General features: G+C 41.1%; 1 protein-coding gene across 8 annotated transcripts; it reads right to left on the bottom strand.

Annotated features, from left to right (window-relative positions):
- Positions 1–224,996: 224,996 nt before the first annotated feature.
- On the bottom strand, positions 224,997–732,959 carry disp3 (dispatched RND transporter family member 3). 8 transcript variants are annotated; one of them, XM_072586711.1, is made up of 23 exons: positions 731,586–732,143; positions 696,604–696,710; positions 537,502–537,639; positions 451,969–453,046; positions 416,575–416,794; positions 377,750–377,886; positions 364,726–364,860; positions 361,856–362,016; positions 359,411–359,550; positions 320,617–320,798; positions 318,703–318,864; positions 308,665–308,826; positions 284,928–285,047; positions 282,365–282,501; positions 273,726–273,907; positions 267,776–267,906; positions 264,629–264,801; positions 263,171–263,297; positions 249,409–249,554; positions 246,231–246,390; positions 242,046–242,159; positions 236,982–237,148; positions 224,997–229,350 (listed from the first exon to the last, which is right to left on the bottom strand). In XM_072586711.1, exons 4-23 carry the CDS (start codon positions 452,921–452,923, stop codon positions 228,988–228,990), a joined length of 4,074 nt encoding a protein of 1,357 aa, XP_072442812.1. In that variant the 5' UTR covers positions 452,924–453,046; positions 537,502–537,639; positions 696,604–696,710; positions 731,586–732,143; the 3' UTR covers positions 224,997–228,987. The 8 variants fall into 8 exon arrangements, with proteins under 8 accessions (XP_072442812.1, XP_072442811.1, XP_072442810.1 ...); XM_072586710.1 differs by having other exon boundaries at positions 537,502–537,584; XM_072586709.1 differs by lacking the exon at positions 537,502–537,639 and adding an exon at positions 490,375–490,482.
- Positions 732,960–814,683: the final 81,724 nt, after the last annotated feature.

Raw genomic sequence — 814,683 nt, 5'->3', positions numbered from 1 at the left:
TTCAAGATAATTGAAGTAAAAAACATATATACATTTTTAATCTGAAATATTGCCAATTTTCCTTTTGAAGTGAGCCACCTGCTGTCCTCTAATCTGGGTTATAAAAACAATTCTCCTACACCAATTTGTACATAACGCCATTTGATGCCTACAGCAGCAACACAGATTTGTTCATCTATTTATCATGCATAAGCAAAGTGCAATTAATCTATTGGTCACCACAGTTATTTAAAGAATATTCAGAGCAGCTTGAGTGCAGATGTTGTATGCTGTAATGGTAAAATAAATCCAGTGGAAGAATAATATTCCTTGAACAAAATCCGTCCCTGTGGTTTAAAATGTAATTGCTTTATGAGGGATAGTTACATCTTATAAAAAATTTATGGAAGCAATCATAAAAGGCTATAACAAAAGTGGATATTGTATCCATTGTACTTGTATTGCTAGAGTAATCCAAATCTAATCTCATTCATCTGCTCCTCATAACTTTGCCCAATTTTGACTTGTAGGAAGTAGTTTGGGCCTGTCCCATTTTTTTGTAAAGCAGTACATGTTCCAAACCTTTCTGTCCTTGTACTTTAATAGAACCTTACGTTGAGGACCACTCATCACTATTCACAAGAGGAAGTAGGTTTTCCTTATTCAATCTCAAAACCCTTCATCATTTTAAACACTTATAATAAATACCCTTGCATTTTCTGTTCTGTTGGAAATAGAACCAGAATCTCAAGTTTTTCCTCATAGATATATTTTCAATCTCTGTTACTAGTCTGGTGAATTAGAATAGATTACTTAGTGTGGAAACAGGCCCTTCAGCCCAACAAGTCCAGACCAACCCTCCAAAGAGCAACCCCCCCCCCCTTACATTTACTGCTTCACCTTACACTATGGGTAATTTAGCATAGCCAATTCACCTAACCTGCACATTTTTGGACTGTGGGAGGAAACCCACACACACACACACACACACACACAGAGGATGTGCAAACTCCACACAGACAGTTGCCTGAGGTGGGAGTTGAACCCAGGTCTCTGGCACTGTGAGGCAGCAGTGCTAACCACTGTGCCATCATGCCACCCACGTTAAGCCCTGATCTGTTCCATTCCAATTCCAACGCACGATTGACAGTTAAGTCAGTGGAGCTGTTATGCCCCACAGCCTTGACAAACAATATTTCTCAGACTTTGAAGAGTTGGTAGCATAAAATAGGCACTTGGGTGATATAGTAAAAACCAGCGGCTGTTCAAGTGAAAAACAAATATTATTTAATACTTGAGGAAAATCTGTGAAAACTAATGACTGGGAAATTATACTGATAGCCTGTAAGAATATATTGAACAGCTGAGTATGTCCATGGTTATGATAGAAGGCAGCCTCTATGGTAAGAATGATTATTGGATGTAAGTGTTATTAACTAAAACAACATTTATTCCCATCCTTAATTGCTCTTGAGAAAGTAGTGGTGAGCTACCTGCTTAAACCACTATTGTTCAACATTGCTGTGTAAACCTAGCAGCAGTGGAATCTCCAGCATCTGCAGTACTCACTTTTGCCTTGCAGTGCAGAAATGATGATCTAGCTCCAAGTCAGGATGGTCTGTGACTTCCCAATGGCAGTGCCACCACTCATCTGCTGCCTTTGTCCTTGTGGGTGGGAGAGGTTACAGGTTTTTAAAGATGCTGCCAAAGAAAGGATGAAGTATTTATCGTTGAGGCAATAATTCCTTTCAATGTCACAGCAAAAAATGCCTTTCTTTAGGCAGTTCACTGGGATTTCATTTACAACAACTCCAATCCAATGAGAGCTGTTGCCAATGATAACATTACATGATGGGCTGCAAGTTTTCCACCAATGTTCTTTGAACCACCTCAGCCATGTAAGTCACATCACAAAAGTGACAGAGATCTTTCCCCCGAACTATCTTTCTTTGCCCCATACTGCCATTAAGAAGTTCATAACATCAACTATCAGTTTTCTATCTCTCCTTGCCCTACTTGTTACTCTGGGTTCTGTCAAAATTTGGGCTTAATCAATACAAATGCTTCTCCTACAACCCATGATTTAACTTGTAAATAATTTATGATTGATTCTAATGTGAACAGGTGAAGAAGTATTGTACCTCAGAAGCATTTAATCTTTCTTTAAAATGATTGGAGCCTGTGTTTTGCTGAAACCTGTCTGCTAAGGTTAATGGGGAAATCAAGCTCTAATCAAGTTTACTGTGCTGGTGGCTTCTACAATTTTGTATCTTACATTTCAGATTTTCATTCAATTTACAAAATCTTTATGTAAGCACAGGGATCCTCCTATGTAGCTAGTGCCACCATCAGTAGCCTGTCTACATTGATGCTTATGTGAGGAAGGTCTAATGTTGTCCATTAACTCCTATCAACTCTGCTTTTGTGCAAGATTGATTACTTCAAAGCTGAGTAATTTGCAAGACAACGCAGTGAACGCTCATGAAGAATTCTCATTTCCAAGAACACAGTTCAGAATCAACCTAATTGAATTTTGGTGCAACATCTGCTTTCAAAATCCGTTCAGTACTAGTCAGTACTTTGACATAAAAAGTGCGAACAAAAATAGATAAAAGAAAGCAATTGCACTTCAATAGAACATATTCAGTCATTGTAATAGTTAGAGGTTTAATCAGCGTTCTGGGATCATAAATATTTAGCTCAAGTCAAAGACATTTGTTAACAAACAAACATTTGTTTTCAGATGAATGAAATACTGACTAAAGCTGATAGCAACATCTGTGCACCTACAGACTATTTGGCAAACAGGAGATCAAAGCAAATATTGAATTGAGACAAAAACAAACTGGAATGTTGTATAGAAAGCTGATTCTTGCTTGTAAATGATTTAGGTTGAACTGAAATTACTGGATCAACCATATTCTGTATATATATTTGTTGATAATAAATTTTAGACTTGCTCCCACAACCATGTTTTTAAATGCCACAGCCTTCGTAATGGGAAATATTCTGCTTCTGGCATTGACGAAATATGTCACTGAATTGCTAAATGCTACTCAACCTTTCTGTTCTGTCTTGTTCTTGCATTCCTATAATCTTAGTGTGGTGTCTTTATTTTTTGCTTGGCATCCATAAATCACTCAACCTTGACTGGAATTGCTCTTGACATAAGAAATGAGATTACATAAAACTTGCTGCAATAAATGTTCTCTATGCTGAAATGTGTCAATCAATCACATTGCATATAATCATAGTGCAATGTACATCAATCTGTTTCTCCAGTCATACTTCATCCAGGTGGTAACTCTTCGTGCATGAACCTGGATTATTAATGTTGATTGGCTATTTCACCATGAGCTAAATTACACCCAAACCAAATTCTATCCTGTCCTGAAGGATAGTAACATGAAATCAAATGCACAATATGTTTGTTCTCGTGGGATCTAAAGGAGAAGAAATACTTAAACCTGCCACACCTGGAGTACTGTAGCCAGATTTTAGGGAGATAACCATGGTATGATGCAAAGCATGGCCAACAGACTGAACATTAAGACAGGAGGGTTGTTCGGAAAATCATGGGGCAATTTTAAGCCTTAAAAGATTAACAGATAAGTGTTTTTAAAAAATGAAAGTCGATAAATGTAAGAGAATAGGTAAATTTGAAACATGAAACATATTGTGACTGCAGAAGAAGTGGGCACAGATTCAAATCCAGTTGCAATTTTTAAATTAAGATTAAGAAGTTCTTTAAATGACAAGTAAGGTACAATAATAGAGATTTAAAGCCTTGTATTCATTTAAGAATTAGATAGATGTTGTGCTCTGGACAGCAGGAGCCTCTTGGTTCTAAATGAATCATCAAATCTACCATTGCAACAACAGTATTTATGTAGAATCATAATTTAGCACAAATGGCGAGACACTGCATAAGAGTGCTATCAAGCATCAACTGATTTCTATATAAGTTTTTATGGTAACTTACCTAAAACTTTGAGCACAAGTCAATCAATACTTTCTAGGTGGAATTATCTAGTTACTTGAAAAGGGGAAATTGTGCAGTGTTACGTGGAGAAGACTGAAGATTAGCACTAACGAAATGCTCATTTTGAGAGCTGATACAGACACTATGGGCTATATGACTTCCTCCTGCGCTGTAACAGTTGTGTAATTGTGAAGTCCATTTTAAGCAATTTCCCAAAGGTGGGAAAGGTAGGAGAAAAGATTTAGAACACTAGTTCCAGAATTTAGGATCTTGGCAGTTTATGTTAAGACCATTGTAGATTTATAGATTCATACAATGCAGGAGAGGTCTGCACTGACATAAACCCCCTCCACCACTGAAAGTGTGCTATTCCAATTTCCTGATTGTTATGATATCTCGAGTGCTCATCCAAATATATTTTTAAAAAATATTTCCTATGCAGTGCATTCCAGATTCCAGACTCCACCCCCCCTCCCCCCACCCCTCAGTGGCTGAGTGAAAATGTTTTTCCCAAATCGCCTCTGAATCTCCTGATCCTTATCCTAAAGCTATGTGCTGTCATAATTGACCCAACAACCAAGGGGAACATCTCCTCTCTATCCCCCTGTCCATATCCCTCATAACCTTATACACCCCATTGACTGAAAATACTATCGTTTGAGTACTTTAGATGGGTCAGTTTTTGTCTAATGTGTGTGCAGGAGGGTTTCCTGACACAGTATGTAGACAAGCCAACAAGGGGCGAGGCTGCAATGGATTTGGTACTGGGTAATGAACCTGGTCAAGTGTTAGATTTGGACGTAGGTGAGCACTTCAGCGATAGTGACCACAATTCGGTTATGTTTATTTTAGTGATGGAAAGGGACAGGTATATAATGCAGGGCAAGAGTCATTGCTGGGGGGGAGGCAATTATGATGCAATTAGGCAAGATTTAGGATGCATACGATGGGGAAGGAAACTGTAGGGAATGGGCACAATTAGAATGTGGAGCTTATTCAAAGGACAGCTACTGTGTGTCCTCAATAGGTATGCACCTGTCAGGGAGGGAGGAAGTGGTTGAGCGAGGGAGCTCTGGTTTACTAAAGAAGTTGAATCTCTTGTCAGGAGGAAGAAGGAGTCTTGCATAAGGATGAGACGTGAAGGCTCAGTTAGGGTGCTTGAGAGTTACAAGTTAGCCAAGAATGACTTAAAGAGAGGGTTAAGAAGAGCCAGGAGAGGACATGATAAGTCATTGGCAGATAGGATCAAGAAAAACCCTAAAGCTTTCTATAGGTATATCAGGAATAAAAGACTGACTGGAGTAAGATTAGGGCCAATCAAGGATAGTAGTGGGAAGTCGTGCGTGGAGTCCGAGGAGTTTGGGGAAGTGCTAAATGAATATTTTTTGTCAGTATTCACACTGGAAAAAGACAATGTTGTCAAGGAGAATACTGAGATACAGGCTAGTAGACTAGACAGTATTGATGTTTGCAAGGAGGTGGTGTTAGCAATTCTGGAAAGAAATAGATAAATCCCCTGGGCTGGATGGGATTTATCTGAGGATTCTCTGGGAAGCTAGGGAGGAGATTGCAGAGCCTTTGGCTTTGATCTTTATGTCATCATTGTCTACAGGAATAGTGCCAAAGACTGGAGGATAGCAAATGTTGTCCCCTTGTTCAAGAAGGGGAGTAGAGACAACCCTGGTAATTATAGACCAGTGAGCCTTACTTCGGTTGTGGGTAAAGTGCTGGAAAAGGTTATAAGAGATAGGATTTATAATCATCTAGAGAGGAATAAGTTGATTAGGGATACTTGTGGGCAGTACAGTGGCTCAATGGTTAGCAAAGCTTTCTCACAGCGCCAGAGACCCGGGCTTGATTCCCGCCTCGGGTGACTGTGTGGAATTTGCACATTCTCCCCATGTCTGTGTGGGTTTGCTCCGAGTGCTCAGGTTTCCTCCTACAATCCAAAGATGTGCAGGTCAGATGAATTGGCCATGCTAAATTGCCCATAGTGTGAGGTGAATTAGTCAGGGGTAAATACAGGGTATGGGAATAGGTCTGGGTGAGTTACCCTTCAGAGGGTCAGTGTGGACTTGTTGGGCCAAAGGTCCTGTTTCCATACAGTAGGGATCTAATCTAATCTAATGAGTTCTTTGAGATGGTGACCAAACAGGTCGATGAGGGTAAAGCGGTTGATGTGGTGCATATGGATTTCTGTAAGGCATTTGATAATGTTCCCCATGGTAGGCTGCTGCACAAAATATGAAGGCATGGGATTGAGGGTAATTTAGCACTTTGGATCAGAAATTGGCTAGTTGAAAGAACACAGAGCATGGTGTTTGATGGGAATTGCTTCGTCCTAGAGTTCAGTTGCTAGTGGTGTACTGCAAGTGTCTGTTTTGGAGCCACTGCTGTTTGTCATTTTTATAAATGACTTAGATGAGAGCATAGAAGGATGGGTTAGTAAATTTGCAGATGACACTAAGGTCGGTGGAGTTGTGGATAGTGCTGAAGGATGTTGTAGGTATAAGCTGCAGAGCTGGGCTGAGAGGTGGCAAATGGAATTTAATGCGGAAAGGTGTGAGGTGATTCGCTTTGGAAGGATCACCAGGAATAAAGAGTATTGCACTCATGTAATATTCTTAGTAGTGTAGATGAGCAGAGAGATCTCAGTATCAATGTACATGGATCCTTGAAAGTTGCCACTCAGGTTGATAGGGTTGTTAAGACGCATAAGGTGTACTAGCTTTTATTCGTAGAGCGATTGAGTTTTAGGACCATGAGGTCATGCTGCAGCTCTACAAAACTCTGGTAGTATCATGTACAATTCTGGTCACCACATTATTGGAAGAATATGGAAAAGGTTCAAAGGAAATTTACTCGGATGTTGCCTGGTATGGAGGGAGGGTCTAATGAGGAAAGGCTGAGAGACTTGAAGCTGTTTTCATTAGAGAGAAGAAGTTTGAGAGGTGACTTAATTAAGACATACAGGATAATCAGAGGGTTGGATAAGGTGGACAGTGAGAGCTTTTTTCCTCTGATGGTGATGGCTAGCATGAAGGGGCATAGCTTTAAATTGAGGAATGATAGATATAGGACAGATGTCAGAGGTAGTTTCTTTACTCAGAGATTAGTAGGGGCATGGAACACGCTGCCTGCAACAATAGTAGACTCACCAATTTTAAGGGCATTTTAATGGTCATTGGATAAACATATGGATGGTCTTGCACTTTGGAAAAAAGAATACAAACAGGGACTACTTTCTAAACAGTGATAAAATTCATAAAGCCAAGTACAAAGGGATCTGGGAGTGCTAGTCAAGGATTCTCTAAAGGTAAACATGCAGGTTGAATCCGTGATTAAGAAAGTGAATGTAATGTTGTCATTTATCTCAAGAGGGTTGGAATATAAAAGCAGTGATGTGCTACTGAGACTTGTAAAGCTCTGGTTAGGCCCCATTTGGAGTACTGTGTCCAGTTTTGGGCCCCACACCTCAGGAGGGACATACTGGCACTGGAGCGTGTCCAGCGGAGATTCACAAGGATGATCCCTGGAATGGCAGGTCTAACATACGAGGAACGGCTGAGGATCCTGGGATTGTATTCATTGGAGTTTAGAAGGTTAAGGGGAGAATTAATAGAAATTTACAAGATAATACATGGCTTGGAAAGGGTGGACGCTAAGAAATTGTTTCCGTTAGGTGAGGAGACTAGGATCCGTGGGCACAGCCTTAGAATTAGAGGGGGTCAATTCAGAACAGAAATGCGGAGACATTTCTTCAGCCAGCGAGTGGTGGGCCTGTGGAATTCATTGCCACGGAGTGCAGTGGAGGCCGGGACGCTAAATGGCTTCAAGGCCGAGATTGATAAATTCTTGATGTCACAAGGAATTAAGGGCTACGGGGAGAATGCTGGTAAGTGGAGTTGAAATGCCCAGCAGCCATGATTAAATGGTGGAGTGGACTCGATGGGCCAAATAGCCTTACTTCCACTCCTATGTCTTATGGTCTTATGGATGAAAATGAAATAATGTAGGATGGATGGACTCCAAATTGGTTCCACAGGGAGGCGCAACATCAAGAGCCAAAGTGCCTGTACTGCGCTGTAATGTTTTATTTCCTATGCACACCTCAATCATGTCCCCCTTCAGTCTTCTCTGTTCTAAATAAAACAATCCAAGCCTATCTAGTCTTTCCTTACAGCTCAATTGCTCCATCCCAGGCAACATCTTGGTGAACCTCCTTTGTAATCCTTCCAGTGCTGTCACATACCTTTGGAATGAAGTGACCAGACCCGTACATAGTATTTCAGCTGTGGCCTGACCAACACTCTGTACAACTCCAACATTACCTCCTTAGGCTCCTATACTCCATGCCACTATGCCATCAATAGTGAAACAATTAAAACCGGGGAAACTGAAGAGGCCAGAATTAAATAAGTGCTGATATCCTGATGAGTTGTGGGACTGAAAGATTTTACAGTAATTGAGAGGGGCCAGGCCATGAAAGAATTTGAAAGCAAGAATTAAATGATCTCGGCATTGCTTAACTGGGAGTCAATTAAGTCAAGAAGCAAAAGAATGATAATGGGATTTGGTGTATATAGTTTAATATACAGGACAGAGACATTTCAATCACCTCAATTTTCAGAGCATAGGATATGTGGAGTTGTGTGAGCATTGGAATAGTTATGCCTAGAAAGTGCATAATCTTGAATGAGAAATTACAACAAATGATCTGAAGCAAAAAGAGAGTTAGGTGATGTTACACAGGTGGAAACAGATGATTTAGTGGTGGCAGGAATAAGTGATTAGCAGCTGGTCTTGAGGTCGAAAAAGATTGCAAGACAATTGTTCAGCTTTTAGAGAGGGATAAAGTCAGGAGCTAAAATTCAGTGTTGAGGCAAGGACCAAAGACATCAGAGGAAAGTTTGCTGTGAAATGCCACCATGCAGACTTGCTTTGATATCATAAGGAACATTGTGTAATCGCAGCACTGTCAGCCTTGGAAAAAATGATGCTATTTAAATGATCTTATTCCATCAATTGATTACTTCCAGTATACAGTTGGAAGAAATGTCTGCTTCACAAATATTGGATGAGAGACAGTGGAGGGTCAAGGGAAATTACAGTGAAGGACAGCATGTGGTCACATACACATTGAAACTGGCTATATATTTGTTCATGATGTCACCAATGGACCGCATGTAATGGAAAATTAGGAGGGGTTCAAGAATTTTACTTTTCTAGTATGTGCCAATAAAGTAATAATATGCCAAATTCACAGTGAAAGCCTTAAAGTTGAAGTATAGTGGTTTAGGCAGTGATGTTACAGAGGGAAAATTGAGTTCTTTGCCAGTTGAGTTTAAAAGCAGGGAGGTTATGTTGCAGCTGTACAGGGTGATAGTGAGGCCACACCTGGAGTACTGTGTGCAGTTTTGTTTAGATTAGATTACCTTACAGTGTGGAAACAGACCCTTCGGCCCAACAAGTCCACACCGACCCGCCGAAGCGCAACCCACTCATACCCCTACATTTATCCCTTACCTAACACTAAGGAAAATTTAGCATGGCCAATTCACCTGACCTGCACATCTTTGGACTGTGGGAGGAAACCGGAGCAAACCCACACAGACACGGGGAGAACATGCAAACTCCACACAGTCAGTCGCCTGAGGCAGGAGTTGAACCCAGGTCTCTGGCACTGTGAGGCAGCAGTGCTAACCACCGTGCCATCCACTTTTGGTTGCCTTACTTGAGAAAGGATGTGGGGGTGCAGAGGAGGTTCACTAGGTTGATTCCGGAATTGAGGGGATTGACTTATAAGGAGAGACAGAGTAGACTGGACTTACATTAATGGGAATTTGAAGAATGAGTGGGGATATTATAGTGACATATAAAATTATGAAGGAAAGGGATAAGATAGAATTAGAGAGGATGTTTCCACTGGCAGGTGAAACCAGGGCAAGAAAGCATAGCCTCAAAATTAGGGACAGCAGATTTAGGACAGAATTAAGAAGGAACTTCTTCACCCAGAGAGTTGAGAATCTCTGGAATTCCATGCCCAGTGAAGTAGTTGAGGCTTCCTCAATGAATGTTTTTAAAACTAAGATAGATTTTTTTTAACGTAAAGGAATTAAGGGTTATGGTGAGAGGGCTGGTAAGTGGAGCTGAAGCCACAAAAAGATCAGCCATGATCTTATTGAATGGCAGAGCAGGCTCGAAGGGCCAGATGGCCTACTCCTGCTCCTAGTTCTTATGTACCTATGTTCTTATGAATGATAAGTCTAGAGTGAAGCTGAAGAAATATTATTTTTGCTTGTCTAAATTTCCTCACTTTGTTTTCTGAAAACACTGACCAATATTGTGGTATAGTTCCAGTGAAAATTGTCCAGAAGGGAAGTCAAACATTCCAGTTCATGCAGTCATTCCTGCAGTTGAATGTACAGACCATGAACTTGTCATGTGACCTGGAATAGGAACCATGGCTAACATTTCTTTCTTCCTAGCCCAAAGTGCTGAATCAATTGTAATATCTCATTGTCATTTTAACTGAATTAATTCACTTGACTCAAAGGGAAAATTGGAACCTGGGACTCTTCTATTTAGTATGGCTCAGGATTACGGAAAGCTATAGATTATTAGTGGACCCATGGGACCGGCTCAGAGACTTAGAGCAGAATTAAATGCCTTGTCCTTTGACATTTTTGATTGTGAGAAAGGGCGGTGTATAGGTTCCAAAATCCAGTGAATTGTAAACCCAGGAAAGGAGGATAAACTACCAGAATGTGAACAAACATTGAGGCAGTCTGTGACACTGTGGTGTTTTAGGGAATTCCAAAGCTTTCTAATTGAACCAGAAACATGGGAATCCCTTGTAAAACTTTAATGAGATTTGATGACACACAATCTCACTAACGACTGATGGGAATGAGGAGAAATCCATGGGATTTGACTTGACAATGTTTGGACTTTGGTACACTCTGTGGGGTGTTCCATCACAGTTTGTCTGTTTCTTCTGGATGTTAAAATATAACCTATATATAATTATAGATTGTATTACTTTTCCAACTTTACGTAACAACATTTATTGCCATTTGTCCAAAACCACAGAATCTTGTGACTTTAATCTTTTAATAAGTACCTGGGATCTCAACTATTTTTAACACGTAGTCAAAATGTAATGGTGGTGATGAGCTGATTGCGTGAACTGTTGAAGTCCATGGGGTCGGCTACTTGCGTATTGCTGTTAGGAAGAGAGTTTTCGTTGTATTAAAAAGGGATCTGGATGTCCTTGTACATTTATCACAAAATGTTAGCATGTAATCTAAGTAATTGGTACGACGAATAAAATGTTGACCTGTATCCTGAGAGGGATCGAGCACAGAAATAAAGAAACCTTGCTACAACTGGACAGGGCACTGGTGAGACTGCACCTAGAGAATTACATACAGGTTTTGACTCCTTGTTTAAATAGGGATGTACTTGTACTGGAAGCAGTTCAGAATATGTACACTAGTTTGATTTTTGGGATGAAGGAATTTTTGTTTTGAAAAGTGATTGAGCAGGTTGGGCCACTCTAGAGTTTAGAAGAATGTCAGGCAATTTTATTGAAACATATAAAATTCTGAGGGGAATTAATAGGATACATTTTCTATTAATGGGAAACCCACACCTGAGGAGCACAATTTCAAAATAAGTGATCTTCCAATAAGATAGCAATGAGTGATAATTTCTTCTCTCAGAGAGTTGTTCTTCGTTGGAATTCTCTTCCTCAGACAGGGAAGCAGGGTCTAAACATACTCAAGGCTGAGTTAGATGGATTTGTAATTAACAAAGATGTCAAAGTTATTGGGGAAGCTAGGAAATTGAATGCAAGGATCAAATCAGTCATGATCAGATTGAATGATGGAGAAGGTTTAACAGTCTGAATGGCCTCACTCCTGCTCCTACTTCTTATGACCTTGTGATCAATCAGTGATTTGGTTTGAAATATTGGATTGAAGTGCAATGGAATTCTTACACCTGTGGGTGCCCCCCTGCCTTATGTTGTTCTACACCCCCTCCCAACCCATCCCCCCCCCCCCTCCATTATAAAGGGCAGGTTAGACTCCTAAATCTTAATGATGTGGAGGTGCCAATGTTGGACTGGGGTGAACAAGGTTAAAAACCACACAGCACCAGGTTATAGTCCAACAGGTTTATTTGGAAGCATTAGCTTTCAGGTGCTGCTCCTTCATCAGGTAGCTTCATCCCAGCTACGTAATGAAGGAGCAGCACTCCGAAAGCTAGTGCTTCCAAATAAACCTGTTAGATTATGACCTGGTGCTGTGTGATTTCTATCTTTAATCTTATTTGAACCTATCTAACACACTGTACACTGAAGATAAGAATTGTGAGAAAAGGAATTATCCCAGCTACTCTTTCTGAGGAAGTTGCTGAAGTATCTCATGTCTGAGACTTGAGTTCGGATATGACCTTAAATGGAACACAACTGATGCATGGTAACTTATGCTATTATCAGTACACTATAAACCGGCATAAAAATACAAAAATACAACATTGTCAATTTGAAATTCTAAGTTAGTAGGAATCATTAGGAACTGAAAGAGGTTCCTTATTATTACATGTAGTGCCTCACTGCTGTGTTTTTGCAGGATACTAAGCATACTTCAGAATACAGACTGTATTTAATTTTTCCAGTCAGAGTCTTCCAGCCAGATGTGTTAAATGTTTGATTTTTATTGTGATTCGAATGTGCTGTTTAACAATGCCCCAGATACAAAAATGCCTCAATGATACTTTTGTATTTAATCTCCAGCAGATGTAACGGGTACCAGATCATCAAAGCTTTGAGATCACAGGGCGTCTAAAATGTAGGCTGGTTGCCCAAACATTCTGGCCCATGTGGCCTGCCATCTCAGTTCTTTTTCCATTATACTGGTTCATTTTGTTCAAATTGCATGAGCTGGCAGATTTGGAAAGGGCTTTGTGCTTGAAATCTAAATCATAACATAAAAATCTGCTAGCTACAGGAAGTTGAGATCTGAGCAAATTAACATAACTTGTTATATGGGGTCGAGACTGTGGTGCTGGAAAAGAACAGCTGGTCAGCTAGCATCTGAGGAGCAGGACAATCGATGTTTCGGGCATAAGCCCTTCATCAGGAATCATCTCTTGCTAATCAGATGCTGCCTGACCTGCCGTGCTTTTCCATCACCACACTCTCAACTCTGATCTCCAGCATCTGCAGTTCTCACTTTCTCAGTAACTTATTATATGTGATGCAATTGTGCAAAGCTAAGTGACTCACAGAAGCAAATAGCTTAGGAAGAGCCTGCCCAGCATCAGAGGTCTAGAATCAGAATTCCAGTTGTAGTGAATCTCAACAAGGGAATTTGGTCCCTTTGCTTTTAACTAACATTAACAAGCAAGATTTACTCAGCTATAACTTGCAAAAATATATCAGTGAGACACTGCGTGCAATAATAAGGAGCCCCTTTCAGTTCCAAATGCTTCCTATTAACTTAGAATTTCAAACTGGCAATGTTGTACCTTTATGCCTGTTCATTTTATTGTGCTTCTATTGTGATACATAGCACTACGTGATAGAGGAAAGAAACTCATTCACACCTACTAACTTGCAATGTGTAAATTAAGAATGTTAGCATTGTCCCAATCAACAATTGGGAAACCAATACTAAGGGCAGGAACTCTGGCAAACCACCATCCGAGAAGGAACAGCAATTTTTAAAGCCAACAGATGTTCAGAATTAGAAGGAAAGAGAAGAAAACAGAAAGCGAAGCAGCAATAACCAAAGCCTGATCTGCCATCTGGAACTACTTATCCTGAATGCGGAAGAACTTTCAAAGCCAACATTGGACTCATAAACCACCTGAGAGCCCATATATATTTGCTGAGATATTTGTATTATCGATAGTCGCAGGTGAGATGCCGGAAGACTGCAGGTTGGCTAATGTGGTGCCACTGTTTAAGAAGGGTGGTAAGGACAAACCAGGGAACTATAGACCAGTGAGCCTGATGTTGTGGTGAGCAAGTTGTTGAAGAGAATCCTGTTGTTCATAAAGAAACAAGCTACCTCTGCCCTAACAAATATCTAATGACTCAGCCTCCACTGCTGTATGGGGAAGTGAGTTCCAATTAAATACTTCATCTAACTCATGAGAAGCTACTAAACAGAACTCATACTTACATCACACAACCCCCTATCAACACATCCTGCAGAGCATTTACATCACTCAAATGTGATCCACCTCTTCCCAACATGTACTTGGAAAGGCAAGGACGGATTAGGGATAGTTAACATGGCTTTGTGCATGGGAAATCATGTCTCACAAAATTGATTGAAGAAGTAACGAAGAGGATTGTTGAGGGCAGAGTGGTAGATATGATCTATATGGACTTCAGTAAGGTGTTCGACAAGGTTCCCCACGGGAGACTGGTTGGCAAGGTTAGATCTCTCGGAATACAGGGAGAACTGGCCATTTGGATACAGAACTGGCTCAAAGGTAGAAGACAGAGGGTGATGGTAGAGAGTTGTTTTTCAGACTGGAGGCCTGTGACCAGCGGAGTGCCATAAGGATCCATGCTGGGTCCACTACTTTTTGTAATTTATATAAATGATTTGGATGTGACCATAAGAAGTATAGGTAGTAAGTTTGCAGATGATACCAAAATTGGAGGTGTAGTGGACAGCAAAGAAGGTTACCTCAGATTACGATGGGATCTTGATCAGATGGGCCAATGAGCTGAGAAATGGCAGATGGAGTTTAATTTAGATAAATGCAAAGTGCTGCATTTTAGGAAAACAAATCTTAGCACCTCACCTGTGACTATCGATGATACAAATATCTCAGCAAGAGGCCCAGCAATCACTTCTCGAGCTTCCCACAGAGTTTGAGGGTACACCTGATCAGGTCATGGGGATTTATCCATCTTTATGCGTTCCAAGACATCTAGCACTTCCTCCTCTGTAATATGGACATTTTGCAAAGGTAAGGTTCTAGGGAGTGTTGCTAAACAAAGAGACCTTGGAGTACAGGCTCATATTTTCTTGAAAGTAAAGTCGCAGGTAGATACAATAGTGAAGAAGGCGTTTGATATGCTCTCCTTTATTGGTCAGAGTATTGAGTACAGGAGTTGGGGGGTCATGTTGCGGCTGTTGAGGACATTGGTTAGGCCACTGTTGGAATATTGCATGCAATTCTGGTCTCCTTCCTATCGGAAGGATGTTGTGAAACCTGATTAGGTTCAGAAAAGATTTACAAGGATGTTGCCATGGTTGGAGGATTTGAGCGCTTGAGAGAATTTGAATAGTCTGGGGCTGTTTTCCCTGGAGCGTCAGAGACTGAGGGGTACCTTGTAGAGGTTTATAAGATCATGAGGGGCATGGATAGGATAAATAGACAAAGTCTTTTCCCTGGGGTTGGAGAGTCCAGAACTAGAGGGCATAGGTTTAGGGTGAGAGGGGAAAGATATAAAAGAGACCTAATGGGCAACTTTTTCACGCAGAGGGTGGTACGTGTGTGGAATGAGCTGCCAGAGGAAGTGGTGGAGGCTGGTACAATTGTAACATTTAAGAGGCATTTGGATGGGTATATGAATAGGAAGCGTTTGGAGGGATATGAGACGGGTGCTGGCAGGTTGGACTAGATTGGGTTGGGATATCTGGTTGGCATGGATAGGTTGGATCAAGCTGCTGTTTCCATGCTGTACATCTCTATGACTGTACAAATAGATCAATAGAATGAAGACCATCATCCTCGGCCTTGAGGGATAGCCACAACGACAACAACCATATTGTACCAGGCTGGGATGATGATGTGAATCTGGTCGTACAGGAAAGAACTTAAGACAGTGGAGATGAGTTAAAAAATACTTCTGTGATCATCAAACATTTTCCTTCAGCTTAGCTGGAATGTATTTGAACCTTCCAGTTCATACTTACATTCAACTTCACATTAAAACAATTCCAACAAGAATACACCATTACAATATTGTAATTCAGAGTCATTCAAGCCTCCAATATTATAAATTGTAGTCATTCAAATATTATTAAGATGTAAAATTAGACAGACCATTCATTTTTGCCTCCACAAAATAATAGTACATGCGAAACAGGACCAACATAATTTTTGAGTGTTATCCAAGTCCTTGCTGCAATTTGAATTCACATCAGATCTTGCGTTAATGGAGAAAACTGCCTGGTAAATTGTTAGGAGCTGCTCCACCGTTACTGTTATCATTTCATCAGTGTGTGGCAAAGTAAGATAGAGTCTAAGGAATTTTACAGTTCATAAAGCCAGAGTGATCCAAGATGTTTTTTTTTAAAAAGTATTTAAAAAGCCTTTTTTTCATTTTTCTTAATCTCTCAATGCATCTTGTATCCATGGAATTAGTTTTAAATGGAATTATTACATTTATGTAAATTAAAGCAGCAGACATTTTGCACATCGCATGGTCCTGAAAGAGAAATTAGATGTTTGGTGGTTATAGTTAGATCGAGTCATAGAGATGTACAGCATGGGAACAGACCCTTCGGGCTGTTAGAAATGGGGAAATGTGTTGTTTTTGTAGCTATAGAAAAAGCATACAGAAAAGGGGTACAGCAAGAGAACTATTAACTCTGCAGGTATTTAGGGAAGAGTATCTCTACTTTTCAGTGTATAATTGTGGTTAATTAAATACTAACTTTGGTCTGTAATTATTATAGCAAATAAGTTCTTTTTAAAAATTATGTTTTCAGCAACAAGCTGAGATAACCGAAATGTTTGGGCTATACAAAATGATACAAGCTAATGAAATGTCCAAGGATGGAATGTACCAGCAGAAATGATACCAGATCTTGATGTACTGTCGACAAAATAATGTGTGTGTCAGCACTAACAGAGAGGAGGTGCCAACCTGGAGAAGGAGGAAGTAATAAGGGTGGAGCGCAGCTGGGCAGTGGTATGACACAGTAAGAGAGATTGGGTAATTAGGAGTCTGGAGAGATGACCTCACTCAGCTCAAAGAGTATAACTTTACACTAACCTGAGTTCTAATTTGCTCATTTGCTTATGCAATTGAAGGCCTTACTTGCAAGTTCGTAATAAATTGTCTTGTTTCTAGATTTGTTGGTCTCGTCTAAATTTTATTAAGTTTGTTTCTTACAGATCTGGGGGCTCGTTCTGGGATCCCAGGCTCCGCTCGCTCGGCATTCTTGAAGAAAAGGAGAAGGTGCACCTCACTGATTTTGGCAATCTCTAGTTTCCCCTTGTTACCGCGGCGGCTTTGGGTGAGCGTGATCCAGACTGAGAGACCATGGAAACAAGACGGGCAGACGCGGCAGGTTCGGTTGGGTGACTCTTGTGTGCACAAGACCCAGGTAAGAAAGGTCTTCAAAGATTTATCCGGGTGAACGGGGTAGGCAGCGGTAGTTGCTGCCAGTCAGATATATCCGGGGATCCGGGGAACCAGGGTGCTGGGCGACTGGATTAGGCGAATCCAATCAGCCAGGGTAGGTAGCCGTTGATACTGTTGCCAGGTGGATATATCCGGGTGGCTGGCAGCGGTAGTTGCTGCCAGTCAGATATATCCAGGTATCCGGGGAACCGGGGTTCTGGGTGACCGGGTTAGGTGAACCTGATCAACCAGGATAGATAGTGGTTGTTACTGTTGCCAGGTGGATATATCTGGGGAATTGCTGCGGGACAGGGCGCACAAACACGCAGCAGGAAGTTCGGTCGGGTAAGCGACCGGGATAGGCAACGGTAGTAGTTGCCAGGTATTGCCGCGGGATAAAGGCGCGCAGATTCGACCAGGTAACTCTTGTGCACAGACCAAGGTAAGAAAAGGGACCTTTAAGTATTGCCTTGGTGGTCAGGGATGTACGAGAATTACGGGACATACGAGAAGTACGGGAAATTGGCAACTTTTAAAATAAAGTGTTTAATTGGCTAAGATTAATCTGATGAGTAAGGTGTCTACCTGATTCGATCACCCAGCCTTAGACTGGTTGTTAAGAGTGGAAATCCCCCCCGCGAAGGTCAGGACCTGAAGTGGGTGTGGAAGAAGGTTACACCGGACCTCAGTAAGGTTAACTAAATTACATAAAGAAACGGCCGAGTATTGAAATAGGGAATAAAAATAGTGATTTAAGTTTAGAAGGAGACATTGGAGGGACGTCCAAGGACCACATCCCAATGGACACTCCTTTAGGAAAAATGTTAACTAATTGGAAGTACAATCCTCAATGAAAAACAACCTTACAGTCAGGAGGAATCAGATTATGCTTCATGTCAGAAGGGCTAGTAGCTGAAGGGCTACTGAGGGTACACTTCATAACTAACTTATAGCCAGATATCGAGAAAAATATTCAATAGCTCAAGGAGTCGTAGCGGGAAGCTCAAAGTGTCTGTGAGATGCAGTGTCTGTGTGTGAGTGTGTGTGAGAGAGAGAGAAAAAAAGCTGTACAGCTAACAGAAAGTTTAACCCTTTGTGATTCGGTTTGAATGCACATTTGTTTGTTGGAGATTGAATGTTTGTGCTTTGTTCCCTGGAGCTTGAGATCCGGGATTGTTTTGAATCTGATTTCTATTATGGAAATTTTAACATGATTTCTTTTAAGGTTAAGGATTTTACAGATTATGAAATAAAATGTTAACTCCTGCTCTTTTTACAGGTCATGACTGCCTTACTATCAGTTTCTAACTAATCTCTTTTTTCCTTACATAAAAGCGATTTATGGAGGACAGTTGAAGTTTTAACTTGAATAGACAAATCCTTTTAAGGCAGCTCTGGTTATTTCACGACCTATAGCATTGTAATTGAGCAATGACTGGTCAGGCCTACTTGGGGGGACTAGTTTTGGATTTGAATGGGGGGACTGGAACCGGGTGATTGTGGTGGATTTCAGAGTTGGGAACTGTGTGCATTTTGCATTTTGAATATTAAGCACTGAGTAAATGAACTTATAATATATAAATTTATTTACAAGTAAGATTCCAAAATGTATAGTTAGAAACGGACTTTAAAGAAAAGCAAGCATAAATTGATAAATTGTATTTGAGATTACAGGGAGCAAGAAATATTGCAATATTTCTTTAAAAAAAAAATCAAGGTCTAAACAAAACATTGGGTGATGAGGAATGGCCATGAGGTGGCCCTAAAGCTGTTCAGTTGGTTAAATGGGCTCAGCAATTGATCTGGCAACGTAACATGAGAAGCAGAAACAGAAGGCAAAAATAATGATAACCACGGTTGATGAGGTAATAAAGAAAAGGACAAAACTAAAAGGAGAAGGAAACCGGAATGGTGGCGGGCAGCATGTTGAAAATAAAGGGAAGAGAAGGGATCGGGGAGGAGATGTGAAGGGGTCTGGTAGACAGGAACAAGGATCAAAATGGAAATCCCCACAGGCGGGATGTTATTATTGTGGAAAGACAGGTCACTTTAAGAGAGAGTGTCCAGATCTGAAAAAGGAAGTAAAGGCAGTGCCATTTATGAACCTTGATGAAAAATAGGGGTGTCAGGAGTTCCTGCCACCAGGGGCCCACCAGGAACCCTTGATAAACTTAAAGGTGGGACCTTACAAAAAGGACGTCGTTTTCCTAGTCGATACAGGGGCAGCAAGGTCATCCTTAAATTTTAAGCCCAAGGGAATGAGAACGAGAAAAAAGGTTAATTGGATTATGGCAACAGTTTTGTGATGAGAGGCACATGTTTTGTAATGAGAAGAATCAGTTTTGCATTCATGACGAGATATTGCCACCAAATTGGGGATTGAATTAACTGCAAAAGGTGCTATGGAATCTGTTGAGGTTTTAAAAATGAATGTGCTCAAGCAAAACAATTACAGAAACAGAATGAGAAGTCACAAGTGACTGGTAAACAAACAGAACTGCGCGATTACAGTTTTTAAAATGTTTCCATCCTGAATTATATAATATATAATTAATAATTAATATTTATAATAATTCAATTGTGTTAGCCTGAATCAATATTAATTGGCAGGAATCCTTCATACATTTTCAGTGACATGTCATATTGATTCATGGTTAATTTAAAACATGACTGCATTAATTCATTGTTAATTAAAGAATGGAAAGCTACGTTACTGACCAGAGTATATGCAGGCAGTGGTAGCAATAGCCCTATTGGTAGAGGAGAATCGGAAACTTACTTTTAGGGGGGCCGTAGTCGTCAGCAGCCCACATCAGGTACGGTCAGGAGACGAAAGGGGCTTGATTAGAAGAGCTGCTCTGAGGGAACGGAAAAGAGACATCCAGTGGGTGAGGGAGTGATACCAGCCAAAAACAAATTCCCCAATGTGGACCCACGTTGGAAGGGTATGGATGAACACGATAGAGGAAAAATGAGGGACTTTCGAGAAATGGTCATTTTGGGTATTAAAGAGGCGGCACCTAGATCTCAGAATTTTGTGAAAGCCTTTGAAATGAGACAGACAGTTTCGTAGATGACTCTTGATGAAGAATAGGGGAGTCAGGGGTTCTTTCTTCCTGAGACCTACCGGGAACCCTTGATAAATCAAAAGGTGGGACCTGAAGGAGAGGAAACAGTGTTTTTAGTGGACACGGGAGCAGCACGATCATCCCTAAGCTTTAGACCTAGCGGTGTTAAATTAACTAACAAAGGTCTCAAGGTTTCTGGAGTAAAAGGCAAAGAATTCTTAAATCAGAATGCGGGACAATGGCTTACAGATTCTAGGATCTTGAAACATGAGACAATCTTAATAGAACAAGATGACTTTGTGTTAGTCACAGACAGTTGCTTGAATCCAGCTGCATTTCTGTGGCGGAGAGAGGGGGTTGGGCCCTAGCAATCCAGAACATATTACTGAATATCAGACTAAAGTGCGAATGAACTTAAGAGATGTACCGTTGCATGTGAGAGCTCGGTTGTTTATCGATGGGTCCTCCTGGATGATTGAGGGTAGAAAGCACAATGAATATACTGTAGTAGACGGGATAGAGGGAAGCATTATCGAGGCTGAAAGACTGCTTAACGACTGGTCAGAGTTCAATGTTAAGTTTTTAAAGAACTATATTGTGGCACTCGGCTCTTCTTTGTCTATTCTTAGGAATAAAGGCGTGTTGGTACAGACACCACCACTCGAGTTTGTAGTACATCGAATACAACCGGGTGATTGGGTCCTGATCAAGACCTGGAAAGTTACCAAACTGCACCCGAGCTGGGAGGGACCATTCCTAACCCTCCTAACTAGTAAAACAGCTATTAGGACTGCTGAGAAAGGGTGGAGTCATCACACTCGCGTTAAAGGTCCTGTGAATGCACCATTGGCAGAGTGGCATGCTCATCCTACAGACAACCCTCTGAAAGTTAAGCTGAGAAAGAAAGAATGAACTGAGACAAAAGACTCTTTTAACATTTGCTGATATATATATTGTTATTAATTGTAAGGGCTGTGTGGACTCAACTTTCCCTGGCGCCTAAAAGATTAAGACAGATAGGCAGGACGGTAGACAGGGGTTAGAGATGGGCGGGTACTAGTATAGTATTGTAACGTTAGTAGTACTAACTAGTCAAGGAGACAGGAAAAATCATTTTACTACACTATGCCAAAATTATGCTGAACAAGAGGGACTTCCCAACTGTTGGGTCTGTGCAGAGGTCCCACACCATGGCGAACCTGGGATCCCCACCTCGGTAATACCGCTCACCAAAAAGGAAGTGTACAATGTACAACAATTTGACTCGGGCTCAAATGATACAAAGTGGAAATCTGACAGGGGTAAATATAACTTTGTGGGATGGTTCCCTAGACGAGCCCCGAAAAACCCAGGGAATTATCGGTGGCCTTATAATTTCCCCACCGAAAGGAGCAGTGAATACCACCTGTTTTTGTAATCAGAATGATGCCGAACCCTTCCAATTAGGAAAATCATCTTGTGTCTAAACCAGCCAAGCCACTGCCACGACCGTTCCCTGAATATTGAACGGAACATATTGGGTATGCGGCCGGAAGGCCTACCCATTTATTCCTGGGGAAAAATACGTTCGAGTGACCGACTGTATAGGAAGAAATGCATGTTTTGATGTTGATGAATCAATGCCTCAAAGCCAGAAAGGCTGGAATGGCTGCTGTTACCTCGCTGATATAGTCCCTCACCTCCAATTAGAAAAACATGAACACAACCTGAGGAAGGAAGGGGGAATAAGACATAAGGCCCGAGAGGTCTCTGACAGTCTGTTGTGGACACTATTCCCAAAGTATGGCACAGCAAGGGCAGGGGTAGAGATACATAAACTGCCGGCTGCCCTTGAGAAATTAATTAATAATACCGCCGACGTAATGGGAGAAACTCAGTCCCAAATATCGGCCATAGCCATCAAAATGATTGCTGCAAGACTAACAGCCTTACAGAATCGAATGGCTCTAGACTATCTCTTGGCCGGAAAAGGGGGAACCTGTGCACTGATTGGTAAGGAATGCTGCGTCTTCATCCCAGACGCCTCTTTCCTAGTGGAAGATAAGGCAGAAATAGTAAAGAAAAAGATAAAGAATATAAAAGAAATTGGGGATAAACTTTGAAAAGATGAGAGATGGGGACTGACCGGATGGGGAAAATAGTTAGCTAAATGGTTAGCTAATTTAGGCATTTATGTATTACTGATAATAGTAGGTTTAATAATAGGATTTTTTTTTGTTTATTTTTTTGGGTAGGGAATATCCCTTGTTTATTTTTTTATTTTTTTCCTGTTCTACTTTTTTTTATTAACCCCCACACTACCGCCTAACTGTGGTAGTGCTTATTTTTTCCCCAGCACCCATGGTGTGTGTGTGTGTGTGTGTGCGCGCGCGGAGACACAGTGAAAGACACAAGGTGCACGAATCTTTATTCAATTTCCACCACTAGGAAGATAGGAATCACCCGAGTGGCCAGTGACAAGCACTGCCCTGATAATAGGATTTAATGTGTTAAAGTGGATAATGAGTAAGTTGATAATGTCCTTAGGAGGACAACAATCAATGATAGTCATGACAAAAGTAAGCGCACAAGAAAGAGAGAGTAATAGATTACTCCTAGAGTTTGAAAAAAAAACAGACCCAGGAAAGCAGAAATGGCAAGATTGTGAACTTCTACACTTTAGGGTGAAAAGAGGGCAGAAAATAAAAATTACAAAAAACAACAAATGGTAAAAGAAAAGAAATGGGGGAGTTGTTAGAAATGGGGAAAAGTGTTGTTTTTGCAGATATAGAAAAAGCATACAGAAAAGGGGTACAGCAAGAGAACTATTAATTCTGCAGATATTTAGGGAAGAGTATCTCTACTTTTCAGTGTATAATTGTGGTTAATTAAATACTTACTTTGGTGTGTAATTATTACAGCAAATAAGTTCTTTTTAAAAATTATGTTTTCAGCAACAAGCTGAGATAACCGAAATGTTTGGGCTATACAAAATGATACAAGTTAATGAAATGTCCGAGGATGGAATGTACCAGCAGAATTGATACCAGATCTTGATGTACTGTCGACAAAATAATGTGTGTGTCAGCACTAACAGAGAGGAGGTGCCAACCTGGGGAAGGGGGAAGTAATAAGGGTGGAGCGCAGCTGGGCAGTGGTATGACACCCTTCCATGCTGACCAGATATCCCAACCCAATCTAGTCCCACCTACCAGCCCTTGCCCATTTCCCTCCAAACCCTTCCTATTCATATACCCATCAAAATGCCTTTTAAATGTTGCAATTGTACCAGCCTCCACCACTTCCTCTGGCAGCTCATTCCATACACGTACCACACTCTTTGTGAAAAGGTTGCCCCGTAGGTCTCTTTTATATCTTTCCACTCTCACCCTAAACCTATGTCCCCGACCCCAGGGAAAAGACTTTGCCTATTTACCCTTTCCATGCCCCTCATTATTTTGTTAACCTCTATAAGATCACCCCTCAGCCTTCAATGCTCCAGGGAAAACAGCCCCAACCTGTTCAGCCTCTCCCTATAGCTCAAATCCTCCAATCATGGCAACATCCTTGGAAATCGTTTCTGAACCCTTTCAAGTTTCACAACATCTTTCCAATGGGAAGGAGACCAGAATTGCACACAATATTCCAACAGTGGCCTAACCAATGTCCTGTACAGCCGCAACATGACCTCCCAACTCCTGAACTCAATACTCTGACCAATAAAGGAAAGCATACCAAACGCCTTCTTCACTGTGCTATCTACCTGCGACTCCACTTTCAAGGAGCTATGAACCTGCAGTCCAAGGTCTCTTTGTTCAGCAATACTCCCTAGGACCTTACCATTAAGTGTATAAGTCCTGCTAAGATTTGCTTTCCCAAATGTACCACCTCGCATTTATCTGAATTAAACTCCATCTGCTACTTCCCAGCCCATTGGCCCATCTGGTCCAGATCCTGTTGTAATCTGAGGTAACCCTCTTCACTGTCCACTACACCTCCAATTTTGGTGTCATCTGCAAACTTACTAACTGTACCTCTTTTGCTCACATCCAAATCATTTATGTAAATGACAAAAAGTAGAGGACCCAGCACTGATCCTTGTGGCACTCCACTGGTCACATGCCTCCAGTCTGAAAAACAACCCTCCACCACCACCCTCTGTCTTCTACCTTTGAGCTAGTTCTGTATCCAAATAGCTAGTTCTCCCTGTGTTCCATGAGATCTAACCTTCCTAATCAGTCTCCCATGGGGAACCTTGTCGAACGCCTTACTGAAGTCCATATAGATCACATCTACTGCTCTGCCCTCATCAATCCTCTTTGTTACTTCCTCAAAAAACTCAATCAAGTTTGTGAGACATGATTTCCCACGCACAAAGCCATGTTGACTATCCCTAATCAGTCCTTGCCTTTCCAAATACATGTCCCTCCTGTCCCTCAGGATTCCCTCCAACAACTTGCCCACCACTGACATCCGGCTCACTGGTCTATAGTTCCCTGGCTTGTCCTTACCACCCTTCTTAAACAGTGGCACCACTTTTGCCAACCTCCAGTCTGTGATAAAGGTTGACATTTGAATGGTCACCAGAAAAATTCCATCCTCTTCTTCAAATCATACCCATGTTGGGGGGTGGGGCAGTGGCTGTAACATCGTAAAAACATACAGGAAAGACTTTAGTTTTCATGAATGAGTCTAGACAGTGGGTGTTACCGTAGAATCTATTGCAACCAAGCCAGATTCCATTCTCAGTCAATTTTCACTTTCAGTGTGAGATTGTTGATAGTCTCTCAGGCCTGGGAATTTTCTAGATCTATGGACATTAAGGACAATTGTGATGCACCAATACTAACAACTAAGTAATTAACTAACTAACTAACTAGCAAATTAACTACCTAATCAGAGACTGCCTCATTTAACAACGAACCTTCAAAACCTCCCTACTCCATATCACAACTACTTATCAGGAATTTACAATGAGTGAAGAAATGTGATCGAATTTGGAATTGGTAATTTAATACAATAATAGGTAATGCAAAAGACTAGCTATGCGTTTTAGACTCCAAGGAGAAAGTGAGGACTGCAGATGCTGGAGATCAGAGTCAAGAGTATGGTGCTGGAAAAGCACAGCAGGTCAGGCAACATCCGATGAGCAGGAGAATAAACGTTTTGGGCATAAGACATTCCTAATGAAGGGCTTATGCCCTGAAACTTCGATTCTCCTGCCTCTTGGATGCTGCCTGACCTGCTCTGCTTTTCCAGCACCACACTCTCGATTTTAAAATCCAAGTCAACAAATAGCATTCAGCATTATTGGAAAGGCACCATGGAAATACTGTGGGGAGGTGGGCTATAAACTGTCACTATGTTGCAATTCATTTCAGGCATGTAAAAAGAATAGATGCAATAGTAATATTTTCATTTTAGAATTATTATTCATTTAAAGAAGTACTGACGCCATCAAAAGTTGCTTGGTAAACATTTCCTTACTCATGAAGGCTGATGAGCCAGAATAGACATTTATCATTATGTAACACTACAAGGGAGTGGCACAAGGCATTTCACACGATTTACACCATAATCCTGTGTTTTTATTACCAAATAAGAAATGGTGGTAAACATATTTTCTTAGTAACTTACTAGATCACAAGAAACAAGTTGTATTTAAACAATACCTTATAAGAATTTCCCAAATGCTTCATATTTATTGTATTATTTTTAAATGTCCTGTGGAAAAATGCAGCATTCATCTTGAACATAGAAAAAAATCCACTGTAAGTTGAATGGAAGATCTGAAATAACTTCACAGAAGCCAGTATCCCCTCACCAAGTCACCGTGGTTCAATGAAGCATGCAGGAACAGGATTAGACATACCGAAAAATGAGGTGTCAAACTGGTGAAGCTACAGCACAGGACCTTTGGCATGTCAACTGGCATAAGTAGCATGAAATCACAGCCAATAAATCAAACCTAAGCTCTGCTTATATGCCACATCCAATCATGAATGGTGGTGGAAAATTAAATAATTAGGGATGTTTCATGGATATCACTATCCTTCATGATGGGGAGACCAGCACATCAGTGCAAAAGGCAAGGCTGAAGAATTTGGAGCTTCCTTGAGCAAGAAGTGCTGAGTGGATGATCCATTTTGGTTTCCTCCTGAGGTCTCCACCATCACTGGTTCCATTCTTCAACAATTCAACTTACATCAGGTGAGATCAAGAAAAGGCTGAAGGCATTGGATCCTGCAAACACTATGGGCTCCAACAACATTTCAATGATGGTACTGAAGAACTGTGCTCCTGTATAGTCACAAAACTGGCACCTACACTAACAAGGTGAACAGTTATCCAGGTATGTCCTGTCCCTAAAAGATAAGACAAATTCAAGCCAACAAGTTACACCCGTCCCCACCCCACACACTCTCGATCATCAGCATTATGATGGAAGGAGTTTGTTTATCAGTAATATGCTCAGGTTGGGTATAATTAGGTCTACTCAGCTCCTGACTTCATTGCAACATTCCTCCAAACATGGCCTAAAGTTCTGAATTCCAGGGGTGAGGTGATATTGACTACTGGACATTAAAGAATCATTTGATTCAGTATGATATCATGGAACTCTAGCAAAACTGGACTCAATGGGAATTGGGGAAAACATTCCATTCATTGGAGCAATGCCCAGCAAAAAGAAAAATAATTGTAGTTGTTGGAGATCAATCATTTCACTCCCTGGACTGAATTCCTTAGGGTAATGCCTTAGATACAACCATCATCAGCTACTTCATCAATGACCTTTTCTTGATCATGAGGTCAAAAGTGGAAGTTTTACTGATAATTGCACAATGTTCAGCGCTGTCCGTGACCCATCAGGTACTGAGCAGTATTATGGCCGAATGCAGCAAGACCTGAACAATATTCAAACTTGGGCTAATAAATAACAAGTAATATTCATGCCACAGAAACACCAACTCCAACAGGACAAAATCCATCCATTGCCCTTCGATTGTAAATGGAATCAGCATTGCTGAGTCTCTCTTTATCAATTACAATTGACCAGAATCTGAATTGGTCCAGCCATATAAATATTGTAGATACAAAAGCAAGCCAGAGATGAGGAACAATGTGGTGAGTAACTTAACCCCTGACTTCCCAAAGCCTGCCCACCATCTACTGTACAACGAATGAGTCAGGAGTATGATGTGCTGCACCCACTTGTCTGGAAGGACACAATTCCAATAAAATGCAAGAAACTCTCAACACAACTGGATAAAGTGGTTGTTTGCCTGGCTCCACATCCAACACCTTTCACATTCACTTCATTCACCATCAGCAGACAGTGGTATCACTGTGTAATCACCTACAAGATGCACTGTAGTAACACACCTAGGCTTCTTCGACAACACCTTCCAAACCTATGACCTCTACCACATGGAAAGACAATGGAGCACTACTACATGTCCGGTTCCCCTCCAAACCAAATATCATCTGACTTGGAACTATATTAGCGTTCCTTCACTTTTGCTGTCATTCCTAACAACATTGTGGATGTACATATGCCTCAAGAAATGTAATGATTTAAGAAGTCAGCTCACTACCAACCTCTCCAGGGCAATTAGTGATGGACAATAAATGCTGCTGTGGCGAGCAAAGTTCCTATCTCATTCTTAAATAAGTAATGATTGATATGGGTAAGAAAGCCCTTGGTCGTCCATTCTAATTCATCCATACAATAATACCTTTCAGATAATTCCCAATACATCAGCGATATTTTTAAAGAGTTTTCACTTTTACTACCACACCACGTGATATCAATTCTAAGTTTGTGTTTTGCTAATTTTAATATGTGACTCCTGCCTTTATGTTATCAGTTAGTTTGAATTGTTGCCCAAATTTACTTTTTCTACACGCTTTGTTTTCTTATATGATTATACTTCATTTATTACAAAACAAAACATACTCTAAGTTCATGAAAGGCTCCACTGAATATAAGATAAAGTCCTTTCCTCTCCTCCCAAATCACTTGTAAGCCTGAAATATTAACATTGCTGGTGCTGTTTGACTAGGTTACCTGAAGATGGCAATATTACACTGAAAGGATGAGAGAACTCTTCGAATATTGTACTGTAAGCAAATGTTTTCAGTCATACCACTGACATTTGTGAGCTATTTTTCAGTGTTTTACTTAATTACTAAATTATGAAAACTTTTCTTGATTTAGGCAGAAAATAATCATTTATTTTGAAGTTTAATTTCACTAAAGATAGGAAGCAGAACTTTCTGGTTTCCCTCATTTTTTAACTATTCTCTCGGCAACATGAATTGAATGTATACAAAAGGAACATGAACACATGGCCAGCACGAGTAGGAAAAGCACTTTTTGGGATCACAGTTTAGGAGTTGATTACATTCCCAATACTATTTCCATCCTATTGTCACTACTTCCACCTATTCCCTGTTAGACCTCCTGTGCCTGATCTGAACCCTTGATGTCCAAGTTCCATAAACGCTGAACTAAGGCTCTCATTCTTCATCCAAGTGATGGCTTTTGAGTTCTTTTCTAAAGAAGTAGGGCAGATGCAAAGGCTTTTCATTGACACTCTGCTGTCAATAATAAGAACAGAAAGTACTATAGAAACTGAACGGATCTGACAAAATGTGTGGAGAAAGAAGCAAAATTAATATTTTGAATCCATTATGACTCTTCAGAACTGATTGCCAAAAGAAAAGTCATTTTGGAATAGAAACATTAACTTTGCTTTTCTCTCTCTACAGACGCTGAATTTAATTTTTATTTCTGATCTTCAGCGTCCACGGTATTTTGCTTCTCTCTGCTTACAATACTGGGTCATAGGTTGCCAGTGGAAATTACAGAGGTAGGATTTGCGATGCTTTGGTGAAATTTGAAGACCACAATAAGTATTTTAAATTTAGTTCATGGGGATCGGCAAAACTGCAGACTCACATTAACGAGTGTACGCAGTAACATTGGAATCATGAGGGTTTTTAAGCGATTTTTGTAAAATCTTACCCAAACCATTATAGGCTAAGAATATAAACAAGGAATAGTACAAATGCAGTAAAAACACTAATTATTTCTTGAAGTGTTATTGGTATATCTGTCAAGCCTCTGTTCACCCTTGTAAATTGAAATTTGCTGGGTGAACTTCAGAAGTGCACAACTCCACATAAATAGTTGGAAGTAATTTTGATGAGTCATTCTGAACTTCTGTTTTGTACTACTTTATGGAAGCTTAGAACCATATGGTAGTGAGACCTATTTTAATCTGCACCTATATCAAATATCTAAAACTCCAAAATACATGTAAACTGTAGCATCATATTATTGCTATGTAATGTTTATTCAGTCATAATTTCTGGACATATAGATGTCTGTTGGTACAATCCAGTTTTCTCAACTGGATTGTTGTAGCTTGTAACAAAAACTGAAATTAATGGAAAAGATCAGCAGACCTGGCAACATCTGTGAAGAGACATCAGACTTAATATTTCAGGTCCAGTGATACTTGTTCAGAACTGATGGTAACAAGGAAAAGGATGCTTTGACAAAGGGTCAGTCAGACTCAAAACGTCAGCTCTTTCCTCTCCTTACAGATGCTGCCAGACCTGCTAAGATTTTCCAGCATTTTCTCTTTTGTTTCAGATTCCAGCATCCACAGTAATTTGCTTTTATAAAGGAAAAGGATGCTCTGTATTTGGAAAATGAAGTGGAAGCAGGGAGGAGTAAATGATAGGTAGAGATAGAGTCTAAAGAAGAAGTCAGTCTAGGGGAATGAATAGCTGCAAAAGAGGACAATTAATGACTGACAATAGGTAGTGTATGGTAGTAGCCCATGTGATACCAAGGCCTGGTGTGTGGGAGTTTGAGAAAGCATGGGGAGAGATCCTCAAGCCCTAAAATTGTTGAACTCGATATTGAGTCCAGAAGGCTGCAGGTTCCCAAGCAGAAAATGAGGTGCTGTTCTTCCAGCTTGTGCTGAGCTTCATTGTAGCAAGCCAGAGAGAGTGAGGTTGGACAGGCTACAGGGTGATGTGTTGAAGTGGCAGGCAGCTGGAAGCTCAGGGTCTTATTTGCAGACAGAACGTAGGTGCTATGCAAAGCGGTTGCCCAGTTTACACTTTGTTTCCCCAGTGTAGAGGAGACCACATTGTGAGCAGTGAATGCAGTAGACTAGATTGTGAGAAGTGCAGCTAAAACATTGCTTCACTTGGAAGGTGCGTTTAGGCCCTTGGATATTAAGATGGGAGGAGGTAAATGGGCAGATGTTGTAGGGGAAGGTGCATTGGGGCGATGGGGGGCATTGGGAGTGAAGGAGGAGTTGACCAGGGTGTCCTGGGGGGAACTGTCCTTGTGGAAGACAGACAAGGGAAGGAGGGGAATATGTGTCTGGTGGTGACAGAAATAGCGTCAAATGATCCTCTGGATGTGGATGCTAGTGGGATGGTAAGTGAGGACAAGGACTATCACTGTTGTGGGAGGGAAGGGAGGGTGTGGGATCCAAAATGTGGGAGATGGATTTGACCCAGCTGAGGGCCCTGTTAATTATGGGGGAATCTTTGGTTGAGAGAGAATGTGGACATTTTGGAGGCATTATTGTCTAAATTGACATAATCAGAACAGATGTGACGGAGATGCGTCAAAATCTTAGAACTCTCCCATCACCCCCAATTCCCAATGTCACTGTGGAGTGTATCTATACCACGTGAAGATTTTTTTATTTTTTCAATCACAGGATGTGGGTATCACTGGCTGGGCTGGCATTTACTGTCCATCCTTATTTGTTCTTGAGAAGGCAGTGGCAAGCTGCTTTTGGAACCATTATAGGGATTTCAGGATATTGACCGAGCAAAACTGTAGGAACACTGATATATTTCCAAATCTGGATGATGACTGGCTTGAAGGGGAACTTGCAGGTGATGATGTTCCCATGTGTTTGCCCCCTTTGTCTTCCTAAATAGTAATGAATGAATGTTTAGAAGCTGTTGCATAAGGAACCTTTGTGAATTTCTGCAGTGCATATTGCAGGTAGGACACATAACTGCCATTGATCGATGGTGATGGAGTTCTGAGTGTTTGTGGATGTGATGTTATTCAGGTGGGCTGCTTTATTCTGGATGGTGTTAAGCTTCTTGAGCTTTGTTGGAGATACACTCATCCATGCAAGTGGGGAGTAATCCATCACACTCCTGACTTGTGTCTTGTACACTTTGGGAGTCAGGAAGTGAGTTACTTTCTGCAGAATTCCTAACCTCTGACCAAATCTCATGGCCACAGTACTTATATGGTTAGTCCAGTTCAATTTCCGGTCAATGATGACACTCAGGATCTACATTGTTGGGGATCCAGTGATGGTGGTGCCAATCAATGTCAAGGAGTGATGGTCAAATTCTCTCTTGTTGGAGATAGTCATTGCCTGGCACTTGTGTGGCACGAATGTTACTTGCCACTTGTCAGCCCAAACCTGGATACTGTCCAGGTCTTACTGAATTTGAGCATAGAGTGCTTCAGTATCTGAGGACTTGCGAATGGTGCTGAACGTTGTGCGATCATTGGTGAAAATCCCACTTCTGATCTCATGATGGAGATAAGATTCAAGACGATTCAGGAAGGTAACATCTTCTCCTGGGCAAGAGGGCTGGACAATGAATGCTGGTCTAGCTAGCAATGCCCACATCCTATGAATAAATGAAAAAAAAAAGGTTTATCTCCATGGTATATCATCAGATAACACTCAGTAACTGGACATATGCCTAAGAAACATCCTCTTGTAGGTCATTGTCGGCTTCTTTTCCCTGCGGAACTGCATCTCAGCATGAGTGAGCTTTGAAGAGAAAACTGGCAAAGAGCCATTACTCAACCCAGTGCAGAGAGTACTTCTTTCACTTCATTTAACATGCAACATATTTTCAGAATGTACATTTCAGTTCCAGAAGAGATGCTGTCATTAATGCTAATAAAAAAAAACCTCAGATGCTGGAAATCTAAAATAAGGACAGATATTATTATAAGCACCAAAGCTGATATGTGATTTCCAGCATTATCTGTCATTATTTACACAGGCAGTTACATCAACATTGTGCAAGTTGGCCAGCCTTATGGACATTGATATGGATTGGAGGTTTGTAAGCAAAAGGCTCTTGTAATCTCATCTTAATTCTGCAGGTAATTCAGTTTCTGTGCAAAGCTGAACACAGATATTTTATGACAGTGCATTGTGATAAATGCACAGTGCAATTCTGGTGAAGCACATTCCCCATTAGATTTAATACAAATTTCAAGTCAAAGCATATCAAGAATCAATATAAGTTGCATCAAATATAATTTTTCAAAAGGCAAACATTTCAGGCTAGTAATCTGTCCAACTCAGCACACAGCTGACAGGTCATTATGCAGAGACAGATAACATGCTGAAACCTATTTATTACATGGTAGGTTAGGATCTCCTGGCAGGAATATTTACAAGAGGGTTCAGACCAGCTGGTGCACAAGGGTTGACAAACTGATCACTGTTGTCTCAGACTTGGTAGAGGATTTTTCACCAACAGAAACAAGCTGGTTCCATTTGATGGTGATCCCAGAAACTCAAAACCAAGAGACATGCCACTTTTTTTTAAAGACTGACAGTGTGGTAGAAACCTCTCAGAGATGCTATGGTATGATAGCAGCTGCTAGGTTTCTGCAAAGAACATATGGAGTTAAAGTCAGTTCTACCTTCCTAACAGCATACTTAAAGTTGTGAAAACAAAAAATGCTGGAGATCACAGTAGATCGGGTAGCATCAATGGATGCTGTGATTTCCAGCATTCTTTTATTTACAGTCCAGATTTTTCACCATCTGCAGTAATTTACACATACTTAAAGTGGTCTACTACAAATATTTCTGAATGGGAAAACATTGGTGCAACTATAAGAGCTCCACATTCTTAAAAAAAAATTCAGCTGGCTAAAGTGGGATAGAGGTCCCATTTTGCAATAGTAGAAATAAGATGCTAATGAGTTAACAAATACAGAAAATTTAGAATACAAATTTCACAACACTGCAATATGCATTATGCCTAGCTGAGATGAATGACATTTATGCCCATTCTATTGTACACAGATCCAGGTTCCAAAAGTCTGATTTACAGAAACCATGCTTGTACAAAACAATTATCACAAAAGCATAATGACGCAAGCAGTATGGGACAACATAGTACCAAGGATACTGAAGTAGGCTGTTCAGTTCAACTGTTTCATGTTGATTTTATGCTCACCTCAAGACTCTGACATCTTACTTCATCCCACCCTTTCTGAAAGGCTCCAGCTATGTCCCTGTTTGTATCTATGACCGTACCTATCGTTTCTCAGTTTTTTTTCCAAATTTCCTTTTCTGAAATGTGGGGTTCATTTCCACAACTTGCTCTATAGGGCTTAGATACTTCACCTTGTTATGCAAGCTCAGACAGAATAATAGCAGATCTAATCCTGCCTAACGCCTTGTTTTCATGCACTTGCTTTACAGAAATAACACTGCATTGCAACTGGGAGCAAGAATCCCAGCTGGTTCCTACCCCTAAAGACCTTCTAATCTGCGTAGCAAAATACCACAAATGCACATTTAACCACAAAACAGTGCTTTATTTTTAATGTATTCATTGCTCATCAAGTATTTTGGGACATTCTAATGGCATCTTCATTCTTAAATCATCAACAAAATTCTGTATATATTAATTCCAAAAAAAAATCTAATTGTTTCTCTTGCTCAAATCCGTGCATTTAAATAGTATTTGTTCACTTAATTCTCACTCATTATTCCGGGCTGGTTCCTCTCCCTTCATCAATGATTGAGAAATGATCTTTAGGTTAACTTTTAATATCCCAGACTCGACGTCAGACTGTTCCAGATTGGGGAGAACAGCTCTGAATTAAGCATTTACACCTAGCAGAATGATGTCATTGACATTTATCAGTGATGTCACTGTCTCATAATATGTTATGGGTATAACACGCTCCTAACATCAGGCTAGCCTTCCTACTAGCTGCAGAGATATTAGCAACACAACCTTTCAGATCCTTATTCAATCTTTGAATCCTTTCCTCATTCTCGGGGGGAAGGGTCTGAAAATTTGAAAACCACACTCTTTGACAAGAATGATCTTCCATCTGACTCTATGCCTCTTGTGCCAGCATTCGCTTTATGGATTATTGCCATGGATGAGATTCAGTCCATTCCCTTCAAATATTGGTGTGAAAGTTACTGTTGTAGTTCACCTGTCCAACAGGAACCTCATGTTATAGGCAACTTAAATGGAAATCTTCTAATTTTAGCATATTAGATTTCAACAATCTAACTGACATCATGTCAGTGATTGACTACTTTCCAAATGCTATCTTCCTTTTTGTATTAACTCGATATCATTTTATTGATTTTCTAAATTTTCTTCAAGATTAAAACAGACTTTGTGTAGTGGTAGGTCGCAGCTATCCTGTTGAATAAAGGAAGAAAAAAAACAGAGAGCTATAAACCAGTCAGTCAAACATCAATAGTAAAGAAAGTGCTTAATTCAAGATTTAGTAACTTGTTAAGGACACTTGGAAAACTGAATTAACCAGCCATTTATAGAATGGCAGGCTATAACTCATACAGTGATACAAAGATCTGTGCATGGGCCTCAGCTATTTACAATCAATATCAATGACTCAGATGAGTAGACCAAGTTTAACATTTAACAAAGTGTGCTGACAATACCAAATTAGGTGAGAACGTTCAAGGTTACAAAAAGATATAGGCCCGACAAGTGATTAGACTAAAATTTGCAAATAGAGTGTAATAGAAGGAAATGAGACTTGCACATCCATAGAAAGAATGGAAAAGCATAATTTTTTTATAAAGTGAGAGAATAATGAATGCTAGTGTTTAGAGAGATTGGGGAATGCTTTGTACATGAATCACAGAAAGGTGACAAACAGATGGAGCAAATAATGAAGAAGGCACATTAAGTGCAGCATTTAGGAGGGCAGTGGAAGTATTGATGCCTTGCTGCGATAATATCAAGGTGTTTATTAGGAGTACTATGGAGTACTATGTACAGTTTTTTTTTCTCTGAACCTAAGGAAGCATCATCATAGTCTGTCCATCAATCCTCAAAAGGGGATGATGTCTGCTCAGAGTTTGGGGGTGGCAGCTGCGTCAAAGTTCCTCCAGTGATTGGAAGCTGCGGACTCTTCAAGATAGCAGCATTGGCAAGGTGGCATCTCAGAGGTGGGTGGCCAGAGCAGGACTTTTGGTGTGGCAGTAGCCTGGCCTGGTAGTGAAGCCAGGGACTCTAGTTGCTGTAGGCCCAGAGCTGACTCTCCTGGTGTTGGCGAGGAGGCAGCTACAACAGTGGCAGTGTGGCATACCTGGAGCAGGGACCAATGGCATCATCAAGGCGGCAGCAGAGCCAAAGACTCCTGGTTGTGGGGCAAGTGTGGCTCAGCACAGGACTCTGCGTCAGTAAGGTGGGCCCAGTGGTGAAGAGATGGCACCTAAAGATTGGTGTCTCCAACATTGGTGGGTCTGGCACAGGCAGCAGCAAGGCGTTTTGGGTGAAGTGGGGTGCAGGTGGCAGCACAGGTCTCACTAGTGAGCCGGCTCAGGTGACTGTGTGGAGTTTGCACATTCTCCCTGTGTCTGTGTGGGTTTACTCCGAGTGTTCCGGTTTCCTCTCACAATCCAAAAGATGTGCAGGTTAGGTGAATTGGTTATGCTAAATTGCTTATAGTATCCAGGAATGTGTAGTTTAGGTGCATTAATCAGGGATAAATGTAGAGTATTAGGGTAGGGGAATGGGTCTGGGTGGGATACTCCTTCGGAGGGTCAGTATGGACTTGTTGGGCCAAATGGCCTGTTTCCACACTGTAGGGATTCTATTCTATTTTGTTTTATTCTATTTTTTTCATCATGAAGATACTGGAAATAAGATATACTGTCTTTCAGTTATATCTTTTTATTTTAAACTAATCAAAGTAGCATTGGATTGTGGCGACAACTGGAAGCCTTTCATTGTATCATTCACTGTAAAATACAAGAGACAATAAATCATTTATTCATTCATTCAAGATCCTTGCATGCATATTCATGTAACTGAACAGGTCAATTCTTGATCTACTGATCTTAAGGCACATGGGGCAGAATATTCTGTAAAGTAATGGGATTCCTGTTTTTCTTTCTCTGTCATTTTATTAAGATGTTGTGATTCAAAGCATCATGCAGTCTGATGTACAGTTGTTACTCCTCTTAGTTGTTACTGCCAATGCTCCCTCACTTCAGGGAAAGCTGAAGAATGCCTTTGAAGTGTTTTCTTTGTCTTCCCCTGGAACCTTGGCCATTTGAGAGTTGAATAAATAGGACCTGACAAGTGAAATGTTTTTCAGTAATCCAGACACTGTTGATTTTTCAACAGTTTTGTCTGACAGCTTCAAATTAGCTTCAAGAAGCATTTGTTTGACAATTCTCCCATGCAGAAGATGCAATGGATGCATGTCTGATAGAATTTGCTCAAAACTCTTAATTGTCAATAATACAGTCCAGAGCCCACTGCAGTGCAGGGGTATGGTGAGAATAATTGCTTTAGCAGATGAAACAATGAATTTTCACTAGACTGACTCCTGGAATATGACAATGGTTGAATGGGTATTATAAGAACTGGTATTTTAAAAGTGTAAGAGATGAGAAAGTAGAGTTATTGGAGAACGGGCTTGTCCAACAGATGGCCTGTGGGCTAGAACATGGCTAGCCAAGGTGTCCTATATGATCCATGACCCGTATTACAAATACAGTTTAGTAAATTTGGAAGATGATGCAAGGAGCTGCTCTTTCAATTAGAGACATTGTCTACTCATACTGAGTCAATCACCAGCAAATGTTGAAGAGAAGCGAACTCCGATTGAGGGAGCAGTGAGATGTGTGAATAGCCCTTATTTTCTTCACCCTGAGCCCTGGACAGAAGGAGAAATACTGAGCCTGCTGGGCTGGACTGGCCTGGGCTAATGAAACACTTGCTTGGTTGGTGAATGTACCCAGGAAGGAAGCAGCAGGTGGACACTGGGTGGCAAGCAAGGCTGAAACATCAAGTGGGTTTCAGGTTGTGGCAGAGAGCAAATCGTTGGAAAACCAGACTCCTTCATAAGAAAGTGCCTCCCCAACTTGTAGGAATGCAATTCAAGATGGCAGACTGGTTCTCCCAAGCCCACACAGCATCCTATATGTATGAGGCAGTGTTTGTAGACTCTGTTGCAGAAAGAGAGAGAGAGAGTAGGAGGTAGTCAGGGTTGAAGGAAGAGTGAATGTCTGAATGGCAGGTAGTGAGGGAATGTGTGTCGGATGGAGAGACCCCCAAGACCTATCAATAAAACAGGCTTGAGAAGAATTCAGGCTGAAAAGCAACCCTCTTCCTAGTTACACTTTCACATGAATTCTGCTTTGCCCAGCTCAGATTGCACACCAGTGGAATGTTAATTAAACTTGACTCCTTAAGTCAGAATTGGTTCACAAAGCCTTCTTTTTCTGGTGACCAAGGACTTGTAGCCTAGTCTGTCTCTCTAGTTTTGCTTCTTTTTCTCTCTTCTGTTTTTTTATATCTGGATGTATTATCAGACATAACCGAACAGTATTTCTCCTACAACCAATCCACTGTGGCTGGTTTTGCTTCTGACTGAGGTGATAAAAAAAGGTTTAATTAGTTCAATCTGCTGTTTGGATATTCTCAATTGCCACTTTTATTCATTACCTACTTATTTAAGTCATCAATTTATTGCTTTGGATTTTAAAAACACATGATTATTGCTGTGTCAAATGTTATTTTTCCAAACTTTACTCACTGGCACCTTGATTAAGGAAAAATTGATATGTTCTATCCTATTTGAATGTTTTTTATAAAATTCATTCATTCACAGAATGAGGGTGTCACAGGCTAGGCCTGCATTTATTGCCCATCCCTAAGAGTCAACCACATCGTTGTGTGTCTGGAATCACATGTAGGCCAGACCAGGTAAGGAAGGCAGTTTCCTTGCCAGATGGGTTTTTTTCCACTAATCAACAATGGATTCATGATCATCGTTAAACTCTTAATTCTAGATATTTTTGAATTAAAATTCCACCATCTGCTGTTTTGGAATTCAAAGCCAGGTACCCAGCACATTACCTGGGTCTCTAGATTAACAGTCCAGCGATAAGACCACGAGGCCATTCCCTCACCACAGTGATGGAGTAGTTCAAGGGGTTTTATGAGCTCCTCCTGCTCCTATTTTTTCATTCTTATCAAAGAATTAGCCTATCCCTGCATTCACAAAAACAATTTGAGAGGGTTCTATTTTGACAACACTGTTTATTGATAGATTATTTTCCTTTTTTGCGGGTAAAGTCCAGATTACTTCCTAAGCAAATACAATTGGAATGCCATTCTGAATTTCCTAAGGTGGCTCTTGTATTAGAACACAAAACCAACTGATGCAAAAACCAGCCTCTATTATCTCCAAGTCTGAGCTGCAAGTTGTTTCTGGAGAAATGCTTCAGGATTTGGAATCAACATGACATTAAATCTTAACTCAAATAACTGGGGCATTGCAGCTACTGTCCCCCACTCACTGAGGCAGAGTGTTAAATGGGCTCATTTGCATTTTTGTAACTGCTAATGTGTTAATTCTTCAAAGTCTGATAGGATTAGTTTATTGCCTCATTATTCAGTGTCTCAGCAGTGTGCCTGTTATACTGGAAGAACTTTGAACAGCTTAAATCATCCAATTATAAATCTGAGATGGGAGAACCCCTGCTTATATTGAGCGAGACAATCTCAGCCATGGCAGCAGTAGGTCAGGACAATCAGCGTCACTACATTTGATCTGGGATGGAAATTCAGATGGTGATCTCACTTCTGATTGCTGTTTCAATATCTTTGACTGCCTTATTTTAGGTGACAGTGAATCTTGCCAGTGGGGTTTTATTTGCTTGTGAATGATGAGTTTCCAGTTTCACAGATTTGTGTTAACAAATGTTTAACAATGGCATGTGTTCCAGAGGAATTCAATTGAGGATTCATTCAACGTACTTCATTTTACGAACTGCAGAGTTAAAAGTTGCATTATCATTGTTAGGACAGAATTGTAGATCATTTAGCCCAAACGTTGACAACATGGGCTGTGGAGCCATTTACAACAGCTTTCTGTCATCTGACCTGTAGCTCCCAAGTGACAGCAGCTTTCAAATATTGACTGAATAAGATTTCAGACAACTCTTCCTCAATATGCTCGCGATGCAGAAAGACATGGTAAAAAATTAGCAATTTTAAAAATTCTTGTCCGTTAAATTGTCCACTATCTCACCAATGTCCCGTACAGCCACAGCATGAACTCCCAACTCCTATACTCAATGTTCTGACCAATGAAGGCAAATTTGCCAAACACCATTTTTCCCACCCTGTCTACTTCACAAAAAGCAAATCGAGAAGTTACTTGAATGAGGGAAGTTTACACTCCTGCCTGAAAATTAAAACAACTGCACACAATTCAGAAAGACATAGAATGACTCAGAGGGTAATCCAGGATAGGAATCACATTAAATATTTTAATTTAATTTAAGGAAGGAATTGATGTTAATGATTTGACTTCTTTCATTGTTTCAAAATTTTATGAACATGGTACTTGTGAGGAAGCAACATTCAGTTAGCAAAGTTAAAAATCACACAACACCAGGTTATAGTCCAACAGATTTAATTGGAAGCACACTAGCTTTCAGAGTGATGCTCCTTCATCAGACTATCACCTGATGAAGGAGCTTTGCTCCGAAAGCTAGTGTGCTTCCAATTAAACCTGTTGGACTATAACCTGGTGTTGTGTGATTTTTAACTTTGTACACCCCAGTCCAACACCGGCATCTTCAATTAGCAACTTCTCCTAGTTAAAATCTTTATAAAGTATTTATGGTGGTGCAGTGGTTAGCACTCATGTCTCACGGTGCTAGGAACTCTGGTTTGATTCCAGCCTTGGGTGACTGTGCATGTTCTCCATGTGTCGATGTGGGTTTCTGCTGAATACTCTGGTTTCCTCCCACATTCCAATGATGTGCAGGTTTAGTGGATTGGCCATGCTAAATTATCCTGTGTTGCACAGGCTGGGTGGGTTAGCAATGATAAGTGGAGGGTAGGATGCTCTTTGGAGAGTTGGTGCAGACTTGAGGGGGTGGACGGTAGAGATTCTGTTGTCAGCTATCTCTTTTCATTTATGTTAATACATGTAACTTCATGAAATTTAATTAAAGCGTGTTGCATAAAAATCAATGCCCCTGGCCTGTTTTTGTTATTGTTGATAGCACTTTGGCTCTTAAAATACATCGTTTTGACTAAATTTTAAAATAAAATTGCTCTACTTAACATTATGGTTGCAGAGCCTTGATTTAACCTCTCAGCTCTTCTCCTCCATTAAGTTAGATCATGTTGAATCTGAATCTCAAAAATATTTTCCCCACCCCACTGCTTTTCTCCATATCCTTAACCACCAACATCTATTGATCTTAGTCTTGAGAGAGTGTTACCAAGTTGAAAGAGTGTGTGCGTACTTTAAGATAGTAAGTGTTTTCTGGAATTTAAAGTCAACTTAAAATACAGCCACAGATGCCAGAACAGAACAGCTAAGAGATGGGCCGTTCCAAAACAGATACATGTAGCAAATGGCTGTTAAATGGTTGCCTGAGTTTTGGTTGCTGTTTTGACAACAAGTCAGGTGAATTGGCCATGCTAAATTGCCCATAGTGTTCTGTGCATTAGTCAGAGGGAAATGGGTTTGGGTGGGTTACTGGTCAGTGTGGACTAGTTGGGCCAAAGGGCCTGTTTCCACACTGTTGGGAATCTAATCTAATTCAAATGTAACCAATTAACTTAAATTACGCCCAGGATACTAAAACCCAATTGAGCTTGAATTTATTGTATTGACAACATCGGACCAATGAGAGGGAACAATGTTGGGAGTAAAAAAAAGGGGGCATCTTGAAAATTGATCAGAGAAACTGCAGTAGAACTGGAGATTGTAGGCCAGCCAAAGAAATAAACTAAACATCTTGTTCTTAAAAAAAGCTTAGAAGGCACTCTCCACCAAAAGGTACTTTTTCCTGTAAAAACAGTGAGAAGATGACCCAGGGAGAAGACAACAGAATTGGAAGGACAGAAGGAAGTAACAGTTTCAGAAGACTGGAAGGAAGAAAGCATAAGAGACTGTGTGGTCTTGAGATTAAGTAATGTAATGTTTAATAATTGTATTATTGGAGCAACATTTTTATAGAGTTGGGTTCAGAAAGATGTTAGTTAAGAAAAAGTAAGCTTAGATTCTGTTTAGTGTTCACAGTTAAAGTTAGGAAAATAAATTGTTATTTTTCTTTAAGTAGTGGAAATTAAGAGTTGCATCCCACACCTCAGGAAGGACATACTGACACTGGAGCATGTCCAGTTGAGATTCACATGAATGATGCCTGGAATGGTAGGCCTAACATATAATGAACGGCTGAGGATCCTGGGATTGTATTCATTAGAGTTTAAAAGGTTGAGAGGAGATCTAATAGAAACTTACAGGATAATGCATGGCTTAGAAAGGATGGATGCTGGGAAATTATTTCTGTCAGGCGGGGATACTAGGACCTGTGGGCACAGCCTTAGAATTAGAGGGGGTTGATTTAGAATGGAAATGAGGAGACATTTCTTCAGCCAGAGAGAGGTGGGGCCAGTGGAATTCATTGCCACGGAGTGCAGTGGAGGCCGGGACGTTATCTGTTTTTAAGGCAGAGATTGATAAATTCTTAATCTTGCAAGGAATTGGGGGTAAGGGGAGAGTGCGGGTAAGTGGTGTTGAAATGCCCATCAGCCATGATTGAATGGTGGAGTGGACTAGATGGACCGAATGGCCTTAATTCCCTCCTATTTCTTATGGTCTTAAGGTCTTCTCTTTCACTCACACACTTTTCGCAGATTACAAAGCGAGGTGAGCTTTTCTGGGTGGTTTGGTTTTAATTAGCAGAGAGGTTCGATAAGAGCATCAAAGTCCCCAGCATTTATAGTTTTGTGTGAGACACTGTTCCAAGCTTCAACTTCTTCTGTATTGAAAAAGTGCTTCCTGAATGGCCAGCTGTCATTTTGTTTAGAATGCTCTCTTTTTTGTTCTTTCCCGACCAGAGGAAATAATTTCTCTGAGGCTATCCTATCAAATCTTCTTAACGTTTTAAACAAACTGTGACTACCAAGTGAAAACTCAGTGTATACCTGTGAGCTAATAACTGAATGCTTCACTGATTAGAATTGGAACTGGGAGTGTTTGATAATTTTATTTCATGATTGAAACAGAATTTGTTTACATATTCCAATACTGTCATCCATCATGTACACAAGCACAAAAACGTGGAACAAAAGTAAAATTGTCTCACTGGCTTGATTTTCTCTCATTGATTTCATTTTTAGTCCTTCCAATCACTAACCCCAGTAATAGATGGGCATCATGACTGTAGTCATATTGTACTTGTTCAGTACAGGTTGTTCCTGAACTGGAGTTTCCCATAATGATGTTTCAGGACCTAACATTCCTGCTGACAGGTGTTCACGGAATCTATGCATTCTTCAATTCAGAAACATTATTCAGAAACACCACAGAATATCCAGTTATTACAGTTTTAATATCATTGGAGGTTATTCTCTAGGGTTTGTAAATTAACAGATTGATTCATGTTTTGTTTTCATTTAAGACCTTTAAAACATTACAAGTTTTTCTCAAAATGACCTACCAGTAGGGCTTGATCTTCCTCTTTGTAAATGTTGAATCTTATAGAAATGTACCTTGGAACTTAGTAACCTGGGTCACTCTTTGTCATGACAGAAACTTCAGTGTTCTTGATATCAAACACTAGCATCAATGTCAATTGACTGTCAGTCTAATAATTTTCTTATTTGCATTATTTATATTCATTGACATAACTGTAGCTTACAAGTGATGCATTGAAGTGCTGATGAATATCTGGCACTTATAAATTGATGCATTCCTTATCAGCTTTCTGATGGGAAAATTGAGTGAGAAAGACTTCTGTGTTTCACCGTACCAACTTTGACCCTTAATTCCATAGCCATTCCCTAATTGGGGATTTTTCAACCCCTTTCAAACTAGAGAAAGACTAGGGCAGTACAGTTCAAATAGATGGAACCTTTGTTATGGTTACACATAACCTTGCAAATAAATATAAAACCACATCCTGCATTAATGAACTACACCCACTAAGTAAACTATCGGTGACTCAACCTACCTTATATTAATCAGCCTTATTAGACATGTTATGACACACCTTCAGAGCAGGCGGGACTTGAACCTGGAGCTTCCACTACATCACCACAATACCACTGCACCACTGGACTCTTCTATGTAGGTTATTTCCTGGCCATGATGGTGCTTTGAAGTTATTGCTGAGTTTGCATTCAACAAAATAACGAACCCTAAGCAATCAAGGAGTTCTTTTAGTGCGCTCATTTTCCTCCTGCCATAACTTTGGTTCGAAAACTGTATTGTCTTTTGTGAGTTAGACACATGCTTCGTGCTAATGTTTTTAGTGAATCATTCTTAATTAGGGCAAAGAATACAGATGTTGTGTTTATATAACATCTTTCACGAACTTTGAATGCACTTTACAGCCAACTAAATACTACTACAGAGAAACCTCCATTATCCAAAGGACACAGGCACGGAGTATTTCGTTCGGTTAATTGAATTCCAATAAACGAATAAGAGGTAATATAGTTTAGCTGAGCATTGTGACATTGTGATCTTGCCGGATAATCCAATATTCGGGTAATTGAATGCTGGATAATTGAGGTTCCTCTGTACTTTAGTGTGTAATCACTGTTATAATATGAGGAATATGGCAGCCATTTGGTGTGCAGACTGTGTGAAACATTGGCCAACTGCAGCAACATAGTGGCTCAGTGGTTAGCACCACTGCCTCATGGTGCTAGGGACCTGGATTCAATCCTACCTCAGGCGTCTGTCTGTGAGGAGTTTGCATGTTTTCCCTATTTGTGCTGGTTGCTCTGGTTTCGTCCCAAAGTTCAAGGATGTGCAGGCTAGGTGGATTAGCTATGCCAGAAATAGCCCTTTAGTGTCCAGGGATCTGCAGTTCAATTGGGTTAGTCACAGTAAATGGGAGATTATGGGGATGGTGAGTCTGGGTGGGATTCTTTTTGCAGACTTGAAGAGCCAAATGGCCTCTATCTATCCTGTAGGGATTCAATTCAAATAGTTGTTTTGGAGTGATTGGTTGAGACAAAATTGGCCAGATTTCCCCTCATCTTCTTTGTGTGGTGCCACAGAATGTTTTATGTCCAACTGAGTCAGAAGAAGGTTGAGAGTGTGGTGCTGGAAAAGCACAGCAGGTCAGGCAGCATCTGGGGAGCAGGAGAATTGATATTTCGGGCATAAGCCCATCATCAGGAATTCATTATTGTTCCTGAAGAAGGGCTTATGCCCAAAACGTCAATTCTCCTGCTCCTCGGACGCTGCCTGACCTGCTGTGCTTTTCCAGCACCACGCTCTTGACTCTGATCTCCAGCATCTGCAGTCCTCACTTCCTCCTGAGTTAGAAGAGGGGCCAGAGTTTATTTTTATCCAAGTAGCACCCGTTCTGACAGTGCAGCACTCCCTCAGTAATATAGAGAAATTGTCAGCCTATAACTAGCACACACATTGGTAATGGAATAAAGAAAGAAGTTATGGACAAAAGGGGCAGATGAATCGACAGTTTAGCAACAGATTGAGGAGGTTACAGAAATTGGGAGGGTGAGGTCACAGAAAAATTTCAAAACCGTAATGTGAATTTAAACCTTGAGACATTGCGTATAGGTATAAGGATCAGGATGATGTCAGACTGGGTGCAGCTTAGAATAATGGTTGTGGAATTTGGATGAATTTCAGTTTACAGAGATTGAAACGTGAGTTCAAGGTCAAGAGAACATTGGGTTGATCAAAAACAAAACACAAATCTCAAATAAAACCGAAAACACTGGAACCACTCCATAAGTTGGGCAGCACCTATCGAGAAAGGTACAGAATTATTGTTGCAGGTTATTGATAAGAAAAATCCATCGCCTTGAAATGTAAACTCTGCTTCCCTCCCAGAAAATGTTGTCAAACTTGCTGTGTATTTCCAGCATTTTCTAATATACTATTGGAGTAGGAATGTAGCGATAATAAAATAAGGTTAGGGTTTTAATTATAAAGGTACAGGAACAGGTGATCAATGTACCGTAAGTAGGAGCTGGTTGTTTTAATTATGAAGAGGACGTTGTGGCAGACACTCAGACTGGGAATAAAAAAGTTCACAAATAGTTTAGTCTGAGGCAGTGGCAAGGGCATGGAATGGAATTGGTGTTGAAGAGAAACAGCTTGTGCCAATCAGTAAAAACAATGACTTTGATCTTCCTAATACCAGTTGGAAAATATTATAGCTCATCTAAAACCAGATAAGCAATCTTAAAAAGTAAATTTTCAGAAATATTAAGTTCTGGAAATCTCTCACAGGCCCATGATTCAAATATAACTGGCATCACTTTTATGTGTCAGAACTGCTCAAATGGGTTTCTGCATCCTTCTACCTGTTCTCAGAAGAAAACTGCTCCAATACCTATGGCTAAGACATTCCCAGCAATAACAGTTGGGAATGGTGGATTGCAAATGGGCCAGGACACCTGCGGAAGTCTGCCTGTTACTCATTTTCTGAAAAAGCATCCCAACATCATCCTTAAAACTTTTCAAGTTAGTGTCTCAGGGGTTCTTTGTTGGTTGCCGAGTAGGGTAAAATTTTGTTAAGTAAATCATGTACTGACCATAGCGTACTGTTTTACTGCCCTAGTTTTTTTAGGATCTGGCTTTATGCCATCCTTGTCAGTGACATGTCCCACAATTTCTCCTAAGCCGTGCTGCTCACAGTCTTTTAAAGATCATGATCATGAACTTCTGTCATTTCTGCTTTATGCACTATATTATCCATAGGACATAGAATCAGAAAACAAGGAAATAGACCCATTGGTCCAATTTGTCTGTATTGGCCAGACATTCTGATCTGATCTAGGCCCAGTTGTCAGCATTAGACCCATATCGCTCTAAACCCTTCCTATTTATACTCCCATTCAGATGCTTTTTAAATGTTGTAATTGTACTTGCCTCCTGCACTTCCTCTGACAACTCATTACAGACACATACTACCCTCTGAAAATGTTTTCCATTCAGGTCCTTTTTAAATCTTTCACCTCTCATTTTAAACAAATGCTGTCTGGTTTTAGACTCCCCACCTTGCGAATAAAGACCTTGGCTATTCACCCTATCCATTCTCCTCATGATTTTATAAACCTCTATAAGGTCACCCCTCAGCCTCTGACACTCCAGGGAAAAAAATGTCTGAGCTTATTCATCTTCTCCCTATAGTTCAAGCCCTCCAGTCCTGGCAACATCATTGTACATCTTTTGCGAAGCCTCTCAAGTTTAACAACATCCTTCTTATAGAAGGGCAACCCGAATTGTATGCAGTATTCCAAAAGTGGTCTAACTAATGTCCTGTACAGCTGCAACATGATGCTTCATCTCATATACTCAATGTGCTGACTAATGAAGATAAGTGTGCCAAATGCCTCCTTCACTACCCTATCTATCTATGATTCTACTTGCAAAGAATTATGTACCTGCTCCCACAGGTCTCTTTGTTTGGCAACTCTCTGCAGGGCCCTACCATTAACTGCATAAGTTCTGCCCTGGTTCACTTTACCACATTTCCAAATGCATGTAACTCCTATCTCTCAAAATCCCCTCCAACAACTTGCGCATCACTGATGTCACTGGTCTATAATTCCCGGGTTTTTCCTTACAGTCTTTTTTAAATAATGGCACCACATTAGCCAACCTCCAGTGTTCTGCCACCTCACCTGTAACATCCTTCAACTTTTGAAGATCTTTGGAGCTGAAGACAATCTGTTGGAACAAGACCTTGCAAACAGGAAGATGAACGTGATAAAAAGCCTGGACATTTCATTTAATGGAATTTGCCAGAAGCTCTTGTTAGAAAAGACTTTGCTTTGGGAAAAGTTTGGATAAGCTTTTACTTGCATAGGCATGGGAAGATTTCTGTAGCCGTTGCCTTTTTGAATTGTGTGAGATCAAACACATTCTAATCGAACTTGTTGGGTTTCAGTATGGTGACCATGCCTGAATGTCAGACTGATAATCTCCTGTGCGATAATCAATGTCATCACCAGTATTTGATTCTTTACTTGCACCATTAATGGATGAGGAATCTTCCGAGACATGTGCAAGATGCTGTATTCCAGATATAACTTGATTGGTTGCAGTACCTGACTTTAAGCAAAACATACTCTATTCCTACCTGACTGTTAAAATATAAATAAAAGAAAGAAGAATTGGTATAAGTTTAACTCTATTGGGAAACTTGACAGAATAATAGATTATTTAACTACTAAACAGCAACTGTTCCAATATGGTAATATTTCAATCCATGACAGCACAGTGGTTAGCACTGCTGCCTCACGGCGCCAGGCTCCCAGGTTCGATTCCAGCCTCAGGAGACTGTCTGTGTGGAGTCTGCACATTCTCCCCGTGTCTGTGTGGGTTTTCTCCGGTTTCCTCCCACAGTCCAAAGATGTGCAGGTCAGGTGAATTGGCCATGCTAATTTGCCCATAGTGTTGGGTATGTTAGAGGGAAATGGATCTGGGTGGGTTACTCTTTGGCGGGTCAGTGTGGACTGGTTGGGCCGAAGGGCCTGTTTCCACACTGTAGGGAATCAATAAAATAGACTGTCTGACATTCGATTCTGGCAACAGAGATAACTCCAGCTTTTTTGTGGCTGAGAGAGAGAGATGAAACAGTTTCCAGAGCCAACTTCAAACCCCCAACAGTTACTGAAAGCTAAACAAAAACCCTGGTTCTGTGGGAGCCTAACTCTATCCATTCAGGCTGCTTCTATTGTTCCAACTTTTAAAAAAAACCCAAGTCTCACATGCTATTGACTTGATTGGCTTTGAATTGACCGCTCTGTATCTGTCTTAAAACTTCTCTTAAAAAAAACCAAGACAAAGTACATTTCTTAAAGCCACAGTATCTTTACAGTTGTGGTACTATATTCTGTTTTAGGTTTTCCTAATCCTATGAGTAGTTTTTGGCAAAGAAGGTTCAAAGTGGAACATACCTTCTTGATGAACAATGAACCTTAACTCATTGACAAAGATTCGATGATTTTGTTGAGTTAGGCTCATGTTCCCTTGTCGAAGAGTATGGAGTTGGAAAAGCACAGCCGGTCAGGCAGCATCTGAGGTGCAGGAGTATTGATGTTTTGAGTATAAGCCCTTCATCAGAAATGAGGGTTGTGGCCCAAGGGGGCTGGGCGATAAATGGGAAGGGGGTGGGGCTGGGGGGGGGGGGGGGGGTAGGTAGCTGGAAATGCGATAGTTATTTGAAGATAGAGGTGAAGGTGTTAGGTTGGAGTGGATGGTGGAATGTATAGATGGGAAGTAAGATGGACAGGTAGGACAGTTCAGGAGGGTGGTGCAAGTTGGAAGATTAGATCTGGCAGCCCCCACCTTATCCTAGATCCAACCCTCCACAGCACCGTCTTGAACTGTCCTACCTGTCCATCTTCCTTTCCACCTATCTACTCTACACTACTCTCTGATCTATCACCTTCACCCCCACCTTCATCTACCTATCGCGTTTCCAGCATCACCTCACTCCCGATTATCTCTCAGCCCCCTTGGGCCACAAGCTCATTCCTGATGAAGGGTTTATGCTCGAAACGTCAATTCTCCTCCACCTTGGATGCTGCCTCACAGGCTGTGTTTTTCCATCTCAACAATCTTCAACCCTGATCTCCAGCATCTGCAGTCGTCACTTTCTTCTAGTTGATGTTCGCTTGTATTGATTTTGAATTTCAGTTTCTAACACCATCTGGACAGGTCTTTCCAATGTAAGACCTTCTTCTGGTTGTTCAATATCTGAGATGCCTCAAAGATTCCGATGGCAATTTTGACTCAAATTAGTTTTAGTTGTAAATCACCATAATCACAAACTTCTGAAAATGTACCAAAATCATTAATAGGTTCTTCTAGCAGCTGTATTTTTTCATGCAATATTGCTTTCTGCATAAAATAAATATATTTAATATGAAGTAATTGTCAATTGCTGTTCTAATATTGTGAAAAATATCTATTATATTCTGTTGCCTTAAGATATGATTTGCTAATGGACCGATACAGTAAATTAATGTGTTTACTTGTTCTTTTCTGGGCTTCTTTTGTACTCTTGAAATGATTCTGTTAGCAGAGTGTATATTGTTCTACAGAAACCTGAGATGCCTTGGGGAGATTTATTCTTTCTTATTGTGATTAGTCTAAGTTGTTGAAACCAAATGGGAAAGGATGCCCATATTAAGTCTTTGGTAGAAAAGAGATTCAATCTTGATTATAAGTATGATTTATTCCACTTAATGTCTACGTTATACCTGAGTATATGATGGTCTCTTGTGAGACACCAGGGCCAACTCATTATTGTTACTTACTTGGGCTTTGCACCAAAACAATAATTTAGAGACTGGAACAGAAACTGGTTAGCTCCAAGTGGGAACAGACATTGATGTTCTTTCAATCTTTCAGGTACCAACTGCCTTATAACAGGTTGAGCCAATGTAACATGAACAGTAACGCTTTCATAATCATTGCCTTATTCAGTAACCCATGTAAATATAACTTTCTCTCTGCTCTTGCTGAAGGGTTTTGAAGCTACCTCATGAACAATTTCCATTAAAAGTTCAAAATGATGATGCATCAATGTGATACAGAGAAATATTCATATCGCACCATGCTCAGACTGCTGTCTCTGACTGGTGAACACTGGAACAAATTTGAAGGAAAAGATCCTGGAAATTCATTTTGCAGCTGTTTATGGCTTACAACAATTCACCATTTAGAAGTGTAGAGAAGAGTAAGAATACCAACGGTGATAGCACCTGAGTGAAACTGCAACAACCTTTTTATTAATATGAGATCTAAACAATAATGTCTGCAAAGACCAATTAAACATGATTGATTACATGGCCTTTTATTGCTCAGCTATTGACTCATTCTCAGTTCCATTTCCTGCTGAGAGGTTGCGGTGGTTTGGGGGGGGTGGGGGCGGGGGAGGGGATTTTGGTGGGGTGGGGGGGGGGAGGGGGTTGGGGGGGAGGGGTGGAAGCTGTGGGGGTAGGGAGGTAGTGGTGAGAGTGGTCCAGGAAATGGCTGATGGAATTTAACGTGAGCAAATGCGAGGTCTTGCACTTTGGCAAAAAGAATATAGGAATGGACTACTTTCTAAATGGTGAGAAACTTAATAAAGCCAAAGCACAAAGGGATCTGGGAGTGCTAGTCGAGGATTCTCTAAAGGTAAACATGCAGGTTGAGTCTGTGATTAAGAAAGCGAATGCAATGTTGTCTCTTATCTCAAGAGGGTTGGAATATAAAAGCAGAGATGTACTATAAAGCTCTGGTTAGGCCCCATTTGGAGTACTGTGTCCAGTTTTGGTCCCCACACCTCAGGAAGGACATACTGGCACTGGAACGTGTCCAGCGGAGATTCACACGGATGATCCCTGGAATGACAGGTCTAGCATATGAGGAACGGCTGAGGATACTGGGATTGTATTCGTTGGAGTTTAGAAGATTAAGGGGAGATCTAATAGAAACGTACAAAATAATACATGGCTTTGAAAAGGTGGATGCTAGAAAATTGTTTCTGTTAGGCGAGGAGACTAGGACCCGTGGACACAGCCTTAGAATTAGAGGGGGTCATTTCAGAACGGAAATGCGGAGACATTTCTTCAGCCAGAGAGTGGTGGGCCTGTGGAATTCATTGCCACGGAGTGCAGTGGAAGCCGGGACGCTAAATGTCTTCAAGGCCGAGATTGATAGGTTCTTGTTGTCTAGAGGAATTAAGGGCTACGGGGAGAACGCTGGCAAGTGGAGCTGAAATGCGCATCAGCCATGATTGAATGGCGGAGTGGACTCGATGGGCCGAATGGCCTTACTTCCACTCCTATGTCTTATGGTCTTATGGTCTTATGGTGGCTTTTATTTTCTAAATATCAGCAGGAAGCACACTTAATCGAATAGCGAGCTCTTGGAAAATACTTATAGATAACAAAGCGAACAGATTAGATGAAGATAACCACAAAATTTTGTATCTTGGCTACAGAAGAATTTAATGATCTTTATATATCAGCTTGAAACAGGTCTATAACTGTGTGCAAGCAATGTTTGAGTATGTGGGTGTGAGTAAATCTGCGTGGCTGCAATGTCGATAAGGGAAACACATATGATTGCAATATCAATTCAACACCAAGCTGTTGTGTTATGATTCACAATAATGGTCAGTATACTTTTTAAAAATATATTTTCATTGATTTTTAAAAATATTACAACAAATACAAAACAACACAATTGCAAACAGTACAAAAAAAACAACACAAGTAGAAAAAACCCAACTCACCCTCATGTACAAATGTATAAACATATATAGAAAGTTATAGAATAAAAAAAAGGTAGCGATTTAACTAAGTAAATAAATAATAACCAACAGCAAGCAAATAAATAGTAATTACTCAGCTCAGCCAAACAAGACACTTATACGTTTACAGTTCCTCCTCCCCGGATATTGGACTCCTAAAACACAAACATTATGGCTGTATAAAAGCCCTTGTTAGTGTGACAGATAAATCATTGTCCCAGTATTCCAAGAAGGGCTGCCATGTCTTATAAAATTTCTCAGTTTTCTGGTGTACCATATTTGTGAGAAAATCCAGGGGAATATGTTCCATAACAACCTTCCGCCAACCCGACAGGCCCGGGGGGGGGTTTTGGATATCCAACCTAGCAAGATATTCTTTCTTGCGCAGAAAGTGAGGATATTGAAAAGTTTTTTCTTATGCGCATCTGCAGGGAACACACTGGGCAGGCCCAGAAGCAGAGAGGTGTGATCCTTCTCCATTCTCTGGATTAGTGGTGCTGGAAGAGCACAGCAGTGCAGGCAGCATCCAAATAGCTTCGAAATCGACGTTTCGGGCAAAAGCCCTTCCTGATGAAGGGCTTTTGCCCGAAACGTCGATTTCGAAGCTATTTGGATGCTGCCTGAACTGCTGTGCTCTTCCAGCACCACTAATCCAGAATCTGGTTTCCAGCATCTGCAGTCATTGTTTTTACCTCGGTGATCCTTCTCCACCCTTACACCCAAAATCCTCTCCATTGCACCCACCACAGTCTTCCAATATGTACCACAGGACCAGAGACAACATTAAAAATGCCCGTACAGACCTTGCACTTGGGACATGTTGAAGATACCGCTGGTTTAAATTTTGACAAACAGTCCGGAGACAAGTAGACCCTGTGAGAATCTTATGGGTCCTATTACAATTTGATATATTTCTTGCACTTTCCCAAATATCTTCCCATGCCTCTGAGGAACTCATCTAAGGGGGCACCCCCCAACTGGTGATATAATGTCCTGACAGAAAGTGTGTTCTCAGCACTGAGTCTCCCCCTCTCTATGTCGGATTTGTAGGGATCAGTCAAAAGTGTAGTCTTTTTTTGAATAAAGTCCCTAAAACGAAAGAGGTCCCAATTAGATAGCTCATATTTCCGTACTAACTGATTGAAAGACTTCATATGTCTCCCTCAAATAAATCGCCCATGCAAGACACACCCCGAGCTACCCAATGTTTAAATCCTGAATCTATTATCCCCGGTTGAAAACGCCGCATACAACTAAAGTGTAAAAGAAGATGTTTTGCCAATGTTGCCTTCCCTCTGCTGAAGTGCTCTCCGTGCTTTAACAGTAATTGATGACTATTGAGTTACAGCAATATTCCCTAACTGTCTTCATTTTTACCAAAAACAGCAAACTGGTAAGGGGGCACCTTGCCTGGGAGGCTTCAATATCTAACCATATTGAAAGAGGATCCCCACAAGCTCAATCACTCACTCAGGATAAAAGTGAGCTTAGTTGGTCGTTTTTAATGTCTGGGAGGTCCACTTCCCCCCAACTCTGTGAGGCAGTTGCAGTTTAGCTAATTTAATGAGGGGCCGCTTACGATGCCAAATAAAGGAGCTGAACCAGCCATAAGCTTCCTGAACACTTGCTTATTAAAAATCAGGGGGACCATCTGTATAGGTTAGAGCAAATGGGGGAGAATATTCATCTTAATAAGTGCTATCTGACCCAACCACGAGACTGGAAGTGCCTCCCATCTTTGAAGGTCTTGTTTAATTTTGTCAAATAAAGGATTGATGCTCGGTTCTCTACTTTTTGTCATTTACATAAATGATTTGGATGTGAGCATCAGAGGTACAGTTAGTAAGTTTGCAGATGACACCAAAATTGGAGGTGTAGTGGACATCAAAGAAGGTTACCTCAAATTACAACAGGATCTGGACCAGATGGGCCAATAGGCTGACAAGTGGCAGGTGGAGTTTAATTCAGATAAATGCGAGGTGTTGCATTTTGTGAAAGCAAATCTTAGCAAGACTTATACACTTAATGGTAAGATCCGAGGGAGTGTTGCTGAACAAAGAGACCTTGGAGTGCAGGTTCATAGCTCCTTGAAAGTGGTATCGCAGGTAGATAGGACAGTGAAGAAGGCGTTTGGTATGCTTTCCTTTATTGGTCAGAGTATTGAGTACAGGAGTTGGGAGGTCATGTTGCGGCTGTACAGGACATTGGTGAAGCCACTGTTGGAATATTGTGTACAATTCTGGTCTCCTTCCTATCGGACGGATGTTGTGAAACTTGAAACGATTCAGAAAAGATTTATGAGGATGTTGCCATGGTTGGAGGAGTTGAGCTATAGGGAGAGGCTGAACAGGCTGGGGCTGCTTTCCCTGGAGCGTCGGAGGCTGAGGGGTGACCTTATAGAGGCTTACAAAATTATGAGGGGCATGGATAGGATAAATAGACAAAGTCTTTTCCCTGGCATGGGGGAGTCCAGAATGAGAGGGCATAGGTTTAGGGTGAGAGGAGAAAGATATAAAAAGGACCCAAGGGGCAACTTTTTCATGCAGAGGGTGGTACGTGTATGGAATGAGCTGCCAGAGGAAGTGGTGGAGGCTGGTACAATTGCAACATTTAAAAGGCATTTAGATGGGTATATGAATAGGAAGGGTTTGGAGGGATACGGGCCGGGTACTGGCAAGTGGGACTAGATTGGGTTGGGATATCTGGTCAGCACGGACGGGTTGGACTGAAGGGTCTGCTTGATTGCTGTACATCTCTATGACTCTATGACTCTAATTGAACAAATTGGCTTTGAACAGCCGATCCAGAACTGGAGTAATGAATATGTCCAAATATACAAGACTCCCCTATGACCACCTAAATGGGAATCGATATTCGCCCTCAAGAGCTAACTCCTTTGTAAGACCATTCAAAGGCATAGCCTCTGCTTTCACAAAATTAATCTTGTACCCTGAAAAAGCATCAAATGCGTAGATGCATTGTATCAGGTGAGGAGGCATTGAAACTGCTGGATTTGACAAAAAAATTAGGACATCGCCTGCATACAACAAAATCTTATGTATTTTTGACCCCACTTCTGAAGCTAATAGCTTGGGATCCCCATGAATGGCCTCTGCCAATGGTTCAATCACCAACGTAAAAAGCAGTGGTAAAAGGGGATAGCCCTGCCGGCTGCCCCTAAAAATGATTAAATTGCTTGATCGTGCCCTATTGGTGATGACCACACAAAGGGCCACTATAGAGAACTTTTACCTATCTTATAAAGACTTTGCCCAAACCAAACCACTCCAGAGTATAGAAAAGGTATTGCCACTCAACTCAGTCAGATGCTTTCTTTGTATCTCGACAAATCACCAGTCCTTGTGTCAACAGTCCCTGACTGTTGTTGGCATGCTCGAATTACATTAAGCAGCCTCCTAACATTATTGGAGGAAATTGCTGCCATTTTTGAAGCCCATCTGATCCTCTTTAACAATAGAAGGTAACACAGTCTCCAGCCTTAACATGAGAGTCTTAGAAAGGATTTTAAAGTCCACATTTAAGAGTGAAATGGGCCTGTACAAAGCACAGTCCTCCGGGACCTTCCCTTTTTTAAGAATAAGTGAAATATTGGCCTCTCTCAGAGATGGCCGGAGACAATCATGGCTGTATGGGTCATTAAACATATTGAGCATTGGGCCTGACAGTATGTTTATAAATTCTTTATAGAATTCACTGGGAAGTCCACCAGGACTGGGCACCTTTCCACTCTGAAACTGCCTTATAGTTCTCTGCAATTCTTGCTCAGATAATGGAGCATTGAGAAAGGACTCTTGTTCGGGGGGGTCACACCTGGGAGCTTCAGATCCTTAAAAAAAGATTATATTTTGGCCCACCCCTCCTCACAACCCTCAGACTGGGATAATTCAGAGTAAAATCTCTCGAACGACACATTCATCTTTTTAGAGTCTCATGTTAGGTTCCCAGATCTTTCCTTAATCATTGTAATGGCTTGTGGCTCCTTTTCCTACAGAGATTTGCTAAGTACTTGCCTAGCCTGTCACCAACCTTTCCTTTGCAAAAGCAAGCTCCTTCTTTGTCATCTGTGTGAGCATGGAATTCAATGCAGACTGCAGCGCCATAATCCTCTGTAGTTTGACCAACGGGGGTCTGTCAAAGTAAGCCTTCTTGGCTGCCTTCAACCATGCTTCGAGGAAACATTGCTGCTCACCCTTCTGCCGCTTCCTACTGATGGAGTAGGAAATAACTAACCCCTAACATAGACTTTGGCAGTTTCCCAAAGGACGGATGAACTACCAACTGAGCCTAAGTTAATGTCTAGGAATGCCCAAAGTTCCCTAGAGAAATACTCTACAAACTCATTATCCTTGAGGATAAAGGGATCCATTCACCAGTGCCTCGAACTCACTGTAATGTCCTTAATCTTAACCAACAGGTACACTGGAGCATGATCAGAGATGGTAATATTACCAATTGTACAAGATGCCACCAAGTCTAAGGTTGCCATGGGGTCAGAAAAAAATCACTCCTGGTGTGACACCTATGCAGAAAAGTCCCTGCCTGTAGGGTGGAGACACCTCCAAAGGTCCACCAACCCTGACTTCACACACAGAACCACTAATTGTTTAGTTTGTACAGAGAACATTGAGGGACCTTTGGACAATCTCCCCCGATAATGATATGCCAGGGCACGAGACTGATCAGTTTAGAAAATGCATCTACCAAAAAATTTAGGGAATGAGCTGAAGGTCAATAAACATTTAAAACACCATATTCTTCCCCATTTATCAAAGCTTTAAGAATTACAAACCTCCCATGTGTGTCTTTAACACACTCCAGTAACTTAAGTAGGAGATTCTTCCGAACCAATATAGCCACTCCCCTACTTCTGGTATTAAATGATGAAAAATAAACTCAGTCAAAGCCATTCTGCTGTAATTTTAAATGATCCCTGTCATCCAAGTGTGTCTCCTGTAACAAAAGATTATCCACTTTCTCCCCTCTAAGACTCAAGAGTACCTTCTTTCTCTTAATTGGTGAGTGACTTCCCTTGATATTCCATGTACACTATTTAATCAAGTCATTAGCCATAACCCTCTGCAGTAACATTTAAATTCCAGAGAGGAGGAACTTGAACCACAAATTGCTGAGCCTTAGTGTCACATGATCCACCGAACATAAAAACTACATAAACTAAGACCACTACATTTAACAAACCTACAAAACTATTAAAAATTAAAAACAATAAAAACTAAAAAAAAACATCATATAAAGTGCCAATGGTGCTGAATAGAGGAACTCACCCATGCCCGAAGGGAGCAACTATCATCCCATAACTAGGCATCTGACCACTCCCCCAACCCACCTTCACTTCTCCTAGCTACAGCTGTACTACAAACACAAAGAAAGTAAACGCACCATAGAATACCACTATGAAATTTTTAAAAAGTTTTTAAAGAAATAAAAGGGTAAATTCCCCACCTATCCTTTGGTATTACTTAACTTAGAAATTGAAAATACACATCTCAACCACTGCCAAACATAGTTTAAACCAAATTATTATCAATAGAAAAATAATTGAAAAAGAAAGCTCCAACTGGACTTCCTCTGTTTCTTTTACAAAATGACAAAGATGTACCCAAACAACACTAATACTTATATATACTAAATTGTTCAGATTGAGTTATTTTGTCCACAAAGTCTCTTGTCTTCTCCGACGTGTCAAAGAGATGTATGGATCCATCTAAGGTGGTCTGAAGCACTGCTGGATATCTCAGAGAGGACTGAATCTCAAGTTCCCTCAGTCTTCTTTTGACACCATGATAAGATTTTCTTTTCTGGATCACCACCACTGAGAAATCCTGGAAGAATATGATCTTAGAGTCCTCGTAAATTAGGGCCTTCAGATCCTTCCCCGGGATGCTGGAAGCTTCCATGGTTCTCTCCTTATCCCTATAGTGATGGAACCATACCAGGAGAGGATGAGGATGTTGACTCATACCAGATATCTGCGCTGTGACCCAGTGAGCCCTCTCGATCTTCAATCCTCCCATGCCAGCCTCCAAGTCAAGGAATTTCAGAAGCCAGTTCTCAAAAAATCCCACAGGCCACTCTCCTTCCTTACCCTCAGGCAGACCGATGATCCAAATGTTTTTTCTCCTGCCCCTGTTCTCAAGATCATCCTCTTGTTTGCGTAAATTAGAACCTGCATCTCCAGGGCTTGGATCCTTTCCTTGGATGAACTGGCATTAGCTTCCACCACTGTGACCTTGTGCTCAACCTCATTCCTCCTCTCTTCCAGGTCTCCCAGCTGCTGCTCATGCTTCTGCAGCATGAAAGAGATTGGAGTCAGCTTCTCTTCTATTTGTTTCCCCAACATCTCACGAAGGTTTGTGAGCTCATTCACCAGGGCCTGGAAAGTAATTGAGTCCAAGGATCCTGCAGGCTGGGCTGCAGACTTGGTCTCAGATGCTCCTCCTCCCTTTTTTGGCAACTCTGGATGGCAGGAAATGCAGGTAAGTTAACTTTTTAAAGTTTCTTGGGACACCCTGATCTTCCTGGAGTCCCAGGATATCACGATGCTCCAGGTTGGATGGGTTGAAAGTTCATCCCACTTATGCTGTGATGCGGACCTCTGCAATGCGATCTTTCTAGATCGCCGCCATCTTGAAACCCCGCCAGGATAGTTTTACGAGACATGCTCATGATGTTGTCACTCTTGCATAGCATGTCTCAGACTTTATCTTATTTAGTATCAACTAATAGATGTTACACTAATGAAAGCACACTGCTCCTTTTAACCAAATAGTTTAAAATTTGTCCAGACACTGATGTGTCTGTGAATGTAATATTTAGAGTCATTGAGATGTACAGTACGGAAGCAGATCCTTCGGCTCAACTCGACCATGCCTATCAGATATCCCAACCCAATCTAGTCCCACCTGCCAGCACCTTACCCATATCCCTCCAAACCCTTCCTGTTGTTGACCAGATATCCTAAATTAATCGAGTACCATTTGCCAGCATTTAGTCCATATCCCTTTGTATCTTATACACACACCTAGATGCCTTTCAAATGTTGTAATTGTACCAGCCTCCTCCACTTCCCCTGACAGCTCCTTCCATACACACACAACCCTCTGCGTGAAAAAGTTGCCACTTAGGTCCCTTTTAAATCTTTCCCCTCTCACCTTAAAACTATGCCCTCTAGTCTTGGACTCCCCTACCCTGGGGAAAAGATCTTGGCTGTTCACCCAATGCATGCCCCTCATAATTTTATAAACCTCTATAAGATCACCACTCAGCCTCTGAGGCTTCTCAGAAAATAGCCCAGCCTATTCAGCCTCTCCTTAAATCTCAAATCCTCCAACCCTGGCAACATCCTTGCAAATCTGTTCTGAACCCTTTCAAGTTCCACAATGTCTTTTCTATGGCTGGGAATCCAGAATTGAACACAGTACTCCAAAAGTGGCCTAACCAATGTCATGTACAGCTGCAATATGACCTCCCAACTCCTATACTCAATGCACTGATCAATAAAGGCAAAAGCATACCAAGTATCTTCTTCACTATCCTGTCTACCTGGGACTCCACTTTCAAGGAACTATAAACCTGTACTCCAAAGTCTCTTTGTTCGCCAACACTCCTCAGGATCTTACCGTTAAGTTTGTGTATATTAGTTGTCTGTCATGAATGTCTGTGGTACTGTTCAATAACGCAGTCTCCATGCCTGTATTTTTATGTTCCAAGTGATAATATAATCATTGCTGCATCAGGCAAAGATACCCTGCTGGAGGTAAAATCCGCAGCATGAGTAGCTTAGTCGGGCAGAATCAAGATAACAGACCTGGTATAGCAGCAGCTTATCTTGGTTGGCAATTAACCTACTGTGGGGAAGACACACAGGAAAACTACATCTCGAAAGGTGGACTTTATTGCTTTTGACAGAACATACAGGGAGTTGCTTTCACTGTGAGATCATTATCACAGCACTTTTACTGTTAGCTCTGTACTTGTATGGTCAAGGGAACATAAGATCTCTGGAAGAAGAGAACCAGAAAATTGATGGATTGCCACTTTGCAATATCTACTTTTTGCTATTGAGAAAAGTAGGAAACGAGATAATTGTGTTATGGACTAGGCCAGAACACTCAGAACATTCTTAAGCAGGCAACCCAGACCACAACTTTGCAATTTGTTTCGGTAAGTGTACAGTGAAGATTACCCAGAGTGAGATGGCTGGGTTGACTACAAGGTTTTAAAACAGACAAAAAATTATTCACAAGATTACACAATGAAACACAACGAACAGAATAACGAACGCCTACAGTATGCAGTATATCCAAACTAGATTTAATTATGCTCTTCCGAATATATACAACAGTCCCGATAAACAAACCACCTTCAACCCAGTACAAATGCTTACAGGTTGGAGTTAGAAGGGCAGAAAGAGAGAGAGAGTTTCCACACGCTCACCGTTGAACTCCCAACTAGTTTGGACTGAACTAAACTGCTCATCTAGAGAGTTGACCACTCCCCTTTCATTAGACAGGTCACTTCTAAAATATGACTACTTTGACCTGATCTCATCTGTTTACATATAAACAAAAAGGTCTCTCAATACCCTTTAATCTCTGTACCAAACCAGTCTGATCGGCACCGAGAGTGGTTTATTACCCCTCTGAAAAACATCAAGGATGTAGTATCCTCAAGAAAAGTAACAGCTTTTAGAAAAAAGGGACCAGTTTTGTGACAATTGGATCAACTTAGTTTCAGCATAGACTGAACATTTGCACACAGCTTCGAACACTCAACATAATGCTTGCTTTGTCTCCATTATTTGAGTCTTCCTGATTTTCAAAGAGGTAATCAATCCTGCATTAAATATACAATGGTGTCCATTCTCTGTGGCAAGATGTTGCCTGCTCCAACAAACCTCTGTCATACATAAATATGTCAAAATCTCTCTCCCCATTTAGTACTCCTTTTAAAATGATGACTGTTTGTGACTAAATCCCCATGAGAAGAAATGGTCTTTTCCAAAGTCTTCTATTATAATTTGACACATTTGTAAAATCCTTAATTAATTTTATTTGCTGCAGTGAAAATAACCATAATATCCTATTTCTACTCAAATCTATAATTTTTCTTCTCAAGTGAATCAATACCACATACTCCGTATTTCCTTCCCTTAATGGATAGGATGCCATAACAAAAACTTAATTAATATTTTATACAAACTAATCATTACTTCTTTATGTTTGGATTCAATACTCTCATTTATAATGTCCATGTTTTATTGACACATTTAATGGTTTATTCATCAGTGCTGGCATCTTTCAAGGGCTTATGTGTTAGAACAATTAGGTTGCTGTTTATTCATCAGCTTCACAGTCTTTCCATTAAGTGTAGTTTCTTGTCTCTTTTTCCCAAAATGTATTATCCTCACACTCAGCCGCATTAAATTTTATCATACATTTGTCTGCCAATTCCACTATCTTGTATCTTACCAAAGTCTTTTATTGTTTTCCTCACTGTTCAATTGAAGCTATTGCTGGAATAGTGGTATAGAAACAGTAAAATTCTGTCTAATCACTAAGCCAGGGAAAGAAATACATTTATATGTCATTATATTGTTTATGTATTTTCACTTTAGTGGCATGCAGCTCTACCTTATTTAAGGACCAATAAAAAAGCATATTGCACACTAAGTGTAAGTTTCGTACCTCCTCCCATATGCTAATTACGTGTTGACATGGGTTCTTGGGTTAAACATCACTGCCTGTATGAAATAATTTGAGTGTTGCCCTATGTGTTAACTTACACATTATGTGCCACAAAGATTAGATTTTTGTTGAGACAGATGTCCTGAAGTTTAATAACACCATTAACTGTTTAAATTGCTGTAATATCACAGACTCGCACATAATCTAGGTTATGTGCTCCTTGATTATAGTGGCTCGGTGGTTAGCACTGCTGCCTCACAGCACTAGGGACCTTGGTTCCATTCCAATCTTGGGCATTCCACCCTGTCTGAAGTTTGCATATTTTCCCTGTTTCTACGTGGGCTTCCTGTGGATGCCCTGGTTTCCTTTCCCTGTCCAAAAATGTGCAGGTTGGGTGGATAGGCCATGCTAAATTGCCCACAGTGTCCAGGGATGTGCAGGCTAGGTAGATTGACCATGGGAAATGCAGAGTTACTGGGATTTGGTATGGGGTAGGTCCAGATGGCATGCTCTTCAGAGGGTCAGTGTAGACTTGATGAGCTGAATGGCCTGCTTCCACACTGTAGAGATTCTATGATTCTATAAATAAAAAGCTGACTGAACATACTACATGACTCCACTTCACAGAAAGTGACTGAAGATAAGGTGTGTGACTTTACACCAAATGTGACACATTTTAACGTTCTTAATGTTACACTGCCAGGGTGTTCTGGAATCCATGCATGTTATTGTTGATAGTAGGATTGTGTGACAGCTGCTGGGCTGTACACTGCCTTTTTTCAATAAATCAGTTTCAATTGATGTGGGAAGAAGCTCAGAGCCATGCATTTATCTACTTTCTCAGCATGGCATAGGTGAAGTTAAAAAAAGCCATTCTTCAGGTCAAAATCACGCAATCAAATGCTGAATCCAAATAAAGCCTTTAGTGAAACTGAACATTAATTAGAACAAAAACATCATGTAGAGTTATTTATGTTATTCGTACTAGATTTCTTAAGAGCGTTATAAATACAAAGAAATGGTTGTTTTCTCTTGACCTATTGATAAAGGAGCAAGATTGCAGCTGAAAAACAATTAGCAGCTTCACCAGCAGTGTAATTTATTACACTAATTGGTTATGAACCAATGAAAAATCAATTGCAAAGCCAGTGAAATAGCACCAGTTGGTCACAGGTGTGTAATATCATCTCTAAACAGGTTGATGAGAAAAATAGATTTGATAAAAAAATCTAAAAATTATTAAAATAAGAATTTAAATGATTCCAAAGATGAACTAATTTTGGTTTTCAGAGACATTACATGAAAGGTATGAATTAGGAAAGAAGAATGATCTCTCATAGGGCATTTCACATTTAATTAAGTATTTTTTAAGTACAATCACTGTTCTGATATCGGAACCATGACAATCAATTTGCACACGTACAGCAAGGTCCCACAAACAGTGGTCAATCAAATGAGTCACTTAAGGTTTTGCATGAAGATAGATGTTGCCAAAACATTTCTGGTATTTGTATGAATAGTGATGGAGGAATTGGTATGACCACTTGAATGGTTAAAATAATGAAAGCATGTGGGAATACTAAATTTAAACCATTGGCAGAAAACACTGATCGATGAGTACACAATACTCTTGGCAAAGATCAGTAAAGCCTCTGATGACGTGAAGCCACCTACATGAACCTTGTAATCAAGTGGTACTTGAATTATTTGTAAACATTGATTGCATTCCTGCTATTGGAGACACCATATAATAATGCGAAAGGAGATTGGACTGCTGGACAAGATGCCACTATCTGGCTTTCAATAGTGACCTTTGAAAGTGTTGAATATTCATTGATGCTTCTTCTGCTGGCCATCACGACAACAATGTGTTTAAATTGCACAATGCAGATTCAGACAACAAATTTATTCTTGTCACCTTATAATGAGCTGGTGTTGAGCTGCAAGATGGCTCCTGCACTGACAAATTGAATAGGACAGACACCTAACTTTCCAGTTAAGGTAATTTTGAAGAATTTCTGCAATTGCAAAGGGCCATTCATGAGTTTTGGAAGGTTTTGGTCAATTCCTGGATTTGCCCGAGACTGCTGCTGTTTTCTCTAGGGAATGTTATTATGGGGGAAGCAGACAAGAAGGGGACCTAATTATATAAAAGCTTCAGCAAATATGGAGGACTGCATTAGTAGTGTCTCTGGGCCTGGAGCAGGACATGCAGATTGAAGAGAGGCTGTAGAGGGGGCAAGCTCTGTGCGATACACTGTGTTATTCTGGAATCACATTTCTCCATTCTCATTCAATATAAGAGTCTGTCTGGCAGACCAGCCAATGGGTCTCACAACCTGGTGTGCATGATTATCAGCTGTGTCCTCTGCTGCAGAACTCGTCTGTCACCTCATGCTCCAGTGAGCTGAATTATACTGTAATCTTGAGCTGGCCACGGCCCACTTATTCCCCACACCTCATCACAACTCTGTAGTTGGAGATATGTGGAGAAGGTGGGTGTGAGGCTTGCATGATGGGTAGATGAGTAAGAGTGAGGTTGTGAATCTAAATGATAGGCGTGAGTCCTTATTGGCAGTGAGTGCTGCTAAATAAGTGTTTGGGGTACAGTGCATTGACCACTGTGTGAGATTGGTGGAATGGAGGGTAGGAGGTATCATGAAGATTCTTTCATTGACATTCCCTACACAGATGTGGTCATGTCATTTCTTGTCACACTGCTCTGAGGTGCTCAGGACTGGAATCCTTGCACTCTATCTTGGTGCATCACGGCTCAGTACAGCCCAGGATGCAAGAAACTACAGACAGTTGTGAACACTCCCAGCTATTGACACCACCTACACCTTGTTGCCACAGAAAAGCAGCCAACATCATCAAAGACCCTTTGCACCTCCGTTATAATCTCTTCTAACTCTTCCGTCAATAAGAAGATGCAAAAGCTTTAATCAACAGGTTCAAGAACAACTTCTTTCCCACTATTATTAGACACTGAATGGACTTCTCAAATTTCAAATCTAATGTTGATCTTGCTTTTATTCACGTCCTGTGCAGCTGTAACTCCATATGCCTCACTCTGTTCAATCACCGTACAATCTGTATGTCCTTTTATGTTATGATTTTCCTGTACTGCATGCAAAACAAAACTTTTTATTGTACTTAAGGTACATGCAACAGCAATAAATCAAATCCAGGAGTTCACCTCTCTAGTAATTACATTCAATTTCTTCTAAAGGTTGTCCTTGAGAGATTCCTGACCCCCAGCATAGATAAATGGTGTTTATCCTCCTGTCCACCTCCACGTTATAAGCTTCCACTGCTGCAATTTTCACCCTGGAACCCTCTGTCAGGCCTGATTTTCACTTTACCATAATTTAAATTTTGGTGATATCACTTAGTGCAACTTACCTTTAAGAGATTCATGTTTCCTTTCATAAGAGCAGGCTGGTTTAATCACATTCTCTCAGTGCATGCTGTTAAGTCCCTTGCTGAGTGTAACAACCGCCAACAGCTTGAAAAGGCAGCCAGCATTGTGGAACCTGCTCTGACCTACCTTACAGTCATGGAACTGAGATGACAGCACTAAATGTACATGTTTCCCACTTCAACAGAATTAACAAATGCATGTCATGAATTATAACGGAGAAACAGCGAAAAGCAAGTTTCAGCCCAAAAGTTCGATATCAGAAACATTAACCCTTTTCAAATGCGGATGAACCTACTGTGTATTTTAAGCTTTTTCTCTTTTCAATTTATAATGGATCCAAAACACCAAATGTAAGAATATAGAATGCATTCAGTAGCACTGTGCCTCTTCTCAAGAACTCAAACACATATACTAACCTAACATTTCAATGTAATACCAAACAATGCTATACAGTATAAGTGCCCTCTTTGAGATAAATTGAGGCTCTGTCTATCCATTGCTGTAGTTCAGATTGAGCTGAATGATCTCATAGCTGTATTTGGTAAAGAGCAAGAGGTCCGCCCCTGTGTTTGGCTCCTCTTTTTTCTTAAAAACAATAACTAGGGGCTCAGTAGTTAACACTGCTGCCTCACAATGCCAGGGACCCGGGTTCCATTCCACCCTTGGGCAACTGTGTACATGGGTTTCCTCTGGGTGCTCCAGTTTCCTTCCATAGTCCAAAGAGATGCAGGTGAGGTTGATTGGTCATGCTAAATTGTCCATAATATCCAGGGATGAGCAGGCTAGGTGAATTAGCCATGGTAAATACAGAGTTACAGGAATAAGTTAAGGGATGGGTCTGGGTGGAAACCTCTTCAAAATGTCGGTGTGGACTCAATGGGCTGAATGGCCTACTCCACACTGTAGGGATTCTATGAACTAGACGTGTACATCAGGAATTTGACCGAGGTGGTGAGTATGTGAAAATCACAAGATCATACAAATCTCTGTCCATTTACATAGCTGTAAAATCATCTACTAATCTTGAGAAAGACATGAACAGAGCATTATGAAGGGCTCTGATTCAGAAACAGGGATCTCTTACTTACTATTTATTCCTGCTATGTAAAGCTTTTGGCGAGAAATCTTAATGCATACAGTGATAATAGCCAACAGAATCTACTGGCCTTAATAAATCCAATTATAGTTTCTCTATCAGGACAACTATCCCTATAACCATGTAATCTTTCATCAGTCATGTTTCTTATTATATGTTTTAACTATGAAATACATAGAATGAGATTACAATATTGAATAAAATTGATTTAGGAAGGTTTTTAGCTGTATTTACATACTAATAGCTTTAATTGCTTTATTAATACGGTTGGAGATTGGAAGTTAATTCATTTAGCATAGGAGTTGGATGAGAACTGACATTTGAGATCATTAAATTTTCACTAAACAGTTGGTTAATTAGTTGATATTAGCAAAAAGTTACAGTTTTGATCAGCCATTAAGAAGCATTTAGCTCTGTGGCTGTAGTGGTGCTTTGGTTCAGCTAACACAATAAGCAGATTACCTCAACATGTCAAAGGTAACACGATAAGGAGTGAAGAAAAGCCACTGTAAGTAAACCAAAGAAGGAAACAAAAAAATGAATGTAAGTTGTATTTGATAAATTTGAACCAATAAAATATCTGTAACTATGTATTTACATTTTCCCAAATTTTCTTTCGGATTCTCCAGTGGTTGCTTTGTTGAGTTTGGCTTCGCAGCTGTGTCCTGCTACATTTTCCAAGTGTCTGTTCTTCAATCATGATCCTGGATGCTAAATGTCATCACTTATTTGATTTCAGAATATTACAGCTGAGCTCAAGCTCGTCTTTAATCAACATCCACATGACCGTATTTTCCAGCAGGTGTTACTGGATGGCAATTGGGATTAGGGACCCTGGCAAATATTTGCACATCGAGTCCTCTGGGGAATTGAGGTCTGTGGAAGCACTGCACAGACTTTTCCTGAGATCAGCTGGCAACACAACTTAAGGATTTTGTGAATACAGCAGCCTTTAACATAGCAACACCCCAAAACATTTCATGGGAGCACTGATAAACAAATTTGACACTGAGCCACATAATTGATAGGTTAGGATGGGTAATCAAAAGCTTGACTAGAGAACTTCTGAGGAGTGTCTTAAAAGAGGACTGAGAGGCAGACATTAGAGAGGGAGTTCTAGAGTTTAAGGTCTCGCCTGTTGAAGGCCACGCTTTCAACATTGAAGCAATTAAAATTGAGGATGGGCAAAAGGTCAGAATTGGAGGAGCTCAGAGATTTTAAAGAGTTGAACTATTGGAGGAGGCTGTTCAGATAGAAAGAGATGAGACCATAAAAGGTTTTGAAAACAAGCTGAGGAATTATAGAATTGAGATTGCATTGATAAAAAACACATTAACCATTAAGTGTCTGTGGTTGATACACAAACAAAAATTGTGAAGGAATTCCATGTGTACTGCCAAGAAAATTTGCATTTCACTGAAATTTTTCATCTTGCATTCATCAGGACAATTTGAAAGAAATACGAATTTAAAGGAAAAACAAATTCAAACTGCATGTGAGGGGAAGTGCTAACTGGTTGGCAAAAGGAATCGATGTGGTTGAGGCATTGTCTTAGAGACTACACGATTACTGCTACTTTTGTTTAAATTTTGAACCAGGCAAATTGTCAAGAAAATAATTAAGCTGACTCTAAATAATTCTGAGTGTGCATAGAATTATGCTGACAACAATTTAGAATTGTCAGTTGGGCTCACAGTGTGGCACTTGAGCATAATGGAAGGTACATAAAGGTTCTTTGTAGACAGAAATAACACATTGCACCTATTCCAAATCAACAAAATAGATAACAACTATTCTCTGATTCATTTCTTAAGGCAATGCCCTGACCAATCAGAGTCAACTTTTATTGTTTAAAATATAAGCAAACATTGGCAGTTAATTTTCAGTCATTAAAAACTGACATTGTAATTGCAATGCCTCTATCAAACAGATTCTGCCTCGAGTCATAGAGATATACTGGCCCATTGGTCTGACTCATCCATGCTGACCAAATATCCGAAATTTATCCAGCTCCATTTGCGAGCCCTTGACCCATATCCCTCTCAACCCTTCCCATTCATATACCCATCCAGATGCCTTTTAAATGTTGTGCCAGCCTCCGCCACTTCCTCTGGTAGCTCATTCATGCATGCAGCACACTCTGCATGAAAACGTTGCTCCTTAGGTCCTGTTTAAATAGAGTCATAGAGATGTACAGCATGGAAACAGACCCTTCGGTCAAACCCGTCCATGCCGGCCAGGTATCCCAACCCAATCTAGTCCCACTTGCCAGCACCCGGCCCATATCCCTCCAAACCCTTCCTATTCATATACCTATCCAAATGCCTCTTAAATGTTGTAATTGTACCAGCCTCCACCACATCCTCTGGCAGCTTATTCCATACACGTACCACACTCTGCGTGAAAAGGTTGCCCCTTAGGGCTCTTTTATATCTTTCCCCTCTCACCCTAAACCTATGTCCTCTAGTTCTGGACTCCCTGACCCCAGGGAAAAGACTTTGCCTATTTATCCTATCTATGCCCCTCATAGTTTTGTAAACCTCTATAAGGTCACCCCTCAGCCTCCGACACTCCAGGGAAAACAGCCCCAGCCCGTTCAGCCTCTCCCTGTAGCTCAGATCCTACAACCCTGGCAACATCCTTGTAAATCTTTTCTGAACCCTTTTAAGTTTCACAACATCTTTCCGATAGGAAGGAGACCAGAATTGCACGCAATATTCCAACAGTGGCATAACCAATGTCCTGCACAGCAGCAACATGACCTCCCAACTCCTGTACTCAATACTCTGACCAATAAAGGAAAGCATACCAAACACCTTCTTCACTATCCTATCTACCTGCGACTCCACTTTCAAGGAGATATGAACCTGCACTCCAAGGTCTCTTTGTTCAGCAACACTCCCTAGGACCTTACCATTAAGTGTATAAGTCCTGCTAAGATTTGCTTTCCCAAAATGCAGCACCTCGCATTTATCTGAATTAAACTCCATCTGCCACTTCTCAGCCCATTGGCCCATCTGGTCCAGATCCTGTTGTAATCTGAGGTAACCCTCTTCGCTGTCCACTACACCTCCAATTTTGGTGTCATCTGCAAACTTACTAACTGTACCTCTGATGCTCACATCCAAATCATTTATGTAAATGATAAAAGGTAGAGGACCCAGCACTGATCCTTGTGGCACTCCACTGGTCACAGGCCTCCAGTCTGAAAAACAACCCTCCACCACCACTCTCTGTCTTCTACCTTTGAGCCAGTTCTGTATCCAAATGGCTAGTTCTCCCTGTATCCCATGAGATCTAACCTTGCTAATCAGTCTCCCATGGGGAACCTTGTCGAACACCTTACTGGAGTCCATATAGATCACATCTACTGCTCTGCCCTCATCAATCCTCTTTATTACTTCTTCAAAAAACTCAATCAAGTTTGTGAGACATGATTTCCCACGCACAAAGCCATGTTGTCTATCCCGAATCAATCCTTGCCTTTCCAAATACTTGTACATCCTGTCCCTCAGGATTCCCTCCAACAACTTGCCCACCACCGAGGTCAGGCTCACTGGTCTATAGTTCCCTGGCTTGTCCTTACCACCCTTCTTAAACAGTGGCACCATGTTTGCCAACCTCCAGTCTTCCAGCACCTCACCTGTGACTATCGATGATACAAATATCTCAGCAAGAGGCCCAGCAATCACTTCTCTAGCTTTCCACAGAGTTCTCGGGTACACCTGATCAGGTCCTGGGGATTTGTCCACCTTTAACCATTTCAAGACATCCAGCACTTCCTCCTCTGTAATCTGGACATTTTGCAAGATGTCACCATTTATTTCCCTACAGTCTATATCTTCCATATCCTTTTCCACAGTAAATACTGATGCAAAATATTGATTTAGTATCTCCCCCATTTTCTGTGGCTCCACACAAAGGCCGCCTTGCTGATCTTTGAGGGGCCCTATTCTCTCCCTAGTTACCCTTTTGTCCTTAATATATTTGTAAAACCCCTGTAGATTCTCATTAATTCTATTTGCCAAAGCTATCTCATGTCCCTTTTTTGCCCTCCTGATTTCCCTCTTAAGTATACTCCTACTTTCTTTATACTCTTCTAAGGATTCACTCGATCTATCCTGTCTACACCTGACATATGCTTCCTTCTTTTTCTTAACCAAACCCTCAATTTCTTTAGTCACCCAGCATTCCCCATACCTACCAGCCTTCCCTTTCACCCTGACAGGAATATACTTTCTCTGGATTCTTGTTATCTCATTTCTGAAGGCTTCCCATTTTCCAGCCGTCCCTTTACCTGCGAACATCTGCCTCCAATCAGCTTTTGAAAGTTCTTGCCTAATACCGTCAAAATTGGCCTTTCTCCAATTTAGAACTTTAACTTTTAGATCTGGTCTATCCTTTTCCATCACTATTTTAAAATGAATAGAATTACGGTCACTGGCCCCAAAGTGCTCCCCCACTGACACCTCAGTCACCTGCCCTGCCTTATTTCCCAAGAGTAGGTCAAGTTTTGCACCTTCTCTAGTAGGTACATCCACATACTGAATCAGAAAATTGTCTTGTACACACTTAAACCTTTAACACTATGGTAGTCCCAGTTGATGTTTGGAAAGTTAAAATCCCCTACCATAGCTACCCTATTATTCTTACAGATAGCTGAGATCTTCTTACAAGTTTGTTTCTCAATTTCCCTCTGACTATTGGAGGGTCTATAATACAATCCCAATAAGGTGATCATCCCTTTCTTATTTCTCAGTTCCACCCAAATAACTTCCCTGGATGTATTTCCGGGAATATCCTCCCTTAGCACAGCTGTAATGCTATCCCTTATCAAAAATGGCACTCTCCCTCCGCTTTTGCCTCCCTTTCTATCCTTCCTGTAGCATTTGTATCCTGGATCATTAAGCTGCCAGTCCTGCCCATCCCTGAGCCATGTTTCCGTAATTGCTATGATATCCCAGTCCCATGTTGCTAACCATGCCCTGAGTTCATCTGCCTTCCCTTGCATTGAAATAAATGCAGTTTAATTTATTAGTCCTACCTTGTCCCTGCCTGCCCTGACTGTTTGACTCACTTCTGGTCTCAACTGTACCAGTCTCAGATTGATCTCTTTCCTCACTATCTCCCTGGGTCCCACCCCCCAACCTTACTAGTTTAAATCCTCCCAAGCAGTTCTAGCAAATTTCCCTGCCAGTATATTAGTCCCCTTCCAATTTAGGTGCAATCTGTTCTTCTTGTTCAGGTCACTTCTACCCCAAAAGAGATTCCAATGATCCAAAAATGTGAATCCTTCTCCCGTACACCAGCTCCTCAGCCATGCATTCATCTGCTCTATCCTCCTATACCTGCCCTCACTAGCTCGTAGCACTGGGAGTAATCCAAATATTACTACCCTTGAGGACCTCCTTTTTAAAATTCTACCTAACTCTCTGTAATCTCCCTTCAGAGTCTCAACCTTTTCCTTTCCAAAGTCGTTGGTTCCAATGTGGACAATGACCTCCTGCTCTTTCCCCTCTCAGCTTAAACCTATGCCCTCTCGTCCTGGATTCCCCCAACCCAGGGAAAAGACCTTGTCTATTTATCCTATTCATGCCCCTCATAATTTTATAGACCTCTATAAGGTCACCCCTCAGCCTCTGACACTCCAGGAAAAATAGCCCCAATTTATTCAGTCTTTTCCTATAGCCCAAACCCTTCAACCCTCACAGCATCTTTGTAAATCTTTTCTGAACCCTTTTAAGATCCATGTCAATCAATCAGCCCTCTCCTATCATACAATACAAATGTTGTTTCCCTTTACATTTGTATTTCTTGTGAATTGTCCTGATGAGTATTTGATGAAAAGCTTTGACATCACGTGTCTTTTTGCAGCAATACTTAAGCTCTACATACCAAAATGACTATGTCTACATGTCTAACTAAATGGGAGGCAATTTTGTTATGGATAGTTGGCTAGCTCAGCAGGTTTCAGCTTGTAAAACAAATTGAAAGGGACATCATCTTCTCCTCAGAGAATTTTCAGCAAGGCTCAATTCCAAGAACAGCTTACTTGAATAACTCAGTTGCCACGCCACAATGTCACACGCTATGATAATTTTTAAATACATTGAAGGCCAAACAAAATCAATTCCATATTTCATGGCTGATTAGCTTCTGGTTATTCTATTTATTGATTGTAATGAAGCAAAGCAGAAGTGGTAATATCCAACAAATGAAAGTGTGAACCAAATGTGGCATTGATTTAACAGAGTATTATTATGAGCAATTACAGACAGCAACTTCTACTCCCCTGAGGCTTCACAGACAGGATTATTAACTGTTAGAAAGAAAGTGATATTTCAGAGATGAATAACTGCATTTTTACCAAGTATGCAAGCAAAATTGCAAAGGCACAGGGAATGAACGTTGCAGAAACATATTCCCTGTGCTTTTGCAATTGATCTTAACAATAAAAAAAAGTCGTTGTGTGAAATTCAGTTTTATTACATCTCAAAGTGAAACTTTCCAAAAAGAATTTAAAACTAATAGTAAAGAATATGGCATAATGTTTCAGAAATTGCTACTCACAGCACGGTCAAAAGAATAAAATTAAAAATTTACATTTTTGTTGCAACTGAAACACCTCAAAGTGATTCATTCACAATGGGTCACCTTCTACCACTGTTACCACATAGACAAAAGAGATAGAAAAGTTGCATGCAACAGGATTCTATAAACAGCAAAAGGTTGAATGCTTTGATGATCAGGCCTTGACTAAAGTTCATGTTGCTTTTCAGGAATCGTTGTCATCTATTGGAAGTGCCTTAGTTTATTATCTTTGACATTGTGCTGGATTGTTAATCTAGAGTATGAATTCAAATCCTTCAGACAGGGCTTGAACACACAACTATTTCAGAAATGCTTGTCATCACAAAAAGTTTAGATATTAAATGAGTCTTGATGGAGTTAAGAAAAATAAGCAATGGTACGAGCAATGGTTTTGTACATTCAAAGGGGAGGTGATGGTCTAGTGGTATGATCTCTATTCTATTAATCCATTTACCCAGGCAATGTTCTGGGGTCTGGTATGCGAATACCACCATGGTAGATGGTTGAATTTGAATTCACTTAAAATATGGAGTTAAGAATCTAAGGATGACCATGATTTTATTGTTGGGGGGAAATCTCATCTGGTTCACTAATGTCCTTTAGGGAAGGAAGTTACCATTCTAATCTGGTCTGGCCTATATATGCCTTCAGACCCACAGCAACATGGTTGGCTTTTGAACTGTTCTCTGGGCAGTAAATGTTGGCCTAGTCAGTAATGCCCTTGACTTATGAATGAAAAACAGACATTTCCAATTTTTAGATCAGATAGCTCCACTTTTAATCTTGTTTTATCTATGGATATGTTTAGGTTCACAATCTCTTCTTGTCTCAACTGGAGCCCCTACACTTCCTCCAAAACATTTCTCAGCAACTTTAAACCCTCAATGTTAGGTCAGATGATTGTGGATTAAAGTTTTATATTGAGATTGGAGCTCCAAATTTAAGCTGACACTGTAGGGCATTCTGCATGGAACCTGCCAGCCCCAGACGAGGTGAGGTAGGAGCTGGGTATTATATGAGGGTGTAAGAGCCTAAATGGCTTAATGCTGAGGTGTGCATTGAGCACTGTTCAATACCTAATGTCACATGGACTTGGGCCAGAGGAAAAAAGCTTTTGACCTCAAAGGAGCAAGGCCCAACATCGGAATTTCCGTCATAGTCTCAGTAACAATGTCAATCATTCTAATTACTAGGGCGGCACGGTGGCTCAGTGGCAAGCTCTGCTGCCTCACAGTACCAGGGAACCGGGTTTGATTCCAGCCTCGGGCGACTGTCTGTCTGGCGTTTGCACATTCTCCCAGTACCTGCGTGGGCTTCCTCCAGGTGCTCCAGTTTACTCCCATAATCCTAAGGTGTGCAGGTTAGGTGAATTGGCCATGCTAAATTGCCCATAATGTTCAGGGATGTGTAAGTTAGGTGCATTAATCAGGGGTAAATCATGTATAGGAAAATAGAACAGGGGAATGGGTCTGGATGGTCACTCTTTGGACTTGTTGGGCTGAAGGGCCTGTTTCCACACTGTGGGGATTCTATAATACTATCATGCAGTGAACTACACAGAAAACAAAGAACTACGGACGTTGGAAAGCTGAAACAAAAACAGATATTGCAGGAGAAACTCAACAGGTCTGGCAGGATCTGTGCAGAAAGAAACAGAGTTAACTGAAGAAGGGAAGAAGAGTCACTGGACCTGAAATATTAACTTTGCATTCCCTCCATTGATGCTGCCTAACCTACCGAATTTCTCCAGCAATTTCGGTTTTTGCATGCAATGAGTTACATTTTGTTTAAGACAAGACTTATCCTCATTAGCCTACTGGATGGTTTTCTCAACCACATTAGAGCAAGTAGACCTTGTAGATCCCTACCAGGAGAGAGAATGGTGGCAGCAAATGTACGAGATGGATCACCTCATCACGATGAGCTGTGGTGAGGAATCAGCTTACAACAGCAGAAAGGGAGGAGGTGTCCCTGCTCCCTGACACTTTCCCACCCCCTTGTACTTGTGTGACCCAATCCTGTCAGTGGGAAACCTAACATCAATATTGCCAGATGCAGGAAAGTACTGACATGGGGAACACAGCTAATAGTTAATTAGATAAGTCAAAAGAACTGTAGACTCTGAACATTTGAAACCAAAACAGAAATTGCTTGAGAAACTCTGCAGGTCTGGCAGCATCTGTGGAGAGAAAGCAGAGTTAATGTTTCAAGCCGTTTTTGTTTTATTTGTGGGACTTGGGTGTCACTGGCTGGCCAGCAATGGATATCCTATCTCTATTGCCCTTGAGAAGGTGGTGATGAGCTGCCTTCTTGAATCGCTGCAGTTCACTTGCTCTGGGTTCACCTACAATGCCGGTCGGGAGGGAATTCCAGGTTTTTGCCCCACTGACTGTGAAGGAATGGCGGTATATTTCCAAGTCAGGGTGGTGAGTGGCTTGGAGGGGAACTTGCAGGTGGTGGTGTTCCCACATACCTGCTGCCCTTGTCCTTCTAGGTGGAAGTGGTTGTGGATTTGGAAGGTGCTGTTTAAGGATCTTTAGTGAATTTCTGCAGCGTATCTTATAGATAGTACACACTGTTGCTACTGAGCGCAAGTGGTGGAGAGATTGAACATTGTAGATGTGGTGCCAATCAAGCGGGTTGCTTTATCCTAGATGGTGTCAAGCTTTTTGAATGTTGTTGGAGCTGCACCCATCCAGGCAGGTGGGGAGTATTCCATCACACTCCTGACTTGTGCCTTATAGACGGTGGATAAACTTTCGGGTGTCAGGAGGTGAGTTATTTGACGCAGTATCCTTAGTCTCTGACCTGCTCTTATGTGTTTATGTGGTGAGTGATGGTAATACCGTTGAATGTCAAGAAGTAGTGGTTAGAGTGTCTCTTATTGGTGATGGTCATTGTCTAACATTTGTGTGGCACGAATGTTACTTGCCACTTATTGGCCCAAGTCTGGATATTGTCCAGATCTTGTTGCATTTGAGCACGGACTACTTCAGTATCTGAGGAGTTGCGAATGGTGCTGAACACTGTCAATCATCGGCGAACATCCCCACTTCTGACCTTATGACAGAGGGAAGGTCATTGATGAAGCAGCTGAAGATTGTTGGGCCTAGAACACTACTCAGAGGGACTCCTACAGAGATGTCCTGGAGCTGAGATGACTGATCCTCCACAACCACAACCATCTCCCTTTGTTCCAGGGATGACCCATGTTAATGGGTTTTCACTGTTAGCTCACCTCTGGAATTCAGCTCTTTTGTCCATGTTTGAGTCGAATGACTGTTCTTCAGAACTGGGGTTCTGAGGGTGTAAGGGTCTGAATGTATTAATGCTGTGGAGTTCCTTTAACCCTGCTCAATATCGGATGTCACATGGACTTGGGTGGGGGGGTAGAACAGTTTTTGATCTCAGAGGAGTAAGACCTAACCTAATCTAATAGTTCTGAAAAAACATCGCTGGCCTCAAAATGTTAACTCTGTTTTCTCTCACAAATGCAGCCAGATATGTTGAGTTTCTCCAGCAATTTCTGTTCTCATTTGTGATGGCCAGTTAGGCTCATTATTGAGCCACTTAAAGGAATTATCCCCGATTAAGCTAGGATTTAGAGATATTCAAATAGAAAGTGCTGGAGGAACTGAGCAGAACTGGCAATGTCTATTGAGACAGAAACAAAGTTAATGTTCTGAGTCCAATGTAACTCCCCTTCAGAAGTGAACTTTATTTCTGATTACTGGTATCCCTAGTATTTATTTTCTATTTTAAAATATAATGGTGACTCAGGGTTCCTCCTGAGTTCACATGGGATCTCTCGTGCCTCTGAATGTTACCCAGTAATGCTGTCATATTTCCAGTGTCTTGCTGGGCAAGGCCAGGGGAGCGGAATGGGAGAGGTGAGGTCAGTGTTGTCGGTGCCGCTTTCAAAGGCATTTAGTGCCCCATGGCAGGAGCAAGCAGTGGAGGATCTGTGCCTGCTGACTAACTGCTGCCTGTTCTTATATTCCATGCCTCCTTCTTGCAACCTCCAAATTGCCTGGATGATCCCTGCTCATGGCCTGTATGGAAAACTGGCATCAGCAACTGCTCCTGATGGTGCTGCCTGTAATAGAGAGCTTCTGTTTGGCCTCTGTTTGACTAGCCGTGCTTCGGTACAGGATCCCCACCTTCCTCCGTATTTAATTCTGTCAAAGCTTTGATGCAGACCAATCGCATTTAAACAATGCAGGCTCCTCTTGGAATGAGGACCCAGGATTCCTATTGCTCCTCCTATCATTGGGCTGAACGCACTTACCAACACTAAATTTCAGCTCTAGGACTTGAGCTCCAAAATACAGGCTGAGACTCCTGTGCAATGCTGAAGGGTTGCTGCTCCTTGGAAGCATCATTTTTAGATCAGAGAATCAGAATCCTGCACTGAATAACTCAGCTCCTGAGTCCCCAAAGCTTGTCCATTATCTTTCAGGCACAATGAGGAATGTGATGGTATATTCCCCTCTTGTCTGGATGGCTGCAGCTTCCGGAACACTCAAGAAGCTTGACATCAGTCAGGTCAAAACAGCCTGCTTGTTTGTAACCACACCCATAAGCATTCATTCCCTCCATCCATGATGCTTAGTAGTAGCAGCGTGTACCAAACTACAGGATTCACTGGAGAAATTCGCCAAGGTTTCTTCAAGGTTGCTTCACTACCTTCCAAACCCATGATTTGGAGATGCCAGTGTTAGACTGGGGTGTACAAAATTAAAAATCACACAACACCAGGTTATAGTCCAACAGGTTTAATTGGAAGCACACTAGCTTTCGGAGTGCCGCTCCTTCATCAGGTGATAGTGGAGGGCTCGATTGTAACACAGAATTTATAGCAAAAATTTGCAGTGTGATGTAACTGAAATTATACATTGAAAAATTGATTATACATTGAAAAATCTCATTTTTTAGATTAGAATCAATCTAAACATCAGGTCATAGACAGAGAACACAGGGGGCTAACACCTTCAACATATTGTCTAGCTATCACCATTTTTAACAGCTAACCCGAGAATGCAACTTTAAAATAAAGGGTTTTGTGATTTACACATGAAAGAAGTGAAACTCTCACTGTATTCTAACAGATGAAAGGCTTAACAGACAATCAATTTTTCAATGTATAATTTCAGTTACGTCACACTGCAAATTTTTGCTATAAATTCTGTGTTACGATTGAGCCCTCCACAATCACCTGATGAAGGAGTGTCGCTCCGAAAGCTAGTGTGCTTCCAATTAAACCTGTTGGACTATAACCTGGAGTTGTGTGTGATTTTTAACTTTCCAAACCCATGGCCACTTTCATCTAGAAGTACAAGGACAACAGATACACCAATTGCAAGTTCCTGTCTGAGCCCCTCACAATCCTGACTTGGAAATATATTACCATTCCTTCAGTGTTGCTAGCTCAAAGTCCTGGGACTCCGCCCGTAATAGTAGAGTGGGGTTACCTACACGAAATAGGCTGCAGCAGTTCTAGCTGTAAGTAATCAGTCTGTGATGCAAAACACCACCAAGATTGAAAAGAGGAGGAGAGTAAATGGCTTAAATCAAACAAAAGTGATTCGGTAACTCAAGTACATGTTTTTAAGAGTGTGTTCAATAAGGAAAATAAGTAAAGTGTTAGACAGTTCTAATGCTCTGTAGAAGAATGAATTTGAGTAAGAAATAAGTTTCCATTTTGACTCAGCTACAATATAGGAATGAGGAAAAGTGTGAAGGATGGCAAGCTTTTACAATCGGGGTGATAGTGGAGAAAAATTCAGAGTAATTGATAAGACAAAGATGGGTCAGTTAATGTAGTCTGAGGGACGTGAACGTAAAGGTTTGAGAACCCAGTTATAGGCCATTGTTCTATGGGTGCTACCCAACCACTCTCTGCTATGAAGTCTCACTGTTGATATCTATGCAATTATAGTGGGCTCCCAGGCTTCACTAAAATAGTTGACACTAGAATCTGGATTCATAGAGATTATCCAATGCAAGGTGGCTCAAGTAGCACAGTCCCTTAAATAAAACATTGATGTCTATCATAAATCTCCAAAACTGCAGTATAATTAAAAGACTATAGCTCTCTTCAGTCTTTAAAAATTCAATGTGACTTACACTCTCCACTTTTTGTCTTCATCCATTGACTGGAAGCAGCTTGGCATGCTATTTTACCACCTGGCAATGGAGAGTCCCCAGTGGGGAGCTCTCTGTAAGGGGTCTTCCCTCTTTCCATTGGGTATCCGGGGTGGAATATGTTACAGTACTCACATGAGTAGAGTGAAAACTTTACAAGTTGCCATTGATGGTGCCATCTTACATCCCAAAGTGTCTAGCTATAGATGTTAAGTAGAATTGCAAAAGGAAAAAACACATTGAAAAATGAATAAATAAAAGGTCCAGCAATAAATTAGGAAAATAGAGAAATGAGAGTTCAGAATAACAGTCCTTCCACTCCAGATTGTGCCGGGCCTCACCTCGAGGCCATGAATTCAAGTCCACGCTGATGCCGGAAATGCAAGTTCATACTGAGGCCGGGAGTCAGAGTTCACTGTGACACCGGGTGTTCAAGTCCAGACTGAGGCCAGGAATTTGAGTCCAGGCTGAGGCCGGGTGTTCTTGCTGATGCTGGGAGTTCATATCCACACTGACACAGGACGTTCGAATCCAGGCTGAGGCCAGGAGTTTGAATCCACGCTGATACCGGGCATTCGAGGCCACGCTGAGGCCGGGAGCTCGAGTCCATGCTGAGACTGGGAGTTTGAGTCCACGCTGAGGCCAGGAGTTTGAGTCCATGCTGAGGCCGGGAGTTCTCGCTGATGCTGGGAGTTCAAATCCACACTGAGGCCAGGAGTTCAAGTCCATGCTGAGGCTGGGAGTTTGAGTCCACGCTGACGCCTGGAGTTCAAATCCACACTGAGGCCGGGAGTTCAAGTCCACACTGAGGCCAGGAATTCGAGTCCACATTGAGGTCGGGAGTTCAAGTCCATGCTGAGGCTGGGTGTTTGAGTCCACGCTGAGGCTGGGAATTCGAGTCCACGCTGAGGCCGGGAGTTTGAGTTCACACTGAGGCCGGGAGTTCGAGTCCAAATTGAGGCCAGGAGTTTGAGTCCAGGCTGAGACCGGGAGTTCGAGTCCACTCTGAGGCCGGGAATTCGAGTCCATTCTGAGGCCGGGAGTTTGAGTCCACGCTGAGGCTGGGAATTCAAGTCCACACTGAGGCCGGGAATTCGAGTTCACACTGAGGCCGGGAGTTTGAGTCCAAGTTGAGGCCAGGGGTTTGAGTCCAGGCTGAGACCGGGAATTCGAGTCCACGCTGAGGCCGGGAGTTTGAGTCCAAGTTGAGGCCAGGGGTTTGAGTCCAGGCTGAGACCGGGAATTCGAGTCCACGCTGAGGCCGGGAGTTTGAGTCCAAGTTGAGGCCAGGGGTTTGAGTCCAGGCTGAGACCGGGAATTCGAGTCCACGCTGAGGCCGGGAGTTCGAGTCCAAGTTGAGGCCAAGGGTTTGAGTCCAGGCTGAGACCGGGAATTAGAGTCCACGCTGAGGCTGGGAGTTTGAGTCTGGGCTGAGGCTAGGCATTTGAGTCCACGCTGAGGCCTGGAGTTCAAGTCCATGCTGAGGCCGGGAGTTTGAGTCCATGCTGAGACTGGTAGTTCAAATCCACACTGAGGCCGGGAATTCGAGTTCACGCTGAGGCCAGGAGTTCACGTCCAAGTTGAGGCCAGGGGTTTGAGTCCAGGCTGAGACCGGGAATTCGAGTCCACGCTGAGGCCAGGAGTTCGAGTCCAAGTTGAGGCCAAGGGTTTGAGTCCAGGCTGAGACCGGGAATTCGAGTCCACGCTGAGGCCGGGAGTTCGAGTCTGGGCTGAGGCTAGGTGTTTGAGTCTACGCTGAGGCCTGGAGTCCAAGTCCATGCTGAGGCCGGGAGTTTGAGTCCATGCTGAGACTGGTAGTTCAAATCCACACTGAGGCTGGGAATTCGAATCCACGCTGAGGCCGGGAGTTCAAGTCCATGCTGAGGCCGGGTGTTTGAGTCCATGCTGAGGCTGGGAATTCGAGTCCACGCTGAGGCCGGGTGTTTGAGTTCACACTGAGGCTGGGAGTTCGAGTCCAAATTGAGGCCAGGGGTTTGAGTCCAGGCTGAGACCGGGAATTCGAGTCCATGCTGAGACTGGTCGTTCAAATCCACACTGAGGCCGGGAATTCGAGTTCACGCTGAGGCCGGGAGTTCACGTCCAAGTTGAGGCCAGGGGTTTGAGTCCAGGCTGAGACCGGGAATTCGAGTCCACGCTGAGACCGGGAATTCGAGTCCACGCTGAGGCCGGGAGTTTGAGTCCAAGTTGAGGCCAGGGGTTTGAGTCCAGGCTGAGACCGGGAATTCGAGTCCACGCTGAGGCCGGGAGTTCGAGTCCAAGTTGAGGCCAAGGGTTTGAGTCCAGGCTGAGACCGGGAATTCGAGTCCACGCTGAGGCCGGGAGTTCGAGTCTGGGCTGAGGCTAGGTGTTTGAGTCCACGCTGAGGCCTGGAGTTCAAGTCCATGCTGAGGCCGGGAGTTTGAGTCCATGCTGAGACTGGTAGTTCAAATCCACACTGAGGCCGGGAATTCGAGTCCACGCTGAGGCCGGGAGTTCAAGTCCATGCTGAGGCTGGGTGTTTGAGTCCATGCTGAGGCTGGGAATTCGAGTCCACGCTGAGGCCGGGTGTTTGAGTTCACACTGAGGCTGGGTGTTCGAGTCCAAATTGAGGCCAGGAGTTTGAGTCCAGGCTGAGACTGGGAGTTCGAGTCCACGCTGAGGCCGGGAGTTTGAGTCCACGCTGAGGCCGGGAATTCGAGTCCACGCTGAGGCCGGGAGTTCAAGTCCAAGTTGAGGCCAGGGGTTTGAGTCCAGGCTGAGACCGGGAATTCGAGTCCACGCTGAGGCCGGGAGTTCGAGTCCAAGTTGAGGCCAAGGGTTTGAGTCCAGGCTGAGACCGGGAATTCGAGTCCACGCTGAGGCCGGGAGTTCGAGTCTGGGCTGAGGCTAGGTGTTTGAGTCCATGCTGAGGCCTGGAGTTCAAGTCCATGCTGAGGCCGGGAGTTTGAGTCCATGCTGAGACTGGTAGTTCAAATCCACACTGAGGCTGGGAATTCGAGTCCACGCTGAGGCCAGGAGTTCAAGTCCACGCTGAGGCCGGGTGTTTGAGTTCACACTGAGGCTGGGAGTTCGAGTCCAAATTGAGGCCAGGAGTTTGAGTCCAGGCTGAGACTGGGAGATCGAGTCCACGCTGAGGCCGGGAGTTTGAGTCTACGCTGAGGCCGGGAATTCGAGTCCACGCTGAGGCCAGATATTTGAATCCACACTGAGGCCTGGAGTTCAAGTCCATGCTGAGGCCGGGAGTTTGAGTCCATGCTGAGACTGGTAGTTCAAATCCACACTAAGGCCTGGAATTCGAGTCCACACTGAGGCCAAGAGTTCAAGTCCATGCTGAGGCCGGGTGTTTGAGTCCATGCTGAGACTGGGAATTCAAGTCCACGCTGAGGCCGGGAGTTTGAGTCCAAGTTGAGGCCAGGGGTTTGAGTCCAGGCTGAGACTGGGAATTCGAGTCCATGCTGAGGCCGGGAGTTCGAGTCCAAGTTGAGGCCAGGGGTTTGAGTCCAGGCTGAGACCGGGAATTCGAGTCCACGCTGAGGCCGGGAGTTCGAGTCCGGGCTGAGGCTAGGTGTTTGAGTCCACGCTGAGGCCGGGAGTTCAAGTCCATGCTGAGGCCGGGTGTTTGAGTCCACGCTGAGGCTGGGAATTCGAGTCCCTGCTGAGGCCAGGAGTTTGAGTCCATGCTGAGACTGGTAGTTCAAATCCACACTGAGGCCGGGAATTCGAGTCTACGCTCAGGCCGGGAGTTCAAGTCCATGCCGAGGCCGGGAGTTCGAGTCCACGCTGAGACTGGGAATTCGAGTCCAGGCTAAGGCCGGGTGTTTGAGTCCACACTGAGGCCAGGAGTTTGAGTCTGGGCTGAGGCCAAGAGTTTGAGTGCGGGCTGAAGCTGTGTATTTCAGTCCACACTGAGGTTGGGAGTTTGAGTCCATGCTGAAGCAGGTAATTGCATCCACACGAGGCATGTTTGAGTTCACACTGAGGCCAGGAGTTTGAGTCCATGCTGAGTCTGGGAGTCGAGTTATGTTGGGGCCAGGAGTTCATATTAGATAGACTCAACGCATGCCAGGCCATATGTAATTTTTGCAGCTCAGAGGAAACAATTTTTCATATTTATTTGGATAATTTTCTAATCCTTTTAAATTTTTTGTTCAGCCTCAGGCTTTTAATCTTTGAAGAGCCTGTGTAGAAGCAGCAGGCAGAATCAAGGGCCTCTTTGGGCCTGCTCCTGGGCCTGGCCAGAGTGGTCATCAACAGGTCCAGGCAGTGGGCTGTGGAGGAGGTTGCAGCACTTGGCTGTATACCGCTCTCCTGAGGTTGCATCTGTGCTTGGATCTGTACATGGAGAAGGAACGTGAGGAGTCCACTGGCATTGTGTAGATTTTCAGGAATGAGTGATCGCTGCAGGAGCTGGGGTGTGCCATCATTCCTGGTGGTGACATTTTAATTTGATTTTGATAAGTTCTCATTACAGTTCTGTAAGTTTCCTTCAATCGCTTCATTTTTGCTTTGTTACAGTGCAGTTCGTGCAGTTCTGAGGAAGAGTCATACCCGACCCGAAAGGTTCACTCTATTTCTCTTTCCAACGATGCTGCTATTGAGTTTCGCTAGCATTTTCTGTGTGTGTTCTAGTTTTCAAACATTCAGAGTGCAGGTATATTTTGTTTTCATTTGAGGTAGGAAAGAGGACGAGTGACAGCAAACAATCACAAGCAACCACGTGTTGGAAACCAGAAAAATGATCCTGACAGCGCTGGCACTGCAGAAATTAGTGTAAAGAGCCCAGAATCTGCAGCTGGCTAACAGTATATTGAAAGATGATATAGGAGACTGCTGGCTTTTGATATTCTGTATGTATATTACAAAATAATTTAGATATGTGCCTGGTTGGCCCGCACCTATCATTTTGAAACGATTCAATCAAGTGTGATCTTCATACTGCACCAATAAGAACTTCAGGGGCACAGTAATGAACTTGAACTAGGGAGATGAAAAATCACCTAGCATTTCTTGAGGAACACATCCCTGTGCATTCAGAGCCTGTTCTCCTGATTTTCTCTCCAACATTTTGTTCATCTATTACAAAGCAAAAGCTTATCACTCTGAAAGCTGCACTGTTCTTTTTCTAATAATCTAATTAATTTCAGGTCACTTTCATCACTCGAAGGTCAAGTAATCATGAATCATGGTTTACATGGCTTGAGGACATATAGCATGGAGTGAATTAGATAACAGATAAAAATCAACAATAAATGATTTACAAGAAATATCCTGTGAATTTGTCCAGCTGAAGAACATGAACATTAAGTGAAGCATGTGAAATGGGAAAGGAAACAGTTATTTTTTGCACACTGCTGTCCATTGAGGTGTTTCATTTATTTAAAACTAAATGTGTAAAGCAGTTTAAGATTTTTTTTAATCACAATGACCACACCAAATTGTCCATCTATACCATCCCCAGTTCCCTGCACTTGGCCCATGTCCTTCTAAACCTTTCCTATCCACCTGATGAAGGAGCAGTGTTCTGAAAGCTAGTGCTTCTGATTAAACCTGTTGGACTATCACCTGGTGTTGTGTGATTTTTAGCTTTTTCCTATCCATGTATTTATCTTTTAAATGTTATTAATGTATCCAACTCAACCACTGGCAGATCATTCCATATGTGTACCACCCTCTGTGTAAAAAAGTTGCCCCTCAAGTTCCCTTTTGTTCTTTCCCCTCTAACATTAAACTGATGCCCTCTAGTCCTTGATTCCCAAACCTTGAGAAAAAGACTGAACGTATTCACCCTATCCATGTCTCTCATGGTCTTATACACTTCTATAAAAGCCCCCTCAGTCTCCTACGCTCTAAAGAAAAGTCCTAGCTTGCCCAAGTTCTCCCTATAACTCAGACCACTGAGTCCTGGTGACATTCTTCTGCACTCTTTTCTATACTAAGGTGACCAAAACTGAACACAATATTCAAAGTGCACCTCACCAATGTCCTGTACAACTGCAACATAACTTCCCAATGTGTATCCTCAACGCCCTGACTGGTGAAGGCCAGTGTGCCAAAAGCCTTCTTCACAAGGTGAAAGTGAGGACTGCAGATGTTGGAGATTAGAGTCAGTAATAGAGTGATGCTGGAAAATCACAGCAGATCAGGCAGCATATACGGAGCAGGAAAGTCGATGTTTCGGGCAAAAGCCTTTCATCAGGAATGAGGCTGGGACCCTCCGGGGCGGAGAGATAAATGGGAGGGAGTGGGGCTGGGGAGAAGGTAGCTGAGAGTGCAGTAGGTGGATGGAGGTGGGGGTGAAGGTGAGGAGAGGAAGGTGGAGTGGATGGGTGGGAAGGGAGATTAACAGGTGGGACAGGTCATGAGGATGGTGCTGAGCTGGAAGTTTGGAACTAACCCCACCTTACCCCAGTTCCAACCTATCAGTCTTCCTTCCCACCTATTCACTCCACCCTCCTCTCTGACCTATCACCTTCACCCCCAGCTCCATCCACCTACTTCACTCTCAGCTACCTGCTCCCCAGCCCCACACCCCTCCAATTATCTCTCCACCCCCGAGGCTCCCAACCTCATTCCTGATGAAGGACTTTTGCCAGAAACGTTGATTTTTCTGCTCCTCAGATGCTGCCTGACCTGCTGTGATTTTCCAGCACCACTCTAATCTTGACAGCCTTCTTCACTGCCCTGTCTACCAGTGACTCCACTTTCAGAGAACTGTGCACCTGAACTCCAAGGTCCCTATGTTCCATTACACTCCCTAAGACCCTACCATTCACCATGAAACTCCTACCTTGATTTGACATTTGTTACGAAATGGGGTAAACCCTCCTGCTTAATTTAAAGCCAGCAACACAGAAAAGATTTATTCTGTGCAGTAGTCTATAAAGATTCGAGTGACCAAGAACTATTTAAAGTAAAAATTAATAACTTTATTTCTTAATATATAATAGAGCATAATTAACTAGCAACTATTTACATTTCCTTCCAGTAACCTATCATTTACCTTCCCTTCTATAATACTGGTCCAAAAAAACTCCCAATTAAGATTTATAGAAAAATTCACTTTTTACAACAAGCCAGCGGTCGAATCTTTATCTTTATCTTCGTTGGTAGATTGGCTCTCTAGGTCAGCGTTGAGGTTTTCCTCTGTGCAAACTCCTTCTCTGGACAGGTACCTTTCAGAGAGTTCTGACTAGCAGTCTACAGTTTTGGTCTGGTGGCAGTTCACCTCTCAATTGTTCAATTTTCCCCGGTTTTATCACCACTGTTGTGACCATCTCCCTCCTCCTCAAAAGTCTGAACCTCAAGTCTAGATGATCTGGAACTCTAACTCAATATCCAATCTAATTTTGTTACTAAGATAATGATGTTATAATATGTCTGGAATCGTTGTACCAAACTGTAAGAAGTTGTGTCATTGGCTTTTAAGATTGTCAAGGAGGAAGTGAGGACTGCAGATGCTGGAGATCAGAGCTGAAAATGTGTTGCTGGAAAAGCGCAGCAGGTCAGGCAGCATCCAAGGAGCAGGAGAATTGACGTTTCAGGCATAAACCCTTCTTCAGGAATGAGGAAAGTGTGTCCAGCAGGCTAAGATAAAAGGTAGGGAGGAGGGACTTGGGGGAGGGGGTTGGAAATGTGATAGGTGGAAGGAGGTCAAGGTGAGGGTGATAGGCCAGAGTGGGGTGGGGCGGAGAGGTGAGGAAGAAGATTGCAGGTTAGGAAGGCGGTGCTGAGTTCGGGGACCAACCAGCCCAACCACCCTGTAGCTCAACACTTCAACTCCCCCTCCCAATCCACCAAGAACATGCAGGTCCTTGGACTCCTCCATTGCCAGACCATAGCAACACGACGGTTGGAGGAAGAGCGCCTCATCTTCCGCCTAGGAACCCTCCAACCACAAGGTATGAACTCAGATTTCTCCAGTTTCCTCATTTCCCCTCCCCCCACCTTGTCTCAGTCAAATCCCTCGAACTCAGCACCGCCTTTCTAACCTGCAATCTTCTTCCTGACCTCTCCGCCCCCACCCCACTCCGGCCTATCACCCTCACCTTGACCTCCTTTCACCTATTGCATTTCTAACGCCACTCCCCCAAGTCCCTCCTCCCTACCTTTTATCTTAGCCTGCTGGATACACTTTCCTCATTCCTGAAGAAGGGCTTATGCCCGAAACGTCGATTCTCCTGTTCCTTGGATGCTGCCTGACCTGCTGCGCTTTTCCAGCAACACATTTTCAGTTTTAAGATTGTCAGTATACTCAATTCAAACTTGATTGGAATTTGGTATTTTTGGGGTACAATTTAAACTGATTGGCCTAATTCAAATCTGATTTTTCACTTCCAGGCAGCCAGCTATCCCAGTAGCTGGAGCATATGTTACATTGTGTCTTACTGAGAACACTTTGTGCTGTCACTGTTAGCTTTTACTCTCTTGTGGGTATATTACACCCACATCTTCATAACACTTTCAAAATGCAACACCTCACACTTATCTGTATTAAACTCCATTTACCATTTCTCAGCCCACTTCCCCAGCTGATCAAGGTCCTGCTGCAATTTCTGATAACCTTCCTCACTGTCCACAATACCACCTATTTCAGTGTCATCTGCAAATGTACTAATCATGCCTTGGACATTGTTATCTATAATCAATGATTTGGATAAGAAATAGCAGTGGGGCCAGCACCACCTCAGAGGCATTCCACGAGTCACGGGCCTCCAGTCCAACAAACATCCTTCCATTATTATCGTCTGCTTCCTACCATCAAGTCAATTTATATCCAATTTGCCAGCTCCCCCTGGATTCCATGCAATCTAACCTTCCAGAGCAGCCTACAATGTGGAATCTTATCAAAGGCTTCACTGAAATCCATATAGACTATGTCTACCGCCCTGCCTCATCAACTTTTCTGGTCACTTCATCAAAGAACTCTAACAAATTTGTGAGTGATGATCTCCCATGCACAAAGCCATGCTGACTCTTCCTAATCAAACCGAATATGACATAGTTCAGTGTGTCAGCCTTGATTGTGATATTCTTTATCTCTTTCTCTGGTTTAAACTTAAACACAATTCACTAAATGTGGGTTCAACTTGACAACACTTGAACTGTTTTGAATTTGCTGATTCTTGTCATTGACTTGTATGTGATAGGCTTTATGTGTAACAGCCTTTTAATGCAGTCTGCCCATTGTGAAAAAGAAAAGGCCTGGTTGTATTAGTTCACAACCTCAGAATCTCCCAAAGTCCGTTATAGTCAATTCATTACTTTTGAAGTGTAATCACACAGGAAAAGCAGTAACCAATTGGAACACATTATTTCAGTAATTTCTTTTTACTTGCTTACATTGTCTTTGCAATCGTTACCATCATTATCACCACTGTTGTGACCATTTCCCTCCTCCTCAAAAGTCTGAACCTCAAGTCTAGATGATCTGGAACTCTAACTCAATATCCAATCTGGTTTGTCTGATTTCATCACTAAGATAATGATGTTATAATATGTCTGGAATCGTTGTACTAAACTGTATGACGTTGTGTGGATATGTCTGCCCCACATCCCATGATATCCTGCTCAGTCTCACTTCTTGACTGGAGTACGATCAATGTCCTTCTATTCCTCCTGAATGTCCCTTCAGGCATTTTCACAATGTAAGATCTCATTTAATCTGTTTTTCCGATAACTGTGATTTTGGACTTCCCATCTCTTAAGTAAACTTCTTGCCCTACTTTTAGGATTTGTATGGTTTTCCCCACATCTACAATTGGACCATTACTGCTGTTTGGAGCTTTGATATTTTTCAGTTTGTTTTAGCTGTAGTCCTGAGTAGTTATACTTAGAGTCATAGAGATGTACAGCATGGAAACAGACCCTTCGGTCCAACTTATCCATGCCAACCAGATATCCCAACCCAAATCTAGTCCCATCTGCCAGCGCCCGGCCCATATCCCTCCAAACCCTTCCTATTCATATACCCATCCAGATGCCACGGTGGCTGTGGTTAGCACTGCTGCATTACAGCACCAGGGTCCCAGGTTTGATTCCAGCCTTGGGTGACTATCTGTGTGGAGTTTGCACATGCTCCCCATGTCTGTGTGGGTTTCCTCCGGGTGCTCCAGTTTCCTCCCACAGTCCAAAGATGTGCAGGTCAGGTGAATTGGCCAGGCTAAATTGCCCATACTGTTAGCTGCATCATTCAGAGGGAAATGGGTCTGGGTGGGTTACTCTTCGGAAGATTGATGTGGACTTGTTGGGCTGAAGGGCTTGTTTCCACACTGTTGGTAATCTAATCTAGATGTTGTGATCATACCAGCCTCCACCACTTCCTCTGGCAGCTCATTCCATACATGCACCATCTTCTGTGTGAAAAAGTTGCCCCTTAGGTCTTTTTTATATCGTACCCCTCTCACCCTGAACCTATGCTCTCTAGTTCTGGACTCCACCACCCCAGGGAAGAGACTGTGTCTATTTATCCTATCCATTCAGTTTGAGGTTGCATTTTAAAATTAGCACATTACTTTTGTAACCTTCTTCCCACTAACAAATCAGCCAGCAAATATACATTATTCAGTTGTGTTGCTCTGTGTTTGAATGGCAATAATTCCCCACCTGGATCATTGGCTTTATGCTTACGACCATTCGACTTGCCTCTCCATTTTACTGAGACTGGATTGGAGAACTTGTCACCTGATTGATGCCTTTTTTGAGTGTGAACTTCCTGAAGCCTTTGTTCATAAATCGAGTTCTTCTCTCTATTACTAATTCTTCAGGTGTAACATGAAGAATTTTTCTGTGTCTGACCACTGACTGTGCTGTGGATAAATGAGGTCTTGTCACTTGAATCTATCCAGAATAATGGTTGACTAGGAATAGATACATCTTCCCTTTGATGCCGAATACAATTAATGCTTCTCATTGTCTTTCTAGAAATCTTGAGGGAATCAATGGCTCTGTATGCTCTTGGCTGTGTGAAATATGGGGCTGAATCTTACCAGATATTTGCGAAGTGGTGTTTTCAGTGAGTTTCTTTGAGGGTTACTCTCTGTCAAACATATTGAGCTTTCTCACACTATCTTCCCAAACTTGCCTTGTTGCCAATGCATCATGCCTCAAGGTGCCCGCTCAACCAATTTTCCTGCTCACTGTGTGCAGAATTGCTCATAGCTGCCAGGATATACTGGGACCCTTTGCGCAATGCCATCTTTGAAGCCAAGAGTTTGACCTGGTGAAGCATTAGTGCTCTTGAGTTGCCATTCACCAATGTGGGGCAGCAACCACAAACAAATGTTCCTCAGGGCATATAGTTTACATAGCAGAAACTTCATTGCACATACAAGTCCTCCAATGCACTACATCTCCTTCCCATTCTATTTGAATTTCTCCCCTTTCACATTGTTAATTCCCTCTATCCCCAGCAATTATAACACGTTAATCCAATGACTGTGTGCAAATAAACTCTTGTTGCTCATGAGCATGAATTTCATCTTGCTGTTCAACACTCGACTGGAAATGAAGCTGTTTTGTTCTAGATGCTGAGAAGCTCCTTGCTGGCCACCACACAGTTTTCCCAAATTTAACCCACATTATTTAAGAGCTGGGATAGTTCCACCCATGATCCTGTACTTCTTTCGAACATAGAGCATTACAGCGTAGTACAGGCCCTTTGGCCCTCGATATTGCGCTGACCTGTGTAACCAATCTGAAGCCCATCTAACCTATAGTATTCCATTCTCTTCCATATACCCATTCACCTTTTAATTACCATTTAAATGCCCTTGAAGTTGGCGAGTCTACGACTGTTGCAGGCAATGCATTCCATGCCCGTACTACTCTTTGAGTAAAGAAACTACCTCTGACATTTGTCCTGTATATATCACCCTTCAATTTAAAGCCATGTCCCCTTGTGCTAGGCATTACCATCGAGGAAAAAAGCTCTCACTGTCCACCCGCTCAAACTCTCTGATTATCTTACATGTTTCAATTAAGTCACCTCTCAACCTTCTTCTTTCTAAGAAAACAGCCTCAAATCCCTCAGTCTTTCCTCAGACATTCCCTCATACCAGGCAACATCCTAGTAAATCTCCTCTGAACCCTTTCTGAAGCTTTCACATCCTTCCTATAATGCAGTTACCAGAACTGTATGCACTCCTCCAAACGTGGCCACTCCAGAGTTTTGTACAGCTGCAGCATGATCTCACGGTTCCGAAACTCAGTCCCTCTACCAATAAAAGCTAACACACTGTACGTCTTCTTAACAGCCCTATCAACCTCAGTGGCAACTTTTAAGGATCTATGTGCCTGGATACCAAGATCTCTCTGCTCGACTCTACTGCCAAGAATCTTATCATTAGCCTAGTACTCTGCATTCTTGTTGCCCCTTCCAAAGTAAATCATTTTAGACTTTTCTGCATTAAATTCCATTTGCCATCCCTCTCAGCCCAGCTCTGCAGCTTCTCTATGTCTCTCTGTAACCTACAACATCCTTCATCACTATCCACAACTCCATCAACTTAATGTCATCCACAAATTTACTAACACATCCTTCTATGCCCTCATCCAGGTCATTTATAAAAATGACAAACAGCAGTGGACTCAAAACAGATCCTTGTGGTACCCCACTAGTAACTGAACTCCAGGATGAATATATCCCATCAACCATCACCCTCTGCCTTCTTTCAGCTAGCCAATTTCTGATCCAAACCACTAAATCACCCTTAATCCCATGCCTCCATATTTTGTGCAATAGCTTACCATAGGGAACCTTATCCAATGCCTTACTGAAATCCATATACACCACATCGATGGTTTTACCCTCATCTACCTGTTTGGTCACCCTCTCAAAGAACTCAATAAGGTTTGTGAGGCAAGGCCTACCCATCACAAACTATGTTGACTATCCTTAATCAACTTATGCCTTTCTAGATAATTATAAATCATATCTCTTTAAGCCTTTCCAACACTTCACCCACAACCAAAGTAAGGCTCACAGTTCTCTCATTACCAGAGCTTTCTCATCTCCCCTTCTTAAACAAGGGAACATTTGCTATCCTGCTGTCTTCTGGCACTATTCTGTAGGCAATGACAACATAAAGATCAAAGCCAAAGGCTCAGTAATCTCCTCCTTGGCTTTCCAGAGAAGCCTAGGATAAATCCCATCTGGCCCAGGGTACTTATCTATTTTTATCCTTTCCAGAATTGCTAACACCTCCTCCTTTTGTACCTCAGTCCCATTTAGTCTAATAGCCTGTATCTCGTTAAAAAACACACAACACCAGGTTATAGTCCAGCAGGTTTAATTGGAAGCACGCTAGCTTTTGGAGCACCGCTCCTTCATCAGGGGGTTGTAACCAGCTGATGAAGGAATTCTGCTCCAAAGCTAGTGTGCTTCCAATTCAATCTGTTGGACTATAACTTGGTGTTGTGTGATTTTTAACTTTGTATACCCCAGTCCAACACCGACATTTCCAAATCAAGCCTGTATCTCATTATTCTCTTCGACCATATTGTCTTTTTATAGTGTGAATACTGACGACAAATGTTCATTTAGTGCTTCCCTTATCTCCCCTGACTCCATGCACAACTTTCCACTAATATTCTTGATTGGTCCTAATCTTACTCTCATAATTTTTTTTCCCTATAGAATAAAATATATCTATAGAAAGCCTTAGGGTTTCCTTGATCCTATCAGCCAACGACTTCTCATGTCCCCTCATTGCTCTTCTTAGCTCTCTCTTTAAGTCATTCCTGGCTAACTTGTAACTCTCAAGTGCCCAAACTGAGCCATCACATCTCATCCTAACATAAGCCTTCTTCTTCCTCTTGATAAGAGATTCAACTTCCTTAGTGAACCACACTCCCGTGCTCGACAAATTCCTCCCTCCCTGACCGGTACAGACTTATCAAGAATCTGCAGTAGCTGTTCCTTGAATAAGGTCCACATTTCAACTGTGCCCAGCCCCTGCAGTTTCCTTCCCCATCCTATGCATCCTAAATCCTGTCTAATCGCATTGTAATTGCCTTTCCCCCAGCAATGACTCTTACCCTGCATTATATACCTGTCCCTTTCCATCACTAAAGTAAATATAACCGAATTGTGGTCACTATCACCAAAGTGCTCATCTATCTCCAAATCTAACACATGGCTGGGTTCATTACCCAGTACCAAATCTAATATCGCCTTGCTCCTTGTAGGCCTGTCTACATACTGTGTCAGGAAACCCTCCTGCACACATTGGACAAACACTAATCCATCTAAAGTATTTGAACTATAGTATTCTCAGTCAATATATAGAAAGTTAGATTCCCCCATAATAACTACCCTGTCACTCTCGCTCCTATTGAGGATCGTCTTTACTATCCTTTTCTCTACATCTCTGGAACTATTCAGAGGCCTAAAGAAAACCCCCAACAGGGTAACCTCACCCTTCCTGTTTCTAATCTCAGCCCATACTGCGTCAGTAAACGAGACCTCAAAAGTCCTTTCTGCAACCGTAATACGGTCCTTGACTAATAGTGCCACACCACCCCCTCTTTTAACATTTTCTCTGTTCTTACTGAAACATCTAAATCCCAGAACCTGCAATAGCTATTCCTGTCCCCGCTCTACTTATGTCTCTGAAATGGCCACAATATCGAAATCCCAGGTACCAACCCATGCTGCAAGTTTACCCACCTTATTCCGGGTGCTCCTGGCCTTGAAGCAGACACACTTCAAACCAACTTCTTGTTTGCCGATGCCTCCTTGCAATCTTGAAACCTTAGTTCTGCCTTCACTATTCTCAACTTCCCGTATACTCGAACTACAATTTCTGTTCCTATACCCCTGCTGGATTAGTGTAAACCTACCCGAAGAGCATTAACAAACATCCCCCGGATATTGGTACCCCTCTGGTTCAGGCGAAGACCATCCTGTTTATAGAGGTCCCATCTACCCCAGAAAGAGCTCCAATTATCCATGAATCCAAAACCTTCCCTCCTGCACCATCCCTGTAGCCATGTGTTCAACTCCTCTCTCTCCCTATTCTTTGCCTCGCTAGCACGTGGCACAGGCAACAAACCTGAGACAACAACTGTCTGTTCTAGCTCTAAGCTTCCACCTTAGCTCCCTGAATTTCTGCATTAAATCCTCATTTCTCTTCCTACCTATGTCTTTGGTGCCTATGTGGATCACGACTTGGGGCTGCTCCCCTTCCCCCTCAAGGATACCAAAAACATGATCAGAGACATCACGAACCCTGGCACCTGGGAGGCAACATACCAACTGTCAGTCTATCTCGTTCCCATAGAACCTCCTGTCCCCCCCAACTATGGAGTCCCCAATGATGAATGCTCTGCTCCTCTTCCCCCTTCCCTTCTGAGCAACAGGGACAGACTCTGTGCCAGAGATCCATGCCCCTCTGCTTACCACTGGTAAGTTGATCCCCCCAACAGCATCCAAAACAGTATACTTGTTATTGAGGAGATCAGCCACAGGGGATCCCCACACCACCTGACGGTTCCCTTTCTGTCCCCTGATGGTAACCCATCTCCCTCCTTCTTTTACCTGAGGTGTGACTACCTCTCTATAACTCCTCTCAATAACCTCCTCTGCCTCTCGAATGATCCAAAATTCATCCAGCTCCAACTCCAGTTCCTTAATGTGGTTTTTGAGGAGCTGGAGTTGGGTGCACTTCCCACAGATGCAGTCAGCAGGGACACTACTGGTGACCCTTACCTCCCACATTCTGTGGAAGGAACATTCAACTGCCCTAACCTCTATTCCCATTATTCTGAATTCCCAACGAGACTACTTAAAAACTACAAAAAAAAAGAAACTAGTCACTTTACCAAACTGCTGTACAGAGAATGGTGGCTCAGTGGTTAGCACTGCTGCCTTACAGCACTAGGGCCCCAGGTTCGATCCCAGCCTTGGGTGACTGTCTGTGTGGAGTTTGCACACTCTCCCTGTGTCTGTGTGGGTTTCCTCCCACAGTCCAAAGATGGGCAGGTGAATTGGCCATGCTAAATTCCCATAGTGTTAGGTGCATCATTCAGAGGGGAAATGGATCTGGATGGGTTGCTCTTTGGGTGGACTGGTTGGCATGAAGGGCCTGTTTTCACACTGTAGGGAATCTAATCAAAAACCTTTCATTTTGGTGGGAGACACTACACGAGTCGTATTTCGGTTAAAACAACTACCGAAATATAAAGCCTAACTTACCCAGCAATCCCATGTCTGCTCTTTCTCAGTGTGCACTCCACAGTTATATCTTTTACATCTTTTAAAATTTACCTTCCCATCGGGCCTCTGGTCCTCGCTGTCACTCCTCCTACTTCAGCTACCGCTGAAAAAATGAACGCACGAGGAAAACTTTCATGTCTTTTAAAGTTTTTTTGGAATACTTTGGAAATGCTTGGCCATCTGCTGATTAATGTGCTCACGCTCTACACTTTGTGATGCCTGAACGGCGTCGTCCTTGTCGGATTTCTCTTCTCATTGATTTTGGTGAAACTAACCAATGGTCATAAAACGAATCTTCAAATATTGGCAAGTGTTATTTTTGCTCTGGTGTCTTTTGGATTATATTTCAATCATCCTTCCAACAGATTTGTCTGGCATGCTTCTGCCTCTAATCCATGCACTTGTGTGGCCATTGAGTACTCCTTGTCAGATTTTTAAGCTGCTCAAATTTCTCTGCATAGTTTTCCTCAATAGCTGAGAATGGGTTGGTTGTTGCCAAAGAATAAAACTCTACTCCTTCTGCAAGAACATCCTTTTTTCCCAATTGATCCAATGTTGCCTTTGGGAATGTATCTGCCCCTAGTTGAGCCTTACCTGGAACATAAACTAATGAGATTCAGTTATGTCATAGTGTAAGTCTGAATGTATGCATGCTTCAAGGCATTTTTGATAATACTTTCAATCCCAGTGATACTACTAAAGGCTTATGGTTTGTCTTGACACAGAGCTTCGGTCTCATGTAGTAGTCCATGGACCTCTTCCAAACCCATGTAACTGCTAATGCATCCTTCTCTGTGGTTGCTCACCTCTGTTTATTCTCCATCAAAGTTCTTGATACAGAATGTTGAAGCTTTCATGGTGTTATTACCATTGTAATTCCTCAGTTATGAACATTTTTATCAGGAGTAGGTCTCAACTAATTTCCCTCAACTTAAGCCAGATAACAGCTACACTTGAGGATGTTTTATTCAAGTCCATGGAGCTCAACGATCCCTCCCTAAAAAGGAGAAAGGCCATGGGTGTCATCTTCTTCCAAGAGTCAAAACTACAGTTTCTTTTGAAGTGAAGCGGTAATTTTCCTAGATATTGTAAATGTCTGGATGGAATTCCTCAGAAAATATTCCCCCACCAAGGGAATAAGAGTTGGGTTTGCTGAGCTTTTATACAGAAGACTGCATGAGACACTGTAAATTTTCAGTAAATGTATAAATTTAATAAGAGAAAGCACATTATTTTGAAGATTGTGCATAGAAGTCACAAAGTCACAAAACTAAATAATATCCTGAAAAGTAAACTAGTTCTTATTTCTACAGGAACGTCCAAACTTCATCCTCTAATAATACATGTACAAGACTTGATAATAAAGCAATGATACCAACTGAACATCAAAGCAATGTCACTCTGAACCTTAAGAATGAGAGCTATTAGTTTTCAGAATGCATCTGAAGAGGAGGTGATCAATACTAATGACTTGCCCTAATGAATTTGAGTGTTTACATTATGTGGAACTATTTATAACAATTGGTACTGCTTAATAAAATGGTAAATGACAGATAGTTGTTAGCTCAATAATAGACCATCCCCAATCATTATCCCATACTAGGTGAGATGCACCCCACCTGCCCAAAATCCTGCCCCATCCCATTACAATTATTTACCCATTTGGTTTCCTATAATTTTTTTTTAATGTGTCCTTGAAAACCTACAACTGAATAACAGTCATGTTGGCCAATTCTGTTTGGTTAAAGTACTGCATTTCAGCACCATAATAAAAGTTGGTGCTTAGTGTTCCTTCATCAGATTGTGGTTTTACTCATCTGGAATGTCATAGCATTTTAATGCTAGCTTTCATCCCCAAGATCCCCCAATTTAGTAGCTTGTAGGTTTGTATAATCTACATCACCAATTTCACTTTGTTGTGAATAGTGATCTCTGTCTTTAAAACAATGCAGTACACTGTAGGTTTTATTGAAAAGTAACTTTAAAGTTCTTTTTTTGTACCCTTTTGGAAGAATGTACAGTTCCATCAGCTTCACTTGGATAAGGATTGTTTCTGGTCCTGTGGGCTATGTATCTGGAGAGATCAGACTGTATAAGCCTGGATTGAAATGCACCCGAATGGCAATATCAAGTAACTTCTCTTCCATATTTTCAAAAGCCGCAGTCTGTTCCTGTCTCCCATACTATTGCAGGCTGTTCTTCAAATGGCTTTGTATGGACCCTGGCTAAGTTAGTGATAAAGGTTCCCATTTGATTCACTCTGCCTGAGGAGCACTGTACATCATTTATGCATTTTGGTGCTAGAAGTTCATGCTGGTCTTCTTTGCATCTATCATGGTGTATTATTCTTGGATTATATGTTCCCGAAATGTATATCATCATTCCAGAGAATTTACGTTTCTCATTTAGGGTAAGGCCTGCATTCTGTAGTGCCCTGAACACATCTCTGTCCCTATGGCTATGTTCCTTCTTAATTTTGCCATGCACTATGCTATCATCCATGTGGCAAGCAGTTCCCTGCTTCTCATTTGGGATTCTAGACATTGTTATTTGGAAAATCTCTCATGTAGAAGAGATCCCAAATGGAATTTTGTTGAAGTGAAACTGATTGAATAGTGTCATAAGTGTGGTGGGCAATCTTAACTTGTAGTCTCACGGTATCTGTCAGAACACATTGTTTCTATCCAGATTTGTGAAAAGCTTTTTTTTTGCCAAGCTATCATTAACAGACAAAATCAGACAGATTTCTCTTTTATCTCCTTTGTCTAACTGAGTGAGAGTCACACACAATCTCAGCGTTCCATTTGTCTTGGCAACGACTATTAGCCCTGAGCAACATTGTGTTGGTTCTGTCACTGCCGATATGACCCCTGCTTTCAATTGTGCTGACTATTGGGATTATATATTTCCCATCAAAGGTTGAGGAATTTCCTGGGAGTGTAGAAGCAGATTGCTTGTATCTTGATGCAGAATACATGCATTTCTGATCAGTAATGATATATTCTAATTCTTCAGTATAAAGAGTGTCTCACAGACTGCCTTTCATTCCAGCCGTTTGGAGTCATCCAATTCTATCGTCCTGCATTTGAATTCTTACGGGTTTTTTTTCTCTGGTCTTTGGAGTTCTTTACTTCACCATTTTCTTATACTAAGCCTTCTAGGATCCTTCCCTGCCTTTGGGAGCTTCTTTTTTTAGATCTGACCGATGGATATATATCATTGTATGCATATAGCATGCATAGAGCACTGTTTGAACAGACGTGGACATATACTCATCAGTCTTTCATTGGTGGCCCCTCATAGGTGAGGATGACTCTCTTCCACTCACAGAGTGAATCTGTACAATCCAATGAGGCTACCCCAGGCTCTGTTACACTTGGGAAGAAGATGGTTGTGGGAAAGGGGTGGATGGGGTGTGGCAGCGTGCTCTTTGCGCTGTTTCCCCTGGTTTCTGCCTTTTCCTGATGATAAGTCTCAAGGTGCTTGACACCTTCCGGGATGCTCCTTCTCCACTTTTGACAGTCTTGGGCCAGTGATTCCTCAGTGTCTGTGGGAATGACGCACTTCACCAGTGAGGCCTTGAGGGTGTCCCCGAGGCACTTCCTCTGTCCCACCTGGGGCTCACCTGCTATTTCAGAGCTGGGAGTAGAGCACCTTCTTTCGGAACATTGTGTCAGTCATGGGGATAACATGCCCAGCTGATCGCAACTGACTGGGGGGGGAATGGAGGGAGGTGGTTTGGTGGTCAATATCTCAATGCTGGGAACGTTGGCCTGTTCAGGGACACTGATGTTGGTGCCTCTGTCTTCCCAGAGGATTCATAGGCTGTTGTATAGGCAGTGTTGGTAGTACCGCTCCAATGCCTTGAGGTATCAGCTTCACATCTCAGAGCCATATAGGGGAGTGGGAACCACCACACCTCTGTAAGCCATGAGTTAGGTGTTGGACATATACTATCCCTCCAATCAGTGGCACAAATTCAAAATCCTAGAATCTCTTATCCAACACCATGTAGGTGCTCCATTACCATATGGATGTTAGTGGGTTACTTTCATCGTCTCACATGAACTAGTTTGGATAACATACATGGATATCACTAACCTCTTGAGGTTTCACTAACCATCCAGTGCTTGGTGTAGGTCTTGAGGCAGCACATAAAAGGAAGGAGAGAAAGAGCAGGATTTTCTTACATACTCAGGAGCCCAATTCTCGGATTCCAAGCCTATGTCTGTCAGGAGACAGGCCAGGGAGCTATATTCAAGGAGGTGGCCTTGATGACAGCACTCTGATGTTATCGGCCCAAACACAAAACTGGCAATTCCAGAACCTTTAGCAGCGCCACTGAGAGGTGAGGTGTTGCTGAGGCATGAAGATAACTACGAGGGATGCCTCAATATGGAAGCACTAATAGGGGGGCAAAAATAATGAAGTGTTTTCGAGGAGGGAAGCTGGCAGGCTCCTTGGAACAGATAGAAAAGTCCTCAGGGATCATTGGTGTTATGCGTGGCCTTTCCTTCCTGTGTTCCCATGAATGGGACTCATGGTACCTGGTTCAGCTGACACACCAGCCTGCTGCAGGTGGCAGCTTTCTCATGTGGTGGAGGAAGGGAGCCACCAGAAAAGTGATGGACTGACCAGAAAACCACCCTCAGTTGTTCTCTGAAGTAATAGTTACTTAAATTGGTGTCTTGAGTTCATGGGGAGCCAATCAGCAACCTGGGTGTTTCCCCAGAGGTGCAAATGCATCATGGAGCCTTTTGACATGGCTCCTAAGTTATTTCCTGGCCCAACTCCCACAAACATTTTTTGGTAATCCAGGACCAGTAAAATCCTGTCCAAATTGTCATGGGTCTCCATCTCTTGCAAAGTTTGGGTCTGAGGAATGAATGTTCCTTGGGTGTAAGGAAGGGATTTTGCAATAGTTGTCCCTATATACCAATACAAGATGAATTGCAATGGGCTGTTGTAGTGGGTAAATATCTGATGAAACCAGACAGCCACTTTTGATTTTCTAATGTGTATATGACAGACAATATTCTTCATAGCCTTGTAACCGGGATAATACCCCTTATGTTTGGATGTTGTTCATGGTCTGTGGGTTGGTTTGCTACATCAGAAGTGGTTGGCCATCTTCACATTCATAATATCATTGAGAGTTGTATCATTTGTTCTAATGGATTTAATACATCCATCACATTGTGTGAAGCTAATGGGCTGGAAGAAGGTTTATGTTTTCCACAGTGGAACTTACTACTAATAAATCATAGTTTAGAGATTTTCTATTCACCAAATTCCTGCAATGTTGAGGCAATAAGCATAAAACAGATGCATATTTAAAATCAGTAATGGAAAAATTAAACAGTTTGCCTGCTGTGCAGGTAATTGAAGTTGAAACCATAAACGCCATTAAACAGTTGGATGGACAAAATCTAGGTATGTGTTGGGATGCACACTAGTTAAACAATGGGCCATAATGTGCTGTAGCTGGGCGCCTAAGGAGTCTGCTGTTTGTTAACTTTGCCCTTGAAAATACTTGCATGACAACTTGCTGCAAACATGAGCTGATAATATTGCAGTGAGGGGAACTAAACATCTGGGACTCCAGTGAACAGAACAAGCGAGTGTATGTGCTTAATCAGTCAGATTGATTGATTGTAAAATTAATAGAGAATGACTGAGGGGAAATTGTTAATTGAGTCAGTGAATTCAATGTCAAATCAAATATGGAAAGTGAAGTAAAGAGCAGGAAGGAAAGACAGGAGTAAGAAAACAAAGTCAGAAATGAAAAGTTACCAAAACTACATTTACATTTATCTTTTATAAAATATCCAACAGAAAGCCTCAAGAATGAAGCTCCATACTTGGAATAATTAATTTTCACTGCAAAAGAAGTTGATGGCAAAAATCGACACATCATTAGGATACTTAGTCTTCAAATAATGAGAAGTTAGCTTTCTGTCATGACTTTAATTTGGAACTGCCATGCTATTGCAGGAATATTATGCCATTCGTACATTTTATGGGGAACCAGATGGCAAAAAGCTAACAACAAGCAGTGTTCTGGGACAGCAACGTTTGGACTCTGTGTTGAACTGCGTATTTGCCCTCACCTTAACATTTTACAGCATTGTGTATCCGGTATCTGCCATTAACCAGAATGATGGTTTTACAGCAAATTATGGTTTGTCATAAATAAATATTATAAATGGATCCTGCGGAAAGATCAGAAGCATTTAGGAGCAGACAAAATTTGTAGATTTGTTTATGGGTCACAGGCCACCTCAATATAACAATTCCGTGTCTCATGTCAGACCAGTTTTCTGCGGGAAACCTGGATGAGGAGCTAACTAGCAGGACACAAAAGGAAGGAAAAACACTTGCTTTATTCTGGTGCCTTTAATAAATATTAGCCAGGTTACAAGAAATAACTCACTTGCTATTCTTTGAATAGTGACATGGAATCTTTAGTATCCATTTAAGAGAACAGAGGTCCCCAGCATCACATATATTAGTGTTCAGGCAATTTGACTCACTCCATGTGAAATCAAGAAACAGCTGAAGAGACTAGAAACTTCAAAGGTTAGAGGTCGTGACAGTATTCTGGCATTAGTATTGAACAGTTCTTCTTCACAACTGGCTGTGTCTCTAGTCAAGCTGTTCCAGCATGGCCACAAAGCTAGCATCTGTCTGGGACTATCGAAAATTGCCTAGGTCTGTCCTGTACACAAGAACTAGGACAGATTCAACCTCGGTAATTACTACTCCCTCAGTCTACTTTTAATTATCAATTAAATGACAGAAGGTGTCATGAACAATGTTATCAAGTCGCATATCCTCAGCAATAACCTGTTCATTGATTCTCAGCTTCAGTTCCACCAGAGCCACTCAACTCTTGACCTCAATAGAGCTCAATTCCAGAGGTAAGGTAAGAGTGACTGCCCTTGACATCATTTGACTGAGGGAGGCATCAAGGAGCACTACCAAAACTGGAATCAATGAGAATCATGGGAAAACTCTAGGCTGATTGGAGTTATACCCAGCACAAAGGATGATGATTGAGATTATTGGAAGTCTGTCACCTCAGTTCCACTGTATCTCTGCAGAGGTTCCTTAGGATAAGGTCCTCTGCCCAACTGTCTTCAGATACATCATCAATGTTCTTTGCTTCATCATTATAGGATCATGGAATATAGGGTCCAGGGTGTGGTGCTGGCAAAGCACAGCAGGTCAGGCAGCATCTGAGGAGCAGGAAAATCACTGTTTTGGGTAAAAGACCTTCATCAGGAATCCTGATGAAGGTCTTTTGCCTGAAACGTTGATTTTCCTGCTCCTCGGATGCTGCCTGACTTGCTGTGCTTTGCCAGCACCACACTCTGGACTCTAATCTCCAGTATCTACAGTCCTCACTTTCCCCTTATGGAATATAGGTGCAACATTAGCGTCTTACCCGACAATACAGAAAATTGTCCAGGTCTGTCCTTTGCACAAGAGCCTGGACAAATCCAATCTGTACAATTACTGTCCTGTAAATCTACACCATGATCACAAAGAGACGGAAGGATCATCAGCAGTGCTATCAAGCAGCACTTCTAAAAATTCATTGATGGGACATGGGCATCGCTGGCTGGTCAACATTTATTGTTCAGCATCGACAGTTTCCCTTGAACAGTAGTAGTGAGCTACATTTTTGAACCATTGCAGAGCAGGTGTAAAGGAATAACCTGCTGGTGGTGATCACTTTGGATTCCCTCAGTTTTGTGACCTCTTTACAGCCTTTGCTCAAATATGGATGAAAGAGATAAATTCCAGAGGCGAGCTGAGAGTAACTACCCTTGACATCAAAGTTGCATTCGACCAAGTGTGGCATCAAAGAGCCTGAGCAAAACTGGAGTCAATGGGAATCAGGAGTTAGAACTATCCGTTGGTTGGAGTCATACCTAGCAGGAAGAAAGATAATTGTCGTTTCGGGGATCAATCATCACAGCTCCGGGACATTTCTGCAAGAGTTCCTCAGGATAGTGTTCTTGGTCCAACCATCTTCAACTGCTTTTTCAATGACCATCCTTCATGCCTAAAGTTATAAGTGGGTATGTTCGCTGATGATTACATAATGTTCAGCACCATTCACAATGCTTCAGATACTGAAGCAGTCCACGTTCAAATGAAGCACAACCTATACAACATTTAGACTTGGACTGTTAACAGTCAGTAACATTCATGCCACATACGCCAACCATTAATAATCTCCCATATGAGAGAATCTAATCATCATCCTTGATATTCAATGGCATTACCATCACTGAATCCTCCACAGGCAACATTCTTGGCCCCAAACTGATCACAATGGTCCCAACTCCAAAGTGATCACAGCGATCCCAATTCAACTGATCACAGTGATCTCAATTATAAACTGATCACAGTTATCCCAACTCCAAACTAATCACTGTGACCCCAACTCCAAACTGATCACAGTTATCCTAACTCCAAACTGATCACTGTGACCCCCACTCCAAACTGATCACAGTTGTCCCAATCCCAAACTGATCACTGTGACCATGCCCCCTAACCTGAGCACTCTGGGCCCCCTATACCTGGCCCTGCCTCAGGTAATCTTTCCTGATAATGATTTAGACGGACATTTGTCATTCACATTCAGCAGAGATGAGTCGCTAATTTCTATTTCTACTCTCTCCTCCTCCTACTTGTAGCTGAAGGTGATATTATCTTTCCTCATGGATATGGGCACGCTGCTGGCCAGAAGTTTCTTGTACAGCTCCAGCATATCCTGGTCAATCAGGTTCCACAAAGGTGACTACAACTTGAACTGTATGTCATCTCTTCTGAGAGTTTTACTGTTCTGAAAAGATTTGACGATGTTGGTCAGCTCATTCAAAGTTAACTATTTGTCCAGACTCTCCGGCACGCCATGGTCTAAGACCTTTCTGATAGATGAGAGGAATACCTGAGAGATCATGCTGTTTGTGGACTTCTCGTAATACAGTTTTGCATAAAAGGATTTGCTGATCCTCAAAATGTTTGACAGTAGTGGCTTTTCTGGGCCTCCTCTTTCTATCACAGCTAACTTTCCCTTAGCTTCACTTACCTTTGTATTGTCATTAAATTGGATAAAGTACTTTTGGTCCACTCATTTAAGTCATTGAAGTCAAAACATTGATTCTCATAATACTCCATTTGTTGACCCTACTATCCCAAAAATAACTTGCTGATTAACTTGGCTTAAAAAGGCTGAATACCTTGCTCTTTGTTTTTTTCAATCCATGCTCACATATTTACTACAATTTCACAAGCCCTAATCTTGCATTACAATTTCTTAGGAGGCACTTTTTCTTCTGCCTCTTGGGATCCAAATATACTATGTCAGTTGGTTCCCTGTAACTATCCTGTTAAACTACCATCAGAAAACTCCAATAGATTTGTCAAGTATGATTTTATTTTATAAACGTATGCTGATTGTGCCTAACATTGTGATATCGCAAGTGCCCAGTTACTACATCCCCAAGAATATATTTGAGCAGTTTTCTGTACTGCTGATGCCTGGTTCACAGTTCTTTAGTTTCTCTCACCCTCCCCATATTCACTATCTTGTCCTGGATGTCCCACCTGTCCTGGATGTATGTCATTATATGACTGAACAGGTTGGTGAAAAATATTTTTTTAATTCATGCAACCTGTTCTACATCACATGTATTATGGACCAGGCCAGACCCTCTCAAAACATTTCAAGAAGGTATCCCAGACCCTAACTTTTCTAATTTTTGAATAGGTGTAAAGTGGATATTCCAAGAGGAATGCAGCTGGTCAAAACCCCTCAGTTTTAAACAAAATGAAATTTATTTACAAGATTACCAAATGAAACACAAACAAAAGAGAACAGAATACAGAATAACCTAACCTATCCAAAAACCCAGTAGACTATCCCAACTTAATGTGTCTGGTCCAAATTCCTGCAACAATCTCCATAAACACTCCTTGGCAAAAAAGGTGTAATCAAACACAGGATCTTAGAGGAGAGAGAGATAGCAGAGAGGTTCAGCATGGAACGTCTTCTTCCAGGTAGTTGTTTCTTTGATCAGGAGTCTCAAAAACAAAACTGACTAATGGCTTTAAACAACCAGACGGCTAAAATCCAAACCAAACCAGGAGTTGCTAAGTTGGGAGAACTGGCCACTCCCCTTTCATTGAGCAAGGGCTTTTTGTTAAACTTAAAAGCTTTTTCAAATAGATAAATACAGACAAAACGGAACCTCTATCTTTACAACCCCTCTGAAAAAAAAACACTAGGACAACCTAACCTTGTTAGAGGAGCAGTATCATTACACAAGCAATATACAACATTGTGCTAAGTATTACATATTCTTCAGTTAAGTCTGAGTTGCTTTGAGAGATTTCTGCTATGATGCTTAACATGTTTTCTCATCATATGTCACCAAACTTGCCTCATTGAACTAATTACCTCACCCCAAAGGCAACACTTCTATTTGATTCTGGCCCCATCTTTCAATGGCACTTGCATCTATATTATCAGTGACAGAGATGTGTTGGTTGAAGTGTGTGGGGGGGGGGGGGGGGGGGGGGGGGGGAGGGGGAGGGGGGTGTTGGTGGTTGGTGATGGTGCGGAGAGGGCTGAACTCTTCATGGATGACAGACTGAGGATGGCACTCCACCAGACCCTGGCCCCCTGTTCCAAGGTGATCACCTGGGTCGCCAAGGTGTGGAGGAATGGCCAGCACTGTTGGAAGAGGGTCATGACCTTTTCTGCTGTTCCAGAGCAAGTGTCACCATCATCTCTCCGATACCTTGCACTCACTCTCTCTGCTACTGCACCCACCTCCCACCAAGGCTCATGTTCTGACAGTCTCACTATCAGTGGCAACCTTCTTCCTCACTCAGTCTCACACCATCCTGACCTTCCACAACATTGACACTGCATGCCCTCCACACTGCCTCCTTCCTGTTTAGGAACACTACACCATCTTTAGCCCCTTTTAAGGAAGGGTCTCTCAACCTTCAATGTTAACTCTGATTTTTCTCCACAGATCTTGCCAGGCCTGCTGCGCTTTTCCAGCAATTTCTGGTTTAGTTGCGCATTTTACTCACCTGCATCAGAATGAACAACCACTTTCAATACATTCATTGCTTCTTTTTCTCGCATTACAGAAGAAGACAGTCTATGGTAAAGCTAAGACAGAGCTTGTAAGGGGTGATGGAGATACCAAACATTAGGCTCTCCCCCCCCCATGAAAGAAGAGAATCCTGGACAAGACCGGATCCATTCCTGTGATGATGCTGAATCATCAGTGTCCTGCCAACTCTTCATTCCACTGCTACAGTCATATTAACCCTTCTGTGAGTCTCTTCCATTACACACCACTTCCAGGATGCTTTCTCTCTCATGTAGCCTCAGCCAGCATCTTAACCACTTCCACAGAGAAACTCCTGGGTTCCCACGGAGTCACTCCTCAATCTCTGAGAATGAAAGTATGGAAGCCTCAGAGGGAGCACTGACAAGACTGCCTCCAGTACCCCCTCTCCCTGCACCAATACTGACTCCTCATTGGGAGCGTAGGGCTTAGAACTTGTGGGAACTCAATCTGATGAGCATCTCACTGCAATAGCTCCTCAGCTACACCCCAGGCTGCTGGCACTCGGAGGACTGCTGGAAACCAGGTACCTGGTTAGTCCCAGACAGGAAAGGACTTGTGGGTGTCAGCGATCAGGGCCCTGAGGGTGCACAGGGAAGAAGAGGAACAGCATGCAGGGATGTGGGAAGCAATGGTTGGAGGCTGCAGCAGTGCAGCAAGTCATGTGATCATCTGCCCGGCTCCATGGACAGGCTGGCACTGCCTGCCAGGTCCAGCACCCTCAGGAGTCTGCTAGAGAGACACGCACCTACACTCCATCACTCCAGACAGTGGTCCTCAGGACTGGAGGCATGTTACAGCGGACTGGAGGCATGTTACAGGGGACAGGGAACCTGGTGCATACTGCAGACACCTCTTCTCCACATGGACAGTGCCAGGAGTAACATAGCCTGCTCAGAGGTCTCTATTCAGGACACTCCGGAGGTGACTGTGTCCTCCAATTTCACTCTACCTTCTCCCCTCCAAGTCTTGGAAGTGCATATTGAGGTGCATCTGACAAGGAGACTTGCAGTATGTCTGACTCGTGCAGACATGAGCCACTCTTGGCATCACCCAAATGTCCAGATCCAATAGGATCCACTGCTGAGCAGGGTTTCAGATCAAAGGGTCATTAACCTGAAACATTAACTTTGCTTTCTCTCTCTATTGCTTCCAACTGACCTGCTGAATGTTTCGAACAGTGACAGCATGCATGGGTATTTTGCATATGAATACTGGTAAAACCCAAGACATGAGAACACAGTGGCTCAGTGGTTAGCACTGTTGCCTCACAGCGCCAGAAACCTAGGTTCAATTCCCACCTCGGGCAACTGTCTGTGTTGAGTTTGCACATTCTCCCCCTGTCTGCGTAGGTCTCCTTCGGGTGCACTGGTTTCCTTCCACAGTCCAAAGAAGTGCAGGTTAGGTGAATTGGCCATGCTAAATTGCCTGTAGTGTTAGATGGATTAGTCAGGGATAAATACAGTGGGGTGGGTTTCTCTTGGGCGGGTCGGTGTGGACTTTTTGGGCCAAAGGGCCTGTTTCCACGCTGTAGATAATCTAATCTAAAAAAAAGCAAGCACTGAAGGAGCACAAGAATTCAGTAAGCATCCTATAGAACAGAAAATACAGGTGGGATCTTTCATCAGAAATGGCATGGTCAGATTGCTGATGCATCTCTATAGAATGGATCAAAACACAGCGGGGGCCGGGGGGGGGGGGGGTTGACAAGAGGTTAATGGCTTTTAAATAGATGCCCTCATGAGTTAATGAGTTTAATGAACTGTAAATAAATTTAAAGATGTTGTTAAAAAAGGTAATCTGCATTGTGCCAAGGTCATGTCAAATATTTTTAAAGACAAAAAGTTACAATCACATATGGATCCAGTTTCCAAAACTGGAGGAAAAGGAACAGAATTTAAATAGACGTGTCTACCAGAAAAATTAAGTAGACAATGAAGATCTGCAGATGCTTATGTAATTTCACTAACTGTAGCAAAGAGAACATTGTTGGAAAAACTTTGGAAATTCTTGGATGTCTAAATAGAAACAAAATTCAGAAAAAAAAGTTATAATAAAGGAGGCAACATAGACATGATCTTTAAAGTGAAGTAAATGAAAGAAAAATATAAGGGACAGCAACAACTGCTGACCATGGTCTTTTGCAACCTCATGAAATTCTTTGACTCAGTAAATTGTGGAGACTTATGGGGAATATCCTTTTCCAATTTGGTGTACTCGAAAATTTCCAATCATCCTTATGCTCTGGAACGTACTGACTGCAAGGCTGATGGAAGGCAGCTTTTCGAATATCTTTAAAGCTAGCATTAGGTTCAGAAACAACCTCCAGTTTCTTTGCTGCTCGCTGTCGCCCTTTACTGTCCCACAATTATGTCATCATTTCACTCGACTTCCTTTTGTCCAATGTGGAGTACAGTATGTGGTCAGCTCAATGAACAAGTCAGTGTGATCCAGATTGATGGGGCCTCTCTTGGCAGTTTTCATGGCAGCTTGCACAGCAGCCAAAATGGGCAGACCAGTAATTACCATGGGTGGAGGGAATGATCCTTTTATAAACACTGATGACATGTCCCTTAGGGCTATTGGCCTCATTAATGGCTAAGTGAGTTCATTCCATAGTATCTGGATTAGTGGTGCTGGAAGAGCACAGCAGTTCAGGCAGCATCCAAGGAGCTTCGAAATCGATGTTTCGGGCAAAAGCCCTTCATCAGGCTTTTGCCCGAAACGTCGATTTCGAAGCTCCTCGGATGCTGCCTGAACTGCTGTGCTCTTCCAGCACCACTAATCCAGAATCTGATTTCCAGCATCTGCAGCCATTGTTTTTACCTCATTCCATAGTATCTCAAGCACATTGAACAAACAAAGAGATGGTATTATAGCAAGAGTAAGGCCCTTATAAAAATGCTTTAATAATTGGTTTTAATGCTTCTCCTGTGTGCACTGCATGTCTGTGGATGAGGCCAATTAAGTCCAAGGCATAACAACATGATTGAATAGAATGTGTGAGCACACACCATATTGGATACTTGGGTTCCTGTTTTTTGCCTGCACACTGAATTTGCCACTGAGTTTTATTGATGTTCATGAGTAATGTCAGCTGCACCAAAAGGTTATTCTGTCTCGACCAGTACCTACACAATCATAAATTCGAACCATGTCACTGGACAGTGAGTGAAATGAACACATTTAGATCAGATCAGGGGATGAATCTTCTATTGTGTCAAGCTGCACAGTTTATGTCCCTAACCATGCTCATTAATCCATCAGGCCATAAGAAATGAACAAAAACATTTCACATTTTAACCTGTATGATTAAAGACTTTTTGCGGAGTTAGGAAGACTAAGCAGACATTTTAAAATGGTGAGCAGACGCTTGATTCAGCCTCTCTTTCTGGGCAATTACATTTTTGCTATCGGAGTGGGGCATGAATTGTACAAGAGGGAAAACTGAGTGCTGCAGTCATTTGAACTTAATGCTGAATTTAAAACAGCCCATTTTGGGAATTCTAAGGGCTTTGACCCACAATGCGGATGCCACACATTTATGGAGTAGATGTATATACTTTAAGGGCAGATTTATCTGATTAACTGTCATGATATACTGCCTTTTAAATCTGCATTCTTTAAATATGACTTTAAAAAAAAGCTGTTCAGTGATTGTTAGTAAAAAACTTTCTACTTGTCCAAAGATGTGCAGGGCAGGTGAATTGGCCATATTAAATTGCCCATAGTGTTAGGTGCATTAGTCAGAGGGAAATGAGACTGGGTGGGTTACTCTTCAGAGGGTTGGTGCAGACTTGTTGGGCCAAAGGGCCTGTTTCTACACTGTAGGGAATCTAATCTAATCTAATATAATCTGATGTAATCTATTGCTTTGACTGACAAACATCTGGTGCAAGTTAGAAAGAAATTGCTGTCTGTTCAATACAGGATCAATAGATTTCTTTTTTGACATTTTCCAAGTACTATTGTTAAGTTGTTATGAATATTTCAAAATCTAACTCATCTCTACAAGCGACTCTGAATTTGAAGTTTGACTGACAGTTTAAAGGACTAGTAAGAAGATAAAGAGTCTTTGATCCACAGTCTGAACAGAAGTTTGTTTTTTAAGAGGTTAACCATTTGATGATATTGAGCGTGAGTATGAGACTGTTAGGAATTTAATACTTCCATCTTCATGTAGGTCCTGAAGTTTATCCATTCTGGATATTGGGTGAATGGCTCTAGAATAGTATGGGCTAATGAAAGAATATGGAGGTGGCTGGGGTAAGTAGGTATTAGTTGTCCTGGGCCTTGCATGGGGTTTTGTGGGCACAAAGTAATGAGAGCTTATCAAGGTATATATGGGATACCGGTGTGCTTAGAGGGGTCATTTGGTTATTACAGGCAGCAAAATAAAAAAATTGCTGGACAAACTCAGCAGGTCTCACATCATCTGTGGAGAGAAAGCAGAGTTAACATTTTGGGCCCAGTGACCTTTCTTTAGAACAGACTGTAGCTCAGAAAAGACTGGTATATATGCTGCAGGAGGATGGAGGGAGTAAAGAAAGAGTAAAGAATAGGTGGAGACGAAATTGAGATTTAGAGAAAACAGTTGGACAGACAAAGGAATGAATAAAAGGTCAGCCTGGGAGAGTGAATAGCTGCTCGTGGGACCGCTAATGGCTGAGAATGGGGTGTTGGTGGTTATCGCAGGTTATTATGGGGCTTGGAGGATGTGACACAGGAAAAGCCATGAGCAGCATGGGGCTGGGGGAGTGAGGTTACAGGGTGAGGGCCCCAATTGCTTCTAAAACAGCAAGGATGAAATCCCAAATGGTCATGATGGACCATCTAACCAGCCTTACTTGACATTCACTCGTTGTTTAGGTTAAAGTCAGAAGTCACACCGCACCAGGTGTGAGGACTGCTTTCAGAGTGCTGCTCCTTCGTCAGCTGAAGTGATGAAGTGACTTCAATCTGATGAAGCAACAGTGCTGCGAAAGCTTGTGATTTCAAATAAACCTGTTGGACTGTAACTTGGTGTTGTATGGCTTCTGACTTTGTCCACCCCTGTCCAACACCAGCACCTCATCATGGTCATCCAGGTTTATCACCCAGGATCTTCTTCAGGATGGGTGGATCTGAATAGATCCCGCTTCCATATTCTTGGAGTGAAAATTGGATCCAATGGGGTCCTTTAAACCAAGACTGTTCTGTCATGTTGGACAAGTTCAGCCTCAAGCTAGCTACCTCATTAGCGAAAATTTGGCCCTTAAATTTAAGTGATTGGTCACATCTCACATAATTATCTCAAAGTCCTTTGAAGGTATGAATTTATGGCAAATAGGAGCCATTTCATTCAATCTTGCAAACATTTTGAGAAGAAATTAAATCATATGTGTTACATTTAAGGCAATCACATTAGTGATTATCTCCCATGGATCTCATTAATTGAAATTCTAATTTACGGATAAATTGCTTATGTAATTCGATGCAAACCACATTAGCAAGCAATGGATGACCTTAACAAACATTGTTTTCATTTGGCATGGATATTATTTGCTTCATGTTCCTTGACAGGTTGTCTGGGAGTTTATGTACCCTGTCCATCAGTTGAGCAGAGCTCCTGGCCAAATGTGTTGCAGTGGTTTCATGTCTTTTGGATTTGGATTAACTGCTTCCACATGATGCCTCAAAATAAATTTTGAGATCTATAAATACTCTCTGTTTTCAATTATTTTGTCATAATTTAACACTGAGGTTACTTGTGCGAACATTTGGAATGAACTAAAAAAATTACTTGCAATTGCTCAGTTTCTGGCTTTGTAAGGTATGTGAACACTTTTTGTTCTTTAAGGTCCTGCTCGTTGCCAACACAGTTGCAGGTGATGCATTCATTAAACATGTAGCTGCAGAGCCTGCAACATCACAGCAGTCCTCTGGAAACCTTATAACTTGCACTCTCAAAAAACCGCATTTCTGAAGAAATTGAGACAACCAAACCACGTCCATCTCATCTACTCGGTAAAATGAAAAGATATATAAGTATTGGTAAAATTGCTGGAGCTGGGATGCACTTTGTACACGAGCCCAGTAAACTAAACAATGAAGGGATTGGAGAACAATAGGGTATGTGGGCCAGTGACAGAAATGCAGAATGGGCTGATGAGCGGAACAGAGATGGGATGGTGAGGGGAGCAGCAAATGGGGCACTGAGGGGAGAGGGAAATAAAGCTATACACAGAACAGAGGATGGAAGTGGAGTACAGTGTGATGATGCAAGGGGAGAGTGGGTGTCTGAGAGAAATGGAATGGTGAATGGGGTGATGAGGGGAACGGATAAAAGTCATGGGGGAATGGAAAGCAGGCTATGAGGGGAGAGAACATGATGGTGACCTGAGAAGACAATGGGATTATGAGGGAGACGGGAGTGCATTGACAAGGGGAGAGGAGAATGGAGCAATGAGAGGAAAGAATGAGATGGTGAGGGGAGAGGGGAGTAATTGCAACAATTATCAATGGATGTCAATCAAAGACAATTTTCCCTAAAGATATTATCAGCAGTCCATTTTAGATAAAAGTATGGGATGGGGGGAAATTGCTAAACAGTAATTTCACACCCCAGGGAAGTGTCAGCTCAGCAGCAGCTCACATTTCCTTTGTTTCACATGTAACTTTAAATATATTTGACATAAAAATTCTTATTCTTATTAACACCATCGGAAGAAAGTGGCTCATTGCAGATATGATGGACTTCAACACATGATGTTCTGACCACTATTTCTAAACAGGGTTTATCACCCTTGTCGTCCCTTTCATCTACTGCAGCATTCCATGGAAGATGAGTGACTGTGGCTTTCCTGCATCTTTATCACATCATGAGGACATCTATGGCTGGAAACTGTACCTTAGGAGCTTGCACCACATCTAATGAAAGCAGCTGCTGGTCCTGGGCTATGTACGGATGCAATCAGTGCAGTGGACACAGAAATGACCCCAACTTCTGTGTTTGGATCCACTGGGGATTCTTGCACACGGTGCTGGTGACGGCTTAGAAAAGATTTTCCAGGCTCTTCCCAAGATTGGAAGGTTTGGGTTTTAAAGAGAGGCTGGGACATTCATTGGGGTGCAGAAGGTTGAGGGGTGACTTATAGAGGTTTATAAAATCATGTGAATAAAGATAAGGAGAATGTCTTTTCCCTAATTTTAAGATAATTTTAAGACTGGGGGCATATTTTTTAAAGTGAGAAGAGTAAGAGTTAAAAAAGACGAGAGGGGCAATTAATTTTACACAAACAGTGGTTTATGTGTGGAAGGAACTTCCAGAGAAAGTAGATGTAGGTACAGTTACAATGTTTTAAAAAACATTTGGATAAGTACATGAATAAGAAATGTTTGGAATGATATGGGCCAAACACAGGCAATTTGGACTAGTTTAATTTGGGATTATGATCAACATGGACTGGTTGGATTGAAGGATCTGTTTTTGTGCTGTATGACTCTATGACTTTGTGGGCAATATCAGAAACAAAACAAGTTTTTAGCTATGTGTTCATTCTACATTTGCAGATCACACAAGTAACATTTGAACATTGCCTAGAAATCATTTGTGTGCCTCCGAGGCCTCTGACAAGTGGAGGGCAGTGGGATGCCCCCACATGGGCCTTGCTCAATGTTGACCTGATTCAGATATACACATGTAACAATAATGAGAACCTCTTCTCATATTCTCAACCCCCACACTATCCAGAAAAGGCAGCTTTGCATTTGGATATTGCTAGGAGAAAGTGAGGACTGCAGATGCTGGAGATCTGAGTCGAAGAGTGTGGTGCTGGAAAAGCACAGCAGGTCAGGCAGCATCCGAGGAACAGGGGAATCGACATTTCAGACATAAGCTTTTCATCAAGAATTTTCCAGCACCACACTCTTCGATTTGGATATTGCTGTGGACATTTTATAGTCCAAGGTGAGAGGTAAGCATTTCCTGCAAGCTTAGAAAGTGATTGTATTTTTTACAACTAAAGCAAATCTTCACAGCTCACCTAACATTATCCATGTTTCACCATAGGATTCACTTGTAATGTTGAATAAAATGATCAGGATTGCTTGTGGCAGGATTTTTAGTTGACACAGTAGCTCAATGCATGAGGTTCACAACTAGAACTATGTGATCACAAATGTCTTTAACTTCCACTATGTGATCATCTGTTTAATGCTAATCACCCTTAATGGGCTTCACGTTACACCGAGGTAGAGCCCTCTCCTTTAGAAAAGAAACACTTACTCTGCCCGTTCTAGCCATTCATCATTCCAATTGTGTCCTTGTGATTTTGTTGAAGATGGAAGGCCACAGCAGGAAGCACTTCATGGAGTGAGTTACAAGCTCAGACTCTCAATCCAATAAACAACTCCAAACCCTTTATGTTCTTTGTTGCCTTGCCCTCCTTGTGATTCCACTGGCTTTGATTTTCCCCAGTTGCCCACCAATTGTTTATCTAACTGCTCACCTGCTCACTTTACTCCCTCCATCCCAGGTATACAGTGATGCTTCTCACTTCTGCAACACCCTTTCGCTTCAGTGCTGTGTCTTCCCTCACCATTATATGTTGAGTTTCCCCAATTCACAATTATTATGCCCACTGCATCTCAGCATGCAAATTCTAATCCCTACAATATCCTTCCCCAGTACAGCACTGGCCCCTGATAACCCCACTTTCCCCAAGTTGACTTTCAGTGAATAGACTTCCTGGACTGATCTTGGCTTCATCCACTGACTGATTTGGAAAGCCAGCCCTGATGTATGAGTGACCAGATCCCTGACTAACCCCTGTGCAGTTCCCTGTCTGACTTTCCATTAATTCCTGGTCTGATTACACTGGACTTGCAGGACTAGCCCACTCCCTGGATTGTAGTGATGTGGACCTCCTGACTGATCAACCAAAATACTCAACTGACCATGTCCAAGCTCCTGGACTGGCATCAGATGATGCCCTGGGTTTACTGTGTCAGTATGCCTCTGGCTGAAGGTTGGCTCCTCTGACCTGACTCTGTTCTGCTTAGACGTTGAGATTGGTTGCAGTGTGTTTTCTGTGTAAGCTGTTGACATATGCTGCCGGTATGATAATGACGTACAGCAACATGTTCACCTCCTTGACTGGTCAGTGCTGATAACTGTGACAGACTGCCCTGCTTTGTGTTTCTGCTGTAGACCATGGCAAAACCAAATCACTATAAACTCCCCGGTATCTGGTATGCAGGTGGAATTGTCAGTTACTTGAATGTGCCGCTTATAGCCAGGACCATTCATAAAGACTGCTGACCAAGATGGAGGTCCAGAGGGGCAGGAGAATCAACATTTTGGCAAAAGCCCTTTCTCAGGAATGAGGCTGATGAAGAGCTTATGCTCAAAATGTCAATTCTCCTGCTTCTCGGATGCTGCCTGACCTGTTGTGCTTTTCCAGCACCACATTCTTCGACTCTGATCTCCAGCATCTGCAGTCTTCACTTTCTCTCGCAGGTCTGGAGGAGCAAGCAGTGAGCTGGAGTGAACTGGTACCCACTTTGACTTCCAGGTCGGAAATTGTTTGTGACTAGTTTCTCTCCACTACATGAAAGAAGAGGAACTTGCTTATAAAAGAGATGAGATTAAATAATAATGAGATGTTAATGGAAGCAAATAAACCCCTCATGCTCATTATCACTATCATGTTAAACATTGAGAATCAGATATTTTCCCTTGACGTTAAGAATCTCAATCTTCATTCTCATCCATCTCATTCTCAACAATGTCGTTTTTATCTTGTTATATTTTCTCAACCATTCCCCATTGCCCACGTTGTCCTGTGGTTGGAAAAATGCGGCCAAATATATCTATTACCTTTGAAATCGACTGACCTGTTACACATCCCAAACAACCTAAACATGCAGTAGATGTTTTTATTTCGGCTGGGCTGGCATTCGTTCTGTGATCACATGATCCAATGTGAACATGTATTCCCCTAACATCAGGCCTCTCACAATAATGCAGTTATGACAGCTCACCAAGATGTGGCTGAAATATCATGAATTTTTTCACCTGATTGTTGATTAAATGAGAAAGAGAATCTAATAAATCATCATTCCTGCTTTCATGGCTTGCTGTGGAGGACATTAACTTGACAAACTCCACGAAAAAAACATAAAGTGCCATTTATCACAATCAAACTGAAGCTGTTAAAATCCAAGACCACATCAATTTTATTCATGAATTTTACCAGCATTTTGAGTAAGCTCCATGCAAGAATTACAGTACAATTTGCACAGCACAGCAGATGTATAAATATTCATAACTATTGAAGGACGATCAGAAGAACAGAGTTATTTTCCAGAGTACTGCGTCAGATTCCTTCCTATAATTTTGACATGGTGCTGCTATAAATGAACTTGTTGTTGATGAATTAGTTTCCACAACAGTATGTTGCATTTTCAAAACCAATGAAAAATTATTGGCTTTGATATTCTTTTGCTCAGTTTGTAAATACTGCATTCTACCCTCAGTGGGTTGTGGCAAATGGCCTTTATTTATCTCAAGCCTGGATTAGACAGTGGATGCTGGCACACATATTTGGTAGCATCAGATCTGGCCAGGTGACATCCTCAGCTAATACCCACACTTGTGCAAATATCCACAGGTATCTCAAGACGGTAATCAGGATTCTTATGTGAGAAAATCCAAGTATAAAACAGTGTAAAAAAGTAGGGAAAGCATTCGGTCCGAAAGTCTGAATACATTATCATTTTAGATGTAACCTTTTGTCAGAATTGGAAGACACAACAGCTCAACAGTTCATAAGGAGTTGAATAAGATTGGAGAAGCCACTTACACAAGGAAAGAGATTGCGACTCCTACAGTTTAGATGGAAATGAGATATGAGTTAAATAACAGGGTGTTAATATGAATATAAACGGAAGCATAATGAAAGAAATAGAAAAAATTTACAAAACGCAGTGAATATTAGAATAGTTAAAGCAGATTAGCTTAGATCCCATGGAAAGCACACAAACGACTGGAAAATCAGACTCCAAATTCCTAGGAATGTGCTGTAATAATGTGCATTAATTTCAACCAAAATGGCAATTCAGCTTCCTCCTGTTGTTAATTTTAAAGGTGTCAGCTAGGGCTCAGCATTTTCTTTGAGTTAGAGAGTTGTGACACCTAGCCCCTTTCAGAGTCTTGATAAGTAAAATCTAGGCCACGCACCAGTGCAGTACTGAGGGAATTCTACACTGTCAGAGACCTCCTTTGGATGAAATTGATGCCCCATCCTCTCGGACGGTTGTAAATGTGCTTATGGCGTTATTTCAAATTAGGAATTTTTGCTGGTGTCCTGGCCAATATTATTCCCTCAATCTGTATAATCAGAACAAATTATTGGGTCAGTATCATCTTGCTGTTTGAGGGAGTATTGGGCCCAAGTTAGCTGCTGTATCTCTACATTGTAACAAATGGATCATTTTAAAGCTCTTCATAAGCTATAACGTGCTTTGTGATGTACTAAGGGCCAGGGAAAAAAAAGTTTTAGAGGAGTAGAAAATCAAAATTAAAAAAAAGTCACATTAAATGCTAGCTCTGAAATCAAGATCAAGGTTAGGGACACAAAGGAATTGTGAAATCAATGGTTTGAGATGGTTAAATGACCAATTGTGGTGAAGTCCCCGTACAAATAGGTATTCACGATACAATCATGCAAGTTAATGGGTCTAGCTGGCCTTTCAGACGGTTATCCATCTCTTAAGCCAAAATCCCAACTAATCTCACATAAGCATTCAACAAAGACCTAAGGTATTAGCCTCCCCTTATTTAAGTGGAAGGATTCAACTTTGACTCCTATTCACAGGCATCAACAATTATAGTGACAGATAGTATCAACATTGCATGGACATACCACATATATAAGATCAGAAAATATTCTACAGCAGTCTTGTTGCTCTTTTGAAGTCATTGTTAGCCTTCAACTTGTGTAATGTACTATGGACAGGATAGTGATGAAAATGTAGCTTTTAGTTGGAGGGGACTGAATGTACCTTTGCAAGCAGCAGTCGATCATTTGAGTGAGAAACTGGTTTTACAGGTATTCAAAGAGTATTTTCAGCAAGTCAAAATATATTTAATGTACAAAGACAGAAATCGTCCCAACTGCACTTATGATTCAATTAATATGAAAATGAGTTACTTTAATAAGTTATAGGAGCAGGTGTCACAGTATCTCTGTAGCTGTCAAACTGTCTTTTTAATTGTTTCTTTATTTCTTATTCAATTGTGTATGCCACATCCTTCTCTTTCTCTAGTCCACCGAGATAAACTTTCCCAAGGTTCATCCTCATACTAGCCCTGAATCCACATACTTTTGTAGTTGCCCTCTTAACTTCCCTCATTCCACCTCTGAGTTTTTCTTGTCCAGCAGATCCAATTCCTACTGTCTTCACTCACAGGCCTGTCACAGGTTGAACCAGATGGTTTAGGTACCTCAGCATTACATTTGACCTTCAGCTGAGTTTCCAACCCCATAATCATTCCACTACCAAGCTTGTTCATATCTGTTCTATAATATGATATATCTTTGTGCTCATCGCAGCTCATCTGCTGCTGAAATCATTATCCATGTAATTGTCACCTCCAAATCTAGCCATTTCAATCTTTTCTGGCCAGCCAAACATTTCACCTTTCATAAGCATTGCTGCCTATTTTGTTCACCAATCATCCCTCTACATTGGCTTCAATTCCTTGATTCATCTATTGCTTTGTTGCTTTGTTCTCCCTCTGTCATATCCTCCATCTCTAGTATATTATGGATCTCGATGTGAAGCCCAGCGCAGTCTGGACTCAAGGCCCAGTGCGGTCTGGAGTCAAGGCCCAGCGCGGTCTGGAGTCAAGGCCCAGTGCGGTCTGGAGTCAAGGCCCAGTGCGGTCTGGAGTCAAGGCCCAGTGCGGTCTGGAGTCAAGGCCCAGCGTGGTCTGGAGTCAAGGCCCAGCGTGGTCTGGAGTCAAGGCCCAGTGCGGTCTGGAGTCAAGGCCCAGTGCGGTCTGGAGTCAAGGCCTATCACAGACTGGAGGCTAGGTGCCAGCACGGACTGGGTTGGAAGGACTGTTGTACTAAACTTTTTACTTCTGTACTTCCTAATTTATTCCTACAATCTGCAATGCTGGACTTGTATTCTTTCATTTTCTAATATTTCTTCCGAAGAATTTGTATTGAAAAATCTGTGCCTTTGTATCTAATATAGCATTGTAAGTAGTGGCTTGTAAACTTTTCACTGTACTCATCTTGAAAACATGTGACAATAAAGTAAATTCAATTCAATCTCTGGATTCCTCAAACTTGTATGTTTCCTACTTTCTTTATTCCATCTGCCTTCTGCTCTCTGAATCCAAAGATTTGGAATTCACTTCGTAAACCACTCTGTTTATCCTTCTTGCTCTTCACATATAAGATCCTCCTGAAACAAATCATTGATGTTTAAACCCTTTATTATTCCTTTTAATATCTCCCACTTTTGTACATTTTTGTCTGATCATGTCTCTGCAAAGCACATTGGGACATTTTTCAGCATTAAAGGTGTTATATAAATGCAAGCTGTTGAAGTTAGATGCTGGAAGTATCAAAGGTTCATTAGAATTCCAGTTTGAGCTACACGCAGATGAATCAGACAATATGCTGTCACACCAAGTTTCTGGCTCTAATGTATCTTCAGTTTGAGTTTGCATTTATAAGGCACTCGGTGAATGATATACATCAACTGAGAAAATGCCAGAGATTTGGACTGGAAAATATAATACATTCGTTTTTTAACCTTCATCACTCAAAGCTGTCCCCAAAAACTCAATTCAACACAATGATCACAGAATATGATTTTGAAAGTGTTCCTGAGGAAAACATGATGATATTTTTGCATTAACAATCACATTTAAAAACACAATCAAATGTACAAGTGATCTTTCCACATGAAAAATCCTGCTGAAGTATGAATTTGTAAAATTTATTTGTAACTTGTATTATCATCTTTGTGATGTTAAACCAAAGCCCTCTGCTTTTCTTGTGATTCATGTGGATACCAAAGATTCTATGATGGGTAGTAAATTGTCCAGCATTTTAGACAGTTATTTTCTTAACTAATCAATGTTAAATATTAACCGAGTGTACTTTCATTGCTGTTTGTGGATGTTACTGACGTAGAATAATTCCAAAATAGCAGTCACAGTGCCTCAAAAGTAATTTAATGTGTGAAATGCTTTGGACATTTTCACGTGATAAGTTGTGAAATATGCAAACTGAGAAAGCAATAGTTTCTTCTTGGAAGCACTCCCATGGCAGTAAGGCAGAATTAATCATGTTTGAATCCAAATTACAACAAATTAGTCGGAGAGAAAATCACTCTAGTTAGTCGAAGGTGGCAGTATTCACAGCTGTTTGAAGCCAATTCTTTAATCGGTTGTCAAAACGTACTGTCTCTGGGATTATCAGCTTCAAGACACCAAGTGACCATATCTTGCTTTCAACCTGCTTTCTACTGCTTTCAAGATATCTGTATGCTTGAGGAGAGTCCATCTGCCAGACGGACTTCTTGATTATGAATTAAGATGAAAATTTACAACATCATGCAGCCATAGAGTCATATCGTATGACCCATCCGTCCAACCAGTCCATACTGATCTTAATCTCAAACTATACAAGTCCCACATATCCCTCCAAACATTTACTGTTCATGTACTTATCTAAATGTTTTTTAAACATTGTGACTGTAGCCACAGTCACCACTTCCTCTCGAAGTTCATTCCATGCATGAACCATTCTCTATATAAAACAAAATTGCCTCTCATGTCTTTTTAAAATCTTTCTTCTCTCACCCAGCTGTCTCCTCTCATGTTTGCGAAGTGCAATTAGGGATGGGCAACAAATGCCTGTCTGGCCAGTGACACTCACATTCCATGAAAGAATATTAAGAAACCTTTGGTCTCATTTCTCATCTGGCACAAAATAGCGGCAGAGCAGCAAGGAGGTTCTTGTCTGGGGCCCATCTGCTCTAATCTGCTTCCTTCCCTTGTGTAATGTTTGCTTCTGCTCTTTTCTTTTGTTTATTTTCTTTTATTTTTGGTCTTTTCTTCTTTTTCTCTCGGGAAGGTAGGTTGGCAGCATCGGCAGAGCAGTGAGAATGGGCACTGGCAGAGTGACAGATGTGGCTGCTCCTGGTGTTAGGAGACTGGCAGCAGACAAGTGCATTCTCCTGCTATTCGGGGCCAGTGCCAGGAATAGTGAGGTCATTCTTCTGGTGCTCGGGGCCAGTGGCGGTAGCATCAAAGCTCCTCCAGCAATCAGGGAAGGTGGCACTGGCAGCAGCGGACTCTCCAAGATGGTGGCACTGGCAAGGTGATATTTGCAGCAGGACCCATGGCCCAACTGCGGCCTGGCCTGGCAGCGGAGCCAGGGACTCTTGGTTGTGGGGCGAGTGTGGATTCAGCAACGTCAGTGAAGTGGGCCCAACGGTGAAGAGATGGAACCTAAGGTGGAGTGACTCCTATATTGGTGGGTTCAAAGCAACGAGATTGTGGAGGTCTCCCTTCAGGCTAGGTGCTGGCATGGACTGGGTCAGAAAGACTAACATTCTGAACATTTTTCTTCTTTATTTTTCCAATTTATTTCCTGCTGGACTGTTTATTTCTTTACTATCTAATTTTTTTTTGTTTCCTAAGAATTTAATTTTAAGTATCTGAGCCTAGGTACTCTTGTACCTAAGATGGCGCTGCAATGCTGCAACTATAGACTTTCCACTGTACTTATTTGAGAATGTGACAATAAAGCCAATTCAATTTAATTCAATTCATTTAGGGAGCAATCAGTTAATGGAAAACTTTCATTGAGAGAATGCAAGTCAGCCTGTCTGATTATGCACTGGATTAACTACCTTCCCCTTTCTCACCCTCTTCAGTGGCAGTCAGGGTCTGATATGAAACAACTTTTGATAAATTAACTCCATTTTCTATCCTTCCGAGCAGATTGATGCTCCCTGTTTCAGATAAGGCATATTTTGAGGTTTTGTCTGCCATTTCAGGCAGAGCCTATCCTTTAGAATCATGGCATTATTTTGAAGTTGAGTGAGGGGTATTTCCACTGCTTTCTAGCCTACACTTGCACATAATTTTTAAGCAATGTTATTATAAAATGGGTTTGCTTGTCATTATTCTATTGTGATTTGTGGCTGTTTGCTTTATGCTAATGAAGGTGCTGCATTTTTAAAAAAATTCATGGTATGCGGCCTTTGCTTTTAAAATCAGCGTATATATGCCATTTCTAAATGCTTTTAAGAGGTGATGAGAGCTGTCTTATTGACTGCAACTGTATGGCTTTCTAAGGCACATCGGAGCTATGATTGAGGAGTCACAGGCCTAGACTCAATAGGAATGGAAAACGTTCCTGTTCAGAATTACTCATAGTGTTTCTGCTGTGGTCTATTCAGACTTTCTATTGTTAGCGTTGGACGGTATAGGCTGTGAATCTCTAGGAGATGAAGGACGAGGGGAGCAAATCAAAATGTGAGAAAATAAAGTCAAATAATAAAGAACAGAATCTAAAGATTCATCATTGACTCTATATTCAATAGAAAGGGTTAAAGGAAAAGAAATGAAGGAAGAGTAGCTGCAGGTGATATATCTACTGGCACTGTGTAGAAAATGCTAATGTTTCATAATAACTGGGTTATTTTCATTCTGATGGAAGGGATAGGTTCTGACACTTTTGTTTGCATAAACCTTGTGACTACATAGAAGGAATATCAATGCCCTCTATTTATACACAGCTGCCTGTGCTGTTGGCTACTCCTCATTTATGACAAGTCACAATCTGTCGTGTCTTACTTACCCTCCTACGGATCTGTCAAAATGAGATTGTTGGGATTTAAAGCTTCCTGTGTGATCTGTTCAGCCACTGAAAAATAAGGTGACTGCTAGCAGTACGCTCTCAAATTCAAACATCTCTCTGCTCTGCATCTGCTCGCGGGTTGCAAAGTGGAAATTTTCTCTATCCCCGCACTGGCTCTCGGTGGGCTGCAGTAATGTGTATTACAGAAGCTGTCCGATCTGCAGAATGAGCTCAATCACGATACCCTTTCAACAGTGGAAGGTATTGTGATCAAGCCTGATGCTGTCATTGTCTGTCACCACAAAAACTACCTCTTGAAGATGACTGCTGGGTAATAAACAGGGTTGAAACATGTAACTGATTATGCTTTAGCTGTCCTGGGAACATTGCGCACATGGGCTGGATTTTTGAGTTTTGCTGAGATGAGAATAGAGGTGGTGGGTGGTGCAGAATGCTAGCAGTGGTTGCAGTGATAGTTTCCGGGTGTAGTTCCCATTGTTGTCAAGCACAGGTAGACAGTAACATTGTGATTGCAAACAATTCTTGATTAAAGTCAGTCAAGGGGGCTGAGGAGAGTCATAGAGGATACAGTACAGAAACAGGCCTTTCAACCCAATTCATTAATGCTGACTAGGTATCCTGAACTGAACTAGTCTCAGTTGCCTGTATTTGACCCCTATCTCTCTAAACGTTTCTATCCACGTGCCTGTCTAAATGTCCTTTTAATGTTGTAATTGTTGTTCATTAAGAGTTTAGTAATTAGGAGGTGTTGTGATTTTCGTGAAGGTACAGGGGTTGTGTGTGCTGTCTGGAGCAGAGAGACTGAAGGAACTAAACTCATGGCCGCTGCAGTGAATTAGCCTGGCTCCATAAATGGGTGAGCGCGGCAAGAGGATTCAACTATTGACAAACAGGTGCCATTGTCACTGTGCTGGTGGCACGGGGAATGGTCAGTAAGTGCTCGGCCAGTGCCGTGGTGTCAAGGAGTCCTAGCTAAACTGGAACCAATGGGAATCAAGGGACAAACTCACTGCTGGTTGAAGTCATACCTGACACATAGGAAGATGGTTGAGGTTTCCAGAAGTCAGTCATCTCAACTCCGGGACATTTCTGCAGAAGTTCCTCAGGGTAGTACCCTAGGCCTAACCATCTTTAGTTGCTTTATCAATGACTTTCCCTCAGAAGGTCAGAAGCAGGGATGTTTGCTGTACAAATTTCAGTACCATTCACGACTATTCAGATACTGAAACATTCCATTATAAATGCAATATTCAGGCTTGGGCTGACAAGTGTCAAGTAACATTCTTGCCATACAAATTCCAGGCAATGACCAACTTCAATAAGAGGCAGTCTTACCACCACCCCTTGACATTCAATGGTATTACTCCCCCACTATAAACATCCTTGGTGTTACCCTTGATCAGAAAGACAATTAGAATTACCACATAAATACAGTGTCTACAAGAACAAGTCTTTAGGAATACCATGGTGAGTAACTCACCCATCTCCCTCCCGACTCACCAGAACTTGTCCATCATCTACGAGGTACAAGTCAGGCGTATGATGGAATACTCCCCACTTGCCTGAATGAATGCAACCCCAACAACACTCAAGAAGCTTGACATCATCCAGGACAAAGCAGCTGGCTTGAAAGGCATCACATTCTCAAGCATCCACTCCCTCCACCACTGACACTCAGTAGTAGCAGTGTGTACTATCTATATGATGCACTGCAGATACTCACCAAAGGTCCTTAGACAACACCTTCCAAACCACTTCCATCTGGAAGGACAGGGCAGCAGATACCTGGGAACACCATCACCTGCAAGTTCTCCTCCAAGCCACTCACCATCCTGAATTGAAAATATATTGTCGTTCCTTCACTGTCATTGGGTCAAAATCCTGAAACTTCCTCCCCGGGGTCATTGTGGGTCAACCCACAGCACTTGTACTGCAATGGTTCATGAAGGCAGCTCCCATCGCCTTTCAGAGACAATTATGGATAGGCAATAATTAGTGATCTAGACAGTGATACCTGTGTCCTACTAATGGATAAAAAAAACTCTCCCCTATCCTGGCATTACATGGACATAAGAGCATGATGTAAGCATGTTAGGCACAATGACAACAAGGAAGGCAGAAACTGGCAATGAGGCAATAAGGAGCAACACACTCTCTAGGAAGGCCAGAGCCCAGGTATCACACAAAGGGACTTAAGGCTTGATGGACATAGAGACCATACCCTCAGCACCAAATTTACTGACAAAGATTAAGCTACCTCAGTGTTAAGCTGGGCTGTGGTTACAACAACACTTTCCCCCGTGTGTGTGGTTACATTTCGAGAAGTTCTCATGACCTTTTCATCCTCTGGCAGGCTAGGCTATACAACTTTTCTCTTGAACTTCCAAAGTCTGTGGATAGCCTTGAGGAAACAAAAGGTGTCTTCTGAAGAGTTGGCTATGCACTCCTCTTTGGGACACCTAGACAGAGGCACATGAGACTCAAACAAAAGCCACCATTAAGAAGGCATTGGGCTTCTGGAGGTATGCTATTTAAACCCAGTGCTTATGCTAGTGGCTAGTGTCTCACCATACATTCCTAGCTGGGCTCACATGTTATGGTGGTTCGCTATGCTCTCCATAACATGGCCCTTGAGGATGAAACTGTGGTGGGAGACCAGTCACCAGACGAAGACTGTATGGTGGGCAGGATACAGAGATTCTCTAGTTGCCGAGCCAGCATGGAGTAGAGGTTGCCATTAACATCAGGGGAACATCTGCTTTAAGAACTTCTCAACTGAGACCTTCTGACCCAGGATGAACTGTATAACATGTACCATCTCCTAAGTCTTAGACTAACACTTCCATTGAAGATGCAGCCTGAAGAATATGAAGTTTTCCTCTCAATGAAGGACGAACATCTGCCTGGACCTTTATATGTTTCTTTCATTCCCTGCTCAACCCCACACTAGTTCAGGAAATTCTGATATGTAGGGACACAAATGCTTTTGCTGTTCTACACCCAAACCCATTTCCATGGACTCCTAAAGTACTGGATCTACAGCCAGCTGAGCTAGGGCTGTATCTGTCTTATCAATCTCAAGGGAACAGACTACAACTGCCTCAGGCTTTGGCATCTCCACTTGTTCACTTGGCTGGGCTCTTCATCCAGTGCCACCAGTGCTGGTGCAATTAAAATGAGAGGTTCTCAAAATGCAGAAACTTACAAGGGCACAGTGAACATACAGAGTTGTTGGTCTGGTGGACATTATAATGAAAGGAAAGAGAAAAGCCATGGTGGGACTTGAAAACAATCATGAGAATATTAAATTTGAGGCCTTGTTTAACTGGAAGCCAATGTAGGGCAGAGAGTAGAGGTGTGATGGTTAAATAGACCATAGGTTTTGGATGACCTCTATAGAGGATAAGATATGGGAGGTTGGCTAGTGTGTTAAAATAGGCAGATTGAGGACAACAGACATGAATGTGGGCTTAAATAGCAGAACAACTGTTATGGAGGCAGAGATAAGCAATGTTACACAGGTGGAAATAGGCAGTCTAAGTGGAATGTGGTTGAAAACTCATTTCAGGGTATAATTTGACATTGAGGTTGGTTTATTCTTAGACAATTGTCAGGGAGAAGAATGGAATCAATGAAATTGGCCTAACATAATGAGTGTGTACTTTTGCAGGGCATATTGTTGAATTCAGAAGCTGGTGCACACTTGATAAATTGGAACAACACCTATTTCTTTCCTTGACTGAAATTGGAGCAACCAACTGAGAGAACCTTTAAGGAGTTATCCTCTGATTGTTTCACATATGAATCAAATGAAAGGAAACCCATATTGGAAGTTGTGATGCTCACAAGATAGCTATTAAGAAGTTTGGGAGGCCTTGTTTAATATGTTATCATCTCAGTACAAATTGGGCACAGTGGTCTTCGTGCTGTTACATATATCCTAAAGCTAGGCTGAGGGTCACTATTGAATACATACTGGAGGTCAAATCATAGCAACAGGATTTTAATTCTCTGCTGAGGTTTGGACAATATACAGAAACATCACTTGTCAATGTCGCAGCTGCACTGCGTTTAATAAATCTCTGTCTCGTTCTAAAGCTCTGGAAAAATGAAAGGAAATAGCAAAAGCAAAAGAACCTACATGTTTAGCTGAGTTTCTGTGCCTAGAAACATTCAAGGACATAGAAGTCAATGTAGGAATGTAATATAGAAACAGGACTCAATGATGAGTTTGTTCTCTCGAAGGACATAATATGGAAGCTGGTGATGAAAAACTCATATTATGACTTTTCAAATTATAGATGAAATAAAGGGCCAGACCTGGCAGTGGAGGGTAACAGAATGAGATTCCCTGGAGGTGGCAGTCTCACCCTGTTTCATCTTGTAAACGGGTCATGTTTTCACATCCAATTTATACTATTCAATTTCATTGCTAATGAACAGATAAAAATCACTTTGCAGGCTCAGCTTAATTTGTAGCTATAGATTGGAGACTATTATCACTGATATTAATTATACTACCTGAGGTGTATCGAGGGCAGATGAACAATTTTTCAGCCTGGCACTTATTTGAAGACAATGACCCAGGTTGTGCTGCAGCGGTGAGATTGGCGAATGTACACCATACATTTTCTATCTGGTGTTCTGCATTTGCTGATGGTAAGTTACTCTGTGGGTTGAGGTGCATAGGTCATGGCACATGCACAAGGAACAGTGGCTGTACCATGCCATTAAGGGTCAATTGCCTTGAGGCAATTGGAAAATTCAGCCTCAGAGTTGTTGTTGAGGAAGAACTAGGTGCTCGGAGTGGGCATGTCCCATTGGGTGTAAACCCCAGTGATGGAACGATGGGGCCCTCTGTCAGAATGAATCATCCACTTAAGTGCTGCCACTTGAGGGCAGGCCATCTGATGTTGCCCCTGCAACTGTAAAATTGTGACTGGGGCAGCGATGGATGGATAGGTGGGGGTATTGATTTTACATGAACCACTGCCTTTAACCCACTGGCAGGTGTCAGTACAATCCAGCCCCATATTTTCCTGCATTTCTGCTTAGAATACATCTCAACATGAATCAGAGACCTGAGCAAGGTAAGGGAAGATAATGGTTATTCGTGTACCCTCAATTGTGATGAACCCTCAAAGAATAAAGAAAAATCTCCCTCATTAGCTCCTGACAAGAATAGGGTCTAGGTTTGGCCTTAAGGAATTTTATTTCAAAACTAAATAAATGTAAGTATTAAATGACTATGGGTAATGTACTGAAAAGTGATTTTTTTTCTCTAGTTTTTCAGCATTCCTGAAATGTTGCTCTGCTGTCTGTTAGGAAGACAGTTTTCTGAAGCAGATGCTAACTCTGATACCTTGACAGGAGGGAGTCTCAGTTGGATTTGCAAGCTGTGAAAGTTTCTCAGATTTTGTGCTGCCAATTGTTTAATCTTTCCAACACTTCAACAGCTATCACCTACACCATACCAAAGTCTTTAACACTGACATATTTGCTCTATAAATCAAACCTGAAATAAATTATCATCTGCCCATCTGGATTGACAAAAATATCTCTATCATAGTCATTTAGCAAGAAAGAGAAATAATAATGAGAAGAAAAGTAAAATGAATTGAAACTTTCTTTGACGTATTTAATTCCCATAAATAACTTGAGCATTCATCACTGGTCTGGACATAAGCAGAAAGGAAGGATTCCAGCTACTTATTAATTTCCTCAAACATTTCTCACATATCACTGTAGGGAATCTAATCTAACTTAATCATGCACTTCAATGTCCACCACCAAGATGGCTCAGCAGCAGTACTACTGATTGAGCTGGTTGTGTCCAAAAGAACATTATGGCTAGACTGGGTCTACGGCAGATGGTGAGGGAACCAACAAAAGAGAAAAACATACTTGACTTCATCCTTATCAATCTGCTGGCTGCAGATGCATGTGTCCATGACAGTATCAGTAAGAGTGAACACCACGCAGTCCCTTTGGAGATGAAATCCTGCCTTCACATTGACAATACCCTCCGTTGTGTTGTGCGCACTAGCACCATGCCTAATGGTACAGAATTTGAACAGATCTAGCAACTCCTGAGGCACTGCTAGCCATCAATAGCACTCCAGAATAGTACTCCAGCACAATCTGTAACCTCATAGACCAGTATATCGCTCCACTCAACCTCATTACAGTTAAGCCAAGGGATCAATCCTGGTTCAGTGGAAAGTGCAGGAGGGCATGCCGTAATAGCACCAGGCAAACCTAAAAATGAGGTGTCAATCTGGTGAAGCTACCAAACAGGACTACTTGCATGCCAAACAACATAAGCAGCAAGTGATAGACAGAGTTAAGATCAGATCTAAGCTCTGCAGTCCTGCCACATCCAGTTGTGAATAATGGTGGACAATTTTACAACTCTCTGGTGGAGGAAGCTACAGAAAATATTCCCATCCTCAATCTTAGAAGAGCTTGCCCTATCAGTGCAAAAGATAAGACTGAAGCATTCACAGCAATCTCCGGCTAGAAGTGTCAAGTGGTTGATCCACCTTGACCTCCTCCAGTGGTCTCCAGCATTACAGATACAGTTGGTTCTGCTATAACAGACGTTTCTTCAATGCAGATTGGCTATAATGCGATTGAAGAATTTAGACCACTATTTGCAGAACATAAACTTTCCTTATCTGTATTGGCTATAATGCGATTCCATTCCCAATAGTTTAAATGATGTGGCTATTACACAATTTTCTTATAATGCGGGATTGCATGGGTATGGTGCTATTGTATTATATCAGAACTGACTGCACAAGTCTTCAGCCATTTTGATTCTCTGCATTCTCAACCTTTCATCTGGAAATGGTTGGAGGCACTGGATATTACAAAGGCAATTGGCCCTGATAACATTCCATCAGAAGACTTGTACTCCAGAAATTGTCACTGCCTTAGCCAAGCTCTTCCAGTGCAGTTACAACATTGGCATCTATCCAGCACTGTGGAAAATTGTACAGATATGTCCTGTACAGAAAAGGCAGGAAAACTCCAACCCAGCCAAAAACTGCCTCATCAGTCCACTCTCAATCATCAGTAAAGTGATGGAAGGTGTCATCACCAGTGCTATCATACAGCATCTGCTCAGCAATAAATTGCTCAATGACACCCAGTTTGTGTTTCGCATGGCCACTCAGCTCCTGATCTCATTACAGCCTTAGATCAAGTATAGGCAAAGGAGATGAATTCGGAGGGACTTGAGTGTGACAGCCCATGACATCAAGGATGCATTCAATGAGTGTGGCATCAAGGAATCCAAGCAAAGCTGGAATCAATAGATATCAGGGGACAAACACTCTGCTGGTTGGAATCATATCTGACATATAGGAATATGGTCATGGAAGGTTGGAGGTCAGCCATCTCAGCTTCAGCACATCTTTGCAGGAGTTCCTCAGCTAGTGTCCTACATTCAACCATTTTCAGTTGCTTCATCAATGATCTTCCCTCCATCATAAGGTTAGAAGTGGAGATCTTTATTGATGATTACACAATGCTCAGCACCATTTGCGACTCCTCAGGTATTGAAGCAGTCCATATTCAAATGCAACAAGATCTGGGCAATAGTTAGTCTTGGGCTGACAAGTGGCAAGTAACATTTGCACCACATAAATGCCACATAATGACCATGTCCAATAAGAGACAATCTAAGCACCACCCATTGACATTCAATTGGGGTTACCATCACTGAATCCCCCACTAACAACATCTTTGGAGTTTCTATTGACCAGAAACTCAACTGGACTCACTGCCAATAGGATCACAAAGCAAACGTTATTCAAAATTCAACTGCAGTTCTGCTAAAGGAGTCTAGACAAACTTCAAAATATGTAACCACTGAATGAATAAGGAACCAGACACCTCCTCCCACAACTTGCTGATCTGTTCAGTCCACATATACAATCTAGAACTAACTATTTAACCACTGAAGCCATCACAGCTGCTGAACCTGACTTCGAGTTTCACTCCAGAAAGAAAGACTTCAAGAATTAACAGGAATGCAACAATCTTAGAGATGGATCTTACTTTCATCTTTATAAACATCTTTTATCTTTACCTACTTTTATTCTTTGTATATATAGCCAATGGCCTTCTCAATTTTACTTGAATAACTACAACAATAATTTTGCAACAAACAAACTGTGATCTTGTTCGAAGCATAAAATTGTGCTGCCGTATTATTTTTGGGCCGATGCTCTTCAAAAATAAAACAGAACGATGTATGAGCTTAAAGAATTTCTTGGTTCAAGGAAGACACTGAAGACATGCCTGGTGTAGTTGTGAATTGCTCATTACAATATAGCTGTTTGTGGACCCTTTTGCACAACTTGATAACCACATTTCATTACAGTGAAACAGTGACTGAACATCAAAAGTAGTTAATTGAACATAGAACACATTTGGACGTCCTGAGCTTATGAAAGACTCTTCACCTCAGTTTTTCTTTATTCTTTTTAACGGTTACTATTCCACAAAGCAATAATTGTATATAACACTTTGACGTGTTTTAAAGATATACAATAATGTTCTCTGTAACTGTAAGTCCATCTTTTATTTCATCAATCTATTTTCAGGCAAATAACATTCACAGTATAAAAGCATCAGGCAATGACTTTTCGCAAGAAGAGAGAATCTAACTCAACATCCATTGACATTCAATAACATTAACATCACTGAATCTCCCACTGTGAACAATTTGGAGACCCCCATTGACCAGAAACTGAACTGGACCTATGGTATAAATACGGTGGTTATGAGAGCAGGTCAGAGGTTAGGAATTTTGCAGTGAGTAACTTGCCTCCTGTGTCCTCACTGCCTGTCAACTACCTAAAGGACACAAGCCAGCAATATGATGAAATATTCTCCACTTCTCTGGATAGCTACAGCTCCTACAACATTCAGGAATGGCAATGCCATCGAGAATAAAGCATTCCACTTGATTTGTACTTCACCTTCAACAGTCATTGCTTTCAGAATTGCTATACATTAGCTCCAGAGTGTACAATCTATTAGATGCACTGCAGTGACTCAACAAGATTCCTCCAACAACGCCTTCATAATCTGTGACCTCAACATTCTAGAAGGCCAAGTGCAACAAATTCATGGGAACATCATGAGTGCATGTTCCCCTTCAAGCCACGCAACATCTTGATTTGGAAATATGTCAATGTCCTTTCAGTGCTACTGGCTCAATACCCTGAAATTCCATTTCTAACAATATTATGAGTGTCCCTATGTCCCAAGAGCTACAGCAAATCAAGAAGGCAGTTCACCACCACCATCTCCCAAGGCAATTAGGGATGGGCAATTAATGCCAGCCATACCCACATCCCATGAACAAATATTTTTTTAAAAACCCATTGATGACCATTGTAAATATTCTTGTGGTTTAATTAGGTATCAATGTAACCAGAAGTTTATTTGGTTTTTGCATGTCTCTTCATCGTTTGAACTCAGCTTTTAACTCTGATAAACATCATCCCAATTTAAGTGATCAATTAAATTTAATTAACTGTCCTCTGAAGCACACACTTGCAATTTAGTTAAGATTGTGAAAATTTTATCTGACTAATTAAATGGTCAGCAATGAATGATATAGGGCATCACATTAAACATTTATATTCACTGTATTTTAAAAGTAATTACTACAGGTGGCCAAGAAATTTCATATTTATAGAATCGTAAAATCAGGCAGTTCAGAATGAGACCATTCATCCCACTGTGCCAGTGCTAACTCTTTGTGTCATGCTCTAGCATATTATGAACTGTCAGTCAATACTTTTTAGATTTTGTATTCTAAATATATTAAAGAATGAAACCTTTGGCATTTTGACCTCTAGTCAGTCTGAAGAATCCAGGAAATACCTAAGTGAATATGATGTTCACAAACATTCAGGGCATTCACATATCCCTTTGTTTAAGGATGGATCTTCACCTAAAGAAACACAGCATTCCAAGTGGACCATTTCTCTTTCTCACATTGGAATAAAGGAAATAATGAAACTCAATGTGTATAAGTTGACCGTGAATGGATCCAATTGATTTCAACAAGGTTCCACATAGTAGACTAATCAGTAATTTAGATCACATAGGATTCAGGGTAAACTGACAATTGGATACATAATTGGCTTAATGGCAGGAGACAAAGAGTGATGATGGAGGGTTGTTTTTAACTGGAGGCCTGTCTCCAGCACTGTGTCCTCTTTTGTTTCTCATTTCTGGAAATGATTTGGATGAGAATATGGAAGGCAAGACTAGTAAGTTTGTGGATGACGTCAAAAGTGGTGGCATAATAAACAGTAAAGAAGGTTTTCTAAGATTACAAAAGGATCTTGATCAAATAGTCAGTGGGGCTGAGAAATGGCAGAGTTCAAATTGGATAACTGTGAGCCATTGCATTTTGGTATAACAAATAAGTGTAGGCTTATACAATTAATGGTAGGGCCTTGGGTAGTGTTCTAGAACAGAGGGACCTAGGGGTTCAGGTACAAAATTCTTTGAAGTTTTCATCACATGTAGACAAGGTGGCTAAAATGGTGGTTAGCATGCTTGCCATTATTGCTCAGTCCTTTGAGTATGGGAGTATAGGACATTGGTGAGGCCTCTTCTGCAATACTGTGTCCAGTACTGGTCACTCAGTTCCAGGAAGGATATTATTCAGCTGGTGAGAGTTCAGAAGAGATTCACTTGGATTTTGCAGGTTTTGGAAGTTTTGAGTTACAAAGGAAGGCAGGATATGCTGGGACTTTTTTCACTGGAGTATAGTAGGTTGACAAGTGACCTTGTAGAAGATTATAAAATAATGAGGGGTATAGATAGGGTTAATGGTAGTTGTTGTTTCCCTAGAATGGGGATTTCAATATTAGGGTGCATATTTTTAAGGTGAGAGGAGAGAGATTTTTAAAGAAAATGAGAGGCTAAGTTTTTACAGAGGTTGTGGTTCAATGAAATTCCTGAGGAGCTGGTGGATGTGGTTACAGTTACAACATTTTTAAGAGAGATTTTGATAAGTACATGAATAGGAAACATTTAGAGGGATATGGGCCAGGAGCAGGCAGGTGGGACTAGTTTAGTTTTATGTTTGGTATGGACAGGTTGGACTGAAGACTGTTTCTGTGCTGTATGACTCTATGATTCTGTGATGGTTACCCTCATCCAAACTAAACTGGATAAATCTCAACATCAGATGAGGATGGGAATCAACAGACACATCACTCTTTGTCTGGTAAAAATAGTTTTTGTGAAAGTCACATGACGAGGAAACCATTTTGGTTGTTTGTTTCAAATCAGCAGAGGCTGTTTACAGAGAAAGAGTTGTATAGAAAACCTTCAAACAAGCTGTAAATAATCAAATAAGGAAATACTTGAAACTTGTGTCAATCTGTGATACTGTTCATTATGTTTTTATGCATCCTTTTGCACAATTTGATAACTAAATTTCATTGCAGTAAAACAGTGACTGTATATCAAAAGTAATTAATTGACCTAAAGTATATTGAAAGGCACTTTATCTCACTTTTTTGACCTGGTAACCAAAGATATTTGACTCCAAGAAACTTTGTAACTTACTGAAACTCGTCACTTTCATTCCAACAGTGAAGCATCAACTGGTAAAGAATCTCCAAGGTTGCCTTAATTGCACTCTGGTAATTAAAGTTTGCAACCGTGTTGTTTCACTGTCATCTGAATCTATCCTCAAATGTGAGAGAGCATGTGTGAGATGAGGGAGTGAGACATTGCAAAATCTGCATCAAGAGTGTGATATAAAATAAACTTTATTTTTAAAACTCACTAAAAAACTTGCTGGTAGAATTATTTGGTTAGAACACTCTCTTTCTGAGAGTAAGAAAACATTTTATATCACAGCATCCTGATCATACAAATTCTGTCCACGACACTTTGGGAAAGTTATCCAATTATTCCCACTTCCCTGCTCCTAACATCACAATTCTGGAAAATTTTCCTTTTCAGTGATGTACCTAATTCCCTAATCACAATTGCTATTCAATCTGCTTTAATCATCTTTTCAGCTAGGCCTTCCAGATCAAAACAACTTTCTGCATAAACCTTAAATCCAACTGATGGAATATAGCATGTGAACTTGCCCATTTTTAAGAGCGTAAGAATTAGGAGCTGAGAAGACAACTGAGCCTCTCGAGCCTGCTTTGCCATTTGATATGATCATGGCAGATCTCATCGTGGCCTCAATTCCACTTTCCTGCACACTGTCCATAACCCTTCACCCATTACCAAGTAAATATCTCTTAATCACCTCCTTAAATTTACTCAGTGTCCCAGCACCCACCATATCTTGGCGCAATGAATTCCACAGATTCATGACCCTTTGAGAGAAGTAATTTTTCCTTATCTTTGTTTTAAATCTGCTCCCTCTTATCCTATAACTATGATCATGTGTTCTAGATCGCCTCACTTGAGTAAACATCCTCTCTCGGGGAAACATTGTCAATCCCTTTTAGCATCTTATATACCTCAATTAAATCTCTCATTTCATGCCAACTCTAAAGAGTATAGCCTAATCTTCTCAATCCTGCTTCATAAAACACTTCCTCATATCTAATCAATCTGGTAAACTTCCTCTGAACTTCCTGCAATGCAGCTACATCCCTCCTCAAATAAAGGGACCAAAGTTGTATGCAGTGCTTCAGGTATGTTTCACAAATGGTTTGTACAGTTGCAGCAACACTTCCCTAATTTTATACTCTTTCCCTTTAATAATAAAAGCTAAAATTCCATTTTCCATCCTTATTACCTGCTGTATCTGTATGCTAGTTTATTGTGATTCATGCAGAAGGACACCCAGAAGTACTCAAGCTCTGTGAAATATACTTCCATTTTACATATTATATTTTCTTTTTATTCGTCTGACCAAAACTGATAACCTCACACTTATCCATGTTTAACTCTATCAGCCAAAATTTGTCTCATTCATCTAACTTACTCATATCCATTTGAAAATTTCTTACATCTTTATTGCAAGTTACTTTCCTGCCTATTTTACTGACATCAAAAAATTTGGCCAAAACGCCTTCTACTCCTGTTACCGAATTGATAATATTGTTTGTAAATAGTTGGGGCCTAAGGGACAAACCTTGTGGCACCCCAATAGTTACATCTTGCCAACAGGAAAGAAAAACACATTTATCCTAGCTTCCTGTTGCTTAGCCAATCCTCTACCCAAGGTGATAAATTAACCTAGCCCCATGTGATCTTACTTTGTGTATTAAGCTTTTGTGTAACAACTTAACAAATGCCTTCTGGAATTCCCGATATACTATATGTAGAGGATACCCATTGTCTATTTTGCTTGTTACATCTTCAAAGAACTGTAGTAAATTAGTTAAAGACAATTTACCCTTCAATAAAACATGCTGACTCTGAAGGATTATACTTAGATTTTCCAAATATATTGTTATTCCTTAATAATGATTTTTAACAAATTCCCAATGACAGATGTTAAATTAACTGGTTTATAGTTTCTGCCTCCCTGTTTGAATAAGCGTGATACATTATCATTTTCTTAATCCACTGGAAATTTTTCTGCATCCAAGGAATTTAGAAATATTATAACTAATGAGTTCAGTAGCTCTGCTGACATTTCTTTTAAGATGCTAAAATGGAGCTTGTCATGTGTTGGGGTCAAGTCTGCCTTTAATCCCAATAGTTTGCTCAGTGCTTTTTCCCTAGTAATGATGCTTGTTCTAAGTTCTCCCTTTTTGTAACCTTTGCATTGCCTGTAACTATAAGGATGACACTAGATTACTTCCAGTATGGAAACAGGCCCTTCGGCCCAACAAATCCACACCAACCCTCCGAAGCGCAACCCACCTAGACATATTCCCCTACATTTACCCTGAACACTATGGACAATTTAGCACGGCCAATTCACCTGACCTGCACATCTTTGAATTGTGGGAGGAAACCGGAGCACCTGGAGGAAACCCACACAGACACGGGGAGAATGTGCAAACTCCACACAGAAAGTCGCCTGAGGCAACTCTACATATAGTATATCTAGACTTCCAGAAAGTATTGTTAAGATGTTATACAAAAGATTAATACACAATGTAAGATCACATGGTGCTAGGGTAATTTATCAGCTTAGGTAGAGGATTGACTTACCAACAGAAAGCAGGGAGTTAGGATAAATTCACCGAGTCTTCTTAGACATCACCTTTCACTAGTGTCCTCCACCATGAAAAGAGAGAAGATGGTGAGCTGTCTTCTTGAACTGCTGTTATCCATTTGAGTTGGGTGGATCCACAGTGCTACTGGGGAGGGAGTTCCAAGATTTCGACCCTGCAGCCATGAAGGAACTGTGATATATTACCAAGTCTGTATAGTGAGTGACTTGGAAGAAAATTTGTAGGTGGTGGTCTATCCAAGTATCTGATGCCCTTATCTTTCTAGATGATAGTGGTTGTGGGTTTGAAAGGTGATGTCCAAGAAGCCTCAGTGAATTTCATGGAATGTTATCATCAATTGCAAGAAGGTGAAATATACAAGTGAGAATTTTTCTACCATTGTGTCGGGTGTTGGTGAAACCACATCTGGACTGCTGTGTAGACGTTATCTTATGAGGAAAGATTGTACAGATTGAGACTGGATACATTAGAATTTAGAAGAATGACAGGTGATCTTATTGAAACAGGTAGGTTTCTGAGGGGAATTAGCATGTGGATGGTGAAAAACTGTTTTCTTGTTGGATAGACAATAAAGAGGGAACAATAATAGGAAAAACAATATGGAGATGAAGAGATTTTATTTCTCTCGGAATATAGTTCTATTGATTTCTCTTCCCCAGAGATCCACAGAGTCATTAAATATTTTTAAGGCTGATGTAGATAAATTCTTGAGTGATAAATGTCTAGAAGGTGACAGGGATTTGATAGAAAACTGGAGTTGAGGCCACAGCCAGATTAGTTATGATTTTATCAATTGATGGAACCAGTTAGAGGGGTTAAATGGTCTATTCCTGCATCTAATTGATATGTTTACATGAATATTCCTGCTAGGGCGCAGCTTAAATGCAGTTAATTACTTGCCTCAAACAAACGTTGGCCAAGATCCATAATGAGCAAATTGTACATGATTTGTTGATGGCTTGAGCATGTTCCATCGAAATGCATGTCCTATATAGCAATGCAGAGATAGTTAAAATAACAACAAAACAGAAAAGAAGATACAAAGTGCAAGATTGGAAACTTTTATGACAATTTATAAAAATTGGAATAGTATCTGACGTGATAATTCACATCAGGGGGCCTGTCCCTTTCATAAAATTCAAGAGCCAAAAGCTTACCTGTACAGCTCTATTCACAGAACCCCTACAGAGTGGAAGCAGACCATTCAGCCCACACCAACCCTCCGAAGAGCATCCCACCCAGATCCACACCCGTACCTATATAACTTTGCATTTTCCATGGCTAACCCACCTAGCCTGCATATCCCTAGACACAATGGACAATTTAACATTGCCAATCCACCTGACCTGCTCATCTTTGGACTGTGGGAGGAAATCCACGCAGATGTGAGGAGAATGTGCAAACTCCACACAGTTGCCCAAGGCTGGATTCAAACCCAGGTCCTTGGCACAGTATGGCAGCAGTGCAAACCATTGAGCCACTGTGCCACACAACAAACCCTGAATAAACTCAGAAAACTTAACGTTCAAGAGAAGTCCATGTTGAACTTCAATACCCACAATGCCCTCCCCATCTACATGGCAGTGCAAAAGGTTACCATGAGTCCATTTTGTTTTGCTCTAAATACCTTCTTGTCTGACATTGTCCTTCTGGGTTGCTGTGCACCAAAAATAAATGGAAATTTTTTAAAAAGGCTCATTAAAGCCAGCAGGACCACTGAAATATGATCCCTCAGATCAGGAAATATCTCCGCAGGCCAAAGCTTATTTACTTGCTGCACAGATCACAGTAGCAGGTGTCAGAGTCCTGATTTTTAGCATGCTAATTAATCTATCGTCATTTGAAGAACAGTGAAAACCATGATGACTTCAGAGAGGCATATTAGATTAACGTGCAGCCTCATTTCCTTTCTAATTAGTGAGTTCCCTGGTGGTGCAGTTTGATGCCAAAATGTATCGGCTGTAATCCATAAATTCTTACAGCTAAAACATATTAAAGGGGAAAATGGCAAACGAAACAGTTGTGTAATTCGACTATGCCTCATCATTGTGTTTCTTCATTGTAGTGCTAGCTTCGAGTTTTAATGAGAGGACCCTGGGGTACATTAAAAGAAAGTTATTTATAATGTATAAAGTTACAAAGCATCTTCAGAATGTCCTTGAATAATATACAGCCAATAGTTTTCTCAGCATCCAATGTGCGCACACTGAGGTTACACAGCTAACAAACAAGTGAATGAGCATATAAATATACAATACATTTGAATACTATTTGGATCCTTATGATCCTCTGCCCATTCTTTCTACTTCATCACAGCTTTTCAGTATATCCTTCCATTTCTTTCCCTTTCAACTTTATTTTTGGGGTCATCTAACCTACTTTTAAATCATTTAAATATTGGTCAGAATCCTTCAGTTACCTGCTCTTCTTCAAATAAGAGTGGGATGTTTAACCTCCACATAAGTACGCAGAAAGGGATGTGGTTTAATGTTTCATCTGAAAGAAAGAGCTTCTCAAAATGTAAACTATTCATGGTATTGCAACAAGCTACTTAGAGTATCCATTAAAATTCTGTGTGAAATGACACTTGATGATAGTCCCAAGTTGGAAACATATGGGACCTATTCTGTGCAAGTACGCTTTGCGACTTTTGAAGACCAGTGGTCCCATTCACATGACAATCACAACTGTGGACTCATGTATATACTCAATACATGCAACACAAAAAACGTTAAGTTAATTATATTTAAAGCCCATGTTGGAAACAATTGAGAGAAGGTTTACTAATCTGATAACTGGAATGTGCAGGTACACTTCTGCAAGAAGGTTGGACAAACTAGGCTGGTCTCTGCTGCAGTTTAGCTGTATGGAAAGACAATTTGTTTGAAGGATATAAGACCCACAGGGCTTTTGTCAAGGTTGATGTGTAAAGGATGTGTAAGACATTGGTATGGCCACATTTGGAATCTGCATATAATTCTGGAAGATAGGAAGGATGTTGTTAAGTTGGAAAGGGTGGAAAAAAAGACTTACAAGGTTACCGAGACTGGAGGGTTTGAGTTAAAGGAAGAGGTTGGATAGGCTGGGATTTTTTTACCTGGAGCGTAGGAGGCTGAGGGGTAACCTTTTCGAGGTTTATACAATCATTCAGTACTTAGAAAAGGTGAAGAGCCAAGGTCTTTTTCCCAGGGTAAGGGAGTCCAAATCTAGAGGGCATAGGCTTAGGGTGAGAGGGCAGAGATTTAAAAGGGGCCCCAAAGGGCAACTTTTTAACACAGAGGGTGTTGTATATATCAAGTGAGTTGCCAGAGGAAGTGGCAGAATTGGGTAAATTACAACATTGAAAATACATTTGCACTTGTACATGGATAGGAAAGGTTTAGAGGGATATGGGCCAAATGCAGGCAAATGGGATTTGTTCAGTTTAGGAAACCAGGGGGTCAGCATGGGCAAGTAGTGACTGTAATGAGGTCAGCCAGATTCACCTTATGGAATATAAATTTCCTGATTGCGGCTATTAATCTGGTCTAATCAGGGAGCCCTGGCTGACATAAAAATACAAGTGTCAGACATGCTGACACTCAGAGCTAGCTTTGAGGGAGCTGGATCACTGTCAAGGACTTTCCACATGTAAATAAAGGGTGACTTAGTGGTAGGATATCGGCCTCTGTGCAGTTATTTCAGGACAACTTGGGCCAAAGGGCCTGTTATGGTGCTGCATACCTCTATGATTGTTGTGGGAGAACCTAGAAGAATAATGGGTTGCCCACTTAAGAGATAGATTTGTGCATAAGGTAATGGTTCTGAAGGAGTTAATATGTTTGATACATTGAGTTCTGTCCCTTCTGCTGATGTCATTTAATCATTTTTAGGTGGTGACAACAAGTTTGAGACTAGCTTTGACAGGAAGTAGATGTATTCAATGCAGTAGTGCCCAAGAGTCCTAGTAATTAGTTTGACTTGCAATGCATATGTACTGATAGTTAACAAGGAGGTGTATTGCATGATAGCCAAGGACAATAACTCTTCTGTAAAGACTCTATAGTTGTGTATCCTCTACAACTCATCACTATTAAGTATAGATATAAGACGACTGGTGTTAGCAAACTATCTCCAAAACCCTTTAGTCTAAACCACATACAGGCAGAGGCAGTAGATATCAGGAGATGTCAGAAGCATCATTCTGGGTAATGTCACATGATGTGTAGCAGCGAGAATTAGAATTCCATGCAGAGATCATCAACATGAGGAGAAGATTCAGAAGAAATGGGAAATATAGAAACGAGGAGCAGGAATAGGCCATTCAGCCCTTCGAGCCTGCACCGCCATTCAATATGCTATTCCTGCTCTCTGTCTCCATATCCTTTGATCCTTTTAGCCACATGCGATGCCCAGCTCCCTCTTGAATCTATCTAACAAACTGACCCCAACAGCTTTCTGTGGCAAAGGATTCCATAAGTTCACAACTCTGAGTGAAGAAATTCTTCCTAATTTCAGTCCTGAATGGTTTACCTGTTATTCTTAGATTGTGCAACATCATTTTGACTGCAGAAGGTGGAAATACATGCAAAGGTTGAGCAACCACAGTTCTGATAGACAGAAAGGGCAGGAACTCTCAAAAAAAAGCTGGAAAAGTATAATATACAGTGCAGAAATACAATAACACAAAGAAACAGATTTGCATTGGTTGAAAGCTGTAAAATGCTACAGAGCAGCTAGTTAATAGAATTTAAAATTTATTGAATAATTTAATGCAATATTACTGTAATGCAGTGCATAAGAAAATTGACAAATACAGAAAATAATTTACAATAATTTACAAATTGCAGAAATGTAATGTAAGCTAAGGAACTGAAATCATAAGCAGCATTAAATTGATACAAATTCAAAACAACTTTATGATAATAAGATTAAGAAAAAAATTGAGAAGAGTTGGAAAATATTATAATACACAAAGACTCAAGGTCACAGAAAGACCATAAAAGATATCAAGATTGTGCAATGTGGAGGTGACAATTCTTAAGATACAGCATTGTCTCAAAATAAAACACTAAGCTTAGAGATGAGCAAGTTAATGCACCATGATATTCAGTGTGTCTGATTGTAGATAATCACATTAATCAATAGACAGTAAAGAGAGAAAACTTTTTATTTACTGCCATCTACATGGGACCAGGAGTGTGCAGGTTGATTAAATATTCTGAATAATTGAGAGGTACACATAACCATGGTAAACACTGACCAAACAAAGCTTCAAGACATCAACATCCCTCAATAAATTTATGTACAAACATCACCACACCTCCTAAAATCTATGTAAAAGCACACAGTAAGTAATAGAAACATAAAACAGGGGTACGCACATCACTGTTATACTCTATTTACAGCATAAATTTTTAATATCATGGTAGATCGTGGTAGTTGAGGTACCTAATTTTTGCCAGTTTAACAAGATTCGGGGTTGATAAGGTACCAGTTAAATCAAAGTTTGTTGGACACTACTTTTGCAGGCGTCTGAAAGGCTTTTGATAACTATTTCAATTTAAAAACAAATAAAATTCTTGAGTGATAACAACCTAACAGAAGAGTTCAACTTCCAGGTGAATTCATAAACAATTTCCTTAATGATCTCTCCAGATTAGAGGAAATCTGTTAACATGGAGCTTTGAAATCAGAAATCATAGGAGGCAGAAATGTTTTTGGAAATTTGACAGAACTTTATTATATTTCTTATAGTTCGAGGAATTTAAACTTTAGAGAAAGCTATTCAAACCATTCTAGTGACAGAAACCAGAAAGACTCAAGAGAGGTCCTGAAAGGAGTAAAACAACACTACCTCAAGAGGGCAACAGAGCCCATTAACTTTATAACTCTTCAGTCGATCCAATATAGAAAGACAGTTAAACAATAGCTGCTAAGAACTAGTCTCGGTATTGAGGAACAATTAAGCCTCACTGGTACAGAAAACATCCAGCTATCACAAAGGGATGCTACATTTGCAAACAGGAGGTCACTGCCAGAAGATGTGTCAAAGTAGAACATAGTTTCAGAATTAACTGGTGGTCAAATATTCAAAAGAGGTCTATAAGTACAGCAATCACTATCATTGGAAAAGATACACATTTTGGACATGATATCTACATTGGAGAAAGCACCAGAGATTTCTAGAGGATTTGCTGGATGAACCAGAAGAGACAGAACTTATTTGAGTCAGTGGATGTCCTGTTAACTCTTTGTTTGAAACAGGAATAGGTGTTACGGTACTATCAGACTGTGGAATAGAAGTATAAATTGCAGCCTACAGAGTTGAGACTACATGCACGGATGGAATGATTGTGAGAAGCTTAGGGATGTGACAAGATACACTGCAACACAATGTGCACAGGAGAATTGACATTTGCACATTGTTCACACTACAAAAATGCCATCTTTGAGTCTGCGTTGACCTCAACTTCATCAGAGGAGCTGGAAGAGATCCCAGAGAAGAACTGACTCAGAAGAAAGAAACTGTTCAAACACTGGTCAAGTCCAGAGTGCAAAAGTGCTCCTGTCTCGATTAGCTGTAGATCATAAATGGGCAACTTAATTCATGGCAGCTTTCTTGCACTTCCAATTAGTGCAAGCATTGGAAAATGCGACACTTACATTTTTAAACAAACTGTGTTGTAACAAAACACTGGATCAGGCTAGACTTCAACCAAGACCTCCTAGCTCAGGGGTGCATGTTACATATCAGTTTGTTAGATATACTCAAGAGGGAGCTGGATGTGGTCCTTGTAGCTAAAAGATTAAGGAGCATGGGGAGAAAGTGGGAATGGGATACTGAGATCGCATGATCAGCCATGACCATATTGAATGGCGGTGCAAGCTCAAAGAACCGATTAGCCTACTCCTGCTCAGATTTTCTATGTTTTTATGTTTTTCTTACCATTGCACCACTAGAACCCCTCAATGTAATACCTGCACTCTCGCACTCATTTGAGGTTGGTCTGAGACAGACTGAAGGAAATTTTACATTACGCTTACGTAAAACCAAGAATCTGGTACACAATCTAGATTAGTACTTCAAGACAATGTGAAAAGAATGCTGAACTTTCAGAAGTGTTTTATTTTGGGTGGGATGCCTATCATCTCAGGTGGGTGTAAATGATCCTGTGACAATGTGAAGAATAAAGCAAAATTCCTTTACACAGACAGATTAAAATTATGAATTCAATATCATAAGGAATGTTGAAACAAATAACATAGATGCCTAAAGGAAAGCTAGATAAGAGTCTGAGGGAAATGATATTGAAAGATCCTGCTGATAGGTTAGATATGGAGGTAAGAGGAGGCTAATGTGACTAGTCTGAACCAGTTAGGGTGGCATCGTGGCAGAAACTGCTGCTTCACAGTGCCAGGGACTGAGGTCTGGTTCCACTCTTGAGTAACTGTCTGTGTGGAGGTTGTGCATTCCCCCTGTGTCTGCGTGGGTTTCTGCTGGGTGCTCTAGTTTCTTCCCATGGTCCATAGATGTGCAGGTTAGCTGAATTGGCCATGGTAAAATGCAGAGTTACAGTGATAGGATAGGGGGTATAGGTCTGGGTGGGATGCTGTTCAAAGGGTTGGTCCGGACTCAATGGGCTGAATGGCCTGCTTCCACACTATAAGGACTCAATGATTCTAATTATGCTGAGTAGCCTGCTCTGAGCTGTAAATTCTGTACACTATAAATAGCAATGAGATTCCTAAGGTCCTGATGAATATTCATCCCTCAACCATTGAAACAGACAATATGGTAATTTGTCTCCGTGCAGGTTGTGGGAACTTTGCTGAGCTGTGATTGGCTACATTACTAAAACGACTGTTCCAAAGTAAATACTTCATTGGTTGTGAAGCACTTAGGATTTCCCAAATGGCAATGAAAGGCACTGTGGAAATACAGGAATCTACTTTTCCTTCATATAAATACTGATGGAAAGTATTGAACCAGAAGGTGCTGCCTCCTTCAACACGTGATGTATCTCTCAGTACTGAGATTAGTGTTTGGAAATTTAGTAATCAACAGTGATTAGAGCTCACTGCACAGTGTTAGTTTTAGCAAACGATTCAACACAAAGCTCAAGGCTTTGACAGGTAAAACCTGCCTATCTGTATATGGAAGCCAATTTCCGTTAGTGAGTGTCAAACCCAATAATTGAGTCATCACTTAAAGTGTAATGCAAATAATTAAATTGTCACTGAAAACATAATCAGCATAATTAACTTGTCTCTTAAGATTTAGTGACTACCTGAACCAGTCCTTATTGTAGTCAAGTTTCATTTCAACTGCAATTTTTTTTCAAGGCTTCATCTTGACCAAATTTCCACTGATAAAGAAATCTTTATTACTTTGAACAAGGGTCAGCATTACAAAGACACTTTTGAAAGAAGCAATAGCGGATTATGGTAATATTATCTGAACGTGGCTTCCGTCTGCGTTGTGGGATTGTGTTGGGGAAATGTGGAAGTCATAGAGATGTACAGCATGGAAACAGACCCTTCAGTCCAACTCATTCATGCTGACTAGATATCCTAACCTGATTTAGTCCCATTTTCCAGCACTTGGCCCATATCCCTCTAAACCATTCCTATTTATATACCCATCCAGATGCCTTTTAAATGTTGTAATTGTATCAGCTTCCACCACTTCCTCTGGCAGCTTGTTCCATACACGCACCACCCTTTGTGTGAAAAGATTGCCCCTTAGGTCCCTTTTAAGTCTTTCCCTTCGCACCCTAAACTTATGCCTTCTAGTTCTGGACTCCCCCACCCCAAGGAAAAGACCTGGTCTATTTATGCTATCCATGCTCCTCAGGACTAATAAATCTCTATAAGGTCACCCCTCAGTCTCCAGCACTCCAGGGAAAAAAAAACAGCCTATTCAACCTCTCCCTATAGCTCAAATCCTCCAACATTGGCAACATCCTTGTCAAATGAGTGCATTAGAATTTGTGACCTTGCCTCCATTTTAATAATTTGTTTTTATTTGCAATTTTGTCTCCAAGCTGTGTGAAAGTGAGAGTCCTAATACATAAAGTTGATGAGCTTATAATAGACTTTTTCTTTCTTGTTCTGTCATAGGATGTGAATGGGAGCAGCATTTCCTGCCCAACTCTAATTGGGCATGCTTGGACATTTCAGAGAGAAGTTAAGCCACAATTCTATTGACCTGGAACCATACGTAGGCCAGACAGTGTAAGGATGGCAGATTTCCTTCCTTTTAGTGAACTGGTTAGGTTTTTCACAACAATGAGTGGTAGTTTCATGGTCAGGCTTTCAATTCCAGATTTTATTAAGTGACATTCACATTAGGCCACCTTCTCCCAGATTCCTGGTGGGAACAGAACAAGGGCAACAATGAGAATCCATGCTTCCACACCGAAATCTTTGTTGGGTTTCAGTCAAGAATGGGTAGGACGCAGCTCTCCCTATCAGGTGGACTTCAAATCTCCTTTCACTCACAGATCTGTTTTTATTCTTCCTTGTAGAAAAGGACAGTACAAAATGCAAGGGATAAGAACTGCACAAGAGCTATCGCAAACAGTACAGCTCACAGAGAAAGATACTGTGAAGATAAATGAGTTATCTGTGTGCCCTTCAGTGAAGAGATGGGGACCTTGCACAGAGTTGTTGAAAGAACTACAAAACTCTAGTGCACACAATGACTTCATTCCACCTGAACTGTTATTCTATTAAATTGCACCATTATTTTTCTATTCACTGCTCAGTAAATTAACCAGGGGCTAACTATTGACTAAAATGTAACAAAATCAATAAGATCACTAAGCAGAGCTGAAATTAGATACCTAAACACTGCCTTTCCCATGATTGTCTTAAAATTTATAACACTATCTTTAAAAATCAACACAAATGCTGCAGCCATCTTAAGAACGTACGTATGACTTTGGACAGCATTACCTTAAGACAGTTTGAAAATCAGGAAGTAGCCTAATTAAATCACGGCCAAGTGAAATTCACACAACACTTTATTTAAGGATGGACAAGAGAGACATTGAAACTCAATGAGTTATAGATAAATATGTATTACGGTGACCCTTCATCCCAAACATCAGAGCATGCAAAACCACAATACAGGTGTTTAACAGCCTAACACATCACCTTATTTGGAAAAGGATTTTAGACTTGAAAATATTAATTAAACAAAATATATTTGTTATTGGCTTTAAAAAACAAGAGAAGCTGTTCTGAAACTATCTGAAGGTCATTGAACTATGTGAAGAGAATTTCATGTCCAAACAACAAGCATCCATATGTTGAAAGTGTGAGAAGGATTTAATCTCTCCTAACTTAAAGTGCATGTGAAAGTTGTTCTCCTGGCAATTTAACCATAAGAATCCTCACACCTTACTGAGAATCCTTCACTCCAGCTAAAACATCAATTAACGAAGGCTTGTTACAAAGGAGACCAAAATCATTCTTTATTTAATTTTTAAATTCATTTTCTGTATCCAATCTTTGTGTATGAAACATAATGTACCTTTAGAGAGTGTGCAATAATAAATCATTTGTATTAGTTATAGTGGAACAAATGGCTGAGGGTAAGAAAACACATTAACTTCACACACAAAACTGCTTGATCACAGACAACAAACTTTATTAATTCTGTCCGTGTCAGTGCTTCACCTTGATAGTTAGGATCCTCAATTTTGCAGTTCCATCCCTTTTGGTTTAACAGAAAGTATGCAGAACTCTGATCCCAATTACAGAAGGGTCAGTAACTAATAGAGACAGACTTAAGGTAATTGACAAAGCAAGCAGAGGCAGTGTGAAGAATCCTTTTTATATGGCCACAAAAGAAATGAAAGATAATTATGTATATTCAGCAAGCGTTTAAAAAAAACCCAGTAAACAGCTAACAAAGCACTAACTGTTGTCAGTTATAATCATGTGATTGGATTTGGTAATACCTTCTGGAACCTTCTCTGATGTCAACAATAGCCAATACCTCCTGATGGGTCTGGAATGCTCCCTATTGTGTTAGAATCTGCTGCAAAAGCATTCATCTCCAAGAGAAATACTTACACAATTGCAAATTACATCCATTTTACAAGAAGATGTGTTATTCACTTAGTCACTTAGCCCTAAAGTGGACCATAGACAAAGGGCTATTTGCAAAGGCTTGAAGATAAATGCTTTTCTTCCCTAAGGGGTCTTGGTCACATGATTCTCACAGTTGCTTTTTACATAAATGATATTAAAACAGCAGGCAGTTTACGGCTGCTCCATAAAACATCTATTGATGAAATTCAACATTGGGCTGTAAAGATACAAAAGTCTCTGGTAACAGCATCCAACAATTTGTTTTTGTGCGTTGCAAATAAAAGTTTTATTTCTTCAAAGTGGTGAAGTAGCAGCAAAGCTTCTCAGCAGAATTCTGAAGCGACTTTAAAGGAGAAGAAACTGTTCATAACACCTCAACTTTTTCCTGGCCAACCAACTATCTCTACAAAGGAATTCTAGACTGCCAAAGCCATCTTTGGACTTTCGGGCTCTTTAAAATCAAAGACACAATTACTGTGGTGTCTTAGTGTCATAGAACCATACAGCATGCAAACAGACCCTTAGGTCGAACTCATCAATGCCGACCAGACCTCTTAAACTGATCTACTGCCATTTGCCAGCATTTGGCCCCTATTTCTCAAAACTCTTCCTATTCATCCTTCAGGTGAAAGTGGGTACTGCAGATGCTGGAGATTAAAATCAAGATTAGAGTGGTGCTGGGAAGGCATAGCAGGTCAGGCAGCATCTGAGGAGCAGGAAAATCAATGTTTCGGGCGAAAACCCTTCATCAAGAATCTTTCAGTTATTTTATTGCAATTTATTACATAAATTGTAACCATTGAGTAATAGGCACATCTTTCCCATTCTATCTTTCTGTGGATGTTTGAATAATCCACAATGTCTGTGTCTGAGAGTATGCAAAATAAAACCTTGTTCTGGTTTATAACTTTCTTTTGGCAGTTTACTTTTGGCACCTACAAAGTCAGAACCTCCAAACAGAATCAATAGAGGAAATGCACCTCTGCTGCTAAATTGAGGGCAAAAAGTAAAATCACATACAGACAGGTGTTGAGTACAGTAAATATTTGTTGTAAAACTCACAACTTGTCCATTACAATACACAGCAAGTCATTGTGATCACTGCCTAAAGGATCAATGAATCCGATCCAATAGTAACATTACAAAAATGAAGGGCAAATGTTAGAGGTTTTTGGGAAAAAGCGGAGGAATGGAATTTATTGAACAGGTCTTTCAAAAGTGTAGGCATAATGTAGCCAATGTCTTCCTTCTGTATTATTCTATGAATTGTAACATTCTTTCTCCAACTGTTGATTACAAATCGGAAAGTCTCAACAAGTTCTAATGCAATGGCAAAATTTGGATGGTCAACTGTGCTGCTGTTTTATCACTTTCCTCTATACCTTGCCATTTTCTCCACTTTCTTTAGTTCCAGATTTTTGTGTAGCATCCTCCCTTGCTTTCGATGAACATCATTTTCAGTGTCTAGATAAGCAGGCCATCAAGGCAAGCTCTATTTTATCTTCATTAAATATACACACCAACATAACAAGGACTCACCGGATAGCAAGCAAGAATGGAAATCCTGATTGATTTACTTCATCATTAACCAATCCTCTGAGATTTCTGTTCTCTGTTTCTCTCCCTGTCTTGACATCATTTTATATGGCTCTGCGTCAGATGTTGTTTGCTTGTGTGGTAGAATGTTTTATTACATTAAAGTAACAAATGTAAGTTTTTGTTCTGCTCTTGCGCCATGAAGGTGCAGTTCCACAGGTCATGCCATCCTTTGGTCTTGCATGTTGAAGCCTGGACAGAAGCACTCACTTCTTTTTAAACCCACATTTTTTATTCTCTGCTTCCCCTGTTTGAGATTCATGAGACTGAAAGTTTGAAGAGGGTTATTTTTAGTGCTATGTGGATATATTCAAAGTCAACACCAAAATCTATTTGTACCAATGACAACTTGAATAATGCTAACACGTTGAATCATAGGTACCGGCACCACTCCCCACCTCTTCCTCCGCTACATTGATGACTGCATTGGTGCCACCTCGTGATCCTGTGAGGAGGTTGAGCAATTCATCAACTTCACCAACACATTCCACCCTGACCTTAAATTTACCTGGACCATCTCTGACATCTCCCTCCCCTTCCTGGACCTCCCCATCTCCATTAATGACAACTGACTCGACACTGACATTTTTTACAAACCCACCGACTCCCACAGCTACATGGATTACACCTCTTCCCACTCTACCTCTTGCAAAAATGCCATCCTCTATTCCCAATTCCTCTGCCGTATCTGCTCCCAGGAGGACCAGTTCCACCATAGGACACACCAGATGGCCTCCTTCTTTAGAGATGGCAGTTTCCCTTCCCAAGTGGTTAAAGATGCCCTCCAACGCATCTTGTCCACATCCCGCACCTCCGCCCTCAGACCCCACCCCTCCAACCATAACAAGGACAGAACACCCCTGGTGCTCACCTTCCACCCTACCAACCTTCGCATAAACCAAATCATCCGCCGACATTTCTGCCACCTCCAAACAGACCCCACCACCAGGGATATATTTCCCTCCACCCCTTTCCGCCTTCTGCAAAGACCGTTCCCTCTGTGACTACCTGGTCAGGTCCACGCCCCCCTACAACCCACCCTCCCATCCTGGCACCTTCCCCTGCCACCACAGGAATTGCAAAACCTGCGCCCACATCTCCTCCCTCACCTATCTAAGGCCCTAAAGGAGCCTTCCACACCCATTAAAGTTTTACCTGCACATCCACCAATATTACTTATTGTATCCGTTGCTCCCGATGCGGTCTCCTCTACATTGGGGAGACTGGACGCCTCCTAGCAGAGCGCTTTAGGGAACATCTCCAGGACACCCGCACCAATCAACCACACCGTCCTGTGGCCCAACATTTCAACTCCCCCTTCAACTCTGCAGAGGACATGGAGGTCCTGGGCCTCCTTCACCGCCGCTCCCTCACCACCAGACGTCTGGAGGAAGAATGCCTCATCTTCCGCCTCGGAACACTTCAACCCCAGGGCATCAATGTGGACTTCAACCGTTTCCTCATTTCCCCTTCCCCCACCTCACCCTAGTTCCAAACTTCTAGCTCAGCACTGTCCTCATGACTTGTCCTACCTGCCTATCTTCTTTTCTACCTATCCACTCCACCCTTCTCCCTGACCTATCACCTTCATCCCCTCCCCCACTCACCTATTGTACTCTACGCTACTTTCTCCCCACCCCCACCCTCCTCTAGCTTATCTCTCCACGCTTCAGGCTCTCTGCCTGTATTCCTAATGAAGGGCTTTTGCCTGAAACGTCGATTTTACTGCTCCTCAGATGCTGCCTGAACTGCTGTGCTCTTCCAGCACCACGAATCCAGAATCTGGTTTCCAGCATCTGCAGTCATTGTTTTTACCTAGTTGATTTTAACCTTTCTGCGAATCCTCTTGCAAGGATGCCTGCCTTGAAGAAGTTTTCCTCCTCTCGCTACAAGAATCTCAGGGAGTCCCTCTCCCACTGCAACTCCAAGGTCATTTCCTCTGCTCTGAAGCTCTTCAACCATGTCATGAAACAAACTCGCTACCACAGCCCCATTTGCTTCCTCAGTGCCTGCCTCCGTAACCAACTCATCCCACACGGACTCCAGACCACCTTTAAACCAGCAGAGTTCAGACCTGAACAGGACAAACAGTACAGAGTACAGATTCATAAAACACCAGCAACAGTTCTCCTTCAAGATCCTCCACTCCACGCTTGCAGCAATGCGCCGGCACCTAACCTCTCTCCAGTCAGCCCTGCCTCAGCTGAGGGCCACACTCTCAGAATTGCAAAGGACCCACTCTGTACTACATCCTCAGGAGAATTCATACTCTCAACAAACAGTATTTCAAGTCCATCTCAAACATCAAAAACTGTAAGTACAACAAACTTTTATCTACCCACCTCCATAACCAGCGCTCCTCAAACATTCCAGAAGATTCTCCCAGCCTCTGGAATTGCTCGGACGCCATTAGCCATGCAGCAGGTGCAGCTGCCGCCCCCACGCTGATTGATGACGTCACTTCCACCCCCATCAAGACAACTCCCACAGCCACTTCTGCCCCTTACAATTCCTCATGTGACATCACTTCCCCCTTACATCATTGCTAATGTCACATGCTCAGTGACGTCCGCCACCCCTACTGCCATGTCTGCCACCACTCCAGCCCCCGCCAACGTCACCCACCTGCATTCTGCTGACATGCCCCCCACAGATACCACTGTCACCATTCCCAGCCCCACAAGAACCCTGAGGGGAACACCACTTCTGCTCATGACTCCACCCCCATTCCCCCCACCATCACACCCACTCCAGTTACAGGCTCTGCCCCACTCCCAGCTCCACACCACACCGGGTCCCAGCTCCCAGCCCTGCCGAGTTTTCACCATCCCTCCAGACCTCCCCCTCACTGAGGACGAATGATCAGTCCTCAGCAAAGGACTCACCTTCATCCCCCTCCGTCCATGCATCAATGAATTTAATACATGCCGTGACATTGAACACTTTTTCCGCCGCCTCCGCCTCCGAGCTTACTTTCACAATGAGTACTCCCGCCCACCTTCCGAGGACCCCTTCGCCCACCTCCAACACACTGCATCCACCTGGACACCCCACGCTGGCCTATTACCTGCCCTCAACCTCTTCATTTCCAACAGCCGCTAGGACATTAACTGCCTCAACCTATCTACCCCACTCCAACCTCTCACCCTCACAACATGCAGCCCTCCAATCCCGACCTCACCATCAAGCCAGCAGATAAAGGGGGTGCAGTGGTAGTCTGGTGCACTGACCTCTACACCACTGAAGCCAAACGCCAACTCGAGGACACCTCTTCCTACTGCCCCATCGACCATGATTCCACCCCCCCATCCCAAACCATCATCTCCCAGACCATACAGAACCTCATCACCTCAGGAGATCTCCCACCCACAGCTTCCAACCTCACAGTCTGGGAACCCCGCACTGCCCGGTTCTACCTCCTTCCCAAGATCCACAAGCCTGACCATCCTGGCCAACTCATTGTCTCAGCATGCTCCTGCCCCACTGAACTCATTTCTACCTACCTCGACACTGTCCTATCCCCCCTAGTCCAGGAACTCCCCACATACGTTTGAGACACCACCCATGCCCTCCACCTCCTCCAAGACTTCAGTTTCCCCGGCCCCCAATGCCTCATCTTCACCATGGATATCCAATCCCTCTACACCTCCATCTGCCATGACCAGGGCCTCCAAGCCCTCTGTTTTTTCCTCTCCCGACATCCCCAACAGTACCCTTCCACCGATATTCTCATTCGTTTGGCCGAACTGGTCCTTACCCTTAACAATTTCTCCTTCAAATCCTCCCACTTCCTCCAGACCAAAGGGGTAGCCATGGGCACCCGTATGGGCCCCAGCTATGCCTGTCTCTTTGTTGGCTATGTAGAATAGTCCATCTTCCATAAATACACCGGCACCACTCCCCACCTCTTCCTCCACTACATTGATGACTGCATTGGTGCCACCTCGTGCTCCTGCGAGGAGGTTGAGCAATTCATCAACTTCATCAACACATTCCACCCTGACCTTGAATTTACCTGGACCATCTCTGACACCTCCCTCCCCTTCCTGGACCTCCCCATCTCCATTAATGACGCCTGACTTGACACTGACATTTTTTACAAACCCACCGACTTCCACAGCTACCTGGATTACACCTCTTCCCACCCTATCTCTTGCAAAAATGCCATCCCCTATTCCCAATTCCTCCGCCTCCACCGTATCTGCTCCCAGGAGGACCAGTTCTATCACAGAACACACCAGTTGGCCTCCTTCTTTTGAGACTACAATTTCCCTTCCCAAGTGGTTAAAGATGCCCTCCAATGCATCTCGTCCACATCCCGCACCTCCGCCCTCAGACCCCATCCCTCCAACCATAACAAGGACAGAACGCCCCTGGTGCTCACCTTCCACCCTACCAACCTTCGCATAAACCAAATCATCCGCCGACATTTCCGCCACCTCCAAAAAGACCCCACCACCAGGGATATATTTCCCTCCCCACCCCTTTCCATCTTCCGCAAAGACCATCTACCTGGTCAGGTCCACGCCCCCCTACAACCCACCGTCCCATCCTGGCACCTTCCCCTGCCACTGCAGGAATTGCAAAACCTGTGCCCACACCTTCTTCCTCACCTCCATCCAAAGCCCTAAAGGAGCCTTCCACATCCATCAATATCACTTATTGTATCCGTTCCTCCCGATGCATTCTCCTCTACACTGGGGAGACTGGACACCTCCTAGCAGAGCGCTTTAGGGAACATCTCAGGGACACTCGCACCAATCAATCACACCGCCCTGTGCTCCAACATTTCAACTCTTCCTCCCACTCTGACGAGGACATGGAGGTCCTGGGCCTCCTTCACCGCTGCTCCCTCACCACCAGACACCTGGAAGAAGAACGCCTCATCTTCTGCCTCGGAACACTTCAACCCCAGGGCATCAATGTGGACTTCAACCGTTTCCTCATTTCCCCTTCCCCCACCTCACCCTAGTTCCAAACTTCCAGCTCAGCACTGTCCTCATGACTTGTCCTACCTGCCTATCTTCTTTTCCACCTATCCACTCCACCCTCTTCCCTGACCTATCACCTTCATCCCCTCCCCCACTCACCTATTGTACTCTATGCTACTTTCTCCCCACCCCCACCCTCCTCTAGCTTATCTCTCCACCCTTCAGGCTCTCTGCCTTTATTCCTGATGAAGGGCTTTTGCCCGAAGCGTCGATTTTACTGCTGCTCGGATGCTGGCTGAACTGCTGTGCTTTTCCAGCACCACTAATCCAGACGTTGAGACATAGATTAATTCAATCAATTTATGGATCCTCAGTTGCCGATGGAAAAGTGTGCTTAAAGTGAGTTAAGTTGCTAAAGCCCTATGTTCAAGGCATTAAACTTCTCAGTACAGATCCTCATGGTCAATGAAAGCAAAGTCCTTGCCAACCGTACCCTAGAGAGAAGTTACGTCTTAAGGATAAAGGTCACCATTTGGATGCTCCAGGAGAGAAGTACGTTTCACATAGTGAGAGCTGAATCGGGAATTGTGGCCTGCAGACCTTATGTTGCTTTCCAGTAATTTAGATTTAAATTGGAATGAGCTCTACAATCTCAAGTTTCAACACTAATTATGAGGCAATGTGCCATTTCAGTTCCCTCCTGAGCTCATATTCTTTACAGTCCAAAATAAAACTCATGCTAAATGCTGCCAATTTAATTTTATAAGCAGAACATTCTTGTAAATATTTATCTTCATAGTTTGGGATTGTCAATTACACTGCTTACAAGATTGACATTTTAATTTAACACGTGAAAATCAGTAATGATTATACATTTCTATATAACACTTAAGAGTCAGAGCAGTTATCTGGAATTCATTAGTCTTGCATTTCATATTACAAAATAATGTAGGATGTGCATGCTAATGTGTTGAATCATCTTTTGCAGCAAGGAAACTATGGAGGATAATTGTGCAATTTAGCATTCCTTATACATGATTTCAAGTGACAATACTGTGTACAGGAATTTAGGGACATAGAGATAACTGAAAGATTTTCTCTTCATTCAAATGAATGGGTGGAAAATTGTGCAGGTCACAAAATAATATTCATATTGAAACCTCTGCTATAGTGTCCTGTTTTTGAAGGCATGTAGTGATAGTGCTACATTGTAAGAGTTGGCAAGTCACCAATTTGAGAGTCTGTCATGCATCATCTAAAGAGCAGCAAGTTCATCAGTGGGTGTTTCTAATGGGACATTGGACAGAAGCAAAGATTAGATTATGCATGTTCACCAATGACCATTTCAATCCATGCAAATAGGCTGCAAAATTCATAAACAGAATATACAGATGATTTTCAATGTCCATCTGCAACTTACAGTTTCGCTGCCAAAGAGAATTTGCAAGTAAATAACATCCTTTGTTTCATCATTTCTTTGTGGCGAGCGGGTCCTCCTTGTCTTTGAAGTTACTCTGTTGCACTCTGCATTAATTTATTTTAATATTTTACATTGCAGAAGTATGCTTTACTCATAAATTATCCAAACAAAATTATACATACAAAAGGCCAAAAACTCTTTGTACAGACTTTGCAGAATATGTACATTAGTGCTTGACATTCCTCAGAGTTACCACCCAGTTGCAACAAAGGCCTTTTCTAATCATGCAGAGAAACTATTTACGTCCTCTTAAGGCAAAGAGGGGGGTCTCTGATCTTAACAGAGTCCCATTATACTTTGGCAGAAAGACCTTAGAAAGTCGTCCTTCCAGCAGCTATCCTAAGCTTTAGTGTGCCCCTCGGCATGTAGTCCTGTACCTTGGAATGTGCCAATCTGCAACACTTGGTCAAGGTCAACACTTTACGCTAGAAAACAGACAAGTTACAGGCAGACCAAAGAGCATCTTTCACTGATGGTGCTCCAGAGAAAGTTGTGCATCTCAGGGTATATCCAGTGGAACACAGAGTCCTGCATCACTGAGCTGCTTGGGCTGAACCTCTACAATAACCATTGCATTGCTCTCCAGACCTTTTTAAAGGCACATCACAGCAGGAGATGTATGAAAATCTCCTCCCCAGCTCAATCACTTTAAGGCCAGTGTGCAGTGATGCATAGAGAATAGGCATGAATTAAGAAATTGATGGATAGATTCCCCCCTCACCAGCAGCTAAGCTACATCTTGATGCTAGTTGGAAAGTTCTGGTCATGAGGCATTTGGCCAAATGATTTTGACAGCCTGCTCAGAAAACCACCCTACAGGATCCACCCTCTCCTTTTCACATAGGCTCTTGAGGACCCATCCTTCATGGTAAAATAGGGCTGAGTCAGCATGGCTTCACCAAGAGGAGGTCATGACTGCAAAATCTGTGTGAACTCTTCGAGGAAATAGCAGGCAATTTAGACAAAGGAGAACCAGTGTGTTTGATCTATTTGGATTTCAAGAAGGTCTTTGACAAGGTTCCACACAGGATGCTGCTAAATAAGATAAGAGTCTGTAGTGTTAGAAGTAATTTACTGGCATGGATATAGAATTGACTGACTGTCAGAATCAGAGTAGGGATAAAAGGATGTTTTTTTGGGTGGCAGTCTAGTTCCACAAGGAGCTGTGTTGGGACCACAACTATTCACATTGTACATTAATGAATTGCATGAAGGAACTGAGGGCGAAGTTTGGCGATGACACAGAGATAGATTGAAGGATGGGCAATGTTCAGGAGGTGGAAAGCTGCAGAAAGACTTGGACAGATGTCCAAGTCTTGGACAGGCTAGGAAGTGGCAGATGGAATGCAGTGTGGGAAAGGCACTTTGGAAGGAAGGATAGAACCATAGACTATTTTCTAAGTGGGGAAAGGCTTTGGAAATCTACAGCACGAAAGGACTTCGGCATCTTAGTTCAAGATTCTTTTAAGGTTAATATGCCAGTTCAGTTGGCAGTTAGGAAGGCAAATGTAATATTAGCATTCATTTCAAGAAGATCGGAATACAAAAGCAGGAATATACTGCTGAGGGTGTATAAAGCTCTGGTCAGACCAAGGTTGGAAAATTGTAAGTAGTTTTGGAACCTGTATCTAAGGAAGCATGTATTTAACTTGGTCAATAGGAGGTTTACAAGAATAATCCCAGGACTGAAGGGTTTATCATACGAGTAGTAGTTGAGGACACTGGGTCTGTATTCGATGGAGTTCAGAAGGATGAGAGGGGTTCTTATTGAAACTTAGTGTACTGAAAGTCCTGGATAAGGTAGATGTGAAAGACGATGTTTCCACTAGTAGGAGAGATTAGGACCAGAGGGCACAGCCTCAGAGTGAAGGGATGACCCTTTAGAACTGAGATGGGGAAGAATTTCTTCAGCCAGAAAGTGGTGACTCTGTGGAACTCATTGCCACAGAGGGCTCTGGATGCCAAGTCATTGAGTATTTAAGATAGAATGGATGGGTTCTTGATTGATTAGGTGGTCAATGGTGACAGGGGAAAAGCAGGAGAATGGGATTGAGAAACAGATCAGCCATGATCGCAGTCCAATGTTCACTCTTGCCTCCCTCTCTTAACTTTTGAATATCTAAAAACAGCTCTTGCAGTCTTCATTTACGTTGTTAGTTCACCCTCCAGTTCATCACTGCCCTCCTTTTTTGCTTTTCCAGTTATCCTCTGCCATTTTATAAAGACTACTCAATCCTTTATCTTCCCACAGATCTTCACCAGATTAGGTGTTTTTCCTTTTGCTCTTATGCTGTGCTGACTTCCCTTGTCAGCCATGGTTGCCTTGCCTTCCTCTTAATAAATTTATTCTTCCTTGTGTTGAACTTCTGCTGTACCTCCACAGAACTGAATACAACTCAGCTGGTAAGCTGTCACTTCTGAGAGTTTTACTCTTTTCTAAGGACTTGAAGGCCTTGGTCAGCTCATCCAGTGATAACAACTGGTCTACCTTCTCCATCGTGCTGTCATCCGAGACCTCCGTGATAGAGGACAGGAACAACTGGGAGGCTGTGCTGTCTGGGGCTTCATGTCACACAGTCTGGCATAAAAGGATTTGCTGATCCTCAGGATGTTAGACTGAGATAATGTTAACGAGCCATCTTCCTCCTTCAGGCTGCTGAACACAGAGCTCTCCCTATGCACTTTCTGGAAGAAGAAATACGAGCACATCTCATCATGTTCCACACTGCAGACCCTGGACCGCACGATTATCTTGGAGGCCTCCGAGGCAAAGAGCATAGTTTGCTGGGTCTTCACCTCCTGGAATCCTCTTTGACATCAGGCTCCATTGTCTGCAGCAGAAGTAGGTTCTGTATGCTTTTCTGGAGTTTGAAAAAATTTACCAGTCTCTCTCTCTTTCTCTCGCACCTTCTGAACACATTTGAGGATGAATAATCTCTTGATGTTGCCCTTGACTGTTTCCCAGCAGCCCGCTGGAGACTCAGACCTGGGTTTCATGGTGCTTGAAACTTGGTAATCCTTTTTGAGTTCCTTACTGTGTTCTGGGCCAACAGTTTCATATTCAACTTCCACATTCTCTTGCTGGCCTGCTGGTCATCCTGTAGATGACAGCTGGCCAGCAGGAGGCAGTGGTCAGGGAAGAACATCGGCTTGACGTCAGTGGATCTGAGCAAGAACATTCAGGACACAAACAGGAAATCTATCCTGGAGTGGATAGAAACATCAGGTCACAGCCAGGTATATCTATGCTGTGCTTCGTCTGCAGGGGGTCATGCAGCTTGGTGTCTTTAGCTGTTTCCATCAGGAATCTGAACATGAAGTTAGCAACACATCAGTGATGCAGTTGAAGTGTCTGGCTACTGGGAGCTGCTGCAGGATGGCCAGCCGCTCTCTCTTTACCAACAAAGTGTACATTCCTGAAGAAGGGCTTATGCCCGAAACGTCAATTCTCCTGCTCCTCGGATGCCGCCTGGCCTGCTGTGTTTATCCAGCACCACATTTTTCAACACTGGTCTCCAGCATCTGCAGTCCTCACTTTCTCCAACAAGGCGTACATGTTAATTAGTCTTGGGGAGAATTCCTAAATATAACCATAATATAACAAGGGACCCCCTCTCACCCCCCACAACCTCCCCAACTACCTCCTTAACCTCAGCGATGGTAAAGTTGCCTCCTTGTAGCAGAATATCCAGGTCAGAGGCATTACACCAACAAATTTCTCTTCAAAAATAGCAATTCTTGATTCCTGCCCAATTTGCCTTTTAGAAAGTGAATGTGTTAGGATGTGTGAGCGCAAAATTGCCCTTTATTTGGTATTGCACAGAATACGCAATACAGGAACAGGCCATTTGGTACAATTCACTTCATGTCAGTATTTATCCCCCATTTGAGTCAGCTCGCAGCTTTCAGTATAATAATTTGATGACATGAACGAGCCACATCGTGGTGTGCAGGTGGCCTTTGCTGAGTTAACTGCTTTTTGCCAGACAGTAAATTGGTGCCACAATTCAATTCAACTCCCTTGAGTGAAGAAAGAATCACCAACCTCACCACATCGTAAGTACTTCCTCCTTAAAATATTCATATGAGGATTGCAATGATAAAAATATCTGCCTGGTATTGCCTGCCAAGTTCACACACCAAATGGTCTGCCTGTATCTATGCAACATAAAATTACAAAGGATTATGCAGCACAAAAAACATTAATAGCATAATATTCTATTTCCTTCCCCCTCATATCCTTATCTGCCTTTTTGTGACAGTGAGCTTTACATATTCACCTCTCTGGATAAATACCTTTCTTCTGAATTCCCTGTTTGATTACTTGGCTATCTTATACTGAAGATCTCTGTGTTTGTTCTATCCGATAAATGGGATTTACTGTAAGACAAGTAATCCCACTTCCTTGATCTTCCCAGAGCCATACCTTTCCCCACCAGGGGTCTAGAGTCTCCAGGAAAGGGAAGAGAAGAAGTGGAAGGTAAAGATTATTCAGGGTAGGAAAAATGGAAGTGTCTTATTGGAAGAGAATTGTTTACAAGCAACTCCAATATGCAAGGATTAAAGGGTGAGGACACTGATTTGAAGAGTACATTAACCACCATAGTGAGTGAGGGCATATTTGTTAAAACAATTCAAATAAATTGAACATCTTTCTATTTCTCTAGCATGCAGTCCAACATCTGCCTGAACTGTATTACAAATCATGGAATGGATAGATTGTACAACTGTTACTTCAACAGCAGACTTATGGATAAAGCTTTGAATACTAAATGACTCATTCATTTTTCATCAGCTATTTGCTAAGTCATAAATTAGCACAGATGCTAAATGCAAGGTTTCTCACGTAGTCTCTAAGATTTGGAGATGCTGCTGTTGTACTGTGTTGTACAAAGTTAAAAAAGTCACATGACGTCAGGTTATAGTCCAACAGGTTTAATTGGAAGCACTAGCTTTCAGAGCACTGCTTCTTCATCAGGTGGTTGTGGAGTATAAGACTGTAAGACACGGAATTTATAGCAAAAGTTTACAGTATGATGTAACTGAAATTATATATTGAAAAAGACCTGGATTGTTTGTTAAGTCTTTCATCTGTTAGAATAACCAGTTTGGTTTCAGTTCTTTCATACGTAAATTGCAAAACTTTTTTAAAAGTTACATTTTCAAGTGAACTTTAACACTTAGTGTCATGTTGGCCCAGATAATGTATTGAAGGTGTGAGCATCCCTGTGTGAGACTGTCTGTGCCACAATGATCAGACTGATTCAAATCTAAAAAATGGATTTACAGAATCTTACATGGATTCATGCAGTTTTTGAGCAAAATAAAATGTAATTCTGCAAGTACAGATTCACCCCATAAACTTATATGTGTATGTGTGCATATGGATGTGTGCGTGTGTGAATGTGTGTGTGTGTATTTGTGTTGCGGGGGGAGGGGGGATGGAATGGGGTTATGGATGTCTGTGAGAGGGTGTGTGTACGTGTGTGAGTGTAAATGGGTACAAGTCTGTGAGAGGGTGCGTGTGGGAGTCTATGCGTGAGCGTATGAGAAAGGGTCTGCATGACTGTCTGTGTAGGAGTGTGTGTGTGTGGGAGTGTGTGTCTGTGTGTGTGTGCATAGGAGTGTGTGTGTGTCTGTTTGTGCAGGAGTCTCTGTGTTTGTGTGAGTAGGACTGTCTGTGTGTGTGTAGGAGTGTCTGTGTGTGTGTGTAGGATTGTCTGTGTGTGTGCGTCTGTCTGCAATGGGGTCACCTGTAGTGTGACGTGAACCCATGGTCCCGGTTGAGGTCCTCCCTATGGGTACCGAACTTAGCTATCAGCCTCTGCTCGGCCACTTTTTGTTGTTGCCTGTCCCGAAGTCCACCTTTGAGGACGGTCACCCGAAGGTTCTAGGTTGAATGTCTCAGACTGCTGAAATGTTCTCCAACTGGGAGGGAACACTCCTGTCTGTCGATTGTTGTGCGGTGTCCATTTATCCGTTGCCGTAGCTTCTGCTTGGTCTCGACCATGTACCATGCCTCAGGGCATCCTTGCCTGCAGCGTATGAGATAGACAACATTGGCTGAGTTGCATGAGTACCTGCCACGTACATGGTGGGAGGTGTCCCCACGTGTAATGGTGGTATCCATGTCGGCATTCTGACACGTCTTAAAGCGTCTACCATGACAAGGTTGTATGGCATTGTCCTGAAAGCCAGCAGTTTACTATGAACAGTGATCTGTTTGAGGTTTGGTGGTTGTTTAAAGGTGAGAAGTGGAGGTGTGGGGAAGGTCTTGACGAGGTGCTCATCCTCATTGATAATATGTTGCAGGCCGCAAAGAACATGGCATAGTGTTTCGGCTCCTGGGAAGTACTGGACCACGAAGGGTACCCTGTCGTTTACTGCACTTGTCTGTCTCCTGAGGAGGTCATTATGGTTCCTCACTGTGGCAAGTCGGAACTGGCGGTCAATGAGTTGAGCATCGTACTCCATTCTTAAGAGGGCATCCTTGAGTACTTCCAGGTGCCAGTCCCATTCCTCCTCATCTGAACAGATCCTATATATGCGTAGGGGTTGTCCATAGGGGATGGCTGTTTTAATATGTTTTGGGTGGAAGTTGAAGAAGTGTAACATCGTGAGGTTATCCGTGGGTTTATGGTAGAGTGAGGTGCTGAGGTGCCCATCCTTGATGGAGATGCATGTGTCCAAGAATGAGACAGATAGTAGAGAGTAGTCCATGGTGAGGTTGATGGTGGGATGAAACTCATTGATATTACTATGTAGTTGTTTCAGTGACTCCTCACCATGGGTCCAGAAGAAGAAAATGTCGTCAACGTACCTAATGTATAATGTTGGTTGGAGGTCCTGCATAGGGAAGAAGTCTTGTTGATCTCAGACCTTCAGGTGACCGTCCTCCAAAGCGGACTTTGGGACAGGCAACAACAAAAAGTGGCCGAGCAGAGGCTGATAGCCAAGTTCAATACCCATGAGGATGGCCTCAACCGGGGCCTTGGGTTCATGTCACACTACAGGTGACCCCATTGCACTATATATACGCATGCACACACCCGCGCGCGCGCACATTCCTACACATACACACTCTCCTACAGACACACACACTCATGCAGACCCTCTCTCATACGCTCACGCATACACTCCCACACACGCACCCTCTCACAGACTTGTACCCCTTTACACTCACACTCACGCACATCCATAACCCCACAGCTCCCCCACCCCCAACACATGCACACACCCACACCCATATACCCACATACACATATAAGTTTATGGGGTGAATCTGTACTTGCAGAATTACATTTTATGTTGCTCAAAAACTGCATGAATCAATGTAAGATTCTGTAAATCCATTTTTTAGATTTGAATCAGTCTAACCATTGTGGCACAGGCAGTCTCACACAGAGACACTCACACCTTCAATACATTATCTGGGCCAACATGACACCAAGTGTTAAAGTTCACATGAGAATGTAACATTTAAAAAGGTTTTGCGGTTTACATATGAAAGAACTGAAACCAAACTGGTCATTCTAACAGATGAAAGACTTAACAAACAATCCAGGTCTTTTTCAATATATAATTTCAGTTACATCATACTGTAAACTTTTGCTATAAATTCTGTGTCTTACAGTCTTATATTCCACAACCACCTGATGTAGGAGCAGTGCTCCAAAAGCTAGCGCCTCCAATTAAACCTGTTGGACTATAACCTGGCGTTGTGTGATTTTCAATTTAGTCTATAAGCCATTTCATGTTGCTCTGTAAGTGGATACTAATAAGAGGTGAAGTAATGGGTTAACAACATGAGGCAGATCAAAATGTTAGGTCACAGATTACAGAGAGCACCTTAAACCTGAACAAGAAGGATTCTGCAGAGTTAATTTGACTTCGGTATCATTATCTTTCTCATCTTTTTGTCTCTTCATGGTGAGACCACAGGTCAGCCATGTTAAATGACAATGGGCTGCATAGGAACAGAAGTAGACTATGCAGCCTATTAAGTCTGCTCTGCTATTCAATGAGATTATGACTCACCTGCTGATCCTCAACTGCACTTTCTTACCTTTTCCTTATAGGCCTTGATTCTCTTCCTGATTTAAAATCTGTCTATCTCTGCTTTGAATATACTTAATGACCCAATCTCTACAGCTCTCTGTGGTAAAGAATTCCACAGATTCACCCACCCATTGAGAGAACAAATTCCTCCTCATCTTTGTTTTAACTGGATGGTCCCATACTCTGAGATTATGCAGTTTGCTCTGATACACTCCCATTAGGGAAACCAGCCTCTCAGCATCCACCCTGAGAAATGTCAATCCCCTCAAGAATCTATGTATTTCAGTAAGGTCACCTCTGATTTGTCAAATCTTCAATGCAGAGGAAGGAGACGACCAGAAACAAACCAATGGCTTATTTAGAAAGGCCAGTGAATTCACATCCAAAAGTGTGCATTTTGATTCAGCTCCTTATTCTTTAGTATTTAATCTTCCTGTGCTGTGATGGGGTCCTGATTATCTTTCAAATGACTCTACTGCACTCAGTGTTCATTTCAAGAAGAACATTTATTTACAGACTTTTTACTTTCACAGTTAGAATTAGACATGATTTATAGTGCGTCTCGATGAGATCTTGCTCAGATATTAGCTTACACTCTCATATCTGATCTACTGCCTTGAGTGCTTTATTTAAGCCCTAAATCATTCCTTCTCACAGTTTTTTTTTCTCATCTCTATTGCTGAAATGCAAAATCTGATGTTGTGTAATGATCTGTGACAGTTTCATGATGATCATCACAGAACCTTATGCTATTTTGCCTCCAGGGCATTTTACCTGATACGACAACATTTATATTCATTTTTTAAAAGTAAAAACTGGGTGTGGATATTGAAGAATTTGACAGACATTTACTACAGTTAACTAATATGTACAAACATTACATTTCGAGGCAGTTAACTATCTGGGCTAACATTAACTTATTGGATTACAACAGAACAATAGCATTTCATACTTCAGTTGATCCAAGGTAAGATGGAGTATGAGACCTTTATACCCCCAGGTCATAAGGTATGATGCAGCAATGATGTCATAAGCATGAATCTTAAAGGTATACTGCCATACCATTTGTGAAACTTAACATGCCTCTTTTTCCAACAATAAAAATTATTCTAAACAGATTTGCATTGTTCCACAAAGGCACATTCTGTTAATTTAGTAGTTATACAAACAGGTAAAATGGAGTTTACTAGTGTAACATTTTTAACTTTGATATAACACTTTGAAGATTTGACAACACATCCTGATCTGGTAACCATAATCACATCTGGAGATGCACATGTTGTTCTCTGTGTTTAACCATAGTCCTCTGGTGATTGCTGTTACTCAACATCACTATGCAACGTTACTGTTGGGAATGTTCTTACTCTGTTCATGCATGATTCACATGCCCTACATTAATCTGAATTAGCTTCTGCTCCTTTGCAATATAGAATCAAGATCAGAAATAATTTGCATGATCTGGGCTGGCTGCATATTCTAGGAATCTTTGATGGAATCCAAGTATTTGCATTTCTAACTCACTCCCAGTTCAGTGGACAGGTTTGGTAAATCTTTGCTCATTGTGTATCTCTTTAATTCTCTTCTATCTTTGAAGAGCAATATGCTGTGTTTCAGAATGGTTAGATAATCTGTTGCTTCAGCTACGTCATGTATGGTGTGTTCCACCCCAGGAGGTGTTGCTTCAATTTCAGGAATTGTAACTGTAGTGAGATGTTTGTATACTGGGAGTTCTGCAAAAGCTGGATTATTGGTATGTGCCAACGATTTTGAAGTTCAAGTTGAACTTGTGTATTGGCACACTGCAGTGTCATTCTGCCAATGCATGGAATTGATGATATGTTATACACTGCAAGATTTTCTCTTGTTGATACATAAAAATGCAACAGTATAATGCAAAATTCTGGCTGTGTTGCTTACCTTTTAATAATCATTGATTTGACAGTACATACTATGGATTCTGCTGGATCATTTTAACATGGATAATTGGCTGATGATGCATCTTGGGTCATTTGCCATTTAGTCCATGTTTTAAATAGTTTGCCAGTTGTTGGAGGTCCATTGTTAGACACTATCTGATTATGAGTACTGCATAAAATAAAAGTAGTACTCGTCATGGCAGTGATGTTGTGCTATGTTGACAAACAATGGAAAATTTAGCGAAGCAATCTGTCACAAAGTTGTAATTTTCTCTATGCACTGTGAATAGATCTGTTATTATTTCTGTTCAAGGACTGGATGGAACATTGTGTTGATATGTAGGCTCTCTCCGATATGGTCTAATGCATTTGGCAAGTTTCACATATATTCATGAGATGTTAACCATCATGTTTCTTCCCTGACCAGTACGCAGACTCCTTGTTACCCTGCTTGTGTGTTCAATACCTAAGTCTCCACGGTATAATATAGACATGATAACTAGGAGTAATGCTTTAGGTGTTAGAACCAGTTTGTCCTTGAAAATAACTTGACATGATATACCAAGTTTGTCTCCACATTACTAAAATGACCAAATCTTCTCAGGTATTTTGTTAATATGGAAGGCTGTCCTCGATAATGATCTTTTACAACTGTTTTAATTGCTCATCTGTAGTGACTGTGGGTAACAACAATTCATACTTGGTTTGGTGCAAGTATAACAGATCAACTTGGAGAATATCTTCAACTTTGTAATCAAGAGCATCAACATGTGAATCAAAAGAAATATCTTGGCTTTGTGTGGTTAGGATAATTTGATTAGTGTTTTGGATGTCATCATCTATGTTCTATCATCCACCATCATTTATATCTCACTTCAGCTACATCATGTATGGTGTGTTCCACCACAGGAGGTGCGGCTTGAATTTCGGGGATTGTGACTGTAGTGAGATGGTTGTATGCTGGGAGTTCTGCAAAAGCTGGATTATTGGTATGTGCCAATGATTTTGAAGTTCAAGTTGAATTTGTGTATTGGCACACTGCAGTGTCATTCTGTTAAAGCATGGAATTGATGATGTGTTATATACTGCAAGATTTTCTCTTGTTGATACATGGAGTGCACTTGCTGAGGTGCATATCCTTCAGGATGCATAATGGTAATTTATTGGCACTAGTTCCTGTGTTGACTTTACCGTTTAGTGTGCATTGTTCGACTTTATCAGGATGTATGCTATTAATGTTAAAGCTTCTTATTTACAAAGTTTGGGAGAAGATTTGTAGCTCGGGTGCTCGTTGTTGTTGTGGTTCTGTTCGTCGAGCTGGGAATTTGTGTTTTTGTCAACTCACCAGAACGAAGGACCCGATACCCAGCATGAACAAAACCAATGTAATGTACAAAATCCCATGCAAGGACTGCACAAAACACTACATAGGACAAACAGGAAGACAGCTAACGATCTGCATCCATGAACACCAACTAGCCACGAAACGACATGACCAGCTATCCTTAGAAGCCACACATGCAGATGACAAGCAACATGAGTTCAACTGGAACAACACTACTATTATAGGACAAGATAAACAGAGCACAGCCAGGGAATTCCTAGAGGCATGGCACTCATCCACAGATTCAATCAATAAGCACATCGACCTAGACCCAACATACCGGCCACTGCAGCGGACAGCTGGAACTGACAACCGGAAGCGGCAGATTCAAATCACTATAAATGCCAGAGGAAACAGCACAAAGCGCTTCACAGGAGGCTCCCAAGCACTGAGGATGTCACCTAGACAGGGGACGAAACGTCTGCAACACAAATTCCCAGCTCGGCAAACAGAACCACAACCACTTCTTATTTATCTTATACCATGGATATGATCTATGAGGTTAACATGTTGGTAAACCTGGTATTTTCTGAAATTTCCCTTTTCCTTGGTTGACCCAGAACCTCATTGGTATATTTGCATTTGTACATTTTCTGAACTCTTCCCTTGCAGACAGTGTTGTGGTATTGTACCATTTTACAGGTCACCTGTGTTTTGCCCTAGGTCTGGCTTAACCTATTACAGATTTTGTTGGGCTGGTGGACTTTGATGGATATAACAATAACAATTGTTGCATCTAAAGCATGCAATTGTTGTTGATCTGCTATGATGGCTTCACACTTATGTCTATTCTCTAGTAAAACATCAATGCTGTGGCCCTTTATATTGCCGTCTGAATGTTTTAAATGGTGTACCTGCAATGATCAACTCAGTGTGCTTCTCTGAAAGTTTCTCTTCAGAAGAGTCAAACTCATATCTTTGCTGCAACATCTTCAGGCAGCCTGGTCAATATATTAATGAAGCCGATGTCTGTATGACATGTGTTGGAGTCTACTAATCCTGACAATAATTCTTACCCTGATCTGATCTTTGAGAATTTTTTTAACATCTTTCTGATCATCCATTACTCCTGCTTCTAGTTCTTATGTTCCAATGTTCTAATGGTCATTCATAGAAAAAAAACAGATGTGCTAACTCTGCAAAGTCCCTCATTGCCAATGGCAAGCAACATTTTAGAGCTCTTACTCAGGATCATTGATCGCTTCAGCTCTCTACAATCCACTGCACTTTATCTCAGTTCAAAAGTGGACTGCAGACTTTAAATTTTTAAGTGAGGCAATCTTAATTGGAAAATCTCACCTTCCAATAACAAAGATCTGTTTGCTCGGTGCTTAACGTCCTATCTACAGATCTGTACATCTTTCCACACCCACAGAAATGGATGCTATTTAAGGATAAGAAGCTTTCTGTTTGTTCTAGTTACCAACTGTTCTCTGAATTAGATTTCCAAAGATATGCCACAAAGTTGTTGAAATCTGATGTAGATAGCAGCCATTGCTGGCTATGATGTGATTTTGCCCCTGACAAGGTATTAGATCTTGTGCAACAATGCTTATCTCCTGTAACATAAGAAACTGGTTACGAATGTGGCGATATTAGAGAATCCAAAAGACATTTATTACAGCCAGCTATTACGCACAGCAATACATCCACAGCCTGATAAGTGTTTGTGCTAATGTCAATCCACAGGTTAAACTAATCTCAGTGATCCCTAGTAAAATGGCGCATGACATCTTTTATAACTTCAGGGCATATGCTACGATGCAGTGATGATATATTGAGCATATCTCTTAAAAGTATATTCATATACCGACTATGAGATATAACACAACAGATACCAACTTTTGATCACAGATAATTAAATGTAAATTTGAGAAACTTGGTCTTTTTTCTAAATTTCATTTGGTTGAATTTGAACCCATACCCTCAAGAACCTTGACCTAGGACTTTGGTTTCATAATCAGTGACATTATTAACATACCACCATCACCCTTTAAATGAAATCTAAAATTTAATCTAAAATAGAGCTTCTTGTTAATTACTCTGGGTGCAGTATCAGAGTTATTGGTACTCATCAAAGATGTAAGAGTCAAAGACCAGCTGCAGAGAGAATCTTGTGACCGATTAATATTGCAGTCATAAAGATGATAAAAACCTAAAAGGAACTCACACATAAAAAAACCAGATCATGCCTTCAGACAAATGATCCAGATTGACACAAATGCAACAATATAGTTACATCTTTAAACAAGACAAAAATAATGTTTTTTTTATAGGGACATTACTGAAGTGTTTCCTTTATGTATGTTTGTTTTCTGATGGACAGGAGAACTGGGTTATTGTCAGTACAATTGATGAACTTTCATCTTCATGCTTAGTCTATTCGAAGTTATGAACTAAATACATAATTCAGTTTTGCCTTTCTTGTATTTGGCTCTTGAGTAGAAAGGTTCCCTTTGTTTTTTTTTGACAGTTGAGTAAAGTAATAATTCAGTCAGGTGGTTCTTCCAGATAGAAACAAAATATCTTTTGTCTTGGCAGCACAGTGTATTTTCTCTCTTTGCCTTGGCATTTTTAACTTCTATCAAAGAATAGACATAAAACAAAATAAATTCCATGCTGCTAAGTGTGTGAGTGAATCTGAGCTGGACACACATTCACCCTTTCTCCCCTCTCTACATCCACAATGCAGGTTTGGTGAGGAGGAAAACTCAAGATGAGTGGTGACACATTTTCAGGTAACCCCCACTGAGGCCAGCTCAGAGTGTGGCCAACCCGAGGCAGACCAAGAGCAGTGTTAGTTAAAGCCGATTCCTTAGCTTGTCCATGGTCCCAATCCCCTTCCATAGAGAATAGACTTGGGGCCAAGTCTTTATCTCTGCTTTTTTAAATGAAAATGCAAACATTATTTTATTGGTGAGCCCTCACATTTGGCACTTATTACTCTGTTTTTTTTAACTGAAATTGATGTTTAGACTTGTGGCAAAGTTTCTGAATTTACTCACTAATCCCCAAAATGAGAGAAAATTGAAACGCGGCCCTGCTCTTAATCCCTTATGTGCAAAGGTCAGGATCTAAAGAATATGAAAGGAACTACAAACAAGAGATACCTGCTTCAAAACTCAACTTGATAACAATTCATCTCAATCCAAAATGACAGGTCCACATTACTTTAGTCCATATCTCCAGTGGGGTAGCCGAACTTAAGATACAATCTGATCATTATCGAATTTAGCTCTTGCACCAATCTGCCTGATTGCTAACCCAAAAACAGGTTGGCAATCAATCCTAAAAATAAAACAAGAGATTATATATTAGGAAGCATTTTTTTTGTCTATGGTTGAAACATCAGTACTGTAATTAGGACTCATAATGATGATTGAAGACAAGTGCCTAGCTGCACTCAATTAACAAAAATTGATCCATCATCCAGTCTGACAAGAGATAAATACAAGATCAGTCGACAAATCACATAAGATACTTGACGTGTATTGGATACAGACAGACTTGTCTATGAGCTGGACTGTAACTGAAGAGAAAACTGTAGGGAAAAGCACATTCCTTTTATCTTACTTTCTGTTTGTGGTGAATTTCATCGATTAACATCTGTTGGTTGTCAGCAACATCCCAATTGCATAAGATGATGGACATCAGGAATCAAATCCACTGGGGATGGGAGGACCAAGTACAGTGCCTTTTTGCTGGTAGCTGACAGAAACAATCAGCGAGAGGGAGGGTCTGTTACAAGTACTGCATATGAAATGGCTTTCAATATTATGGGGTGTTGTTTTTCGTGCTGGTGCCTGTTGTTGAGCAGCTGTAGCATTGAAAAAGTGATATATTTGCTTAAGTCTTTAGCTGGAAGGATTCTTTTTATTTCTCGTCTTGACATTTGTTATTTGTAGGTAATGTGATGTAATGGAAGGTTTTAAAAGCTACAAAGTTATCACTTCCTCCATACCTAGATGTAGAACCAACATCATAGCAACCAATAAGGTGGTTCGGCCTAACTGGCAGGATGGTTTTATGGGGTTCTACAATCCATATGACAGGGGTGTCACCATCGCAGACTTGAGCAGCTCTCTGGAGGTCAAGGAAGTCTGGAGAGGAACGCAGTGGAGTTTGTTGAGGTTTTTCCTGAAAAGCTCCGTGACGTGGAACGCCATGCTCTATGGTCTGTTCCCCAGGACGCACACCGAGACGAGCATCAAATATGCTGGGAGGACCATCAACTCGGTAAAAGATGCTCTTTGATCTGCCTGTACTTGCTGGTCTTCCACTTGAAGGAGTTAACCCCGACTGGGTGTTGCAGACTGGCACATTCCAAGGTCCAGGACTACGTGCTGAGGGATGTGCTGAAGCTTGGGGCAGTAGCTGCCAAGGCGCGGTGGGGAAAGACCACCGTGTAAGGTCCTTCTACTGAATAATAATGGGGGGCCGGGCCCATTCAGGAATTATGTCTGTAAATATAGAATATAGAATATGGTGGACATCAGTAAGTAAAAATTTGAGTGGGTTCATTAACTGTCCATGTACCAAAGATTTATTTTCTGTGAATAAAGTATATTTTTGAAATTAAAAAAAACTCTCTGGAGGTCAAGTGAAAAATATAATTCCAGTCTTGACTCCCTGGGATCTGGCTCAAGGGATGGAAATGCTACCACTAAGCTAAATGTTTGTTCCACTATTATTCTATCTAGTAGAGAATGCAAATGTCATATCTTTGCTTCCCCTTTTTCTTGCTGCTCCCAAAGAAAAGTGTCATTCCATGAATATAAGAACATAAGGAGCAGGAACAGGAATAGGCCATTCAGCCCCTCAAGCCTGCCATTCTATCAGATTGTGGCTGATTGCCCCAGGCCTCAATTCCTCTTTCATGCCAGCTCCATGTAGCTCACAATGCCTCAATACTTCAAACATCTATCTGCTTCTTCTTTAAATACTTTCAGTGATGCAGCCTCCAAACTCTCTGGGGTCGAGAATTCCAAACATTCACTACTGTCTGAGGGAAGGAATTCCTTCACATTTCAGTTTTAACTGAGTGTCCTATTATCCTGTATCAATGTTCCTTATTTTGAGATACCAGCATTATTAGAATTAACTTCTCAACACTCCCCATGTCAAGCCTCCTTATATGTTTCAATAAACTAATACCTCATTCTTCTAATCTTTAATAAATTAAGGCCTGACTGCTTTAGCTGCTATTGACAAATCAACATCTTCTCCAGTAATCAGCCCAGTGAATATCTTTTAAACTGCCTCCAAAACCAATATATCCTTCTTAATTTTCAGACTCAAAACTGTACCAATTAGTTTAGAGCTCTACCTATAACCCTAAGTGTACAATTTTCGAAATCACAGTTCCCAGCATGCTTCAAATGAAGCCCATCTCAACAGAATAGCACTCTCAGACCGTGTACTTGTGTCAATGCCTGAGAATCGGAACCTGTTACTCTCACACCAATTTTTGAACCAAACATTTACCTCTCTCTCGTGTATCTTTTATTTATCCTGCACTAATGTAGCTTGACTTGGATAGTAATCCTGACTTTGTTTCCTTGGTGGTTCTGCTTTTTAGCTTAACCCTGAGCTGACTCTCAGCAGAATCTCTCTTCCTAGTCATCCCTACCTTGTTGGTACCTTTGTGGATCATGCCAATTGGATGCTTCTTTTCCTACTTCAAATGCTTCTCTGGCCCAGAGGAGATGTTCTTAATCTTGAAACCACATGAGCACCACAGTCTTTGGGGCTCTCTGTCTTTGCCACAGAGAGCAGTAGATATTTCCCTAATTGTGCTATCTTTCTCCTCCAAATTGAAAGCCGTTCCATATCATGATCTTTGAGTCAGTTCATAACCTCCCTGCAGTCTGTGCCTTGTCAACACTGGCAGCAAGAACCTCATATCTGTTGGTCAAGAGCATTTGTTGAGCCTCGTCCTAAGATAAATTCTGGATCCCAATATCTGCCTCACTCACATTCAAACCCCTCCCTCCCCAACCACAGACCAAATTTGATGTAATCAATCTAAGAGGTGTGACTGTCTCCTGAAGCACAATCTCCAGGTAACTGTGCCCCCTCTTTGGTGTGTCACAATGTCTACACCTCAGACTTCAGGTTATCAAATCTGAGCCAAAGTTCCTTAACCAACCAAGACTTGCTGCAGGATCATGGATCGTCCACTAGCTCCCACATGCTACAGCTGCCACACATTGCCTTCCCAGCTATCACTATTCTACATAATCAATTGATTTGAATGTTAAATATTTTAAAAATGGATTTCCTCACCATACCCTTCAGTTGTATTAACGCGTCCTGGTTTAACCCACTTTCCCAATCAGGACAGACCCGGAAGAAAAATTCACTAAAGTGTGGTTAATGCAGCAAATTTGTAGAAGGAGTTTACTTTTCAAAATGATCCTGCCTGGCATACATAATAAGAAAGAGCTGGAAGAGTTTTATCTCTCTCTTTTCTTTTTCTCTGTGTTTTTGCAATGGGACAAAGACCTTGAGTACTGGTATAATTGAAAAAATATGAGAATCCTTTTATGCATTTGTTGAAAATTATTTTCTCTATTACACGAGCTGAGGCAATAATCTACACTTTTTGAATGGTTAATATTTTCATTAAATAGTTCATTTTCCATCTTCCTTTCATTAGCGTTCTATAGGAAGGTTTTACCTCTACATGGACTGCCCAGGTTGGGATTACGTCATCAAGAGATTCACAAGTATATAACAAAATAAGTTATTGTCATTCTAAAATACCATTCTGTGTAAATGTTAATTTTATTCTGTATCTTCTGTTTATTTGGAATTTATTATCGGCCTTGTATTTCAGAGACATGTGGAAATTATCTAACGATTTGGTGGCACTCAGTGTCATGACATTTCACTGTGAACAGGATTTGAATCCAAACACATTTTGTTATATCAATATTGGCAGCACTATTCATGCTGAGTCACAACACATTTCGTTCACTTTTCCAAGATAGGTGAAATCCTGGAAGTCAGCAGCAAACAGAGTGGGTGGCTGGATTGTAATAGCAAATGATCGCAGAAAATTGTCTCCAAAATTATTGTTGAACACTGGTGACTGTTAAAATTTAGAGTACATATTTCACTCTAAGGAAGCATTTTATATATGAAACTTCTTTGAGCAGCCTCAGTCAATTCCAATGGACATAAGACCATGGTATGAATCTACTTTATCCCACCTAATTCCAAAGAAGAGACATATTGAACTCAACACATTAATTTTGTCTTTCTATCTACATAGATGCTTGCCAGACCTGTTGTGTTCTGCATGGTTTTTTTTGTCATAAGGACTGTGTCTTTTTATTTTGTGTTTTTTAAAACTGGGGACTGAAATAAGGAAGAGCTGCTTTAAAAACCAGTGCTTTGAAACTTGGCTGCAGTTCTGAAAGCAAGAAACCTGAAATCCATGCCTGCTTCTTTCTGGAGCTGGTATAGACACGATGGGCCAAGTGGCCTCTTTGCATACTGTAAAATTCTATGAGTCCATGCTCATGTAAAGAATTATTTCGACAAGCAATAATTGCAAAGTAGCAGACAATTTGGAGCTGAGGGTGTTTACTGATGCAGCTTTTGTTGGCAACAAGAAGTTGATTGGTCTAGGTAAAAACAATGACTGCAGATGCTGGAAAGGAAATACTGGATTAGTGGTGCTGGAAGAGCACAGCAGTTCAGGCAACATCCAACGAGCAGCGAAATGATTTCGCTGCTCGTTGGATGCTGCCTGAACTGCTGTGCTCTTCCAGCACCACTAATCCAGTTGATTGGTCTAGGGCTAGTGACCACTTATCAATGACAACAATACGTTTGCTTGCCAAAAAATTCGCAATAAACTCGAATGGAAGCTTTCCTACAACAATGCTGTAACTTTTAATTGCTAAGTCAGATAACAAGTGAATTGACCATATTGTGCCAATCAGTGGAAGCAATTGCAGAAAAGTGACTGAACTAATGTGCTGGCCAGCAGAAGTTTTGTAAAGATCCTCTCCACAATGGAACCTGAGAACGAAGACTACTAAACTGTTTGTCCAACTTTTCTCTTCTGTCCTTAACCAATTTGCCCTGTCTGTTTCAAAAACAGGAATTTGTGGAGAAGTTCAGCAGGTCTGGAAGCATCTGGGGTAAGAAAACAAAGTCAACCCTTCAGGTCTAGTCATCCATCATCAGATCACTGTCTGTTTGTCTGTGTGTGTAAGAGAGATTTTATAAAAGGATTCCAGTTTTAATAAGTAGTATCATATGCTAATAGTTTAGAACCATTTACTTGTAGCCAAAGTCTGATTTACGATTTTTAAAAAATCTTTAAATATTATGAGAACTTCAGGGACTTGATTTCCAATGCAAAAACCTAGTGAATTGTAACACTTCTTTATTATATTACCAACATCGTCAGTGCTTAGCTCCTATATGGTATCAACATACTTTATTTTGGGAAGTCTTATTCAACCAGATTTCTGTACCCTCCCATTTTTGTGAACTTGGTGTCAACATCAAACACATCTTCAGCTAATCCTCAACAATTCACTGAGCAAATTTAGTTCCACTGGGTTGCAATACAAGGTGTGAAGGTTCTCTGACAGTTGTATCAAGCTCTGGCTAGATTGCATTTGGATGGAATACGTCATTCAATTCTGGGCAGTGCACTCTGAGAAGGATATTTCAACATCAGAGGAGATGAAGTTCAGATCCATCGAATGAAAGAGTTAAAGTGTGAATAGATTACACAAATTACATAAATCTCTTTTGTAGAACAGAGAGACCTAGGGGTTTAGGTATATAATTTTTTGAAGTTTGCATCACATGTAAAATGTAAATTGAGTGGTTAAGAAGGCATTAGCATACTTGCCTTCAATGCTCAGATCTTTGAGTATAGGGTTTGGGATGTCATATTGAGGTTGTACAGGACATTTGTGAGGCTTCTTCTGGAGTACTGTGTCCAGTTATGGTTGCCCTGTTGTAGGAAGGAGATTATTAAGCTGGAGTAGTTTCAGAAAAGATTTTCTAGGATGTTGCCAGGAATGGAGAGTTTGAGTTAAAAAGAGAAGCTGGATAGGCTGGGACTTGTTTCACTGGAGTGTTGGAAGATGAAGATGACCTTACTGAGGTTTATAAAATCACGAGGAGTATAGATAAGGTGAATGGCAGATGTCTTTCCCAAGGAGGACTGCATATTTCAAAACAGAGAACATGTTTTTAAGTTGAGAGGAGAAAGATTTAAAAAATACACGGGGGCAATATTTTTACATAGAGATTGGCTTGTGTGTATAATGAACTTCCAGGGGAAATGGTGGATGTGGGTTCAGTTAGTACATTTAAAAAAACATTTGGATAAGTTTATGAATAGGGAAGGTTTGAAGGGATATGGGCCAAGCACAGGCAGATGGGACTAGTTTAGTTTGGTTTTATGGTCTGCACAGACTGGTTAGACTGAAGGGTCTGGATCCATGCTGTTTGATTTTATGACTCTAAATAAATTTGTTTTCTCTAGAATTCGGAAGATTAAGGGATGATCTAATAAAAGTGCTTAAGGTGAGTGAAGGATTTTGCAGGGCAGCTACCTCCTTTGGTGGTGGCATTCTGAACAACAAGCTATAACCTTAAAGTTAGAGCTGAACCTTTCAGGGATGTCAGAGAAAGCATTTCTTCATGCAAAGAGTAGTGGAAATCTGGAACTTGAGCCCTCGAATATCTCTTCCGTCTTGAGGTAAGCAGAAAATGTTCACACTGACATTGATAGACCTTTGTTACCAATCTAGTAACTGGACGTACAATTGGATGCTTGTGGGTGGCACGGTGGCACAGTGGTTAGCACTGCTGCCTTACAACACCAGAGACCTGGGTTCAATTCCCGCCTCAGGCGACTGACTGTGTGGAGTTTGCACATTCTCCCCGTGTCTGTGTGGGTCCAAAAATGGGAAAGTTAGGTGAATTGGCCATGCTAAATTGCCCGTAGTGTTAGGTGAAGAGGCGAATGGATCTGGGTGGGTGCGGACTTGTTGGGCCGAAAGGCCTGTTTCCACACTAAGTAGTCTAATCAATACAGAGCAACCATTATTTGAGTTTTAGAACATGCTTTTGTTGGGCTGAAGGGACTGCTGCATTTTTAAAAGTCTTTCTAAGTACATCAATGGATCACAGGCAGTGCTATTGGATTGAGGCTGTCAAAACATTTCACTTATAGTTCCTCACTCAAGCGCCAAGGGGATTTCTGTAGAAGGAGGATCAGTATGCAATGTAAATTAATCGTAAGTATGAAGTCCCCAAATAAAAACAAAACACTAGTTGCCTTCAGCAAATTATATTCTGATAATGGAAAAGTACAAATGTATTACCAGAGCTAAATATGTTTACTTCTGGGCAAGGATAGCATATCATTACAAAAAAAAAGTTTTGAACGCTCAAAAGCTACATGCCAAAGTAATTAAGGAGACTGACAGTTCACAGCTTATTCAGAGATAAGCATTAGTTGATTATCCCTGCAATACATATTAATGTAAAAATCTGTTCAAAACCATTCATCTCCAGTTTGCTTGTGAACCTCAGTTCCTCTGAGGAGGCGATTAATGCTTTCCATTGAAACATTGCCTTGAGTCAGATAACAGAAGAAATCACAACTGAATATTGCTTGTGATTTGCATAGTCTCCATTGCTCATGGGAGAAATGTAATCAATTATGTCACTTGCTGTGTTCCATATGGCTGAATACATTTATGTGTGCAAACATTTTGAGCTTATCTGTGTTAGACTTACATGGATTGTACTTTACTGCCTCTGTTATGACACACATGTAGAGACAATCACGTGCTTCTATCATTTATCGTAGTGTCTGATCAGAAGAGTGGGGGAGAGATAGAATTAACTGGACAGTTTGTTCCAGCAGACGATCACTGTAAGAGATGTGGGTTTAATATTAGAATCATGGAAACACCCTAGTGCAGAAAGAGGCCATTCAGCTCATCAAGTCTGTACTGACCCTCCAAACAGCATCCTAAACCACTCCCCACCCCCCCCCCCCCCCCCCCCCACCCCCAATCCCCCGCCTTATCCCCATAACTCTGTATTTTCCATGGTTAAACCGCCTAGCCTATACATCCCTGGTTACTAGGGACAATTTAGCATGGCCAATCCACCTCGCCTGCACATCTTTGGATATCTTTGATCAATGGTCAGGGGCAGGGGGAAGTGACTATAAGTTTGGGAAAATAAGGATCCAGCATGTAATGATGTAGTGAGTGGGAAGACAGAGGGCAGGTAAGGAGGGCAGAATACAAAAAGGAACAGGCACTAAATTGAGAATTTGATAAAGGTGGGATATCCTTGGTCAGCTTTTCTCAAGCTATAATTCACACCAAGGCTGAGACTCACTTAGAATTTGAAAATTGCATTTTTGTTGAAAGCCTGATTGACATTACTGTTACATGGGGGTAGGTTAGCTTGGCTGGCTGATACACAGTGATATCAATAGTGGTGGGTTCAATTCCCACACCAGCTGAGGTGACTAGAAGGCCCCTCCTTCTCAAAACTCCCCTTGCTTGAGATGTGGCAGCCGTCAGGTGAAGCCAGTACCAATTGCCTCTCTCTAATGAGCGAGCAACCCCATGATCCAGTAGGGCTGTGGTGACTTTATTGTTCACTTCCCACATCAAACATTAGCACCATACATAACATTGACAAATCCAAAGCTATTTTAAAGACTGCATAATCAATAAAATGTGTTCTTTATCAAATATTTCTTTATTTCAGATTTTCCGCAGTGAAGGGTATGGGACCCTCGGTGGGTCGTGATCTGGTTCTATTTGGGATTGCAAGCTCTGAAGCAATAATGGCCACTGTGACATTCTGAGGTAGACACTCTGTATTGCTGCTCTGACAGGCTCTTGCTCTCAATTTTCATTCAGTTTTCAGGGGTCGCAGTAACTTTCAATTTTTAAAATGGGTTGACGGTGGGAAAAGGTTTTGGAAACACTGCCATAGTTTTAAATGTTTCTCCTTCAAGAGGGGCAGTGAACCGGAGAACGGATTTTGGGGCAGCAAAGTGGCATAACCATCTCACAGTAGGACTCCTGAACTGGGCCATGAACTAGCTCCCAGAGGATGTTGGGGCAGTGAGACAAATATTGGCAGAGCAGTGCACTGATGTGACTTACTGATGTCCAGACTCATATTGATAAGGTCAGTGCCAACAATCACCTGTACCAGTGTGGTGGCAGGAGGCACTACTATCGTTCCCGGTCCTAAAGTCTCTTTATTCAAGTTCAGCAACTATCCAGCATCTTGGGGTGCTTCCTAGATTAAGATTGCTCTATAAATATTAATTGCTGTTGTTATTGTTGATATCTTTAGTAAGAGTAGAGAAGCTGTAATAGATTAGAAAGCACTATCCTTTTTGAGGCACATTCTGGGTCTGACCTGAGAGAAAATCACAAATGTGGCAATCCTTTCAAAGGCAGCACTCCCTAATCTGTGAGCACTCATCAAAAAGGTCTTTCTAAGGCTTGGCCACTTCTGCAGAACGTATGATGCTCATGTACCCAAGGGCTTCCTGTACTGTGAGCGAGTTAGAGCAAGATAATCAGTAGAGCACTCAAATCTCTTCTGGACGGATGTCAAAAAGGATGACACAATGCCCCTAATTATTATTGAGAGTGGTCAGTTAATGACATAGGAAAATGTTGACTCCTTCTGTAAGCTGGTTTACACCTGATGATTAAAGGTTACAGAGGGCTGACTACAGACACCAAGACCAAAGACAGCAGCCTGCAATAACCTTGATATCTCAGTATGCAGCACTTTTGGCACCATGTCTGTCACCTCTGGCCTCTGCTGTCATTGCAAAGGAGTGCCATATGAACAAACTCTGTTTGAAATAGGTTGCTTGTTGCATGTCCACCATCTTTTTTAGATGAAAGAATGCTGAAGACAAGATAGTTTTCTCATTGTGCGTTGCTGGGCCTGGCTTGGTCTGCTTGTGGAAGGTTGAGATAAGCAGAAGGTTCATTTGTAAGGTCCTCTGCAGCACAGAGATAATGCCCCTACCCTTGGACCAGGAAGCCCAGGTTCAAGTCCCATCAGCTTCTGAGGTGTGTAATGACGTCTGTGAACAGTTTGATTAGAAAAATAGGTTAATTACCAAAAAGAAAACCTCATTTGTACAAGGTGGCCCGCATCTTTAGGTGTTCCTCCAGTTCTATGCATGATTTCTGAATGACTGGCTCTGATTCAAAGATGTTTCTTGCAACATTTGATCACCCATTTGATATGGGAATTATAGGATTGCAGCATCAATTAGGAAATGTGGGGGAACTGGGGACAGCATGAGGAGCATCTGCTTGTCAGCAGGGTGGAACTCTGTGTGAGTTTGTAAATGATACTGCTGCCGGTTGATTGGGTATGCACAGGTTGGGGCTGAAGTGAATGCTCACTCATTACCATCTTTAAGAAATAAGAGAAAAACTTCCATTTGTATAGCATCTTATCAAAACCTTAGGGCATTGTTCAGTGTTTCAGGAATGGATTATTTTAAACTGCTGTTTTTCAGACAAAATTGGAAAGCAATTGTATAAATAAAAGTGCCCAATAGACAATGAATGGTCATTATCCTATTTTGGGTTGTTCTAGGTGGTGTGGAATGAGTTAACACTGCACAGGGAGAACACCCGCATTTTCTTTGATTAGCACCGCAGGAACCCTTATAGATCTCCTCAGAAGCTAGTTTAGATTAACGTGTCCAGAAAATATATGTCTGGGAAGTCTTTCGTAAATAGTATTGAAACATCAAGAGCTAAACTTTCAACTAATATTTACTCATTATCTGTGAGTATAAGCTGTATTGGAAGGGTTGTTGAACCATCAGAGTAACATACACAAGCTCCATTTTACAGCAGGAGTCAATGAACATTCCAAAAATGGGAATCCTCGCTGACATTTTCAATTCCTAATCTGTTTCAGAACCAAATCCTTTGGTAACTATATTTCCAACGTATATTTCCCTCACATTCTCCTTTAGCCCATCAAATCATTACAATATTGTAATTTCTAAACATTAATGTAAAATACTGATCTAATATCTCCACCATGTCTCTACAATGCATTTTTATGATTTGTCTCTAAACAGTCTTTTACCTCTTTGACTCTACTTTTCACATGCTTGTCAAAATGCTTACTATTTCCCTTCTTTAAGTCTGTAAAGTTTTTTGTGTTCGAAGATGGTCCCAAATTATACGGAGCACTGTGTAGCAAATCACTTTGCAGCAAGTGCCTTTCTAAATTCCTAATAACCAAAACGAGGGGAGTGACCTCAGTTGGCCGGACAAATGATTTGCAATGCAGAATGATGCCAACAGCGTGGGTTCAATTCTCACATTGACTGAGGTTACGAGGATGGACTCTCCATCTCAACGTCACTCCTTCTCTGAGTCATGGTGACCCTCAGATTAAACCACCACCAGCTGTCTCTCCCTAATGAGAGAGTGGGACTGTGGTGACTTTTATATGGACTAAGCTGTTGATTAGAGGGTACAATTTCTGCTGTGTGCTAACATTTGGCACAGACAATACATTTCATTTTAATAGGGAAGAATTTATTAATGGACTAAGTCAAATAACATAGACTGTGAAGTAATTTTTTTTAACAGGAGCACTGAAAAAAGGTACAGAGAGAAAATTAAATTCATTGTGGTGGCACGGTGGCACAGTGGTTAGCACTGCTGCCTCACAGCGCCAGAGACCTGGGTTCAATTCCCGCCTCAGGCGACTGACTGTGTGGAGTTTGCACGTTCTCTCCGTGTCTGCGTGGGTTTCCTCCGGGCGCTCCGGTTTCCGCCCACAGTCCAAAGATGTGCAGGTCAGGTGAATTGGCCATGCTAAATTGCCTGTAGTGTTAGGTAAGGGGGAGATGTAGGGGTATGGGTGGGTTACGCTTTGGCGGGGCGGTGTGGACTTGTTGGGCCGAAGGGCCTGTTTCCACACTGTAAGTAATCTAATCTAATCTAATCTAATTACAAACTAATTTGAAAAATTCCAGCCAGAGATTGAGCAATAATATCAGAAATTTAGTGCTTGAGAAATCACCAGAAAAGCAGGCTTGCAATGCAAAATATCTTAAACTGTAGCAAATGGAAATTTCCTGGCTCTTATTCCAGTCATGCTGAAGCATTGCCAAATACAACAGTTTGCAACTATGATGATAGTAATTACAGGCAGATTGCATTTATGATTAAAATTACTTTATGTTTCAAAACAGCGATCTTCAATGAAAAGATTCTAGCTGTGTTTTGAAGTTCACACACCTGCATGTTGAGAGTTGAGATGTTGTTGGCTGAACAAATATAATAGGGAACATTTGTATCTGGGCCTTCTGATTGTCGCCTTGATTGATGTCCCTTATTCACTGCAAGCGCTCAGTGAAAAGTACCATCTATCGTTTCCATCCAGCAAGGAGAAAATCAGGCAGATCATTTCTTAGATTTGTATTCCAGCAGCTTCAAGGCCCATTTTCAAACAGCATGGGGGCAGTTACCTGCACGGTACAATCTGTACTCCTTCACTTTTGCAATTTTCCACTCAACACTTGTACAGAAACTTTGAATAACAAAGTATCCTTCTCAGTTGGTTGTTTAATGGTCCCTGTACATATTTCACAAACCTTTTATCTTTCAATTCTCCATGCTGTTATTCAATGCTATGAAATCCTCCAGCACCTGTGACTGCTTTGATATAAGTTTGAATGGCTTCATTACAGGACTAACATTATATTTATACGCTAAGATGATTGTAGGTTCTATTATGGACCATACCAAATTACCTTGAAGCATACTAAGAAGATGACCTAGACCCTAATTTTACTTACTTCAAAGGCAAGAGCCAGGCATTATGTTCTGGTTGCAATTTGATTGGTCAAACTAAAGTGCACTTTATGTATACTCGATAGTTAAAATAGAACAAAAGAAAGAAGAAATTGGAATAACTTAACGGAATGATGGATTACTTCATTACTAAGCAGTAACTGTATTAACTATAGTGATGTCTCATAAACACACCTCTGGCAAAGGCAAATTCAATAAAATAGATTGTCTCACAGGCAACTCTGTAATCCTGGAGGAATAGCTGAAGAGGGAGAGAGTAGCAGGGAGAGATATACAGCAGCTCCCTAACCCAGCTTCAAAACCCCAGCAACTGCTACTGCAAAATGAAAACTAAAAATCTGTGGAAGCAGAAAGTTTAAATAGGAAGTGTCAGAGAGTGATAGAGATGTACAGCACGGAAAAAGACCCTTTGGTCCAACTCGTCCAAGCCGACCAGATATCCAAATTAAATCTAATCCCATTTGCCAGCACTTGGCTCATATCCCACTAAACCTACTCATGTACCCATCCAGATGCCTTTTAAATGTTGTAATTGTACCAGCCTCCACCACTTCCTCTACTGCTCATTCCATACACTCACCACCCTCTGCAGGAAAAAGTTGCTCCTTAGGTCCCTTTTATATCTTTCCCCTCTCACCCTAAACCTATGCCCTCTAGTTCTGGACTCCCCCACCCCAGGATCTATTTTTACGCTATCCATGCCCATCATAGTCACCCCTCAGCTTCTGAAGCTCTAGGGAAAACAGCCACATCCTGTTCAGCCTCTCTCTACAGCTCAAACCCTCCAAGCCTGGCAACATCCTTGTAAATCTTTTCCGAACCCTTTCAAGTTTAACAACATCCTTCCTTTAATGTAATCAGAAGAAACATGCAAACAGGAGGACAGGTGGCTCCTTCTGTGTCCTCCTGTAATTTTAGTTTACATTTGAGGTAGCCAATAATATATCCCTTCAGGAAAACCAACTTTTGGCACATGGAATGCAAAAGAGATAACTGCTCACCTCAATCTCTTCCATTCCTAACTGGGGAATCTCCAACACTACTCCTGACTTCATCCTATAGGCCCCTTCTGTTCACACTCCAACGCTCCCCAACAGCATTTCAAACACCTGCAAGCCTACCTCCCATTTACTTTGAAACCCAGTCATTTCTCCACAAACCGCCGATGACCTCACTCACTTACCTCAGGATTGACACCAGAACATATGTGGATTGAAGCTCTGAGACCCAATCAAAAGAAAGGGGATTGGTGGCAGCATCCTTTCACCACATGATCTTCTACTTCACCCAAAACCCTGCACTGCTCAATGAGTCTGCAGAATTCCCTCTCCATTCAAATGGCTCGGCATTGAGCAGCCATCTTTCGTGGAAAGGGATATGGATGGTGCAGGTTTAGAATTTTCTCTGCCGTCTATTCAAATCCTGGCATTGGACCCAAGCAGAAGTCTGGTACTGGAGATCTCAGAGAAACTTCCCAGGATGTAAGGGTAGCAATCTGATACATTCCCTAGTGCAATAAAGACAGAAACCCAAACCAATGTCTATCACTAAAAAAAACTGATTGATTAGCAGTGCGACATTCAAATTGAAGATCAAGTGGTCTTTGGGATTTAATTTCCTAAACTTGGTTTATTCAAAGCAAAACAACACAACAATTATGATACAAACTGCTCTGATGTTCCCTTTACAAGGTCTAGAATGTTTAGATGTTATTTTGTGTTGAGATGAGAAATATGTTTTGCCCATAGAGTATTAAATATGTGGAATTGGCTGCTAATTAAAGCAATTGATATTATAACAATAACCTGTAAATCTAAAGGGAACACTTCCACTTTCTTAACATTCCTAATTGCAATTCTATTACAGATAAATTACAGGAACCATTTTTCAACTCAGATCAATATTTCAGGAAGATGATGACCCTCAGTCTGAGGACCAAACAAATGTAATGCCAACAAAGACTGTGTCAGGAATGTTTTGTGTTATTATTCACTCATTGGATGGTTACTGGCTGGTGCAACATTAATTGCCGATCTCTAATTGCCATTGAGGAGGTGGTGAGCTGCCTTCTTGAACCACTCCAAAGTAGGTTCACCCACAATGCAGTTAGAATTAGAATTAGCTTTATTGAGACATTTACTCAAATGAGTACAGTGAGAGGTTTATAAGTCACCACTTACATCGCCATCATAGGTACAAAGCTACCTAAGTACAGATTCTTCAATTACAAAATTAGTTATAGTGTAAAAATATCATCAATACGTGTCCATCTTAAGTACAATGTTACCTAGGTACAATCCTTAGTTACAGAATAGGGAAATGAAGATTAAAAAATAGCTGCAGCTATACACAGTATAACAATAGGTTAGAAAAACATTTAAAAAAGCATCACACTTAATCTTCAAGGGCTCTCTGTAGCAGACGAGCACTGGGGGCTTCTACATGGTCTGGCTGCTTGCTGCTGTCATGTTCTGCACTGGGACACTGCTCCCACTCTGTACTGGGACACTGCTCCCTCTCCGCACTGGGTCACTGCTCCCACTCTGTACTGGGACACTGCTCCCACTCTGTACTGGGACACTGCTCCCACTCTGTACTGGGACACTGCTCCCTCTCTGCACTGGGACACTGATCCCACTCTGCACTGGGACACTGCTCCCACTCTGTACTGGGACACTGCTCCCACTCCGCACTGGGTCACTGCTCCCACTCTGTACTGGGACACTGCTCCCACTCTGTACTGGGACACTGCTCCCACTCTTTACTGGGTCACTGCTCCCACTCTGTACTGGGACACTGCTCCCTCTCTGCACTGGGACACTGCTCCCTCTCTGCACTGGGACACTGCTCCCTCTCCGCACTGGGTCACTGCTCCCACTCTGTACTGGGACACTGCTCCCACTCTGTACTGGGACACTGCTCCCACTCTGCACTGGGTCACTGCTCCCACTCTGCACTGGGTCACTGCTCCCACTCTGTACTGGGACACTGCTCCCACTCTGTACTGGGATACTGCTCCCTCTCTGCACTGGGACACTGCTCCCTCTCTGTACTGGGACACTGCTCCCACTCTGTACTGGGACACTGCTCCCACTCTGTACTGGGACACTGCTCCCTCTCTGCACTGGGACACTGCTCCCTCTCTGCACTGGGACACTGCTCCCTCTCTGCACTGGGACACTGCTCCCACTCTGCACTGGGACACTGCTCCCACTCTGTACTGGGCCACTGCTCCCACTCTGTACTGGGACACTGCTCCCACTCTGCACTGGGTCACTGCTCCCACTCTGTACTGGGACACTGCTCCCTCTCTGCACTGGGTCACTGCTCCCACTCTGTACTGGGACACTGCTCTCACTCCACACTGGGACACTGCTCCCACTCCGTACTGGGACACTGCTCTCACTCCACACTGGGACACTGCTCCCACTCCGTACTGGGTCACTGCTCCCACTCTGTACTGGGTCACTGCTCCCATTCTTTCCTGGGACACTGCTCCCGCTCCGCACTGGGCCAGTGCTCCCACTCCACACAGGGACACTGCTCTCGCTCTGCACTGGGCCACTGACCCTATTCCACACTGGGTTACTGACCCCGCTCTACACTAGGTCACTAACCCCACTGGTTTCTGACGTCCCTGGTTCAGAGGTTGGGAATTGGAGGCTGGAGCTGGTTGTCTGAGGCCAAAAGTCTGAGAAGATTAAAGAAGAGAAGGAAAACATGGAAGGGAGGAAAAGAGGGAGAAAAAGAGGAAAGAGAACAGGCAGAGCTGATGAGATCCAGCTAGAGCATTCTACTCTGCTGCCATCTTTACCCAGATTTTCAGGATTTTGATGCAGTAACATTGAAGAAACGGTGATATATTTCCAAGTCAGGACGGCGAGTGGCTTGGAGGGGGGACCCTGCAAGTTCCCATGTATCTCCTGTCCTCATCCTTTTCGATAGTAGTGGCCACTGGTTTAGAAAGGGCTATCTAAGGTGCTTGGATGTTTGCAGTGCATCTAGCAGATGGCGCTCGCTCCTGTTACCGAGAGTAGGTGACGGAGGGACTGGTTGTTTTTTGTACATTTACTTCCAATCAAGGGGGTTACATTATCCTAAATGGTGTCAAACTTCTTGAGTATTGTTGGAACTTCACTCATTCAGGTAATTGGGGAGTATTTGATCACATTCCTCACTTTTGCCTTGTAGATGATGGATGGACTTTGGGAAGTCAGGAGTCAAGTTACCTGCAGCAAGATTCCTAGCCTCTGAACTGCTCTTGTATGCACTGTATTTATATGACTAGTCCAGTTTAGATTATAGTTAATAATGATGAATGTTAAATAATAATTATAATATGAAATGTTAATGATGTCTAAAGTTTGTTTTGGTACACTTTTTAGAGTTTTCCATGGTTTACCTGTGGAGAATTATTGAAATACCTTCCCCAAAAAAATTTGTGGCTGAACTGCGGTTCCCAATAGATTATCTGGTTATGATCACTTTACGTGTGTAATCTTCACAGTATCCCTACTGTGTGTAAAGAGGCTATTCAGCCCACTGAGTCTGCACCGACCCTCTGCAGAACATCCCTATCTCTCAAACCCACAGCCGTAACCCTACATTTACCTTGGCTAATCTACCTAGCCTTGGAGAAAGTGAGAACTGCAGATGCTGGAGATCAGTGTCGAGAGAGTGGTGCTGGAAAAGCACAGCAGGTCAAGCAGCATCCGAGGAGCAGGAAAATCGATGTTCCGGGCATAAGGCCTTCATCAAGATAAACGTCGATTCTCCTGCTCCTCGGATGTTGCCTGACCTAATCTACCTAGCCAGCACATTATGGATGGTATAGTACACCAATCTACCAAACCTGCACATCATTGTAGATGGAGGGGGGGGAAATGGCTTACCGGGGAAGACAGCAGTAGCCAGGTTCATGGCACCGTGGCTGGCTCTGTTATACAGGAGGGCAGGAAAAAGAGTGGAAAGGCTACAGTTATAGGGGATTCAATTGTAAAGGGAGTAGTTAGGTAGTTCTGTGGTTGAAAATGAGACTTCCGAATGGTATGTTACTTCCCAGGTGCACAGGTCAGGGATGTCTTTGATCGGCTGCAGAACATTCTCAATGGGGGAAGGTGAACAGCCAGTTGTCATGGTGTATATAAGTGTAAACGACATAGATAAGAAATGGGATGAGGCCTCACAAGCAGAATTTAGAGAGTTAGGAGCCAAGTTAAAAAGTAGGACCTCAGAGGTAGTAATCTCAGGATTGCTACCAGTGCCACATGCTAGTTAGAGTAGGAATGATAGAGTAAGCAGGGTGATTGTGTGGCTTGAGAGATGATGCAGGAGGAAAAGGGTGTGTACATAAGGTCTATGCGACTGAAGACAGACAAAGCTTTGGAAGAATATCAGGAATGTAGGGCCAATCTGAAATGAGTAATTAAGAGGACGAAAAGGGGTCATGAGATATCTTTAATAAACAGGGTTAAGGAAAATTCCAAAGCCTTTTTCTTATATACAAGTGGAAGCTTGATTATCTGAACGTGATGGGTGGGCACTATTTCGTTCGGATTATCGATTATTCGGAAAATCGATTAAATGCCTTTCCTCTGGGGCTCGGAGTTTCAAAGTCTGCTCCCCGTTCAGGAGACTGTAGCAGCACACGGCGCGTGAGACCCAGCCCCCAACACCTCCTCCCCATCTGCCCCGGTCCCCAGCCCTGTCCAATACCTCCCTCCTCCTCCAAACCCGTCCAACACCTCCCTCTGCCCCTTAACACATCCCCCCCATCTGCCTCGGTCCTCAGCCCTGTCCAACATCTCCCTCCCTCCAAACCCGTCCAACACCTCCCTCCGTCCCTGGCCCCCAACACCGCCCCCACCTTGCCCCCCCCCCCCCCCCCGTCTAACACCACCATCCAATGCGGTCCAATACCGCCCCCGCCTCTCAGCACAAAGCGTGCGAACCACTGACCACCCCCCCCACCTCAATACAGCCCCCTCACTCCCCACCCATCCCCGCCCCTCTCCGGAGCAGCCGGACTGTGCACCAACATGACTGCTGCTGCTGCTGCCGCCTTTGTGGGGTATGCCTCCAAATAGCAGGTTCCATGTTTGCCCTGTACAGGACAATTTTGGAGAGATTATTCCTGGGAAGCGGGGAGGGGGGGTTGGGGGGAGTGGTGGTGGTGTGGTTTATGGTGGGGAGACAGAGAGGGCAGGAGGTAGGTCATTTGGAAATATGTGCCTGTTTAATCACTGTAAACAAAAGACGCAATCACTGTTGGAAACACGTCTGATGTAACATTTCTATCGGGACCTCGAGATCTCCTTCGGATAATCGAGGAGCAAGAGGGTAACTATAGAAAGGGTTGGCCCACTCAAGGACAAGGAGGAAAGTTATGCGTGGAGTGAGTTTCTTAACAAGTACTTTGCTTCAGTATTCACCGAGGAGAGGGACATGACCGATGCTGAGGTTAGGGATAGGTCTTTGATTATTTTAGGTCAAGTCAGCATAAGGAAGGAAGAAGTTTTGAGTAGTCTAAAAGGCATTAAGTTAGATAAGTCCCCAGGTCTGGATGGGATCTACCCCCCAGGTTACTGAGGGAAGTCAGAGAGGAAATAGTTGAGCTTTAACAAATATCTTTGCAGCATCCTTGAACATGAGTGAGGTTCTGGAGGATTGGAGAATTGCTGATGTTGCCCCCTGTTTAAGAGGGGTAGCAGGGATACACCAGGTAATTATAGACCGGTGAGCCTGACATCAGTCTTAGACAAGCTGCTGGAGACGAGACTGAGGGATAGGATCTCTTCCCATTTGGAATAAAATGGGCTTATCAGTAATGGGCAGCATTGTTTTGTGCAGGGAAGCCATGTGTTATAAACCTAATAGAATTCTTTGAGGAAGTGACAAAGTTGATTATGGGGGAAGGGCTGGGATGCCATATACATGGACTTTAGTAAGGCATTTGAGAAGGTTCCCCATGGTAGGCTGATGAAAAAAGTGAAGTCGCATGGTGTCCAGGGTGTATTAACTAGATGGACAGAGAACTGGCTGGGCAGTAGGACACAGAGAGTAGTAGTGGAAGGGAATTTCTCAAAATGGAAACCTGTGACCAGTGGTGTCCCACAGGGACCTGTGCTGGGACCACTATTGTTTATTATATGCACAAATAGTCTGGAGGAAGGTGTAGATTGCCTGATTGGCAAATTTGCAGATGACACTAAGATTGGTGGAGTAGCAGATTGTGAAGGGGACTTTCAGAGAATACAGCAGAATATAGTTAAATTGGTGAGATGGGCAGAGAAATGGCAGATGTAGTTCAATCCGAGCAAATGTGAGGTGATGCATTTTGGAAGATCCAATTCAAGGGCGAAATGTCCTGGGGAAACTTGATGTACAGAGAGATCTGGGTGTTCAGGTTCATTGTTCCCTGAAGATGGCAATGCAAGTCAGTAAAGTGGTTAAGAAGGCATACGGCATGCTTTCTTTCATCGGACGGGATATTGAGTACAAGAGTTGGCAGGTCATGTTACAGTTGAATAGGACTTTGATTCGGCTGCATTTGGAATACTGCATACAGTTCTGGTTGCCACATTACCAAAAGGATGTGAATGCTTTGGAGAGGGTGCAGAGGAGGTTCACCAGGATGTTGCCCGATATAGAGGGCGCTAGTTATGAAGAGAGGTTGAATAGACTAGGATTATTTTCATTAGAAAGACAGAGGTTGAGTGGGGACTTGATTGAGGTCTACAAAATCATGAGGTATAGACAGGGTGGATAGCAAGAAGTTTGTTCCCAGAGTGCGGAACTCAATTACTAGGAGTCATGAGTTCAAAGTGAGAGTGGAAGGGTTTAGGGGAGATATACATGGAAAGTTCTTTACACAGAGGGTGGTGGGGGCCTGAAGCGCTTTGACAGCAGAGGTGGTAGAGGCAGGAATGATAGCATCATTTAAGATGCATGAAAGGGATACAGATCTTTAGAAAATAGGGGGCAGGTTTAGATCGAAGATCTGGATTGGACGGCTGGAGGTCCTGTTCCTGTGATGTAATTTTCTTTGTTCTTTGTCCACACCGACAGTTGGCTGGAAGGCTGGAATCAAACCCTGTTCTCTTGTGCTGTAAGGCAGCAGTGCTAACCACTGGGCCACCATGTTATCCAAATATGGCAAGTTAGGTTGAATAAGAGGTAAGTAAATAGTAAATGCCAGGCTTAGGGTAGAAGGGGCTGGATCTGAATGAAGTGCTCTTCTGAGGGTCGGTGCAGACTCAATGGTCCAATAGCCTCGATCCATACTGTAGGGATTCTATGATTCTGTATAACAGAGACTATATTGAGTGTGTGGGAGGTCTATGCTAAATATTTCATGACTGCTTATGTTTTCAAAGTGTTATCTAATTGATTTGGTTGCCAATTGTCTATTGAGACAATTGTGCCTTAATAGCCACAACTGCCCTATTTTGATACCTTAGGACATACCTATACTATTTTAAAAGTACTTAGTAGCGTGAAATACTGCTCTATTTCCTTCATCAGAACATTCTTAGCCTCACATGTAACTAGGTGTTTGTGAATTCGACATTTTAAATTTATTCATTCACAAGCTCAAGTGAAAAGCTGACAAGCAAATGATTGAAAAAGATAGGAAGAAAATACTTGGGATTATAAAGCACCTTTCATGACATCATAAACAGTTTCAAGAAATTACTTTTTGGAGCACAGCTACTAATATTTTGTAGATAAATGTGGCATTTAGTTTGTACAAAGCAATACCTCACAAACAGCAATGAATTAAATGACTTGTTTATCCTGCTGATGGCATTGATTGAGATGTTACACACCATGGCAGGACAGCTCGTTGGCTCTTGGCAAATAGTACCACAGCATATTTCATGTCACCTTGAACAGGCAGGAATGTACTCCTTGGTTTAATAGTACAACTGAAAGTTATCACCTCTATTAAAGCTACTTCCTCAGTTCTGCACCGAAATGTCAGCAGAGATAATGTGCGCAAACTCTACAGAGGACATGAAATAAGATGAGGCAATACATTGAGCGATTCAATGCTTGCAAGCTGGAGTGTCAAACCCCTGTTGGGGGAAATGATGGTATATCAGCAGCAGATTGCATTTCTGCAGGTGCTTGTTGTTTTTACTGAACACTCCATAGCAAAGTAATAGCAATAAAAGCAAAATACTGCGGATGCTGTAAATCTGAAACAAACACTAAAAGTACTGGAGAAACTCAGCAGGTCTGGCAGCATCAGTTGCTTGATTAGTAAGTTTGCAGATGGTACTAAGATTGGTGGAGTAGCAGATAGTGAAGCAGATAGTGTTAGAGAATATGGCAGAATATAGATAGATTGGAGAGATGGGCAGAGAAGTGGCAGATGGAGTTCAATCCAGGCAAATGTGAGGAGATGCATTTTGAAAGATCCAATTCAAGAGCGAATCATACAGCAAATGGACAAATCCTGGGGAAAAATGACATAGAGAGATCTGGTTGTTCAGATCTGTGGAGAGAGAAACAGAATTAATTGATTGAATCTGGTATGACTCCATTTCAGAAAAGAGTCTCTGAAGAAGGGTCAAATCAGACCTGAAATGCTAACTCTGTTTTGCTGTCTCCAGATGCTACCAGACCTGCTGAGTTTCGTCAGTAATTTTTGTGTTTGTAGCAAAGTAGGAGTGTCTGATTAGCTATAGGATGGCCATAGACGAAAGGACCGTTCCCCTCACTTCCTTGTTTAGTGGTGGAAGTGAGGAACTACTTCATAACAGTGTGCATTGGCACAATGCCAGAGTCCTGAGGTTGTGGGTCTACTCCCAGAATGACATTTCTTCAAATGGGAATGCAGCTGACTCAGCCTTAAATGTGAAGTCTGCAGCTGCTTCTCCCCTTTAGGCCTGCTGGTATTATCATGGATCTATAAGAACCTCAGCTAATGTTCTGTTCAGTTAATGGGTTCAAATCCAGACATGATGGATGGTGGAACTGAAATTTAATAAATAATTCAATTCGGTGCAGAACTGATGACCATGCTGATTGCTGGAAAAAAATCTTATCCTTCAGGGAAGGAAATCTGCAAACCACCTGATCTGGCCTACAAGTGACTCCAGACCTGTCACAATGTGGTTGACTCTCATTTGCCCTCCAAAATGGCCTAGAAAGCAATTCCGCTGTTTCAGGTGTTCCAAAGTCTCAACAAAGGAATAAAACCACTTGGCATCAACCTAGGTGCTGGAAATGACAATGGCAGAAACAGCCCTGTCGATTTTGTGAAGTCCTCTTCACTATCATGTGGGGGCTGGTGCCAAAATTGGGAAAGCCGTCTCACAGACTAGTCAAGCAACTGTCTGACATAGTCATACTTTTGGAATCATAAAATGTCCCAGACACCATCATCATCATCCCTGGGCAGGTCCTCTCCTCTGGCAGGACAGACCCAGCAGAGGTGATAGCAGGGAAGTATATGGTGAGGCAGAATCCTCATTGTTGACTCTGGATCCCATGAAGTCTCATGGCATCAGGTTGAATATGGGTGAGGAAACCTCCTGATGATTATCATATACCATCCTCCCTCAACTGATGGCCAGTACTCCTCCATGTTGAACAACACTTGGAGGAAGCACTGAGGGTGGTAAGGGCTAGGCATATACTCCAGATGTGGGATTTTGATGTCCATCACCAAGAGTGGCTTGGTAGCAGCACTACTGATTGAGCTGGTCAGGTCCTAAAGGACATAGCTGATAGACTGGGTTTGCAGCGGTTAATGAGGGAGCCAACAAGAGGGAAAAACATAAATGACCTCAAACTGCCAACTGCCAGCGGTACTCAACATCACGGATACCAGTCTTCAGCCAATTCAATTCACTCTATGTGATATCAAGAAACTGTTGGAGGCACTGGATACTGGAAAGACTATAAGCTCTGATAACATTCCAGCAATAATACTGAAAACCTGTGTTCCAGAACCTGCCACAGCCCGAGCCAAGCTCTTCCAGTAAAGTTACAACACTGGCATCGCCCAACAATATGGAAAATTGCCCAGGTGTGCCTTGTACACAAACAAAAATGACAAATCCAATTCAGCCAATTACCGCCCCATCAGTCTTCCCTTGATCATTAGTAAAGTGATAGAAGGCCATCAACAGCACTTGCTCAGCAATAACCTGCTTCAGTGATGCGCAGTTTGGGTTTTGCCAGGACCACTGAGCTCCTGACCTTTTTTACAGCCTTGGTTTAAACATGGAAAAAAGATGCTGAATTTTAATGATGAGGTGATAGTAACAGCCCTATGCTGAATTTGAGTTAGTGTGGCATCAAGGAACCTGAGCAAAACTGGAATCAGTGGGAATTGGGAAATCTCAAATTGGGATTCCTGAAGAAGGGCTTATGCCCGGAACGTCGATTCTCCTGCTCCTTGGATTCTGCCTGACCTGCTGCGCTTTTCCAGCAACACATTCTTCAGCTCTGATCTCCAGCATCTGCAGTCCTCACTTTCTCCTGGATAATATCCAGGCTTGGGCTGACAAGTAGCAAATTGCACCACCCAAAAACTAGACCATCTCCAATAGGAAAGAAGTGAGGACTGCAGACGCTGGAGAAGTGTGGTGTTGTAAACGCACAGCAGGTCTGGTAGCATCTGAGGAGCAGGTTGAACAGCTTAAGCTTGAAACATTGTCTCTCCTGCTTCTCAGATGCTGTCTGACCAACTGTGCTTTTCCAGCACCACACTTTCTGACTCTCATCTCTAATAAGAGATAATCTAACCACCTTCCCATGGCATTCAATGGTGTTACCATCACTGACTCCCCTACTATCAACATTCTAAGAGTTATTATTACCCAGAATCTCTACTGGAATTGCCATGGAACCACAATGGTTACAACAGAGGGTCAAATGTTTGGAACACTGCAGTGAATAACTCATCTCCTGACTCATCTAAGCCTATACATCATTTACATGGCACATGTGGAGGAATATTCCTCACATGCTTGAATGAAAGTAGCTTCAACAATGCTCAGAGAATGTGACATCTCTGAAACAAAGCAGCCCACTTGATTGACACCACATCCACAAGTCTCCACTCCCTCTATGGTGTCACTCAGTAGCAGCAGTATGTACTATCTACAAGATTCACTGCAGAAATATGCCAAAGATCCTGAGTCATCACCTTCCAAACCCATGACTAATTCTAGCTAGAAGGACAAGGGTAGCAGATAGAAGAGAACACCACCACCTGCAGGTTCCCATTCACATCCTGGCTTGGATTAGTTTTTGATGTTCCTTCACAGTTGGTAGGTTAAACTCCTAGAATTCTCTCTCTAGTGATATTGTGGGTCAACCTACAGCACTTAGACTGCAGTGGTTCAAGAAGGCAGCTCACCACCACTTTCTCAGGGGCAACTAGGAATGGGCAATGAATGATGACCCAGTCAGTGACGCCTGCACCACACGTATGAATAAAACAAAATCAGTTGAAACACCACCTCAGGAATGGAGACTCTTCACTTCAGCATGTTCAAATTCGATAACAGATTGGTGTCTGGCAGTAATGTGCATGGGCTGCAAAGAGTTATTTTGCACATACTGTTCCACTCCAGTTTCTTCAGAATTGTAATGAGCTTCTTCCTAGAATGGGCAACCTTTTAAACTATTTTTAATCTTCATTTACAGCTGAGTAGTCGGTAGCAAAATAGTAGGGAGTGATTAACTGTAGAATGATCAGAGATTAATGAACCATTGTCCTCACTCCTCTTGTTGTTATCAAAGGTGTGATACATTTTTCACAGTTTCTGGTCACAAAGCTAATAGATGTCATGCTTTTCTGCACAGCTGCTTTATTTGGCTACAATTGCTTTGGATACATTTAGTGAAGAGCAAACGGGAAAGTAAGGGGAGAGAAAAAGTGAAAACTTGCTGTTTTTGCATAAACTTAGAAGGAATCACATGATCAGATATAGCAAAATATTCAAAATTGATCCTTACAAACTGGCATAGATAGGGTGGGTAGTCAGAGGCTTTTCCCCAGTTTGGAAAGGTCAACTATAAGAGGGCACAGGTTCAAGGTGAGAGGGGGAAAGTTTGAGGAGAAGTGCAGGGAAAGTTTTTCACACAGAGGGTGGTGGGTGCCTGGAACACACTGCCAGTGGCAGAAGCAGGCACGCTAGCAGTATTTGGGGCATTTCTTGATCGACACGTGAACGTGAGGCAGACAGAGGGATTGATATAAGTCATGGGTCTAAGTAAGGACTGGGAATCTGTGCAGGCTTGGTGGGTCAAAGGGCCTTGTTCCTGTGCTGTACTGTACAATTTCCTTTTCTCCTCTCAGTACTCAGTTTCACAACTATCCCATTTCCCTTACACTATCCATGTAAAAGTACTTGAAGTAGGGGGTCAATGGATAGTGATCAGAAGCATAGACTGATCATAGCATCAACATTTAATAAATGTCCCAGCAATAAAAGTATCTAACATAACATCCATTTTTTGAAAAATACATCTCATGCTGCCAGTGCACACAAACTGGAAATTGCGTGGCTTCAAAGAAATGCAAATGAAGTTAAAATCTTTTAGTTTTATTTAAACTTGAATGAGAAGTGAAGAAGTGTGAGGCTGATTAAAACATGGGTAAGGGGAACATGGGAGTCTAGTTCCAATAAAGCAGTGCTGCAGAGATCTAGATAACTAAATATATCTACAGGTTTACAGTTATAACATCCTGGATATTTTCATATAAATAAAGGATTGGATGGAAATCTGGAGACAGTGTAGATGTTGCAAAACTAACAACTGCAATTTATAACTAGGCTAACAACTTTAATGTCGTAAAGCATCTGATGACACTTCTCACAAGAGAGACCTTACATACTTTTGGCCCAAAATGATTTCAGCTGTGATCTCACGAGTATCTTCTATAGTTTTAGCAAGACCTCATTATTATTATACTCAATTTTCCTGTGAAATAAAAGCCAGCTCTTCATTTGCTTTCATAAAGTCATAGAGTACAGAAGCAGACCCTTTGGTCCAACCCATCTGTATCTACCTGTTATCCCTATCTGACCTCATCAGCATTTGGCCCATCTCCCCCAAACCCTTCGTATTCATGTACCCATCCAAATGCATTTTAATTATTGTAATTGTACGAACCTCCACCACTTCCTCTGGCATCTCATTCCAGACCTTCTGCATGGAAAAATTACCCTTCTGGTCTTTTTTAAACATTTCCCCTCTCACCTTAAACCCACCTTCTCTTACTTTGGACTTACGCCACCCTAGGATAAAGACCTTGGCTATTCACTCTATCCATGCCCCTCACCATTTCATAGACTTCTATAAAGTGACCCATCAGACTCTTTCAAGTTTCACAACAGGGAGACCAGAAATGAACATTGTATCCTAAAAGAGCCTCACCTGTACAGCCAAAACGTGACATCCCAACTTCTATATTCAATGCTGAACTGGCACCAGTGCCCTATGAAATGGAACCCATTCGACCTACACAAATGTTTGAGCCACACATTTAACTTTTTTACCCTATGCCAGTTTGCCCTTGGTTCAGGTAGTCAGGCAAAGATTATTACCTTAAAGGTTTTGCTTTTCTATTTGGCTCTCAATTGTTTAAGTTCGTTCAGCAGAATCTCCTCTCTAGTCCTATCAATGTCATTGGTACCAACATGGATGATTACTAGATCCCTCTGCTCTCATTCCAAGTTCCATTCCAGCCCTGAAGAGATCACCTTAACCCGGATGATTCAACGCAGAGGTTTGGAAAATAGCGAAGTCAAGCTTCCAGGTTGTAAGGGCTGCTCAGATTTCAAAGCACAGTTAGGCATGGGGAGCTCCTGCATGGAAATGTCTGAACAAAAACTGAAAAAAGTGCAAGAGAAGGCACGTGACATTTATTAACAGGAAGAAAGGTCATCACCCATGTTCAGTAAAGTGTTCCAGAGACTATGGTACTTACGAAGAAGTGAAAGCAACACGTTCTCTGAAAATACATGGAGGATAAATTCCTCTCCCAACAGGAAACCAATCCTCCCCCAAGAGAAAGCCAATTTTCTCCTGACAGGAAATCAATCTTCTCCCAACAGGAAATGAATCCTCCCTCGACAGGAAACCAATCTTCCCCTGACAGGAAACCAACTCTCCCCCAACAGGAAACCAATCCTCCCTCGTCAAGAAGCCAATCCTCCCCTGACAGGGAACCAACCCTCCCTTGACAGAAAACAATCCTCCCTTGACAAGAAACCAACCGTCCCCTGACAGGAAACCAACCGTCCCCTGACAGGAAACCAATCCCACATTAATAGGAGAACAATTCTGTCCTGACAGGAAGCTAGTCTAGCCAGTTTTATAGACAGCCATAAGAGCAAAGAGAGTTCCTGGCTGTTCTAATATGACGCGATAGTTCTGTTCTCGTGCGATCCTATTTTATAAGCAAATCGCACAAAAGCAGCACCATTTAAATCAGTTGTCAGTTCGAGCTGTCCGCTGTAGTGGCCGGTATATTGGGTCCAGGTCGATGTGTTCAGGCCGGAAGCGGCAGAGACAGGCCACTATAAATACCGGAGAAAACAGCACAGAAGCGCTTCACAGGAGGCTCCCAAGCACTGAGGATGTCACCTAGACAGGGGACGAAACGTTTGCAAGACAAATTCCCAGCTCGGCGAACAGAACCACAACAACGAGCACCCGAGCTACAAATCTTCTACCAAACTTTGAAGTTTATGTGAGTCCCAGCAGTAGGGATATACAGTGGTAGGATGAGCTCTTCCTGAGGGATGACCACAGCAAGAATTCAATGACCTTTGATGATATACTCCCAGGAGAATGAATTGATAAGTGTTATGGGTTATATATAGATGATAAAAAGGGGTGTGGTAAAAGAACTTCTGGCAAGATTTACAGGGATTACTGGAGTTGCAGCTCCTGTTGCATTGACTCCACTATTTCCATGGATGTCACATGCAGTCTGTGTGGGGACAATGAATTCTGGTCTAGGTTTCAGAAGGGGCTGATGTATCAGCATCAGTTCTGAACATCCTAGGAATTATGTCTGAGCAAATGTAGTTGTACTTATTGCTATCATGCCACAAAACTTCTCATTATCTAAGAATATCAGTCTATGGTAGTGTGTCTTCTATCACTAATTATGTATGGGTCCAAGATAAACTGACAGCAAAATACCTCAAGGAACAATGGGAGAGATGGCAAATATCCCAAAGTCGCACGAGTGATTATCTGGGAAAATACCACGTGGTTGATGTCACTCTCACCACAAGTTGAAGAAATATAGGCAGTTCAGACAAAAAGGTATCTCAAGCAAACTTTTTTTAATCATTACCATATGAAGAAGACAGACGTCTGTCCACTACTGAAATGCCGTACAGGTAGAAACAGATAGTGGAAGCAATAAAAAGGCAAGTTCAACGCTTGAAGTGCAAACCTTCATTTAGAAGCTGGCAATAGGACAAGAATATGAGCTAGAAAAAGAGAGCAAAGGCAGCCATACTTAGAAAATAGAAGGCCTCAATCAAAGAGACTCTGTAATGAGCAACTGAAAGCTTCAGGAGTTAAAGTTAGACATCTCCAAAAGGAAAAAGAATAAGCTGAGTACACCAGGGCCACAGAAGTGGAAAGGCCTCAGAATTTAATCTGAAGGCAAGCAAATATTGTTAAAGAGCTAACACCTATCACCTTCAGAACACTTGCTCCATTTAATAAGATGTCTCCATTGGAGAAGATACCTGAAGCATTCTTGAGGGAACCAACTAGTTGAGTTGGACAAAAGGAATTGAACTCATCCATATCAAATAACGTTCTATTGATTGTGTGTCTGTTACAGGAGTGAGTATTAATATTGTGTCAGGCAAATAGCCATGGATGAAGGAACAGAAGCTGCAAGGTAAGATTCATCACACAGATGGAATGGCTGTCAGAAGATTGGGAATACTAAAAGATACACCACGATGTAACACACAAAAAATGAATTGAAAATGTGCAAGCTGTTCACAATCAACCAACTTCACCCTTGAGCATGTGTGCATGTCTCAACCTCAATGTCTCAGAGGAACTGAAAGGATTCATGACCTAGAAACCCAGAAGCAAACATCTGTCCATGCTGGTTCATGGACAAACTATTCTTGATTAACTTCTCAGGAGACAACCTTGTAGTTTCATTGAGTCTCCCAGATGCATAGTGAAGCCCAAGCAGAAAGAGGACTCAAGTGGGATTACTTATAGTACCATAAGTAAATTGTTAATACTGTCAAAATACAGGATGTCATAGACATCACAGGACTAGTGGAAGGGTTCAATCCTCTGTCTTTAAAACAGAACGATCAACGCCAGTAGCTGAGATGCTGCTGAGCTAGTCTCTATCTTTCAGTAACATAAAACAGATTTCTTCACCAGTCAAACAACTACAATGGGTGACTGAAGACATCAGCCTGATCAATAAGTCAAGAGGGAAAAGAATGTAACTATGTAGCAGCCAGACACATGCCAATGAATCCAGCACATGGTCAAGAAGAGGAAACTGCATGGTCTAAACAGCCAGGGTGCTGCAAAAAAGGTACGACTTCTTCCTATTAGAACATGACCACCTATACCCAAAATCTAGTATACTAAAAGGAAGGAAGTATTTATTTCAACAGAGCAGCTGCGTTTAAGGAGGTCAAATGCCTTTCAGAAAAGTAATGGAAGATTAATGATGCGAATGACATCATCCTCAATGGATATCTGAGGGATAAAAGATCTTCCAGTGGAGGAAAGATTCACAAATCAGAACCTTGGTCAATAATCCTCAAGCAAAAGACCTTCCATTATTCCAGTCCAAAGGGACTTTCTGAGGAAAGTGTAAAACATCAGACCACCTGCATCAGAGATTTAGGGGAAGGTGTGGCAGTAGTAAAACTGACATGGCTCTATACGTAATTGTATAATGGGTTAGTCAGGGGATAAATGCTTGAGGATGGGAATGTATAAGATAATAGTCTGAAGGGGTTCATGTACATGTTACGTGATGCTCAAGGCTTTATGCTGATGTTAAATGCAATCTGAGAGTGGAGACAAGGAGTTCTATTTGAGTTTGTAGACGGCACGGATGAATCTGCACCAGTTCTTAAATGCTCTCGTAGTTATACAAAACTCAATGAAATTGCACCTGTTGCGATCATGCTTCCTGTTTAGATAATTTATTGTGGTGTAACTTCTGCTGCTAACCTCCAGGGACTGAGTCCTGCATTAGCAGCTGGGACAGGGAGCGGATCCCAGAGCAGCAGCGGGGAATGGGGTGCATGAGTCCCAAAGCAGAGGCAGGGGGTGGGGGTGGGGGAGGGGAGCGATCCCAGAACAGCAGCAGGGGGTTGGGGGAAGTGAGTCCCAGAGCAGCTGCAGGGGTGGGGGGAATGAGTCCCAAAGCAGCAGCAGGGGGTGGGTGAGTTGCAGAGCAGCTGCAGGGGGTGGGGGTTGCAAGTCGCAGAGCAGCTGCAGGGGGTGGGGAGTGAGTCCCAGAGCAGCAGTGGGGTGGGGGTGGGGGGGAGGGGGGGGGGGGGTGAGTTGCCGAGCAGCAGCGGGTGGGGGAGGGGGGGGCGGGTGGAGTGAGTGAATCCCAGTGCAACAGCTGCAGGGGGTGGGGGGAACAAGTCCCAGAGCAGCAGCGGGTGGGGAGTGAGTCCCAGAGCAGCTGCAGGGGGTGGGGAGTGAGTCCCAGAGCAGCTGCAGGGGGTGGGGAGTGAGTCCCAGAGCAGCTGCAGGGGGTGGGGAGTGAGTCCCAGAGCAGCTGCGGGTGGGGAGTGAGTCCCAGAGCAGCAGCGGGTGGGGAGTGAGTCCCAGAGCAGCTGCAGGGGGTGGGGAGTGAGTCCCAGAGCAGCAGCGGGTGGGGAGTGAGTCCCAGAGCAGCAGCGGGTGGGGAGTGAGTCCTAGAGCAGCTGCAGGGGGTGGGGAGTGAGTCCCAGAGCAGCAGCGGGTGGGGAGTGAGTCCCAGAGCAGCAGCGGGTGGGGAGTGAGTCCTAGAGCAGCAGTGGGGGTGGGGAGTGAGTCCTCGTCCCTGTGCTGAGGTGCTGCAATGTAATGTTTATTTGAAATTTTTAAACATCTGACTGTAATTTCAACCCTTTAACTTGATCTTATTTCTAATTTATCCCTTAAACATTGTAAAGTAATGCAACTCCATTTTTATTTATTCCTGTTTTGTATCCAAGATTTGTACCAACATACTCGTACCTGAGATGGCACCATAAAAGGTGACATTACAAAGCTTTTCACAGTACTCCTGTATTTGAGTGCATGTGACAATAAAGGATATTCTAATATTCCAATCACCAGATAGACCCAAGACAAAGCAAAGACAAAGGAGGATTGGAGGCAGGGAACAACCTCAAATGTCCCTTACCCAGTGCCACATACTGTAGTGGTAGAGGTAGCAAATACCACAGGATGTCGGGGCTCAAAATAAAGTGATCTCCCTTACCGTCCTTGGCAGCTCAATATGTTCAGTGAGGAATGCCGCTGTTTAGATATAAGTTCATCTTACCATAACCTACCTCTACCCATGACATATTTTCTTTCTCTTTCATGATTTACCTGAGGGCTGCTCCACAGTCTGTAATGTAAACACCTTTTTCATTATGTGGAGATGCCGGTGTTGGACTGGGGTGGACAAAGTTAAAAATCACACAACACCAGGTTATAGTCCAACAGGTTTATTTGGAAGCACTAGCTTTTGTAGCTACCTGATGAAGGAGCAGCACTCCGAAAGCTAGTGCTTCTAAATAAAACTATTGGACTATTACCCGGTGTTGCAAGATTTTTAACCTTTTTCATTGCAATTCTACTTGGATACACTCAAACGATATGTGCAGTTTTGCCAGTGTCAATTAAATAAACATCGAAACTTGTCTTTCGCTTCCACCTGCTCAACCAAGGAATTTATTTCATATTTTCTAGACCCGTGTCACTATTACATTAAGAGGAGGCAATTTTTATCTACTTTGGAAAATGTCCGCTGCTATCAGATTTAAACTGACTTTTCATATGTTTAAATTTATGATCTCCACTCCCACTTTCCTGAATCATTTTATTATGATGCGACTCAAACTTGATTTTTGCAAGCCATTTAATGTTTTATGCGATTCACTGAGTTTACCCTTGGTGGTCTCATCTCTCCAGGATATCGAGTTTGGGCGTATATTCTGTTAGCCAATACTTCCCAATTGACATGGGATGTGAAATAAAGCTATTGCAGGCTGCTGTAGTCAGTGTCAATATACCTGGGTGAATGTGGCTGCTGTTTGTGAGAGAAGCTCAGGGTAAGAATGAAAATCTGGGATTATGACAGTGTTAATAAGTGTTGATACTTTATGCTGGAGTTGGCTGGAATAACAAACGAAAGAGACAAACATAAATATCTCAATTATCTCACAATAAATTGTACCTCTTCAATCCCACGTCAAAGATTTTATATTTTCTTAAGCTTTTGCCCACTCAACTTCCAGCTGGAGAAGTGAGGAAACCAAGGCAAGACAGATGATAGCCAATCGATAGATATTTTACATCCTACCCCGGGGATAGATTAGCCAGTAGGAGCGTATTGAGGGAGGGGGTCTGGGTATGGGAGATGTGGCTGGGGAATCATTGGCTTTCAGCTCCTCTGAGGAGAGGATCCTGATCCAGACCTCCCTGAGTAGCCGAGTGATTGTGTCCAAGTCCCTGGGACTGATATTGGAGGCCTCACCCAACTTAGTGTGCCAGAACGTTCTGGCTATTTCTCTTGATTTAACTCAGGACTACTCCATTTGACTTTGAGGCATGGTCATTTGGTAGATTCACATGCAGTGGGTTTGCTGTGTCCACATGGTGCCACACAGCAGTAGGTATGCTCTTTTGGCAGATGATAATGACAACCACGACAAGCTTTCTGGCTTTGAGTCAGAGGCAGAAGACAAGCCAAGGTGGGAACATTCTGAGTCTGTTAGCTTTAGCTGAATGAGGCAAAGTGTTGAAATTTAAGGCAAGCAAGCCATGAGCATCCAGGTCAGGGCTAAATGAGGGAGTGCTAAGGAAGTGACTGAGCAGCCCTGAGATGGCGGCCACAGTAGTCCATGAGTTGGTTGCCTGGCACTTGCATACAATATGTCCTCGCAATAGTGTTGTATTGATACTAAATAAATACCAAAAGAACTGAGGATGCTGTGAATCAGAAACAAAAACAGAAGTTGCCGGAAGAGCTCAGCAGGCTTGGCAGTAGCTGTGAAGAGAAATGAGAGTTAACATTTTGGGTCGGGTGCCCCTTCCTTTTAGGTGTTGGGTGCTCCAGAAATACGGCATTAAAATGCAAAAGTGTACTATAAGTGGGTCGGAGATGCCCCTTGATGAAGCGAAAATGCTGGCATGTGCCAGGCGCCAACAGCTGTGGATGTGAGCTGTGTGTGGCTGCAGCTCATGGAGCATGCCAAATGTGACTAGGCTTCAAGATAACCACTTAGAGTCCAGCAAGTGGCAAGCTGGAGTCGCCAGGTAACCACTCAGACTTTCACATTGGGAGTGGTCGGTGTCTACTTTCCATCCAGCAGGTGGACTGCATATTACTGAAGCAAAATGTGGTGATAATGAGCGATAATCCCCATTAATAGGCTCTAGCTCCTTACAAGGGTGTTACTGGGGTTGAGCTTTAGGCTGGGGCTTTCTTCCCAGGGTCGGAGGCTGAGGGGTGACCTTATAGAGGTTTATAAAATCATGAGGGGCATGGATAGGAAAAATAGACAAAGTATTTTCCCTGGGTTGGGAGAGTCCAGAACCAAAGGGCATACATTTGGGCTGAGAAGGGAAAAGTTTAAAAGGGACCTAAGGGACAACGTTTTCACACAGAGGGTGGTGTGTATGTGGAATGAGCTGCCAGAGGAAGTGGTGAAGGCTGGTACAACTACAACATTTAAAAGGTATCCAGATGAATATATGAATATTGTTTACAGGGATATGGATCAAGTGCTGACAAATGGGACTATTAGATTAGGATATCTGATCAGCATGGACGAGTTGGACTGAAAGGTCTGTTTCCATGCTGTACATCCCCATGACTCTAAGTGAAAAACTTGCCTTGATATCCAAAGGTTAGTTTGAAAAATTCATCTCCTGCTGTTGAGAAAGGCCTTACTTGACTACTCCAACATATTTAGCCATAGACTATGTCATTCAGGCCCTTAAGAAGATTCTGTCCATTATTTTTTTTTCTCACAACTACTGATCTTGTCTCATCTTTTCATATTAGAGGTCAATGCATTTCAAAATATTAATTTATTCAAGTTGGTACTGTTGATTGAGGCCTTCAGAGGAAATCAGCAACAATAAAGTAAAATCGATGCAAGCTAACTTTCAGTTTATCAGCCCTTAAGTTTTATTGTACAATAAACATGTTCAGAAGTACAGTGGCTGTCCTGTGATTCATCAAGCATAGGTGTGGTTTTTGTTAAACTTTGTCACTGTAACTATGGCAGTGCAATGTTAATACCTTCCAGATGGTTTCTCCATCAAAGTGACAGCAGCTGATCTGGAGAGGCTCCTGAAGAAATGTACCTTATGACATGGGCTGCAGATAGGTTGGGGGCTTCTGTGTAACCAGCAGGAGAAGTGTCATCCTACCAACTGAAATGTAATTCTGGATATCAGTGATAATCATGCAGGAATGCTCAATGTGTTGAGACTGATACATTTAAATTTGGTAAGGGATTTAGCTTTAGGATTTAGGAAGTCAGCGAGGTTGTAGGAGGGGACATAAGGACCAGCATCATCTAATTGAATAGGCAGCAGAAATTTGAGGGCTGAATGGTTTTCTCCTTTTCCTGTTTTTAATGAAGAACACAGTTTTAAAATTTGATTTGCTTTGTCTTCTAATATGTCTCATTTGTGTTTTTAACCTTACCCCAACGTAAGCTGACTGTTTGTTCTGTTGTTTTTAATCCTTTGCTCAATGATCCAATCAACTTTTCTTTTTCTAAACTGAAATTCACCAGTCTTTCTACTCCCTACATCTGCAAAGTGAAGTCTAATTTGCTCACTGTGTCTGACTTGACACGTTCTTCTCCTTCTGAGTCTCAAAACCATGGAACTCCCACCTTCCTCACTGCCACCATCTGCAGCAGATGAATCTTTAAAACCCAAGTCTGTGTCTGCCCTCACCTCCATTGCCTAAACTATCTAACTTCCGACAGTACTTCACCATGAGACTAGCTTTTCTTAAGCAAAGAGGAATGATTATTACACTTCTAAATCATTTTCTGTGTACAGTGAGACAGACTATAAAATCTGCTGACTCACCGTATTTACCAATAGTCACGGGCAGATATTAAAATGCAACCTATGTATACGGTGAAATGTAAATGATTAAGAGTTTTGCCTGCAGCCCCATGTGGCATTCAAGAATGGATTTTTGAATAGGTTTGGTGACTGTGACTTCAATTTCTCATTTCTTTCAGTACACACCACAATTCCACTAAATCACCTGCCTTAATAGATGATCTCGAAATCATTTACAAAGTAAGAGGGGAGCAGCTGTAGCTGTAGGGTGATCAGAGATTAATGGGCTGCTTCCCTCACTTCTTTTCTTTCCATTTGGCAGTGCAATAAATTTTCCACACTCTGCACGCAGAGCAGACGCATATCCCACTCTCCCTTCATGCTGCATTTATTTTAACCAGTTCCTTGAGGGATTTATTTAGCTGTGAAGTTGCAGCTGGTTTCCACACATTCTAACTTATGCCAAGAGGGAGAGAACCTCAGCTCAAGAGTGTTTTGAATTAAGAAATAAGTATTTACGTTAACCTGAGTGAAATGTAATTCTCTGATAAATGGGGAATTGATCAGTGGTGTTTTAAATACTTCTGCAAATTGGTCAGTGACAGAGAGTGTCCCTGCCAAACCACTTGCATTTCTGTGTGTTAAAGGGCTCAGTGCCCTTTAACAACTGAGCACCGAACAGGAGGATGATGAGATGCACTCTGTCTGTGAACAATACGGGGGGGGGGGGGGGGGGGGGGGGGTGGAAGTCACCTCCCCCAGATGGGTGAAGCAGCAGAACCATATCTTCAGAAACCTCTGCTTCAACACAGGTATTAATCACAGTTTGTGCACCAACTTGGCAAAGATGCTGCACTAACTAAATAACCAACACATTACATCCAAAAGGTAGTGCCTACTGCATTATGGTCCCCTCCCAATCCCAGACCCACACTGAAATAACTACACAGAGACTGGCATCCTGTCACCAAGTCACCATTTGTTTACATGTGGAAATCCTTGACACCGATTCAGTTCCCTCAAAGCCAGCTCTGAGAGTGACCAGAACCTCTGTCATAGCTGTTTGTATCTGTCAGCCATGGCTCCCTAATTGATTGAGGCTAACAGCCCCAATCAGGAAACTCATATGTCTATTTGACTTATCTTGTTACAATGCTGGAAAAGCGCAGCAGGCCAGGCAGCACCCGAGGTGCTTCAGGATTCCTGAAGAAGGGCTTATGCCCGAAACATCGATTCTCCTGCTCCTCGGATGCTGCCTGGCCTGCTGTGCTTTTCCAGCACCACACTTTTCAACTCTGGTCTCCAGCATCTGCAGTCCTCACTTTCTCCTTATCTTGTGACAATCACTACTTTCCTCACCCGCTGAGGATATAGGCCAGTTCTTGTTTCTTGTAGATCCTCTGTGCGTTTTAGCATCAGGTCAGATTCCTGCAAGGGCGATGAGTAACATTCGGTAGCTTGCCTCTTGCAGACGAAGGGTCTCAGAAGAAATTCAATCTCCTTTTCAGGCGGCAAAGAATTAGAATCCCAGTGTGGAAACAGGCTCTTCAGCCTAACAAGTCCACACCTGCCCTCCAAAGAGTAACCCACCCAGACCCATTCCCCTACCCTATTCTTTTTACCCCTGACTAATGCACCTAACCTACACATCCCTGAACACTATGGGCAACTTTCTGTAGTCACTTCACCTGACCTGCACATCTTTGGAATGTGGGAGGAAACCCACGCAGACACGGGGAGTATATGCAAACACCACACAGACAGTCACCCAAGGCTGGAATCGAACCACTGCGCCACCATGCTGCCCATAAGGCATTGAGGTGGTGCCATCCAGGGTGTCCATCTCAGATTCTGAGGTATCTTCAATGCTTGACCAAGAGGGAGAACCCTCAGGTTCCAGAAAGGCAGTTAAGGAGCTGGGCACATTTTGCTCCCGCACCTTTTGCAAGTTTGCAGCTTTTATATGGTCCACGTGCTTGTTCAGGACTATCACACTTACCTGAACTTTATACTGGGTTTGACTTCACTTTGACCATGCCTCTTACCCATCAGGCCATTTCCATGGTTCCGACACCAAACTTCACCATCTGAAATAAACAGTCTCTCTCCCTTAGCGGAGTCTTGTGTTGGGCATTGCTGGTCCTGTTGCAGTTTCACTCTCATTTCCACCAAGGTTTGGGAAGATCAGATTTAACCTGGTGCTGAGTCTTCTCCTCATGAGTGACTCTGCTGGAACTATCCTTATAATTCCATGAGGGGGTGGTCCTATAATTAAATAGGACCGGGACAGTTTGGTATCTAGTGAAGCTGTAGGCCCTTTCTTTAAGCCTGCCTTCAATGTTTGAACTGCTCCTTCTGCCAGCCCATTGCATGATGGGTGGTATGGAGTTGTCCTTATATGATGAATGCCATTTGACTTTAGGAAATATTCAAACTCTTTGCTGATAAACAATGGCCAACACTTCTGGGAGTCCGTGTGTTGCAAAGTATGCACATAGTTTTTCTATCATTGACTAAGAACATTGAGCTCATGAAAGGAGCCCACGACATAGTTGACGTGTAACCAAGTCCAGGGTTTATGGATGTGGGGGAGATGCTGACAGTCAGTTTTGTCATTGTTGCACTCTGGGTACTTCCCCAGCAGCACAGCTCTATCTGTATCCAATCCTGGCCACCAGCCTTAATGTCTCGCTAACATCTTCATTTTGGAAACCCCTGGATGACCCTGGTGGAGTTCAGCCAGTACCTGATGGCGACCTTTGCTCGGGACAATCACTCTCCGCATGATGATATCCCATCCAATGCTGTAACCTGGTCTGTCCGGGTCCAAAAAGGTTTCAGTTCTGGTTGTGATGACCCTTTAGTTTCCCCCATTACCACCAGCTGTTTCAGTTTTGCCAGAACCAAATATTTCTGCGTCCAAAACCTGTAACTGTGGTGTGTCCAGAAAATTGAAAACCATATGGCCTCTTCCAGTGGCAGAACCGTGGATGGTATGTCTGCCAGCAGGAGGCAGCACAGTGCATCCCCATTTGCTACTTGGTCTCCCAGACAGTGTTCCATTATACATGCTTAATATTCAAGCCCACCGCTGAATTCAGCCTGAAGCTACAGACAGCATTGCCTTGTCCTTTTTGAGTAGACCTAACAGGGGTTTATCGTCCCTTATTATTACAAATTTATATCTGTAAGGGTAGTAGTGCAATGTCCTGACTCCAAATTTGACCTACAAACCTTACTTTTCTATCTGGGTGTGTTTACATTTTGCATTAGCTGAAGACCGATATGCATTTGCCATTGGACATTCCTCTCCACTGGGCTACCTATGAATGAATACTACCCCAATGCCGTACAGGATGGTATCGCATGTCAAATGCTGCTTGGGATCATGTCATGCCAACACCTTAGGGAATGATAGCTATTTTTTCACTTCCCTGAAAACTGTGGCTTGGCCATGTGACCATTTCCAAGGCTGACCCGATTTTAGAAGTTGAGAGGGGGGGTGGGGAGAAAGTAGCATAGAGTACAATAGGTGAATGGGGGTGGGGATGGAGATGATAGGTCAGAGAGGAGGGTGGGGGAAGGTAGCAAAGAGTACAACCCGATGGCATCAATGTAGATTTCACCAGTTTCCTCATTTCTCCTACCCCCACCTCACTCCAGTTCCAGCTCAGCACTGTCCCCATGACCTGTCCTACCTGCCTATCTTCCTTTCCACCTATCCCTCCTCTCTGACCTATCACCTTTATCCCCACCCCCATTCACCTATTGTACTCAATGCTACTTTCTCCCCACCCCTAACCCCCTCTCAGTTATCTCTCCACCCTGAAGGCATCCCGCCTCTATTCCTGATGAAGGGCTTTTGTCGATTTTCCTGCTCCTCGGATGCTGCCTGACCTGCTGTGCTTTTTCAGCACCACTCTAATCTTCCCTGTTATTAGCACGCCATCTAGATAAATGGTGACCTTGGGTAGATCTTGCAAAATGTTTTCCACCATCCGCTGAAAACTAGCACAGGCCGACATTACCCTGAATGACACTGTTGTACATTGGTACAAACTCTTCTGGGTATTAATTGGAGCATACTTCAGGGGATCCTCATCTAATCGCAATTGCAAGTACACATGGCTCATGTCCAGCTTGAGAGAGCACATACCTGCCAGCTTCATGTATAAATTCTCTTTTTGAGGAATTGGGAATTAATCCAGCTGCAAAAGATGATTTAGTGTTTGTTTAAAATCCCCACAAAGGGAAACTGACCTGTCAGGCTTCACAGTTGGTACAACTGGTGCTGTCCATACAGCAAACTGGACTGGCTTGATGATTCCTTCACTCTCTAGCCTTCAGATATTTGCCTCTAGTTTTGCCCTTAAGGCAAATGGCACTGGGCAGATTTTGCAGAATTGTGAAATTGCTTCCTGGTCAACATGCAAGGTGGCCCTAGCTCCTTTGATAGGGTCAAGACCTTCCTGAAAAACGTCCAAATATTTAATTAGAACTTCACTCGGGCACGATGTGGAGGTGCTGGTATTGAACTAATGTGGACAAAGTTAATAATCACACAACACCAGGTTATAATCCAACAGGTTTATTTGGAAGTATAAGCTTTTGGAACGTTGCTCCTTCATCAGGTAGCTAATGGGGCAGGATCATAGGACAGAGTTTATAGTAAAAGATCAAAGTGTCATACTTTGTATGAAGGATTCGATGTATTGAACAAATCTAGATTGCTGTTAAGTCTTTAATCATTTAGAATGGGGTTGCAGGTTTTGGTTCATTACATGTAAATCCCAGAACTTTTTTCAAGTTACATTCTCGAGATAACTTAAGATTTCAAGAAAAAGGTGACATCTCAGCTCAGACAATGAATCAAAGGAATAAAATTAGCATCTTTCTGTATTTCAACCTTGAGTCAGACTGGTTCCATTTCCAAAGTAGGAATTTATACAATGTCATATGAACTGACTGCCTACAGATTGTGCACTCTTTGAACAAAATAGAATGTATCTGCAAATGCGCATTCACCTCATAGACTTTTATGTGTGTGCATGTGTGTGAGGGAGTGAGTGAGTGAGTATGTGCGCGTAGTGTAGTGGGATCATCTGCAGTGTGACATGAACCCAAGATCCCAGTTGACGCCATCCCCATGCGTACCGAACTTGGCTATCAGCCTCTGCTCAGCGACTGTGTTGTTGCGCATCCTGAAGTCCACCTTAGAGGATGGTCACCCGAAGATCGAGGCTGAATGTCCTTGACCGCTGAGAATTGTTCCCTAACTGATTTGTACTTCCAAATAAACCTGTTAGACTATAACCTGGTTTTGTGTGATTTTTAACTTCATAGTGAGAGGATTTGAATAAAGGAGCAAGGATGTCTTGTGGCAATTGTACAGGGCCTTAGTTAGATCACACTTGGATTATAGAGGAAGTGCAATAAAAGTTTATCAGACTGACTCCTGGCATGGCAGGACTCACTTATGAAGAGAGACTGGATGAGTTAGGACAATATTCACTGGAGTTTAGAAGAATGAGGGAGGTCTCTCATAGAAACCTCTAAATTTCCAACAGGACTATAGAGGATATATACAAGAAGGATGTTCCCAATGAGCAGGGAGTTTAGAACCAGGGTAAAAGGTTAATGATTCAAGGTAGGTCATTTAGCACTGAGATGAGAAGAAGTTTCTTCTCCCTGAGTGGTGAGCCTGTGGAACCCTTTGCTACGGAAAGTGGTTGAGGCAAAATATTGAATGTTTTCAAAAAGGAGATAGATACAGTTCTTGGGGCTAAAGGGTTAAAAGGGTATGGAGTGAAAATGTGTTCGGGGATTGAGTTAGATGATCATCGGTGTTCATATTGAATGGTGGAGCAGCTCAAGTGGCTGAATGACCTATTCCTGCTCCTATTTTTGATGTTTCTATGGATGCCGAGTCTTGAGTTGCCAGTCTAAGTTTTAAGCCTATCTCATTTATCACAGTGATAGCATCATACTAGACAACTTAGAGTATTCTTAACATAAAGAGAGGACTTTAATAACAACCATGCAGTTATTCTTACCAATTCTATCATGGGCAGACGCATTATGGATGGGTTGTCCTACCAGTTTCATTAATTTTTTAGCTGTTGATACAACTAAGTCACTTCATAAGCCAATTCAGAGGACAGTTACAAATCAGCCACGCTGCTATGGGTCTGAAGCCACATGTAGGCCAGACCAGCTGTGCAAACTACATAACGTACGTGGTCACAAAGAAAATAATCATTTGTAACAAAATTGAATTGAATGATTTATTGTCACTTGTACTTTACAGTGAATAATATAGTAAAATACAGCAAAAATCTTCAATTGTCGCTACAACCAGAAGCATTTTGAATAGTTTAAGAATAAAAAGATATAACTGAAAGAGAATCTATCTTCACTCCATTGCCTCTGCCGTGAGTCCTGAGCCAGCTCACCAGCAATACCTTGCTCTCCCAACCCTCCTCCACCACCTGCACCACCAGACCTAAGCCATGTAGGGATCACCAGTCTTCAAATGCCATCCCTTTGCTATTGGGCCCACTTCACCACTGCTGATGCCAGGTCCTATGCTGATCCCACACTTGCGTTGCAACCAATGTCCCCACTTGACTGTTGTCACTGCCTCATTGAGAACCTGGAGTCCCTGGTGAAATAACTCCACAGAGACTGATGGACCACCACCACTAAGTCACCCTTTATTTACACATGGGGGTAAGTCCTGGACACTGACCCGGATTCCTCAGAGGCAGCTCTCAGAGTGAACAGGATGTCTGACACTGTTGTTCTTTTTTTAACCCCCACACTACCACCTAACTGCGGTAGTGCTTATTTTTTCCCCAGCACCCATGGTGTGTGTGTGCAGGTGTGAGACACAGTAAGAGACACAAAGTGTACGAATCTTTATTCAATTTCCACCACCAGTAAGATATGAGAAACACCCGAGTGGCCAGTGACTAGCACTGCCCTTCGCATCAAAGGGCAATGCTGTGTGATCAAAGTGTGAAGGGGAGGGCAGGGACTAAATAAAAATAGAGTTGGAGGGAGAAATAATACACTCCACTCCCTGTGACGCCCACCTCTCCCTGAACGACTCCAGGGTGTTGGTGGACACCGCGTGCTCCTTCTCCAAGGACACCCGGGCTCTAACGTAACCGCGGAAGAGGGACAGGCAGTCGGCCCTAACAACACCCTCCACGGCCCGCTGCCTGGACCTGTTGATGGCCAGTTTGGCCAGGCCCAGGAGCAGACCCACGAGGAGGTCCTCGGACCTGCCCTCCCTCCTCCGTACCGGGTGCCCGAAGATCAGGAGCGTGGGACTGAAGTGCAGCCAGAAACAGAGGAGAAGGTTTTTAAGAAAATCAAAAAGGGAGTGCAAACGCCCACACCCAATATATACATGGTCCACGGACTCCACAGCGCCACAGAACAAGCAGTTGGGCTGGGAGTCCGTGAACCACCGCAATCTGCGGTTGCAGGGGACTGCTGCGTGCAGCACCCTCCACCCCAGATCCCTGAGAGAAAGGGGGAGGACTCCCGCGTAGAGAGCCCTCCACTGGGGATCTCCACCGCCCGGTGGCAAATGGGCACGCCAAGGCGTGTCCGGGCGGTGGATGAGGGAGAAGAGGTGGACGGTGTGCAGCAGCAGTCGATACAGGGCCCTCCTTTTTATGTCCCTGAAAGCAACAAAATGAAAATTCCGGAGGTGGCTCAGGTTGTGGGGCACAGGCTCCCGCGGGAAGTACGGGACCTTGGGGCCAATGTGAAATTCCGTCCGGGCTGGGGTGAGCGCGGACGGGATCCCACCGCACACCTGAGCGTCCTCCAACTGGTGCACTACGTCGGGTCCGAGCACCGCCGTTTTAAGGCGTTGGATGGCGGTGGCCACGTACCGGACGTCTACCGCTGCCCTGCTGACACTGTTGTTCATATCAGCCAGCCAGGGCTCCCTGATTGGACCAGATGAACAGCCCCAATCAGGAAACCCATACGCTATGTGGCCTACATGGCTGACCTCATTCCAATCACTACATCCAGCCCCAGGCCTACACAATCGGGAGCTACTGCTGCTGCCTAATCGATAACCAGGAAGCCTCAGCTCTGGGCCTACCACAACCACAAACAGGTGTTCCTGGTTCTGCTGCTACTTCAGTGATACCAGGAGTCCCCGCTTTGGGCATACCACACTGCCACCACTGCAGCTGCCACCTGCCAACACCAGAGTGGCTCGACTGCAACCAGGAGTCCCTGGCTCCACTACCAGCTCAGGCCACTGCCATCACCATGCCTCGAACCCTACTCTGGACTCCCTCCTCCAAGATGTTGCCATATCTGACAGGAAGAAGATGAAGAAAAGAAATGAAGATGGAAAGAGTAAGGAAGAAAGAAGGAAGCAGCTGGTCTGGAGTGGACAGGCTTAGGAGCCCGAACGCTGCCTAATTTGCTGGAGCTGCCATCTCGGAACATGGAGTTGGAAGAATTGATAATGCATTAATTCTAATTAGTTCCACTTTTGACAATGTCTGCAGGTTCATTGGATATAATGGATTTCCTGCTGGTCAAAGAATTGTTTTAGCAGTGCAGTTGTGCATGAAGACCCTACCGAATCTCCATTGTAGGACACTGGAGAAATAGTCCTAGAAATTAAATCTTCAACTGAGCAATTTTCCTAATGTGGAAGCCTCTGAAATTATCCACTTAAATCAGAGAATTTAGAGGAATCTGATAAAATTAAGTAAAATAGTTACTTGGTAAACATTAGACTGTTAAATACAGAGTCTAACTCCTGAGTAGCTACTAAGCTCATCTCATACTTACCTCATACATTCCCAATAGAGTCTCCCTCAGACCCTAACCTGACAACCCCTGCCTTGAACCCATCCCCTGGTATCAGACCCCACTGAAACTTCACAGAACAAACATCAGCCTGGGATCAAGCAGATACCTGAGGAACAGGCAGTGACAATGCTAATGTGTGCCTTTGGGAGACCTCTTGTTTAAAAGAATATGGATGGATTTTCAGGGAGTTGTAATATCACACAACTTACCACACTGGCCCTTCCTTTTTAAGAAAAGATGGGAGCACTGCATTTCTGAGAGGAGATTCCATCAGGATTCCCTCAATATTCCACAGTCATATTTCCACTGTGACAGCAGTTTTATTCAAGGTCTTCTGGAATGTCACGTGTCATTAGCAGCTTTTAGCTTGTTAACTTAGTATTCATTCATTATAGACACTGCACTGAGTGATGTGGTGCTTAATCACATTGTTCATACTTGATCAGTAAGGCACTGCTCTTACTTTCCTCAATGTGCTTCAATATCTCTTTGAAATTTGATTCAAACTTTATCATCACATATGCGATGATGCTGTCACTTTAAAAAGATTATTTTGTCCTGGTTTTTTTTGAAGAGACGTAAAGGCAGAGGTACAAAATGGGAATGAGAGACTGCCTCAGTCAACAATCACAGTTTGAATCAAATTCCAAAGAGATATTGAAGCACATTGATGTAAACCATCAAGGAATTGAGTTGACTCTGAGGAAAGTAAGAGCAGTGGAAATATGACTGTAGAATATTGAGGGAGTCCTGAATGGAATCTCCTCTCAGAAATGCAGTGCTCCCATCTTTTCTTAAAAAGGAAGGGCCAGTGTGGTAAGTTGTACAATGGAAAGGGAGTAGTCTGTTCCTCCAGTTCAGGCTTTTTTGTTTTCTTAGCTGCAGCAGTCACAAGATGTTTTGCATCCAGTAGGGTTGCAAGATTCAGTAAGTGATTCCTAGCTGACTTTTTCTGAAATCTCTCTGGGTGTTGTTCCCTCCTGTCTATAAGAATCTGTGTTTGAATTTACCTTTTTTGCCAAGAGGTGAGTTTATGGGATGTTACTACATTGGAACAGTTAATTAGTTAAATTACTGTATTGAGTATTTAGTTAAGTTTTCCAATGGTTAAATTATTCTAAATTCTGTTTTCTGTTGTTCGAGATTAAACTATAGCGTTTAAATAAACTCTGTTATGCTTAAAGCTGAATGGTTTGACCAGTGCATCACACCTGGAACACCCATTGCACATCTACCTTTAAAATAAGAAAAAGTTGGTGTCCAGGCTACCTTCTTCAATTATATTGAGGGGATCTGGCCAGGTCTATAACACATACTCAAATGAGTAGAGAGAACATTTTAGAAGTCACCACTTATGGTGCCATCTTACGTACAGATTCTTCAGTTCAGATTTTCTCATTGTCCTAATGATTGAATTGCTTTTGTACAATTTACCATTCTGGACTATCACTTCATTTGTATGCGCACAATAATCTCTGCTAGCAACAGGTGTGTCCTTGATGATTTCACGCCATCCTTTCATCATAGAGTTATAGAGATGTACAGCACAGAAACAGACCCTTCAGTCCAACTTATCCACACGGACCAGATATCCTAAGCTAATATAGTCCCATTTGCCAGCACTTGGCCCATATCCCTCTAAACCCTTCCTATTCATAAACTGATCCAGATGCCTTTTAAATACTGTAATTGTACTAGCCTCCACCACTTCTTCTGGCAGCTCATTCTATACACACACCATTCTCTGTATGAAAAGGTTGCCCTGAAGGTCCCTTCTATATCTTTCCCCTTTCACCCTAAGCTTATGCCCTCTAGTTCTGGACTTCCCCTCCCCAGGGAAAAGACCTTCTCTGTTTACCCTATCAATGCCCCTCATGATTTTATAAACCTCTATAAGGTCACCCTCACCCTCCAACGCTCCAGGGAAAACAACCCCACCCTATTCAGCCTCCTGCAGCATTTGGACAATGGAATGGTATTTTACGTAGTTTACCTGATTTGAGCAGGACACTGTATTTCAGGTTCAGCGTCTCTGTTGGGATGATTACTTCCACAACATGCTGAATTGTTGCTCTTTGTTGAATCTGGAAGATTTAACTATCTCTTGGTAAACTCAACCACGTTCATAGGAAGTGCTTCTCTCAACAGCATGTTATCAGCTTGCTTGCATTATCATATAGACAAGATATGCAGAGAAGATATCTCTGCAAACTAAGTAATATTCCATGTAGGTCCTGTGGAGTAGGTAAAGGTGGATTGAAGATGATGATTTGAAGTGGCTTTTAGTTGGGCTCCATTGTTACGATGTGTTTCCCAAACAGGTTTTGATTAACCAGGCAATCTTTCTCTACCCTAGAGCAACATTGTTCAGTTTGTATAAATGCCCTGCATACCACTGGCTGTTCTGATGTATAATGTTGCCTGCAAGTCCTGCCTTATTGGCATCATATTGCAATGTGACTTCACCAGGAATTAGCACTAGTTCTGTCACCTCTAGTTGTTTGATTTTAATGAAAAATGCTTCATGGTTTGTACCACATTGTTACAGCACATTCTTAGCACTGAGGCTCATATAAAGGTTTGCACTCTAATGATAAATTGGGTAAGAACTTTACTAAATAGTTTATAGATGCAACAAAGTGTTGCACTGCTTTTATATCTGCTGGTCACTGCATCTCCGTTACAATTCTCACATTGTCAGGATCCAAGTGAAGGCCTTTCACTGTCAGCACATAATTAATGCATTTGCCTTGAGGCATCTTTAATTGCATATTTTTTCTAGTTCAGCTTCAGGCTCAAGTGGTGAACTATCTAGCAGTGTGATTGTGATCTCCAGTGGCTTTTCCCACTGTGTCTCCTCGTCCATAGAGTATCAGATCATCCATGATAACTTCATCTCCTGGCTGAGCACTGAATATTTCATGCTGTTTGCATTGATACTCTTCTAAAGCAGTGGAAATGCGGGATGGCATGTGCAACCAACTGTACTGCCCAAATGGCATCTGGAATGCAGTCAGAAAACTGCTGCTTACACCCACCCTAACCCTTCTTCAAACCAACTCTTATTTCTCTCCAACTCAAAGTATACCTCACAAGAGGTGAACCAAGGGCAACATTGATCAAAGAGGAGAAAGGGCTGAAGAAGGGCTGATGCCCGAAACGTCGATTCTCCTGTTCCTTGGATCCTGCCTGACCTGCTGCGCTTTTCCAGCAACACATTTTCAGCAATATTGATCAAACTCAACTTCTTAGGTCAGCCCCCACCTTCATTCTCTACCCAAGTGACTAGATGTGGGGCCTAGACATTATCTTTCTCTAGATTAGAGTGGTGCTGGAAAAGCACAGCAGGTCAGGCAGCATTCGAGGAGCAGGAAAATCGACATTTCAGGCAAAAGCCCTTTATCAGGAATGAGGCAGGGAGCCTCTGGGGTGAAGAGATAAAGAGGAGGTGGATGGAGCTGGGGAGAAGGTAGCCAAGAGTACAACAGGTGGATGGCTCCACTTCCTAACTGAAAAGGGAGAAAAAGGTTTAATAGTCAGCTCTGCTGCATGGTCATTTTTATTAACTACTGGTTTTAATGATTAATTTGCTGTTTTGGAATATTCTCAACCCTGAAATACATGCTCACTGTTGTGGTACACCTTATCTTTCTAATATAGCAAGCAGGCCTAATGAATGATGGGTGTTTTAAAACTGACATAAGTTGATTTACAGAAATACAGAACCAATCTAATTCACCATAACTATGATTCTGCTTGCAAATGAGATGATATTAAAATAAATCATAATTCATGAAAAAGCCTCCACTAATGTTTTTGTTACTTTTCAGCAACATAATAATGAGGTTTACACCACATGGTTTTCTAAATATATTTTGTAAACATTTTAGCTGCTTGTATTTTCTTCATGCTCACTCTGTGCCATTGACTGATGAATCTCTTCTATGGTACCTGCAGCTTTCTGATGCCTCCCTCAATGCTTATTTTTCATATGTCTAAAATGTGCAGGTTGGGTGGATTTCCCAGGCTAAATTGTCCATAGTGTCCACTGATGTGCTAGCTAGATGGATTAGTCATGGAAAATGCAGGGTTACAGGGATAGGCTAGGGGTTGGGTCTGGGTGGGATGCTATTCAGAGGGTTGATGTGAACTAGATGGGCTGAATGGCCTGCTTCCACACTGTACGAATTCTATGATTTTTTAAGTGAGTCCAAACAGTGAGGATCAGGAGGTCATACAGCCGTGGAGGTAGGGAATGTGGTGACTTATCCTAATCCTCTATCACTCAATAACTGGCATTTATATTACATTTTTGATGTCCCAGCATATGTCACAACAGTATAATCCAAAAAACAAAGGATGATGATCCAAAGAAGGGATTTATCAGGAAGTGTAACTTTTAAGAAGGACCTTATAGCAGAAGAGGTAGCAGGAATTTAGGGACAGAATTTCAGATATTTGAGCCAAGATAACCAAAAGCATGGCCGGCCTTAGTGAATAAAGTAGAATAGACATGAGATCTGTTTATGCAGAATTGTGAAAATCATATTACGCATGACCAGAATATAAACTGATGATGTTAGGTTTGCTGTGCAGATCATTTGCTGCAGGCAATAAGCATCTACATTACTTACAGTGTGGAAACAGGCCCTTTGGCCCAACAAGTCCACATCGACCCGCCGTAGCGCAACCCACCTAGACATATTCCCCTACATTTACCCCTGTCCCTAACACTACAGGCAATTTAGCATGGCCAATTCACCTGACCTGCACATTTTTGGACTGTGGGAGGAAACCGGAGCACCCGGAGGAAACCCACGCAGACATGGGGAGAATGTGCAAACTCCACACAGTCAGTCGCCTGAGGCGGGAATTGAACCCGGGTCTCTGGCGCTGTGAGGCAGTAGTGCTAACCACTGTGCCACTGTGCCACCCACAAACCTCTCTTGGACATATGGACCGATCATTACTGTCTCCAGATGCAGCTCTCTTCATTCTTCTCTGTTGGATTCAGTTTGATTCCAATGATTATTGTTTGAAGAATAGTGGAGCACGAGCTGCTGAAGAACATCAAACCAACAGTTAATTAAAACAAATCATAGCATCAGCAGTGATATAATAATATTGCCAATCAATATGGGGGCAAGCCTTTGACTTAGCGGTCAGTTCTGAAAATTTCAGCTCACAAACTGAAACTCAGGCTCTGAGTTTAAAGATTGTTAATATCCATCAAGGTACTCTGTTACAGAGATGCATAAAGCCTTCTGACTGTTGGGACAATTTTGACTGTTATAATGATGGTGATATTGATGAGAAGAAGTCACAGTACAATTTGTAAAACAGCTAATGAATCTGTAATGTTTTTCCACTCTTTCACATTGTTCTCCAGTGGAGGGTACAGATAAAACAATTCTACTAACATTACTACACAATCCTGAAACTATGTAAAATAGGATAAAATATTGCATGTTTAGCAAGCTTTCCAATTGGTATAAAGTTGGGTTTATGGTACGAAACAGAGGGTGGTGGTGGAGGCTGTTTTTTTGAACTGGGGTCCTATGAACAGCGGTGTTCCACAGGGATCAGTTCTGGATCCACTTTTGTTTGCTATATATATAAATGATTTGGATGAGAATATATGGAGCATGGTTAGTTAGTTGGCAGATGACATCAAAATTGGTCATAGCGTGGACAGTGATGATTATCTAAGATTACAAAGAGATCTTAATCAAATGGGTCAATGGGCTGAGGAGTGGCAGATGGACTTTACTTTGCACAACTGTATGGTATTGCATTTTGGCAATAGAAAAAAGGACAGGACTTATATAATTAACAGACAGGCCTTAGGTCGTGTTGTAGAACAGAGAGACCTAGGGATTCACATTCATAATTCTTTGAATTTGCATCACAGGTAGACAGGATGGTTAAGAAGGTGTTGATCATGCTGGTCTTCATTGCTTAGACCTTTGAGTATAGGCGTTGGGCTGTCATATTTAGGTTGTACAGGATATCGGTAAGGTCTCTTCTGGGATTATCATGTCCAGTTCTTGTCGCCCTGTTAGAGGAAGAATATTGTAAAACTGTAGAGGGTTCAGAAAAGGTTTACCAAGATGTTACCGGGAATGGAGGGTTTGAGATATGAAAATAGACTGGAAAGGCTTGGACTTTCTTAACAGGAGTGTAGAAGGTTGAGGGGTGACTTTATAGAGGTTTATAAAATCATGAGGGGTATAGATAAGACAAATGACAAGGGTCTTTTTCCTAAGGTTAGGAGAACTCAAAACTAAAGAGCATATTTTTAAGGCGAGAGGGGCAAGATTTAAAAGGGACATGAGGGACCACGTTTTTACACAGAGAGTGGTTTGTGTGCGGAATGAATTGCCAGCTAAAGTGGTGGATGCAGTTATAACATTTAAAAGATATTTGAATAAGTTCATGAATAGAGTCAAAGAGTGTGGTGCTGGAAAAGCATAGCTGGTCAGGCAGCATCTGAGGAGCAGGAGAATCAATGTTTCAAGCATAAGCCCTTCATCAGCCCTTCATTCTTGATGAACAGCTTATGCTCGAAACATTGATTCTCCTGCTCCTCGGATGCTGCCTGACCTGCTGGGTTTTTCCAGCACCACACTCTTCGACTCTGATATCCAGCATTTGCAGACCTCACTTTCTTCTCGTTGATTAAATTCATGGATAGGAAAGGTTTGGAGGGATATGGGCCATGCACAGGACTAGGTTAGTTTGGGAACATGGTCATCATGGTTTGATTGGACCGAAGGGTCTATTAATATGCTATATGACCGCATGGCTTTAAGTTGACATCGGATTCCCTTCATTACAAATTCTGTTCATTATGTTGGAGCAATATTTGTTGTGTATATCTGAATTAATTTGAGTGTCTAGATGAAGCATGATTTCTAACAAAGCCTTCCAGTGCTGAAGCAGAGGCTGTTATCTCTCACAGTGCAATCACACATGAAATTAAATGTTATCATTGCTGCAGAATGGACTGTGACCAAATTGTTTGCTCTATTGTTAAAGTGGTTCAGGAACCTGCTTGATGCCACTGTACCATACGATATCCCAGATGTACGAGGACAGAGTGAATTGGCAGAAATGCTTTGGGCAGACAGGATTCAAATTTTAAGTTAGAGCACCCTGAGGGAATCTTTTGGACTCGCAACAGTGAACACAAAATAGACCATGACTTTTGTTTGCTAATCTAGCCTTCTCTGGGTGATTCAGATCAATTCCCAGCAACAGGAGGTGCAGTAATGCTCCCCTCACAGGAAATCCAAGAGTTAGCTGATTGTTGTGGAGGTCTGACCAGTGGACATCTACTGATACTCACACCTCCTCAGCAAATCAGTGGAATCAGGACAATCTTCACACCCAGTCGAAAATATTCTATATGTCTGGATATCAATGACTGGTCATGGGTATTCCTGATACCTGACTCTTCCAAAACCGAAAGAGGCTTAGGGACTTATCTTCAAAGATTTGTAAATGTTATTCAGACAGTCTGGAGTGTCATATAGATGCTATGTTCAAATGACAAACCCACATAATTTTTTTTATCAACCTAAGCTGCTTTGTTCCAATTATTTTGAGAGAAGAAATAATGTTATTAAGTTTCTATTATAATTAAAATAAATGAGGGTTGCCTGTCCTCAGTTGAAGCTCATTCATCAGCAATGCAACCAGAGTCAGTACATTGATCAGGCAATGCTAAAATAGCTTGCAATGTGGATAAAGTAAGTAATTTTGTGAATTTGTTTATCCAGCATGGTGTAATAATGATGAATAGCAACCACTCACAAGGAAGTAATTCAATCAAGTCCAAATGTTTGATAAAAACAGACTAGGGTACAAGCATTCCTTCGAAAACAGCTATCAGGAATGTGAACTGGAACTCATTCTAGTCGTTTGTTTTGTTTCTGACAAGTAGAAATTTCTATTAAACAACTTGCACACCACTAAGGTTAGCAGTATTTTGAATCTTTTTAGCAATTTTGATGCAGTAAATCAGTTACAGTAATTTTTATTTCATCGTCTAATGGTACTTTCCAGTCCAGGACTGAAAAACAAAAGATTATTGAACTATCCAATTGTGAAAAAAGAGGAGTTAAATATTCTTTCCTGCCCTTTCATCAATCTGGCCTATTGTGAGTGTTATGTGCATTCTTCCTCTGCTTTGGGTAACATAGCTCAGATTGTGGATTTTTCCAGGATTCTTTTTTGTGCTACACTCTGACATCATTAGCTTCACAAGTTCAGTTTTTCTGCAGCTTCCAAGATGAGATGCTGTATTAGTGACAGTGTTTTTAATCAAGCTAATCAATTCCAGGCAGCAGGATGCCCAACTCCTTATTTGCTCCATTCTGTCTTCAATATTTGAATGTTATGCAGGTTTCAAATAATGTATACCAATATTTAGTGCTAATGTGAAGGTCCAAATTGTGCCAAGTTGCTGACAGAGAAAAACTTCTCATTTTTCCCTAAATTCTACTGGACCACATGTACTGCATTTTACAATCAGAACATTTGGAATGGATTATTAATTGCTCCTTTTCATCCCATTTTCTCCTTCTTCATCCTTCTCTTATAATTGCGTGGCATTGCCTCATACAAAAAAATCATTTATAAATAAAATGTGAGTAGTGAGAAATATAACAGCTAAATCCTTACCATCTATTCCCAAATATGCCAGTTTTCGTTGGAACCTCTTCCTGATCCAGAAGTTAAAACAAATTGGAGTTTCTTTACTGCTGCACCAGAAGAGATATTAAACCTGAGCCTTTCCTAGTCTGTATAGCTCATCGGGAGAGCTTCTCATCTCTGAACCAAACATCAATATTTCAAATGTTAAAAAAAAATCTACAGCTGTTGCGCCAAGAAGTAGTTAATTGCAGACGAAAGTTAAAACCTATTGAGAGGACTCCAATATGCAATTGGAGGCTTTATTATAGGATTGCAGCCCACTGACTGAGAAGAGAAAGGGCAGGAAGCAACAGAGACAAAAAAAAAACCAAGGACAGAGAACTCCTAAAAAGGTTCTCATTGACAATGAATAGAAATTTATTTTGGATTGAATTAAAGCAGCAGTAATACAACAATTTGAATGTCAAATAATTCGACAACAGTTCCTAAAACAGGGAACATTGTTCAAAGATTCCTTTTCTACAAAATTACTTAAGAAATTTACACAATATGGAAAAAGAAATTACTAACAATATACAGTAATTAGAATCATTCAGACTATTTTCAAAACTTTGTTAGATTTTGATACTAATGTAGATGTACTGGACAGTTCAGTACTTCAGAATTAATTGCTTTTCATTCCTGGTTAACCAGTTCTCTCATGATAATATGTTGCGTTTTAGTTCAGTCTCTTTAATTATAAAACGGGGCAAGCTATTTTATATTTCCACTTCACTTAACTGACACCAGCCATGGAAAAACATACTCGATAAACTTTCAACGGCTCTTGCAAATTTTGTTATGCAATTTTGCCAACAAAAGAACAATGAAGCAGGTTTAATGGCTGAAGCATTGGATGTCAACATCACGTATGGTCTGATACCTCTATTCTTTTAAAGCAAGGATGTATAGACAATAAATCAACTTCAAAAATTAGTGATCCTGCTGCAGAGCTCCCACGTTGAGTATCTGTATTGTGGGTAAAAGGCAACAACCACTGCATCACATTGTATCTATTTCTCCATTTTGTTTCACGGTCTGTCTCAAGTAATTTGTATTATTTACCTTTTCCCACCACATAACTGGTATGATGCAATTTTATTATTTTATTTTTATATATCTATGTATTAAAATATAAGCTACAATGCCAATAGGTTATTTCATTTTATACTGACAGTAACTGTCCAATTTTCATTAAACTATAGTGTTGGAGATTGCATTTGTGCATTTTTATCAACAATCTCTAAATGTGTTTTAGTGTGTAATCTACTTGTTTATGCTTGACCATGAAAATGAAATAGCTAAAAACAGATAAACAAAATACAATAGCAAATCAAATGTACCTCACTTCAAAATTGTGGGCCAGGGTTATTGAAGAAAGGAAAGCTGTGCCACCAGTAGTGATTGAAGCAGAGGACACTGCATTCTTTTGGGAATCTGAATGAATATGAAATGCAGATAAAAAGCCATAGGGAGAGAAAGGGATTGGATTTGGGTTGTTCTCAAAAAAATCCAGGACAGATTGTGCAGGTTAAATGGTCTCTTTTTGTGTTCTGGATATATAAAACCCAATGGATTTATACATGTATGTGTGTATATATATAATATATATAAATAGGCAGCTGTTGTTTGGCTATTCCTTGTGTTGAAGCACGTACCGAAGAATTGTCAGGGCATGTTGATGAATACTGAATGCTCTGGAACTATTTCTACAAACACTGAGCTAAAATTTGGATATATGTGAATGGCTGATTTACAACAATCCCCTGCAAACACAATCCTTAATGTCTGTCTTGAGTTCATTGACTTACCTTGTCTTGACATTTTAAGTCAACCTCCATAACAGCTTAGTATTTTCCCCAAACATGCTCACTTTCTGCTGACACTGTTCACCCACTCCTTCATTCCCCACTTTGTCTCAAACCCTGTGTTCATCTCCCTTCTCATCCAATGAGTTTTCAACTCTTTCTCTCACCCTGACAATGCTCATTCTGCCTCACCTCACCTCACAAAACATTCAACACTCCACTTCCCCAATAATTCTGATTGTTCCAATGCCAGCTAGATGGAGCCAGGCATTGTGGAGAGTGTGCCAGGAGAGGAGGCGAGCACGACCTGATAGGGGTGTGAAGGAGTGAATGTTGTCTGTTTGTATGCTGTGCAGCGGGCTGGATGTTGAGCACTATCTGGGAATGGAGAGGAAAACATTATTGATACAGAAGCTGAACATTACTGTGACTATTGGAGGGCTTATTTACTTCTGTTGCATTCCTGAACAGGCTTTACACCAGCTATGAAAGTATCTAAGTATTTTCGTTAAAAAATCAAGGTAGGGAAAGGGCAAACAGCCTAAGTCTGCACGTTTCTGGTGGTCTGACTGCACTATTGGTTGAGAAATGGAAGTGCTTGAATTCCCAAGCCAGATGTTGACGGTCAATTCAAATTAACCCAAATTTCACTAATGTATTTTTCTACCTGAAGTTACTGGATGATAGGTAGGAATGGGAATGAAGGTCACTACTTTACTGCTCTCCAGCCCAAGTGTGTAAAAGCCATTGTATCAACCTTATTACAACTTCAGACCAGCAATCTCACCACACATTGTCTGGTCTATAAGGTTCACTGTCATATATCTTTATCAAATGAGCCATTGCCTATCTCATTAATGATAGCTACCTGGCATTGTAACAGTGGATTAGCTATTCTATTTGCAACTGGGTTAAGCACATATTTATAAATGCATTCATGATTAACAGACTGAGTTTGTAACATTTGTCTTTATTATTTCAAATCTACAATTGCTCAGATTGGGGAGCTGGTTTAGTTTAATGTCTTAAAGCTTTCCTTTTTGCTTCGTGTGGGACCAGTTTAGTTTGAAAGGAAATTTTACTATGAAGAAGCAACCTGTGGAAAGATTACTTAGGTAGTTTTTGTATGAGTGTACAAATTTGATATATTTCACTAGTGAAAGTGATGACTGTTTGGCTAATATTGAGCAGGGTATTGAGGAAGATGCAGTGTTAGAAGTAAGGGTAAGATATTAAACCAAACATCCATCCGTCCGTGTGGATTTGTTTCACTATTAGAACAAAATCATTGATTTCTCTGGATGTCCTAAACAAAATTTCTCCCTCAATCTACTTCACCAAAGCTCACTGTTTAGTTATTGAACTTTTCTGTTGTTGTGGGATCTTTACATATGCAAATTAGCTATCATGGTTATCACTGACATAACAGCAGCTGTACTTCAAGAATTACTAACAAACTAAACAGCTCTTAGATGTCCCAAATTTCTAAAAGACGTAAACCAACAGGAATTTTGACTTCCCTTACAACATGGATATAGGAACAGTTGGCATAACACAGCATCATGTAGGTCAGGCCATTCGCATCATTCGAGATGGTAGTGGAAGGGGCTGACTCTATCTGACTTTATGGCCAATGGACTATAAAGGCATATTGTACATTGGTCTAGGTGATCATTCCAGCAATTTCTGTTGGCAGTGTCTGCTTGATGGTCACATAGAATACATGGGTGAAGAATGGCATTTGGGTGATATTGTGCATGCCTATGTTCCTTGTGATTACAGGGGACAAGGAGCGAATGAGAGAAACTGGAGACTAAAAAAAACGAGTAAGAAGTAAAAAAAGAAAAATAACTCATGGAAAAGTTATTCAAAAACTGAATTTCACTTTAACCCAGAGCTTGGAGGGTTGAGTTTCAATGACCCATATCACTGAATTTCAGTTGGGAACCATCTTTTCTTAGTTGGTCTTTCACATGATATTTCTTCACGGTGTTGGGAAAAGACTGGTGGTGAAGTGGTCATGCCCTCCATGATTATACCTGCACTGGTTGATCATGAACACATACAATGTTTGAGATGAATCTGTACAAACTAACAGAATCTTAGTTAAAGAGTTGAAGCCTGTAACAGTTGAAACATGATAGTAGGAAGGAAATTAAGGAGAGTACCTCAGTATTAACTAGATAGCTGCCAGCTTTCAAATGCAATGAACAGATTTCCTTACAACTATGCGCACAGGGTATGTCTACCACATATCTAGAACCTGTTGCTCTCAGAATGCATTTTCATTTGTTTCAATGCTTTCCTTACAAATAGCGGAAAATCATAAAGAGTTTGACCATAGTTGTACATCTAAACAGCAGGAAAAGCTGCACTCACATCATTGCTTGCAGTTAGGTCATTACTTATAGCTTCACCAAGTCAGCAATCATCTGCCATATAAAGGAAAGAAACAACTGATACAAAAAAAGTGGCAATAGTCCCAGTTTTTGCATTGTGATGAAGTTCTCTTGTTTAAAACATTATTTCTGTTGTCTCTTGTATTAAAGTAGTATAAATAAATTACAGTGTTGATCCATTGGGGAGAGGGATTTTGAATCCCAATTTAATCAATACAAGGCAGACACAGAATCCTCCACCTCCTATGGCCACTACTCCCAGGACTGCTTTAATTAAAGATCTCCTTGAGCGATAGAAGTCATTTGGAGCCAGGATGCTGAGCAGAGCAGTGTTGACCGTCAAGGTGTAGAACATAGAGATGCCGGTGTTCAGGGCAACAATCTTCCCAAACTTGGCAAATGGTGTGATGATGCAAAAGAAGAGGGGGATAGTTGCTATGACTGTAGTGATGGCACTGGACACAATGGCAACACCAACATGGCTCACAGCAGCTAGAGTTCTCCATTTCCCCATTTTGGATTTATCCTATTAATCAAATAAGGCAGAGTGTTAGCTAATATGTTCATCTATCCAATGAAAATAAGACAAAAACTGCAACTACAGGTGTCTTTTAGAATTGAAATGCACGTATACATTTACTGGGAAAATACGCCCCCTTTTAAGGTTACAATCTTGGTCATTTTCAAGCACTTTCTAATTTCTTTTCTCCAAAACCACCACTTCTTTAATCCCCCCTTCTTTGCATCCTCCCATCTCACTTTCAATTGTATGGAGTTCACAAGACCATCAGATGAGGGAGCACAAGTCGGTTATTCTGCCCAGTGGGCCCGTTCCACCATTCAATGAGATCATGGCTGATTCCATAATCCTCCATTCCACTTTCCTGTCTTGGCTCCATAACCTCTACTGATTAAAAATCTGTCTACCCCAGTCATGAATACATTTAACAATCCAGCCTCTACTGCCCTCTGTGGTAATGAATTCTACAGATTTCCTACTCTCCGAGAGAAGAAATTCTTCTTCATCTCTGTCCTAACTGGGTGACCCATTACTCAGCGATAATGACATCTGGTCCTAGACTGTCCTATAAGAAGAAACAACCTCACCACATCTACCCTGTCAAGACTCCTAAGAATCTCATATGTTAAGAACACCTCTCATTCTTGTAAATACCAATGAGTACAGACCCAACCTACTCAAACTAAGATAATCCCTCGATACCTTGGATCAATATAACAAACCAAAACTGGACTGCTTCCAGCCATTCTATCTTTCCTTAGAAAAGGAGACCAAAACTGTTCAGTGTCCTAGGTGTGGTCTGACTAATGCCTTGTGTAATTTTAGCAAGACTTCCTTATTTTTATACGACATTATCTTTGAAACAGACATTCCATTCACCTTCCTGCTGAACTTGTATGCTCACTTTTCATGAAGGCGTTAATTGAGACTACATTTTTCAGCTGCTTCTTTTTCATATCTCCCTTTCTCTACGGTGCCAAAGCTGAAGACCCTGAAAGCCTGAAGCAAAATATCATAAGCCCTTAATTAAATTTATACATGACATCATCTGTGACTCGAATGAACTTCTCGCTCCCTCTGCAGCATTTGACACATTGATCCACATTATTTAGCCTGTTTAGCGTCACACAGACCCTTCAGTTCAACTCATTTGTATCAACCAGGTATCCGAATCTGACCGGCATTTGACCTCTCTAATCTTCCTATTCATGTATCCATCCAGGTGCCTCCACCATTTCACTGGAAGCTCATTTCATACATGCGCCTCCCTCTGCTTGAAAAAACACTATCCCTCAGGTCCTTTTTAAATCTTTCCCCTCTCACCTTAAACCTATACCCTCTAGTTTTGGGCTCCCCCACCATAGGATAAAGAGCTTGGCTATTAACCCTACTCATGCTGCTCATGACTTATAAACCTCTATAAGGTTACTCCTCAGTCTCTGACAGCGAAAAACAGCCCCAGTCTATTCAGCCCCTCCCTATAGCAACATGACACCCCAATGTTCTGACCAATGAAGGGAAGGGTGCCAAATGCCTTCTTCACCACCTATATACCCATGACTCCACTTTCAAGGAACTAAGACCCTGCACCCCCCAGATCTCATTGTTTGGAACACTCCCCAGGGCCCTAGCATTAACTGTTTAATTCTTGAATATGCAACACCTCATATTCATCTAAATTAAACTCCATCTGCCACTCCTCTGCCTGTTGGCCCACCTGTACACTGAGATAATCTTCTTCACTGTCCACTATATCAATTATTTTGGTGTTATCTGCTAACTTACTAACCATACCTCCAATATCAACATCTAAGTCATTTATATAGATGACAAAAGGCAGTGGACCCAGCACTGATCCTTGTGGCACACCACAGGTCACAAGCTTCTAGTCCTAAAACAACCTCCTCCACCTCTGTCTCCCAACTTCAAGCTAATTTTGAATCCAATTGGCTAGCTCCCCCCGGAGCCATGTGACCTAAACTTATTAATCAGTCTACCAGGCAGAAGCTTGACAAATGCTTTTCTGAAATCCATATAGAGAATGTCTACTGCTCTGCCTTCATCAATCTTCTTTGTTACCTCTTCAAAAAACTCAATCAAGTTAGTGAAACATGATTTATCACACATAATTTCATGCTATCCACAATCAGTCCTTGCCTTTCCAAATGTATGTAAGTCCTGCCCCCAGATTACTACTGATGTAAGGCTCACTGGTCTATTGTTCCCTGGTTTTTTTCTTACAGCCTTTCTTAAATAATGACACCACAATTGCCAACCTCTAGTTTTCTGGTACCTCATCTGTGGCTATCGATGGTAGAAATATCTCAGCAAGGGGGCAAGTAATCTCTTTCTTAGTTTCCCACAAAGTTCTGGGAAACAGCTGATCAGGTCCCAGGATTTAACTACCTTTATGTGAACAGCACCTCCTCTTCAGTAATATGAATTCTTCATCATCAATATTTATTTCCACAAGTTTTGTTTTCTTCATTGTCTAGCTTAGTGGGATCATCATTGACTGGTTCCCATTTGTTTATTGATTCCCAGGCTACGTACCTCTGGCCTCAGGACCATTCTAGCACTCGGTGTTCTCTCGTGCATCCCTCAATCACTTCTCCCACCACTAATGGGTGTGTTAATAAGAGAGTAAAATGCTGAATTCTCTCCCTTAAGTATCTTTACCTTTGTCCCTTCTTTTCTGTTAAGACCTTTCAGAAAACCTACCTTCTTGGCCAATCTTTTAACCACCCATTCTAATTATCTCCTTCTTTGACTCAGCACCAATTTTTGTCTGACTATGTTTGTGAGAGGTGTTTTAGATGTTTTTGCTGCATTAAAGGCACTGTCTAGGATGCAATGCTGTTTTGACATTGTGTAAAAATTATGCAAAAAATCTGAATCAAATCAAAAATGATTGTTTTTTCTTAGATTTATGTAATATAGCCATGATGTGGAGGTGTAGGTATTGGACTGTGGTGGACAAAACCAGAAGTCATATGACATTAAGTTATAGTCCAACAGTTTATTTGAAGTCACACGTTTTTGGAGTGCTGCTCCTTCAGCAAATGAAGTGGAAGGATGCACACAAGCACAGAATTTTTAGGTGGAGAGATCATTGCAAAATAATTCCAGGTAATTCCAGCCCTCCTAAAGCTTGTGATTTCAAATAAATCAGTTGGAATGCAACCTGGTGTTGTGTGACTTCTGACATTATGTAATATAGAGGTGAATAATGTAATGGTGAACATCAATAAGCTTTGCATGTTCAGGAATGATGCTGAAAATCTGTAACAAAAACAGATATTGCTGGAGAAACTCAGCACGTCTGGCACATCTGTGGAGAGAAAAGCAGTGTTAATAGTTCAGGTCCAGTAACCTTTCTTTAGAACTCTTCTTCAGAAATGTAGTTATAATCAGGGATAATATAGTCAGGGGGATAGACACTCTTTGGCTAGGATCGAGAATCCTGAAGGTGATGTTGCCTGGGTTCAGGATATCTCAGCTGGGTTACAAAGGAACTTGAAGTTGGAGGGGAATAGCCAGCTGATGTGGTCCAATGCACGTACCAATGATATAGGAAGAAAGGTGAAAGAGGTTCTGTTAGGGGAGCTGCACGAGGATAAATTATAAAGCAGAATCAAAAAGGTATGGTGGCTCAGTCGTTAACACTGCTGCCTCACAGCGCCAGGGGCCTGGGTTCAATTCCCGCCTCGGGCAACTGTCTGTGTGGAGTTTGCACATTCTTCCCGTGTCTGCGTGGGTTTCCTCCGGGTGCTCCGGTTTCCTCCCACAGTCCAAAGATCTGCAGATTAGGTGAATGGGCCATGCTAAATTGTCCATAGTGTTAGTTGTAGGGGAATGGGTCTGGGTGGGTTGCTCTTTGGAGGGTCGGTGTGGACTTGTTGGGCCGAAGGGCCTGTTTCCACACTGTAGGGAATCTAATCTGATCTAATCTAATCTAATCTGTGGATCACTACCTGAATCAGGACCTAATTTGCACAGGATAAATAAGATTACAGAGGTACTGTAAACTGTGGGAGAAATAGGTTTGAATTCATGGGACATTGGCATCAGTTCTGGGGAAGAAGGGAGCTGTTCCAATGCAACGGGCTCAGAGTCCTGGTGACTCACAAAACTAGTAGATAGGGCTTTAAATTAAATAGTGGGGAATAGGGTGGGTTCAGATGTATGAAAAATTAGAAAATCAAGCATCTGATTGCAGGTTAATAATGGGCTGATTGTTACCAGAAAATAAAAGGAAGGGACAGAATGTAAGTGTCATATTGCACCAAGGAAACATAGAAGTGTAGGGGAAATTTGACAATAAAACAAACTTTGCGCAAAGCATTTGGAAGAAGGTAGATGAATGATGGTGTAAACTGAGGTAAAATGAACATGATCTTATCGCCATCACGGAAACATGCTTCCAAGGAGATCAAAACTGGGAATTTAACATTCATGCCTATTTCACTTTTTGGAAAAATAGGGTGGATGGAAAAATAGAAGGGATAGAAAAGAGCGTAATAGATAAAAGATAAAATGAGGACAGTTGTGAGAGACGATCGAGGCTTGGATGATATAGGGTCCAATTGGGTGGAATTAAGTACCATCATCACCACTAAGAGAAATTGTACTAAGTAAACTAATAGGTTGAAGGCACTTAAGTCCCCTGGCCCTGATGGGTCCAAAAGAGGTAGCTAAAGAGATAGTGGATAAGACCATAAGAAAGACCATAGAAATAGGAACAGGAGTAGGCTGTTTGGCTCCTTGAGCATGCTCTGCCATTAAAAGGTTCATAGATGATCTGACATTCCATACATCCATTTTCCTGTATTTATAATAATGCACTGGTTGTAATTTTCCAAACAATCCTTGGAGTCTGGAAAAGTACCAGAGGATTGGAAACTGCCAATGTGGCACCAATATTCAAAAAAAGGAGGGGGGCAAAATTAGCCTAACATATGGTGTTGGAAATGTATTGGAATCATTTATACTGATAGGTTAAGTATTAACATGGATAACAAGTTGGCAGTGGAGTATAACGTGGGCAAATGTGAAGCTGTTCATCTTAGAAAGGCGAACAAAAAACAGCGTATTATTTAAATGGCGAAAAACTGCAGAAAGCTGCAACAAAAAGGGACGTGGACGTACTTGCGCACGAAAAACAGAAAGCTAGCACACAGGTGCAGCAGATAATCAGGAAGGTGAATGGAATGTTGGCCCTTGTTTCAAAGGACTTGGTGTATAAGGGTAGAGAAATCTGACTGTAAATGTACAAGGTACAGGTGAGACTACAGCAGCAGCACCATGAGTAGCTTTCATTCCTTTATTTAAGGAAAGATTTCATTGGAGACTGTTCAGAGAAAATTCATTGGAAAGATCCCTAGTATGGAGAGATTGCCTTAAGAGTGAAGGCTAAAAAGATTGGGACTCTACTTACTGGTGTTTCAAAGAGTGAGAGGCAATCTCATTGAAACATATAGGATTCTTAAGGGGCTTTACAGGGAAAATGTTTTCTGTCATTGGAGAGTCTAGGACCAGAAGGTATAGTCTTAGAATAGAGGTGCATCAATTTAAGACTGAGATGAGGAAGAATTTCTTCTCCCAAAAAAAGATTCTTTTCTGAGTCTTTGGAACTCCTTGCCACTGCAAGGCGTCCTTGTGTATATTTAAGATTGAGATTAAGGTAGAGATAGAATCATGATAGAGATAGATAGATTCATGTTTAATAGGGGAATCAAGGGCTATGAGGAAAACTTAAGAAAGTGAACATGGGAAATGTTGGATCAGCCAGGTGCCTATTGGAGTAGAGTCAAGGTACCAAACAGCCTATCCTCTACCCATTTCCAGTGGTCTTCTGGTCTTAACAGATTGCAGGCAGGGCAGGAGAAGTTCCTGGAGGCCAGTGACATTTCAGTGCAGCTGACAATTAGGTTTAAGAAAGCCCGTAAGCAATATATCTGAGAAATATCAGAGCTTGGAGAAATCACAGGCAGAGTGTCAGCACAATGAATCTAACTATCTGTGAAAGAGCTGGAATTATGTAGGTGCTGGAGTGCAACGTCGGGAATCCAATGGAATGCAATTTCAGGAAAGATACTGGCAGTCATTGAGGTAGTTTGTGATGGATTGGCTATGGAATGAATTTTAAGGCTAGACATTTGGAAGTGTAGATGTGGGATGTAATGAGATTTGTAAACCATAGTGTCATTAACATCTGGATTGGAACACTGTTGACCCCACTGGCCATTTAAAGTGCAGCCTGAAGAGTGTTTTACCACAGATTGTATAAGAATTAATATTACCTCATGGTAATTCTGTTTTTTAGAGTATAGGTTATGCATAATTTATGGATTGTTTTACTCTTCCAGTCTTTATAAGGTAGCTTGGTTGGTTGGTTCATTCAAAACAGTGAAAACTTAAGGCTTTACTTTCTTAACCGATACCTGGGATTTCAAAATGTGTTCATTTTAAACAAAAAAAAAGACACTCATCCCTACAGGAGTATAACCTAAATGTGATGGACTCCCATCTAGTCACAACAAGAGCAGCAGGTAGATGGACTCCATTTGACCTTAGTTTGTATGCGATCCTTTACTGAATGTAGGAGTCATTTCAAATGCTAGATACTGCAGCTTGCATTCTTGGTGCAGCTGGTCATCTCAACAGGTATTTGTATTATTGAGTGATAGAAAACAAATGGTGAGCGACTCTGGCTTTCCAATGATTTTCAACAGCTGTGCATGGTTGGTTACTATGATATTAAGTGATAATTCAACCAGGTGTATGATTGTGTTTAAATTTCTCAAGTGTAAAGCCATTGATCAGGGGAATGAAATATTTTCTATACTTCTCCAAAATGTATTTTACACGTATATTCCCACTTACTTAGTTTCACAGCAATTTAGAAAGAAATAACATGTCGCCTCTCGTTCTCTTGCTTAGTTGCCTTAAGTAGACCCTACTCATTAGTTATCTCACTCAGCTGAATTGTGTTTGCACTGAATACAAAATGCTCTGTTTCCATTACTGAAACACTTCTCCACTCAGAGTTTTAAAACCCTAGCTCGTGGCCCTTAACATCTCCTTCTTAGTTTGAAGTCCTTCAGCGAAATTCACTGGAAAACAATTATGCCATTTCACAGTTGCCCTTGTAAACTCCTGTTTGCTCCTTACAAAGGCAGTGAAAGTTTTGGGGACTCCCTGTGCATAGTCAGATGGGCCAGTGTGGGCTATTTAATTTTCAATTATCTTTTAGCCTTGAGAATATTACTGGATGGGATCATTATTGTTCAATACTGCCTCGACAGATAACATCTGTTTGATAACCACTTGTCATCTTGAAGAATGGCACTTCAATTGGATCCACCTATGAGTTTCAGTAAGTTCAATTGTAACTCCCGCAACTAAATAAGATTTGTCATGATAAAAATAATGATATTACAACTTAACTCATAATTCTGAAAAAAAACAGTCACCCTTTTTTCTCAGAACTAAAAGAATTATTACTTTTTCCTATAATTTATAGTTTGCAAATGGAATTGGCAACAAGTTGAAAAAGTTGTAGTCTGTCGTGCTTGATGTTGGGAAGGTGCACTCCATCACTGAAAGAAATTGAACTAGCTGTAGGTTCTACTTACGTCATTCTCAGTTATTGGAAGGTTTTCTCCTGCTAGCAGGTAACCCTCGACAAGATGGACACAATAATCCACAGAAGAGCCCACTAGGATGGACAGAGAGATGGCTTCCACAGCTCCCATCTCCCAGCTAAACCAATACATGATGGCAACCATCAAGCAGATAACACCTGGCAAAATATAGTGGACACGCACATATTAATACTAAAATACTCAAATCCAAAGACAATAACAAGAAACAAGAAGGATGTAAGTAAAACAATGCCCAGAGAAAGGAAAAATAGGGTATAAACTTAAGCTAAGAGAAAGGAGGATCTGGAGTGTGAGACAGAACACTAATAATATTTAAAAAGTTAAAAGCCATATCTTTAAGGCCATGGACCAAGAGCTAAAAATTAGGAATAGAATATATGATTACTTGTTATTTTTAACACAAACATAATGGGCTAAATGTCCCCCTTCTGTGCATTAAATTTCTATGATTTGATAAAAGAATGATTCTGCTTAAGAACCTTTTTGCAGCCAGTGAACCATTATTGCAGTTAGACACAGCTGTTTTTCAGGCAAACAGGAATCTAATTTTAGCAGAGCAAAGCCCCTTTAAATAACAAAGAAAATAAATGTCAATGTATTATTCTTTGGTCAGGACACAAAAGGTATTATCTGACTCTTCTTTAAAAATAATATCATAGAATCTTTTAAGAATATCTGAGATAGCTGATGGAGCCTTGATTTAACATTTCATTAAAATGATGCCACTTCTGATAATACAGTATATCTTTAGTACTGGTATTGTGTCAGTTTGTGCTCAAGTCTGTGGATTGAGATTTCATTCCCTAAACCTTTTACTCAGAGGTAATTCTTACCTAATGAGCTACGGCTCAACAATGATTGATGATTTTGGCCAGGAAGTTCCTTTCTTAATTTTCAATTAGTGTCATGTGATCTTTTATACCTATCCAAGTAGGCAATAAGGCCTTTGTTAATGTCTCATCTGGAATATGGTACTTCTAGGAGTTGTCCACCCCTAACTGCCTTCTGTAGAGACCATTTCCTCTGCCACATCCTCGTAAGGTCCATACACCCCACCAACCACTCCTCCACACCTGGCACCTTTCCCTAAAGCCAAGGGAGGTGCAATACCTGCTGCCACATCTGCTCCCTCTTACCTCCATCCAAGGCACCAAAGAATCATTCCAAGAACAGCAGAGGTTCACCTGCATTTTCCCTAACCTGATTTAATATATGTTGCTCCCGATGTGGTCTCCTCTACATTGCAGAGACTGAGTGCAAACCCGGGGACTGGTTCAGGGGACATCTATAGTCTGCATGCTCCAATCAACCTAACTTCCCGATTGCCAGTCATTTCGACTCTGTCCCCCCACATCCCCAACAACATGTCCATTCTGGGCCTCCTCCGCCACCAAAACAAGGCCACACATAAATTTGAGGAAGAACACCTCATCTTTTGCCTTGGGAGCTTACAACCTGATGGCCTCAACATAGAATTCAGCAGCTTCCAAATCTCACCACCCATAAGCTCATCCCAGGACCAGTCCTCCCTCTCCATTGTGGCCCCTTGACCTCACCTAATCTGTCTACCTTTCTTTCCACCAATCCCGTCCAAACGTCCCACTGACCAATCCCATTCACCCTCTACTTGTATTCACCTATCTTCCCCCCAGCCCTACACCCCTCCCTCTATTTATTGTTCAGCCCCCTTGCCCCTCCCAACTTCCATGAGTTCAACACTCTCTAAGTATCATATTAAAGTGTCATCTTAGATGATATAATCAAACCACTGGAATGGAACTGAAATCCATGATTGTCTTGTTCAAAGCCAAGAAGGCTCCTAAAAAGATAAACATTTGTAAATTTTGGTCTGATAATCCTTACTGCAAAATATTAAAACTAATGGACACAGGGAATTTAATCTGGGTTAAAGTTTTATCTCCAAAAAATAATTGACACCTTAGTTCAAGTAAGGCAAATTCGGTTTGAGTCTGTTACTGATTTTATTTGTTACAATTTCACTCTGTTATTGCTTTTCAGTATAACAGTTAAAATATATACATAACAATAATCACAAAAATAAGTTCCTAAATCCAATATTTCATTTGGTGATATCACTGTGGTGATGTCCATTGTGGGGATATGTATGGACTCTTGAGATAAAGTCGCAGTAGACTGATAGTGTTCTCTGCTGATTCACTTCAGCATTTAATTTCAGCAAATTTTGTATTTTCTATAGTGATAAACTTGTCAAATAATTTATCAGTTAGTCTACTCTATCTTCAACCATCAATTGTTTTCATTTCAGAATTCCATGAATGGAAGAGTATTTCACAACTTGTACTGAGGAAGCCCCTTTACACAAAAAGATCCTGTGGTGCTTCACTGAAGTTCAGCAGACAAAAGAAAAATAGATGCGGAGCCAAAAAATAACTATTAGGAGCCTCAGTTTACTTTTAAGGAGGGTCTTAAAGGAACAAGAGAACTATCTGGTGATAGAAGGTAAAGCTACCAATTTTGGGTGAAGAAATGGGGAGGGTGATGTGTAATTATAGGACTGGAGGAGATGGAAGAGATATGGAGAAGTAAAGATAAAATTTTGAGAGATTGGGGGCTACTGTGAATCAGCAAGGATAAGGGCTTGCTGCTGTTGATAGGCAGTTAAGTATAGATTAGCTGAAGTCAGTCCCAAATACTATATAAATTAAATGTTATAAACTGCTGCCTCTGTGGTAACATAAAGTTTACATTCCTTTGAGTAACCATTAACAGGCTTATTAAATATAACATTTTACAAAGCATGATATGAACTGATGTCCTGCTGGAACTTTACAGATATATTCCACATAATCTGAAAGCACAATGACATTCACTATTTTTGCACGTTTATTAATTCTTTATAAAGTATAGGTATAATCAACCCTTTAATCTACATCACCTTAAGGTCTTTTATGATACCCATTAACATTTACATCTTTATTCCCACTCCTCTCCCCCACTTAACGCATTAATCTCTGACAGCATTCTGAGTTGCTTTGGAGAATGCATAGGATACATGAGCTCTCTCGTCATTGTATTGAAGAGTGGGCTTGGGCTGGAGTGGGATGGCACCTACTCTGCAGACATGAACATTTCTGAAACTCCATCAGAAGATAGAAGTACATCATTGTCAGTGAGGAACTAAATTTCTGGATCAGTATATATAAAATGCTTCTGTGTAGCATTGAAGTCTTTAGGCTGGATGACACTTTGGGTGACGACCACAAGCATTTTCTTTTCAAAAATTCATGCTTATCCTACATGTAATCTCAAGTCTTAACAAGGGCTTGCATTTCCATTCTAGCTTTCTGCAATGTTCAAGAGATTTGTTCTTGTTTTCAAGACTTTTTTTTCAACTGTAAGGCTACCATTTGTTTATTGTCGCTCAATACTTTCCTCAGATGGTAGTGTCCAATGATTTTCAAGGCTCTGAGTATTTTCATAATAATTGAGTAAGAACAGGGGGCTGACTCTGTACTAGTTTCTTTAGGAAATTTGCTGTCGCTTTTGTTTCTCAGTCTTCAAGTCTTCATTGTGTCATATGATTACTAATATCCAGGTCTTCAGTTTGGCAGTCTCTTTAAGAATATTGGACAACTACGACTTCTGGCTACCTCAAATATCATAGAATCATAGAAGCCCGACAGTGTGGAAACAGGCCTGTAGATCCAACAAGTCCACACTGACCATTCGACGAGTATCCCACCTAAACCCATTCCCCATTACTCTGCCCTGACTAATGCATCTAATGTACACATCCCTGAAAACTATGGGCAATTTAGTATGGTGAATTCATCTAACCTGCACATCTTTGGATTGTGAAAGGAAACCAGTGCACCCAGAGGAAACCCATGCAGACTCAGGGAAAATGTGCAAACTCCACACAGACAGTCGCCTGAGGCTGGAATCAAACCTAGGTCCTTGGTGCTGTGAGGCGGCTGTGCTGACCACTGAGCCAGTGCATTGCCCATATCTTGGAAACTTGTTTTTAGTCCAGGCTTTAGAGATGTAAAGAGGGGAAAATGTATAGGAATTGAAGGAAAACAGGAAAAACAGTTTCAGGAGTCCTACTTCACAAGATCTGTTGAGTTGGTTCTTCCTGATTAGAAGGTTCTTCTTGGCCTGTTTTTTCCAAATTCATTCACTGGTTTGCAAGTAGCTTGTTCACTTCAATAATAAAGGTCTCTGATTTATCATTTAAAATCACAGCTTACAGCAACTGCTGAAGGAAGAAATCAACTGGCTTTCTTTCAGGTTAAAGTGTCTTACTGCAGAAAAGAGAGAGGAAGCTCCTGATTGGAGGACACTTGGTAGTTTTTTTCCACATGTTGTTCCTCACCCGAAGTTATTCAGTTACCAGACAACCAATTACATAGTTGTTGGGAAGCAACAGGTTTTTGTAATTGATAACTGGTGTCTAGACCATAGAGCAATCAATCTCTTGTTGCCAACCAGAGCTCCATCTGAATACAGAACCCCTCGACTCTAGTTGCTTGTTCACAATCTAAACTTCAATTAATTCTTAATATATATGATGCTTGCCTTGTCTTACTCCACATTCAGTGCACTTAGCCGTTAACAAGTTTAGTTTGGTAGAGAATGGGGGTGGATGTTATTTGGATTTTCTATTGCCAGTCTTCTAGATTAGTGGATATGTTATTGACTCAGTTAATGACAAAACATAGATTAGAATTTTTGGAAAATAATTAACAAGCATTGTGTGAATATTGAAGAAATGGAAAATAACTTGCATTGATGCAATGTATTCTGTATCCTCGAGTTGATTCATTACATTATTTTTGAAATGTAGTCAATTCCATTAAATAAACCTAAGTAAACATTCCTGCAAATTTTCAACAGTATATCTTTATTTAGCTGCAATCTTAAGGTGTTACTGGAAAGCAAAATGCAAGTCATTAAAAGTTAATCTGCTTATTTGTTCACCAGTTTCAAATCCTGTTGCATTTCAAAACTGTGTACTGACAGGTAGGATGACACAATCAGTGGTTTTCTTACCTAGAATGGTCAGCAAGACTGGTAAGAGGAGTAGAACATGGGTGGTAAAAATAGCGACTGCAGCAACACAAATTATCAGGGAGAGAATCAAGCTATATAATGCACTCTGAACACCTGCAGGGACGGAAAAGACAATATAATGTTTCCCAAGTCATTTCAAAGGATAATGGAATATAAAACCATAGCTAAATAACAGTGTTTTGTTATTCTATCAGACAACCTTGTGACAATATTCATTGTGAGACTGAAGCATCAGTATGTTAATCAACAGATGCAAAACCCCTTAACCTACTATCAGATATTGTCCTTTGCTAACAACCACCAGCAATCTTCTGGTAGCCTTCACAGTAAGACATTTAATTGCAGCAACAACATCATATCATTTAGTACTTAGTAGTTTTCAGTAAAAGTGCAATGGTATTTACGTTGTCTTGTTTAATCTTTAATAATATGTAACCTAACTGGAAAATACATAGGACTGAGTTCAATAAAAATGTTGTTTGCTGAGCTGGCTAAGTCTTAAATGATATAGCTACTGGACTGAGTCTACAGAAGATGTGAAAGAACCAAAAAGAGGGAAAAATTTACCTGCCTTGTCCTTTCCAAACTACCTGTCACAGATGCATCCATCCATGACAGTATCATTAATAGTGACCACCACATGGTCCTTGCAGAGATTAAGTCCCATCTTCGCATTGAGGACACCCTGCATCGTGTTGTGTGACTTTACGCTGCGTTAAATGAGGTGCTGTGGGCCATCAGCAGCAGCATTTTATTCATCACAACCTGTGACCTCATGGCCCTGTTCAATGAAGATGCTGGAAGGCATGCTAGGAGCAGCCACCAAGCAGAACTAAACATGAGATCTCAGCTTGCTGGCTACTTGCATGCCAAACACTGGACACTGCATGCATACACTAGACATAGTTATGTCAACCCACAATCAATGGATCAAATCTAAGCTCTGCTGTCCTGCCAAATCCAGTTGTGAATGGTGGCGGACAATTAAGTTACTAACAGGAGGTGTAGGCTCCATAAATATATCCATCCCAAAAATGGGGGAGTCCAGCACATCAGTGCAAAAGAGAAGACTTAAGTATTTTTATCCATCTTTAGTCAGAAGTGCCAAGTAGATGATCCATCTTGGCCTCCTCCTGAGGTCCCCGGTATCACAGATGCCAATCTTCAACCAAGTTGATTCCTTTCACATGATATGAAGCCTCTGGATCCTCCCATGGCTAAGGGCCATGACAACATTCTAACAACAGCACCAAAGACTTATGCTCCAGGATAAGCCAAGCTGCCAAGTGAAGCTGTTCTAATCCAGCTCTAAAACTGACTTACATTTTATAATTGACTCTTAACTGTCTTTTATGGGATTAGAGATGGGCAATAGATGCTAGCCAGTGACAACATGTCTCAGAAATGGAAAAAAATAACTGGACCAACAATATAAATGTTGTGGCTACAAGAATAGGGCAGAGGCAAGACATTTTGTAATGAGTAACTCATCTCCTGTCTCCCAATTGCTTGACCACCATTCACAAGGTACAAGTCAAGAGTATAGTGGGATACTCTCCACTTGCCTGGTGAACACTGTATCGATGAATGCACTCCAACATCATTCAAGAAGCTTGACATCATTCAGAAAAAAGCAGCCTACTTGACTGTTGTCCTATCCACCCCTCCAACATTTACTCCCTTGACTACCGATACACAGTGGCAGCAGTGAGTACCATCTAGAAGATATCCTTCAGTAAGTCACTAAAGCTCCTCCAGCAGTGCCTTCCAAATCCAAGAAATCTACCTCCTAGAAGGAAAAGGGGTGCAGGTGCATAGGAGCATGAGCATGAGAAAGCTCCCCTCCAAACCACCCACCATCTTATTTGGAATTATATTGCCATTCATGGACTGTCTTTAGGTAAAAATCTTGGAACTTCTTTCCTGTCAGGACTGTGGATGTCCCTGCATTCCAAGAACTGCAGTGATTCAAGAAGGTAGTTCAACACTGCCTTCTCCAGGGCAATTAGGGATGGACTATAAATAGTGACCCAGCCAATGACATCCACATTCCATAAACACATTTCAAAGTATCTATTTCCAATTGCTCAAGAGAAGATGTTGATGAGCATTTTTTTTGGGTGGAGTTGGTAACTCAGTTAGCTGGACAGCTGATGTGTGATGCAGGATGATATGATCAGTGCTGGTTCAATTTCCACACTAGATTAAATCAGTATGACCGATCTCGCCTCTGATTAGGGATAGTCAATATGGCTTTGTGCATGGGAAATCATGTCTCACAAACTTCATTGAATTTTTTGAAGAAATAACAAAGAGGATTGATGAGGGCAGAGCAGTGGACGTGATTTATATGGACTTCAGCAAGGTGCTTGAAAAGGTTCCTCATGGTAGACTGGTTAGCAAGGTTAGATCTCATGGAATACAGGAAGAACTAGACATTTGAATACCGAACTGGCTTGAAGGTAGAAGACAGAGGGTGGGGGTGGAGGGTTGCTTTTCAGACTGGAGGCCAGTGGTGCATCACAAGGATCGGTGCTTGGTCCACTGCTTTTCGTCATTCACATAAATGATTTGGATGTAAATTTAGGAGGTAAAGGTAGTAAGTTTGCAGGTGACACTAAAATGGGAGGTGTAGTGGACAGCGAAGAAGGTTACTTCAGTGTATAACAGGATCTTGATCAGATGGGCCAATGGACTGAGGAGTGGTAGATGGAGTTTAATTTAGATAAACGTGAGGTGTTGCATTAATGGTAAGATCCTGGGAAGTGTTGCTGAACAAAGAGACCTTGGAGTGTGTAGGTTCATTTTTCCTTGAAAGTACAGCCATAGATAGATAGGATAGTGAAGAGCGCATTTGGTATGTTTTCCTTTATTGGACAGAGCATTAAGTATAGGAATTGGGAGGTCATGTTGCAACTGTACAGGACATTGGTTAGGCCACTTTTGGAATATTGTGTGCAATTCTGGTCTCTCTCCTATAGGAAGGAAGTTGTGAAACTTGAAAGAGTTCAGAAAAGATTTACAAGGATGTTGCCAGGGTTAGAGGATTTGAGCTACAGGGAGAGGCTGAATAGACTGGGGCTGTTTTCTCTGAAGTGTCAGAGGCTGATGGGTGACGTTATAGAGGTTTATACAATCATAAAGGGTATTGATAGAGTAAATAGACAAGGTCTTTTCCCTGCGGTGGGGAAGTCCAGAACTAGAGGCCAGACACTTAGGCTGAGAGGGGAAAAGTTTAAAAGGGACCGAAGGAGCAACATTTTCACACAGAGGGTGGTACGTGTATGGAATGAGCTGCCAGAGGAAGTGGTGGAGGCTGGTACAATTACAACATTTAAAAGGCATCTGGGTGGATACATGAATAGGAAAGGTTTAGAGGGATATGAGCCAAGTTCTGGCGAATAGGACTAGATTAGGTTAGGATAGCTGGCCAGCATGGATAAGTTAGACTGAAGGGTCAGTTTCCATGCTTTACATCTCTATGACTCTAGCCTGAGGTATGGTGACCCTCATCTCCCTCTAATGAAACAGCAGCCCTCTGGTCTTCTGGGACTTTGGTGATTACTATTGATATAATCAGTATATTGAGGATACGCGCACAATGCTCTGAGTTAGGGAGCACCAGGATTTTGACCTAATGATGATGAAAGCCTGGAAACAGGGAACTGCTGCATGTCAAACAAAAAGCAAGAGCTAGTTTCCTTTAAAAAGGGGCCAAAAACTAAATGCAGGCAAAATCAAATATATATTCTGTGCCAATCAGAGGACAATGATATTTTATCTGTGCTGACCAATTGCCACATCTTCTGGATCTGAAGCGGATTATGAAGGATCTAGTTTTCTGGAGGCCATTGTAAAACACCAGCGAGTATAAAGTGCATGGATTATTATGGAGTGCAAAGCAATGCTATTTATGTTCTCATTTGAAAAAAAAAGGGGCTGATTGCCCTACTCCTGCTCCTGTATTCACCTTTTGTATAGCAACACCTGAAATGAATCACCTACAAATAGCTCTTTATGTGGTATTTATTGTGTAATCTGGGTCTTCTGATCAGTTCTATTTTAATTCCAGTGGCAATACATTTATTTCAAACTTCCAATTGAAAATCTCGGGCACTTGTATTTTATCTCATGAACTCTTACACTGATCTTCCTGTGACTTGCCTATTATTTCCATGAATATCTGTTTCCAGTGCTCACAAGTCTGGAATCCATGACGTAGTGATGATTGTTCCGAAAACTGATGTAACTGCTCTTGAAGGTAGTTCTCCCATTTCAAATAATCTGCATATGTCTGAAATGATGACTTTCCTTTATAAGTTGTCTGTGAAGAATCAAAGAGATAACAAAAGGAATCAAGATATCTTCAATATATATTGTATCAGTTTAGTCGTATTTCTGTTTAAAATACAATGCCAAACATTTTTGTGGGGTGTACCATCAACAGCTTTTGTTTCTAATTTAAATTATTTGATCCGTTGATTCTGGAATCTTCCCAAAATTGTTTAGTTTTTCTTACTCTCCTCTTAAAAGTTTGTTGGTTGGATCTCATTCATTCCATTTACACGTACATTGTATTTGGCACATTGGTTTGAACTACTAATATATTAAGTACCACAGTTTCCTGGTTTCTTGGCAAATATTTCTTTCTGAACCATGACCACAATGTGGTCCCATATGTCACTTTTGTCTGTGGAATCATGCCTTGGATAAACTGACTGCTGAGGTTGCCTATACAGAAAGTAGATTCTCCACTTCAAAGTGCTCCACTATGTGAAAAAATCAGGACTTTTTCAGCATCTTTCTATGTGGGGCAAATCACTCCTTTTTTGGTTCACTAAACAAAATTCTTCCTACATAGTTCAGCTTTTACATAATGACACACTTTGAAATTACAAATTGACCCAACTGGAATAAATTCCATCAGTGTTAGCATGATTCCTCGTAGGGTGATGTTCATTTGGTTTTCACCCATATCCTTGGTTTGTTGAAGAAAACTGTCCTGTGCAGCAGATGGCATCAGAGACTTAAAGAAAACATCATTTTCTCCTCCAATATTACGTTACTCTTTTGGGCAAAATCTTGGGTTTTTTTTCAAGCACATTTGTGGTTAAGATAACGTCCTCTGGAAAATTAATCCCCTGATCTGCTTTAGGCAGGAAATGACATTCCATAACAATCCACTGACCAGCTATCATGCGCTGTACTTTTTGCACATGCAATCCCTTTATCAGTAAAATGATTGGGTCCTGAATGAATGTGGCACTAACAGTTGCCTTCAGTAGATTTAATTCTCATTGGTTTCCACATGTGGTGGAAAACTACTGGAGGTGATTTCCTGAGTGAGAGAAAGTGAGAAATAAAGTCTGAAGGACATATACTCAGTGATCCCACATATACACACTTCAACAAGAGAACTGACTGGCTATTGGAAACAGGCGCTTTGTTGATTTTTCCTTTACCAGCACAGGGATGCTGAGACCGATCATAGCTGATCATTTCAGTGGCTAAGTATCAATTAACATTGATAGAGACCTATGCTTTGTGATGAATATAACTTCTGCAATAGGAGAAAATAAAAACTTTATTTTCAAAAGTAGTACAACTGACCAAGATTTATTAAGATAAAGAAGCTCATGGACGTTGTGTTAGATGGGCAGATATCTTTAGGGCATTAAGAGGCTGTGTTGAAACCTAATGTGCCCTGCAAAACAAAAATAAGATGTTTAGAGTGGAACGGCAAATTGGAGCAGAGAAATCAAAGGAAAAACATCATTTTGGGGTTTCACCCATTTGGAACAATTTCACATTATAACTGTTTTAAATAGATGTTGATATTCTCTTGCAGGTTGAACAGTATGTTACAACCACATGGATTTCCATTCTCCTGGGATTCATGATTCAGGTTCTGCCTTGGGTCAAGAATGAACAGTAGTCCTACTCTTAGAAACATGAAAAATATAGAGTTTGGAGCTGGAGTAGGCCATTAGGCTCTACCTGCTTGCACTGCTTTTCACTCTGATAATGGTTGTTCATCCAACTTAGTACCCTGTTCCTACTTTCAGCCCATATCCTTTGATTCCTTAGTCCTGAGAACTACATCTACATCATTCTTGAAAGCCTTCAGTGTGTTGGCCTCAACAGTTTCCTGTGGAAAAGAATTCTGCAGGCTCACAACTCTCTTTCAAGTGAACAAATTTCTCTTCATCTCTGTCTTAAAAAGCCTGCCCTGAACCTTTAGACTCCTATCCCTGGACTCCCCGGTCATTGAGAACATCCTTTCTGTATCTACTCTGTTTAATCCTGTTACAATTTTACAGGTTTCTATGAGATCTCTCTCAACTGATTCAGTGTCTCCCCGTACATCAGTTCTGCAATCCCAGGAATCAGTCTGCTAAATCTTTTTATCGCTCCCTCAACAGCCAGAATATCCTTACTTAGATATGATTTGGAGGTGCTGGTGTTGGACTGGGGTGGACAAAGTTAAAAATCAGACAACACCAGGTTAAAGTCCAACAGGTTTATTCCAAATAAACCTGTTGGACTATAACCTGGCGTTGTGTGATTTTTAACTTCCTTATATAAGGAGACCAAAATTGCACACAATAAGACCACACATCTGTCCATCCAATATGCTTGAACTTTTTTTATCTTAATAAATTTTGGCTTGTTTTAACTCTTTTGCAAAGTAAAGTTTTATTTTTCTCCTGTTCCTGAAGGTACATTCACCACACGGTTGCAGAAAGACATCCCTGCTCTTATATTTGAATCCTCTCACTGTGAAGGTCAATATACCATTTGCCTTCTTCAATGCCTGCTGTACCTGCACAATTACTTTCAGTGACTGGAGTACAAGGACACCTAGGTCTCATTGTATGCTCCCCTTTCCCAGTCTATTACCATTCAGATAATAATTTGGCTTCCTGTTTTTGCTACCAAAATGGATAACCTCACATATACCCACATTATATGTATCTACAGCACATTTGTCACTTCACCTGTCCAGATCACACTAAAGCTTCTCTGCATCCTACTCACAACAGACACTCCCACACAGCTTTTTGTCATCTGCAAACTTGGAGCTACTTAATTTCCTCATCTAAATCATGAATATAGGTGATTGACTCGTGATCTGACAGATCCCATACAGGAACGCTGAAAGTATGGCAACTAATTATTTCTTGCAGAGATGTTAGTGCAATCTTGATGGGAGCTGGCTTTCTGCAAAAATGCTATTGGAAGACATAAAGGCAACTTGTTTCATGTAAAGAGCTTTGAGACATTTAAAAAATGCAATCATGATGCTAATAAATTTCTTGATATTCTTATTTTGAAAGCTTACAGATTCAAAGGCCATTGAAATCCACTGGACTTTGCCATCTTTTACTCCAACAGCACCATGAGACAGTTGTCCAGGAAGCAAGTTAGGCTCTGGAATGCTCTTACATTCTGGATGTAACATTTGCACGAAGGTTGAAATACTGTAACCTGGGAAATAAGAAGAACTTAATATTACTTACAAATCTTTCAAGTTGATATATGATAGAAAGGCCAAAGTCAAATCTGTATATGGACTTCAGCAAAGTATTCAATAAGGTTCTACATGGTAGATTGGGCAGTAAGGTTAGATTACATGGGATCCAATATGATCTGGCCAAGTGGATAGAAAATTGGCTTGAAAGTGGGAGACAGAGGGTGGTAGTAGAGGGTTGCTTCTGACAAGTGGTGTACCATAAGGCTCGGTGCTAGGTTTGCTGCTTTTTGACACTTATACAAATGAGTTAGATGTGAATATAGGAGAAATGGTTAGCAAGTTTGCAGATGACACCAAAATAAGTGGTGCAGTGGACAGTGATTAAGATTATCTCAGATTACAATGGGACCTTGATCAGATGGGTCAATGGGCTGAAGAGTGGCAGATAGAGTTTAATTTAGATAAATGTGACATATTGCATTTTGATGAGGCAAACCAGGGCAGGATCTAAGAGACTGAGGGGTGCAAATGCATGGTTCCTTGGAAGTAGAGTCACAGGTAGATAGGATGATGATGAGGCATTTGGCATGCTTGCCTTCATTGTTCAGAACTTTGAATATAGGAGTTGGAATGTCATGTTGCAGTTTTTCAGGACATTGGTGAGATCACCTTTAGAATACTGTGTACAATTCTGGTTGTCCTTCCATAGGAAAATGTTGTTAAACTTGAGATGATGCATAAAAGATTTACAAGGATGTTGCTGGAACTGGAGGGCTTGAATTATAGGGAGAGGCTAAATAGACTGACGCTACTATCTCTGGAGTGTTAGAGACTGAGGGATGAGGTTACCGAGGTTTATAAAATCATGGGGAAATGGATACGATGAATAGCTAAGGTCTTTTTCTGAGGATGGGGAGTCCAAAACTTATGGGTATAGGTTTAAGATGAGAGATGAAAGACTTTAAAAGGACCTGAAGGGTAACTGTTTAACACGGAGGGTTGTGTGAGTATGAAACGAGCTGCCATAGCAAGTGGTAGGTTGGTACAATTACAACTTTTGAAAGGCGTTTGGATGGGTATATAAATCAGAAGTGTTTAGAGAGAGATGGGTGAAATGTTGGCAAATCCAACTACATCAGATTGGTATGTCTGGTTGGCGCATATGAGTTGGACTGAAGGGTCTGCTTCTATGCTGTATGACTCTATAACTTTAAATGACAGGAGCTGAGTACAGACTAGATGTTTGATTAATTAGGTATTATCATGCCAACAAAAGTGTATGTTCCAGCTTTAAATCCTTGTCTGTGAAGAGTTTACTGATGTTAGTCATTGAGCCACAATAGGGGGCACTGGAAGGGAATGGGTAGTGCTGGCAGCTTCAATTGGTGTCAAGGCCCTCTACGCTACAACTGCACAAAATTCAGGCAGAAAATTATCTTTTGGTCTATCTAAATATTTTAAACTTTAGGATTCACAACATACACACTCTAAATCATCTGTAATCTTAAAACCATAAGATTTTGGCTCATTGAGTCTGCTCTGTCATTCTCCTGCTTCTTCCCATACTAATCAAGAACCTATCTCTGTTGTGATGATGCTGCTGCTTTAACAAGGTTATGGTGTCCTTGGTTTTTTTTTCAGAGAGGTGGTGTCCTTGGTTTTTTTTTCAGAGAGGTCATAAAAGACACAGACTCCGAAAAGTCTAAGTGTGAATGGTTTTAGGGCCAATTTTATTATAACTGCAGATATTGCCTCAGACTTTCAAGTTTAAGAAAAGCACTTGTACAATGTCAGGGAAGTGGCCAGTTCTCCCAGCTCAGCTTTTCTCTGGTTTGGTTTGACTATTCACTGAAAGCAGTCAGGCAGTTGAGAAGCTGCAAGACCCAAAGAAGTAGGTCCATGCTGAACCTCTCTCTCTGACTTCTCTCCTGTAAGATCCTGTGTTTGATTTTACCTTCTATGTCAAGGGGTGTTTATGGGGATTGTTGCAAGTATTTGGAACAGCATCATTAAGTGGGGATAGCCTGTTAGGTTTTTGGATAGGTTAAGTTATTCGGAATACTGTTCTCTTTTGTTTGTGTTTCATCTGGCAATCTTGTAAATAAATTCTGATTTGTTTGAAGCTAAGTGGATTGACCAGCTGTATTACTCCTGGAATATACGCGTTATGTTTGCTTAAAACAACTAGAAAAGTTAGAGTCTGGGCTGCTTTCATGAAATGTTTTGAGGGGTCTGGCCTGGTCCACGACACTGTCTTAAATACATTCAATGACTTGGCTTCCACAGCCTTCTGCAGTATTGTGTTCCACAGATTAACCACCCTCTGGCTGAAGAAACCTTTTCCCCTCATCTCAGTTCTAAAGGGTCATCCCTTCACTCTGAGGCTGTGGCATCTTCTCCACAGCCATTCTATTCAGACCTCTATGTATTCTGTAAGCTTCATTAAGATCCCCCCAACTTTCTAAACTCCAAGTACAGAACTAGAATTTGCAAACCACTCCTTGAGTGACACCTTCATGCCTGGAATCATTCTTGTAACCTTCTACGGACCTGAACTAGAACTCCTAGCACCCTTGTGCTTCAGATTTCTGAAGCCTTTCCCCATTTAGAAAATAGTGTATGACTCTATTCTTCCTACCACAGTGCACAGCCTCATATATTTCCTATACTGCATTCCATTTGTCACTTCTTTGCCCACTTTTCTAGTCTGTCCAAGACCTTCTGCAGTATCCCTGCCTCCTCAACACAACCTGTCTGACCACCTATCTTGATCTCCTGTGAAAAGCAAGAAAATAGATAAAGAAAGCTTTGATTAATTTGTGGGAAATATCTGGAAAATTCTTGATAGGTGTCCAAGCCACACCCAATCCTTCACTTCCTAATAAAGCTCAGGCCAGGTCATTGGAGTTAATTGAGGAGTTCCTCTGATCTTGGCAATTCTATGCAGTATCGATCTTTTGTATAAAGGAAGAGAAAGCATAGTTAGCATTTTTCCATCTCCAACGTTTCTGTAATCGAACAAATACAGTTTTCAAAGGAAAAATTTTTAAAAATGTTCAACTTTCCTGAAGATTAATTTTTGGAGAATGCAGAGCAATCCTGTTGAGTTGACAACTCTATTTAGGGAGATTATTAGAGTGCAAAAAAAGCTAATTGAATGGGCATATTAATGATATTTAAAGCTTTCAGAAGATGATCAAGAAGGAATTAGGCTAGAAAAGAATGGACAACTATCAGTTTTGCAGTCAGAAAATATGGGCTCAGCCTTTCTAATTCTGCTTCGTGATTATTTTGGCTTTACTGCAAGCCATTGAATATGACACTCATATCAACCTTCATCATCCCACCCAAAAAATTAGCTAAAAGGGTGCAGAGGCCTCATTAAAATGTGATACTGAAAGGAAAACTGTTTACAACAACCTCAGAAATTAGTTGCAGAAAAATCGCGTTCGTTGCACTGAAGCTCGTTTAAGAGCCACACGTAAGGCTCAATAATTTTTATTATCAAGTTACAGACCATAAATTATATTTTTATGTTCATATGTCATATTATACGAAACAATCCCATGGCAAAACTTTAAATCTCAGCAGGGGCGTGCTCTCCTTATGTCTTATTCAATATTTATACCTCTATTGATATAACTAAAATAACTCATTTGGTTATCATTGCATTATTGATTGTGGAACCTTGGCTGTGTGCAAATTGGCTGCTTTGTTTCCTAGATGATATATTAAGACCATACAAAATAGGAACATGAGTAAGCAGTTTGACCCGTCGAGCCTGCTCTTTCACCCAAAAGGATGATAGCTGATCCAACATTCCTCACATTCACATTCCCGCATTTTACCCAGAACACTTGCTTCTCCTAATGATCAAGAATCTATCTACAATATACCTTCAATATATACAAGGACTCTATCTCAAAAGCTTGCAGTTGCAAAATGTTCAAAAGACTCACAACCCTCTGGGAGAAGAAATTCTTTCTCATCTCAGTCTTTAATTAGCACCCCTTCATTCTGAGACTATGCACTCTCATCCTAGACTCTCCCATGAAGGGAACTATCCTCTCAGCATTTATCCTGTTAAGCCCTTTAAGGATCCTACATTTTCCAATGAGATTATCTCTCATTCTACTCTAGTGAGTAGAGTTCTAAAATGTTTAGCCTTTGCTCATAAGACAATTTTTCATTCCAGATATCATTCTAGTGAACCTTCACTGAAGTGCCATTAAAATGATATCTTTCCTTAAATAAGAGACCAAACTGCCCTTAGTACTGTAGATGTGGCCTCACTTGCAATATGCAGAGTTGCAGTAAGATTTTTCTAATCTTATATTCCCACTCTCTTGAAATAAGGGCCAATATTCCATTAGACTTCCTGATTACCTGCTGTATGCATAGGCTAAATTTCTGTGTTTCGTGCAAAAGGACCACCAAGCCTCTTTGTATTGCAACTTTTTTCTAATTATATTCAAAAATAATAATTTAGCTGATGTTGTGAAAAATGCATTTATTATTCTACATTGCAAGCATTTTTTCACACTATTGAGATTAAATTCATACCACACATTTATGACCAATTGACACAATGCTGCTGGAACATGAAATTGTTCCACATCTTTTGAATTCTGTCTTTACACATGTCCAAAGCCTGAGCAGCACTGACTGCCAGGAATAACTGCAATGTCAGTGTTGATTGATTTCACATCGTAAACTATACTGTCGACAGGATGGGTTTTGTACATGTCCAAGATTTTCTTTGGATTGTCTTGCTGGTATCACATTCTACATTTTTTGTTTGATTCTTTCAACTACTTACAGCCATCCAGCCTTTCTCATGAATGTGGATGACAATGCCTCTCTGAGATTGCTTTTGGGAAGAGATTTGTGCTTGAATATCACCATTGGCTTTAATTTTTGTCATTGCACCATATAAGACAGAACCATTATGGATCACATTTTTTTGTGGTCAGTCATCTTTAAAAGGATGTGTTTACCGCAAGCTTTGGTCTTATTTACTGGCATGTGAAAGTCCGTCAGTGTTTCACCCATATTTCCAATGCATAAACAATTTGCATCGAAAACAGATGACAAAATGGTGGAATTTAATCACTGATAATTATTGAGATCAGGTGACATATGCTGTGAAATAATATTTTTTTGAATGAGTTCCAGATCACACATTTTCATGAATCTTATGCACCATTTGGTACAGACCTTGAAATTTGGAATACCGTTTTTCTTCTCTTATGAGAGCATAGAATTGGATAATTCCAAGGATGGTATTTTGATTATTTTGCTGATGTTAGTTCACCAATTCTGCTACTTTTAAATTACAATGTGTATATGTGATTCTATCTGAAAGGTATTGTGATAAATCATGTGATACACTTTGCCTTGTTGATTGGTTCACGGGGATGTTCAGGAATGCCGGACCCATGTGCAGCTCTTGACTTGGGCCCTGGACCTACTGCATGCCACTGACATGAGCTTAGTGGGTTCTCTAAAGCCTTGAGCCCTGATTGCTGGGCCCTGATGTACCCCTGTGTCCTAGGCCCTGGGGTGGCTAGGTACTTGTGCCAGAATTGGTGGAGGAAAAACCTAAAGTTTACCAACACTGCCTTTAAATTTGTGAACTGTAGCAATTGCTGGTAAGTAAGAATTAATCACAAAAAATCAACACTTACATGAGATATGTGGAAAATTATGTATTTTTAGGCCAAAGTTAATGAGGATGATTTTTACAATGATAACTTTAACATGAATATTCAAATCTAAGTTTTATACTGAAATAGATAGATGCATAAACAGACAATAATATATGGAATTTGCTTTGTTCCTAAATATGATGATTATATAGCATTATGCATAGAACAATTAGTTGGATATGGGTCAATAAATTACCACTTTTCAGAGTATTTCTGACTTAGTATCATCACAAATATTGTCTGTAACTGCAGCATTTATCTTTGACATTACTTCAAAGTAGCTGTTGAATGATTTTAAAAGTTACTGTGGGCCATTGTTTGTAAACATTTCCTGTAATCAACTTGTTTAAAGATTCCTCTGTTTTAAACAAAGACTACCCCATCCTGGCTACTGAACTTCCATATCAGTTCCTGACTGTGACTGAAGTGGATTCAGAGAAGCAATCTAACTGTCTTTGTTGATACATCTCAGGATTTACATTCACTTTAGTGCTGAATGTGCACTTGATAACTCTTGATCAACACGTGTGTGCATCAATTAACTGCCTGGATTTTGAGTACTTTTTTCCAGTTGTGAAGAGCATAACAAATATACTTTTTCCTGTAATATATAGGGCTCATGTAAAAGCTGTTTAGCTTTTTAAAAACGTTTTAAAATACATAGACAGTCACTTCTTTTTTCAAATTTTCAAATTTCAAAAACATTTCAAATGTGTTTTTAAATTTGAAAAAAGCAAATCCATTCAGATCAGGCAGAATATGTCACAGTCTCAAATCTTGACCTCAGTAATCACTTGAATTACAGACAAACTGTCATTTTGGAAATTATAGCAAAACCTCTCATTGAAATTTTTAAAGGACAGAAAATTCTAGAACACGTGGACGACTAATTGCATCACAAAGAGACTTGGTGTTCAGGTACGCAGATCTTTAAAATGTCACAAACTGGTGCAGAAAATATAAAACAAAACAAATGAGATTCTGTCTATTTTATCTAGAAGATTGGAGTATAAGGACGCAGAGATTATGCTGCAGTTAAACAAAACCCTGGTTAGAATTCACTTGGACCACTGTGTGCAGATCTGGGCACCGCACTTTAGAAAGGCTATATTGGCTTTGTAGGAGTACAATACAGGTTTACAAGAATGATACCTGGACTTTGGAGGTTAAGTTATAAAGAGTGAATAAATAAATTAGGCCTGTTTTCTCTCGAAGTTAGAATGTTAAGGTGTGACCTGATCAAAGTCTTCAAGATTTTAAAAGACAGGGTAGGTAAAATTAAATTATTTCCACTGGTTGGAAATTCTAGAACTAAATAGTTTGAGAATTAGGGCTAGACTGTTCAGCAAAGATGAACTATCCTATAAGGGATGTTGGATTTCTTTTTGTTAAGCAAAGGTATTATAGATATGGGCCAAAGGCAGACATATGGAATTCATGAGGCCACAGATCAGCCATGATCTCATTAAACAGTGGAACAGGCTTGAAGAGCTGAATGGCATACTGTTGTTCCTACATTCTTTGGGTACCTTCTCTATTTTTCACTTACAGTATTTTACATTCTAATCAAATTGAATATGGTATTCACTGAAGCAAGGAATGTTAGTAGTTGGGGCACAAAGGAGACTTATTTCGAAAAGCTTGTATTAGAATCAAGCAGTCTCAAATATTTATCCTCTTCAGATATGCTATGATACAGCTCTGCAGCAGGTGGGTCTTGAACCCAGATGTCTTGGTCCAGAGGTAGGGGGACACAATCACTGTGCCGCATGAGCCCTATTAAGAGAAATTAGATGCAGGGTGAAACTCAGCTTACTCTGCACCAATAGTCGCATCTCAGCACAAACTCCTGAACAGCTCAATGCGCAAATGGGACATTTCTTTTCACCAATTCTCCTGTGTTCCCTCACAGCAATTAATGTAAGGTTACAGTTGTTTCTTTGCTAGGGGACCATGCCCATTAGGAACAAGGCTCCATTAGTCAAATTCATAAAAGTACTGGCAAATTTCTGTTGGTATTTCTGATATTATTAGATTTTGCACAAAAGAAAATAAATAATTGCATTTATGTAGTGCCTCTTATAACCTCAGGACTTGCAAAAGTACATTTGTTATTGTTGTTATTGTTGCAGTTTTGAAATATAATTACTGCAGTGATTTAAAAAGATGACAGCTAATTTCCATACATGAAGATTCCAGAAATAGCAATGTAAGAATGAAAAGACAGTTGTTTTTTGAAATGTTGATTGAAAGATGAATATTGTTCTTAGAATAGTGCCATGAGATCTTTCACATACAACTGAGATGGCGGATGGAGCTTCAATTTAAGTTATCATGTGATATCTATTATTTGATTGTACTATAAATTGTCAGTACTACATTAGAGAGATAACCTAAAATTTCTGTGCTCCCTTTGGATTGGGATTAGATCCTAGAGCTGTCTGACTCGGAAGGAAGTATGCTCCTAACCGATCCAACATTGACACACTGAGAAGGATGTCATATCATTTTAAAAAATCCATTTATGAGACATGTGCTTCACTACTTATTGCTGAACGCAAAGTGACCTCGAGCAAACTGTGGTGAACTGACTTCCTAAACTCTTACATCTGTTTGGTAAGATAGACACATTAGAAAGGGAGTTCAGAATTTTGATCCAGTGACAATGAAGTAGCAGTGACATATTTCTGAGACAGGATGATGAATGACTTGGAAGTGATTTTGCAGGTTGTGATGTATCCATTTATCTGTTGCCCTTGTCCTTCTAGATGGTAGCGGTCATGAGGTTGGAAGGTGCTGTCTAAAGAACCTTGGTGAATTTCTGCAGTGCATCTTGTATATAGTACTGAGCTTTGGTGATGGAGAAAGTGAATTCTTGTGGCTATGATGCCAATCAAATACGTTGTTTTGTCTTGAGTGGTGTCAGACTTCTTGAGTGTTGTTGAGGCTGCATTCATTCAAGTAAGTGGGGAATATTCCATCAAATCCCTGACATGAGCCTGATTGATGGTCGATAGGCTTTGCACATGAATTACTTGCAGCAGGATTCCTATCGTCTGACCTGCTCTTGAAGTCAGAGTGTATATATGGCAAGTCCAGATTGCTTTCTGATCAGTGGTAACCCTACAGGATGTTGATAGTTGATTATAGTAATGATAATGCTATTGATTATCAAGGGATGATGGTCTCATTCATACAGTGAGTTTTACAGCATAAAAAGAGGTCCTCCAGCCCATTGTGTGGCCAATGGTCATCAAGCACCTGCCCACTGTATTTCCATTTGCCAGCACTTGTCATATATGTGTGCTATGCCATTTCAAGTAATCTTCCAAATATTTTTCAAGTGTTGTGATGATTCTCACTTCTAGCACCTTGCAAGCAATGAGTTCCAGATGACCTCTGGATGAAAGAAATCCTTCATTGAATCCCTCTAAACCTCTGACTCTTTACCTTATATCTATGCTTCAGGTTATTGATTCCTCTATGAAAGGAAAAGGTTTCTATCTATCCTAGCCATGCCCTTCATAATTTTGCTCACAACATCCTTCCCACAGTGTATGACCGGAACTGCATACAGGCTGTGGCCTAACTAACATTTTGCACAGCTCCATCATAACCTTCCTGTTCTTGCAATCAAAAGCATTTAGTAATATAAGCAAGTATACCCTTATGCCTTCTGAACCATCTTATCACTTGTTCGGTTGCCTTCAATTATGTGTGGAGATGTACACAATGGTCCTTGTGATCCTCTGTATTTCCTAGGGTCTTATAATTTATCTTGTACTCCCTTGATTTGTTAATCCTTCCAAAATGCATCACACTTATCAGGATTAAGTTCCATTTGTCATTGTTCTGCCCATTCAACTAACCCATTTTGTAGTCGAAGGCTTTTCTCGTCACTATTTACCTCACCATTCATTTTCTATCATCACTAATTGTGTAAAATTACAAATCAAACTTCTTACATTCATGTACAGATCACTAACATACACTACAAACAGACATAGACTTCATATCTCAAAAACAAACTTTAATTATCAACTTGCCCAAAGTTTGGGAGAAGATTTGTAGCTCGGGTGCTTGTTGTTGTGGTTCTGTTCGCCGAGCTGGGAATTTGTGTTGCAGATGTTTCGTCCCCTGTCTAAGTGACATCCTCAGTGCTTGGGAGCCTCCTGTGAAGCGCTTCTGTGATGTTTCCTCTGGCACTTATAGTGATTTGTATCTGCCGCTTCCGGTTGTCAGTTCCAGCTGTCCGCTGCAGTGGTGCTTATTGATTGAATCTGTGGATGAATGCCATGCCTCTAGGAATTCCCTGGCTGTTCTCTGTTTGGCTTGTCCTATAATAGTAGCGTTGTCCCAGTCAAATTCATGTTGCTTGTCATCTGAGTGTGTGGCTACTAAGGATAGCTAGCCGTGTTGTTTCGTGGCTAGTTGGTATTCGTGGATGTGGATCGAAAGCTGTCTTCCTGTTTGTCCTATGTAGTGTTTTGTGCAGTCCTTGCATGGGATTTTGTACACTACATTGGTTTTGCTCATGCTGGGTATCGGATCCTTCGTCCTGGTAAGTTGTTGTCTGAGAGTGGCTGTTGGTTTGTGTGCTGTTATGAGTCCTAGTGGTCGCAGTAGTCTGGCTGTCAGTTCAGAAATGCTCTTGATGTATGGTAGTGTGGCTAGTCCTTTGGGTTGTGGCATGTCCTCGTTCCGTTGTCTATCTCTTAGGCATCTGTTGATGAAATTGTGCGGGTATCCGTTTTTGGCAAATACATTGTATAGGTGTTCTTCTTCCTCTTTTTGCAGTTCTGGTGTACTGCAGTGTGTTGTGGCCCTTTTGAACAGTGTCTTGATGCAACTTCTTTTGTGTGTGTTGGGGTGGATGCTTTCGTAGTTCAGGACTTGGTCTGTGTGTGTGGCTTTCCTGCATACCTTTGTGGTGAATTCTCCGTTCGGTGTTCTCTGTACCATCATGTCTAGGAATGGGAGTTGGTTGTCCTTTTCTTCCTCTCTAGTGAATCGGATTCCTGTGAGTGTGGCATTGATGATCCGGTGTGTGTTCTCTATTTCTGTGTTTTTAATGATTACAAAGGTGTCATCCACATATCTGACCCAGAGTTTGGGTTGAATTTGCGGTAAGACTGTTTGTTCTAATCTTTGCATTACCGCTTCTGCTATGAGTCCACAGATGGGTGAGCCCATGGGTTTGCCGTTGATTTGTTCATATATTTGGTTGTTGAATGTGAAGTGTATTGTGAGGAACAGGTCCAGTAGTTTGAGTATGCCGTCTTTGTTGATAGGTTCAACATCCTGTTGTCTGTTCTGTATGTCCAGCAGGTTGGCTATTGTTTCTCTGGCTAGGGTTTTGTCGATAGAGGTGAACAGTGCCGTTACATCAAATGAGACCATGGTTTCTTCCTTGTCTATGTGTATGTTTCTGATGATGTCCAAGAATTCCTGTGTTGATTGTACAGAGTGTCTGGATCCGCTGATCAGGTGTTTCAGTTTCTGCTGCAGTTCTTTAGCCAGTTTGTGTGATGGTGTCCCTGGTAGTGATACTATGGGTCTGAGTGGGATGACTGGTTTGTGCACTTTAGGTAGTCCATAGAATCTGGGGGTATTGTTACTTTCAGGTTTCATTCTTTGTAGGTTGAACCTGGTTATCTGTACGTTTTTTTTGAAGGTTCGTCGGTGTGTTGTTTATCCTATTGGTGAGCTCGGTGAATAGAACCACAACAATATCAACTTGCCATTAAGCAAATTTGAATTCAACTTGCCAAATTGCCCTGGAACACTCCTTGACCAATTTCCTACATAAAAGCATGCAAAAAGCTTTATTAAAGTCCAGATGAACTATATCCATTGCACCACCTTCATCCACAAATCTAATCACCTCTTCAAAAAACTTAATTAAGCCAGTTAGTCATGAGATTCCTTGGAAAAAGCTGACTATTTCTGACAGGTAAAAACAAAGGCTGCAGATGCTGGAAACCAGAGTCTAGATTGCTGGAAAAGCACAGCAGATCAGGCAGCATCCGTGGAGCAGAAAAAGCCCTTCATCAGGAATAGAGGCAGGGTTCCTGCAGGGTAGAGAGATAAATGAGAAGGGGGTGGGGGTGGGGAGAAAGTAGCATAGAGTACAATGGGTGAATGGGGGTGGGGATGGAGGTGATAGGTCAGAGATGAAGGTGGAGTGGATAGGTGGAAAGGAAGATAGGCAGGTAGGACAGGTCATGGGGATGGTGCTGAGCTGGAAGGTTGGAACTGGGGTGAGGTGGGGGAAGGGGAAATTAGGAAACTGGTGAAGTCCACATTGATGCCCTGGGGTTGAAGTGTTCTGAGGTGGAAGATGAGGTGTTCATCTTCCTCCTCTTCCGCCTCTGATATCCTTGCCTCTCCAATGGAGATTCATTTTTTCCCAATAGTTTCCTTACCACTGGTGTTAGACTCCTTAGCTATAGTTGCTTGAGTTATCCCTACCGTGTAGCCGTACTTCATTTTTAATTAATCCAGTCCTTCCATAATGTTTTCTGTCTCCAGATAGGATTTGTAAAGTAATGTGAGGGCTTTTGCAATCTCCTCTCTTGCCCACCACATCACCCTGGGATACATCTCATCTGGAGCTGGGGACTCATTCAATTCTAAACTCACTAAAACCTCCTCCCTCTCAATTGTAATTTGTTCAAATAAATCACAGTCCTCTTCCCTGACTTCTATACCTATGACTCCATCATGAATAGAAAAGTAAAGCAATCATTTGAGACCTTACCTATATTTCCCAACTCAATCCACAGTTTGTAACTTAGGTCCCAATTAGGCTCCATACTTTCCCTGGTTATTATCTTATTCCTAATATTTGGATTTTCCTTTATTTTACGTGCCACTGTTTTTTCATGCCCCCTCTTTGCTGTTTATATCTTCTCACACCCTCATATTCAGAGCCCTCAATATCTACCATAAGCTTTCCTTCTTCTCCTTATGCAATCCTGTATATCCCCTCGATACCCAAGGTTCTCTGGATTTTACATCTCACTCTTTAGCTTTACAAAAATGTATTAGCTCTGCACTTTCACTATTTCTTTTGTGAAAGATTCCAACTGCTCTGGTTTTCAATTTCTCTGGATTCTGCTTTATCATATTATAATAAATGAGTTCTGGTCTCTATCACTAAAATATTCTCCCAGTGACACTTTTACCACTTATTGGCTTTGTTCATTAATATTCGGTCCAAAATTGCTCTGTCTCTTGTAGGAAGTTTGACCTACTGGCTTATATGCTCTTTTGGATACATTTTAAGAATTCCAACCCCTCTAGGCCTTTTACACTTAATCTATCAATCTTGAGGAAATTGAAATGCCCTACTATTATTACCATATTATTTTTACACTTCTCTGAAATTTGTCTATATATGTGCAGCCTTCTGAAAGTCCAAGTAAACCACATCCACTGGCTCCCTTTATCAACTCATTATTGTCCATGTCATACACATGGAAGGGAAAAATCTACCTCAGGAGCAAATTAACTCCTGTATTCCAAATTTGTATGAATCCAGGCAGAAAATAACCTTGCAAACATTGCTAAAAATAATTAGGTTACAGCTTGTCTTGGCAGATAGCAAATCAAAAAGTGGGCAGAAAGGCAGAAACAGGTGACACAGAAGAAGGTTGCAAACATACAAATCATCATGTAGGAAAAGGTTATTTGGCCCATCAAATGTGTTCCACATTATGATGGCTGAAGACTTCATGGATATAAGTTTTCTTGCTCCCTCCCAAAACCCAGCTCCCCCTTGCCTTCACCGAATCACTACACCAATATGTCATTTTCTGCAGTACTTTGTAGATTGACCCTGTGGTCCTCTAATGATTCAGTATCTGAACTGACTCTTCCAGATAGTTGAGTTTGGCTTTATACATATGTTCTTATCTCACCTGAAGGTAAACACTGAGCACCTCCTGGCTTCACCAATTCCGAATTACTGCTGATAGCTTTGCAAATCTTACACAGATTTCCAATTTCTTGGAACAGGTCAAAACTCTCATCGTAGATGACACTGCCCTTTCAGGAGAGAAAAAGAGTGGGAAAGAAAAATAGATAATAAAGAAATTAGTCACATTTCTACATCATAATTTAGCTTATCTCATCCAAACATCATATATTCTATGACCTTGGTGGACCCAGGAGACCACCATCCACGGCAAAGCAGCTGGCCTGATTGGTACTCCATCCACCAACTTAAGAACACATTGCCTCCAATATTGAGGCTGCAGAACATACTACCAACAAGCTACACTTCAAAAACTTCTAAGCCTCTTTTGACAGTGCATTCAAAATGTGTCACCTTGACAACCTAAAAGGGTAGCAGATGAATGGGAGTATCACCACCTGAATATTCCTCTCCGACCCACAGGCAAGTCTTGGCTTGGAACCATGTTGCCATTTCTTCGCTGTCACTGCACCACATGGGTTGCAGAGGTTGAAGAAGACAGCTCACTACCACTTTCCTGAATGAGATTAGGATGGCCATCAAATGTTTATGTTGTCAAAGATACTCAGATCCCTTGAATGAATAAAAGTACAAAAGCTTTTTATTGACCAATTAACTCTCCTGTGATTATTCAGGAATTTGTTGTGACAATCCCCAGTGGTTTATTGGCAATTTTTAAAAAACTAGTAATTGCAGGGCATTGCTACAATTAAAAACAAAATGGTTTCAGGGATATGGTCATGTTTATTAAGACCAACACTTGTTACTTGTTCCAAGTTGCCCTTGAGAAATTGGCAGTGAACCTCCTTTTTTGTCCACTTTAGTATGATAAAGGCATTTCATTAGTGGGTTCCAGAAATTTGACCTGGTGACAAGCGACATCCCTGAGTCAGAATGATGCATGATTTTGGAGTTCAAAAGTGACTGTGTCCCCACCTACTGCTGTCCTTGTCCTTGCAAATGATAGAGCTTGTGGGTTTAGTCAATAGGTTGCTCATGGAAGGTCAGGTACTTTCTACAGAAGCATAGTCATGCTTTGGAATTGAAAATATCATAAATGGATCATTAAAGAAACACATCAGAAGAAATCATGCAAATAAAACAGCATTAGAGAAATGAAAGGACTGACAGTCAAGCCTATCTTGCTCTATAATTCCCATCTATCAGCAAGTATAAGAAATAGAGGGTGAGCTATTCATTGAATTACTTTCATAGACTCCATAGTGACATTTTAAGGAAATATGAAAGGAGTCTTATCCTTTAAAAACAATTATTGTGTAAGGTTTTGAAGTCCATATCATGGCTTTTATGACATGTAGACAGGGTAACTTTGGAACAGATCTTTGGCAAAGGAAGAATACACACAACTTGTAAATAAAATGATTCAAAGGCAGTCACATACCAAATCTCCTATCACATGATTATCTTGCTTTCTTGTGCGATTCACTCCCAAAATCCCAAACACAACGAAGACCATAGCACCTGTGTCCACTAGAGGTCGCACTGCTGGCTTCCCACAACCATCGTTCATGCAGGGATTGAAATCAAATGTTGGAGTTTCCTCAACATTCGAAACTAAGAAAGTAGAACAAAAGGACATAATTAAACAAGACATCAGCACCTTTTATAAATTATACACTAGTTTTATAGGCACTGTTTCTCATGATAGTCAAATTCCTTCTTTTTGATCCCTACTTTTTATAAAACATAATTCTCCTCTTCCTGTTCCTTTTCCTGTCGATCATCCAAGGGTTCTTGAGGATGTTAGCAATGTCAGTCTGAAACTAGCCATTGTATTCTATAGCAATATTTGCCAGCCACACCTTCCATCCACCAGTCAGTGGATAGTTTGGAATTCACCAGCACTGCTTGCACTATGCCATTTTAAAAGCCAGTAGTGTGCATTTGGACAAGGACTGATGATCCAGAGTTATCCTGCACGGTTCCTGACATTCGCACCTGACATGACTCGCAGGGGGGAGTTGGCATCCTGTTTTGTTGGCAGGGTACCAAAAGTCCCACTGATGCAGTGGTGCTGATATGGGACCTCCTCCTCCTACAGGAACACAAAACCATGTCAGCTTGGCTCAAGTTTGTGACCCAGGTCAGTACAGTCTAAGCCATCTGGAGAAATGCCCAGCACTGTAGGAAGAAAGTCAATGAAGAAGGTCAGTGTAGGAAGAAGGTCCACCTTTCCATTTAAGTGCTACCATATTCTCTCTGATATCTCACAATACTCTAACTTTGCTGTACTGGCCACCTAAGACTATATTGTATTGCTCTTACTATAGCACGCAATATCTTCCTTGACTCCCTGTCACCGAACCCCCGACACCAACTATCTGCTGCCAACTCACTCACTCACTCAGGGCACCTCCCTACCTGCACCCATTATAATAGCTTCATCTCCTGTGGTACCTGCCTTTCCTTCATTCCATTTGGAAAACAGAAAGAATCAAGACGGGATGGTGTGTTGCCTATCATTTGGCTCTTCACCAATTATGAGGACAGGCTCTGGACTCTGACGGTGCCAAGCGGCTGACTAACCATGCTTAAACCCCTGTACTAGTATTAGTAGCTACCAGTTTATTGTTACAGGAATCCTCAGTTGAAGGCTAACCCCCTTGATTTGTCTGAGGCATTCTCACAACAATGACAAGCTTCCTGGCTTTGGTCTGTGTTAAGCAATAGGCATGTCTGTAGTAAAATGAGCTTGTTATCTCTGACTGAGGGACAAAGCACAAAAAGAGAAGCAAGGCAGGAATGCTATGAACAATCAGGGAGGCTTATAGTGAGTGAGTCCTGTGACAGCAAACAATTAGCCAAGAATTCAGCCTGGTTCTCTGGATTTCAATTTTGCTTGCAGAATTAGCACTTTATAAAATGTATCTTCGAAGTCCATATACACAACATCAATCACATTATTTCATTAATTCTCTCTCTTACCTCATCAAACATCAGTCGTGTCAGTTAAAATTTTATTTCCCTTTAGGTGATAGTAGAATCCTTGTCTAATAAAGGGCAGCACTAGTTCGTGAATATTTTTGGATATAAGTTGCTTAGGAAACTGGGGAAGGCAAGAAAGGATGTAGGAAGGCAATGTTACTTAAGGTGAATATTGCAGTATTGGAACATGAGCTAGAGCTGTCAAAGACTAGTAGGTTTGAGTTAAGAAATAATAGTAGTGCTATTACACATTGGGTTTTATTCTTTCAGGTACAGACCAATGGAAAAGAAGGGAAGCAAACATGCAGGGAAATTCAAAGTGATGCAAGGAGTATAGAACAATGGAAACGAGGGACCTCTAATATTCTACTCTTACATGAATAAGGTTAGCACTGGTATATAGGGCAGAGAGGTGGAAGAGTATTGGAACTGTGTTCAGGAAGATTTTCTTAAACAATACATTTCCAGTCCAAACAAAGGAGGAGACATTGCTGATTGGTTCCGTGGAATGAGGTAGACCAAGAGGATCAAGTGTCAGGAGGGAAGACTAAGGAAACGATAACCTTTGTATCATGAGGGTTAAACTATTTATGAAAAAGGACAATGAACCTAGCTGTCTTTCAAAAATCTAACCTTGCACTCTCTGATATTTCTTATATGTTGCCTCTTGGTGAATCATTTAAACTAACAATATTAGTTTTCAGATGTGCACACCAGTTTAATCTCACCACTACATCTCTTGATCTGTCACTGATTTCTAAATTGTTAAATTACTTGGGTAACATTCAACACTGATAAGCAGAAATTTACGCCAACTAAATATTACCAAGTTCAAAGTTATTATTTTTAGTCCTAACACTAATTGGATCTGGCCATTTCCCTTCCTTCCATCAATCAGAATGGGCCAGTCTGTATGCTAGTATGATGTCATATTTGACCCCAAGTCGTGCTCCTGACCACATATGCATTGTCTTTAAGAATGCAATATTTCCATGTTGATAACATCACTTGATATTTGCTTCACCTAAATAGTTTGTGAAACCTTCACCCATGCTTTTGTTACCTCTAGATTTCACTATTTAGTCAAGGCTGGCATGCATCCCATGTTCTACTCTCCATAAACATGACATAATCAAAATCTTGTTGCCTGTGTCCTAACTCACACTAAATTCAATTCATCCAACATTGCAGATCTTGCTGATCTGCATTAATATTTAAGCATTGCTTTGATTTCAAAATTTGCATCCTTGTTTCAAATCACAAATTTTCTTGCTCCTCCCTATCTCCATAACCTCTTTCAATCCCACAATTTTCTAACATAATTCCATTCTTCTAATTCTGGTCTCCTCTGCATCTTTTAACCTCTCCATCACTGCTATATCTTTCGCTGCTGAGGTTTTAAGCTCAGGAATTCCCTTCCTAAACCTCTTGGTATTTCTACAAAGCTCCTTAAAACTACACCTTACTTTTGGTTATATTCCCTAATATTTCCTTATGTGCTGTAGTGTTGAATTATTTTGGTAACATTCTTATGAAATGCTTATGAATTTATCACTATGCCACAGGTTTATACAAATACAATTGATTATTGTTGTTAACATACCTTTCTCATCAGGAACATAGAAAAATCCTTTATTCGGACCATTGGGTCCTGCACTAAGGATGCAGCCAGGTGGTGCTAAGCAGATCCGACTGTGATAGGGAGTCTTCCGCAGCTGAGCAAAGTACAGCTTCCTAAAACAAAATCCAGAATTTAAACTGTGAGATGAACTTGACATGAATAAATGTGTCTAAGTTGGAGTAGGAACTAATACTTCGAATGTGCAAATCTTAATTATTGGCAAAATATGGGACTAACAGACCTTCTCAAATTGGAAGGTCTTCTAATAGCACAAGGAGACAGCCCTGTTCATAACTACTGTTTAAAATTACTACTTTCAAGAAAAGCTTTCAGCTAAGATAAAAGTATGCTTTACCCCTTCACTCATGGTCAGCGAATATATTTGGCAACACAATTGCAGAGTTGCTGGCCAGAATTTAATTGGTCTTTGGAGTTACAGCTAACTAGAAGGATAGGTACAGTGACATGGGGAGACTTCCGTTGGCAGACCTGACAACATCACCCCACCATGCTATTTGCCACTGGCAGGAAAGATGCGGAATGGCCTATCCATCTGGACCCCAACCATTTAAGTGGTCAATTAAACATCTCTTCCCACCTCTACTGGACAACCCTCCACTGTATGGGGGAACTGTCAGGTACACTCTGCGGTCCATCTCGTAGGTGCATGAGATGAGTGTGCATTGTTTGGCTTATGAGAAGACCCTTGGAATAATGGCCACTCCCTCAGCACAATGAGGGCAATTCCTGCCCTGAGTGACCCAGTAGCCTCAGACCCACTTACCTTGCTTTAACATGTACCCTGTCCTCCAAAGCAAGGCTCAACAGTGAACATCATTCCCAGTAGCTACTAAGGTTACCAAGCTGCTGAATTTCTGAATGAACAGGCGTCTTATCCAACAGTCACTGTCCTTAATATGACGTCAGCCTTGGTGACTGCCATTTAATTGGCAGTAGCTGGTAACACACGGCTCATGTCCTATGGCCCACAAACAGGAGCCGCTCCCTGCTTTCAGGCATAGCAGTGGATCCCAGATATTTCAAAAACTTCCAGCCACTTAGTCTTAAAGGAGTTAGGTTATGGAAGTGTAATGCAACATTCCAACGGTTCTATGCAAAATCAAGCAACTAAGATGCTTATTTCCTTATCTATGGTTGCTTAATCAATCTCAGTTGAAGTGTAGCAACTTGTTACAAATGTGTCAGAGTTGCTGAGTTGAGCTGTGGGTTTTGAATGAATAGCCAGGATTTCTGCCTCTAATAGGATTCAGGTAACCCTTGTGTGAACGTTTACTTACATGGATGTTGGGCAAAGATAGATATGGGCTCAGTTATGAGGTGTCTGATAGCTGAATATACTCAACATTCATTATCTGGCTTCATAAATTAAGAATGGCTACTTCATTGACTGACTGAACAATCTGTAGTTCCTGTGGGACCATCCGTATCAGAGAAAATAGGACAAATTATAAATGATCTTGACATAGGGAACTATGTATTTTACTGTATTTTATCTTACAAACTTCAGAATCAATTTTCAAATTAATCTTGGATACATGGGTTGATTTTTTTTTTCTCTTGCAGTAAATTACAATGCTACAGGAACCTTGATCTTTGTTCTTTGTGTACTGGTGTGCAGTGCAAAGCTATCTCTATTTGTTTCTCATTCATAGAAATGCGGGCCTCACTGGCTAGGCCAGTATTTATTATCAATTTCTAATTACCCTGGAATATTGGTAATAAGTTACTTTTTTGATCCATAGCAGTCCATGAGATGTAGGCACACCCACAGCTCTATTAGCGAGTGAATTCCAGGATTTTAACAGTGAAGGAACAGTGATATAGTTTGAAGTCTTCATGATCGAAAACACCAATAATTTTCCAATAATAACAGATAAGCAAGCTACTCATGGGAGGAAGGATCTTGCAATAATCTCTATCACGAGGGACAAAATATTTGACAAACTGAAGAGATTAAATACAGACACGTCACTAGACCCTGATGATCTGCATCCAAGAATTTTAAAGGAGGTGGTTGCAGAAGTAATGGAGACATTGGCTGAAATATTCCAGAACTCACTGAATTCTGGTTCTAGCAAATTTGAAAACTGCTTATGTAACAAGGGAGGTATACAGAAAGCAGGAAACTGTGAGCCTCACATCTGTCATCGCTAAAAATGCTGGAATCCATTATTAAGGAAGAAATTGAGCATTTAATAAAATGTAATACAATTAAATAGCGTCATACGTGGTTTTCCAAAAAGCAAGTAATGTTTAAAAAATTTTCTAGACATCTTTGAGCATATAAGAAGCAGTGCTGATCAAGGGGAACTGGTAAATATAAAATAAAACTGGTTTGTTTGGATTTTAATAGGCATTAGATAAGATTCCATATAAAAGTTTATTACACAAGAAGGAACCCATAGTAGTGGCAACATATTAGCATGAATTGAGATCATTGAAAGTATTTAAAGAGGAGGCAGATGGATTTTTGAAATATCAGGGAGGTATGAAAGAGGAGGTTTGGCCTGGTGCAGATCAATTATGATTACTGAATGACATGGCAGGCTTCAGGGGCTGAATTGCCTACTCCTGTTCCTATTTCTTACGTTTGGAGTCAGAATGATGTACAGCTTGGAAGAAAACTTGCAGGTGATATTGTTCCTATGTAACTGCTGACCTTCTAATTGATATAGGTCAATAGACAATAGACAATAGATAATAGGTGCAGGAGTAGGCTATTCTGCCCTTCGAGCCTGCACCACCATTCAATATGAAGGTCATGGAATTCAAGATCTGATGGAAGAGCCTTGGTGAGCTATTGTAGTGTGTCTTGAATATGACAGTCACTGCTGAGACAGTGTGCCAGGTGTGGTCAAACTGAAGGTAGAAGGTGGGAATTTGCCAATTAAGTGCAATGCTTTCTCCTGGATGTGTCAAGCTTCTTGAATATTGTTAGATCTGCATCCATCCAGGCAAGTGGTGAGTATTCCATCATATTCCTGATGTGTAGACGATGGACAAGCACTGGGGAGAGGAGCTACTCCCTAAAGAAAACCTAGCCTCTGACTTGCTCCTGTAGCCATAGTATTTTTGTGGTTAGTCCAATTCAATTCCTCGTCAATAGTAATTTCAGATGTTAATAGTGGGGAATTCAGCAATAGTAATGCCTGTTGAACCTCAAGGGGAGATGGTGAAGTTTTTGCTTGCTGGAGATGTTATATTGCTTAGTATTTAGTATATTTGGCACAAATCTTGGAGGTTCCCTGGTCTGGCTGCATATGGATGTTAATAGTGTCAAATATTGTGCAAACTTCTATGAACATCCCAGCTCCTCAACTTTTGGTGGAGGAATGGTTATTGATGAAATAGCTGAAAATGGTTGATCCTAGAACAGCATGTGAAGAAAGTTCTGCATGATATCATGGGACTGAGATAAGTGACTTGCAACAACCACAACCATCTTTCTTTGTGTGAAGTATGACTCTAAACAGTGAAGAGTTTTCCACCTGTTTCCAATTAGCTCCAGTTTTACTAGCTCTTTGATTCAATTGGGATAATTTTGTATAATGTAGCAGTCAAATGGTCATCTCATACTTAAGGGGCATTAACATGGTGTGGTGAGAATAGAGATGATTGACTGGTGAGAAGGACTTGACTGAGATTGGGTTAAGCCAAGCTCTTGGTCCAAATTGACTGAACACTCCTCAAGCATGTTGGAACTTAGCTTGATGCTCATCCTGAGTATAGAACATTAACAATCTGTTCTGACACCACTGACATTCCTTACCTCAAACACAAAACATTTTCACAATTTTTTTTCTCCAGGTGCTATGTGGGCAAGGGGAAGACACAGAAACAAAGCAGGCCATTTAGCATCTTGAGCATGTTCTGACATTAAATTAAATTATGTTTTATCTGTATCTTAACTCCACCTACCTTCCTTGGTTCCTTAATATTTTAACATTGCAAAATATACAATCTGAGTTCTGAAATTTGTAATTCACCTCGGTTGAGCAGAATTTTGAGTGGGCTGGGTGGTTGGGGGTGGGGATGGGGTGGGTGGTTGGAGGAGTTAGTGAGGAGGTGAATAGGAGCTCCAGCTTTCCATTACCCTTTTCTGAAGAAGTAGCCTTGGTGTCACCTTTGGATAACCTAGCTCTTCTTTAAGTTTCTGTTCCATTGTTTTGGTAACGCCCACCAGAGAAACAAACAACAGTTTTTCTGGACTGATTTTTCTGGTAAAATAATTTCCCCAGTGGGATTTGAGATGCCCAATTTGCCACGCCACAATTTTTACACAATTTTCTCATTAATCATGCAATTAGCTTTTATGGTGCCAGTCTTGTGGAATCAAACAGAAGGAGAAGCAGCAGTACTCTCTGTTGCTGAAATATGATGTTCATACTGCTGGCGTCATATTTGAACTCAAGATTCACAGTAATTTAGGTGCTTCAAACTAGGAACTACCTCTCACATTGTAATTTTAGACTGTCACCTCTGAGGATATGGCACTGTAAGGTAAGTTAGCTAGACAGTTTACTGAAAGAAACCTGAAGGTGGTCATGGAGGGGATGCTGGAGAGAAGGAGTGCTGTATCCTGCTGACCAGGCAACAGGGCCAGCCAGCTTGGTCTGAGATAGTGGCTGAGTCAATGCAATGCTTGGTATGAAATACAAAAGACAGCAGTGCAGAAACAAGATTAATGATCTCCTGTGCATTGCGAGGTGCCATTATCTTTTCTCTGCTAATTCACACTCGCAGGGTCACCATTCACTCTGTATCAGCCACTGCACCTCCTTCTCACCAAGGCTTATGGAACACGGATCGCAAGAATGGAAGCAAAGTGTCCACTCAATGGCTCTCACCTACCTCATTCTCTTAAATTACCAACTTTCCTTGCCCTATGAGATTCCTATTGATTCACCGTGGCCCAATCCATGGACTGGAAAGGCTCTGGCAGGATCGAGCACCTAACTGACCATGGCCAATCCCTTGGGTAACACCCTTGACTGATTGTGATGGTACCTATTGACTGCTGGACTTTCACACAAGGCTATTCAGTCCAACATATGCAAAGTGTTTGTTGTGTAAACTGCTGGCACATGCTATTGGTGTGACATCGATGTAGCGCAGTATGATACAGCAACATGTCAACCTCCTGTAAAAGAGTGGTTCAAGAGAATAGCTCACCATGACCCTCCAGGACAAAGTAGACCACTTGCTTGGCACTGCATTGAACACCTTCAATATTTATTTCCTTTCACACAAGTGAACAGTGGCACCAGTGTATACCACCTAGAAGATTCAGTACATTAACTCACTAAGGCTCGTATAACAGCATGTTCTGAATCTGCAACCTCTACCACCTACAAGGTCAAGGGCAGAAAATGCTTATGAATATCATCACTTGCAAATTCCTCTCCAAGGTACACACCATTCTGACTTAGTACTATTTCAACATTCCTTCAGTTTCTCTAGATTAAAGTCCTGGATCCTTTCCTAACTGCACTCTGGATGTACTCATTGCATCAGGACTGCAGTGGTTCAGGAAGGTAGCTTCACATTCTCAAACGTAAATAGGGATGGACAATAAATTATGGCATAACCAGTGAGACACACAGTCCATGAATGAATGAAACAGAATCATTTTAAATAGTTCAAATGTATAACCCATAAGAACAGGATTAGGCCACCTAGCCCTTCAAGCCTATTCTGTCATTCAAATAGATCAAGGCTGATTTGCAGTTAAATTAATTTACCAACCTTAGTTCTATGACTTTGATGCCTAAGTAAAATCAGTGTGGATAAATGGATCGAAGGTGCAATTCTTAATCTTTGATTCTCCAGGGAATGCATTTTGGCAGGTGGGGTGGGCAATGGGGTAAGGCAAGAAATGCAAAAGAGACATTTGACAAATCTTATAACTTACTGAGTGTGACGTTGTTTAGTGGCTGCTGCATAGAAATGGAAATCAAGATTCCAGCCTTTCTTTTTATTGCATGATAATGATGTGATCATCCATTTCTTTGGACACTTGGGACTTGGCAACCCAACAATGGAAGAGCAAACAGTCAGCTTCTTTGTAAAATTACCGTAGGGTGCTGTGTAAACCTTGGAAGCAGAAAGAGATAATCAAAGTGATTATTATAATTCAGATATACATTATCCAAGGTCCCTTAATGCAGAAAAATGTACCTTGGTGAATTTCAGTGGTGTGTAATTAATCAAAAATGGACACTGAGGAAGATATTAAAATGAGGTGTGGTTGGCTTTAAGGAGAAGTGAGAGGTAGTGTTATGAATTTGAAGATGTGGACTGTACCTTTAAGGGAGAGTAAATGCTGTTTGGACCTGAGAGCTTTAAAACACCTGTGTTGTGACTAGATAACAGTCTCCGGGTGTAATGGAAAATTGAAAATATGCGTTTTGCTGTGAAATGGATACTTGAGTTGGTTGCTGTTTTGACAACAATTCGAATTTATCAATTTAAATTATGCCCCAGGATACTAAAACCCAATTGAGTTTGAATTTATTGTTTTGCCAACAACGAACCAATGAGATGAACCAATGTTGGGGATATAAAAAAAGGCAGGCATTTTGAATATTGGAGACAGAGCAGCTGCCATTGAGAGAGAGCCAAGAAATTAGGAAATACTCTCTATCAAAGGTACCTTTTCATATGAAACATACTTGCAGTAAAAGGAAATAAGACAACCCAGGGAGATCTTTAGCTGGAAGAAGACAGACACTGAAGTTGACAGCTGCTGTGTGGTTTTGAAATTAATATAATTTTCGTAAATGTCTTATTGGAACAGCATACTCGTGTAGAATTTGAGACAAGTAATAAGTAGTTAAGAGAAAGGGGGGCATAGAGTTGAGAATAGTTGTTAATGTTCACTTTTAGAGTTAAAGAATAAATTGATATTATTTTCTTTAAATAGTGGAATTTGGGATTTCCCTGTCACTTATAGTTTAACAGATTATGGGGCAAGGTGAGCTTTCCTGGTGTTTGGTTTAATTGACAGAGGGGTTCACTGCCATGTCGTAACAGTTTGGAAGCTCAAGTCTGAGATTTGGACAGATTTAGACAGATCCAGTCTCAGATTTGGACAGATATTTGGGGTAGGAAAGATCCCAGCAGATTTGAACACTTGCCGATTAGTGTCCTAGATCTTTAAATAAAACGTAGGTGAGACAATTTGTTTAATTTCAGTTACTTGTCGTTGGTTAAATTGAAAATAAGAGAAATGGCTCTTCAGATTGCTAAAGAGGTTCTGGGGCTTGAAGTTGCTGCCCAAATTTCCTAATAAAGTTTAGAAAGACAGAGGGAGGACGTAATTTTACAATTAGCAAATAGGTTAGAGTTGCTTTTAATCAGGGATAAAAGCAAAGCTGAAATTGTGATGGAGTTGGTCAAGCACTTAGGTACATCAGAGAAACAGACAAATGAGTAGAGTTAGTAAAACTTAAATTGCAACTAAGACAAATGGAGTTAGAAAATAAAGAAAGAGAAAGAGAGAGAGGAGAAAAAGAGAGAGAAGGACGAGAGAGAGAGGAAAAAGAAAGGGAGAGAAGGTTCTTAGCTGAGTAAAGAGAGAGAAGAAAGAGAAAGAGAGAAAGGGAGAGTGAATTTGAACTTCATAAGTTGCAAATTAGTCAGGAAAGTCAAGTTAACAGGGTGGAGATGAAGGCAGAAGTTAGTGATGTATACAAATATGTTAAAACAATGCCACATTTTACTGAAAAAGATGTGAAAGCCTTCTTTATTTCATTTAAAAAATTGGTTAGGCAGATGGAGTGGTCAGAGAACTTGTGGGTAATGCTAGTTCAGATTAAGCTGGTAGGCTGAGCTAGTGAGGTATTTGCAGTGCCTCAAATACTTGAGGGGTCAAGAGATTATGCAGATGTCAAACAGACTACTTTGATTGCTTATGAATTGGTATCAGAAGCGTACTGACAGCCGTTCAGAAACATAAAGAAGGAACCTGGTCAGACTTATGTTGAGTTTGAATGAATTAAACATAGTCATTTTGAAAGATGGTGCGGGCCTTAAAAATGGGTAAAATCTATGAGGTTCTAAGAGAGATTACTCTGATGGAGGAGTTTAAAAACTCACTTACAGAGATGATAAGAATTCATGTGGATGAACAGAAAGCTGTGAACAGAAGTGAGAAGAGGGGTAGAGATGGCAGATGAATATGCATTGATGCATAAGGCAAACTCCAGCTTCTGGCAAGAATTTCATCTTGTGAGCAATAGAAACTGGGAGAAAGGTATATCCTACACTACAAAACAAAGAGTGGAGCACACTGGTCATAGTTTACCACAGGTGAAAAAAGAAGCCCAAGTGGGTAAATAGGGGGTGAAAGTCCTCAGGTGTTTCCACTATGGTAAGGTGGGACATGGAAAGTCACGGTGCCTGTTGTTAAAGAAAGACACTGTGGGAAAAGATGTGGTAAAAGAGGCTAAGCCAGTGGAATTATTGAAGGTAGTAAAGGAGACCCCAGGAAAAGTCGAGGAGCTGCAGGAGAGTGCACAGCCTAGGCAGGGAATTGGTATTGAGTTAGTGTCTGCTCTTTATAAAGACATTGCCTCTGTGTGTAAGGTTTACTCAGGAAGAACATGGGGTGAAGGGAAAGAAGTTATAGTTTTTAGAGATACGGGCTCTTATCGGTCTCTAGTAGTAAGGGATGAACGTATTTGCACTCTTTCTTACATGTTACCTGAGAGAGTGGTAACTTGTGGAATAGATGGATAGAAATTTAGCGTTCCCTTATTTAAGGTCAGGTTGAAGAGCCAAATCAAGACTGGGGAAGTAACAGTGGGAGTGATTGACAGAGTGTCAGCTCCAAGAATACAGTTTGTTCTTGGGAATGATTTAGCAGCATCCAAGGTGGGAGTGACACCCCTTGTGCCAAAAGAAGACCAGGGAACTGAGGAGTTAAAAGAAAAACACCCTGGAACTTTTCCAGACTGTGTAGTAACAAGGTCCCAATATAGCATAATTCACAGCAAGAAGCAAAAACTAAAGAGAAAGATAAAGGAGTTGAGGTTTAGTTAGCTGATATCCTGTTTGATGTAATAATGGTGCAGGAAAAACCTGAACCGGAAGAAGCTCAGGCAGAAGTGTTTAGTCTTGAAATACTAATGGGCTTACAACAGAAAAATGAGACAATAAAACATATATATTGATGCATACTCAGAGAAGGAATCAGAATGTATTCCTGAGGGTTATTATCTTATAGATAGAATCCTAAGATGAAAATGGAGACCACGGCAGGTTAGTGCAGAGGGGAAATGGGTGGAAGTGCACCAGATTGTGTTGCTGGTAGCACACAGACAGGAGGTGTGTTAAGGGTAGCACATGAGTTACCAGTAGGAGGTCAGCTAGATGTGAGGAAGACTCAGGCTAAGGTACAAAAGCATTTGGGTATTGGCCTGGTCTGCACAAAAATGTGGTTAAAGTTTGAAGTAATATGTCATACGTGTTAAATGGTAGGTAAGCCACAGGCAGTAATGAAACCAGCATCTTTGTTGCCAATTCCCGCATTCAAAGAACCTTTCATGTAGGCTATGATTGATTATGTAGGGCCCCTCCCTAAAACTAAAAGTGGGAACCAGTACTTGCTAACCACAATGGATGTGCCTACTAAATTTCTGGAGGCAATTCCATTATGGAGTATGAAGATAAAAATGGTGGTCAAGGAGTTATCAGTTTTCTTCACATTGTATGGGCAACCAAGAAAGATTCAGTCAGACCAAGGGTCTAATTTTACTCAAAGTTTGGGAGAAGATTTGTAGCTCGGGTGCTTGTTGTTGTGGTTCTGTTCGCCGAGCTGGGAATTTGTGTTGCAAACGTTTCGTCCCCTGTCTAGGTGACATCCTCAGTGCTTGGGAGCCTCCTGTGAAGCGCTTTGTGCTGTTTCCTCTGGCATTTATAGTGGCCTGTCTCTGCCGCTTTCGGTTGTCAGTTCCAGCTGTCCACTGTAGTGGCCGGTATATTGGGTCCAGGTCAATGTGTTTGTTGATAGAGGCATGGCACTCATCCACAGACTCTAGGAATTCCCTGGCTGTTCTCTGTTTGGCTCGCCCTATAATGGTAGTGTTGCCCCAGTCGAATTCATGTTGCTTCATCTGTGTGTGTGGCTACTAAGGATAGCTGGTCGTGTCGTTTCGTGGCTAGTTGGTATTCATGTATATGGATCGTTAGCTGTCTTCCTGTTTGTCCGATGTGGTGTTTTGTGCAGTCCTTGCATGGGATTTTGTACACTACATTAGTTTTGCTCATGTAGGGTATCGGGTCCTTCGTTCTGGTGAGTTGTTGTCTGAGCGTGGCTGTTGGTTTGTGTGCTGTTATGAGTCCTAGTGGTCGCAGTAGTCTGGCTGTCAGTTCAGAAATGTTCCTGACGTATGGTAGTGTGGCTAGTCCTTTGGGATGTGGCATGTCCTCATTCCGTTGTCTCTCCCTTAGGCATCTGTTGATGAAATTGCTGGGGTATCCGTTTTTGGCGAATACCTTGTATAGGTGTTCCTCTTCCTCTTTTTGTAGTTCTGGTGTGCTGCAGTGTGTTGTGGCCCTTTTGAATAGTGTCCTGATGCAACTTCGTTTGTGTGTGTTGGGGTGAATTCTCTCTTGTGAATTCTAGAGAGGAAGAAAAGGACAACCAACTCCCATTCCTAGACGTGATGGTACAGAGAACACCGAACGGAGAATTCACCACAAAGGTTACAGGAAAGCCACACACACAGACCAAGTCCTAAACTATGAAAGCAACCACCTCAACACACAAACGAAGTTGCATCAGGACACTATTCAAAAGGGCCACAACACACTGCAGCACACCAGAATTACAAAAAGAGGAAGAGGAACACCTATACAAGGTATTCGCCAAAAACGGATACCCGTGCAATTTCATCAACAGATGCCTAAGGGAGAGACAACGGAATGAGGACATGCCGCATCCCAAAGGACTAGCCACACTACCATACGTCAGGAACATTTCTGAACTGACAGCCAGACTACTGCGACCACTAGGACTCATAACAGCACACAAACCAACAGCCACGCTCAGACAACAACTCACCAGAACGAAGGACCCGATACCCAACATGAGCAAAACTAATGTAGTGTACAAAATCCCATGCAAGGACTGCACAAAACAATACATCGGACAAACATGAAGACAGTTAATGATCCGTATACACGAACACCAACTAGCCACGAAACGACACGACCAGCTATCCTTAGTAGCCACACACACAGATGACAAGCAACATGAATTCGACTGGGGCAACACTACCATTATAGGGCGAGCCAAACAGAGAACATCCAGGGAATTCCTAGAGGCATGGAACTCATCCACAGACTCTATCAATAAACACATCGGCCTGGACCCAATTTACCGGCCACTACAGCGGACAGCTCGAACTGACAATCAGAAGCGGCAGAGACAGGTCACTATAAATGCCAGAGGAAACAGCACAGAAGCACTTCACAGGAGGCTCCCAAGCACTGAGGATGTCACCTAGACAGGGGACGAAACGTTTGCAAGACAAATTCCCAGCTCGGCGAACATTCTAATTTTACTGCTGAGCTGTTTAAGGAAGTCATGGATAGCTTAGGCATATATTCCTTTAAATCAAGTGCATACCATCCTGAATGCCAGGGAGCTTTGGAAAGGTGGCATCAGACCCAGAAGACCATGTTAAGAGCATACTGTCAGGATTATCTGAATGATTGGGACAAAGTTATCCTATTTGCATTATTTACCATTAGAGATGCCCCAAATGAATCTACTCAGTTTACTCCCTTTAAATTAATATTCAGACATGAAGTGAGAGGGCCTTTGAAATTAATTAAAGAAAATTTGACAGGATCGAAGTCAGAGATCTCACACTTGGATTATGTATCTGAGGTGAGGGAGAGGTTAAATTGGGTAGGTAAGTTAGTTAAACAGCAACTGAAGAGGGCACAGGATAGAAATGAAGCAGGTGGCAAATAGAAACTCCAAAATTCAGACGTTTTCCCATGGGGATGATGTATTACTATTGTTACCTGTGGTAGGAGACCCCTTCAATGCCAGTTTAGTGGTCCCTATCAAATTTGAGAAACACTTGAGTCAGAGAAAAAGTTGGTAAAGATTCTGGATAGAAAGAAAACTGTATTGGGTATGTGTCACAATGTTGGTCTTTTTACAAGTTTACTATGCCCTTGACTTTTTTTCCCAGAGAGGGGGTAGTTGGCCAGGCTCCAACTAAGCTGGGTTTGAAAGGTGTATTGGGGACTTTTTTGTTTACCCCTATCAGATAATGCCTCCAGCCTGGGGCTTTCATGTCTTAAAGAAAAGATATAATCAAAGGGGAGTGGCCAGCTGTGTAGCTAGCCTTCACTTAGATTAGAGGTTTTGATTCAGTTCAGCAGCAGTGTAGGTAAAGAAAGGCTGCTGATTCTCTCCCTTCTTCTGCCCTTCTGACTTTGTAACCTATAAGCTTTTTGTGTCATTCTTACTCTTTGTGCTGAGAGGTTTATTTAAGGGGACTGTTGCAAGTATTTTCTGAACAGCATCATTCAGTTGGGATAGTCTGTTGAGGTTTTGAATAGAATAAGTTATCTTGTATTCAATTTTCTATTCCTTGTGTTTTATTCTGTTCTTTTGCAAATAAATTCTGTTTGTTTAAAACTTGGCAGTAGAATCAGCTAATTCACTCCGGGAATATCCACTATACACTTATTTAAAAGAAAGAGCAAATTTACAGTCTGGACTACCTGCTTAAAACTGTTTTTAGGGGTCAGGTCTGGTCCATGACATATGTCAAGTGAATATGTTGAAACCCTACGATAATAGAGACAGGGAACTAGAGAAACAGGTGTTAATTTCTGCTCTGCAGAGTGAGGAATCAAATCTAGATGTCATGGAGTTTGATGTGCCTCAAAATATGTTAAACAATGAGGAAGTTCGACGAGTGGGATAGGTTAGTGAACTATCTGTCTCAGGAACAAAGAACCCAGTTGAAAGGTTTGTTGCAGCAGTATAAGGACATACGCAAGAATAAGATGGGGAGGATGAATACGATTGTGCATGAGGTGAAGTCGGGAATGCTGTCCAATAAAACAACACCCCTACAGACTGATCCTCTCAAAGCCACACAAGTCCAGAAGGAAGTGGATGTGATGCTCAACAAAGATATCATCGAACCGAGTCAGAGTGAATGGAGTTCACCAATTGTGTTAATTCCCAAACGTGACAGGACTCAACGATTTAGCGTGGACTATCAGAAAAGGTCAATGCAGTAACAAAATCAGACTCTCATACCCAATATCAAGATTGGAGGACTGTGTAGAGTAAGTTGGACAGGCAATACATCACAATATCAATACAAAGTGATATCTTTTGGAATGAAGAACACACCAGTCACATTCCAATGACTCATGAACAGAGTTGTGGCTGGATTAACAAACTGTGCAGTTTATCTGGATGATGTAGTGATCTATAGCGGGTCATGGAAAGGTCACACGGTACAGTTGGCAGAGCTCGTTGAACGGTTCTGAGAAGGGTTCACTGTCGTGTTTAACAGTAGAGAGGCATAAGGATGGAATTCTAGTGCGTGGGTCTAACTCATTAGTGGGGTAGCTGTAAAGGATTAAGAGGATAATCCCATTGGAAACCAATCTGAAATGGGAATCAATGAGGGTGACCAAAATTCAACAACTTAATTCTACTTAATTTTACCAGCTGGGGGTGATGATTTATGTTCAACCATTTCTGCATTGTTATTAACTACCTTTACTCAAGTGACTTTATTTTTATCACTATTACATGCAGTGGTTAGATATATTAGTATGAGAGAATAGTTTAGCAATTTTAATTGATGTTTGTATCGAAGCATTTTCTGGCAGAAATCATTGGAATACTGCCTAGGGATACCGAAGCCAAATTTAGCACTCTGTTGTGGGATCAGCTCCTAGTATGGATTAGGGGTCAATTTCGTAACAGTTATTATTCAAATCTGTATGAGGAGTCATCAGTGTATTCTGCCACAATACAGCTTGTGCCACAGAAAAATTAATGCAATTCATTCGGCAGGTGATGTCATTAAAATATGGTGATGATATTACATAGAACTTACAGCGGAACAACAGAACATTCAGTTCTAGTAGATTGTATGAGTACATGTACCATTCAATGTTTTCCTACCTACTTCATCTAATCCTTTCTCAATATCTCCCTTTGTACTTAACTTGTTTGTTTCTGAATGCATTCATGTTATTTGCTTCAAATACTTGTGTGTAGCAATATTCACATTCTAACCACTGTGTGGATAGAGGTATCTCTTCCATATTCCCTCTCAATCAAAGTTTATTTACAGCTTCTAACATTTTTTGGCTCCTGTAAGTGCTCCATGACTATCATAAAAATGTTTTGTTCATTTTATTCTATTACGTCAGCCCAAGATTTCCCTCTTCTAAAAAAATCCTAGTTGATGCATTTTTTAAATTATAAACTTCTTGATGCAGTTGTTACAGTTCAATAATTCTAGTCTATTCAAAAGACATTTTGCAGGAACTCACTTTAAATGATGGGATCTCCCCATTCTTTGTTGATGGCAAATGCCATGGCCACGGAACAGAGGAATCCAAAGAAAATCTGTAGATGGCAGGTTGGACATCATCTTCATACTTGGTGACATAAACAGTCCGTAAGGCACCTGAGAAAATGTATTTAAATTGCAAAGATTCTAGTGATAAACAGAAATTGCATGTTCCAAGGGAAATATTAGAACTCAGCATTTCTCTTTTTTATGTTTTCTTTCTTCTCATCTTGATTTTTTCCTAAGTTTTGAAATTTTGTATACACTTGGTGAATTAGTGAAAGACAGAATTGAGCTACCTGCATTGCCATTGGAATGAGAAACGTAATGCAGCAACATTAGCCAAAGAAAGAAGACCTGTAATGATAATGATGAGTTGCCCCTTTAAGGAGGCTAAAACCCATTGGATCTAGATCTGACAAGATTTTTAGCTCTTTGATGCCAGCACTGCAGGAAGAAATGAGCTAAATTGACATTAGATTTCCCCATTTCCATGATGTTAAAATACGGTGATGATATTACATCGAACTTACAGCGGAACAACAGAACATTCAGTTCTCGTAGATTGTATGAGTACATGTACCATTCAATGTTCTCCTACCTACTTCATCTAATCCTTTCTTAATATCTCCCTTTGTACTTAACTTGTTTGTTTCTGAATGCATTCATGTTATTTGCTTCGAATAATTCCTGAAAATTCAGGAATATTTTCAATTTTTAAAATAGTTTATGTCATACTTGTTCACCAATGAATTGCTGAATATTTGGAATCAGTCACCTGAGGTCAAGTTACCACTATTCACACATGGGAGTCCAAATGTTGGCATCAAAGAGGGGATTCATCGTGTCTTCAGAACATGTTAAAGTGTGTGCAGATTCTAGCAGGTGTAACTAGGAATAGGAACCTTAGGTAATTTTTCCTATTCAGGTGATGGGTCTTTTTAGTTTTGCACCTCACACGTGTGATCGAATTCTACACCATATTAAGAGTAAGATGTCCACAATTCCCCCAGAGAGTTGAAGATCCATTAATCGGCCCAAGCTGCGTCTTCCACCCCATTTTGGGAAGTGGTCTCACTCTCTAATCTCTGCAACTGGGATTACATTCAGTCCCCAGAAGAAATTGTTTCTGAGACTAAACACTGAGTTAAGTGAAAGTGATTGGTATTGCCTGGGTTGGGGTATGGTGGGGGAGGGGGGCATAGATGGCAGGATTAGACCTTTGGAAGGAAGGGGGTGCATTTTCAAGATCTTGAAAATGGGGACCCTACAAACAAAGTAGCCTTCTATTGCCCACAACCACCCAAGGAGTGAAACCTATTGGGTTTCCCAACTGTCGCTGATGGCTAACAGGGAAAATGTTGTAGTGACTTGTCAAGAAATCCTTATTTAAATGCTGCAATTAGCATGTGGGAAAAGGCAGCTAAATCCTCCATCTACCTGTGTAAAATTGTAGCATTGAGTGGGTAAGCACCATAAGCAAGACCTATCGCATTGGATCTAATTTTATGGATCTCTGGACCTGGCTGCCAACAACATGTTAAATTGGGATTGTATTCATTGGAGTTTAGAAGATTAAGGGGAGACTTAATAGAGACGTACAAGATAATACATGGCTTGGAAAGGGTGGACGCTAGGAAATTGTTTCCGTTAGGTGAGGAGACTAGGACCCGTGGACACAGCCTTAAAATTAGAGGGGGTCAATTCAGAACAGAAATGCGGAGACATTTCTTCTGCCAGAGAGTGGTGGGCCTGTGGAATTCATTGCCGCAGAGTGCAGTGGAGGCCGGGACACTAAATGTCTTCAAGGCAGAGATTGATAGATTCTTGTTGTCTTGAGGAATTAAGGGCTATGGGGAGAATGCGGGTAAGTGGAGTTGAAATGCCCATCAGCCATGATTGAATGACGGAGTGGACTCGATGGGCCGAATGGCCTTACTTCCACTCCTATGTCTTATGGTCTTAACACAGCCCCACTTTCCCATCCCGCCCCTGGGGAAGTATAACATTCAGGTCAAGGTATGACTTCCTCCAAAAGAAAAATCTGAGTTGTTTTAGGAAAGAAAGAAAACTCAGCAGGAACGAAGTAACCTGAAGTGGCACAAAAGCAGTGGCAGGTGAGTCTTAGTACTATTTACAATATAGGGAATAATAAAGCAGATAAATAGTCAGTGGAAAGGAGGTTTGTACTGAAGGGGATGCTAAAGGCCAAATTTATCCATTATTTTTAGGGCAAATGATTTCCTTCATTTAGATCAGGTCAGAAACAACCATTTCCAGCACCTTAAAGAGATTTTATTGTAAAATTATAACATAACACCAACAATGCACAAAACCTATCAGGTTTACTGTTTCATATTATGCCATTTCAAACTACTAGCCCCAAGTGTAATTAAAGTAACATCCCTTTCAAGCTAAAAAACAAATGCTTTGACACACTTTTTTGGTTCAGACACCAATTTCCTACTATCTTGGCAGAAACAGGCAACAATTTTGGAGGAGAATTAGTAAGAACAAGCCAAAAACATAAGGGCACATCTGACCTGTGCCTGTATTCTGTGTCGTACCTCCTTTATTCCATGGGAGATTCTCTCCTCGTTTCTTCTTGTCTGAAGATGTTCGCATGTTATTTAGCAGAGGTTGCGGCTTTTCCTGAAACACACCTATTGTATAGAAGCATTCCAATTAGGAAACCAACATATCAGCCAACACTGATAACTGTAAACTTTAAATATTTACAGATTTTCATATTGGTTTACTCACACAGTAAAACAAACACATCCAGCAAGTATTAGTAAAAGTATCATGATTAGTTTTATCTAAATTCAATATCTAGGGTGGATATTAGGCTAATTTTTGTGAAGTGAAAATGGCCACATACCCACAGGCTCCTTGAACAGGAATGCTGTAGGATTGGAATCTAGTTCCTCTATGGTGCCTCAGGTTTAGTTATTACAAACAAAAAAGAAGCTGCCACTAGTATCTCAGCATTAACTGATCCATGATATAGAAGACATTGATATGCCCCATTGTTCTTGCGTCATTTTTTGAAAATACCTATTTACCTAATAATTTCCTTTCACTATTTCCTTTTCAAATATTTATCAATTTTTCTTTTTTATTGTTATTGGTCCAATTCCACTACTTTTTCTATTAGGGCATTCAATGCCCTAACAACCATTTGCATGGAAGAATTTCTTGTATCCTCACCTTTTATGCTCTGTTGATGGTTTTAAACTAATGTCCATAAATGCCCTCTAGTTTAGTGACAGACTGAGCAAAAGCAATAGGTACTTCAGACTATTATTTGAATTCCATCATCAATTAGAGGATGCAGCTGCAAAGTGATGCACAGAAACATGCATGAATACTGTAGCTTTAAACCTAATAAACCATCTATCTGCACAAAATAAAACTCAAGATGCATTAACAAATTAATGCAAACTTGATAAGTGGTTTAAAAATGAAACTTTTATGTTGTAATATCTAGAAGTATAACATTTGATTTATACAGAATATATTAGGCGTGGTTTATAAGAGGAAAAAAGTTAAATTATTCTAACTGTGTACTTCTTTTTGGAGCAAATATGTATCTGGAGGACGGGAATGTTTCCTCTACTGTATTTGTGTTGGTCTTGACAAAAAGAGTACAGTATACACCATCAGAATATCTTTGTTATTCAGCTGCAGAAAGCATTATGTGTAATATTGCTAAGGCTTTATACGCAGAAGCAATCTTTCTTCACACAATCTGAGGGGTGGCACAGTGGCTCTGTGGTCAGCACTGCTGCCTCACAGCACCAAGGACCTGGGTTCAATTCCAACCTTGGGCAACTGTCTGTGTGGAGTTTGCACATTCTCCCTGTAGGTTTCCTCCCATAATCCAAAATTGTGCAGGTTAGGTGAATTGGACATACTAAATTGCTCTTGGTTTTCAGGGATGTGTTGGTTAAGTGCATTAGTAAGGGGTAAATATACAGTAGGGGAATAGGTCTGGGTGGGTTACTCTTTGGAGGGTTTGGTGTGGACTTGTTGGGCTGAAGGGATTCTATGAATCCCAATAAGTAATTACAATACTGATTTTAAATGGTAAGAGACAGCACACCACATATTAGTTTGTACACTGTTATAAGTATGCAGAAAACTGCTAACTTTTCTTGCAGTTGTCAACACTATAGATCAGAGTTGTCAAACTTTTCACATGGGGCCAGATTTCAATATTTCTCTCACGTGGTAAATGGGGGCAAATTGCAGAAAGACAAGTCTTGGCCAACAATGAACAAGTATTAAACAGATAATTTTAAAAATGAGTCATTAATAAAAGTGGGCACTTAAAATGCCAAGCAGCAAGGCTAAAGAATTAAATGTTTTTTGCTATCTTGCTTAAGAAACAGCACTAGAGAGGGAAAGTCTAGGGAAGGGAGAGTTGGGATTCAGTGTCAAGGTAGGTCTAACTAACATTAACTGTGAGTTTACCCCTGGTGGTATACACACCTTTCTTTTTCTAACCCTGTCACTCAAGGAGAGCAACAGCTTAAAAAAAAGGGACAGAGAGCCAGTAGGAGTTCAGCACTGTACACGAACAGCTCGGGAAGAAGCTGGGTGGTGTATAACTGGTGAATTATTCTACTTATTGTAATTATAACAAAGAGGTTTTTTTTAAGTGACAGTAGGGCAGATCAGTTGAGAGAAATGGAATGTATATTCTCCTTTATGTGGCTAGTCATGGATGTTCCATGTATCCCAGATGAGATATTGGCAGGAAAAATCATTACCCTCACAAGTTTGAGCTCTAGGCTTTGGAACTTAGTGGTGACTGGAATCATGGATTTATATCCTGCTGGGGAAAGGTGAACAGCCAGAATCTTGGTACACATTGGTATCAATAACTTGAAGAGAAATGAAGAGCTGAAAGCAGAGCTTAAGAAGTTATGAAGGAAATTTAAAACAAAACAGGATCTCAAGAGCAGTAATCTCAAAATTACTCCCAGTGCCACATGCTCGTGAGGAAAGGAATAGGAAGATTGATCGATTGAATATGTGGCTATAGAATTGGTATAGGAGGAAGGCATCAGGTTTTAAAGGCATTAAGGTGAGCTCTGAGGCAGTTGAGACTTGACAAGCTGGAAAGGTTACACCTTAACAGGATTGCAACTGATTTCCTGGGCAGGGATACTTATTAGTGCTGTTTAGGAGGGTTAAAACCTGCTTGAAAGAAGGATGTGGACCTGAGAGTAGCTCAAATCGGAAAGAAGTTAAAATTTCAAAAGGGCACTGACACATATGGTAATTGGGAATTTAGCCCTTATTTGTGTTCATTATCAATACATGCAAATCCAAATACAGTACAACCTTGATTATCTGAACAAGACGGGCCGGGAATATTGTGTTCGGATAACTGATCATTTGGATAACTGATCTGATCGTAAACAAGTGGTAACTTATGAGTGCCAGTTATCTGAACATGCCTCAGTTATCCGGCAGTACATGTCATAATGCCGTTTAACTGATAACTGATCTGACCGTAAACAAGTGGTAATTTATGAGTGCCAGTTATCGAACATGCCTCGGTTATCCGGCACACCATAATGCCATTTAATTGATAACTGATTGCCAAGTTTCCTAATGCCATTTTTATAGGACCTTGAGATCTTGTTCAGATAATCCAAAATTGAGATAATACAGTACAATCAAAGTTGTACTGTACATCTAGTTTCCCAAGTAATTCAATGTGGGTGCTATCTTTAGTAAGAAAGTTCTATTCAGAATACCAGAGTAGTTCTTCAATGACTTCAAAACATATAAGGATAAACTGCTGAGGGCCTCGGAAAGCCAGTATCATTTCATCTGAGCACTTTCATTATGGAAGATATTTGTTAAAAATTACAGTTAAAAATTACAACAATGCGACGTTATTGCAACGATGTAAACTATGCAACATAACTGCCAAATCAGCTATTCTGAGGAAGCATAATCCTTTCAAAAAGATTGCTGTGAATGCTTTATATGGTGAGACATAAAGTAACACAATTTCACAACACTTGCACATGCAGTTGTGATAAATGCTGCAAATTGTTCACCTTTCATCACTAGATGAAATAAAATATTATTTTAAATTAAAACATAAAAATACAAAGTATTTTCAATTTAAGCATTCACCTTGGGTGTTACCATCCCATCTGGCACCATAGCTATTTGGCCTGATAATAAGGTAGAGAACAATCTTCTAGTAGCTTGGTGTAACTGAATAGCTTGGCAGACCATCTTACAGCAATAATTAAGAATCAACTTGATTGGAACTAGAGACACAGAGAAGGCCAGATTAGGTAGGGATACCAAATTTCCTACTCAAAATGACATTGGTGAGCCGATTAGGATTTTACAATCATCTGACAGCTTCACTGTTATATTAGCAGCTTTTCACTTGCATAAAAAAACTGAACTCAAATGTTAAAAACTAACCTTTTACAAGTATTATATCAGAATCTGTCATTTACACATTTTTAAACTAAGGAAATAAAATACAATAATTTGAATGCTATCTTTTTGACATTTTGCACTTGAATTTTTCCGACTGTATATTGAAGAAATTTAAATATTTCTATATTAGTTGCATGCTGAAAGATCTGAGTTTGACCAAATGCACCAATTGATAAAGGAATTGTTTACTGGTTGGATAATGCAATGCTGGGAAGGTTGGCTACATGTTAAAAACCTTTTTCAGCTCATTATCTATTAAGTTACAGAAAAGGCAACTACAGGTTGTTGTTGCATTACCACGTCGCATTGTTGTAATTTTTAACTGTAATTTTTAACAAATATCTTCCATAATGAAAGTGCTCAGATGAGATGATACTGGCTTTCTGAGGCCCTCAGCAGTTTATCATTATATGTTTTGAAGTCATTGAAGAACTACTCTGGTATTCTGAATAGAACTTTCTTACTAAAGATAGCACCCACATTGAATTACTTGGGAAACTAGATGTACAACAGATGTTGTATTACCACTAATTGTGAGTATAGTACTTAAAGTATGAACAGTGTACATGATAGAAAGTTATAAAACAAGTCATTTTTGCAAACTAAAAATACAATGCTCATTACAGTTCATGCGACAGACCACAATGGAAATTCAGGCTGACCATGGTCTATGAAGATGTCATAGACAATCTGTGAAATAACTCTTTGGATGCTGGTATCCTGACACCAATTCACCCTTTATTTGCATGTGTACAGTACATGGACTCTGACCAGCTAGCTTAGAACCAGTACCTAACATGAGGACCCTCCCTGTGACTCCTGATTATATCTGTCAACCAGGATTCGATAGTTAACTCTCCCTGATTAGCCCAGGTTAACAGTTCTAATCAGGGAACTCATACTCAATGAGATCCACTGGCTAACCTCATTCCTATCAGTACAGTCTGCAATGGGGTTCAGAGATACATCAGTATAGAACTGACTGATCTGAGTTTCGAGTTACACTTCTAATGAAGTTTATATGAACCTCTTTCTGTAGGACAGCTTGTATTTCAATGTTTGTAAGACCATTGTTAGAAAAGTTGAAAATTTTGCTTAATTTTACTTCTGTTATCAATAGTAGTAAAGAGTACAGATGTTATAATGATGAATTCAAATGTGGAAATTTGTGATCAGTTATCATGACCATTGCCTTATAGTTTAACGATCTCACTTGGAGGGTCTCAGGTGTCAGTCAAAAATACACTTCTGAGACTGGGCAGAAAGAGAATGAATAGAAATTGATGATGTTACCAGCAGCAGTGGAAATAGAAAAGGATTTGTTTCCCATTGAAAACAACCTCCACCTCAATGAATAAACATAATAAAAAATTCTAAGAAAGCAACAAAACTCTTCTTAAGTTAACAACTTCCATCTTGCTAGCAATACTATACTCGAAGTTTATATGGCCGATGTCACAGGTTGATTGCATTTCTGGGTTCTTCTTTTAACTTCAGGAATACAATTTCAATTGAAAGGTGAAATGGTTCTAGAGACATTTCCATCTTCTTTGTTTCCAGTCATGAATATTTGAAGTCTAAATTAGGAATCATGAATGGCCTGGATTGCACTGGAGATGGTTTTCAACCATGAACAGCTGTAATGTGAAACTGTCAGAAACAATTCACTTCTGACTCTCAGTGATCATCAGTCGAGTGCATCTTCATCCCGTGTCTCTAAAATATGCTTGTTTCTACATTTCTCTCTACCTCTTACTCCACTTGACTGGATTTAGTTTCCAGGAAGAATAAGAAATTTCTGAAAAGATTCCAACAATAAAATCCTATACTTTTAGAGTTTGGGATCTATCTTTTCAAAACAATCTACGCAACCTGAAATGCAGAATTTGTTACAATGTTAGTAAGGTTGTAACCCTCTATTGGGTGAAATGATATTTCTCTCTCTAGGTATGACCATAATATCATTAGGGAGGGATTTCTGAGACTTTGACCCAGTGACATTGAAAGAATGAGAATACATTTCTAAGTCAGGATGGTGAGTGGCTTAGAGGATAACTTGCAGCTGGTGGTGTTCTTATATGCCTATGCATTTCTCCTTCTAGGTGGAAGTCTTCATCAGTTGGGAAGGTGCAGTCTAAAGAGACCAGGTGAATGTCTGCAGTGTATCTTGTAGATACATAACACTGCTACTGAGCATCAATGATGGAGTGAGTGAATTTTTGGGTATGTAGTGCCAATCAAGTGGCTTGCTCAGTCTTTGGAAGGTGTCAAGCCTCTTGAATGTTGTTGGATCTGCACTTATCGAGGTAAGTGGTGTGTATTCATCACTTTCCTTGCTTGTGCCTTGTTCAGGTAATATGTTTTTCAACCTCATTCTTTTGCCTTCTCCCTGTAACTCTTGATCCCCTTACCAATCAATAAACTTTCTATCTATCTCTGTCTTAAATACACTCAATGACTTGGCTTCCACAGCCTGCTGCAGCAATGATTTCCACAGATTAACCACCCTCTTGCTGAAGAAATTCCTCCTCATCTCAGTTCTAAAGGCAAGGCACTCTGAGGTTGTGCCAGCAGGTACGAGTCTGTCCAACTGTTGGAAAGCCTTCTCCATGTCGACTTGATTCAGGCCTCTCAGTATTCTGTAAATTTCAATCAGATCTCCCCTCACCCTTCTAAACTCTGAGTATAGACCCAGAGTCCTCAACTGCTCCTCATATGACAAGCCATTCACCCTGTGATCATTCATGTAAGCCTGCTCTGGACTCGTTTCAACGCCAGCACATCCCTCCTTTTACAGGGGCACCGTCTTCTGGGTGATAAAGGTTTTCCTCACATTTCCTCCAAACCTTCTGCCCTTACCTTAAATCTATACCACCTGGTCATTGATCCCTCCATCAAGGCGAAAAAAGTTTCTTCCTGTCTCCCCTTTATTTGCCCCTCATTATTTTATACATCTTAATCCAGTCCCCTCTTACTCTTATCTGCTTTAAGGATATAATCCCAATATGTCCAATTTTTCTTTATAACTGAAACTCTCCAGCCTAGGCGACAACCTGGTTAACCTCCTCAGCACCTTCTCTTATTCTATCACATCCCTCCTATAATGTGGATTCCAGAACTGACACTGTAATCTAGCTGCAGTCTAAACAATGTTTCATATCTGGATTACAGAACCATTTGTAAATCAAGCTCAAAGGTCTTACCCATGTCTTAATCTATCCCAACTCGTATCATCTTATGCTCACCCACTCCGACGGCCTACTATAGACCCATATGAACACATGTACTCAGATGGCCCCATATCCTACAGGCAAAACCCTTTCAAACTTCTTTGTCCTCAAATACTAGATACCTATTTACCATGATTGTAATTTTAGGCTCAAAAACAATATCTTCAAACCAAACAATTAAGAGTTCATTGTTAAGCGTTAACAGGACATGACAATGAATATAGAGTCATAGAGATGTACAGCATGGAAATAGATCCTTCAGTCCAACTTGTCATGCATGCCGACCAGATAATCTAACTTCATCTAGTCCATTTGTCAGCACTTGGCCTATGTCCCTCTAAACCCTTCCTATTCATATGCTCATCCAGATGCCTTTTAAATGCTGCAGTTGTACCAGCCTCCAATACTTCCTCTGGCAGTCCATTCCAAGCATGCACCACCCTCTGTGTGAAAAAGTTGCCCCTTAGGTCTCTTTTATATCTTTCTCATCTCACCCTAAACCCAAGCCCTCTAGTTCTGTACTCCCTCACCCCAGGGAAAAAGACCTTATCTATTTATCCTATCCATCCCCTCATGATTTTATAAACCTCTATAAGGTCACCTCTCAGCCTCCAATGTTCCAGGGAAAGCAGCCTCAGCTTATTAAGTCTCTCCCTATAGCTCAAATCCTTCAACCCGGCAAAATCCTTGTAAATTTTTTCTGAACCCTTTCAAGTTTCACAACATCCTTCCAATAGGAGGGAGACCAGAATTGCGCACAATATTCCAAAAGTGGCCTAACCAACACCCTGTACAGATGCAACATGACCTCCCAAGTCCTATTTCAATACTCTGACCAATAAAGGCAAGCGTACCAAATGCCTTCTTCACTATCCTATCTTCCTGCAACTCTACTTTCAAGGAACTATGAACCTGCACTCCAAGGTCTCTTTGTTCAGCAACACTTCCTAGGACCTTACCATTAAGTGTATAAGTTGTTGTGGTTCTGTTCGCCGAGCTGGGAATTTGTGTTGCAAACGTTCGTCCCCTGTCTAGGTGACATCCTCAGTGCTTGGGAGCCTCATGTGAAGTGCTTCTGTGATGTTTCCTCCGGCATTTATAGTGGCTTGTCTCTGCCGCTTCCGGTTGTCAGTTCCAGCTGTCCACTGCAGTGGTCGGTATATTGGGTCCAGGTCGATGTGTTTGTTGATAGAATCTGTGGATGAGTGCCATGCCTCTAGGAATTCCCTGGCTGTTCTCTGTTTGGCTTGCCCTATAATAGTACTACTATTATGTTTGCTTATATTAGATTTGCTTTATATTAAAGCACATGGGTCTTATATTCATTTTAATCAGACCTTAAAGAACGAGTTAGGTACTTCCAGCCAAACAATGCAAGGGCCTGATGTGCAGTGAGAATTTTATAGGAAGACATGGCAGCCAAGCTGTAATAGGATTGCCCCACAATGAAATGAATGACAGGTGGTTAACTTTTAGACAATGTTTGGAGAATACTATGAGATCTTCAATATCTACTCGGATCTACATGGAGATGACATTAAAAACAGCTATTGGGTTAATCCTTCATCTGACAATGCAGAGTTAAGTGTATTACACCAAGGTAACAAGCTACACAGTTCTGAAATTTAACCTACAAACATTTTGATGCAAAGGCAAGAATGAAAGCATGTTATAACAATCACATATTAGAAGGATCCATTAATAAAATAACAATTGCTACACTAATTTACATACCAGTAGTTTGCAGTCACATTAGAAATCCCCTCCATACTGAGAATTCCTAATCTTGATCCAGTTGTAAAAAACCCAACATAACAGGATACTTTTTACAAGGGGCTGGGAGAATGAATCTACCCTGTACAGTCATGCTAGTAATGATAAAGACCTGTGATTACATTGTTTTTCTAGGCTTTGGGCTGGACAGCAACTTGTAGCAGAGAGAGATTGAATAATTCAATGACGAATATCAGTTCTTGAGATTTGGCATATTGGGTTTTTATTCCAGATGAAGTACTGGTCTATCAAGAAGAATATTTAAATTGAGCTAGGAAATAACAAGGAATAGTGAAAGATACAAAATGAACAGTTATAAGTTATATCTTACAGGGCATTTTAACAAGCAGTTAAATTGTGAACATTCTATTCAGCTGCTTATATAACATTATACAATACTTTACAAAATTATGATGAGAGAAGTCACATAAATATAAATAAAATAATTAAGACCATAAAACTCTGTTATCTCGGTCTCTAGTCTCTCCTCTTAGCTGAAAACTCTTCCCCATGTCCACTTTATCCAGACCTCTCAATATTCTGTAAGTCTTAATGAGTTATCCCTCCTTCTATACTCCATTGAGTACAGATCCAGAGTCCTCAACAGCCCGTCGTATGATAAAGTCTTCATTCCATAGATCACTCTTGTAAATCCATGCTGAACCCTTTGCAAGGCCAACACATCCTTCCTCAGATACAGGGACCAAAACTGATCACAGTATTCTAATCTACAGCTTGTATTTGCATAACACCTTTTCATATTGTTGTGCCTGCCGCAGTGTGTTTAACTCATACCTGACAAAGAAGCTGCAAGTTGACTCTTAACAATAGTAAACCATAATATTTATTTATTTAACATTATTGATATTATAATAACAAAATACTCTACAAACTAACAATTTACACTATAAATGTAACTAAATATCTTATGCCTTAACTTAGCTCTGGATCATTATATACCACCACACAAATCTTGATCTTGATCCACATGGTGATGGTCATCTGGCTTTCTCCCAGTGGTCCCTGGGATGTCTTCTCTTCTTGGTAGTTGGTCTTGAATTACTGCTCCTGAGGGTGGTGTTGTAGCATTATTATACTTAGAAGTCTTTGCTCTCTTTTGGTACAGTCTTCGATGTTCACCAATAGATAAATCAGAGCTTGATTACTCTGATCGATCGGATCCAATCATGTGTTGACATGTCAATGGCAGGGTAGTCCTTGGGCATCCATTCCTGGAGGTGTTGGGAGCACATAGGTCAGGTAGCTAAGGGTGTGAGGTGCCCCTGTGTCTGGTAAACAACTCGACGTTTCCGATTGTCCTGGGAATGGCACTCAGGATTGTTGTTTGCAGCTGCTGTGTCAGTTGTATACTATCTGTCTGTAAGTGCAGCCTGTCTGGATTCTGCAGCTTGTTTATTTTAGAGTCTCTGATCACAGTTACTTTTGGCCAAGGCTTGTCTGAATTTCCCAGCATCTTCATTTATTGTCCTTTTTTTCCTTAAGTCAATCGCTTTGAGTGGCCCGTCTGGTCACAATTAGATTATATTAGATTAGATTAGATTAGATTACAGTGTGGAAACAGGCCCTTCGGCCCAACAAGTCCACACCGACCCGCCAAAGCGCAACCCACCCATACCCCTACATTTACCCCTTACCTAACACAACGGGAAATTTAGCATAGCCAATTCACCTGACCTGCACATCTTTGGACTGTGGGAGGAAACCGGAGCACCCGGAGGAAACCCACGCAGACACGGGGAGAACGTGCAAACTCCACACAGTCAGTCGCCTGAAGCGGGAATTGAACCCGGGTCTCTGGCGCTGTGAGGCAGCAGTGTTAACCACAATATGAACATCCTGAGGGTCTTTAAGAGTTGGAAAGATTAAGAAGCAAAAATCCATGTGGGCAAAGTCTTAGATTGCTCCAATGGCTGAATTTTCCTGGTCCTGTCGAGGCAGCATTACATGTAGAGAGGTGTGGTATTTTTCATCAACCTGTTCAGTGGTGCAATTGCACAATTCTGGTACAGATGGACTTGAGTCTTGGTCTCCTGGCTCAGAGAGTGGGGTACTCCCACTGCACCATGATAGCCATCATGTCAAGAGGTAATAAATGGGAAGCAAGGGTGTTACCATGGATTCTCCCATTTTCCTCCTCCTGGCGATATTTCCCACTGAGCTGTGGATTGGCTGCCAACTCCGTGGAGTCAATTTATATGTGAAGGCCCCAACAGAGTTTACTTTTCGATATTTTCCATTCAACACTTGGATTTGCAACAGCATGTGGGATTTAAACCCAGACCTCCTGGCCTAGACGTAGGCTTCTGATTGAGCTGACACTATTGAGAATCTGACTACCTGTTTAACAGAACAGTACTAGTGGAAGTGGTCAATTAGAATGTCACTTTTGGCACTATTTCAATACCTATCTCAGTGCTGGCAAGTTTGGCCTGGGCTCTGACATTAGGGCCCTAAACCACACAAAAAGTTTTTGAAGGTTTGAAGATGAACAGCAAACAAAAACAGATTTGAGAAGGGATTGACATGGTTGCAGGTTCTGCCATTAATGATGGAAGTAAAGGAAGGACAATACACCAGGAGTTGGAAATTGTGTATAGCTCCTTTACTGAAGGATAAAACAGCAGTATAATGGTATCATATGCTCCATGAAATGCACAGGTCATCCAAAATTAGATCACCAACCTCATTTCAAAAAGGTTCATGAATTGACTCCTGCCATACTTCTGCAGGCTGCTCATTCAATTAAGTTAATTCTGGCTTGAACCCAAGTTAAATTGAGGAAGGGGAATGGATATGGCTGACGGAAGTGGTTGAGAGTTTCATGAAAATATAGATTCATTTCTGAGGACCTCTGTAAATACTGACATGCTCCCAAGATCTATACAAATACTGCCAGACTTAGAGTCATAGAGATGTACAGCATGAAAACAGACCCTTCGGTCCAACTCGTCCAACCCGACCAGATTTCCCAACCCAATCTAGCCCCACATGCTAGCAAGCAGCCTGTGTCCCTCCAAAACCTTTCATATAACCATCCAGATGCCTTTTAAACATTGCAATTGTACTGGCCCCCACCACTTCCTCTGGAAGCTCATTCGATACACGGACCACCCTCTGCATGAAAAAGTTGACCCTTAGGTCTCTTTTATATCTTTCTCCTCTCACCCTAAACCAAAGCCCTCTAGTTCTGGACTCCCCGACCCCAAGGAAAAGACCTTGTCTATTTACCCTATCCATGCCCCTCATGATTTTATAAACCTCTACAAGGTCACCTCTCAGCCTTTGACGCTCCAGGGAAAACAGCTCTAGCCTATTCAACCTCTTCCTAAAGCTCAAATCCTCCAACCCTGGCAACATCCTTGTAAATGTTTTCTGAACCCTTTCAAGTCTCACAACATTCTTCAGATTGGAAGGAGACCAGAATTGCACACAATATTCCAAATGTGGCCTAACCGATGTTCTGCATAGCCGCAATTTGACCTTCCAACTCCTGTACTCAATACTCTGACCAATAAAGGAAAGCATACCAAATGCCTTCTTCACTATCCTACCTACCTGTGACTCTACTTTCAAGGAGCTATGAACCTGCACTTCTTTGAATGCATTATACTAGCCAATGAAAGGTCTTATGAGTGACTGAAAGAAAAAACAGCATTTATTACAGAAAAAGATAGTTTTTTTTTAAAAAAAGCTTACTTTGTTTGGCTAAGTATGAGTTGTGTCAAGTTTTTGGAGGATTTTTCACCATGACACCCAGTGTGTTTTCTTGCTGCATCTTATCAAACTCGATTCATTGACTACCTGCCCAACCCTATGATGTTCCTGCTATTGGTTCCAGCTTCATCTTACCAGGTTCTGTTTCCAGAACAGCCACTGCCCAGAAAACAAATTAATCAGCATTCTTTGCAGCTGTGCCATCTTTAAAACCCTGTTGTACTGCCAGCCAAGAAATGTAAATCCAGAGCTATCCTGCATGGCTCCTGACATTTGCCTTGGATATAGCAGATAGGAAAAAATTGTGTTATGCTTTGTGGGAACTGGAGGTCCTGCTGTACAGGGTGGTGTACTGGTAGCACTTCCTCTTCTCACAGACCAGATGAGGCCACAACATCAGACCATGCCAGCCTGGTCAGAGGTCGTCACACAGGTTAGACCTATCTCAGCTGGAGGAATATCCAGTAGGTAGAATCCAATATCCTTCTTAACTTTGCTAGCTTCAGTGCCATCACCTTCTTTCTTATATCTCAAAGTTACTCCATGTTTGGTCCTGTATCACACTCCCACCAAAGATCATGCTCTAGTCCTCATGATTGTATGCAATACCTCCCCTCATACACTGTCTTCTCAGACCCTGACAGAACTAACCTTGCATTCCCTCAGCTCTGCCTACTCACTTACACAGGAAACCTCTGTCAGTCTCTTGTAATTCCTGTCTCTCTCTATTTCTAGGATAAACCCAGTTTCCAATAAGGAAATTAAAGCGGGCTGCCTGACATTTGGCTCCCACCTCTTATTCAGAGAGCATCTTGGCTCTGACCTGTCTTGAGCAGCTGAGCGACCATGTCCAAATCTCTGGACTGGTATAAGAGTGCTGCCCTTGACTCATCGTCCCTGGGGTTGCTAAGTGAAAGCCATACTCCTCATCTTTCAAGGCCTGTTGACAGTTCATGACAAACTTCCTACCTTCGTGCCTGTGCTAAATGGCACATACAGAAATAATATAAACCTGGTATCTCTGGCTGAAGTGAAAAGTGCACAAAGGCATGGTAAGAAATGCAAGGCAGGAATGCTATGAATTTTCAAATTTATGGGCTTAATGCAGGAAAGTTCAACTAGTGTAGATAGTAGCATACGTTTGACAGTACAGACTTGATGTGTCAAGGAGCCTCTACTATGTAGTATGATTCTATGACCATCCAGGCCCAGAATGAATAAGCTCTACGAAAGAAAGTGAAGAGACCGAAGATGCAGCCTGGCACATTCCATTATCTTGTTGTGTATCTCTGAGCTCATGGTGTTTTTGCTGTAGCATTACAATGATTATTGATTGTATAGCACAAGGTACTGCACAGAATTGCAGGAGCATCCTGTAAGTTGATCAGAGATATGCCTTGAGGGTTCTTAGAGATTGTGGATATGGGATGCATTTGGCCAGCATCCATGGAGGGTGCCCTGAGATGTTGATGCCCCGTGTCAACGGAGCAAACATTGAGCTAAAGTCACCAGTATCTGCTCCAATTTCCATGTTGAGATTTCTCAACATCTAGTTTCTTTGGTGTATTTGATAAGATAGGAAACCAAATATTAATGGGGGTGAGTTGGCCATAAACAATGCATTCAATGATCAATAATCCTCTCCAACTGACAACTCACTACTGCTTTGTGAGAAACTCAGCATGCTGCCTATCAAACGTATACAAGGTGCTCTATATGTCTTGGCAGGCCTCGCCAGACCTATCGCATGATTCTACCACTGATCTCCCCAGAGCCCATGTCGCTTGTAACCCTCTAACCTTCAGTTAAAGAAATTTCCAGTCAACATATTAACTAAAAATTTACTCATAAGATGTTTCAAGGCACAGTGATTTTGCACATGTGTATGACAAGAAATCTGATTACTTCTGAGATCGAAAGACTCCTCGTAAAAACTATCAGCTGCAATGCTGCCTGATTCACTCAATCTATTTTCTGTTGTTGCAACTCTCCACATGCAACTTTTACTTCACTGGAGCATTCCCAGCAGAGTAAGGAATATTACAACTGGAGGACAGGCTGCGGAAGTTGGGAAATTCTCAGGTCGTGCTCTGGAGAGTAAAAAATTCACATGTCTGAACTGGAACATCAGTATCACGTAATGAGTTCCTTCAAAGTTCTCTTTCAACAACAGCAAGACTTCTTTGTTTTGCAGCTGTTTAACTTGATTATGTTATTTCATTTTAAAGCTTAGTAAAAAGAAAATAATAAAATGCCCAATATTGTTAGCTGTGTTTAGGAAAATCATGTTTTTGCATGATTCACCGATTACAAAATTTGGGCCGGTTTCACCAATTCCCACAAGAGTATAGTCCTCGAAAGAACAGCTCCAATAATAGAGATGTGCTCTGATTTGTTTTATTTACACACTTCATACCTCATTTCAATTCTCTCTCAGAATCTTTCTAGTGCTATTGTATATACTGCACAGGGCAAGTAATTTACATAAAATAAAGATTGAGGTGACATATTCTGTTCATCGCTCACTCTCAGGCTGTTTGCCATGGTTTTATTATGTATAAATTCTGGGTTGCAATGCATTAGGAAAACAGCTTCACTTTCAGAGGCTGAATTTAATCAGAAGTCTGGAAGCATCAGAGTCGATAGCTACACTAAAATCACATTTGCACAATCTCAACAACACATTCATAAGAGACAAACATACAAATACAAAATAAAGAGTACTGGAGAAATGATCAAACGTGTCATGCATTTTAGACAAAGTTGAGGCTGGTGCTCACCGAAAGTGTACAGTGAGACAAACTACTAACAAACACGTTAAAACATTTATGAAATTCCACAACATCTATTGTAATAAAGTATAAGTGTCAGCTCAGCTGACTGATAGCACTCCACCTCTGGACCAGCAGATTGTGCATTCAATCTGCAGTTAGGCTTGAGCACATTATCAAGTCTGGCACTGCAGTGCAGCACTGAGGCAGTACTGGCTGACGAGACGCCAAATGAACACTCTGTCTGACAGCAGTTTGAAGTAAGATTTTCTGCAACATCCCTTCAAGGATCAAGGAGCTCCCCAGCTGCAGATATGAGAAAAATTTAATTCTTCCATCAGTCATCCCAGTTTTATTGTTTCTGGGATCCTGTTTGCAAACTTCCTGAAACATTTGTCTAAAAATACTGACGTTATCTCATGAACAATACTTTGTCAGAGAAACATTGCGCTTATTTATTTGGAACATGATAAGGTGATGGTTTTGAAAGGGTTAAAGTTGCAGATTGCATTACTTTCCACCCAATCTGAAACTTTCATCCAATTTTGAATGGGAGTATCAGAGAATGGCTCCGAAGCACAAATACGACAGATGTATAATTTATGTTTCTCAAGAGACTTCACAACTATACTGAAGTAGCTAATGTGACATGTAACTAATTCATGCTAAGAGAAAAGCCTCTTCTTATTAAGACTCCCAAGCAATTGTTCCACTGCCACTGTAACCAATTATGCATTCAATCCAGTCAAGCAAGGAGAAGTAGTTGCAGAATCCTTCTCCCTACAAATATCACAGTTATTTTATTTTTAAACAGGTTAAATCCTTCTAAATATTGCTATCAGAAATTTATGTAAACAGTATGGTATGATGATTACTCACATTACACAGTCTAGTTTCAAGGGTTGCATTTAATAATACTCCTTCTGACCTTCAACTTCACATCCAATGGTCTCTCCAATTATAACTTTTCACATTCCTTTGCCATATAACACATCACCCATAAATTTGCTTTGTTTTCTCTTTTCAAATGCTCCTTGGTATTAGGGAGTTTAAAATTAAAATGAAATGAGAAATTATAACTTTTATATTGATAGGATTTTATCATAAGTTCCTTCGATGAGTTGAACTGAAACTTGCAAACATCAGTACTTAAGTTTTGCAAAGCCGAATGTGGCTCAGATATTAGTTTTTATCTAGAAACAATGAAAAGGTTAACTTGCTTGGATCACTTCTTCTTCCGAAAGTATCTCCTTTTTCCAATCTTTCCTGTTCTACAAATGCTGTCTTTTCCCCAGATTTAGTTCCACAGTATCAACTGCATGCACTAGTCCAAAAACTCAATTAATGATGTGTATGTCCATGGGAAGAATGCAACAGAAATTACTCCCTCCTTATCCAACAGCACTGTCATGCCTCACTGGAGTGTGCACTAGAATCAAGCCCCGCTATTCTCAGAGTCATCATAAAAATTAAAGATTTTATAAAATTATGCACAAATCCCCAATTTACCTGTCTTTATTGAAGCAGGATGACAAAACATGAACCAAGTTTTCATAGCTAACAAGAATGACAATTAATACAAATTAATAGATTTTAGTTACAGATAAACAGTTATGACCCTTTGATACATAACACTACTCATTTAAACTCTAACGCCCTTATAAAATTCCCCTTACAGACATATATAGACAAACATTGGTGTTGTGCGTGGAGGGAAAACTGGGAAGGCAAAACTGGGAAGGCACTCCGGTAAACACTTGGACTTGTTGAAATTATCCTTTTCACTTGCCAGAACTTCTTGTTCCTCATCTCTCTTCTCCAAGGTATTTTAACTTACTTGCAGAAGACACAGAGTGAATGATTCAAAACTTATAAAGTCTCTGACATTTTTGTTGAAAGGAGCAGCTTAGACCAACTGGCGAGGGAAAATACACTGGCTTTCTTCAGGCTTTAGGTCACCAACAATGGGTCTCAACTTCAAAGATCAATCAGCTATTTGTTGCCAGCTGAATCGTACTTTTGTTATGACACAGGGTAAACCCTCCTGCTTAATTTAAAACCAGCAACACAGAAAAGATTCATCCCTTTCAGTGATCTGTAAAATATCGAGTGGCCAAGAACTACTTAAAGTAAAAATTAACAACTTTATTTCTTAAAGTATAACAGAGAATAATTAACTAACAACTATTCACAAGTTCTTACTCTAACCTATCTTTTATCTACCCTTCTATAATACCAATCCAATCAAACTTCCAATTAAGATTTACAAAACAACACTTTTTATCTCAAAACCAGACAGTTTTCATTCTTCTATTTAGATCTTCCTGTATCATCTTTTCTTCTTTTTAGGAATTTCTGCATCACATATTACTGATCGAAAACGTACCTTTTAAGAAAGCTATTTTTCACGCAGTCTGTTACCTGCTAGGGCTTGGCAGTTCTCCTCTCACCTGTTCAATTTTCCGTGGTCTTATACTCCCAAAGCATCAGATTGTGTCTTTGGCTTTTAAGATTGTCAATATACTCAATTCAAACTGGATTGGAGGTTGGTATTTTTCGGGGTAAAATTTAACTGATTGGCTGCATTTGAATTTGTTTTTGTCTCTAGGTAATGAGCTAATCGAATTGTTCAACCAAGTGTTACATCGCTACCTTATTGAAAACACTTGGTGCTATGTCTGGTAGTTCTGCTGCTTTTAATGCTCTTAAAAGGTATGGTTCACCCACATCTTTATAAACGCCTCCATTAAGAAAAAAAATGAACTATCGTAATGAAAAGATGGCTTCATATTTTTTCTCTACTTTTAAAACGCATTCCCCTAACATACAGATAACCTTAAGATAAGTTTACCTTAACTTCTTCCCATAAACCTGTACATATATATAACATTAAATAAAGACAAATCTCATCTAAACAGTCAGTTAAATCCATGATAATGCATTTGCAATTACATTCTTCCAACCCACAACAAGTATGATTTTTAAATTAAGAGTCTGAAACATAAGACTCCAACAAAATAGTCTCATATTCTTGTCTTCAAAGCTTTCTAAGAATATAAACAGGTTGTGGTCAGTGGACACAACTATCTCCAACACATTGTTCGTGACATACACATTAAAATATTGTAAGGCCAGTACCAAACTCAATAGTTATTTTTCGATTGTGAAGTATTTCCTCTGGTGGATGTTGATCTTCTTCAAAAAGTAACCAACTGGCAGTACAATCCCATCCTCATCTTCCTGTAGGAGTACAGCTCCAACTTCAATGTCACTAGCATCGATGGCGACTTTTAAAAGGTTTTGAAAAGATTGGTGTAACTAAAACTGGTTTGGTGGTTAGTATCAATTTCAAATGGTCGAATGCTTCCTGGCATGGTTCTGTCCACGGAAATTTTGTGTTCTTCTTCAGTAAATCAGTTAACGATGCCACAACACTGCTGAAGTTTAGAACAAAGTTTCGATAGAATCTGCTGAGTCCTAAGAATCGAAGCACCTCTTTCTTCGAGGTTGGTCATAGAAATTCCTCGATGGCCTTTGTCTTTACATTCCATGGGGTCAACCTTCCATGACCGATGTTATGTCCCAAGAACGTCACCTCTGCTTTCGAAAATTCTGTTTTATTTAAATTTATCACCAGTTTTGCTTTTCATAGTCGTTCAAAGAATTCTGCCAACTGTACCATGTGATCTTTCCAGGACGTATTAAAGATCACTGCATCGTTCAAATAGACGCACAGTTTGTTAACCCAGCCACAAGTCTGTTCATGAGTCTTTGGAATGTGGCGGGTCCATTCTTCATTCCAAAGGCATTACTTTAAACTGATGTAGCCCATTTGGGGTTACAAATGCAGAAATTTCTTTGCCATTTCTGATAAAGGTACCTGCCAGTAACCACGCATTAAGTCCAACTTAGTGATATAACTGGCTTGTCCGACTTTCTTGATACAGTCCTCCAATCTAGAAATTGGATATGAGTTTGATTTTGTAATGGTGTTGACCTTCTGATAATCCACGCAGAATCACTGAGTCCCATCCGGTTTGGGAACTAAGACGATTGGCGAACTCCATTCTCTCTGGCTTGGTTTGATGATGTTCTCGTCGAGCATGGCCTCCACCTCTTTCTGGCCCTGTCTGGTTTTGAAAGGATTAAGCCGACAGGAGTGTTGTTTTATTGGAATGGTATTCCCTATATCTACTTCATGTATAATAGCATTAGTCCTCCCCGTGTGATTCTAGCATATGTCCTTGCACTGCAGTAACAAATCTTTCAACTACGTTCTATGCTCCTGAGATAGATAGCTTGCTAATCTATCCCACTTTTAAAGGACTTCTTCATTTTGTTAATCTATTTTGATTTGATTAGATTAGATCTGGATTTGATTCCTCACTCTGTGGGGCAATAGCTAACACCTGTTTCTCCAGTTCTTTCTCTCTAATATAATACAGATTCAACACGAGAACATGACACACTCGATACCTTTTTTTTCCTATCTGGCATCTTTACTAAATAGTTCACCTGCCTCAATGTTTTCTCAATTTGATAAGTACCACTAATCCTGACTTTGAAGGGATCTCCTACCACTGGTAACAGTTCTAACATGCTATCCCCTCGGGAAAATATCTGAGTCTGCCAACTGCTTCATTCTATACTGAGCTCTCTTTAGGTGGCGTTTAGCTAACTCACCTACTCAGTTTAATTGCTCCCTCACCTCCAATACATAATCTAAGTGTGAGATTTCCAACTTTAGTCCTGTCAATTTTTCTTTAATCAATTTCAAAGGGTCTCTCACTTCATGACCAAATATTAACTCAAAGGGAGTAAACTGAGTAGATTTGTTTGGGGCATCTCTAATGGCAAGCAATATGAATGGGATGCCTTTATCCCAATCATTCGGGTAATCCTGACAGTATGCTCTCAACATGATCTTCAAGATCTGGTGCCACTTTTCTAAAGCTCCCTGGGATTCAGGATGATATGCACTGGACTTAAAGGGCTGTATATGTAAGCTATCCATAATCTCCTTAAGCAGCCTCGCAGTAAAATTTGACCCTTGGTCTGACTGAATCTTTCTGGGTAGCCCATACCATGTGAAGAAAACTATTAACTCCTCTACTACTCATTTTGCCTTGATACTCCGTAACGTAGTTGCCTCTGAAAATCTGGTTGACACATCCATTGTAGTTACAAATACCGGTTCCCTCCCGCTTAATTTAAAACCAGCAACACAGAAAAGATTTATCCTATTTGTTACCTATTTGAACTATTTAAAATAAAATATGAACAACTTTATTTCTTAAAGTATAACAGAGAACAATTAACTAACAACTATTAACAAGTCACTACTCTAACCTATCTTTTACCTTCCCTTCTATAATACCAGTCCGATAAAACTCCCAATTAAGATTTACAAAATAACACTTCTTATCTCAAAAACCAGGCAGCTTTCAGTTCTTCTATTTGGATCTTCCTATGTCTTCTTTTCTTCTTTTTAGGAATTTCTGTGTCACAGGTTACTGATCAAAAAGATATCTTTTAAGAGAGCTATTTTTCACACAGTCTGTTAGCTGCTGGGGCTTGGCAGTTCTCCTCTCAAATGTTCAATTTTCCCTGCTCTTATACCTCCCTAAAGCATTGTATTGTGTTATTGGCTTTTAAGATTGTCAATATACTAAATTCAAACTTGATTGGAAATTGGTATTTTTCAGGGTAGAATTTAAACTGAATGGCCGAATTTGAATTTGTTCTTGTCTTCAGGCGACGAGCTAATTGAGTTGTTTGACCAAGTGTAATATTGTTACCTTATTGAGAACACTTGGTGCTATGTCTGGTAGTTCTGCTGCTTTTAACTCTCTGAAATGGTATAGTTCACCCACATCTTCATAACACCTTAACACAGCATTGCCTTTTCATCTGAAACTGAACCTTCCCATTGACTAAATAAAGAAATATAAACAGCAATTACAATAAGCTTCAAAAAAATGCAGCAATCCTTCCCACAATCTTTAGTGGTTAAGATAGTTCTTTTCCCATTTCAGTCCATAATCAAACATACAGAAAAAAGGTTTAGACTTTAAACCTACACACTCATGCTGCATACTTGCACACACACACAATTTCCAAAAGGGTCACAGTAAGTAGCAGTAGTAGCCTCAACTTACATTTACCTCACCTTCCAAATCAATTACACTCAAGTTGCCATCCTAGCTAGGATCATTTATTAAGTACTGAGTATTGTTGGTGTGGCTCTGTTCCAGACTGGACTTTGCATTTACTACATGATCCATGGGGAGAAATTTCTGATAGGTTCAACCTTCAGCAAATTACTTATTATAAATATGGTGCCACTTTCAACCCTATTTTCTGTTGACATTTTCAAGTGGAAACATTTTGTCATTACTGCAGACTTCTGTTCTTAATTAATCAGAAATATTTCAGACAAGATAAAACACTTGTTTAATTTAGTAAATAGAAATCAAATTTTCTGTACTCAGGTAGCAATCATGTCAGTCACTATTAACAGCAGTTTTGAAAAATAATGGTGGCACCACTCTAAAAAGATGAAATCATGCATTAGAATTTAGAAAAACTAACAGATATATGATGTAACACAATCAGTATATTCAATACATATTAACAGTGTGTTGCGATTTGTTCAACTTCAATGATGGTATGCTGAAGCTTGTGTGGTCATCAGCAATATGTGTGTATCTAACCTAAACCAGATCTGATGAGTCCCAACCAACTAATGATAAATTTGATCTCTGCTCACTTGCAGCTTGAATGGGGTAATACATTTAGTGTTTTTCAGATATGAATTAATAATACTGTATAAGACATATTCTGTTACATGCTGTCATGTATCATCTCCTTTGTGCAAGTTAAAGCAGCAGTTTCTGAATTTCAGGTTGAGATCCAATTTCACGGCAGGTTGGCTTTGACTTGTGCCACTTTGGTATATTGACTGCAATTGTATTCTGGGATTATAAACTCAAATTGGGGTTAACTGCAAAGGCTTTGAAAGAACATAAAATTGGCTCATTCACAGAAAGCAATCACATGCAGACAAATCAGGGATAAATTATTCTTTTCCCCTTATATTTTTAGTTTGCCTTTTGTTTCAGCATTGCAGAACTGTACACTAGTAACTGCAATTTGGCATATTTCTTTCTGGAGATTACAGATGCAAAGTGTGCTGAAGATAAACAAATGTGGCAACCTTTTTCTGCCTTTATTTCAGGTCTGGCTTTTCTTCTTGCAGCTGCTTCAAGTTAAATGGAAGGCTCCAAAGTTTTCCAGAAAAGGTTCCACCCATTTTCAAAATGCTTTTTGTTACCATTGGAAACAGCTGCTTGCCAGCTTGCTGAGCGATAGACCATTATCACAGTTACAGACCCAACCCCATGCTATGCTAAAATGGAAAAATTTAGAGCTTAGTTTGTGGCACTACAGAACCAGAGAACCAGGTGAGTTTGCTATTTTTGAGATTCTCTGGATTTCTGCAGCAATGCTCCTGGCATTCGTCAAGATGGCTGTATGTTACTTGCAAGATATGTCATGGACATATTGCTTTGACATGTGGCTATCAAAAGTTACCAACAAGCTGGTTGACCTCTCAGTTTCTTGCAGCTCCCTCGGGGATTGATGGTTGCAACTTTCTTTCACTTTGAAGATGCACATGTGAGAACATTTATTCTCAGCATCTGTTTACAAAATGATCATATCTCTAACTTATTTTCCATCAAAATCCTTGAGATTACAACTTTTATATGGACTCAACACATAAATACTGTGGAATAAGCTGGTTAATTTGGCTGTCACTATCGCGTACAGACCTCAGGAGGTCTGCATGGAAGAAAACAAAACTAGTGGGAACAAATTACTGCAGATGGTGAAATCTCTACTGAAAAAAAAAACAAATGCTGGAGATGACAGTGGCTCAGACAGCATCCATAGAGAGAGAGCAAACTAACGTTCTGAGTCTAGATTACTCTACTGATGAAGATGTCACCTAGACTTGAAACGTTTGCTTGCTCTCTCCATAAAATTTGCAGGAACACTGGTTCCAAGTCACCTATCATTCTGATTTGGAAATACATCAGCGTTCTTTGATTGTTGCTGTGTCAAATTTCCTCCACCACAGGGAAGGATGCAGTTCAAGATACCTTTCCACCATGACCTTTTTAAGAGCAATTAATGATGGGGAATAAATGCATGAACTATCAGTGACATGCACATGTATGACTGAATTTTTAAAAAAGTGGTACTAGTTAATGATGGATGCATGACTTTACCTGAGCATGTGATGCAGGAAATGCCCTCTGCACTGAGATTATACTTAAGATCGAGGAGGACCTGAATGTTGGTATCAGGACTGAACAGCAAAGGTGCTCTGCTGGCAGCTCGCAGTTGGGTTGCAAATCCTATGGACATCACCAGGGTAATGATATAAAGGCCTGAAAGAATGAAAAATAGAACAAAGAAATGTGCTTTTTTGATTAGAAAATAATAGGTTTCATTTCTAAAAAGTCCTCTGTGTAAGAGGGTAAATTCACTGATGTCCCAAATCTAGTGTGCAGCTGTGTTTGAGCACAGCTTGGGGAAAATTGATGTGGTGTCATCACTTCATCTCCAAAATGAACTGGCGTGATAGCATTGGTGAATTTAGCATATGGTATATTAATTTTTAAAAGAAATGTGAAATTACACATTTTAATATATCGTTAGTGCCTCCAAAATTACAATCTTAAAATTTGAGCCAGGATATTCAGGAGTCAAATCAAGAAGCACTTCTAAACCCCAAATAATTGTCTCCCCCAATAGGCTGTTGAAGCCACCCAATAGAAATTTTCTGACCGATATCAATAGATTTTCATCAGGTAAGAGTATCAAGGAATATGGACAAAGGCAAGTAAGGGAAAGCACAGATCAGACATGATCCAATTGAATAGCAGAATAATTTCAAAGAACTGAATAACCTACTTCTGTTCCTATATTTCTATTAATATTAAACCATTAAATAATATATTTCACAAGAATCAGACATGACATGGGATTTAGCAAAGTATGTTTTAATGTGTACATGATAATCATAAAAGTATCGAATTAATGTTCAACTCTAATTTAACCCCCCATAAGCTTAAATTGAGAAATAACCCAACAATCTTTGGTGTCTGACAGGCAAAGAATATTGGTTTACAGTAAGCTTCCATTAGTCCATATGCAACATTCACACATGAAGGAAAAAGCAACATTATCTCAGTAAGGAGTTTAATAAGTTGCTCATAGAGGAAGTGGGGTCCAGGATGTACTAGCTAGTTGGATAGAGATCTGACTGGGCAGCAGGGGACAGAGAGTAGTAGTGGAAGAGAGTTTCTCATAATGAAGAACTGTGACCAGTGGTGTTCCACAGGGATCCGTGTTGTGATCACTGTTGTTTAATGATCTGGAGAAAAATATGGGCGGTCTGATTAGCAAAGTTTGCAGATGACCCTAAGATTGGTGGAGAAGCAGATAGTGAAGGGGACTGTCAGCGAATGCAGCAGAATGTAGTTAGGTTGGAGAGTGGGGCGGAGGAATAGCAGATGAAGTTCAATCTGGGCAAATGCGAGGTGATGCATTTTGGAAGATCCAATTCCAGAGCGAACTATACCACAAATGGAAAAGCCCTGGGTGTACAGAGAGATCTGGGTGTTCAGGTTCATTGTTGCCTGAAGGTGGCAACACAAGTCAGTAAAGTGGTCAAGAAGGCATACGGCATGCTTTCCTTCATCGGATGGGGTATTGAGTACAAGAGTTGGCAGGTCATGTTACAGTTGTATAGGACTTTGGTTCAGCCACATTTGGAACACTGCGTACAGTTCTGGGTCACCTCATTACCAAAAGGATGTGGATGCTTTGGAGAGGGTGCAGAGGAGGCTCACTAGGATGTTGCCTGTTATGGAGGGCGCTAGCTATGAAGAGAGATTGAGTAGATTACGATTACTTCCATTAGAAAGATGGAGGTTGAGGGAGGACCTGATTGAGGTTTACAAAATCATGAGAGGTACAGACAGGGGGGATAGCAAGAGGCTTTTTCCTAAAGTGGGGGACTCAATTACAAGGGGTCACAAGTTCAAGGTGAGAGGGGAACAGTTTAAAGGAGTTATGTGTGGAAAGTTCTTTATGCAGAGGGTGATGGGTGTGCAGAACGCATTGCCAGCAGAGGTGGTAGAGGCGGGCACGATAGCGTCATAGAAGATATATCTAGACAGAGACATGAATGGGCGGGGAGCAGGGGAATACAGATCCTTAGAAAATAGCCGACAAGTTTAGATAGAGGATCTGGATCAGCACAGGCCTGGAGGGTGAAGGGTCTGTTCTCTTGTGTTGTAATTTTCTTTGTTCTTTGTATCTCATTGTCTCCTCAGAATGATCTCTTTCATATTTCTTTCTAGAGACAATATCATCGTTATGAATTTGGAAGAGAGATGGTAACCATATAAAATATAAGACTATCAGAAATTAGGCCATTCAGCTCGAGTCTGCTCCACCATTCAATTATGGCTGACAAGTTTCTCATCGCCATTCTCCTGTTTTCTCCCCGTAACCCTTGATCCCCTTGACACTCAACAACCTATCTATCTCAGTTTTAAATTCATTCAATAACCTAGCCTCCACAGCCTTCTGCAGCAATGAATTCCATAGATTCACCACTCTCTGACTGAAGAACTTTCTCCTTATCTCCATTCTAAAAGGTCTTCCCTTTACTCTAAGGCTGTGCATTAGTCTCTCTTATCAATGGAAACATCTTCCCAACATCCGGTTGGTCCACGCCATTCAATATTCTGTAAGTTTCAATTAGCTCTCCCGATATCCTTCTAAACTCCATCCAGTATAGACCAAAAGTCCTCAAACGTTCATCATATGTTAAGCTTTTCATTCCTAGGATCATTCTCATGAACTTCCTCTGAACATGCTTCAGGGCTTGTACATCTTTCTTGAGGTATGAGACTCAAAACTGTGCACAATACCCCAAATGTGGTCTGACCAGAGGTTTATAGAGTCTCAGAAGTGTGTCCCTGCTTTTATATTCAAGTCCTCTCAAAACAAATGCCATCATTGCATTTGCCTTCCTAACTACTGACTCAACCTGCATGTTTATCTTGAGAGAATCCTGGACCAAAACTCCCAAGTCTCTTTGCTCTTCAGATTTCTGAATTTTCTTCCCATTTAGAAAATAGACCATGCCTCTATTCGTCCTACCAAAGTGCATGACCTCACACTTTCCCACGTTGTACTCCATCTACCACTTTTTTGCCCACTCTTCTAACCTGTGCAAATTCTTCTACTGCTTCCCTGCCTCCTCAATGCTATCTGTCCCGCTAGCTACCTTTGTATCATCTGCAAACTTAGCCAAAATGCCCTTAGTCCTTTCAGCTAGATGGTTAGTGTATAACGTGAAAAGTTGTGGTCACAACACTGAGCCGTTTGTAACACCATTTGTCACCGGCTGCCATCCTGAGAAGGACCCTTTTATCCCCACTCTCTGCTTGCTGCCAGACAGCCAACTTCTATCCACATTAGCACCTTGCCTCTAACCCCATGGGCCCTTATCTTAATCAGTAGCCTCCTGTGCAGCACCTTGTCAAAGACCTTCTTGAAGTCCAGGTAGATAACATCCATTGGCTCTCCTTGGTCTAAGCTGCTCATTACTTTCTCAAAGAATTCTAGCAGATTTGTCAGGCATGACCTCCTCTTGATGAAACCATGCTGACTTTGCTCTATTTTACCATACATTTCCAAGTGTTCTGAAATCTCGTCTTTCACAATGGATTCCAGGATCTGACCCATAACTGAGGTTAGGCTAATTGGTCTGTAAATTTCTGTCTTTTGCGTTACTCTCTTTTTAAACAAGGGTGTCAATGTTAGCGATTTTCCAATCCTCTGGGATCCTTCCTGATTCTAGTGATTCCTGAAAGATCACCACTAACACCTCCACTATCTTTTCAGCTATCTGTTGTGGTTCTGTTTGCCGAGCTGGGAATTTGTGTTGCAGACGTTTCGTCCCCTGTCTAGGTGACATCCTCAGTGCTTGGGAGCCTCCTGTGAAGCGCTTCTGTGATGTTTCCTCTGGCATTTATAGTGATTTGTATCTGCCGCTTCCAGTTGTCAGTTCCAGCTGTCCGCTGTAGTGGCCGGTATATTAGGTCCAGGTCGATGTGTTTGTTGATAGAGTCTGTGGATGAGTGCCATGCCTCTAGGAATTCCCTGGCTGTTCTCTGTTTGGCTTGCCCTATAATGGTAGTGGTGTCCCAGTCGAACTCATGTTGCTTGTCATCTGAGTGTGTGGCTACTAAGGATAGCTGGTCATGTCGTTTCGTGGCTAGTTGGTGTTCATGGATACGGATCGTTAGCTGTCTTCCTGTTTGTCCTATGTAGTGTTTTGTGCAGTCCTTGCATAGGATTTTGTACACTACATTGGTTTTGCTCATGCTGGGTATCGGGTCCTTCATCCTGGTGAGTTGTTGTCTGAGAGTGGTTGTTGGTTTGTGTGCTGTTATGAGTCCTAGTGGTCGCAGTAGTCTGGCTGTCAGTTCAGAAATGTTTTTGATATATGGTAGTGTGGCTAGTCTTTTGGGTTGTGACATGTGCTCATTCCGTTGTCTTTCCCTTAGGCATCTGTTGGTGAAATTGCGTGGGTATCCGTTTTTGGCAAATACATTGTATAGGTGTTCTTCTTCCTCTTTTTGCAGTTCTGGTGTACTGCAGTGTGTTGTGGCCCTTTTGAACAGTGTCTTGATGCAACTTCTTTTGTGTGTGTTGGGGTGGTTGCTTTCGTAGTTTAGGACTTGGTCTGTGTGTGTGGCTTTCCTGTATACCTTTGTGGTGAATTCTCCGTTCGGTGTTCTGTAACACAAATTCCCAGCTTGGCGAACAGAACCACAACAACGAGCACTCGAGCTACAAATCTTCTCTTCAGCTATCTCCCTTGGAGATGATTAGTTGCCAAAGGAATGCAATCTTCTTGGAAATGGGCCAAGTCTCTCCGTAAAATCTTAACAATCCTTCAGATCTCTCTGCTGACACTCAAATCCAGTTACAAATCAACCCTGCAATTTATCTTGCACACGTAGTGGGCATCACACCTGTCCACTCACACCCAAGACCAGCAGTAGGTTTACAACCACCCCAGTCTATTCTTCACAGCAGAAGAGTGGAATGGCAAAGTTTTATTTTCAACCAGTTGTGAAGCATCCAGCAGTTTTGCACATAGGCCTGGTTAGTCAGCAGTAAGTTAATCCATTAGAAAAATTAACATGCAGTTGAAACCTTGACATCCATAATGTCAAAAATATTAAACACTGGTACTTAACTTGGCATTGTAAATTTTATTATTGAAAGCTTCCTGCAATATTTTTAATAGTTTTAGGTTTTGTTCTGTTTGTATGCACTGGAAGATCATTAATCCTTGATATATTTTTGCACTTAAGAAAAATGGGAAGAAAAGGCTAATAGATTCTTAAATGTATTTTAAACAAGAAGCCTTATGTAAGCATCAAGGAAAAGCTTTGGCTTCTGAAAAAGTTTTCAATTGAGAGATTTTTGGTCAGTTGAGAACACAATGGAAATAAGCAGTACAAGTTTAGATCGTATCAATTTCTGAGTAAGTCAGCTGTATTTGAAACAAAGTTTCTTCCCTCATTTTTGTGCACTTATCATTTAATTGCTTCAATTTATAATTAAAATCCACCTCAGGTTAAAAAAAGAGAGATAAATTATATCCTTCTCACCCACAGAAACAGAAGGGAAAGTTACTGATCCCACACCCCAGTTTCATGAGGGCTGCTAACCTTGTGCTAGTCATACAGCTCTTTCTTAGATTTGCACTGACTTCCAGCTGGGAAGGTAGGATTAGTAAATTTACCCAAAATTCACATCTCAGAAATGGAATGAAATTCAAAAGAAAAACATAAATCAACTAGCTGTGGAGATGTTGATTCAACTGAAGAATACAGAAATAATAATAGAAGCAATTTCTGTTCCCACTGTGCACAGCTGACATGAGTTAAGCTTCAGTGCATTTATTCTCAGATGATCAAACAGAAATAATAGAAGAAAATTCTCCAAACAAAATCCCATGAACTGAAGGTTATGAAGTAGAAATGGGCAAGGTGCTGTGGAACATACATCAGCAAATTATCTTTGTATCATATCTTAGATTTCTCTATCTTCATTCCCCATTCTGTTCAGAAATTAAAACATAGATTGAGAAATCAAAGCTTTGATGAACAGTAAGTCATTAATTGTATTAAATGATGAAGCATTTAGCAATTTTCAAAAATGAAAAGTGATTGAGGTAAGTGATATTAGTGACCTGATCATTTTTGAAAAATCTTTTACAGAGTTTACAGCATTTAGCGATTAGTGTTTCTGGCTGTTGCCCCAGTACAGTCCTCATTTCCCCTCCCTTAAGTCCAAAGGCTGAAAAATTGAACTCTGGCAGACAAATGGATTAGCTATTTACTTCCGGATCTGCCTGGATAACATGTTGCTCTCTTCTGCAAAAAAATAGCTTACTATTTCACGATTATTCTGGATAATTCAGGATTATTCTGGAATGCAAAGCAAAAATCCAGTTTATTTTCTTTACTGCAAGATGTCTCCTTAAACATCTTTCCCAATTTCTTCCAGTCTCTACAGATGATAAGAATGGCTCATGGATAGTTACCAAGATTGAAATCATCTAATTAGTTATGTCTGTCACTTCCCTCTCTTCCCCAACACACTGGACCATACCTACAATAAAAATCTCTCTACACTTGACCTGAACATCTTTTTTTTCTTACTTCCTGCCTTCTCTAAGCTCATCTCATTCATGAGATCCATTTTCTGTTGTACGAAATAGCTGATCACCTAGACTCCCTTACTGGTTTGCATGTAAACAGGCATAATTAATTGATTGTTTCTCCTCAGTAGCTGTCCAACTTTGCTGCATATCTCCACCTTCATCGCTCGCCTAAAAACAAACAACTTTTGACCCCGCTGGCTTTGCAAGTGACCACCCCATCTCCAATCTCCCTTCCCTTTCCAAAATCATTGAATGAGTAGTCACCTCCCAAATTTGTACCTAGCCTTCCTGGAACTCCATGTCTGAATTCTCCAATCAGGTGCCTGCCCCTACAACTGTAACAAAACAGCTCTTATCAACATCAGAAATGACTTCATGTATTACTGTAACAAAAGCCAACCAACCCATCTTGTTTTTCTCAATCTGGCTGCAGCTTGTGACACAGTTGATCACATTACTCTCCTCCCCATTGTCATCTAGCTATTTGATATATTGAATTGCCTGGCTCCATTGTTATTTGTTTAATGGTAGTTATAAAATCATTATCAATGACGAAGGGCTTATGCCCGAATCGTCGATCGGCACCTTCCCCTGCAACCGCAAGAAATGCAAAACTTGCGCCCACACCTCCCCCCTTACTTCCCTCCAAGGCCCCAAGGGATCCTTCCATATCCGCCACAAATTCACCTGCACCTCCACACACATCATCTATTGCATCCGCTGCACCCGATGTGGCCTCCTCTATATTGGGGAGACAGGCTGCCTACTTGTGGAACGTTTCAGAGAACACCTCTGGGACACCTGGACCAACCAACCCAACCACCCCGTAGCTCAACACTTCAACTCCCCCTCCCACTCCACCAAGGACATGCAGGTCCTTGGACTCCTCCATCGCCAGACCATAGCAACACGACGGTTGGAGGAAGAGCACCTCATCTTCCGCCTAGGAACCCTCCAACCACAAGGGATGAACTCAGATTTCTCCAGTTTCCTCATTTCCCCTCCCCCCACCTTGTCTCAGTCATATCCCTCTAACTCAGCACCGCCTTCCTAACCTGCAATCTTCTTCCTGATCTCCCCGCCCCCACCCCACTTCGGCCTATCACCCTCACCTTGACCTTCTTCCACCTATCGCATTTCCAGTGCCCCTCCCCCAAGTCCCTCCTCCCTACATTTTATCTTAGCCTGCTGGACACACTTTCCTCATTCCTGAAGAAGGGCTTATGCCCGAAATGTCGATTCTCCTGTTCCTTGGATGCTGCCTGACCTGCTGCGCTTTTCCAGCAACACATTTTCAGCCCTGCACTTAATATCTCTGGTATTACCCAAACACTTATCCTTGGACTCTTCATATTTGTCATGTAAATATTGCCCCTCAGCAACATCATCCAAAAGCTGTTATAACTTCCACAAGAATACCGATGCAATTCAGATCTACCTCATGCCTACCTAGCTCAACGTCTGTTAGCTATTGAGTTGCATATCCAACATCCTGTAACAAAAGAGCAGAGATTTCTTCTAATTCAACAATGGGAAAACTGAAGCCATTTTCTTCAATCTGTGCTCCAAACTCTACTTTGTCACCATAGATTTCATATTTTTCCAGGGCAACTATCGGAGGCTAGCTTGTCACAATCCCAGTGTTATAAATGACTTCAAGATGAGTTTTCAACTATACCCATTAAGCCAGCCTATTTACATTTCCATAAAATTGACCATCTCTATCTCTACTCACATTCACTGCTGCAGAAACCTTCATTCATGCTTTTGTTACCTGCAGACCTGGTTCTTCCAGCACACTGTTAGTGGCTTTCCATCCTGCAACCTCTGTGAACATGAGTTCATTCAAAACACTGTTAACATGCACCTTGATGTCACTCATCTATCAGTCTTGAGTTGATCTATACCAACTCACTATTATTTAATGGTTGAATTTAAATTCTTATCCTTGATTTTAAAATGCCTCCATAGTGATTTCTGTGCTTTGCATGCTTCAATCAGTTTACGTATTAAAAATATTTTACCGAAGTGGTCTTGATAGTGAGCTGGACAAAGAGACACAGAAATCTGTTTGTGAGCTCAACTTGATTTTACCAATAAATTATTCCTTATTAAAAACATCCTGCGAGCATTTCCCAGATTCCCACAATATTTACTCTCTATTTGGCACATTCGCCTGAGAGAACATTACCCGCACTGATTCATGTGTTTGAGCTGAATTGTTGGAATCTCTATCGTCTCTGATGTAGGGTTGGCTCTCTTTCACAAAAATGGGTCTTGTAGGTCAGGCTGGATCTTTTCCTCGGTCTTCTTGGGTTGCCACACGATCTTCTGCCATGAGACTTCCTTGGGAGTCTTCGCCGAGTCTTCAGTGATTGAGGGGATGGCACCCAGGAATGTGTTCTTCTCCTCATTTGCACCAGATATTGCAAAGTATTGTGTGGCCTTTGGCCAAAGGGGTCATGAGCTGGGTTCAAATCGTCTGACGGTGTCAAGCTAATACCACTCACTTTTGCCATGTCGGGAGTTGTAAAGTGCATGCCCTCAAGCAATCAAGATGCCAGGACGTCTAATTGACAATTATCTAATACACAACAATTGGATTGATTTCAACTGGTTCTCCTTGAACATTTGTAAACTCTTTGATCTGGGTTTCCACTGTTCTCTGTAGCTGATTACTGCTGGCTGCTATTTAATTTAGTTTGGCCAATTTTCTGTCAGGCATGATTTCTCCAGCTGTGGGTCAATATAGAATGTTTAATTTGACCACAATAGCCTCAGCCTTTCCTCTTCTAGCTCTGCAATACTTGGGGATAGCTACACTCCTTTAATTCTGATCTCTTGTGTGGCTGTGCCTTCAGTTACCTTGGTACTATGTTCTGGAATTCCCTTCCTAATCTGGTGATTAGGACAGCTACCTGATGAAGGACCAGCACTTCGAAAGCTAGTGCTTCCAAATAAACCTGTTGGACTATAACCTGGCGTTGTGTGATTTTTAACTTTGTATACCCCAGGCCAACACTGGCACCTCCAAATCATGACTTCCTAATCTTTAAATCTTTATTTCACTTTCCTCTCTTAACACATTGCTTAAAACCTATCTTTATGGTTAAGTTGTTGGTTTTCTGTCCTAGTATTTCCTTATGGGGTTGTTATATTTATTTTGTAATGTTCCTGTGAAACAATTTGGGATGTGTTATTATGTTACAGGTTCATTTATAAACACACAGGTTTGGACTTGGAGCAATTTCCACAACAGTGATTACAATTCAATAAAAATATGTAATTGCCTGGAAAGTGCTTTGGGGCATCCTGACGTCATGAAAGACACTATATAAATGCAAACCTTTTCTTCTTTCCATAACTGAAAAAGTGAATATATTTGCACTAATTCTTCACGTGCATAAGATCAACATTTTACTTAACACTTGTTAAAGGTCTGCTCTCTAATTTTGGATTGAAATAATATTAACGATTAAATCATAATCAACTTAATTCTTACCTAAAATGATCCATTTACTCTTTACTGCAGGAAGCGCAACAAAGTGGTAAAGCACATCTTGCAGTCTTGTTATCAGTTGACCAGGATTATGTCTTCCATCTTCAAGTGGAGGTGCCTCAGGCACCAGTGAAACCAAAGGCACATCCCCATTGTCTAATGAAGCTTTAGAAAAAAAAGTAATGAACTATTTTAAAATAGTTATATCAAAATATAGCCGGTAATTGATTTTAAATCGTGGAAATGGTCCACAATTTTCTACCTCAAGATCAACAAATCTACTCAATATTGTTTCAAATAAGTACTGAATATTCAAACATATTTAGTTGAACATCAAATGAACATTGGTGAAAATTCAAATTGGTGTTCTGAGCTGTTCCTTTAAGAGTAGGCAAAAGTGAGGACTGCGGATGCTGGAAACCAGAGTTTAGATCAGAGTGGTGCTGGAAAAGCACAGCAGGTCAGGCAGCATCCGAGGGGCAGGAAAATCGATATTTTGGGCAAAAGGGCTTTCGCCTGAAACATCGATTTTCCTGGTCCTCAGATGCTGCCTGACCTGCTGTGCTTTTCCAGCATCACTCTGATCTAAAAACTGTACCTTTAAAAGTGCTCAGGCTTAAGACTTGGTTCTACTGCTGTAGCCAGTGAACCCATCCTAATAACCTAACAAAGGATACTTGTAAAATGACAATTATCTGCCAGGTTTTATTTTGCTGACATGTCTCCAAGAACTTATTAATTAATTAAGATGCTGCAATGGAAGAAAAGCGGCAAACTTGCCCATTTCTCTGGCTTTGAAGTCTCCCTCAAACAACAGCACCAAAAACAGCTAGGTTAACTGACCTGACTATTTGGGGGACATGTATGCTACAGAATGGTTGCTGCATTTGCTAAAAGAACAGTCACTGCATGCCAAATTCTTCAGTGATTGTAACACTTTAGAGGTTTATGTGCTAAGGTGCTATAATAAAGTATTACTTACATAGAAACATAAAAACAGGAGTAGGTCATTCAATTCTGAGAGCCTGCTTGGCCATTCTAGATCATGGCTGATCTTTTATTTCAGTTCCACTGTCTTGTGCTATTCCCATACATGTGATGTCATTAGCATTCAGAAATCTGTTGATCTCTGTCTTGAAAACACTCAATGACTAAGCCTCCACAGCCTTTGAGGTAGAAAATTATGAAGATTCACTACTCTCTCAGTGAAGATGTTCCTTCTCATCTCAATCCTAAATACTTGTCTCTTTTTCTGAAACTGTGCACCTCGATTCTGGACCTTCATGGTCAGGGCAAACATCCTTTCTGTAACTACTGTCTTGACGTTTAAAAATTTTGTATGCTTTGATAAGGTAACTTTGCATTTTTCTAAACTTAACAGAATTCGAGCACAGTTTCCTCAATCTCTCTTCTTTAGTCCTGTGGCAAATATATCCCTTGTCAGGTAAGGGGACCAAACCTGCACATAACTCTCCGGGTGCAGACTCAAAAAGGCTCTATAAAACTGAAACAAAACACACTTATGTACTCAAAGTCTCTCATGATAAAGACACAAACTATTTGCTTGTGGCACCTGCATTTAACTTTCAGTATATACAAGGATAACCAGATAATTTTGGCATCAACACTTTCCAATTTCTCACCATTTAAAAGAATTTCTGCAACTCTGTTCCTCCTATCCAAGTGAGTAACTTCACATTTACCTACATTGTATTTCATTTGCCAAGTCTTTGCTCACTCAATCAGCCTTTGCCTTCTTATAGTTCAAATTGCCACCTTGTTTTGTGTTGTCCACAAAGTTGGAATTTTAAGTTTTAATTTTAACTTAATTTGGTCCCCATATCTATCATTTCACAGTGCTTTGTATAATTTAATCACATGCATGTGATGGAAATTAGAGTGTTTTTATACATTAACCTCCAGGAAGAAAGGAAACACCTGCTTCTTCATCAATGGATAGAAGAGGAATATCATCATCCAAGTACTGAAGTATCCCACCAATCACCAATAAATCCTGGTCTGTGACTAGAAGTGATTGATCACACTCTCCTGAATTCTGGGTTGTGTTGCTATCTTTCTTCTTACACATACTTTGGAAGCTGAAACAGAAGGTTAAACATGAAATGTACCATCAAAACATAGGGTTTTTGATTCTAACACTTGTACTACCATTCCAAATGGTAGGTAATTCAGCATAGACCAAGGACTGAATTCAGAAACTTCCTGTTCAACTCTTTAAATATTAAACTGTGCTGCATTGTTTATGCGCTAAAAATAAAAATTTGAAATGTCAACAGTTACTTGTCTATCTGGGAGAAATGCTTTCACACTTGTGTATTCTCTGATGATCAGAAATGCAACCAATCAGACCTTTGTTTAATAATTTAACAGAAACAGAATAACATGTTTATAAATAAGGGAAAAAAGTCAGCATTTTTCTGATACTGCACTTATTGTGTATCTGTTGGACAGTTGGAACTTGGTCATAGCAAAATATTTCCAAGAAGACAGTAGAAAATGATTGAGGGATTTCCTCACAGCCTCCCTTAAGGGTCAAATCACGGTGCTGATTCATGCGAGTTCCTGGTCTATGACTGACCAAGATGGAAATAATTCATTTGATAAGGCATCGAATACAGTGAGTGGAATCCCCTGGGCCTGTCTGGAGCTTTGAGAAGGTGGTCCGTGAATTTAAGTGGATTGGAGGCTAAATTTAAGTGCCCTGATGGCAGATTAATATTTTAGTATGAAATTATCGGAGCCTTTCAGGTGGGCTGGCCTGATGGTCAGGAACTTCAATTGCATTAATTGGCATCCATGAATATTTATGACTGCCCCAGACTACTGGGAATATATTTCATGAGCACAGTGTGAGTGATTTGGGGATTAGATGTATAGTTATCCAGGAGCTGGACTAGGATTTTTTGGCCTAATAGTTCCTGGATACATATCCATGTTAGCAAGATGTAACAGTTGAAGTCCCAGCTCTAGCTCAGAATAGGAGGCATTTTTGAAGGAGTTCTGGTGAGCAGGAGAATTGCTCATCACAAGTTCAAATGTTCTAGGCAATTTCCAAAGAATCAATGTTTTGGGACATCTGAGGGATAGTAAATAGTTTGTCTGAGTGAGAATAATTGGGCTACAGTGATATTCATTGCATAAGGTTTTGATCAAGTTGGTAACTGGGTTTTGATAATTGGGAAGAATGTTGTGTAGAATGAAAATTAACATACATATATACGAATTATAAGCAGAAATAGGACATTCAAGAAGGTCATGGTTGATTTGTTTGTGTTCTGAATTCCACATTGCCATGTTTCCAGATAACCTATGATTTCCTTGCTTAACAAGATTCTGTCTACCTCCACATAAATATTCAATGACTCCAAGTCCATTAGGTTTCTGAGGCAGAGTTTTGAAATTGCAATAGCCTTAGAGAAAAATAATTTATTGATCCCTGTTCTAAAAGGGTGACTTCTAATGTTAAAAAAAAGCCTTTAAACATCCATTTTGTCAAGAATATTCAGGATCTTATAAACTTCAATCAAATCAATACTTACGCTTCTAAACTCTAGTGAAAACAGACCCAGAGTGAAAAATCTTTCCTCATTAGATATACTGTTCATGCTAGGAATCAACATAATAAAAGCAGAAAAAGCTGAAGAAACTAAGCAGGTGTGAATTCGTAGTTTATTGTTTTCTACTCTTCTTTCTTGAATAGCAGGGTTATATTTGTTGCTTTTCAGTTTGGTGGAACTTTTCCAGAAACTAAGAAATGTTGAAAATAAGAAATATTGGAAAATTAACACCAACACACCTGCTCTAATGAGAATGAGAGAGCGGGAGTCTTACATTGGATTCAAGGGATTAGATTAGATTCCCTACAGTGTGGAACAGGCCCTTCGGCCCAACAAGTCCAAACCGACCCTCCGAAGAGCAACCACCCAGATCCATTCCTCTACATTCACTCCTGACTAATGCACCTAACACTATGGGCAATTTAGCATGGCCTAACCTGCACATCTTTGGACTGTGGAAGGAAACTGGAGCACCCAGAGGAAACCCACGCAGACACGGGGAGAATGTGCAAGCTCCACACATTACAGTTGCCCGAGGCAGGAATTGAACCCGGGTCCTTGGCACTGTGAGGCAGCAGTGCTAACCACTGAGTCACTGTGCCATCCCAATCTCAAACAGTCCTTCAAAATGGGCAAAGGTAAGTCAAAACAGACTGTGATCTCTTGTAACTACAAAGATCAGAAGAGGCTGACAGACACTCAGCAGCAATCCACCCTTCTGTGGATTACTTCCCAATCTGCATATAAAAAGTCAGTTTCAACTTTACTGAAGTGTGCTCGTGTGACCGAACATTCTCTTGTTTGGCAGCCTGGCATTTGCCTACTGTTAAAATGATAGTTGAAGAACTAATCCATAGTCATATCTGTGCTGAAGGTAAAGGGGATCCTGGCCTCACTGAGCGCTGTAAACCATACAAACAGGAAGGACAACAAAAGTAATCTCTCTTATTCTGAATACCGGAAATCAATCAGAGTGGAAAGGAATCAGAAATAGAGAATCTGAACAAAATGTAAAACTGAAGACATAAAACATGCAATACCCATGCACATAAATTAGAAATTTAGGTGAGTTCAAAAATACAAATGTTTAAAAAAAACTGATCAATCTCCAACTCTTTACATCTCCCATTTCTTCACTATTTAATAATAAATCCAAAGTTTTGCCCTCCTGAGAATCAACACCTTTTCTCACTTTGTTCCATTTTAGAAATCTGTGAAAATTCTTGCTGTTTTACATTTCTAGCTTACTTACTTTCATGCTTTAACTTATTTATCCTGATGGTTGTTTTAGCCATTCTCTGTTCATCTTTGGATTTCAGTCATTTGGTTTGCCAAACACCTTTGTACAATTGTATGCCTTATCCATAATTCTGATGCTTTCCGTAACTTTTTCAGTTAACCATAGAATGCCTCTGGTGTAGAAGCAGGCCATCTGGCCCATTGTGTCTTCACTGACCCTCTGAAGAGCTTCCCACCCAGATCCAGCTCCCTACCCTGCACATCTTTGGACTGTGGGAAGTAACCGAAGCACCTGCAGGAAACCCATCCAGACACAGGGAGAACATGCAAACTCCACACAGATTGTTACCCGAAGGTGGAATCGGACACAAGTCTCTGGTATTGTGAGGCAGCAGTGCTAACCACTCAGCCACTGTGCCGCCCCATACCATGGATGGTATGTCTTCTTCTTAGAACATTAAACAGTACAGCACAGGAACAGGCGCTTCAGCCCACCATGTTTGTTTTAATCATGATGCCATTCCAAACTTACCCCATCTGCGTACACTTGGTCTGTATCCCTCTATTCCTTGCCTGATTCATGAGTCTAAATGCGTCTTAAACTTTACTACCATATCTGCAAATGTACTTACTATGAATATTCTGAAATATTCCTTTGAATTCTTGCCATTGTATCTCCACTAATCTATCTCCTAGCCTAATATCTTAGCTCACTTCAGCTATTTCTACTTTCATGTCCAATGGTTGCTCTTACTCAAATTTAAAATTCAAGTCTCACACCCATTTTTCTCTCTTTTAAACTGGATGTAAAACTCAGGCATATTATGACTATTGTTACCTAGCCCACCGATTCGAGTGCAAACTCATTGACTTCCAGGTTTGGATGAGTACAGAATTGTAAAAGGCAGAAAATACTTGAATAAGAGAATTGCGTTTTTTGAAGAAGTAACAAAGAAGGTTGATGAAAGAAATTAATTGAATTTCCAAATTAATTTTCATAAAAGACTACATTACACAACACTGAAGATCACAGAATAGGATGGAGAGTGTCAACTTGGTAGAAACAATATTGAACGATGAAAAACAACAAGGTATGGTAAATGGCTATTTTTCAGAATGGAGAATGATGAACAGTTGGGTTCCACACGGCCACTGCTGATTTTTCCATTTTTTATTTTTCATTTCAAATATTCATCCAATTCCATTTCAAATAACATTTTGCTCTTTGTATGAATAGCTATTTGTAATTAAACATTTGTAGTAATACCTATATCCAGAGGGAACCAGCAGTTTATAAATATTGGGCAGGATTTTCCATGTTGGATGGGCTCTCATAACCCAATTGGGTACCATAAGATTTCTTCTATTATCTAATATCAAACCATAGTGTGTGCCCTCCTCAGTGACAATGTTCTAAATCAGGGATAATAAATATTTCACTACTAATCTTTCAAAACTTCTAATAGAACATTGCTCAACTTTCTGTTTGAATTTTTAAAAAATTCAAAATTCTTTTCCCATATCAACAGTTTTTTTTATTGCTGGTATCATTGAGTAGATGCTTGTACTTTTCGTGGCTCTAATACCTGTTTTGTAATGAATGCTCAAAGCAGTATGTAACACTCCAACTTGGCATCAACAATGACTTGCATAAATTTGACGTGAATTTCTTGCTTATGGGCTTTTGACCTGTACTCCAGGTAGATTAAGCTATCTACATTTCTACATCTCTCAGCTCCCTCATTATCCGAAGATCTTTGAGTGCAATTTTATTATGAACAATAGTTTAAGGCAGACAATTTTGAATAGGCAGTTTATTTTTAATATCACAATTTGAATTTCAATTGAGTTCATTTGAAATGAAAATTCAGTGAGTTGTATAATAGGGGGTTGATTTGATATTTTCTGCTTTACACTGATGTTCAAAATCAAAATTACTCCTTTGATGTTTAAGATACGCTTCTTTTAACTGCTTTTCTCAAAACTTACAGCTTCACATTTGTCTGCATTGAACTTCATCTGGCACTTAATTGCTCAATTTGCTAAACAGGTCTTTCTTCTGTAAAATCTTGAACTCTCCCCTTAATTTTATCCTCCTCTTGAATTTCATGCGATCAGGAAGCTCAACATAACTCCTTTTTACCTATGTTCATCTATGAATGGAATAAGTAGATCCTTGGCATTGCATCTTAAAGCTCTTGAGAAGATGCAAAGAAAGCTTACTACAAATTATACCAGGATGAAGAATGTCAGTTATGTTAAGAAACCAGAGATTCTGAGATCTATACCTACAACAGAAAATGATGAGTGGCAATTTAATAGAGATGATTAAAATTGTTGAAAATTTTAATTGTGTAGGCTAGCAAGAGAGGTAATCAGAGGACACAGATTGAAGACAATTGGTAGTAGTATCAGATTTTTTTTTACACTGAGTTCTGATGATATGGAATGCACTAGTAAAAGGTTGGTGGAAGCAGATTGAATTGTAACTTGCAACTAGAATTTAAATATACTTGAAAAGGAAAGAAAAACTGAGTTCTTATTGAAGAAATATGGGAATGGAATCAGTTAGATAGCACCTGTAAAACTGTCAGCAAAAGCATGGTGGATTAAATTGCCAACGTGTGTGTTGCTTCATTTTATACTTCTACAATCTGTCATATCCAAATCTCAACATAAAGAATGGATACTAATACAAGTTTTGGAAAGGCTGTACACATATAGTTCAATATCAAAGAAAGTCTTGTTTTCAGAATTGAATAAAATTGGCAAAAAAATTTGTTTGACCTCCCCTTCCACTCTACAGATGAAGTTGATGTCAAACCTGCCTCTGCTCCAACAATCTGTCCAATAGCCACTTAACGCTTGGAGAATTGTGGCTCACAGCAAGACCCCATATCCATATGGGAAGCAAATGCCTCCAAGAGCTCTTAATTGGTCAAACCAAGAACAGTGGCCACTGCCAGGAGTAGACCCAATGTCATATGGTCAGATAGGTAGGTAGGTGAGAGGCTTGGTGGGGAGAAATTGAAGCAGTGGGGGCTGAAAGGGTAGGGATCAGGGAGCACAGGTAAGAAATAGGAGGAGAAATCTGGGACCAATTCTCTAACATGCCCAGCAGACTCTGGTCCAATCCTGACAGGCTTAAAACCCACTTCTCCTGCCAGCTGTGAGAGAAATTACTGAGATGAGGGAATGAGCCACCTTCCACCCTGCCTCCCAACTGGCTGCTTATAACATTGCAGTGGGTTCATATTGGGAGGAGGGGTGTAGGTGCTGGGAATGCTTCCCATGGCATGATACTTAATTTACACATCCCAATCTGCTCCTGGTGAGAGAGTAAAATGTTGTCCATAAATTTGTTTTTCTCTTCAGATTTATCTATACTTAAGGGCCAAATGAAGGCCACCTAATTGCCCAAACTAATGATAATGGTCACTGATGAACTAGAGGTTGTTATTTTTGTACCTTTACTGACAAAATAAGCTGAAAAATTATTATAGGATTAAGGCAACTTTCACATTTAATGTCCTATGCATGGAAAAGTTATAGGTACACAAATTAGCTCATCATCAATACTGAGATCAAGCAACAATTTGACTCTTGTGAATTGGGATACTGTGGATGGCTCCAATTTTACTGAATTGGGAAATATTCAAAGGCAAATTTTACATTCCTAACATGGTATTGAGACTAATAAGCTGTTGCATACAGTGTTGTAACAATGATTATTTTCTTGCTTTCTTTTCATAACTTTGGTGGTTGTTTTGCACTTAAGGCAAAGGGCCTAAGCCCAAAGTTTCTCAATTTAAAAAAAGTTAGATCAGGAAGATGACCCCTTGAAGAGGCAATTAACTCAAGTGGTTGGATAGAAGATCTAACATGATCTCAAGAAATGGGAGAATAGGCTGAAATAGCTAAGGCTTTCCTTTATATTTTATATTTTTCTGGGTTACAAATTAATGCCTGTAAAGCAAAATACATTTTTAATGTATTATGAAAGACATGTTTGGTCAAATGACTGATACTGTAATCAAAAGCTTGAGAAAACCTTTATGGATGTTGCTGTATACAGTTTTATCCTATTTATCTCTAACTTCAAGTAACTGTACATGAATGACGAATCTGTTAAAGGAATAAACATTTATACAAGAATCATATAAATGGGGAACAAAAAACAATTCTTTCGTCACAAACGGAGAAAGCTTCTGCAGCTTCAAATTAAAAATAACATATTGTCCAATTAATAGCACATCAAGTGGATGATCCCAACCAGCATTCTTACATGTGGCAAGTCCCTTTATTTACTAATTAACTCTTTGTGCAAATTGTCATGCTGTTCATGAAATAAGTTATACAGTCGGGCACTGGTGGTTTTTACATCACTGCTACTCCACAAGCACTTCCTTTGAAAGGCTTCAAATGGTTTGACAAATTTAATGGAGAGGGTTAAAAAAAACTACAAAAATAAAGAAACAAACTTGATGCTTCATGTCAGAAATCTACAGAATTAAAGTGTAAGTCATTTACATTAACAGATGTCCAAAGGAGAAGTGAGACACAATTACCTATATAATTTTTATTTTAGAAAACAAGATAATGCAGGAATACAGCAAATTGAAATAGTAGGAAAGTAGATGAGAAGACTAAACAGTGAAAAATCAGGAAAGACAATGGTAATCAAAAAGCAGTGATCAAGCAACACCAAATCTGTAGTTTAAATTGAAATGCTATAGATTGCAGCAAATAAATTGACCATTGAAGCTTCACAAAATCCTTCCAAAAGTGGGGTACCTTGGTAGCAGAGTACAAAATAATGTTAAGATACGCATAATGATTGTAAATGCTCACACTTGTTTCCCTTGAGAGGCATGACAAATCTGTATCGTTTAAGAAGGGAAGTGGCAAAGCCAAACACTACACCTTTGCTGCAGTGGGTATATTTTACATATGTTATTTGAAAAATCCAGGGTGGTGTTCACAAGCTTTTGAAAAGATATTTGTACAGAAAGAAAATAAATTACTTGCTGCTGTGTTATGAATTCACCTAAGCGTAAAACTGGACAATTCCAGAGCTTAAAATAGCAGGAAAGTAGTTGGGAAAATGAAGCTGAAAAATTTCCAGAGCTTCCAAACTTGGCTTGATAAACCAAGGCTGAAAATGTGTTGCTGGAAAAGCGCAGCAGGTCAGGCAGCATCCAAGGAACAGGAGAATGGACGTTTCGGGCATAAGCCCTTCTTCAGGAATTTTCGATTCTCCTGTTCCTTGGATGCTGCCTGACCTGCTGCGCTTTTCCAGCAACACATTTTCAGCTCTGATCTCCAGCATCTGCAGTCCTCACTTTCTCTTGATAGACCAAGGACTGAGTGTTCCTATATTTTGGCAACGTGTTATTTTAATTTAGCTTTCTGCAAGTCCTAGCAAGTTTCTTGTGTTACCGTTCCAAATTTACCTTACCACTCTCTCATGGTGCCCCTCTTGTACAGTGCTAGCCCAATCCTCCTGCTCATTGTAGTCAAAAGCACTCACCATAGAGTCATAGAGTTGTACAGCATGGAAACAGACCCTTTGGTCCAACCTGTCCATGTCGACCAGATATCCCAACCCATTCTATTCCCACCTGCCAGCACTGGCCCATATCCCTCCAAACCCTTTCTATTCATATACCCATCCAAATGCCTCTTAAATGTTGCGATTGTACCAGCCTCCACCACTTCCTCTGGCAGCTCATTCCATACCTGTATCACCCTCTGTGTGAAAAAGTTGCCCCTTAGGTCTCTTTTATATTTTTCCCCTCTCATCCCAAACCTATGCCTTCTAGTTCTGGACTCCCCGATCCCAGGGAAAAGACTTTGCCTATTTACCCTATCCGTGCCCCTCATAATTTTATAAATTTCTATAAGGTCACCCCTCAGCCTCCGACGCTCCAGGGAAAACAGCCCCAGCCTGTTCAGCCACTCCCTATAGCTCAAATCCTCCAACTCTGGCAACAATCTTCTAAATCTTTTCTGAACCCTTTCAAGTTTCACAATATCTTTTTGATAAGAAGGAGACCAGAATTGCACACAATATTCCAACGGTGGCCTAACCAATGTCCTGTACAGCCGCAACATGACCTCCCAACTCCTGTACTCAATACTCTGATCAATAAAAGAAAGCATACCAAACACCTTCTTCATGATCCTATCTATCTGCAACTCCACTTTCAAGGAGTTATGAACCTGCATTCCAAGGTCTCTTTGTTCAGCAACACTCCCTAGGACCTTACCATTAAGTGTATAAGTCCTGCTAAGATTTGCTTTCCCAAAATGCAGCACCTCGCATTTATCTGAATTAAACTCTATCTGCAACTTTGCAGCCTATTGACCCATCTGGTCAAGATCCTGTTGTGATCTGAGGTAACCCTCTTCGCTGTCCATGATACCTCCAATCTTGGTGTCATATGCAAACTTACAATTTTACCTCTTATCCTTGCACCCAAATCATTTATGTAAATGACAAAAAGTCGAGGACCCAGCACCAATCCTTGTGGCATTCCATTGGTCACAAGCCTCCAGTCTGAAAAACAACCCTCCACCATCACCCTCTGTCTTCTACCTTTGAATCAGTTCTGTATCCAAATAGCTAGTTCTCCCTGTATTCCATGAGATCTAACCTTGCTAATCAGTCTCCCATGGGGAAACCTTGTCGAACGCTTTACTGAAGTCCATACAGATCACATCTCCCACTCTGCCCTCATCAATGCTCTTTGTTACTTCTTCAAAAAACTCAGTCAAGTTTGTGGGACATGATTTCCCTCGCACAAAGCCATGTTTACTATCCCTAACCAGTCCTTGCCTTTCCAAATACATGTACATCTTGTCCCTCAGGATTCCCTCCAACAACTTCCCCACCACCGAGGTCAGGCTCACTGGTCTATAATCTCTGGCTTGTCCTTAACACCCTCCTTAAACAGTGACACCACGTTTGCCAACCTCCAGTCTTCTGGCACCTCACCTGTGACTATCAATGATACAAATATCTCAGCAAGAGGCCCAGCAATCACTTCTCTAGCTTCGCACAGAGAATATTGTGGGATCCAGTCATAGAGTCAAGCAGACCCTTCGGTCCAACTCGTCCATGCTGACCATATATTCCAATCTAATCTAGTCCCAGGTGCCAGCACCCGGCCCCGATCCCTCCAAACTCTTGCTATTCCTATACCCATCCAGAAGCCTTTCAAATGTTTCAATTGCACTAACCTCCACCAATTCCTCTGGCAGCCCATTCCACACACGCACCACACTCTGTGTGAAAACATTGCCCCTTAGGTCTCTTTTATATCTTTCCCCTCTCACCCTAAACCTATGCACTTGAGTTTTGGACTCCCCCACCTGAGGGAAGAGACCTTGTCTATTTACCCTATCCATGCCCCTCCTGATTTTATATACCTCTTTAAGGTTACCCCTCAGCCTCCGATGCTCCAGGGAAAGTAGCCCTAGCCTATTCAATCTCTCCTGATAGCTTAAATCCTCCAACCCTGGCAACATCCTTGTAAATCTTTTCTGAACCCTTTCAAGTCTCGCACCATTCTTCTGATAGGAAGGAGACCAGTCAAGCTCTGTCAGTTAGGTAAAAACAATGACTGCAGATGCTGGAAAACAGATTCTGGATTAGAGTGATGCTAGAAAAACAAAACAGTTCAGGGAGCATCCGAGGAGCAGGAAAATCGACGTTTCGGGCAAAAGCCCTTCATCAGGAATACAGGCAGAGTGCCTGAAGAGTGGAGAGATAAATGAGAGGAGGGTGAGGGTGGGGAGAAAGTAGCATAGAGTATAATAGGTGATGGCTTCTTTAGAGACCACAATTTCCCTTCCCACGTGGTTAAAGATGCCCTCCAACGCATCTCGTCCACATTCCGCACCTCCACCCTCAGACCTCACTCCTCCAACCGTAACAAGGACAGAACCCCCCTGGTGCTCACCTTCCACCTACCAACCTTTGCATAAACCAAAGCTCTGTCAATCCACAACTGCTCTGCAGTTCATGGCATTTGCATTGCACATGGCAGATAAAGGGGAATTGGCACCTCATTATGAGGACAGTGACCTGGGGTTTCTGCTGGATGGGATTATGTAGAACAGGTGAGCACAACCAATGTGCAGAACTCCATGATGAGGCTTTGACGATCACCCACAGAAAGTGGATTTGACTGATGGATGACAAAGGGAAAAGGCATAGAAAAGCTGAACATTGTTCTGGTGAAGGTAAGTCAGACAGTCTGAATGTATTGAAAATACAGAACTAATGGATAACAAGTTCCTCCCATTATCTGCTGTAATGCTGGTGCATCTGTATAAGAAACTAACTGTACATCAACTAACAACTACAGAAGTCATTACAGGAGCTGCATCTGACTTCCAGTGTTAACCTCTCCACCAGAGAAATAAGGAAATCAAACAATTTGACCCAACAGTTTTACACACAGACATCTTAGGACTCTATTTTTCTATGTATTCATTTATCTTTTCATACCTATTTTAATCTCTATCCATAATTTCTTGTTAATAATTTTGATTTTCTCTTTCGAGAACCTTCAGTAATAACTTACAAAAACCAATCTCTTATCCATTTAAACAAAAGCTTGACCTGGTGGTCCTCTTCAATTTGAATCATTATGAATTAAAAGGGGGCTACACATAGTTCACTGACCATGTGTCTATCACACCCAATGATCATAATGACCAACAAAATCAACCTTTTATGTAACACCTTTCACAATTTCAGGTTGTGCAAAAATGCTTTACAGCAATGAATTGTTCGAAATATATTCATTGGTGTAATACAGGAAATGGGTGGCCAATTTGTGCACAAGTTCCCACAAATAAAATGGATTATCTACTCATTTGTTTAATGATATTGTTTGAGGCATAAATGCTGATGAGGATGCCAGGATAAACTGTCTTACTTGTCTTCAAAACCATTTTATTAAAAGGTATTTCAGATAATTTACATAATGAAAGGAATCTAAATGATCTTGTCCAGTGTTCACCTTAAGGAAGCATTGTAGTTGTTTAGAATATAGAACGGTACAGCACAGTCTAGTCCCTTCAGCCCACAGTGTTGTGCCGAGCATTTGTCTTAATCTAAGGTCAACCTAACCTACACACCCCTCAATTTACTGCTATCCATGTGCTTGTCCAGCATTCACTTTAATGTCCCTAATGTCTCTGACTCTACTACCACCACTGGCATTGCATTCCACGCACCCACCAGTCTCTGTGTAAAGAACGTACCTCTTACATCTCCCCCATATCTTCCTCCGATCACCTCAAAATTATGACCCTTTGTGACAGCCATTTCTGCCCTGGGGAAAAGTCTCTGCCTATATAGTCTACCTATACCTCTCATTACCTTCTACACCTTTATCAAGTCACCTCTCTTTCTTCTTCTCTTCAGTGTGAAAAGTCCTAGGTCACTCAACCCCTCTTCATAAGACAAGCCCTCAAATCCAGTAGCATCCTGGTAAATCTCCTCTGCACCTTCCCTAAAGCATCTACATCCTTCCTATAATGAGGTGACCAGACTGGACACAATATTCCAAGCGTGGTCTAACCAGGGGTTTTATATCGCTGCAGCAAAACCTCTTGGCCCTTAAATTCAATACGCCTGTAAATGAAAGTCAAAACACCATATGCCTTCTTAACAACCTTATCAACTTAGGTGGCAACTTTGAGGGATCTACGTAAATTGGCCCCAAGATCCGCTGTTCCTCCACACTGTCAAGAATCCTGTCTTTAACCCTGTATTCAGCCTTCAAATTCAACCTTCAAAAATGAATCACTTCACACTTATCTAGGTTGAAGTCCATCTGCCACTTTTCAGCCCAGTTCTGCACCATGTCTGTCTTGTTGTAGCCTGCAACAGCCCTCGACACTATCTACAACACCACCGACCTTTGTGTCATCGGCTAACTTACTAACTCACCCTTCCACTTCGTCATCCAATTTGTAAAAAACTACAAAGAGGTGAGGCCCAAGAACAGATTCCTGCGGGACACCATTGGTCACTGACCTCTAGGCAGAGTACTTTCCATCCATTACCACTCGCTGTCTTCTTTAGGCCAGCCAATTCTGTATCCACACAGCCACATTTTTCTGTATCCTATACCTCTTAACTTTTTGAATGAGCTTACCATGGGGAGCCTTATCATGACCTGCCCCTCACAAAGCCGTGCTATCTTTAATCAAACTATGTTTTTCCAAATAGTCATAAATCCTTTCTCTCAGAATCTTTTCCAGTACCTTGCTTACCACAGACATAAGACTGACTGGTCTGTAATTCCCAAGGATTTCCCTATTCTCTTTCATGAACTTAGGAACAATATTCGCCTCCCTCCAGTCAGCTGGTACTACTCCCGTGGAGAGTGAGGATGCAAAATCATCACCAGAGGCCCAGAAATGTCACTCCTCTCTTCCTGTTGTAACCTTGGATATACCTAGTCCGGGTCTGGAGACTTATCTATCATGATGCTTCCCAGAATTTCCAGCACATCCACTTCCTTAATATCAGTCTGTTCAAGCCTATTAACCTGGTCCACTGTGTTCTCACTATCAACAAGGTCTCTCTCTCTCTAGTGAATACTCAAGCAAAAAACTCATTTAGTCCTTCACTACTTCTTCAGATTTCAGGCACAAGTTCCCTCCACTATCCCTGATCAGCCCTACCCTCTCTCTGATCGTTCTCTTATTCCTTATGTACGTGTAGAATACATTTAGGTTTTTCCAATCCTTCCCGCCAAGGGTTTTTCGTGCCTTCTCCTAGCTTTCCTCAGTCTATTTTTAAGTTCTTGCCTAGCTACCTTGTAATCCTCAAAAGCTGAGCTTGCTTCCTCAACATGAAGTAGCCTTCCTTCTTCCTTTTGACAAAAAGCTCTTCGGCTCTTATCATCCAAGGCTCCTTCACCTTACCATTCCTTGCCTGTCTCAGTGGAACAAATTTATCCAACACTCGCAAAAGTGCTCCATAAACAGTCTTCACATTTCTGTTGTGCATTTCTCATAGAACAATTGTTCCTAAATTATACTCCACTGTCTAATAGCAGTTTGCTTTCCCCTACCCCAATTAAATACATTCCCATACTGTCTGTTCCTATCCCTCTCCATGGATATGTCAAAGGTGAGGCAGTTCTGGTCACTGTCACCAAAATGCTTTCCTACCAAGAGATCTGACACCTGGCCTGACTCGTTGCCGAGCACCAAATCCAATTTGGCCTCCCCCCCAATCGGCTTATCTACACATTCAGTCAGGAATCCCTCCTGGACACACCTGACAATATCAGCTCCATCCAGACCATCTGCACTAAAGGACATTCCAATCAATATTGGGGAAGTTGAAGTCACCAATAACAACATTAAAAATCACACAACACCAGGTTAAAGTCCAACAGGTTTAATTGGAAGCACACTAGCTTTTGGAGCATCGCTCCTTCATCAGGTGATAGTGGAGGGCTCAATCCTAACATACAGAATTTATAGTAAATAATTACTGTGTGATGTAACTGAAATTATAAAGTGAAAAATTGATTGTCTGTTAAGTCTTTCATCTGTTAGAATGCCATGATAGTTTCACTTCATTTATGTGTAAATCACAAAACCTTTTTTTAAAAAGTTGCATTCTCAAGTTAGCTGTTAACAATAGTGATAGCTAGACAATATGTTGAAGGTGTTAGCCCCCTGTGTTCTCTGTCACCTGATGAAGGAGCGATGCTCCAAAAGCTAGTGTGCTTCCAATTAAACCTGTTGGACTATAACCTGGTGTTGTATGATTTTTAACTTTGTACACCCCAGTCCAACACCGGCATCTCCAAATCATGACTAATAACAACAACTCTGTTACACCTGCACCATTCCAACATCTGCTGTCCAATCTGTTCTTCCATCTCTCTGCTGCCTGCTGCTACTTGGAGGGGGGGGGTCTATGGAAAACACCCAAAAATGTGACTGCTCCTTTCCTGTTACTGACTTCCACCCATACTGACTCAACAGACAAACCCTCCTCAACAACCTTCTTTTCTGCAGCTGTGATGCACTCTCTAATTAACAATGCCACGCTCCCTCCTGTTTTAACCCTCTCCCTGTTCTTTTTAAAAGATCTAAACCCTCGAACATCCAGCAACCATTCCTGCCCCTGTGAAATCCAAGTCTCCGTTGTGGCCACAACATCATAGTTCCAAGTACTGATCCATGCTCTAAGTTCATCACTCTTATTCGTGACACTCCTTGCATTGAAACAGACACACTTTAACCCCTCCCTTTGCCCTATCAACTATGCATCTTTCCTGACAGACTCTCTGCATTCTATTTCTGCCCCTTCAACAATTACCCTGTCCGCTGATCTGTAGCTCTGGTTCCTAACCCCCTGCCAAACTAGTTTAAACCTTCCCGAAGTGCTCTAGCAAATCTCCCACCCAGGACATTGGTGCCCCTCTAGTTTCAGTGCAAACCATCCTTCATGTACAGGTCCCACCTTCCCCAGAAGGTACCCCAATGATCTACATATCTGAAGCCCTCCCTCCTGCACCAGCCCTGTAGCCACTGGTTTAGCTGCACTCCCAGTTCCTCGCCTCACTAGTATGTGGCACCTGTAGTAATCCTGAGATTACTACTCTGCATATCCTGCTTTTTAGCTTCCATGGTGGAAAACACTTTTGCAATACATTTTCAAACAGAAATCTGTAGGATATATCTGAAAGAGCATTTGAAATAATAGGTTGAGGCACTGCAATATGCTCCTATAATTCCCATTAGAGATTCATTACAACGCCACACACTGGTTTTGTAATGAATCTCTAATAGGGATTATAGGAGCATACGCCACACACTGGTCTTCTGCTTTATTGGAATTTGATCCATGTACATCACCACTTGCATATATACTATCTGATAATAATTCTTCTAGGAAAGAAGTCAATTCTTCCTTCTAAGAAGGTGATCTAACCATGACCCCCATCCAAAATGCCTGACCGTTCCTGGACAGGAATCTCACATTTTGGCCTCATTTCATCAATTCAGGCCAAAGAGTGAAAACCTAGCTGAGCCTGGAGGTGTGGTACTATATTCTGTAAGATGAGGGTAACCTGAACTGCGGCCATGGCCATGTTTCCCAGACAGTGAAGCATATTTTATCAACCTTTCTGCTAATATTTGTTATCAGAGGCAACTCATTCCTCCATTTAATTTCTCAGGGTTCACTGAGTGGATAGCCAAACTTAACACTCCATGGTCAGCTTATTTCGTCATATGAAAGTAATAGTAAATGAACATGGTGAAATACAGTGCACATACTGGATGCTTTGATCTCTTCTGAAGTTTATATTTTCAGTTTGCAACATTAGAAATAAATATCAATAAGCAGTCATCAATATAAATCAGTAAAACTGGATTGTTCAACTTGTGCATTCCATCTTCAGGAAAGTTGTTAAGGTAACAGGTCTGTGAAACAAATTTCATTGTTACATTCTGTTTTTGATAGTTAAGTGCTTTCATACCTAATAATTAACAAAAGTGAATCCCTGGCATTAGATCTAACATTTCTAGATTCAAATTTAGGTATTTTTCTGAAGCCAAATGTCATTCTGAGCTTTTAAGTGAATGCTTAATGGACTGGCTCCTCTTCTTCCAACCAACAAGAATCAATCAACTGCTTTTTAACTCAGTTGTTAGACTATTTACATGGCACAGTAAGAACTTGAAGGCTGTAATTCCCAAGAGTACCAGGTAGGAAATTTGGACAATTCTGTTCATAGCTGTCAGTGTGCAATTGGACGGATTTGGTCATTTGGGTTAACCGATTTCATTTGGTAATTGGTGCAGTCATTTGAAATAGTTTATTCTTTTGTTGTGTGGTTTTATGCTCACATCCACATTAAGGGAGACTGGTCAAGAAGGTAGCAAGGTCAAAAGCTGTCTTTAGCTTTAAGCCTTGCTGCTTTCACTAAAAAGCCAGCATGACTGCTTTCAATGCTGAAGTGATTTTCGGAAGAGAAGACTTGTATTAGTGCCTTGCAGCATTTAAGAAAGATCAATCTGAAATTTGTGGCAGAGTTTAGGTGCCAACTTGAAAGCAAGAACGAAAAAGAATTACCTCACCACCTAAGCCGAAAGCGGAAGGGTGAGCTTCAACATGATTTAACTAGAATTCAAATCCAAATGAAACAACTTGAATTAGAGTCAGGCAATAAAACAATTTGAATTCTAGAGAGAATGAGGGGATGAAAAAGGGGGAATGAATGTGAATGTGGTGCCTAACAAATGGGCTGCTTTGTCCTGGATAGAATCAAGCTTTGATTGCTATTGGAGCTGTACTCATTTAGGCAAGTGGGGAGTATTTTCACTCACTCCTGCCTTATGCCTTGTAAATGGCAGACAGGCTTTGGGGATTCAAGAGTGAGTTACTCACTGCAGTATTCCTCTGACCTGCTCTTATAACTACTATATTTATATGGTAAGTCTAGTCAGTTTTTGGTCATGATAAAACCCAGGAAGTTGATAGTGGGTTATTCAGTGATGGTAACACTATTGAATGTCAAGGGATGGTGGTTAGGTTATCTCTTATGGGAGATGGTCATTGTCTGAATATTAGGTAAAAACAATGACTGCAGATGCTGGAAACCAGATTCTGGATTAGTGGTGCTGGAAGAGCACAGCTGTTCAGGCAGCATCCGAGGAGCAGTAAAATCGACGTTTCGGGCAAAAGCCCTTCATCAGGAATAAAGGCAGAGAGCCTAAAGGGTGGAGAGATAAGCTAGAGGAGGGTGGGGGTGGGGAGAAACTAGCATAGAGTACAATAGGTGAGTGGGGGAGGGGATGAAGGTGATAGGTCAGGGAGGAGGGTGGAGTGGATAGGTGGAAAAGAAGATAGGCAGGTAGGACAAGTCATGGGGACAGTGCTGAGCTGGAAATTTGGAACTAAGGTGAGGTGGGGGAAGGGGAAATGAGGAAACTGTTGAAGTCCACATTGATGCCCTGGGGTTGAAGTGTTCCAAGGCATAAGATGAGGCGTTCTTCCTCCAGGCGTCTGGTGGTGAGGGAGCAGCGGTGAAGGAGGCCCAGGATCTCCATGTCCTCAGCAGAGTGGGAGGGGGAGTTGAAATGTTGGGCCACAGGGCGGTGTGGTTGATTGGTGCGGGTGTCCCGGAGATGTTCCCTAAAGAGCTCTGCTAGGAGGTGTCCAGTCTCCCCAGTGTAGAGGAGACCGCATCGGGAGCAATGGATACAATAAATGATATTGGTGAATGTGCAGGTAAAACTTTGATGATGTGGAAGGCTCCTTTAGGGCCTTGGATGGAGGTGAAGGAGGAGGTGTGGGCGCAGGTTTTGCAATTCCTGCGGTGGCAGGGGAAGGTGCCAGGACAGGAGGGTGGGTTGTAGGGGGGCGTGGACCTGACCAGGTAGTCATGGAGGGAACGGTCTTTGCGGAAGGCAAAAAGGGGTGGGAAGGGAAATATATCCCTGGTGGTGGGGTGAAGGTGAGCATCAGGAACGTTCTGTCCTTGTTACGGTTGGAGGGGCGGGGTCTGAGGGCGGAGGTACGGGATGTGGACGAGATGCGTTGGAGGGCATCTTTAACCATGTGGGAAGGGAAATTGCGGTCTCTGAAGAAGGAGGCCATCTGGTGTGTTCTGTATTGGAACTGGTCCTCCTGAGAGCAGATATGGCGGAGGCGGAGGAATTGGGAATACGGGATGGCATATTTGCAAGAGGTAGGGTGGGAAGAGGTGTAATCCAGGTAGCTGTGGGAGTTGGTGGGTTTGTAAAAAATGTCAGTGTCAAGTCGGTCGTCATTAATGGAGATGGAGAGGTCCAGGAAGGGGAGGGAGATGTCAGAGATGGTCCAGGTAAATTTAAGGTCAGGGTGGAATGTGTTGGTGAAGTTGATGAATTGCTCAACCTCCTCGCGGGAGCACGAGGTGGCGCCAATGCAGTCATCAATGTAGCGGAGGAAGAGGTGGGGAGTGGTACCGGTGTAATTACGGAAGATCAACTGTTCTACGTAGCCAACAAAGAGACAGGCATAGCTGGGGCCCATACGTGTGCCCATGGCTACCCCTTTGGTCTGGAGGAAGTGGGAGGATTCAAAGGAGAAATTGTTAAGGGTGAGGACCAGTTCGGCCAAACGAATGAGAGTGTCGGTGTAAGTGTACTGTTGGGGATGTCGGGAGAGGAAAAAACAGAGGGCTTGGAGGCCCTGGTCATGGCGGATGGAGGTGTAGAGGGATTGGATATCCATAGTGAAGATGAGGCATTGGGGGCCGGGGAAACAGAAGTCTTGGAGGAGGTGGAGGGCATGGGTGGTGTCTCGAACATATGTGGGGAGTTCCTGGACTGGGGGGATAGGACAGGGTCGAGGTAGGTAGAATTGAGTTCAGTGGGGCAGGAGCATGCTGAGACAATGGGTCAGCCAGGGTGGTCAGGCTTGTGGATCTTGGGAAGGAGGTAGAACCGGGCAGTGCAGGGTTCCCGGACTATGAGGTTGGAAGCTGTGGGTGGGAGATCTTCTGAGGTGATGAGGTTCTGTATGGTCTGGGAGATGATGGTTTGGTGATGGGGGTGGGGTCATGGTCGAGGGGGCGGTAGGAAGAGGTGTCCTCGAATTGGCGTTTGGCTTCAGCGGTGTAGAGGTCAGTGCGCCAGACTACCACTGCGCCCCCTTTATCTGCTGGCTTGATGGTGAGGTCGGGATTGGAGCAGAGGGATTGGAGGGCTGCGGGTTGTGAGGGTGAGAGGTTGGAGTGGGGTGGGGGGGGGGGGTAGACAGGTTGAGGCGATTAATGTCCCGGCGGCAGTTGGAAATAAAGAGGTCGAGGGCAGGTAATAGGGCAGCGCGGGGTGTCCAGGTGGATGCAGTGTGCTGAAGGTGGGCGAAGGGGTCGTCGGAAGGTGGGCGGGAGTCCTGATTGTGAAAGTAAGCTCGGATGCGGAGGCGGGGGAAGAAGTGTTCGACGTCACGGCGTGTATTAAATTCATTGATGTGTGGATGGAGGGGGATGAAGGTGAGTGATACCGCATCAGGCGCAACGGATACAATAAATGATATTGGTGGATGTGCAGGTAAAACTTTGATGGATGTGGAAGGCTCCTTTAGGGCCTTGGATGGAGGTGAGGGAGGAGGTGTGGGCGCAGGTTTTGCAATTCCTGTGGTGGCAGGGGAAGGTGCCAGGATGGATATTTGTCCAGGCCTTGTGCATTTGAACATAGACTGCTTCCGTATCTGAGGAGTTGCAAATGATTGCACAATGTCAAGTACTGTTGGTGAATATCACCACTTCTGACCTTATGAAGCCCATTGATGAAGCAGCTGAAGATGATTAGGCCTAGGATACTGCCCTGAGGAACTCCTGCATGTCCTGGAGCTGATGACTGACCTCCAATAATGACAACCATCTTCCTAATTAACCAGTATGACTCCAACCAGTGCATATTTCTCCACTTGATTCCCATTGATTCTACTTTTTCTAGGGCTCCTTGATGTCACATTTGGTTAAAAGGGTACTTGATGTCAAGGGTTGTTACTTTCACTTCACCTCTGGAGTACAGCTCTTCTTTATGGTTGAACCAAGGCTCTAATGATGTCAGAAGCAGAGTGGCCCTGGTGGAATTCAAACTGGGTGTAAGTGAGCAGGTTGTTGCTAAGTAGATGGTGTTTGATAGCACGGTTGATGACACCTTCCATCATTTTATTCCTGATTGAGATTAAACTGATGAGTCAGTAATTGGTTAGGTAGGATTTGCCCTGCTTTTTGTGACAGCACACACTCGGACAGTTTTCCACATTAATGTGTGGATACCAGAATTACAGATATACTGGAACAGCTTGGCTAGGGGTATGGCAGTCCAGGAGCACAAACCTTCAGTACTACTGCTGGAATATTGTCAAAGCCCATAGCCTTTCAAGTGTCCAAATGCCTCAAACTATTTCTTGATATCATTTGGAGTGAATTGAACTGGTTGAAGGCTGGCATCTGTGATGCTGAGGATTATTTGAGGAGGCTGAGATGGAGTTACTTTATTTCCTTTGTACCACCCTGTCCAGTAGGATTTCTGGGTCCCTATTTCTCATCAATTTCCCTTTGTACAGGACCGAGGAGAAAAATCCTCACATATTAGTAGAGTTCACAGGTTACATCATCACAATGTTCATTCCAGTAGTTTCCTCAATAGGAACAGGAAACTGAGCGCAACTCTTCTCATACCATTACAAAAAAACAGAACTTTGTAACATTCCATGTAGAGTAATTGGGTATAAAATGCCCACTCCAAGAGTACTTCTAGTAACAAAACACGAGAGAAACTTTATGAATGACAGCATCTCCTTTCAGTATTTCTGGGCTCAACACAAACAACTTGATTTACACAACATCTTACAAAGGTAGAGTCACTCTAGCCCCAGAGGACCGTATGACTGCTCTCTCACAGTGAGATGACTGGTGATGGCTTAATCTGAGGGTCACCACTTTTTATAACAAATATGAATTCTCTGCAAAAATATACAAGCCTAATCTAAAAATAATGTATTTTACCAGTATTAGTCAAATGTAACCTGTTATCTCATTAGGATGTAAAATACTTCTTGCTTTTCAAATACATCCATCTTCTACAGAAAGATTATTAGTGGTTAATCCTTCATCACTTAATATCAATAAGATACATTGACTAAGATTACAACAAGGAGGGAGTGAGGACTGCAGATGTTGGAGATCAGAGTTGAAAAGTGTGGTGCTGGAAAAGCACAGCCAGTCATGACTGCTGATGACAGAAATGACTGATGAAGAGCTTATGCTTGAAACGTCAACTATCCTTTTCCTCAGATGCTGCCTGACCGGCTGTGCTTTTCCAGTGCCACACATTTAAACTAATATTACAAGAAAGGTTGGTGGCATTATACCTACCCAAAGAAGTTTCTAGTAAAACCAAGTGTCAACTGGGGCACCTCTAACAAGGGGTGTGGGTGTGTGATAGGCCATGCAGGGATTTGAAAATAAGAGTAAAAATTTTAAAATGAAGGTGTCACTGGATTTGGGAACCAATGTTGATGCGAGAGCACAAGGATGATCGGTGAATGTGACTTGGTTCAAATCAAGACGTGGGCAGCAGAGAATTGGATAAACTCATGTTTATAGAGACTGCATGGCAACAGGCTAGCCAGCAGCATGTTAGAATAGTTAGGATCTCCTAATCAAGGTTTAAACTTATCCTTTAGGACTAATATATAAGTTACAGCATAAATTTTCTTCTGAGTTTTTATTGCTGAAAGTTGAACAGAGATTTGTAAGTTATCTTGAGAGCTCATAATCATTGTTCTAGCACTGCTGCCTCACAGAGACCCGGGTTCAATTCCTGCCTCAAGCAACTGTTTGTGTGGAGTTTACACATTTTCCCCGTGTCTGCGTGGGTTTCCTCCGGGTGCTCCGGTTTCCTCCCACAGTCCAAAGATGTGCAGGTTAGGTGAATTGGCCATGCTAAATTGCCCGTAGTGTTAGGTGAAGGGGTAAATGTAAGGGAATGGCTCTGGGTGGATTACTCTTTGGAGGGTCAGTGTGGACTTTTTGGGCCGAAGGGCCTGTTTCCACACTGTAAGTAATCTAATCTAATCTAATCTGAAAAGACACAGGCACTCATTACTAACACTCATATTTAACTTAAAATGAATATTCTCACCTCATTCAAATATACTTAACTCTAAGGAATCAAAGGACCCAAGTTAAAATGCAAACTTTCAGAACAAGTCAGATTTAACTCTTTCCGGCAAAGGTATCGTAGGGTGATGAAATGCATTGCACTGAGAATATTGTAGTACAGGTAGGTTTGCAAGAAATTATTTTTCAAGCTTTCTGCTGACTACTGTGCCATGTTAGTAAGTCATAGAGACTATCTTTAATCAGTTAAAACCTGATCAAATTGCAGATTATTACATACCACGGCTGGCAACTTCCCCTCAGCAACTGGAAAGACTGAAGTAGGAGGGAAAATGGATGCCAAGAAAAGTGGCTTGCTACCATGCCATTTTCCATCCAAAGGTAGGAGAGTGAACAGGTCCCAAACTGTCCAGCTCTTATTAACAAGGTAATTTACATCGTGTAGTGCTTATTAAAGATCATATCTCTGGTAAGTTTTAAAACTTTCAGTAAGTTTAGTAACATTCAGCAGCTTTAGATTTTAGGCCAGCTAGCTGGAGGTGAGAAAAATGAGATCCAAGTAGGAAGAGTTTTAAAAGGGGAATGTTAGTAAGTCATAGAGACTATCTTTAATCAGTTAAAACTTGATCAAATTGCAGATTATTACATACCACGGCTGGCAACTTCCCCTCAGCAACTGGAAAGACTGAAGTAGGAGGGAAAATGGATGCCAAGATTTTGCCCTTTACAGTTGATTAGAAAATTATCAATACAGTAGCATGATTTTGGTCCCTTTTTCTATATTTCAGGTGGACATCGCTGTTAAGGCCTGCATTGTTCTTCAACTGAGTAACCTATTTCAGAGAGCAGCTAAGAGCTAATCACATTGCTATTGTCTGAGTCACATATAGGCCAGAATAAGTTAGAACAACAGATTTCCTTCCCTCTAAGTCATTAGCTAACCAGGATGATCTGTACAACAATGACGACTTCATGTTCATTGATACAGAGAAGAGTTTTAGATCCAGATTTTATTTATTGAACTTAAGTTCCACTAGCTGACATGGTGGGATTTGAATATGTGTCTCCAGAGCATGGCATTAAAGTCAATTTTGACTTTGTTATGAATGCATGATTTAACCACTACAAAACAATGTATGTTTCCAAATTTTCACTTGGCATTTTCAGACATCTTGTCATAGAATTTCCTACAGTGTAGAAACAGACCCTTCAGCCCAACAAGCCCACACTGACCTTCTAAAGAGTAATCCACCCAGACCCATTTACCTACCATTATTCTACATTTCTCCCTGACTAATGCACCTAATCTACACATCCCTGAACACAATGGGCAATGTACCATGGCCAATTCACCTAACCTGCACATCTTTGGATTGTGGGAGGAAATCCAGACACGGGGAGAATGTGCAAACTTCACACAGACAGTCACCCGAGACTGGAATTTACCTGGGTCCCTAGTGCTGTGAGGCAGCAGTGCTTGCCACTGTGCCACCCCAATTGTCAGAATTACTAACTTGATGCCTGATGATAGGAATGAGAAGCTAGCATGAACATCAGCCTGGTTGTTGTTTGAAGCATTGCAGGGCAATAACTAGACAATTGTTTCTGAGAAACAGGTTTGGGAGTAGCCAGGACCCTGCACTGTCACCTTCAGGCTGGGGCCTCACCACAAATAGTGGAGAGATACAAACAATGCTGCACACTACCAAGGAGTAATCCCCTACAGACTGAGCATTTGATTAATCACCTAAACTTTGCCATTAAGGAGGCTATTAATTGCATTCATGGTTTTGATTTTTCTATATACACAATAACCTTGACATTGTTTACTCATCCCGCAGGAAAATGTGAATAGCCACAGCATCTTTCTCAAAATGAGAATTGTTCTTTTTCTCATTAAAGAAGTTTTATTAACAAGCTGCAATATAAAAATCTAAACTAATATCCCTGTATTAGATTAGATTCTTATATAGCAGCTTGTTAATAAAACTTTTAAACTTTGGAGCCAAACACTCTTCAATCTCTCTGTGTAAGGGACTAGACCTTGTGTAGATTGTCTCTAGAACCACGAGTAATCTGATGGGTTTCTCGTTTCTCAAAATTAAAGGGACTGATAATTGGCACAATAGTGAGTAAATGGGTTTAACCTAATCTATGAAAACCTGTTTGGTAATAGGAACATAGGAAATTGGAATATGAGCAGACCAGGGTAGCATGGTGGCTCGGTGGCTCAGTGCTTAGCACTGCAGCTTCATAACACCAGGGTCTCAGGTTCGCTTCCAGCCTTGGGCAACTGTCTGTGTGGAGTTTGTACGTTCTCCCTGTATCTGTGTGGGTTTCCTTCCAAAGTTGTGCAGGTCAGGTGAATTGACCATGCTAAATTGCCCATTAGTCAGAAGGAAATGAGACTGGGTGGGTTACTCTTCAGGCGGTCGGTGTGAACTTGTTGGGCCAAAGGGTCTGTTTCCACACTGTAGAGAATCTAATTTGGTTCATCAGGCCTGATTATGATTCAACTAGAGCATGACTCATCTTATACATCAACACCATTTTCCCTGCATTATCTCCAGATTCTTTGATACATTGAATGTCTAAAAATCTATCTACCTATCTTGAATAGACTCAGTAACTTATCCTCCACAGTCTTCTGGGATAGAAAATTCCAAAGATTTACCATCCTCTGAGTGAACAAATTCCTCATCTTCATCTTATTTTGAGACTGTGTCTATAGCAATGGAAAACACCCTTCCAGAACCCAAACTGTGGAGTCCTAAAAGAATTGTGAATGTTTCAAAAAGACCATTTTTCATTATTCTAAACTTTAGAGAACACAAACCAGCCTCCTTAATCTACCTCAAAGGATAATTCAACCATCCCAGAATAAGAACAAATTGAAATCAGATGAATGGCTTACTAAAATCAGTGAAGGTATTACTGTTTTTGCCCATAGCATGACCTCAAACACAAAGAATTTATCCCAAAGAGAATAACTTACTCCCCCCACTTTTCACAGGATATCAGCCATCTTGTGTAGTTATTGCATATTTGACATGACAAAATTCCACCTTTGTTTTGTCACTGAGTTGCAGGTTTCAGTTGTGAGACAAACTATTCCCACCAGTAGTCATGTTCTCTTTTATCTAACTGTTCCTGTGGACCCGATGATCTTTCAGTTTTCCTTCATTTCAGTCAAGCCCTTCCATATTAAAATTAACATGCCCACTTTATTCACATTCTAAAATGCATATATGATCTCTTCTTCACCAGAATTATTCCTCCTTTTGAGCTGCAAATATAATTATTTTATACTGCCCTGATTTCAAATCTGTTCTTTAATTTTCTGCTCATACTTTGGGTCATTAGAATATGATAACATTCTTTCAGCTGTTAAGTGATTTAATTGCCATTAATGAGTGGATCCTGCATTCAGTTAATTGGTCTTCAAAGGTCAATTGGAGCCCCACAACGAGTGCACGCCTGAACACAGCCTTCAAAGGCTTATCTGATTACTATTTCCACCTGAAATTTGACAATTTATTCACTGTATAAACTCTCGTCTTTCTTCAAATTGATCCCCTTTGGGTCAGGCATCACAGCTCCTCGCCTTCTAATAATTAATATATTACCAAACTAGCCACTGAACATCTCATGTGGCACTTGGTCTAAAAGTTGTTCCTGGACAATGAATCTCTGACTGTTAGTAACAGTGAAATGCTTATCAGTGATATATCTTTGCACTAGATTGAGCTTGTCATCTCATTGCCTTCAAGCAGTATCTCAATGTTGCACTGCATCACACTTAAACTCAACAATATTTAAGGCACTGGGTTTTTCTGACATAAAAAATGCATTTAGCAACTCTACGATTATACAGCCATCTGTCTTTTGTGCCTGTGCGAATTCTTTGCATAATTTGCTTTCTGCTTGTTTGCCATACACCTGACTTTCTTCCACTTCTAATCAAGTTTGCTTTTGACGTTACTAATGAATCTACTTCCAGGATTCTATAAGACAATTAATTTCAGATAAAAATACCTTGCTGTACATTAAAAAAAATCCACCCATCTATTCTTTTGCTGGATAATTATTTTAAAAAGATATATATCATTAGCCTTTGGTGATGCCCAATATATTATTGTGTGCAGTCCATTCCCAATCCTTTGGAGTGGGCAAGACAAAATTATGGCTCTGGGTTTGAGATTCTTACAGACATAGCTCACGGAAGACCTGATATTTGATTTTACAATGGAAAATCAGAATAGCTATTTTGAGGTTGAAGTTGTAGCATGTTTGTCCAGAGGAGGAGAACAGAAATTGCATTGTTACATGTTCATAACCCTGATAAAACATCCAATAACATTTCACTCAAGTGATTACTTGGAAATGCAATTATTATTGTTATTCCGGTAAGAAGAGCAGATACTTTGTGTAGTCTAAGTTCCAATAAAACAGTAAGATGCACGAACAGTAATTTATTTTTGGTGGTGTTTGATCAGGGAAGAATTTTGTAAATAACATTGAAAGATCTCCCAAATCCTCTCAAATAGATTAGTATAAGAACATCATAAATAGCACAAGTAAACCATAAAGATCCTTTAAGTCTGTTCTGTTGCTCACTATAATCATGGCTAATCCGCAGCCTCAAATGAATAATTGGCTATCTAGCTGTGCAATAGCCTTTGGGGAAGAGTAACTATAATATGACAGAATGCTTTATAAAGGTGGAGAGTGATGCAGTTGATTCTGAAACTAAGGTTCTGAATCTAAATAAAGGAAGCTATGTTACTACGAGATATGGGCTGGTTATGATAAATTGGGGAACATTATTGAAAGGGATGTTGGTGGTTAGGCAATGGCATACATTTAAAGCATACATGCAACAAGGTTCCAATTCTGACCTGAGGGGAACTTCAACACAAATCATCCTCCAGCCTGAAAAATGTCCATTGATCATTGGGTGGCATGGTAGCTTAGTGGTTAGCACTGCTGCCTTACAGCTCCAGGGACCCACGTTCGATTCCAGCCTTGGGCAACTGTCTGGATACTGCATGCACATTCTCCATGTTCATGCGTAGATTTCTGTTTCCTCCCACAGTCCAAAGATGTGAAGGTTAGATAGATTGACCATAGCATCCAGGGATGTGCAGGCTGGGTGGGTTCTGATGGGGAATGCAGTGTTACAGAGGTAGGTATGGCTGGGGTGCTCTTCAGAGGTGCCTTGTCAAGACGTTTCCTGATCAATCATGGACCTTTCTCATGTCAAAGTTCCCTTCTCTGTTACCATGACCTGAGCAGAATCCTCCTCTTTTGTAAAAAAAAAATGCAAGGTATTGATTTATCACCTCAGTTATTCCCTTTGCCTCCACACTGAATCCCCTTTTCGGTGTGGACTAAATGGGTTGAATGGCCAGCACGGTGGGTGGCACGGTGGCACAGTGGTTAGCACTGCTGCCTCACAGCGCCGGAGACCCGGGTTCAATTCCCGCCTCAGGCGACTGACTGTGTGGAGTTTGCACGTTCTCCCCGTGTCTGCGTGGGTTTCCTCCGGGTGCTCCGGTTTCCTCCCACAGTCCAAAGATGTGCAGGTTAGGTGAATTGGCCAAGCTAAATTGCCTGTAGTGTTAGGTAAGGGGTAGATGTAGGGGTATGGGTGGGTACGCTTCGGCAGGGCGGTGTGGACTTGTTGGGCCGAAGGGCCTGTTTCCACACTGTAAGTAATCTAATCTAATCTAATCTAATCTAATCTTCCACACTGTGAGATTCTATTCTTTGGATTCTCTGCTTTCCATCACTCAACTAATTTTGCATCTATGCTGACACTATCACTTTTATATTACAACCTATAACTTTCCTACTAGGTCTGTTGTGTAGTACTGTATCAAATGCCTTCTGGAAATCCATCTGTACCATATCAGCAGCATTACCATGTTGCCTCTTCAAAAAACCTCCAGCAAGTTAGTCAGACAAAAATTTTCCCTTTGTATATCTGTGGGGATTCTTCCTCACCATCCCACCTTTTTCCATGTAACCACTAATTCCATCCCAAATAATTGTTTTGGGAAACGTCCCCACCATTGAGATTAAACTAACCAATATGTAATAGCTTGTATTATCCTTACAGCTTTTTTTTTAACAAGACTGTAATGTTTGCAACCCCCCAGGACCTTCCCTGAGTCCAGGAAAGATTGAAAAAAAATGGCTAATTCTCCAACAATTTAAGCCTTCACTTCCTTCAAAATCCTTGGATACATTTCACTTGGTCCTGGTGCCTTGTCAAGATTTTTTCCTGATCAATCATGGACCTTTCTCATGTCAAAGTTCCCTTCTCTGTTACCATGACCTGAGCAGAATCCTCCTCTTTTGTAAAAACAATGCAAGGTATTGATTTACCACCTCAGTTTGCCTCCACACTGAATCCCCTTTTTAGTCTCTGATTGGCCCTACTCCTCATTTAACCGCTCGCTTACTGTTTAATGCTTATAGATAACCTTGGATTTCCCTTTATATTATTATATCTCCTAGTTTACAGATAACACAGAGTTAGGTAGAAGCATGAACTGGGAGGATGCAGAAATGATTTCAAAACAGCCAAATACATTATTGTCTGAATGATGATCAATTAAAAAAGGGGGAGATGTAACAAGACCTGGGTGTCCTTGTTCACCACTCACAAAGTAAGCATACAAGTGCTGCAGGTAGTGAAGAAGTCAAATGGTATGTTGACCTTCATAGTGAGAAGATTCGAGTACAGGAGCAGGGATCTTTAGCTGCAATTATCCAAGGCCTTGGTGAGATCACATCTGGAGTACTGTGTGCAGCTTTGATCTCTTTATCTGAGGAAGAATGTCTGGCTATGGGGGGAGTGCAATGAAGATTTGCCAGAGTGATGCCTAGAAGGGCAGAACACTCATATGAAGAGAAGTTGGATTGATTAGGATGAAATTCATTAGAGTTTAGAAGAAAATTCTAACTGGACTACACAAGGTAAATGCAGGAAGGATGTTCCTGGTATCTGGGGAGTTCAGAATCAGGGGCCAGAATCTAAGGATATAGGCTAAGACATCTTGGACTGAGATGAGAAATGTCTTCATCCAGACAGTGGTGAGCCTGCAGAATTCTGTGTCACTGGAAGCAGTTGAGACTCAAATATTTAATATTTTCAAGAAGGAGCTAGATATAATGACCTTGGAGTGCAGGTTCATAGTTCTTTGCAAGTAGAGTCGCAAGTAGGTAGGATAGTAAAGAAGGCGTTTGGTATGCTTTCCTTTATTATTGAGAGCATTGAGTATGGGAGTTGGGAGGTCATGTTGTGGCTGTACAGGACATTAGTTCAGGCACTTTTGGAATATGCACAATTCTGGTCTCCCTCCTATAGGTAGGATGATGCAAAACTTGAAAGGGTTCAGAAAAGATTTACAAGGATGCTGCTGGGATTGGAGGGTTTGAGCTATACAGGGAGAGTCTAAATAGGATGGGGCTGTTTTCACTGGAGCGTCAGAAGCTGAGGGGTGACCTTAGAGAGATTTATAAAATCATGAGGGACACGGATAGGTAAATAGACAAGGTCTTTTCCCTGGAATGCGGAAGTCCAGAACTAGAGGGCACAGGTTTGTGGTGAGAGGGGGAAGATTTAAAAGGAACTTAAGGGGCAACATTTTCACATGAAGGATGGTGCGTGTATGGAATGAGCTGCCAGAGGTAGTGATAGAGAGACTGGGACAATTACAACATTTAAAAGGCATCTGGATGGGTATATGAATAGGAAGGGTTAAGAGAGATATGGGCCAAGTGCTGGCAAATGGAACTAGGTTAATTTAGGATATCTGGTCAGCATGGATGAGTTGGTCTGTTTCCATGCTGTACATCTCTATGACTCTACATAATTCTCAGGGTTAAATGTATGAAAGGGTGTACGGGGAAAGCAGGAACAGGATTCTGAGTTGGATGATCAACCATGATCATATTGAAAGGCAAAACAGGTCTGAAGGGCTGAGTGGCATACTCCTACTCTCTATGTTTCTAAAACTCCAAAGATTAATAAACCTTTGACAGAAATAAATTCTTCTCATCGGAATCTAAAATGGTCAACCTCTTATTCTGGCTATGTGCTCCTGTACTGGGGAAACAGTTTCTCAGTACTTAGCTGGACAGATGAAAAATTGTGTATGTTTCAATGAGATCATGGGGTTATCTGCTCAGTTTATTCAACCTCTCATCACAGAAAACAATTTATAAGTCCTTTGCTGCACTATCTCTCCAATGCAAATCAATCCATAAATCCTTCAATATAGAGAGCAAAGCTGCACATATGTGCAATTCTGTGTTGTTGCATTAAAGCCCTTTATAATTATAGATAAATTGTCATATTGTTGTGTTCCTTGTAAAAGCATACCCTCTCAACATTAACATTTACAAGCTTTGCAAATGTTTTTCTACTTATGTAGCTAAAGTGTACAACACCCATTATATTCCATCAGATTCTTTGTTGCCCACTTACTTAAGATAGGAGAAAGTGAGGACTGCAGGTGCTGGAGATCAGAGTCAAGAGTGTGGTACTGGAAAAGCACAGCTGGTCAGGCAGTATCCAAGGAGCAGGAGAATCAACGTATCAGGCAGAAGTCCTTCATCAGGAATGAGGATTGTGGGCTGGGTGGCTGAGAGATAAATGGGGGGGGGGGGGGGGGGTTGGGGCTGGATGGAAGATAGCTGAGAATGCAATAGGTCAATGAAGGTGAGGGAGAAGGTGATAGGTTGGAGAGGAGGATAGAGTGGATAGATGGGAAAGACGATGGACAGGTCAAGAGGGTGGTGCCGAGTGGGAGACTTGGGACTGGGGTAAGGTGGGTGGGAGGGGAAATGAAGAAACTGGTGAAATCCAAAATAATCCTGTGTGGTTGCAGAGGCCCAAGGCGGAAGATGAGGCATTCTTCCTCCAGGTGTTGGGTGGTTAGGGTTTGGTGATGGAGGAGGCCCAGAACTTGCATGTCCTTGATGGAGTGGGAGGGGGAATTGAAGTGTTCAGCCAAGGGGTGGTGGGATTAGTTGGTTGGTGGGGTGTTCCAGACCCTACATCACCCTCTTGACCTGTCCATCATCTTTCCCATCTATCTAGCCCCACCCCTCTCCCTTTTATCTCTCACCCTCCCAACCCCAACCCACCTTCCTTTGTCTTGCAGCATGTCAGAGTGTGGACATAGATACCACCATTACGCGTGGGGACACCTCCCACCTTGTACATGGCACACACACTCCCACACTCACACATGCATCCCCTCACAGACTTAAGACACTCTGCACTCGCTACACACACAGATACACTTTCTCACACTCACAACCCCCAATCCAGACAGACAGACACACACAGACAGACAAAGACCCATATGCACACATATATTTTGTGGGGTGAATTTGTACTTGCAGGGTTACATTGTACTTTGCTCAAAAATTGCATGCATTCATGTCGAACTCTGAGCTCAAAAACTGCATGAATTTATGTAAAACTCTGTTATCTCACTTTTTAGATTAGAATCAATCTAAACATCATGGCATAGACAGAGAACACAGGGGTCTAACACCTTCAACATATTGTCTAGCTAACACCATTGTGGTGGAATGCTCTGCCCCAGAGTGGAGGCTCAGTCTCTGGATTCATTTAAGAAAGAGTTGGATAGAGCTCGCAAGGATAGTGGAATCAAGGGTGATGGAGATAAGGCAGGAAAAGGATACTGATTAAGGATGATCAGCCATGATCATATTGAATGGTGGTGCAGGCTCGAAGGGCAGAATGGCCCACTCCTGCACCTATTGTCTATTGTCATTGTTAACAGCTAACCTGAGAATGCAACTTTTTAAAAACAGGTTTTGTGATTTACATATGAAAGAAGTGAAACTATCATGGTATTCTAACAGATGAAAGGCTTAACAGACAATCAATTTTTCAATGTATAATTTCAGTTACATCACACTGTAAATTTTTGCTATAAATTCTGTGTGTTAAGATTGAGCCCTCCACTACCACCTGATGAAGGAACGACACTCCGAAAGCTAATGTGCTTCCAATTAAACCTGTTGGACTATAACCTGGTGTTGTGTGATTTTTAACCTTATCAACTCAGTTTACAATAATTCTGGTTTAATCTTAACCAGGGAATGAAGACTATCAAACAGAATTGTGCTGGGTGGAAGATGATAATAATTTGATTTTCCTAGTATTTGACTGGAGGAAATTGCAGGTGAAAAGACTTAATGTCAGATCATGAGTCTGGAAACAAAGATAGTGGCAAGACTGATTATAGTGAAGTGAAGCTAGATTTTGCTAGCGTAGAATTAAACAAATCACCTCATTTCAATATATCATGGGAGGCATCAACAGCAAGCCTGCCTTCATTTTATCCAACAATTCAACAAGAATAGTTCAAGAAGTCAGCTTGAGAAGAATATCAATTCGTGGAAAAGGAAACATTTCTAGAGATGCAATATAAATTACTATTCCAAAGGCAAGCAACATTCCCATTATTGGATGTAAAGCATTGCTATAGTCTCGGCCACTGTTACTGCCCATGGCTAAGCGCTAAAGGAAATGCATTCAGTATACTTTATTAGCATATGGTCTTATCGATAGTACAGAAAAAAGCTAACTTGTGTGTCATCTTTGTTCAAGTGATAAAATTCTCAATTTTGTTTTAGGTGTGTTCAAGGCCAGTCCTTGAGTATAATATCCAGCTGACACTCAGGTCATGCCATATTGCCAGAGTGATTGTTCCTTTGTTATTATACTGAGGATTCATTCTTATTAGCTTGAGAAAGACTTTATTGCATTATTTGAAGAACAGCGATGTGTTTTCTCAGTTTCCTGTCTAAAATTCTTCCTTCCAACAAAACCGCTATGGAAACAAAAATGCTCAAATCATCCCTTTGCAAACTATAATCCAGCTCTGTGCAAAATGTATGTCTATTTAATTCAAGGAGCTAGGGTGGAAGCTGAGAGCGAGAACAAACAGAGTTGTTATCTCTGGTTTGTGACCTGTGCCATGTGCTAGTGAGGTGAGGAATGGGGAGAGAGAGCAGTATGGATGGAGCAGAAGGGAGGGATTCAGAAAGCTGGATAATTGGGGCTCATTGTAGAGTGGGAGGGACTTCTACAAATGGGATAGTCTAGAACTGAACCAGAGGGCTACTAATATCCTTTTTGGGAGGGTGGGGGGAATGGTGGTGGAGGTTTGCTAATGCTCTTCAGGAGGACTGAAACTAATTCAGCAGGGGGATGAGAACCTGAATTGTAGCTCCAGCGTACAGAAGGTTGAGAGTCGTGAGGCCATGAATAAAGTTTCAAGATCGCAGGACTGTACTGCAGGCACGAAAGTGGTTTGAAGCATGTTTACTTCAACACCAGGAGCATCCAGAATAAGATGGGTGAACTTGGGTTGGTACCTGGGACTTTGCTGTTGTGGCCATTTTGGAGACAGGGACAGGAGTGGTGTTGCAGGTTCTGGGGTTTAGATGTTTCAGTAAGAACAGGAAAGGTGTTAAAAAGAGAGGTGTAGTATTGTTAGTCAAGGACAGTATTACGGTGGTAGAAAGGACATTTCATGAAGACTTGTCTACTGAGGTTGTATGGGCTGAGGTTAGAAACAGAAAAGAAGTGTTAGGAGTTTTCTATAGGCCTCCGAAAAGTTCCAGTGATGTAGAGGAAAGGATTGCAAAGATGATTCTGGATATGAGTGAAAGTGACTGGGTAGTTGTTATGGGGACTTTAACTTTCCAAATATTGACTGGAAGTGCTATAGTTTGAGTACCTTAGATGGGTCGGCTTTTGTCTAATGTGTGCAGGATGATTTCCTGATACAGAATGCAGATAGGCCAACAAGTGGCGAGGCCACATTGGATTTGGTTCTGGGGAATTGAACTGGGCCAGGTGTTAGATTTCGATGTGGATAAGCACTTGGGTGACAGTGATCACCATTTGGTTATGTTTACTTTAGCAATGGAAAGCGATAGGTGCATACCACAGGGCAAAATTTACAGCTGGGGGAAAGGCAATTATGATGTGGTTGAGCAAGATTTAGGATGCGTAGGATGGGGAAGGATACTGCAAAAGATGTGCACAATTGAATTGTGGAACTTGTTCAAGGAACAGCTCCTCAAGGAACAGCTCCTGCATGTCCTTGAAAAGTATGCACCTGTCAGGCAGGAAGGAAGTGGTCAAGCGAGAGAACTGTGGTTTACTAAAGAAGTTGAATCGCTTGTCAAGAGGAAGAAGGAGGCTTATGTTAGGACGAGACATGAAGACTCAGTTAGGGGGCTTGAGTGTTACAAGTTAGCCAAGAAGGACCTAAAGAGAGAGCTAAGAAGAGTCAGGAGGGGACATAAGAAGTCTTTGGCAGGTAGGATCAAGAAAAACCTTAAAGCTTTCCATAGGTATGTCAGGAATAAAAGAATGACGAGAGTAAGAGTAGAGCCAAGGACAGTAGTGGGAAGTTGTGTGTGGAGTCTGAAGAGATAGGAGAGTTGCTAAATGAATATTTTTTGTCAGTATTTGCACAGGAAAAAGACACGCTGTCAAGGAGAATACTGAGATACAGGCTATTAGACTAGACGGGATTGAGGTTCATAAGGAGAAGGTGTTCGCAATTCTGGAAAATGTGAAAATAGATAAGTCCCCTGGGCTGGATGGGATTTATCCTAAAATTCTCTGGGAAGGTAGTGAGGAGATTGCAGAGCCTTTGGCTTTGATCTTTATGTCACGTTGTCTACAAGAATATTGCCAGAAGACTGGAGGATAGCAAATGTTGTCCTCTTGCTCAAGAAGGGGGGTAGAGACAATCCTGATATTTACAGACCAGTGAGCCTTACATCAGTTCTGGGTAAAGTGTTGGAAAGGATTATAAGAGATAGGATTTATAATCATCTAGAAAGGAATAATTTGATTAGGGATAGTCAATATGGTTTGTGAAAAGTAGGTCGTGCCTCACAAACCTTACTGAGTTCTTTGAGAAGGTGACCAAACAGGTGGATGTGGGCAAAGCGGCTGATATGGTGTACATGGATTGCAGTAAAGGCTTTTGATAAGGTTCCCCATGGTAGGGTATTGCAGAAAATACAGAGGCTTGGGATTGAGTGTTATTTAGTGATTTGGACCAGATATTAGCTAGCTGAAAGAAGACAGAGGGTGGTGTTTGATGAGAAATGTTTATCCTGGAGTTCAGTTACTAGTGGTGTACCGGAAGGGTCTGTTTTGGGGCCACTATTCTTTGTCATTTTTATAAATGACCTGGATGAGGGTGTAGAAGGATGGGTTAGTAAATTTTCAGATGACGCTTAAGTCAGTGGAGCTGTGGACAATGTGAAAGGATGTTGCAGGTTACAGAGGAACATAGATAAGCTGCAGAGCTGGGCTGAGAGGTGACAAATGGAGTTTAATGCAGAAAAGTGTGAGGTAATTCACTTTGGAATGGAGTAACAGGAATATAGAGTACTGGGCCAATGGTAAGATTGTCGGTAGTGTAGATGAGCAGAGAGATCTCGGTTTCCATGTTCACAGATCCCTGAAAGTTGCCACATAGGTTGATCGCACTGTTACGAAGGTGCATAGTGTGTTAGCTTTTATTCGTAGAGGGACTGATTTTTGGAACCATGAGGTCATGTTGCAGCTGTACAAAACTCTGGTGCAGCTACGCTTGGAGTATTGCGTTCTGGTGGTCGCACTATAGGAAGGACATGGAAACATTAGAAAGGGTGCAGAGGAGATTTACCAGGTTGTTGCCTGGTATGAAGGGAAGATCTTATAAAGAAAGGCAGAGCGACTTGAGGCTGTTTTAGTTAGAGAGAAGGATAAGAGGTGAATTAATAGAGGCATACAAGATGATCAGACGATTGGACAGTTAAACAGTGACAGCCTTTTTCCTCAGATGGTGATGGCTAGCATGAGGGCACATAGGTTTAAACTGAGGGGAGACAGACATAGACAGATGTCAGAGGTAGGCTCTTTACTTGGAGAGTAGCAAGGGCGTGGAATGCCCTACCTGCAGCAGTTATGTAATGCCAACATTAAGAGCATTTAAATGGTCATTGGATAAACATATGGATGAAAATGGAATAGTGTAGATTAGATTGGCTTCAGATTGGTTTCACAGGTCAGTGCAACATTGAGGGCCAAAGTGCTTTACAGCGCTGTAATGTTCTATGTTCTATCTCACAGCTGCTAAATTCAACACTTCTTGAATTACATAGAAATATTGCATGCTAAAGTATTTCGTTTGAACATACTATTTAAGAAATGCCTTTTTATTAGCTTTTGATGGCCAAAAATGTGATTTTGTTCCCTAATATTATTTATCTCCATGCCATTTGGAGCTGCCACCTTGGAAGTGCCCCTTAGTCTTTTTGTTCATTTGTAGGTTGGAGGGTAGCCTTCTCTCAGTACTCCTCTATAGAAGAATGCACACTTGAAACAGAAGTTACTATACAATGATCAAGAATGAGAAGTTTTGTAATTTTCATCAGAGTCAGAGTCATAAAGTATGGAAACAGATCCTTCGGTCCAACCAGTGCATACTAACCATAATCCCAAACTAAACTAGTCTTACCAACCTGCATTTGGCTCATATCCCTCCAACTATTTCTAATTCATGTACTTATCTAAATGACTTTTAAACATTGTAAATATACCTGCATTCACCACTTCCTCTGGAAATTCATTCCACACACAAACCACTGTGTAAAAACATTGCCCCTAATGTCTTTTTAAATCTCTCTCTTCTCACTTTAAAAGTATGCCCCTTAGTCTGGAAACCATAGGGAAAATACACCTGCCATTCACCTTATCTATATCCCTCGAGAAGGTTACCCTCAATATCCTACGTTCCAGTGAACAAAGTCCAAGCCTATCCAACCTCTCATTATAACTCAAACTCACCATTACTGCCAATATCCTGTTATATCTCTTCTGAACCCTCACCAGCTCCGTTATATCTTTTCTATAACAGAGTGACCACAACTGGGCACGTAACTACAGAAGAGGCCTCACTAGCCCCTCACATCTCAGCATAATGTCCCTATTCAGACTCTACTCGAAGGTCTGAGCAATGAAGGCAAGCATGCTAATCACCCTCTTAACCACACTATCTATATCTGATACAAACATCAAAGCATTATCTACCTGAATGCCTAAGTCTTTGTTTTTCTTCTTATTGAACCCTGGGGCCAAGTGCATTTCATGATTGAGAATTCTTTAGGGGTGAAACAGACCATGGACAGGGATATAAAAATGATGGAATCAATTTCAATCTGTTACAATCATATCTGATATTCAGTTCTTTCAAAGTCAATGAAACTGATTCTGGAACAGTAGGTGGTTCTAATAGATGATTAATACAACTCAACCCCCACCTTACTAGTTTAAATCATCCCAAGCAACTTTGGTGGCACGGTGGCTCAGTGGTGAGCACTGCTGCCTCACAGCACCAGGGTCCTGGGTTCAATTCCCGCCTGTCTATGTTGAGTTTGCACATTCTCCCTTTGTCTGTGTGAGTTTGCTCTGGTTTCCTCCCACAATCCAAAGATGTGCAGGTCAGGTGAATTGGCCATGCTCAATTGCCCATAGTGTTAGGTGTGTTAGTCAGGGGTAAATGTAGGGTAGGGAAACGGGTTTAGGTGGGTTTCTCTTTGGAGGGGCAGTGTGGACTTGTTGGGCTGAAGGGCCTGTTTCCAGACTATAGAGAATCTAATCTAACTCTGCACAAGTTGCATATTTGCTAATTTCACCTCCAGTATTACGCTATAAATTTGACAATGGAATTTGGGCCCTTCATGGCTTGAGCAGGATAATTGTTCTTTATGTTAAGTTCAGATGGAAGTTAGAACTTAACAGATCAACCATAGCAACATGACAACATATTGTGAAGGTGTGTTACAAATCACATTCAATCTAAGTTGTTACGGCAACATGCATTTCTGCATGTTAGCTTTCACTGTCTACCATTGGTATTTTTGGAAGGATCTTCAGGTTATTATTCAACTTGACTGGCAATGTTATACAAGTATTTTCTTCAGGCATTGAGTTTTAGACTGCTACTCAACCTCAAACCTCTCGATCAGAGGCAGAGACGTCACCATTGCTCCACAACCTCTTCCTCATTACAAATTCTAAAAGCACAACTACAATATTATAGTCCAGTTCATATAAACACAGAAGAGATTTTTTTTAAAAGCTGCCTCTACCTGGAGCAGCAGGATGCTTCCAGAGGTGAGATGTACAGACTCCAGATACAGAGTGCTGCTGGCATAAGGAACAGAACAGCCATCCAGCAGCATGCAACTATCAAAGACATGAATAGTCCAAAGTCATGGACAGCTGGGATCTGCCAGGAATAGAATAGAAATATTATTATTATTAAACATCAAAAACAATAACGTAGGTCAATGGGCCATGAATTAGTACTGAAAGTGGAATAATCTGAATTTTAGCTGATCATGCCATCTTTGGTTCAAATCTAGTTGGACTGGTTTCCTGTTTTGCTGGCAAAAAGGTGTATATATGAGATGTGTCTTTGGGTGTGCATTACATTTCCTGACGGGTGTGAATGTAAGGGTAAACTGGCAGATGGTTCAGTAAGGTCAGGTTTGTGGCTGTTTCTGGAAAATAAATACATCCTATTGAAGAAGATGAAGTGCCACCCCAAGTTGTGAAATAAGATATTAAATTGGGGTAACAAAGAAGAAGTTTTACCTTGAATGAAACCATTTTTATTCCTGATCAAAGAGGATATGTTGTTAATGCAGATAATCAAATTAAAAGCAATCATCCAAAATTAACATCCTTCACATTAATAATCTCAGAAAAAGTTACTTTCAAACAACATATTTCAAACATTAATAAAATGTAAAAGACAAAGTGACAGTAGTGGAATAAACATTCCTATGTTATATTCCAGTGGTCAAGAAAGAAACCAGGGCTAGGTCTTTACTTAGAATTAACTTGTCCAAAGTGAAACACTGCAAATATATACCTCACGAGTTTACTGTGCCACTGACTGTCTCTTTATAATTATCATTTATTGACCTATTATGTCACAACTTCTTCGAAATTATATCCTCAGGTTAACTGGTATTTTCTGGCACAAAAATATAGACACTATCACAGTGCCACAAGACCCCACCAAGTCTATTCATACAAGATTGAGAGAGACAACACTAAGATTTAAACTAAAAATCTCCTACTTACTACGGAAGTAGTTAATTATGTGTTCAATTAATACCCTCAATCTTTATGCATTCAATTTCAATTGATACAATTCTTATTCTGCTATCTAACTATTAATTGGACAGATGCTGAGTTTCTGAACACAAACTGAGCAACTTACATTGTTTTTGAACAAACTGAAACTAAATTGATATAGCAGATTTTTAAATTCCCGTCTTGGAAAATAAATGTCACATGCAAAATTGGTATTTATTATTCATCGCAAACTGTTTTGAGAAGGTGGTAGTATCCTGCTTAGATAGCAGTTTGGTACTAAGTGATGTGTCACAGCACCTCAGAGGATAATTAAGTCAGTCCCATTGTATAGGATTGCAGTCTTATGTAACAACAACTTGTATTTAAATAAACCTATTAACATGGTCAAAAGTTGTATTATGTTATTCAGAAATTATTATTAAATAAAGTATGAGTCAGTATTACCTAAGGAGATATTAAGGAAGGTAAAGTCAAAAAGTTGGAAAGAATGGGAGAGAAGGGGAAAGATTTATGAAGGGAATTTGGATGCTTAAGGTCCTCAGAGGCTAGCTGAAAGTGGCACAGCAATCAAAAGGCAGAAGTGAGGAGTTCAGATAACACAGATTTTTCGAGTTAAATGGGCAAGGCAATGCAGGAATTTGAAAGTTGTTGCTTAATTGCCAGCCAGTGTAGATTGATGAGTACATTGGTGATAGGTGAACAGGCAGTAGCACGAGTTAGAACGTGGATTACAGAGTTTGTGATGACCTAATGGAGAGTGTTCAATAGGAGACCAGTCAGGAGTCCAATGGAACAGTCAGAGGTAGAGATAACTGAGACATGATCTAGATTAGAAAGGCAGGTTTCCCTTTCAAAAGGATATTAGAACAGCGAAAGTGAATTTGAAGACAAAATGAGACATTTAGCTTTCCAAACTGATATGAGGATTCAGTCATGGTCAGAAATGAACTAACAATTCTTTAAATTTTGAAAATCATACTGATGTTAAAACTAATGCATGTTGTTGCAAATTAGACAGGTGGAACAAGTCAGTTTCAATTGAATATATGGGGCGATAATCAAATAAAGGGGTCTCGTGGTGCACTGGTAATGTCTCGACTGCTGGCCAGAAACAAATCTCACCTGCTGTAGAGGTGCATCATAATATGTCTGAACAGGTTGATGAAAAATAACTATAACCAAGTAAGTTAACAACAATATCAAGGGATTCTGAAATAGCCATTGTGAAGACTTTGCTTCACCTAATTAACAGATTTTAGCCAATCCCTCAACCTCTGGAATGAAAGACAGCCCTTGAGATTGACATTATAAACAAACATACTCATGCAAAAATTGTAAACAGAAACAAACAGGGAAGTATCTCAATCAGGCAAATAAAAGAAATCAGTAGACTGCACACAGCATGAAGTTTGTTATAATTAACTGACCTGAGAAAATATATTTGCTGCATAGGCAGCTGCTGTGGTGAATGAGGTGAAGAAGGTGGCTTTCCCAGCTGTTTTAATGGTATGAATCATCCTTTCCTGAGGGTTACGAAGGTGGCTTGCTTGCCGGAAAGTGTTGATGAACACAAATACATCATCCACCCCTGAAAATACAACACTTAACTGAAAAAGCAAACAGATTTAAAACAAAACTGAAACACACACAGGAAATGCTGGAAAAACTCATCAGGTCTGGCAGCATCTGTGGAGAGAGAAACTGAGTTAACATTTCAACTCAGATATAACTGAAGTTCTGTTCTGAAGAAGAGTCATGCTAGACTTAAGATATGAATTCTGTTTCTCTCTCCACAGATGCTGCCAGACCTGTTGAGATTCTCCAGTAATTTCTGTGTTTGTTTCAGATTTGCAGTGACTGCAGAATTTTGCTTTATTAAAAAAAAACTGGCCTTTTGATCATTTCAAAAGATTGATAATCCTCATTTTATGTTAATGTACTTGGATGAAATTCTTATGTAAAGCTGGTAAAACAGAAATATATTTTCAATGGATTAACTCTTTTAAATGTTTGTAAGAGGCGTTTCATACAGATGCACCATTCAAAAGAACAGCAACATTTCAAATAATGATAGGGTATTGAATGAAGGGATTTACAGGTGAACAGAGCTCTGCAAGATAGGGACTGAAAGCTTCAAAATATTAAATTAATACCAGGTGCTGTGGAGCAGGATCATAAGACACAGAATCCTGCTCCACAGCTACCTTATGAAGGACCAGTGCTCTGAAAGCTAGTGCTTCTAAAGAAACCTGTTGAACTATAACCTGATGCTGTGCGATTTTTAACTTTGTCCACACCAGTCCAATACCGGCCCCTCCACTTCAAAATATTAAGTTAGATACCAAGGTATGATAATGATATCATGGGCATATCCCTTAAAGGTATGTCACACATCTGCTGCAAGACCTAACACAACCATTCCTACTGCATACACCATGCAAATATGAATTACTGCATGTGTGCAGCAAATGATAAATCTATTTGATTCCCTTACACCTAAGATTTTGAAGAGGTAAGGTCCCATGAATCATAATATTATTTAATAATGGTAGGGAACTGCATTATATGATACATAATGCAGTTTGGATGATGATTTACTTAAATAGCATTCACAGATCATTTGTATTTGGTGAACAGCTGCTTGATGTTCGATTGTTAATGCTACTCACCAGAGGAATGGAAACTTTGAGCTTCCTCAGGTGGACAGTGCAGTAAGGTACTCAGTTATGTTGGTACACAATTAATTGAAGAAAAGATCCCTTGTGTTAATATACTCAGTTCATTGTACACCTCAGCGCAAAACTTAAAACCTGACTGACAACCCTAAATTGGCAGAGTCAACAAAATATATGACAGCAATTTGCTGATTCATTTCTCAGGGTAACGTCTTGACGAATCAGAATGAAGTCATCTGAACAATGCTTAGAAGTTAGCTGCCAATCATCATCAATTGGTACATTCTTCCTAGCAACACAGTAACCAATCAGCATTTTCCTCTCCTACGGTATAATCGTTCTCCCTTTGCTTTTCAATGATGAAAGGTTTAAATGAAGTGTGTCACTTTTCAACAATATTTTAAAATTAAACGATCAACTATTTTTTACACTTATAATAGAAACAGAACAGCTTTAGCTATGAAAGAGTAAATGAGTCATTTTGGGCAGTAACTTCCCATGAACTCAGGCTCACAGCCCAAAGCAAAATCTCAAATTGAAATTAAGTGGGTAGTCACTTACAAAGACCACAGCATAGCCAACATAGAATAAGGCTTTTTGAGTATGAGAAAAATTTTCACTAGAGTTGGTACTGAGGTATATTGAAGGATCTTTAATAGTGTTGTGTCTCGTATTTGATTTGATGCTGATAATGGGTGCCTATAATAGCACGTATTCTATTCCACAGCATGAAGTTCATTCATTTGAATGAGCATGAAGAAAGAAACAAGACTAGATAATTAAGGCCTTATTCATTTGCATAATAAACTTAGAATCCATTCTTTACTTTTTAGATGTATAGGTTTACCTTTACTGATTTAAAAAATTGAAATGAACATATTCACAATAAAAACTGAAGAACTGCAGATGCTGGAAAACAGAAATAGCTGGAAAAGCTCAGCAGGTCTGACAGCAGCTGTGGAGAGAAATCAGGGTTAAGATTTCAGGTCCATTTACCCTTCCTCAGAACTGATGGTAGCTCGGAAAAAGTTGGTTTTTATGCAGAAGATAGCACCCAAAGAAAAGAACAGAATGCACAACTACTAATGGCTAACAATGGGTTGTATGTAATAGCAGACAATGTGATAACAAGACCTGGTGTGTGGGAGGTTGTGCTAAGGACATGGGAGAAGGTGCTTCAAGCTCTAAAATTGTTGATCTGGATATTGAGTCCAGAAGCTTGTAGAGTTCTGAAGTGAAAAATGAGGTGCTATTCTTCTAACTTGTGCTGAGCTTCACTAGAACACTGCAGCAAGCTTTAGACAGGTGTTGGCCAGGGAACAAGGTAGTGAGCTGAAACAATCATTCTCCAAGGCTGATTGTTATCCACTCCTTTGCCTGTTCATCTCTTCTTCTTTCTCTTCGGGCTCTATCTCCACCTATCTTTACTCCTTATCCCCCTACCATATCTTCTGCATAAAACCAACTTTTTCCTAGCTACCATCAGTTCTGAGGAAGGATCATTGGACCTGAAATGTTAACCCTAATTTCTCTCCACAAACCTGCTGAGCTTTTCCAATGAATATATTCCCCTCCTGATAGTTAAAATGCACAGCAAATGAAATCATTGTCAGATCACTTACCAATACCCACAATGACAAACGCTGCTACTCCATTTAAGATGCCCAGGTACTGGATGCCAAATACTACATGGTATAGAAACAGGGCAACCAGGCAGCTCAAACCAATACTGGCAATTCCAAAGAACGTCAGAAAGGCTGGAGAAACACAAAACAGGTATAAGATTCTGCATAGATTAAAACGGTTTCTTAAAACAGGGAAAAATGAAAAATGCATTCTAAAAAGCTAGTTAAAGAAAAAGAAAATATTGCAGTTTAAAGCAAGTAACGTTACAGAAACAAATATGCAATTGTGGAACTTGTTTGTTTTAATATTCATTTCAACTCCCATTTAATAGACACACAATAAGATGCTACTATTTATGGACGTGCACCATTAACCAACAGTCTGAAGTAAGTAAAGAAGAAAATTTGATGCAGGGCTTTTGATTTTAACTATTCATTTAATGTAGCCATGTACAATGGACTTCCAGCAGAGTTACAAAATTTTGCTATTGATTTCAAGGTAGGAGGGAGTGATGGAAAGCCCTCCAGTCAGGTGAGTAAAGGAAGAGCGACAACAAAATACATTCACAAGTGTGGGGACAAATGTATATTATGTAAGTCGGTAATGTATTCACAATGTATTATTTATTCTTTTGCGGAATACAAGCATCACTGGCCAGATCAGCATTTATTTCTCATCTCTAACTACACTTGAAAAAGTGATGGTGAGGCAGTCTATTGGACTATTGCAGTTCATGTGGTGCAGGCACAGCCACACTTTGTAAGCAATTTTAGACTTCTAACTGTGAAGGAATGCTGAAACAGTTCTAAGTCAAGACGGAGTGCAGGTTGGAGGGAAGCATATAGGTAGTGTCTTCTGCATGCATCTCATGGTCTTGTCCTTCTTGATAGTAGAGGCTGCAGTTTGGAAAATGCTGTTGACAGAGCCTTGTTACAGTGCATCTTGTTGATGGTACATACTGCTGCCACAATACATGTGTGATGGAGGGTGTGAATGTACTAAGGTATAAAGAACAGTACAAGTACTGGTAGTAGATAGAATTTTAATCAACCAGGTTGTTTTGTCCTGGATGGTGTAGAGCTTCGTGAGTGTTGTTGAGGCTGCATTTACCTAGACAAGTGGAGAATATTGCATCATATTACTGACTTGTGCCTTGTAGATGTTGGACAAACTTTGGGAGTCAGGAGGTGAGTTACTCACCACTGAGGTCTCAGCCTTTGACCTGCTGTTGCAGTCACTTACTAGCCTGTGGGAAAGTTCAGGTGTTGATGGGGATAGTTTTCAGTCACAACTCTGCACATAGGTAGCCACAGACTGACTGATACACCCCAAAGATCAGGACAGATGTGGAATTTGTATCCTTCTGTGGCAAGAAAGTATTCCCAACTTATGGGTATAGTGTTGGGGAAAATGAAGAAACTGCAACCCTAAACATATCCTGTTTGCTTGCACCTGCCAGGTTACCAATTCTGAATGGTCACACATTCATTGAAGTTGAGACATAAACAGTAAGACTGCTAGTTACAGTATGAAAATTGGTTTAGGAAATATTAGAACACTTCTAGACAACAATACAAGACCAGAGAGCAGAACAGCCCTTAGTACCAGAATGTTGGATGGATATGACATCCACACAACTGGCTCAAGTGAAACATAGCTCACTGATGAGTTTCAATATGAGGCAGTTGATATGGGCTACACATTTCACCACATGAAAATTCCAAGGACCAGCCTCAACAATTAGGCATGGGCTTTGATATTTAATTTGAATTGACATGCAAGTTTGATTCAGCCATCCAAGGATCAGTGATCGACTCACCATTCTTAATTTTACATCTTGTAATAATCTTGCAAAATACAACATTCAATAGAGCCTACACTTCAACGAAGACACATAGAAATGAAGTCAAAGAAAACAGTATGATGATCTCAGCAAGATAATTAGAGAACTCTAACCTTACCCAAGCAGGACAAACTCATTAGTCTTGGTGAATTTCTTGCTTTGCTGCAGATTGTAACATATGGACAGGAGGAGTCCTAGGACACCATCATATTGGCAAAGCAAACTCCAATAGCCAACTCATCTCTAAATGCAATGAATTTGATCTAACTTTGTTATGTTGAGGTTCTACAGGATGTTAGTGAGGCCTCTTTCACAGAACTGTGTCCAGTTCTGGTCACCCTGTTATATTATTAAACTGGAAAGGATTCAGAAGAGATTTACCAAGATATTGCTGGGAATGGAGGGCTTTAGTTGTAAGGATAGGCTTAAGGGAAATATTTCATTTCTTAAGGGATTGTAAGGGAAATATTTCATTGGAGCTTAGGAGGTTGAGGGGTAACCTTATAAAGGTTTATCAAATCATGAGAGGTGTCTTTTCCTTAGGGTGGGGACTTTCAAGATTCAGGGGCATATTTTTAAAGTGAGAGGAGAAAGATTTAAAAAGACATGAGGGGCAATGTTTTTAGACGCAGTGATTTGTGTGTAGAATGAACTTTCAGAGGAAGTGGTGGATGTGGGTACAGTTACAATGTTTAAACAATGTTTAGGTAAGTACATAGAATAAGAAATATTTGTAGGACTACGGTCAAATGCAGGCAGGTGAGACTAGTTTAGTTTGGGATTATGGTTGGAATGGACTAGTTGGATTGAAGGCTCTGTTCCAGGCTGTATGACTCTACAACTCCAAACTGGAAACAATTTGGATGCACCTTAGATTCAAAAACTTGCAACACATTGGACTTTGTTACTGTCTGTCGTAGAAATCTCAGGATGTTGCTTGACCCGCTTGCTTAGAGGTATAGATGTTGGCTTCCAAACAGCTCCTTGGCAGTATTCTGTCTTTGAAGTTAAAGTTTACAGTGTTGTAGCACAGAGGCAAGCCACAAAGTAAGCCTGATGTAACTTTTCTTAAAGGCATAGCCAAGAGACAAGAATAACAACAGAAATTAGCCACAAACTAGGAATTGCAGATATCCTGTAGGACAACATTGCCATTGATGATTTTTGAAAAAAGGTAAAGGACACTACCGACAGTTAAATAGAAGCTCCAAAACTGATTTGATAACAGTGAAAATATATCACCAATTTCTAGATGAATTCACAAAACACTCATAGATCTTGTTTCTCTGGCAAAATATCACCTACAAGGAATGGCAGATGCCATTGCGCAAAACACATGCTATGGGCTAAACTGAGAAAAATTAAAAACTATTGGTGGGAAAACATGGCCAATGAGCTTCAAGCAGTTGCTAATAAAAATGTCTGAAGGCTCCATCTGAAGGTTTGTGTTCAGTCTGTGGTCCCAAAACCAATGGTGCGATATCCATCCTCTGAGCGAAGGCAATCTGCAACTGACAAATAGATACAAGATCTCTCTCTTTGAACAGAACACTGATCACATCCTTAATCAAAAATCCAATATGTGCAATGATGCCACTGAGGTGCATAATGGCATTACACTCTGGAACAGCTTGCTCTTGATCCTTCTCAAGTGGAAGTCATGAAAGCCACAAAGCAGCTTGTTGTGGGAAAATCACAGGGAGCTGGTGACATTCTAGAGTATTTGATGTTCAGTAAGAATGAAGCATTCAAGTACAGAGGGGCTAACATGGTTAGGAAACTCATTCATCTCTTCAACCTTATCTAAAACCAGCATGCTGTGTTGCAAGACTGCAAGGATGCATTAATAATTCACCTTTACAAACAGAAAGGGATCAAATCTATCCGAGTTTCAACATGGAAGATCATTACTTTTAACTGCAAGAGTTAAAAATCTTACAACATCAGGTTATAGTCGAACAGGTTTATTTGGAAGCACTAACCTTTGAAGCGTTACTCCTTCGGCAGGTAGCTAGTGGGGTAGGGTCATAAGACACAGAATTTATAGCACAAGATTATAGTGTTGTACAATTGATATATATTAAATGAACCTATAAATTCTGTGTCTTATGATCCTGTCCCACTAGCTACCTGACGAAGGAGCAACACTCTAAAAGCTAGTACTTCCAAATAAACCTGTTGGACAATAACCTGGTATCGTGTGATTTGTAACTTTGTCCACCTCAGTCCAATGCCAGTGCCTCCTCGTCATTAACTGCAAGAACAACTCTTGTAAAGGTTAATCTCAATTGAACTGTCATTCATCTCATTAACTTGGTGTAGCTTTCATGCAGTTTGGGGGAGACATAATTTTTGCAGCATGTCAAATTTAAGAAAATAAGCGAATAAAATAAGGAACTGTATATGATATTTATTGATCTGAACAAAGCTTTTGACACTGCAAACAGTGTGGAGGATCTGTGGAGTTAGAAAGCATGCTCATCAGAGTTCTGTTTCATTGGGTTTGTTATGTGGTTCACATGGAGTACTCCAGAAAACACAAAGCCAGTTGAGCATAGAAACAATGGACTGTATCAAACTTAGATATAAAGATATCTTGAAAACAAACCTCAAAGCTTGCAAAGTCCTAATACATGGAAAGCAAAATAATCTTAGACATACTTAAATTGAGGAATCTCTGCATTGAGTGATTTCAGTGTTTCAGAAGAGCAGAGTCAAGTGCCTTCAGGGCATAAGTGAGCGCAGCAAAATACCAATGCCTCCAGTGAACCTACAACACCAACTTCACAGGCATTTGCTAATATAAATTAAATCTTGAGCCAATGGCACATGTAAGATGATAGCAAGCTAGACTGTAACACTACCTTTTATTTTGTTTTTGAAAGAACACATCCATTTAAGTGATGGGAGAATCCATCAGAGATATCAAAGACGTGAAGGAAAGTTTCAGCAGCAGATGAGTTGATAAGGATGAAGTCAGGTAGAATTACAGAAGTGGAAATAAGTGGTTTTATGATAATGCTAAAGTGGTTGTAAGGTCACCTTAGGGCCAAATGTGACACCAAAGTTTTGAACATTCTGGTTTAGTCTGAAGTGAAAGGGAGTGAGATGGAGTCAGTATTAGGGATCTGATTTAGGAGGTTTTGAGGAAAATTACAACTCATCTAGCATTGGTTGAGGGATTGTTGTGAGATAGAATTTGGTGTTATAAACATGCATTCAAAGACTAATCCAATGCTTTTGAATTATGTCACCAAGAGGCGTTACGCAGATGAGAAACAGAAGCAAGCCAATAATAAATCTTTGGGGTCAACCGATAAAAAGGTGACATGATGAGCAGTTGTGGACAGAAATGAATTACCTGAAAGAATAAGGAAAGTACATCCAAAAGTAAGATGTAAAAAATAATTAAATACTTAAAGGAAAAAATAATTTATAAAGCAATGAATTAAAAGGACAGGTCTATCAAAGAGCTAGTACAGATATAATGAACCAAATGGATTTGCTTGTGTACAATTAAGATTCTATGATTATTCACATAGGCAACTAGATTGCATCAGGGACTTTTAAAAAAATAACAGAAACTGAACAGAATCAAATGTTAGAACTTGAGAGTTTTTAAAAAATAATTTTTCATAAGGATTGTTTGTGACAGGTTTACTCAAAAATGTGATAACAGGAAATTCAAAGCTCAGATCCCCAGAGAGGATTTAGTGTTATGAGTGAGAAGTTAAATTTTGCAGGCATTCTGTCCATTTTCTTTATAGGAACGTTGTATATGTGGTCTTTGTGCACAACTTGGCTGCAGAAATTGAAAAGTGAAAACGATGTTTAATTTTTTTTGACTAGTGCACAGAACTTTGATGTAGACACACAAGAGTAATTAAAAATAATGCACATATACATTTATGTTCAAACTAAAAAAGAAACAGGTAGTGATAGCTCAACACATTTGAGATACAAGAGTTTTCAGTATGGATTATAATAATCTCAGACTTCACATACAACAAAAATACTTTCAAAACTTAATTACAAAATGCTAATTTTCCAATGGTAATGATATTTGTTCTTGCACAAGTATAAACACTCACACAATTCATGCTTTCCAGCCGTTAATTTCTAAAAGGAATGAAACATCTATTTGCAATTAACCTCTCCAGTTATTTTGCTGCCCTATTTTCTGAATTGAGAACATCTGGCTTGTGTTGGATAGCAGAAGTACAAATGTATAATATTGCCTGTGAAGCTTTATTGTGCCCATAAAGCACAGCAATACAGAGCTCAAAGGCAATTTAACAAATCACTTTCCATGAAATTGATTGCAGAACCTGACATCCATTGATAGTGTAAACAATCATTTGAACCAATTTGTTAATTCATAGATTTGATTTTTTGATGCATTGCTCTGTCATGCAGATCAAGCTTTCAGAAAAATCTATCCCTTCCATCATCATCGCCAGCTGTATAGATAACAGATGTGTGGTATGATTTTCCAAAATTTCCTGGATTTTAGAACATTTGTTCCTCAAACAAAATTGTGGTCAGTTAACTTATTTAATTGCTATTTGTGGGACTTTGCCATTGCAAATTACAAAATATTCTTGCAAATTGACTGCCTCATTTTCCTACAACAGTGATTATACTTGAAAGTTTCATTACTGGCTGCTATGGAATGTCCTGGGAAAAAGCATAAATGCAACTCTTTTTTTCCTCAATAGAAACAAATACAGCTGTAGTTGGAAATCTGAAAAGAATACAGAGAATGTTAGAGAAACTCAACAGATCGAGCAGCATCAGTGGAGAGAGTTTCAGAAAGGTCATATTGAACTTGAAATGTTAAATCTATTTCTCTCTCCACAGATGCTGTTCGACATGCCGGGTTTCTACAGCACTTTCTGTGCTTGCTTCATTGCTTTTTCCTTCCTGATAAGTTGTTTCCATGTATTGCATCTGTTTGGCCTTTGCAGTTTGAGTCAAATAGTCACTAATTCTCTTAAGATCTTGAAAAGCATTAGGCCCACCCACAAACCAATTCCACTGATTTAACTTTACTTCTTTAAGGAAGATGCAGTGCCATCCTCCCAACTTTCGATTAGATTAGATTACTTACAGTGTGGAAACAGGCCCTTCGGCCCAACAAGTCCACACTGACCCTGCGAACAGCAACCCACCCAGACCCATTCCTCTATATTTACCCCTTCACCTAACATTACGGGCAATTTAGCATGCCCAATTCACCTAACCTGCATATCTTTGGACTGTGGGAGGAAACCGGAGCACCTGGAGGAAACCCATGCAGACACGGGGAGAATGTGCAAACTCCACACAGACAGTTGCCCAAGGCGGGAATTGAACCCAGGTCCCTGGCGCTGTGAGGCAGCAGCACTAACCACTGTGCTGCCCACTCTTTAAGGCGGTTCAATTCAGGACTTTAGTGGAGCTGCTGTTAAATTTACACTCATCCCTTTATAACATGCAGTTAATGCCCGTCTTCACTATCACCTCAGTACTCAACTAATTTTTTTCAGAAATGTGGAGAGTACAATAAATTTTAAAAGTCTTTTAGGAACTTTCACAACTAGTAGTTCGAGGAATGGCAATGACTGATGCTCAGTTTGATAAATACATCAAGCCATTCAATATTGTTCTCAGCAAAGATTTTGAGTTATATGTTTAGTGGGTGTTTATGATAAATCTATTGCAACTCTATTTGAGTTTCATTAACAATTTCCCATAAAAACTGCTTTAACATAACTATTGCACTGTGTATATACAATAAAAATGACACGGATGAATTATAGAGCTATTATACAATTGAGGCCCTACATAATCTTATAAACCACAGGAGCAAAGAATTGTTGCATATTAAACAATGGCAAGTATGTTTAAACTGTATTGAAGCATACATTTATCTTTATCTCTCAACTTTATTTTTGTAATTTCAGTCTGTGACTGGAATTCCAGTCTTCGAGGACAAATCACACATTCCACTTAACAGCTGATTTTCTAATGCAACATGCTTGGCTTATTGAGTTTGTAGCATGCTCTGTGGCACTGAGTTACACAAGCCAGAAGGTCATTGATCAGTGCTGAGTTAACTGATCTCAATTAAAGCAACAGCTGGCGCATGAATAACAAATGGGTTAGAGAGTTGGATGAAGGAGAAAAGGAGAATATGAAAAGTGTCAACTTGAAAATACAAGGACATTCAGGCTAAATATAAAAAGAGAAAGGAAAAAGAAAATTAAAGGAATAAAGGGACCAGAATAAATTGGCAGCAAACACAGAGGCAAATCAAATAAAATCATAAGATGTAGGAGTAGATGTCAACTGTTTGACTCAATGAGTCTGCTTTGTCAGTCAAAGGCTGATCTGATATCCTCAATTCAACTTTCCTGTTTTAACCCTATAACATTTGGTTTCCTTATTGATTAAAAAATTGTTGATCTCAACTTTGAATAAACTTCATGACTCAGCTTCGTCAACCATCAGCGGGAAAGAATTCCACAGACTGACTATCCTCAGAGAAATATTGTTCCCCATTTGTCTTAAATGGTAGACCTTTACTCTGAGAGTATATCCTTTGTTTCTAGACTCCCCCAAAATGGGAAGCATTGTCTTTGCATTTATCCTATCATGCACCTTAAAAATCTTAGGTGTTTCATTAACATCTCCTGTCAATCTTCTAAATAGCAAGGAATATAAGCTCAACTTACTTGACCTCATCATAAGAAAATAGCCAGAATCAACTTAATGAATATTCTCTTTATTGCTACCAATGCTAGTTTACCTTGGAGAAAGGAACCAAAACTATTCACAGTATACCATGCATTACAAACTTGAAAGAGTGTATGGTCTCTTTCCGAATTTAAAGTACAGCCAACTGCTGCCAATATACAGAATAGCTAAGACATGGGCTGTTCCAGAATAGCTAGATGTGACAATTGGCTGTTAAATGGAAACCTGAGTTTTGGTTGCTGTTTTGACAGCCAATTCAAATTTAACCAGTTAATTTAAATTATGCCCAGGATACCAAAACCCAATTGAGTTTCAATTTATTGTACTGACAATATTGGACCACTGAGTGGGTATGATGTTGGGGGTTAAAAAAAGGGCTTTTTGAAAATTGGTCAGAACAACTGCCATCCAAGGAAATAAACGTCTTGTTCTCCCAGAAATCTCAGAAGGCACTATCTATCAAACATACCTTTTCCAATAAAAGCAGTAAAACGTTAGAAGACAACCCAGGGAGAAGACAGCAGAATCTGGAAGACTAGAAGGAAGACAGCATAAGAGACTGTATGGACTTTGAGAGATTAAGTTAATGAAATGTTTAATGATTGTTATGGGAGTACCTTTTTTTGAAGAGATGGGGTCAGATAGTAATTAGTTCACAGATTTATTAATAGTGTTCACTGTTAGAGTTAGGAAAATAAGTTGTTTTTTTTCTTTAAACAGTGGAAATCAGGGTTTTCTTTCACTCACTCACTTATCCTTTTTGGAAATTAGGTGAAATGAGCTATTCTGCATGTTTTAGTTATACTTAACACAGGGGCTCGACCTCCGTGTCATAACATTTGTGTGACTTTGACTTGTGCCTTGCCTAGCAAGACCTCCCTTGTTCTTCATGCACAAGAACGCCAAATCTGTGTGTTGCAGCTCTCTCCAGTCTTAGATCATTTAAATAATATTCAACTCTTCTAATCTTTGTCAGGTGGATAGCCTCATATTTCCCCACAATATATTCCATCTGGAAAGTTTTTACCCACTCATGTAACCTATCTATGTTGATCCTCAGACTTTGTGTCATTCTCAGAACTTGTGCTCCCACCTATTTTTGTGTCATCTGCAAATTTAGTGATAGTACATTCATTTCTGTCATTCAAGTAATTTTTTTAATATATATATATATATATATTACTTGTAATAATGTGCCCAGTACTGATCCATGCGCACTTGACTAGTTACATGTTGCTGAAAATGGCCTCTTTATCCTAACTTTCAGTTTTCTATTAGTTAGCCAATCCTCCATCCATGCTAATATATTATCCCAACACCATTGGCTTTTTTCTTCTTCGGTAGCCTTATGGGTGGTATCTTATAGAAAATACTTTAGAAACCTAAATATGGTTCTCCTTTATCTATGCTGCTTATTATCTCCTCAAATAACACTATTAGATTTTTCAGGCATGCTATCCCCTTCATAAAGCCATGTTGATTCTATATATAAAAATGCCACCTCTATAAATATATTAATGGTGTTGAAGGTGGGGCTATGGTTGATGAGGAGAAGTCTTATGTAGGTGTCCTGGCCAGATGTTCCAGGGATGAGTGTCGGGCTAGGGAAATGGCATTCGCTGTGGACCTGTTACTTCGACAGGCAAATTGTAGAGGATTGAAGTAGGCTGGGATGCTAGAGCTGAGGTAGGCTAATCAGCCTTTCAAAGCACTTCATAATTATGGGTACTGAGTACTTGAATATGATCTAGTCCACTAGTTCCAAGCAGTCCTGGTGACGTTCAGTCTGCTTATTATCCCTGCAGTCTGTACACTCATCCACAACAGCAGCGAGAACCTCATATCTATCGGATAACAGCACTGGCTGAAACTCCTCCAACGCTAAATGCGGCTCCCCAAAGCTGCCTTACTCACGATCACACTTTCTTGTCCATAGTCAGGGACAAATTTGATGTAATTCATCTAAGGGTGTGGGTACCTCCTGAAACACAGTGACAAAATGCCTCTCCTCTCTCTGATGTGTCACAGTATAACCAGGTTGGATTCCAGCTCATCTTTGAGCTGAAGTTTCTCAGGCAGCAAATATTCATTGCAGGCATCCACTAGTTCCCACAGACTACAGGTATAACACATCACCTCTTCAGCCATCTTCACCCAATCAATTAATATAGATATTAAATATTTTAAATATTTTAGAAGTCACATTTATTAACTGTACTCTTCTGATATAATAATATTTCCTGATTCAAATCATTTGGCCAACCAAAAGAGATTTCCAGCAACACATTTTTCAGCTCTGATCTCCAGCATCTGCAGTCCTCACTTTCTCCCAATCAAAAGAGAGACAACATAAGTATTCACAAATCACTTAGTTGCTTTGTGTGATGTCACATTTCACCCTGAGAGGTAGAAACAGTTTAGGGGCTCTCTGCTATCAGTTTTATCACCACAATCGCTGACCTTCTCATGCATGGCTGCCCCTAATTGAGCACTTATCGGATGGTGACTGGGCATTCTAGTTCCCATGAATGAAATCAGTCCCCATAAATCCGGAAGTGGGTGAAAATCCCATTCCCAAGATGTGCCAGCCCATGAGAGGACAGCAGCTGTCCAGTACTGTCAACGCCATGGTGGCCACCACTAGTTCTTCAGTATGGCATTTATTAGGAATTGACATAAGAGCTCCAGGAAATGGCTTGTGGATTGGGGTTGCTGGGTTGGATGGGTAGGGAGGGAGTGAAGGAGTCAGCTTATATAGGGCAGATAAATTCTTATTTTGGAATCTTTTCTTGCAGCGAGTGGATGTCAAAATCTTGCAAGGAGTCTCTGTTAAAGAGCGGTTTTGGAATGAGGCTCTTAAGGGTTCACTTAACTGGCATTTCAGAGGAAAGAGTGAATCCATCTTGGAAGGGAAGGTAGTCATGGTCTTAGGGTGTTAAATTCTGTCTGAGTTTCAATGTGAGAGCCCAAAATGAAGAGCAACAAATATACGATAGTCACTCATAAATTCAACAGGGAATTCAGGAGAAACAGGAGAAGGGGAGAATGGATGCAATTTACTATCACATGGAGATAACTGGCAAAATGCACTTATGGAGAAGTTACGTAAACGTGAGAGGGAAAAGAATAGAAAGATTTACTGATGGTGCTATTTGGATATGACAAGTTAAATGGTCTTCAATGGTATAATTAATCTATGATTCTATGAAGAAGGATTGGAAGAAACATATATATAGCATAAATACCAGTATTCATTTGTTGGACTGAATGACCAATGAGGTCATAGATGATCTGCAACTAATTCCATATATCAAAGATTAGCAAAAACAATCCATTTCAGAGACTATATTTACAAAACATCTAGCATTAATTGTCATTTGTATAACTCAGTGCCAAAAATATCCTGCCCTTTTTAGGAGAAATGTTTCCTAATTTTACTCCTGAAAGGAACAGCTGTCATTTTTACTTCATAGCTCCTAGTCCTTGACAACTCAACCAGTGGAAATAATTTTCTCCTCTCGACCCTATCTGTTTCCTTTACCATCTTTACAACTTTGATCAAATACCTTATCTTTTAATTTTCAGGGAATATAAACTTAGTTTGTGTAACTTCTCATTGTAATTTAGACCCTCATGCTCAGGTAGTATTCTGTTTAATCTACTCACACAAAGGCCAACATATCCTTCCTCAAATCTGGTGCTCAGAACTGCTCACACTAAGTTTGAATTCAGTCACCTGCTGCCCTACTTAGTCAATGAGTAATTTATGAAACTGGGATATAAACAAATGGAAATTTTTTTTTCATAGGAAGGGGAGATAAGCAAACTCATTAAATGTGATTGTTGAAATGGTCGAAGTGGCCAAATATGAACAAGCTGCAAAATGAATAGCTAAATCTTGCCAAATGCCTACAATTCTGCAAATGAAATATTTGCTATTCCATACAAGGTTACCAATATATATTCGCATTAAGTAAAACATGTGTAAAATTATGAAAACATTCCAATGCCTTCCACTGGAACATAATCAAACCAAATATCTTATGAAGCTATGTGAAGAGATGTTAGGACAGGTCACCTAAATCTTGTCAAAGAATTGAATTTTAAGAAGCAACTCCACGAAAGTGAGGTGCAATGGGTGGAATGAACCACACAAAGAGAGAATTCCAGAACTTAGGGCCTAAGTTGCTGAATGCATGAATGCGTAAGAGGATAAATATGGAGGACCATTTGAGAGCTTGGTGATTAGTAAGGCTGGTGCATCCTGATACTTCTTGTTTTAGAAGAGTGAAAAATTAGAACTGAAAGTATTCTGTGCTCCAGCATCTCCCAGTGACCCTTTGCAAAGCAATGCTGGTAAAGGTAAGGGAAAGGGAATAAAATTAATTTACTTCACAAGAAAAGCAATTAATGGTTAACTTGGGCAAGGGCTTGCTGACCTGAAAATGAGGTGAGAATATACACCAGAACTGCTATACATCCACTGCTGATAAAAGCCAGCAACATATCGTTCTTAAATGTTCGTCGTACTTCATAGTCAAACAGGTCTGTTCCACCATATAGGACTTGCACTTTCCTGGAAAATTAATGAAAAAAATTAATGAAAAAAATCAATACAAATAAACCATTGTATATTCCCACAATGTTGGTCTCTATAAATATATTTATATATTTTCACCAGTGTTAAATCATAGATGCAACAGAAGACAACTAAAAGTATCTAATTTAGTGTTACACCTATCTATTCATAAATAGTTAATCATAATAATTGCTAATTTGATGAACTTTTGAAGAAGAAAAATATAAGGTTACGTAGAAACAAAAACTGGCTGTCAGGCCCACCCAGTTCAAGACAATGTTTATACTCTGGTAAAGCTTCTTCTCACCTAACATGTATTTACACAACCCTCTAGTTTTTTCTTTCTGATGTTTATCCAGCTTCCTTTTCGAGGCTACTGTAGCAAGTGCTTAAAATGTTTTAAACATTTACATTCTCACTACTCACAGAGTTCACAGCTTCATTTCTAGGTGACTACTTTATATTGACATTATATTCATTATTGATCTTATATTCTTAGTTTGCTCTTCCACACAAGTGGAAAAACTTTGTGTCTGTTCTAGCAAACATTTTTATAATTTTGAAGACTTCCATCAGGTCATACTTCAGCTTTTTAGTTTCAATAGAAAAGAAACCTGCCTGTTTATGCTAATTGTGTAGTTGTGCTATTATTCTTGTAAACTTTTTGCAACTTCTCTAATGCCCCTATATCAATTTTATGATATGGTGACTGAAACACACGCTTCCAAGTGTTGTCCAAACAAGGTTCAACACAGATTTACCATAAACTTTTCTTCTTTCCAACTCTTTCGTTCCAGTCACAACAAGAATATTTTGGTTTGCATTTGTTATAACATAATTTCTCTTCACAATTTTTTGTAATTTTTGTATTTGTACTCCCTGGTCGCTTTGCTCCTTAATTCCACTTAAATTTTTATTCTTATGTAATATGCAACCTTATTTCTTACAAAATGCAATGCCCCACACTTGTAGAGTCATAGAGATGTATAGCATGGAAACAACCCGTCCATGCTGACTAGCTATCCCAACCTAACCTAGTCCCACTTGCCAGCACCTGGTTCATATCCCTCTAAACTTTTCTTATTCATATACCCATTCAGGTGCCTTTTAAATGCTCCACCACTTCCTCTGGCAACTCACTCTATACACGTACCACTCTCTGTGCGAAAAAGTTGTTCCTTAGGTCTCTTTTATATCTTTCCCCACTCACCATAAACCTATGTCCTCTAGTTCTGAACTCTCTTACCCCAGGGAAAAGACTTCATCTATTTATCCTATCCATGCCCCTCATGATTTTATAAACCTTGAAAAGGTCATACCTCATCTCTGACGCTCCAGGGAAAACAGTCCCAGCCTATTCAACCTCTCCCTATAGTTCAAATCCTCCAACCATGACAACATCCTTGTAAGTCTTTTCTGAACTCTTTCAAGTTTCACAACATCCTTCCGATAGGAAGGAGACCAGAATTTGAAATTCATTAGCCAATTCCATTCCCATTCTGTAACTGTACTAATGTTTTAGTGTAAGTTGTTATAGTGCTTTTCAGTCTTGACAAGCCCTCTCAGTTTTCTATCATAGACACATTTAGAAGCTATGAATTTAAAAAAAAAGTGCTGGAGAATCTCAACAGGTCTGGCCTCATCTCTGGAGAGAAACAGTTAACATTTTCAGTTTGATATAACTTCTTCAGAAGTTTTTTCATTAAATTCTAAAGTCTAAATTATTAATGTAGATTATGAATGAGAGTGGTCCCCGAACTAATCCTCATGGGGCTCCACATTCACTGTTTGCCACTCTAGTAATTCTGTTTTGCAGATAGCCTGCTATCCACTCTAACACTAGTCATCGAGCTCCATGTGCTCTGCCTTATTCATTAGTTCATATGAAAGTTTACTAAACCTATCTATCTCTGTCTTAAATACACTCAATGATTTAATCTCCACAGCCTTCTGTCTCAATGAGTCCCACAGATTCATTACCCTCTGGCTGAAGAAATTCCTCCTCATCTCTATTCTAAAGAGTTGTTCCTCACTCTGAGGCTGTAACCTTGAGTCCTAATCTCTTCAACTACTCCTCATATGACAAACCCTTCATCACTGAGATCATGTTTGTAAACTTCTTCTGGACTCCTTCCAATGCCAGTACATCCTTCCTGAGATATGGTGCCCAAAATTGCTCATATTATTCCAAACAAAAAGTTTTATTTATAGAGAATTATGTATTAAGTAGATATCTTCACATCCATTCTATGCAAGCCCCTCTGTATTCTGTAAGTTTCAATGAGATGCCCCCCCCCCCACATCTTCTTAAGTCCATCAATTACAGAACCAGTGTCTTCAACCACTCCTCATATGACAAACCTTTCATCACTGAGATCATGTTTGTAAACTTCTTCTGGACTCCTTTCAATGCCAGTACATCCTTCCTGAGATATTGTGCCCAAAACTGCTCATATTATTCCAAACAAAAAGTTTTATTTATAGAGAATTATGTATTAAGTAGAATATAGAATATTTTTATTTATGTCCTTTGACAATCTCATTTCATTTGCCTTCCTAATTGATCTTTTTTGACTTCATTACTCATCCATTTGTATACTCCCTTGCAATATCCATGGAGCTACACATTTTCTTACTTTTATATTTTCCCTCATTTCTTTTTTCATAATATCTCCTTTATTACAGTGTTACTGGTGAAAAGGAATAAATCAGTTTCCTTCTTTTTAATTATGCACGTTAGACTCAGATATGGCAGTGAATGTAGTTCTGGGCACCACATTATAGAAAAGATGTGAATGCATTGAAGAAAACGGTTTCTGTACTTACAGGAATGGTTGAGGGGATGAGAAACTTCAGTTATAAGATAGAATAAAAAAGTTAGGACTACACTCCTTGAAGAGAACAAGGGTAAGAAAAGATCATATTTAGGTTTACAAAATCTTGAATCATGATACAATCGTTGGGAGGAACATTTCCCGCTTGTAAAAATAACAAGAACAAGAGGACACAACTTTAATTTGCAAAAGAGGAAAATGTGAGATGAGAAAAAACAACAAGTAGTGAGGGTTTGGAATGCACTGAAAGTGTGGTGGAAGCAGGTTCAGTCTGAGGAAGCTGAGAGTATTGGATGATTATTTGGATTGAAATAATGTGTAAGGAAAAGGAATGAGGAAAAGGAGCTTGGCACTGAATAAAGTTAGTAATTTGAAGGGCGGTACACATATGACAGGCCAAATACCCTCATTCTATATCATTACACCATCGGTGACCCTATGATTTTTTTGTCAGTTTCTTTAGTTGGTCACAACAAAGATTTAACTTATGTTTATTACAAGGCTATAATTTTCGCCAGTTAAAATGTGTTAATGTCTGCTGACACCAAAAATGGTGTCAGTATCTGTGTCCAAAATGTGAATGTGCACTACCCCTGCCAGTACTATTAGTATATCGTTTGCTTCAAGCAGATCAATTGCAACCATTTACTTTCCTTAAAAGCACTCAAAAATATTCAACTGCAATCAGTGGAAATCAAATGGAAAGATAATAAACCTAGGACAAATCAAGGAGATTCTTCAGAATCTTTTGAAGGCCCAGCTGCAAGCTGTGATTGTATACCAAGAAAAAGAACACAGACAAATCTCAAACAGGCGCAACAACTACCCAAGTTAGCTGTACTGCTCAGAAGGCAGCTGAACTACATAGACCCTGTTTAAGGGACTCAGAGAGGAATCAAGAGCAGATGAACAGCTCTATTCCAGAAGAACTTGAATAGTGAGGATTGTTCTTGGTGCTGTGGTCCTTCTCCTGGAGGTACTTGCAGGGGATCCTTCCCTGTTCTGTTTCAATCCCTTCTGACTTCTTTTTGATCTGGAAGTGCAGGCCTCTTATCTCCCTGCTAAATCTGGTTTCCTATAATAGTCTCTTTGCTGTTGCTTTCAAGATGAATTGGTCATCCTGATTATTAGAGGAGGTGCAAATGTCTTTTCCATCAGGGTGAATAGGCTTCCTGATTGTATGGAATACCTGTGTTTATGTGATTGAATATCAATTGAAGTTGGAGGGTTTGGAATTTGCGCAGAGTCCATGTTGTCTGCATTCAGTTGTCACAAAGGTTAGTTCATTGTTCTTGTAGGGCTGAGGTGTGAATAGGTTTCCCCAGCTTCTAGACAAACTGCCCCTGTGACTGTACATTACAGCATATTTTAACTGCTGGGGTTTTCTTTAAGTTTAATTTCAAAAATAACTCCAAGATTCTGGTAGAATTTCAGTAATTTTAGATGGTAGGGAATCTTCTCAAAATGATTGAGATTTTTGCTTAACCCTACAGAACACACAGATTGGGTATCCTTTTAGTGTAAGGCTTTGACCTGAGATGAGTTGACTTCTTCCATGCAGTGAGCAGTTATGAATTTTGCAGTTTTTAAAAAAGTTTTCAGTTCTCTGATTCTTCTTTTCCAGTCAGTGCTGTCAACTAGGCTCTTCTCTTCTTGAGAAAGAGAAAGGTGTGTCCAGTTCTGCAATCTTAATTCCATATCTCTTGGTCTACTTAAAAAACTCTTGGAAATAGAAGCTGTTTCTATATTCCGTGTCCCCAAAGGTTGTCATTTCCTGACTGGTAACTCAATTAAGTGTTTTGTCTCCACCATTTGAAAATTTTCATAATAGTGTAAATCAGATAAGAGCTTTTCACTCCTCCCACACAGGGTCTAACTGATTTATTTCATTTTGGATTAGTGGTGCTGGAAGAGCACAGCAGTTCAGGCAGCATCCGAGGAGCAGCAAAATCAACGTTTTGGGCAAAAGCCCTTCATCTATTCCTGATGAAGGGCTTTTGCCCGAAATGTCGATTTTGCTGCTCCTCGGATGCTGCCTGAATTGCTGTGCTCTTCCAGCACCACTAATCCAAAATCTGGTTTCCAGCATCTGCAGTCATTGTTTTTACCTGATTGATTTCATTGCCCTTGTTCTCTTCAGCTCAGGCTGTCTTTTGTCTGATCCACACTGGCTTCATGAAACATGGCCATCCTGTCTGGACAAGTCATGATGTGGAGGTGCTGGTGTTGGACTGGGTTGGACAAAGTTAAAAATCACACAACACCAGGTTATAGTCCAACAGGTTTATTTGGAAGAACAAGCTTTCGGATACCTGATGAAGGAGTAGTGCTCTGAAGGTGCTATAACTTGATGTTGTATGATTTTTAACTACATGGATAAGACAATTACTGTGACCATTTAAAATCAGTATTTTGGTCCTTTCTTTGAAAACTATTTATGTCCATGAAAGTTGTATGCATTAAATTAGCCAAAGAATTCAATCAGTAGTTCATATTTTACATCATCATGACAATATTTAGATGTTCCATTTTTTGATGCAAAGTATATTTTTCCTGGGCTTTGTTCAACACTGTTTACATGCTTCTCAATTCTGTTCTATCTGATTCTTTGGCAATATTGCTGTCCAGCTTGCATATATTTGATATATTGTCAAATCCTGAAAACTAACATCTTTCCAATCTATTATCTTAATCTTTGTCATGTTTGTATTGTTGTGAATTACTTTCTAAATCTTAATACAGTCATGCTTGCCTGGACATTAACCTACTTTCATTTCTTTGAACTGCTTTAATACATTTCCCATTTCTAGAACCATGAGCAAATCCTCCTTAATGGGGAAAGAGCAGTGAGAGGATGGGGAAGGAGCAGTGAAGGGAGACTAAAGGGAATAGTTCTAACAAAGAGCTAAATAGTCACAATAATCACCTTCTGACAGAATTGATTATTTGTTATGGCACAGAAGGAGGCTATTACCCACTGTGCTTGCACCTTTTCAATTAGCATCTACTGCCAATTTCCTGTCTTTTCCTCATTTCCATGCACATAATTTTTATTCAAATAATCATCCAATGCCCCTTTGAATGCCTCAGCTGAACTTGCCTCCACCTCATTCACACCCTAACTACTTGCTGTGTGAAAAGCTTCTTTCTCACATCACTCTTGTTTCTTTCACATACCACTTCAAATTGTTCCATTTTTCTTATTTTCCAATAACTTCTCCCTTCGACTTTTCAGCCACTTATGATTTTGAAAACTTGCATCAAATCTTCTCTCAGGCATCTTATCTCGAAGGAGAAAGTCTGAACTCCATCAATCACTCATCATAACTGAAGTTTCTCAATCCTGGTTCTATTCTTTAAATTGTTTCTGCAATGTCTCCAATGTATTCACATCTTTTTTATTGTGTGGCACCCACCACTGTGCACAATACTCCAGCTGAGGTCTAACAAGTGTCTTGGAGAAAGTGAGGACTGCAGATGCTGGAGATCAGAGCCGAAAAATGTGTTGCTGGAAAAGCGCAGCAGGTCAGGCAGCATCATAGGAGCAGGAGAATCGACGTTTCGGGCACAACAAGTGTCTTGTACAAGTTCAGCATCTGAGAAAGAGTCTACACTCAAAACAATAGCTTGCTCTCTGTCTGACCCTCTGATTTCCAACAGTTTTTGTTTTCAGTCCAATATCTCCTCCCTATTCCTTATTAATAAATCCAAGAACACTGTATGCTTTATTGATTGTTCTCCTCACCAGTCCTGCCACCTTCAATGATCTGTGGACATATACACCTAGGTCCCTCTGTTCCTGTACCCTTTTAGAATTGTATCCTATATTTTATATTGGCTTTCAAAGTTCTTACAAAGTGACTCACCTCACACTTCTCATTTGCTACCTATCTGTCCACCCCATCAACTTGTCTATGTCCTTTTGGATTTCCACATTGTCCTCCTCACAGTTTACAATTCTTCCAAGTTTAATGTCATCTACACATTTTGAAATTGTTCCTGTAAATCAAGAGCCAGAACATAAATATATATCAGGAAAATCAAGAGTCCCAATAGTGACCCTTGGGGAACTCCACTGCAAGCTGCTTCCAACCCAAAAAATATCCATTGATGAGTATTCTCTATTTCCTATACTCATCCAATTTTATATTCATGTATCTGTATATACATTTCTACAAAAACAACAAAAAGCAAAAGTGATCTCAACTATGTGGTTCCTATTCAGTCCCATAGTTCATTTCACAAGAAATAGTGGAGGGTTTTCTCTACAGGCATGGACTTTCAGCCAATAAACTCATAAATTTAAATATCATTATAAATATATTGCTTCCAGTTTTGAATGAGAAAAGTGAGCTAGTCCTCATTCTAGTCAAGGGGATCCAATATTGGTCAAAGGCCCAGGTAGCCTCAGTCACTGGCACAGTCTACATACAGTACAGGGGCTTGGCCACGGTCAGTCATTTTCTCAGGTAATCAAGGTTAGGGGATATATCCTACTATAGCCTTGGCAGTAGGCACTGCTCAATTTGTAGGGCTATCTCAAGCAATCATGGGAATCGCAAAGAGAGCAATTAGAGGTCTGGTCAGTCACATCTAGGCATTGTCTGTTGAATTCAATCAGAGGTCTAGAGTGAATAAAGTCCTGGTGTCTTTGTGTTGATGTGGAGGATTGAAGGGCTTTGGGACAAAGGATCATACTTAGCATCAGTAATATGTAGTGTTCAGGCTCAAGAGGCAAGGGGGTAGGCTGAAAGCAAAGTTCGACATGGTGGGTTTCTAAATGGGTGAATGGATGGAAATGGGCAGTCCAGGCAGTGCAAGGTAAAACAGGATATGGAGACTTTGGGCATGGGGGAGTACTTGGCAACCAGATAGAATATACTGATGGTGCCCACTATGAATTGCTTTTCCTGCCATCACTTGCTGTTTACTGAATCCAAACTGCATTGCAGAATGGTAAAAACAATGACTGCAGATGCTGAAAACCAAATACTGGATTAGTGGTGCTGGAAGAGCACAGCAGTTCAGGCAGCATCCAACGAGCAGCGAAATCAACGTTTCGGGCAAAAGCCCTTAATCAGGAATAAAGGCAGTGAGCCTGAAGCATGGAGAGATATCTCTCCATGCTTCAGGCTCACTGCCTTTATTCCTGATGAAGGGCTTTTGCCCGAAACGTTGATTTCGCTGCTCGTTGGATGCTGCCTGAACTGCTGTGCTCTTCCAGCACCACTAATCCTGCATTGCAGAATGGCTGAGGCAATGCTTAGGGAGGTCGGAGTCAGTGTCAGTTGAGTCAAAATGCAAGCTTCACATCTGCTGGATGCTCAAGCATTGAAGGGTCAAATACATGAGGGATGCACATTGTGTTTAATAGCCAATCATTTTGACAGCCATGTGCAATATCTGCATAATTAACATGCTTAGGGTTGAAATGCTGGTCAAAGGCAATTTGCACCATGCCCCTGGTGCTTGCAAATTGAACAATGGCATCTCAGTGATACAGGAGTTAGTGGCAATGTCTTATTAAGAGACAAATACTGGCCAAAAACAATCTGGTACACATGTTGAGGCTGAGGTTTGATGAATGATAGGAGACATGACCTTTGTTAGTAAATACTGCATGTTTCACTGTTTGGAAGAGTGTACTCAGCCGTCATTTGCAGGGCATGCCACTTCTAACACTTCTTGGCTCTAAGAAACTCTTTTGTTACTTAAGTTACCAACGTACATCAATGCTGCCCAGAGTGATGTACTCAGCCACTGTTGGGATGTTGATCGATGTTGCTGCCTTGCTAAGAAGGCAAAGGTGAATGCAGGAAAATAAGGAAAACATCAAACTGCTATGGAGGCTGACAAGTACCCAACTCAGGTAGAGATTGCAGCTGCAGGATCCCTTAGAATGAGTCAGGGTTCTGGAAGGGTTTTTCAGTTCAGTCTCCATTTTCTGGTAATCAGCAGGGTATGCTGTCAATGCAGGCTCTGTATATCCGGCGAAACACTGATGTAACTATGCTAGATGCTAGAGTGGGACCTGAGGCCTGTAGGAGTGGGAGTTAATCCTCTCCTCTAGCTGTAAACATGACCATAGTTCTTTGAATATCTATTTGATGGAGCAATTTTTGACCTATGTATAATCTTTCAGTCATTTGTGTGCAATGAGCACAAAATGCTTTCATGCATTTGTGTTGAAAAAGGGCACCCTGCTGGCCGTCAGCTGCAACCGCAGCAGGGAGACAGTTGGCTCGTTGCAGAGGGGGAAGGGCGTGTGCCAATGTGTTCTGAAAGCAGTGTTGCATAATGTGGGCGGCACAGTGGCACAGTGGTTAGCACTGCTGCCTCACAGCGCCTGAGACCCGGATTCAATTCCTGCCTCAGGCGACTGACTGTGTGGAGTTTGCACATTCTCCCCGTGTCTGCATGGGTTTCCTCCGGGTGCTCCAGTTTCCTCCCATAGTCCAAAGATGTGCAGGCCAGGTGAATTGGCCACGCTAAATTGCCCGTAGTGTTAGGTAAGGGGTAAATGTATGAGTGGGTTGCGCTTTGCTGGGTCGGTGTAGACTTGTTGGGCCGAAGGGCCTGTTTCCACACTGTAATGTAATCTAAAACGTGCATCAGGACAGTGACTGATGCAATTTGCACACACCACTTTATTTTGTTTCCTCATGGTGAGATCAGTGCTGAAATCCTGGCAGGAGGATTGGAAAATGGGGCTGGCTCCCTCAGATACAAGGTGTCATCAATTGTACATACATTGCATTGACAGGGCCAGATCACAACACTGTAGAACGCATAGGAAGGGGTTGCATTAATTTCCAGGTGATCTATGATCACCATTACCACTTCCTGGAGGTGTGTTCATTGCTATATTGACAGCTATCACATCCCCTACTTCCTGAAACATACCCTTTGAGGGGTCCAGGAGTCTTAGAAGATGGATTACTGTGGGACAAGGCTGTCCTTTGCAACCACTGATGATACCAATGCATAATCCCCTGATTGATGTGGAGCACAGACATAATATTGCTCATGCTTTGACTACGGCTCTGGTGAAGCAGTTGTGACTGTAAAATAGTCATTGGTCATCATGCCAATTTGGTTTGCATTGTGGAGGTGAACTGCAGCATCTATTCATTTTGTTTGTGATTGTTTTTTTTGACTGGATATAAAAGCTCATATTTGTAACTGTCAGATTGCTTACCTGTATGTTATGTTCCCCTATTGGACAATGATAAAATGTGGGTCAAAAATAGGCATTGGGGACAGCAGTGACTTAGATAGGATGTAACTAAGGACAGATAAATTGTACAGCCTTGTAGTTAAACAGTGACTAAGATGAAAGAATGGTGTTCTATGTCTGAGGAAGTATAAGCTATGCCGGCTATGTGCTGTGAACAGTTTGACTTTGTGACTGTTGTATCATTACTTTGCTGGTGAAGGCAATGCTTCTCTGGGTGTAGAGCAAACTTTTAAATATGACGTGATCACTAGTGATGCTAGTCGTTCTGTAGACACCTGGTGAGTTCTTCTGGGAATGGTATTTGGTAGGAAGGGACGAGAATCATGTGAGAGGTGTGCAATCAATACGGGAGAGTAGTTAATGAGGTGAGTTTGTTGAGGTGATGGAGGCGGTGAGAAGGCTTGCTCAGCCTAGCTGCGAGAAACCCTCCATCAAACCCAACAATACTGACACTTAGCCAAAAGTAAGATTTGGCCTATATTAATTTGTCTTTTTGCTTTTTCTATACAATGATGGATCCTCCTATCGAATTTATGTTTTTTTTCTTGAGTACGTGAGATGTGGGGATCACTGGCTAGGTCAACATTTATTATCCATCCCTAATTGCACTGCAAAGGTGAATAGAATAGAATAGAATAGAATAGAAACCCTACAGTTTGGAAACAGGTCCTTTGGCCCAACAAGTCCACACCGACCCTCTGAAAAGTATCCCACCGAAACCCGTTATTCTACATTTACTCTGACTAATGCACCTAATGTACACATCTCTGAACATTATGGGCAATTTAGCATGACCAATTCACTTAACCTGCCCATCTTTGGATTGTGGGAGGAAACCGGAGCAACCGGAGGAATCCCAGGCAGACACAGGGAAAATATGCAAACTCACACAGTCGCCCAAGGCTGGAATCAAACCTGGGTCCCTGGCACTGTGAGGCAGCAGTGATAATAAGTAATCCCCTTGAACCACCCCAGATAATGCAGTACTTACGTAGTGATGTGAAGACATTGTTAGTTGGTCAAAAGTCTGGAACTATGAAGGAATGGCAAGGTAGTTAGTTCCAAATTCGAATGAAAAGGAATTTGCCTGTGGTGGTATTCCCATGCATTCATTTTCCTTGTCCTTATGGGTGGTGCAGGGTCATTAGTTTGGAAAGTGATGCGAAAGGAACATTTTTGAATTACTGCAGTGCATCTTGTAGATGGCAAATCTGCTAGAATTCTTTGAGAAGTAATAAGCAGGTTAGACCAAGGAGAGCCAATGGATATTATTGATCTGAACTTCAAGAAGGCCTTTAACAAGGTGGCTACTGAGTAAGATAAGGGCCCATGGTGTCAGAGACAACTTATTAGCATGGATAGAAGATTGGCTGTCTGGCAGAAAGCAGAGAATGGGAATAAAAGGGTCCTTCTCAGGATGGCAGCTGGTGACAAGTGGTGTTCTACAAGGCTCAGTGTTGTGACCACAACATTTCACTTTATACATTAACGATCTAGATGAAGCAACTGAGGGCATTCTGGCTAAGTTAGCAGACAATCCAAAGATACATAGAGGGACAGGTCACATTGAGGAGGCAGGGAAGCTGCAGAAGGATTTGGACAGGTTAGGAAAGTGGGCAAAGAAGTGGCGGATGGAGTACAATGTGGGAAAGTGTGAGGTCATGTACTTTGGTAGGACGAATAGAGGCATGGACTATTTTCTAAATGGGGAGAAAATTCAGAAGTCTGACTGCAAAGAGACTTAGGAGTTCTAGTTCAGGATTCTGTCAAAGTAAAGTTGCAGGTTGAGTCAGTAGTTAGGAAGGCAAATGAAATTATGGCATTTATTTTGAGAGGACTTGAATATAAAAGCAGACATATACTTCAGAGAAAATGCTGGAAAATCTCAGCAGGTCTGGCAGCATCTGTAAGGAGAGAAAAGCGCTGATGTTTTGAGTCTAACTGACTCTTTGTCAAAGCTGCTTCAGAGTTTCTTTAAGGCTCTTTAGAGTTTCGTTAAGGTTCTAGTCAGACCGCATTTGGAATACTGTGCACAGTTTTGGGCCCCATGTCTCAGGAAGGACATACTGGTCCTGGAGTATGTTCAGAGGAGGTTCATGAGAATGGTCTCAGGAATGAAAGCTTAACATATGAGGAATTTTTGAGCACTCTGGGTTTATACTTGATGGAGTTTAGATGGATGAGGGGCAATCTAATTGAAACAATGGCCTGGACAGAGTAGATGTTGGGAAGATGATTCCATTGGTAGGAAAGATTAGGACCCAAGGGCACAGCCTTAGAGTAAAGGAAAGACATTTTAGAATGGAGATAATGAGAAGCTTTTTCAGCCAGAGAGTGGTGAATCTATGGAATTCATTGCCATAGAAGGCTGTGGAGGCCAGGTCATTGAATATATTTAAGACTGAGATAGATAGGTTGTTGAATATCAAGGGGATCAATGGTTATGGGGAGAAAGCAGGAGAATGGGGCTGAGAAAGTTATCAGCCATGAATGAATGGCGGAGCAGATTTGATGGGCTGAATGGCCTAATTTCTGCTCATATGTCTTATGGTGTTATGATATACACTGGCATCGCTGTGTAGTGGTGTTGAAGGGTGTGAATGCTGAAGGTGATGTTTGGAGTGCCAATCAAACAGACTGCTTTGTCCAAGTTGGCATTGAGTTTATTGAGTGTTTTGGAGGTGAATGGAGAGTATTCCAGCACATTCCTGACTTGTACCTTGTATATGGTGGACAGGCAGTAGGGATACAGGAGGTGAGTTATTCCCCACAGAATGCCTAACCTCTGACCTGGTCTTGTAGTCACAGCATTTTAATGGCGAGTCCAGTTCACGTTCTAGTCTATAATAACCCTCAGGTGGATTCAGCCATTGAACAACAAGGGCAATAGCTAGACTCCCTCTCTTGTTGAATATTGTCATAGTCTGGCACTTGTGTGATCCTAATGTTACTTATCACTTGTCAGCTGAAACATGGATGTTGTCCAAGTCTTGCAGCACATGGAGCTGAGCTGCTTTACTATCTGAGTAGTCATGAATGGTGCTAAACAATTTGAAATCATCAGTAAACACCCCCACACCGGATCCTTATGTTGAAGGTAAGGTCATCAATGACACACTGAAGATGAATGAGCTTAGGACATCCTAAGGAACTTCGAGAGTAATGTCCTGTGGCTGAGATGATTGACCTCTGACAACCACAACCACCTTCCTTTGTGCAAGTACTATTCCAATCAACAAACATCTTCCTCACTGACTCCAGTTTTTCCTTGGTCAAATGTCCCTTGATGTCGAGGCACACTCACAATACCGATGGAGTTCAGCTTTTATGCCCATGTTTGGACCAAAGCTGCATTGAAGTCAGGAGCTGAGTGGCCCTGGCAGAACCAAAACTGAGTGTCTGTTAACAGGTGACTCCTTTGCCAGTACTGTTTGATAGCACTATTGATGAGCCCTTCCATCACTTTGATGACGATTGAGAATAGACTGATAGGTAGCAATGGACCAGATTGGTTTTGTCTTTACTTTGTGCAAAGAAAGAACAGTGTAATTTTCCACATTATCATGTATATGTCGCTGTTGTAACTGTACTGGAACAATTTGGCTGGGGATGCCGCTAGTTTTAGAATGAGAATTTATTGTCACATGTACTCAAGTACAGAAATACATGAGTATTGTGAAAAGTGTACAATGTCACCATTCCCAGCACCATGTTAGGTACAAAATCTTAGGTACAATAAACAAAAGTGGAGGATGTGGGCAAGTATTGAATCCAGTTTTTCTGTACAATTGCCAGAATGATGTCAGAGTGCATAGGCTTTGCAGTATTCAGTGTCTACAGTCATTTTGATGTCTTGTTAGATCAATCAAATTGAAGACTTGCATCTGTAATACTGGGGACCTCAGGAGGAAGCCAAAATCATCCATTCAGTTCTTCTGAAGACGGATGTAAATACTTCCACTTTGTTTTTGCACTGATGTCCTGCAGTCCACTGTAACTGAGGATGGGGATATTTGTGGAGCCTCAACTTCATATTAATTGCTTAAATGTCCACCACCATTCATGACTGAATGTGGCAGGACTGCAAAACTTAACACAATGGCAGCAATGTGTGCCAAATACAAGAGGTAGATCTCACCATGGCTCCTTTGACTGAAATTCCTAAACATGGAACCCTTACTGTTAAATAAAAAATATTTTTCAGCTAATTAATTACTGTTGAGGCACTGTGTGAGAACCCTCGCTGGCTTTCATTTTTTGTTTTATTCTTTTTATCATTTTTGTTTTGTAGCTGTGAATTGTGAGCTGAGAGAGGAAAGCTGAAAATGACCTTTAGACTGTGAGCAGGAACTTGTTTTTTTAAAAAAAGAGAATAAACAAACTGATATTCACTTATGAGGGCAGGCCTGAAAGTTAATTGCAGGCTGTTCCTTATTAAAAAGTGCTTAATATTTGCTTTGACGCTGGAGAGGCCTTATGCTCAAGCAGATGGCAGATGTTGAATGTTAGTCTGGACCTCTGGGGACATGGTCAATCTGGCAGGGAGAGGCCACAGTTTGAACTGGTTTTTAGACTTGGACTGTGTGTAGGTCAGAAAGAGTGTACTTGCTAAAGCTACAGGACAGAGTGTTGGTTCTTCCCTAGTTGCCCCCTCATTATCAATTTATTGAAGATTCAGAGAACAGAATCTTAGTTATAAGAATAAAATGAATATTCCTCAGAATCTGCCAGAAGAAATTTGTACACATTGGTGTAATCAGAAGTGAAACAAAACATACTCCTATGTACCAGTGATGCTACAGATTATGGAGCCTGCTTAAGTGAACTGGCCAGTTGTATCTCATTTGTTTTTCACTTTTGATTTATCCCTTAAGTGCATCTGTTTGTCTGTCTGCCTTGTTTGTGTGAGAGTGGGGGGCTAGAAGGAAGGAAGACATACTTAGTATGGAGAGTTTGTTCAAATATGGCAAGTAATCCTGTTTGGTAATATGGTGAAAAACACTCAAACTCGGCACAACTGGTATGTAGCCCAAAAAAAGTGTAAAATTTGGCCCATTGTTTATTTCATGTAAGCAACTAGCTACCAGTCACATTGATTTGATAGACATTATGACAGGAGGCTTTGAGAAGGACCAGATGTTAGCTCTGACTTCCTTGCGATCCTAAGCTGTTATTCCAACAGGTCAATATGGCATCATCATCATGGGTGATGTTTAAGGTACTTTTTAATTATTAATTTCTTTCAATGACTGAAACTACTACTGAACACAGCTTGGGGTTACAGTGTCCTTTTTTATAGCAGACTTGAAACAGCCATTCTGGTATTATGTAGTTTGAACAATATTTCAGTAAGACATTGAACTTTCCAATGGAAGAACTCAGCAAAAAGTCCAAATCATTTTTTGAATTACTGAAAGAAATGTTTCCAATCTGTCGTCACAGCTTGCTAATTCCCTAATGATTCTTTTTGTTTTTAGTGTCTGGAGTTGAATTAGTCTGTGAAATAATTCCACGAAGACTGGTATCCCGCCAGCAAGTCACCCTTTACTCACACATGCAAATACATGACACTGACCCAGCTAGCACAGAGCTGACTCCTAGAAGGGCAGAAATTTTGACACTTCTGTTTATAACTGTCAGTCAAGATTCCTTGATTGGGGCTGCTAACCTGGTGCAATCAGGGAACTCCTATTCTATGAGATCCACCTGGCTGATCTCAGTCCAATCACTTCAGTCTGGAATTCATAAAGAGAAACATTAACAACAATATCTTGTGATGTAAATTGGAGCTGACATCTGCAATGCTTTAACTTGTTTGCAAGTACCTTCAAACCTTTGATCCAATATCCTTCAGGGTTTCCAATCTAACTTTTGATCTGTGAGTTCTCTATTGATAATAATATTAATGTTTCACTTTCATTTTGTGATAAGTGTGCTATTCCACAGCATGTCCAATTCCATCTGCAGCACTATTTCTAATGGTTCACAAAGTAGGACAATTATCTTTGCTATACTAGTGTCTTAGTTGGCTATTGTCTCTCTCCATACTTCTGCTAATTTACAAATTTTAGATGTGGCATATCTCATTTATTCATATTGCAACTGCAACTATTATATTTCCAAATGCCCATTCAGATTGGGTTGCATGACAACTTTTTTCTTATTCAAAGAATATGCCTCTAGGAACCGGCTCTGTGATGGCTGGGACAGTGTTATGTACTATGTATGTGTGAGTAAAAGATGACTTGGTGACGAGTTGCCAGTCTTTGCGGAATTACTTCTCAGATTAATATAACTCCAGACACTGAAAACAAAATGAATCATGAGGGAATTAGTAAGTTGTGACAACAGGTTAGTGACATTGTACGTGAAAGCCTCAAAGAATCGGGTACCAAACCAAAATTTCCAAGGCCCCTGAGACCATAAGACACACACAGGGAATTGAATGAAACATAGAAAAGCTGGAGAATCTCAGTAAGCTTTGCAGCATCTGTGGTGAGACAAAAGAAAGTTAGTATTTTGAGTCCAAAATGACACTTTTTAAGAAGCATCTGCAGTATTTTACTATTTTTAACACGTCAAATCAAGCACTCCTATATAAAACTACATCATACTCATAGGCTGTTCTGCCAAATCAGAGGGAATCTAATGGTTTCCCCCTGAGTGCATTTGGAAAGTGGGAGGCATGTTATCAGGCAGAAAGGCGGTAGGTGGGAGCTGTAACTTCTTGTTTCTGTCCCAGTGAAGTCCACAGCAAAAAGGCCTATGGAGAACATTTCTTACCTCCCAATGGAACTTGTAAGTGGCTAATTAATGATCATGTAAGAACCTCATCCTACCAGCACTACCCAGCAATGCTGGGTACTTGCTATACAAGGTGCATAACAAGCCAACCCTGGTATGATTATTCTTATAGAGGTTGATGGGGTAGGGGGTGGATGCTCATTTAAAGGCACCTCGTGTCTGACTGAGAGGCCTAGCTTTGGAAAGGAACCAAGCTCACAGAGAGCTAACCCCTTGTAATTGATATAGATCTCATTACTTCCTGTCTGGTGAGTTCCATCCTATGACTCCCATCTATGACCTGGGATCCAATAAAGATCCGACGCCTTGGATGAGTGTTGTACTGACAACAACACTATCTCTCTGGGGCACTGTTGTTCTATAAAACTGGTTAACTGGCAGCTTTCAGTGGGTAGGAATTATGATCCTGGAACCCTTATTGCCAGGGAATGACATGCTAGTCATCTTCAAGTGCCTGTTTAACACAAGAAGTAGCAGGCTCTCCTGAAAAGGAGATGCTGTATTCTTACAGGTTCCCTAGCTGGTTGGTCCACAAGATTCCATCCGCAGTGTTTATCCTTTGCATAATCATTCCCATTCTTGCCAGCTGCATATTCCTTTATTCCCATTTCTTTCAATTATTACTGAACAAAGATTACATTTTTGCAAATGGTGGTATGGTCTCTGCTTTGACCATCACCTCCACTAGTACATTCCATTGGTCTCCACCCTTCACATGAAATTTGCTTCAGCTTTCTGACCTAATTATTATGTTAAACTTTACATCAATGTTATTTTGTTCTAGACCCCCCAGTCACTGCAAGTAAGTCTGTTTATGTCCCTTTGTTTCACTATTTTAAACACCAATATCATAACACCAGGGACACAAGATCAGAGATAAGATATGCTACACTTTGAACTTGATCTGTCATTCAATAAGTTCATAGCTGATTGTATTTTAATTTCACCTGCCTGCACTGATTCTAAAACCTTTAATGTCCTTGCCTAACAAAAATCTATTATTCAGAGTTCTGAAATTTTCCTACTTTCAGCAGCTTTTTGGGGAAGAGGTTGTTACAGACATCTACTACTAATTATGTAAATACTGAAATAAAGCTGTGATCTCCTCTGTTATAATTAAAATACCTTTATTGATAAATTAGATTTATTATTTGGTATGTGCATTTTTGCACATATATACTATTTCCCTGAGTCTGAGCAGCCACTACATAATATGTAGCCAAAATAATCTGGCTAAACTGACTGATGGAATATTAGTCAATGAACCCGAGTACCAGGTTAACATACATTAGAACCACTCACCCCTCCATTTACTTTTGGTTATTTATGAGCTGCTGGTGAGCTTGCGCCTTTATATCAGAATTTCTAAAGTTATTTGAGAAACATTTAAATTGTTGAGCCACACATTAAATGGATATCATTATAAAGTTTATATTGTGTGTTATTTAAATCAAGGGAAAATTTGTTGATAAATATTCAACTTTCCACCCCAAATACTTGCAAACATTTTGAGTGTTTGAGTTCAACCATAGCAGTTGTGTTATGCCGATCAATGGGAATACCCAGTTATTCTATTGCTGTGGACAATTCATCATGATTTGTGTCTCATTGACTGGTCACAGATGAGGCTATAGATCTGAGCCACAAGTGAATTATAGATTGGTTCCGCTAGCTCTTTGTCAACTTGCTTTATTAAATACCGTGAGTTATTTACAATTGGTGACCAGCTTTACAATTTCTTTTGTAATGTAAATGTATACGTATTGCCAAATTGGCTACAAAGATGACACTGTTCAAGTAATTCTAGCGTCTAATAGATTGCAGGGTAGTCAAAGACTCAGGCTAATGATAATTTACATATGATGCAAATCTTATTCTATTTCTTAGGATATTTATTTTCTGGCATTTGAGACAGTTTGGTATTCTGAATCACACTGTTCTGGTTTCAAGTCCTACTTCAGGACTTGAGCACTAACACAAGACTTCCACTTTATTACAGTATTATGTGAAATGAAGTCTCTACTTCAGGTGGACATAAAAGATATCATGTCTTAACTTTGAAGAAGAGCAGGGAAAATCTCTGAAGTTCTGGTCAATCTTTATTCCTTAATCAACATTAACAAAATGCCCAGCAGTGTTCAGATTGCTATTGAGGGAGTGTATTGTGCAGAACTTGGCTGTCTTATTTCCGACAAATCACAACAAAGTGCATTTGTACTCAATTAGCTGTAAGTCGCTTTGAAGTGTCTGTTAGTCATAAAAAGTGCAAAATAAATGCAAGTCTATCTTTCTTTTCAAGTTATAACTTTGGTTTTTTTTGTTCATGACTGTAGAAAAGAAAATAATGTCTTGCATTTGCATCTCATCTTCTGCTTCACAATAGCCTCATGATATCATCAGACTAATAATCTAGATTCTGCTTATGTTCGGGGGATCGGAGTTCGAATCCCATCATAGGAGAAGTTGGAATTTGAATTTACTGAATATCTGGCTTTAAAAATCTAATGATGGTCATGAAACCACTGCCGACTGGCAGAAAAACCCACTAAGGTCTGGCCTACATGTGACTCTAGACTCACAGCAATGTGGTTTACTCTCAACTGTCCTCTGAAATGGCCAGCAGGCCACTCAGTTGTTTCAATCACTGCAAAATCTCAACAAAGAGACCAGATTATGTTCTGTTGAAAGGCCACTGGAATCATAGAAACATAGAAGATAGGAGTGGGCCATTTGAACCCTTGAGGCTGCTCCATCATTCAATTTGATCATGGCTGATCATTGAGCAGAATACCCTAATCTTGTGCTCCCCCCATATCCCTAAAGCCCTTCAGCCACAAGAGCTATATCTAACCCCTTCTTGGAGACATATAATATTATGGAGTCAGTCACTTTCTGTGACAGTGAATTCCACAGGCTCACCATTCCCGTGGTGAAAACATTTCTTCTCATCCCATCCTACAATTTTTATCTCTTATCTCTAAACTATGATTCCAGTTTGGGACTCTCACATCATTGGGGATATCCTTCTTGCATCTAACCTGTATATTCACATGTGAATTTTATAGGTTTCTGTGAGATCTCCCCTCATTCTTCTAAGTTCCAGTGAATACAATCCTATCCAACTCAGTCTCTCCTCATATGCCAGTCTTGCCATCTCAGGAATTTGGTGAACGTTTGAAATGTTAACTCTGCTTCCTCTCCACGGATGCTGTCAGACCAACTGAGTTCCTCCAACAATGTCTGTTTTTGCTTTAGATTTGTGGTATCTGCAGTTCTTTGTTTCATTTTAGCTGCTAGACTGGGCCTGCAGCAAGTGGAGCTAGAACTGACAAGGGGCAAAAACATACTTGACCTCATCCTCACCAATCTGCCTCCTGCAGGTGCCTCTGTCCATGACAATATTGACACAACACAGTCTTTATGGAGATGATGTCCTGCCTCACATTGATAATTTCTCACATTGTGTTGTGTAGCACTATCCGATAAATACATACAAAATGGACTTCTATAGGTTCAAATATAGGAAACATTTCATTTAAACAAATGTGGGTCTATTACATGCAGAGTGAGGAGAATTTATAATGGGGAACAAAGAAAAGCTAAAATATTACTTTTGTATCTGTTTTCATTGAAGAAGATATTGTAAATCTCCCAGAACCGGAATCATGGTGGCAAGGGAGAATAAGGAGGAAATTAGCCTCAGTAAGAAGATTGTACTAAAGAAATTTATTGTGCTAAAAGTTGATGAATCCATTGGACTTGATGGTTAATATCCTCGAGTGTTAAAAGAGGTGGCTCCAGAGACATTGGTATTTATCTTCCAAAATTCTAAACAATCTGTAATGATTTCTGTGGATTGGCAGGTTGAAAATGTCATCCCAGCATCTATGAAGGAACTGAGAGAGAAAGCATGGAAGTGCAGACCTGTTAGCCTTTCATTAGTATGGAAAGTGTAATATTATGAAAGATGAGATAAATAGACACTGATTTGAGAATGATCTGATTGGACATAATCAGCATGAATTTACAAATGGAAAATTGTGTTTGATGAAGTTGTTGGAGGTTTTTGAAGCTATTACAAACAAAATTGATGAAGGAGAGCCTATGGATATTGTACACTTAGATTTTCAGAAGGCTTTTGAAAATCTCCTCCCCCACAGGAGGCTGGTTACAAAAATTAAAGTACATGGAATAGGAAATATTGTACTGTCATAGGTTAATGATTGGCTAATAGCCAGAAAACACAATGTTGGAATAAATGGGTCATTCTCATGATGGCAGGTTGTGACTAGTGGGTGCTGCAATGACCAATACTTGAGGCCCAACTCTTCACAATGTATATCAATGATTTAGAGTTGGGGATCAAATGTAACATTTCAAGTTTGAGGATAATACAAAGCCAAGTGGGAATTTGTGTTGTGAGGAAGTTGCAACATGGCTTCAGGAGGATTTGAACAAACTTAGTGAATGGGCAAGAACATGAAAACATGTGAAGTTATCCACTTTAGTAGAAAAAACTGGTGTGTTGAGTTTTTCTTAAATGATAAGAGGTTAAAAAGTGTAGAGGTTCGAACGGATCTAGGTATCATTGTTGATAATTCACAGAAGGATAACATGCAGGTGCAGCAGCTATTAGAAAGGCTAATGGAATATTTTTCTTTATTGCAAGAGGATTTGAAGACTGGAGAAGTGAAGTCTTGCTTTAATTGCATAGGAACATGATTAGACTGCACCTGAAATACTGTGTGCAGCTTTGGTTTTGTGTCTCTGAAACTCTGCTTCAGAAGGCATTGGAGGAAAGATCATTGAATATTTTGACGGCAGAGATAGATTGTTTCTATTATGAAAACAAAGGTTATCAGCGATAGGTGGGAATTTGGAATTTGAAATACAAACAGATCAGCCATGAACTTATTCAATATGGAGCATTGAGGGGCCAAATTGCTTACCTTTGCTCCTGGTTCATATGTTCATAACTAAAACCTTCAAAAATTCAAATCTTCTGCATCCTTTGCTATTTACTTAAATAACTGCACATCAGTTTATTTAATAAATCTCTTCTGGATGTAGGTTCGCTGAGCTGGAAGGTTCATTTTCAGTCATTTTGTCACTATACTTCTTCAGTGAGCCTCTGGACAAAGCACTGCTGATGATTCCGGCTTTCTATTTATACGTTTTGGTTTCTTTGGGTTGGTGATATCATTTCCTGTGGTGATGTCATTTCTTGTTCTTTTTCTTGGGTGGGGGGAGTAGGGTCCAAGTCAATGTATTTGTTGGTAGAATTCCAGTTGGAATGCCATGCGTCTGGGAATTTTCGTGCATGTCTCTGCTTGGCTTGTCCTAGGATGGATGCGTTGTCCCAGTCGAAGTGGTGTCCTTCCTCATCTGTATGTAAAGGTAGTATTGAGAGGGGGTCATGTTGATTTGTGGCTAGTTGATGTTCATGTATCCTGATGGCTAGTTTTATGCCTGTTTGTTCAATGTAGTCTTTGTTACAGTCTTTGCACAGTATTTTGTAAATGATATTAGTTTTTCTTGTTGTCTGTATAGGGTCTTTCAAGTTCATTAGCTGCTGTTTTAGTGTGTTGGTGGGTTTGTGGGCTACCATGATGCCAAGGTGTCTGAGTAGGCTGGCAGTCATTTCCAAGATGTCTTTGATGTAGGGGAGAGTGCTTAGGGTTTCTGGACATACTTTGTCTGCATGTTTGGGTTTGTTGCTGAGAAATTGGCGGACTGTGTTCATTGGGTACCCATTCTTTTTTAATACACTGTACAGGTGATTTTCCTCTGCTCGGGTATAGTTCCTCTGTGCTGCAGTGTGTGGTAGCTCATTGGAATAATGTTCTGATGCAGCTTCGTTTGTGCATGTTGGGGCAATTGCTTCTGTAGTTCAATATTTGGCCCGTACGTTTGTTTTCCTGTAGAAACTGGTGTGATGTTCCCCATTGGCTGTTTGCTCAACTGTGAGATCTAGGAATAGCAGTTTGTTGTTGCTTTCCTCCGCTTTAGTGAATTTTATGCCAGTAAGGGTATTATTGATGGTCTTGAAGTTTCCTCTAATTTGTTTTGTTTAGTGATGACAAAGGTGTCATCCACGTAGTGCACCCAAAATTTAAGTTGGATGGTTGGCAGAGCTATTTGTTTGAGTCTCTGCATTACTGTCACAGTAGAGTGAACAGCCAATGGGGAACTGCACACCAGCGTCTACAGGAAAACAACAGATACGGACCAAATATTGAAATACAGAAGCAATCACCCTAACATCCACAAATGAAGCTGCATCAGAACATTATTCCAATGAGCCATCACACACTGTAGCACAGAGGAACTACGCAGAGCAAAGGAAGATCACCTATACAGTGTATTCAAAAAGAACGGTCCGCTAATTTCTCAGCAACAAATCTAAACAAGCAGACAAAACATATCCAGAAACCCTAGCTGCTCTCCCCTACATTAAAGACATCTCAGAAATGACTGCCAGACCCCTTGGCATCATGGTAGCCCACAAACCCACCAACGCACTAAAACAGCAGCTAATGAACTTGAAAGACCCTAGACAGACAACAAAAAAACTAATGTCATTTACAAAATACAGTGCAAGGACTGTAACAAACATGACAGCAGATAAACAGGCAGAAAACTAGCCACCAGGATACATGAACATCAACTAGCCACAAAACAATATGACTCTCTCTCAATAGTATCCTTACGTATAGATAAGGAAGGACACCACTTCGATTGGGACAACACATCCATCCTAGGACAAGCCAAACAAAGACATGCACGAGAATTCTTAGAAGCATGGCATTCCAACCGGAACACTATCAACAAATACATTGACTTGGACCCGATTCTCCCCCACCGCCCGAGAAAATGAACAGAAAATAACATCACCACCGGAAATGACATCCAAACCCAAAGAAACTGAACATGTAAATAGAAAGTAGGAATCATTAGCACTGCTTCGTCCAGAGGTTCACTGAAGATGTTACCTAGTATGGTGACGAAACGTTTGAAAATGAACCTTCCAGCTCAGTGAACAAACCTACATCCAGAACCTCAATCTGAGCTACAAACCTTTTCAAAACTTATCAAATCTCTTGATGTTACAATTTCGACTTGAAGTGAATTTAGCCTTTTCTTGTCTAACATTAAGTAAATACTTTCTGTCATCATCAGCAATATTCCTTTTTTGAAACACTCAATCATTTAGGGATTGCATAACATGATTTTTCTTCAGTGTTGAAGAATTGACTAAATGAGAATTTGACTGGGTTCCACATATCAATTGACATCAGCAATGTTTATCATAGATTCTTCTTTGTCCCAAATCAATATGTTAAATACTGTGCAGATTGTTTAACAGGGAATCCGCAGATTGTGTAACGGCTCTGCAAACACATACACCTCCCTTTTGTTTTTCTGCTTCCTGTATATGGGTGGCCACATGTACATGTATATTATGAAACCTCATTCTGTTAATGGTTCTACTATCCTTAGAATCATGCCTTGGTCTTTGGTAATGTTATCCACTCAAACGTTACTGTTTGCTTCTTGAAGAAGAAAACAGTTTGGACCAGTAATTATGTGTGTTCTCCTAATGAAAAACCATTTGAAGCACACATTTGTTGCCTTATTTCTGTTTTTTTTCTCCATCAAATTGCAAGAATTACATGCGTGATCTTTCCAGTGCAGATTTGCAAGTTCCAAAGTATACAATGCCTCCTGAGAACAAAATAGTCTTCAATATTGTGTATCACAAAACAATATAAAGATTTATTTAATTATCCCAATCACAAACTTTGGCATTTTATTTATTATTCATTTGGATTGGATTGACACAAGATATTTTGCAAATTGATCTGAACAGACTGAACAACTTGATGTAGGGTGAGTAAATTGTTTTAATGGCAACTCTGACATTTACTATTGTTCGGGGAGGGGAGACAATGGTGGTACTGGTGAAACCAGATGGGAGTGATGTTCCACCCTGAAGACAGAGATCCACTGTATTCCGTCCCCTGGATTAATCACACCCTCACATATCTAGTCTTCCACCCCATCAACCTAGTCTACCTCCCTCTCAAGATTGAGCTTCCCCATGATAGACTCCCTGATCCTTTCCAATCCTTTAAAGTGTGGATTTCCCCGAAATCCCTCCCTTCTGAATTCTCCCTACAATCACTCTCTCTTGAACTTCTCTCTTTCCCAACCACTTTGCTAACTCTGTCACCCTCACTCTCACCAAATTTCTCTTTCTCCACAATCTCTCTATCTCACCTCCATCCTGTTGAGCTCCTGGTCTCTCTCCTGATCAATCCAATCAATATCTCTCACCTCTAATCTTCCTCTCATTCCCCTGATCTCTCAACATTTCTGCAGCTACCCAACACGTTGCTCTCTTCAGATCTTCTCTGGATTCCTTCCCAGTTCTGCCCCTAGTTTTACCCCCGATTCTCACTGATCCTTCCCTTGATTTTTCCCTGTATGCCTTTCAAGTCTCTCTTGCTCACCTGGATTTCCCCTTGAATTCTGTCCACAAAATTGCTCTACTTCTTGCAATTGTTCTCCATCCTGATAGCTACTTAGCCCCCATGGAATCTCTCATACCAATTTCTATCCCCCTGCCTCTGATAGTCATGTCCCTACACAGCCCCACCATCAGTCCTTCCTCAACACCAGTCAGATAATCTCCCCGCCAAGTTCTCCTCCTTCCGGATTTGCGCTGTCTAGTTTCTCTCCTCTCTGTCACCCTGTCTGAATTTTGACTCTGCTGAACCCTGCTTGTTTGCATGCAACTACTCCAGTTTCTGCATCCTGCTGCTTTGTGGGGCCAAAGCTGAAATTTGAAATGATATCGCAGATTCAAAATTTGGGCGTACAGTTTAAACTGAAGTCTAAATTGTTTTCACACTCATTCTGTGCAGCTCCAAGTAAAAAGAAATTCCAACACATGGATTACAGTGAAGGGTTTGTAAAAGGAAGTAGGTTGACGGGAGAAAATGTACTAGAGTTGGAAATGCTGGACTGTCATGCAGGTTATTTTTACAAGAATTAAATGGAGAATGGACGTAGAGAACACGGGTGAGAGAGACAGAGTAGGGGAAGGACTAGAGAGATGGACACTTACTATACTCTGCTACGCCTGCTATTTCAACAAAGTATCCTTTATATTCCAAAATGGTCGACCTGGCATGGAGGAGTTTGAAACAATAGCAGAGTCAGCAGCTAAGGAGGGGATATGGTACAGTAGGAGTGGTGGAGGAGAAGCTCACTGTGGCATAAACGTAAATTGCTATCCAGGATCCAGCATGATTATTGTCAAATAATGGGAGGCCTGCAGCTAATTATAAATTGTTGACATGGATTCAGGTTTTTATGGTTCTCATCAGTTTTGTGGTCTGAGCTTTATTATGGGCTTTGTGCTTGATATGGTTTTCATCAATTTCATGGATTTGATTGCTTCCTGTTGTTTTCATTTTTATAGTTTATTATATTTATACTTTGTTTTGTTTATAGTTTCTATAATTACTGCTTTTATAGTTTTTATGGTTTCATAGATTTTATGCCATATAGAATGAAAACATTTTATGCAATGAATTAGAAGATTAATAAATTCCCATCTGACTTTCCATTAATTTCCTTGGGTTTTTTTGCTTTTTTTCAATGTGAGGGTCAATGATTGCATTTGATGTCAACTGATGCCTTTGGGAGCTTCAACAAAACTGTAGTTGAAAGCTTCTGAATATCTTTGAGAGTTTTAACACGATGAAGCCAATGAGAGTTTTTTTTGATACCTAACCACCATTTTGACCTCTTTAAGTGAAAACACTTAATTACTACACATTTTTAAAACAACTAAAAGCAGAAGGTGTTGAAGTTTTCTGCTAGAGTTTGCACCCTCTAAGTACTGTGCTGAAGCATCAGCAAAGAGAACAATTTAAGCTCTGCCAAAGTTTTAGATCCACCCATCTACCCACTTCAAGAATTTGAGTTTTCAGGCAATAGAAACATCTTGCTCAACGAGTATGTTTGTTGTTAGATCACATTAAGTCTGAGTGTTAGTTCTTCTAAATTTTCAGCATTGGAATACATATGATATGCACAATGTTGGCAGACAAACTCGAGAATTCTGAAGATAATTCAAATTTAAGTATTACTATGGGTGATATTTAATATAGGTAACAAGAATTGGTATGGTACTACGTTACCTTTTTTTTAGGGAAGTCCTGCTACAATTAGTCCACTCACTTAACAGTTAAGCAGTGAGCCTTCCTTGAAATCATGAACCTGAGGGCTGTTGTCTTATCCATTAAGAACTATGAGCTAACGAAAAGCTGGTAATTCTTCATTGCTCAGTCGATTCAATGGGAGTTGACAGTGTGACAAGTATTACAACACTTGAGGACTGTGATGGATGCAACCAGAGCTGAATAAGGGTGACAAGGAAAAATGGAGGAATTGGAGGAGAATGGGTTGGTAGTGAGAGCAAGGGATGAATCTCAGTGTGCTCCTCTTCATAATGCCAGATACATCAATTAGGCACCTTTAGGATGATTTGAAGCAAACACAGGGTTTATTTCTTAGGGTCTCCACACACTCCCATCTTTCACAGGATGAATACCAGTGGCAGAGGATGAGGCTCTTAAGTAGGCATCAATTGGTGGTGGCATGGGAAGCTGTCCATGGGTTATTCCACCACAAACTTAACTTGGTCATTGACAGGAAGGCAATGGAGTTTTCACCTGCCATTCTGCCAACTTAAATACCAGGTTGTAAGTTGTTCACTGAGCTGGCAGGTTTGTTTTCAGACATTTCATCACCATGCTAGGTAACATCATCGGTAAGCCTCTGGTGAAGTGCTGGTGTTTTGTTCCACTTTCTATTTATGTGTCTTGGTCTCTTACAGTGGGTGATATCATTTCCAGTTCTTTTTCTCAGAGGTCGGTAAATGGGGTCCAAATCGATGTGTTTATTGATGGAGTTCCGCTTTGAATGCCAGGCCTCTAGGAATTCCCATGCGTGTCTCTGTTTAGCCCGCCTCAGGATGGATGTGTTGTCCTAGTTGAAGTGGTGTTCTTCTTCGTCAGCATATAAGGATACTCGTAATAGTGGGTCATATCGTTTGGTGGCTTGTTGGTACTTGTGTATCCTGATGGCTAGTTTTCTGCTTGTCTGTCTAATGTAGTGTTTGTTACAGTCCTTGCATGGTATTTTGTAAATGACATTAGTTTTGCTGGTTGTTGGTATAGGGTCCTTTAGGTTCATCAGTAGCAGTTCCAGTGTGTTGGTAGGTTTGTGGGAAACCATGATGCCAAGGGGTCAGAGTAATCTGCTAGTTATCTCCGAGATGTATGGTAGTGTGACTAGGGTTTCTGGGTGTGTTCAGTCTACGTGTTTCGGTTTGTTGTTTAAGAAGCAGTGGATCAGGTACCCGTTCTTCTTGAATATGCTACATCAATATCACACTTACAGTTTATGTGGTCACACACTGTTTCAACCAGATTGCTACTATGACTGGATCACAGCCAGAATTTCTCTCCTCCAATGTAACATTGGTACTTGCTTCTGGAATATGTATCTGGATAAGGTTACATTCCTCAGAGCTCTTTATCAAAACATGACATTATTCTCCATCTCGGTCTCCATTATACACTGTATCAGGGCAGAACTTAAAGGTCATTGTGAGTCATATAAGGGCTTAGGCTCATTACTGAATGCTGCTATATTTCTGACATTCCCTGCAGATTATAGATTCATATATCCGATAATGTATCTTGCTGTAGAGGCAAAACAGCATCATAGGAAGGAGCAATTACAGCACTGACAGCAAGCAAAGTGAAGTTGCTGCTGCACATCCTATAGAGGGAGAAGCAGGAAGACGATTCCTCAAGTAGCTGGAGGGGAATATCAAGAACCCTCATCTGGAATAACGCGTGTTTCATCAATGCAAATTGGCTAAAACACGATTGACAAATAGTGGACGCTGTTTGGATAGTTCAGACTTTGTACTGCACAGGTAGAGCAATTTTCTATAGTGCAAAGTTACACAGGAATGCATTCATCATGTTTTACTAGAAATACCTGTATCTCCCTCTCATTTTAGACACCTCTCAAAACCACAGTTTGAATGCAGATAAAGGATGTCCTGCTCCATCACCACCAAACTGGGTCTTCTGCTGGAGCAAGTCATGTGCTCAAAAGGAGAGGGTTGCCATCAAGGTTATAGTTACATGGAATTTTTACACCTGCAACACATTTCATAGAGGACATGGGAGCCTATGTGGTATCTCCCAACCCTCGACCCACAAATGCACTGGGGTAGCACCGATGCCTTATTTTCCAATTATTACTGATTCTGTACAGTCACTCACAAAGTGGGTGTTTTGAGTGGATGATCAGTGCAGAGCAGGCCCAAACACTATCCTTGCATATTGGCTTTAATCTCACATTATTGCTCACATTATTAAAACGTAATTCCTTGGTTGAACAATCCATGATATCTGATGCTATCTGCCATCAAGGAGTCAGTTGCTTGTGAGAGATAGAACCATAGAAACATTACAGCATAAAAAGACCCCATTCAGCCCATTGCGTCTGCTTCAGCTGAATCAACGAGCTGTCCATTCTAATCTCACTTTCCAGTACCTAAACTGTAGCCTTTGGATTAAAGTCTTTATATGCAAATTCAGTTTCCTTTTAATTGGGTTGAGTGTTTCCACCACTAAACTGGGTGCTGCATTGGCGTCACCTCGTGCTCCCACGAGGAGGCTGAACAGGTCATCAACTTCACCAACGCAATCCACCCTGTCCTTAAATTCACCTGGACCATCTCAGACCCTCCCTCCCCTTCCTGTACCTCTTCATCTCCATCAAGTGACTGACTCAACACTGACATTTTCTACAAATCCACCGACTCCCACAGCTACCTGGATTACACCTCCTCCCACCCTGTATCCTGTAAAAGTGCTATCACTTATTCCCAATTCCTCCGTCTCTGCCACATCTGCTCCTAGGAGGACCAGTTCAACCACAGATCACACCAGATGGCCTCCGTTTTTAAAGACCACAATTTCCCCTCCCATATGGTTGATGATGTCCTCAGCGCATCGCACCTACTTCCTGCACCACCGCTCTTGAACCCCACCCCTCCAACCGCAACAAGGACAGAACCACCTCACCTTCCACTCCACCAACCTCCGTATACATCGCATCATCCTCCGCCATTTCCGCCACCTACAAATGAACCAGAGATATATTTCCCTCCCCACTCCTATCCATTTTCCGTAAAGACCATTCCCTCCGCGACTAATTCGTCAGGTCCATGCCCCCCAACACCCACCTTCCCCTCCTGGCATAAACTCTTGCCACTGCAGGAATTGTAAAACCTGTGCCCACATCTCCCTCCTCACCTCCGACCAAGACCCCAAAGGAACATTCCACACCATCAAAGTTTCACTTGCACTTCCACACGTCATTTACAGTATCCATTGCTTCCGATGTGGTTCCTCTTCACTGAGCGGACAGGATGCCTATTCGCAGAGCGCTTCAGAGAACATCTCCAGGACACTCGCACCAACCAACCCCACTGCCCGTGGCTGAACACTTTAACTTCCCCTTCCACTCTGCTGAGGACATGCAGGTCCTAGGCCTGCTCCATCACCATTCCCTTACCACCTGACGCCTGGAGGAAGAACACTTCATCTTCTGGCTCAGGACCCTCCAACCCCATTGCATCAATTTGGATAAAAAGGCTTTTCCTCATGTCCCCTCTAATGCTTCTAACTATCACCTTGAATCTGTATCCCCCACACTGTTCTCTCCACAAGGGAAAACAGGTCTTTCCTGTCCATTTTATCCAAGCCCTGCGTTATTTTGTATACTGTGATTAAGTCACCTTTTATCCTCCTATGTTCATAGGAAAACTACCTAGCCTATCCAATCTTTTCTCAGACCTACAATTTTTAACTACTGGCAACATTCTTGTAAATCTCCTTTGTATTCTTTGGCAATTATGCAATTGGCTAATATGTCCTTCCAGTAATGTGGTGATCAGCACTATACACAAAGTTCAAGCTACGATCTAACCAGTGTCTTTTATAGTTCCAACATTAGATCCCTGCTTCTGCATTTCAAAGGTCAGTCAATGAAGGCAAGCATCCCATTTAGCTTCTTTGTCACCTTTTCTATGTATCCTGCCTCACTCAGAAACCTGCTGATATGCTGGTTTGAGCTGTCTCAATACTGTCCTATTTATTTTGTATTCCCTTGCTTTATTTGCTGCCCCAAATGAATAAGCCCACAATTCTCCAGATTGAATTCCATTTGCCCTTTTTCCAACCATTCAACGAAACTACTGATACTAATCAACAGTCATTAGCCATATTCTTCACTATCAATTATCTGTCCCTTTTTTTTGTGTTATATGCAAACCTGCTAATCATACCTCCCACAATTAAGTCTAAATCATTTAATATTATGAACAGATTGACTGGCCTGTAATTAATTGGCCTATCCATCTCACCTTTTAGAATAATGGTATAACGTTTGCAGACCTCCAATCCTCTGTTGCTTCACTACTGTAGAACGAAGATAGGAAAATGATTTCAGAGCATCCACTATTTCCTTCCTGGCTTCCTTTAATAACCTAGGATACAATTCTTCCACTCCTGGTGATTTATCCATGTTGAAGAAGACTAGCCCCTCCAGTATTTCCCTTCTAATTATGCTTATTTTATCTAACATTTTACATTTCTTTAACTAGAATATCTGCATCATCATTTGTGAAGACAAGAGACAAAGTACGAATGCAGAACGCTTTCCACATCTCATGTGTCCAGGCTCAAGTTAGTACATATTTCTGTGACAGACCCAGCCCTCCCTTTGGATTTTCCTTAATTTTATCTGTCAACATGTTTTGATATACTCCATTTGTTTTCCTAACTTCCTTTTTCACTTCACCCCTGTTTTGTCTATACTTGTCTAAACTTCATTAAGTATTAAATTTTTTGAGCTTGTCATGAGCTCCATTTCCTGACTTTACCCTACTCGACATGTTTCTGGATAGCCAGGTAACTAGAATTGGCAGTATCACCCATTTTCTTTGAAAGGACATGTGTACACTGTGCCCATAAAATCTCACTTTGGAATGCCTCCCAGTGATTTGCCAATGACTTTCCTTGTAGTAACTGTAACCAGTCCACTTTTGCCACTTTTGCCAATAGAATTCTTTATCTCTGCTGTACAACTGAACTGCCTGTCGTGACACTGAATTTGCTCCAGCTGCACACCCTCAAACTCGGAGCTCAATCTTGTGCAGCTGGTGACACTTCCCACAGATGTATTTGTCTGGCACAAGTGGTGTGTTCATGACTTCACATGAACTGCAATACGTATGCACCATTTGGTCAAGTTGAGCTGCCATCCCATAGGAGAAAGTAAGGACTGCAGATGCTGGAGATCAGAGCTGAAAATGTGTTGCTGGAAAGGTGCAGCAGGTCAGGCAGCATCCAAGGAACAGGAGAATCGACGTTTCGGGCATGAGCCCTTCTTCAGGAATGAGGAAAGTGTGCCAAGCAGGCTAAGATAAAAGGTAGGGAGGAGGGACTTGGGGGAGGGGTGATGGAAATGCGATAGGTGGAAGCAGGTTAAGGTGAGGGTGATAAGGTGAGGGTGATAGGCCGGAGTGGGAGTGGGGGCGGGGGCGGAGAGGTCAGGAAGAAGATTGCAGGTTAGGAAGGTGGTGCTGAGTTTGAGGGTTGGGACTGAGACAAGGTGGGGGGAGGGGAAATGAGGAAACTGGAGAAATCTGAGTTCATCCCATGTGGTTGGAGGGTTCCTAGGCGGAAGATGAGGCACTCTTCTTCCAGCCGTCGTGTTGCTATGGTCTGGCGATGGAGGAGTCCAAAGACCTGCATGTCCTTGGTGGAGTGGGAGGGGGAGTTGAAGTGTTGAGCCATGGGGTGGTTGGGTTGGTTGGTCCGGGTGTCCCAGAGGTGTTCTCTGAAACGTTCCGCAAGTAGGCGGCCTGTCTCCTCAATATAGAGGAGGCCACATCGGGTGCAGCGGATGCAGTAAATGATGTGTGTGGAGGTGCAGGTGAATTTGTGGTGGATATGGAAGGATCCCTTGGAGCCTTGGAGGGAAATAAGGGGGGAGGTGTGGGCGCAAGTTTTGCATTTCTTGTGGTTGCAGGGGAAGGTGCTGGGAGTGGAGGTTGGTTTGGTGGGGGGTGTGGACCTGACGAGGGAGTTACGGAGGGAGTGGTCTTTTCGGAACGCTGATAGGGGTGGGGAGGGAAATATATCCCTGGTGGTGGGGTCCGTTTAGAGGTGGCAGAAATGACGATGGATGATACGATGTATATGGAGATGGGTGGGATGGTAGGTGAGGACCAGTGGGGTTCTGTCCTGGGAGCAGAGAATCCAGAGGGAGGTCTGTTGCTGGAGGCTTTGGATTTGTTGTAGGTACTGGTTGTCCTGGTTGGGTCCAAATTTTGTTGGTCTGAACGTAGTCTGGAGTCCGTGTGGGGTTCTGTAGGCAGGTGCTGAGGAAGGACATGTGGCTGTGGTAGCGAATCTGTTTGAGAACGTGGCTGAAGAGCTTCTGGGCAGAGGAGATGACCTGGAGTGTGCAGTGAGAGAGGGACTCACTGAAATCCTTGTAGAGGGAGGAAGAGAGCTTCTTCAAGGAAGGCATCCTTGTAAGAGGATTCGCAGTAGGTTAAAATCAACTAGGAGAAAGTGAGGACTGCAGATGCTGGAGATCAGAGCTGAAAATGTGTTGCTGGAAAAGCGCAGCAGGTCAGGCAGCATCCAAGGAGAAGGAGAATTGACGTTTTGGGCATGAGCCCTTCTTCAGGAATGAGGAAAGTGTGGCTTCAGATTTGTTGTAGGTACTGGTTGTCCTGGTTGGGTCCAAATTTTGTTGGTCTGAACGTAGTCTGGAGTCCGTGCGGGGTCAGTCGGTTCCATAGGCAGGTGCTGAGATGTGGCTGTGGTAGCGAGTCTGTTTGACAACGTGGCTGAAGAGCTTCTGGGCAGAGGAGATGGCTGAAGAGCAATTCCATAACCTTAAAAACTATTTATTAGAGTTAGAATAGTAGAAAAATTTACAAGTACTTATCAATCAGCCTTCCTCCCTTTACCAAATTTACAGACAATAATGGGACAAGCTCTCCCATTGTTCCCTCTCTAGGTGATGCTAACTGCTTGTCTTGGACTTCACACCTTGTGTGCTTCCCCAGATAATGTTGATTGCCTGTCTTGGGGTCCTATCTCTCCTGCTCCACTAGGTGGTGTTGAATCCTATCACAGGATCTTCACTTTACCTTCTCCTCTAGATAAGCAGTGCTTGTTGATTGTGCAACTCTCAAATGGTTCCGACTTCAGCAAGTCCAACAATGATAAAGTCATCACAACACACACACACACATATATATATATATAAATATATACACGGAGAGAGAAAGAGAGAGAAATCAAGAACAATTCAAGAAGCTTTATAATGAAGTGTCACCTATTTGCCTTCTGGAAGATGATTTCTTCCTTTCTCTTTCACTGTGTAATCCTGACTTCTGCAGCTGGGGCGTAGGGAGTATCCACTATACTTGGTTGTGTTGGCTGTGGAAGAATTGGTTGGTCATCTCCAGGGGCATTTGGTGTAGAGGACCAAGCTTACTGACAGTTTCCGCCCAGATACAGTGTCATGCTCCACTATTGGGATTTCTCGACACTCTGCAAGGAGTGATGGATGGGCGAGGGACCTCTGGTTTCCTAAGAAGCATCTGGATGGCCTGAGTTTAACTCCTCCTCCTGGCAGTTATCCCCCCTAATGTCTTGACTTTGAAGTTGAGCATCTGTGGCTAAAGGAATAGAGTCCATATCTGGAAAAGACTGCATGCTAGATCTGAGATTCTATTGTGGTAAATCCATGTAGGCAGCCAGACAGACACCTGCCAGAGCCAGAATGGTACTGATAGTTTTGGTAGACTGCTTCAACTTTGATCCAGTTGACTGAGTACTTCTAACAAACTTGTCCCTTGGTGCTGGCCTTTTCTTGGTGCAGGTTTGCTGGGTGCTGTGAGTATTTGCACAAGACAATTAGTTTAACAAAAGGAATGAAAGCTTGTGCAGGTTAATAATGAATTAGCATTAATTGGTAATGGTAGAGCAGTCCAGCACAGTACAATGAAGATCCCTGGGTTGATTGCCAAAGTCTTCCACTTTCTGGTGAGTTGAGGAGCTTCTATCCATCATCACCTGGTGGTGAGACATTTTTCCCTGCCATGAGACAAAAGGAGGGTAATGCGTGAGGGAAATAGTTGGAAGAGCTACTAGTGGCAATGGAGGAACAAGACAGATGATGAGGTGTCCTCAATAAGTAAGTATGAAGCACAGAGGGCAGGGAGGGCTAATAGATTGGGAGGACGAAGTGAGTGAGAGCAGTCTAGTGAACATGTTACATACACATGAATGGTGAGAGGCATGTGCAGTGGCAAGGTTTGAAGAATGGGGACCCTGTTAGTGTGAGGTGGTGGCACTTACCCTTCTAAAGCACAGAAGATATTCCCTTTCCTCCTGAACTGCTGGATATTTATATTAATCTGGGACACTGTACTAACCCGAGCAACTATCACTGCTCTGGACTAGTGGGTCTGGTTCCATCTCCTTTGCTGGTCAGCAAGAAAAAACATGGCCCTCCTCTGTATCACCTGTCCATCAGCACCTTGAGCTCCTGCTGAAGAATTTAATCAATTCATTGAAGTTAAATTCCAACAATTGCCATTGTGGGACTTGGATGTATGTCCCAGGCTTAAAACTCTGATTATTGGTCCAGTGATATTACCACAATACCACAATCAACCTCCATTTCCAAATTCAAATTGAAAAACATCCAGGAAGTTAGTTGAGTGTTACTGTGTCAGTGAGATTTTCTCATACGGCATAATTTTCACATTTTTTAACCAAGTGCTTCTTCAAGTAACATTTATAGCAGCCAGTTCAGAATGGTCCATGTCGATTTTTCTGATGGAATTTTCCTTCCATTCTTTATCTTATTAATAATGAAACTGGTCTCTTCTGCCCAGTCTCAAGGAATTGTAAAGCAGGAGAGACAGAAATGCTCACCACTGCCAGGACTTTGCAACATAAAATACTGCTGGTGTCGTATTTAAATCCCAGCTGCACACTACTTCAAACACCTGAGTGCTCCAATGTTGCCCCCAAGGAAATCAACAATAAATGTAAGTTAGACCCCTGAGGGTCACCACACCATGGATGAGGGGAGAGGATGAGAATAAAAATCCTTCATGCAGAATGTTAACCTATGCTATTGGCATCGTGCTGCTTTGCAAATTGTCCATCCAGCCAATTGAGCTAACTTACCCTCCATTATAAACAATAATGCATAGTTATAGATTTTCCAATAAGAGGAAATATCCTCTTCATTTCCACCTTGCGAGGACCTCTCAGGAGTTTATATGTTGGGTTGAATGGAACTTATCTTACTCTGTTGTTTATCAGGTAGAAATCAGTACTGTTTTGTTACGAACAGTTTAAATGCTGGGTTGGCATTAAAGTAATATAGAAAGACATTTTGGTACAAGTAAATAGCTTTGGGATGATTTTATTGGAATTTTCCTTTACAATCTTTACGATAAGCTTCATATAGTAATCCTTTAAGGTGAGGAAGCTGGCAGCGAGGCAAAATTAATGGTTAATAACTCCTTGTTTTTCCCCAACATATATTGCCTTAAGATTTAAATTACTTCAGTGAGATATCCTGATCCGTTGACATAGTAGCAAATTGCAGACCCTGCTAATCAGTTTGGTTTTGTACAATATTAATATTTGTAATGCAGCTGAAATGTTGTCTTTGTTTTAATGACATGCCAGATCATATACCTTCCCATAACTTATCCATGATACAGGATAATTCATTATAGGATATTATTTTACTTTTACAAGGAAGGTTTATTCTCAGGCAAGATTCTGAAGAAATCCATTTAATATTCTTTCATTGTGCAAGCTTGATCTTCACGGCTCAGGGTTCCATTTAAAAGTGAATTGTGGTCACTAATCTTTCTACCCCTGCTCTATCTGCTTTTGTATGAACGTAATTGAGAAAATTACTACATGTTGAGGTAAAAGAGTGAAACAAAGAGATCAGTACTATGAAGCAGAGGTTATGGATACATGCCTGAATATAAAGTAGATAAAAATAAAGTGTGAAAGAAACTCCAAGTCAGAATGCTTATGGAGCAGTTAATGTTTTCACTTTTGGTCATTACATTAAGATTCTATAACATGAGTTTTCCCAAATATTATTCCTTTGTAATGTAGTTACTCAGCTCACTTTTAGTCAGTCCATACCAAGTACCCACAATATTATCAATTCTATTTAATAGAATATAATTCATAGAAAGGACAACAGAGAACTTAAATGAAAGAGAATGGCTGTGGTGTCTCACAAAAACTAAACATTCTGTAAATACTCAGGAGATTAGGCAAGAATTCTATTTATTAACACAGTAAATGAGTTTACATTTTCTCAACATCTTTAATTAATCTCGCCAAATGTTATTCAGTCAATCTTAGGAAAGAATCTACTGTCTAACATACAGCATAGAAATGTTTCTTCAAAATGCTTCCAGGAAGTTTTATCTTATTCACCTTACTCAGGATTCAGTGTCATGAGTTTACAAATAACTTCTTGAAACTGGTCCTAACTGGCCCCTATTTTGAGCTTGTGCCACTTTCTCCTATTGATACAGCTTAACCTGCAGGAATGCTCTAGGTTTATGTTTCCTAAACTTATTGTGAATAAATTTTGGACAGATTTGTTAACTTTTCCCAAAGTTAAAATATTTAATATTTTAAAGCCTTTCTTTACAAAGCTCAGGTCTGTGATGCTAAAGACCATTCTTTTGGCTCTCTTCTAACCCACTTCCAGGGCTGACGTCTCCAGTATTTCACAGTTACCAGAACTAGATATATATTGGGATAACTAATATAAATTTAAACCATGGCCTCCTAATGTAATATAATGTATTCCAAATTCTTTTTTTTAACCTGAATAATTTTTTCAGTCCTACATCATCATGAATCTGAGAATAAGCCTTTTTATTCGTTTAGTTAGTAACACAAAATAATACTGCTAACATCCTACCTTGCATCACACTGAACTAGGGTTACGTTGTAAGTTTTGCTGCAGCTAAGCCACAAATAGAGTGGAGAAAGGTAGGATTGTTTGAATGAGAGAAGAGCTTCCATTACTATTTCATTTTAAAACTTAAGAAAAGCAAACAAAAATAACAAAATTCATTGAATTAACTTGACACATAAAAGCTTTACTCATGGTCCTTTGGGGAACTGCACTACCTAGTAAGGAGTTGAGCAAAAGAAAAACCTAAAAGATTCAAGGTTTGACTCCTGGTCTGTGTTGAATTAGCTGATCTCAGTTTTGTTGACAGTAGTATAATTACAATTGGCCTCTAGCAATAGGTAAAAATCTGGAATTTCAGTTCCAATTATAAGCCATTGGCTCTTGCTGAAATGCACATTTGTGGACATTGTTTGTTGTGATTAGATTCAGCTACTAAGCACAATGCAAAAGGCACACAAGGAATCATCATATTGGAAACTTAATGAAGAGAAACATATTTGTGGAAGTATTGCTAAGGCCTTTAGGGATAAAACTTGAAATAGAAAAAACATCTTCAAAGGAATAATACAGGATTATGTCCATATTAGATATACAAATGCCTGACCAAATTTCTCTTCAGCTCAATCACATACTTATTTTACTCACTTGGTGGATTGTGAGGCCAAAAGATCAGCATAAGAGATCACAAACTTCTGAAACTTTCTGTGCTGCTCTTCCCATCGGTCATCCACTGAGTAGTAATTGGGAAGTGGGGCTCCAAACAGGATCTCACTACGAAGCAGGGAGCTTTTCATGTTTTCAACTGTTAGTCCCTCATCAACATACCAGTAAAATTCAGGATGAGTAATAGCCAGCTTGAGTGAGCCTGGAAAATTAAAATCAATACAAATCATATCATAAATAATAAACAAAGTTAAATGCTGGCTGTTATTTTTATGAAGTTCTTAAATACTCTGCAGTACAGCGATGGGTGCCCACCCATGTTGGCATTTCGTTGACCAAAATCTGAAAAGTCAAATTAATTTGAGTTAAGAAGCCGATGAAGGTCCTTAAAACAGTGGTTAAATACAACTACATTTTCCTGAAATATTATCAAAATAAATAATCATCTAAATTATAGCAGTCAATAATTCATGACTTAACCCAATTTTAACCCACAGTCTTCAAGTCTTTAAAACCACATAATGAATGGTTATCACTTACTACCTCTCAATTTGTCTCAGTTCCAATCCTACTTGTACACTTCTACTTCATACACAAAATAATTTGATGAGTTGGATGGTCAAAATGTCATGTGAACAAACTGCATTTAGAATTCATGATCCTGAAATAATGCTGTAAGGGAATAACAAAAAGAAAACCTTGATATGCTTATTTCCTTTGACAGCCAGGCCTTCTCCTACAATAGTGTTGCTGCGGTCTAGCTGAGGTTTCTCAACAACAGAACATTTTTTATAACTGAGGGGTCATAACGTTAGACTGAATAATTTTCTTGGTCCTTATTTTCTTTTAAAACAGTGGATGAGTTAGATGTGAGCTTATTAAAAAATAACAAATAGCTTTCTCACATTGAGATACTTCTAGCAAGAAACTGAAGAAAAAAAGATGACAACTGCCCTGAACAATATATACATATTTAAAAAGTAAACATTACTTGAATAGAATATACAAAAATATTACTTTTTGTAATCTATCAGTGATTTTAGACATCCTTATACAGAACAGTCCTGCTACTTCTTCAGACTTAAGAGGGAAATAAGAAGGGCAAAAAGGGGACATGAGAATCCAAAGGGTTTTTACAAATATATTAAGGACAAAAGCCTAACTAGGGAGAGAATAGGGCCCCTCAAAGATCAGCAAGGCGGCCTTTGTGTGGAGCCATAGAAAATGGGGGAGATATTAAATGAATATTTTGCATCAGTATTTACTGTGGAAAAGGATATGGAAGATATAGACTGTAGGGAAATAGATGGTGACATCTTGCAAAATGTCCAGATTACAGAGGAGGAAGTGCTGGATGTCTTGAAACAGTTAAAGATGGATAAATCCCCAGGACCTGATCAGGTGTACCCGAGAACTCTGTGGAAAGCTAGAGAAGTGATTGCTGGGCCTCTTGCTGAGATATTTGTATCATCGATGATCACAGGGGAGGTGCCGGAAGACTGGAGGTTGGCAAACGTGGTGCCACTGTTTAAGAAGGGTGGATAAAGACAAACCAGGGAACTATAGACCGGTGAGCCTGACATCAGTGGTGGGCAAGTTGTTGGAGGGAATCCTGAGGGACAGGATGTACATGTATTTGGAAAGACAAGGACTGATTTGGAGTAGTCAACATGGCTTTGTGCATGGGAAATCATGTCTCAAAAAATTGATTGAGTTTTTTGAAGAAGTAACAAAGAAGACTGATGAGGGCAGAGCAGTAGATGTGATCTATTTGGACTTCAGTAAGGCGTTCGACAAAGTTCCCCATGGGAGACTGATTAGCAAGGTTAGATCTCGTGGAAGAAAGGGAGAACTAGCCATTTGGATACAGAACTGGCTCAAAGGTAGAAGACAGAGGGTGGTGGTGGAGGGTTGTTTTTCAGACTGGAGGCCAGTGACCAGTGGAGTGCCACAAGGATCGGTGCTGGGTCCTCTACCTTTTGTCATTTATATAAAGGATTTGGATGCGAGCATAAGCGGTGTAGTTAGTAAGTTTGCAGATGACACCAAAATTGGAGGTGTAGTGGACAGCGAAGAGGGTTACCTCAGATTACAACAGGATCTGGACCAGATGGGCTAATGGGCTGAGAAGTGGCAGATGGAGATTAATTCAGATAAATGCGAGGTGCTACATTTTGGGAAAGCAAATCTTAGCAGGACTTATACACTTAATGGTAAGGTCCTAGGGAGCGTTGCTGAACAAAGAGACCTTGGAGTGCAGGTTCATAGCTTCTTGAAAGTGGAGACGCAGATTGATAAGATAGTGAAGAAGGCGTTTGGTATGCTTTCCTTTATTGGTTAGAGTATTGAGTACCGGAGTTGGGAGGTCATGTTGCGGTTGTACAGGACATTAGTTAGACCACTGTTGGAATATTGTGTGCAATCTGGTCTCCTTCCTATCGGAAAGATGTTGTGAGACTTGAAAGGGTTCAGAAAAGAGTTACGAGGATGTTGCCAGGGTTGGAGGATTTGAACTGTAGGGAGAGGCTGAACAGGCTAGGGCTGTTTTCCCTGGAGTGTCGGAGGCTGAGGGGTGACCTTCTAGAGGGTTACAAAATTATAAGGGGAATGGATAGGATAAGTAGACAGTATTTTCCCTGGGATCGGGGAGTCCAGAACTAGAGGGCATTGGTTTAGGGTGAGAGGGGAAAGATAAAAGAGACCTAAGGGGCAACATTTTCACGCAGAGTGTGGTACGTGTATGGAATGAGCTGAAAGAGGATGTGGTGGAGGCTGGTACAATTGCAACATTTAAAAGGCATTGGGTGGGTATATGAATAGGAAGAGTTTGGAGGGATATGGACCGGGTGCTGGCAGGTGGGACTAGATTGGGTCGGGATATCTGGTTGGCGTGGACAGGTTGGACCGAAGGGTCTGTTTCCATGCTGTACATCTCTATGACTCTATATTCTCATACTGTTTATCAATGGAAGAAATTACAGGGTCAAATTGAGATTAAGATCCACAGTGGGTTCCAGTACGGGATGTTTCTTTCATAAGTATAAAACTGGCAAAATAACCATCATAGTTTCTTTCATTAAACAGGGAGCATCCATCTTGCGGTATAATATAGCCTCATAGTTCTATGTTTATTTAAATTAAATCAAAACAAATTAAATATGATTTACAATTTCAAATTAAGTGATATACAGCAGTACCCTACCCAATTTAGAGGAATTATTAGACAACTCCTGAGATTAAAGCCAAAGCCTTTGTGAGATTAAAATGTCAAAGCACTTTATAACTAGATACTCTGATAGGTCAAGAAAAAACAAACATCATACAAAAAAATCTGATGAGTTAAACAGTCAAAATGTCAGAGTCATATAGTACCAAAACCGGTCCTTTAGCCCAACTTGTTCATGCTGATCAGGTTTCTTTGTCTGAACCAGTCGTATTTATCTGCATTTGGCTCATATCCTTCTAAACCTTTCCTATCCATTTACCTGTCCATATGTCCTTAATTCTAATTGTACCTGCCTCCATCACTTCCTCTGGCAGCTTGTTCCATTTACACAGCATTTTCTGTATGAAAAGGTTGCCCCTCGGTCCGTCTCATATTAAACCTGTGCCCTGTAGTTTTGGACTCCCCTACCCTGGGGAAAAGATCTTGCCTATTCACCCTACCTATGCTCGTCATGATTTTATAAACATCTATAATGTCACCCCTCAGCATCCTGCACTCCAGTTAAAAAATGTCCAAGCCTATCCGGGTTCTCATTATAACTACAATTCTCGTCTCAGTAATATCCTTATAAAGCTTTTTTGCATACGTTTCCAGTTTAAAAGGATTGGAGACCAGAAGTGTATGGAGTACTCCAAATGTGATCTTATCAATGTCTTGTACAGCTGTAACATGACATCACAACTCCTTTACTCAGTGCTCTGAGTGATGAAGGCAAGCATGCCAAACACCTTCATCACTATCCTATCTACCTGTGATGCTATGTTCAAGGAACAACGTACCCATACCTCTAGGTTTCTCTGTTTGACAACATTTGCCAGGGCCCTGCCATTAACTGTGTAAGTCCTGCCTGGTTTGTCTTACCAAAATGTGATATCTTGCATTTATCTGAATAAAACTCCATCTGTCATTTATCAGCCTACTGAGCCAGTTAATCAAGATCCCATTGTACTCTTAGATAACCCTGTTCACTGTCCACTATACCACCATAGTCATAAAGTCACAGGGATGTACAGCACAGAAACAGACCCTTCGGTCCAGCTCGTCGATGACAACCAGATATGCCAACCTAATCTGGTTCCACTTGCCAGCACTTGGCCTATAACCCTCTAAACCATTTCTATTTATATATCCATTCAGATGCCTTTTAAATGCTGAAATTATACCAGCCTTCACCACTTCTTCTGGCAGCTCATTCTATGTACGCACCACCCTCTGTGTGAAAAGGTTGCTCCTTAGGTCCCTTTTATATCTTTCCCCTCTCACCCTGAACCTATGCCATCCAGTTCTGGACTCCCCCACCCTAGGGAAAATACCTTGCCTATTTACCCTGTCCATGCCCCTCATGATTTTATAAACCTCTATAAGGTTATCCCTCAGCCTCCGACACTCCAGGGAAAACAGCCCCAGCCTGTTCAGCCTCTCCCTATAGCTCAAATCCTCCAACCCTGGCAACATCCTTGTAAGTCTTTTCTGAACCCTTTCAAATTTCACAACATCCTTCTAACAGGAAGATTAGAATTGCACGCAATATTCCAAAAGTGGCCTAACCAATGTTTTGTATAGCCACAACATGACCTCCCAACTCCTATACTCAATGCTCTGACCAATAAAGGAAAGCATACCAAATACCTTTTTCACTACCCTATCTACCTGTGACTCCACTTTCAAGGAGCTATGAACCTGCACTCCAAGGTCTCTTTGTTCAGCAACACTCACCAGTACCTTACCATTGAGTGGATTAGTCCTGTTCTGATTTGCTTTCCCAAAATGCAGTACCTTGCATTAAACACCATCAGCCACTCATCAACCCACTGGCCCATCAAGATCCTGTTGTACTCTGAGGTAACCTTCTTCGCTGTCCACTACACCTTCAATTTTGGTGTCATCTGCAAATTTACCAACAATATCTCCTATGTTCACATTCAAATCATTTATATAAAAGATGAAAAGTAGTGGACCCAGCACCAATCCTTGTGGCACACCACTGGTTACAGGCCTCCAGTTTGAAAAGCAACCGTCCACCACCACCCTTTGTCTTCTACCTTCGAGCCAGTTCTGTATCCAAATGGCTAGTTCTCACTGTATTCCATGAGATCTAACCTTGCTAACTAATCTCCCATGAGGGACCATATAGATCATGACTTACTGAAGTCCTTATAAATCATGTCTACCCCCTGCGCTCATCAATCCCCTTTGTTAATTCCTCTAAAATCTCAATCAAGTTCGTGAGACATAATTTCCCACACACAAAGCCATGCTGACTATCCCTAATCAGTCCTTGCCTTTGCAAATACATGTAAATCCTGTCCCTCGGGATTCTCTCCAAGAACTTGCCCACCACCGACATTAGGCTCACTGCTCTATAGCTCCCTGATTTGTCCTTGCCACCTTTCTTAAACAGTGGCACCACGTTAGCCAACCTACAGTCTTTCAGCACCTTACCTGTGACTATCAATGATACAAATATCAGGGCAAGGGGCCTAACAAACACTCCCCTAGCTATTCATAGAGTTGTCTGGTACATCTGATCAGGTCTTGGGGATTTATCCACGTTTACGTGTTTCAAGACATCCAGCATTTCCTCTTCTGTAACATGGACACTCCTCAAGATGTCATCATCTATTTCCCCACATTCTATATCTCCCAAGTCCTTCTCCACAGTAAACACTGATTCAAAATACTCGATTAGTATCTCCCCCATCTCCTGCAGCTCCACACATAGGCTGCCTTGCTGATCTTTGAGGGGCCCTCTTCTCTCCCTAGTTACCCTTTTGTTATCCTTTTGTCCTTAATGTATTTATAAAAACCCTTTGGATCCTCCTTAAACCTATTTGCCAAAGCTATCTCATGTCCCCTTTTTGCCCTCCTGATTTCCCTCTTAAGTATACTCCTACTGCCCTTATACTCTTCTAAGGGTTCACTCAATCTCCCCTGTCTGCAAACGTCTGCACCCAATCAGCTTTTGAAAGTTCTTACTTAATACCATCAAAGTTAGCCTTTCTCCAATCTAGAACTTTAACTTTTAGATCTGGTCTATCCTTTTCCATCATTATTTTAAAACTAATAGAATTATGGTTGCTGGCCCCAAAGTGCTTCCCCACTGACACCATAATCATCTGCCCTGCTTTATTTCCAAAGAGTAGGTCAAGTTTTGCATTTTCTCTAGTAGGTACATCCACATACTGAATCAGAAAATTTTCCTGTACACACTTAATAAGTTCCTCTCCTTAACACTATGGAACTCTTAGTCCATGTTTGTAAAGTTAAAATCTTTACACATTTGTTCAATGTGCTCAAGAAAACTTTCTCAATCAATATGTAGTTAGCCTTACTAGAGGATGGGCAAAATTCGATCTCCTCTTGGGAAATAAGGCAGCGTAATCAACTGAGGTACTAGTCGGGGGAGCACTTTGTGACCAGTGACTATAATTCTGTTAGTTTTAAAATAGTTACGGAGAAGGATTGATCTGGTCCACAAGTTAAAGTTCCAAATTGAAGCAAGACCAATTTTGATGTTATTAGGGAGGAACTGTCAAAAGTGTGTGGGGGGAGGCTGTTTGCAGGTAGAGGGGCATCTGGCAAGTAGGAGACATTCAAAAGTGAGATAATGAGAATTCAGAGTCGAGAGTGTGGCGCTGGAAAAGCACAGCAGGTCAGGCAGCATCCACGGAGCAGGAGAATCGATGTTTTGGGCAAAGACCCCTCATCAGGAATGAGGCTTGTGGGCCAGGGGGCTAAGAAATAAATGGGAGACAATCTATCACTCAGCTCCCATGGCCCACAAGCCTCATTCCTGATGAAGGGCTTATGCCCAACACATTGATTCTCCTGCTCCTCGGATGCTGTCTGACCTGCTGTGCTTTTCCAGCACCACACTCTCTACTCTGATCTTCAGCATCTGCAGTCCCTACTTTCTCCTAATGAGAATTCAGGACCAGTGTATTCCTGTTAATGTGAAGGACAAGACTGGCAGGAGTAGGGAACCCTGGATGATGAGAGATATTGAGGCTTTGGTCAAGAAAACTAAGGATGTATATACATGCTGTATTCATCCGGGATTAAGTAAATCCATTGAGGAGGATATGGGGTGTAGGTGTACACATCAGAAGGAAATCAGGAGGGCAAAAGGGGGTCATAAGATAGCTTTGGCAGAAAAGGTAAAAGAGAATCACAAGAGAGTCTACAAGTATATTAAGGGAATTATTAGAGAGAATAGAGCCTCTTAAAGATCAATGAGGTCATCATCGTATGGAGTCACAGGAAATGGGTCAAAACCTAAACATATACTTCTTATTAGTATTTACTGTGGAGAAAGACATGAAAGCTCAGAGACCTTAGAAATAAATAGTAATGTCTTGAAAAGAGCCCATAGCACAGGTGATGAGCTGCTGGTGGTCTTAAAATGCATAAAGGTAGATAAGTCCCCAAGACCTGATCAAGTGTATCCAGGACATTGCGGGAAGCTAGAGAACAAATTGTAGGGCCTCTGGTGGAGATATTTGTATCATCAACAGCCACGGGGGTGAGGCTGGCAAATGTCGTGCTATTATTTAAAGAAGGCTGCAAGGAAAAGCCAGGGAACTACAAACCAGTGAGCCTAACATCAGTGGTAGCTAAGTTGTTGGAGGGGATTCTGAGAGACGGGATCTACATGCCTTTGGAAAGGCAAGGATTCTCCTTAGTCAGTATGGCATTGTGCTCGGGAAATCGTGTCTCACAAATTTGATTGAGCTTTTTGAAGAGGTGACCAAAAAGAAAGATGAAGGTAGAATGGTAGATGTTGTCTACATGGACTTTAACAAGGCCTTAGGCACATTCTGCCTGGTAGACTGGTTAATGAGGTTGGATGACATGGGATCTCCAGAGATCTAGCCAGTTGAATATAAAATTGATTTGACTGGTGCAGACAGAAGGTGGTGATAGAGGGTTCTCGTTTAGACTGGAATTCTGTGACCAGCAGTGTGCTGCAAGGATTAATGCTGGGTCCATTGTTGTGTTTGTAATTTATATAAATGATTTGGATCAGACAACAGAACACATGGTTAGTAAGTTTGTGATTGAAACCAAAATTGCTAATCAGAGGCGCAGACAGACGTTCCTGCGGCCAGCAGCAAAAAATCAGAATGGTGTGTTGTTTCCCTGGTGCCAGGGTCAAGGATGTCTCTGAGAGGGTGTGGAATGTTCTCAAGGGGGGAGAGGGACCAGCAAGAGGTAATTGTACACATTGGAATGAACGACATAGGAAGGGAAAAGGATGAGATTCTGAAGGGAGAATATAGAAAGTTAGGCAAGAATTCAAAAAGTAATATTTGGATTACTCCCAGTGCTATGAGCTAGTGAGGGTAAGAATAGGAGGATAGAGCAGATGAATGCATGGCTGAGGAACTGACGCAGGGGAGAAGAGTTCACATTTTTGATTCATTGGAATCTCTTCTGGGGTGAAAGTGACATGTACAAGAAAGACAGATTGCACCAGATTTGGAAGGGGACTAATGTACTGGCAGGGAGATTTGTTAGATCTGCTCGGGACGAGTTAAACTAGTAAGGTGGGGTGCAAGTGGGACCCAGAGAAATAGCGAGGAAAGAGATCAATCTGAGACTAGTACAGTCAAACAGTCAGGGCAGGCAGGAACAAAGCAGAGAACAAGGTAGGACTGATAAATTAATCTGCGTTTACTTCAATGCAAGAGGCCTAACAGGGAAGGCAGATGAACTCAGGGCATGGTTAGAAACATGGGACTTGGATATCATAGCAATTACAGAAATGTGGCTCAGGGATAGACAGGACTGCCACACACGCAGATGACAAGCAACATGAATTCAACTGGGACAACACTATTATTATAGGGCAAGCCAAACAGAGAATAGCCAGGGAATTCCTAGAGGCATGGCACTCATCCACAGATTCTATCAACAAACACATCGACCTGGACCCAATATACCGGCCACTGCAGTGGACAGCTAGAACTGACAACCGGAAGCGGCAGAGACAAGCCACTATAAATGCCGGAGGAAACATCACAGAAGTGCTTCACAGGAGGATCCCAAAAACTAAGGATGTCACCTAGACAGGGGACGAAACGTCTACAACACAAATTCCCAGCTTGGCGAACAGAACCGCAACAATTGATAAGTCTCCTGGCCCCGATGGGCTATGTCCTAGAGTTCTGAGGGAGGTAGCTGAGGAAATAGCGGAGCTGATAACTGTGATCTTTCAAAAATCACTTGAGTCAGGGAAAGGTCCAGATGATTGGAAAATCACTGTTGTAACCCCCTTGTTCAAGAAAGGATCAAGACAAAAGATGGAAAATTATAGGCCGATTAGCCTAACCTTGGCTGTAGGTAAAATTCTAGAATCCATCATAAAGGATGAGATTTCTAAATTCTTGGAAGTGCAGTGTCAGATTAGAACAAGTCATCAGTGATTTAGTAAGGTGGGGTCGAGCCTGACAAACCTGTTAGAATTCTTTGAAGAGGTAAAAAGTAGATTAGACCAGGGAAACTCAGCGGATATCATCTATCTAGACTTCCAAAAGGCCTTTGATAAGGTGCCGCATGGGAGGCTGCTGAGTAAGCTGATGGCCCATGATGTTCGAGGTGAGCTACTGGCATGGATTGGGGATTGGCTGTCTGACAAAAGACAGGGAGTTGGGATAAAATGTTCTTTTTCGGAATCGCAACTGGTGACAAGTGGGGTCCGGGTTCAGTGTTGGTGCCGCAGCTGTTCACTTTATATATTAATGATCTGGATGAAGGGACTGGGGGCACTCTGGCGAAGTTCGCCAATGATACAAAGTTAGGTGGACAGGCAGGTAGTACTGAGGAGGTGGGGAGGCTGAAGAAAGATTTAGACAGTTTAGGAGAGTGGTCCAGGAAATGGCTGATAAAATTCAACGTGAACAAGTATGAGGTCTTGCACTTTGGAAAAAAGAATACAGGCATGGACTATTTTTTAAATAGTGAAAAAATTCATAGAGTCAAAGTACAAAGGGATCTGACAGGTTGAGTCCGTGATTAAGAAAGCAAATGTAATATTGTAATTTATCTCAAGAGGATCAGAATATAAAAGCAGCGACGTGCTTCTGAGACTTATAAAAGTATAGTTAGGCCCCATTTAGAATACTGTGTCCAATTTTGGGCCCCACACCTCAGGAAGGACATACTGGCACTGGAACGTGTCCAGCAGATTCACACGGATGATCCCTGGAATGGTAGGTCTAACATATGGTGAATGGCTGAGGATACTGGGATTGTATTCACTGGAGTTTCGAAGGTTGAGGGGATATCTATTAGAAACTTACAAGATAATGCATGATTTAGAAAGGTTGGACGCTGCAAAGTTGTTTCCATTAGGCGAGAAGACTAAGACCCATGGTCACAGCCTTAAAATTAGAGGAAGTCAATTTAGAATGGAAATGAGGAGACATTTCTTCAGCCAGAGAGTGTGGTGGGCCTGTGGAATTCATTGCCGCAGAGTGCAGTGGAGCCTGGGACGTTGGGTGTCTTCAAGGCAGAGATTGATAAATTCTTGATCTCGCAAGGAATTAAGGGCTACAGGGAGAGTCTGGGTAAGTGGAATTGAAACACCCATCAGCCATGATTAAATGGCGGAGTGGACTTGACGGGCTGAATGGCCTTGCTTCCACTCCTATGTCTTATGGTTTTATGGTCTTAAAGCAGACATTCACAGCTTTGGGAATTGACATTTCAATCCTTATCTGAGGATAGGTCCCATGCTAATATATCTGAATGTTTCTCTCCTTCTACAAAAGGAGAACGTGCACATAAGCAAAAACATGTCCAGAACAGTGTGTATGAATGAGTTGACCAGACTATTACCTGATGAAGGAGCGTCGCTCCGAAAGCTAGTGTGCTTCCAATTAAACCTGTTGGACTATAACCTGGTGTTGTGTGATTTTTAACAGTGTGTATGAAGAATGCCTACAGTGCTCCTGGCTCTCTTCAAGGAGAAGGCAGTGAAGCTGGCAGAGCAAAGGAACAGTATTTGTGCCAAAGGAGAGATTGGATACACTTATCTAATGAGGAAACTTCCATTCTGCGAGCACATGAAATAGCGATTCTTTAAAACATTTTGATAAAATATGGCAGCTCTCAACATTAACAAATCTTTGAGTTGAATCTAAGTTTTTTTTGGCTAAATTCAAGTGGTATTGTGTGTTTTTTTTGGTGTGTTTGTTACCATGAGGTCTGGTAAGATGTCTTACTGTATTTAGTTAAATGTGGCATGTTTATTTGCCCTACAACGTGTCTCACATCTGATTTCTAACGCATCATTTCCCATAACACCTCGCTACTCAGCAAATATCAACTCAAAGACTGGCATCCCTTGTACCCACATCACCTTTAAAATGCTGCAATCATCAGGACAGTATTGAAGGTCACACTCACAAAATACCAGGGAATGGGAAGATGGCAACACAATTCACCAACTGGAACCTTGAGCTCCTGGTGGACAGGGTGTTGCACAGGACAGCTGTTCTCTTTTCAGAGGTTGGGAAGAAGTGGTTGTACCACCAGATCTTAATAGCCTGGTCTGCAGTCAACAATGCCAGCTTCAGGGTGTGTAAGAAAAACCAGGATGCTATAAAAAAAGTCAATTACCTCTCGGTTCTACAAGGTTAAACGCCACACTTTTTTTCTCTCTAAAACTCACAGTCACTATCTCTGCCATTTCACATGCTTCCACATGCATATTGATTCCAACATTCTTTCCCTACCCTGTCAGCCTCCCATACCACTAACTGTGCAAGCCTTTGTGCCTTATCCTCAGTCCTGTGTTACATCTCATCACCTTCCTCCCACATGTACCAGGACTGACAGGCATGCCACTGTGTCATAGTAGTGTACTTCATTCCCTGATTTATTCTCATTATAAGAGAAGATAGCCTGAATAAGGGCTGAGAGCGCCTGAGCAATTGGAGGGGTACCTAACATCAGGATCATTATCCCCAGTAAGAAGGGAAATTTGGCCCTTTCAGGAGAGGACTGGGATCACACCTGCAGGGATGTTGAAACATCATGTCCTGCCAAACAAGTAAGTACTACTCTTATATGCTACTGCCACTCTTCCATTAACTGCACTGTCATTTTCAGTCACTGGACACCGCCTCTAACCAGATGCTGCAATACCTTCTCTCTCTTTGGTCTTGCAGATTTCACAAGATACCCTTGTCCTCAGCACTGAAATGACTGACTCTATCAGAAGTACCATCCTTTTCCTCTGAGGAGGAGAATACAGAAACCTCAGAGGGAACATTGGCTGCTATTTCACCCCAACCCCCAAACTCTTTTCCCATGAGTTTCTGAGGATTGACCAGGTGACTGAGGGTAGCTCATCCCCTCGACTGACATGACTGGACAGCTCTGGGCAAGATGTGTTCAAACTCAACTGGTTTCTATACATCTCTCCAACTGCATCAGCCCTTTGCCACACCCCGTCCGACTGGCCACTATGGTGCCAATGGACGTCTATGGCCTACTCCCTGCTCTGCAGAGGCATGGACACAATGAGACTCTGTTGACACCTGATTGTAGCCAATTCCCTGGACTATTATGGGAAATTATCCTTGACTTACTGTGCTGAGGACCCCAATTGACTAGTGTCTCAATAGACTTCATTGAGGATGACTCACCTTAAAGTTGTATGACAGTTGGCTGCTTGCTTCATCTGTTGAGAGTGTGTTGCTGGAAAAGCACAGCAGGTCAGACAGCATCGGAGGAGCAGGAAAGTTGATGTTTCGGGCTGGAGCCCTTCATCAGGAATACTTGCTTCACCTGCCATATGTTTATTGCATAAGCTACTGGAACAAGGACCAGGTGTGAGTTTGACAGCAAGATGTGCTCTCCTATACAGATGGTGATGCCAAAGTCCATGGAAGAGGACTGAATGTGATTAGCATCTATATATCATGGTCTGAGTTGCGGTTTGGTCACAGACACATGGAGGTGGGGGGAGTAAGCAGAGAGCTGAATCTGCCAGGTACAGGCACTGGTTTTCATTTTGAGGTTTTTTTTAGATTATTAGATTAGATTACATTACAGTGTGGAAACAAGCCTTCGGCCTGTTTCTCAACATTGTCCCAATTTATCAAATTTGGGAGTGTAAATTAATAAGGAAAGTGTGCCATTGAATAGGCATTTATCAAGCATTAATCCCTGTCAATCAGCACCTCTCTGCAGAGAATCTCATCACTTCAGCTATTGTGAAAAACAGAGTGAGATAAATTCAATGGTGAGATGAGCCTCCGCACACTTAGCGCCTTATTCTGCCACGCATCTCGCCACAGCCCACGTCACTCAGACTCCTATAAGATTCTTCACATTGTGTTTTTATATACAGCCTCCCAATCTCACTCCCAATCCAGGAGAGAAAAATAATGCCTCAGTCCGATCCCAAACACCAACTTGGACAAGGAAGATTTGGCAACCACAGGATATATTGTTAATGTGTTGCTCTCTACCCTTGATAAGTATGGAAATATCCATTTCTGTGTGGCCAATTGTGAGATGCCACACAAGTCCCATTTGAAATCTGAAAGGAGCTTGTGATGAGGAAATTGAATCCTTTTGTGATTTTCAGAAAGATAGGCATAGCCTTTGTCCTCAAGTGTTGCATCTGCAGATCTGCTGGAGTTTTATCGTACTTTTTATTTTGACCACTTTTTACTTTGAAACCTTCACGCCTGCCTTGGTCAGGTTTGCAAGCATTAGCCAGTGTGATTGCCTTGTTTGGGCAGGCTGAGTTGGGTACACTATTAGCAGTATACCATGGCAATATCTTGCAAGACCAGTTAAAATTACACTTTTCACAACCTAGGTGATCTGAGTAAACTCTGCTTCTTTCTAGAAGCTGCCAGACCTACTGGATTTCTCTATCACTTTCTACTTATGTTTCACACATAGAATTGGGTTTACGAAGAAACTCTTCTTTTTCACTTTTGTCTAGCAAAGGGAAATCCTAGGTGTAACCATCTTCAGATGTTTCATTAATATTGTTAATGAAGATCAGAAGTGCAGACATTTGCCAATGATGCACAATGTCTACCACTGTTGATGACACCTCTGGTACTTAAATGGTCCAGGTCTAAACGCAGGAAGACCTGAACAATATTTAAGCTTGGGCTGAAAAGTGGCAAGTAATAATTGTGTCATAGAAATACCAAAGACCATCTCCAAAAAGAGACAACCTAATTATCATCCCTTGACATTCAATGGCATTATCATCACTGAATCATCACTATCAAACCCTGGGGGACACATTGATCAGAAATTGAACTGGACTACCCATATAATTACTGTGGTTATGACAGCATTTCAAAGGCTCGGAATTCTGCAGAGAGTAACACATCTTCTGACTCCCAAAAACCTGTCAACCATCTACCAAGCACAAGGCAGGAGTGTATAGAATACTTCATGCTTGGATGAGTGCAGCTCCAACAACACTCAAGAAGATTGACAACATGCAGTACAAGGTAGCTTGCTTAATTGGCACCACATCCAAAAGCATCCACTCCTTCCACAACAGATACTCAATAGCAGCAGCATATACCATCTATAAGATGCACTGCAAAATCTTATCAAGATTCCTTAGATAATATTTTCCAAATCTATGGCCACTTTCAACTGGAACAACAGGGGCAGCAGATACATGTGGACACCATCACCTGCAAGTTCCCCTCTAATCCACTCACCATCCTGACTTGGAAACATATTGTTGTTCCTTCAATTTTGCTGGGTGAAAATCCTGGAACTCTTTTCTCTACTGGCATTGTGGGTCTTCCTACGGCACATGGAGTGTCGTGGTTCAGGAAAATAATTCACCACCACCTTTTCAAGGCAACTGGGGATGGGCAATATATGCTTGTCCAGCCTGCAATGTCCACATCCTGTGACGGAGTTCGAAAAGAAATTGTATCCATGAAAGTAATTGCATCAGGCCGGGGTGTCAGATAACATTCATATAATGCTAATAAATGCAAAACAGGTTCCTGGCTTACACATTTGGGACTTTCACATGTGAAAGGTTTTAGGAACTTGATGCTTAAGTTTTAATCCAATGTTGGGAATCACAATTTTGCCTTTCCACTCAAATTTTGCCTTGCTAAATGCCTCAGATGGGCCCAGAAGATTACACTCATTAATCCATTTAACCCACAGTATTTTGTATTATAATGTATTTTTTATTAGATTACTTACAGTGTGGAAACTTACAGTGTGGAAACAGGCCCTTCGGCCCAACAAGTCCACACCGACCCGCCGAAGCGCAACCCACCCATTCCCCTACATTTACCCCTTTTACCTAACACTACGGGCAATTTAACATGGCCAATTCACCTGACCTGCACATCTTTGGTGCTGTAGGAGGAAACCTGAGCACCTGGAGGAAACCCACGCAGACACGGGGAGAATGTGCAAACTCCACACAGTCAGTCGCCTGGCGCTGTGAGGCAGCAGTGCTAACCACTGTGCCACCGTGCCGCCCACAGAGTTTCAGAGTTTCACAGGGTGTGGGTGCCATTGGTAAGACCCACATTTTTTGCCTATCCCTCAAAGAAGATGGTAATGAGTCCTATTAAAAAAAATAAGACCATAACAGCTAGGAGCAGGATTAGGACGTCTGGTCCTTCAAGCCTGCTCTGCCATTCAATAAGATCATGGCTGATCTTTTTGTGGCCTCAGCTCATCCTACCTACCCTCTCACTGCAACTCTTAATTCCTTTCCTATTCAAAACATTATCTATCTTACCTTTAAAAGCATTTACTGAGGAAGCCTCAACCACTTCACTGGGCATGGAATTCAATCGATTCACAACCCTCTGGGTGAAGAAGTTCCTTCTCAATTCAGTCCTAAATCTGCTCCCCCTAATTTTGAGGCTGTGCCCACTTGTCATAATTTCACCCGCCAGTGGAAACATCCTCTCTCCATCTATCTTATCTATTCCCATCATAATTTTATGTTTCAATAAGATCCCTCTCATTCTTCTAAATTCGAATGAATATTATCCCAGTCTACTCAGTGTCTCTTCATAAGCCAACCTCTCAACTCCGGAATCAACCGAGTGCAACTCCCTCTGCACCCCTTCTAGTGCCAATACATCCTTTCTCAATTAAGGAGACTAAAACTGCATGCAGTACTGGTGTACCCTATCTAGCTGCAACATAACCTCTCTGCTTTTAAACTCAATCTCTTTAGAATGAAGGGAAAAGTTCCATTTGCCTTAATTATCTGTTGCACCTACAAACCAACCTTCGGTGATTCATACACACGGACACCCAGGTCCCTCTGCACAGCAGCATGCTGCAATTTCTTACTATTTATGTAATAGCTATTTTTATTGTTATTCCTACCAAAATGGATGACTTCACAGTAATTAACATCGTACTTCATCTGCTAGACCTTTGCCCACTCACCAAGAACCATCGATATCCTTTTGCAAAGTTTCACAATCCTCTGCACACTTTGCTCTACTACTCATCTCAGTATCATCCGCAAACTTTGACACACTACACGCGGTCACAAACTCCAAATCATCTATGTAAATTATGAATAATTGCAGCCCAACACTGATACTTGAGGAACACCACTAGTCACTGATTGCCAACCAGAATAGCACTCATGTATTCCCACTCTTTGCTTCCTGTTGGTTAACCAACCCTCCATGCTACTATATTGCACGTAACGCCTTGCATTTCTATCTTATGCAGCAGCCTTTTGTGCAGCATGTGGTTGAATGCCTTTTCAAAATCTAGATGCACCACATCTACTGGGTCCCCATTGCCCACTGTGTTCGTAATGACTTCATTGAATTCCAAAAGATTACTTAAGTATGACCTGCCCTTCATGAACTCATGCTGCGTCTACCCAACAGGACAATGTCTGTCTAGATGCCTTGCTATTTCTTCTTTGATAATAGACTCAACCATTTTGCCCACTACAGAAGTTAAACTAACTGGTCTATAATTCTTTATCTTTTGTCTACCTTCCGTTTTAAACATCAAATTTAAGCAAAAATTTGCTATTTTCCAATCTGCTGGAACATCCCAGAGTCCAGTGAATTTTGGAAAATTACCACAAGTGTATTTACTATTTCTCCCACCATCTCTTTTAGCACCCTGAGATGCATTAATCAGGGCTAGGAGACTTGTCTATCCTTAGCTCCATTGGCTTGCTCAACACCACCTCTTTTGTGATAATGATTGTTTCCAGGTCCTCACCTACCTTTGTTTCTTTGTCATTTACTGACATGTTATTTGTCTCTGGATTAGTGGTGCTGGAAGAGCACAGCAGTTCAGGCAGCATCCAAGTAGCTTCGAAATCGACGTTTCGGGCAAAAGCCCTTCATCAGGAATAAAGGCAGTGAGCCTGAAGCATGGAGAGATAAGCTAGAGGAGGGTGGGGGTGGGGAGAAAATGGCATAGAGTACAATGGGTGAGTGGGGGAGGGGATGAAGGTGATAGGTCAAGGAGGAGAGGGTGGAGTGGATAGGTGGAAAAGAAGATAGGCAGGTAGGACAAGTCCGGACAAGTCATAGGGACAGTTACTGAGCTGGAAGTTTAGAACTAGGGTGAAGTGGGGGAAGGGGAAATGAGGAAACTGTTGAAGTCCACATTGATGCCCTGGGGTTGAAGTGTTCCAAGGCGGAAGATGAGGCGTTCTTCCTCCAGGCGTCTGGTGGTGAGGGAGCGGCGGTGAAGGAGGCCCAGGACCTCCATGTCCTCAGCAGAGTGGGAGGGGGAGTTGAAATGTTGGGCCACGGGGCGGTGTGGTTGATTGGTGCGGGTGTCCCGGAGATGTTCCCTAAAGCGTTCTGCTAGGAGGCGCCCAGTCTCCCCAATGTAGAGGAGACCGCATCGGGAGCAACGGATACAATAAATGATATTAGTGGATGTGCAAGTAAAACTTTGATGGATGTGGAAGGCTCCTTTAGGGTCTTGGATAGAGGTGAGGGAGGAGGTGTGGGCGCAGGTTTTACAGTTCCTGCGGTGGCAGGGGAAAGTGCCAGGATTGGAGGGTTGGTTGTTTGGGGGCGTGGACCTGACCAGGTAGTCGCGGAGGGAACGGGCTTTGCGGAAGGCGGAAAGGGGTGGGGAGGGAAATATATCCCTGGTGGTGGGGACTGTTTGGAGGTGGCGGAAATGTCAGCGGATGATTTGGTTTATGCGAAGGTTGGTAGGGTGGAAGGTTAGCACCAGGGGCGTTCTGTCCTTGTTATGGTTGGAGGGGTGGGGTCTGAGGGCGGAGGTGCGGGATGTAGACAAGATGCGTTGGAGGGCATCTTTAACCACGTGGGAAGTGAAATTGCGGTCTCTAAAGAAGGAGGCCATGGTGTGTTCTGTGGTGGAACTGGTCCTCCTGGGAGCAGATCCGGCGGAGGCAGAGGAATTGGGAATACGGGATGGCATTTTTGCAAGAGGTAGGGTGGGAAGAGGTGTAATCCAGGTAGCTGTGGAAGTCGGTGGGTTTGTAAAAAATGTCAGTGTCAAGTCGGTCGTCATTAATGGAGATGGAGAGGTCCAGGAAGGGGAGGGAGGTATCAGAGATGGTCCACGTAAATTTAAGGTCAGGGTGGAATGTGTTGGTGAAGTTGATGAATTGCTCAACCTCCTTGCGGGAGCACGAGGTGGCGCCAATGCAGTTATCAATGTAGCGGAGGAAGAGGTGGGGAGTGGTGCCAGTGTAATTACGGAAGATCAACTGCTCTACGTAGCCAACAAAGAGACAGGCATAGCTGGGGCCCATACGTGTGCCCATGGCTACCCCTTTGCTCTGGAGGAAGTGGGAGGATGCAAAGGAGAAATTGTTAAGGGTGAGGACCAGTTCGGCCAAACGAATGAGAGTGTCGGTGGAAGGGTACTGTTGGGGACGTCTGGAGAGGAAAAAATGGAGGGCTTGGAGGCCCTGGTCATGGCGGATGGAGGTGTAAAGGGATTGGATATCCATGGTGAAGATGAGGCATTGGGGGCCAGGGAAACGGAAGTCTTGGAGGGGGTGGAGGGCGTGGGTGGTGTCTTGAACGTATGTGGGGAGTCCCTGGACTAGGGGGGATAGGACAGTGTCGAGGTAGGTAGAGATGAGTTCAGTGGGGCAGGAGCATTCTGGAGCAGAGGGATTGGAGGGCTGCACATTGTGAGGGAGAGAGGTTGGAGTGGGGGAGGGAGGTTTCCAGCATCTGCAGTCATTGTTTTTACGTCGTTGATTTTAATCCTACTGCGAATCCTCTTGCAAGGATGCCTGCCTTGAAGAAGTTTTCCTCCTCTCTCTACAAGAATCTCAGGGAGTCCCTCTCCCACTGCAACTCCCAGGTCATTTCCTCTGCCCTGAAGCTCTTCAACCATGTCATGAAACAAACTCGCTACCACAGCCACATTTGCTTCCTCAGTGCCTGCCTCCGTAACCAAATCATCCCACATGGTCTCCGGGCCACCTTTAAACCAGCAGAGTTCAAACCCAAACAGGACAAACAGTACAGACTACAGATTCAAAAATACTAGCAACAGTTCTCCTTCAAGATCCTCCGCTCCACGCTTGCAGCAATGCGCTGGCACCTAACTTCTCTCCAGTCAGCCCTGCTTCAGCTGAGGGCCAGACTCTCTTAGAATTGCAAAGGACCCACTCTGTACTACATCCTCAGGAGAATTCATACTCTTAACAAACAGTATTTCAATTCCATCTCAAACATCAAAAACTGTAAGTACAACAAACTTTTATCCACCCACCTCCATAACCAGTGCTCCTCTAACATTCCAGAAGATTCCCCTAGCCTCGGAACCTATTCCATCATTAGCCATGCGGCTGATGCAGCTACCACCCCCACGCTGATTGATGATGTCACTTCCGCCCCCATCATGACCACTCCTACAACCACTTCCACCCCTCACAATTCCTCATGCATCACACCTGACATCACTTCTGCCCTTCACATCATCGCTGATGCCACATGCTCAGTGATTCCCGCCACCCCTACTGCCGTGGTCACCACCACTTCCACCCCCACCAGCGCCACTCACCTGCATTCTGCTGACATGCCCCCCACAGACCCCACTGTCACTATCCCCACCCCCCAGAACCCCAAGGGGAACACTACCCCTGCTCATGACTCCACCCCCATTTCCCCCACCATCACACCCACTCCAGTTACAGGTTCCGCCCCCACTCCCAGCTCTACACCCACGCCAGATCCCAGATCCCAGCACTGCCGAGTTTTCACCATCCCCCCAGACCTCCCCCTCACTGAGGACAAACGATCAGTCCTCAGCAAAGGACTCACCTTCATCCCCCTCCGTCCACGCATCAATGAATTTAATACACGCCGTGACGTCGAACAATTCTTCTGTCGCCTCCGCCTCCGAGCTTACTTTCACAATCAGGACTCCCGCCCACCTTCCGACGACCCCTTCGCCCACCTCCAACACACTGCATCCACCTGGACACCCCGCGCTGGCCTATTACGTGCCCTCAACCTCTTCATTTCCAACTGACGCCGGGACATTAACCGCTTCAACCTGTCTACCTCCCTCCCCCACTCCAACCTCTCACCCTCACAACGCGCAGCCCTCCAATCCCTCTGCTCCAATCCCAACCTCACCATCAAGCCAGTGGATAAAGGGGGCGCAATGGTAGTCTGGCGCACTGACCTCTACACTGCTGAAGCCAAACGTCAACTCGAGCACACCTCTTCCTACTGTCCCCTCGACCATGACCCCACCCCCCATCACCAAACCATCATCTCCCAGACCACACAGAACCTCATCACCTCAGGAGATCTCCCACCCACAGCTTCCAACCTCATAGTCCGGGAGCCCCGCACTGCCCGGTCCTACCTCCTTCCCAAGATCCACATGCCTGACCACCCTGGCCGACCAATTGTCTCAGCATGCTCCTGCCACACTGAACTCATCTCTACCTACCTCGACACTGTCATATCCCCCCTAGTCCAGGAACTCCCCACATACGTTTGAGACACCACCCACGCCCTCCACCTCCTCCAAGACTTCCGTTTCCCTGGCCCCCAATGCCTCATCTTCACCATGGATATCCAATCCCTCTACACCTCCATCCGCCATGACCAGGGCCTCCAAGCCCTCCACTTTTTCCTCTCCAGATGTCCCCAACAGTACCCTTCCACCGACACTCTCATTCGTTTGGCCGAACTGGTCCTCACCCTTAACAATTTCCCCTTTGCATCCTCCCACTTCCTCCAGAGCAAAGGGGTAGCCATGGGTACACGTATGGGCCCCAGCTATGCCTGTCTCTTTGTTGGCTACGTAGAGCAGTTGATCTTCTGTAATTACACCGGCACCACACCCCACCTCTTCCTCCGCTACATTGATGACTGCATTGGCGCCACCTCGTGCTCCCGCGAGGAGTTTGAGCAATTCATCAACTTCACCAACACATTCCACCCTGACCTTAAATTTACCTGGACCATCTTTGACATCTCCCTCCCCTTCCTGGACCTCTCCATCTCCATTAATGACGACCGACTTGACACTGACATTTTTTACAAACCCACCGACTCCCACAGCTACCTGGATTACACCTCTTCCCACCCTACCTCTTGCAAAAATGCCATCCCGTATTCCCAATTCCTCTGCCTCCGCCGGATCTGCTCCCAGGAGGACCAGTTTCACCACAGAACACACCAGATGGCCTCCTTCTTTAGAGACCGCAATTTCGCTTCCCACGTGGTTAAAGATGCCCTCCAACGCATCTTGTCTACATCCCGCACCTCCGCCCTCAGACCCCACCCCTCCAAACGTAACTAGGACAGAACGGCCCTGGTGCTCACCTTCCACCCTACCAACCTTCGCATAAACCAAATCATCCACCGACATTTCCGCCACCTCCAAACAGACCCCACCACAAGGGATATATTTCCCTCCCTACCCCTTTCCGCCTTCCGCAAAGACCGTTCCCTCTGCGACTACCTGGTCAGGTCCACGCCCCCAAACAATCAACCCTCCAATCCTGGCACTTTCCCCTGCCACCGCAGGAACTGTAAAACCTGCGCCCACACCTCCTCCCTCACCTCTATCCAAGACCCTAAAGGAGCCTTCCACATCCATCAAAGTTTTACTTGCACATCCACTAATATCATTTATTGTATCCGTTGCTCCCGATGCGGTCTCCTCTACATTGGGGAGACTGGGCGCCTCCTAGCAGAGTGGTTTAGGGAACATCTCCGGGACACCCGCACCAATTAATCACACCGCCCCGTGGCCCAACATTTCAACTCCCCCTCCCACTCTGCTGAGGACATGGAGGTCCTGGGCCTCCTTGACCGCCGCTCCCTCACCACCAGATGCCTGGAGGAAGAACGCCTCATCTTCCCCCTCGGAACACTTCAACCCCAGGGCATCAATGTGGACTTCAACAGTTTCCTCATTTCCCCTTCCCCCACCTCACCCTAGTTCTAAACTTCCAGCTCAGTAACTGTCCCCTTGACTTGTCCGGAATTGTCCTACCTGCCTATCTTCTTTTCCACCTATCCACTCCACCCTCTCCTCCTTGACCTATCACCTTCATCCCCTCCCCCACTCACCCATTGTACTCTATGCCATTTTCTCCCCACCCCCACCCTCCTCTAGCTTATCTCTCCATGCTTCAGGCTCACTGCCTTTATTCCTGATGAAGGGCTTTTGCCTGAAACGTCGATTTCAAAGCTACTTGGATGCTGCCTGAACTGCTGTGCTCTTCCAGCACCACTAATCGAGAATCTGGTTTCCAGCGTCTGTAGTCATTATTTTTACCATGTTATTTGTCTCCTCCACTGTGAAGGCCAACACAAAATACCTGCTTAATGCCTTGGCCATTTCATCATATCCCATAACTAAATGCCCCTTCTCATCCTCTCATGGACCAATGTTTACTTTAGTCACTCTTTTTTTGTTTTATATATTTATAGAGAGTTTTGCTATCTGCCTTTATATTCTGAGCTAGTTTTTTCTCAATCTACCTTTCATTTCTTTATAGCTCTTGTTGTGGCTTTCTGTTGACCTTTAAATCTTTCCCAATTTTGTGGCTTTCCGTTGATCTTCACCACTTTGTATGCTTTCTCTTTCAATTTGATAGCTGCCCTTTTTTCCTATACGCCCATGGAAGATTACCATTTTTCCTACAATTCTTTCTTTTCACTGCTATATACTTTTGTTGTGAACTTCGAAAATTTGCTTTGAAAATTGTTCAATGTTCGTCAACTGTCCCACCATAAAGTCTTTGCTTCCAGTCTACTTTAGCCAACTCCTTTCTCATCCTATTGTGGTCTCCCTTGTTTAAGCACAAGACCCTGATATTGGATTTTATCTTCGCACTGTCCTTCAGTATTCTAAATTCAACTACACTGTGATTGCTCTTTCCAAGCGGAGCCCTAACTATGACATCATTAATTATTCCTGTTTCATTACACAGGACCAGATCCAGGATAGCTTCCTCCCTTGGTAGTTCCATTAGATTATGCTCAAGAAAACTATCATGGATACATTCAATTAACTCCTCTTCAAGGCTACCATGGCCGATGTGGTTCAACCTACTCCTGAAGTACCACAGTCCATTTGGTACATCAACAGTACTATTAGGAAGAGATTTTGATCCAGCAATAATAGAGGAATAGCAACATAGTTGCAAGCCAAGGTAGTGTGTGGTTTGCAAAGGAACTTGCAGGTGATGTTGTTCCCACATGTCCTTTTGTTATAGAAGTTGTAGATCTGGAAAGTGTTGTTGAAATTGCAGCTGGTGCCATTGTGCATTGGTGTAAATAGTGAATGTTTAGGTTGGTGGAAGGGGTACTGATTGTGTAGACTGCTTTGTCCTGGATGGTTTTGAGCTTCAGTGTTGGAGCTGTGACATCCAGGGAAGTGAAGACTATTTTTGATTTGTGCATTTTAGATGATGAACAAGAGTTAGCAATTGAGTTACTTGCTTTTGCATTCTCAGTTTCAGACCTGCACTTGCAGCTATAACATTTATATGGCTGGTCCAGTTCAATTTCTGAGAACCCCAGGATGTTGACCATGTGGGATTCAACAATGACAACTGTAGTGATTGGGACCAGATGAACCTTGCTGACCAAGAGGTTCTTGATTTGGGTTGGTAACCTGGGACAATCAGGAAAGCCTTGGCTGAACAATATAACCAGGAGATTAGGATCTCCTCAGTTGTGGACTGGCTTCAAACTGGCTAGTTACAGCCAGTGTACTGTACACTAGTAAATAAAGGGTGGCTTGGTGACAGGACCTGGCCTTGGTGTAGTTATTTCAGCAACACAGTTGAATGTCCAAGGGAGATGCTTAGAGATATAAAACAGTATAAATGTGAATAATTGGATGTTGCTTACATACATCTCTTGCTAGGGTTTTACAGTTGGCAGGATGGAGGGATAAAAAATATTGAAAACTGTTTATTTCTCAGAATGGATACCGCACAAAAAAGCAAACAATAATTCAAAGAGGAATTTCAGTTTCTCTTAACTATTGCCTTTGAGCAGATGAACAGGAGTATTACTTTGATAATGAAACTGGTTTGTACTTTTTGAAATACTGAACTGAACAAAAACATCCAGACTATATTTCACTTGGGGAGCATAAACTACTGAAGTACTTATAATTCAAGAGACCATTACTTACATTAACAAGCAGCTTTCATGTCTAGGGAATAGACTTCATTGCTAATCTACCAAATGTGCAGAGTCTATCTCTGTTACCTGGTCTGATGGAATTGGTATAACAGTTACAGAAAAAAAAAATCAGTTTTGATTGTATAGGAAATTACCAGAAACAAGGGAAAACAGATACTTGAGCCGAGATGACTTAGGAGTGACAGAATGGAGATTTTCAAGATAGTAACAGTTCAGATAAGGTAAATACTGATTGCCTATGAAGAAACACTAAACAAATTCCAATCCACCTGGGTATCATCTAGCCCCTTTGAGTAAAATGTCTGACTTACATAGTCAGGTGTAAAGAAAGCGTCAACATCTGAAATACTTCATCAGGTCCTGATTTTTAAGTATTAATGAGGCCTCGTTAGCCATGAAAATTGCAATGGGGCAAACATTAGGAATACAATCATAATGACCAGCAATTAACCTCAACCCTTTCTCTTTATTTTCCAGCAGGGGAGGTTAAAACCAGGTCTTTCCACTCTAATTTGAAAATCACTTACCAGCTCACCTTCGCGCGCTAGACTGGCAGCAACTTGGTTGCTATGAGCTTGCACACTGATTTATCACTACAGATTGGTTGTAAAATAATGGTATAATTTTATAAGAGGAAGTATCTTTCCTCACTTTCTCCCCAAGTTGCTTTTAACAGAGGGCTCAAGCCAATCAAGTCACTATCCTGGCTGCATTCTGCACTTTGATCTGTGATTAGGTGACCTCTGAATATTCATTCAAAATCCCACAGAGCAAAAAAATCTACATTTATTACAAATTGTTGTGAGGTTGAAGGCAGTTACTGTACCTTTAAGAGAGAGTGAATGCTGTTCTGCACTGAAAGCTTACAAGAGCAGTCTCAGAGTATACCAGAAAATTGAAAAGTGTAACATTTGGCTGTGAAATAGATACCTGAGTTGGTTGCTGTTTTGACAACAATTCGAATTTAACCAATGAGTTTAAATTATGCCCGAGGATACTAAAACCCAATCAAGTCTGAATTTATTGTTTTGCTAACATCGAACCAATGAGATGTTCTGATGTTAGGGGTATATTAAAAAAAAAGTGCTTTGAAAGTCAGACAGAGCAACTGCCATTGAAACACTCTCTATCAAAGGTACTGTTTCACAGTAAAAAAAAGACCCAGGGAGATCTTCAGCTGGAAGAAGAAAGACACTGACGATGACAGCCGCTATATGGTTTTGAAATTAAATTGATGTAATCTTAATAACTGTTTTATTGGAACAGTACATTGTTATAGAGTTGAAGGCAAATAATAAGCAGTCAAGAGAAAGGAGGGCTTAGAGTTGTGAATAGTTGTTGTTAATGTTCACTTTTAGAGTTAAAGAATAAATTGATATTATTTTCTTTATATAGTGAAAGTTGGGAGCTCTCGGTCGCTCGTATTTTCACAGATTATGAGGTGAGATGAGCTTTTCTGGGTGTTTGGTTTAATTAACAGAAGAGTTCCCTGCTTTGTTATAACAAAATACATAAGAACAAATAAACATCCAAGAGCATTAGATAAGATGAGTGAATGAGGGACGGCTGATGAATTAAATAGCATTTAATCCAATGCAATAGGCCTGACAGGTAAGGCAGATGAACACCAGGCATGGACGGGAACATAAGACTGGGATAATATAGCTATTACATAAACATGGCTACGAGAGGGACAGAACTGGCAGCTTAATGTTTCAGGGTACAGTTGCTATGGGAAGGACAGAAGGGGAGGCAAGAGGGGAAGGGGAGTGTTGTTTTTGATTAGGGAAAACTTCACAGCAGTATTTACAGAGGATACTCCTGAGGGATTGTCCAGTGAAGGTATATTCGTGGAACTGATAAATAAAAGCGTGGCGATCACTTCAACAGGATCGTACGAGAGGCCCCCAATAGTCAGTAGGAAATTGAGGAGCCTGGCTGCATTCCACACTTTGATCTGTGATCAGGTGATCTCTGAATATTCGTTCAAAATCTCACGGAGCAACAAATATCTACATTGCTTACAAGTTGTTATGAAGTTGAAGGCAGTTACTGTACAGAGATCAAACTTAGCTGTAACAATAGAAAAGTTGTAATAGTAGGGGATTTCAATTTTCCAAACATAGACAGGGGCTGCCCTCATCTTAAGGGCTTTCTCAATCAATATGTGGATGGCCTTACTTGACAAGGGGCAAAACTTGACCTCTTCTAGGCAATAAGGAAGGGCAAGTGACTGAGATGCTACTGGGGGACAACTTTGGGACTCGTGACCATAATTCTATTAATTTTAAAATAGTTATGGAAAAAATAGGTCTGGTCCACAAGTTAAAGTTCTAAATCGGGCAAGGCCAATTTTAATGGTATTAGACAACAACTTTCAAAAGTTGACTGGGGAAGGCTGTTCGCAGGCAAAGGGACGTTTGGCAAGTAGGAGACTTCCAAAAGCAAGGTAACGAGAGTTCAGGGCCAGCATGTTTGTGTTAGTGTTAAGGGCAATGCAGGCAGGAGAAGGGAACAATGGATGACTGGAGATACTGAAGGTCTTGTCAAGAAAAAGGAAGCATTTGTCAGGTGTAGCCAGCTATGATCAAGTAAATCTCTTGAGAAGTACAGGGGTTTAGGAGTACATATCAGAAGAAAATCAGGAAGGGAAAAGGGGACATGAGATATCTTTGGCAGATAAAGCAAAGGAGAATCCAAAAAGATTCCACAAGCATACTAAGGGCAAAAGAGTAACCAGGGAGAGAACAGAGCCCTTAAAAATCAACAAGATAATCTAGATATGGAGCCACAGGAGATGGGTAAGATCCTAAACAAATATTTCTTGTTAGCACTTACCTTGGAGAAAGAAATGGAAGCCATGGAACTCAGGGAAAAAATTGAGACGTCTGGAAAATAGTCCACATTACGAAAGTGGAGGTGCTGAAGGCGTCAAAATGCATAAAGCAGAGATATTCATATCATCGACAGCCATGGGTGAGGAGATGGAAGATCGGAGCGTGGCTAAAGTTGTGCCATTATTTAAGTAAGCCTGCAAGGAATAACTAGGGAACTACAAACCCGTGAGCCTAACGTCAGTGGTGGGTAAGTTGTTGGAGGGGATTCTGATAGACAAGACCTACATGCATTTGGAAAGGCAAGGACAGGATAGTCAGCATGGTTTTGCATGTGGGAAATCGTGTCTCACAAATTTGATTGAGTTTTTTGAAGAGGTGACCAAGAAGGTAGATGAAGGTAGAGTGGTAGAGGTTGTGTATATATACTTCAACAAGCCCTTCGACAAGGTTCTGCATGGTAGACTGGTCAGAATACATAGGATCCAAGGGGAACTAGCCAGTTGGATACAAAATTGTCTTGAAAGTAGGGGACAAAGGGTGGTAGAGGGCTGATGTTCGGACTGCAAGGTTAATCTATAAAGATCGGGGCTATGTCTATTTTTTAGATTAGATTACTTACAGTGTGGAAACAGGCCCTTCGGCCCAACAAATCCACACCGACCCGCCGAAGCGCAACCCACCCAGACCCATTCTCCTACACCTAACACTACGGGCAATTTTTTTTTTTGTTTTTCGTCATTTATCTAAATTTTTTGGAGGAGAAGATTGGAGGCATGGTTAGTAGGTTGGTAAGTTTGTGGGGATGATACCAAAACTGATGGTATAATGGACAGTGAAGAAAGTTATCTAAGAGTACAATAGGATCTTGATCAACTGGCTCAGTGGGCTGATGAGTGGCAAATGGAGTTTAATTCAGATAAGTGAAAGGTCTTGCATTTTGGAAAAACTAAACAGGATAAATGTACACAAAGTTAATGCCAGAGCCCTGTCAAGTCCTGTCAGAGTGACCAAGGGGGGGTGCAGTTATATAGTTCCTTGAAAGTAACATCACAGGTAGACAGGATGGTGAAGAAGGTATTTGGCATGCTTGCCTTCATTGGTCAGAGTCCTGAGTAAAGGAGTTGTGATGTTATGTTACAGCTGTATAAGACATTGATAAGGCCACATTTGGAGTACTGCATACAATTCTGGTCACCCTGCTACTGAAAAGGATACAAAAAAAGACTTGTAAAATTTATTAATTCACTGGATGTGGCTTTACTATATCGGATATTACTGAGACTGGAAGGGTTAAGTGATAAAGAGAGGCTAGATATGCTGGGACTTTTTTTCCCTGGAGTGCCGGAAGCTGAGGGGTGATCTTATAGAGGTTTATAAAATCATGAGGGGCACGCATAGGGTGAATAACAAATCTATTTTCATCAGGGTAAGGGAGTCCAAAACTAGAGGGCATAGGGTTAATGTGAAAAGGGAAAGATTTAAAAGGGACCTGAGGGACAAGTCTTTCACAGAGAATCGTGTAAATATGGGTGCTGGAAAAACTCAGCAGGAGAGGCAGCATTCGAGGGGCAGGAGAGTTGATGTTTCAGGCATAAGCCCTTCATCAGAAGTGGGACATATATGGATCAAGCTACCAGGGGATGTGGTAGAGGCAGGTATAATTACAACATTTAAAAGACATTTGAAAAGTACTTGATTAGGAAAGGCTTAAAAGGAGATGAGCCAAACTCAGGCAAATGGGACTAGTTCAGTTTAGGAAACCTGGTCGGCGTAGACGAATTGGGCTAAAGGATCTGTTTCAGTGTTGTATGACTCTGTAACTTTATGACAGTAAAAGCCCAAGTCTGCAATGGTTTAAGATGTTAATTATTGAATATGATGAACTCCATCTACTAGATCACCCCATTTGTTAATTTGCACTTAGGAAAAATACCACAACCAATCTGTCACTTTGTGAAGATGAAGGCAGAAGCAGAACCAGCAGCAAATCCAGGAGCAGCAGCAAGCAGGCATAGAGGACAAGGAGCAATGAGGTCAGGGAGAGATCACAACTGGATGTTGCCCCAGGATGCATGGGATCTGCAAGAAGACCAGAATTTTTGTCTGTCTCTCCATTTCCTGGGCATGAGTAAAGTGCAGTGCTAATGAAGGCTCCATATATCTAAGAAGCAATGACAGAACTGTGCTGGATGCTGAAGCAGAAACTGAGGGCTGCAGGAGTGGGAGGTCATCCTCGCCTGGTGTTTGAGAAGGTGACTGTGGCACTGAAAATCCACGTGACTGGCATTTACCAGGAAACAATGGGAAAACTGTATGTGATTTCTCAGTTGTGCACCTACAAATGCATCAGGATGGACAACAATATGATTTGTGAAAGGTCACATAGATTCATTTTGTTCCCCAAGATGAGATCAGTGTTGAAACTTGGACAGTTCGATTTGGTGACAAAGTTGGGGTTCCTGAGATGCAGTTCATTATCAACTGCACACATGTGACACAGAGAGCTATATCACAATTCAGTATAATTCATCAACAGAAAGGGATTCCATTCAATAAACGTTCAGGTAATCTGTGATCACCGTTACCCCTTCTTGGAAGTATGTGTCCATTACCCTGTTGCGATAACTCGTACGTTATTGAACACTCTCCTGTACCTGGTGTATTTGACAATTCAGTGTCTTACTAGGCTGGTTTCTCAGGAACAAGGGTTATCCACTAGGACCATGATGCATGACGCCATTGAGTAACCCTCTGAGAGTTGTGGAGTGCTGCCCTTATGTAAAGAAAGACTGTGATGGAACAGAGTATGCTGCATTATCCTGGTTTATTGTTCCCTGAATAATTAGAGCAGGCAATATGGAGATATCCTGGATGTGGAGGAACTGTAGGAATGGGACCGGTCTTCTAAGGAAGAGGATGAGGACATGGACATGGGTTGCAATAGGATGTTATTATTCATGATAGAGATCAGCTGTGATGGGCACTACAGGATGGGCGGCACGGTGGCACAGTGGTTAGCACTGTTGCCTCACAGCGCCTGAGACCCGGGTTCAATTCCCGCCTCAGGCGACTGACTGTGTGGAGTTTGCACATTCTCCCCATGTCTGCGTGGGTTTCCTCCGGGTGCTCCGGTTTCCTCCCACAGTCCAAAGATGTGCAGGTTAGGTGAATTGGCCACGCTAAATTGCCCATAGTGTTAGGTAAGGGGTAAATGTAGATGTAGGGGTATGGGTGGGTTACGCTTCGGCGGGGCGGTGTGGACTTGTTGGGCCGAAGGGCCTGTTTCCACACTGTAAGTAATCTAATCTAATCTAAAAAAAAAACCTCATTGACAAAAACAGAAATTGCTGGACAAACCCAGCAGGCCCGAAAACATATGTAGAGAGAAACCAGAATTAATGCTTTGAGTCCAGTGACCCTACTTCTGTTCCAACAAAGAGTCACTGGAAACAAAACATTAATGCTGTTTTCTTTCACAGATACTGAGTTTCTCCTAAAATTTCTGTTTTTGTTTGTTTCAAAGATGGCTTATGTGTAAGGGATACCAGTTTTTCAGCAGACATCCACTGAGTGGCAGGTTGGTCTGGGTACAAAAAATGATATGACAGGGCAAATATTACACGTGAGAGATGGCATGGGCTAGGATAGTTAACTAATGGGGTGAGTTTGGTACGATAGGGTGAGAAATCTCACTAGGACTCATAGTGATAAACTCTCCAAAAAAACTCGATGTGACTCAGAGTTAACCATAAAATGATAAGACTCAGCCCTGGAAAATTGATGCAGTAAATTCCATGTAAATCAATGTGTAATCTCTAGACGAAAGCTTCAGGAACCTAGGAGCTACTATACGGAGGAGAATGTAGTAGATACTACCATTGTTGGAAAAAAAACACTTTCATATTAAGGATTATGTGAAAACTGCAAGAGATGGAACTGTTTGGATAGTTTACGGATTGAGAAGGCTGTATTGGAAACAAAGGCAACTGTTTAATGTGTGCTGTGGTTTATCTGTTGTTTGTAAAAAAAAGTCAAGTGACTTTAGAAAAAAGGCCCATAAATCTTTCAGGTTGATAAGAGATGGGGCTTACGACTTATTTGCTGAAAATAGCTGGCTTTGAAAAAATTATGAGGGCCTCTATGCTAATAAGTACCACTTTCTAGTTAACTGTTTAACATAATTAAGTGGTCAATAAGGAAAAAACCCAGAAGCTGTCAATGTTTCTCCCTTTCTATCTCAGCAAACATTCTGAGAACCTGATAAAATTTTCAAATATCAGTATTCCTTAACTACCGTATAAATCCTCAAAAACAGAATTGTGACCATTTTCCAAAGAGTTGGATTTACCTTGATTTTCAATCCAAACTGAAAACCATCTGTCAGTCTATGGCTGTCAGCAATTCAATTTCATTCACAAGAAACCCAGTGACCTGTCAGGAGTCAAAGTTATATCCTTCATTTTCAGGCCCTGAGCAAACAGGGGCGTTTTTACTTTTGAAAAATAACAATCTCTTCAGAGGCTGTTGTTTTTATCTGCTGTTTATATGTATGTGTGTATTCGGGATTAAGGCGATATAGTGTGCATTCTGTATTCTAATATAGATATTAACTAGTGTTTTCTTGTTTTAAGGACATGTTTTATGTTATAACAAATGGATTAGTTTGAGTTAATTAAAGTTACTTTTATTCTGCATATGAGTATAACATTGATATTGACTAGACATTTTGGTGATTGAATTAACACATTTATATCAATGGCTTGACTGGTGGAGTAGTAGAGCTTGATTACCAGTGCATTCCTCTCATCACAGTCATAACATTGTAATGAACAATATGTCAATTGTATAATTTAATATTGAAAAGTTCTATTTCATAAAGGTCTGTATTTATGTGTTATCACATCTCAAACATCTTAAATTCTATGAGGCACAGAAGCCGTATTAGACACAAAGATCAAGTTGTTTAACTGTGACCTCAGCAATTTATTGGAAGCATGTTAAGTATGAAGGTTTTTTGCATAGAGAAGTGTGTCAGTTTTGTCATCTTGTACTGATTTAAAAACCGTGGTTTCTGGGAAATTAATGTTTTTCTTGTCTATTGTGCCTTTAAGTTTAATGGAACAGTGATGATTATTGGGGTATTGATGAATGTTTCTAACTCTGCTTCTACATGAGTTCAGATCTCCCATGTATCATCAGAAATACAAAGGAATTGTAACTAAATGTATGCCCCACCACCTAGTGAAAGAATTCATGAGACTGAGAAAGGTGTCCCTGAAAGCCAGGAGGTAGTCCCCAAAAATCAGAAAGAGAAATCTCAAGAAGAGCCCTAAAAAAGAAAAACATTTTGAACTCTGACTCAGCTCATACAAAACTATGCTGCCCATGTTCAATATTGCAGTAATTCAAGATCATCCAAAACACTTGACCTCACTAATCTACATTGGCTTCTATTTCCCCGGTACTGCAAATTTAGGATTGCAGTTTCTTCAAAGGCACTCAGTCAACTAATGGTCAGAACAGCAATCTGTCATCCAATTAAAGACATCCAGCAGACTCTGAAAGGTAGAGGATAAGTAGAGACCTTACAGCTTGAAAGGACAGTAGGCAGTAATGAAAGATAAGCAAGGTCAAGAGTACCTCAACAAGGAAACTCTCCTCTTAATTTTTAAAAATTGTTATTCAACATATAGATTTAGTGGCCATGTCACCAGTGGTTGACAGAAAGTTGTGAATTTCTCAGAGAGTGTAAAAGCTAATGGGATTTGTCATGGGCTATTGTTTCATTCCAAAGCATTTAAAATAATAGACAATAGACAATAGACAATAGATGCAGGAGTAGGCCATTCTGCCCTTCGAGCCTGCACCGCCATTCAATATGATCATGGCTGATCATTCCTAATCAGTATCCTGTTCCAGCCTTATCTCCATACCCATTGACTCCACTATCTTTAAGAGCTCTATCCAATTCTTTCTTAAAAGAATCCAGAGACTGGGCCTCCACTGCCCTCTGGGGCAGAGCATTCCACACAGCCACCACTCTCTGGGTGAAGTAGTTTCTCCTCATCTCTGTCCTAAATGGTCTACCCCGTATTTTTAAGTTGTGTCCTCTGGTTCGGCACTCCCCCATCAACGGAAATATGTTCCCTCCTGCCAGAGTGTCCAGTCCTTTCATAATCCTATACGTTTCAATCAGATCCCCTCTCAGTCTTCTAAACTCAAGGGTATACAAGCCCAGTCGCTTCAGTCTTTCAGTGTAAGGCAATCCTGCCATTCCAGGAATTGACCTCGTGAACCTACGCTGCACACCCTCAATAGCCAGAATGTCTTTCCTCAAATTTGGAGACCAGAACTGTACACAGTACTCCAGGTGTGGTCTCACCAGGGCCCTGTACAGCTGCAGAAGCACCTCTTTGCTTCTATACTCAATCCCTCTTGTTATGAAGGCCAGCATGCTATTAGCCTTCTTCACGACCTGCTGTACCTGCATGCTTGCCTTCATTGACTGGTGGACAAGAACACCCAGATCTCTCTGAACAGCCCCTTTACCTAATTTGATACCATTGAAGTAGTAATCTGCCTTCCTGTTCTTGCCACCAAAGTGGATAACCAGACATTTATCCACATTAAACTGCATCTGCCATGCATCTGCCCACTCACCTAACTTGTCCAGGTCACCCTGTAATCCCCTAACATCCTCATCACATTTCACCCTACCACCTAGCTTTGTGTCATCAGCAAATTTGCTAATGTTATTGCTGATACCATCTTCTATATCATTTACATATATTGTAAAAAGCTGCGGTCCCAGCACGGATCCCTGCGGTACCCCACACATAATACAGCATGTTAACTCTAAAAACTAATGATAATATGTTTTAATCAATCAAGCATAAACTCAAATTAAAGTTTTTTGTTACTCATTCTTCTTCAGTCAAAAGAAAAGTGTGTTAGATTCCATTTTAAAGTTATGATTTTCTGACTCTAGTACAAATCGAATGGTTCATTGATGTGGAAAATTGGGATATATTTTGATTCATAGAATGATGCAGATGGACAATTCTTCAATGCAGCATTTGCATTTTTAAAAAATTGTACATCATGACTAATTAGTGATCATTAATTTTTTTTAAAATTTCCCCATGGAAAATAGTTAAATAGTTTTCTTCAGCTGCTGACAAACCATGATGGAAAACAAAATGTCTCTATGATTAATATCTATAACTGTTTACCATAACTATTAGCAGCAGAGTGTGATAGCTGATGATTAGGCTGCCCTGCAATTATATTAAAAGTAATAGCTGAAAATGTGTTGCTAGAAAAGCCCAGCAGGTCAGGCAGCATCCAAGGAGCAGGAGAATCAATGTTTCGGGCATGAGCCCTTCTTCAGGAATCCTGAAGAATGATTCCTGAAGAAGGGCTCATGCCCGAAACGTCGATTCTCCTGCTCCTTGGATGCTGCCTGACCTGCTGGGCTTTTCTAGCAACACATTTCCAGCTCTGATCTCCAGCATCTGCAGTCCTCACTTTCTCCTATTAAAAATAATAGGAGACATTATAAAGTAAATAAATCCATACATCAACTAAAACACTTATTCAAATCAGCTCTTAATTCTTTCAAACTTTCTCACTTACTGATTGAGATTAGATGAGAACTTACCATGAATATCTGCCAACTTTTGTCCCATTCCATCATAGTAAATCCTTCCACCTTGTGCTGTTGGAAAAAAATAGGTCATGAGGGAACTGGGAGGCGAGCAATAAGAATATGAACCAAGTGGCATGTCCTTGAGGACTTCATGAGGTTTCCAGCAAAATTCTCGAAACCTAGGATGGTCCATGACTTTCTTCTCAATGTCATGAATTGTCAATAAACGTTCTTTCGTGAAAATATTCCTTTCATCATCACCTCTTGCTAGAAATACAAGCTCCATCCTCCATAATGCATGTGTTTGAGTATCTCCATTAATGTAAGTGTTTGGATAGCTCTTATGTGACACTGCTCTTGCTTTCCGCATTTTGTATTTATCATGGCTCCTTTTGGTCACAGGTTGTGAGAACAAGTCTCTTTTGCTCAGGTGAATTCCATCAGGTCTCTGGGCTTCACCTGATTTGTAAATGTTTTTGACATGGGAGGCATCGACTGGCTGAGAAGAATTATTGTGCAGTTTTTGCAGCTCTTCTTTGATGAGTTTTTCTAATGTCGCAGATGTGTACTCAGCCAAATCACGTCTGTTCCTCCCCCAAGACCCAAACTGTGATTTTAAAGCAAGCGTCAGTGCATCAAAGCGCAGTGAGGATACATGGTTACGAATCTCAAAGGCATTGTAGGATATATCAATGTCGAGGGCAGAACAATGCAAAAGCATAACAACAGTCAGAATTGTTGGGATTATGCAACCTATTACTAATATTAAGGCAGTGCAATATGGGTTAGTAAATATCCACCCAACCACTCCCCAAAAACCTTTAACTTGCAAATCATAGAATAATCTTTTAAAGTTACAGTGGCATTTCTTGCACAGCCTTTGACCTCTGTAAGAGTTTACCAACACATTGTCTTCTTCTTCCTCCAGCCACAGATGCTGCACCAAAGGGTCATCATCACTTTCCATTTTAGTTTTGCCCTGATGATAGATGTTAGGTGGTAGGGAGAAGGTTCTCAAGCAAAACTGGAAATTTGTTGCTGGAGTCTTCTTTTCTTCAGTCTGTCCTCCAGATGAATAGCCTATTTACACCTACAATAGAAAATACAATATAATAAAGTTTATAACTTGGAAAAACTGCAACATAGTTGCTCTAAGCAATTAAGGTGATTTGGCATATAATTTAGGCACACTGTAAAATATGATTTATAGTAATGAATTCCGAAATTGACCTCTCTTGATTGTTGGTATAGTTAAATTAAAGATAAAGTCTTATAATTCAAGAGGACCACTGGGGTACTCTCTCATCAGACACAGATGACTGGTGGTAGTTTAACTTGAGGGTCAGCAAGCCTCAGGCGAGGGGAGAGGTGGAGAAGGAGAGTGTGGTAACGTCAGTTGGTGCAGGACTTGAATCAACACTGTTGACATCATTCTAATGTAAACCCAGCCATTCTGCCAACAGAGTTAACTGACCCCCATTATTATAAGTTGATATAAAACATCCTCAGCTTTCTTATGGAAATGCTTTGCTACTAAATTGAAAAGTATGCAAGTTGAACATCTTCTACACCAAGATATTAGAATTATTTGGGTGGCACTGTGGTTCAGTGGTTAGCATTGCTGCCTCACAGTGCCTGGGACCCGGGTTCGATTTCAGCCTCGGGTGACTGTCTCTGTGTGTTTGCACATTCTCCCTGTGTCTGCACGGTTTCCTCCAGGTGCTCCGGTTTCCTCCCACAGTCCAAAGATGTGTAGGTTAGGTGAGTCAGCCATGCTAAATTGCCCATAGTGTTCAGGGATGTGGAAGCGAGGTGCATTAGTCAGGGAAAATGTAGAGTAATAGCATAGTGGTATGGGTCTGGGTGGGATACTCTTCGGAGGGTCGGTGTGGACTTGTTAGGTCAAATGGTCTGTTTTCACAGTGTAGCGATTCTATGATTATGAATCCATTTTATATGCAAATGCATGATAGCAGGTCAACTTTCTTTCATTGTAGAGGCTGCTTGTATGAATTATCTGGAAACAAAATGTAGCTTGCTGAATTGAAACTTTACAGTGACTCAAAATGTAAAGCTAAAGAGATGCAAGTGGGCAAATGAAGGATAGCTGCAATAGCGTAGAGATTAGGATCAACTGAACAAGCAACTACCACAAGTGAGTCACAGCCTTCAGTTCTAGACACCTCTAGCACCACCTGATTGTCAATAGTATTTGTTCCAGATCACCATAACAAAACAAAGGACAATGAAATTCTGATTCCTGAATGATGATGATCATTTCTTCTCATTAAATATTTAATTTTTCTGTAATCCTTAAACAGCCAAAGAGAACAGCTTCTGCATGGAATAAATTTCCCTGAGTTTATGGATGTATAACACACAGAATAGCTTGCTAAAGTCAAGATAGGTGAATCAGGAATAGATCTATGGTTTAGAATAGTTAGTCTGGTATTAATCTTGATTCCTGCTGTTGCTAAGTCAACTTATTTCAATTGGAGTTTAGATTAGAAAGACACAATTCTTTCATGGATGAAATTTGCTCATTTGAAGTTTAAAAACTGGCAGCAACTATGTTAGGTGGTGTAATATCTGCCAATAGCCAGGGCGAAATACCTCATGTGATCATGTGCTTCTCAGCTCACTATCTTCACAATAAGATGTTTCCAGAGTTACTCAATGAACTCTATGCTGAGTGCTCAAAGGCACTGGTACCATATTTATAAGCTAGATAGAGACCATCTCAAATGTAGCAAGCCAGATATGGGATCTAAGAAATTGAACCTTTCTTCCCGCTTTATTGAAACTGCTGGATGGGGTAACAGAGAGAATTAGTCCTATTCCCAACTGACTGAATAAGAAAACCATTCTATTATACTTGGCCAGTTTAGGCAGAGAACACAGAAGTGCCAACTGCTATGGCCATATGAAAACTGGATGGGCAATATTGCCACAAAAGGTCAATGATCTCATGACCTCTGCATGGTTAAGTTGTACCATCTTCGCTTTGCAAACATATGCTCACAAGACCATAAGTCACTTTAACTCTGTCATGGCACTCATATCTTGCCCAGGGTCATTCATTTTGATTTCACACCCAGTCTTGTTTACAATAGTTCCCTCTCAGCAGAGTTCATCACTTTCTGATACAAACATCTACCATTGATGCTTACTCTTTTCTATATCTCAACTTTAATTCCATTATCATTTCCTTGGCCTTTTGCTCTGGGTATATTTACTAACTGTTCTGCTTGCTTCTCCCCCTTTTTATCGATATCAAGATAAATATCACTTCAGTTCTGCAGAAGTCATTGTTGATTTGAAACGCTGGTTGGAATCTTAGCACGGGCTATGGTGGGATAAGTGGAAGGATCAGGTGTGATGTAATCATGATGTGGAGGTGCCAGTGGTGGGCTGGGGTGGACAAAGTCAAAGATCACATGACGCCAAGTTATAGTCCAGCAGGTTGATTTGAAACCACAAGGTTTCAGAGCCTAGGAATGAGTGGGGGCTCCGAATGCTTGCAACTTCAAATAAACCTGTTGGACTATAACTCTGTGTCACGTGATTTTTGATGATGTTAATCACAAGATCTGTTTCATCTCACCACAACATCTCTCCTTTGTCTGAGTAACATGGTGAGATTCAAGCCAGAGAGAGGCAAGTTCCCAATTGACATGCTTTATTGCTTGCCACAGGTTGTGATTTTACCAAATTTACTATTCACATTAGTTTTTGGGAAAACTTGACATAGAAAGGAGAGCAAATTCTTGGCTGGTTCAACTTGCCACTTGATCCAGGAATTCGATTTGGCCATAGACAAACTGGAGAATAAAGCACAATTCACCAGCATCAGCCACACATACCTTTCGACCACAGACATAAGTACTCCACTTTCAGGGAGGTATCACCATCATTCCGGCATCCTCCAATGCACTGATTTACTCCTCCAGTCACAATGCCACACGTAAACTCTGTTTCTCCCTCCGTATTTGATGCCAGATTTGATTTTCTCCAAAACATTCTATTTTTATTTCATCTCACCAAGTGTGATAAGCTGTAAGCCTTAAAGTCACATACACCATGCCAACTGAGGATTCACACCTATTTCATTCACTCACATAACTAACCTTTACTGTTCTCAATGTTTCCTACTTACTGGATGCTTCAATACTTCATATCATTATGTTAGAATACAAACTGCCCCTGCATTCCCATCATGGTCAAGCTTTCTCTAAATTTCATTTCGGAAAAAAACAAGCTAAGACTGGACAGCTGGTTCCTTGCCCTCCTTGATAAATGAATCATAGAAATTCTCAGGAAGACTGAGCACGCTCATTTGGTGACAAGGAGATACCAATTGTATAATCAACATTTTGTTCTGCTTTTCTTGATTCTCAATAATGCCAACTCTTTGTTCTGCATATGCTTTTTGTTTCCACCTTCACAAACTAATTTCCTGTCTTATTTGCAGACACTACAGAACCCCGCGAATGTCAGAAAACGGCCCTTTCTTGCACCAACTCTGAAGAGGAAGTATGTGAACTCTCCGAAGATTCATTGCGACAGTGTTCACCTGAACCCTCCACTAGCACATAATGTCATGACCCTAAAGTACTGTGGGCATTTTTTATTTATAATTCAGTTTTTTTAAAACAAAGTGGCTTGTACAACCAAAAGTGTCTGTGGGTGTAAATTAAACAGCTGTCCAGAGGGAGACATGTCTGGTGATGTCACAGATACAAATGTGAAAGGAACTTCAAACAACACATCTGAGAGGGGGTGGGGCTAAGAGATAAGTCAAAAACAGATTGGACTGAGATCTCTTGTTGCACAAAGATAATAAAGAGCTGATGACCTTCTGCTTAACAGCAAGTCTCCAATCGTGGATTATGCCCAAACTGCAGACATATTTTGTATTGAGTTCTGAGGAAGGGTCACTCAACCCAAAACATTAACTCTGATGTCTCTTCACAGATGCTGCCAGACCTGCTGAGCTTTTCCAGTTGTTTTAGTTTTTGATTTATAGCAATCGCAGCTCTTTCAGTTTGAGGACAACAAAAGGACCAGCTTTCACCCTGAACACTGGAATCTGTTCCCAGTCAAAAGGAATCAGAACTACAAAATCTCAACCAATCTGCAAAACTAAGGATCATGAAACTAACTTATGAACTACCCAGTCAATGCTACTGGTAACTTTCACTACAACGGCTGTAACATTCAACTGTTCACTCTTTGTGATCTGTATATCTGCTTCTTTTAAAATTCTTATCCCTTGGACTTATTTTTAACGTGTGTACATTTGTGTTGTGTTACTTATTCTTCTCAGTTTTAGCAATTAATAAACTTACGTTTTGTTAAATCAAGAAAACCTGGCTAAATTGGCTCTTTTTAAAACATAAGTTCATATGGGTTTGGCACAAAGGTATCTGCAAAGGGATAGGAACTATTTTTAAACTAACTTTATTGTGACCATCCAGGGAGGGCAAGTGAACAAAGATGGGCAGCCAGTTCATCCATCATCACCCAGGAATTGAGCAATGCGGTCAAGCCTATCTGGAACCATAATCTATTTGGGACCTTCCTCAGAATGTGGGCATAACAACAATTACCAGCCAAGGAGCAGGAGAATCGACGTTTCGGGCATGAGCCCTTCTTCGGGAATGAGGAAAGTGTGCCCAGCAGGCTAAGATAAAAGGTAGGGAGGAGGGACTTGGGGGAGGGGCATTGGAAATGCGATAGATGGAAGGAGGTTAAGGTGAGGGTGATAGGCCGGAGTGGGGGCGGGGGCGGAGAGGTCAGGAAGAAGACTGCAGGTAAGGAATGCGGTGCTCAGTTCGAGGTTGGGACTGAGATAAGGTGGGGGGAGGGGAAATGAAGAAACTAGAGAAATCTGAGTTCATCCCTTGTGGTTGGAGGGTTCCTAGGCGGAAGATGAGGTGCTCATTTCCCCTCCCCCCAACTTGTCTCAGTCCCAACTCTCGAACTCTGCACCACATTCCTAACCTGCAATCTTCTTCCTGACCTCTCCGCCCCCACCCCCACTCTGGCCTATCACACTCACCTTAACCTCCTTCCACCTATCGCATTTCCAACGCCCCTCCCCCAAGTCCCTCCTCCCTACCTTTTATCTTAGCCTGCTTGGCACACTTTCCTCATTCCTGAAGAAGGGCTCATGCCCGAAACGTCGATTCTCCTGCCCCTTGGATGCTGCCTGACCTGCTGCGCTTTTTCAGCAACACATTTTCAGCTCTGATCTCCAGCATCTGCAGTCCTCACTTTCTCTTAACAACAATCATCTCAGGAACTCAACCTCGATTAAACACAAAAACATAATCTGCAGAACACATCACTGACACATCTGCATAGCTGAAGGAGAAAGAAACACTTCAGGTCTCTGACATTCAGAGGACAATCAGAGACCCTAAACTTGCTGAGCTCCTTGCAGAAGATATTAACATGGCTCAGGGATGGACAAGACTAGCAGCTTAATATTCTGGGGTACAGATGATATAGGAAGGATAGAAAGGGAGGCAAGTGAGCAGGGGAGTGGTGTCTTTGGTTAGGGATAACATTTCAGCTGTTCTTAGGGAGGATATTCCTGGAAGATTGTCTGGTGAAGTTATGTGATTGGAACTGAGAAAAAAAAAGGATGATCACCTTGTTGAGATTGTATTAATGGCCTCCTAATCATCAGTGGGAAACTGAGAAGCAAATATGTATGAGATCTCTGATGTCTGTAAGAATAATAGGGTTGTAATGATAGGGGCTTTTGACTTTTCATAGACAGGGATTGTCACAGTGTTATGGGTTTGGATGTAGAGGAAATTGTTTCGTGATTTCAAGAAAACTTTCTTAAGATTTTGGAGAAGATTTGTAGCTCAGGTTGTGGATCAGGTTATAAATATTTTCACTGAGCTGGTAGATTTGTTCTCAGATGTTTCGTCAACATCATCAGTGAGTCTCCGGTGAAGTGTTGGTGTTCTGCCCCACTTGTTATTTATCTGTCTCAGTTTGTCATGGTAGGTGATATTATTTCTAGTTCTATTTCTGATAGGTTGGTAAATGGAGTCCAAATCTATATGTTTGTTAATGGAGTTCTGGTTTGAATGCCAGGCCTCTAGGAATTCCTAAGCAAGTCTTTGTTCAGCCTGTCCCAGGCTGGATGTATTGTCCCAGTTGAACCGCCACACTGAAAGAGCTCCTGATGAATTTAAAGGAGCCCGTACCAACAACCAGCAGAACGAATGTCATACACAAAATACCCTGCAAGCACTGCAACAAACATTACATTTGGCGAACAGGCAGCCACCAGTAATGTGAGCACCAACTAGCCACCAAAAGACATGAACAAGTAACATTGGTATCCATACACACAGACAAAGAGGGCCACCAGTTCAAATGGGACAATACACCCATCCTGGGACAGGCTAAACAAAGACACACACGGGAATTCCTTAGAGGCCTGGCATTCAAACTGAAACTCCATTAACAAACATATAGATTTGGACTCTACTGAGCAACCGTGCAGAAACTGAACTGGAAATGATATCACCTACTATGTCAAACCAAGGCAGATAAATAGCAAGCGGGACAGAACATCAGCACTTCACTGGAGGCCCACTGATGATGTTACCTAGCATGGTGACAAGACATCTGAGAATGAATCTACCAGCTCAGTGAGCAAACTTACAACACAAAACTTTCTTATTCAGTACGTGGATGTACCTACTAAAGAAGGAGCAAAACTTGACCTTCTGTTGGGAAATAAGGCAGGGTAAGTGACTGGGGTGTCAGTGGGGGAGCACTTTGGGGCAAGTGATCATAATTCTTTTAGTTTTAATATAGTTATGGAAAAGGATAGAATTTATCAAAATCTTAAATTTCTAAATTGGATTAAAGCCAATTTTGATGTAATTAGACAGGAACTTTCCGAAGTTGATTGGGGCAGGCTATTCACAAGTGAAAGGGTGATTTTGGAATGGGAATTGGGAGGTCTTTAAAAATGAGATAACGAGAGTTCAGAGGCAGTATATTCCTGTTATTGTGAAGGGTAAGGCTGATAGGCATACAGAACACTGGATGACTTGAAAAATTGAGGCTCTGGTCAAGAAAACGAGGCATGTGTCAGGTATGAACAGCTAGGACCGAGTGAATTCCTAGAGGAGTATAAGGGCAGTAGGGAAATCATACTTAAGAGGGAAATCAGGAGGGCAAAAAGGAGGACATGAGATAGCTTTGGTAAATAGTTAAGGAGTACCCAAAGTGATCCTGTAAGTATAATAAGGGCAAAAGAGTAATTAGTGAGAGAATAGGGCTCCTAAAAGATAAACATTACCATCAATGTGTGGGACCACAGGAGATGGGTCAGATCCTAAGTGAATATTTTGCATCAATATTGACTGTGGAGAAAGAAATGGAAGCTAAGGAACTTTGGGACATAAATAGTGATGTCTTGAAAAGAGTTCATATTACAGATAAGAAAGTGCTGGAGGTCTTAAAATGCATATAGATAGATAAATCCTGGGGAAACCTGATCAGATGCTTCCAAGAACTTTATAGGAAGAGATCGCTTGGCCCCTTGCTAAGATACTTGTATCATTGACAGCCATGAGTGAGGTGCTGGAAGACTGGAGATTGGCTAATGTAGTGCCATTATGTAAGAAAGGTTGTAAGGAAAATCCAGGGAACTATAGATTAATGAGCCTTACATAAGTGGTGAGTAAGTTGTTGGAGGGGATTCTGGGGAACAGGATTTACATGCATTTGGAAAGGCAAAGACTGATTAGAGACAGTCAACATGGCTCTGTGCATAAGAAATCGTGTCTCACTAACTTGATTGAGTTTTTTGAAGAGGTTACAAAGAAGATTGACAAAGGCAGAGTGCTAGACATTATGTATATGGACTTTAGTGAAGCATTTGACAAATGTCTGCACGGTAGACTGGTTAGTAAGGTTATATCACATGGGATCCAGGGGAACCTAGCCAATTGGATGCAAAATTGGCTTGGCAATAGACAGCGTGATAAAAGAGGAAGTATTATTAGGGGATTGCTAGAATTTATGCAACTGCTCCCTTGTACAAAGTTAATTTAAGAAGTGACTTCATAGACAGACCTGTTACTGTGGATATTGTTCCTAGATTATCAGAGGTGGATTTTATACTGGTTAATAATTTGACAGGTATGAAAATCCTGGCATTTTTGGGAATTTCAAAAGAACCAGTTGAGGGGACAGACATGGAGATTTTGTAGGAGGGATATCCTGGACTGTTTCCTGCTTGTGTGGTAGCTATGTATCAATTGTGTAAGGCAATAAAGATTACAATGGAAGAACGAGTAGCTCAGGACCAAGAAAAAAAAGCATCAAAAATATAAAAATATCAAAATTAGTGTCAGGAAGTAGACTCTGCTAAAGTAAACCTGATTAGTGCAAAGAAGTAACTTTCAAACAGTCGAGTTTGCTGATGAAAAACACAAGATGGTGACAACACTTGAGCATTAGTCACAGAAAGTGAAACACTTGAATGAGTGTTTGAAATACCCAAATGATCTAAATGTCCAGCAAGACAGGTCTTCAATTAAAACCTAATGAACTTTGACTAATGTAAGCTTCTATAAAGTATTGTGGAGGCATCTTGAATAAGAGTAGGATTTGCTGATGAATCAGAACAGAATAAAGCATCCAGGCGACTGAACGACTGGCAACTTAACTTGAAAACAGCAATGAAATCCCTCAATTCCAATTTGGAAACAAGAAAGAAGTGATATGCAATATAAAAGAGTAGACCTAGACTTTAACAATAGTTCTGGAAAATTTTAAGGTACAAAATGAGAAGCTGACAAGTTGCCACAGCCTAAGAAACAGGCAGTAACTAAGAAGAAATACATTCTGAAATGAGTGGAATGCCCATATGAATGGTCAAACCTACGTGAAGGTTTTGTAAACTTGGAAACAGAAACACTGACCTGAGTGGAGCAGGTGCTAAGCTGAAAAAGATCAACCAGCCTGAAAACAAATTGGACAATAAAAGAGTAAACAGATGTTCGAAGAGAACTGTAAGAGAAGGGAAGAACTGTAAAAGAAGTTTCTACTTTTGAATCAGTGCGAAGAAAAGAATGTGTGCAGAAGGCTGGTACATCATAAGACAAATTACAAAGAGACTTTAGCAAAGGCTTGCTGCCTTCACACCCCTCATGGGTGAGAGACTGGGAGACCTGTCAGTCCGGATTGGGTACAGCATCTCCAACACCATCATGTTGAGCACAGGGCTCCCCCAGGGCTGTGTGCTCAGTCCACTGCTGCTCACCCTGCTGACACACGACTGTGCAGCGATGCACAGGTTGAATCACATCATCAAGTTCATTGATGATACAACTGTCGTGGGTCTCATCAGCACGAACGACAAGTCAGCATACAGAGAGGAAGTGCAGAGGCCAACAGACGAGTGCAGAACTAATAACCTGTCTTTGTACGTGGACGAAAGAGATGGTAGTTGACTTCAGAAGGGCACGGAGCAACCACTCTACTGGACACTGATGACTTCCCCGTGGAGATTGTGAAGAATAGCAAATTTATTGGTGGACACCAGGCGGGGAATCTCACCTGGACCCTCAACACCAGCTCCATAGCCAAGAAAACCTGGCAGCATCTGTACTTTCTGCGCAGGTTGAGAAAAGACCACCTCCCACACCTTATCTTCACTACATTCTACAGAGGGTTCATCGAGAGTACCCTGAGCTGCTGCATCACTGATTCGGGAATTTCACTGTCTCGATCGTAAGACCCTACAACAGATAGTGAGGACAGCTGAGAATATCATCGGGATCTCTCTTCCCTCCATTACAGACATTTACTCCACACATTGCATTTGAAAGGCTAAGAGCATTGCGGAAGACCCCCTATACCCCTTACTCAAACTCTTCTCCTTCCTATCTGGTAGAATATACCGGAGCATTCAGCCTCTCGTGACCAGACTGTGCAACAGTTTCTTCCCCCAAGCCATCAGGCTCCTTAGCACAGTATAATCAGACTCCTTCCCATCTGAAATTCTTTGCATGACTTTGAATTGCTGCCAGAAAAATGTCTATCACTTATTATTCTTCTATTACACTGTAACTTGTGTGTTTTGCATTTCTTATAAACTTTATGCCGTGTTCGATTGTGTATTTTGTGCTGTCTGCGTAGCACCCTCGGTCCTGGAGAAACACTGCCTCATTTTTACTTTATCTGTTGTATATGGTAGAAATGACAAATAAAAATCTACTCTACTGTACTCTACTACTCTATCTCTAATGATCTCTCGATGCCCCTTTGTGATGCATACCTCTTTGTTCCCGCCATGTATCTTCCATTATCCAGCAATCCAGCACCTACTGTGAATACACCTCTGGATGCTCGGTCAAGTCAAGGGTTTTTCATCAGTTAAGGAGCAGTCATTGTCAGTCAAAGCAGAGTCTGGATCCCAGTCCATGGGCTTGGGCATAGAGAAATGGCCACTTGTGACAGTGAGTCCTGCATATCCAGTTCAATCAGGAGATTCACGATGTCAGCCAGGGAACTGCATTGATCAGATTAGATTAGATTACTTACAGTGTGGAAACAGGCCCTTCGGCCCAACAAGTCCACACCGCCCCGCCGAAGCGCAACTCACCCATATCCCTACATTTACCCCTTACCTAAAATTACGGGCAATTTAGCATGGCCAATTCACCTGACCTGCACATCTTTGGACTGTGGGAGGAAACCGGAGCACCCGGAGGAACCCCACGCATACACGGGGAGAACGTGCAAACTCCACACAATTAGTTGCCTGAGGCGGGAATTGAACCCGTATCTCTGGCGCTGTGAGGCAGCAGTGCTAACCACTGTGCCACTGTGAGATCAGTCACAGGCTCAGGCACTCATCAATTGGGGCTGTCTGTCCAAGTCAGTTTGGGGTAGCATAATCAGTCTTGGGGTTTGCTAAATGGAAATGAAAAGGGAGTTATCAAAGGAACTACGGTGGTAGAGCAGCTTGTGAAGTCAATTGTGGGGAATGAAAGCAGCATGCTAGGATGCAGAGGGGACAATAATTGTGAAAAGGGCAACTCAGCACAGAAGGATTGGAGATGATGGTATATTGGAGCATATGGATAATGAAGTAGGCGGTCATGCCACTCACAAGCACATAGGAGATCTTATTCCAATATATACAACACTTGCCATGCTGTGCGAATACAGTAGGAAATTGATTTCTGAAACTTTTTGTCCCCATGCCCACATCACAAAGACAGCATTGCATATATTAACAATACTCAGTCTTCAATGAAAAAGGAGAACAACTCTGTGCCCTTGTGAAATCTTTGAGACCTTGGATTCTGTTTGTGAATTGTGGCCTGCAGGCGACATTTCTAAGTTAAGCTATGATTACTTCTGCTTCACAGGTTTGACTATGATCAACCTGTAATGGGCAATGATTGTTTGTGATTAGAACTTGTATCCCACACAGTTGGATATTGCAAGCATTTTGCATACATCGTATTATGTGACTTCAACCTGTACTTTAATTAATGCAGTCATCCTTTTAAAGGCCTCCTGCCATTTACAATAGAGTCTACACACTCAGACAGATAAAAACACATTTACTTATGCGACGCCAAGTATGGTTGCAGCCATTTTCCTATTTTTATTCCATGTTTGCAATTCAGATGAGGATAAGAGATATGCTCAGCAGAGTGAGTCAGAGGCTTAACTTAGTAATCAAAAGACCCCTGAACTGTCATGTTAATTTTTTTCCTTGGACTCTCTGCCAACCGCATCACTACAGGTAGTTCTACAACACTGTAGTTGCGTTCCAACGAAACCTCACTTAATAAAGCATTGCTTAATAGAAACAATGGGGCCCCTGGGAAAAGTGGGGTTGGGGCAGAGCAGCAAACAGTAACACTCACGATCACACAAGAATCACCCAAATGCCTAACACAAAGCACAGCACAGCCTGAATGAAGGTTGAAATCATATTTATTAATGAAACAAAAGTAAATTTAACACAGTACATTTAAAAAATGTAAGAAAGCGGCTCTCTGTACAGAACGTCTCACAGAAAGCAGCTCTGCTGGCAGCTGACATCAGCGCATGCACAGAATGAAGCGTGCCAACCGATCCCCAGTGGAAACGCGTTATTGCGAACAGAAGTAAGTGTTCTTGAGAATAGCATTCCCTAATTCTTCAGTGATAATATAACCAAATTGCGCTGCTGAAATGTGTGTTATCCCAGAACTACTTGTATTGTTCTTATGCAACTCCTTTATTTATGTTTTCATCTCCCAACATTAACCCCGCAGCCACAGCCCATGGTTCAGTCATGCCACCTATTGTACTGCACTGTGCCCTGTCAAAGCCAATTTTTTAAAATATAAAGGTCCTCAGTAACCTCTTTCCCTTGTGCACCATGACTTTATTTACAAGATGCCTATTAACCACTTTCTTCTTTGTCAAAGGTTCATGTAGAGGAATTCCATAGCTCTCCTTGTCGGAGTCCTTCATGTTGTACTGTGTGGAGGATTATGCTAAACTGTCAGTTATATGAGAATTATGTGAATGCTAACTGCTCACATCACTAACAGCTTGTTTCAGCAAAATTCCCCATACAAGTTCATTGGAACCATGACCAATGAATTCAACCACAGCAGGGGACATGGTTGCTGTGGTAACAGTACATGAAGGCACGAGAAATGGAAAAGTAACAGATGCTTCAGTAAGCCAGGACCAGTAACAACCTTCAAGCAGCTGTTGAACTGTTTCCATATGTAGAAGTTGCAGATGATATAAGGTTCAGGTGGCCAAGTTCTCAATAACATTTCTTCCAGATAACCACTGATTGAGGATTTTATGGGACACTGTGACAAAGCTATGCCAACTGCTGAAGTAGGACCTATGGCCTGAAGGATTAGTAGCCATCCTATTCCAGTGGCCATCAAGATAACACTAAATCTTTACAGGTCAATTACTAGATTGAGCCTGTGACTCACTCTGCTGAGCAGTAGTCTTTGCCGACACAGCTGACTTTCCCCAGATGAGGGCACTAGAGACTCTGCACTTCTCTTTGAGGATGTCACATTCTGTGCAGTAGCAAAGGGCTTCATTCCATAATTGTACAAGTCATGTATGTTCATCGCTACCACAGTTTTGAATTCTGTGCAAGGTATTCTGGGAGCTGCTATTATGATTGTAGTCTTGACAGTTCTCATGCTCCTGCTTCATTTCAAGGGCTGGTTGCCATACAAGGATGACTATTGGGAGGTAAAGACTACCCTCTGGAACCATAGTTGATAACTCCATTATACAACCCTGACTTAAGCCATGCATAGAAACATTGCAGCCCATTCTTCCACCAGGGCTATCATGGAATAAAGGGTTGGCTTCCAGAAGATGGGATTCAATGTTTAGATTGCCTAACTTTCAGTACAGTACAGACAGTCTGTGCTCTATAATTCTAGAAACTGTGCTCTGGTAAAGAAGGGATGTGATGATTGCTAAAGATCTGGGAGAGTAATAGCTACCCCCCCCCCTCCCCCCGTGGAGGAAAATGAGGATATTGATCAGGAGAAACATCGTCTTTGGTATGATAGAGCAGTGCAGCATCAGTGCAATACAGCAAGAAGCCAGGCAGGACTGAATTGATACCCAGTTCCAATAGATAAGAGCTGGGTACAGTGATCATTCATTAAATATTTTGTTGTTCAAAATGCAAGGGGGCCATTTTGTTCCAGAAGCACAGGCAGCTTTTCTGTGTCTTCACTTATGTCTTCAGTACAAAATAACATTTTCAACCATTTGAAAGCTTTCCAACTTCAGCATTGAACAATGAGATAATATGCTATGCTGGGCATCTGGGAACAATAACACTCCCTTAAGGCAGGGTTTTAAAATTTTGTGGTGCTAAGGACAGATAGCCTGTATAGCTCATTCTTATGGCTGTAGTTACAATGATAGTTGATCAGACATATGATGATGTCTGTGGGACAAGTTTAGTTTGGGTCTGTGCTATATGACCCTATGACTCAATTTCAGAACATGATCTGGTGTATGCATTCAAGAGTCACCTACATGCCCTCAGAGGCATTTGTTTTTCATTCTCCTCCCATTAAGGGCACTGTCAAGGGCAGCTTCGAGCTAACTGTGCTTGATCTAGTACGCTCTGGTCTCAAATATAGCACTGGCACCAGAATTCCAGGGAGGTCCCAACAGCGAGAGTACTTTTGCCATTGGTGGCATACAGTAATGACAACCATGGTACACACATAATGAAGCGAGCAATGAAGAATTGCATATGATAACTTGATAAAGCTCTCAGAGAGATGAAACTCCCCAAATTGACATTCAGTTGGCTTTTGATAAAATTTAGCCCATAAGTGTTGAACATTCTCATGTCTTTCAAAAAAGCAATATTTAGACAGCTCTCCTTCAAAAAGAGCCATTCCAAAAATATAAATCCCAAGTGGTCACATTATTGTAAAACTAAACAGATCTATTTCTGATGGGAAGTTCACCACACCCCATATTGACCATTCTCATGCAGTCTTAGTTAAGTAATTATGCCATCAGCATCTGTGATGAAAGGAAAGTCTCTTTCAGGTTAAGTGCTGTCCTACAGGTTGCTCAAGATTTTCAGGATAATTTAGCAACCTATGCTAATTCTGAAATGTTGAAGACCAACAGATGATGAAAACGTTTAGAAGAGATTCCCCATTAAAGCTCCCAACCTGATGCTTATAATGTAAGACTGCACTGTATAGCACTTGGATTCCAAATGTAAGCTCAAGTTTTAAAATCTATCTACCTCCAGCATAATGCTCTGTCAATGCTGTCCCGCTGAGCACTGTTGACTCCTGAACAGTAAGGAGGACTTGTAATTGCAAATACTTGAAGAAGAAATCAATATACATTATATCGATTATATTATATAATGCATACATTATATAGATTATAAAAAAAACCTCATCAACAGAAACATTTAATAAGGGAAAATAAACAGTCCACATGTACAACGGCTGGACCACATGCTACTTGCCATTTAAACAACAGAGATCGATACAATGAAAAAAATCAAACCCAGCTGACTCCTCCTAAAAGGTTTTCAATAAGGTTCTGTCTGGTAGCTCGTTTAGACGGTGCATGGGTCTATTATGGTCTCTGAAATGTCCCTCAAAATGAATGTCTTGATCCTCATCATCATCTTCACAAGATTGGTCTTGATCCCATTTTTCATCTGTACTTAAAACATTCCCCCCTTTGTCAGGTCTAGTTGTGAAGGACATGACAAGCCTCAATGATGCAGCATAGCTTTTCTGTACTATACTGAAAAGCACCATAGCAGTGATACTCTCATCAAAATAAGTCTCAGTTGCTCCTTGGGAGGAACTGCTACCATAAAATTTCAGAGCAGCTGTGACCTTGATTCGCACCTGGATAGGTTGTCTGCCCGTTCCTTCTGAGTTCAAAACCTGTATCAGCAGATGACACAGCTCAGTGATGATTACCCAGGATATCCCTAGTCTCCACATGCACTAGTTCTTTGACAGCTGCAGATAATCACAACAAAGCAATAAATTTAGGGTTTAGTCATTTTTCTCCATCTCTTTGGGTTACATTTAGCTGATTATTCTCCCTATGGAAGGTGGAATCTGCTTCTCCTTTTTCTCACATGCTGTCTTCTAGTCTCTCTGCCTGTTATCTTTCAACTGATTCTCTGTTGGCAAAATAAACCTGACTGAATTATTTCTAATGCCAAACCTAATGGGGTGTAAAACCTACATAATTGGATATATCATCATTCTGCTTACTTTTCTTATGGTCAGTGGAGGCAGGGAACTAGAAAGGAATCCTTCAACTTCAGTTGTAATATTTTAATAATATGGCAATACTATCATTATTTTCTTTACCTAGTAATAGTGGCACTTCATTTCATGATATGAGATCCAAAGACAGAGACACATAAACTGCAGAACGCAAGTTAAAATAAATTATATCATAGGGCGAGCTTACATAATTGAATCTGAAAAGACATATCTACTGAACAATATCTGTAGAAGGTACATTGTGGAATTAGGTTATATAATGCTCAAAGAAGCATATTGCATCAAATTAATGAATGTTTTGGGATCAAACCGAGAACTGCTTTTGGAGAAGTGGGGACAAAGGCATGATTGGATACTTGAAGATATAACGTCTTGTATTTACACGATAGCAAAATACTTCACATGCTGGAAATCTGGAATAAGAGCATAATGTGCTGTGATGACTTTAAAAAATCGATTACATTTCTAACTTTTCCTGGTTTTGATGATAGGTCACTGAAATGTGAACTTTGAGCTAGACTTCAGTTGTGGATACCTTACACTTATTGCTAGGTGCGAGTAGGAAGCAGGTCTCCAGGTGGATGGTGTAAGGGTGCCAGGTAAATAGAGTGCCAGCTGGGTTAAGGGGTATGGTGCCAGCATGGGCGGTGGTGGTGTAGGGTTTGGCTGGGTTAGACATTGGGTGGTTAGGATGCTGAAGGGAGTAGTGTGTCAGTTGTGTTGGATGCCAGCTTGCAAGTGGGTCAGGTATGTAATGCTGTGTTTAGTATAGACTGGGGTAAGTGAGAGAAATCAGGGCTGGAAGGGGAATGATGTCAGGTATCAGTGATTTAGATCAAGTGGTAGAGGACTTGGTCATGCGCAGCAAGGTTAAGGGGTTTCAGTTAAGTTCAGTCCAATCTTGACAGGAAGAGAGGGATGGCTGGTTGGGTCCACAGGTAGGGGCATTGAGTCGGTGGAGGGGAGCGGGTCAGATGGTAATAGCAGGGTTTGGGTTTCAGAACCTGGGTCTGGTCCGACAGCAATGGGTACAAATGGGGTCAGGTCCGATAGTGTTAAAGTCTGTGACTGGTTCCAGGTTGGGGTCTGGTCAAGTCCAAGAGAGAGATGGATGCCAGTCCAATTGTGGCGGCAGGGTGGAGATCAGGAAACAGATATGCCTTGCAAATTGTGCCTAACAAGTCAATGTAACATATGGAATAAACTACATCTTGATGTATTAAAAATTTGCCTCTTCTTGTTAAGACTGAATAATGGCCTATCTTCTATCACTTTGACATACCACAGAAAGGAGGATCAGTAGCAGCACTCTATACCAGTCACAAGCCACAAGTGGTTGATAGCATAACATATGACACGATGATCAACAGTGGAAATGTTACATCAATACTTCAAGGTAACAATGGTGAATAAAATCAATTTTACCCATGCAGTATGTTATAGAAACATAGAAACAAAGAAAATTAAAGCAGGAGTAAGCCATTCAGCCCTTCGAGCTTGGTTCACTATTCAATATGATCATGGCTGATCATCCAACTCAGTACCCTGTTCCCACTTTCTCTCCATGCCCTTTGATACTTTTATTCCTAAGAACTAAATCTGAATCCTTCTTTAAAGCATTCAATGCGGTTGGCCTCAACCTGTGGTAGAGAATTCCACATTCTTCACTCTCAGGGTGAAGAAATTTCTCTTCTCAGCCCCAAGTGGTCCACCCTGCAACCCTAGTGTGACTACTGGTGCTGGACTCCTGAGAATCATTGTAAATATCCTTCCCGTGTTTATCCTTCTGGAGAATGCAAGTGTTAGCTTGGTCTAGATAGTCCTCATTACCTAACAATGCTACCTCATCTCCTTTCCTGCTTGTCTGTCATTTCTAAAAACTGAATACTTCTGGATAGATAGTTCCTATCCCTGGTCAACCTGCAGCCACGTCTCTGTAATTCCACAGCATCTATGCCTGCCTATTTCTATTTGTGCAACTAATTAATCTACCTTATTGTGAAAGCTCCACCCATTAAGACTGTTTACCATTTTAATATTCTTAATCCCATTCACATTATTTTGTGCTGTGGCCCTGTTTGATTCTTGCTTTTGAATTTTCTTGATATCACTTGTTTTACCTTCCACTCTGTCTTTTGTTTTCATCCTTGTTTCTCTCTCCTGTCTCCCTGGATAGTTTCAGATTCCTCTGTCACTTTAATTTAGACAAGGATTATTTCAGAAGAAAAGTGAATGGACCACTTTCGGGACATCTCTGCTTTAAATGAGAATTAGACAGTCATTCAGTAGCTGAAATTGTGTGAGAAAATAGACAGCATTTGTAGAATCAGCAGCAGGGGAAAACAGCATTCTCAAAGAAAACCTTCACCTTAAAGCTGGTAAGAATATAAAATAATAGGAGTAGAAGTAGGGTCCACAAGTCTGACCATCATGGCTCCTTTGCCCCAAGCCTCAACTTCTCTTTTACACCAACTCAGAATATCTGTCAAATCTCTGATATTTCAAAAATCCATTCACATCCTTTTTGAATACTTTCAGTGATCTAACATAATAACTTTTTGGATTATTCAGCTCCAACTAGGAGAAAATATTCTTTTGCATCTCAGCTTTAAGCACGCCTTTCCTTATTCTATAACAAAGTCCCTTATTTCAAGGTTCCCCCACCATTGCAAAACCTTGTAAACCTCTATATTGTCAAACTCCCTCAAAATCTTGTAAATGTCAATAAGATCCTCCCTCATTCTTCTAAAGTTTTAATGAATAAAGGCAGAACTTGTTTAGCAGTTCTGGATAAGTCCATCCTTCATTGAAAGAATCAGCTTGGCAAATCTCTTTGGTAATGCTTCCAATGACAGCACCTCTTTTAAAAAAAAAATACAGGGACTAAAACGAGACTTAGTACTCTTGGTGCAGCCTCACTCGCCCCTGTGCAGTCGTAACAAGACTTCGCTATTCTTAAACTCCAACCCTTGAGCAATAAAGGCCAAGATTCTGTTTGTCTTCTTAATTACTTGCTGCACCTGCATGCTAACCTCTTTATGTTACATGCAGAGGAACACCTAGATCCGTCTGTAACTCACCTTTTGGAGTCTATCTCTATTTAAAAAATATTTTGCCTTTTGACTGTTTCCATCAAAGTGCAATACCTCCCATTTTCCTCCATTAAATTCCATCTGTTGAGCTTTTGCCCACTCATTCAACCTATTTCTATCTCCTTGCAGATTCCTTATGTTTTCATTACCATGTGCCCTCATACCTATTTTTAAAAATTATCATTACACTCTGTCCTTTCATCCAAAGCATTAATATGATTGAGGCCTCTGGATTGATCTTTGTGGCACTTTACTCCATTCTGAGAAAGTCACATTAAATTTGACAATGTCTTCTATGTATTAACCAATTCACAATCCATGCTAATACATTATCTCCAATACCTATAAGCTCCTACCCTATGCAATAGCCTCTGATGTATCATCTTATCGAATGCCTTCTGAAAATCCAAATACATTACATCCATTGTCTTCCCTTTATCAACTCTGTTGCTAAATCCTCAAGGAACCCGAACAAATTAGTCAAACATCATTGCCCTTTTACAAAACTATGTTGACTCTCATTACATTTAAGCCTTCTAAGTACCCTGTTAGCTCTTTCTTAATGGATTCTAGCATTTTCCCCAATGATAGGAGTTAAGTCAACTGGTCTTTAGCTTCTAGCTTTCTGTCTCTTTAGCTTCTTGAACAAGAGTGTCAGATTGCCTATTTTCCAATCTACTTGGACATTTTCAGAATCTAGTGAGTTCTAGAATATTTTGACTAGCATCTCCATTATCTCAAACAAAAATGGAAATTGTTAGAAAATTGCCAGAGGTTTGGCAGCATCTGTGAAGAGAAATCAGAGTTAACGTTTTGGGTTTAGTGATCCTTCTTCAGAACGGATGCTGAAGAAGGATCACTAAACCCAAAGGATGTCTTTTACATAGACGATAGGGTAGGGGAGGGGTGATGCTGCCAAACCTGCTGAGATTTTCCAGCAATTTCTGCTTTTGTTTCAGATTTCCAGCACCTGCAGTTCTTTCATTTTTTAAATCTCCATTATTTCAGCAGCCACTTCCTTTAAAACCCTGAAATGCTAGTCATCAGGACTTGCCTCAATTTTGTCTCACTAGCTTGTCAAATAATTTAGATAACACATAAGGTGTTTCCTCCTATTAGTACCTTCCTTATCTGTTATCTGTGGGATGTTTATGTTTTCCGCTGCTGGAAAACCATGCCAAATATTTGTTTAATTTATCTGTCATTTCCCTGTTCCCCATTATTAATTTTCTAATCGTATCCTTCAAGGGACCAAAGCTCACTTTAGCTACTTTCTTATTCTATACCCATAGAAGCACTTGCTGTTTATTTTTATGATTCTTGATAATTTATCATCAGAATCAATTTTCTTCCTCTTTATTAGTATTTTAGTAATCTGTTATTGATTTTTAAACAATTCCCAATTCTCTGGAATGCCATTAACTTTTAATGCTTGATATGCCTTAGTTTTTGATTAGATGCTCTCCTAAACCACCTTTGCTAACCACTCTTTGCGTTGAGTTCTTTTGAATTTTTGCTAAGTATTATGAAATATCTGCTTAATTGTCTGTTAATGACTCATTCACTGATTTTTATTCCTTAGTCTAAGTTCCCAGCCCGCTTTGGAAAACCCTTTCTTCATACCTTTGTAATTGTCTATTTGAGTTGAGGAGACTAGTGTGACACCCTGTTGTTCTCCTTCGATTTCAAGTTGAAATTCTACTACATCATGATCATTCTAGCCACCCCTAAGAGGATCCTGAACTACAAGATCTCTTAGTAATCCCACTTTGTCACACACTGCTAGATCTAAAATAACTTGTTCCTGGATACGTTATTCAACATACTGCTCTAAGAGGCAATCCCTGATGTCACTCTTGTCCATCTGATATGTCCAATCAATATGCATATTAAAATCACATAAGGCATCTGTAGTGCCCTTCTTAACACCACTATTATTTCCTGATTTCCAATGTATCCTATAGTGAGGCTACTCTTCAGGGACCCATACCCTTGCTATTCCTTACTTCTACCCAAACTGATTCCACATTATCAACCATTGCATGTATATCATTGCTCACCTCCACCTTTGATACCTTCCTTTATTAGCAAAGGTATTCCACATCCTTTTTCTTTTTCTTTGTTCTTCTGGAAAAATCAGATATCCTTGAATATCCATTTCCCAATCTTGGTCATCCTGCACATATGATAGCTATCAAGCTGTGACATCTCTGTGATAGCTATTAAGCCATTCATTATTTCTCATCTCTCTGAATGCATGGCCTGTATGTTATCAGATAAAAGCCTTAAACTTTGACTTTTTAACTATTGTTACAAAGCTAGTCCCTTTTTTCCCCTAAAACCTATTTCTTGGCTCAAGGAGACTCTGTCCTTGATTTTTTCAGAGGGGCAATAAACTGGGCTGGGCTTTCATCAGTCTGGCTTGGCACAGAGATGAAAAGAATTTTGAGAGGTCTTTTGTTTAAATGTAAACAGATGAGACTTCAGGCCAAAGTAGTCATGTATTAGAAGTGACCTGTATAATGAAAAAAAAGTGGTCAGCTCTTGAGCTGAGCTGAGCAGTTGTAGTTCAGTCTTGAACTGAGAAGTTCAACAGGGAGCTGTGTAAAAACTCTCGCTCTTTTCTGCCCTTCAACTTCAACCTGTAAGCATGTGTTCCATTTATACTGGTTTTTAAAGGGAGTTTGATCATTGGGATTGTTGTGTATATTTAAAAGAGTATAATTAAGTCTAGTTGGATATGCTGAGTTCTGTATGAGTTCTTTATTCTGTTCTTTGTGATTCATTGTGTAATTTTGTGAATTAATTTTTGTCTGTTTTAAAATCTAGTAGTCAATCCAGCTATCTTACTCTGGATAATTTTCACTGTACACTTAGCAAAACAAATTGCGAAGTTATGGTCTAGGGCTGCCTGCTCAAGAATGTTTTGAATAGTCTGGCCGAGTCCATAACAGACTGGGGACTCTTTGCGGGATTTTAAACAAGTGGTAGATGCTACTGTCTTTATTTCAGGTGTTGGTTTAGTTGAGTAGACAAAGCTTGGGATAGGAATAGCTCTTTCAGTCGCCAAAAGTTTTCTGGATTGGATGCGGTGACTCTGGAAGTCTTACAAAAACTGAATAAAACAAAGTTGCAAGAATTAGCAGAGAAACTGGAACTGAATCTGCCTACTTCTGTCAGGAAAGGAGAGATAGTTACAGCAGTAGCTCAGCATTTAAACTTGCCGGAGAAACCATCAGAATTTATAGAGAGGGCAAGGATTCAATTGCCAATGAAGCAGCTTTAGTCGAAGGTAAGAGATAAGGAAAGGGCAGCAGAAGTGAAACAGTTTGAGTTACGATTAAAAGCAGAACAGAGAGAAAAAAAGAGAGCTTTTGAACTTCAAAAACTGACACTTAAAAAGGAAAGTCAGCGTAAAAGGCTGGAGATAAAGACTGAGGAAAGGCTTAGTGAGGAAGAGAGTGAGAATGAGCAAGCCCCTGGTAATCATAAGCCTAGTGAGAAACTGTTTAAGTATGTTCAAGCATTGCCTAAATTTGATGAGAAGGATGTGGAAGTCTTTTTCACCTCATTTGAAAGGTGGCTAAACAAATGCAATGGCCAGTGGCAATGTGGGTTTTGTAGATCCAAATGAAACTTGTAGGTAGGGCTAGTGAGGTATTCACATTCCTATCACAACAGATGTCTGGGGAGTATGAGGAGGTGAAAAAAGTCATTTTAAGTACATATGAGCTTGTACCAGAAGCCTATGGACTATGTTTCAGAAATCTAAGGAGGGACCCTGCTCAACCCCATAAGGATCAAACAGAGTAATTTCAATAGATGGATAAGTGCTTTAAAAATCAATCAAACCTATGATGCCCTTAGAGAGGTAATTATTTTGGTGGAATTCAAAAATTCACTGCCTGAAGTAGTGCAAACTCATGTGAAAGAGCTGAGAGTTAAAAACAGCAAGGTTAGCAGATGAAGTGGCTGATGATTATGAGCTAGTCCATAAAACATGGTTTGGTTTCCAGAATCAATTTCAGTCCATGAGGGATAGAAATTGGGACAAAGAAAAATCCTCATGTGGAAATGGAAAGTTAGATCTCAGTGAAGATCATAAGGATAACTTAGCACAGGGTAAAAAATAAACCGTTGAGTGGGACAAAGAAGTTAAAAGGCTCTGGTGTTTTCATTGTAATAAAGTGGGTCACACAAAATCACAGTGTTGGCGGGCTAGGTGGAAGCCAGATGCAGGAAAACCAGACAATCTGGAAGTTTTGTTGGACTAGTAACAAAAAGCACAAGGGAAGTTATTCAACTGCCTCAGAGTGTACAACATGATCAGAGGTTGGTTAAGGAGGAAGTGCCAGATCTGCTGAAAAACTATACATGCAAAGGTAAAGTTTATTCACATAAGCCAGGAGCAGTAGTTAAGGATGTTACAATATTAAGGGACACAGAATCCTCTCGGTCCGTAATGCTGAAGGATGAGGTGATATGTACTCCTGAGGGACTATTGCTAGAAAGGTACTGGTAACAGAATTCATGGTGAGACAAAAAGTGCTCAGTTAGGTAAAGTGAGGCTAGACAGTCCAGAGAAGAGTGGAGAATTTGTGTTAGGAGTACTAGACAAACTCTCAGCTTCAAGAATACAATTTGCCCTTGCAAATGATATAGCTGATTCACCAGTAAGCGTGCTGCCTACTCTAGTTGAAAAGCCAGTGGAGATGGAGGCAACTGAAGAAATCAAGGGCCTTTATCTTGGGAATTTTCCCTGATTGTGTGATCACAAGATCGCAGAGGCGCAAGCTGAAGCAGGAGAGATCAAAAGGCACAGATAAGGAAGTTGACAGAGTTATCTGAAACTTTCTTTGATCACATAGGTTGAAAAGAGAAAGAGCAATTAGGTAACACGTAAGTATTTTTGGTTCTACTAAGCTGATTGAATTACAGCAGAAAGATGAGGAGTTAAAACAGTTATATTAAAACACATTTACTGAGAAAGGAAGTGAATGCATCCCTGTGTGTTATTAATTAACAAATGATGTCTTAATGAGGAAATGGAGACCATCACACATTCAAGCACATGAGAAATAGGCAGAGATTCATTAAATTACTTTGCAGTAGGGTATAGAAAAGGGGTGCTGTGGGTGCCGCATGAGCTACCACTTGGAGGTCATTTAGATGTGAGGAAAACACAGACTAAAATACAAACACATTTTTACAGGCTGGACCCTTCCACTGACACTCTCATTCGTTTGGCCGAACTGGTCCTCACCCTTAACAATTTCTCCTTTGAATCCTCCCACTTCCTCCAGACCAAAGGCGTAGCCATGGGCACACGTATGGGCCCCAGCTATGCCTGTCTCTTTGTTGGCTATGTAGAACAGTTGATCTTCCGTAATTACACCGGCACCACTCCCCACCTCTTCCTCCGCTACATTGATGACTGCATTGGCGCCACCTCGTGCTCCTGCGAGGAGGTTGAGCAATTCATCAACTTCACCAACACATTCCACCCTGACCTTAAATTTACCTGGACTATCTCTGACACCTCGCTCCCCTTCCTGGACCTCTCCATCTCCATTAATGACGACCGACTTGACACTGACATTTTTTACAAACCCACCAACTCCCACAGCTACCTGGATTACACCTCTTCCCACCCTACCTCTTGCAAATATGCCATCCCGTATTCCCAATTTCTCCGCCTCCGCCGTATCTGCTCCCAGGAGGACCAGTTCCACCATAGGACACACCAGATGGCCTCCTTCTTTAGAGACTGCAATTTCCCTTCCCACGTGGTTAAAGATGCCCTCCAACGCATCTCGTCCACATCCCGCACCTCCGCCCTCAAACCCCACCCCTCCAACCGTAACAAGGACAGAACACCCCTGGTGCTCACCTTCCACCCTACAAACCTTCGCATCAACCAAATCATCCGCCGACATTTCCGCCACCTCCAAAAAGACTCCACCACCAGGGATATATTTCCCTCCCCACCCCTTTCCGCCTTCCGCAAAGACCGGTCCCTCCGTGACTACCTGGTCAGGTCCACACCCCCCTATGACCCACCCTCCAATTCTGGCACTTTCCCCTGCCACCGCAGGAACTGTAAAACCTGTGCCCACACCTCCTCCCTCACCTCTATCCAAGGCCCTAAAGGAGCCTTCCACATCCATCAAAGTTTCACCTGCACATCCACCAATATCATTTATTGTATCCGTTGCTCCCGATGTGGTCTCCTCTACATTGGGGAGACTGGGCGCCTCCTAGCAGAGCGCTTTAGGGAACATCTCCGAGACACCCGCACCAATCAACCAAACCGCCCCGTGGCCCAACATTTCAACTCCCCCTCCCACTCTGCCGAGGACATGGAGGTCCTAGGCCTCCTTCACCGCCGCTCCCTCACCACCAGACGCCTGGAGGAAGAACGCCTCATCTTCCGCCTCGGAACACTTCAACCCCAGGGCATCAATGTGGACTTCAACAGCTTCCTCATTTCCCCTTCCCCCACCTCATCCTAGTTTCAAACTTCCAGCTCAGTTACTGTCTCCTTGACTTGTCCGACCTGCCTATCTTCTTTTCCACCTATCCACTCCACCCTCTCCTCCTTGACCTATCACCTTCATCTCCTCCCCCACTCACCCATTGTACTCTATGCTACTCTCTCCCCACTCCCACCCTCCTCTAGCTTATCTCTCCATGCTTCAGGTTCACTGCCTTTATTCCTGATGAAGGGCTTTTGCCCAAAACGTTGATTTCGCTGCTCGTTGGATGCTGCCTGAACTGCTGTGCTCTTCCAGCACCACTAATCCTGTAGTTGAATTTTGCCAGGTGCCATACATGTCAGCTAATCAGAAAACCACAGGCAGTAATAATATCTATTCCAGCATTGAGGAACGTTTCATAAGAATCTTGATTGATTGTGTAGGTCCCCTTCCTCAAACAAAAAGTTAGAATTTATTAACAATTCATGTGTTAACTAGATTTCCAGAGGCAATCCCATTATGCAACATCACAGTTAAAAGAGTTGTAGAAGAATTACTAAAGTTATTTTTACTAGATATGGACTACCAATAGAGATCTAATCAGATCAAGGATGAAACTTCACATCCATCAAGGAGGTTATGGATAACTTGGGAATAAATCAATTCAAATCTACTGCGCACTTTCCGGAATTGCAGGGAACACTAGAGAGATGGCATCAAACACTAAAGACCATCTTGAGGGCTTATGGTCAGGATTATCCAGGTGATTGGGTTATGGGAGTTTTGTTTGTACTTTTTGTAATCAGAGATGCACCAAATGAATTGACCAAATTCAGTCCATTTGAATTCATTTTTGGGCATGAAGTAAGAGGATTGTTAAAACTGATTATGGAGAAATTAACAAGTCAGAATTCAGAGACCGCCCATTTGTGCTGTGTGTCAAATTTTAGAGAACCATTAAATAGAGCTGGAGAGTTGGCTAGACAGCATGTAAAAGTATCACTGCATACAATGAAACAGGATGTGGAGAGGAAATCACAAATTTGCCATTTTGTAATTGGGGATAAGGTATTGGTGTTACTTCCAGTAAGAGGTGAGCCTTGAAAGCAAGTTTTAGTGGACCTTATCAAATTGAGATGATATTGAGTGAGGTGGAAGAAAGGAAGAAATCTCACAGAGTGTGTCATGTGAATATGCTCAAAATGTATTTTGATAGGGAAGGAAAGCAAGAGGAGAAGGTGTTAATGATTACAGCATAGAAGGAGGAACCAAGTTCAAAGGATTCTGAATTGGACATTCCTCAAATCAAATTGGACAATGAAGAGGTTGTCAAAAATTGGGATAAATTATTGAGTTACCTTCCATAAGAAAATAGAAATGACCAGAAAGAGTTATTACTATCACATGGGGAGATGTCCAGAAATAAACTGGGAAGTACTAACCTAATTGTGCATGATGTAGATATAGGAGATGCTGTTCTGATTAAACAACAGTGTTATAGGTATAACTCTCCAAAGTTGGCACATGCTCAGAAAGAGATAGAGCGCATGCTCCAAGATGGCGTACTCAAAGTGAGTCACAGTAACTGGAGCTCACTCATAGTCATGGTACCAAAGCCAGATGGTACCCAACAGCTATGTGCGGACTATTGTAAAGTTAATGCCATTACAAAGATTGATACATAACCAAATCCATGGTTGGAGGACTGTGTTGAAAAAGTGGGACAAGCAACTTATATCTCTAAGTTGGACTTGCTCAGAGGCAATTGGGCAAGTACCTCTGTCATAGAGAGCTAAGGTGATTTTGGCTTTCATAACACCAAATGGACTATATCAGCTCAAAGCTTCCGCCTTGGAACACTTCAACCCCAGGGCATCAATGTAGACTTCAACAGTTTCCTCATTTCCCCTTCCCCCACCTCACCCTAGTTCTAAACTTCCAGCTCAGTAACTGTCCCCTTGACTTGTCCGGACTTGTCCTACCTGCCTATCTTCTTTTCCACCTCTCCACTCCACCCTCTCCTCCTTGACCTATCACCTTCATCCCCTCCCCCACTCACCCATTGTACTCTGTGCTACTTTCTCCCCACCCCCACCCTCCTCTAGCTTATCTCTCCACGCTTCAGGCTCACTGCCTTTATTCCTGATGAAGGGCTTTTGCCCGAAACGTCGATTTCGAAGCTACTTGGATGCTGCCTGAACTGCTGTGCTCTTCCAGCACCACTAATCCAGAATATATCAGCTCAAAGTCATGCCATTTGGTATGAAAAATGCTCCAGCCACGTTTCAGAGACTGACTAAGGTCATTGCCAGGTTACCCAATTGTGTAGTGTACATTGATGACCTGGTGATTTTTAGTCACTTCTGGAAGGAACATTTACAGCATTTGTTCGACTTGATTGATCGACGTCGGAAGGCAGGCTTGGTGGTAACCCTAGCTCAAAGTGAATTTGCCAAAACTCAAGTCACCTTCCTGTGCCATGTTATTGGACATGAACAAATGGCCGTAGGGATGCAAAAACTAAAGTAATTGGGGAATTTCCCATACCGTCGATGAAAAAAGTAGTACTTCGGCTCCTGGGGTTGAGAGGATTTTACTGAAAGTTTGTGCGAACTTTAGCAGTGTGGCTGCTGCACTCACCAGATTGTTAAAAAAGGGCAAGATGTTTCAGTGAACAGCGGGCTGTCAAAAGGCATTTGACTGCCTGAAAACTGTATTAACCACTGCCCTGGTATGAGCCACACCGGATTACACAAAGCCTTTCAAGGTGGCTATCGATGCTCTTGCAGAAGGATGATGAGGGAATAGGAAGACCCATCAGGAAGCTGAAAGTTCATCAACAAAAATGTTCAATGGTGAGGAAAGAGACTTTAAGCGTGGTGTTGGCATTGCAACATTTCAGTATTTATATTACCAGCAATACATCTGAGGCAATCACATACACAAATCACAACCTATTGACATTCGTGGAAAAATTAAAGGACAGAAGTGCCAGACTGTTTAGATGGAGCTTGTTGCTGCAGCCATTCAATTTGACAATTGTGCATGTGGCAGGTCACGAAAATGTGACTGCAGAATGAAATACCGAGGTGTTCGGTGGCGGGTGTACTGTGGCCTGAATTTGCATGTGCATGTTTGCATGTTTATAGTTAATATAGTGCATATGCGTGTTTAGACTACTAACTGGATTTTCAAGGATTAAAAATAAAGCTAGTTTTGGTATTGATGGTTCTTTTAAGGGGGGAGGTCTCATAAAGCTGTTCCATGGCTCAAGGAGACTCTGTCTTTGATTTTTTCAGAGGAGCAATAAACCAGTCCAGGCTCTGATCAGTCTGGTTTGGTACAGAGGTGAAAAGGATTTTGAGAGGCTCTTGAGCTGAGCAGAGCAGTTTTAGTTCAGTCTTGAACTGAGAAGTTCAACAAGGAGCTGTACAGAAACTCTTGCTCTTTTCTGCCCTTCAACTACAACCTGTAAGCATGTGTTCCATTTATATGGTTTATAAAGGGAGTTTGCTTATTGGGACTGTTGTATATATTCGGAACAGCATAATTAAATCTAGTTGGATAGGCGGAGTCGGGGTTCTTTATTCTGTTATTTGTATTTCATTGTAAAATTTTGTGAATGAATTTTTGTCTGTTTAATATTTAGGAGTAATCCTAGCTATCTTACTCTGGGTAACTTTTACTTACACTTAGCAAAAGAAATTGCAAAGTTATGGTCTAGGGTTGCCTGCTTAAGAATGTTTTGAGTGGTCTGGTCTAGTCCGTAACACTTATTATTCTCACTGGTTCTAATTTCTGCTGCATTTTTCTGCATTCATTTTCTACTCCTTCCTGTCACATTTTGATTATTGTTTGTCTCTTCATTACTTTTCACATCTGCTTTCTCATTTCTTTTTAATTTAAAAAAAACTCCTTTCAATTGAACATTCCTCCCCACTATTTCATTTAAAGCACTATCTACGACTCTAGTTTTATAATTTGGCAGGACACTAGTTCCAGTATTGGATTAGTGGTGCTGGAAGAGCACAGCAGTTCAGGCAGCATCCAACGAGCAGCGAAATCGACGTTTCGGGCAAAAGCCCTTCATCAGGAAACGTTGATTTCGCTGCTCGTTGGATGCTGCCTGAACTGCTGTGCTCTTCCAGCACCACTAATCCAGTATTTGGTTTCCAGCATCTGCAGTCATTGTTTTTAACTAGTTCCAGTATTGTTCAAATAAAGCCAGTACCAATGGTGGGTGCTTAAAAATGGTGGCGATTAGCTAACCTCTTCAAATTGTTTCTTCCTGTAACAGCCAAAGTGTGACACCACAGGAAAACTGATTCATGACAAGTGTGTCTTTCAGATAGCCAATTGGTTTAAATCAGGAGGCACTATTCTAGCTAAAGAATAAAGTTAAGAAATTCATCTTTAAATATTTAACTTCCAAATTAATTAATTGAATAGAATAGAGATGGCTGGACTGCAGCTATAATATGTGGGAGCTGGGGGACACCAGTTTGATCCACAGTGACCACATCTGCAGCAATCTCTCTTTTCCCAGTATGGATGACAGTGCTCCATGAGTTGGAAACATTCCTCCCACACAACTTCTGTACCATGCATTTACCTCTCTAATCTTAAACCAACTTGTCTGTGGCTTAGGTAGTAATCCTGAAATTATTACCTTTCTGGTTCTGCTTTTCGATTTAGCTCTGAGCTCCTTGTAATCCCCAAGCTGAACTTATTTGCTAGTCCTATCTATGTCGTTGGTACCTGCATAGATCATGACAATGAGATGCTTCTCCTCTCACTCCAAATTCCTCTCCAGTCCAGAAGAGCTGTCTGTAATCTTGGCGCCAGATAGGCAACACAGCTTTCTGGACTCCTGTATATGCGACAGAAATCAGTAACTATTTCCTTAACAATACTACTTCTGATTGCTACATTTTTATTTTCTCCCATTACATCCACTGGAATGGAGGTCCAGACCAGAGTGCTCTGGTCAGTTCACTTCTCTTCCCTACAGCCCTTATCTACACCAAATGCTAGAACATCACATCGATTAGAAAAAGGCACTATCTGAGGCACCTCCAAAGTTAAATTCTAGTTCCTCCATACCTGCCTCTCTTGTATTCACACTCTCTTGCCTCTGGCAGGGAACAAATTTGATGCAATTAACCTAAATGATTGCCTCTTGGAACACAGTGTCCATGTGCTTCTCTCCCTCTCTGATGCGTCGTAATGACTGCAGCTTGGACTCCAGCTCATTAACTCTGAGCTGAAGTTCCTCAAGCAGCCAGCATTTGCTGTACATGTGTCACTGTGGATCAAACTGGTATCCACCAGCTCCCAAATATTAAAGCTGCAGTCCAGCCATCTCTATTCTAATCAATTAATGAATTTGGAGGTGAAATTTTTAAAGATGAATTTCTTAACTTTATTCTTCAGCTATCTAATGCCTCCTGATTTAAACACATGGCTAACTGAAAGACACACTCATCATTTGGCAGTTTTCCTGTGACATTACACTTTGGCTGTTACAGGAAAAACAATTTGAAGAAGTGAATTGCCACCACTTTTAAAAGTTCCCACCATTGCTGCCCCTCTCATGAAGATTCGCCCTTCTTTTATGAAGCTGCTGAGCCACATTTTCAAGTCCTTTATTTTTATGAAGCTGCTTTCACATACTCTTTATGGAAGTGCTGTCCCTGCTTTCTCTTGCTATCTCAGAAGCACAGGCTCCTCCTCTCCCCTTACCTCCACTGAAATGGAAGTCTACACTAGAGTGCTCTGGTCAGTTCACTTATACTCTCCACCTCTCCCTTGCTCAGTCTGTTTAATAGCTATGCAAAAGTGAGGACTGCAGATGCTAGAAACCAGTGTTTAGATCAGAGTGGTGCTGGAAAAGCACAGCGGGTCAGGCAGCATCCGAGGAGCAGGAAAAATGACGTATCGGGCAAAAGCCCTTCATCAGGAATAGAGGCAAGAAGCCTCCAGGGTGGAGAGATAAATGGGGGGGGGGGGGAAGCCTGGAGCTGGGGAGAAGGTAGCAAAGAGTACAATAGGTGAATGGGGCTGGGGATGAAGGTGATAGGTCAAAGAGGAGGGTGGAGTGGATAGGTGGGAAGGGAGATTGGCAGGTAGGACAGGTCATGAGAACAGTGCTGAGCTGGAAGGTTGGAACTGAGGTAAGGTGGGGGGAGGGGAAATAAGGAAACTGGTGAAGCCCACATTGATGCCCTGGAGTTGAAGTGCTCTGAGGCGGAAGATGAGGCGTTCTTCCTCCAGGTGTTGGGTGTTGAGGGAGCGGCAATGGAGGAGGCCCAGGACATGCATGTCCTTGGCAGAGTTGGGGGTTGAAATATTGGGCCACAGGGCAGTGGGGTTGATTGGTGCTGGTGTCCCAGTGATGTTCCCTGAGGCGCTCTGCGAGGAGGTGTCCAGTCTTCCCAGTGTAGAGGAGACCGCATCGGGAGCAATGGATACAATAAATGACACTGGTGGATGTGCAGGTGAAACTTTGATGGATGTGGAAGGCTCCTTTGGGTCTTGGATGCTGGTGAGGGAGGAGATGTGGGCGCAGGTTTTGTAATTGCTGCAGTAGCAGGGGAGGGTGCCAGGACGGGAGGGTGGTTTGTTGGGGGGTGTGGACCTGACCAGGTAGTTACGGAGGGAACGGTCTTTGCGGAAAGCAGAAAGGGGTGGGGAGGGAAATATATCTCTGGTGGTGGGGTCTGTTTGGAGGTGGCGGGGTCTGTTTGGAGGTGGCGGAAATGTCACCGGATGATAAGGTTAATGCAAAGGTTGGTAGGGTGGTAAGTGAGGACCAGGGGGTTTTGTCCTTGTTATGGTTGGAGAGGTGGGGTTTGAGGGTGGAGGTGCGAGATGTGGATGAGATGCGTTGGTTGGCATCTTCAACCACGTGGGAAGGGAAATTACAATCTCTAAAGGAGAAGGCCATCTGGTGTGTTCTGTGGTGGAACTGGTCCTCCTGGGAGCAGATATGGCGGAGGAATTGGGAATACAGGATGGCATTTTTGCAGGAGGTAAGGTGGGAAGAGGTGTAATCCAGATAGCTGTGGGAGTCGGTGGGTTTATAAAAGATGTCAGTGTCAATTCGGTCGTCATTAATGGAGATGGAGAGGTCCAGGAAGGGGAGGGAGGTGTCAGAGATGGTCCAGGTGAATTTAAGGTCGGGGCAAAATGTGTTGGTGAAGTTGATGAACTGCTCAACCTCCTCGCAGGAGCACGAGGTGGCGCTGATGTAGTCATCAATGTAGCGGAGGAAGAGGTGGGGAGTGGTGTAGGTGTAACTATGGAAGATGTACTGTCCTACGTAGCTCTCTCTGTCAATGTCGCAGTGATGCTGGATCACTCCACACACTTCAGAGGCTGCTTCACAGCAATGCTAGCTTGCTGCATATGCTTCCAAATCCACCCGATTGTGATGTTGACTCACTTCACACTCCTCCAATCTGCTTCAGTGATAGTGACCTGTTGCACACTCTCTCCACCTCCCCCGCTAAAAAGTTGCTTCATAGTAATACTGAGTTCTCCCAAGACGTGTGGGAAAAATACTGTAGGCTAGGTAGAGTGATAAAGTAGTCACACGAGAAAGTTATAGAGCCTTACATGTCTCTCCAAGAGAAACCTTCATGAGGCACAAATACAGTAAACAGGGCAAAGAAAAAACATTAACTTAAGCTCTTTTGAGATGATGGGATCCAAATACTAATTATTAAAATGCATATTTGTTGACCCATACAAATATACCTGGTACTTATACACAATGGATACATTACTGACGACAAGGCATTGAGTTCAATAATAACAGTGATGTACCTGTAAAGAGAAGGGAGCTTGGATAGAGACATACATCTGGACACCTTTTGAAGAAAGGTCAAATAGGCAGATGATGAGTGAGACAAACTACTGCATTTTTAAATTCCAAGAGAGTGCTTGCAATCTGCCTAAAGTAGTAGAAAGTTAGGACTGCAGATGCTGGAGATCAGAGTCGAGAGTGTGGTGATGCAAAAGCACAGCAGGTTAGGCAGCATCCGAGGAACAGGAGAATTGATGTTCAGGTATAAGCCCTTCATCAGGGATGAGGCTTGTGAGCCGTGGGGCTGAGAGATAAATGTGAGGCGGATGAGGCTAGAGGGAAGGTGGCTGAGAATGTAATAGGTAGATGAAGGTGACGGAGAAGGTGATAGGTTGGAGAAGAGGGTGGAAAGGTGGAAAGGCGATGGACAGATCAGGATGGCGGTGCCAAGTTGGAGGTTTGACACTGGGATAACATGGGAAGAGGGGAAGTGAAGAAACTGTTGAAATCCACATTGATCCTGTGCGATTGCAGGGTCCCAAGGCAGAATATGAGGCGTTCTTCCTCCAGGCATTGGGTGGTTAGGGTTTGGCGATGGAGGAGGCCCAGGACCTGCATATCCTTGGTAGATTGGCAAGGGAAGTTGAAGTGTTTAGCCACGAGTCGGTGGGGTTGGTTAGTTCAGGTATCCCAGGGATGTTCTCTGAAACAATCTGCTAGAAGGCGTCCTGTTTCTCCAATGTAGAGGAGACCACATTGGGTGCAACAGATACAGTAGATGACATTGGTGGAGGTACAGATAAATTTCTTTCTGATGTGGAAGGATCTTTTGGGGCCTTGGATGGAGGTGAGGGGAGTGGTGTGGGTACAGGTTTTGCACTTCCTGTGGTGGCGGAGGAAGGTGTTAGGAGTGGAGTGTGGGCTGGTGGGGGGTGTGGACCTGTCGAAGGAGTTGCGCAGGGAATGGTTTCTCTGGAACGCTGATAGTGGTGGGTATGGAAATTTATCTCTCGTGGTGGGGACCGTTTGTAGGTGGTGCAAATGGTAGAGGATGATGCAATGTATGCAGTGGTTGGTGGGGTGGAATGTGAGGACCAGGGAGTTCTGTCCTTGTTGAATTTGGGGGGGGGGGGGGGGGGGGGGGTGTGTTCAAGGGCAGTAGTGTGAGAAGTGGAGGAGACTGATCTGCTGCTATAAGCATTCTGGAGAAACCATGCCCTGCACAACTCCCTTGACAGGTCCATGCCCTGCACCATCACACCCCACTCCCAGCACCAAGCGGATCATTTCAGAGAACATCTCTGGGACATCCGCATCAAGGTAGAGATGAGAGCTGGTCAAAAGAGCACTGGAATAATCAAGTCTAAAGATAACAAAGGCACGAATAAGGATTTCATCAGGTGTGGAGTTTCAGCAGAATTGGAATCAGGTTATGGAAGTGAAGGTAGGCCGTCTTAGTATAGGTGCGGAAAGGTGGGCAGAAAGTCATCTCAGAGACAAACACAAACTAAGCTTGTGAACAGTCTTATCACTCAGCTTGTGGCAGAAGTCAATTTTTCTCCCCTAAATACACCATACACAGAAGGTAGAGTTTAAAAAGAAAACAAACTGAAAATTGTATTCACTTTATACTGCTCTCAAACCATACTAATGTCCTTGTATCCATTTGTTGAACAATACACAAGAAGGCATTTATTACCCTTGGAATTCCCTGCCCAAACAGAATCAACAATATGGCGATTGATATTGAAGTCTCTGTATTCATCACTTGTTTATTTTCTCCACAACTATATTTTATGCGCTGGATAAAAGGCATTGTTCTTTCACCAACATATCTGAATATTCAAAGTTAGCCACCCTCAAAATTTTGTGTAACTACAAACTGATTAATGTGTTTTATTTTATGACTACTGATAACGAAGTCAACCTCAGTAGTTTGAGGCTGCAACTCAGGCAACATGGCAAACTGTAACTACTTCAGACTAAAATGTTCACTTTGTAGTTTTAGAATGCAATTTGTTTCAATATGATAAAAACATTGTAAAGTAACAATTTTAAGCTTTGCCTATACTGATAATTGAGCTAATAGCTAAAAAACACAATCAGAATTAATTTTGCTGTCTATAAATTTAAAAGTGAAGGATAAAGTATGTTTAACATCTTGGTTTTTTGTTGTCTGAGTATACTTCAATGTAATTGCCTACTTATCCTGACTGTTAACACCAATGCTGGTGCATGCCTAAAAAATGGCAATCAATTACCCATGAGAAAAAGGGAATCAGTGTGCAAGTGAAAGCTGAATCTTTGAGACATCTTTCTTTACAGACATCAGCAACTTCTGTTGTTTAGCCACCGAATGTAAAAACTAGCCTATTATACTTAAAAAGTTTGAACCATTAGAATTCTGACATTATAGTTCACAGCAACAAACCTAACTACAGTTGCAAAACAAACTTTTGCCCAAAAATATACACAGCAACTTCCTGTTGCTTTTGCTGATTTTGGGCTGAGGTCAGACATTTACAAGCATCAAGGTAAAAACAATAACTGCTGATGCTGGAAACCAAATTCTGGATTAGTGGTGCTGGAAGAGCACAGCAGCTCAGGCAGCATCCAATGAGCAGAGAAATCGACATTTCGGGCAAGAGCCCTTCATCAGGAAATCCTGATGAAGGGCTCTTGCCCGAAACGTCGATTTCGCTGCTCGTTGGATGCTGCCTGAACTGCTGTGCTCTTCCAGCACCACTAATCCAGAAGTTACAAGCATCAGCCAATCCACAGAAACAATTACCCTCTAATTCACTTCAAGGAGTACTTGAGAGAAATTTGTCTCACTATGTGACTACATAAAGCAGTTAGACCATGGAGACTTGGTTGATGCATGATACATTATGTGTGACACAGTTAATCTTTCTCTGAGTATCTTCTACATCTACCTTGAGCAATATTACAGACATTGAGTTGTGCATGTAAATAAAATCCCAAATATGCAAATATTTAAAAGGCATTTCCTACAACATCTCATTTAATAATTAAGAGCTGCCTTCTCAAGCATTTATAATAATTTGGATTTCTTTCTTGGGATTACTGCCTATTTTTCTTACTATAATAAATTTTCTCTTTGCACCTGTCTGCTTTCTCCTGAACTATATGTAATCCCATTGTCTATCAATCATTTTTCCATTTAGGGCAGGTCTTGGTTGATTGACTGCAGGATTAATAATTTTTAGCTTTGCATCTCAAATATGTTAAAATGGCAGTAATTTTAAAAACTGAAAAGAATTGAATGGACTTGTCAGTTAGTGTTCTGGCTTTCAATGAGGACCCAAATTCCAATCCAGCCCACACTACTGTAGTTTTGTTTCCTTGCTCTCTGCCTCTCTCATTCACAAATTCATAGACTTTTGCAAGCAAAGATTGCTTTTTTGGTTCAGTGACACAGGAAGTATCATTGTGATAGGCAACAGTAAACAAAACCAATAAAAATTTTTTTAATCACTTGCCTGCGATTACAATGATCCTTTGAATTAAAACAGCTGAAGTGGTAGTATGGTGCTTATTAATTCAAGCACCAAAGTTTAATTTTAACTGTATGCATGTCTAAAAATGTGGTGATACTGAAGCTATATTTCGCTCAGTTAATAAAGCAACTGGTTAGAACCATAGTGAATACAGCTACTCATTGGAACCATTCAGATAAGGAAGATCCCAGTAGACGGGAGGCAGTCCTGGTCAACATATACCTCTCAACCAACATTTATAAACAAATCACCTAGTTATCATCATATTGTCGGTTTGTGGCTCTAAAACTTATGCAAATTGGCTGCTTCATTTCTTACATTACAATATAGGCTACTTCAAAAGTATTTGCTGTCAGTGAAGCACTTTGGGACATTCTGAAGTCATGAATGATGCTCTATAAATCCAAGTCTTTAAGTTTTGCTTTGTAACAGTTAGTCTCATTGACTCTCACTAGGTACGCTCACTACCCATTGAATGGCTCGAGAGGACACAGGGGTGGTAAATATTGGGTGTTGGCAGGATTATCACTATTGTGAACTTTCTCATGATAAAACAATCTGCTGGATCTCACATGCAGATTTGGGACCATAAATCAGCAATAGATCTTCGAGTGTATGTGGACTGCAGCTCCGAAAAACTAACTTTAGGACAGGCGGTCAAAGCAGCAAAGCAGTTGGATTTACCATCAACACTTGAAAGTATATTAATGCATCCTCATATAATCTGGGACTGCAGTCAGTAATATTCCTATGCGAATCCAGGATCAGGATGTGCATTTCCACATGAATGCCCTATCAATATAAATGGAGTGAAGGTTACATGTTAAAGAATTTTGAGAATGATAAATCAATGCTTAACTTAGTACACCACAGATAACTGGTCATTGCCCACAAACCAATCATTTATTTGTACCAACCAAAGTTATCTATACACTACCCCTCAATTCCAGTTCTCCTACAAACTACAGTCCAATCACTGCAGCTGTGTAAACTGTGTTTGCAATGAATGTCTGTTTACATGCTCTCAAAATATACAGCAAGCCCCACAGCTTCCAAAATATGCAGCAATCCCCTTGATGTTTACAAGTTTTTTTTTCTCATTTTAATTCACAATTAATAATACTGAAAAATAAAAACAGCACAGCATAGAAACTGAAGTTCTACAGTGGGCAATAGAAGAGAGTTTTTTTTCCAAAGTTGATGCTCTTGAAAATAATCACGGCTGTAATTCTATAATATCCCATGTAGTTTGGATGGTAGACAAATGGAAGGGGCCTAAAGTTGAATGGTGCTCTGCCGAGTGCTGATACACTCCGCAGCAAATTACCAGCAACGTGAGAAGTGTCATATGGTCTGCTTGCCCATGGATCATTTGAGGCCCTTCAGTGGTCAGTTGGAGATGTTATGACATGTTATGAGTTAATAAACATTTTTTGTAATACATAGGAGACAACATTAAAAAAAACTGCGACTTGCTGATAAATATACTGTTTGATTTGATTTGTTGTCATGTGAAAATACAAATACATAGAAAACTGTCGTTTAGTGGTGCCATCTTAAAACACAGGAAATAAACCAAAATACAGAAGATAAAGCCAAAAAAAAAGTTCACCTTATCGTCTTATTTCAATAGTTATGTGGTCTTTCTCATTTCTAGCTCTCATTTCTAGTTCGGTCATGGGCCTGGATCAGGGCTCCTCCACCGCGATGCCTTGAGTGCCTGCTGCTAAACTGACTACACTGCTTCAACTGTGCTTCACAATGCCATTGCTGCTGCTGGAAGCAGGTGTTATCACTCTCCGACACCACCTTGACTCCACCAGAGGTGCCACTGCCATGAGTTCACATTGGGCTGGTCTCACAGATACAGCCACCGCCGGTGCCACGGGGTCCTGTGTTGGGACCAAACTTGTCACCATCACCACCTCCGCTGGCAGGCACCTGGGCTTACCCTTGAACCTGGAGTCTCGGCTCAGCTTGTGAGTCTGGACCAGAGGATTAAGCCTGGGACCTGATCCTCGCTCACTGGGAGACAATGGGCTGGGGTGGAGCTGAGGTCTACCTTGTCTTGGCAATACTGCTGTCACCTCTGGGCACCTTCTCCTTCATCATTTACTCAGCTTTGCCACTCCCTCAGCCCGCACCACCATCTTCGTCTGCCATTCCATACAGGGTCCACTCTCGGTGATGCCACTGCCAATGCTGCCACAATTGAGGCAAAAAAGTAAAAGACTTTCAAGGAAAATAAAGCAAAAGTAAAAAGCAAAATTAAAAACAAAAAAAAAGGAAAAGAAAAGCAGATGGAAGTAGATGAGCTCCAGGCTCAGTAGCCTGACCAATGCCAACCTGCTGCCACCATCTTGACAGTGTATTATTCATTCTAAAATGGATGAAGTGTATTATTGACTTAGTTTTGTTTTCAATTTTTAACTACAATTTCACTGTCTTCAGTATCCTGAGGAATACGCAAGGGTAAAGATGTCAATTAAAAACCATCCCCAGAGTAAAGTCATTCTTCACTTTCAAAACAAACAAACTTATAGATCTGAATTCATCAGACATGTTTTTCAACTATCAAACAAAGTAATGTTATGGGATGTTAAACAGATCTTGTGCAGCCAGCATTGGTGGTACTGCTCCAGCCCATTGAGGTGTTTGCTATAGACAGTCTATGTCTCAGAGCCATATAGGAGGATGGGAAACACCACAGCTCTATAAACCATGAGCTTGGTATTGGGTCTGATGTTGTTGTTCTTGAACACCTCAGGTGGCAAAAGGTTGCACTAGCACACTGGAGCCAGTTCTGGATCTCTTCATCAATAGCTGCTCTGGCTGACAGGACATTCCCGAGGTATTGAAAGTAGTCCTGCGAATCCATTGGGAAGGAAGATGGACCAACACCAGGGTCTTGACCAGGCCAACATCTCCAGCATCGAGGCATTGACCACCCTTGGTTGCTGCAATGGGCTGGGCACAATATTAATTAGGTGGACAGACCCACCTGACACGGTGATAAGGTTGGCACATTTTGTGGAACTTGCAGGAACTTTAGGCCAGAGGTATTTTTCAAGGAAATGGGCTTTGCCTACCCACTAGTTTTGCCTCTTGCTCCATTCTCCTCCCTGGCATTACCTCTTGTCATTTGTTCTTACCTTAGGTTGTGGAATTTGTTTAATGCTGCTCCCATTTCCTGGCTTCTGTTCTTAACTCACACTGAAAGGCACCATCCACCAAGGCTGAACAGGCTGGGACTGTTTTCCCTGGAGCGTCAGAGGTTTGTAAACCTTGTAGAGGTTTACAAAATTATGAGGGGCATGGATAGGATAAATAGACAAAGTCTTTTCCCTGGGGTGGGGGAGTCCAGAACTAGAGGGCATAGGCTTAGGTGAGAGGGGAAAGATATAAAAGTGACCTAAGGGGCAACATTTTCACGCAGAGAATGATACGTATATGGAATGAGCTGCCAGAGGAAGTGGTGGAGGCTGGTACAATTGCAACATGTAAATATGAATTGGTATATGAATAGGAAGAGTTTAGAAGTATATGGGCCAAGTGCTGGCAGGAAGGACTAGATTGGGTTGGGACATCTGGTCGGCATGGACGGGTTGGATCGAAGCGTCTGTTTCTGTGCTGTACATCTCTATGACTCTATGACAGTAGCAGACATTTGTCAGCATAGGTAGTGGTGTGACTCAACAGCTCTTTGCACTGACCAGTCTGTGCCATTAGAAGAGGCATTACCAATCTAAAAATATAGTCATAGAGTGTGATTATTTTTAAAAAGGTTTAATATATTGTATTTCTTTTCTAATTAATAGTGTATTTGATTTTGCTATGTATTTAAGGTAAGAATACACAGCACTGCACATGTAGGGTGCACTGTTTCAACTCATACATTGTTTTGTTGATTTTGCCATGCAAGGAAATTTCCAAAATAACCCAACTCCAGCTTTAACAATAATTCTTCTAAGAATCCACGGTTCATTAAAAGATGATTCACCTAAATTAATGATTTTCAGCAATGTAACTACAATTGCACTGAAGACTATTTCTATTGAGAAAATTATTTTAACAAATAAATTATACATTAATAAGCTGAAGGAACAATTGTAAGCAAGATAATTTCCTTTGCCTGTTAAGTTCCTATCACATCAACTGTAACCTGTGTTGAATCCATTGCAATCATACATCAAGAAATTGTGGTACATGCATTGTGAACAGCAGGCCACAATGTTACAGATTAGTAAGTGACCGAGAAGATTGTTTTGTAAAAAGCTACTTGTTGCAGAGATGGACTCAAACTTTAAAAATGCCTCAATGCAAGAGGAGCAATTAGCACCAGGAATGCATAAGTATTAAATTAATCTCCAAAGTACAGTTGGCAGTTCCTGCACTGAAGCATTGATGCCTTTGTTAGGAAAGCTAAGACAGGGACTTATTGATTGGACTACCTGACAATAAGTTATCGATATATATTTAATTACAGCAACAAATTTTCATGCAGCTAAATAGCCCAAAAAGATAGAGGAAAAAAACTTGTGATCACAGAAGGAAGTGTGCCTGTTGAATCCATGCCAGTGTTGTCAGTTCAACTTGAGCGATCTCATTTAATTCTATTTCCCTGCATCCTTTTGTATCCTGTTTTAAAGATCTTTGGATTGCCACTCAGTTAGGGAGAGAAAACAGAAACTAAGATCTGGAGTAGGTCAGTCAGCATCTACAAGCCTACTCTGTCCTTCAATCATGATTGGTCCTCGATCTTAAAGCCATATTCTCACTTGCTCCTCATTGCATGCCTTTAGTATCTTAAAAAAAAATCTCTTTGTGGAATATATTCAGTGACTTGGCCTCCATAATTTTCTGTGATAGGGAATTCTTCAGGTCCACTTCCTTTTGAGTGAAGAAAAGTTTCATTATCTCAATCCTAAATGGTTTGTCCTGTTCTGAGACTGTGTCTCCTGCTTCCAGACGACACTCCAAACAAGGAAAACATCCTCCTTGCATCTAGCTTTCCCAGCATAGTTAAAATTTTATATGTTCAATCAGATCCTATCTCATTCTGGACTCTAATAAATATAGGTCGAGTCAAAAACAATCTCTCCCTATCGGACAACCTTGCTATCCCTTGTAAAGGAAAATATAAAGTTGCCATTGTCTTACCAGACATAGGGCTGCTCTCTTATTAGAGAGTGACAACTGATGGTGGTTTACGCTGAGGGTCACCATGCCTCAGGACAGGGGAGAGGTTCAAATGGAGTATTCTACATGGTAACCTCAGCCGGTGTGTGAATTGAATCCTCACTGTTGATATCACTCTGCATTGCAAACCAGCTGTCCAGTCAACTGAGGTAACCAATTGCCACCCTTTTATCAGCTTAGTGAACATCTGCTGCCCTCTCTCTCTGGCAAATACATCCTTTCTTAGGTAGGAAGATTAAAACTGCATACATACATCAATATATTCTTTTCTTTTTTTTACATCAACGGGTGTGATTTCACATTTAGCCACTTTGTACTGCCTCTGTCGTGTGTTTCCTCATTTACTCAGCTTGTCTAAGTCACCTCAAAGCCTCCTTGCATCGTCCTCACAATAATCACCCAGTTTTGTGTCATCAGCAAATTTGGAAATGGTACGTTTGATTCCCTCATCCAATTCATTTATAAATAACGTGAATAGCTGTGGCCCAAGCATCAGATCTTTGAGGTACCCCACTAGTCTTTGCTTGCCATGTGGAAGAGGACTAATTTGTTCACACTCTCTGTACCCATGGAGGCTCTGTATCTGTTAACCATGGAGGCTCAATGCTTAGCACTGCTGCCTCACAGAGCCAGGGACCTGAGTTTGATTCCAACCTTGGGTGACTGTCTGTGTGGAGTTTGTATGTTCTCCCCATGTCTATGCTGGTTTCTTCCAGGTACTCCGGTTTCCTCCCACAGTCCAACAATGTGCAAGTTAGGTGGATTGGCTATGCTAAATTGCCCATAGTGTATAGGGATATGTAGGTTGGTGCATTAACCACACAAAATGCAGGGTGATAGGGTTGAAGTGTGATGCTCTTTGGAAGGTCGTTGTGGACTTGTTGGGCTGACTGGCCTGTTTCCACACAGTGGGGATTCTATGATGATTCTATAACCAATTCTCAATCCATGCCAAATTTGCTTTAATTTTGCTCGCTAAGTTCTCATGTCAGACCTTATCAAAAGTTGTCTAAAAATCCAAATTTTTTGGATATAGACTGGTTCTCCTTATTTATTCTGTTACATATTTAACAGAAATATGCAATAATCATGCTATACATCCCCAAAATTAGTCCAATAGATTTGTTACGCATGATTTGCCTTTCATAAACCCATGCTGGCTTTGTCCAATCCTGTTAATGTTTTCCAAATGTTCTGCTATCAAGATTAGATTAGATTAGATTAGATTAGATTGACTTCATTATAGCTTCTAGTATTTTTCCACATGATGTATGGTTAACTGATCTGTAACACTACATTTTTTTTGCTCTCTGCCATTATTAAAAATTAGGGTTACATTGATCACCCTCCAATTTGTGGGAACTGCTCCAGACCCCATACCATTTTCAAAGATGACCTCCAATGCATCCAATATTTTCAGGGTCACTTCCTTTACTTTTAAGGATACATATTATCAGTCCTGGAGATTTTTCAGCCTTTGACCACATTAATTTCCCTGGCACTATTTTCTTGCTAATACTGACTTCCTTTAAGTCCTCCCTCTCATCAGACCCTTGTTTCCTTAAAATTTCCTGGACATTTTTTACATTCTATGTTTTGAAGATAGAGTCAAAGTATATATTTAATTCTTATGTCATGCTTTTGTTCACCATTATAAATTCCCATTTTCTGCCTATAAGGGACCTACATTTGTCTTCACTATCTTTTTCTCTTCAAAATCTTAAAGATTTACCATCAGTTATTATGTTCCGTGCAATTTTATTCACATATACTTTTCCCCTTCCTGATCAAATGCTGTGCTCTCTTTTGCTGAATTCTAAGATGCTCCTAATCCTCAGGCTTGCTGTTTTGTTTCTGGCAATTTTACAGGTCTGCTCTTTGGATCTATTACTATCACTAAGTTCCTTTGTAAGCCATAGTTGAACCAACTTTCCACTTTTATTTTTGTGCCTGATAGGAAAGGATAATTCAAAGCAAAATACTGCAGGTGCTGGAAACTTGGAGCAACCATAGAGTATGTTGGACTAATTCAGCATGTCTGATAGCATCTGTGGTCAGAGATACAGAGTTAATGGTTCGAGTCCAATACAACTCTTCTTCAGAATTGTGAGTAATTGTTGCAATTCATGCATATGTTATTTAAATATTAATCATTGCTTGTCCACTTGTTAATATTTTTAGTAAGGGTCCCCAATTTACCATGGTCAATTTGCTTTTCATACCTCATAGTACCCCTTTTTTTGAGTTCAGGACTTTAATTTTGGATCTTACTACTTCATTCTCTATCGTAATGAAAAATTCTGTTCTTGTTGCTGTTCCCCAAGAGACCTGCACAAAAAGATTGTTAATTCATCCTTTCACATTACACAATAGCCACTTGGGAGAAGCCTATTCTCTGTTTGATTCTTCAATGTATTGGCCTAAAAACCATCGCATACTCTGTCTAGAAAATCCTCCTCCACAATATCAGTGTACGTTTGGTTTGCCTGACCTATATCTAAATTAAATTAACCCATGATTAGAGTTGTACCCTTATTCATGCATCTCTGATTTCTTGTTTTAAGGTCTTTCCTTACATCTGCACTACTGTTTGGCAGCCTATAGACAACACCAAACAACTTTTTCTGCTCTTGGTATTTCTTATTGCCACCCATACAGATTTCATATCATGATTTTCCTAGCCAGTATGCTTCTGCACAACTCCTTTATGCATAACGTTTACCTACTTCCTTTATCTTTTTGGCCATTCTTTTTAATTAATGAATATCCCTAGATATTCAGTTCCCATCTTTGGTCAATTATTAGGCATGTCTTTGTAATCATATTCACATCGTAACCATTTACTGTATATATTTTTGTACTGCTAACTCATCCACCTTATTTTATATGCTCTGCCCATTAAGACAAAAAGCCTTTTGATTTGTCTTTTTAGCCTTGATAGTTTTCTTGTCTTTATTTTTTTACAATGGTCCCATCTGCTTTTCACCAATTTTTTTTTCTGCCTTCCACTTTTGCTTCTTACCTTCCTGTTGTTTTGTTTCTATCCTTGGTTCCTCCTCCTGTCTCCCTGCTTAGGTTTCCAAACTCTTGCCATTCCAGTTTAAACCCTTTCTGACAGCATAAGCAAACAGCAGTCTGAGGACAATGGTTGCTATCTGACTAGATGCAACCTACCCTGCTTGTACCAGAGTCTCACCTTCCCTAGAATCTGAATCACTCCCTTCAACACCTTTTCTCCAGTCATGTATTCATCTGGTATATTGTGTTACTTCTGCTCTTGCTAGCACTTGACACTGGTAATAATTTAGGAACATGATGTATAGATTGTGCAATCACAGCCTACTACATTTTCATTATAACCCAGTAAATATTATGTGACATACAAAGTGACAATTTTCACAGAAAAAACATAATAATTGTACTACACATACCAAGGACAGATCCTTTTGATCAGCTTTAAATGATTGATCTATACATTCCACTATACAAAATAACTACACGTAAGTCACTTACAAATGTCCACAATTAACACCTAACATATTAACACCTAATTGAAAACCCTGACTCAACTTGTCCTTAAACAAAACGTAAACAGCATTGTGGGATCATGGATCAAACTGCCTGCATAGACATGATGTGTTTTTTTTTACTGTCATGGCAGCATCCGAAAAGCCAAATGCTTTCCTATCCTTGAACAATGACAGAATCGGACAGGGTCAGCATCGGTTTACAAAGGAGAACTCTTGACAAATCTACTGGAACTTTTCAAGATTGTAACGAATAGAGTTGAGGGGGAAAGAGTGGATGTAGTTTATTTGGACTTACAGAAAACTTTTAATAAGGTTCCACAGAAGAAATTTGCATTTAACATTAACGTGCATGAGATTGGAGAAAGTGTACTGACATGGATATAGAACTGATTGGCATTCAGAAAACAAAGAGTACATTTAAACTGTTCTTTATCCAAGTGGTAGTAGTGGGGTTCTTGTGCTTGGACCCCAGCTATTCACAATACATATTAATTATTTAGATGAGGGACAAATGTAATTTCTTGAGATTTGCAGATAGCACAACGCTGAGTGGGAGAATGAGCTGCGAGGAGAATGCAGAGATGCCAAAATGTGATTTGGGCAAATTGAATCAGTGAGCAAATGCATGGCAGATGAAGTACAGTGTGTATAAGTATGAGGCTATCTACCTTAGCGGCAAAAGCAGGAAGGCAGATTATTATCTGAATGGTGACAGATTGGTGCAACGAGACTGAGGTCTCCTTGTACACCAGTTGTTGAAGATAAGCAATGTAGGTGCAGCAGGCAATGAAGAAGGCAAATGGTATTTTGATCTTCAAGAGGATTTGGGAACAGGGATACCTTCGCAGGGTCATTGCATGCAGTGTTCAGAACCAGAGGTCACCATTTAAGGATATGGGTAGGCCATTTAGGACTGAAATGAGGAGAAACCCCTTCCCCTAGAGAGTGGTGAGACTACAGAATTTTCTGTCACAGAAAGGAGATGAGGCCAAAACATTGAATGTTTTCAAAAAGGAGTTAGACATAGTTCTTAGGACTAAAGGGATCAAAGAGTGCTGAGTTGGATGACCAGTCATGAACATATTGAATGAACAGCTCAAGGCACTGCGAGGCCTACTCCTATTTTCTACATTTTATGTCTACTTTATTTTAGATTAAACACAAAATCTATTTTTTGGTAATCTGTTAATAATGGCACACAGCATTAAGGGTCAAGATGTTAATCATTATTGTGTTATGGTGGTAGGCAAATACATGAAAGGCATTTTCTGTAATATGAAGCTCCAAGCTGGCAGTTCTGCTTGTGGAAAGTCCACCTTGGGGAGTTGGAGATTATTTTCTGAACAGCACTCCCTGGTAGTAATGTCTCACAATGGAAGCTTTGTATTGCTGAACATCTCTACCACCAACACTATTAAGATCCATCCATAAAATAAGATAACAATGTCTACCTATGATAGAGATGTCCACTTAGAGTGGTTAGTTTTCTGCTTTTTACTCAAGAAGGCATGCTGTTACAAAATTCCAACTGTGCATTTCAAAATTTATCAACCAGAAAATCATCAACATGAGATGATTTGGGAGCTCATTTTTATGTACTGTAGATCAGAACACAATACAATGACTGTTTCCATAGAAATGGAACATTGTAGGTCCCATTGGCATTGGTACCCCATGAAATTCATCACCAGCTTTATGCTGTATAAATACTTAAAATTGAATTTGATAGTAGGCTTATGAATCCTGAGTGGCAGAAAGCTGAATAATTTAATATTTCCAAACTCAGAAAAATGTGTTTCTTCTTTATTATGTAACTTGTGAACTCACTAGTCTCTGTTATCTTAGGTAACAATCTCATGCTAAGCCAATAAAACAGAGAACTTCAGATGCTGGAAGTCAGAAAAAAAAACAAAATTCTGGAAAAGCTCAGCAGCAATGGCAGCATCAGCACTCTGAAGAAGGATTGCTGAACCTGAAGCATTAACTCTGCTTTCTGCCCACAGATGCTGCCAGACCTGCTGAGCTTTTCCAGCAAATTTTATTTTGAATCTTACGCTAAAGGCTAGCTGTCACTGTATTGGTGTAACTAAATAAGATAGGGAACTGTTGAATTACCATCTTGTATAGATGATTTGATGTAAGCTGATTAATGGGGACATAAAACATTTAAACCACTATATGAATGCAGCGGAAAGAAAGGTTTGTACAATTGAACAGATGCGAAAAGTGCAAATAAAACACAAAATCTAAACTTTTTAATGACTTTATTTTCCATAACAATTATAATTCTTTACCAATGTTGTAGCATGTTGCATCTATTTTGAATGCTAAACTACACAAACTCTTCCAGAGCATGAAATCATCTTGTTTGTGTCAAGAAATATGGTCAGAGTCTGACAGCAACTGGATTTTGGTCATTCATGGTTACATAGGTCCTTTAATGCCCAAGAAAGCAGATGTTACTTACTCACTTGCTCCATCACTAAACATTGGTTGATTTCTCCACCTAGCCCTGACTCCTACCTTAGAGCTAACAAGAAAGAAATGTTTAAAATATGGTATTTCCCTTAGTAGCCATAGCATAGTGAACTCTCATATTGAAGTGCGTTGATGCAATTACTGTTTTTTCTTTATTGTTCTCAGGTTTGGTTCAGAACTATAAGCTGAAGTTGAGAACTGAACTTTGTACAACAGCTTGTTTTAAAAATAAGAGAACAACAAACTGACGTTTGCATGTGGGAACTAGCCTAAAAAGATAATTTCATGTTAATTAAGAACCCTCCAGACCTTTTCACACCAAATGCGTTATGCTCCGGACTGGCAGCTGTTTGGACGTCACATTGATCAATCAAGGGGAGGGCAGTACTGGCCAGCTAACCACAGAAATGTTGGAAAAGTGAAACCAAAGGTTGAACTGACTTTTGATTGGGTTTTTTGGACTGTGTGCATTGAAGCTGCTGGACTAGGATGCCATATTTGAGTTTTCCTCTTTCTAGTTTTATATCCAGATAAAAAAATGGTGAATGATCTGAAAAAAAAGAATTCAAGTTTATAAGAAATAAGTGAACACTCCTTGGAGCTCGCTGGAAGCTGTTTGCATTGACTAGAGACTTAGGAATTCAGACAAGATCCAATCCTAAGTGCCTGTAATGCAACATATCACTCAAGGATTTTACAAAGACCTGATACATTGAAACAGTTATTGAACTGGAAAATTACGATTGTTTTCTTTTTTAGGTTATCCCTTAACTGTGTCTGTCTATCTAGGTAAGAGAGGGGGGCTATGATCAAAGAAGATTTGGCTTAAAACACAGGCATTAATTAGATTACCTTTTGTTTAGCTTTGCTCTAATAAAGCTACAGGATTTGAAATAAATTGTTAATTTCTGTTTAAGTTATAAACTTGGTGTCCGATATCTATTATTTGTCAAGTCCACTAAGTAACAATTGGGCAATTTTGAGGACCATCAAATTTCAGTGTTGCCAATCCAGTGTCAGGGAGTTTGATGTGGTTTGGCTTACTATACTTGTGTTGTAATACGCAGTGAACTTTAATATATATCGTGAGAACTATTCATTTGAATTGCAAGCTGAGCAATTACTTGTACCTGTGGACATTATTAGTCATTATTGGATATTGTATTAGAGTAAAATTTCAAAGATGAAGTTGGAGGATTGGTTGACAATGTAGATAATACAGATTGCTTACAACACGATACATATCATCAATAGAAAAAGATGAGGTAATGTGTTTCAGCAAAAACAATAGGGAGAGGCAATAATGACTTAATTGTACAGTTCTAAAGCATGTAGAGGAAGACGGGGATTTGGAATTAATGTGCATAGATCTTTGGTAGGAAATAATAAGATTACAGTTACCAAAGCAGATGAGATTTTTGGTTTTATAATTAAAGCCATGGGCTATATTTTAAACTTTTTTGTCAGCTGCATTAGGGTTTTTGCACCAAGGCCGAGCGAGATTTCTCACTGTATTTTAGCAACCTCACCTCATTAACTATCAGTCCTATAGCATGCCTAACTTCTAGCTCCATGGCTTGTTTACAGAATAACTCACCACTGCCACTCCTGTTACCCACACCATCTTTAAAAGATTGCAGTGCATTGAGATAAGCATTCACATTCTGGCATTGTCCCTTATTGAAACGCAATGACATAGCAGCCACAAAGCCATGCTGGTCACAGCAGAGAGTCAGCATGCCTGATATTCCCTTGTACAGACAATCCTAGTCATTGTTCAACCACCAGGCCACACATTTACCTGTCTAGCAACATCCTTCTAAATCTTCTCTAGGTCAATTCTGAACAACATGGAGGCTCTTCGCAGCCAGTAGCAAGCTGACACCAAATACCCCACACTGACTTCCATGTCCAGAGTTTTCTATATGTAGTTTGTTTAGCATATTTGTTAAGATGGAAAGCTAAACATTAACGAGGCAAGTTGTGCCTTGATAAGACAACTAACAAGCAATAATCCCCCTTAATTGACATTCATGGCTGTTTATCAAGGAACTGACCTTACTGACTGGCAGATCTATAAAAGATGCAGCAAGTTGCTCCTGACATTGAGATAGGCCATGCAGGACTTTGAGTGATTTTGCCATAAATCTTGCAACAGTCCACGTTGTTCAGTTCATTATAAGATTCTGCTAATTAAGTACAAAATCAGGGATGCTAGGCTAATCTGATTGGGTTAAAGCTAAAAAATCCAGTCTGGCCACAACACTTTAGGAAAGGTATGAGAATCCTTGAGAGGATGTAGAAGAGCTGTGTGAGAACTGTTCCATGGATCAGGAATCTTAGCTGCAAGATCTTGATCCCTTTACCAATAACGAACCTATCTCTGTCTTAAATACTCTCAATGGCTTGGTCTCCACAACCTTTTGTGGCAATGAGTCCCACAGATTCACGACCCCCTTACTGAAAAGATTCCTCCTCATCTCAATTCTACAGAGTCATCCCTTCACTCTGAGGCTGTGCCCATTGGTCCTAGTCCCTCCTACGAGTAGAAACATCTTCTCTATGCCCACTCTATCCAGGTCTCTTAGTATTCTGCAAATTTCCATCTCCTCCCATCCTTCTACACTCTATTGAATACAGATCCAGAGTTCTCAACCATTCCTCATATGACAAACCCTTCATTTTTGTGAACCTCCTCTGGATCCTCTCCAATGCCAGATCATTCCTTAGATATGAAGCCCAAAATTGTTCACAATATTCCAAATGTGGTCTGACCAGAGCCTTATACAGCCTTAGTAATACATCCCTGCTCTTGCACTTCAGCCATCTTCAAATGAATGCAAACACTGATTTGCCTTTCTAACTGCCAACTGAGTTAACTTTAAGAGAATCCTGGACTAGCACTCTCAAGTCACTTTGCGCTTCAGATTTCTGAAACCTTTCCCCATTTATAAAATAGCATATGCCTTCAATCTTCCCATCACACTGCAGAACCTCACTTTCCCACATTGTATTCCATCTGACACTTCTTTATCCACTCTTCTAGCCTGTCTATGCCTTTCTGTAGCCTCCCCATTTCCTCAGTAATAGCGGTTCCTCTATTTATCTTTGTGTTATCTACGAACTTAGCAAAAAACCCTTCATTTCTTCATCTAGGCGTTAATGTATAATGTGAAGAGTTATGGTCCCAATACTGACCCTGTGGAACTCCACTAGTCACTGGCTGCCATCCTGAAAAAGACCCTTTTATCTCCACTCTCTGCCTTCTGCCAGTCAGCTAATCCTCTATCCCTGCCAACACCTTGCCCAAACACCATCGGCGCTTATCCTACTTAGCAGGCTCCTGTGCAGAGTTCTGAGGAATGGCCACTCAACCCAAAACATTAACACTGATTTCTCTCCACAGTTGCTGCCAGAGCTTTTCAAGCAATTTCTGTTTTTGTTTCTGATTTAGAGGATCTGCATTTCTTTGGTTTATCATAGAATCACTTCAGTGTGGAAACAGGCCATTTGGCCCAATAAGTTCACACCAACCCCCCGAAGAGTGACCCAGCAGAAAATAGAGACATACACCATGGGAACAGAACCTTTGGTCCAATCTGTCTATGCTGACCAGATTTTCCAAACCAAACTAGTCCCACTTACCTGGGTTTGGCCCACATCCCTCTAACCCTTTCTTATTCATGTACCTGTCCAAATGTCTTTTAAATGTTATAACTGTGTCTGCATCTTACGTGCCATCGTAAGAACAGACTGACGGGCAGAGGGGGTGGGGTGGCCATGTTGGTAAGGGATGATATTCAGTCTCTTGCGCAGGGGGACCTAGAATCAGGGGATGTATAGTCAGTATGGATACAGCTGAGAAATTCTAAGGGTAAAAATACCCTCTTTGGAGTTATCTACAGACCCCCAAACAGTAGTCTGGATGTCTGATGTAAGTTGAGTCAGGAGCTAAAACTGGCCTGTCGCAAAGATGTTACTACAGTTGTTATGGGGGATTTCAACATGCAGGTAGACTGGGAGAATCAGGATGGTCTTGAACCTCAAGAAAGAGACTTAGTGGAGTGCCTCCAAGATGGATTCTTAGAACAGCTAGTGCTGGAGCCTACCAGGGAGAAAGCAATTCTGGATCTGGTATTGTGCAATGAACCAGAATTGATCAGGGTCCTCGAAGTGAAGGAGCCATTGGGAGGTAGTGACCATAATACAATGTGCTTCAATCTGCAATTTGAGGGGGAGAGGGTACAATTGGAAGTGACAATATTTCTGTTGAATAAAGGGAACTATGGAGCTATGAGGGAGGAGCTGACCAAAGTGCAATGGTGCAATACCTTAGCGGGGATGACAGTGGAGGAACAATGGCAGATATTTCTGTGTATAGTGCAGAAGATGCAGGATCAGTTCATTCCAAAAAGGAAGAAAGATCCTAGGAGGAGGCATGGGTGGCCGTGGCTGATGAGGGAAATTAAGAAACATATAAAGTTAAAAGAGAAAAAGTATAACATAGCAAAGATAAGTGGGAAAACGGAGGACTGGGAAGCTTTTAAAGATCAACAGAGGATTACTAAGAAGGAAATACGCAGAGAAAAAAATGAGGTGCGAAGGTAAACTGGCTAAAAATATAAAGGACGATAGTAAAAGCTTTTTTAGGTATGTGAAAGGCAAAAAAATAGTTAAGACTAAAATTGGGCTCTTGAAGACAGAAACAGGGGAATATATTACGGGGAACAAAGAAATGGCAGAAGAATTGAATTGGTACTTCAGATCTGTGTTCACTGGGGAAGACACAAGCAATCTTCCTGAGGTAACAATGGCTGAAGGACCTGAACTTAAGGGAATTTATATTTGCCAGGAATTGGTGAAACTGTTAGGTCTGAAGGTTGATAAGTCCCCGGGGCCTGATGGTCTACATCCCAGGGTATTGAAGGAGGTGGCTCGAGAAATTGTGGATGCATTGGTGATTATTTTCCAGAGTTCGATAGATTCGGGATCAGTTCCTGCGGATTGGAGGGTGGCTAATATTGTACCATTTTTTAAGAAAGGTGGGAGAGAGAAAGCAGGAAATTATAGACCAGTTAGTCTGACCTCAGTGGTGGGAAAGATGCTGGAGTCTATTATAAAGGATGAAATTATGACACATCTGGATAGTAGTAACAGGATAGGTCAGAGTCAGCATGGATTTATGAAGGGGAAATCATGCTTGACTAATCTTCTGGAATTTTTTGAGGATGTAACTCTGAAGATGGAGGAGGGAAATCCAGTAGATATAGTGTACCTGGACTTTCAGAAAGCTTTTGATAAAGTCCCACATAGGAGGTTAGTGAGCAAAATTAGGGCGCATGGTATTGGGGACAAGTACTAACTTGGTTTGAAAGTTGGTTGGCTGACAGGAAACAAAGTAGTGATAAATGGCTCCATTTCGAAATGGCAGACAGTGACTAGTGGGGTACCGCAGGGATCAGCTTTTTACAATATATATTAATGATATAGAAGATGGTATTAGTAATAACATGAGCAAATTTGCTGATGATACTAAGCTGGGTGGCAGGGTGAAATGTGAGGAGGATGTTAGGAGAATAGAGGGTGACCTGGACACGTTAGGTGAGTAGTCAGATGCATGGCAGATGCAGTTTAATGTGGATAAATGTATGGTTATCCACTTTGGTGGCAAGAACAGGAAGACAAATTACTACCTAAATGGAATCAATGTAGGTAAAGGGGCAGTACAAAGAAATCTGGGTGTTCTTGTACACCAGTCAATGAAGGTAAGCATGCAGGTAGTGAAGAAGGCTAATAGCATGCTGGCCTTCATAACAAGAGGGATTGAGTATAGAAGCAAAGAGGTTCTTCTGCAGTTGTACAGGGCCCTGGTGAGACCATACCTGGAGTATTGTGTGCAGTTCTGGTCTCCAACTTTGAGGAAAGACATTCTGGCTATTGAGGGAGTGTAGCGTAGGTTCACGAGGTCAATTCCTGGAATGGCAGGACTACCTTACGCTGAAAGACTGGAGTGACTGGAGTTTAGAAGACTGAGAGGGGATCTGATTGAGACATATAAGATTATTAAAGGATTGGACACTCTGGAGGCAGGAAACATGTTTCCGCTGATGGGTGAGTGCCGAACCAGAGGACACAGCTTAAAAATACGCGGTAGACCATTTAGGACAAAGATGAGGAGAAACTTCTTCACCCAGAGAGTGGTGGCTGGGTGGAATGCTCTGCTCCAGAGGGCAGTGGAGGCCCAGTCTCTGGATTCATTTAAGAAAGAGTTGGATAGAGCTCTCCAGGATAGTGGAATCAAGGGTTATGGAGATAAGGCAGGAACAGCATACTGATTAAGGATGATCAGCCATGGTCATATTGAATGGTGGTGCAGGCTCAAAGGGTAGAATGGCCTACTCCTGCACCTATTGTCTATTTCCTCTGGCAGTTCAATCCACAAATGCCCACTGGCTCTCCTTTGTCTACCTTGCATTTTATTTCCTCAAAGAATTCCATGAGATTTTTTAGTCATTAACTCCCCGGATGAAGCTATGCTGACTCAGCACTATTTTGCAAGTACTCTGCAATATCATCCTTCATAATGATTGACCAAAAATTCAAATTTTCAAAACCAGCCAGATGTCGAATCTTCTCATATTTTCCTCTGTCTCCTTCTCTTCTTCTTAGGGATTTCTGTTTCACAGGTTACTAATCGATAAAGCTACCTTTGAGAGCGCTATTTTTCAGGTAGTCTATACATACTGGTGGCTTGGCAGTTCGCCTCCCAACTGTTCAATTTTCCCCAGTCTTACAATCCCCAAAGCATTGGATTGTGTCATTGGCTTTTAAGATTGTAAATTTACTAAATTCAAAATTGATTGGAGTTTGGTATTTTCTGGGGTATAACTTAAACTGATTGGCCAAATTCAAATTTGTTTTTGTCTCCAGGCAATCAGCTACCCTACCTGCTGGACCACGTTACATTATATCTTGTTAAAACACTTGGTGCTGTCAGGCAGTTCTGCTAGCTTTTAACTCTCTTAAAAGGTACAGTACACCCACATTTTCATAACACCTCCCCCCTTAAGAAACAAATGAACCATTATAATGAAAAGACCGCTTCATTTTTTTTCTATCCTTTAAACACATTACCCTAACATACAGATAACTTTAATCTAAGTTCACCTTAACTTCTTCCCATATAACAATGAAACATTAAGTAGACAAATCTCATCTAAACTTTATCAGTTAAATCTGTGATAACGCATCTGCAATTACAATCTTATAACCTGCAACATGTATGATTTTTAAATTAAGAGACTGTAACATAAGACTCCAATGAAATGGTCTCATATTCTTGTCTTTAAAGCGTTCTAAGAATGTAAGTGGATTGTGATCCGTGTACTCAACAGTCTCCGACACATTGCTCATGACAGACAAAATGTTGTAAGGCCAGTACCAACTAAATAGTTCTTTCTCGATTGTGGAGTATGTCCTCTGGTGGATGACGATCTTCTTCGACAAGTAACCAACTGGCAGTTCAATTCCATCCTCATCTTCCTGTAGGAGTACAGCTCCAACTCCTGTGGTACTAACATCTATGGTGACTTTAAAAGGTTTTGAAAAGTTTAGGGGAGTTAAAACTGGTTTGATGGCTAATATCAATTTCAAATGGTTGAATGGCTCTGTCCACCGAAACTTTGTGTTCTTCTTCAGTGAATCGATTAACGGTGCCAATACACTGCTGAAGTTTAAAATAACCTTCTGATAGAATCCGCTGAGTCCAAAGAATCGAAGCACCTCTTTTTTCGAAGATGGTCATGGATATTCCCTGATGGCCTTTGTCTTCGTGGTCCGTGGGGGTAAACCTTCCATGACCGATGTTACGTCCCAAGAACTTTACCTCTGCTTTCTCACATTCAGTTTTGTTTACATTTATCACCAGTTTTGCTTCTCGTAGATTTTCGAAGAGCTCCGCCAACTGTACTTACTAAATATCACTACATCATCCAAATAGACCACACAGTTTGTTAACCCAGCCACAACTCTGTTCTTGAGTCTTTGGAATGTGGCGGGTGCATTCTTCATTCCAAAGGGCATCACTTTAAACTGATATAACCCATTTTGGTTAGAAACACAGAAATTTCTTTTGCCATTTCTGATAAAGGTACCTGTCAGTAATCACGCATTAAGACAACTTGGTAATGTAATTGGCTTGTCCGAGTTTCTCGATACAGTCCTCCAATCTAGGAATTGGATAGGAGTCTGATTTTGTAACGGTGTTGACCTTCCCATAATCCATATAGAATCATCGAGTCCCGTCCGGTTTGGGAACTAAGACGATTGGCGAACTCCACTCGCTCTGATTTGGTTCGATGATGTCCTCATTGAGCATGGCCTCTACCTCCTTCTGAACCTATCTGGCTTTGAAAGGATTTAGCTGATGGGGTGTTTGCTTTATCAAAGTAGTATTTCCTACATCTACTTCATATACAATAGAATTAGTCTTCCCCATCTGATTCTTACATATGTTCATATACTGCAATAACAAACCTTTCAACCACATTCTATGTTCCTGAGGCGGATAGCTTACTAATTTAACCCACTCCTCAAAGACTTCTTCATTTTTTAATCTACTTTGAGGCACATGAAAATCCACATCATCTGGATTTGATTCCTTATTCTGTGAGATAGTAACTAACACCTGTTACTTTAACAGTTTCTCTCTAGTACAATACGGTTTCAACATGTGCACATGACATTCCAATACCTTTTTTTGCTATCTGGCATCTTTACTAAATAGTTCACCTGACTCAACTTTTTCTCAATTTGATAGGGATCACTAAACCTGGATTTGAAGGAATCTCCTATCATTAGTTACAGTACTAACACGTTATTCTCTCGGGAAAACGTCAGAGTCTCAGAGCTTTTATCTGCCAACTGCTTCATTCTACACTGTGCCCTCTTTAGGTGCTATTTGGCTAACTCATCTACTTTATTTAATCTCTCCCTCACCTCCGATACATAATCTAAGTGTGAGATCTCAGACTTCGGTCATGTCAATTTTTCTTTAATTAATTTTAAAGGTCCTCTCACTTCATGACGAAATATTAACTCAAAGGGAGTGAACTGAGTAGATTAATTTGGGGCATCTCTAATGGTAAACAATGCGAATGGGATACCTTAATCCCAATCATTCAGGTAATCCTGACAATATGCTCTCAGCATGGTCGTCAAGATCTGATGCCACTTTTCTAAAGCTCCCTGGGATCACTGATGATATGCACTGGATTTAAAGTGCTGAATACCTAAGCTATCCATAACCTCCTTAAACAGCCTAGCAGTAAAATTTGACCCTTGATCTGACTGAATCTCTCTGGGTAGCCCATACTGTGTGAAGGAAACTACTAACACCTCTATCACTCTTTTTGTCTTGATACTCCGTAATGGAATTGCTTCCGGAAATCTGGTAGACACATCCATTATAGTTAACAAACACTGGTTCCCCATTTTAGTTCTCAGAAGGGGACCTACCCAATGAAAGGTTCTTCAAATGTGGGAATTGGCAACAAAGGTGCTAGTTTTATTATCGCCTGTGGTCTATCTACCATTTGGCATGTATGACACATACGGCAAAGTTAACCACATCCTTGTGCATTCCGGGCCAATAAAAATGTTTTTGTACCTGACCGTTTTGTACCCCTAAGTGACCTCCTACAGGTAGTTTATGTGCTACCCGCTACACCTCCTATCTGTATGCAACCGGCAACACAATCTGGTGCAATTTGGCACATTTCTCCTCTGCACTAACCTGCCGTGGTCTCCATCTTAGGATTCTATCTTTCAGATAATAACCCTCCAGAATATTCTCTGCCTCCTTTTCAGAGTACACATGCACATATGTATTTTTTATCATCTTGTCTAATTGTTGCGTTCCTTCACCTTTCAGAACTAAACACTTCTGTCTACCCTCTGCCTGTTCAAGGTTTTCCTGCACCATTAAGTCAAACAGGGTGTCTGCTAACTGAATCTTAACTCCTCAATCTTTCTCTTTTCACTTCATATGTGACTTATGATAGTGGGATCTGGTTACCACATAGTCGGAGAAAATACTAGGATATTTCTGTGTTAACTCTCCGTTTCTTGCTCTTTCTTGGGCTTCTCCACAACAAGGGGTGTCACTTCCACCTCAGATCCTGCCAAATCATTCCCAAGAACAAACTGAATTCCTGGAACTTGGCACTCTGTCAATCACTCCCACGGTAACTTCCACAGTCTTGAGTTGGCACTCCAATTTGATCTTACATAGGGGAATGCTGAATTTCTGTCCATGTACCCCACAAATTACCACACTCTCGGGTAACAGATCAGAAAGAATGCATATTTGCTCACTCCCTACGATCAGCGACTGGTTAGATCTTGTATCTCTCAAAATTATAACTTCTTGTCCTTCTCCCCCAATCGTTCTGAGTAGACTTTACCAACAGAGGCAAATTCTTTGTAGAGATCAGGTACTAACTCCATCTCCAGCCCCCGCTTAGACTGTGCACTCTCCTGCAGCTCCTCTGCTCTTTTGGGGTCTCCTTGGCTTAGCTTCTTTTACCATATCTTTTCCCACTGTGCCTTTCTTTAATGACCAGCACTGTGTCTTTACGTGTCCCACCTTCTGGCAGTGAAAACACCTTTTCCAGTGCCCTTCTGAAACCACAGGTACTGTAATTTTCTGTGTCCCACTCCATTACTGTGAAAACACCTAAGACCTTTCACCTCCTTTTCACCCTGTTGGGCTTCTTTAACATGTGGTAAATTCTTAGCAGTGCTCTCTACTTTTGGTTTTGTAGTTTAGGATCTCCCCTTCTCCTAAATTCTGTCTCTCACAGGACAGAATTCTGGCCGGAAGCTTGTCTTATGCACCAACACCATTTGCTAATTCTACTCCCCTTCTCACTTCCTGAACTTCCAGTTCCTCCACGTGAATTCTTGCCATCTCTGGAAGTGAGTTTTTAAACTCCTCCAGCAGAATAATCTCCCTTTGAGTCTCAAGGGTCTTATCGATTTTTAAAGCATGCACCCACCAATCAAAATGACGATGTTTAATTCTTTCAAACTCACCTGGTTCCTTCTTTGTGTTTCTGAACCACTGTCTGTATGCTTCTGGTACAAATTCATAAGCACTTAAATAGCCTGCCTAACCTCTTCATAATCTCTTGAACCCCTCATCTGACAGCGCGGCAAATACCACACTAGCTCTGCCTACCAGTTTAGTCGGAACTAGCATTACCCATAAATCCTCAGACTACTCCATCTGCCTAGCCAATTTTTCAAATGAAATAAAGAAGGCTACAACATCTTTCTCATCAAAATATGGCAGAGTTTTGACATATTTATATATATATATCACTATCTTTTCTTTTAATCTCGATCCTGTTAACTTGACTTTGATACTTTTGACTATTTTTCCCAATTCTCTAGCTTCCCACTAATCTGTACCACACTGTACATTTTCTTTTGCTTTTATGCCCTCCCTGCCTTCCCTTGCCAGACATGGTTGCCTCATCCTCCCCCCAATATGTTTCTTCCTCCTGGGGATGAATCTCTGCGGTGCCTCCTGAATTACCCCCCAATAACTCCTACCATTGCTGCTCCCCTGTCTTCCAAGCTAGACTCCCCTTCCAAACAACTCTGGCCAGCTTCACCCTCATGTCTTTCTAATTAATTTTACTGAATTGTAATACCATTATATCTGATTCCAGCCCCTTGCTAAGAACTAGGAGCAGGAGTCGGCCATCTGGCCCCTCGAGCCTGCTCTGTCATTCAATAAGATCATTGCTGACCTTTTTGTGGGCTCAGCTCCACTAACCCGCCTGCTAATCATAATCCTTAATTCCTTTACTGTTCAAAATCTATCTATCTTTGCCTTAAAAACATTCAATTAGGTCATCTCATTATTTCACTGAGCAGGTAATTCCACAGATTCACAACACTTTGGGCAAAGAAGTTCCTCCTCAACTCAGACCTAAATCCATTCCTGCTTATTTTGAGGCTATGCCCCCTGTTTATAATTTCACCCACCAGTGGAAACAACCTCCCTGCTTCTTTCATATTCATTTCCTTTATATTTTTATGTTTCTTGAAGATCCCCCCTCATTCTTCTAAGTTCCAATGAGTACAGTCCCAGTCTACTCAATCTCTCCTCTAAAACCAACCCTCTCAACTCCGGAATCAACCTTGTGAACCTCCTCTGCATCCCATCCATTGCCAGTACATTCTTTCTCAAGTAAGGAGACCAAAATTATAAACAGTACTCCAGGAGTGGCCTCACCAGTACCCTATACAGCTGCAGCATAATCTCCCCATTTTTAAACTCCATCCCTCTCACAATGAAGGACAAAGTTCCATTTGCCTTTTTAATTACCTGCTGGACCTGCAAACAAACATTTTGTGATTCATGCACAAGGATATCTAGGCCCCTCTGCACAACAGCATGCTGCAACTTTTCACCATTTAAATAATAGTACATTTTGCCGTTACTGCTACTAAAATAGATGACCTCACATATACCAATGTTATATTCCATCTTGCCAGATCTTTGCCCATTCCTTAACTTATCTTTAACTCTCTACAGATTTTCCATGTCCTCTGCACACTTTGTTCTATCACTCATTTTATTGTCATCGGTGAACTTTGACACACTACTCTTGGTCTAAATCATCTATGCAAATTGCAAACAATTGTGGTCCCAACACTGATCCCTGAGGCACATCATGAGCCGCACATCGCCAACCAGAGAAACACCCATTTATCCCCACTCTTTGCTTTCTGTCAGTTAACTAATCTTCTATTCATGTTAATACAATACCCATAACACTGTGCACCTTTATCTCAGGCAGCCTTTTGTGTGGCCCCTTGCTGAACACGGTCTTGAAATTCAGATACACCACATCTATTGTTTCCCCATTGTCCAGCGCAATCATAATTCCTCAAAGAATTCTAGAAAATTAGTTACACATCACGAACTCAAGTTGTGTCTGCCCAATGTGACATTTTCTACCCAGATGTCTCACTACTTCTACCTTGACTACAAATTCAAGCCTTCTCCCCATTATGTAAGTTAAGCTAATGGGCTTATAGTTACCCATTGTCTACCCCCTTTTTTAAACAGTGGTGTCACATTTACTGTGTTCCAATCTCTTGGAACCTGCCCAAAATCCAGCACATTTTGATAAATTACCATGAGTGCATTCGCTATTTCCTCCGCCGTGCCTGAGATGCATTCCTTCAGTGCCAGGAAACTCGTCTACCTTTAGCCTCATTACCTTGTCCAGCACTATCTCTTTCGTGATAATGATCTCTTCTAGGTCCTGCCATAGCCTCCTTGTCATCAATTATTGGCATGTTATTCATGTCTTCCACTGTGAAGACGGACACAACATACCTGTTCAATGCCTCAGCATTTCCCCATTTCCAATTATTGAGCCCCCTTCTCATCCTTTAAAGGACCAATATGTACCTTAGCCACTCTTGTTCGTTTTATATATCTGTAGAAACCTTTGTTGTTTTATATTCTGAGCTAGTTTATACTCATGATCAATCTTATTTTTCTTTATAGCTTTCTTCATGGCTTTCTGTTGACCTTTAAAGATTTCCCAATCGCCCCAGTTTCCCACTAATCATTACCTCCGTGTATGCATTTGCTTTCAATTTGATATCTTCCTTTATTTCCTTAGTTATCCATAGCCAATTGTCCCTTTTTCTACAGTCCTTCCTTTTCACAGGTATATATTTTTGCTGAGGCCTGTGAAAAATCACTTTGAATGTCCTCCACTGTTCCTCAATTGTCCCATCATATAGTCTTTCCTCCCAGTCTACCTTCGCCAAAATCCCTCCCATTCCATTATAGTGTCCTTTGTTTAAGACTATACCTTCTCCGTCTGTATTTTAGATGTAACGCATTTTGATTGCTCCTTCTGAGAGGATCCTAACTATGAGATCATTAATTATTCCTATCTCATTATGCAGGACCAAATCTAGAATAGCTTGTTTCCTCGTTCATAGGTTCCATTGCATAGTGTTCGAGGAAATTATTGTAGATATATTCTATGAACTCTGCCTCAAGGCTGGCTTGACTGACATGATTTCACCAATTAATATATAGATTAAATTCCCCATGATAATTATACAGTCAGAATCCTACAGCACGGAGATAGTTCCTTCGGCCCAAACTGGTCCATGCTGACCAAAATGTCCATCCGCACTAAGCCCATTTCCCCTGCACTTGGCCCATATCCTTCTAAACCTTTCCTATCTATGTATTTGTCCAAATGCCTTTTTAAATGTTGTTAATGTACCCATCTCAACCACTTCCGCTGGCTGATTATTTCATATGCGCACCTCTCTCTTTGTAAAAAGTTGCCCCCCCCCCAGGTTCCCATTTATTCTGGTTACCTTAAACTGATGCCCACTAGTCCTCAATTTCCAAATCCTGAGAAACAGACTGAGTGCATTCACCCTACCCATGCCTCTCATGATCTGACACACTTCTATAAGATCCCCCCCACAGTCTTCTATGTGCTAAAGAAAAACGTCCTAGATTGTCCAACCTCTCCTATAACTCATTCCCTTGAATCCTGCCAACAACTTTGTAAATTTCTTCTGCACTCTTTCCTGTTTAATAACATCCTTCTTAATTGCCATACCATTTTATATACATCAGTTATTTAGATTAGATTAGATTACTTACAGCGTGGAAACAGGCCCTTCGGCCCAACAAGTCCACACCGCCCCGCCGAAGCGCAACCCACCCATACCCCTACATTTACCCCTTACCTAACAATACGGGCAATTTAGCATGGCCAATTCACCTGACCTGCACATCTTTGGACTGTGGGAGGAAACCGGAGCACCCGGAGGAAACCCACGCAGACACGGGGAGAATGTGCAAACTCCACACAGTCAGTCGCCTGAGGCGGGAATTGAACCCAGGTCTCTGGCGCTGTGAGGCAGCAGTGCTAACCACTGTGCCACCGTGCCGCCCTTTCTTTGTTTATTGCCTGCCCAGTTGTGATGTTAATATTTGGCCACCGACAGACTACGCCTATCAATGACTTTTTCCCTTTATTATTTATAATTTCCACGCACATTGATTCAACCGTTTTCTCTATATCATCTCTCACTATTGCCCTGATGTCATTGTTAAATATCAGAGCTATACCACCTTCCTTTCCTTCCTTTCTGTCATAGAGTCATGGAGGTGCACAGCACTGAAACAGACCCTTTGGTCCAACTTGTCCATGCCTACAGATATCCCAACCCAATCTAGTCCCACCTGCCAGCACCCGGCCCATGTCTTCCCAAACCCTTCCTATTCATATACCCATCCAGATGCCTTTGAAATCTTGGAATTGTACCAGCCTCCAGCACATCCTCTGGCAGCTCATTCCATACATGTACCACCCTCTGCATGAAAAAGTTGCCCCTTAGGTCTCTTTTATATCTTTCCCCTCTCACCCTAAACCAATGACCTCTAGCTCTGGACTCCCTGACCCCAGGGAAAAGACTTTGTCTATTTATCCTATCTATGCTCTTCATGATTTTATAAACCCCTATAAGGTCACCCTTCAGGCACCGACGCTCCAGGGAAAACAGCCCCAGCCTATTCAGCCTCTCCCTATAGCTCAAATCCTCCAACCCTGGCAACATCCTTGTAAATCTTTTCTGAACCTCTTCCAGTTTCACAACATCTTTCCAATAGGAAGGAGACCAGAATTGCACAAAATATTCCAACAGTGGCTTAACCAGTGTCCTGTATAGCCGCAACATAACCTCAACTCCTGTACTCAATACTCTGACCAATAAAGGAAAGCATACCAAATGTTTCTTCACTATTCTATCTACCTGCAACTCCACTGTAAAGGAGCTATGAACCTGCACTCCAAGGTCTCTTTGTTCAGCAATACTCCCTAGGACCTTGCCATAAAGTGTAGAAGTCCTGCTAAGATTTGCTTTCCCAAAATGCAGTACGTCACATTTATCTAAATTAAACTCCATCTGCCGCTTCTCAGCCCATTAGCCCATCTGATCAAGATCCCGTTGTAATTTGAGGTAACCTTATTCGCTGTCCACTATACCTCCAATTTTGGTATCATCTGCAAACTTACTAACTATATCTCTTATGCTCACATCCAAATCATTTATATAAATGACGAAAAGTAGTGGACCCAGCACCGATCCTTGTGGCACTCCACTGGTCATAGGCATCCAGTTTGAAAAACAACCCTCCACCATCCACCCTCTGTCTTCTACCTTTGAGCCAGTTCTGTATCCAAATGATTAGTTCTCCCTGTATTCCATGAGATCTAACCTTGCTCTCCAGTCTCCCATGGGGAACCATGTTGAATGTCTTACTGAAGTCCATACAGATCACGTCTACCGCTCTGCCCTCATCAATCCTCCTTGTAACGTCTTCAAAAAAACTCAATCAAGTTTGAGAGGCATGATTTCCCATGAACAAGGCCAAGTTGACTATCCCTAATCAGTCCCTGCCTTTTCAAATACATGTACATTCTGTTCCTCATTCCCTCAAACAACTTGCCCACCACCGACATCAGGCTCATTGGTCTACAGTTCCCTGGCTTGTTCTTACCACCTTTCTTAAACAGTGACACCATGGTAGCCAACCTCCAGTTTCCGGCACTTCACCTGTGACTATTGATGATACAAATATCTCAGCAAGAGTCCCAGTAACCACTTCCCTAGCTTCCTAGAGTTCTCGGTACACCTGATCATGTCCTGGGGATTTATCCACTTTTATGAGTTTCAAGGCATCCAGCACTTCCCCCTCTGTAATATGGATATTTTGCAAGATGTCACCATATATTTCCCTCCATTCTGTAACTTTTCCACAAGAAATACTGATGCAAAATACTCGTTTCGTATCTCCCTCCATCTCCTGCGGTTCCAAAAAAAAAAGCCGCTTTGAGGGGTCCTATTCTCTCCCTAGTTACCCTTTTGTCCTTTAGATATTTGGAAAAACCCTTTGGATTCTTCTTAACTTTATTTGGCAAAGTTATCTCATGTCCCCTTTTGGCCCTCCTGATTTCCCTCTTAAGTGCACTCCTACTGCCTTTATACTCTTCTAAGGATTCACTCGATCTATCCTGTCTATACCAGACATATGCTTCCTTCTTTTTCTTAACCCAAACCTGAATTTCTTTAGTTATCCAGCATTCTCTTTCTCTATCAGCCTTTCCTTGCACCCTAACAGGAATATAGAGTCTCTGGACTCTCGTTACCTAATTTCTGAAGGCTTCCCATTTTCCAGCTGTCCCTTTACCTGTGAACATCTGCCCCCATTCAGCTTTCAAAAGTTCTTGCCTAATACCTTCAAAATTGGCCTTTCTCCAATTTAGAACTTCAACTTTTAGATCTGGTCTACCTTTTCCATCACTATTTTAAAACCAATTGAATTATGGTCGCTGGCCCCAAAGTGTACCCCCATTGACACCTCAGTGACCTGCACTGCCTTATTTCTCAAGAGAAGGTCACCTTGTGAATAACTTGATACTCCTTGCATAATTAACTCCCAGTCATTATCACTCTGCAACCATGTGTCTTTAATGGCAACTAAACCATAACCATTTGCAATGATATATGACATCAACTCATTTACCTAATTTCAAATGCTGTGAGCATTCAGGTAAAGTTCTATAATGCAATTTTTATACATTTTTTGAAAGTTCTCACATCATACCTGCACTTTTCCCGTCACTAGCTGGTTTCCACTCATCTTAGTGCTACACTGCTCAGCTGCTTCTTGGTTTTCATTAACTGTCTTGATTCTCTTTTTCCTTATGCACTCACTCATTCTAGCTAACATCAAGCCTCCCCTTGGGTTCCCATCTCCTTGCCAAACTAGTTTAAAGTCCACCCACTAGTGCTAGCAAAACCACCTGAAAGACCATTGATCTGATAGTCTTCACCCAAAAAACAATCCTCTTGAAGTGGTCATACCTTCCCCAGAAAAATTCCCAGTTATTCAGAAATCTAAAGCCTTCCTCCTTACACCACTGCCCCAGCCACATGTTAAAGTGCCTCATCTGCCAATTCCTAGCCTCTCTAATCTGGAGATTACTACCTATGTGGTCTTGGTTTTCAATCTGGCTCCTAACTCCCTAAATTCTGCCTTTAGGACTTCATTCCTCTTCCTACCTATGTCATTGATATCAAAATGTACCATAACCACTAGATGGTTCCCTCCCCACTCAGTAACCTGCAGGACCTTTGCACCAGGGAGGCACCACATCATCCTGTTGTCATTAGAGTGGCTGCAGAAGCAGCGCTCTATTCCCCTAATGACTGGGTCTCCTATCGCGTTTTTCTTGCTGTGGGTTTTGTTTTGGCTGTAATTCCCTAAGGCAGTATTACTATTGCAAGAACCCAGAATAGAGTACAGGTGGCATAGTGGCTCAGTGGTTAGCACTGCTGCCTTACAGGGCCCTGGGTTCGATTCCAGCCTTGGGTGACTGTCTGTGTGGAGTTTTCATATTCACCCCATATCTGTGCTGGTGTCCTCTGGGTGCTCCGGTTTCCTCCCACAATCAAAAGATGTGCAGGTTAGGTGGATTGGCTATGCTAAATTGCCCACAGAGTTCAGGGATGTGTCAGTGAGGTGCATTAGTCAGGAGTAAATATAGAGGAATGGGTTACTCTTCAGAGGGTTGGTGTGGACTTGTTGGGCCAAAGGGCCTATTTCCACACTGTGGGGATTCTATGAGTACCGGTTGACCATTGGGATGTCCTTAGGGGACTCCTGCACTATCTGCCTCATCTTATGCTTGCATGCAACGGCCATCCATTCCCTATCCTCCTGCACCCTTTTACTCTGTGGGGTGATCACCATCTTGTACACGCTATTCATATAAACCTTATTCTCCTCAGTGCCTCCAAACCTCGCTCAAGCTCTAACCTGGCGAGCAAGTTGGAGGTACTGGCTGCACCACCTGCACACATATTGCTTGTCGATGCAATCAGCATCCAAGAACTCTCACATGTTACTTGTGGAGCATACTGCTTGAAGGTAGTATGTGCATCTTCAGGATTCCTTCACCTTAAGATCCCTAAACAAGTCTGCCTCATTACACTTTACCAAATCGAGAATTGCTTGTTCTCAACTGGGCTCTACCATAAGCTGTAGTCATTGATGAACTCCTTTCTTTGAGTTCTGCTACCAACTTGATTTTCCCAGTATATCTGTATATTGAAGTCCCCATGGGTACTTTAAGAATGCCTTTTCCATCTTCTGATTTCGAGTCTAACTGACCCTTTGTCAAAGCTTTGACAAAAAAGGGTCAGTTAGACTCGAAACGTCAGCTCTTTTCTCTCCTTACAGATGCTGCCAGACCTGCTGAGATTTTCCAGCATTTTCTCTTTCAGAGAGGGGTGAGGTTGCCTTGTTAGTAAGAAATGAAATTAAATCAATAGCAAGAAGTGGAATAGAGTTGGAAGGCATAGGGTTCAGATTCTTAGGAGATTAAATACAATGCCACAAAATGTAACAGACTTAGAAAACAAATTTTAAAAATGATAAGGCAAGATAATGGTATGTAAACTTGAGGTGTAATTGTGAGTCTATATAAAACAGTACACAGACCAGACTTGAACTACAATGCGCAGTTGTGGCCTCTTCAAGACAGGAAGGATGTTGAGGCAAGAAAGAAAATACAACACAAACTCATGAAAATATTGCCTTGTTTTAGTACACATAAATACCAGGAAACTTCCAAATTTAGTTTTTGTTAAAAATGGGGAGCTTACGCAGTCATTTAATCGAATTGACAAAATTACAAAAGACAAATAGGGGTAATAGATGAAGCCTGTTTCCAGTGGTTGATGGGTGCAGAACAAGAGTACAAACATTTCTGATCAAATGCAAGAGCTGTTTTGAGAAAACAGTTTTCCTCTTACAAAGAATTTGAGAGATTTGGAATGTACTAGTGAAGTCAGAATCTGAATATAATTGTGACATATAACTGTGTGCCTGTCCTTTGTCGGAAACTGATCTACTGTTATGACATAGGCGATGGCAAGTGCCATTTATCTCACTATTATTTTGACATCAAAATTATGGCTCACTATCATCTACACTTCCAAAAAAGGAGAATGCACTCGTCTTAGACCTTCAGCTGGGAGGAGTTGACATGAACCTCCAAGATGAATTTGACACTTGTACTTTAAGAAGTTTAGAATAAAAAAATGATTTTCATTTGGCAACTCTTTTTGAAGAATTCATTAACTCGGGCTGGCCTGCATAATGCGAAAAATAAACGCTCATGGTGTAGGAGGGTAACATACAGACATGGATAGAAGATTGGCTGGCTAACGGGAAGCATAAAATAAGAATAAGTGAGTCCTTTTCAAATTGTCAGGATGTTACAAAACGTGTGCCATGGGGTGGCTGTTGGGGCCTCAAATGAATACAATTTATATAATTGATTTGGATGATGGGGGCCTAAGGCATGGTCGTTAAATTTGTGGCTGACGCAAGATATGTAGGAAAACGAGTTACAAAGAGGACATAAGGAGACTACAAAGTGGAATAGATTAAGTGATAGCGAAGATTGACAAATAAAGTACAAAGTGGGAAAGTGTGAAATTGTTCATTTTGACAGAAATTGTGAAAAAGCAGCAAATTATCTAAATGGTGGAAGGTTTCAGAGCTCTGAGATACAGAGAGATCTGGATGTCCTAGTATATGAATTGCAGAAAGTTAGTATGCAGATACAGCAAACAATCAGGAAAGCTATGCTTTATTGCAAGGGGAATTGAATGCAAGTGTAGGGTGGTTATACAGGGCATTGGTGGGATGGCATCTAGAGTACTGTGCACAATACCCCTGATCATTGTATTTTTGGAAGTATATTAAGGAATTGCCTTGTGAGGAATAGCTAGACAGGCTAAGTCTGTATCTTTTGGAGTTCAGAAGAGCCAGAGGTGACTGAGTTGAAACAGAAAAGATTCGGAGAGGATTTGATCAGGTGGATAATGAAAGGATGTTTCCTCTTGTGGGAAAGTTTAGAAGTATGGGTCAAAGTTTAAAAATAAGGGATTGCTTATTGAAGACAGAGATAAGAAAACATTTTTCTTTCAGAGTATTTGAGTCTTTGGGATTCTCTTCCTCAAAAGGCATCTATGTAGATTCTTTAAATACTTTTAAAGCAGAAATAGATAGGATCTTGATGATGAAGGGGATGGAAGATTATCAGGGATATGCAAGAATACAGAGTTAAAGTTAAAATCAAATCAGTCATGATCTTATTGACTGGCAGAGCAAACTCAATGGGCTGAGTGGCCTACACTTGTTCCTTGTTTGTAAATTCATATGCTCATGCTTCTGAGCCATGCATTCTGTACACTCAAATCCCATTCCAGGTACTCGAAGTCACGAATCAGGGCCCTCATTGCAGTACTAAGGAACTGTTACACTATCAGAGTGCTGTATTCCAAATTAAATGATCCATTTGAACTTTCAAACTTGGCAGAAAGGATCCCATGCAATATTCCCTGCAAGCTGCATGTTCTTGCAACAATGCCTAGGTACCATGTGGCAGCTAACAGGCTATCCTCTTTAAGATACCACAAACAAAATGCTGCACAAGAAAAAGGTATCATACAATAAAATGAAGAGGTCATGCATAACATAGAGAATAAAAAAAGCCATTAATTTCTTAACACCACTCAACGACAGTGAGATTTTCTGTGTCCTTACCAATATTTATGTCTCAAACAATATCAAATTAAATTATGCTGTCATTTATCTCATCACTGTGGGTGAATTCTTACACAAATTGTCTCTTCTCAGTCTATATAATAACAATAACAATTTCAACAATTATTTCATAGGCTGTGACTGTAAAAAGGACTATACAGATGCAATTCCCTTTGTTACCATTGCAAAATTCTATGATTACATCAATAAATCGGCCAATTATTAGCACATACACCACACAAGCATTTGAACTGCATATTAATCCAGCAGTGTATTGCTAGGATTTTAAGGCAATCCTGCATTATTAAGGTAGGCTTACTTGACAAAAAAGTATAACTACAAGATTATCTAGACATTATCACATTGCTGTCTGTGGGAGCTTGCTTATACATAAATTTGTTATTGCATTTCAGCCAAATGTCACTACACTTCAAGAATATTTCATCACCTACAGAGCTATTTGGAATTTGTAATGTTATGAGAGACTGTATTGAAATACAAGCCTTTTCTTTTCAAATGTTACATTTTATCTCTATGCTTACAGAACCAGGAAAGAATGTATTTTCTGAAGACATCCCAAAATGCTCATGATGCTAACTGGAATTCAGACAATTATGTTTGGACCTGTAGAAATCAGAAGCCTAAAAGAATATAGGATACTTTAGAAATGATGAATGATATGTCAAAATCATTTCAGGGATTGTTACAAAAGGAAATAGATATAAAATGAGCTACTGTATTCAATCAGAGCAGCTCCAATGTTATTGCGCATCGGAATCAAAGTGCATGCCACTTGAGCTTTGATTCAGCTTGAATTTGAACAATGTACAAAAGCACATAGAAGCACAACAAAATGAATCAATTGTTTTTTTTATTTTTCTCCAAAAAAAAAGACAGCAAAACAAGGTGCATTCATAACCAATAAAGAACAGTAAATAAATCCCCGACCACCTTCCCCACGGAATATACTTCCCCCAAACATTTTCAAAAAATTACAAGCAGCCATAATAAACATAAACATATACAAAGCACACAACATAATAGATTAAACTAGCAGTAAGATAACTGCACGAACAAAAGAAAAAAGGAAAAACAAAGAAAAATAATCACCTCGACAGAAGATATCTCAGTTTGTAACAGTTAAAAAAAAAGCAATACCCTTAGCATATGAAAAAAAGGGGTTCCAAATCTATGTAAATTTGTTAGAGGTGCCAGATAAAGGTAATCTAATCTTTTGCAATTTAAGTAAGTATAACACATCTCTAATCCAGTGCGTATGAGTAGGCAGAATTAGGAATTTCCATTTTAACAATATCAATCTTCTGGCCAGCAGGGTAGTGAATGCTATCATATCTTTTTTTGAGGAAGTAAGGTTAGGTAAAGAGGGTGACACCCCAAGCAAAGCAGTAACAGTATTAGGAGTAGGATTTTCACCAGATACTTTAAGTGATATTTTTGACACCTTATCTAAAGAAGGACCAAGCCAGAACATGTGGATAGAATTTGCTGGGACTTGTTGACACCGATCACCGGACGGAGACACCACTTCAAATATCTTTGCAAGTCAAGCTTTGGTGTAGTGGGTGCGATGTAGAATCTTGTGTTGAATAAAACAATGTTTTTCACAGATTGAAGATCTGTGCACCCTTTGTAAACTCTTATGACACACATCACAGGGAATCACCTCTTCCAGATCTGTCTCCCAGACAGCTTTAATAGAATCAAGAGAATCTGAGCAGACTTTATGGATATTTGAATAAATAGCTGAAATAGCCCCGTTTAATGAAGGAATTGGCTCTCGAAAGATGTCAAAAATCAAAATCATAGGAGGGGCGGAGAAAACCTGAAATAAACTATGGACAAAACTGGGAACTTGGAGGTATCTGAAGAAGTGGCTTTTAGGAAGTGAAAACTTATCAAATAATTGTTGAAAAGATGCAAAAATGCCATCAACATATGAATCTTTCATAGTTTTTATTCCTAACTTAGCCCAACCAGAAAAGGCACTATCCACTAAAAATATGATTTGCTGCCAACGGCGCCTTAGTAGAAAATGACTGAAAGTAAAATGGCATCTAAATTGAAACCAAATTTTAAGACTGGATAAAACAATAACATTATTCATGTAAATAGAGGTTGAAGAAAGGAGGCGAATGCAATAAAGCCTTCAATTTTACTGGATGGGTGGAATTTGCCTCAATTATCAAGCAATTTGGGAGAACATCAAGGTTCTCATATTGGAGTCAATAGTTCAAATTTCTAACGTTTGCTGCTGAGTAATAAAAGAAAATATTCAGCAACAACATTCTACCTAGTACCTTAGACCTCTGTAACAACTGTTTTCATAACCTAGGAGATTTTTTTTATTCCAAATAAATTCAAGAATGAGACTGTCAATGGAAAAAGGAAAGAGGGAGAAAAATTAGTATGCATTGAAATAAATACAAAATTCATGGAAAAATATTCATTTTAACAGAATTAATTCTAGCAGCAACAGACAAATTAAGGAGAGACCAACATTCGAAGTCTTATTTAATTTGTATGGTAACAGTTCAAACTTTTCTTATACAAATTACCTAGTGTATCTGCCATGTGTACACCAAAATAAACAAATCCAGAGTTGGCAATTTTAAAATGTAAATTATCTTGTGGATATTCCCTGGCAAGCTCATTGGTAATGAGGAGGGTGTGCTAAGCAGGCTAAGATAAAAGGTAGGGAGGAGGGACTTGGGGCAGAGGTGTTGGGAATGTGATAGGTGGAAGGAGGTTAAGGTGAAGGCGATAGGCCAGAGAGGGGGTGGGGGGAAAGGGGCCTGGAAGAAGATTGCAGGTCAAGAAGGCGGTGCTGAGTCTGAGGGTTAGGACTGAGGTGGGGGGGGGAGGGGAAATGAGGAAGCTGGAGAAATCTACATTCATCCCTTGTGGTTGGAGTGTTCCTAGGTGGAAGATGAATCGCTCTTCCTCCAGGCGTCATGTTGCCATGGACTGGCAATGGAGGAGGCCAAGGACCTGCATGTCCTTGGCGGAGTGGGAGGGGGAATTAAAGTGTTCAGATACGGGGCAGTTGGGTTGGTTGATGCGGGTGTCCCAGAGGTGTTCTCTGAAATGTTTCGCAAGTAGGCGGCCTGTCTCCCCAATGTAGAGGAGGCCACATCGGGTGCAACGGATGCAGTAAATGATGTGTGTGGAGGTGCAGGTGAATTTATGATGGATATTGAAGGATCACTTGGGGAATTGTAGGGAAATGAGGGGGGAGGTGTGGGCGCAAGTTTTGCATTTTTTTGCGGTTGCAGGGGAAGGTGCCGGGAGTGGAGATTGGGTTGGTGGGGGGTGTGGATCTGACAAGGGAGTCGCGGAGGGATTGGTCTTTCCGGAACACTGATTTTTATCTTAGCTTGCTTGGCACACCCTCCTCATTCCTGAAGAAGGACTTATGCCCGAAACATCGATTCTCCTTCTCCTTTGATGCTGCCTGACCTGCTGCGCTTTTGCAGCAACACATTTTTAAGCTCTGATCCCCAACATCTGCAGTCCTCACTTTCTCCTAAGCACATTGGTAGCAAATATCTCACTTTTGCTGATGTTCAATTTATACCAAGAAATCTTACTGAAAGATTCTAAAATTAAAAGTGCGATTGGAATGGAGAGAATTAAGTTCGAGACAAAAAACAAATGATAATTTGCACAGAGGGCAACCTTCAACTCCACACAATTTCTAGTAATGTCAGAAAAATCAGGAGGAGTCATATAGCAGTAGACAAAGTCAGAACCCATACTATTGGTCCTAACAGAGGCCTGAGGTGATGCGTAGAGTATTTTGATCCAGGAAATAAATTTTTCCCCAAAGTCAAATTTCTCCAAAGTAAATAAAAGATAATTCCATTCCACGCTATCAAAGGCTTTTTCAGCAGCTAAAAGATATCAAAGCCTCAGGGAGAGTGGTTGGGGACGAATTGTAAACAAATGTTAAATACCCACCTAAGCATGCCTGGTGTGAATAAATCCAGTTTGATCCAAGGATGATAGATGCAAAGATGGTTTCCAAATGTTGGTCCAATAGCTTCGGCAATAATTTAAAGTCAACATTTGGCAGACTTATCGGACGACATGAACCACATAGTAAGGGATCTTTGCCTTTCTTTAAAAGCAAAGAAATTGATGCCTGAGTTAAAGTTTGAGGAAGAGAGCCAGAATTAAATGCTTCAACAAACACATCTACCAAAAGTGTCACCAGTTTTTTCCAAAATGTTTTATAAAATATGTCCAGAAAACCATTGGGTACGGGGCTTTTATCACTTTGTAGTGACCCAGCCGCAGCCTCAATTTCTATTGCTGTGATTGGTTGTTCCAATTTCTTTGTCACATTTTGATCAATAGTAGGAACATTAATCTTATCAAAAAGGTCTCAAAATCTGCTGTAGCAGAAGAATGTTCAGATGAATAAGGTGAAATGTAAAATTCCTTAAAAGTCTTGTTGATTTCTAATGGGTCTGACGTGACACCTGAATTAGCTTTAATTTGTGGGATTAATTGAGATGAAGATATTTGCCACAATTGATGCGCCAACAGTTTACTAGTTCTATCTCCTGGTTATAAAATTTAGACCTAGAGTGAAGGAAAACCTCGGTGATGTATTGTGACATTACAACATCATACTCAACCTGAAGGGATATGCGTTCTTTATATACTTCTGGAGACTTAGAGATTGCATAAAGAGATCTGAATTGAGACAGACGTTGTGCTAACCCTACCAAATTGGCAAATTTATTCTTGTGTGCTGCATAAGAAATTATTTCACCCCTGCTGAATGCCTTCAGCGTTTCCCATTGCAAGGAAACATCTGGGGTTTTGTTAATTTTTTAAAAAACTATCCACTGAGATATTAAATTAACAAAATCTTCCTCTAAGAGTAAGCCTGAATTGAGACGCCAAGGTGAGCATGTACTAAGAAACTGGTCAAAGTGAACATTCATAGAGACAGATGCATGGTCTGATAAAACAACTGAATCATATTTGCAATAGAAATGGATGTGGGCAGTCTGTCATCCATCAAAAAGAAATCAATATGTGTAAAAGTGTGGTGGACATGCAAAATAAATAATATTCCTTTTAGAGGAATTAAAGAACTGCCAGGGATCAACAACATTAAACTTCTCCATAAAAGTCTTAATTATTTTAGCAGATTTGGACTGGGCACTCAGAGCAGAGGAAGAACGGTCCAAGTGAGGATTCAACCAACAGTTAAAATCTCCTCTCAAGATTAATTGGTGTGAAGATAAATCCAGTAACATTGAAAGAAACTATCTGGAATAAGCCTCAGCATTTTAGGTGGGAGCATAAACATTAGCCAAGATTACATCAATATCAAAAATCTGTCCATTAATTGTAATAAATCTGCCAGTAGAGTCAGAGATAGGTTTAGCATGGTTGAAAGGAATAGACTTACATAAAAGAATAGCAACTTCTCTAGATCTGCTAGAAAAGGAGGAAGAATACACTTGTCCAAGACAATTTTGTTTCAGCTCAGGACTGTCTATATTTTTCAAGTGGGTTTCTCGTAAATAATTGTATGGGTATTAAGATGATGTAAATAATGTAAAACCTTACCGTGTTTAATTGGATTGTTCAGGCCTGTGTAATTCAGACTGGCAAATTTATTGATCCTAACTACCAATGGTATTGAAGCATTAAACTATATCGTATAATAATCACACATAAACTCTCAAAAATGTAAACCTTGTAAAACTGAGGTATGTGCTGCACCCCCAACCCCATCAGAACAAAACAAGCTCCACCACCTCCCCCCCACACCACCTCTCCCCAAACGGAGTACCTGCCCACCAACCCCTCCCAGCAGAAACACCCCCTTGATGAGTGCATGCTTTCTCCACCCATAGTAGGAAAAAAAACTGTTGTCTTTTGTAGCTGAAGCAAACTATACAGTGACCTCGGGGAATATAGAAGTTAACTATATAAAATCTGCACAGCAGAAATGAGTAAAAATATACGTGTAATAAAAATATATACCATACATAGTGAAACAATTAAACTCTACAGTCTTTGGTACCAATAGTGCAACCTTTCAACAAAATAAAGTCATGAGTAAGATAACATGTACTTCTTGGCGAATAAAGTCAAATATAAGAAGAATACGAAACCCAAGTTTGTAAACACAGCATACCATCCATCTTTATCTCCACAGTGGGAAATGTAGTCTTTGTCCGTGGTAGCATAAAGCTAATGGCTAATCGGCCTAGCTATGCCCAACCATCAATCCGGCACTGCAGCTGCAATCTTTTTAAGGTTTAATTCACAAAGTCCATGACCTGGATCATCAAATTTATGAGTTACGCTGCTCGGAGAGGTATTATGTAGAATCGCTGAATAACAAATGCCAAATTTAAAGTTAGGTCATGAGTGTAGCTCCTTTTAACCATGGCAAAAGCCAAATGCTGTTTAGCCACAGATGGGGTGAAATCTGAAAAATGAATACTCTCTTTCCATTCTATAGAGGGCGAGAAGCATTTCCAGCATGGCGTAGATTGCGATTTCTCACTTGAAACTGGTTCATCCTGACAAGCATCGGGTGAAGTAACGTGCCACCTTTCAGTTTAGCACACTGTGTGCAATGGGCCCTATACAATACAGGTTTAGCCTCAAGACTGAGCAGGTCCTGTAAAGGTTGGGCCATAAATCCTGTGGGGAGAGGACCCTCCAATCCTTCAGCTAAACCCACAAATCAAATATTATTCCACCTGGAGCGGGCCTCCAAGTCTTCACATTTCTTAGTCAGAGACTCAACAGTAGCAGATAACCCACTAACATTAACTTGGAGGCTCGCTATCATGCTCATTAGCCGAACAATGTCCAAAATAGTCCCACTTTGCAAAGAAACATTTTCCCCCAAAGGCTTCAGTAGGTTTCTACCTTCTTTTTAACCGTCTCTGAAATTATAGATTCAAGCTTGGTGATGATTTCAACCGGTAGATCACCCATCATGCCCTTAATACTACGTAGCATGGCTTAATTAGTATTCAGCTTCTCCGGAGATTCGGGCTCAGGTGAGTAGCGCGGCCTAGTATGACTAGACTTGACTGACTTGAATTTTGCTCGAGAAGTCGCCATTTGAAAGGATACAGGTAAAAATAGGTTGTGGTTTTTTTTAAAAAGCCAAGCGGAGTATAGAGGGCTTGTAATGACTAAACTTAAGAAACCAAAATATATAAATTTACTACATTCCCGAGGAGCGAACCCAAACTACATCCTCCATTGCCCGTCCTAACTTTTGGGTGACCATGCCCTTAAATTTCAGCTCCCCAAAACAGATATTAAGCATATTTGTTTAAGGAAATGGGAATGATTGCGTGTCCAGGCTAATGGCGAGCAGCCTTGGCTCCGGGTTCCGCCTCAGCCCTGGCCAGCCCAGATCGGTACCTCATAGGCTGAAACTTTGGGCTGCTCCATGTGCATGGTACAGCACAGCACTAAGTATAGCCTCTTCTCCAGCTTGTTCTCCACACTGGTCCTTGCCCCCACTCTCCCACTTTGATTGAGCCATCTAATTTTTCCCTTTCAAATAACTAATTCTCTTTGAATATTACTATTAAATCTGCTTCCACCATTCTTTCAGATAATATTTCCAATTACAACTCAGCACATCAAGAAATGTTTTTCTCATAAGCTCTGGTTCATTTCCTAATCACCTTAAACCTATGTCCTTGGTTACCAATCATTCTGCAACCACACAATTTCTTGTCATGTGTTCTATGAAACTCATTCATGCTTTTGAACACGTCTATCAAAACATCCAGTTCTGAAGAGACCAATCCCTGTTTGCTGGTCACTCCACACAGCATCTGTGGTATCACTTGAGTAAATTTCTTCTGCATCTTTTTTCAAAACCGAGTTAATGTTGTTTAATTTTGTTTTTAAAGTTTGGTACCCAGAATTGGACAAAATGCTTTAAGTGCTGAGGAAGGTTCACTGGACTTGAAATATTAACTTTGCTTTCTCTCCACAGATGCTGCCAGTATTTCAAGAAATTTCTGTTTTTGTTTCTGATTTTCAGTTCGGTCTGCAGTTCTTTCAGCTTTTATGCTCCAGGTAAGGCCTAACTTTTACTTTAGAAATGTTTAAACATAATTTCCTGGCTTTTGTAATCCATTCCTCTATTAACAAATTCAAAGTTTCCACATACTTTGTAAACAGCTTCTCAATTTGATCTGCTGCCTGCTAGGATTTGTGTTCGAGAAATCTCAGGTTTTCTGTTCCTTTTTAAATTGCCCCATTTGGTTCATATTGCATTCGCTCACTTGTTCCACTCAATTGTTTGACTTCTCGATTTTCTTTGTTAAACTTTATCCAGCAGATGTTGCTCATTTCACTAGTCTATGTCCTCCTGAGATCTGTTATTATCCTGCTTATTGTTTCCTACATTTGGGTTTTGTATTATCTACAAAGTCTGTGGATCAAAATCCAGATTGTTAACATATTAAAAAACAACAATGGTCCCACTAGAAATCCTTGGGAAACAACAATTATATTTAGTTTTAGACTCAAAAAGCAATAATTCACCTTTACCTTTGTTTTTATTCTTCAGTTCTGTATTCATGACCTTTTAATGCCATATTAACAAGTCTAACAAGGCACTAAGACAAATCCCTTTTGGAAGTGTATAAAAACATCAACCACATCATTTTCATTAGTTAACTGAATTCAAATCTGAAAGTGAATTTGAAACAAAAACTCTGGGCTTTCCTTTAGAACTAAAGTTTATTGAGTAAAACAAAGTTGCAACTTCCCCAGCCATCCAGTCCCAGCTGTTTTCTTTCTGAAACATTACAAATTTTTAGTCAACTTGTTTGAACATTTTATGACATACCTCTATGGCAGGTGGGATGCAAACCCAGAGGGGCACTACCACTGTACCACTTCCTTTTTATGGATATTTTCTAATTAATTTGTTCAGAGGTGATATTACACACCTCTCAAGCAGGTGAATCTTGAACCCAAACTTCCTGGCTTAGGGGTTGGGACACTATGATGCTGTAGGGATTGTGCCACTACACAAAAGTCCCCTTTCCTTTTTTATAGATATTTTTATTCAATCAGATCAGACATGTTTTGACATTGGCTGGAGGAAGTAGGACTTGAGCCTGGACCTTCTGGCCTAAAGGTAGAGACAATGCCACTGCACAAAAGCTCTCTTTTCACCTTTATAGATATTATCTAATCAATCTGTTTCGATTGCAACTACACATACCTGGAGCAGATGGGACTTGAATTCATGCTTTCTGGCTCAGAGGTAGGGACACTATAAACAGACAAGGTCTTTTCTAATCAACCTATGATGCTGTGTGACTTCTTCCTTGTTCATTTTGATCTCATTGACTTCGTCCCTTCCCTGGATCTCACACACTGTCTGATGCTATTACATATCAGAGTCAAAAAGTGTGATGCTGGAAAAGCACAGCTAGTCAGGCAGCATCCGGGGAATAGGAGAGTCGACATTTCAAGCATCAGACCTTCATCAGGAATGTATGTTGTTATCATATCCTTCTGGACCAGGTAGGACTTGTGCTTGAGTCTACTGGCTTGAAAATAAGGACACTATTAACAGATAATAATGAATCAAATAACACCTATCACCTGTTTCACTGTTATCCATTACCAATGATATTTGCATCATCAACCTACAATGTGACATCATTTAAGCACTTGGCCACATGAGACAAACATGATTCACTTTAACAATTCAATGCTTTCATTTGTTTAGAACATTGTATTCTAAATTGTTTGAATTATGTTAGAAATTCTGCTCTAATTATCAATTTTGATGCCAATATAGCATACCATATGCAAGGAGGAGGAACAGGGGGCTCCATAACATCATCTCCCACCACTACACCCCACTTTACCCATTACTTCCCTCAGTTAAATAAGAAGTATTCCATTCAAGCAAAGTGGCTTTTTTTGCTTTGAAGACTACCAACCTCTGAACTACATCCACTTAATCTGTACTGAAACAAAAACTGTAGATTTTAAACAAAAACAGAAGTGCTAAAAAACCTCAGCAGGTCTGAAAGCAATCATGGAACAAAAAAGACAGACTTAATATTTCAAGTCCAGTGACCAGCAACGGACACAAAACATGAAGTTCGTTTTTTTCTCTCCAGAGTTGCTGCCAGAGCTGCTGAGTTTTTCTGCACTTTTTGTTCCACTTCGTCTAGGTTTATGTTATCTCTTTTGTGGCTACAATGTTCTTTCTGTATTCAGCTCAGTTCTCTACCGTACTACGAACCTTAGAATGCCCTTTCATTCAACTTCTATGGCCACCAGGTAGCTTTGACTTAAGATGACTTCCTTCCTGCTTATTGGTTTGCTTCTACTCTCTACTCAAACCATGGTTTGAAGGCTTCCTATTGTTCAGTTACTGTTTTGTCAAGCACTTATTCTTTGCTTTCAATCCATCTGGGCCAAGTCCCTCCACAATCCATTAAAGTTAGCCCTCTACCAGTAATATGTTTTTATGTTTAATTGCATAACTATCCGCAATCTAATGATGTTATGATCACTCATTCCAAAATGGTCTCCCATTGAAGCATACTCCACTTAATACCTAACAAAATCCTGCACAGCCATACCCCCAAAAGAGACTCCAGGTTCCTTTCCTTAGTTTCTTCTGTTTTGCATTTGTCCTTCTACATTATGTTCAACTTTCTGTGGTCTCTCACCAATATCAGCCAGTTACTTCTAATAAATGTTTCCCATGTAAATACTTTTTGTGCCCGATTATTTGTGCTTGAGTAACAACCTAAATATATAGGTACTGGGGGTGTATCAGATTTGCAATTTCACATGTTACAAACTGCAAAAAAAACTTAAAAGGGCAATGCACATTGGATCAATTCATTTTTCTGTAATCCATATTTATCTTACAATTTAGATTAGATTAGATTACTTACAGTGTGGAAACAGGCCCTTCGGCCCAACAAGTCCACACCGCCCCGCCGAAGCATACCCCTACATCTACACCTACTTACACTACGGGCAATTTAGCATAGCCAATTCACCTGACCTGCACATTTTTGGACTGTGGGAGGAAACCGGAGCACCCGGAGGAAACCCACGCAGACACGGGGAGAATGTGCAAACTCCACACAGTCAGTCACCTGAGGCGGGAATTGAACCCGGGTCTCCGGCGCTGTGAGGCAGCAGTGCTAACCACTGTGCCACCGTGCCGCCCACGCTTTAGAAAACCTGTTCTCTTAAATCAATTGTCGTGAATAATGCACTTTTCTTCACTTGAACCATTTTTACTAGAAAATATTTTGATATATGAATACCCATTCAAAATAAATGGTACTATTTCTTGTGTGTGCAAGAGATCAATGCTGACTTAAGACTGAATCAAATAAAAAGGATGGAATCACATGACCAAAAAACCTCAAAAACATAATCAGATGAGACCCCAGTACACAGCAAATTGGCCTTTGGTCCACCTACTGTCGAGTTAGATTTCAAAACGTCCCCAATTTCTGAATAAGTAAGTTTATTTTAAATTTCTAGATAGCTCTATGTAAAGAAATTATAGCTAATGACAGTACGTTACACGTGTACATTACAGGGGCAGCATGGTGGCCCAGTGGTTCGATTCCATTCTTGGACAACTGTGAGGAATTTGCACACTCTTTCTGTGTCTGCGTGGGTTCTCTACAGATGCTCCAGTTTCCTCCCACAGTCCAAAGATGTGCAGGTGGACTGGCTATGCTAAATTGCACATAGTGTCCATGGATGTGCAGGCTACATTCCCTACAGGGAAATGCAGGGTTACAGGAGTAGGTAGGGGGGTTGGGTCAAGATGGAATGCTTTTTAAGAGGGTCGTTGTGGTCTCAATGGACTGAAGAGCCTGCTTCCACACTGTGGTGATATTATGATTCTCTTCATCTCTCAACATTAGGAGTCACAATGCATTCTATTTTTAAAGACTACTCACAAGGTCAGCAGTCAGCTTTTAATTAAGAAAGAAGGTACAGATTTTAGAAACCTAATCTGAAACATCCTGATATTGTACTTACACTTAGGTGAGATCAGCTCAGGGCTGCTTGACACAGCTAGCTTTTTCATAGTTTCTTCTACTTGTGTTGTCTGACAGATTGCCCTCAAGGTTAAAAGTTTACATTTGAATTTGAACACAGATCATCTGTGTAAAATTGTGTTTTTTAAGAAAATTACAAACTTCAGCTAACTCTACTCAAAATGGGAAACTGCCCCTCATAAAATCATAAATCTTTAACAAAAACTTTTACATTTGCATCCAATTCTAGATACTAAGTTCAATGAAAAGATGCCTCATAAGCACTTCTTTCCCAGAAATGACGTAAAGAGCTTCATTCTGTTAATTACTTTGGGTACAGTGACTATAAATTATTACAACCCATGGACAGCAAGTCATAATAAATCAGTCTTCCTATCCTGAGATTTGTAACACAGGAAAATTAAAACATTCAGTAGATCCCAGAAGTGTATAAGGGCAATGGGAGTATATTAAAGAGGGAAACCAGGAGGGCAAAAAGGGGCCATGAGATAGTTATGTCAAATACAGTTTAAGTCATGTTACAAACATATTAAGGACAAAGGAATAACTAGGCGGAGAATAGGGTCCCTTAAAGATCAGCAAGGCTGCCTATGTGTGCAATCGCAGAAAGTGGATGAGATACTAAACAAGTATTTTGCATCAGTATTTACTGGATATGGAAATTAGAGAATATGTGGGAACAAATAGCGATATCTTGAAAAGTGTCCATAATGCAGAGGGGGAGGTGCTGGATGTCTTAAAATGCATGAAGGTAGATAAATCAGCAGGACCTGATCAGGTGTACCCTAGAACTCTGTGGGAAGCTAGGGAAGTGATTGTTGGGTTCCTTGCTGAGATATTTGTATCATCGATAGCCACACGTGAGGTGCCAAAAGACTGGAGGTTGGCTAACATGGTGACATTATTTAAGAAAGATGGTAAGGAAAAGCCAGAGAACTATCGACCAGTGAGATCAGTGGTGGGCAAGTTGTTGGAGGGAATTCTGAGGGACAGTATTTGGAAAGGTAAAGACTGATTAGGATAGTCAGCATGGCTTTGTGCATGGGAAACTGTGTCCCACTAACTTAATTGACCTTTTTAAAGTAGTGACAAAGAGGACTGATGAAGGTAGAGTGGTGGATGTGGTTTAAATGAACTTCAACAAAGCATTTGACAAGGTTCTGCATGGTAGACTGGTTAACAAATTTAGATCAAATGGAATACAAGGAGAACTAGCCATTTGAATACATAACTGGCTTGAAGGTACGAGACAGAGGATAGTGGTGGAAGTTTGGTTTTCAGACTGGAAGCCCGTGACCAGCAATATGTTGCAAGGATTGGTGCTGGGTCCACTGCATTTTGTCATTTATATTAATGATTTGGATGTGAATATAGAAGGTATGATTAGTAAACTTGTAGATGACACCAAATTCAGTAGTGCAGTGGACAGCGAAGAAGGTTGTCTCAGTATACAATGGGACTTTGATCAGATCAGTCTATGTGCTGAGGAGTGGCAGATGAAGTTTAATTTAGATAAATATGAGGTGCTGCGTTTTAGTAAGGAAAATCAGGGCGGGATGCATACACTTAATGGTAAGGTACTGGGAGGTGTTGCTGAACAAAGAGACCTTGGAGTGCAGGTTCATAGTTCTTTGAAAGTGGAGTCATAGGTAGATAGGATAGTGAAGAAGGTGTTTCATATGCTAGCCTTTATTGGTTTGTGCATTGAGTATAGGAGTTGGGAGGTCATGTTACAACTGTACAGAACATTGGTTAGCTCACTTTTGAAATACTGTATTCAATTCTGATCTCCCTGACAAAGGAAAGATGTGAAACAAACGGGTTCAGAAAAGATTTACAAGGATGTTGCTAGAGTTGGAGGGTTTGAGCTATAGGGAGAGGCCGGGTATGTTGGGGCTACTTTCCCTGGAGTGTAGGAGACTCGGCGGTGACCTTATAGAGATCTATAAAATCATGAGGGGCATGGACAGGGTGAATAGCCAAGGTCTTTTCCCCAGGGTAGAGGAGTGCAAAACTAGAAAGTATAGGTTTAAGGTGAGAGGGGAAAGTTTTAAAAGGGACCTAAGGGGCAACGTTTTCATGCAGAGGATGGTGTATGTACGGAATGAACTGCCAGATGGAGTTGGTGCAAGCTGGTACAATTACAACAGTTAAAAGATGTCTGGATGGGACTAGATTAATCTAGTATATCTGGTCGACATAAATGAGTTGTACCGAAGGGTCTGTTTCAATGCTGTACAAGTCTCTGACTCTATGACCTTCAAAACTGCTTGATTGTTCCTCACCTGACATTGAGATTAACAGATATATCAGCAAGCTTATAATTTAAACAGAAATTAACAATTATTAATGTAACTTTAGTACAGCATGGATAATCAACAAGGTAATCTCCTTATTATTTAAGTACAATCTTATTTAACTATTTTGCCTCACTGTCACACTGACAGGCACAGTTAAATGATAAATTAAAACAAAATTTGCCAGTTCATCTGTTTCACACTGGGTAACAGGCCTTCAGAAGTGCTTGAAGGTATCCAGAGTAAAGTAACCTCTAGGTCTTGCTTGAATTCTGAACAAACAGGTCCCGTACCCTTCCAGAATTATTTACCCACTTCTTACAGAGGGTATTTTCTTTAAATCCCAACATCAACAAGTTAACAACTACAGTGACTGCCAAAGAGAGAGTGAGAGAGAGATAGACAGAGAGAGAGATAGACAGAGAGAGAGATCGCGCAAAGCACAGCAACATACCAAAACATACCAAAAGCTTTAAAATTCCAGTCAGTTTTTGTTTTCCTCCCTTTTACCAACGTTCTTTGTGATTAGCTGGCCAGCACCAATCCTCTGTTGAAAGACCAAGTCAACATTCAACCAGTTGCTAGACCTGAACCTAGAACACCTTGTGATAGAGGAAAACTATGTATTGGTCAAACCAGAAAAACAGCCTTGTAATTAACAAGATATCATGTATTGCTTGTTTGCCAGTAGTTACAGTATACATTAATATATTAAACATTGATACAGAGACCGAGAGGAGAATATAGATGTTAGGGCTTACTTCTTCAATATCTTAAGCTGTTCTTAAGCTCCCACATTATTATAGTGGGAGTCACTTAATGTTCATATTGTTCTTCAATTTTAACCCTTTCAGAAGAAATTCCCCCAAACCAAGCTTCATTTTGCATTATTAACATTAAACATTTGTGTTTGTAATCACATTCACCAGAGATCTGTCTCCCCTACATACCCCTGCAAAGTCTCTGATTTTGCAAACTCAGGCTATCCAAAGTCCCACTGTTCTTCTGGAACACTTTCTCTTCGTATTTGAAAGATTGGTAGTTTGCTGGGTGTACACCTTGGAGTCTCTTCTTGACAGTCTGAGGTCTGCAAGTCTGTTTAAATTGGAAATTCCTTCATGGAAGATGTCTACTATGTTGAAACAGGCAATTTCTGTTTTGGATACTTGAATCATTGGATATTGCTTGTCCATTTTCAATAGCGAATTTTATGGAGTTATGTATCGCACATCTTCAAACGGTGTCAGGGATTTTTATTCTCAATGTACCGGTAGATTTGTACCAAAGTATATGACTATTTTACTTTAACTTGTTGATCGATTTGGAGTCTCTGACGCACCTTCAACAATTGACTTTTTTGATGCATGGTCTATTCTTCAGTTCTGGATGAAATTTGCTTGCTGAGCTAGAATTCCAGCTCAAAACTCAGTAACAATTCTGCTATTTGAGGATTATTTCTTGCTTAGCTTGATCTCTGTCACTGTCACTGAAGATTCTTCCTGGGAAGATAAAGACGTCAAATATTCTGCCCGAACATGCCTCTTCCATGCTGCCATAGCATCTAACATCAAACAACTGTCACAACTACTTGCTCACCAAGCTGTATTGTATCCACCGCAGAAGCCAGACGCCAACTCAAAAACACCTCCTCCTACCGCCTTCTCGACCATGACCCCAACCCCCATCAACAAACCATAATCTCTCAGACCATACAGAACCTCATCACCTCAGGAGATCTCCCCCCCACAGCTTCCAAACTCGTAGGCCGGGTACCCCACACCACCTGATTCTACCTCCTTCCCAAGATCCACAAGCCTGACCACCCCGGCCGACCCATTGTCTCAGCATGCTCCTGCCCCACAGAACTCATCTCCACCTACCTCGATACAGTCCTATCCCCCCAGTCCAGGAACTCCCCACATACGCTCACACCCTCCACCTCCTCCAAGACTTCCCAGCCCCCAATGCCTCATCTTTACCATGAACATCCAATCCCTCTACACCTCCATCCGCCATGACCAGGGCCTCCAAGCCCTCTGTTTCATCCTCTCCCATCATCCCCAATAGTATCCTTCCACTGACACTCTCATTCATTTGGCCGAACTGGTCCTCACCCTTAACTATTTCTCCTTCGAATCCTCCCACTTCCTCCAGACCAATGGGGTAGCCATGGGCACCCGTATGAGCCCCAGCTATGCCTGTCTCTTTGTCAGCTACATAGAACAGTCCATCTTCCATAGTTACAGTGGCACCACTCCCCACCTCTTCCTCCGCTACATTGATGACTGCATTGGTGCCACCTCGTGCTCCCGCGAGGAGGTTGAGCAACTCATCAACTTCACCAACACATTCCACTCCGACCGTAAATTCACCTGGACCATTTCTGACACCTCCCTCCCCTTCCTGGACCTCTCCATCTCCATTAATGACGACTGACTTGACACTGACATTTTTTACAAACCCACCGACTCCCACAGATACCTGGATTACACCTCTTCCCATCCTACCTCCAGCAAAAATGCCATCCTGTATTCCCAATTCCTCTGCCTCTGCTGTATTTGCTCCCAGGAGGACCAGTTCCACCACAGAATACACCAGGTGGCATGCTTCTTTAGAGATCACAATTTCCTTTCCTATGTGGTTAAAGATGCCGTCCAACGCATCTCATCCACATTATGCACCTCCGCTCTCAAACCCCACTCCTCCAACTGTAACAAGGACAGAACCCTCCTGGTCCTCATTTTCCACCCTACCAACCTTCGCATTAACCGCATCATCCGCCGACATTTCCGCCACCTCCAAACAGACCCCACCACCAGAAATAAATTTCCCTTTCTGCTTTCCACAAAGACCGTTCCCTCCGTGACTACCTGGTCAGGTCCACGCCCCCCCCAACAACCCACCCTCCCCATCCTGGCACTCTCCCCTGCCACCACAGGAATTGCAAAGCCTGCGCCCACACCTCCTCCCTCACCTCCATCCAAGACCCCAAAGGAGCCTTCCATATCCATCAAAGTTTCACCTGCACATCCACCAATGTCATTTATTGTATCTGTTGCTCCCAGTGCGGTCTCCTCTACATTGGGGAGACTGGACGACGACTCGCAGAGCACTTCAGGAAACATCTCCGGGACACCCGCACCAATCATCTCCACTGCCCCGTGGCCCAACATTTCAACTCCCCCTCCCACTCTGCTGAGGACATGCATGTCCTGCGCCTCCTCCACCGCTGCCCCCTCACACCCGATGCCTGGAGGAAGAAAAGAATGCCTCATCTTCCGCCTCGGAACACTTCAGCCCCAGGGCATCAAAGTGGACTTCACCAGTTTCCTCATTTCTCCTCCCCCTACCTTACCCCAGTTCCAACCTTCCAGCTCAGCACTGTTCTCATGACCTGTCCTACCTGCCAATCGCCCTTCCCACCTATCCACTCCACCTTCCCCTCTGACTTATCACCTCCATCCCCACCACCATTCACCTATTGTACTCATGGCTACCTTCTCCCCAGCCTCCACCCCCCCCCCATTTATCTCTCCATTCCTAATGAAGGGCTTTTGCCCGAAACGTTGATTTTCCTGCTCCTCGGATGCTGCCTGACCAGCTGTGATTTTCCAGCACCACTCTGATCCACACTTTCTGATGATTAGATAACTCCCATGATATTTTTATGAAATTTCTCCTTTTGTCAACTTTGTAATAACAATTCTATGATCATACACTAATAACGTTCCCAAATATAATCTGATAATATTGACAAACGCTGTTATTTCTTGTGGTAGGTTTTTAAGCACTTGGGCTTTTGGGTTATGTTTTGAGCACTCTTGCAAACAGAATTATCTGACCTTTATGCACCTGTCATCAATATTTTAGCTGCGTAAATTTGCTTGGGTTTTGTTTCAGCTCCTGGTGATGTATCAGTTATTGTAGAATAAGTCATTACTTAGGCTGGAAAAAAATCCTCTTTTTCTACTAGATCCACAACTGCCCTTTACAGTGTATATGCTGTTAGTTGCACCTTGTCTAGAACACAATGGCATAGTCATATCTTATCAACTAATCCTGAATCTCCATATGTTGACCTATTTCTGGGATATCTTTGATCCATAAAATAAAGTATTACCAAAAGCTTGTGATCCGTTTCAACTTAGAATTTCATGCCGCAAAAACACAAGAACATTATAACTTGGAACAGGAGTAGGCAATTTAGCCCATCAAGTCTGACCAGAATTCAACATGATATGGCTGATCACATTTTGGGCTCAAATCTACTTTCGTGCCTGCTCTCTCTCACCCACTGGAATTAAAGATCTCTCTGCTCAAATTTATCTAGTATGACAGCATGCACTAAACTCTGGAGTAATGAATTCCACAGATTCACAACCGTTTGATAGAAGCAATTGCTCCTCATCTCTCTTTAAACCTGCCACCTCTTAGCCCCAAATTATGACCTCATTTTAGATTATCCTATCAGGAGAAGCATTCAGTCTAAGCCTACCTTTTAAAATCTATTGTGGAGTCACCAATATCTTGTTGAAATACAACAATATTTCCTACTTTGATACTGGATTCCTTCAGCAATAATTGCCAAAATTCCATTTTCCCCCCCCATAGTCCTGCTCTACCTGTGTACGAGCTTTCTGCAACTTATGCATGAGAACACGCAGATCCCTCTGCACCAAAACATTTTCAAGTTTCTCTCTATTGAAATTCAAGTTGCCTTTCTATTCTTTCGACCAAAATTGATAACTTCACACTTATCCATACTAAACTCCATCTGCCAAATTTTGGCCTTTTCATCTAACCTATCTATATCCACTTGTAAATTTAATATTTCTTCATTGTACTTACTTTCCCACCTATTTTAGTGTCATCTGAAAATGTAGCTATGGTATCTTCTATCTCTGTGTCCAAATCATTAATATCATTGCAAACAGTTGGGGCCTAAGGATTGAAACCTGTGGTATCTCATTAGTTCCATACTGCCAACCAGAAAGAGACATTTATCCTAACTCTCTGCTTTCTGTTGGTTGGCCAATCCTATATTCAAGTTAGTAAATTATTCCCTAACATCATGTTACCTTACCTTGTGTTTTAACCTTTTGTGTGGCATTTTACCAAATGCTTTCTGGAAGTCCAGATATGCATCTGCAGGATTCCCATTATTGACTTTGCTTGCTATATCTCTGAAGAATTCTAGCAAATTAGTCAAACATGATTTATCCTTCATAAAATCATACCGACTCTGATGGATTGCGTTTTGACTTTCCAAATGTTCCATCATTACTTCCCTAATAATGAAATCCAACAATTTCCAATGCCATAAACTGGCCCATAATTACTTTCTGTCTGCCTCCCTTTTAAGGGTGTTATAATTGAATTTTCCAGTCCACTGGAACCTTTTCAGAATGCAGGGAATTTTGGAATATTATAACCAATGTGTCCATTATCTGTATTGCACTTCCTTTAAGACACAAAGATGCAGGCCACTAGCCTCCAGGAACATGTCTGCCATTAATCCCAATACTTTCTTCAGTACATTTTCCCCTAAAGATAGTAATTGTTTTAAGTTATTCCTTTTCTATAGTCTGTATTACCTGTTACTTTTTGGATGGTTTCAGTGTCCTCCACTGTGAAAAATCAGGCAACATACTGATTTAGTGCATCTGACATTTACGTTCTTCGCTATCATCAACTCCTCAGTGTCATCCTTGAAGGGAATTTTACATTCTTATAGAAACTTTACCATCCATTTTTATATTTTTTGCCAGTTTTCTTTCATAATTAACTTTTGCTTTTTTATTACTTCTTTGTTGGTCTTTAGAAGTTACCCAATACTCCAGTTTGCCATTGACCTCTGCAATATGGCATGTCTTGGTTTTCACCCTTGCATTATCTTTAACATTTAACGTGTTATCTGGCTTTTATCGCATTGTTGAAATTACCTACTCTACATTAACCAGTTAGTTTTGGGTATTCCACACCTGATCAAAGAGATGCAAAGTGACCTATGTTGATTTGAAGTGCCTCTCTATTAAACATAATTGCAGAAGTTTAATTATGCAATCTCCACCACTTATTTCATTGTTGATGAAATTTATAAAAATATATTTTCTAAGATTCTTGCAGGGTGGCATTTGAAACCAGAATACACAATTTTGAATGAAGGAACTCTAAGTTACTACCAATGGAAGGTATATTCTGCAGACTCTCAGTTCAGCAATCCCAGAAGGAAAACTGAGTTGATTCTATAGCTTGTGTTCCAAATATAGCCCACCAGTGGGTACAACTACAATGTCTGAATCCATTTGTGTCTGTTAGTCACAACTATGCAGCTTTGGACTTTATGTTTCAGCCAGAATCTAAAATCTTGAATAAAATGGATGAGGACTGCACAAAATCAAAACTTAAAAATCTATATCAATTACATAACCATCGGCAAGAGTTAATTACTCATTCAGTATTTGCCAGAAAAGCAGATTTGTACCACAGTTCTATAACATGAGAGCAAAATATGCTAAAAGAACTACATATACAGAAAAGAAAGACTTGTTTACATAAGGCCTTTCATGGTCTCAATGTCCCAAAGAACTTTATAGCCAGTGAAATACTTGTGAAGTGAAACCAGTACAACCAGTTTGCGCACAGCAATTCCCACAAAAAGCAATACAATCGTGGATAGATAATCTTGTTTAACATGTTGACTGAGGATTAATTATTGACTAATATACTATGGATAACACCCCTGTTATTTTCCAAAATAGTACTATGGGGTTTTGTTATGCTTACCCAAAAGGACAGACAGTGCATCATTTTTTGAGGCTGGGTCCTTTATCTAAATGAAGGAATGTATTATGACATGATGTGTGAGCTGGCTATAATAAATTGGGGAACATTATTTAGAGGGATAACAATGAACGGCAATAACAAACATTTAAGGTGCACATGGGTGATTGCCACAATTGATCATTGTGTGGCACAAATAAAATAGGAAATGTAGCTTGACAATGGATAATATGGGAAATTAGAGATAGCATTAGATCCAAGTATAGAGTACTGACATTTGTTTTTTAAAAAAGCAACAGAGCTGAGGATTGGAAGTAGTTTAGGTTTCAGCAAATGAGGACAAAGGGTTGGATTAAGAGGGAGAGAATAGAGTAAGCTTGTGTGAAACATATAAACTGATTATAAAGGCTTTAATAGATACATAAAGAAAGAAATTAGTAAAGACAAGTGAAGGTATCTGATAGCCAGAAACAGGGGAAGTGATAATGGGAAACAAAGAGATGGCAGATCACTTAACATATACTTAGGTGGTGATGGTAATGAGTTCAGCCAGGTGGATTTCATAGAATAAGTTCCCTGTTTGGGGCTGTTAATCTGATCCTTTTGATACCATTGATACAGACTCGGGTGTGTCCTCCACTCTGCTTCCCGAAGTTGGTGACCAGCTCCTTCATATTGAGGACATTGAGGAAGAGATTGTTGCCTTTACATCATGCTGCCAAGTTGTCCGTCTCTTTCCTATATTTTGTCTCATCGTTGTTTGAGATCTGACCCAGTACAGTGGTGTCATCAGCAAATTTGTACATGGAGTTAGAGCTGAATTTGGCCACGTAGTCATATGTATACAAGGAGTATAGTAAGTAGTGAGTCTGCAGAAAATACCTTCCATCAGTAGTAATTTGGAGCTTCTTCATTCAAAATTGTACATTCTGGTTTCAATTGCAATCCTGCAAGAATCTTTGAAAATATACTTGTACAAATTTCACCAACAATGAAGTAAGTGGTGGAGATAGCATAATTAAACTTGTGCAATTATGTTTAATAGAGAGACACTTCAAATCAAATGAGGCACTTTGGATCTCCTTGATCAGGTGTGGAATACCCAGAACTAACTAATGTCGAGTAGTTAACTTCATGCATTTTCACTTCCAGGATACACATTCACTTCTGGGATTCCATTTCAATGTTCAAGTCCATGCCCGTCCATCCATCCATCAAAACATTTGGACACAATATCATGGGAAGTTCAAAAGAATTTGTGACATATAAATCAAACAATTGCAATGCATATTACAGCACAAAATGGATATTAAAAACCCAAATGAATTCTGACCAGTTTCAGATCCATCTGCTTCTATGGTATAAGTAATAATATACATATCCAATAACTATAAATTATAGGATACTCATTGCTTTTATTCAAGTCATAGAGTCATACAGCACAGAAACAGACCCTTTGGTCCAAGTAGTCCTTGATGAGCATAATCCCAAACTAGTCTAGTCCCATCTAACAGCTCCTGGCTATAATGCTCCTATTCATTTATTTCCTTTTCATCTATCTATACAAATGTTGTAATTGTACACATATCCACCACTTTCTCAGGAAGTTCATTCCACACGCGAACCACCCTCTCAGTAAAAAAATTGCTTATGTCTTTTTCAAATCTCTCTCCTCTCACCTTAAACCTGTGCCCCTAGTCTTGAAATCCCTCATCATAGGGAAAATACAATTACCATTAACTCTACACTTCTCATTATTTTATAAACTTCTATCAGATTGCCTCACAACTCCTTCATTCCAATGAAGAGTCCCAGCCTATCCAGCCTTTTTTTATTACTCAAACCTTCCATACCCAGCAAGATCCTGGTAAATCTCTTCTGAACCTTCTCCAGCTTGATGATATCCTTTCTATAACTGGACAAAATATTCCAGAAGATACCTCACCAATATCCTGTACAACCTCAATATTACTTCCCAACCCCTATACTCAAAGGACTGAGCAATGAAGGCAAACATGTCAAACACCTTCTTAACCACTCTGTCTACGTGTGACACAAACTTCAAAGAATTATGTATCCGTACCCCTAGATCCATCTCTTCTACAACATTACCCAAGGCCTTTTTCCATCAATTGTATAAGCCCTACCCTTGTTTGTGGCACCAAATTGCATTCATCCAGATTGAAGTCCATTTGCCAATTTTCAGCCCATTGACCCATTTGATCAAGATCCCTTTGTAATTATAGAAAACTGTCTTCACTATCTACAATGCCACCAATTCTGTGTTGTCCGCAGGCTTACTGATTATGCCTTCGTTATTCTCATCCAAATCATTTATATAAAATTACAAACAAAAGAGGACCCAGAACCCATCACTGTGGAACACCTCTGGTTACAGGTCTCCAGTCTGAAAAGCCACCCTCCACCATTCCTCTGTGTCTTCCTGCCATTAAGTCAATTAAGTATCCAATTGGAAAGCTCACCCTGAATCCTATGTGACATAACTTTACCAATTAGTTTACCATGCAGATGTGTTATTTAACTTCAATAAATCATTATATTCAGGGCACATTAAAACAAAAATCAATGTGGGCCTCAGATGTTGGCAACATGCTTTTTATTGTTATACATATGTACAGCACGGAAACAGACCCTTTGGTCCAACTCTTCTATACCGACCAGATATCCTGTTGACGCACGCATTCGTACTCCTTGCATTCCTAACCTAGAATTTGAAATATTGTTTTGTAAATTTCTGAAGTAGTTATCGTTCATGTTGCAACAACTATGTCCATTTTATTACTGCCAAACAGTCAGTGGATGGAGGCAAAAGAAAAATCTACTCTATGTTTTAGAGGTGATAGAAATTGGGCCTGATTAAATGTAGTTCCTCTTTTACTCCCCAAGAACAGTGCTGCTTCTGTGGATATTCTACAGTAATGTATCCTCTACACGAAACACTAGACACTAGATCGGCCAATGATAAAGGAGGATTTCTGTCTTCAGAGTACCTCAAACAAGGTCCAAAACCACATACTGGTAGAGGTGGTAAACGGCATAGGGTACCAGAAATGATCATCAGAAAATATCATATGATTTGAACCTACTGCGTAATCGTGACAAGTACAGAAGCAGTCAAGTTGTTTTACAGTGTTCTTCAATTAGCACATTTTTAGAGTCATAGAATCATACAGCATGGTAACAGACACTTCAGTCCAACCAGTCCATGCTGAACATAATCCCAAACTAAACCAGTCCCACCTGCCTGTTCCTGGCCATATCCTTCCAAACATTTCCTATTCATGTGTATATCCAAATGTCTTTTAAACATTGTAATTGTTCCCATATCCACCACTTTCTCAGAAAGTTCATTCCAGCTGCAAACCACGCTCTGTGCAAATGTTTGCCTCTTATGTCTTTTTTTAAATCTCTCTCCTCTCACCTTAAAAATGTGTCCCCTAGTCTTGAAATCCCCCACCCTAATCTCTCATTCATTTATAGACTTCTATCAGATCACCTATCAACCTCCTACGCTTCAATGAAACGTCCCAGTCTATCCTGCCTCTCTTTATAACTCAAACCTTCCATACCTGGCAACGTCATGGTAAATCTCTTCTGAAATCTCCCCAGCTTGATAATATCCTCCCTATAATTAGAAAACCAGAAATGGACACAATATTCCAGAAGAATCCTCACCAATGACTTCTCAACTGCAATACTCAAAGGACTGAGCAATGAAGGCAAGTATGTGAAACGCCTTCAGCTAGCTCTTGAATCTTTACCTTAGCCCTTTATTTTGGCTTCAAATTTGAATGAAAGAAGCAACAATACAGTGCTTGAGGAATGGTCACTGACTCGAAATTCTGATTTCTGTTCATAGCTGCTGCAGAATTGCAGAGCTTTTCCAGCAATTTCTGTTTCTGTTTCTGATTTCCAGGATCTGAGGTTCTTTCAGTTTTTAACAATAAAGTGCTGATTTATTGTGAGTGTTGCTGAACAAAAAGATGTTGGAATGCAGGTTCATAATCCCTTGAAAGTGAAGTTGCTGGCAGATAGGATAGTGACAAAGTTGTTTGGTGTGCTTTCCTTTACTGGTCAGAGCACTGAGTAAAGGAGTTGGGAGGTCATATGGCAGCTGTACAGCACATTGGTTAGGCCACTTTTGGAGTATTGTGTGCAATTTTGGTCTCCCTCCCATAGGAAAGATGTTGTGAAACTCGAATGGGTTCAGAAAAGATTTACAAGGGAGTCCAAAACTAGAGGGCAAAGAGTTAGGGTGAGAGGGGAATGACTTAAAAGGGACTTAAAGGGCAACTTTTTCACACAAAGGGTGGTGAGTGTATGAGCTGCCAGAGGAAGTGGTGGAGGCTGTTACTATTACAATATTTAAAAGGCGTTGGATGGCTATATGAATAGGAAGGGTTTACAGGGATATGGGCCAAAAGCAGGCAAATGGGACTAGATTAATTTAGGATATCTGGTCAGCATGGATGAGTTGGACTGAAGGGTCTGTTTCTGTGTTGTACATCTCTTGTGACTCGAAGTAGCAACAAGCTATTCAGCTCATTGAGTCTGCCCTGTTGTTATTTAGAATCCCTACAGTGGGGAAACAGACCCTTTGGCCCAACAAGTCAACACTGACCCTCCGAAGAGTATCTCATCCAGACTCATTCCCCCTAACCTATATTTCCCCCTAACAATGCACCTAATCTACACATCCGTGAACACTATGAGTAATTTAGCACAACCAATTCATCTAACCTGCACATCTTTGGACTGTCAGAGGAAACCGGAGCACCCAGAGGAAACCCACGCAAACATGAGGAGAATATGCAAACTCCACACGGACAGTCGCCTGAGGCTGGAATTGAACCCGGGTCCCTGGTGCCACTGAGCCACCGTGCTGCCCCATGACTGATCTGATCATTCTCAACTCGGTCTTCCTGCCTTTTGCCCATAACTCTTGATTCCCTTGCTGATTAAAAATTCATCTACCTCAGTCTTGTATATATTTAACAACCTACCTTCAACAGCCTTCTACATAAAGAATTGCATAAATTCACTGCCATCTCAGAGAAGAAATTCCTTACATCTGTCTTAAATGGGCAGCCCCTTGATCTGAGATTATGCCCTCTGGTCCTCGGCCTACTCATAAGGAGGAATAACCTTTCAACATTATCCTGCTAATGTCCGCTAAAAATTTTATATGTTTCAATTAGGGCACCTCTCACATTTCCAAACACCAATTAATACCAAGCACAAATTACTTAACCTCTGCTCATAAGTCAGTCCCCTCCATACCCAGATCAGCCTATTGAACTTTCCTTTGACTGTTTCCATTGCTAGTATATCTTTCCTTAAATAAGGGGCCCAAAAGTGCTTCCAGGTATGGTCTGACTAGTACCTCGTACAGTTCTTTTTTTTTCAAAATTTGTTCATTTTTAAACTGCATTCCTTTTGAAATAAAGGTCAACATTCTATTTGCCTTCCCTATGACCTGCTGAATTTGCATTTTCAAGACTTATGCACGAGACCTCCAAAATCCATCTGTGCTGCAGCTTTCTGCAGTCTTTCTCCATTTAAATAATATTCCACTCCTCCAGTCTTTCTGCCAAAATGCATAGTTTCATATTTTTCCACAATATATTCCAACTGCCATATTTTTAAGCCACTCGCTTAACCTATCTATATCCCTCTGCAGACTCTAAGTCATTCTCCCACTTGTTCGTCCACCTATTTTGGTGTCATTTGCAACTTGACTATGTTAAATTCATTTTCCTCATCCAATCATTAATATATATTATAAATAACTGTGGCCCATGGGGCACTTGATGAGTTGCCATCCTGAAAATGTCCATCCTTATCTGAAATCTATTAAAAGCTGATCGTCCATCCATTATATAATCCATCAACACCATGGCCTCTTGTCTTACTAAAGAGCTTAACATGTAGTACATTAGCAAATGCCTTCTGAAAATCAAAATAAATTATATCCACTGTTTCCCCTTTATCGCTCCTGCTTTTTACCTCCTTAAAGAATTCTAATGAATTTGTCAGGCATGAATTTCCCTTCATGAATCCATGTGGACTTCATGTGATCATATTATGTATTCATAAATGCTATAATATTTTATGCTTTATAATAGAAATCTAACATTTTCCCAATAACAGACCTTGAAGATAACTGTCTGTAGTTGTCTATTTCCTGCCCTCTTCCTTTCTAACATAAATGTGTTACATTGGAATTTTCCAATCCTCCTGAACTTTTCCAGAATCTAAGAATTCTTGGAAGATGACTACCACTATTTCTTTTAATATCCTAAGATATATCCCATTAGATTCAGGGGGTTTAATCAGTCTTTAATCCTAATAGTTTTTTTTTTAATTTACTTGAGGGATGTGGCATCACTGGCTGGCCAGTATTTATTGCCTGATCCTAGCTACCCATGAGAAGGCGCTGGCCAGCTGCCTTCTTGAACAGCTATCGTCCACATGTTGTATGTTAACGCACATAACCATTAGAGAAAATTCCAGAATTTGATCCAGTGATAGTGAATGAATTATGATATATTTCTAAGTCAGGATGGTGAGTAACTGGTGAGCTGAGATGGCTCACCTCCAACAACCATGACAATCTTCCTATGTGCCAGGTGTGACTCCAACCAGCGGACAGTTTGCCCCCTGATACCCATTGATTCCAGTTTTACTATGGCTCCTTTAGACCACAATTGTGCAAATGTGGTCTTGATGTCAAGGGCTATCATTCTCACCTTACTTTTGATATTCAGCTCTTTTGCCCATGTTTGAATCAAGGCTGTAATGAGATCAGGAGCTGAGTAGCTTTGCAGAACCCAAACTGGGCATCACTGAGCAGGGTATTGTTGAACTGGTGCTGCTTAATTGCACTGTTAATGATATCTTCCATTGCTTTACTGATGATCGAGAGTAGATTGAGATGGACGATAATGGTTTGTGCTGAATTTGTCCTGCTTTCTGTGTACAGGACACATCTGGGTAATTTTCCACTCCGTAGCTCAACACTTCAACTCCCCCTCCCACTCCACCAAGGACATGCAGGTCCTTTGACTCCTCCATCGCCAGACCATAGCAACACGACGGTTGGAGGAAGAGCGCCTCATCGTCCGCCTAGGAACCCTCCAACCACAAGGGATGAACTCAGATTTCTCCAGTTTCCTCATTTCCCCTCCCCCCACCTTGTCTCAGTCCCAACCCTCGAACTCAGCACCACATTCCTAACCTGCAATCTTCTTCCTGATCTCTCCGCCCCTACCCCACTCCGGCCTATCACCCTCACCTTGACCTCCTTCCACCTATCACATTTCCAACGCCCCTCCCCCAAGTCCCTCCTCCCTACCTTTTATCTTAGCCTGCTGGACACACTTTCCTCATTCCTGAAGAAGGGCTTATGCCCGAAACATCGATTCTCCTGTTCCTTGGATGCTGCCTGACCTGCTGCGCTTTTCCAGCAACACATTTTCAGCGCTAATTTTCCATTTTGTCAAGTAGATGTCAGTGCTGCAACTGTACTGGAGGTGATTGGCTAGGGGAGCGGCAAGTTCTGGAAAACAAGTCTTTGGTACTATACTGAAATGTTGTCAGGGCCATAGCTTTTGCAGTATCCAGTGGCACTGACTATTTATTGATATAACGTGAACTGAATCTAATTAGCTGAAGACTGATATCTGTGATGCTGGGGACCACTGGTGGAGGCCTAAACATAAACTGAAAACCTTACTTTCACATTAAAGACTATAAATGTTCAACAATCCTACTCACTAATTGGTTGCTTTCTCTGCACTCATTATGTTGTGATTTGTGATGACAATCCACCAGTGGTTTTACTGCAGATAAGGCCTCTCGATCCACATCTCTTAACCTCCTCCATTGACATCTCACACTGGAAAGTTTATTATTGCAGCAAACCTTAGTTAAATCACCTCTGTACTCCATTATACACAATTCCCACTTTGAACCAAATTTTTAACTGTCATAGAGACAGACAGCCAAATCAAATTAGCCTTCCTACATCTGCATTTACAACACAGTAAAGTTAAAACCTTCAAAGACCATCAAAATTGACCCCAATGATTCTTAACCAGATTTTTGAATAACGAAGGAGAAAGTGAGGACTGCAGATGCTGGAGATCAGAGTCGAGGGTGTGGTGCTGGAAAAGCACAGCAGGTCAGGTAGCAACCAAGGAGCAGGACAGTCAACTTTCGAGCCTAAGCCCCTTCATCAGGAATGTGGGGTGGGTGGGTGGTATTTTGAAATGTAAAGGCCCTGACAGCCAATTGAGAGCTGTTGCCAAAGTTAAGTATACAAGATAAGGATGGGGATGGTTGTGGTGCAGTAGGAGTGTCTCTACCTCTGAACCAGGAGGCCCACCTATGTATCTAATTAAATTTAAGTCTCATCTGCTCCAGAGGTAGATAATAATCTGAGCAGGTTGAGTAGAAAATATCTATAAAAGTAAGTGTGATGGGAGTGTGTCAGATGAGTAGGGGCAGAGTGCTAGCTAATTAGAATGTGAGTTGGGAAAGCAGGGGTAAGGTGTCAACTGGATAGGATACCAACTGTGGAAAGGATAGGGTGCCAATCAGTTAGAGTGCCACTGTGTCAGATAAGTGTTTAGGCTAGGTTGGAGGGGGTTTGGGAATCAGGCTCAGCAGGTGGACTGGATGGGTGTCATGCCAGAGGGTACAAATGTAGTAAAACTTGGGATCAAAATTATTAGTCAGGATGTTAAGTAGAATGGATCATCTTTACTCCAAATATAATACAGTGGCAGGGATTAGTTAGTTAATTTGCATGGATAGTTGGTTTGCACTGCAGAATGATGCCAATGGTATAGATTAAATCTTTACACCAGCTGAGCTTACCATAAAGGACTCTCCTTCCTAACCTTTTCTCTTGCCTGAGCTGTGGTTACCCTCAGGTTAAATCACCATCAGTCCTCTTTCTCTAATGAGAGAACTTGCTTTTTTTAAATGCAGTAGCATGGATGGCTTGGGATTTCTAAAGCACACTAATTTTTAAAATTGTTCATATCTCAAATGTGTGGATGTGTTGTCCCTCTCCTTTTCTTAATTCTGACTCAAATTTGTGTATCTAATTCAATTGCAACACTTGTGACTTCAGTTAACAACATGCATGCAATTAATTTCTAATTTGTTTGAGAATTCTTGCACCTATAGTTTGGTCAATTTTACAACAATTAGTTTGTACTAAGTTTGGTTGCCAAGAGGAACTGACATCAATAAAATTATAACAAACAATTGTCTGACTTGAACATTATAGAAATCTGGAGACGTCCAGCCCAGAGCACGTATAGATATCTCTAAAAACATCAACATACACAAAAGTAAACAAACACTCACTAAGCAATCACATTTTAAGACAACAATGAATATTCTGTTTGTCCAAAAGATCAATGGAAAGCAGTACTGGTGTGAGCCTCTCAAATATAATAGAAAAGAATTCACAATTGCAGTTTTGAACATTTAGAATTGTTTTTATCATTATCTACTTGACATCTTTGGCCACTGACTAAGTAAATATTTGGGTTAGTGGTGCTGGAAGAGCACAGCAGTTCAGGCAGCATCCAAGTAGCTTCGAAATCGACGTTTCGGGCAAAAGCCCTTCATCAGTAGGGCTTTTGCCCGAAACGTCGATTTCGAAGCTACTTGGATGCTGCCTGAACTGCTGTGCTCTTCCAGCACCACTAATCCAGAATCTGGTTTCCAGCATCTGCAGTCATTGTTTTTACCTAAGTAAATATTTGCTCTGTTGGAAGGGATGTGTAGACTGCTGGTAAAGTAAATGAAGGAGGAAGGACAGAATAACAGTATTTTGCAGATCCTGAAATCTCAAACATGGAGAGTTTCAATCTTACAGAAATGTTGCCATTTAAAAGAGGCAAGAGGAATGTAATGTTAATCAAAAGTAGTTTAAAATGCATTCATTTCAAATGGTAAATTGTTAAGAACAGAATAAAAATGAAGGACAAAAGAAAAAGACATTCATTGCAACTAATCCTACCAGGACCCCCTGTGCTCACACGATAAGACTACCAGCAATCTGAAATCCCCAGTGCTTTGTTCCTCCTACCCTCCTTAGAATATTACTCCAAACGTTCCACATAGATTAATTAACGTCTATTTTAAATGTTCTCTACAGTAAAATCCTATATCTATCACTATTCCCTAATTTAATTTCAGTCGTATACTGATTACATTTGCTATATGTTTTTAGTGATATACAGCTCAAGAGTTCTTTGAGGTCTACTGATGCCCTGAACAATCCTCTCAAACATTCTCACTCACATGTATTATTGTCCCCTTCCTCTGCCCCTATATGATTTTTGTTTCTTTTGGGTTACGAAGTTCATCATAAATTGCTAAAGAATCTGTTCCTTAATCAATGTCACTAAAATGGTCTTTACCTCACTGTTGTTTCTGGGACCTTGCTGTATGCAAACTGGCCGTCTCTTTATCTATAAAAGTGATATTACCAGAGAGAGAAAAAGATCCATTGGGTTCGAAAACCTTTGAGAAATTCTGAGGTCATTGCAGTTGCTACTTAAGTAGAAGCTCTTTCATTTCTCAGCTGGTATGATTACACGCCTCACCATTTTGTTAAATATGAAACTGTTTTATTATTTTCTTTGGATTTTGAAAGTGATAATCCTATCATCACTCTCAGGTCAGTGCTGTGCTTTGTTAATTCTGTCACATTCACAGGCTGTACATATTTCCCACCAAAGTGTACCTGATGTTCATCAGGGACAAACTTCATTTTCAATATTCACAATTGCAAAGTAAATTTAAATCAACTATTTCTTCCCTATTCCTAACCTCTGCTTTTCTTCCTATTTCAGTATTGCCAGCAATACCATTATAAGACAATATTTATTTCATTTAATTTCTGTGCATTTTCCTTACAACCCTCATTAAAGATTAAGGATTCAGTTGGTGACGTCAAAAGGATGCTATCATTAAAATTACAAACTATAGGTGAATTGTCATTCATGCACACCTTATCTTTGGTCCCTATGACAGTCATCTCATCCTTGCAATTAGTCAGTGGAATCTGTGAGCAGAATCTTACAGGTGCCTGAAAGACATGGGCTATGGCAATATTTGCAGCAGATTGCAAGAGACGTCAGATGAAGCCCATCTTGATATCTGGAGCAGTTCGCTGCACATTTTAGAAATTTGCCAGATGGTGAGGCAGGAGCTTGTAATTAAGAGGGATTATATCATGTAAAGTGTCCTACTAACACTACATTCATTTAATATTCACCTTCCTGTTTTACCAAATTTTAAATGTCAAGAATGTACCTGGTGATTTCAGCTTGCTGCTGACTGCAAAGAGCCTCCATGTTGCTCAGCATTAAACAGTATCGTAGGGCTCGATCCATGGATACCAACTGTACGGAATACTTACCCATGGACATTGCCATCCAATATTTGCCAATCCCTTGTGAACATCACGACATCACTTCAATCTGCTTGCAGGTCAGTTAGGAAGCAGAAGCACTTAGGGCACACCAGCAGCTAGCATTGATAGCATGCTGCAAGGACACATTGTGCACAGGGAGGCACCCAGCTCACAGATTGGATCAGGCTACATCTCAGTTCTGCTCACCTGCTTTCATAGCATTTAGTCATTTAGCATCTACCTGCATGCTCACAGCATCTATGCCACATCATATCTGTTAAATGAGTTGGTGTTCAGTCAGAGCCAAAGGCTATCAGCATTGCCAAATTAATGTGCTCCTTTACACAGGCACGCAAAAAGATTGTTTCAATGTATGTCAGTAGGGACTTGTCCAGGAGAGGGGAGGCATCTTGCTGTAAATCAGTAACTGTATCAATCTAGCATCTACTGTCTGGTTGATTTTAACCTTACTGCAAATCCTCTTGCAAAGATGCCTACCTTTAAGACGCTCTCTTCCTCTCTCCACAAGAATCTCAGAGTCTCTTGCTCACTGCAACCACCAGGTTATCTCCTCTGCCCTAAAGCTCTTCAACCATGTACTGAAACAGACTCGCTACCACTCCACATTTGCTTCCTCAGTGCCTGCCTCCGTAACCAACTGATCCCACATGGACTCCGGACTACATTCAAACCAGCAGAGTTTGGAATTGAGCAGGACAACCAGTACAGACTACAGATTCAAAACCACCAGGAATGGTTCTCCTTCAGGATCTTCCACTCCACACTCGCAGCAATGCGCCTGCACCTAACCTGTCTACAGTCAGCCCTGCCTCAGCTGAGGGCCACACTCTCTCAGGACCCCTTCTGTATTTTATTCTAAAAATAATTCATCCTCAACAGTATTTCAACACCATCTCAAACATCAAAAACTGTAAGCACAACAAACTTTTATATACCCACCTGCATAACCAGCACTCCTCAAACATTCCAGAAGATTCTCCTGGCCTCTGGAACTGCTTGGATGCCATTAACCATGTGGCTGGTAGAGCCACCATTCCCATGGTGATCGATGATGTCACTTCCACCCCTCATCATGACCACTTCCACAGCTACTTCCACCCCTCACAATTCCTCATGCACCACATGTGACATCACTTCGGCCCCCCATGTCATCGCTGATGTCACACGCTCAGCGACTTCTGCCACCCCTACTGGTGTGTTCGCCACCACGTCTGCCCCCACCAATGCCACTCACCTGCATACTGCGGACACGCCCCCCCAACAGATCCCAGTGTCACCATCACCACCACCACCACCCCCCCCCCCCCCACCCAAGAACCCTGAGGGGAACAACACCCCTGCTCATAACTCCACCCCCATTCTTATTACCCCCACGCCCACTTGTTACAGGCTCTGCCCCCACTCCCAGTTCCACACCTACACCAGGTCCCAGGTCCCAGCTCCCAGCCCTGCCAAGTTTTCACCATCCCTCCAGACCTCTCCCTCACTGAGGATGAATGATCAGTCCTCAGCAAAGGTCTTAACTTTGTCCCCATCTGTCCACTTCTGCAGCCTTTGCCTCAGAGCTTACTTTCACAATCAGGACTCCTGCCTACCTTCTGAGGACCCCTTCACTCGCCTCCCACACACTCCATCTACCTGGACACCCCGCACTGGTCTATTACCCGCCCTCAATCTCTTAATTTCCAACTGCTGCCGAGACATTAACCGCCTCAAACTGTGTACCCCCGTCCCCCACTCCAACCTCTCACCCTCACAACGCGCAGCTCTCCACTCCCTCTGCTCCAATCCCAACCTCACCATCAAACCAGTGGGTAAAAGGGGTGCAGTGATAGTTTGGCATACTGACCTCTACACCGCTGAAGCCAGACGCCAACTCAAAGACAACTCCTCCTACCGTCCCCTCGACCATGACCCCACCCCCCAATCACCAAACCATCATCTCCCAGACCATACAGAACCACATCACCTCAGGAGACCTCCCATCCACAGCTTCAAACCTCATAGGCTGGGAATCCCACACCGCCCGGTTCTACCTCCTTCCCAAGAGCCACAAGCCTGACCACCCCGGCCGATCCATTGTCTCAGCCTGCTCCTGCCCCACCGAACTTATCTCCACCTACCTCGATACTGTCCTATCCCCCTAGCCGAGGAACTCCCCACATATGTTCGAGACACCACCCACGCCCTCCACCTCCACCAAGACTTCCGCTTCCCTGGCCCCCAACATCTCATCTTCACCATGGAAATCCAATCCCCCTACACCTCCATCCGCCACGACCAGGGCCTCCAAGCCCTCCATTTCTGCCTCTCCCGACGTCCCCAACAGCACCCTTCCACTGACACTCTCATTCGTTTGGCTGAACTGGTTCTCACCCATAACAATTTCTCCTTCGAATCATCCCACTTCCTCCAGACCAAAGGGGTAGCCATGCGCACCCGTGCGGGCACCAACTATACCTGTCTCTTTGTTAGGTATGTAGAACAGTCCATTTTCCGTTGTTACATCGGTGCCACTCCCCACCTCTTCCTCCACTACATTGATGACTGCATCAGCACCACATTGTGATCCTGTGAGGTGGTTGAGCAGTTCATCAACTTCACCAACACATTCCACCCCGACCTTAAATTCACCTGGACCATCTCGGACACCTCCCTCCCCTTCCTGGACCTCTCCATCTCCATTAATGACGATCAACTTGACACTGACTTTTTTTTTTACAAACCCACCGACTCCCACAGCTACCTGGATTACACCTCTTCCCAACCTACTCATACAAAAATGCTCCCAAGAGAACTAGTTCCTCCACAGAACACACCAGATGGCCTCCTTCTTTAGAGACCGCAATTTCCCTTCCCACGTGGTGAAGATGCCCTCCAACGCATCTCATCCACATCCCGCTCCTCTGCCCTCAAACCCCACCCCTTCAACTGTAACAAGGACAGAACCCACCTGGTCCTCACTTTCCATACTATCAACCTTCTCATAAACCGCATCATCTGACGACATTTCTGCCACCTATAAACGGACCCCACCACCAGAGATATATTTCCCTCCCACCCCTTTCCGATTTCCGCAAAGACCGTTTGCTCCGTGTCTACCTGGTCAGGTCCATGCCCCCCCAACAACCCACCCTCCCGTCCTGGCACCATCCCCCGCCACCACAGGAATTGCAAACCTGCGCTTACACCTTCTCCCTCACCTCCAAGGCCTCAATGGAGCCTTCCACATCCAAAGTTTCACCTGCACATCCACCAGTGTCATTTACTGTATCCGTTGCTCCCAATATGGTCTCCTCTACATTGAGGAGACTGGGCGCCTCCTCGCAGAGCGCTTTAGGGAACATCTCCAGGATACCCGAACCAATCAACCCACCACCCAGTGGCCCAACATTTCAAATCCCCCTCCCACGCTGCCAAGGACATGCAGGTCCTGGGCCTCCTCCATCGCTGCTCCCTCACCACCCAATGCCTGGAGGAAGAACGCCTCATCTTCCGCCTCGGAATACTTCAACCACAGGGTATCAATACGGACTTCACCAGTTTCCTAATTTCCCCTCCCCCCACCTTACTCCAGTCCTCATGACCTGTCCTACCTGCCAATCTCCCTTCCACCTATCTGCTCCACCCTCCCCTCTGACCTATCACCTCCACCCCCACCCCCACCCCCCAATCACCTACTGTATTCTTTGCTACCTTCCCCCACCCTCCTCTCTCACTTCCATCCCCACCCCATTCACCTACTGTACTCTATGCTACCTTCTCCCCAGCCCCACTAATCTCTCCACCCTGGAGGCTCCCTGCCTCCATTCCTGATGAAGGGCTTTTGTTCAAAATGTCGATTTTCCTGCTCCTCAAATGGTGCTGGACCTGCTGTGCGTTTCCAACACCACTCTAATGCATCTACAGCATGTGCCACCTGTCTGCATGTCAAAAATTGGTGCGCATTTATTCAACCAAACGGCCATGTCGGAAACTGGGGGAGGCACAGTCCAGGGGTTTGGCCATGGTCAGTCATCTGCTTGAGCCACACCAAGTCAAGGAGAAGTCCAACTAAAATCTGCAGAGTGGTCTATGGTCAACCTTGTAGGGCTATCACAATGAGTCACTGGAATCACATATTGTCAACAGGGGAGCTACAATCACAGCAGTCAATGACCTGATCATTTATGTCGAGGGGTTATTTGTCAAAGTCGGTCAGAGATCTGATTATAGTCCTGGGGAGCAGACTATTTTTCATTGAGGGGCTGTGTGAAAGCACCGTTGAGGCAGCAGAGGGAAGACTGTCAGAATGAGTGGGATATCAGGTTAGAGAGTGGAAGCAAAGGCATGTGTTGGGGTGATGACAAGCATGTTGACAGAAAACTTAAAGTATATGGTGGGTATTCTTATGGCGAATTAGAATTTGACAGCTTGGTAGGCTATGGAAGGGATGTTATTGACATTAACCATCAGCACAGCCTCCGGAGGGGAAGCAGAGAGGACCAGGGTGAATATAATTAAGATGCAATGTCAAAGTTCAAGAGACAGGGAGGACAGTTGGTGACAAAGTTCAACTGGTTGGGTACATTTATGGGGATGATAGGTGGCAATGGACTCCCAAGATAATGCAAGGTAAAGGGGTCATGGTGACTTTGGGGGCACCTGGTGCTGATGGTGCCTATCATGAGCTGTGCTCCCTGCCATCACATGCTGTTCTCTAGAAATGAAAATCCAGTAAATGGCTGGGGCAACATCCAGGGTAGGTGGAGTCAGTGTCAGTCTGATGAATGAAAGCACAGGATCCAAGTCTGATAGATGGTACACTAAAGGCGCAAATACATGAAACATTATTTGCAAACTACAGTGGTATTTGATTCGTAATCATTTCTTCACCGATTTGCAGTGCATGCAAAATGAATGTGCTGAGGCTTCAAATGTTGGTGAAACATTAATTTAACCACTTAAATGGTGCTTGTATATCTAACAGAGGCATCTCAATGATGCAGGAGTTAGTGGCAAAGATTTAATAAGAGGCAAATGCTGACCAAAAACTTCTCACTACTTTTGAAACTTCTGTATCCAAGGATGTTGTGAAAGAATGGAGCATCACTTCAACATACATCACACAAGCTAGTAAGCACGATGAGAGACTCTCGGGAATGCTATGCAAACTTTAATGATGGATTTGTATTTGCAACGGAAAGTGGGTCAGAGTTCAGCAGGCACTCCTTTTTCACAGAATGTCAGTCTTTTCGCTGGCGAGAGACCTTCAACAAGGTGGTGCACCTGCTATAACCAGGGTCACGGACCAGCGCACAACAGTGCTGCTGAATATGCACTTCTGCCATTTGGACTGGTCTTGGTGTTTCTTCAGGATGGTCTGTTTAGCATGTGCTTCTTCATCTTAGAATATTGTGCTCTGCACAATTGGACCAAACAGTAAGATAAAACAATTGATGCTGAGGAACTGGGGAAGCTGTAGCAGTCTTCTAAGATGGAGGACAAGGACATTGGGGTGGAGGAAGCTCTGCTTGTACAAGAAAGAGCTAAAGTATATCAGACACTAAGTCAGATTTGACCTGAACGACAACCATTTGTATGCGAGCTGGGTGCAGCAGACAATTATGGACTGATGACTTGTTGTTAGTCATGGCGGCAGCATATAATTTGCACAGTGAGGCAAACTGCACCTCTATTCATCTTGTGGGGTCAATCAGCCTCCCTTCATTTGTGTTCACTTTTGTTAGCTATAAATCAAAGCTTGTGCTTAGAACTGTCCAATTGCTTTCCTGTACATGATGTTCTGCTACTGGACAATGACAGGCTGCGGGTGTCCACTGCTCAATGGGGACAGAGTAACAGCAACTTAGAGAGGGTGTTTAGATGGGATGTAGCTAAGGAGAAGCAAACTACGTAGCCTGGTGGTTAAACAACAAGTAGAGTAAGAGGAAAGGGTTATATATCTAAAGGAGTATTAGTCTTGCAGCTATGTGCATGTGCAGTGTGACTTTGTGACTGCTATGCCATTAGGTTACCAGTGAGGAACAATGGTGATTGTCAAAGCTTGTCAAGTGTGCAGCTTTTAAAGATGGTGAGGGTGCATGGAATTTCAGTCTTTCTACAGACATCCACAGAGTGGCGAGCTGCTCTGTGTATGGCGCATGATGAGATGGGATAGAGGGATGCCATTGGGGTATGGTAGGTAATTAATGTGGGGGTTATTGACGTTTTGGACATAAGCTTTTCATCAGGAATTCCTGATAACGGCTTTTGCCCAAAACTTCGATTCTCCTACTCCTCGGTTGCTGCCTGACCTGCTGTGTGTTTCCAGCACCATGTTCTCGACTCTGCATCTGCAGTCCTCACTTTCTCCTAGGTAATTAATGTGGTGAGTTTGTAAGATATAGTGAGAAAGGATGTTAGGTCTCCTGGCAAAGAAAACCCTCCAAAGAAAATTCAACATAACCAGTACATAGCCAAAATAGTATAAAATTTAGCCCTGCATCTTACATAAAAAACACAAGAAATAGAAGCAGGAGTAGGCCATCTGGCCCTTTGAGCCCACTCCACCATTCAATAAAATCATGGGCTCAGCTCCATTTACCCATCCTCTGTCCATCACCCTTAATTCCTTTACTGTTAAAAAAAACTTAGCTTTAAATACATTAAACGAGTAAGCCTCAACTGTTTCATTTGGCATGGAATTCCACAGATTCACAATCCTCTGGGTGAAGGAGTTCCTTCTCAATTCAGTCCTAAACCTGATCCCCATAATTTTAAGGCTATGCCTTCTTGTCCCAGTTTTACCAGCCAGTGGAAACATCCTCTCTACTTTCTCTCTTATAAAATTATGCAAGAAATAGATATGCTTCTATAAGATCCCCCTCATTCTTTTACAAACAAAATATCAGGAGCATGGAATAATAGTCATTCTTGCATCTTTGCCACACTGAATGTCCTTTTTTGCAGCAATTTGATGCTAGCAAGGGATAAGTCAGTATGGACACCAACAGGACATAGGAGCACCACACTCCAGCAAGAAGAAAGGAACACTGCCTGACACTTTTGGTCAGGCAGAGAGAGGGCAAATTTGACTTCACCTGTAAGCATTTCTAAAAAAGTTCAGTCGTAACTTCCTATGGAAGTAACGATACCTGCAACCTCTACTTCCAGAGAGCCAAAAGAGGGAACTCATCAGGCTGGCCATACTTCATATCTTAAAAGACTAATTTAAACCATGTAATTTGTTTATTTTTCTATCTCAGCACAAGTGACATCTTCAGAACTTATTTAAAATTTGCAATTGTCTGTGTGCTTGAGGGAGTGAATACTTTCATTGATTTAATTTTGGGTGATGTAAGAATAAATATTGATACTTTCTTTTGATTTAAACTTGTCAGAAAGCCTACTTCATGTTTACTCTTTAAAGTGACAACATTCAAATGGCTTTAATATATTTCTTCAAAAAAATACATCTTATCATGGTTAACTAACAGGTAGGGAAGAAAGTGAAAAGTTATCCTACCACCTGTTTTCCATGCATAAAAACTCAAAAAGTGGTCCATTTCAAAAATATATAAGTTATAGAGCTATAGATTAGCAATTCAACGTATCTGTTTTTAAGCAATGGCCAAAGCAGTTTGATTACAATAAATAATTATTTTCTTGAATTACACAGGTAGGATTGATCAATTAAGGGCTTATGCCTGAAACGTCAATTCTCCTGCTCCTTGGATGCTGCCTGACCTGCTGTACTTTTCCAGCTCCACACTTTCCACCTCTGATCTCCAGCATCTACAGTCCTCACTTTCTCCTTCTCATAATTGAAGCCTGCTGAAACTAGTGGAATTGTCAGCACATTTTACAAATTGTCATTCGTGCATTCAAATCTCCTGCCTTTTTTCAATAAATGTGTTAAAGGAAGCGTTACAGACAAGTTCAAAGCCTCAAAACTTTGCCCTATAAACAAAAGGTCATTTCCTGATAACAGATTTGGTTTGTCTAGAAATATTCAGTGAAAAATAAAGCACCATAACCAGACCAGTCCTCCTCCACAAAGCAAAAGAAAGGAAGGGTGTAAATATTGAGATCATGCACCTACATGCAGAAACAAAATAAGCAGTTTCAGGTCTAAAATCTACCTTCAGAATTTCTTATCTGTACATTCTAATGGAACACAAGACAATACACTTCAAAGTGGTCTATTGTGTAAAGTTCGTTGAGATGTTCCAAATCAAAACAGGGGCTATGTAAATGTAAATCGGTTGAATTGTTTGCTCAGGATTCATGAATAATATGCATTACGTAATGCGTATCTACCATTAAATCTCTATGCCTTTAATTAACACATGAGCTGAATGGCTTTGTAAATTCTTGCAAGATTAGATATTTCTGTGAGTAAGAGTACTAACTTGAAAACTTTAGAAAAACGAACCATTTTACCAGCAACTATCTTGTCAACAGTACAATGAGAATGGAGAATCTCAGCCTGAGATTTCCTATCTGAGTGGTAGGAGGGAGCAGTTTACATTTTGCACGAACCTTCTTAGGAGATGGTGGAAGTGGGCACAATTATAACTTTTGAAAGACATTTGGATATGTATATGAATAAGAAAGGTTTGAAGGGATATGGGCCAGGATAGGCAAGCAGGACTAGTTTAGTTTGAGATTATGTTCAGCATGGACTGGTTGGACCAAAGGGTCTATGTCTGTGCTGTACGACTCTACGATTTACAGAAATAGCTTGCCCATTTTAATTATTATCTGTCCTCCACTCATGCTGGAGTTTGTTAGTCCAGGAGTGTGAAACCTGAGGCGCGCAAAGTAGACCTACAAAGAGGTCTGAATTTTGTGCATTTCTTTGGATGGCCAATGAAACAGCGATTTTCCTGCTCCTCGGATGCTGCCTGACCTGTGCTTTTCCAGCAACACTCTCAATTCTGATCTCTGGCATCTGCAGGTCTCACTGTCTGTCTCCTAGCTGATTTCAACCTTACTGTGAAGCCTCTTCCAAGGATGCCTACCTTGAAGAAGTTCTCTTCCCCTCTCTACAAAGATTTAACTGAGTCCCTCTCTCATTGTACTCCCCATGTCCTCTCCTCTGCCCTGAAGCTCCTCAGCCACGTCCTCAAGTAGACTCGCTACCGATTCTGCTCTGGCCCGAAATGTCGATTTTCCTGCTCCTCAGATGTTGCCTGACATGCTGTGCTTTTCCACCAACTAACTCAATGGAGGGGTAAGGTACCTCTTTAGAAAGGGTCCAGTTTCAACTTTTGAGAAAACATCCTGGTAAACCTCCTTTGCACCCTCTCCAAGGCCTCCACATCTTTCTTGTAGTGCAGTGACCAGAACTGCATATGATACTTCATATATGGCCCAGCTAAACTTTTATACAATTGCGACATGACTGGCCAACTTTGAAACTCAATGCTGTGACCAACTTACCATGGATCCCATGTGACATAAGCTTCTGGATCAGCATACCGAGGGACCTTATCAAATGCTTTAGTAAAGTCCATGTAGACAACATCTACCATCCTATCCTCATCAATCATCTTTAGCACTTGCTCAAAAATCTTTACTAAATTTGAGAGACGACCTTCCCACACAAAGCCATGCTGACTATCCCTACTAAGTCCAAAGTGAATAAACCCTGTTGCTAAGAATTTTCTCCAATAATTTCCCTATACTTGATGTATATGATTGGTCTATAATTTCCTGAATTCTTCCTGTTGCCCTTCTTAAATAAAAAGGAGCAACACTGATTATTCTCTTGACTTCTAGTACCTTGCCTATGGCTAAAGAGGATACAAAGATCTCTTAAGTCTTCATAGATCTCCTTCCATGCCTCCCTCAATATCCCATTAGATCCACTCGAGGTCTGGGGATGTATCTACCTTAATATTTTTCAAGACATCCAATACCACCTCCTTCTTAATATTAACATCCCTTAGAATATCAACACACCCTTCCCCTAATCTTACCATCATCCATATCCTTCTACTTGGTGAATACCAGTGCAAAGTATTCATTAGGAACCTCACCCAATTCCTCTGGCTCCACATATAAATTCCCTCCTTTGTCCTCCCGAAGCCCTAGCCACTCCCCATACATCAAAGACATCTCAGAAATAATGGCCAGACTACTCAGACCCCTTGGCACCTCGCCCACAAACCCACCAACACACTAAAACAGCAACTAATGAACTTGAAAGACCCCATACAAACAAGCAAAACTAATGTCATTTACAAAATAACTTGCAAGAACTGTAATAAACACTACGTTGGACAAACAGGCAGAAAACTAGCTACCAGGATACATGAACACCAACTAGCCACAAAAAGACATGACCCTCTCTCACTAGTATCCTTACATACAGATAAGGAAGGACAACACATCCATCTTAGGACAAGCCAAACAGAGACACGCATGAGAATTCCTAGAAGCATGGCATTCCAACCAGAACTCCATCAACAAAGACATGGCGTTTGACCCCATCTACCATCCTCTGAGAAAAAGAACAGGAAATGACATCACTACAGGATGTGACATCACCAACCCAATGAAACCCAAACATATAAATAGAAAGCAGGAATCATGTACAGTGCTTCGCCTGAGGCCCACTGAAGACGTTACCTAGTAGGGCAACAAAACATCTGGAAATGAACCTTCCAGCTCAGCAAGCAAACCTACATCCACAGATACTCTCTCTCTTGATTTACTTGACTTAACCTTTACCCACTCCTCAATCACTCCATATGTTAACCCATTGCTCAGGCTCCCACTTCCCCTGCTACATAGCTTAAACATTCCCAAGTGGCATTAGCAAACCTCTCGACATGGATATTCTGCTTTTCCAGCTTAAGAGCAATTTATCCTTCTTGTACAGGAAGAGATCTCTCAATAATCCAGGCACATGATCTGGGCACAAAGTGCATAAACACATGAGCTGTCAGGTTAATTGGAACTGTTAACAGAGCAATGATTGACTTACAGAAAAAGAGTGGACGATGGATCATCAAATCATGTTAGCACTCAGGTATCCTAAAGAGATATGCACATAGGACATAGTAGGATATGAAGGGACATGGAAAACAAGCACTCAGAGGCTGGCATTTTTATTAGTCAACTTTTCAGATATTATCAGGTGTTATGACTATTGAAATATTATAGCAACTCAATTTCCAGAAGATATTTCATGAGGACAATTCCAGCTAAAGGTCTGGTGAGAAAAATAGCTGGGCTTCTTTATTCAATATGGATTAGCAATCTCTAATTTCAGGGTTCCAATTTCACATCTAATTTTTTAAAAGAATGAAGTAATAACTTGTGTGAAATAGTGTAGAAGTCCACAGCATATTAACCATGAACTCAGGGAGCCTTAGAGAGAACATTTAGAGCTAGTTGTCATGAATTTCCCCATGTTTAGTATAAAAGTCCAGATTTCCAATTTTTTTGCTGCCAGGGATTCCCTACATGAACAAGTAGGTTTCATTCATTTAAATTAATCTCTTGTCATAGGACAAAACGTCCACTATAGCTAATGAACAAAATGTCTACATCTCCTTCTACCTCACCCTCATTGTCCTGGGCATCTTGTACAATTCTAACCAAATCATGGCTTCCCTGGCCCCCAACGCATTATCTTCACCATGGACATCCAGTCCCTGTACACCTCCATCCCCCATCACGAAGGCCTCAAAGCCCTCTGCTTCCTTTCCCGCCAACCCAAACAATTCCCTTCCACTGAAACCCTCCTTCGACCGACTGAACTGCTCCTCACCCTGAACAACTTCTCTTTCCAATCCTCCCATTTCCTCCAAATCAAAGGAGTAGCGATGGGCACCCACATGGGCCCCAGCTATACCTGCCTCTTTGTCAGATATGTGGAACAGTCCCATCTTCCGCAGCTACACTGGCACCACCCCCCCACCTTTTCCTCCGCTACATTGATGACTGTATCAACGCTACCTCGTGCTCCCACAAGGAGGTTGAACAGTTCACCCACTTTACTAACACCTTCCACACCAACCTCAAATTTACCTGGATCGTCTCAGCCTCCTCCATCCTCTTCCTAGACCTCTCAATTTCTATCTCGGGCGACCGACTCAACATGGACATTTACTATAAACCGACCAACTCCCACAGCTACCTAGATTACACCTCTTCCCACCCTGCCCCCTGTAAAAATGCCATCCCATATTCCCAATTTCTTCGCCTCCACCACATCTGCTCCCAGGAGGACCAATTCCAATATCAAACAACCCAGATGGCCTCCTTCTTCAAAGACCGCACTTTCCCCTCAGATGTGGTTGACTATGCTCTCCACCGCATTTCCTCCACTTCCCACTCCTCCATTCTTGAATCCTGCCCCTCCAAGCACCACCAGGACAGAATCCCACTGGTCCTCACCTACCATCCCACCAACCTCCAGATACATCATATCATCCTTCGTCATTTCTGCCATCTCCAAACAGACCTCACCACCAGGGACATATTTCCCTCCCCTCCCCTATCAGCATTCCGAAAAGACCACTCCCTCTGTGACTCCCTCATCCGGTCCACACCCCCCACCAACCCAACCTCCACTCCCGGCACCTTCCCCTGCAACCGCAAGAAATGCAAAACTTGCGCCCACACCTCCCCCCTCACTTCCCTCCAAGGCCCCAAGGGATCCTTCCATATCAGTCACAAATTCACCTGCACCTCCACACACATCATTTTTATTGCATCCGCTGCACCCGATGTGGCCTCCTCTACACTGGGGAGACAGGCCGCCTACTTGTGGAACGTTTCAGAGAACACCTCTGGGACACCCGCACCATCCAACCAAACCGCCCCGTGGCGGAAAACTTCAACTCCCCCTCCCACTCCGCCAAGGACATGCAGGTCCTTGGCCTCCTCCATCGCCAGACCATGGCAACATGACGCCTGGAGGAACAGTGCCTCATCTTTCGCCTAGGAACTCTCCAACCACAAGGGATGAATGCAGATTTCTCCAGCTTTCTCATTTCCCCTCCCCCCAACCCTCAGACTCAGCACCACCTTCTTGACCTGCAATCTTCTTCCCGACCTCTCCACCCCCACCCCTTCTCTGGCCTATCACCCTCACCTTGACCTCCTTCCACCTATCGCATTGTCATGCCCCTCCCTCAAGTCCCACCTCCCTACCTTTTATCTTAGCCTGCTTGGCACACCTCCCTCATTCCTGAAGGAGGGCTTATGCCTGAAACGTCGATTCTCCTGCTCCTTGGATGCTGCCTGACCTGCTGCGCTTTTCCAGCAACACATTTTTCAGCATTTATTAAAATTACATCAACTTAATTTCAAAAGCACACAGCTGCTGTCTTCTTCTGTCTTCCCTCTTTCAGCTGACGATCTCCCTGGGTCATCATCTTTCTTTTTACTGTGAGTATGTTTCATATGAAAAGATACCTTCGATAGAGAGTGTTTTCTAATTTCTTGAAAAGCAAGATGTTCGCTCTCCCTGCATTTTTGTCTCAATGACAATTACTCTCTCCAATTTCCAAAACGTCCACAGTTTTATACTCCCATCAGATTGTCTCATTGCTTTGATGTTGAAAAGGCAATCAATCCAATCTTGATTGTGTTTTAGTATCCTGGGGTATAACTTAAACTGACTGGTTAAATTTGAATAGTTATCAAAACAGCAACTAAATTCAGGTAACCATTTCACAGCCAAGTGTTACATATTTTCAGTTTTCCAGTACACTCTGACACTATTATCTCGTCATGTATACAGGCGCTTGTAAGCAGTCAGTTCAGAACAGCATTCATTCTCTCTTAAAAGGTACAGTACATACATTCATCTTTTAACAGTATGGCTTGTGGAATAGTATGCACTCTTCATGTTACAGAGATAAACCCGGAATTCTCTGAATACCTGCACATCTGATTTGTTGACTGGAAATCGGGACAGGCAACCTGGGAAGTGCTGAGAGGACTGCTGGTTCTATAGTGGATGGGGTGCAAACTCTCTCAAGGCTCCAGCACTATGTCCAAATGAAAGTGGAAGAATAAGACAGAAAACATTACTCCAGCCTTCAACCACCTCATTCCCGAACACTCCTCCGACTTGATTCATGACTATCTACATTAGCTAATGCCCTCTTCCCATCTCCCATTGGCCCTCATAATCTTGTGCCATGTTATGCCCCTCTAACAGACCCTGTCCCATTCATACACCAATGCCAATTTAGGTTAAACACATAGCTCCATCTACCATCCATTTCATATTCATCTACTGTGCCAATTCACATAGTATCCAAAGGTACTCATTCATGTTGGAGAAAAAATGAAGTTCTATCTGTTATAATGCTATACTGTAAGCTACATTCTATTGAGCTGAAAATGTGTTGCTGGAAAAGCGCAGGTCAGGCAGCATCCAAGGAACAGGAGAATCGACGTTTCGGGCATCAGCCCTTCTTCAGGAATGAGGAAAGTGTGTCCAGCAGGCTAAGATAAAAGGTAGGGAGGAGGGACTTGGGGGAGGGGCGTTGGGAATGCGATAGGTGGAGGGAGGCCAAGGTGAGGGTGATAGGCCGGAGTGGGGTGGGGGTGGAGAGGTCAGGAAGAAGATTGCAGGTTAAGAAGGCGGTGCTGAGTTTGAGGGATTTGACTGAGACAAGGTGGGGGGAGGGGAAATGAGGAAACTGGAGAAATCTGAGTTCATCCCTTGTGGTTGGAGAGTTCCCAGGTGGAAGATGAGGCGCTCTTCCTCCAACCGTCGTGATGCCATGGTCTGGCGATGGAGGAGTCCAAGGACCTGCATGTCCTTGGTGGAGTGGGAGGGGGCATGGAAGTGTTGGGCTACGGGGTGGTTGGGTTGGTTGGTCCAGGTGTCCCAGAGATGTTCTCTGAAACGTTCCGCAAGTAGGCGGCCTGTCTCCCCAATATAGAGGAGGCCACATCGGGTACAGCGGATGCAATAAATGATGTGTGTGGAGGTGCAGATGAATTTGTGGCGGATATGGAAGTGTCCCTTGGGGCCTTGGAGGGAAATAAGGGGGGAGGTGTGGGCGCAAGTTTTGCATTTCTTGCGGTTGCAGGGGAAGGTGCCGGGAGTGGAGGTTGGGTTGGTGGGGGGTGTGGACCGGATGAGGGAGTCACGGAGGGAGTGGTCTTTTCGGAATGCTGATAGGGGAGGGGAGGGAAATATGTCCCTGGTGGTGGGGTCCGTTTGGAGGTGGCGGAAATGACGGCGGATGATACGCTGGACATTCTATTGAGAAAAACATTCATTCATTGAAACACATTTTGGAAGGTTTTATATTTGTTGGACAGCTTGACAGTTTATGAGGTTAATGTAATTTTTAAGCTCAATCCTCTCTATCACTAATTTTTAAGCTCAATCCTCTCTATGCACTGTAGAAGGAACCCTCCAACCACAAGGGATGAACTCAGATTTCTCCAGTTTCCTCATTTCCCCTCCCCCCACCTTGTCTCAGTTAAATCCCTCGAACTCAGCACCGCCTTCCTAACCTGCAATCTTCTTCCTGATCTCCCCGCCCCCACCCCACTCCGGCCTATCGCCCTCACCTTGACCTTCTTCCACCTATCGCATTTCCAATGCCCCTCCCCCAAGTCCCTCCTCCCTACCTTTTATCTTAGCCGGCTGGACACACTTTCCTCATTCCTGAAGAAGGGCTTATGCCCGAAACGTCGATTCTCCTGTTCCTTGGATGCTGCCTGACCTGCTGCGCTTTTCCAGCAACACATTTTCAGCTTTGTAATATGATGTTCAGACTTTAAGACTTTAGATTCAGTTGAGAAGATGGAGCTCAAAATATTGTATACGTGATGGCCTTCATTGCACAAAATGAAGTTTGCTTAAGTTTGTCAGCACTTTAAGTATTGCATCTCATTTAAAGGTTGGAACTGGAAGAGCAGTGAATTGCCATGTCATCACTGAAATAACTCCCTAAGGCCTGTTATCTAACATTACTGCAGACAAAACCATGTTAGTTAAGAGTATGATTTACTGGTTAATTGCACAAAAACAAGAAACAAAAACTGAATTGATTTTTTGACCATTAAAAGTAATAATTAAAAGGATATCTGATAGAAATATCAAAATTTATGAACAGGAACTGTGGATTGATTGGAAGTTATTTCCTTTGGAGGGTATAGATATTTTCTAACCAACCTGTTTAGAGCTGTTATTACACACTTCTGAAGTTGATGAGACCTGAAACTAGGCCTTTTGGCCAGAGGTAGAGGTAATACCCCTGCACCACAATGACTCTGTCTTTGGAGGGTGTGAGCCAAAGCCACAACTGCATTGCAGTCAATCTTGGTTATGATCTGTTGTCAGTTCATACAGTAATACTGATAAACCATTAAGTGCATTAGAAGCTCTCCATCATGAGCTTGTATAATTCGGTAAGAATTCCCAATCTTTATATTAGGTTTTTTGTATATAGTAGCTGCAGCATGCAGCCAGTTCAGTCAGTCAACATTGAATGTGTTCAGTGACTGACCACCATGGTAGATACATAACAAACTTATGGTTGATCAAACCACTTTGCCCACTTTTATCATCAGCTGGGATCACAATAAATTGAAAACTGCAATGATCAAAGAATTTTCCCACTCTTAATCTTATGAAGCAGGGAAGCTGAAGTACGTGAAGATGGTTGGGCATAGATCGATGGCGGAGGAACTCTGTAGCAATATCTTGAGGGTGGGACCATTGACTTCCAGTGATTACAATCATCACCCTATGTCTTGGGTATGATATCAAGGAGTGAAAAGTTTGTTTCAAGGTTTCCCATTGCTTTTAAATCATACCAGATTCACTGATGGGACACCTGGCTAAATTTTGCCTTAATGTCAAAAGTAGTTCCTCCATGTCTGGAATTCAACACCTTCATCCATGTTTGGATCAAGACTCGAATGAACCCTGATCTGAGTTGCCCTGGAAAACTGCACATTAGTTGGCAAATTGTGACTAAGTGCCACTTGATGACACTGTAGAAAATACCTTCATAATATTGCTGAAGAAGAGTAGACAAACTCTTATAAACAGTAAAAGCATTAATTGTCAAATTGACATTGCCCTGTTTTATGTGAAGAGGCGTAAGTATGCACTTTTTGTTGAATAGATACAGGTCTCCAATCAGCAACTAAATTACAATTAAAATCCAGGGAGATTTGATACTGCTACTACTACAACTACAACTACAACAACTACAACAACAACATTTATTACTGTTGAAAGAACAACACATTTTTATTGATGCCTTTTGTCTTGTACATAAATTGCTATTCTTGAGAATTGTCTTGATAACAGGAAAGCCAACATTTATACTATGTCAAAAGACAGTACTGATTGATTGAAAATGCCTTGACTAATCACTGTCTATTTTATAAAGAGAATGCACCAGTTAATGAAGACAAAGTAACGCTTAGATTTTGTTTAAACTAGGCAGATTGATTCTGATTAGTTAAGTCATTCCCTTGAGAAAGGAACAAATGAATGGCCATCACAAATTATGTTGAGTGAAACAAGTGCAGTGGGGTGTTCACATTATTTCATTCTGTAAAGAACAGCTTCACAGTATTAATATATGCTGCTTCCAGTTCATGTAAGTGCATCATACTGTGAGCCCCATCTATAATCCTAAATTAGTTGTCACCATTATTCTTCACAGACATGATTATTCAGCAAATATTGTCCAATTGTACAATCACACCTAATGTTGGCCACTGTCCTGTGAATTTTGCATAAGCAAACGTCTGAAGAGATATGTCCTTTTAATTTGTTAAATACAATAAAACCGCTTAATTGGAACAGGAATAATGGAGGCAATAGCCTCATTGTATTATCACTGGACTATTAATCCAGAGATCCAAGCCATGTCTTGGGCATCAGAGTTTGAATCCCATGACGGTAGATGGTTCAATTTGAATTCAATAAAAAATATCGATAATTAAAAGTCTAACAGTGACAAATGTCAACTACAGTAAAAAAAATCTGGTTCACGATGACCTTTAGGAAAGGAATTCTGCCATGCTTTACTTGGTTTGGCCTACATGTGACTGCAGGCCCACAGAAATGTGGTTCACCTTACTTCTCTCTGGGTAGTTAGGGATGGACAATAAATTCTGACTAAGCCAGACACACCCAGACCCAGTGAATGAAAAACAAAAAGCTACAATAAATCTAAGCCAAATAAGTCACATAAGGAGACATTGATAAACAGGCATTTTTCAAGTCATATCTTAAAGAAAGGAGTCAATGAAGGCAGATGGAATATTTGGAGGAGAAAATTTCAAAATTTAAGGCCCAATTAACTAGTGCACAGATCTTAATTATAGAATGATTAAAGTCAGATGCTTAAAAGTTTAGAGGTTCGGAAATTTTAAAATGAAGCCATTACTTATCTGGGATCGAGTGTAGGTGAACAAGCATAGAAGTAAATGCTAGGGCATTTCAGAGAGCAGTTGAAATTCAAACACATTGCTATGGTCTGGATTCATGTGTAGGCCACAGCAGGTGAGAATGGCAGATTTCATCCCTAGACAATATGAATGAATGAGATAGGTTTTTCTGACAATCAACAATGGTCATTGAGATTTTTTTTTCATTGAATTCAAGCTCCACCATCTGCCATGGCAGGATTCAAATCCCAGTCCCCAGAACATTTGCTGAATTTCTGGCTTAATTGTCTATTGATAATACCACTAGGCCATCGCCGCCTCAATGAATATAAGAATATTGCTGTTATATTGGATCTATATAATATACTATATAATTTCACATCTGAAATTTTGTGTAAAGATTTGATCAGAATATTATAGGAAAAACATAATTGTTCTAGATAGTATACAGAGGAGATTTACAAGAATGTTTTCATGGCTTGAAATTATAGGAATGATGAAAGATTTTACAGACTAGGGTTTCTTTTCTCTCGCGCTCCCTGTGGTACGCAGTAGACTTGAATTGTTTTATTCCAAAGTTATCCACAACCTCCTTGAATAGTTTGGATGTGAAGTTTGATCCTTGATCTGACTGGATCTCTATTGGTAGTCTGTACCTAGTAAAAAATCTAAGTAATTCTTCCACAACTCTTAACTGTGAGTTTTATATTGGGATTGCCTCTGTAAATCTAGTCGACACATTCATGATTGCGAATAAATACTTATTCCCAATCTTTGTTTCAGGTAGGGGACCTACTCAATCAATCAAGACTCTTGTGAAAGGTTTCTGAAATGATACAATAGGTATTAAAGGTGCAGGTTTTCTTACAGCATGTAGTTTTCCAATTAGCTGACATGTATGACACGTCTGGCAAAATTCAACTATGTCCAGTAAAAATGTCTGTATTTTAGCCTGTGTTTTCCTCACCCCTAAATGACCTCCAAGTGGTAGCTCATTCGCCACTCGCAGCACCTCCTTTCTATACCATACTGGCAAAACGATATGTGGTGGTCTCCATTTCCTCATTAAGGCATCATTTGTTAAGTAACAACACACAGAAATGCATTCACACTCCTTCTCTATAAATGCATTTTGATACAACTGTTTTAAGTTCTCATCCTTCTGTGGTAATTCAATAAGCAGAGCAGAGTGAAAGGTACTTGCATGTTTATCTAGTTGCTCCTGCTCTGTCCCACTTATCCAATCAAAAGTCTTGGATAAAGCTATGTCAGCTTCCTCATCCCTCTTGATCTTTCCTGCTTCAGCTTGTGCCTCTGTGATTTTATGAGTTCCCACACAATCTGGGAAAATTCCTGAATAAAGATCCTTCATTTCTTCAGTTGCCTGCATCTCCACTGGGTCTTCAACTCAAGTTAGCAGCATGCCTAACAGTGAATCAGCTATATCATTTGCAAGGACAAATTGTATTCCTGGAGCTGAGAGTTTATCTAGTACTCCTACCACAAATTCTCCACTCTTCTCTGGACTTTCTAGTCTTACTTTTAGCACTTTTTGTCTCACCATGAATTCCTGTTACCAGTACCTTTTCTGACAAAAGTGCCTCAGGAGTACACATCTCCTCATCCTTCAGCATTACAGACAGAGGATCTTAATATTGTAACCTCTTTACCTGCTACGCCTGGCTTATGTGAATAAACTTTACCTTTCCACGTGAGGATTTCTCTTTGCCCCAATTTCTATCCCTCATGGATTGAAATTGATTCTGGAAGCCAAACCGTGTTTTATTGACCAACCCATAATCATCAGCCACTTCAGCTGCTAACCTTGCCAGTTTATCTCTCTGCTCTTCCACAAGAGTTTGCATTACTTCAGGCAGTGAATTTTGAATTCCTCCAAAATAATTATCTGTCTTAGGGTATCATATGTTTGCTCAATTTTTAAAGCTCTTATCCATCTATCGAAATTACTCTGTTTGATCCTTTCAAACTCAATGTTTGACCTGGGTCCCTTCAAAGATTCCTGAAACACAGTCTATTGGCTCCTGGTACAAGTTCATATGCACTTAAAATGGCTTTCTTCACCTCCTCATACTCCCCAGGTATCCCCTCTGATAGGGATGCGAATACCTCACTAGCCCAACCTAGAAATGTTGTTTGGATCAACAAAATCCAAACTGCCACTGGCTACTGCATTTGTTTAGCCACCTTTTCAAATGAGATGAAAAACACTTCCACATTCTTATCATCAAATTTAGGTAATGCTTGAATATACTTGAACAGTTTCTCACGAGGCTTTTGACTATCAGGGGCTTGCTTGCTCATCCTCGCTCTCTTCCTCACTAAGCATACCCTCAGCCTTTATCTCTAGCTTTTTAAGCTGACTTTCCTTTTTAAGGGTTAAATTCTGAAGTTCAAAGCTCTCTCTTTATTTTTCTCTTGTGCTGCTCTGTCTTATTCCCCTCTCTTCTGCTTTTAATCATAACTCAAACTGTTTCATTTCTGCTGCTCTTTCCTTATCACTCACCACAAACTCAAGCTGCTTCATTTGCAATTGAATTCTTATCTTTGAGAGATCTGATGGTTCCTCTAGCAAGTTTAAATGCTGAGCTACTGCTGTGAATTTCTCTCCTTTCCTCACAGAAACAGGCAGTTCCAATTCCAACTTGAGTGCTAATTCCTGCAGCTTGGTCTTATTCACCTTTGGAAAGCTTCCAAAGTCACTGCATCTACTTCCAGAAAACATCTGGCGACTGAAAGAGCCATTACTATCCCAAGCTTTGATTACCCAACCAAACCAATACCCAAAATAAAGACACCAACATTTACCTCTTGCTGTTTAAAATCCCAGACAAGCTTCCAACTTGTCATGGACTAGGCCAGACCACTCAAAACATTCTTAAGCAGGCAGCCCAAACCATTACTTCGCAATTTGTGTCGTTAAGTGTACAATGAAAATTACCCAAAGTTAGCGAGGTTGACCACCAGATTTTAAAACAGACAAAAATGCATTCACGTAAACACACAGTGAAACACAAACAGAATGAAGAACCCCTACAGAACTCCGTCTACCAAAGTAGACTTAATCATAGTATTCTGAAATTAGACAACAGTCCCACAATACAAATCCCCTTAAAACACAACAAAAAAATGGAACAGATGCTAACAGAGACAGACAGAAGGGCAGAAAGAGAGTGAGAGTGAGAGTGAGTGAGAGAGAGAGATAGTGAGTGAGAGAGAGTGAGAGTGAGAGTGAGAGAGAGTGAGAGAGTGAGAGTTTCTACACAGCTCACTATTGAACGCCCAATAGTTCTGGACTGAACTGCTCAGCATAGAGCTGACCACTCCTCTTTCATTATCCAGGTCACTTCTAAAACATGACCACTTTGGCCTAAAGTCTCATCGGTTTACATGCAAACAAAAGGCCTCTCAAAATCCTTTTCATCTCTGTACCAAACTAGTCTAATCGGAGCCCGTTTACAACCCTCCCACCAACCCCCCACCCCACGAAAAGAAACCAACGACACAGTATCCTTGAGAAAGGAACAGCTTTTAGAAAAAAAAGACCAGCATTGTGATAGTGAGGTGTTGCATTTTCATAAAACAAGTTAGGGTAAGACATAATTAATGGTAGTGTGTGAGCAGTTTTCCCATAATCCAAGATGGAGGATGGGAAAAATAATTGGCTGTAACAGGCTGCTCCTTTTTTTGAGGCATTTTAGGTGTTGGAGGTGATTTCCTCAAATTCCAGGAGCAGCAATCATTGTTTTATATGCTGTTGCATTGTTTTGGAACTTTGGAGAAAAAAGCCAAAACAATGGCACTTTTAAAAGGAAGAGAAACAGACAAAAGCAGCATGGTGAGGTCAGTGGAGAAGACAGAGACAGAGACAGACAGAGATAGACAGCTAACTGACACAGCAGTGAACCTACACAGTTACTGCCTTTGCTGTATCGCTGGTCATCAAAATGCATTTGGGAAAATTAACAAATTCACAACTGATCTTGGAGGAACCTGTTTGGGAGAGGTCACAGCACAGAGACAAATAAATGAATAGTTTTACGTGTGGCCTTGGGGCCTTGCTGCATGTCTGCAGTAGTGAATAGAGTGGGTTCTTTCTTGATTACATGTTTTATTGAGATAGGTCTCTTGATTAAACTTAAAAAATATAAGCCATGAGTATTGAATTAGCCTGGAGCAGTGTTTTGTAGAGGAACAAGATGTGCCTATTTTCTGGGTCTGCGGATTGGAAGAAGCAAAAGTGGTCCTTAGTAGAGTGTTGTGCTTTTCTTATTGAATGTGGGGGTTTAGGCAGCGTTTAAGTGCTACTGAGGATTACATCTGAAATAAATGCCATTGGTCGAGAATCCTATCAGATCGAATGGAACGGTTGGAGCGACAGATTGACGCAATGAGGAATTTACAAGGGTGTGATGGATGGCAGTTACAGGAGGGGAGAAAAGTCACAGATACAGTCACACAGATGCGCTAACTCTAGGAAAGGTAAGACAGGTAGGCAGGTACTGCAGGAGTCTTCTGTGGCTATCCTCATTTCAAACAAATATGCTGTTTTGGAGAATGTAGGGGTGATGCATTCTCACAGGAATGTAGTATGAACAGCCAAGTTTCTGGTATTGAGGCTGGTACTAATGCAATGAGGGGTACATCAGGTTCCAAGAGATCGATTAGGGGACTTTCCAGTCCGATGCACAGACAAACGCTTCTGTGGCCACCCGTGAAAAATCAGAATGGTGTGTTGCTTCCCTGCTGCCACGATCAAGGATGTCTCAGAGAGGGTACAGAATGTTCTCAAGGGGAAGAGGGACCAGCATGAGGCCATTGTACACATTGGAACCAACGACATAGGAAGGGAGGAGGTTGAGATTCTCGAGGGACAATACAGAGAGTTAGGCAGGAATTTAAAAAGGAAGCCCTCGAGCAGTAATATCTGGACCAATCACGGTGCTACAAGCTAGTGCGGGTGAGAATAGCAGGATAGAGCAGATGAATGCATGGCTGAGGAGCTGGTGTATGGGAGAAGGAGTAACATTTTTGGGTCATTGGAATCTCTTCTGGGGTAGACATGACCTGTATAAGAAGGACGGATTGCACTAGATTGGAAGGGGACTAATACTGCGGCAGGGAGATTTGTAAGAGCTTCTCAGGAGGACTTAAACTAGTAAGTTGGGGTTGGTAGGACCCAGGGATATACCAAGGAAAGAGATCAATCAGAGATGGTACAGTTGAGAAAAGAAGCCAGCCGAACAGTCAGGGCAGGCAGGGACAAAGCAGAGAACAAGGTAGGACTGATAAATTAAACTGCATTTATTTCAATGCAAGGGCCTAAGAGGGAAGGCAGATGAACTCAGGGCACAGTTAGGAACATGGGACTGGGATACATAGCAATTACAGAAACATGGCTCAGGGATGGACACGTCTGGCAGCTTAACGTTCCAGATTACAAATGTTACAGGAAGGACAGAAAGGTAGGCAAGAGAGGAGGTGGAGTGGCATTTTTGATTAGGGATAGCATTAAAGCTGTACTGAAAACAGAACATAGAACAATACAGCGCAGAACAAGCCCTTCGGCCCTCGATGTTGCACCGACCTGTGAACTATTCTCAGCTTGTCCCCTTAACTATCCCAAAATCATCCATGTGCTTATCTAAGGATTGTTTAAATCTCCCTAATGTGGCAGAGTTGACAACATTAGCAGGTAGGGCATTCCACGCCCTTACCACTCTCTGCATAAAGAACTTTCCTCTGACATCTGTGTTAAATCTATCACCCCTCAATTTGTAGTTATGCCCTTTCATACAAGCTGACGTCATCATCCTAGGAAAAAGTATTTCACTGTCTACCCTATCTAATCTTCTGTCATCTTGTATGTCTGAGGGTAGATATTCCCAGAAATACATCCAGGGAAGTTATTTGAGTGGAACTGAGAAATAAGAAAGGGATAATCATCTTTTTGGGATTGTATGATAGACACCCTAATAGTCAGAGGGAAATTGAGAAACAAATTTGTAAGGAGATCTCAGTTATTTGTAAGAATAATAGGGTGGTTATGGTCAGGGATTTTAACTTTCCAGACATAGACTGAGACTGTCATAGTGTTAAGAGTTTAGATGGAGATGAATTTGTTAAACATGTACAGGAAAACTTTCTGATTCAGTATGTGGGTGTACCTACTAGAGAAGGTGCAAAACTTGACCTACGCTTGGGAAATAAGGCAGGGCAGGTGACTGAGGTGTCAGTGGGGGAGCACTTTGGGGCCAGTGACCATAATTCTATTAGTTTTAAAATAGTGATGGAAAAGGTAGACCAGATCTAAAAGTTGAAGTTCTAAATTGGAGAAAGGCCAATTTTGATGGTATTAGGCAAGAACTTTCAAAAAACTGACTGGGGTCAGATGTTCGCAGGTAAAGGGACAACTGGAATATGGCAAGCCTTCAGAAATGAGATAACAAGAGTGCAGACATAGCATATTCCTGTTAGGGTGAAAGGGAAGGCTGGTAGGTATAGGGAATGCTGGATGACTAAAGAAATTGAGGGTTTGGTTAAGAAAAAGAAGGAAGCATATGTCAGGATAGATCGAGTCAATCCTCAGAAGAGTATAAAGGCAGTGGGAGTATACCTAAGAGGGAATTCAGGAGGGCAAGAAGGGGACAGCTTTGCTAAATAGACTTAAGGAGAATCCAAAAGGTTTTTACAAACACCTGAAGGACAAAAGGGTAATAGAGAGAGAACAGGGCCCCTCAAAGATCAGCACGGCAGCCTTTATGTGGAGCCACAGGAGATAGGGTAGATAGAGGAGATACTAAACGAGTATTTTATATCAGTGTTTACTGTGGAAAAGGACACGGAAGACAAAGAATGTAGAGAAATAGACAGTGATATCTTGAAAAATGCCCATATTATAGAGGAGGAAGTGTTGGATGTCTTGAAACGTGTAAAAATCGATAAATCCCCAGGACCTGATCAAGTGTACCCTACAACTCTGGAAAGCTAGGGAAATGATTGCTGGGCCTCTTGGTGAGATATTTGTATCCTCAAAAGTCACAGGTGAGGTGCCGGAAGACTGGAAGTTGGCTAACGTGGTGGCTCTATTTAAGAAAGATGGTAAGGGCCAGCCATGGAACTATAGACCAGTGAGCCTGACGTCGGTGGTGGGCATGTTGTTGGAGGGAATCCTGAGGGACAGGATGTACATCTATTTGGAGGGTCACGGACTGATTAGGGATAGTCAACATGGCTTTGTGCATGGGAAAATCATGTCTCACAAACTTGATTGAGTTTTTTGAAGAAGTAACAAAGAGGATTGATGAGGGCAGAGTGGTAGATGTGATCTATATGTACTTCAGTAAGGCGTTCGACAAGGTTCCCCATGGGAGACTGGTTAGAAAGGTTAGATCTCATAGAATACAGAGAGAACCAGCCATTTGGATACAAAACTGGCTCAAGGGTAGAAGATAGAGGGTGGTGGTGGAGGGTTGTTTTTTCAGATTGGAGTTCAGTGACCAGTGGAGTACCACAAGGATCGGTGCTGGGTCCACTACTTTTCGTCATTTATATAAATGATTTGGATGTGAGCATAAGAGGTGTAGTTAGTAAGTTTGCAGATGACACCAAAATTGGAGGTATCATGGACAGCGAAGAAGGTCACCTTGGATTACAACGGGATCTTATCAGATGAATCAATGAGCTGAGGAGTGGCAGATGGAGTTTAATTTAGATAAATGTGAGGTGCTGTATTTTGGGAAAGCAAATCTTAATTGACTTATACACTTAATGGTAAGGTCCTGGGGAGTGTTGTTGAACAAAGAGACCTTGGAGTGTAGGTTCATAACTCCTTGAAAGTAGAGTCGCAGGTAGATAGGATAGTGAAGAAGGCGTTTGATATGCTTTCCTTTATTGGTCAGAGTATTGGGTACAGGAGTTGGGAGGTCATGTTGCAGCTGTACAGGACATTGGTGAGGCCACTTTTGGAATACTGCATGCAATTCTGGTCTCCTTCCTATCAAAGGATGTTGTGAAACTTAAAAGGGTTCAGAAAAGATTTACAAGGATGTTGCCAGGGTTGGACGAATTGAGCTATAGGGAGAGACTAAATAGGCAAAGGGCTGTTTTCTCTGGAGTGTGGGGGGGGGGGGGGGGCTGAGGGATGACTTTATAGAGGTTTATAAAATCATGAGGGGCATGGATAGGGCAAATAGACAAGGTCTTTCCCTTGGGGTAGGGGAGTCCCGACCTAGAGGGCATAGCTTTAGGCTGAGAGGGGAAAGAGACCTAAGGGGCTACTTTTTCCCCGCATGTGGTGATGAGTGTATGAAATGCGCTGTCATAGGAAGTGGTGGAGACTAGTACAATTGCAACATTTAAAAGACATCTGGACAGGTAGAAAGGGTTTGGAGGGATATGGGCCAGGTGCTGACAGGTGGGACTAGGTTGGTTCGGGATATCTGGTTGGCATGGATGAGTTGGACCGAAGGGTCTGTTTCCATGCTGGACATCTCTATGACTCTAAGACGACCTTGGGTGCAGGTTCTTACATTACTTTAAAGTGGAGTCGCAAGTAGACAAGAGAGTGAAAAAGGCATTTGGTACGGTTCTCTTTATTAATCAGTGCATCGAATTTAGGAGTTGAGATGCCATATTATGGCTGTACAGGACATTGGTAGGTCATTTTTGGAATACTGCTTTCAATTCTGGTCTCCTTGGTATAGGAAAGATATTATGAAACTTGAATGGGTTCAGAAAAGATTTTCAAGGTTGTTACCAGGGTTGGAGGTATGGAGCTATAGTGAGGGGCTGAATAGATTGGGACTATTTTCCCGAGAGCAGTGGAAGGTGAGAGGTGACCTTATGGGTGTTTATAAAATCATGACGGGCATGGAGAGGGTGAACAGCCAAGGTCGTCTTCTCAGCTTACTCCAAAACTTAGCTGGCATAGGTTTAAGGTAAGAAGGGAAAGGTTTAAAAGCGATCTAAGGGTCAACGTTTCCACGCAGAGTGTTGTGTGTTTATGGAATGAACTGCCTGGGGAAGTTGTGGAGCCTCGTTGTAAGTAATGTCCATATATGAGAGACATAAGATGGCTGGCAGCTAAGCTGTCCCTCTCGTCCTGCACAAAATGGCTGATAAGTCTTAAACAGAATTAAAACCTGCTCCAACATTTAAGTGAGGCGCAATGGTACCTTTGAGAAAGGGTTATTCTAAGGCAAAGGGGAGCCTAGCACAAATAACAGCTGCAAGAAGATTTGTTAGAGACAGTTTGATAAGTAAATGTCCAAGGACTGAACAAAGATAGCTTGGACAAGGGGTGTAAATCACCCCAGAAGACGCAGTCATCCTAGCTCATCATGCAGCTGAGAAAACAACAAATAAAGTTTTTTTGCAGCAATTAGTTGTTTCTTTGAAACTTTACATAAAACTAACTTTTCAATAGAAATTAATTTTATAAATCTTATCGCAGTTAGTCAGAACCAAAAGTCTTTTGTATTTTTATTTATAATTATATATAATAATACAATGGGAAATAGAAGAGTAACAGAATTTGATAGAGACAGCTAATGAATACAATAAACAACAGAATTCAAGCAGTGTTAGCGATATGCAAGGCTGGGCCATATCTGAAGGAGTACAGCCAATATTTGGAATGCAAAGTAACAGAATACATGGAAAGATCCCGAGGCCTGGAAATTACAATGTCTGTTAAACACCATGAGAGTATGGGAACCTAGGGCTATCTATACGAGTGTCCATCATTGATTAGGTATTTCACAGGATTGGATGTATAGAATAAAGGAGGAGTACACTAACCATGCTGTGTGCAATTATTGCAATATAAAATGTATAAAAATATACCTCACTTTAAAAACCAGAGCATCGTTGACCTCTCTTCCAATCTGAACTGAAGATTAAGGGGATAACTGAGTTCTCCCATTGAGGCCAGATTCGTGGAGAGTCTGTGGCCCTTTCACTGCATGATCCAGTGACTACTTGAATAAAAATTACCTGAACAAAGACTGCCCCATACCCGAATTCTGCCTGCTCCCAGAGTCTTTGTCCACAGTTGGGGGCTTTGCTCCTACACTGGTACAACTATATTTAAAAGGCATCTGGATGGGTCATGAATAGGAAGGGCGTAGAGGGATACGGGTCAAATGCTGGAAAATGGGACTAGATTAACTTAAGATCAGCATGGATGAGTTGCACCGAAGGGTCTGTTTTCATGATGTCCAAGTCTATGATTCTACTGCATTAGAAGTCCTGCCTTTCTATCTCCAACACAGCTCCTTAATGTCCGCCTTCACAATCTCATTCCCATCCCAACCTAGGCTTTTGATATCAACATGGACCACAACCTCTGGCTGATCATCCACCTCAGATGAATGGCATCTATCCCAGAACCAGTGAAGGAATTTACTTCCCCAAGATCATTGTCTGATCAGCTGACTATGGCATCTCCTATCACTATTCTTCAACTCTTCTCACCTGAACCCCATCCTCTCCATGTACAACTGAACCATCCTTGGTGCCACCAACTGCCTCTGTCTGCACTCTTTTGAAGCGCTATCAACTTCACCAGTACACAAAATAGAATAACAATTAGCAAGCAAGATAGATCCAGCTGACTACAGTAATACCTGCTTGCACACTTAGCCTAGATTGCCTGGTGGTGACCTAGTCCCTATCTGCCCTTACATTTCTAAGATACCTCCCTAAAAGTGTTATCCATGTGGTTCCCTCTAGCACAAATGCACAACATGAACTCCAGCCATTTTTCAAGTTCTGAAACTGAGACCTCTTATGCAACTGGTGACACTTTCAGCAGATGTGTTCATCTGGAACACACAATGGACCATGACCTCACAATTACATTTCAAATTTAATGTGTGAAGTCATGGAAATGTACATTATACATTCTCAAGATGATCTGCCATCCCCTAATTTTATGTGCTATTTCTTTCAATTAGAATAACTCATCAGTTTCTTTTCTTGTGGTAGATGAAGAGCCAGTAACAGGATGCTGCAACCAAAAAAAGAAAGGAGCAACTTCTAGCCCCTCACAGAAATCTCTTTAACTGATTAAACTCTGTACAACCATAGCAGCACTTAGGATAGACACGGCAGCATTGAGAGAGATCTCTGTTTATACTTCCCAAAAACAATGAATTGAACTTTTAAAAAAATGGTTAAGCTAGCAAATAATTAATTACCTGCACCTTCTGCAAGAACTTGTATACACCTAATTTAAGGCTACAAATTTGACTTTTCTTAAGTTAAAGTGTAAAGATTACTTAAGCAATACATTAAAGGAAAACATCTTTATGAATTTCAAGTAACAGAAGACTCTTAAATATTATTTTAAAATGTCTCAAACGGAAGGAATTGATGTTGATGCAGAACAATTGATAGAATGCAGAATTAAAATCATGGATTTCAAATTATTAGAACTTTATACTAAGAACATCAATTAAGTTTTCAACTCCAATGCAATCTGGAGAAAAAGAACCATGACGTGCAGTATGGAGGAACGGATACCAACTTTTTAAGCAAAATTTTAAAGAACAGAATGGAGGAGCTAATGAGCAAATCTAAAGAATTTTAGAAGCAGTCCACAATTGTGGAGAAACATTCAAAAATGAACAGAATGCTCATGTGATGTATTAAACCTGTGTAAGGCATCCATAGATGACTCAAAAACAAAAACAACTGAACTGATCAGTGCAGCTGTGAAACTGAATGAAAAGATAAATCAACCTGAAAAGCAATTGGGCGTAGACAGACTAAACAAATGTTTAGAGGAAATTGAGAATTAAATGGAAATTTAGTCTCTGTTTTTGAAGTATCAAAGGGAATAAAATGAATTTGAGCAGAAGGCTGTAGCACATTGCTCAGCTAAAGCGTAAAATTGCTTTGGTAAAGAAAAACAAATTCCCTTGGTACAGATTTATTCTCTTGAAACAATATCTATTATTTGGAAAGCGATTGAGGAAGTTACGTTTAATTTTGGTTGTCAATTATAAACATATATTTTCCATAACAAATGTAAAGCTTTCTAGCTTACTCTGAGCAAATGTACAATCTCTGGAGAACAAGACGGATGAACTCAGACCATGGCTCATTTTGCAGTGTGAACTGCAGGACTGCTGCGCACTCTGCTTCACGTAAACCTGGCTCAACCCATCAATTCCTGACTGCGCACTTCAGGCTGATGGTTTTTCTGTCCATCATATGGATCGTACAGTGTCCTCGGGAAAGACAAAGGGTGGAGGGGTTTGCTTTTTAAATCAACAACTTGTGGAGCATGGACATTGCAACCCTGGGCAGCCGTTGCGTCCCATAACTTGAATTCCTCACCATCAAATGCTGCCTCTTCTATCTCCCACGGGAACTTACCGCTGCTATACTACATACCGCCATAAGTAAAGGTTGAGGAAGCTCTCGATGTGCTGTACTCCACCACTAACATCCTAGAGATGGAACAGCCCAAGGCCCTATTTATTGTAACTGGTGACTTCAATCAAGCCAATCTAAGGAAAGTGTTGCCCAACTACCACCAGAACATTACCTGCCCAACCAGGGACCCAAACATTTTCGACCACTGCTACACCTCTGTGAAAGATGCCTACCACTCCCTCCCCCGTCCTCATTTTGGGAACTCCGACCACAATGTTTCTTCTCCCGGCTTACAGGCAAAAGCTCAAGCAGGAGACCCCCTCGCAGATACAGGTCCAGTTCTGGTCGGAGGAGACAGACGATCAACTCCGATGCTGTCTGGAATTGGCTGATTGGGCCATATTCAAACAGTCCGCAGGTACCTTGGATGAGAACGCCACCACCATCACAGATTTTATCAGCAAGTGTGTAGAGGACTGCATACTGAGGAAGTCAACCCAGGTGTTTCCCAACAGAAAACCATGGATGAATAAGGACATACAAAACCTACTAAAAACCAGGCCTTCAGATCAGGAGACCCTCTCAAATATAAGGGATCCAAATATGACCTTCAGAGCCATTGAGACAGCCAGGGACCAATACCGATCCAAACTAGAGACCCAGATGGACACCTGGCGACTGTGGCAAGGATTGAATAACATCACAGGTTCTAGATAGAGACTGTGCAAGATAGCAAATTATGGCGTATCCTTCCCCGATCGTCTTAACGTCTTCTATGTTCACTTTCAGCAGAATTTCAGCAGAGAGGTAACACCTATTCCGACAAGTCCTGACCACCCTATCCCAACAGTCACTGCATCAGAGGTCAGATCAGTTTACCTTTGTGTGAATCCAAGTAAGCGATGGGACCAGACGGAATACCAGGCCGTGCACTCAGAGCATGCGCAGATTAACTGGCAGAGGTCTTCTCGGACATCTTCAACCTCTCCCTGCAGCAGGCCACTGTCCCTGCCTGTTTCAAGAGGGCCAGCATCATCATGCAGCATGTCTCAATGACTACCGCCCACTGGCCCTAACTTCGGTGGTCACGAAGTACTTTGAAAGGCTGGTCATGGCATTAATCAACTCCACCCTCCCCACAACATTTGACCCACTCCAATTTGCCTATCGGAGGCAACAGATGCTATATCATTTGCCCTTCACTCCACCCTGGAACATCTTGACACCAAGAACAGTTATGTAAGAATCGTACTCATTGACTACAGTTCAGTCTTCAACACTATTATCCCTCGAGACTGATCACTAAACTTATTAATCTTAGACTAAGCCCCACTCTCTGCAACTGGATCCTCAGTTTCCTGACCCACAGGCCACAATCAGTGAAGATTGGGGACAATAATTTCCTCCTCACTAACACTCAACACTGGAGCTCCTCAGGTCTATATACTCTGCCCCCTATTGTACTCACTGTATACCCAGAACTGTGTCGCCAAATACCAGATTAATGCCATTTATGGCATTTAAATTCACTGATGACACCAGCATAGTTGGTCAAATCTCATATGGTGACGAAACAGACTAGTCTGGAGGCGGAAGACCTGGAAAAAATGGTGCACTGAGAAGAACCTAGCTCTCAATGCCAGCAAAACCAACAAACTCATTATTGACTTTCAGCGGGACGTTACTCATGCCCCTCTACACATTAACAGCACAGAGATGGAATGAGTGGAGAATGTCAAGCTCCTGGGAGTGGTCATCCACCACAAACTTTCTTGGACTCTTCATATGGACGCACTGCTTAAAAAGGCCCAACGTCTCTTTTTCCTCAGGCAGCTGAGGAAATTTGGCATGACAGTGAACACCCTTGCCAACTTTTATAGGTGTGCCATCGAGAGCATTCTGTCTGGATATATCACCACCTGATATGGCAACTATACCATTCAAGATCGGGGACGGTTACAGAGAGTGGTGAACTCGGCCCGGACAATCACAAAGACCAACCTCCCATCTATAGAATCCATCTATCAGGCCTGCTGTCAAGAAAATGCTGCCAGCATTCTCAAAGATCCATCCCACCCTGGCAATGTTTTTCTACAACTTCTACCACTGGGGATAAAGTACAGAAGCCCAAACACATGCACCAGCTGGGTTCGAAAGTTTCTACCCGACTATTGTTAGAATGCTGAATGGACTCAAACTCTTAGCATTCACCTGTACCTGTGTTTTTGTTTTTGCTGCTGTTTACCTATTATTTACTTATCGATGCTATTTAATTCTGTGATCTGCCTGTATGCTAGCAAGACAAAGCTTGTCACTGTGCCTCGGTATACGTGACAATAAATACCATTCAATTCAATTAAGCTTCGAAAAAGATGAAACTTATTTTCAAGTTGAGAAACCCATGTTAAACTCATTTGTATCAGATAGTTTGATTCACATGCATCTATAAATGAAGAGGGGCAGCACACCAGAGCGCAGGCAGTCCCTGGGTTATGAAGAGGTTCCATTTTTGAGTCTGTGGTAAGTCAAGTTGTATGCAAGTCAGAACACATTGTAGGATAACATAAAGTAGCTGTTCATGAGTCCAGGAAAGGGTTGTATTTTAAAATTAACACCCTGTATGGGGCAGCGGTCATAAATGTGCACATCTATAAGTCAGACACTCATAAATCGGGGACCCTTTGCATTAGTTTGAAGTTACGCCAGAAAGGTTCAAAACCAAAGTTCAAAATAAAAGTTGAAGCTGATCAAAATGTTTTCAAAGAAATCTTTGATATATCTTCAGTGCACTTGGTTAACTATTAAAAATGATAAAAAGAACCCTCTAATTGTTGATGTTATGGTCATTTTTCAAAGGATAAGTGAACAGTCTCAGTGCTGAATTATATTAATATGATCCTTAAATCCACATAATCCATGGCTCACTGATTAGTACTGCTACCTCACAGCGCCAGGAACCTGGGTTCAATTCCAACCTCTGGCGACTGGCTGTGTGGAGTTTGCACATTCTCCCAGTGTCTGCATGGGTTTCCTCTGGGTACTCTGGTTTCCTCCCACAATCCAAAGATGTGCAGGTCAAGTGAATTGGCCATGATAAATTTCCCATGTTATGTGCATTAGTCAGGGGTAAATACAGGGTAGGAGAATGGGTCCAGGTGAGTTACTCTTCGGAGGGTCGGTGTGGACTTGATGGGCCTGTTTCCAGACTGCAGGGAATCTAATCTAATCTAATTTGCTCCATGGGTCTGTTTTGATAATATGGTACATACATAAATGAAAGAATTATATATAAATTCTGAAATAAGTTTTGTTTTGGAGGTTTATCATAAGAATTTGTTATATGTTCAAGTCCATTGTAAAGAAACCATCATTATAATGAATGTCATATGGATAGTGCGATGAAATGCTCAATTTGTATCAGTTTGTTGTACTAAACAAGCCAGCAATCTGTGTCTAATAACATGTAGAGAACAGACAGTTCCAAGAGTTAGTTAGTGGTGCTGTTGAATTTTACTGAGCAATGGGCGGCAGGGTGGCACAGTGGTTAGCACTGCTGCCTCACAGCGCCAGAGACCTGGGTTCATTTCCCGCCTCAGGCGACTTACTGTGTGGAGTTGGCATGTCCTCCCAGTGTCTGCGTGGGTTTCCTCCGGGTGCTCCAGTTTCCTCCCACAGTCCAAAGATGTGCAGGTCAGGTGAATTGGCCATGCTAAATTGCCCGTAGTGTTAGGTAAGGGGTAAATGTAGGGGTATGGGTGAGTTGCGCTTCGGCGGGGCGGTGTGGACTTGTTGGGCCGAAGGGCCTGTTTCCACACTGTAAGTAATCTAATGGATGGAGAAAGGAAAAAGTTCACTGCAAGGCTTTTGATAATTCACTCAGGTCAGTTCAGGGATCACTGAATCTGAGTTCAAAGGCAACAGTGAGAAAGTGAGCATGAGAGGCAAAAACAGATGTAGGGATGCTTCAATTAACTGTATAACTGGAAATACAGAGGTTGGACAAGCTCAGACATTTTCTTTAGAGCATAGGAGACTGAAGGGAGACCTTATAGAGGTGTATGAGGTCATGAAAGACATGGATAGGGTGAATGCACTCAGTCTTTTTTCCAAGGGATGAGGAATCGAGGGCTACAGGGCATTAGTTTAAGGTTAGAGGGGAAAGAATAAAAGGGAACCTGAGAGGAAACTTTTCTTTTTACACAGAAGGTGGTAAGCATATTGAATGAGCTGCCAGTGGAAGTGGTTGAGGCAGGTACATTAACAACATTTAAAAGGCATTTGGACAAATACATGGATAGATAAGAATTAGAAGGATATGGGCTAAGTGCAGGGAAATGGGGTTAGCATGGATGGACATTTTTGGTTGGCATGGATGAGTTTGGGCCAAAGGGGCCTGTCTCCGTGCTCTATGATTCTATGACTCTATGACTAACTACACGGACTCGGTGCAAGGGATTCAGTGAGGAGTCAAAAGCAGCTGGATGGCCCAGTATTGTTTGAACAAACTCAGGAAGAAGTTCAAGGAATTAATGGACACTAAAATGTTGGGATCAGGGCTCAGAAGTAGTAGTGGGAGCTGGGTAAGTGGGAAGGTTACTGGCTATGTGTTGGGGATGTCATAAGTGGTTTTGTAGAAGCCTGTGAGTATTAACTGCAACTTAAAAAGTAGTGTTGGAATGGTCACAAGTAGTATTTGCTTGATGTAACTAAGCAAAATGGAGCTTGGAAAAAAATCCAGTGACAGGACTGGCTCAGTGTGAGGCTAGCTGTTGGAGAAGAGCTTGATTTATATTTGAAACAGTCTACTGGAATGCAGTTTCATAAACCAAGGAAATGTAAGATTATGAAGGCGATCGACCAGAATAGGAGCAATCATTAAAGCCATCCATGAAATAGTACTTAGAGTCATAGAGTCAGTGAGCAAGGAAATAGACCCTTGAGTCCAACCAGTTCATGCTGACCTTAATCCCAAACTAAACTAGTCCCACCTGCCTGCACTTGGTCCATATCCCTCCAAAAAGTTCTTATTCACCTTTATACTTCGTAAGATCTCCAGCACCTCCTCTTATGTAATGTGAACAGTTTTCAAATATCAATATTTATTTCCCTGAGTTCTCTAGCCTCTATTTTTTCTCCACAGCAAAAGCTGACGTAAAATATTCCTTTAATATTTCTCCCATCTCCTGAGGTTCAAAACAAAGACTTTAAGGGGCCCCATTCTCTCCCTAGTTGCTTTCTTGCTCTTAATGTACTTGCAGAATCATTTTGGATTATCGTTCACCTTATTTGCTAAGGTTATCTTATATCCTCTCTTTACCTTCCTGATCTCCCTCTCTTAAGAATGCCCGACCCTCTTTATACTATTCAAGAGATTCATTTGGACCCAGTTGTCTGTCTTTAATATGATGCTTTTTTTTATTCTTGACTAGAACCTCAATATCATTATTCACCCATTATCCACTAATTCAACTAGCCTTACCTTTCCCTCTAACAGGAACATAATAACTCTAAACTCTCGTGATCATATTCTTGAAAGCCTCGCACTTCTCAGACGTCCCTTTACTTACGACCAATCTACTCCAATCAATTTTTGCAAGTTCTTGACTCAGAACATAGAACATAACAACGCAGTACAGGTCCTTCGGCCCTTGAAGTTGTGCTGACTTGGGGAACCAATCTGAAGCTCATCTAACCTACACTATTCTATTTTTAATCGATAGGTTTATCCAATGACCATTTAAATGTCCTTAAAGTTGGCGAGTCTACTGCTGTTGCAAGCAGGGTGTTCCACACCCCTACTACTCTGTGAATAAAGAAAATACCTCTGACATCTGTCCCATATCTATCACCTCTCAATTTAAAGCTATGTCCCCTTGTGTTGGCCATCACCATCCAAGGAAAATGGCTCTCACAATCTATCCTATTAAACCTCCTGATTATCTTATATGTCTCAATTAAGTCAACTCTCAACCATCTTCTCTCTAATGAAAACAGACTCAATTTCCTCAGCCCTTTCTCATAAGTTCTTCCCTCCATACCATGCAACATCCAAGTAAATCTCCTCTGAACCCTTTCCAAAGCTACCACATCCTTCCTATAATGCGATGACGAAATCTGTAGGCAATACTCCAAGTGCAGCTGTACCAGAGTTTTGTACAGCTGCAACATGACCTCATGGCTCGGAAACTCAATGCCTCTACCAATAAAAGCTAACACACCGTATGCCTTCTTAACAACACTATCAACCTGGATGGTAACATTCAGGGATCTATGTACATAGACACAGAGATCCCTCTGCTCAAACACACTCCCATGAATCTTACCATTAGCCTAGTACTCTTTATTCCTGTTGCTCCTTCCAAAGTTAATCACCTCTCACTTTTCCACGTTAAACTCCATTTTCTACCTCTTAGCTCAGATCTGCAGCTTATCTAAGTCCCTCTGTAACCTGCAACATCCTTTGGCACTATCCATAACTCCACTGACATCAATGTCATCCAAAATTTACTAACCCATCCTTATATATCCTCACTCAGGTCATTTATAAAATTGACAAAGAGCAGTGGACCCAAAACAGACCCTTGTGGTACTCCACTAGTAATTGAACATTTCCCACCAAAGTCCACCCTCTGTCTTCTTTCAGCTAGCCAATTTCTGATCCAAACCACAAAATCACCCTCAATCCCAAGCCTCTGTATTTTATGCAATAGTCTACCGTGGGGAACCTTATCAAATGCCTTACTGAAATCCATATACACACAACCACTTTACCCTTATTCACCTGTTTGATTACCTTCTCAAAGAACTCAATAAGGTTTGTGAGGCATGACCTACCCGTCAAAAAACCATGTTGACTATCCCTGTCTGTACTCCCCTTCTTGAACAAGGAGACAACATTTGCTATCCTCCAGTCTTCAGGCACTATTCCTGTTGACAATGATGACATAAAGATCAAAGCCAAAGGCATTGCAATCTCCTCCCTGGCTTCCCAGAAAATCCTAGAATAAATCCCATCTGGCGCAGGATACTTATCTATTTTCACATTTCCCAGAATTGCTAACACCTCCTCCTTGTAAACCTCAATCCTGTCTAGTCTAGTCGCCTGTATCTTCGTATTCTCCTTGACAACATTATTTTTTTCTAGTGAATACTGACAAAAAATATTCATTTTGCACTTATCCCATCTCCTCGGACTCCACGCACAACTTCCCACTACTGAACTTGATTGGCCCTAATCTTACTCTAGTCATTTTATTCCTGACACACCTTTAGAAAGCTTTCAGGTTTTCCTTGATCCTATCTGCTAATGTCTCCTCATGTCCCCTCCTGGCTCTCCTTAGCTCTCTCTTTAGGTCATTCCTGACTTATTTGTAATTTGTAACTGAGCCTTCACGTCTCATCCTAATGCAAGCCTTCTTCTTCCTCCTGACAAGAGATTCAACTTCTTTAGTAAACCACAGCTCCCTTGCTCGACCACTCCCTCCCTCCCTGACAGGTACATATTTATCGTGGACACACTGTAGTTGTTTCTTGAATAAGCTCCACATTTCAATTGTGCCAATTCCCTGCAGTTTCCTTCCCCATCCTATGCATCCTAAATCTTATCTAATCTCATCATAATTGCCTTTTCCACAGCTATAACTCGTGCTGTGGTATATGCTATTACTTTAGCAATGAAAAGGGATACGCGATGGAAAGAGATAGGAATATACTATTCGCATACCATTAAAATTTGCTTAACTCGAATTAAAAATTTTAATTTTTATGGAAGGCTTATCCTTTTCCAAAACAATTTAAAACAAATAGAATTATGATCACTAGACCCAAAGAGTTCCTCTACTATCACTTCAGTAACTTATCTTGCCTTATCACCCAAGAGAAGGTCAAGGTTTGCTCGCCCTCTACAAATTTACAGATTGAAAAAGAAAGTTTTCTTGAACACTTTTAACAAATTCTTCACCATCCAGCTTTTAACACTATGGTAGCCCCAGTCAGTGTTTGGAAAATTAAAATCACATACTATTACAACCTTATTATTCTTACATATATCTGCGATCTCTCCACATATTTGTTCCTCAATTTTCCTCTGACCATTGGGAGGTCTATAATACAATCTCATCAAAGGTGATCACTCTGTTTTTATTTCTAATTTCAACCCATCAACTTTCACTGGATGTATGCTCAAAAATATCTCCTCTATATACTGTCACAACTCCTTTGGGAGTGTGCACCAGTTTTGGGTATACTGTTTCCCAAATCACCACAAATGTGAATGTTTAATCAAACAATCAAAATATCTAATTTGCCTAATTGTCTGACTTGGGTTAATATAAATACCAGGTTTTCCTCATTAATAAGAAACAGAAGTTGCCCTTTAAACAAAACAGGTAAAACATTTAACCCTATTACAAAGATAGCATGTTTGGAAAAGCAGTCATTTATAACTTTATTAAAATAATTATTTTAATTCAGTTCCATCATAGTGATAATTATCGAGACGCAGTAGAAACTACAAGTGCTTGACACCTCTTTATTTTATGTAAACAAACACAATCCAGAACAGTCTAAAGATAAAGAGCTGTCAATCATACCTTTTGTTCATTTTTTTGATATGAGGGGTCATGGGATGTGGGTTTGCGTCAGACATGTATTAAGATTAGGCATAAGTGGGCATGGAAAGTGTCAGATTAAAGGGAATATAAGCGACTTATTTTTTAAAACTGATATTTGTAACTTGAATTAAGTCTCTCAGGCAATCAAGTCTTTTAAAGAGCCCATCTTGGCACTTGACAACATATGGCTGTCACCAACCACCTTCCAGGAATGTTGGTATGATTACACACACCCATCCACCTCACGAGAAGAAAAATTCCCATTTTCAGCCATTTTCTCCAGAGGCAGGCACACCAAGTTAAGAAACTTTCCAACTCGCACTATCTGCCTCTGGGATGAAAATCCAGCATAAAATTGACAAAACTGACATGCTTATCTCTAAGCGTGCAGAACCTATCTAGGGGATATCAATAGTAATAGAAAAATAGATAAAAATTTCACAAAGCTGTACAACTTCCTCACCCATAACATCACAAGATCACTTTCATACTCAACATGCAGGAGAGAATATTGTAACCTTTTGCTATTTCCAAATAGAATGAACAGTGCTAAATATAAGTCAGCATAATGTCAATTTTAACATGTTCTCAATAGAATTCAAACACCCTGCAGATTTTACAGCATTCTATTAAGGATAATACATACTTTTCAGGGATTTTAAATAATTTATTGCTGTTTTTGCCTCTTTTTTGAAAGTGGTTTGTTATAAAGGTCGTAGCATTTGCCTTAAAGTTATGGGCCAAACAAAGTTTAGTTTGAGAATTTCTGTTGGCATGGATGAGTTGGACCAAAAGGTACGTTTCTGTGCTCTGTGACTCAAATAAAGTAACTATTTCTTGTTAATTTATGACTGTACAACTTAAATCTGAGTCTTTTTAAATCCCCACACACACCCAAATAGACACCAAAACAGAAGCAGACAAGAGACAAATATTACGGGGTGGAGAGAGAAAAGATTAGTCAGAAAAACACAGTTTTCTGTATCATCACCAGCCAAGATCATAAAACTGTACAGGTCTGTCTTTCAATCCTTTAGATTCTTTCATAATGCCATGATGTTATCTGCAGGGCAACATGTCTTTGGTTGACAAGAAGGACCCTAGGTCCAACCAATGACTTTTAAAATTATTTATTTATTTTAAGGTCGCCAAAAGTAGTTTTCTTCTTTCAAATTGGAATGAATATAGAGTCATAGAGACTTACAGCACAGAAATAGAACCTTCGGTCCAACTTGTCCATTCCAACCCAATCTAGTCCCACCTGCCAGCACCTGACCCATATCCCTCCAAAGTCTTCCTCTTCATACACTCAAACAGATGCCTTTTAAATGTTGCAACCGTACTTCCTCTGGCAGCTCATTCCAGACACTTACCATCCTCTGTATGAAAAAGCTGCCCCTTAGATCTCTTTTATATCTTTCCCCTCTCATCCTAAACCCAAGGCCTCTAGTTCTGAACTCCCCCACCACAGGGAAGAGACTTTGTCTATTTATCCTATCCATGCCCCTCATGATTTTACAAGGTACCCTCAGCCTCCCACGCTGCAAGAAAAACAGCCCTAGCCTATTCAATAGCTCAAATCCTCCAACCCTGGCAACATCCTTGTAAATATTTTCTGAACCCTTTCAAGTTTCACAGCATCCTTCCGATAGGAAGAAGACCAGATTTGCATGCAATATTCCAAAAGTGGCCTAACCAATGTCCTGTACAGCCGCAACATGACCTCCCAACTCCTGTACTCAATACTCTGACCAATAAAGGAAAGCATACAAAGTGCCTTCTGCACAATCCTACCTACCTGCGACTCCACTTTCAAGGAGCTATGAACCTGCACTCCAAGGTCTGTTTGTTCAGCAACACTCCCCAGGACCTTACCATTAAGTGTATAAGTCCTGCTAAGATTTGCTTTCCCAAAATGCAGCACCTCGCATTTATCTAAATTAAACTCCATCTGCCACTTCTCAGCCCATTGGCCCATCCGATCAAGATCCCATTGTAATCTGAGATAACCTTCACTGTCCACTATACCTCAAATTTTGGTGTCATTTGCAACCTTACTAACTACACCTCTTATGCTCACATCCAAATCATTTATATTAAATGACGAAAAGTAGTGGACCCAACACTGATCCTTGTGGCACTGCATTGGTAACAGGCCTCCAGTCTGAAAAACAACTTTACAGAGAAAGAGACAACTAGCTTCTGGAGACTCCACTTCTGTTGGCATTTTCCTCACAGGATTTGTCCTAAGTTACAGCCGGACCAATCAGAGGGTTGTTACAATTCTGAGCTCTCCTGATCTCACCATAGATGACGCCACAAATTGTCTGCATTCAAATGACCCCTAGGAGTAATACCATCTAATACATCGGTGTTAGTTGTTTTTTTTCAAGTTTCAAAGAACTCCTTACACAGTATCTCTTTTTAAAAGTAGTGTCCATTTTAGTCATTTTCAGTCCGAAGTCCAGAAATAAAAAGATGGGATCTTTTATGGCATTTTAAGATCCAAAGCCACTTTAACAGCTACCGAGACAGTATATGCATAATAAGTAGGCTGGCAGGTGGGTAGCAGGTGGTTGAAGGTGTAGGGTATCAGGTGAGGAATTATGGTGAATTGGGTGTTTTGGAAATTGAAAGAATTAAGGGCTATTGAAGCAAGTTGGCTTATGGGAAACAGAACATTCATGTCAGTTCGGAGCTTGTGGGGGTCAGTAGCAAGAGTCAGATATAAGAGTTTGGAGGAAGGTGGGAGATTCAAAATCAATGGTGAGACTAGACGGTTGTACTGGGGTGGAGACTGTTGGGATTATGACATGGGAAGGTGGCTGTCAGTTATCTATGTGGATATAGCGTGATGTCAATGATGTGTTGTCTCGGCAAGGGCTCCAGTTTTATACATAGAAGTTAGAGCAGGTTTTAAGTAATTAACTTTTCTTGGCTAATTATTGAGGGAGGTAAACTTGAATTTCCCAAAGTCTCTGATTTTAACTTAGAATTGATGAATTTTTGCAGATGGATTCAGACACTGGATAATTGCCTATCAGAACTTCCAAATTCCCTCACAATTCCCATTGAGATAACTGCATTGAAAATTCCAGGTAGTCTGATTGCTGAACTCAAGTGAATGCTTCCGCAAGGAAAATCTGGGAAACAGTTTCAGTTTTACCAATATTTAATTGAAGCAAATTTCTTCTCATCTAGCATTGAATGTTGATCAAGCAGTCAGACAATTTAGTGACAGTGAAAGGGCAGACTGAGGTGGTTAGAGTTAGAGTTAGGGTTAGACAGGGGAAAACAAAGTTATTCTATGATCAAGAGCAACTAATGTGATGATCTTGTCTCTTTAAAAATGTTATTTTGTCCCGAGGTTTTTTGTAGAGAAGCTGTAAAGGCAGAGGTACCGAACTAGCTATTGGAACTGGCCCAAGTAAACAACTTAGGAGACCTTGAGGTGTTTTTATTTTTAAAAATGTTGGAACAACAGAAGCAACTTGAACGGGACTGGTAATCCTGACAGATCAGGTTTTCTAGTTTTTTTTTTGCTTTAGCAGTCAGAAGCTATTTGAGGTCCCAGAAGAGTTGGGAGGCTTCAGTGAATGATTTCTAACTGGTATTTTTTCTGAAATCTCTTTTGATGTTGTTTCCTCCTGGATTGGAGAACTGTATGTAAGGATCTGTATCTGAATTGACCTTTTTGCCAAGGCATGTGTTTATGGGATGTTACTACATTGGAATAGTTAACTAGTAATAGATAAAGTATCTATTATTCAGTAAACTTTTCTAATAGTTGTGTTATTATAAATTCCTCTTCCGTTCGTATTTTGTCTTTGGTGTTTAAATAAATTGTGCTTTGGTTAATGTCAAGCAGCATTACATCTAGAGCTTACACTTCACATCTACCTTTAAAATAAGTAAACGTTAGGGTCGAGAATACCTTCTTAAAATATTTTGAGGGGGATCTGGTCTGGCCCATAACACTGTGGAAAGATTAATGACAAGTTAATTCACATCATAATAAAACACTTTGAATTATTGCCCTCGGGACAAAAAAAACTTTATTATCACTAAAATAGCAATAAAAATATTTGGGCAAAATGAATGGAAAGAAAATTTATTTTAGTTGGTCTGTGTATATTGATTAGAATTACATACATTGTAAGTAGGAATACGGAGTAAACCCAAACACATTACTGACAGAGCTGTGAACTATAAATTGAAATGGATGGTCAGTCATTGAGAAATTCATTTTTCAGTATGATATTATACTTGCAGAAATAAAATAGTTTTGGTGAATTTTTTGATTGGAAACCAAAATCACTGGTGTGAACGTTAAAATGGATAAAAACTGAATTTGAAGATTGCTAGGTGAAATCGAGTTACAAGTTTTTTCTAAGAAAGGCATGCATACAACAAATACATCTGTTTCGTGAAATTTGTTTCTACCATGCAAGACAGATTCCATCATATAATCTATTCCACACATTTGAGTTTCTAAGGAAAGCTTGCAAATTCTTCTCTTGAAACCACAATGTCATAGCAAAATTTATTTGCTGTTATAACGATACATGAACATTGTATTATATCTTTCTCAGTGCATTTGGACGGGCACAGACATTTTTGTTATAATCACCTCTGTGTCCACTGTTAAAGACACAAAGGTCGATTTAAATTTGCTTTCAAACTAACTTTGAACTATGCCCATCAATATTCTCAATTTGTTGATATTTTGAATAGTTTCACAGAAGCCTGTTCCAAATCCTTTGTGGTATAAGAGGCATCCTTCACAAAGGAATAAAAGAAAGTAGTTTACTGTAGTGCTTAGCTTTTAAACATTACTATGTTATTACTTGGACCTTCATATCTCTAATCTATTCTATGCTTTCCACTTTATAATAAATTGACATTTTACTTAAAATATCATGTATGGCATGTTGTCACACTGTAACCATATCAGATTGCTAAAATATAGAAAGGCCTAGTTTTAACTAGTTTAGATAACATAGCGTGGAGTAGGATTCAAACTTAAGCCTTTTGTATTAGTATTATTCAGCTCCTTTATTGTCCACAAGGATATTCAGTGAAGTTCACTGCTCATAATTTGACCTACTAATGTGATAATATGTAGATAAACATTTCATTCAATAGTTATGACTGGTTGTTAGCAGTAAGTAGGGGAAGAGATTCAGTTCAATATGTACAATTTTGGCCTAAGTTAAATATCAAAGATTTGTGGGATTGGCCATGCTGAATTGTCGGTAATATCTAGGGATATGTAGGCTACATGGATTGGCCATGATAAATGTAGAGTTATGGAGGTAGGGTAGGGAGCTGTGTCCAGCTGGAATGCTCTTCAGAGAATTGGTGCAGGCATAATGGGCCAAATAGCCTCTTTCTGCACTGTAGGGATTCTGTGACTCTGTGAAATATGTGGCAATACTTACTTGAAAATAATAGACTCCTATTGTTGGATCTTTTGAAACATTGCAGAATTTTCTACATAATTTCATTTTTAACATTTGGTCTGGCAGTTGACTAAGAATTACAAACCATACTTTTACCCCTTGTGGGCTTTGCACACTTGACATGGAGACGTGGAACATTTGTAACATATACATATTAAATTTCCAACATTTTCTGCCAGATGATAGCAGATTTAGGCCTCACATAGGTGTGGCAAATTCATCCAGTAGAGGTAGATTTTGAAAATTTCATGATGCATTTCAGACAAATGCAGTGAAATTTTTCAGGGCCCAAGACAAATATCTCTTCTTCAATCCCTCACCAAAAACATATTTATTTGTTTTATCCTTGTTCATGGGACACAATGAAGAAAACAGCAACTGAATTTGTTTAAGAATGGTTTGTGAGGTTTGTAATTTATTGAATATAGAGAGAGTTAAGCATTCTTGTATAAAGCACTACATAGCTATCCAATGACTTTCCGGATCTTAATGATGGATCTGCAACCAGGATTCAAGTCGACACGATACCAGACCTCTGCATCATCATTGCTGCTTTACTTCACACCCTGATTCCATGTTAAAAATTCTATGTATGACTCAAAACAGCACTGTAAAATCTTTTCCATTTAATTTTAGAAGTTAGTTGGCTCTAAAACAGGGTCAAAAATTCTTTTGATTATACATATTTCAAAGTCTTTGAACAAATCACAATATCAAGGCGACAAGATATTTATCATCTTGGCATGTGGAAGAAAACTTTACAAATAACTTAAAAATTAGTTTGCAAGTTTTATACTTTTGAGTGACACTTCTTAAAAACAAATGTATCTTTCAGATTTATCTAGTAGTGTGCAGTAGCACATTACACTAATTAAGTCTACAGTTAACTACTCTCAAAGGAGATCAGGTGAGACAGATGCCAGAGTATTAGACAGATTGATATAAGAGAACTTGGTTTCCATTTCATTCTTGATGAGGCTACACCAATTTATTTTCTGCTGTTGTCTTTTAATTGTTTAGAGAAAGATTTAGCATATACCATTTCCTCTTTTTCTCTAAAGGCATAATCTAGTACAATGTAAGTCTCAATGAACAGGATTACCTCAGCTACTTTGTTTAAGTATCTAACAGTTACTTCTGTAATGACCAAATGATAGATTATTAAATGCAAGTTTGCTAGTGGCTCCTGGATACCACATAACCAAGGATCAGTACATACAAGTATTCTTGTTCAGTACGAAAGCAGCTTTAAGGTTGTGTCTGATTAATACAAACCAAAATTTCTGGATTAGCTGCATTCAATGGTGTACTGAAAGCTTGAATTCCATGACTGTAGAGTGTCCCCAGGTCTATATGTTAAGACTTGTAGAATAAAACATATCATAGATATAAAGTGTGGTTCCCCAAAACAAATATAATGAGTAACCCATGAAAGTTGTATTATACAACAGCAAGAGCCAGTGGTACTCATATGGGAAAAAAACCTAGCACTCGAGCGTAATAAGAAGGTGAAATTCTTTGTAGGTCTCATTTTCATAACCTACGATGGAGGATGGAAATGATATCAGTCAATTCTGATGTTGCCCATCACCTGCCATCCGCACAATTGCAATTTCCAATTAAACAAAACAGATAAAACCAATTAATCATATTACAACAATGGCATTTGGAAAAAGCAGTAATTTATAACTTTATTAAAATAATTCTATTACTACAGTTTTATCATAGTGTTAATCATCTAGACACTTTAACGTTTCAACAGAAGAAAGTGCAAGTACTTGACACCTCTTCATCTTGTGTAAGTAAACACAATCCCGAACAGTTAAAGGAGAAAGAGCTGTTAATCAAATCTATCGGTTTTTGTTTACATGAGTGGTCATGGGATGTGGATTTGTGTCAGACGTGTTGCATGGCTTGGCATAAATGGGCAGAGAAAATGTGCAGGAATTAAGGGAATATAGGAGACTTATTTCAAATTGATTTATTAGAACTTGAATGAAGTCCCACATCAGGAAATCAAGTCCTTTGAAGAGTCCATCTTGGCACTTGACCATACACAACAGTCTCTAAACACTTTCCAGGGATTCTGCCTCCAACCCCTGTATGCATACATACATCCATCTAGCTTACTGTAAGAAAAATTCCCATTCGCAACCATTTTCTCCTGAGGCAGGCACACTAAATTGACAAATTTTCCAATTCCTACTATCTGCCCCTGGGATGAAAATCTAACCCTAAATTTACGAAACTGGCATGCTTATCTCGAAGCATGTAGAACCTGTCTGTGGGTCATTAGTCATTGAAAAGCAGATCAAAGTTTGACAAAGCTGTACGACTTCCTCACCTGTAACATCACAAGATCTCTTTCACACTCAACATGCAGGTAAGAGTATTGTAAACTTTTACTATTTTAAAATGCAATGAATAGTGCTAAACATCAAGGCGGCACTCTCTTCTTGATGAAGGGCTTTTCCCCGAAACATCGATTGTCCTGCTCCTCGGTTGCTGCCTGACCTGCTGTGCTTTTCCAGCACCACTCTGATCTAAATATCAGTCAGCATTATATCAGTTATAACTTGTTCTCAAAAGAATTCAAACTTCATGCAGATTTTATAGCATTCACAAGAACATTAGCAAGGACAAATGGTGTTCCTGGAGCTGAGAGTTTGTCCAGTACTCCAACCACAAATTCTTCACTCTTTCTGGACTCTCCAACCTCACTTTACATAATTGAGCGCTTTTTGTCTCCCTGTTAATTCCCGTTACCAGTATCTTTCTGGCAATAGTCTTTCAGAAGTACATATCTCCTTATCTTTCAGCATCACAGACTAAGAGGATCCTGTGTCCCTTAATATTATAATCTCTTTACCTGCTACTCCAGGCCTACGTGAATAAACTTTACCTTTGCAGGTATACCTTTTAAGCAGATTGGGCACTTCCTCTTTAACCAACGTCCGATCAGCTTGGACATTCTGGTGCAGCTTTCTAGCCTCCACTGGGCTTTCTGTTACCACTCCAACAAAACTCCTGTTTTCCTATATCTGGCTTTCCAGTGCTTCTCCTAGCCCACCAACACTGATTTCATGTGGCTTACTTTATTGCAATGAAAACACAAGAGCTTTTCAACGTCTTTGTCCCCTTCAAGGGTTTTCTTTTTAACCTGTGGTAAATTATCTTTATGATCTTCACCGAGATCTACCTTTCCCTTTCCACATGAGGATTTCTCTTTGCCCCAATTTCTATCCCTCATGGACTGATGTTGATTCTGGAATCCAAACTATATTTTATGGACCACTCAATCATCAGGCAATTCAGCTGATAAACTTGCTTTTCAACTTTCTGCTCTTCCACATGAGTTCGTACTACATCAGGAAGTGAATTTTTGAATTCCTCTAAAATAATTGTCTCTCTAAGAAAATCATAGGTTTGCTCTATTTTTAATGCTCTTATCCATCTATCAAAATTACTTTGTTTGATCCTTTCAAACTCAATATAAGTTTGACCAGGATCCCTCCTTAGATTCCTGAAACATTGTCTATAGGCTTCTGGTACAAGCTCATACGCACTTAAGATGACTTTCTTCACTTCCTCATCTTCCACAGAAATCTCATGTAATAGTTATGTGAATACCTCATTAGCTTTACCTATAAGTTTTGTTTATTTCAACAAAACCCACAAAGTCACTGGCCACTGCATTTGTTTAGCCACTTCTTCAAATGAGATGAAAAAAGCTTCCACATCCTTCTCATCAAATCTAGACAATGCTTGAACATACTGAAACAGTTTCTCACCAGGTTTTTGACTACCAGGTGCTTGTTCATCTCCACTCTCTTCCTCACTACACTTACCTTCAGCCTTTATCTCCATCCTTTTAAGTTGAGTTTCCTTCCTACGTGTCATTTTATGAAGTTCAAACTCTCTCTCTCGCTTTCTTTCTCTTCTGTTAAAGCTTCATTCTTTTTCTATCTCTTTTGCTTTTAATCGTAACTCAAACCATTTAATTTCTGCTACCCTTTCCTTATCTTTTGCCTCTAACACAAGCTGCTTCATTTGCAATTGAATTTTTTCCATCTCTACAGATTTTGAAGGTATTTCCAACAAAGTTAAAAGCTCAGCTAATGCTGTAATCAACTCATCTTTCCTCAAGGAAGGAGGCAGCTTCAACTCCAGCTTGTCTGCTAATTCCCACAACTTGGCCCTAACCACCTTTTGTATAACTCCCAAGGTCACTTAGAGTCGTAGAGATATACAGCACAGAAAAAGACCCTTGAGCAGTTCAGGGAGAGGTGGGCACCGCAGGGAGTGGAGTGTATTTTTTCCCCCTCCAACTCGATTTTGATTTAATCCCTGCCCTCCCCTTCACTGTTTGATCACACAGCATTGCCCTTTGATGAAAAGGGCACTGCTTGTCACTGGCCACTCAGGTGTTTCCTTTCTTCCTGGTGTTAGAATACAAAGAAAGATTTACATACTTGTTCTTCACTGAGTCCGACACCTATACACACGCGACAAGTAAGGAAAATAGGGAAAAAAAAAGAAAAAAGTGTCAGAGTTTCTGTCCACTCTTAAAAAGAAAGAATAAAAAAAGCAGGAGTGGCAGAGGTTCTGCTCACCGAGAGCTGCCTCTGAGGGAGCTAGACCAGTGTGAGTGAAGGACTCTGCTCTTTTTTTTCTCCTGCATTAAAGAGGAGAGGAGGCTGTTTCTGTTGGTGTCTTCCCATTGAGGATGAGGCTATTTTGACGTTTTTGTTTCTTCTTTATTTTAAATTGTGATTTTTTTTTGCTTGAAAAACAAAGTCAGAAAACAAAAAAAATACATAAACAGGAGTGGCCCTGTATAGACCGCTGCTGCACACCATCCCTCATCCACTGCCTAGGCATGCTTTGGTGTGCCCATTTACCACTGGGCAGTGGGGATCCCCAGTGGAGGGCTCTCTACGCAGGAGTCCTCCCCCTTTCTCTCAGGGACTGGGGTGGAGTGTGCTGCATGCAGTGGTACCCTGCAACCACAGATTGTGGTGGTTCACGGACTCCCAGCCCAACTGCTTGTTCTGTGGTGCTGTGGAGTCCGTGGACCATGTATATATTGGGTGTGGGCACTTGCACCCTCTTTTTGGTTTTCTTAAAAACCTTCTTCTCTGCTTCTGGTTGGCACTTCAGTCCCACGCTCCTGATCTTCGAGCACCTAGTGAGGAAGGGGGAGGGTAGGTCAGAGGACGTCCTTGTGGGTCTGTTCTTGGGCCTGGTCAAACTGGCCATAAACAGGTCCAGGCAGTGGACCATGGATGGGGTTGTTAGGGCCGATTGCCAGCTGCTCTTCTGTGGTTACATCAGAGGCCAGGTGTCCCTAGCAAAGGCACACATTCTATCTACCAACACCCTTGAGCTGTTCAGGGAGAGGTGGGCACCGCAGGGAGTGGAGTATTTTATTTCCCCCCTCCAACTCTATTTGGATTTAATCCCTGCCCTTCCCTTCCCTTCACATTTTTGATCACGCAGCATTGCCCTTTGATGATAAGGATGTTGCTTGTCACTGGCCACCCTGGTGTTTCCTTTCTTCCTGGCGGTGGAAATTGAATAAAGATTTGTACACCGTTTGTTAAGAAAAACAGGAGTGAGCATTGCATTGCTTTTTCATGAGAAGATCACTGCTTGTCTCAGGCCCCTAGTGTTTCCTTTCTTCCTGGTGGTGGAATATAAATAAAGGTCTACACACTTGTTATTCTTCACATACATAACATAGGTGCTGGGGAAAATATAAGCACTACCGCTGCTAGTCAGTAGTGTGGGCAAGGGGATATAAATAAATAAACAGGAGCGAGCATTGCCCTTTCATGAGAAGGGTGTTACTTGTCACTGGTCACTCTGGTGTTTCCTTTCTTCCTGGTGGAGGAAAATGAATAGAGATTTGCACACCTGTTGTCTTTCACTGTGTCTCACACCTGCACACAAAAAAAGAAAAATAAATAACCAGGAGATTTAGAATGCCCTCATTTAGGAGACTGACCCTGTGCTGGCTGGGCCACAGTCAGTGTGTCATTGCTGCTGTTGGTCTCTGCTAAGAAGGAGAGTTTCCTTTTCTTTCCCCCGTCTAAAAAAATATAAACAGGAGTGTCATGGACTCTGAGTTCCAGCATCTGCAGTCCTTACTATCTGCGTGTCAGAGGTTCTGCTTTCTCTAGAAACTGGTTCTGTGCTAGCTGGACCAGTGTCATGTAGTACGCATGTGTAAATAAAGTGACTTGGTGATTGAATACTGGTCCTTGTGGAGTTATTTCAGTAACAAAATGCTCACTGCATCTACAGCAGACTGTGGAAGCAGAATAGCTCAGGATTATTCGTGATCTCTATTTATAAAAAAGCAACTCCCTGATCCCAGGAATCACATCAAATTCCTCTGAAAGAGATCACAGTATTTCAACTTGAACCAGTTTAGATGAAACTGGTGCAGAAAGTTTGCAGAAATTACTTCTTCAGAAAGTAATTTCTCGGCATGAAATAAATAAAGAAATGAGAATGTGTCAGAAAATTCTTCCTCCTTAGACATCAGCAAAAGTTTGGTTGAAGACACAACATGGAAATATAATCCTTTCTTTGAGTCACTTCATAAGTATTAGTGTGGATACATGGACTTAATTCAACATCTGAATGAGATGAACATTTGTTTTCCACTCAGGCCTTTCTCATTCCTAATAAGGAAATACATTCACATTTACTGTAGCATAAAACTAATATTAATTCTCTAATGGGTATTGAATGTTTCAGTTTTATACCAAAAATGGTAGCTTTTCACCTTATCTAATGGATATTCACCATTTTCAAAATACGCCATCATTTTCCAGTGCTGCACAGAGCACCAATTATTCTTTAGATAGCTTCTCTAGTCAAACTGCATAGAAGTATCAGATAACTAAAAGAGAAATATGACTTTTCTATTGCAACATACAAGAAAGATGTGAAGGAGAAACTTGAAGGTGGAAGATTGGCATACATTGGTGGCATGGGACAAGATTTGCTGAACACTTTAATATATTCATATATATTCATATTTGAAATATTACTTTAGCCTATGAAGAATATATTATTCTACAGGAATTTAATACTGAAGTAGGTAATTTATTGTTCAGTTGAACAGGGCAATGGAGTACAGTGCAATATTGATCACCTTATTTGAGGCAGAATGCAGAATGTAAATGCACAGGAAGTACTTCAGAACACGTTTTACCAGACTAATAATTAGGATTTGAATGTTGTTTTATCTGGAAATGTTGCAAAGGCTAGGTTTATATCTGCTGAGCTTAGAACAGGAAGAGAAAAAACTATTTGAAACATATAGGATCCTGAGGAGTCTTGACAAGGTAGATGTGGTGGATGTTTCTTTTATGGGAAGAACATAGAACTAGGGGTCACTGTGAGGCTGAGGGGGGGGGGGGGCCTTACAAAATCATGAGAGGCATGGAATAAGGTAAAAAGACAATGTATTTTCCCCAGGGTTAGGAGTTCCAAAGCTAGAGGACATAGATGTAAGGTGAGAGGGGAAATATTTAAAAGGGGCCTAAGGGGCAACATTTTCACACAGAGGGTGGTGTGTGTATGGAATGAGCTGTCAAAGGAAGTGGTGGAGGCTGACACAATTATAACATTTAAAAGGCATCCAGATGGGTATGTGAATAGGAAGGGTTTAGATGGATATGGGCCAAATTCTGGTTAATGGGACTAGATTAATTTAAGGTTTCTGGTCGGCATGGACAAGTTGGAAAGAAGGGTCTGTTTCCACGCTGTACATTTCTATGACTTTATAATAAGGGGTTGTCCATTTAAAACACAGATGAGGCAAATTATTTTTCTCACTGATGTTTGAGAGTAGAAAAGTGAGTGAAAGATGTCATCGAATATATTTAAGGCAAAGATGTGTAATTTCTTGGTAAGCAAGAGGTTGAAAGGTTATCAGTGGCAGGTATGAATTAGATTTGGGAATACAATTAAATTGCCCATGATCTTATTTAATGAGGGAGCAGGTTCAAGGAATCCAGCTAAAAGAAATGCAGCTATTCAGTTGTGATTTGCACTGCATGCAAAAGATTTTCCTCTGTACAAAATGATTTTCCATGTTAATTGCACAAGAAATATGTATACTATTTAATTCATAATTTATTTTCTTTATCAAAGAGTGAGAATATTACACTCATGACCATGAGGTGCAATTGAGTCATTTAGTTGCACTGATAGAGAAGTTAGAGAAGCACATGAGGGAAATCGCAGATTTGGTACAGAAAATGTGATACAATCAGATAAACAAAAATGGGAGGAGGTGGAAGTGCAGTATAAACTTTCACATGGACAGGCCAGGTTGAATGCCTACTTCTGTGCTATGCAATCTGTGTTCATGATTGAATGCAGCATTCAGCATTTTTACTGTAGAAATAATAATAAGTAATGGCTAAAAGGCTAAAATTTTGCATTGAACCCAGAAACCAATTATTTTGATTACTAGCAAAAGTCAGTTCAACTACATTGTTAATTGGCAAGGATACACAGGAAGGTAGCGATACAACGTTTTACAGGCAGGTAGGAAGTAGATGTGGAAGTTAATATTGCTTTCAGTATCAATGCAGAAACTCCTTGAACACTAGTATCCTCACAATTGATAAAATTAGCAGAACTTAAAAAAGACAAAGCTTATATGTTTCTACTGTGATGATACAGTGGAAGGAGCGATCATGATATGGTTGAATACAGAATACAGATGGAGAGTGTGAAGATAAAATCCAATATTAGGATGCTGTGCTTAAACTAGAAGGACTACAATAGGTTAGAGGGAGGACTTGGCTAAAGTAGACTGGAAACAAAAATTTTATGGTGAGACAGTTGACAAGCAGTGGAGGACTTTCGAAGCAATTTTTCAGAGTTCTCAGCAAAAGAATATTCCAGTGAAAAAGAAGAATTGGAGAAAAAGGGTAATCACCATGGGTGTCTAAGGAAGTAAGAGAGGCTATCAAATTGAAAGAGAAGGCATATAAAGTGGCCAAGATCAGTGGGAAACTAGGAAACTGGGAAAACTTTAAAGGTCAACAGAAAAACCACAAAAAGAGCTATGAAGACAGATAGCAAATGTTTCTATGAATATATAAAATGAAAAAGAGTGACTAAAGTACACATTGTTTTTTAGAGGATGAGAAGGGGCATTCAGTTATGGGATATGATGAAATGGCCAAGGCATTGAACAGATATTTTGTGTTGGTCATCACAGTGGAGGACACAAATAACATGTCAGTACATGACAAAGAGACAAAGGTAGTTGAGGACCTGAAGACAATCATTATTATGGAAGAGATAGTGTTGGGCAAGCCAATGGAGCTAAGGATAGACAAGTCTCCTGGCCCTGATGGAATGCATTCCAGGGTAATAAAAGAAATGGTGGGAGAAATAGCAAGTGCACTTGTGGTAATTTTCCAAAATTCGCTGGATTCTGAGATCGTTCCAGCAGATTGGAAAATAGGAAATCTGATGCCACTGTTTAAGAAGGGAGTTAGTCAAAAGATGGGGAATTATAGATTGGTTAGCTTAACTTGTGTAATGGGGAAGATGCTTGAATCTATTATCAAGGAAGAAATAGCAAGGTAGCTAGATAGAAATTGGGCAGACGCAGCATGGGTTGATGAAGGGCAGGTCATGCTTAATTAATCTTTTAGAATTCTATGAAGAAATTACGAACAAGGTGGACAACAAAGACCCTCTTGATGTGGGGTACTTAGATTTCCAAAATGCATTCGACAAGGTGCCACACAAGAGGCTCCTGTATAAGATAAAGATACATGGTGTTAGGAGTAAAGTATTAGATTAGATTACGTACAGTGTGGAAACAGGCCCTTCGGCCCAACAAGTCCACACCGACCCTCCGTAGAGCAACCTACCCACCTCTGACTAATGCACCTAACACTATGGGCAATTTAACATGGCCAATTCACCTGACCTGCATATCTTTGGACTGTGGGAGGAAAGCCAGACACAAGGAGAATGTGCAAATGCCACACAGACAGTCCCCCGAGGCTGGAATTGAACCTGGGACCCTGGTGCTGTGTGGCAGCGGTGCTAACCACTGAGTCACCATGCCATTATTAGCATGGATAGAGGATTGGCTGACTAACAGGAAGCAAAGGGTGGGGATAAACGAGTGCTATTTTGGTTTGCAATCAGTAACAACTGGTGTGTCTCAGGGATCAGTGTTGGGACCGCAATTATTCACATTTTATATCAACGATTTGGATTTGGGGACCACGTGTAGTGTGTCAAAGTTTGCAGAAGACACTAAAATAAGTGGCAGAGCAAAGTGTTTTGAGGGAATCTGATCTGGTCGATAACAAATTAGAGGCTCTTCTTGGGATTAAAATCGATAATCCTAATTGGATTAAGATTCTACGAGTCATAATTATTGGTGTCTTTAATTTTGGGTATTGAATTTGTTTGGTTTAAATCAGGGTGTGCCTTGTGTAGTAATGGCTCTTTCAGGCACTAAGGGTTTTCTAGGAGTGGAAGAAGTGACGTCAGGAGATTTATAAAAAGGGACCTTGGGTTCATGTCACACTGTAGGTGACCACCATTGCACTTTTTATACACACACACACTCACACATGCACCCTTTCAGAGATTTAGACCAGTCTACACTCACGGACACACATACACTCTCACACTCACAACCCCCCAACCCAGACAGACAGACAGACAGACACACACACACACACACACACAGATACAGACACAAAGACCCATATGCACACATATACATATACGTTTGTGGGGTGAATTTGTACTTGCAGACTTACATTGTACTTTGCTGAAAAACTGCATGAATTCATGTAAAACTCTCATCTCACTTTTTAGATTAGAATCAATCTAAATGTCATGGCACAGACAGAGAACACAGGGGCTAGCACCTTCAACATATTGTCTCGCTAACACCAATTGTTACAGTTAACCCGAGAATGCAACTTTTTAAAAAAATTGTGATTTACACATGAAAGAAGTGAAACGGTCATGATATTTGAACAGATGAAAGACTCAACAGACAATCAAGGTATTTTTCAATGTATAATTTCAGTTACATCACACTGTTAACTTTTGCTATGAATTCTGTGCCTTACAACTGTGTCCTCCACAACCACCTGATGAAGGAGCGGCACTCCGAAAGCTAGTGTGCTTCCAATTAAACCTGTTGGACTATAACCTGGTGTTGTGTGATTTTTAACTTTGTACACCCCAGTCCAACACCGGCATCTCCAAATTATGAAAAGGGAACATGACAAAGCTTTCGGAATTGGAAAACAAGCTGGAGTTGGGGTTGCTGTGACTCCAAGGAAAGGAACGAAACTTATGGCAATTATGCAGCATATAAAATTGCCGGAAATCCCATTGAAATCTTTGGAAATCACTAAAATTCAACTGTAAATGAAGCAGCTTGAATTAAAGGCAAAGGAAACAGAAAAGGAACTGAAACAGTTTGAATGATGATTAAAAGCACGGGAATAAGAGGAGAGGAAGGCCACATGCAGGGGAAAGACAGACAGACAGAGAGAGTGAAAGAGAGAGAGAGGAAATTTCTGCTTCTAAGGATCTTACTACTGGTGTAATGTGCACTAAAAAAACAAATATGGGGGTCTTTGATTTACAAATGCCTGACTCATGAACGCTCCTACTTACAAACGAGATCCCATACAATGGTGTAATTTTAAAGTGTCAAACTACAAATGTTTCCTTGTATTTACCAATGTCTATTTTACATTGTCCTCCATTATGTTCTGATTTGCATATAAATTGAGTTGCAAATGGACTGAAGAATGGAACCCATTTGCAACCCGGGGACCAACTGTACTTTGTTCTTTAAAAAAATCACAATAAAAATTCTTTACCTCGAAAGATTTATTTATGTGAACTTTACTAAATTACATTGGAAATGGTTAGCATACACAATGAAGCTTTTGTCTGGCATATTCATTCTTCACTTCACTCATTGCCACAACTAGTTTACTTGAAATCATCTGTTCTTTAGGTTTATGTCTAACAAAATTCAGAATTTTAAGGATTTGAATTGAATACCAAGTAATTACAGCAATTTTTGAAAATGGTATGCAGAAATGGGCATCTTAGACTATAGTTTACAAGTCCAAAATAGATTTCACCTGAAGTTGGGAAGGTGTTAGAACCAATTATCAAGGAAGCAATATTTAGAAAGTCAAAACACCATCTACAAAACACTTTGCAGAAATTTACAAAGGTTCCTGAGACAACACCTTCCAAAGCCATAACCACTACCATTAAGATGGAAAGGGCAGCAGCTACATGGCAACAACACTACCAGTATGTTCGGCCCCAAGCCATTCATCATCCTGACTTGGAAACATACCATTGTCCTATCAACAGTGAAGGAACAAAGTCCTGAATCTCTCTCCTTAACAGGCAATTCACCACTACCTTCAAGGGTTATTAGGGATGTGCAATAAATGCTGGCCCAACCAGCAAAGTCCACATCATGAATGAATATTAACAAAAAGAAACAGGACAACTTGAGCAGTGTCCAAGAGGAATCACAAAAGTGGAGAAACTCAGCAGGTCTAAAAGCATCTGCAGAGAGAAAAACAGTTAACATTTTGAGTCAGATATGAATTGAAGAAGTCACATAAGACATATTAACTCTCCATGTTTCTGCACTGTTGATTCTTCAGCACAGATTTATTTCAAATTTCCAGCATCTGCCATATTTTATTTTTATTCAAGAGGAATCAGCCTGGTTAAATCATCAAATCAGACAGAGTCAAGAGGAAATAATAAAAATATGCTCAATGAAGTAGCCATCTTTCACAATATTTGACTGATCTTCATGCATTGGTAAATGGTACAGGTATGCTTTGATAAAAATGTCCCACAAACTTAAAGTGACAAATTGACTTCGAAGCAAGAACATTGGTTACAACACCAAGAAACCCTTTTCTCTTAAAATAGCACACATATCTATTGTTGCGAAGTTGAGTACAATATTTGTGGATTGGCAGACAGGATGTTAGAATTTCATGTTTGTAAAATGACTGGGGGGTGGTGGGGGAGAAGACTGCATGGTACCTTTAAAAGAGTATGTGTTTTTTCCTATGCTTAGTGATTTGAAAAGGAATGTCTATGGGCAGTAGCTTGCCACTTTCAGGTACTTGAATCGGAACATTTATAATAAAAGGCTACATCGTTAGCAGTCAAAGCAGCATTTTTAAATTTAGCCAATTAATATAAACCAGGTACTTGGAGATGAGGACCAATTCAATTTAAACCTGATGGTTTTGACAACCTAGAACCAATCTGATTGGAAAGAAATTAATAGGTCATAAAGGGGATAAAAGAAGAGGGCATTTGAAAATTGGCAGGGAGCAAACTGTCATCTGATGAGATTAGCTCTCTCAGCTCTCAGAGTAACCATCATCTGACTAAAGGTACAGTGGTAGTCTTGGCTAATATTCCTGACCAGAATTTGCTGGAGAGAGGCATTCCTCTGAGTGAAAGGATTTCATTTCCTTTAACCACTCCTTTATGACAGATTGGGAGGTGACAGATAGGTTGTACCACTTGTCACACTTCTTTTAACAGATGATGAAGTGAGGCAGTCTCTCTGGGCATTTCAGGTTTTAGTTCTCAGAGGAGATTGACCTCCACTTCATATTACTTTCATGACAATAGAACTGATCATATCTGGGTACAGTAGCTCAATGGATACATTAGTGAACCAAAAATTAGAGACTTAGATTTCAAATGTAAATCTGATCATTCATAGGTTAGCATTGAAAAATTATAATGAAAGCTGATAGTTTTTAATAAAAACCTAATTTTTTCAAAGCATATCCTTCATACAAAGCAGAGTGAATGCAGAGATAAACGAAAGAATGCTGACTCAAAGAAGATTTCTTCCATTTATAGGACAGTATAATAAAAATAAGAGGCTGAACATCTGTTCTTGTATGGTTTAGTTACAAATATAAATAGATCTGCCACAGTGTAGGTAAGAAGGGCCACAATGATCTTCAAGCCTTAGCAAGACCTCTGTCCTGCAGCAGTATTGGAAATCAGACACAAATCAAAACAAATTATGAACTTGCATTCATAATTTGCTCATTTAATTTTCCTGGAAAAAATGCTCAAGGGAGACTTTTTCATAACATTAATTGTTTTCCCAAGGGTCTTATGTGAAATGCAATGGAACAAAATGATACAAAGGGGGTTTGCATGCTGGAAACAAAGCTCTACTATTCCCAGAGACGTCACAGCAGTTAAATTTTTTAAAATGTGCAAAATCCATAAATCACCTGATTTTCAGGCCCAGGTTGTTAGAAGCACAGACTAACTAAATGTTACAGGTCATTAGATTCTTGCTGCAAGTAAACAATTACACTAAGTAAACTCCACAAATTGAAACTGTACACTTCTTAATAAATTCCCTTTGCACGCATACAGGCAGAAAATCACAAATACCTAGATAGTGTTGTAGAGTAGAGGGACCTAGAGGTTCCGGTACATAATTCTTTGAAGTTTGTGGCACATAAAAGGTAGTTAAATAGGGGTTTGGCATGCTCGCCTTCATTGCTCAGTCCTTTGAGCATAGAAGTTGGGAAGTCATGTTCAGGTTGTATGGAACATTAATGAGGCCTCTTCTGGATTACTGTGTCCAGTTCTAGTTGCCCAGTTACAGGAAGGATTTTAAGCTGGAGAGGGTTCAACAAAGATTTTCCAAGATGTTGCCAGGTATGGAAGATTTGAGTTATAAAGGAAGGCTGTATAGCCTGGGACTTTCCTCACTGGAGTATAGAAGGTTGAGAAATGACTTTATAGAAATTTATAAAATCATGAGGGGTATAGATAGAGTCAATAGTCAGTGTCTTTTCCCTAGGATGGGGGGATTTTGAGACTAGGGGACACATTTTTAAGGTGAGAGCAGAAAGATTTAAAAAATATGAGGGGCAATTTCTTTACACAGTGGATGGTTTGCGTATAGAATAAACTTCATAAAAAATTGGAGGATGGAAATGGCACAGTTACAACATTTAAAAGGCATTTGGATAAGTACATGAACAGGAAAGGGTGGAGGGATATGGGCCAGGAGCAGACAGGTGGGACTAGTTTAGTTTGGGATAATGTTAAGCATGGACTAGTTGGACCAAAGGATCTGTTTCCGTGCTGTATGACTCTATGAGTGAAAAAAAACTCGACGGAAATATATCAGTTTACTCAATAAATTATCAATTAAGGAGTTCCAAGATTCTAACCCAGCAACAGTGAAGACATTGTTATAATGCTGACTTCCAAATATGTGTAGGTTAGGTGGATTGTCAATGCTAGTATTGCCCATAGTGTTCAGGGATACGCAGGCTAGGTGGATTAGCCATCAAAAATGCAGGGTTACAGGGATAAGTGGCATGGAGGGTCTGATTGGCATGTTCTTTGGACGGTCAGTGCAGACCGGCCTCTTTCCTTATTGTAGGGCTCCTATAATTGTTCCAAATCAAATTCCAATGCTGGACTCTGAGAGCAAATAGGTGATAGTATTCCCGCTATCTATTGTCTTTGTCCTCCTGGATGATAGGGGCCTGAGCTTGGAAGATGGTGTTGGTTTTAGTGAGTTATTGCAACACATAATATAGAAAGTACATCGTGCTGCTACTGTGTATCAGCTGTGAAGGGAGTGACAGCTGAAGAGGATGTGTGGCATGCCAATTCAGTGGGTTGCTTTGTCCTAGATAGTGTCAAACTTCTTGAGTGTTGGTAAGAGATACAGTCTTCAGGCAAGAAGAAAGTAATCTATCATGCTCCAATCTTGTACCTTGTAGATGGTGAACTGGCATGGGGGAGGACAGAAAGTGTGTTTCCACTGCTGAATTCCTACACGTTGACTTGGTCTTGTAGACACAGCTTTTGGATGGCTGATCCAGGTCAATTATAATTAATGGTAGGTTAAAATTGCAGGTTAGGAAGGTGGTGCTGAGTTTGAGGGTTTGGACTGAGATAAAGTGGGGGGGAGGGGAAATGAGGAAACTGGAGAAATCGGAGTTCATCCCTTGTGGTTGGAGGGTTCCTAGGTGGAAGATGAGGCGCTTTTCCTCCAGCCATCGTGTTGCTATGGTCTGGCGATGGAGGAGTCCAAGGACCTGCAAGTCCTTGGTGGAGTGGGATGGGGAGTTGAAGTGTCGAGCCACGGGGTGGTTGGGTTGGTTGGTCCGGGTGTCCCAGAGGTGTTCTCTGAAACGTTGCACAAGTAGGCGGCCTGTCTCCCCAATATAGAGGAGGCCACATCGGGTGCAGCGGATGCAGTAAGTGATGTGTGTGGAGGTGCAGGTGAATTTGTGGCGCATATGGAAGGATCCCTTGGGGCCTTGGAGGGAAGTAAGGGGGGAGGTGTGGGCACAAGTTTTTCATTTCTTGCAGTTGCAGGGGAAGGTGCCGGGAGTGGAGGTTGGGTTGGTGGGGGGTGTGGACCTGACAAGGGAGTCACGGAGGGAGTGGTCTTTTCGGAATGCTGATAGGGGAGGGGAGGGAAATATATCCCTGGTGGTGAGGTCTGTTTGGAGGTGGCGGAAATGACGACAGATGATATGATGTATATCGAGGTTGGTGGGCTGGTAGGTGATGACCAGTGGGGTTCTGTCCTGGTGGCGATTGGAGGGGCGGGGCTCAAGGGCGGAAGAGCGGGAAGTGGAGGAGATGCGGTGGAGGGCATCGTCGATCACGTCTGGGGGGAAATTGCCGTCTTTGAAGAAGGAAGCCATCTGGGTTGTTCGGTATTGGAAATGGTCCTCCTGGGAGCAAATGTGGTGGAGATGAAGGAATTGGGAATATGGGATGGCATTTTTATAGGGGGCAGGGTGGGAGGAGGTGTAGTCTAGGTAGCTGTGGGAGTCGGTCAGTTTATAGTAAACGTCCGTGTTGATTTGGTCATCCGAGATAGAAATGGAGAGGTCTAGGAAGGGGAGGGAGGAGTCTGAGACGGTCCAGGTAAGCTTGAGGTCGGGGTGGAAGGTGTTGGTAAAGTGGATGAACTCTTCAACCTCCTCGTGGGAGCACGAGGCAGCGCCGATACAGTCATCGATGTAGCAGAGGAAAAGGTGGGGGATGGTGCCAGTGTAGCTGCGGAAGATGGACTGTTCCACATATCCGACGAAGAGGCAGGCATAGCTGGGGCCCATGCGGGTGCCCATGGATACTCCTTTGGTTTGGAGGAAGTGGGAGGATTGGAAAGAGAAGTTGTTCAGAGTGAGGACCAGTTTAGTCAGTTGAAGGAGGGAGTCAGTGGAAGGGTACTGGTTGGTACGGTAGGAAAGGAAGAAGCGGAGGGCTTTGAGTCCTTCGTGATGGGGGATGGAGGTGTACAGGGACTGGATGTCCATGGTGAAGGTAAGACATTGGGGATCGGGGAAGCGAAAATCATGGAGGAGGTGGAGGGCGTGGGTGGTGTCCCAAACGTAGGTGGGGAGTTCTTGGACTAAGGGGGACAGGACCGTGTCGAGGTATGCAGAGATGAGTTTGGTGGGGCAGGAGCAGGCTGAGAAAATGGGTCAGCCAGGATAGTCAGGTTTGTGGATTTTGGGCAGGAGGTAGAAACGGGCGGTGTGGGATTGTGGGACTATGAGGTTGGAGGCGGTGGATGGGAGATCCCCTGAGGTGATGAGATTATGGATGGTTATTAATGGTAGCCATTAATTAATTAATATATAATTAATGGTAGCCCATAAAATATTGACAGTGGAGGATTCGTGATAGTGATACCAATGAACATCAAGATGTATGGTTAGAAACTCCCATTGCTTAAATAGCAACTTCCTTTGTGAATAACAGTTGATTGTAGGCATGATTACAGTCCTATACCTTTCCAAAATACAGGTAGTTCTTCAATAACATGACAGTTGCATTCTAGTGGAACTCCATGTTGTAGAAAAATTATGATTTAGAAACAGCATAAAACATTGGACATTATAGCTCAGCATAGGACCTTCAGTCCTCAATTTTGCACCAATCTTGAAACCAATCTGAAATCCATCGAACCTACACTATTCCATTCTCGTCCATATGCCTATCCAATGACCATATAAATGCCCTTAAATTTGGCGAGTCTCCTACTGTTGCAGGTAGAGTGTTCCATGCCCCTAATACTGACTAAAGAAACTACCTCCGATATCTGTCCTATATCTATCACCACTCAATTTAAAGCTATGCCCCTCATGCTAGCCATCATCATCTAAGGAAAAAGGCTCTCACTGTCCATCCTATCTAACAATCTGGTTATCTTGTATGTCTCAATTAAGTCACCTCTCAACCTTCTTCTCTCTAACGAAAACAACCTCAAGTCCTTCAGCCTTTCCTTGTAAGACCTTCCCTCCATTTCAGGCAACATCCTAGTAAATCTTCTCTGAATCCTTTCCAAAGCTTCCATATCCTACCTATAAGGCAGTGACCTGTACACAATATTACAAGTGCGGCTGCACCAGTTTTGTTCAGTTGCAGCATGACCTCATGGTTCTGTAAGTGAATCCCTCTACCAATATAAGCTAACACACCATATGCCTTCTTAACGACCCTATCAAGCTGGCAACTTTCAAGGGTCAACATGCATGGACACAGATCTCTCTGCCCATCTCCACTAACAAGAATCTTACCATTAGCCCAGAACACTTTATTCCTGTTACTCCTTCCAAAGTGAATAAGCTCACACTTTTCCACATTAAACTCCATTTGCCATCCCCTCAGCCCAGCTCTGCAGCTTATCTATGTCCCTCTGTAACCTACAACATCCTTCATCACTATTCACAACTCTACTGACCTTAGTGTCATCCACAAATTTACTAACCCATCCTTCTATGCCCTCATCCAGGTCATTTATAAAAATAACAAACAGCAGTGGCCCCAAAACAAATCCTTGCAGTACACCACTAGGAGCTGAACACCAGGATGAATATATCCCATCAAGCACCACTCTTGCCTGCTTTCAGCTAGTCAATTTCTGATCCAAACCACAAAATCACCCTCAATCCCATGCTTCTGTATTTTGTGCAATAGCCTACCATGGAGATCCTTATCAAATGCCTTATTGAAATCCATATACACCGCATCAACCACTTTACCTTCATCCACCTGTTTGATTACCTTCTCAAAGAACTCAATAAGGTTTGTGAGGCATGACCTACCCTTCAAAAAACCATGTTGACTATCCCTAATCAACTTATTCCTCTCTAGATGATTAGAAATCCTAACTCTAACTTTTTCCAACACATAACCCACAATCAAAGCAAGGCTCACTGGTCTATAATTACCAGGGTTGTCTGTATTCCCCTTCTTGAACAAGGAGGCAACATTTGCTATCCTCCAATCTTCTGGCACTAATCTTGTAGACAATGATGACACAAAGATCACAGCCAAAGGCTTTGCAAACTCCTCCCTGGCTTCCCAGAGAATCCGAGAATATATTCCATCCAGCCCAGGGGACTTATCTATTTTTACACTTTCCAGAATTGCTAACACCTCTTGTGAACCTCAATCCAGACTAGTCTAGTAACCTCTATCTCAATCTCCTCCTTAACAATATTGTCTTTTTCCAGTCTGAATACTGATGAAAAGTATTCATTTAGCGCTTCCCCTATCTCTTCTGACTCTCACACAACTTCCCACTACTATCATTGATTGGCCCAAATCTTACTCTAGTCTTTTTTTTTAATTCCTATTATACCTATAGAAAGCCTTAAGGTTTCCTTGATCTTATTTGCCAAAGACTTCTCATGTCCCTTCCTGGCTCTTCTTAACTCTCTCTTTAGGTCTTTCTTAGCTAACTTGTAACTCTCAAGCGCCCTAACTGAGCCTTCATATCTCATCCTAACATAAGCATTCTTCTTCCTCTTGACAAGACATTCAACTTCCTTCATAAACCACGGCTCCTGCACTCAACACCTTCCTCTATGTCTGACAGGTACGTACTTAGAGGACACACAGTAATTGTTCCTTGAATAAGTTCCACTTGTGCCCATCCCCTGCAGTTTCCTTCCCCATCCTATGCATCCTAAATCTTGCCTAATCGCATTGTAATTGCCTTTCCCCCAGCTATAAGTCTTGCCCTGCGATATATACCTATCCCTTCCCATCATGAAAGCACTTAATTTGTTGGCGATGTAATCATGTTACAGCCAACACATGTTTTAAAAGTTCGCACTTTGGAAACAATGTCTGCAATTTCTCAATCACGTTAGAGCAAATTCGTGTTCAGGCAAAGCATCTTATAGCCCAACAACCTGTAGGCATTACTCATATCAATATCCACCAATGAAGGAAATCGCAAGAGATTTGTGTCAAATTGCCCATGTATATCCCATTCACAAAAACAGGACAAATTCCCTCCCCTTCCTGGACCTCTCCAGCACTGTCTCTGGCAACTGAATAACCACAGATATACTACAAGCCCACAGCCACCTAGACTACACCTCCTCCCACCCGACCTCCTGTAAAAACACAATCCGTTATTCCAAATTCCCAGGATGACAATTGCACCTCAGAAAGTCCCAGATGGCCTGTTTCTTCCATGATCACAACTTCCCTTCCCATGTGGTTGATGAAGCTCTCCAGTGAATCTCCTCGACTTCACGCACCACCACTCTTGAACCCCACCCCTCCCAATGCAACAAGAACAGAGCCCCCCTAGTCCTCATCTTCCATCCTACCAGCCTCCGCATACAACGCATCACCCTCCACCACTTTCGCCACCTCCAAACAGACCCCACCACCTGAAATATATTTTCCTCTCCACCCCTATCAGCATTCCGAAAGACAATTCCCTCTGACTCCCTCATCAGGTCAACTCCACCCCCCCCAACACTACCACCAGCCCACACCCCACTCCCCACACCTATCCCTGCCACTGCAGGAAGTACAAAACCTGTGCCTATACCACTCCCTTCACCTCCGTCCAAGGCCCCAAGGGATCCTTCCACATCCAACAGAAATTTACCCCTCCCTCTACCAACGTCATCTACTGCATCAGTTGCACCCGGTGTAGTCTCCTCTATATCAAGGAGACGGGATGCTTTCTTGCAGATAGTTTCAGAGAATATCCCTGGGACACCTGCACAAACCAACCCGTGGCTGAACACTTCAACTCCCCCCCCCACTCTGTCAAGGACATGTAGGTCCTGGGCATCCTACATTGCCAAACTGTTACCACCCAACGTCTGGAGGAGGAATGCCTCATATTCCGCCTTAGGACCCTGCAAGCACACGGGATAAATATGGATTTCAACAGCTTCCTCATTTCCCCTCCCACTGCATTATCCCAGTCCCAAACCTCCAGCTTGGCACCGCCCTTTGGACCTGTTCATCACTAGCAACCCCCCCCCCCTCCCTTTTACCTTCTCCCTCACATTCATCCAGCCATTGTTTTCCCAGCTACTTTCCCCCCAACCCCACCCCCCTCTCACTTATCTCTCAGCCCTCACTCACAAGCCTCATTCCTGATGAAGGGCTGAAGCCCGAAACATTGATTCTCCTGCTCGTCGGATGTTGCCTGACCTGCTGTGCTTTTCCAGCACTATACTCTCGACTCTGAGCTCCAGCAACTGCAGTCCTTGCTTTCTCCAAATTTCAATTTGACCAATTATCACTCAGTCTACTCTCAATCATCAACAAAATCATGAAAGGTCTCATTGATGATTTGCTACTGACAGCTTGGGGGTTACAACAGGACTATTCATGTCCAAATCTTATTACAGCATGGGTTAAATATGGACTGAAGAGCTGAAGTAAAAATTACTGTTCTTTGATATCATGGCAGGGATTATAGAGAGTGGAGTCAAGGAACTTTGGTACATTTGAAGTCAATCTGAATTAATGCAGGTTCAGAGGCTGGTGGGTTTGGAACTGATCTGCCAGGGGATTCAAGTAATGGTGGGCAGGAAAGAAACCAGTTGGGTCCAGCAGCGGAGAAACCCTGGCAGGAGTAGTAAAGTCAGTTCCAGACAGATCAAGTCCAGGATCAGTTAAGGCCGAGATTAGGGTAGTTGGATTCAGTCCACTCTGGTGAGGAGGGAAGTGTGGCTCAGGGTTTAGTCCAGGGAGTTGTTAGATCAGAGTCTGTAACTGGTTTGGGAGGTTTGTGCAATTAAGTTTGGGATCTATTGAATAGTTATTCAGTATTTGGACTATGAATTTAATTGTCTAACATTTCCTGAGTAACCTTCCAAAGTTTTCAAATTAAATGGAGACTCTGAAAAGACTCCAGGTGTAGAGGAATTATCCAGCAAAAATTCAAATTCTTGGGCAATTTCTTCAGCTTGTGCTAAAATGGAGATTTGCATGATTGCAAGCACAACTCCTATCTATGCTGGCATAACAAATGTCTGGCCAAAGTAAAATCCAAGCCAGTGTCTTTCCTGAGATAAGGTGACCAAAAGCACACAAAGTTCTCCAGGTGAGGTCTCCTGGCTCCCATACAATTGAAGCAAGAGTATGCTCACTGAGCTGGGAAGTTGATTTGTAGACATTTTGTCCTGTGCCATGCTTCTAGAAATTCTTTGGCTGTCCTCTGTTTAGCTTGTCCTACGAACGTTGTGTTGTCCCAGTTGAATTTCTGGTCCTTGTCATCTGTGTGCATGCTACTAGGGATAGGAGAAAATGAGGGCTGCAGTTGCTGGAGATCAGAGTCCAAAAGTGTGGTGCTGAAAAAGCACAGCCAGTCAGGCAGCATCCGAGTAACAGGAGAGTAGACGTTTCAAGCATAATCTCTTCATATTATGCTCAAAACATCAACCCCTGCTCCTTGGATGCTATCTGACTGGCTGTGCTTTTCAAGTGCCACACTTTTTGACTCTGGCTACTAGGGATAGCTGATCATGCCATTTATGGCTAATTGATGTTCTTGGATGCGAATTGGTAGTTGTCTAACTACTTATCCTACAACTCAATGATCATAGGACAAGCTAAACAGAGGACAGCCAGAGAATTTCCAGAAGCATGGCACTCATCCATGGGCTCCATAACAAACATGTAAACCAATACCAATATATTGGCCACGACAATGAACAACTAAAACCTGCAACTAGAAGCAGCGTGAACAGCACCAAATAAATTCCAGAAGGCACAGTACAGCATTGCTTCACAGGAGGCTCCAAAGCATTGAAGGTGTCATCTAGACAGGGGATGAAGCATCTGCAAATCAACTTCCCAGCTCAGTGAACATACTCACAACTGTGACAACTGGCACCTGAGCTACAAATCGTTATGCAAACCTTGAATGTCACTTTTTCTGTACTCAAATCCACTTGCAATAAAGGATAACATTCCATTAGTCTTTCTAATAGCTTGCTGCACTTGCATGTTATCCTTCAGTGATTTATCAACACACACAAATAAGCTCTCTTGTATACCAGCACTTTTCAAATTCTGGCCACTTAAGAAATACACCAACACTTCAGTTTCTCCTATCAACTGGGTGACCCCATATTTTTCCACATATGTTCCATGTTTCTGCCCATTCATTAAAGTCTGTCCAAATCCTCTGGAAACCACTTTACAACTACCTCACAACACACATTTTTGCTTAGTTTGTATCATCTTCAAATTTGGAAAAATTACATATGGTCTGTTCCAATCATTGGTAAATATTTTGAACAGCTGGAGTCCAAGTACCAATCGGAAATGATTTATTTCTACTTTCTGTTTCCTGCCTGTCAATCCATTCCAATACATTAACTCCAATCCCATGTGCTTTAAATTTTCTAACCAATTTCCTACAAGGCAATTTATCAAAAGCCTTTGAAAATCTAAGAATACAGGGTCTATTGGTTCTCCTTTATCAATTCATTCTTCAAAAAACTACAAGTACATCAAACATAATTTCATTCAAAATTTATCCAATCAGGTCATTATCAACCAAGTGTCCTTCCAATGGATACCAGCATTTTCCTTAAGAATGGCATCAGGCTAACAGGTTTGCAGTTCGTTGTTTCCTCTCTTGCCCCCTTGAATAGTTAAAGTGACATTTGCTAATTCAATCAACAGATAGCATTCCAGAATCCATGGTACGGTGGCTCAGTGGTTAGCACTGCTGCCTCATAGTACCAGGGTCCCAGGTTTGATTCTAGCCTTGGGCGACTGTCTGTGTGGAGTTTGCACATTCTCCCCGTGTCTGCGTGGGTTTCCACCGGATGCTCCGGTTTCCTCCCACCATCCAAAGATGTGCAGGTCATGTGAATTGGCCATGCTAAATTGCCTATGGTGTTAGGTACATTAGTCAGAGGGGAAATGGGACTGGGTGGGTTACTCTTCGGAGGGTCGGTGTGGGCTTGTTGGGCCAAAGGGCCTGTTTCCAAACTGTAGGGAATCTAATCTACAGAATTTTGGAAGTTAGTCACGAATGTATTGACTTCTCTTTAGCCACCTCCCTCAAAACTTTAGGATGTAAACTATCGGATCCTCGGGTTTTTAATCAGCTTTCAGTCCCATTCATTTCTCTGGTACAATCATCTTACTGATACTAATTTCCCTTAACTCCTCAATCTCATTAACCACTTGGATCTCTAATTCTGAGGGATTTCTGGTTACTTCCTCAGTGAAAACAGGGACAAAGTCATCATTTAGAGGTTTATAAAAGCTTGAAGGGTATAGGTAGGATTAATGGTAGTTATTTTATTTCTAAGATGGGGTATTTCAAGACTGGGGGTATATTTTTAAAGATGAGAGGACAGAGACTTAACAAAATGTGGCGGACAAATCTTTTTTACGCAAGGGGTGATTCACATGTGGAATGAACTTCCTGATGTGGGCACAGTTATAACATTAAGTACATGAATACGAAACGTTTGGAGGGATATGGCCAGGAGCAGGCATGTGGGATAGCTTAGTTTGGAATTATGTTCGGCATGGACTGGTTGGACCGAAGACTCTATTAGATTAGATTAGATTACTTTACAGTGTGGAAACAAGTGCACACCGACCCGCCGAAGTGCAAACCACCCATGCCCCTACATTTACCCCTTACCTAACACTACGGACAATTTAGCATGGCCAAATCACCTGGCCTGCACATCTTTGGACTGTGGGAGGAAGCTGGAGCACCCGGAGGAAACCCACGCAGACACGGGGAGAATGTGCAAACTCCACACCGTCAGTCGCCTGAGGCGGGAATTGAACCCAGGTCTCTGGCGCTGTGAGGCAGCAGTGCTAACTACTGTGCCACCGTGCCGCCCAAAATTTCCATGCTGTATGACTCTATGGCCATCTGACACAATGAACAGCCGACCTATCCACTGTTCAATAACACTTTTCATCAGCACAAAAATTATTAGAAGAGGTAAGTTATTCATAACGGAAAAATGGTACAAGTATTTTATGAACTTACATTTTACTAGAAAATATTGGAAAGCCCACTGAGCAGTGTGTTTGATGTTGCGCTTTTCATCTCAGTTGTCTTGATTAGATTAGATTAGATTCCCTACAGTGTGGTTCTCCCAGAGAAATCTGAATGAAGTGCAAGATGGATTAGTCCACAGACCAAATTCTTCCTTTTGGAGGTTCCCTGTTTCCTAATGACTTCTTGCCCTTTTAAGTGCTGCCTCCTATTTGAGGTAAAATTACAGTTTGAGGTAATTTTGCCAATAATCTAGAACTGTTGTTCTTTCAAGAGATATTCAATTATCTTTCAATTGAAAGCAAATGACATTATGTGAAATATAACAATATTACTGTTCACATATAAAATAATATAAAATGTAAAGGTACAAAGGAAAACCTATCTGAATTTGTTGATTCATCACTGACGCATATTCAGTATAAAATTTGGTGAAGGACATCCCAGTACGAGAAATATCATATTACATGGTTTAATTGGATGATGACCCTGCTAATCAAATTGCAAAAAAAAGTATCCAAAAACAGTTATTTCTAAAAATTAATTGTACTATAAGGGCCACAGGCTATAATATATGTATGGATCTAGAATATCCCAACTTTAAAAAGTACACATCACTCATGTCAATTTAAGATTCTGGCTGATTTTATTTAAGTATAATGTATTCCTAGTACAGAATTAGTATAAAGGACAGAAGAGATATTTTATTTCAAGCAAAAGTAACACAATACATAGGTTGCCACTGTACTGTGCAGAATTTGAAATGCATTCATGCAGTGAAATTAATTCCTCCATTTATTTTATGAGTGCAATTTTAATTTATCACTAATATCAAAGAATAATTTTAAATTTGTCATAGTTGCAGCCTACTCATTTGGTTAAGAGTACTCATTTTGCTAAACATTTCATATCATCGCTCTGATCCATACTGGTCTACATTAGTTATGTTGTATACAGAACTTCGCTACCTGTTGCTGTCTCTCTCACTGATTTTAAATTAAGTCTAATTCAAATCTACAGCATCCTAAGCAAAATCACCATTCTTTAAGTACTACTGCAACCTAGCTTTAGCTCCTTTATTTTGGCAAGAAAGTTGAAACAGAGCAATGATGTTCAGCATTGACATATGGGTTTTTATCTTACAAGAGGACAAATGAGGGCAGAGCGATAGACATGATCTATATGGACTTCGATAAGGCATTTGACAAGGCCCCTCATGGGAGACTAGTTCACAAGGTTAGATTTCATGGAATACAGGGAGAACTAGCCATTTGGACGCAGAACTGGCTCAAAGGCAGAAGACAGAGAGTAGTGGTGGAGGGTTGTTTTTCAGACTGGAGTCCTGTGACCAGTGGTATGATACAAGGGTTGGTGCTGGGTCCACTACTTTTCATCATTTATATAAATGACTTGGATGTGAATGTAGGAGGTAGAGTAGTAAGTTTGCAGACGGCACCAAAATTGGAGGTGCTGTGGACAGCAAAGAAGGTTACCTCAGATTACAACGGGATCTTGATCAGATGGGCCAGTGGGCTGATGAGGGCAGATGGAGTTTAATTTAGAAAAATGTGAGGTGCTACATTTTGGAAAAGCAAATCAGAGCAAGACTTATACACTTAACAGTAAAGTCCTGGGAAGTGTTGCTGAACAAAGAGACCTTGGAGTGCAGGTTCATTGTTCCTTGAAAGTAAAGTCGCAGGTAAATAGGATAGTGGAGGAGGCATTTGGTATGCTTTCCTTTATTGGTCAGAGTATTGAGTACAGGAGTTGGGAGGTCATGTTGCAGCTGTAGAGGCAGTGGTTAGGCCACTGTTGGAATATTGCGTGCAATTCTGGTCTCCTTCCTATCGGAAAGATGTTGTGAAACTTGAAAGGGTTCAGAAAAGATTTACAAGGGTGTTGCCAGGGTTAGCGGATTTGAGCTATAGGGAGAGGCTGAACAGGCTGGGTTTACAAAATTATGAGGGGCATGGATTGGGTAAATTGGCCAAGTCTTTTTCCTGGGGTCGGGGAGTCCAGAACTAGAGGCCATAGGTTTCGGGTGAGAGGGGAAAAATATAAAAGAGACCTAAGGGGCAACTTTTTCACGCAGAGGGTGGTACGTGTGTGGAATGAGCTGCCAGAGGATGTGGTGGAGGCTGGTACAATTGCAACATTTAAGAGGCATTTGGATGGGTATATGAATAGGAAGGATTTGGAGGGATATGGGCCGGGTGCTGGCAGGTGGGACTAGATTGGGTTGGGATATCTGTTCGGCATGGACGGGTTTGACCGAAGGGTCTGTTTCCATGCTGTACATTTCTATGACTCTCTGTTGCCAGGGTTGGAGGATTTAAGCTATAGGGAGATGCTGAATAGGCTGGGGCTGTTTTCCCTGGAGTGTTGGAGCTGAGGGGTGACTTTATAGAGGTTTATAAAATTATGAGGGGCATGCGTAGGATAAATAGACAATGTCTTTTCCCTGGGGTGGGGGAGTCCAAAACTAGAGGGCATAGGTTTAGGGTGAGAAGGGAAAGATATAAGTGGTGGAAGGAGTCTGCTTGTATGTGTCTGCTTGGGTGTGAAATTCCTGGATTGCCCTTGTTGTGGATGTACCTCCGAAGAGTATTTCAGAGGCTAATGCACTGCTGCCATTGCACTGTTATGGCATCCACCTAGACAGTGTAAAACATATGCCTCTCTATAAAGTATACTACTCTCTCAATGGAGAATCTCAAGCATGCAAACTCAAATCCTATCAATCTGCATGAGCTGAAAAATCCTCTTCATTCTCAATCCACAACTCCACATGACCCAGAATTAAAACCACAGTCTTACTGACATGATTTTTTAAAAAATGAGAATCAATAATCATTTCATCGTCATCATTACTAAAGTGCAAACATCAGTCTCAGCTTCATTATCCAACTAGCCGTCAATTCCAGATTTTATTAATTCAAGTTAAATTCCACCAGCTGTGATCATAGTGTTTGAACCGATACCCTACATTAACCTGGGTCTCTACATTACTCGACCAGTAACATTACCAAGAAAGATACATCAGTGTATTTTATAAATGGTGAAAGGCGAGGTACAGTGAATAAACAGAGATATTTAGGGTTTCACTACAAATCTAATCAATAGATACAGCCTGAAACTCTCACTCAACAATGTTACTGTAAACCATTCTATCTTTCATGAAATCTTAACTACACAACAAGGATGAAAAAATGGTTGTCAGCACATTCAACAGTGAGTCAAATTTTTTAGTTTCTTCTGCAGGGGTGTGGGTAGAGTATTTTCAGAATATCGGAGGCCCTCTGAATCTGTGGATGCCTGCTTCTATGATGACACACATCTGGCATTAAATTACTCAACTTGTGAAGCACATGCATTGACCACTAACATATATAACAAATACCAGTCACAAGCAATCATGACAATGTCCTTGATTATGACAAATTAATTCAATTAAGTTTTGTGAAACAGGAGTGATCACAGGTAAGCTTAAAAGTTTCAACTGTGTAATTCAATTCTCAAATGCATTCCAAACATCCATAAGATTGTGGAGCTGTTCTTCTCTCATAGGTGAGAATGTGGGCTCTTAAATTCAAAGAACAAAGAACAGTAAACCATAGCAAAAGGCCCTTCATTCCATCAAGACTGTGCCAACAAATTAATAAATTTGTCATTTATATAAGTGATTTGGATGTGAATACAGAAGATATGATTAGCAAAATTGGTGCTGTAGTGGACATTGTTGAAGGTTACCTCAGAGTACAATGGGACCTTGATCAGATAGGTTAATGAGCCAAGTAGTGGCAGACAGAATTTAATTTAGATAAATGTAATGTGCTGTATTTTGGAAAGGCAAATCAGGGCAGGACTTATACACTTAATGGTAAAGTCCTGGGGACTGTTGCTGAACAAAGAGACCTTGCAGTGGAGGTTATAGTTTCTTGAAAGTGGAATCACAGGTAAATAGGATAGTGAAGAAGGCATTTGGTATGCTTGCCTTTATTGGTCAGTGCATTGAATATAGCAGTTGGGAGGTCATGTTGCGGCTGTACACAACATTGGTGAGGCTGTTGCTGGAATACTGCGTTCAGTTTCAGTCTCCCTGATGTAGGAAGGATGTTGCGAAATTCAAAGTGGTTCAGAAAAGATTTACAAGGATGTTGTCAGGGTTGGAGGGTTTGAGATATTAGGAGAGGTTGTAGAGGCTGGGGCTATTTTCCCTGGAACGTCAGAGGCTAAGGGGTGACCTTTTTGAGGTTTATGAATTCGTGAGGGGCATGGATAGGATGAATAGCCAAGGCTTTTTTCCCCAGGGTAGGGGAGTCCAAAACTAGAGGGCATAGGTTTAAGATGGGAAGAGAAAGATTTATAAAGGACTCAAGGGTCAACTTTTTCATACAGTGGGTGGTGTGTGTGGAACAAGCTACCAGAGGAAGTGATGGAGGCTGGTACAATTAAAATATTTTAAAAGGCAAATGGATGGGCATATGAATATGAAGGAATTAAAGGGATATGGGCAAATTGCTGGCAAATATGACTAGATTAATTTAGGATATCTGGTCTGCATGGACGAGAAGGGTCTGTTTCCATACAGTACAGCTGTATAACACGATGACTCTAATAATAATGCCTCTGCCTATTCATATGTCTGGATTAGTGGTGCTGGAAGAGCACAGCAGTTCAGGCAGCATCCAACGAGCAGCGAAATTGACGTTTCAGGCAAAAGCCCTTCATCAGGAATAAAGGCAGTGAGCCTGAAGCTACGTGATCAGTACCATTTTTGCCCGAAACGTCGATGTCGCTGCTCGTTGGATGCTGCCTGAACTGCTGTGTTCTTCCAGCACCACTAATCCAGTATTTGGTTTTCAGCATCTGCAGTCATTGTTTTTACCCTATTCATATGTCTGTTGAGACGCCTTATAAATATTGCTGCTGCATTCACTTCTACTACTTCCTCTGGCAGCACATTCCAGGCATTTACCATTCTCAGTCTACAAAACCTGCCTCTCACAACTCCTTTAAACTTAACCACTTTTTTCCTGAAACCTGTGTCTCTTAATAATTAACATTTCTACCTTGGAAAAAAGACACTGATTGTCCATACTATTCATGCTTTTCATCATTTTGTAAACTTCTATCAGTTGCTTCCTCAGCCTCCAAGTTGTTCAAGTGAAATCAAACCAATTTTGTCTAATTTCTCTCCATAGCCAATAACGTCCAAACCAGCCAACATCCTGGTAAACCATTTCGACACCGTCTCCAAAGCCTCCACCTCCTTCTTGTAGTGTGATGACCAGAACTGTACACAATGTTCCAAATGTGGCTTCACTAATTTTTTCTACAGCTGCAACATGACTTGACAATTGTTTTGCCCTGACCAATGAAAGCAAGCATGCTATATGCCTTCTTGACCACCTTATCCACTTCTGTTGCGTTTTTCAGGGAACCATGGACCTGTCCACCTAGGTCCCTCTGCATGTTGATGCTACTAAGGGTTCTGCCATTAAAAAAAGCTTCTTCCCAGTATGTATTGGTGGCCAGTGTGGAATCCCAAAATCCTCAACACGGGATGATCTGAAGTCAGAGCAGATCTATTGATAACCAGCCTGAATCAGGGAGCAGGCCTCAGGCATCAAGGTGTGAGAAGCAGAGTTGCTCATGGTAACTCAACATAACGGAATTGAACCTACATTGTTGAGGTCACTCTACATTACAAACTAGTTGTCCAGCCAAACTAGCTAACCGGCCCCCTTCACCACAACAGGTAACTCAAAATTCAGTTCTGAAAGCTTTTGGAAATCCACTTTATGAAGAGTGGGAAAGGGAGGGAGGCAGTCCTGGGCAGAGATAGACAGAAAACAACAGATAGACAATAAAAATATGGTAACGCTTGCGAAAAAGTTTTGAATTACTCCAATAAGGCTTCACATGTAGGTGCTTGACAATCAGACAAAAGGTAGGGAAATCCAAAGAGGAATTGTTGACTATTTAAGCTGGATAGTTAATTGGTGTGGAATGTTAAATGAACACCATCTGAGAGTGATCCATTGTTTAATTATTCTGAAGTGCTCGTAACAATCCTTGCCACTTCCACATCACCAACCTTAACATTACATTACATGCAAAGAGATTGAATTACATCAAGTAAAATTAGAATAACAGCTAATGTCAGTTGTGCTATTTTCTTGTGCTTGACCTATTGGTAGACATTCCTATTTGTGCACAGCACTATGAAGAACTATTGCTTTAAACAACAGTAAAAATATCCCATTTAATTATCATCTCTCCCGTCATGCTATCGACAAGACATTTGCTCCATTAAGGGGTTCAGATGACATAATATCAATTTATTTGGATTTTAAAGTGCACTGGAATTCCAGGCTGTGATGAGTGCCTCCTTACAACCCTTGTTTTACACACTGGTGCTCCAATGCCCTGATAACATCTGCAATCTATTTAACCATTTCAACCCCAGGGCATCAATATGAACTTCACCAGATCCCTCATTTCCCCTCCCTCCACCTTACCCCACTTCCAAACTTGCCAGCTCAGCACCATCCTCATGACCCGTCCTACCTGCCAATCTTCCTTCCCACCTATCCGCTCCACCCTCCCCTCTGACCTATCACCTTCATCCCCACTTGCATACACCTATTATACTCTTAGCTACCTTCTCCCCAGCCTCACCCCCCCTCCCAATTATCTCCCTACCCCCGCGGCTCCCTGCCTCATTCCTGATGAAGGGCCTTTGCCTGAAACATCGATTTTCCTGCTCCTTGGATGCTGCCTGACCTGCTGTGCTTTTTCAGCACCACCCCTCTAATCTAGAAGCTATTTAGCCAGTTGAGGGCAAAGAATGGAGGTCAAAGGCTTGGGGATGAGACATTACATCCCAACCTGATCCTGTGCTCACTGACTGCAACAGACATGCACCTGAAAACTATGATCCAGGAACACAAGTCAGGAGTGGGAATTATGAAAGTTTGCCCTCTCCAGTCATTGCATCGTACCATCATGCTTTACAAGCTGCCAAGCAACCAGCTCTGTACAGTGTCAAGTTGTTTGCTTCCTTTCCTCTTTACCTGATTGCTGCCTAATTGCTCAGTTTTTGCTGATTAATTTTGGCCATAGCACTGAGCTGGAAATGTCCATGGACAACACTGTCAATTGTTTTGGCTGTTTGCTGTCAGATAGTGTGTAAAAGCATTTAGAATGCAGTGGAGAAGCATGTGAAACATGATGTCAAATCTTTGCTTGTCATATTGGCATGACAAAGTCAGAACCCATCTGTGTGTTTTTATATTCTTCTACTTTCTGCTGATAAGTGATTTACAGAGGTTCAATGAACAGAAAATTGAAGATGTGAGCTAAGTTCAGTATAACACATCATGAGAATAAATATTGCTACTGTAGCATTTAAATCACTGCAACCCACCATTATTCTATTAAACATATAGTTCTGAAACTAATTCACTATCAATATCCTGATAACCACTGGTAAAAGCAGTCATACAACATAATAAACTATTCCTCAATCATCTTCACAAATTACAGGAGAATCCAAGGGCTGTGTGTCATAATTTACAGGCAGAGAGAGCAAGGCAGCTACAATTCAGCTGGGAGCATTCACACCTCTGAGACACAAGATTTGAATTGAAGTCCTATGCCATGGCTTCAGCACAAAAATCAAGATTGATCTTCCACTACGATACTGAAGAAGCAGTGCACAGTCACAGATGCCATCTTTCAAATAAGACTTTGCCTGCCCAGTAGCTGAAAAAGATCTAACAGCACCAGTTCGAAGAAGAGCTTGGGATGTGTGTCCAAAACTTCAAACAACACTGTAAAACAGATCATCTGGTCATTCTAACATTGCTGTTTGTGGGAATTTGCTGTGAGTATATTGGTTGCCTCATTACCTACATTAAAATGCTTGACTGTAATGTGCATTGAGATAGCCTGTGGTCATGAAAAGCACATATTGTTCTTGTATAAGTAGTGATTTAATCATAAGATATACAAATTTTCTGTGTAATTAACCCATCTTGCATTGATAATGAGCAAATAAGATTACACATTTCGCTCTAATTTCTGGTATTCAGTCAAAAAGTGTCTGCATTTGACCATGGGGTAGGTTTGCAACCACCATGCTCTTTAAACATCTCCAAGGCCTGCTTGATCTAGTATTGTTTTGAAAACCACTTTTGAGTTGTGATAAATAAGTAGTAGTTTATTGTATGTTGGCAACTATTTGCATTAATGAGAGACATTGTTACATAGACTATGAGGAGGACCTACATGTTAGGACCTTGAAGAGGTAAGGCTTAAGTTCTTTGCCAACCAGTCCATATGACATCATCATAGTAGGTGGTGCTTAAAATATTTCTCAGTATTAACAATATCAGACCCAGAAACCCTTATACAATTGTTTCCAGAAGAGACCTAAAGGCCACAGGTGCACAGGTTGCAAATTCTTAAGTCTGCCATTAAACTTCATCGGTTCTGGAATCAGCAGGATTACAGTTTGCACCTGACACCAAGCAAATGTAGGGTAGACAATTTGAAAGGAACATTTTTACTTTAATAGACCTGGCCTATCCACTGAATCAGTGGAAAATGGAAGGATTCTTGTACAGAGTGGAGCTACAAAAATAACCTTGCCTCGCATTGACCCAGAAATATCTCTCCTTCTACCATTGGACTAAAACCAAAATTTGAAAATTTTTCAGAAAGAAATATGAATAAATAAATTTAATGCTTGCATCTATAGTCAATTTTGCTAATCCACTGTGGAATAGAAAAAGCTTTCTTGGATTTTAAGCAAGCTTTGTCACACAACTCTAATTAATATATCAAACATTAAATCTACAGGTAGTTTTGTTGCGTAAATAAGCTGTATGATACTTGTAGTTCCTGTCAAGCAATGTAAAAAAATGGAGGTAATTTTAACCCAACTAATAGACGACCAGCTGACTTATGATTAACAATGTTTTCACATTCCACTTGATGCCATTGTCACTTACCAGTGGAAAACAAAAGTAGGTTAAGTATAAAATTAGCATTACATCCAATCTTACCAGTTTCCCAACAAGTGATTATACCAAGTTTAAACTGTGCTTCTCCAACCACCCCAACCCATTTCAATGCTCAGTAAATTTATCGAAAGGTCAATACATTACAAATCACAGTGTGGGTTCAAATTGCTGGTCAGCAATGCCACGAGGATCAACTCACACTACTCAGCTTGCACACCATTCATGGATTTCCTGTGGTGTTACTCAGAGGATAATAAAGAAGCCAGAGAATGGTTGTGGCAATTGGAGACTAACCTCAACTATAGGGCATTTCTACAGGAGTCCAAAGATGTGCAGGTCAGGTGAATTGGCCATGCTAAATTGTCCGTAGTGTTAGGTAAGGGGTAAATGTATGGGTGGGTGGTGGGTCGGTGTGGACTTGTTGGGCCGAAGGGCCTGTTTCCACACTGTAATTAATCTAATCTAAGAGATCCCCTTAACAGATTCCTAGACCCAGTCAACTCTAGTTATTCCATTAAGAACCTTCTCTCCACCAATGACTATTTTCAACAACACTGGTCTAACATCTTGACATTATACTGTTATTGAACGCCATCTTACTAGCAGCCACTGCCTGCGCTGTTTAAGTATTGCGGCTACAAGGGCAGGTAAGTGTTTCGATATTCTGAGAGAGGTGACTCACTTCCAGATTCCCAAAAACCTTTCTACCATCTACAAAGTATAAGACAAAACTACTGGAATATTCTTCACTTACCTGGATTTACCTCAAACAACACTCCAAAATCTTTATTCTAAAACAAAAATAAATTACTTGACTGACACCTTACTCATCACCTAAAGAATTGTCTTCCTCCACTACTGGTGCATCATAGTTGCAGTGTGCATCCTCGAACAAGATGTACTATATCAATTCACAAAGGTTTTTTAAACCCCACCTCTCTAACCCATTACTGGTACCATGTCCCTTGAGTCATACAGCATGGAAACAGACCCTTCAGTCGAATTCATGTATGCTGTCTAGGTTTTGCAAACTACACCAGTCCCATTTGTCTGTGCTTGGTTCATATCCCAGCAAACATTTGCGAGGTAATGGGGACCTCAAATATCCCTCAAAGTTACAAATCACGTTAATCCAGAAATACGTTGCATTCTCATGGTCGCTGGATCAAAATCCTTGAAGTCCCTGCATGATACCACTACAGAAGTACCTTCATCACACAAACTACAACAGTCCAAACTGGAAGCTTACTACAAACTTAAGGAAAATTACTGATGGTCAATAATGCTGGTCTTCTCAACAATGGGCATGACCAAAGAACTGATTTGTAAAATTAACTAAGATACAAACACGCTGGGTGTTTTGGATGAAATTTGAACTTAAAAGAAAAACAGACTTCCTTCTTTCCTATCAACAAATTTTAAGTTATGACTTACTGTATATGCAAGAATTCTATCAAGCAAATTTAACTGTACACTGGGGCAAGCTGGTCCCCATGCATCCTGACCCCAGCAATCTCCCCCAACCCAATTGATTGAGGTGGCTTTTACTTTCCTAAAAGTTAAACCTCAAGGCAATTGCTTGTACCATTATCCAAACCCAATTGAATAGTGTTTTCACTTACAATCTATGATTGTAATCACAAAGGGTGAATAAATGTGAATGTGAATGCCAATAACAATCCTCTCATACATATATGATGCAATTCTCAATGGAGACATTCAAGATAAACCATTTGGCAATAAAATCTCTATGAATTAATTTACCCAATGCTTTTGGAGAATGTATGCAAGCACATACAATTGAATAATGGTTCCAGGTGATGTGAATAAAATGGATGTATTGAATTAAAACACACTCACATAATAGAAATGAATACTCAAATATTAGCAACAGAATACCATATACTTCTTGACAGGGTCAAAAAGAAGAGGAGATAAGAACAGAATAGTCAAAAAGAGATTGGAACAGCAAATACGGGAAAAAACTATATGGACAGTGACAATTTCATATTGCCACAGCATCCAGGCTGTATAAAGTAACATGTTAAAATGACAATGCTTAAAATAAAGAACAGGAGGTGTTTCTTCACCGTTGTTTTCTATATTCAAAAATGGTTGATCAGTCATACATTCAGTTAGTTATCCTGCAATATATGTACTGATAGAGCTTTTTGGGATGGTTCTATTTTATTTTGAAGAGGCTGGAAACATATGGCACTCCCACTTGCATAAAGTGTTACAGTGCCAAGAAATTTGAATTGCAAGCAAATAACTAAAGTCTATTGTAGTATGATGCAGAAGAATAGTATCCTGTGCATTACTTACAGAACGACAAAAGTGGGAGAATGTTATTTGACACGTCACGGACTGTATGTTGACAATATGTCAATAAGGTTTGGTCAAACAAAACTCAAATAAACATAACAGCATCATCTCAGCTCAAACAAAAGTAACAGTTAGGTCTAGGGAATCCTTTGCTGATCCAGTGAAAAGGGTACCTACATAAAAACAACAACAGAGTCTAGAACGTGCAGGGGCCACCAGAAATCATAAGTTGCTTCTGCATCCAATAGTTAATCCTTTCTGTGTATGCTACTTTGCAGCGGTGAGTGTTCCATTGATCCCAAGAGCAATGCCCCCTGGCAGGACCACCTATGATCATATGGTTGCGAGGGTAACAACCAGCCAAGGTACAATCCAAAACAAGTCCTCAACAGGATCCAGGCAGAAGATATTCATGTGAAATCAACTGTTCCAATGGTAGAGTAAGGTTGCAGCAATAGGAAGACATCCAGTCATTGAGGTTTCCTTGCCACTGGAACTGGATTGACCTTTTGTCAAACATCATCCATCTGCTAATGTGCAATAGCATTTGCACACTAAAAGATGTCCTGCATAAGGTGTCTACCGAGAGGAATCCTAACCCCTGAAACAAGCACCTAAGCCCTATTGCAATTGGCAAGAGGCAACAGGGATAGGATTGAGAGATCTGCAAGTCCCTTGTTTTGGGCTGGCACATAGTTGGTGGAATTTGAGTCGGTCATTTTACTCTAGGAATATGAACGGGAGAGCATTTTGGCAAATTTCTTCAGGACTGAGCAGCTCTCTTCAGAAGCTAGACTGTTCACACCACACAGAGAAGGGACAAGAAAAGGTGCCCTAAAAAGTATGTTCCATCAGCGACTTGGCTGTAAAATCACATCCAGTAGGCTCATCCATCTGTAGCCTGAAAACTAAATTCTGGGATGTGGAACATACGAAGCATCAGGGATAATGAACAAAACAATTGTCCAGAATGAAGAACTGCCTTTAATGCCTGTGACCTTGGGTACTTCAACATTGATATCATGCCCTGTAGAAGATTTGAAAAGCAAGCAAATGGCAGCTGAAGGAAGAAGATTGAGGTTACACCCTTTTCAAGACAGGAAAAATTAGAATCAACCCAGAACATATGGAATTGGATTCACTATCAAGTACAAACGTGACATTTGACTCTTTGAACTCGCTGTTGGCATCAGTGATCGTCTCATGACTGTCTGTCTACAACTTTCCAAAAACCAGCAAGCAATGGCCATGAGTGTCTTTGCAACAACCCTTGATACCATAGATGAGACCAAAGAAGGCTGGATACAATACTTACTAACATTCAGAAAGAAGATAAAATTATCATCTTTGGGGACTTGAACATCAGGTTTGGAAAGGAGGCCCAACTCTGGAATGGAGCCACCAGCAAGAAAGGATTCAGGAATTGCAATTCAAATGGAACTCACCTGCCCAACAAATGTGCGAATCTCTAGGTGGTCATAACCAATGCACTGTTCAAACTTCTTGGAGGCATCAACAATCAAAGCATTGGCACATGATTAACTATTATATGATCCAGAGACCAAAAGGATGTCCTTTTACCAAATAAAAAAAAGTGGCAAGACGTAAATAATATTATGGGATACAAGATGAAGTAGAGCAAGTTAGCGGATAAAGAAACATCCCTTTTACCAAAGCAATGACAAATTAGGTGCCTGCTGGATAACCGATGATATCCGCTCCTTAATGCCCATCAAACGGCACTAGAAACAGCTGAAGACAAGTAACAATTCAGCAAAAAGCTCAACATTGAGCAGTTTCAAGAGCCAAGCAGACTAGTGAACCTCCAACAATTGTTTCAACAAAATCTCCAAAGAGTGCATTTTAATGGATTGGAGGAAATCTGGAAAGAGCTCATGAACAGCCATCTTCTCATGCATTGAAGAAACCATTGGTTACAAGATCAGGAAACACGAAGACTGATTCAGCAAGAATGACCACATCATGCAAGAAGACAAGAAGAGGAAAGCTCTCCAAGCTTGGCAAAAACAACATTACTAGCAAGGCAAAGAGCAAAGATTTATTTACAAAGACGGACGAGGGAAATCAAGAATAAATAGTGGACTAAGAATGCTAAAATAGCCGAAGCTCCTTGCTGATAAGTTCAACTCCTGGGGCTTCTTCAGTGTCACCAAGGCAATACACAGACCCAACAACCTTGGGTTCTCAAACCAATGCAAAGTAAGAAAGGAACCCTTTTGAGAAACAGAGAAAATACGAGCCTCTGATGGACAGAAAACTTCAAAGAACTCCTAAACCATGATGTAATCATTGGCAAGGATTTGTTTGAGGAATTCCACCAAATCCCCATCAAAGATGATCTTGCACTCTCACCTAGTGTGACAGAAGTTAAAGTCGCCATTAGACACATAAAGGATGGAAAAGCCACAGGAGTAGATAGGATTTCAGTGGGGATTTTCAAATGTGGAGGAACAGATCCTACCATCACGTCCATTAACTGTTCTTGAAAATACAGGACAAAGAAGGGATCCCTGCCAATCTCAGGGATGCTGCCATCACCACCATCTCGGAGAAAGATGAAAAAGTGGACTGTGGGAACTACTGAGGAATTTCCCTATTCTCCACCACTGGGAAGATCATTTCCCAATTCTTCACTAGACACCTTCTCTCAGTCTCTGAGGCAATCCTTCCTGGAAGTCAGTATTGCTTCTGACAAACTATGGGATGATGGGCATGATTTTTACTGCTCAGGAACTCAAAGAGAAATGCCAGAAACAATATCACCAATTCTATATGGCCTTCATAAATCTGATTTGGAGACGGAGCTTCCACCTGAAACATATTAAAACAGCCATTCCCGATGGACAAGCCCTACGCATACACACGATCTGTTCAGATGAGGAGGAACGTGACAGGCATTTGGAAGTACTCAGGGATGCCCTCATAAGAATAGGGTACGATGCTCAATTCATTGACCACCAGTTCAGACATGCCACAGCGAGGAACCGTAAAGATCTCCTCAGGAGACAGACACAAGCTGCAACCGACAGGATACCCTTCGTTGTCTAGTACTTCCCAGAAGCTGTAAAACCATGCCACATTCTTCGCAGCCGACAACACATTATCAATTATAGCCAAGAACTTCTCCACACCTCCACTTCTCACCTTTAAACAGCCAGCAAACCTCAAACAGATCATTGTTCGTAGCAAACTGCCCAGCTTTCAGGACAATACCATACAACCTTGTCACGGTAGATGCCACAAGACGTGTCAGAGTTTCGACATGGATACCACCATTACCCTTGGGGACATCTCCCACTATGTACATGGTGGGTACTCATGGACTCAACTAACATTGACTATCTCATATGCTGCAGGCAAGGATGCCATGAAGCATGGTACATTGTCGAGACCAAACTGAGGCTGCAGCAATGGATGAATGGACACCACAGAACAATCAACAGACAGGAATGTTCCCTGTCAGTCAGAGTACACTTCAGTGGTCCAGGACATTCGACCTTGGACCTTCGGATGATCGTCCTCCAAGGCGGACTTCAGGACAGGCAACAACGAAAAGTGGCCGAGCAGAGGCTGATAGCCAAGTTCGGTACCCATGGGGATGGCCTCAACCGGGACCTTAGGTTCATGTCACACTACAGGTGACCCCATTGCACTATACACACACACACAGACAGATGGACACATACACATGCAAGCACACGCACGGACACACACACCACCCTCTCTCATACACTCATACATACACTCCCACACACACCCTCTCACAGACCTAAACCCCTTTACACTCACACACATACACACACCCTCTAACAGACACTCATAACCCCCACCCCCATGCGCACATACACATATAAATTTGTGGGATGGATTTGCACTTGAGAAATACATTTTACTTCACTCAAAAACTGCATGAATCCATGTAAGACTCTGTAAATCCGTTTTTAGATTAGAAGCAGTCTGACCATTGTGGCACAGACAGTCTCACACAGGGACGCTCACACCTTTAATACCTTTCAAAAAGGTTTTGCGATTTTTATATGAAAAAACTGAAATCAACAAGGTAATTCTAAAAGATGAGTGACTCAACAAACAATCCAGGTCTTTTTTAATATATAATTTCAGTTACATCACACTGTAAACTTTTTCTATGAATTCTGTGTTTTACAATCTTATTCTCCATAATCACCTGATGAAGGAGCAGCTCTCCGAAAGCTAATGCTTCCAAATAAACCTGTTGGACTATAACCTGGTGTTGTGTGATTTTTAACTTCATAAATCTCACTCAATCAATCACTAAATGCTATGAAAGCTCCTGTCAAAGGTCAGCTGTCCAGTGAAATCATCAGCATCCTCAGTTGCCTCCATGACAAGATGTTGATGTTGGTCCTTACAGACAGTAATATGGTAAAAGTCTTTGAGGTCAGGACAGGGTTCAAGCAGAGTTGTGGCATTGCCCCCATCTTTTCCTCAATTTTTATCAGTACCATTCTTCAGCTTGCAAGAACAAGTTTCCCAGTGGTGTTGACACTGTCTACAGGCTGGATGATAACCCTTCAACTTTAACCAGTTGAAATCCAAAGAAAACAACACTGGCCTTGCTTATGAAACTTCAGTACACAGATGACAATGTCATTTCTGTTCTCTTAGAGAAGAATCTTCATGCCTAACTTAATGCCGTTGAGGTAGCACACCAAAGAATTGGGCTCAACCTCAACAAAAGCCAAATCCTTTACCAATCTGTCTCAGATCAAGTTCCATTCATCCCTCCATTAAGATCAATGGAGAAATATTCCCAAACATATATTAGGTCCTTTATCTGAGAAGCTACCTCTCATCCAAGGCTGACATTGCTGCCTAAATTCAACTTCACATCCAATCTGTAAGTATCACCTTCAGATACCCAAGGATGAGAGTCTTTGATGACCACGACATCCATGCCAACACCAATATTCTTGCGTATAAGGCAGTCAACCTTCCAACTCTTATATATGGCCTCAAGACGTAGACTATTAGTAGATGCTATTCCAAGACCCTCAAGAAGTACCATCAATGCTGTTTGAGGTGGATTCTCCACATTAGCTGGCATGACAGGCATACTAACATCAGTTCGGTGGGGCAGGAGCAGGCTGAGACAATTGGTCGGCCGGGGCAGTCAGGTTTGTGGATGTTGGGCGGGAGGTTGAAACGGGCGGTGCGGGGTTGTGGGACTATGAGGTTGGAGGCGGTGGATGTTTTTTCAGTTCGGTAGGGCAGGAGCAGGCTGAGACAATGAAGAAGGGCTCATGCCCGAAATGTCGATTCTCCTGCTCCTTGGATGCTGCCTGACCTGCTGCGCTTTTCCAGCAACACATTTTCAGCTCTGATCTCCAGCATCTGACTTTCTCCTAGAAGATACTAACATCAGTGTCCTTGAAGCAGCATTGGCATGAGCATTGAAGCCATGATTATCCAAAACCAACTCCACTGGGTTGGCCAATGTTTAGTGTATATGGGTTTTGACTGCCAAAGCAAATCTCCTTCGCCCAGCTCAAGGAAAACACTCAAATGAGCGGAGGAAACAGGAAGCAGAATAAGTATGGAAAAGAAACCAGAGAAAGGAATTCTATTGATTTCAATGCCAAGGGCCAGTTCCAGCTCCTGGAAGCCCCTGCCAAAATGTGTGATCAGAGTTGCAACCCAAGGATTGGGTCAACAGACGTGAAAAGATCCGTAGAAACCATGACCAGTGACATGAAATTTCTCAGTAGACAATCATACTTGGTAGCAATTGATTATCAATGATATCAACCAGTTTCTGTTTTCAAGTATACTGAAAAGGTTACATGTTTAAGGATTTCAGTCCTTGTAGTCAAGCAGTAAAAGATACCAATTGGTTTCAATTCTTGTCATCATGGGAACTGACAAAGTAATGAATAAAAAGTAATTTATCTTATGGAAATCTATCTTCTCCACGGATTGTACCATGTCCTTTTTCTCCCTTGGGATTGAGGAAGATTTGCTTCCACTGCAGTTTGATGATGTCCACAGTAGCTGATAACTTCAATGCAGACTGTCACAGGGGTTGTTTGGAGGTTTGTGACCTCTCAGTCACTTTAACATCATCTTAGAGAGACTTTGTCAGTCACACGCAATATGTTTTGTGCCTTCCCAAAATAATCTTCTGCATTTTAGAGAACTCTACAAAATGTTTCAATTGCCTTCCTATCAGTCTGTTGTGACCTAATTGTGACTAGAGCAATTGCTTCAAAATCTGACGTCAGTCACATGCACAACATATCTGCTCAGCAGAGTTGTGTTTGAGTGATTCGAGCTTTGCTGTGGGCATATTGCTGGTGAAACCACATCTGAAGTAATGTGAGTACTTTTGGTTTCCTTATTTAAGAAAATATGTTATTTCATTGGACACAGTTCAGGGAAAGTTCACTTGGATGATTCTTGGTATGGAGGAATTGTATTATGAACAAAGGTTAAACAGTTTGCGACTCTACTCATTGAAGCTTAGAAGAATGAGAGATGATCTCATTGAAACATACATTTAGGATTCTTAAGGGTTTGACAGTGTAAATGCTGAGAGAACCGTTTCCCTCATGAGAGACTCTAGGACCAGATAGCATAGTCTCAGAATTAAGGAGCACCAATTTAAGACTTTGATGAGGAGAAATTTCTTCTCTCAGAGGCTTGAGTCTTTGGAACTCTACCTCCACAGCTCTCTGTGGCAAGGAAAGCACTGGTTCATATTTAAGGCTGAGACCTTGGATTAACAAGGAAATCCACTCCCTCCTGAAGATCAGGAGTGCAGCATTCAAGTCGGATGACCAAGACCTAAACAGAAAATCTAGATATGACCTCTGCAAAGCCATCAGGGATGCCAAGAGGTGGTACCGGATCAAATTAGATGCCCAAACCAACAATACAAACTCCTGCCACAATGAGGCCTAAACAACATTACAGGATACAAAATGAAGCATAGCAAGACAGTGAACAAAGACACGTCCCTCCCTGATGCGCTCAATACCTTCCATGCTTGGTTTGAGCAGAATGCCAGCAGCATGTTGTCACCTGCTGTGACAGCCCTGAATGTATCTGTGACCTCTGTCATCCCTGCAATCACCAGATCAGTCATCTGGGAGTCAACCAAAGGAAAGTGATGGGCCTGGATGGAGACCACGGCCAAGTATTAGCTCCTGTGAGGACTAACTCTCAAGGTATTCATCAATATCTTCAACCTCTTCAGCCTACAAGCCAAAGTCCCCACCTGCTTCAAGAAGACCACCATCATCCCAGTATTTAAGAAAGCACATGCAACGTGCCTTAAGGGCTACTGCTCAGTGGCTCTGACCTCAATAATCATGAAGTGCTTCAAGAGGCTGGTCATGGCTCTCATCAACTTTAGTCACCCCACCTGCCTTGATCTTTGACAATTTGGCTATCAATGTAACAGGTGTACAGCAGACGCCATTTCCCTAGCCCTGCACTCATCTCTCAAACATCTGGACAACAAGTACACCAATGTCAGTCTCCTGCTTATTGATTGCAGCTTCATGTTCAACACCATTATCCCCTCCAGACTGATCTCTCCCTCCGCCCTCTACAACTGGATCCGGAGATTCCTGACACACAGACCACAATCAGTGAAGATAGACAACTGCACCTCCTTCACAATAAAAATCAACAATGGAGACCCGCAAGTACAGATTCTCAGCCCTTACTGTACTCCTGTACACCCACGACTATGTAGCCAAATTCTGAACGAATGCCATCAAGTTTGCTGATGACACCATTATGGTGGAATGGATGTCAAACAATATTGAGTCGGAATACAGAAAGGAGATGGAGGGCTTGGTGACATGGTGCAATAAGAACAATCTTTCTCTCTCGATGTCAGCAAAATTAAAGAACTGATCACTGACTTCAGTAAAAAGAGAGGAGAACACACTCCCATCTGCATCAATACAGTTGAAGTTGAGAGGGTGGACAGCATCAAGTTCCGAGGAGTGACGATAATCAATAACCTGTCCTGAACTTCCCATGTAGATGCAACAGTCAAGAAGGCACAACAGTGCCTCTCCTTCCTCAGGCAGCTCAGGAAATTGCCACATACACAAGGTTCCTCACCAACGTTTACAGATGCACCACCAAAAGCAAACTGTCTGGGTCCATAATTGCCTGGTATGTAAACTGCTCTGCCCAGGACTGTAAGAAACTACAGCAGATTGTGCACACAGCCCAGACCATCTCAGAAGTCAACCTTCTATCCATGAATCCATTTACATGGCCCAAAGCTGTGGAAAGGTTGCCATAGTCAAAGACCCATTGCACCCCAACAATGCTCTCCTACAACCTCTCCCGTCAGGCAGAAGATACAGAAGCTTGAACACACATGCACCAGCAGGTGTTAGAGCAGCTTTTTCACCATTAACTTCAATGTAACAGGTGTTACATTGACAATGTTGATCTTAGCAATATTGATCTTGCCTAGCACACCCCAATGCAATGTAATCTGTATGCCTCTGTCCAAATGCTTTTTTTTCATCCAATGATCTGTATGTCCTTGCTTACTATGGTCTGCCTGTACTGCTCGTAATCAAAGCTTTTCACTGTACTTAGGTACAGGTGACAATAAATTAATCAGATTCTTAATCTTGAAGAAGGTTGTATAGTCCATGAGTGTGGGGAAAGGACAGGAAAATGAACATGAGGAGTTTCAGATTAGCTATGATCCTACAGAAAATAGCAGAGCAGGCTCGAGGGGTTGAACAGCCTGCTCCTGTTCCTACTTCATATGGTTTTCTGTTGCTTGGGACTACTCAACTTTCTTGCTTCTGGATTTGACAGATCTTGGGAATCCTGGGTCAGACCACCAAATTTATATTACAATCTGGCTAGGGACCAATACCTTTTTCAAAGTATGAGATTGAGAGGCTTTACAAAGAGAATAAATCCATGAGATTACATGATTTTGTACAATTGATAAAAATTACAACATTAGAACAGTAATGTAATCCACAATACACCTACAACTTATGTTCTAAGTGGAGAATTGACATGCAGCAAACAAGCGTAATAGACTACAATCAAACATCAAATAGCAAATGCAATTAAGACAGAGCCCACAGACACAAATGATCAAGAGATCACCAAATTTCTTTAAGCCTCACAAGGGACCACAATTCTTCACTTTTGCTAAATAGGCCTTTAAACTCCTCTTAACAGCCACTTTGTCATAGATTGCCTCAATAACTACTCGCTCTCTGGTTTATCACCCACCTTTGCAAGCACATACTTGCCTGGATTATGAAGCTACACTCAATCACAGGTATAATTTCAGATCTTCACCAACAGCACACTGCACTGAGATAGTGCAGGCCCTGGATTTTTCCCAAGCTCAAATCGTGCTCAAATCCCAATTTCTCCGATACAATGATGTGTTAGTGAACACAGGCTTCTTCCAAGCCATTATGGGATTGCTCAACACAGAACCATCAACCTTCCTTTTTTCTCAGATTGTCAAGAGTACTTCTGAGTATTGATACCAATGCTTAGCTGCCTATTAATTCCTAGAATTTCTTCCGGAGTTAATTCCAATAGCATAAAGCAATTCAGCTGCTCTTGACATGTGCTGCTCATGGCACCTCACAGAAAGGAGAGACAGCATCCGAGGAGCAGGAGAATCGACGTTTCGTGCCAGAGCCCTTCATCAGGAATGGGTTTCATATTCATGATGAAGGGCTCTGGCCTGAAACATCAATTCTCCTGCTCTTCGGATGCTGCCTGACCTGCTGTGCTTGTCCAGCAACACACTCTTGACTCTGATCTCCAGCATCTGCCAACCTCACTTTCTCCCACCTCACAGAAAGCATTGCCTCATTATAGATTTCAATAAACCAAATGAATTCGGATTAGGGCTGCTAGCGCTTCTAACCTGCTCTGCTATTCAATAAGAACAAGGATGATCTGATTATGACTTAACTCCACAGTCTCCTGCTGGGAGCTCAGGTGGTGTGTTGGCCAAAAGGTACTTATGACTTGGCATATTGTTAAGTTGCTTGGTATATTGTCATGTAGGGTGAATATTCTGGAACTCTCTCCTTGACAACACAGGTGTTCTTCTGTCACATGTTCTAAAAAAGGCGTTCAAGAGATGTGATGTCAATAGTAGGCCAGCAATTACTGTCCATCCCAGTAGTCTTGGATAAGATGGTAGCGAATTGCCTTCTTGAATGATGTAGTTGTGGAGACAATGGAAGGAATACCCACAGTGCTGTTTAAAAGGAAGCTCCAAAGTTTTGGTGCAGCAACATTGAAGGAAATACAAGTTGGGATGATACGTTATTTGGAGAGGAACTTGCATGGTCTGATATTCCCATGTATCTTACCACCCTTGTTTTTCAAGCTTGTAAAGATCTCAAGTTTGGAAGCTGTTGTCAGAGAAGTCCTGGTGAGTTACTGCAGTAAACCATATAAGAGTTACAGCCATTCAGCCCATTATATCGGTACTGCTAGATGAAACTAACTGCCACTTTCCTGTAAGCCTTACAGGTTACAGCTTCCAGTGAAGATCCAGGGTCCCTTTAAATAAGTTGAGGGTTTCAGCCTCAACCAAAGTGCAGAGTGAATTCCATTCCACAACACAACTGTATGGGTGAAAATCCTTTTCCTTATGACCCCTCTAATCCAATCACATTAAACCTGAGACCCCTGGTATTTAGCCTCTCCATTAGGGGTAACAGGTCTTCCATCCAAGCCCTTCATTGTTATATTCAAGTCAATTGTTAACCCTCAGCCTCTTCTGTTCTAAGCAAAACATCTCTAGCCTATCCAATCCTATCATATGGCTGTAATTTTCAACCTCTGACAATATTCATATATATCTCATCTGTACTCTGTCTTGGGACTTAACTCCAACCTGTAATGTGGTGACTAGAACTCATACAAAACTCTACAGTAGCATAAACAGTATTACATAATTTTGTTGTGGGAATTTGTGCGGTCAGATAATAGCATTCCTATTCACAGAGAGTGACCAGTCAAAGACCTTCAGTGTTAAAATGGCTTTTATTACTTAGCTATAACTAGGGCTCCAGAACAATGGACTATAGAGACAATTAAGAGAAGTATAGTTATCTAAACCAAATCATTGCAATTGGTTAGGTTTATATAATGCATACAATATGAGTATAATTAATCTTTTACTACATAGGTAAACATATTTAATTACAATATGGTTGGTGTGAAGGCAGGTACACATTGCCAGGTCTGATTGCACGATAGATTACAATTTGTTCGTACATGATGGTTCATTTCTGACTTGCGAATATCAATCATCTTCCCTTATCCAATGCCTCTGATGTTTTAGTGGCTTCTTTCAAGGCTCAGAAATTCAAAGAATAAACAACTGTTTGTTTGACTGTGAGCATTATCTTATTAGTTCTTTGCTATCTTGAATCTAGAAAAAAAATCCCATGTATGGTTTAACTAACAGTTTTGAGTCCTTGGGAGTTATTCAACTAAAAGTTCACAGTAGTTTCTTATTAAGTATTGTTCTTCAATTACTTTAACAACCATTTTAGTATCATAATTATATCTCTGCTTTCATTCCACAATAAATGAAGCAAAGCATTTCATATATGTTCTTTACCAACTTAATTACATATTCTGACACCTTCAGGTGCCTGTGCACATGCACATCGAAGTCTCTCATATCCTCTACCCTCTCAATACCCTTCCATTCATCCTATGCTTTATAAATGTTTTCATCAAAGCATGGGAGCTGCTAGAACTAACCATAGAATATGCTATACTATTCTTGGTATTTTGTAAAGAGATGGGATTAATTAATTATGTCAGAGTAATACTGGAAATAAATTAATTGTGGGTGAATCTTACTGCCTTTACATTACAGGACACAAAAAAACTTTCCATTAATACCTGTAATTCAGCATGTAAAAGGATAAGCAACCTGGTGAAATTATAATCACTTGGGAAGCAGTACTAAACAAAAGATGTTACAATGGTAAGTTGCTAACTGTCTGAGTCCTGATGAACTTCCTCCAAAGGTCTTCAAAGAGGTGAGTAATGAAGCAGTAAATGCAGTGGTGATAATTTTCCAGGATTTAGTATCTTCTGATAAATTCCATAAGAAACAAATATAACCTTTCCATTCAAGAAGGCAGGGAGGCAGAAAACAGGTAACAATAGGTCAGTTAGTTTGACACCCATCGTGATACTAAGGAGGTTATAATTGGGCACTTCAAAGGTTCAAGGCAATTGGAAAGAGTCAGTATGGTTTTTTGAAATGGAAATTATGTTTAACTATTTTTTTGGAATACTTCGAAGGAGTAATGTGCACTGTGGTAAAGGGAAGCTCTCTGATGTGCTCTGCTTGGACTTCTAGAATGCACTTGACAAAGTGCTACCTAAAAGGTTATTATTCAAAGGAGGAGCTCATTGTAGGAGGGTAACAAACCAGAATCTGTAGAAGTTTGGCTGCTGGCAGAAAACATAAATGCATAAATGGGGGTCAATTTCAGATTGTCAGGATCTGATGAGTAAGTTTTAGCAGGAGTCTTCAACATTTTTCAATTTATATCAACAGTCTGAAACTAAATTGTCAGTTAAATTTACAGATGGCACAAGATAGTTATGAAAATATGTTGTGAAGAGGATATACCTATATCAGTCTATATCTGCAAAAATCTGGCAGATGGAGTAGAATATGTGAAATTATTTACTTTGGTAGGAGAAAACAAAAGTAGAACATTACATAATTAGAAAATAACTTGAGAATTCAGAGGTATAGAGGGATCCAAGTGTTCACATCCATGAATCGCAATTTATTAATAAGCAGGTACAGTGAGTAACTAACAAGATTAATGGAATGCTAACCTTTATTACAAGAGAAATTGCACATAAAACTAATGATGGTATGCTTCCATTATGCAAGACATTGGTGAGACAACATCTTGAAAATTGTATGCAGTTTTGGTGTGTTATTTAAAGAAGAAGCCAGCTCTCAAAAGTGAACAGAACCTCTGACACTCCTGTTTCTATCTGTCCGCTAAGGTTCCATGACTGGACCAGGTTAACAGCCCCAGTCAGGAAACTCATATTCTCAGATCCACATAGCTGATCTCATTACAATCACTACATCCCTCCCCCTCTTAGTCTGGGATCGCAGGCCTGTTCTTTATCTTGTATCTTCTCTAGGGGCAATTTCATATCAGGTCCAGTTTCTCCAACCTGCGCCCAGAGCGTCTTGGGAGAAATTCATCCTCTTCTTCAGGTGGTAAAGGCATGAAGGCTGCGACATCCATCGTGTCCATGTCAGACTTCAAGGTTTCTTCAATGCTAGATGGAATGGGGAGAATCCATGGGTTCTGAGAGTCCTTCTGGCTGTTCTGAGGGACTAGGTATGCTTTGATCCTGCCACTTACTTTTGCGAGTTTGCAGCTTTCATGTGATCCATATGCTTGTTCAGGACCATCTCACCTACCTGAACTTTGTATGTTATGGGACTGGGCCTCACAATGACCATGACTCTTAACCATGCAGGGCCATTTCTGTAGTTTTGGCACTAAACTTCTTCTCCTAATGTAAACTGTCTCTATCACTTACAGCAGTCTTGTGTCTGGCATTGATATTCCTGATGCCATTTCACCCCCCCCCCCACCACCTCCAGGATTCAGGAAGATCAGATTTAAACTGGTGTGCAGTCCTCCCCACATTAGCAACTCTGCTGGAACTGTCCTGTAATTGCATAAGGAGTGGTCTGATATTGTTGAGCCGAAGGGCCTGTTTCCACACTGTAGGGATTCTATGATTCCATGAATCAAATAGGAACTGGGACAATTTGGTATCAAGTGAAGCTATAGCTTTTTTCTTTAAGCTTACCTTCAAACTTTGGACTGCCCTTTCCGCCAGACCATTGGACAATGGATGTTATGTAGTTGTCCTTCTCTACGGAATGAATATTTCCTAAAGTCAAATGACAAACCCCTTACTGGTAAACGATGGCCCGTTGTGTGACCACCATTTCTGGGAGCCCATGATTTTCAAAAGATGCTTGAAGCTATTCTCTCGTCATCCTGGTTTTTGTCAAATTAACTCTATGCATGTCCAATCACTTTGGGTGGACATCACAATGATTAACAACATTGAGCCCATGAAAGGAACTGCAAAGTTGACGTGTAACCGAAACCAGGGTTTACCCAGAATGTGTGGGAGCTGCTGGCGGTAACATTTGGCCTTGTTGGCACTCTCAGCACTGCCCCACCAACACGGCTATGTCTACATCTAATCCTGGCTACCAGATACAACTTCTTACTAACATAAGTTAGTAAGAAATCTCTGGATGACCCTGCTGGAGTTCAGCCAGTAAATGGCAACAACCTTTGCTCGGGACAATTACTCTTGATTCCCATAATAAAATGCCGTCCTCTGCAGTGAAGTGGCCTCCAGAAAGGTTTCAATTCTGGTTGTAAAGCTTTTGCTTCCTCCACTAGCACCAGCTGTTTTAGTTTTGTCAGGGTCAGCTCTTTTTGCGTCCACAGTCTGATATGGTCAGCGGTGACCAGAGAGGTATCCAGAATGGACTATTCCACATACCTGCCAGCAGGAGTCGGCTTATGGCACCTGCATTTGCTACTTGGCCTCCTGGACAGTGTTCCAACTTGCAATTGTACAAAGAGAGCCCACCACTGAATGTGGCCTGAAGTTATGGTCGGCACAGCCTTGTCCTCTGTCAATAGCCCTTGCAAAGGTTTGTGGTCTGTTACTACTATAAACATATGTCCGTAAAGGTATTGGTAGAACTTCTCACACTAAAGATGACTAACAGACCTTCCTTCTCTACCTGGGTGTATTTGTGCGCTGCATCAGCCAAAGCCTGTGAAGCATACATTATTGGGCATTCCTCTGCATTGGGCCAGCTGCAAGCCACATTACCCCAATACCATATGGGGAGGCATCGCATGTCAGCACCAAATTTCGCTTGGCGTCATAATGTGTCAACACTTTAAACAATGTCAGCTACTTTTTCACTTTGCTAAAGGCTATGTCTTGGCTATGAAACTATTTCCGGGGCTGACTGTTTTTCAGTAGCAGATGTAAGGGTGCCAGGATGGAGGCCAGGTCACACATAAACTTTCCATAATAATTTCCCAATCCAAAGAAAAACCTAAGCTCCAGTACAAACATGGGAGCTGGTACAAATATGGGACCCACACTTTATCTTCCAACTGATGTAACTCAATCTAATCGACTGTGTAACCTAAGCAGGTCACTTGGGATACCTGGAACACATACTTTTCCCTTCTAAGGCATATCCCTGCCTTAGAGAAATGTCTAACAACTTATGTCCAAGTTCTATAAGTGCTCTTTATTGATCTTCCCTGTTGTTAGCACATCATCCAGATAAATGGCGACCTGAGGTAGACCTTGTAAAATATTCTCCAACTTACACTGAAAAATGGCACAGGTTGATGATACCCCAAAAAGTAGTCTCATATATTGGTAAAAACCCTTATGTGTATCCATTGTAGTATTCTTCGGGGAGTCCTCATCTAACCGCAATTCCGCGTATGCATGCCTCTTGTCCAGATTCGAGGACAGCACCCACTCCAGCTTTGCGTACAAGTACTCTGTGCGAGGGATTGGGCATTTGTCTGGCTGCGAGAAACACCATAAACTCCAATTCTATGGACACCCAAAACAAGAGTGTAAACACAAAGAGCCTCACAGCCCGACTCCCCATACAGAATGCACTCACATCAGAGGTATTATGCTAAAGTGCAACCAAATATTTAAAGCAACTAATAACTATATCTCACAGATTAGCAATAGCCTGACATGGTCATACCAATGGATTCAAAAATCAAAAGATACTGTCTCAGACACAGGATCACCATCCCCGCAGAAGGGGATGTGATTTACTCTTGAGAGACAGTTGCCTTGGAGGTCCTCAGCATTGATTTCAGACACCATGAAATCTCTCCCTGACTGCTCCATTACCTTTAATATTGTCACACATCGAGTAATGGATGAGCAGAAATATCCTCCATGTAAATATGGGGAGAGACTGCAAACTCCATTGTCAATGACTTCATCCCTCTTAGAGAGATTAATGTTGGCCAGGACACCAATGCACATTCCTTTACTCTTCTTCCAAAGAGTACCACAGGAGCTTTTACTTCCATGAGGGGGCAAACTGGGTTTAACATCTCAACTGAAAGACATTATCTCCAGCAGTGCACCTTTGGAATGTGAGCTTAGCTTTTGAGATTCTATCGTGGGATTTGAGTGCTTCCCATTGAATCACAGCTAGTAGTTGAAATTTTAAAAATGGTGCAGTCGAACATCTGTTGTCAATACCACCACGTTGTTGCTGGTAGCGTCTTCATCAAGCTCGGTGAAGTCGTGGTGATACCTGATATCAGAGAATTGGTTTTCTTCACTCCACTCTAAATGGAATGTTTCTTTTTCTTAACATGTTAATTTATTCAGAGATCGAGATTTGCAGAATTAAACTGTTTGACCAGTTCATTGTTTATAGCTATGAAAGGATCTGTTCATACAGATGGGCTCACCAAGCACTTGGGCTATTAATCTCCAACTGTTATTGAAAACGTTACTGTACATAACACAATTGCCATGGTTACTGCTGTCACCTTCCCACGCCTCCAATTGGAATGTACTCCATGCCAAGGTTGAAAGAACATCATGTTCACACTCAGGTTTACAATTTATATGAAGGCTTGAACGTTCTACCAAGTATCCTCTGTAACTAGACTCCATCTAACAATACTTATTTTTTAAACAAAAGCGAGTGCTGTAATATTCATGTAATAAACTTTACTAAATAATTAAAAAATGCATCAAAACACATATATATTTTAAAAACACACTAGTCACTCATTACAAATACAATACAGTTCTTAAGAAGCAACATGAAGCTCAAAAGCAATTAATTAACTGATTACTTTAGTGGTTAGCTTAAAGGGTCAGAACATGATGTCAATGAGCATCTCAACCTTTTTCAGATTACCCATAAACAATGGCACTAGAGATCTAATTTTTTCTTCTTTAAAGAAGTTTAAAGTTTGAATACAAACAATACATTAAAATTCTATGATTTTATTAGTCAAGGAAGAAGAAGTACATGTTAACAATCTGAAATAAAAAAGCACCGAGTGCTAGAAAGATATAGTCGGTCATGTGGTATTCTGGAAGGGAATTAGGTGGAGGTCTGAGCTTCATCCCCTGAGTTTCATCTCCTTGAGTGGACTCTTAAGTTAGTTGATTGCCTCCTGATTGAAGAAACAACTACATTTTCACTGGTTCTGTAATCAGTGTGCAGGATAGTGACCAAATAGTGAGGATAAAAATTATCCCAAGGTTTTCTACATCTAAACAGTTCTGGTAAAACATCATATTCACCTACCTTTCAATTCATGTAAATGGGGTGTACCACAATACGACAATGCATCCATACACATTTTTAGATTAAAGGTACGCATATTATAAAAAGTACTGAAGAATATATACACCATTGTTATGCAATTTTATTGGACTAGTAATTCAAAGGCCCTGATGAATACTCTGCAGATGGATACCAGTTCAAAATTCAATTAAACATTAAATCTGTAATTAAAAGCTGGTCTCATTAATAGTGACTATGTGAACTAATAGTGAACTATTAATGGTGAACTCTCAGACTATCAACAAACCTGTCTGGTTCAACTAATGACCATTTAGAAAAAGAAGTCTTCTATGTTTTACTAGTCTGGCCTAAACGCTCTCTGGTACCACTATGGAATATACTTGACTATTTACATCTCACTGATGTGGCCCGATAAGCCACTCAGCTAAGCAAAGAAGCTGTTTAAAGAAATAAAATCAAACCACTTAACACCAAGTGAAGCACAGAAACCAACTTAAATCTCTAAGTATCTAAATAAGCCTCCAGGAACCTGTGCCAAAACTGGCAGAACTATCCTGAGGGAGTTACCTGGGGAGCTCTGAATAAGGACATCAGGCCAAATGAAGACTCATGGTTATGGTCAAAATAGGAAACAATCTGCTGATTGTCACCAATTGCCCTTATTCAACTGATGAGTCAGTATTCTGCCATGTTGAGCACAACTTGTAAGAAAATGTTAAGGATAGCAAGAGCACAGAATGTATTTTGGGTGTGATTTAATGGCCATCACAAAGAATGGCTCAGTATCAGCACCTTTGACCAGGCTGGCTGAGTCCTGAAAATCATGTCTGCTGGAATGGGCCTGTAGCTTGTCGTGAGGGAACCATCAAGTGGAAAAAAGCCTATTTAATCTCACTCTCACTACATTAGCTGCCTCAGAGACATCTATGATTGTATTGATAGGAATGACCAACATATAGTTCTGTAGTCATTTAAGGATATTGTTCACTATATTGTGTGCATTTTATGTGCAATCAAATCAAACCTGCTCCATTGCCTACAATGTTGTATGTGTAAGTAACCCAGGTCGGTACCAGATCAGGTGGAGATTTGCTGCCACCAACCTCTAAGAGTAGGGATCTACAGGTTTTGCTTGGTTTAGTATGCTAAGAAGAATACTTACTGACCTAACTAGAAGTTGCTCTCATGTTGACAACAAAAAAAAACTATCTGGTTGTCACAGGTTATATGGATATGATAGTCTCTGTGGGAATCTATAAGGAGGATCTGTCTGCTGGGTCGAACATCTTTCAGATGCTAAGCTGTTCATTATCATTATCATAGTGGGTGGCACTTACGGCACTACTCGATATTAACCCTTTCAGACCCATATTCAGCTGTATGGCATTATAACTTTGCTGAATGAGATGGATTTGGAAAACATCCAACAGCTCAAAGCAGGGGATTAATAAAGTGCTGTGCATCATCATCATCAGTAGTAGAATTATATTCAACCAAATCTACAACTTCAAGGTTCAGCATATCCCTCAGTCGAAAATTACCAACTAGCCAGGGATTATCTAACCCTAATGAAAAGCGAATTAAAGTTTGCTGAGAACAGCACCAGGCATACCTAAAATTGGATGCCAATCAGGTCAAGCTACAAGATATTCCTAAACAACCTGTTCAGAGATGTTATGACACATCCCTGGAACAGGTGGGACTTAAATCCAGGCTTCCTGGCTCAGAGGTAGAGCCATGACTACTGCATCATAACAGTCCCAAAAGGTGAAGCTACAACAATCATATCAAATATCAGAAGCAGCTAGCAAATAAGTTGAACTAAGTGTGGTGAATGGTGATGCGCAGTTAAACAATTAGCTGTATGTGAAGGCAGCCCCACAAATATCGACATCTTCAATGATGGGGGAGCCAAGAATATCAGTAAAAAGACATAGACTCAAACAACTGCAAACATATTTGGATAGAAGTAGCAAGTGTTTGATTCATATTGGTCTCCACCTGAAGGCCCAAAGTTCCTAAAATCTCAGATGTCATTCTCCATCTATTCCATTGCTATGATCTTAGCTGATGGTAGCACAAGATAAAAAGCTCAGAATGAAAGCTGACTTTCTAGTTCATTTATTTAATTTTTTTGCAGTTGTTTAATTTTGCAGTGTTGTTAGTCACTGAAGCATATTCACACAAGGCTACAAGACATTTTTTCAACAACAGAAATTCATGTTATAATGCAATTAAGAGAAAAGGTCAAACATAGAAGACAGTTCAAAAGATCTTATCATAATCATCAAAAAAAGAGCTTCAACCTGCTTCCCAGCACCATCCATTATAGATTCAGTCCCAAAGAAATCTCCACTTAACTGATACTTTCCAACTTTTTTTTGTTGAATCATAGAAAGAAATTGTAAAATTGTCTCTGAGTCCAATGGCATGAACCTTTCACAATTCTGATGGGCTAACTTTTCTTTTTGGTAGCTTCACATACTAGAAACTACTGCTGAGATGACTGTCTCCTTGAACCTAACTGGGAAAAAAAACTTTCATTCTTCTGCTGATGTAATTTTGTTTTATTTTGTGGACTGAACTCAATTTCTTTTGAACTAGAACTCTGAACCTTCTGTCTGAGGTCAAAGGAAAACTAACTGCCTGAATACATTTATTCTGCCTGTCATAAGCCTAACATTTTATTCCATGACATGATAGGGCTCCTTCAACACACTTGACTGCAGCCAGATGCCTTTTTGTTACTGATACCCTTAGGCAACTATACAAATTACTTTCAGACTGGTTTAAAAAAAACTTTATCTAACTTCCTTTACTTTTAAAAGAAATCTAAATTTCAAAAATGGTAACATATCTTTTAACTTTCCCAGCACACGACTCACTATGCCTAATATGGCACAGGGCAGCATGATTGCTCAGTGGTTAGCACTGCTCCCTCACAGCATCAGGGATCTGGGTTCAATTCCAGCCTTTATTTGTGTGGAATTTGCACATTCTCCCCACATCTGCGTGGGTTTCCTCCAGGTACTCCATTTTACTCCCCCAGCCCAAAGATGTACAGGTTGGGTGTATTAGCCACAGGAAATGCAGGGTTTCATGGAGAGGGTAGGGAGGTGTGTCTGGGTGGGATGGTCTTCAGAGAGTCAGGGTGGACTTGTTGGACCGAATGGCCTGTTTCTACGCGATAGGGATTCTATGATATCAAGGAGTGGCAATACTACATATAGCTATAGTTATGGACCTTGACAATGTCTCAACCCCAGTACTGAGACATATTCTCCAGAACTAGATCACTACAAGCCAAAACTGTTCCAGTACAGTTGCAACATTGGTACCTACAGGCCATACTAACCAATTAATACTACAGAAATCTATTTGCAATTATCAGCAAAGCAATGTAAGATGTCATCAACACAGTGCTGTCAGGTAGCATTAGACAGCAACACCTTTTGCACCGATGCTCAGTTTGGTTCTGGTGGGGATACTTACCTCAGCCTTGATTCAAACATGGAGAGAAGAACCAAATTCCAGAGCGACAAGAGAATAACTGCTCTTGACGTCAAACCATCTTTTGACTTGGTGTCACACCATGAAACCTTTAATTAAAGTGAAGTGAAGTCAACAATAATTAGAGGAAAATGTCTCCAGTGATTGGAGACATATCTAAGACAAATGGATGATTATTGTGGTTTCTGGAAATCAACTATCTCAGCCTCAAGACTTATTTGTAGAACTTCCTCAGGGTGGTTTTCTTGGCCTGATGATCTTCAGCTACTTCAGCAGTGACTTTCCGTCCATCACAAGGTCACAATGAGGATGTTTACTAATGATTGCAGTGTTTAGTTGCGATAACTCTATTGAAGAAGTCCATGTTCATGGCAGCAAGAGCTAGCTAAGTCACCAGCCAAAGCCTGAAAAATGCAGCATGTAAGTTCCAGGTAATTACTATCTCCAAATAAGAGAGAACTCAACCTTCTTCCACTTGAATTCAGCTGCACTATCATTGTTGAATCACCTTCCATCAATATCCTGGGAGTTACCAATGAAATAGACTAGACATATAAATAATGGTTATAAGGATAAGTCAGAGACTGAAAATTCTGCAGCAAGTAATTCATCTTTGGATCCTCCAAAACATGTCGAATACCTTCAAGACACAAGTCAAGAATATGATGGTATCTTCCAATCACCTAGATGAGTGAGGATCCAGCAATACTCAAGAAGCTGAACAAAACCAGGTCAAAGCAATCCACTTGGCTGTCAGCCCGTCCACCACCATAAACATTCACTTCCACCACCGCGGTGCACAGTGGCAGGAATCAGATACTAGAGCAACTACAGCTGCCAATCACAAAAGTTTCCTTAACAGCACTTCTAAACCATTATATCTATTATCTAGAAGACCAAAGACAGCAGATTCAAATAAATACCACCACCTGTAACTTCCCCTCCAAACCACACACAACCCTGTCTTTGTTCTGTATTGGTGTTCCTTAACTGCGGCTAGGTCAAAATCCCAGAACTCCCTTCATGCTCCAGATGGATTGCAGCAACTCAGGCCAACAATCTCAAACCAATGAGGGATGAGTAACAAATGCTGATCTTAACAGCAATGTTTACTTTGCTTTGACTCACCACGGTAACACACTGGAAATCAAAATGTGTTATTCCTTTAGTCATCACAAAAATTGAAGATTTCATAAAGTACATAAAATTTCCCAATTTACCTGACTTTCAGATCCAGGTTAATAAAAAGCATGGAACAGGTTTCTGTACTGAACAAATATTACTCATACACCTGATGTCAAGGCCCTAGAGGAGTGTTGCTGAACAAAGACACCTTGGAGTGCAGGTTCATAGCTCCTTAAAAGTATAGTCGCAGGCAGATAGGATAGTGAAGGTGGCATTTGGTATGCTTTTCCTTATTGGTCAGAGCATTATGTAGAGGAGTTGGGAGGTCATGTTGCGGCTGTACAGGACGTTGGTTAGGCCACTGTTGGAATATTATGTGCAATTTTGGTCTCCTTCCTATGGGAAGGATGTTGTGAAACTTGAAAGGGTTCAGAAGAGATTTACTAGTATGTTGCCAGGGTTGGAGAATTTGAGCTAGAGGGAGAGGGTGAATAGGCTGGGGCTGCATTCTCTGGACCGTCAAAGGCTGAGGGGTGACCTCATAGAGATTTATAAAATCATGAAGGGCATGTATAGGATAAATAGACAAGGTCTTTTCCCTGGGGTGGGGGAGTCCAGAACTAGAGGGCATAGGTTTAGGGGTGACGGCGAAAGATATAAAATGGACCCAAGGGGCAACTTTTTCATGCAGAGGGTGGTGTGTGTATGCAATGAGCTGCCAGAGGAAAAGTTGGAGGATGGTATGATTGCAACATTTAAAAGACATCTCGATGGGTATATGAATAGGAAGGGTTTAGAGAGATATGGGCCAAGTGCTGGCAAATAGGACTAGTTTAGGTTGGAATATCTGGTTGGCATGGACGAGTTGGACCGAAGGGTCTGTTTCCGTGCTATACATCTCTATGACTCTAACTAATTAGATGCTAGCTACAGGTAAACAATCATAAACCGCCTGCATATAACATAATTAATTAATATTCTAATCTGCTTATAAATTCTTCTGACAAGTTATTGGCAGAGGACGACTAAGAGTGCAGTTTAGTAGCCTATGTTCTGAAGTTCTGTTGCTGTGATGATTCTTGATTTGTCTGCTAGCTAGCACATTGTTTAGCAGCTTTTCTTTTCACTGGGAGCTTCCACTGATTGGTAAGAGATGCAAGGTGGTTGCTCAGTTATGAAAGGTCTCTGGCTTATCAGTTAAAAGTCACAACAACTGTGTAGGTAAGATAAGCTGGTTTGCTTCAGGTTTAAAGTCAGTTTTGACTGCAAAAGAACAAATAGATGGCTTCCAAGCTGGGGAAAAAAACAACATACTTTTGACTCAATCACTTGTTTTCCAGTTCATGTTTCAGTTACGTGAAAACCAATCATCGTGTTCTTGGGGAGCACAAAGTCAGTCATCAATAACTGGTCAGCAGTCCATGAACAATCAACTTATTTTTGCTATCAAAGCTACATCTGTACACCCCCTTGGCCTGTACAACTCAAACTTCAATTTTTGCTTGCTCAAACAATTGTTTATGTGATATTTGGCATAGTGCCAGCTTACTTGCTTTCAAAACAAACATCCACCTTTCTAAAGACTGGTTTTAAAACAGCTCTTTCTCATTCCATTTCATAGCTTTCCAAAAAGCACAAACTAAAAAGACATCTCATGAAAGAATAAAAGAAACTGTGTACCACATGGACAGCTGATGCACAAAAGGAAAATCCTACATAACTGAATACAAACTATGGCCGTATTAATGTTACCTCTGGTGCTACGCAGGGAGTTGTTCTGGGTAGTGTGCAATATCATTGAGTTATATTATAAAATTTGCTGATCGTGCGAGTTATGGAACAGACAGCAAATAAAATTGATCAGCTTCAGGAAAAATTGGACTCATTATGTAAATCAGCTGACATACAGCAGATGGATTTTAATGCTGATAAATGCTTGTGCATACATTATAATTGATATCAAAACTGCATATAACGGGATTAGTCTGAAGTCAGATGGTGGAATTTGGCAAACCTCATACCACAGAAAAAAAAGTGCAAAATTTATATTGAAGCAATTGACTTGCTCAATATAATGAAGATGAACATATTATAACCAATAACTTACCGAAAAAATATTGTTTAAAAATGGTTGAAAGAAAGGAAAACATCATAGAGATGTTAACGACATGTGCTTTCAGAAAGGTCAGAGGACAAATTGAGTTCCTTATTTTCTGTGATGGATGGGAAATCAAGAAAAGGACAGTAGTGCTGGTGGTCTGGTCAGGAGAGTGAATCCTTTGTGCATTAGTTACATTTGGTAACTGATTTTTTCGCACTTAATTGCAGCAAAATTCAACCTACACTCAAATGTAAGTTGTCTCCATTTTTTTAACCTAACATGGATCCAAAACAGCAAATACAATTGAGAACCCTTGCATCACAACAGCACCTATACTATATGTTTTATTTTTTACTTTTACGTACGTCAGACTGAAAAAAAACTGTACTCAAGTATGATTTTTTTGTAATAAGATTACAAATCACAAATGCATAATTCAATCATATATGTTTCGGGCCATGGTGTCAGTGGACTAGTATCCAGGCCAATACTCTAGGGACATGGGATATAAGCCTACTTTGGTCTCATCTCTGCCCTCTGAAACTGGGTCCTCAGTTTTCTGACCCACAGACCACAGTCAGTCAAGATAGACAACTGCACCTCCTCCACAATAACACTCAACACTTGAGCCTCCAAAAGATGTGTCCTCAGCCCTCTACTGTACTCCCTGTACACCCACGACTGTGTTGCCAAAATCCAAACATCATCTACAAGTTTGCTGATTACATCACCATAGTAGGACGGCTATCTAACAAAGATGAGCCAGAATACAGATGGAAGATAGAGGGCTTGGTGACATGGTACTAGGAGAACAATCTCTCTCTCAATGTCAGCAAAACTATTAACTTCAGAAAGAAAGAGGAGAACATGCCCCTCCATCAACATTAACAGAGCTGAGGTGAGAGATGGAGAACTTCATGTCCCTCTAAGTGACAATAACCGACAATCTGCCCTGGACCTCCCATGTAGATGCGACAGTCAAGGTGGCACAACAATGCCTCTTCTTCCTCAGGCAGTTCAGGAAATTCAGCACATCCATCAGGACCCTCACCAGCTTTTACAGATGCACCATAAAGAGCATATTGTCTGGATGCATAATGACCTGTTAAGAAAACTAATCTGCCCAGGACCGTAAGAAACTACAGAAGGTGCTATGCACAGTCTAGGCCGTCATGGGAGCCAACCTTCCATCAATAGACTCGATTTACGTGGCTCAATGCCCCTCGGAAAGGCTGCCAACATCATCAAAGACCCATCATACCCCAGTAATGATCTCCTACAACCTCTTCCATCAGGCATAAAATACAGAAGCCTCAACGCACACCAGCAGGTTCAGGAACAGCTTCTTCCCGGCTGTTATTAGACTATTGAATGAACTCTCTAGCTTCTAAAAATGCTGATCTTGCGAATATTGATCTCTATTGTACGCCCTGTGCAATGTAACCCATATGCCTGTCTAAATCTTTTGTTCTGTACATACTTGCATATTATGATTTGCCTGTACTGCTCATAAACAAAGCTTTTCACTGTATTACGGTCCATATGGCAATAAATTAATCAAAACTAAATCAAAATATCATAGCAGGTAGTGGAATTTAAATTTAAAACATAACATCTAGAATTGAGAGCTAGTCTTAGTAGCAGTGACCATGAAACTAACATTGATTAATGTAAAAACACTTCTGGTTCAGCCAAGTAAGAATGACCAAATCTGGCAGTAAGGAGTCTAAGTAAAATTAGAGTAAGAACCAAAAAACTTTGGATGCTGTAAATCAAAAACAAAAACAGAAGTTGTTAGAAAAACTCAGCAGGTCTGGCAGCATCTGTGGAGAGAAATCAGACTTAATGCTTCAGGTCGAGTGTCCCTTCCTCAGAACCTGTGGAATACCAATTCTGAGGAAGATATCAGAACTGGTTCTGAGGAAGGATCACTTGACCTAAAACGTTAACTCTGATTTATGTCCACAGATGTTACCAGATCTGCTGAGCTTTTCCAGAAATTTCTGTTTTTGTTAGTAAAATTAGAGTCAATTAAAGTCAAGGAAAAACCTCTCTGCTGGTTAGAATCATATCCAGAAGAAAGGAAGGTGGTTGTAGTTGTTGGAAGTCAAGTATTTTATCTCCAGGACATTTCTGCATTTGCTTCTCAGGATAGTGGCCAAGGCCCAAGCGTCTTCTGCTGCTTCATCAATGACTTTCGCTTCATCATGGGGTCAGAAGTGCCAATGTACACTGATGATTGCACAATGTTCAGCACTATTTGAGACTCCTCAGATACTAAAGCATTCCATATTGTCCAAGTGCAACAGGACCCATACAATATCAGGCTTGGACTGACAAGTGGTAAATGACATTTGCACCACACAAATGCCAGGGAACAAGCATAACAAACAAAAGAATCTAAGCATTGCCCCTTGACATTCAATGCCATTAACAACATTAAACCCGCCCCCCACTATCAACATCTTGTGGTTACCATTGATCAGAAACTGAACTGAACCATGCGTATAAATATTGTGGTCACAAGAGTAGATCAAAGACGAGGAATCCTGCAGTGAAATAACTCACCACATAACTACCCAATGCTTATCCCCAACATATATAATGCACAAGTCAGAAACACATGAAATACTCCTCATTTGCTTGGATAAGTGCAGCTCAAAGAACACTCAAGAAGCGTGACACCATCTATGAGAATACAGCCTATTAGATTGGCACGCAATCTGCCATGTTAAACATTCAGTCTCTACATACATCACATGAAGTCCTCGGGAAAGGCAAAGGGTAGAGGGGTATGCCTCCTAGTCAACATCTCCTGGTGCTCAGATGCCTCTGATCTGCAGACCTAGAATACCTCACAGTGAAATGCTGGCCCTACTATCTGCCATGCGGGTTCACCTCTGCCATCCTGTTCAAATTAGAATCATACAATCCCTACAGTGTGAAAACAGGCCCTTCGGCCCAACAAGTTCACACTGACCCTCTGAAGAGTAATCCCTCCCAGACCCATTCCACCTACCCTATGTTTACCCCTGACGAATGCACCCAACCTACACATCCCTGAACACTATGGGGTAATTTAGCATAGCTAATTTACCTATACCCCACATCTTTGGACTGTCGGAGGAAACCGGAGCACCTGGAGAAAACCACGTAGACACGGGGAGAATGTGCAAACTTCCACACAGACAGTTGCCCGAGGGTGGAATCAAACTCGGGTCCGTATCGTTGTGAGGTAGCAGTGCTAACCACTGAGCCACCATGCCACCCCTGACAGCAGTCTAAATACCACCCCATGCATTGCAAAAAAATGCCCTGGATGAAATTTACATGGCTACAAACATTCCAGAGACAAAGGTCCATGAGGCCTTATTCATCGTGACCGGCAGTTTCAACCAGGCCAATCTCAAGAGGGTGCTGTCAAAATACCACCAATACATCTTTTGCTCCACTAGTGGACCGAACATCCTGAACCATCACTACACAACCACCAAAGACTACTACTGCTCCGTTCTATGTCCACATTTCGAAAAATCAGTTCACAATGCTGTCTTCCTCCTCCCATCTTACAATCATAAGTTGAAATGAAAGGATCCTTCACAGAAAGTAGCATAATGCTGGTCTGAGGCAGCAGAAGAGCTTCTCCATGACTGCTTGAAATCAGTGGACTGGGCCATATTCAAGAACTAAGTGGACAACCTGGACTAGTATGTCACCACTGTCGCAGACTTCATGAGAAGTGTATGGAGGACTGCATGCCAAAGAAGTCAATCTAGGTGTTCCTCAGCCAGAAACATTGTATGAACTGGGAAATCCACTGCCTACTGAAGACCAGGCGTGCAGCATTCAAATCGGATGACCCAGACCTATACAGAAAATCCAGATATAACCTCTGCAAAGCCATCAGAGATGTCAAGAGGCAGTCTCCAACCAAGTTAGAGGTCCGAACTAACCATATGGACACCCGGTGCCTGTGGCAAGACCTACACAACATTATGGGATACAAAATGAAACAGAGCAAAATAGCATTCAAAAACACATCCCTCCCTGATGCGTTCAAAGTTTTCTATGCTTGGTTCAGGCAAATGCTAGAATCATGACATCACCTGCCTTGACAACCCCCTATGCACTGCTACAGACAGCAGATTGGCCTTCCTGAGAGTCAACCCAAGGAAAGCGAAGGGCCCAAATGGAGTCCCCAGCTGAGTATTTAGATCCTGTGTGGACAACTAGAGGAGGTATTCACTGACATCTTTAATCTCTCCCTCCTTCATCACCTGTTTCAAGAAGAGCACCATCATCTCAGTACCAAAGAAAACACACGCAACATGCCTTAATGACTACAACCCAGTGGCTCTGACTTCCATAATCATGAAGTGCTTTGAGAAGCTGGTCGTGGCCCACATCAACTTGAGCCTCCCAGCCTGTCTCAATCCCCTGCATTTTGCCTATCGAAGGAACAGGTCCACAGTGAACATCATTTCCCTCAATCTACAATGATCCCTGGAACATATGGATAACAAGAACGCCTAAGTCAGGCTCCTAGTCATTAAGTACAGCTCAGCCTTCAACACTATAAGCTCCTCCAGACTAATCTCAAAACTCAGACCTAGGTCTTGGCTCCACCCTCTGCAACTGGATCCTCAACTTCCTGACCCACAAATCACCATCAGTGAAGACACAACAGAACTTCCTTTATGATAATGCTCAACACTGGCATCCTGTAAGGATGCATTCACAGCCTCCTACTGTACTCCCTGTACACCCACAACTGTGTGTGGGTTTTTATGATGTTATGGTATTTTTAACAAAAATATTGAAAAAAGTAAAGGATTTAGCAAAAATACCCAGTGAATGCTATATCGATTACAAGTCACTATGAGTAGATATACAATTGGTGCTCAAAACTTTAACATTCAGAAGTAAAATGTAATATGTTGTAATTTTGTGCAATGTTTTGTTTGTTTTTATTAGGTACTTTAAAAAGACACCTAAAAGAAGGGCTGAAACTGAGAGGAATGAGGGAACATGTGATGAATATAAGAATGAAGAGTTAATTAGAAATGAATTCATTGTAGAAATATGGGGAGGTAATGATCACTTAGTTATGAGATTGATGGATCGTGTTTAAGTAAAGCTTTCATTAAAAGTGTTGAGTTGGAACTCCATTTAAAATCAACTAGAAGAAAGTGAGGATTGCAGATGCTGGAGATCAAAGTCGAGACTGTGGTGCTGGAAAAGCATAGCAGGTCAGGCAGCATCTGAGAAGCAGAGTATTAATGTTTCAGACATAAGCCCTTCATCAGGAATATTTAAAACTGTTTAAAATCAACTGTCTCTATAATGTATAACAATAGTGTCTATAACATTTGTCCAATGGTTCCAGTTAGAAACACAGCACACTAGGTGGCAAATGCAGATAGAAATGAAACTAAAACACATTTTCTAACATCTATGTGTCTTAGAAAATGAGGGGGGAAAGCCGCCAAAGCTGTTTTTTCTTTTGCTTAATTGGATTGTTTATACAAGATAATTTTCTTGGAATATTCCTCATATTTCAGAAATCTATCCAAGTGACCGTCTTGTCCCTTTTCTATAAAATTGTCTGTAGCTTTATTGAAATATAGATCCAAAACCACCAGTCCCCTTTTGGTAACTTGCCAGTTTCTAAAACAAAAATTGCTGGCAACAATCAGCAGATCTGGCAGCATCTGTGCAGAGAAGGCAGAGTTGACGTTTCACATCCAGTGAGACTTCATCAGAATCAATAGCAGATCGGAAAAATGATATTTATGATGATAAACGAGGTTTGGAATGAGGGGAACAATGAAACAGATAGGTAGAGACAGAGCCTAAAGATGGAGAGAAAGAGAGAGAGATGTGAAAGAGTTAGACAGATGAGGAGGATTGTTGATAACAGGCCAGGACAGAAGAGAAATTGATTAAGTATAATGAGAGCTGACAGTAGAAGAGAATGGTTTGGCTGTGCTGAAAGCAACCCATTTTATGACAAGACCAGGGTATAGGGGTGGATAAAAAAAAATTGGAAATGGAATCAGGCTCTTAAATTATTTGGAGAATGTAGGTTTCTCAAGCAGAAAATGAGGTGCTGTTCTTCAGGTTTACGCTGAGCTCGCTGGAACACTGCAGCCGACTCCTTTGAAGTATCAATGCATCAACTACTTGGACATTGCCTGGATATGTTAAATGACTGATTAGAAGTTATGCTGCATCAAAAAAGTCTGCAAATCCGAGGTAGAGTTGCAGACTTCAGAGAGTTTTGACTTGTTTACATGAATAGTTACTAAAAGTTTTTTGAGGAATTAAAACTGCTGGAACTTCTGAGTAAGTTACAGCAGCCAACTGTAAAACCAACCCTCTCACCCCTCGACCCAACGTATCAGGAAAAAAAAAATAAAATGTGATCTATCAAGCCAGATTTTAAGATGGGATCTGGTTTGTCATAATAACATTTAGTGGAAGTGGAATGTAAAATGGTAATTATCTGAAATATTTGACAAAAGCTAAATTGAAGCGGATAAATTGAAGGTAAATTAGAAGCAGGATCTGAAAGATGAGGCGCTTCAAATGTTGGTCCTGTGTTTAGAATTGGGAAAATGGAATTGGGATATCACAGCTAGAATTAGCTAACATATAGTGCAAAATGAGAATACTTGAGCTTGAAGAAAAACAAAAGGATAATGGAAGTCAATGGGAAAGGGAAACCAAAGCAGATGGAAATAGAGAAAAAGAAAAGTAGAGGACAATGAAATTATTAAAACAAATAGGGAAGTTAGAGGTTGAATTATCTGAAGAAAAGCTTAGAATAAAAGAGGAGATAGGAGGTAATATCATGGATGATGATTGTGACTCCATTAAGTGATTTGATTTAATGGAGAACCTATGCATACAGTCAAACTGCAGTATTTTACCTCAATTTAATAATTAGCTGGCCAGATGATGTGGCTGAGAGACATTAATGTTACAGTGTATTCTGATAGGTACAGCTATGACTGTTTGTACCAGTATATTCAATGAACAATCTGTAGAGTACAAGACTGTCAAAAATCATGTACCTGACTGTTATCAATTAAAGTTCAGGAGTGCACAAAATAAATCTAAACAGAAATCTGTAGAATTCGCAAGTAAATGTTTGGGGTCAATGGCTCAGATCATTGAAGCTAGAGAAATAAGTTGAGAATGTAAGAAAATTATGATTCTGGAAGAATTCAGAAATAGTGTTCCTGCAAAATTAATGCTCATCTAAACAAGATTTTAAGTATTAAGCATCAGAGAAACAGCAGTTCTGGCAGATACCTGTGGTATTATGCACAGCAAATTGCAGCTGGGGAAGACTGTCATCTGAAAATCCACAAAGAAGTTGGAGAAATAGAAAATCTTCAGTTGCATAACGTACTAATTTTAGAAAACATACAGAAGGATGTTAAGATCGTAAAGAAGGAAGACTGGAACTGAAAAGTGACAAAGAAGTTAACACGTTTCCATTGTAATAATATTGGATGTATCTAAACTAATTGTTGGAAATTAAATAGTTGACAGATTGCAGTAGTAAGAATGTCTAAGGTATTTTCAGAAAAGGAGGCATCAGGAAAAATGGGCATCAAAATTGTGGCAGTACTGCAGAGCAAGTATTTCCTTAGAATGTACTAGGAAATGAGAGATCGTTCAAGACGGTAATGAGAATTCTTATTCAGATATTGACAAGGAGAATCAGACTGCTGGAGTTTTGAGTATTTTACCTCAGAATGGAGATATTTCCTATACTTCAAATCAGGATGTAAACCAATAAAGCTACTGAGGGACCTGTAGCAAGTCAGTCAAATATTTTGACTGATTTTATTATTTGTCTTCCAGAAGGAAACAAATGAAGGAGAAAATATTATTTGGAGGGATTCATGGGCGTTACAAATCAATCCATTTTTAAACTAAATGGCGATTTGGTAAATGGAGAAATTTTAACCCAAAACTCTCCTTTATAAATTAAAAAGAAACAAAACAGATATAGCCCCAAAACACATCTCTTGTACAGTATTCAAAACTTCACTTGTAGAATACTCACATTAGAGTTCCTGTATCAAACATCTCTAGGTTTAAATCACTTGTGACTTCAACTTTTAGACTGGAACTGCGAATATCGTCTTCCTGGAATGATCATATACCTACTTAAATATACTCAGCTTTAAGTAATCTCTTCAACTTAACCCAACACATCTGGTCAGGGAACAATGCTATCTCCATTTGTAAGGTAGCATAGTTCACTCAGGAGCATGGGTTTATACAGCCATCCTATTCCAATGACTTCAGAAGATTGCTACACTCAGTGTTTTAAAAAGGTGAAACTGAAAAACCTCCCTCTCTAAGCTATGGTTATTTCCTTTAAACTTAAAAAAACACAGGTTCCAGAAATTCCTAATGAACTTTGAGGCATCATTGTTTTGTGACTCAGCAAGATAAATAACCTAAATTAACAGAAGTCCATTCATGGTACAAACAAACCTATTCACTCTAATTCCAGGCCTCTAAAAACTGTATTTATAAGAAATCATCATGACTACAGGAATACTAACAATTAATAAATTCAGACACACAGAAAAGATACTGGTTGCTAACTCAGAAACCAGAAACCTAAACTCACAACAAATAATATTAAAACATATAAAACCCCACAATTTACATGACAATTTTGTGTCGGTACTCTGACCCAACAACAGTGAAGAAGAAATTGTATATTTCCCAGTCATAATGGTGAGGGGAACTTGCCAATGGTGATGTTGCCATGTATATGATGCCTCGCTGATAGGGTTTGTGGATTTGGAAAGTGTTATTTCAGGAAACTTGGTAAGTTACTTTGGTGTATCTTAAAGATGGTACAAAGGCATACAGGTCATGGGGTGCTTAGACACAGTGAGACATACAAGGCATATGACTGTACAGGATGTGCACAAAGCAAGATCACCACTAACAAGATCAACATTATCTGAAGTTAGGAAATCCATTCAACTGTCTAATAAGAGCAGGGAAGAAGCTGTTCTTGAACTTGTTGGCGCATGCGTTCAAGCTTCAGCATCTTCTGCCTGAAGGAAGAAGTCAGAAAAGAACATGACCAAGGTGGGAGGGCTGATGAGGTCGGCAGCCTTTCTGTGGCAACGAGAAATGTAAATGGAGTCCATGGATGGGACGTTGGCTTCCGTGATGGTCTGGGCTGTGCACACAACTTTCTGTGGTTTCTTATGGTCCTGGCAGAGCAGTTGCCATACCAGATTATTATGCACTCGGATAGAATGCTTTCTATGGTGCATCTGTAAAGATTGGCAAGGATCCGAAGCTGCCTGAGAAAGAAGAGGTGGTGTTGTGCTTTCTTGACTGTTGCATCTACCTGGGAAATCCAGGATGGATTGTTGGTTATCATCACTCCTAGGAACCTGACGCTCTCAACTCTGTACAAAGCAGCTCCATTGATGGAGGTGGAGGTGTGACCTTCGACTTTCTTCCTGAAGTCAATGATCAGATCATTCATTTTGCCGATATTGAGAGAGAGGTTGTTATCATTGCACAATAACACCAAGCACTATCTCCTTTCTGTACTCCAACTTGTTGTTCGATATCCATCATACCAAAGTGGTATTGTCAGCGAGCTTGTTGATGATGTTTGTTTTTATGGTAGTTGTTATGGAGGACTTCAACTTCCCAAATATTGACTGGGAATGCTATAGTTCAAGTACTTTAGATAGATCAATTTTTGTACATTATGTGCAGGAGGGTTTTCTGACACAGTATATAGACAGGCCAACAAGGAGCAAGGCCACAGTAGATTTGGTACTGGGTAATGAACCCGGCCAGGTGTTAGATTTTGAGATAGGTGAGCATTTGATGATAGTGACCACAATTGAGTTATGTTTACTTGAGCGATGGAAAGGGATAGGTATACACTGGAGGGCAAGAGCTACAGCTGGAGGAAAGGCAATTACAATGTGATTAGACAAGATTTAGGATGCATAGGATGGGGAAGGAAACTGCAGGTGATGGGCACAATAGAAATGTGGAGTTTATTCAAGGAACAATTACTGTGTGTCTTTGATAACTATGTACCTGTCAGACAGGGAGGAAATTGTCAAACGCAAGGGCCATGGTTTACTAAGGAAGTTGAATCTCTTGTCAAGAGGAAGAAATAGGCTTTAGTTAGGATGAGATGTGAAGGCTTAGTCAGGGCAGGTATCTAGGAAAGACCATTAGAGAGAGCGAAGACGAGCGAGGAGGGGACATGAGAAGTTGTCGGCAGACAGGATCAGGGAAAACCCTAAAGCTTGCTATATGTATATAAGAGATAAATGAATGACTAGAGTAAGATTAGGACCAACCAAGGACAGTAGTAGGAAGTTGTGTGTGGAGTCAGAGGATATAGGGGAAGTATGAAATGAAAATTTTTCATCAGTATTCATACTGAAAAAAAGACAATGTTGTTGAGCAGAATAAGTTTGAAACAGGCTATTAGACTAGACGGGATTGAGGTTCACAAGGAGGTGGGGTTAGAAATTCTGAAGAGTGTTAAAATAGACAAATCCCCTGGGCCAGATGGGATTTATCTTAGGATTCTTTGGGCAGCCAGGGAGGAGATTGCCTGGCATTTGGCTTTGATCTTTATGATGTCATTATCTACAGGAATAGTACCGGAAGACTGGAGAAAAGCAAATGTTGTTCCCTTGTTCAAGAAGGGGAGTAGAGACAATCTGATAATTATAGACCAGTGAACCTTACTTCGGTTGTGGGTAAAGTGTTGGAATAGGTTATAAGAGATAGGATTTATAATCATCTTGATAGGAATACGTTGATTAGGGATAGTCAACATGGTTTTGTGAAGGGTAGGTCATGCCTCACAAACCTTATTGAGTTCTTTCAGAAGGTGACCAAACAAGTGGATGAGGTTAAAGCCATTGATGTGGCATATATGGATTTCAGTAAGGCATTTCATAAAGGTTCCCCATGGTAGGCCACTGCACAAAATATGGAGGCATGGCATTGAGGGTGATTTAGCGATTTGGATCAGAAATTGGCTGGCTGAAAGAAGACATAACATGGTGTTTGATGGGAAATGTTCATCCTGGAGTTCAGTTACTAATGGCAAGGATCTGTTTTGGGTCCACTGTTGTTTGTCATTTTTATAAACGACTTGGATGAGGGCATAGGAGGGTGGGTTAGTAAATTTGCGGACGACACCAAGGTCAGTACAGTTGTGGATAGTGCCAAAGAATGCTGTATTTACAGAGGGACATAGATAAGATGCAGAACTGGGCTGAGAGGTGGCAAATGGAGTTTAATGCAGAAACGTGTGAGGTGATTCAGTTTGGAAAGAGTAACAGAAATGCAGAGTACTGGGCGAATGGTAAGATTCTTGGAAGTCTAGATGAGTAGAGAGATCTCGGTGTCCATGTACACGGATTCCTCAAACTTGCCATCCAGGTTAATAGGGCTGTTAAGAAGGCATACAGTGTGTTAGCTTTTATTAGTAGAGGGATCAAGTTTCGGAATCATGAAGTCATGCTGCAGCTGTACAAAACTCTGATGCGGCCACACTTGGAGTATTGCATGCAGTTCTGGTCACCACATTACAGAAAGGATGTAGAAGCTTTGGAAAGGTTCAGAGGAGATTTACTAGGATGTTGCCAGGTTTGGAGGGAAGGTCTTACGAGGGAAGTTTGAAGAACTTGATGCTGTTTTCATTAAAAAGAAGGTTGAGAGGTGACCTAATTGAGACGTATAAGATAATCAGAGGGTTAGATCGGGTGGACAGTGACAGCCTTTTTCCTAGGATAATGATGGCTAGCTCGAGGAGGCATAGCTTCAAATTGAGAGGTGATAGATGTCAGAGGTAGTTTCTTTATTTAGAGAGTACTAGGGGTGTGGAATGCACTGCCTGCAACAGTTGTAGACTCACCAACTTTACAAGCATTTAAATGGTCATTGGATAGGCATATGGACGAGAACGGAATAGTGTAGGTTAGATGGGCTTCAGATTGGTTTCACAGGCTGGCACAACATTGACGACTGAAGGGCTCGTACTGCGCTGTAATGTTCTATGTTTTATGTTCTATCTGCCACCTCATGGAGACCTGAAGTTTCTGCCACTAAGATACATTTTACTACTGTTCTGATCTTTTTAATTTCCCAGGCTAAAAGATGGCAATAACCTCCCTTTCCCACAAGAAAAATTATAAACCTCCTGTATTCGGGAAATTAATCACTGATATTTTTGTGAGATGCATCATTAACAACAATAACTTTCACATCCCTAGCATCTTCCAAAGTTGGAAATTTCAAAACACAATGCTCCATTTTAAAAAAAATTCCTGTGTTTTACTTACTTGAACAATATCTCGGGAGTTTTCATAGTTACATCAACTCCAATGCTTCAAAAACAGGATCTAGCCTTGTTTGGGTGGCAGCTTTCCAATTAAACTTTGTTACCTTTCTATTCCAGTTTTAGAAGCTACTGTTTTTCTTGTGAGTGCCTATTTGATTATTCGCATTAAGGCTAAAATTTTCCAGATCATATTGCTGGTAGAAAGTGACACTTCATCCATTTCACCTGATTTTTCCAAAGCATTTAAGAGCCCAAGAAGCCTGACTTCCATTTTAAGCCCATTTATGACAGTGTTTCCCAGAAAAAACCTAGATGCATCATAAAAATGCCTGAAAGCCGACTCTCAGGCTTATGCCCAAAATGTCGTCTCTTCTGCTCCTTGGATGCTGCCTGACCTGCTGTGCTTTTCCAGCCCCACACTTTTTGACCCTCAGGAATGTCAGCAAAAAATGGCAAGTCTTCAATTAACTGAAAACAGCCCAATCTTATTAAGACAGATCTTACTGAGAAGTACTAAAATCCTGAGGCATTATTCAGTACATACAAACATTCATCTTCCAGAGTTTCCCCTCTGCATTTGGTGTGTTTGCTTTGAAGAATAAAGAATAACTTCCTTTTTCAGTTGGTATTGAAGATTTGTTGCTTTTAGCAAATCCAACAAAACTTTCTATATCATTTCCTTCAAAACATAGCCTTTTAAGTCCAATCAGGATTTTTTTTGTGCATATTTGCCTATGTGATAGGGTTGATTGTCTCCTATCTGGCACTTCTGTGTACCCCAAATTCTCAACAGCTTTGTAGCTCCTGTTGTTTGGAATTTTTAAATTAACTTTCTTCTAGTTTATGAGTGGCCACTAAGACTTCTTGGTCACATGTGCTCTGGTTCTGATGGTATTCCTGGTTTGGACTAGATTTTTCATCAGCTTTGAACAATGCTGTCTATCTTGCCTTCTTCTGTGTCTTTCTGGATTGCTTCTGCTTGACCTTCCCTCCTATTAATGGGATTCCATTTAACAGTCTGTGATTTCTTTCTAGGGCCAGGGACATGTTTACTCCTAGACTCACTATTTCAGCTTTCACTGCATTTTTATGCTTTCCATCTTTGTACTTCATGTTTCCAATCCATGAGCCTAATCTTTCTGTGTCTAATTATGCGCATTTATCTCGCTTTTCTATTTTCCTTCCCAACCCTACTCACAATAGTCACATTTCTCTATTAACAAGCCTCTTCTAATAAATATTCACTTTAGTACCCACTTTTGGCAATTGCCTTTTGGGACCATATTAGCCATCAGAACTAATCTTACTATCATTAGACAAATTGTTTGTTCTTCATAGGTATACAATATTTAGGTATGAGTGGCATATCACTCCTCATTGTTTTCCATAAATCTTTCAGAATCTGTAAATTTGTAATCCATACCAAGTAACCAAAAGTACACTCAAATAGTCTAGTTCTAATGCTGTGCAAATTGTTAATTTTCTACTTTCACCAATATTATTTCCCAGGCCTTTCCATTCTTTTAGCCTCTCTCTCATAAAAAAATTATATCTTCCTGATTAAAGCTGGGTTCAGATTACTTTACCCGATAGTTTAAGGCTCACCGAATGCTTTCACAGAATTCTATCTGAAAGCTTAGTGCTCTACACTGTTTACTTTGCCTTGTAACCTCTCCCAATGTAAATAAAAATGTCATTACCATCCAAAGTTACTTCTTTTCCACTTAATTTTGAAATAAATCATCCTGGCTAGAGAAATACAAGATATTCATTAAACACCTTGAGACACATGAAAAACCCATATGCCACAACTTCAAATTTAAAACTGAATAAATCATATTAAAAATGTATAGAAATTACACACTATACATCACAGGAAGTTCAGACTAACAGAGCAATCTTGGGATATTTGTCCACAAATTTCTGAGTATGGTAGGACAGTTAAATAAGGTAGTTAAGATGACATATGGGAAACTTGCCTTTATCAGTTGTGGTATAGATTATAAGAGGTTCTATTGGAGATGTATAAAACTTTGATTAGGCTACAGCTGGAGTACTGTGCACAGTTCTGGTTTCCTCACGATAGGAAGGATGTGATTATTATGGAGAGGTTGTAGAGGAGCCTCACCAGAATGTGGCCTGGGATAGAAAGTTTTGGGTATGATGAAAGGCTGGGTTGGTTCAAATTATTCTTCTTTGGTGCAAGGGTAGTGTTAAGACTTGAAGGAGGACAGGATCACAATGATTATGTGGACAGAAAAGATGTGTTCACCTGCAGTATCGACCCAGATATTATCACATCCGAATATATTTGACCAGAAGTCTTAAAATTACCCTTTTGTTCCAGCCAAGATTCTAAATTTGGCCTATTGTTATAAATGTATCCATGAGAGATAACCAGGGAGCTCAGCAGTCATGTTGCAGGCTAAGGTACCTGTTGCTATATTTTAGGAGTTAAAACATTCCAAAGGCATTTTGACAGTGACTAAGAAAAGTTAAGTATGCAAGATAGGTGAGGGGGGTAAGAGTGGTAGACAGGTAGGGTGTTAAATCAGTAAGGTCGGATTGAGAAGAGTGTCAATCCAGGCCATGTAGGGCTGGAAGGGTATTGTGCATTATTTCAAGCAGAGTCAGGCTAAGCCAAAGGAATGGTGGGGGTCAAATCAGGGTACAGCACAGTCAAGTCAGATTAGACTGAAACAAAGACAGAAGCTTCTGGAAAAGTAACTGATTTCTCTTCACTGAAAATGTTTCAGGTCCAGTGACCCTTCCTCAGAACTGATGGTAGCTAGGAAAATGTTAGTTAAATGCAGAAGATAGGGAGGGGAAGGGGTAAGGAGTAAATGATAGGTGGGAATAGGGTCCAAAGAGAGAGAGAAGACACTTGGACAGACAAAAGTGTAGATAACAATTTGATTAGGAGAGTGAATAGCTGTTAAAGGAGACTGTTAGTGGCTAACAATAGGTAGTGCACAAAAACCGGAAGAACTGTGGATACTGTAAATCAGAAACAAAAACAGAAGTTGCTGCAAAAGCTGAGCAGGTCTGGCAGCAAATGTGAAGAGAAATCAGAATTAATGTTTCATATCATGATTCTGAAGAAGGGTCACCTGACCTGAGAGGTTAACTCTGATTTCTCTTAATAGGTAGTGTGTAATGGCAGGCTATGTGACAACAAGGTTTGGTGTATGGGGTTGCGGGCTAGGACATGACACAGGCCTAGATCAGGCCTAAAATTATTGAACTCAATATCAAGTTGAGGGGGTTGCAGGATGCCCAAGTGGAAAGTGAGGTGTTGTTCTTCCAGCTTGCACTGATCTTTGCTGAAACACTGCAGCAAGCCTGAGACAGAGATGATGGTCAGGGAATAGGGTGGTCTGTTAAAGTGGATGGCAACTGGACGCTAAGGGTTTTTTTGCAGACAGAATTCTGGTGTTTTATGAAGTGGTCACCCAGGCTACTTTCCCCAATGTACAGACCACCTCATTCTGAACAGCAAATGCAGTAGACTGGATTGTGTGAAGTGCAGATAAAGTGCTGCTTCAACTGGAAGGTATGTTTGGGCCCTTGGCTACAGAGAAGGGAGGGGGAAAATGGGTAGGTGTTACACCTTTTGCAGTTGTGGCAGAAGGTGCTGCAGGGACATGGGGGGTGTTGGGAGTGAAGGAAGAGTGAATGAGGGTGCCCCAAAGGGAATAGTCCCTGCAGAAGGCAGACAAGGAAGGGGTGGTATCTGGTGTGGCATCAGTGGTAGCTGATGATCTTCTGGATGTGGATGCTGATGCTGATGGGATGGTACGAGAACCCTATCGCTGTTGCGGGAGGGAAGAGAGGGGGTGAGGGCGGAAGTATGGGAGATGGGTCGGACCTAGTTGAGAGCCCTGTCGACAACAATGCTGGAGAATCCTCAGTTAAGGAATAAGGTGGACATTTCAGAGGCTCCCTTGTTGAAGTTGGTCTCATCAGAACATATGCAATGGAGAAGGAGGAGCTGAGAGAATGGAATAGAGTTTTTACAGGAAGCAGAATGTGAGGATGTATATTCCACATGGCTGTGGGAGTCAATGTGTTTATAGTAGATATTTGTAGCTAATGTACCCCCAGAAATGGAAATGGAGATGTCGAGGAAAGGAAAGGAGTCAGAGAAAGACTAGGTGAAAGTGAGGGCAGAGTGGAAGTTGGAAGCAAAATCGATGATCTTTTCCAATTCCAGAGGAGAGAGGAAAACCGCACCAATTATATCATTTATATATTTGGGAAAAGGTTGTGAGTGAGGGCCGAGATAGGACTGGAACAAGGAACGTTCCATAAAACCCACAAAGAGACAGGCATAACTGAAGCCCACGTAAGTACCCATGGCCATCCTCTGATCTGAAGAAAATAGAGGAGTTAAAAGAGAAGTTGTTCAGGGTGAGGACAAACTCAGCCAAAATAAGGAGGGTGGTGGTGGGTGGGGGCGGTTCAGGTCTTTGCTCCAGGAATAAGTAGAAAGCCCTGAGACCATCCTGCTGGGGGATGTGTGTGTAAAGGGATTGCACATCCAGTGTAAAGTGGAGGTGGCTGGAGCCTGCAAACTGGAAATTCTGAAACTGGCGTAAAACATCAGAAATATAATGGATATAAGTGGGCTTGGACTGGACTGGGGAGAAAAGAGCGAGTCAAGGTAGAAAGAGAAGAGTTCTGTGGCAGCAGGAGCAGTCAGAAACAATGGATCTTCCTAGGCAGTCCTGTTTGTCGACTTCTGGAAGGAAGGAAATGACGTCAGAGACCATAGTTGATACAATTCGCAGATGCCGGTGTTGGACTGGGGTGTACAAAGTTAAAAAACACACAACACCAGGTTATAGTCCAACAGATTTAATTGGAAGGAAACTAGCTTTCGGAGCGACGCTCCTTCATCAGGTGATTGTCAACCACCTGATGAAGGAGCGTCGCTCCAAAAGCCAGTGTGCTTCCAATTAAACCTGTTGGACTATAACCTGGTGTGTGATTTTAAACATAGTTGATACAATTGCCTGAAATTCCATGGTGGGGTCATGGTCCAGGCGAGGTAGGAGGTGCTATCCGAGAACTGGTGCTCAGCCTCTGCAACGTAGAGGTCAATACGCCAGACTACAACAACACCACCCTTATCTGCAGGCCTATTAACAAAGGCAGGGTTGGATAGAAGTGCATGGAGTGTAATCAGTTCGGAGAAAGACAAGTTGAATTGGGTGAGGTGGGGGAGTGGGCAGAGAAATTGAGGTGATTGATGTCACATTGACAGTTCTCAATGAGCAGATCATGTGCAAGTAAAAGGCCAGAGGGAGGGGTCCAAGTGGAGGGAATGTGTTGGAGCTGGGTGAAGAGGTCTGTGGGAAGGGGAGAGGACATTTGTCCATTCCTTTCTCTGTTCAACTGTTCCTCTCTTTCTTTGGGCTCTATCCCACACATCATTTACACCTTCCCCCTACCCCATCTTCTGCACAAAAACCAACATTTTCCTGTTGGTTAGCCAATCCTCTATCCAAGTAATAGGATACTCCTAACCATGTGATCTTACATAGTGCATAAAAAGTGTGTGTGCAATCTTAGCAAATGTGTTCTCATTTGCTACATTTATTGTATATTACATTTACAGGATCACAGTTATACATTTTGCTTGTTACATCTTCAAAGAATTCTAGCAAATTAGTCAAACATGATTTACTCTTCATAAACCCATACTGATTCTGATGGATAACATTTTGACTTTCCAAATGTCCTGTTGCGACTTTCTTAAAAATGGATATGGACAATTTCCCAATGACAGATGTTAAACTAACTAGTTTATAGTTTCCTACTTTCTACTTGGCTTTTTGTATGCTTCCAAGTCACTGGAACCTTTCTAGCGTAAAGAGAATTTTGGAATATTAGAAACAATGGATCTATTATCTCTGCTGTCATTTGTTTTCAGACATTAGCTATTCTCTTCCTTTTTATATACTTATAGAAACCTTTGATATCTGCTCTTATAGTTTGAACTAGTTTTTTTTTTCATAATTTGTCATGCTAAAGTTAATGCTTTCCACTGGAGGATGAGACTGGAAATTAATAGTAGGAAACACAGAAATGGTCGAGATATTAAATCAGTGCTTTGCCTTAGTTTTCCCAGTGGAAAACACTAGTACCTTGCTCTTTTTATTACTTTGTTAGTGGCACTTTGATGATCCTTAAAATTTTCCAAAACTTCCAGTCTGCCACTCACCTTTGCAATATGCTATGCCTTTTTTTTGACTTTATGTTATCTTTAACTTCCTTGCTTAGCCATGGATTTTCTTTTGTCTCCCACCTACTATCTTTGTCATAGCAAAGGACCCTCCAGGGAAAGACCTTTAAGCAGTTCCATCAAATCCATAATTTAAAATTTCAATACCAGAAATTAATAGACATTATATATTCTTCATGAAAACAAAAGCAATGCCCTGAAATTATTTTTGACCAAAAATGTAATCTCATCTCATAGTTCAGGTAAGAGCTTATTCATGTGCTTAGATGTGATGTGAACCATGTAATTGAACTGTCGCTTTCTAATCATTCCCATATATTTAAAGTTCCCTGATACAAAATCAGAAATTTAAGGAAAACTCAGCACGTCTGGCAGCATTGAGAGAGAAAGCAGAGTTAACTTTTCAGGTCCAGTGAACCTTCTTTTGAATGTTTCCTGATTATGAACAAGGAGGCATATGAACAAAAGCAATGTAGATGCTGGAGATCTCAAATAAAGGATCATATCAGATTCAGGACGTTAATTTTGTTTCTCTCTCCACAGATGCTGCCAGATTTGCTTTGTTCCTCACTTTGTACAAATCTGTGCCACGCATAAAAATAAACAACAGTCATCATACTGCTCCTCCACAAAATGAGAACTCAAAGCTTCTACACAACCGTAACTTGTATTTGTCTATTATGCCTTCAATGTAGGAAAACATTCCAGTGTATTTCACTGGAGCATGACAAAACAAAGATGTCATGTTGAGATTGTACATTTCGTTGCTGAAGCCTCTTCTGGAGTACTGTGCACAGTTCTGGTTGCCCTGCTATAAGAAGGATATTATTAAATTAGAGAGGGTACAGAAATGATTTACTAGGATTTTGCGGGAAATGGAAAGTTTGAGTTATAAAAAAAAATGCTGGGACACTTTACTGAAGGCTGAGGGATGACCTTATACAGGTTTCTAAAAGCATGAGAGCCGGAGATAAGGTGAAAAATAAGGGTCTTTTCCTTAGGGTGGAGGAGTTCAAAACTATGGGACATATTTTTAAAGTGAAAGGGGAAATATTTAAAAAGAATATGAGCGGCAACTTTTGTTACACAGAAATTGGTTCGTATGTAGAATGAATCACCAGAGGAAGTGGCGGATGCAGGTACAGTTAGAACATTTAAAAGACATTTGGATGAGTACATGAATAGGAAAGGTTTGGAGTGATATGACCCAAATGCAGGCAAGTGGGACAAGTTTGTTTTAGCAACATGGCAGGCATGGACTAGTTGGACCAAAGGGTCTGTTTCCATGCTGTATGACTCTATGACTAAAATATGACAAAGTCACATAGAATTATATTGGGTTGCATTTCCCTGAGGAGCTAAGAACAGAAACAGAGACAAATGGAGCCCAAATATACCAATGCCAACTGGCGTGCCAGTTTCCTGATGCTGGAAATTATTGCTAAGGCAGATCCACGGTCAGCAGGATTGCACACCATTTGAATTTAGTGACTAAGAGAAAGTGAGGACTGCAGACGCTGGAGAGTCAATTGAAAAGTGTGACACCAAAAAAAGCACAGCAGGACAGACAGCATCAAAGGAGCAAGAAAGTTGACATTTCAGGCATTCCTAATGAATGGTCTCCTGCTCCTCAGATGCTACCTGACCTGCTGTGCTTTTCCTAAAACCACGCTTTTGAACATATGAATTGAGCAATCAATTTAGTTCATTAACTCTGGTTATCAAGATTATTAAAAGATCACTATTCAGAAATCTCTGGATATTCCAGCTGAAATGTTTTGGATGTGAACATAGGAGGTATGGTTAGTAAGTTTGCAGATGACACCAAATTTGGAGGTGTAGTGGACAGCAAAGAAGGCTACCTCAGATTACAACAGGATCTTTATCAGATGGGCCAGTGGGCTGAGGTGTGGTGGAGGAGTTTAATTTAGATAAATGTGAGGTGCTGCATTTTGGAAAGGCAAATCAGGGCAGGACTTATACAATTAATGGTAAAGTCCTGGGGAATGTTGCTGAACAAAGAGACCATGGAGTGTAGGTTCATAGTTTCTTGAAAGTGGAATCACACGTCAGTAGGCGTTTGGTATGCTTGCCTTTATTGGTCAGTGTATTGAGCAAAAGAGTTGGGAGGTCATGTTGCAGTTGTACAGGACATCGGTTAAGCTACTTTTGGAATACTGCAAACATTCTGGTCTCCCTGTTATAGGAAGTTAAAAACCACACAACACCAGGTGATTGTCCAACAGGTTTATTTGAAATCACTAGCTTTCGAAGCACTGCTTCTTCATCAGATAGTAGCCAGCGCTTCGAAAGCTGGTGATTCCAAATAAACCTGTTGGACTATAACCTGGTGTTGTGTGATTTTTAATTTGTCCAACCCAGCCCAACACCGTCTTCTCCAAATAATGCTACAGGAAGGGTTCAGAAAAGATTTACAATAATGTTGCCAGGGTTGGAGGGTTTGAGCTATAGGGAGAGGCTGAATAGACTAGGGCTATTTCTCTGGAGCATTAGAAGCTGAGGGGTGACCTTGTAGAGGTTTATAAAATCTTGAGGGGCAGGAATAGGGTGAATAGACAAGTTCTTTTCCCCAGGTTAGTGGAGGGCATAGACTTAAGGGGAGAGGAGAAAGGTTTGAAAGGGATCTAAGGGGCAATCTTTTCACACAGAGGGTGGTGTGTGTTTGGAATGAGCTGTCAGACAAAGTGGTGGAGGCTGGTACAATTACAAAATTTTAAACACAGCTGGATGGACATATGAACGGGAAATGTTCAGAGGGATATGGGCCAAACGCTGGCAAATGGGACTAGGTTATTTTAAGATATCTGGCCAGTATGGATGAGTTAGAGCGAAGGGTCTGTTTCCATGCTGTACATCTCTAATACTCTATGACCTGCAAAGCGTCCCAATGAAGTTTAAGTTCTTGAAGAGAGGAAACCAGCAGAAAGACCAATGAGAGGGGGATTGGGGTGGGGTGGTTCAGAGAAATTCTCCAAGCCTAAAGGACCTTCCTGTCTCTTTGGATTTTTGCGCATGAAGCCAAAGATTGCTTTGTAGAATCAATGCATTTCACCTCTTCCAGACGCTAAATTGACTTTTATTTAAAGTTTAACTAAGCATTGTCAACAGTACACCTCCATGTTGAAGGACGTAATCAGTTACTCATGTTTTACTGCAGTGTGCTAGTCTTTCCAAGCTAGAAGGTCTCTAAATGCCCCTCCATCTGCTCCTAACATAACTAAGGCAGCAGCTTGGTAAAAATCCTAAAGGTCAATTTTTTTCCCACACACCAAGGACAGATTTGGGGTCTGAAGAAAGTCAACGGTCCTACTTCCCATATCTGGAGGGAAATACATGTCAGTCAAAAAGAAGCATCCCAAACGACGAATTCAAGGTGGAGAACCAAAAAAGGTATGGAGATCTTAATGCTAAGCCAATCAGAGGTATAGCCACCAATGGTGGAGTCATAGAAAATCCTCAGTATTTAATGGAAATGAGGAAGACCAACTCAACTGAAGGTTAATTCATCATCCTAAAATTCTTCTATATGCTGCTTTAGTTGAGGTATTAATTTATCATTTCAAGCCTGTTGTGTCTCTGCGGAAACAAGGAGGAATTTCATATGCATGGTTTTGAAAAGTTGGCTTATTATTTGTTCTGCAAATACTTTACTCCCTTTCCAAGGATATTAGACTGTCATAAGTACAGGACCAAAGTTTAAAGAACTTGAGTTTCTCAGCATTTCTATTAGTCAACAGTGCAAGGAGGTGATTTTCGTGTTCCTTTGTGGGAAATGGGCATCATTAGCAAAACTGACATTTATTCTCTATTCCTTGTTGCTCTTGAAACAATTGACTTGCTTGGGCATTGCAGAAGACAACTATAAGTCAACTGCATTGCTGAGTGTCTGGATTCACTGACCAGACTGGCTAAGGATGGTGGATTTCCTTCCCTTAAAGTAAACTGATAAAGCAATCAATATATGATATTATCAATGTATGATAGCTTTTATAGTCACTATAATGGGATTTTTTAAAATCAAGAATTATGCATTAAATATAAATTCCGATAGGTGGTTTAACGGGATTTGAACTCATCACCCCAGAAGACGAGGCTGGTCCTTTGGATCACTCATCCAATGAACTCATCATTTCTTCCTAAAAGAAGAAACTCCCTCAGCTATTTTAAGTAGGAAGAGGTTGCATCCTATTGACTTTTATTTTGTTTAATGTATGCATTCTTCACAGGGTAAATGCAGGAAGGATTTTCCTGATGATTGGGAATTCCAGAACCTGGGATCACCGTCTAAGAAAACAAGGATGGGTCACTTTGGACTAAGTTTAGAAGAAATTTCTTCATCCAGAGAATGGTGATCCTGTGGATTTATTGCCACAAAAGCAGTTAAGTAAAGCATTTAATATTTTCAAAAATGAGATAATGTTCTTAGAGCTTAAAGGAATCAAAGGGTACGAGAATAAAGCAGGAACAAAATAATGAGTTGGAGGACCAGCCATAGTTATTTGAATGGCAGAGCAGACTTGAAGAGCCAAATGACCTACACCTTGCATGCTTAAACTTTTCAAAACAAGTCCTCTACAAGATGGTCTCACATCACTTCTCTAACCAAAACAAACAGTGAATTGGTTATAGACTTTTTAGTTCACCTGAAGCAAAACAACAAGTTGCATTAACATAAACAATCCATTCTAATAATCCTGTTAAAAGCCCAATATCAAAAATGCTAACCTGGAGATTAACAGAGAGAGAAAGAAAGGCAGGGGTGAAATATTTTCTAACAAGAAAATATTTTCAAAGCTCCATATCTCAACCTAAAGTAGTTGCAGTAATTACTGTTGACAGTTAAAACTTTAAAATTAGCACAGAAAAAAAACACTTCAAATGCTGAATCAGAATGAAAAACACAAATCAACTTGGAATTGCAGCCTGACTGGACCAAAAGAGAGGAGAGGAAAGACAGTTTAACCATCTGAGAATGCATGTCTGTTCAAGAAAACCAAGATTTGATGTTTCCCCTTCACAAATGCTGACTGGACTTTTGTATATTTCAGTTTTTTCTTGTAAACAAGTTGTTGTCAGATAGAATTTATTAGTAGGCAATCTGTCTGAATTTTTTTGTCATTATAGAAAGAATGCAGTTATCCATTTCCTTTCAACTTTAGTGTGTGCAGTCTTGTACACCCTGGTATATGTGATTGTGCAGCACTTTTCTAACACCTGCTACTATTTCACATCCCAAAACATTATAAAACTGTCAATCTCAAAAGGATTACACTTCTGAGCATCAGACTTACTTCTGTTTTCAAAAAGCCAAAATAATAATTTGCAGTTGAATCTACAGAAATAATAAACACAAATAGGGATTTGTTCATGTCAAAAAACAACTTCTCCAGTGGTCTTGTATGCTCTCGCTATCCTGATCTCCCTCCTTCTCAGCCCAACCGCTAACATTTCAAATTTAAATCTTTGCCAGAAGCCTGCAGGTTGTTTGAAATCAATAACTGGTAATTTACACAAGTCATACAGAAACAGACACCATGGACCCAATATTACTTTGCTATCATGGAAACTCAATAAATTCCATTTCATTTACAGTATAACCTTGATTATATTAATATAAATAAACTACTTTTGCTCAAATTATGCAAGCATTTTTAATACATAATATTTTTATAAAGTAATAGGAACCACACTGAGCTACTGCACTAATTCTAAATACATGTGGTCTTGAGTAAGGTCTTAACTTGGTTGCCTGAAACTATTTTTTGTACTAAATAAAAACTGAATAATAGAAGAATTTAGGAAGTTCATACAAAATACCATCTTAAATCATATGATGACCCCAGCAACACCATGCAGTTGCAAGAAATATCAAATTTTATTGCAATTATATTTCACTTTTCTATTCCTATAACGTGGGCACCACTGGCAAAGCTTCATTTATAGCCAAACTCTGGTTGGTCTAGGGAAAATCTAATAGTGATAAAATGTCACTTTGAATCACATCAGGTCAGTCATAATAATTCTCACTATTATGTTTTAAATCAAAGACCTTTTTCTTTACAATTTAATGCAGTGTGAGCATTGAGGGCCTATCAGATGTATGCACTTACTCTAAGTCAGACTGAGTAGTGTGGCAGCTAAATCTGGTGGATTTTGTTTTGGTAGCCAAAACATCAGCATAGAGATTAGATTACTTACAGTGTGGAAACAGGCCCTTCAGCCCAACAAGTCCACATTGACCCGCCGAAGCGCAACCCACCCATACCCCTACATTTACCCCTTACCTAACACTACGGGGAATTTAGCATGGCCAATTCACCTGACCTGCACATCTTTGGACTGTGGGAGGAAACCGGAGCACCCGGATGAAGATATAACCTGCCACAGTAAGATTTGAGCACACCACCTCTGGTTTACTGGTCCACTGGTACAAAAAGCCCCATCTAAACACCATGAAAATATGTAGCTCCAAACTGAAATGTAGGCCCATTCATTAAAACAACTAATTAATGATAATTTGTAGGTTCAGGAAACGTTTGATTTGCCTAAAGCTTTCAAAGTGAAAATACTGGAACCAACATGGGATAAGATCCATCTTGGCTTTCCCTTGCTATTTTTAGCACGTCTTAGGAAGTCAATTTAAATCCCACTTAAAATATACTGACTTTTCTTAGTGCATTGATTGGACATCACAAATAATAGGATTATTGCTTTGACATTGTTAGTCTCAAGTTACAGTATTTAGAAACTGGTGGATGAATGCCTTAACCTCAAACTGGGTATTAAGGTTTAATTAAAATGTAAACTCTCCCTAATGCTATCACACATCCTTTTGATCAGTTTCAATCTCAGAAGAGCTCATTCCAATTAATTCAGATTTTTCAAAAAAATGTGAAAAAAAAGATGGTGAATACAATGAATATGACATTTTAGTATTTCATATTCACAGTATTTGACATGTAATCATTATGGCAGAGAAAATGGCCATTCAGTTCATCAAATCCATGGTAGGCATGTTTCCTTTATTTATCCCATATGCAGAGAGGAGTCATACGACAAAACAACTAGTGTCAACAATTAATTTAGTGATTATTGCACGAATATATGAAAACAATATGGCAACAGCACACCTCATCTCCCAACATGCTTGCCTGGAGTGCCAGATTGAATTTACCTTTATAAATAAATGATGTAGTTTTTCAATCATATCATCCAATATGCAATTCTTTCACACAGTTTGATTTCCTAGTCCTAAATTGGATATTTCAGCCTTAACATCAGTGATTATACCTTTAGTTTTTCAAACACCCGTCTAGTCCAGTATGCCGGGTAAGAATATAAAAAGTAGGACGAATAGGGCTTATGGCCCCTTAAGCCTGCCCTGCCCTTCAACAATGAAGTCTCAATGCTTCTTTCACGCCAGCTCAGCAAACTGTGAACTCCCTGATATTTCAAAAATCTTCCTCCTCATTAAATACTTTCATTAATCTAGGCTTCACAACTCTCAGGGGCAGATAATTCCAGACATTCACTACCCCCTGGGAGAAGAAATACCTTCATATCTCCATTTAAATGGTTTACTCTGCATCCTTTGAATAACGTTCAAAGCCTAAATATCCTTACTCAAGTACAGGGCCAAATTGTACACAGTACTCCAGCTGTGGCTTCGCCAACATCTGTACAGTTGTACAATGCTTTTTTATTTTTAAACTATAAGGGGAGGTGATGGACTAGTGGCATTGTTGCTAGATTATTAATCCAGAGACCCTGGGAGTGGGCCAGGTGTGTGGGTTCAAAACCCGGAAATTTGAGTTCAATTGAGAAAAGACAAGAATTCGGAGTCTGATGATGACCAGGAATCGATTGTTGGAAAAACCCATCTGGTTTACCAATATCCTTTACGGGAGGAAACTGCATGCTTATCTGGTCTGGCCTACACACAGCAATGTGCTTGACTCTTAACTGCTTTCTGGCATGAGTAATAAATGCTGGTCTAGCCAGCGATACTCTCCTCCCATGAATGAATAAAAAAAAATCCAGACCCACATCAATAAGGGTCAAAATTCTATTTGTCTTCTTAATTATTTGTGGCACCTGCATGCTAATTATTTTGTATTTCATGCAGAAGAACATCCAAATGCTACACATATTTGAGTTACTATTACCTTTTGACTCTCCCTACCAATGTGCATGACCTTACATTTCCCTGCATTGAACACCTTCAGCCAGGTATTTCCCCACTCACTCAACCAATTTGACCCCCTTGCAGATTACTGACCATAAGGCCATAAGATATAGGAGCAGAATTAGGCCATTAGGCCCATCAAGTCTGCTCCACCTTTCAATCATGGCTAATATGTTTCTCAACCTCATTCTCCTAATTTATCAAGTACCTATCTATCTCAGTGACTTGGCCTACACAGCCTTCTGTGGCAATGAGTTCCACAGATTCATCACCCTCAGACTGGAGAAATGTGCCCTCATCTCAGTTCTTAAAAGATTGTCTCTTCAAATTGAGGCTTCACTCAGCTTCTCATCTCTGTTACTATTGGAAGCATGCTTTCGACATCCACTCGAGCATCTCAGGATTCTGAGAATTTCAATGAGATCTCCTTATCTTTCTCAACTCCACTGAGTGTAGACCCAGACTCCTCAACCTATCAAATGCCACATCCTTCATTCCCGGGATCATTCTTGGGTAAGCCTCCTCTGGACATCCTTCCTTAGATATGGAGTTCAAAACTGCTCACAATATACTAAATATGGTCTGACTGTAGAAATAGATCATAACCCTACCTGTAACAGGCAGACATGCATATTCAAATAGGTAGCAATAATCAAGAATCTAAGATGAACACTTCTTTGCTTGTGGAGTTCAAATGACACGTTCTAAAATCATTTAGAATTATTACAGACATTATCAGGGTACACGTGTCTGTGACTTTCCAATTATTTCTAGAAAATTTATTTTTAATTATTGCAGTTTTCTCCTCCACTTCACATCTCCATTGAATAAAAAGACTCTTGAACAAGATTCCATTAGTACCAGGATTGTGCGCCTTCAGTCTTGAGTTTATGCATTTAAAGTTGGAAAGCTAATAGCTAGGTTAACTTGCAAATCTGAGCATAAATGTTGTGTAAACCTGACAGCCACTCTGGTAAGTTCCAGCTGGATCACCAGAAACTAACTGAGCAAAAGGATGGTGGCCAATTTTGAATGAGTGCTTAAAAAAAGGAGTTGTTTCAGCGCAGTAGTAGTGTCAAAGAGTGTGCCGCTGGAAAAGCACAGTGGTCAGGCAGCCTCCAAGGAGCAGGAGAGTTGACATTTTGAGCATCAGTTCTTCATCAGGAATAAGGGGGTGGCTCAAGGGGGTTGAGAGATAAATGAAAGGGGGGTGGGGCTGGGGAAAGTAGACACTGCCCAGTGGCCGAACGTAGTAAACAACCCCAACGCCCTGTGGCCAAACACTTTATCTTCCCCTCCCACTCCGCCAAAGATAGACAAGTCCTGGGCCTCCTCTACTGCCAAACTCTAGCTACCCAACGCCTGTAGGAAGAAGGCCCCACCTTCTGCTTTGGCATCCTCCAACCACATGAGATCAAAGTGGATTTCACCAGTTTCCTCATTTCCCCTCCCCCTCCCTTATCCCAGATCCAACCTTCCAACTCAGCACTGCCCTCTTGAACTGCCTGACCGGGTCACCTTCGTTCTCACCTATCCACTCCATCCTCTTCTCCGAACTATCACCTTCACCCCCACTCTCATCCATCTATCGCATTCCCAGCTACCTTCCCCCCAGCCCCACCTCCTCCCATTTATCTCTCAGCCACTTTGGGCCACCCCCTCATTCTTGATGAAGTGCTTATGCTCAAAACGTTAACTCCCCTACTCCTCAGATGCTGCCTGGCTGGCTGTGCTTTTTCAGCACCACACTCTTCGACTCTGATCTCCAGCATGTGCAGTCCTCACTTTCTCCTAGTTGATTCTAACCTTACTGCAAAGCCTCTTCCAAGGATGCCTACTTTGAAGAAGTTCTCCTCCTCCCAGTACAAGGATCTAAGTGAGTCTCTCTCTCTCAATGCACATCCCAGGTTGTCTCCTCTGCCTTGAAATTCTTCATCCATGTTCTGAAGCAGACCCACTATCACAGCCACATGTCCTTCCTCAGCACTTGCTGACAGTACCAACTGATACCATATGGACTCCAACTACATTCAGATCATCACAATTTGGATCTGACCAGGACAACTAGTACCTACTGCAAATCCAAAGCCTCCAAAAACGGTTCTCCCTCTGGATCCTCTGCTCCACACTTGCAGGCATGTGCTGCCACCTACTCTCCTTGCAGTCAGCCCTCTCCCAGCTCAAGGCCACACTCTCCCAGACTTGCCATGCAGCCACTCCAGCCACCATCACCACAGTAAATGATGACATCACTTTTGCCCCCACCACCCCACAGTCTGCAGCCACTGCCAACTATGCCACCTCCATGATCGCCATCAAGACAACTGCTTCAGTGATCATTGCCAAGACAACCACCTCCACAATCACCGGCAAGACAACGCTACCATAACCATCATGACGTCTACCTGGCAAATCACATCCGCCCCCGTAATGGTCACCGCCTCAGTCACTTTCGCCCCCACCGTGTCACTCACCGGAACACCATCGATGACATCACAACTGTCACGTGTTACATCACTTCCACCCCTGCAGATGCCAACGAAGGCACTGCTTCCAACTCCCGACCCCCAGGGTAAACATCACTTCTGTTGGTGATGTCACCCACGATCCCATAATCACACCCACTCCAGAGACAGTGTCCATCCCCAATCCCAACTCCAGCCCCACACCAGGTCCTAACTCCTAGCCCTGCTCTATTTTTACCGTTCCCCAGACCTCCCCTACACTGAAGATGAATAATCAGTCCTCAGTAAAGGCCTCACCTTCATCACCCTATACTCCCGGATCAATGAATTCAACACAAGTTGCGACACTGAACTTTTCTTCCGCCACCTCCGCTTCCGTGCTTACCTTTTCCAATCAGGACTCCGGCCCTCCATGAGGACCCCTTCTCCCGCCTCCAACACACCCCACCCACCTGGAAACCCCATGCTGGTCCGTTACCCACCCTCAATCACTTCATTTCCAACTGTCACTGTGACACTGACCGCCTCAACCTGTTCACCCCTCCTCACCCACTCCACCCTCTCAATGTGCAGCCCTCCACTCTCTTTGTTCCAACCCCAACCTCACCATCAAACCAGCAGATGGTGGGGGTGGGGGGGGGGTGGGAAAACACTGGTAGTTTGGCCTACTGACCTCTACACTGCTGAAACCAGGTGCCAACACACAGACACCTCCTCCTACTGCCCCCTCAACAATGATCTCACCTCCAATCACCAAACCATCATCACCCAGACCGTCCACAACCTCATCACCTCAGGGGATCTCTTACCAACAGCCTCCAACCTCAGAGTCAACCTCATGAGCACCGTTCACCCTGAACTCAAGTTCACCTGGACCATCTCGATTACTTCCCTCCACTTCCTGGACCTCTCCATCTCCATTTCCGGCGACTGACTCAACATGCCAACATCTACTTCAAAACCAGTGAACCCCACAGCTACCTGGACGATACCTCCTCTCACCTGCTCCTGTAAAAATGCAATCCCTTATTCCCAATTCTTCCACCACCATCTCATTTATTCCCAGGAGAATCAAATCCACCACAGAACATCCTAGATGGCCTCCTTTTTCAAAAGACTGCAATTTCCACTCCCACATGGTCAACGATGCCCTCCAACACATCTCCTCCACTTCCCGCACCTCCACCCTGGAATCCCACCCCTCTAATCACAACAATGACAGTTCCCCCAATCCTCACCTTCCACCCCACCAACTACTGGATACATCGCAGCATCCTCTGCCATTTCCGCCACCTACAAACAGATCCCACCACTGGGGATATATTTCCCTTCCCACACCATCTGCATTCTGGAGAGACCATTCCCTCTGCAGCTCTCTTATTAGGTCCACACCCTCCACCAACCCACACTCCATTCCCAGCACCTTCCACTGCCACCACAAGAAGTGCAAAGCCTGCGCCCACATCTCCCTCTCACCTCTGTCCAAGGCCCCAAAGGATTCTTCCACATCCAAAAGAGATTTACCTGTACTTCCACACACTTCATCTAATGTGTCCATTGCTGTCGATGTGGTCTCCTTTACGCTGGGGAGACAGGACACCAACTTGCGGAATGTTTCAGGGAACATCTCTGGGACACACGCACTAAAACAACCCAACTGCCCTGTGGCCGAACACATTAACTCCCCCTCCCACTCCGCCAAGGACATACAAGTGCTGGGCCTCCTCCACTGCCAAACTCTAGCCACCTGACGCCTGGAGGAAGAACACTTCATCTTCCACCTTGGCACCCTCCGACCACACGGGATCAATGTGGATTTCACCAGTTCCCTCATTTCCCCTCCACCCACCGTATCCCAGATTCAACCTTCCAACTTGGCACTGTCCTCTTGAACTGTCCTACCTGTCCATTTTACCACCTATCCATTCCAACCTCCTCTCCGACCTATCACCTTCACACCCACCTTCATCTACCTATTGCATTCCCAACTTTCCAGCCCCACCACCATCCCATTTATCTCTCAGCCCCCTTGGGCCACCCTTCATTCTTGATGAAGAGGTTATGCTCGAAATGTTGACTCTCCTGTTCCTCAGATGCTGTCTGACCAACCGTGCTTTTCCAGCACCACACTCTTTGACTCTGATCTCCAGCATCTGCAGTCCTTGTTTTGTCGACAGTAGTAGTGTCCCTATTTCTGAGCCAGGAGATCTGAGTTCAAGTCCCACCTGCTCCAAAGGTGAGAGCTAACATCTCCAAACAAGTTGAAAGCAAGAAAATCAACAAGTTTGCAAATGAATAACTCTGTTGTCAATTAAGATTATATCAGCTATATCTGTCCATTAAAATAAACATCTGATTTTAGAGTATTGTATCTATTTTCCACATAAGATTGCATAAGGTTGCTCACATTTACTTAATGATCCATTTACAAAATGGAACAGAATGAATATGTTATCTACATTTTTTAAATGAAGTACAATCAGAGAATAGCTTCATTGATTCTAAAAATATAGTTATCCCACGCAGAGAACAAAATGATAACATATATAACAGTAAATGAAATCATATGCAGCCTATCGCCTTGTGGTACCCAAAGTTACAAATAATCACATTTTCAGAAACAAGTACCACAGCTGACATCAAGTGGAATTTTCCAAACTTTCATATATTGCTAGGCACATTCAATTGCAAACTATAGCGCTGTCGTGAATGATGTAGCATCCAGAGTAATTCATGTTTACATACACATATAATATAGCTCTTAATTTTTTTCCAAATAATATAATAACATAACAGCTCCCAAGTGGAATGACCAAGGCATGTTGCATTCTCTCAGCTTTGCAGCATTTCATATTTTCAGGTTGAGGCTAGTTAATCTTATTTGCAGCATACAAGGCAAAGCAGGGAGCAAACACCAACATTGGTTGTGGCTTTACAGAAATGTTAATAATCATGAATTAATTTATCATATGACATTTTATACTGTATAATACCAGACGATAACTTTAACATTTCACTCAATTACCATAATAAAGGATCTCCACATTCTAGCTGAGTTGTATTTACCAGGACACGAACACAGGTTTTGTACTTGATTTACTGGTATTATTAACATGGCTGTAATAGCAATCCTGTCCAAGAAGCCTAAACAATTACTCCAATATATTGCTGCAATTTGCACCCTCTCATTTCCAGCTTAGGTTTATTGCTTTCTTGAGTCTTCAATTTACTCGTGTTATTCTCCTTTCCTTGTCAGACAAGTAAATAAATTAAATGCCCTCCACAACCAAATTTCTTTTTCAAATTCAACAGACGAATGACAGTCTTCAAAAGGAGATCAGGCAGATGATAGCTTGAGGGGAAGGAATGGGAAAATGTTTTATTTATCGTAGCAACAGGCATAATAGTCTAATCATCAAAGAAATCATCAAGAGGATAAAAGAATTGCTCAAGATGCATGTTCTTGATAAGCAAAAGTACAAATGAATAAACTTCTGTCTGACCTAAAGACATTCTAAAGCACTTCTCAAATCATGAATTAGCCTTGAAGCACAAAGAAATTCCAAAAGCAAATATAAAGCATTGATCTATCATTTTGTATTTGGTGGTGTTGGTTGATTGATTATTTTAACCTTAACATCAGAAGACTGTTCATGACCAGCAAGCAGACATACAGAACCTCTGTTTACTTTCTTAGTGGAAACACTGCAAAAGCAAAAACACCAAACATACTGGAAATATGAAATTAAAGCAGAAAATTCTGGAAATATTTGGCAGATTTACAGCATCTGTGGAAAGCAAAAAACAGTTCAGTTCAATGGCCTTGCATCATAAAGGGGAATATTGGAGATGCAAAAGGTTTTAAAACAAGTATAGAGTCAGTGATGGAAGAGTGTTGGGAAAAGCTGCAAGAGAAGATCTACGATAAGTTAAGAGGCATGAGAGATTCAATAACAAAACGACTAATGGTGCAAGGTAACAAAAAACGGGGAGAGAAGTAAAGGAACAAATTGATGCAAATGGCAAAAGTCATGATCGGCTGCCAAAGAAAAAATGAAACCAATAAAAAAGGAGTTTAGTTAGTATAGATTAGATTACTTACAGTGTGGAAACACGCCCTTCGGCCCAACAAGTCCACACCGACCCTCCGAAGAGCAATGCACCCAGACTCATTCCCCTAACACTATGGGCAATTTAGCATGGCCAAATTTACCTAACCTGCACATTTTTGGACCGTGGGAAGAAAACAGAGCACCCAGAGGAAACCCACGCAGACAGGGGGAGAATGTGCAAACTCCACACAGACAGTTGCCTGAGGCGGGAATTGAACCAAGGTCTCTAACACTGTGAGGCAGCAGTGCTAACCACTGAGCCACCATGCTGCCCACTGCCACCGTGTCGCCCACTCTGTTAACTCTGTTTCTGTCTCCAGAAATAATTGTTCGTATGAAAGTGGGAACTCAGACAGGCAAACAAATAATTTCAAGCCACCACTGTTTTGTAGCACCATTCTGCTCCTCAACCAGTTTCTGAAAGGCTGAATTGGACCTGGAACATCCATCTCAGAAGCAGTTGAAGTAATGTTTAGTCAATCTAAAGCCTAATTAAGGATTAAAATCAGTGGTCAAAGGAATTTCCAATTGAGCTGCAGAACCTCACTGCATCAGGACCAATGTGGTTGCCTAGAATAGGCCTACCAATTATGGTGGACCAGGTGGACAGAACATCATTATCTTTGAAACCTTGCCCCACCTACATGGCTGCACCCACAAGCTGAATTGAAAAGGATTCTCCCTCATCATTATAGTCCTGTCGCTGTTTCAATTATTTTGTTTGAAATATTATGGAAGTGCAGAGAGGATACCTCAATATGGAGGCACCCTCTGCTTCCCTTACATACATCCTTTTCTTTCATTTACCACAGACTGCAATTCCTTCAGTGACCAGTGGTTGTCCAGCCTCAGGTGTTTGTCCAGAATTATTAATTGGACACCAAGTATATCTTCAGGCAACTAATTCTTCAACCTGGTGAAAAGGGCAGTCAAGTTGATGCTCCCATTACAGTGTGGGGTTGGGACACACATTGAAGCAAAATTTCCCAATCCAACCACTACCAGATTGCCACACCAGAGCCAAACGGTCTCCACAACCTCTAAAGGTTATATATTCAATTTTTGATTGAAATTCTCAGTGAAATGAGCAGCCCCCATGTACAAAATTAAATTCTTTCAAAGACAATACTTCTAAAGCATTTTCCTTTAGAAAGAAAGTGTCTAAAAAGGATTAAAACTTCCACTGCAATTCCAGCAGGTCTTTCTGGATCTGTAGCTCAGTTGATCTTTTATTTTACAGAGTGGGAGGTATAGTCGTATAACTGGACAGTCAATGCCATTTGATTTTTCACACAAAGACTTGTGCAATTTTTATATCATCTTGAGACAAGCTACATAATAAGATTTAAAGGAGACTCCAGTGGTCAACAAAAGAGCACAGTGACTCCAGATACCCAAGCTGATATTATATCAATGTCACTTACACAGCACTTACATAAAACTTCAGCAAATTCACCATGGGTAATTTCATGAAACAGTACATCCTGTGAAATTTGACTATTACTGTACAAATTTACACATTTCAAAAAATAGCTGCACTGCTTGGATGCTGGAGTAGTCACTGACCATCTTGCTCACTGTAATCACAGAACTGTTCAGCAAAGTGGTACCTATTGCCCAGAAAGGGTTCTGCATCCATACGTCAACATGTCCTGCTTTCATGTTTGAAATTACTGGTGAGGTAAATGATCAGAATTTTAGTTCATTGGCCAAATTTGAGTTTAATGGAAAACTGAAGTCTTTTGAATCACCACGCAATCTAAGGTTAAGCATCAATGTGTTTACCAATTTGCTTCAATCATCCTTTAAGACCCTGTAATAAACTTATGGCTGACAGCCAAAAGATTTCAGTTTATTATAAATTTCTTCCCTCCTCCCTACCTAAAATATTCTCATGATAGATTTTCTAATCAAATAAGGTTTTAAACAGGAGTGTGGACTGTTCAGTAAGTTTTGAATTCAAGAAAAAAAAAGTGGAATTAAGAGTCTAATGATGACCACGAATCCATTGCCATTTGTCAGAAAAAAACATTTGGTTCACTAATATCCTTTAGGGAGGGAAATTGCCATCCTTACCTGGTCTGGCTTACATGTGACTCCAGATCCACAGCAATGTGGTTGACTCTTAACTGAGCAATTAAGAATGGGCAAGGCATGCTGGCCTAGCCATCAATGCCCTCATCCTGTGATTGAATAAAAAAAAACTAAGGGTAACTTTGTGATAAGTGAAGAGGAGATAACACAAATAACATCATATACAGAAATAAGGGCAATAATGAACAGACAACAAAATGCAGCAGTCACATCCCATAGAGAAACACAGCAAAAAAAGACTATTTGGCTCATTAGTTGATAGCAGCTCTTTATGAATTATCTCTTATTTCAGCTAAATGCATCAACACATTCTATTTAATTCATCTTGGTTCATGTTAAATTATCTGCAATTGTCACCTCAACTATCTGTGGTAGCCAGTTCTACATAAGTACATTGATTCCCAACCACTACTACACCTGGATCGGCATTAAAGTTAAAGACTGAAACAAAGTCTGCAATTTACCTATCTGATGGAATAAAAAATACTGAACAGATTACCATATTAAATAAAAACTACTGCTTATAACATATAAATAGGCTATAGCCACATGTAAACAAAACCATGAACTAAATACATAACTGCTGTTTGAGTTAAATCCTATAATTGTTTTAAATCCATACACACCTATAGGCACAGACAAACAAGAAAACATTGGTGTAACGAGTGTAGGGAAAAGAGAAAACTGGGGGAAAAAATACAGTCTAATGACACTCAATAGACTGATATTCCTTTTTCATTTCTTGACAAGAGGCTAATTATACTAATTTTAAAAAGTCTCTGCATTACTAGATGAAGGCAATAAACCAGAGCATCTAATAAGACAAAATATTAGGTTTTCCTTCAGGCATTTTTAGTGCAGAGAAAACAGACACAGAACCTGCTCATCCAACAGTCTGTAGGCTTCTCACCGTCTATTGTAAAACCCAAAGTTGTCACCTACACAGAAAACGGACAGCTGTTATCAAGCTGATGAATTCAGGTATCCACAACTAATCACATTTTCACAAACAGATCAGCTACCTGTTATCAGTCAAATCACTCTCTGCTCAGCCACACACATCCACCCTCCAATGCTGTGCTAACTTACTTTATGTTCCCTATCACTTGCAAAGGAAAGAGTATAAACACAACTCACAATGAGTTCCAGTAATTCATTTTCAAAAGTGTAGCATTTCTTTCTCTACCGTTTGGTTTTAAAACAGTCCTTAATCTATTTCAGTCCACAATTGAAAATAGAAGAAACCTAAAAATAAAATCCTTACAAAATTCTAACCACTAAAGATGTTTATCCTGAATTTCCTCTTAAACGTATCAGTACCGACTATTTCCCTTTTCTGGCCTATGGTTCGGACTGTCCAACAAGTAGAAATATCTGCTACATGCTTGTCCTATGACACCTTTCCATAATCAGGTCATCCTCCATCTTATCATTTTTAAGAGAACAAATTGCTTAATTCTCTTAGTATTCCTGTTAAAAAACATCTTTCAGCTTTAATATCATTTTTGCAAATCCTTCTAATGCTTCTCCAGTGTATCCTTTTCATAATATAGAAACCAAAACAATGCACTTCACACTAATTGTGACCTAACTAAATGTTCTACAAATGCTTAATACAACTTCTCTGCTTTCAATTTTATCCCTTTACAAATGACGCCCAGTCAAACCAAATTATACATGACTCATCGTATTTACTGAGTTGCATATGCCTGCATGTACATACACAATAACGGAGCAATTGTGAGTGTCTAAATTATTGTGTAGTACCATATTTGGTCTCTCATCTGCTATGTTTTCAAAGAATAGGACAGCTGATGTTAGAGCTAAAGAACAGCTTTAACCAGAGATCCAAGCATCAGTACCTTCATAACTCAGAGACCAAAACCGACAAGACAAAAATTGTGCTGATGTTAAAGGAAATAGCGTAAGAAAAGGGCACAGTAAAGACGATGAAAGAATAGTTGAGCATTCCTGAGCTACTCATTCTCCTTTTTCTTTTGTGAGATCATGAGCAATGTTTGCTAAATCCTTGCTTTGGCATAGATCCTCACTCCACTTTGTTAGTACCTGGTAAGGAGGGATGAATTTTCCCATTCTTACTTAGACCATCACAGAGTTTGGCTTCAGAATTTAGAGAAGATGTATTTAGTCAATTCTGTACATGTCCATAATTGCTTTTTGAGGCTATGAAAATTTCAATCTGATAGGTTTCTTGGGTTAAATAATGAACAATTTTATAAACAAATACTATTCTGCGCTCAAGCTGAGTTGAAAAATATGGTGCTGGAAAAACACAGCTGGCCAGACAGCATCCGAGGAGCAGGAGAATCGATGTTTCGGGCATAGGCCCTTTTTCAGGAATGAGGCTGGTGTGTCAAGCGGGCTGAGATAAAAGGTAGGGGGGAGGGAATTTGGGGGAGTGGCATTGGGAATATGATAGGTTGAAGAAGGTGAGGGTGAGGGTGATAGGCCGGAGAGAGGGTTGGGGCGGAGAGGTCGGGAAGAAGATTGCAGGTCAAGAGGGCGGTGCTAAATCGGGGGTTGGGACGGAGATAAGGTGGGGGGAGGGGAAATGAGGAAGCTGGAGAAATCTACATTCATCCCGTGTGGTTGGAGGGTTCCTAGGTGGAAGATGAGGCAGTCTTCCTCCAGGCGTCGTGTGGTCAGGGTCTGGCGAGGCAAGAGGCCAAGGACCTGCATGTCCTTGGCGGAGTGGGAGGGGGAGTTAAAGCCATGGGGCGGTTGGGTTGGTTGGTGCGGGTGTCCCAGAGGTGTTCCCTGAAACGTTCCGCAAGTAGGCGGCCTGTCTCCCCAATGTAGACGAGACCACATCCCGACCTCAAATTTACCTGGACCGTCTCAGACTCCTCCCTCCCCTTCCTAGACCTCTCCATTTCTATCTCGGGAAACCGACTCAACACAGACATTTAGTACAAACCGACTGACTCCCACAGCTACCTAGATTACACCTCCTCCCACCCTGTCCCCTGTAAAAACGCCATCCCATATTCCCAATTCCTTTGCCTCCACCGCATCTGCTCCCAGGAGGACCAATCCCACTACCGAATAACCCAAATGGCCTCCTTCTTCAAAGGCCGCAATTTCCCCTCCAAGGCGGTCGACAATGCTCTCCACCGCATCTCCTCACTTCCCACACCTCCGCCCTTGAACCCCGCCCCTCCAATCGCCATCAGGACAGAACCCCACTGGTCCTCACATTCCACTCCACCAATCTCCAGATACATTGTATCATCCTCCATCATTCCCGCCACCTCCAAACAGACCCCACCACCAGGGATATACTTACCTCCCCACCCGTATCAGCGTGCCGGAGAGACCACTCCCTCCACGACTCTCTCGTCAGGTCCACACCCCCCACCAACCCAACCTCCACTCCTGGCACCTTCCCCTGCAAGCACAAGAAGTGCAAAACTTGCGCCCACACCTCCCCCCTCACCTCCCTCCAAGGCCCCAATGGATCCTTCCATATCCGTCGCAAATTCACCTGCAACTCCACACACATCATTTACTGTATCCGCTGCACCCGATGTGGTCTCCTCTACATTGGGGAGACAGGCCGCCTACTTGCGGAATGTTTCAGGGAATACATCTGGGACACCCGCACCAACCAACCTAACCACCCCGTGGCTGAACACTTTAACTCCCCCTCCCACTCCGCTAAGGATATGCAGGTCCTTGGCCTCCTGCATCACCAGACCCTGACCACACGACGCCTGGAGTAAGAGCGCCTCATCTTCCGCCTAGGAACCCTCCAACCACACGGGATGAATGTAGATTTCTCCAGCTTCCACATTTCCCCTCCCCCCACCTAATCTCAGTCCCAACCCCCGGATTCAGCCCCGCCCTCTTGACCTGCAATCTTCTTCCCGACCTCTCTGCCCCCACCCCCTCTCCGGCCTATCACCCTCACCTCCTTCCACCTATCGTATTCCCAGCGCCCCTCCCCCAAATTCCCTCCCCCTTACCTTTTATCTCAGCCCGCTTGGCACACCAGTCTCATTCCTGAAGAAGGGCTTATGCCCAAAACGTCGATTCTCCTGCTCCTCGGATGCTGTCTGGCCTGCTGTGTTTTTCCAGCACCACATTTTTCAACTCTGGTCTCCAGCATCTGCAGTCCTCACTTTCTCCTGTGCTCAAGCTGAGCCAGATTATGTAATACAACACCATTCATCAGATTACACACATTCAACTGGGCCTGTATTACATACAAGTATGCAGTGCAAAAGGTGAGGCTCACTGAGCGTTGATAGTGCATGAAAAAATTAAAACAAAGGAATATAAAGCTAGCAGTTTGTTGACTTATCTCAAGGAGATGAATTAAAATTGGTGTTTCAGCTTTTCATTTATTCTTTTAGATGTAGTTCTATGGGGTAGATGTCCACATTTTAAAATATCTCTATTGTTATGAAGGTGTAGAAGTACTGTACCTTTAAGAGAGTTGAAAAGCTAGCAAAACTGCCTGACACAGCACAAAGTGTTCTGAACAAGATAACAATTTAACACATGGTTGACACAAACAGTGTAGCTGGAGTGCCATGAAACAAAAACAAATTCAAATTTGGCTAATTAGTTTAAATTATGCCCCAAGATACCAAACTCCAATCAAATTTCAATTTAGAATTTTGATGACATCAAACCAATGAAATGATCCAAGGTTTAGGGTATGAAACTGGACATTTTGAACAGTTAGGGGGAGAAGTGCCAAAAGGCCAACAGATGTAGTTTAAGAGCTCCGAGAGGTACCTAACTGTGGAAGACGTCTACGCTGCACAATATCGCAACCAACCTGGAGAGAATCTACAAAGGAGATTTGGCAAATGTGACTGGTTTTGAAACGTCATTTTTTTTCGTGAATCGTAATCAGGATTTTTTAATCGTATAAGTATTGTAGAGTAGGAGGTAAAAGATAGGTTTAAGAGAAAGGAGTTGTAAATAATTGTTAGTTAATATTCTCTGTTAGACTTAAAGAATAAAGTTGTTAATTTTTACTTTAAATATTTACCTCTGGGATAGATCTTTGCCTCTCGCATTTTAACAGATTACAGTAGGTGTTGCTGGTTTAAATTAGCAGAGTGGTTTACCCCTTGTCGTAACACTGACAGTAAAATTTCTTAAGTTGATCACTTCTGTAGAACCAAGAACACCACTTTGGGACAGCTATCAATTCCGCATTCTTCTAATCTCTCCTTCAACCCCTCAAAGTTCCCTGCTTATTTGTTTATTACAGAGCAACAATAACTGCCACAGACATGAACTAATATTGTTCGAAAATAGATAAGAACATTTCAAATGCTTGAGATGAGACATCAAAAAGTTTTCAGCTGCTGTGAAATAATAGAAGATAGGTGTTTTTCATGGTCTCGAGGGATATGATTGGTTTCAACCTACTTGGAATGTAAAATTGTGAAAATTATAGTAGGCTAGACTGTGTTTATTTTGAAATATCTTTAAGACAAAAGTACTTCCTTATAAGGTTCACATATTGGTACTACTGAGGTAATACTTCAAAATCATACTCTTCCTTAATATCATATAATTCATGTGGGTGAAACTGCACTTGCAGTACAAAGTACAGTTTTGGTCCCCATATTTAGGAAAGGATATATCACATTGGAGGTAGATCAAAAGAGATTCACTGGATAGATTCTTAGGAAATGGAGGTTAACTTATCAAGAACAGGTAAATATGTTAGGCCTTCACTCAGTTTAAAAGAATAAAGGGCAATGTTATTGAAATGTACTAGCTTCTTAAGTGGCTTGACAAGGTAAATATTGAGATATTATTATGTATGTATGTACTTGGAGGTGCTTCCCCTTTTAGAGAACTAGTCAGGTGCCCCAGAGGGGCAAAACTTGCATCCATTCTAGAACTGGCCATGGAGGTGTGAGCATCACCAAAGAAATGTTCCTGTTCAGATTTATTTGTCGACCTGGTATATAATTCCTGGTTCCAAAGGAAGCACCAACTTAACAGCTGGCAACAAAGATAGGATCCAGCGCATGAACAAATTGCAAACACCTTTCTTTTTGGATGGAGGAGATGTTGCCAGACTTTGGAAATGGCATGGGATTAAGGAGTTAACGTCAAGAGAAGCAGTCACGAAGGGACTTGGGTCATGGTCCACACCAGGAGAGAAGGTACTCACTGGGGAGCTGTTTGAGGGCAGCAATTGAGAGGGTACTCAAGCCAACAGCTGAAGAAGAGTACACACTTGGGAACTAACAAAGTTGTGTGGAGATTGGTAGTGAGCAAACTCTGGCTTCAGGCAACACCAAGAAGGAATGGTGCACTTGTATAACTAGTGAGTAAGCAGCCGAGGTGGAAGCTGACTGCAAGTACCCACTGGATTCCAGTGGCAGAAGCTGGACTCTATACACAGAACACTTTAATTCATTGTTAAAGGCAAACAAAGTGCCTGAGGTCATCATGGCACCAGTTTTCTTATGTACTATTGGGAGTAAGTCTTTGTGATTCTAAGCAGTCTGGTGCAACCAGAGAAACCTGCAGGGAAGACATTCCAAGAGCTGCGCGAAGAATTAGAAAATCATTTTGCAGCCAAACTGCTGATGATTATCGAAAATTTTTGTTTTTATAAACGGGCACAGCATGAAGCAGAATCCATCACCCAATTCATGGCTGCTAAAAGGGGTGAGAGGACCATTGCAAATTCAAAGGGTTCCTCCAAGAAACCTTGTGGGACCATTTGGTTTGTGGCCTCTGACACAAATCCATCCATCATAAGGTACTAATAAGGTGAGACCTAAACTAAGGCAGCTTTTGAAATTGCTACCTCGATAGAATTGACCCCCAGCAAAGCGACGCAGTCAGCTAATGACGAGCGGGTGCATCAAGTAGTGTAAGCTCAGTAGAATGCAGTACCAATCGTTGAATGCCGCTGATGTAGCAAGAGTGGCCACAAGGAGACATCGTGCTGCACTTGAAAAGCCCAATGCCGCAGGTAGAAGCGAGTGGGTCATATTGCCAGAAATTGACAGGTACAACCTAAACAAGGGAAGGATAGTCAGAAAAAATTCTAAGGACAAGCATAAAGTACATGTCAGTAGACAGAAAATCAGCTAGGTCTGCCGAAGAAGCAGAAGGCCCAGATACAGCAGTTTTAGTTTAAAAATATTGGTGGTGCAGGGTGAAGCTGATCGTTTCTGGATTCTACCCAAAGTAGAGGGGAAGACTAAAAATGGACATGGATATGGATGGAGCAGTGTCTCTGATTCCAGAATCAACCTAAAGGTAGAGATTGAAGGCACTACCACTGAGGCCTCCCCAGAGCACACTTTGGACATGGACAGACGTTGGCTCTGAAGAGCTGTATACTGGTGAAAGTACAGTTAAGAGACCAGTGTGAAGAATTGCCATTTTATGTAGTAAAAGGAGAATAACTGCATTATTTGGACACCTCTGGTTACAAAAATATAAGGTTGAACTAGGGCATGGTTAATTGGCTAGCAGACTTAAACACGAGTTAGCAAGAAATCCTGGACAAGTACAAAGATGTCTTCAAAGGAACAGAGGGAAGTGAAAGAGTGGAAACTAAATTACAGCTGAAGCCACAGACTCATCCTAGGAGCCTGAAAGTCATCCAGCCTAAAGTGTAGCAGAACTGGAACGGCTGGTAAATCTGGGAGTGTTGGAACCATTAACCTCCAGTGGATTGGTCATTTGTATCATTCCAGTCTTAAATGCAGATGGTGTGGTGAGGATTTCTGGTCATTTTAAGGTCACAATCAACCCAGCCCTGAGTGCGGATCAATATCTCTTCCACTTTTAGAAAATCTATTCAGTGGATTGGCAGGGGGAAAGAAATTTTTCAAAAATGAATCTTTCACAGGCCTACTTACAGGTGAGGGTTACAAAAGAGTCTCAGCTGCTGCTGACAACAGTAGCACACAGGAGACTGTTCCATGACAAGTGGCTTTCTTTGGGCACCACAACAGTGCTGGCTCTGCTCCAGAGGACCATGGATCAAATATTAAATGTTTTGCCAGGAGTCCAAGGTTATCTGGATGATATTTTAATTACTGGATCCTCTGAAGTGGAGCATTTTCAAAATTTAGAAGGAACCCTAAACAAATTGCAGGAACATGATCTGCAACATAAAAAGAGAAATGCAAGTTTTTTAAAGACTGCTTAGAATACTTGAGCCATGAAATTGATGGTGAGGGACTGCACAAGGCACCCAAAATGGAGGCCATTATGAAGGCCACTAGACCAGAGAATGTGCCTCAGCCCAGATTGTTCTTGAGACTTGTAAATTACTATGGCAAGTTTGTGTCTTATCCCTGACAACCATGCTAAAACCGCTGCATCGAATGCTGGGAGGGGGCAGCTATGGAAATGGATCCAGAATGATCAGGCGGCTCATCAGAAGGTGAAACAAGCCTTAAAAATGTTAACACATTTCAAATAGAAGTTGCCACTACAGTTAGGGTGTGATGCCTTGCCTTATCGGATTGGCACTGTAATGTTGTACATCTGACAGAATGGAGACAAAAGGCCCATCGCATTCACATCAAGATCACTAACAAACATGGAAGAGGATTGTGCTTAAATTAAAAGAAAGGATTGAGCATTGTGATTGGCATTAAGAAGTTCACCATTTTCTTTATAGCAGTCACATCATGCTATTGACCACCCACAGATCTACAACCTCCATTTTTGGCCCATATACAGGCATACCGTCAATGGCGGCAGCATATCGGTACAGATGGGAATTGGCTGTATCAGTCTACTCACAGAAAATCAAATACCACAGTCGTGAAGCATAGCAATGCAGATGTCCTGTCAAGGCTGCCACCACCAGGGAATAAAGATGTCCCAGACTGGAACCTGCAAATCATCTAATTTTCCCAGGATGTCAAGGTGCTGGTGTTAGGGTATCAGATGTAAAATGCTGTTCAGAACGACCTAGTTTGGAGTCAAGTGGTTGATTTAGTCGTGAGAGGGAGGACCAGTCATGGAAACAGCCCAGAACTAGATTCTTACCTGTGCAGGAGTTGGGATTTACCCATCTCGGATGGGTGTTTAACGTGGGGAATGAGAGTTGTTATTCCTACCCCATTAAGAGGAATGATGCTGGAACAAGAGCACCCTGTATTGGTGTAAAGGAAACAGCCAACAGCTACTTTTAGTGGCCAAATGTGGACTGCCAGATAGAGGAGAAAGTAGGATCATGCAAATATTTTTAAGAAGTGCACCAGCATTATCAACCCTTCGTCCATGGAAATAACCTAAAACAGCATGGCAGCAGATTCACTTTGTGAGATAGGCAGAGAAAATCATGCTACTTGAGGTCTCGGATGTCCACTTCATGTGGGCAAGGTGGCAGCCTAGAGGTCAATATCAGCAGAAGCAACAATAGACCAACTGAATGAAATATTTGCCAGGTTTGGGAAACCTGAACAAGTCGTGACAATGGTCTACAGTTTATGGCACAAGAATTTGAGGAGTACCTGGAAAATCAAAAGTCAGAGATATGTAATTAGCTCTATATTACCTTTTGATAAATGACCAGGTGAAGAGATTTGTACAAACCTGGAAGCAGGTCTTATAGGTTTCACAAGGGGTGGCATCACTAGGATGGCTAACTGGCACCCTTCATGTTCAACTATCAGGTCAGAACCATGTTTGACTTGCTGCAGGTGAAAGAGACCAGAGAGCTAGTAGAGTGAAATCAAGAAGTACAGATGTACAGAAGGGTGGGAACCTCAAGTTTTGAGGGCATTCCAATCAGGACAAACAATGTTGACCTGGACTTATAAGCCAACCATTTCTTGATATTGCACAGAGTGAACAAATTGGATGAAGACTAATATCTGTGATACTGGAGGAGGCCAAGATGGATCATCCACTCGGCACTTCTGGCTAGAGATTGCTGCGAAAGCTTCAGCCTGGTCTTTTGCACTGATGTGCTGGGCTCTTCCATCATTGAGTATGGGGACATTTGTGGAGTCTCCTCCTCCAGTGAGTTGTTTAATTGTCCACCATTATTCACGATTAGGTGTGGCAGGACTACAGAGCTTAGATCTGATCTGTTGGTTGTAGGATCGCTTAGCTCTGTCCATCACTTGCTGCTTATGCAGTTTGGCATGCAAGTAGTCTGTTCAGTGACTTCACTAGGTTGACACTTTATCTTCAGGTATGCCTGCTGCTGCCTCTGGCCTACCTTCCTGCATTCTCCATTGAACTAGGGTTGATCCCTGGCTTGATAGAATGGTTGATGGGGGATATGCTGGGCCATGAAGTTAAAAATTGTGCTGGAGTACGATTCTGCTGCTGTTGATGGCCCACAATGCCTCATGGACACCCTGTTTTGAGTTGCTAGATCTGTTCAATGTCTGTCCCACTTAGTATGATGATAGTGGCACACAACACAATGGACATTATTCTCAATGTGAAGGCATGACTTTGTCACCACAAGGACTGTGGTCATTCTTACTAATACTGTCATGGACAGATGCATTTGCAGCTGGTAGACTGGTAAGGATGAATTCAAGTATGTTTTTCCCTTTTGTTGGTTCCCTCATCAATTGCCGCAGACACAGCCTAGCAAATTTGTCCTTTAGAACCAGAGCAGCTGAATCAGTAGCTGCTGCCAAGCTACTCTTGATGGTGGACATTAAAATCAGATCAGCCACAATTTTATTGAATGGCAGGGCAGGCCTGAGGTGTCAAATGGTCTGCTCCTATTCATATTTCTCAAGTTCTTTTGTTCTTATATGTTTATGGGACTAGAAGCTGAAATGCGAATTGGACTGCTGCAAGTGAAATACCAGTAGTGTAGTGATGACCCATGACCTCCAGAATATTGGCATGAGTATGGATCATAACATGAAAAGCAAAAGCAATTTTAAACTTGGCTGGACATCAATTTGCAAAGTGCACAGCTGGAACAGACAGTATTCACGCAGCTAAGCCTTGGACAATCAACTTCCTGTTGAAACCAGACAGGCCTATAACTGCCTGGCCAGGTGCTAACAGCCACATTGTTTCAGAACGAACCATTGTTAACACCTCCAGTGCACCTGCTTTATTAGTAAAATGTTTTGCACATTTTGTGGACCAAGCGCCTAGGAGGCCAGAGGCTTGGCATCAACAGCATTTGATCATTCAAGATTCAAAATCATCTTCTGTAACCTCCAAATATGTAAATTATTCACCTTACTGGAATGTCTGCTCCTGCCCAATGCTAATATTGGACACAGGCTGCAGAATCTTTGAGAAGATCATAAAAGGTGGATAAAAAGAACAGTCTGGATCTACAGTTCTTTGCTTTTTGCATCTTCAACTGTTTCTCCAGAGAGACCACCTCAGTGAGATAACCCGAAGATGAGAACCAGCCCCAGATGACAGTGGAAGCCCATATTGACGACTGCAGATCCTGAAACATCAGCCAACATTCATAGGCTAACAAACAGTCTGTCCCAGCCTTATTGAATAGGTATTACCAATCCTTTCAGCCAACCAGTTCAAATACAGTGATAGGGACCTGTGGATGGGGTGTAGTGAATCTGCAAAAGCACATGTCAAAAGCCAGTTGTACATTTAGGACTATTTATTGGAGACTCCTCTGAAGAAATTGATGGAGTTTGATGGAGTTCAATCAAATAGTGGAGTAGAATCTGAAAGATAGTTTTTTCTTTGATTAAGTGCTCAATAAAGTTGCGTTAAGACTTCCCCAGACTCCAGTCCCCTTTATCTATCGCATCACGTAACGTGCCTGAGCTAAGAAGGGTTACTATAAACTGGTTTAGGTTAGTCAGGGTATATTTACTCACCTTTTCATATTACAACAGCAGGATTTGCACATTAATAAAAGCAAGAACAGCAATTGCACCATTTCGGATTGTAAGATCCTACAATGGATAGTGAGGAAAGCTGAGAAGATCATCGGGATCTCTCTTCCCTCCATCATAGACATTTACTCCACACACTGCATTCGAAAGGCTAAGAGCATTGTGGAAGACCCCACACACCCCTCACTCAAACTCTTCTCCCTCCTGCCATCTGGTAAAAGATACCAGAGCATTTGGTCTCTCGTGGTCAAACTGTGCGACAGTTTCTTCCCCCAAGCCATCAGACCCCTTAACACAGTATAATCAGACTCTTTCCCAACTGAAACTATTTCGTATTGCTGATAGAAAAATGTATATTATTCATCATTGTTCTGTTACACACAACTTGTGTAATTTGCATTTCTTATGCACTTTATGCCGTGTACAATTGTGTAGTTTGTGTGTCAATGTAGCACCCTCGGTACTGGAAGAAAGCCGTCTTGTTTTTACTGTATCAGTTGCATATGGTGGAAATGACAAATAAAAGGCTATTCTACTCTACAATGTTGCTCATTGAAGCAGAAAGACAGAGAATTTGGAGTGTCACTGAGTTAAGAGAAGTCTGTCTGATAACAGCTTCTAATTGATCAACTGCAGCCTGTTTAAAAGGTGTAGGTGCCAGGTGAGCAGCAGACAGAAAGTTTTTTTTAAACTTTGCAAAAAACAAATCACCAAATGCCAAGGCCTGCAGCGTGAGAATTATATATAACCTTTTGATGGGAAGCATTCACCGCTCACTCTTCATATAGCGAAAAAGTCAAAAATATGAAGAAAGAATATTTAAACAAGGAACCTAAGTTTACTGTCAAATCGAAGAATAGCCATCACCCCACAGACAATGTCACATTACCATTGCTAAAGATCACAAAGTTAGACAAGCAGGAGGCTGGGAGAACACAGCAAGCCAGGCAGCATCAGGAGGTGGAGAAGTCGATATTTCGGATGGAACTCTGGGGGTGGGTGTCAGGGGAGCTGGAAATAAAGGAAGCTTGGGGGGAGAGCAGGGTAGTGAGGTGAGGGTAGGTGAAGACAAGTAGAGGGTACAACCTGGTTGGGTAATGGAAGGAATGAATCCAGTAGGTGGCCAAGAGGAATGGAGGGGAGGGGGAGTATTGGGTTCTTCAGGCTGTAGGAGAAAGTGAGGACTGCAGATTCTGGAGATCAGAGCTGAAAATATGTTGCTGGAAAAGCGCAGCAGGTCAGGCAGCATCCAAGGAACAGGAGAATCGACGTTTCGGGCATGAGCCCTTCTTCAGGACTTTCCTCATTCCTGAAGAAGGGCTCATGCCCGAAACGTTGATTCTCCTGCTCCTTGGATGCCGCCTGACCTGCTGCGCTTTTCCAGCAACACATTTTCGGCTTCTTCAGGCTGTAGGCTGCCCAAGTGGAAGATGAGATGTTGCTCCTCCAATGTGCTGTTTGATTCGTTGTGGCAAATGGAGGAGGCCAAGAATGGTCATATCGGAAAGGGAGTGGGAAGGGGAATTAAAATGGACGGTGACTGGGAGGTCCAGTTGACCTCTGCAGGCCCAGCTGAGATGCTCAGCGAAACTTTCCTTAGTTTACATTTGGTCTCTCCGACATAGAGAAGACTACATCAGGAGCACCGGATACAGTAAACTAGGTTGGAGAAGAGGCAGGTGATCATCTGTCTTACCTGCAAGGATTATTTGGGGCCCTGGATGAAGGTGAGAGGAGTGGTGTGCTGGCAGGTTTTGTACCTTTTCCGATTACAGAGGAAGATACCTGAATATTCGGGAGGGGGTATTGGTGGGGAGAGTGACGCAAACCAAGGATTGGCAAAGGGAATCATCTTTGTGGAAGGCAGAGAGGGATAGGGACAGGAGGATGTGGGTGGGGTCTAGGTAGAGTTGGCGGAAGGATGATGCATTGGATGATGACACTAGTGGGGTGGTAGGTGAGGACCAGGGGGGTCTCTGTCTTAACTGCATTTGTTGGGGGGGTGCTTTAGAGCAGTGGAATAAGGAATAGAAGTTTACATGTAACGATTTAACATGTATTACTTTTGTTTAAAAGGATAGGGAATGGCTGGAATTCCATAGTAGACTGAAAACCTAACTTGTAGGAAGAGAATTGAAAACTGTGCTAGAATAAGTAATTATTTTAGTGTTAATGATGTAAACTGATGTGAATTGCTTTTATACTCAATAGCAGTTAGTCAGGCAAGTTGATTAATTTGGTGGTATAATTGGGATTTATATATTCATATTTTTATGATGGCTTGAGAAACAGCCAGGCATTATTGTCCCAGTTAAGTTGCGAATAAAGTTTGAGGGTTGATCACTGGGATATTTTCAATCAGGGTGATGCAAGATTAGAAGTGGAATTAGTGTGTGTAAACAGTTCTGAAAGAAGGGTAACTGCACGTGATATGTTAACTCTACTTTCTCTCCACAGATGCTGCTGGGCCTGAGTTGCTCTAGCAATTTCTGTTTTTGTATCATATTTTCAGCACCTGCAATTCTTTAGTTTATTAAATATAATTAATCTTCATTCATTGTCATTTGTTACATCATGTCTGTGAACATATGTATGCTTTACCATATAATAAACATATGATAGGGCAGCACAGTGGCTCAGTGGTTAGCACTGCTGCCTCATAGTACCAGGGACTCGGGTTCGATTCCAGCCTCAGTGACTATTTATGTGGAGTTTGCACATTCTCCCCGTGTCTGTGTGGGTTTCCTCCCACAATCCAAAAGATGTGCAGGTTAGGTGAATTGGTCACGCTAAATTGCCCATAGTGTTCGATGTATTAGTCAGGGGTAAATTTAGGGGAGGGGGATGGGTTACTTTTCGGAGGATCAGTGTGGACTTGTTAGGCCGAAGGGCCTGTTTCTGTATGAGAGGGAATCTAATCTAAAAATTGTAATAATTTAGTAACACAGACTTGAATATTGCAGATCTGTTCAAAGTCTGCCCCATTTAACATGATGATAGTGGCACACAACACAATGGACATTGTTCTGAACATAAAGGTGGGACTTTGTCACCACAAGGACTGTGCAATGGTCATTCTTACCAATACTGTCATGGACAGATGCATTTGCAGCTGGTGGACTGGTAAGGAAGAATTCAAATATGTTTTTCCCTCTTGTTGGTTCTCTCACCAGGTGCCACAGACACAGTCTAGCAAATATCTGCAGGACTTACAATTGCTTGCCACAGGACATAGAACATAGAACATAGAAAAATACAGCGCAGTACAGGCCTTCGGCCCTCGATGTTGCGCCGACCGAAGCCTACCTAACCTACACCAGCCCAATAACCTCCATATGCTTGTCCAATGCCCGCTTAAATGACCATAAAGAGGGAGAGTCCACCACTGCTACTGGCAGGGCATTCCATGAACTCACAACCCGCTGAGTAAAAAATCTACCCCTAACATCTGTCCTATACCTACCACCCCTTAATTTAAAGCTGTGTCCCCTAGTAACAGCTGACTTCATTAGCGGAAAAAGGTTATCACTGTCAACCCTATCTAAACCCCTAATCATCTTGTACACCTCTATCAAATCTCCCCTAAACCTTCTTTTCTCCAATAAGAAAAGCCCCAAGGACGTTAGACCTTAATGCATGTGGCGTACGGGACCCATTGGGCAGCCTTAAAAGGCTTCCTTGTACTCCCCCAGGCGCCATGGACTGATGCAGATGCACGAGCAAATTGGCTTGCAGAAACCATTAAGCCTGTTATTATGACAGCAGCATGGCAACAGGCACACTTTGGAAAAGTTACGTGCTGTCTGCAGAAAGTTAATGAACCTATGCTTGACTTCCTTGCTTGCTTTAAGGAAGTTTGGGAATCATCAGCGGGCATCCCTCTCTCAGACAATGATCGTTTAGTGGGCCAGACTCTTGTCAATTGCATGCAACCCCACCACGCCTAGACCTTCAAATCCCATAACTGCAACTGGCAGGAGACGAGCTGGGATCCCCTCCTTCCTGCCATTATCAATATGGATCAACAGGGTCTTTTTGATTATAAGAAAAGGAGGCTTACTCCTGATTTATAAAGGCATGGAATCAGGGACAAAGCCAGGGACAGGGACAGCAACGCAGGGATAAAAGCAAAGACAGATGCAGAGCCTATGGGAAATTAGGCCACTGGGTGCGAGAATGCTGGTCCAACCTCCCCCCTCAACAGTTGTCGCAACAGCAACTTCCCCTGCAGCGACAGGCTGTGTTCACTCTTCACGATCCTTTTCCACACACCCCTAATATTTAAGGGTGCCGCATGAGGAAGGTTTTGCAGGCCGGCTCACTACATCTCTCCCACTCCCTGTCGTAAAATGCCATGATGGATTTTGAGATGGGGGCTTCATATTGTCTCGGCTTTCATGGAGTCCGGAACCACCCAGACATCTGCGCCTTCCTCAGCGGATCTTCCTCTCGGCTCTGACACAGTTTCCACCTTGGTTGTCGCTGGAGTGCCCAGGGATGAACCTCTCTCTACCCCATTACTATTGTCGTCTGTGTCCGACACTATTATGATTTCCCCTTCCGATTGGTTGCCCTTCTCGGCCACCAGATTCTCTGCAAACTGAATGCCTCCATTCACTGCTCTCCAAAGGCCCTCACCTTGGAACTCCCTGACTTCAACAACTCGTTTTACAGGCTGCCATGAGTGCTCTTCCACCATCATCCTCTCCTGCTTCTTCCCTTTACGCATGGACCTTCCTGGGCAATCCTTTCTGTTCTTGCCTTACCTCTCGCCTCCTGCATTTGTTGCATGCCCCTCCCATCCCCGACCATCTCCTTCCTTCACCGAATCATTCAGACAGGCTGTTTTCTGTCCAAACTTCACTGCACTGCCACTTACCTTACCAACCCTGATCCATCTTATTTTGTTATTGCAGACCCCTACCTCAATTTGCCTTCAACACTGACATTGCCTGGATTTTATTAAGTTGGAAATGAAGGATTAGCTGCTGAAGTTCAGCTCAATGCCAAACAACAACCACTTTTCTGAAACAACCTTGCCTCATTTACTCATGTTGCAATCATTGTTAAAGCCTTATGGCACCCAAAGGATTTGGGGTCCATGGTGCCCAGACTCCGCAGTCTGCCAAAAGGATTTAAACCTCTGGACCCTGCAGATCCAGACTCCAGGCAGGTTGTCCGCTTAGGACAGGCGGAGTTTCAGGTACGTTGTTTTGCCTCATCTGAAAATACAACCTTTACCTTACAGACCCCATCACTGTCCCCTTCCTATGATAGCCACTTATTGCTCAATAGTGTGCCACCATCAATATGGGCACAGCACTTCAATGACACAGGCCTAGTCCTATCTGCTCGACCTGATATGGTCACTGTGAAACATGGGGCCGCCCTACCCTCTATTAGATAGTACAATTGGTCACCACCTGCCAAAGAAGGTATAAAATCAGTTATTGATTTCCTCCTACAGCAGCCCCTGCAACACTCCTATCCTCCTTATTCCTAAGTCAGGAAAACTAGGACAGTGGAGATTTGTGCAGGACTTGAGGGCAGTCAATCCCATTGCTGTCCCCTGCCCCCAGTAATGCCAGACACGAATACCATCCTTACCAGCCTCCCTACTACTGCCACTTGTTTTTCTGTCATTGACCTCTGCTCAACCTTTTTCCCCATTAAACTGTCACCAGATAGCCAGTGACAGAAAGCTTTTACTTATGGCAACTGCCAATATACATGGACATGGCTTCTCCAAGGGTACACTGAAAGCCCCCCTGTATATGCCTCTGGAAGGACCCTGAAAGACCTCCACCTGCAATATAAAAACACCTTGGTTCATTCTGCTGATGATTTATTAGTGGCCTCTGATTCACCTGATGCCTGCACGTACGACGCTGCTGCATTGCTCCGCTGTCGGGCTCAGGATGGACATAAGGTCTCTGTTGAAAAGATGCAGCTCTGCCAAAAGATAGTACAATATTTGGGCTATGAACTTTTACATAGTGCTCTGAGACAATCTCAAGATTGCATTGGAACCATCATTAATCTCCTCCCACTACACGAACTGAGTTTTTGTCCTTTTTGGGCATGGTGAATTACTGCAGACATTGGATACCAGACTATCAAGTTATTGATCCATCTGTCCACCAGGCATCCTCACCAAACCACCTGACCCAGGTGGACTGTACGCCTGAAATGGCACAAGCCTTTAAGAACTTAAATAGTGCTTAACTTCAGCACCTGTTCTGGGCATCCTGATTACATGCAGCCTTTTCAGCTTTATGTTAATGAAAAGGAGGGAAATGCGTCTGGCATTCTAACACAAATGCATGAGGAACCTCTGGTGCCTTGTAGCCTTTAATTCTGTTCAGTTACCACCTGTTGTAAGGGGAATGCTGCTCGGTTTACGAGCTGCAGCAGCTGCCAATTGTAATGGTAGAAAAGTCCTCCCCTGTTGTACTAGATTATCCTTATAGAGTTTTTGTTCCTCATTCAGTCTCCCTGCTACCTAATTCAGGAGCAACTCAGCATTTTATTGCATCAAGGAGAACTGGCTGTGAGGTCATCCTACTTTCTCACACTTATCTTACGCTTCAGCGTTCCCCCATTTTAAAACCTGCCACCCTTCTCCCTATTATACAAGTTTCTCCGGCAGAGGACCACGATCATCTGCATGTAGTCCATGCCCCGACTTTTTAGACTCCGTTAGACAACGCAGACATGATCCTTTTCATAGACTGATCCTCTTTTCGGCCCTCAGATCACCAAGTGCTAGCTGACTATGCGATATGCACACCTTTTGAAACCCTTGAATCTGCTGTGCTGCCAGAAGGAACTTCTCCACAAACCAAGAAAGACAGCTGGACGCACATTAGAGCTAAGGAATCCTCTTTCGAAATAATGGTACACCTGAACTGAAGGTTCATTTGTCCTAAAGTCTACTTTCGTGTTCTTGCACTGGCTGCCCATGGGGTCAACCATGTAGGAAAAGGAGGAATGATATATGCAGTATGAAAAACTTAGTACACATCAGGCTTTGCAGCAGCAGCACAAGCACGAGTATTAAAATGACTAAAATGTCGACAAAATAAAAATGTTAAACCTTTAGCAACATATGATCATCTGCCAGTCCCAGTCGAACACTTTAATTATGTACAGATTGATTTCATTCACATGCAAGCTAAACAGGGTTTAAAGTACATGTTGGTAATTGTTGACATGTTTTCTAAATGGGTAGAAGCCCTCCCCACCAGGAAAGACGATGCTAGAACAGTGGTCAAATGCCTCATGAAGGATGTGATCCCTAGGTTTGGAATTCCAGGGAGCATTAACAATGACAGAGGCACTCACTTTACCACAGTAGTCGCAGACAATGTTAGTAAAGCACGAGACATAGCTTGGAAATATCATATTCCCTATCTGCCCCAGTCCTCAGATATGGTGGAATGGATGAATGGTACCCTTAAAACCACCCTGATAAAGATCACACAGGACACAGGCCTGCCTTGGCCAGAAGCTCTACCCTTAGCCCTGTATACCATAAGAAACCAGGTCAACAGAACCACAGGAATTACCCCAGTTGAGGTCTCTTTCTCCTAGATGGAAAGGCCCGTACCTCTTCCTCCGGTAACCCGGATGGCTGTCAAGTTCGAGGGAAGACCTGAGTGACGTATGGAACCTGCTGCAAGAGAGCAACATCCCTGGAGAGACACGAGCAGAAAACGTTGGCGGCATCAGCTTGCCCACCAGACGCATTATGTAGAGACTGATAGCTATTTCAGTCTCTATGCTCCTCATTGCCTTGTTCATACTGACTGGGCAAGAGGGGAACAGGAAACATGGGATGATGAACCCTGTCACAGGGAGTTGGATGCCAACACTTTTCTTTACATGACTTACATTTATGCACAGAAGGTTAACCACTCTATTTGCTGGGTATGCACCCATATCCCCATACACTCTAAGGGAGGAATCCCCCTGAGATCCATTTCATTTAATGAATCCAAAACAGTAGAATGGTGGTTGGAACAAAACTCCCCCTGGGGGGGAGGGGGGGGGGGGGGGGGGGGGGTGGGGGGGGGGTGGGGTGGGGGAAGGTTTGACCGGGAATCTCAACTCTTATGCGAGGCCCTAACGGCACCAATTACTCCGTTAACGATAAGTTCACTTGGGAGTCCGCAGGTTATAATTTGGAAAAGTATAAGGGTTGGTTCCAACCTCTTGCATACACTCCCAGCTCTGTTCCTCACTAATACTACAAGAAAGGGTATACCCATGAGAACCATCTGCCTTAAAAGTAACGACACATCAGGATGGAATGCTGGAACCAGTAAATGTATCCATTCCCTACTCCTCACCCCATCCATGTGTCAATGCACTTCCGCTGGGAATATCCTGAACCTTGAAGTTCCCAACAAAGGTGTAGAAATTTTTAAAAATCTGAGTCATAAGGAGCAACACTGAGGCATGAATATTGAAGCTAAAAAAAACTACAAGTGTCAAGTTCCAAACTCTTTGGACTGGAACTCAGACCAATTACTTGAGAACTTATAATGGCACCTATTTCATTTGCGGCCACAAAGCGTATCCCTGGCTGTCACTCTCCTGGACTGGTAGTCGCAATCTAGGGTATGTGGTCCCTTTAATTACCACTCGCATTCCTCCCCATTCCAACGGTCTTGGCCTCACAACAAGACAGCTATAACTGAAACTGAGCAGTTCTTGGTAATTCTCTTCCACTCTTATGGGACCATTCATTGCGGTCAGGAAATTGGCCTCAGTTCTTGAGGAAATAACGAATGACACAGTGGCGGCCCTTGACCAACTTAATGCAGAGGTAGCCACCATTCACACAGTCACCTTACAAAACAGATTGGCCTTAGATTATCTACTGACCAAGAAGGGGGGCACTTGTGCCTTCATCGGTGCCAAATGTTGCACCTATATTCCCGACTCCAGTGAGAACATTATCAACCTTGCTGATCACATTCAAAGGTCTGCCTCCAAGCTCCCCTCGGAATCTGTGGAGCTGGATGGGTGGATGGTTCTGTCCCTTAGGAAAGGCCCTCTTGCACGGCTTTGTTATATTTGTCATTCTCCTTATCATTTCAGTTCATATCATTTGTCTTAAACAGTAATGTGTACGCTTTGGCTCACTATTACTACCTATCTGGATACTTTCAAGAAAGAAATGGATAGAGCTCTTAAAGATAGTGAAATAAGGGGATAAATCAGGAGCAGGATAATGATTGTGAATGATCAGCCATGATCATAATGAATGGTGGTGCAGGTTCAAAAGGGCCGAATGGCTTACTCCTGCACCTATTGTCTATTGAATTGCCACCTGTGTGCCATCATATCCAGAAAGAGCTCCAGGATAGTTGTTGCAATGTGAGAGACTGATTTACTCCTGATTGCCTTGCATAGGGGATGTGTCAGGAGCAATACAGGGCAACTTTGGACTGACCGCACTTGTTTGGGTGTGCAACAGCTTTTTAAAAGGTGGTGCCTGCACCAGCAATGCCAGTCAATTCTGGGATATCTGGCAGGTGGCGAGTTGTTCTCGGAGCGGCACACGACAAAAATAAATTTCATGATAGGGGAGCAGTAGGCAATTAAAGCAGTGAGATTAGTCAGATTTGGCCTGAATATACACTCAGCCTTGCGATAAGAATCCCGCCAACAAATTTGATACAACTTGCACTTAGCCACAAAACTGTAAAATTCAGCATAATATTTTGCTCTGACTAAACATCTTACGATAACCAATTGTTCCAATTAATCAAATTACAGAACTCGTATGACCAATCTCTCGTAATAAGTGACTACAAAATTTACTACACAGTTGCTCTCCGTTCATATCACTGTTGAAGAATGGGTGACATATATGCTGGTTACCTTTTGGTGTAGGGCACGCTAACCAAAGCATACTCTTCAGATTTCTGTGTCTCTCTAATTTCATTCAGTTGCTGAGCTGTTGCTGGTATGAGTGCAGACATTATCAATGCAAAATTGTTCACCTCTTCAACTCCAGGCCTTGAATCAAGGATATAAGACAAAGCATCGAGCAGTTTACTTTTCTTAAAATTAATATGAATCGCTAATTTAAGAATATCACTGAGGATCTGTGGTCTGTCTCTATTGAAGTGAAGGATGAGAATGGAACCTGCAAACTTTTCACAAATCCATGGACTAATGTATCTTCCTCTGTCACTGAAAACAATTGCATTGTAAACTGGTCACGCTTTCCACCTGTATCTGAAACAGTACAGCTTCTATTCCAGTTGAGGGATTTACAACAGTGGTGATGGGTATCTCTGGGTCATCGGGAGGCAAAATATCGAGTGATATTAACACCTTTGATTTTCTCAAAAAGTTTCTCTCGCGCTTCCTTGCACTATAGTGAAATCACCAAATATTGTCTTATCATAACAGCTAATGGAGCAGTTCATAAAATAACAACTAGGTTTGGCATGGCAGCACAGCACACACGATTCATATTCTGTGTGATTCCATGGATCATGTCATCCATGTGATCCATAGTTTCAAAGTTGTTATACATTCTCTAACATTTCTGGCACTGATGTCATGCTGAAGGGCCATAGATTCAAAGAAAATCTTAAAACAGAGTAAAAAAAACGTTGTGACTAATTTAGACTCTTCAAGGGGGCATTGTATTTTTTGCCATTTTTGTCCATTGTGTGAAGATTGAACCCTTTCATAATTTGCTAAGCTCTTACTCACAGACAATAAAGGATGAACTTTGCATTTAATAAACTGTGCAAGATCTACACTTATTCTGATACATTATTTAAGCTCTGGCACTATGATGATCCCCCGGATGAGAATGTTGATTTTATTAAAGATGAACTACTCCCTTCATTCAATATAAAATCAAAATTTCTTCTTTACAATTTGCAAGACTAAATGGGGATTTTTCTTTTCCCTCTCTGGTATGCTGCCATCACCTTTCCTAGCCCTTGAAGAGCTATTGAAAATCAACTCTGACGGCTTTAATCTGATCTAAGTTTTAAAGTTCCTCCATTCTGCAAATCAGATGCAATTTAGCATAGGCTTTCCTGCTTACAAGCAAAACACTGATTCAGTATTATGTAAATTTTTAATGATTTTTCTTTCTAAAATATTTCAGTTTTACATCCAATTGTCTAATGATTTTGAGTTCCATACCTCCTTACATGAGTAGTGATGGAAGATAACTTTTCTTCAATCAACCATTCAGTATCATCTAGAACTGCTGTACTCTTGTTTAATTTAAAGAATGTCTCATTTCCCTCTACTAAGACATTAGTAATCTAGCAGTTGCTATTTGATTTCTTATTTTTGCTAAGAGAAAGCATACACTATTTTATGGATGTCTACTATTTTATGGATATCTAAATCTTTTGAGAGATTCACTTTAGATTTATCCTGTATATGTTTCCAGTAGCAAACTCAGCTTGGAAGTGACCCAACTCCTTGGAAAATGGCATAATCATCCTCATTCTTGTTTATGTTTGGCCATTTCTGCACTGAAATGTATACTCCACTGATCTTTCATCTAGAGAGATAATTATCAATTTTGTTTCTTGACCTCAGATTCTCTACTAAGTTGTGTTGCCTTCATTAATCTTCAGTTATCCCTCACCAGCAAATAGACAATGCTTCATTTCAGACTTTGACATCAATTTTATCCATAATTCCTTTAAGCCACCATATTCAGTTACTCCCGTCCTCCAGATGATTAATAGAAGTACCAAACTTATTTTCTTGTCTTTGCAACCTTATGCAGTTTAGTTCATTCAACAATATTTGTCCATAATATGGAGTAGGGATGGAACTTCCAATTATAGTATAAAAGGCTTGCTAACTGCATTGTTCTACTCTTACTTGTGAAATACAACATGCACCTTTCTGATTTCTGTGAAGAGAATGTTTGCCAATTTTCTCTTTTGTTATTTAATAAGGGAGAGAAACCCGATGTATAGTACATAAAAATAATTTAAAATAATTGGCATAAATGCCAACATACCATTTGCCTTCCTAACTGCTTGTTACTACACTTATATACAGGTTTTTAAGTGACTCATGGAGAAGGATACCCAAGTCACTTCGCACTTCCCAACCTCTCACCATTTAATAATTTTTTTCACTAAACTGCATAACTTTACACATTTACCTTGAGTCCAAATCTAAAAACTGTTTAAATAGATTGAGAGTCCAGCATTGACCATTCCAGTTCAATCATTAATAATGTGCATCTTTGAGAACAGCCATTGATTCCTACACTGCTTTCTTTTATAGAATTTGTAATAATCCTTTAAATACTAGCTATTACTGCTATTAAATATTTTAGCACTTCCCCAATCCACACTTTGACAACTTACCAGTTTTCTTTACTCAGATTTAAGATCATAATTCCAGAATAAAATATGTCACGTTCAACTCTATTTTAAATAGAAAATTCTGCCATATTGTGGTTGCAAATTCCCAAAGGCCTCTTTACAGCAAGGTTATTAATTAGCCCTTTCTCATTACACAATAAAATTCAAAATAGACCAAACCTTAGTCAGTTTTTAAACATATTGTTCCATCTTGTAAACAATTATTTATTAATAATTTGGTTAATCCGGTCTATATGTAAATTGAAGTTGCCCATTACTGTCTTACTTATATGCAGTTCTAATTCCCTGATTTAAAGCATGGAAAATTAGCACAACAGTTTAAAAGCATATAAACATTTCCTACCAATAACTGCTTCTCATTGCTGTTTCTCAGCTCTATCCCAACAGGGCATTCTGAGATTGAGAACTCACTAACAAGACTTTCTCCTTTTTATCATTTTTTTCTCTTTTTTAACTATTCAGAAAGAATTATGAACTGCATTTGGTTACCAAAATTATCTTGTTCCCAATACTTGATCTGTAAAAGGGACCAGAATCAATATCTATTAATGTCATCATTAACCACTCAGGTTCAGCTATGATAATTTAGGTTCTTCCATGCTTTTACACTCAACAAATGTTTCACATCACTATCTCTCTGCATACTAAAAACCAATGCAAACGTTTAAACCTAACAAGTGATTTAACAGGTTGACTTAGGAACACAAGTAAACTGAATTTGGACTTTGATTAAGCAGTTACTCCCACAGAATGATCACAGCTTAAACTGGAACTCTAATTGGCAATCATCACAGAACAATTTCAGCATTCTCTAACTAGAATCACAATATGATCTCCAGAGAATACAAGGAGAAATAAACTGTTCTAAATTCAGACATGGACATCTAAAATGAAGTATGGATGGGTCACAAATGATATAGCAAATTGAGAATTCAGAATAGGAACATAGAAAAATCATGACACAGTAGGTCATTTGGCTCATTATGTCCTCTGTCAGCCAAAACCAAAGTGATCCAGCTTACAAAGAATAGTTACAGCATATCAGAGGGTCTTTCAGATCATCATGTCCATACTGTTTCTGGCAGCAATTCAGCGAATACCAATCCCACATCTTTTCCATCTTCGCACTGTAAATCTTTACAGATTATTATCCAATTCTGGTTTGAAATTAACTGAATATCACAGAATCACACAAGTCTTAAGATGCAGAAAGAAGCTGCTTGCCCTTCATGCCTGCACCAGTTCTTCAAATAGTCAGCATTACCTAGTGCCAGTCTTGTGCCTTTCGCCAAAGCCTCACACAATATTTTTTATCCAAATAATCATCCAATGCCCTCTTGAATGCCTCAATTGAATCTGCCTCCACTACATTCTAGGTGGTACATTCCATACCAGAACTACTCACAGTGGAAACAGTTCTAATTATATCATCCTTGCTTCTTTTGCAAATCATTTTAAACCTATGCCCGCTTGTCCTTTGGCAGTTCTACACTGTCGTTCTCACTGTTTATATTTCTTGCAATTTCATATCATCTGAAAACTCTGAACTTGACCACTGCACAAAAAGGCAACATCAACCCTTGCAGAACTCCTCTACAAGCCTTCCTCCAGTCTGAAAAAATATCCAGCAACGATTACTCTCATTCTAGTCAATCCTGTCCAGCTCCATTGTTGCTCCCACTGAAGTCTGCTCTCAGCCAATTGATTTTTCTCACTCTGGATTGTTATATATCATTCTCCACCATTATCCAGAATTTTATGATTAAATGGTCAATATCACATACATATTCCCGACTGGCATTTGATTCATGTGGCCCCCCCTCATTATCAATAGCCAGACCCAAAAGTGCATCCTTTCTTATTGGATTGGATACATCGCCATAGAAAGGTTTCCTGCTTGTAATCCAGGAATGTTTGTGTCTCTGTGCTACAAGTATCCACTCAAGATACTATACAAGTATCCCGATCTGTTTTTGGAAATTTGAAGTCTCCTATTATAACTCTTCTGTAACGATAGCATCTTGTTAATTTCCCTGCAGATTTGTTCCTCTATGTCCTTTCCTACATGCTGTTGCTGATTTATAAACCACATATAACAACGTAATTGTATTCCTTTTGTTCCTTAGCTCTAGCTAAATTGATTCTGTCTTTGAACTGTCTGATACATGTTCTTTTCTTATCATTGCAATGACTCCTTAACCAATACTGCTACCCCTCCTCATTTCTTTCCTTTTCTCAACACCTTGTATCCAGGAATATTTAATATCCAGTACTGCTTTTCCTTAAGCTAGATCTCTGCTATCTCCACAAATCATTCTTCCACATGGCAAGGTGTTTGTAATTCCTTGATCATATTTACTATATTCTGCATATTTACATATAAGCACAATAACTCCAAGCTGAATGGTTCATTTCCAGACGTTTCGTTACCTTACTAGGTATCAGTGGGCCTCATGCGAAACAATGCTGAAAATTCCTGATTTCTATTTATATATTTGGGTTTGTTTGGGTTGGTGATGTTATTTCCTGTGGTGAAGTCACTTCCTGTTACTTTTCTCAGGGGGTGGTCGATGGAGTCTAACTCGATGTGTTTGTTGATAGAGTTCCGGTTGGAATGCCATGCTTCTAGGAATTTTTGTGCATGTCTTTGTTTGGCTTGTCCGAGGATGGATGTGTTGTCCTTCCTCATCTGTATGTGAGGATACTAGTGAGAGAGAGTCATGTCTTTTTGTGGCTAGTTGGTGTTTGTGTATCCTGATGGCTAGTTTTCTGCCTGTTTGTCCAATGTAGTGTCTGTTACAGTCCTTGCACGGTATTTTGTAAATGACGTTAGTTTTGCTCATTGTCTGTATGGGGTCTTTCAAGTTCATTAGCTGCTGTTTTAGTGTGTTGGTGGATTTGTGGGCTACCATGATGCCAAGGGGTCTGAGTAGTCTGGCAGTCATTTCCGAGATGCCTTTGATGTAGGGGAGAGTGGCGAGGGTTTCTGGACATGTTTTGTCTGCTTGTTTGGGTTTGTTGCTGAGAAATAGGTGTACTGTGTACCCATTCTTTTTGAATACTGAGTATTCAAGAATGGGTACCCAATGAACACAGTCCGCCGATTTCTCAGCAACAAACCCAAACAAGCAGACAAAACACGTCCAGAAACCCTAGCTTGTCTAAGTAATGCATTACTTGCTGTGTTAAAAAGGTTTTCTTAGGTCAAAGCTGATACTTTACCAATCATCCTAAATCAATAAACTGATTCCTGATTTGTCCATCAAGAGGGTGAAACTGCTCATAATCTATTCTGTTCAGATCCCTCTGTGATGCTAAACACCTCCATCAAACCCCCTTTCAATCTTCCCTTCACCGAATGGAAACAAAGTCCAACCTTCACAAATTTATTTACACAATTGAATCCCTCCTCAGTCTTATTTTCAAAACTTTCTGCATTCTTTACATGCCATCTCATCATTCCTAAATGATGGTGCTCAGAATATGACGTAATATCCCAATTGTTTATAAAAGCTTTACAGTAACATCCTTGCTTTTGTACTCCATAAATGTCATGACACAGTAATCTTTTCTTTGTACTCACTTTCTCAATTTGTACTGTCACTTTGTGTATGTTTGGTGGTAGAGTCCCTGGAACACAATTTGAGGCTCAAGTTCCACTTGCCCTGAAGGTGCTTCATTATATTTCTAAGCAGACTGATTAAAAATATATTTTTAATATCCCCAGGTCTCATTATTTTTTGCACCTCTTTAGAATTAAATCCATTATTTTAGATTGCCTTTTCTCGTTCCTCCTATCAAAGTATGCCATTTCTCTTTAAAGTATTTAAGGTCACAATCATATTGAATGGTAGAGAAGGATCAACAGGTGTTTGGTTTGCTCCTGATCCTGTTTCTCACACTTTTCCTTCACAATTATCTGCGTTAAACTTCATTTGCTCCATATCTGCCAATTTTATTAGTCTGTGTCTATCATCATCCTCATCGCAGTTCACTTCAGAGTTTTGGCTCAGCTGGAAATATTAAAATTATGCTCTGCAGACTTATGTCTAGATCATTGATATACATCAAGTATTGGTTCTAATACAAACCCTTGAGGAATCATACCATGTCTTTCTGAAGTCAAAATGTTCACCACTTCTTTCAGTTTCCTGTAACTCAATCAATTTTGTATTCATGCAGCAACTAAGCCTCTTAATCCTTGGACTTCAACTCATAAGCTGAAGATACTTAGTTAGTACCTCAGCATTGCCCATTCAATGTACAAGTTCTTTTTAGTGTCCATAGTCAACCTTATCCTTCTTTTTTTAAAAACATTTTTTCATTATCTATGCTTGTACAGGACTCTTTCTTGCTTTGCTGCTAGTCAAGCTATTTTCATCTCATTCTTTTCCCATTCTCCCTTGAGCTTTCTCTATATAGAGTCAAGATTAGAGTGGTACTGGAAACAAACAGCAGGTCAGGCAGCATCCGAGGAGCAGGAAAATCGACAATTGGGGCAGGAGGCCTTCATCAGGAATGAGGCTGGAAGCCTTGGGGGTGGAGGGATAAGTGGGAGAAGGTAGCTGGGAGTGCAATACATGGATGGAGGAAGGGGTAAAGGTGATAGGTCAGAGAGGAAGGTAGAACGGATAGGTGGGAAGGAAGATTGACAGGTGGGACAGGTCACGAGGATAGTGCTGAGCTGGAAGGTTGGAACTGGGGTAAGGTGGGGGGGGGGGGGGGGGGGATGGAGAAATGAGGAAACTGGTGAAGTCCACATTGATGCCATGGGGTTGAAGGGTTCCGAGGCGGAAGACGAGGCGTTCTTCCTCCAGGTGTCAGGTGGTGAGGGAGGATTTTCCCTACTTTTACCAGCCAGAGCTTTCTTATATCCTCTCTTTGCTTTCCTAATTGCTTTCTAAAGCTCCACCCTGTACTTTCTGTACTCCACTAATGCCTCTGCTGATTTTTTCTACACATGCTGAATCTTATATAGGCACTGTGAAAGTCAATAGTGAGTCCCAGTTGAGACTAGGGTCTCATCAGAGCCAGGCCTGAATAAAACAGATGGGAACTCAGATAAGGGCAAGTGAGATATACAAGATGCCCAAAAGGAGTGTGCCGTGCTTGGCCTGAAGAAACTAGGTCACATGGTTTAAGCTTCCACCACCCTACAAAACTTCCAATAGGACATTCCAACGCTCCAATGGAGCCAATTAATTGCCCAAATAAGCCAAAGACAAGCAGGCTGTCTAAAGGCTTCCAATGCCTGCAGAGGCAGTTGGGCAACAGGCATGGCAAGACAGGCATGACTGCAATTTCATACTTCCCCAACCATACCCTCCCATCCTAACTGCAGCTGATAGTACATTTTAGCTCTGCTTCTTAGTATCTGACCATTTGGATACCCATTTAATCAGCTTGCCTTTCCCAAATGCAATGCCTCAATTCTCCAGACTGAATCCCAGTTTAAATTTTCTGATCTCCTCACAAATACATAAATATTTTCCTGCAACATGCATATTTATTTCTCACTATCAAACATCTTAACAACTCCTATAAAAACCTCACAACAACGAACCGAATCACTCTATCCACAGTACTTTTTTATATATTTGTGATTTTTTAGAAGATTAAGGTTCAGGTTAAGTTTGCTCGCTGAGCTGGAATGTTTGTTTTCTGATGTATCGTCACCATGCATCAGTAAGCCTCTGGTGAAGCATCCATATTCTGTCCCGTTTTCTTTTTATGTGTCTCGGTCTATTAAGGTGGATGATATCATTTCTGGTTCTTTTTCTGAGGTTGGTAAATGGGTCCAAATTGGTCCAATAAAAAGAAAAATCTGGATAAGCTCACACAAAAGAACAGCACAGACAATTCAGAGGCTTGGTTAAGAACCTACTGGGCTGACCACTAACAGACACAGAAAAAGCCATCCCAGTAAGTGGAATGAAGTACAACTACAGAGATGTGGACAAAAAGGACTTCTTAGCAGCATTCAAATCAACCCTGAAAGACAATGGATTCACAGGAGAAACCCAGCAGACCATCAGACAAACAGTTGCACCAACACTAAGCAGGAAGAAGGAAGACAGTGCCGTCAACACAGAGAAAAGGAAAGCCCTAGAAGGACTCAGAAAAGACAGAAACATTGTAATACTTCCTTCAGACAAAGGGTGCATGACCATCATCCTAAACAGAACACAGTGCATTGAAAAGGCAAACTCACTGCTTGCAGATACTAACACTTACCAACAGGTGGTGATAGCCCCAACTCCACAGCTAGAAAATTGTATCAGAGCTACATTGAAGAAGCTTCATAAATCAAATGAAATTATCAAGATGGATTTCCAAAAGATGAAACCTGATGGATCCAACACATCTCACTTCTACGAGCCTGAGGGGGTCCCCCTCAGATCCATAATCCCACTCCCGACTTACCAACATACAGACTAGCAAAGGAACTCCACTGAAAAATGAAAGACCTAGTGGAAGACTCATGCCACTCCATCCATTCCGCCCAAGAACATCATCAAAGACATCAAAATAGAAGAGGACAAAATAATGGTTTCCTTTGATATAACAGCCCTATTCACATCAATTAACATCAGCCTGGCCAAAGAAACACGGACCACACTACTAGACAAACTAAGGACACAAACACAAGACAGTACCAACTTCATCAGCAAGGACAACATCCTCAAGATGGTAGACCTGTGTCTCACTACTCATTTCACCTTAAATGACAAGACTATAAACAAATCAATGGAACACCCATAGGATCACCAATATCAGGCTTCTGAGCAGAAGCAGTAATGCAGAGACTCAAATGAACAGCCCCCTCCCCCCATGATCCAACCCCAAACTTTGGTCTGCTACATGGATGACACCTTTGTCATCACAAAACGGAACAAATTAGAGGAAACCTACAACATCATCAACAACATCCTCACTGACATAAATTTCACAAAAGGGGAGGAGAACAACAACAGACTCCCCTTCCTAGATATCACAGTGGAACAAACAATTAATGGAGAACCGCATACCAGCATCTAGAGGAAAGCAACACACATAGACCAGAAACCTAACTTCAGAAACAATGATCCCAACACCCACAAAAGGACATTAGTTAAATGGGCCACAACACCCTGCAACACCCAGGAACTACGACCAGAAGAAAAATAATTATACAGATATAAACACAGTCCACTGAATTTTAAACAGTGAACCCAAACAAGTAGATACAACATGCCCAGAAACCCTAGCCACACTATCATAAATCTGTTATTTTAGATTGCCTTTTCTCATTCCTCCTACCAAAGTATGCCATCATACATACCAGACTACTTCAACTCCTTGGCATCATGGTAGCCCACAAGCCTACCAGCACATTGAAAGAGCTACTGATGACCCTAAGGACCCAATACCAACAACCAGCAAAATGAATGTCATTTACAAAATGCCCTTCAAGGACGGTAAGAAACACCACATCGGACACACAGGCAAAAAACTAGCCACTAGGATACACAAACACCAACTAGCCACCAAAAGACATGACCCACTATCACTAGTATCCTTACATACAGACGAAGAAGTACACCACTTCGCCTGGAACAACACATCCATTCTAGGACAGGCTAAACAGAGATATGAATGGGAATTCCTGGAGGCCAGGCATTCAAACCAGAACTTTGTCAATAAACATGTTGATTTGGACCCCATTTACCAACGCCTGAGAAAAAGAACCGGAAATGATACCACCCACCTTAAGAGACCAAGACACGTAAATAGAAAGTAGGACAGAACACGAACACGTCACCAGAGTCTCACTGATGATGTTACCTAGCATGGTGACGAAATGTCTGAAAATAAACCTTCTAGCTCAGCAAGCAAACTTACCAACATTTTGTATATGTTCAAGTATAATTTCAACAATTTTTAGGATAATGGATCAGAACCCTGAAGTATTTAAAGATATTTTAAAAATTTTAATTTCAAAATGAAGTGTTTTTAAAAAGGACTGCTATAGAAAAACTGTGGATTTAATGCATTGACTGGCAAGCCATGGAATGTTGCACTTGTAAATTAGCAGTGAAACTTCTAATAGAGAGAAAATTAAAAGGAGATAATGAGGGGGACTATCCATCCCTTCTTAGCAGAAAGTTACTTCTGCTTTATCCTCCAGAGACGTACAAAAAGTGGGTTAATAGTGTAGTGGACTAGTGTAACTAAACAGTTTTGTGTGTACCTCACTGGGTTTGAACGTTAGTGTGCTGTGAAGATCACAAAGAAAACCTGTGCCCTAGTTACCTGCATATCAGATAAACATTCTTTCACTCAATGTTGAAAATGGTTAATGAAAGGAATCAGGACATCAAACGTGCACACACCTTGATGAGAAACAGAGTAATGAATGAGAGATTGTTCTTTTAAAAAGTTTAACTAATTAGATGTGGGTGTTGCTAGCAAGGTCAGCATTCACTGTCCGCACCTAATTACCTTTGCCACTAATGGTGGGAGGAGACAGGGTTCTGTTTTAAACAATATATTTCACAAACTAATGGATAGATTTCAAAAATACTTTGTACACAGTTTATGTTTCAAAGAAAAAAATGCTTGTTTTTAGTGCAGATGTGCATTCAAATTTTAATTTTTTAAAGGAATCTGTTAACGTTGAGAGGCAAATTGGAGAATGCTGTGACTCTTTTATTTAAAAATGTTTTGAATTATTTTGGAATGTTATGAATTTTCTGGGCTACTTTAGGTGGAATTTGTCACAGATGTCACAATGTGAACAAAGTTTTCAAATAAGCCACTGGATGCAGATTAGCTGAAAACTACTCACTGCAATGGTAGTTCTTAATGAAAAGTATTTTTTTAAAAAAACCTTATAGCTACGGAGCATAAATTCAAGGAAAAGCTGCATAATTATAATGTTGAACTAACATGAGTGTGGCAAAGGTAAATACTCTAAATGTCCTCTTCATGTCTTGTCCTTGAGAAGGTGGTTGTGAGCCTTTTTCAAATCAATATCTTGTGTATGAAGGTACTATCATGCTGTTCAGGTATGAAATCCCAGATTTTGACTTGGTGATGACTAAGAAATGGTAACATATTTCCAATGCTAGAAAAAATCTTTCCTCCCAAGGCATCTTTCCTCTACTGATCAAAGCTGATGCAGCAGTGGTAGAGTTGTTATTATCATCAGCATCTTGAAGTTAGCGAGAAACGAACCATTTAGGATTAGTATCTAGTCACACCTACTGGAAAATCCAGAGCTGTGTACAATGAGTAAAAGGTAAGATCAGGTTTAGCCATGGTGACATTCATGGCTAAACCTGATGACAAACACTAAAAAGTTCACATGAAAATGCCCACTCCAGGCTGTCAGGATCCAAATAAAATGCCAACAACGTCTGAGAGGGGAATGCAGAAAGGGAAGGAAAGAAAAACAAAAATAAACACAAAAATTTAATTCATCAACACATGGTTAATGAACAGGTTAAGAAGACTGAAAAACATCCTCCAACACCTACCTTAAGCATTGGCTCAATCCCAAGAAATACTTTGTACAGATTTACCATATACCAATGCTACAGAAAAACTTCCAGACTTGACGATTTAATCTCAAGGCTGCAGTTCTAAGTTTCAATATAGTGGCCTCACAAACATCAACCAACCAATAAGGCATATTTCAAACACAGTGACCACATAATTTTACAACATATTTACACGATCATCACACCATCACTTTACCTTACCTAATCCTTATTAGCTCTAATCTCCTTTGGATCTACAATGTTTCAAGATCTCTGTACTCCTTAAATTTTGACCTTTTGATCATTTCTATCTTTAATTAGGCTGGAATTTCATCTATCAAGGCTATAAACTCTGTAATTCCATTCCTCACCTCATCCCCAACTCCCTTTCCCCCTTTACGATCCTCCTTTAAAAGACAGTCCTTAAAATCCTTAGACAATCCTGAAACAAAGTTTTCAGTCATTTGTATCAATTTCTAGTTATAAAATTGTAATTTCTAATACTTCTGTGAAGGATCGTGGGACATATTATTGTGTTAGAAATATGTGAGGGTTGAAACATGAAATTATTTTGAAAATCAATACACATCCTCAATTTAACAGTAAGTTTACCAAGAATCAAAAGGCATAGAGATCCACCAAAAGGGAATCAAGTCAGTTTTGAACCTTTTGCTCCAATGCCTCCTGATAAATACTGTAATTGTTTGCCTGGAATTTGCAAAACTTGCAGTCAAGGTACAATAATAGTTTAAACCGTTTACATCATGGCACACCTTAGTAGTTTGTAAAGGTAGTTTACAAGTGTGTATATATAAATAATACATATTTATTAAAGGAGATTAGTTGAGACCTCTATCAATAATGGCATTGTATAAAAGACAAAACTAACACATTTTATTAAATGCAGCTCTATTTATTAAAAATGAAAATAATCACTAAGCAATTATTTTTGTGACTACTTAAGGATATTATTCCAGAAATCGATGGTCTTAATGAACATCTTTGAGAGGGGAAGGAAAACACTGTCAGTCATACTAAAATACAACGATTAAATATAGAAACAGTTATCACTTCCAATGATCAGGAAATTAAACAATTAACTTAAAATAGAAAAAAATCAGAAAGGCCAAACAAACTGTACGTCTTCCCCAGCAAAATTAATCTCCTTATATGCATACACTCTTTGTTGCCTTATATGCCAAAACGATCTAACTTACCAATTTGAATGCATTTTCCTCACACATGATGCAGCAGTGGGAACGATCTTCAGTGAAAAAAAATATGGTCAAAGGATAAATAAGTAAATTGGATTTGAAAAATGCATCGGAGGTGTTTCTACTTTCGTCGATGTTAAAACTTAATGAGATTTAATTGGGGCGGAGTAAGAGGCTTCAGTGACAGTTGGAGCGGGAGGGATGGCAACACCGGAGCGCGAGCCGGGTATGGAGCGCGAGCCCAGGAATCCCAGTTCTGTTTTGGCTCGCGAGCCCAACGGTTTTAGCTGTCACGCTGCGAGCCTGGGGCGCTCGAGCTACTGTGTTTGCAACGCTGAACCGCCAACCCCAGCTACAAAACAAAAATCCCCAGCTCCAGCGCACGCACCGCTTTTTGTTTTGGAAGCGGGGTACACCAAACACCCGCCATAAAGGTAAACTCCGACTTCGGTGTAGCCGGACGACCCGTCTTCTTCCCGCCCGTCTCTCATCGGGCGGGTGCGCGCTCGACTCCTGATGCCTGCTTTCACTCGCAAAGAGCAGCCAGTTCTTGCCGTAAGAGTAAAACGGTCTGTTAATTGGTGCTCTATGGAGACGGGCGACCCCATGCATTTCAGCAGGTTGGTGCGGTCTCACTATATATTAATCTTCCTGGCGCTCTTCTGTTTCTGACACAGTTGGAGCGTGAGCCATTGAGAATGGTATAGTTTTTCTGTACCGATGTTGAATTGGTACGGAAACCCAGTTGTTGAAAATAGGGGCAATATAACGTTTCTGTATAAACACCTCAAGATCAATTACGAAACCTAAAAGTAAGGAGTCAATATCAAGGACTATTTTGATGTGTGAGAAAGATTGTTTAAAACAGATGGCGGGGAATAAATAAACTCCTTTGGAGAATAAAACTTTTAAAAGTAATTTTTTTTAACAATTGTGACCCAGAACCGTGTTGGATTTTTATTTATTATTTGTTTAGCTGTATTGTATGGATACTTGGTTCTTTAATTTAAATGAGATTTCCCCTAAGGTATGAGTTTAAGTTACGTAAATTCCGATCTTCTCAGGCGCAGTATTTTATTTGCACAACTTTGGGATAGTGTCATTTTTTTTTCTAATTTAAAAGGCAGCTTTCATGAAATACTGAAATTTTCATGCAGGCCCCTTTTCAGCTATAACATACCACAAAAGTATTAAAGCCAAACTTTGTTTTCGAATAAATAGTTTTCCTGCTAATTGTACGCAATTGTAGAATTACACTTCCCTCCCTGTAGTCACCAACCTTGTAAAATTCCACGCAATACGAAACAGCGACGATGGAAATATTGCGACTGCAGAGGGCAGAATGATGAACCATTAAAGTTGTGTATTACTCTCACGACAAATCCAAGCGAATGCCTCAAAGGCAAATTGCACAATTAGCGAAGAAGTTCAAAATACGAGGTAAGATAGTTTTTTTTAAAAGATATTTTTATTTTAGTTGTGAAGTGATCATAAACCTGTTTTAACTGGTTCCTACACTAAGAAAACGTTTGCGTTTACAGCACATTCCTGACTTGAACTGTCAATTTTGCAGTTTATTATTGGCTATCCGGTTCTTTTCGCTTCTGACCCCGTTGTAAACTCAGTTTTTCAAATGAATTAATAAACGCTACGAACAGCAAACTCCTTCGTGCTCCATTTATGTAGCGTCTCAACACTTTTTATACACGAGGACTGGCTACAACATTGAGCGGGTGGAACACTTGGTTTTACTCGTGGTGTCTTGGTGGCATTATGGTCGTCACTGGAATAAAAACAGAATCTTGAAATGCACAGGCCGGGCAGCATCTGTGAAAAGGAAGGGCTAATGTTCCATATCAATGATATTCTTTCAAAGAAAAACGAAGCACTGAATGTTGGACATCAGAAACAAAAACAAATTACTGGGAAAACTGTCAGCATGTCTTGTAGCATCAACAGAAAGAGAGAGCAGAGATCACGTTTCAGGTCCAATGACCATTCAGAACACCTTTCATCGAATTTGTGGTATTATAAGGTTAGTAACCCAGAACCAAAGATTTAAAAGAGTAAGCAGAGGAAGTTACATTCCATTAAGTAAAGAATTTGGAACAAAAAGCCAGTCCTGGCAATAGTGACCTTGAAATTATTAATTGTTAGGAAAACCCATCAGCCCTTGGGGTGGATGAAGAAAATCAGCTGTTCATCCTTACTCAGGTGAGTACTGAACATCAAGCCCACAGCTAAGTAGGGAAATGTTAACTACTCCCAGAAATGGCTAAGCCTGCCACTCAGTTGCATTTAAATACAGGCCTTAACTAGTGATACCCACATTCCATGAATTAGTTTAAAATATTTGTGACTGGCATATTTACACTGATTTATAACAACAAAACTAGTTAAATTCAAAATTTCAAAGCAATTATGCTGATTATCCATCTTGGCGCTTCTCATTATGCACAAAGTGGAATTTATTCAGAAGCTACCTTCCCATAGTTAGTCTTAGCTCTGTGACATTTGTCACTGTGTTAAACTGTGTGAATATTCTTCACAGCCCAAACACCAAACTGAAACCCAACATTAACCCAACATCACTAATAATTTAACTGAGTTCAAGTATTGTACCAAAATCTCCAGATAAGGACAGTGAGCAGCAATCCAGATGGTTCTTGTACAATTGCAAAAGCAAAATCACTTACTGTCCCAAAAGGCTGGCCTGGCAGCATGTGACAAATTCTACAAAGCCAATTGGGAAACCATATTTATGCCATCCCCAAGCAATCTGAGAGCTAATTTTCATGGAAATCTTGTAAGAAAATGATGGGCTCGTGCCCTGAGCAGATAACCAGGAGCTAGGGAGGTCAATCAAATGACCCCTACCTGCAGACCATAAAATTCACGAAGGAATATCAGTAGATCAATTCATACAGGATAGCCAACTACAAGAAAACCTAATTTCGAGTATCGTGCTGCAGTTCTGACCAGCTACAAAAGCTTTGTACATGCAATTAAATTGACTTCACTGCAGAGAATAACCAGGAGAGCAGTAGAAGCCAGTAACAAGATACGGGCCAAAAGAACAGAAGGAGTCTAATTCAGTACCATGAGCCTGTTGCACCTTTCAATGCCTTAAGTCAGTGAGACCCAATACTAAACAAAGCATAAAGCAAATGCCCAATTGTGAAGTGTTTCTGACTGTTGATATTTTAATTACCCATGCATGTACTATTCGTTTCATTGATCCAATTGTTTTCTCTTTTGATGGTCCTCTCCTGGCAAAAGGGAGTACTTCAAAAACTAGTGTTTTATAGCTTTGGGAGAATGTTGCCATTTTATTTGTTCAAGATAACAACCGCATGCTTGGTTGCCATCACGTTAGATCCATTTCCACAGATCACAAAAAAAGTAATCCAGGTGCTGGTGAGCTGAAATAGCTGGAGTAGATTCCAGATCATTGCCCAGTGAGTAATAAGATTACCCTGTGAGATACCTTTCAAAGATGAAAATTTGTTAATTGGGTTAGAAAAATACTGTCCATCAGAATTTTAATGTATGAGAGGTCGAGAGGTCTGTTCAAAAGTCTGACTAGGAAGAAGCTGTTCTTAATCTGTTGGTACATGTTTTAAAACTTTTCTATCTTCTGCCTGACAAAGGTTGGAAGAGAGGATAAGGAGGGTGGGTAGGGCCTTTGATTACATTGGCTGCTTATCCAAGGCAGCGGGAACTACAAATTGAGCCAATGGATGGAAACATGTTTGTGTGAGGTATTGGGCAGTGTTCACAACTCTGTGATTTCTTGCAGTCTTGGACAGAGATGCCATATCAAGCTGTGATACATCTGCAAAGGATGCTTTCCATGGTACATCTATAAAAATTAAGAGTCATTGTGGACATGCCACATTTCCTTTGCCTTCTGAACAGGTAGAGACATTGGTGTAGTTTCTTGACTGTATTGTTGATGTGGACGGATCAGGACAGATCGTTAGTGATGGGAATGTGAAGCTTTCGACTATTGATACCGATAGGCATGTCCTACACTCGACTTCCTGAAGTCAGTGACCTACTCCTTTGTTTTGCTCACATTGAGGGAGAGAGTGTTGTCTTTACACATGCCATGAAGCGCTCTATCTCTTTCCTGTAATCTCTCGTCTTTTTAAATTAAGAATAATTGCGATGGTATCATTGGCAAACATGCAAATGGAATTAGAGCAGAATTTAGCCCCACGGTCATAGACTCATAGAGCTACGCAGCATGGAAACAGACTCTTTGGTCCAGTTCATCCATGCCAACCAGAAATCTAAAATAAATCTGGTCCCATTTGCCAGTATTTGGCCCATATCTCTTTAAACCCTTCCTATTCATATATCCATCCAGATGCCTTTTTAAATTTTGTAATTGTGCTAGTCTCCTCCACTTCCTCTGGCAGCTCATTCCACAAACACACCACCCACTGCATGAAACAGTTGCCTATTAGGTCCCTTTTAAATCTTTCCCTTCTCACCTTCAACCTATGCCCTCTAGCTTTGAACTCTCCCACCCTGAGAAAAGACCTTGTCTATTCACTCTATCCATGCCCCTCATGATTTTACAAAAGTCACCCCTCAGTCTCCAGTGCTCCAGGGAAAACAACCCTAGTCTATTCAGCCTCTCCTTTTGTTCAAATCCTCCAACCGTAGCAACATTCTTGTAAATCTTTTCTGAACCCTTTCAAGTTTCACAACATTTTGCCAATAGAAAGGAGATCAGAACTATAAGCAGTATGTCAAAAGTGGCGTAACCAATGTCCTGTACAGCTGCAATAAGACCTCTCAACTCCTATACTCTGTGCACTGACCTATAAAGGCAAGCATACCAAATGCCGCTTTCACTTTCCTATCTACTTGTGACTCTACTTTCAAGGAATTATGAACCTGCACTCCAAGGTCTCTTTGTTTAGCAACATCCCTAGGACCTTACCATTAAGTGTATAAGTCCTGTCTGATTTGCTTTTCCAAAATGCAGCAGCTCGTGTTTATCTAAATTTAAGTTCCATCCACCACTCCTCGACTCATTGGCCCATCTGATCAAGATCCATTGTACTCTGATGTAACCTTCACTTTCTACTGCACCACCTCCAATTTCGTAAGTCTATAAGGAATATAGTAAGGGACTGAGTAAGCACATGGCACCAGTATTGAAGATTATTGTGAAGAAGGTTTTGTCACTTGTCCTTGCTGATTGTGGTCTGTGGGTCAGGAAGTCAAGATCTGGTTGCAGAAGACTGAGCAGAATCCAAGTCTTTGAGTTTGGAGATGAGTTTGGTTGGAATTATGGTGTTGAAGGCAGAGCTAAAGTAAATAAGAGTCTGACGTAGGATTTACTGCTGTTTCTCTGACCACTCGACCTAAGTTATTTGTAGGTTGACCAGTAAATAAGAAGAAAGGAGAATCTTCACATAATGTAAGTGTGGTAAGAGTTGAAAGATTATTTGAATTTCAGAAAGCGATTATTCAAAGCTGAATTGCATAGTGTATTATCTGGCCGAGGTTAATGCAGTGGAAGTTCATCTCTGTCTAGAGCATCCTCTGTGAGTGCTTGAGATAAACTCAGCTCTTCACTTAATGAATGTAATCTCATAGCATAACTGGCTATAATTGTCTTCATTGAATTGACAATCTCATTTTGAGTTGTCAGCTCGCCATGCGAGACATGGAGAAGATTCCGATTGGCATATAAAGAATGCTCACCTGAGACTGGGCTGGAAACATATTGGATAGATGGAGCAATGCTTCCTGTTGAAGCTACAACTATGAGTACTTCATTATTGCTAAATTTAGCCACTACTTTGATTTTTAAAATTATTCCATAATGATGCAGTGGGCCACCCAGTGACCAACCAAAAGAACAAGCTCTTCCTTTTATCTACATAAAACATAGAAAAATACAACACGGAACAGGCCCTTTGGCCCATGATGTTGTGCCAAGATTTAATCCTAATGTAAAATATAGTAACTTAACCTATGCACCCCTCAACTCACTGCTATCCATGTGCATGTCCAGCAGTCGCTTAAATGCCCCCAATGACTCTGCTTCCATCACCACAGCTGGCAACGCATTCCATGCATTCACAACTCTCTGCGTAAAGAACCTACCTCTGACATCTCCTTTATAACTTCCTCCTAATACCTTCAAACTATGACTTCTCGTACCAGTCAATCCTGCCCTGGGGAAAAGTATCTGGCTATTGACTCTATCCATTCCTCTCATTATTTTGTACACCTCGATCAGGTCTCCTCTCTTCCTCCTTCTCTCCAGAGAGAAAAGTCCGAGCTTATTCAACATTTCTTCATAAAGCAAGCCCTCCAGTCCAGGCAGCACTCTGGTAAACCTTCTTTGCACCCTCTCCTAAGGCTCTATCTTTCCTATAGTAGGGCGACCAGAACTGGACACAATATTCCAAGAGTGGTCTCACCCAAGGACTTGTAGAGCTGCAGCAAAACCTTGCAGCCCTTAAACTCTATCACCCTGTGATAGAGCCAAAACACTATATGCTTTCTTAACAACCCTATCCACCTGGGTGGCAACTTTGAGGGCTCTATGTACTTGCCCCCACCCCCGATCCCTCTGTTCCTCCACACTGCCAAGAATCCTGTCTTTAATTCTATTTAAAGGATGGAGCTAATAACTAAACATGACCATAAGAGAAAGGAGAGTAAAGTTTCATTCTGGCCATTCAACACTCCATTGCTTTTGCTTTCTGGGATTTTATATGGTGCTGAAGGCTGTTGCAAGTTCAAAAGGTTGCACTGAAGGCTGAGCACCCTCTTTCTCCCTCCACCACCCCCCCCACCCCCACCATGTCGCAAAATTGTACAATATGTCAAGCCACAACAAAATAACACAATCAGAGACCTTAATTATGGAATCAGTTGCCTTTTCTAAGGAACAAACCAAGGTGAAAATAAAGGACAGAGGGGGGGATGGAAAAATTTAAGCTTGGAAACCATTGTGAGTGGTGTTACGTGAACGTTATTTTAACAGAGTTGCTAACCCGCTTATTTCAAATGGTTTTAACAATGTCATTAAAATAGTGAAGACAGAAATTTGTCACAAAGGAATGAAGCATTTACATGTTGACATCTTCATTGTTTTCCAAGGTTTATTTTTGAAACAATAAGTGAATAAGAGTGTTATTTATTATAAATGTTCTGGAGCAGAGTCAAGTATATTCAGAAATTTTAAAGAATAGAATTTAATCCATTGACAAAGCGCTTTTGCGAGCATATTTAATAAAATAAGCATTTAGAAAATGTTGTGCTGGTATCACAGCAGGGACCTGTGCTATCCTGAAATCCTTGGAAAAGAATGATGTGAACAGCATATTTGCAGGAGAGCATTGAACAATAAAAATGAAACAGAATGATTCATTCAATGGCAAGTGTTTGGGCAAGAAATGTTTTTTATAATTTCTTCTGCTTATTAAAATTATTATTTCCTTATGGACTCAGTCTTTTGTTTCCAGTGCCAGTCTTAGCCTTGGTTTGCTTTTTGATTTAATCATCAACTTATAGATTAAGCTGCAGCAGTTGTCACAGTATTCAAGTACGAGTTACCGGCTCAACAGTATTGATGTGTGTAAAGTTCCTCTTCAAAAAAAGCTGCTGAGTGTTTTGTTTTTGCATGATGCATTTATAACACTGCTGTGACTCCTGCAGTCAGATTCTGAAAGTAAGTGTAAAGTCAGTCTTTACCTCCTTTTGTTTTTGATTATTCCATTTGTATTCATGCACAATGTGTATTATATTTACTTGGTAGATAAAATGGAAAGATCATCGATACTCCTTGCAAGCTTTATCAATCTTGGAGACAGTCTGTGGTTTCTTTTGTTTTCTTCTTCATTCTTACCCACAGAAAACATTTCTGCTCCTACTGAACAGTCACTGAATCCTATTGGCAAATGCATGTTGAAGTTAGAGGATATTAGGATGCTGTGCAGACATTAACCTCCTTAGAATTAATAGTTTCTTGATGCTCACGGTCTCATGAGGGGTAACTACTTGCCATTTGTTGCTGTGTCAAAATCCTGGAACTCCATATAACACATTGCCAGAAGGGTACTTTTACCACCATAGACTGCAATGGTTCAAGAAGGCAATTTGCCATCCCTTTTTTTTAGAGCATTCCCAGAAGAGAGATCAATGATTCGGACCTGGAGAAAAAAAATGATAGCAAGAATATAAACTTGAACACTTCCAAAACACACTATTATTCAAAAGTAGATTGTTATTAGAAAACAAAAGTCTGTACATACGTAAAATTCAAATTGGCTTCTGTATTTGTAAAAATTATTTTATTTTTTAAAATAAATTCTCAAATAGAACCTTTAATAAAGATATTTTGACAATGAAATACTGTTCTCAATCTTAACTTTATAAAAGTGAAGGTGTTTTGAGTGAGTTGGGGTTTGTCCAATAGTTCCTATAATTTATTTATAAGGCATCTTTATCACAGTTTCCTTTACAAGTGTGCAGTCTCTTACCAGTCAATGATGCTGAGAGATATACCACATTCTTAAGTTTCATGAGCACCTTGCCCCTTTGGATTAGAGAGATACTGCGTGCAGGACTGCTTTCTTGATCAACATTCAAATATTGAGATTCCTGTTTTTGTGCATCAGGATGAAAGCAGGGCAAGAGGACAGACTAAGTGTGTAATTTTAAAACCTGGCCTCTGTGTATATGGTGTAACATGTACTCATCTCATAATGATATTACCTGAAGAAAGCTAGGTCTTTATGTTCCAAGCCAGTTTCCATAGGCTCTTGTGGAAAGAGCAGTAGCAGAAAACAAGATGTAACATTAAGGCAAAAGAAGTTTCAATTTGAATGATGCTGGTTTTATTTATGAATTTTCTTATTTAAGAAAGTTTACAAATGAATTCTTATCATTATTTTTGATTATAGGTATAGCATGTAGCTTCAAAACAGAGGGGTTACTAGTTATAAAAATTGCTCCACTAGAAATCTGATCTAATTTCTCTGATTTTGCAAGTTGAGTATAATAGTTTGCAATAAATAGATTTGGGGTCACAATAGGTCTATGACAACATTTCTAATATCTCAATTTCATAAGACTAACCATGCACTTCCATTAAATAAAAGTACCTCCTTATTATATTGAATAGTCTTTACATTGTGAAGGGTATTTAGTACAAGGAAATGATGGATGCTATTTAGGGGAATGATCAAAAACCGTGTTATTTACGTTGCATCTTATGTCAATCTTGCACATAATGCAATCACTTAAGGTCAGGAACTAATATTTTAGATCAAGTAAAGAAGTAGGAAGTATGTTTATGAACACAAAATGATCAGTGCCTCGGAATCTTCAATTTGCAGCTGAGCCATAGGGTTTTAATGAAATATCTAAATAAAAGAAAAACACCTCCAACGATGTAGTGCTCTCTCAGTACCATATTGGAATATAAACTGACTTTATTCAGTCAAGAATCAAATGAGCTTCCAAACCATTTCAAAGATGACTTTAGTATTAGTTGCTCCATGCTGACGTGCAAGAAGTTAATGCAATTTATTTAATTTTTATTTGGGTGTTTGGCATCTGGAGTAAAACAATACTCATGCTGATGGGTGATCAAATATTGAATATGTCAATGGATCAGAGATCATTGGAAAACAGTTTGGCCACTGAAGGGTTTATAGGTTTGCTGCCAGAGGAAACATTCTGCTAGCCCACAAGCAGTGTTGGGGAAACACTTAACTCCTCCATATAATGGTTTTCTTCTTTTTTGCTGTAAAACATAAAGAGTTAACCAATGTTGCAGCTAGAACAGAGGTAGATTTTTGAGGCCTACAGCCTCAGTTTTTTAAAAAAAAGTAGATGATATTTTCTAATCAGAAAAACAAACTCTTTGGATTGAAATTATTTTATGCTCTAATTAGTTGAAAATAACTAATAACTGCACTTCAAAATTATTTCACTGCCTGTAAGCCACTTTAGTAGCTGTAGGGGTTGTGAATGGCATTGTATAAATTTGGTTTTTCTTTTGGATTTTATTGTTTATTTCACTGTCACTTCTATTCTAGGAAGGTTTAATTTGTCTCTAGCTGCCTGCTTACCTTCATTTCTAACTGTTTTCTTATTTTTGCCAAGATTTTTAGGTTTAATGAAACTTGTGTTCACCGAACTTTCTCAAGCTTGCTCTATGTTCCCATTCTAATGAAACATCATTGAACAGGAATGTTAACTTTTATTCTCAATCCACAATTGCTACCTGACTTGCAGAATTGTTCTGCATTCTGCTTTTGTACTTTTAGATCTGCAACATCCATTCTATTTGCTTATGTTGAAGTTGTTCGTGTATTGTTCTAACAAATTAAGTTGTAATTACAAAAGCACTCTTAATTGAATGATGGCAGTTTCTGTGTCTCTGCCTTTGAATCCTGTAGAAAGTTCAGTAACCATCTTTTCAAGAGATTTTCCTTGACCCTTAGGCTTCATCCACACAGTTTGGGAGTTTGAACGGAGTTCTGAAATAACTTGGACACCAGAGGATGAAGGAGTCAATACAGCTGCCAGGAAAACAACCCACACATACTCTCTTCAAATGGTAGCAGACAGGTTGGACACACAGGAAACGGAAGTCCTTCCTGTTAGTAGATCACATTGGCCAGTTACTTGGTGCCTTGGTGACCAAATGGATGCAATTAATGATACTCAGCTCCAACAAAAATCCAGAGATGGAAAAAAGAAATAATTTCCTCTGTTCCTTAAATGAATTTGGTAACGAGTGTGCCTGTGAACAGTAAAATTCAGTGGAACATAGTGGTTGTTAAGATGCCTCTATGGTCTACAGCTGATTCTCAAAAGCAGTGAGAAGTAAAGAAGGTAAAGGCCACTGGCAGAGCAAGATTGCAAGGTCTTCAACCATGATTTCTGTGACAATTTTCCCTGCCATTGGTTGATTTCCAGTTAACTCTCAGTAGCTTCATCTTTGGCAATAAATACTGTTTTGTCTACATTGCCTTTACTATGGCCTTTTGATTTTGCCCTTACTATAAAGGATGTTTTGCCATCATACTACTCTAATCAGATAGTCATGTTCTCGTTGCCTACTGGAGCCTTTGTGCTAAGTAGGTGACTGCCAGTTGTCCTTAAGAAGAGCAAGGCCATGGTTGTTGTGGGTCAGAGTGATGTCCAGGGCAGCCATTACTGGCTTCCCTCCTTTCTGAATTGTTTCTGAAGATGTGGGTAATCTAGTCTGGCTCTTCGTCTCCAACCTTCACAAGCTTTTACTGAGCCTTAACTTGAAGGTATATATTTCAATTGAGATGCACTAGAATGTAGAGTCAGAGTCATACAGCATGGAAACAGACCATTTGGTCCAATCAGTCCAGGCCGACCGTAATCCCAAACTAAACTAATCCCACCTACCTGTACTTAGTTCATATCCCTCCAAACACTTCTTATTCACGTACTTATCTAAATATGAAACTTCAAAGTCAAACACCAATGTTGTTGAGAGCCCATCTGTATCTTCAGGGGTTCACAAAAATTCAAGTGCATAAAATTTCAGTTGTATTGTCTATTTTCAAAATGCTTGTTGTGTACAAAATAAATGTTAGTGTCCTTTTTTTATATAAGTTTTTGAAATATTTTTGTGCAAATACCATTAATTTTTTAATGATGTGAACCAACTGTTTACACGTACTTCACCTTGTGGTGTTTCATTGGTAATAGGTTAAGTGAGATGTGAAATCTTCACTAGTGTTAAATATGATAACATTGCAAGTTATTGCAAATTTATGAAAGTAATTTCCCTATTTAATATTACCCTAAAGAATACATTTTAAATTGTACTATTATTAGATTTGGGAATAAAATTGCATATAATGTACTTTTTTTAAAAAAATTGAAGATTAATATGGCTGGAAAGATATTACTGGACAATGTTTCAGAATGAACATCAGGAACCTAAACCTTGCCTCTTTTGAAAGTAATCCTCATAATGCAGATGATGATGCTACACATCTTCCTGGCCTATGAGATTTTTGCATTTGTTAATTTTCAGCGATTTTTGTCCAAACAGGTATGATGAGAATCAGGAATGATGAAGCGATATAGACAAAGTGAGGAGGGGAGATGATACTAGAAATATGGTGGAGAGCTGCTAGTATAATATCTGGCTTTTAGAACTTGAAGTAAGGAATGGAAGAATGGATGCTGAGGGATATACTCGAATAATTCACTCCTAGAGACTTTGAAGAGGTGTAGTAGCAGAGAGGGAGTGAGATCCAGTCACATAGCAAGAGATTGGCTACCTCTGAGCCAATAGGAGGACCTACTTTGAGATGAGACAACGGCCGAAGGATACAAATGGTATACGACCAGCCTCATGATCATAGAAGAGGATGTCAGATCTGCATTGTCCAAGATGCATTTATCTATAAACAGTTCAGGAATAGGGAATACCCACTTAAAAAGTGGCTAATGGTTACATTTACAAACTTGAGTAACAAAAGCTACTATGAACACTAGGTGAATCACATAATAAAAATACAGTTCCATTACCTGGACAAATCTGGAGGCATCTTATCTTGTACATTTACCATTCTGGAAACCTTGGTCATGGTGCGCTGTTCTGTGCATAGCGCATAGAGGCCATTGAATGGAGGATGTATGAGAAATGCACTTAGCTGCCCTAGATTTCTTGAAAAACAAATCACTTGCACTACTGCAACCATTTCTCAACATCAGGCAAAAGCCACAATTCCTGTCTGTACCCCAACCCCCACCTCCACCTCCATCAACTTCTCACCATCAATGCCACCAACTGATCTAAAATCAATTGAGTGTCCTTTTATATCCCCATTGATCAATGCCATTTCAGGTTTTGCCTTTTATTAAACTACAAAGGCCACCTGACAACCAACCAATGCAAATTGGTGTTGTGGGAAACTGATGCCAAACAATCATAAGTACGCGCTTTAAATAACAAACAGACAACTAACAATATAAAACTTGTAAGACACTCGTGCATCTCCTTGTGCAATAACAAATCTTTGCTCTTTCATTTCAACTGTTTCTGTGTCATGTAACCTCTACAATTTTGACATAACAAGCTACTCAAATCCTGTTTTATTGTTAATTTTCTCTTAGCCAATGTCCTTTGGGCTTTGGAATCTTTGACGGTCCTGCTGAAAACTGTCAGTCATTTTAATCTGAGCATGAGCAGATTGTCACTGTGCCACAAGTCAACATGTTGAGTACTGACTGCAGTTGGGTCTGTGGTCAATTGATGAGAAATTGAAGCTCGTTGAACTGCATCCCTACTTTCATACCCCTTTTCTCCATGAATCCTTTTGGGTCCAATCACATGTTATCCACTCCCTGTTTTCAGTTATTTATGAAGTGAAGTCACCAGGTGAACACCCATCCAGCTATTTAATGAATCATCAGCAATCTCAATCAATACTTACGGAACGTATGAAGGGACTATAGGAGGTAAAAGACATGAATGTAATCTGCCAAGATGATAATGTTTGTAGTTATCATTATAAACATGATTATATTTTCCTACCTGTTAACATGAAAACCATACTGATGGTTTTATGGTACACTGGTAATGTTCCTACCTCTCAGCTAGAAGGTCGAGATTCAAGCCTCACCTGCCTCACAGGTATGTCGTATACAAGTTGTTCTAGGGGTCTTGTGGCACAGCCCTTACCTCTGTGTTAAAAGTTTCAGATTTCAGTCTCACTTCAGGACATCATGACCACAGAGGTATGTCATTACATAGAATCATAGAGATGTACAGCATGGAAACAGACCCTTCGGTCCAACGCCGACCAGATAACCTAACCTAACATAGTCCCATTTGCCAGCACTTGGCCCATTTCCCTCTCAACCCTTCCTTTTCATGTAACTATCCAGAAGCCTTTTAAATTCAGCATTTGTACCAGCTTCCACCACTTCCTCGGGCAGCTCATTCCATACATGCATCACCCTCTGTGTGGAAAAAGTTTCCCTTAGGTCCTTTTTATATCTTTCCCCACTCATGGTAAGCCTTTGCTTTCTAATTCTTATTCAAGATGTTGATTTTAAAAGAAGTTGAAAAAGCAGGGTATCTTGTGGCACGGTAATACTGATCCTACCTCTTGACTAGAAGGTCTGATTCAAGTACCACCTATCATGAAGATGTCATTACATATCTGAACAAGTTGATTTAAAGAAAGATTAACATTTTTAACTATTAGGGAAGTCCATGATGTTTCATAAGGACGAGGATGTCAGTGGTGGATAGATGCATGGGGATCTGAGGAGTGTTCAGATATAAGCTAAAAATAGTATAATATCCAACCATCAGAAAAAAAACTACAAATAAATGATTTAGTTCATTTGGACACTAATGATAGCTCACAGTTCAGGCATTTTATTATCCTAAATGCAACATAGTTCATGCTAGCACTAACTACAAGGTAAGTCCACATAGGCTCCTTCTTAACTCATTGGTTTAAACAGAAGTATTTATGTTGACACCACAAAGTGGCCATAAATTTTATATTTGAGCCCTCTAATCTAGAGCTGACACTTCACTGCATTTCTGAAGGAACGTTCCTTTTTGGAAGGGTCATAGAGAAAGAGAGTTTGCATTCATATAAAACATGATCACAAGTATTCCCATAATGCTTTATAGTCATTTAAAGTACCTTTTGAAGTATTCAGTATTCCAATGTAAGGAAACCAGTAACTAATATATGTATTGCAAGTTCCTACAAACAAATGTGATAATAACTAGATTTTCCTTTGCAGTATTTGAGGAACATTTATTGATAGGACACCTTAAATAAAGCTTTGCAATTGTTACTGTCTGGGGTGGCAGTTAAGCCTTAGATTAATGTTTCATGAGAGAGAAAAGAAACAGCGCATCCGATAGTTCAGCACTCACTCACACAACTGAACGGCCATCATAGATTACCAGCTCAGGTTGTGACAGATACTTGAATCCACAAATTCCGGACCTGAGGGTTTTGAGTGCTACTGATGAAATGTTAACATGTCCAGCTTACTTGTGAAAATGTACCAAACATTATAATTGGATTCTGCACTCAATATTTCTGAAACTGGCTTGGTCTGAGTACAGTGGATTCAGATAAGGAAAAATATTGATTTTTGTTGCAATTTTGACTCCGTAGTTATGGTGGAATCAACTTGAGTTGATTAGTTAAGGATAGTACACAAAAAAAAATCTTGGCACAACATTGTAACTTTTCAACTACATGAAATGATAGATGAGACCTGCTAATGTCATCAGTCAATATCACAATGAGTTAATTATTTGTAATTCATGTGTTGATTCTATGATAATTGATTATACAGGAGTTCCATGCATATGTTAATCACTAAGCTTGTTAATTTCAATGCTCCCATATATATCATAGAATCCCTACAGTGCAGATTGAGGCCATGTGGTCCATTGAGTCTGCACCAATCCTTGGAATAGTATCTCTCCTGGACCCAAACCTCCACTCTATCTTCATAACCCTATATTTACCACAATTAAGTCATTTTGCTTGCACAACCCGAGACAGTAGAGGCAATTTAGCATGGCCAACCCATCGAGCCGACACACATTTGGACTCTGGGAGGAAACAGGGAGAATGCAAACTCCCCACGGACAGTCAACCTAGTTCCCTGACACTGTGAGGCAGAAGTATAACCACTACACCACCATGCTGCCCATGCACTTGTTTTAAGTATAGTTTGTTCAAAAAAGTATATTGTTACTACTTCCAGCTCCCTATTTTGTTCCACTCTTTCTGATGTCACATAGGATAGAATGTGACTTCCCAGTGCTTATGCTTAATTTTCTTCTGAGCTGTAAATGAAAGTAGAGTGGTAGGTCTTCAATGAAATTCATCCAAAGAAAACACCAGGCATCTAATGTATACAATCTGTACCAGTCCCACCTTCAGCAACCTCTTTCCCTCACTGTGAACAACCAATTCACACTTAGTCCCCACCTCCAAAATCAAATTTAAGCCCGCATTCACCACTCCTCCATGCTCAGTCCCCTATCAACAATTCTTCATGTCCTATCCAGTGTCAGGCTTCAATTGCTCACTGTCCTCAACTAGCAACATGGTTGGAATTGAGATTGCAGTTGTAAATCAATCTTCCTGTGATCCCCACATTGTAACAACATTACACCATCTGCAACACCAAGTAGTGCTTCTGAAATTAGTTACCTCCATTTCTTGATTTTCTCCTTTAATCTTACAAATCTAAAAAAGAATCATTCATAATTTGTTTCAATATGATTTCGAGACATTTTGTCCCAACACAACAGCTTAATATTCAGAACTGTTGGTGTACTGAAACGCTACATTCAACTCAAAACACTTACGTTTGAAAATCCTGCACAAGTATCATGTGATCAAATGGCAAGAGATCAAATCTCCAGGAATATATCCAAATGGAATTGTCAATCCTTGAAAACACAAATATTCTTTGAAAGCAGGAATAACAGGATTTAATTCAAATCAATGAGATGGTGCAAGAAAAGTATCTAGCTTATTACTATATCCTTGGCATAATTTTTTTCTTATGCAATGAGAATTGGCTTAAAGATAAAAGACAGAGGGTGGTAATGCAGGGTTGCTTTTCAGATTGGAGGCCTGTGACCAGTGGTGTGTAACAAGGATAGGTGCTGGGTCCACTGCTTTTTGTCATTTATATAAATGGTTTGGATGTGAACATAGCACGTAGAGTTAGTAAGTTTGCAAATAACACCAAAATTGGAGGTATAGTGGACAGCGAAGAAGGTTACCTCAGACTACAACAGGAGCTTTTGTGTTGGACATGTCTTGAAATCATATTGAGACGCTATTATGAATTATTCCTTTTTGGTATATAAGATTAAAGGAGAAAATAAAGCTATGTGGGGATCATGGGAAGATTGATTTACAACTGCAATTTCCTACACATTGAGATCTCAATTCCAACCACGTTGCTCGTTGATCAGATGAGCCAGTGGGCTGAGTGGCAGATGGTGTTTGATTTAGATAAATGTGAGGTACTGCATTTTGGAAAAGCAAATCAAAGCAGGACTTGTACACTTAATGGTCAGGTCCTGGGAGTGTTGCTGAACAAAGAGACCTTGGAGTGCAGGTTCATAGTTCCTTGAAAGTGGAGTTGCAGGTAGATAGGATAGTGATGAAGGCGTTTGGTATGTTTTTCCTTGATTGTTCAGGGCAATGAGTATAGGACTTAGGAAGTCATGTTATGGTTGTACAGGATTTTTTTCGGCCACTTTTTGAATATTATATGCAATTCTGGTCTCCTTCCTATGGGAAAGATGTGAAATTTGAAAGGATTCAGAAAACATTTACAAGGATGTTGCCAGAGTTGGAGGATTTGAGCTATGGGGATAGACTGAGTAGGCTGGGACTGTTTTACCTGGAGCGTCAGAGGCTGAGGGGTCACCTTAGAGAGGTTTATAAAATTATGAGGGGAATAAATAGGATAAATAGACAAAGTCTTTTTCCTGGGGTGAGGGAGTCCAGAACTAGAGGGCATAGGTTTAGGGTTAGAGGAGAAAGATATAAAAAGGACCAAAGGGGCAACTTTTTCACACAGAGGGTGGTGTGTGTAAAGAATGAACTGCCAAGCTGGTACAATTACAGCATTTAAAAAGCATCTGGATGGGTAAATGAATAGGAAGATTTTAGAGGGATGTGGGCCAAGTGCTGGCAAGTGGTTGGGATATCTGGTTGGCATGGAAGAGTTGGACCATAAGGGTCTGTTTCTGTGTTGTACAGTTCAATGACTCTATGTCACCAAAAATGCATTGCTGATTTCTGGTTAACCATACTTTTCTGTCAAGTTTCAGCCTAGAAAGATGATAATAATAAGGTCAGGATTCAATCAGCCTTAGGAGCTCTCATCCATCAGTCAGAGAATTTGCAGGAAACTGCTGTCAGTTCCATGAAGGAGACCTAGCTATGAAATGGCCACTATCAGATCTTATCTGGAATTCAAGGCCCTGGTGATGGAGATCTCACCTCCTGAAACCTACTAACTTGTCAGAGGTTAGGAGGTCTTCCATACCATTAGCACCACCAAAAGCCCAGGTCCAAGGTGAGTGAGGGGGAGATGGGGATCATCATAAAGGGGGACAGGGTGCCATAAGCAGTTAAAGGGAGGGTAACTTTAAGTGTGCGGACCCACTCTTGATGATCTGAGTCAAACTCTGGGACTTTCTATTTAACATTGTGGGAATGCCTATGCCAAAGTAAGGGTGTGTATATGTGTATGTACCAGACAGATTTAGAGAATAGATGATTAAAGCTATGGTATTCTGGGCTTTATAAACAAGTGTATAGATTACAAAAGAAAGGAAGTTATGTTAAACCTGCATGAAACATTGGATCGGCTTCAACTGTAGTATTGCTTCCAGTTCTGGACATCAGACTTTGGGAAGGATGTGAAGGCATTAGATGAGATTCAGAAAAGATTCATGAGAATATTCCAAGGATGAGGAACATCACTTATCTACATAGTTTGAGGAGCCTTGAACTTTGTTTGGAGAAGTAAATACTGAGAGAATATTTGATAGTGGTATTCAAAAGTATGATGTGTCTGGTCAGATCAGATAGAAACTGTTCATATTTGAGCTAGATTGAAAACCAAAGAGCTGACATTTAAGGTAATTTGCAAGTGAAGCAAGATTTTTTTTTAATCTAGCATGTGGTTAAGATGTCAAATGTATTGCCTATGAGTGTGGAGGAGTTAGATTCAAATGAGGCATTTGAAAGGGATTTGGATCATTACCTGAAAACAAAAAGTGTGCAGGGCTACAGGGAAAAGGCAAGGATGGTAGTGGTGGGAGGCAGGATTGCTTGTTCCCATTAGGGGGACAACATAGGCACAAGTGGCTGAATAGCCTCTTTCTATGCAGTCACTTTTTACATTAATCTTTCCAGGGTAATTAGATGTATCGAAATATCCAACAAATTATTATTACTTTTAAAATCTATCCTACCTATCTTCACTGTTGATATTGTTTCTGCCTCAAACGCTAACCCTGGTAATGAGTTCCACAGCCTTCCAAAGATCTGAAATAGTCTGCCATAAGTACTGCATAGTGCCTAAGGGATAACACATAATGATTGGACTGTTACCTCTAAATGTTCAAATCTCACGCAACAGTGCAATTAATTAACTATACAGATCATTGCATTGCACCCTGCCCTGGTCATGATTGTACCAGTGTTGTACTCCTGTTGATGCAGAGAAAATTCAACCTAGTCCCATGTTTGTTTGAATAACTTGACAAATGGACAGTGAAAAAAAAACTAGCGTAAGGACTGTATTGGAGCTCACCACTTCTCACATCTCTATTCAATAAGGAATAAAAGATTGATGTTAGAAATATGTGCGCATTGTTATAGAGAAAAGACAAATGAACCTTTCTGATGAAGGGTATAAACAGAAAACACTAGTACATTTTTCTTTTACAGTTGCTGAGAGGTCTAAAGTTTATTTCCAGCTTTTAACTCGACCACCAGTATTTAACTGCAAGTACTATATGATCAAGGAGAGTTTTAGTGAGAACTCTTTCACTCGAGTTCGAAGTGTATTTCTTGAACAACCCTAAAAAGAATGTCTGATATTTTCCAAACAGAAACTTAAAGGGAAATGCCAAAAATTGAATAGAATGGTGTATCCAGAAATAAATATTTGCAAATAGGTTTGTAAAAAGACTGAGTGAGCATAAATAGTAAAGATGGTGCAAACTTATCACAAATTTATCAAAGAATAAATCTGGCACATCTTTTAAAAATAATTGCTAAAATAAAACAAAGAACAGCAGATGCTTGAAGATCTGAAACAAAAACAGAAACGGTGCAAGAAAGTCAATAGGTCTGGCAGCATCAGTTCTAAAAAAAGGGAATCACTGGACTTGAAATGTTAATTCTGTTTTTTCTCCACAGATGCTGCCAGACCTGTTGAGCTTTTCCAGCAATTTCTCTCTTTTTGTTAAAAATTATGATGTTTGGCTAAACACACCAACTTTATTTCTTGTGCAAGTGAAAGCCAGCTCTTTTGAATGGCAAGAATTCAAAATTATAAGTGTACCACAGATCAAAATTGCTAAATGAAGTTAAATTTAAGTACTGATACTTTCAAAGTTTTACTGGCCATTAATATCAAAAATTTAAGAATGTGGGTAACAACTTTACTTTAAATTATCCAAAGGCTGAAATTTAGTTTGCAAAGTCTGCAAATTGGATAACTAAAACAACATGAAGGTAGTTTTGTAATTGAAAAAGAAATTGCTGGATAAACTCAACAGGTCTGGCAGTATCTGTGGAGAGAAATCAGAGTTAACCATTCAAGTACAATGACCCTTCTTCAGAAGTAACAGTTTAGAGAAAAGGTATATATGCTGAAGACAGGGTGGTGGGGAAAAAGCAGTGAGTGATAGTGTGCCAGTGGGAAAGAAAACTTGATAATGGCGCTGATAATTTTCTTTCCAATTGGCATACTCTCATCCATCCCTTTGTCTGCCTAATCGTTCTTTTTCTCAGGGCCCCTGTCTCCACCAATCCATTCAATCCAGTTACTCCATCCCTCCCATCTTCCATGCCACCCTTTCCAACTATTATCAGTTCTGAAGAAGGGTCACTCGACTTGATCTGTTATCTTTGCTTTCTCTCCATAGATATTGCCAGACTTGCTGAACGTCTCTTGCAATTTTTTTTTGTTTCAGATTTCCAGCATTTGGTATTCTTCATTTTACAGTTTTGTGACTATTCTGTCTCAACTTAGAGGTCAAATTCCAGATTTTAGAGGACATCACTGAACTAAAAACTGGGAGATCTTCATGTTATTTTTACCATCATTTGAAGAATGGGGTACATGACTAACCATAAGCATTCAAATTACAAGTAACAGAATAAAAGTGACATCTCTGAAATCTTGTCGTAATAATATACATATATTAAGTGAAAGTCTGAAAGAAAACAACAAGTGGAAACACTTCCCCAAGGACTTTTCAGTCCCCATTCATCATGACTGATTGGCATTTCACTTTGCCAATTCTTTACAAATCTGATAAAGGATGCCCTAATATACATGAACTTAGATATGGAGTAGATGAAAACAATTTTTTTGCTATTTGAGTAATCGAGAGCTATAGTAAACGGTCTAAAGCTTATAGACAGGTATTACAGGAGTGAAATTAAGAATGCATCTTAACACAAAGGGTAGTAGAATTTTGGGACTTTCTTCCCCAGTTAAAATTGATGGTTGACTAATTTTAGAAATTTAATGATTTACAGTAGTGAGAATGAGAGACTTTTGCTATCCAGTGATATTAGTCGGCATGTGACTAGGGCTTATATACAGATTTAAGTGTCAGATTAACCCTAATTTCATTGAATGGAATAGTACAGTTCATGGGGCTAAATGGCCTGGGCTTGTCCTATATTCCATTTCAATGAGTACCAAGTATTTCTAGAATGTTCCAGCTGGGTCAACCAGGGGTGTTCAATTGTTACCTTCCTAATCAATGTAATTCATGCAAGTTTTCACAGATAACACAGCCACATATGTCAGTTTTGCAATCATTGTGTAATTAATTTTAGTCCAATTTTAGAGTGCATAATTCAGGCGGTGTTTTTTGGCAAACTTATTTTTATTCCTTTGGAAGGTGTAGGTGTTGTTGACAAAGACAGCATTTGTTATTCATTCCTCCCTTAAGAAACTGCCTTTTTGAATTGCTGCTATTCATCCAATGCAGATCCACACAGTGATGTAGTGATGCTGGAAAGGAAGTGACAGAATTTTGATCTCATGATATGAAGGAACATATTGCATGGTAGCAGTTGGTACCCATCATCATAACATTGCAAAGAAATGTGTCCTCTGATATGAAAGTAACAAGCAACTAATTTAATGACCAGCTGAATATTAATCTTTTTAAGGGAATCCTGCAATAATTATTATATTCAACTCTAGCTATCTGAACTAGTTTAAGCTACAATTGAAGTGTGGGAAAAGTGTCCATGTTTCCATTCTCAAAAGCTGATTCCCACAATGCACTCAGCATGAATTACGAATTGTTATTTATTTCCAACTTCCAAAAGTACTCTGTTCTCTTTGACTATATCAATGTATGCGTGAGAACTGAATGGTTGACAGTGCTTTAAGTCAGTATGAATGTGTAAGTATATACCCTTCCTTCTTAATGTTTTAATAATATTGTTTAACATCCCCAATTCTCTGGCATAGACCATTTCTGACAAATTATTACATACATGTAATAATGCCTTTTCATTCTCTTCTTTTGATGCTTTCATAACATGCAAATGTAATATTTAGAATAGATTTTATCCTTTATGAATATTTCCGCTCTCTTTAACTTAGACGTATTCTGTACCATTTCTAATTTTGTCTTCCAATGTTAGGTCCATCTGATCCATCTCCCTGATAACTATGAAAGCAAAATAATTATTCAATATTTCTGCTGTTTCATGTTGTTGTCTGAGACTTTATTCTGTTCATTCTGTAATAAATTTTCTTTTTCTTAATTTTTCACCTGTAAAATAATTTGAGTTTGTTCTATACTCCATGATAATTTACTTAGTGTTCCTATTTTTTTTTCCTTAATGCTTGTTTTAAATTCTCTTCCAGTTTCTTCATATTTTGTATTGCCATCTTCTCCCTACTGTCAATATATTTGAAAAATATCAGTTTGCCTTAACTTTCCAAGATGTTTTTCTTCATCTGTGGTGTCTTGTTGGTGTTCAGTTTGTACATGTTTTTCTTTACCCAAATATGTATTTCTGGACTCTATTGAAAATTTTTGACTATTTTTATTTTTCAATTCTGTAATTTTTTTGTTAATATCATTGTCCATTTTATTTTATGTTGTGTTTGGAGCCCTTCAAAATCAACATATCTCCAGTCTATCAATGCAGTCTATGTCATGTTCATGTCCTTCTCAATTGTTACCTTGAACTATTATTTAGATGTTCTCCTATTTTTCTTTCACCTATCTTTTCTGAATCAGTTTGCATTAATGGATCCAATAACAAGTCATGATGTCCTGACATACAATGTGACGAAGGGTTCCTGTGCACTTTGTAGAACTCCATTCTCTCATTTCTTTTATCTATGTCTGCTGGTTGATTGGTTTACTTGTAAAACTATACATCAATCTTTAATATTTGACATTGCCACAGGAAAGAACCTATTCACCAGACACTTAGGGAAGTGGGGATGTTGTTTGTGAAGAGGAGCAATTATAGACAGTAAATACACGCTAGGCTGACTGGCCCCCTTCTGAAATGTGAAATTCTATGATTCCATATGTGGATATGGTAAAGCATGAATGGGGATAGTATAATGCAGGGGAGGGGATATTGACTACAGTCAGGAGCACCGTGGCTTCAAGGGTTGGGGAGACAGTGTATGACCACACATGCAAAGGTCACCTCATGTGTCATTTAGATGGGTCAGGTGGCAATCTGGAGAGGTGTGAAACAAGAAATGAGGTTCATGGGAAGATCTATCAGGAAGGGGATCTGGAAGTTCAGAGCCTCACTAACATGTAGAAATGGAAGCTGGAAACAACTGGCCACAGAACATTCCCTTTCACCTTCCATCATGTTGGAAATCAAAAGATGCAATGGGAAAGAAGATGGCTGCGATAACTTCGGAATGGTCCAGGTAGGTGTCTCAATCTATGAGGGTGGGGGCTGCCAGGCAGTGATGTGAGACTCTTTAGAGAGCAACAAGATCATGCATACACATTGCTGCACAGTACAGGACTCAGGCCTACAAGTCCACAGTCCCTGGCAATTTCATGTGTTGCTGTCTGGGTGCCATACACCTTTTTACCCAGACAATGCTGACTATTTCATTCACACCATCAAATTTGGAAGCAGAGGCTAGGGAAAGAATAGGGATGCATTAGCACAAGGAACAATGTTGTCAACAAAACTCATTGCCTATGTATGCCTTATTCCTTATGTTCAGATGTTTTCGCATGCGGACACAGAGAACTCTGTTCAACTACACTGCCAAGAATTTTACCATTAGCCTTGTATTCAGCATTTCTGATGCTACTTCTGAAGTGAATTACCTACACTTTTCCACATTAAACTCTATTTGCCACTTTTCAGCTGAGCTCTGCATCTTATCTATGTCCCTCTGTAACCCACAACATCTTTCGGCACTATCCACAAATCTGCCTACCTTCGTGTTGTCCGCAAATTTACTAACCCATCCTTCTATACCCTCATCCAGATCATTTATAAAAATGACAAACAGCAGTGTCCCCAAAACAGATCCTCGTGGCATACCATTGGTAACTGAGCTCCAGGATGAACATTTCCCAACAACCACCACCCTCTGTCTTCTCTCAGCTAGCCAATTTCTGGTCCAAAAAGTTAAATCACCTTCAATCCCGAAACTCCATATTTTGTACGATAGCCTACTGTGTGGCACCTTATCAACTGTTTTACTGAAGTCCATATACACCACATCAACCGCTTTCATCCACCTGGTTTTTCACGTTCTCAAAGAACACAAAGTTAGTGAGGCATGACCTATCATTCACAAAACCAGGTTGACTATTCCAAATCAAATTATTCCTTTCCGATGATTATAAACTTGATCTCTTACAACCTTTTCCAATACCTTATCCACAACCGAAGTAAGGTTCACTGGCCTATAATTACCAGGGTTGTTCTGACTCCCCTTCTTAAACAAGGGAACAATATTTGCTATCCTCTAGTTTTCTGGCACTACTCCTGTCGATAAAGATCAAAGCTATAGGCTCTGCAATCTCTTCCCTGGCTTCCCAGAGAATCTGAGGATAAATCCCATCTAGCCCAGGGGTCTTATCTATATTCAGATTTTCCAAAATTGCCAAAACCTTTTCTTTGTCAACCGCAACCCCATCTAATCTAGTAGCCTGTATCTCCATATTCTTATAACATGGCCCTTTTCCAATGTGAATACTAATGAAAAGTATTCATTAAGTGCTTCCCTATGTCCTCAGATTCCACACACAACCTCCCACTACAATTTTTGATTGGCCCTAAGTTTATTTTTGTCATTCTTTTATTACTGTTATACGTTTAGAAAGCCTTCGGCTTTTCCTTGATCGTATCTGCCAACAACTTCCCATGTCCCCTCCTGGCTCTTCTTAGCCCTCTCTTTAGATCTTTTCTGGCTAACTTATAACTCTCAAGCCTGCTAATTGAGCCTTTATACCTCATCCTCACATAAGCCTCCTTCTTCCTCTTGACAAGAGATTGAACTTCTTTAGTAAGCAATGGCTCCCTCTCTCGACAACTACCTCGCTGCCTGATAGGTATATACTTATCAAGGATCCGCAGTAGCTGTTCCTTGAATAAGCTCCATATTTCAATTGTGTCTATCTCCTGCAGTTTCCTTCCCCATCCTATGCATCCTAAAACTTGCCTAATCACATCATAATTACCTTTCCCCCAGTTATACCTCTTTCCTTCCAGTATATACTTATCCCTGCACATTGTTAGTGACCGCAATTCAGTTATGTTTACAATATCGCCAAAGTGATCATCTACCTCCAAATCTAATACCTGGCCAGTTTCATTCCCCAGTGGCAAATCCAATATGGCACCGTCCCTTATTGGCCTGTCAACATATTTTGTCAGAATAACCTCCTGCACACACTGAACAAAAACTGACCCATCTAAACTACTTGAACTATAGTATTTCCAGTCAATACTGGGGAAGTTAAAGCCCCCACAACAACTACCGTGTTACTCTCACTCCTATTGAGAATCATCTTTGCTATCCTTTCCTCTACTTCCCTGGAACAATTCTGAGACGTATAGAAAACTCCCAATAGGATGACCTCTCCTTTCTTGTATCCAACCTCAGCCCAAACTACCTCAGTGGCTGAGTCCTCAAACGTCAGCTGCTATAAAATTACCCTTGATTAACAATGCCACATGCTCTTTCCCTCCCCCACCCCCCCCCCCCCAACTTTTACCATCTTCTCTGTTCTTACTGAAACATCTAAATCCCGGAATCTGCAACCACTCCTGTCCTTCCTCTAGTCATGTCTCTGAAATGGCCACAACATTGAAATCCCAGGTACCAATCCATGCTGCAAATTCAACCATCTTTTTCCGGATGCTCCTGGCATTGAAGTATACACTTTTCAAACCAACATCCTAATTGCCGGTGCCTTCTTGTGACCTTTTAAACGTATTCCTGACCTCCGTGCTCTCAACCTCCTTTATTACAATTAGTTTAAACCCTACTGAAAAGCATTAGCAAATTTCCATGCCCCCCCCCCCCCCCCCCTGCTTCCTGGATATTGGCACCCCTCTGGTTCAGGTGAAGACCATCCTGTTTGTAGAGGTCCCACCTTTGTCAGAAAGACCTCCAATTATCTAAGAATCCAAAACCCTCCCTCCTGCACAATCCCCCTGCAGCCACATGTTCAGCTCCACTCTCTCCCTGTTCCTCGTTTCGCTAGCATGTGGCATGGATAACAAACCAGAGATAAAAACTCTGTTTTTTCTAACTCTAAGTTTGCACTCCAGCTCCCTGAATTTCTGCTTAGATCTCCACCTTTCTTCCTACCTATGTCGTTGATACCTACACTAATCAGATGGTGAGATAGGGTGGACAGTGTGAGCCTTTTCCTCGGATGGTGAAGGCTAACATGAGGGGAGCTTTAAATTATGGGGTGATAGATTTAGGACAGATATCGGGGCAGTTTCTTTATTCAGCGAGTAGTAGGGGCATGCCTGCAAAGTAGTAGACTCATCAATGTTAAGGGTATTTAAATGGGCATTGGTCATACATATGGATAATAATGGAATAATGTAGGTTAGATGGGCATCAGACTAATTTCACAGGTCAGTGCAACATCAAGGGCCGAAGCGCCTGTACTGCACTGTTCTATGTTCTATAACGTAGATGTTGATCCATGATACATTATGTATTTAGGTGAAGTTAGCCATCACATTGGGACAGTTGCATTCAGAGTAATGCAGAGACTCAAGCAAACAGATGTAAAGCAAAACCAATCAAATTTATGCACTGTGATACTTTGTATACTGTGCTGTCACCTGTGCCACCAATGTGCCTCAAAGGTTTTTTTTTAACTTTCTTTTTCTCTCACTTCACCTTAGTGATGTCCCAGGATCTGTAGCTGCGGTGCAAGGAACCTGCTCAGCAATGCAGCGTATTGGTCCTGAAGGTTTGCTTGGAGACTTCTCTGCATTGATGGCCCTGACATGCTGAGGATATTCTTGCAAGTGGCATTACCTATCAAGGATTAGAGGGGTCAGGCAGGAAGGAGGTGGAGGACCTTGTCACTTCTAGAATGTCCTGAGAGGTGACTTGTAAGGAGTGTGTGTGTGCTACCTCCTTGGACTGGGTGCTTGCTAGCAACACTTCATCACCCTGGCAACTGGGTGCATGTGTTAACTTCCTCATCCCCTGTCACCATGTCTTGGGTCCTGACAGCAGATCAATGTGCTTCTGCAGCAGACTTTGAAAAGTTGAACCTGGCTGTCCAAGATAATGCCAACTTTTCCATGCAGGCAGCCAGTCAATCACATGTTTAGGTAGCTGTGTCTGAACAGTCTTCTGGCTGCTGAAACACAGATTGCTAACTTGCCCAAACAGAAAGGTATGCTGGGTACATTAGCCAAGTAAAACTCTGAAGTTACAAGACCCACACACCAGAGACAGTGCAAACAAAGCAGCCAATGACATTAGCGTAATGTAAAAGGCAACAGCCATCCTGGACAGACATACATCCAGCAACTTGTGCACCAAAGAAGAGCCCAGACAGAAGAGTACCAGGTCTTGCTACACAAAGAAACAAACAGTAGCAAGCCATCCAAACTTGACCATGTTTCACACTTTTAAGTCTGTCTTCATCATTGTTCAAGAAAACCATCCAAAAAAGTATGAAAACAAGGTTTACCTGCAGACCAATCTCTCTTCGATCCTCTTGGACGTTCTGAGGAGACCCGCATGACCAAAAGCAGAAACCTGCTGACTATCCAGAGAGAAAGAGAGAGGAAAAGTGAAAGCAGCTTCATAATCCCGCAGAAGCAGAGAGAGTGTGGCTGCACAATCTACACGAGAGTTGGAAAATGTTGTAAGCTTAATGGGCTGAATAGGATTAGAGATAGTATTGTTTTGTAGTAAGAACTATTGAAACTTGTTTCCTAATAAAGTTTGGACTATTTTGCATTGGTACCAGCTAGTGATTTGACTAGTTTGGTATTGTGAAACACCTGGGCAAATTCATTCAATAACATTCTGGTTGGAATTGTTGAACTTGTTTTAAGGAGGAACTAGACTACACTGTACTCCTGCAACCTATGTTCAGTGAGGACCATTGTGTTCCACATGCCTGCCTGCCACTTCTGTTTCAATACATGAAATCCCTGATTGCTGACACCGTGAATTTTTCTTGTCTAGGGCTGAGCAGACTGCTTGGTCTCCAGCAGTCCTCTGAGTACCGAGGATCTAGGATTTTTTTGGTTAGAAAGTTACAGAACTACAGTGAAGTGTCCACCAGCTTATGTTTCCAAACTTCCTAAGCCTGATGTTCCAATAAAGTGTCAGTATCTGAGATGTGCAGGAGGCAGCCTTGCCAATGCTTCACTGAGGTCTCTGTATTCTCTTCTGCAGAAGTCGAGGAGTTGGTCCAACAAGATAAAAGACAGAAAAGTATAGAGAATGATGGTTAGAAGATGTGTATAATGATTGACATGGCAGCACGTTTGCTCAGTGGTTAGCAATGCTGCTTCGCAGCACCATGGACCTGTGTTCAATTCTAGTGTTTGGTGATTACTCATTTTCCCCATAACAGCGTGGGTTTCCACAAGGTGGTCCGGTTTCTTCCCCCAGTCCAAAGGTATGCAGGTTATGTAGTTTGGCCATCCTAAATTGCCATATAATGTCTGAGGATGTACAGGCTAGGTGGGTTAACTATAGTTGATGCAGTGTTATGCGGATAGGGTGGAAGGCTGGGTCTTGGGTGGGATGCTCTTCAGAAGGTTGGAGTAGAATTGATATGCCAAATGCCCTGTTTCCACACTATAGGGATTCGATGATCCTTTGAAATGGGGCATGAATTTGAAATGCTTGTGGTTCATTTGAACAATAAATAGAACACAAGGTAGATGGATTGTAAACATGAACAGGGAAACTTTATTATAGATCTCACAGATCCACAATCAATCTTTAGACTGCCTCTCTTAGCTTCCACGTCCTTGTCACCTGACCTGCTCTCTTAAAGGAGAAACACACACCCAATTGCATACAAACGTCACTCCTTCTTTATTTCAATACTCCCCTATAATGTTTATTATATATATCAAACAATTATAACTGTTATACAGGCATTGTAGCTAACATATGTACATTGACAGGAATATTGTCAAAAAAAAATGCAAAAAGAAATGACCCTTCTGTAGTCTACACTGAAATGGTCAATCTCTGAGGCGGGTGACCTCTCCTGGAACACCCATCTCTTCCTTTCAGAAACCTATTGAAGTGTAGTATTCAAGGCTTCCAGAAGGTCTTGTTCCATGGATATGTCCCTCTCTGATCGGCTATTACTCTGTATCATTGCAGTTGTCCCCTCCCTGGGTATGGCCAATCCTGGCTCGGAGACACATGACTCAGTCAACACCATTAGGCCCATTGGTGGATTCTGAGGGGCACTCTTGTTTCCCCCCCCCACCCCCACCATTCATGAGGTTCAGCAACCGGAGGGTTCTGCGTATCTCCTCTAAACCAGTTCAACCTGTGACAAGATTGTGCCTTTTAAGAGGTATTCTGTGCTGGTTCTCTTGCAGAGGTGTATAGACATAGTGGAGCTGAAATGTCTGCTTCAGATAGGCAAGCAACAAGTTGGTAAGCAGCTTTTCATTTCTCCCTGGTGTTCCTTTAAAAATGAGACAAAAGAATCATGAGTGGGTGAATTCGGGACTCACACAGACCCACGAAGGCTTTTAGTGTTGCTTCAAGTTAGTTGAAGGTTTTCTGCTGGTTGCTGAGTTTAAAGCTTGAGTTCGCGGCTATTATAGTGAAGTCATAGGTAGTGAGACTTGCTCTTAAAAAATCAAAAGGAGCAGATTGTTTCTTTCTTCTGGGCTGGACAGACACCCACTTGAGAATCATAACTGTTTTGCATTTGTGCCAAAGAGTGTGTTTGTAGGATGCTGCCAATATTGGAACATTTGATTATTAGTGTTTAAATAATACCTTTCCTTATTAGGTATTTCAATAGAGTAAAGTTATATATTTTTTTGGAATACAACTATGTTGTCAGAATAAAATATGTTTTAGGTAAATACTGGATTAGTGATGCTGGAAGAGCACAGCAGTTCAGGCAGCATCCAACGAGCAGCGAAATCGACATTTCGGGCAAAAGCCCTTCAAAGCCTAATGATCGGTCAGTTGAATTACATCAGGAACATAGCGCCTTACACTTGCCTTTCAATAAATACAAAAGTTAGGGTCTAGGCCATGCCCTTACAATACCTGGGGAAGGAGGGTGTCTGATCTGGTCCATAACAATTCCAAGTCAGACCGTACATGACTACAGTCCTGTCTGAGCCACCACCACTGTTGGGATCCATTTTTCTCCAGATGTATAATTCCAGATCAACATGATGTGTCCTCTTTGGATTACCCTAAACTGTGAGATTCTTGCCCTTCTAACCATCTTTCCTTGATTTTGCTGAAACACTTCTCTGATGTATTTTGGCCAAGTAAGTCAAGCTGGTTCTTAACTGATGATTTGAAGGAACTGGTGTGGACTGGGGTAGACAAATTTAAAAATCACACAACACCAGGTTATAGTCCAACAAGTTTATTTGGAAGCTACCTGATATTGTGTGATCTTTAACTTCTTCACTGATGGTTAAGATAAAGGACACCAGCGAGCATCATCATCATATGTAGCATGTTCTTGTATTTGCTATGGAACCTGTTGAGTTTCTTCCCTCGCAAATCTTCCCAGATGAGATCTTTAAGACCTGTTTCAAGGTTTGTACAAATCTCTCCATCTGGCTGGAGTGAATCAGAGCTGATCTCACATTTCTGACTCCATGACTTTTCAGATACTCCTTGAACTCTTCAAAATTGTAAACCATTGTCGCTCATGACTTGTTCGGGCTTCCCAAACCTGGCAAATAATTCATCTAGTTGGTCTATCATTGATTCCACTAATACCACCACGTCAGGCCACTTGGAGTGGGCATCCACAACCACTAGTAATATCCATCTGTCTACTGGTCCCATGAATTAACATGAATCTCCTGCCACAGTGATTGAAACTATTCCCATTGATGAAGGGGAGACAACAGCAGTGCCTTCCTTACTAAGGAGAAGGATTCATATATTCTCACTTTGCCCTGAATTTAGAGTCCACTTTCAAACATAGAACACAAGAACTAGAAGCAGGAGTAGGCCATCTGGCCCTTCAAGCCTGCTCCATGTTCAATGAGATCATGGCTGATCTTTTTGTGGACTCAGATCTATTTACCTGTGCTCTCACTGTATCCCTAATTCCTTTATTGTTCAAAAAATAACTATCTTATCTTCAAGAACATTTACTGAAGTCACATCAATAATGATTGTTTCCAGGTCTTCACCTACCTTTGTCTCTTTGTCAATTACTGTCATGTTTTTCGTGTCCTCCACTGTGAAGACCAATACAAAATACCTGTTCAGTGCATTGGCCGTTTCATCGTATCTCATAACTAAATGCCCCTTCTCATCCTCTAAAGGATCAACGTTTACTTTAGCCACTCTTTTTCATTTTATATATTTATAGAAACTTTAGCTATCTGTCTTTATATTCTGTGCTTGATTTTTTTTTCTCTCACAGTCTATCTTACTTTTCTTTATAGCTCTTTTTGTGACTTTCTATTGACCTTCAAAATTTTCCTAGTGTTCTAGCTTCATGTTTTTTTGGCCACTTTTGTATGCCTTCCCTTTCAATTTAATAGTCTCCCTTATTTTCTTCGACACCAATGGCAGATTACCCCTTTTCTGAGTCCTTCCTTTCCACTGGAATATATTTTTGCTGAGCACTTTGAAAAATTTATTTGGAAGTCCTCCACTGGTCGTCAACTTTCCCACCATAAAATCTTTGTTTCAGTCTACTTTGGCTAAGTTCTCCCTCATTCTATTGTAGTCTACCTTGTTTAAGCATAGGACCCCGGTATTGGATTTTATCTTCACACCCTCCATCAGCTTCTGGCTATTTCTTTAATTCACATCATTGGCAGGGTTTACCTTGGTGCACTTGTTCCAGCAACTTTCCCCTTAATGTGGTAGGGATAACAACTCTCATTCCCCACACTAAACACCTGTCTTTGCTTGGAATAACCGATGTAGAAAGAAATTAATGCTGTGACATTAGGTTGCCCATTCATTTATAAATTAAATATTTCTAGAATTACTTTGCATGCTGTGGGAAATTTGCAGAGCACTGCTGTTTCATTATTTTCAGAGTGTTTGTGGAATATGTTACTCATTTGTAATTGTACAGAAATCACTTATGGATTGAGGTGATAATTAAATTGAAATGCTGTGTCTATGGTACTTGAAAATGATTCCATAGAATTCCATGAAATGGATGACTCAACAGAGGAATGAAAAATGAGATCAAGACCTCTCTGAAGATGCTGATCCCACAGGTCATTCAATGTTCAAGGCATTTTATGTTGATAAATACAACTTTGCTGGTTGTGGTATGTTGCTCTTCAACAACGTAAGTTCCTAGAGAGGACTGCTGACAAAAGTAAACTACTTCCGTATAGGAGAAAGTGAGGACTGCAGATGCTGGAGATCAGAGCTTAAAAATGTGTTGCTGGAAAAGCACAACAGGTCAGGCAGCATCAAAGGAACAGGAGAATCGACGTTTCGGGCATAAACCCGAAAGCCCTGAAGAAGGGCTTATGCCCGAAACGTCGATTCTCCTGTTCCTTTGATGCTGCCTGACCTGCTGCACTTTTCCAGCAACACATTTTTAAGCTACTTCCGTATAGGTAACATTGATCAATGTCTGAAGACAAAGCTTTATATTTCTATTTCAAGCCTTTGCCATTCCATGAATTGTGGCACATTCTGTACAGGTCAGCAATACATACTTTGTACTATTTCGAGCAGCTTGACCAGAACGTAGTGGTGGTCCCACTGTTTGCCATTTTGTTTTTGATCAATTCATTGTGCATAGAAGCATAAATTCCCTACAGTGTGGAGACATGTTAAGAATGTTTCCCTATCAGGTGGGCATTGAACTCAGGCATTCCAGCCAGAGTTAGGAACATTTCCCTTCCACAACAAGACCACCCCCAATGCTCAGCTCGATAGCCTATTTGTTGTGCCAATATTTGCTTCCGGTGACAGAGTGGGACTGTAGCAATAAGCATATATTGAAAGATTGAACAGGCTAGGACTTCCTTTTCTAGAAAAGGAAAGGCTCAGGGTGACCTGACATAAGTAAAATTCTGAAGAGGCTTGGTAAGTCAAATAGTTTGATTTGATTTGTTGCAGTCACGTGTACCTAAGCACAGTGAAAAGCTTTGTTTTGCAAGCAGTACAAGTAGATCATTGGTTTTTAGACAGAGCAAGGCATACAGTTACAACTGCACAAGAGGTGCACAAAGCTGAATCTACATTAGCAAAATCAACGTATTTGAAGTTAGACAGCTTCATCAATCTCATGGCAGGAAAGAAGCTGTTCTTGAACTTATTGGTGTGTCTGTTAAAGCTTCTAAATCTTCTGCCTTATTGAGAAGATTGGAACAGGGCATTACCAGCAAGGGAGTGGTCTTTGATGATGTTGGCAGCCTTTCCAACGCAACAAGAAGAGTAAATGGAGTCCATGGATGGGTGGTTGGCTTCCCTGATGCTCTGGGCACTGCCCACCATGTTCTGTAGTTTCTTATGGTCCTGGGCTGAGCAGTTGCCATACCAGACCGTTATGCAACCAGTAAGAATGCTTTCTATGGTGCATCTATAAAAGCTGAATTTCCTTGGCAGCATGGAGAAGTAGAGGTGTTGTCACATAGATGCGAACAGTCAAGAAAGTACAAGTCCAGGACAGATTGTCAGTTATTGTCACTCGTAGGAACTCAACACTCTCTACCGTCTCCACAGAGATCTGATTGGCTGACAAGGGACTTGCATTAAGGATTAGCCTTAAATAGTAGTAGATTCAGAAAGAAATATACTAATTTAACAGGGAATATTATTTTTCAACAAGAAGTAAAGCCTAATTAATTATGTTAGAAGGTGAGGTGTTCTTCTTGCATGATGTGGGAGATGATGGATCCAATTGTCAGTCACAGCGGCCACATCTGAAACTCAAGGAACTTCAGCTCAGAGTTGATGAGCTGGAATAGGAGCTTCAGAAACTGCGACATATCCAAGAGGGGAAAAATTACCTTGAGGCTATGTTCCAGGCAGTCACACCTGTAACTTAAACATTTTAAATTTGGCCAATGGGCAGGGACAGGAGAGAGTGATAACAAGTGAGGCAGTTAGAGGGATTCTGAATGTAACATTAGAGGAGCCTCCGCTCTTGACCTTGTCCAAAAGGTATGAGCTACTTGCTCCCTGTCTGGATGAGGAAAGAGTCAGAAGGGACAATGGTGAAACTGACTGTTGCACCAGGTCCAGAAAATCATTCAAGTGTGGGAGCACAAATAAAAGTGATAGTGGTGGAGAATTCGATAATTAGTGTGACAGATAGCATCTTTTGTGAGCAGGATCGAGTGTCCTGCTTTTTGTGTACCTGTTACTAAGATGAAGGCCGTCTTGATTTTGTTTGAAAGGACACTGGAGATAGAGAGGAGGATCTAATTGTTGAGGTCTATATTGACACGAATAACATAGAGAAGAGTAGGCACAAAATCCTGTTTTGGGAATATTAGGAACAAAATGACAACCAATTAAGTCCTGTTTTTTAATATCTGAATTATTGCCTGAGCCAGCTGCAAATTGGCAAAGAGATAATGACATTAGGGAAGTAAACTAGTAACTAAAGGAGGATGCCATTTCATGGCAACTGGCATTGGTTTAGGGACAGGAGGGAATTTAGGAACAGGATAGACTCCATCTAAACCGATTTGGGACCAGGATCTGAGCAAAGGGCTAAATAGAGTGGTCAAAGGACTTTAAACTAGTTATAAAGTAGGGAAGGGCTGAGGAGAGGTTATTCAAGTTTCCAAAACAATAGAACAGAGAGTATGGAACTGATCATAAACCTAATTTCAGTCACAGCAGATGAGAAGGGGATGGTCAATACAGGACTGAAAGTGTTTTATTTAAATGCATGCAGTTTATGAAACAAGATGTGAATAAAATATTGTGGGCATCACAGAGACTTGGCTTTAAGGGGATCAGGGCTGGGAACTAAATATCCAAGAATACACAACCTATCAAAAGGACAGGCAGATGGGCAGAGGAAGCAGGGTTGCTTTGTTTGTCCGATATCAAATCAAATAGATAGGAAGAAGTGATAAAGGATCAGAAGGCACAGTATCTGTGTGGATAGAGTTGAAGAACTGCAAAAGAAAACAAGACTTTGTTGAAACTTATGTGCAGGTACCCTAGCAATGGTCAGGATGTGGGCAGAAATAAATCAGGAAATAGAAAAAACCATGTAAGAAAGGCTCTACTACTATAATTATGGGATCTCTAATTTGCTAGTGGGAAAATAAGGTGGTTAGTGGATCCCAAGAAAAAGAATTTGTGGAATGTCTACAAGATAGTGTTTGGAGCTGCTTGTGGTAGATCACACTACGGAACAGGCATGTCTGACTTAGTGATGTGTAATGAGGCAGAATTCATTAGCAAGCTGAAGTTGAAAGAATTTCTAGGATGCAGTGACCACAATATATTAATTCACCTTGCAGTTTGAGAAGGAGTAGCTGGAATCAGATATAATGGTACTGCATTGAGGTAACTACAAAGACATGAGGGAGGAGCTCCAAAGTTGATTAGAAGGGGAGCCTAGCTAGGAAGATGAAGCAGCAATGGCTGGAGTTTCTGGGGGTAATTCAGGACACAGCAGAAATTCATCGCATGGAAAGAGAAACATAGTAAGGGGAAGGTGAGGCAATCATGGCTAACAAGGGAAGTCAGGGACAGACTTAAACCAAAAGAAAAATTATAGAATATGGTGACAATTAGTGGGAATGAGAGGATTGGGAAGCCTTTAAAAAATGTCAGAGGACAACTAAAAAAAGCAATAAGTGGTGACAAGATGAAATAAGTGTAACATATCTATTAATGTAAAAGAAGATTGCAAACTTTTTTTTAAGATATATGAAGGGTAAGAGAAAGGCAAGAGTGGACATTTGTGATGATGCTGCTCCTTTAACAAATTTATGTTATCCTTGGTGTTTTCTTCATGGAGGTTGTAAATACAGCGATTCCAAAAAGTCTATCTTTTGATGGGTTTTAGGGTCAATTTGATTAGGACTAACAGATACTGCCTCAGGCAAAAGACATTCAAGTTTTTTTTAAAAACATGCACAATGAAAGGGGAGCGGCCACTTCTCCCAGTTCAGCTTTTCTTTTGGTTTGGTTATCAAGTAGTGGTGTTGTGAAGCTGCTGGATCCTAGAAAAACAGGTCTCTGTTGACCCTCCCTCTCTCTCTGACTTCTCTCCTGTAAGACCCTGTGTTTGATTTTACCTTTTGTGCCAAGGGTGTTTATGGGGATTGTTGCTAGTATCTGGAACAGCATCATTAAGTGGGGATAGTCTGTTGGTTTATTCGGTATTCTGTGATCTTTTGTTTGTGTTTCATTTGGCAATCTTGTAAATAAATTCTGTTTTGTTTAAAACGAAGTGATTTGACAAGCTGCATCATTTCTGGAATAGCCACATTAAACCTGCTTAAAACAACTAGCAAAGTTCAGATCTTTGCTACTTTCTTGAAATGTTTTCAGGGGGTCTGCCCTGGTCCATAACACATTGGGGACTCGTCTGGGATTTGTTCTTGGGATTAGGATTGTTGGACTCGAAGGCAGCAAGTGGTAGGTATTAGCGTCTTTTGTTCTGGGTGTTGAATTCAGTTGGCTTAAACAGTGCTGAGGATGGCAATGGCTCTTTCAGTCACCAGGAGTTTTCTGGGGGTGAAAGAAGTGAACTTGGGGGTTTAAAGTGATTAAGGCCAAACTGCTGGAATTAGCAGACAAGCTGGGGTTGGAGCTGCCTCCTTCTGTAAAGAATAGAGAGAAAATTACAGCAATAGCTCAGCATCTAAATTTTCTGGAAACACCATCAGAAGTTTGCGAGTGAGCTCAAATTCACACGAAAATGAAACAGCTTGAGTTAGAGGCAAAAGACAATGAAAGGGCAGCAGAAATGAAACAGATTGAATTATGATTAAAAGCAGAAGAGACAGGAAGGAAGAAAGAGAGGGAGTTTGAACTTCAGAAATTGGCACTTAGACAGCAGTTCAAAAATTCACTTCCTGAAGTATGAGAACTCATGTGGAAGAGCAGAGAGTTAAAATGTCAAGATTAGCAGCTGAAATGGCTGATGGTTATGAGTTGCTCCATAAATCAAGGTTCAGCTTCCACAATCAATTTCAATCCATGAGGGATAGAAATTAGGGTAAAGAGAAATCCTCACTTGGAAAGGGAAAGGTAGATCTAGGTGAAGATCATAAGGATAACTTACCACAGGGTTAAAATGAAACCCTTGAAGGGGAAAGAGAAGTTAAAAAGCTCTGGTGTTTTGATATGATTAGATTTCCTACAGTGTGGAAACAGGCCCTTTGGCTCAACAAGTCCACACCAACCGTCCGAAGAGCAACCTACCTAGACCCATTCCCCTACATTTACCCCTGACTAATCCATCTAACACTATGGGTAATTTAGCATAGCCAATTCACCTGTCCTGCATATCTTTGGACTGTGGGAGGAAACTGGAGCAAACCCACGCAGACACGGGGAGAATGTACAGACTCCACACAGACAGTTGCCCAAGGCAGGAATTGAACCCGGGTCCTTGGCGCTATGAGGCAGCAGTGCTAACCACTGAGCCACTGTGCCGCCTGCAGTAAAGTAGATCACATGAAATCACAGTATTGGTGGGTTAGGAAAAGCACGGGGAAAGCAGTTGTAGGAAAACAGGATAAGCCAGGGAGTTGTGTTGGAGTGGTAACAGAAAGCTCTGTGGATTCCAGAAACTGCACCATAATGTACAACCTAGTCAGAGGTTGGCTAAAGAGTAAGTGCCAGATCTTCCCTAACCATATACCTGCAAAGGTAAAGTTTGGAACATAGAACATAGAACATTACAGCGCATAACAGGCCCTTTGGCCATTAATGTTGCGCTGACCTGTGGAACCAATCCGAAGCCTATCTATCCTACACTATTCCATTTTCATCCATGCCTATCCAATTACCATTTAAATGCCCTTAATGTTGGTGAGTTTACTATTGTTGCAAGCAGTGCATTCCATGCCCCTACTACTCTCTAAGTATCAAAACTACCTCTGACATCTGTCCTATATCTATCACCCCTCAATTTAAAGCTATGTCCCATTGTGCTAGCCATCACCATCCGAGGAAAACGGTTCTCACTTCCCATGCTATCTAACCCTCTGATTATCTTCTATGTCTCAATTAAGTCACCTCTCAGCCATCTTCTCTCTAATGAAAACAGCCTCAAGACCCTCATCCTTTCCTTATAAGACCTTCCCTCCATACCAGGCAACATCCTAGTAAATCTCCTCTGAACCGTCTCCAAAGCTTCCACATCCTTCCTATAATGTGGTGACCAGAACTGTACGCACTACTCCAAGTGCGGCCGCACCAGAATTTTGTACAGCTGCAGCATGACCTCATGGCTCTGAAACTCAATCCCACTACCAATAAAAGCTAACACACTGTATGCCTTCTTAACAACCCTATCAACCTGGGGGGCAACTTTCAGGGATCTATGTACATGGACACTGAGATTTCTCTGCTCATCTATACTACCAAGAATCTTACCATTAGCCCAGTACTCTTTATTCCTGTTGCTCCTTCCAAAGTGAATCACCTGCCACTTTTCCACATTAGACTCCATTTGCCCACTCTCAACCCAGCTCTGCAGCTTATTATATCTCTCTGTAGCCTGCAATGTCCTTCAGCACTATCCACAACTCCACCGACCTTAATGTCATCCGCAAATTTACTAACCCATCCTTCTCCACCCTTGTCCACGTCATTTTAAAGAAATGACAAACAGCAGCAGCCCTAATACAGTACATCACTAGTACTGAATTCCAGGATGAACATTTCCCATCAACCACCATTCTCTGTCTACTTTCAGCTAGCTAATTTCTGATCCAAACCGTTAAATCACTCCCAATCCCATGCCTCTGTATTTTGTGCAGTGGCCTACCATGGGGAACCTTATCAAATGCCTTACTAAAATCCATATACACCACATCAACCGCTTTACCCTCATCCACCTGTTTGGTCACCATCTCAAAGAACTCAATAAAATAAAAGAAAATGCATGACCTACCTTTCACAAAACCATGTTGACTATCCCTAATCAACTTATTCCTCTCCAGATTATTCATTCCTATTTCTTATAACCTTTTCTAACACTTTACCCACAACTGAAGTAAGGCTCGCTGGTATTCACATGGGCCAGAAGCAGTAGGTAAAGATGGTACAATATTAAGAGATACAGGATCCTCTCAATCTGTGATGTTGCAAGATGAGGAGATATATACCTCTGAAGGATTATTGCCAGAAGTGGTATGAGTAATGGGAATTCATAGTGAGACAAGAAGTGCTCAATTATGTAAAGAATGTCCAATGAAGAGTGGAGAAGTCATGGTAGGGGTACTGGCCAAACTCTCAGCTCCAGGAATACAATTTGTTCTTGCTAATGATATAGCTGGTTCACAGGTAAGAGTGCTGCCAACTGTGGTTGAAAATCCAGTGGAAACTCAGGCAACTGAACTATTGCAGGGCATATATTCCTGGAATGTTTTCTGACTGTATGGTAATGAGGTCACAAAGTCACCTGTTGAAACAGGAGAAATCAAAGAGTACAGATAAGAAGGTTGGAATGAAATTAGTAGAGATCCTGCTTGATCAAATGGTTGAGACACACATCTTTAGCTCAGATAAATTAACTGTATTAAAGCAGAAAGATGAAAATTCAAAGCAATTGTATCAAAGACCACACACAAACAGAATCCAAATGTATCCCTGAATGTTATTATCTTAAAAATGATGTCTTAATGAGGAAATGGAGACCATCACGTGTTTAGGCAGATGAGAAATGGGCAGAAGCTCATCAAGTTGTATTGCCAGTGAGTTAGAGAAAGGAGGTGTTGTGAGTAGCTACCACTGGGAGGTCATTTAGGAGTGAGAAAAACTCAAGCTAAAATACTAAAACATTTTTACTGGCCTGGACTGTCAGACTGAATTTTGTCAGACTTGTCAGGTAATTGGAAAACCACAGGCAGTAATAAAACCTGTACCTCTAATACCTATTTCTGCATTTGAGGAACCTTTTATAAGAGTCTTAATTGATGCATGGGACCCCTACCTAAAACAAAAAGTGGGAATCAGTATTGTTAAAAATAATGGATGTGGGCACTAAATTTCCAGAGGCCATTCCATTATGCAATATCACAGCTAAAAGGATTATAGAGGAGTTACTCAAAGTTTTCTCTAGATACAGATTACCCACTGAGATACAATCAGGTCAAGGGTCAAACTTCATATTGAAATTATTCAAAGAAATTATGGACAACTTTGGAATAAAACAATTCAAATCTACTACGTACCATCCAGGGAGCACTAGAGGGGTGACATTAGATATTAGAGATCATGTTAGGGACTATAGACAAGACTATCCAGACAATTGGAATAAGGGAATTCTGTTTGTACTTTTTATGATCAGAGATGCAACAAATGAATTGCCCAAATTCAGTCCATTTGAATTAGTTTTTGGGCATGAAGTGAGAAGACCGCTAAAATTGATTCAGGAGAACTTGGTAAGTCAGAATTCAGGACCGCATATTTGGACTATGTGTCAAATTTTCGGGAATAAGTAAATAGAGCAGGACAGTTGGCTAGACAACATTTAAATGCATACAATGAAACAGGAAGTAGACTAGAAACCAAAAATGTGTAATCTTGCTGTCAGCGATAAGGCATTAGTGTTACTTCCAGTGATAGGTGAATCTTTAAAACCAAAGTTTAGTGGACCTTATCAAGTCGAAAGGAAATTGAGTGAAGTGAATTATTTGATAAGGACATTTATCTGAATTGTTCGATCAACTTCGAAAGGCAGGCTTGGTGATAAATCTGGCTAAAAGTGAATTTGCCAAAACCCAAGTCACCTTCCTGGGCCATGTTTTTGGACATGAACAAATGGCCCCACAGGATGCAAAAACAAAGATAATTGGTGAGTTTTGCATACCATTGACAAAAAGAGCAGTACTATGGTTCCTGGGATTGAGTGGATTTTATTGAAAATTTGTACCAAATTTGAGCAGTGTGGCTGCTCCACTCACTGAATTGCTAAAGAAAGGCAATAAGTTTCAGTGGACAGCAGACTATTGAAAGGCATTTGACAGCCTGAAAGCTGTGTTAATCACTGCTCTGTATGAACCAAATGTAATTACACAAAGTCATTCAAAGTGTCTATCAATGCAAGTGATGTGGGTGTCAGTGCTGTGTTCTTACTGGAAGATGATGAGAAGATAAAAAGACCAATCAGGTATTTCTCCAGGAAATCAAACATTCATCAGCAGAAATATTCGACAGCTGCAAAGGAGACTTCGGGCTTGGTCTTGGCGTTACAACATTTCAATGTTTATGTTACCAGTAATGTATCAGACAATCATATACACTGACCATAACCCATTGAAGTTTGTGAAAAAACTTAAGGACAAAAATGCCAGACTGTTTGAAAATTGTGCATGTGGCAGGACAGAAAACGGGATTGCTCATGCGTTTTTGAGACTTGAATGAGAAATGCGGACATTCAGTGGCAGGAGTAAAACAGACTGAAACAGAATGTGGTTGTACATGTTTTAGTCAATGTAATGTATGTGTGTTGTAGTGTACTGACTGTTTAAAATTAAGGGGTTTTAAAATGAAGCCATATTTAGATATTCATTGTTTTTTTAAGGGGAGATGTCTGATGGTGCTACTCCTTTAACAAGGTTATGTTGTCCTTGTTTTATTTTCAGGGAGGTCATAAAAACAGTGATTCTGAAATGTCTAGCTTTCAATGGGTTTTAGGGCCAATTTGATTATAGCTGACAGATATTATCTCAGGAAAAAGGCTTTCAAGTTTAAACAAAACTTGTACAATAAAAGGGGAGTGGCCAGTTCTCCCAGCTCAGCTTTTCTTTGGTTTGGTTATCAAATAGTGATGTTGTGAAGCTGCTGGACCCTAGAGAAGCAGGTCTGTGCTGACCCTCCCTCTCTCTGATTTCTCTCCTTTAATACCCTAGTTTTTGATTTTTACGTTTTCTGCCAAGAGCTGTTTATGGGGATTGTTGCAAGTGTTTGGAACAGCATCATTAAATTGGGATAGTCTGTTGGTTTCTCAGATAGGTTGTTATTTGTATTCTGTTCTCTTTTGTTTGTGTTTAATCTGGTAATCTTTAAATAAATTCTGGTTTGTTTATAACTAAGTGATTTGACCAGCTGAATCCCTCCTGGAATATCCATGTTATACCTACTTAAAATAACTAGCAAAGTTAGGATCTGAGATACTTTCTTGAAATGTTTTGAGTGTGTCTGGCTTGCCCACAACACATTGGACCACTGAAAAATGAGATTGGAAAAGCCTTCATGGGGATCAAAGAAATGGCAGAGGAACTGAGTAGATACTGTGTCTCAGGCCTCTTGGTGGAAGATATTTTGCATCAGTCTTCACCCTGGATGGGGGCAGTTCCAATAGCACTCAAATAGTTTGACTCCATCCTGGACAAAGCAACCTGTTTAATTGGCACTGCCAACATCCATGCCCTCCACCACTGATGTTCAGTAGCAGCAGTGTGTACTATCTACAAGATTCTCAGATAACACCTTTCAAACCCACAATCATTTCCATCTAGAATGACAAAGGTAGCAGAGACATTGGAACACCAACACCTTTCAGTTCCTCTCCAAGGCACTCACCATATTGGAAATGTATTGCTGTTCCTTCACTGTTGCTGGGTCAAAATCCTGGAATTCCCTCTCTAATAGCATTGTGGGCCAATCCACAACAGGTGGACTTTTACGGTTCAAGAAGGGCTGGTCTCCACCATCTTCTCAAGAGCAATAGGGATGGGCGATAAATGCTGACATCCTGTGATGCCCACAAATGAATGGAAAAAAAAAGTCAGTAGCAAACCAGGACTTCAAAAGAGTGAGGGGGGAGAAGTGAGTATAGTGGCCATCACCATGAGAAGGTACTGGTGAAGATGAAAGGGCTGAAGATGGATAAATCACCCGAACTGGATGGATTACACCCTAGGGTTCTGAAGGAGCTAGCTGAAGAAATTGAAGAGCCATTGTGGTGTCTTTTAGGAATCACTGGAGTCAAAGAGAGTCCAGTGAAAAATGGTGATACTTTTTTTAAGAAGGGAATGAGGCAAAGGAGGGGAAATTTATAGGCCAGTTTGCCTGTCCTGTGACATTAGTAAGATTTCAGAGTTCATTATTAAGGATGAGATTGGAGAGTATTGGAAGTGCATGCTAAAATAGGGCTGAGTCAACATGGCTTCATCAAGAGGGGATCATGCCTGACAAATTTGTTACAATATTTGGAAAGGTAATGAACAAGTTAGACAAAGGATAACCAGTTAACATGATCAATTAGATTTCCAGAAGTCTTTGACAATATGCCACATAGTACGCTGCGAAATAATATACCAACCCATGTTGTTAGAGGCAAAGTACTAGCGTGGATAAATGATTCATTGACTGGCAGAAGGCTGGGAGTGGGGAAACAGTTGTCTTTTTTAGTATTGCAGCCAGTGCCTAGTGGAGTTGTGCAAGGGTCTGTGTTTGGTCCATAACTATTTACGTTCTACATTAATCATCTGGAAGATGGAATTGAAGACATTGCTCTAAGTTTGTAGATGGCATAATGAAAGGTAGAGGGATAGATGGTGTTGAGGAAGTGAGGAAACATGGACATGTTAGGACAGTGGGCAAATGAAATGCAATGTGTGCAAGTGTGAGGTTTTACACTTTAGTAGTAAGAATAGAGGCGTTGACTTTTCTAATAGAGAAAGGCTTCAGAAGTCTGAAGCATTGGGGGACTTCAGGTTCAGTTGGCAGTTTGGGAGGCAAATGCAATGTTAGCATGCAATTTTGAAAAAACTAGAATAGAAGAACAGGGATGTACTGTCGAGGCTGTATAAAGCTCTGGTCAGACCGGATTTGGAATACTGTGAGCAGTCTTGGGCCCTGTATCTAAGGAAGGATGTACTGGCTTTGGAGGGGTTCCAGAGAAGTTTTACAAGAGTAAACTTGGAAGTGAAGGGCTTGTCAAAAAGGAGCAGTTGAAGATTTTATGTTTGTAAATGATGGAGTTTAGAAGAATGAGGGGTTTTGCATTGAAACTTAAGGAATACTGACAGACCTGGATAAAGTGGATGTGGAGAAGATGTTTTCACTAGTGGGAGCAACTAGGACCTGAGGGCACAGCCTCAGAGTGAAGAGATGACTGTTTAAACTTAGATGAATAAGAATTTAATCAGTCAGAGTGTGGTGAATCTGTGGAACTCATTGTGTTGGAAGGCTGTAGAAGCCAAGTCATTCAGTGAACTTAACAGAGTAGGTTCTTGATGTGTAAGGGAATCAAGGTTACAGAAAGAAGGCAAAAGAATGATGTTGAGAAACGTACCGGCCATGATCGTATGGTGGAACAGACTCAATAGCTGAAAAGCCTAATTTTGCTTCTATATCTAATGATCTTTTGATCTATCTATTCCTAAAGGACAAGTTTGGTTCACTAATTTCTTCATATAGATAACATAGTAAAACTACTTGAATTGTTAATATAAAACTTTTAGTGGTTTCGAAACATAAAGTCAACAGCAGTCCAACCAGGGTATCTTACTGACGTTATGCTCTCCTTGCTTTTGAATTTCTTCTTTTGTTTTCTACTGGACTATTTTAATCTGAGTACTGGTCCTTTTTTAGGATGGTCTGAGGTTTGGGGACAATGAGTGGATTGAGTGGTCAAAATGAGAGATGGTCTCAAGCGCTTCATTCTGCACTGACATATTGACTCACAGTTCTGTGATCGCCTTTATGGAAACAGGGATAAAGAAGTGACTTTCAATCATAGTTGGCTCAGTAAGCTGGAAGCAGAAGATAGGCTTCCCAATGGTGCAAGCATCTCCCTCATGTTTCATAGTCCTGGCATCAGTTGTGACAAAATTTACCTCTTATCTTCACTTGTACTCATCTGTGGATATTTCTTACTAAATACATCCCCTCCCTTAACCTTCAAAATTCTCAATACAAAATTCATTTTACAGGTTGTTCTGGTATAATGCGCATTTTGTTAAGTGAATTGGCTATAATCTGATTAGCAGGTTGTGGACACTGTTTGGATAATGTGAACTTTCTACTGAATGGGTTTAACTATTTTCTATAGTGATCTTCTACGGCGCAATTTTCTTTAGCAAGTTAGCGTGATTTTCGATAAAACAAGGCTGCAGAGGGACACAACCATAACGTTATACCAGAACATCTTGTAATTTTTACCTTCTCTCAATTTACAGTCAGTTTTTCTATGGATAAGCCATAATCCCTGATCATTTAGAATATGTTTTCATGCTCTTTCTTGCAATAACCATTTGTAACCTGGGTCTATACGTCTGAGACACTTTCTTCAGTGCATTTTCACCATGCATTCCCTCAAGTTATTTATTTCAGATGTAATCAATCACTTCTGCACAGTTATTCTGGTATCCCAAGATCATGCTATGCATTCTTGGTTTTCAGGTGATCTTCTTGAGAGCTCAATTGGAGATGTGGGTGTATGTATATGATAGTGCTCGATCCCAATGTTTTACGTGGTGGCCAAATCATTCAAATCAATTATCTTACTTAAAGAAAAGGTTCAAATGCAAGGGCACATGTGTCTTCAAGAAAAAGTTGTCACTTAATTAGTTTCATCTACACTTTCCCTTCACCTGCTATATTTCGTTGAACTAAGGTGAATTATCACCATTCAATGTTGTTATTTTCCAATCACTATCTTTCATTCGAAGTGGGACATCCAATTATTTACCATTCTATCTGATTCAGGAGCTCTGGAGAAATATAATTGTCAGTTTAAAAAATCCTTTCATAATAGAAATCAAATATTACTGTGTTGTTTGAAGCACTGCCAAATTACGCTTGTTTGTTCATTCTTAAAAAAATGATGCGAAAATTTTCTGAAAATTAACTTCCCAGATCATGCTTTTTTTTTCTATCTTTTAAATTTATTCCAAATTCAAATATAGCAAAACATACTCGAGTCTTTTTTGTGTGTTCAGTCTCAATAGTGTTGTTGGGCTAACAGATTTTCTTAGTGGACAATTAATTTCTCCTCCGACAAGTTTTCCCATTTTTATTGTTACAAATTAAAACAACCAAGGCTGATCCATTAACTCTTATTTTATATTAAAATTTTTAATTTGATCCTCTCCTGAAACTTTACTTGAATTTCCCATTTAATTCTTAAAATAGCAACTTGTGTCAATGTACTTTATCTATCCCAATTTCAGAAACAATTATTTCTAGGCTAGGTGATTTTAAATGGTGCTTTTATATCAGAGACACAAGTGATCTTAGTCATTTTAGGGCTTTTGCATTCTCCAACAGTTTAAGTGGAATCTTACAGGGGTTTGAGTGAAATGGCTAAGGAACATGAGTAGCAGAATTGGGCAAAGCGAGGTCCACTTCAATGCTGGGGACATGTCATGCTACCTTTTATGCTTTTAACAACAGCATGGTGAGATTCTTGATAGGCAGTGGTGAGATGTTAGTTGATGGGAATTAATGCTTGTTAAACACATTGTTGAAAGTCCATCTCGTTTAATCAATATTCAGATTCTTGTGCTGCCGAATCCAAGCGAGACTTTGGAAACACTTGACAAGGATATCAAAGCACACACCTAGTGGATTCATCTCACCAATTGCTCCAACTGACCTCCATCTTGGAAACCAACATGTGCACCAACACCTCAGGGTATACTCCATGGGCATGGACCAGATATAATACTTATACATTCACAGATATTTGCATTCAATATGTTCCAGCCTCTACGAAGCTTCATGACTCATTTTCAATCCACTTACAGGATGATTCTGCACTTCGATGCTGCACCTGCAACTATATTGTAATGCTGTTGCAAGGATACTCAGTTCATGGACCATTCTGCATGACTGGGTTCTTTGCTGTTTTCAGGGTACTCATAGCATCCCTTTCTTTCATTATCTTGTTACATTTTTCCCTCTACACCAGAAATTCCAGGCTCATATTCCTACAGCCTTGCCATGCAGCTTAGTGCACACACAAATCCAGAAAGTTTGTCGTTGTTGTCAGCAGGCCTGTCTAATCAAGCGGGATAGCATTCACTCAGAGGTTCCTAGCACAGTAAGTCACAGTAAGTCTCATTCCAGTCCAGGACCTGCTTCGGGTGGTCTGAGTCAGGATCCACTCCTCATAAGGGGTGAGAGGCCAAATGATGGGCCACCATCAGTTTTGACTTTCTGGTCTCTTGTGAGCTGTTTTCCTTTTGGGGAGAATGAAAAAAACGAAGGTATTATGGGATATAAAATTTGATGACACAGCTATTACTGTTTGATGTTGGTGCCGATGCATACCAAGCAAATGAGTAGGCAGAGCAGAGGGTATGCAGGGTTAGTGGTTTCAGGGGCTGGAGTGGGTGAGGTCAAATAGAGATGTTCCAGAGAATTGTGAGAGTGATAGTACATAAGCCATAGTCATAGGTAGGTGGAGTAGCAGAGTGTAAGATATTAGAGAGAAGATGATGGTACGTATGCTTACAGAATGGAGTAGGCCATTGACCTTCTTACATTGCTGGGCGTTCCTCCACTTGGCTGAGACTGTTTTACTTTATGGCAACCCCCGACCAGGCTGACAAAGCCTGGTGTTGTGGCCTTAAATACTAGTTCTGGAGGATGAGGAAATCCCACTTTCACTCCACCTCCTACCTCCAGGATCCTACTTGCAAAACTGGTCACCAATTTCCCCCTGTCAGTCACGTCTGGAGAAAATGTCAGAAATTGTACCGGGCACTTCGGGAGAAGAGATGTCATATGGCATGGTAGGTAATTAATGAGGTGGATTTGGTATGATATGGTGGGAGAACCTGTTTGACTTTGCAGAAACAAATCCTCCAAAAGTGGAGTCCATGCTGTTTCCAAATCTTTTGTTTGACATTTTTAACTTAGTTGAAAGGTGCGTGGCACTGGAAAAAGCACAGCAAGTCAGGCAGCATCCGAGGAGAAGGAGAGATATTGTTTCATGCATAAGCCCTTCATCGGGATTGTGGAGGGGGAATGGGACTGAGAGATAAATAGCGGGGTGGGAGTGGTCTAGAGGGAAGATAGGTGGGATGGTGATAGGTGGGCATTTCTAGCTTTTCACTTCATCCTCCCCATTGATCTATCAAAATCACCTCCCACCTGCATATGCCTATGGCCATCCCACTTACTCTCCCCCTTGTTTACCTCTCAGCCCCCTTCCCCCTCCACATTCCTGATGAAGGACTTATGCCTGAAACATCGACTCTCCTGCTTCTTGGATGCTATCTGACCTGCTGTATTTTTTTCCAGCGCCACACTTTTCGCATCTGACTCTCCAGCATCTGCAGTCCTGACTTTCTCCTAATTTTTAACTTAGTTGTCAAACCTATTTTGGATCTTTTGATATATGAGAATAGCACCCTGTTTTAAAAAGACTTGACCTAAATATAAGATGAGTCCTTTGTAACAGTCAAGAAAGTTCCTTGTGAATGTACTCCCAGTTTTTTTTTACTGGGGGCCCCTGTAACCTCACAGGATAAGAAGGATGTGTACAGATTTATGATGTCCTGTTTACCTGTGCTGGATGGTCCTTTGCCCATCCCCTGTACCACTGACTGTGATGACGTTATATTCCAAGTATGTCTTACTACATCAGAGAGGAAGAGCAGAAGGATATGTATTTTCAAATCTGTCCCCATACCAACTGGAACTGCTGTCTTACACACTCTTCCAGGAAGGTTCAAGGTCATATGTCCTCATTATCGAGGGAGAAGTCACATTTACTTGTTGTTTGTAGGTTTCTGCCTCACCCTTTTTATTCCCAGCACTGACTCAGATCCTGTCCATATTCAATTCAATGAAAACGGAAACTTGTATTGAATCCTGTCAGAATTTCCAGTGAGGCTTTTGTGGACTTTGTGAGGGATTATGGACAAATGTGGCAGAGGAGCTAGAGTCAGATAGTATTAGTTGCTGCCTCTACTAACAACAGTGTGGACTATTGGTCTCCCATGACTATCATATCACAGTGAAGACACCATCTCTCCCTGAGAAGCCTGTACAAGTCATTGTGGACTGTGGCTTGTTCGCCTCGGAGTTTGGGTCACCAATACAATGATCTGCCAAGTACATAGTCTGATCCTCATGGCTTCTATTGCTGCCTCTGTTCTCTCTAGATATTGTTTGACTGGGTCAATACCCATTTTTATGGGAAGAGGAAGATGTGGAAATCAGAACTTGCTCTCCTTGTCAAGCTCTTCCCCGTCCTATTTGCAACAATCATGGGTGTAGTGACTAAACTAATCATAACAGGTCAGTGAATTTGGATACCCTTTCTTTGCACAGGGGAGATGGTTCAGACTTCTGGCTGGGAGCAGGGCCTTCAATGCTGTTACCATAGCCTTTCTTCAAACATTTACAAAGGCTATTACTGACCTGTCCCCAGACTGTATTAGCATAACAGATCAACCACCCAATGCATTTTGGACCAATTGCTGGAGCCCTTTCAGAAAGAGGCTCTTGAAATTTGGGGAATCACAGTATTCAGCTCTACCTGTTTTTTTTTCCCTCCTCTGACTGGTTCTTTTTGAAGCAGTATGCAAATACACTAGAATTTTCAGTGGGGGATTGCTTAATACTAATACTTGTTAGAAATGCATATCTACTTCCCCCAGTGTCCATCCTGTGTCCTCTTGTATTTCTCGAAGTAGACCTTTTGCTATGATATCCCACTTCGCTTCTGGTTTTAAGTTTAGGAACAGGCAACTAGGAGGATCTACTAAAACTCATCACTGTCTGAATCTGGATTGGAGATTTTATACGTTTCCCATTTTGGCAAGAGGAGGAGGATGTCAGAGCTCATTTCTATGGTAATGCCCAATTCTTTCCTCAAGGCCTTCACCTCAGCGATGACATGGGTCTGTATGTGACTGTGAATTCCCCAACCACCGAGAAAGGATTTTTGCCATTGCCTCCCTCCTGCTCAGTTTTTGCCATGGCTCTTGTGACTACACATATAAGCTTTGTTTCATGTACAAAGCAGGAGAGGACTTGCTTTCAACCAAATTATCCCCGAATGCCTGAAATCGTCAGGGAAATTATTTTGCACTTGTTTCCCCAGCATCTATCAAGATTGCTGACCCTACTCGGAGACACTGCCCTATCCCGGTTCATTGTTGTCTAATTTGTATCTGAAATTGTTTCATTTTGGCTGTACAGTGAGTATGCTCTGCTTCAAGGGAGTTAATAATTTTTTGTTGAATGTATTCTGTTTGAGCACCCTTTGTTTCCTCTGGTTCTTTTTTTAATACCAGATTGTCTGCTTGTAAGACATTGCTTTGTTTCTATATTTTCTTTATTTGTTTCTTTAATACTGTTCCTTATTTCATGCATCTATCTCCTGAGTTAACTGAGTGTGTAAGCTGTCACCTCTTTGTAACTTGTTCCCTAGATCCCTTGTATTTTTTAAATTCAGCTGTAAGGCACACACATGAATTCAGTTTATTCTAGACTTTATTTTAATCATAATTTTACCCTTCTGAATCTCCATCATGGTCTTCTGCTACATCTAATACATCTTTAGTTCCAGTTACCCAGTTTTTACAATCAAACTGTCCACCACTCTCTAGCATACTCAAATGACTTTGCAACATCCTGATTTCACTTAGGAATAACTTCACATGCATGTAACTCCAATCTAAGACTGCTGATTCCCAACTTCTTCAAATTTAAAGTAATTAAACCTCGACATTTGTGACATCCCACTTCTGAGACTGGTTATTAGGTTTTCAGGGTTCATGATCTCAGTTGTGTAATGTAGGCAATCAAGTGTTTGTAAGCAATTTTCAGAAATTTAATTGAGTTTGTTAAGAAGCAGCAGCTTAGGTACAATGTATGAATTGATTAAACAAAGATAAGAGGTATACAACGTGTCACGGTTGGGAATGCTTTACTGATCACAAAATTGTTCTGTATGATGGAGAAACAATGGGCAGCATGGTGGCTCAGTGGTTAGCACTGCTGCCTCACAGCGCTAGGGACCCAGGTTCAATTCCAGTCTCAGGTGATTGTCTGCGGGAGTTTGCTCTGATTTCCTCCTACAATCCAAAGATGTGCAGGTTAGGTGAATTAGCCATGCTAAATTGCCCATAGTGTTCAGGGTGTGTAGGTTAGGTGCATTAGTCAGGGGTAAATGTAGAGTAATAGGGTAGGGGAATGGGTCTGGGTGGGTTGCTGTTCGGAGGGTTGGTGTGGACTTATAGAGTCATAGAAATGTACAGCATGGAAACAGACCCTTCGGTCCAACCCGTCCTTGCCGACCAGATATTCCAACCCAATCTAATCCCACCTGCCAATACCCGGCCCATATCCCTCCAAACCCTTCCTATTCATATACCCATCCAAATGCCTCTTAAATGTTGCAATTGTACCAGCCTCCACCACATCCTCTGGCAGCTCATTCCATACACGTACCACCCTCTATCTGAAAAAGTTGCCCCTTAGGTCTCTTTTGTATCTTTCCCCTCTCACCCTAAACCCTCTAGTTCTGGACTCCCCGACCCCAGGGAAAAGGCTTTGTCTATTTATCCTATCTATGCCCCTCATAATTTTGTAAACCTCTATAAGGTCACCCCTCAACCTCCGACGCTCCAGGGAAACAGCCCCAGCCTGTACAGCCTCTCCCTGTAGCTCAGATCCTCCAACCCTGGCAATATCTTTGTAAATCTTTTCTGAACCCTTCCAAGTTTCACAGCATTTTTTCGATAGGAAGGAGACCAGAATTGCTCACAATATTCCAACAGTGGCCTAACCAATGTCCTGTACAGCCGCAACATGACCTCCCAACTCCTGTACTCTGACCAATAAAGGAAAGCATACCAAACGCCTTCTTCATGATCCTATCTACCTTGACTCCACTTTAAAGGAGCTGTGAACCTGCTTTCCAAGGTCTCTTTGTTCAGCAACACTCCCTAGGACCTTACCATTCAATGTATAAGTCCTACTAAGATTCGCTTTCCCAAAATGCAGCACCTCGCATTTATCTGAATTAAACTCCATCTGCCACTTCTCAGCCCATTGGCCCATCTGGTCCAGATCCTGTTGTCATCTGAGGTAACCCTCTTCACTGTCCACTACACCTCCAATTTTGGTGTCATCTGCAAGCTTACTAACTGTACCTCTTATGTTCACGTCCAAATCATTTATGTAAATGACAAAAAGTAAGAGGGCCCAGCACTGATCCTTGTGGCACTCCACTGGTCACTGGCCTCCAGTCTGAAAAACAACCCTCCACCACCACCCTCTGTCTTCTACCTTTGAGCCAGTTCTATATCCAAATGGCTAGTTCTCCCTGTAGTCTATGAGATCTAACCTTGCTAACGTTGCCGAACGCCTTACCGATCATATCTACTGCTCTGCCATCATCAATCTTCTTTGTTACTTCTTCAGAAAACTCAATCAAGTTTGTGAGACATGATTTCCCATGCACAAAGCCATGTTGACTATCCCTAATCAGTCCTTGCCTTTCCAAATACATGTACATCCTGTCCCTCAGGATTCCCTCCAACAACTTGCCCACCACTGAGGTCAGGCTCACTGGTCTATAGTTCCCTGGCTTGTTGGGCCAAATGGCCTGTTTCCACACCATAGGAATTCTATGATAAGCCGAGGTGGTGAAACCCTGTGCTTTGAAGTGGTGGGGCGGTTACAAACTTCATTGGTATTTCTTGATGAAAGCAGTCTTTGTTCTTCCCTCAAACCCCTAGCCATCAAGAAGGCCCATTTCCCTCTTTTTATTTACCTTTAGTTGGATGATGGCAATCTATGCTATATCAGGCTGCTGTCAGCCAATGTCCACAGACAGTTACTTATGATATTAGATGACCATTGTTACTTTGCCCATCTCCATTTGAAAGTTAGTCGACATTCCTTCTAAAACCAAAGTATCCTGTTCTACAAAACATTGAATTGAAAATAAGGTCCTAATAAACACTACATCAGTTCAATGGAACATTTTGACATCGTCATTCTTATGAACATTTCTTTGTTTTCATATGCTAGAAATTTGTTTTATGATAGCAAAAGGCTAGTTACTACAATTACAGTTATTTGAGGTCTCATGCTACACAGGAAGTACTAATCATTGGATACCAATGTTTTAAATGTTTTAAATCTTTCAAACAATTGTTTACTTCAGTAGTTATCAAGAAGTATTTATTACCCATACTTGGCTGTCCTGACAGCACTAGGAGTTGACCAAGTACTTTAAGACTGGAATTGTAACTTGGCCAGACTAAGAGTGGTAGCTAAGTCACATCAATTTTTCCAATAATAGAGCATATTACATTATTGTTTTCTGTTGCCAGACTACATATGATGATCTAACAAATTCAGTTTTACAACTTGCTATTTCACCTAATAAGTTCTAAGTTGCTGGTCCTATGTAAGAGGATAATTTGATAGAAAAACATGGCAAAATGTCAAAGATGTTTGTCTGAACTGGTAAAAGGTAAGTTCAAGGCTGATGGTAAGAAATACATTTTTCTGCAGTGATTAATATTTAAACATGCCCACATATATATTTGTCTTTTATATTAAATCTTTTATAATGGAGTTTAGCATTTTCCCCACTGCTGATGTCAGAATGACTGATCTATAAATTCCTGTTTTCTCTTTACCCACATTTTTTAAATAGTAGGTTAACATTAGCAAGCCTACAATCCAAAGGAACTGTCCAGTGTCTGCAAACTCTTAAAGGTTACTACCAATGTATCCATTATTTCCAGCACCATTTCCTTTAGTACTCTGGATTATGTGCTCTTAGGTTACTTTTAGGATTGTGGATGATTACAAAATGTGGATTTAGATGTATGAGTGACATCCCTTACCTGTACTTCTTTTTGTGACCTTTGTGCAATCAACACACTGTGGATAATAGAAGAAAAAAATAGTTTCATAAAGATCAAAGATTAATATTTGGATTACTAATATCACAGACTCATCTATAAGTAGACCATCAGAGTGGTTTCCTTCGAATCTAATTGCTCTCAGACCTCTTTAATTTATCATTTCCATATAGGTAACTCTATATTAAGTTGCTTCAATGCACAGTTCTCCCAGTAGAGCTGCTTGCCTAACATTGTTGTAGGTCTGCTGATTGACCAATTCACTTAATTGAATGGTTGTAAATGTGGAATTATTTGCTGTTTTGTTTGTCTTTCTGTTTACAGTCAGAGACAAATACACCAAGAAATTGCTCCAGGTATGTTACTGAGAGGTTAACTTTGCATGACTGCAAGTTTTCAGAAACGTGTTTGTATTATGGTCTTGTCAGTCATGAAAGCTCTCACCAGCTAGTTGGCTGGCCAATTGAACATTTGCATCTGTTAAGCAATTAAGTATTTTGTATTGTATTTTATACCCCGTACTTCGCACAGAGAAGGGGTAATCAAGGGTTGATATTGCAGAATTCCTGTGAAACTGAAGCTGGCCATAACAAGAATTCCTCACCCTGATGTAGCATCTGGGCTGCTGATACAGAAACTGGAGCAAAAAGAAGACTGTCCTGTACATATAGAAGAAAATCTACCTCAAAAATAGTATGTTAAAGGTGGTAGAAGTTAGGAGACACCTCTCTGTACCTTCCAGTAGACCTGAATGTGAGTCGGAAAGATCACGTCAATCAAAGTTGCCAAATTACCATGGCATTTAGGTTGCATTGAGATTAGTTGTGTGGGAACATGAGATCAGTACAACTGGACAGGTTACCCCTGGGATTGATGTCCTTGGTGGAGTATTTGCCCAGTTGGTGATGCTTTAATCTAAAATAGCACGGGCTGGAACCTAAGCAAAGGAATTAGAGGAAGGGGAATTGATTTCAAGAAGAAAAGATAGCTTAATAAGAAAAGAGATAGCCAGACAAATCAAGAGCAAGCATCAAACAAGGCCAGAATTTAAAAAGTAATGGAAATGGGACAAATAACTTTAAATAGACAAATCTTAACACTTTGTACCTTAATACACGGAGCATTCACTGTAAAGCGGATGAATTAATCGCACAAATAGATGAAAATAGGAATGATATAGACAGGATTTCAAAGGCATGGGTGTGGGTGCCAAAGGATGGGAACTGAATATCCAGGGTTATTCAGTATCTAGGAAGGACAGACAAAATGGAAAAGGCAGTTGAGTTGCATTGTTGTTATGACACAATAGTGAGGAAGGGTATTAGCTCTACGTGAAAACTGAATGGATAGAACTGAGAAATGCCAAGGGTTGAAAAAAAATTAGTAGGGATTATATGTAGACCCACAAACTATAGGGAATGACATTAAACAGGAAAGTAGTGCTGCATGCAAAAAAAGGAACATTTGTAATCATAGGTAACTGTAATCTGCATTTTTAATGGGAAAATGAAATTAGTAATAATATCATAGAGGAGAAATTCCTGGAGAGAATGCAAGATGGTTTTCTGGACCAATATAGAAAACAACTAACTGGACATCAGGCCATCCTAGACTAGGTATTGTGCAATTAGAATGAGATAATTGACAATCAGGTTGTGCAAGGCCCCTCTGGGATGAGCAACCATAATATGATAGAATTCTTTATCAAGATGGAGAATGATGTAATTAATTCTGAGACTAGTGTCCTGAATCTAAATAGAGATGGCTACAATGATTTGAGATATGAGTTGTCTATAATATATTAGGGAAGATTGCTTAAAGGGATGATGGTAGAAAGACAATAGCAAACATTTAAAGAGCGCAAGCATGAATTAAAAATGGGAAAGGAGGCCAAACCATGTCTTACAAGCAAAATTCAAGATAATTTTATATCCAAGAAAGAAGCAACAAGTTGACCAGAAATAAAAACAGACTGGTGGAATGGGAATAGTTCAGAATTCAACAAAGAAGGACAAAGAGATTATTTAAGAAAAGAAAGATAAAGTACAAAGGTAAAAACTAATGGTAAAAGTTTCTATCGATATGTGAAGAGAAAAAGATTGGTGAAGAAAAGTGTAGTTACTTTACAATCAGAAACAGAGAAACTTACAATGGGACCAAAGAAATAGCTGACCAATTAAATACATATTTTGGTTCTAATACCTCGACTTCAAGGCCTGTTTTTAAGGAAAGGTTTTACAAATTAGCTCTGTTTTCTCTAGAATTTATAAGATTAAGGGATGATCTGGTTGAAGTCTTCAAGGCATTAACAGGAAAAGACAGGTTAGATAAAGATAAACTATTTCCACTGTTTGGAAATTCTAGAATGAGGAGTCATAGTCTAAAAATTAGGGTCAAACCATTCAGGAGAGATATTAGGAAGTACTTCTACACTAAAAGGGTGGAAAGGATTTGGAACTCTATTCCATGAATGGCAGTGGATGCGACATCAGTTAATTTTAAATCTGAGATAGTTAAAAATTTGTTAAGCAAAAGTACTTAAGGGATATGGGCCAAAGATAAAGGGAGTTAGACCACAGAGCAGCTATGATCTCATTGAGGGCTGAATGGCCTACTCCTGAACCTGTGTTCATATCTTCTGTGTTCACAGTGGAGGACACAAATGACATAAATATTGAGAACGCAAAGTTTAATGAAAAGGAAAACCTGAAGGAAATCAAAATTAATAAGAAATAATGTTGGGGAAATTGATAGGATCAAAGGTCCATAAATCCCCAGAGCCTGATAATGTACTTTCTAGAATACTTGAGAAAGTGGCCCAGAAATAATGGATGCATTGTTAATTATCATCCAAGATTCCATAAACTCTGGAACAGTTCCTATAGATGGAAGGTAGCTAATATCACCCCTCTTTACATAGAGAAGAAAAACAGTGGAAGAGACAAAACCAGAAATTATAGACCAGTCAACATGATGTCAGTAGTAGGAAAAATTGCTCAAGTCCACTATAAAATAATTAATAGCTAAGCAATAGCATATCAGACATAGCCAGCATGGATTTATGAAAGGGAAATCATGCTTGACAAATCGACTGAAATTCTTCAAGAATGTAACGAGTAGATTTGATAAGGGGTGATGGGAAACAAAGAATAGGAAACACAGACCTTTCTCCAAATGGCAGCAATGACTATTGGGGTACTGCAGAAATCAAAGCTAGATGGGTGGGATGGTCACTACTCTCAAATTGCTGCAAGCATAGTCATTATTTTAACATTAATTCTTTGGTTAAATTTACGTAACCTAATGGTTAACGATACTCAACTAAGATGTTTATATTATCTACAAATGAATGCTCTCGTGGTCATAATAACTGGGTAGGATAGTTGGATTGCATTTTAATATAATTAGTGAAAGGTGTTCGATGTTGTTTTGAAACAAAAACAGAAATTGCTAGAAAAGCTTGACAGGTCTGGCAGCATCTGTGCAGAGAAATCAGATTTAATGTTTTGGGTCAAGTGACTTCATCACTCGACCCAAAACATTTACTCTGATTTCTCTCCACCGATGATGCCACATCTGCTGAGCTTTTCCAGCAATTTCAGTTTTTGTTTTTTTGATTTACAGCATCTGCAGTTCTTTTGGTTTTCATGTTGTTTGAATTGCCTAAAGGTTGTAGCCAAAATGCTTTCTCAGGAGTGAGTTGCAAACAGGTCAGGATTAGAGCGGAAATCTTTCTGGAGCTGGCAAAATGGAACAGTAGATTGCTGACTTGGGTACGGAGCAAAGAGTGTGTTTTGCCTCACCAAATGACAACATGGTGTTGAGGTACTCTATGTTCTCCCCATGGACCTGACATTGTGGGATATTGATGTAAAATCATTATGTACTCATTTCGAAGCAACTAATATTTTTGTCATTTTGGAATAAAGTAACTTCAACATGGTGAACTGTCACTAAGTATAAATTAAGGAGCTTAGAGTAAATGATTCAAAACACGTCCAATCTGCTATCTAGGGAGGGAGTTTTAGGAATTTATCAGAATTCTTGATGTAATTCATCACTGCACCACATAGAATCAATAAATGCCTGCAATAACACCTAATTCAATTGTATATTGCTTCCCTCACCTTGTGTCCAGTAGTCAAGATATGATAGAACCAAATTAGATCTACCCTCAAGTCTCATGTGATGCAGTTTTTAAATCCAAGTATTAAGGAACATAGTGTTGTTTCTGTATATGAAAATGTGAAGATATTTGTGTCCTTGTAAATTTCTCGTGCATAATATGGATTCATAATATCCACATCAGCTCCTTCCCTGCCCTGAATGTGTGATATTTTTATGTCAACCATAAACTATTGAGATAATTAGTTTACTGTTGATATCAAACAGGTAAAATTGAAATTTAGAAGTTACTTTGTGGTCTTCTTCAAGACTTCCTAATTTGAAGTATTCAATGTCATTCATATAACTATCTGTGTAATATTCCTATAAATAGGAATTTTGTTATGATGTTCAGGATCACTTCTGCCAAAGGTGACACAGGATTGTACCTTGGAATGCACATCATCAATATTCACTGATAGTAGTGTTGGAAAATTATGACAAATATTGTGAAAGACTGGAGAAGGGCACATTCCTCTGCACCACCATCAACACATTTTTCCCTTTCCTCCACTGTCAGTATTCCACAGGACCAATTTCTTCCATAACACCCAAGTCCGCTCCTCAATCACTCATAACATTTCCACACATCCCCTTCCTCCAATATGGCACCTTCCCATTCAGTTGCAGAAGGTGTAATATTTACCCTTTAGCCTTCTCCTTCCTCACTGGCCAAGACCTCATTCAGAGCTCATAAATGAAGCACTATTTTACTTTTCTCAATCTAACCTACTGTACATACTGCTCAAATTGTTGTCTCCCTTACATTGGCAAGACCAAATGCAGACCAATTGCAACTTTGCAGCACACCTCTGCTCTGTCCTTAGGAATGATCCTGAGCTTCCAGTTCTTTGCCATTTCAATAAACCACCTTGCACCCATGCTCACATTTCTGTCCCAGGTCTGCTGCAATGTTCTGTTAAAGTCCAATACAAGCAAAAGAAAATCACCTAATTTTAGAGTGCAACAACGTGATATCTGCCCTCTTATTGCCCTTCTATCCCCCACCCCTTCTCCATCCTGTCTGACTTGTGTTTTGTTGACTTTGCTTCCAGCAGCACAGACCCAGTTTCTCCTTTTCACAACTTCATTTTCACCTATTTTACATCTCTCTCGCTCTTTTATTGCCATCAGCACACACCTTTGATTTTGCTCTGGTAGCACTTGCTATCTGTTCTGCTCGCCCCTTCCTCCTCTCTGTTCACAGCATTAAACAATCATTTTCAAATCCTTATCAGCTATGTGAAAGAGTCAGTTTGAGACTCAAAATGTTAATTGTTTCTCTTCTTTTGGATTTCCAACACCCACAGTAGTTTGCTTTTGCTCCTTTCAAAGGAGCCGCGCTCTGAAAGCTTGTGATTTCAAATAAACCTGCTGGACTATAACCTGGTGTCATCTGACTTCTGACTTTGTCCAACCTAGTCCAACACCGGGACCTTCACATCATTGTTGGAGAAGGGTACAAAAAGGCTCTCAGAATGAGCACAGAGATAGCAGATGCTATATAATGCAACATAAGGTGAAATAATATACAGGATGTTCTGGTATAATGTGATGGTTGTGTTCCTCTGCAGTGTTGTGCTATTGAAAAACCACTATAAAATATTGCCAAAGAAAATCACTATACCCACTCAGTAGACACAACTGACATGCGTTGACAAAATGCACATTATACCAGAATGACCTGTACCTTAGGAGTAAGAAACATGAAAGGGTGTTGAACTAAGAAATCTTGAATGGAGAAACAAAGAAACAATGAGACTTATTGAAGAAATTTAGGCTATTAAAGGCAATGGCTAAGACTACTGAAAAGGCAAATAGATTTCTTTGTTGAAAATCTAGTGGCATAGAATGCAAAAACAAGCAGAGAGTGTTGTAAACCATCTGGTTGATTTTTAGTTAAAGTACTGTATAAAAGTTTGGACTATCTAAAAGCAACAGAAATATTTTTCTATTAGAGAACCATTAATGTTTACAACACACAAGTAGGTCATTTAGCTGATTACATCTGTGCCAGAACAGTTCTGGAGCAATTCAAAATTAATTTCATTGCTCTACTCCATCTCCATTGTGCTGTACCTTATGCTTGAAAATTTTATGTACACTTCCTAAAAGAATCAATGGTTTTCGTTACAAACATTCCCAGTAATATTTTCAATAACACTTCACCTTTAAGTCCATCACTTAAATCAGTAGTGATATTATAAATTTCAAAGCACTTGACCAACAGAAAAATAGTATCACACTATTTCCTTCATCAAAACCCTTCATAATTTTACTACATTTTCTCTTAACCCTCCCTGCTCCAGTATAAATAGTCTCTGCATTTAAAATTTATCATAATTTTCTGGTCCTCGGAATATCAGTTTGCTGATTGGGGCTGTTAATCTGATCCGATCAGGGAGCTCTGGCTGACAGATATAAACATGTGGGCGGCACAGTGGCACAGTGGTTAGCACTGCTGCCTCACAGCACCAGAGACCCGGGTTCAATTCCCGCCTCAGGCGACTGACTGTGTGGAGTTTGCATGTTCTCTCAGTGTCTGCGTGGGTTTCCTCCGGGTGCTCCGGTTTCCTCCCACAGTCCAAAGATGTGCAGGTCAGGTGAATTGGCCATGCTAAATTTCCCTTAGTGTTAGGTAAGGGGTAAATGGGTGGGTTGCGCTTCGGCGGGTCGGTGTGGACTTGTTGGGCCGAAGGGCCTGTTTCCACACTGTAATGTAATCTAATCTAAACAGGAGTGTAAAATAAAAGCACTACTGCTGTTAGGCGGTAGTGCAGGGAATAAAGTAAAAAAAAATCAGGAGATTTAGGATCTCCTCAGTTTAGGGGACTGATTATGTGCTGACTGGGCCATGTTAAGTTGGGACAATCAGGAAAGCCCTGGTTTACTGATATAACCAGGAGATTTAGAATATTCGGAGCTAAGGAAACCAGGTGTGTGTCGAGGTTCTGTCCAGTCTGAGAGCTGGCTCTGAGGAAGCTGGACCAGTGTCAAGTACTATGCACTTGTAAATAAAGGGTGACTTGGTGACATCATACTTGCCTCTATGGAACTTAGGGACTTATCAATTGGTGCCTTTGGTTGTGAGAACCCAAGTTTACTGAGAGTCTCCTGCACAGATGCAGATTCACCCTACTTGACTTAAACTGCTGCATAGTTTGGTGTCACAAGCAGGGGAGAGAGTAAGGAACAAGTCACATATGGTCTGTGCTGAGAAGAATGTTTTGGGGTGCCTGTCTGCCACTCCACCTCCCTATGTGTGTTTACTGGCACAGCTCTATCTCCCTGAGAGGGAGGGTCATCTCAGCATCCTATTGCCTTGCCATTGATGCTGTATTCCAATGGCTAAAATGATGGAGTACACATGTAAGTGCATATCTAGCTGGCACTAGAATTTCCAATTTAAAAAAGCCTTCCCTAAATCTAGTGAGTTTTGGAAAATGTAAACCAGCAAATCAACGATCTCACTAGCTATACTTACGACTCTAAAAGAGCCGTACCTGCTATGGAAACAGTCAGGTGTTTGCACTATATCAGAAAGATTCGCAGGTTAATAATCAACCTCTTTTGCTGCATGATTAATACATCTTCTTTGGGCATTCATTTCGGGAATGGGACCTGACCCTGGAGATTCTAGCTCAGAGCAGGGGCACTTCAAACTGGCCTTGACTTTCTAATCATATGTGTATCCCCTTATTCTAATCATAATCCTTCTTTCATAAATGTAAAGACTTCTACCAGGCCATTTCTTAACTTGCTCAACTCTTGTGAAAGATAAAAGTAATACAGGAAGATGGGATGCAGAAATTAGGAGGATAAAGAAAACTAGAAAATTTGGTGAAGGTAAAGGATGTGTTAATGAAAAGAAAATTCACATTTGTTACAGGAAATAACTCATACGATGCTACAGTCTATCCATTTTCATATATGCCTCAGAAACCTGAAGAAAAGCCAAATACTAGAAAGTAGAGGTTTTTAGTACTAAAACATATGCTAAAAAAAATTTATATAATGCAAATGATGACATACTAGAAATTACAAGGGCAAAAAAGTGACATCAAAAAGAAAAATGTTAATATTTTGACCATTTGATCAGAGCAGAAAAATCTACAAATATCTAAAAGACAAAGTGGAGTGTAGGAGAAAGAGTGGAAACCTAAGTGTGGTTGAATGATGGATATCACAGAGTTGTTGCTGATAATCTACAGTGGATATGAAAGGACAGCACAAGGCAGGTATACATAACATATCATGACTGCATTTTTTCCTGCAGATGTAGCTGCAAACAGCAGCAATAACAACAGTCAAAGAAGTTTCTGAAAGTTGCATGTAAGTGTGAAAACAGCCAGATACAACAGTTTAAAAATTAAATATGATTTTAAAATAGATGCATAGAGTGCTAATTTAAGAACACAAAATAGGAGCAAGTTTGCTATTCATCAAGATCATAGCTGATCTAACCATGGTTGTAATTTCACTTTATTGCCTGCTGTTCATTACCCTTGACTATTTTGTTGATCAAAGGTCTGTCCAACCTAGACTTTAATATAATAAATGACCTAATCTTCAGTGTTCTCTGCAGTAGAAATTTGTAAAGGTTATCAATCCTCTGAGAAAAGAAATTGCTCCTCACCTCCATATTATATAGGAGACTACTTCTTGTCACCATTGGTTCCATAGACTTCCACATAAGGAGAAAGGTCTTCCAAGTACCTACTCTCTCAGCCACCTCGATCAAGATCTTTTGTTTCAATTTAATCAGTCAAATCTCTCTCCATATTCATACATTATCCCCAAAATAAAGAACTTTTGCACTGTGTAGCACTCTAATGACTAATTTACGGACTTCACCAGGCACTTGCCCAACCCCATACAGAAGATGTGTGTGTCCTGTACTCAGCCCAAATTGAGATGGTCAACCTGCAGAGAGTGAGGGTGAGACAGGGGAATATCAGGCAGCTGTGCCACAGACACCAAAAAGGCTGGAATGAGAATGGAGGAGTCTCATTCATATGGTGGCTGACCTCATTGCAATCACTACAGTGGGCTGTTAAATGAAGTAGCTAGTGAGATAGTTGATTTGTTGGTTTTCATTTCCAAAACTCACTTGATTTAGGGAAGGTTCTTTTAAATTGGATAATACCTAATGTAACTCCTTTGTTCAAAAAGGGAGAGAGTCAGAAAACAGGGAACTACAACTTAGTTTGCCTAACATCTGCTGTAGGGAAAATGTTAGCTGATGTTATTAAAGACATTATAACAGGATACTTGGATATATTCAAAATAATCAGGCACAGCCGATATGGTTTTGTCAAAGAGAAATCATGTTTAACTATTGGACGTCTTTGAAAAAGTAACTTGTGTTATGGATAAAGGATGTGACAATGCCGCTCCTTTAACAAGGTTATGTTGTTAGTTATTTTCAGAGAGGTCGTAAAAGACCCAGACTCCAAAAAGTCTAAGTTGAAGAGTTTTACGGCCAGTTCGATTATAGCTGACAGATACTGCCTCAGACTAAAGGCATTCAAGTTTTAAAAAAGCAGTTGTACAATGAGAGGGGAGTGGCCAGTTCTCCCAACTCAGCTTTTTCTCATTTGGTTTGGTTAGCAAGCAGTAGTGTTTTGAAGCTGCTGGACTTCAAGAAGCAAGTCCAGGCTGACCCTCTCTCTGACTTCTCTCCTGTAAGACCTTCTGTTTGATTTTACCTTTTGTGCCAAGGGGTATTTATGGGGATTGTTGCAGGTAGTTGGAAAAGCATCATTAAGTTGGGATGATGTTTTTGGATAGGTTAAGTTATTCTGTATTCTGTTCTCTTTTGTTTATGTTTCATTTGGTAATCTTGTAAATAACTTCTGTTTTGTTTAAAACTAAGTGAGTCGGTCAGTTGCATAATTCTTGGAACATCCATGTTACACCGCTTAAAACAATTGGCAAAGTTAGAGTCTGGGCTACTTTCTTGTAATGTTTTGAGGGAGTCTGGCCTGGTCCATAACAAGGGGATAAAGTAAATGTATTGTACTTAAAATTATGGAAGACATCTATTAAGGTGCTGCATCAAAGATAATTGTGGAAAATAAAAGCTCATTATTTTGGGAGTAACATATTAGCATGGATAAAAGATTGGCTGGCTAACAGAAACAGAGAATAGGAAAAAAATGGGTCTTTTCCAGTATGTCAAGCGTGGTGTGTCATAGGGTTCAGTTCTGGAGCCTCAACTCTTTGTAATTTACATAAATAATTGGGATGAAAGGGCTGAAAGTATTGCAGCTAAATATACTGATCATACAAAGATAGGTAGAAAGTGAATTGTAAAGAGGTCATAAGGAGACTATGAAGAAATCTAGAAAAGATGATTTGGGGATGCCGTTGTTGGACTGGGGTGTACAAAGTTAAAAATTACACAACACCAAGTTATAATCCAACAGGTTTAATTGGAAGCACACTAGCTTTCGGAGCGACGCTCCTTCATCAGGTGATAGTGGAGGGCTCGATCGTAACACAGAATTTATAGCAAAAATTTGCAATGTGATGTAACTGAAATTATACACTGAAAAATTGATTGTCTGTTAAGCCTTTCATCTGTTAGAATACAGTGATAGTTTCACTTCTTTCATGTGTAAATCACAAAACCTTTTTTTTAAAAGTTGCATTCTCGGGTTAGCTGTTAACAATGGTGATAGCTAGACAATATGTTGAAGGTGTTAGCCCCCTGTGTTCTCTGTCTATGACCTGATGTTTAGATTGATTCCAATCTAAAAAGTGAGCTAACAGAGTTTTACATAAATTCATGCAGTTTTTGAGCTCAGAGTTCTACATGAATGTATGCAGTTTTTGAGCAAAGTTACATTGCACTTTGCTTAAAAACTGCATACATTCATGTAGAACTCTGAGCTCAAAAACTGCATGAATTTATGTAAAACTCTGTTAGCTCACTTTTTAGATTGGAATCAATCTAAACATCAGGTCATAGACAGAGAACACAGGGGGCTAACACCTTCAACATATTGTCTAGCTATCACCATTGCACTTACTCCTTTAAATCCCAGCCGCCATCATCAGCATAATGACCATCTTTTCCTAGCTGCTATCAATTTCGAAGAAGGCTCACTGGACTTGAAACATTAACTCTATTTTCTCTTCACCAATGTTGGCAGACCTGCTGAGTTTCTTCAGCAATTTCTGTTTTTGACTCTCCAGCATTTACGGTTATCTGTTTTATTTTTTAATATTATTTAAATTTATATATTATTTAATGATAAGAGGCTGTAAAGCTCTGAAATACAAAGACACCTGGATGCACTAGTGCATGAATCGTAGCAGGTGAGTATACAGTTACAGCAATAGATTTAGGAATTAGGAAAGCTATTACAGTGCAATGAATTGGAGATGCCGGTGTTAGACTGGGGTGTACAAAGTTAAAAATCACACAACACCAGGTTATAGTCCAACAGGTTTATTGGAAGCACTAGCTTTCGGAGCGCTGCTCCTTCATCAGGTGGTTCTGGTGTTAAACTAACAATCCAGATCTTTTTCTCTATATAGTTTCAGTTACATCACACTGTAAACTTTTGTTATAAATTCTGTGTCTTATTATCTTATACTCCACAACCACCTAATAAAGGAATAGTGCTCTGAAAGCTAGTGCTTCTAAATAAACCTGTTGGACTATAACCTGGTGTTGTGTGATTAGAGTGTAATGTTTTATTGCAAAGGGGAATTGAGTGGAAGAGTAGAAAGGTTATTCTTCAATTATACAGGGCATTTATCAGATCGCATCTGGTACTCTGTGTACAGTATTGTTCTCTGTACTTACAGAAGGATGTTAATGAGTTGGAAGAATTTCGGAGATTTACCATACTAAAACCTGGAATGAATGGATCGCCATATTAGAAAAGGTTACACGGCCTAGGTATACATCCTCTGGAGTTAAGAAGAGTTAGAGGTGGTGTAAGTGAAACATGAATCTGAGAGGACTTAACCGGTGGATCTCGAAGGCATGTTTCCTCTTGAGGGAGAATCATAGTTTAAAAATAATGGATTGCCCATTTAAGGCAAGATGAGGAAAATAATTCTCTGAGTGCTGGGAATCTTTTTGTAATTCCTTACTAAAAAGGTTAAAGTGGGAGATTGTGAAGACTGCAGATGCTGGAGATAAAAGTCAAAAAGTGTGGCACTGGAAAAGCACAGCTGAACAGGCAACATCCGAGGATGCGGAGTCAAAGTCAATTTCACCAGTTTCTTCATCTCCCCATCTCCCACCTTCCCCCAGATCCAATCATCCAACTCGGTATCACCCTCTTGAACTGTCCTCCCTGTTCAGCTTCTTTCCCATCTATCCACTCCATACTCCGCTCTGACCTGTCACCATCACTCCCCCACCTTCTTCTACCTATCGCATTCCGAACTACCTTCTCCCAGCCCCACCTCCTTCCATTTATCTCTCAGCTCCCTTGCCGCGGCCCCCCCCCCCCCCACCATCTACCACATTCCTGATGAAGAGTTTATGCTTGAAACATTGACTCTCCTGTCGCTTGACCGGCTGTGCTTTTCCAGCACCACACTTTTGATTCTAAAGGCTAAAGTATTTGCCAAAAAGGCACTGACATGTTCTGTAGCTGTGATCTTAGTGTAGTATCGTGCTACGTATTAACATGTACATGTCCTTTCTGACTGATGAACTTACTGTTCACAATTCCCCACTGCAAAAAGGTGCCTGCCTCAGTTTTTGCAAAAAAAAGCAGGTAATTCTACAGATGCTGCCGGTCGGTTATTCAGCACTAATTATATTCTGCCCTAAAAATCAGACTAAGGCACAGAAGCTACCGGCTTCTAAGTCAGTGCTAAAGACTTTCTGTATTAACAAACAAGCTAAGATACAGAAGATACCCAGTTCCATGTCAGCACCAAAAGTCCTATCTAGGTATGTACGATGCCAGACTGTTGCTCAGTGCAAAATGACCTGCAATAAGCATGATTGGGAGATGCCGGTGTTGGACTGGGGTGTACAAATTAAAAATCACACAACAACCAGGTTATAGTCCAACAGGGGGTTTAATTGGAAGCACACTAGCTTTCGGAGCGACGCTCCTTCATCAGGTGAGGGAGCGTCGCTCCAAAAGCTAGTGTGCTTCCAATTAAACCTGTTGGACTATAACCTGGTGTTGTGTGATTTTTAACTTTGCAATAAGCATCCATGTCTTTGCCCTCCCTCAGCTCTGAAGAGCATGCTTGAAGCCCACAAATCATGACTGATTTTGAACAGAAAACAGCATGATGACGTGTGAGGCTGATGCTTTGCCTATACCATGTTGCATGGCTGAACGGTCCAGGAAGATTATGTCAGTTGACTGTGGAAGTACATTGTGAAGAAAATGCAATTCAGTGTTTAAAAAAAACTGTGCAGCACTTTGCGAATTGCAGTGAATGCTGCAAATCACCAGGTGCACGCTTAGATGTGGTAGTCAGATTTCTGTACCATTGTGTTCCTTGACTGGAAAGGAAGATAGGGAGTGCAATGCTAATGCAATGAGATGGCCTATGAATGAGTGCAAATTCATGAAAATATGCTTCCCTCCATCCATTGGAACATTGCTAACTAGGGAATGATTACTTAATCAGGAGAGTTTATCACTATGTTGAGAACCTGATTTTTGACTATTAGCCAAAAAAAATCATTCTCACTACCTTGGCCCAAAGTTACAATTGTCCACAAGCTAATATGAGTCATTTGCGAATTGCATCTGTGGAGGGAGAAAAAGTTAACATTTTGGGTCTAGTATGGCTCTCATATGACTATCAGACTTGAAATGTCAAATCTGTTTCTCTGTCAACAGATGCTGGCTGACTTGCTGAGTTTCTCCAGCATTCTCTCTGTTTGTTTCAGATTCCCTATATCTACAGTATATTGTTTTCATTCACAAATTTGAGTTCTGTGGGAATCAATTAAATTTAGAATAATCACAGGATTCTATCAAAGGTAAAGGTATTTATTGAATGTTTTAAGTTTCCAGTCATTCATGGCTAAAGCCTCAGTAATTGCTTGTCTTGTAGCTTTTAAACTAACTGGATATAAAACTATGTTGATTGGTTCTTTATCAAATTTGTGTCAGTGGCCTGAGACAGCTGTGAGTGTTGAAATTTTAGGTCCCAGTTGTGCCATTTTGCAGCCTCTTCCGGGCCATCCAAATGTTCAACTGATTTGGATTGTGGAAGGGATTTCTCTATAACAAAGTTATCTTGACTTGTATTAAGTTAGAGTGATGTCAAACAATGCTCAACATTCTCATGTACTGTTTGAGGCCATTCTTCCTGCTTTAATTGAATTGGTATGGTCTACTCCTTAGACCTGTCTGTCCCATTGCTGATTCTGGAGTCTGTATACTATATTTTTCTGATTTTTTTCTGTGATGGTTAAGTTTCTTGCATCTGAATTTATTCACTCTGTCATGCCCAATTTCATTTTCTGTCTGTTCTGTTCACTGGTGGAGTCTCTGTGCTCCAGGGGTCTCTGTTGGTTTTGGTTTACTATTGAGTCATGATTCCTGCTGTTGTCTTTTATTTAAACTTTGTGCCGGTGATACATGTTACTAGGTACCATTCCAATTAGAGTCATACAGCCACAGAGTCATACAGCATAGAAACAGACTCTTAGTCCAACTAGTCCATGCTGACCATGTTCCCAAATTAACAAGTCCCAATTGCCTACATTTAAACATAGAAACATAGATAGGAGCAGGAGGATGCTGTCCGGCCTTTCCAGCATGTTCTGCCATTCATCATGATCATGGCTGATCGTTCAACTCAATAGCCCAATCCTGATTTCTCCTCATAATCTTTGATCCCATTCACCCCAAGTGCTATATCTACCTGCCTCTTTAATACATTTAGTATATTAGTATCAACATTCATATTAATGTTTTGGTAACAACTATTTCTTGTTGTCATGATTTAGCCAATATCCGTCCAAATGTTTCCTATTCATGTACTTATCCAAATGTCTTTTAAATGTTCTAACTGTATCTGCATCCATCATTTCTTCCAGAACTATATTCCACACACTAACCACTCCCGTGTAAGAAAAAGTTGTCCCTCATGTCCTTTTTTAAACTTGCTCCTCTCATCTTAAACATAGTTTTGAACACCCCTACCCCACGCAAAAGATCCTTGCTATTCACCCTACCTACGCCCCTCATGATTTTATAAACCTCTATAACATTACCCCTCAACCTCTTATATTCCAGTGAAAGAAGTCCCAGCCTATCTTTATTTCCATTCCCGGCAACATCTTGGAAAGGCTTTTCTGAAATTTCTCCAGTTTACTAATATCCTTCCTGTAGCAGGACAACCATAACTGTACTCAGTACTCCAGAAGAGGCCTTACCAATATCCTGTACAACCTCAACATGATGACCCAACTCCTATACTCAAAGATCTGAAAGCAATGTTTTCAATAAAGGCAAGCGTGCTAAAAGCCTCAAGATAGAGGTGGAGTACAATGCTTCAGCCAGAGCTTGTTCATGCCTTCCTTCTTACCTTTGTTTTCTCGATGTTACTTTTGTTTTCTCTTTCCTTTGGCAGAGTCTTTTGGCAGTCCTTGACAGTCTCCTAGCCTGGTCGTTCAGCAACCCACAGTGGTCTCTTGGCCCGGATTGTGGGTCTCTCAGCCTGGCATGGCAGTGTCTTGGTGGCCCACAGCAATCTCTCAGCCCGGATTGGGCGTCTCTCAACTCGGTCTTTCAGCAGCAATCTCTCAGCTGGGATGGGGTCTTTTTGGTGGCCCGTGACAGTCTTTTAGCTTGGTCTCTCAGTGGCCCATGGCAGTCTCTCGGCCACTAGTATCTTAGTGGCCTACTTCAGTCTGTCATCACAAGTTGGGATCTTTTGGCAACCCATGACAGTGTCTTGACCCATGGCAGTCTCTCGGCCTAGCATTTAAGGCAGCTAGCAGTGAGATGAGGCCCAGTGAGTACCTAGCGATTGGAGAATATGAGCCAGTCCTGTTGTGGAAGTAGCATGAGGAGATCAGAGGCAGCAGCTTCAGTGGCAGCAGCAGCAATGATGGCATTGCGGTCCAATGCGAGAAGATTGAGTGGTATGGGAGGTCCCCAGTATCTGTAGCAGTGACATCAGGAGCAGGCAGCTGAGGTTTCCCAGAAAACAAGCTAAACAGAAGCGATTGGGCCCCAGCATGCATAGGGACTCAAGATAGACTGTTGAGCTTTTAACTTTATTCCTTTATTTTACCAGTTACATGAAGAAGAACTTTATTATTAACTATTACCTTATTTCTTTAATTTTCTAATTAATTTGTGAAGGAGTGTAATGCTTAACTTTTAAATTCTGTTTCTCTCTTTTATGACCTTGTACCGAGATACTTTGTGTGGTGACATTATACAACTTTTCACTGTACTCCTGGAATTCTGTACTTGAGGCCACATGACAATAAGATCTAAATCTAACCATCCTGTGGAGCTGTGATGCAAATTTCAAAGAATCGTGTGCCAGCAGCCCTGGATTTCTCTTCTACAACTCTACCTAATGAGCTCCCTTCTGTAATATGTTCCATTGTATATTAAGAAATGCTGATAGTATGTATTGAATATGTAGATGAATTAATTGAATATAAACATTGTATAAATGAATTTAATTACTTAAGCTACTGCATTTTATCATTAATATAATTAGTGCGGACAGTACGATGCTACAGATATGCTAGCTTTGAAACTGGAGCTCCTGGTCGACCACTATATGTAGGTTACATAGTTTTTCTGTAGTACTTCCGCTGGCATCTTGTTAAAATGCTGAAAGGAAGGATACTTCAGTCTTATAATTACCACCATATAGTAAATGTGCTCAAAGACAGACAGTGAATAGATCATTGCAACCAACTCTTTTTTTTGAATGATATGCACAATAATAAAGAGATCCCAGGCTGACCATCCTCTTCCTACACATTGTTCATCTGTGACCTGACATCACTGCTATTGATGTCATCAGCTATCCTATTGATAGGTGCTTCTCCTATACTATAGGTATAGTCTTCCATTTCCATTAGCTCGACTCAGCTTTCTCAATATTACTGACTGTGTTAACTCTGAGCTTTGACTTGACTACTTTTATTTAATTTACTTTCATTTAATATTTGAGAATGTGACAATAACCGATTCATCTTAAAAGATCTTGATTCACTTTGCTCTGCTACTGAATCCTGTAATGCTTTCAGTTTCATTTTGACCTTCATTTTCTTTCACTTTGGATTGGAGGTGCAATTTGGATAAAAGGATTTGGTTTCTTGTGCACTCCTGTTGTCAAATTTTCTTTTACAAGAAACTTACTGCATGACCTTATGTATCCAGTCTTCACTTGACACTTGAATGTGGCTCACCAGAATAAAGGACGCGATATCCACTCTGTGCAGGACGAATGTAATTTACAAAATCCCATGCAGCAATTGCACTAAGCACTATGTAGGACAAACAGGCAGGCAGCTAGCGATCTGTATCCATGAACATCAACTAGCAACTAAATGATATGACCAACTCTCCCTAGTATCCATACACACGGACAACAAGAACCATGAGTTTGACTGGGATAACACAATAATACTAGGATAAGCTAAACAAAGAACAGCAAAGGAATTCTTGGAAGCACGGTACTCATCCTCCGATTCCATCAACAAAAGCGTTTACCTGGACCCGATATACAAACCACCGCAATGGAAAAACCGGAACTAGCACCAACTGGAAACAGTTCAAACAGAACAACATAAATTCAAAGCGGAGCAGTACAGCAGCTCTTCACAGGAGGCAAACCAGCACTGATGATGTCACCTAGAAAGAGGATGAAAGGTCTGCCAACAACCTACCAGCTCAGCAAACAGACCAATAACAAATCCATACGCCTAATCTCTTTACAACAATCACATATTTCTTATCACCTGTATCTTTTTAGCATCTCACAAGCACTGAACATCCTCAACATCATAACTCATCTTCACGTTATCTTGCTTTTCTCTTACTTTGCCAATTAAGTCAGCCTTAAACAAACTGAATATTGTCCTTGTGCAAAGTTAAAGATCACACAACACCAGGTTATAGTCCAACACTGGGAATGGTTTTACAATTGTCACCAACCAGCCACTCACCTTGATCCTCACCCCACAAGTAAATGTACACAGTAAACTTATTGTTAACATAAAATCCCAATGAAGGTAAATTTCAGATCGTTAGAAGAACTTAGTCAGCTATACCAAATATAAACTGGGTGCTGTAATTAAATGCATTCCCCCAATTAAGTGTATGCAATATACCACAAGTGCTTTATAGCCAAAACAACTTACCATTAACAGTACTTGAAATCCTTACTATAAATTCTAGGATATTATTACCTAGATGTGGACTCGTGAGAACATAAGTATGAGATTACAAATCTTTCATAATTGCTTATGAATTTTTTTTGCAAAAGCCAAATCTAGATTACATTGTGTGAATTAATACAATATCACAGAATATATAAGGCTTAAAGATGATTACTTCACTAACAGAGAGAGTAAATACTTCCAGAAAAGTAAATATTTAATGCTGTGTTCAGTTATTATTGAGTGTTACCTGTATGGCTAATCAAAGATAATTATACCATTACTGTTCTACTTAATATTTATGCACAATGTTTAAATCTACCTTAAAGCAAATAAGATTTAGATAAAACTGTGCTCACACTCCAGTAAAATTTCTTTGGAATATCTTTGACTCAACTCAATTGACACAATACAAAACCAGTTGTAACTCTGAAAAGGAAAAGCTCCACTTTACAGGGAGAGAAAAAAACCAGCCATGGACAGCTAAACAGAAAAGGGATAACATAAAACCAAAATAAACAAAAGCAGCACAAATCCTGCTGATTGGAAAAGAGGCAAAGACCAGCAAAGAACTGCAAAGCAGCTTGTAAGAGCTACTAAAAGGGACTATGAAACAAAACTTGCAAAGGATTTCAAAATCAATAAGAAGAAATGTTATAGTTACATAAAGGAAACGAAGGAGGTCAGGAGCAATGTTGGCCCACTAAAGACTGAAAGTGGAGATATTGTTAATGACTATAGGGAAATGGCAGTATTGAATAATTACTTTGCCTCTGTATTGGCAGGAGAATAAGACGATAGCTTGCTGGAAGTCAATAGGCAATTTATGGTGAACTGGGAACAGAGGCTGAATGAAGTTAACATATGTAAAACATCAGTAATGAGGAAATTAATGGAATTAAAGAATAATAAATCCCAAGGACCTGACATTTTCCACCTGAGAGTGTTAAAGGAAGTTGGGAGCACATTATAGATTCCCTAACTGTAATATTTCAGAGTTTCCTAGATATATGAATCATATCTCAAATTGTGTCTTATAGACCTAGTTGAATTTTTTGAGGAAGTAACCAAGAAGATTGATGAGGGCTGAGCAGTAGACCTTGTTTACTTGGACTTTAGTGACGCCTTTGATGAGGGTCCCCTTGGGAGAGTAATTAATAAAGTTAGGTCACACGTGATTCAAGGTGAGCTTGCCAATTGGATACAAAATTGGCTTAAAGACAGGAGACAGAGTGATAGATGAGGATTGTTTTTTGGACTGAAGGTCTCTCACCAGTGGTGTTCCACAAGGCTAGGCGTTGGATTCCCTTTTGTTTGTCATTCATGTAAATAACTTAAAGGAGAAGTTAATAAGTTTGTGAATGACACCAAGATTGATGTCTCGTAGACAGTCAAGAAAGCTACCTTAGGTTACAAAGAGATCTTGATCAATTGGGTCTATAGGTTGAGAAGTGAAAGATGGAGTTTAATTTGGATAAACATGAGGTATTGCATTTTGGTAAACAAACAAAGGCAGGACTTATACAATTAAAAATAGGGACTTGGGTAGCATTGTAGAACAGAGAGACCTAGTTCAGGTACTTAATTCTTTGAAGTTTGCACCACATATTGATAGAGTGGTTAAGAAGGTGTTTAGCATGCTTATCTTCATTGCTCAGACTTTTGAGTATAGGAGCTGGGATGTCATGTTGAGGTTGTACAGGATGTTGGTGAGGCCTCTTCTGCAGTACTCTATCCAATTCTGGAAGTCATGTTATCGGAAGGATAATGTTTAGGTGGAGAGGGTTCAAAAGAGATTTACTAGGGTGTTGTCAGGAATGGATGGTTTGAGTTATAAGGGGAGGCTGGAGAGACTGGGACTATTTTTCACTGGAGCGTCGAATGTTGAGGGGTAACCTTATAGAGGTTTATAAAATCATGAGGGGTATAGATCAGGTGAATACTAGGTGTCTTTTCCCCCGTGGGGTGGGTGATTTCAAGACTAGGGGACATATTCTTAAGGTGAGAAGAGAAAAGATTTATAAAAGACATGAGCGGCAATTTTTTTACATAGTGGACCATGTCTGGAATGAACTTCCAGAGGAAGTGATGGATGTGGGTACAGTTACAGTGGCAGGCATTTGGAACACGTTGCCAGCAGAGGTGGTAGAGGCAGGCACGGTAGGTTCATTTAAGATGTGTCTGGACAGATGCATGAGTAGGTGGGAAGCAGAGGGATACAAATGCTTAGGAATTGACTGACAGGTTTGGACAGTACATCTGGATTGGCTCAGGTTTGGAGGGCCAAAGGGCCTGTTCCTGGGCTGTAAATTTTCTTTGTTCTTTGTTCTTTGTACAACATTTAAAAGATATTTGGATAAGTACATGAATAAGAAATATTTGGATGGGTATAGGCCAAGCGCTCACAGATGGGACTAGTTTAGTTTGGGATTTTAGTCAGCATGGACTGATTGGATTGAAGGATCTGGTTCCATGCTGCATGACAATTGAAAGTAGACAATAGGTGCAGGAGTAGGCCATTCTGCCCTTCAAGCCTGCACCACCATTCAATATGATCATGGCCGATCATCCTTAATCAGTATCCTGTTCCTGCCTTATCTCCATAACCCTTGATTCCACTATCCTTGAGAGCTCTATCCAACTCTTTCTTAAATGAATCCAGAGACTGGGCCTCCACTGCCCTCTGGGGCAGAGCATTCCACACAGCCACCACTCTCTGGGTGAAGAAGTTTCTCCTCATTTCTGTCCTCAATGGTCTACCCCGTATTTTTAAGCTGTGTCCTCTGGTTCGGCACTCACCCATCAGCAGAAACATGTTTCCTGCCTCCAGAGTGTCCAATCCTTTAATAATCTTATACATCTCAATCAAATCCCCTCTCAGTCTTCTAAACTCAAGGGTATACAAGCCCAGTCGCTCCAGTCTTTCAGCATAAGGTAGTCCCGCCATTCCAGGAATTGACCTCGTGAACCTACACTGCACTCCCTCAATAGCCAGAATGTCTTTCCTCAAATTTGGAGACCAGAACTGCACACAGTACTCCAGGTGTAGTCTCACCAGGGCACTGTACAGCTGCAGAAGAACCTCTTTGCTTCTATACTCAATTCCTCTTGTTATGAAGGCCAGCATGCTATTAGCCTTCTTCACTAACTGCTGTACCTGCATGCTGACCTTCATTGACTGGTGTACAAGAACACCCAGATCTCTCTGTATTGCCCCTTTACCTAAATTGATTCCATTTAGGTAGTAATCTGCCTTCCTGTTCTTGCCACCAAAGTGGATAACCAGACATTTATCCACATTTATGACTTAATCAGGAGGTTGGAGGAATCATCAAACCAGTCCAGTTTGTGGAATGGACAGCGCCAGTCATCCCTACTGAGAAGCCTGAAGGGTTAGTTCACCTTTGTGGGGATTTTAAACAAATGGTAAATGACTTTTTGCAGATGGACAAATACCAATCCCTTGTATAGAAGATTTATACGCAAAGCTAGTGTGAGGGCAGTTTTTTACAAAAGTGTACATGAGTCATACATACTTACAATTGCGGTTAGATGAGGATTCCTAGAAGTATGCTGCAATTAACACCCATAAGGGTTTGTACCATTTGGTGTATTATGACCCTGTGCAACTTTTCAGTAGACGATGGAGAACATTTTCAAAGGTTCACCCCAGTCATTATTTATCTAGATGACATGCCAATAACAGAGAAGATCAATAAGGAGCATTTAGAGACTTTGGACATGGTTCTTAGATATCTCTCCCAGGTGGGTGTTAGAAGGGAAAAGCATGTGTTCCAGACATCCCAAGTGACCTACTTGGGCGACAGAGTTGACAAGACCAGATTACATCCATTGGAAGATAAAGTGAGGATGATCAAATGTGGCCCAGCTCCCATGTCTATACTGGAGCTTAGGTTATTCCTTGGGCTGGTGAATTATTATGGAAAGTTGATATGTAACCTGGCCTCCATCCTGGCATCTTTGCATCAACTACTAAAAAAGAATCAGCCTTGGAAATGGATGTGCAGCCAAGTCATAGCTTTCAAGGATGTGAAGAAACAGTTCTCATCCTCTAAGGTGTTGATATACTATGAGCCCGAATGAGATGTGGCATTGAAATGTGATGCCTCTCCATACTGCATTGGTGTAGTATTAGCTTATAGGTGCCTCAATGAAGAAGAATGCCCAATAGCCTAGACTTTGGCTAATGCAGATTGTATTTATGTCCAGATGTGGAAGGAAGGTTTGGTAGTCATATTTGAAATTGGGAAGTTCCATCAAAACCTTTATGGATGCAAATTTGTAATAATAATGTACCACAAACCCTTGCTAGTTCAACTTCCAGAGGACCATAAGACCATAGGACATAGGAGTGGAAGTAAGGCCATTCGGCCCATCGAGTCCACTCCGCCATTCAATCATGACTGATGGGCACTTCAACTCCACTTACCCGCATTCTCCCTGTAGCCCTTAATTCCTCGAGACAACAAGAATCTATCAATCTCTGCCTTGAAGACATTTAGCGTCCCGGCCTCCACTGCACTCTGCGGCAATGAATTCCACAGGCCCACCACTCTCTGGCTGAAGAAATGTCTCCATATTTCTGTTCTGAATTGACCCCCTCTAATTTTAAGGCTGTGTCCACGGGTCCTAGTCTCCTCACGTAACGGAAACAATTTCCTAGCGTCCACCCTTTCCAAGCCATGTATTATCTTGTACATCTCTATTAATTCTCCCCTTAATCTTCTAAACTCCAATGAATACAATCCCAGGATCCTCAGCCGTTCCTCATATGTTAGACCAACCATTCCAGGGATCATCCATGTGAATCTCCGCTGGACACGTTCCAGTGCCAGTATGTCCTTCCTGAGGTGTGGGGACCAAAGCTGGACACAGTACGCCAAATGGGGCCTAACCAGAGCTTTATAAAGTCTCAGTAGCACAACGGTGCTTTTATATTCCAACCCTCTTGAGATAAGTGACAACATTGCATTCGCTTTCTTAATCACGGACTCAACCTGCATGTTGACCTTTACAGAATCCTTGACTAGCACGCCCAGATCCCTTTGTACTTTGGCTTTACGAATTTTCTCACCGTTTAGAAAGTAGTCTGTGCTTTTATTCTTTTTGCCAAAGTGCAAGACCTCGCATTTGTTCACGTTGAATTCCATCAGCCATTTCCTGGACCACTCTCCCAAACTGTCTATATCCTTCTGTAGCCTCCCCACTTCCTCAGTACTACCTGCCTGTCAACCTAACTTCGTATCATCTGCAAACTTCGCTAGAATGCTCCCAGTCCCTTCATCCAGATCATTAATATATAATGCGAACAGCTGTGGCCCCAACACTGAACCCTGCGGGACACCGCTCGTCACTGGCTGCCATTCCGAAAAAGAACCTTTTATCCCAACTCTCTGCCTTCTGTCAGACAGCCAATCCTCAAGCCATCCCAGTAGCTCTCCTCGAACACCATGGGCCCTCACCTTGCTCAGCAGCCTCCCGTGTGGCACCTTATCAAAGGCCTTTTGGAAGTCTAGATAGACCACATCCACTGGGTTTCCCTGGTCTAACCTACTTGTCACCTCTTCAAAGAATTCCAACAGGTTTGTCAGGCATGACCTCCCCTTACTAAATCCATGTTGACTTGTTCTAATCAGACTCTCCTCTTCTAAGAATTTAGAAACCTCATCCTTAATGATGGATTCTAGAATTTTACCAACAACCGAAGTTAGGCTAATTGGCCTATAATTTTCCATCTTTTGTCTTGATCCTTTCTTGAACAAGGGGGTTACAACAGCGATCTTCCAATTATCTGGGACTTTCCCTGACTCCAGTGACTCTTGAAAGATCTCAACCAATGCCTCCGCGGCACAGTGGCACAGTGGTTAGCACTGCTGCCTCACAGCGCCAGAGATCCGGGTTCAATTCCCGCCTCAGGTGACTAATTGTGTGGAGTTTGCACGTTCTCCCCGTGTCTGCGTGGGTTTCCTCCGGGTGCTCCGGTTTCCTCCCACAGTCCAAAGATGTGCAGGTCAGGTGAATTGGCCATGCTAAATTGCCCGTAGTGTTAGGTAAGGGGTAAATGTAGGGGTATGGGTGGGTTGCGCTTCGGCGGGGCGGTGTGGACTTGTTGGGCTGAAGGGCCTGTTTCCACACTGTAAGTAATCTAATCTATTTCCTCAGCTACCTCTCTCAGAACTCTAGGATGTATCCCATCGGGGCCAGGAGATTTATCAATTTTAAGACTTTTTAGCTTTTCTAGCACTATCTCTTTTGTAATGGCAACCATACTCAACTCAGCCCCCTGACTCCCTTTAATTGTTGGGATATTACTCATGTCATCCACTGTGAAAACTGACGCAAAGTACTTGTTAAGCTCTCCTACTATTTCCTTATCTCCCATCACTCGGCTTCCAGCATCAGTTTGAAGTGGCCCAATGTCTACTTTTGCCTGTCGTTTGTTCCTTATGTATTGAAAGAAACTTTTACTATCATTTCTAATATTACTGGCTAGCCTACCTTCATATTTAATCCTCTTCTTTCTTATTACTCTCTTTGTTATCCTCTGTTTGTTTTTGTAGCCTTCCCAATCTTCTGATTTCCCACTGCTCTTGGCCACTTTATAGGATCTCTCTTTTTCTTTAATACATTTCCTGACTTCCTTTGTCAGCCATGGCTGTCTAATCCCTCCCCAGATAATCTTTCTTTTCTTGGGGATGAACCTCTGTACAGTGTCCTCAATTATACCCACAAACTCCTGCCATTTTTGCTCTACTGTCTTCCCCGCTAGCCTCTGCTTCCAGTCTGTTTTTGTCAGTTCCTTCTCATGCCCTCATAATTACCTTTATTTAACTGTAACACCATTACATCCGATTTTGCCTTCTCTCTTTCAAATGCCAGACTGAACTCTACCATATTATGATCGCTGCTTCCTAAGGGTTCCCTTACTTTAAGATCTTTTATAAAGTCTGGGACAGGGCAGTGTTACCCATAGCTTCAGGCCAATTCAGCAGTGGACTTTAAAACTAAGTGCATACCATTACAAATCAGAACATCATCTGGGAGATCAAATAATGAATGCGGATATATTGAGCTGCTCCTGCTGGCAGATATATCACCAGTGGTACTGTCACTGGAAGACTCCATGATGGTCTTAAATTTTTTGGACACACTTCCAGTTATAGCTGATAATATTAGCCTTTAGACACAGAAAGATGTGGTCCTGGCAAAATTGATACAGGTGGTGGTGATGGTGGAAAACAACAAGCCGTCACAACCAGAACTGAAACATTTTTGGACTCAGAGTGACCAGATCACAGTAGAGGATGGCATATTATTATGGGGACCAAGAGTTATTGTCCTAAGCAAAGGTTGCCACCTGATACTGGCTGAACTCCACCCGAGTCATTGGGGTTCAGATTTCCAAAATCAAGATGTTCATGAAAAGTTATGTCTAGTGGCCAGTGTTATGAATTGGCCAGACCACTCAAAACATTCTTAAGCAGGCAGCCCAGACCATAACTTTGCAATCTGTTTCCGTACAGTGAAAATTACCTGGAGTAAGTTAGCTAGGTTGACTACTAGATTTTAAAGCAGGCAAAAATCTATTCACAAAATTACACAATGAAACACAAAGAACAGAATGAAGAACCACTACAGAACTCAGTTTATTTAAACTAGACTTCATTATGCTGTTCTGAATATACACAACTGTCCCAATAAGTAAGCTCCTTTTAAAAACCAACACATGTAGTTAACATGGTCATGCAATGTAAAATTTCATTCAAAACATTACTTCCATCAATCCCTATTCATAGAACACCAACAGTCTAGAAACAGGCCATTTGGCAGTGACTCTCCAGACAGCATCCCACCCAGACTCATACTCTCTACTGTATCTCTGTAACCCTGCATTTCCCATAGCTAATCCACCTAACCTACATATCCCTGGTCATTATGGGCAATTTAGTACAGCCGATTCACCTAATATGCACATCTTTGGAATGTGGGAGGAAACCAGGGCACTTGGAGTAAACACATGCAGATGTGCAAACTCGACACAGTTACCTGAGGCAAGATTGAAGTTGTTACCATAAACTTCACACCAAGAGTTGATTTTTAGCAAGTATTCGTATTGTCAAGTCTAATTAGAAGAATGCCTATCCAATGTCCTTCATGATAGAAGTGTGTACATTTAAATAAATACTGTTATTTTGAAATTTATTGTTTCAGAAGTTTTAATCTTCATAATAATCAGTAGCATAAGATCTTTTTCAAAGTTAAAAGTCGATCCAAGTTATACCATAGCAGTACTACTTCTCCACGAGAACACTGAAACTATTCTTTATTCTGTTCCTGGCATGAGAGTTGAGAGAATTGTTCTAATATTGTATTAACAGTTTGCTAGGTTCCTCTAGCCTAGCTTCAGTTAAAACTCTAACTAGTTGTTCCAGTGGTTGTTTAATATAAACTATCTGTTTATATTAAAATATATACATTTTCATTAATATATTTCTTGTTATCGCAAATTAAGGTAGTTATCTTTGTGAATCTCAAACTAATTTTTGATTAACTTGGAATCTAAGAACAGCCATATACTTCTTAACACTTTATTTAGCATCTCCCAGCATTCTAAGTATCATGACTCATTTTCACTTTTTTCTGGTTTTTCTCTTTACTATTGATGTCAGGTCCTAGAAGCATGTATAAACCTAATTACCAAGGTGAATAGTTTTCTATACTGCAGGATTATTATGTAAGTGAGCAAAAGATGTTTAGCTTGTGTCAAAGAAAAACATGGCTAAAAATAGTTCTGTAAAGACCTTGTCACAATCTGTACACTTCATGTGGACGCACTGGTCACAAAGGTCCAACAATGTCTCTTCTTTCTCAGGCAGCTGAGAAAATTTGGCATGACGGAAATTACCCTTGCCAATTTTTATAGGTGTACCATTGAGAGCATTCTGTCTGGATGTATCACTACCTGGTATGGCAACTGTACCATTCAGGATTGGAGATGATTCCAGAGAGTGGTGAACTCGGCCTGGACAATCACAAAGGCCAACCTCCCATCTATAGAATCCATCTACCAGACCCGCTGTCAACGAAAGGCTGCCAGTATTCTCAAAGATCCATCCCACCCTGGCAATGTTTTTCCACAACCTCAACCATTGGGGAGAAGGTACAGAAGCCTGAACACATGCACCAGCCGGTTTTGTAGCCGTTTCTACCTTACTGTTGTTAGAATACTGAATAGATTCACAAACTCTTAACATTCGCCTGTACCTGTATTTTTGTTTTTGCCACTGTTTACCTGTTATTTATTACCTATGCCACTTAACTATTGCTCACAAAACAAATCTTTTCACTGTGCCTTGATACACGTGACAATAAATTCAATTCAATTCATTTTTCACTCAGGGACATGCACCCAATTGTATCTCCTGGCTGTTCACTTGCTGGCATGGCACTCACTCAATTTGAGTCTACTTGGATGCCCACAGCATCCTTGCCTTGCCATTTTGTGGCTTGGCCCTCAGACAGAGACAGCAGGCTCAGAGTACTTCAGTCTTGCCTTGTCTTTTTAGACAGACATAAAGTCAGGAAGCTTCTCATCGTTGTCAGAAGTCTGCAGTCAAGTCAAAGGAGATAGCCTTTGGTCGGGGTGTCCTGGTACAGGAAGTGAAAGGCAATCTCTGTCACCAGTTCAGGGGCTTTGACATGGTCAGTCAGTCACTTGGAGCAATAGTAAGGGATGAGGAGCTGAATACCAGGCAACCCACCACCCATTTTGACTAGTTCAGACTTAATGTGGATTCATTTCCTCCTGCCATGAGAGAGATGTAGGTATCAAGGAAGATGAAAGTGTGTGACACATCTATTACGTTTGATGTGGGGGCAGGTGCCAGCTCATGGATTGGTCTGCTTGCTCACTCTCTTAGCGCACACTAACCTAGATGCTGAGAGCATCTGTATCTTGCCTTACCTTTTGATGCTTTACCTCTTCAGTCACACCTTAAAGACACAGGGCTTCCATCTTGTCTTGTTGCTTAGCACAGATACAAAACCAATTAGCCTGTCAAGGTTACGCAAA

Source organism: Chiloscyllium punctatum, chromosome 16 (assembly GCF_047496795.1).
Source record: "Chiloscyllium punctatum isolate Juve2018m chromosome 16, sChiPun1.3, whole genome shotgun sequence".
Lineage (NCBI taxonomy): Eukaryota > Metazoa > Chordata > Chondrichthyes > Orectolobiformes > Hemiscylliidae > Chiloscyllium > Chiloscyllium punctatum.
This window is presented reverse-complemented; position numbering and strand designations above follow the sequence as displayed.

Coding starts and splice junctions, on each gene's coding strand:
- disp3 (XM_072586713.1), bottom strand. CDS start 452,923: ATGGAAAGTGATGATGACCCTTTGGTGCAGCATCTGTGGCTGGAGGAA. Junction 318,865..320,616: donor TGTTTCCTTTCTTCCTGGAG/GTTAATGTATAA, acceptor TTTTTTCTAAAG/CTTCATTAGACAATGGGGAT. Junction 308,827..318,702: donor GAGTAAATGGATCATTTTAG/GTAAGAATTAAG, acceptor TCATTCTTTCAG/GCCTTTATATCATTACCCTG.